Here is a 1,024,788-nt window from a genome sequence, read left to right as displayed (position 1 = left end):
CGACACCCAAGGGCTCAATCTGCAGGGAACGAGGGCTGGTATAAGTGAAGCTCCAGCTGGGTTGACCTCACCTACATCACCAGCAGGCAATGAGAGCCATTGAGGGCCGTCCCTCTGTGGTAGCACTAACCCTCGTCCCAGTCCAAGGGTCCACAATCATAGCAGTTTGCTAAGGCCATGGACCCGCTGGATTTGTCCGGCCTACAGGCCATTCCTGGTATGGCCCAATGCCTGCAGCAGCAATAGTAATGTTTGGATGTCAGCTACAGTCGAGTGCCTGGCCAATCGCCTGGATCCCTCTGCCACATCTGGGGCCTCTGCTCCTCCACCAGTGATTTCCTCGCCACCCTCTCTGCTCCTGCATCTGCCTGCTCCTCCTCGGTATGCCGGGGATCCAAAGCAATGCCGGGGGTTTTTAAACCATTGCTTCATGAGATTTTCCCTCCAACCTACTGTAATAATAGTGAATTGTATATATCCTGCACACGTGTCACTAGCACTATGAAGCACTATGATAACTAAACTTACCAGAGAATCAGCCAGCACAAGATGACATCATTCCTGGGAAAACGGAAGTTAACTTGGTCTTATTCTCTGCTACTGATAACAAGAGGCTCCTGCCCATACTAAGAGCACGCACACATGCTAAAATGTATTGATTGCCTATTAAGGTAAGGGGTGGTGATTATGCAGATATCTGGCATAGGCGGACCCAAACCCTTATAATGCTGAGCACGCACGCTAGAGCACTGGGCAGATTCTGAATTATACACCTTTTGCTTTGTATTCACTTCTACCCCTGGGGGAACCATGCTTTCCCCCATCAATAAAACTTCTACTTTTATAACTCTTTTGGAGCTGGTATTCATTGAGTTAATAGTCAGAGGTTACCAACATTAACATCTCCCCAATGATCAAATTAAGACCACATTCATCCTCTCCCTGCTGGATGGCAAAGCCCTGGCCTGGGCCTCCCCGTTGTAGGAATGCGGGGATGCGGGGATGCCATCCTTGGAGACCTGTTCTGGTTCATCCAGACGTTCCGGTAAGTATTTGATGAGTCAGGACGCCAGTCCACTGCCGCTTCGGAGCTGCTCCATCTCCACCAGGGCTCCAGTACTCTGGCCGAGTACACCGTGGAATTTCGCACCCTAGCATTCGAATTGGGTTGGCAGGATGACAGCCTGTGGAGTATCTTCCTTGAAGTGCTGGCTTCCAGAATAAAGGACGAGCTGGCCACTTGGGAGTTGCCTGAGGAAATGGAGGCACTCATTGACCTGGCAGGCCGAATTGATCGGTGTCTTCAGCAATACCTGAGAGAGCTGAAGCCAGGACATCGAGCAGTTTCCTTGGCTCCATCGTTCTCTCACCAGCTGGCCTCTCCAGCCACCTCTGAGACCCCGCCAGTTTGCAGTGAGGAGCCTATGCAGATAGGTTGAAGCCATTAACCACCGAAGAGAAGCAATAGCGCAGGTCTCTCGGACTCTGTTTGTATTGTGGCAATAAAGGCCACCTATTAGCCCAATGCCCAGAACGTCCAGGAAACTCTCGGGCCTAGGTGTCCTGGGGGAGCTGACCCTAGGCTGCATCAATCCTGCTCCCCAATGCACAGTACCAGTGACCCTCCAATTCTCCGGGGGATCTTTCACAACGCTGGCCTTTATTGACTCCGGGGCTGGAGAAAATTTCATTCTGGCTGAACTAGTTAAGCAACTGCAACTTCCTGTGGTCCATCGCACACCACCACTACTGGTCTCGTCCATCCAGGGGGATCCTCTACCTGGGCGAGTCTCCTCCTGCACGGCTCCCATGACTCTCCCTACTGGAGTACTCCATGAAGAGGAGATCTCCTTCCTCATCCTTGAAAAGGCCATCCATCCAGTGGTGTTGGGACTCCTGTGGTTGCATAAGCACTCTCCTGCCATCGACTGGAAGACTCTTCAGATTGCTGCATGGGGTGCTGATTGCTTCTCCACTTGCCTACAGAGTTTGCCTCAACCTTAGCTCCTGCTTGCCACCACCACGCTACCGCTACCACCACAAAATGCTGACTATGTTGATGTATTTTCTAAAGAAAAGGCAGAGACTCTGCCTGAGCATCGCCCCTTCGATTGTGCAATTGACCTTCTACCCGACACAGTTCCGCTCCATGGTCAGGTGTACCCGTTGTCGCTACCCGAGACCCAAGCGATGTCCAAATATATCAAAGAGAATCTTGACAGAGGTTTCATCCGCCCTTCCACGTCCCCAGTGGGCACAGGATTCTTTTTTCAGAGCAAGAAGACCCTGCATTGATTATTGGGGCCTCAATGCCATTACTCGCCAGGACCGCTATCTACTTCCGCTCATTCCAGAGCTCTTGGACTGTATCCAGGGAGCCAAGATCTTCACAAAGTTGGACCTTCGTGGGGCCTACAATCTGGTCCAAATCAAGCCTGGGGATGAATGGAAGACCGCCTTTAATACATGTGATGGCCATTACGAGTACCTAGTGATGCCTTTTGGCTTGTATAACGAGCCGGCGGTTTTCCAAAACCTGATGAATTAAGTCTTCCGGGACATGCTCAACAATTGTGTGATCATCTACCTTGAGGATGTCCTAATTTATTCCAAGGACCTGACTACCCATCGCGCTGAATTTCGCCGGGTTCTTTAGCGTCTAAGAGACAACCATTTATTCGCTAAATTGGAGAAGTGTTTCTTCAAACAGGAGTCCTTACCCATATTGGGTTTTACAGTCTCCACTTCAGGCTTCCGAATGGACCCAGACAAGCTAACCAGCATCCGGGAGTGGCCTCAACCCATGGAACTCCATTCGCTACAACGGTTTCTCGGCTTCGCCAACTTCTATAGGAAATTCATTCCATGGTACTCTCACATCGTGGCACCACTCACCGCCCTAACCAGGAAGGGTGCTGATGCCAGGCATTGGACTCCTGCGGCTGCCCTAGCCTTTGAAGAACTGAAACAGGCTTTTCTACAAAAGCCCTGCCTCCATCATCCAGATCCTGTTCGCCCATTCATTGTGGAGGTGGATGCATCTGATGTGGCCATAGGGGCAGTACTTAGCCAACACTCCACCCAGGGAGCCCTGTTACCATGCTCATTTTTCTTCTGCAAATTCGCCCCGGCAGAGAGAAATTATGGAATCAGGGATAAAGAGCTCCTGGCCATAAAGATGGCTTTCAAAGAATGGAGGCAGTGGTTGGAGGGGGCACAACACCCCATCACAGTTTACATTGATCACAAAAATTTTGAATACCTCAGTAAGGTACAACGTTTGAATCCACGTCAAGCCCGCTGGTTTCTCTTCTTCAGTCGGTTCAACTTTGTCCTACGCCACCGACCGGCCATAACAAAACACCAGGGCAGATGCCCTGTCCTGACTTCATGACACTGAGGACACCCTGGACCAACCCCGTTTCATCCTGGACCCTGCCAAAGTCCTAATGGCAGCTACCCATATGGTACCCCAGGGAAAGACTGGGAACATGACTCCCTCACTGCCGAACAACCGAGCAGGACTTATACCATGGAACTTGTCTCTCACTACTTCTGGTGGCCTCGCATGGCTCAAAATGTACAAGCCTACGTCAGTTCCTGTCTGACTTGTGCACAACAGAAGACTTTGCCCGGCCGTCCATGGGGACTCCTGCAACCTCTTCCAGCCCCGTGCGAACCGTGTATGCATATTTCCATGGACTTCGTGTTGCATCCGTCGGTCCTCGACGGCTTCACCCCGTTTGCCTCACCTTATTCACGTCTCCTCCCGCCTACCTGGAAAAGATGGCTACTGCCGCGTCTACAAGCCGACCTCTATGGCATCCCCAGAACGGCTATGGTGCAGCCTCCCACCATTGCTCCTCCCAGGTACTTACTAGGGTATGTGCGCAACCCACGTCTTTGTACCACCCTTGGCGCGAACCTCGAGGGCGTTCTCTCATGCTAACGTCACATCATCCAGGTATATTACTTTCACTGATTTGCTAGCTCATTGAGTTAGCAAGGACTCGAATCCATTCCTGTCTACACTACTGTGCCACTTCCCTGCTGCCGCAGGAAGCTCTCTCTCTGCCCTTCGGGGTAACTACTAACCTGGGTAGTAGGGGGCCCTTCGGGGTAACTACTAACCTCCTCGGGGGCCCTCTGCTTTATTTCAGGTGTCTTACAGGGAACAGGTACTCGCTCCTCGAGGGCCTGCTCTCCCTGCCTCAGTGCCTGTACCTTCTTCAACATACCTGGTGGATTCACATACCAACAGCAAACACCTAGTGAGTACTCTAACTCTCAGTCTATCTCATCCACAGTATCTCCTCGCTGGGAGACCTGCTGTGGAACCTCCTGATGTCATCAAGGAGAGAAGGGCTCCCTCTGCCGAGTTACCTGAGACTGCAACTACAGACTGCCTCACTACTGCCACCTCTGGTGGCTCTCTCCAAGCTGTTTAATAATGAACTATTTGATGTTTTGTGTAGCACGAGTCTAGCCCAGTGCTGTGGCTCCTCACGGGGCTCCTCCCTGTGGGCGTGTTCATCTCCACAGCCCTCCATGGATCCGGCTCTGCTCACTGCTTTGCAGGCCATTCCAGGCCTGGCTCAGCGGATCTCCGAACAGCAGACTGCGCTGGAAGGACTGACCTCTGCATTTAATCTACTACACACACAGATGAACTCACCTTCAACCTCAGGTAAAAAAGCTAAACCATCGGAGGTGACGGTCAAAACTATTGTGCCTCTAGCAGCTCCCACCTGCTTCTCGGGAGAAGTTTGGAGATGCAGAGACTTCATTAACCAGTGCTGCATGCACTTTGCATTACAACCTGGCCACTTTCCCACAGCCTATGCCAAGACTACCTACATCCTGTCGTATCTAGATGGACGAGTAGTGTCTTGGGCCTCTTCCTGTGGGAGCACGAGAATCCGATTCTTCATGACCTTGAAGGATTTCTCGAACTGTTTAAATCAGTTTTCGATGATCCTGCCCGGTATACCATTGCAGGATCTTCTTTGGTTCACCTGAAGCAAGGGAACAAGCCACAAGTTGACTTCGCTATCGAATTCAAGACACTGGCGTCTGAATTATCCTGGGACCAGAGATGTCTGAAGACCCTCTTCTTTGAAGGACTGAACTCCCGTCTGAAAGATGAACTTGCCACTCGGGAGATGCCTGAGACCTTGGCTGAACTAGTGAAATTGGCAACAAGGATCGATCGCCGACTTCACGACAAGGTTCAAGAGACCAAGACTCCCAGGAGACCCTTTCTGAGTGAAGTTCGAGGAGGGTATAGAGTCCAACAGGATAAAGATCATACAAGAGACTAAATGCTCAGTAGAATCTATATGGGTAGAAATCCCAAGTGTATTGGATAAGAGTATAGTGATAGGAGTATACTACCGTCCACCTGGACAAAATGGTCAGACAGATGATGAAATGCTAAGAGAAATCAGGGAAGCAAACCAATTTGGCAGTGCAATAATAATGGGAGATTTCAATTACCCCAATATTGACTGGGTAAATGTAACATCAGGACTTGCTAGAGACATAAAGTTCCTGGATGTAATAAATGATTGCTTCATGGAGCAATTGGTTCAGGAACCAACAAGAGAGAGAGCTATTTTAGATTTAATTCTTAGTGGAACGCAAGATTTGGTGAAAGAAGTAACGGTGGTGGGGCCACTTGGCAACAGTGATCATAACATGATCAAATTTAAACTAATAACTGGAAGGGGTCAATAAGTAAATCTGCAGCTCTAACACTAAATTTTAAAAAGGGAAACTTTGATAAAATGAGAAAATAGTTAGAGAAAAACTGAAAGGTGCAGCTGCAAAGGTTAAAAGTGTTCAACAGGCTTGGACATTGTTTAAAAATACAATCCTAGAGGCGCAGTCCATATGTATTCCGCGCATTAAGAAAGGTGGAAGGAAGGCAAAACGATTACCGTCATGGTTAAAAGGTGAAGTGAAAGAGGCTATTTTAGCCAAAAAAACATCCTTCAAAATTTGGAAGAAGGATCCATCTGAAGAAAATAGGATAAAACATAAGCATTGTCAAGGTAAGTGTAAAACATTGATAAGACAGGCGAAGAGAGAATTTGAAATGAAGTTGGCCATAGAGGCAAAAACTCATAATAAAAACTTTTTTAAATATATCCAAAGCAAGAAACCTGTGAGGGAGTCGGTTGGACCATTAGATGACAAAGGGGTTAAAGGGGCTGTTAGGGAAGATAAGGCCATTGCAGAAAGACTAAATGAATTCTTTGCCTCTGTGTTTACTAATGAGGATGTTGGGGAGATACCAGTTCCAGAGATGATTTTCAGGGGTGATGATGCAGACGAACTGAACGAAATTACTGTGAACCTGGAAGATGTAGTAGGCCAGATTGACAAACTAAAGAGTAGCAAATCACCTGGACAGGATGGTATGCATCCTAGGGTTCTGAAGGAACTCAAAAATGAAATTTCTGATCTATTAGTTAAAATTTGTAACCTATCATTAAAATCATCCATTGTACCTGAAGACTGGAGGGTGGCCAATATAACCCCAATATTTAAAAAAGGTTCCAGGGGCAATCCGGATAACTATAGACCAGTGAGCCTGACTTCAGTGCCAGGAAAAATAGTGGAAACTATTCTCAAGATCAAAATCGTAGAGCATATAGAAAGACATGATTTAATGGGACACAGTCAACATGGATTTACCCAAGGGAAGTCTTGCCTAACAAATCTGCTTCATTTTTTTGAAGGGGTTAATAAACATGTGCATAAAGGTGAACCGGTAGATGTGGTGTATTTGGATTTTCAGAAGGCGTTTGACAAAGTCCCTCATGAGAGGCTTCTATGAAAACTAAAAAGTCATGGGATAGGAGGCGATGTCCTTTCGTGGATTACAAGCTGGTTAAAAGACAGGAAACAGTGAGTAGGATTAAATGGTCAATTTTCTCAGTGGAAAAGGGTAAACAGTGGAGTGCCTCAGGGATCTGTACTTGGACCGGTGCTTTTCAATAAGGGGCGGATTTTCAGAGCCCTGCTCGCGTAAATCCGCCCAAAACCGGGCGGATTTACGCGAGCAGGGCCCTGCGCGCCGGGAAGCCTATTTTACATAGGCCTCCCGGCGCGCGCAGAGCCCCGGGACTCGCGTAAGTCCCGGGGTTCTCCGAGGGGGGCGTGTTGGGGGCATGTCGGGGGGCGGGCCCGGTCGTCGCAGCGTTTCGGGGGCGTGTCGGCAGCATTTTGGGGGCGGGTACGGGGGCGTGGCTACGGCCCGGGGCGGTCCGGGGGCGTGGCCGCGCCCTCCGTACCCGCCCCCAGGTCGCGGCCCGGCGCACAGGAGGCCCGCTCGCGCGCGGGGATTTACGCCTCCCGGAGGGAGGCGTAAATCCCCCGACAAAGGTAAGGGGGGGTTTAGACAGGGCCGGGCGGGTGGGTTAGGTAGGGGAAGGGAGGGGAAGGTGAGGGGAGGGCAAAGGAAAGTTCCCTCCGAGGCCGCTCCGATTTCGGAGCGGCCTTGGAGGGAACGGGGGTAGGCTGCGCGGCTCGGCGTGCGCCGGCTATACGAAATCGATAGCCTTGCGCGCGCCGATCCAGGATTTTAGCGGATATGCGCGGCTCCGCGCGTATCTACTAAAATCCAGCGTACTTTTGTTTGCGCCTGGAGCGCAAACAAAAGTAGGCTATTCGTGCTCGTTTTAAAATCCACCCCTATATATATAAATGATCTGGAAAGGAATACGACGAGTGAGGTTATCAAATTTGCGGATGATACAAAATTATTCAGAGTAGTTAAATCAGAAGCAGACTGTGATACATTACAGGAGGACCTTGCAAGACTGGAAGATTGGGCATCCAAATGGCAGATGAAATTTAATGTGGACAAGTGCAAGGTGTTGCATATAGAGAAAAATAACCCTTGCTGTAGTTACACGATGTTAGGTTCCATATTAGGAGCTACCATCCAGGAAAAAGATCTAGGCATCATAGTGGATAATACGTTAAAATCATCGGCTCAGTGTGCTGCAGCAGTCAAAAAAGCAAATAGAATGTTAGGAATTATTAGGAAGGGAATGGTTAATAGAACGGAAAATGTCATAATGCCTCTGTATCGCTCCATGGTGAGACCGCACCTTGAATACTGTGTACAATTCTGGTCGCCGCATCTCAAAAAAGATATAGTTGCGATGGAGAAGGTACAGAGAAGGGCAACCAAAATGATAAAGGGGATGGAACAGCTCCCCTATGAGGAAAGGCTGAAGAGGTTAGGGCTGTTCAGCTTGGAGAAGAGACGGCTGAGGGGGGATATGATAGAGGTCTTTAAGATCATGAGAGGTCTTGAACGAGTAGATGTGACTCTGTTATTTACACTTTCGAATAATAGAAGGACTAGGGGGCATTCCATGAAGTTAGCAAGTAACACATTTAAGACTAATCGGAGAAAATTCTTTTTCACTCAACGGACAACAAAGCTCTGGAATTTGTTGCCAGAGGAGGTGGTTAGTGCAGTTAGTGTAGCTGGGTTCAAAAAAGGTTTGGATAAGTTCTTGGAGGAGAAGTCCATTAATGGCTATTAATCAATTATACTTAGGGAATAGCCACTGCTAGTAATTGCATCAGTAGCATGGGTTCCTCTTAGTGTTTGGGTAATTGCCAGGTTCTTGTGGCCTGGTTTTTGCCTCTGTTGGAAACAGGATGCTGGGTTTGATGGGCCCTTGGTCTGACCCAGCATGGCAATTTCTTATGTTCTTATTTTCAAGTCCACTTCCGGGCCTGTTCCTTCGGTCCCAGCAGCCGGCGAAGAAGAGCCTATGCAGTTAGGCCGCAGTCATCTGACTTCAAAATAGAGAAGAACGCGGAAGAAAAATTGGGGCTGTGTATGTACCGTGGACAAGCCGGTCATGCTGTCCAAAATTACCCTATATGTCCGGGAAACTGGCAGACCTAAGTCCTGTAGGAGTACTCTTCTTAGGTCTCACCACTGCTTCTCCTCCTCTCTCTCTTCCTGTATCATTGATCTGCGGACCTTTAGAGTACCAGACTCTTGCCCTAGTGGACTCTGGGGCAAGAGGCAATTTCATTCTACAACGATTAGTGGAGCACCTACGGATCCCCACTTCCACAATGAAACCTCCACTACTTCTTTCGTCTATCCATTGAGAGCCCTTACCGGGTGAAGTAACACTACGCACTGAACCAGTGTGTCTACGGACCGGTGCCCTCCGTTCTGAGACCATCTCTTTCTTTGTTTTAGAGAAGGCCATGCACCCTATAGTACTGGGATTACCTAGGCTGCAGCAGCATATGCCTCAATTCAATTGGGCTACACTGGAACTGTCAAGATGGGGTCCAGACTGCCAAGATAAATGCCTGATGGAGGTAGCTCCGTTACCCTGTATGCCTACTACCCCAGTGATGCCGGGGTTGCTGCCTCAATATGCATCTTTCCAAGATGTCTTTTCAAAAGAACCTGCAGATGTACTTCCGCCTCACAGACCTCATGACTGGGCTATTAATCTGAAGCTTAATACGGAGCCACCCAAGGGTAGGGTGTACCCCCTGTCCATGGCAGAAAATAAAGCCATGTCCGAATATATTCAGGAAAATCTCCAAAAAGGCTTCATAAGACCATCCAAGTCCCCTGCAGGCACAGGCTTTTTCTTTGTGGGCAAAAAGGACGGTACATTACATCCATGTATAGATTACAGGGGCCTCAACGAAATAATAATAAAGGATCGTTACCCCCTGCCTCTGATTTCAGAGCTATTCAACAGACTACAAGGAGCTCAAATCTTTTCCAAACTGGATCTGAAAGGAGCCTACAATTTACTTTGCATTTGAGCTGGCGATGAGTGGAAGACAGCCTTCAACACTTGGGACGGTCACTTTCAATAACTAGTGATGCCCTTCAGCCTGTGCAACGCCCTGGCTGTCTTTCAAAATTTAATGAATGATATTTTCTGGGATCTCCTCTACAAGTGTGTTGTTATTTACTTGGACGACATATTGATATTCTCGCAAGACATGACCACTCATCTGGAGGATGTTAAGAGAGTACTACAGAGACTCTGAGAGAACCATCTCTACGCCAAGCTATCCAAATGTGAATTTCACAAGGAGCCAGTGCCTTTCTTAGGCTACATCGTTTCCAACCAAGGCTTCCAAATGGACCCACAGAAGCTAGAGAGTATCAAGATATGGGCGCAACCCACCTGATTAAAAGTTCTCAGACGCTTCTTAGGTTTCACCAACTATTACAGGACCTTCATCAAGAATTACTCTTCACTTACAGTGCCGCTTACAGTTATGACGAAGAAAGGTGCCAATGTTGCTAATTGGTCTCCAGAGGCTATAGCTGCATTCCAAAAACTAAAAGATGCCTTCTCAAGCAAGCTGTGTCTTCGACACCCAGACCCCTCCAAGTCTTTCATCGTGGAGGTCGATGCCTCAGACGTGGCATAGGGGCCATATTAAGCCAGGCTGGTGATTCAAAAGTTCCAAAACCATGATCATTCTTCTCCCATCGCTTCTCTCCTGCAGAGAAAAATTACAGAATAGGAGATAAGGAGCTTCTGGCCATAAAGATGGCATTCGAAGAATGGCGCCCTTGGCTCGAAGGAGCGCAACATCAAGTAACGGTCTTCACAGACCATAAGAATCTGGAGGACCTCCGCCACGCACAGTGCCTGAATCATAGACAAGCGACATGGTCTCTGTTTTTCAACAGATTCAACTTTGTGCTCAAGTACCCCCTGGAGATAAGAATATCAGAGCTGACATTCTATCTCACTCATTCCTCTCCAAGGACATACCTGAAGAACTGCAACACATCATTGACCCTGAGAAGGTCATATTGGCAGCTACTCACTCAGTACCTGCAGGAAAGACTATCGCACCCAAGAACCTCAGAAAAAAGTTATTGGCTTGGGCCCACGACTCTAAACTTTCAGGACATCCTGGTCAATGTAAAACCCTGTCTAAGCTTCAAACCTATTACTGGTGGCCCACCATGAAGGAAGACACAGTCTCCCACAGAGCTTCCTGCGCAAACTGCGCTAAACAGAAGACTCCTCCGGGTTGTCCATAGGGTCTACTCCAACCCTTGCCAGTGCCAGAAGAACCATGGACACATATTGCCACAGACTTCATGGTAGATTTGCCATCTTCAGGAGGGAACAACACCATTTGGGGAACCGTAGATTGGTTCTCGAAGATGGCTCATTTTGTGGCTCTCCCAGGCTTACCCACCGTCATGGAGCTCGCCAAGCTATTATTACGCACATCTTCCGCCTGCATGGCATGCCTAAGCACATAATCTCCAATCGAGGAGCCCAATTCACAGCTAACTTCTGGAAGGCACTATGTAAGAAGTTCAATATTTCCCTCAATTTCACCTCCGCATACCATCCACAATCCAACGGACAAATAGAGAGGATGAACAGGACTCTCAAGCAGTTCATTTGTGCCTATGTGAACACTCGCCAGAATGATTGGAGTGAACTGTTGTCCTGGGCAGAATTTGCCATTATTTCTCATCCAGCAACATCCACTGGATCAACACCTTTCGAAGTGGTCTACAGACGACTACCACCGCCACCACCGCCACCACTGCCACTTCCGTTATCAGTGTTGTCCCCGGCAGCTCAATCTACTGCTGAAGATATCAATCAACTTTGGACTCAGACAAAAGAGTTGCTTATTAAAGCAGGACTTTGAGCAAAGAAAGGATACGATGCTCATCACTGTAAGGCTCCAGACTTTAAGCCTGGTGATAAAGTCTGGCTTTCCATGAAGCACTTAAGACTTAAACTTCCTTCAGTTCGCTTTGCTCCTCGTTTTGTTGGACCATTTCCCATTCTCCAACGACTGGGCAATCTCACTTACAGTCTGAAGCTACCATCTACTTTAAAGATCCACAATGCATTCCACATCTCACTATTGAAGCCATTGATCCTTGGTGAGTTCTCCAACAAGATACCTGCAGCAACACCTATAGATGCAGAAGAAGACATCGAATACAAAGTAGATGCAGTTCTCGATGTGAGAAGACGAGGCAGAGTATGGGAATACCTCCTATCATGGGAAGGGTATGGCCCTGAAGAAAACTCTTGGACACTAAAGTCTAATATCCTGGATAAAGAGATGCTATAGGACTTCCATCACTTGCATCCTCAAAAACCAAGACCTGGTAGGAAACAGTGTGGACGCCCTTTGAAGGGGAGTACTGTTGCATCCGTCGGTCCTCGACAGCTTCGTCCCGTTTGCCTCACCTTATTCACGGCTCCTTACCTGGGAAAGATGGCTACTGCTGCGTCTACAAGCCGACCTCTCTGGCGTCCCAGGAACAGCTATGGTGCAGCCTCCTGCCATTGCTCCTCCCAGGTACCTACTAGGGTGCGCATGCAACCCACGTCTTTGTACCACCCTTGGCGCAAATCTCAAGGGCATTCCCTCATGCTGATGTCATGCCATCCGGGTATATTACCTTCACCGATTTGCTAGCTCGTTGAGTTAGCAAGGACTCGAATCCATTCCTGTCTACGCTACTCTGCTGCTTCTGTGCTGCCGCAGGAAGCTCTCTCTCTGCCCTTCAGGGTAACTACTAACTTGGGTACCCGCTCCTCAGGGGCCCTCTGCTTTATTTCAGGTGCCTTACAGGGAACAGGTACTCACTCCTCGAGGGCCTGCTCACCCTGCCTCGGTGCCTGTACCTTCTACAACATACCTGGTGGAATCGCATACCAACAGCAAACACCTAGTGAGTATTCTAACTCTTAGTCTATCTCATCCACAGTATCTCCTCGCTGGGAGACCTGCTGCGGAACCTCCTGATGTCATCAAGGAGGGAATGGCTCCCTCTGCCAAGGTCCCTGAGACTGCAACTACAGACTGCCTCACTACTTCCACCTCTGGTGGCTCTCTCCAAGCTGTTTAATAAAGAACTATTTGGTGTTTTGAGTAGCACGAGTCTAGCCCAGTGCTGTAGCTCTTCACAGGGCTCCTCCCCGTGGGTGTGGTCATCTCCACAGCACCCAAGGAGCCACACAACACACGTAACCACAACACTTCGTGGTAGACTTGCCCCCTCACATGGCAGTCAGGGGACCTGAGTAGTAGGGGACAGATTCTCAAAGATGGCGCATTTCGTTCCTCACCCCAAGCTGCCATCAGCACCCGAATTGGCACGACTGTTCACTCAACATGTCTTCTGCCTCCACAGCCTACCCCAACACATCACTTCTGACCGTGGTCCCCAGTTCACAGCTAAATACTGGCATTCCTTATGTAAGAAATTCGGAGTCCAATTAGATTTTACCACTGCTTTCCATCCTCAGGGGAATGGCCAAGCGGAACGGGTTAATCGGGGTTTGAAAATCTTCATGTGTTCTTTTGAGGGGAGCCGCCAAGATGATTGGGCATTACTTTTATCGTGGGCGGAGTTCTCGCACAATACTCACGTACACTCCGCCACCAAGACTTCCCCCTTCCAGGTGGACTTCAGCAAGCAACCCAGACCTCCCTTGCCCATGCCTCTGGCCGTTCCTTCCCCAGCGGCTCAACTCACAGCCCAACAACTCCACGAGCTATGGGAAACCACCAATGCCAACCTCCTAAAGGCCGCCAAGATTGCTAAGCATCGGGCAAACATCGCCGCCCATCTCCATCATTTAGCCCAGGGGACCGGGTGTGGCTCAGTATCTGCCACATTCGACTTCAGGTCCCTTCTATGAAGCTGGCTCCAAGATACATTGGATCATTCTCCATCAGTTTACGGATACATAACTCTTTCCACATATCCCTACTAAAACCATTGGTGCTCTCCTCGTTTCACGCTACTCCACCCAAGACTCCAGAGATCGTCTCTGAGGAAGATCCCATCTACCAAGTCAAGGAGGTTCTGGATGTGAGATGAAATCATAGAATATCTGATCTCCTGGGAAGGATTCTGTCCTGAGGAAAACTCCTGGGAGCCATCCTCAAATATCCTGGATAATTCATTGCTTCAGCACTTTCATCGTACTCACCCCAACAAGCCACGCAGTTCTGCGAGGGGGCATAAGGGGGGATACTGTTGTGGTTTCCAGCCACGGCAGGCCATAGCCAGATCCCCCTACTTCCTCCAATGCATGCTGGCACTCTCCCCGGTAAGTGTGGCGTGTCCCGCTCTGGGGCCAGCCAACCGTGGCCTCCCTCATGGCTCTAAATATCGCCGTCCTGCTTCCTGTGGAGCTCTCCCTAGGCGCGCACGTGGGGGAGGCTCCGCCTCTTAAAGCAACCATGGCAAGAAACTTCGGTCCGCCCCGATGGATGACGTCAAGACTGAGGGGTATTTAAACTCTGCTTCAGTCTCCAGTTCTTTGCCTTAGCAACAAGTCATCTCCTCGGAGTGCTAGTTGCTGCTTCCTGACGTCTTCTGGTTCCTGCCTATAGTTCCTGATTCCGTTCCTGACCCTGATCCTGGTCCTGGTCCTGATCCTGCTCTGCTCCAGTCCTTTGCTCCTGAAGTCCTGTCACGGCATTCCAGTTCCTGCTTTCCTGCCCGTACCTAGTGTTCCTGTCTCTGTTCCTCTCCTCATCCTCCAGTTCCTGCATTCCTTCTCGACTTGATCTCCTGGTTCTGACTTTGGCTCGTCCCTCGTTCATGCTTGTCTGCTGCCAGTCTCGATCCCTGGCCTGATTCTCTCATCTTCGTTTGCTTGCTGCCTGCCCTGGTTCCTCGGATTGGACTCTCGTTCTGCACCTCTGCTGCCAGCCTTGACCCGGACTCCTGACCTCGCCTTCATCACCGTCACTTCCGTCTCATCGAGGTAACCCGCACCTAAGATCTGCCGGCCCCGACACCCAAGGGCTCAACCTGCGGGGAACGAAGGCTGGTACACCACCAGCCAGCGACATGAACCATTGAGGGCTGTCCCTCTGTGGTAGCACTAACCCTCATCCTGGTCCAAGGGTCCACAATCATAACAAAATCCTTGAGCACTAAATTCCATAGCTTGACTGTGCACCGAGTGAAAAAATATTTGAAAAGTACTGATTTTTAGTTTAGCAAGTTTGCTTACCATTAATGTTTTTTTCCATAGACAGCAAGATAAATTAGCCATGACATGGATGACACCATCTGGTGACACTGAATGAACTTGTCTTTCCTAGTTAGTTGAGCTTTTAGCTCTACTGAGCATGTGCAGGAATTCCCACACAGGCATTACCTCATGAACCTCCTCAGTCAATATCAGAGTAATTCTAGCTACTCTCCATGGAGTCAACTCCATGGAGGAGAGTGGGTATTTAGCAATGCTAATTCATCTTGCTATGTACGGAAAATATCATTTATAGTAAGCAAACTTGCTTTTCCATCAATAAGCAAGTTGAATTAGCCTTGACATGTGGGGAATCCCAAGCTATGAGTTGAAACAGAGCATTTACTTAGTAAGCATAAACAACCTGGACTCCACCATAGGGAAAACACTACTGTGAGAGCAGCTTACACAAAAATGCTTGCCCAAATTTACTATCAGTTCTTGAGAAGTTGTCTAGACAGTACTGGGATGTAAAATTGTGTTCCAACAACCATGTTGAGGCTTTGCACATGTTTTCGAGAGGCACTTCTCAGAGGTAAGCAATAGAAGAGGCCATAGCTATTATATGATGAGCTTTAACCGAGCCTGCAACTGTGTAGGAGTGCTGAATGCAGTCCGCTATCCAGTTGGACAAAGTTCGCTTGGTGACTGCTATGCCAAGTCTATTAGGATCATAAGATATGAAGATTGTGAAGCTTGGCAATGCATCTGAGCTCTTTTCTTGTGGTGTGCTAAGAAGGGTTGTATTTCCTTCATGCACATGTATTCTCGGAAAGAAGGTAACCAATGTGATGGATGGATTGATTGATATAGAAAGTCGAGACAATTTTTGAGAGAAATTCTGAGTGAGTGCAGAGCACCACCTATTATGGAAGAATTGCATGAATGGTGGATAGTAAATCAGTGCTTGGAATTCACTGACTCCTGGTTGATGCTACTGCCACGAAGAATACTACTTTCTATTTCAAGAATTTAAGAGAAGTTGATTCCAATAATTTGAAAGGCAGATTCATCAGTTGAGATCCCATGGAACTGGAGGTTTCTGTACCAGAGGTTTAACATGCCATAAGTTTTTCACAAAACTCAACACCATTGGGTGAGTTGAGATGGGTTTATTGTAACATAGTAAACCACTATGGTACTGAGATGTGACAGACAATATAGCAAGGACTAAATCGGAAAGGAAGAGCAAGTAGGTCAGTATTTGTTTGGGCTCACATGAAAACAGGTCCAAAGCATTTTTTGATACATATGAAAAATCTTTTCCATTTAAAATCATATGGATTTCCTAGTTGATGGCTTCCTAACTAAAACTATTATGTCTTCAATCTCTCTGGACAAAGAGAGATCAGCAGTTACTAAGATTCAACATCCATGCTGTCAGGTGGAGACATGGAAGGTTTGAATGATACAGAGTTCCTTTGTCTTAGGTTAACAAAGTAGGGTCTGTCCCCAGGTAGATAGGAGGACTGCTGGAGATATGCAAACCATATCAATCCAGGTCATACTGGAGCTATGAGAATCAGTCAAGTTTGATCCTGTAGTACTTTCTGCACTGTTCTGGCTATCAATGGTATCAGTGGAAAAGTGTACATGTGACTTTCTTTCCAATTGAGCAGGAAAGCATCCTAACCTAAACTGAATTTGCTGGGTAGAATAGAGCAAAATTTCTCCAGCTTTCTATTCTCTTCTAAAGCAAATAGGTTGATTGTTAGTAGCCCCATAAGTTGAATAGTGTGTCAGCTGTTAATTATCATAAAGACTATTCAGGTAGAGAGAAAACTCTGCTGAGATGATCTGCCAGAATGTTAGAGATCCTGGAAGATAGGTGGCTTGTAGGACGGCTTGATACCTGCTTGCCCGTTGCCAGATCCTTAGTGCTTCCTAGCATAAGAACATAAGAAATTGCCATACTGGGTCAGATCAAGGGCCCATCAAGCCCAGCATCTGTTTCCAACAGTGGCCAATCCAGGCTACAAGTACCTGGCAAGTACCCAAACACTAAGTAGATCCCATGCTATTTATGCCAGTAATAGCAGTGGCTAATCCCTAAGTCAACTTGATTAATAGCAGTTAATGGACTTCTCCAATAACTTATCCAAACCTGTTTTAAAGCCAGCTATACTAACTGCACTAACCACATCCTCTGGCAACAAATTCCAGAGCTTAACTGAGTGAAAAATAATTTTCTCCAATTAGTTTTAAAGTGCTGCTTGCTAATTTCATGGAATGTCCCTTAGTCCTTCTATTATTGGAGAGACCATAACCCTGTGCCTTCCTGTTCACTGACAGAAAAAATGGTGACTTGGTTGTTGGTTTGTTTCAAAATGTTCTTTGGAAAAAGATGTGTGGAAGTTCCTTGAGCATATCTGATTGCTTTCAGTTCCAGCAGATTTATCTGAAAGTGGCTTTCCTCAAAAGACCAAGTGCCTTGGGTCAGAAATGAACCTGTATGGGCAGCTGATCCTTTTGTGGAGGCATCCATCACTAGGGCTGCTTAATGGAGAATAACGCGAAGCAGAGCTCCCTCTTGAAATATGCAGGATTTCAACTACCAGCATAATTCCTGTTTCATGTCCCTGAATATCTGCACTATGGTTATCAAGGGCTGAGATAACTGGTCCCATTCGCAGCAAAGACACCACTGCAGGTGACGGTCATGGAGGTGAGTTCATGCAGCTTCATGAAGGACCACCACATATGACTTAAAACAATAAGAATCACTCTGGCTATCATGCACTGTGAAGTCAGTAGCTTGTGAATGAGCAACCTCATGGTGCTCGCTCATGCTAATGGTAGAAAAGCTCTCTCCTGCAGCAAATCTAATCATGGTATTAGGTTCAACTTCTCAAAATTCACTAAAACCCCCAACTTCTGCAGAAACTGCACTGTCTTTTGCAGTGAGAGTAACACTTTCTCTTGGGAAGCTGGTTATACCATCCAGGTACATGAAAACTTGGACTCCTTGACCCCTTAGGTATGCTGCTATTATCACAAAACATTTGGTGAAAACTCTCAGAGAAGTCTAAAGTTTTCTGGCCTTGTTGGAATGGATAACATGCTACTTATCCGTATATCTTCAAAAGATATACAGGTAAGTAGCACTCTGAATGTAAGATAAAAAAAAAAAGAAGTAGTAAAGGGCTTATGGCCAATTTTGAACCTTTTTCACTAACTTTCTATAATGCTATGTTGGGCCATTTACCCCCAACCCCCAATCCCCTTTCAAATGCAATAAAAATTGTACATGGTCGGCGGGTGGTTACCCCAAACCCACACACACACACTTCCCCAAAGTAATCAGAAAATAAATCTTCTGCTGCCACTGATCCCTCCTCCATTCTCCCCACCTCCATATTCTTAAGATATGAGTTGCCACATATCTAACCCCCTCAGACCCTCCTCTCACCCCCTGAAGCTATGGAACTCCCTGCGGAGACAAAGATTGCCTTGCCCACTTCCAGTATGCTCCAGTGTAACATCTGTCACAGCTAGACTGGAAGCGTAAACTACACAGTTTGCGCTTCCAGCACTAGAAAGATTCCTATTTCAAGCACTAGATGTGTAAATTATGTGTAATTTATGCTACTAGCATAGCTTTGACAGAGGCTATGCTGAAGCATGCCAGGAGTGGGTAAGGGCAGTCACATGACAAGAAACTCCATTTTGTATTACTCAGTATGGTTCAGGCCTCAGACTTTTGGTTCAGCTGTGCACTTTTCCCTACAGTTATCCACTTTTAAGAGGGAATGTGCTGCAAAGGACATATTACCTGTGAGGGAGTCAGTTGGACCGTTAGATGATCGAGGGGTTAAAGGGGCACTTAGAGAAGATAAGGCCATTGCAGAAAGATTAAATGATTTCTTTGCTTCGGTGTTTACTGAAGAGGATGTTGGGGAGGTACCCGTAATGGAGAAGGTTTTCATGGGTAATGATTCAGATGGACTGAACCAAATCACGGTGAACCTAGAAGATGTGGTAGACCTGACTGACAAACTTAAGAGTAGTAAATCACCTGGACTGGATGATATACACCCCAGAGTTCTGAAGGAACTAAAAAATGAAATTTCAGACCTATTAGTAAAAATTTGTAGCCTATCATTAAAATCATCCATTGTACCTGAAGACTGGAAGATAGCAAATGTAACCCCAATATTTAAAAAGGGCTCCAGGGGCAATCCGGGAAACTAAAGACCGGTTAGCCTGACTTCAGTGCCAGGAAAAATAGTGGAAAGTGTTCTAAACATCAAAATCACAGAACATATAGAAAGACATGGTTTAATGGAACAAAGTCAGCATGGCTTTACCCAAGGCAAGTCTTGCCTCACAAATCTGCTTCACTTTTTTGAAGGATTTAATAAACATGTGGATAAAGGTGAACCGGTAGATGTAGTATACTTGGATTTTCAGAAGGCATTTGACAAAGTTCCTCATGAGAGGCTTCTAGGAAAAGTGAAAAGTCATGGGATAGGTGGCGATGTCCTTTCGTGGATTGCAAACTGGCTAAAAGACAGGAAACAGAGCGTAGGATTAAATGGACAATTTTCTCAGTGGAAGTGAGTGGACAGTGGAGTGCCTCAGGGATCTGTATTGGGACCCTTACTTTTCAATATATTTATAAATGATCTGGAAAGAAATACGACGAGTGAGATAATCAAATTTGCAGATGACACAAAATTGTTCAGAGTAGTTAAATCACAAGCAGATTGTGATAAATTGCAGGAAGACCTTGTGAGACTGGAAAATTGGGCATCCAAATGGCAGATGAAATTTAATGTGGATAAGTGCAAGGTGATGCATATAGGGAAAAATAACCCATGCTATAATTACACAATGCTGGGTTCCATATTAGGTGCTACAACCCAAGAAAGAGATCTAGGCGTCATAGTGGATAACACATTGAAATCGTCGGTTCGGTGTGCTGCGGCAGTCAAAAAAGCAAACAGAATGTTGGGAATTATTAGAAAGGGCATGGTGAATAAAACAGAAAATATCATTATATATATATATATATATATATATATATATATATATATATATTATATATAATATAATATAATACGAACACCAGTATATTAAAAGCTGTTAAATAAATAAATAAATAAAAATAAATAATGCCTCTGTATCGCTCCATGGTGAGACCGCACCTTGAATACTGTGTACAATTCTGGTCGCCGCATCTCAAAAAAGATATAATTGCAATGGAGAAGGTACAAAGAAGGGCTACCAAAATGATAAGGGGAATGGAACAGCTCCCCTATGAGGAAAGACTAAAGAAGTTAGGACTTTTCAGCTTGGAGAAGAGACGGCTGAGGGGGGATATGATAGAGATGTTTAAAATCATGAGAGGTCTAGAACGGGTAGATGTGAATCGGTTATTTACTCTTTCGGATAATAGAAAGACTAGGGACATTCCGTGAAGTTAGCATGTGGCACATTTAAAACTAATCGGAGAAAGTTCTTTTTCACTCAACGCAAAATTAAACTCTGGAATTTGTTGCCAGAGGACGTGGTTAGTTCAATTAGTATAGCTGTGTTTAAAAAAGGATTGGATAAGTTCTTGGAGAAGTCCATTACCTGCTATTAATTAAGTTGACTTAGAAAATAGCCACTGCTATATTACTAGCAACGATAACATGAAATAGACTTAGTTTTTGGGTACTTGCCAGGTTCTTATGGCCTGGATTGGCCACTGTTGGAAACAGAATGCTGGGCTTGATGGACCCTTGGTCTGACTCAGTATGGCATGTTCTTATGTTCTTATGTTCTTTGGTACCAGCTCCTCTGATGGCCCTGCAGAGTAATGCTGCTTCTTTCTCAATGCAGGGCAGTCAGCATTACTGAACCCGGAGACCTCAGCCTGCTGCACTAATGGAGGAATGTTTGAGGAGCTCCTGTTCAAGTCTTTTCCTGGTGAGGCAGATGATGTTGCACTTCGTGAGGAGGACCGACTGTGGCTTCTGAGAAACTTACATACTTCTTCCATTTTATATGCCTTAAAACATGGCGTGCACAGGGACATCCATCTGCAGGCATAACAGTTTGCCTGGTTGTTGTCCAGACCCAATCAATGGTAGCATAATTCATGCTCATCTGTGAGGGACATCACCTTACCACAGAGGCAGTTCTTAAAACCACTCTCTGTAGGCTTCTTCTTGCCAGACTTCTTGAGGAAGCAAGTTTTAATTATTTTTTTTAGTAGCACTGACAAGTGCTATTGTAGATGCTGCAGGGTATCGAGGCAATTTAAAGATGAAAGAACTGAAGAAAATGAATGAAAAATGCTAAAGATTTATGAAAAAAATATATGGAGAGACTGAGTATACATCCATGTTGAGCACAAACCAAAAATGATTGTTGAGGTTCATGAGGCAATGCCCATGCAGGAATCCTGCATATGCTCAATATAGCAAATCCATTCAGTGCCACCCCACATGTCACGGCTAATTCAGCTTGCTAATCTAAGGAAAACATGGAGTATCCTCTTTTTTTTTAGTATTATTTGAAAGGATAAATAGCCATCCTTTATTCCATCCCACTCATGATTTTATAAACTTCTATCATGTCCACTCTCAAGTGTTTCTTTTTCCAAGCTAAAGAGCCCAGTGTAGCCTCTCATAAAAGGGGAGCCATTCCATCCCTTTTATCATTGTGTTGTACTTGTATTGAACAGCACAAGTACCAGTACAGATCTCTGTGGCATTCCATTAATGACTTTTCTCCATTTGGAAACCTGACTACTTAGTCTTACTCTCTGTATCCTGTCTTTTACCCAGTTACCAATCCACAATAGGAGACTGCCTATTATCCTATGATTTTTTCATTTCCTGAGGAGTCTCTCATGAGAGACTTTGTCAAATGCCTTCTGAAAATCCAAATATACTATTCAAGCAGCTTACCTTTATCTACATGTTTATTTATACCTTCAAAAAATCTAATAGATTTGTAAGACAAGACTTCTATTTGCTAAAACCATATTGGCTCCTCTCCATTAAGCCATGTTTACTATATGATCAGTAATTTTGTTTTTAAGAATAGCTTCTACTATTTTGCCCAGCACTGATATCTGTAGTTTGCCCAGTCTATAGTTTCCTGATCACCCCAGAGCCCTTTTTAAAAATTGGTGTTATATTGGCTACCCTCCAGTCTTCAGGTATTGTGACTATTTTGAATGATAGGTTACAGATTACTAATAACTGGTTTGTAATTTCATTTTTTTAGGGCTCTGGGATTAATACTATCTGTTCCTGATGATTTTTTATTCTTTAGTTTATCAATATGATTTATTACATTCCCCATTATTACTGAGATTTATTTTAATTGTTCAAAATCATTATCATCATCAAGAATGTTTCCAGCATGGCTATGTTTCGAACATCTTCTTCAGTAAAGATTGAAATAAGGAGTCACTGATGTGGTGAACGGGATCGGACGCATCTGATCTCGCTCCGGACGCCAGGCTCCCCTCCGCCTCCATCCACTGGCAACAATCTTCTGCGGTACCCCTTTTCTGCTCAAGACGGACTTAGCCTATGTCGATTACCTCGTTTATGTCCAAAACGCCGTCCCCCATGCCTCCTAAGCTGGCAAAACGTGATAAAGAAAAAGGCAAGGGGCCGGATCCCAAGATGGCGCCCGGAACGGCTGTGCCGATGCAGGAGAGCGAAGCACAGGTAACTGTGCCGCTTTCGCTTACGGTGACTGAAATTAAAGAAGCAGTCTTAGCGGCTTTGGACTGCAAATTGACGGGCATTTCAGACCAGATTGGGGCCCTGAGAGAGGTGATCACGGATTATGCGCCACGACTCAATCAAATCGAGGACCGCACGTCCTCCTTGGAAGACGAAGTCACGGGCCTGCGTGGGCAGGTGGCTACTTTTGATAAAATGCTACAAGAGCAGATTGCTAAGACTGATGACCTTGAGAATAGGGCCCGCAGGTCCAATATTCGATGCCTAGGAATACCGGAAAGCGTAGAGGAACACCTGCTTAGGCCTTCTCTTATAAAATGGCTGCCAGAGGCTTTGGGCCTGCCGGAATTGGAGGGCTGTCTAGAAATCGAGCGGGCCCATCGGATGGGAGCCAAGGGTCAAGACCAGTCACGGCCGCGAGTGGTCATTATGAAAATACTCAATTTCCATCACAAGCAACTACTGATGCAAGCAGCTAGGAAATGTGGTACTGTGCAATTCCAGGGAGCAAACGTTCGGCTTGCACCGGACTACTCGGCGAGAGTGGCTGCAATGAGGAGAGCCTTTGCCCCTGTTTGCGGAAAGTTAATTGACAAGAACTTACGGTTTATCATGCAGTTTCCAGCTAAGCTTCGCGTTAATTATGAAGGCAAATGGCAATCGTATGAAACAGTGGCAGAGGCTACGAAGTTCTTGGACTCCCTGAATTCTAGCCCTTAAGTATTAATACCGCATGGAAGGCTATATAGTTAAAATGGAGGGGGAGGGGGAGCTCTGGAAGGTCCGAGCACTCATGATTGACTCCACTACCAGGCTTATGTGTCTGGACGGGTTACTAGTTGTTGGGGTTATGGGATCGGGGATGGGGGTGGGGGGGAGGGCACTGGTGTTATTGGGATTATGTATGCTTTTGAATTTTCATTTTCCTTTCTTACTGGTATTTCTCTGTGTGATGAACACCTTTGTTGGCTGGACACAGCTCTTTACTAGGGAGGGTGAGTTAGGCTGGGAGCTTGCTCTTCCGTTTTTTATTCATCCTGTGTTATGGCTCACACCATACCTTGGCCGTTATGGGTAGTAAATGCAGGATAATTTCATGGAATGTTAATGGGTTGGGTACCCCTATTAAAAGAAAGAAAGTTTTCCAACATTTAAAGCGTTTAAAGGTTGGTATCGCCTGCTTACAAGAAACACACTTAACTGCCCTTGAAAGTAAGAAACTTTGCAGGGACTGGGTTGCTGCTTGCTATTTCTCGGAAGCTAAGGGGAAGAAGGGAGGCGTCGCGGTACTTATCAATAAGAATATCCCCTTTACACTTATCCAGGAAATTAAGGATCCGGAGGGACGGTTTTTAATAGTTATAGGAACTCTAGCAGGGAACACGGTAACTATTGGCACTATATATGCTCCCAATACTCCGGACCCAGCCTTTGTTACTAAGGTAACTAATATCTTACTAACTAGCTCTCAGGGCGAACTCCTTTTGGTGGGAGACTTTAATAGTGTTTTTCAGGCTGGCGTGGATAAATCTTACATTCCAAAAAGCTTCAAGGACTCCGCGGACTCTGGGGTTCGCCAATTCTGTAAACGTCTGGGGCTGTTAGATGTTTGGCGCCTCTTAAATCCAGAAAATAAAGTTTATACACATATCTCTAGGGCGCACTATACCTTGTCAAGAATAGACTACATTTTACTGTCCAAACCCTTGTTGGACAAGGTGGACACAGCAGATATTGAATCTATTGTGATAGCTGATCATGCCCCAGTGTGGGTGGACCTCTGGCTAGCTGCTCCCAGGACAGGACAGAGGACGTGGCGCTTCCCTGGATCTTTACATGCAGATAAGGATTTTCAGTTGTATCTCCGGACAAAGTGGGATGAGTATGCTCAGAATAATGAGCAGCATGTAGTAGACCCCGCTCTATACTGGGAAACGAGCAAGGTAGTGTTAAGAGGGGAGGTTATAGCCTATTCTATTGCGCAGAGGAAAAAATTAAACGCACTCATTTTGCAGCTTGATTCCCAGCTCCACACAGCCCAGAGAGTGTTAGCTAACTCTCCGTCCCAGGTGCATAAAGATGCCTATAACGCTTGCCTCACTGCCTTAAATTCCCACCTTCATCTTCGGGCGCAAAAGTCACTTAAAGCCTCTGAAAATTTTTTCTTTCAGTATGGGAATAAATCTAGTAAATTACTAGCACGGATGGTAGCCATAAAACGCCGTAAAACCTTTATTGGGGGCCTAAAAACCCACCTTGGCCATCATGTTACCTCTACTAAAGAGATCTGTACAGTTTTGCGTGATTTTTATGAAAGACTTTACAGTGAGGACAGAGCAGGGGGTTCGGCAGAAGAAGAGGCATTCTTTCAAGATATAAGATTGCCTCAGGTCCCAGAGGACAAGAGGGATTTTCTTTGCAGACCTATTACTGAAGGGGAGATACGGGGTGTTATTAAAACAGGTAAAAACCATAAGTCCCCAGGTCCGGATGGGTTTACCTTAGAATATTATAAAATTCTGAGTGCTTCGTTGGCGGGGCCTTTAGCAGCCTTTTTCAACCATGCTTGTGATATTAACCAATTTCCCCCTTCGTTTAACAAAGCATTTATTACTGTTTTGCCCAAACCAGGGAAGGATTCCACTTTAGCCTCCTCTTACCGCCCCATATCTTTGTTAAATTGCGACTTAAAATTATATGCAAGGATTTTGGCACAAAGAATGAATTCTGTCTTGCCCTCTATTATTTCACAGTACCAGGCAGGGTTTGTGGGGGGCCGAAATGCAGGGGCCCATGTTATTCGCCTACTCTCTGCCATAGAAACATCGCATTCCCTTGGTCTTGAATCCATGGCGGTAGGGTTTGACTCAGAAAAAGCCTTTGATAGAGTTTCCTGGGATTATATGTTTTCTGTCCTGCGGCGTTTTGGGTTTCCCAATAAGATTATACAGGCCATTTCTATTCTATATCATCAACCAATGTCTCATATTGTAGCTAATGACACTATATCGGAAGCCTTCGGTATTGCACGTGGGGTACGGCAGGGATGCCCGCTATCCCCGATTCTATATATTCTTACCCTTGACCCCCTGTTAAGGAAATTGGCTGAATCCTCTATTATTCAGGGTCTCCATTACAAGAATGGGAATTTCAAAGTAGCGGCCTTTGCTGACGATATGTTGGTTTTTCTTTGTAACCCTGCTGCCTCCTTACCACATGTCCTCCATTTACAGGCTGTGTTTGGGACATTTTCCGGGTTAAAAATCAACGTGGAAAAATCAGAGGCTTTGGATATACTGGGGACTTTGCACTCGACGTGGCCGGGTACCTTCCCCTTGAGGTGGGTGGGCACCTCTCTAAAGTATCTGGGTATCCACATCCCTGCCTTACCTAGTAAGCTTTATGGGTTAAATGTCACCCCTCTGAAGCAGAAATTGCTTACCCATCTCGCGGCGTGGAGGGACTTACCCTTGTCACTATCTGGAAAAATTTTGCTATTAAAGATGATGGAAATCTCAAAATGGTTGTATCTTTTTCATATGTTGCCGCTATGGCTTAGGAAACAGGATGTGCGAGATGTTAACAAAGGACTTCAGCAATATCTATGGAATGGTAAAAAGGCCCGCATTCCCTTAAAGACTCTAATGCAACCCAAAGGACAGGGAGGCCTCAATTGCCCGGATTTGGAGCGCTATAATCAAGCATGTTTATTACGGCATGTAAGGGACTGGATCTGTGGCACGGTTTTTTATTCTCCAATGGACCACTACACAGCTTGGCTCTCTCCACACGCTCCTGGGGCTACTCTACACCTATCGGACTCCTCCCTTCCAAAATTAATAACTACCAGTGTGGTGGTACGGCCCCTGCGTCAAGTGTGGAGGCGGCTGTGTCGGCAATTTAAACTTACTCCGGGAGTGACCACTTGCTTACCCATTCGTGGCTGTCAAACATTCCAGCCCGGAATGTCGCAAATGATCTTCAAGTTGTGGTCAATTAAAGGTTTACAGTGTATGTACCAACTCCTGGAGTCGGAAGCAGATCGCTATCGGCTGTGCAGTTTTCAAGACCTCATGGACCGTTTTTCTGTCCCTCATTCTGATCTGTATGGATACTTACAACTTCGGCATTTTATGTTGGAGGAGCAAAAGGCAAATCCGACCTTTTTTCAGGGCCACAAGGTCCGTGATTTTTTGATTGGTGAGGACGGGAAAAGAATGTCTGCCTCCCAATATTACTCGGCACTGGCGATACTGACTTTAGCACCAACCTTGGAGAGCGTTACTGCAAAATGGAATAAGGTTTTGCCACAGGCTGTCTCCTCGCGGGACCTTCAGGCATGCTTTACACATATCTCTCGAACTGTGGTGAATGTCACGCTACGGGACCAGACGTACAAGTTTCTACACCAAGCTTTCTACTCTCAATGTCATGCTTATTATATGGGACTTACGTCAGATATACACTGTACTCGATGTGCCGCCTCACACCCTGATTTCTATCATTGTTTTTGGTCATGCCCAACTTTACAGGTTTTCTGGGGGTATTTGCAGTCTTTAGTTCATTCAATGTGGCAACTTGATCTTCCTCTAGACCCTCGACTTTGGCTCCTTGGCATGAGGGAGCTGGCGGACACCGAACTTACTGGCCTCCAACAGGGCTTATTCCAAAAGATTATTCTTATTGCGCGGGCAGCGGTTTTGGCGCAATGGACTCAGCACACGCCTGTTTACATTCCAGTCTGGAAAACTAAATTTCACAACCTCATGCATATGGAACTCTTAACTGCCAAACACAGTTCTAGTGAGAAATACCAAAAAATTCAATTATTATGGAAGGACTATGTGAAACTTCTGCCAGTGGAGGAATCTGGAGTCATATCATGATGTGTATTATTACTTTTGTATTCTGTCCCCTGTTTTTGACTTCTACACGTTACACTAACTGTATTAGTTAAGTATATGGCTCTTCGTAACCTCTGCTGATAATGTTCTGTTTCTTAGCTTATACACCAGTGCTCTGCCCGGGGGAAAAAGGGGGGGGGGGGGAGGCGGGGAGGGTATCTCTGTAGTTTATTATTGTTAAAAAACAACCGGTTTACAGTTTGGTTTCTTTGTGCGATTACCTAACTGGGGTCCTGTGTTTCATAGCTGACTTCCAGATCAGACTCTTGGTTTTGTGTTTCATTGCACTATGGCTCTTCTTGATGTTGTTGTCGCACTCTTAGCACTTTGTGTGTTTTCAGATGCTCTTTTACCTACTGTACTCCAATAAAAATATTTACACAAAAAAAAAGATTGAAATAAATAATTCATTCAGTTTTTCTGCTATTTCCTTGCTGTCCCTGAGCACCCTTTTACTCCTCAGTCAACTAGTGGCCCAACTGAGTTCCTCACACGTTTTTTGCTTCAAATGTACTTGAAAATGTTTTTATTGTTAGTTTTTGTCTTTCTAGCAAGCATCTTCTCAAATTCTCTTTTGATCTGACTTACTACTGTTTGACATCTAGCTTGCCAATATTTCATCTCAGTCTGCTTTCTATTTTTTAAACAATGCATTTTTAGGTTTAACTGTCTCACCATTAAACTATGCTGGCAGTCATTTGGACTTCCATCAAATGTTTAAATCATGGGATACATTTTATTTGGGTTTCCAAGATGATATTTTTAAACAATGTCCATCTCTCATGCAAACTTTTAATCTTTGCAACTGCTTCTATAATGTTTTTCTAACACAATTTTTCATTCTATCATAGTCTCCCTTTTTAAAGTTATATACTTCTACAGTAGAGCAAAGTTGCTTACCTGTAACAGATGTTCTCCAAGGACAGCAGGATGCTAGTCCTCACACATGAGTGACATCATCAGATGTAGCTCAATGTGGAAAACTTATGGCACATTGAGTATGCCCAGCATGACCTATACCACATGAGGCTGCGTATCACTGAACATAAAAGTAGGATTAGAATGGGCAGAGAGAATGCCCCATTGGTTAAGCATTGGATGGAGGCAAACCATGAGATAGAGCAATTACGATTTTTTGTAGTGAAAAGAGTGGTATAACAGTGGGGAGGGGATTTGTCTTCTGTTCTGAGGAGAGTTGAACAAAGGTTTATTTTTGAATGGCAAACGAGTTCACCTCACGGACTTAATGGTCCAATTGAATGGACAGCATTTTTGTGATCTTATCCATATGTATGGTGGAGCTATTATAGAATCGGATTTGGAGGGGGGATGGTTTGGAAGATGGGATTCAATTTGATAGACTTCGTGATTGGGGAATTAATTGATCGATCTTGAGCATGGGGTTACTGGATATTGATTAATTGCTCATGAGCTGATTTTCTGGGTGTTATAAGGGTTAGAAGCATCTACAGTTTTACATCATCGTTCTGAGCGTGATTTCATCAGTTCCGGGTTAGACGTGAGTACTGAGCCAGTTGAGCGTTTGCTCAGGTAAGCAGATACATGGTTAAATTGTATTAAACTTGTTTGTTTTGGTTGTAGTTCTGCAACCGGGAACATGATAATGAATTATTGGATGTGAAGCCATTTTTTCAGCAATTTGAAAGGCTGTTTGAGACGGTAGTGGTATGTGAGAGACCAGCGTTTTCCAGTGTGTGAAAAAGGAGTAGTGGAGTCAGGTATGATGTGTTCTTTAATGGGTTGAGGAGCAGGTTTTAGAATTTCTTCTCACTTTGTTTCTTTCTCATGTAGAATTGGTTATAAATAGATCGTTGGCGAGAGTTTTCCCTGATGAAGCCCGGGGTGCACGGGTGAAACAAGGATTCCTTGTCGGATGAGTCCAGTGGATGGTGCCGACTTGTTTGTGAATACTGGAATAGGAAGAATTTAATGTGTGAACACGCTGTGAGAAGATTCTAAGGCATTAGAATTTGCTGCTTTCAAACATACTGAAGTGTAAAAGTGTATTATAAATATTGTACTTTCAGTGAAATCCAAATTGTATTTAAATTATCTGGATATTGTAGAATACATGGTGTGAATTTTAGGGTGTGAGATTGAATGTGTTGGTTGTGAGGGTATGTATGTGTTAGAGAGTATTTATTGTCTAGATAGGATTGTTTTATTATGTGGTCTCATGAATAAACAATGACATTTGCATGAATAAGGTGTGAATGTATTTATGAGTTCTCTTATGTTGATGTGCTATACCACATGTCCACATAGGGTCCCTCTTCATTCTTGTAACATAGAATTATGATAAAATAAAATAATAAAAAACAGGTTCCAGCGGACAGACTGGCCGAACCTACTATCACGTTGGCTATCCCTATACAGACAGTAATGTGATGTGAAACTGTGGAGAGAATTCCATGTCCCAGCCTTGCAGATCTCCTCCATGGGAATTGCTCGCAAGTGGGCCACTATCGCTGCCATGGCTCTGATAGAATGAGCCATGGCATGACTCCCAAGATGCAGTCCCACCTGGGCAAAACAGAAGGAGATGCAATCTGCTAGCTAACTGGATATTGACCATTTGGCAATGGCAATGCCCAACCTATTCCTTTCAAAAGAAATAAAAAATTGGGTGGACTGTCTATGGACTTCTGTCCACTCCAGGTAGAAGGTTAAGGCTTGCTTGCAGTCCAAACTGTGCAGTGCTCATTTGCCTTGGTGTGAATGGGGCCTGGGAAAGAAAATTGGCAGGATGATTGGTTAAGATGGAAATCCATTGTTATGCCCGTCGGTCGCAGACGGCTGCGACAACTGATGCTCACCTCTTTCTTTGCTGCCTTGTCACCTATGGGGAGAATGGCAGCTTCCGCCAGCTACAGCTGACCTTCCTGGTGTTCCCGAGACAGCGTGGGCACTGCCAACCGCCATCTTGCCTTCGGGATCACATAGGTGCACGTGCGCACAGATCAGCCTTAAACACATCATGGCAGGAACCTCGGAGGCATACCCTCCGGATGACGTGTTCACCCTGCTGTACTTAAGCTGACAGGCCCTGCCTACTGATGAGTTAGCAAGGAGTTCCCTCGTTGCTGAATCTGCTTCATCCTTACGGACTTCCAGTTCCAGCTACTTCACTTTGCGCGAGACGCTCTGGGTACCCACTCCTCGGGGGTCCTTCCTTGTCTCTGGCTATCCGCTCCTCGGAGGGCCTTCTGCCTTAGCTCGCTGTCTGTTCCTATTCCCAGGACCTCTTCTGGAACTACCACTCTGTGAGTACCTCGACTTCACGGACTACTTCTACTTCCTATCTCATTGTGGGACCTCTCTGGTGTACCCCGTTCATCGGGCCAGTACCAGGTCATCTCTTGTGAGGAACTGCTCCGGTGTATCCTGCGCTGCAGGCCACTACCACATCATCACTACAGGACCCTCGGTGTACCCTGCACTGCAGGCCACTACCACATCACCACCATAGAGAGACTTCATCAGAGTACCCCGCTTTGTGGGCCACTACTGGATCTCCACATCTGAGGTATCCCCTCCTGGGTATACCCCTCTGCTCTGTCTACTTACTTTCTCCTGCACCCCGCTACACGGGCTGTGCCTTTCTTCCTCTATAATAAAGACTCTGTTCCACAGCTGTGTCTGACGTCCGCTGAGACCACACCTACCAGTGGTGAGCCTCACAGGCTCCTCCCTGTGGGTGGACCCAAGGGCCCACACACCTACAAGTCATAACAGATTGCTAACTCCGTGGACCCGGTACAGGTCTCAGTGATTCAGGCCATCCCTTGCTTGGCCCAGTGAATCTCAGAGCAACAGAAGATATTAGAAACTCTGGCTAATGCCATCAATCAATTAAACTCTCGGCTGGACTCCGCCTCAACACCTGCAAAGCCAAGTTCTGCTTCACAGATGAAGCCATTCCAGCCTCCGGTGCCTTTACCAGCACCCCTTCGCTTCACAGGCGACCCCTTATTATGTAGGGGTTTTTTGAACCAGTGCAGCATGCACTTTTCTTTGCAACCTGCGTTTTTTCCAGACGTAGTGTCCAAAACTACGTACATCTTATCCCTCCTGGACAGGAAAGCTTTAGCCTGGGCATCACCCCGTAGGAGCAAATGGACCCAATTCTCAATGACTTAACAGGCTTCCTCGCCCTATTTCGCTCCGTTTTTGACAACCCCAGTTGCAGGACCATCGCTGGATCTACACTTCTGCATCTACAACAAAGTTCCAGATCACTGGCTGAATATGTCATTGAATTCAGAACCTTGCTCTCTGAATTCCACTGTGACCTGGGATGCCTACGTGCCATATTCCTGGAAGGGTTAAGTTCATGCATTAAAGATGAAGTAGCAGCACATGAACTTCCCGATACCTTGGACTCCCTTTTCAACCTAGCCGGTCGCATTGATCGTCATCTGCGTGATCGGTCACACAAGGCTAGGGAATCCAAAAAGATATCATATGGGGTTTCTCACACTTGGTTAATAACCACCCAGCCAGACTGTTCCTGCGCCCAGTATCGAAGAAGTGGAACCTATGCAAATGGGCCGTAGCCATCTATCTGCTAAAGAAAGGTGTCATTGGCAAAGATTAGGTCTTTGCATGTACTGTGGACAGCCAGGACATGTACTATGGACAGCCAGGCATGTACTGTGGACAGTCAGGCCTCCTGTCCACTCTATCCGGGAAACTCCCAGGTCTAGGATCTGCCGGAGGACTCCTCCTAGGCTTGACCACAACAGCTCCTCCGCTAACACTCCCTGTCTCCATCAACTTGGACGCCTTAGAATTCTACATTCTAGCTCTGGTGGACTCTGGGGCCGATGGGAACTTTATACTTAGACAACTCGTGGAGCACCTACGAATCCCTACCGTTGGGACACCCACGTCTCTACTGTTGTCATCAATCCACAGCGAGCCATTATCAGGCGAAGTTACCTACTCTACTACATCAATCCGACTCCGCACCGGGTCACTGCACATGGAGACCATTTCCTTCCTGGTCTTAGATAAGGCTATACATCCTGTGGTGCTTGGTATGCCAGGGTTACAAATGCACACACCACAATTCAACTGGAGCACCTACAACTGTCCCATTGGGCAAGTCTTGCCATGGGAAATGTTTGGAGGTCGTGACCCATATGCCTTGTTTGACCACTACCACAACGCTTCTGGGTCTTCCCCTACAGTACTCCTCTTTTCAGGACATATTCTCCAAGAAACTGCGGACACTCTACCACCTCACCGCTTTTTGATTGCACCATAAACTTGCTACCCAACACTGAACCTCCCAGAGGAAGGGTGTACCCACTTTCTCTGATGGAGCCCAAAGCCATGCCCAAGTATATTCAAGAGAATTTGGCAAAAGGCTTCATCCGGCCTTCTAAGTGTCCCACCTGAACTGGGTTCTTTTTTGTGGGAAAGAAGGACGGTTCCCTTCGGCCGTGTATAGATTACCGCGCTTAAATGAGATCACCCTGAAGGATTGCTATCCATTGCCATTAATCTCTGAACTTTTTGATAAGCTCCAAGGGGCCAAAATATTCACGAAATTGGACCTCAGAGGTGCATATAACTTGGTCAGGATATGCCGAGGTGATGAATGGAAAACAGCATTTAATACCTGTGATGGCCATTTTGAATATTTAGTAATGCCATTTGGCCTCTGCAACGCCCAGCAGTATTTCAAAATATGATGAACGAAATCTTCAGGGACATGCTTTATAGCTGCATAGTGGTATAACTGGATGACATTTTGTTTTTCTCGCAAGACCTTCAGAGCCATTATTCGGACGTCGCCAACGTCTTACAAAGATTGAGGGTCAACCAGTTATATGCTAAATTGGAAAAATGCTCCTTCCAGCAGGATTCTGTCCACTTTCTGGGCTACGTGGTCTCTAGCCAGGGATTTCAGATGGATTCACATAAGACCAAGAGTATTCGGTATTGGCCACAACCCACTGGCCTTAAAGCACTGAGAAGATTCTTGGGTTTTACTAACTACTACAGATGGTTCATCCACCATTATTCAACCCTGACCGCGCCACTTACAGTGATGACTTGAAAGGGAGACAATCCCTCCTAGTGGTCTCCTGAAGCCATGACTGCCTTTCAAGAACTCAAGGAGGCATTCCTTCAAGAACCGTGTTTACGCCACCCGGATCCTCGACGACCTTTCATTGTGGAGTTGGATGCCTCTGATGTCGGTGTTGGTGCAGTTCTCAGCCAACACTCAGCCAATCACACCCTGCACCCATGCTCATTTTTCCCCCCGATGCTTCTCTCCTGCTGAGAGAAATTACAGAATTGGGGACAAGGAATTGCTGGTGATTAAATTAGCTTTCGAGGAATGTCGTCCATGGCTCGAGGGAGCACAACACCAAATCACCATTTACACAGACCACAAAAATCTCGAGTACTTACATCATGCTCAGCTCCTGAATCATAGGCAGGCCCATTGGTCTTTGTCTTTTACCCGGTTCAATTTCCTCTTGCGATACCGGCCAGCTGATAAAAACACCCGAGCCGATGCACTCTCCCGTTCATTCACCATGGAAGATGTTCCTGATACTCCGCAGCACATCATCGACCCTACGAGGGTGCTTCTCTCAGCTACTCACACTGTTCCAGCCGGGAAGACGATGGTTCCTCAACCACTCAGAAGAAAGATCCTCAAATGGGCACATGACTCTCCGTTCGCAGGCCATCCCAGACAGGCTAGCACCCTTTCTACCCTACAAAGGTTCTATTGGTGGCCAACTATGAAGGAAGATGTCCATGCGTATGTAGAATCGTGCCCTACCTGCGCTCGTCAAATGCCGCCAGCAGGTCGCCCCTGGGGGCTTCTTCAACCACTTCCGGTACCCAGCGAACCGTGGAAACACATAGCCACAAATTTTATTGTTGACTTGCCTCTATCCAGTGGTAACAACACCATCTGGGTTACAGTAGACCGCTTTTCAAAGATAGCTCATTTAATGGCGCTACCTGGTCTACCTTCGGCTCCAGAACTAGTGAAACTATTCATCCGCCACGTTTTTCATCTCCATGGTTTCCCAAAACTCATCCTCTCTGATCGAGGGGTACAATTCACAGAGAAATTCTGGAGATCATTATGCAAAAAATTTGACATATCCTTGGACCTCATATCAGCCTACCATCTGCAGGCCAATGTCAGATGGAGAGGACAAACCGTATATTAAAACAGTTCCTCTGAGCATACGTAAACTCCAGGCAGAGTGATTGGTCTGATTTACTCCCGTGGGCTGAGTTTGCTTTAAACTCACACCAGTCTGCTTCTACTGGATCCTCACCTATCCAAGTTGTCAACGGATGCTAACCTCTGCCTCCTCTTCCAGTGCATCTGTCTGTGTCATCTCCCGCTGCCCAGATCTCGGTGCAAGAATTACACCAACTCTGGGAGCACACCAAACAACTCCTCCAGCAAGCTGGCCAAAAGGCAAAAAAATTCTATGATGCCCATCACCGAGCTGCCCCTCAGTTGCATCCCACAAATAAAGTGTGGCTCAGTACCTGCTTCATCTGCCTAAAACTGCCTTCAGCTCACTTTGCGCCCAGATACATCGGGCCTTTCGCTGTTCTTCACCGCCTGGATACAGTTACCTACAGCCTGCAATTACCTGCTTCATTAAAGATCCACAATGCCTTCCATATATCTCTTTTGAAGCCATTCATCTTGTCTGAGTTTTCAAAAAAAACTACCTGAACCGCAACCTCTGACAGCTGAAGAGGATATCACCTATCAGGTTGAATACATCTTAGATGTAAGAAAACGTGGAAGGCGTTGGGAGTACCTCATCTCATGGGAAGGTTTTGGTCCCGAGGAGAATAGTTGTGAGCCCGTAGTCAACATCCTTCACAAGGAACTGATTAAACAATTCCACATTTCTCATCCTAGGAAACAAAAACCCCCGGGGAGGGGCCCTAAGAAGGGGGGTACTGTTACGCCCGGTCGCAGATGGCTGCGACCACTGATGCTCAACTCTTTCTTTGCTGCCCTGTCACCTATGGGGAGAATGGCAGCTTCCGCCAGCTACAGCTGACCTTCCTGGTGTTCCCGGGACAGCGTGGGTGCTGCCAACCGCAATCTTGCCTTCAAGATCACATAGGCATTCGCATGTGCACACACAGGTCAGTCTTAAACACGTCACGACAGAACCTCTGGGGCATCCCCTCTGGATGACGTGTTCACCCTCCTGTACTTAAACTGACTGGCCCTGCCTACTGACGAGTTAGCAAGGAGTTCCCTTGTTGCTGAATCCGCTTCATCCTTATGGACTTCCATTTCCAGCTACTGCATTTTGGCATGAGACACTCTGGGTACCCGCTCCTCAGGGGCCTTCTGCCTTAGCTCGCTGTCTGTTCCTGTTCCCAAGACCTCTTCTGGAACTACCACTCTGTGAGTGCCTCATCTTCACGGACTACTTCTACTTCCTATCTCATTGTGGGATCTCTCCGGTGTACCCCGTTCGTTGGGCCAGTACCAGGTCATCTCTTGTGAGGAACTGCTCCGGTGTATCCTGCGCTGCAGGCCACTATCGCATTATCACTACAGGACCCTTGGTGTACCCTGCGCTGCAGGCCACTACCGCATCACCACCATAGAGAGTCTTCATCGGTATACCCCGCTTCGCGGGCCTCTACCGGATCTCCACATCTGAGGTATCCCCCTCCTGGGTATACCCATCTGCTCTGTCTACCTACTTTCTCCTGAACCCCTGCTACGTGGGCTGTGCCTTTCTACCTCTATAATAGAGACTCTGTTCCAAAGCTGTTTCTGACATCCGCTGAGACCACAGCTACCGGCAGTGAGCCTCACAGGGCTCCTCCCTGTGGGTGGTACCACCTCTCACTGAAGCCCAAGGGCCCACACACCTACAAGTCATAACATCCATCACCACCTTAGTCAGGAACTTAGGATGTATATGCAAGACCACCCTGTCGTGATAGAACTTAGTATAAATTGGATAAGTCACTAAGGCCTGGAGCTCACTGACCCTGCACGCTGACATAACCACCACCAAAAATATGACCTTCCAGGTCAGGTACTTCAGGTCACAGGTGCACAGTAGCTGAAAAAGAGCTTTTATCAGTTGAGCCAACAACACAATGAGGTCCCAAGATATAGTAGGAGGCCTTAGGGGAGGCTTCAATTGAAGCAGGCCCTGCATGAAATGTACAACTATAGGCTGTACAGAGATGGGCATACCATCCACACAGTGGTGGTATGCACCAATTGCACTAAGATGAACTCTAACGGAGTTGTTTTTTAAGTCAAACTCTATGTAGAAGGTAGTCAAGCAATTTTTGTGTGGGGCAGAATCTAGGGCCTTCTGCTCACATAACATGGAAAACCTCCTTCATGTCAGTCCATAGACTTTCAAGTGGAAGGGTTTCTGGAAGCCACTAGTACCTGAGACTCATCCTCAGAAAGATCAAGTGGCTGCACGATTAACCTCTCAACATCCAGGCTGTCAGCAACAGGGCCTGGAGGTTAGGATGCCACAGCCTGCCCCGATCTTTCATGATGAACAACTCCCACAGGAGTGGAAACCAGATCTGTCTCGGCCAATGATGGGCTATGAAGATCATAGTCCTTCTGTCATCACTAAGCTTCAGGAGATTCTTCGCCACTAAGGGAATCGAAGAATCTCCTGTACAGAAGACCCTTGCCCCAATGATAGGCACAGACGTCGGAGGCTGGTTTGCCATCTGACCTGGATAGGGAGCAGAACCAAGCAACCTTCTGGTTTCAGGGTGATGGGAAAATATTTATGTCTGGGCTCCCCCAGAGGCAGAAAATCCAATTCGCTATCCCCGGTCCAGGGACCGCTTGTGGGGTCTGAATATTTGACTCAGCCTGTCCACTATCACGTTCTCCATTCCGGCCACGTACAAGGTCCTGAGCTTCATCCTGTGGGCCATGACCCAGGACCAGATCTGGACTGCTTTCTGACACAGGAGGTATGATCCTGTACCTCTCTGCTTGTTGACATACCACATGGCTACTTGGTTGTCAGTCTGGATCAGGACAATTTTGTTGGACAGTCAATTTCTGAAAGCCCATAGCACATACCTAATCGTCCGAAGCTCCAGGAAATTGATTTGAAAAGAATGTTCTTGAGCGGATCATAGATCCTGTGTGCTGAGCACATCTACATGAGCTCCCCACCCCAGGGTAGATGCATCCATGGTTAGCACAATTTGAGTAGGGAGACTCCAAACGGAAATCCCCCTTTCCAGATTGAAGAGTATCCACCATCTGGATAGAGAATAGAGACATGCTCTTGACCAGCCAATCATTCATATATGGGAAAACATGCACTCCCAGTCTGAGGAGATGTGCCGCCACCATGGCCAGGCATTTTGTGAAGACCCATGGGCCAGACATGAGCCCAAACAGCAACACCTGGTACTGGAAATGCTGTTTCCCCACCATAAATTGTAGATACTTTCTCTGACTGGGGAAGATCTTGATATGAGTATATGCATCCTTTAGGTCAAGGGAGCATAGCCAGTCCCCTTTTTGCAAAAGGGAGATCAAGGTATTCTCAAGGAGATCATATTCTCAAGGGAGATCATATTCTCAAGAAAATGAAACCATCCTCTCATCCCTTAGACACAATTCCAAACAACCTCCTCATTGCTATAAGGAATACCATTTCAAAGCCAATTGCCGATATCATTAATTGCTCTCTTTCCCAAGGTCTAGTTCCTGACCAACTTAAACTAGCAATTCTTAAACCTCTTCTTAAAAAACCAAATCTTCCGGCCACAGATCCAGCTAACTTCCGCCCAATAGCCAATTTGCCAATGATCGCCAAAATTATGGAAAAGATAGTCAATAGACAACTATCAGAGTACCTGGAAGAAAACTACATTCTTGCACCTTCCCAGTACGGTTTTCGTAAATCGTTAAGCACTGAATCCCTACTTATCTCTCTCACCGACAATATTCTAACTAATATGGATAAAAAACAACCTCACCTCCTTATTCTTTTAGATCTCTCTGCGGCTTTTGACACTGTCAACCATTCATCTTTATTACAAGGTCTGATAGACATAGGCATTAAGGGAACAGTACTCAGCTGGTTCAAGTCCTTCCTGGTTAATAGACAATTCAAGGTAAAGATAAACAACAAAGAATCACACCCGGTCCCAGCAAATCAAGGAGTCCCTCAAGGTTCCTCCCTCTCTCCAACCCTTTTCAACATTTACCTTCTCCCTCTCTGTCGTCTTCTTAATAATCTAAACCTAACACACTACATTTACGCGGATGACATCCAAATACTCATCCCAATCTCAGAATCCCTACACAAAACCTTGATTCACTGGAATAATTGCTTGCAACTAATCAATCATCTTCTATCCAGTCTCAGCCTTATTCTCAACAACAACAAAACCGAGATCTTAATTATCAATCATGACGTTAATAACAATCTAATATACCCAGCTGTCCCACTCATTTCTACCACTCCTATAATTAATCACTCACCATATGTACGTGATCTAGGCGTCATGATAGATAATCAGCTTAACTTCAAAAAATTTATAAGCACCACCACTAAAGACTGCTTCTATAAACTTCTTGTCCTGAGAAAATTGAAACCACTTCTCCACTTCAATGATTTTCGGATGGTTCTACAAGCCATTATTCTAACAAAAATCGATTATTGCAACTCGCTCCTTTTTGGTCTCCCTACCTCATCCATCAAACCCCTCCAGATGATTCAAAACTCTGCAGCTAGAATCCTTACCAATACAAATAAAAGAGACCATATAACCCCCATACTAAAACTCCTCCACTGGCTGCCTATTAAGCAAAGGATTCTCTATAAAGTATACACAGCAATTCATAAATATATTTACAACATATCCCCACTCCACTTAAGTACCCAACTTCGTTTTCACTCTTCATCTAGACCTATCAGAGGAGCTTATAAAGGCACACTCTATGTTCCTTCAACAATATCCTTACATCAGAAACGTACCATCTCTTTAGCAGGACCCGTCCAATGGAACATGCTCCCGCCAGACATCCGCCTTGAGATCTGCTTCGCTTCCTTCAAAAAGAAAATTAAAACCTGGCTCTTTAGCCAAGCTTTTCCAGAACTTTGATTATTTTTTACCTCCAGCTATCAAGATTTTCTCACCATCGCAATCCCTTCTGCAGATCACATTTATCTTAGACAATTACGCCTTATTTTATGATTTGGTTTCTCAAAGAGACTATACAATTTTCTCAATGTTATTTTTCGAACCTGTTTTCCATGTTTTCCAAGTTCTATAACCTTGTTATATGTACCGCCTCTTGGCGTAATTTTTATGTTTCAATGTAAACCGATGTGATCTGTATTTTAATACAGGAACACCGGTATATAAAAATCTAAAAATAAATAAATAAAATAAATAAATGAGTATATGTATCCTTTAGGTCAAGGGAGCATAGCCAGTCCCCTTTTTGCAAAAGGGAGATCAAGGTACCCACGGAAACCATCTTGAACTTTTCTCTATTTAGAACTTGTTCAAGGCCCTCAGGTCTAGAATGGGATGGAGTCCTCCTGTTTTCTTTGGAATCAGGAAGTACCTGGAATAGAATCCCCACCCTCTTTACCCTGGCTCTTTACCCGCTCTGGCTGTTAAGAGGGAGGAGAGCTCTGTTTATAATACCTCCTGATATGCTATCGGCCCCCAAAATGGGCATGGAGGGCAATTTGGTGGGACACCCACTAGATTTAATAGGTACCCCTGGTGGACGATGGACAAAACCTACTGGTCCGAGGTTACACTGGGCCACTGGTTCACAAAACACCACAGCCTGACCCCGACCAGCCCTGGAGTTGACTGAGGACCTGGCCGGAACTTGGGAGCTCTCTGCTGCCTGGAACAGCCATGAAAGCTCTGATGGTGTGTACGGGCTCGAGGAGACAGAGGATAATACTTCCTTTGGTGAAAGAAAGACTTCCTGGGTCCCTGCCTCGATTTGCTTCCTGGATGAGGAGATCAGGTCCAGAGTGCTGGTGGAGAGTTTTTGGAGGGTTTCTTGATGGTCCCCAAGTTGGGCCACAACATCCATCACTCTATCTCTGAAGAGATTCTCTCTAGTGCATGGCACATCAGCGAGTTGTTCCTGTATCTCTGGTCTGAGATCCAAGGCCCGCAGCCATGACCAGACTGTGGGTGCCAAATCTCGCTGCAGAGACCCTCAATGCCATTTCCAAAACATCATAGGTCACACAAACCTCGTTTTTTCCTTACTCCAAACTCTTTTGCACCAACGACATGAGGGTGTCTTGCTGCTGTTGAGGCAACTCCTCAGCCACCTCCTGCTCCTGCTTCCAGATGTCCTGAGAGTATTGGCTCATGTAGAGCTGGTAGGCAGCAATGTGGGCAATAAGCATGGTGCCTTGGAACACCTTCCTCCCAAGGGCATGCAACACTCTGTGGTCCTTCCCCATAGGTGCCGAGGAATGGTCCAAGGGCATTTGGCCCTCTTGAGGGCGGATTCAACCACCACTGATTGGTTGGGCAGCTGACATTTATTGAATACGGCAGCCTTTTGGACAAGGAAAAACCTGTCCACCTTCTTATTATCAGGAAGCACTGTGAGGGGATGTTCCCAAATCCTCAGCAGCAACTCCGTAAGGATCTTGTGTATTGTGACCGCCACGATCTTCTTAGGAGGCTCCACAAACTGAAGAACCTCAAGAATTTTGTGCCTGGCGTCTTCTTCAGTCACTGATGAGCACATTGAAATTCTCCCGAAGCTGTATGAGCACGGGTGGCACCGGCTCCGGTGCCATTGGTGTTTCAAGACCGAAGCCTTGAGGCACCCATTCCACCGCTATCTGGACTGAGGTTCCAGCTCTTCCTCAAATGTTGCCAATGCCAACAATGACTGGGAGGAAGGAGGTGTGGCCAGATCTTACTTGGACCCACGAGGGGAATCGACGACTGCCATCAGGACCGGTGGAGACCAGGGCATTGATGGAGGTTTGGCACTTCTTGCCATGGGGTCGCATCAGGGGCATTGTGGCAAAAGCCGGTGCATCCTGTGCCCGGCACTGTGCATTGACAGGGACTAATGCTGATGCTTCTTGGTCTTCCCACAATGCTCAGCCCGGGCTTCCTCCAGTGCCAAAATCGAGGACAATGAAGCTGACATCCTTGGCCCAGAGGAGATCGACAACGGTCTGTCTCTGGCACCCCTATCAACTGGCGACCTTGACAAAACCAACAGTCCAGCTAATGTTGATGGCATGGTGTCCATCAGTACGGCTCCAAGGTCCTCCAATGCCAATGCTGCCAATATCAATGGCTAGGACTTTTTCAACCCAAAGAGGTTGCCCATCTTGTCGAGTCAAAGCCAGGAACCCTGGGCATCATGCAATGCCCCCAGGCAGAGGATGCAAACCTCATGAGGATCAGTTGGTGCATTGACAGAAGCCAGATGTGGCTATGACGGGGCAAAACAAATGGGAAAAAACACGGAATGATGGTGGTGGGTATCGATGGAAGATGGGCACTGAGGCACCGCCACCATGGAGGGAACCAACCATGCAAGGAAACTTACCTGAATGCCAAAAACCCTGACTGGGGGCACAATGGGGATGCCTTGAGAGGGACCCACCGACAGACAAAGAAAGACAGTGAAAAATTGCAAAAATGAAGTTTTTCACAAGGCAAAATGCCAAACGTTTTAGAGCTCAATCAAACCGAGATGCTCATAGCTCCAAGGAAAAAAAGAGATTGAAGTGGGGGACGCATGGTGTAGGGAATGCTGGGCATGCTCAGTGTGCCTAGTCAAAGTTTCTAGAAACTTTGCAATAAGTTTTCCGCATAAGGCTCCATCTGATGATGTCATCCATGTGTGAAGACTACCTTTCTGCTTATCCTCGGAGGATTTTACTTAAGTGATTATGGCAAATTTTATTGTATTATGATCTCTGTTGCTTGTTGGCCCCAGCAGCGTAACCCCTTGCACCAAATCATTTGTACTACTGAGGACTAGATCTGAAATAGATGCCCCTCTCGTCAGTTCTAGGACTAGCTGCTCTTTGAAACATTTATGGCATCTAGAAGCTTAATTATTAGGGAAATTGAAATCTCCCATTATTATTGTGTTGCCAAATATATTTGCCTTTTTAAATTCTGCCTTTCTTCATCTTGGCCATTTGGACAGTAGTATACATCCACTGCTACATTTTATCCATTACACATGGAATTTCTATCCATAAGGATTCCTCAGTGCATTTTGTTTCCTGCAGGATTTTATAATGTTTGACTCTATGCTATCCTTTGCCTAGAGTGTCACCCCTCCACCAACGTGCTCAGCCCAATCATATCAGTATAATTTATACCCTTGATGTCACAATGTCCTACTGGTTATCCTCCTTCCATCATGTCTCTGAGATGTTTATTATGTCTCTAATCTCATTTAATGCCATATATGCTAACTCTCCAATCTTACTATTCAGACTTCTGGTATTTGCATACAGACATTTTAAAATATGTTTTTTATTTGTATTTTTATTCCTGTTTGAATTCACAGCCTGCTTATTAGCAAAAGATACAGGTAGTATAGATTAATTCACATCTGTGTGCTTTTTATCTGTACATTCATATGGATTACTTCAGCCTTAATTACAACCTCTCTACTGTAATATTCTAAATTCCCTGTATTGCAAGTATCATTGGAAGATACCTGTCTCCAGACCATGCACTTCTGAGTGACTATTGGCTTTCCCCTATGGTCTAGTTTAAAAGTTGCTCAGTCTCCTTTTTAAATGTGAGAGGTAGGCTCTAAGAGGAGTTGAAAATGATACTTTCAGCAGGCGGACTGGATCAAGTTACTGGCAGGGGCTCCCAAATTTTAGCAGACCAAGAAGAAACAGAGAGAGTGAGGACAGGGTTGGGGAGTTAGTGGGTTAGAGAAAGGAGAGAGATGCAGATTAGTGTAATCTATGATTCTACCTTTCCATAAGCATTACTATATTAAGGTTTGCACATGTTTCAGAAGACTAAGTGTTAAATGTAATTGAAAAAGAAAATAAAAAGTGTTGAAAGTGTTTTTACCCAAAACAGTTTTGCATTCTTTAAGAATTATGGATTCCAAATCTCAGTATAGTGATGAGATCTAGATTTTTTAAACTTTAGAACAATTCATTTGCCATTTTATAAACTGCTTACTAATATTAACGGAGACTTATTTAAAGATTTAAAAATCATAAAATAAATAATTTTCATGGATCAGCTTATTCCAAACCTTTTGTAAAGAATATCAAAATATACAAATTATGTGAGACTCTACTTGCAATTTGACTAGATTATAGGAAATCTTACATGTCCTAAAATAACATCTGCTCTAGAATTTACAGCTGCACAAAAAGGAATCATGCTGAAATTTGAAAAATTCAATGATCCTATTGACAGAGACCAGGAAAGTACAGATGTTAACATACTGTGATCTGGGTGCCTAAATGAATTTTACATTCAATTATCCTATTCCACTCTAATATTTATAAATGAAACTTGCCAGGGGATAAGTCGTAAGGTTCCTGAATTTCTTTGTCTTCATCATCCTTGGGATCGTCTTTCAGAAAGAATGAAGGTACAGGCTGCTTCCATTGTGGTTTAGAGCTTACCTATAGTAGTGACATTAATCATACTGACCATCAGTGTGCATTGCTTGAATAGAGGAGAGATATCTACTCAAAAAAGTTGAAATGAGCAGTCACATTAAACCTCTAAGTACCAGCCACCAGAATATGACTTGGATTCCAAGGATTTTTACCCATTTTCAGCCTATACCAAACGATTTGCTAGTGATGTCCTCAGTCATCTGGAATCGTAAACTATATATTAATCCAAACCGATCACTGTATATTAATTAGGTTCAATAAATTCTAGTTAGTCACTTTAGAAATTATGTAATGCAACTGTCTGAGGATCTTTATACTAACAAGAAGTTCCACCCAAAACTAAAGGAGACTACTTTCCAGAACAATCCGTACAGAAACCGTTTGTGCACAGGCAATGATCTGAAAAAAGCACCCTTGTCAGAGTCCTCATGTCTTCCAATATGTTCTAAAAATTTGATGCGGAAGGGACATAAAAAAAAAGGTTTTTAGGGGGACACAGTCACACACATATTCAGTGAGCTTTCTTTTCCATCATAAAGTAGGATAAAATGATTGCTAAAATCAGAGCATCCAATTTTAGCATGTTTTTTCAGCATAAATGGTACACTGGGATTTAACACACAATAAACTAAGTTAATTATATGCAAATTGTGCACATGCTCAGAAAGATGCATTATACAGTGCATGACACTTTAAGCTTTTACACTCTGCATAGAAATTTTATTTTAAATGTCCCTTTGCACTAATTGGCTGAAACTGAATAGGGTAATTAGCTCAGGGGAAGACTCTCCCAGTCTTCTGATTCCCCTTGCAGCCCTCAAGATAAAAGTACTCTCCTCAGATTCCTCCAACAAGCACCATCCTTCCAATCCTACCCAACCCCTGAAGATGAAACCCCTCTCCATCCTCCAGGCCCACATATCATCCAACTCCCACCCACCCATCCCCTCCCTAGACCAGCAGGCCAGCTGAAGAAAAAGAACAGTTTACCTCACTCCTGCCAGGCTGCTATCTTCTTTCAAAATAGCATACTCGGCCTTTCGCAACTTTAGCTGGTATGATTTATATATGTGGCCATGTTAAATTTTAAAAAGTGCCCTAATATAACTAAATAAAGCTATTTTTGGTTTATGCTAGGGGCTTCTTTAATACATAAGCCCGTAAGTTGCTAAGAGGGAAATATTCAGAACTATTTCTGCAAGTAAACCAGCATTTTACCCACCAAAATGGGAACTTTGAAAACTCTCCACCCAATACAGCACCCTGAAACTTCATTCACAGCTACCAGGGGATTTATTTTTTCACATATCTATACCCCTTCCCTACTCAACAAGCACAGTCATCAAAGTAACAGTCTTTTGCCAGGGAACACACACCAAGACTCCTTCCAGAACTCAGCAATCAAGGGTCCTAAACATAGAAACATAGAAATGACGGCAGAAGAAGACCAAACGGCCCATCCAGTCTGCCCAGCAAGCTTCGCACTTTTTTTTTGCTCATACTTATCTGTTTCTCTTGGCTCTTAGTAACCTTTTGGTTCTATTTCCCTTCCACCCCCACCATTAATGTAGAGAGCAGTGTTGGAACTGCATCTAAGTAAAATATCTAGCCTAATTAGTTAGGGGTAGTAACCGCCACAATAAGCAAGCTACACCCATGCTTATTTGTTTACCCAGACTATGTAATTCAGTCCTTGTTGGTTGTTGTCTGTATATAGATCCACTTTTCTTCATTCCTCCTGTTGTTGAAGCAGAGAGCTATGCTGGATATGCGTGAAGTATCGGTCTTTCTCCCTTGCCGTTGAAGCAGAGAGCTATGCTGGATGTGTGTGAAGTATCGGTCTTTCTCCCTTGCCTTTGAAGCAGAGAGCTATGCTGGATATGTGTGAAGTATCGGTCTTTCTCCCTTGCCTTTGAAGCAGACAGCTATGCTGGATATGCGTGAAGTATCGGTCTTTCTCCCTTGCCTTTGAAGCAGACAGCTATGCTGGATATGCGTGAAGTATCGGTCTTTCTCCCCTGCTGTTGAACCAGAGAGCTATGCTGGATATGCGTGAAGTATCGGTCTTTCTCCCTTGCCGTTGAAGCAGAGAACTATGCTGGATATGCGAGAAGTATCAGTCTTTCTCCCCTGCCGTTGAAGCAGAGAGCTATGCTGGATGTGCATTGAAAGTGAAGTATCAGGCTTATTTGGTTTGGGGTAGTAACCGCCATAACAAGCAAGCTACTCCCCGCTTTTTTGTGAATGCAAATCCTTTTTTCCACATTTCCTCTTGCCGTTGAAGCTTAGAGCAATGTTGGAGTCGCATTAACCGTGTATATGTTTACTGAATAAGGGTATTATCTCCAGGTAATAGCCGTCATTCCCGCGAGCCGCCCACTCTTCATTCATGTCCTCTAGACTTTATGGATCCACAGTGTTTATCCCACGCCCCTTTGAAGTCCTTCACAGTTCTGGTCTTCACCACTTCCTCCAGAAGGGCATTCCAGGCATCCACCACTCTCTCCGTGAAGAAATACTTCCTGACATTGGTTCTGCGTCTTCCTCCCTGGAGCTTCAAATTGTGACCTCTGGTTCTGTTGGTTTTTTTCCGACGCAGACTCCCTCCCCCAGAGACAATAAACACTATTTCCGCAGTATCTCCAGCACCAGCTGTACCGAAGAGCAGAAAACCTGTCTTGGTAATTGAATCCAGGTAAGGCTAACATTGAATGGTATGGTTGGTAGATATATACCTTCTGAATATTCAAGTTTCACTTTATTTTTAAGAATAGCTTTGAGTACTTTTATACTACAACCAAACTTTGTTTATACACAGAATATAGGTTTATAAATTTTTCAGCTTTTAATATAGCAAGCAGAAGTGACAAGAAAAAAGAACATAAGAACATAAGAAAATAGTTAATAAAAATATAATACCTCTGGCAACTGTGGTAAAAATCTTGTTACTTGCTTAGGCAATTTTCCTTTGCCGGGTGCCTGATGGAAAAAAAAGATTCCAAAAATATAAATATTCAAACTATCATTTCCTTTCACAAAAGCACTAGAATCTTTCGAGAATAATACTAGAATTCTTGGAAGGTTTAAATAAGCAGGTAGATAAGGACAACCCAACCACTTGGGAGAAGCATTTTCCAGGCAATTTATATAGGTAATAAGTGTTTCTCCTTGTTAATTGTCTCTCTGAAAATTATCCAACAGTTAGGTGACCAAAATTAGGCATGGGGATTCCACAATACATGGAAGCCGCACTGAGAGGAGGCATTCCTGGGAGCATATTTAGGTCAGGGGAGGGAAAGGACACCCACAAATGATATCTCAAACCCATGCACAGCTTTTTCCAGCAACAACCTGCCTGTAGAAATAAGGATACATGTGATTAAAAAGTACGCAAGGTCTTTGTTCCAATGCAGTCAGCTTAAAAATTACCTCCTATGGCGTGTCTGGATTTTCAGAAAGCATCTGATAAAGTTCCTCATCAGACACCTCAGAAATGAAAAAGTCACGAGACAGCAAGGAATATGCTATTGTGGATAAGTAAAAGATATGAAACAAAGGCCTAGATATAAATATAGCAGAACTAGCGCCGAGCTAAAAAAAAGGACATGGTTAGGATAATTTCCAGTGTATCACATCGAAAAGGAAATTATCAGGTTGTGCATTGCATCAGCACATCACACGTCATTTTATGCAGCACGTGTTGATTTATGCATGGTAAGTTATTTTTCTGGTTTATATAGACCAACTATTGCGCTCGGGTGTGAGCCCTTGTCCTGGGACAGTGATGGAAGGCCTCCTGAAAGGGAACAGGAGGTAACTGCCCCCAAAGTGCGGAGCACTGGAGGAGACAGAGGCAGTGAAGAGGTTCGCCACTGGAAGCCCGAGGTCCCCACGGGAGGAGCCCGTAGGGACCCGGGCCGCTTGGACTTAGGTGGGCCTCGCAGGGTCTCCTGAGAGAGTCACAGTCCGGCGTGCCCACGGACACAAGGGAAGCGCGATTGGGTTTAAAGGTGGAGGCTGGTTGGAACAAGGAGAACCAGAACAGAGTTAATGATGACAAGGCGAGGAACAGAGCCAGAATCTGGAGACGAGGTCAGGCAGGCAAAGGTCAAAATCCAGAGGTCAGTCCGAGGAGTGGTCAGCAAAGCAGGGGTCAGGTACAGGTCAGACGAGGTCAAAGGCAGGCTGAGGTCTTGAGGCTGGCGGCAGGCAGATAGGCAGGTCAGGAACAAGCTGAGGTTTTTTGAGGCAGGCGGCAGGCAGGCAGGCAGGTCAGGAACAAGCTGAGGTCTTTGAGGCAGGCAGCAGGCAGGTCAGAAGCAAGCTGAGGTCAGTACCAGTAAGACAGTCCATCCTGTGTTCATCTGTCTGTCTACCCAGTACCTGGGTAGACAGACAGATGAACACAGGAACAAGCAAGATGCAGGAACTAGGATGCAGGAACAAGTCAGGAACAGAACTGGAACAGAAGGATCCTAGAACGAGACTAGGAACAGGCAGGAACAGGAACAAATACAGAGGCAATCTAGAGCAAACTGACCCGATTGCCAAGGCAAGGAAGCAAGGACAGGAACTTCCTTATATCGAGGGATCAATCAGGGCGCTCCGCGGAGCTAAGACCCGCCCTTTGCCCTACATGAGTCCGGGAGGTGCGCACGCGCGTAGAGGCGGCGAACATGGCCGAGGATTCCGAGCCCTGGCGCGCAGTGGAAGGCCCGGCGACCGCCATCACGGGACGCCGGGGCCTGGCAGGACTGGCAACTACCGTAAGGGAGGTCGTTCCGGGACCCGCTGTGGAACCATGAAGGTGAGCAGGCCCGTGCTCAGGACGGCCACAGGCAGGGCGCGTAACACTAACTTCATACAACTGCTTCTTTGAGGGTGTGTCAGGCATTTAGAGAGAAGAGAGGAGAGCAGGTGAGTTGGTGGTAGTTGGTTGGAGGTATTTAGCGAGTTTTGAGTGTGGTGTTCTGTGGGTTTTTTCTCATCTGTTTCCCTTTCCCTTTGTATATTGTCTTGATCTGTGTGTGTGAAAGTTTTTGTTAGTTTGTCCTGAATGTCTGTCTGTCTTTGTGTTTGGGTGAGGGCAGAGTGGTGAGGCATGGTGATGAGTTGGAGGAGGAGAGGTGAGGCTTGGTGGTGAGGCAGAGGATAAGTAGAGAGGCATGGTTGTGAGGCATGGTGAAGCAAAAGAGGAGTGATAAGGCTTATGGTGAAGCGTGGTGGTGAGGTGGAGGAGGAGGAGTGGTGAGACATGGTGGTGAGGCAGAGGAGTGGTGAGGAGGCATGGTGGTATTGAGGAGTGGAGAGGATGGAACGTGAGAGGCAGGGGAGAGAGGAGAGGAGGGCAAGGACAGGAGTGCTAGGGGAAGGAGGAGGAGTAGGAGCAGGAGTAGGGACAGGGACAGGAGTAGAGATAGGGAGGGGGAAGAGATAGGTAGGAGGCAGGGGGAAGGGGATAGGCAGGTGAGTGTGGTGGAAGGAGCACAACAAGCTAGGGATAGACAGAGAGGACAGAGGGGAGGTGAGTCAGTAGGGCAGGTGCAGGGGGGAGAAGAAGGGGAGAGGGAAGTGGAAGCAAGAGTCAGAAAAGGGAGGACACCTCTCCGGAAGCAGAAGCAGCACAGGGCATATTCATCTGAGGGTGCTGAAGTTCGGCCCAGAAGACAATGAGATGAAAATTGCTGGGGTCCTGGAACATTATGCATGCTCTTCGGTAACTGTGTGGCCAAGACCTCGAGAGCATCCAAGGGCTAGATCTGGTGCACTATCACCCAGGCTATCTCAAGGCACAGCAGCGTAAAACACAGTGGGGAGCAGGTGGCCCACAGGTACCGTAAAATACAGGCCCAGTGGAAGACAAAGGTGGCGAAACGAAACAAATACATAAGGCAGACCGATAGCGGAGCCTCTTGTCCAATTGTGCTTACACCCACGGAGGAGTGCCTCACTAACAGCTGGGACTGGATGTGTTCGAGGGCATGGCTGAGGAAATGAACTCCACGTGAGCTGAAGCCATTAAGTTCACCTCACCTGTAAATGGCAAGACTGCTACAGTTATGCACATCATTTGGCATAAGATGCTCACATTGATTGACATGCAAAGTGTGCATCTCATGCCAAACAGGGCATATGTGCACCTCTTGGTTTTGGTACTTTGTCTTCTTCTTTATTTCCATAGCTCTTGCCCAGGACTCTGCTGGTCCCAGCCGTCAAGCCCCAGGGACCAGCAGTGAAGTCCCAGGGACCAGCTCTGAAGAGCCAGGGACCAGCCATACAGCAGCACTTTTCCATTCCCTCTTGCTTATGAACACACAGATACAGTTCAGTGAGGAGGAGGAAGACCAGCAGCAGCCTCCTCAGTACAGCCATAAGAACATAAGAAAATGCCATACTGGGTCAGACCAAGGGTCCATCAAGCCCAGCATCCTGTTTCCAACAGTGGCCAATCCAGGCCAAAAGAACCTGGCAAGTACCCAAAAACTAAGCCTAGTCCATGTTACCATTGCTAATGGCAGTGGCTATTCTCTAAGTGAACTTAATAGCAGGTAATGGACTTCTCCTCCAAGAACTTATCCAATCCTTTTTTAAACACAGCTATACTAACTGCACTAACCACATCCTCTGGCAACAAATTCCAGAGTTTAATTGTGCGTTGAGTAAAAAATAACTTTCTCCGATTAGTTTTAAATGTGCCCCATGCTAACTTCATGGAGTGCCCCCTAGTCTTTCTACTATCCGAAAGAGTAAATAACCGATTCACATCTACCCGTTCTAGACCTCTCATGATTTTAAACACCTCTATCATATCCCCCCTCAGTCGTCTCTTCTCCAAGCTGAAAAGTCCTAACCTCTTTAGTCTTTCCTCATAGGGGAGTTGTTCCATTCCCCTTATCATTTTGGTAGCCCTTCTCTGTACCTTCTCCATCGCAATTATATCTTTTTTGAGATGCGGCGACCAGAATTGTACACAGTATTCAAGGTGTGGTCTCACCATGGAGTGATACAGAGGCATTATGACATTTTCCATTTTCCAGATCCTGGAAGCTCTTAGCTCAGCAAGACCACTGAATGTAAGCTTAAATCTTTCCAAACTTCAAGGAAGAACCCAGCCTGCAGTGGCACACAGTTGAGCCAGCGCAACCTCGCTTTAGCACACCACATGGCCAGCACGAGGCAGCAGGCACTGAGTCAGAGCAGCCCACCAGCCCCCTTATGCCACTTCTGGAGGACCAAACTTCCGCTCCAGCCATGATGAGCATGGCACCAGCACCGGCACTGACAGAAGCCTCAATGCAAGAATAAATGGACCGACTGGAAAGGAGCCATGGTGTCCACCTCCACCACATATGGGCAGAGCTAGTGCGCCTCAGGAGGGCTGTGAATGGGAAAATCCAGGACTTGCATGACCAGACAGGAGCCCCCACACAAGTTCTTTCCACAGTGGCTACCTCCATAAATAATCTCACCAGCGTCCTGACCCAGATTCTACAATGAATGCCGGAGTCTCTACCTGTGCCTTCCCCAGCATCCCAAGACTCCATGTCATTTATTTATTTATTTATTTATTTTATTTTTTATATACCGACATTCTTACATCCGATGTAAATCATACCGGTTTACATTAAACAGAATAGCAGGAAATAAATTTCCATAGTCTAATACAATGAACATTTCTAATTAAAATTATTAACAAGCAAAAAGAAAAGGTAAAGAATTGGAATAAAGGTTAAATTACAGAAAAATATAAAAGTTTTTTTGTTTTTTTTTAGAAGCACAAGGGTTGCACGAAGGGGTGCACAATGGGTAGAGCCCCTTTGTCGCGCCCCTTCGGCGCGTGGCACCTGATGGTGAGGCGCTCTTCAACCGTCGCCGGGGCTCCCAGTGATGTCAGGGGGGGGCGTGGTCACACATCGCATCGCAGTCATTCATTTCCCTCACCTCCTGCTGTTGGTTCCGTATCTTTTTTCCCCCTGCCATTCAGTTTGGTGTTCAGTTCTCGCAGGGGCCCAGGATGGAGGGTGGCCTCCCCGCTCGCCGGGGAGGCCACCCTCCATGATGTCCAGATGTCCAGAAATTCCTACATGTTGTCATGTAGGAATTTCTGGCCCAAGAGATGACCCAGGGGTAGGCCCCCCCCCCCCCAAAGACATGCCACCCCAAGTGGAAAGCCACAGCATGGCAAAGAGCCATGAAGGTTCAGAACCACTGCCCTGTATCGCCTAAAAACAACACTTGTTGAACAAGCCTGTCCGGGCCTCTGGAGAGAGTTCCTGTGCTGGCTAGATGGAAGAAGCCTGCTGGAGCCATCCTGACTACAGAGTTCCTGTGCTGGCTAGATGAAAGATGCCTGCTGCGCCAGTCCTGACTACAGAGTTCTTGTGCTGACTTGATGGAAAAAGCCTGCTGAACCTGTCCTCCCTACAGAGTTCCTATGCCAGCTAGATGGAAGAAGCCTGCTGTGCCCATCCCGAGTACAGAGTTTCTGTGCTGGCTAGATGGAAGAAGCCTGCTGGGCCCATCCTGACTACAGAGTTCCTGTGCCGGTTAGATGATGGGGATGGTCTACTGCCTGCCAGTCTTGTCCTGCTGTCTACTTCTAATGCCCTCCTCAATGCTCTGCCCATACTCCAGCCTCTTTGATGCCGTCTCCAGTCAGGGTCCAGCAGCTTTCTCTTCTCATCATGTTTCATCTCCTGCTCCTGATGCTGGTGTCTCATCTCATCTCATCCTGCTGCTGCCTCCATGCTGGTGTCTCATCTCATCTCATCCTGCTGCTACCTCCGTACTGGTGTCTCATCTCATCTCATCCTGCTGCTGCCTCCATGCTGCTGTGTTTTCTCCTGGGGCACCTGCCTCCATGCTGCAGTGTCTTCGCCTGGGGCTCCTGCCTCCATGCTGCACTCTCCAGTCCTGGTCCTTGGCATCCATGCTGCATTCTCCATTCCTGATCCTGCTGCCTGCTACTTCACCTTTGCTGCCTTAGTCCTCAGGCTGTCCCCTTTGAATACACTCTTTTAAAATGGACTGTCTGGGGGCCTTTTGGTTAATATCACATAGTTGTGCTGCTATCAGCTTTAACATTAGAGTTGTACTGTAGCTATTGGGGGTGCCACTTCTGCTTTCTATGTTCTTTGCTGTAATCATGATTGTGCAAAAGGATAAGATGCTAATATTGTATATGTAATGTTGCTATTTGTAACAATGAATGTAGAGGTCTACCCTCAGTGTGCAGTTCATTTCAGTTACAATGTCATGTGCAATTATATATCTTATCCTTATAAAATATGATTACCAAAGATGTTGACTTGCTTTCTATCTGTTGACATTTGTTGATTAATAAATTGGTCACAGGTTTGAAAGAACACTTTCTGCTTGTCTGTTTTTATTGTATGCTTTATCTCTTAAGAGTTCCCTAGGTCAAAGGTTTGGGATCCACATAACCTTGCATGCTAGAGTGCTATTCCAAGTAGGCATTTTTCTACCAAGCAAGACCATATGGCCTACGGCATACAACCAAAAGCTGATTGTATACACCCATGTTAGGGACCAATCTGTTATCTAACTATACGAAGGTCATGGTGCACCTTTTACAAACCGTTGGCCTGTAACATTGTGAAGATATATCACCTCTGACCAAACAATGGCCTCTCTCTCTCTGGCTCTGGCATCAAATGCTATCATGAAAAAAGTATTCAGTCAGAGGGCTACTTGAAAATGACATAAAGCCCTAGGTGTGTTTTATCTCTAGGGAGCATAAATGAGCAGCAGCAATTCCTAGGACAGAGAGTACATAGTGTACTTGTAAAGCCTGTGTGGTGTTAAGGGCAAGTTACATTAATCACCCCATAAGACTTTATATTGGTCTCAATACTTGGGTCCTCACTCCATCTAACAGGCAATCTGGGCAAAACCCCTTTTAAGTTCCACACTAAACAAAATGTCTTCTACTTGCAGGTTGCTCTAACACCGTGTCAGCAGCTGTGTGACAACTGAGGAGGAGTGAGGAAGTTTTCCAGGTTAGAGAAACCCGTCAGCCCAAGAGCAGACAAGTAAGAGGCCTGCTGTTGCTTGGGAGCAGGTAGACCTCCACAGACTTGCTGCCTTCCCTGTATTGGCCTGGCATGTGGATCTGTATAATACCTGTAGTTGCCTAGCAATGGCAGAAGCATCCCCAGAAGCTCCAGGTATGGATAGTGATAGGAGATTACTGCGAACCTGGCCATCAACTTTTAATAAAGGTACTTGGCGGGGGGGGGGAGGGAAGGGAAGAGATTGGGGTGGGCATTGGGAGGGGGACGATTCAAAGGACCGCAAAATTTAAAATTTGCACTTTTAAGGGGAAGCTATTTATTTATTTATTTATGTGTTTATTGAAAAGCATTTGTTACCCACCCTTCCTATGTTCAGGGTGGGGTACATTAAAAACACACATAAAATTGGAGAAAAAAACATAATAATAAAATCAAAAGTTAAAATAACAAATTGATAAGGACACATTACATAAAACGAATCAAAACAGAGACACATAGCAATACCTCTGTCACAGCTTTGACTCATGGAGGGACTGAAGGGAACTGCGAGAGTTATGCTCAAGGAAAGAGACACCAAAGAACTATAAGCTGCTGCTTAAATTTGAGAATGCTTTTTTAAAGAGATGGGTCTTTAACGCTTTTTAAAAACAATTCTCTCACGAAGGCATCTTACTTCTTTTGGTAAACTGTTCCATAGGAGAGGACCTAATGAAAAGAAGGCACACTCTCTGGTTTCATCGAGATGGGTCAGTTTAGGGGAAGGAACAATGAGCAATGTTAGACTTGATACTCTAAGAGACAGGGAAGAAGTGTGGATTTTGAGAACAGAGGAGATCCAGGGGGAGTGAACATTGTAAATTATTGCATGTATAATCATGGCAAGTTTATATTGAGTGCTGTATGAAATTGGAAGCCAAGGTAATGATTCAGTGACAGGAGTAATCAATCATGAATAGGAATGCGGGTTAAAAGTCTTGCTGCCGAGGATCACGTGATGCAGTGGGCTCAGATGGTCGTGTGAATCTGAGTTCCAGGTGTCTTCCCCTAAATATTGAATGTCATTGCCGATAGACGCCGTATATTACTTGCCTACCTGTAAGTGAATGATTCCGCCAGTATATGGACAGATTTATTTCTCAATTGCCTAGAGTAATGTCCACTAGATTCTCCAGGAAAGAGAAGGAGAAGCCGTGTTTCTCTGACTGCAAAATGGGTGCCACAAAGGAGAACTCTTCACCGCTCATGGTTAAAGATGTGAATGTAGTTGCCCTTACCAAAGTAGCTGTGGCTGCCTTGAGCTCTAGATTCAATGCGATCTCTGCACAAATCATGGTGGTTCAAACATATATAGCAGATTATGGGTCGCGTCTCGATATGGTGGAGGGGCAAGTCAGCATAGTAGAGGATGACACTACAGCGACTGTGGCAAAAATCCAACAGCTGGAGAAACTTTTGTCTGACCAATCTGACAATCTTGCTGACCTGGAAAACTGCTCCAGGTGCATTAACCTGCAAGTGGTAGGTATACCAAAGTAGATCAAGGATAAACAACTGAAGTTCTCCCTAGAAAGGCAGCTGGCTAAAGCACTGAGTATTTTGACAGATAGTGGGCCCATAGTTATCGAATGTGTACACTGTTTAGGAGGAATCGATGCAGGAAGAACCAGGCCCAGAATGGTGATCTTTAAGTTCCTGAACTATACACAGTACACAGTACACAGTTCCTGAACTATACACAGACAGGCCACTGGAGCGCACTGTTAACCCGCAATTGGACGTGCGTTTTCGACGCGCTAGCTTTACCCCTTATTCAGTAAGGGGTAATAGCACGTTGAAAACACGTGTCCAACTCCCCCGAACCTAATAGCACCCGCAACATGCAAATGCATGTTGATGGCCCTATTAGGTATTCCCACGCGATACAGTAAGTACAATGTGCAGCCAAGCCGCACATTTTACTTTAAGAAATTAGCGCCTACCCAAAGGTAGGCGTTAATTTCTGCCGGCGCCGGGGAAGTGCACAGAAAAGCAGTGAAAACTGCTTTTCTGTGTACCCTCCGACTTAATATCATGGCGATATGAAGTTGGAGGCCCCAAAAGTTAAAAAAAGTAAAAAAAAAAAAATTAAAATGGGCCTGCGGCTCGCGGGTTGAAAACCAGATGCTCAATTTTGCCGGCGTCCAGTTTCCTAACCCATGGCTGTCAGTGGGCTCGAGAACCGATGGCAGCAAAATTGAGCGTCGGCTGTCAAACCTGCTGACAGCCGCCGCCGCCGTTCTTTTCCAAAAAGAGGCGCTAGGGACGAGCTAATGTCCCTAGCACCTCTTTTTACCACCGGCCCTAATTTAAATAAATTACTTTACTGTATCGCGCGCACAGGAGAGTGTCCTGTGTGCGTGCCGGGAGAGCGGGCGCTCACCCGCTCTCCCGCAATTTTTACTGTATCGGCCTGAAAAAGAGGCAATCTTGTAGGTGTATTGCAAAACTAAAGATCATATGTTTGACCAGCGCATACTGTTGTTTCAGGATTTATCACCCTGGGTCTCACTGCAGAGGAACGAATTTGCCTCGGTGTGCTCAGCTTTGGTAAACAGGCATGAACTCTTGTTATAAACATGACTGTTCTCAGTTAGTGCCTTCTGCTAGTTTATCTTATCACCGGCTGGGTTCTACAGACCTAGTTTCCTGGTCTGCAAGTTGTTGACAACGCTGTAATTTGATATTGGCTGTTTCTAAGTTACCAAAATAAGGGCATGAGTCTATCGATATGACCGTGTTGCTCTTTCTATACATAATCTTGTTTACAGCAGACACCTGAATGCATTCAGGGTGATCTGGTCTTCCATTTCTGGTAGGCGAGTTCTTTTTTCTTTTCTCTGTGGGGAAACATAATGCAGAGGGCTGCTTTGGGGGAGCGTTGGGAAGGGGAGGGAAGAAGTGCTATAGGAAAATTAGTTCTTACCTGTTAATTTTCGTTCCTGTAGTACCACGGATCAGTCCAGATAGTGGGTTGAGCCTCCTTTCCAGCAGGTGGAGACAGACTAAAACTTGAAGGATGCCCTATATCAGGACAAAGTCTATCCTCTACCCCTTCAGTATAACGTATGTCAAAGCATAAAACAACAAACCCAAGAACAGGATCAAGCAAGTAACTGTAAAGCTCAACGAAGCAAATATAGAATAATGTAGAAAAACATGGCATACCTATACGCTCTTGCACCAACTTGGTAAAGAAAACGACCAAGGCTTCCGGTGTAATGCTCAGTAATCTTGCACAAAGAAATATATGAAAATCTGCAGACCTGCAAGAAAACAAGCTTCGAGAGGACAGAAGACAGACAGGGAAGAGCGTCTGGACTGATCCGTGGTACTACAGGAATGAAAATTAACAGGTAAGAACTAATTTTCCTTTCCTGTACATACCCGGATCAGTCCAGACAGCGGGATGTACCAAAGCTTCCCTAAACTGGGTGGGACCGAGACAGTCCTGCTCAAAGCACTTGCCGCCCAAAGGAACCGAACACCGGATCGTGTACATCCAGACGGTAGTGCCGAGCAAAAGTGTGCAGAGACGTCCAAGTGGCGGCCCTGAAAATCTCCTGCGGGGAGAAAGATTGACTCTCCACCCAAGAAGTAGCCTGAGAACGCAGAGAATGGGCCTTCAGACCCTCAGGAAGCGGACGACCTTGACAAAGATACGCCGAGGAAATGGCTTCCTTCAACCACCACGCAATCGTGGTCTTAGAAGCCTGTTTACCACGGTTGGGACCACTCCAAAGGACGAAGAGATGGTCCGATACCCGGAAGTCATTGGTGACCTGGAGATAGCGAAGCAAGACTCGTTTTACATCTAGCCGACGGAGGTCGCCACCCGCCGTACCCGCAATCTCCTCCGGAGAGAACGCTGGGAGTTCGACCGACTGGTTGACATGAAAAGAGGAGACAACCTTAGGCAAGAAGGAAGGAACCGTCCTGAGAGAAACCCCGGAATCCGAGAAATGCAAGAAGGGCTCCCGACAGGAAGGCGCCTGAAGCTCGGAAATATGGCGAGCAGAGGAAATAGAGACCAGAAAGACAGTCTTTAGAGTAAGATCCTTGAGCGTAGCATGGCGAAGAGGCTTGAAGGGAGCCGCACAGAGAGCACGAAGGACTAGGTTTAGACTCCACGACGGACACGTGGCCCGAGAGGGGGGGCGGAGGTGTCGAACGCCCCTCAGGAAACGAATCACGTCAGGGTGAGCTGCTAAGGCATGACCGTCCACCCGACCCAGGAGAGAGCCGAGCGCAGAGACTTGAACGTGTAGAGAACTGAAGGAGAGGCCCTTAGAGAGACCCTTCTGAAGAAAAGAAAGAATCAAAGGAATCGAGGTGGAGCTCGCAGGGACACCCGCCTCCGTACACGCGGACTCAAAAACTTTCCAGATGCGCACATAGGCCAGAGAAGTCGACTGCTTCCGGGCTCGCAGCAGGGTGGAGATGACCTCCTCCCTATAACCTTTGCGCCTCAAGTGACACCGTTCAAAAGCCAGGCCGCAAGACAGAAGCGATCGGCCTGGTCGAAATATACAGGCCCCTGCCGGAGGAGACGAGGAAGATGACTGAGGCGCAGGGGCCCGTCCACCGCTAGATTGATGAGATCCGCGAACCACGGCCTTCGCGGCCAGTCGGAAGTGATGAGAATCACCGGTCCCCGGTGGAGCTCGATTCTCCTGAGAACTTTCCCCACCAGTGGCCACGGGGGAAACACATACAGAAGGACGTCCACTGGCCAAGGTAGAGCCAGAGCATCCACGCCCTCTGCGCCGTGCTCCCTCCAGCGGCTGAAGAATCGATTGGCCTTGGCATTGCGCAGAGTCGCCATGAGGTCGAGGTGAGGAGGACCCCATCTGTCCACTATCAGAGCCATGGCCGCGTCCGAGAGCTCCCACTCTCCCAGATCGAGCGACTGCTGGCTGAGGAAGTCGGCTTGAACATTGTCTTTTCCGGTGATGTGAGAAGCCGCAAGGCACTGTAGGTGACGCTCCGCCCAAGCGAAGAGATGGCTGGCTTCTAAGGCTACCAGGGGACTGCGCGTGCCCCCTTGGCGATTGATGTAGGCGACTGTGGTGGAGTTGTAAGACAGGACTCGTACCGCCTTGCCGCGGATCAGGGGAAGGAACTCCTGAAGAGCCAGGCGGACCGCCAAAGTTTCCAGTCGATTGATGTGCCAGCGTGACTGAGTCTGCGACCATGTTCCCTGGGTGGACTGAGAAAAGCAGACCGCACCCCAGCCCAACAGGCTGGCGTCCGTGGTCACTATCATCCACTGTGGAGCTTGAAGAGGCATCCCTTGCAGAATATGAGAAAGAGACAGCCACCACTGTAATTCGTCGGCAGTAGAATCCAAGAACGGAAAGACTACGTGGAACTGCTCCGACACTGGCTGCCAACGGGACAGCAAAGCTTTCTGTAACGGACGCATATGAGCAAAAGCCCAGGGGACAAGGTCGATGGTAGAAGCCATGTATCCCAGGACTTGGAGATAATCCCAGGCTGTCGGGGAAGGTAGGGCAATCAAAGTCTGGACCTGATCGATCAGCTTGAGGGCTCGCGCCCGAGGTAAGAAAACCTTGCCTACTCAGGTGTCGAAGTGGGCTCCCAGAAATTCCAACTCCTGGGAGGGCTGAAGCTTGCTCTTGGAAAAGTTCACTATCCACCCAAGAGAGGCAAGGAGCAAGCCATCTCTTCGCTTGGGCGGAGCGTCACCTACAGTGCCTTGCGGCTTCTCACATCACCGGAAAAGACAATGTTCAAGCCGACTTCCTCAGCCGGCAGTCGCTCGATCTGGGAGAGTGGGAGCTCTCGGACGCGGCCATGGCTCTGATAGTGGACAGATGGGGTCCTCCTCACCTCGACCTCATGGCGACTCTGCGCAATGCCAAGGCCAATCGATTCTTCAGCCGCTGGAGGGAGCACGGCGCAGAGGGCGTGGATGCTCTGGCTCTACCTTGGCCAGTGGACGTCCTTCTGTATGTGTTTCCCCCGTGGCCACTGGTGGGGAAAGTTATCAGGAGAATCGAGCTCCACCGGGGACCAGTGATTCTCATCACTTCCGACTGGCCGCGAAGGCCGTGGTTCGCGGATCTCATCAATCTAGCGGTGGACGGGCCCCTGCGCCTCAGTCATCTTCCTCGTCTCCTCCGGCAGGGGCCTGTATATTTCGACCAGGCCGATCGCTTCTGTCTTGCGGCCTGGCTTTTGAACGGTGTCACTTGAGGCGCAAAGGTTATAGGAAGGAGGTCATCTCCACCCTGCTGCGAGCCCGGAAGCAGTCGACTTCTCTGGCCTATGTGCGCATCTGGAAAGTTTTTGAGTCCGCGTGTACGGAGGCGAGTGTCCCTGCGAGCTCCACCTCGATTCCTTTGATTCTTTCTTTTCTTCAGAAGGGTCTCTCTAAGGGCCTCTCCTTCAGTTCTCTACACGTTCAAGTCTTTGCGCTCGGCTCTCTCCTGGGTCGGGTGGACGGTCATGCCTTAGCAGCTCACCCTGACGTGATTCGTTTCCTGAGGGGCGTTCGACACCTCCGCCCCCCCTCTCGGGCCACGTGTCCGTCGTGGAGTCTAAACCTAGTCCTTCGTGCTCTCTGTGCGGCTCCCTTCAAGCCTCTTCGCCATGCTACGCTCAAGGATCTTACTCTAAAAACTGTCTTTCTGGTCTCTATTTCCTCTGCTCGCCATATTTCCGAGCTTCAGGCGCCTTCCTGTCGGGAGCCCTTCTTGCATTGGCTCATCAGGGCCCGACTTGGCCCTGATGAGCCAATCATCCAGATAGGGATGGATGAGAATCCCCTCCCGGCGCAAGGCCGTCGCTACTACTACCATGACCTTCATGAAGGTGTGAGGAGCGGTCGCGAGGCCGAAGAGGAGAGCTCGAAACTGGAAGTCCTGGTTGAGAATGTGGAATCGGAGATACTTCTGATAGTCGCGGTGAATGGGAATATGACAATAAGCTTCTGTGAGATCGAGGGAAGCAAGGAACTCTCCGGGGCGGACTGCCGCAATGACCGCCTGCAGGGATTCCATGCGGAAGTGGGGGATCTTGAGAGCCCGATTGACCCTCTTGAGGTCCAATATTGGGCGGAAGGACCCATCCTTTTTGGGCATGGTGAAGTAAATAGAATACTGGCCGGCACCAATTTCCCTTTCCGGGACTGGAACCACTGCTCCCAGATCCAGAAGCTTGGAGAGAGTCTGGACCTCCGCGTCCCTCTTGGCCCAGCCACAAGGCGAGAAAAGAAAGAGATCTGAAAGTTCCCTGACGAGGTCGAAAACATACCCGTCTCTGATAATGTCGAGGACCCACTGATCCGATGTGATCTTGACCCATTCCTCGAAGAACAGGGAGAGGCGTCCGCCGTGGTAAGGAACCGAGGAATGGGTCGGCTGAACTTCATTGCGTGGCAGGTTTAGCGGTGGCACGCACGGGCTGGCCCTCGCGAAAGGGCCGTCTGCCACGAAAGGACTGCGACCAGGACTGCGCACGAGAAGACCCCCTCGCAGAACCACCCCGCCCCCGAGAAGCGAAGCGACGCTGGCCCCTGAAGCGAGAGCAAGAGGCCGCGAAGGATCGGGAAGACTTAGGGCGGTCCTCTGGGAGCTTATGGACCTTGTTGTCAGCCAAGGAGTCCATAAGCTTCTCGAGATCCTCGCCAAAGAGCATCTTACCTTTGAAGGGCAGCGTGCCCAGCCGGGTCTTCGAGGACTGATCAGCCAACCAGTGGCGTAGCCAATGGAGCCTCCGGGCCGCCACTGCCGAAACCATCGCCTTCTCCTGGACACGGACCAGATCGTAGAGCTCGTCCGATAGTAAGCGGTTACTGCCTCCAGACGTTCGGCTTCTTCTGCCTCACCTGGCGGAAGCTCCCGGGCGCAGAGTAACTGTTGGACCCACTGGAGGCCCGCTCGCATCATGAGACTACTACAGCAAGACGCCCGGACCCCAAGGGCCAGAACGTCGAAGATGTGCTTCAGATGAGCCTCCAACTTACGATCTTGTGAATCCTTCAAGGCCGTGGAACCTTCCACCAGAATCGTGGTGTGCTTGCCCACTGCAGAAACATAAGAATCCACCGATGGATATCGCAACAGCTCCAAGCCCTCCTCCAGGAGGGGATAGAGCTTATCCATCGCACGCCCCACCCGAAGCGCACCCTCAGGAGCCTCCCATTCCCGCAGGATAAGGAGCTTAAGCATGGGGTGGAAGGGAAAGGCCGAGGCCGGAGGCCGGAGCCCGGAGCCCTCCCAGAACCGGGTTCATATCCTTAGGGAATGAGGCCATGAGATTATCCACGGAGGGACTCTCCAGACCCAGCTCCTGCAAAACAAAAGGGAGGAGGGGCTCTAATTCCTCCTTACGAAAAAGACGGAGGGCTCTAGGGTCATCCCCCTCTAGGGGGGGGCATCCGCCGAATCCGAGGAAGCAGTGGAGTCCGAGGACATGGGAGACACCGGGGGGGGGGGGGGGGGGGGGGAGGGGGGGCACCCCCGGGATCACCCGCACCCGAACTGGTCCCTGGGGCTCCGCGGCCGGTCCAGAGGTCAACGGCGCTGAGCGAGGGATTTTTGGCGGGGGGGGGCAAGGGGGGGGGGGTTTCGTCCAGCTCATGCAGGCTAGCTAGATAAGATTTGTGCATGAGGAGGACAAAATCCGCTGAAAAAGGGACCCTGAATTTGACGGGGGGGGGGGCAAGGGAAGGTCAGGACCCCCCTCCTGGGCACCTCCGGGGGCCAAATCGGGGATTAATTCAAAAAAATCTGGCCCCCCAGCCCCAGGGAGCACTGAAATCGTCCCCAATGAAAAATCCAAGATGGCGGACGTTCCCGGGCTCTGCCGACCTGGGAAAGGCCTAGCCATGCCGGGAGGAGTGGAGCCCCGGGCTAAATTTGCTTGTCCTGCCGAGGAGGGACCTTCCCCACCCGGCAGGCAAGCAGTGCAGAGGCCCTGCTGCGAAAAACGCGAAGAGGGCAGCCCACAAGAAAGGCAGGCTGCCAGCCGGGACATAGCTAAGCTGCGGCTGAAGAAAAAAAAAGCTGAAAAAAAAAGCTTGATTGACAGCCTGCACAGCAGGAGAGAGCAGGTGGGAAACCTGCTGCCTTCTGCTTCTCTGGCTGCCAGTTCTAGCCCTACTCTGACCAGAAAAAAATAAAAAAGCTGGTCAACTGCTGCAAATAAGTTAGAGGTAGGTGAGTACCTGCAACTTATTGAAAGTTTGAAACTTTTAAACTCCTTTTTTTTTTTTTTTTTACTGAGCGCAGCAGTGGGTTAAAAACCCTCTCGGCAGCCAGAGGGGGAATGAGGCCCGGAGAGCGTCGGTCCCCACACCTGGAAGCGTCCACGGACTCAGGACTATGCAGGGAACCCCCTCCTGCAAAAGGGGCAAAGCCCCCCTGTGCCGGGCAAGAGCTGGGAGATGGACGTCTCCCACACAAAAACAGTAAAAGCACTAAAAGAAGGCAAAATTTCCTTCATAGATTTTTTCCTTTGTTTCTAAAACAAGCGGGAATCAAAAGAACTACTTGCTTGAGCCGAAAAAGAAAGAAGAAGAGGCTGACTAGCCGACAGCAGAGAACCGAAGGGAAGATGCTGCACCTGCTGGAGACAGACGAATACTGAAGGGGTAGAGGATAGGCTCTGTCCTGATATAGGGCATCCTTCAAGTTTTAGTCTGTCTCCACCTGCTGGAAAGGAGGCTCAACCCACTGTCTGGACTGATCCAGGTACGTACAGGAACGGTACGTATTCTAAATTTATTATTTGGGAAATACTATATAATTTGCAGGTCATCGCACAGCATGATGGGAGGAGGAAAGTTTTTCTGTACACATGGTTATACTTTTTGGGTTCTTCAGGGAGACTGTGGCTCAAGCTAGGACAGGATGATCTCCCCGTTAATTGCCAAGACTCAGCATTACGATGTGCAAAGGAGGTGTGGGATGAGGACCCCAGATGAAATAATATCTTGGAACGTAGTAGGTCTAGGCACTCCAAAAAAGCAAGAAAAAATACTTCACAATTGAAAAGGATTAAAGGGAGCATTATTTTCCTTCAAGAGACACACATGTTGGAAAAATAACATTTAAAGTTAAGGAGGAAGTGGGTATCCCAGATATTCTCAGCGCAAGGTTCCACTAAGAGTTATGGAGTTGCTATCTTAATACATAAAAAGGTATCATTCCAAATGTATCAAGTTAAGGTTGATCCTGAGGGACATTTTATGTTGGTAGGGGAGAAGCTCAATGCGAACAATGTCATTCTGGCATCCGTATATGCTCCCAACAGCTGTAATCATACATTTTTTGTATGTCTTAACACTAATCTGCAAGACATGGGTATAGCCCCTGTTATCTTGGGAGGGGACCTAAATTGTATTGTAGACAATGTATTGGACAGGTGGCCTAGTTTGAGAGCAAACCCTGTAAATGAGATCAAGAGGGTAAATTTTCTATGTTCAGCATTGTAATTGTTAGACATATGGAGGATTCTTCACCCAGGCGAGAGAGATTATATACACCATGCAAGAGCTCACTCGACCAAATCTTGCATTGATTTTATACTGATGTCTGAGGGGTTGTTTCAAAATGTAGAGTCTGTGACTATTGGGCCTCTAGTGATCTAGTATTCAGTTATTTGTTCATTAGCATAAGCCAACCCTAATACAAGATCCATATTTTGGTGAATGCCCGCATGGTTAGCTAATGATTCTGAGTTCAAGCCATATTTGGAAGGAAAATGGCAGGAGTTTGCTAAGCATAATCATTAGGGACATGCATTCGTTTGCAATGAAATAGGAAATAGAGATGATATTTCCTATTTCATCATGTTTCGGGAGGGCGCTTAAACGCTAAGAAAACCCACGAAATTTCATGTGGTTTTCTTATCATATTTTTGGGGGGGGGGGGGGAGAAAGGGCACATTAAAAAAAAAACCCTAAACCCACCCCAACCCTTCAAATTGAATTAATGCAACCCCCCACCCTCCCGACCCCCCCCCCAAGACTTGCTCGACCCCCCCCCCCTCCCCCAAAACTTACCGAAAGTCCCTGGTGATCCAGCGGGATCCCCCTCTCGGGCTGTCAGCTGCCACTAATGAAAATGGCACCAATGGCCTTTTGCCCTTACCATGTGACTGGCTATCGGTGCCATTGGTCGGCCCCTTTCACATGGTAGGAGCAATGGATGGCCCGCACCAATTTTTAAGATGGCACCAGCCGTCCATTGCTCCTACCGTGTGACAGACGCCAGCCAATGGCACCAATAGCCCCTGTCACACGGTAAGGGCAAAGGGCCATCAGCACCATTTTGATTACTGGCAGCCGACAGCCCGAGAGCAGGAGATTGCTCTCGGGATCCCAGATGGACCACCAGGGACTTTTGGTAAGTCTTGGGGGGGGGTCGGTCGGGCAAGTCTTGGGGGGTCAGGAGGGTGGGGGGATGCAATTAATTAAATTTGAAGGGTTGGGGTGGGTTTGGGGGGGGGGTTTGTTTTTTTACAACCCCCTTTGTAATTGGGGGCCGGTTTCGGGGGGTAGATGAAATAAAATCAGCTCGAACTGCAGGAAACAAAATTTCCTGCAACGGGCCATTAACACATCACTAATAATCATCAACATTGCTCTATACCTATTCTCTACTGGGAAACTGGGAAAGCTATCATGAGAGGTGTAATAATTTGATCTCTTCTAAATGTAGGGCCCTTAATAAATCTATATTGGCACTACACAAGCAGCTTGCAGCCTATAAAGCAAACTTTAATAATTTAGGGACCAATGATTGGAAGGAAATATTATTGACCACTCAGAAATTATTGAATGTTTACCTCCATAAAAGGGCATGGGTTCTTTGTTTGCAGTAAAACATCGGGTTTATGGATATGGCAACAAACCAGGTAGGCTCTTAGCTAATTTGATGAGAACGCAGAGGGGTCAGTCCATGTTATAGGTCTTAAGAACTCTGAGGGAAACCTGTGTATGGATATACAGGAGATAGGGAAAATCTTTTGTGACTTTTACCAACAGTAATACACAGCAGAGGGGGAAGACCCCACTGCATGGTCAAATTTTATGGCTGAAGTACAAATGCCTAAATTGGAAGACAGGTACTGGTGAAGCTCAATGCTCAAATTACAGCAGGGGAGATAATGAGAATTATCAAGGAATTAAAACCTTTCAAATCTCCAGGACCGGATGGATGCGTGCTACATTTTATAAGGCTTTATGTGAACATGTGCAAGAGCCTCTCAAATGTCTCTTTGAAACCATGATCCACATGGGGAAAAATGTCAGACTCCTTATAGGTGGCTGTGATTATAGTACTTCCAGGTGATCCTGCCTCGTATCATATATCACTCTTAAACCCTGATATAAAAATTTATGCCAAATTGCTTGCAAATAGATTGAAATATGTCCTTCCAAATTTAATCTCCATTGAACAAACTGGCTTTGTTTTTGGCACACAATCTAATTACAATATTAGAAGGCTCCTTTTGGCTCTGGAAATAAGCATCTGTAATAAAATCCCAGACCCCACTGTAGTTAGTTTTGATGCGGAGAAGGCCTTTGATAGGGTTTCTTGGCCTTTTCTTAAATATGTTTTGCTGGAGATTGGGTTTGCTCAAAGTATCCTGGATGCAATACAGGTGCTCTATTCCAACCCAGTGGCCTATATCCAGGTTAATGATGCCCTAGCAGAGACGTTTTCTTTACACAGAGGCACAAGGCAAGGATGTCCACTATCCCCTTTATTATTTATTTTGACCTTGCAGCCACTTATTAGAAGGATCAAACAGGAAAATGTTGTTCAGGGGATTCAGATAGGGCATCTGGAAACTAAAATAATGTTATTTGCCGATGATATTTTGATGACATTATCAAGGGCTCAGCAATTATTTCCAAAGGTACTGGAATTTCTGGTTGAATTTGGGAAATTCTCCAGGTTAAAATTAAGCCTCAGAAAGTCAGAGGGCTTAGACGTTACAGGGACACTTCAAGATAAATGATCTTCTTTTCCATTACGGTGGGCAGGGGAAAAGATTAAATACTTAGGGGTCATGATCCATCAAGATCCTGAGTAGTGGTATAGATTCAATTCAGTACCTCTTTTAAAGGAATTTAAGCAGAGAACCCAAGCTTGGATGTCGTATCCGTTATCAGTTTTGGGGCGAGAAGCTTTACTGAAGATGATTTTAATCTCGAAGTTATTATATCTTTTGCATATGTTCCCTATTATACTCCTAAAGAAAGATATCAAATATATAAATACTCTCTGTTCTAGATTTATTTGGAAATCCAAGAAGGCGAGAATTCCAGTGACGAAGCTAAGCTACTCTAAAATGGAGGGGGGAGTAGGGTTTTCCTATGTACAATATTATAATATGGCGTGTAACCTGCTGATGCTTTCTCCTTGGTTAGATAGTCGGGGCAGTAGCAGCACTGTGGAGTTAGAGACATTTTGCCTCCCCTCTTAACTTAAAATATATTCTGCATGCCCCCAGGGATAAGCTCCCTCCCTTGATTTCACAATCATTGTTTAAACTGCTAGAAAGACTTGGCAATTTATTAGGAATCTATTGCACCTTTCCTGCAAAATTTCTCCGTGTTTACCCCTGACTGGTAATCCACAGTTCTGACCAGGAGATTCACAAGCTGGTTTAAGCACTTGGAAGGTATGGAGGTGGATTCGATACAGTATTTTTTGGATTTCAATACAGGAAAATTATACTCCATAGCCTACTGCATTGCAGGGATGTGCAGAAAGTACGGATTCGTCCAATTCGGTATTCATAATTGTCGGGGGCCAAATACGTTGCATTTGTTCAATGGCGGCCCTGATCCGTTGATACGTTCCATTCATTTTCCGATTCCCATTAAAGTCAATGGGGGAGTATTTGCAGCCTATTTTTGGCTGCAGAATTGGGGTTTTTTTATCAATTTTGATGAAACTTCTGGGGAGCAATCATCAGAACAAGAAAAGAGCTCCAAGGTACTTAGATTGTGGCAAAGTGGCACCAAAGTGGCATGAATAGCCTAAGGTACTTTAAAGGGGCAAAGGGGTACCAGGAGTGGCAAGAGTGCTTTAATAGAGGTGCAAAGCAGCAGCGAGAGTGTCAAAAACACACCACAGCTTCAAAAGAGAGCACCGATAACAGATGCATGAACCCTCGAAGGCAGCACGACAGGCAAAACGGCAAGACAAGTGGCATCAACATCCTACAGCACTGAAGGGGGAACATAGCAAGCAGAAAGACTAGCACCAACACAATGAGGAGCCATGATAGTGGCAAGAACACCACAAGGTGTTGAGTGAGTCATCTGGTGTATGGCAGCAAGGCAGAGTGGCAGAGGGTAGATACAGGCTGGTTACAACCGGGGAGAGTTCCCTTTCCTTTGCGCAGGAAAGGGCTCCCTAGAATGGGTTCGCCCCTAGAGTGGGGTGTTTCCATTGGCATCTAGTGAGCTCTCGCTGGTCTTTTAAAATCTGGTGGAGTTAGCAGATATACAAACGAGAATTTTCAAGGCCAAGGTGGAGGAGGTTCCATGTAAACAGCAGTTCAACATGGGTCAGAGGGTAGATACAGGTTGGCTACACCCGGGGAGAGTTCCCTTTCCTTTGACCAGGAAAGGGCTCCCCGGAATGGGTTGGCCTCTAGAGTGGAGCATGAGCCTTCAAAGTGTGGCGACGTGGAGCAGGGTCTCACTGTGAGCATGGTCTCATTGTGTTTGCCACAGTCTAAGTACCTTGGACTCTTTTCTCGTTCTGCACATGGGTCAACAGGTGCTAAGAGATAGGCTGCTACACCCGGGGAGAGTTCCCTTTCCTTTGAGCAGGAAAGGGCTCCCTGAAATGGCTTGGCCCTTAGAGTGTATAATGGTACAAATTGTTAGGATTTAAGCATTTGCAAACAGATCATGACTTCATGAGCAAGAAGGAGGAAGTTCTCTTCTCTGCCCTGAAACTAAAGAAAATTGTTTGTTTTATTTAAGGATCCATGCTGTGAAGGATTACTAGTTTGAATTGCCAGACTGAGGTTTCCCTTTGCAACGAGGGTTCAGCCATTAGGACCAAAAGAAGCACTGACGTCATCTCCCGCCCAAATCTACAATATCAACCTATGTTGACTTTGTACCCTACAGTGCCTGTGTAAACTATGGGAACACAGAGGATGAACTAGAGTGCCACTTCCACCAGTTTTCGATAGTACTAGAAGAAACATTAATGTTGACACCTAGGAAAGATTTAGGGAACATGGCCCATATTATGAAGGTCATGAAAACTATTGAGCATATGAAATACGCAAGCTCCAAACATCTTAAGTCAGCTTTTTATGTTCGTACATTCGTACTAGCAACAGTATCATGGAATAGACTTAGTTTTTGGGCACTTGCCAGGTTCCTATGGCATGGATTGGCCACTGTTGGAAACAGGATGGTGGGCTTGATGGACCCTTGGTCTTACCCAGTATGGCATGTTCTTTTGTTCTTATGTGGACGGACAGGCACACTGTTTGAGGTCAAGCCCTCGTAGGGACATAAGGCCTGGACGGACAGGCACAGCATTCGAGGACAGAGGTCAAGCCTACATAAGGACATAAGGCCTGGACGGACAGGCACAGCATTCGAGGACAGAGGTCAAGCCCACATAGAGACATAAGGCCTGGATGGGCAGGCACAGCATTCGAGGACAGAGGTCAAGCCCACTTAGGGACATAAGGCCTGGATGGGCAGGCACAGTATTTGAGGACAGAGGTCAAGCCCATGTAGGAACACAAGGCCTGGACGGGCAGGCACAGCATTTGAGGACAGAGGTCAAGCCCACGTAGGGACATAAGGCCTGGACGAACAGGCAGGCACAGCATTCGAGGACAGAGGTCAAGCCCACGTAGGGACATAAGGCCTGGACGGACAGGCACAGCATTCGAGGATTTCCTTTATGCAGGTATGTTGTAGTTTGACCTGTCACTTCTTCCTGAACTGGTTCACTGCCAGAAGAAAATGCCATCTTTTTCATTTCTGAAAGATAATTCAACAGAGGATGCTTTTAGAGCAATAGAGACTGCCATTTGTGAAGCAAGAACTGAGCTGGAGATTATTTTTGAATACCCAGTAGGCAGTAGACGGAAAGGCACAACGTTTCACGTCAGGTACATGTGCTGCAGTGCTTATATTATCTGTAGCATAGGAGGCAGTTTTTGCTACTGCAAGGCTTTCAATTGCTTTTATTCATCTTGCCATTCTCAGGGAAGATTTGGAAACCCAAGCAAAGGCAGGTTTACTTTCAAAAACACTAGCATTTCCATCAACTCTGGTGCCAGCTTTGAGTGGTGAGGGCTCATGATATCCCCTGTCATTGAAAAGACACGTTCACTGGGCACACTGGTTGGTGGACATGACAGATATCGCTGAGCCACTTTGGCTAGGTGTGGCCAGACAGTGGACTTGTGTGCCCAATATGCCAGCAGATCTGTCTGCATGTTCTCTGTGGGTTCTGAGAGATACCATGTCACTGACAGCTGTGCTGGTGTCTCCTTTGCTTGGGTGGGCTGAGAGTCACTCATGCCAACTGCTTTCTCTCTAGCCCGTAGCACAAAAGATGAATCTTTATGGGCAACATGCCTTTGGTATTCTGAAGTGGAGGAGAGGAGGTACTTGTTCTGGATTTGCTAGGGAGTTAGCAATCTGTTGTGGGTTAGACTGCGGAGTTAGCAATCTGTTGAAAATCTGATGCTTGATGGGAGGAGCAGTCAGATAGGAGGAGTAATCTGTAGAGAAAGCTCTGTATAGCGGGCTCCTGGAGAGGGAGGAGTCAGTAATCTTGTAGTGTCTCAGATATCATCTTGCTAAGGAGTAGCAATCTGTAATGAATCTGATATAGTTGTGGGTGGATCCCTGGGCCGATGACAGATGACTATGCCCTCGGGAGGATACCCCGAGAGGGACCACCGGCTAGGCTAGAGTATAGAGACAGACACACATTAGTTCTTTCATTAAACAGGTTATTAGAAACCACCAGAGGTGGCAGTAGTGAGCTGATATGCCCGGCAGGGCTGTAGTCCCTCAGGTACTGGAACCACGATCCCAGGATAGCTGAGCTGTTGAGAAACTGTAGAAAGTGAGTAGGATGAGTAGGCAGAGTTCATGAACAGAACTAGATGACAAAACTCACGTAAGGTCTCAAGTAAGCTCAGGAGCTGGAAAGGATTAGGCCCTCCAGGAGCGAGTACCTAGTTCCAGGGAAAGCTCTGAGAGAGCAATGGTAACTCACAATTGTTTGTAGCAGTGATAGCTTCCAGGCAGTAGAGAATCTTCAGAGTGTCCAAGAACATGGGCCTTCGAGGAGTGAGTACCGGTTCCTATCTGTTATCTGAAAATAAAGAAAAGAGTGAGGCCCCCGAGGAGCGGGTACCTCTGGTAAGTCCGAGGAGGCAGAGTAGCTTGGATAGCCAAAGCGAGTACGAATCCGTATCTGTATCCGAATCCATATCCTTGCTAACTCAGTTTGTTAGCGTTTTCAAAGACCTTTAAATATTGGAAGCAGATGACGTCATCTCAGGGGGACGCCCCTGAGGTTTGTGCCCTTGCTGGCACAAGAGCCGGGACACGTGCGCGCGCCCTAGGCATCAGGACAAGATGGCAGAGTTGCAGCGTCGAGCCGGTCTGGGGATGCCAGAAGGAGGTGGCATAGAGACGCTGCGGCGGCCAGCCATCCATCAGACCCGGAGGGAGTCGCCACAGAGGTAAAGAGGGTAAAGTGAGGACGTCGAGCAGCGACGGTCGCAACAGTACTAGCTGTCGCTGACAGAGTGCTGCTCCTGCTTGGGCTAGCACAACTCTCTGAAGTGCCCGCTGTTTCCTCCTCTGCTTCACGCTTAATCTGTCTCTGCCTATGGCGCTCCTGTTCACTGACTTTTGCTAACAACAAGTCCTTCACCAATAGGAGACAATCGTACTGTAGGGCGAGTTTCCCTTTCACACGGGGATCACAGACTGGGGCGAGCATGTATGTGTTCTCTTCTGTTAAAGGCCTTAATCTCCCTTCCTCCTGCTGCTGCAAAACGTCCAGACAATTCAGCACCTCAGCTGTCATTCCCTCTTCCTGTTTAAAGGCCTCCAAATTTTCATCCAGGAAATTAACTATAGGGATGATGTCAGCCAAGGTGGCACTTCTGGAACTCAGCTCCTCCGTGACATCCTTGAAGGGCTGCAGGATTTTTACCAGCTGACTCATGACTAACCAATCATGATGCCCTAGGGGATTCTGCACACCTATGTCCATTGAACCAGAAAGTTCATGAAGGGGTGTCTGCAGCTCCACTAACCTCTCCAGCATCATAAAGGTGGAATTCCACCGGGTGGCAGTGTCTTGAATGAGACGCTTGTGAGGCATCTCCAAATCAGTCTGCTTTTGTCGGAGAACCTGCCCCGCCTTCACACTTCTGTGGAAGTGCGCTGCTATGTTCCTGCACTTGTGTATTAAGTCCTGCAGGTATCCATTCTCTTGGTGCTTGGACTCCAACCCCAAAGCTGACTTCACTACCAGGTGCAGAGTGTGTGCAAAACATCGGATGTTCTTAAAGTGCCCATTGGTTATTGCCTTAACCATGTTTGCACCATTGTCTGTGACAAAGAATCCTGCCTGAGGATTCCTGTCTCACTGGTGTAGTTTCCAGCCCTCAAGCATCTGTCTGATGCATGCTAGAAAATTGGCTGCGGTATGGGCCTGGTCCGTCAGGTAGGTGTGCAGTAAAGCCCACCTCCACCCTGATATTTGTTCAGTAATAGAGCTGCTGCCTGCCCTTGCCTCAGCCAGGTCCCACCAGTGTGCTGTCAGGGAGAGGTAAGAGTGTGCAGCATTCATGGTGGTCCAGATATCGCAGGTGAAATGCACACTCCCCTCTGCCTTAGCTAGCAGCGCTTGGATGCGACTGCGACACTGCTTGTACAGGCTGGGGATGACCTTTCTGCTAAATGTGGTTCTCGAGGGGACTTTGTAATTTGGAACTACGACCTTCATAAAATGATTGAAACCCACCTTCTCCACTATCTGCAAGGGCTGGTCATCAAGGGCAATCATGTCTCCAATGCTCCTGGTTACAACTTTTGAGGCTGCCTGCCTCCTACCCCGGGATAGCATTACCGCACTCCACCCCATTTCCTCCATGGTGGGTTGTCGCTTCTGCCACATGTCAGGGGGTTGCTGGCCTGCCACCTGACTGCTAGAAGGGGCTGAGGGCATGGGGTGACTCTACTCCTTTTCAACCACTTTATGCTGCTTGGAAGGGTGGGTTGCCTCTTCATATGATGCGTCATGCCAAAATTAGATAGATGTCCCAGTTGCTTGACTCTGCTAATAGCCCTGCCACAGTAATTACTCCGAGCAAAATGCGGGTCCTCCGAAACTTTAAAGTGGCTCCGGATCGTAGATGTCTTTCGTGATTCTCCCTTCTGTATAGCCTTGGGGGTGGATCCTGGCACTGGAGATAAAGTAGTGGGTGCACCTTGAGAAGCAATGCCAGGGGCCTCAGTCACACTCTGTGCCTGCACTGACTGCTCTTCCTCCTCCTCATCATCATCAGTTTCATCTCTCCCCTGCTGCACTGAAATGGAGGCTAAGATAGGACTAACGAATCTTGCCAGGTTCTTATGGCCTGGATTGGCCACTGTTGGAAACAGGATGCTGGGCTTGATGGACCCTTGGTCTGACCCAGTATGGCATTTTCTTATGTTCTTATGTCCTAAAACTTCGTCAGCTATTACTTCTTCCGTTTCTGATGAGAATCCCACACAAGATGATTCTTCATCGGAATCAGAAGCAAACAGTGCCTGCGCTACATTGTCAAAGCTAAGTCGAGACTGCTGTCCCATTGCTGCTTTTGGGTGTCACCATTTTGTCTTGCATGACTCAGCCTCCCCTTCCCTCACCTCCAAAACTACAGGGTCAGAAACAGGTGGTGGTGATGCATAATGTTTAGATTTCATTTTTTTCTGGATGGAATTGCCTGCCCCTCCAAAGAGTTTAGATTGCAACAGGTCCCTTTTTAACTTTAATGGGGGACTGGTACTAGTGCCTTTTGAAGTGCCTCCTCTGCCAGTCCCAATCACTCAACCACATCTAGCTTTCCCTGACATTATGGATTTAATGTCACTGCCTACTAGGGATTTCAATTAAAAGAATTATTTGGCTTCAGAAAGCAGTGCTCTCCCAATATACGTGAGTCTGCTAAACTGCCTGCCCACGGGCACAGTGCCTTGATGTGCACTAATGTAATGTGTGTGCACACACCGAGTTTGCAACTACAAAAGAGGCTTACTGGGGATTTGCTTCAGAAAGCAGCGCTCTCCCAATATACTTGAGTCTGCTAAACTGCCTGCCCACGGGCACAGTGCCTTGATGTGCACTAATGTAATGTGTGTGCACACACCGAACTTGTAACTACAAAAGAGGCCCACTGGGGATTTGGCTTCACAGACACCCACTGTCCCAATATACTTGAGTCTGCAAAACTACCCAGTGCCCACTAGCACTGATGCCCAGTGCACAGAGAGACTGAGTAAGTTCAATTTAAAAAATGTACTTAAAAAAGCTGGAATTGGCACAGCAGGAAAATCGATGACATATTTTTCTATGGAAATTCTAGTAAACTAGCTAGAAATTGAATAGATCTCTTCCACCCACAACACCCAAATGGTGCTTGCAACCTACCCCAGAGGGTGAATTAAACAACAAAATGCCACTGCTAGCAGCTTCTCTCCCTGGCACAGAGAGACCGTCTCAGATCAACTCAAAAAAGTGCTTAAAAAAAAACAGGGCTAGCTGGCACTGCAGCCAAATGCAGAACAAATATCTTTTTCTATCTAAGTAACTAGCCTGGCTAGCAATTGAATACAGATTTGAGAATTCAGACTAGCTCTGAGTGCAGCCACGTTCCGCAGAGACAGACCACCTCCCGGCCTCCCCAGATCACCCCTGCAAAGAAAGTGCGTGGCACACCGCGTGCTTAAGTATATATAGTGCTGGGTCATCAGGAAAAGCGTCACCGACCACTGAGTGAGAGCGCAATTGGATGTATTGCAAAACTTCTTATCGCTGATACATTGCATTCTGGTCTCCTTGTCAACCTGTCCAACCTACTCTGACAGGGCTGTGAGGTCACTGATGACTCACAGGAAAGGGCTGATTTTTGGCTATGGATACAAATGGCATTCTCTTATTTCAAATGGCCGCTAAGAAATCACTGCGAATGCGCCAACCGTATAGAACGGATTATATGTTATATTCGTGGGGGATCGCGATACGTTTCGCGACCCCCCACGAATACAACGAATATGGCATATGCATTGCGGATTGCCAATACGTTGCAAACGAATGCACACCCCTAGTGCATTGAACACTTAAGACTGAGTAAAAAGGACTATCTGGCGTACGTTCAATTACAGAGCTATTTTGTGGACACGTTGGGAAAAGACTGGCCTAAGTGTTCTTCGAGTGCCTTTCAACTGCTCATGCATTTAATGAATGCCGGGAAAAGTCTCGATGTCGAAGACATATAAATATATCCATTCAATTACCACTTATAGTTTACTACTATAGTTTACAGTCATTAGCGGATATTTGGGCAAAGGGTATATCTGAAGTCATCCAAGATGATGACATTCTGGCGAGATTGGCTTTGGCTAATAAGGCCACAGAGAGTATGTCTTTGAGGGAAGTGCAGTTTAAAATAGTCCATAAGCTGTTCTTTTAGTCTCTAAAGGCATACAGAGCCCATATCGCCCCAACTGATAAATGTTTGAAGTGCTCTTTAGATGGAGCCACTCTACTGTACTGTTTGTGGTCATGTATGTACATTCAGGAATTTTGGCAGGCTATTCTGAACTCCCTGTGTGCTCTTCTTGGAGTGCCTTTTTCCTTGTCTGTGGCTTTCTATTTGCTGTGTGTGAAGGATGATGATATTTTGATAACTAAGGCGCAAAAGTCCCTCTTAATTAAATCTTGTCTAGTAGCGAAAAAGTGCTTTATGGCAAAATGGCTGGATACTGTCAGCCCTCTTTTAGTATGGGGAAGCAAATATGGTAGAATAGCTACTATTACTCCTCCTGGGGAATGGTGCACTCCTGAAAACCTTGCACCTACCCACCCATCTATCCTCCTGCACGCTCAAGCTTCCTTGTGCAGAAGAGGCAAGTGATCATCGGCCGAGTTAAGTGGCAGTTGAGAGAGAGAGAGAGAGAGAGAAGGGAAATTTTGTACAGCATGCCCCAAGGCCCGAGAGAGCCATGAACTAAATCAGGCCTGTGTTAAACACAACAGGGACACAATTTGGTCTTGTAACTATTCACAAATGTGATTTCCTATGCTGGATCCTAATGCTTCATTAATTGCAAATTCTGATTTGACTGTAAAATAATCTATTTCCTCTGTTCATTTAATTTATTCTAATCTGCCTTAAGACCAACTTTTGGAAAAGGAGGAATATCAAATGTTCATAAATAAAACAAATAAATAAAATTGTTTTCTTTTCTACTCTGAATATTTGAAGAGCAAATAGAATTTGTTTTGGACAAACTCAACTGAAGGGGGTCAATCTACTAAAGCACATTAATGCCTAACGCAAGTGTTAGTGCATGCTAAATTCCTGTGTCATCAATCACGTAAACTTGCTTAAGAGATTTTTAACATGAAATCTATGTTAATGAGATAATGAGATGCAAAAGTATGCAAAATAGCACATTACCTATCAGCACAACAATATATTCATGATAAAATGTACAAAATCCATCACAGATGCATTAATAAGTGTCAATTAAATATTGGAGGGATTGAGGGAAAGTAGGTACAATGAGACGTGTGGTGGGAATGTGATATTATTATCAAAAGCCTTGGTGTTTGGTTTGATGCCTCTCTCTCTCATTTCAACCTAAGATTAAATCTGTAATTAGAGCTGGTTTCTCTAAGCTGCACTTACTTGCTGGTCTACCTCACTTATTACATTATCAGGACTTTCTTACCATTGTATGAGCAATTATATTTCCTCACATTGACTGCTGCAATAACTTATATTTAGGCCTTCCAACTAACTCTTTACATCCTTTGCAATTACTTCTCAATGCTGCCTCAAGACTGATCACCAGCTCCAGTCATTTTGATCATATTACTCCTATACTTGAGAAAAAAAAATGGCTACCTATCCAACAATGAATTCATTATAAAATCACTATGACAACTTTTAAGCTGTTGAGTACTGATTCCTGTTCCTGGTCAAATGCCTTATTAAAAATTTATAAACCTACACGAGATTTAAGGGCCTCCCAATGAGATCTTCTGGACATTCCTTCGGTGCGTCATGCGTGTCTTTTGACAACAAGAGACTCAGCATTTTCTGTGGCCACTCCCACTCTATGGAACTCCCTACCAATGCAACTTTGGCTTCAGGATAATCTAAAAATGTTTAGTCTTCTCTTGAAAAACTTTTTATTACAGAAGGCTTTCCTCTAACTATATATGCTGCTTCTTTAAGTTAGTAGAAATGATTTGTTTTATGTCTTTTATTATGATTTTCTATTGTTTTATTATGCTTTTTATTTTATTTATTTTGTATTACTTTTATTATGTATGTACTATTATATAAGTCACTTAGACCTTTTTGTGTAAAGCAATCAATAAATTCTAATAAATACAAATACAAAATCCCTTTTGAAAGATGGTTCAGAAAATTATCTTACATTATGAAGATAAAGGTAGAAGGGAATCCAAAATTCTTTCTGCTCACTTTATTTGTGGAAGAAACCCCAGTAAACAGGAATAAATCACGGATACATTAACTCAAAAAAACTTAAGTACACCTTATGGAGGTACAGTTCAGTCTTTACGATATCTTCCACATGCCCGCACATATTTGTATGCATGTGCTTTACTATCTGCAGTAACATGCACCTCATTTGCATCTCATCAACAGCATCCATTAATTAATATACATGATAAACAACACATACTTCAGTGAAATTTTATCCTTATTGGAGTTAATTCACTGTGGTTAAATGGCACTTAGTTTTGGCTGTGAACCTTAATGTTTATGCATGGTCGAAATATTCTGCAGCTCATTAAATGGACCAACTTGGGCCAAATGGAAAATTCTTAGTCAGCTAGGAAGGAGCTTGATTGACAGCCATAGTCAATCAACCAACACTTGGGCAGTTTGGACCTGATATTGCTGGAATAAACATAATACCATGATGGAAGAAATACCAGTGTTTTGGTGATAAATGAGGCAGAAGTGAGGCTGCCAGGAGAAATGTCCTGGCCCATGTTGCTTATGCAGAGAGAACACTGAGGCAAGGACAAAAGGAGAAAGGGGAACCAGTAGGCCTGGGCAGTGTGACACCAGGTATTCTCTGGGGACTGAGACCAAGGTATGGGGCAGCATAGGAAATGCATGGCAAACAATTAGCTCACTTCACTCAAGAAAGATCACAGGAGTTGAGTCTTGAGTAGTAAAAGTAGGGCCCTTTGGAATAAGGACCTTAGAAAAAGTGGTGACTAGGACTACATTGAAGAGATTGCACCTAGAAGCAGCTAAAGTGAAAATAAGACAGATCAAGAGAGGGGATAGTAAATGTGCACAAGTCCTCCAGAAGAATTATCAGTCTGACAGGATGCCCTAATGTATAGGCAAGAAAACTCTGCAATCTGCAGTCAATAGACCTAAGTAGTTGGGAGTGGTTCCATCACAATCATAAGAGGCCAGGAACTGAACCTCAGAAATGCAAAGGGATGAAAGACCAGAGTCCACGGAGGAGCATTAAACCTTAAAATAAAGAAATATCAGACCCCGACATACCAAAAAGACCAACCAGAGGTGGCTAGTGATATAGTCAACAGAATATGGAAATTAAATTTTTGTAGAGTGATCCAGAGAGCTATGTCTCTGGTCTATCTGTAGTCCTCTTTCTTTGACATGGATCCTTACTCCCGGCTACCTCCTTTTAGTCTGATTGTGCAGGCAAAAGTGAAGTAGATTCAGAAAGGCAGTCCTTCCCTTCATTCACAAGGAACCCTGGGTCTCTCAAACTCATCCTCTGCAGAAACCCTAAGCCATAGTCTGCCCCCTAGAGGATATATATCAGTAATATAGGAAGCTTATGCATATGTGCTAGCTTACCCTGACTGTTTAAATAGCTGACTTCTTGCAATATAATTCTTTAACTGGGAGCACAAACAACAGCAACACAGGAACCAATTGAAAATTAAAAGTAGTTCCCCCATGGGACACTCAGCTTTTAAAGGGGCCGATACAATTAAAATGCGCTGAAAACGGGCACTGAACACTCAGCGCCTGCTTTCCTAAAGCGCCCAGGCAACCCTCCTGGGGGCACCATGCAATATTTAAATTAGGGGTCGTGTTGTCAAGGAGAAGCTAGGGTCGCCCCTATGTCCTTCTTGACAATGGGAGCCCGCAGGCGTCTGCCGGTTTAGAAAATGTTTCGGTGTCCATTTTCCTAATCGGCGCACAGCCAGGGGTTCAGGAAACAGACGCTTGTTAACTGAGCATCCATTTCCTGAACCCGATTATCGGCACTTTTTAAAAACTTTTTTTAAAATTTGTTTTAAGATTTTGCTCCTCCTACTTAATATCACAATGATATTAAGTAGGAGGATGTACAGAAAAGCAGTGTTTTCTGCTTTTCTGTACAACTTTTGACATTGCTCAGCAATTAATACCTGCTCTATGCAAGCTTTAATTTTGAGTGTAAAAATGTGCATCTTCGACACACGTTTTTTTTATGCATTGCAGGTGATTGCTAATAGCCTCATCAACATGCATTTGCATGTGATGAGCGCTATTAGTTTCGTTGCACGTTGGACGTGTGTTGTGTAGATGCTTATCCCCTTATTACATAAGAGGATTAGGTAGCGCCTATATAACCCATGTCCAAATGCGGGTTAAACAGTGTGCTCAGCTGAGCACACTGAATTGCATTGGCCCCAAAGCGTTATATTAAAGCTTCTTAGCTGCAGAAGTGAAAAGAATTAAAAAGTTAAAAGACATACAGAAATCTTAGTTTCTGGTATTTTGGAGATAGGATTCCCCACTCCGAGAATGACTTAAGGGACCCTTTAAAGAGATAAGTTGTGTATACCTTATATGGTAATTTATATTGCATAACCATAATCGTTACACAAAACTACTAGTTGATCCGTTACTTGTTTACCATTTCATTCCCCATTGCTATTATAAACCAATCACCATTAACTAAACAGTTTTCCAGGAGCATGAGTATTTTCTGTAAGCAAACCCATACAGTAGTACTGCATCCTTAACATTTGAAAAGCTGGTTCAGACTCATAGCTCAGTGGTAGTGCCCTGCACTGCCATGTAGGAGATCTAGGTTCAGTTCCTGAGCCTGGCTTCTGCTGCTCAGGCCAGTTAGAGTTGCAGAGATAGCATTCACAACTCCTGAGGGAGGGAGTCCTAGCCATTGCTAAATGGTGAGATCTACTGGCTAGGTTCAGATACAACATGTACCAGACTCCAGTGTAAGCTGCAGTGTGTGGCCCTAGCCAAGGATAGTTGCTGTGATTGGTGTGCTAAATTGAGAGGGCCGCAAGAACACTGTGGAAAAGCATTAGGTTGGGAATAGAGATAGTGTTCACAGAATCCCGAAGGTGGGAGTCCAAACCACCATACAATGGTGACACCTAGTGGCCAGATTCAGAACCATATATATACCAGGTTCTAGAGCGAGATGTGATCCGAAGCCCTCTGGTTGAAGACTTTTGCTGGGATAGCTAGACTAGAAAGGAGGAGGAATTTGAACAATGGCGAAAACTTTGGGGTAATTGCAAAGAAAGGCTCCTGGCAGTGCAGCGCCAATAGAAGCCGGTTCCGGATATCCTGGAAGCCCAAAGGAGCAAGAAGCAACTGCCGCCCCCCCCCAGAAAAGAAAGGTCCAGGTAAGTAAATACAGATACATTAAGCATTCAGAATGCAGATCCGGACTGGAGAATAGCTCACTCCAGCTCAGTTTTCCAAACTACAGTAAATCTTTCAACGAGATTTCAGACAGTGAAGAATTCTCACCTGATTTGTATTCATTTTGAAATAACCCCTTAATATCGGGAGCTAGTTTTCTTTTTGTCAGTGTGAGAGTTACTGGGGCGCTCTCCCTCCGCTGCCGCCGCCGCACGCACTCATCAGCTGGCAAGGGTGGGTTGTTGACAGCCCGTCGCTTAGCAACCGCCGCAAGGCGCGCGCCTTCCCTTCCACTTAGCACGGGAAGGGGACTTTTCAAATCGAGGGTCTCTTCCGCTCCAAGTCTGCATCGAGCAACATGGAGCCAGGAAAGAGGACAAGCGACCCGGGATCCACTGAGCCGGAAGAAAAGGCTTCTCAGCAGCAGGGGCGTCCGGTATAAGAAGCTGCCTGTGGGCCAGTTGCAGGGCCACCCATTAAGTATCGGGCCTGGCCCTGCAGGAGGAGGAGGACGGCCACGCTGATGATTTGCCCCCACGGTCGAGGAACGTAGCGGCAGCCTGATCCGGGAGGACCCAGCTGGAACAGGGCCGCAGCTGGGTTCATTCGACCCTACACCTCCCTCTGCTAGAGAAGCGCAGTCAAGCTGGGCTCCGCAGGAGGACAGCAATTCAGCCGCAGAACAGAGGTGGATCGGGCCCTCCCGCACCTTCGCCAGAGGAGCTCAAGCAGACCGAGGCAGGCACCCTGAAGAACCAGCGAGCTAGGGGGATTCAGTCAGCCCACAATCCCCATTTGAGGAGAGCAGGCTTAGCTGCGTGGGTTTATTCCGCTCCTCAACCCCGCCTCACTCCAAACCCCAGGGAGAGAAGAATTACTGGAACTTTAAGTAATGGTGGCTTCTAATTTTGTATGGTGGGAGCGGTGGAAATGGTAATTACCGGGGATTATGGAGGTAATAGGGACTCGAAGACCATTGAGGTTGGAGGACCATCAGGAGAAAGACGATGGGGCAAAGAGAGGAGAGATCAGAGGGAGCTTGGTCACTGGGTGGGTGTGAGAGTTTAAGGACCACTGAGGAGTTGGTATAGTGAACTACCAGAAATAGAAAGAAGAGTCCTGGGACTGAGTACTGGAGGAGGGTGGTTGGGGCTCTTGAGGATCATTGGAGGGAATCAGGGATGAGTTTGGGATCAAGGACCACTGGGGATGATGCAGTTTGCATGCTAGAGATGTAGGATCATTAGGGATAGAGAAAAAGAAAGATCTGGTTGAGATTGGGGGATGATATTGGGAGGGGGGGGCCAAGGGGGTTGGTGCTGTGGCTGGAGGACCACCAGGATCCTTGGGAGGGGGAGGAGAAGGATTGGGATTAGAGTAGTAGTTTGAGGAGTGGATGATGACTGGGGATTAAGTATTAGTGCTGGGGGGGAGGATGTATGGAAAAATTTTCAAAAAAATAAGAGGAGCAAAAAGAGAAAACAAACTGTATAGTAAACCCAGGACCTGTATATGTACAGTAAACCTAGTATCTGTAGTATGTATAGAAAAGCTAGGAGCTACAGTATGTACAGTAAACCTAGGGTCTTTAGTAAGGGCTGGATTTTCAAAAGCTTACGCGCACCGGGCCTATTTTCAAAAGGCCTGGCGATGAGTGTAAAGCCCCAGGACACGTGTAAGTCCTGGGGCTTGCAAAAAGGGGCGGTGCTGGGGCGGGGCCAGAGGCTCCCGACACAGCGGCCATTTGCTGCTATGACGGGGATTGCGCGCCGGCAGTTGGCCGGCGCGCACAACTTATTTCAGCCCCAGCTGCCTGGGAGGGAACAGGGGAAGGCAGCGCGCTGACCCCCAATTTTATGTGCCTGCGCGCATGTTATAAAATCACGTGTCCATGTGTATGCGCTGGGTAGCACGCGTACATGGACGCACTTGTGCAAGTTTAAAAATCTACCCCTATGTGTAGCAAACCTAGGAAGGTCCATATTCCAAAATGATTTAGATGGATAATGTAATTGGCCGATAACAGGTAAGCCATTTAGACTAAATTATAGCGGGCAACCAGTTACGAGACTAGAATTTAACCAGATAAGAAGGGGTGTTCCTCTTTTTTCTTAAAATAATTTCCTCTGTCTCTTACTATATGAACTTACCTTTTCACTTGTTTTAACATTTTTATATAATAAAGGATTGAAGAAATTATTTTATATAAGAACATAAGAACATGCCATACTGGGTCAGACCAAGGGTCCATCATGCCCAGTATCCTGTTTCCAACAGGGGCCAATCCAAGTCACAAGTTCCTGGCAAGTACCCAAACATTAAATAAATCTCAAGCTACTATTGCTTATTACTTAATGGCAGCTTATGGATTTTTCCTCTGGGAACTTATCCAAACCTTTTTTAAACCCAGTTACACTAACAGTCGTAACCACATCCTCTGGCAATGAAGTCCAGGGTTTAACTATGCACTGAGTGAAAAAGAATTTTCTTCGATTTGTTTTAAATGAACTACCTGCTGACTTTATAGAGTCCTTCTGTTATCTGAGAGAGTAAATAATTGATTTACATTAACTGGTTCAAAGTCCTTTCATGATTTTATAGACCTATATCATATCCCCCCTCAGTCGTCTCTTCTCCAAACTGAATAGCCCTAACTTCCTTAGCTTTTCTCATAGGGCAGCCGTTCTGTTGTGTTCCGCGGTCGTGGCGCCCCACGACCGCGGCCCCCTACCTTATCCGCGGCGTTCCTTCGCCATGGGAGCCCCGGGGGAGGGCTCCGATTCAGGCCATCGCTCCCGCGCAGCTTCCGGGGCTGCTCGCTGCAGGGGGAGCTGTCCTGCTCCCCCTCGCGGCGTCCAGCAGCGTCTCTCCTCCGCAGGGCAAAATCCAAGATGGCCGCCGCCATCTTTAGGCGCGAGGCCGCGCCTCCTCATTAGCTTTAAAGGAACATGATCCCTTTAACCAGGCTCAGCTCAGAGAAGATATCTCTTTAAGCCTCCCAGGGGGTTGTTAGGGCCTGGTGGGATCATCCCCCCTGGTAACAGAAGCTCTGGAGCAGAGGGTTGGGAGCCCTGTAACTGCCTATGGCTGAGGGTGATACCAGGGAGCCCGGTTCACTCAACCTCTGAAGATCTGCACACAGGACAAAACAACGCAGAGGTGATTTATTTAATTTCTGAGCCGGCCTAGTGGTCTCTTTCGGCCCTCCTTCCTTCCGATGCCATTTTCGCCATCCTTTTCAGTTCCTACGAGCTCCCAGGGGTTTGTCTTGGTCACACTGGTTCTTTTTTCAGGCCCTGATCCTAATTTTGCTCGAGGATCATGCTGCATGGTGCGGCCTGCGAGCCGGAGTTTGTATCGGGTGCTTGTTGGGAGGGGAAGGCTCTTCGGGGAAGCCGATTCTGGCAAAATCGCATCGCAGCAGCTCTAGAGCACACAGGGGCCCTGGGAGGGCAGAATTGCTGCAGCAGCCTCAGGACCCCTTTCTTCTCAGCGCAGGTACTGAAGCCTTACTGCGAACATTCAGGGACAGAAGAAGGCTGCCCTGGGGGAGGGGAGCTCTCCGCCACCTCTTTTGCCGCATCCTGCTGCCCCTGGGGGGGCGACTTGCAGGCAGCGCAGATCTCTTCCTCAGAGGAGGAACAGGGGAAGGACTCAGATGAGTCTTCTTCCTCGTTCTCCTCTGATTTTGTTTTGGTGCTGCATAAAGCCTTCAAAGCACGAAAAGCAGCAAAGAGCCAGGGTACTAAGGTACTCCGTGATGTCTTGCCGTCGCTGCGGGCTGGGACAGAAGCTTCGTCACTCCACAAGCATACCAAGTCACACATTGGCATAGAAGCCCCCAAGGCCAAACGCCCTCTCCGGTCCTTTTCCTGTCAGGTGGACAGTTCAGATATGGACAGGGTGGATGAAGGCGAGTCTCCTCCGCAAGCCCCTGGTGAGGGACAGGATGCGGATCAGGATCACCAGCTCCAGCCCGCCAAGCCAGTAGATGCGCCTTAGAAGGTTTCTGGCTGTTTAAAAAAAAAAAAAGAAAGAAAATTTACTCGAGATTGTGAAAACAGCGGCAGAAGGCATAGCAAGTTCCTTTGAGCCTCCCAGCGGGTTGGCAGGTCCTGGTGGGACCATTCCCCTGGTATCAGAGGCAAAAGAGCAGGGGTTTGAAGACCCAGAGACTGCTACAGCCGGCGGGTGATACCGGGGAGCCTGGCTCACTCACCCACAGCAGGCAGCTCTGCACAGCCTTCGGAGCACTGTGGGGAAAAAAAAAAGGTAAAAGTGATTTTTTTTTTCTGGTCGGCCAGTCCAGCATTCTCTCCAGCTCCTCTCTGCCTGCCTTACCGCCGCATTTCCGCTCGTGTGAAGGCCCCTGCCACCCGGTCTATTTTTCGTACGCTTACCTCAGCTGATCAGAATTAAGTTTAGCCCGAGGCTATGCCTCGTGGTGCAGCCTGCTCCATGTGCGGCAGCGCGTGCACCAGCCTCTCTAGAGCCGGCATCTCAGCAGATCGTATCTCGGAAGGTAAAGGGACCTTGGGGAGATCCGCTGAGGGGAATCTCCGTGGTAGCAGCAGTTCTTCGCGGCGCCCAGAGCCTGGGAGGCTTACAGCTCAGCTGCAGCCACCTGATCCGTTCCTGCTTAGTGCAGGGACGGAGGCCATTTTGAAAACGTTCAGGGATGCAGAGAGAGCCGCGATGGAAGTTTCCTGCCACCTCTCTCCCCACAACCGGGGCCCTCCCGGGGGGTGGGCAGGTCGCAGGAGGATCGGGCTGATACTTCGGATGGTGATCCTGAGGGGGCCTCAGATGGGTCTTCTTCGTCGTTCTCCTCGGACTTGGTGAAGTTTTTTCACAAGATGTTCAAGGCACAGAGAGCGTCCAAACGCAAGAGGGGCAAGGTCTCTGAGGTTCCCTCCTCCCGTAAGAGTCCTGAGTCCCTGCCGGTGGGGGGGCGTACTAAGTCTAAGCGCCCTCTCAGATCCGTGGCAGGTCTGGATGATTTGTCTTCGTCGGATCTATCTGATGGAGGAGACCCTTCCCCACAAGACCTTCAGGGGGTAAATGCAGGCCAGGATGGTCAGCCCCTGATGCCCAAGCAGGGAGGCGCTTCTGCGGTGGACGGTGATGATCCCAAGGTAGTATGCTTGTTCCAGAGAGATGAATTGGGTCCGCTTATCCCAAATATTCTGGAAGAGCTTGGAATTGAAGTCCCGCAGGAGGATTCACGTATGGGAGCGGTGGATCCCGTGTTGTTAGATCTAAGAGGTCCAGCTCACTCTTTTCCTTTTCATATGTTGGACACTGACCTCTTGTTCTGGGAGTGGGACACTCCAGATCTAGGTTTGAAAGTCAGCCACTCTATGGATAAGTTGTACCCGCTACCGGAGGATACGCTGGAGCTGCTCAGGGTACCCAAGGTGGATGCGGCAGTCTCTGCAGTCAATACAAAGACCACCATCCCAGTCACGAGAGCGACAGCCCTAAAAGATTTGCAGGACCGAAAGTTGGAGGTACAGTTTAAAAAGATATTTGAGACCTCCACCCTGGGAGTGCAGGCGGCCATGTGCAGCAGTTTTGCTCTGTGTGCGAGCCTGCATTGGGTGTAGTACTTACAATCTGTGGCATCCATTTCGGACATGGCTCAGGCTGGTCATTTGGAGGTGGCGGTGGCTTACAGTGCGGATGCACTGTATGATCTCCTGCGCATGTTGGGAAGAACAATGGTCTCCGCCATTTCGGCCTGCAGGGTCCTTTGGCTCAGAAATTGGTCATCGGATGTCTCCTCGAAAGCTCAGCTGAGTTCCTTGCCTTTCAAGGGAAAGCTGCTCTTCGGCCAACAGTTGGAGGACATGATTAAGTTGCTGGAAGAGAATAAGGTCCACAAGCTGCCAGAGGACAGGCTCAGGAGCAAAGGCTCTTTTCCTCAGAGGTCCAGATTCCAGGGGAATCGTCGTTTTCGGGCCTCACGGTCTTCTGGATCCTCCTCTCGTCAGGCTCCCAGCTGTGACGGATTCGGCATGGTCAAGTCTTCTTTGGTGGCTGTGTCCAGATTACGACGGGGTGTGGATTTGGAAATTCCCTCCTGGATGATGTTGGAGTCTTTTTGGTCGATCAAGCGGTGGATGAGGTCGGAGTCTTCTTGGTCGATCAAGCGGTTGGAGACCAGAGCGGTTCAGTTGGCGCTACAGGCCCTCCTTCCTTAGTAGAGGGGAGATCAGTTCGGATTCTCTCCGACAATGTGACAATGGTGGCTTACATCAATCGTCAGGGCAAAACTCGGAGTCGTCCGGTGGCGACGGAGGCTCAACTTTTAATCAGCTGGGCAGAACAGCACCTGTACAGGATAGCAGCCTCTCACATTGCCGGAGTGGACAATGTGCAGGCCGATTTTCTCAGCCGCCACCATTTGGATCCAGGAGAGTGGGAACTCTCAGATGAGGCTTTCAGTCTCCTGTGCAACTGATGGTCCAGGCCGCGATGGACCTGTTGGCGACGTATCGCAATGCTAAAGCTCCTCAATTTTTCAGTCGTCGAAGAGAGCCAGGAGCGGAAGGTGTAGACCTCTGTGCTTCCCTGGCCAAAGGACATTCTGTTGTATGTCTTTCCGCCGTGGCTGTTGGTCGGCAAGGTTCTATGCCGCATTGAGGCTCTTTCGGGCAAGGTGATACTCGTCGCGCCAGAGTAGCCGAGGCGCCCATGGTTTGCAGACCTTCTCAATCTGGCGGTAGACGGCCCGCTGAGATTTCATCCGTCCCCGAGTCTGCTGCGACAAGGTCCCATTTATTTCATAGAGATAGATCGTTTTTATCTAGCGGCATGGCTATTGAAAGGCGGAGATTGAGAAATAAGGATTACTCGGAGGAGGTGATTACTACGCTTTTGCAGTCCCATAAAACTTCTACCTCCATAGCCTACGTCACAATTTGGGGTATTTGAGGACTGGTGCCTGAACCACGCGGTGAGGCCATCTAGGGCTACTATTCCGGATGTTCTGGCCTTTCTGCAGGCAGGTCTAGTAAACGGTCTAGCCTTCAATTCCCTACGATTTCAGGTGGCAGCCTTTGGTAGTTTTGGGGGAAAGGTACAGGGCCTCGCTCTAGCGTCTCATCCAGATGTGGTTCGTTTTCTACGTGGCGTTAAACATCTTCGTCTTCCGATTTGGAACCCATGTCCTTCGTGGAAGCTCAACATGGTTCTCCATGCCCTTTTGTAATGCGCCTTTCGAGCTGCTGACACGGGTGACCTTGAAAGATCTGACGTTGAAGGTCGTTTCCTCGTGGCTCTCGTATCGGCACGGCATGTTTCGGAGCTACAGGCCTTATCTTGTCAGGAGCTCTTCTTAAGGATTTCTAACAAAGAAGTTTCTTTACAAATGGTTCCCTCCTTTATTTGATTTAGTTTAAAAGCTGTTCTTTCTCCTTTTTAAGGGTTAGCTCCAGCAGCCTTTCGGAAAAGACTCAACCCTTCCCCAAAAGTTTGCCCAGTTCCTTACAAAACGTCCTTGCACCATCTCCTCATCCACATACTGAGACTTCGGAGCTCTGCCTGCTTCTGGGGACTTGCGTGTGGAACAGGGATCATTTCAGAGAATGCTATTCTGGAGGTTTTGGATTTCAGCTTTCTACCTAAGAGCCTAAATTTGGCTTCTAGAATCTCCCTCCCACATTTTCCTATGTCATTGGTGCCCACATGTACCATGACAGCTGGCTCCTCCCCAGCACTGTCTAAAATCCTATCTAGGTGACATGCGAAGTCTGCCACCTTCACACCAGGTAAGCATGTTACCAGGCGATCCTCATGTCCATCAGTCACCCTGCTGTCTTCATTCCTAATAATCGAATCACCAACTATGACGGCCAACCTAACCCTTCCCTCCTGGGCAGTAGCCCTGAGAGACAGATCCTCGGTGCCAGAGGACAATGCACCACCTGGAGAGCAGGTCCTTGCTACAGGATCATATCCTGCTACACCAGGTTGATGCTTTCCGATCATGAGACCTTCCTCCTCCAAGGCAGCACCAGGGCTGCCAGACTGGAGTTGGGACCTGGCTACTATGTCCCTGAAGGTCTCATCTATATACCTCTCTGTCTGCCTCAGCTCCTCCAGGTCTGCCACTCTAGCCTTCAGCAAATGGATTCATTCTCTAAGAGGCAGGAGTACTTTGCATCAGATGCACACATACAGTTTTTCACTGCCAGGTAAAAAATCATATATGTGACACTCAATGCAAAAGACTGGGAGTCCCCCTCTTGCTGCCAGACTGCTGCCTTCATCTTAATTTTGTTCATTTCCTAGTTAAGTTTTAGGTTACTATGGGAGTAGGAATGCATACAATTAGGGTCCTTTAAATGTATTAGTGTATTCACTATATATCTGGTAGTAATCTACATACAAGAGAATGATTAAACTCTTGGTAAGGTGTGGGGAATTTCTGAATTTAACTTAAAAGGCTGATTATTTTTTTTGTGTGTGTATGAAAGTGTCACCTGCCTATAAATTAAAGTATGAGCTAGGGATGGGTGGGGGTGGTGGGTTGGGAAATACAAACACACAAACTTCTGTTTTTCACTTGCTTTTCTGATTACCTTCTGTTTTTTGTCTGCCTTTCTGACTAGCTATTCAATACAGACACACAAACACACTAAATAATATACCCCAATGTACTTCTCTCTAATACTTTTACATTTTAAAAATTTCCCCAAGCAGTAATTACTGATTCTTTTCAGCCACCAGCAAAATGATCCCCTCCTCTCAGTGCTCACTCTTCTGAATTATGCATATCTAATGCATTGGAAGTATTGAGGTACTAATGGACTTTTATTAAAAAAAAAAAGACTAAAAAGAAAATAGAATGCTTGAATAACTAGCCAATAGATGGAGGTATGGGGTGAAACAATTATGACTGCATGCCCTAATCCTGGGGGAATTCTGTGCTACTGTGGAGCGCAGGGTTTTCACAGAATCTCCCTCTCCCCGCGTGCAGAATTGCCAAATTTTGTGCAGAAAATGTCAAAGGAGACCCCAGCATGCTGTAAATGGAGTGCGCCGTTCACAGCAAAGATGAAGGCCCCCGCGTGCCTTGGGACCTGCTCCACTTGTGGCGAAGATGAAGGCTCCGGTGAGAGTGAATGTGTATAGAGAGGTGTGTGTGTGTGAGGAGGGGAGAGGGGTGTGAGAGAAGGGAGGGGAGGGAGTGTGAGAGGGAAAGGATGAGAGAGGGGAAGGGTGTGAGGGAAAGGGAGGATGAGAGGAGGGGGAGGGGTATGAGAGAGAGCAAGAGCAGGGGGGAGTGCTTCAGTGTGGGTGCCAGAGAGAAGGAGCTTGTTTGAGGAGATTATGAAGGAGTGTGTATGTGTGTGAGAGATTGGGAGCTGGTGTGTATGAAAGAGGGATCTTGTGTATGTGAGGGTGCTGGCCTGTGTAAAGGGATTGTGTATGTGTGAGGGAGCCTGTGTGAAGGGGTACGTGAGAGAGAGTCAAAGGAAGCCTGTGTGAGGGTGTATGCATGAGAGAGAAAGGGAGCTTGTAAGGGTGTGTATACAAGAGAGAGGGATCCTGTATGAGGAGATGTGTGTGTCGAGAGCGTGAGGGAGCCTGGATGGGGGGAGGGGTGAGAATGAGGGTGTGTGTATGTGCACTAGAGAGAGGGAGCTTGTGTGTGAGAGAGGGAGGAATAGAAGGAGCCTGTGAGGGGCAGTACTGAGAATGGGGTCAAACTCTGGGACTGGCGATAGAGTTAGCCTAGAGATGGAGGTGAGAGATATGGCAGGTGGAGAAGTTGGGGCCTGAGAGGGCAAAGTGGCCAGGGGAGTAGGGAGAGCGACTGGAAGGGGCACTCTTACAGTAAATTTCTAGGGAGATTCTGCTCAAAATATTTAAAATTCTGCATCTTTAAGTAATAACTTTTCTGTATTAATTTAAAATGTAATTACTCAAAGACTGAAATGTAAATTGTGTTATTTTGACCAATATAAAGTTTGCAAGAATTTTATTTTTTTTTGCGCAGAATTCCCCCAGGAGTAATGCCCCAGGTGCCAAAATGCCTAGTTATGGCACTGAAGAGGAGAAGAGAGCTGCAACTTCTGTAAGCAGCCGCTCCTATACCAGGACAAGGGGAAGGGAGAGGGCAGGAGTGTTGTCTGCTTCGTGTGTTACCCCTCCAGGGACTTCATTAGCATTGCTGCCCAACTCCCAACTGTGACGCAGCCTGTGGGACTGAAAAGAAAATCCGCTACTCCCCTCCCAATCCAGCCCGTGTGGGTTCAAAGAAGAATGGCCATTATACCCCATCACCCACTGAGCCAATGGAGCTATGCACTACCTGCCCCAGAACTCTTCTGCCCTCACTGCCATGCAGTTCAGACTGAGAAATTGAACCTTGTGGGGCTTTGTAGAAATCTAAGATGCACAATATAGTTCAAGCAGTTTCTCAAAGTGTAAGCTGCCTGGAAGGAAAATAAAGGCACAGCTCCACTCTTCTGGAGAAGCGATGCACAGCTAGTCAGAATCGGGGGAGTTGGGAGAAAGCAGTAACTGGGGGATGGGAATGAGTGATGACTGATTAATTGGGTGAGCAAGGACTGGGAGATTGGGAGGTGGAGACAGCAAGAACTGGTTGGGGTGAGTAGCAACTGAGGCATGGGTTGAGGTGGGGGAGCAGGTACTGGAGAATTGAAGGGTGGTGGGACCTAGAAGTTGACTGGACAAGGGTGTGAAACGGAGCTGGGAATATGATTGGAGATGTGTGAGACAGAGAGCAGTTAGTGTGAGTGGGGGATTTGATGTGGGACTAAGTGATATGACTTGGGGTGTGAGACAAGCAAAGAGTTAGTGGTGGGGTGTGAGATTTATGTATTTATTTATCGAGTTATATATACCGTCATTCGGTTTCGCCATCACAACGGTTTACAAAGTTTCGATGTTTAACAGAGTGATCTAAGCATTCATTTACTTGTTAACATAGTTATTGGAGGCGTTATTAACATGGTTCGGTTGTTATATTGCACAGGTTAAAATATGTGCTTTGGATTGGATCTGAATGTTTATATGTGGCAGTAGTGAGGGGGGTTATAGCATAGAATCATTCGCTTTGGTGAACATCCAAGTTTTTAGTTCTTTTTTGCATGTTTTTAAGTTTTGTTGTGTTCTCAGTTCAGTTGGGAGGGTGTTCCAGAGTTCGGAGCTTCCTAGGGAAATGGCTCTCTTCAGAGTTGAAATAAGTTGACAAAGTTCCTCATGAGAGGCTTCTAGGAAAAGTAAAAAGTCATGGGATAGGTGGCGATGTCCTTTCGTGGATTGCAAACTGGCTAAAAGACAGGAAACAGAGAGTAGGATTAAATGGACAATTTTCTCAGTGGAAGGGAGTGGACAGTGGAGTGCCTCAGGGATCTGTATTGGGACCCTTACTTTTCAATATATTTATAAATGATCTGGAAAGAAATACGACGAGTGAGATAATCAAATTTGCAGATGACACAAAATTGTTCAGAGTAGTTAAAGCACAAGCAGATTGTGATAAATTGCAGGAAGACCTTGTGAGGCTGGAAAATTGGGCATCCAAATGGCAGATGAAATTTAATGTGGATAAGTGCAAGGTAATGCATATAGGGAAAAATAATCCATGCTATAATTACACAATGTTAGGTTCCATATTAGGTGCTACAACCCAAGAAAGAGATCTAGGTGTCATAGTGGATAACACATTGAAATCGTCGCTTCAGTGTGCTGCGGCAGTCAAAAAAGCAAACAGAATGTTGGGAATTATTAGAAAGGGAATGGTGAATAAAACGGAAAATGTCATAATGCCTCTGTATCGCTCCATGGTGAGACCACACCTTGAATACTGTGTACAGTTCTGGTCGCCGCATCTCAAAAAAGATATAATTGCGATGGAGAAGGTACAGAGAAGGGCTACCAAACAGCTTCCCTACGAGGAAAGACTAAAGAGGTTAGGACTTTTCAGCTTGGAGAAGAGACGACTGAGGGGGGATATGATAGAGGTGTTTAAAATCATGAGAGGTCTAGAACGGGTAGATGTGAATCGGTTATTTACTGTTTCGGATAGTAGAAAGACTAGGGGGCACTCCATGAAGTTAGCATGGGGCACATTTAAAACTAATCGGAGAAAGTTCTTTTTTACTCAACGCACAATTAAACTCTGGAATTTGTTACCAGGGGATGTGGTCAGTGCAGTTAGTATAGCTGTGTTTAAAAAAGGATTGGATAAGTTCTTGGAAGAGAAGTCCATTACCTGCTATTAAGTTCACTTAGAGAATAGCCACTGCCATTTGCAACAGTAACATGGAATAGACTTAGTTTTTGGGTACTTGCCAGGTTCTTATGACCTGGATTGGCCACTGTTGGAAACAGGATGCTGGGCTTGATGGACCCTTGGTCTGACCCAGTATGGCATTTTCTTATGTTCTTATGTTCTTAAGTTTTTGGCACGTAGGTGGGATTTTTAGTAGCCCTTTGTTAGCTGATCGGAGATTTCAGTTTGGTAAGTGAGGTTTTATGGAAGCATTTAACCAGTTTGTTTGTTTTTCATATATTATTTTGTGTATTATGGATAGTATTTTGTAGTCTATCCAGTGTAGTGATATGAGAGTTGGAGTGATGTGGTCGTACTTTTTTGTTCCTGTGAGTATTCTGGCGGCTGTATTTTGAAGGGTCTGGAATGGTCGGAGGGTGGTTAGAGGTAAGTTGAATAGCAGGGAGTTGCAATAATCTAGGTTGGAGAAGATGAGTAGTTGGAGGACTGTTCTGAAGTTGTTGTGGGAGAGGAAAGGTTTTAGGTGTTGTAGAGTTAGTAGTTTGTGATAACCGTCTTTGATTTTTGCGATGATGTGGTTCTTGAAGGATAGTTCCTTGTCAATTATGACTCCAAGGTTGCGGGCATGGGTGACCAGGGAGATTACCGTCTTTTGATTCATTATGTTGAGTGATGGTAGGTGCGGAGGGTTGTTCTTTCTATCCAGCAGGATTATTTCTGTCTTATCAATGTTTAGGATAAGTTTCATGTTGGTTAGTAGTTGCTTTATTTTGGTGAGGTAATTGGCTGTTTTTTTGTAGGTGTCTTCGATAGAGTTGTGTATTGGGATAAGTATTTGGATGTCATCAGCATATATGAAGTGGGTCAGTTTAAGGTTTGAGAGGAAGTGACATATCGGTAGGAGATAAATGTTGAAGAGTGTCGCCGATAGAGCGGATCCTTGGGGAACTCCAGTGTCAAGGTTTATTTACTTTGAGAGGGTGCCATTGATTGACACCTGGTAAGTCCTTAGTGATAAATAGGATGAGAACCATTGTAGGGTTTTACCATTTGCACCAATTTCTGAGAGCCGGTCAATCAGTATTGAATGGTTTACTGTGTCGAAGGCTGCTGATAGGTCTAGTAGGACTAGAAGGTAGCTTTGGCCGTTGTCAAAGCCTTTGAGTACGGTGTCGTTTAGTGATAGGAGTAGTGATTCAGTGTTTAGTTGGTTCCTGAAGCCGAATTGTGTGGGGAGTAGGATGTTGTTCTTTTCCAGGTGGTCGCTGAGTTGGGAATGGATGATTTTTTCAATAATTTTGGCAATGAATGGTAGGTTTGATAAAGCAAGGGATAAGAGATAAAGCAAGGGATGTAAAATGTAGGGTGAGGAGAGAACAGATTGTGTGAATGACTTGGAGAACTGTGGAAAGTGTAGGAGGCAGTAGAAAATAACAAGATATGAGAAGGTGGAAATAGAGGGGCGGATTTTAAAAGAGTTACGTGCATAATATACGCACGTAACCCTTTAAAACCCCTCCTGCGCGCACCGAACCTATTTTGCATAGGCCCGGCAATGTGCGCAAGCCCCGGGACGCACGTATGTCCCGTGGCTTGAAAAAGGGGGCAGGGCAGGAGCCTCCAGGCACAGCGGCCATTTACCACTTTCGAAGCGGCCTCAGAGGGAACGGAGGAAGGTTGCGCGGCTCGGCGCGCACAAGGTGCACAAGTGTGCACCCTTGTGCACACAAATTTATGCCTGCACGTAGCTTTTAATATCTGCCCCAAAGAGCACTCCACAGTTTACCTTTCTCCTCTGAGAAAACTGACCATCTAGTCCTTCTCTGTTTCCTATCTTTTAACCAGTTTGCAGTCCACAACAGGACACTGCCCCCTACCCATGACTTTTTAATTTTCTCAGGAGTCTCTCATGGGGCAATTTGTCAAACGCTTTCTGAAAATCCAAATACATTACATCAACTGGTTCACCATTATCCACGTTTGTTACTCTCTTCAAGAAAGAAGATTGGTGAGGCAAGATTTCCCTGGTAAATCAATGCTAGTTGTGTTCCATTAAATCAAGTCTTTCTATATATTCTATGATTTTGTTCTTTAGAATAGTTTCCACTATTTTTCCCAGCACTGAAGTCAAATTTGCTTGTCTATAGTTTCTTGGATCACCCTTAAGAGTAGATTTTTAAAAAATATGCGCGTGCACATGGATGCGCAGTTTTATAACATGTGCGGCTATGAGATCAGGCCTCCGCCAGTTCTCTCCCAGTCTGCTCCTTAATTGGAGCAGACTGGGAGGGAACTTTCCTCCCCCCCTCTATCTACCCTCTCTCCCTCTTCCCCTCATCCGCAACTATTTTTAATGCCATACCTTTTGTAGTTTTCTTTATTTCTGAAATTATGCCAGCTCCTGAGCTGGTGTAAGATGTGCGCGCCGGCAGGCTGCCGGCTTGCGATCCCCCAGCACAGCAGTAAATGGGCATTGTACCAGCTGCTTCCTGCTCTGCCCCACCCCGCCTCCTGGACCACCCCTCCCCACCCCCGGGACCACCCCTTAATAGAGGTCTGGCACTTGTGCGCGTAACAGGAGTTACACGCGCGGCCACGCCCCCGGGCCCGCCCCCAAAACGCCGCGACGACCGGGCCCGCCCCCGACACGCCCCCTTGCCAAACCCCGGGACTTACGCGAGTCCCGGGGTCTGCACGCACCGGTAGGCCTATTGAACATAGGCGCACCGGCGCGCAGGGCCCTGCTCGCCTAAATCCGCCCGGATTTAGGCGGATTTAGGCGAGCAGGGCTCTGAAAATCCGCCCCATAGAGTGAATTTTTTGAATTAAAAATTCTAAATGTCTAACTCTTAAAAGGTGCCTCGATCTTTTGAAAATCAGGCTCATTGCTCCATATGGCTGAAATATGGTACCCTATTTAAAGAGAATGGGAATACACAGCAGTTTTGCCTGGCAATAGTTTTATTACTAGCAGTATAAGATTTGGATTTCTGATTTTGCTTGTTTATACACTGGGAGATTATATTGGTATACCTACAGTAAGTGCTGGGGGTCTGATGTTCAAATAATTCTGTATATGTCATTGTTAAATCTCCCTTTTCCGCATCTGCTTTTGCGCACCTGTTGCTTTCAGATTGTGGTTCATAAGTTGTTGTTTTTTCTTCAATGCTAAGCAATTATTAACATTTGATGCTGCATTAATTACAGTATCGAGGGCATGTGTAGGACCAGAGTGAAGGATATTTTTAGTTTGTGGGATCTAATGTGTTTAGTGAGGTATGGAATGAGTAAATGGTACTAGAAGTAGGAGACACTCCAATAACTAAAATTTAGCACATTTGAAACAAATTGGAGAAAGTATTTTTCACTCCATGCACAATCAAGCTGTAGAATTTGTTGCCAGAGATTGTGGTCAAAGTATCTAGCATAGTTGAATTTAAAAGGGGTTTGGACAAGTTCCCAGAGGAAATGTGTATATACATTTATTTGCCAGGAAAGTTTGAGAAAGCTACTGCTTATCCCTTGGAGTGATCAAGGAATAGATCCACTCTTTGGGATCTGCCAGATTTTTCTTAAGGACCTGGATTGGCCACTGCCAGAAATGGGATGCTGGGCTCGATAGATCTTTGGTCTGACCTAGCATACCATGTTTTGCAGTGTCTTGTAAAAGTCTTTACACTCTTGTACATTTTTCACATTCTGCTGTCTAAAAAAATACAATCAAAATACATTAAAGCAGAGTTTGTTTCACTTTTCTACATAACCTATTCTACACCCTCATCATGAAATAATTATTGAAAAGTAATTAGGAATAAAAAAAACACGTTTTACTTGCATAAGTCTTCATACACCCTTTGTCATACAAGCCTATATCATCTCCAATTCAAAAAATAGTTCTTAATAAATCCCATAATAAGTTAGAGCCCACCTGTACCTAATCACAATAGCTGAGCCAATTTGAATACTCTTGGATGAAGAATCAAGCTGTTTCCATTATATGAAGATAATTTGAAGCAAAGGTCAAAACATGCCAATCAAGAAGCTGCTGAAAGAACTCAGGGATAACATTATTCAAAGATACAGATTCGGGGAAGGCCATAAGAATATTGTAATGTCTTTTAATATCCCTTGGGACACTGTTGGATCCATTATTGTAAAGTGAAAACAGTATGACACCACCAAGACAGTGCCGAGATCAGGCCGCCCCTCCAAATACAGTAGCCGTGGGTTAAGAAAATTGCTGCAGAAGGTCACTGTGAAGCCTAAGATTGCTTTAAAAGAATTACAGATGTTTTCGGCTGGGACTGGAGGAAATGTTGACTGTCAGAGTTTTGAGATTACTCTGCAGACATGTCCTATATGTAAGGGTGGCAAGAAGAAAGCCTCTGCTAAAGAAAAGCCATATGATGTGCAGCATAGTGTTTACAAAGAAGCACTTCGGGCACACTGTATGCATGTGGTAGAACGAGTTGTGGTCTAACAAGACCAAAGTGGAACTTTCTGCTCTCATTGGTAAGCAATATGTGTGATGTAAAACAAATGCAGCCCATCACCATGTAATAATCAATGCTGCAGTAAAGCATGGTGGTGACAGCATTATGTTGTGGGAATGCTTTGCAGCAATAGGGACAGGGAGGCTTGGGAAGAAGGAGGTGAGGTTGCCAATTGACTCCAGATTTTCAGGACAGGTTGATCCAGTCCTGGTTTTACTCCATTGCATGTGGGGACTTGTAGTTCTGACTTCCCTGTTGCAGTTCCTTAGAAAAGCAAGACTACAAGTCTCTGCATGCCATGAGGTAAAAACAGGAATGGATCAGCCTGTCTTGAAAGTCTGGAGCTAGTTGTCAACCCTAGATGGAGGGTGCAAAGTACAGGCAGCTCCTGGAGGAAAGCCTGTTGCAGCCTGCCGTAAATCCAAGAATCGGGAAAAGATTCACCTTTCAGCAGGGCAATGATCCTAAGCACAACCAACAATGGAGTGGCTCAGCAAGAAGAAAATGAATGTCTTTGGCCCAGTCAAAGCCCAGACATGAATCCAATAGAAAATCTGTGGCAAAACTCAAATGCTATAGTCCACAGAAATCCCCAACCAACTTGAAAGAGCTTAAACTCTTCTGCCAAGAAGAATGGGCAAAACCTATACTATCCCACTGTGCAAAGTTGATAGATACCTATCCTAAATGACTCATGGCTGTTATTGCTGCAAAAAAGGCATCCACCAAGTATTGAAGACTTATGCAATGAAGGGCTAATTTTAAAAGCCCTACGCACGGCAATTCCAGAAGATACACACGAGGCTGGGATGCACATGCGCCACATGGATTTTCAGAGGCCGGCAGCCATGTGCGTATCTACCGGTATGCACATTGTGAAGGATTTTTTAAAAAGGCGGGCTGGGGCAGCACCATCAGTGTACAAGTGCGCGCCGGGATCCGAGGAACGCGTAACCTGCTGCTGCTACGGTAAGTATAAAAACAAAAATATCTAAGGTAGTCAGCAGGGTTTTAGAGGTCAGGGCAGGTAGGGTAAAAGGGAGCAGGTAAGGTAGGGGGTTTCGGAAGTTCACTCCTTTACAGGGGCGAGCTGGAAGGGAATTGGGAAAGGGGCCTATCGCGTTGCCACGCACGCTTGTTATAAAATCGGCTCGTCGATCCGCATGCCGGCAAACGCGCACATGTGCGCCTGCGCACAGATTTGAAAGTTACCATCCCTATACTTTTTGGGTTTTTGTTCTTCATTACTTTTGGAATATTTCTAGAATTGTTTTTACACAATGAAAGTGTGGAATACATTGCATAGATCAGTGAAACAAACTAACCATATAAGCACAGTACTACAGTTCAATCAATGAAGACGTTGCCAAGCAATTCCATCCTTTATTGTGAGTGTGATGTTAGGGTGTGAGAGATTTTGCTCCCCAGTCTATCTCACCCTAACATCACACTCACTCACAATAAAGGATGGAATTGCTTGCAAAGTCTTCATTGACTGAACTTTTTCTTTTGAACTTTAAGGATCCTCACATCTCTAGTGCTATACTGTGCTTATATGTCAAAAGGTTTGGATACATTTCTGGAGAATATAAATAATTATTAGCCAGACAGACTGATTTCCCCACCTCTAAATTCCTGGTTGTAGCATTATGAAACAAGCTTTGACAAGCACTTAAGAATATAAGAAATACCATACTGGGTCAGACCAAAGGTCCATCAAGCCCAACATCCTGTCCCAACAGTGGCCAAGTAGGTAACAAGTACCCAGTAGGATCCCAAATAATAGGGCCAATCCTTCCTCTTCATAACCAGGGATAACTGTGGCTAATAGTGGTTTATGGACTTTTCCTCCAGGAACTTGTCTAAACTCTTTTTAAATCTAGCTAGCAACAAATTCCACAGTTTGTGCACAAAGTGAAAAAATACTTCCTCCGATTTGTTTTAAAAGTGCTACCTAATAACTTCATGGAGTGTCCCCTAGTCCTTGTAATACTAGAAGGGTAAATAACCATTCCTTATGCAGCTGTTCCACCACACTCATGATTGTACAGACTTCTATGATATTTCCTCTCAGCCATCTTTGCTCCAGGCTCCAGAGTCCTCACCTGTTTAGTGTTTCATCATAGGGGAGCCATTCCATCCTCTTTATCATTTGGTCACCCTTCTCTAAACCTTTTCTAATTGCATTATATCTTTTTTAAGATAGGGAGACCATTTAATAAATCAATAAATAGCTGCACACAATACTCAATGTGACAGAATCCTTTCAAGGAACCCAGACTGGGAACTGTTGGAAACAGGATGCTGGGTTTAATGACCCATTTGGTCTGACCCAGCATGGTGTTTCTTATGTTTTATGTAGGGAAAGCCTGGTTGTTTATTACGTTTTGTAGCTGTCAGAAAAAAAATCTCCCTCTTGATTGTTTTGTTAAACTGCAGAAAGGAAAATGCACAACAGCACCACAGCACAGTACGATCGGAAAGCAGCTAAGATCAAAGTCACAGCTCTAATCGAATCATCTTGAAAAAATGGAGTTATTTCATAGAAAAAGGGATGGTTTTATCCACTAACAACAGTTCTGGAGCACTAAATATTCCATGTTTCCAGTATTATTGAGTGGCTCTCATTTTGAGATTAAATGAATAACTTTGTAAATTATAAAATAGTAGAAGAATCTCTAAGACATGACTACCTGCAAAGTACCAGCATCCTAGCATAGCTATATGCATTTGAATCAAACTGCTATATTTTTTGTCTGGTAGTTTCCTCCTGCTCCTTTGGACCTGTAGTTCATTTGGAAGCAGGCACCATGAGCATCCATTCTCAACTACCCAGGGGATTTTCCCCCTTATATTATAATCTTCCCTCAACAGAACTGAAGGACATGCACCAGAGCTCCCTCCAGAATTCTGCAATCATGGGTCCTAAATCTGGCCACTAGGGGCAGGGGGGCTGCCTCAGCATCCCCAAGCATAGCCAGCTTGGTGAGCAAAAGATCCGACGGATCAAATTGGGTACCTTCTGCATGGCTTTACAAAGCACTGCCACCGAGCCATCATGCTGACCCCTGTACTCCATAGTGTATCTTGTGGTGGGAGATTGTGTTGTGATATCTACCAGTGTAAGGCCCATAACGACTTTTCAAATTTTTATTGTTTTTCTAGTGAATTTAGTGCTCATTAAAGGGACCAGGCTGACATCACCGGAGACCAAAGGCCTCCACTTATCCACAGAACAGGTAGAGTACTTGTGCCAGGTACTTGTGATCCGGGTTGGCCACAGAGATGGGATGCTGGGATTGATGGAGTTTTTGTCTAATTCAGCATGGCACATATTATGTTCTTACTAAAAAAATGCAAAAATCGAACATATATGTTCATGCATATTTTTTAAATGTGCACAAATGTTGCAAGGAAGAATTATGCATATTTTATAACCCGTGCGTGCATGATATACACAGGTTATAAAATAATGGGATAGATCTGTACATGGCCATATACACGTGTATATGGGCATGTGCACATATCTTTTAAAGTTATCCTCCCTAAGTTTAACACAGCTATCGTACAGATGTGTGAGTGCAAAAGCATTCTGGGAATTACAGTTCAAGAGGGCAATATTCACATAGCCCCTAGAATTGTAACTCACGTGGACATATAACATGTATAATTAATGCCAATTTTCAAAAAGAAATAATGCGGATAGTTTCCCTTTGATAACATTGTAAAGTACCCATGTTCCGTATGGGCCGCATACTCTGCATCTCCTTTTTGTGCAGGTGACTGAGAAGAGTAAAAGAATGTGAAACTTTACATGCACCATTTTCCTCCTCCAGCCTTGGGAGGTAATTTTCAGAAGGAGTTACACGCATCAATGTGACTACTATTGTAGCAATTTTCAAAAGCCATTAACTCAAGTAAAGTGCACTTATGCGAGCAGTTCCTATGGACAATTCAATGGCATATGTAGCAATTTTCAAAAGCCCACTTAGTCGACTAAAGTGCATTTACTCGACTAAAAGCCAGTATTACTCAAGTAAATGCTTTTAAAATCAGGCCCTAAGCATGCCTCTGGAAACGCCTCCTCCCAGCCTGGCTAAGAGTGCGCATGCTGGAGACTCCCACACAGAATCCTTTGCCGGACTGAGTGAAGGCAGTTTTCAAAAGGGCCAGTTTACCTGGGTAGATTGCCCTCTTCATGAATATAAAGATACCAAATATCTAGACTTCTACAGCTATGCCTGGTGAAGTTCGCAGCCTTTCCAACTGGCAGAAAAACTGCAGACCTACTGTAAGTGTAAAAACTAGAACATTCAGATGTCATTCAAACAGAAATTGGCTTGGCAGTCAATAAATTAGCATTCTTTTCTGTGTGCGTAAGAACCATTTTAATTTATATAATTCTGCATGATTTTTGTCACGTCATAAAGTTAAACAATGACAGCAAAAACGGAAGTATGTTCTCAATTCACCTCCAGTTGAACAAACCAACTTCTTATCATGTTTGAGTAGTTAAGTGACTGTGTTCTTACTGAGCAGTGTTTATCTAATTGCTTGGGGCAACCAAAAAATACTTTGCTTGTTTTGCTTGCCCTTTGCCAGCCCTTGGGCTTATAAATTTATTATCAGTAGCATGGTAAACTGGACTAAAGGTTGAGAATGCCGTGCACGGTAAAGAATTCACAACAAAAGAGCCAGGTTTCCTCACAGTGTGTGGCCTATTTCTTTTGCTGTACTTCTTGGAACAATCTGAAATTCGGGCCAGGAATTTGCACATCTTGGGTAAGTCACTGTGTTCTTGATAATGTACCATGACTCATCTTAATCTGAGGCTTCATATTTAATTTCATCTGCTCACTAGCTTACATTTACTTCACTAAAATTGACACCTTGATGAATGGCACTACTTCTTGAGTTAATTTAACTCCTTTGTTGTAATTTTACTTACTATGAAACCACCACAAATTAAGCATAGACACCCCCCCCCCCCCATATTGAATTAAAATGACTCAAATTTCAAAACACATCTTTGTCCTTTAGTGTATAGCAATTTCCCTTAACAGCTAAGTTAAAGAAGGATTTGGGGGGATACTTTAATAAAGGCAAATTTTATTTTAACAGATTTTGGTTTTTACATATCTTCTATCCACTTATCTTTATGTTTGGACATTCTATGAAAGATTTAAAAAAATCAGCAGCTCACATCCTGCTAAAAGAGCAAGAGATTTTTCAAGAGTTTTATTATGAAGAAACATCATTCTGAACCTCACTTCAGGATACCTCACAAAACACTTGTTTTTCAATTAAAACTTTTTAGAGATTGTTTGGTGTGCCAAAGTCATTTTGAATGGTGCTTTTATGCTTGAATATTTTTCACTACAGATGTAGGTTGCCCGCTAAGGAGTATGGCCTAGTAGTTAGATCAAGCAGTGCAGAGTAGAGGAACATACCATCTTTGTGACAGCACCCCTACTGGAGACTGCTGCAATGGCTTATTACTGCATGCATATTAGCAAGTAACCTTTCGTATCTGTCTGGGATTTTAGTTTGCATGTGAGAGAGAAAGAGCTGTTCCTTCCAATTTCCATAAGTTTGAATAGGTGTAGAGAGCCCTGCTGGTTCTCTATCAAGAGGATTGTACCATTTTAACAGAGGGAATAAAAGTAGTAAATTGTAGGGTTTTAATGCCCCCCATGTGGGAGACAGCAATGGTAGAGTCCCCACGGTGTAAAATACAGCCACCAATTACAATGTAGAAAAGGGCTGGAAGGCTCAGCTGCATATTGCTCCCAGCATCCCCCAAGAGAGGACTCCAGAGGTTACAGCAAGCAATCCAGGTTTCGAACTCCATGGCCCCAGCTTCCTGAGGCCTCGCACCCTTTGCAGTAGAAGAGGACCAGAAGACTCATCTGCATACTGCTCCAAGCATCCCCCAGGAGAGGACTCCAGAGGTCACAGCGAGTGATCCAGTTTTCAAACTCCACAGCCCCAGTTTCCAGAGGCTCCACACCCTTTGCAGTAGAAGAGGACCAGAAGGTTCATCTGCATACTGCTCCCCGCAAAACTCTCAATCCTTTGAGTGAATATCAACTTAAGGGTGGTTGAAGAGGATTGGTAAGTATAGCCTTGGAAATTCTTAGGACTTAAAAATGTTTGGAAAGAGGTTTAATAGTGGGATATATTCTTTAGAGTTTGTGTGTTTCTGAGATAATAAGCATGCCAGAAGGAGTTAATGCTAGTGTCTGTCTTTCCCTCGCACCTGCTCCAAGCTCAACCCTTGATTTTTAGGCAAGAGACACTTTCTCAGTAAAAGTCTATCAGGCTATTTTCTAAATTATACCATTGTACCAGCCCTTATTGAGAGTTGAATCATCACCAGTAGGTCACTACCAGATTAATCAGTGAATACACCTATAAATTTAAAGTATGCTAATTCTAACTCCCTTAGCAACCTAAACTTAACTTGGAACTCAACAAAATTAAGGTGATAGCAGTAGTCCGACATTAAAAGGGGGGCTTTCCAGTCTTTTGCATCGAGAGTCACATGTATGATTTTTTACCCACTGGTGAGAGATTGCATGTGTGCACCTGGTGCAAAGAACTCCTGGCTCTCAGAAAACAAGTCTGATCACTGGAAGCTAGAGTAACAGACCTAAAGGAGCTGAGACAGAGAGGTACATTGATGAGACATAGTAACCAAGTCCCAAATCCAGTTTGGTAGCTCCGGTGCTGCTTTGGATCAGAAAGATCTCCCAGTTGGAGAGCGTTACCCTGGTGTATCAGGAAGTGATCCTGTAGCAAGGACCTGCTCTCCAGGTGATGTGTTGTCCTCTCGCACTGAGGACAAGTCTTCCAGGGCTACTACCCAGGAGGTAAGGGTGAGGTCGGCCATCATAGTTGGTGATTCAGTTATTAAAAATGTAGATAGCTGGGGGCTGGTGGACGTGAGGACCACCTAGTAAGTTGCCTGCCTCGTGCGAAGATGTCGGACCTCATGCATGACCTAGATAGGATTATAGACAGTACGGGGGAGGTGGCAGCTGTCATGGTACATGTGGGCATCAATGACATAGGAAAATGTGGGAGGGAGGTTCTGGAAGCCAAATTTAGGATTTTAGATAGAAAACTGAAATCCAGAATCTCCAGGTTGGCATTCTCTGAAATGCTCCCTGTTCCACGTGCAGGTCCCCAGAAGCAAGCAGAGCTCTGGAGTCTCAATGCATAGATGAGATGATGGTGCAGGGAAGAAGGATTCAATGTTGTAAGGAACTCGACAACCTTTTGGGGAAGGGGGAAACTTTTCTGAAAGATGGGCTAGACCTTAACCAGAGTAGTACCAGGCTGCTGATGCTAACTTTTTAAAAGAAGATAGAGCTGCTTTTAAACTAGAACAAGGAGGAAATTTGACAGTCACTCAGCAGTGCATGGTTCAGAGAAATGTATCTTTGAAGGAAACTAATGAAACAGGAGATTTAGGGCATCCCAACAGAGAAGTTCCAAATAAATGCAAAAGTAGCCTATGAGCTTATAAGAATCACCTGAGCTACCAAATTCCAAATTATCCCTATCAACTGAAAAGCAGGTTGTTAACACAAACAAAAAAATGCACTTTGAAATGTATGCCAATGCCAGAAGTCTTAAGAAGTAAGATGGGAGAGTTAGAATGTATAGCAGCGAATGATGAGATTGACATAATTGGCATCCTAGAAACCTGGTGGAAGGAGGATAACTAATGGGACAGTGCTATATCAGGGTACAAATTATATTGCAATGATAGTTAGGATCAACTTGGTGGGCGTGTAGCACTTTATGTCTGGGAGGGTATAGAGTCCAACAGGATAAAGATCATACAAGAGACTAAATACTCTGTACAATCTATATGGGTAGAAATCCCATGTGTGTTGGGTAAGAGTATAGTGATAGGAGTATACTGCCGTCCACCTGGACAAAATGGTCAGACAGATGATGAAATGCTAAGAGAAATCAGGGAAGCAAACCAATTTGGCAGTGCAATAATAATGGGAGATTTCAATTACCCCAATATTGACTGGGTAAATGTAACATCAGGACATGCTAGAGACATAAAATTCATGGATGGAATAAATGACTGCTTCATGGAGCAATAGGCTCAGGAACCAACAAGAGAGGGAGCTATTTTAGATTTAATTCTTAGTGGAACGCAAGATTTGGTGAGAGAGGTAACAGTGGTGGGGCCATTTGGCAATAGTGATCATAACATGATCATATTTGAACTAATGACTGGAAGGAGTACAATATGTATATCTACAACTCTAACACTAAATTTTCAAAAGGGAAACTTCGATAAAATGAGGAAAATAGAAAAAAAACTGAAAGGTGCAGCTGCAAAGGTTAGAAGTGTACAACAGGTGTGGACATTGTTTAAAAATACGATCTTAGAAGTGCAGTCCAGATGTATTCCATGTATTAAGAAAGGTGGGAGGAAGGCAAAACGATTACCAACATCGTTAAAAGGTGAGGTGAAAGAGGCTATTGTAGCAAAGAAAACATCCTTCAAAAATTGGAAGAAGGATCCATCTGAAGAAAATAGGAAAAAGCATAAGCATTGTCAAGTTAAGTGTAAAACATTAGTAAGGCAGGCGAAGAGAGAATTTGAAATGAAGTTGGCCTTAGAGGCAAAAACTCATAATAAATAGTTTTTTAAATATATCCGAAGCAAAAAGCCTGTGAGGGAGTCGGCTGGACTGTTAGATGTCCGAGGGGTTAAAGGGCCTCTTAGGGAAGATAAGGCCATTGCAGAACAACTAAATGAATTCTTTGCTTCTGTGTTTACTAATGAGGATGTTGGAGAGATACCAGTTCCCGAGATGGTTTTCAAGAGTGATGATTCAGATGAACTGAACCAAATCTATGACAGTCCTGACCATATACCGGTATAGAAATTTTAATAAATAAATAAATAAACCTGGAAGATGTACTAGGCCAGATTGAAAAACTAAAGAGTAGCAAATCACCTGGACTGAATGGTATGTACTCCAGGATTCTGAAGGAACTCAAAAATGAAATTTCAGATCTATTAGTTAAAATTTGTAACCTATCATTAAAATCATCCTTTGGTCACCCTCCTGTCTTCAGGTATAATGCAACCCCAAAATTTAAAAAGGGCTCCAGGGGCGATCCAGAAAATTATAGACCAGTGAGCCTGACTTCAGTGCTAGGAAAAATAGTGGAAACTATTCTAAAGATCAAAATCACAGAGCATATAGAAAGACATGGTTTAATGGAACACAGCATGGATTTCCCCAAGGCAAGTCTTGCCTCACAAATCTGCTTCATTCTTTTGAAGGGGTTAATAAACATGTGGATAAAGGTGAGCCAGTAGATGTAATGTATTTGGATTTTCAGAAGGCATTTGACAAAGTCCCTCATGAGAGGCTTCTAAGGAAACAAAAGTCATGGGATAGGAGGCGGTGTCCTTTTGTACCCTAATGCCCGTAATAACACCGTAATGCATGCGATAAATAATGCATCGTGAGATGCATATGCAAATTTTAAAATGTTTTCCAACTCGGACAGAGTTAGGGTGGAGTAATTAAACTGAGGGGTGCTTAGTGTTGCATGTGATAGCGTAACGCGCGATGTTGCTGTTTTAAACACTGGAAATAGCTACACCTTTTTTCCTGGCATTATGCCTGCAATAGCTATGCATTTCTGCTGAAACGGGATTAGCGATAAATATCGCAAATCCTGCTTCAATCAGGGAGAGGGAAAGGGGCAAGGGCGAGAGAGAGCCTCTGGGGAGGCCCACATAAGTCTACTTTTTGTAGCACTGTAAGGGGGGGACATTCTGAACTCGGGATGAGGTTTTGGTGGTAGGCTAGGTTTTGGGGGGCAGTTTTATATGCACAGAGATACGAACAGCACAGTTAGCATCAGTGAAGATTTAATGTGATTTGGAATTTTGAAAAGTAAAAAAAAGATGAGATTTGTACAATGTACTCTTGACCTAACTTGATGTGCACTCTACCTAGCTGCTACCATGCTAGGTCAAGAGTACAATGTACAAATCTCATCTTTGTAAATGCTGAATCTAGGCTTGAAAGAGAGAGAAAGGAGTGATTTGATTTTTTTTTATAAGTTATCCAGATGTTCTTCAGTCTAAAGGATTCTGTTGCTAATCCAGTAATTGATGGAAGGAGTAGATACCCAGTATTAGCATGCCTGGGAGATGAGAGGAGAAACTGAGCTATCATCCTGCTGCTAACTAACAGCTAAGAAAGTACCCACAAGAAGGAGAAGGAAAGGAGGAAAATTGGAGAGTTCAAGAGCAAGAGGTGGATTGGGAATGGGAGGATAGAGCAGCTGGAGACTGGCTTGTGGCTGTGAGTTAGGGAGTCTGTGCAGCTGAAAGGCTATCTGGATGGAGACTGGCTGCTAATGAAGGCTCACTTTTTATATTAGCATATTACATTGAAGATTAAGTCTTGTGGACTATGTATGAATGGTTACATATGATGGTGGATTGCCCATGTGGGATACCTGAACAGGTTCCTAGTTTTCTTGGTTTTTCATATTATGTCATTTTGATTGTATTGCCATGGTTATCTGGTAGAATTTATTTAGTATATGTGTTAGTGTGCTGTTGTTGTGTTTTATATGTTTGTAACCCCACCCCAGTGTGCCTGTCCTGCAAGGGTGGGGTCATAAAAGAATTTGTAAACTCTTTGGAGCTGGAATCTCTCCTGGCTAGTGCTAGCATGGCTCTTTCTCTTCCACAAGGATAGGATCCTTTGCTGGTGGCGGGGAAGTTCACTTCCAAGGCCCAGAGTGCTAGGGATGACCCTTTTTACCTTCGTCTTTGTCCCTGGGAGAGGGGCACTGTTTCCTCAGTGTCTGTGCTGTATGTGCCAATAATCACATGAGAGTCACCTGGTTAGTGTCCAAAATATAACTTTTTTAATGTTGCAAAAAGTCAGGTGTAAATGGCAAAAATTTAAAATTAATTCTCAGCAGCACCGGGTTTATTTGTCTGTTACAGTCTCTTTTCTCTATCTTTGCAGGATTCTCTTACACCAGAACAAGGGAACTTCTGTCCTCCAGGGCTAGGGAATAAAGAGAGTCCCCAGGTGGGCAGGATATCCCTTAGATGGGCAGGACACCCCTTCCAAGGGTCCATCAAGCCCAATATCCTGTTTCCAACAGTGGTCAATCCAAGTCACAAGTATTTGGCAAGTTCTCAAACATTAAATAAATCTCAACCTACTATTGCATATTAATAACAGTTCATGGATTTTTCCTCTGGAAACTTATCCAAACATTTTCTAAACCCAGTTATACTAACTGCTGTAACCACATCCTATGACAATGAATTCCAGAACTTAACTATGCGCTGAGTGAAAAAGAATTTTCTTTGGTTTGTTTTAAATGAGCTACTTGCTAACTTCATGGAGTCCTTCTATGGCTAGGCAAGTGTTCTAGAATTAATCTTAAGACTCTCCAGAGGAGTAAGGCAGATGAGGGAGTCAACCTACCATACTTTCAAGACTATTATAGGGCTGCAGTGTTCAACAATCTGGCTCAGTTGAGTTTCCCTAGTGGGAATCAGCACTTGATTGAATCTGAACTGTGTGAAGGTGGAGATAAAGAGGAGTGGTTCCCTTGGCGAGATTGTAAGCATAAGTGAAGGTATTGCTCAGAGGTTGCCACAAAGGAAAGGTGGGAATATGCTAAAGCACGGGGAGAACAGCTTCTATTGGGGTAACACCTCTTCTTGGCTGTGGGGAACTTTGCGGCCTTTAGTTCAATAAAGTGAAAGACATGATATGGTGAGCTCCTTTAAATTTGATATTTCAGTTGTTTCCTAAGGGAGTTTTTATCAAGTGGGAAGAGTTTCAACATAGTTTTCAATTAAAGGAGTTCTCTCTCTTTGCATATTTGCAGATGAGGGATATGGTTAATGTAACTGCTGCACGAGCTGGTGCATCTTGTTCAACCATCATGTTGGAGTGTGTGGTATTTCTAAATATGAATCCAAAAAGGAGACTTGATAAAATCTATACAGCATTATAATGGGACAAGAGCTATTCCCCTTTAAGGTAATAGCAACATGATCTAAAGAGATTGGTCAGGACATAGCTGAGGAGGTATGGAACCAGGTTTCACTCCTCAGAGATGCCTCTCAGTCTAATATCTGCTGGAGGAAGTGTGGCCATGGGTAATCTTGCATATATTTTATTTCAATGTCTTGTTTTAAAATTGTTCTGAGAAGAAGTGCAAAAGGCTATTATCATTATATTTGAGTTTCAGGTACCAGATGATCCCAAAATGGGTTTTTTTTCTAGATCTTGACTGTGGTGGATCTTCATAGTTTAAATTACAGCATGTTCTCTGGGCTACTGGTAACCATGCAACTCCTTTAATTATGGAGCTACACGATCATTCCATTTCAGCCCAAAGATAACACGTACTGCTGCATTCTGGATTAACTGCAAAACCTGCAATAAATTCAGTGAAAGGCCTGCATATAATGCATTGCAGTAATTGAGAATGCTCTACACAATACCTTGTAATACTAAGTGAAAATCACAAAGACCAGTATGCCATATCTTATATTCTTAGTTCAGCCAAGCCCACAGACCACAGCAACTTCCTAAACCCAATATATGTACAGCCTGAGTTTGTCCAGTAGGTGTCACCATTGTGCAATGGTTGCATCTCCTTTCCCTAGGGCTGCAAATACTAAGGTGAATAGTGGAGTGCTCAAGGGATCTGTACTGGGGCCACCGCTTTTTAACCTATTTATAAATGACCTAGAGATGGGAGCAATTAGCAAAGTGATCAGATTTGCTGATGAATCAAAATTATTCAAAGTTTCTAAATCACAAGAGGATTATGAGAAATTGCATGAGGTCCTTGCGAGACTGGGTATCTAAATGGCAGATGACATTTAATGTGGACAAGTGCAAAGTGATACACATAGGAAAGGGCAACCCAAATTATAGTTACATAATGCAATGTTCCACATTGGGAGTCATCACCCAGGAAAAGGAGCTAGGCATCCTTGCAGATATGTTGAAATCATCTGTTCTGTGTACGGCAGCAGTCAAGAAAGCAAATAGTATACTAGGAATTATTAGGAAAGGAATGGAGAATAAAACAGAGAATATCACCTCTGTATTTCTCCATGGGGCGACTGCATCTTGAGTATTGTGTGCAATTCTGGTCACTGGATTTCAAAAAAGGATATAGCAGAATTAGAAAAGGTACAGAGAAAAGCAACTAAAATGATAAAAGGGATGGAATGAGTCCCCTGTGAGGAAAGGTTAAAGCTTGGAGAAGAGATGGCTGAGGGGAGATATGATAGAGGTCTATAGAACAATGAGTGGAGTGAAACAGGTAAAAGCGAATTGGTTGTTACACTTTCAAAAATATTTTTTTTTTTACTTAGCGCATAATTAAATTCTGGAATTTGCTGCTAGAGGATGTAATGAAAGCTATTAGTATAACTGGGTTTAAAAAAACATGTGGACAAATTCCTGAAAGAAAAGTCCATAAACCATTATTAAGGTGAACATGGGGAAATCCACTGCTTATCCCTGAGATAAGCAGCATTGAATTTATTAGCCTTTTGGAATACTGCCAGGTACTTGTGACCTGGATCGGCCACTGTTGGAAAAAGGATACTGGGTTTGATGACCCTCTGGTTTGTCCCAGTATGGCAAATCTTATGTTCTTATCACTGGCCCCTCTGACTGAGGAGCAGAAATGGTTTAAAAATCAATTCCAAATCTCCTGATAGTACAGTACTACTACTAAGCTGTGAGGCTGACTCTAGCTTCTTCATTCTGAATATCTGCAGAACCATTATATTCTGGGAAACATTGTGACATCAAATGCTTTTAGGTAGGGATAGGTCTAAAATGTAAATTATATTAAAAATAAACCCTGGACATTTTGGTTCTTTGTTAGCAAGGTTAAATTGTTACTGCAATTGTTAGCAACTTTTGGGGGCAATTTGCAAATTGCCTGCTTTGAGCCAAGGTGAGTGGGTGCCTTTTACGCGTGAGCTTTGCACCAGATTTTAAAGAGAAAGTATTTGCACTTGGTTTTTCTGTGGTTATGTTTTTCCTGGAAAATAACATGCACAGATTTAAAGAATGCAATCTGTGCACATACTTCTGTTCCCACCTAAATGCATGCCAGGAATGCTGCTTCTAAATGTGGCTAAAAATGCACCACTCGTTGCAGAACAACACATGGCAGGAAGGCAGTTTTGAGAAAGGCAGTTTTCACATGTAAATCGCTATTTATATGCCCGTTTAAATTGCTTTGAAAATATCTTCTTTGTGACTTCACCATGATGGATCAGTTTGTCAAAGCTTGTTTCCAGAAGCACAAAATGCGAGAGAGCCTTTGATGCTTATTACCACTTCCAATATCTCTTTTGGAGTGTTTAGTATTCTTTAGTACACAGGACTCCAATAGCTTTTTGATAGCACCGAATGGTTTTCCCCATTCTCTGTGATGTAATAGGCTAAATTTTCCCTGGGAAATTTCTTTACAATCTCTCTAGACAAGCCTTTATCATGTGTACAATAGTAAATAAGTGGTGCAACTGTTAAATAGCTTTGCAAGAGATCTGGTTATTGGATATGGTGTAAAGTACCAGGTATACCTAAGATGACATGACAAATTCTCTCTTTCATAATCACACTCTTATCTTTCAGCTGCACAGGCAATGAAATCTGCGCATAATGGGCTGATTAAGTAGTACGCTGATCTTAAAAACCTATTAATGTGTACATAGACCCAGTGATATCTCCTTTTTAAGTGTTACATTCAGCAATGTGGTTATTGAGCAATATGGATTATGACTTTTCACTTGCATTTGAGGTACAGAAGGAAGGATTATTTAGTTTTCCTCTTGGGTATTGGGAGGGTTAATAAAACAAGCCAACAAAAGCTTCTATTATTGGATCTTCATTGGATTAGTTTGTAGAACTGCGCAGACTTGCAGAGGTTATTCTGGTAAGCAAATATTTCTTCACGATGAAGCACCCATGCCCACCGACTGAGCATGTTTAATGAAAGGCACTAGTTAGTTTCCGATGAATTAGAACATCAGCTTGGTAGCAGTTCTCATGCTTGCTGCATGCCTGGTCATATGGTCTTGTTTGCTGCGTGCACGTTATTTACAAGCTGTTTGTGCATTAGATAGGCCGATTATCAAAACTGTCACAATGAAATCATAAAAGAGGCAATTTACAAACCATCTAGATCAGGTCAAAGACAGTGTTTAATGTTTAGTTGCGGGCAGTGCGCTACAAGTAAAAGTGTGCATATACTTTCACTTTGAAAATCACTGCGAGTACAAAGCAGATGCGGTCATTTGTGTTTCCTTTTTTGGAAGGTAGAATTTTGCTGGTAAAGTGTGCATGAAGATTTGAAGGTGCCATCTACTTACTTTTACCACCTCTGATTTAAACAGGCCCCAGGGAACGCCTCCTCTCAATGGACTGATGTAATAAGATCCGTGGCAAAACATCGCTAGTTATGAGTGCGGGTTTTGATCACCACGCACAGCTAAAGCTGCCGCTTCCACGGGATGTAAAAAACAAATTATGCAAATTATTTGCATGCAGAAATCCGCGCACTGATGAAGAAATGCGCATACCTAAGCGTGGTAAGGCCCTCTATAAAATGTGGCCACATCCGCGCTGAAAACCCATGCCGATAATCCGCACATAAAAGAGAACGGTGATAACTACATGGCAATGAGATAGGTGCTCAGCTTGGCACCAATCTGGATGCTCGGGTGCCAAAATAGGTGCTCAGCCAGGAGCAAATCTGAACGCTCTGGCACCCAGAAAGGCGCCTAGCTTATCTTGTCGCTTGGGCGCTGAGCTAGGTGCTTTACTGGCCATGTATTTGGCCGCTAGGGTGCTGACATAGCCGCTCAGCTGGTCACTAATCTGTACGATTTGGCGCCCAGAAAAGTGCCTAGCTTATCTTGCCGCTTGGGTGCTGAGCTAGGCACTTTTCTGGATATGTATTTGGCCGCTCAGATGCTGACATAGGCGCTCAGCTGGTCGGTCAAAAATTAATTACCAATATGTACACTAGGGTGCTCAGAAAAGTGCCTAGCTCATCACAGATCTAGCCGTGAATACATCTCCCTGTTCAGTAAAAGTATGTCCCTGGAATTTATTTTTATTGACATGAATTTTTTTAGAAGACGCTGGCTGTACATTGCTCCTACCATGTGACAGACGCTGGCCAATGGCACCGATAGCCCCTGTCACACAGTAAGGGCAAAGGGCCATTGGCGCCATTTTGATTAGTGGCCGTGCCATTGGCCGGTCCCGTCACATGGTAGGAGCAATGGACGGCCGGCGCCATCTTTAAAAATGGCTCGGGCCATCCAGTGCACCTACCATGTGACAGGGGCCGACCAATGGCACTGATAGCCCCTGTCACATGGTAAGAGCAAAGGGCCATTTTTAGCAGTGGGCCAATGTGTGAATTCCACTGGAAACAGGATATACACAGACAAATTATGCCCTAATGGCTAGAGATAAAACTTACCACCAGTCCGCCCACATCCGCTCCAACCACCTCTTTTTTTAAAAAACAAAGCCATCTGGCCTTCTTCTTTAGGTCCTCAGTCTATAAAATGAAAATGCACAAACCTAAATGTAACACCGCTTTACGATTTATGCATGAATAATTTAATAGAAATAAAACTGTGGCTTTTTGCATAAAGTTCATAACTGATACTAATGGCCCACCCCATGTACAATATTCCAACTCACACCCCATGTAGTATAATACAAATACCAGCCCCTAGAGCCTTACTCAAGGCAATAAATACCCACCCCATGCATAGCATTCAAACTCCCAACCCCTAGACATCACACATCCCAGACATTAAATACTCAGTCCAAGCCCCTGTAAATCCTAACCTAGACACTACTTACTCCACATGGGTGAGAGGCTCCTCTGTTAAACTCAGTCTTGGAGGTCCCTCCCAGGCTCTGGACATCCTCCTCAGGATGCGCCTCTCACCAGCGCGTCTATATAAATTGGATTCATTAGGCACCACCAGGGACGTCAAAAAGGTGACATCCCTGGTGGTAAAGTTTGGCTGGTGTGCTGGTGGAAGCATTGTGGCAACACACCCAAAAAAAACCCAGGAAGTTCTGCCCTCACAGAAGTTAGTATTAGCATGCTCGTGCACATTTGCCATGAAAATCGCGTAGCTGAGCACCTATCTTGGCGTCTGAGCAGCCAGCTTAGCTAGGTACTATTCTGAGTGCACGAGCACCCTGCAAGCCACCTAGCTTAGTGCATATTTCGGTTCTCGACCAGACAGCTTAGCTAGGTGCTGGATTGACCTGAAAGACAACTAGCTAAGCGCTTATCTAGGCGCAGAACTAAGCATGAATCTGGCACCTTACCTCCATCCAAACACATCCTCCTACTTCTTCCCACATGCACACTCTCCATTTACACCACTTACCCTAAAATACATACACTACCCCCCTACTGTTGGATTAGAAAGACATGCCCAAGGTAAGTGTGCCATTGTGTCATAGTTTAAATGTTTTGGGTTTTTTTTTAACCTTTATTAAAGTCTGTTCAACATACAATAAATATTAAACATGCCAAAGGCACAACATGAAAGTGCAAGAAATCATAGGTAAAATGCAATCATTTAACGTGGCTCCTACAAAAACTTACAAATTTCTCCTCATTTATTGTTGCTCTTCCACAAGAAACTGGTAATACAAAAAAAAAAAAATCATTGTTCAGACTCATAAGAAGAACTGTACTAGGAAATCTCTCCCACCTACTACCCCACCCCTGCAATCTCTAGCCACAGCAAACAACTCTGTTATTACCAGCATAAGGAAATTCCACTATTATAGGAAGTGAAGGATTTACACATAAACTCATTATTAGAATAATCCCATATTCTTACAGATTCAGGCTGTGCTCCTTAGCTTTTTTACCCTAAATACTGTAAATTTGCTTCTTTCTGCCTCCCACTAAATAAAAACATCTAATCTAATCTTGAATTTGTGTGCCACCCCTCTAGTCCCAAAGGACCACCTGGTGTGGCTTACAACATACAAAAATACAATTTCATATTTACAAATTAAACATATAAATACAATTCACAAATACATCTGCAGTTCAAAAATCATTTCAAATCATTCAGAATCAAAACAATAAATAAAAAGAATAAAAGCCCTAGCTTTCCCTTATCTCTTAATTTTTCCAAATTGTACGTTTCCCAAATTATCAAATTACTGTAAACTGATCCAGTCCTGCAGGGGAGACTTTGTATCATTATTCCAAGTTTGAGCCACCATTCTTTTTGCCATTACCAAAAAGTGAATAAGTGAAATTGTGCAGCACAAACTCCACGGCACCCAAAAGAATGAGTGGATCAAGCAGAAATGGTGTTCCTGCCATCTTGTGAATCCAGAAGATGACCACTGACTAAAAGATCTTTATCACCGACAAAGCCACCAAATGTGATAAAAGGTCGTATTAATTCCCCAAATTCACCATCAAGTCTCAGTTGCTCAAATGCCCATGAGTTTCCATTTTACTGAGGTTTAGCGCTATTTGTTTGTCAGTTTACAGTCATTCTTCTGAGCATTTGCACTAATAGAATTCCCCTTTTTTAATGTGTCAAAAATACCTTTCCAATCTCAATCTGTTATTGTATCCCCAAATCATTTTCCCAAGTTATACTAAAGTTTTTCTCATCTTTACACTACTCATTCAGTAGTATAGTATAAATCTTTGAAATTAAGCCTAAGTATCTAAAAAAAAATTATTCAAATTCTGTAGATTGTCTACAACAAAGAATGTTATGGAGTATTTGATAATTAGCCCCTTTAGTTAAAAGTACTTAAAAATGGTAATATGTATGGCTAGCTTCTGCTGAAATTCATGCAAGCTGATATGTTTACCATAATAGAACAGCTGGCCCATTTTAACTACCCCCACCATGGCTCAAATTCCCATCACAGAAAACCTTTGGCAGTTCTAGGTTTTTTCAAAGACGTGAGAGCGAAGAAGGGAACATTGTTAAGTGTGACTTGAGAGCAAACAAGCTCCATAAATGTAAAATTGGTCTAACAAAAGGATGTTATGATATATTGCACTGGAGAAAGTACAGAGAAGGGTGACCAAAATGATAAAGAGTATGGAACGGCTTCCCTATGAGAAAAGGCTAAAAAGGTTAGGGCTGTTCAGTTTGAAGAACAGATGGTATATAATAGAGGTCTACAAAATCATGAAAGGATTTGAACAGGTAAATGTGAAATGGTTATTTATTCGTTTGGATAATACAAGGACTAGAGGGCACTTCATGAAATTAGCAAGTAGCACATTTAAAACAAATCTGAGAACATTTTTTTTTTTTACTCAACGTACTATTAAGTTCTGGAATTCATTGCCTGGGGATGCAGTTAAAGCAGTTAGTGTAGCTGGGCTTAAAAAAGGTATGGATAAGTTCCTGGAGGTGAAGTCTATTAACTGCAATTAATCAATAGGGAATAGCCACTGCTTGTTACCAGCTTTAGTATAATGGGATCTATTTAATGTTTGGGTACTTGCCAGGTACTTTTGACTTGGATTGGAAAAAGGATACTGTGCTTGCAACTTATCCAGCTAATTGGTGGCTGCTGAATATCCAGCTATGTTCAGCAGTTGCCATTTAGCTGGTTAAGTAAATAACTGGATAAGTTGGGGTGGGCAATGGGCATAACAAGGCGGCACTACTTATCAGGCTAATTCATAGGGTCATTTTCCAACTTCTCATATGGCATTTTCGTAAAGAGTCCATCAAGCTAGGTTGAGAGAACATTGTACAAATCTCATCGTTGTGTGTTTCCACACTCTGAAACACATCAAATCTTGACAAGAGTGCACTGTTCTGTTCATACATCTCACTCTGCATGTCAAAGGTGCCCCTAACCCCTACACTACTACTTAAACTCACCTCAAGTTACTAGGTGGGCCTCCTATAGTAGTATAAATAGCTAACTACTACAAGAACCTTATAGATAGTCAGTCTCTCTCTCTTTCTCTCATTGCAGATAGAAAATGCAACAATTATGGTATTACCGCAAAGTGCAAAAAGTTAACAACTTTGTGGTAATACCTATGCAAAGCGCTAAGATAACACACATTGCGATAAATAGGCTATTACCATAAACCACACCCCTCTTCCTATCACATGTGATATTTTGATGAATCTAGCCCTTAGCTGAATAAGTAGCCATATTTGTTTTCTCCATTTAAGTTAATCAGATAATTTAAACCTACCATGTAACTTATCCATGTAAGTAACGCCAAATACAGCGATATTCAGCAGCATAGCCATGCCGCTGAATATCCCATGTAAGTTTGCTGGATAAAACTTATTTGGCTAAATTATGTGTGCTTTTAGATATCTACCTCAAAAATAATAGAACAAATAGCAATACATCATAAAATAATATGATTAGGAGTCATTCAAGATGTTATATTCTAGCGCAGCCAGATCATGTGTGTGCAAGCTCCAGTCATGACAGCTGTACATTACATTTTTACCCAGTGTCCTTCCTCCCCCCCCCCCCCAAAAAAAAATTATTCTTCTCAGTGTAGAAGCTGAAGAATATGATCAATATTGAGAGACTGATAGCCCTCCATCCCTTCTATTTTATACTAGAATATATTTGCCTACCTCTCCAGATAAATGCAAAAATACTCCCACAAAGGTATCTGAAGAACTTTTCTGGGAGGTCTAATGGTAACAGACAGAAAAGAGAATTAACTGGAGCTAGGATTTGCATTTTAATAATGATTTGTCTACCTATCCAGGAAATATGAAAAGGGAGCCATATCTGAAAATCACTTTCTCTCTTCCTAGAGATTCATAGGTCACAGCATATCTCCATATCCACTGAGAAGAGCACCACTAGATACCTCCTTGGTTCTTTACTCCATTTATAAGGGAAGCTTTGCAGGCCCTAAATTTAGCACTAATGTTTACAGACAACATCACAGATTTGGTGCAGTTAACTTTATAGACAGACACTTTACTAAAATCCTTCGTCACCTCTCCCAAAGCTTTTAGAGAAGTAATAGCATTTGGCACAATAAGAGTATATCATTGCTTATGTTCCTTCACCCTAAAATTTCAGGGTGATTTCTAATTGCAGTTGCAAGCATTTCCATTAGGGATGTGAATCGGGCTTCGGACGATTGAAAATATCAGATGATATTTTCAAAATAGTCAGAAATTGAGGGCTCCCGATAAGAGAACCCCACGATTTTGTTCCTGGGGTTCTCTTATCGTTTTGGGGGAGGGCGGGAAAAACGGCACACCAAAACAATCCCTAAACCCACCCCGACCCTTTAAAACTGTTCCCTTAGCTTCCCCCACCCTCCCGAACCCCCCCAAAATATTTTACAAGTATCTGGTGGTCCAGTGGGGGTCCCAGGAGCCATCTACTGCTTTCAGGCCGTCAGCTGCCACTAATCAAAATGGCGTCAATGGCCCTTTGCCCTTACCATGTGACATGGTATCCATGCCATTGGCCGGCCCCTGTCACATGGTAGGAGCACTTGATGGCCCACGCCATTTTTAAAGATGGCGCCAGTCGTCCATTACTCCTACCATGTGACAGGGCCTGGCCAATGGCACGGATACCCTGTCACATGGTAAGGGCAAAGAGCCATCGGCGCCATTTTTATTAGTGGCAGCCGATGGCCCCGAGAGCGGGAGATCACTCCCGGGACTTCCACTGGACCACCAGGTACTTGTAAAAAGTTTTGAGGGAGTTCGGGAGAGTGGTGAAAGCTAAGGGAACAGTTTTAAAGGGTCGGGTGGGTTTTATGTTTATCGGCTCGGGCACAGCCGATAAACAAAACCGCGATCGGGCCGCACAAAAAGAAATTAACGATGTGAATCGGAACCGGAATCGGAACAGATTCCGATTCACATCTCTAATTTCCATCAGTAGAATAAACAGATACAGAGACAAGGGGAAGGCTTGTCTGGTCCTGATGTTTAATAAGACTTCCTTGGAAAAAGTCACATTAACTTTGACCATGAAGTTATGCTTTAATACACCGATTTAAACTATTTTCATCGCTACATATTGGAAATAGTTGACAGAAACTGCCAAATTAATAAGGAATTTAATTGAGGTACGTAGAGTAGCTGCAAGCAGAATTGATCCCTATTGCTTTAATTTGTAATTCAAAGATACAAAGCGAGAATTATTGTGTCTTCAACAAAACAATTTTGTAGTCAGTTCACTCATTTTGCGGCTGGAGTTCAGGGAAAGATGAATATATATTTGGGTTGGCCCGCAAGAGGGCCATTCAGGTACCCAAATAGAGGAAAATTGTACACAAATAAACATTTGGGGCTTACACAAGAAACTTTAAATGCACATTAAGCCCTCGTGTGCATGCTAGAAAATAGTGAGCTATGCAGGAAGACCTGAATTAGGAAAGCCATGGACAGAAGCTGACACTGCACAATTTTACTAATAGGTCCTTGGAATGAATAAATTTGACAAAACTTCTCTTTGACAAAACAAAACACAGCTAACACGGTTTTGAGGGAATTCTTACACACATACACATATTTATATCATTAATAGTTCTTCTCAAACAAAAAAGTGACACTTCAAAGATTCTTCAAGCATTGCTCCCCACCTCACAACATACAAGATGCAGAAGTTTCATACTAGTGTAGAAATGGACAGGCTCCAGGGTATTGGCATGTTTCTCAAGATCACTTCTATCATTGCTGAGGTAGGTCTGATCACTGAGCGATACAGGCAATCAGATACTTCATCCTGAATAGCAGTGTTCTTGGGAGAGGGGCCCAGCCCCAACCCCAGGCTATTCTCAAATGCAAAGAGGAGCCTCCCATGAAGGGGGTCTCTCCCCCCCCCCCTCACCCCACCCCCACCCGGGACAAGTGACTAAATAGTTGGTCTCTCCCTGGAGGGAGATATCTCATGTTTACTAATGAACACCAAATATGAATTATAATAGCCATGTATAGGCCAAATTCTGACAGGCCCCAAAAGACACTGTCACAGCAAGAAAGAAGAAGGAACTTTTCCCAGGTGAACTTTAAAACCTGGTCTCTTTGGAAAATGAAGAGGCCTTGTCCTGATACACTGAAGGATACCTTATCAGATGTGCCTGTTTGTAGTGGCCTGTTTAAATAAAGAAACCAGACAGAAGGACAATATAACTGAAGCATAAGCAGGAGTCATGGTTCAGCGAAAGCAGAGTGCAGAGGTCATAAAGACCCCCACCCTTGGAAGAAAGGGGGGGGCAACCTGAGATGGAGGAAAACACTCTGACACACAGCTTGGCATCCAAACGTGGCAGTTCTCCCCCAAAAGGAATGGGAGTGGGAAGAAGATCTGCAATGCAGCAAAAGACCCTCCACATACCACATGGTTATGCATGAGCTTATGCATAATTATCAGCTAGAAAGTATAAGACAAGGGGGCAAGGAAGAGAAAAGGAGGCACAAACCCTGGGAGAAAACCCGGAGAGTGGATCCAGAGAGTGATCCTGAAACCTGTGCCGAAGCATTCCTGAAAGCAAAAGGGGGGCCAGAGGCAGACCAGCACTCCCTGCTGTCGAGAAGGGAGAAGACTAGGTGTGGCCAGGTGATCGGAGAGAGGAGACCCTGGCTCAGGTGCAGAGAGTGACAGGGAGTCAGACGGTGAAGGGAGAGAACAAGTTCAGACAGCCGGCAAGCACCAGAGCCAGAAGCTAGCCTCCTTCCTGGACAGCCTGCCTGCTCTCCTAGCACCAAGCCCAGGAAGCAGGCCTCTCCCCTGCCATCATTCTCCAGCTCTCCAGACAGAGCCTGCTTCAGAGGTGAACAGAGATATCCCCAGGGTGAGTAATTTAGCCCTAAGGCTAAGATTTATAGCATGTTTTGTTACCAATGAAGAATCCAACAAGGAAGGGCAACAAAAGCTTCTATTAACTACGTTGGTACGCTGACACATTTGCCTGACATACAATAAAAATGTTTTAAGTTATAAAGGACATTAATAATGTTGTTTTCCTTCCTTGTTGGTTCTTCATTGATTATTTTTGGTTGGACTGCTCACCCTTGTTGTTTACTTGGCGTATGTTTTGTTACCACCCATGATTCAGAACTTTCTTTAGAGAAAACTGGTGCTCAGGGGCCAAGATGTTAGAGATAGGAATTGTTGTTATTTTCTAAATGCTATGTCCTGTCAAATCTGATAAATAAAAGTCTATTTCTGAGGAGAATAAACCTTGCCTTTTCCCTGCCTTAGAATTAGGGATGTGAATCGTTTTTCGACGATTAAAATTATCGTCCGATAATTTTAATATCGTCTTAAACCATTATGGAACACAATACAATAGAGATTCTAACGATTTATCGTTATAAATCGTTAGAATCGTGAGCTGGCACACTAAAACCCCCTAAAACCCACCCCCGACCCTTTAAATTAAATCTCCCACCCTCCCGAACCCCCCCCAAATGACTTAAATAACCTGGGTGTCCAGCGGCGGTCCGGAACGGCAGCGGTCCGGAACGGGCTCCTGCTATTGAATCTTGTTGTCTTCAGCCGGCGCCATTTTCCAAAATGGCGCCGAAAAATGGCGGCGGCCATAGAACAACACGATTCCACGGCAGGAGGTCCTTCCGGACCCCCGCTGGACTTTTGGCAAGTCTTGTGGGGGTCAGGAGGCCCCCCCCCAAGCTGGCCAAAAGTTCCTGGAGTTCCAGCGGGGGTCAGGGAGCGATTTCCCGCCGCGAATCGTTTTCCGTACGGAAAATGGCGCCGGCAGGAGATCGACTGCAGGAGGTCGTTCAGCGAGGGTTCCGGCGCCTCGCTGAACGACCTCCTGCAGTCTATCTCCTGCCGGCGCCATTTTCCGTACGGAAAACGATTCGCGGCGGGAAATCGCTCCCTGACCCCCGCTGGACCTCCAGGAACTTTTGGCCAGCTTGGGGGGGGGGCCTCCTGACCCCCACAAGACTTGCCAAAAGTCCAGCGGGGGTCCGGAAGGACCTCCTGCCGTGGAATCGTGTTGTTCTATGGCCGCCGCCATTTTTCGGCGCCATTTTGGAAAATGGCGCCGGCTGAAGACAACAAGATTCAATAGCAGGAGCCCGTTCCGGACCGCTGCCGTTCCGGACCGCCGCTGGACACCCAGGTTATTTAAGTCATTTGGGGGGGGGTTCGGGAGGGTGGGAGATTTAATTTAAAGGGTCGGGGGTGGGTTTTAGGAGGTTTTAATGTGCCGGCTCACGATTTAACGATTTTTCACGATATTTTACCCCCCCAAACGGCAACAATACGATTCCCTCCCCCTCCCAGCCGAAATCGATCGTTAAGACGATCGAGGACACGATTCACATCTCTACTTAGAATCGCAAGTAAGGTAGGAGGGCAGCTGGCAGTGTCTTGTAGCAGACAGATTCCTGAGCCCCTAAACCTGCTTCCACCCCTCCCTTTAGTCCTTCCGACATCCCCATTTTCATAGGGTACCAGGAAGAGAAAGGAGACATGAAAGACAAGAAACTGAAAACACCTGATCAAACTTTATCCTCACATTGCCTCAATTGCATACACTTTGAAACACTTATCTACCATATTCCCATAGGATTCAATGCAAAAAATAACAGCACTTCATCACTTCTAAAAATTGATCATTGAAAGGAAATTCCAAAATACAATTAAATCTAAATGTGTCCAGGCAGCTTGAGGAGATAAAACTCTCCTCATCCCTCCTCATCCATATAACAAAAACCAATCACCTTTGGATTTGCCCGGGCACATCTAAATTTGACTAGTATTCAGATATGATATCAGAAAGCTTGAGGTGTTGTCGAAGGCTTGGTAGTTAAGATGCCATGCAAAAATAGTAAAGAATCATGCATTTTGGGTGCAGAAGAGTAAGATATGAATGTGCCCTAATCAGGAGAGAGACATCAAGGTAGTGAAACAATCTAATAAAGCAATGGCCAAAGTAAGAAGGAGCATAAGGCGAGGCATAAGCAGTTGAAAAAGGGAGGTGCTAATGTCTCTGTATGGGTCAATGAGATCTCCCAAAGATTGTCTCCAATTCTGAAGGCTGTACCCTGAAAGGATATAGATAGAGCGGTGGTGATCCAGAAAAAGGATATCAAAATGTGGCAGGGTCTATGCGAAAAGCCATTTGAGACAATATTTAAGGGCCTAAATAAGTACTGTATATCTTAGAAGAGAGGAGAGCGAGAAAGACATGTGCAGATATGAGAAAGACAAGTGAAGGTGTAGCCAGGGAAGCCAGGGTTCAAATCCTTGTGACCTTGGGCAAGTCACGTCAACTTCCATTGTCTCAGATACAAACCTAGGGCCCCATATTCTAAGCATTTTCCCATAGACATAGAATGGGAGAAAACCTATAGTAAATAAGCATCTTATAGTGTAAGCCCTCTAGAGACAGGGAAATAAATATCTACAGTACCTGAATGTAATACACTTTGAAGTGGCTGACCAGTCACGTAAGATGGAAAATGAATTACATTTAAAAATGAATACCTTTATATCAAGGTGTAAATAATCACAAGAAGCAACTTTTTTTCAGAGGAAAGAATGCTCTAGAAGAAAAGGTCACAGTGTGAGGCTGCAAAGGAGAAACCAATGCAACATCAGAAAATATTTCTTCACAGAACAGATAGTGGATACATGAAATAGCCTCCCAGTAGAGGTGATGGAAATAAAATAGTAATGGAAGTGAAGAAAGTATGGGATAAGAAGAGCTAGCTGCAAAGAAGTGAAGGAGAAAGCCAGAGAACAACTGGGATTCTGGGACATTATACCAGGAAAATCATTGGGGACACTAGATGGACCTTACTGCTATCATATTCTCTGTTTCTATGAAAAAAAAGCAATAGTGAAGGGGTGCAGCCACAAGGGGGTTTGGTTTTCAGGATATCCACACTATGAATATGCATGATAGATTTACATACAGTGGAGGCAGGACATGTAAATCTGTCTCATACATATTTGAGGTTATCCTGAAAACCAGACCTAAGAATTGGAGTTGGCCACCCCTGCAAAAGTGCATATTAAAAATCTCAGTTTTATTAAGAAAAACAAATATTGTAAGCATTTTCCAGTTCCATATTCAAGGTGACGTGATCAGACCTTGCTGAACACAAGGTCCATACTTGTTATCTGTGCAAATTCTGCTATGTAAGAGCAATGCTTAAGGATTTACTTCCTGAATAGCCTTGTTATTCTAATCTCGTGGCCAGATGCAGAACAAGATTGTCATATGCAATTGTGATAAGTCTGCATTAGAAAATTAAGTTGAAAGAAAAATCTTTTTGATGGGTTTGTTTTTTTTTAAGTTAAAAAGATCCTCTGATGACAAGTCACTTTGTAAAAACTCTCACATTACCTATAAGTCTGGCTATATTTTGAATTATTGGTCTACCTGCAATTTGTTTAAATGCATTTTTATAGCACTCAGTTACTGCCCAGTGAAAACAGAATACACATCTGTGAGTGTGTTATTTCTTGAAGAGGCTGCATCAGAAAGTTATATAACCTGAACTTTGTATTCATTTCTGTTCTGCAGTGACTGCATATGTAAATAAAATGATTTATGTTAAGCAAACTAGCAGGTATGACTGGAGGTGATAGAGGAGTCACGTACAAGAACAATACCATGGTTTAATTTTTCAAAAGTGACTATTAGTATAGATATGAAAAACCCATGGAAACAAAGCCTTTTCTTTTTCACAAAGCAGAAGAATCCTTCCAGTGTGCCTCTCTATATCTATATATATATATATATATATATATATATATATATATATACACACACACAAACACATTTTTGTAAATATATTATTGGTTTCAAGCATTAACCTACCTGATCAAAGTTAACTGGATTTCAATTTGAACCTAGGCTAATATGCCACATTTTGTGTACTCCCTCAGGAATGTCCACACTATAGCAGATTTTAGTGTTATGTGCAAAAACACAAATCTCTGAGCTAAATCATTTACAGAGAAATTGAACAGAACCAGCAACAGGCCAGATCTGTTGGGCTGGAGGTGGACCCTTGGCCTGGTGCAGGATTGGTACAGCCCTCTGGTCGGACCCAGAGAGCGCCTGCCACCAGGAGGCGGAGCACAGGAGGAGACAGAGGCTAGCTGGAGCTTCGCCAATAGCAACCCGGGGTTCCCTCAGGTTGAGCCCTTGGTTATCTGGGCTGCCTGGTCTTAGGTGGGCCTCGCAGGGTCTCCTAGAGAGGAAGCACAGGGGAGTGCCCACCACGAACAAGGGAGGGCGGTCGTTGTCCAAGCAAGAATGTCCAGAGGTCACAGCAGACCAGAATAGAGTGTCCGAGTGGATAGCGAGGATCAAGGCCAGAATATCAGTCCAGAATGGTCAGCTGAAGCAGGGGTCAGTACCTGTAGTCAGTCCAGGAGTAGTCAGGGCAGGCAGAGGTCAAGTTCCAGGCAGCGGTCAGACATGGTCAGTGAACAGGCAGAGGTTGGATCCAGGCAGCAGTCAGATGAGGTCAGGAGCAAGCAAAAGTCAGTACCGTGAGATCAGTCAGAAGGATACTACCAGGAATGGAGAGACGAAGGAACAGGAGTTGCTGGAACAGGAGAAGCTGGAATAGGAGACACTGGAATGTACGATCCGATTGCCAAGGCAATTTGCTAGTGGCTGAGCCCTGCTATAGTATATATACAGGGCTCAAGTGACGTCAGAATCGGGCGCTGCCTGTGAGTTTCCCGCGCTTGGCCCTTTAAAGACGGGAGAGCTGTGTGTGCGCATGCTAGGGGGCGGGGCCGATGCAGAGGAGGACGTCAAGCCCCGGCGCGAGGAGCACTGCGAGATGGAAGGCCCCAATGGGCCTGGGGATGCTCGTGGACACCGCAGGTGAGCAGTGCTGGGATTGAGAGAGCTTGTAGATGGGCACGCCAGGTGAGCAGGCCTGGTCGCGGCACTAGCGCGGCCGGGAAGCACAACAAGATCATCAACACCTTGCGCTAACCAGCCTTCTTTTCTCAGCATGAATTCCATTTACCGGAATCATCTGTTGCCTATCACTCAACTTGTTTTTAATCCAGCTTGATCTAATTCTCTGATCATCTATTCAAAGAAATCAATCAGGTTTGTCTGACATGATCTGCCTTTCATAAAACCATGCTGCTCAAATCCTACAACCTGCTGGACTCAAGATTCTACTAAAGGAAAAGAAAGAGAAGTGTCTCCATTAATTTATCAATTTTTGAAGTAAGATTAACTGGCCTGTAATTTACCACTCCCCTCTCTATTATCACTCTTCAAGGACATCTTTAAAGGGAGAGGGAATCGGGATGATCACCTTCCAGCCTGCACTTTTGGGAACCCTGCTCATGCCGACAGATATAGGACCATGGTGATGATGTCAACAACATGCTGCCAGAAATGAAAACACACTGAGAGACATTGGTAGCCGGGTGTAGAACACTCGCTCGCAGTTTGGAAGCAGCCTTTGTGAATCTGAAGAGGGGTGACAGTCCTGGTGGTGTCAGACCTATTGAGGGATATAAGGTGCAGGAAGCACTAAGTGAGGGCTAAACAGATGCCTTGAGTGGCCACATGGAAGAGAGTGAATATGGAGATCCGGTCAGCTGGTGTCATTTTGAAAATGATAGCCAGAGCAGCAGGAGCAAGTGACCCTGCAGCTATTAGGTATGCTTGAGAGGTGACATGTGGGGGGCGATGGTACAGATTTTGTTTACATATTTTGTTAAAGGGTCACAAGGAGTAGGGAATGGGGCGGAACTTCTAAAAAATAAAGCCCTGCCACTACCCCACTTTTTGCCCACCCTGAGGGTCAGTGTGGAGAGGCCACTGGTCTACTGGGGAGGGTCATTTGCTTCAGGAGGAGGCTTTACATGGCCCACATTGTCCGTTTAAGATCATGTGCCACTTTGCATGAAGTGCTCCTCTATTGGTCCATCAAAAAAAAACAACAAAAAAAAACTACTCTGAGATGTAGTTATTATTGCAAAAATGGGCTTGTGCAGCCTTTTTTTTACATGCCCATTTTTGCAAATTCCAGCCCCTCTCTCACCATGAGCTGCTTTGCATGATTTTGTATCACACCAACTCATTGCAAAATTATTTTTTTTTTGGAAAAAGGTTTTTGCAGAATATTTCATGGCAAATGCCAAGCTTTTATCAGTTTTGCACTTTGCATGGCATTTTTCAAGATTTTTCTTTTTACACAAAATCCATTTTGCAAAACAAAATTTCACACTTTAGACTGCTGGGATTATTTTCCCTCTAAAAAGTATTGGCGTAGTTTAAAGTGTTTTAACCTTTTGTTAGTGAATTGTTTTATTATGATGGTTATGTTTTCTCCGTGGAGAACAATACAGCCACACAATATGAGTGAGGTCATCTGATGATGCCAAGTTGGGCTTTGTCTCTAAGCTCAGAAGTTTCAAAAACCTCTTCGGAGCATGTGTAGGGTTTCCTGCATTAGTATCATTGTGCACACCTGCTCCTCATTCTTTTTTCACAGCAGAAAAAGGTCTCTTTCCAGTGCTACCACATCTAAGGAAAAAATAATAATAATCACCATAACAAGTAATGTTAACAAGAAAATCTTTCATTAAAAAAGAAAAAAGAGCCCATTCAAGAACTTTGAATTATAAGAAAAATATATCAGTTTTAGACTTACATCTAAAATGCTTGGGCTCTGATCAGGATACTACAAAGTTCAGCCCCCATGGAAGAATGTCCGGAAGGGCTCTGACTAAAATATGAACAAAATAGCTCACAAAGAAGTGAATCCAAAAATGTCAAAGTTCCCATTCTTCAGAATACAATGTGGAAACAATGCCAAAACACCAGCACTATCAATCGTCGGTGTTAAGTAATCTCGGCACTGGTCAGACAGTGCCAAAATATCGGCATAGAGATCCATTGGCTCCAGGATCAAAACAGTAAAGTCCCTCAGCACTGGATACCAAAACTCATCAATGCAGAGAATCACTAGTGCTGAAATGTCAGTGCGGGAGATCACCGGTGCCGAAAGATCAACACCGAGATTCATTGATGCTAAGAAGACCCACTGCTAAAGCCTCAGACCCCAATTTTGAGTTTTACTCGTGTAAATGCACTTCACTCAAGTAAGTGGCCTTTTGAAAAATGCTATAATATATGGCATTGAATTGTCCATAGGATTTACACACATAAGTGCACTTTTCTCGAGTAAATGGCTTTTGAAAAATTCTACAATAGAATGTTACATTTGCATGCATATCTCCTTTGAAAATTACCTCCTCCGTTCACAATCCTCAATGCCAAAAAACACTGCCACTGGTGCACTCTTTATAGCAACACAGCATACCTGTGCATGAAATCAGCAACTCGAGCTCCTCAAGTCACAAAAAATACACAAGAGAAAGGAGGCACAGAAAGCAGACCATATCATCAACTAGTATATCATCACTCCCAATACTCTCATCAGAGAAACCAAGAGAAAACATCTCATTAGACAACCTACCTCAACAACATCATCAGAGAGCCATGTTTTAATTCAAAAGCTATGGGCAGACGTTTTCGTTTTGCATAACCTTATGAGAAAAATGCCAGAAGAATGTGCCTCAAATCAAGGACCAATATTGGAAAGATTGAGAGATTTACAATTAAAACTTAGACCATAAGAACAAAAGATATGTCATACTGGGTCAGACTAAGTGTCCATCAAGCCCAGTATCCCGTCTCCAACAGTGGGCAATCCAAGTCACAAGTACCTGGCAAATACACAAACATTAAATGGATCCCAAGTAGTGACTATTCCCTATTGATTAATAGCAGTTTATGGACTCCAAAAGTATAACAGTACTTTAAGCAAGGCCAAAAAGAGAGACTTTTAGAGAGTAAGAACATAAGAAAATGCCATACTGGGTCAGACCAAAGGGTCCATCAAGCCCAGCATCCTGTTTCCAACAGTGGCCAATCCAGGCCATAAGAACCTGGCAAGTACCCAAAAACTAAGTCTATTCCATGTTACCATTGCTAATGGCAGTGACTATTCTCTAACGGGCGGATTTTAAAAGCCCTGCTCACGTAAATCCGCCCGGATTTATGCGAGCAGGGCCTTGCGCGCCGGCGCGCCTATTTTCCATAGGCCGCCGGCGTGTGCAGAGCCCTGGGATGCGCGTAGGTCCCGGGGTTTTTGTAAGGGGGCGTCGGGGGCGTGGCGAGGGGGCAGGACCCGATGACGCGGTGTTTCGGGGGCGTGGTTTCAGCCCGGGGCGTTTCAGGGGCATGGCCGCGCCCTCCGGAACCGCCCCCGGGTCGAGTCTCGGCGCACCAGCAGCCCGCTGGCGCGCGTGGATTTACATCTCCCTCCGGGAGGCGTAAATCCATGGATAAAGGTTGGGGGGGGGGGTTTAGATAGGGCCGGGGGGGGGGGGTAGGGAGGGGGAAGGGAGGGGAAGGTGAGGGGAGGGCGAAAGAAAGTTCCCTCCGAAGCCGCTCCGATTTCGGAGCGGCCTCGGAGGGAACGGTGACAGGATGCGCGGCTCGGCGCGCGCTGGCTGCCCAAAAATCGGCAGCCTTGCGCGCGCCGATCCAGGATTTTAGAAGATATGCGCGTCTACGCACGTATCTTCTAAAATCCAGCATACTTTTGTTTGTGCCTGGTGCGCAAACAAAAGTACGCGAACGCTTGATTTATCCTTCAGCAGCCACCATCTTTTCTTCTTGCTGCAACCTAATTTGGAACAAGCTTTTATACCTTCTCCTCCTTGCTGGATGCTGCCTCCATTGGGCCTGTGCTGACCGAGTCATAGCTTCCTATGAAAAAAAAAAGGCAATTTAGGCTGGGGATTCACTGAATCCCTTGAAGGTCCTGACCACAGGCCGCCGTTGGCTACCTAATCTCTTTTTCCATTTCTTGCTCCTGCCCTATTTTTGAAAAACCTGGAGAGCTCATTCCAAAAGATGAATTAAATTAAGCAGGTCAGGGGCCTCTTTGCCCCCTTCTTCTGAGATCTGTTGACTATCTCCAATCTTCCTGCATCCGATGAACTATTGGAGTCAGTTGAGTCAGAGAAGTCACTTGAGCTGCTGTCTAAACATTTTAATCTTTTGTGGGTTTTTTTTTTTTTCTCTCCACCCCTTTGTGACAGACCTTGACTCAAATTGCTACGCAGATCTCAGGAGTTTTCCCTCACCCCTCTGGGTGTTTTATTTTTCTTCCACCTGTGTCATACCTGCTTCTGCCTTTTCGGGGGCTCCCCTATTGCTGTGTCCAATGGATCTAGGTTATATTATTCCTGATGGGCATCTCAGTGTGGTGCTATGTCACATCCCTGTGCAGGTAGCTCAGGGTTTGGTGACAACCACAAAAGAAACAGGATGCTTGGAATTATTTGAAGAGGAATGGGGAACATTATAAGGCCTCAGTATAGTTTAATGGTGTGGCTACACTTTGAATATTGTGTGCAGTTCTGGTCCTTCCATTTCAAAAAGGCTAAAACAGAGCTAGAAAAGGAACAGAGAAAGGTAACAAAAATGGATAAGGGGTTGGAACAGCACCTGTATGAAAAAAGGATAAACAGGTAAGGGATCCTCAGCTTGGAGCAGAGACGATTGGGGGCTGGGGCGGGGGGCTGTTTGATAATGATTGCCGTTTACAAAATCGTGAGTGGAGTAGAATAAGTATATAAGGAACAGTTATTTATCATTTCAAACAACACTTGGACTAGGGGGGACACTCCTTTAAGCTAACAGGTAGCAGATTTAAAACAAAGCAGCGATTTTTACTCCATGCCCAATTAAGCTGTGGAATTCATGGCTGAATAATGTGGTCAAGGCAAGCAGTATAGCTGGGTTTACAAAGGGACTGGTCAAGTTCATGAAATAAAAGTCCATAAATAGTTATTAACCTGGTGATTCAGGAAACCCACTACTTGTCTTAGGAAAGAAACAGCAAGAAATTTAATCTACTTTTATGGATTGGCCACTGTTGGAGGCAGGATGTTGGACTTAATGGATGTTTGGTCTGACCCAGCATGGCACTTCTTATGTTTGCATCCCATCAATTTATTTTCTGCCATCGCAGCTAGATTCCTCTTTGGGAACTGGGAAATCCACATACAGGCCATAGAGATCTGGGTGCTTCCCACAGTGATAGTCCCAGCTTGAGGCTGGGGCCCATGATGTCCAACTAATATAGCTATGCTGGCCTGAAGTCTCAATTGCTTCATTTGCATGGAACAGTAGTCTGCTGAGGTGTGGCCCCATGGCCCAGGCTCCTGGGTGAGTAATGCAACTGCTGCCACTCATGTTAAGGTATGCGTCTTGAATCACAGGCCAGCCACCCCGAGGAGTTCCATCTTGAGTTATTTGGTGGCCCAGGATTAAAAGCCCCTGAAGCTTCTGGTCAGTAACCGCAAGGCATAGCTATTATGACCGAGCCGACTGCTTGATTGCCCTGTGACAAGAATTTGATTCTCAGGCAAAACTGTGGTGAGCACCACACTCACCTGCCCATTGGCCTATCCTAGGGGAAAAGAGGAAAGGACCAGAAACAAGTGAAGGCAGAGACAGCTGCCTTCACTTTGGCATTTATCATAAGAATTCCCCATGCTGATATGACTCAGACACCTAGTGACTGATAAGGTCAGTTATGTTGATTGTACAACTGCCAAGGACACTATTGTTATTAGATGACATAAATGTATTCATCTACATTCCTTGACTTTTCATCAGTGGTTTCTGGCTCTTTCCTAGGTCTCAATATTCACTTTCTGTCCAGTAAGCATAATGGTTAGAGCAGCGGACTGAAAACCAGAGATGCCATGGTTCAAATCCTTCTCCCACTGATGCTCTTTGTGAGCTTAGGCAAATCACTTTTCCCTCCATTACCTAAGTTACAAGAGGGTCACTAAGCCTCAGTATTTTCTCCTGGAGGAGATAAATACCACAGGGTTTACTAAGCTGTGGTACTTGGTATTGCAGTTTAGCAAACTGCAACAGTGTGGGGAAATACCACAGGTTAGTTGGCCCCCACGTGCTGCATGATTGCAAACCTGCTGCAGAGGCCAGGTCCAAGCTCTGAGACCTAGACCCAGAGCTCGGTCCCAGAGCAAAGGCTGAGGCCTGGTGCCACACAGAGGCCTAGAATAAGCCTCTGATGTTTTCTTTCTTCAATTCTTCAAAATATGACACATGCGCTTTAACACGCTGCAGTGACATCACTGCAGCAAGACCTTAAAGGGGACACACAATTTTCTGAAGAATCAAAGAAGAGAGAAGATGCCAGAAGCCTGGTCTAGGCCTTGGCACTGGGACTATACCTTAGGTCAGGCCTAGGCCTCAGCAGTGGGACCAGGCATGTTGACACTGGGTCTCAGGCATTGGGCCCTGGCATTTAAGACTTGGTGCCGGGCCCTGGTTTTGGGTTGGGTCCCAGAGCCAGTCCTAGGCACCAGGATTTGGCTTCAGGCCAGGCTCCTGCATCAGGCTTAGGCATCAAGGACAGGTTCAGGCCCCAGCAGACCCCCACTGATCAGGTTTCTGGTTCCGGCGCTTTGCGGGTGGATGGGATGGGGATTAGGGGGCCTGGGGAGGCATAATTTCAATTTCTTTTTTCTGTTTTTTTTTTAATGATGTTTATTTTGTTTCTACAAACTACAGAAACACAATGACCATTAAACAAAATGATACATGGGGTGGGTGTGTGGGGGTTGACCTCAAAAACAAAATAAAAATTTTTTCCTGCATATTGTTATCTACTGTATCTGAATGTAACTCACCTTGAGATAAACATTAATAAACAAGCTTCAACCATTGGTTAAATCCTGCTGGAAATCAAATTGATAGAATATCTGACTTAGCCAATCTGCTAATATTAAATAGTTTTAGTAAGACTCCACCTTCCTGACTAAGTGACTCGCCTAGCTTAAACGTTATAATTTATGCATGTTTAATTTATTCAGATACTCTGTCCTTTACCTTAGGCTACCCTAGCCACACCAAGTTCTACCTCCTTGTTATATGTAACCTCCACTTCTTGTTAAATGGTTGATCAATGTTATCCCCCTGTTATATGTAAACCGATCTGATGTGAATTTTTTCATGAAGGTCGGTATATAAAAGTGTTAAATAAAAATAAAATCTTTTGATTTTGATGAAGTAAGTTTAACTATAGATCATTTTATATAGTTATATTATATAGACACCTGTGCTCAGGATGGAGTTTTATAAGGAAAATGTTTAAGATTGTTTAAATGTTATAGAATTAATATAAAATGCTTAATTTAAAAAGATAATTTCTAAAACATTACACACATTTGTTGAAAAAAAATGGATGAACTTTTGGCCTGAGGTTTATACCAGTGTAATACAAGATATAATTATTGCATAGTGCTCTTGATAATTAATGGAATGTCTGTGCATTTGTAAATTTAATCCTCTCCCTACCACAATAAAACATAGGTTTTTACCTGAATTTCAGAGTTCATTCAGAAATATGCTCCTCCACTTGCTTTTTCTTTCTGGTGGAATAAATTCCCACTAGAAATACATTTATTGAATGAGTTGATATCTGAGTGTTCTGCAGTCTTTTAAAGAACTGAGTGTTTGTATTGGAAACCCCCCCCCCCAAAAAAAACAAACAAACCAAAAAGTAGCCAGAAGCAAGCTAGGAGCAATGTATACCTAAGTAAAAAAGTTGAATAGTTCAGCTCACGTTGGAAAGGTGTTGAGGTAGTGTGATTGGGTTTGAATAGGGACCAACATTTGTTAATCAAGAGAGCAGTGAGTCACTCTGGCTGACTAACGGAAGTTAAACTGTTTGTATTTCCCCAACCCTTGCCCACCCACCCCTAGCTCATCCCTTAATTTATAGGCAGGTGCCACTTTCACAAAAAAAACACAACCCCCAACAAAAACTTTGAGAATTCGATCAGACCCCGGTAGGCCACTACCAGACACATAGTGAATTCACTAATAAATTTAAAGGACGTTAGACACATTCCTACTCCCATAGCAACCTAAAACTTAACTAGGAACTGATCAAAAATGAGATGAAGGCAGCAGTTCAGCAGCAAGAGGGGGGCTTCCCAGGCTTTTGCATAGAGTGTCACATGTATGATTTTTTACCCACCAGTGCAAAGTTGTACATGTACATGCGATGCAAAGAGCTCCTGGCTCTCAGAGAACGAGTCCGATCTCTGGATGCTAGAGAGGCAGACAGAGAGGTATATAGATGAGACCTTCAGGGACATAGTAGTCAAGTCCCAACTTCAGACTGGCAGCCCTGGTGCTGCCTTGGAGGAAGAAGTCTCATGAATAGACCGGAATCAAATAAAAAACTTACCGGACCACCGCAGACGTAAATATGAGAAAGGGGAACCCCTGTGGGTAGAAAGTTATATAGTAATTCCGTGAGGAAATTTCCTGTCAGGAATCTCTATGGAGCTCCTTAAGCTGCGTGGCCAGTAGGTGCCAGTCAAAGTTCTAGAAACTGACAAAAGTATTCCGTGATTGGGCTCCATCCTGTGATGTCACCCATATGTAAGGACTACGATCCTGCTTGACCTGTGAGAAAACAGAGGTCCCTAGAGCTACTGCCTGAGGAAATAGATGTCCCTAGAGCAGCATCTAGGGTGGCCTCATTGCCAACTCAACCAACTGCTGGTTGGTAGTGTACTGAGTGATAGCAGGAGGCTACATAGAATATTCTGTTTCAACCATACTAGAAAAAGCAGACCAACTCATAACAGAGTAGAGGCCTAGGCTACAGTCTTGGCAGCTGACGGCAAGGTAGGTCTTATAGCAGGTGAGGCAGTAAAGAGCAGACACCATTAAGGTGGTCCTCTAGCATACAGATGAACAGAAAAAGAGGGTCATAGCTCAGATAGAAGCAATAGGCTGTTCAGTAAAACTTTAGTCTTTATTATTCCACAAATTATTTTGGAGTATACTCATGTGTGGTTCTTGAAACAGGGAGAGGAGGAGTTGCTAAGAACACAGCTAAGAGACTTTTGAGTATTGAATAGTAGGGATGTGAATCGTTTTTTGACGTTTTAAAATACCATCCGATATATTTTAAATCGTCAAAAATCATTAGGGCCACGATACAATACCAATTCCCCCCGATTTATCGTCAAAAAATCGTAAATCGGGGGAAGGGGGAGGGCAGGAAAACCGGCACACTAAAACCCCCCAACCCACCCCCGACCCTTTAAATTAAATCCCCCACCCTCCCGAACCCCCCCCCAAATGCCTTAAATTACCTGGGGGTCCAGCGGCACACTAAAACACGGCAACTAAAACCCCCTAAAACCCACCCCGACCCTTTAAATTAAGGAGGTCGTTCAGCGAGGGTTCCTGACCCTTTAAAATTAAATCCCCCCCCTCCCGAACCCCCCCCCAAATGCCTTAAATTACCTGGGGGTCCGTAGCGGCGGTCCATAGCTTAAATTACCTCCGTAGCGGCGGTCCGTAGCTAAATCGGGGGAAGGGGGAGAGCAGGAAAACCGGCACATTAAGTGTAGTCTTCAGCCGGCGCCATTTTGCAAAATGGCCGCGGCCATAGACCAAAACGATTCGATGCAGGAGGTCGTTCCGGACCCCCGTGGACTTTTGGCAAGTCTTGTGGGGGTCAGGAGGCCCCCCCAAGCTGGCCAAAAGTTCCTGGGGGTCCAGCGGGGGTCAAGGAGCGATTTCCTGCCGCGAATCGTTTTCCGTACGGAAAATGGCGCCGGCAGGAGATTGACTGCAGGAGGTCGTTCAGCGAGGGTTCCTGACCCCCGCTGAATGACCTCCTGCAGTACCTCCTGCCGTACGGAAAATGGCGCCGGCCATACGCGTATGGCCGGCGCCATTTTCCGTGGGTTTTAGGGGGTTTTAGTTGCCGTGTTTTAGTGTGCCGCTGGACCCCCAGGTAATTTAAGGCATGGGGGGGGGGGTTTAATTTAAAGGGTCGGGGTGGGTTTTAGGAGGTTTTAGTGTGCCGGCTCACGATTTTAACGATTTTCACGATACTTTACACACCCAAACGGCAACAATACGATTCCCTCCCCCTCCCAGCCGAAATCGATCGTTAAGACGATCAAGGACACGATTCACATCCCTATAATAGTATCTAAAAAATCTACACTCACTTGATCTAGATGTTAGGCTATGCTTAAAAACAAACATGCATTATAAAATGTATTCATAGCTATAAACCTGTGGTATCACGACTGGGTCTTATAAGCATAATAATCACTTTACTATCTACTACAAATCAATCAGGTCTAATTATACATTTATTATGTTTCTGCTCACACACACACACCCCCAACATAGTGGAATATACACCATTAGCCCAGATATTTCATTAAGATTAATTTTTAACAGATGAGCTAGGTGTTTTTTTTTTTTTAATAAAAAGCACCTGAAATTATAATGGACCAGATAAGTACAGTTTTCAATGACCATTCAAATCTAATACCCTGTGCAAAGCTGTGTAATCCATTGTTTTTAAGATAGTATACAACTTATATAGTTAAAATACTGTGCATGGTTACTCAAGTCTCCACAGCTATGAATGCACTGGAAGACAGAACACTGATGGCAGCTACTTGTATCAAGTTTCTCATTCAAACTTTCCACTTCAAAATTAACTAAAATACACATTATACTTCATCACATTCAGAGGCTTGTTCTTTTATTTCCCTTAGATCATCTTAAAACAGAAATCTACAACAAACTGGAAACATTTATAAAAAGTAAATAATGCATCGCTATCAATTAAGTTACAATATTTTTGTAAACCGTGCATATCTGGAATCATTTGGTCAATATTTATATATAAGTTGAAAGTCATATTTTAAAGTAAATAGTACCTTCATTCATATAAGTATCTCCCTTAGATGAAATCCTATTTAATTTTGAAGAAATATCAAACAGTTTTACACACATTACTGCAGTGCATATTTATTGGTACCTTATGTAATAAGCCATGGTTCTTTCAGATCAAAAAAAAAAAAAGACCCACCATATTCTCAAAGTAAATGTCACTGCCCACAGCTAAAATATTTGTTCCTCATCTCTTCATAGAGAGTTTTATTTTCAAGCATCTGAATTGTTTTTTAAAAAATAGTTAACTCAGTTTAGAGAAGTATTCTCTTGATTTTCTTGTGTCAAAGTTGATATTCATTAATAAATAGCTTCAGATATACATTAAACAAGTAGAAATCACCTTGCTGAAAAAGCAAGCAAAACCTTAGGTCTTTTCCCCAATAAAACCGAGTACTACTTTAACCAGTGCCCCCCCTCCCTCCAATAAAATTAGTTATTGCCTAAGGAAAGAAACATAATAGAAGGTTCGGGTTTGGAGGTCTAACTATAATAAAGAGGAAAGTTGCCCATTGCCTGCATCACCATTATGCAAATTGAGCTCTACTTTCTCCCTCCTTGTACTCTCGTCACCCTAAGGATATAGACAATGAAAATAAACTTACCCTAAATTGTTGAAAAACCTGTCTAGGACGTTAACAGAAGAACCAGGGGAACTCCACACCAACCACACGAGGAAGCACAAAATTCTTTTTAGCAAAAAAGACCACTTAGAATAGGAGGCCAAAGAAATTTGAAAAACTGAGGTTCATCTGACCCAGAGATGCAAGGCTCTGTGGAAAAGAAGAGTCTGAGGGAACCCCACATGGATACATGGTATACTGCATGCAGGAGCATGCTCAATGAGGCTCAGTCAAAGTTCTAGAAACTTTGACATATGTTTTCCAGGCTGGGCTTCATCTGATTTTGTCACCCATGTGGGAGGATTGACATCCTGCTTGTCCTTGGAGAACTTGAGCCCATGCCAGAAGAGAAACGTTGTTGGCAATGGACAGTGTAATCTGCCTTCCCCCCCCCCATCAGAGACCCCCTTCAACTCACTGACTCCTACTGGTCAAACAGCAGGAGAAGGGGGGGGGGGGGGGTGTCTCACAGTGTGTCTGGTATTCTCTTTCCTCCCCTGACAGGGCCTGGGATGGCATGGTTCAAAGCATGAAGCTCAGGCCCTGGCAGAGGAGAAGAGGGGACACACCAGAAACACTGCAAAAAATGCCCTCTTCCTCCTGTTTGGCCGATAGGAGCCATTGATTGAGAAGGGCAGGGAGAGAGAGAACTGGGGACTGTGAAGTTGGGGTGAAAAGATTAAACAGACCGGGTAACAAGGGGAAGTGAGTGAGGGAACTAGAATGTGAACCAATGAGTAAGGGGTTTGGGAGAAGTAGTAAACTAGGGTGACTGAGGGGGGTCACCAGGATGAGTAAGGGGATTGGGTGGGAGAGGAAGTGAAAGAATGAAGGGATCAAAAGCGATTTGGAAGGGGGGGGAAATAAGGGAAAGAGGGGATGGGGTGAGATTCTACTACCATACATCTCAGTTACGCACTTCCTACTCTTCATAGTATTTCCATGCACTTGGAAGAGCTATTACTATTTAAACAAATTACATTAACCTTACAAAAAGCTCTCATCTCTATATTTTTTGGTGGATTTTTTCCTTAGACACATAAGATTTTGGGACCAGTAAGTTCCCTTCCTCAGGCAAAATACTAGCCTTTTAAATATTTTCTATTAAGCAATTGTTACCACAAAATAACTATATTTAATAAAACTAGTAAAAAAAAATATTTTAAAAAAAATACTACTTTACCATCATCCTTGACTAAAAAAGTATTTAAAAGATATTTAAGCATACAAAATAGACTACTTCAAATTAATTTAGCTCTAAATTATTACACACTCACAACTGTTAGGGTTCAAATGACTATTTAAAATGGCAAATGGTCCATTAATCTTATTTTTGTGCCTGCATATTGCCCTCACATCATTGTGATATTCTTAGTGGCTAAATAAATCATTGTGCAGCCATGCGAATGCTATGAATTAATTCCTAAAGGTATGAACCAAACAAAAATCTTGAGACATACTTGAACCAACAGATTAATCCTAGTATTTAAGTTTATTGAATTTGTCATCTGCTTTACCAACAAAAGTGCTTAGAGCACATTATAGAAATTTAGCATCTGGTAAGATTTTTTCTGGATCAGATTTAAAGGTGTTTTCTACCTCAGCACAAAAAAACAAGAACTTCTACTTAACATATCTTACTGATCCAGTTCAAGCTTACAGAGATTGTACACAAGCAGACATTCATTTTGCTTTCTTTGTCACTGCTCTCTCCTCTATATAACACATACATGGTCAGCTGCACATGTCCATCACGTTTAGCACACAGTCAGTAATTGTACATGTACTGCAGTTTAAAGTGCTATTTATTCACTTTATCTTATTTAAACCAAACAATACATATAGCACCCTACTTATGTGTGTTCTCCCACATTAAACAATTTTTAACCAACTTTATTTTTATTTTTTAAACCAAGCTCTAATAATCCAAACAAGGATTTCCCCTTGCACCTCAGTAGTTGTCATCTTCCTTTTTTTAAGCTTGAATTTGCAAATAAAGTTGAATATAATGCCAAAATACTCATGAAATAAAAGTGCATTTCCACTTTAAACTTATTTCACAAACCATGGCTCCTCATGTGTAGCACTGGAATGTTATAAAACCCACCTTCAGTCCAACTATCAGTACAAACAGGTATCAGTATACTGTATCTAACATGAACACATATGATACTGGTATGAATCATCAAACCGAAATCGTTTGGAGGCGGAACTACTGTCATCTGGAATATTCTCTTTATCTTCTTCTTCTTTATCAGTGAATATACATTTGCAAATACATTTTGCATTCTTTTCTTCTGATGACTTTAGCACGTATTCTTCCACAGGGGAAGCACAGGAAGTCCTTTCAAAACAATGGAGGTTTATGAATTCCCCTTGCTGTAGCCAAGAGTGGGAAAGGCAGGCTTCTGCTGTAGCTCTGTCCCTTTAAAATTAAAAAAAAAACAACAAAAAACACAAACCTCAGTTTAATGCTTCAGATAATCTAAGATTACAATCCCTCAAACACAGCTCTCTCAACTGTTCTAAAGATAAATTTTATATCAAAAGGAAAAAAAAAAGGCACTTAGACCTAAAACAGCAAGCTACAGAAAAAAAAAGGTGCAATGAACAGCTCACTGGTTATCTATAAGTAGCAGCAAATAATCAGTCTTGAGTATTTGAATGGGGGGGAACTAAAATTAAGACTCAGTAGCATCCTAAAGTTAGTGATCCGATTTTAAATATGCATCTGCAAATTAAAGATTATGGTGTTGATTTTAAAAGTGCAAAACAGCAAGATGCAAAATATATCAAGCAATTTCATGGTTCACTTCTTTCTACATAGGAGACTGGTTTTATAGTCCTACTGCAGCACAAAAGGCTACTTCTCATTCAAAACTGTAGCGAGCCTAAATGATTATTTCAGGGGGCAGGGGAGAAACACTTAATAGAGTAAATACTATGGCAGCAGGAAAGCTTTTACCAAAGTTCTTCCTCGCCCCTTATAATGGGCATACATATGGTACTTAAGAGTTAATTACATGCTCCTGCACAGAAAACAAATTGTGGAATGTCAACCAGCCAAGGTATGTTTCTTCAAGTCAGTATTTCAGAGATGGGTTGTGTGGTTCGTTGGTTATGTAATCAAGTTCTTGAAGTTTGGTCATACTTATTTGCAGAGGGGAATATCCCACCTGCATAAGTGCACCCATGATTTAGGGGAGAGATTTTGTTTTTACAAATTTTGTGGACAATGCCCACACAAATACACAACAGCTACACATGGCAATTTTGAATGGATTTCTAGCAGGATGTCACTCCAAATGGGTTTGTTTTGTGCATACCTCAAGAATGAACCTCATTCATAAGCATGGGTGTTGGGAATTTTCCATCACTCAAATGAACTGCTAATGCTATTCTTAATGTTTGCAATATGCCAAAAAGAACCTCCTTCTAAAGTTCACAGAATGTAATATGTACAGGCAATATATCAAGGTGCACTTGGAAGTTTTTTTTAATCAGGCCAGTGGTGCCCAATATAATTTGGACAATTGCTCCATCTTTCTGCCACATTTTCTTGATCTCCGATTGCATCCCTTGGTACTTACATTTTTTCTATACTGACTGAACCACTGAATTGTACTATCAATCTCATCTTCAGGTTTAAATTCACCTTGCCTTAACCATTCCTTGTCAAACTTTAACTTAAGTAGGGTTTCAGAAGCATCTTTGTATTTCCTACTGTATCTGTCCTTTTGTCAATTGCTTTTCCTTGTTTGCTGATCTAATTCTTTAAAGAGTTTCTTCTTTTGTTTTGCAAATTCTGTTGCTTCTTTCCCTCATGTGCTGGTAGGTTCTCACTCATTCCTTCCATTTGTTGGAACACTTCTTTATGGAAACCAATGATAGCCATTCACTTCCATGCTTCAGCACGTTTGTGGCATTTGGGTCTGTTAATGTCCTGAATTGTGCCTGGAGGTCTAAGACACTAGCTCTCTGTATGCAATATATTTCTATAAATCCTATACCATCTTTAGCTCTAGGGATGTATAATCTCAGCATACACTGATTCTTATGGATTACCTTATGTGAATGGTGCAATCTTGTCCTTACATCCAATTTTTCAAGATCTTTATGGAGCAAGTCCATGATTCTAAAGATGTATCTGAGTTCGAGGATTGCAAACTGATTGATGGCTTGTATTTTATTCCATGCTGTTAAAGGACCTTTCAATATCAGATTTGCACTCCCTGTAGTTGTGAAGGAGTGCAAAACTGCCAGTTATGCATATTGTGGAATGTTGTACCCCATGAGCTACTTTAAAAAATGCACCTCCAACTATAAATATCACCACAGTGATAATCATATTTACTAATAGGCTTGCTTTCCTCTTGTTTCTTCTTTGTCAGTAAATGGGTACAAGACATGCAAGCAGAGTCATTTCCTGTTGAACTAAAGAATGAAATTGGAAGAGTCATTGCTGGGTACTAGAATATGTTAGTTAAGTAATCTTTCAGTTATGTCTATTTTAATGTAAACCGATATGATTTGTATATTATACAAGAATGTCGGTATATAAAAGTTAAAAAAAAATAAATGTCTTTTTCTGTAGCTTGTCTGGACACAGTTTAGTAAGAAAGTAAAGTCCATTGCTTTGAGAATTACTCCGGTAGTGAGTACACAGTAATGTGATTCAAAAGGGAACAAAGAAGAATGATTGGCTGGTGAGATGGCTTTAAAAATATTTGCATGAAAATACAAAAGTTTCATAGATAGCTGTACTAAGCTGCTCAATGTTTGAAGTATCAAAATTAAATCTCCAGATTTGATTAAAAGTTAATGAAAGTCACATTTCCTCAAAAAGATACTTTCAACCATATTTAAAAGCATACAGTACTTTTCAGCCTCAGTTTCACCTGAGGCACATACCTTTGAATACTATTATGTGTTCTGAAAGCCAGCAAAAGAGCAATTTATCACCTTCTCTTGTACTGTTATATATTACCTAGTCATAGCTCTGATTTATGGTATCAAGTTGAGCATTGATCTTTTTGAACAGGAGAATTTTTGAAATTTTCCTAACTATAGCAGAGAACTACCATCACAATATATCTCAATACAAATATATGCTATATATTAATAAAACCATTGTGTCATTGTGAATGATTGGAGATTTCCATATAAAAAAATGTAAATTATATTCAGCATTTTCTTGCTGCTCAATTCCTCTAATGCCAAACTGCCATGTTTGTTATACAGGAAAGTAAGAATGAGCAAACCACATTACATTTTACACGAAATTTATGACAACATAAATTCTGCTCCAGTTTCTAGGAAGACCTATTTTAGACATTTAAACACTAAAGTAAATGTAAAGTTGGTCAGTCTAATGCGCGACAACCTTTTTTTTTTGGTTTGGTTCTAAAAGCTAGTGGGAGTTACTTGACCATAACCCAGACTTGTGAATCATATCACAGTTGAGTAGTTTATCACTGGTGTAAAATTATGCAATTATGGTTAATAGACTAATTAATGGAATGTGTGTTAGAATGATTATAAGGGGCGGGGGGGGGGGGGCAGCTAGCTCCTACCTTCTGTCCAGAGTTTTATGCTTCTTTCACTATTTCTGTGACTTTATTCAGTTCTTTCAGACAGTATACCCAAGCACGAGAGGGGCCTTAGAGTATTTCAACCAGTAGATGCCACAAAATTCAGTCGAATAAATAGACTAACAGACTCTGGAGGCAGCAGTTAGTATCGAACAATAATTTAGAGATATAAGAGCTACAGTTGAGCAATTATCCTCCATTATAGTGGACAAAAGCACTTTTCAGCCGCTGGTGAATCCACGCTCCACAGATATTCTACCAGTTAAGGTTATTTGACTGGATGGTGTTTCTCAGCCTACACATGCTATTTTTGCAGTTAAGGTAGGTGCCTCATCTGTAAGAATTGTGAATTGACAGCAGGGGAGACTTGAGGAACTAATACTGCACATTAGGGGTGTGAAATGCCAGAGACTATAACTGGAAACCTTATCATGTCATTGCATAGGTAGGAAAGCTAGATTTCATTTTAGACTAGGAGGCTGAAATACTAAGGTGTGATAAAAATGGGCTATCATGCAACAGCCCAAGTTAATCATATGCAAATGAGTTTGAGGTAAATAGTGTGCATTACATTTTACAAGTTATCACAGCCATTAACACAGAATGGAGAATTTAACTTACCTGATAATTTTGTTTTCATCTGTCTACATTAAGGGAGTCAGGACCAATGGGTTATATGCTCCCCTGCTAGCAGATTTATTTATTTATTATTTTAAAAAAAGTTTGTATACTGCTTTTTCAAATAAAAATTTAGTCAAAACGGTTTACAGATTTAAAACCTACATAATCGAATAAAACACACTTCAATAAAACAAAATCTAGACACAAAATCTAAAAACAAATTTGGTACAAACAGAGCGCCTCACAAGAATTAGGAATTAGGAGAGGATCCTAACTTGCTGAGCAGTTAGCGGGGAGAGGGGGAAGGAAGCATTGTGTAAACTGATGGTATTGACTGGTATAGAATACTGAAACTAGGATTGAAAAGTAAATAATTAACGGCTCGATACTGTAAGACTGCGGCAGAAAGAGTGCGGCATTGCCAGGCGCACCCTTCCTCCCCGCACTCACAGTTCTCTTGACCTAGCGCCTGATACTCTCTTCTAATTGCATGCAAATGCATGCCGCGGCTGTGAAGCGTTAGGGAAGGGTTATGCCCGCGCAACCCATTTTACTGTATAGGCGCTTAATACAGCGCCTATACAGTAACCTGGGTGCGCTGGTACCTGTCATTTCAAATGTCATTTCAAATGACAGGCACCAGGAAGTGTAAAAAAAACAAAAAACAAAAAACCAGAAATATGTAAAAACCTGAGTGTTATAAAAAAAATTTTTTTGTAAATACCTGTCACTTTCATGTGGTCATCCAGGCAGCGGCGTGGGTCCAGGCGGCCGGCGGCGGGAGCCGGGTGTTCGATCGAGGCCGCGGGCGAATGGGCGCCTGTTCGATTGGGCGGGCAGCGGCAGCGGGATCTGGGGGGGCAGGTGGGCGCGTGTTCAAACAAGGCCGGGTCGCACGGGCGCGCATTAATTCACTGCCGGTGGGGGTTGCCGGAGGCCGCTTTCGCCGCCGGCTCCCTCCGCCTGAATTAATGCACGCCTGTGCGATCCGGCCTCGTTTGAACACGCGCCCACCCGCCCCCCGGATCCCGCCGCCCGCCCAATCGAACAGGCACCCACCCGCCCGCGGCCTCGTTTGAACACGCGCCCACCCGCCCCCCGGATCCCGCCGCCCGCCCAATCGAACACGCGCCTACCCGCCCGCGGCCTCGATCGAACACCCGGCTCCCGCCGCCGTCCGCCTGGACCCACGCGGCCCTCCGGCTCCCGCCGCTGCCTGGATGACCGCACGAAAGTGACAGGTATTTAAAAAATTTTTTTTTTTCTGACAGGTTTTTGTGTGTCCCACAGCATTACATTTTCTCGCTCATCTCTGTATCGCTTTTTTTTTTTTTATTGTGTTTGAGTATCTTAAGTGGTGTCGATGGATTTGTTACTAGACTCACAGTCCTAACACCTACTAGGGGGAGGCGGTAAACTAACACGTTAAGGCCGCGGCAAAACAGCGGGTTACTAAGGAGATAATATCAGCGCCCGTTACAGTATCGGAGGGGAATAGCTAATTCCTTCATTTACACATCATATACATGCCGCGTGCGGAAAGGGTTATGCGTCTGTTTTAAGAAGCGCTAAGGACGCGCGAAACTGGATCGCTGGATCGCCTTGCGCGTCCGACTTGTGCGCTCCGAGCACGTTACAGACGGGAAATCTTCAACCGAACGATACTGTAGCGAGCCGTAAATGATCAATTTGAAGAGAAAATATTGAAAGCTTTGTGAAACAGGTTTTTAGGGATTTCTTAAACTGTTGTACAGATGATTTAAGTCGCAGGTAATCTGGTAGGGAATTCCATAAGCAGGGTCCGGCCGCAGAAAAAGCTCTTTTACGGGTAAATTCAAGCCTTGCAAATTTAACAGTAGGTACGTCTAACAAATTTTTTTTGAAAGGATGGAGAAAGCAGATGGAGAAGGAGTCAGGTTTCAAAGCTGACATCATCCTAGATACACCCCTGCAGTGACCTCAGCACATCAGTATTCTCCTCAAAAGCCATTGTGGACATAGTATTGAGAAACTTGATTAAAATTAGATTACAACGTGATAAAAACGATTTAAAAACATAACCGCAACTGTACTCAACCAACCATAAATGCTGAATCCCAACAAGATTATAGATGCCCTCATCTAGGGATTGGGCAATGGCTTACCCATAACCTTTTGGAATCTATATACACCTCATGGGAGATTCCTTGGCATAGTTCTTGGACAGCCATGGGCGGGATGCTGAATACATCTGACTACACTAAATTATCAGGTAAGTAAATTCTCCATTTCCTAGTGTGCAGCCAGATGGAGACAGGACTAATGGGATGTATAAACGCTACTGCTGATTGGGGCGGGAGACTGCCCATGGTCAGTTAGCACCGGCCTTGCAAAGGCTGCCTCCTCTCGGGCCTGAACATCCAGATGATAGAACCTGGAGAAGGTGTGCAAGGACGACCAAGTTGTCAACAGGAAACAGCAGTTTAGCTTTCGCCCAGGATACTGCATGAGCCCTAGTGAAATGAGCTTCAGCCTGAAAGGGTAATGGTTTTCCTGCTTCTATGTAAGCTCCCGTGACCACCTCCTTGATCTAGTGAGCTACTATAGACCATGAAGCTGGTTTGTCCACCGTGAAGGACAAATAAACAGTCCGTCTGGTGCACCAGTTCTGTAAATTCTAGATACCGCACCAGAAGCCCACTGATGTTTAAATGGCAGAGGCAGTAGTCTTCCATGTCCTTGTGCTTATCTAGGGACAGCAATGAGATAGACTGATTCACATGAAACTCTGAGACTACCGTAGGCAAGAAGGATGGAATGGTATGAGTTGTAATGCTCCCGGTGTCATCTGGAGGAATGGTTCCAGTCACTACAATGCTTAGAGTTCAGAGATGTGACGAGTCGAGCATATCACTACCAGGAACACCGTTTTCAGGGTTAACAGGCGTAAGGACAGACTGGTGCAGCATCTGAAAGGAAGACCCTGCCAAAAACTCCAATACTAGATTAATATTCCACAAGGGAACCGGCCACCATAGGGGTGGCCGGAGGTGCTTTACCCTTTTAAGAAAACAGGCCATATCCAGATGCACTGACAGGCAGGTTCCGTTCACCTCGCTTCTGAAACAGGAGAGAACCACTACCTTCAAGGAGTTATGGGACAATCCTTTATTCAATCCATCCTGTAAAAATTCCAGTACCAGAGGGATTTTGGCCTCAAATACTCTTTAGACCCGCACATATGCTAAGGATATCGAGAACTTCCGTGCACGGAGCAAAGTGGTAATTACTTCTGCCGAATATCCATGCTTCATGAGGAGAGCCGTCTCAAGGGCCAAACCAAAAGACAAAATAGAGTTGGATTCTCGTGAAGGACCAAACCTTGCTGAGCGGGTCCCTGTGCGGTGGGAGGCACAGAGGGGCCTCCACCAGAAGACTCCTCATTTCTACATACCACGGGCATCTGGGCCAATCCAGAACCACTAGAAAGACTAATTCCCTGTGGCACTCGGTCTTGTGAATGACCCTGCCCAGCAGGGACCACGGAGGGAAGGCATATACTAAGTCCTCTTTTGGCCAGGTCTGAACCAAGGTGTCGATCCCCAGTGATCGCTGATCTCTTCTGCGACTGAAGAATCGGGAGACCTTCGTATTTCGAGAGACGGCCAGCAGGTCCCAGTGATCTATCAGCAGATGAAAGGCTCTGGCTGACAACATCCACTCTCCTGGATCCAGACACTCCCTGCTTAGGAAGGCTGCTCTGACGTTGTCATTTCCTGCGATGTTGGAGGCCAAGATCATCTGTAGAATTAATTCCACCCATTCCATATGGAGATCTATCTCCAGAGACTCTTGCTGGCTTCTTGGTTCCTCCTGGTGGTTGATGTAAGCTACTGTTATTGTGTTGTCTGACATCACGTGGACTGCCTGCCCCTGGAGCATGTGGCTGAACTGTAGACACGCTCGTGCTTCCAGGCAGTTTATGTTCCAGCGTGCCTCTTCCTTGGTCCAACACCCCGGGCTGTCAGTTGCTGACAGTGAGCTCCCCAACATCGGAGGCTCGTGTCAGTTGTGAGACCTAGCCAGTTCGGTGGGGACATGTTTACACCCTTGCTTAGGTGAGCTTCCTGTAGCCATCACTGGAGCAGAGAACATATTTCCATCAGTAGGTGGAGAATTGAATAGTCCTGAGACAGCAGGGAGTGTTGGAGTAGGTGCATTTGTGCCCTCACCCACGGTACCACCTCCAGGTTGACGCTATCAAACCGAGGACCTGAAGATAGCTCCACACCTTGATGAGCGCAATATGCCCCCATCAGACAGACTTGGACCATCAACTTCCTTATCTACGAGGGCGGGAGGAAGACCTTGTCCTGCTTGATGTCTAACCAGACTCCCAGATATTCTAAGGACTGGGAGGGCTTGAGACTGCTTTTATCCATGTTCATGACCCAACCAAGTTTCTGAAGCAGGGATGTCACCCTGCTGGTCACCTGGAGACTCTAATGACTTTACCCAGATCAACCAGTCATCCAAGTATGGGTGCACCAGGATCCCTTCTTTTGTCAGCGCCGCCGCCACAACCACCATAATTTTGAGGAATGTTCTGGGGAGGAGTCAGTAGCCAGGCCGAAGGGCAGCGCCCTGAACTGATAATGCACTGCAAAGCATAGGAAACACTGGTGGTCTTGCCAGATTGGAATATGAAGGTAGGCCTCAGAGAGTTCCAGGGAGGTTAAGAACTCTCCCGGCTGTACGGCCATTATGAATGAGCTCAGAGTTTCCATGCAGAAATGAGTAACTCATAGATGTCTGTTGACGCTCTTAAGGTCTAGGATGAAGCGAAAGGAACCCTCCTTCTTGGTACAATGAAATAGATGGAATAATGTCCCAAATTTTCCTGGGGCGTAGGTACTTAAATTATAGCCCCCAATTTGAGGAGCCTTATCAAGGTAGATTCCACTGCCAGCTTCTTGTGCTGGGAGTGGCACAGACATCACAAATATGTCCCGAGGAGTGCTATGAAAGTCCAGTGTATCCTTCTCATATGATATCCAGTATCCATTTGTCAGACGTGATCTCAACCCACCGCTGGTAGAGGTATAGTCGACCCCCTATCTCCTTGTTCCGTGGATGGGTCGGCAAAACTTCAGTGGGGAGTTTGAGCTGAACCTGAAAATGAACCAGCCCCTCTCTCTTGGGATGTCTACTCCAAAAGGACAGAGACCTTGCAGAGGACAGAGACATCTGAAATATCAAGTTCCTGTAGGGCCAAAAGTGTTGAGAGCTTTTGGAACGACCCCTTCATAGGCGAGGGAGCACTGCAACCTCTCTCTCTTATCTTCTGGTAGTGAAGCACTGGAGATTCTCCCCACTTACTGGCCAGCTTTTCCAGTTCGCTTCCCAATAGGAGAGATCCCTTAAAGGGCATCTTTGTGAGGTTCGCCTTAAAGGTTGCGTCCATTGATCAATTTCTTAGCCATATCAGTCTTCTGGCCGCTACCACTGAGGCCACTCCTCTGGCCAAGATACAGACTAGGTCCGTGCCCATGTCAGCTAAAAAGGCAGCGGCAGGCTCCATAGCCTCTCCAATGCGCTCCTGAGTCATCTGCCTCCCTCAAGAGAAATAGGCACGAGTGAGCCACCAGGGCACAACAGGAAACAATCCATAGTGTCACTGCTGTCACATCAAAGGTTTGTTTAAGGATGGACTCCAACTACCTATTATGCACATCCTTTAAGGCCACTCCCTCCTCCACTGGGATAGTTGTTCGCTTCGAAATGGTGCAGACCAGAGCATCCACTTTAGGGAAATGCAGGCATTCTCTCGCAATTGGATCCAGTGGGTATAGTACATCTAGTGCTCAACCACCTTTAAAACTGGTTTCCAGGGCATCCCATTCCAGGTCAATCAACTCCTGGATGGCTTTCAGCATCGGAAAACAACAAGAGGCTTTTCATAGAGACACCAGGATGGGATTCTTTCTTGGTTCCGTCAGTGTCTGTGCCAGGAACTCCCAGAATCTGGGAAACCAGGGCCAGCAAATCATCTTTATGGAAAAACCGTAACATGATCAGATATGGCTCCAAGCCTGGAAAGATTTCCCCATCCTCCAAGGAATCTGGATCCCCTTCTTCCATGGTGTCTGGGTCCCTGCCAGGGATACTCTTGGAGAGACTAGGCATGTCTCTAGGCCTGCCGAAAGGGCTGGGAGAGGAAGGCCTTCCCAGCTGGGGTTTAGCCCGGACAGGGGCAGGAGAAACAGACTGCGCCTGTACAAAGGCTTGGAGGCCTTGAAAAAATTCCACCCAATAAAAAGGCCGCTGGGTCCATGCCTAGCTCAGGAGGTACTTGGGTAGGTACTGCTAAATTTCCTTCTCCCATGGCAGACGCAGCCCTGAGATTATTGAGATCTGGGGTGCTACCGGTAAGGTTTGTGGCCAACCCATCCTCTGAATGGGAGGAGCCAGGCTTAGCAAAGTCCTGGGAGGCCAACTCTCCCTGGGCCTCCTCACAGTACTGACCATAGGTAAGAATCAAGGTCAGACTGTGTAGCCCTAATATGGCAGGCAGCACAAAGGGAATGGCGATTATGTTTCTTTGCTGCCGGAGCCATTATGAAAGGTAACTGTGTGCTCAGCCGGCTAGCGCTTTAAATGGTGCGCGCAAAGATTTTGAGCGCCTCCGCGGTTCATGGTGAGGCACCTCGTGTGCTTAAGGAGTGCGCATACGCGAACATACAGAACATGCAGAGCTGGCATGCAGCATGCATACCTACGCTCTATAGAGGGCAATGAAGACAAAGCCGCGCGCAAGATGGCGCCACCAGCTTACCACGCGGTGTGCCCACTGAGCTTGAAGTGAGGCCTAGCCCATTGATGGGCACTCACCCACTTGGAAGCCCACTTCTCCTTACTCCAACAGAATCGGGAAGGTCATCGTTATGGCACACCAAGCAAGGAGACCAGAGGAAGACTTACCGAAGCCCCTCCGTCTCTGAATCGGAAGGAATCCTCTTCTCTCTTTACTCACCTGGCCTCAGCACTTACCAACTAAGTACAGAGATGGTCTCCGGCTGCGGGGGGAGAGGGCTTTGGCCGTCATCGCTGCGCTCGGCTTCCTGCACCTGCTGCCTTTCAGCTGCTTCAGTTGCAAAGTCCATGCTAGGAAACGGCTACCAGACCAAGGCACACCTCTGAGGGATCTCAGAAATTGCCTCAGGAATTCTCGACTGGGGGAGGGATTTAGGTATCACTGCAGGAGAGAGGGGTTTAATCTCTCTCCAATTTAAAGGTAAAATTTCTTCTTCTAAACAGTACTGCAATCCCGATAGGGAAAGCACGTCTACGTCTGCTAGGAGACAGAGATACTGAGGTGCTGAAGTCACTGCAGGGGTGTATCTAGGGTGACGTCAGCTTTGAAACCTGACTATCTCCTAGCAGGAGAGCATATAACCCACTGGTCTTGAGTCCATCTGGCGACACGCTAGGAAAAAAACAATTACACCTCCCTGAGGTTTTAGTTATGTTTCTCACACACACATTTATCTACTCAAACACAGGTAACAAGCTGATTTACATGTTTATGCAGATCATTATTTATTTCTACACACTATTTACAGCGATAGTTGCAATAACTAAACAACATGTGATAAAAAGGCAAATGTGCTTTATTTGCTGATTTGGCATACATTAAACATATTTGCAATCAATACACCAAAAATGTGTTGGCCTCAAGATTTGTTGCCAGATACTAAAATGCTTAGGAGTAAATTGCAAGTTTTAGAAAAGGAGGTGGATGCCCATGAAACTGAATTAAAGTCCATTTCCACTGTTTTAGGAAAATTATAACAAAATAAGAGAAACTGACTCATTTATAACCATAGTTGCCAAGGATAGTTTACTAGCAAAACAAATATGATGTATAGTCCTTATATGAATTCAAAACATCATATTTATCAAAACTACGAATAGCTGGTACCGTGTAGTCTTATTTAAGAAAGCAGAGAAACCTCATACAAAATGGCGGGCTTTATCCGTGATAGCCCAAAATGCCACTTATGTAGTTGTGCAGCCACAGATAAATTTCGGACTGTCACTATCATTTAATCATCGGTTTCTCCGCTAAAGAATTTTTGAACCATATTTTTTTAGGGTTTTATATTTTAAAGTTTAGTTATTTCAGGTCATTTCACCAACTTAAAAGGCAGTGTGATTGCACTTATCGTAGCAGAGGTTATGCAGCGAATACATCTGGCTGGCCCGACACGGCTCGTGTTTCTGTCAGCTTCATCAGGGGCCGGAGAGTGCCAAATGATTCCAAAGTCTGCCAGAAGAAATGAGTCTTCAAAAACTATACCCAGCTGAAAAAAGTGTTCAGGTGATAAATTTTGCATCTTTGGAATCTCTCTACCATGGTGTTATTTTAAAGATATTTAGTGGAATGTTTACAATAAACAAGGAAGACATTTCCTCCCCTAAGGAAATATATTTATCTTTCTTCAAAAACTTCCATTCCTCAGAAAAATTTTTGTTTATGATCCAAGAGCTGGAATTGTCATATTGAAGAAATTCCAAATAAGGATGCCTTTCTTGTCACTTTTGTGCTTGAGACATAAATATTTAGAAATGCTGCTTTTTTTTCTGGAAAGTTTTGATGTTATGATAGAATTTATTCTCTCTCTCATATGACAGAGATTAAGAGAGGTTTTCGGTATGTGCTCTGAGGTTTCTAAATTGAGTGCTACCTTTGCTTTGAAATATCCTGTGAAAAGCTATGTTTTCTATAAAAATGTGAATTACATTTTTTGAAGGCTTCTCAACTTTCTAAATTTTTGTCTAAACAGATGTTTTCTTTGGGACTACAGTCTAGAATATGGGTTAGAAAAATCAATGCCTTCTTTTCTGTGATAATGTAATTTAGGACAGCAGCTTTTGTTGTTGGCTTTTAAGATAGGTTGCTGGCACCTTGTCTCTTTTTCAAGGATACTTTTTAATTTTTATTTTGTCTAGTCACCTTGGGCCTTATTGTGGAGCTCTTACTATAAACAATATGCATTTTGCTATTTCTTATTGGCTTAAATTTCTGGACAAAAAAAGTGGAACTGTGAAAAGGGTGGGAAGGAAGAAGGGAGATTGAGCAGGGCCATGTGTGACACCAGGTCTTGGTGTGAAATTCCTCTCTCTCCCAAACATACTATTCTCACACACACATATACATATGTGAACATACTATTCACTCTTCCTTTTCTCCTTTATCCCATTGATCCTCCATCCCCAGCCCCACCAAGATTCAACCCTCCAGCCATTCTTCACTTGATGAGCATTGGTTGGCAAAAGATGGTAGCAGGTTAGACATTGTGGGTATGGGGTTGGAGGGTCACTGGGGTAAAGAGGAGAGGAGTGCGGAGACAATGGAGACCTCTCTCTACCATTATCTTCCTTTTTGCCCTGGGGATTCTGGTCCTCCATTCCCCCCCCCCCAACACACACACACAAATCCTCACATGGCCCTTGTTCCTACCCACTGGCCCTACAGCCCCCAAGTCTCATCCCGAATTCCTGGTAATCCTCAAACCTTCCTCATCTCCTGACTAGAAAATTTCCTTCTCTAGCAACTCTCCTCCTCTCCCTGTTTAGGCAGTAAGGCACAGTAAGCCACAATCAGCTGGGCTTGCCTCTGCCTTGGGTTAAGGGGAATGTAGCATGTACTTCCTGCTCTCCTCAGCCTCCTTGAATTGGGGGGGGGGGGGGGGGGTAGATTACAGACTAGAATTTAAAAAAGTGTGACCTGCTCTTTGCCTTCTCGGGGAGAAAGGACATGAGCAGCATCTCATGCTCTACTCACTAACCACCTTCTATCTCCTCCTCACATTGGACCTTTCCCACCCTACCCTTTGTCTCACTCAAAAACTGCTCATCCAACTCCGATCTTACTCATTCTTTAGTCCCTCCAATCCCGCAACACTTTCAGTCCCCTAATTCACTCTCCTCCCCACTCTCCCCAAAAAGAACCCACAGCTTCTCCAATCTATTCACCCATTCTTTTGCCCTCCCACATCCCTCACTCATACCTCCCTCTAATCCTCTCACCCACTATCTTGCCTTCCCCCTGTATTCCCCCTCATTCTCTTGCCCCTTTCCGAGTTTGATCACCAAAGGCATAGACAGTGGGGCCCAGATAGACAGCACAATAAGCAGCGGCAAGGCCAGTAAATTAACATACCAATATGGCAGAAGTTGGGCTGACAGGCATTCAACCCATATGTCAACAATGGCTATTCTCCCTAGCAGCCGCCTCATTTGTGCTGTGAAATTACACAAAAATCAAGGTCATGTGGCTGCCCCTGTCTCAGGGTAAACAGCTGCTCTGCTCCCTCTAGGGGCTGGGGGGGGGGGGGGGTGGGGAGAATCCCAGAAATGATCTGTACTACTACTGACTAATCCATTTCCATGGGGGAGCCAGAACAGATTTGCTCTTCTTCTTTAGGTCCTGAAGAAAGAGATAGCAGAATGCAGTTCTTGGTCATTCGACCAGAAATTAAGCCTTCTGTAATAGATACAAAAAGGGGTTGAATTAATTCAGTCCAATTTGAAGCTTGTGAGTAGAAGTGCAGTTCCATCAATGCCAAGACTGAAACCTCAACAGCTGACACTATTGATCACAAGTTTCAAACTTGTGCTAATTCAACGTCTTATTTTGTGTTTGTTCTTTGCTCTGCAGTGTCTACTTTAGGATTACCTCTTCCCCTCCTGTGTGATCCTATGTCTACTACAGGATCCCACCCTCCCCTCTTCTTCCCTGCAGGCTACCTGGATGGGAAGGGCTAGAGCAGAACACCCTTGCTGCTGTGTCAAGTCTAAAAAGAAGGGATATTCCACTACAAATTAAGCCCTGCTCTGTTTTTTTTTTGTTTGTTTTTTGTTTTTACTTTGGATCATACACACACACACATACATATGTACAAAACTTCACTGGAATATCTTTCCGACAATCCTATGAAAATGTATTAAGTTTAAAGTATGACTAAGGTAGTCTTACACAAATCTTCTGAAAAAAAAGCAAATTGTAAAACAGCAAAAGAGGAAGCCAGCTATAAAATAAAAAAACCCAGAGACATGCTTATATCATCTTGTTTATTCCTGTTTTACACAGAAGATTACCATGTACCAATAGATTCATTTCCTTTTGTGTGGCAGTGAGAAAGAACAGTGATGACACAAAGAGAACTGAACTTCCACGTGGATATGCTAAAGCAGAACTCCCATTTTGTTATTGTCCCAGTACAAATCAATTTTTGGCACTTGGGCAGGGCATTATCTGCCTCACCCAAAAATCAGAGGCTATCAATAAAAGTCATCACAGATCTCAGCATATCAGAGAACCAAGAAAACTGTACTCAGTACATGCTGGAGCCACTAGCATTTTTAGACTGCATTATATTTCAGCCGCAATGGATTTTGATTAGAACCTTTTAAATGTCATATTGAGTTGGGGGGGGGGGGGGGGAGGAAAATGCCTTGATCTAGATATTTTTTGAAACAATGATTTTGATTAAGTTTATACCTGGTGTGTCATATCAGTTTGCCCAATAATTACAACTTTATGATGTCCCTCATTTGTATATGTAACTTTTTTGTGAAAGCCCACAAATGTAGTAGTATATTACAATACAGACTTTTTTGTGTGCATTCAATAGGAGAACTATTGAGTGATGGCCCTTGCTGAAGCAGTTTAACTGTGTTTTGATATATGAAAAATCATAAAGGTATGCTGTTATGTCTAGCCACATGAAACTAAGAGTTCAAACCAAAAAATATATATATATTTCCAAGCACTACCAGAAATTAAATTTTTTAAGTAAAAACACAGGTATAACTAAGGAAGCAAAAGTGAAAATTTCCACTACTAGACAACTTTTAAATCCTGAAGCATCCGGCTAAACACAGAGGCACAGAATATCATTTGTTTCTCAAAATGAACTTCATTAAAACATTTTTGCTCAAAAATCTAAATACCACTTGACCTAATTTGGCAAAAAAAAAAAAAAGTAGTCTGAGAAAGATTTTTAGTAGCTAACAATCACTATTAGCTGTCATTACTTGTTCATTTAACTGAGTGAAAACTTCAAAGAAAAACAGTGCATAATCATTGCTAAGTGGCATCCCTCAGCTAAACGTTGTGGACATGGATTTCAAAGTGGCCCTGTATGTAACTTTCATTACGGATAGTTTATTTTATAACCTCATTTTAAAACCACCCCACACACAAAGCGGGACATACACTGGACCTGATTTGCCCCAATAACTATTTTTCAAACACATCTATTACATGCAGACCAGTCTCCTGGTCCGATCACTACCTCTTACAATTCAAGATGAAAGCAAACATCAACAACTCAACAAAAACAAATGAATCACAATGTGCCTTCAAATACCGGACCACCCTTCCAAACCAACCATCCTTCTCCAACAAGAACTTGGAAAAACAACTAGCAAATCTGGACCTCTCAAATATAAACAACGCTATCAATTCCTGGTTCCAAATTACAGAAGACACTGCAAATACCATAAACCCTGAGAAACTTAAACAGCTAAAAAATCATAGGGTACAACAGAACCCATGGTTCAACTCTCAACTAAGAAACATGAAATCCAACCTTAGGAAATGTGAAAAAGAATGGCAAAAAGACAAGTGTACCATGACACTGCAGAGATATCGCACACAACTAGCCACTTATAAAAAAAAAAAATGATTCTGAATACTAAACGTGACTACTACAGCCAAAAGATCAAAAACTCTTCCAATAACTCCAAATCCCTTTACAACATAGTAAACAACCTCATTTCTGAAATCAACTCCAACACAACCGAACCAAACAATTTAAGCCAAGACTTAGCAACGTTCAAGAACAAAATAACCAAAATAACGGAATCCCTCAACAACTCCTCGATTGAAGAAAACCAAATATCCACTTCAAATACAACACCATGGTCTAACTTTGAACCAATCTCCTCCACGGAAACAGAAAAAATGCTAAGAAAAATAAACCCAGCTCGCCATGACCTAGACACCAAACCCACGCGAGAGCTAAAGGAAATTGCTCATTCCATAGCCCCAACAGTAGCAGCAATTATCAATAAATCTCTTGAAGAATGTGAGCTACCAGTAAAGTTAAAAATTGCAACAATCAGACCAATACTAAAAAGAAAGAACCTGAACAACTACCTTCCAATATCAAATCTACCCCTACTTGCAAAACTGACAGAGAAAGCGGTCCTGAAACAACTCAATGAACACCTCGAGAACTACAAAATACTACATCCCACCCAACACGGCTTTAGGAAAAACCTCAGCACGGAAACTCTACTGCTTAACCTATCCAATAATATACTAAGAGGCTTTGATAACAAAATAGGTCACATACTAATCCTTCTCGACCTTTCCGCAGCATTTGACAGTTGACCACAAAAAGCTAATATCTAGTCTAGCAAACATAGGGCTCTCAGGCAAAACTCTTGCCTGGTTCATTTCTTATCTAAAAGACAGATACTTCAAAGTCGCCATCAACAACAACGCAGCAGAAGCCATCCCCCCTTGAAACAGGAGTGCCACAAGGGTCCGCTCTTTCGGCCACACTCTTTAATGTTTATCTACTTCCTCTATCAAGCCTAGGTGTATCTTACTACATGTATGCTGACGACATACAACTCCTCATTCCAATTACATCCACCACCGAATATGCAATGATACTAGCCGCCTCTCACCTCGAGTCTATCAAAAATATATTAAACCACCTAAAATTATGTCTAAACATGAGCAAAACTGAATGCATCCTAATCGAAAGAAAAAACTCAGGATCCAAAACCACCCCACCCTTCCAAATAGACAACAACCACATACAACTTAAAGACCTTGTCATTTGGATTGACAGTGAACTAACCTACAAAAAGCACATCACAACAAAAACAAAAGAAGGTTTCCACAAACTCCAAATACTTAAACACCTAAAACCGAAGCTTCACCACCAAGATTTCAGAACAGTCTTACAATCTCTGATCTTCACCAGCCTTGACTACTGCAATTCACTCTTGATAGGTCTACCTAAAGTGACCTTAACACCACTTCAACGACTACAAAATGTCACAGCGAGAGTCCTAGCTGGCAAAAAGAAATCAGACATCACATCACACCCGTGCTCAACAGTCTACACTGGCTACCAGTCGAAAAAAGAATTGAGTTCAAAATACTAACAATTCTACACAACGCAATTTACTAAACAGATAACACAGCCCTTGACAATGTCATACATATATACAGATCGCAACGCACGACTAGAACCGCAAGTAAATTACAGCTAGAAATACCACTTCCATTAGCCAAGCTATCCACCACAAAGAACAGAGCCATATCCATTGCTGGTCCGAAATTATGGAACTCAGTACCAGAGTACTTGAGCTCACAAAGCAACATTAAAGTCATTTAAAAAAAAAAAAAAAAAAAAAAAAAGAGCTCAAAACATGGTTATTCCATCAAACATTCAAAGATGGTATTAGTTAATACCAAACAACATCCCATGTATAACCTTTATCGGATATGCAATGGCACTACTAAGACTATGACACAGAACATTTTAAGCTAGAAATTAAATGGTTTGATCACAGATATACCCTGTTATAAACGTTTGAAGTTGCTTGTAATAAGTTAGTTTGATGTTTCCTCAGTTCTCTCAGTTCACTGTTAAATGTAATAGGCTGTTGTACTTGTAAACCGGGGTGAAGGCTGCTAGCTATACCTCTGATAAAAACGCTTAAATAAATACAAAATAAATAAAAACAAAATCTATTTATACAGGTAACACAAACTACTAATAGTAGTAATTAGTACTACTTACACTGGATCTCTGACAAGAAGTGTTTGAATGAAGTCAATAGCTAGGTCTGAAACCGATGAAAATATTTCTTCCGAATAATCCACATTAACCTGAGAGATGTTGAGATATGTTTCTTGCTTATCAGCACCCAAGAATGGAGATTCGCCAGTTAACAACATATATGAGATCACTCCTATACTCCTGAAAAGTTACCAGAAATAAAATAGTTAAAAAATAAAATTAAAAAAAAAGCTTACTTTTGACTTTCTATGTCATTTCCCCCCCAAAGTGTCATCCCCCTAAAACTACTAAGAGGCTAATAATAATAAATAAAAAGCAGATCGCTAAAGTATCTGCTTTCAGCACATAAAGTTCAGCTGAAAAAAAAAAAAAAGGGGTACATAACTAACATTCTAAATCTGTTGCCCTTAAATTCACATTGCTATATATCTGCATACATTTAGATACCTAAGTTATGCACCCATTGCTGTAAATCAATAATGAATTCTAACTTACTTCCTCTGACCTGACCCCCACCCACCTTTTAAGAATCCTAAATGTAGGTGCTCAGGTATGAAAATGTTCATTTAGGCAGGATCTAGGCACCTTTCTTAAGTCTCCCCACAATCCGGCTAAAAGCACATGCACTATGAAACGCTACAAATACTTTTAGCCACACTAAGTACGACAACTTTAAACAGCAAATTTACTTGAGTAAAATCACAATTTACCTAGGTAAATGTCTGAAATTTGTCCTTCACATGTTTATTTCAGTCAAGTAATTAAAAACCCAAACTACAGAGTGGTTACCCAAAACTATATTCTAATGAATAGAGAATACTGAACGTACCAAACATCTGTTGCTGTAGTAATGGGCTCATAATTTAAGATTTCTGGGGCTGTAAGAGGATAAAATTAAAAATTGTGTTAAGTACACTGCATAACCTAATATACCATACAGCTGAAGTGTTAAGGGTTAAATATGACACTATAATCTAAAAGTGGATGCCAAATGACTATACTTGTAAGCACTATTAAATTAAACTAGCGTGCAAAAGGTCACTTTCCAGGGGATAGCAGGGAGCAATTTATAGTGCCAAACCAGGCACAAAAATATCATTAAAGGAGGTAATTATCAAAAGTATTTGCTGTTTAAAACTGGGTTTTACATATGTAAATGCACTTTATGCATGTAAGTGGACTTTTGAAAATTGCTACAATATATGCCACAGAATTGTCAATCGTTTTACACAAGTAAATGCATTTTAAGAGGTGAATTTTAAAAGCCTAGCACACGCTAAAATCAAGATATATGCAAACCAGACAGGCTCACGCGTGCCTACCAAATTTTAAAAGCTGCCCAAATGCATGCATATCTTCCACTGTACACACATCTCAAGTTTTCAAAGAAGGGTACAGTGTGGGCATGGTCTGGGCATTTCAGGGTGTGGCCAAGAGATGTGTGTGTAAATACTTATGTGCCTGGACACATGCCCAGATCCCCTGCCACATAAGTTTACTTCTGCTATGAAGGAGGTGTAAGATAAAAAACTAAAAAATATCCATTTCCGACAGGTTTAAAGGGTCTGGAGGACCTAGCTCTTAAATGGGTGAACTGTGGACAAACTGGTGAAATTGGCAATAGCATATACATGCACACCTTTTAAAATTCCCTGATTTATATGGCAGAATTGAGATTTATGCACCTTTGCAAAGTTGGGCACACATGTGCGCATGCCTAGGCTATTTTATAACTTGCACACACATGAAAGTTACCTGCTGATTCTAAAAGGATAGCACTATTCCATAAAGGGAAGTTCTGAAGCCTATTTGAAAGCAGACAATAAAATGATAGTAGCTAAGGACTACAAAAAGTTAAACTCATACAGGTATGGATTCTTTGTGGGCTACATTACCTTTTTTCAGTCTACCATAAGGATAAATCAAAAGATATAGCACATGAGCTTTTAAGACCACAGATTTAAAAATACAAAGTCAAAAAAGGGAAGTTATTTAGTTTCTCTTACCTACATATTCTGGAGTTCCCATTATTTCCCGCAGTTCACTGGAAGTACCTATCTTCCGAGACATACCAAAATCTACAATCTTTACATCACCACGAGGATTTGTGCTACTCAGCAATATGTTCTGAGGCTAGATGAGAAAAACAGAAACCTTTCACAAAACACACAAACATTTTTCTTGCTGAAAACAAAAAAACAAAAAACAAAACAGGAATGACAAAACAGAACTAGTACTTCAGAAATGCCAAACAACTTACCCCTAGATTCAGCAAAATGCTGTAATATCACAGGCCTATTGCCCACGATAAGGAAAAGGGGCATGTTTAGGATATTTTTTTTTTTTTAGTTACTGCACCATGTGGTAAAATAGGGCTTCGCATAGGGAGTATCACATAGAGCAGTAAACTTTTTGCGCCCTGTGATACTTCACAAAGGAAGAGAGAGCGAGAGAGTAAGGCCTTCATAATAAGTCAAGTATTTATGTCTCTATAGGAGGGGCAGCTAATAGCTCAAGGTGAGGCTTTTGTTTAGGGGCCAGTTTTACATGCAGAGTGGGAAGTACAAACACCACAGTACACCTTGGTGAAGATTTGATGTCATTTGGAGTGAGGAAAGGCTCACAGAAGATGACATTTCTACTACTTTCTCTCACCCTAGCTTGATGGACTCTATAGCAGGGTAGCATCAAGCTAGGGAAAGATAACATAGTACAAAATGTCATCTTTTGTGAGACTTTCCTCACTCCAAATGACGTCAAATCTTCAAGAAGGTATACTGTGCTGTACGTACGTCTCACTATGCATGAAAAACTTGCCCCTAAAACAACATCACAAGAAAATTGCCATACTGGGTCAGACTAAGGGTCCATCAAGCCCAGGATCCTGTTTCTAACAGTGGCCAATCCAGGCTACAAGAACCTGGCAAGTACCCAAACACCAAGAAGATCCCATGCTACTGATGCAATTAATAGCAGTGGCTATTCCCTAAGTCAAAGGAAAATTGGTTCTTACCTGCTAAATTTCATTCCTGTAGTACCACGGATCAGTCCAGACCATGGGATGTGCATCCTGCTCAGCAAATGGAGACAGACTAGAACTGAAAAGGCATCCCATAATAGGATAGAACCTCCCCTGCTCCCTTCAGTATAAAGTACTTTCAAAGCAGATAAAAAACTCCCTAGAGATCAAGCAAGTAACAAGAACAAAACAGTTGAACAACTGAACAATTAGAATTCTGTATAGTCATATTTATCTGTTAGATGCTTCTGGTGCCTTAATTGGGAAAGAAGAGAGGATTTAGATATTCAGGTATTTGGAAAAAGGAAAAAAAGAAACTTCGAGCGGACGGAGGAAAACTAGTGCAGGAGGGTGTCTGGACTGATCCGTGGTACTACAGGAACGAAAATTAGCAGGTAAGAACCAATTTTCCTTTCCCTGAATGTACCCGGATCAGTCCAGACCAAAGCTTCCATAACAGGGTGGGACAGAGACAGTCCCACTCGAAGAACCTGCCGTCCGAAGGAGCCAAACACTGGAGCCCGGACATCCATACGATAGTGCCGAGCAAAGGTATGCAGGGATTTCCAAGTAGCTGCCCTACAAATTTCCTGAGGAGAGACCGCTTGGCTCTCGGCCCAAGAAGTGGCCTGAGAGCATAAAGAGTGAGCCTCTAAACCATTCGGAACGGGACGGCCCTTACAGATATACGCAGACGCAATAGCTTCCTTGAGCCAATGGGCAATACTGGCCTTAGAGGCTTTATTACCCCTGTTCGGGCCACTCCAGAGAACAAACAGGTGATCTGATACACAGAAATCATTGGTAACTTCAAGGTAACGCAGCAAGACCCTCTTCACATCTAAGTAGCGAAGATTAACTCCCGGAGTGTTCATGATGTCATCAGAAGAAAAAGCCGGGGCCGCATCTTTTCCTGCTAGGGTCTGCCTGGTGAGAGGCCCGCTTGAACTTACCTAGTTCCGGATTCTTGCTGGCCGGTGACGTCTGAGAAGGAGATGCCGGGTAAGCTATAAGACTCTGCTTACCCCGGCGCAACCGTTAAGCCGCACGCGGTCAAGGGGCGCGCGGCTTTGTCTGGCTTTGGACGGTGTGGGACGGAGGATTTTCAACTTGCGGCCTTAGAGAACAGTGACCAGTTAAGTATAAGATTTGCTTGTCTTATTGAAAGCATTCCTGTAAAGAATTTTCCGCTGGAATTGATATACTTAATAAATATCTTTTGCTATGCCTCACACTAAGAGGAAAGCAAAGCTAAGAGAACTTTCCTTAATGTCTACTCCAGCTAAAATGTATCAGTCAACTATTGCGGAATGTTTTCAAACTCCCCCTATGCGAACACCGGTAGGGGCCGCTAGCAGACTGACTCAGGAGCAAGAGATAGTCTGCTTGGCCAGCGAAGCATCTTTAACCCCCGGTGCCCCGGAGAAACCAGCTCCTCCATCTACGAGATCTGAAAAAAACTGTTTCATCGTTAGGGGGTTCCCTTGGTTCCCAAGGAGACGTTGGTGAAGCAACGAAAATCTCAGAGGGCAGTGAAGAACAAAAGCCCTGGGATGCCAAGGATGGTTATATATTTGATACAGATCGAGGAAATGGGACTCCGCAACAGTCAGGAGATACAGTACCTAGATTGAATATACAGGACATACCTATTATCACTCCCAAAAAATTTACATTGGAGGAATTGGGTTTGATGATTATTAATATGCAAAAGTCGATAAATAATTTAACTCTTAACGTTCAAGAAGCCTTAAATAAGAATGTGCATATGCAGGGGAAAATTGATAATTTAGAGAAAAATGTCAATATTCTTGATGAGAAAATGGGAGGAATTCAGAAAATTCAGGTGAATTTGATAAAATCTGTACAAGAATATGAGGGGAAAATAGAAATGCTAGAGAATCAAAATAGGAAATTGAATTTAAGAATATTAAATTTTCCTAAGTCCATCTGGCTACCCCAGTAGACTTATTTAATAGCTATTTGAAAAATATCTTAAAATATTCAGATACTTCAATTCCTAAATTATCTAAGATTTACTATTTACAACAAGGGAGGGAGGATAATAAAAAAAGATATAGAAAATTTTAATTTGACAGAATTTTTGGAAAAGTCATTTGAATCCAAAATTGAAAATAGAGCCACCTTATTAGTTCAGTTTTTATCTTATTCAGAGAGAGATGAAGTGTTAAAACTTCATTTTAGACAACAAAAACAGAATTTTTACGGTGCACCCATAAGAATCTTCCCAGATGTTGTGCGAACAACTCAGATAAGACGTAAAAATTTTATTGCACTTCGTAAGGAAGTGCAAGAAAGGGGTGCACAATTCTCACTAAGATATCCCTGTAAATGTTATATAAAACATCTGGAAAATACATATATCTTTAATTACCCAGACCAATTAAGAGCATATCTAGATACACACTCTTAAGAGCTGTTATGTAGGGATAAGTAAATATGATTAGGGGGTAGACAAGAAAAGAATTTTGAGGTATATACTTATTGTTTTGCTCCATGTGTTACTTGACGTTTACGTTCTCTAATATCTTCCTTTTTATTATTCTTGCTATTGTAGGATAAGTATGGGAATAATATGTATTAGTTTTGAATTTTCTTGATATAATTGCCTCCATAATATCCAATTGTTCTGTTTATAAAACCTTGAAATGCAATAAATAAATTTAAAAAAAAAAGAAGAAAAAGCCGGGAGTTCAACCAACTGATTGACATGAAAAGAAGACACGACCTAAGGAGGGTACCGTCCTGAGAGATAAGCCGGAATCCGAAAACTGTAGAAAAGGATCTCTGCACGACAAAGCCTGAAGCTCCGAGACCCTTCTGGCTGAACAGATGGAAACCAGGAAGACGATTTTACGAGTCAAATCTTTAAGCATAGCTCACCGTAAGGGTTCGAAGGGGGCTTCACATAGAACCTGAAGAACCAAGTTAAGACTCCAAGAAGAACTGGTGGATTCAAATGTTTGGCCCCCTTGAGGAAACGGACGACATCCGGATGAGCCACCACCGGATAACCGTCAATACTTCCCAGGAGAGAGCCCAGCACGGAGACCTGAAGCCATAAGGAACTAAAAGACAATCCCTTAAAGAGACCGTTCTGGAGAAAAGAAAGGACTTGAGAAACCGGAGCCCTATGATTGGCACACGCATTTTCCAAAACCTTCCATACCCGAACATAAGCAAGAGAGGTAGTTGGCTTTCTAGCTCTCAGAGTGGATATAACCTCTTTTTATATCCCTTCTTCCTCAATCTACGCCGTTCAAAAGCCAGGCCGCTAGACAGAAGCGATCCGCCTGGTCGAAAAACACGGGACCCTGCCGAAGGAGATGAGGGAGATGTCTGAGGTGGAAGGGACCATCTGTGGCGAGATTCACCAGGTCCGCGAACCACGGTCTGCGGGGCCATTCCGGAGCCACGAGGATGACGGGACCCCGATGGAGCTCAATTCGTCTGAGTACTTTGCCCACTAATGGTCACTGTGGGAACACATATAGAAGAATGTCGTGAGGCCATGGAAGGACCAGCGCATCCATTCCTTCCGCGCAATGCTCTCGTCTGCGGCTGAAACACCTAGAAGCTTTCGTACTGTACATGGTGGCCATCAGATCCAGGTGTGGGAGACCCCACCTGTGGATGAGATCCATTGCCCTGTCCGACAATTCCCACTCGCCGGGATCTAACTGCTGGCGACTGAGAAAATCAGCTTGGATATTCTCCTTCCCCGCAATGTGGGACGCTGCCAAGCGCTCTAGATAACGTTCTGCCCAGACCAAGAGCTTGCTGGCTTCCATACGCTCCATCGCGTCTTATCTTTATGTTCCGGTGTGCTCCCAGCCGAAAGTATGCGCCTTGTAATATGCACGTGCGCCTATCAATGTGCGCCCAATTACTTTCGGGCGCCTAATATACGCGCCCGTTGCCTATGAGGCGACGGCGAGCAGGCAGGCAAAATAGCGACCTCCTTGGCGGGCTACCACGTAGGCAAACCCCGCTAGTCCTCGCTCTTCGGAGACCAGCAAAGTAAAGATGTACGCCTTACCTGATCTTCGGCACTTCCCGGCTGCGACCCGGGCGGTCTCCGGCTGCGGGGGGAGAGGGTGATTACAGTCACCGCCGCGCTCGAGGAAGTGCACCCGCTGCCTCTAGGCCGCGCCCGAACTCGTCTCGCTCGGGGGCCAAGTCCTCACAGCGAACGGATCGGGACAGAGGCTGCCTCTACGCCGTGCCCGAGCCCTTTTCACTCGGGGGCTAGGTCCCTGCCGCGATTCGGCCACCGGACCGAGGCTCCTACCTCCAAGGGACCACGGAAATCACCTCGGGAAACTCGACTGGGGGAGGGACCCGAGGGTATCACCACAGGAGTGCGGGGCTCGTCTTCAGGTAGAATTCTTCTATGAATTTATAATTTGGAAAAACGCTCAGCGAGCGTGAGGTAGCTCCAAACTGCTTTGGAGACGGAAATTACTGAGCATCTGCACTTCCTGCAGGGGTATATGTACTACGTGCTGACGTCAGATCCGTCTCCAACTGCTAGTACGAGCACACTATACCCATTTGTACCGAGTCCATCTGCTACACGCTAGGAAAACACTGGTTAATACTTGCTTGATCCGTAAAGAAAAAAACCCCACAGAGAAAAGATAAGAAGATGAGAAGGGAACCAGGGGTTCAGCTGCCTGCATCTGCTGGGAGACAGACAAATACTGAAGGGAGCAGGGGAGGTTCTATCCTATTATGAGATGCCTTTTCAGTTCTAGTCTGTCTCCATCTGCTGAGCAGGATGCACAACCCATGGTCTGGACTGATCCGGGTATGTACAGGGAACTTGATTAATAGCAGTTAATGGACTTCTCCAAACCTTTTTTTGAACCCAGCTACACTAACTGCATCCTCTGGTAACAAATTCCAGAGCTTAATTGTGTGTTGAGTGAAAGAATTTTCTCTGATTAGTCTTAAATACCTTTGAAAATTGACCTCATGTGGAAAATTTCAAAAAGCTACTCAGCCAGCTAAGTTGTGGTTGAAAATGTTCCTAGTCAATTTAGTAGACTAGAATATAGCCATCAAATGAAACCAATCTCCTTCCACCCAGCACCAGCATTCACCTGCCTACTAACCCTCTATTTGTAGAATTGCCCCCCTTGTGGTATCCTGAGTCCCCATCTCAATCCACCAGAATTTCCCTCTTGATCCTCAAAAGGGTCAACCACACCTCCTACACCCAATCCCCATTGTGTCAAACACACCCATCCACCAATATCCTCACCCACATCTTTGGAATCAGTACTTAGCAATTCCAGAAGGTCCCCCTCTTCATCAGCAGAAGGGACATGAGAGCCTTCCTGGTGGCACCACAGCCTACTGTTGAATGGTGCCACCTAGTGGCACTTCAGTACTATACATGTAGTGAGACGGGCAACTATGCTTAAAGATATCCAAAAACCTTGCCCCCTCCACCCCCACCATGTTTGTCTACTTTCTTCATTATCCTATCCAATTTCTAGATGAAGTCCCTCAGCATTATTACTTTCCCTATTTGGTCAAGTAATTTTAGTTCATGCTCCCCTGTGAAAGTAGGTCGTTTACAGCATACCAATTATTTGTTTCACATCCTTCTTTCTCCTCATTTCTACCACCGTCATCTGATTTTTTTCTTTCAGGATCAGATGTAATTTAGGCCTCTGATAAAAAGCAAACTCCTCTCCCTTTCTTATGCATGCAATATTTTATGAATATGCAATTTGCTTCCAATCAAGAGACTGTTCCTATCCAGTCTTAATGACTAGAATAATGTCATATAATCATGTCTGGATGTTACTATTTCAAATGCTTCAGTTTTATCACTCATGCTTCTTGCATAGGTTTTTCCATCTTATACTGAGTATTATCTAAAATGGTTTGCTTTTTTGTTTTCTTCAATTTCACCCAAATGTAACACGTTTATTGTTACAAACTATTCTGGATCCAACTTTGTGCTCTTTTCTCCACACATCCATCCCCTTAGATAGCTTATAACCCTTAATTTTCTGAACCCTAATCAAAAGGTTTTGCAGCACAATCTTAACTACTAGCGCCTCTAGTTTAACCAGTTTTCCAGTCCATTCAACATCCCTTCCCTTTGTCACAAGCAATCTTTTCTGCTATTTAAGTAGACTGATTACCTTCAAATCAAGATGCACAATATTATTTTGATGCAAATAGCATACACCTTCAAGGATCTGACGAAGAAGTTGGATAACATCTTTCTCTGTGAATGTTTCATCCTGGTCACCTACACACAGGCTAAAAATTTCTCCTCCTGCAGCACTGAAATATAAAAAAGTGTAAGTAGTTTATGGATTACTATCAAATAAAATAAGAAGGGCCAGGTTATGCTAAAAAGTATTTACAATGGATGCAAAATTGTCCTTAGTATCCTAGCCACTAAGATAAGTATACACAGAATATACAAAAAAAAAAAAAGTCTTCTGGGCTGCCCTCTATAGCCCTTCCAATACAAAAACATTAGCCTCCTAGTAATTAATTGTTACTAGTCCACTTAAGTGTGCACACTGATCACAGCCTTTAACGACTTGGCCCCATAATACAAGTCATGATAAGCAATGCTTATTATAATCACAACATGTTGTGCCTGGCATTATACAGTTAACCATACAAGAAACTATAAAGAAACAGTGCCCTAACCAGTCAAGATCACATTATTGCCAACCACATTTTTGGCCCTGTAGTTTCCTCAGATTCCTTTTTTCTTCCAGTTCAATTGGAACTAGGACTCAGGCTATGAGCTTTCACTTGCTAATATCCAGGGAGGTTGCCGGTGTAGGGGCACATGCGCAGGCAGGCCTGAGCAGTGCTTAGTGGGACCCTCCAAGTATCCACAGGGCTAACCCAGAGTGTGTTTCAGAGGTAGTGCTGAGGTATCATTTGATAGGTGGCATTCGGGAATTTGTGTGTGAATCTACCCAAAAGTGAAGGAATCTCAACTGGACAGACTGGATGGACCACTTTGGTCTTGAAAGGAAAACTGGTTCTTACCTGCTAATTTTCATTCATGTAGATCAGTCCAAACTCCTGGGTTTTGCCTCCCTGCCAGCAGATGGAGACAAAGTTTCACTAACACCGTACATAATCCAGTGTGTCACATGCAGTCCCTCAGTATTGACCTGTACCCAAGCCAAGATGACAGCAACCACCATAAATTTCTAAGCAAGCTTCTATGCAAACTCACTCCCCTCCAACGAGCCAGAAGGTGAACATGCCCAAAAAGACAATGGAAAACTCGTTTTCCAAATTTAACATATGCGATCAACATCGAAAACCTCCAACTCCGCATTATATAAAAAGCAACAGTACAAGTGGCACACTCTCCCCTCAGTAAACGGGCAGGTCTCTGGACTGATCTGTGGTACTACAGGAACAAAAATTAGCAGGTAAGAACCAATTTTCCTTTCCCTGTACATACCCAGATCAGTCCAGATTCCTAGGATGTACCGAAGCTCCCCTTAACTCGGATGGGATGTGGACAATTCCGCTCATAGAACACTCTCACATGGAAGTCGGCTCCTCTACATACAAGTGATAATGCTGAGCAAAAAACAAAAAAGTGTGCAACGACTTCCCAGTAGCCACCCAGCAAATTTAATGTGGAGACACCTGTTGTGACTCAGTCCAGGAAGTCGCCTGAGAATGCATCAAGTGCGCCCCTAAACTCCCCGGCAGTGGGTGCCCTTTAGAAATGTAAGTCTATTTGATAGTTTCCTTCAGCCACCGCACAATTGGAGCCTTAGACTTATTTTATTTATTTTTATTTATTTATTTAGCATTTGTTTATATACCGAGGTACAGCTGACATAGCCTTCACTCCGGTTTACATTATAACAAACCAGTTACATTTAACTTCATAACAGTGTGACAGAGAATGAATCAGAACATTAACTTAAAGTCAATAAATACATTGAACCATTCATAGAACAAAAGTTATGAGTGTAAGCAACACTTGAAGTAGACGGTTGAAACCGTTAGAGAGAAGAGAGGTTTCTGCAAGACAGGATGAAAGACAGAAGGAGGGGATTACTGGCATAAAAAAGGAATGTGAAGGTGGATATGAAAAAGATTATGTCTTTGGACCACTCCACAGTACAAAGAGGTGATACAATCTATGGAAATTATGAACTTTAGATACTTCAATAATGCAGGTCTCCAAACTAAGAGCCTAAAATCCCCTGTGTTAGGCGCAGAGGAATCCAAATTCATAAAAGCTGGAAGCTCTACTGTCTAAAATGGAACACCAAGACTACCTCAGGCAGAAAAGAAAGGCACCATGCATAAAGATACCCCTGAATAAGACATCTGTAGGAAGGGATCTTGACACAACTGTGCCTGGAGCTCTGAAATTCTCCTACCTGAACAAACAGCCACCAAGAAAACCACTTTAAAAGTCCTTACCCATAGCTCTCTTTAGTGGTTCAAATCAAGCTTCACACAATCCTCTAAAGACTAGATTCACATTCCAAGATGGACATATGTTCCACACTGACAACACAAGTTCTTAGCTCCCTGAGAGAACCCTATAACATCCAGATGTGCGGACAGAGGATACACCCTTGTACTTACCCTGGAGACAACCCAATGTCGCTACCTGGACTCTGAGAGTTAAAGGCCAGAACCTCTGTAGAAAAGCCAAAATATGACACCATAGCCTGAACAGTCTGAGGCTGCACTCCGTCAACTGCAGATAAGACTTTAAGATTCTCCAAATTCGTACATGTCAAATATGTAGGTGGTCGCACAGCCTGCAATAAAGGTGGAAACAGCCACTTCAGTACATCCCCTCCATTTCAGTTGTTTCCTCGCAGAAGTGAGCTGCCTGACCCAAAAATATTGAGCCCTGGTGGAAAAAAGTTGATCAATGTCCGAACTTCAGGGGCCCACCTCTGGCCATGATGATCAGATTTGGGAAGCACGGTTGATGTGGCCACTCTGGAGCTACCAGGATCACGTTGCTCGAATGTTTCTCTATCAGCCATAATCCTTATCCACAAGATGCCACAGAAGGGAAGACAAAGAAGAATCTCTTGAGTCCATGGCAGCACCAGAGCTCAGATTCCTTTGAACAGTGTTCTGATCAGCGGCCTAATGTTATTTGGTTGGGATACCCCCACCTTCCGTGAAGGAGACAGCGCTGCCTTCAACAGCTCCCATTCCCTGGGGTTTGTGAATTCGAGCACTGAACATGGAATTCTGATATATCTTCCACCCAAATTCATCTAGCAACCGTCCTTCCCGGGAGGTGCGTTGGAATGTAACCTAGTCTTCTTCACCTTTTTCAAGGCTGATTCTACTACCACCATCGAGACACACGGAATCTGAACCATGCTGTAGTGGATAGACTTTTGCATTTTGTACTTGAGATCTAACTTTCTAAATATTGTAACTATAGAATAGGGGGGATTCCCATGCCCTATCCATCAATGAGTAAGAGTATGTGAATTGAAAGTGGTTGGTTCCGACAGCACCTCTAAGATTTTCAAGATACCCATCGTCTCAGCCCTAGGGTTGGGTATTTTCCAAGTTTCTATTTTTAAAAGAGAATTCCCACCTTCTCTAAAAACTGAATAAGTTAGATCCTCTGGAGGTGATGATGGTTAAGCCAGTTCCTCTGGAGAGTCTGAAGGGATACCAGTTGAGCTTCCCAGCAAATATGGCAGAGACTCATCAGGGTGGTCAGACAAAAAACTGGTGAGATTGAAGGACTGTTGGAGTCTTCTGGACTGATGTCCATCTTGGAAGGTGATGGAGGGTGGTCAGAATGAAAGGGACGACATCCCTCCGATCGACGTGGAAAGTGAGGAGACCCAGACACCTGCTGAGAAGGCAGGTTGTCAAAAAAAGGACTGTAAAATAGAGGTGATCTGTGCCATCATTTCTTCCACTGATTTTCCTGTTTTTGTGTACTAGGAATGTAAGGCAGAGCCCAGAGATGACAAGAAATCTGGATCTCTTTCCCCATGGCAAGGGAATTGCTGCTTTTAGGATGTTTTCCCTTGGTGTAATAGGTCTAGGTGCTGGAGGCTCAGTTGTAGCTTTGGCCTGTACCGTAGAGGTTCCTGCAAATAAGAGGAACAGCTATGTTGGTTCAGGGAACGTTCCCTGTCAGATTGGCTTGAATCTGGGAAAGAGACGACTTCCGCTGGAGAGTCCTCTTCCATCTCCTGATCAGATAATTGTAGTAAAGTTCTGAGAGATGGCGGTCCAGCCGTACTTCCAGAAGATGGCTGATCTGGACAAATAATACATTTCGACATCGCTTCAAAGTTCAATGAGATTTTGTGATCCCGATGCTTGGCTGATAGGGAACCAGCAATCCTACTCAATTTAGCCTGCGTTGACTCCTCAGATGTTTTGGTGCGCTTTGACTTGTGACATTGAAACTTGTGTCTATGTTTGCGTTGATTTTGCTGACAGTTTATGATGTGTTGACCTTTCAGACTTTTGCATCATTTTCCGATGCTCTAGTATGCATCACTTTCTGTGGTTTAGTTTGCGTTATCTGCAATGCCTTGATCTGCGTCAATTTTTGACTGTGACTGCACCGTACTCAACATAGTTATGATTTTGTCATGTCCGATGCTCTGATAATCCACTCTAATGTGCATTGTATCCAATGCTCTCTTTTACGATGTTTTAGTGTACGTTGAGGGCATATGCATAGACGCCATCAAAGATTTTAGCGCGTAGATGGGTTAAACTTCTTCTCTTTTGTTGACTTCAACGCAATGTGCATCAATGACGACGCTTTAGATGTTTTTGCGGCCTGTCTTTGCTTCCCCTCGGATCCCACAGAGGAAGCTCACCTTACCCGGTTTGAGTGGTGAATCTTCAGGCCTGGAGAGTGGATCTTCCATCCCAAGGGGAGGGGGTGTAAGATCCCAAGATTTCTTCCCTCAGCCTCTGAATCGTTGCCGCCTGCTGGCATTGGGCCCTGGGAGACACTCTCCCGCAATATCGACAGGCCGTTTGGTCATGGTTGGGACCAAGGCACAGATAATAATTGTGCCTGGTCACAGACATGATTTTCCCTTATTGACAATATTTGAAACAGGAAGCCTTAGGCATGATATCAATGAAAAGCGCTTTTTTCTTTTTTTTCCCCCCCGAGGAGAAAATTAGAGAGAAAATACTCCACACATCCGTTCAGAGCGTGGAAAACATGAAACTGAGGAGAAACGCTCGATTCATGCGGGAAGGAGCCATGCAACTGCGAAGGAGAACTTTTTTTGAGCTTAGAGAGAGACAGCTCTGCCCCATGAGGCCAAGATGACATCACCCGGACAGAGAGCATGGCTAAATAAGCCTGCTTATCAACGGAAAAAGATACATAGAAACATTTTCTTTTGGTGCAGAGGTTCAGGTTCCAGAACGCAGGCCAAATGGCAGATCATAAAAGAGCCAGACCACTGACTATATCAGTCTCTTTTTGTCAAAATTAGTGACCCAGCCCAGGACAAACCGTACAAAAGGGATACTTCCCTGCTCCACTGGGTTTGCAGTACAGAACTGCCAGCAGATTCCACCGCTGTCTCATGGGGGTTGAAGGATCTGGACCACCAGATGTCCACTTCATGGACCTCGCTATCAGAAGGTTCACCAACCCCCTGCTCGTCTGTCTCAAACCAGGGGGGGGGATGAGCCCCAACCAGGACGGATCCAGAAAAGTTATCTTTTAATCTTTTTTTTCTCTCTCTCCAGACTGCAGGTTTTACACCATCTACCATCTGCTGGAATCAGAGAAATACTGGAGGGGCTGCAGGTGGCATACTGGATTATGCACAGTGCCAGTGAAACTCTCTCTGTCTCCATCTCCTGGCCAAGAGGTAAACCCCAGTAGTCTGGACTGATCTGGGTACATACAGGGAACTGCCATCATATACTAAGCGTGGAACCCTGAAGTTCAGTTCCACCACACTCAGTTCTACACAGAACTAATTTAGGGCTATGGGACGGCTGAAGCAGCTGCAGTCCTCACATCTTTTATATATTACAGGCAAGCCACTCTCTGAAGTCTAACCCCTACTAGAGTTGCACCACTCCAAAATGTCAAGTTCTATCCCACAATGTATAACAGGTGCAAAATCACGATCTTGAACCCTAGAAGTGCATAAATTGAAAAAGTATAGACAAAATTATAAGGATGTCTGATTTTTAAAGGAGAGACACCCAATGACTTTGTAAGAGCTGTATCTTTTCAAAGAAAATGTTAACTGTTCATAACTGAAATCTTGAAATGCCAGCATATATATTTTAGTAGATGTTTATAAAGAATTTAACACATCCAATTACTCCAACAAGTTTTACATAAAATTTATAAAACAAAGCTAGACACAGAGCTTAAGAACCGACAACTAATGTATACTTACTATTCCAAAACCAGGATGATTTCACTCATAGTTTCATAAACTTCATGAAGATAAGCAATGCGTGAACTAGACTTAGTTAATTCAAGCACTGCAATTTCATGGATAATCTCTGCCCTACAGTCTTGGCCCCTTCTTCTCTTCTTTAGAAATTTGGCTGCATATTCTTGTCCAGTAGATTTTTCTACACACTTGCGAACTACAGCAAATTTTCCTCTGAGGGGGAAACAAAAAAAAACTCAAATATAACCAATTAAGGAAGACACTGATGAGTGACAAACATCTCACCTACTCGGGCATACCTGGGGCAATTTGCAAACTGCCTACCTTGGGACAAAGTTCATGGGTAGCTTTTACAGATAAGCTTTATACCAATTCTCAAAATGGGAAAGTACATGCATTTTCCAAATGGAAAGTATGCATCTGTAGACATTGGCACCTGCTTTTTTTGTGGGTACTTTTTCCATAGAAAATAAGGTACATAACATGTAAATTGCACTTTTAAATTTATTTTCCTATCCTCTATATAAGAAAAAGTAGGCATGTTTGTGGAACACATACAGATAAGATTTTTCAAACAGACTTTTTACCCAGGTAAATATTTTTTAAAATAGCCCTCCCCATATATATATAAGATTATATAGCATAAATAAAAATTGTAGTAATACATTTAATTTCCTCACACCAAGCAATGTCTTAAAAAACAAAAAAAAAAAAAAAAAAAACCAGTACAAATGGTATAGGAGGTTCTTTGTTGGAAGGAAAATCCCGGCACTTGAGTGGGGCTAAATCCATCCAGCCCTCCCTGGAACAGATGCTCGATTGAGCCTTGCATCTTCATCTTGCCAGTATCTATCCCCCCATAATCAACACAGCTTGACACTGAGCTCCTACTAGGGGTGAGTCACTCCCTTGGGAGAGATAGGGAGCCATATTGGAAACCTAATGGGGTTGATTCTGAATCAGATTATGGTAGCAAGATTGTTTGATGTTATAGAGGATTTTTGGAGTGATTGAGAAATGGTTTAGTCAGTCAGATAGGTGATGCAGCCTGGTACTTCCCTAGTGAAAGAAGGTGCTTTGAGGGTATTTGTGAAAATATATTTAATATATTTAGTATGGTGAAGAGGCAGAGTAAGACAATGGCTGTATAATAGAACTGTCCTGGAACTGACCAGAAATGCAAAATGATGAACTGTAGGTATAGCAGAATGATGAACTGTACAAAAAGTCAATGTCTGCATGCCATCCAAGTCAGTTCTCAGCATATTAGTAATAAGAATTTTGCAGTAATCAGAGAAATGTTATATTAACTACTAGTTAACTCATTGGTGTGTAAATTAGAGGTGGCAACCTAACCTACAGTATCCATAATGATCTCAGAATCTGCTTTTGCTTTTCCTGCTAAATTTGCAACTCCTAAAGATATTTTTCTTTTGAATAAAGGATTTTTTTCTCATTAACTTATTAGTATTAAGCATTTCTTTCAGCCCACAACATTGGGATAATACCAGTCTGTATTTATACTTACATAGAAAACATAGAAACATAGAAATGATGGCAGAAGACGGCCAAGAGGCCCATCTAGTATGCCCAGCAAGCTTTCACACTTATTTTTCTCATACTTATCTGTTACTCTGACCGCTGAGGTCAGGGCCCTTATTGGTAACTTTTTGGTTCTAATTTCCTTCCACCCCCACCACTGAAGTAGAAAGCAGTGCTGGAGCTGCATCAAAGTGAAGTATCAAGCCTATTCATTATTCATTGCATTTTATATTATAAACTGCTTTGGCAGTATTGTATTTTATTATGCAAAACGCTTTGGGTTCCTTTTTGATTAGAAAAAAAAAATGTGGCATAGAAGCCTGAATGGAATACTAATTGTTTAAAACAGAACTTTTTTTTCAAAAACAAAATATGGTACATAACTGCAGAGATGCAATCAATGACAATAAGCCAGTCCATGAAAGTATATCATGTTTATTCAGCCCTTATACACAACTTTAAAAATGCCTATCCTCAAAATAATGAGGTGCATATCATGTTCCAAAATAACACAAAGTATATTTATTTTGGCTCTTATATCCTCAAGTGTTTTTAGGTAAAAAATTCCAGAGATCTAGGTCCAAGTTCTTATTCGTCTAACAGGGACTTTTTTCTGCTGACTGGTTTGATTATGAAGTAACTTGCTTATTAATTTTGTGTTATTGTAGGATGTATGTTACTTATGTAAACTATTGTGTTTATAAAACAGTTTTACTGTATTAAGGATGTTTACGCAGTAACTAGTCTGGAGCAGGGGACAAAAGTTTATCTAAATAAACATTATATAATGTTCCACAACACATACCTCCATGTATATGGCATTCACAGGTTCTCTCAAATAAATAGCATATGCACCTTGAAATGTTTTGCATGTTTCCACATCTCTAACACTAGGTGCAGGCCAATGGGGGGTGAATCGTAACAGATTACCACTCAACATGAAGATATTGAAACTGATGTTGGGGGTTTGCATTGTCACTTCCTTAGGGGAGATTTTTTTTACACTAGGGTGAAGAAACCAGTGCTAAAATACTACCTTCTAAAAAAAAAAAAAAAATGCAGCTAGAAGCCACCAAGGCAAAGTTACCCAGGGTCCTTTAGCAGAAATATTCAGCAAGACTTAGGTACTTTTTTCATTGAATTTATATAACTAAAGTTATTAGGACAACTTTATGACAGTGTGTGTCATACAACCAGTGGTGGAGCCACGGGTGGGCCCTGGTGCCTTGTTTCAAATAGGCCCAGCACTCAAGAGAGAGGCCCAGTTACCAGTGGCGTAGCCAGAAATGAAATTTGGGGAGGGGGGGGGGGGGGGCAGTAGGCATACAGGTCTAGGCCCTACTAGTTGTACTCTTATTGATAAATAATGCCTTACAGTGTACCTGTCAGATTTCTAAGTAGTCTGCAACAGCCATCATGCATGACACTTTCAAATATTTTAAATTCTATTTCAAGCACTTACTAACATTGAAAATGCCTAATTAATCTGTATTTAAATTTATATTTATTGCAGTTTACTTTTTACATATTGTATAAACAAAGAACACAAACAGAGCCCTGTAATAAAACAAATATCAATATTCTTTTATGAATTCTCTTTCCAAAGACAGAGTATACCATAACTATAATAAAACAGCGATAATTTTAAGAACTGAAGATCTGCAACTGATCCAGAACAGAACTAGGACAGTTCATATTACAATACAACATGCAAAGACAATATATTCAAATTCTGGAGCATCTCATGTGTCCTTCCACTGCCAAACACTGTGAAGTAGCACAAACCCCTACAAAATAATAAATAAAGCTCCTAGAAATCTTGCCATACAATACCATACCCATAACAGCAGTAACAAGATTCAAACAGCAGCAACCTTATCTATGAAAAGGCAGTAAGACAAACATTAACACTAGGCCCTATGACACTAATACACCATTTACTGGGCAAAAAGCTGGACTGCCACAAATACCTATTTAAAAAACTACATACTAGCAAAAATACTGCACCTCTGTCACCATGTAAAACACAGACTGACCCTTACATAAGACAGAATAAGGGACTACAAATTAGAAACAGAAACATGCAAATAAGACTGAAATGGAAAGCCCAATAAACCAGTCTCTGAACAGTGGAATAAAGAAAAAGCAAAATACAAATATAAGAAATACACATTTCCAAAGATGGCATGTTCCAATTGATGAAACTCAAAATCATTTTTTACCTTTGTCTGACCTTATTTTTCTAATCAGTTGGTCCCAGTCTCTTTTTTTCCCCTTTATCTTTTCCTAATTCTTTTTTCAGGGGCTCTTATTTCTTCTCTCCTTGCCCTCTTTCCTTCCTCCCCTATACACACACCTAGACTCGCACAGGCTCTGATTCTCACTTGATGTCTCTCACACACACACAAACACAAGCTCCCATTCTCTCTTACTCAGACTCCCATTCCCACACACAGGTTCCCACTCCCACATTCTCCCTTACCCAGGCTCCCACTCACACAAAGGCTCTCACTCAATCATACACAGACAGGCTTCTCATTCCCATGCTATGACAGTATGTTACATTTACATGTATAACTTCTTTAAAAATCTTAGTGAGTATTTCACAGCGTCTGCATTCATTAGAAAGGCAAATTCAGTGCAAAAGCAAGTTATTCTGTTATTTGATCTTGTACAATAACCATTAAATGTTTTACCAAATGTGCATGTATACATATAAACATCGTGAGATAAAACCCCTCATCTATCTACTTCTTTCCCCAGAATGACAAGAAACGCCTTACCTCCCAAGCTCTTTAGAATCAAGAGTGTAAGCATTGTGGAAATTATCAGTCTTGATTGGAGTCTGAATACTCGACAGTAAGCCAGGAAGAATTTTGTTTTCCAACTTCCTCCTAGACATATTGTCTTCTCTCTGGTTATAGTATTTTCACCTGTCAAGCGAGGAAAGTGATCTCAGAAAACGATTAACAACGAACTGCAGTATTTTAAAGCGCTTGCACTATGTTTAGCACAAACATGCCTATAACGCTGAACCACCCACTGCGGGGGTGAGGGGCGATTATGGGGCAATTGTAGAGGGCTGCGCATTTCAATGAGCTAATATAAACCTTTGCAAAGTTATTAGCTCAATAAACAATTTGGTCACATACACCTGTTACTGTCCCTGGCCTCTCTAGCCCAAAAGCGAGTAACTTTCATAAAGTGACTTTACAGCTATTAGGCGTACTTGATTATCTAGTGTATTATTTTGTAAATCGCTTCGAGTTGAAGTTTTATTCAAAGCGGTCTCTAATATGTTTGCACAACTGCTTAAAACTACATTTTATAGTCAAACTACGGAAAAATCATTAGATTGCTCGCTTTATCCTCCTTTCCTAATCTTCTAGGGATGTAAGTTTGTATCATTAGCCTTTCAGAGTCGGGGAACTGAGGAAGTGAATGGTCACTACAAGTGCAACGTCCTCTTCTCCGGGTCCCGTATCATAATATTCACAGACGTGACTTACTCTAAAATAAACAGAAAGTTAAGATCTCCGATACCACTACCAACAATAAGATATGAAAACAAGAAAAGTCACTCAACCAAAAAACATGTGGAGGGGGGGGGGGGGCCGGTATAGTCAAGTATCCTGCATTAGGAGGCGTAGTCTGGTAAAAAAAAAAAAACAAAAACCTGGGTATTCTTTTTCATTCTCGAGTGAACACTTTATCCAACTGACTGCGTTTCCGCAGCTCTTCCCGACAGGACCCGCTCCGCTTCCTCGCGACCCTTTTCTCAACAGCTCCTCAAATTCCGTGCACGTTGGGCCCTTTAACAAGACCGCGCGTGTCGGCGCGGCACGGGGTCCCCCTGCAGTCCCACTTACAGCTCGGATTCCTCTGCAGCTCGCGCCCGATCTTCTACGCTCACAGGACAGCAGCGGGGAGGAACTGTAAAAAGCGCACTTCGCCTTCTCTCGTGCTGCTTCTTAGCACCGCACCACCCCACCGGCCTGGCCGTTTGCTTTTGAAAAGTGCCACATTTCTTGGGCACGACGTCAGCCGTTCAGGCAGGCTGGCTCGTCATTCACGCGCTCGGCCAATCGCGACCGTTTGGGGGCGGAACTCCGAACGTGACTAGCAAGGGTTTGCTCGACTCGGAGGTGTTGCTCGATCGTTGCTACTGTAGAGAGTCGCCCCGCAATCAGCTGTGCTTTTTGTAGCTTTATTGACCTTATTTACTAGCTAAACCTTCTTTTCAATTAAAACAAATCGAGATTGTATTTCGTCTTCAGTGACTGCGAAAGCTAAATACAATATACTACCATTAATTTGATCTGGGTGGGACTGACAAAGGGAGGGAAGGTTGGCACTAAGGGTGGCAACCCTACTGAATTCTAAGCCTCTGCAATGCTGATACTTCATTTTGAACACTGCTTAAAACTTTGCTTTCAAATGATTTTTTTTTAAAGAAGCAAGGATAAAATGCTAAATAAATATCAGCTTCTTTTAGGATGCCAGCAAAATCTAGACATAGGATTAGTTAGTGAAATTAATGTGGATTTTGTATTTATTTATTTATTTATTTATTTTTAGTTTTTATATACCGATGTTCCTGTATAATATACATATCACACCGGTTTACATGGAAATAAAACTGATGCCTCGGAGAGGCAGTTTACATCGAAACATTTTTAACATTTTTAACAGCATAACCAAAGGGGCAGGGGAAAGGAGGAGGTTACAGTGGTTAAAAACTTATCTAGTTACATAGTGATATGGAATAAATAAATAAATAGACAATAACTATTTACATGAGGTAATGGTCTGTCTGAGTCTACGCCGTTATTGTGTTATACTGGTTTATATTTGTGCTAAGTAACTCATGGAAAGCTATCAGGGGCAGCAGAATGGCGTTTTAATAGGGGTGGCCAAGCAAACTAACCTCCAGTCCCCACCACCAATTTCTTACTGCATGTTTACACTTAAGGGCAAATTTTTCAAGGGTCATGCGCATAAAAATTGGGGCTTGCGCACGTTACAGGCATTTTCAAAAGGGCCCAGCCACGCGCATAAGTCCTGAAAAAGAGGCGGGCCATGGGTGTGGGTGGGACGGGCCAGGCCAGCCCAGACAGCAGCCATTAGCCATTGTCCCAGGGAAGTGCATGCCGGCAGCCGGGAGGCGCAGTAAGTAGAAAAATAAAAAATTTTCGGGTAGCTAGGTACCCCATAATGTCATTCTTTGCATAATATATAAAAAGGCCGATGCAGTACCATGCATTGGCTGCAGCGCACTGCTCAACAAGTGATTGGCGACGCGTCTTGGATGCACATCCATAACCCCGATGCAAAACGGTTAGCGCATCCAAAACGCGCGTGTAGGTAATAGTGCTTATCACATGTAAATGCACGTTGATGAGGCTATTATCTATTCCTCGCAATGCAAAAAAAATAGTGGAGGAGCCTAAAATTGAGCATCTATTTTCCTAACCTGCTGCCAGCCACCTCTCCTGAACGCCCGCTGCCTAGGAGGAGCTAGAGGCATGCAATTTCCCCTAGCACCTCCTTTTTACTGCGGCACCCCATTTGCATTTTGCATCAGGCACCCTAGAGAGGTGGATCGGCGCACGTTAAAGGAACGAGCGCTCAATTATAAGCATCCATTTAACACGCGCCTATATTGCATCGGCCTGATAAGGTGATCATTTTGTAAAAACCTGCTTAGCAAATGTAACCACCCTCGTTCATCTGAAGTTACCTTCTCAGCTTCAGGAAGCCTGTGGTACTCACCCAAAGCGAGGAAACAGTTCTCAACTGAATCCTTGGCTGGGAGCTGATATTTTGCAGGGCCAAACTGGGCACAGGACACACACACAGGCACTTCCAAAAAGCCACTGCCACATTAAATATTGTGCTCTAAATGAAAAGATGGTTTATGAGAAGTATCTTCTGTTAATGTAGAACAGGTATAAATAAATTGAATCTTCAAAAACAAATAGAACAGAGAATATAAATGTAAAACTCAGAATCCCTTTATCATTTGTTAATATATATCATAAATGTTATCACAGGTATCATAAACAGTGTGAAAGAGTAAAAAGATTCCAGCTCAAGAACTGCAGCTAGTGCAATGGTTCTCAACCTTTTTTCTGTCGGGACATACCTGACAGATGACTCTCACATGCGTGACACACTGAACACATGATTGTTATGGGGATAAATGTAAACATATACTCAGTATCTACAGCAACCGCCCTAACCCCCCAACAATGGGTGCAGAACAGAACTAGGACATTCCCTGTTCAGTTTACCATACAAAAAAGATATTTCTGGTGTCATCTCAGTAACAGCAACATAAACCCTCTCCTACCTGGCGCAATAGCCCTCCTTATGAAAAAACAGTAATGTACCACCAATACATGTCCTACTGAGAAAGCACAACAAATAATATTGATCCAAATGCCTACATGCTAGTAAATACCTCACCTCGGGCCCGATACAGTAAAGCGTGGCGGGGCTAGCACGCCATTTTACGCGAATTGGACACACATTTTTGATGCTTTATCCAGATGCATGATTTAATATCGGCACTAGCGCATCCTTAGAGCACGCGGAAACAGGCGCGTACAAATTTGCGCCCGCTGCATGCAGATGGCATGTTAATGACATGATTAACTATTTCCCTCGATACAGTAATGTGCGTCCACTACAGCTTGTCTTTAACGAGTTTTTTTTAACCTGTAAATTTAGCGCCTGCCCTGGCATTTGGGTGGTGCCGTGATTTGTGGCAGGCAGACACATCGAATAGCATCATGGATTATATGTACATTTTGGCTTTGGCGATCTTTTTGTTACGGATGAAAGCCAGAATAAGAAATGCTAAGTGAGCGATTGGAGACAACACCCAAGAGGAGAAACCAGTAGCAAGACCAGAGGAGGTAGAAAACGTGTGTATATGTGTTTTTGTGAATGTCGTTAACTCCTTCGGTTCAAACGGCAGCAGTGGCTTTGCTTTGTGGCCTGTGCATGAACGTCCAAAACATTTATGCTGCCTGTTGTGGCAGATGCTTCCATAATATTTTTATAATAAAATATAAATATTATTTTATGTTATGCTGATTATTGTGTTGTGTTGTTTTTCGTACCGGCACAGCAGGACAGAGTCGTCCGTGCACAGGCCGGAGCTATTGGTGGACAGGGCCCTCTGCAGACCATGTCTGCAACTTTGAAGCGCTACAAAAAGTGGAATATAAATCTAAATAAATAAAATAAATAAATAAAATGTATCTTTCACCCACGGACAACTCTCTTTGGCATGCCCGAGCGAGATGTAGTGTGAAGGTACCGGCTCAGCTCACAGGCAATCCTGGCCCTATATGAAGATCTGCACAGTGACCTTGACCCCCTGGCCAACTGCAACTATGCTGTGCCAGGGTTGACGAAACTTCTTGATGCGTTACATTTTTTTGGTACCGGAAGTTTTCAGAACCCAGTGAGTATCGTTGCGGGTATGACCCAGGCCTCCTTCTCATGGCATCTGGCACAGGTCTTGAAGGCCATGATGAGGCGGATGAGGAAGTACATTTATTTATTTATTTATTTAAGTTTTTTTATATACCGGCATTCAAGACGGTAGTCCCATCATGCTGGTTCACATAAAACAGGAGTGCAAATTAAACTTAAACTTAAACAATAGTGCGGAAAAGCAGTTACATGTAACGGGGATAATAGAACTTGGCGTAGGAAGGAAAAGAAAATACCAGATAAATTACATATGGCTACATCATGTTTCCTACCGATCCAGTGCAACTGCAAGAGATCCGCAGTGGGTTCATGGCTATTGCAGGGACGCCAAATGTGCTGGATGCTATAGACTGCACCCATATTGCGTTGACCCCCCAAGTCGGAAGAGGAGAATTCGTTCCGGAATCGCAAGCAATTCCATTCGATGAATGGGCAAGTTGTTTGTGATGCGTGCCTTAGAATTCTTAATGTGTTACAAGGTTTCCTGGGAGCTGCCATGATACCTACATTCTTGCACATTCATCCCTTGGAGCCCATTTTCCACAGGGGAGGTATGGTGAAGGATGGCTACTTGGTAGGTGACATCAGCTACGGGCCGGAATTCTAGACAGTAGTGAGATGATGCCATGTGTAAAGGACTGTGGTGTTAGGTATACAATACAGTATGTGTACATTAATATATGTGATGTGTTTATGCTGTGAAGTGCTTTTTGATGCATTCCTGATTATACCCCATATAGGTGATGGCGGCTATGGCTGTAAGCCCTGGTTGCTAACTTCGCTCCAGTCTCCACACACTGCAGCTGAAAAGAAAGTACAGAAAGACCACAAATTACAAATATGGAGACAAACTGGAATGGAAACCCATAAAAGCCACTCTGCATTCAGTGCAAAACTAAAGAAATGGAAACAGAAATATAGCACCTAATAGACTCCCAGGATTTTCAATAATGTACACAAACTACTATGCAAAAAAGTTAAACCTGCATCATGGAACTCATTCAAACAGTAACAACCCTATCTATGAAAAGGCAACACTACAAATATTTAACCAGGCCCTAAACACTAGGGATGTGAATCGTGTGCCCGATTGTTTTAACGATCGGGTTCGGCTGGGAGGGGGGAGAAATCTGATCGTTAGAGATGTGAATTGGGATCGGTTCCGATTCCAATTCACATCACTAATTTTTTTTAGTGAGGCCCGCACCGATAAAAAAAAACCCCACACGACCCTTTAAAATTACCCCCTTAGCCTCCCCCACTCTCCCGACCCCCTCCCCCCCAAAACTTTTTACACATACCTGGTGGTCCAGGGGGGCCGCGGGCAGCGATCTCCCGTTCCCAGGCCATCAGCTGTGCTAAAAAAAATGGCGCCGATGGCCCTTTGCCCTTACCATGTGACAGGGCAAAGGTAGCGCCGGCGCCATTTTGAATATTGGCAATACAGCCTCAGTGCAGGACCCCCAGGGACTTTTGGCCAGCTTGGGGGGGCCTCCTGACCCCCACAAGACTTGCCAAAAGTCCAGCGGGGGTCCGGGAGCGACCTCCTGCACTCGGGCCGTATTGCCAGTATTCAAAATGGCACCGGCGCTACCTTTGCCCTCACTATGTCATAGAGGCCGACCGTCCGTCGGAAGCAGGCGTAACTTAGCGCGCGCCGGCCGGCTGCCCCGCTCCGAGTTCCGGTCCCGGGGGCTGGTCCGGAGGCCGCGGCCACGCCCCGGAACGCCCCCGGGCTGAAACCACGCCCGCGGCGCCGCCCCCAAAATGCCGCGTCACTGCCAGCATGCCCCTGACACGCCCCTCCATGCAAGTCCCAGGATTTACGCGCATCCTGGGGCTTGCGTACGCCGCCGAGCCTATGCAAAATAGGCTCGGCACGCGCAGGGGGGGTTGGGGTAGGTTTTCAGGGGGTACGCTCGTAGGATACACGCGTACCCCTTTGAAAATCTACCCCTAAGGGCCTCATTTTCCAATATCGCATTCAATACCAAAAAGGGGTGTACCTTATGCTAATAATCATGTGTATCGCAAATTGCAATATCAGCTATGCGAAAGGCTGTTATCGCAAGTTGCACTATTAGCCGAATTTGGACTACATTGCCGTGGTTCATGATGTTTCCAGACAGGCCTGTTTCAGTATGCTAGAGAGAGAGAGAGAGAGAGAGAGAGAGAGAGAACCTTGCTATAGTGCCTCCTCCCTAGACAGGTATTTGTATCCCTATGGGAGGCCCACCTAGTAACTCGAGGTGAGGGTTAAGTATTAGTGTAGGGGGTTAGGGGCCACTTTCACATTCAACATGAGAAGAATGGTGATGTTTCTGTTTTTCCATTGTTGCACTGCAAAAAGAGTCCGGTTTGTTCCGGTTTCCAGTTCAATTTTTGTCTGCAATTTTTGTCTGCATGTTTCTATTTCTACTTTATATGGCCTCATTTTCTAAAGTATCGCAGGCCTGTGATACTTTAGGGAATGAGGGGCGGGGGCCGAAACGGGGGGCCGGGCATGCACTAGCCGGCAGCGATTGCATCGTCGCAGTGCGATCACTGCCGGTTTCGCACCCAATAGCACCACCATAGGAGGTGTAGCTATTGGGCGCGAACTCAGACGCGAAAAGGGCCTTACCTTTTCATCGTCCGTGGCGTCTTCGCGGAGTTGGCCTCAGTGATGCCCCGACTCCTCCTCTTCCGGGGCCGACTCCGCCCCCATTTTGGTATTGCGTGCGATCTGGGTGGAAAATGAGGCCCATAGTCTCTTTATTCTGTATTTGGAGAAGGTCTATCAGTGTTGTAGGGCCTGGAGTAATATTTGCAGTGTTGCCTTTTCATGAGTAGAGTTGTTACTGTATGAGTCTATCAGTTATGGCAAGTATAGCAAGTATACTATAGGTTCTGAGTACATTTTTGCAGGGTTTTGAATTATTACACAATATTACTGAGATGTGCTAATGTGTAGCTATTACATTGAGATGACACCAGAATTTGAAAATTATTTTTCTATGGTAAATGGTATGGGGAAGTGTCCTAGTTCTGTTCTGCATCCTTTGTTGAGGGTGCGTCTGTGAATGCAGGGTATTGTAGAATATCAGGTGCATGGTTATATTCAAATTCTATGTAGACCCCAAACCTCATTCCCAAGAAAATAACTTTATATCTAAAATTATTCAAGAGCATCAATTAATAGTTTTATTAGACATTTGAAACTGGCCAAGGGTTTCTTTGTTGCATAGAAGTTCCATCTGTCATCCATGTCCAGCATTTTGCAACATTTCGTGCAAAATGTAGCAGTATCTCCTCCTACATTTATGGCAGAAGTAAAAGGTAGGTGTGGAGAGAGCCATGGGACAGCCACCATGATTGCGCCAACTGGATGATTCCCTTATGACAGTTGCATGGGAATGTAGAATAGTGATCATTTGTAATGTCCTATTATGTGTTTCTACAGGATTGTTCCAGGGAGGGAGGAAGCTTTTGAGATTGATGCATTAATTATCAAAATCTCAGAGGGCTTATGGGCCTGTGCTTTGGATCTTTTAGGTACCTAGCAACATCTTTGGCAATGATAAACAAACCCTAAAAATCAAACAGAGCAAAAAAGAGGGGTCATCCACAAAATTAACAATTAATTAAATGACAAACTATGGAATATATTTACTAAAATTCACTAACACATAGTCATGTATGGGACCTATTTATTAACTGTACATTAACGTGCATTATCACATTTTGGTAAATGTTCTCTTATATAATAACTGATCACCATTTTCATTGGCAACAGAGAACATAACATGATGGCAGATAAGACATCCAGTCTGCCCAGTGACATCTCCCGCTTAGCTTTATAATCCCTTCCTCTGTCTCAGAGATCCTTGTGTTCTTGAATTCTGATGTTCTTGTCTCCATCACCTCCACAGGGAGGCTGTTCCATGTGTCCTTCACCCTTTCTGAAAAGAAACATGAATTTAAATTACTCCTGTCTACCTCCTTTCACCCTCATTCCATGACCCCTCGTTCTGGAGTCTTCTTCCAATGAACAGAGACATAGACGCCCCAATTTTTTTTCCATTTTGCAAGTTTTCAAGAGCAGCTAAAATAGTTTTTTTAATTTTTTTTTCCTAGTATTTCCTGAATTTTCTGTTTTGTTTTGGCTTGCTCGTCTTTTTGCAGATGATACTAGGATAAACAATATGGTGGATGCTGCAGATGGAGTGGAGAAAAAGGGGTGCAACAAAAGAAAGTCTGAGGTATGGTCAAATGTTTGGCAACTAATATAAACGTATACATTCATGCATTTCAGGCACAGAAATCCATTGCAGCAATACATAATGGGGTAGATGTTAAAAGATACGCACGGGCGTCTATATGCGCGCGCTTCCCAGCGCACGCACATGGTCGCAATAATTTTATAACATGCATGCGTTGGGGCGCACATTATAAAATGCGATGTCCGCATGCACCGGATTTTAACATACATGTGTGCATGTGTGGATGGCCTGCGACTCGAGCATGCGGGGGGGGGGGGGGTATTTTTTAATTTATGAGCAGTGACACGATTTCGTTTTTTTCCAGTTCCCTCCTAGTTTTCTCCAATAAAGGAGCAGACTGGGAGGGAACTAACCTAACTCTAACCCTATCCTTCTTTCCTCTTCCCCTCTTCTCCCCAACCCTTAAATCTATCCTAACTATCCTCAAATTTTTTATTTAATACTTACTGCTCCTCCGGCGAGCGCTTCCCTGGGACAGTGTCTAATAGTGCTGTCCCGGCCTGCCCCCACACACCGCCCCCAGCCCTCCCCTTTGTTCAGGCCTGGCACTTTGGTGCATATCTGGGGATATGTGCGCTGTGCGTGGCATGCATAGGGCCCAGCCACACGTATAACCCCTGACTTTTATGCGCTCAGGGCTTTGAAAATTGGCCCGAATGTGGGGAGGCGCATGGTACCTTTGTCCATCAAATAGGAATGGTGTTACGATTTCGGGCCAAGAAGGCCTTAGGCCAGGACCTCCTACCTTCTGACACAGGGCCTCTTCGCAGCCATGCTGCAGCCGTGCATCCCGGTTTCTCTGGCGTGGTGAGGGGTTCCTCTCTGCCAGCCTGCATCTCCTCTCCTCCTCCAGTGGCTGCTGCCACATGGCCCACGCTGCCGCCTTCCTCGTCATCTTGCTCCTAGGCGCGCGTGCACGCCCCATGCCGAGATGTAAATGGGCCATGGCTGGAAAAGCTCCCACAGCCCCTACTGATGACGTCAGTGGCTCTGAGTATTTAAGGCAAGCTCTGCCAGTCAGAGCTTGCCTTGGCAACAGGTCGCCTTGCTTGTCCTGAGTTGCCGTGTTCCTGTTCCTGAGTTCCAATCTTTGTTCCTGCTTGTTCCTGATCCTGAGTTCCAGTCTTTGTTCCTGTTCCTGAGTTCCAGTCTTTGTTCCTGATCCTGAGTTCTAGTCTTCTTTATGCTCGTTCCTAATCCTGAGTTCCACCTTCCATTCCTTCTCTGCTTTTGTTCCTTCACCCTGCTTTTTGTGCTGTCTTTGACTTGACCCCTGGACTGAACCCGCCTACAAGTTTGCCACCTGCCTCTGACCCCTGGACCGGACCTGACTTCTCTTGATACTTGCTGTGGCCCCTGGTCCGGATCCTTGCTGTTCCTTGTCTCGCTCCACTCCTGGCCATTCCTGGGATCATCCACGCAGAGGCCCACCTAAGACCAGCCGGCCCCGGCACCCAAGGGTTCAACTTGTGGGGAACGAGGACAGGTATTGGCAAAGTTCCTGTCTGCCTCTGCTTCCCGTCTGACCTCGCCTCCTGACAGTGGGGACCTGTGGGGTCTCCCCTCACAGGTAGCACTAACCCCACCTCGGGTCCACCTCTGCAACAAAAGGGATATCTCAAGGTGGCCAAACAATGCAACATGGCAGGGAGAATGCTTGGCTACATTTGGGTAGGATTAGGATTATGCTAGTAAAATGGAAGTGATAGTACATTTCAAGCCAAAAGCCTGTGAGGGAGTTAGTTAGGCCTCTAGATGCCCAAGGGGTAAAAGGGGTGGTCAGGGAGGACAAGAATGGGAAAGAAAAACTCTGTCTTTACTAAGGAGGCTGTTGAGGGTCATGTCCACACCAGAAACATTGTTTGATGGTGATGTCTCTGAGCAACTAGATTGAATCACTGTGAAACTGGAGGACAGACTAAGGAATAACAAACACCAGGACCAGATAGTATTCACCCTAGAGTTCTGAAGGAACTAAAAAGTGAAATTGTAGATCTATTTCTGGTGATTTGCAACCCATCATTTAAAACAACCACAGTACTAGAAGACTGCATTACTTTGCATTATGATACCAACTTTTAAAAAGGGCTCCAAGGAAGATCCAGGAAACTATAGTCCAGTGAGCCTGATGTTGATGCTGGGCAAAATGGTTTAAACTATTCTTAAAAACAAACTTACTGACCACATAAAAAGACATGGTTTAATGGGAGTGAGTCAACATGAATTTTTGCAAAGGGAAGTCTTACCAATTTATTCGATTTTTTGAGGGTGTAAATAAGCATGCCGACAAAAGGGAGCCGGTTGATATAGTGTATTTGGATTTTCAGAAGGCATTTGACAAAGTCCCTCATGAGAGACTCTTCAGGAAATTGGGAAGTCATGGGATGAAAACCAGTATCCTATTGTAGATTAGTAACTGGATAAAAAATAGGAAACAGAGGGAAGGACTAAATGGTCTGTTTTCCGAATGGAGAAATATCATTAGTGATGTGCCCTAGAGGTCTGTACTGGGATGAATGCTATTTAGCATTTCATAAATGATCTGCAGAAAGGAATAACTGAGGTTAACAAATTTGCAGATGACACAAGATTTTTTGTCATTAAAACAGCAGTGGACCTAGTGAGATTAGGAGACTGGGCTTCTAAATGACAGATGCTACCCCAAACCAATTAGCTAGATACTTCACTTAGATGCAGCTCCAGCACTGCTGTCTGCATCGATAGTGGGGGTGGAAGGAAATAGGAACCAAAAAGTTACCAATAAGGGCCCTGACCTCAGCGGGCAGAGTAACAGATAAGTATGAAAACAAATAGGTGTGAAAGCTTGCTGAGCAGACTGGATGGGCCGTTTGGTCTTCTTCTGCCGTCACTTCTATGTTTCTCTGTTTCTATATGCAATTTAATATGGACAAATGCAAAGTAATGCAGGAAGGGAAAAATAATCTCAACTACAGGAACACGATACTGGGTTCCATGTTAGCAGTTACCAGCCGGGAAAAGAACCTGAGTCCTTATGGACAATACCTTGAAAACTTCAGCTCAGTGTGCAGCAGCAGTCAAAAAGGCAAATAGAATGTTGGGAATTATTTGAAAAGAACAGAGAACAAAACTGAGAATATTATTATGCCCTTGTATAGATCCAACTTGAGTATTTTGTGCAGTTTTGGTCACCCATCTCAATAAAGACATAGCAGGCATGGAAAAGGTATAGAGAAGGGTGACAAAAATGATAAAGGGGATGGAAATACTAAACAGATTAGGGCGCTTTAGCTTGAAAATGAGAAGACTGAAGGGACATGACTGAAATTTATAAAATCATAAGTGGGGTGGAATAAATAAATAGGGAACAGTTATTTATTCTTTCAAACAACTCTAGGACTAGGGGATATTCCTTGAAACTAGCAACCAGCAGATTTAAAACAAATCATAGGAAGTATTTTTCACTCAGCACACAATCAATCTATGGATTTGGATGCCAGACATGGTCAAGACAACTAATATAGAGGTCGATCCAGTATCGTCCGCTCGAGGATTGCCCGTCTGTAACGTGCTCGTAGCGCACAATTCGGGCGCGCAAGGCAATTCGGCGATACAGTCTCCAGTTTCACGCGTCCGTATCGCTTCTGAAAACAGACGCATAACCCTTTCCGCACCCGGCATGTAAATGAACGAAAAAGCTGTATAATGAAGGAATTAGCTATTCCCCTGCGATACTGTAACGGGCGCTGATATTATCTCCTCCGTAACCCGCTGTTCTGCCGCGGCCTTAACCTGCTAGTTTACCCGCCTCCCCCTAGTAGGAGTTAGTGTAGTGTAGTGTAGTGTAGGGTAAAAACATTGCTTACCCGCCCTGGTCCCGTCCGGTCTCCTGCAGCCCCGTCCGGACCGGACGGGGCTGCAGGAGACCGGACGGGACCAGGGCAAAAAAAAACAAATGAAAAAGTAGCAAGGCTCGGGCCTGCTATGGTAAGTTTAAAAAGTGTAAAAAACAAAAAACCTGTGTGTTATATAAAAAAATAAAACAATTTTAAATACCTGTCGGAGGGCCGTGGGTCCCGGTGGGCGGCGGGCAGCCATCAGCGGCATCCGGTAGTCCCTTCTCCCTTCCTCCCTCCCCTGCCTGGATGAGCGCCAAAATTGCACGGGCGGGTCGGCAGCGGGGGGGGGCGGCAGCAGGATCCGGGGGCGGCGGGTAGGCGGCAGCGGGGTCCGGGGGGGCAGCGGCAGCGGGGTCCGGGGGTGGCAGCGAGATCCGGGGAGCCAGCAGCGGCAGCATGTTCGATCGGGTAGGCAGCTAGGTGGCAAAGTAAAGATGGCCGCCTGCACGGGAAAATCGTGCAATTGGCCGCTGAAGACGTGACGTCACGACGTTTGGCGTCACGGGGTGTGACGTCACGTCTTCAGCGGCCAATTGCACGATTTTCCCGTGCAGGCGGCCATCTTTACTTTGCCACCTAGCTGCCTACCCGATCGAACATGCTGCCGCTGCTGGCTCCCCGGATCTCGCTGCCACCCCCGGATCTCGCTGCCCCCCCGGACCCCGCTGCCCCCCCGGACCCCGCTGCCGCCTACCCGCCGCTCCCGGATCCTGCTGCCGCCCCCCCCGCTGCCACCCCCCCCCCCCGCTGCCGACCCGCCCGTGCGATTTTGGCGCTCATCCAGGCAGGGGAGGGAGGGAGGAAGGGAGAAGGGACTACCGGATGCCGCTGATGGCTGCCCGCCGCCCACCGGGACCCACGGCCCTCCGACAGGTATTTAAAATTGTTTTATTTTTTTATATAACACACAGGTTTTTTGTTTTTTACACTTTTTAAACTTTTTTACACTTCCTGGTGCCTGTCATTTCAAATGTCATTTGAAATGACAGGTACCAGCGCACCCAGGTTACTGTATAGGCGCTGTTACAGCGCCTATACAGTAAAATGGGTTGCGCGGGCATAACCCTTCCCTAATGCTTCACAGCCGCGGCATGCATTTGCATGCGATTAGAGGAGAGTATCGGGGAGTTAGTGAAGAGAACTGTGCGTGCGGGGAGGAAGGGTGCGCCTGACACTACCTCACTGTTTTTACCGCGGCCTTACTGGATCGACCTGATAGTGGGGGTTCAAAAAAGGAAGCTGGGTTCTGAAGGAAAAGTCCATAAAACAGTTATTAGCCAGGTAGACTTAAGAAAGCCAGTGCTTATCCCTGGAAGTTAAGATAGACTAACTATTGTGGATCTGATGGGTACCTGCGACCCAGACTGGCCATTGTTGAAGACAGAATACTGAGCTCGATGGACCTTGGTCTGATCCAGCACATCTTATATTCTTATGTCCATACCTCTTTTGAAATCATTGTTGAGATCGCATCTGGGATACTGCATCCAATTCTGGAGGCCTCATCTCCAAAAGGATATAAACAAGAAAAGAAGCAGTGCAAAGGGTGGTTGTCAAAACGATACAGTGGCTGTACCACAGGCCCATTAAGGAAGATTTTAAATATTACTCCTGGGGGAATTCTGCGCTACTGTGGAATGCAGAATTTGCGCAGAATTCCTCCTTCGCGCAGATTTCCTCCCTCATCGCAGTTCCCACAGACTTCATCGCTGCCGCACAGATTTCATCGTCACAGTGCAGATTTCCTCCCTCGCTGCCCTCGCGATTTCCTCCCGCGCCGGAAAAGGATACCCCCCGGAAGCATGCCATGCACGGACAGCGGCCAATCCAGGACAGCAACATCAGGTAGGGCACAGATAGTAGGGGCATCGCATCGCAGCACGGCACCGGAGGCTCGAGGAGCAAGCAGCAAGGAGGAGAAGAAGACGAGAGAGAAGGGAGGGGGAACATAGGGGAGGGGGAAAGAGAGAAGGTGAAAGAGATAAAGAAGAGGAAAAAGAGAGGAGAAGAGAGAGAAGGGAGGGGAAAGAGGGGAGGGGAAGGGAGAAAGAGAGGGAGGGGAACAGGGGAGGGGGAAAGGAGAAAGAGAAGGGGGAAAGAGAGAAGGGGAAAGAGAAAGAGAAGGGGGAGAGGGGGAGAAGATGGAGAGAAGGGAGGGGAACAGAGGGGAGGGGGAAGGGAGAAAGAGAGGGAGGGGAACAGGGGAGGGGGAAAGGAGAAAGAGAGAAGGGGGAAAGAGAAAGAAGGGGAAAGAGAGAGAGAAGGTGGAGAGGGGGAAGATGGAGAGAAGGGAGGGGAACAGAGGGGAGGGGGAAGGGGGAATAGAGAAGAGGGAAGACAGAGAGAAAGAAGGAAAGAGAAAGAAGGGGCAGGAGAAGAGGGGGGAAAAAGAGAAAAGAAGAGGGAGAGAGAAGGGGAGGGGAAGAGAGAAAGAGAGGGAGGGAGGGGAACATGGGAGGGGGAAGGGAGAAAGAGAGAAGGGGAAGAGAGAGAAGGGGGAAGAGAGGGGGAAGGGGAAAGAGATGGGGAGAAGAGGGAGAGAAGGGAGGGGGAAGGGAGAAAGAGAAGGGGGAAGAGAGAGAAAGAAGAGGGAAAGAGAGAAGAGGGAAGACAGAAAGAAGGGGAAAGACAGAAAGAAGGGGGAAAGGAGAAGAGGGGAAAAAGAGAGGAGGAGAAAAGGGAGAGAGAGAGAAGGGAGGGGAAGTCAGATGGCGCACAGAGAGTGGGGGCATCGCATCGCAGCACGGCACTGGCGGCTTGAGGTAAGCAAGCAAGGAGAAGAAGAGGGAGAGAGAGAAGGGAGGGGAGGGAAGGAGGATAGAGAAAGAGAGAAAGAAGGGGGAGGGGGAAAGAGAGGGGCTAAAGAAGAGGCCCTGGCCATGAGAGTGTGTGTTTGAGCCCTTGTGTTTGTTGTGAGCCAGTGGGTAGGTTGCTATCTGGGAGTCTGTGTGTGTGTGTGTGTGAGAGAGAGAGTTGTATGTGGGGAGACAGAACCTGTGTGTGACAGATGGCATGTGAGAGAAAGCATATGTCTGATATGTAAGAGAGGCAGTGAACAGGGATACTCAGGTGGAGAGGTTAGCAACAACTGCAGCAGTCCCTGCCAAGTTGCCAGAGACACTCATTGCACTGAAATGCAGAATAATTTGCAAAAAATGTTGTGTTATTTTGAAAAATAAATGTGCAGAATTTTGCAGAAATTAGAAAATGTGTGTGCAGAATTTAGAAAATGTGTGTGCAGAATTTTTCAATTTTTTGTTGCAGAATTTTTAATTTTTTGGTGCAGAATTCCCCCAGGAGTAAAATATGTAAACCTCAGAAGAGAGGATAGAGGAGCTGGAATACGATGGAGACAGCCAAATAAACCAAAGGCATAAGAAATGCTCAAGAAAAAAGTATTTTTTTGTGGAAAGGAAATAGAAGTAAAACCTGAGATCAAGTAAGGTCTGCAGTTTTGCAACAGAAAGAAAACAATGAGCAGACTAGATGGACTTCACTGTCTTTATTTCTTGTCATTGTCTATACTTGTTTGTTTAATCAGCTTTTAGGTGTTTATGGGACCCATTTTCAGACGTTCACCATGTACTGTAAGAGATAAGCATTTCAGGTTCTGTATAAAATATATCATTGCTCCTTTAGGACTGACTGAAAGTAAGCAGAGTTCAAGGATCTTGGGAAAATGGATGCAATTTTTCTGACACAATTTTTCATTTGATAAAATTGGAAAGATAAACTGCATAATATTTAACCGTAGGTAGTAATTTTTCCAACTCATATTGGCAATTTCATATGCTTAGTAATATGTTTGTTTGCCAGCTTCTCTGTCATATGATCAGGGTCGATAGCCACTCAGAGATAAGCTGGGGATTGGCGGAGGAAGGGAGTGGTTAAAAGGTTACCAAAGAGGTAAAAAATTGATACATCACAAACATCAGTGATGAAACAATTCTCACTCCAGTCTAAATGTCAATTTATTTAAACCCACTTTAGCCATTTGCTGTAAAGAAATTATTACTAATAGGAATACATATATATTCATACATATATATTCATACATATATATTCATATTTCAAAATTATTTTTGCAGACAAAAAACATGTCAGTGCACAGTTCTTATCACAAAATAGGTTGAGAGGTAGTAAAGTTTGCTGTAGAGGACTTGTTATAATTGAATTTGTGTACTGTACCAATAGAGCATGCTAATTATTAGCAGAACAAGATTTACATTTTGTACAGCCAAGGCAGAGACAAATGTATTTTAGATCACTGTTTACACTAAAATACATTTCTGTAGGCTGTTCCCAAATTCCTGAAATTTTCTTTTCTGTGAAATACCTTGCAGTTTTACGTTTTTGTCCTTGTCATTTGGCCCAGTTCAAAAATATATGCACTATAGAACTGGGAACATCTTCCTTACATGCTACAGCAAAATTCACATCTGCATCCTGTAGCAGTTGAAGTGAGGTGAATGAGTTTGAGCGCTGAAGGTTTATGGTTGGAGGTGGAGGCTGCTATCACTTGCAGAGCTGGTATTTCAGACTGACATCAAAATTAAAAGCTAATGGGGCACACAAGCTATGAATTAATTAATCCTAGTAACGTTGGGCTCACATTTATTTGCATTTCTGTATACTCAGATGGAAACATTTTAAAAATACAATTGGAAAAATTTAGTATAACTGTGACAAGAGTGTATTCCTTTTATTTCAATTCAGATATATCTTTAGCCAAGAGAAAACTTTTATACCAGAAAAGCCCAAACTGGCCCAGCTCCTCAGCCAATGTTCTTTTCATTTTGGCACATAAATTCCCTCTTTGCAGGTGAAATGTGCTAGCATGAAAGATTTTCATTGAGCTCATAAAATGAAAGCTTGTTAGGGTAAGTGGCTATCTGTATCCACTACTAAGGGTAAAATGATCAGAATGCAAAGAAAGGAAACAGCATAGCAGAGAAGACCAAAGTTAAAATAGTACATAAAAATAATAATTTGCAGGTCACTTTGAGAGAAAACATTTAAGTGTAGCAAAGATATATTTTTATACTGTAGATGACAAAGTAAAATCTTGTATTTTTGTATGTTATGCATTAATTTTACTTTATACAGTTTTTAACTCTGGATAAATTTAGGATGTCAGTTGGTTCAGAATTGCTCAAACATTTAGGGAAAGACTTGGCATCCAATCCACCCCATTGGCCTCATTCCTTGCAGCTTTACTCAAGCAAAGTTGCCCTTCCTCAGTTATCAAAATCTAACTCATCTGCTTTAGTTCGTGGCCTCACTGTTTTTTGAATCAAAGCCACTTAATTGGTTTTGACAGTCTGTCCTTTCTGTCTGTCTTGACTAGACTATAAGCTCTAATGAGCAGGGACTCTTATGTGCCTTTGTAAAGCATTAAGACAAGAATACTAATAATCATGGAAAGACTCCTAAAAGATTTCAGTACAATATGATGTCCTATTAACAACTCTAGATATGTCAACTAGGTCTACCCATGCACAATTATGACAGATTATGCTTACTCAACATTATACTTCAGATGAACCAAGGCTTGATTCCAATTACGTGTGCAGTCAATACGCAAATGCACATCTGGGCTCATCTGCCAGAAAAAAAAAACCCCATTGGCTGTCGATCTCAAGTATGTTAATTTAAATGTTTAATACTGGCCTTTAAGGTACTGAGGGGTGTATGTCCTCCTCATCTTGCGGGATGTATTCAATGGCACAGTAGTAGACGTGAACCCAGGGCACAATTAAGTTTACCATCTGTGAAGGTGTTTAAACACCTAAGCCTGCAAAATCGAGCCCTTTCTTCTGAAGTCCCGAAATTCTGAAATTAATGACCGGTGGTGTTAAGGGAAGAAAATGATTTGATGAAATTCTGGAAGGGGTAAAATCATGGTTAATGAAAAAAGGATATTAAAATCTCATTTATGGGGGCTGAATTGAAGAATAAACAACTGGTTTATAAGTATCCAATGGAAGAGGAACAAATGTTTTAATTTTGTTTTATGTATTGTTCTATTTTTCAATTTTAGTGTTATATGTTTATTAAATTACGTGTTAGTTCTGTAAATCCCTCTGAGCAATTTTTTTAATCTGGAAAGGGTGATTCATAAATAATTTCAAATAAACAAATAAACAAGTAAATAGTTGCCACATAGGACAAATGTCTATCTATGTGAATTTAACTGGTTCATGTACAGTTCCGAACATTGTAGCTTTGCTGAAAAGAACTGTACTGCCCTTTTTTATTGACAGAACTGCATGATCCTGATAACAGCTCAATAAAAAAACACACGTATACTAGACTTCTGGACCTCAGGGTCAAGATTCGAACATTTTAAATTAATACTTCTCATAAAAATGGCTGTAATATATCTTTCAGGAAAAACTTTTTGCTTCTGCTGTTTGAGATGTACTATCCTTTTCTATTGCAATTTTTTTTTTTTTACTAGCCAAGAGTAGTCAGCGAATGCATAGCCCTAATGAGCAGGAAAGAGTCAGCAAGAATCACCATCTCTATTCTGAAAAGTTAGAAAGCCTGATAAAGCACTATGAGCCCTTTAAAACTTGGATTATACTAGATACAATTTTAAAACCAAAATATTCCAGTTTTCAAAATGAAATATTATACTTGTTTCAATTTTTAAAAAATGAAAGAAATTTACCAGCTACAGCGCTGATATGCCAGCGTTTACCCTTACACAGTATAATAGTTGTGTTTAAAGAGAAAAGAGAATGAAGGAGGGGTACCTAGAGGACCCTGTACTGTCACCCCATGATGCCAGGGGACAGAGCTTGTTCTGCATGCCACTGCCACCAGCAAGATGTCCCAAGGCTGGCAGGAGGAGCACACATTGCGTTAGGGCACATTACAATACTCCTGGGGTAGTGACTTCATTCTATAATGTCCAAGTTTTATCAAAGGGTACAGAAAAAAGTTAAAAGGGCTTTGATCTAAGCTCTCTAAATAGATGACAGGCTAACTCAGGCTTGCTAGACATGCTTGAAGGTTAATTTCTTTGGACATTGCTTTATTTTGGCTTGAAATAACAAGGGGGTAAGTGTCATATATGGTTTTCTTGACAGTTTGCTAAAAAAAAAAAAAAAAAAAAAGGAGAGAGAAATTTGGAAGTCTACAGTTTTGAAAAGCTCCTTATGCATGCTCAACATAAAGTGACAAACCAGTTAGATTTCTTGTGCGTGTTTGTGTGTGTCAGGGGGTGGGAAGGGGACAGGTGAGGTAGGGACTGCAGACTAAAAAGACTAGGAAAAATGGATAACCAAATGGGAAGCTGGTAGGCTTTCAGAATTCAAAGACCTTCATTTCAGTCCATTCTGCTACGCAGTTATCTTGCAGAGAACGAACTGCCACCACCAACTGCTAAAAGAACCCATGAAAATCTGACACCAGCCCAGTGTCTGGAGGTTTTAGCTCTTCATCAGGGGCTCCGTGATTGCTGAACACTGCTCATACCAGTACGAATGGAGAGAAGGTTATGGAGGGAGCGTTCACGGAGGCCCTAACGAAGAGCTTAAGCCTGGAAACACCGTGTTGGTGTCGAGCATTTATGGGTTCTTCCTGCAGTTGGTGGTGGCAGTTCTTTCTCAAGGGGGACATTTTAGTTTATTATAAAAATAGACCCCAAAATAATGCCTTTCACAGACTTTCTATAGTTTGATGACAATAGAATTCAATGCATATAGACAGCCGACAGCACTTGCGCTAGTGCCTTAATGGCATCTTAGTATGATGGTCTTTCTACATGCTGCATCTTTCAGCTTTACATTTTCTAGGAGGATTATTATTCATGAATATGTTTTTTCCTGCCCAGAATGGTTATTTTTTTTTTAGCATGATTTCTACAGTGCCTTTGGAACATTAATGCACAGATCTAGCTGCAAAGTTATCAACAATCTGAAGTCAAATGTAATACTTTTAATCACAGCTGTTTTTATTATTGTCAAGAAAAAGGAGATGTGTGGCACGAGCAGATAATCACTGTTCAATACACATCTCCTTTTTCTTGACATTTATCTATATGTATGCACTGTTTACTCCGCATATTTGCTGTTTTATTAGTGTATTGCCATAACTAGGGTTAGAAGAAATCCACATTTTCCCATTGATACGAGGATGTCTGGATGGGATATTTTCAGAGATGTCCAGGTTTGAACAACTGTGACCTCTTAATGGCCCAAGAAGCAGACAGGAAGTACTTTTGCCTCCTAAAGCTGTTGCTTCCACTTAGCCCAACTACCTATCAGCTGGCAGGAATGCCTGACCAATAGGCCACAAGAGGAGGTAAGAGCAGCCGTGCAGGAAACACGCTCTTCCCTTCTGCCCCTGTGGTCACTCTTGTTCTCCTTTAGCTGGTGCCACCATGAAGAGAAGCAGTAGTGCTGTGACGCCCCAGCAGAAGCTGTAGCAATGGCCTAGAGACAGCCCCCCCCCCCCCACTCCCTCCTAGTCAGTGTTGCGAGGAGGAACAGCAGTGGCAGCCCAGAGCACATCCAATGCCAGTACCACCAATTAGGAGCCCTGTGGGAGGAGGGATTAGGTAGGGAAGGAAAATGGTAGATGAGAGAAAGGGGAGGACATGTGGGTGGCAAGTACAGGCGTGGATGGGGAGTAGGGCAAATGCAATAGGGTGGGTAGGAAGAAGAAGAGGTGACATGAAGAGTTTGTAAGGAGACAGGGAGAGAAGGAGGTGGGATTGAGGGGAGTAAATGAACAGGTGAGGAAGGGGGTGGGATAGGGGAGAAGAAGGTAAGAACAGGAAGAGGAGCTGGTGTGGTGGAAGGCAGAGAGAAGGTGAGGAGGAGGTGGGCAGGGAAGGAAAGAAGCCGTTGGGGATGAGGCTGGGAGAGAAAGAAGTAGAATGGAGAAGAAGAGGAGAGAAGAGGGAAAGAAGCAGCACAAGGGAGAAGAGGGAAAAAAATGGCCTGAGAAGAGAGAGAGAAGAGAAATATGGAGAATGAGAGTGGAGGGAGAAGAGAGAAGGAAATGACTCAAGGAGGAAAATCCACTGGGAAGGAAGCAGTATGGATGGATAAGAGGAGAAGGAATGAAATAGCTTGGGAGGGGTTGCAGAGGAAAGGGAAGGAAGCAGCATGGGGAGAGATATGAGTGGAAAGTTTGCAGCTTGATGAGGGCAATGGAGAATAAGGTGAGAGAAGGTGACATGCTTGAGTGAGGGGAAGGGAAAAAAGTGGGGTGACACTGCAGATAAAGACACACACAAATGGAGGAAAGAGGACAAAACAACTAAGAACAGTAAGAGAAAAATAGGAAAATGAGAACAGTCTGAGAAGCAATAAAGAAATGAAACAGCAAAGGCACAGCTTGGAGAAGGTCAAGTAAAGAAGAAACAAGCAGAGACGGAGAATAAATGAAACCACAGACACAAAAGTTTTAAAAAAGTATATTTTTATTTTGGCAATGATTGCCTGCTCTGTTTTCTGTGCCAAATAATTTGGCTCCGTTTATGCTTGGCTGTGCTTGACTCAACTCTTCTTCTAGACCACAGGCACAGCCCACCATCAATTGGAAGACTGAGGTGCAGACTGGCAGCCTTTCACAGGCAAGAGAGAAAGTACATGAATCAAATTTATGTTTAAAATGTTTTGCTCTTAATTTTTACTTAAGTCATAGTTTTATCTAAGAAATGTCCTTGGCCCATTGCACATCATCTGGTAACCCCTGGTGTAATGACTAAGTAGAACATGCCCTGTTATATAAAAGTTATAAAATAAATAACTTTAATAAAAGTTTTATAAAATAAAAAACTTTAATAAAAGTTAATGGTTTTCCCTTGACCTACAATACAGTAGTCCTTAGAGCAAATATTTTCCAGTAAAACCAAAAGGGCTTTGTTCTTTCCTTTAGACCACTGACAATGCTGACCCAAAACAAATTGGTGGTGCATGCTCTCCCAGCAGTAAGGCTGGCAACCTCTATTTTCTGGATACCATGTGTATCAGCATTGTGACAGACCTTTGCTAAGAACTGGAGTTTTATAGATACCTTGATTTATAGATACCTTGGGGTCTCTGGTTCAACAATGCAAAGCACATCTGCAAAAATGTGGTTCAAAATGGCCACTGTTTTCTTTATCAGGTAATAGCAACCTGCCACTCCAAGCCAGTGTCCTGAAATTACAATTATATCTGGCTGACTTTAGCAGTTATTCATGACCATGAAAGAGGTGCCTGCAAATGTGCAACACAACTCAATTTATGGAGGCCTGCCCGATTTTTCAGATGAAGCCCTGCATACTTGAACGAAAGTAAGGGTTCTGAAGATTGCTTGATACCACAATCTGAGAGAGTAGAAAAGTTCTTCACTCTGAATATCACTCAGGAGAAAAACAAATATTCATCAGTGAAAATGCTGAGTTAGAAAGGTGCTGCAAAATAGCTTTCCATAGAAAAGGATGTTCACTGAAATGACTTGAAAGGCTGACTCTGCTCCACAGTGAGACCGCATCACTCGCTTTTCAAAGTGAGCTGTATTGTGCTATACCACAGCGTACAATGGAAAAAAAAAAAACAGCAAACCCGGGGAGGGAAATACGAAACAACTCTCATTTTATTACAATTATATTCAAATGTCTCCTCTGAGTTGCTTAGGTGGATGAAATAAAATGAATCTAATGCATTTGAAAAAAATAATAAACTGTATGAGATTACCACATGGTGAAAATTACAAAATTATTACTGCGCGCTTAGTCCTGCTGCCTGTGGACATGGCACTACTAAGAACGTTTTGGCTTCTGAGAAGCTACTTTCTACAGACTGGTGAGTGTGATACAGCTACCGACAGATTTATTACAACATCCCTTCAAACTTTGGTACATTCAGTGCAAAATATTTCCAGGGAGATTCTTACCCTTATAAAAATAAGACTTTTTTTTTTCCTTGAGTGTGCTTAAAGAAACAAATACCAGCGCAATGTCTAGCTGCTGAAGCACAAGAAGTGACCAGAACAGATGCTTAAGTGTTTTGTTTTCGCTTCCCAGGTTCACATTTATCATTTACAGAATAAAATACACAGAACCTATAAAACTTATAAAAAAGTTAGCTGAATATTTCTTCTTCCTGATAAGCTGTGATAAACTGCTAGGTTTTTTTGTCTAAAACTGCTGCCATGCATTATGACGTATAAGATCTTCATATACCACTTCATATACCACATATACCACTTGCATATACATTTTCAGAAACTTCCTTACTATGAACTATTTTTAATGACAATTTCCTGTTGACTTTGCTCCTTATTCATTTCTGCCAAATAAAATCGAAATCTAAGGTGCACACCATGCAGGCCAGGCACCAATAGCCTTAGGAATAGCTATAATAAATATGTAATTATCATTAACATGTTTATGCAGCAAAAAGTAATGTATTTTTTTTTAAATATTGAAACATTATATTATTCAGATTTTTATAATTTGGTGGCTGAGATGGAGTGATTTCACTATCTGTTAAAGTGCACTCAAAACCTTCATAACAATCCAGTTCTCCTCTTCAGTCTCTTGCACAAACAGTGATGCTAATCATAGCATAGGGCTTGGGATTTTGTATTTTTTTACATACCAAATGTAAAAGGTTTGGCAGCCAGAAAGAATCGTTGATTGCAGGACTGCTGGTTTCCCCTTCTTACCAGGCATGCTCGCTCCCTGTGGTCTCCATAATTGCACAATCGTCAAACTTGAACGCTCCTAAGTAGCAGATTTGAGGTAATGAAGAGTAATCTCTTTTACCATAATCCCCGTTGAAATGTACCAGGGAAATTTTAAGAGGGAAAAGTAGAAAAATTGGTTTGTCTTGGGAAAATTAGATGGTGCCTCTTCTGAAGAGGGAGAGTTGGCATCTCTGCCACTGGAACTCCCGTTGAGACTGGCCCATAAGCTTGAGTTACAGGTCCGTGGAATCTCAAAACTTTAAACTGGATTTTCAATTATTACTTTCAACTTGAAAATCCAGCAAAGCTGTTTAGTTGTTCTTGAAGAGGATGGATCCGTAAAGGTCCAACAGAAGCTGGGCACTGTGGTTTGTGCATCACTCAAGTCCAAATGTACTTGTTTCCTCAACAGCTGTCAACAGCTTCTCATACAGCATGGAGAACGAAGGATATGGAGGAAGGTCAAGCCGATTAAAACACGTATGAGCCCTGTAAAAAAGGAAGGATAATGATGGGTTATCTAGAAAAGTTGTGAAGATAATTTATGGAATGACTGAAAGTTTAAATGGTTCTTTAACTTAACAAATTTTTCTTAGGATATTCTCTATTTAAAAAAAGTATTCATATCCATTGGATTCTAATCTCAGGGAAGAAATTAGTTTCAACATCTAGAAGCTGAGCTGTTCAGTTACATAGCACTTCCAATCTCCCCTATTGAATGCTTCACTTTTTCATATACTGTAAGAATTGTACAATCTTCCTTTAAACAAATGCCCCACAAAACACAGTGGAACCCTATCTTAGGAAAAATCCTGAAGCAGAAACATTTTTCCAAATTCATTTTTCTTTCCAGTGCATTTCAGTGGAGTACAATCATTGTAGTGAAGAAAATTCCCATGTTGAAAATCCCAAGGCTGCACAAATTATTGTTATTATTTTGATCTTTATTTGTGCCCTACAAATAAAAGTAGTAGAATACAACAAGGTTAAGCATATTTTAATGGATACTCTGCTATAAGTCTTCATCTGTCCCACAGACTATTTATGATAATATAATACCGATGATAGCAATGACCCAAGACCCAAATTTACTCATGCAGATTCAGCACGTGCTCCTTGTTAGCCAAACATGATTCAAAGTACATCAGAAACATAGAAATCTGAAGGCAGATAAAGACCCATCTAAGCTGTCTATTTTCTCTACCAACAGCAAAACTGAATATCTTGATTTCTATCTTAACCCTTACTTCTCCATCACTAAATATGAGATCCCATATATATATATTGTCTCTACTCTAAAGTCATACAGAGTTGACTTGATCAAAATGACATCTTTTCCCTCATGTAACGTTTTACAAAAATGGGATATAAAACCTTATGGGTCAAGTCATCTCTGGTGGGCAGATGTTTTGGTTTTGACAAGTAGCAACTATTTGGGGTCTATTCAGGAGATATGTGGGGTGGACAACTGAAAAAAAATTGTATGTAAGAGGCAGAGTCACCAGTCAGGCAATAAACAGCAGCACCTGATCCCTGCAGTTTTATAGTATGCAGTGCCACAAGGAGGACAGTGCATCAGAGCTATTTAAATGGACCATGTCTGTGATCACTTGGCACAGTTGAATCATATCCTCATCCTGTGCTTATTTCTCACAGTTAACAGCAGACTTTACAATGCCCCTTACTCCACCAAAGACATTGCCGAGCTCACAACTGGCCTGCTGAGAAAACAATTTTGAACTCTGAACCCTATTGGAGGTTTTCTTCTCTTGCTCCAGGCATAGTGAGACAGGTCTTTGATGTGTGCTGCATGTTGTACATGGTCAGAGGAGATAGCCATGGAAACAAAAGACAGGAATGCAGAAGAGCGAACTAGGGATGAGGAAGATTCTGCTACAAGTGCTGTATCCCAGAGAACTTGAGTAATGTGACACTAAGTCAACTGAATGCTATCTGGTATAGATGAAGATGTGTAAAGTGTTAGTGGTGTCATGACACAGGAGATAAGGATGTTCAAGTAGGTCTACGGCCCTGGCTTAATACGATAGTACCTTTATTTAGTTGAGTGTTTTATATTCCGTCATTCTACGTGAGAATCACCAGGTCACAACGGTGTGCAGGTCTGGTACTCACAGACGATGAGTTATGGAGGTAGGCAGGCATACACACCGGAGTTAAACAGGGAACACAGATTCTAGCTACTGTTTGCCCCTATTTTTGAGATGATACTTTGGCATTGTCTATGTCTTTCAAATCTGACAGGCCAGCCTAGAACTGGAAAAGTGGCATGCTGCTTCTTCAGAATAAGTGAAAGCTGGTCTTTGCCAACTGAGCTGCCAGTGTTACACCTTTAGGGCCAGGAAAGCAGTTAATTAAAGAGAAGGCAAAATGTAGACATGGACAAGTGGAGTTTATTTTTGTTTTTGAATATATGCTAGTCCTTTGAGAATGCAGCTGTTTGTGCTTTGCACATTTCTAAGAAGTTGAGAGTGAGAGAGTTTCAACTTTAATTATTGGTTCTCTATATGTCGCTTCATGCTGTCCCCCCCCCCCTCCCCCCTTGTTTCTTATGGAGCTGGCTCATGAGATAAAGAGAGTATTTAAATGAGGCAATGAAATGAAACATGAACAAACAGTTTTGGCTCCTTCAGCTTAGACTGTGTTGATGTCGCACCCTAAGCATACTATATGCACATCCTCCACCCAATGCCAAATGCTGCTGACATAGGCAGAATGACTTTGCCTCTCTAAAAGGGATAATGAGCCTCATGTATAATGCACTGAAAGCTGATAATGCATCACACACCAGAAAGGGGGGCGGGCCTAAACCTCTAGGTAAAGGGGATTTATTCCAGGTTGTTGAGCAGCATTTTATGAACTCAGGATATGATTATTTTCACTTGCCCATGGGGGCGAATATATTTGAAGGTGAGTCAGGCTAAATTTATTATTAATACATTTTGCCGGAAATGTGTCTACATCCCAAGTATGTGTGAATTGACCCTCTAGTTTTGTTGTCCTGCTAATGCCAAATATAGACCAATCTGTGGATGGTCATAATATAGGAAGGAAGACCAAGAGCTGTGCTGCAAGTACATCATGACTCATCCACTCTGTTACTAGAGATGTGAATCGTGTGATCGATCGTCTTAACGATCGATTTTGGCTGGGGGGGAGGGAATCGGATCGTCGCGGTTTTGTTTTTTTTAAAATCGTGTAAATCGTAAATCGGGGGAGGGCGGAAAAACCGGCACACTAAAACAACCCTAAAACCCACCCCGACCCTTTAAAATAAATCCCCCACCCTCCTGAACCCCCCCAAAATGTCTTAAATTACCTGGGATCCAGTGGGGGGGTCCCGGTGTGATCTTCCACTCTCGGGCCACGGGTGCGTTGATAGAAATGGCGCCGGCGCTACCTTTGCCCTGTCATATGACAGGGCAAAGGTAGCGCCGGCGCCATTTTGGTTCCTGTCCCCCGATGTCACGAGCGTAGGAGATCGCTCCCGGACCCCCGCTGGACTCCCAGGGACTTTTGGCCAGCTTGGGGGGGCCTCCTGACCCCCACAAGACTTGCCAAAAGTCCAGCGGGGGTCCGGGAACGTCCTCCTGCACTCGAATTGTGTTGCTGTATTGCAAAATGGCGCCGGCCGTATGGCCGGCGCCATTTTGCAATACGGCAATACGGCATTTTGGCCATACGGCCATTTTGCAATACGGCAATACGGCCATTGCGTATGGCCGTATTGCCGTATTGCAAAATGGTGCCGGCCGTATGGCCGGCGCCATTTTGCGGGGCTTTTAAAATCCACTTGGAAGTGCATCACTTTGCACTTCTCCACATTAAATTTCATTTTCCATTTGAATGCCCAGTCTCCCAGTTTTGCAAGGTCCTCTTCCAATTTCTCACAATCCTCTTGTGATTTTAACAACTTTGAATAATTTTGTGTTGTCTGCATATTTGATCACCTCACTCATTGTTCCTATTTCCAGGTCATTTATAAATATATTAATAAGCAGTGGTCCCAGAACAGGTCCCTGGGGCACTCCACTACTCACCTTTCTCCTTTGGGAAAATTTACCATTTAGCCCTACTCTCTATTTTCCATCTTTTAACCAGCTGGCATTCCACAATAGGACACTGTCCCCATCCCATGGATTTTTAATTCCCTAAGAAGTCTCTCATGAGGGACTTTGTCAAATGCTTTCTGGAAATCCAGATACACTATATCAACTGGCTCACCTTTACCCACATGCTTTATTTATGCCCTCAAAACGTGTAGCAAATTTGTGAGGCAAGACTTCCCTTGGCTAAATCCATGTTGGCTTTGTCTCATTAAACCATGCCTATCTATATGTTCAGCAATTTTGTTCTTTATGATAGTTTCTACCATTTTGCCTGGCACAGAATCACTGATCTGTAGTTTCCTGGATCACCCCTTGATCCCTTTTTAAAAATTTGCATTACATTGGCAACCCTCCAGTCTTCAGGTACCAATCTTTAAAAACCTAACTTTGTGGTTTCAGAATACAAATGTTTCTCCAGAGCCATTTGCCGGAAGGTCATTTTGCACCTGCCTGACAGGCACACAAGATACTCTTCCTGCATGGCTGTCATTTTTCATAGCTTCTCTTGGCAGGGTATAAAATGGCTGAATGCGGTTCTTTCTACTTCTGCCTTGTTCTGACTTGTTTTAAAAGCAGTCAGTGTGGGAATCAAGTCTGAAAAGGTCACAGTCAATGCTGACACATCCATAGGCAGGATGCAACACCTTAATAGTCCAAGTACACTGCTACCTGGATGACTGGCCACTCAGATCTTTACTTTCAAGAGTTTCAAAACAAGAAACCTGTTCTTTCAGTACAGTCCTGAATCTCCTGAGTGACTGGTGTTAAAAGGAGCTTATAGGAAAGAAAACAGGCATATCCTGTTTGACCCAGACATCTGTCAAAGGAATATAATGCGGTGTATTTGTAACCAGGATTCTATGGAACTACTGCACTTCCATTCTTAAAATACAATGACCTACATCTGTTGAACTACCTTTGAAATCATCCTGTGATACCTACAGCAGGCATATATAGCATTGACTTCTTATTCATTACTACATGCAAAAGATATCATCTGCTCATTTCTCAATGACCCATCTGCCTAAAGTTTTCTATATGGATTTTGGCTACTTTACCCTACCTTTTTACTACTTTACTAGTAAGAGTGACATCATTGAGGTTACCAGTGCTTTCTCTAACAAGAACAGACATAGACGGTCTCATTCAGAGGGTAGGCACATAATATGATTGCGTATTCTCATTTTGAAACAGTCGGCTCAGAACAGGTTGCTCTTAACCAGTAAGAAACCCGTATTTTTAATGTAGCTCCACAGCTGATTATATCAGAAGCAAAAAAATTTCAAGTATGCAAATTATATATGAAGTAAAGCAGACAAACTTCAACCTACTGCAGATCCCTTAACTGCTTTCTCAAGAAACCCTTAGAATAACCATGTAATGTGTCTGTATTTAAAGTACTGGCAACTATTTTTCACACTCGTTAGCATTTTTTAACATTTCTTTACCCTTCTTTATTTTCTCCAAGATGATGATTCAGGAAATTCAGGTCTTCTTAGTCAAAGCTTAGACAGGAAGCCTCTTCTGCAGGGCTGGTGCAAGGGTAGTAGGCGCCCTAGGCGACTGCTGCCTTGCGCACTCCCCTCCCCAGTCGTGCTGCCTCTGCTGGTCTCGGCCACGACTCCTACCTTGTTCGTGCCACAGACTGTGTGTTCTCAGGGCTGCGAGCATGACAAATCTCTGCTCCTCTTTGCCGCAAGCAGGATAGGCTCTCCTCGCAGTATCACATGGCTGCTCTTCAGTGCTTCCTAAGTGTTGGTGCCATAGGCACTGCCTAATTCACCTAGTGGATGCGCTGGCCCTGCTCTTCTGAGGAAGACCTTCTCAGGAGTTCTTGCATGCTGAGGAATCGTCCATGCCTTCAAAATGGTCTTCTTTTCGCCCTAGGTCAACAGTGGCCAACCTTTCACATATGAAAGACCACAGAGGCAGAGAGCCACCAGGCCTTTCAAGAGCTGTGGAGGATGTCTAACCCCTGCCTAAAAGATGACATCCCATGATGGCCGTGCTGCTCTGGCCCTTATCTTTGCTGTCATGGGGATGGGATCCCAAGACAGCCTTGCTGCTCTGGCTTTATTCTTCACCATCGCTGGTATGGGATCCCATGACGGCTTTGCAGCTCTGGTGTCAGACAGCTCTGGTTGGGTGGGCCTGAGCCCAAAAGTGGGTGGGCCATGGCCCGCCCAGGCCCACCCATGGCTATGCCACTGATGCTTACTGCCTCACTTGGACAATCTCTCTCTCTAACACACATGCCCATGGACTCTTGCACTCTCTCTTATTCACAGCTAAGCTTATGGATTCACGCACACTCTCTCACACACATGTTCATGGACTCTTGCACACTCTCTCTAAACACAAATGCTTACGGACTCACTCGTACACACTCTCTCACACATACATGCTCATGGATTCACATACTCTCTCACAGACACATGTTCACACTCTCCTTCATGCACATGCTCACAGACTCTCTCTCACACACTTTCTCACAGACACATGCTCATGGACCCACTAATGCACACTCACACACATGCTCACTAACACACTCTCTCTCTCACACTTGCTGGTGCACACAAACACACACACACACACACACACACACACACACACACTCGTTCTTCTTCCCCTCCAGAATGCACAAGGAGTAACAGCTGCCTGTGAATATGTAAAAACAAATATTTTTACTTACATTGCTTGTCATGGGGATCTAGGCAAGGCATGAAAACAGGATCTGTGTAAGCTATTGAGTCTCCAGGAGAAGGTGTCCTAGGTCTGAGAAGGGGCAACTGAAAGGCCCGAGTACTGATTTTTTTTTTTTTGCCACAGCCGAGTATGAGGGGAGCCAGCAGCAAAGGAAAGAAATGGGAAGCACTGAGCAGTGGTGAGACAATGGCTTGAGGTCTGCTGGCTGCCTCACGCCTATAAAGGCAAAGCCAGTATGAGAGGAAATTGCGGAGAACGTCTTTCCCAGCTCACTGCTGTGCTTTGGGGCATGGGAGTTTGGGGCAGCACCTCAGGTTCGGCTCAAGTTCTGAACTACTTTCAGGGGGAGGAGAAGTGTGAAGGCCAACAGCTCTCATACACGGCGATTCTCCCCCTTCTCAGCAACCAGCTTGATGGCAGAAGTTGACAAGACTCCTGGGTGTGCATCAGTCAGTGGCGGTGAGTACTTCTCCCAGCAGTAGTACCATTTTGTTTTGGATAGAGCTTAATGTGGCTCACAAAATGCCAATTGGCCATCCCTATCCTAGATCTTGAATGTATCCCATAGATAAGTTGGAGAGGAAATTTGAGCCTAGCTTTACTCTACCAAAAAGTTTTAGGCAGTAGTTATCAGCGGCAGCAGCAGCAGTAGCAGCACTGATTAAGTTATGGGGTCTAATCTTGCTGAAATCTTTAAAGTTTTTTTTTAAACTTTGAATGTAAACTGTATGTGTGAACTATCTGGCTGACAAGCATTGCATGAGGTTAGTATTCTATTATCCTGGTGCTAATTTATCTAGAATAGCATCTGGTACGGAACAAAACTATTCTGAAGCGGAAGTTCTATTCAGTCATACCTACAAAATGCTCATGCAATGTATATAGGAAACATTACAGTTTACCATATTTTTCATGCTGTGGGTTATTTAAAAAATCCACCAGAAGTACAACAGTGTCTGGCTTCTGGAACAATGAACTCTGGAATATCTCACCAGTTCAAACTTTATTCAGACGGACAATTAGTTTTATGATTTGTCTTACCTAGGAAGTGCGGTAATTTTCCCCCATTTTTCCACACAGAATCGTCTTGGTCCATTACTCCCTCTCAGAGAGGCAAATCCTTCATAAGGTATGCTAGATGTGCCTGTGACAAACTGTCGACAAAAACAGAAGAGTTGGTTTCATGAAATGATAAGATTGTACTTTAATGCTTCTTAGTGATGTGCTGCTTAGGTGGTGTCATTCTGAGTTCTGCTGGGGAAGAAAGGAGGCGCCTCTGCAATGGTTGCTGGCCAATTCGGAGGGGTGAGAGGGGGTTGGGGAAGGTCTTGGGGAGTCTCTGAAAGGGGTTTCTGCATTCTTGCAGGGGAGATGGGGGGGATTAGCCCAAAGGGGCCTTCGTGAGTTGTTCTGCAAGGGGTGGGTGTGGGTGTAGGGCCTTAACTTGATTTTTAAGGGTTCAAAGGAATGAAATTTCCACTTCTAACTGGCCCGTTCACTTTGGGCCGGTTAGTAGGGAGAATGTTGCAGCAGCTAGTGTGGACGCTACAATCGTTTGTGTTACTACTGAGGCCATGATACCGAGGGTAAGCTTTAGCATGCCCTCGGTAAAATGCATTGCACAGCATGTTATGTCTCACTTTAATGTGCACATGGTAAAATCATGTGTCTTTATGCAGGCTTTTATAGTTTAATGTAAGGACTGGAATGCTGAGTTCAAGCAGATTTCAGCTTTGCTGAGGCAAATTGGTTTTGCCATGATTTTAAAGGGCCTGGATGTATTTGAATGTGTTATGATTTCAGAGAGTTATTAGATATGTTTAGGTTTCTGGAGGGATTGTGTGGATGGCAAAGGATTAAAATGTTAATATATTATGTACTGATTTCATTGCAGTATTTATGGCGTCTGTTTTGGTGTTTAGGATTTTAAGGAGAAAAGAATCAAACTACCTGCATTTTAGCAAACCTTGTGGATAGTTTTTACCTACAAGGTTTGCCAGAATAATCAAGGCAAAACCAGACAGTTATTTTTCTTTGACAGCTGCCTATGGAAAAGTACCGGCACAAAACTGCACCTGCTTTAAGTGCAGGTATTTTTTTCAAGGCATACTTAGGGGGGGGTTTTGATCATTCATAACCACCCACATGAGAGCCTCCCGCAACCAAACCCCATCCTGGGAATGCCTTCAAAGATAGATGGGTAAAATGTGCCTGTTTTGCAGACATACATGGGTACTTTTACCTATGTACAGGGAAAGCAATAATAAAAAAATCCTTTTAGATGGATGAAATAGCTTTTTACCCATGGAAAGGGCTTGAATTATTGCCATATGTTTGTGTGCATATTGTAATGTGTATAGATAAATGTTACAGCTCATGTTGTTTTAATCTTTATGTGATTGTAACCCATTATGAGTACACATTGAAAGGGCAGGATATACCTGGAGCTAAATAAATACATCTTTTTTTATTTCAGAGGTCCCTATAATCACCCTATAAATACACAGGGCTAATTCTGTTTAACACTCCTGCTAGTGGAATGTGAATAAATTGGCAGGCTGGTGTACAAGACACAATGCGAGTACAAGGGAACCATGGGACGGATGTCACAATGTAATGCAAAAGCTGTGGACCTATAAGAGGGGAAAGCAGAATACTAATGCCTCACCTGTAGCAGCCTTAGCCGTTGTTCATTGTTGAATCTTTCTACAGCTGCCCAGAACCATCGAATTACAATGTGATTGTCGTGGTACCCTAAAAATATTATAGAAGAATTTTTTGGAAAAAAAAAAAAATTACTCTTGTAATATTTGTTTAAATGTCCTATAAAAAATGGAGACTGTGATGTTTCCTTCCTGAATTGTTGATCTTTGGTAACTGTCAATTGATTGTGATTGATCCACAGTGACGGGCATTATTCTTTCTACAGATGATGTCTGGAAACCAGAGGCTGACCGACACCATCCAATCAAAAAAAAACAAACCTCCATTAACATTTAAAAGTTTGGAAGGCTCCTAAACTCGCTCAGAAATGACAGAACATTTGGACTCACACTCCTGAAGAAGGCAATAGATCTTACAGTGCTGTTGTAATTCACCCAGCTGTGAAAAAAAAATAAAGCAAACCAATTTTACCTCCTCGGTATTCTGTGTTATTTCTCCAGTCACTCAAGTCAATTTCTGCTGTCCCAGCAATGACCAGCTCCAGTTCTCGTGCATCAAAGACAGACACAAGCCGAGCATCTACTACCTGCAAACGAAGAGAACAGAAGAAATCAGGCCTGCGCTTTTATAAATGCATTTGCATCTTCAGATTTCTGTAAGTGGTCAGGCATTTTTTAGCCTGCTTTCTGAAAAGAAGGCTTAGAGAGTGCCATGTCAGTGTTTGTGTGTGACTTGCATGCGCCTAATAACTTTTGTGTTTGGTGTCCTATCCTCACCAACTTTTCAGGTCATGTCAGAGGGACCAAGGAAATCCTGACAGGTGCATTTTTCAGGGAATCTGCATATACCCGCCAAAGTCAGCACCCCTGGCAAAGTAGGCTCCATAAAGTTTGCATGGAACCTCTTCTTGTTCCTTGGCTAACAGACGGTAGAGGTAAAATGAAATAAAGAAAGAGATTTCTCAAGAAGATGCAAGGGATTCATCTGTAAGAGAAGTATTACATCAGATGGCTCTGAATGTGTTACTTAAGAGAAGCTGGGGGTATAAATCATAACCCTGTAACAAACTATGGCCAGGATGGAAAACAGACGTTTGTAGCAGGCAAACCCATCCAGAAGATATTTAGGATGTGTTGTGAAAGCAGGATTCCCGAGTGCTAGTTAAAAATGCGTGAAATCCCTCATCAATGGAACACATTACCTCGTAAAACCCACGAACCAGACTTTCCGTTTGCTGTACAACCCCCCTCTCAATCCTCCACTTCACCATTCGCTCAATGTAATCCTTCTTGTTCTTCTCAGTTACTGGGATGTTGGCACCTCCTGGTTTCAGTTCTCGCTCAGTGATCTAAGATTGAACAAGCCTGGTTAGCATATGTAGGCAGTAGCAACAATCCAGTAAATCAAAGCTGAAGGCCACGTTCTGTTAAATGGTCATGGCTGAAAATTAGCTGTATCATTAACCACATGTAAACTCTCCTTGGAAGCCTGCCTCTCAGCTGTCAGTCATTCTGCACCCAAATGTCCTTCAATCCCACGCTGTGCTGTAGTTATCCCATATCTGCAAATGATTGCTTATCTCATGTCTACAAAGTTTTGTCAAAAATAGGGCCTAAGAACTGTTCCCAAAACTAACACATTATTTACCTTCCACTGAAACAAAATAAGTGGGTGATAAGGTATTAACCTAGTCTAAAAAGAGTTCCTTTGTATCTTACTGTATATTGTGCTGGTACGTGAGTTCCATTACACTTTGACTCTGGAGCTAGGCATTGCTAGTAATCTGCAAATTGTATCCATTTACATTTTCTCTTAACTTTCGTCTCTCTTTCCCCCACATGCATACAATTACTTTGCAAGCTAGCGATTGATTTACAGCCTTTAGTAGTGTACACAGACTGTACTGTAAGTGAAATCCATCTCATATAGAAAGACTATAACTATATATAAAAGCTATTAAATAAATAAAAAATAAATAAAATGTGGCCCAATACATTCTCAATATAAATAGATTTCACTGTAATAAAGGACTGGTACCTCTGTTATCTGAACATATGGATGCTTTACAAGGTAAAGAAACATTGCCTACCTGCCCAAAAACTTCTTCATTGACAGTAAAAGTGAGATCTAAAATATCGTGAATATCATTATCTTTCATCCACTGCAAGCTCTGGTGAAACTCCTCATCGAGATATTCCAAGTCACTTAAGTCACAAAGGCTGCATTTATTTGAAAGAGAAAGAATGGTAGGTGACTCGAGTCATCTGCTACAGTGTTCTTTCATTTGCACTGCCCATATTGAACACTTGTACAGAAGGAGACAAAGAATACAGTGACCTGAGAAGAATCCTAAAACAGTGGAAGCTGGAATTGTCATTGTTATTCAGTAAAAAAATAAGTGATACTGATTTATTGCTTTACACAACTATCAGAAAAAATTGCTCTCTACTTTTGTTTGTTAGACTGGAAAAAGGAAAATGCAGAACAGTAGAAATCCTGAAACCAGGCAGCCAATGGCAAACATAAAAAAAGAAGTTTGGCCTTCCATTTTCATCAGTAGGGACGTCCTACTGGTTTAACTATTTCTGCCACACACCAAGGGTCAACAGTGACTACAAAAACTGATTTTGGCCATCAGTTGTAATGAGCTTGTGTAACCATTTGATCAATAAACTTAAATGGGGCAATTTTCCATTTCTCCGCAGAGCTTGCAGGCTAAGTACCCACGGGCCTGCAAGCTCATTTCCAAAGTGAAACTCCCCATTGAGTCAGCTAGGTCGGCGGGTACCAAAGATCCCCTGTGGACTTTGCACCTGCTATTTGTGTGGGGTGGATCCATGGGGGGAAAAGTATGCGCAGAGAGTTTAAAATCAAATTTCTGTGCATACATCCAACCTCCCCCCACCCCCAGAAACTGCCTTTTACTCCCATAGGTAAAAGTAGTTTTACCTGCGCTGAGGCTCTGCACTATTCATAAGCCCTTTTTAAGGGGGTCAAACATGTGTTTACCTGCATAAAACACTTTGAAAACTGACCTGGAAAGGGGTTTCTACCATTCTGATTAAATTACTCTATAAATCTCATTTCATTATTGGCTTTGGTTTTACTAGTTCTGTAGTTTAATGGATCTTAACTAGCTCCTTCTCTCTATAATAGAAAGAAAATACCATTAAATATGGGATTAGTAAGTGGAATATACAAACATTTAGGATACAAGCATGTTTGCCTTGACCTGATGAAAGGAGCGTTGCTCTTAAAAGCTAGTCAGAAATGGTACACAAGCCAGTCCAATAAAAAGACTGCTTACTGTCATTTCTGTGTATCCAAGCAGACTAACATGGCAACCACATTCTCCCAGACAAACCCCTTGCCTTCTCCCCACCACCATCTCCCTCCCTACCGTGCACAAATCACTAAGGCCTGCTCCCTGCGTCTGCCATTGGAGTGGATTTGACCTTTTATGTGGCCAGCGCCACTTAACATGTCCCATCCTGATAGTGCGACTCCCGCAACTGCCATGAAAGTGACCTGTTTCTGAGGCCCTGCAGCCTGGCTCTTGCTGCCTCAGTCAGCCCTGCCTCCCTCCAATGTCATGCTGACCAACTTCACCCGCGATGCGCTTTTCTGACACTATATCGGGCTCCCCTTCAGTGTGATTATCCTGGCAACCAAGGGATGCTACTGCGAGCTGTTTGATTTGTGTGCCTGCCTGCTAGTCCCCACCTGTGACATCGGTGCCACAGATGGACATGCCAAATATATAAGCATTTTGTACTACAAAAAACACACTAAAAATAAGTTAAAGGATTTTGATGCATTCTGTGGATGCCAAAGGCACTTGAACTAGTGTCTCACAAAACAGCCAAGGTAGCTGGTCATCAAAGTTCTTTGACATATGTTGTATAAAGCAGAGTTGCTTACCTGTAACAGATGTTTTCCTAGGACAGCAGGATGTTAGTTCTCATACATGGGTGACATCATTGGATGGAGCCCGGCATGAAAAATTTATGTCAAAGTTTCTGGAACTTTGACTGGGCATACCCAGCATGCCCTATTCCACGTGTCCATGCAGGGTCCTTCTTAAATCTCATAAAAGAGAATTACAATAAAAATTAAAACAAAAAAATAGGAGAAACCCAACTCTGTGGAGTGGCGGGCGGGTTTCCTGAGGAATAACATCCTGCTGTCTTAGGAAAACACCTGTTACAGGTAAGCAACTCTGCTTTCTCTTAGGACAAGCAGGATGGTAGTCTTCCCACATGGAATCCCTAGCTACAGGCTGCTCCCCAACACAAAAGGAGACCAACAAGAACCAACCAGGTGCCAGCAGGCACAACAACCACAATGCTGTTGGTACAGAGGGGGAGAGACAGCCTGAACCCAAACAATGGGCCCTAGGCAGGAAGAGTTGGGTTCTACACTTCAAAGAGATTCCAAAGGACAGACTGCCGAACCTACTGTCACGTCAGCCATCCCTATCCAGACAGTAGTTAGATGTGAATTTGTGGAGAGAACTCCATGTCTCAGCTCTGTAGATCTCCTCCACGGCAACTGCTCACAAATGGGCCACTGACACTGCCATGACTCTGACAGAATGAGCCTTGACATGACCCCCAAGATGCAGTCCCGCCTGGGCATAACAGAAGGAGATGCAGTCTGCTTGCCAATTGGATAGTGTCTGGCAATGGCAACTCTCAATCTATTCCTGTCAAAAGAAACGAAGAGTTATATGTACTGTCTATGGGCTTCTGTCCACTCCACACAGAAGGCTATCCAGTGCAAGTTCACCTTGGTACAAGTGGGGCCTGGGAAAGAATGCTGGCAGGATGATTGAATGGTTAAGATGGAAATCCATCACCACCTTAGGCAGGAACTTAGAGTGCGTATGCAAGACCACCCTGTCATGATAAAATTTGGTATAAGATGGATAAGTCACTAAGGCCTGGAGCTCACTGACCCTGTGCGCTGAAGTGACCACCAATAAAAATATGACCCTCCAGGTCAGGTACTACAGGTCACAGGAGCACAGTGACTCAAAAGAAGTTTTCAACAACTGAGCTGACACCACATTGAGGTCTCAAGACACAGCGGGAGGTCTTAGGGGAGGCTTCAATTGAAGCAGGCCCTGCATGAAGCGTATTACTATTGGCTATACAGAGATGGGCGCACCATCTATACCTCATGGTGTGCGCCAACTGCAATGAGATGAATTCTAATGGAGTTGGTCTTCAAGCCAGCCTCCGATAAGTATAGAAGGTAGTCAAGCAGGAGAACAGATCTAAGGCTTTCTGCTCACACCACATAGAAACCTCCTCCACGTCAGTCCATAGACTGTCTAGTGGAAGGCTTTCTGGAAGTCAACAGTACCCAAGACATACCTTCAGAAAGATTGAGTGGCTGTAGGATCAACCTCTCAACATCCAGACTGTGAGCGACAGGGCCTGGAGGTTGAACTGCCGGAGGCTGGGATGCCGCAGCCTGCCCTGATCTTGCATGATGAGATCTGGGGAAGTCCCCAGACTGATCGGTCTCCGGATGAACAACTCCCAAAGGCGTGGAAACCAAATCCGTCTCGCCCAATGAGGGGCTATGAGGATCATAGTTCTTCGGTCCTCGCGAAGCTTCAAGAGAGTCTTCATGACTAGAAGAATCAGAGGATACATGTACAGAAGACCCCTGCCCCAATGTTGGGCAAAGGCGTCTGAGGCTGGTTTGCCATCTAACCTGTACAAGGAGCAGAACTGAGTCACCTTCCTGTTGCAGGGGGATGCAAACAAGTCCACATCCAGGCTCCCCCAAAGATGGAAGATCCAGTTCACTACCTCCTGGTCCAGAGACACTCGTGGGGTCTGAAGGCATGACTCAGTCTGTCCACTATCACATTCTCCCTTCCGGCCAGATACATGGCCCTGAGTACCATCACATGGGACAGGGCCCTGGACCAGATATGGACCACTTTCCAACACAGGAAGTATGACCCTGTGCCTCCCTACTTGTTGACAGAAAGAGACAAACAAATTGTGATGTGGTGTATCAGGACAATTCTGCTGGACAGCTGATCTCTGAAAGTGCATAGCACGTATCTGATCGCCTGGAGCTCTAGGAAGTTGATCTGACACCATGCTTCCTGGGCGGACCATAGGCCTTGGGTGCAGAGCCTGTTACATGAGCTCTCCACCTCAAGGTGGACACTTCCATTGTTAGGACAATTTGGATAGGGGGATATTGGAAAGATATTCCACGTTCCAAATTCAAGAGAACCTGCCACCAGGACAAAGAAATGGAGTGACTCGGATGCGAGCTCAGAGGCTTTGTGTGGCCTGGTGCCACTACGATCTCAGGGTCCACTGGGCTCTGCACATGTGTAAGCGTGCCAAGAGAGTAACATGGACGGTTGAGACCATGTGGCCCAACAGCCTGAACATGTGCCAAGCTGAAACCTGCTGGCTCTATTGAATCACCGCCACCATGGACGCCAAGGTGACTGCCCTGGAGTGCGGCAGGAAGACTCTTGTTTGAGTCGTGATTAGCTGGGCTCCTATGAAGTCCAATCAAGGTGACGTGCTGAGATGGGACTTTGGATAGTTGATGACAAACTCTAGTGACTCCAACACCCGGATGGTCAAGCGCAAGGACCAATCATCCCCTATCTGAGAGGTACTCTTAAGCAGCCAATTGTCCAAGTACAGGAAAACATGCACTCCAAGTCTGCGGAGGTGTGCACCCACCATGACCAGACATTTCATGTAGACATGTGAGGCTGACGCTAGCCCAAAGAGAAACACTGTACTGGAAATGCTGTTTTTCCCACCACAAATCTGAGATACTTCCTGTGACCTGGGAAGATCTCGATGTGAGTGTATGCATCCTTTAAATCTAGGGGGCATAGGCAGTCCTCTTTTTGCAGGCGGGGAATCAGAGTGTCCATGGAAATCATCTTGAACTTTTCTTTTTTGAGAAACTTGCTCAAGGACCTCAGGTCTAGGATGGATGGAGTCCCCCTGTTCTCTTTGGAATCAGGAAGTACCGGGAATAGAATCCCTGCCTTCTTTGCCTTGGTGGGACAGGTTCAACTGCTCTGGCCATTAAGAGGGTGGAGAGCTTCTGTAACAGTACCTCCCGATGTGCTTTTGGCCCCAAAATGGGCATGGAGGGCAATTTGGTGGGCCACCCAATAAGTTTAATTGGTACCCTTGATGGATGATGGACAGAACCCACTGGTCCGAGGTTATATTGGACCACCGTCCGCAAGGAACCATAGCCTATCCCCAGCTGGGGAGTCCAGAGTCTCAAATACAGGCTTATGCTCCCTATCATCCAGTCAAAACTCAATCCAGGATTTGGCTGGGGAGCCAGCTGGGACTTGGTAGCTCTCTGTTGCCTTGGACGGCCACAGGAGCTCATCCTCTGTGAATGGGAGTGAGGAGTGGGAGGATAGTACTTCCTCTGGCGGTAGAAAGACTTCCTCTGACCCTGCCTCGCAGACCTCCTGGATGAGGATGGTGGGTCTGAGGTGCTGGCGGAGAGCTGCTGGAGGGTCTCATGGTGATCCTGCAACTGGACCACTGCATCCCTCACCTTATCTCTGAAGAGATTTTCTCCTGTGCACAGCAAGTCAGCGAGTTTTTCCTGTACCTCTGTTTGGAGTTCTGAGGCCTGGGGGTGCCAATTCCCACTGCAGAGACTCTTGATGCCATCTCAAAAACATCATAGGTTGAACAAACCTCATGTTTTCTACACTCCAGGCACTGATGCACTAGTGATAAGAAGGGATTCTTGCTGCTATTGAGGCAGTCACTTGGCCACCTCTTGCACCTGTTTCCAGAGGTTGCGTGTTAGCTCATGTAGAGTTGGTAAGAGGCAATGCGGGCAATGAGCATGGCCCCTTGGAGCACTTTCTTCCCAAGAGCATCCATGGCTCTATGATCCTTGTCTGGGGGTGAGGAGGCATGGGTGCAAGAGAGCTTGGCCTTGTTGAGAGCGGATTCGACCTCTACTAATTGGTGTGACAGTTGATGCTTCTCGAATCCGGTAGCCTGTTGGATGAAGTAAACCCTATCTGCCTTCCTGTTGATGTGAGGTACTGTGAGGGGGGTGCTCTCAGATCCTCAGCAACAATTCCTTAAAGATCTCGTACACAGGGACCACCACTATCTCTTTAGGAGCCTCCATGAACTAGAGGATTTCCAGCATCTTATGTCTTGCATCCTCCTCAGTCATTAACTGAAAAGGGATGGTTTCCATCATCGCCCTTAGAAAACCTTTGAAGGTCAAGTCCTCCGGAAGAGACCTTCTTACACTCATCTGGAACAGACTGTTCTGAAGGGAGACTCTCCAAGTCCTTGGAGGAGGATTCTGCAATTTGGTCCCCCCAAGGGTCATATGAGGCCTCATTCTCACTGTAGTCCACAGGGGATGGGGCCCTGGGTGTTCAACCTTTGTCCAAAAGCACAAGCATCGGTAGCACCGGTGCCAGCCCCAGCAAAGCTAGATGGGGGCTGCAGGCCTCGGTTCCCCGCTGGCCTTGATGGAGCTTCCTCGGCAGAGGAACCGTCAATGAGCACCTTATCGGTGCCCCGCTGGGCATCGATAGCCTCCCGGGAACTGGTGCCAACTGGGTTGGTAACACACTGATAAGCAAGTTGAACTGTTCCAGCAGTGGTTCCAGTAGGGATGGTGCCACCAGTTCCATGCCCTGCAATGCTCGCTGCACAGCCATCTGGACCTTGTGCTCTAGCTCCTCCTCGAAAGTTGACTGGGAGGCAAAAGGAGTGGCCAAATCTTCCTCGTATCCCCGAGGAGGATTGGCGACTGCACCAGGATTGGTGGATACCATCGCAGACCCCCAGCAATGGTGGAGGATGGGCACTCCTCGCCACGGGGTCACTTCGGGGGTATCACGGCATGAGCCGACGCCTTCCTGAGCCCGGCATTGTGCATCGAAGATGACTGGTGCTGATGCTTCCTTGTCTTCCCTTGGGGCTCGGCCCAGTCTTTCCCCAGTACGGAGGCCGATGAAGATGAACCCGATGTCCTCGACATGGAAGAGACCAACCATCGGTGTGGCTCCCAGGTCCATCAGTGCAGATGCCGATGTCGATGGCTCGGACTTCCTCGACCCGGAGTTTCTCCATCTTGTCAAGCTGAACGCAAATTCCCTTAGGGGTCATCTTGGCGCACATGCAGCAAACCCAGATGTCGTGCGATGCTCCCAGGCAGAAGACACATACCTCATGGGGGTCCATGATGTATATGGTCCTTGTACACTGGAGGCACTGATGGAAACCGGATGAGGCCACGATGAATGAAAAGAAAGGGGAAAATCGAGAGATGGTGACAGCAGGTGATCGATGCCAGTGGGCACTGAAGCACCGCTGCCATAAGGGAGGGAACAGAAGTGAAATTAAACTTACCAAATTGTTGAAAACCTTGACTGGGGAGACTAGAGGGAACTGAGAGGGATCTACGTTCAATGAAAATGCGAGAAAACCCAAAAAGGATGTGGAAAAGTTTCCAAATGCAATTTCTTAAGGAAAAGCCACGAGCTCACTCAACCACAAGGTGAAAGCTCCACAGAAAAAAAAAGACTGAAGAGGGACCCTGCATGGACGCATGGAATAGGGCATGCTGGGCATGCTCAGTATGCACAAAGTTCCAGAAACTCTGACATAAGTTTTCCGTGCCAGGCTCCATCTGATAATGTCACCCATATGTGAAGACTACCATCCTGCTTGTCCTAGGAGAATCTTTGTATACTGTATTGTGAAGGGTTATGTGATCATCATTGTTATGTTCAGGTACCACAAAAGTATGAACGTTGATTTACATAAATATTTCTACAGTACCTGCTTACAGGAAAACTAAATAGGACCATGCTAATCAATTGTAGCACATTAGCTGGAATTTGCATTTTATGCGTTCCTAAAAATGTTTAAAGTAATATTTCTACTTACATTCTGAGAAGGGCCTTATAAAATGGCCTTGTGAAGAAGGCATCTAATAAATACTGGTGTATCAGAGCAAGACCAAGAATTCGACCACTGAACCTGAACCTGAAGCATAAAGAGAAGCAGACATTACCATACCATCACTACAAAAGGAAGAACCTAAAGGCGTTCTGAAGTTTTCAGATTTCTTATCTTATTTCAGTAGTGCTACTTAACTTTTAGGTATATTATTAGTTTCAATCCCACGGTCACCTGTAGCCAGGGATCAAAATAGAAACAAAATGAGGGGTTTCTTCCCTCTCCTTTTTGTATTATCTCCTTCTTCTCTATCAGTCTTCCAGGGCCCCACCCAGTTCTTGATCTATTTTTCACATTTTCCTCTCTTTCCTCATTCACCTTTTCAGTTGTCTTTCCCTATCATCCTATTTTCTCTTTCCCTTCATCTTTTCCGCATTAACCTTTCTCCACTCAAAGGCCCACCCTTCTCTTTGAATATAGGTACGCCCCTTCAGGTTTCTCTTTTTTTCTCACCCTGGCTCATTCCTTTTCTTTCCCAGGTTTCTAGCCTCTCTTTTCCCTATCAGGTTCGCATCCTTATCTCTCTTTACTCTCTGCCTCATACTGTACAAATTAATCTTTAGAAACAGCTGCAATAAAAAGGAACATAAAACTGAACATAAAACTAAAGCTTCTTACCATTCATGGTGATTGTCTACAAATGCTGACATTGGACTAATTTGTACTGTGTATGTATCATTGGCTGAATATTCAAATAGGCCATAATATGGGTTGAAAAGCTCTCTGGATACCAGGAAAAAAAATTCTCGAGAAGGTCCACTATAATCCAACCTTTAAAACACAAAAGAAAAAGAAAACAATCCATTTGCAACAGCAGCAATAGGAGGCAGATACTTTGAGAGGCATGAGGCTACATCTCTCTTCCCTGCTGATGCATTTCAAATTTAGAGGTCTATTTACTAAGCATTTTTCCAATAGGCCCAAAATAGGAACAATGCTTAATTAATTTGTGTATTCTTATTTGATAACCTGCTGTTGTACTAAATGGGGGTCCGCCATTTTTGCAAAGAAGAGCGTGGAGGAGCAGCACTGAGGCGAGCTCAGTATAAACTTTAATGAAGACACGAAAGAACGGTTAACAAGGAATTGCAACATGCATCGTTTGAGTGGCTTCCCCTGAGGAAGAACATTTGAAACGGGGCCTTGTTGGGGCAAGTGCCGCTATGGAGAAACTTTGAAAACTACCAACGTTGAGATAAGTGTGATTTAGTGCTCTAGTTTAACATTCTGGCGACCTGGTATTCTTTGTTCGATGTACAGTGTTTTCACACTCAAAATTTTTATAAAAAGAACTAAAAAATGAAAGTAAAATCAACAACTGTAAAAACTATATAAAACCTACACATATTTGGAGAAATCCTTGAAAATTAAAAAATTAAAAAAATTAAAAAATAAAATAAAAATAGGGTAGGGTGGACGGTGGTGCTCATGATTAAACAAGAAATTATATACAAGGCACTAATGGTTGAGTGCTCTTGGTAGTTTATGAAGCATTACCATACACCCAATAAATTTTATAAAAATTATGGTAGGAATTAATGGTTTTTGGGTGTGAGTTCACATAGTAATTTTAATAAGTTAGGTTGAAATAAATAAGTTTAATTTAAATAAAAAAATGTAAGAGTAGGTTAAGTGTGGGTTTTGAATGGTGTATAGTTGTACTAAAGGCAGCATACAATGCATATAACACAACAATACAACAAGTTAAAATATAAAATAAAACATCCTTACATAAACAATACAAACACGTTAATTAAAATCAATCCCCCTTTAAATCCATCACTCCTTACTTTATATAACCCCTTCTGCCATTCCCTCACTCCTCACATTTTATTTAATCCCTTCTTTCGAGCCCTCACCCTCACAGCCTATATCCAATGCCATAAAAAGAGTTCATAAAACAATCTCCACTTTGGAATGAACAAATCAGATGAGCCTGATTTCTATTACTAAAACTGTCATGTGGTATCCTCCAATCAATTCTTACTCTACGAAGAACCATGTAACTGTTTCTGAAATCTCATCAGATAGATGCTTTTTTATAGGACAGCTTTTGACATGTCTGAGGCAGAGCATGAAAAAGCCACTTTCCTAGTGGAAGCCAGATTAGCCACAGACAATGCTGAGGTGCAAGCAGCCACTGCTGTGCAGATCTTAACGCTCTAACTGGTTCATAATACTTCAACAGCTTAGTAAGGTTCCCTTCGGCAAGACCTACTGAGGCATTTATAGATCAAACTCAAGATCTTAAATTTCACTCTACCCACAATTTTATTTATTTATTAGATTTTTATATTCTGCTTTTTGGGCCTTAAAAGCAGTTTACATTTCCCTATCCACAGAGGGCTTATAATTTAATATTGTACCTGAGGCAACGGAGGGTAAAGTGACTTGCCCAAGGTCATAAGGAGCATCAGTGGGATTTGAATCCTGGTTTCCCAGCCCACTGCTCTAACCTCTAGGCTACTCCTCCCAATAGAGAACCAATATGGCTTTTATAAAATCAGGCCCTCAGAGTTTAATAGTCCATATCAGTTTTAAAGCCCTAGACCATCTAGTCACTCTGACTTAAGAGTAAATGTGCTTGAATCCTAGTCTGCAGAGATGAAATGAACTAACCTGGTTCATGTACACATGGATTTCGGTGGTCGAATGGTAGAGACAGTGGGAAGTAAATAGGGCATTGCTAAATTTCTGCCAGGTCAATGATCTAGAACCTTTTATTGTTAACCTGGAACCTTTTTTAACTTGCTTCCTTTTTTTTTGTTGCAGCTGGAGTGGAAGGTGGAGGCCATCACTGAGCCCAAACTGGTACCTTTTTTTTTTTTTTTTTTTTTAAAGAAAATTACTACTGAACCAGGGAATAAAACCCCCCAGAAGATATTCAGCCAATCAGATTGCTCATTTGGCTGACATGTCTCTTGCTTGTACTTGTGTAACCAGTTATCTTTCACTAACCAGTCAGGATGCTCCTCGGTGGTTTGATCTACTTCTGCGTCTCCATCACAAGAAATTTAAACATATGCTTTCTCAAAAGAAAACTATTTATAATAATTTGAAAACATTAATAATCCACTTTAGCGAGCAAAGTCTATTTACAAAGTACAACCGTACAAACAAAACCAAAAGCCTAACTGGTCTTGGAAGCTAACTGTGGCTGGATTTTAACCTCTGTCAGATTTCACTGTAAAGATCAGCAAGGCCGAGCACTTGAGAAGGAAAAAATCTCATAAACACAACTTGCTTCTTTGCAGATGAGGTTTCCAAAATGTCTAGGTATCAGCCTTAAGAAAACATAAGACCTGCCATACTGAATCAGACCAAAGGTCCAACAAGCCCAGTGTCCTGTTTCCAACAGTGGCCAATCCAGGTCACAAGTACTTGGCAGGATCTCAAGGGGTAGCTAAATTCCAAGCTGCTTATCCCAAGAATAAGCAGTGGATTTCTGCAACTCTACCTTATTAATGGTTAAGGAACTTTTCCTCCAGGGACTTGTCCAAACCTTTTTTAAACCCAGCTACACTAACGGTTTCTCTTTCCCTGAGCATATAGGTCTGCCCTCAACATCCTGCTGACCCCTCTGTAGCAGGACTCTTTAACTGAGGCAAACACACAGTTACCTCCCAGGAACCTCCCTGCTTCTTGTGCGGATGACCACATCCTACTTTTCCCTAATCATCACTCTCAACTTGCAGCTCTAGTTGGGCAGGTTTGAAATCTCTTCCCAGATGGATCATTTGAGGGGTCCATTCATCCCTCTATATTCTGATCCAATGTCAGCACATGAAACAGAAATGCAGTTAGACTGTGCCATTACTATAGGTTATATGGAATCATTTTCCATGGCATTTTTTTTTAAATAAAAAAAGATGCATATTATAAAGCAATGCATATGTAAAATTTGTAGGTTGTTTATTATATTCATTTGTAGGTTAAGAGCATAAGAAATTGCCTTACTGGGTCAGGGCAAGGGTCCATCAAGCCCAGCATCCTATTTCCAACAGTGGCCAATCCAGGCTACAAGTACCTGGCAAATACCCAAACACCAAGTAGATCCCATGCTACTGATGTAATAGCAGTGGCTATTCTCTAAGACAACTTGATTAATAGCAGTTAATGGACTTCTCCATGAACTTATCTAAACCTTTTTTAAACCCAGCTACACTAACTGCACTAACCACATCCTCCGGCAACAAATTCCAAAGCTTAATTGTACATTGAATGAAAAAGAATGTTCTCCGATTAGTTTTAAATGTGCTACTTGCTAACTTCATGGAATGCCCCCTAGTCCTTCTATTATCTGAAAGAGTATATAACCAATTCACTTTTACCTGTTCTAGACCTCTCATGATTTTAAAGACCTCTATCATATCTCCCCTCAGCCATCTCCTCTAACCTCTTTAGCCTTTCCTCTTAGGGAAGCTGTTCCATCCCCTTTATCATTTATTTGTTTATTGTATTAATTTCAACACTGGCTGTTCATTTGGTCTCCCAGTCCCATAGAACTCTCATGAATTCCATCTTCATTTTTATGAATTTAATTCTAGATGTATTTATCCATTTCCCCCATCTAATTATGCTAAGTGGTTTTAATCTGCATGTCAACTGTGAGATGGGGGTCTCTACTACAGAATTTCTGTATTACATGACAGATCTTGGGTTTCTTAAAAAATAAATGTAGCTATTCATATGGGTAGTCATACATTAGATATGATTTTCAGAGGGCAGACTTCACTGAATTTTGTCTTGTGGGAAAGACCCAGGTCTTGATCATCATCTTTCATATGAAAGGGCAAGTAAAAAAATGGCTCCTGTAGGGGGGGGAGAGAGGGGGAGAGGGAGAGAGAAAACCTATCTATAAGGCCCTTATAGTAATATGTTCTCTCACCCTAACTTAATGGACTCTATAACAGGCTCTGGAATTTGTTGCCAGAGGATGTGGTTAGTGCAGTTAGTGAAGCTGGGTTCAAAAAAGGTTTGGATAAGTTCTTGCAGGAAAAGTCCATTAATGGCTATTAATCAATTATACTTAGGGAATAGCCACTGCTATTAATTGCATCAGTAGCATGGGTTCTTCTTAGTGTTTGGGTAATTGCCAGGTTCTTGTGGCCTGGTTTTGGCCTCTGTTGGAAACAGGATGCTGGGCTTGATGGACCCTTGGTCTGACTCAGCATGGCAATTTCTTATGTTCTTATCAAGCTAGGGTGAGATAACATAGTACAAAATTTCATCTTTGTGAGACTTTCCTCACTCCAAATGACGCCAAATCTTCACCAAGGTGTATTATACTGTTCGTACATCTCACTCTAAATGCAAAACTGGCCCCTAAACCATAAACCACCATCAACACTTCACCCAACCTATTAGATGGCTCTCCTATAGAGATATAAATAGTAGACATATGCAATTGTTTTTTCTGAATTGGACTATTTCAAAGAAGAGGAGAGAGAAAGACCTGGATTTGTGAAAGGCTTCCATCTGCTGACCCGAGTCTAACATCCAGCAGCTGTGACCGGGGGTGATTTTGGAGCCCCGACGGAGGCAGAGTGAATGCGACCCAGAGGGCGGACCCTGGAGGCGGAACCTGAAGCGGCCTACAAAAGTGGCCTGCTTTCCCCCAGAGTTTTGAGAGAGGAGAGAGAAAGACCTGGATTTGTGCAAGGCTTCCAGCCGCTGTTATTTTTATTTAATTAGATAGATGTCAGTTTAAGGATTTTAGGGTGATGGTGGCAATTATAGTTTTAACTGTATTTAAATTTTATGTTTAATTTTTAATTATTTTATTTTTATGGTTATTTTTGATATGTATTTATGTACAATTGTTATTTTTTATATGCTGTTACCCATTCCAGACACGTTTTAGTGAGAACAGCGAGATATAAATCCCAATAAATAAATAACAGATGCTGCTGCTGCTGCTGTCTTACTATAAAATTGCAAGACAATGGCATGCCTTCATCTTCATTACTGTATACAATCTCTCTTCTTGTAATTTACATTATTTTATTCTCTGTTCTTACATAGGGGTAGATTTTCAGACGAGCGCGAACAGCCTACTTTTGTTTGCGCTCCAGGCGCAAACAAAAGTACGCTGGATTTTAGTAGATACGCGCGTAGTCGCGCGTATCGGCTAAAATCCTGGATCGGCGCGCGCAAGGCTATCGATTTCGTATAGCCTGCGCGCGCCGAGCCGCGCAGCCTACCCCCGTTCCCTTCTAGGCCGCTCCGAAATCGGAGCGGCCTAGGAGGGAACTTTCCTTTGCCCTCCCCTCACCTTCCCCTCCCTTCCCCTACCTAACCCACCCGCCCGGCCCTGTCTAAACCCCCATCCTACCTTTGTCGGGGGATTTACGCCTCCCAGAGGGAGGCGTAAATCCCCGCGCGCCAGCGGGCCTCCTGCGCGCCGGGCCGCGACCTGGGGGCAGGTACGGAGGGCGCGGCCACACCCCTGGGCCGTAGCCACGCCCCCAAAACGCTGCCGACACGCCCCTGCAACGCCGCGCGCTCCGGCCCCGCCCCCGACACGCCTCCCGACACGCCCACTCCGAAAACCCCGGGACTTACGCGAGTCCCGGGGTTCTGCGCGCGCCGGTGAGCCTATGTAAAATAGGCTCACCGGCGCGCAGGGCCCTGCTCGCGTAAATCCGCCCAGTTTTGGGCGGATTTACGCGAGCAGGGCTCTGAAAATCTGCCCCATAGATTGTATCTTCTTGGTCCCTCCCGATGCAGCCTTTTTGGTGAGACATGGCTATATTGGGGGACTTTGTTTACTAAGAAGATTATAGAACAAACCTGTTTTGAACATTTAACCGTGGACACCGTATGAGCATTTGAAATAGTGAACAGATATACTGTAGTGTTCACACATCCATTCTTTATGTCTTATTATATAAGACCATCACTATACACAAGGAAATGGATTTACTAAAATGCATTGAAGTTCATGATAATATACGATAAAAGTGACAGTAACATGATTACATTGATTAATTGTGGTATCAACCCTTTTAATGTGTGTTATTTAGCTCCATGAGCAGCAACACAAAATTTATGTAAAATAGATAATGAGCAGCATAATTAGGAAAATTAGCTCATTACTTATAAATGAATAGTGTAAAGGATCAATGGGCAATAAGTGAAGGAGGGAATAAATTAATATTAAGAGCCCAACACTTTAATATTGATTTATTCACTCCTTCTGACCTGCCCTAAGCTCCCTCAGGGGGAGGGAGCTTAGGGCAGGTCAGACACGGCTCACTGTCAAGGAGGGAGATTTTTTTTCCTAACTTTTTTCCTAATTTTTCTGTACAATTTTTTGGGGTGCTCAGAAATTAATGCGTGCTCCGGGCAGGCGTTAATTTCTGAGTGCAAAAATGCACGAATTGGATGCACATTGTTTTTTTGCATCGGGAGTGAATAACCAATAGCCTCATTCACGTGCATTTGCGTGTGATGAGCACTATTAATTTCCATAAGGGGATTTGGTTGCACCTACACAACCCGCGTCCAACTGTGGGTTAAACAGTGCGCTCGGCTGAGCACACTGTATTGCATCAGCCCCTAAGGTTGTGATTGGATACAAGTTTTTGCCCTTAGAAGTTTCTCAGTTTCCACTGCATCTGTTGAGAGCCCACTTTTCCCCTTTTATGACAAAGAATAATACAGAAAATATTGGACAGTAACTTTTAAACAGACATGCGTGCGCACATGAGAGCGTGTGTTCGTCGGACCATGTCCAGGGATGCAGCTGTTTTATAAAATGCGTACATATGTGCACATGTTATAGTGGGCTGATCACGCAATTTTAAGTGGGTGTGCACCTGTGTGCGCAAATGTCACTTCTACCACGCTAAGTGAGGGGATATTAGTACATATGCATGCCGACGCCATTACCAGTTTGCCCAGGTAAGGGATAGGACTTCCAATCCCCCCTAGTTTAATAACCTCCCGTTTCCCTTGTTAGCTCCTACCTTTAAAACCCTGCCGATCTATCTATTTTTCTTTATTACATACATGTCCTCCATAGCAGAAGTAAAGTTACACAGCAGGGGTCTCAGGCGCGAGCCTGTGCGCCTATTTCCGTGCAAATTTGAAGCTGAAATCCAGGAAGACCTATGCCTCGGCCAGACCATGCTTGACCCTTTTTTGGAACTTTTCATTTGCACGCATAGCGGGAGATATGCACGTACGCAGGCAGCTTTTAAAATCCACTCAGCGCGTGCCGGCCCAACATATTTGCATATCTCCTGGTTTTGGCGTGCGCCAGCCTTTTAAAATCCACCTTTTATTGTCTAATTTAAGGCGCGCCGGTGCGCCTATTTTGCATAGGCCGCCGGCGCGCACAAAGCCCCGGGACGCGCGTAAGTCCCGGGGCTTCGTAAAAGGGGCGGGAGGGGGCGTGTCCGGGGGCGAGTTGGCCGGCTGGGGGTGTGTTTGGGGGCGTGTCCGGGGCGGTCTGAGGCGAGTCCGGGGGCATGGCGACGGTTCGGGAGCGGGCCGGGAGGGCGGTCCCGAGCCTCCCAGCACTGCGGCCTGTGCCGGGGGATGCCGAGGCGGCGCGCACAAGTTACGCCTGCCTCAAGCAGGCGTAACTTGTACAGCAAAGTTAGGGGGGGGATTTAGGTAGAGCTGGTGGGTGGGTTAGATAGGGGAAGGGAGGGGAAGGTGGGGGACGCGGAAGGAAAGTTCCCTCCGAGGCTGCACGGCTCGGCGCACGCAGCTGCCGATTTTGCACAGCCTTGTGCGCCGACTCCGGATTTTATAAGATACGCGCGTATCTTATAAAATCTGGTGTACTTTTGTTTGTGCCGGTTGCGTGCAACTGGTAATTAGGGACATATGCTTTGTTTTCAGACTCTCCTTTGGTTGTTCCTGCCAAATGCTGTTCTTTCCACGTTGTCTGATACTTGCGTGGAGTTCTGCTGAAGGACAGCGTAGCAGTGCCCTGATACCTTTGGATTCAGAATAGCGTGAGCAGCAGAAAAGAGAAAGGCTTTCAAAAACCTGAAACACGAAACTCACCCAATGAAAGAGTTAAAAAGCAGGGAGTCATGATTATTCTGCCAGTTTCAACTGTAAACGAATTATCCATGAACAAGAGTTGCTAGTGACGCTGGTTTAAGAAGGGAAAGGTCAAGGAACAGAAAAACATTGCCAGATTGCTGCCCTTTACTAAATCATAACTGGGGGTGTTACAAGTTGAACAGAGCACTGTGGGACGTGAAGAGCAGGGGACAGAAACCAGGAGCTCTGCTGTTGGGGACAAGGTAGATTCTGGCAGTACTGAAACAAAAATGGGCCATAGAGTGCATGGCCTCCAAAAGCTCAGCGCCACTACTGCTTAAACCTCAGGATAACTTGGCATGATGAAATACGGCACCTGATTTTGCATTCGGTATCTTTCCAATAGTCCTTCAGCTATGAAATGGGAAGGACATTTTTCAAAGCCGTTTACCCAGGTAAATCGCTCCATCTGAAAGCTGACTTTCTCCGAGTTGCTGAAAAGTGAGTGCGGGCTCCCCAGGCCCCCTCATCTTGTAATGATCCCCACAACCACTAAGGTCAGTGAGACTATTCAAGAGTAATAAAATTCCAGCCTCCCCATGCTCATTGGAGTTTGGGTTTTATCCGTGGCTCCTTCACGCAGATCACTCCCATGCTTTCCCGGAGGCCTGATGCAATCACACCGCTACTGTTAAGGGTTATAATCACTGGTTCATGCAGGTTACCTCAATGGTTTCTTGGAGGCAGGTACAACAGTACTTGTGTTTCTTGCTACTAGGTGATTCAATTAGAACTGCCCCGATATGTATATTTTCTTTCTAACGATTTTAGTGGCTGTTTGACTGCATGGAAAACAAGAGGAGCAATACAATGTATTGCTCCTCTAGAACAGTGTATGCTAACACTGTTCTAGAGCCGGGATGGGCAAACATTGTGGCCAGAAGACCAGACTGCTAGACCACATGCCCCATCTCCCACATATCATCTATAGTCCCTGTTCCCTTCTCCTCACCCCAAGTACAATCCCCAATCCCAGGTATGATCTGTGCTCCAATCTACCATCCCTCGACTCTCTTCTCACTACCATTTTTACCAGGCAAAACAACCGATTCTCAATTTTATTTCTGCAGCCTAGTAGCTCCAGTTTAGATCATGGGACTGCTGTGAAGAATAATATGGTGCTAGCCAAAAGCAAGAAGTAGGTTTTATTTATGTATTTATTTTATTTATTTTTAGACTGGGGTCTCTGATGCCCCAGTCGCCTCTGGGTAATTCTGCAGGACATCCAATATGTTTCTGCTTCCTGCCTCCACCATGTGGCAAACAGCAATCTTGTGATCTCAAATACAGCAGGCAGGAAATATGACTGGGGAGGATAAGAGATCTTCTATGCTGCTTGTGGTGTCGGGCTGGTGACTCATGATCATGGTCAGACAGGAGACTATCAGGAGGGGTGGAGCTCCAATTTTAAATAAAAAGATGTATTTATTTCTACATATTTCTGTTCCACTAATTCGAAATACTTACTCAAAGCAAATCACAACCAAATGTAAAATACATTCACATAAAACATCCAATAAATGACATAACCAAAACAATAAACCATCAAAACATCACAATACAAAAATATGTTAAATAAGAACATACAACTTGCCATATTGGGTCAAACCAAAGATCCATCAAGCCCAATATCCTGTTTTCAACAGTGGTGAATTCAGGTCACCATTACCTGGCAGGATCCCAAGGGATAGATAGATTCCAAGCTGCTTATCCCAAGAATAAGCAGTGGATTTCTGCAATTCTACCTTAATAATGATTAATGGACTTTTCCTCCAGGAACTTGTCCAAACCTTTTTTAAATGCAGCTACACTAATAGCTTTCACCACATCCTCTGGCAACAAATTCTAGAGCTTAATTATGTATCGAATAAAAACTATTTTTGCTTATTAGTTTTAAATGTCTTTGTACTTTTCAAAAGAGTAAACGATTAGGGGCAGATTTTAAAATCTGCGTGCGCAGGGTACATTTGTGCGCGCTACCTGGTGCGCACAAATGTACACCTGATTTTATAACATGCGTGCGCTCTTGCAGGCGTATCTTGCGCGCGCTGGCCAGCTGCTGGCGCGCCATCCCCCGGCACAGCCGCTGTTCCGGAGGCCTCGGTCCCCCCCCGGACCGCCCACAGACTGCCCCCACACCCACGACTCCACCCCCTTTCCAGCCCTTTTTCAAAGCCCCGGGACATACGCGCGTCCCGTGGCTTGCGCGTGCCGCCGAGCTTATGCAAAATAGGCTCGGCGCATGCAGGAGCAGGTTGTTGGGGTTACGCGTGTAACCCTTTGAAAATATGCCCCTTAATGTTTACTTGTTCCTCTCCACTCACTATTTTATACAGCTCTATCACATCTAGGTATATAGATATATATATAAATAATATACACAATGATTAAAATACAACAGTGTTATCAAAGCAACTAGTGCACACACATAAGTAAATACAAAAAATAATAATCACTTATGAACAAAGATCTCGACCAACTACCAGTGGATATCAACATCAATTCTCTGAAAAAGCTTGCTCAAAAACAAAATTTTGACCATTTTTGAAAGTATAGAAAATCCTTTTCCAGCTGGGCCTCAAGAGGTAAGGTGTTCCATGACCTAGGAAGAAAAAGAATCTATTTCTAGACTCTGTAAAGCAAAGGCTCGTAATGGATGGAACACATGGCCTAGCCTCCCCAGAAAATCTGAGGGGCCTGGTGGGTTTATATTCTGTCAAGAAAGCTTCTTGATAAATGGCAACATCTGTTCCCTGCCGAGAGCTCTGAAATGGGCCGATACAGTAAAGTGCCCTCCGGTGGAGCACACTGTTAGCCAGCGTTTTCGACGCGCTATTTTTACCCCTTATACAGTAAGGGGTAATAGCGCGTCGAAAACACGCAGAAAACCCCCCTGAAACTAATAGCGCCCGCAACATGCAAATGCATGTTGATGAGCCTATTAGTCATTCCCACGCGATACAGTAAGCAAAATGTGCAGCGAAGCCGCACATTTTACTTTCAGAAATTAACGCTGGCCTGTACCAGGAAAGTGTACAGAAAAGCAGAAAAAAACCTCTTTTCTGTACACCCTCCGACTTAATATCATAGCGATATTAAGTCGGAGGCCCCAAAAGTAAAAAAAAATAATTTTTAAATCTGCCCGCGGCCCGGGGTTTGGAAGACAGATGCTCTGTCAGCGGGCTCGAGAACTGACGCCAGAAAAATTGAGCGTCGGCTGTCAAACCCGCTGACAGCCGCTGCTTCTGTCAAAAAGGAGGCGCTAGGGACGCGCTAGTGTCCCTGGCGCCTCCTTTTACCGCGGGCCCTCATTTACATAAATGTATTTACTGGATCGCTTGCCTAGGAGAGTGGCCTGGGCACGCCCCGGGAGAGCGGGAGCTCACCCGCTTTCCCGTGAAATTTTCTCTATCGGCCTGAAAGTAAGCATCAAGATTTTATACTTTCTAGGGAATGAGGAGCCAGTGCAGCTTCCTTAAGTTCCAGTAAAATCCTATGCAATAGTTACAGTTACTAATAATGTGCACTGCTGCATTCTGACTAAGCTGCAATACATAACAGTAGGAAGTAAGACGTATGACAGAGTCAGAATTACAATAATCCAGCCCTGAAAGCACAAAAGCCTGCATATTGGCCCTGAGATAGGAAGATTATAAAAGTGGGTTTAGTCAAAATATCATCCACAATTTTAAAGAAGTCTCTTGGCCACTGCTTTAATATGGACCTTCATGCTTAATTTGACATCAATTATAAAGGTAGTTTAAGTTTACCCAGTTGTAACTAAGCAGCAGAATTGGGGGATAAAGTGGGGCTCACCCACGACAACTCTGGTTATTTTCAGGTTTAGTGATAGAGTATTGGATCAGTCAGACATTATCTGCTTTCAAACACTTTGTATGGGAGCTTAGCGCCTGATTCTTAGACTAAAATGGAAGAAAAAGCTGAATATCATGGGTCTAAATTTGGATGCATGAGGAACAAATTTCACGAGAGTTTGTAAAAAGCTCAACGAACTAATATGTGGAATCTGTTATTGTTAAGTTATTTTCTGTACTTCACGTCTTATGCCATAGATCTATAGTTAATATGAATGTTATTTTGTAAACCGCTGTGATCTTTGGTAAGACACCCCGAAACTTGTGACCTTTCCAGTTGGATAATGGTAAACATAAAGCAATATGGGAGATAGTGACAATTCGTGGGGAACTCATGAATAAAGGGGTTTCCAGGTAGATCGGTCAGTCCTTACCCTCACTTGCTGAACTCTGCAGGTCAAAAAAGACTCAGTCCACTTCAACATGGTTCACCTTACCCCATTTGCTTTCAAATAGGGGAGAACAATGGAGGGTAGAGGCAGAAGCCTAAGCCTATGCATTAGGGATTTGCAAACCAAATTTTTTGTTTTGGTTTGGTTTTTTTATTTCGGGATTTTTCATTTAAAGATTTATTTCAGTTCTGTTCATTTGTTGAACCGAAATAAACAGAAACACCCCCCCCCAAAATGAGGCCCTGACTGCCATTTCCTGGAGCATTCCCAACCCACTGTGCCCACAGGGCCAGTAACTTTTAAACAGGTGCGAGGATGCACATATACACACATTCGTCAGCCCGCGCCCAGGAACACGGCCATTCCATAAGATACACAAACATATGTGCGCAGGTTATAAAATAGCCTGAGCACATACACATGTGCATGCAATTTTGAGTGGACGCACTCCTATGCATGCAAATTCCACTTCTTCCATGTAAGTGGGGGGATTTTAAAAGATACGCATGCCAACACCATTACCAGTTTTACCAGGTCATTCTCAGTTCACCCAGATAAGGAACAGGACTTCCAAACTCCCCTAGTTTAATAGTCTCCCTTCTCTCCCATTAGCCCTGACTCTTAAAACCTCGCAATCTATTTGTCTTTATTTTATAGCTTGCACATCATCCATAGCAGAAGTAAAATTACACGGCAGGGGACCCCAATGCACCTGTGCGCCTAAGTATTTACACGCAGATTTCAATGTGAAATTCAGGATTGCCCATGCCCTGCCACACCCTACCCCTTTTTTTGGAACTTTTCATTTGTACACATAGTGGCACGTACTCGCATACTCAGGCAGCTTTTAAAATCAACATGGCACGTGCTGGCCCAACTTGTGGCTTATCTCCCAGTTTTGGTGAGTGCTGGGCTTTTAAAATTCACCTTAAAGGCGCTGCGTCCCAGGCCTACCTGGTTGAGCTGATCCAATCCAAGACAAGGCCTTTCAGGGTCCCTCTGATCCTCTATCCTCAGAGAAATCAGCCAGGGCCTAAGACTAGTGCCATTTTGCTGTCACTTTGGCATCAGTCTCAGGGCCAGGTGCCATTTGTAAATAGATGTGATGGGGCAGGAGTGAGTAGGGATTGTTTCTGCCCTTTTTCCTGCCAAAACCCCACAGAAGGGATAAGAGGGAGACTGGGGGTCTCTGCACAATTGCTCTGGGATGAGAGAGGGGGTTGAAGGGGCTTTAAGAAGCCCTGGCTCAGCCCAGTCAGATAGGCCCAGTCCCTGGCATCTTGGCAGGAAGTGGGATGTTGGAAGGGCCCCGGAGGCCCCGGCTGGGTTTGACTTAAACAAGCCAAGTAGACCCCGGCCCCAGTTTGATGTCAGCAAAAATTGTGCACTATTGCTGAAATGCCAAACACTCAAAAATGTTTGGGTTTTTTCGTAAGCATGATGCATTTGTTTGGGGTAAAGAATCCAAATCAAAAAGAAGCATTTGTAGTTCGGATTATCCATTTGTTTTGAATGAATGCACATTCCTACTGTGAATATGTGGAAAAGCGAGGCAAAGAAGTTGATATAAGTGGATTTTTGCAAGCCAGATGAAAAAGGTGACAGGGGTCGCTTATGGCTATGGGTTGTGGTTTGCCCACTCTATTCTACAGGAAGACCAATGAATGGAATAATTTACTCTCCATACATAATCAATCATTGAACACCCTGCTAATACTGATGGTGATTTTGGTGATGAGGACTTCTGGGAACCAAACTGATGCCACCCACTCATTTTGATCTCTCTGTCTGTCCAAAGAGCCAAGATAATCAGGAGATTCACGATTTGAAACAAGCAGGAGTCCAGAATTACCACACTGTGCAACTACAAGAGAAAAAAACCTTTGTAAAAATCTACATATACTCTCCTTCCTTTCATTCTTTCCTTACTGTTTTGATAAATCCTTTACAGAGCAGTTCATAAGTGAATACATATTGTCACTTCCTCAGCTGGTAATCTTTAAAACACGCGTGATCTCAAATCTGGCTGCACGAGCTGTTCATGTGTGATTTAGGTTCATTTCACAAATGTGGGTCAAGCAACGATGCTAAAGAAACAGCCCAAGTTCAAGTCTCTTCATGACTTATTAAGCTGTTTCTTGCAATGTTTGTCCTTTCAGAGTGTGACTCATTGTCAGAGCTCAGACAGAATATTAGTTTATTCCAGTTTTACCAGTTTGTTTTGTTCCATAGCTAGAAGCTTGCTGTTGAAACACGGAAACTCTATTAAGTTATTTTGTATGAAAGTCTGTCACTATGATACAAAATAGCTTAATCTAAAAAACATATATTTAATGTAAAGATCTCGGGTCGCACCACTGTTGTCATTATCTTAAGGAGCATGGAAAACCATTTAAAATCCTCTTTAATGCAACATGCCATCTTAGGATCACTTTGTCCCAATAGCTAATTGCTATTTGTGGGGAAGAGAATTGCTTATTAGGCTCTTATAAAGTTTGCCGGCCTCCTGAAAACATGATTTAAGGCTGCTATTTTTTTTTTTAAATTCATCTTTATTGAGATTTCTTACACAATTACTCAAAAAGCCATGAGAAAACAAAACAGAATTAACCACAAATTCAACTGCCCTCAAATTAATATTAAGTAAAAGCAGTTAGCGAGAAAAGGAAAGACATAAGAACCCTGGAAAAGAAGAAGAAAAGATGAGGAGAAGCACAGGTGGTGTCCATTAACAGTCCAGTTTATCAGCTTGAAAATATTCTTATATTTTCTTCATTCTCATGGAGAAATTAAGCCCATGAAGGCTGTTTGCTTTTTGTACATGTCAGGCTCGATTCAGACCATATTTCCCATTGCCATCCTGTAGTTTTATTTGTCAGGCGGAGTGATGAATTTACTAAAGTTTAATCAACTCTACACATTTATAGCAACTGGCAGAGGAGAACGAGTAAGACATCCACTAATGCAGCAATATAAAGACTGGAGCTGAAAAAGATTATTAATTCCTAAATCATCCAAAACACTAGAGTCATGTCTAAAATCACATTCATCGTTTTTTCAATTCAGCTACTTTCAAAGTATGAATATGCAAAAAGTACTTCCAGAGAAAAAATCAAATGCCACACACGGAAGACGCGAAAACGACCCCTTTTGTGCATTCTCAGCCTGTGTATGAACATATTTCATCGCCTGACTCATGCTGCCATTCTGCAGCTAAGTAGCAGTTTTAAGAGAATCTTCCAGATACATAGGGTGGACTGTTCTGCCGTATCACCACCATTTCGGTAGTTGGTAAATACAACGCGCAAGGATTCCGAAGTTGATGGGAGGCCATTTAAAAACTTTGTTTTAGAAAAAAAAATCCAAGCAAGCAAACATTTCTGAAGAACGTTTGAGGCCTGCTCTCTACTTTTCCTCTAGAGAAAATTGCTGACTCGGTGATTTTAAGCTGACTGCCATAGTTAGGTCTGGAAGGAATTTTTTTTTTCATTGCTGCAAAGTTAATTACAGAGTTGTTCCTGCCTCTTTTTTTTTTTTTACTCTTCTCTTCCCCTCTCTGCCAAATCAGCAATGACAACATGATGCACATTCTGTTAATCGGCCTTATAACAGAAATCTGCATGCAGTTCAACCCAGTACTGAAGGAAGAAGTGCCACCCATTGTACTCCAGATTGCATTCCTATTCACAAGGTCACCAGGTCTTCTTAGAAAAAGGCAATGTATTTGTACAGTACTTGCAACATGTGAAGGAGGATATGCAAATCTCCTTGTTGTCAGACAAGAACCTGCCCATCTTCTCTCTGTCTGCTTGCTTATCTCACGCTCTGCTTTAGTAAGTGCTAATTTTTCTCTGCCGGTAAAACACTGCCCATTGTGTCTGGTCTTGCAATCTGTTTGTACCCTCTTGGCTTAAATGGACAGACACAGTTGATCGATACACAGACAATAATGCAGATACCTAGACATATACTGCAAACATGTAATAAATTCAAGGGATGGCTTGCCTTACAAGGATCTGGGAGGAAACTCCTCCACCCCATCTGCAAGACATTAATGAGCACTTGGTCCTCCCTGCACCAACTAAAAATATGGTTATTTGGCTAACAGGCCGGTGCCAGCTGATAACCATTCTGTAATACATGAAACATATGTACTAAATGAGCCTGTACTTAGGGGTCATACAACTGAGAGGTAGCATTTATGTGAACTATGATACTCAGTTATTAGGTAATTAAGAGGTTACATTTTGCTGGTAAATTATGGTAATTCACACAATGTCTGAATCTGACCTATCCTTTTACTTATCTTGATATAAGTCACCATGTTGTCTAGTATCCTTCCTAATTGTTCCCTCCATTGTAAATTTTCTTTTTAATCTGGTTTAAATGGTGCTCTGCTTTGAAGTGACTGTCCAGTCAGAAGGAGTGAAAATAAATCCTAAATTACAATGAAATGAAATCTGCTGAGGTACCCTCCTTCTTAATTTGCAACATTCCCTCTTGTAGATTTTAAGCTAGCTGGAACCAGTCAGAGGGCCTTCTCGTACACTGCGCTGAGTCTCAGGAATTCTCTGGTTGGCTCTGTCCAGAAGGAACAGACTCTGTTCTTTTTAGCTCTGCTTCTCAGCCACTCAGAGGCTTAGTTGAAACTGCTATCTTCTTAGACTGTATGGAAGGCATCAGAGGAACCTTTACCCCACATTCGGCCGATTCAGTAAAGACCGTGGGAGAGCGGACGAACGCACCGCTCTCCTGGCGCTCGCACCGGCCACTCACCTGTAGGCGCGCGATTCTGTATTTAAATTAGGTGGTGCGGTAGAAGATAGAGTAGAAAACGGGCAAAAGGAGGCGCTAGGGACACTAGCGCATCCCTAGCGCCTCCTTTTGACCCGGAGCGGCGGCTGTCAGTGGGTTTGACAGCCGACGCTCAATTTTGCAGGCGTCGGTTCTCGAGCCCGCTGACAGCCACAGGCTCAGAAAACCGGACGCCGGCAAAATTGAGCGTCCGGTTTTTGGCCCAACAGCCGCGGGCCATTTAAACATTTTTTTCTTTTTTTTTTTTTACCTTCGGGACTCCGACTTAATATCACCATGATATTAAGTCGAGAGGTGCACAGAAAAGCAGCTTTTTACTGCTCTTCTGTGCACTTTCCCAGTGCCGGCAGAAACTAGTGCCTACCTTTGGGTAGGCGCTAATTTCTTAAAGTAAAATGTGTAGTTTGGCTGCACATTTTACTTTCTGTATCGGCGCGGGCATACCTAATAGCGCCCTCAACATGCATTGCATGTTGAGGGCGCTATTAGGTGCCGTGGGTTGGACGCGCGTTTTCCGCCCCTGATTCTTTTTTATTTTATAAGCATTAGAACAGGGGGGCCACCCAGGCCCTAGCCCACCAACTTTCTGTCCTAAGCCATCTCCGGAAGTGCTGACTGCTACTATCCAACACTGCGTGAGGCTCTCTACATGCTCGTGCTGATCCTGCATGTTTTACGAGGCAGCAGAAGCATGCAGGCAGCCATGCGGTGTCGGCTGGGACAGCAGGAAAGAATGTAAAGTAGGGAATGCAGGCTTTCTGGTGTGAGGTCTGAGATTGTAAGCTGGCTGTGGGAGAAAGGGGTTCCAGGGCTGTATGCTGGAGACGGGCTGGGGAGGGAGGGGGTTGGATGCTGGAGGCAGAGGAGAGGTCGAGGCTGGTTTCGGGAGATAACAGGGGAGGGAGAGGAATCAGAAGCTGGATGCTGGCTGGGGAAGGAGGGAGCGAGGGAGAGTGGTTGGAGACTGGGTGCATGAGACTGGCTGGGGAGTGAGGAGGTTGGATGCAGGAGACTGGCTAAAGAAGGAGGGAGTCCAGGGCTGGGTACTGGAGACTGGCTGGGGAGGGAGGTCTGAGGCTGGATGCTGAAGACTGACTGGGATGGGGGATAGGATCCACAGTTGGAGACTGGGGGGTGAGAGCTTTCAAGGCTGGAGACTGACTGGGGGAGGGGGGTCGAGGCTGGATTCTGGCTTGGGAGGGAGGAGAGTCAAAGGCAACAGTAACATGGAATAGACTTGGTTTTGGGTACTTTCCAGGTTCTTGTGGCCTGGATTGGCCACTGTTGGAAACAGGATGCTGGGCTTGATGGACCCTTGGTCTGACCCAGTATGGCATGTTCTTATGTTCTTATGACTGACTGCAGTGGAAGGTCAAAGGCTGGATGCTGGAGACTGGCTGAGAAAGGGAAGGGGGTCTGAGGCTGGATGCTGACTGGGGAGAGGGGTTCTGAGGTCTGATGCTGTTTGGGGAGGAAGGGGGTCTGATGCTGGAGGTGGAGGTGAAGGTCTATGGTTGAATGCTGGAAACTAGCTCTGGAGGGAGGGGAGGATGGGCGAAGTCTGGATGCTGGAGACTAGCTAGGATGGAGATCCGAGGCTGGATGCTGGCTGGGAAAGACAGTCAGATGTTGGAGGCAGAGGGGAGGTCCAAGACTGTATGCTGGAGGCTGGTTGAGGAGGGAGGATGGAGACTAGCTGGGGAGGGAGTGAGAAAGGAGGGTCAGAGACTGGATACTGGAGACTTGCTGGGGAGGATGCTCTAAATTAATTAAATAAATAAGAGGTCTCTAAGCAGGCAGGCTGGCTGAGGAGAGAGGTATTTGAGGGCTGGAGGCTTACCTGGGGGCCTGAACTGCAGGCTGGGGAGGGAGGAGGTATGTTGAGCTGGATGCTGATGGGGGGAGGGTTGTCAAAACTAATGGGGGGGGGGGGTGTCGAGGTTGGCCGGGTGGTTGAGGCTGACTGACTGACTGAGTGCAAGAAGGAAAATGGAAGGAATAGCCCTAGTGGTTTACAGTAGTAAGCTGCAAACCAAGAAAGCCAGCATTCAAATCCCACTGACACTCCTTATGACCTTGGGCAATATTCTGTTTCAATATCCTGGGCCACATACACACCTAACTTAGAATCGTAAATTTCGGAACTCAGGCTCCATATTCAAAAGAAGCAAGGCTCCTAATGTTAGGTGTCTATTTTCAGCCAAACTCAGAAAACCTACATTCTCAGCTGAAATTCACATAAATTTAAGACCTAAATTAGAGATGCTATTCATTTGCGAAGGCATTGCCATTTCTCACCCTCTAATAAGTACTTTCGTATGTGTGTTTTGCAGATGGCTGTTTTCTATTATTTCCCATGGAGCTGTGACATGTATCTGAAGCAGGATTGGAAGTTAAGGGAGGGCAAGTGTTTTTTGGCTTTTTGCCTTTACTTCGTGCTGATATTATTTAGATTTTTATATTCGCATTTCAGCACTTCAAAGTGGATTACATTCAGGTACTATAGGTATTTCCCCTATCCCCATAGGGCTTACAATCTAAGGGGTTTATTTACTAAAGGTTTTCTACCTGAGGCAAGAAAGGGGTAAATTGACTTGCCCTCACTCTCTGAGCATGCTCGATGACCTTCATTCCATTCTAGGTTTTGCTAACATCAGAAGAATGACTTTGCGTTTCCCAAAAGGAATAATAAACTCTGCATAGTTTATGAGATGGATAATCAACTCCATGCCTTAGAGAGGGGCCTGGTCAAAACGGCACAGTGCAATATATTTCTTGGCACTTGTTTGGAAAACTACAAATAAAAAGTTAAACAAAAATAAAAAATGCCCTATTATACACTAACATCCTATCTGTCGCTGTTTGTGTTTCTGATTAGCCACTTTAAAGAGACAGAATGGCATATAAGAGATTTGCCTGATTTCCCTGATAGCTATTTACCACAGCCTCATGGTGTGGATTGTCTTTGAAGCAGGGCTGGTGATTCCATTAGGTAAACCAGGGAGTCATCTAGAGCTCCAAAATTTTCAGGGTGGCAAAATCCTGCCAGTGCAAAGCCTGGAGCTACTGTCTTAGCCCACTCAGTAGCTGAAGAACAGGAAGAGGTCTGCAGGCAAGGCCACTAATGGAACCTCCTACCAGCGGCTGAAGAGGAGAAAGAGGCTCGGGACCAGTTAGGGAGCCCATCCCACTAGAAGCTGAAGAATACAGGAAAAGGCCTGGAGCTTCCACATTAGGAGGAGAGAGAGTGAGAGGAATGAATGCTGGGTAACTGTGGAGGGATGGAGGGAGAGAAGGTACAGGGCAAGTAGGTGGATAGAGAAAAAAGAGCCAATGTGCTGGGTGAGTGGTGGGAGAAAGTGCAGAGTGAGTGGAGAGAATGAGAGTATTGTGGGGGTAGGGAGAGTGGATGCTGAGTGGATGGGAGGTGGAAGGAGAAAGTGCACTGAGAGGGAGGTAGGGAAGAGAAGGTGAGACGGTGCTAGACAGGGGTTGAAAGAGAAAGGGTGCAGGGTGGATGATGGTGGACAGAAAGGATGCTGTTACTGTGAAAAGGGGGCAAACAGATTGGGGTGATGCTGGTATGTTAGACATGGAGGAAAGAGGAAGGAGAAAGCTTTGGGAGGGGGAGAAAGAAGTGATTCTGGGCCCTATGGGTAGGGAGAAAATGAGGGGGATGCTGGGCAGCGGGTGAGGGAAGAGATTGAAGGGGGTGCCGTGCCAGGGCCAATACTGCCATAGAAGTGAGTGTTGTATTGCAGCTGCCACCAGTAGGTAAGTAGGGTCGGGGTGATGGGGGCACAAGACCGAAAATTTACCTTGGGTTCCGAATACTCTTGCGCTAGCCCTGCTTTGAATGACTAGAACGCTTTGCAAAGTCATTTGCTACAAATTCATTGATTTTTATATAGCAACATGCTAATTCTCTTCAGAGTCTTATCTGGCTCAGTCCGTATCATTCTACCCACCAAATCAGTCTCCTTTCAGAGTTTGCATGCAGCTTCTAATTAATGTTACTAGGATTATAGAAACCTGCAGCTTTTTAAACGCATGTGTATGCACCTAAACTATTTTTTAAAAGATCAATTTTTAAAGAGTTTAGGTGCCTATCTTGTAATTTTTCTGGGTTTTTTTTTTCCACTCTTATTCTCCCCATTGGTTCTTAAACATTGTGTAAGAGTTTATTGTAACTCTTGCACCTGTCTGATTGGAACCCAAGATGGGCCAGAGGACCAGCAGGAAGATGCAAAAACATTATATATATATACACCCACACACCCACATATATATATATACACACACACACACACACACACATATGCATACATATAAAATAGCACATTAAGCATATTAGTCTTTTTGGTCTAAAATGAATTTTTGCTTTAATTTGGTAATAATAGTGCCTAAAGGACAGGACATCAGTGACAAGTAGAGTCCTTACTGAAGGTGATCAGAGGCCACACAAGGCATTAAGTAAGTGCCAGTAAATGCCTTGTCTTGAGGGGATCATGGCTACTGGAAGGCAAAATACAAGCAGAAACCTTATGCATGCTAAAACAAAAGTTAAGTATATGCAACTGAGTATTTCTAGGGAATTATTACCCTGTGTTTCAGCTAGTCACACTATCAGGCCGATACAGTAAAATTCACGGGACAGTGGGCGAGCGCCCGCTCTTCTGTGCTTGTGATTCAGTAAAAAAAATATTCAAATTAGTGCCCGCGGTAAAAAGAGGCGCTAGGGACACTAGCGCGTCTCTTAGTGCCTCCTTTTTGACAGGAACGGTGGCTGTCAGTGAGTTTAACAGCCAACGCTCAATTTTGCAGGCGTCGGTTTTTCAAACCCGCTGACAGCCACGGGTTTCGGAAACCGGACGCCGGCCAAAATTGTGCGTCGGGTTTTCAATCCGTGAGCCGCGGGCTGATTTTAAATTTTTTTTTTAATTTTTAGTTATGTTTTACTTTTGGGACCTCCAATTTAATATCGCCATGATACACTTTTCTGTACACTTTTCCAGTGCCGGCAGAAATTAACGCCTACCTTTGGGTAGGCACTAATTTCTGAAAGTAAAATGTGCGGCTTGGCTGCACATTTTACTTACTGAATCGCGTGGGAATAACTAAAAGGGCCATCTACATGCATTTGCATGTTGCGGGCGCTATTAGTTTCGGGGGGGTTGGCCGTGCGTTTTCGACGTGCCATTACCCCTTACTGAATAAGGGGTAAAGCTAGCGCGTCGAAAACTTGCAGCCAAACACAGGTTAACAGTGTGCTCCGTCGGAGCGCACTGTACTGAATCAGCCTGTATGTGCAGTCACACCGAACACTCTTTTGTTACTCACACAGTGTTCATTTCCATGAATCTGCATACAAAAATCAAACACAGCATCATTTTGTTTTCATATGATTTGAAAGTCCATTAAACTGTTGTAAAACAGCTGCAGGTTGTGTGCAGGGCTAGATTTAAGATTATGGCACTCACAGACAGAGGACTGTGGGTAGGGGCATTTTGCTCCCTAGAAATCGAAGAGCAGCATGGGGGAATCCCAGTTTTTGGACGCCTTCAGAACCTGGTGCCCTACGCACCTGCCTTTGTTGTCTATGCCTACAGTACATCCGGCCCTACTTGCGTGTCGTATTCTGCTCTCACAAATTCTGGGTTTCTCGATGGAACAGATAGCATCTTTCTTTTTTTTTTTCCTTTTCTTGATTTCTAGAGGAATTAGAAAGTCTCGGGCACATTTGTAAGCAATGTTTTTATCTGATCTGCTTCACTCTTGACCACCAAACATTGTAGCGCAACTCATACCACAGGAACTGGCAGCATGCAACTCACTTCTCTTTTTCTACTCACCCTTCCTCCCCCACAAATGTGACGTATAGCTTATTCCTCTGCAGGTCTTTTCTTGAGTAACCCATAATCTGGTTGAAGGCATCTTCCAGTAAATGGTCTCTCCGGATGATTAATCTGCAGAGCAAGAACATGTTTTGAACACTGTCACTTCCTGAGGAAGTAACACAAGTCTTTTACAATTCAGGTCCAGCTTTCAGTCTGTGCCCCTGGGAATCAGATCCTGTAAACATGAACCAAATAATATATTTTGGATTTTTATGTAGAATTTTTTTCTAACTTTATCACAAAAATCGTTAGTGGGCTGACACTCAACACTTTAATTAACAAATAATACTGAGAGTTGCATAGTAAATGGATTATCGCACATATAATCATATGAAGCAGAGGAAAATGGGTGATAACAGGTAGTGTTGTTTAAAGTTGTATAGAGAAGTACTCTTACGAATCTTCAGAATATGCAACAAAGCTGTTTATTAATAAAGCTCATTGCAGGGTATGTTTTGCTGAAGGGGCTGCGCCGGGAATGATTTTCACATCATCCTGAAGAGCTTTAAAAAACTTTTAAATCAAAAGTACACATATAAAGAAATGTCCTGCAAAGTCCGGTATTTTAGACTGACTGACTGACTAAGGGTTGTGAAGGCATCCAGGAAGGCAAGGTTCATATTTGCAGAACTGAAATGCAAGTGGCGTAAGCTTTGAGGGTAGGTGTGGGAATGGGCTGTTGGATGATTGCATATTCTCCAAGCAAGCAAACGTGAGCACTTATTTATTTATTTATAAAACATTTATTACCTGCCTGTCTTCATTTCTAGATAGGATACAATAAAATGATCATAGAAAAATGATATCTACATATAAATAAATAACAACCTGATACACTCCTAATCTTCCTGATAGCCCTTGCCAAGATGTGAAATAAAGAAGCTTTCACTATTCACCTATTCTTCGCCAGCTCGAACCTTCAAAGTCAATTGCCAATCGGTTGTATGAACAAAGGGCCTTTACAACTTTCCTAAATGTCCTTATACAATTTTCTGTCTGCAATTAATCGAGTCACATGCTCCAGAAAGACGGCACCATCGCTGTGAATGTCCTTTCACAGATCTTGCAGAAATGCATTTGTGTTATCGATGGAATGGCCGGTACATTTTTGCCCTGAGATTGCAGGAGACGTGTCTACTTTTACATACATAATTTTGTATGCATTCCTGGGGCAGGGTTAGGTCATGTGTAATTTTGCATATCCACGACTACATTCGTTGTTTTGCCTTTAAAAAAAAAAAAAATACCCGAATAAAAAGTGAGCACAGATTTGTGGGTACTTTTGAGGTGAGAGCAATAATCAAAGCTAAGTTACCTGCAGCGTTTGCCAGGCTGCAGGAAGTTTATCTACCCCATTGTGACTGTTAAGGAAATGGGTTCTCACAAGTTCGGAGCGGTTTACAAAGAATACATACATAAAATTCTAAAAAACAATAAAATAGAATAAACCAATATAAAACATAAAAATAGAGATAAAATAAAATTCATAAAACTAGATACAATACTGGCTAGACATAAATGGGCAGGGAGTCGACAGAGAAAATGAGGAGCGAAAAATCCAAAGGAAGCACGTTAGGGAGGTTAAGGTCTAGAAAAGTCAGAGAAAGCGGAAAATCGTGTCTTTCACATTCAAGATCGTGTATACCACGTGAAGGGGATGCACATTGACTGCTGACCAGGAGATTTTCACTCACTTTAATTTCCCAGGACCTTGGCCATATCCTTTTGTTTCCAATTTCCTATAGAAGTTCCTCAACTTGGCCTCAAAATCTCGCTTGTATGGGGCTGGGGCTCGGGCATTGGCACGCTGAGTACCTGTGGCAGAGAGGGAACCAGAAATTAAAGACTACACGGCACAGCACCACAACATAGCTCAGTTGTAAGGGAAGCAAACCTACAATGACTGCACTAGCAGAACCAACCTGAAAAAAAAAATGGTGTTATTTCCGAGAAAAAAATAGGATGGTTTTATCTACCAACAGTTCTGCAGTACTAAATGGTCTATGTCTTCAGTGTTATTGGTTGGCTACCCTTTACCCCATCCCTCTATCTGAGAACAAATGAAAAGCTCTGAAGATTATAAAATAGTAGGAAATATCCCTCTACAGTCATCCCAGCATAACTCAACTGTATGAAGGGCCCCCTGGGATCCCTATGAAGGGGTGGCCTTGTAGAAAGGCATTGCTTTCAGAGTGGAACAAACCATCTATGCCACACCACCCCATGTGAGTTTGCAACAATGGTTTTTTCCTGTGTCTATATAAGTCAGAGACTCTTAGGGGAGTTGTGGATTTGTGGTTGAAGGTCGGAGGGAGAGGAGTGTTTCTTTTCAGTTCTTTTTCCCTGGAAACCTCCTAGGCCTTGTCAGTGGATCAAGGAATTTTTGAGTAGTAAGAGACTTTCTCCCATTAATTTGTCTCTTGGATGTTAGAGAAGATTTGTCCTGACTGGAATTTCAGTTGAAAGGAGGTTTTCCACCTGGCAGTTTCCTTTATTTTTTATACCATCTGGTCCTCTCAGCCAGAGAAGGTCAGTGCCAGCAGTATAGCAGAAGTAATTGAGGAAGTAGCATACGCATCCAGTATCTAACATAAGTAGCAGAGAAAAGGAGAGGAGAGTCCGGGGCACCCATCTGATGTTACCTGCTACCTGTGCCTATCCGGTACAATCAGAGTATGAAAATGAGAGGAGAAGCGGAGAATTTGATGTCCAGCAACTGGGTCAAGGTACTGGTCTGGGGAGTTTAAATTGGGATGGCAATCCCATTATTTCTAGTAACCCAGGGAGGCTTCAAAATTCTCATCCAGAATAAGAAGGGACTCCAAGGATTGATTTAAGAGCTCCAAGAACCACAGATTCACTTATTTACATACTTGGCTTGTTTTGTGGATATTGTCTGGAAGAAATTTGTACAGATTGACAGATTTTATGTTTACACCAAATCATCAATAAAATTGTGTTGAGGCACCAATTTTGCCTTCAGTTTGGTTATTGGCTCTTACCCAGGGCCCTGGAGGTTATCCTTCCCCCACCCCAACAGAGAATCCTACAAGGTATTCTATGTGTGCCCCTTGCACTCCTTCATAGGACCCCATACATGAGTTGGAACCAAACTCTGTACATTGATTTTTTTTTTGACCCAACAGTTTGCTTCTGTTCCTTTGGGCCTCCAGCTCAATCAGAACAAGGGCTGGGATCCTGGTGCCATAAGCCTTCCTCTGCAACTAGCTGGGGGATTTTCCCCCTGTTTTAGAATCTCTCCCCAGCTTATCTAGTCCGGTCATTGCAATAACGATTTAGCTGAGAGCCATGCACCAGGACTCCCTTTGGAATCCTGTAATCATGGGCCCTAAATCTGGCCACTGGGTGTCTCCCCCTAGGGGGCAGTGTACCATGGGAACAGAAGACCCCCAACCCAGGGATCAAACAGGGGGACAATCTGCAGGGCAGTGTGCAGCACTGCCACTCAGGCACCGGGCCAACCTCTGTAAACTGATTTAAAAAATAATTAAAAAGAGATCATTTCATTACAGCAGGTGGAGCCCATCCCTTCGGAAGAGACTCCCCCTTCCCCAAAAGGTTCCCCAGTTCCTTACAAAACTGAATCCCTCTTCCATGCACCATCGTCTCATCCACGCATTGAGACTCCGGAGCTCTGCCTGCCTCTGGGGACCTGCGCGTGGAACAGGGAGCATTTCAGACTTATCCTCTTTTTTCCTCCTGTAACTTGTGGGCACCTCCTTAGCTGTTTGCTGGCACCAGAGTGGTGGCTCCATTCCCTCCTCTCTCCTCCCTATTTCTGGAACCTCTTGGGTATCCACTCCTTCACTGAATGCCGGATGAGCAAAGGAATCCCTCGCACTGAGAGGCACCAAGATGACTTGAAAAAAAAAAACAACTTCTTTTCCGCACTCTCGGCTTTCAAATGTAGGAAAGGTGGATAAAAACTTCCTCCCAACCAAAAACATTTCCAGGCTGATGCAATATAGTGCGCTTGGCGGAGCACACGCCTTTATACGTGTTTGGATGCGTATTTAAAACCCCTCATGCAATAAGGGGATTAGCACGTCCAAACCAGCGCATAGCTAATAGCACTTATCACATGTAAATTTATGTTGATGAGACTATTAGCTATTACTCCGCCCCCCCCCCCCCGATGCCAAAAAAAAAAAAAAGTGTGCCCAACACGCACATTTTTACTCTAAAAAATAAATGCCTTTCCTGGTGCAGGCGTTAATTCTTGAGGAGGCCCAAAAGTTTACCAGAAAGCAGAAAATACTGCTTTTCTGTAGTTCCTCCGACTTAATATCGTGGCGATATTAAGTCGGAGGAACCGAAAAAAGGAGAACTGTAAAAAAAAAAAAAAAAAAAAAAGTGTCGCCAGTGGTCAGGTTAGGAAAACGATTGCTTGTACAATTGAGCGTCCACTTTCCTAACCCACTGACAGCCACCTATCCTGGGTGCCCGATGCCAAGCAGGTGATAGGGAGGCAACATTTTCCCTAGCACCCCCTTTTTACCACAACAGCCCATTTAAATATTAAATTGGGCACCCAGATTGATGGATTGGCACATGTTAAGAGGGCAGGTGCTCAATCATGAGTGCCTGCTTTCTTAATGTGTGCTGATATTGAATCGGCCTGCTAAAGAGTAAAAATGTCTTAGAATTCATTATTCCACCACTAGGTATGAGTTGGAAATTCATCTCTTACTTTCTAAGCCTCCTCAGCCGAGGCTTTGGGCCTTTCCTCTGAAAATTCAAGAGAGCCGAAAGGATAAGCGCCTTTCTCTTTCAAAATCCAAACTAGAAAATCCACACAGACACTGTAGGGGGGGGGGGGGGATTTGCTTTTAGGAAAGCAGGAATAAACCAATACAGCGGCCCCCAAGTGGGGGGTGTTGTGGCAAAGGTGATACATTCCTCTGCTATTCGTCCTGATCTACTAGGCCTTACTCCTTCATAGGGATCCTGATGGGGATCTCACATTCATCCCTCTCCACCATTCCCATCCTGGACGCCCTTCACCATCTCCTGCCATCTTTTTTCGATGTCACCTTTTCGCACCGCTTGTCTCTTAATTTATTTCTGGTGGCACGATTGCACCACCCACACCTCTACACAAGCTGCCACTGCCAGAACTTTTTAACAATAAACCTTTTCTCTGCCTTAACATTGATTGTGACAGCTAGATGTGGAAATTGGATGGCAGAATGTTTAGGGACATTGAATGAATTCTATGTGTAATGATTTGTAACCTTTCCGATGGCATTACTGCTAATTCAGCCATTTTTTCTGTGTAAGCACTTTAATAGTTTTGGGGTAAAGGATCTTTGCAAAGGCCAGTCCCCAAGTACAGACTAGTAGAAAGCCCTTGCCAAAATATAACCAAACTGAATTTTCTTTCTAATCACTTTAAATGGCGCCAGACAATTTAATTCACTGCAGCTTTTTTTGCCTTTACACTCCTCAGAGCACCTCTGTGTCCGCACACTTACCGTCTTCTGAGAAACTCCAAGTAAACTGTTCTAGTGCAGGACCATGTGGTTGAGCCGCAGACTTTATGAGATACAAGTTACAGAAATGACAACTCTACTTCCCTGGGGAACTTAGGCAGCACAGGTTAGCTCCTACATCTCAATGAAGAACCTATAATAAAGAGATTTCCCTATTCATAGTGATGATAGCAGGTCAGGCTGTGTGTGATGCAATCAAACTGGGCCACCCTCCCAATTATAGGACAATGACTTTTGCAACTAACAGACCCACTACTGGTATACGGTGTGCCAGATTTCAAGATGAATGCTTCATCTGCCTCTTCCCCCCGTCGATGCTTTTTGCATTTAGTTCTAATCCATGGTCCATTTTTAGGTACCTAAAATCCTAATGCTTGAGGCTGGATCCATGGCTCGGCAGCAATGCTGTGCACTGCTCCAGGTGAGAATCAAGTCTGGGGGTGCCTCGTAATTTTAGAACCAGCACGTTCAGGCACGTGAAGTGGGGGATCCTGGAGGAGTGGGGAGGACGTGATAGAGGGTTTCGATGGCCGTGTTCTGCAGGGGCCTCCACTGCTGACACAGGAGAACACTGAAAACTGCGGCCTGGGAAACGGCTTCCCTCCAGTCTAAGACCCCAGGGGATCATGGTACACGAGGAACAGTTATAGTATAGGGAGGCGACAGAAAGGGGAAGATACAAAAGAAACCCTTGCTATCACATCTAGGTTATTTTGCAGGGTGGTGGGAAACCTCTTTGAGAGCTGTTGACATTACAAACATTTAAACATCAATGCAGCAAAAATAAGATGGCACTGGATACTACAGACATCAATACAAAAAATACCCAGTAATACATTTCAATTTGATTCTTATCTCATATTCTTTTTTTAAACATTTAAACACTAACAATTATGTGTTGCTTCTGACACAAAAGGAAGTATGCACACTCAAGCAGAAGAAAACATGTTCATTCAAGCAATCCCACCGACACATTTTATGACTCTTGATGTATAAACATAGATCTTGAATATATGGCAAAATATTTTTCCTAGCAATCTTTTTTATTATTGTGACACGAGCATTTCCTTTTTGTGGTAAAAAGAGCTGACATTTATGATATAAATGAGATATGGTTTCAAACACTTCCTGTGATAAAAAGTATCTTTTTCAGCACGAATAATGAGGTTGGGGCATTACTTACTGCAGCCATATGACTGGAGTAATATCCCATTTATCTCATCCCATCCCCTTCCCCTAAATATAGTCATTTTCAGAAAGAAGAAAAATTCACTTTCTGTGTCTCTATGCAGGGCTATATTGGCACTCATTTTGCTTTGCCAGATCAAACCTTATAATTCCTTTCATGTACCTGCTTTTACTACGAGCAACTGAAAACTGCACTTCACACGTTCAGGTCTCCAGTTATCTGTACAGTATGCTGGGATTGGCAATATTTTGAGGGTCACAAAAACTATTGGCGAACAGATGATGAGTGACTTTGCTCTAGCCCAACCTCCTTTAGTTCAACTTTGTAATGTGATGCCTGCTTAATCTGCAGGATGTTCACGAGTCTACTTTATCACGGCAAAATGAGAACTGATGCCAAGTACTGATTAGCTCCTGCTGACAGCATTCGGAAATCATGTCAGACTCCTTAACACTAGAAATTACAGGGGAACCTGAAAATGGTTTGAAAGAGAAGTTATGTCTGAGCCTGACCCTCCAGTGCTCACTTCTGAAAGCAAGAGTCCACCTTCCAATACGCAGTCATCAGCACACCTTACAAGATTTAAACACATCCACTCCACACAGGGCCAGTGAAAGGGCATTAGGTGCCCTAGGCAAGCTTACAATGTTGTGTCCTCCCCTTACACACCTGCCTATTACTGCCAGCTCTGGCACAGCATCTCTCCCCCACCCTCACGCCATTCAGCATCATCCACCTCTCACTCTCTGTCAAGCCCTGCACCTGTCCACAGTGCCCAGCATACCTTCTTCTCTATCCCCATGTCCAGCATGTCTCCACCCTCCCAGCGACCTCCTCCTTCTCCCCTTCACTACCTACTCGGCACACCAGCATCGCTCCAAACTCTGTAACCCGTTTGTGCAGTCCCAGCATCCTTCCTCTCTGCACCCCTACCTGCTCAGAATTCTCTCTCTCTACCCACCCAGTACCCTCTCTTTCCAGTGCCTCCACTCTCCCAGCTTCCTCTCTGCCTTTAGGCCCTGCATATACCCAGAATCCATCCCCTTCTCTTTTGCAGTGCCTTGCCTTAAAGTGGGTAGGCAGCACCTAGAGGTTTCCTTGAGTTTTGTCACCCCCAAAATTTTGGAGCTTTAGGTGAGCATCTAGTTCAGTGATGGCGAACCTATGACAAGCGTGTCAAAGGTGACATGTCAGCGGCCTCCAACACCCAATAACCCCCTGTAAGCCGTTGCAATCAATACTAGGCCCTGCAACAGCAGCGGTAGAGCAGGAGCCTCCCTCGAGGCTCTCTGCTCATTTCTCTTGCTTTTCCTGCAGCTTCATAGGCTTCTGCTTCTCTTCAGTCTGCCTCCCCTCACCAGTGCTGCTAGCATGTCTGCATTTTTGGTTTTTTTTCTTTTCCCCGCAGCATCACTGATAGCTGTGGGACTTCTCCGTCCTCCCCTCACCACCACAGTGGTAGGAAACACTCCCGCGGCCTTCCCGCATACCGGCCCTGACTCTCTCTCTGCTGCGGAAGCCAACAGCAAACCTCCCGCTGCTACCTCACCACAGCTGAAGGGTCCTCGCTGATTTCTGTGGATGGTCCCCCTTTTGTTGGGGCCGTGGCAAAAATAATTCTCTCCCACCCATCCTGCATCAGGCCTTTCTGCCCACTTCGTCCCACACCAGCTGGTAGCCCTGCCTTGATCCCTTCTGACCACCAATGTAAGTGCATTTTTGTTTAATATATTCAGAGGCTGCGTAAGAGGAGAGAGAGTGGGAGTGTGCAAGGGAGCATGTTTGCATGTTTGTGTATTTGTCAGTGGGCGCGAGGAAGCACGTGCGTGTGTGTGGGTATGTCAGCAGGTGCGGGAGAATATGTGTGTTAGTGAGTACAAGGGAGCATGTGTGTATACGTCAGGGGGTGCAAGGGAGCGTGTGTGTGTATGTTTGCATAACTGCTGTTTTCATCCTGCTTAATTAATGTGCTGTCTGAAACTGTTTCGTTATTAGTTTCTTTTACTCATTTTTCAGGTTTGTAATTATTTGACTTTTTTTTTTATATAATACATAGCACCAGACATGATGGGACTGTACTTTTTTGTAAATAAATGAATATGTAAAGAATTGCGTCAGTATTGTTCAAGGCTGTGTGTGTGTGTGTGTGTGGGGGGGGGGGGGGTGACACACCAGCAGAGTCAAGTTAGCATTTTCCGAATTTTTGACACACCAATCCTAAAAGGTTCGCCATCACTGGTCTAGCTCATCTAATAGGAGGACTGGCCCTATCTCCACAAAATGTCTGACCACCATAAATTCTGTCACAAAGTCGACTGCTTTTGCTTTTTGTGTCCTCCAAAAAGGCCTGCATCGTTGGAAAAGTCTGGAATTTGTCTATCTCCACAGTTTAATAGAAGGATCTCATGGTACGAACATATTAGAGGGGGTTACTGCAAATTGGGAAGATTTCTAAAGACAAGAGATTGTCCACGGTGCCACTTCTCCCAGCAATAAAGTGGTTGTCACAGCAGTATTCCCCTCTAAAAGAAAATCAGGTATCCTTCCCATGGATTTCAGGGACGGACCCACTGAAATCCAGCATCTGGCCACAGTTCCAATGGTCAAAAACAGTGCGTAAGCAGAAAAATGTGTGAAAGAGGAAGAAGCTCTTCAAATGTTGACAGTTTTATTTTCACAGCATTTAAAGCCCATCTGCATTAGAACAGAAAGCTGACTTCACTGCAAGCAAGAAAAAGAAATGCAGCGCTACGGTTTTTCTTTTTTGGTTAATTTCCTCCCAGGGCTGGAACTGCATACGAGGTTACACTCCATGACCCCCCCAGCATAACCGCTGCAGAAAGACTGGCGTCTACCACGCCCTTAGCCAGAGTAGGAATGACACAGTCTACCCACAGCAACTGAGGGGATAATTTTGCTCAATTGCAGAGAACAATAAGGTTTGGGCTTTAACTTATTGAATGTAAGACACCAATAAAAAGGTAAAGGAAGCCTAATTGCAAATAACTGGAGCCTTCCAAAACGTTCTTTGCTCCAACTGGAGGAACCGTCTGTGAGCTGTAATTGACTTGGCAGCACTATACCTGGAGAGTTCTGAGGAGAGGACACGGGTGACCCTCGAGGCGACTGACAATAGCTGGGATGAAGTAAGGCATGCGGCGGCACGTATGACATTATCTCTTCTTCAAACAAACTGGCAGAGGCACAGAAGGGGAAAAAAAAAGAAAAAGAAAAGAGAGGACGCATTAATAGAACCATAGGCATCTTTTACACTTTCTAGCAATGGATGTCTGAAGGCAATATATGGTGGTTATATTAAGACTGAATTATTATGGGCGACTGCAAAAATCTCAGTATTCTCCTAGTAAGCTACTGCAATAGTTTTGCTGAAACTTTATTTTTCTTGGAACGCTGTGGATTCCCACTTAAGATCACATCTTCTCCAAGCCCCAGTGTATTTCCTTCTCATGGACATAAAGAGGTCAGTATTCAGCAGCATGATGAGCGGAACTTAATCCAGCTAAAGTCAACTGGAGAAACTGTCAGGGATATTCAGCGGCGTGCTGCCAATTAGGCGCCTTGCTGAATATTGCCAGATAAAGCCCTGGTTAGCTGGATAAAAGTATCCGGCTAACTTTATGACTGCTCTCCGAATGACCAGACTTAGCCGGATAAGATATCCCGCTAACTCTGAATATTGGATTTAGCCAGATAAGTTAGCCAGCTAATTTAACTCCACCCCAGAAGGCCTTCAATTATCTGGCCAACTTTATCCAACAAAGCAGTTGGTCAGATCAATTGGAGGCGGTCAGAGTGGTGGGAAATTTGAAACCCGTGGGTTTCTCCAGCTAAGTCCCGAATGTAGCTTAACAAACCAGCTGAATACTAACCAAATTGCCTTCTACAGAGTAATGATCCTCAAGATGTTCTTATTATAGGAAGCCAGAGGATAATAACTGACAGCAGTGCAACAGGATTTGACATGGAACTATTTACGATTGTAAATTTACAATCCTGGTTGAAATCTGAATAAAGCGTATATGCTCAAATAAATGTTACAGGACTTATACCACACTGGAATCAACACATGGCAAAATGAACTATATAGTAAAAGTAAGGAATGTATCCTTCTGTTATGGAAACCACTTTTCAAAGACTGACTTCCTTAATCAGTTACATGTCACAGGATTACACTAAGATAGGGTTTCCCAAACTCGTCCTGGGAATCCCCTCAGCCGGGCGAGTTTTCAGGATATCCACAATGAATACTCATGGAATAAATCTGAATACCTTGGACACTCAGAATATGCAGCTTTATCTCATGCACTGCCTCTTCTCAGATTGCACTGAACTATTTAAACAACCTGCTTTAGTTTGCACTACCTAGACATGGCCTGAATACACAGCCTTTGGAGTTACTTGGCTACACTGCTAAACCACTGTAGAGTACTATCCCATATGTTGTTTATAATCATCATGCTTCCTACTCCATAGTTACTGTGCTGTATTGTAACACATTTTGAACTCCCTGGCTGGAAAAGCGTGTCCTAAATAAACAATGATGATGATGACTTCTGCTGCTAAGGGTGGGACCTGAGACAAACGTGAAGGGGACCCAGACCACTGGGAGCGTGTATAGTCCCCCTCACCATCACTGTCACGCAGCTGCCTCTGCTGAATGTAAGCATCAAGGCTCTGCAGGCTGCTATTGTCACTGGGATAAACCATGAAGGGGAACTAAGAAAACCAGCATTTTCCTCTTTCAGTTTCTCATCAACAAAGAGGAAGTGGATCTGACACGGAAACTTACTGCTCCACCTCAACCCCCAGACTCCAAAATTAGGAATCAAAAGCCGAAATTCAGATGCCTGATAGTTAGACATTTCATGTGAAAGAAAAATGTTTCTGTTTTTATGGTCTGAGTGCACAGGGAATCTGTTTCACCTGACTTCTTTATTTGCACTTATGCTTCTTGCACGCTGACTTTGGCATAATCTAAATAGAAACTGGAAGGACAGGTTTGCTCTCGAAGATATTTACAGTGAAAGTCTAAACCCCCTTGAACATTTTTCACATTTTGTTGCTTCAGTGCATCAGACTTGCATGCATTTAAATGAGTTTTTCCCCCCATTTATTAACATGCCATACTCATTTCAGGGCAAAAAATATATTTTCTTTTTTGGGAGGGGAAAGGGTGTCAAAGCATATACATATTCAAAAAGCAAAACTGCAATCCAATTGGATAAGTCTCCACCTCTCTGAGTCAATGCTTGGTGGAAGCACCTTTCAAAGTAATTATAGCTGGGAGTCTGCTGGGCTCGGTCTCCACCAACTTTCCACGCCCAGATTTGTCAATATTAGACCATTCTTCTTTACCAAATTGATCAAGTTCCTCCAGTTCCTAGGGGGCAATGCTGGGCAGCAATCGAGGCTCTGACTGGGCCATTCCAGGGCATTTACCTTTTTCTTCCTTAGCCACTCCATTCTAACTTTGGCTGTGTGCTTCTGGTTGTTGCCATGCTAAACAGTAAACCTGTCTTGGTTTCAGCTTTCTTGCAGAGAGCAACAGGTTTTCCTTGAGAATTTGTCTGTACTTTACTCCATTCATGGTCCTTTCCATCCTGACAAGTGTCCCAGTCCCAACCAATCAGAAACATCCCTATAACATGATTCCGCCATCACCATGCTTCTAAAGTTTACATTTCTGCTTGGGGTGACCTGCATGGAGCGGCAGTTGCTACTACCCTTAAAAAAGAAAAAAAAACAAACAACCTTGCTGGGCAGATTGTATGGACTATGTTGGTCTTTATCTGCCATCATTCATTATGTTACTACGTTAGTAGGGATCGTGTTCTCTAGAGGATGTGCTGTGTTGGATTTCTGTCAAAGAGAACACTCACATTCAGGCCAGAAAGCTCTATTTTAGTTTTGTCAGACTACAAAACATTTTACCTCATGGCTACAGTATCCCCTGAGTGTTACTTTTCAATACTTCAAACAGGATTCAAGGTGGGCTTTCCTGAATAATAGCTTCCTTCTTGCCACCCTTCCATACAGGCCGGATTTGTGGAATGCTTGGGATATCGTCATTTGTACAATTTGACCATGGAAGCCTCCAGCTCTTTCAAAGTTTCCATTTGCCTCTTGGATGCTTCCCTATCAGTCTCCTTCTTCTTCAGTCATCCGGTTTGGAGAGTCAGCTTGATCTAGGCAGGATTTTTAGTGTCATACACCTTCCACTTCTTAATAATCATCTTGAGCATGCTCTGAGGAATATTCAAGGACTTTGCAAATCTTTTCTACTCTGTATCTTTCCACGGCTTTGTCCCAGAATTCTTTGGACAGTTCTTTGGTGCTCATGGTCGAGTCTTTGCTTTGAACTGCTCTACCCAGCATAGCAAACCAACAGAAACGTCTGAATTTAACCTGGTTTCATGTGAATCAGTACAATTTAACCCAAATGGGTTCAATTCCCTTGGTTTGTGCTTTTGAAGGCGATTAATTACATCAGAGCTTTAAGTATTTATGATTGCTACAGAAGTACAAGAGGTGTGGAGACTTATTTAACCAAGCTATTCCATGTTTTTATTTCTTCTGCTTTTTCGAAGGTATTCTGGAATATACTGTTCACTTGGCAGTTGTGGGATAGGATGTGTGGATACAGGTAACAAACAGTGTTTTAATGCATTTTCCTCTCATCAACAAAAGGTGAACATTTTGGAAGGATGTGTAGACTTTCTATAGCCACTGTATGGCATATAGACCTAAGGCTCCCACATTCAAATTCTACCAAGATCTATTCCCTCTAATGGCCCAATTATAATGGCCTATTTACTAAGCAGTGTTAACTTGTCAATGCAATTAAAATTTGTCACTTAACGTATGTTAAAAAAAGGTCATGTGAGCATTAACAATAACTTAAAATCTGGTAGAATATGTGACAAAAATTAATGAGCTGTGTCGCACAGAAGTGCATGCAAAACAGCTCAATAATATTAAAAATGCTTAACAAGGATATTGATAAATGTTACAATCCATGCTAAGCCTCAAAAGGTTAACCAGTTCTCAAAAGGAGTACTTAACTTTCTCTGGGAGCATCTGCAGGCACCATTAGGCTGCGATGTTGTCAGGCCCTACCTCCTCCATCAAGCAGTAATAATCTCCTCCCCAGTGGACCCTCCTTCCCCTAAGAGTAAAACTTTCTTTCCCACAGTCACCCTCAAGGTATTTCTCCCTCCAGCACATCCCCCAACCACCCCCAAGCAGAAACCCCCTATTCTGGTTAGGAATCCCATCTCTCCCCCACCTAGTCCATGTAACATAATAAATGATGAAACACCATCTGGACCGTCCAGTCTGCCCAGTTATTCCATTTGCACTGCTAAGGATACATCCAAGCTGCCAACCACAGAGTATGATCATTCACAAGGTTTCTCCAAGACAGTTTTTGTCTTCTTCCTTTGTACTTCAACATCTTGGATAGAAAAGCACACAAGATCCCCATTTAGTTCTCTCCAGTACCCGCCTTTCCCATTCCTAACCACAAGACTCTGTAATAATCTAAATAGCCAGCAATACTAGCATGGCATTACCCAAACATCCAGTCTCCTAGGTCTCCTGCATAGCCTGCTGGTTTTCTGCTCGGACATTTAGTTATTACAGAACTTGCAGCCTACCAGACAAATCCAGCTGCTGGTTTGATTCTATTATCACAGTTCTATTTCTACTACTACTACTATTTTATCATTTATACAGCACTACTAGATATCTGCAGCTCCATATAGATAGTAACATAGTAAATGATGGCAATGTGAAGGAGTATATAAGAAACTCCCTCAGTCCCAACCCAGCAAGGGATTCTGGGCTAGGGTGGATCGCTGCAGACAAGGGATAAGAGACGAGAGCCCAGAGGAAGGGAGAGGTCCCGGAGAGCAGAGAGGAAGCCTTCCTATGAGAGGACATGTTTCCAATCGATGTTTGAACAAAAGGTGTGCTGCATCTGTCTATTTTGCTTTCACCGAAATAAAAGTGCATGTAAGGAAAAAGCCAGAGCCTGTCTCCTTTGTTTTCCTGGCTGTTTCCTAAACCACTGCAGCTTAAGTTACTACAGGCAGATAAAGACCAAAAGGCCCATCCAGTCTGCCCAATTCCCATGTGGAACCAAATCCCGAATCCCATTGGGTCCCCTTTAGAGTTGCCATTGCCACTCTGTGAAGGTTTTCCCAAGCCACCCAGCAAGCACAGAGCAGACATATCACTGCTGCCCTGGACTGCAACCTTCGCTCAATGAAGGCTATACAATTCCCTCATTACCATTCTCTTGCCACCAGGGATCCTCTGTGTTTATCCCTTGCTTTCTTGATGTCTACATTGTACTTGTCATCATTGCCTCTTCCGAAAGGGCAATCCAGGCATCCACCACCTTCTCCATGAGAAAAATACCTCCTGACATTGTTCCTGAATTCACCCTCTTGGAGTTCCATATTGTGACCTCTAGTTCTACAGCTTCTTTTCCATTGAAAACGTTTGGATTCATGTGCATTAATACCTTTCAGGTATTTAAATGTCTGTATCATATCCCCCTGCCCTACCTCTCTTTCAGGGAATATGTATTAAGTTCCTTCAGTCTCATCTCATAGGGCTTCTTATGGAGACAGTTCTTGTTCCAGGAGCTCCATGGAGACAAACATACATAACAAACAAGAGTCTATGGGAAGTATATTTACTCTATGATCTAAATAACTACCATTGCTGATGAGTCTCCCAACACCCTTACATAGCCTGCCAGATAGACCTGGTTACACGAGTACCACTAAGACTTCTAGTTGTTACAAAACCTGCAGCCTGCCCAGGGCGGGCGCAAGGCAGAAGGTGCCCTAGGCACCTTCTGCCTTGCGCCCGCCTACCCCTCATCTCGCCGCCCCGACCAAGTTGCCCACCCCCCCACCACCGAGTTGCACTATTACCCCCGTTAGGGGGCAACAGCCACATGGGGGCTGTGAGTGGCGGTGCCACAGCAGCAAAGAGGAGTGCTACATCCCCCTGGTCGCGTCACCACCCCCATTAGAGGGCGCGAGCCATGTGGGGCAGAGTGGAGATTCGGCAATCTCCACTCCTATTTGCTGCCGCGGCGCCACCGCTCGCGGCCCCACATGGCTCACGCCCCCTAATGGTTGGTACCCTAGGCCCAGGCCTAGTTCACCTAGTGCTTCTGCTGGCCCTGAGCTTGCCAGACAAACCCAGCTGCTAGTCGATTCTACCTTCGCAGTCTAGACAACCTGCTGAAGGGGAGGCCTGTGTTACCAGCAGGACTTCTAACATTTCATGTTAAGCATTCTGGCAACCCCAATATGAGCATTTAAATACATGTCACTAGGTTGTGCTTTTAACAACCAAGGAACCTATGTGCCTATCCCATGCCCTCTTAAATTCACTCATCCTGGGGTAGCGTTCCATGCTTTCACCACTCTTTCTGTGAGAGAATATTTTTTTGTGATGCTTCTCCCTCCGTCTACCATCAAGTAACCTTATATCATGACCCCCTGTCCTAGAACATCATGTCCCTTGAAATAGATTTCACTCCTTGTATATTATTAATATCTTTCAGGTATTTAAATGTTTCTATCATATCTCCCCTCTCTCACCTCTCCATTAGAGTATACATGGGAGAGCCAATAGGGAGCACCATTTTGTATTTTGGCACCAGCAGGGCAGGAGTGACTAAAGATCTAAGGCTGCCTTGGTGTATATGAATACAATATAAATAAATAAAAACAAAAAAAATATATATATATTGATACCTTTTTATTGGACTAATGTAATACATTTCTTGACTAGCTTTCAAGAGCTAATGCTCTCTTCTTCAGGTCAGAATTCAAACGAGCAAAAGATGACATTAGAAATATAGAGTAGTGTGGCTGCCATAAGTGAATCATAAAAGGCATTCCAGTAATAGGGTGAAGGGAAAGAGTGAGGAGGGTGTGATGGCTGATCAGAAGGAGATAAGCAGTACGAGTCCAGGGGGAGATTTCATGCAGGGAGGCAGGGGGATGTCTTTTTTTGGAAGTAAAGTAGGCACAGGGTTTAGAGGCTGTGGTAGGGGGTGGGGAGTGGAGGATCTATGGGAAGAGGGAGAGGAAGGTGGAGAACACTCAGAACTCACTGCCCCTTTCGGCATTGTGGACTGGCTACCCCCAACATGCATCACCACAGCCTGTACCATGCATCTGTTAACCGCTGCTGGTAATGTATGCATTCTCCTGCCTGCGGGAATGCACGTCACCATGAACGCAGGATTCACTAATCACAATTGTTATATTTGTTTGTAAAGTATTTCAGATAGAAATGCTCTAAAAGAACAAAAATATCATTAGTGTGCGTACGAAGCACAACCTGAACATAACAGCAGTAGTGAGGTATGACCAGAATACATGTGAACGGCGACTGAACTGAATACTTCTACAATGCCTTCTCCTGAGGGCACTGCAGGGCAGAGGATTCATGTCCTAGGCTTTCATTTTGGAGACATTTGCCCTAATCTTGCTTTTAAGCCTCACAATCCAATACTTCCTTGTAGTCCTTTCTTAAAAGGGCCACAAGTACCAAAATGTTCTGGGCGGTTGTTTTGCAAAGCAAGATGCTAGTAAATGTATCTGGGAGCTGGTTGCAAGGAAGACCTTTTCCCTTCCATTGTTCCGGGCTTTTACCTAGCTGCTCCCCGTTATAGGAGTGAAGGAAGCCCCACTCAGCGATGACTGGTTCTGCATCTGGAGGCTCTGTGCACAGGCAGTACATTAATCATTTGCATCTCGTGCCACAGCTCAACTACGTGTGGCACAGAGAAAGGGTTTCTGAGATCAATAAACCAGAACACAGTGAGCAGTGCTGAGCATTGCAGCGGCTTCCTGTGATGCTTTCCCCTAAGTTCTGTTTAAGACACTTCACCCACCTTAGCAGCATGACGAGGTCTGCATCACCGGACAGACGCACTAGTCCCGAGGCACCCTCCGTCCGGATAAACTGGATCTTCTCCCTGTTTGAGCAGAGAAACAGTTCCAAAATGTCTTTTGCAAGGAAGGCACCGATGTATAGGAGTGTGACAATAAAAAGCATTGGGTAGATGAAGCGGAGCTCAGGGCCAAATCTCTGGCTCTCTGATTCCATTTTTTAGCTGCCACACTCTGTCCATGTGAGTGATGGAAATGTAAAAAAAAAAAAAAAAAAATAGTAAGAAAGAAAGAAATCTAATTTGTTCTGAAGAATGATTCTCCCCTTGTTCTCATCTCACAGACATTCAAGCTGCCTCAGGTAGCACAGCCACCCAGCCAATAAAAATCAATTCCTGAACTTAATTCCAGTTGTGGCCCTGAATTCCAAGCAGCTACAGCCTGAGTCCTGGGGGAAAGACATCACAGTTCTCAATGTGAGCTGCTTAAAGGGGCACGCTCCATTTACTCATTTAAGCTGGATGCCGCAACTTCATTCAGCCGGGCTGACTTTCAAGCCTGTTTAACATATAGTGCTGCCTTTGGTTCATCTGCAGTTCCGTCTTTCAGACATATCTTTTAACATGTGAAATCCCTGTAATGGATCCTGGGCACACAGAACACTGCAGAGTGCTGGGAAATTTGGGGGGGAAAAAAAAAAGACTGACCACAATCTTTTTTTATTCAGTATGGGCTCAAGTCACCCAAATTTGGGCCAATGAAAAATTTCCAGCAGAAAGGTATTTATCCACTTTAGCAAATAAACATAATCAAGAAAAATACAGGTCAGAAGCCTTCATGTCTATGAAAAACAGAATTTAACACCCTTTCCATTGGAATTTAGAGCACACTCTCCCTTCTGATTGGTGCAGTATATTTACCAACTCTATTGCAATATGCATGCCCCTCATTATCTCTTCCCTCATATGCAGAGTTGCTGTCCTGATGCCACCAACATCTGGAATTGGGTGGCGGAAGCAATCTGAGCATGCTTCTATTGTAATGTCAGTTTGAACCAAGGCCAAGAAGCCCAAACTGCGTGCCAGCACTTCAATCACCATGCTGCCTCATTTCAATACGCTTAAAAACATTTTCAGGGCCCAATTCCAGAGGAATCAATGGAGCAAAAGGAAAAAAATACATAGCAATTGTTCATTCCTGGTGAAAAAAAAAATGTCATCAGAAGAAGGAAGGTGAAGACAATATTATACAGTAGGCAGGGAATACTGTATGCGGAAATGGAAAAAGAAACGTTATCTCAAGCCCTCTGGCATGCTTTGCCTTGCTCTCCCTTTCACATGAGCAGCACCTGACATCAAGGAGGATCAATCCTTTCAAAAACGACACATCTCTGCATTCCAGTACAATGAAGCATCTTTCTCCACTAAACCCATCTTAGGGCAACAGCTCTACACAGTACAAATTAGCACACAGGGAGAGAGCAATCACATGACCATTGAGGACCACGCACACAAACTTTTAATCATGGTTAGGTAAACAGATTAAGTTGGACTGCACATGCCACCTACTGCATTTCTTACAATAACAGCCAATTTTCTTCCATTCAGTATGACCTGATAACTATCAGTTGTGCCATCTAGTAGGCATTGGAGAGGCCATAATTACTAACCTTTGCGATCAGCTACTGAGCTATAAAAATACAGTCCCTACATGGTTTTCCCTGAACATGACAGAAACCGCAGCAACTGGAATGCAAGCCCTTCCCCATTTTATCAACTTCATCTGTCCAGGACAGTGACATGGCATGAGTGTGAGCACTCTGCTGGCTGCTCTTACCCACACAAATAAGAAACATCTTTCTTCTACTTTCATGTGTGCATAACATTTTACATAATGGTAACGGTTTGTGGACAGATGATCTGCTCGATCTTTGGAGAGGGGTAATTAATGTGTATCTTATGGCTTTAGTCATAGTTTATTATACAACTAACTGAACAGGCTGTCAAAAATGAAGGACTGAAAAGGCACAGTGATGCATATAGCGGAAGAAAGAAAGATATTGTGGGTACATGTTTACAGGTGTAAGGGTGATAGTGAGTGCAAATGGTGTTTTTCTTTTTGGTGTTAGTGACTCTACTGACTGGGTGTGGTGTCTGTGGCTACTGTGTTGGAGGTGCTTTTGTAGGTGAGAGGCTGTTCATGTTGTATGGTATGAGTGAGAGTATCTTAAAGTGAATCCTGGCTGCTATGGGAAGCCAGTGGAGTTGTTTCATGATGGGGGGTAATATGCTCCTTTTTTGTGGTGCTTGTTAAAATGTGCGCTGCGGCGTTTTGTAGCAGTTGAAGTGGGGCGATGGTGTTTTTGGAAGGCCTAGTGGTAGGGCGATTGAGTAATCTAATTTGGATAGGATGAGGGCCTGTAGTACTGATCTGAAGTCGTTGAGATGCAGCAGGGGTTTTAGTTTTTTTTATTGTGTGCAGCTTGAAGTAGCAATCTCTTAGGGTGGAATTAATTAATTTCTTTAGGTTGAGTTCTGTGTCAATGGTAACGCCTAAGTCCCATACTTGTTGTGAAAAGGAAGGGGGGGGTGTTAGAGGCTGAGGGGTTGAGACTATGGTGTGGGGGTGCGATGATCATGAGTGTGTCAGCATGGAAGAAAGTGGACATTGAGTGGATCTGAGTGTGTGTCTATGGGCTATGGGCTCTGATTGTGCGAGTGAGGGTCTGTGTGAGTGGGAAGGGTATGAGCTCTGTCTGCGACTGTGTGTCAGTGTGTTTGGGCACTCTCTGTGTTGTACATGAGTGACTGAGCAGGTGGAGTTTGACTGACTGAGTGATCGGGGCGTGACTGAGAAGTTGACAGATTGACATCCCCATGGCTGATGGCATCCACTCCCCCCCCCCCACCCAATTTCCCCTGCCACAACATTTTCTCTGTCATCTCTGTGCCCCCTTCTCCAACAATTTCACATTCCTCCCCTTCTCTTATTTCTTCCCTTTCTCCTGTCCCTCTCCTCATCTCTACCTCAAACAGAGATAGTTGTGGCGGGGCCCAGACTTTCTGCCAGCTGTGCTGTTCAGTGTCTCTTCCACAGCTTGCTGTTTGGGCCACAGGGCGCCCCTGCTCACTATCTTCCAGCACCTGCTGACTAGATCGTGGGGGCATGTCCTTTCTGGCAGCCGCTCCACATACACATGCTTAATTCCTGCTGCTTAACTGCCAGGCTCCCGTCGGGCTCAGATAGCACAATTTTTGTGGTAGCCGGTCTGTTCTGCTGTGGCCACCGTGGCAAGCGTGCTTCCTGTCTCTGCGCGCCCCGTCCCTAAATGCCACCGCGAAGCAACATTTTCTGTGCTTCGCATGCCTTGGCTTCCCCTCGAGTCATGGTGTATATGATGGCCTTGTGTCCTGTTCCATTTCTTGGGTTGCACCTTGACCAGCATTTGGCTATGACTGAATGACACACCTGGCCTATAATACTAAGATCTAGCAGGCAGATGTCAGGTGTGGAATGTGTATGATGTCCTTGCATAGATGTAGAGGATATGAAAAGAGTGTGCAGTGCTTTCTTTCCCTTTTCCAGTGTTGTAGATAGTAATCCCTCTTGGGCCAGAAGAGCCTCTATTTCCTATTTACACTTTCCCGTTGTACCGTTCCAAATATGCCCCATTTTTATCTGCTTTTTGTGACGGACGTTGATTGTTCCCCCACCCCCCCCACTATTCCAGCTTCAGCGGCCACAAGAATTTGGGTGAATCTATTTTCCAAGAAACCGCTCTAACAATAGGATGTAATATGAGCATATTCCATTGCATCCTTCCATTTGAATTCTATACACACATTCCAAGGTTTACAAGGCCAAACACCTTTCACACTCTGGTTTATTTATAGACTTGTAAAACAAGCAGCTCTCTTACAGTCACTGGAGCCTGCACTGTGTTCATATCAGTGTTGAAAAAAAAACCAAATATAGGGTGGGATTTTTAGGAGGGAGGGGAGGAAGTTGCTGATGAGTGATGTAAATGTATTGACAGCTGAAGGATCACTTTTGGTTAGGGGTGTCTTACTTAAGTTACATCAGGACTAAGATATGCAAGTTGATTAGCATATACCATCACTGTGTCCTTTTACCCTCAATCTTTCTCCCTGCTCTCTTCGTCCCTTCTCATCATCCTAGCTATTTGGCTATCTTTTCCCTGCCTTTTCTAGTGCTATCAGTTGCAGTAAAATGCCAAAGCTGTAAAAAAAAAAAAAAAAAAATCCAGTTGTTTTTAGTCAATTCAGAATAACATTTAAAGGTGACATACAAGGTGACAGCCTCATGGACTGCACACTCTCACGCCAGAAGAACAGGATGAAGCTCCTGTGCCACTGTGCAGCCTGAAAGAGTTATGGAGACAGAGATCAATCTCTGAATGAAAAGAAGTGACAGGCATGGCATGACAGGCTTGCTGGCTGGGATAAAAAACACCTTGATAAAAAAACCAAAACAAACCCTGCAGATTTGAATGATGGCCCATGTGCCTGAGCCCTTGGCTTTTCTCCATCTTTGTTTTTTCACTCGGCTGGAAAAAAGGGCAGAAGGTGACTTATCAAAACAGCAAAGTGCAGTTATCGGTAATTTGTTGTTCGTTTCTTATTATGATAGTATTTATATATGTGCTTGGCCAAGCACTTGATTGTTTAACCCTTGCATCCTGTTTGGCACGAGGCACTCAGGAGAATATGCTCTGTGCCACTCCTCAGAAAACTAACGTCCTAACTTCATCTATTTGGGTCTCATGTGTTTCTGCTTGCCACACATCCAATTAACACGGATACCAACACTAATGATTTACTGCTTAATAAAGTAGTTGAAAAATATCCTGTTCTATTTCAGGAAAGTGTTCACGGATTCCAAAATATAATTTACTGATTTTTACCAAATCAATGCCAAGAAATTCTCTCTGGAGAAAACTACCGTACAATTTTTGCCTACTGCTTTTCAGAGATTTGTTTTTTTAATTTAAGATTTGAAAACATTGTTTCTTCTGGGTTTATTTTTATTTTCAGAACTGATTTTGCTCTGTTTCTCACATCCATAAGATCTGTGAACAATGAAAATGTTTTCAAAGCTCAGTCTCCTACAGAGACTCTCTTGCATACGTGCCTTGCAAGAGATTAAAGCTAATGATGCCGGAGTTTTACAATAACTTCTGAAAAGCAAGCAGTGCTTCACACCACATGGTCGTTTTCCCAACATAAAAGCACCATGAACATTTTCACCAGGCTGAGTATTTAGAAACAGAAATAAGCCTTGGTATGTTCCCAAGAAAACCCCATGTCTTAATTTACTTTGCTAGTTGATCTGGTTGCTTGGCTCCTTTTGTTCACACGTCACAGTCTTCTTTACAAATTCTCAAATTGCTCGCTACCAGGAACGGATCTTGCCTTGCTTCACTACCCAACTGTAACTCTAGCTATCATTCTTGTTGTTGCATTCTTACCGTCTGGACACTGTAAGATTCCTGCATATTTTCTTCTCCTCCCCCCACCTCTTGTCAATCCTTGTACGATGCACAGTCCTCTGCTTTTTCAGAATGAAAAATCAGGCAGGGTTCCCGGAACTTCTCTGTGACAAGACTGTTAGACCACCGAGCGGCTCTATTAGCTAAGGTTCTGGAAAACAGGGATAGACAACTGCCGTCCCCGAGTGCCACAACCAGGTCTTGTTTTCTGGATATCCACAGTGAACATACATCAAATATATTTGCATGGACTGCTTCCCTTGTAATACAAATACATCCCATGCATATTCATCGTTGATATCCTGAAAACCAGACCCTGTATGTGGCACTCAAGAAGTGATGTTGCCTATTCCTGCTTTAGAACATTTGGTTTTGTTTTTCCATTGAGTCCGTTGCTTACGGTTTTTAAGGTTTGTTTTTGCTAGGTCTCTTATATTCTCTACATTTTCGCTCTTTTTATGACTAAAAGGAGTATACTGGTTTTTACTGGATATTTGGGAGCCTACTTTTGTACAGGCCCAGGGGTGCAGTACAGGCCACCTCCCGTCTGCTGGGCTAAGGATCCCTAGAGACTAAATGGGATGAAATGTACAGATTGTTGAACTGATGCAGTGGCAGCCGCCTGCTCCAAGACAATAAGCCTATTTTATTTTTTGTTTTTGACTTGGCAGTTTCTTTCCTGCTCCTTTAATATTCCAACAAGGTACAGTGCCAAGAGCTCTTATACGTTCCTAACTGTGGTGATTCCCCTATATCATAAACCCCCTCCCCCTCATCTACCCCAACTATTGCAGTGACATTCCTTGACCAGGGACCACAGACCACAGTTCTCTGTGGAAACTGGTACATGTGCAGCCTAAGCCCGGCCAATAGGTGTTACCAATGATCAATGACCGAGACTCCCCCTCTCTCCACGGGCTGCGACTGCTGCCTCTGCAGCATCCCCCAGTCCCTACTGACCTAGGGGCTGATGCAATGCAGTGCGTTCAGCCGAGCGCACTGAATAACCCACAGTTGGTCACGCGTTGTAGAGGCGCTAATCCCCTTATGCAATAAGGGGATTAATTAGCGCCTCTACAACGCCGTGACCAATGCGGAGTAAATCTAATAGTGTTCATCAAATGCAATGCATGTGATTGAGGCTATTAGTCACTCACTCCCGATGGGAAAAAAAAAAAATGCACGAGGACGCACATTTAGCGATCAGAAATTAACGCCTGCCTGGTCTGACATTTTCACTTGCCATTACTATTGGAGTTGTCTTGGGTACCCCAGGGCTGGTGCGCCCATTAGGCAAACTTTGGCGGTTGCCTAGGGTGCCAAGCCGTAGGGGGAGCCGAAGAGCAGCCACGTGGTGCCGCAAGTGGGGCCTATCCCGGTCATGGCAAAGAGAAATCAACAATCGGCACCGAAACAGGTAGGGGGGATGCGACCAGGGGAGAGGGCGTGACCAGGGGGTGGGGGGCAGCGCAAGGGTCGCCTAGGGCGCCAAGACCTTTGCACCGGCCCTGGGGTACACCAACTATTCCACCTTAAGAAGACACTTTTCAAAGGCGTCCACCCAACTAAATCAACAGTCAGAGAATAGCCCTCACTCAATCTGGCTCAAAGCACATCTGGTCTTCCACAACATGCATACCTTCATCTAGGTTAAAAACCAGTGACTCTGTGGGCAGGTTTAGGTCAAGGGCGTGAAACGGCGCGCACACAATTGAAGTTCAAATGCGCATGTTCTGCTTTGGGCCAAGTGTGACTGCTCACCCAAATGGCAGCTGGAATTGTATATGAGCACTTTCAGCTACAGGTAAAAATACCTGCACACTTTGAGACGACGTAGGCTATTACAAAACCATCCCCTAAATTCAAACTATGAAACCATGCAGCGGAAAATGGCTCTACATTATGACTAGAAGACAACTTTTAGCTCAGTCCTTGGGAAAAGGGTGACACATGAAAAACTGAAATGGGGGTGTTTTCCTGACAGGAAAATATATAAACAAATAAACAGATATGATGGGTAATGCCCAGGCTTCTGGATCGGTGCCCATTCTCCAGCTTTTCTCACATTTTAGTTCATGTTTTCATGTTTCCATTAGTCGATAATTTTGTTTTTATTGGGGTGGTGGTATAACTTCTAACAACAGCCTGGGCTGTGGAATGACTTGGACAGGAAATGCTGAAGGCAGAGTTTGGAGACAAAGCAAGTGTTTACCTGAGCGAGTGATTCCTGTTCACATCTGGCTGACGCTCCTGAAGGATCTCGAAGATGTTGGGCTGGCGCAGGAACGCGGCAATCTTATCATTATAGGCTAGAAGCGTAAAAGAAACACAGCTTCTTGGTTCTAGTAAAAACTTAATCACATTAGCTCCACTCTGACTAATAACAGGGACAATGCTCCTAACAAGGAAACAATAGTCCCATCAGTAATCTAATAATGCACTTCTTTTTTTTTGGGTGGAATGTAAAAAGCCTTTTCCGATCAGTCAATGTAAGACAAAATTCAATTTGTTTTATTTCTCAGAACTATAATTGTGTTGTATAATAATATTTAACCCATAGCCCCTGGCTAGCAAACTTAACTGTGAATAATTGCTCCTGGCCTAAATTGGACACCCCAAGTTGAAGGTAAAGATATCTGACAAAGTCAAAAGCAGTTACTTAAGTCTGAGCCACTGCCAAGAGGATCTGAAATAACAGCACATATTAGTTCTTTTTCGTGTTTGGGTAATTGCCAGGTTCTTGTGGCCTGGATTGGCCTCTGTTGGAAACAGGATGCGGGGCTTGGTGGACCCCTTGGTCTGACCCAGTATGGCATGTTCTTATGTTCTTATGTTCTGGGAAAACTCTCAGGCTGCAGTACTAGAGTTCCAGTTCAAGTTTCCTGCCCTATGTTGCTGTCAGGAATCAGGCGTGCCACATGGGCAATGCACCGGAGCCTGGGATGAGAGGGAAGAGGGTTGCCAGAAACACCAGCCAAAGAAGTAAAACCAAGGTGAGTCTTAAAGGAAATATTCTCCTGCCTTCCTGGCTGATGGGGGCATATATGTCACCTGGGCTTGCTGTTTGGGGTGGAAGGAGTGTTTAAAAGAAGTACAAACTGGTGATGAATTAAGAACATAAAAAAAAAAATCCTTGAAAATGGCTTTTACATATATTTTTGAAAAACACTTGTGGTCGATTTTAAGACCCGCCCGCGTCCATGTGTGTGCGGCTCCTGGCGCACACACATGCATGCACTCATTTTATAACACGTGCGCGCCGGCACGCACGTGTTATAAAATCCAATGGCCCGCGCACATATGTGCACCGGATTTTTAATCTGCATGCGCATGTGTGGGTGGCCCGCGACTTACGCACGCGGGGGAGGAATTTTACAAAGCAACTCGCGGGTGACGCGAGTAGGGCTTCCCCAGTTCCCTCCCAGTCCGCTCCAATTACAGAGAGGACTGGGAGGGAACTTCCCTATACCCCTATCTAACCTTCCTAACTTTTCCCCGTCTCTCCCCCCATCCCTACCCCTTACCTATTATGGCCAAATTTTAAATCATCCACACGTGTAAAAATCGCCACTTATGAGGGGGGCCAGGCCCTGCGGCCACTGCGCACATTTTCGAAAGGGCTCGGCAATACACGTAAGTGGTGATTCGCGCACAAGTGCCGGGCCCTGCTAAAGGGGCGTGTTCAGGCTGGGGGGTGACGGAGACCAGCTAGGACAGTGGCCGTTAGCCGCTATCCCGGGGAAGCGAGCCCCAGCAGCCGGACGGCGCCTGTAAATTACTTCTGCTCCTGAGGAGCAGAAAGTAATAAAATAAAAAAATGTAGGCAAGGTAGGTAAGGTTTAGGGGGTGGGGTGGAGAGGGGAAGAGGAAGGGGAAGGAAGGCTAGGCAGGGTTTAGGGAAGTTCCCTCCCAGTCTGCTCCTTAATTGGAGCGGATGGGAGGGAACTGGGGAAGGCCCCGATTGGTGTCGCCATGCGGGACTTAGCAAAGATTCACCTCCCCCTTGTGCACGCCGCCTGCACATACATGTGCGGATTATAAAATCCAATGTGCATGTGCGCGTGGCCAACAGATTTTATAACATGCGCGTGCCAGTGCGCGCATGTTATAAAATCGGCACGTCCATGTGCGCACGTGCGCGCATATGTTTTAAAATGTATCCCTTAACCTCCGCGCCGGCCAGCTGCCAGAGCACACTTCCCCGGGACAGCAGCTAATTGTGCTGTACTGGCTTGCCCCCTGCCCCACTCCTCTCCGCCTAGACCACACCCCCCCCCCCCGACTACCCCTTTGGAGAAGCCAGTCACTTCTGCGCGTCCCAGGGTTTACGCGCGTAGCTGGGCCCTTTGTATAATGCACACGGTGCGCGGAAGGCCCAGCCACGTGCATAATCCCCGAAATTTATGCTCACAGCCTTTTTAAAATCCCGGCTTAAGCTATTACTTCAATGGGCTTTTCTTGTCTGGAGAGTCCATAGATACTCAAAGCTGACTGGCTGATTACATGTAGTATCAGTACACTAAAAAGATGGCACAGTTATTATTAAGCATTAATTCTCCGATAGCCCAGTGACTGGAGAAAAAAAAATCTGAGATGCAGTCAAGTGCATAAAACACATACAGAAGACATTAAGTGAGAGTAAATCTCCTGTTCAAATGGGATTATTATTATTATACTTCAAAGATGAGAGGGATTAAATAAGTTTTTACAAGCTTTTTTCATTTTTACAAGCTTTTTTCATATTTATGTAAAAATCTCAGCTGGCATGAAAATTCCAAACCGTCCAAGTCAGTAAAATGGGGAATTTCCTGGGCATTAACACTCTGCATTCCAAGCAGATACATCTAGCTGATTTATCTGTTTAGTGTACAGTTTTATAAATCCATGGAACTGAGGAATAGCAATCTAAATGTAATATATTCTTGCCTCTTCTTCATTATCCTGTTTTATCCTAATGAAATGTAGATTTATTTGTTGATCAATTAGACAAATTTTTTTTATTTACAATATTTTCAGAATAGTCTGGGATTATGTAAATTCAGATGTAGTCCAAACACTGGGATGTGTGTGTATATCTATCTATCTATCTATCTATCTATATATATACCTGCAAAGATTTATTTAGTCAACAACAAATTACATATTATGCTGCACTTTAATTGGCAAAGATAGAAAACTCTGGAAAGCAGGATGAAAGATGGAAGTCAGGACATACCCACTGGAACCAGATCCTGGTACTGAGCCCTACTGACTGTGTTGAAGGTGCTGGAAGGCCTCGGTAGAACTGGGGGTCCAGAATGACGTGAGTCCTCTCCCACCTGGAAATGCAGTTCAGAATTCACAGATCATAAACCCCTTCCAGCGCAGGAATAGGAACTCGCACAAGACAACAGGCAGACCTTTCAAATCAATGTAAGCACTTCACAAGGGTTGCTTTTGGAATGGTGAGTATCATAGCCACCCTCCTTCCTTTAGGTATTTGCTGTATCTTCGGGTTAGGGTCTGTCTTCTCTTTTAGCCACTTGGCCATGGTACTGTCTATACCGGAGGTATGCAACTCTGGTCCTTGAGTGTCACAAGCCAGTCGGGTTTTTGGGATAACCAGAATGAATATGCATGAGAAACATATGCATGCAATGGAGGTGATACATGCAAATGCATTTCATGAATATTCGATGGGCATATCTTGAAAACCTGACTGGCTTGGGGCACTAGTATCTAGTATGTAATGAAAACCTTTTTCCTTGTGTTTACTAGCCCTGAAAATGCAGAAACCCCAGTTGCAATATGATGCCATAAAGACCTCATTAACTGTTACGTGACATTGTATTATTTATGGTTTTATCTGCTATTAGCATGTTAAGCCCCTTTACTATTCTCCCCCTCCTACTCTGCTCTGCTTCCCTTGTAGCATTCTTCCTTCTCCTTTCCTTCCCATCCTCTTCTCCAGATGGCTTGTGCTAGCTTAGAAGGGCAGACAGGCCTTGCCATACTACAGTGGTATTCACTCCCAGCCCTGAAGGGCTGCCAATAGGTAGGGTTTTCAGGATACCCCCAAACTGAATCTGGAAAGAGATAAAATTTGCATATGATGGAGGCAGTGTGCATGCAAATCTATTTCATGCATATTCATTAGGGATGTCCAGAAAACCCGACCTGTTGGTGGCCCTCAAGGGCTGGGAGTGAATACTATTGCTGTACTGGAAAGGAAGTAAGGAACTCATACTGGAAAGGGTTCCCTGCATGTTGCTCTGTGTGCTACAGCAGTGAAAGGTAAGAGAAGCCTGCTCAGTCAGAGACTAAAGCAGACAGAGCCAGCAGGACATGGGCATGGGAGAGAGTAAGGATATTTCTTGTAGCATGAGAAGCAGAGATGAAGAGGAGGAGGAGGGGCCTGAGCTCTTCACGAATGACATTCAGAATAGCAAAGTACGGGTATCTGATGTGTTACTATGACTAATGTGCTGGCACTAGTGTGCTAGGAGGTGTTTTTGTAGTCTAGTCAAGGCCCTAATTACAGGATAAACTTTAACCATGTATTAATATAAGGCTATAATTTCATCTCTGATTTCTCCTAATTATATAAACCAGAATACGCCACTAAAATTATAACTACACAATCTGGATCTTCTGTAAAATTACATTTCATTTTCAAGGGCACAAAATGAAGGGGACTACAGAAAAAAATTACTGATCCGATTTCTGCATCTCACCAGAATTCTGCCGGCGAGGGTTTTTCCACGTGCACATTTAAAGGAACCGTGAATTCAAGAGAGCACAAATCAGACAGCATTCAAAACCATTCACAGGAGAAAACTTGGACTAACAGATAGCCTGCTCTGATCCACAATCTGATACTTATTTTTGCTAGTTCCTATTATTTAACCACACCATGCCTCATACCAAGTCTTGCACTAGCATACTGAAAGCTCTAGGTATATATTAACCTTGCATGTACACATTCACTTTTTCCTCCCATTAAAGCCTGTCTTTCTTGCACTGGTAGTGGTAGCTTTTTCTCACTACTATAAGCTCTGCAGCTAGATGCCTTACAATGAGAAATCTGCATGCAAGCGCCATCTGCTGGCTGAACAAGGTCTCTGCATGTTAACAACCTATTAACTAACCGACAGGTTTACAGAAGCCAGGGCTGCCAGCTGTGCCTCAGCAGAGAAATGGGCCAGCCTCCCAGCTATAAATTGCCCCTTTTTTTCCCTTTATCCTTTTGAAATATTTCCTTGGGTCCTGTGCACAGAAGATTAAAGTGTGCCCTTCATTCCCCTGCAAAATATCCCCATCCCAGTCTGTCTCTCTCCTCATGTTCATCACATCCATATTAAATGACAAACTGACTTGTATTTCTTGCAAATAAAGGGGCTGATGTAATAAAATGTGAGTAAAAAAGTTAAGCTATGCACTGAAAAACAAGTTAACTCTTGATGGAGTAAGCTAAGGGAACACCAATGCATTGAGAATTTTAAAAAGCAAGCTAATCCAAAAACATGCACATAAAATATGTAGTGTGCATAACATATGATGTATGCACATAAATCATATTTTATTTGCAGAAAACCTATAATATGACAAATCATGGTTTATATGCATAAATCGTGACTTCTGCATATAAAATAAGATTTTTGCATATAAATTGTTTTGTGTACAAAAACATGATTTTTGCACATGCTCAATAGAATGAAAAGGCACACTAAACAGGCATAAAGTTTAAAAAGTGTTTCTCATGGGGCAGGCACGTATTAGCATAATTTTTACCATTGTGCACAGAATTGCTGTTTGTGGAACTAACTATCATTATGTATGGTTCTGGGATAGGCATTTTTTGCAGCAGAACTGTTACATGTACAACTGTCCATCTACATTATGTGAGATCTCTTGGACAGTCATATCTAGTAGCATTATTGTCACCATCGTGCAGTGCAAGCTGTATGTAAAATTCTCTATCACTATTGTACCCTGATTCTTGGGTTCACTGTGTAAGGCCCACCATCTCCCATCATGCTGCTGGCATGCGCGCCTTCCTGGTCAATAGTCCTGCTGTCAGCCATTCTCCAAGATCTTACAAAAATCTGGAAGAGCATGAGGCAACAGCCATAAAACAGCTGCACAAACAGCAAGCAGTGCACAATGGTGACAACTGTGCTACTTTAAGTGCCTGAACCAAACAGCTTAAGTAATGACAGACAATTGCACATTCAACAATTCTGCACCTCTGACTCGGAGGTCCCAGGGTAGAGTCCCTCTCATTCAGGGGTCTCAGAGCAGAAGGATTTTGAACTCAGGGTCCCAGACTCAGGTATCTTACTGCTTAACCCAGTTTTTTTTAGGCTTGGAAATTTAACTCCTGAATAAAAGGTGGAAGAAATTTAGCTCACAGTTCTGGGTCTGGTCTGTGGAGATCTGGGATTCCCAGGTGCTGTTGTCCACCCTGGGAGACCTGAGTCAAGGAGCCTTGCATCAGGAACTCTAAGTCCAGGACCATCCTGGCCTAACACCATAGCTCCAGAAATGTGAGTTACATTTACTCCACTTGTGACCCAGGAGTTCAATTTCCAGCATTAGGAAACATGAGTTAAACCTTCAGGGCTTTAATGTGGTTAATACCTTTATTAACAAGGGATTTACATGGAGGAGTGCTAATTTATGCACATAGTTTTATTCCTATTTGTGCACACATTTCTTGTGCACTAAAATCCTTATTTAATTGTGATTAAAGTTATAAGCACATAAAAGTGTGCACAAATGGAACTGAATGAGCACTCAGCCTAGCGCATGTTATTACATCGGCTTCAAAGGTTCTTAAGGTAGCATAGTAAGCAAGTAATTTCACTATGAAATTGCAAAAATAGTGCCTGGGATAAAAAAGGGGGGTGGTTAGAGTAATATGTGTGTGAGAGAGAGAGAGAGACGCTTTTATAAGGCTCTCATAGACGTCAACTATTTATACGAGTGTAAGAGGGTCAACTAGTAACTCAGGGTGAGATTTTGGTGGTGGGCTAGGTTTTGAGGGGCAGTTTTACATGCACAGTCAGAAGTACGAACAGCACAGTAGGCATCAGTGAAGATTTTATGTGATTTTGATTAATGAAAGGTACACAAAGATGAAATGTGTACATTGTTCTCTTGACCTAGCTTCCAACCTGCTTGGTAGAGAGGGCATAAAGGTAGGCCAAGAGGACAATATACAAATCTCATCTTTTTATACCTTTCAGCAATCCAAATCACTTAAAATCTTCACTGATGTCTACTGTGCTGTTCGTACCGCTGACTGTGCATGTAAAACTGCTCCCCCAACCTTGACCTCCACCAAAACCTCACCCTGAATTCAGAATGGCCCCTCTTACAGTGGTATAAAAAGTTGACTAATATATGTGCCTCTCTAGATGTTCATTTTCTCTCTCTCTCTCCTTTTCAAACAGGATTTGCAATAAATATCGCAAATCCCATTTCATGCATAACGCCAGGAAAAAAAGTGCCCCTAATTTTCAAAACTCTTCCCACTTGATGACATTTTTAAAATTTGCATACGCATCTCACAATGCCCTAACGCGATTTGATGAATGAACCCCTAAGGTTGGTTGAGACCAAGCATCTTCTATAATGGTAGCCGAATTTAAAGCTTGTGTGCTTTCCTTTTAAAGCAGCTATCCTTGTTAGACACCTTTTCTCCACCTAAGCAAGATACCACTCAGACGCATGCGAAGCACTGTAGTGTTTAACCTTTTCCCATCTCCCTCCCCCAATACAATCTAAGGGATATCCGAGATATTCTTCCGTCTTCATTGGCCCACGGTGTGAAAGCTGGCTAAGGACATTCTTGGCCGCTAAGCAGGCTAACCTCGCCTGCGCTGTGGCTGCGCTGTCTGGTTAAGTGCTGCCGGTGGACCAGGGCACTTGTGGGTCGGCAGCTCTGCAGAGGAAGTCGGGGGTCAATGAAGGTTGTGCTGCGAGAATTGTGGTCAACGAAAAAAGGCTTGGAAAAGAGAAAGACAAGAAGAAAAAAAAGAACACATCACAATTACTACTCCATTTTCAATTTGAGAAAAGAACAGTTTTTACCTGTATGTCACCATATCATAACATCTTGAGGCTATGTAGCAATGAGAGGGTAACTAAAAGAGAAGGTACAGCAGTGGGACCTCTCTCTGGCGAAGGCCTGAGTCATGAACTGAGGACTGTCCCTTCTTGAATATTTTACTGAGTCTGAGAAACTGTACAAAGTAGGGGTTGAGATCTGTCCTGCCACTGGACCCCATTAGAGAGATGCACAACCTCCTCTAGATATATTTTTTTGAAGTGGCACGAGTTAGTTGAAATACTGCAGTGGATTCTGTGTTGTGGTTTTTCACTAAAAGTCCATGGACTCATTGGGATTGAGAATTGTATTGTACCATCTGTTCCTCTGCCCTGTTGAGTGTCTACTAACAAAATTGGACTTTTTATTTCAAAGACTGAGAATTCCAGGAAGCTTTTGTTTACTTCTCTCTCTTTTTTTTTTTTTTGCTGTGTGGAGAGTGAAGCACCAGGACTAGCTTGAGGTTTGAATGCTGTTACTTTCTTTATTGACATTTTGTAGAGGGGAGTGTAACAGAACAATGCTCTCTGACCAGAATAAATGATACGTAGCTGCAGCAACCCTGTCGCTAAATGCCATGCTGGGTTTGAAGTTGATCCACGGGCCTTCTGCCCAACAACAATGGGTGTGCAGAGCTGGCATGGAGTAGGTAGATAGGGGCAGGTACACACAATAGCAGTGCTTTCTGTTGGCAAACCTCCCATCAGGATACCTGTACATTATTCCTTCCAAATTAAAGTGCTGCATGGATACACTGAAACCCTGCACTGGCCTCAGCCAAAAAGCTGCGAAGCAACTAAGGCGTAAAAACAGAGACATTCAATAACTGTGCCAAAAAGGGCAATTTTTAACATTATTGTTAAAAATTGTCTTTTTTTTTTTTTTACTTCTTTGAAAATTACCCTCTCCTCCCAAGCTAACGAGTTAACTTTTCAGCTAGATATCTGGCTATCTTGAGGTCAGTCAGCATAGTGGGAATTTCAAATCCCGCCGTCTGTCAGGCTAAGTCCAAACTTAGCTGGACAAATGGCAATAAATATTTGCCTCAAAATCTTCAAAATCCCAATATGTGGTTACTCTACTTTAATTCAGATCTACTCAGCAAAGTAAGAATCCTTTTCTTCTATCCCCAGTGTTTGCAGAGAAAAAACAGAATGCAAAGTGCAGGCTGTGTTCGTCCTATAGCTCGTGTCAGTTGATACACTAGTCATTGTCTAATGATGTCAGGTCATTGTCGAGTGGAATCACCTACTGAAATAACAGTGTGCTGGGCTTTCTATTCCACTTTTCTTTGTGTGTAAACAAGTTACAGACTGTGATTTTAACCAGTAACCTGAGCACATCTGACCTAGAAGTCATGGGAGTAGGAAATTTCTCTACTGGGCTCTTCCCAGTCATTTACAATCTTGGTTGCGCCCTGCAGGACCTTAACTGCTAATACTTGCACCTATTGCAAATCATATCAACTATGTGTGCCCACTGTAACTGGAACCACTCTGTGTCCTTTGTAACTCCAGTCCTGTTGTAACATGCTTTGAACTCTCCGGTTGGAAAAGTTTAATATAAAGAAATGATTGATGATGATAAGAAAATATTGTTCAAACTTAAAAGGTTGACTTCAGTGTTGTCTCTGGAAGTCCTGTCCTGTTGGGGAAAACTTTTTCTAGTGCTAACTGAAAATATTTACAAGAAATTCTCAGGTAGGCTATCAAGACACACATAATACTACAAAACAGCCCTCAAAGAAACAGGTCCCAGTAAAATGGATCTTTCACATAGTAATCCAATCGACTATAAATCTAGGACTATGTAATTACTCAATGCAGAATTAAGCTCTGGAATTTGTTGCCAGAGGATGTGATTAGTGCAGTTAGTGTAGCTGGGTTTAAAAAAGGTTTGGATAAGTTCTTGAAGGAGAATTCCATTAACTCCTGTTAATCAAGCAGACTTAGGGAATAGCCACTGCTATTACTGGCATCAGTAGCATGGGATCTACTTAGTGTTTGGGTACTTGCCGGGTACTTGTAGGCTGGATTGGCCACTGTAGGAAACAGGATGCTGGGCTTGATGGACCCTTGGTCTAACCCAGTATGGCAATTTCTTATGTCCTTATCTATATAAACTTAACCAATGGTATTTGAACCACTGGATAAGCCTATGGGGGGTCACCATGTCGAAGTCATTCTTGATGCTGAAATGGTGGAATTTTAAATCTATTTATTTATTTATTTATTGGCTTTTATATACCGAAGATCATGTACTAGTACATATCGCTTCGGTTTACAGAGAACAAATCAGAAGTTTGATTGTTACTGATAACTTTGCTGAGTGCAGGCAGATCTGTTTGGCTGTGTGTAATGTGTTACTGGAGACTTTGCTGAGTGCAGGTGGATCTGTGTGGATGTGATGTAGGTGTGTAACTTGAATTGCTCTGCTTTCATTTACTGTACATCTCTTTCTGTTCCATCCCCAATCTTCCCTTTTATTTTTTCCTACTGCTTATAAAAAGTATGTCTGCCAAGCTCCTTGGAGCTTCTTTTCAATGTTACTAAAGTTTCTACAGGCCACATCCCTTCCCAGAGCAGTTTCTCCAATTCGTTGCCAATCTGGGAACCTCTTCTCCTCCTTGTACTGCCTATGATAAATAGCTAACACTTAAAAGTAACCGCATCACTGTATCCACTGCCTTATTAACTTTAATGCATTGACACCTCCTTCTCAGGAGCAGAGTCATTATTCACTGGAAAACCCCAAGAAAAGAAGGTTCAGAATGACCAGGAACACCTGAGCAGCCTAAGGGCCGAAATCTGAGACCCACACTGGTTCGCAGCAGGGAAAAGTACTCTGAAGCAAACAGCTTCAAAGTAACTCTTTCAGTGTGCAAAAGAAGCACTGCTATTCAGGAGCCCAACTTTATCACCAAGTGATGCTACATCCAAGAGGGAAGAGAGCTAGAAAACTTGCAGTGACTGGGAAAAAGTGAGAATTCAGGAAATATGACTATTTTGGTAAGCTACTTGAAGGACAAAGTTTTTCTAAATAAAAAATAAATGTTGGTTATAGAAATATCCTTTTCCCCCTCCTCTACTCTAATTTCTTAGCCGTACACTGCAAAAATGCTTTAAAAGCCACTGGAATTATAAAGTTATGAGGAGAAACTGCACTTGAGCAGTTTTTCTGCTCTATCTGTACAAGTTTTGTACTACTTCTTGTGGGTAAGGGGATGTTCCCATAGCCTGTTCTAGGCAAGGACACTGGCTTGTAGCTAAAAAAAAAAAAAAAGATAGGGACTGTGGTGCTGTTATCTAGCAAAGAAAAGTTTCCATTTTAAAAATCAGTAGCTCTTGCTCTTAAAGTTGCAGGAGAGTGATTCCCATTATCCTAAACCCAAAACTTTTTGGGGATGAGTTGTCACCTTGCTCTGATGATCGTGTTTCATTTCCCATCCCCTCGGCAGTTCCACTTGTTTGTTGGAAAACATGTTGAGGAATCCCACCAAGTCCCGGTTATGCTGGTAGCGCTCGAAATGGTGGGTGTCTCGTCGGACTTTGGTGATCATGTGCTTCAAACACGTGTTATTTGTAAACATGCGGTAGGCACTCTGCAAAAGAATTCAATTAAAAACAATGTTTCTGAGGCAAATCTGTGCAGATCTCCAGAACTTCCCTGAAGCGGGTTGTTTGATATTTTTGCCAGGGGATCTGGGAGAGGCGGAGTCGGATCTGGGACAAGCAGATATCTGTACTCTCGGTATGCCCTGCTGTATACCCGTTCTGAAAGAAAGCATGGAATGTGGCAACCAGCGGGGATAAGGGATACATTTTCTCACATATTACATAAAGTGGTGACAGTGCCACTGTGGCAAAAACTCATCATGTGGAGCTATGTTCCCAAATCGTTCCATATGTTACCTCTGAATACCAAATGGCTGCAGTGCTGAACAGTGCAGCTTTTTCTTGAATGAATCTCTTGCAATTCAGAACTGGTCCATTTCAGAAATTACTTGAATAAGTAGAATCAAGGATCAACAAAAGTTTTAGGTGATACCTTTTTATTGTTCTAATCTAATAGATCTGTGACTAGTTTTCGAGAACCATCCTCTCTTCATCATGTCATACCACATGATCAGGTCACCCAATGAAGGGAAGATAGCTCTCACAAGCTAGTCACGGGGGTGGGGTCAATATTTAAAGGCATTTAGCCAGATACCTTGTAGGTATCATTTATAACTTCTTTGCTGACCTTTAATTCTACATATCCAAGTGGATTAGGAAGACAACCATGATATTTGGCTAAGATAATTCTTTAAAACTTTAAAGCAATTTGTATCTGTTAAGAAAACAAGGCCTCCAAATGGTCTTGGTTTTGCTTGTCTATAGGCAACAGTCGTATACTTATTTATTCCCTCTGATGCTAGCACTAGTGAGGGGCAGGCAACTCTGGTCCTCGAATGCTGCAAACAGGCCTGGTTTCCAAGCACAATGAAAATGCAAGAGCTTATTTGCATACACTGGAGGCTGCATGCAAATCTATCTCAGGCATATTCATTATGGAAAACTTGAAAACCAGACCTGTTTGCCTATCCCTGACAACCTGTAGATTGTTCTCTTTCACAAAGAGCTTTGTGTATGGCACTACAGCCAACTATGAAGGCACTTTAAAACCTTCATAATTTCTTAGCAGACTTATCAGGATGATAACAAAATAAAAGCCAACGAAAACCCAGTTTTCACAGCCCCACTGGTAGTGTCTCACCAGCAAAAGGGAGGTATGGAACAATCAAGAAGGTACCTAAATCCAAATTAACTGTTGAGCAGTGCGTCAGACTGCAGGCCAAACAGGAATAAAGCCACAGCATAATAGAACATTAAGAGAATTTAACAATATTTTGGGATTCCATTTTTTTATGTCTTGCTGTGAAATGTGCCTGTCATGCTCATCACACTAATAATCTTTTTGATAATTTTAGTTTTGTCTCATGGTATGAGCCATTATACCTATGCAATAAAAAAAAAAATCCAATAATTGTTGCAAAGCTATTTGCAGTTCATGAGGGAAGCGGAGACAGGTCATGAAATTGTCATTTAGGTTTGCAATCTTATAAGCCTCCCAATATTCAGGATGGGGTTTTCTCGACTGCAGCCGTACATCTCAAAAAATGCCAGCTGGTAAAAACATAAAGGAAGAATAAAGTCCCAGGTGACCGCATCAGGATGTTTCTTGCATTTTTGTGGATCGCAGGTTCGTGATCCGCATGCAATCAAAGATGAGCAAGAAAACCCGACCATTCGCTAAAACCCAGATAACTAACCTTAAGACGATTTTAAACTGATCTTAAAGCGGGATTTAATGCCCTGCTCAAACTGCAGTCAGACAGTATACCAAGCAATGGAAGAATAGGTAACATTATGCAGCAGTTTGCCATTTCCTGACTGCAAACCACCCGCACCATGGATCATGTGCTGGCCCCGGTGGTACTCACAGGGTTCGAATGCAGCACGGTGAAGAACTCTGGACTTGTGAGGAATTTCACGGGGGGAGACTGCAGCAGCAGACTGAGCCTGGACCTGGAGGTAGAGTGAGGGAGCGCCATGTCTCTCCGAAAATCTGCACAGCAACGGCAGCAACAAAACGGAAAGCAAACAGGTCAAACACCCTCTAGCAAGTAGCATTCTGCAGCATGTAAAAATAACAAACGCCAAATTGATGCCGAGTCTCTAATTCTAGGTTTTTAAAATGTATATGAGGGCACCTGGTTACTGCATCTGCAAGTCGCCTTAACAAATGATTAGGAAATTAGCTCCCGGAGCTTCTTCCCAGTGTCAGTGCATCACAGTTTATATCAAGTTTTCACAATCTCAAAAGCTTTATGCAAATTCAATTTTCCATTCCATTCCGTATTTCTAAAATGATTAAAAATCAACAAATGACATCCACCTAGGGGGAATTTATAATGCACAAAAGGCCTTTGAGTCTGTTGTCTGCATTAGGTTTATCTGAACCTACCTGTAGTCATTCTGCCATGATATTGTGAGCCCTTCCACAGAGAGACACAGATACAAGGCATCGCTCAACACAGCACCAGACTGGGTGGGGGTGCTGGGGAGAAGGACATGAACTTACAGGTTCAGGATTCTAACTCTGCCAAAATTTCTCAGTCTGACCTTGGATAAATCCCTTTTGTGCAACTGGAACTGGATACCAATTGCCACATTTGTTCCATCTTCCCACTTCAAAGGGCGCCAGCAACTGAGATCATCGCTTCCTTAACTGTTCCCCCCCCAAAGCTGAAAAATGCATCAGATTCCTCTTTACAGTGTCCCAATAGTTTTGGGTCTACTGCCATGCCTGTTTTCAACTGACGATAGCTTCGCCAATTAAAAAAAAATTCAGTTTTCTCTAGAGGTCTGACACACATTCCCGATTCATGATGTTGGATTCGGACCTTTCGCTCTGACTTAACGTTCGCAGCAGACTGATGAGGGGGTGCAGCATGGCGGAACCAGGCTCTCAGGGAAAGAGTGGATTGCTAAGCTTTTGCTTTTGTAAAAATCAGGAGAGCTCTCCATCTCGCCTGATGGATGAAAAGAACCAGTATGAGAAACTCTGTGGAGGCCAATGTACTAAGAAGGGCCAAAATTTCACCAAAGCTCGCACCTTGTTTTGTATTCAGAACGTCAAATTTGCATTCAAGCACTGGCATTGCAAGCAAACAACCACAGGAAGTAAACAGCAGGCGGTGATGTTGCTGTGGACTTTATTACAAAATGCTTAACGACACCTCCCTGAGGTGGAGTTACATTTTTTTGTGACAGTGCTTTTTGCAAAGCTTTTAGCACATACAATTTAACTTTGTGCTCTTAGCTAATGAGCTGCTTTGTATAATTTTGCACTGCAGTCACTGTAGCTTTTGTGTGAAAACTCGCACACACTAAAACTGCTGTTTGTGAAAGAAAAGAAAAATTCTGCATCTTAGGGGGATAATTTTGTTACAGCCTGCACAAATCTGCAGGTTGTTACGGGCATCAGTCACACCCATTTTCAAAGCTAACTTGGACGAGTAAGTCTGCTTTGAAAATTCCCCCACCAAAACTATCCGCACACAGCTGTACCTGCTTTTTAGTGCAGGTAGTTTTACTGTGAAAATACAATTTTTGAACTTTCTTTTAAAATCATAAGAATGTACCAAAGTACACAAGAATTGCCAGGCTGGGTTAGATTAAGGTCCGCTGAGCCCTGCATCCTGTCTCCGACAGTGGCCAAGTCAGGTCACAAGAACCTGGCAGATCCCATAAAGTGGATCTAATTCCTGTTACTCACTCCCAGGGATAGCAATAGCTTTCTTTGGTCTACCTGGCTAATAACGTGTTATGGACTTTTCCCCAGGAACTCATCCAGACCTCTTTTAAACCCCGCTGTGGTAGTCGCCTTGACCACATCCTCTGGCAAGAGATTCCACAGCTTGACTTGTGCTGAGTGAAAAGGAACTTGCTACGATCTGTTCTGAATCTGCTGGTTGTTAGTTTCATGAAATGTCCCCTTGTGTTAATTCTTTTTGAAAGGGTAAATAACCAAGCTTTATTTGCCCATTCTACCCCACTCAAGATCTTATAAACTTCTATCATGTCCCCTCTCAGGCGTCTCTTTTCCAAGCCTGTGCAGCCTCTCATAGGAAAGCTATTCCATCTCCTTTATCATTTTTGACAGCTCTCCTCCCCTTCCCCCCCTCATCTGCACCTTTTCTAGTTCCACTAGGTCTTTTTTGAGATGAGGTGACCAGAACTGCAGACAACACTCAATGTGCGGTCACACATTGCTTTGATATAGAGGCAATATGATATTTTTCATTTTATGCTCTGCTCCTGTTCCGATCATTCGTAACTTTCTATTTGTATTTTTGACCACCAAGTATGCATGTAAATGAAAGTCCCACCCAGACCCCACACCCAAATGCAGATAAAGATGCGCACAGGCAGGACTTATGCATCTACTTTTACCTGAGTATTGGGCAGACAGTTTTATAAAAGGGGATTTTTACAGGAACAGCATTACTTTACTCATGGAGATGCCCTTTAAAATTACTCTCTAAAAAGGTAGATAGCAGGCATTAACCCTTTAAAGCTCGCTAACAGGAATTTTAATATATGAACTCACTTTTGCCATTTTAGTACAGCTTAGGGCAGGGATGGCCAACTCTGGTCCTCAAAAGCCACAAACAGGTCTGGTTTTCAGGATATCTACAATGAATATGCATGAGATAGATTTGCATACAATGAAGGCAGTACATGCAAATATCTCTCATGCATATTTATTGTGGATATCCTGATAATCTGGCATGTTTGTGGTCTTTGAGGACTGAAATTGGCCACCCCTGGCTTGGGACACTGGCCTCTAAGAATGAGTGTGTAGGAATATGTATGACTCATGATTATATGTCAATTTGCATATCTTTGTAGGGTATTGTGTATCAAAGGAGATGCTACATAAGAATATAAGATATGCCATACTGGGTCAGACCAAGTATGGGTCAAGCCCAGTATCCTGTCTCCAGCAGCAGCCAATCCAAGTCACAAGTATTTCGGCAAGTACCCAAACATTAAACAGATCCCATGCTACTAATGCCGGCAACAAACAGTGGCTATTTCCTATTGATTAATAAAGGTTTATGGACTTCTCCTCCAGGAACTTATCCAAACCTTTTTTAAACCCAGCCTCACTAACTGCCTTAACCACATCCTCTGGCAATGAATTCCAGAGCTTAATTGTGTATTGCGTGAAAAAGAACTTTTTCCAATTAGATTTAAATGTGCTACTTGCTAACTTCATGGAGTTCCCCTTAGTCCTTGTATTATCCGAAAGAGTACATAACTGTTTCACATTCACCCATTCAAGTCCTTTCATGATTTTGTAGACCTTTATTATATCCCCCCTCAGCCATCTCTTCTCCAAGCTGAACAGCCCTATCTCTTCAAGGGAGCATTCTTCTTCCTCCTCTCCTTGCATTTTCTGTCTTTCTGAACTGTGTGTAAGGGTTCATAATCTGTGATCTAAAGACGGCACTATGACGCTCTACATAAAGTCACTGGAAGTCTCCTCCTGGCCGTGTGCCAGTCTTCATTTTTGCCAAGCAGAAACTGAACCTGACGAATGCCATTCTGCTAAATCTCACAGTATTCATGTCAGTGGATTTTTTGTACAGACTAATGTATAAAATCATATCTTGATCAAATGAAAAAAAATGTAGATCTGTTTTGCATTTGTCTAGCTCTTAAACCTCTTTGAATATAGAATCAGATTTCTAATAAGACTGAAAGCTAGCCACACTAGAAAACTTTTGTGCTTTTCAAAGCTTTTAGATTTTAAGGAATTTTGCATTTAAAAATGTGTATGCACAGTACAAGAAAAAAACATTGGCAAAAATTCATAGCATTAAGGCCATCAATATGCTCATAATAATATAACATAAGAAATGCCATAATGGCTCAGACCAAAGGTCCATTAAGCCCAGCATCTTGTTTCTAACAGTGGCCAATCCAGGTCTCAAATACCTGGCAGGATCCCAAAGAATAGATCCAGTCCTTCTCGCTCATTCCCAGGGAAAAGTAGTGGTTTCCCAAGTCTACATGGCTAATAAAGAGTCATGGACTTTTCCTCCAAGAATGTGTCTAAACTCTTTCTAAACACAGCCATGCTATAAATGCTTTCATCATCCATTCTGGCAACAAGTTCCACCGTTAAATTGTGAGCAGAGGAAAAACATTGTCTCTGAATTCTTTTAAATGTGCTACCTATTATCTTCATGGAGTATCCTCTAGTCCTAGTTCCTAGTACTATTTGAATGGGTAAATAACTGTTCTCTGTTTACCCGCCCATCGAAGAATTTATAGACCTCTATCATATCTTCTCCAGGTCGAAGAGGCCTAACCTGTTTAGCCTTTCCTCCTAGGGGAGTTGTTCCATTCCTTTTATCATTTTGGTCACCCTTTTTCTTTTTTTGAGATGGGGGTGACCAGAACTGCACACAAAGCTCAAGGTGCAGTTGCGTACTTTGCACTAGCTTTCATGCAAGTGCAAAGTACAGAGGAATTAAAGTACCCATGTGATACACGTCATCCAAATTTTCAAAGGGAAAGTCCATGGGGAGTTTCCTTTGGAAACTTTGCTTGCAGGCCCATGGATTCAAAATACTAGGAATGTGCACAGGAAAAAAAATTTGTTTGATTTGTTTTTGTTTAAAACAAAAATGTCCCAAATTCATCCTGAAATACTCATTTGTTCTGGGCATTTTGGAAGTTTATATGCATAAATGCCATTTTACACAGATAAAAATTGAATTTTGTGCATGCAGGTCACACTTCTGCACATAAAATCAAATTTTATACACATAAAAGTTTACATGCACAAACCGATGCAAATGAACAGAATGAATGTGCATCTCTACAAGGCACCCATATCCCTACGAGTTGTCTATGGTGTTTCAAATTGCTCTTACAGTTGCCAGTTCTGTAGCCACAATCATTAAGCTACAGAGAGAAAGGGAAAAGTACCAATGATAGAAAATAATCAACATCACTGAAGTTCTGTTTTCTTGGGGGGGAGGGGAGTGGACCAGCTGTTTCCCCCCACTCCTTGGGGCTTCCAGCTCAATTGGAAATGGGAGTGGCATCCAGCACCTTGAGTCTTCATTCACAACTACCCCAGGATATTTTTCCCCTGTTTTATATCCCCTCTAAGCCCACTTAGTGCAGGTATTGCACTGTTGCAGTGACAGTCCTCAGCTGAGGGCCATGCACCAAAGCTCCTTCTGGAGCCCTGCAATCATAGGTCCTGAATCCTGCCACTAGGTGTCACTGTTGTGCTATGACTGGGACTCCCTCCCCCTGCTGCTGGGCTGTGAATGCTACCTCCGCAGTGTCTCCAGTCCCAGCTGGCTCGGGGAGTGGAAGACCTGACCTGGGAATCCAAGCCTTGGAGCCACTAGGCCAGCTCCAAGGTTCCCAAAGTTGGAAGTTCTTGTCAGTACAAGATCAAACAGATGTCGAATCCACTCTACTCACAAAACCAGGCTATGAGAAACGGTTACTGAATGCAGTTCCAATCACTCGGAAATATGACTTGTAAACTACCGGTGACATAAAAGACGAAGTACTTCATGAATCAGCACTTTCTTGAAAAAAGTGAAACTTTTTGAGCGCTCAAGTTACTAAGAGTAATACATCCTGACCTGCATTAGCGTGATGATACTCCACATCCTCTCCAGCTCCGGCTCCGGCTCCATCCATGGCACTGGTGTGTTCCTCAGGCCGCTCATTCGTCATGGTTCGGCGGATACTCTGATATCTGCATTAGAGCGCAAGAGCTTTAGGTACTGGGAATAAAGATGAGCTACAATATCTGCATCCGGTTCAGGGACACCTAATGCACTTGTAGTGCACCTCTCAGAGTCTTAGGTCACCAGTCTCCTTGATTTTGGCTTTGGCTTGTGCTTTTGTTACATTTCGATGTTACAGTCTATTCCTTCTGTGATTTTATTTCTTTAACATTTTTTTTATATTCCACCTATATCGGGACAAGCTGTGATTTGGTCTCTAAATGAACATGGAGAATTTATGGCCCATAGAAAGTATTCCCATCCTTTATTCAATGTTACCAAATAGTTTCTAACAAGAAGCCTCCTCAGCGTTGCACATAACAAAGCAAGGTCGTAACAGAAACAGCTATGGAAAGTCATATATTTCAGGTCACCTGGAAATGGTAATCTTAAAACAGTTACTATGCTTGTAACACGTCCACTGTCAACACCAATATTGATTAAAGATAATTCTCCCTCCATCACTGCCTACTCACATTTAGTATTTAATATAAGGTAAACAACTATAGGTCAAACAGATTACGTAAAACTGTATGAAGTCACAAAAATCAAGGTATGAATATCATATGGACATTGTCTCCTACAGCAAAAATAATTTTTTTCTCTCAATTTTGGAATGCTCTGGTTTCACTTTCCTATCATGACTACCCAGGTTAAGAACATAAGAACATAAGAACATGCCATACTGGGTCAGACCAAGGGTCCATCAAGCCCAGCATCCTGTTTCCAACAGTGGCCAATCCAAGCCATAAGAACCTGGCAAGAACCCATAGGTTACACAGATTCCATTGCTGGCTGATGCTTCAAACCCCTCAGGTCTGCTATGGAGTTGACAGGAGTCCTTTCCATTTTGACAGTTGCCCTTCCTTCCTTCTCTCTGGGTTATCAGGGGTATTGCCAGTGAGAGAGACATAACACCCACCAGCCCAGGACTCAAACATGGGTCTCCAGCAGCACTGCGCCCTGAACTACAATTGAGCCATGGCACTGATTCATAGAAAAGCCATCATTTTAAGTTAGGAAAAAGTGAACAAATTTAGAACATTTGTGCCAAATTACACAGAAACCTACAGGGTCTCTAGTCCTGAACTAGAGGAGGCAGGAACTGTTGAGCCCCTGGGATGAAACAGAATACCATGGCTATGAGGTGGGGGCTAAGAGGAGACAGTAAACCAGGTGTTCTCCGTGTTACTGCCCCATGCTGGCAGATGCAGACCATTATGTGTTACACGCGCAGCCCGCTGCAACCCTGCGGTCTGGCCCTCTCATCTTCTCAGAAGGATTCCAGGGCCTGGCTCCTCTTCTCTGGCAGCGAGGGGCCTCCATCTCCGACCTCGGGTTCCCTCCAGTGCCTCCGGTCCTGCCTCGCTACCCAGTGCTGCCAGCCAAGATGCCCCTGCTCGTTTGGCCTCTCCATGTGGCTTGCGGAGAGACGCCACCATCTGCACCGCGCCCCCTTGTAGGCACGCACGCATCTCTAGTTCTTTTAAAGGGCCCACGGCAGGAACCTGGCCGTGGACCCAGATGCTGACGTCAGACTCTCCAGCGTATAAAGGCTTAGGCCTTGCTCAGTAGCGTTGCCTTTGCAACAGGTCTCCTCATATTCCGAGTACTCGTTGCTGATCCCTGAATTGTGTCTTCGTTGTGTTCCTGTTTCCTGTGATTCCTGGTTCCTGTTCTCCTTGTTTCTGTTAGTCTATATGCTGGACTGATTCTTGGATTTGACCACTGCTACGTCTATCTATTCTTCAGCTTCTCACCAGCCCCAGACCTTTGCTATGCCTGACTACTCTTCAGCTTCTCTCCAGCCCCGGACCTCTGCTAGCCTTACTACTCTTCAGTTTCTCTCCAACCCCAGACCTTTGCCACGCCTGACCACGCCTGCCTTCTCCGTGCCCTGACCATTTCTTTGATTGATTACGCCTACCTTCTCCATGCCCTGACTCTTGCTAAGAACGACTACGCTACAGACTCTCCTGTGTCCAGAGTCTACACCGCTTGCCACAACTTCTACTTGCTGCTGGCTCTAATCTTAGCCTGTCAGTGATGCCTCTCCTTGCCTATTCTCTGGACGTGGACTTACGAGGCTCAGGCCTTTCTTTGCTTGGGCGCCACCAGCTACCTACTGTTCCATTGGCACCCAAGTTCCCATACCGAATCCAGTCCAGGATAGGACTACGCCATCCACCGGCTGGCTGTCTCTGGGCTGAATTACCTTCCATCCTTAGTTAACACTGAGGCCCACCTAAGTCCTGCCAGCCCCGGCACCCAAAGGTCAACCCGAGGGGAACGAGGGCTTGTATAGGTGAAGCTCCAGTGGCCTCTAGCTTCAGTCCACTCCACCTGCTGACAGTGGGGACCCGTAGGCCCCTGCCTCCGGGTAGCATCAACCCCACCTCAGCCCAAGGGTCCACCTCCGATGCAACATTAGGCCCCCATCTGGTCTGTCCAGTTTCATTCCTGGTGCAGTACTATAGACCTCAACTGATTTCTGGCTTTCTCTTCAGTTACATTAGTGTTTCACTCCCCACCACCTCTGCTGAGAGGCTCTTCCATGCATCCATCACCCTTTCCTTCCGTGTATAAATATTTTCTGATCTTGCTCTTGAGTCTACCCCCACTGACAGCTCATTCTGTGACCTCTTCTTCTACAGCAGTCTTTCCCCTGAAAAAGGTTTCCTTCCTGTGCCACATTTATATCTTAAAGGTATGCCTCTATCATGTCTTTCCCATCTCTTCTCTAAGGATACAATACTGTATTTAGGTCCTTAACGCTCATCTAATGGGACTTCTGAAGCTGACTACATCTTTTTGGTAGCTTTACTCTGGACTGTCTCCAGTCTGTCTACATCCTTTCTGAAGTAAGGTCTCCAGAAATGGACAGAATATTCTAAGCGAGTCCTCACCAATCTCCTGTAGAGAGGCTTCTTCCTTTTTCCTGCTGGTTATGCCTCTCCCTACGCACCCTAACATCCATCTGGCACTGGCCATTGCCTTATCACATTGTTGTGCTGCTATGGGATCATGAGAAAATATTTGCAAACTTAAATTAATTAAAATAAAATGCGTTATATGATTTATTTATTTATTTATTTGTTTAGTGTTTTTATTATACCGGCATTCATGACAGGAGTCACATCATGTCGGTTTACATTTAACAGGGTGTGATATATACATATAACTAAAAAATTCTAACAAGTGCATGGTAAGAAAATTGCAGTTACAATAAAACAGGGAAGTGTACAACTGGGAGCAGTAGAAAGTAAAGAAGAAGGAGATTAACTAAGAGCAAATTATTTAGAATGTTGCTAAATGTTGATAAAAGATTCAAAACAGTATGATGACATGCAGCTGTAGGATTCCACTGACAGTATGGACACAAAATGAGTTTCACGCTCCAAGGCTATACCACATCACTCTCCAGTTGTGTCCTAATAGGAGTCTTTTACAGTGGTAAGCTTATTTCTGTCCTACTGCACACAATTTCTTATTTAATGTAGCACACTCTTGGTCTTTTAATTGAGCAGTCACATTTCACTTATGATTCAAGATAACATTCAAATCGTTGTCTAGCATCAACTAACTCAAAATGCAAATAATTTAACCTTTTATGATACACCGATATGCCAAAATGTATGTATTAAACTTCATTTACAATTAATCTGCTCTGCCGCAATTACTAGCTCACTCAGATTTCTTTCAATGGCAAGAACTCTTTATTCACATTCCAAAGAATTTATCAATACACTGAAAAGTAATAGACCAAGTAGCAAAATATATATACTTCGGTACTTATGGAACACTAAACAGAGTTACTGCCATTACATGATGGGGTGGGTAGGTCCCACGCATGATCTGGCAGGAAGCAGATCAAAAGCTGACAGATCAGAGCTGCAAGCAGAACCCTGTTCTTGCTCCAGGAGGCCTATCTGACCCCAGTCTTGATTGGGAAGGAGTAGGTTGAGTGTCTTGTTCATAAACCAGCAGCCAGAGCAGCAAAGGAAAGTTTCTTGGATATATATGCATCACTCGCTCTGGAAAACCGGAGAGCACAACAGGGACACAGTGGCCCAGGCCCAGGAAGAAGACATAGAGAGGAAAAAGAAAGCTAGGACAGGGCTCCTGAAATGGAGTTCTGGAAAGTAGGTGGGACAGAACTCCACATTCTCCTTATAGGGGCATGGCCTACTAGAAGGGCCTCAAAAGGAGCTGGAATTGCACGGGTAGGGAGAAGTCCTGCTAGACAGAGATAGAAGGCACTCCAGGGGATTGGGCTGTTGGTGATAGCCAGCAGATCTCAGCCCGCGCAAGGTAGGAGGGCACAAACTATTTTAATAGGCTCTCTGCCAGACACATGCCTGAACTTAGCAGTTGGTGTGAATGAATAGGACGAATGATTTTTTCTGCTGCCACATTTCTATGTTTCTGTGCTGGACTGCTTTTAGTGAACTAGTACTCTGCCAGTAAGAGGCTTGAACTGTGTTTCCTGAACGTGGTCCTCTGCCTGTAAAAGGACTGACTTGTTTTGAACCAGCCCTCTACCCAGAAGAGACCTGGCTGGTCTGTAAATTCTCTTCTGTGGGAATATATTTTTGTTCTCTCATTTGGAAAGAGAAAGTGAGCAGGTACCCTAAAGGGAAAGTATCCTGATCTATGCATGAAGGCTAACGACATACATCAATTCTTGCTCTCTGGAGCTTAGCTTTTAGTTCTCTCTGGAACGTATCCTTTTAGTTCAATTACAGAAATCCAAAATCCAAATCCAAGCCTCATTATTATCAGAAATGATATTTGTAGGGCACTACTGGGCCTCTACTAAGAGGACTGTTCCACTTTACTAAGGGGAAAAGAAAGAGTAGTTTTTTTGGGTTTGGCTGAAGAGAGGCAGCATTAGTGGCCGGGCCACACGGCTGAAGAGAGGAGCAACAGCAAATGACCTGTGTAGTCAAGGACAAGAGTCATTTTTGCTCACAAGGAAGAGAGTTGAGGCCTTCTGCTACGTGGAAGTCCAAGAAGAAAGCTGCTGCTGCCTGCACCTAGAAGGTAGAGAAAAAGGAGTGTATGCATGTGAGCATGTGTGAGCGCATGTGTGTGTGTGAGAGAATATGGGGAGAGAGAGCATGTATGTGTGTGAGCACGTGTGGGAAAGAGCATGTGTGTGTGTGTTTGCGAAAGCATGTGAGGGAGTGAGCATGTGAGGGAAAAAGAGTATGTGTGTGAGTGAGCATGTGGGGAAGAGACAGTGTGTGGGGGTGAGTACCTGTGGGGGGAGAGAGCATGTGTGTGTGTGTGTGTGAGAGCATGTGGAGGAGAGAGAAGGTATGAGTATGTGAGAGTATACGGAGGAGACAGCATGTGTGTGTGTGTATATGAGAGAGCGTGTAGGAGAAAGTGAGGGTGTGAGGGAGAGAAAGCATGTGTATGTGACAGCATGTGGGAGAGAGAGTGAGTGTGTGTATGAATATGTATGAATAAGTGAGTGTGCTTGTGTTGGAGAGTGTATACGTGAGAGATAGGAGAAAACTTGTTTATCGTAGCCATCACATCATCCAACTAATCCATGACAAGCTCAGACTGAAAATCAAAAGTTCCTGGGTATGGAAAGCGGGAGATTTTTTTTTTCCTTATTTTTAATTATTTAGTGGTGTTTGGTGTGTCTGCTATTTTGAAATATTTTATTGATGTTTGGGAAAGCATTCAAAATTTGTATGAGTCTTTAATTATTGGATATTCTATTTATAAGCTGTTTTGAAATGATTGTAATTATTATTATTTTACCATTATGATTAATACTTTATATATCCTGATTTTATTGTTTGATGTTTCATGAAGAATGGTGATATTTCTGTTTCTACATTGTTGCACTGTATACAGAGTCTGACGTTCTGCGATTTACATTTCAGTTTTTGTCTGCACATTTCTATTTATACTTTATGGTACCTTTATTCTGTATTTGGTGAGGGTCTGTGTTCTGCATGCATGACTGAGATGAAGCATTCTGTTAGCATGCAGTTTCTCTGTAGGGATTTGTAGTAGCTTGGCCTGTTCTGTTTTCCTGATAGGAGGTATATTGACGTTTTAGAGTCTGGTGTAATATTTGTGGTATTCCTTTTCATAGGTAGGATTGTTACTGTTTTAGTGGTGGCAGATAGTACTGGGTTGATACGGGAGGACCATGCCCACACCCACGTTACAATAGGCCTAATGCCATATGGGTTCCAATTTGCAGAGTTTTCTCATTGGCATCACAGCAGTACATCACAACAATGTGTATATTATTTTTATCGCAGAATGGCATTTTTCATGTAAAATCTGTTGTTATAAATGCATAATTTTAAATTGTGAATGGGGAGGTAGGGGAGGGGCGCCAGGCTGTAAGATTTGCCTAGGGTGCCTAATACCCTTGCACCGTCCCGACCATGGCCACCAGGGGAGCCTATCCCGGCCAGCAACAGAGGTGGAGGAGGCTCACAGCAGCCCGGGCAGCCTACCCCACCTGGTGGCAGAAGAGGAGGCCTGCAGCCACAGCAGCAGAGGTGGAGGCCATTCTACCCAGTGGCAGAGGTGGAGAAGGCCTGTGGCCCAGCTGAAGAATAGGGACTGGAGCCAGAGCCCACGTGTGTGTGTGTGTGTGTGTGTGTGTGTGTAGAGGAGAGGGAGTGGACCCAGCATGTGTGTGTGTATGTGGAGGAGAAGGCGATGAGGCAGCGTGTGTGTGTGTGTGTGTGTGTGTATGGAGGAGAGGGAGAGGAGCCTGTGTGTGTGTTTGTATGGAGGAGAGGGAAAGAAGCCAATGTTTGTGTGTGTGTGTGTTTGGAAAAGAGGGGGCGGAGCCAATGTGTATGTGTGTGTGTGTGGAGAAGAGGGGGAGGAGCCAGCATATGTGTCTGTGTGTGGAAGCAAGGGAGAGGAGCCAGCGTGTGTGTGTGGAGGTGAGGAAGAGGAGCCAGCATTTGTGTGTGTGTGTGTGTAGGAGAGGGGAGGAGCCAGCATGTATGTGTGTGTGTGTGGAACAGAGAGGGAGGAGCCAGTGTGTGTGCATGTGTGGAAGATAGGGAGAGGAGCCAGTGTGTTTGTGTGGTTGTGGAGGAGAGGGGGAGGAGCCAGTGTGTGTCTCTATGTGGAAGCAAGGGAGAGGAGCCAGCGTGTGTGTGTGTGGAGGTGAGGGAGAAGAGTCAGCATTTGTGTGTGTGTATGTGTGTGTGGAACTGAGAGGGAGGAGCCAGCGTGTGTGCATGTGTGGAAGAGAGGGAGAGGAGCCAGCGTGTGTGTGTGTAAGAGAGACAAAGGAGCCGGTGTGTGTGTGTGTGTGTGTGTGCGCATGTGGAAGAGAGGGAGAGGAGCCAGCGCGCACAGGTTTGTGTGTGTGTAAGAGGGAGAGGAGCCAGCGTATGTGTATGTATGTGTGTGGAAGAGAGGGAGTGGAGCCAGCATGTCTGTGCCTGAAAGAGAGTAAGCCAGTGTGTGTGTGAGCCTGACAGAGAGGGAGCCAGCCTGTGTGAGTCTGTGACAGTGTGTGAGTTCTGAAAGAGTGTTTCTGTGTGAGTATGAGGATGAACTTGTGTGTATATGAGGACGGAGAAAGTTTGTGCACCTCCCTTCCCTTCTCACTGCTCCACAACAATCTCAGGTTGACCGGAAGTCAAAAGTTCCCAGGTATGGAAGGAAAGTGAGTGATTTTTTTTAAAATCCATATTGATGTTAATTAATCTAGTGTTATTTGATGTGTATGCTGTTTTGAAACATTGTATTGGTTTTTAGGAAGCTAAAAACTATATATATAAGTTTTTAATTATTGGATGTTATTCTGTTCATCTGTTGATTTGAAATGTTAATTCATTTTATTAGTATGGTTTTACTATTATGATTGGTGCTTTATATTTACGGATTTTATTGTTTGATGTTTTCTGAGAAATAATGATGGTTTTGTTTTTCCATTGGTGCACTACATATGGAGTCTGACTTCTTGTGGTTTCCAGTTTAGTTCATGTCTGCACTTTTCCATTTATACTTTATGACACTTTATTCTATGTTTGGTGAGGGTCAGTGTGTGTTCTGCATGTTTGATTGAAGTTAAATATTCTGCTAATGTGTCATTTCAATGTAGGATCTATAGAAGTTTGGTTTGTTTTGTTTTCCTTATAGAAGGTATATTGGTGTTTTAGGTCCTGATGTAATGTTTGCAAGGTCGCCTTTTCATAGGGTTGTATCTGTTTGCGTTCTGGCAGTTAGTGCTGTTTATTAAATTGTAATTGTAACTTAGTTTGCTCATTTATGGCTTTCTGAGGACAAAGCCCACACCCACCATGTGTTACAATAGTTTTGGTACTATATGTGTTCCAAGTGTCTTTTAAGCTTTTATGCAGGGTTTTCTGGTTGACACCACAGCAGTGCATGTGAATTTAATACACATGCTGTTGTGATATTTTTATTTCAAAAGATTGTACTTTGAATGTCTTTTTTCATGTAAAATCTTTTATTATAAATGCATAATTTGAAATTGTGTGTGTGAAGAGGGCTGGGGATAAAGCTGTAAGATCCACTTAAGATGCTTAATTCCCTTGCACTGACCCTGATTAGAAAAAGAATACAAATAAAATGTAAAAAAAAAACCAAACAAACAAAAAACAGAATGAGGAAGGGCCAGCACTATAATTGTTCGCACGGGGCTGCAAAAAGCACTAGCACTGCCCAGCGGCACCTTGTGGTGACGTGCTGGCTGGGTTCCCACCCTTCTCCAGTGAAAAGAGACTCCCCCCCCCCCCCCCCCACACACACACACAGCAGTGCCATGTGGTGATGCGCTGGCGGGTGATGGTGGGGCAGAAAGGGGGGACAATACAAATGCATTGCCCCCTGGGTGCCGGAGACCCTCGCTACGCCTCTGCCTGCCTGGGCAGGAGAAGAAGAATCTTGAGTCTTGACACTAGTGGCACCTATCTGGGATTAACCACTATAACAGCATCTGGATTTTGAGGTGCGGGGTGAGGAGATACCATTCAGTTACTAGTAAGGACACTAAGGAGTAGGCTAGTAGTTAAAGCAGCAGGGTTCAAATCCCACTGCTACTCCTTGTGACTTTGGGCAACTCCCTTTACCCTCTGTTGCCTCAGATACAAATTTAGGGCCTGATTAATCAAAATATTTTCCCATAGACACAGAATGAAAGGAAAGCCTTTAGTGAATCAGGCAGCTAGACTGTAAACCCTCTGGGGACAGGGAAAGACCTCTAGTACCTGAATGTAATCCACTTTGAAGTACCAAAAAGCAGACTATAAAACTCAGCTAAATAAGGATCAAGGACAACAACTAAGAAGTACTGTAACTTCAGAAACAACTGGACTAAGTTATGAGATAGGGGACCTTAATTTATAATACTTAAATTGGACTTAAGACCCTATCTACCAAATCTTGGGAAGGAGCTTTAAAACTACCTCAATAATTGAAAAGGATCAATAGCACTAGCCTAAGTTATCAAGTCACAGATTTATTGGATAAGACCTACAGTGCAGACAGACTATATTGAATAAGAGCTTGAAAATGAACACTTTAATTAACTTTCCATCAATTCCAGCCAAATACGGGAGACTTTAATGCTTAACTATGAATTGACAATGCTCAGGGCCTTTGAGAAAATCTTCCGCTCTACTGACTGGGAATTCTGGACTCAGAGGGGCTTAATAATAGTAAGGAAAGTTTGAACCATTAGAATCCCCCAAATGATAGGTGACTCTGGGACTCTGTTGGGAGATTTTTAGCCCAGGCATTACATATTATTAAAAGCAATAACATAGGTTCTCACCGCCGGTTCAGCTGTTCCATCTGCTGTATTGAATTGGACCTCTGGAGGATCTGTGGGGCAGGAGGAGCTGTGGGGCGCTGCCAAGTCGTGGTCCTGTTAACATGGTCCACATAGAAGATCCTGCCATGGCTGTCGATCCGTGCCTCCCAGTCTAGGCAAAAACAAATGCAACAGGATTTGCTATAAAGAATAACTATCACTTACTACTTTAGGGACCAATGTGTATTTATTTTCCTTATTTGGTGTTCTTTTTTCCTGCCATTTTAATGTAATTAAGCACCAAGATCTACTCCATCTTGTTCCAAATGTTTCCTTATTTTATCAGATTGAATAAAAGGATGATTTTAAATGCACATTTAAATTATAGAAAACAAAGTTAATCATTTTAGCCATGGGTCTTTTCTCAAGATCAAGTTTAAAGAATAGGATAAGGTATACTCAATTTTGCTTTCTCACCCCACATTTAGGATAACATCTTATCTCATTTGCAGCCCAAATCGTGACACATGGCCTCTCTTTATGTGCTATAAAACTGAATATATTTGTGACCTTCACGTTTATAGATGGTAACTTGAGTTCTTAGCACTTGGGTGAATCCCCAGATGAGCTAAAACAATAAATCAGTATGTTTCCAGATTATCAGCAGTGCGCACTGCTTACTTAGGCCTGCTAGAGGGTAACTACAGCAGTGATACAGTTTTATGGCATACATTAAAAGAACACTTTCAAATTAGTAGGCAAAAAAATACATCATACACACAAACCAAGTGAACCACAGAATGATATATCAAAAAATGTATACAATTATATAATTTCTATTTGTCAAAAAAATATCAAAATACAAAGTATATGCAAATATATATCTCTTCAAAAAAAATAATATAGCCACTAACATCAATTTAAAACAACATATACACATCTCATTCACCACATTCACACTCACACATACAAGTTAGCGAGTGGTATCAGATGGCAAATGCAAATCAAGGAAAAAACCTGAGTTGGGAAGGCTCAGAAAATACATATCTATCATTTTTAAACCTAACTACACATTCACAGGGATGATGGATTATAATCCAAGCACCCATTTGGCGAACTTCTTGACACATTGCTAAAAATCTCTTTCTACGCTGTTGGGTAACCCTGGTGATGTCAGGATATATTCATAACTTCTGACCATAATATAACTTATCCCTGTTACGAAGAAAAAGCTTTAAAACTAAATCATGGTCAGATGGAAAAACAAAGGCAACAAATAAAGTTCCACGATTTTCCACATGGTCATCTCCAGAAGATTCCAAAAACACAGAGAGATCGGCAATGGCATTTGCTGGGCTTGAGTTATCCGGCGAAATGTTGAATTTCCTCTCCTGGGAAGTATAATAAATCCGAGATATGGATGGAAGTGTATCAGCAGAAAATTGCAGTATGTCTTGAAGATATTTCTTGAACTGATCACGAGGAGTTATTAATTTAACATGAGGAAAATTTAACACTCTCAGATTTAATATTCTGAGAGAGTTTTTCATATTTTCCATCCTTTTTGTATTAATTACGTCAGATTGTACAAGACCATTCTGAACTATTTGAAGCTTCTCTACCCACTGATCCAACTCAGTTAGCTTAGGTTTATGAGAGGAAGTTAAAGAATCCATAACTTGCACTGATTGCTTTGTTTCAATCATCACTAAAGTTAATACGGAAATAGAACTTTGTAAGGAAACTAATGCATCCCAGACAGAGTCCAAAGTAATAATTTCAGGTTTCACCAGGTTTGACTTTGAGATAGCACTGGCCAGACTATCCCTGTGGGACTTACCCCTACCTTCATGGAGCCTCATGGATTCCTCGCACCCCTCCGGGGTGGACACCCGGGGTAAACCAAGATGTTCTGCTGGAGTAGCCACAGTATGTAACTGAAATGGTGGTATCTAGGCCACCAACCCCAGCATGCATAAATCCAATTTGAGAGTCTACCCCAGCGACTGCTAGCACCACTGATGCTTCACGTTTGGCCAGCTCACCCAGATCCGAAATTGGTTCATGCGAGGGGGGAGAGGGGGTTGCAGGCACTCCAGGGCTTAAGGTGACTTGCATGTCCAGCAGAGGTAGTGTGCACTCTCTACAAATAGCTGCAATGAACACACCCAGAGGAAACCGCTCCATCGGGGCAAAGAAGCCTTCAATGCACTGCTGAATGGCTCCAGCTAAGGGAGGTGCCGAGGAAACCACCTAAGCCGTCCCTTCCTCTTGGTATGTGGCATTACGAATCACAGGGGAAGAGTTTTCAGCGCAGAGAGCAGAGCTTCAAACGCCACATCCTCTCCTCAAGACGCCATCTTGGCTCCCCTCCTCAGACTCAAATTGAGGCTCGTATTTTGATATTTTTTGATAAATAAAAAATTATATAATTGTATACATTTTTTTGATATATCATTCTGTGATACATTAAAAGAGGCAAATCAATGGGCCCTGGGTCAGTAGTGAATGGCCATGTCTTATTGTGCATGCATGCAGACTGGGAGATCTGTTCTTTTTTAAGTGTTAATTGTATCTTATACCCTTAGATCACCCGTCGCTTCTCAGCTTCTTGACTGAGATCCAAGTACAAGCCTGATAATGGTCCCTTCTTGGCCTTTTGGCTGAGACTGAATACCTGTATAATGTAATGGCGGGGAAGGGAGGACTGGTTAATGCTCTGCCACTCTCTCTCACTTCGGACATAATGATGTAACGACAACTGGTAAAGCAGGAGGATTAAAAAGAAATTGGTTTATTTATTTTCAAGTTCTAATGCCATGTTATTTCACTGCATGCCAAGCCTGCACATAGTGGCGAACTGGGGAATCTGCTCCAGACTCATCAACTTGCTCTAGAATTTTACTTCGGTTTTAATACCCTTTAGACTCTCCATGGCTTTCTTCAAAACGGGAAGGTAGCTGGATAAGGCTATCATAGTCCATTGACCTCACAGTGCTTGAAGTCTTGATTTCGAAACTAGAAGCAGGAAACCGCTGTGTGCCTACACCCTCCCATAAAGAGGGTCAGAGCTGCTGCTATCTGCCATACTAATTAAAGAATTAAGAGGGTGAGTTTTACGAGTCATTTACCTGGTAAAAGGGGCTATTCGATAACTACCCACTGTTTAGATGACTAAAATTAGGTGTGGGGGTTCCATAAAGCATGGAATTTTATTTGCACTAGGAAGTGGCATTTTCGGGGTGTGTTTAGATCTGGGGGTGGTGGGGAGAGAAAAACAAACACACATAGAGCGCATTTTTATATCTATGCATGTCATGGGAAACGTGTTTGCAGAAAAATCGGGCGAACATGTCTGCAGATACTTTGTCCCTGAGGCGGTGTTCAAAGGGATAGGCAACCGATACAAAGACCCCATGTAAACAGTAATTGAGGACTTCACTGTGAAAAGTACAAAAATAAGAAGTGAAAAAGACACACCACCGTTACATGATGTTACTTTATTTTTCAATTTCTCCTTTGCCTCTGTGTCTCATCAACTCTTTGCTACAAGAGCAACCTGAACACAGGCAAAAGGGCCATGTTTGTTTAAGTTTTAAAGAAACAGGTGCCACTTCTGGCGTTCATTTTTGCTTACACAATTTTTTTTTCCTGCACAATTCTTTTCCAGAAACTTTAGAAAATGAAAACCTCAGGCAACAGATGCGCTAATTCAAAATTTGCATAAGCAAAATGACTTTTGGCCTTTTTGTCTTTTTTTTGCTGTGCCCAGTTCCTGAATTCTGGCCCCAACGTTCTTGTACTGGCAAAGCTGAAGGATCTTCAATTGTCTGCCTTCATAAATTCATTTTCAGTGAATGTTACATTAGTAGCAGTGTTGTTATGGCTCCAGGGAACCATTTCAGCAAACTTAACAAACCTAAGGTAGATGACATTTAGGTGTGTTTTCTTTCTCTTAGTATAATGCCAGCAACCTGGCATTGTGTTTAAGCCATCATTCTTTGTACTGCATGGATTTCATTTCACAAGAGCCCTGTTCAATAGGAACTATCTTTAGCCTTTCACACAAGAGAAAGTTCACAGAAAGCTCTTGGGAGCTGCACAGATCTGGAGCCCTCAGCTCAGGGATTTTATACAAGGATGTATTCCAGAAACTTGTCCAGCCCACTCAAGAACCACTTATTTAGAGCTGGACTGTCAGATGGCTTCTCATATTTATCTGTACCTGGTACTGGCCATGTATATAGACCTAGAACCTGCCTTTTAGCAAGTATCCATTAGTGTTCCAGTATTGGCTGCTCTCTTCCCCTTCCTCTCTCACAGTATCATGTTTCCATATGGGAAATCTCTTCCCAGATGCCCTGCCATATTATTTGACAGGTCAGGAAATGCCATCAGCATACCATGTTGTGACTGCCATGACTTATCCAACCCCAGACCAGTAACCTCGGTAGAATTCTCTCTCTACAGATTGCACTGCACTGAGTTTCTAGTACCTCTGGAGCAGTACAAATCTTGAAACATTGCAGAGAGATTCAATAATGCATTACTTGGGGGTAGAGCCTCATCCACTCTCTGGTATCTGCTAACATCATGCCGTACTGAAGGCAGTGACCTCAAGGGCTGGTGCCCATTCGCTTGACAACCTAGAATAAAGTTACAGAAATGTTTTTAGTAAACCTTCTCATTGGTAAGAGGCAAACTAGCAAGATTTAATTAATTAATTTTTCTTTAAATTCATTATAGAGCATGCTAGATGCTTTCAAGTTGGTTTTAAAGGCTCTACAATTACAGCAAACATATATGAAATAAAAAAACCCCACTTGCCAAATATATAAATAAATTGTCTGGGGTCAAAAGCCTTTAGCCTTGCTCTGAAGGACAGTGTACAGCTTACTTCCCTTGAGCAATGCAATACATATAAGTTATTTTATTTTATGACCTAAACACCACCCAGAAGATGGTTGGTGACAGAGAAGATCCCAGCTTCCTCGGCAGGGAGATCCAGACATGGAATTAGTTACAGAGAAAGCCCCACTGTCCAGATGGAGAAGACTCAGAGGGAGAATCATAGAAACACAGAAACGTGACAGCAGAAAAAGACCATGTGGGTAACTAAGCTTTTGGCTGGGAAAGGAAAAAAAAAAAAGGAAAAAGAAGTCGCTATGATTTTCTAAAGAAGTCAGTGGGTTCTCCTCTGTAAACACTGAACTGGAATATACAATGTCAACTGAAAATACACATATAACGGGCCAGTTAAACAAACAGAGTGTACTAGTCTTTGACAGGAAGGTGTTCAACCATGATCACTACATCTGGGAGGGTGCAGAAACTGAACTTGGCAGGTAGGGGGCACCAAAAATAAAGAAATACGTGCGTGAAAACCATAATGGAATCACAGTGTATTTGCAATCCAGAGAGTAAGGGGGGAATTTTCAAAAGGATTTAGGCATGTAAAAATAACATATAACAGCAATTTTCAAAAGCCCTTTTACACGTTTACGGCCAGATTTTGAAAAGCCCTACGCATGAAAATTCCAGCCTTTACGCACGGGGCCAGGCCTTGTGCTCGCCGGGTGAATTTTCAAAGAGGCCTGGCAACGCGCGTAAAGGCCGGTACGCGAATAAGTGCCGGACCTCTTTGAAGGGGCAGGCCGGGGGACGTATTCTGGGCGGGGAGGAGGCAGACCGGGACAGCGCCATTGTTCGCTGTCCCGAAGATCCGGCTGCCGGCGTGCGCAACTTACTTCAGCTCAGGAGCTGAAGTAAGTTGAGGAACAAAGAAAAAAAAAAAAAAAAGGTAGGGTTTAGGGGGTGGGGAAGAGAGGAGAGGGGAAGAGGAAGGGAGGTTAGATAAGGGGGTAGGGAAGTTCCCTCCCAGTCCGCTCCTTAATTGGAGGGAACTGGGGAAGGCCGGAATGCGTTGCTGCATGGAAATTGCAAAAATCCTTCCCCCCTCCTTTGCATGCACCGCCCACACATATGCGTGCGGATTATAAAATCCGACGCGCATGTGCCTGTGGCCCACAGATATTCTAGCATGCGTGCGCCAGCTCGCGCATGTTAGAAAATTGACGCATCCATGTGTGCGTGCGCACATGGACGAGTGCACGTTCAAAAATCTACCCCTTAAAGTGCACTTATGCAGGTAAAACTTATTGACGATTCAATAGCAAATAGCATAACAAATATCAAAAGCCCATTTATGTACATAAGACCTAATTTTATTTTAGTGCATATTTACTCTCAAAAATTACCTCCTAAACAAATATTTTTCATGGAAGTGTACTATTCTACTTGTTAAGGCAGTGAAACTCTTTTTGGTAGTACTGACATAAGCTTTCCATGCCAGGCTCCATCAAGTGATGCCACTTATACATGAGGACTGCCATCCTGCTTGTCCTCAGAAAAAGCACTGCTCACACTGAATATCTCCTCTTACAGTTTTCTTCCCGACTTTCCAGTATTTGTCTCTGCTGTTACCTGCACTAGGTCCTTCATCTTGGGATGTTGTCCGATTTAACTCCCCAGCGGACGCTTGTGCAGCTCTGCTTTCTTCATCTTGAGACTGGCTCCTTGCTGCTGCAGCCTGCAAACTTCTTCGCTGCCAGACGTCATGGGCCTCATTCTCTTCGGTTAATTCTGCTGCTGTTTTATCCTGCTGCTCATCTTCATTTCTGCTGACTACATTCACTGCAGGCAAAGACCCAGGAGTGTACATGGAAAGGGGAACCTCTGAAAGAGCGGCTGGAACCGCTGCTGTAGCCCCGTTTCCCAAGTCTGCAGCATGGGCACCATCTTCCTCATCCTGCGAGGAAAATGCAGGGGTCTCTGAAAATCGCGAACTCTCAAAAGAAGAAAAGCGTGTATCGACCGAAGAGAGCCGGGTAGCCGCACTGCCGTTGCAGGAGCTATCAGCCCCTTCCACATCACTCTCCCCTTCTGGTCGAGTACTGGCCTCACTCACACTTTCTGTACGAGTGGGATCACTCTGTTCATTTTCTGACGACACCTGAGATGGTTCAGATCCGTGGTCAATGGATTCAGTTTCGCTAATACCTCTCCTGCTGCCACAGTTGGTGGTGTGATTGGCATCTTTGGCTGCTCTTTCACATCTAGGTTGATCTGCCTCCTGGCAGTCGCACAGGTCACTGCTGGCCTGCCCTGTATCATGGTGAGACTCTTGGATATTCTCATCTTCTTCTCCAACAGGCCCTAACAAAGGAAGGTTAATGAGAAGCCCTTGAAGAATTCCTGGAGGGACATTAGAGGTCTGCGGTGATATTTCTAATGCTATTGTTTCATTATTCTGTGCACAATTTTTGCCTTGATTTATTTGATTTGCTGGACAGTTTAAGGTATCCTCTTCAGTTCCACCCACGGCACCATTAAGCATCATGAGACCTGCTCCATCTAACAAAGAAAGATCCTGACAGAACTCGTGGTCCTCCTCATCTGAGTCAATATGAAGCATGGCATTAAGTCTTGTATCAGTGGGGAAGCTACTCCTTAACTTTGGTGATGCACCAAGTGAACGCTCAGTAGTAGCAGATGTTCCAGCTTTGGGACTAGCACTGTTTTCAATTGCATCCAAGTAGTCATTTAGAGAGTTCTGGCGATCTCTAGTTGGTGATGTCCTCGAAGCACTGGAGGTTACTTGCTCATGGTCTGCCTCTAAAGTACTACTAGACCTTAAGGAGTACTCTGAAGTCCCATTTCCAGCAGCTTCTCCATGGACTTGGCCATTTGTACAAACTGGAGTGGTCTCATGATGTCCCGCTGGCATGTCTTCATCATCTGAGGGACTTCCAAGGTCTCCATTTATATTGTTTGCTGCAAGCAAAGTGCCAACTGTATCTGGAGAAGCATCTGTATGGGAATACAAAGAGAAAAAAGAGAAACATTTAATGTACACTATATCCACATATTGTAAATAATAAGAATATGATAGGTAAACTATACATATGTTTTATTTTTTCACTCTTATGTTTAATGCACTAACCTATGGTTATAGCTTAAACTTTACAATATCAATTATTTTTTTAAGGGAGTCAGTTTTATTTTGTATACATTTCTATCACTGTGATTAGAGAAAAGCAGGATTGCATGAAACAATCTGATCTAAGCTCAAACCAGATACACATTTCAGACTAGTGTGAATTCAAAAAAATTGTCAGATTTTACAGAAATCTGTGGGGAAAAACATCAGATTTTATTAATTTATAAATTTACTAGACTGCATTCCCAGCCTCAAGATAGTTGTCCAAAAGAGAAATCTCTGTTTTCAAGATAACCGTAATACATAAATTAACCAAAACTCAGAGCCTCCTGTATGTAAATGCATTTGATGAATATGCATTGCAAATATTCTGAAAACCAGATCCTATCCTTAGCCTTCAAGGACTGGAGTTTGCTAACTGAGCATTATGGTTTTCAAAATGTTTGTTTGCTGCATGGACTTGATGAAAGATATGCCAGAAGAAATGCAGGAACAACTAGTTGAAGAGTAAGGGGGCAAAGAGAAGGGAGTCTGGAGCTACTGGTATCTCTTTCTAACAAAAATATTTCTCTGCCGAATAATATGACAGAGCACTGGTCTTTCTATTGTAACAAGTCTTACTTTACCTTCATGAAGGGAGGATATGAACTCCACTTTGAACTGGAGATATCCACTCACATGGTCAGCTGGCAGCCTTCTGCCCAGATTGTAGCTCAGTACCTGGTCTCTGCAAGGCAAAACCAGTTCCATTTTAGGACATTTTTTTCATTCCTTATCTTAAACTATTAAAATATTTTTCAGTGAAATGCTTGCTTCATTGTAAAGTAGGGAAACATGAGAGAAGGCTGCCTTGAGAAACCTGACATCAGCTATAAGACCAGTCAGCGATGACTTAAAAACTAATAAATGGGCCACTTCAGTAGCTCATGCAGAAGACATGGATTTGATTTCTGGGCCAGGTTCTCTGGTAGCACAGGCTGGCTGGGGATGCCATGGAAGCAGCAATAATAGACCCTTAGGGCAGTGTTTCCCAAATCCCTCTTGGAGGTAAACCTAACCAGTCTGGTTTTCAGAATTACCACAATGAATATGCATGAGATAGATTTGCATACATTGGAGACCCTGGGTATGCAAATCTATCTCATGCATATTCACTATGGATATCCTGAAAACTCAACTGGTTAGGTGTGCCTCAAGAAGAGGTTTGAGAAACACTGTCTTAGCGGAAGGGTGTTCAAGTCATTGCACAATAGTGACATCTGGTGGTTAGATTTAGGGCCTATGGTCTGCAGGGTTCCAGAGGGAGTAGTCAAGGACTGTTGCTGCAATTACTGGACTGAGTTAGGGAAGGGATATACAATAAGGGTGGGGGGGGGGGTGGTAAATGAAGGTTCACAGTGACACAGCCCTACAGAAGCTGTTTCTAACTGAGCTGGAAGCCCAAAGGAGCAGGATGAACCCGCCAGGCCAAACCCCATTCCCCAAAACAAAAATGAATAAATGTAAACTAAGACAATGTAGCTCAAGCAAATCATTTTTAGCCTTTGCAATCATCAATTAAAACGTTGGCTATCTTTTTTATGTTTATTTTGCAAAAGACCTCACAGGAGTCTGTATAAAGTAGGGCTCTTCAACTTTGGTCCTCATTGACAGCAGACAGTTCTGGTTTTCAGGATACCCATAATGAACACTTATCAGAGATATCTGCGTGCATTTCATTTAAGAATCACGTTCATTGAATATTTTGGCTATCTGGAAACAGATCTGTGTGTGCCTATCGAGGACCAGAGTTGAATACTGCTATATTAATGCTATTATTATTCCTGAGGTGATACTGCTCACTGTTGACCACTAAAGCGCACATAGTCCTTGTAACGTAGTCCTGTGGTGAGAAAAAGTTAATGCAACAGAGTTCAAAGCATAGGCTATGACTTTCAGCAGCTAACTAAAGCCATCAGGCTACGCAAGTCAGCCAGTGAAGAAATCCTTCTGAACTACAACAGGTCTTTGCAGGAACCGAATGTGCAAAAAAGTGACTTTTAAATAAAATAAATTAAAAGGCTCTCTTTGCTTTCATTGGCACTGTAACAAAACAGTTGCTGAATCACTTTCTTTTTCAGCCACTGGAGCACTGTGTAACATTCACAGCATTCTCATCATGGTTGGTCAAGCCATCAAATTACTAGTCATGCAACGTTGGCAGCACCATATGCATATCTATCAACTGGATATGCAAATGTCTGAAAAAACCCCCAACTCAGCTAGGGTGACCAACTGCCTGGTTTTCGACCGGACTGCCCAGTTTTGCAGCCTGTTGTACAGTGTCCGATTACAAGGGTAACCGGACACTGTAAAACCCTGTCAGGCAAGGCCAGAGGCCAATCAATGGTGGCAGCCTGGCAGCGTTCCAATCACCTACCTGTTTTCGGGGCTCAGATTGACTCTAATCCTCCTCTTCTGCCTCTCCCGTAGCTGTGATGGACATGTTACTACTTCAGGCTACCCTCCTGGGAGTCGCAGAGGAAGAGGAGAGTCGAACCAAGCCTCAGAGATAGGCAGGCAGAATCTGCCTAGTAAAAAAATCAACGCTCGATAAAGGGGAAAAAGGAGGGGGCGATCAGAATCTTTATTAAGGCTGCCATCACTGCAGGACTATAAGTGAGGCATGAAAGAGTGAGGAAACGGAAAAGACAGAGAATCAACAAATATAATTTTCAGGAAAATTACTAGAAGATGAGACAAAAATGAGAAAGAATGAATAGCAATAACAGCCTGGGAAGTGGAAAACCAGGTAGAGAAAAGAGGAGCAGCAGAGAAACACAAGATAAAGGAAAAAAGAAATGGCCAGGCAGAAAATGGATCGGAGCCGGAAAAAATACAACAAAGGTTTGGACAATGTGTGTTTGATTTCTGGTGAAGATTGCAATAACATAATGTTTCTGGTGTTAAAAAAAACACTTAAAATGATTGACTTCGCCACATGATTTTAAAAGTGTGCATTCAATGGTGAGAGATGTACTTCTGAGTGATGTTCAAAAGCAATGCTGCAGGTGAGACAGTGCTTTACCCCTGGAACCGGTCCCTTATAAAACTGTAGAGCCTGTGCATGCAGAAGTTTGCTCACAGAGGGCAGAGGCATTCCAGGGGCAGAGCTGAGGAGAAGTTCGAATTTACATGCATAGGTTTTGTATTTGCCAAAGCGTGCACATACATTTCTTAAAAAAAAAAAAAAAAATCCTGTATACAAATCCACAGGATGTAAGTGTATGCGGGTAATTTTCAAAGGGAAGTTACACTCTTGCTTTCCCTTAGAAAACTGCTGTAACTTACTCAGGTATTTGATGGAAAATGTATATAGGCTGTTACAAAATTAGCAGCTCCGTATTTGGATTTCTCATAGGACTCAAAAATCTGCTTGGATCTACAGAATGCAAATCCAGGCAGTGAGCCTGCATTGAGCAAATCCAATTCAACCAGACCTCATTCTAGTCCTTTCCTAGTAGTGTCCACCAGTTCTAAATGTTTATTTCTGCTTTCACATAGCACTGTAATCCAGACAACAAATTACACAAAAGCACCATGAATTCCTGTCCTGGAGAGTTTATAATCTCAGGAGCTGCTGAAGGCAAGAAGACTGAGAGACTTCTCCCAAGGCCACGGCCAGTGTCCGTGACGGATGTGGGACTTGACCTTAGGTCTCGTGGCTGCCAGCCCCATTATTCGAATCAACAATGGTGCACTGCAGGGGGCTCCTGAGATCCCTTTGCTACCTTATTTTATTGATAACCAAAGACCTCTTACCTAGTGGAGCAGAGCTGGTGAAGGCCCATCCATAGAATAATTGGCAGCATGGCGCTGCTAACCACTAGGCAACACCCTCTCATTAGGCACCTACATATTCATTTGTGTATCTGATCTAGTGGGTTACAATGATGTCACATGACATTCTGTATGAAGTCCACCGGTACCACTCATCCACAAGCTGACAGCACACACACACACTAACATGGGAATCTCTGTTGCTGGGCAACAGCCTTCAGATGGAAGGAAAGTGTCATAGGCCACACCTGCCTAGTGGGGGAGAAATGACAGCACAAACGTTACTTTGCAAGAACAGGGTTATTACCGCCAAGCAGTGGTTACCTACGGTACCTGACCGCTGTAAAAGTAACTGCAAGCCCCTCCAGTATGAGTTTACCCTATAGCATGTCTCTCTAGCAGTCTCTGGACAGGAATGGTTAGTTTCCCAAGAAACCGCTTGATGATAGGGCGACTCTTGGCAAATTTGTCCTTAATTTCAATTTCCAAGACATCGGTAAGAAGGGCAACAAACGAATATTTCTGAAAAGAAAGGAAAACAATGTTTATTAGAAAAGCTGAGCAACTTTATTTCGTTTTGTTGTTGTTGTTGTTGTTTAATATAGAATTAGTACCAGTGGTTAGGGAGAGTTCTCTCAGTGCAAGGCACTGGATTAGACTGTTTCAATCCCTTTTCTTTACCACAAGGCAGCTTGGGGTTTCTCAGTTTGTTTACAGAAGAAAAAGCTAACGTGCTTTCTCACGGGAACCACAATGCTAGACTGGTCCTAGTGACGTTGCTCTGTGGTCACATTTGATGCTTCCATTGCACCACTTCACCCCTGTGACAGTTATTCATAAAAAGCCCCTAATTGCTTATTTATTATCATTATTATTCATTTGTATAGTGCACACCAGATGTAGGCAGCTGTTATATGGAGCAACAATGAACAATCCCTAATCCTTGGAGTTTACAATCTAGTTGACAAGATAAATAGCCAAAAAAACCCAAACAAGATGCTTTCAATTAAGACAGTGGAAGCATGATTAGGATGAACAAAGCCAGGTGGATTATAGGCGAGATTACATGAGGAAGGAGCAACTTTAGGTGAGCAAAACTGCAATCAAAGAGGCTTCTTAGGAGTCTTGGGGGCAATGTTCATGCCATCAACATCGGGGCAAATTCTGCAGGTTATTTTTTACATGCGGACTTCACAGAGAGGAAGTCTGTGCGTGCTTTCATTCCAAAGCTTGCCGCAGATACAAAGTGCCCAGGGATATTTTTGTGCCTGCCTTGGGCACAGGCGGGATTTTCTTTGGAAAATAACTCATGTATCCTTAAAATACAATCTGGGAGCATTCATTTCCAAGCACCCCCAGGAACACCTCCCCTAAATGTGGCCAAAAGAAAATGCGTCGTGGAACAATGCACCCACTTTCAGCTGTGTTGGTGGAGGGCAGGTTTTAGACGGCCAATTCATGTGCGTAAATCGCGATTTACTGGCATAGGTGGCTTGGAAAACTGTCCTCTTATAGGGTCATTTTTATCGGCCGGCAAAGACCTAGAGTCCGCATGAACCTTTTACCTGCAGACTTCAGCCTGAATTTTCAAAGCGGATCTCAGCATGCAAGCACGCACGCACAAAGTTATACCTGCTCAAGAGCCGCTATAACCTTTCGACAGGGTTTCCATGCTTACTCTCTAACATGCTGGTAAATCCTTTCCCTACTCAGACTCCGCCCCCCCCCCCCCCAGAAAGCCTACTTGCTATAGGCAATAAAATTATGAACCAAACTGTGTTCAGTGCATACTTTTACCTGCATAGACCTGAACTGATTTTCAAACAGCGATTTGATTGCAAAAACTGGGCTTTCTGCACCTAAATCATTTTGAAAATCAGACCCTTGTTTTGTCTGCTTGATACTCCTGAATGATTATTTTAATACATTTTGGATCATAGGGACAGAGCTGAGCTAAGAAAAAATGCAAAGTGTTCTAGTTACACCCTTAGGGCTCGATTAAAGTTGCCAACGTTCAGCTATCAAATTTCTGAATATTTGGAGATGCCGATGGAGTTTGCGCACATGCGACTTATTGCCACTTCTCACCATTAGAAGAACACAGAAACAGAGAATATGATAGCAGCTAATGATCCATCTAATCTGCCCAGTTTACTTCCTGCTACAGTGCCATAGACCCCAGATGATCTTTGACTTCCCCCTCATTTCTTTGCAATTAATGATCCTCTGTGTTTGTCCTGTGATTTCTTGAACTATTACTGGGGGGTCATTCCATGCCTTCACCACCCTTTCTGGGAAGAAATATTTTCAGATGTCATGCCTGAGTCTGCCTCTCTGCAGCCTCATATCTTGACCACTAGTTCCCATACTCCTTTGCTCTGAACAAAATTTGCTTTTACTGGCCCAGGGGGCCAAACTACTATTCTGCAAAATTTTGTAGGCCTCTGATTAAATCGTGGCTGAAGTAAGGGACACAAAGAACTCCAATGCATACTTAATATAGTGTAGCTACCAAAGCGCACACATATTCTATAATCACAGGGGAGGCTCGGATGCTCACCTCTGGCTAGACATTTCCAAACATTTTAGCCCTCTCTCTTTTTCAGTACAGTACCCCAAAAATCTGTACAGTCCAGAAAAAAACAGGACAGTTGGCAACCCTAGGCCAGATTCAAATCTTTTTACATGGCCTCATCTCGGCAAGGTATCAGTGTTTGACAGTTTGAACTATTCTGGCAAACAAAACGCCACGAAGGGGCCAATTTGTAGTCATGGACCAAGCAAATAATTTAAGTTGGGCCTTTACTGAATAACCATTTCAAATTCTTGGCTCCTTCAAGTTTTACTTTTGGCCACACATCAGTCTGCATTCTGAAACAGAAGAGCTGTCTGCTGGCTGAACTACTGACTTATATTTGCTCAGTACTCTGTACTGTGCCAAGTACTTAAATGTAATTTACTTAAATTGCTCAGTGGAGATAAAAATGTTGTACATGTTGCAGCTCAGTTCTGTTGTGGACATCAGAAGATATGGCAGACCCTGAAGTTTAGAAAAACACAACACCACTCATGAGGAATATTTCATATTCTTATCAAAAAATGTTTATATATAAAAGGGAATCAGTATCAGAGATAGATGTGCTGTTTCAATCTCCAGGCTCTTGCCCGCAATGGGCTTCAACCAGTATCATCAACAAGCACCAGATTTTACGTCATCTACTGCTTCCCACACTCCACATTATTTAATTTTAATTCAATATTTGGTATTTAATTTTTATTCATTATTTTTAAAGTAAAATATTTTCTTGTTGTGCTTAAAACCCTTTCCAAAAACTCCCAACCTGGAATGTACTTATCTTTAACTTCGAAGATTTTTACTCTACAAGCTCTTATCTTTTACTTTGCCCACTGGTTTGTCTTCATTAAATACACCCGACATTGACAATGTTTCGGCATAATCTTATGCCTTCTTCAGGGGATACGTCTTTATTCTTTTACCATAGCCACCTCGGCTTCACCTTACAAGCTCACATATAATGGCGAAAAACGTCATCAGATAATTGGTAATATCCGTTTGGAAAGGCCCTGACGTTTCACAGAACTTTCATTGTTTGTTTTTCTTTTAGTTGGTTTCAAGACTCTTACACTGACATTGTCTTCTATCAGTGGAAATAAATGCTCTCTTGTACTTTTAATTGAGACAGAGAAGCCAAATCAGAGTCAAGTCAGAGCTCTGAGAGTTGGTCCTGAGGATGGCTATTAAAATGGTCCGTTTTCTTCATTATAAAGCAGATGGGAACATTCTTAAAGATCTAAACATGTATACACTGGTAGGAAGGTGGAATAGGGACCTCCAAGGTATCAATGCACAGGAGTTGGGCTTCTTCCAATGGAAAGGAGGCTTTGGGTGAAAGGAGGTAGGCTCAGGAGTAATCTAAGAAACTATTTCTTTACAGAAAAGGTGGTGGATGCGTGGGACGGCCCCCCCAGTGGAGGTATTTGAGACAAAAACTGTATCTGAATTCAAGTAAGCAAGGGACAAGCTTAGGGGATCTCTGAAGGAGTGGTAGGGATTGTAGATTTGCAGTTTTTGTGGATGGGCAGGCAAAATGGGCCATATGGTTCTTTTTCTGCCATCATTTTTGAAAGTCAATTTAATTAGAACAGGGAAAATGATAAAATTCTAACTAAAAATAAAGCAAACATTTTACAACATTTTTGATCCTCTGTTTTTATTTATCCTGTATCTATGTATTCCTCAGTCCTACTCTGGTTCAGTTTTTCTCATTTTCTGATCTTCCTCCCATTTCTTCAATCTACATTTTGTTCCTATTTTCGTTCCTCCATCTCTATGTATCTTTTGTTTTATTTATTAATTTAAAATGATGTATTTACCACATACTTCAAAGGATCACAGTGGTTCACAAAATTAAAACATTCTTAACATGTAACAAGACAAATATATGAAGTAACAAACAATGTACATTATATAAAGTAAAAAGTCACAAATCAACTTTTCTGACAATTAGCTTAATAATCCAGTCTGCTTTCAGACTTTTTACAAGTAGTTACTTCATAATCCCATAATCTGATTCTAATATGTTTACAGAAGGTATTATGCTATTTTCTTCCTATAAAATTTTGTGTTACGCCATCTGTCAATGATGCCAAATATGTACAGATTAGCTGTACTGAAGGCCTGCTTAAACAGCCAAGTTTCTAAAGATTTTTTGAATACTTTTACATCAGGAATAATTCTCAAATGATCAGGGATGCATTCCACAACAAAGGTCCAGCTACAGAGAAAGCTCACTTCCTACCTGAGCATGGTTAATAGCTGGGACTTCTAAAAGCCCCTTATTCGCTGAGCGCAGTGGGCACTGAGGGGTGTGAATTCATAATGGGGTAGATTTTAAAAGGAGCACACGCGTGTCCATGTGTGCACGGTTCCCAGCGCGCGCACATGGATGTGCCAATTTTATAACATGCACGCGTTATAAAATCTGTTGGCTATGTGAACATGCACGCCAGATTTTAAAATCTGCATGTGCGGGTGACATGCGTGCGGGGGGTGAATTTTAGTAAATTATGTGTGGCGATGCAATCGGGCCTTCCCCAGTTCCCTCCCAGTCCGCTCCAATTAAGGAGCGGGCTGGGAGGGAACTTCCCTACCGCCCTCCACCCCGACCCCTAACCCCTACCTAGCTACCTGAAAATTTTTTATTTTTCTACTTACTGCTCCTCCTGAGCAGAAGTAGTTTCCACTCGCCGGCCAGCTGCCAACGCGCGCATCCCCAGGACAGCAGCTGATAGCCGCTGTCCTGGCCGGCCTCTGTCCCTCTCCACCTGGACCACGCCCTGCCCCTTTTTCAGGACCCGGCACTTGTGTGTGTATTGGGACTTACGCGCGTGACTGGGCTTTTTTGAAAATGCGCGCGGCACACGCAGGGCCCGGCCACGCATGTAAGTCCTGATTTTTATGCGTGTGGCCCTTTAAACATTCACCCTAATGTTGCTCCAAATCAAGGAGCATCAGTATTGATGATTGTATGCAGTATTGTTAAGATCTTAGACTGAATTATACAATTAATCGGTAGCCAATGGAGCTGTGCCAATACCGGGGTAAGGTGGTTAGAACTCTAGTGGCTGAGTTTTGTAACAAGTTAGAGAAATCTAAGAGTGCTGTTAGGGAGACCAAGTAAAAATGACCTGCAATAGTAGACACCTGAAAATATTAAACTTTGGAGGACTGTCCGGAAGTCATTTGGATCCAAAAGTGGCTTCAGTCGCCTAAGCATCCAGTTTGAAATAACCTGATTTTATTTGACTCTTGGCATGTACTTTCGCTGGAATCTCGCAGCACCCCAAGATCATGCACCTAGTTATATTTCTGCCTGCTTTCTGTTCACCTGTTTCCCAGCCCAGTTTTTCCACAGCTTTTATGGCACTGCACCACTAATGAGATATTTGTAATCTTATCCTCCTCCCCAATACATCTTCCCCCTCTCCCTACTTTCTCACCTCTCTACTGTCCCTCTTGCTCTTTATCTCACTGCGTCTCCCCCCCAAAGCTTCCATCTTCTGTTCACTGCCTCTTCTCCATCCCAACCTCTATCTCATCTACCTCCCAACCTTCATTGCCCATCTCCTCCATCCTGCCTCATCTCTCACACCTGAACTTCCTTATGTCTCTATCCCCCACTGCACCCTCAAATTTTTATTTATTTATAAATTATTTTAGACAGCTTAAAGCAAATTAACTGTCCTAAGCAGTGTACAGAACATAGACACAAATTAAATGACAAACAGACATTACATAAATTTATAAAACAATAATATCAAACATCAATTTTTTTGCATCATCTCCCCTCCCATCTCTTTTCTCTTCTTTCTTCTCTCAACTCCTATTTTCTACTTCTCCCCTTCACCTCCACCTTTTTTCTTCCATCCCTCTCCTCCTCTCCCTTTATTGCATCTTTCTTTCCTCCATTTCCAGCTTCTCTCACGTTTATTCCTCTCTCCTCCTCGCCCTGTAGTTCAAGGATGCTACCCTTGTGACTGCTCTGCCTCCTGGACCCGTGCACTTTCGTTTTAAACAGGGACAGGGACAGCTGCTCCCCGGGTCCCCATGGTCCTCAGAACCAATGATGCTCTGAACCCAGCAGCAGCAACAGCACTGGCAGGCCTGCGGCAGCGAGATGTAGCAGCAAAGGACGGAAACAAGTGGGAATACACCTGACTTGGCTCATTTTTACATTGTTATCCTCTGAGGACAACGCGCAGAGCCAGAGTCAGGTGCTGGGCTCAAGCCTGTCTCCTCAGGTCTCTTCTAATAAGCTCAATTATCTCTGTTGCACTGTGCTGGAAAAGGGCAATAGTTACCAAAACAGAGAACCCCTTAATGTAGGCCATGCCATTTTCAGAAGTAGTTTGAAACTTCCAGTTAAGAAGTATCTTGCATAGTAACAGGAAGGGACCAAGGGGCATTAGAAAGTCAATAACATTAGCATGATAAACTATTATCTGGATTTCTAAAGCAAATTCATACCGTTCACCTCACCTCTTGATGCCAAACAGGGTTAGTTGTGTTAGTGATGATCGTAGATCTCCTTTCCTGACCATGATGAGCAAAGGTGGGAAATGTGCTCTTCTTCCCTGGCTGGATGGACATCTTGAGGTAAGGATCAGGATTGAAAAACATCCCTTTCTTTAAGCCGACCGCCCGAATATCTTTAAAAAACAAACAAACAAGAGAAGGGAAATAGCCAATCAAAATCTTGGCAAATAAAGCCTATCAACTTCCTAAAATATTGCCTTTGTAGTTAGAGAAGGAAATCATGGAGCTGCTATAAGCCGAAATCTGATTTGCCCCAGGAATAATTACAAGATATGCAAAGAATACAGTATTGGGTATACAGAATTTTGTATATCAGTTACTGCAACCTAATGTAAAAAAAAAAACAAAAACATGTCACCTTGCTTTTCTTCTGTGTTTTTATAACCAAAGAACACAATTTCCCAAGTACAGAGAGGCTGGTGATCAGTAAAGAGATGTTAATTTCCATTCTAGATACTTCTAAAACCTGGCATTGTTCTGCTGGGGTTGTTTAGCAGTATATACATCCCTGTTATACCAGCAGGGCCAGCAGAAAAAAAAAGAATGGAAATTCAAAAACAAACCAAATACAGATCCTCCTCCTTCTTGTAAGTTGTATTTGTTACCTACAGTTTATCATTTTGGAAAGCTCTTACTGTGTTTGTATTACCACTCTTCTCAACATGAATGTTGCTGTACTGATCATTCTCAGCACCCACATGCAGGAAACCCCCCCCCCCCCCCAAACAAACCATGAACACATCATAAACAAATGAAGAGCAGACCCAGAGATGGGAAAGCTGGAGTAAAAAAAAGTTCCAGAACTGGGCCAGGTCAAAAAGTAGAGATGCTTACCTGTCACAGGTGTTCTCTGAAGACCTGCAGGTCACGTGGCCCAGTGTGTAACTGGATGATCCACTTATCTTCAGAGAACACCTGTGACAGGTAAGAAACTCTGTGGAGTAGTAGCCTTGTGGTTAGAGCAGTGGGCTGACCACCTGGGAAGCCAGCGTTAAATCCTACTTCTCCCAGTGTTGCTCTTTGCGCAAGTCGCTTCGTCTTCCATTGCCTCAGGTATAAACCTAGGGGGCCTATTTATTAAAGGCTCTCTCTTATTCTGTACCTCCAGGAAAAATGCTTCATAAAGAGGGGCTCTAGACTGCAAAGCCCTCTGGGGTTGGGAAATGCCTACTGTACCTGGACAGTAATTTGCCTTGAGCTTGGGTTTGCACAGATGAGTAATTAAATTCAAATCCAAATAAAAGATGAACATAAGCCCACAGGACCTTTGGATATAAGATCAAACAATCCACATAGTTGCAGCTATGTGTTCAAAACTAAACAACAGTTTAACTGAGGGAAATAAGTCATGTATGTGTGCTGCTGTACTTGTATTTGATTCCCTGATCTCACATTGATCAATGAGTCATTAATCCTTCAGAAAACAAAGAAAGAAAAAGCTTTAGAAAATAAAAAAGCCCTTACGCCTCACAAATACTAATAACCACATTTAAACTGCAGAGCTGTCTGACAAGGTGGGATTTGGCACTTTGCATGCTGACTGGTTATTCACTCCCCAGGCTTTCTAAAGGGAGCGGTGGCAGTACTTGGGGGCTGGTCTGTAACCACAGCTGCCGATGCTGCTGAAGTCCCGTGTGAGGAATCAAGATCCTCATTCTGTCCAAAGGCATCTTCTTTTGAAAGGACTTTTCTGGAGTTGAAATGTGGCTACGTTGGGCATTATGCACCTATTTATTTTTTTATTTACAAGGCTTATAGTCCTAGATGACAGGTAAGCCATTTTTGAGAGTGTGCCCCGGTTTTGGGCTGGGTTCAAGGGACCTGTGCCGACTGGTTCTGAGCTGCTGGGCCATTTTCTTGTGAAAGGGCTTTGTGCGGACACAGAGGCTGCTCCGATGTATTTATAACTGCAGGGGCTCCTCTCTGCTACTTTCAGTAGAAAGGAGGCCCTAAAATGAGGGGCCGTGGGGATGAGGTTGAAAGAGGTGGACTCGGGAGTAATGTTAGGAACTATTTCTTCGCAGATAAAGAGAGGTGGATGTGTGGACTGGAGGTGCTGGAGGGAAAGGAAAGCTGAGGATAAACGCAGGGGATCTCTAAGGAAGTGCCGGGGATTGTAATGCTGGGTTGAGCAGGCAGACTGGATGGGTCATACGGCCTTTTTCTGCCCTCGTGTTTCTAGGATGGTGAAATCAGAATTTTCTGTTACTGCTATCTTTGCTTCTTCCCCCCCCCCCCCCTATACTTACTGAAAGACTGACCTGAATAGCAGAATGCATGCATGTTTATGCTAACCCTCAGTTAGACTACCACGGATAGCTGTGAATATAATCCTTTAACTAGGGGACTTTACTACTACCACAGTTAGGCCTTGTATTAGAAGTTATACCCAAAGAGCCATTTGGCTTGTGCTCCTGGTCTCTTGATCCCTTGGCCTAATTACTGCACATTGATACATGATAGAAGAGATATGCTCACATTCCAAGAAAATGAGAAAATGCAATCAAGATAAATATGTTAGGGACAAGAAAAAAAAGGGATAGGATAAAAAAAAACCCCAACAAATCCAAACTGGAAGCAACAGAGCCAAAAAACTGGCAAGTTTCTGTCTGAAAAGATGTATCTGAGGCTGTTCTTTTTAATTCTTAGTGTATTCTAATGGCCTCTAGTCCACAAAATTCTGTGATGTGCAAGGAATTCAGTTCAAGAGTACATGGTGGCCGAGTGCCCCAAATCACTCCAGATATCTTTTAGGCAGCAGAAGAGAAAACGGCTTGTGGTCTTGTCTCCAGATATTCAGTCACTTAAGGAGCTGAAGAATTTAAAGCAACTGAGGCTTTGGGAGTCTGATTTAAGAACAGGGAAAAATGAGGAGAAAAGGCACATAACAACTTCACAGGTTCAGTTTGTTTACTCACATCTGAAACTATGTTTCTTTTCACCTAGGTTTTAATCTCTGGCAACCTCTGGAAGGGGAAATGATGAAAACAAAAATCGATGCCAAAAGCACTGTGGGGCCTTTGCCTGACCCATAAAAGGAACTAATTGAAAACAAGGCTTTTCTCGTAATTTGTTTTTTCCCAGTCAAGAAATTTAACGTTGTGCTTAGTTTGAAAGTTTCCTAAAGCTGTAACAGTGCATGAAAAGTCACATGTCAGATTGACTCATCCTTTAATTGCAGTGCTGCTCCTTGGCCAGGGGCCACAGATGGTGAAACCTGGTGCGCAGAGCATCTAGAAGCACTACAGAGTGGTAGCTGGGACTCCCTCCTCACGGGGATTGTGAAATGCTGCCTCCACAGCATCCTTGGTCTCATCTGGGAACCCAACTCAGCATGGAAGGATGCAGCATCGCCACAGAGCCACTAAGGATGATAAATGCTTATTTTATAAATTAAGACCAGGCCTGGCGCGACTGGGTGTGCATACGGTGCATTTGCATGGGGCAGCATACCCGGAGAGGAAGGCAACGGGGCCACCGGCGGAGCTGAACCCGCTGGCAGCTGAAGGAGAGAGGCCGGCTGAAGGAGAGACAGCACCGTAGCTAGCCGCGCTGTGGCTGCCGGCTGAAGGAGAGACAGCGCCATAGATAGCCGCGCCGCCTTCACTTCCTGCTTCCTCCCAACACTATCTTTGCTTCCTGGGTCGGCGTGCTTAGACACTTGCAAACACTGCGCAAAGGCGCGGTGTTTAAGCGCATGCCATACGGAGGCAGGGCAGGCCGTGCTGTGGCAGACAGCGAAGCAGGGAATGGCTGCTGGCGCGGCTGGCTGCTATCAGGAACTCCTTCTCATATCCCCGGAAAAAAGTAACATCACTACAAATCCACCAGCCAAGTCACATATATCACAAGTAAGAGACCTAGGAGCTATCGTTGATAATCGGCTAAACCTAAAATCATTTATTAACCAAACAACCAAGGACTGCTTTCATAAACTTCATGTCTTAAAAAGAATAAACCAAAGAATAAAGAACCAAAGCGCTTGTTTTGTCAATCAAACAATATGCAACCAAAAAAACAAGTAAACAAGTATATGAACCGTATCTTCAATGTGCTGTCATCAAACAAAATTTTAGAATATATTATATTATACTTTGAAATAGAAATTGAAACCGCATCAGCAAGCCAGACAACGGCAGTGAACCCACTTGCCGTCCGGACTACTCGTCATTTGCGGTGTGATGGTCAATGAGCTGTTTTTATGTATATATCAGCTAGATATTACTGAAAATGCCTTCTGAGTCCCGTATATGAATAAAGTGCAGCATATGCCCCGAATTGTCAAACAATGACACCCGACCGGTGTTTCGCGATAAGAATCGCTTCCTCAGGAGTAATTTATGAAAACATTGTCATGGCAGATGCTACAGAAACAAAAGGACAAAACCAATTTTTAGAGCTGATAAATTCAAAATGAATACTTAGCTTTGCGTGAGTTCAGCACCACAAACCTTTCTGATGGACACGAATGTCTCTAGTATAGTGTCGGGTGTCATTGTTTGACAATTCGGGGCATATGATGCACTTTATTCATATACGGGACTCAGAAGGCATTTTCAGTAATATCTAGCTGATATATACATAAAAACAGCTCATTGACCATCACGCCGCAAATGATGAGTAGTCCGGACGGCAAGTGGGTTCACTGCCGGTCTGGCTTGCTGATGCGGTTTCAATTTCTATTTCAAAGTATAATATAATACATTCTAAAATTTTGTTTGATGACAGCACATTGAAGATACGGTTCATATACTTGTTTACTTGTTTTTTTGGTTGCATATTATTAAAAAGAATAAAACCTCGTTTCCACTCTCATGACTACAGAACAGTACTGCAAGCGATAATCTTCTCTAAGTTAGATTCTTGCAATTCTATATTATTAGGTCTCCCCTCATCTCACACTAAACCTCTTCAGATGGTTCAAAACACGGCAGCCAGAATATTGACAAACACAAGGAGAAGAGATCACATATCTCCAATCCTCAAAGACCTACATTGGTTGCCAATTCACTACAGAATCATATATAAGTCCATTACCACTATCCACAAAGCTATCCATCAATACTCTCCGCTTAACCTACAAATCCCATTCAGAAAACATATCTCCTCCAGCCCCATCAGAGAGTCCTATAGAGAATCTCTACAGGTACCACACTCCAAAACCTATTATCATATAACCTTCAGAGACAGGGCATTCTCCACAGCAGGACCACCTCTATGGAACTCCATTCCACCAGATCTGCGACAGGAACCCTGCCTTCCAACATTCAGGAATTTTATGCACATATCGGTTGCACTATTTTCTAAAAAGTCATTTCTGCTGATAAAGCACTAGTTTTCCTGCAAAAGTCCTTCTGAAAATTACCCTCCTTGTGCACAGCTTGCTGTTCTGAGTGTACATGCTAAGCTTTAGTGCATGGGACCTTATGTCTCACTTCCAGAGCAGACCATAAAAATAAGAGCATCTGGGTTACATTTTTACCACAAAACGCCTCATTCCTCATGGTCTTTTCCCATAGAAACAAAATGAGAAAAAATCTTAGTAATTCGCTATGGGCCTGATTTTCAAAAGCATTTACACGCGTAAAACTGGGATTTACACGTGTCAATGCACTTCATTCACGTGTGATGAAGTGACCCTGTTTTCCCCTTTTTGTGCGTGCAGGACCAGGCTAGATGTCTGGTCCACCTTAAATCCAACAGAGAGAGAGAGCATGAGAGAGCTCTATGGGTGGAACCAGCACCCCTGCTGGGCAAGGAGAGTCCTGAGAGTGGAACCAGCCTGGGCAGGATTAGAGTGTAAGGCCAGCTGGGGTCAGGAAGCACCCCCCCCCCCCCCCCAATATCTCCAGGAGCAAAGAGCCCCTGATGCTCTCTGAAGGTTGTAAGTACATTGTCCTAAGGTAAGGCAGTCTACCCTTTTAAGAAAGTACTGTGTGTGAGAATGAAACTTGAAAACTGCATTTGGAAAGGCTGGAGTCAGTGTGGTTTTCTGCTCTAGCCTAGGGGATTTGCTCGGTCTCCCTCACATCATGTAAATGGACTTTTGAAAGCTGCTGCAATATACGCCATTCAATTGTCCTTAGGATTCGCCTGCATAAGTACACTTTACGTGGTTAAATGGCTTTTGAAAATTGCTACAATAGTATGTTACATTTACACGTGTTCTTCCTTCGAAAATTCACCTGTAAGGGTATTAAGACCTACTTATAGCTCAAAGGAAGTGAAATAAGCAAGAATTATGCTTATTTCACTAATTTATACTGTATTTCACTATGATTATACTGAAATGAGATAGACAGCATGTATTTTGAAAAAAGAACAAAACATATGCTCAGGAAGTAGCGCAATTTGAACATTTATCTTGATCATTTTTTCAGTTAGTCTTTTTATCCTCATTTTCTCTCCCTGGCGGTCTTTGCGGAACCTTCCCACTCCCACAGGGCAGCACATGATTTCCTCGCTGGCATGGGAACGGAGGGCAACCTCTTGTGAGGTACACTCAGCAGGGTATGCCACAGTAGCAGAGGTCACCTTCTCTCCCTGTCCAGGCCTAAGCGCACCACCTCCATGGTGAAAGTGAGATACAACCAGCCCGAAAGACTGGAGATCCTCTCCAATCCAGTGCTGCGTGCTTCAACCTGATCCATGGCACAAGTCCAGTTAAATTTTATTAGCTTTGATTTCGGAAATTGTACACAGAAAATTTTGCGTGTACAAATGACACATAGGGGTAGATTTTCAAAGGGGTATGCGCATAGGATACGTGCGTACCCCCCAAAAACCTACCCCAAACCCCCCCTGCGCGCGCCGAGCCTATTTTGCATAGTTTCGGCGGCGCGCGCAAGCCCCGGGACGCGCGTAAGTCCCGGTGCTTGCATGGAGAGGCGTGCCGGGGGGCATGGCGGGGGCGTGGCAGTCGTGATGCGGCGTTTCGGGGGCATGGCGCGGGTGACGTGATGTTTTGGGGGCGGTGCCGCAGGCGTGGTTTCGGCCCGGGGGCGTTCCAGGGGCGTGGCCGCGCCCTCCGGAACAGCCCTTGGGTCGGGTGATGGCGCACCAGCAGCCCGCTGGCAGGCGTAAATCCGGCGATAAAGTTGGGGGGGTTTAGATAGGGCCGGGGGGGGGGGGTTAGGTAGGGGAAGGGAGGGGAAGGTGAGGGGAGGAGCGGCCTCGGAGGGAACGAAGGCAGGCTGCGCGGCGCGCCAATCCCGGATTTTAATGGATATGCGCGGCTACACTCGTATCTATTGAAATCCCGCGTAGTCTTGTTCGCGCCTGGTGCGCGAACAAAAGTACGCGTTCGCGCTAAATTATAAAATCTACCCCATACTGAGCATATGTTATGCTTGAGTTTTTTTAAAAATACAATTCACAATCACTCAAGCCAATGAAATATCATGCACTGAGCCTGGCACACAGGTTAACGAGCTCTTGGACGTGTGTTTTGGACGTGTCCATAACCCCTGAGGCAATAAGGCGATCATCACGTCCAAAACACACTTCCAAACTCAGGCGTAGCTAATAGCGCTCATCACATTCAAATTCCATGATGCAAAAAATCCCTGTGCACCCGAGGCGCACTTTTTAACCCGTCAAATTTTATACCTGCCCAGAGCAGATGTAAAGCCTTCCCGCAGGTCTAGGGCTCAACTTAAAAACAAAAAGAATGCTTTTCTGTGGTTCTTCCTACTTAGTATCTTTGCGATACTAAGTAGGAAAAACCACAGAAAGCAAGTAAAAAAAAGTCTTTACATAAAAAAAAAATTCAGGGTGCACAATATACACCCACAATATACATGCTCAAGGCCATGTATATTGTGTGTGCGTATTGTGCCAGTAAATTAGTTGCTCAGAATAAAACGGACGCTCATAAATTGAGTGTCCATTTTGGTAACCTGCACACACAAGGCACTTAATATTAATTTATTCACTGCTACACTTATTGCTGATTGGTCCATTCACTGTCACATGTCAGTGAAAGGACCAATCCCCTTTCAGAAGGCTGACCTGAAAGAGAATTGGTCCTTTCATTGACACTTGTCAGTGAACAGGACCACTCAGGAACAGCCCTGCCAAGGAGTGGGGAGGGAGCTCTGGCCAGGCTGTTGTAGATACATAGCCACTTTTCCTGGTTGCCCAATACAGAGTGTTAGGGACGCACAAATTATCCATTGTGTGCCCCTTTTAGCGCGTAAGCTCATTTGCATATTGCATTGAGTTAGGTGGATGTGCGTGCATTCAAAAAATGTGCGTCCACTTTGGCTACACAATTTTTATGCACACGATATTGCAATGGTCTGAATGTGTGCACTAGTCACATACCTGTTACACGTGGTAGACAATTATCAAAGCCATTTATATGTGTAAATAGCAATTGACCCTCAGAAGATGGTTGTCTTCAAACTGTCATCTCACAGTGCAGCTAAGAGTACATGTGTTGTACTCTTAGCTGCACTGTGCTGCACTGGGTAATTCTGCACTACTGAGGAGCGTAGAATACCCCCCCTGCACAGAATTGCCAAATTCTGCGCAGAAAATGGCAGAGGAGACCCCGTTCGCACTGAAGATGAAGACCCCGGTGAACCGCGGGATGTGCTCAACTCACGGCGAAGATGAAGGTCCTGGAGAGAGTGAATGTGTAGAGAGATGTATGTGTGATGGGGGGGGAAAGGGTTGGGAGAGGGGTGTGTGAGAGAGCAGGGGGGAGGGAGAGGGGGGGTGTGAGAGAGAAGGGGAAGAGAAAGGGGAGGGGGTGTGAGGGAGGTGGGAAGGATGTGAGAGGTGGAAGGGGAAGTGGGAGTGTATGAGAGAGGGGAGGGGTGGTGGTATGAGAGAGAGGAGGGGGAAGGGGAGGGGAGACTATGTGAGAGAGGAGAGGAGGGGGAAGGGGAGGGAGTGTGAGAGAGGGGGAGGGGAGGGGTGTGTGTGAGAGAGAGCAGGAGGGTGAACAGGGGGTGTGAGAAAAAGCAGGGGGTGCTTCAGTGTGGGTGCCAGAGAGAGAGAGCCTATATGAGGAGATTGTAAAGGAGTGTGTATGTGTGTAAGAGACTGGGAGCTGGTGTGTATGAAAAAGAGATCCTGTGTATGTGAGGGTGCTAGCCTGTGTGAAGGGATTGTGTATATGTGAGAGAGAGCCTGTGTAAAGGGGTGTGTGAGAGAGAGACATAGTTAGCCAATATAAGTGTGTATGCGTAAGAGAGAAAGGGAGCTTGTGTGGGTGTGTATGCAAGAGAGAGGGGACCCTGTATGAGGGTGTGTGTATGTGTGTGAGAGAGTGAGGGAGCCTTTATGAGGGTATGTGTATGTGCAATAGGAGAGGGAGCATGTGTGTGAGAGAGAGAGAGGGACAGATAGAGCCTGTGTGAGGTGCAGTACTGAGAATGGGGTCAAACTCTGGGACTGACGATAGAGTGGAAGGGGCTGAGCCTAGAGCTGGAGGTGAGAGATACTGGCAGGGGAAGGAGTTGGGGCCTGAGAGGGCAAAGTGGCCAGGGGAGTAGGGGGAGCGAGTGGAAGGGACACTCTTACAGTAAACTTCTAGGGAAAATCTGCTCAAAATACTTTAAATTCTGCATCTTTAAGTAATAACTTTTTTCTGTATTCATTTAAAATGTAATTACTTAAAGACTGTCATTTAAATTTTGACCAATATAAAGTATGCTGAATTTTGCTAAATTTTAAGTTTTTGTACACAGAATTTAAAATTGTTTTTGCACAGTATTCCCCCAGGAGTACTCAAGGTACAAAATTATAGCCACATTAAGAGGAGGTGTCCCCAGGGAGCGTGCTTACAAGTCAGTGGAGGAAATTTACGTGCGTGGATTGAATTTTCAAATCTACACACGATATTCTCCAGGGAAAAAAAGTACCTGCACAAAAAGCAAGTGAAAATATACCTGGGTACTCTGCACCCAAAGGCAAGTTTCAAAGTGAAAGCACATGTGCCCTTTTACTTTGAAAATTACCCATGGGCTCTGAAAAGTACTTGCGGACTTTGTTCCGCTGTGGACAGTTTGAAAGCTGCCCCCATCTTTGTTATGTTAAAAGGATTTTACATGGGCAGGATGATTCCATAACAATGTGGGTAATTTATACAGAAACAGGGAGAGTAACTTTCAAACCGGGGCGCAGATGCTGTTTGGCAGGTGTGCATCAGTGCGGCCCAGATACACGGCCATTTTATAGCTAGCGCGCTCCTATGCACATAAGCCCCGCTTCTATCGTGTAAGTCGAGGAATTTTAAAGAGCTGCGCATCCACGCCATTGCCAGTTTCACCAGTTCATCCACCAGTTTGCCCAGTTAACTGTTGGTCCTCCAACCCCCCCCCCCCCCCCGGTTTGATAGTCTGCACTCCTCTCCTCCCCCCCCCCTTTCCTGTTACCCCAGATCCTTTAAATCTCTGAGAAATGGCTCTTTCTTTTTATTTTTTAATTTACACTTTGTCCTAGCAGAAGTAAAGTTACACCACAGGGGCTCTAGGCACACCTCTTGGCCATGCCCTGAAACGCCCATGTCCTGCCTATATCACCCACATGTCCTGCGCAGATCACGCCCACGCCTCACCCCTTTTTGAAAACTTTTCAGTTGTGCACGCAGCAGGAGATAACGCGCGCATCAGGGCGGCTTTTTAAATTCTGTGTGTGCGCGAGAGCCCAACTTGGGCGCTTATTTCCTGATTTTGGCTCGTGCCAGGCTTTTAAAACTCACCTCTATGCATGTAAGTTATATCAGCTTGTTTTTTTTTTTTTTAAATACAATTCAGAATCAGGCCAATGAAATATCATGCGCTGAGCCTAGCGCATAGGTTAACGAGCACTTGGACGTGCGTTTTGGTCGTGCGTCCATAACCCCTGATGCAATAAGGGGATCAATACGTGCAAAACGCGCGTCCAAACTTGCGTGTAGCCAATAGCGCTCATCACATGCAAACTCCATGTAGATGAGGCTATTAGTTTTTACCCCGCGATGCAAGAAATCCCTGTGCACCTCGGAATACATTCCTAAACTATCCATGATTATGTGAAAGTAATCCCCTGTCAACACATATTACTTACCTCATGTAGCAGCACTTGGGAGTATTAACAAACATGAGATCAATTTTCAGAGTTTAAGTGGCTGACTTTGGGAGTTAGGACCCTAAATTGGCTCTTTTGAAAGTTTACTAGGGCTGAGATCCTGAATTTAGGCTTCTAGTTTCACTGAAATCCTAAGCTACACGGGCGAAGTAAAATGTGAAAAAAAAAGTTAGGGATTTAACATTGAGTTTTAGCACTAGACACCTAACATAGGATCATAAATCAAGGAAAAGAAATAGAATCCCTAAATGTATTCCCTAAGTTTTAGGTCCCTAAATTTAGGTTAATTTCAATTGGAACCTAAGTCCCATAAATTTGGCTGAAATTAGACAACTAAGTTAGATATCTAACTTACAGGGTCATGATTCAAATCGCATTAGAGCCTTATCGCATGCAATAAATAACACATCTTGAGATGCGTATGAAAATTTGTAAAATTTAGTAAAAAAAGGAGGAGTTTATGAAAATGAAGGGTGTTTAACGTTGCGTGCAATAGTGTAATTCACGTTATCATACCGGAAATAACTACACCTTTTTTTCCTGGCGTTATTCCCAAACAGGATTTGTGATAAATATTGTAAATCCCATTTTGAGCAGGAAAAGGAGAGAGAGAGAGAGAGAGAGAGAGTCAACCATTTATACCACTGTAGGAGGGTCAACTAGTAACTCGAGGCAAGGTTTTAGTGGTGGTCTAGGGTTTGGGGGGGCAGTTTTACTTACACAGTCAGAGGTACAAACAGCACAGTACACATCAGTAAAGATTTGATGTGATTTGGAGTCAGGAAAGGTACACAAAGATGAGATTTATACAATGTACTCTTGCCCTAGCTAGACAGCAGCTACGTACAGATTGCATCAAGCTAGGGCGAGAGTATAAGGTACAAATCTCATCTTTGTGTACCTTTCCTCACTCCAAATCATATCAAAGCTTCACTGATGTGTACTGTGCTTTTCGTCCCTCTGATTGTGAATGTAAAACTGCACCACCAAACCATCACCTTGAGTTACTAGTTGACCTTCCTACAGTGGTATAAATAGTTGACTTGTATAACAGCCTTACAAAGAGGTTCTCTCTCTCACTCTCTCTCAAAACATGGAAATGTCTGTCTGGGTACTTTTAAGCTTGCAAAGTAAAACATGTATTGCACCTGTGATATTAACACACATATCTATGTAAAGTAGTAAACATTTCTCTAACCACACCCCTTTTTTTTTTTAATCACAGGCGCTATTCATGAGAAATTTATAGCAAAATGATAAATCCTGGTCTATGATCACTAAATTTAGGCACTCCACTTTCTAGAAAAATCTGCCTCCAAAGCCTTTAACTCCTATTTGAGCTTTCCCCTTACTCCAAATTTAAAGATATTACCTTCTATGGTTTTCTTATTGACATTAATGAGCACAGAAACTTCTCCTTATGCAAGATTCCTATCTTGACTTGCCAGGGGATGGTTGATGATCCATGTTCCTTTTGATTCAGTGGTCTGTAGTTTAGGGAATACCTGATATTTCAAACTGTTCTTTTTTACAATCAGATACAAGAAAGTGCATGTTTGGATGGAGACACAAAGCATAACTGTCTGCCACATGTAATTTCATATATAAATTCACACTTTCCAAAATTGTGTGTCGAACCACAATCCTAAATCACTTTATTTCAGGGCTTTTAAAAACATGCTACACTTTTTAGATCGTACACAAGAGAATGCCATGAGAGCAGGCAGGTGTTGTAAAGCATCTCCCCACACTGCTGCGGCTCAGACTCGGTGGCACGGCTCCAGGACTCTGAGTCACTCTTTAATAGAGAACATGAAAAACAGAAAGAAAATGTGGGAACTGTTTGAGCCTCGGTATTTAAGAAAATGAGAAAGCCGACCTCAAACTTTCAGTCATTTTACATTACTATTGTTGTGTCATGACCTAATAAACTCCTTCCCAGTGTCTCGTCGGGGATTTATATTTCAGTTTCCTTAGAAGCATGAAAAAGGTCAATGTGCTCAACAACATATTCAATAAATGCTTGAAAACCAAGCAAGTTAACAGTGAATCTATAATCCCTAGGATTCTATTTTTCCTTGTAAATCTGTTACCACTTGCAAGGGATCGTGCTACAGGAGCCTCAGAAGGCACAAACTGACAGTGATTTGACGCAATTCAGTGCTAGTGTTATTTCAGTTTTGGAGTGTCGTCCCTTCATATCTGCACTAAAGGGCAAAGTCACTAGAGACCAAGTGAAAATAGTCCTAAATGGCTTAATCACGTAGAGGACAATTTTAAAAGCGATTTACATGGGTGAAAAGCAATTTACTCCTGGGGGAATTCAGTGCAAAAAAAAATACAAATTCTGCATACTATATTTAAAATTCAGTAAAATTCTGCAAACTTTGCATAAAGAACATTACAAGTACTGTCTTTGAGTAATAATTGATTTATATTGCAATACAGAAAAAAGTTCTTTACTCAAAGATGTACATTTTTCCTTCATATGATCTGGCCCCTCTCTTCCAAATCATTCTCTCCTTCCTCCTGGTTCAACCCTCTCCAACTTCTTGTCTCTTTTTGTCTTGAACCCCTTCCTAGGCCTGATCTCTTCCTCCCCACTCATGTCAAACCCTCACTTTGGGCACCTCCCCCCATCTTTTTCTTTTCCTCCTTGCTTTCTCTCTCTCTGCTCCCTAGGCTCAACCCCTCCCTTTAAATTCTAGCTCCCTCACCCCCCCCCCCCCCATGCAAGACTCTCTCAGCTTTCTCACTCTTGCACTCTAGTCTTGACCCCCTTCCTCTTAATTATCTCGCTGTCCCCACTCCTCCCACAAAGCCCTCACCTTTCTCTCTGCCTCCTCTTGGATTGATCCCCTTCCACAGCTTTCATTCTCTCTCTGCCCCACCAGGCTCTACCACCACCTTGGGGGTGAGCCTCTAAGTATGCTATCTCCTCACTGGGGCAGCTCCTATATATAGCCATTTTTTAAGGGATTACTGTAAGGCACAGCTGGAGTAATCCAAGCATCTAACATGATTTCTTTAACACTCCAAATGTGTGAAGCAGATGTACTGTGGGTGTTTCCAGCTAGCCCTGTCTTCATGGTCATTTGCCCATGAGGGTGCAAGGAAGTGCTTAATGGATATCAGTGATAAGTAGCTACCCTTGCAAAGGGGGAGGGGGTATTATTACCCATCTTTACATTTCTGACCTATTTTGAGGTAGACTTGGCATGTGTTGGAGAGGCACTGTGTGTGGAGTGTGTTGGCCTAAAGGGCGGTACTCACCCAACAGTCGTGCCTCTGACATAATGGCCCTCCTCAAACATTTCAAAGAGGGTGGAGTGACACAGGAAAAAGGAATCATGGCAAGACCCTGTATACCTGGCATGTTTGCGTCATGTACCACCTGCACATTCATGGGATAATAGGACTTTCTGTTAGTAAGGTCCCCTCATTTCAAGTGATAACACTAGCACAATATGTGTATAATCGACTGCACCCATGTAATGGTTATCGCACGGATATTCCACCTGAGGTTGTTTGATTAGGATATGCAAGGCTTGTAGTAACTGGGCAAAACATCTGGAAAAGGAACTTTGTCAGATTCTGCAAACTACAGGTAGAGAGGTCAATATTCAAAGGGTTTATCTGGGTAACTTTTTAACTTACCGTGACACAATCCAAGATTTGAATATTGTTCCCTGATATCTGGCTATATTTTGTGCGGGTAACTTATTACACATACATAATTTAGCAAGACTAAAAGAGGCAGTGATGGAGGCATTATGGGGCATCGTTAAATTTTAGCAGGTGAGTGTTAATATCCAGCACTACTCGGCTAAATGTAGCCAGATATGTCTGGTTGGAAAAATACCTGGCCTAAAGTTATTCAGGTAGCTTTATCTGGGTATATTTAGCTGAACGTTTATCTGGTAACTTTATCCGTATAATTTTCCTGCTCACTGGCTTACTGATTATTGACCTGGGAGAGTTTTGAAAAGTTCTAGAGGCAAGAAAATATAATAAACTCAGGAGCTTGATAAGACCAGGTAGGATATAAAACCTGTCTGTTAGAGAACTGATGCCATCTTTTCAATCCTTGCATAAGGACATAATAGCTTCTGAACTCAAACAACACTAGTAGACTACTTCTTTCTCCATTTGCAAGGTCCTGGGCCTAAAAATCCATGGATGCAATGGTTTCATGCTCTCCTCTGCTGTCTCACTCTTTAAGAACATAAGTTGCCATACTGGGTCAGACCAAGGGTTCATCAAGCCCAGCATCCTGTTTCCAACAGTGGCCAATCCAGGCAGTACCCAAACACTAAGTAAAATTCTGTGCACAAAAACTTTAAATTCTGCAAAATTCTGCATACTGTATATTGGTCAAAATAAAACAATATACATGACAGTCTTTAAGTAACTAATTTAAAATGTAATACAGAAAAAAGTTATTACTTAAAGATGCAGGGGTAGATTTTTAAAGTTATGTGCTGGCATAGATTTGTTTGCGAACCCGGCGCCAACAAATCTACGCCCAATTTTATAGCATGCGCGTGCTGCCGCGTGCATGTTATAAAATACAGGGTCGGCGCGTACACGGGGTGCACAATTGTGCAACCTGCGCGCGCCGAGCTGAGCAGCCTGCCTCCATTCCCTCTGAGGCCGCTCCGAAATCGGAGCAGCCTGGGACGGAACTTATTTTCCGGCCCCCCCCCCACCTTCCCCTCCCTAACTAAATCCCCCCCCACCTTTGTTCAGAAAGTTACGCCTGCCCGAGGCAGGCGTAACTTGCGCGCACTGGCCAGCTGCTGGCGCACCATTCGCTGGCCCGGGGGCTGGTTCGGAGGCCTCGGCTACGTCCCCGGGCCGGTGCCAAGCCCATGGCCCCCGCCCCTGGAACACCCCCAAATGCTGCGCCGCCCCCGACACGCCTCCCAAGCAAAGCCCCGGGATTTACGCGCATCCCGGGGCTTTGCGCGCGCCAGCAGCCTATGCAAAATAGGCGTGCCGGCGCCCAGGGCTTTTAAAATCTGCCCCGCAGTGTTTTAAATATTTTGAGCAGATTTTCCCTAGAAATGTGAGACAGTGTAAGGGAGTGAGAGAGAGGGAGCCTAGATGAGGGTGTGTGTATGTGTGTGCATGTGAGAGAGAGAAAGGAAGCCTGTATGAGGGAGTTTATATGTGCATGAGAGAGAGAGAGGAACCTGTGTTTTTGTGTGTGTGTGTGTGTGTGTGCGTGCGAGAGAGAGAGAGAAAGGAAGCCTGTATGAGGGAGTGTATATGTGCATGAGAGAGAGAGAGGAGCCTGTGTTTGTGTGTGTGCAAGAAAGAAGGACAGAGTGAGCCTGTGTGAGGGGCAGTACTGAGAGAGGGGTCAAACTTTGGGATAGAGTAGAAGTAGTTGAACCTAGAGCGGGAGGGGAGAGTTAGTGGAGGGTGGTGGAGTTGAAAGGAGACTGGTCAGGAGAGTAGGGAGAGAGGTGGATCCTCTCTCCCTACTCTCCTGATCTCGGAGACTACAACTCCCAGAATCCTAGCAACCTTATCACTGGTGTTCTCTTTAACATGCCTCTGTATTTCCAGAGGGCTACTTTTTCTAGCTGTAGAATGCACTTTCGTGTGTGAAGTATCCACCTTACCACAGGCACTAACTGCTAGAGGTGTGCATCCGTTTTCCACGTATTTGTAATCCGCAACTTATTTTTTGCTATCTATTAAATACGTGGAGAGGCAAAACGCATCGCGACTCCCCACGTATTAAACAGATTTCTGTTTTATTCGGCCTAAATAAAAATTTAAACCCCCCCCCCACCCTCCTGACCCCCCCAAGACTTACCAAAACTCCCTGGTGGTCCAGCGGTGGGGTCCAGGAACTCACTCAGACCCTCATGCTAGTTTCATAATGGCGCCGATAGCCTTTGTCACAGGGGCTACGGTGCCATTGGTTAGCCCCTGTCACATGGCCATCGGCGCCATCTTGTGCTCCTACCATGTGACAGGGGCTGACCAATGGCACCGGAAGCCCCTGTGACATAGTATGGGCAAAGGCTATCGGCGCCATTTTGAGTCCTGGCGTCGGACGGCAGGTCGCTCCGGGACCCCCGTTGGACCCACAGGGACTTTTGGCCAGCTTGGGGGGGCCTCCTGACCCCCACAAGACTTGCCAAAAGTCCAGCGGGGGTCCGGGAGCGACCTCCTTTCACACCGTCCGTCCGATCCCAATACTCAAAATGGCGCCGATCGCCTTTGCCCTCACTATGACAGCGATCGGCGCCATTTTGAGACTCAAAATCGCCGCCCCGCCAATACTCAAAATGGCGCCGATCACCATCATAGTGAGGGCAAAGGCGATCGGCGCCATTTTGAGTATTGGCGGGACGGCGATTTTGAGTCTCAAAATGGCGCCGATCGCAGTCATAGTGAGGGCAAAGGCGATCGGCGATCATAGATGTGTCAATAACAAACTTTTATCCTTGTTCCTGGGGCAGAGTTAGGCTGGGGAAGGCAACTAAATACATAGTTTTTGATATTGAAAACTATGTATGTTTTGCCTTAAAAAAAAATCCAAACAAAAAAGCAGGCAAAAATTTGTGTGGGTACTTTTGAGGGGGGCCAGAATGAAAGGAAAGCTACCAGTGTAGTTGAATACTGTGGAAAAACCCATAGGCTTTCCAGACCATCATTAGTTTGATCTGTCCCACATTTTCCAAATAGGCCTTTACCCCTGTTTTTATGCAGCCAAAACTGCTTGTATTAAGAAAGTACAGGTGGCTAAAAATCCACTTACCAGAATATGTATGACTGACTTAGGAAGGTTAACTATTTTTAATGGTATAAAAGGCACCTAATTCTTTGAAAACTTGCTCTGTAGTGCAAAAATCGCTATTTAGCGCAAAATGCTAAAAGGTGTTAGCACATGTGCTAAATGTTAATGGCCTTTAGTTTCCCAGCCCTTCTATGTACATTCACAATACTACCTTCAGGCTATAGTATCAAGAAGACCTTTTATATCATCACATCTTAGAAGAAGGGAGCAGAACAGAGCTGTTTGCTCATGCTATCTGCTTTCCATTTACCAGGACTGTGCAAAGGTGACTGCTGCTATTGAGTTGTTGATCGTGTCCACTGATGTCACTTCTGGTACCTGACACCTTATCCTGAAGGACCCGACGCCAGCATCGAGAGAACAAAGTTGCTGTCACTATCAGCTTCAAGGGAGCAGAGCTGTTTGCTTACGCTATTTTGCCTTCCATTTACCAGGACTGTGCAATAGCAAATGAATGTTGCTACTGGGTTGTAGATCCTGCCCACTGAAATAACTTCCGGCTCCCAACGCCTTATCCTAAGGGATCAGACACTAGCAGCGGGTCGCTGCAGCAGGTTGTCCTGAAGGAGTATACCAAAGGAAGACGCCCCTTTGACATCCCATTCGAAAGTCCCTAGAGTCTCATTAAGAGCACTTTGCGTCGCATAGAATGAGTGTGGGCCATGGCAGAGGGACTCTGACAATCCCTTCGTTTTCACGATAGCTAATTGCTTTTCTAAATGCAGTATTTCACTGCCAAGCTCTTTTTTCTGCTTAGCAAGATAAGCAATCACCTCCCCTTGAAGTACTGCTTTAGCAGTTTCCCAATAGAGAACTGGCTAATTCTGGTGACATTGATTAAAGGGAGCATATTACATCCATTTCCCATGTAAATATTCCTGAAATTGAGTATCATAGTAAAGAAAAGTCAGAAATCTCTAACTCGGACCAGGCAAGAACAGGGAGAGACCACCAATGTCCACCCATACAGGAGCGTGATAGGGATTGCACAGGGACCAATCTCTGACCCATCCACCTTGGAAAAGTAAGCCCGACTTACCAACAGATAGTCCAAGCATGATTTGAAACTGTGGGCTCTCGAGACATGAGTAAAGTCCTCCTCCAGGGGATGGAGAACCCTCCAAACATCTATCAAGTCCAAATGAGCACCATCCATCCAGGAGACAGGTCTCAGTGGTTGCCTATCAATAGTCATGTCATAAACAACATTAAAGTCCCCACCAAGAAGAATCGGCAAGTGGGAATAGGAGAGGAGGATAATGAGAATAGAGTTGAAAAAGGCCTGCGAATAAACATTTGGAGTGTAAATAATCCCCAGAATGAGCTTTTTACCAAAAGCTTCAATTATGAAAAAAATATATCTACATTCGGAATCAACAAGGGAAGTCTGTACTGTAAATGAACTAGATTTGTGAAATAATATGGCTACTCCTGCTTTTTGTGAACTAGAAGAAGCAGAGAAAACCTTTCCCACCCACTGCTTTTGTAATTTAAGGTGTTCAGTATCAGAGAATATAGTCTCTTGTAACATAGCAATTTCCACATGTTGCCTGCGTAGTGCTTGCAGAACCTTGTAGTGTTTAACAGAGTCAATCCCACAAACATTCCAGGTAAAAAAACTAAGTCCTACCATGGAAGTGCATATAACAGAAAGAGAGGTTGTAACATACTAAAATAATTATCATACAGGCGTAAGGTCCCCTAGCCTAGAACCTGCCCATGAGAGAATCTTATTCAACAGAGAAGATATCAATGCCCAATTAATAAAGAAACCAATAATAGACCAATTTTTTTTATTGCTCATCTGGGAAAGAGTTGGGAAGAGATAAAATTTCAATTATTAAGGTGCCATGGCCATATCATGTCTGATTAGCTTTTTCAGATACTTTGCTATCTTTCGGGCCGATACAGTTAGCCGATACAGTTAGCCGATACAGTTAGCCTGGGTTTGGCCGCGCATTTGACGCGCTACCTTTACCCCTTATTCAGTAAGGGGTAATAGCGCTTCGAAAATGCGCGGCCAACCCCCCCCCCCGCAAACTAATAGCGCCCGCAACATGCAAATGCATGTTGATGGCCCTATTAGTTATTCCCGTGTGATCCAGAAAGCAAAATGTGCAGCAAAGCCGCACCTTTTACTTTCAAAAATTAACATCTGCCCAAAGGCTGGCGTTAATTTCTGCCGGCGCTGGGGAAGTGTACAGAAAAGCAGAAAAAACTGCTTTTCTGTACACCCTCCGACTTAATATCATAGCGATATTAAGTCAGAGGCCCCAGAAATAAAAATAATAATAATAAAAAAAATTTTTTAATCGGCCCGTGGGTCGGAAGACAGACGCTCAATTATGCCGGCGTCCGTTTTCCGAACCCGAGGCTGTCAGCGGGTTTGAGAACCGACACCGGCAAAATTGAGCGTCAGCTGTCAAACCTGTCAGCAGGTTTGACAGCTGACAAATTACTGCTATCCTTTGCAGAACAACTCTATCTTCAGAAGGATCTTTCTCTATCTCTGTTCAGATGCTGCGCCCTTTTTAAAATGTCTCTTTTGCCTAAATTACTATATAAACTGCAAATGCTTCCTATTTGGTTGACTAATAAGGATGTGGATGCGCTATGCTCTATCTTGGTATATTTTATATGGAGGAGAAAGTTCAGAACATTAGTTATTCCATTCTTATGCATTCCAAGAAATTTGGGGGACTGAAACTTCCACACTTCACGTGTTATAATGCTGCGTGCCAGAAGCGTTTTTGCTGGGAATGGTGTAGGAAGCAGTACAAATTTGAAGTTCCTAATCTAATAGAGGATATTTCCCATCCCTTCTCAATTATTAATTTGCTGCATTTTACAGACTCCGCTCTCCCCTGAATCATTGCTAAACATGTGCTAATCAAGCCTGTGCTTCTAGCATGGTGTTATGTGTGTGAAGCTAGGGGCCTTAATCCCTTTGCCATGGAACTGATCGAATTACCGTATTTTTCGATCCATAAGGTGCACTTTTTTCCCCCAAAAGTGGGGGGGAAATGTCTGTGTGTCTTATGGAGCGAATATAAAAAAAAGTTAAAAATCTAACAAAACCCCCGCCCCCTCCTGACCCCCCCCCCCTCCAGACCTTCCAAATTAATTTACTATAACCCCCCACCCTCCTGACCCCCCCAAGACCTGCCATAAGTCCCTGGTGGTCCAGCAGGGGTCCAGGAGCGGTCCGGGAGCGATCTCCTGGACTTGGGCCGTCAGCTGCCAGCAATCAAAATGGCGCCGACGGCCCTTTGCCCTTACTATGTCACTGGGGTCGACCAATGCCAGCAATCAAAATGGCGCCGACGGCCCTTTGCCCTTACTATGTCACTGGGGTCGACCAATGCCAGCAGTAGCCCCTGTGACATAGTAAGTGCAAAGGGCCGTCGGCGCCATTTTGATTGCTGGCAGCCGACGGCCCAAGTCCAGGAGATCGCTCCTGGACCCCCGCTGGACCACCTGGGACTTTTGGCAGGTCTTGGGGGGTCAGGAGGGTGGGGGTTTGTAGTAAATTAATTTGGAAGATCTTGGGGAGGGGTCAGGAGGGTGGGGGTTTGTATTTAATTAATTTGGCAGTTCTTGGAGGGTCAGGAGGGTGGGGGGTTGTATTTAATTAATTTGGCAGGTCTTGGGGGAGTCAGGAGGGTGGGGGTTGTTAATTAATTTAAAGGGTTGGGATGGGTTTTTTTTTTGGGGGGGGGGGGTCCCCACACAATTAGAAAGACAAAAGTTTTCTGATCTGGGGAATGGACCGAAATGGCCCTCCCCAGAACCGAAAACAAAATGGGGAGAAAAAAAATGTTATGCACTCCCCTAATTTGCACAGACGCCCCTGGGACAGAGCCAGTTTAGCACAATTTTTTTTTTTTTTTAATTTTCTCCCTCTGAATCCTAGGTGCGTCTTATGGTCAGGTGCATCTTATGGAGTGAAAAATACGGTAGTGGGCAATCCTGATTTTTCTCCTGGCCTACATAACCTAGTATTCCAGAGTTGGAAACAGACTGGATTGATAAATATTGCAGCTGTTTATTGTACAGAACAAAAGTGCTTGTTTTCTTTTGAACAATTAGTTTCCCGCTACTCTTTCAATAGATGACATTTTTTAATGTACTTGCAGCTCAGACACTATATCACAAAAATATTGGTTCAGTCCTTAGCTGTGTGTGCACAAGATTCCTTTATTACCATATTAAGGAAATTAAACAAATGCAATAATAGATTGATTTCAAGATGAGAATAAGTCTTTGTTCACCTTGCTTGCCCAATCTTGGTCTCATGTAATTGGCACCAATGTAGACGAGGCACAAATGTGTGTTTATTTTATCATCACGTATACAACTTCTGTTGATGTCAAACTACATGAGTTACAATATAAATTGTTACACATGAAATATTTAGATGCGGTTAAAGCATACAAAATGAGAATTTTACAAATAGATATGTGTGTTAAATGTCATATTCAGAAAGGTTCATTTATGCTTAATTTCGTTCATTGTCCAGTGCTCTTTCTCTTTTCGAAAGCAGTCCCAACAATGATTGAAACAGTGATTCAATGTAAACCTCCTTAATGCGATGAGCTGTTATTGTAAGGGTCGGTGCGGGCTTTCCCTGGTATTTCCAAATATCAGACTAAATATATATGTATTTTGGTACTACTGGCTAAGGCATGTAATCTGTCCACATGGGTTAAACCTCAAGGGCCTTCAGTCCTAATGTGGTATAGAAAGTTGGCAGAATGGTTGCAAATTGAGAGATTGGATGCTTTATTTCTGCATAAAACAACACATAAAGATTATATTCATCTATGGTCCGAAACCTATACGAAGTTACCCTCCCAGATTCAATGCTCTTTAGACATGTGTGGATGTTCCAGTACCTGGTAATCTGCCTTTCTGCTATAGGGCGGGAATGCATGGTTCACTTCTTTATTTGCAGACCATTCTGGGACTGATCCCTCCTGGTAGGAATGGATGGGTGAATTGGGGTGAATGTTGTATGGAGGTTATGAGAGATAAGTGACTGATGATTATTTCATACACTAGAAAATTATGGGGATGATTCGTGCACATGTGTTTGCGACCTGAGGGACTTATATTTTTGGTATGTAATGTCTTAATTGTAGTTTCAGCAAGAAATTGTGTACCAGTATCTTTTCTGGTAACTTGTCTGATTGTCACTTTGTATTAAGTTGTCAAATGTTTGTGTTTGCAATTATTCTGTGCTGTTCATTCTCATAAATAAATAAAGATTTTAAAAAACTGATCATGTATTAACTCCTCCGTTCTGCTCCCTCCTCCTCTCTGCAGCTCCTTCAGCCATTTGACACCACTTCCTCCTTTCCTCCCTCCCTCTAGCTGCCTCTTGTGTAGAGGATGAGCTTCAAGGTAGGGTGGTAGCCAGGTTTTACCACCAAGCAGCAGCATCTGGAGTTCATCCGTGAGTGCTAGGACCTGTGAACCAGCACATGTTCGCAGTCCCCACAGCAGCTCCATCTCCTCTGGCATGGGCTTCTTAACATTAAGCATGCCATATAAAATATGCTCATCATACTGCAAATAGTTCCACAAAATAGGTCTTAGAAGACTGCAGTCCATATTCAACAGATGCTTCTATTGTAAAGGGGTTTGTTAAGGCCCCATATACTTGTGAAATCCTGGATGTCCCGAAAATTGTGGATTTGAAATAATAATATCCAACTAACCAACCAACCAAACAAAAAAGCTTACCTGATAACGTAAAGCTCACTAGTTTTCGACACTGATGTGCAGCAGAAGGATCTTCATCCATGCCATCTGCCCCCATCTGCAGGAAAAGCAAAATCAATTGAATCATGGCTGAGGGTAGGATATTTTGCTTTGATGGCAGATTGTGCAGTACAAAAGAATAAAAGCTATGCTGACCAGATATTAGTCAAAGCAGGGGGTCAAACTGTTACAGATTTTTGTTCGATTCCAGTTCGAGTTCAGCCATGACTGAAGTTGTTCCGGTTTGGTTCTGGTTCAGGTCAAGTGAGAGAAATTTTCAAAGTGATTTATTTGGGGGAAAAAGCATTTTATCTGTGCTAATTGGCTGCCTGAAAACCGTACCCCTTCAAAGTGGCTGAAAGACTGTGCAGTGTAGAGCAACATGCTAACTTTTAGCTACACTTGTTCAGCTTGGTGGAGGAAAAGCACGCAGAGGGATTACATCTTCAAATCTTTGCATGCACTTTTCCAGTGACGATCTTGCTACAGAAAATGTAGGTGTAAGTGATTGTGCATACTCAGTGCCTGTGATAATTTTCGGAGCAAAACCGCAGGCATAGGTTCGCTTTGAAAATTGCTGCAAAGCCCACAGTTAAAAGAGTACTCATAGTCTATGCCCCAATGCGGACAGTTTGAAAATTAGCCCCATAGGTTCAGTAAACTGTTTGGCATACAAGAGCCACCTTGTTCAGCTCCAATTCACATAAGACAATTGAAATAATAAGACACTTTATATTGATCATTTCAAAAGCAGGGTGGAGCAAGCTAATACATCTTCGGATTCCAAGTAAGGATATAATTCAACACACCACCACCTTATCATGCTCCCTATACCTATACCAACTATCCATTACACTCCTAAACCCAAACCCAATAAACCCAGGATTCTAGGCATACGACATCAGAGATTGATTCCAATCATGATCTCCCCCATGACCCAAACGCTAGGATTAACATTATTCACGCTCACACTATTCAACGCCCAATCGATCACAAAAAAACTACACCTCCTCAACGACCATCTGACAGACAACAACCCTGATATTTGCGCCATCACAGAAACATGGCTGAAACCCACAGACACAGTCCTATTAAACCAGCTACCCAACCATCTTTATGATGTTCATTCAATCCCTAGAATTAAAAAAAGGGGTGGAGGGATCCTTCTAGCCACAAAAAAGGGCCTAGGGCTCTCACTCCAATTATCTACCACAATAAACAAGACTGAAATTGCCTTCTTCAATTCGGACCATCTACAAATAGCTCTAATCTACTCACCACCTGGAACTTTAGACACAGACCCTTCACCTCTAATTGAGTTCACAACAAAACATTGCAAACAGGACAAACCAGCTATTTTGATGGGAGACTTCAACTTACATGTTAACAACACACCGCTAACTCATAACTGTGACATCCTTCTCTCAGCTCTCAACCACTTAGGCTTCAACCAGATAGTCAAAGATCCCACGCACAAAGCGGGACAAACCCTCGACCTGATCTTTCTCAACAATGGCATAACACCAACCAATATCTCTAACTGCGTCCCAGTCCCATGGTCGGACCATCACGTCATCTCGGCAGAACTTCAAATTACAGACCAGCCTCGTCCCATATTTCCAGCAACCACTATACGTTACAGGAAACCCTGCCCCATAGACAATCTTAGTAATTTACTTTCCACAGAACTCGACCGACTGGATTTAACAGACGCATCCTCAGCTATTACCTCCTGGCTCAATATTACAAACAAGATCGCCGATCTTACCTGTCCCTCTACCACCAAATCCTTAAAACCACCCCAAGCAAAAAGACAACCGTGGTACACTCCAACACTCAAAACCCTCATACAAGAACTACGGAAAAAAGAAAACAGCTGGCGCAAATCTCCTTCCACCATCACAACGCTAAATTATAAATCCCATCTCAACACATACAGATTAGCCATCCTAAAAGTCAAAAAAGACTTCTTTGCAAAAAAAATCCACAACTTTGCACTGGACTCAAAGGCTCTATTCTCATTTGTATCTTCCCTAACAAAACCCACTCCACCTAGCATTCCAGATGAACTAGCAGCCAACAAAGCGGAGGAACTAGCAATCTACTTTGACAAAAAGATCACCAACCTCCTCAAGCCTATCCTTACCCAACAAACAACAGTACTACAGCCGTCAACCTCACCATATAACAAAGAATTCAGCCTATCATCGTTCGAAACACCTTCATCGTTGGAAATCGAACTTATTCTCAAGAAGCTCAAACCATCTTCCCATCCTCTGGATACCATACCCTCCAATCTTCTCCTAGCGACCCCTAACACCATTTCTAAACCCATATCAGCCATCATCAACTGCTCCTTAATACAAGGAAAGGTCCCAGACCAACTCAAAATAGCAGTTTTGAAACCGTTACTAAAAAAACCAAACCTTTCAACGGATGACCCTGCAAATTTTCGCCCTATCGCTAACCTTCCCCTTATCTCAAGAGTTATGGAAAGATTCGTCAACAAACAACTGTCGGAATACCTGGAGGATAACAACATTCTCTCCCCTTTCCAATTCGGCTTCAGGAAAGCTCAAAACACGGAAGCACTCCTAACATCGTTATCTGACACCATACTTCTTAATCTCGAAAAAAAACAACCCCACCTCCTCGCTCTTCTTGACCTATCCGCCGCATTTGACACAGTCAACCATACCATACTACTCGAGCGGCTATCCGACATAGGAATTCAAGGAGAAGCACATAGCTGGTTCCAATCGTTCCTGGAGAACAGATTCTACAAAGTAAAAATCAACAATGAAGAATCGCATCCTATCAAATCAACTTGAGGAGTACCACAAGGATCATCTCTCTCTCCTACGCTATTTAATATTTACTTGCTTCCACTCTGCCACTTACTCTCTAACCTCAAGCTAAAATATTATATTTTCGCTGATGACATTCAGATTCTCATGCCCATCACAGAATCACTACAAAAAACTTGGGCGCATTGGAATATCTGCCTCCAAACCATCAACTCTCTCCTATCCAGCTTGAACCTCATACTTAATCCAAACAAGACAGAAATCCTCATCATCTCACCAGACGAAAATCACACCCCTACCAACTTTCAAAGCGTAACTCAATTCTCATATCCAAACACTAACCTATCCACCTCCGTCAGAGACCTGGGGGTGCGTCTCGACAACAAATTTAACCTAAAATCCTTCATAACCAACACAACTAAAGAATGCTATTTCAAACTCCAAGTGCTGAAAAATCTCAAACCTCTTCTTCACTTCAGTGACTTCCGGCTAGTAGTCCAGTCTTTAATTCTGTCTAAGCTGGACTACTGCAACTCACTACTGCTAGGTCTCCCAGCTTTATCCACCAGACCATTACAGATGGTGCAGAATGCAGCAGCAAGGCTACTCACCAACACTAATAAAAGAGCCCACATAACACCTATTCTTCACAGCCTACACTGGCTTCCTATAAAAGCTAGAATCACCTACAAAACACTATCAATGATCCACAAGGATATAATGGGCATCGCCCACCTAAATCTAAATTCGGATCTCCGCCTCCACACTTCTCAAAGACCCATCAGGCACAACTACAAAGGTTCCTTATATGCTCCCCCGATCAAAACCACATTAACAAAACGAGCACTCTCAACAGCCGGACCCACACTCTGGAACTCACTACCGCCAGATCTACGCCAAGAGACCTGCCATCTAACTTTTAAGAAAAATCTAAAAACGTGGCTTTTCAGGCAAACATATACAGAACCACAAGTCTACTTAGACACTGGCCAAAAAGAAAAATAGCCCAAACACCAGATCCTAGTTTCACCTATACCACCTTCAAGACCCAACCACGTCAGATCTGATCCTCTCACCTGTTTAAGACTTCTCTGATTCATCAGTCATCCTTAACTCATGCATTTCTCGCATATTTTGCACATCAACATGGTCTATATACTCTCATACCACAATTTAGTCTACCCTTTAATTTTTTCTAGATATTTATTCTCGCTATAAACATACCAAACATTTACTTATGTCCTGTGGACGAGTTACTACTATTATTATCTATGTAATATTTAATTTATTATTAATAACTATATGTTATAGGTTATCTGCTAGATGTTATACGTTATATGTTAAGAAACACTGTTCCATGTAACGCCTTTTGTGCGAAAGTTTTGTTATATGTAAACCGACCTGATTCGATGCTTGTGTTGAGAATGTCGGTATATAAAAATCCGAAATAAATAAATAAATAAATAAATCTGTTGAACTAGCGTCAGCTATAAGAATTATTAAGCAGGCATGAAACAAAATACAAATTTTTTAAAGTACTGAAATGCTTTTCTTTTTTTGACCTGGCAGCTTCCTCCTGCTCCTTTGGGCTTCCAGGTCAATCGGAACCAGGACTGGAATTTGGTACCATGAGCCCTCATTTGCAATTACCCAGAATTTCCCCCCCCCCCCCCCCCAAGTTTTACATCCATTCCCAACTTGCTTCAGTATCCTCGGTCAGGCACCATGCACCAGGACTCCTTCATAAACCCGCAAAATCATGATTTATACAACTGGTCATTAGACATTGTTGTTCCACAATGGCCATGACTCCCGTCCTCCCAGAGACTTTAAAGGTTGTCTCTGCAGCATCCCCGGCTCTGGCCAATTCAAATACTGGAAAACCCAAGCCCTGGAACTGAACCAAGGTTCTTCTGCATGACAATGCACAGCACTGGAATCAAGCCATTGGGTCAACCCTAAACACTTCCTTTATTTGTATTGTTTAACTGCACAATTAGAGGCATGTCAACAAGAGAAGAAGCAACCAAATCCATTGTAAAGAGGAAGGAAAGGACAGTAAATGATCAACCAAGTATCACTGAGATTAGGTGAATTACCTTATCAAGATTTATATATTTCTCCTGATTTCGTAAAACTAGGAAAACTAATAATTAGCAACACTGAACAGATCATTTAAACATGAACAGTTCTTTGGCATATTTCCAACATGGTTGATTTATATTGCTTTGTACTCAGTATTACAACTTTCTGAAATTTCTGTTTAGTCTTGCTAACAATACAGAACACGATAAGTGCAGAAAATATTTTATAGTCCATACAACTTCCAATGTGTTTTTATTTCATCAATTCATCATTCATATCCAAGCGGCAACTCCACTGTTATAATGATTCAAGTTAAATCGGGTCTCCCGACACGGACCCGTGTTTCACCGAGGCTGCGTTGGGAGGGACATAGGATTCAGAACAAATCTGTAAATAAACATATTGAAACATGGACTATGTAAAATAGGCAAACAGACTGACATAAAAACATAATAGAAATTTCAAAGAATACAGACATACCGGTATACTTCAAGATTAGATTTGACAGGGAGCGCATAGTAAAATGGTGTACCGGGGTTTTAAACACAACTGAAAAAGGTGCGAAACAGTTGCACCAATCAAATCACAGACCTAGGAATCAATCAAAATGCAGCCTTAAGAGGCCATTCAAAAATCTAAGTAAACAAATGCCATTCCAGTTCTTTGAGTCCTTTAGGTGAGATTGTATCCAAAATATGTATCCACCTTTGTTCCTTGTGTATTAAAAACTCTGAGTAATCTGAGTAAATGTGAATAGGAAATTATTATTTATACCCCAAAATCAGTCTGTGGATGTCATGACCAATTGTATCCTTCCGTTTTCTACTTTAAGTAGATCTGTAACAGATATAGTTCGCAATTTCCTTGAACAGGATCTTTCAAGGCCCCTTAAGATTCACCTATCGGAGGGGCATGAATTTAAAAGATATGTTAACACATTCTGACTTTAATCATGTAAATCCTGACTAATCTTTGGTTAGCTTTCATAGTCCATGTGGACAATGTACAGTTTGTTCATTCACTGACACTATGTCTAACTTTAAACATCCCATGCAAGATAAAATTTACTATCTGAGAGGTTTGTCTGACTGCATTATGCAAGGCGTAGTATATGTAATTCAAAGTCCATGTCCTAGATTGTACATAGGGAAAACATCACGGATGATAAAGACTAGAATCATAGAGCATCGGTCTAATATTAAACACTCTCGTGAAAATGCTCCCCTTGTGGAACATTGGTCACAATTTGCACATACCATATCGGATCTATTCTTTTTTGTTTTGGAGGTAGTAGACCGTCCGACTCGGGGTGGGGATTACTCAGAGTTTTTATATGCAAGGAACATAGGTGGATACATATTTTGCTGTGGCCAACCCAAAAGGTAGCATTCAGACACTGATAATGTCGCCCCAAAACATCAAACCGCAGCAGTGATGATGCGCCATCCGAATGGGAATATGTAGATATATCTCTGACAAATCCAGAGACATAAGAAACTCTCCTGACTGTAATGCCATTATTACTAAGCATAAGGTTTCCATGCATAGATGAGCCACTAGCAATGACTCTTGACTTCTTTTAGGACCAGGAAAACCTCCTTCTTGGGTTAAACGAAATAAATGGAATAATGGCCCATACTTTCTTGTGACTTAAGCACTGGAACCATGGCCACCAGCTCAGGGGCCTTGACAATGTAACCTCCACTGCCAGCCTCATTTCCGGAGAGTTGAAGGGAGACAGCATGAAGTCTTCCTGAGGAACACAGAACTCCAAAGCATGGCTGTTCCTTATCACCTCCAGAACTCACTAGTCTGACGTGATCTTGACCCACCCCCGATAAGAGGAGACAAGTGAACTCCTATCTCCAGTTCTAGGAGATGGGGCAGCACACCTTCATTGAGGGCGTTGGGGAGCATTGCCACCTGAGCCTATGACCCCCATCTGGGCTATCTGGGTTAAAAAGGTGCTTCTCTGTAAGATCGGAAATGTTTACAACCTCTAGCATGGCCCTTCGTGCTGAAAGAGTGCGGTGTTTGCCTTTAATCCTCTGGTAAATTGGGAACTTGGGACTCACTCCACCTATCGGCATTTACTCAAACTCACTCCCAGAACAAGAGTGATCCTTTAAGGGTAATTTCATAGATTAGACTTTGAATTTGTAGTAGCTGACCAATCTCAGCCACAGCTAACGTGTGGCCGCTAACCCCAAAGCCACCCCTCTGGCAGAGATATGGACCAAGTCAAAGCCCACATCCACCAAAAAGACAGCAGCCAGTTCCATCACTGCCCTGGTATTCAAACCAGTCTCATCAACGTCCTGAGACAAAAGCAAGCCACCAGGGAGCAGCAAGAGGCTAACTGCAATTCATTGTCACTGCCTCAAAGCATGCATAAAGATAGCCTTAACTCTCCTATCCTGCACATTCTCTGATGCTGCTCCCCCTTCTGTAGGAAAGGTCATCCGCTTGGAGACTGCACACACCAGCGCATCCACTTTTGAAAAACACACTGTTCTCTCTTACTGTCGGATCCAGAGGGTAAGGCTCATCCCCCTTTAAAATTAGTTTCTGGAGAGTCCCATTCAAGGACAATGAAGGCACTAAAATGGGATTCTTCTTTGGCTCCGAGATGGAAACAATCGGCATTCCCAGCATCATCAGTGTCTGAGAGATCAGAGTCGGTGACCTATCTATATGACTCCAAAACCGGAGAAAGTTATCTATCCTCCTAGGAGTAAGGATTGCCCTCATCATCCCAGCCAGAGAGGGCCCAATCAGTGGAACCTACAGTAGGCTGTGTTGTACTCTTGTCGCTTAACCATGGCACCAGACTTGCAGCCTGCGCTCCTGAACTTTCAGGTTTGGTTGGTTCCGCCGAACATTAGAAGGGACTGCAGCCGTTGAAAAAATTCCATCCAAGAAAAAAGGCAAAAGTATCCATTCCAAAAACTAAGGGATGTCTGAGAGTTATCCACTGAGAAGTCTTCCCCTGCTGAAATTCCAGTTAGGGGAGACTCAAAATCAGGCAAAACTTCTGACAGATCCCCCTCCGGATCCTGCTGGAAAGGGCCGGGCTCAGCCAAATCCATGGGAGACAACTCTCCCTGAGCCTAAGGCAGTGCTGACAAGATTAGACGGGATGCCCTATTGTGATGCCCGAATATGGCAAGCAGTGCAAATCGCAAGGTGCTTAGGATTCTTGCTACCAGCACCATGGATAAGACATCTACTAGCAGCACGCTTACAAACAAGCATCTGGCAATTGTTCGTCCAACTGTGCATCTTGTACAAGGCAAGCCCGGACAGGATGCTCAAAAAACAGGACACCCAAAATTAGGGTGTCAGGTATGGGACACCTATATTTGAGATAGGATGTCTCATAAGCACATACTCTCTTATGATGAAAGGCTTAGGCACTAGAATCCGAGGAACACATGCACTACAGATGCCCAAATTTGGATGCCCAATCCAGATGGACGCCCAATCTGGAGACGCAGGTGCAAACCAACATCAGTCACTGTTTCATGGCAGACTTGCACAGAAGGAGGCATGTGAATGCCGCCGCAACCTACCATGCGGGGTATCAGAGAAGTCTGAGAACAGGACCTAGTCAAAATGTTGCTGAATCCACCAAAACCGCCGCCTCCTGCCTCGGACGCCACCGACTCCATCCTCCACGGCCGGGGCTGCACCCATCTTCGGCCCTGCGCGGCAGGGCTGAACACCTGGGAGCCTCCCCTTGCGGCTGATGCCACTCTGGCTCCCCGACACTCCTCCGGGGGTCCTCAGATGGCAGGGAGCCGTCCTCGCCACTGCCGGGGTCTTTGACTGGCAGGGAGGCTGTCCCTGCTGGTGCCTGCAGCCAGCCTGCCTTTCCCTGCATCTGTGTCAGCGAGCAGGGGGATGCCGCTGACCGTGGTCCTGCTTCAGCCTTCCTTAGGCGCCGGCGTGCGCCTCTTCACTCCATTCCAAGGGCCAGCCACAGGAAGTGCTGCTGGCTCCTTCTGATGATGACTTCCTGCTTCAGCCCTATAAAAGGGATTCTTTTTCAGTCTCTTGTTGCCTTCGGATCAGGTTCCACAGTTATCTGTGTCTTCTGACTGGTCCAGGTCCTCCGTGGCCTTCCTCTTCTTTGACGGCTTCATCTCCATGTTCCAGATGTCCGTCGTCCAGGTCTTCACTTGTCTCCATGTTCCAGATGTCCGTCGTCCAGGACTTCACTTGTCTCCTATGTTCCAGATGTTCTTCGTCCAGGTGTCTTCGTGTCCCCAGTGCCTGATGTCCTGATGTCCTTGCCTTCGTCTCTGCCTCCATGCCTTGGTTCCCAAATGTCCACCTTCCTGGCGTACCGCTGTCGTGGTCCGTGACCAGTCCCACGGGTGGACTGTGTAGGGCGCCTCATGGTACAAAGCCATCCTCATCTCTGCAGCGCAACCCACTGGAAGACCTCCTGCTTCAGTCTGTTGTTTTTAATCCTTGAGAATCGAATCCTGCTTCAGAGTTGTCCCAGTCTTCAGATCCTATTGCAACCTGTGTGATGTCCATGTCAAGTCTCTGTTTGAACTTGCCCTGAGTCTGGCGTGGTCCACGACCAGTCCCGTGGGGGGGCTGTGTAGGGCGCGCCCCAGTGCAGGTCTCTGCAGTTGCTTAGTCATGTTCCGGAATCAGCTTCCACTATTCCTCCTGGAGTACTGCCTCGAGCCCAGCGTGGTCTGCGACCAGTCCTGCGGGTGGACTGTATAGGGGGCGCTGCGTCGCAGACTCGCCCCAGCTCTTGATCCTGCTTCAGCTCTTATCTACAGTGTCTCGCTTCAGCCCTCATCTACGATGTCTCCTTCAGCTCTCATCTACGATGTCTCACTTCAGCTCTCGTCCATGATGTCTTCGTTCCAGTCCTCGTCTGTGGTCTCTTGCTTCAGTCCTCGTCTATGATGTCTTACTCCAGCCTTCGTCTACAGCATCCTCATTTCAGTCCTTGTCTACAGCGTCCTCGTCTTCAACGTTCTTGCTTCAGTCTTTGTCCAAAGTCTTCTGTGTTCTCTCTGTCTGCCCTCGTCCTCTGTCCGGCCTGCCGCCCATTGCCGTACCCAGCGGCAGGTCCGAAAGGGCTTGGAACGGTCGGAGGACTGTTCATCAATCAACATTGCGTTGTTGGTTATCCTGGGGCATGCAGGTCCGGTTGAGGGTCAGATTTTGTAACCTAGTCTTTGCTTCAGCCTTGTCCTGCTTTCGTTACCCATCAGCTCACAGCGTGTATGGCTTGGAGCTCCTCCCTGGGTCATGCCCTGGCCCAAGGGCTCACATCACCAGCTTTAGAGATGACCGCGCCTCCGTGCTCGAAGTGTAACAGCTGCCGGAGGTCATACTCCTAAACAGGACCCGAAGGCCATTGTGCCCTCGAGTCGTAACGGGATCCGAAGACCCCAAGCCCTCGGTCCCTACAGCTGCCGGAGGTCGCGCTTATAACAAGATGCATAACCCACTGGTTGTGGATTAACCTGTCTAAATGCTGAGAAAGTGGCCAGTTTATAAAAACGTCTGGCTGCAAATAGGCGATACATGCATGTGCATCTCCCACTTTTGGCACATGTATCGCTTTTAAAATTCACCTTAAAATATACGTTCCCCTAGATATTGGTTTATGTGTTCATTCTGTTTCTTCTGAAAAGCAACCCCAGGGCTTGAACTATCTCGTTATTTTTTAGTTAAGCACTTATTATGAATCAGTAACCTGAGTTTCCTTTTCAAGGTCTGTTTTGGTTCATATTCAACAGAGACTTTCCGATAATGGATCAAATTCAGTATGGCATTTGATTCAAGTTCAGGTTCAGTGTGACTCTCTAAGCGAAAGGCAGAGAAACTGAGGGAACCAGTGTTGGTCAATGGAATGCAACACAATTTGCATCTGACCATGAAGCTGAAGGCCAGAGGTCCCCAAATGCAGTCTTGAAAGACTGCAAACCTGTCCGGTTTCCAGTATTTCCACAATGAATATGATGAAATAAACATCTGCATACTACATTTCTTGCATATTCATTGTGGATAGCTTGAAAACCAGACTGGTTTGCAGATGTCAAGGATCATATTTGGGGGCTTCTGCTCTAGGCTAACTGGGGAAAAGATTAGAGCTTCAGCTACACAATGTTAGCAGCTGCCATGTGCCCAAACTGGGACAGGAGGGAAATGAAGAACTTCTAGCTCCAGGTTTCTCTTATACTTCTTGGAGAAATCTACAGGTCACATCTGAAAATAATCGGGAGACTCCCATCACCATGTGGCACAGTAATAAATCTGTCTGGTCCGATCAGGTACGTGAGTAATAACAACCTGCCCAAGTTTTGCTGCCCAATGCCAAAAAAGTGGAGCAATCCTGCTGATAGAGTAATGATAAACGCCTCTGTTCTCTAACTACTGCTGAAAATCTTGGATTATAACCAAGAAGAAGCAAAGGGATGAGCGAGCTGAGGCCACTATCAAACTAAATTGCAGTACTATCTGTGAGACGGCATGTATATGCTACTCTATTCATACAGATGTCTGCATTATAGAAATTATTTATAAACAAGAAAACTGTACTGAAATGATTTTGTGCTCAAAATGGTATCCTGAAAAGAGTAACCTATGAAAATTCACTTTCACTGACATTCATATAAATATTTCACAGAAACAGCAGATAAGCATCAGTTGGTTCATTTAGTCTACCAGGTTGTTCCAGTTTACATTGCTCAAGCTAAGGATCTATCCAAGCTGTTAGCAATATACGCCTCTGCCTGCAGGATACTGCTCTTCATCCACTTTTATTGTCTTCCTTCTGTGGTTCACTGATATTCTGGATAAAAGAGCATACAAGCTCCCATACTTAAACCAACATCCAGGCTTCTCCTACCCCATGTCTTCTCACCACTGTCCTCTCTAACCATTACAAGCATGCTTAAATACTGTTACAGTACTAGCTTCTATCACTGATAGGCTATTCCAGGCAACCTCCACTCTCTCGGTAAAGAACTATGTGCTCCTATTTTCTATGCTCCTCCTCTCTCCAGCTTCATATCATGACCCCTTGAATTTTCATTTGTATCTTCCTGTACTTTACTGAAGTCTGCTAAACATCTGTTGTTTTTACATATCTCCCTTTCTTTTATTTCATTTAAAGAGGTTATTTTTTTTAAATTTCCCAAGTTGGAAAGAGTCCCACTAAATAATTAAACAATGATTTGTGGATTCCAAATTGTTGTTTTGACAAGGACACATGCATACTGAAATATTTTGGTGTCTTTAGTAGACTGGAAAGAATCCAGACTGAACAATGCATGATGAAATCCATTTAGCCATACAACTTGGGTGGCATCAATAAAAGCTTCTTATACTGTACCCCATCAAACCCCTCCTTGTTCTTGAGGAAGCAACTCAAAGTAATTTCAGCTTCTGTGTATATTCAATCTTCAGTCTCTGCTAGCCCCTTGATGGTAGGATACCAGTTAATAGCTAATAGGATGATGGTCTTAATGAAGTGAGTTTCTCCACTAGAACTGGAACAACAACTCAGCCAATAATTTTGTCCTATCAAAGTTAAGCAAATGTTGCTTACCTGTAACAAGTGTTCTCACAGGACAGCAGCATGTTACATATGAGTGACATCACAGGATGGAGCCCAATCACAGAACACTTTTGTCAAAGTTTCTAGAACTTTGACTGGCACCTACTGGGCATGCCCAGCATGGCACTAAACCTGCAGCCAGCAGGGGTCCCTCTTCAGTCTTGTTCAAAGCTACAGGAAGTGCTGAAAAATAAAATAAGAAAACGTAACAAATCCAACACTGCGGGGCGGCGGGCGGGTTTCGTGAGGACTAACATCCTGCTGTCCTGTGAGAACACCTGTTACAGGTAAGCAACATTTGCTTTCTCACAGGACAAGCAGGATGGTAGTCCTCACATATGGGTGAGTACCGAGCTGAGGATGTCCGAGAAATGCACCAAATGTACCCAAGAAGTGCAATAGGCACAAGGAGTGGGGTGGAATTTGGTAGTGGGCATCCTGAACCCTAACGGGCAGGCGGAAGGGTGTTGGTACGTCAAGTTGTGAATAGGTTACGCAGGACAGATTGGTTGAAGATGGAATCTTGTCTTCCGGCCTTGTCCAAACAATAGTGGGCTGTAAAGGTATGGAGAGAACTCCAGGTGGCAGCCCTGCAAATGTCAGGAAGCGCCACTGGCCGTAGGTGTGCTACTGAAGTCGCCATGGCCCTCACAGCATGTGCTTTAACACGGTCTTGAAGTGGAATGCCTGCTTGCTGATAGCAAAAGGATATGCAGTCCGCTAACCAGGAGGAGAGAGTCTACTTACCCACAGGCTGCCCCAATTTAATGGAATGGAAAGAGACAAACAATTGAGCGCTTTTCCTGTGGGCAGCTATATGGTCTAGATAGAACGCTAGAGCCCGTTTACAGTCAAGGATATGCAGAGCTTGCTCTCCTGGGTTTGAGTGGGGCCTGGGAAAGAAGGTAGGTAATATAATGGATTGATTGAGATGAAACTCTGATACTACCTTAGGCAAGAACTTTGGGTGAGTGCAGAGTACTGCCCGGTCCTGCAGACATTTAGTGTAAGGCGGATAGGTAACTAGGGCCTGTATCTCACTAACTCTGTGAGCCGAAGTGATTGCCAAAAGGAAAATCACTTTCCATGTGAGATAGCGTAGTTCACAGGATTGGAGAGGCTCGAATGGTGGTTTTATGAGCTGACCCAAAACCAAGTTGAGGTCCCAAGAAGGGGCTGGAGGACGCAGTGGAGGCTTGAGGTGAAGCAAGCCCTTCAGAAAATGTGTTACAAGGGGTTGTACTGATATGGGAACTCCCCGACACCTTTATGGAAGGCGGCCACCGCACTTACATGCATTCTGATGGAAGAAGTTTTTAGACCTGACTCTGACAAGTGCCAGAGATAGTCCAGAAACTTCGTGATTGGACAGGTAAAGGGGTGAAGGGATTGAGAAGAGCACCATGACTGAAACCTGTTCCATTTGTAAAGGTATGATTTTCTCGTGGAAGGCTTCCGTGAAGTAATCAGGACATGGAAAACTGATTCAGAAAGGTTAAGTGGCTGAAGGATTAACCTTTCAACATCCATGCCGTCAGGGACAAGGCTTGAAGATTGGGGTGGCGCAGGCACCCGTCGTTTTGCAAAATCTGAAGCGGGTCCTTTCCCAAGGGAATGTGCCTGCGATGGGAGGGATCCTGAAGTATTGGAAACCACACTTGGCATGGCCAGTGAGGTGCTATCAGGATCATGGTTCCCTTGTCCTGACGTAACTTCACGAGAGTCTTTGAGAGAAGTAGAAGTGGAGGGAATGCATATAGGAGACCGGTTGCCCATGAGAGGGAGAACGCATCTCTTGGCTGATAGTGTTGGCTGCAAATGAGAGAGCAGAAGTTCTCTACTTTGCGGTTTTGAGGTGACGCAAAGAGGTCTATTTGAGGGTAACCCCCACTGTTGGAAGATCAAGTCCGCTATTGAGGGGTTGAGAGACCACTCGTGCAGTTGAAAGATGCGACTTAACTTGTCTGCCAACACATTGTCCACTCCCGGCAAGTAGGTGGCCCTGAGGTACATTGAGTGGGAGAGGGCCTCCTGCCATATCTGCGCAGCTTCCTGACACAGGAGGTAGGAGCCCGTGCCTTCCTGTTTGTTGATGTACCACATGGCCACCTGGTTGTCCATCTGAATCAGGATGACTTGGTTGGAGAGGCAATCCTGAAATACTCTGAGAGCATATCTGATTGCTCGAAGCTCCAGGAAATTGATTTGGTGTTTGGCTTCCTCTGGCGACTAAGTTCCTTGCGTCTGCAGATTGGCCACATGGGCTCCCCAGCCGAGGTTGGAAGCATCAGTGTTGAGAGTTATTTGAGGGTCTGGAGTCTGGGGGCAAGCCTAGGAGGAGATTGATCTGATTTTTCCACCAGGCGAGAGACTGACGGAGTGAGTCGGTGACGTGGACAATGGTCGGCAGGGGCTGAATGCATTGAGTCCATTGTGACCTTAGAGTCCACTGCATGACTCTCATGGCTAGGCAGGCCATTGGGGTGACCTGAACTGAGGACGCCATGTGTCCCAGTAGGATGAGAAAGCGGTGTGCAGTCGTGTAGCGCTGCAGCTGGTGTGCGAGAGAGACGAGAGTGAGAGCTCGTTGTCTAGGTAGAAAAGCATTTGCCTGCAAGGTGTCCAAGTCTGCCCCTATGAATGATAAAGTTTGAGATGGGACTAAGAGGATTTGTCGTAGTTGACGAGAAATCCTAGCGAAATCAAAGTAAGTAAGATGTAGGGACGATAGAGCAGTTTGCTGAGTGAGAGCTCTGATCAACCAATCGTCCAGATAGTGGTAGACGTGAACACCTTGAGTCCTGAGGAAGGCTGCAACTACTACGAGACATTTTGTGAAGACTCGTGGTGCAGATGTGAGGCCGAATGGAAGCACTCGGTATTGATAGTGCTTGGGGCCTACCAGAAATCTCAGGTATTTGCGATGAGATGGAGTTATCGCAATATGAGTGTATGCATCCTGGAGGTCTAGACAGCAGAGCCAGTCTCCTCTTTGTAGAAGAGGGAGAAGAGAACCCAAGATTACCATTTTGAACTTTTCTCGATGGAGGTAATTGTTGAGGGCACGTAGATCCAGAATTGGATGAACGCCTCCCGATTTTTTGGGGATTAGGAAGTACCGGGAATAGAATCCTAGGCCGTGCTGAGAGTAGGGTACTGGTTCTATTGCCTTGGACTGGAGAAGGAGGGAGACCTCCTGTTCCAGAAGGATGGAGTGATCGGATGTTCTCCACGTCGGTAGAGGTGGGGAGTCTGGTGGGATGAAGAGAAAGTTGAGATGATAACTTTGAGCGATTATCGCTAGGACCCACTGGTCTGGGGTGATTGAGTGCCATCTGTTGTTGAAATGGCACAATCGACCTCCCACTGGTATGTGAGGCAGTGGAAACTGGCTGCTGCTCTCTATGCAGGAGTCAAAAACTGGAAGCAGGGCCCGGCTGAGGAGCTGCTTGTGGCTTTTGTTTTCGTAGCTGACGAGACTGGGATTTTTGAAATGGTCTCGTAGAGCGAGTTCTAGCCGGTGGCGGGTAGGATTTTTTCGGATGGAAGAAGGACTTTTTAGTGTCTTTCCGGAAAGGCTGTTTTGAGGAGTACTCAGAAGGCATCAAAGAGAGCTGTCTCAGGGTCTCATGATGGTCCTTGAGTTCCGCCACCGTTCGTTGAATCTGTTCACTGAACAGATTGTCTCCTACACAGGGCAGGTCGGATAATCTGTCTTGCACTTCAGAGCGAAGGCCCGAAGACTTGAGCCAGGCCCATCTTCTTGCCGAGATAGCAGCTGCAGATACCCTGGTAGCAGTGTCAAAGATATCGTAAGGTGATCTTATCTCATGCTTGCCCGCCTCAAAACCCTTGTTTACTAGGGTTTGGAGCTGATCTTGAAATTGCTGAGGCAGGGAGTCTGTCAAGTCTTGTATTTGCTTAAATAAGACCCTGTTGTATTGGGTCATATAGAGCTGATAAGAGGCAATTTGGGAGATGAGTATTGAGCCCTGGGAATCGACCTAAAACAGGTAGAAAACTTACCGGAGTACCGCGGCTTGAAAAAATTGAAGGAGGGACCCTGTGGGGTAAGAAAAGTTGCAGTAATTCCATGAGGAAAATTCCTGTCAGGAATCTCTGTGGAGCTCCTTAACTGCGTGGCTACTGCTGCGCAGAAAAAAGAAGACTGAAGAGGGACCTGCCCAGTAGGTGCCAGTCAAAGTTCTAGAAACTTTGACAAAAGTGTTCCGTGATTGGGCTCCATCCTGTGATGTCACCCATATGTGAGGACTACCATCCTGCTTGTCCTGTGAGAACTTATATTCTATTCAACTACCTGGGTAACATCAAGCTAGGTTGAGAGAACAATGCACAAATCTCATCTTTGAGTGAGTTTCCTCACTTGGTCATCAAATCTTCACAAGAGAACACTGTTCTGTTTGTATGTCTTACTTTGAATGTCAAAGTGGCCCCTGACCCCCTACCCAAATACCAAAACATCACCTCAGGTTACTAGGTGGGTCTCACAGAGAGATATAAATACCTATGTAGAGTGAGAGCATTAAGGCTAGTCTCAGTCTCAGTCTCTCTCTCTCTCTCGTATCTATTAAAATCCCGCGTACTCTTGTTTGCGCCTGGTGAGCGAACAAAAGTAAGTGTGTGCGCAAATTTGTAAAATCTACCCCATAGGTATTAGTGCAAATTGCAATAAACTGGCTATTACCATAAAACATGCCCCTTTTTCTATTGCATGTGATATTTAGTGCATTTTGATAAATCCAGGCCTTATACTTTTAAATTATAATTAACAGGTAAAAACCAAATAAAGGACAAAAGAATCTGGCATGGTCAATTACATACATTTCCATTTCCTGCATTACGCAAGTAGAATATCCGTCACAGCTGATATTGTTGATGATAGCTCTGATGGTGACGTAGAGGCAGCAATGATAGAGGAGGTTTAAGAGTTTTATCAGCCTCAATGCTGTGCAGGAAGGATGCAAAGAGACATGAGTAATATTTCCCGAACAGCTCCTTTCCTTATCTTGCACACACATTCCAATATTGTCTTTATAATCAGTATTCTTAAAATTACACTTTCTCAGTTTACCACTGCATGGGGCTTTTTATTTTAAAAGTAAAAAGGTTTCATCACCTAAGGGCCTATATTTTCTGTTTAGCTGCTGAATATACCACTGGTATATATATTGGTGCTCTGAAATCATTTCCTAATGAAACATTGGGATAGGCATACCATGACATAGTGTAAGCACACAGAAATAAGGAACCAGTTCTAGCAGTAAATGAGAGCAGACAGCTGGACCTCAGCTCTAAGCTAAGTGGGGAAAAGACTACAGCTTCAGCTGTTCAATGTCAGCAGTTGCCATGTGCGGTATATGCTTCATCTCAAACATTGTGTAGAGGCCATCAGACAGAAGATACCTGTACTTGTAGCAAACCAGAGCAATCAGCCAGTTATCAGAGAATGGGTTATTGTCGAAAGTCAGAGGAACCTGTTTAAATGGGATCTTCCTGTACATACCTACAAACACAGGCTGAAAACTGTTACTTTTGCATGCACAAATGAATTTAATCAGCTACCCCTCTTTCCCATTTTAAGGAGCAGATGTGACTATGGGAAAAACTACAACTGGCCTTTATTCTTAAACACTGAGCTCTAATTTCTGACAAAGACATATCTATATACAGAATCAACACTGCTATAAATTTAAAAAATGTGACCATATTACCCCTACTCTGATTGCCTTGCATTGTTTACCCATAAAGCAAAGAATTAAATGCAAAGCACTGTGTATTCTTTTCAAATCCATTAATTATAAACAAACTGAATGGTTAAACACATTGTTACATCTTTATACTCCTCAAAGGAACCTTCGCTCAGCAAATAAAGGACTTTTGTCAATACCATCAATCAGAACGGCACATTTGTCTGAGGTGAGAGAACGAGCTATCTCAGTTGCGGGTCCAAAATTATGGAACTCTTTACCAGATCAATTAAGGTTACAAAAGGACATCAAATAGTTTTTTAAAAATCTGAAAACTTTACTATTCAGAAATGCGTACGAAATACTGGCAGAGAACTGATTGCTTAGTTTGATGAGTCCCACGCTAGTCTGTCCTTCCCTTTTAATCTGATTGTTTTATTTTGTTTTTACTTTTACTTAACTTATTGTATTATTGATTGTAATGTATCTTTGATTTTATTGAACATAATGTATTGTCTATTTTTTACTGAGCAGTTTTTAACCTTGTTTGTACATCTTATCTATTTATGATTTATTATATACCGTCTAGATTGACCTACAGATTGACGGTATATAAAATAAACAAACAAACAAATAAATAAATAAAATGTATTTGTTTTGTATTAATATTTAGTATTTTGCATGTAAAGAAAAGCAAGATTTCCAATTTTGCCTACATGGGGCCTTATTTATTAAGGCTTTTCTCCCATTCTATGGGAAAATGCTTAGTACATAGGCACCATAGTTTGAGTTCAAAAGAAAAGCTCATAATGGGGCAGATTTTAAAAGGGTTAAGCTCGTAAATCCTCAGGATTTACACGCGTAACTGCTCCTGCGCATGCCGAGCCTATTTTGCATAGGCCCAGCGACACACGCAAAGCCCCGGGACGCGCGTATGTCCCATGGCTTTGTGAAAGGGGCGGGCAGGGGCGGGACCGAGGCCTCCGGCACAGCGGCCGTGCTGGGGGATTGTGCGCCGGCAGCAGGCTGGTGCGCGCAAGTTACGCCTGCCAGAGGCAGGCATAATTTACAAAATAAAGGTAGGGGGATTTAGGTAGGGCTGGGGGGGTGGGTTAGATAGGGGAAGGGAGGGGAAGGTGGGGGGGGGGGCCAAAGGAAAGTTCCCTCCGAGGCTGCTCTGATTTCGGAGCGGCCTTGGAGAGACCGGGGAAAGCCATCAGGGCTCCCCTAGGGCTCGGCGCACGCAAGGTGCACTAGTGTGCACCCCCGTGTGCATGCCGAGCCTGGATTTTATAACAGGCGCGCGGCTGCGCGTGTATGTTATATAATCGGTGTACATTTGTGCGTGCCGGGTAGCGTGCACAAATGTAGGCCATGCGCGTAGGTTTAAAAATCCGGCCCAATCTGTTTCAGTCTTAAATTAAGAGAAAGACCCCAGCCATTCCAAACTAGCACTGATAAATATTCATTTAGCTGTACATATAATCACAACCTGCTAACATTATGGTCTTCCCATGAGAGCTTGCTCAAAATAGGCTGTTGGATACTCTAATTTCTATGAATTAAGCAAATTCCCAGACTTCAGAAAACAGAGCTGGCATTCAAAAACTTCACAAGCGTGTCACCAGTGCCTGCTTTGCATCTTTTTCAAACTGAAGGAACAATAAAAAAAAAAAGAGAAATGAAATATATATTCCTTTAAGATGGGTTTGTTTGGCTTTTTTGTTCTTGTAGTCTGGATCACAGTGAGCTCTTGATGATCAAACCTAAAGGTAATTTTGGTTTGGCTGATCAGCCCAACAAACAGGATTACAAAAGTGTGGAAAAATGTTTTAATATGCCTTATACCAAAGCTATATACTTCTCGTTTCTCAGATGAGGCAATCATATTTTAAGCCGTTAAAGCCCTCAGCCAGGACTATATTTACAGTTTTGTGCCCCCCAACAAGTCAGCATGCAGACAAACTTAGAAAAGTGACAGAAAGACAAAAAGTGCCACCAGACTGAAGCCTGATCCTACCAGTGGTGGTGGCGGCAGGGGGTGAAAGGGTTCCTCCTCGCTGCTCTCAGGTCAGGCACTGCAGTGTGTAGGGCCTACACTAATGCCACTGAGCTTTTGTCAGGTGATCCTTTTTGTCTTTCTGGCACTTTTTAAAGTTTTTTGAATACTGATACATTTTTCAGGGGCAAATGATTATGAATATAGCATCAACTGAGTACTTTAGCCGGCTTAAAATATGATGTCCCTCTTATGAGGAATGTATAACATTGGTATACGACATATTTAAAAATATTTTCACACTTTCAGAATCCTGTTTGTTGGGTTTGTTTGTGCTTGGGGCTCGCTCTTGCATTGTTTTTTAAATCTGGTTTTAATGATAAACAGTGGGACCAGCTGAAGTAAGAACAGCGCCGGCTTCATCTTGTTGATGCCCAAGTATAGTTCCATCCAGTTTCTCATACAGCCAACTACGCAATTGCACATATTAATTTGTCTGAATTATGTATGCTACCAATCACAAATTTCTAAAGAAAAAAATACATCCAGGATTTTGGGGTTTGACACAGCAATTTCCGCCTGTTCCCTTTTGGCCTTTCAGATCAATTACAATTGGCCTCCACCAAGGCTACTGATATAATTCATAACTCGGGTTCAGAACTTTAGCTCATTCAGCCATTCCCAGACTCCTCAGAGGGCTGATTCACACTGACACTGCTGAACTATAGTGAATTTCTGACCACAAAGAATGTAGAAGAGTTGGGAAACTTGTGGCTCTGCAAAGCCTATAATTAAAGGCCAGGTGGGCATCAATGACAATATTTGCACCACAATACAGGGAAGCTTGGTTCGCATGAAGCCAAGATGCAAGCTTTTGTCTTACAGATGCCTATCTCAACGACAGGAGCCAGGTGAAAAGAAGACTTTTTAAGATTACAGTTTTAATTAAAGTCCTGGCGCCAGCAAACGGAATTCAGGCCCATTTTCTATTCAGAACACAGACTTGCTATCTGTTTACACAACACAGCGGATCAAGAGAAGATCAGAAGAAACAAAGAGCATCAAAGCCATGTTGATAAAGGAACTTTTATGGTGGGAGGATGGACAGGTTTAGCTGGTGAAGAATTCTCAGGGTGGGGGAGTGATCCTCACAAGCATTTTCTATACATGATAGATTGTCATGACAACAGCATAATGTGTCTCTGTAAATGAGTCTTTGGGCAGTCACGCCATTCTGGAAACTTCGGCGGTGCTGTATGTTTGACTATAAAAGTAAGGGCATGTCCTATATTCAGGGAGATGCTGGTTATTTTGAAAGAGAAAGGGCACTCCCCATACAGCATCTCCCAGGAACACTTTTAAAAAGCCAAATAAAATTTAATTTATACCTTTTACTGAGTCTACGTGTTCTTGTGTCCCTGGCCCTGTGTACAGAAATTATGTACACTATGCTACATAAGCCTTCACGTACAACCACTCAAAATTTCCCCCCATTTTTTATCCTCTCCACTCCCTATCCCCAGCCAACACAGCAACAGTCCTCATCTAGGGGCCAGAGACAGTGCCACCCTTCAGAAACCCATATGCATGTACCCCAGGTCTAGCCACTGGGTTTGACTACTACTGAGCGACAGCTGGGACTCTGCAGCATTTCCAGCTCAGCAACTGAACCCAGATCAGCCACATGGCAGTGCGAGGCACTGCCAACGAGCCAATGAGCAGGCTCCAAGTGCCAACTAAAGTCTGATGCAGGCATGGAGACAAAAACTTAGAAAGCATATAAGCCTCTAGCTATATCTCAGATTACCTCTCTGCATAAAAATACATTTTCTTTGTTTGAGAGACTTCAAGACAACTGTAGCAGATTTGAAGTAAAAGAAGCAGAAGGATTCAATGTTACATTTTCACATATTGACATTAGTGAGTCATTTCAGTTTTACAAAGAAAGCATTATAGTACTCTATATAGTTATACTGGCTAAACGGATCAGTGGAATACATTTACAGATTCTGAACATTTTAATGTTTACAAAATGACGCCGTCACTGGAAACTGTAGTTTAATAATGCCACATTCAAAACAGTAACAATGTGAAAGAAAAAACCCAAATCAGTGAAAAAACGTGAATACACCAAAATGAAATTTCACCCGAAGTAGCAAGGCAAAGCAGATATTCAAAGATTTTGGTGCATTCAAAATGGAGCAGGGCCTTTATATTTTGAAACAGAGATGGGTACAGATAAAGGTAGATTTTAAGACTCGCATGCGGGTGTCCATGTGCGTGCAGCTCCCAGCGCGCGCACATGGGACGCGACGATTTTATAACATGCGGGCATCGATGTGCGCATGTTATAAAATCTGCTACCCACACGCACGATTTTTTATCTGCACACGCATGATTGCCGAATCGCGTGCATAAGCGGGGGGGAGTTTAGGACTTTCGCACGGCGAAGGAATAGGTCTTTTCCCCAGCCTGGGAGGGAACTTCCTAAACCTGCCTCCCTTTTCCCCCTACCAACCCTGACCCCTAAAACCCCTGCTAACTACCCTATATTTTTTTGTTTGTGTACTTACCTGCAGTCTGGAGCAGCAGCAACTTGCGCAGTCCGGTCGGCTCCAGGCGCGTGCTTCAGCGGGACAGTGCCTAATGGCGTGGTCCCGGTCTGCCCATGCCCCACCCATGCCCCGCCCAGACCCTGTCTCTGGCCCGCCCCTTTTCTAAAACCCTTTCTTCTGCGCGTACGGGCAGATATGCATGTGGCTGTGGGCGTTTTTAAAATCCTCGCAGTGCCTGCGTCCCGTCCACATGCCGGGCATTTAAAATCCGGCCTATATTGCGCAAAACAAAAAAAAATGAGAGGCACAACCACACAATCTAGAAAGGGGAAATAAAGCGGCAGAAAGACAGAAGAAAACAAAGTTAAGGAACAGGCAGTGCTGTACTTAATGTAACTAATTATGTTACCAAAAAAAAACAAACCCCTAACACTATATTTAAACCATTAAAAGGCCCAAAACGTTAATATAATAAATTATGAAATATCAAAACATACCAATGTAACTATTGCTTTAAATAACATAGCACACCGCATATAAAAAAAACAATAATATGTGAACGTACACAGAAGCTGTGCCATTGGAGTTCTCTCTTCTCTCAAATCTTTAGCTCTCACAACACAAAATACCTTTGTCCTTGAAAAGAGACGGTTCTGCTTTATTTGACTTCACACGCCCCCCCCCCCGAAGCAGGCACTGATTGCTGGAACATGAAGTTGGCCCTGCTCCAAACCCCTGTACATTATTCCTCCCCTTTGTCACTTTTGTACACCTTTCCCCGCCCCCTCCTATGTCCCTCCTAGTTGAATCCCTCCCTTCTAATTTACCTAATTTTTTGCACTGTTATTGCGTTACCATTGTTAATCTGTTCCTTGTAAAGGCAATGCCTATATTCACACTGGTTTTAAGTTATATGTAAACCGACACGATGTGCAAACGGTTGTCGGTATATAAAACCGTTTAAATAAATAAATAAATAAATAAATAAATAAATAAAAGTTAGGACTCCTTTGTAATGTGTTTTTAGGATTGTATGCCTTCTGGGGGATAGGGAAATACCTAGAGTACCTGAATGTAATTCACTTTGAAATGCCGAAAAGTGGAATATAAAATAAAAAGAACAAAAATGTGTATTTTTTTTATATGTGGAATGTTATATTATTTACAATAAGTCACACTGGTATGGTTTTATATTTTATGATTTCTTACATTTAAATTTTTTGATCTTTTAATGGTTTGCACAAAGTGAGAGGTTTCTTTGCTATTTGATTTATTAAGTATAACACTATATATTCCTTAACTTTGTGTTCTCTAATCTTTCCATCACTTTTTTCCCCTTATGACTATTGAGCTCCAAAACTACAATCAGGGAAGATAAATTTCAAACAAATGCGTGTGAAAGCATATATGGCCTCGCATAAATTTACAATAGTATTTTATAATCCATGCATATCCACTCGCCTTTTATTATAAAATACTCTTAACTCTATCCCACAATATATGTGTGTATGTAGGCTTACACGCGAATACACGCAATGCATTGAAACCATGTATATCCTACTTGTTTAAAAAATATATGCATGTATGTTTTATGTGTGAAAATAAAGAAGGTCTTAATCGCTTACGTCCCAATTTATGCGTGTTAAGTTAGCCAATTTTAAAACATTCATGCATAAATGAAATTAACCAGTTTACCAATTAGTCCACCATTTCGCCCAGTCCTTCTCCAGGTCTTCAAGACCTTCCTGGTTCTTCAGCCTGAACTACCTCTAGTTCACCCAAACCTTCTACCTAGTCAATACTACAAAATAATCATGTTTACTATCACACACACCAGATAATTAGCAGGTGTAAAAATACACAAGTAGGTTCGCAAATGGCCGCATGTAAATGTCGTCTTTTAAAATAGTGATTTACACGCGTTGGTGATGGCCCCACCCTGGAACACTCCTACACTACCCCTTTTCTACACGCGTATATATGCATGAGAGAGTGAAAATACGCACATATTTGTGACTTTTAGAAAATATGGAATAAGTGAGTAGAGGCTACCTATACATGTTTATGCTAACTTTTACACATGTAAACTTTAAAATTCACCTCTAAAGCTCTAAACACTATGTGGGAGTAATCATTTAGGGGGAGAGTTTTTTGATTTTGAACATGGATCAAAAATATTGTAAATCTTGGAAAATGATTTTGATCATTGCTGAATCTCCAACATTTTCATCCATTTCTAGTTCAAAAGCTTTTTCTATATATGAACAAAACAGACGAGAATGTTTTATAAAATAAGGCCCATGCTCTTGTCTAAAGAGTCGGTTCTCCCAATTTGAGGGTAGAAAGGAAGCCATAGCTAACAGCTATTCAGGAAGGCTGGTAAACCTTACACACAAATCACTATCCAAAGCTGGAGCAGAGGCTGCATGGGAGGCCAAATAACAGCAAATTGGGCAACAACAGAGACAGCTGGTGTGGAGGGACAATGATGCCATTGCACCACCAACAATAATTTAAAAGCAAAAGAATCAGATTTTTCCTACAACTTTAACTGAACTCTCTTCTAATGTGACTGGCAAGAGTGCTCCCTGCACTGCTCTTATTTTGACAGTGAGGAGGGGAATGGCCTGTGGGAAGGGAAGAACTGTGCTTTTCTGACCAGTACAATCCTCCCTAGAAAAATACCTTTGGGCGTGCCAACCTTCATTGTTCTGTTTACTCCTCACTGAGGAGGCCCAATTTAGCTAGAGTTCCAGGAGCCTGCACGATGGCCATCCCAGAGATGAAGAGGAGGGCCACTGGGAGTATCCACCATGTCAATGATCAGAGACGATATACTACAGCACCCACCGTTGAACACTTAGGCCACTCCCACAATGTCTGAAGACACTTCCCACTCCCATTAACCCAACACAAGAGAACCTGAGGCTTTCCAAGAAGAAAAGTCTTCCCTGCCAGCCACCTACTGCAAAGGCAACAAGCTGCCACTGTTGCTGCAATAAAACCACCCCAATCCCATCACTATAGGACCCCCATATGTAAATGCTAAGCTGAGAACCTACAACCTCATGGCAGAGCTGGCAGAGCACTGAGAAGGAAAGCCATTGGTCAGCAATGAACATTTGGGGACCTGTCTAACTCCAAGCCAAGGAATGAAAATGAAGATGTTGCTTTTCCATCTTTACTGGAGTGATCTACAGGCCCCCAACTCAAAAGGAAGAACCTGTGTGAAGAGAGGTGTTTGTGTATTTGTGTGTGAGAGAGAGGGAGCCTATGTGTAGAGGGGTGAGCAAGAGAGGGAGCCAGTATGCAGGGGTGTGTGTGTGTGAGAGAGAGAGAGAGAGAGAGACATAGATAGCCTGTGTGAGGGTATATGTGTCAGAGAGAGAGGGAGCCTGTGTGGGTGTGTGTGCAAGACAGAGAGAGATCTTGTATGAGGAAGGATATGCAAGAGAGAGAGGGGGAGTCTATATGAGGTATATGTGCGAGAGAGAGAGAGAGTAGGGAGCCTGTATGAGGGGATGTGTGTGCGAGACAGAGAGAGGGAGTCTGTCTGAGTGGATGTGTATGTGCACTAGGGAGAGGGAGCCTGTGTGTGTGTGTAAGAGAGAGAGAGGAGGGGGGGGGGGGGGGACAGAGGGAGCCTGTGTGAGGGGCAGTATTGAGAGGGATCAAAATCTGGAAGTGGAGATAGAGTGGAAGGGATTGAGCCTAGAGGGGGAGGGGAAGCTGGTGGCACGTGTAAGAGTTGGGGCCTGAGAAGGCAAAGTGAAAGAAGACTGGCCAGGGGAGTAGGGAGAGAAGGTGGAAGAATCACTCTTAATAGTGAATTTCTAGAGTCTGCTCAAAATATTTAAAGCTCTGCACCTTTAAGTATTAACTTTTTTTCTGTATTACATTTTAAATTAATTACTTAAAGACTGACATGTTTATTGTGTTATTTTGATCCAATATAAAGTATGCAGAATTTTAAGATTTTGTGTGCAGAATTTTACATTTTTGTGTGCAGATTTTTACTTTTTTTTTTTTACAGGGAATTTCCCCAGAAGTAACAATCTAAGGGCAAGAACTAAAAAATACCTGCTCATACTTCTAGCAAGACATTATTACCTCATTTCCATGCTCTTTGAAATATCTGTTCACTCTGGCCCCATAAGATTCACTGGGGGAAACCCAGCACACATTCACACTCACACATTCACACACACAATATGATGGTAACTTTCAAACCGGTATGGGGGTGCACATGCGCACGGATTCATCAGCCTGCATCCATGAATCATAAAGAATGAGTGGAGACACTCAGGTGGGGGGGAGGGGGGACTCTGAGATGCTGAGCTAGAATGGGGGGAGAGTGTGAGGGGATGCTGGGCTAGGGTGCAGGAAGTGTGTGTGTGAGGGGAAATGCTGGGCTGGGAGAAAAATGAATGTCAGAGGCTACAGGAGAAAAGAGAAGAAACAGAAAAACAGACAGGAGAGGCGACTGTTCAGTTCTTTGTAAACCGGTGCGATATGTATTCTTTACAGGAACATCGGTATATAAAAATAAAATAAAATTAAATAAATAAATAAATAGAAAAAGAGTTAGAAGATAAATAAGAGGAAAGCCAGGTACAGGACACCTGGACCAACATGATTGAAAAAATAAAATGTCCAGACAAAACAGGTAGAAAAAACGCATTTTATTTTCTCTTTAGTGACTAGAATATGTCAGCTTTGGCAAAGAGCATCTCTTATATCTGTATACTTTGCTCAGTACAAGAGAAAATGCATTTTATTTGCATTTTTTTGTGGTTATTTATTCTGCATTTAGTGAGTTTCTGTCTGTATTCTGTATATGTGGCAGAAGAAAGGGGTTTTGCTAGCCTCTGGTTTCTGTGTAGGGATCTATAGCAGTCCAGTTCTGTTTTCCTCAAAGGAGGTGTATACGTCTGGTGTAATATTTGCACTGCTGCCTTTTCATAGGTAGGGCCTTTGAGGTGTGAATTCTTGGAGTTAGTGCTGTTTAGCTATGGCAGGATTGCCATGTATGTGTTGAGTGATTTTTTGCAGGGTTTTGTAGTGGAGGGAGCTTGTCTTGCTGTTACTGAGGTGATGCCAGAATCTGAATATTTTTTTTAATCTTGATTTGTAAGAACAATATCCTACCGTAGCTGTGCTCTGTAAAGACTTCACTCTCTTATAGAAGAACTGGGTGAATGATGCTATCAAATAATTTTAATGGTAGATTTACTTTGTGGTTGAATCTGAGCAGAGATTTCTTTGCACAGCCTCTCAGGACTGTGCAAAGTCTTTGCACAGACTCTCAGGACTTTTTCCTGTAGTGTTTTTTATAGCCAATTAAATAAATGAAGATTAAAGCTTATAAAAGCTTATAAAAAATGCTGTTAGAAGTTCTTTATTTTTCCCTTGTGTCATTTTTTAACAATAATAAAATATTTAGGCTTTTTTTTTTTTTTAGTAAAGCTGCAGATTGTATTATGCGCTGTATCACACATGTGAGCTTTGCTCGTTAGCTCTGTTGTGATGGAAAAAAAGTTGAGAACCACTGATTCTTTACTAGGGATGTGCAGGGGAAAAAATGTGTTTTACTTTTTCGGTTTGTTTTCAGGAGGTATTTTTTCTATGAATTTCAGTTCGTGGAATGTTTGATTCATTTCATTTGACTGAAAATAAAAATCAAACATTAAAAAAAAAACCAAAAAACAAGCCACAAAATGGCAAAAAAAACCCCCCAAGGCCTGATCCCAGGCCCAATGTTGCAGTCTAGCCAGGCAGTCAGGAGGCCTCGACCCAGACCCTAGGGCCGACGCTGTGGTCTGGATCAGAGGTCGGATCCCAAGTCCAATGCCACAGACTGGCCTGGAGACCAGGTCCTGACTCCTGGGCTGGAACCCGAGCCCAGGCATGATTCCACAGCCCAGCATGGAGGCCAGGTCCTGAAACTGGGAATTCGACCCGGACCCAGGCCCGACACCCGGCCTGGCCAAAAGGATGGGTCCCAAGCCCAACACTGTGACCCAGCCTGGAGGCCAGGTCTTAACACCAGGACTTACACCTAGACACCGGCCTGACACTGGGGCCCAGTTCAGAGGCCGGGGGTCCTGAAGCCTGGGCCTTGACCTGGACCCAAGCCTGATGCAATGGCCCAGTCTCAGGACCCAGCCTCCAGGCTGGGCCTTGGCTTCAGACTTAGGACCTGGCCTCTGGGCCGGGCTCCGGCATTGGGCCTGGAATCCTGCCCCTGATCCTGGCCCCAGTGTAGGCCTGGGGTCCAGATAAAGGCCTCTGCTTAGGGACCTGACCTCCGGCTGAGCCTCAGTGTTGGAACCTGGCCTCCAGGCCACACCACAGCATCACCCTTTGGCCTGGGCTCTAGCCTAGGCTGAGGCCGAGGTGTCAGCCTTGAGTAGGTCGAAAATGAGATCGCGGTGATCTGCATCAACCTACGAAAGGCCGAGGCTTTGGCCTGGATCTAGGCCTCACCAGCGGATCCCTACTGAACCAGGTAAGTGGAGTCCGGGGGAGATCCTGGCCCCAGCATTTTTCCAGGTGGGTGAGAGGCCTTGGGAGATCCCATTTTTGGGGGGGTTGCCGTTTTGGGGAATTTGGGGGTTTTTTTAATGTTTGATTCGTTTTTTTCATTCAAATGAAATGAATCAAACATTCCATGAACTGAAATTAGTGAGAAAAATATCTTCTGAAATGAACTGCAAAAATAAAACAATTTTTTCCCCCTGAATATCCCTAGTAAAAAATATTATAGGTCAGCGGTTCTCAACCTTTTTTCCATCACAACACAGCTAATGAGCAATGCTCACATATGTGCTACAGGTCACACTACAATCTGCAGCTTTACTAAAAAAACAAACAAAAAAAAAAAAAACCCTAAATATTTTTATTATTGTTACAAATAACACACGGGAAAGATAAAGTATTTTTAACAGCATTTTTATATGCTATTGTTGAAATTAGTCATTATATTTTATTTTTTTCACAAAGATTACTCTGCATTTATTTAATTGGCTATAAAATACACTACAAGAAAATTTCCTGTGGATCTGTGCAAAAAATCCTCTGCTCAATTTCAACCACAAAGTAAATCAGTCATTAAAATTATTTGATAGCATCATTCACTAGGTTCTTCTATAAGAGAGTGAAGTCTGGAATCTTTATAGAGCAGAGCTAGGTCATTTTCCTTATAATTCATGATAAAAAAAATATTCAGATTCTGGCAAGACAAGCTCCCTCCACTACTAGGCAAGTTATGAGATAGAAAACCCTGAAAAAAATCACTCAACACATACATAGCAATTCTGCCATAGCAAAACAGCACTAACTCCCAGGATTCGCACATCAAAGGCTTTACTACCTATTAAAAGGCAGCAGTGCAAATATTACACAGGCCTATACACCTCCTTTGAGGAAAACAGAACAAACTGGACTGCTATAGATTCCTACAAAGAAACTAGAGGCTAACAAAATCTCTTTCTTCTGCCATACACACAGAACACACTAAAGGAAGAATATGAGACCACAAAAAAAGCACACAGAAAATGAAAAGGGACCCCCAAGAAGGTAGACAGTACATGCAGTGCAATGCTAGAAAAACACATTTTCGCCTATACTGAGCAAAGTGTACAGATATAAGAGAAGCTCTTTGCCAAAGCTGACATATTCCAATCACTAAAGAGAAAATAAAATGCCTTTTTTCCACCTATTTTGTCCAGACATTTTATTGTTTCAATCATGTTGGTCCCGATCTCTTTTTCCTGGCTTTCCTCTTGTTTATCTTCTAACTTTTTTTCTAAAGTCTCCTGACTATTTTCTGTTTCTTCTCTTTTCTCCTGTTTTCATCTGCCGCTGACAATGATTTTTCCCCAGCCCAGTGTCTCCCCTTACTTTCTCCCGCACCGTAGCATTTCCCCTCACACTCTCTTCCCCCATGCTAGCCCAGCATCTCCCCTCATTCTTTCCCCTCACTCTGGACCCCCACCCTAGCATCTGCCCTCTCTCTCTGCCCCACCCCAATCCCCACATCTCCCTGCACTACCTCCACCCTCATCATCTCCTTTCACTCTTTCCTGTCCAAGCATCTCCCCTCATTATCTCCCTCCCACTCTAGTCCAGCATCTCCCCTTACTCTCGCCTTCCCTTCTCCCTAGCCCAGAATCTCCCCTTATACTCTCCCCCCATTCCAGACCAGCATCTCCCCCTGCCCAGCATCTACATGACCCCTCAATTTGCTTGGCTTAGTTGATACCGGAAGACCCTGAGACTACAGAGGGGGGGAAAGGTGGGGGAGTCAAGATGTGCTTGCAGAAAGGTCTCGATACTGCCGAAAAGCACACACACAAAAAAAACAGAACGTAAACATGGGGCCTATTTGGAGTGGACTGCGCTCGGGGCCTAAAACAACACCACCTCCTCCTGCCACACAGACTTCCGGTTACTTAGGAAACCCCTGAAATGAATGGGGTTGCTGCACTGTCAGCTGCAAATAGCAATACACTTACTTTCTATTTAATTTTTATGTGTTTCTTGGGCTGTACCATGGCCTTTCTACAAGCGGGGTTTGACTTCCACTCCTTCCATCCTATAGTCCTGGCACTGTCACAGGGGATGGGGAAAAGGGGGAAATGGAAGTGGGATGGTAATGCCACTATGGAAAAGATGTTGGTCATGACCTGCCAGGCCTCAGTTGAGCAGGAATATCCTGCTAGGCCCAGCAGACGATGGTGACACACCTCTGTGTTCTTTGTGACACACCCATTGAGACCAGCTCTCATAGGAGATTGAAAATTATTTTGAAAAAGTTTTAACATGAAATAAGATATATTATCAACCAACTTGCACAGACAGTAGCTATTCTAGGCCTTCAAGGATACCTAAAAACATTAGTAGATCCAAATACTCCAGGAGTGCTGCAGACCAAGGCTCTACACTGGGGCCACAGCCTAGGCCGGAGCCGGGGCCCAGAGACTGGATCCCAACACAGGGTACTGAGCCCAGACCTAGGCCAAATGCTGGGGCCTAGCCTGGAGGCAGGGTCCCTATGCCTGGGCCTCGGTCTAGGGTCAGGCCCAGGCTTGGAACCCAGGTCTCAGAGCATCCAACATCCTCCTCTTTTATTCTTCTGACGCCATTCACTGGGGTTGTACCAGAGTAAATAAACTACAGTGCATCTTCCTCAGTGGAGGGCACCATTTTGCTGTATGGCAATGCTGTACAGCAAAATAGTGCCCTCCACTAAGGAGGATGTGCCAGAGTTAATTTGCTCTGGCACAGCCTCAGCGGATGGTGAAATTGGAAGAAAGAAGATTTTTTACCCACCGGTGAGAAATTGTACATGTGCATGCGATGCAAAGAGCTCCTGGCTCTCAGAGAACAAGTCCGATTTCTGGAGGTTAGAGTGGCAGACCTGTAGGAGCTGAGGCAGACAGAGAGGTATACAGATGAGACCTTCAGGGACATAGTAGTCAAGTCCCAACTTCAGATGGCAGCCCTGTTGCTGCCTTGGAGGAAGAAGGTCTCATGATTGCAGAGCATCAACCTGGTGCAGCAGGAAAGGATCCTGTAACAAGGACCTGCTCTCCAGGTGGTGCATTGTCCTTTCGCACTGAGGATATCTCCCCAAGGCCTACTGCCCAGGAGGGAAGAGTTAGGTCGGCCGTCATATTTGGTGATTCGATTATTAGGAATGTAGACAGCTGGGTGGCTAGTTGGCGTGAGGATCGCCTGGTAACATGCCTACATGGTGCGAAGGTGGTGGACCTCACCTCACTGAGACAGTGCTGGGGAAGAGCCAGCTTTCGTGGTACATGTGGGTACCAACGACATAGGAAAATGTGGGAGGGAGGTTCTGGAAGCCAAATTTAGGCTCTTAGGTAGAAAGCTTAAATCCAGAACCTCCAGGGTAGCATTCTCTGAAATGTTCCCTGTTCCATGCGTAGGTACAGGGTACAAATTATATCGCAATGACAGAGAGGAGCATCCGGGAGGCGGTGTGGCATTTTTTATGTCCAGGATGGAATAGAGTCCAACAGGATAAACATCCTGTATGAGACTAAATGCACAATTGAATCTTTATGGGTAGAAATCCCTTGTGTGTCGGGGAAGACTATAGTGATAGGAGTATGCTACCATCCACCTGGTCAAGATGGTGAGACGGACAGTGAAATGCTAAGAGAAATTAGGGAAGCTAACCAAATTGTTAGTGCGGTAATAATGGGAGATTTCAATTACCAAACAAAACCGAAGCAAAAGAACCTTGCACATACGCAAGTAGCAGAGTACACTGGTGCAGGATAAATTATATCACCACCAAAAATTCCACAAAAGCTTTTATTGCGATTCAAAGCAAAGGCAGGTGAAACAATGTTGTAGTGGCGGCAACTCCATGAATTAAAGAGCACATAATTTAGAGCGATCCCCCGACACGGACCGTGTTTCGCTAGGCTGCATCGGGAGGGACCAGCATGTACATTAAAGTCTAAAATATAAACAAAATAATATATAGTGATTACATGAGGTGGTGAAAAATGGCCAGACAATTTTCTAAAACAAACTTACATACCTTCTCAGATGTACAATGGAGGTCCGTGTCGGGGGATCGCTCTAAATTATGTGCTCTTTAATTCATGGAGTTGCCGCCACTACAACATTGTTTCACCTGCCTTTGCTTTGAATCGCAATAAAAGCTTTTGTGGAATTTTTGGTGGTGATATAATTTATCCTGCACCAGATTTCAATTACCCCAATATTGACTGGGTAAATGTATCATCGGGACATGCTAGAGAGATAAAATTCCTGGATGGAATAAATGACAGCTTTATGGAGCAATTGGATCAGGAACCAACAAGAGAGGGAACAATTTTAGATCTAATTCTCAGTGGAGCACAGGATTTGGTGAGAGAGGTAACAGTGGTGGGGGCACTTGGAAACAGTGATTATAATATGATCACATTTGAATTAATGACTGGAAGTGGGACAGTAAGCAAATCCATGGCTCTCATGCTAAACTTTCAAAAGGGAAACTTTGATGAAATGAGAAAAATAGTTAGAAAAAAACTGAAAGGAGCAGCTAAAAAGGTAAAAAGTGTGCAAGAGGCGTGGTCATTGTTAAAAAATACCATCCTAGAAGCACAGTCCAGATGTATTCCACACATTAAAGGTGGAAAGAAGGCAAAACGATTACCGGTATGGTTAAAAGGTGAGGTGAAAGAAGCTATTTTAGCCAAAAGATCTTCATTCAAAAATTGGAAGAAGGATCCAACAGAAGAAAATAGGATAATGCACAAGCGTAGGCAAGTTAAATGTAAGACTTTGATAAGACAGGCTAAGAGAGAATTTGAAAAGAAGTTGGCCGTAGAAGCAAAAACTCACAGTAAAACTTTTTTAAATATATCCGAAGCAGAAAGCCTGTGAGGGAATCAGTTGGACCGTTAGATGATCGAGGGGTTAAAGGGGCACTTAGAGAAGATAAGGCCATCGCGGAAAGATTAAATGATTTCTTTGCTTTGGTGTTTACTGAAGAGGATGTAAGGGAGGTACCCGTACTGGAGAAGGTTTTCATGGGTAATGATTCAGATGGACTGAATCAAATCATGGTGAACCTAGAAGATGTGGTAGACCTGATTGACAAACTGAAGAGTAGTAAATCACCTGGACCGGATGGTATAAACCCCAGAGTTCTGAAGGAACTAAAAAATGAAATTTCAGACCTATTAGTAAAAATTTGTAACCTAGAAGGGTGACCAAAATGATAAGGGGAATGGAACAGCTCCCCTATGAGGAAAGACTAAAGAGATTAGGACTTTTCAGCTTGGAGAAAAGACTGCTGAGGGGGGATATGATAGAGGTGTTTAAAATCATGAGAGGTCTAGAACAGGTAGATGTGAATTGGTTATTTACTCTTTCAGATAATAGAAAGACTAGGAGGCACTCCATGAAGTTAGCAAGTAGCACATTTAAAACTAATCGGAGAAAGTTCTTTTTCACTCAATGCACAATTAAACTCTGGAATTTGTTGCCAGAGGATGTGGTTAGTGCAGTTAGTGTAGCTGTGTTTAAAAAAGGATTGGATAAGTTCTTGGAGGAGAAGTCCATTACCTGCTATTAATTAAGTTGACTTAGAAAATAGCCATTGCTATTACTAGCAGCAGTAACATGGAATGGACTTAGTTTTTGGGTACTTGCCAGGTTTTTATGGCCTGGATTGGCCACTGTTGGAAACAGGATGCTGGGCTTGATGGACCCTTGGTCTGACCCAGTATGGCATTTTCTTATGTTCTTAAGAGAGAAGACCTAAGAAGAGGACATCCAAGGCCTGGGACCAGTCTGCAGTGTAGGGCTTGGGTCAGGCCCTGGCCTAGGCCCAGGCATAGGGCCTGGGTCCTGCAGGAGACCCCAGCATCAAGACCCGACCTCTGGGCTGGGCCACAGCATCAGCCATGGGCCCTGGCTCTGATCTAGGCTTTGGTTCCCAGCATCTGGATCAGGTCCCAGTGTTAGACCTGAGTCTGGGCCGAGACTCCGGCACTGGGACTTGGCCCTCTGGACCGGGCATGGTATCAGGTCTGGTTCCGGGCCCTGGCCTAGGCCAAGGCATCAGAACCCAGCCTCCGTGTTGGGCCCTGGCATTGGGCTTAAGTCCGGTCCAAGGCCTCGGTGTTGAGACCCTGCCTCCATATCAAGGCCCAGGTATCAGGACCTGGCCAGGCCGCTCTTCAGAACCCAACGGATCAGGTAAGTAATTTTTTGGGGGGCTCTGGGTTTTTGCTTGGGCCTCGGCCAAGACCCCGACATTGAACTTGAGTCTAGGCGGCGACCCCGGTATTGCATTCAGTTCTTCAGCCGTGGCCCATGCTTCCTAAACTTGGGCCTAGGCCTAAGTTTAGGAAGATATGCCCGCATTGTGCTCGGGCATATGGCAAGGCCCCTGCTTTGTGCTTCGGGCTATGTCCTATGCAAGGCCACAGCCTCGGACCTAGACCTTGGCCCGACCAGAAGTTTTAAACAAATTAAACAAATAAGGTTCATTAATTTGGGGGTCCCTGAATTCATTTCATGGCCCCCAAATGCAACAAATTGCTCCTTATTCATTGCAATTTACAAATTCATTTAAAATGAATGCATATCCCTAGCATTCGCAGCTTCTGGAGGAGGAAGCCTCAGGCATCTTGAAATGGCAACACCCAGTGGGTGGATTTATTTAATATTTATTTAACTACAGATTTTCAAATATTCCACCCTTGATCCACGAGCGGCTTTAAGGCAGATTACAAAACAAGTTTTAACTAACAGGTTCTGTACATTGTTCGAAGGTCATTTAGGTCCCATATGCATGGTCCCCAGCGACAGTGTCACTGTGATGGCTGAGCAAGGTGAGTTGGGAGGGATATAAATGAATTCTCTTGGTGCACATTCCCAGCCCTGGTTCTGACTCAGCTGGAAGTTCAAAAGAGCAGAAGGAAGCTGCCAAGTCCACTAAAACTGCTTATCCTTCTGGGTCTTTTTTTTTTTTTTTTTTTATCATCGTTGTCGCCTTTACTTTTCATTGAGATTTTCTAACCATGAAATAGTGTAAAGAAGGTTAACTACTTGTAATTCTAAACATAATTTTAAAAGATCTGCTCTCAGATCTGTCAAAGTTAGCTTGGCATCAGTCAGTGCAGTCAGTGAATCCAAAACCAGTGCATACGTTAGCAGATGGGATGTGTTATTTTGTGACAGTGTCTGCGTATGTTGAATTGAGCTGGGAATGCAGGGCTCTGTGCAAAAGGAGCCAGAGATGAACAAAAAGCCTCCTTAATACTTAGTTTTGACTCTTCAGTATACAATTACTAGTCCACCTACTAGGCAGGTAGATATTCAATGGGCCGGTGAACAAAAAAGTTACTCAGACAAATTTATACGAATATTCAGTGGAACTTAGCTGGATAAGCGTTCCGCTGAATATACCCAGTTACCTGGATACGGTTACCTTCCTGACCAGGCCCACCTAGCTAACTTTGGCCAAATGGCACTGAAAACTTAACCATACCCATCACTGCATCTTTTTATCTGGCTAAATTTTGTGTAAATTGTAGTTCCCTGATAAAACAGCCAGACAGCACCAGGGAGGGGTGGGGTGGAATATGGAAATCTCAGGATTTGTCCAGGTAACTCCAAACCCTTTGAATATCGACCTTGCTGGCTCTTCAACAGAAACACTGAAAGCAATTTTCAGTAGCTCACCTAGGTGTAAAATCTGAGTCATTTTTGGGTCATGCACCTCGCATGCAATTTGCAAAGAGTAATTACCAATGGTTTGTTTTTTGTTTTTTTTTTAAAGTTGCCCTTTGTACTTCTCACCTGCTATATGTGCCGGGTGCAAATCAGAGGTATAATAGCGAGCATACATTTAAAAGAGTAATGTACCAGTGCTAATTTCCTCCAATAACCTAGCCACACACCCGGGAATGACCCTCTGGAATGGAACTAAAAGCACATTCCCTGTGCACTCCACGTGGACATTTTAGCCTCTCTGAGGGGAGCAATTTTCAGCCAGGACCAATTTTCTCCCGTGAATGGCTTTGAAAATTGTCCTCGTTATATATTATCTAGACATGATTAGCCCTAATAATAACAGCATTGTTTTGGATACTGTACAAAATGACTGCACTCACCATCACTGCAGGGTTTTTCACAGTGATGCATGGCGTAGTAGCTCGTAGGGCTCCACTAATACCGTGGTAATACTTGAAGCAGATCTTTATTTCAGCTGGAAAACAAAAAGAAACAAGGTACGTAGAACCAATTCAGTTTTAACAAGATGACAAACAAAAGATGTCAGATTTAGGAGTAACAGAAGGAAATATTTCTTTCCAGAAAAGGTGGAGATACATGGAATAGTTTCCCAACAGAGGTGATGGAGGCCAAAACAGCAAAAAAATGTTTTAAATCCTGGGATGCGGGATAGTGAGGAGAGAGCCTGAGCTTGTGTAGTCTCTGCAGTACTGCATCAGGAATGGGCAAACTAGACCAGTGACGGAAAACTCCAGTCCTCGAGTGCTACAAATAGGCCATGTTTTCATGAATATGCATGAGATAGATTTGCATACAATGGAGGCAGTGCATTCAAATCTTTCGCAGCTACTAAAATCTGGCCCATTGTGTTTAACTTTTGCAACGGTGACTAGTTTTTGTTTACATTTTATAACATGCATCTGTTACAAAAGTTTACTTCTGCATGAAGATCAAAGCAGCTAATAATGGAAACTATTCTATGCTGTGAATGATCTATTGGGGAAGAGTGGTATCTGTGATTTATTCACTTCTCTAACTGTGACAATTTCGCTCAGAATTTTTCTGATAAATTAACCATGATTAGTCTTGATCTTGCAAATGAGAGTAAACAACTAAGTGGTGCAAGTTAGACTCTGGATATTAAGAGGTTGTGGTGATAAGCAGCAGCAAAGTATTAAAGAATTTTTACCTCACACCACAGTCTGAGATTCATAAGGTGGGATCATGAGCTACTTTATTTTGATATGATCCATGTCTATGTAGATTGATAAAGAATGTTTCTGAATATATTATTAACATGTTGAGGACAATGGTGGATAGCTCTCTGAAGACAGTAGTGTTCCTGATGGTATGAAACATATTGCCCTGATCCCTTTATTACAAAAACCTCATTTAAATAGGGCAGTATGTGCACACTATAGACCTGTTGCTAGAACTACATTTCTAGTAAAGTTGCTAGAAAGGATTGCCACCTCTCAATTAACATCTTTTGGGAGGAAAGGATAACTTGAATTTGCTCCAGGCTGAATTTAAAAAGGGTCACAGTAATGAGACAATCCTGATTTCTATGCAAGATGATTTTTTACAGTTTATGGATAAGAGGATCAGGCCCTTTTAAGACTACTTGATAAGACAAAAGTTTTTGATCTTCTCAAACATAAAATTCTTCTCAAATGCTACTTACTTGCTAATTACTAGTTTGAGCCTCACTTCTTACAAGGTCTTTGACACACTTCCTCCTGAACAATGGACACTGGCATCTCCAGGTTAAAGCATATGCTCTAACCCGTTAAATTATTCGTATCACGTTATATTTATTCTACCTGCCTTTATCTTCCTTCCAGCTTGTCTTCAAGCCTCCAAGTTTTTTCCATTCCTTGTTGATTGTAACTTTGTAACTTTGACTTATTCCTTTTTCCTTTGTTATCTATTATTAACCAGAATTGTTATCTTAGTTTACCCTTGTTAAAATGTAAACCGATCCGATATGGTTGTCTACTATGAAGGTCGGTATAAAAAACTGTTAAATAAATAAATAAATTACTTTGGGGATACAAGGAGAGGCATTGGCTTGGTTATCTTCTTTTTTGTTGGGATGGGTTGATTCAGTATGCTGTAAAGGATCTGTTTCCCATACAGTGGATATGACATATTAGGCACCACAATTTTCTTATTTATTTATTCACACTCCCCCTATTTGACATCTTCATACAACCTCTGGGGAATTTGTTGCGATCATTAGGGCTCTGTGGTTACATCTATGCAGGTGATATTCAAATTATTTGTCCCTTGGGCTGGAATGTTACTGGAGAAAATATTTTTTTTGTTCAACGTATAGTTAAACTCTGGAATTTGTTGCCAGATGATGTGGTAAAAGCTGTGGTGTAGCTAGGTTTAAGAAAGGTTTGGACAAATTCCTGGAAGAAAAGTTGATAAACTGTTGTTAAGGTGGACTTGGGGAAATCCCTGAGATAAGCAGCATGGAATCTATTGACCTTTTGGGATCCTGCCAGGTACTTGTGACCTGGATTGGCCACTGTTGGTAACAGGATATTGGGCTTGATGGACCTTTGTTCTAACTTAGTATGTCACATTTTATTTTCTTATGTAAACTAAGCCCAAGCCTTAATGAGTAGCCAGTGGATAAACCAAAGCAAGGAACTAAAGAAGCCTGACTAGGTTTACACAATACAGTTTTAACAGCGATATTTTGGACCAAATATATCAGTGATGGTGAACTTCATAAGAACATAAGAACATAAGAAAATGCCATACTGGGTCAGACCAAGGGCCAATCAAGCCCAGCATCCTGTTTCCAACAGTGGCCAATCCAGGCCATAAGAACCTGGCAAGTACCCAAAAACTAAGTCTATTCCATGTTACCATTGCTAATGGCAGTGGCTATTCTCCGAGGGGCGGATTTTCAGAGCCCTGCTCGCTTAAATCCGCCTAAATCCGGGCGGATTTAGGCGAGCAGGGCCCTGCGCGCCGATGTTCAATAGGCCTACCGGCGCGCGCAGACCCCGGGATTCGTGTAAGTCCCGGGGTTTTCCGAGGGGGGCGTGTCGGGGGCGGGCCCGAGCCGCGCGGCGTTTTGGGGGCGTGTCGGCAGCGTTTTGGGGCGGGCCAGTGGGCGTGGTTACGGCCCGGGGCGGTCCGGGGGCGTGGCCGCGCCCTCCGGGCCCGCCCCCTGGTCGCGTCCCGGCGCGCTAGCGGCCCACTGGTGCGCGGGGATTTACGCCTCCCAGAGGGAGGCGTAAATCCCCCGACAAAGATAAGGAGGGGGTTTAGACAGGGCCGGGCGGGTGGGTTAGGTAGAGGAAGGGAGGGGAAGGTGAGGGGAGGGCATTAGAGGATTCCCTCCGAGGCCGCTCCGATTTCGGAGGGGGGCGTGTCGGAGGGGGGCGTGTCCCTCCGAGGCCGCTCCGATTTCGGAGCGGCCTCGGAGGGAACGGGGGTAGGCTGCGCGGCTCGGCGTGCGCCGGCTATACAGAATTGATAGCCTTGCGCGCGCCGATCCAGGATTTTAGCGGCTACGCGCGTATCTACTAAAATCCTGCGTACTTTTGCTTGCGCCTGATGCGCCAGCAAAAGTACGCCTATTCGCGCGGTCTGAAAATCTACCCCTAAGTGAATTTAATAGCAGGTGATGGACTTCTCCTCCAAGAACTTATCCAATCCTTTTTTAAACACAGCTATACTAACTGCACTAACCACATCCTCTGGCAACAAATTCCAGAGTTTAATTGTGCGTTGAGTAAAAAAGAACTTTCTCCGATTAGTTTTAAATGTGCCCCATGCTAACTTCATGGAATGCCCCCTAGTCTTTCTACTATCCGAAAGAGTAAATAACCGATTCACATCTACCCGTTCTAGACCTCTCATGATTTTAAACACCTCTATCATATCCCCCCTCAGTCGTCTCTTCTCCAAGCTGAAAAGTCCTAACCTCTTTAGTCTTTCCTCATAGGGGAGTTGTTCCATTCCCCTTATCATTTTGGTAGCCCTTCTCTGTACCTTCTCCATTGCAATTATATCTTTTTTGAGATGCGGCGACCAGAATTGTACACAGTATTCAAGGTGCGGTCTCACCATGGAGCGATACAGAGGCATTATGACATTTTCCGTTTTATTCACCATTCCCTTTCTAGTAATTAGCAACATTCTGTTTGCTTTTTTGACTGCCGCAGCACACTATTCCGACAATTTCAATGTGTTATCCACTATGACACCTAGATCTCTTTCTTGGGTTGTAGCACCTAATATGGAACCCAACATTGTGTAATTATGGCATGGGTTATTTTTCCCTATATGCATCACCTTGCACTTATCCACATTAAATTTCATCTGCCATTTGGATGCCCAATTTTCCAGTCTCACAAGGTCTTCCTGCAATTTATCACAATCTGCTTGTGATTTAACTACTCTGAACAATTTTGTGTCATCTGCAAATTTGATTATCTCACTCGTCGTATTTCTTTCCAGATCATTTATAAATATATTGAAAAGTAAGGGTCCCAATACAGATCCCTGAGGCACTCCACTGTCCACTCGCTTCCACTGAGAAAATTGCCCATTTAATCCTACTCTCTGTTTCCTGTCTTTTAGCCAGTTTGCAATCCACGAAAGGACATCGCCACCTATACCATGACTTTTTACTTTTCCTTGAAGCCTCTCATGAGGAACTTTGTCAAACGCCTTCTGAAAATCCAAGTATACTATATCTACCGGTTCACCTTTATCCACATGTTTATTAACTCCTTCAAAAAAGTGAAGCAGATTTGTGAGGCAAGACTTGCCTTGGGTAAAGCCATGCTGACTTTGTTCCATTAAACCATGTCTTTCTATATGTTCTGTGATTTTGATGTTTAGAACACTTTCCACTATTTTTCCTGGCACTGAAGTCAGGCTAACCGGTCTGTAGTTTCCCGGATCGCCCCTGGAGCCCTTTTTAAATATTGGGGTTACATTTGCTAACCTCCAGTCTTCAGGTACAATGGATGATTTTAATGATAGGTTACAAATTTTTACTAATAGGTCTGAAATTTCATTTTTTAGTTCCTTCAGAACTCTGGGGTGTATACCATCCGGTCCAGGTGATTTCCTACTCTTCAGTTTGTCAATCAGGCCTACCACATCTTCTAGGTTCACCGTGATTTGATTCAGTCCATCTGAATCATTACCCATGAAAACCTTCTCCATTACGGGTACCTCCCCAACATCCTCCACAGACAGGCCAGGTTTTAGGATATCCACAATGAATATGCATGAGATATATTTGCATACAATGGAGGCAGTGCAGTAATTACAGTAATCCAAGTGAGATACCACTCATGATATGCATAACTGCTCTGGTGCAGTTACAAAGGTATTAGATATCATTAGATATCATTTTTAGATGCTATTTGATAATAAATTAGCTGTGAACATTGAAAAGGCAACTGAGGTGTTAATGATCTTGAATGATAGAGCTAAGACCCAGTTGTAAATGTAGTTAATTAAGTCAGTTATGCATGTTATGAATGGTATCTTGCTTGGATTACTTAAACCCAGTTACAACACATCATCTGGCAACAAATTCAAAATTTTAACTATACATTGAACAAAAAAATAATTTCTCTTATATGTTTTAAATATACATTACCTATTAACGTTATTGTGTGTCCCGTAGTCTTTTTGCGTACGTAAACAACCACTTATTATTTAATAGACTACTTATTTAATAAATCTCTCCAATATCTCCCCCCAGCTATCTTGTTTCACCAAAGTGGTTTCCTCAGGGGACTGAGCTGAACTTCCTGTGATGCTTATTTCACAACGGGAACTTTAAACAACAACAACTTTAAACATCAGAATAAGGTCTTCTATAGAAGGTTGGTATACACTACATTTAAAAATGCTTAATGGCATATTGTGTTAATAAGTTACTGAAAAGGAAAAAATGTGTGTGTTTTTTAGTGGTTTTAAATGGAGATGAACTATTGAGTGTTCATGACACCATATTGAAGGTCCACTGGCTACAACGTTATGTGAAAATAATGAGTGGAGGTGGTAGGAAGTATTAATGAAAAGTGGAAGGAAACATTAATTAAAGCAACGGGTGAGTGAACATAGTTTTTGATGGTGGTACTTGGGATAAATCGTCCATTTATATGTTTTTTCAGCGATATTATATATTTAATTAATTATGTGTTTTTGTTATACAGAAGTGAGGTGAAAGGCAACAACATTGTTTAAAGTTCCCGTTGTGAAATAAGCATCACAGGAAGTTCAGCAGATACTCCCTTAACAATATGAACGAGAATTAATGGCTCAAAAGTGATCCCCTGAGGAAACCACTTTGGTGAAACAAGAGTCTCTTGTCGGGAGTAATATAAAACAAGGGAGAGATATATAAAAGGAGTTATATTGAATGAGGAGAAAACACTTGCTGTTTTTGGCATGGGAACTGTTGACAATATTAATTGATGAAAATGTGAGAATTGTTTCAACTGTATTAATAAATAACATTGTATGTATTTTAACATAAAAAGGAACAGATGTAATGTATAAAGGGATTTGTGCAATAGGGTGTAAAAGGGAACATTGTGTTTAGTGTGAATGTGGTGTGAGTGTAAATGATATAGGGATTTTAGATATTATAAGTGTGTGATTTAATTAAATACATATTTATGAAAAGCAAATACAGGTATATATTGTATGTTTATTCAAGTTAAGTGTTAGACATTGATAAGACAGGCAAGAGAGAATTTGAAATGAAGTTGGCCGTAGAGGTAAAAACTCATAATAAAAACTTTAAAAAATATATCTAAAGCAAGAAACCTGTGAGGGAGTCAGTTGGACCGTTAGAAGACGAGGGATTAAAGGGGCTTTTAGGGAAGATAAGACCATTGCAGAAAGACTAAATTAATTCTTTTCTTCCATTTTTACTAATGAGGATGTTGGGGAGATACCAGTTCCAGAGATAATTTTCAAGGGTGATGAGTCAGTACAACTGAACTAAATCACTGTGAACCTGGAAGATGTAGTAGGCCAGATTGACAAACTAAAGAGTAGTAAATCACCTGGACTGGATGGTATACATCCTAGGGTACTGAAGGAACTCAAAAAATGAAATTTCTAATCTATTAGTTAAAATTTGTAACCTACCATTAAAATCATCCATTGTACCTGAAGATTGGAGGGTGGCCAATATAACCCCAATATTTACAAAGGGCTCCAGGGGCATTCTGGGAAAATATAGACCAGTGAGCCTGACTTCAGTGCCAGAAAAAATAGTAGAAACTATTCTAAAGATCAATATCATAGAGCATATAGAAAGACATGGTTTAATGGACCACAGTCAATATGGATTTACTCAAGGGAAGTCTTACCTAACAAATCTGCTTCACTTTTTTGTAGGGGTTAATAAACATGTGGATAAAGGTGAACCGGTAGTTGTAGAGTATTTGGATTATCAGAAGGCCTTTGACAAAGTCCCTCATGAGAGGCTTCTAAGAAAACTAAAAAGTCATGGGATAGGAGGCGATGTCCTTTCGTGGATTACAAACTGGTTTAAAGACAGGAAACAGAGAGTAGGATTAAATGGTCAATTTTCTTAGTGGAAAAGGGTAAACAGTGCACTGCCTCATGGGTCTGTACTTGGACTGGTGCTTTTCAATATATTTATAAATGATCTGGAAAGTAATGCGACGAGTGAGGTTATCAAATTTGTGGATGATAAGAAATTATTCAGAGTAGTTAAATATCAAACAGATTGTGATAAATTGCAGGAGGATCTTGCGAGACTGGAAGATTGGGCATCCAAATGGCAGATGAAATTTAATGTGGACAAGTGCAAGGTGTTGCATATAGGGAAAAATAACCCTTGCTGTAGTTACACGATGTTAGGTTCCATATTAGGAGTTACCACTCAGGAAAAATACTGTGTACATCTCAAAAAAGATATAGTTGTGATGGAGAAGGTACAGAGAAGGGCAACCAAAATGATAAAGGGGATGGAACAGCTCCCCTATGAGGAAAGGCTGAAGAGGTTAGGACTATTCAGCTTGGAAAAGAGATGACTGAGGGGGGATATGATAGAGGTCTTTAAAATCATGAGATGTCTTCAACGAGTAGATGTGAATTGGTTATTTACACTTTCGGATAATAGAAGGACTAGGGGACACTCCATGAAGTTAGCAAAAAGCACATTTAAGACTAATTTGAGAAAATTCTTTTTCACTCAACGCATAATTAAGCTCTGGAATTTGTTGCCAGAGGACATGGTTAGTGCAGTTAGTGTAGCTGGGTTTAAAAAAAGGTTTGGATAAGTTCTTGGAGAAGTCCATTAACTGCTATTAATCAAGGTGACTTAGGAAATAGCCTCTGCTATTACTGGCATCAGTAGCATGGGATCTTCTTGGTGTTTGGGTATTTGCCAGGATCTTGTGGCCTGGTTTGGCTTTTGTTAGAAACAGGATGCTGATGGACCCTTGGTCTGTCTCAGCATGGCAATTTCTTATGTTCTCATTAGTGTGTGTGTATATTTGTGTGCTAAAAAATTTAATATATACATTAAAACACCATTTAATGAGCAAGGCAATAAGATCTAGCATGAATTTGGTAAAATATTTCTCAGATCGTGTGCTAATGCTATTATTGTGCATGGAAACCTGAAATTGCATTAGCTAAAGAGCATGACCAAGTTATTTACTAAACTGAACCTGAATAGCGTGATCATGCTAAACTGAACATGGTCGGTTCTCTTTTCTTCTTGACTCCTTCTGCTGTGTGCTTCAAAAGGGTATACAAGTAAACCTGGCACATAGGGTTTGTTTGGATTACTCAAAAAACAAACAACTTTTTTACAAAAACACAAAGTAAGAGTCTATGAAATAATTCAAGATATCAATCAACAATCAATATTACAGATCTTACTTATTATTAGTCCACAAAAGAAAAGGGAGGGAGAGGTAGACAACACAGGAGAATTCCAAAGATAAAAAAATAAAAAGAAACCAAAATCTAACTGTGGTATATCCTGAAAAAATGAATCAACTAGACATCAAATCTAACTGTTGTTGGAGTAGAAGTGGACAACTTTTTACATCCAAGAAGAACCTCAATTGATCTGGGTCAAAGAAAACATAACTAATACCATTATATTTCACCAAACGTTTGCAAGGGCCTAAATTTCCTGGCACATTCCCAAAAATATTTTCTTTCTCTCTTGAGTACCTTTTGCCAATTTTGGATATATCCAAGCCCTTTGCCCCAAAAAGTAATGCATTAACATTCTGAAAATACAGGGAGAGCTATTACACTTGAATATCTGAAAAAAGAATAGAGATCCAGGAGAACAGAAAACTAACATTAGTGTGTAACCATCTACCTCTTGTGTCAATAAGGGTCTTCCAAATGCAGTGTGTGAGAGGATGTGATTAGAGAGAGAAAGAAGTATGTAAAAGGGCTACCCAGCGAGGAATGTGGCCACCCTGACTCAGTAGCGCTTCGACATCTGACCTGTTCCCCTCTACAAACCAACCTGTAATAATTGGATCATAAGTCTACTAGTACCTCAAAACTAACAGAAAAGAGTTCTACACTCAAACCAAAACAATTGGTGAATTCCTAGAACCTTTTGAGACTCAAGACTACTGTTCAGCCTCAAGTCTGTGAATATCTATAGATAACTATTAGGGATGTGCAATCATTTGGGATGAATTAGGCAATTTCGTTGCCGAAAACCCGAAAATCAAACCAAATTTTCCCGAAATTTCAGGAAAATTTGGTTTTCGGGTTAGTGCGCACTAACGTTAAAATGTTAGCGCGCATTATTGGGAGTTAGTGCGCGCTAATGGGGAGTTAGCGTGCACTAACCCGAAATTCAGGTCCCCCGAATTGCGGGAAATACGAAATTTCCAGCTGCAGGCCAAAAACGAAGCCCGAACCTTTGGTTTGGGCTTTGCACATCTCTAATAACTATAGTGGTCTTTGGTTGCTCTAACAATGCCAATTACAGCAACAACCTTTAATCTCTGACAACTTATTACTTATAAATATATTTTATCTGTGTAAAGGCAGGCATATTTATTTTTAAAATGCCCAAATGTATGTTGGTGTGTCTCGTCTGTCATTTCCTTCTCTCTCTGTTACTTTCTCCCTCTCCTCCATGTCTCCCTTGTCCTGATGGTGTCCTGTGAAAGCCTTCTTTTTATATTAGAGAGCCTACTGGCTAGTCAGTTGCTCCTGTGGGGAGGATGCTCCTGCTTTTCATACTAGCCAGCGGATAGGGTAGGGCTCCCCACAAAAACTTCTGTTTATAGTCAAACTTCTGAGCCTACAGCATCACTTTTTTTTTTTTTTGAGAAAACATAACTGTATGTGAATATATACCTATGTGTAAAAATTCCAGAAAAAAATATGTGTTAACTGTGTTTTGGTTTGGCAAAGAGAAGTGTAGTCAAATATACTCATCTTCAAGGTCCTTGTTACGTTTTCTGCTCATGGGACATAAGAACATAAGAAATTGCCATGCTGGGTCAGACCAAGGGTCCATCAAGCCCAGCATCCTGTTTCCAACAGAGGCCAAACCAGGCCACAAGAACCTGGCAATTACCCAAACACTTAGAAGATCCCATGCTACTGATGCAATTAATAGCAGTGGCTATTCCCTATCTAAACTTGATTAATAGCCGTTAATGGACTTCTCCTCCAAGAACTTATCCAAACCTTTTTTGAACCCATAAGAACATAAGAACTTGCCTTGCTGGGTCAGACCAAGTGTCCATCAAGCCCAGCATCCTGTTTCCAACAGAGGCCAAACCAGGTCACAAGGACCTGGCAATTACCCAAACACCAAGAAGATCCCATGCTACTGATGTAATTAATAGCAGTGGCTATTCCCTAAGTAAACTTGATTAATAGCAGTTAATGGACTTCTCCTCCAAGAACTTATCCAAATCTTTTTTTAACCCAGCTATACTAACTGCACTAACCACATCCTCTGGCAACAAATTCTAGACCTTAATTGTGCGTTGAGTGAAAAACAATTTTCTCCGATTAGTCTTAAATGTGCCACTTGCTACCTTCATGGAATGCCCCTAGTCCTTCTATTATCTGAAAGTGTAAATAACTGATTCACATCTACTCATTCAAGACCTCTCATGATCTTAAAGACCTCTATCATATCCCCCCTCAGCAGTCTCTTCTCCAAGCTGAACAGCCCTAACCTCTTCAGCCTTTCCTCATAGGGGAGCTATTCCATCCCCTTTATCATTTTGGTTGCCCTTCTCTGTACCTTCTCCATCGCAACTATATCTTTTTTGAGATGCGGCGACCAGAATTGTACACAATATTCAAGGTGCGGTCTCACCATGGAGTGATACAGAGGCATTATGACATTTTCCGTTCTATAAACCATTCCCTTCCTAATAATTCCTAACATTCTGTTTGCTTTTTTGACTGCTGCGGAACAATGAGCCAACGATTTTAAAGTATTATTCATTATGATGCCTAGATCTTTTTCCTGGGTGGTAGCTCCTAATATGGAACCTAACATCGTGTAACTACAGCAAGGGTTATTTTTCCCTATATGCAACACCTTGTACTTGTCCACATTAAATTTCATCTGCCATTTGTATGCCCAATCTTCCATCACAAGTGGCTATAATCACACCGGGAATGGCAGGTCTTGACACGGCGGAATACCACCAGGATTGCTGTGACTGGGCTTCCCCCTAGTCACGCACACACCCAAAGCTCACTCTTTTAAAGGGCCCATTGATAGAAAAGCCTATGGTACCCTTGAATGACATCAGGACTCTTTTCCCTATAAAAGGGTCTTGCTGATGCTCCATCATCTCTTCAGCAAAGGTTGTCCAAGTCTTTCTACAGCTTCAGCAGCTTGTCTTCAAGCTTCAGCTACAGTCTTGTATGCAGCTTCAGCTGCAGCCTTGTCTTCAGCTTCAACTGCAGTCTTTGTCCATGTTTTCAGTCACAGCCTTCATTCAAGTCTTCAGCCCCAGTATTTGTCCAAGTCTTTGGCTCTGTCCGTACTGACTTTTGTACTTTCTCTTAGTCTGGCCCGTGCAGACTTATTTGCCCGCTGTTGGCACAGACTTTAGGGCTTTGCCCTTGAGGCTGCATCAGTTGCGCTATGGCAAGAGGGGCTCATGCTTACGTCACTAGCAACAGGTTGTTGAGGCCATGAGCTTGGTGAACATGTCTCTGTGATGGGCCATTGATGTCTTGGCCACCCAGACACAGGAACAAAAGACAAAACTAAATGGTCTCCTGAACAGGTTCATACAACAGGCCCAGCAGCAACTTGATCAAGTAAATGGCTTACTACAGACCCTGTCTCAGCACTTAGATATAATACAAACCCAACATTCAAGCTTTTTCTTAGTACCAGTCCTGGAGAACTCTGCACTGGCACTTGTCTGGACTATGGAATCTGTGATACTGTTCCTGCCTCCTCTGAAGTATAGTGGTGACCCTAAGGGGTGCAGGGGTTTCCTCAATGTTTGCAAGATGCATTTCAAGTTAGAGCTGGCCCATTATTTTTCTGACTGAATCAAGATTACGTATATCCTTTCCTTGGATGGTCCTGCTCTCTCTTGGGTCTCACCTTTGTGGGAACAAGGTGATTTACTTTTCAGGAATCTGGATAACTTCACACAACAGTTTTGCCTGATTTTTGACCAACCTAAGTGTGTCTCTTCCGCTGCCACTAAACTTCTTCATATCCATCAAGGCACTCACTCCACTGGCAAGTATGCAGTGGAATTTCGTACTTTAGCATCTGAACTCGGTTGGTACGAGGATAGCCAAACTGACATTTTTTGACAAGGATTATCCAGGAGAATAAAGATGAACTAGCAGCTCCAGACCTTTCCCCTGTCCCTAGAAGCATTTATTGCCTTGGTAATCCAGATTGATCTGAGATTTCAGGATCAAGCTCAAAAGTAGAAGACCTCCCATCAGTCCATTCCTGTGGCCTCCTAAGCCCCTGAACTCCTTGGAGTCCACTCCAGCACCAATGAGAGTTGTTGTCATCAAAGAACCCATGTAATTGGACAACACACAACTCTCAGTAAATGAGAAACAGATGAAGGCTCCACAATCTCTGCCTCTACCATACAGCACAAGGACATTTTGTTAGCTATTGTCCCGCGAGACCAGAAAACTCCATAAGGAGAAGTCTAGTTGGGAAGGCAGTTTTTCATCTTCCTAGAACATCCTCGCAATTAATGAAGCCTTAGTAGATTCTGAAGCTGGGGACATTATTCAGGAATTGTTGTTACATCAGTGTAGATGCCCTACTACCAATTTGACAACTCCTTGTATTATGTCTTCCATTTACGGAGAACCCTTGCCTGTTCGCATGATTATCACCGCCTTGCCTATCACTATGCAGATTGGGTCGCATCAAGAAATCCCTCAGTTCTATGTACTACCTAAGACGTCCAGCCCTCTTGTACTTGGATTATTCTGGCTCAGACTCCACCAACCATCCATTGACTGGAGCACCTTACAGATCAACCAGTGGGTTCCATCCAGCCAAGAGCATTGTTTTGCCTCATTCTTATCTCCAGGTGTCCCGCTCCAGATCATCTTGCCTGAAGTACTAGATCTCCCATGCCAGTATATATCCTGTTCCAGCTTATGTTATGAAAAACAACCAGAAGCCCTAGCATCTTGCAAGTCTGATGACTGCTCCAAATCTCTGAAGTCCATCGTCGTGGAGGTAGAAGCCACTGCCAAGATAGCAGGGGAAGCCTCATCCAACATGATGATCCCAGAATTTACAAGTCATATCTTTCCGTTGCTGAAAGGTCCTTGTCAGGTAGAACAGGACCAACCAGTGAATATTTCTTCAGTTCAACCTCAAAATCAAAGCATCCTTGGACATCATGTTGAAATCCTTGAGCTCCATGAGGGTAAAGATGTACCTTCAATGTCTCCCCAGAAGCTGAAGTTAGGCTTGGGGAAGGGGCTTGGGGAGTGGCTGTACTCACCCCAGGACCAGCAAGACACTGCTGGGCAACACCGTGTGGCAGAATGCCACCAGGATTGCACCAACTAGGCTTACCCCTAGACATGCACGTGCCTGAAGCTCACTCTTTTTTAAAGGGCCCACAGCAGGAAAAGCCCGCAGTGCATTTGGATAATATCAGAATTCTTCACCCTATAAAAGGGCCCTGCTGATGCTCCCTCATCGCCTGAGCAAAGGTATGACCAAATCTGTCTACAGCCACAGTCAAGTCTTCAAGATTCAGCCACAGCCTTGACTCCAGCTTCAGCCACAGTCTTCGTCCAAGTCTTTGGCTCTGTCCGTAGTTTTTGTCTTCTGGCCTTTCCTTTAGTCTTGCCCATGCAAAGACTTTTTCGCCCACTGTCAGAACAGATTTTAGGGCTTTGCCCTCAAGGGTGTGTTAACTACGCCAAGAAAAGAGGGATCATGCTTACATCACTTTAATGTGCATAGTAAGACCTTTCTGCATAGTTCGTTATTTTTAGCATGCACAAGAGGTCCTTGATGTGTATGTTATCTTTTATTGCAAAGTCACCATAAGGACCTAAATATGTACACCACAGAGGAGAGAAGAGATAGTAGATATGGTAAAGAAACTGAAATACTTCAAAAGGTATAAAGAATGTACAAGCACTGTAAACCTCTGTGATTAATAAAGTGTCAATATATAAATAATAATAAAAAAAATGAATAAACATTTTTCAGAGAAGAAAAGGAAGTTCTAGAATAATACATCATGAGGGGTAATCTGGTGTTGATTTGTGTTCCATATGCTTTACTCTTGATATCCTACCAAAAGTTGTGCCTAAGGAAAGTTCTTTCAGAACAAAATCCAAAGAAAATCATTTTGCTAATTAGTATGTTTTTCTTGGGTCCGAAGTCAAAATAATGTGCACTGTCTAGCCTCTGCAGGGCAAATTAGTCACATAACTCACCCTCTTCTCACCCCTATCCCATCAAAAAACCCTGACCTCCACCTCCACCTGACTGATAAAAACTGATCTCCTCACCCTAGAGCAGGCTGAAGTTTTCACGAAGTGATGCCCAATTGCTCCTGACCTACAGATGCTGAGATTCAAAATGGCTCTGGCTGATCTATGAATCTCCTTTGGCCAGCACATGAGGATAAAGGGGAGCTGCAGGTCAGCTGGCACCATTTTGAATTTTAGATCAAGTGGGATGGGGCAATTGGGCACTGCTTCTGCTCAAACCAATCCTACGGGCTCCCCGCTCCCCCCCCCCCCCAGCCAGTCAGGTTTTCAGGATATCACAAATGAATATGCATGATATTTATTTGCATGCACTTTCTCCTGTGTATGCAAAACATTTCTCATGCATATTCATTAGGGATATCCTGAATACCTGACTGGCTAGGGAAATCTGTAGGACCGGGTTGAGAACCCCTGCCTTAGCCTACACTGGGGTATCCATTATTTAACCCTGGGTTAGCCTGCCCAGGGAAAGGAGAATCAAGTATTTCCAAGTTGGTGGAGTGTGGATTTTGCGATGGTAGCAGGGCTCCCTGCTGGGAGGGCCCAGGGAGAATGGGATTATACTGACTTGGACAGGGGGAAATATGAGGAAATAATATTTTGGGGAGGACATTGTTAATTTGACAATGGAGGGAAACTTGGGGTTACATGCCCCTAAAGGTATCTCGAAGGCAATTTCCCAAGATCATCCATAAGCGACTGCCAATGCTCTCAAGGGAAGTTAACTAAAATTCAAAATGGTACCAGCTAACTGCAGCTCTTCTTTATCCCTCTTAAGGTATAGTTAACTTTCAAAAGAATAATGCAGATCAAACAGTTTAGCATGATTTGTGTTTTGTCATTTTAAGATTAATGACCTGCTTTACTAATATTTGCATGTTACACAGCTCATTAATATTTTACTTTCATTGTATCTATTTCTTTTTGCCAGTATCTGAAACGTTCATTTAAGCGTTGCTAATATTGCACGTTAATGGTGTTTTAAGATGCATTAAATACCAAATTTGCGTTTAATGCACATTTCAGGTTTACATGCCTTACTGGCTAATTTTAAAAGGAATGCGCATGCACCCATAAACGCTCAAATTGGTGCACAAGTCGAGATAGGCTGCAATTTTATATAATGCACGCACGTATGCGCCTATCGTTTAAAATCCCCCTGCTGTGCATATGTGTATGTGCCTAATCTTAAGAGGCGGCTCAAGTAAATGTCCTGCGTGTATTTCCGCTCAGGCTTTAGTGGCTTTTAGTCGCGCATCAGGCAGATTTTAAAACATGCTCGCGTGAGGGAAAACCATTTTTTTTGCAATTAGCCCACCAGTTTGTCAGGTTGATATTGAGGTCTTCAAGACCCCTCTGGTTCTTCATCCTGTAAGCCCCCCACTTGAGCCTGAACCCTCACACTCTGCTGAAAGTCTTAAAATGTGAGATCTCCAGACTTGCTCCTCAACAAGACCAGCAGTAACGTTATGTGGATAACACGCCAACATACACCATGATCATCTTTTGCAAAATTCAAAGTTACGGGCACAAGTCTTGGCCCCATCCCGGAACGTCCATTCCCTGCCCCTTTTCTGCCTCCTTATTATTGATGCGCGCACAGGTATGTAGGCATATACTTTGCGTCTTCTTAAAATTTGCGTTGCTTGCATGCGGCCCGCATATGCACATATGTGGCCATTTTTGTGCGAGCAGCTCTTTTAAAATCTATCTCTTAGTAAATAGGCTCCTATGCCATTTACAGCACTTCTGTGACAGGGAAGTCAGACTATGCAGTTAGATGCTGTTTTCCACCATAATCTTTGACTGGTTTTCCCCTAGTTAGAACATTTCTTCATAGAATGGGTGGTTAATGCATGAAATAGGCTCCCAGGGGAGGTGCTAGAGGAAAGAAGAGTAACAGACGTCAAAAAAACTTGGAACGAGCACAGAGATTCCTTAATTGTGAAGAGAACGCCAGAAATCAATTGTGGTCTATGGCACTTGAACAGAAAGCATGCAGAGCAAACTAGATGGGTTTTGTAGTGCTCATTTGTCATCAAATTCTGTGTTTTTTTATGATCCTATGAGTATGTGACACCAGTGAGCCTCAAACTGGGGTCTGCATACCAGCCCATTAGCCTCTGAGCCACCAGACAGCATTGGCAAACCTACGATCATCCTGTGAGTCATTATCCCGACCTCTAAAGCTGAAGACCATACCATCAACTGAGCATACAGAAGTTCAAGCTGTGCCACAGGAAGTTGCTTCCAGTAACAAGAAGACTTCCAAGCCAACACAGCCCCAGAACCCAAACTGTTTCTACCAAAAAAAAAAAAAAAAAGAACAAAAAGAAACAGTGTTCTTGTCTCCAGTAATGCCAGCATTCCGGCCTCCAGTGATAGAAGTGTTTTAGTCTTCAGCGACTTTACTTGAGTAATTTCAGCTGAAAATCTGATGGATTTTCATGTTCTTGTTACAAATGTGGTCTTGCAAAATTGTTACAACCCTAAAGATGGTTCTCATTTCCATATATGTAGGGGCTAATTTTCCAACACTGTGACTGAAAATAAGGGACTGAATACAAATTGACAGACAATTTAAAAAAAATCAAAAGACAGGATTGTCTCGTAAAATAGGACCAGCCCTGTGAAGACCAAAGCCCCTGGGCAGACTGAAGCAGGAATGTGTCTCCCAATCCTGAGGTATGTGTCATAGAAACATATGGACATGACAGCAGGAAAAGACCATGCAGCCTATCTAGTCAACCCATCCACACCAGCTTTGCAATCCCACCCATGCCCTTAGAGATCTTCTGTGTTTATTCTATGCTTTCTTGAAATCAGATGTTGTACTTCTCTGCACAGCTTCCATAGGGAGCCATACCATGCAACCAGTACACTCTTTGTAAAACAAAATATTTCCTTGGATTACTCCCGAGTCTAACCCCTTTCATCCTCATCCCAATATCCATCAGTCTAGAGCCTCCTTTCTGTCGAAAGAGGCCAACCTCCTCTATGTGAAAATCTTGGAGGTTTTTAAATGGCTCTATCTTATCTCCCCTATCTGCCTTTCCTCTAGGGTATACATATATGGGCCTTTAGCCTGTCCCCATATGCTTTACAAGGAAAACCACTAACCATTTTTGTAGCCACCCTCTTTATATCCTTTTGAAGATGCGGTCTCCAGAACTGTACACAGTATTCCAAATGAGGCATTACTGGGAATTATACAGGGAAAATATCAACTCCTTATGCATCCAAGCATCTTTCTGGCCTTTGCCGTCTCCTTCTCAAGCTGTTTGGCCATCTTAAGATCAACAGATACAATCACCTCCAGATCCCAATCTTCTTTCGTATTTAGAAGAATTTCACCCCCTATATTGTACTGCTCCCATAAGCTCTTGGCAACCCAAATGCATGACTCCACATTTTTTAGCATTAAATCTTAGCTGCCAGACTGTAAACCATTCCTTGAGCTTCACTAGATCCCTCCTCATGTTTTCAACATCTTCCTGGTTGGCTAATCTGCTCCAGATTTTGCAATCATCGATAAAAAGACAAACCTTTCTGTCAGTCCTTCTGCAATGTTGTTTATAAAAATACTGATTAATAAAAATGGTCCAAGGACTGATCCCTGAAGCACACAGCCAGGAGCTGTGATCTCTATCTATTACTACCCTTTGTCATCTCCCGTTCAACCAGTTTCTAACATAGTCAGTCACTTCAGGGCCCACACCAAGGGCACTCAATTTATTTATAAGTCACATGCAGAACTGTGTCAAAGGTCTTACTGAAATCCAAGTACACTACATCAATTGATTGCCCAGATCCAATTCTCTGGACGCCCCATCAAAGAAGCTGATTAGATTCATCTGACAAGACCTACCTCTAGTAAAACCATGCTACCTCGGATCTTGTAATCCACTGGATTCCACAGCTGAATGTAAAAAATAAAAACACAGAAATTACCAGGCCTCTGGGGTTTGGCTTAAAGTATGAAAGTTTGAAAAATTGGGTTCTAAGATGGCATCTGTGGCGTCCCATTGTGTGGGCCACCTACCAAAATATCAACCATAGGGAGCTTGCAGAAGGGATACCCTTTCTTCACCACCAAGAGCACTTGCTGGAAAGATCTACAAGGCTGGTGCTCTTTTCTCCTTGGAGCCCAGAAGCTGCACTACACGAGAGCTATTGCTGCTGCCATGGTCCTTCTCTGCCTAATACCAGCAGAAAAGTGGGTGGAAGGACTACCACAGGAAGAGAAGAAGGTGAGACAGTACTGTGCTGCCACTTCTAGTTGGAAGCTGTTAGTCTCAAGTACACTTCCTGAGCAGTAGCACTTTGCAGGTTTTAACTGGTAAGGACTGTAATAGAAGATTCCTTATTCAGTACCTATTTTGTAGACTGTGTATAATGAAGGAGGGAGGATAAGTGAATAAGATGCACTTTTGGTAATGCATGGCTAGCCACTAAAGTTAGTGAGTTTCCAATTCCCTAGTTATCATGTCATATCATATCATTAGTAATGAGATGGCAATGTAATGTTTCACAAATTTGCAGGGGAGGGTTATCATTCTTCCAATATTATTATTATCTTTAATATTAATATTAATTCAGAATTGTATTTTGGTATGAGCTACTGGCATTGCCAGGTACCACCAGCTCGGTTAAAGAAGGTAGCACTTGGTCAATTCATTTGCTGACCAGTGGTCTAACTTCTTTCCCAGTTTTCTGCTAATGGGCTGGTCTCAAAGTTCTGCACACAGTACACAGAAATGTCTCCCTCTTCTTCCACATATCTGGTACACTCTCACTTAAGCCATTTTGCTGATCGCCATAAGGAAAAAAAGATACAAAGGCTGAAGGCTCTAAAAGGAACATGATCCATTCAGCAGGAAAACTGACAAACATACTGGCAATGTGTGGTCATGTGAAATGACATCTCCTGTTTTGTGTTGTTGGATCAACGAAAACAGGAAAAATGAACAAAATGTTTTGGTTTCTGTTGTTTGTAAATGGTGTGCACTAAAACCAACAAGAAATAAAAGAAAATGAAATGAAAGAAAAAAAATGACACAAAAGAAACTAAAAAGTAAACAAACTGAAAAACAAAAAAATGCCATTATTTTGAAACTTCCCTCACTAATCATAACTATTTATAGCTGCTCAAGAAGAGCTAGCAGTATCTTGGCAGTAAAAGGAAAAAGGAGCATGACACTATATTTCTTTTCTGTTTAACGGCAGCCTTGTCCAAACATCTTTTGACAAAGCTAAGTAATAGCAATCATCGCCAATGGCAAAGCTTTATTTATTGGCAAAGATGACAGAGGAAAAAAAAACATATTTCAGGCTTCAAGTCTTGATGTGTCTAGCTTCTTTCCTGGTAATCATCCATGTGCATCCCAAGTTACCCGAGGAGTTACTTACATTCCATAAAATAGGGACCAGGCTCGATTCGCCATACAATGTGCCCTTTTTGGGTTCCAGTCACGCCCCGGTTCTTGGAATCCCAGAAATTAGCTGGAGAGTTCTCATCTGTAAGGCCAAAAGGGAAAAAAAAATATCCTTTCTGTAAAATGGTAAGAGAGATTCCTTTCTTTTCCATAATTTATGACACCTTTTCAGAAGCTTTTACATAGCCTTAAAGGCATTAACAGCAAAGTAGGAAGGGCTTGCAGCATAGCAAGGTCCTGGGACTTCTCTGAACCTGAGTAAGAGAAGTAACTCTGGGGCAATAAGAAACAGGCTGACACAATATCAGGGTCTGTAATGTTCCATTTTCCTCACTGCTCTAAAAGTAAGCCATTGCACTCAAATCCCCCTTCCTCCATCATGTCTAGAAGTTGTGCAACACTGTTGAAAAGGCATTATAACATATGGCCTGTACTCTGATCTGCCTGCAGTATGGGGAATATTTTCAGTACTGGGCTGAACCATCTCCTCTCAATGTGCTGCTCATAGAACACGACACTCTGAAAATGACAGTTTTTCTTTCTTTGTTATTGTCACCACATTAGCAGATTCCTCAGAGTGCAGATTTTACATTTACTTTAATAAAAACAAAGTTATTATCCCAAGTTTCGAGGAATGTCGATGCACACATGGTATCGTGCTACTGTAGTTCACACACTGTTGAATTGATGGATACATTAACCCCCAAACTATAACCAATGCTTTGTCTAGATTTTTATCCCTGCTTTACACTTTTATTAACAAACGCAATAATGTCAGGGGTCACAGACAGTGATTTTCTTAAGCTTTACCCTTTTTTTCAACACATACTTTTGACTGATCAGTAATAGTTGAGAAATAAAACAATTTGACTTTTAGACAATGCAGTTCTGCTACCTTTCCATCAGGATAGCTTTGTCAACAGCACACAAATGTACCTTATGCAAATGGTCAGAGGAAGTTCCATCATCTATAAATTTATGGTTAGATAAAATGATAGATTTAATGTTATTTAGAAAGATTGGATGTAAAATCTGCAGCCCAGAAGGATTATGTGAAAGCCTGGAGACTGTTTTATTCTGTGCTTCCTGAAAGAAAGATAAAATCCTTAACATATTTTGGGATATTCAGATGTACAGTGTTATGTAACATTGTGTGCTGCTAGGAACTATATCAAGATGTGGGAATGGTGGGAATAAATGTTGATTGTTTGAGAGGGTGGGTTGGGGTAGAATGAACTCAAGGGGGATTAAAAATGTAACATCTGATATTGTTTAAAGTGAATCCGAAAGGTTGAATTCAGTATTGTTGTGTGAATCAATGCCCCTAGTGTTTCCCCTCTGTATCTATGTAAGACTGGGCTAGATGCCTGGTCCACTTTAAATGCCTTAAGAAAAGTATTCTCTATGGGCAGGATCCTACAGGGCAGGTGGGGCTCAACCAGAGACTGGGGAATAAAAGCTGGGATCCAGGTGGGGATAACCAGACCGGTGCTGAGGTCTCCAGGAGGAAGGCAGCTCCTGTATGCAATACTGTACAAACCTTGATCTGAGATGAAGCAAAACATTGTGAGTACACTGAGGAAAAGACGGTCTATGAATGTGCATGTGTGAATTTATAAAAAAGAGTTTTAAGAAGGCTGGAGTCAGTCTAGTTTGCCTCCAGGCCTGTAGGAATCACCACTCGCTCCCAAAGGTAGATTTCAAAGTTTATATATTGGACTGTTTTATGGGTAAGTAAGTTTACTTATTTTTTGGCTATGATGATACACAAATAAAGAAAATATGCCAAAAAAATCTCTGTGTAACTGTCAGGTAGGGGAAACAGAATTACAGAACATCCATCATACTAGATAAGGGACAGGCAACTCCAGTCCTGGAGTGCCACAAACAGACCTGGTTTTCAGGACACCCACAATAAATGAAGACTAGTTGAATGCACTACCTCCATTGTATGCAAATATACCTCATGAATGTTCACTGCAGATATCCTGAAAACCAGACCTGTTTGCTGCACTCCAAGAATGGTATTGGCTACCCCTGTACTAGAGGAACACCATCAAATAAACTGTGGCAGACTTGGAATGATTAAACTCCTCTTTCTCAAGCTCCTAACTTTCACTGAATGACATAACTAATGTTATACCATCATCAGGACTGCCCTTAACTGTTCCTCAATAATCCAACTGAAAGGCAGACTGGCTCCATTCAGAAGGGATGCTCTTAACTTTAATGAAGGTGTTCATCCACCTGCAACCTACGCAAATCTGGTAGAGCGATCTTTCAAAAGAAAAGAGACTGTGTAATCCTGTAAAAAGGTAGCGCCGCTCTAAAAATCACCATTGGTGCTTCCTAACGTAAGATGCTCAGTCAATAAATACAAAGATAAGGGCTGTCGTATTCACTTTCTTGTTACTGGGATACCACTGTTAGTAACTCTTTAAGATAGCAGCTGGTCAAGGTTACCACACTAGCTCTCATTTTGCACATGATCTGGACCCCAAGTGGCTAATTCACAGCACATTTCTCCTGGGGTTAAATTAAATCTCTTTATACAAATAATGCAGATATTCACACCCAAATATGTTCAGTCTCGCCTATTCATTAGGAGGGTGATTTTTAAAGCCTTTCACGCAGGTAAACGGGAGTTTAACAATATAAAAAGCATGTCAAAAATTCTCCCGCCCTCACGGCAATGGGAATAAAAGTATATGTGCGTTTTTGCACACAGGCGAAAAAAAGACAGTGTTAGATCAAGGTATTAAAAGTAAGAACGGGGTTTCATTTTGAAATCCCCATGCATACTTTCACTTCCAGACTTTGCAGTTGCTCCCCGCTTTAGCCCAAATTTTCAAAGGGAAATTTAATGGAGGGCTGCTGAGCCCCTACGTCTTTTGTGCTAAGGAGTGGGGATGTTATGCCGGGAACACCGAGCCCATTGTTCTTTTATGCCAGGAGGAGTGAGGGATGTTGGGGCCACCAAAATAGCTGATGCGCCTGTGGATGCCTCATTTGCATGTGGCATTCATTCATTTACATTTGATTCCAAAAAAAGTGTGTCACCTCAAGTAATAGGTGACACGATTTTTTGGAGTCAAATTTTTCCTTTTGTGATATATTCATTTGCATACAGGTTTGTGCTAAGTTTAGCAAGTACCACTAATGTCTTCTGACCTTACATTAGAGTGCACACTAACGGGCGGATTTTAAAAGCCTTGCTCGTGTAAATCTGCCCGGATTTACGCGAGCAGGGCCTTGCGCACCGCCGTGCCTATTTTCCATAGGCCGCCGGCGCGCGCAGAGCCCCGGGACGCGCGTAGGTCCCGGGGTTTTTTGAAAGGGGCGTGTCAGGGGCCCGCTGACGCTGCGTTTTGGGGCGGGGCGCGGCATTTCGGGGGCGGGACCGGGGATGTGGTGCCGGCCCGGGGGCGTGGTCCAGGCCTCCAGACCAGCCCCCGGGTCGGAGGACGGTGAGCCAGCAGTCTGCTGGCGCGCGTAGATTTACGTCTGTTTCTCGCAGGCGTAAATCTACGGACAAAGGTAAGGGGGGGGGGGGGGTTTAGATAGGGCCGGGGGGTGGGTTAGGTAGAGGAAGGGAGGGGAAGGTGAGGGGAGGGTGAAAGAGAGTTCCCTCCAAGGCCGCTCCGATTTCGGAGCAGCCTCGGAGGGAACGGAGGCAGGCTGCGCGGCTCGGCGTGCGCCGGCTGCCCAAAATCGGCAGCCTTGCGCGTGCCGATCCAGGATTTTAGAGGATACGCGCGGCTATGCGCGTATCTTATAAAATCCAGTGTACTTTTGTTTGCGCCTGCTGCGCAAACAAAAGTACGCGATCACGCTGTTTTTAAAAATCTACCCCTCAGGCCTTAGTGCACAATCTGCTATTCTGAGTTCATTTTAAGGGCTCTTTGTCCAGTTTAAACCATTTCACTAGGAATCTGTATGCAAAATTTCACATTTCCCTTGAAAAGAAGCTCTTAATTTTGCTGGAAATAATACTGTGCTGGTGAGAGTCAAAGGAGCACAGAGACTAAGAGAATCAAAGAGAAGGGCACTAGATCAAGACTTGTGTTTGCAAGAATTTTAAACTGTGCTCAAAAAGTTAAACAGGAATTTTCCTCAGTTCTGCTCCCTCTACAGGACATATGGCAAACCAGCCTCTGATGCCTTTGCCCACCATTGTGGAAAGGGTCTTTTGTATGTATATCTTCCACCTCCACTGGTAATGAAGACTCTCTTGAAGGTTCACCAGGTTAAAGGGACTATGATCCTCATGGCACTTCATTGGCCACGACAGGTTTGGTTTCCACTCCTCCAGGAAATGACCATCCAGAAACCAATCAGCTGGGATCTTTCCCAAATGTCAGCACCTAGGATCGAGGCAAGTTGCACCATCCCAATCTCCGGGCCCTGTCGCTCACAGCCTGGATGTTGATAGATTGATATTGCAACCACTCGATCTCTCGGAAGATGTGTCTTGGGTCCTGATGGCTTCCAGAAAGACTTTACTAGAAAGTCCTATGGACTGAAGTGGGGGAGGCTTTCTGTGTGGTGTGAGCAGAAGATCCTAGATCCGTTCTCCTGCTCCCCACAAAAACGACTTGACTACCTTCTACAACTTTTGAAAGCTGGATTGAAGACCAGCTCTGTTAGAGTTCATCTGAGTTTGACTTGCATACATCAACATGGTGTAGATTGGGGGTGCTCAGACCAGTCCTACAGGCCCCTCCCCCAGCCACTCAGGTTTTCAGGATATCCTTAATAAATATGTATGAGATTTGCATGCATTACCTCCTATGTACGCAAAATATTTCTCATGCATATTCATTAGCAATATCCTGAAAACCTGATTGACTAGGGGGGCCCTGTAGGACTGGTTTGAGCATCCCTGGTATAGATGAAAAGCCCATCTCTGGACAGCCTAAAGTTGTACATTTCATGCAGTGCCTGCTTCAGTTGAAGCCTCCCCTAAGGCTTCCCGCTGTGTCTTGGGACCTCAGCACGGTGTTGTCTCAGCTGATGAAAGCTCCCTTTGAGCCACTGCACTCCTGTGACCTGAAGTACCTGACCTGGAACATCATATTTTTGATGGCGGTCACTTCAGCACACAGAGTCAGTGAGCTCCAGGCCTTAGTAACTTATCCACCTTACACTAGGTTTTTTCACTATAGAGTGGTCCTATGTACACACCCTAAGATCCTGCCTAAGGTGGTTTCGGACTTCCATCTTAACCAGTCCATCATCCTGCCAACATTTTTTCACAAGCCCCATCCGCAGTAAGGCAAACAAGCCCTGCACAGGTTGGACTACAAAAGAACCTAAGCCTTCTATCTGGAGCGGACAGAAGCCCAAGGTCTACCCAACTTTTTTTTCTTTTGATCCAAACAGTTGGGGATCACCGTTGCCAGGCAGATGCTCTTGAATTGGCTAGCAGACTGCATCTCCTTCTGCTATCCCACGCAAGACTGTATCTTGGAGGCCATGGCAAAGTTCAATCTGTTCAAGCCATAGCAGCGTAGGTGGCCCACTTGCAAGCAGTCTCCAAAGAGGAGATCTGCAGGGCTGTGACATGGAGTTCCATCCACTCATTCACATCACATTACTGTCTGGATAGGAATGGTGATGCGACCATAGGTTTGGCCAATCTATTCTTTGGCACTTTTTTGAGGTGTAGAACCAAAATCTATTCCTGCCTAGAGTCCGTTCTTTCTTTTCCGGCTGTCCCCCCTCCTTGTTACCAACAAAACTAGTTGTTGTTTTGCCTGTTGACAATTATTTTGGTGTTTTGTTGGTTCCCTTTTATGTTGGGAGGCAACCTGAAGCTAGGGATTCACCAATGTGTGAGAACTGCCATCTTGCTTGTCCTCAGAGAAAGAGGAGTTGCTTATCTGTAACACTTTGACATAAGTTTTCTGTGTTGAGCTCCATCCCATGATGTCACCCAACTGTGAGGACTGACATCCTGCTGTCTTCAGGTAAGCAACTCTGCTTTATTTTCTTTGTACTCAATAAATCCTCTCTTTTCATAAGTTGTGAAGATGTTTAACTTTTTCAGCATAGTTTAAAATTCTTGCAAATGCCAAATCTTGAGCTAGTAGCCTTCTCTCTGATTACTCCTGGACTCTGTGCTCCCTTGATTCTCACCAGCATAGACCCTGTGTCCAAGCTGAGCAAATCTGGTAACCAGGATTCCTCTATGGGGCAGATTTATGTGCATAGGAGGGTTACGAGCACCGGGCCTATTTTCAAAAGGCCCGGCGGCACACGTAAAGCCCCGGGACGTGTGTAAGTCCCGGGGCTTGAAAAAATGGACGGTCGGCCAGCGTGCGCAAGTTACGCCTGCCTCTGGCAGGCGTAAGTTCTGAGACAAAGGTACGGGGGGGGGGGGGGGGGGGGGGAGGTAGTTCCCTCCGAGGCCTCTCCGATTTCAGAGCGGCCTCGGAGGGAACGGGGAAAGCCAGCTGGTCTCCCCGAGGGCTCGGCGCACGCAAGGTGCACTAGTGCGCATGTATGTTATAAAATCGGGCGTACATAGGTTTAAAATCTGCCCCTATCTGAATAAGATCATGTCCTTAGGTCTTCCGTAAACTACAGTAATATTTCACTCCTTTCGTAAGAGAACTGTTATCCTTCTTTAGAACAGTAAGTTGTTCAGTGGGTTGCTCCAATGTCATCTAATTAGATTTGGAAAGGAAAATTTTGGATGAGGCACCTATAGGAGAGCTCAAGGAATCAGAATCAAGCATCAACTGGCATTATAACGCTGTGCAGATATATATTTTAGAGTGGGACAGACACCGAGATGAATTCATTATGAATATCTGGAAATTGTCTGAGGCCCTGGAGGTTCAGAGCTTAGTATCCTTGCTCAAGACCATCTCTGGGCTAAATGGTGCCCCAAGCAATCGGTAGGGGAGCTTCCTTCCAAAGCCACAGCCAGTCAGAAGGGGAAAAAGGGATGGAAAGTCTTCCCCTTCAATAATACGTGTGGCCTCCAATGATAATGTGTCCGCCCGGAAGTGCATCTCCAAATACTCCCACGTTTATACAGTACTGGAGGTGAAATTCTTCTAAGCACAAAGGAAGAGCGTGGGATCTAGGGTTAATTGTACCTGATGATCTTAAGGTGACCAAACAGATGGATAAAGCAATGGTAAAAGCCCGAAAGATGCTTGGTTGCATAGAGAGAGAGGAATGATCAGCAGAAAAACGGAGGTGACAGTGCCCCTGTATAGATCCCTGGTGAGACCTCACTTGGAATACTGTGTACGATTCTGGAGACCGAACCTTCAAAAGGTTATAAACAGGATTGAGCTGGTCCAGAAAGTTGCTACTAAAATGGTCAGTAGTCTTTGTTCTAAAGCATATGGGGGATAGACTTAAAGATCAAAACATGAATACCTTAGCGGAAAGGTGAGATATGGGAGATATGATAGAGACATTCAAATATCTCAAAGGTTTCCATGCACAAGAGGTGATCCTTTTTCAACAGAAAGGAGGCTCTAGAATGAGGGGGTCATGCAATGAGATTGAAAGGGGGTACACTCAGGAATAATCTTAGGAAGTATTTCTTTACAGAGAGGGTGTTGGATGCATGGAACAGCCTCCCAGTGGAAGTGCTGGAGACAAAACAGTATCTTAATTCAAGAAAGTATGGGATACAAACAGGGGATCTCTAAGGAACTGATGAGAATTATAATGTTAAATTAATTGGACAGATCGGCAGACTGGATGGGCCATATGGTCTTTTTCTGCCACCATGTTTCTATATGTTCGGGAGTAGCAGTACAGAAGCTTGCTTCTGCCCCAGCGACATGGTACACTGGCACCCAAGGTGATGCCCAACTTGCCCGCCTATTCTGATGGCCCTGCCCGTGTTCTACATAGCAGCCAATAGATACTATCATTATAGTGCCCATCTTAGGGTATCTTCTCAATTATACTAAATTGCCAATGTGTTTGTGCAAGTAAAATTTCATCAAAGATACAATATTTGCCATCTGAGCAGAACATAAGAAGTGCCTTGCTGGGTCAGAGCAATGGTCCATCGATCTTAGCAACCTATCTGCATAAGTGGCCAATTCAGGTCACTAGAAAGTACGCAGCAGTCAGATCTTAATGTGGAAATCCATTTCTTGTTGCTTACTCTCAGAAGTAAGAGGTGATGATTCACCAAGTTTACCTGGGCTAATAATTGTTAATGGGATGTGTCCTTTAGAAACTTGTCCAAATCTTTTTGAAACATAGCTATACTATTAAACTTAACCAAACCTTCCGGCAACAAAATTTCACAGTTTAATTATTTGTTGAGTGAAGAAATAGATTCTTAAATTTATTTTAAATCTGCTACCAGTTAGCTTCAAAGAGTGTCCCCTAATCTTAATACTATTACTAAACAGTACTAGTATGATCTGAAACTCCAAGAAGTCATTGGGGTAACCTGTATAAGCAGTTACAACCATAAATAGCAGTAATGCAACAGCTTCGGGCTTCTAAGAAGCTGGGGGTGACCTGTATGAATGGACCATGATTAATGAGAATAGGGAGCCCAATTTTGTATTTTATTTCATTTTTCTTGCTTTTTAAAAAATAATTTTAACTTTACTATGTTATTGCTTTTTCTTTATTAATTACAATATCCTCACTAACCTTGGTGGCTGTGGGGATTATTAGAAAACTTGATAATAAGACTTGGATACTCAGGAGAGTGGTAGGAATTGGGATGCGATAAAAGACACAGGGGAGAGGACAGCTGGTGTTGAGTTGCCTATGGAAATTTATGAGGTCTATTTTCAAAACTGTCAAGCAAATGCAAAGTCCCCACTTACTTTTATCCATGGATTTTGCACCAGTTCTCAAAAGGAAGTTACGTGCATACTTTACGTTTGAAAATTGTCAAAGGAAAAATTACACACAGAAATTTGCCCCTGCTTTTTTTTGCAGATATTTTTTTCTGGCAAAAATAACACACATAGGGCCTGATTTTCAAAAGCATTTACATGCTTAAAACTGGGTTTCACTGTTTTGAAATATATGCCATTGAACTGTCAATAGGTTTTACCTGTGTTAAGTTCACATAACACAGGTAAATGGCTTTTGAAAATTGCTAAGTTAGCATGCTACATTTACATGTGTAACTCCTTTGAAAATTTGATATATAGTTTTTAAAATGCAAAACTGCGCACATTGCTGCTTCCCCCAGCCCGGGCATGCCACCACGAAACAATATGTACTTTTATCTCACCTACAGGGTAGCAATTTTACCTGCATAGCAGAGGTTCTCAACCCAGTCTTTGGGACACTCCTAGCCAGACTGGTTTTCAGGATATCTACAATGAATATGCATGCGATAGATTTGTATGCACTGCTTCTATTTTATGCACATCTATCGCATGCATATTCACTGTGGACAGCCTGACTGGCTAGGTGTGCCCTGAGGGCTGGGTTGAGAACCCCTGCCATATAAGTAGCCATTTGCATGGGGAAATGGCTTTTGAAAATTGCTACTAACAAAATAGTAACTTGTGAGCATGCTTCCAAACCCCCAGCCCAGAATGCCCTTAAACTACGCCATTTTTGTCCTGGTTACGAAACCACAAATTCACTTGTACTCTTGAGGTTTATAAAATAGCATATACTCACATACATGCTTATTTGGGTGTATACTGCAATCTCCATGGTAATTCTTTGAAAATTACTTCCTATATGTGTATTTACCTAAAGCAGACAAATCTGAACTGGGCAGCCAGGCTGAACCATTTTTGCATTTATGTCATCATTTTCTATATTATTGATTTATTTAAAAGGGTAAATAACTGTTCCCTTTTAACTGTCTACCCAAGTACAGTCTACTAGTAAGTCTACTACACTTGCAGGGTCCTAAACAGATATGTATTCTGACAGCTCCCAGCAACTTTAAACATTTTCCTAGTTTTTCTAGGAGAATAGCTTTGTTGTGGAATCTGTTGCCAGAGCACATCATCACGGCAACTAGCACAGAGGGTTTTAAAAGAGGTTTGGAAAAGTCCTTAAGACATTAGCCAGGCAGCCTAAAGAGAGCTATAGCTATCCCTGGAAGTAACAGGAATTAGATCTACTTTATGGGATCTGCCAGGTACCTGTGACGTGGACTGACCACTAGCAGAGACAGGATGCTGGGCTCGATGGACCTTGGTCTGACCCAGCCTGGCAAGTCTTATGTTCTTATGGATCTTCCTGGAAATCCTGACAATAGACTGAATTCATCCAATTATGCCAGTTTCTGGCAATCCTTCGAGGACTGAGGCCTCAGCTTTAATTACCAAAGCTCTTGAAACTCTTTCTGTAGCATAGGGTCAAACATAGAGCCTAGGTGCACATTTGAAAACAACTATTGCTAAGAGCCTTGAACTTTTATAAAGACTCACTGGAGGCTGATGATACACTGACAGCTATATGGAAGGCAGATTACTTTCATGCTAAGTATCAATATGTACCCAGGGTCTCGAGGCAGGTGTTCCTTCTTGTTGGGAGACCAGCCATGGCTCGTTCTAAATTAACTTGGATTTTTATACTCTGGGGTGACTAATCTAAGGAAGACGTTGACGACATGAATATTTAATGGTACAGAGAGCATGCTCAGTTCCAACTTTTTCAGTAAAGTCCCTTTTCCTTTTGGCCCAATGGTTTCCTCCTGCTCTTTTTGGTTTTCAGTTCAGGTGGAACCAGAGCTGGGATCTGGCGCCATGAGCCTTCATTCACTATTTTATATTTCCCCTGGCCCCGAATCTCTAGCTCAGTCACTGCAACAACAGCCATTGAATGGGGGCCATGCACCACTACTCCATCCATAATCCTCCAATTATGGGCCCTAAACCCAGCCATTGGGTATCTCCATTGCTCGATGTCTAGGACTCCCTTCGGTGCTACTTCAGCAGATTTCCCATTCCCAGGCAGGATCCAATGTGAAAAGATGCACTCAGCAGAATGCACAGTTTTACCCTTAGTAGTGCACACAATTTTGTGCACATATTTAATTCCAGATGCAGCAAGGAGGTTTGCATGCAAAAATTGTGTGTGTGAAAAAGCTGTATATCGATTAGTGCCCTTGCATGGAAATCTGATGAAGGTATTAGCTATTACCCCCACCACCAAATGCAGAGAGGTGCCCTGACTTAGTCCGTGTTTTGTTAACCCTCACAATTTAACTCCTGGTCAGAGGTGTAGTAAAGTTTCAGGGGACAGTGTTACTTTGTGGGGCTGAATCAGATGGCGATGCGGGGGTCCTGTACTCGGGATTTATGCACAGAAAATACGGTACATGCACAAATCATGTTTTCTATGCAAACATTTTGGTTTAAGCGCAAACAAAATATTTTCTGCACAAAAATCATATTTTGTGTGTATACATTCTATTTTAGGTAAAGAAAAATGGCTTATGTGCACAAATCATGTTTTCTGTACATAAAATAGGGCTTGTATACATGGTTGTGTGTAAAACATGATTTGTGTGCATAAAAGTTGTGCTGCTATAAAGCTGTGTGCACAAAACATGAATCAGGGGTACAAACTCAAGTTACTCGGGATTTACACTCCGAAAACAGTTTTTATGTGCAGAAAATATGATTTTTGCACATTGCCATGTTTCTATGTATTCTAAGCAATTTCTGAATGCACAGTTTTGGGTTAGTGTGCTTTTTTTTTTTTTTTAAACACCCAGTGCATCAGCACACCATTAGCTTAGGCATCAGGAGTTAAAATGTTTTTAGCATGTGTGTGGAGAAACCGTGTGCTAAATTTCAGTGCAGAGTTTTAATGCACAGCTTATTTCATCAGCCTCTTAGTCTGGGGTGCAGTCCTGGCCCAGGAATCAATCCCTGGTCTTCCGCATAGCAGTACTTAGCATTAAGCCACCAGACTGCCCTCCCCCAAAGTCCAACTTTATTTAACTCTTCTATAAATAACTCAATAATTCATCAGTGTAAAGTTACATTTAGGCTTCATCCAACTCTGCAGATTCCAGAGGAAGATGTATTCTCTGAAGTCCCTTTTAATTAGTGACTGGAGCGTGAATTAATGATGTAGTTAAACTCCAAAATAATCATGTTAAGAATTCTCTTTAAAACAGTAATCAGTGAGGTTTCAGTGACTAAATATTCTAGTGAGGCATCTTTTATTAACACTTAACTGTACTCATACCTGAAGTAATAATTTGAAATAGTTAAGAGTGTTGTGGGGGAAGGGAGGGCAGAGATCAGACATCTCCCTAATAATCACCAACTCCCGACTCCACGCTTACCGCCTTGTTGCACTGTATTCCTGGAAACCTTCCTGCGTAATGCCCTCTCGCTGCCCATATTCAAGTTCCAACCGGAAACTCAACTTTTTGAGGCATCTTTTCCCCTTCCCAGCTAGTCATGGCCTTGTTGATTTTAACCAATTTCTATAACAAAGGTCCTGAATCCCTTTAGTTGTTTGGTTTCTAACTCTTGACAAGATTGTAAGTGCCATGGAGAAGGGACTGTCTCTTATCTGTATTCACACAGCGCTATAGAAATGGTAAGTGGTAGTAATGGTGGCAGTAAAGCTGAACTTGATATCTCTGTCATGGAGACTGTGCATTCCTGAGAATAAACCTCTGTTACCTCTGGCAGTTACTTCAAAGCCATTCACTAAGAGGCTGATATTCAGTGCCATTTAGCCAGCTAAGTTTTGACTTATCAGGCTAAGTAGCAAGGTTTAAATATTTGGCCATGGTCAGCAGCCACCTCCTAGCCGGATTAATGCTTATCTGGCTAAGTATGTATCCTTCTACATGGGGGAGGAGAACGGGCATAACAGGGAGGAGCTGAGTTAACAGGATGACTTATCTGGCTAACTCTGGTCGGCCCATAGACCTGTCCAAAGTTTGCCAGATAAACTTATTTGGCTAACTTTAGGTTGCGGATGCTGCTGAATATATAGACTACGTTAGCCAATTAAGTTTATCTGGCTAACTTGGCGCGCCAAACAGTGGCTGAAGATGGACCTCCACTAAAGGCAAATACGTTGTTATCAGAGAAATTGCTAGTAGGCATTTACTCAGTCCTAAATGCACAGATTCTGCAAAACCTGTCTTTCAGACCTCACTGGGGAACTCAACCTTGTTTAGGAGTAATCCTTGTTATTAGGCAGCTGCCATGCAACCAGTGGATCTGTAACTATAACAATGAGGGGAAAATAACTCACCTTCAATAAGAGCTGAGGAACCTGGCTTTTTATGGTACTGCGTCCCTCAAAAAACTCTTGCAAATTACTTCTGCAGATTGATATGGCCAGAATTCTACCAACTGTGCCACATCTGCAGGGGCAGGGGGAGACTGAAGAGTCTAACCCCCCATTTTGAGGGGCTGTTACAGAAATCTGGACAGTGCAGTGCCTGACTCAGAAGATAAGTCAGGATATGGTGTTTGTACAGCGCTATAAAAATGTTAAGTAGCAGTAATAGTGGCAGTAGTGGTCAGTTCTTATCCAGTAAAAGTTATAATAAGGTGCTTCAACACTAGATAGGGATTATATGGCAAGGTAAGTCAATAATTTGGTATTTGTTTGAATTCCGGATAACTCTGGGTATTACAATAGCGTCCAGTCCTTTAAAAACCTCTTCAAGTACATTGTTGAAGGTAATATTATCCCTAAATTATATTCCTAGCCGTGGATAAAACCCTTCTCCTGACATTAGATGGAACTTAGGCTGCTCTTGTAACCTTTGGAAACAAGAAATCCAATACTGACTGGTTGAAGCCAAGGAAAAAGCTGAAGTTTAATGGTTCCCATTTTGGAATATTTGTGAATTACAGTTTAGCCATATCTAAAAGGCACAAAGGATTTACAGGAGTCAAGAAGCAAATTGCACCATTCACCACTGCCCTCTGACCCCACCATCCTCCACCCCTCTCGCTGCCCTTAAACATAAGATCCCTCATCCATCCCCGGGCCGGGATGGTGGTGAACTAGGCAGTTGCTTAGAGCACCAAACTTGGGGGGAGGGTGGCAAAATAGCTAGCAAAAGCACCTGGATGCCGGTGAAGTCCATCCCGTTGGTAATCAAGAGAGAGAAGCATAGCAAGGCCCCCGGAAGAGTCCATCTTACCAGCAGTTGTAGAAGACAGAAAGAGGTATGCCAGAGCTGTAGGTGGAGCTCATCTTGCTGATGGCCGAAGATGACAGAGAGAGACCTGGTGGGACTGCCGTGGGAACTCATCCTACTAGCAGCTGAAGAAGAGATGGCCTGGCATGGTTACAGGCAGAGACCATCTTTCTGGCAGCCATATAAGACAGAGAGGCTCAGTGGGGCACCTGGTGGAGCCCATCCCGCCAGTGACTGAAGAAGACAGATGCCACGTGAGGCAACTGATGGAGTTCATTTTGCTGATAGCCAAATAAAACGAGGGAGAGGCCCAGTGATGTCACCAGTGAATCCCATCCTCCAGGTGATTGAAGAGGAAAGGTTCAGTAGGGCCTCCATGAAGCCAAAAAGATATAGTTGCACTGGAGAAAGTGCAGAGAAGGGCGACCAAAATGAAAGCGGCATGCCCTATGAGGAAAGGCTAAAGAAGTTAGGGCTGCAGTTTGGAGAAGAGGCGACTGAGAGGGGATATGATAGAGGTCTACAAAATCATGAAAGGACTTGAACAAGTTAATGTAAATCGGTTATTTATTCTCTCAGATAATAGAAGGACCAGGTGGCACACTATGAAGTTAGCAAGTAGCTCATTTAAAACAAATCAAAGAAAACTCTTTTTCACTCAGCGCATAGTTAAGCTCTGGAATTCATTGCTAGAAGATGCGGTTACAGCAGTTAGTGTAAATGGGTTGAAAAAATGTTTGGATAAGTTCCTAGATGAAAAATCCATAAACTGCAATTAATTAATATGCAATAATAGCTTGTGATTTATTTAATGTTTGGGTACTTGCCAGGTACTTGTGACTTGGATTGGCCACTGTTGGAAACAGGATACTAGGCTTGATGGAACCTTGGTCTGACCCAGTATGGCATATCTTATGTTCTTTTGTGAGTGAATGAGAAAGCATGTGTGTTAGGAAGTGAGAGGGAGTGGGATATTTTCTATGAGAGTGAGAAAAAGAGTGAGTGATCATTTGTGTGTGTGAGAAAGAGTAGGAGTATGTGAGTGAGAGAGGGAGTGTGTGGGAGAGAGAGGGAGTGTGTGACATGATTATTGACGGAGTTTGAACTTGTGCCCCTGGGACTTACAGGCTGTGGGCTTTCTGTGAGGCTGCAAAGGCTGTTGGCTTTCCCCGGAGTCCTAGCATTTTCAACTTGTATTTATGGGAGTGCTAGACACACTTCTGCAGCATTCCTAATGGACCAGTACTGGGCATGCCCCAAACGGACATTATATAAGACATACCCAGAAGGCACATGGTTGCTGATCCAACCACCTTCTCAGTGTCAGTCTCATGAAAGTGCTACCAGTCCAGCCTCTGATTTCCTGTCCATGTTCCTATCCAGTAATCCTGTTCCAGTATTCCTGCTTGTAACTGTGCTCCAGGGTTCTTGTCTTATAAACCTTCCTGTCTCTCAGTCTAGTTCTGGTATCCTGTTCCAGTGCTCCTACTCCAGTTTCCCCTTGCTCTTCTCCAGCCCTGGGCTCCACCAATGTGCCTCAGTCTTGTCTCTCCAGGCATGCACTTTGCCTCTTGAGCAGCCCGAATTGCTGAGCCCAGAGCTCCCTGCCAGCGTGTGAGAGAATGAACATGTGTATCAGTGGCGTAGCCAGAATTGATTTTTTGGGTAGGCACAAGGTTAACATGGGTGGGCTGTAGGCATGCAGGTCTACTAGTTGTTTACTGATAAATAATGCCAAATTATGCAGCATAGCATTCACATCTACGCCTAAGTATGAGGTTTACTTAATGATACAAACATAATTCACGGTGATTTGTGGTACTTTAGCCTTCTTATTATTACGATTTTATACACGGCTCCTACCTGTCCATAAATTTTGAGAGAGCGGTTGTGTTGCTTATATTTAAATTGCTAACATCTCAAAATATAGATATATATTTTTACCTTTGTTGTCTGATCTTTGTATTTTTCTAATCAGTTGGTCCTGGTCTCTTTTTCCCATTTTTTCCCTTATAGCTCATTTCCTAATTCCTTTTCAGTGTCTTTCTTCTATTACTGTCTTCTTCCCTTCCACACACACACACACACACTTTCTCTCACAGACTCCCTCTCACACACTCAAGCTCTCACTCTCATATGCTCTCCCCCCCCCCCCAAGCTCACATTCTCTGCAGACACACATACAAGTTCTCACTTTCTCACCCCTCCCCAGGCTTATATTCTTATGCACACACAGACGCACATCCAGGCACCCATTCTCACCCACACACATAAACCCAGACTCCCATTCTCACCCACAAACCCATGCTCCCAGTCTCACCCACACATATTCAAGCTCCCATTCTCATCCATACATATACACATTTAAGGTCCTATTCTCACCCACACATACACACATTCAAGCACCCATTCTTATCCACATATTCAAGCTTCCATTCTCATCCACCCACACAAACCCAGGCTCTCATTCTCACCCATATATACACACATTCAAGCTCCCATTCTCACCCACCCACAAACCCAGGCTCCCATTCTCACCCACACATACACACATTCAAGCTCCCATTCACCCACATATTCAAGCTTCCATTCTCACCCACACATACACACATTCAAGCTCCCATTCTCACCCACACACAAACCCAGGCTCCCATTCTCAACCACACATACACACATTCGAGCTCCCATTCACCCACATATTCAAGCTTCCATTCTCACCCACATACACACCCAGGCTCCAGTTTTCACCCACACACACTCCCATTCTCATCCACACATACACATTCAAGCACGTGCACAGCTTCCGCTTCCTCCCCCCAAAGCAGGAAGATCAGCTGCCTCTCCTGCTGCCACCGGACTCCTGCTATCTTCGGGCGTCGGGCGGTATGGCCCGCCGAACTTCCTGTCGGGGGGGGGGGGAGCGGAAGCGCAGTGCACAACGTCCGCTTCCTCCCTCCCCCCCCCCCAAGCAGGAAGTTCGGTGGGCCATACCGCCCGACGCCCGAAGATAGCAGGAGGCCGGTGGCAGCAGGAGAGGCAGCTGATCTTCCTGCATTGGGGGGAGGAAGCGGAAGCTGCGCGCGGCGCTTCCGCTCCCCCCCCCCCTCAACCGGAAGACCGGTCGGCCATACGGCCGCAGCAGCGCTTCCCCATGTGTGCCGTGATGGCACGCAAGGCGTGGGTTCTCTTGTTCGCTGTCGCGGGGATGGGATCCCGCGACAGCCTTGCAGTTCCGGTGCCAGTTGGGTGGGCCTGGGTCTAAGTTGGGTGGGCACCTGCCCACCCAGGCCCACCCGTGGCTACGCCACTGATGTGTATGTTAAAGAGTGTATGTATATGAGAGCGAGAGGTGAACGTTTGTGCATCCCATCACCCCTTACTAATCCAAGATAGTCTCAGGGTGACTGGAAATCAAAAGATTCCAGGTATGGAGAGAAGGGATTTTTTTTTATCCTTATTAGTTGTGATTATTGGGTGTTATTTGATGTGTCTGTTTTGAAATATTTTACTTTAGCCTCTTTATGCTGCACTTGGTCAGGGTCTGTCTGTGCTCTGCATGTGTGAACTGAGGAGAAGTATCCTCCTAGCATGTAGTTTCTGTGTAGGAATCTATAGCAGCCTGGCTTGTTCTACATAAGAACTGCCATACTGGGGTCAGACCGAGTACATCAAGACCAGTATCGTCTTTCCAACAGTAACCAATCCAGGACACGAGTTTCTAGCAAGTTTCAAATAGTAGGTAGATTCCATGCTGCTTATGCCCAGGGCATAAGCAGTGGCTTTCCCCAAGCCTACCTGTTTATTAACAGTTTATGGACCTTTCCTTCAGGATCTTGTCCAAATCTTTTTTAACCCTACTATGCTAACTGCCTTTACCACATCCTCTCGCAATGAATTCCAGAGGTTAATTGTACAATGAGCTAAAAAATAATTTCTCTGATTTGTTTTAAATGTGCTACATAATAACTTCATGGAGTGTCCCCTAGTCTTTGTAATTTTTGAAAGAGCAAACAACCAATTGGCATTTACTTGTTCCATTCCACTCATGATTTTATAGACCTCTATCATATCTCCCCTCAGCTATCTCTTTTCCAAACTTATTTAGCCTTTCCTCATAGGGGAGCCTTTCCATATGCTTTATCATTTTGGTCACCCATCTCTGTAACTTTTCTAATTCCATGATATCTTTTTTTAAGATATGGTGACCAAAATTTAAGGTTGACAATCTGGCTCCAGATTTTCAGGACAGGTTGATCCATTTCTGGTTTTATCCTATTGCATGTAGGGACTTGTAGCTCTGACTTAACTATGCATTCTTTAAGAAATGCCGAACTACAAGTCTCTGCATACAGAGGGGTAAAGATGAGACTAGATCAACCTATTCTGAAAATCAACTGGAAACCCTACCAGAACTGTAGGCAAACAGTTGGCAACCATACCAGAATTGTAGACAGTATTCGAAGTGCAGCCGCACCATAGAACTATACAAAGGCATATAATATTCTCCATTCTACTCCTCATTCATTTCCTTATAATTTGTAACATTTTGTTTGCTTATTTGATTGCCACAACACATTGAGCCAAGGATTTCAACATATTGTCCATGAAGATGCCTAGATCCTTTTCCTGGTTGGTGACTCCTAATATGGCACCTAACATCTGTTTTCCTAATAAGAGATGTATAGGTGCTTTAAGGCATGGTGTAATATTTGCAGTGTTAGAATGCTGGCAGTTAGTGCTTTTTTTTGGTATGGGAGATATATTATATTGTAATTGTAATTTCTGAGGGTCAAGCCTGCATCAAATACACATTACAATAGGTCTAATACTATATGGGCTCAATGTGTCTTTTTTGCTTTTTTTTTGCAAGGTTTTCTGGTTGCCTGTAAATAAAATATCCATATACATATTGTTGTAAGTGATATTTTTACCTCAGAAGACTGTACTTTAGATGTTCTTTTTCATTAAAATCTATTACAAATCCATAATTTGTAATTATATGTGGAGAGAGCTGTGGGGGGAGGCAGGCCTGGGTGGAGGTATAAGGCTGTAAGGTTTACCTAGGGTGCCTAACATCCTTACAACCAGGCTTACTCATAGCTTTTAGGCCCAAGCCCAGATCCAGCACGCATTACAATAGGCCTAATGGTTCTAAGTGTCTTTCACTGTTGTAAGTGATATTTTTACCTGAGAAGACTCTAATTTGGACATCCTTTTTCATGAAAAATCTGTTGAGGGGAGGGGTGCAAGGTTGTAAGCTTTACCTAGGGTGCCTAATACCCTTGCACTAGCACTGTTCCCACCTGCATTTTACTTAGCTCTTAACATCTATTAGCTCCTTGACCAAACCCCAACAAATCAGAAAACTAGTAAACATTTGTTTTCTTAAAAAGTTGTTAATAACAAAAACAAATGCCCTGATCAGAACAAAAAGCATGGTCCTGCCTCTCTCCCAGTTTCCTTACTATCCGGCCGATACAGTACAGTGCACTCCGGCGGAACACACTGTTAACCCGCGATTGGACGCGTGTTTTCAACGTGTTAGCTTTACCCCTTATTCAGTAAGGGGTAATAGCGCATCAAAAATGCGCGTCCAACCCCCCTGAACCTAATAGCAAAATGTGCAGCCAAGCCGCACATTTTACTTTCAGAAATTAGCACCTACCCAAAGGTAGGCATTAATTTCTCCGGGCACTGACTTAATATCATTAAAAAAAAAAAAAATTTGAAATCGGCTCGCGGGTTGAAAACCGGATGCTCAATTTTGTCGGCATCCGGTTTCCGAACCCGTGGCTGTCAGCGGGTTTTAGAACAGATGCCGGCAAAATTGAGCGCCTGCTGTCAAACCCGCTGACAGCCACCGCTCCTGTCCAAAAAGAGGCGCTAGGGACGCACTAGTGTCCCTAGTGCCTCTTTTTGCCGCGGGCCCTCATTTGAATACAGAATCGCATGCACAGGAGAGTGGCCTGTGCGCATGCCGGGAGAGCAGGCGTTCACCCGCGACTTTTACTGTATTGGCCCGTATATTGGGTGCTTTCTTCTTTTGTGATTCAAAGTCAATTATTTCTCTTCCCTCTGCAAACAAAAGAGCATAACCAAGAAAGCAATTTCAACAAGTTGCATATGAAGCAGAATTCAGTTTTTATCATTTATTCATTATCTAAATGTTGTTCACCTGACTATATTCATTACTACTCTTTCATTCCTTCTGACTTATTCAGTCCCATGTTGTTGGAACTTGTGGGTATTAGACAATTACTGCAGCAAATCACATCACTTCTGATCTGCTCCTTCACTATCCATCCATGTATCTGAAGGAGAGAACCCAATGTGGTAGACATTATCAAAATTACTGTCCCGTTTACAACCATTCTTCGCTTATAAACAGTCTTGCATTTTATGATATCTCGCTTCTCACCAGACAGCCTCATTCAAGCATGTTATCTTGTTCCACCTCCAGCTATTAAATTCTTTTGATTGTTAGATACAGGTACTTTGACAAATTTTCTCATTGTTGTTCTACTCTAAATACTCTTACCACAGGAAAGCATTTCAGTGCAACAACCACCACTGAGAGATCATCCTCCCCTCTAGAACCTCTCATAAATAGTTCGGCATCTTATGTTACCATATCAAGTCTGACAAGAAAATCCTTCTGGTGAGTGATAATACTGCAACTATTTGTGGAATGTGGTCGATATTTTAATATCAGTTCCCAAGTTACCAACATTTCTCACCTTACTGAAATCTGTTCTTTTAGTTGTCAATCTTATATAACTTGTGAACCAGTGATTACTAGCTTGGGTCTGTTTCCTGTGATTTTAATTTTATTCTGCAATTCTTTACGCAATATCCCATTCAATATCAATCCCCCGTGTTTTAACTTGAGACTTACAAACAAATCAGTGGAGCAGACTAGACAGATCACACAGTCTTTTTCTCCAAACAAATGTATCTGTTTCTATTAGGGATGTGAATCGTTTTTCTAACGAATTGAAATATCGTACGATATTTCTAAATTCATTAGAAATCGGTTAAAAGAAAGAAACGATCAATTTTACCCCCGAGTTTTCGTAAAAATCGTTTTTCGGGTTAGTGTGCGCTTATTTTTGTTACTTTTTGTTAGTTTTTACTATTTTTGTTAGTGCGCATTAACATGAGATAGCACGCACTAACGGGGGTTTTTCCCGCGGCCAGACGATCCCGAAAGCGGGAATGATCAGGCACCCGATTCACATCCCTAGATTCTATGAAAATTCAGTCAAAATTAAAGTCAAAAGTCTCAGTACCTAAGAACATAAGAACATGCCATACTTGGTCAGACCAAAGGTCCATCAAGCCCAGCATCCTGTCTCCAACAGTGGCCAATCCAGGCCATAAGAACCTGGCAAATTCCCAAAAACTAAGTCTATCCCATGTTACTGTTGCTAATAATAGCAGTTGCTATTTTCTAAATCAACTTAATAGCAGGTAATGGACTTCTCCTCCAAGAACTTATCCAATCCTTTTTTAAACCCAGCTATAGTAACTGCAGTAACCACATCCCCTGGCAATAAATTCCAGAGTTTAATTGTGCTTGAGTGAAAAAGAACTTTCTTTGATTAGTTTTAAATGTGCCACATGCTAACTTCATGGAGTGCCCCCTAGTCCTTCTATTATCTGAAAGAGTAAATAACTGATTCACATTTACCCGTTCTAGACCTCTCATGATTTTAAACACCTCTATTATATCCCCCCTCAGCCATCTCTTCTCCAAGCTGAAAAGTCCTAACCTCTTTAGTCTTTCCTCATAGGGGAGTTGTTCCATCCCCTTTATCATTTTGTTCACCCTTCTTTGTACCTTCTCCATTGCAACTATATCTTTTTTGAGATGCAGCGACCAGAATTGTATACAGTATTCAAGGTGCGGTCTCACCATGGAGTGATACATAGGCATTATGACATTTTCTGTTTTTTTCACCATTCCCTTTCTAATAATTCCCAACATTCTGTTTGCTTTTTTGACTGCCACAGCACACTGAACCGACGATTTCAATGTGTTATCCACTATGACGCCTAGATCTCTTTCTTGGGTGGTAGCTCCTAATATGGAACGTAACATTGTGTAACTATAGCATAGGTTATTTTTCCCTATATGCATCACCTTGCACTTATCCACATTAAATTTCATCTTCCATTTGGATGCCCAATTTTCCAGTCTCACAAGGTCCTCCTGCAATTTATCACAATCCAGTTGTGATTTAACTACTCTGAACAATTTTGTATCATCTGCAAATTTGATTACCTCACTTGTCGTATTTCTTTCCAGATCATTTATAAATATATTGAAAAGTACAGGTCCCAATACAGATTCCTAAGGCACTCCACTGCCCACTCCCTTCCATTGAGAAAATTGCCCATTTAATCCTACTCTCTGTTTCCTGTCTCTTAGCCAGTTTGAAATCCATGAAAGGACATCTCCACCTATCCTATGACTTTTTACTTTTCCTAGAAGTCTCTCATGAGGAACTTTGTCAAACACCTTCTGAAAATCCAAATACACTACATCTACCGGTTCACCTTTATCTGCATGTTTATTAACTCCTTCAAAAAAGTGAAGCAGACTTGTGAGGCAAGACTTGCCTTGGGTAAAGCCATGCTGACTTTGTTCCATTAAACCATGTCTTTCTAAATGTTCTGTGATTTTGATATTTAGATCACTTTCCACTATTTTTCCTGGCACTGAAGTCAGGGTAACTGGTCTGTAGTTTCCCGGATCGCCCCTGGAGCCCTTTTTAAATATTGGGATTGCATTAGCCATCCTCCAGTCTTCAGGTATTATGGATGATTTTAATGAGTGGTTACAAATTTTTACTAATAGATCTGAAATTTCATTTTTTAGTACCTTCAGAACCCTGGGGTGTATACCATCCAGTCCAGGTGATTTACTACTCTTCAGTTTGTTAATCAGGCCTACCACATTTTCTAGGTTCACCGTGATTTGGTTCAGTCCACCTGAATCATTACCCATGAAAACCTTTGCCAGAACGGGTATCTCCCCAATATCCTCTTCAGTAAACACCTGTTCAGTTTGGAGTTAACAGTCTGCTTGGGATTAGCAATCTGGTTGTTATTTAGGAGAGTTGTGGGTGGATCCTTGGACCGGTGGCAGATGACCACGCCCACGGGGGAAGATCCCGAGAGGGAGCACCGGTCAGGCTCAGAGTATGGAGACAGACACACACTAGTTCTTTTATTAGACAGTATGCTGAACCACCAGAGGTGGCAGCAGCGAGCTGGAATGCCCGGCTGGGTTGTAGTTCCTCAGATACTGGAACAGCGATCCTTGGAGGCTGAGCTGTAGAGAAACTGAAATACAGTGATTGGCAGGGTATGCAGAGTTCATATACTGAACCTGATGGTAACACTCACACAATGTCTCATAGAAGCCCAGGAGCTGGAATATATAGGCCTTCGAGGAGCGAGTACCTGGTTCCAGGGAAAGCTCTGAGAGATCGATGGTAACTCACAGATGTAGTTGGTACTGATGACTTCCAGGCAGAAGAAAGTACCGAGTAAGTCTGGGAACGAGGGCCCTCGAGGAGTGAGTACCGGTTCCAGACTGTCACCTGAAAACAAAGGAGAGAGCGAGGCCCCCAAGGAGCGGGTACCCCTAGTAGGTCCGAGGAGGCAGAGTAGCTTAGGTAGAGTAACCCTTGCTAACTAACTGTGTTAGCAAATTCCAAGACATTATATATCTGTCGCGGGTGACGTCATCTTCGGGGGACGCCCCCGAGGTTCATGCCATCGCTGGTACTTCAGTCGGGGCCACACCACGTGCACGCCCCTAGGCCTCCAGGAAACATAGCGGTTTGCAGCTTCCAGCCGGTCCGGGGACGCCAGAGGACTTCGGCAAAAGAACGCTGCGGCAGCCAATCTTCCCACAGGCAAAGAGGGAGGCGCCAAATAGGTAAGGAGGGTGGAGAGAGGGCCAAAAATTCCTTGTGTTTCATCCTTGTAGCCAGAGCTAAATCAGGATAAATCTTAACCACTTGTTCATGGAAAATCGTAGGAAATTTCTGAAAGTAACGCTTCATTACCCTATTTATATCCTGAGCAATAATAAAAGATACTACTAAGGTAGATCTATTAAGAACTTCTTGGTTAGACTCTTCCAAAAATTCAGTAAGATTTGTTGGAACAACAGATTTCTTTATTAGGAAATAACAATTATTTATTGTGGGAATTTCCTCTTCTTCAAATGATAATATTTCTCTAAAATATCTTTTCAGGGAAATAAGCGGAAGTTCTCCTAAAACTGCAGAATTTTTATCGGCAATACCCCAAAATTATTGAATAAATGTGTCTTCTTGCTCTTCTTATACTCTGGAATTAATTTTAAGCTGATTGGAAGGGAAGCTATGGTTCATTATTATTAACAGGAAAATTTAGGGATTTATTTTGGAGCTGCTCTTACAGGCATCGACTGAGCTCCTACTCATCATATGAACCCCAAACTTCCCCCCCCAACCTGGCTATCTTAACAACATTTTTATCTACAACAGTTTGCGTTTGAAAATTATCCTTAATCTAGCTAGCCAAAATGTATCATTTGTGTGAAGGTTTGGCCACTAAGCTTACCCAGGTAGTGGTGAAAGTCAGCATGAGCCCATTCCAGGAATGCCTCTGGAGCCACTCATTTCTGAGCAGATAAATTTAGCCACCTAGATAATCTAGATGGAAAAAATGAACCACTTAGTGCAGGAAAATTTTAAGAGCAGAGGATCAGGCCTGGATTCTCTAAGGTTGCAGACCTTAGAGAATCCGGCAGTAATGGGGGGCGAAGCGGGGGGGACAACAGTCCTGCGATAGCCGGCAGCGAAAGAACCTCCGCGGTGCGATCGCTGCCGGCTTTCGCGCCGAATAACTACACCATAAAAGGTGTAGCTATTCGGCGCGAAACTGGCGGCGATAAGGAATCTTACCTTTCGCCGCCAGCGATGTGTCCACAGCGTCAGCCCCAGTGCTGCCCCGACTCCTCCTCTTCCGGGGCCGACTCCACCCCGAGCTAGCTATCGCGTGCGATAGCGTTAGAGAATGAACCCCCTTAGTTGGCTAAACCCTTTGAAAATCCACTCCATATTATAGTAAGGCATTCTCCCTAGCACAGCATCCCAAAAGCACAGCCCTTGCCAATTCTTAGTCGTGACAAAGACTGTGCTAAAATTTTCTATTAAGCAAAATACAATTATTAATGTAATGAGTAACATTTTCATGGAGCTTCCCTAAGGAGGTATTGCCTTTTAATGAACACATATTGTTCTGTTTCCCTCAGAGAAAGAATGTTTGGGTCACACCCCAAACTGTGATTGAATTAATGGAAAGGTTATTTAAGATTTAAGATTGCAATCTTTAGAATTATTAGTATTGTAAAATTCACATTTGTAAGTTGCCTTTATTCATCTAAAAAGTGAAGTTTTATCATTAACTCAGTATACTGAATTACACTAAATCATCAGGTTTTTAGTTTTTTTTTTTAACTCTGCGTTTCTTCCTGCTCCTTTAGATTTCCAGCTCAGTCTGCAATAGCCTCATTTGGATTACAGTGCCATGAGCCCACATTCGCAACTATTTATCCCAACTCACCCCAGCCATCACAACAGCAATCCCTGGCCAGGGGCAATAAACCATTGCTCATTCTAGAACCTGCTTAACATGGACTTAGCGACGGTAACTGTCAAACTAGCGCGCAGGTGCACATTTGCACATGTGCAGCGGCTCAGCCCAGGGACTCGGTTATTTTATAACTTGGGCGCATATAGGCACACTTTATAAAATGGCCTAGCCACACGCAAATGTGCACCTATTTTTAAGTGAGTGTACGCATGCGTATGTCGGGGGATTTTAAAAGGGGCGTACGCCCACACCATTCCCAGTTTACCAGTTCATTCTCCAGTTCGACAACTTAACAGCTAGGTCCCCAACCCCCACTGGTTTTATAGCCTATCCTCCCCCCCCCCCCCCCGCATTTACCCCTGTCCCTCTAAACCCCTCAGAAATGGCTTAATCCTTTTATTTTATAATTTACACGTCATCCATAGCAGAAGTAAAGTCATGTAGCAAGGGACCTCGGGGCACACCGGGGCACGTAAGTATTTACGCATTGCATCTCTCGGCCAGGCCCTGAAATGCCCATACTCCATCGTACCACACCCCACCTCTTTTTGTAAACTTTTGAGATGTGTGCACCGTGGTGTTTATGTGAGTTTATGGGTGCTTTTTTAGATTCAATCTGCACGCACAAGCCTGACTTCTTCGCGCATCCTGTAATTTCGGTGCTCACTGGGGGGTACATTTTATAAAAAAGCACGAGCGCATACTTTTCTTCGCGCACCAGGCGCAAACAAAGTACGCTGGATTTTCTAAGATACGTGCGTAGCCGCGTGAATCTTATAAAATCCTGGGTCGGCGCGCACAAGGGGGTCGGCCCCGGAGGGAACTTTCCTTCCGCCTCCCCCCACCTTCCAATCCCTTCCCCTACCTAACCCACCCCCCCAGCCCTATCTACACCTCCCCTACCTTTATTCCCAGTTACACCTGCTCGAGGCAGGCATAACTCGCACGCGCGGGCCGGTGCCGGCGCGCCAGGTTCCAGTCCAGGGGCTGGTCTGGAGGCCGCAGCTACGCCCCCGTAACACCCCCGGGCTGGAACCACGCCTGTGGCCACGTCCCCCGGATGACACGCCTCCACGACATGCCCCCGACACGCCCCGGCGTGTGCAGGGGGGTTTGGGATAGGTTTTCAGGGGTTACGCGCGTAACCCTTTGAAAATCTACCCCTGGGCTTTTTAAAATTCACCTTTAAGTGTGGTCCCTAGGTATCAGTGTTGAGTGATGGCTAAACCGCAGTCTCCCTAAGGCTAAAATTAGTTTATCCTTGCATATACAATTAGGGCGTGGCATATGCAAATGAGGTTTTGCCGAAACCAAGGGAAATACAGTGCTACACTCGCCGTGCCCGCTATTTTCCATGTGCTTGATAAAGGGTAGACTTTTAACACCTGACGGGAAGGAGGGGTGGCTAGTGTGTCTTCAACTTTGCTTGGAGGTGGTGGTGGCAGGGCTTATATACTGAGGATGCCAAGCCCTTGTTATTGCTCATGGTGGGGATAAGTTGAGGCCATCAAGTCCCTTCATCTTGCATGTGATTGTTGGGTTGAGGGGGGAGGCATTAGGCCATGCTGGCTCCTTCATTCTTGTCACAGGGAATTGGAGATGGGAAAGAAATCTGCTCTGTCTCTTTCATTTATTGCTGGTTTGCAGAGGGGATTTCATAGCAGCTAGCATGTACATTATCGGGCCGATTTTAAAAAAGTTGCGCGTGGGGAAAACTGGGGTTAGACGCATGGCCGGGCCTTCCACGTGCCATGCACATTTTAGAAGGGGCCTGGCCACGTGCGTAACCCCTGATATGTGCACAAGAGCCAGGCCTCTTCCAAGGGGCAGCACCATTCATGGCTCTGCCGGCGGGCGCAACTTACTTCACATTGGACCCTGAAGTTAGAAGACAAAACCAAAAAAAGGGAAAAGGTAACATTTGGGGAAGAGAGGGGAAGGGAAGAGGAAGGGGAAGGGAGGTTAGGGTAAGGGGTAAGGAAGTTCCCTCCCAGTCCGCTCCTTAATTGGAGCAGACTGGGAGGGAACTGGGGAAGGCCAGGATGCATCGCCACATGAAACTGGCAAAATTCTACCCCCCCCCCCCCCCCCATGTGTGCGTGAATTACAAAATCCGGCGCACATGTGCGTGCGGCCCACTGATTTTATAACATGCATGCGCCGGTGCGCACATTATAAAATCGCTGCGTGCATGAGTGCGCGCCGGGACATGCATGTGCAGCTTTCAAAATCTACCCATATATCTTGTGTTAATTTCCAAATTTGTACTGAGGCCACATTATTGAGGCACAGTTTTAACATGTCCTTGGTAAAATTTAATACATAGCACATTCAGGGGGTTAATTTTGTACCTGCCTGCATTGATGTAAACTCTGCCGGAATCTCTTATCTGCAAACTTTACCCTGATTTTCAAAGGGAAAATACCCGCACATTTACACTTTCTAATTTGTTGAGAAAAATTATATGAATACTTTTGAAATGCAAAAATATGTGTGTAATCCTAAACCCTGCCTCAACCCTAACCACAAGAACACCTCTTCAGACTGCGGGTAGAAATGTGCACATAAAGGCCCTATGTGCGTGCTTTTACACGCCTATAGGACAGGCAATTTCTAAAAAGCCCATTTCCACAGGTAAGGTACAACTTTACCCGCAAAAATAACTTTGAAGATTTCCCTCCCTGTGTGGTTTTAAGATGCATGTAAAAATGTTACCAAACAGCACGCTAAACCATTTTCAGCTTGAGTTTTATTGCACAGACCCCTCAGAAGAGCTGAACTGAAGGTTTTGGTGATGGGATATTGCTCTAGCCATGACAATATTCTGTTTTACCAGTGCAATCTGGTTCAATAACATGTCCCCAGTAGCACCCTATTGTCAAAGCCCTTCCTAGTGCCTTCTCGACATCTAAGTACCCAAGCGTTTACTGCATATGTCTACCAACTCCTTCTGAAACATTTTTCTGATTAATATGCTAATGTAAAAAGAAATATAAAAATGGTGCACTGCAGTAAAAGTCATGTAATAACTATTAAGCTTAGATTTCTACATTAGCTTTATCATATTTTTAAATAATGACAAACAATAACTGAAGAAAATGAATTTAACTGTCTAACACCAAAGTGTTCCCTCTACAATAATGATCATCTCCTCTCTGTCTGGAGCAGAATTTCAGTCTTCCTGTTTACCCACCTACAATGACAGCGCATTTTGCACGAGAAAATACTGCCTTCCTTTCACAATTTTCTTAGAAGGTAGGACCATTATTGCTGCCCCCCGACTGCAGGCAGTCGGCCATTTCCCCCACATCATTTGTCTACAGCGACCTCACTATCATTCTTCATCTCACAATCACAGCACAAAGCTCGCGCTGGATGCAGTCAGCCTGGCTCACTTCTGGTGGTGGTGCCAAGGTGGAAAAAAAAAGCAGTGGTGGCAGCAGCAGGAGCCAGGATGAAGAAGTGATGGCTTCAGGGATGGTGGTGGACTGGGATCGGGGGGGGGGGGGGGGGGGTGGAGAAGGAGCAATGGCAGCACGAATGGAAATGTGAGACTGCAAACCTGGTTTGAATATAATTCTTCAGGATTGCCCTCGGGGTACTGGGCAGTATTTCAAAAGTGCACACAGCGAGCAGTAAGCTCTTTGCACCAGTTAAACTTTTATATTATTACATATGTTTGAAATTCTGATCTCTAATTTCTCTGGACCAATAAGAGCAGATATGTTAAGAAGAAAGTCCCAAAGTATATCTATCTCAATGCATTGGATTAGTCCTCATTAAGCAGGATGCCTCAAACTGCATCAGAGCACACAGAGTCAGTCTGAGTACCAGATATATTAAGCATTTCCCCCCCTCCCCCCTCGGCATAGAAAAATACGTGCCCATATGTTGGTGATATGGGAACAAACACAGAAAGGGGCTGAATCAGAGCAAGTCTGAAACCAGTGAGCAGTAGCACCAGTCATTAAGGCTTCAAAAATAGCTAGTCTCCCTTCGCACATCTTTCATGTACATTCATAATTTAATTATTTTAAGAGTATAAAAAAGTTTATCTAAGAGGTGAATCAATGTAAGATGTACTTATTCCATTTTAGATAGATGTTTTTGTAATTTTTTTTTAAGATGGCTGAATTGTGAATGCATATGAAGGTTAATGCAAATGGACAGTAGCACAGCACAAGGGTTAAATTTGTGTTAATTCAACCCCTTTTTGTGTCATCTCTTGACCCATACAGGGTTATTTTCCAATTGCCCGTGTGCAGTTAAAGCCTGTGGATACTTTGTACCCATAGACATCAGCCTGAACCTGCAGGCTGTCCCTCTACGCACGCAGACATACGCGCCGCGCCCAGAGTTATAGCTGCTCCCGAGCAGCTGTAAACTATGTGCATGGAGATTTACGGTCATACAATCAAAAAAATCAAAAGGATGCATGTACCTCCTTTTCCATCTTCCCCTGGAATGCCTCTAGCGGCCACTCACAAAAATATGCATGAAATCGGGTTTCATGTACACTTTTCTGTACGTAGGGCCTCTGGTTGATTTTCAAAAAGAACTATTTATGTGCGCAAATCCTTCTGAAGCCTTTAATACCTCTTGGGCCTGAATGAGGTAATTTAGGGCAGAGTTCCAAACACGATCGCTGCTAGTGATCTGCTTAAAGAATTTCAAAAGCAATAACTAAGCAGTTCATCTTATAACTGGTACAAAGTAGAAGTTACTAATTACTGTACATACCAAAACACCACACGGAGGGTACAGCCTTCATGAAAAGAAAACAGCACCCAGCGTGTACCATGTAATATTTCAGTAATATCTTTAGCAAATAACCATGTAGCCTGGAACAATTACACATTTCACGATATATGGACTGCATTTTATCAGTGCATCAAGGATACTACAAAGTTGCTGGGAAGCACAAACTGCATATGAGGAGCAGCAGCTGTTTGCACAAAACTGACAGTGGAGGTTTCTAGAAAGCCGGACAGAACAGCTCCGGAATTGTTTCCCATGTGTGTGCACGGAGGTTGTACAGTGCCTGGAGGTTTTAGTAAGGAAAGGAATCCTCCACACCTGCCCCAGAACACAAAGATAAGACAAGAGATTACAGCCCATGTGGGAAAAGGCAAAAGGGCAAACATTCAACTCGTGTTCTGTGCCCATCGCTAGAAATGAGGCCATTTCCCAATATGTGGAAAGTTTGAGGTTACTGTTCGGATCCTCCGAAAACACCAAATCCTGAGCTGTAAGTAATGCTGGCAAACACCACAACACAGAATGACAAGAAACATTAACAACTTCACTCTACCCACTGCTCAGAAAGGGAATTCCTCGCTCTCATTAAAGTCTGAGCCGTAAGGGGTTCTGGCAGTATACAGGCTAAAGGAGCATTCATATCCTCATACAGAGCGCTGTAAAAAAAAAAAAAACAACAACCCTCTTCTGTTAAAGGGGCCTGCACTCCTTGGATAGGAATGCACATTTCATACTAATGCAAGTTTAAGTTCTTATTTTCTGAGGCATTGCTGCTTTCTCAGGTTCCCTCTATAGCTGCCGCTGTCCCTGTTTGTAAGACCCCCCCCCCCCCCCCCCAACTCCTCCAGCAGCAGTTCAAGGTTTATTTATAGCCACGGAGCTGAAGTTTAATTGGACCTGTGATTCATTCCTATAAATATATTGCTATATAACAGTAAAAAAAAGAATATACATTTCTTTTTTAGACTTAATGGCAATCACTGAATAAAGGATACGGCTATGATGGAGAACCATCGTGAGCTCAGTAGGTGCCCCAAAGTTGAAAACATTGAGGATTACTAGACAGATGAGTGCCAACGCCTCTGGCACCATATTTCCTATCTACTGGGAGTTCTGTCTCTGCAAGTACAACTGGCCTTGAGTGCCCTGGGGTATTTGTGCCAGGTTCCCCATCATTAGCCTAAGGCTGATTAGTCTTAAGTGTTTGATTCTTTAATGTTTAGGGTACTGATTCACAACATGTCATTTCAAGTTTCATAAAGTAGATCCAATCTTTACTTACTTCTGCAAAACCAGCCTCAAAATTAGTTTTGTGCGGTAACAGTATAATCCCAATGATAAAAATCTTTGGCATCCTGTAACTTAACTGGGAATTGCCTTTCTGCTTGCTGCATAATGCGCTTTGAAAACTTTCCACAGAGCAACCAGGTTTCCAGAAATCAAGCATAATCTCTAGATCAGGGCGCACAAAACCATCTTTCAGTGCTGCAACCAGGCCCGACTTACAAATTAATCTGCTTATTTACTTATTTAAACAGCTGTATGCGTGCACTCCAAAGTTCTGGTTGGCTTCTCAAAAAACATTCATAAAATCATACAGTTAAAACAACATATACAAATAATCATAACAAGCAGCTTGGTTCATGGTCCCTTGATGGTGAACGGGATCTTAGTAAAAGGGTAATCTAAACAGATGCCTTTTTAAACAATGTTCTGTCTTCCTGTTTTCGGAGTGCTATAGGGAGCTGGGTCCATAAAATGACCCTGGCTATCAACAGCATCTGCTCTCTGGATTCTACATCCCAAAACTATTTGATAGATATGCCCAAAACCAAGACCTCTTTGCATGCTTGGGAGCCAGAGTTTTGCTTTCTGAGATGGGGGAAGGAATGCTGTCCCTCCCACAGATTACAAAAATGTGTGTTGTTTTCGGTTGCACAAAATCAAGACTACGAAGCATAAGTCTGGGGGTAGAATGCTCACCTATGCAAGAGGAACATTTCACAATAATAATGTAAACAAGGCCATTCTGGCATGCCACACAAGGAAGGGAACAGGCTATTTGTTATGATTTTCCTGGAGAAGACTGCAATGAAAAAAACCCAAAATCTTCTGGTAGTGATGCTACCCCTTTCTACCTGCTATGAATTTACATTCCTTGGTGACAAGCAGACTAGACTACTGTAACTCGCTTTATGAGGGGTTTACATGTTAACAGTATTAGAAAGCTGCAATTGTTGGGGGACATGGTAGTCAGATGACTAACCGAGAAGAGTAGCTATGAACAACTGCAATGGTTATCAGCCTGGTAGAGCTCTTAGATCCTCACATGCAGGACATTTGCCTATTCCCTCTCTATTGGAGTTTCGTCTCACATGTACCAGAAAGTTGGCATCATTGGCTGGGCCCATACTATGGAACACGATGCCCCCCGAACTCAGATTACAGAATAATCTCAAAACTTTTAAGAAAAATCTAAAAACATGGCTCTTTAAAAAAGCCTTCACTAAAGAGTGTGGAGGGTAGAGAATGAAAGTACAGGGTAATGCAGATGAGAATGAATTTACTCAATCCTACATTAAAGAAGTAATATTTCAAAGCGATAGTAACTCAATAATACACCTGGACATGACCAACATTACTCAAATAATGATTTTATTTATGAAATTGTAACCGAACTTTATTGGCACCTGTTAGAATGTACGATATCCTACATTTACTTACCTTAGTCTATGTGCCTATTTGTAAACCGTTGCGATGGTATATAACTTAGCGACGGTATAGAAAAGTTTTTAAATAAAAAATAAATAAATTTAGCTATATTGGTCCTGGTCTGGAACTTGCTGCCTCGAGAACTGAATTTCCTATGATTTTGGAAAAAAAACTGAAGGCATGGCTGATCAGTCAGGTATTCTCGGTAGGGAATTGATCAGGATGAAGTGGGAAAGAGAATGCTTATATAACATTTATATGTCAAGGGTGTTTTTTTTTTTTAATTTAATATATAATGGTTCTACACTAAAGCACATAGTGGGACATCAAATATTAAATAAACCTAACAATACTATTAAATCAATTGTGTCAATTTAAAATTTTCAACAAGGCTATTGAAATAACATAGAAACAGAGAATATGATGGCACATAAAGACCGCACGGTCCATCTAGTCTTCCTAATTCATTCCTTGTACAGGACCATAGACCCCAAGTGATCTCTGGCTCCCCCCGCTCACTTTTGACAGCTTGAGTTTCGCTGTGCATATTCCAGGCTTTCTTCAAAAAGGATACGGAAAAGAAGCACAAAAACCAAAGTTTTGCAGTTCAAAAACATGGACTTTGATGAAATGGGGAAGTACCTGGAGGAAGAACTAAAAGGCTGGGAGAACGAGAGAGATGTGGATCAACAGTGGACCAATCTAAAAGGAGCAATTACCAAGGCAACTAATTTATATGTTAGAAAAGTAAAGAAAAGAAAAAGAAAAATGAAACCTATCTGGTTCTCAAAGGAGGTGGCTGACAAAATAAAGGCGAAAAGAACAGTGTTCAAGAAATATAAAAGATCCCAAAGGGAGGAGCACAAAGAAGAATATCTGGTAGAACTGAGGGAGACGAAGAAATTAATCAAGATGGCAAAAAGTCAAGCGGAAGAAAGGATTGCCAAGGAGGTAAAGAGCGGTGACAAAACATTTTTCAGATACATCAGTGAAAAGAGAAAAGTTCAAAGTGGTATAGTGAAATTGAAAGGTGGAAAGTGTTACGAAGTGGGGGTTTTCGTGTGCCCTTGGGCCTCAGCTCGACCCCAGAAGGATCCAGGACCGAACCGAGGGTTGAAGGCGTGTTCCACTATGGCAGACGGTCTTACCCTCCGCCAGGCCTGCAAGCTCCCAAGGCCAACAACAGGATGATGTTGGAATGTGAATGGTCCTCCGACCATTCCAAGCCCTTTCGGACCTGCCGCTTGGAACGGCATGGAGCAGCAGGCCTGGCCTGAGGATGAGGGCAGACGGGCCTTGACATGAAGACGTGACACTATGACGAAGGTAAAGACGGGACACCAGGGCTCTTGAAGACATGACACCAGGACAATAGAAGACATCACGAACCAGGTGGTCGATGCAACGGCATCAGGGACAAGACTCTGAAGTGCAGACATGACGAGGAACTTGAAATCCAAACGAGACAAGACGCTGGGCAGGAGGACATTGGTACTGTCTATCAGGGTGCCCTACTCAGCCCACCTTCACGGGCAGACCCAATGAGCTGTCGCGGACCACCCTGTCCCACTGCGTGCCCTACACAGCCCGAGGAGGCTGGTCACGGACCACGCTGAGAACGGGACGAGCGCAGGGAAGGATCCAGTCGAGGTGGGACTCCGACGATGAAGCCGATGTCATCCGAAGCACCAACACGGCTGGCAGGATGAGACTGCTCAGCAGCACAGGATACCAATCCACCTGCAGGCCTCTCCAACCCGGGAAAGACGTTGTCTGAGGGAGAAGGACCAACAGGACCTGAAGGCTCAGGAGCGCTGACGTGAATACCAAGGAGGGTAGGACACCTGGAGGCGAAACACTAGGAGATGAAATACCAGGACACCTGGACGAGGACCTCAGGCACGAAGACATGGCATGACGAGGAACAGACGAAACGAGACGAGGAACTCCATGGAGAAGATAGAAGACCTGACGGAGCTCTGGCAGCCTCCAGAGTGAAGTAACTCCGATGCAAGGCAAAGACTGAAGAGACGGAGGAGCCCTATATAGGGCTGGAGCAGGAAGTCCACTCCTAGGTGGGGCCAGCACACTTCCTGTGTCTGGCCCTTTAAATCCTGTAGAGAGGCGTGCGCCGGTGCCTAAGGAAGGAAGCAGGAGCTTGTGCAGGACCGCGGACAGTGGCCTGCACCGACGTCCTCACACACAGATGCAGGGCTGAGCCTGGAGGCCGGCCCCAAAGATGGCAGCGGCTCCAGCCACTGCAGGAAGCCCCAGGGGCGGCTCCAGCCACCAGTTGAGTCTGGGGATGCGGCCTCTGCGCCGCTAAGATCACACAGATGTCGGCGGCGGCTCCGTGCCGCAAGAGGGAGAAAGTCCATGGCTCGGGCCGCAATGAAGGCAGGCGACACGGGCGGCCTCCGGGCCGCGAACTGCAGCAAAGTCCGTGGCTCCGGCCGCGCTAGAAGGCCCGATGTCGGCGGCATCCATGCCGCGTCGGGTGAAGAAAGCAGCAACGGGGAGAAGGTGAGTGCCTGCTCGCAAGGATTAGCTCCGCGGGCAGGGTCCATGACAGAAAGGATCAATGTGTGGAAAGAGCCGAAGAAATGGCAGAAATATTAAACGAATACTTCAGCTCTGTGTTCACTAAAGAGGACCCTGGAGAAGGACCGTCGCTAGTTAACAAGAAACTGGAGGGGAGTGGAGTGGATGTAACTCCATTTACAGTAGAAAATGTATGGGAAGAGCTGAAGAAACTGAAAGTGGACAAAGCCATGGGGACTGATGAAGTTCATCCCAGAATATTGAGGGATCTCAGAGATGTGCTGGCGGGTCCGCTGTGTGACCTGTTCAATAGATCCCTAGAAACGGGAATGGTGCCGAGTGATTGGAGAAGAGCAGTGGTGGTCCCGCTTCACAAGAGTGGGAACAGAGAAGAGGCTGGTAACTACAGACCGGTTAGCCTCACTTCGGTGGTGGGAAAAGTAATGGAGTCACTGTTAAAAGAGAGAATAGTGAACTATCTACAGTCGGGATAATTGCTGGACCAGAGGCAGCATGGATTCACCAGGGGAAGATCCTGTCAGACAAATCTGATTGACATTTTTGACTGGGTAACCAAGGAATTGGATCAAGGAAGAGGACTCTATGTCATCTACTTGGATTTCAGCAAAGCTTTTGACACGGTCCCACACAGGAGATTGGTGAATAAAATGAGAAGCTTAGGAGTGAGTGCCGAGGTGGTGGCCTGGATTGCAAACTGGTTGACGGACAGAAGACAATGTGTGATGGTAAATGGAACTTTCTCTGAAGAGAGAGCGGTTTTAAGCAGTATACCGCAAGGATTGGTGTTGGGACCGCTCCTGTGAGCGACATTGTGGATGGGATAGAAGGTAAGGTTTGTCTTTTTGTGGATGACACTAAGATCTGCAACAGAGTGGACACATCGGAAGGAGTGGAGAGAATGAGACGGGATTTAAGGAAGCTGGAAGAGTGGTCGAAGATATCGCAGCTGAGATTCAATGCCAAAAAGTGAAGAGTCATGCATATGGGGAGTGGAAATCCGAATGAACTGTATTCGATGGGGGGAGAAAGGCTGATGTGCTCGGAGCAGGAGAGAGACCTTGGGGTGATAGTGTCTAATGATCTGAAGTCGGCGAAACAATGTGAGAAGGCGACAGCTAAAGCCAGAAGAATGCTGGGCTGCATAGAGAGAGGAATATCGAGTAAGAAAAGGGAAATGATTATCCCCTTGTACAGGTCCTTGGTGAGGCCTCACCTGGAGTACTGTGTTCAGTTCTGGAGACCGTATCTCCGAAGAGACAGAGACAAGATGAAGGCGGTCCAGAGAAGGGAGACCAAAAAGGTGGAAAGTCTTCATCGAATGACTTATGAGGAGAGATTGAAGAATCTAAATATGTACACACTGGAGGAAAGGAGGATCAGAGGTGATATGATACAGACTTTCAGATACTTGAAAGGTTTTAATGATCCAAAGACAACGACAAACCTTTTCCATTGGAAAAAAATCAGCAGAACTAGGGGTCACAATTGAAGCTCCAGGGAGGAAGACTTAGAACCAATGTCAGGAAGTATTTCTTCACAGAGAGGGTGGTGGATGCCTGGAATGCCCTTCCGGAGGAAGTGGTAAGACAAGAACTGTGAAGGACTTCAAAGGGGCGTGGGATAAACATTGTGGATCCATAAAGTCAAGAGGACGTGAATGAAGAGTGGGTGGCTCGAGGGAATGATGGCTACTACCTGGAGATAATACCCTTATTCAATAAACATACACACGGTTAATGTGACTCCAACATTGCTCTAAGCTTCAATGGCAAGAGGAAATGTGGAAAAAAGGATTTGCATTCACAAAAAAGCGGGGAGTAGCTTGCTTGTTATGCTGGTTACTACCCCAAACCAAATAAGCCTGATACTTCACTTTCAATGCATATCCAGCATAGCTCTCTGCTTCAACAGCAGAGGAGAAAGACTGATACTTCACTTTCAATGCATATCCATCATAACTCTCTGCTTCAACGGCAGGGGGAATGAAGAACAACCTACAAGGACTGAATTACATAGTCTGGGTAAACAAATAAGCATGGGTGTAGCTTGCTTATTGCGGCGGTTACTACCCCTAACTAATTAAGCTAGATATTTCACTTAGATGCAGCTCCATCACTGCTCTCTACATTAATGGTGGGGGTGGAAGGGAAATAGAACCAAAAGGTTACTAAGAGCCAAGAGTAACAGATAACAATGATAAGCATGAGAGAAAAAAAAAGTGTGAAACTTGCTGGGCAGACTGGATGGGCCGTTTGGTCTTCTTCTGCCGTCATTTCTATGTTTCTTGAATTTTGTCACTCTTTTTGTCTCTGCCACTTCCACTGGGCAGTCATTCCATGCAATCACCATCTTTTATAAGAAGAAACATTTCTTGATGTTGCTCCTGAGTCTTACCACCTTAAAGCCTCATACTGTGATCTCTTTTTCCAGAGCAATTCTTTCCCTGAAAAAGGTTTGTTTCTTCTGCATTACTGAAACTTCTGAAGTATCTGACTGTTTTAAACAAACTCTTCAACTACCATATAAAGATAGCAGGGATAATATTAAAGCATGAATTCTGTCTCCTCAAAAAAAGTCAGTAATTTTTATTTTAAAGTAATGACATTTTCCTTACTCAATATTCAAATGTTAAATAAGCATCCTATATATATATATTCTAGTTACTAACTTATTCTAATTTTTTTGTTTGTTTTTTTCATGTTACCTTAATAGTAAATAAGTTAAATCACAATGACTCAACCATCAATGTTTCTGGAACTCTTCTCAGGATCCCTTTCAGATAAGTACTCAATATGTTTAGTTTAATGCACTACAACTCTTTTATATTTTGTCTCAGTTTCTTGCATTAAGAATTGATACTGCGAGTTTGTTTTCTTTTCTTTCAGTACTGAATGACAGCTCACTTGAAGAAAATCATTTCCCAAGGTAAGTATAACATTCTTTTTCTTTATTTATATGTGTTCTCCTTTTCTCTTTAACTTTCCTTTTTTTAATTTTTCCTCTTACTTGTCTTTCTGTGTATAAGCTCAGGCCTGATCAATGTACACTTATCTACAACTCTTGTAACTCTTTCTTCGTTCCATTGCTGGAGCTCCAAATCTTGTGGTGCCTTCCTCTTCTTTTCTTCTGTATCTTTCTTTACCCACTATCCTCATCTTTAATAAACAAATAAGAGAAACTAACTCCCTGTCACTGCTCTTGGTTCTTCCACATTCTATGTCAGTGGTGTTCCCTTCATGTTTGTGTCCTTGATGTCTTATTGAAACTGTACTGATTCTAACTACAGAAATTAAAGGATAATTGATCAACCCTACTTTCTCTCTGAGAAAGAACAGTTCACCACTTCCATTCCCACTCTCTCTCTCTTTCGTTTGTAACTGCAATCTGAACACGTCAGTGGACACTGTGTTCCTTCCCAGTCACAGTAACTTGAAAGAGAGAATAAGTGTAATGCTCTCTGTCTCTTTCAGTGCTTGGTCACAATGTATCGTCTTCATGATGAGCTGGGGTTACTTTCAGTTAAAAGTTACATATGAACTACACTGAATGGTTCTTTCACCTAGAATCACTTAGTCTTAATGAGTCCTCTTAACCAAGTAGGTGCTCATTTCAAATTCAAATAGTTGAGCTATCTTCAGTGTACCATCAAGTATTCACACACTAACAATGCCTCACTTCTTATGCTGCCCTAAAGAACATGGTGCAGAAGTGCATTAATTATTAAAACTATCCTGTCCTGTACCTTACCTTGACCAGGAACAACTACTAATAACACTCACAGTCACACTCTACGTTCACTCTCTGCTTATGCTATTATTGTTCTTTCTCATATCTCAGTATTTGTGCAATTTTTGAAGGTCTAAATACAGAGCATCACAACAGCACCTCTGCTCCCTAAAACATCAGGCTTCACTCTCCCTAGATCAGGGTTGTCCAACGTGCGGCCCGCCAAGTCTTTCTATCTGTCCCACGGATCAGGTGCGAGGGAAAATTCCCTTCCATATCTAGAAGCCGTTAAAGCAGAGGTTCCCAAATGGTGGGTCGTGACCCCAAATGGGGTCGAAGAATTCTCATTTGAGGTCGTGGCTGCCTTCCGATGGGAGGAAAAAAACCCCTCTGATTTGAAAACAACAAAAAAAACCCACTTTTGTGAAGACAAGCCCGTGCATTCTGAGCCACATGCTGCAATAGGGGTGGACGGCCCACTCGGGCAACATCTCGCCCTCCCGTGTCCAACACTACCCCCTCACCTCCTGCCCGCCGTGTCCCGGGTCGAACACCGGCAAAGGCGATTAAAGGTTTCCTTCACCTTCCTCTGCTGGCATCAGGGCCTTTCTGCTACACTGCATCCTGCTCCCCTCTGATGCAACTTACTGTTGTCGTGCGGGCAGGACGAGGTATAGCACAAAAGGCCCCAATGCCTGCAGAGGAAGACGAAGGAAACCTTTAATTGCCTTTGCCGCTGGTGCCAATTGACCCGGGACCCAGCAGGCAGGAGGTGAGGGGGTAGAATTGAGGATCTGAGGGTGGGGAGTACGAGGGGAGAGGACAGTGTGTGTGTGAGTGAGTTGTAGATGAGCTGGACCTAAGAGGAGGGGATGTGTAGGAGAGCTGGAGATGTGTTGGACCTAAAAGGGGGGGGGGGGGGGGGGGGTGTGAGCGAGCTGGAGATGTGCTGGACTTGAGGAGAAGGACACACACCACACACAAGAAGCAGCAGCATAAGGTGGGGATCACAGAGAAAGAGCAGAAGCTGCTTGAGGAGGGAATCAGAAAGAAAAGATGGTGTATGATCAGGTGAATAGTGAGAGACAGACAGAGAGAGAAACTGCTGCAAGCTAGAGGAGCTGCATAAGGAGGGGATCCAGAGAAGTTTCCTGAGAAGGGTGGCTGAGAGAGAGAGTTAAAGTCTGTTTCAGTCCATTCAACTTTTACAGACACCCGTTGTAAATATTGACAGCAAAAATGGCAGCATCTGCAAGTGGATGAGTAAAAAATATAAAATTGATGTGAAAATCACACATTCAAAAGTTCCTGGATGGATGACTTTTTCATGGTGGAACATGTAGGTAAAATTTTATGATTGATCTGCCAAAAAACAATTGCCTTTGAAAAGGAGTACAACATAAAGCGACATTACACTACAAAGCGTGCAAGTAAATTCGATAGCCTCGTAGGTCAACCACGAAGTGATTACATCAACTTGCTGAAACAAAGCATCGTTAGCCAACAGTCTTTGTTTAAAGTAGCTAAACACAGTTCCAAAGCAGCAACAAAGGTCAGCTTTTTAATAGCAGAAACCATAGCCAAGAGAGGAAAACCATTTGCAAGCAGGAATGGTTAAAGAATGCTTGGAACCGTTTACGAATGTGGTTTGCCCAGATAAGAAGTCTCTGGTGCAAAATGTCAGCCTTTCTCAACAGACTATTGCTAGAAGAATTGATGACCTGGTGACAAACAATCAAGAGACTTTGATCAAGAGACTTGATGCTTGTGAGTTTTACAGCTTAGCAATTGATGAGAGCACAGACATAAGTGACACAGCTCAACTGGCAATATTTGTAAGAGGAGTTACAGAAACTTTTTCTGTCATCGAGGAACTGCTTGATATCTATCCTATGAAGGGCATGACAACAGGAAAGGAGATCTTTGATAAAGTCAAGAAGATAATGAGGAAGTTCATTCTGTGTGAGAACAAGCTGATTGGCATAACAGATGGAGCACCAGCGGAACAGATTTGCGACCTTGTTGGAGAAATCAGTGCCACAGGAAGTCGTCATACACGACTGCATCATTCACCAGGAAAACTTGTGCACCAACAAACTGGAAATGAAGAATATGATGGAAAAAGTTATATCAAGTGTCAACTTCAGAGGTATGAATCACAGGGAGTTTAAATCTTTTCTGGAGGACGTGGGCTCAGATCATGATGAACATAAGAACATCCAAAATTCTGTACTCTCACCTCCTAAAAATGTGTTCGATAAACTATCTTATTTTTATTTGTATTGGCAATCAATTTTAATAAAATATATTGGAGAAAGAGGTAAGTTTCATATTACTGGTGCATGCCTCCACGGCCTTGCGCCCTTCTCGTAGTATAATCATTAACTTGCCTCCTTCCTCCTTTTGTAAATTTTTATGTGTTTTATAAATAATTTTAATATAATATTTATGTCAAAAAGATTTTTTTTAAATCAAACAAGATTTTTAAATTAATTGTAATCTCCACTTTGCATAATCGGGATAAAGCAACTTATATTTTTCTTCTATTGCTTTCAATATCTTATCAACTTTCATTGAATGACTAAAATTCATGTATCCCTTATGCTCATGAACAATTAAATTTCAATCTCCTTTCAATTTATACGCCTTCTATCTTAAATATCCCTAAAAGGGTTTTGTGAACGCCGAGTTCCTATATGTTAAACTACCACTATCCAAATGGAACTGTTAGAGACTTATCTCCCGACACAGCTGCGTTTCGGTCTTTCTTCCTCAGGGGAGAATGTCCATTCCTGTTATCCTTAGTTCATAGTTGATCCAAAGTTCATGGCGTTTTTTTCAGGCTATCCGTTCTCTCTCTCCGGCTTACGAGCTCCGAGTGGCGGCGTTATTCTGAGCGCTTTCTTTTTGCTTTAAAAGCTAGTCAGCAGATCACTACTCAACCAATGGCGTTGGATACGTGTTACGTGTTACATCATATTCACCAGCAAATGCTGATTGGTGGCCTCAAAATTAAATTTGCTGGTGAATATGATGTAACACGTAACACGTATCCAACGCCATTGGTTGAGTAGTGATCTGCTGACTAGCTTTTAAAGCAAAAAGAAAGCGCTCAGAATAACGCCGCCACTCGGAGCTCGTAAGCCGGAGAGAGAGAACGGATAGCCTGAAAAAAACGCCATGAACTTTGGATCAACTATGAACTAAGGATAACAGGAATGGACATTCTCCCCTGAGGAAGAAAGACCGAAACGCAGCTGTGTCGGGAGATAAGTCTCTAACAGTTCCATTTGGATAGTGGTAGTTTAACATATAGGAACTCGGCGTTCACAAAACCCTTTTAGGGATATTTAAGATAGAAGGCGTATAAATTGAAAGGAGATTGAAATTTAATTGTTCATGAGCATAAGGGATACATGAATTTTAGTCATTCAATGAAAGTTGATAAGATATTGAAAGCAATAGAAGAAAAATATAAGTTGCTTTATCCCGATTATGCAAAGTGGAGATTACAATTAATTTAAAAATCTTGTTTGATTTAAAAAAAAAAATCTTTTTGACATAAATATTATATTAAAATTATTTATAAAACACATAAAAATTTACAAAAGGAGGAAGGAGGCAAGTTAATGATTATACTACGAGAAGGGCGCAAGGCCGTGGAGGCATGCACCAGTAATATGAAACTTACCTCTTTCTCCAATATATTTTATTAAAATTGATTGCCAATACAAATAAAAATAAGATAGTTTATCGAACACATTTTTAGGAGGTGAGAGTACAGAATTTTGGGAGTACATTTATTTGGATTTCTCATCACAAGCGGAGAGAGATACTGAACATAAGAACATGCCATACTGGGTCAGATCAAACCCAGCATCCTGTTTCCAACAGTGGCCAATCCAGGCCATAAGAACCTGGCAAGTACCCAAAAACTAAGTCTATTCCATGTTACCGTTGCTAATAATAGCGGTGGTTATTATATAAGTCAATTTAATTAATAGCAGGTAAGGAACTTCTCCTCCAAGAACTTATCCAATCCTTTTTTAAACACAGCTATCCTAACTGCACTAACCACATCCTCTGGCAACAAATTCCAGAGTTTAATTGTGCGTTGAGTAAAAAAGAACTTTCTCCGATTAGTTTTAAATGTGCCCCATGCTAACTTCATGGAGTGCCCCCTAGTCTTTCTACTATCCGAAAGAGTAAATAACCGATTCACATCTACCCGTTCTAGACCTCTCATGATTTTACACACCTCTATCATATCCCCCCTCAGTCGTCTCTTCTCCAAGCTGAAAAGTCCTAACCTCTTTAGTCTTTCCTCATAGGGGAGCTGTTCCATTCCCCTTATCATTTTGGTAACCCTTCTCTGTACCTTCTCCATCGCAATTATATCTTTTTTGAGATGCGGCGACCAGAATTGTACACAATATTCAAGGTTCGGTCTCACCATGGAGTGATACAGAGGCATTATGACATTTTCCGTTTTATTCACCATTCCCTTTCTAATAATTCCCAACATTCTGTTTGCTTTTTTGACTGCCGCAGCACACTGAACCAACGATTTCAATGTGTTATCCACTATGACACCTAGATCTCTTTCTTGGGTTGTAGCACCTAATATGGAACCCAACATTGTGTAATTATAGTATGGGTTATTTTTCCCTATATGCATCACCTTGCACTTATCCACATTAAATTTCATCTGCCATTTGGATGCCCAATTTTCCAGTCTCACAAGGTCTTCCTGCAATTTATCACAATCTGCTTGTGATTTAACTAATCTGAACAATTTTGTGTCATCTGCAAATTTGATTATCTCACTCGTCGTATTTCTTTCCAGATCATTTATAAATATATTGAAAAGTAAGGGTCCCAATACAGATCCCTGAGGCACTCCACTGTCCACTCCCTCCCACTGAGAAAATTGCCCATTTAATCCTACTCTCTGTTTCCTGTCTTTTAGCCAGTTTGCAATCCATGAAAGGACATCGCCACCTATCCCATGACTTTTTACTTTTCCTAGAAGCCTCTCATGAGGAACTTTGTCAAACACCTTCTGAAAATCCAAGTATACTATATCTACCGGTTCACCTTTATCCACATGTTTATTCATTGAGAAATTGGAGATTATTCATTCACAGCTGATTCTGAAGAAAGTTGTACACTTGACAGTCCTTTCCACGAGACCTACTGACAGTGCAACATGAGAAGTACTCAGAATTAGTTGTCATACTGATTGATGACCTCAAACAAAGGTTTGACGATTTCAGAAAATATACTGACGACATGAAGCTACTGAGTAATCAATTTCAAACTGATCTGAAAGACTGTGCTGATAAATACCAGATGGAACTCATTGACATTAAAAATGACAGTGACTTGAAGAAAGCTTTTACTGAACATGCTCTTCTGAGATTCTACAGTTCTTATGTTTCACCGCACAGGTTCCCCAATCTGTCACAAGATGCCAAGAAGTTCATTGCTTTGTTTGGTAGCATCTACTGCTGCGAACAGTTGTTTTCAAGAATGAAAAATGCAAAAGCAAAGTCACGGTCTCTGCTTACAGATGAACATTTAACAGCATCATTGCGCATTGCAAGCTCTACAGTTGGAGCTGACAAAGACTACTTGTATAAACAAAAGCAGTGTCAGATTTCCCACTGAACATGATTAGCTTATGATGTTGCATCCTTATTACATGAGAGACTTTGGATAACTTTTTAGCAACTACATTTTAGAGTAGAGTAGACTGTTGGGCTACACTGGTCTAAAAACTTTCTCAAGTTGTAATTTGGTGTTTTTAATAATAGTGATATTGTTAATTCAACCTGCAAGCTGTTCATCAATTGTTCACGTAGCCCTCTGAACCAAAAGGTTGGACAACACTGCCCTAGATTCTAAAGCTGTCACCTGCCTTCATGGGCTGGAATATCCCTGCTTATGATGATGTCACTGCAAGAAACAGGTCTTGTAGCTAATTGATAGACACCCTCAATATTCCCCACCGGACCTCCTTTACATCTGCTTTTACCATTAGTAAGTTTAAGGAATTTTCCATGGCTTTACAATTTCTCTCTCTCAGGTTTTCCCTGTGCGCTGGGACCCAGCTAGTGATGCTGCATCCGACCCATCACTGGCATCCGGGGAAGCTGTTGCTATGATACCATGGTTACGGCTTCACTCTCTCCTCTGGTCTCCATGGCAGTCCTAACATTTCAATGATGCTCAGGGATGGATCAACTGAATCAGGGGAGGATGGCCGCTACCATTAGCTTACAGATTTTAATTATCCACTTCAATGGTGCTCTCAAATTATTCTATGGGCATCCAAAACATTTCCCCTATGTGTTTACACCCAATCCTGTCACTGCAGATTCTCATATGACTTTCCAGTCCTTTCTTTCACTGCCAACTCTTAATACTTTTAAACTATCAATTTTTCAGCTTAAGCAGTATCTTGGCAGGGGTCCTTAGGTTTTCTTTTTGCTATCGCCACATGAACGGCATCTTTTTTTAAACAAATCTGGGGCTTTTTACCCTCCAATGTGTCCTGTCTCCAATGGAGTAAATTATAGTTTTAAAATTACCTTTGGAGGCCTGGAGGTGGTGTTGGTTAGATAGCCAGGGTCTCCTCATTTGACCACTACCTTTGTTCTACTTAAATTTGGCTTAATTTTCTTTATTTTTTCTACATTCATGTCCCCTCCGTCCTCCCCCCCCCCCCGAGATCGCAGGTACCCACTGACGACAGCAAAGACATCGGCAGGACCGCGGCCTGATGCATCGGGGCTTCCCAAAGGCCCCAACGCCAATTATAGCCTTTTTTTTTTTTTTTTATTAAAACCACTCTGGCACTTTTTCCCCACTCACTCGATCAGCCCACCCTGCCTACCATAGTAAGTATCAAGGTCACAGTGGGCTGACGCAGGGCTGCCTGCTTGCTCTGATCGCCACTCGCTCCCTTGATCCCAGTCTCTTCACGGCTTCCTTTTCTTCACAGCTTCTGCATGACTGACTGACTTGAAGGGGGCCGGCAGCCGCAGCGGCCTGACATCACTCCTCTCTCAATGGCCCCTCTTCTAATCTTGTCTCAGCTCTGAGGCAATATGCTGCAGGGCCGGCTGACGACGGAAATGCTGACTGCCACGACGGCCTTTCCTCTGTAACTGCTCCAGCGCCTGGTAGTATCGCGGCCCTACTCTGCCAACACAACTTCTCTCTCTCTCTCCCTCTCTGCGGCCTAACACTGCCACTTCCACTGTTTCTCACACTGCTGTAGCCAAGTGCCTGGGGAAGGGGTAGAGAGTGGGAGCATCCTCTGCAATGGCCTGATGCTGCTCTCTTCATTCCGGCTTCTCCCCTCTTGCTCCAGTGTCAAGGTGTGCTCTCTTGCGGCTCCCCAGTCTCAGCACTACGGGACTCCCTCACCTCCTGACACAGCTGCTCTTCAGGGCCTCTCTCAGTATTGGTCTGCCACAGGAAAGGTCAGCATTATTTTACCGGCTCAACACCAATTCTCTTGCTTTGTCCTTTCCCCTCACCAGCTGTTTCTGCGCCACAGGGAAATTTGTTACCGGCCTGCCTCTTTCCTTAGGAAAGACTTATGAGTCTATGGCTACATTGGACCTTTAGATCCAGCCTCTGGCAGTCTCAGGTGGCCATGTGGGAAGCTGTGATGTGCTCCCGTGTCTCTACTCTCATTGTCTCTGGCTCAGCTGCTCCAGGCCCCGTCACCTCAGGCCTCCTCCGGAACTTCTACAGTTCACTCCTTCCTCCGAGCCTCCCTGTCTTCAGACTCAGGTAATTCATTTTTTCTTATTTATTAACTTTAGGTACCCCCTTTACAATATCATATATAATGCTGAAAAAAGCAAGAATAGTCTATTCATCAACATTTCATGTGCCTATCACTGCCTGCTATTTGTTCAATATTTCCAACAGACAAGAATGTAACTATTATACAGAGCCAAGCTACAGTGCAAACAAGGCTTTTTTCTTTAACAGGAGGCTACTGTGCTGTACTTTCTAGCCTTACCTCCATACACCAAGGGATTTCTGGAGATCTTGCAGTGCACTCCATCGTGGCAGATAAATAAAAACCAAAATATGCTATCAAAAAACACATCCCTAGCTCAGACTCTTTTCTCATCGGTCCCTTCTGCCAGTCATGTCCATCCGTATGTTCCAGAGAAGATGTGTTCTGAAACCAGCTAGCACAGTCCAGTTTAGGGCAAGAAATGCTAAAAGTGCAGCTGAGCCACTTCAAAGGTGCTTCTGAAGTTCTTTCATTCCTCGTTAGTATACTGAAGGAAAGAATTAGACTTGCAAAAAAACCAAAAAAAACCCTCAGGAGAATATGACTGATTACGAGCAACAGTGAATGTCTCTTCCTTTTAATCAACGCTTATCTAAGTAAAGGCACAGATGCAACTAGAAGCCCATGACAGTAAGTCAGTTTTGACCACTCCCTTCTGGACGGTACAGGATGCAATAGCCCCATCCTCCCTCAATTTCCTTCCTGTCCCATTCCATGGGCGAGCTATAACTACATACAGGGCTTAACTCCAAACTACAGAACTAAACTAATTACTGCAACTACTAATTTAGTAGTAACTGCTTTTGTTATGCAACTGTGGTATTTCTCAGTATATTCCATTTTTTTCCTGAACAATCACACTACCTAACTTTCCAAGTCTACCCCAGTACTGTGCAGAAATCTCAAGCTTCTTTCATCTAATGCAATGTTTGTTGCATATACTGGGTTTCCAATGCATGCAAAATTATCTCATGCATGATCATTGTGGATAAACTAAAAACCAACTGGCTGAGGGGTCACCAAGACAGGTATAGGAAGTGGCTTTGGAATGGAGAAGTAGCCTAGTAGTTTGAGCAGCAGGCTAAGACCCAGGGAAGCCAGGGTTCAAATCCTGTTGACACACACTGTGACCTTGGGCAAGTCACATTACCCTCCATTGCCTCAGATACCAACTTAGGGGCCTCATTTTCCAAGCCGCTCGCACGCGATAAGGGACCTTTCGCACGCGAAAAGTCCCTTATCGCGTGCGATACCAGGATGGGGGCGGAGTTGGGGTGGAGTCAGCCCCAGAAAAGGAGGAGTCCGGGTGTCACCGGGGCCGACTCTGCACCGACGCCGCAGACAGCAAAAAGGTAAGTGCCTTTTCGCTGCCTATTTCGCTCCCAATAGCTACACCTCCTATGGTGGCGCTATTGGGTGCGAAACCAGCAGCGATCTCACCGTGACGGTGCAATCACTGCCGGCTAGCGCAGGCCTGCCCCCCCGCCCCTCATCTTCTAAAGTATCGCAAGCCTGCGATGAATGTATTTATTTGATTTTGCCTTTCACCATCCATACACCACACTTAATTTTTCTTAACATACACCTATCATACATCATTTTTATTTTAGGTTTATTTATTGTCTAGCTTTTGATTTATACGTACACACTACCAAGATCGTATCTCCATTTTAAGTGTATGCCATGTAAATAGTATACATACATACATACATTACTGTGTAGAGTTGTGACATAATAGATAGTGATGACCCCTTTCTTATTGAGATGAAGATTCATTTTGTTTTATAGTTGTATTATGTGTTTCAATATGATTTAATATCATTTATTGATTTTTTATAATTTTAACTTATAGAGGTCACATTTTATTTGTTGTTTCAATTTTATATGTATGTATGTCATTTTATATGTTTTTATTAGCCCCTGAGGCAGCTCTTTGAGCGAAACTCGGCCAGAGTCGGGCAAGCTTCAATAAAGTCCTGTTTGCACAGGGAATTTAGTCAAAATTGATGGCAGGATGAATGTAGCATCTTATCAGAAAATACTGGAGGAGAATTTGCATTCCTCAGACAGGAAGCTACACATGGGGTGCATTTGGACTTCCCAACATGACAATAATTTGAAACATAAGGCCAAGTTGACCCTTCAGTGGCTACAGCACAAGAAAGTGAAGGTTCTGGAGTGGCCATCACAATCTCCTGATCTCAATATCATTGAGCCACTTTGGGGAGAACTAAAAAATGCAGTTCATGCTAGATAACAAAAGAATTTACAGGAACTGAAAACTTTTTGCCAAGAGGAATGGGCAGCTTTACCACATGAGAAAATAAAGGGCCTCACTCACATCTACACAAAAGACTGCAAGCCATCATTGATGCAAAAGGGGCAATACCCATTATTAAGAACTAAGGGAATTCAACTTTTGAACAGGACCATTTTATTATTTCCTTTATTACTATGGTTTGTTTTATGATTGTGTTATTCTTTGATGCATAATAATTTAATTTAAAACACATTAAAAATAACAGACATGGTTTGTTTGATCACTCATAATTTCTTAAAATGCTAACATCTTATAAATTCTGCCAGGGGTATGTAAATTTATGAGCACAACTGCTCATAAATTTACATACCCCTGGCAGAAAGTCAAGAACTTTCTAAACAAAAATAATAAAAGGGATGATTGCACTATTTCAATCCAAAATAAAAATGACATTTTACAGTTAAATGTTTGTAATTCATATGTCTTTACTTGATAAACATCTGATTTTTGTACTTGTTAAATTTTGTATATGAAATCTGCTTTGAAGTGCCAAAAGGCAGAATATAAATCAAATAAATAACTATTGTTTTAATATTATTTAAAAAATCTATGAATGGTTTTCAATAGGAATTTGACTTTTTTGTATAGATAGGACAGTAAATCTTTGTGCAAAATTATACAAATTTGCCACATAATTTTGAAAAATTTGCATTTCCAAACTGGTGACTTTACGATATACATTTACTGAAAGAAAAATTCCTAAGAACTATAAAAAAAACAAAAAAAGTTCACATTAAGGTAAGTAATTTGTTATTCTATTCTAGTGAACTCGATCCAGAAGCCAAAGAAAAGAAAAATGTGTAGAAGCCAATGCTGGGGGCGTGGATTCTGTTGTTTTTTTTTTTTTTATTATTCATTTTATCACTACAGAGACACGTTCTGTTTTAAAAAAGAGAAATAAACTGAAAGAGCTAGAAGTTTCTTGAAAGTCTGCCGGTGCCTAAGGGATTCTTCTAATTCCTACTAATCTTTTTAAAATGAAAATGTAAGCATACAGATTGAGCAATACAAAATAATAACTTACAAATGTAATACATTTTTAAGACCTAGAATGTTGTTGCATAATTCTGCCTTGCAGTCAATCGTTAGCACTGAATTTGCATTAAAATATGCAAAAAACAAAAGGTCTGCATGGTAAAATATCCATTTGCGGACAAAAAAAAAGTAAATGCATGTTAAATGAACTATTAACCCATGTTATCTCTTTTAATGTGCACTAACAGCTATTTTAGCATGCAAAGTCACGTTTGCGAATTTAGGTGCACTTTAGTGCTTTGACCACAGACAAATTTTCTCAAGGTCACCCAGAGTAGACACTGCACACAGGATTGGAAATCAGGTTTCCTTCTATCATAACCTTGTGCTCTACTTCTATTACTACTGTTTATCATTTCTAAAGTTCTACTAGACATATGTCGCGCCGTATCTTCTAGGCTACATTGCTAGGTGTAGCAAACATGGAAACTTGCATTTTCGTCTGTTGACATGCTTTGCTAAAATTTTGGAGATTCTTATGGAAGCTCTGAGAAAGCTTCAACAGTTTTCTCAAAGTGGATGCTTTAGTTAAATTCACAGACTTTTGCCAAGTCCTCCCCAATGGTTCACCTACTGAAACATGAAGAAAAAGGTTTTGCAGTTGTGTTTGTAAAACTGCCTATATTAGCAGAGGAAAGCTGGATATATTCATACAGTCTGATGATTAAGCCTTATGCAAAATTTGCTTCTAATATTTAGTACAAAAAGCTAAGAAAGCCTAAGAAAACATCCATCCAATTATCAAATGGCACATGCAAACACAAATTTTAGGAGGGCCACACCACCTACAGACTTTGTTCAGGAATATTTAATTGGCATAGGTGAAATGTGAAAGGAGAACTAAAAGGGACTGCCAGCAAGATGGGAGGCTTCTGTCTGGCCACTTTGATGCTAATGAAGTTTAGTATAATTTTTTCCAAAATGTTATTTGATCTACTGTCTTTTTCTACATATCTTTTCACATCGTTTCAGATTATAGAAGGATCTGGGTCCAGTTTTCCCTAGTGACGGTACAGTCCATTGACTGTAAACATAGTAACAGAAGGAATAAAAGCAGAAAAAGGTCAAATGACCCATCCAATCTGGCCAGTTACTGCAAGGATCTATCCCAGATGCCAGCCAGAGAAGCATGACAGCTTGTAGACGATTGCTCCTTGTCCAAGTCAATTTCTGTTTTCTTCCTCATTGGTTCTCTACTTTTCTGAGTAGATGAGCAAGCAATATATCATACTTAAACATACAGAGGTTCATATTTAGCCACTGTGTGGCTTGTCAAGTTAGCCAGATAAACGTATCCTATATTTTCAGTGGCACAGCTGAGCAGCTGAATATATTCAGTTATCCTAATTTTATCTGACTGACTTTAGGAAGGTCTGCAGGGCACTCAGAGTTAGTCAGATAACTTATCCGGCTAACTCAGCTCTTCCCAGTTATGTCCCTGAAACACCCCTAAGTTATCCGGCTACATTTTAGCTGGGTATGTGCTCAAATATTTCATTTAACCAAATAATTTCTAAGTTATCTGGCTAAATGCTTCTGTGTATGGTCATCAGTGCTGACTGTTGTAGTGAGCACTACAGAGTTATAGACATTGATCTGCAACACCACCAGAGGAAACTGGCAAAAAATCAAGTCTGAATGGACGGGAAGGGATATGTGCATGGGAGAGGAAGTTTCTCAAATCAGACACATCAGCATTCATTCTAATTTTGGCCAAATGTTTGGGTAGCCTGCTTTCTCTCATCTCAAACTAAACTCTTTCATTTTCTCTCTGTATGTCACTCTGGCCCAGATTCAATTGTGAATTCATGGGAAGGAAATGATCACAAGGTTAAAACAGTAGTGTTAGTCAGAGTCTTCAAACTAGGAAATTACCTATTCCTTGCTTCTATTGCTTCCTTTTTTTTTTCTCTTATTCCTGGGCTTCATCTCTGTTTTGACATGATAGGTTTTATTTTGGGGGCTTTTTTTATCACTTTTTGAGGGGGATTATAAGGTTATGAACACACTCTCATTTTTAAACATTTCTTACCAAATGTCTCACTTTGCTATTCATGCTATGTTTGTGCTTTGCATCTAGCACAGTGGTGCCCATAGGGGTTTTGAGAAGGAACAGCACCCCGCTTTATTATTACATTCATAACAGTGGGAGTGGCCATCAGTGCCAGCTCTGTGGGTGCATCCCCAGTTATCAAATCTGCCTCCCATGTCACCTCCTCTACCTCCCACATCCGAGGCAAGCTGAAAGGAAAGGAAAGGAGAGAATGAGAAGGGGACACCAAAGGCAGATCAGATAGAGGTGGTCAAGCATCTTTGCACAGAAGAACAAAATAAGTATCACAACATCAAAACAGGATCTTGGTGGTTTTGTTTAACTGTCAATTAGATTACCTAAAAATATCTTGCTAGTGCTGCTCCTTTAACACCATTCCTGAACTTCTTGTTAACCCAGTTCTGAGAATGGGTGCATTTTCCCTTCAATCACATCTTACATACAATGTATTTATACCTACCGAGAACAGACACTCACACTCTCTTGGCTAAGGCCATGCATATGGTTGCCCTACACCCCCTTGCTGCAAATTTTGAACAACAAGCAAGAAGAAAAATAATCCATAAATATAACGGGAGCAGTTTTGAATAGCTCATGTCGTTTGCAAAGTACATGGGTACTTTTAGTCCACTTACTTACATCCAATATTAGTTTTTTGGCCCAATAGTTCCTCCGTTTTTCTTTTTCTTCCAGCTCAGTTGAATTTTAATAGACCCCACTATCCCATCATGCCTAGTCAGTGGCAGCTAGTGGTGTAGCGAGGGGGAATCCAAAACCCCCAGGGGTGGGGCTGTAGTGGGGCGACCAGGAGACTATTTTTATATTTTTTCAGTCACATGCAAGTAGAAGGTGAGAAGAGGGGGTTATTTCAAATGTCTGTTGTTTCTGTGACCATAAGCATTTCTACAAGGAGGATGGTGATGGTGGTGGTGGTGGTGATGGTGGGAAGGGGGGAGGCAACACAAATGTATTGGCCCCTGGGTGCCAGAGACCCTTGCTACGCCACTAGTAGCAGCAGGAGCCTTGCCCCAGAGTTCCCTATATCACAGTCTCTAAATTCAGCCACCACATATCGTCCTTAACAAAGACCACAGAATCATAGAAATGATGGCAGAAAAGAACCAAACGGTCCATCCAGTCTGCCCAGCAAGCTTGTGGTAGATTCAAAAGTATCAGGCTTAAAGGTTAAGGGTAGTAACAGCCACATCAGCAAGTTACTCCCACTCCTACGTGTTTGCCCAGACCTTAAAATTTAGTGTCCTCATTGGTTGCTGTCTTGAGTCCGATTCCCCCCCCCCCTCCCTTATTTTCCCCCCACCGACTGTTAAAGCAAAGAGTAATATTGGAGTATAGAGCAATATTGGAGTTGTATCAACATGACTCCATCCCCCATGGGAACTGTTAAAGAGAAACCACCCATGTTGTGTGTCCCTTTGGAAATGAGTAGCTATGAAGTACTGTGCACTGAAATTGCCTGTGCAGTCTACACCTGCTTTTTGTGTGAGCGGCCGAGCAAGGATAAAACGCTGCACTGAAAACTGGATGTATGTGCCGATTTATTCCTGACTTAAACACACCTATGAAAATGTCTCGTTTTAACTCGGTTATAAGTACACAGGCTACAGAAGCCTGTGCATACTTTTGACTGAACAGAAGAGGGCAATTCTGAGTCAGCTCAGTATACCACGGGGGAACGATTACATCAGCTAGCTCTAAAAAAGAAAAAGTGAGACACAAAGGTGTCCTTTGTAAATTACTCCTCGACAGATCAGAATTGTCTGCTGCTCTCTGCACCACCAGATCATAACTGAAAGACAGCACCCCTTCATGCTCCTAATAACTTAATGCCGTGCCAGTCAACGGGATATCAAAGCTGACCGTGAGGTGCATCCAAGTTATGATGCATTCACCAGAACACATCTGCAGGACTTGGAGAGGGATAAGGAAAGTATGTGAAGATTAGCTCAATATATCCTCTGGCTATATTAGCTTTACATTTCCTACATGACTTGCTTACATATGTAAACAAGATTCACAGATCAGGTGATGAGGGTGTTATTAATGGTCATCAGTTTTCACTGGTGTTATGTGTCCAGCATGCTTCAGAAAGGTTTTTGATACCAGTCCAGATAGCAATGGTGGCAGTAACATTTATTTGACCACTTCTTTTTCCAGAAGGTAGCTAGTGGTTATGGGAAAAATGCTCAGCAACATAGGGCCCCTAAGTTATACAAGATTTTCTATCCCTGTAACATAATCCACCTTCAGTTTCTCCATTGTGGGGTAGCCTTTTACTATTTAGCTGCCTGCATTTCCCTCAATATGCATCATTTCCTCTACTTTCATATATCGTCATCTCTGGACAGAAAGTAAAACTCAAATTTAAAAAGTAGCTTAACACAAAATAAATATTTTGACAGGCTCTTCCATGAAACAGAAGAATCCAGTGGCTGGTAATGTGAATCCCAGAGTATTCCACCAAAGTGATGGTAAACCTACAGCATACGTACTCAAATGGGCACACAACTATCACTGGGGTCTCCGTTACCCTTTTCCTTTCTCCCACCCTGCAATCTTTTGAGGAGGCAGTGACAGAGCTGCTCTCTGCTGCCATTAAGAAAAAGACAAGTCAACAGCATAGCTGCCTGAAGCAGGCAGAAAACCCTCTGAAAAACTGTTCCTGCTTAGTGCCAAATACCAACCCAGCCCCATCCCTGGAGAAACAGAAGCTTGTGTGGACGTTGCCATTGCCTGGCACTAGCTCACATCTTGGCTCTGTGATTTGTGATGAAAAGAAGGGATTGTGATACGCTTTTTTTCTTCAGCAAGATAGCTTAGCTTCCAATTACCTGAAGTATGTAAATTAAACTTGAGTGTAACTAATGGAAGAACTAATTAGAGCTTAAATTACTTGGGGGTTTCTTTCATAAAGCTTGCACATTTCCTCCAGCTTACACCTAAATTTGCAGAGGGTCATTTGTCTAATTTTTCGCTTCAGTTCTGCTATAAGGCTTGATGGACCTAATACAGATATATTTAAAAAAAAAAAAAAAAAAGACAATGGGCCTTGATCTACAAGGACTTTTCCTGGAAAGTCACCAAGATACTAATGGAGAAACTGCAGGAAGGCCAAGTATCCAGATCAGTGCTTCTCAAAGCACACCTAGCCAGCCAGGTTTACAGGATATCCATAATGAATATGCATGAAATAAATTTGCATACAAACAGGCAGTGCATGTAAATCTATCCAGGCATATTCATTGTGAGACCCCTGAAAACCTGGTGTGTCCCACGGACTGGGCTGAGAACCCCTGATCTAGGTTATGCAAAATATTGTAAGGTAACAACTAGAATTTTCATGCACATGATAAGGTCATAACCAAAGTTTCAGGACAGTTGGTTGGTTGGTTGGTTGGTAGGTACTCAAAAGCAGACACAAATTAGGGCCACTCTGGTGGCTCAGTGGTCAGTGCTGCATACTACTTTACAAAGGATTTGGGTTCAGTGCCCCCATCAGGTTTTCTATTCCCTGGGCCAGGTAGGGCTGTAGAGGCAGCTGAAGCATAAATATATATATATATATATATATATATATATATATATATATACATACATGAACCAACCTGGAAAAAATTAAAATGATCACAACTAGACTACTTATCCAGTGTACAACCTTTTTTTTTTTTTTTTTTACTATTATTATTGCTGCAACAAAATTTTAAAATTGAAAACATACAGCAGCATTTAAGATTCAGCAAACCCTGCATTCCATGTGACCAGTATCTTACAGTTCTTGAATCATCCAAAAAGCATTCAAACTTTAACCCCCTAGAAGTCAATGCTTCACTGCACCATGCCGATGAAAGATACTGTAGGAATTTTATAGAGAAGGAGAGTAATACATCAACAAACAATTCCAATTTCAATCCAACCCCTTGAGCTTCTTCCAGGTGCCAGACCATGTGAAAGGAAGGGCACAGGCACCATCAATCATCCTTCAACCCCTGTCCCCACCTACTGTTCACAATTCATTCTTATCAATAAACAATTGATGAGAGATACAAAGAAAAAAAACAAAACAAAAGGATACTATGTCCAATAGCTGACGATGTCTAATATTTTCACAACCAATATCCCAAAACCCACTAGGTACAATTATTTTGCCATCCTCATGGTGATGGTCTTAAACAGTGCAACAGCTATAGCAGCAGCCTCGCTTGTTACATAGAAACACAGGAATGACAGATGAAAAGGACCAAATGGTCCATGCAGTCTGCCCAGCAAGCTTATGGTAGCATCTGCTGCACCCCAATGCTTATCAGTTAACTTATTGCATACAAGTATTGGGTTTGCATATCCATGCATAGAAGCAAGAGTGTATCTGCTTATTTATTTAAAATACTTACTGCCTGCTTAACTACAATTCTAAGCAGGTTACAACTTTACATCCATAAATAAACCAAAAATTGACTTCAATTGTGGACATAAATCCATGCTATTGAAGAGATACAGTCAGATGTACATCACAGACACAAACTGATTTATCAAGGTGCTTTCTCAGAGGCAAAGAATGTGAGAAATACCTTAGTAAAACAGACCCAAAATGGAAAAAAAAACCCCCAAAATACCTTGGACCAAAGAAAGGAGGACAACGATGCCTTATTTTACCTAGTTTGTATTATACTTTCAGAATAAAGTACCTGATCTATTATCCAAACACTTTGGGACCTGGGATAGTTTGAATAATGGGAAAAGTCAGATATCTGGTCAATGATGCTCCAGAAAATGTACAAGGCAGTGGAGGGAGCAGAAGCAGCAGCAGGTCCGAGGCAGACTGGCATTAAGTCAAAACATTTGAAGTATTGCACTATTTTTTTTTTGCAAATATGTACATGTTTGAACCATTCTACATAAATATGAACTGATATTTGCTATAAATATAAATCAGATATTCTAGTACAGTTATGCATGTAGCATGTTGGGGGAACAATAGAACTACAGCAGCCAGAGCAGCTGTCAGCAGACAGATGAGATTCTGCAGCAACTGGAGCTGCCTGAAAAATTTGATGAGATTCTGCTGGCAGGAAGCCCTGTTGTTTTCAAAGAGGCTCCGAAGTATAAGACACAGATAGAGTCCTTCAGTTTCAGTTTAATCCAATTTTTACCCATAAATTCCTGGATTTTCCCAAAGGTGACAATTTAAACCAATATTCACCGAATTTCAGGATGTTTAAAAAACAGTTCCAGAGCTGTGGAGGCAGCGTATCAAGAGCTCCAGCCACTGTGGGTCAAAGTGTCTGTTGTGTTTCAAGTATCATTTATTTATTTAACAGATTTTTTTATACTGTCATTCAGTTATACCATCACAACGGTTTACAAAATTAAGAAAATAAATACATAGTGATAGTGTAAAACAAGCTAATAAAATAAAAGATAAAAGAAGCTAATAAGTATAGTGTTATGTAAAATACTATTAAAACAGGAACCAGTATTAGCGTAAAAGAACAAAATAAAAGCAAGATAAGAGTATAAGTTAGTTTTACCATCAATCTCATCCTCCAACCAGTGAAAGCGCTCACCCCTCCAGTGTCGCCCATGCCATGCTTCAAGTCCCACTTCTCCACCCCCTCGCAGCCAAAGGGCTTGCTGCTTGGTACTGCAAATGCATTTGAAACAGGCCCTGTCCAATAGAAGCAAGCTCCCTGGCCCTGCACAGAAGCAGTAAGGAAGTGCTGTAGAGCGCAGAAGCCTCAGTAAACATGCTGCCGAAGGAGAGAGGAAAAGTAGACTTGCTTACCTGTAACAGATGTTCTCCTAGGACAGCAGGATGTTAGGCCTCACATGTGGGTGACATCATTACATGGAGCCCGGCACGGAAAACTTCTGTCAAAGTTTCTAGAACTTTGACTGGCACACTGAGCATACCACTAACCATGCGTCCATGTGGGGTCCCTCCTCAGTCTCGTAAAATAGAATTCATGAAAAATAAAATAACAAACTATTAGAAACCCAACTCCGTGGGGTGGAGAGTGGGTTTCCTGAGGACTAACATCCTGCTGGCCTAGGAGAACATCTGCTACAGGTAAGCAACTCTGCTTTCTCTTAGGACAAGCAGGATGGTACTCCTCACATGTGGGTGAATACCTAGCTATAGGCTGCTCCCGTATGAACAAGGAACACGCAGCACTTAACTAGGTGCCAATGGGCACAATAAACTAGTGCTGGTGGCAACAGAGGGAGCCAGCCTGAACTCGAATAAGGGGCATCAGGTCGGAAGAGTTGAGTTTAATTATCGACTGAAATGGCTTTCATGTCGACTTTCTCTGTCCAAGCAGTAGTGTGGAGCAAATGTGTGAGGGGAACTCCAGGTTACCACTTTGCAAATTTCGTCTACAGGGACTGCCCGCAAGTGAGCCACCAAAGTCACCATGGCTTAAGTGTAATAAGCCTCGACATGGCCTCCCAGCTGTAGGCCCGCCTGCACATAGCAGAAAGAGATGCAGTCTGTGAGCCAGTCTGTGAGCCAAGTAGACAAGGTCTGCTTGGATACAGCAACTCCCAATCTATTTTTGTCGAATGAAATGAAGAGTTGTGTGGATTTTCTGTGGCCTGCTGTTCATTCCAGGTAGAATGCTAAGGCCCTTTTGCAATCTAGACTGTGCAGAACTCACTCCACCTGGTGTGAGTGAGGCCTAGGAAAAACGTTTGTAAGACGATAGATGCTTCAGGTGGAAGTCAGTCACCACCTTTAGTAGGAACTTAGGGTGCGTGCAGAGAACCACCCGATCGTGGAAAAAGTTTGTGTAGGCTGGATAGGACACTAGTGCCTGAAGTTCGCTGCCCATGTGTGCTGAGGTGACCACTATCAAGAAAATGATCTTCCAGGTCAGGTATTTCAGGTCACAAGAACATAAAGGTTCAAAGGGAGCCTTCATTAGGTGGCCCAAGACCACATTGAAGTCCCAGGAAACTGCAGGGGGCCTGAGGGGAGGTTTTAGCTGAAGTAGGCCCCACATGAAACAACCCACCACAGGCTGTACTGAGATAGGCGATCCATCCACTCCCGCGTGGTAGGCTCCATTCGCACTGAGATGCACTCTCACAGAGGTGGTCTTTAAGCCAGCATCTGAGAGGTGCAGCAGGTAATCTAACAGCTTGGAGGTAGAACACAAGAATGGATTCAACCCCTGGCTGTTACAGTCCAAGTCCAAGTCGGGATCGCATCTATATTATTGGATGAATACAGCTATTGGAGATTAGAAAAATGGTTCTCTGATGATTGCCCTGGGAGTGTCACGGAATAAGCGTGGAAGCCTTTTCCCCTGAAGCAGGACCTTAAGAGTGGGGGTCAGAAACGCGATCGTGATGGGCTGTGCAGATGAGTATCACTGCTGAATTGCTTTGCATTTAGACTGAAAAAGTGACATTATCATCTGACTTTGAACTTGAATTTTGGAGCTCTCATCAGTTTGATGGAAAGAAAAGATTTATGATATAATGAAAAAATTACAAAAATATATATATAAAGTAAAATGGACCTGAAACCATAAAGAGAGTCTGGTAAAATACCTTGACCCTTTGAGTAGTGGTCCTACAAAATTATATAGCTCTCTGTAGTATGATAGCTTGAATAAGGTATTTAGAGGAGAAACCAGGTATACCACTATTTTGATATATTGTTTACATTAAGGATATGTACACCAGCACGATCCCTGCGCTCTCTCAACAAAGGATTATAGAGACCCCCAACAATCCAGCAGGCGCATCTTGCTGAGGTGAGGGACTGGGTTCTCAGTCGCAGCCGGTTTTATGAAATACCATGCCAGAGCAAATGTAAACTCTGTTGGATACAAAAAGCATTGAAAATGCAGCTGTTCAATCAGGAATTTGAAATATAAGCAGTTGTGCCAGCAAGGTTTCAGTGAAAATCAGAGATATGCAATTAAGGTATTTTGCACCATTGTTGTTAGGATTATATTTATTGTATGTTAGTAGCACTATTTCAATTGCGTATATTGGTCTTGTAAACCGCCGCAGCCTTTTTTTTGGAGCAGGAAGTACAGAAACAATTTTCAAATAAATAAATAAATAAATAAAATAGCTGGGGCTGCTGGGAACTGCAGTCTCAAAGACAGAATGAACAGTGAATAATTGAAAAGCTTGCTGGAGACCAGCGTCATAAAACAGCTCCCCTCTGAACAACACAAGAAACTGGGTTTGGTTTGGTTTTGGAGCGAGAGAGAGAGGGAAAGCACATTGTCCTCATTTCTTTACGGAAATCAATGTGACTGTCAGTATCACAAGTTCATGCCTGCAATACGGTAAAGCCAGAAGTGGATTAGCTTGCTTCTTATGACATGGAGCCAGATGGAGTGAGAGGGGAGACAGAAACTCAAGCACTTGGTTTAAGTGCTGCTTTTACCGCTGTGGACCACGGGATCCTACTGGATCATCTTCGGTCCCGCAGTGTCAGGGGCAGGATACTGCTTGATTTACATCATTTTTGATGGTCCTTTCTCAGCTCCCTGGGATGTCTCATCTTGTGCATCCCCATTTTTTCTAATATGTATGTGTAATTTGATTAGAGTTGAAAGGGGATTCATTATAATATGTATATGGATAATATCCAGCTCCTGTAGAGCTGGGTTTAAATAGAAAGGAAGGTCTAGCAGTAGCTAGGCTTCACAACTGCTTATAGAAAATTTCCCTATGGCTCCTGGCAAACAAGCTGAAATTCAGTTAGGCAAGTCAGAGTTGCTGTGGGTGAAGAAACCCTCAAATCAGACAGTTTGTCCAGTAGTAGAGCTTGATGTGAGTGCAGTTAGAATGTAAAGATCATGTCTATATATTGGGTATTGACAGTTTATTTTATCTATTTATTTATTTGGCAGATGCCTGGTATAGAGCTCTAGATGACTTCCAAAATAGTACATACATAATAAAATTTCACATCAAACAATAAAACAAAAATCAAGAGCATACAATAAAGCAAAAACTAATGAAACTGCATACAGCTACTAAAATAGTCAGTGGTCTAAAGCATATGGAGTCTGACTTAAAGATCTACCCTAGAGCAGTGGTTCTCAACTGATTCCTTAGGGACTGCCTGGCTAGTTGAGGTTTTGGTATATCCTCAATGAATGTGCATGATATATATTTGCATGCACTGCCTGTATTGTATGCAAATATATCTCATGCATATTTATTGTTGAAATCCTGAAAACTAGTCTGGTCAGGTGGTCCCCAAAGACTGGGATGAGAAAAACTGCCCCCTAGAGGAAAGGCAGGATAGGAGAGATATGACTGAGACATTTAAATACTACCAAAGTATCAATGCACAAAAAGTGATCCTCTTTCAATGGAAAGGAGCCTCTGGAACGAGGGGTGATGGGATGAGGGTGAAAGGGGGTAAACTTAGGAGTAATCTTAAAAAATATTTCTTTACAGACAGCATGGTGGATATATGTAACAGCATCTCAGTGGAGATGGTGGAGAGAAGGCTGGTATATGAATTCAAAAAAGCATGGGATAAGCACAGGAGATCTCTGAAGGAGTGTTAATGATTGTAGAGCTGAGCAGACAGTATGGAGAGGCAGACTAGATAGGCCATGTGATCTTTTTCTGTTGTCATGTTTCTCTGTTTCTATCTAATTATGAGTGATAATGCCTGTCTTGGAGAGTAAGAATTTTGCTATCCTGTTATATATTCAATTATTCTTAATGGACTGGATTATTGTAATTCAGTTTTAATTGGCTTGCCTAAATCTTCCTTACTGCAATTACAAAGGATTCAGAATTTAGCTGCTTGACTTTTATTAAATGTGGCTTGGCATGAGCACGTATCACCTTCTTTGCAGACCTTATATTGGCTTCCCATGGAATCTCGTTGTCAATTTAAGTTACTGATGTTTGCTTTTAAATTTATTTATTGGGTTTTACCACCTTATTTGATCAAGGGTCTGCTTCATTATTTCCCCAGTAAGGAAACTTCATAATTCTGGGAGTAGGGACTAAACCGTCTGGAAACCCTCCCCCCACCCCCCCTCCAACACTTTCCTGCTGCCAGTTCAAACATGCCACAATATGCAAAAAATTCCAACAATACGAATGAGCAGTAAAGGCCACAGCTTTATTAATAATAAAATAACCAATATAACAATTAAGAAACCCATACCCGAGCCATGATAAACGACACTGGGGCTAGGCCCCCAACTTTTTGCCATCCGCCATGACACCAAGCAAGGCAGTCATCTTCCCCTACCTGCCCCCTGCCTTGCTACCAAGCAAAGGGGCCACATGTCCGGGCATAACCACGCCCCTCCATTCGTCACAAAGGTGTTCCCTTGGCAGCTGAGAGCTGGCACGTTACCATGTTGAAACACTCGCACCACCCATCACAGCTTGCCATGGGTTCGGGTACCCACCTTTGCTGCAACGATATAAACAATGACAAGTTAATGGCTAGCTAACGTTACATATTGTCTGTCAAATAAAAACAAGTGTGTACCAGTACATGCAGAAGCTTTCAAACATCCACTGACTGTCTACTCAACACCATTAAGTAAACTTAAACCCCGATACACATTAACTTTCAAACTAAAGGCATTAAGCAAAAATGTCAGAAAATATATGGGGCTCTTTTGACTACAAAAGGGGCAAGAAGAGGGAAAAATGAAGGCACAGAGAAGAGGCAAAACAGCATACCGGGCCCTGAATTTAAAGATCTGGTGACATCATTAGCCCACGCCCAATGTCCTCCACTGCCTGTGTCATCGGTAGTGGCTGATGTGCACAAACACATCGACATGCCGCAGGAAAAAAGGGGAGTCAGTGAGGGAGGCCTGCCATCAAGAGTGCGCGTCCATGGGAGGGGGCCCCAGGTTACTTGCAGGGCTCTGTGCACGAGGTGTGGGCCCGTGTATTTCTGCAGAAAAGATGTTGTTTCAACAGCCAGCACTGTCTGACATTAGACTAGTGGTATTCACTCAAATGGATTTGCAAACAAAGGAGGCAGTGTATATGGAAATCTATCTCATGCATATTCATTAGGGAATTCTGAAAACTCCACCTCTTTGCAGCCCTCAAGGGCTGGGAGTGAATACCACATAATTAGATAGAAGGGGACAAGCAGAAGGGATCTCTCTTCTGCTATCCTTATTTTATGGAAACTCTTGCCTAGATCAATCCAAAAGATAGATAATATCTGTAGCTTTTGGAAATTAGTTAAAGGATTGATTTTTGCATCTGCTTTTGCTGCTGAGTGATGTTCTTATTTTAATTTTTATTTGCAATGCAAATGGAATTTTTCTAGAACTTTATCTGTGATATTTACAGGTTTCTTTGTTGTATTATAGCACCTGCCTAGGTAAAGGTTCTGCTGATTAGCATACCTGGGATTGGGAATTCTCTGGATTTCACCCTGAGACTCCATGAATTTGTATCAATTACTAAGTCTCTGGATAAACACTGGAACACTCCAGGGCTTCTGCTTCTGAAAGTCTGCATGGAGCAGGAGAAGAGGGGTAGGCCTGGAACACGCCCTGCAGGCAGCACATGGGGAGAACCTGGAAGGGAGGGGCTGCAACAGACAAATGCAGTCTGTTTCCAAGATGGGGCTCAACTGACTGTGGAGTAAGGGTCCACGTGTGATTGAGTCTTCCCCTGTGGAACACAAATGAACTTTACGAGCATCTTCTGTGCTCATAACAAGGAGTCTGTAGTGACCTTTTGCTGTGTTAATACTCAAGTCTAGAAAAAGTTCTTCAGTAGGTCACCCTTCCCTGTACCTTTTCTAATTCTGCTATATCTTTTCTTGCGATGTGATGACCAGAACTGCACAATACTCAAGGTGGGGTTGCATTACAAATCGATACAGCGGCATTATGATATCTTCCATTTTATTCTCCATTCCTTTCCTTATAATACCTAACATTCTATTTGCTTTACTGACCACCACTGAGCCAAGGATCTCAAAGTATTGTCCATGGTGAGTCCAAGATCCTTATCCTGGATGGTGATGCCTAACATGGAACTCAGCATCAGATAACTACTATTTGGATTATTCTTCCTTATATGCAGCACTTTGCACTTCTCCACATTAAAACTTCCTCTGCCATTTAGATGCCCAATCCCCCATTCTCACAATCAGCGTGATTTAGTTATTTTGAATAATTTTATGTCATCTACAAATCTGATACGCTTATTCATCACTGCCTTTTCCAGATCGTTTATAAATATGTTAAAAATCCCCGGTCCAAGTACAAATCCCTAAGGCACTCCACTGTTTACCTTTCTCCATTGAGAGACATGACCATTCAGTTCTACTGTTTCCTGTCCTTTGGCCAGTTACCAGACACCTCCCCACCATAGGACAGACGGCCAGAGGCAGGAAAATCATGGGGCAAAATGTTGTTCAATGCAACACCTCAGGCGAAGAGAAGGCTGAATATTTGTTTATTTTAGGCTGAAGAGGAAATTCTTTGTCTATTAATCAGTTTACAACACAGTATTAAACAGTTATAGCAGCAGCCACATAATCAGCTAACTTCACTAAAAATCTTTGTAAGGACTGTTTCATGACTCTTTTCCACTGATCCCAGGACAGAACAGGTGGTCTACTGGGGATAAAACATAGTACCATTTTTTATTTCACTCCATACATATTTAGTCTCATTTAAGTAAACCCTTCTAGACTTCTGCAAGTATCTTGCCTACGCCTTGTATATTCCTGTAAATAGTCCGTTGCAGTTTTTATTTATTGCTTTAATTCCTCCACCTCCTGCTCTTTGTATACTCCTCCTTGTTCGCCCTCCCTGTTCATTGTAATTTCTACCTTTAAAGTTACATTGTAAACCGGTATGATGTATGCATACTAATACCGGTATATAAAAGTTTTTTAAATAAATAAATAAATGTGTTCTTTGCACAGGAAAGATTTACTGGTCTACAACCCTGTGGGCACTACTCTCTAGCTCCACCACAGTGGACACATCGCCCAGCAACATATTTTCCCAGCCCCACCTTCTTAGCACAGTCTAAGCCAGCAAACCCAGAACCCCTTCACATTGTGTAGGGATACTTGAACTAGAGAAAGTAAGGCAGAGCACAGAACTACACTAATCTGCTATTCTAGATGGGGACTAACCCATACAGCAGAGTTGCTTACCTGTAACAGGTGTTCTCCGAGGACAGCAGGATGTTAATCCTTGCACATGCATGACATCATCAGATGGAGCACCTGTCCGGAACTTTGATCTCGAAGTTTCTAGAAATTTCAAACATGTCCTATTGGGCATGTGCAGCTGTAGTTATCACCCTTCCTCCTCGGCAGAGTCCCTCAGTCCATGATATAGCTCATATAAGGAGAAACCAACTCCCAGGGGATGTGGGTGGGTTTCATGAGGATTAACATCCTGCTGTCCTCGGAAGGCACCTGTTACAGGTAAGCAACTCTGCTTTCTCCAAGGACAAGCAGGATAATAGTCCTCATGCATGGGTGATTCCCAAGCTATAGGCTATTCGAGCGAGACAAAGCGGGAAACTGTACAGCCTGGAATGCACCACCTCTCTCCCTTTTGCTTGTGAGGCAGTCAACCCACAAAGGGGTCTAGGTGGGAAAAGAGTTTGATTCTACAAAAAGAAAACATTGAACATACTGAGATACAAAACCCCAATATGTACAGAGGTGCCTAAGGCAGGGGAGTGATGCGAGTGCCAGCAAAAAACATACTTTGCATCACAGAAAACATTACAAGCAAGGTTTCAGATCAGTAAACCCTGACAACAGTAGTAGGTCTAGAACCTACTGGATACAGGAAAAAGTCTAGAGATGTAAACAAGAGAAGGACTCTTGGACAAAGACCACTTAGTTTCCTTCGATGTTACAAGACAACCGAAAACCCAGCTGGCGCCCGTGAGCTCCCCAGTAAGAAACTGTGGTCCACTGGCTTCTGAAAGACAGGATACATCTGCAGAAGTACACCTATGTTTGGCTGATAGGCAATGGGCAGAAAAACCCAAGCAACGCTTGGAAGAATAATCAGCAATGGCAGGGTCTGGGACAGACCATACATGCCAAAGTACCAGAAATAGCTGACCATGCAGGACACCATCAAGAGTTTCAGGGGATGAAAGGCAATCCCTGAATGGGACTGCTAGCTCATATTCCGGAGCAGGGAGATAAGTTAGGCCTGAAGCTCACCCACACTGCACCCTGTCAAGGGCAGGCTATCTATTCTGTCAATAGGATAGTTCAGGTGAGTAAGAAGGCACTTTGGACAACCTAGTGAAGTGAGAAAATCTAAAGGCCAGAACTTGGTGAAAATATAGGGGAAAAGTGGTGTATCTTTCTCTGCAGGCATACACTAAGATACACCACAACTGCCTTAGCTTTTCTTCCTCTCCCCTCGACATTCCACCTGGAAGTCGGAAGGAGTGAAGAACCCAAGGAGGCAGACCACTGGACTGCAGGGGTAAGAACAAGTTGCTAGATTGTACATCTCAATCCCAAGTAAATAACTGATGATTCCAGTAGGTATTAATACCTCCACCATGATTACATATACTTTCCTCAAGGAAGCATGGGTCCAGTAAATGGAACCACCATTGCATGAACCAGGACTCCCCTGTCCACAGACAGGGTTATACCTAAAATGAGGACATATAGCTTGCAAACCACTGCAACCAAAGAGTAGCACCTGTGTTGCGGGGTCCCTCATCCCCCAACTCCCTCAGCCATGGATATGGCGATAGGTTGAAAGGCATACTTACCAATTACATGAACTAGAACCCTCCTCACAGAGGTAATGCCTGCAGGCGAGAACGACTGGAAACAGTGGTCCTCTACAAAAAACACCCATTGAGCTCATCTGTTAAGGAAAAGAAAAATAGCTGTAGCTCAAGAAAAAATTACTTACAAAGCCTGTGAGGAGAGAGCAAAGCTGAATAACATGACACACACAGCTCCCACCATCACACGACTCCTTGGAAAAAAAAGACAGAGGGACTCTGCCTAGGGGGTAGGGTGATAACTACTACTGCACATGCTCAGTAGGGCATGTTTGAAAGTTCTAGAATCTTTGAGATCAAAGTTCCGGACCGGGGCACCATCTGATGATGTCACCATTGTGTGAGGACTACCATCCAACTTATCCTCAGAGAAAAACATGAACCAATATTTATAATCCGGATATTCTAATGCAGATACACAAATAATCAGTGCAAGCCAATTCCATGCAACACAGATATGGTTTTGAGTTGGATTTCCAATTGAAAACATGGATCAACACTCCAATAATATCTCTAGCCAATTTATCCAAACAGATCTCCCAACTTTGTTCATACCTTGGCATATACCTGTATACTTTGTTGAAAAATGCAAGGGGATAAATAAAATCCAGCAGACTATAACAAATCTAATTTCTGCAGTATCTGACAACCATTAGTCCTCTGGATGCACAAATTAAACTTCATGGAATATTATAAGATGTATAGCAGACTTCTATAAAACATTTGATGCATTTGCTCCTCTTTACAACAAATCTCTTTATAACATGCCTTGGCCATAAAGTGAATTCATGTGCCCCAAGGCAATCCTTGCGGGGGTATGGTTTTTTTGTTACCCAGTAATTCAGTTGGGATTAGAGCCTGCTACAACCATAGTTACTGTTCCACTAATTAATGAGGAAGAAGCATGAAATTCTTGCTTCCAGGGGAAGAATCAATTGCTTACTGCAAGGCTCAGAGATTTCCCTGAAGCTTATGGGCTGGCTCAAGGGAGCAGTCCTCTTTCTGGAATAACAAAGCAGCCCAGTCAGCCTTACCAAAACTGTGAAAACAGCAGAAATGTCAAGACTGATAGCTCATCTCAAATCTCACTGCTGCCGCAATCCAACGGGTTGGATTTGCAGCAATTGGCAAGGTGTCGCGTGGAAAGCTGCCCCTGTCCATGGAATGATTTTCAAGTTACCGGTTACCAGAGTCTAGCATCTGAAAACCGCCCAGGGTCTCACAGCAGCCATCTGTCACTCAGACAGCTTTGAGGGAAGCACCCAGAACATAGAATTATCTTGTTATGGGTAGACTGCAACAAATAGCTCAGGTATTATTGCTGACAAATACGTCAAATGTGAGTCATTCCAAAACAAAAGGGACTTTCACTGCTAAACTAACCAGAAACACAAAGGGAATTCTGAAAGTATAACTCTGGATTTTCTGAAGCGACTCCGGAAAGTCCAAGTTTATATTTAACCTGGAATCTCGTGTGAAACGGATTTGATGGTTTCAAGTTCCCAATATAGTTTTCTCTGGAATCTGATGAAACCCCCACTCTCTGCCCAGAGGAGAGCCAGCATTCAGAATGAATTTCCGCTTTCCTCCAGAGGCGTTTCCCTAGGGAAGGAATGAGGTAAGGGGAAGGTCAATATGGGGAATTGCTGTAGCGTATTCTTAATCTGCTTCTGCCATACACTGTTCAGGGATTTGGGGCACTGCACAGCTCAACAGATTGTTCTTCACATGAGCCAGAGTCACGGCATTGACCGATCTGAATATAATGGGACACTCTTACATGTAAACAGAGATAATGTGCCCTAGAAACCAACAGTCCAAACAATTATAACTTTTTCCTTGTAAGGTATGTCAGCATTTATACAGCACCTTAAACCAGAGTGCACTGCAATTACAACAAATTATATACAGGTACGATGTCTGAGTCCCTGTTCCAGAGAGCTTACAATCTAAGTGGCTAGTTGAGGCAATAAGAGATAAAGTGGCTTTGAACCTGGTTCCCAGCCACCTGCTCTCCCAACCACACAGAACATACCACAGACAGCCGCTGAAGTATAGGAGCAACTCATAAGGGGGTAAAAATCTGGGAGGCAGCAGGCTGGCTGAAGATTTGTTGCCTTTTAGTTGTGCTGAATCTCACTCAGCAGAGAACAGCCCTTTATTTCTGATCCAGCCCCTCTCCTCCCAGGCAGCCTGCAGGAAATAAGGGGAGAGGAGGTGAGCCAGAAGTACAGATAGAAAAGCAAAGAAGAGTAGCCGCGGGAAATTTCAGAGACCTGAATGTCGTTTTACTGCGCACTGACGGGAGTTAGTGCGCGCTAACATTTTTTTGTTAGCGCGCACTATGAACTACCACCCTATGAATTGCCCCGTTAGTGCGCACTAAACCCGACAACGAATTTTTCCCGAAATTTTGGGAAAAATTCCTTCGGGTTTCGGGCTCCCTGAATCAGGACGAATGCACATCCTTAAAGAAGAGCTACTCTGGTCTCTAATCCAGCCCCAACGCTTTTGTTGTTCAGGGCAGCAGGGGGTGAGCCTGGTGCAGACAGTGCAAAAGCAGATCATTTTTGAGAGGTTAAAGGGTCTGAGTGGCGATTACTGTAGGTTCAAAGAGCATGGGGAAGAGAAGAAATTAACTGTGGAGTGGAGGAAGATGTGCATGTGTGTGAGCCAGGCGTGGAGAAGGGGCAGTGTTTGTGCGTGTGAGAGAGAAATGATTGACGGATGAATGTGTTAGTGTATATGCCACCTTAGGTGGGAAAATAGAGAGGGCATGCAAGGGGAATAAGAACCGGAACACAGTAGAGACCCCTGCCCCCTCCCTCCCTCCCCTCTTCCCACTGCGATACTGATCCTCTCTCCCTGATCTCAGATTCTATCCAACATATCCTGGTACCTCCCTTCCTTTCTATCTCTCCCTTCCTCCCAGATCCTGGAATCCACTCGAAACCCTCCTACTCCCTCCTCCCCTTCCTCAATCCCAAAACCTCCCTCCTTCTCCCTCCTCTTCCCCGTCCCAGATTCCTAATCTCACCCCTTCTTCCCCATCTCCTATCCTCCCCATCTCTCCTTCTTCTGCCTCCATCCCTAGTCTTCTCACCTTTTTCTACTCCTCCCCCATCCCAGTCCTCTCACCTTTTCACCCCATTCTGAGTTCTCCACTCTTCCCCTCCTCAGCCCATCCCTAAGATCTCCTCCTTGTAATGACTTTTGAGATCCGTTTTCATCGCCCAACAAAAAGAAACTAAATTATACAGATACAAGCAAGGTTGAAAAACTATTAGAATTTTATAATGGACAATATAAAATGGGAATATTTGCCAATATGCTTCAGAATTTATAATGTTTGCTACAAAATCTGCCCTTCAGCTGCAGAAAACTGGCCGACTGTGCCTTAGACAGGGCCCCAGTTTATAGTCCTTCTGCTCTCCATTGTCCCATCTCACAGCAGGAATGAGAGGTGCTACTTACCAAATTTGATTTGAACAAGATGGTCATCATGGGTGATTTTAATCTTCACACTGATATTCTCCCTAATCCTCCTCAAATTGCTCTGTTTTTACACATACTTTCTTCCCTTGGATGGTCCCAAGTCATCCAAACACCCACTCACAGGCTTGGTCATACTCTCGATTTAGTGTTTATCAATCATTCTGCTACTTCATTTTCCTCTCAGACCCTAGATACTTCACCAGTACCCTGGTCTGATCATTTTAAATCTGATTTCATCTTTCTATTTCCATTTTGAAAGATCAATCTTCGCATTTTTCAGCTCCTTGCCCTCGCTGTAGTACCATTGACACTGATTTATTCATTTCAACCATCACTCCTCTTCTCGGTAATATTTCTTTTGAAAATCTATCCGACACACTACAACAATGGGATGCCACCTTAGAGCAGACTCTTCATGAAGTTGCTCCACTCAAAGTAACTAATTTCAAAAACCAAAATCTCGCCCTTGGCTCAAAATGCAATCTGTTGTTGTTAGCGCAACAATCTCTTAGAAAAGCTGAGTGTCTTTGGAGAAAAACGCCCACTTCCGAAAGAGTACAAACGTTTTGTGCACTCCTCACTGCTTTCCAAATTGCCGTCAATCTTGCCATGAGAGATCATTTCTCACAAAATATTTGTGAGGTTGGTTACAACCCAAAAGTACTCTTCTCCATAGCTAAAAGGCTTACAGATTCAAATCTGTCAAAAAGCCATTCTATTGACTCCACTTCTGCTGAATCGTTCATCATATTCTTCAATCCTAAGGTTCAAAATTTATGCATGTCTTTTTCAACAGTACCAAATTGCTACTCGGATCCTTCCTCGTTCACTTACTGGCAGAACTTTGACTATTTGTCATCGACAGAATTGAGGCTTTTATTACTAAATCTGTCATTTTATGTCCATTATTTCTTTACTCCACTTCCATTTTCAAGGCCTTTAGAAATTTACTAGCCCCTATTTTCTCCAAGCTGATAAACCTCTCTCTCAGTGAAGATTTCATCCCATCTAGTCTTTAAAAAGCTATAGTTCGCCCTCTTCTTAAAACAAGTAACTTGGACACTACTACTGACCCAAACAATTAAAGACATATTTCATCATTACCATACCTCTCCAAAATTCTTGAGTCTGCAGTCCTAGATCAGCTGAATAATCACCTTGAGAAATTTGATTTTTTTATATCCTCACCAATATGGTTTTCGGCAAATCCTTAGCACCAAGCTTTTATTACTGTCTCTTATTGATGCTCTTAGGTGCGGAATAGACTCTGGTCAACAATTTCTTTTGCTTTCTTTAGATATCTCAGCAGCATCTGGTACGATCGACTATAAAATTTTACTCTTTCAACTCCAGGAATGTGGACTTGCTGGCAGTGTTCTCAATTGGTTCCAGTCTTATCTCTCTAAATGCTCTCAAGTTATTAAATTCAAAGACTAATTCTCTAGCCCCTCTAATATTAAAACTGGTTTTCCAGAGGGCTCTGTACGTTCTTCCACTCTTTTCAACATATATCTGGCTCCCATTTACATAAAAACATAAGAAATTGCCATGCTGGGTCAGACCAAGGGTCCATCAAGCCCAGAATCCTGTTTCCAACAGAGGCCAAACCAGGCCACAAGAACCTGGCAAGTACCCAAACACTAAGAAGATCCCATGCTACTGTTGCCAGTAATAGCAGAGGCCAGTCCCTAAGTCAACTTTATTAATAGTAGTTAATGGACTTCTCCTCCAAGAACTTATCCAAACCTTTTTAAACCCAGCTACACTAACTGCACTAACCACATCCTCTGGCAACAAATTCCAGAGCTTAATTGTGTGTTGAGTGAAAAAGAATTCTCTCCGATTAGTCTTAAATATGCTACTTGCTAACTTCATAGAGTGCCCCCTAGATCTCCTATTATCCGAAAGTCTAAATAACTGATTCACATCTATTCATTCAAGACCTCTCATGATTTTAAAGACCGCTATCATATCCCCCCTCAGCAGTCTCTTCTTCAAGCTAAATAACCCTAACTAACCTCTTCAGCCTTTCTTCATAGGGGAGCTAATCCATCCCTTTTATCATTTTGATCGCCCTTCTCTGTACCTTCTCCATCGCAACTGTATCTTTTTTGAGATTCAGCGACCAGAATTGCACACAGTATTCAAAGTGTGATCTCACCATGGAGCAATACAGAGGCATCATGACATTTTCCATTTTATTAACCATTCCCTTCCTAAAAATTCCTAACATTCTGTTTGCTTTTTTGACTGCTGCAGCACACTGAGCCAACGATTTCAAAGTATTATTCACTATGATGCCTAGATCTTTTTCCTGGGTGGTAGCTCCTAATATGGAACTTAACATTGTGTAACTACAGCAAGGGTTATTTTTCCCTATAAGCAACACCATTCACTTGTCCACATTAAATTTCATCTGCCATTTGGATGCCCAATTTTCCAGTCTCACAAGGTCCTCCTGCAATGTATCACAATCCGCTTGTGATTTAACTACTCTGAATAATTTTGTATCATCTTGAAATTTGATTATCTCACTCGTATTCCTTTCCAGATCATTTATAAATATACTGAAAAGCACCGGTCCAAGTACAGATCCCTGAGACACTCCACTGTTTAGCCTTTTCCATTGAGAAAATTGACCATTTAATCCTACTCTCTGTTTCCTGTCTTTTAACTAGTTTATAATCCACAAAAAGACATCACCTCCTATCCCATGACTTTTTAGTTTTCTTAGAAGCCTCACAAGAGCTACGACTTGAGCCAAACATACAAACATTTAAAAAAGGCATTAAAACTTGGCTTTTTTGACAGGCCTTCCCTTAAGAATAGCTTGATCTGAGCTCTCAATTCTTCTGTTTTAGTAAAGTTTCTTTTAGCCTTTAAGATTAATGAAATGTGATTTGTTTTTTTACCATATTTTACTTTTTCTAACGAATGTTGTATTTTTTGTCTTTTATCGCTGTTTTATTTGCTCTTATTGTATTTATGAGTGAATATAATTCTTTTTTAATTGGATGTTTTAAATGCCTATAATGGGGCATGACTTGTTAATTGTACACCGATGTGATACTTAATTTTGAACATCGGTATAAAAAAACCAATAAATAAATAAATGAGGACATTGTCAAACACCTTGTAAAAATCCAAATACACTATGGGGCAGATTTTTAAAAATACGTGAGCACGTACTTTTGTTCGCGCACCTGGCGCAAACAAGAGTACGCCGGATTTTAATAGATACGCGCATAGCCGCGCATATCTTTTAAAATCCGGGGTCAGCGCGTGCAAGGGGGTGAACATTTGCGCAGAGCCCTGCGCGCGCAGCCCTTTCCCTACCTAACCCACCCCCAGCCCTATCTAAACCCCCCCCTACCTTTATTATAAAAGTTACGCCTGCCTGAGGCAGGCGTAACTTGCGCGCGTCGGCCGGCTGCCAGCACACGATTCCCCGGCCCGGGAGCAGTTTCGGAGGCCTCGGCCATGCCCCTGACATGCCCCTGGGCCAGAACCACGCCCGCAGCCTCGCCCCCGGATGATGTGCCACCACGACACGCCCCCCGACATGCCCCCCAGGAAAGCCCCAGGACTTACGCGCATCCTGGGGCTTGCACGCACCGCTGAGCCTATGCAACATAGGCTCGGCATGCGCAGGGGGTGGAAGGGGCAGCTTTTCGGGGGTTACGCGCGTATCCTATGCACGTACCCCTTTGAAAATCTGCCTCTACATCTATCGGTTCACCTTTATCCACGTTTATTAACTCCTTCAAAAAAATGAAGCATATTTGTGAGGCAAGACTTGCCTTGGGTAAATCCATGTTGACTGTGTTCCATTAAAGCATGTCTTTCTATATGCTCTGTGATTTTGATCTTTAGAATAGTTTCCACTACTTTTCCCGGCACTGAAGTTAGGCTCACTGGTCTATAGTTTCCCAGATCGCACCGGAGCCCTTTTTAAATATTGGGGTTACATTGGCCACCCTCCAATCTTCAGATACAGTGGATGATTGTAATGATAGGTTACAAATTTTAACTAATAGATCAGAAATTTCATTTTTTAATTCCTTCAGTACCCTAGGATGCATACTATCCGGTCCAGGTGATTTGCTGTTCTTTAGTTTATCAGTCTGGCCTACTACATCTTTTAGATTCACAGTGATTTGGTTCAATTCATCTGACTCATCACCCTTGAAAACCATCTCTGGAACTGGTATCTCCCCAACATCCTCATTAGTAAACAAGGAAGCAAAGAATTAATTTAGTCTTTCTGCAATTGCCTTATCTTCTCTAAGAGCCCCTTTAACTCCTTGGTCATCTAACGGTCCAACTGACTCTCTCACAGGTTTCTTGCTTCGGATATATTTAAAAAGTTTTTATTATGAGTTTTTGCCTCTATGACCAACTTCATTTCAAATTCTCTCTTCGCCTGTCTTATCAATGTTTTACCCTTAACTTGACAATGCTTATGCTTTTTCCTATTTTCTTTAGATGGATCCTTCTTCCAATTTTTGAAAGATTTTTTTTTGGCTAAAATAGCCTCTTTTACCTCACCTTTTAACCATGCCGGTAATCGTTTTGCCTTCCTTCCACCTTTCTTAATGCGTGGAAAACATCTGGACAGCGCTTCTAGGATTGTATTTTTAAACAATGTCCATGCCTGTTGAACACTTTTAAGCTTTGTAGCTGCACCGTTCAGTTTTTTCTAACTATTTTCCTCATTTTATCAAAGTTTCCCTTTTGATACTTTAGTGTTAGAGCTCTAGATTTACTTATTGTCTTCCCTAACAGACTGTTACAAACTATATGCCCACGACATACAGTTTGTCTTTCATATTCATCCATCGTGGAGCGATATGTTAAAACATCTTGACATCTGTCTTTCTGCAGTTACCAAATGGTTGATATACAACAAACTATTATTAAATATGTCAAAAACAGAATTTGTCATTCATAGCCCATATTTCTCTTTTAAGGAAAAGACAATCACTCTAAACAGCACCACCTTCCCGATCAAAGATCGCATCAAGAGCCTTGGCATCATTCTTGATAACACGCTTTCTTTTTGCCCCCAGATTAGACAAGTTATATCTCAAGGCTTTTACAGACTTCATGTATTGGCAGGTCTAAAAAATGTACTGCACCCTCCTGAATTCCGTACAGTTCTTCAAGCCTCCATATTTCCTATCATTGACTATTGGTCTCTCTCAATCATCTCTGTGTCCACTACAGTTGCTCCTTAACTCAGCTGCATGTTTGCTGGCAGGCTTAAGAAGAAATGAACATATCACATCGTCATTGATTGATCTACATTGGCTTTCTATCAATGAGCGAGTCAAATATAAGATTGCCATGCTCATTTTTAAACTTCTCACTGAAGAAACATGTCACTGGGCCAACGCTATATTGAAATTTTATCACCCAACAAGAGCCCTTCGTTCCTCCCAGCATGGTCTTCTTGAGGTGCCCTCTCCCAAGGCTACACAACTTCATATGACTCACAAATGTGCTTTTTCCATTGCAGGGTCATCCATTTGGAATTCTTTTCCAATAGATATCAGTGTGATTCCGTCAAGAATTTTAGAAAACAAGTCAAAACCCACTTTTTAACATGTCTTATTGTTAGTATCACTTTTTACTTGTATTTTTTGTTTTTTTCATCATTAGTTTTATGCTGTTTTAATTTACTTATGTTTTATATTTAATTTTATATTTAGTGAATGTATTATTTTATTAGATTTCATGATTTTATTTGAATATATTATTTTATATGAATGTATTTTTTAGTTTATATGTTTTATATTATGATTGTTCTCTTGTTCATATATTAATACACACACACACACACACATACATACATGTGAAGGGTATTCACCAGGCAGCCACACTGCAAACCAATAGCTAAAATCCCCCATTTGGTTTATCTTCAAATAGCTGAAAAGAGTACAGAGAGGCAGATACCATGTACTCAGGCACAGAGAGAAACAGATACCTCATACCCAGATGGATGCACATCCCACACCCAGACTAACAGAGAGAGAAACAGGTGACCACAGACAGAGAGACCCCCACAGCCAGACAGATCACAATACTCACAGACATAGACCACACCCGCACTCCATACCACACCCAGACACAGAAAACATACAGTACAATGTAAGGGCAGGATAATTTTTCAAAACATAAGTGCCAGCCAAAATCTTTGGGAGCTGAGAAACTCTATCGCACCCTGCTCACATTTTTATTTTTGTTTCAATAATTTTTCCCTCTATTTTTGTATTTTTCTTAGTTTGCTCCTCTTTTTTATTTTCTCATATTTTGATTTGCTTATTTTAAAATAGCAACTTGCATACCTGTTGGCCCTGCTCACGAATGCCTCAGACCACCCCTTTTTTACGTGCATATAGGTGCACATGAAAGTGAAAATATACATGTATTCTGGATTTTTACAACATAAGGAATATGTGAGTAGAGTCTACTTACACGTATATATGCTCATTTTGAAACACATAATATTTTGAAAATTCACCTTTGAACTTGCAGTGCCTCTACAGCACCAAGACTCGGCAGAATAGCCATCTTTTTCCTTCTCTTATTGGGCAACCAATGTGCCCCCCTTCAGGACTGTTCCAGCCCCCCTAGGGGGGCCCGCCTCCCAGTTAGCGCCCCCCTGCCACAGACAATAGATCTGACAGCTGCCGTGGGCGAGAGAGACTGAGCTCAGTACAGAGAAGCAAAGCCTAGGCTGCTGCTGTTGCTACTGTGCCAAAGAGTTACCATTAGCTGAGAGCTATCGATGCCAGACAGATCAGGGAGGGAATGAGAGAGGGGCAGGGTCTAGGCCAATGGAAGAAAGAAAGAGAAAGGGAGGAAGTAGAGGAGAGGAGACCCCACACTGTCTCACCACTAGGGTTGTGGTCCACTAATTGCCACTGTCTGGAGAGAGGTCTTTAAACTTCTCAGGCCATTATAATGCAAGAAATGCAGGTCCTGGGCATATTGACTATAGTGAAAGATCTCGGAGGAGAATTAAATATCTCTGCAAAGAAAAGAGAGCTTAACAAGGTTAAAAAATAAAATTTGTATTCGTTGTTTAGCTACTTTGAGTGCTGCCAGCAAAGTTGATTACTATGGAAACTATTTCTAGCAGTGCTTTAGCAAGTTAAAATGGGATGACTCACAGACTCCCAAAAGCTGTTTTCCAACATGGAAAAGACTCAACTTCTGTCTTGGAGGCTGGCTACAGAACAAACTTGGGATTACCTGTCACATCTTTTAGGGAGGGATGATAATCATCCTCAGGAGTCACAAACTGATCAGGACTACAGCATATGTACACTAATCCAGTTAATAAACAAATCGATCATTCTTTCAGTTACGGTACTTTTATGCACAGCTGAAACATTCAGAGAACGTACATGGTTTATGGGACCTCAGAATTGCAGCTAGCAACCCTTTCCTGTGGAGGACCTAGAGGCTGCACTTGACACTATCCACAACCAACCGATTAGGCCTTCCTATGAAGTATTGTGTTCGTCTCCGAAGGCCCTATCTCCAAACCTTTCAAATTATTCAAAATGGGGCTGCCAGAATTTTGTCCAGCACCTCAACATATGACCACATCTCACCCATTCTGATGTCTCTACATTGGCTCCCTGAGGAACAAAGAATCCAATTCAATGTTCTCACTATGGTTCATAAGGCTATGGGTAGCAAAGCGCCTGCAAGTATCAATTCACTGCTTAAGATATATCAACCTACTAGAGCTCCAAGATCTATAGGCATTTATCAATTAGATATTCCAAGTTTTCAGGGTAATAAGACTAATATAACACAGATTTTTTTCTGTCCTAGGTCCAACATAATGGAATCATTTGCCAATATTAATTTGCAAAGAAGTTAATTTTAAGACCTTCAGAAAAAATTTGAAAACTTACTTATTCCAGGAGGCATTTTAACTTATAATGTTATACTATGCCCTAAATACTGCATCCTTGGGAAAAATGTATGTTTCCTAATCCCTGTGAGTTAATATTCTTTTAATTTTTGATTTCATGTATCATTTATTGAATTTTATGTATGCTATTATGCATTGGTTTGTTTTTTTTATTGGAAGCTACTTAGACCCTAGGATAATGCGTCATACAAATTTTTAAAATATATAAATAAATAAAAGGATATCAATAGAGCAGAGGCAGTTCAGAGAAGGGCTACCAAAATGTTACAGCGTCTGCAACAAAAGCCCTATGAAATAAGGATTAAGGACTGAGAGGAAAGGAGACAAAGGGACATTCAAATACCTCAAAGGTATAGATAATGTGCGGGTCCCTTTCAGTGGAAAGGGACTTCTAGAAGAAGAGTCATGATAACAGGGTCCAAGGGGGTAAACCCAGGAATAACATTAGAAAATATTTCTTCATGGAAAGGGTGGTGGATGCAAGGAGTGGCTTTCCAGTTGGAGTGATGGAGCCAAAAAGCAATAACAGAATTTAAGAAAGCCTGGGATTAGCATTGAGGATCCTTAGCTCCAAAGAAGTAAAGGGAGGGCCAGTAAATAAATGGGGTATATGGTACTGCAACAGGAAAGAAACTGGGCAGACTAGATGCAGGTCAAAACCTGTGGAACTCCATGCCTGAACATCTGAGAATCATTGCAGATATAAGAAGGCCTTGCAAACATGGCTATTCAGGAAGCCATTTGAAGATTCAGGAAGCTTAGCTCTTGTATTTTTGTCTTTGCATTTTGTACTTGCTTTTGTTTGATTGTACATGGCGATGTTTTTTGAAGGTATAGTTTTTTCTTTTATTATGCATGTACATTTTGTAAAGCACTACCATCTAAGAAGTATGCAGTATATAAAAAAGTTTAAATAATAAATTAAATAGATAAATGAGCCTTATAATCCTTATCTGCTATCATATTTTTATGTTTCTATACACAAATGGGCCGATGCAATTAAGACGCGCTGAAAGCTGACGCTGAGTGATCAGCACCCGCTTTCCTAACGCGCCCCCAGGCACCCATCCTTTAAATTAGGGGTCACGTTGTCAAGGAGGTGCTAGGGTCACTTGCGCGCCCCTAGCGCCTCCTTGACAACGGTAGCCTGCGAGCAGTTGGCTGTCCGCCGGTTTAGAAAACAGACACCGAATTTATTGGCATCTGTTTTCCTAATCGGTGCACAGCCAGGGATTCAGGAAACGGACACTTGTTAATTGAGCGGCCGTTTCCCGAACCTGACCACTGGCACTTTTTTTTTAACTTTTTAAAAGTTTTTGTTCCTCCTACTTAATATTGCAACGATATTAAGTAGGAGAATGTACAGAAAAGCAGTATTTTCTGCTTTTCTGTACAACTTTTGGGATGTGATGAGCTCTATTAGTTTCGCAGGACACACATTGTGGAGGCGCTAATCCCCTTATTGCATAAGGGGATTAGGTAGCGCTAACACAACCCGCGTCCAACTGAGGGTTATTCAGTGCGCTCGACAGTTGATGGGAACTTAGAAAGAAGGCATTGAAATGTGCCTGTTCACTACAGACTATTAAAGACTATCTTCCACTATTTTTGGTGAATATGGCTTTGATACATACCTGATAACATAAGACAACACTGCATTACAAACCTCACAAAATGTAAAGAAATGAATTCTTGCACTGAGCTGTTACACCACAGTTGCAGAGTACATTAAATCCTTCTCTGGCCATTAAAAACTTTTTGCCTTGGCCACTGCTATGGAAGTTTGAAAGTAAATCCAGATCCTGAAAAAGCCTATATTCTTTTTGATTTCCCATTTTTCTGGCAATCACATTCAGAGACAGAAAGGAGAAGGCCTGGCCATGAAATACTGACAGATATAAATGACTGATGAGTCACAGAGCAGCCAGCAGATCAGGAGAAAATGAAATTATGCCCTCTGAAACTAATATTTTTTTCCTGTGTACTTTTCAATAAGCAGTACCAATCCTGATATCTTCAGAAATGAGCCACAGTTCAAAAAATCAATTTGTCGATCACTTTCAGTTTCATAGAATGTTCACAGGTATTAAATTTCTATTTCATAATTCTATACCACCTTCCTTTAAAGCAGTTTACAACAGCGATAGATATATTAATATGACAATCAATAATAAGAGAAATCCAACCCTTCACCAACTAAAACTTACCTCACCTTCCCATACCCAACCCAAAACAAAATTTAGCCTTAAGATAAAATATAAAAATAACATTTAAAATGATTACAAATGAGAATGGTTTTCTCAGTGGGCCCAGATAAAATCAGCAAGAGGGAGATGAGCCACAAACTCGGCCCAGCACAAATCAGGGCACCGACACCAGAATCGGGCCACAGTCAGATAATTATCTTGCATTAGTCTATGTCGCCCCCTGCTTCAGGGTTATAACCGGAAGAGTGCAGTGGACACACTCAGTTCTAGGGCTAAGTCCTCACATATTCTACAGAAGCCCTGGAGCGTGATTTTTCTGAACTGGGGGGAGGCTGAACCTCCAGGACCCAAGGCTTACAGAAAGGAAATCTTTCTCCTCTCTCTCTCTCAGGTGTACTCACTGTTTGCTGATTATTTTTTTTCCCACATAGTCGCTGCACCAGTACCAAGGACTCACAGGACACTTGAACAGGGTAATCCAAACAAAACTTTACTGTAACAAATCTTCAAAGTCAATCACAGGGATCCTCTTTGTTAATCTTCAAAAAAACAAATCCTGCTGTGTGAGTGCTCCTTCCAATGGCAAGCACTAGAAAAACTATTACTTCTAGGTGGTGGAAGCCAGGCCTCTGCTGGGGATACTGGAATCTCCTATCTCCTGGGATCTCTAATAGAAAGTCCCACAGGAAGCAAAATGTACTCCTCAGCTTCTTCTCCCAGGCAGAAATGGTGGGCAAAAATTCCTCCCCACAAAAGGAGACAAAAATCTTCTCCAAAATACAGCAAAACGTTTCTGATGGCAAGACACTGCCTGTCCCTCCTTGTGTTGCAGGCAGAGAACCACAGTTCTTTCTCAGGCTTTCTCCAGGCAAGGGGGAAAAAATCTTCCTAAAGTCAGGCACAGACATTCTCCACAAACAAAATAACCTTTTACCACACTTTTCATTCCACTGAGACACCCCTTTCCAGATTAGCTGGGTACTAGAAAGGGATGTGCCTCTTTCCCCACTCCTGGGTATCAGATTGTGCGGCCTACTTTTGGAGACTACAGGAAACTCCAAACACTGCACACTCCTCTTTCCACATAACCAAACAGAAAACTGAAACACTGCTTCCCCGCTCTGCTTGCTTTTATACAGGCTGGGCTAACCAATCCAGCACCAATCCAGCAGACTCACTGGAGGGGCTGGTCAGGGAATGGGACGCCCCTCTCTTACTTCCTAAATCCTAATCCAGGCCTCTGAGCTAGGGACACTTATAGGAGGTCTCTACATAATCAATGACTGTGTGAACGTGATATATAAAAGCTTTCTCCTATAAGCACAAAATAGAAGAAATCGTTCTTTAAATTAGTCCCATTATCTTTGGACATGATGTAAGATCACACATCCCAGAAAGAGCAGCCTCTGGGTCTGCTCATTCTCAAAATGATAACGCTGTCCTTAGGCCAGTGTGAATGTTCCTATTACACCAAGCTCTGTCCTGAAAATCTGGATCCCACTCTGAAAATCTAGAGCCAGCTGGCAACCCAATAGTCTGCAGCCTAGAGAGATAAAGGAGACAGGCAGCAGTTGCTGCGGCCTGCCAGAGGGTTGTTCTTGTCTCCATTACTCATAATCCATTCACTCCTGCTATGGCAGTCAGCTGACTGAATGAAAGACTGGGTTTAGGCTTTTAAAGTGTTATGTTGACAATGTCTGAAAACTCTTATCAAGGAGGGATGGGCTGGATTCTTCATAGCTTTAAGTGCTGCACCCCTCTCAGTTGCAACTAGCTGTCTCACTTGATGAGGTGGAACACCCAACAGGAAGTGCAAATCAGGAATTGATGTTTTATATATCAAGTCACAAGTCATTGCTACGCAGAAACCCCCGAGGTCTCCACCATATGTGTCCCTAGCTCAGAATCCTGGGTTTTACCCCATCTCAGATGTTCAGATGCTTAGGTCAGTAACAAACTTAATTGCAAATACCTTGGAATTATTGGAGATATATTTGTCCTCCATCGAACAATTGCTAGCACATATCATCAAAAGACTGAAATACTGTTAATATGTAAATAGACCAGACCATAATTTGATAAAGAAGTACAAAACTAAGCAACATGATTTTGATATACTAAACACTGCAAGGGATCTAGGCGTTGTTTTAGATAGCGAACTTAATATGAAGAGAGCAGTCACTAATATGATCAGAGACGGTTTTAATGAATTTCATTTTTTAAAGAAATTAAAACCACTTTTGTATTTTAACAATTTTAGGAAGTTTTACAGACTCTGATTTTTTTTCTAAGTTGTATCTCCCACCTGAGTTCATTGTAAACCGGCATGATGTGCTTCACGAATGTCGGTAAATAAAAGTTAATAAATAAATAAATAAATAAATAAATAAATAAATAAATAAATAAATACTGTAAAAGCCTCTTGTTAGGTCTTCCATCCAGTACCCTTAGACCCCCCTGCAACTACTTCAGAATGCAGCGGCAAGGGTTTTAACTGGAGCTAAGTAGTATGATCATATCATTCCAGTGCTGATGAATCTGCATTGGTTGCCGATTACATATAGAATACAGTACAAAGTTCTATGTCTAATACACAAATCATTATATAAAAATAAAATAGAATGGTTAAATGCATCGCTACACATTCATACTCCACAGCGTAACCTGAGATCAGGTAATAAAGGCTTGCTAACTATTCCATCTCCCAGATCAGCTTATTTGAATAGAGTGAGAGAGAGAGCTTTATCACTGGCCAGACCGAAACTGTGGAACTCACTACCAATGCAACTAAGATTAGAAGTTAACTTTCAAACTTTTAAGAAGAATTTGAAAACTTGGTTATTTAAACAGGCGTTTGGAGAGTAAGCGTGTCAATCTTATTCGTTAATAGATTTTAGGAGAACTAATTTTATATAGTGAAAATGAGGCTTTATTTTTATTATGTGAATTTTATGTAACTTGATTTTATGTATTTTAGTTTTATATGCATTTGATATTATCTTTATATTTATATATGTTTTCATGTTGTTGTGAACCAGTATGATTGATTCAGAATATCAGTATACAAAACAAAATAAATAAATAAATAAATAAATAAATAAATCTTATGCAGGGACTTGTGGTCTTCCTTTCCTTAAGCAGTGCAATACGGAAATCAGAACAACAAGTCCCTGCATGCAATGGAGTAAAGCCAAGACTAGATCAACCTATCCAGAATAAAAAGAGCCAACTGGCAACTCAAGCAAACTATCATGTCCGGAATGATGACATTTAAATCATTTGCATACTGATCTTGGGTATTTTATCTCCTGTATCTACAATTGAAATATTTCTGTCTCCGCAGCCTGTGAATATGGAGAAACATAAAAGGCCAACCCTCTGGTCAAGAACTGTCTCATTCATCTCTTGATGGAGGACAGGCTTTGCTCTACTGGCTCACTACTAATCATCAGATTGACTTCGGCCTGCCAAACTCAACAGCTGACTCTCAAATGAAATCTTTAATCATACTCAAGAAAAAGGGGTAGGAGAGGGGAGAGTGAGTTTAGAGACTGAAAGGAAAAGTAGAGGGGTGGAAGGCAAAGAGGCAGTGATAGAGAGCAGAAAGTAATGCTAGAGAAATGTCAATGAGAACATGAAAAATAGGTATACTCTATACTGGAGAGACAGATGGAAGGGAAAAAGAGAAATACCAGTGTGTCTCAACCGTCTCCTTTAGGGACCACCTGTCAGGGTGATTCAGTGTTTGGCAGCAGTGCAAATAAATTGCACACTTAGGGCCGTATTTTAAAAGGGTTACGCGCATAAGGTATGCGCGTAACCCTTTTAAACCCCCCCTGCGCGCACCGAGCCTATTTTGCATAGGCTCGGCGGCGTGCGCAAGCCACGGTACGCGCATAAGTCCCGGGGCGTGTCGGGGGCGTGGTGCCAGCCCGGGAGCATTCCAGGGGCACGGCTGAGGCCTCCGGAACAGCCCCCGGGTCGAGAGATGGCACGCCAGCAGCCCGCTGGCGTGCGTGAGTTACGCTTGCCAGAGGCAGGCGTAACTTTTAGAATAAAGGTAGGGGGGTTTAGATAGGGCCGGGGGGTGGATTAGGTAGGGGAAGGGAGGGGAAGGTACGCGTGCGTGGAAGGGAATGGGCAGCGAGAGCAAGGTGCACAAATGTGCACCCCCTTGCGCATGCCGACCCCGTATTTTATAAGATACGCGCGACTACGCGCGTATCTTATAAAATCCAGCGTACTTTTGTTTGCGCTTGGTGCACGAACAAAAGTATGCGCGCGCGCGCTGTTTCTTAAAATATACCCTAATGTTTTATTCAGTGATGTGACACCTGGACTATGTTTACTGGACTCAGACAACCATCTAATTTGTTTTTTTTTATTTATAATTTATTAAATTTCTTAACATTTTCCAATGAAATAAGAATATTGTGAATTACATCAACATAAAGTTGGCAATCTTATTATATAAGTAAAAGAAAAAACAAACGTAATATCACCAAATACAGTCCACATTATGGGAAGGACAATCATAAACAATATTCAAGAAAATATCCAACTGATAATTCAGGAGATATATAATATTTTGCCAAACTAACTATCCAACTTGGAAGCTGCTATAACCCTATCCACCTTTATCTAGAAGGAAAGTTTCCAGATGACTAGGGTCTGAGAAAACAAATGTATTCTTTTGAAATGTGATCAAACACTTGCAGGGATATTTGAGGAAGAAAGTAGCCCCTAAGGTCAATACTCTCTGCCTCATTGAAATAAACTGTTTCCTTCTAAGTTGTGTACTCCTGGAAACATCTGGGAACATTTGCACTAGTTGACCACAGAAAAGTAAACTTTTATTTTTAAAGTATTTTTGTAACACCAAATTTTTTTGCTGTTCTAAACTAAAAGTTACTATTAAAGTGGCTCTAGTTTGAATATTATCTTCTGAAGCCTCCAAAAAAGATGTTAAATTGAGGCTATCAGGTACAAGAACATCCATTCCCCCCATCTGATACAGCCACAACTAAACAACCATCTAATTTCACATAAGCTGTCAAACAGCTTTCAGATGGTAATGACTTGTAATCATTATCAGCTAGAGTAGGGGTGGCCAACTGAGGTCTCGAGAGTCTCAAACAGGCCTGGTTTTCAGGGTATCCACAATTAATATGCATGAACTGTCTCCATTATATGCAAATCTATCTCATGCATTTTCATTGTGACTATCTTGAAAGCCAGCCTGTTTGTGGCTCTTGATTACTGGAGTTGGCCAATCCTGAACCAGAGCCAACTTTGAACAGTGACATAGAAGTGAAAGGCTCTGTAACCCTCTGCTAATTCCCTTGAGCTACCAAGTCCCCTTTCATGTTTCGTATTTGAACCTTGACAGATTGGTCCCTTGTTTAATATATACAAAATAATGGTAATCCCCTCAATGTTTTCTTTTTGCGTGGGGTCCCTCAACAGTTTCCTCCTGCTCCTTTGGGCTTCCAGCTTAGTTGGAACTAGGGCCGGCTTCTGGGGATATAACTCTTCCCCTATTTTTATATAACTCCCTCTCCCACAGTCTACTTAGCCCTGACCTCAGCCAGGAGCCATTCATCAGGACTCCTTCTGGAACCCTACAATTATGGGTCCCATATCCAGTCTCTAGCTTTCTCCCTCAAGGGGCTGTGAATGCTGCTCCTGAAGCATCCCCATCTCCAGTCAGTCTGTGGAGCAGAAGACTTGACTTCAGACTCAAACCCTGGTCCTCTTGATGACGGCAGACAGCATTGCCGCAGAGACACTGGCTTAGCCAAATGACCACACGAGAAACACCTCCGTGCCGGATCCGTTCCAGAATTAGTTTCCAGATGTATGCTTTGTGGAGAAAGTCTCGCACTTCATCTCAAAGAAACCACAGGTTCTGAATTAACATTAACAAGAAAATTACATACAAGAAATACTTTCAGACGGTCTGAATTACATATTAGGAGTGCTGTTCTTTGAAGAAACAAAACAGCACTTAATTGCTATAAATGACAGGTTTCTTGGGAAAAACACATCAAAGAAAATGCAGAGGCAAAAAACGCTTGCTCTGTTGCCTACACTGGCAAAAATGATTCAAAAAGGTAACTATATGGTATTGCTTTGTTTGTTTGCTATACTATATTTAAACCTTTAAACTGTCCAATGAAACCAAGCTAAAAAAAAACCCAAAACAACCTAGGGGAAACTGGCAGCAAGAACCTAAATGTAAAGGGTTTTATGCTATAATAGATCCAACAGGAAAAGAATGAACAACTCAACCTTGTCCACCTTTTCATGTGTCTGGTCAGAGAATGTATGCAATTGAAAAGGCCAAGAAAATGATTCCATCTCAACTTGAAATGCATTATTAGTTAGTGCTTGGCTAAATTTAATGGTACTTCCAAGAGCAGCAAATCAAAACATGTCCTCTTATATTTCAAACACCATCAAACTATGAAACATCACAAGAGAGAGAACCAAGTTGGGGTAAATGAGGATATTTCCAGGAAAAGAAGGATCTACAACTACCATAAAAAAATGCATAAAGGGATCGTCAGGGATGGGTGAATAAAAGGTAAGTAAAATATTAAGTATTTGTATAAAAATGGGAAAAAGGGCAACACCTGGAAAGCTATGTGCACTAATACTAATAGTATGGGAAATTAAAGTCCCGAATCTAGAGGCAGTCATGAAAAAGACTGATTTAGATATAGTGGATATCATGGAGACCTGGTGCATAGAAAAACATGACTGGGATATAGTTATAGCAGGCTACAATTTATTCAGGAAGGACCAGATAGGAAGCAAGGGAAGAGGCATGACATTATATATAAACATTCAATAATATTAAAGTAACAGAAATGCAAAGCTTTTGAGGTAAGGAGGAGGTACAGTGGGTTAATTTGGAGAGAGAGAACAGAACATCTATTTATACTGGTGTAATATACAGACCTCCATCACAGACAGAAGAAATGGATAGAGATTTAATGGACGATAATAATAACATTACTGTGCAATAGGGAAGTGTTATTGTTAAGGGATTTCAATCTGCCAGATATTGACTGGAACCTTCCTGGTGCAGGGAAATCCTGTATTCTCTGCAGGAAGAATTGCTGTCAATTGGTAATGAAATCCAAACAAGAAGGGGTGATACTGGACCTGGTACTTACCAACGGGGACAGTATCTCTGGTCTTCTTCTGCCGTCATTTCTATGTTTCTATGTTTCTATGAACATTTGGGATCCAGTGATTACTGGAAGGTGTGCTTCAGTATTAGAGTGCAGGAGATGAAGGTTCATTCTTAGATTTCAATCATTAGCTAGATGGGGAAACAGAGCAGTGGGCAAAACTAAACGGAGATATTATAAGGGCAACTAACCTTTATGTTAGAAAGTAAATAAAGGAAAGAGGAAAAAGAGGCTGCTATGGTTTTCTAAAGAAGTAGCTGGAAAGGTAAGGGAGAAAATGTTAGCATTCACAAACTCAAAAGATCACAAAAAGAGGAAAAACAGGCAATAATGTCTGGAAATGCTAAGAGAAGCTGGGAAAGTAGCCAGGAATGCAAAAAGTCAAATGGAAGAAAAAATAGCAAAATGAGGGGATGAGACTTTTTTTTTTTAGATATGTTAGTGATAAAAAGAAGTGCAAAACTATCAGTGTGAAACTCAGAGGTGAAGGGGAGGAATATGTAGAGGCTGACGAGGAGAAAGCGAAATTGCTTAATAATTATTTATATCCAATGTTCATTGTGGAAAGGCCAGGAGTAGGACCACATAAAACAAACTCAAATAAGATTGGAAGAGAGGTAATTTCAGAAAAGTATGTTCATCAAGAGCTAAGTAAAATTAAAGTAGATAAGGCAATGGAGCCAGATGGGATACATCTGAGGGTACTAAGAAAACTTAGAGAAGTTCTGACGGCTCCGCTGGCTGACCTTTTCAATGCTTCTTCAGAGTCAGGAGTAATTCCAGAGGATGGGAGATGATTGGATGTGGTTCCTATTCATAAAAGTGGAGACTGGGAAACAGAATTTGTTTTTTGTTCTCGTTTTTATATTTTATGTATGTGTACTCTGTGCATGTAGAACTTTGTATAGGCAGCATATAAATGTTTATAAATAAATAAATAAAAATAAATACAGGCAGGTTAGTATGACCTCTGTGGTGAGCAAATTAAGGGAATCTCTGCTAAAACAGAGGATAGTACAGTTTCTGGAATCCAATGGAATGCAAGATCTGAAGAAGTACTGTTTTACCAGAGGTAAATCTTGTCTGATAAATCTGATCAATTTCGTTGATTGGGTGACCATAGATATGGATCAAGGGAGAGCACTTGGATTTCAGTAAGACCTTTGACACGGTTCCGCACAGAAGACTTATAAATAAATTGAGTGCCTTGGTATGGGACTAGTGACAGATTTAGGATTTTGGCACCCCTAGGCACTGTTGGTGCTAACTCTCCCGTCACCTCCCCCACCACCCACCAAGTTGTACAACAGGGAGCAGAAGATCTAAAGCAAAGTTCCTGGTTTTTCTGTGTAGGCTCAGGGGTAGAAAATGTGGCAAGAATTTAAAAATTCAGAAGCAAATTGGCAAACATTTCCATCTTTTATATTACATTATAAAAATAAACTAGTCTTGCACTATAATTAATATAATCTATTTTATTTTTATTGGGTGTAGAAAAGTGATCTCAAGTATCAGGTACAGGGAGATGTCAGGGAAGGGCAAAGGAAGGGAGATCAGGAATGGGCTTAGAAGAAAGGGGCAGGAATGTGAGAAGGAAAGAGAACTAGTGATGGGGAGGGTTGGGAAGAGGAGGGGGAGAAAGGGAGGCTCTTGGATTGAGGAAAGGGAGGAGGGAGTAGTGAGGGTTGGGGAGTAGGTTCCATGATCTGGGGAGAAGAAAGAGGTAGGAAGGAAGGAAGGAAGGAAGGGAGGTAAGCTCCAGGATCAGGGATAGAATCCAAGATCAAGGGAGGGAGGATTGGAATTGCAGTGGGTGAGGAGGAGAGGAGGGAGGTGTCCCTGCCATACTCCAGTCCTGTTCCTCCTTGCATCCCCCTCTCTAACATTCCAACCAATATGACACATACAAACACATAAACAGACATGTACACATACTCACACACACTCTACTAGCCCCTTCTCTCTCTCTCTCTCACACACACACACACACATACAACACTACCCCTTCACCTGTGTTCCCCTCTCTCTCATACATAGACTTAAGCCTCCCAGCTGATACCCCTCTCATCCCCCAGCCTCTTTTCCCACTCTTCAGTAATTTCTACTCGGCTCTTCCTAATCTCCCTAAAATGAGCCCCCTTTGGTCTGTCTGCTACAGGGTCTCCTGTTCCCTGCATGCTGCCTGAAGGGGAGGGGCTGAATCAGGAAACAAAGGGATATTCTAGGATGAGTGAGATTTAACGCACCTGAAAAGTACCAAATCTTCAGCCAGCCTACTGCTCCCCAGATTTCTGCTGCCCTAGGCACAGGCCTAGTGTGCCTATTGACAAATCCAGGCCTGTATGGGACTAAAGTGACTGATGGGTTAGAAACTGGCTAAGTGGGAGGCAACAAAGGGTAGAGGCAAATGGAATTAACTCTGAAGAGGGCAGGGGGGTGTTATTGGTAGTGTGCCTCCGGGATCAGTCCTTAGACTGATTCTTTTCAACATTTTCATAAGCAACATAGCGGAAGGATTGTCAGGAAAGGACTGGGTTTTTTTTGCCAATGATACTAAACTCTGCAACACAGCAGACAGCTAGGAAGTGTGGAAAACATGAGGAAGGATCTAACAAAGCTCAAAGAATGGTCTAGAGTTTGGCAACAATGATTTAATGCTAAAAAAATGCAGAATAATGCATTTTGAATTCAATAACCCAAGGGAGAGTTACAGTATTCAGGGTGAAATTCTTCTAAGCATGAAAAAAGAGTGAGATCTGGGTGTGATTGTATCTGATGATCTTAAGGTGGTCCAACAGGTGGATAAAGTGACCGCAAAAGCCAGAAAGATGCTTGGCTGCACAGGGAGAGGAATGGTCAGCAGAATAAAGGAGATGGTATTGCCTTTGAATAGGTCCCTGGTAAGACCTCATATGGAATACTGTGTACAATTCTGGAGACTGCGCATTCAAAAGGATACAAATCGGTTGGAGTCAGTCCAGAGGGTGGCTAGTAAATTGTTAATTGGTCTTTGTTCTAAAACATGTAGGGATACACTTAAAGATCTAAACATGAATACCGAGATAGCGGACATATGGTAATCTATAATTGAGCAAGTGGGTTTCGGTCTAGCTTAGACCTTTAATCTGACTTCAAGATGACAGAAAAAGACTGTATGGCCTATCTGGTCTGCCCATCCACCCAACTAATCTAGCTTTACAATTCCCATCATTCCCTCAGAGATCCACTGAATTTATCCCATGCTTTCTTGAATTCAGATATCATTTTTGTCTCCACTACCTTCACTGGGAGGCCATTCCATGCATCCACTACCCTCCCTATAAAGAAATATTTCCTAAGATTACTCCTGACTCTTCCCCCTTTCTCCTTCATCCCATGACCCCTTGTATAGAGCCTCCTTTCTGTTGAAAGAGGCTTGCCTCCTGAGCATGGAAAACTTTAAGATATTTATATGTCTCTATTCAAATCTAACTCTTTCACCAAATGATATAGGATCTTTTTTATTTACAATGAAACACACAGGATTTAAGGCACAACAGAAATCTAGAAAATAAGATTGTTTATATTTAACAAGAAATTAATGAGAAGAAAGTAGATCCATTTTATCATATCGCAATAATGTTGCACAGCTTGATTTAGGACACTAAAGTATATATAAGTGGCATAGAAACCACGGTGACAGATTGAAACCAACACATAAATAGCTCTGTTTTTTTTCAACCCACAAAAGCTGAAAATATATCAAGCCAAAGATTAAAAAATAAATAGAGTTGTAAAGGCATACTCCCAATCGTACTAATTTCCAAAACATTTCTGTATTTTTCATATTCTTTTTCAACTTCTGTGCATAACTCTCAAGGATAGAAGTGCAAATTGAAAGCTTTGCACGCAACTTTCTACATACATGCGGATGATAAAAGGCACAGACAGACCTGGTCAGGCACATAAGATGTTCCATAATACACAGAACACCAAAAAAGTAATCTGGAGAAGACACACCAAGTCTATAGTGACTGTTTCTTTTTCTCCCTCATCTACAAAATGACATCCTTATGCTCAGGAGGCAGGAAATTAGAAAATAAAAGAAGCTCCCTGCACCACTAGGAAGCAGGTGAAAAGTCGACACACCAGAGCCAGCAGAGACATAGGAATTGAAATCAATTCTCAAAGATTTTTGTGTCGTGTTGTCCATTCAGTTCTATATATCCATAGTGATGTATGTGTATGTAACCCCTTTTCAGAGGGCTGTTCCTCCTTAGGGCACACATTTATATCTTCAGGGGCTGCTCCGGTTAACAATTCCATCCCACTGACTCTTAATTCCTGGGGAGGGGATCCTTTTTATGGGGGTAGCTCTCATTTATGGCCCAGACAATGAGAAAAGGTGTGTGTAATCATTTTCTGCTTCCCATAAGGTGAAGAGGCTGTAATAACTCAGACAGAACCAAGTCTGGGTGTTAAAATAAAGTTTACTGATTGGTAATGAAATTTAATGTGGATAAGTGCAAGGTGATGCATATAAGGAAAAATAACCCATGCTATAATTACACAATGTTGGGTTCCATATTAGGTGCTACTACCCAAGAAAGAGATCTAGGCGTCATAGTGGATAACACATTGAAATCGTTGGTTCAGTGTGCTGCGGCAGTCAAAAAAGCAAACAGAATGTTGGGAATTATTAGAAAGGGAATGGTGAATAAAACGGAAAATGTCATAATGCCTCTGTATCGCTCCATGGTGAGACCGCACCTTGAATACTGTGTACAATTCTGGTCGCCGCATCTCAAAAAAGATATAATTGCGATGGAGAAGGTACAGAGAAGGGCTACCAAAATGATAAGGGGAACGGAACAGCTCCCCTATGAGGAAAGACTAAAGAGGTTAGGACTTTTCAGCTTGGAGAAGAGACGGCTGAGGGGGGATATGATAGAGATGTTTAAAATTATGAGAGGTCTAGAACAGGTAGATGTGAATCGGTTATTTACTCTTTCGGATAGTAGAAAGACTAGGGGGCACTCCATGAAGTTAGCATGGGGCACATTTAAAACTAATTGGAGAAAGTTCTTTTTTACTCAACGCACAATTAAACTCTGGAATTTGTTGCCAGAGGATGTGGTTAGTGCAGTTAGTATAGCTGTGTTTAAAAAAGGATTGGATAAGTTCTTGGAGGAGAAGTCCATTACCTGCTATTAAGTTCACTTAGAGAATAGCCACTGCCATTAGCAATGGTAACATGGAATAGACTTAGTTTTTGGGTACTTGCCAGGTTCTTATGGCCTGGATTGGCCACTGTTGGAAATAGGATGCTGGGCTTGATGGACCCTTGGTCTGACCCAGTATGGCATTTTCTTATGTTCTTAAGTTAAAGTCCATTATCCAGAAGTGTGAATTCACATCTGACTGATGGTACAGGTATAATTCTGGGTAGGTAGATGTCGTTTTATGAGGCCTCTGGGTATAGCCCATGGTGATTTTAAATGTACAAACTCTTCCAGCGGCTGTGCGGGAATCCTACTGAAGGTGTCCCCAACTTTACTGAAAAATCCTACCTTTAGACATCTTCTCAGACACCCATTCCATCCTGGTCCTTTGATGGTAGAAATCTGGATGGGATCTCCTGCTCTTAACCTTCCTTCTTTAAAGATTTTTTCATACTTATTTTTTGCTCTCTCTGGGGAACTTCTCTTGGGGAAAAATTAATAGGATCAGGCAAGTTCTCCGCTCTGAAATCTCGTGGGGAAGGGGGATCCAAAAACCTTTCCACTTTTTTTAAATCCAAAAAATACTTTAAAGCTTAAACTGGTCATCTCTTCTGCCTTCACTGTTTCGCGCAGCAGGGTCCATCACTGGTGCTTACCCACCTAGGGTTTAGAGTAGGCTCACGGGTCTTTGGTCCCCTAGTGAGAACCCTTTTGCCCCTAAAAGATATCAGGCTTAAAAGTCTATCTCTCTGTAAATTATAAGAAGAATCCTCAGGCAGGGAGTGCACTGGGAGGTGTCTCTTCTAAAAGAAACTCCTTTGGGTAAAGCTGGGAGGCCCTACCAGAGTATGGAAAAAATACATCTTTACTCCTCGATTGCTTCCTCAAACTGAACATGGCTGGACTAAATACTATTCAGGCATCCAGACTCTCCAGATGGAAGGGACTGAGGAGTATGTTCTAATGACAGAGACAATGACATCTGGTGGCCAGAACGGGAGGGTCTACTACATGTAAATGACTCTATAAGCACTGGAAGAAGAGGTGAGCAAGCCAGGAAGTTTGGTATAGTAGGACAGCTGCTCCTAGGAGTCTGGCTTGTTCTAAGAGCCAAGCATTAAGTTGGTCTGAATTAATTATCACAGAAGAAACCATCTCAACAGCTTGGCTGTAGTGCTGCACAATGCAGAACTGGTTAGTGTGTTCCATATGACAGAACTGCTGAATTTCAGGCACGTTAAGAAGGGGTGCTCGAGCTCTAGAGGGGACAGGAAACAAGAAGAAATGAATAGATGTTGCTAATGAAACTCTTGGTCAACTGTTTTTCAGCTGTCAGTCTGAGAACCAACAGCTGGTCCACAGAGAAGTGTTGATTGGTCCCTCCCACCTCTTTACATCATCTTTCCAACAAATGGTGCCATGGTAATTGGCTTACCCTTCACATCTCATGGGACCTGAGTAGGGAGAAGCTGAAGCCACATTCTTACCACCACACAAGCCAGCCTCAAGTGTCCATGCCCCTCATTCCTGCCTCTCTCCACCCCCACCCCCACCCCTCCCTTGATTGGCTCCAACACCTAACCAGAGCAAAATTGAAGAACAGTGGAGCAACTCAGCAGTGGGGCTTGTGCCTGGGATGGCTGAAGCTCCAACTTCTGCTGGGGGTGGGGGACTTTCCTCTCACACTCTTCAGGAGTTTCCCCCCAACTCTACCAGCTAGATGGTCATCAATTTAAGAACGTAGCTAACTAGTCCCTGGCATCAAAAGGTTTAGAAACACTGGTCTAATCTGTATGTCAAAAAGAGAAACTCCACTGATGTTAATGGGGCTAACAATGTAAGTGAGAAACAGGAAATGCTTGCACAAGACAGTCAAACGCGACACATGTACGACTGCAAAATCACTCAAAAATTCACCTTCAAAGACAATTTGGACCAGAACCAGAACTTGGGAATTGTCTTCATGATTGTCCTTTTTGTACCCTATAGTTGTATTTTACTATTATCACTATTATATATTTTTTTCTTTCTTTTATCTTTAATTTGAGCCTCCCTATGTATTACTTCAGCATCAAATGTACAAATTGCCAAGCCAATAAAGTTTCCTGAATTTGAATCATCTCCTATGTGAGCAGATGGCACACTGTAGGTCACTATCACTTAGTCCAACAGCACATTCCTGCATCTCTCTCTTTCTTTATATTCTTGATTTACACTGGAATATGACTTGGCCTACTCAGAAATACTTTGGCTGTACTACAAAAGCATTTTAATTTAGGCGACAGAGAAAGCCAAGTCAACCCTTGCTTCCTCCCTGACAGAGCCTATAAAGAAGCCCTGCACTGATGCTGTAGCTCCACAAGTACGTTCTCAAAGGAGTTAGATAGCAGCCAGGTGACAATAAGAGGATGAAAGCTTTAACTTTAAATATTTTTTTCCTTTGGAGGGTGCAGAATACTGTATTTTAGAAGGAACATTTTCAACTGTTTTAATTTAATCAAATGAGCTGAAATGTTTCTTTAAAAACTAAGACAGAAAAACTGTGAAAACAACAGCTGGAGGCTCATTACCAGTTACTTTATTTTAAAAGGTCAGACTGGAAGATTGAACTAGATCTCAGCCTTCATATTTTGCTCCTGTCCTTGGGAGGTGATGTCAGCCTCTGTTTCCTATCAGCCTCTGTTTCCTGACTGCACAAGTGAGCTACAATCAACCCAGCCCCTGCTGCCTCCTGTCCCCATCTTTCAAGTCTGATATCTTGGCTTAGGGCCACCTGGACTCTTCGGTGTCCTCACTGAAAAGTCCCTGCATCTTCTCCTTGTCATCCTCTTCTGTAGGTACACCTTATTCCTAAATAGCATGTACACACCAGAGAGCAGGCGAAAGTGGGACTACTGTGGGATGCTGAGGTGCTCTTCCTCACTTTCATAGTGCAGGATGAGGGATTAAGTGGGAGCAGAAAGAAGGAAATGAAGGGAACTGGAGAGTGAGAAAGAGAGAGGGTAGAGATAGTCAAAGGAAGGCAGAGACAGAAGAAAGGAAGAGGAGGAGAAACAGCTGGATGAAAGCATAGGTAAGCCATTTAAAGGAAGGAATTCAATAGCACCATCTAAATACATCCATAGACCCTATAGAGAACTCACAGGAAATCCACAGAAAATGTGTAAACATTATAACATCACTGTATCGGAACATCACGTAGGAATACGACTCTGAGGGAATTGTAGAGAATAAGGAAGTTAAGATTAGGTGAAACACCCCCATTCCAACAGATAAAAAGCTTGACGTAAGAAAACCGGATATAGTGATGAAGTGGCTGACCAGTCACGAAAGGTGGAACATAAATCAAAAATTAAAGAAGAGAAGCACAAGAACAGCATTGCTGACAGAAATGTCAGTATTACGTGATTCTTCTGTGGATCATATGGAGAAAGAAAAGATCCTCCAGTATCAAATGATTCAATCAGAGACCAAGAAAATGTATCACAAAGATACAGAAATAGTCCCAATTGTATTGGGTGCCACTGGCCTGGTTAAAACAAATTTCCAGGAACATCTAGAACATCTGTGCATACAAAACCTTACGAATTTCAGAAGGGAGTTCTCTTTGGCACACTGCAAGTATTAAGAAGGGCATTAGCAATGAATCTGATAGATTGAGATCATACTCAACATACCCCGGCTTACGAGTGAAGTTGACTACTGTCAAGGTATGAGCAAAATTCACCCTTCTGGAAACACTACCACAAGTGATCAGCAGCGATGCTGGTGATTAAAACTTGCTATGCATTTTTGAGCGAAAGCGTGCAATACATTGAAGATGCTGAAACTGTCAGATATGCCAACAAAGTACAAAAAACTTCTAGGATAACCAATGGAAAGAGCAAGAGAGAAGAAAGGAAAAGGAAAAAGGGAGATAAACAGAAAAAAAGTTATTAGCTCTATTGCATAAGAAGCACATTTTATTTTAAAGAAGTCTAGAAATCTAGGCATTGCACGCCAACTTTAAAAAGCATGCTTTATGAGCAAGCTTCCAAGACCAACAGGGTAGGAGGATCCATTGCTTGTCATGACCCCTAGTTTCTTGCCTGCATGCTCCAAGCTCTCTCTCCCTTCCAGATTCTCCTGCACACTCAACACTCCACTCTGCCATGCTCTTTTATAACTTGCTCACTTTTATCTATGTAAAAAACAATTAGGCATTCCTGAGGGCATTTAGATCAGGGAAGTAGACAACTGAATTTTCAAATATATGCACATAGTTTCTCCTTTGTAAACCCACTTGCAGAAATAGCAGGGGCTAGGTAAGCAGGTTACTTTTGTACCTTTGTATCTTTAGCAGCTGTTTAAAGAAAAATCACCCAAGAACAGTTATGTGGACCCTGCTAAAGGTACACATGTAGAAATATATCCTCATCTTCAGTTTTATAACAATCACTCTCACTGTAACAATCAAACAGGTTGAGTAACATGTTCAGAGTTGAATGGTAGAGACTATGGCCCACGCAGTCGCAGTGTTGACTACTCTCCTATACAGAGGAGGAACCAGGATGACACAGAATTTTAACTCATATCATTGTTTGGTGTTTATATGGACTACTTTGAAATAAGAGACTAATCAATAGAAACAGGCATTGTATACTAGACGTACATCTTGAGGTCAATATTCAAAGTGTGTTCAGCTCTATTACGCTGCATAAGTCTAACTGCCACTGAATATACCTTGCAACTTAGCCAAATAAGTTATATCTGGATAAGTTACTTAAATGGCCAGCTTTAAATATTAATTTCTTAATGTTTTTGTTGGAGATGGACAGAACAATCACACATTACCATCTGTGATCTAGCAGGAGAGTATTGTGATACTCATCAATCAAAATTTAATATATAATTTTTTAACTTTAATAAACAGCAAAATCCTCTCTGTGTTATGAAAAAATGTGATTTTTGAATGCAGAATCTCAATTGGGGATCATAATCAACAGAGTAAATAATAAACCAAACACCTTAACACCCGCGGAGAAAAGACTATGATTTCTGAACCATTTTGCCTGGTTCTAATTTTTATTTAAAAAAAAACAAAAAACACAACCTATAATGCACGAACCCTGATGAAGCTGTAAACATTAAACAGCCAATGCTTACTGAGGAATTTAAAAATTAGATGCAAGTTTCCATGGATGGTCCAGCAAACAGACACACAAGCTCATTGACGCTTCAGTTCATAGACTTTCCTCTCTCTGAGATGAAAAAGACTGCTGAAGGGATGACTTTAAGAGGGCGATTTTAGACCTGCATGGATCTTTCACACCCAGACTTTACTCTGGATTTTCAAAATGAATTTCTGAGCATAAAATTGACTTTGTAAAACCTTGGGGTTAGTGCACAAATTTACTCCGCCGCAAGAAGGTTTGGTGCATTATAACTTGCACACAGACTTCTAAAAATACAAAAGTTGTGGTCTAAGTCCTACCCCTGCCCCAACGGAACGCTTAGCACCAGCACACTTAAAAAAATTCATGTAATTGGGTTACACACATCCATTACACTCCCTGGCTCCCACAGTTGATTTTCAAAGAGCAATTTGATTTTAATGAGTGTAAGTCACTTTGAAAATCAAACTCCTAAGAGCCTTATTCAATAAAGATTTTTGCCAACATCAAAATAAGGATCTAAGACAGGGCTTCCCAATGCAATTGTGGGAACAAATGATGATCTCCACAGGCTTAGAGGCATAAACTAGTCTGAATCCAGCCTTTCTTAAAACACTTATCTTTATTATAGCTTCGCAATCACACAACAGTAGACTGTCTTCTCTTCGGAAAAGAGTACTTAATTACTCACAGTTCAGCTTCATCTCAGATCAGTATATGGACAGCAATATTCTACAGGAGCTGCCTTCCTCCTGGAGACCTGGGCCTGGTCTGGTTATCCCCACCTGGATCCCAGCTCTTATTCCCCACTCTCTGGTTATGTCCTTTAAGCCCCACCTGCCTCACAGGATCCCGCCCACAGAGCATACTCTCTTTAGGGGATTTAAGGTGGACCAAGCATCTAGCCTGGTCCTGCACATGTAAATAGGGGAACACCAGGGGCACTGCTTCACATACCCCTCCCCTCAACTTGGACCCATCGGGCCAAGTGTCCCTATTTCCTCCTGGATCCATCCAGGAGAGTCCAAGACACCCCATTCCCCTTCTTCTGGCTTCCCACCAGCTATGCTTGGGAACGGGAACCTAGTGACATGCTCACCCCTATCTCTTAGAGTTACCTGCAACAGTGTCATGACCACCATCCAGTACGCCATTCACGCAGTGCACATCAGTGCACTGAGTCCTTTGCTGGCTCTAGGTTTAAATTCCACCTTGACAAAGATTTATGAACAGACTGGAGAACTACAAGTGCTGGTTCCTCTGTAACCAGCTGCGCCTGCTTCCTATAACTTGTATCTCTGATGTACAGCCCCTTCTTGGCTCCTCTGTATCCTCAGTTAATGGAGTTTCAACAGTGCCACCCTGTGGGCTTACTGTAGACTCTTCCTTCAGGTTGTCTGCAGCTTCTCTCTGGGCTCTCCGTGGTTTCCTCCTCTGTACACTCTGCAGTGCCTCACCCTCTGGGCTCTCCACAGCGCTTTATAAATCAGGAAAAGAAAATGAAAAGATATCCAAGATTTGAAAATACTAATCAGTATTGTTCAAACTCTGATCAAGATGTGGAAAAGTATGGGTTCTGTTAATACCAAGCCATGGTCAGGTAGATCAAGAAAGATTTCAGACACAACTGCCAGAAAAATTTGTCGGGATGATAAGTAAAACCCACAAGCAACTTCTACTAAAATAGAGGCTTCTATGAAACAAAGTGGTGTCCGTGTTTCAGCATGCACAATAAAGAGATACTTGAACAAAAATGGGCTGCATGATAGAGTTGCCAGAAAAAAAAGTCACTGTTGCACCAACGCCACCAAAAAGCTTGATTACAATATGCCAAACAGCAAACAGAGAAGCCTCAAAACTTCTGGAATAAAATAATTTGAAGTGATAAGATCAAAACTGAACTTTATAGTCACAACCATAAATGCAACCATAAATGCTATGTTTGGAGAGGAGTCAACGAGGCCTATGAAGAGAAGCACCAAACCATCACTACTGTGAAGCATGAGAGTGGATCTCTGTTTTTATTTTTTTTGGGATAGGGAGTGAGCTACAGCAGCATAGGGAATTTAGTCAAAATTAATGGCAGGATGAATGCAGCATCAGAAAATACTGGAGGAGAATTTGCATTCATCATTTATTTTATTTATTTATTTTTAATTTTTATATACCGGAATTCCTGTATGCAATACAAATCAGTCCGGTTTACAAGTAACGAAAAGGTTGCCCTGGTCTGGGAGGTTAGACTGGGGTTTTTTACATAGAACATAGAACAATAACAATCAACTATTGAACATTATTACAAGGAACAGTGAAAGTAACAATAGTATTTAACAAACAGATAATATTATTATAACATTATTTGTGTTCACATTTTACAAGGAACTTTAGTAGCGTATATAGTCTGCAAGTAATCGGTTAAATAATATAATATGAGAAGGATGACTTAAATAAATAGATATTGAGAATAATCAAGTCCGTGTATGAAATTGAGTGTCAATGTGTTTGTGACACCTTGCAATGGTTGGATCTGAAAGACAGGAGGAGGTGCCTAGTTACACTCTGGGAATTCATCCAGGAAGCTGTGCATGGGGGTGCACTTGGACTTTACAACATGACAATGATCCAAAACATAAGGTCAAGTCAACCATTCAGTGGCTGAAAAAAGAAGAAAGTGAAAGTTCTGGAGTGGTCATCACAGTCTCCTGACCTAAACATCAATGAGTCATTTTAGGGAGAACTCAAACATGCAGTTCATGTTAGACAACCAAAGAATTTACAGGATCTGGAGGCTTTACCACATGAGAAAATAAAGGGCCTCACTCACATCTACACAAAAGACTGCAAGCTGTCATTGATGCAAAAGGGGGCACCAACATGGAAAGATCATTATAAATGAATGAGCAGATTGCAAGTGTGATGAAGTTCTTTTTCTACAAATGCCTTTTCTTAAGAACCTGAAACCTTTTCTGGAAGAGTCCATCAGATCAGTACTGCAGGCATTGGGGCGGATTTTAAAAGGGTTACGAACATAATATACGCGCGTAACTCTTTAAAACCCGCTCCTGCGCGTGCCAAGCCAATTTTGCGCAAGCCCCGGGACATACGCACGTCCCAGGTCTCTCTCTCTCTCTTCTTCCAGTCTCCCCTTGTAATCCACTCACCTCTCCCCATCCCTTCATTTTCCTATCACGCTCCTTACCTCTTTGTCTCTGCTTCTCCCTCCCCCTTCACTCTCTCTCCTCTTCTCCCTCACCCTGGCAGACCTTTTACTCTTTTTTCTCCTCTTTTATCCAACAAACTCTCTGTCCTCCTCACTTTCCCTTCACAATCTTTTACGACCTTCCATTTTGCCCGACCCTTCAGCCAGACCTCCCAGTGCATTCAACAGCTAAAGTTAACGAAAGAGGGGTGAAGTAAAAAAAAAAAAGTGTTCCTAAATGTGGTAGTTGGCTGCTAAATCTAAGTGGCTAAAAAGTCTCTCCTCTGATCAGCTAAATTGTATGGTTCAGTACAAAGCGCACAAATTTAGTCACGCAAAAAAGAGTTGGGGCCAGAGGTGATCCCAAGGCAGATTTTAGATTTAGCCAATAAGCACACATTCATGGTGCTAAATTTAGTCAGATCACTCTGATAGCACAAATAGCAGGCCTATAGCTACCCGAACAAATTTCGTCCAGCAAGATTTAGGGAATTTTCATCTGCAAACCTAACCAGTTAGGTGCGGCTGAAAATCCAGCTAAATATAACTGGGTCAAATTTTTGACTGCATCTCTATAATTTGTTTTTCCCAACTGTGTCGTATCTTGACCACTTCCCCCCCCCCCCCGGATCCTTTTCTTCCTGCTATTTGTTTCTGAATCCGTGATTGCTTCATTCCATATTTTTCACCACTGTATCACTATTCTACAAAGCATGGAATCTGAGACTGTAGTTTTCTTAGTCAAACAAAAGATCTTTAAAGATTACTTTGATGGAGCACTTTGTAGATGGCTCCTTCAAGAGAGTGAGAGGAGGTCTGAATAGCCTCAACGATGTATCCATTTATTTTGAATGCCGGGTTTACTCACATTCGCCACTATTTCCATTATGCCTGTACTGTATGTGGCCCAGGCCCTAAATTCTGTTCTTGTGCTACTATTAATATGTCCTTTTACTTTGGTCCAAGATCATCACTTAACCGCTACTTTTGGTTTTGTTGTGATCAGGCTGTTACAAAAGCGCATGGCATTGTTTGTAGCTGTCACTTAGTAAATGTGTGAGAGATTCCCTCTAGGGGGAGTGTGCCCTGTATACGTGTAACTCCTGGGCTAATAGTCACAAATAAAGGCCCCAGGAACCACACCTCAACACAGTCTCTTAAAGTGAAATCTCCACACGTTATTATTTCATTGTTTCATGACTCCCTGAGTGGGAGAAAGACTCATCTGCTGGGTCCTGTGCATTGCTTCAAGCCAAATCCCAATACTGGTAAACATCTTCCTGAGTAAAGACTGAAGCAAAGAGTTCATTTAAATGTGAATTTTCAAAAGATGCACATGTAAAATATAGCACGTGTGTGTAAAATGGCATATAGGCTAGTATATGATATTTTTAAAACCGTAAAATACGTGTGTCACGAGTAAATTTGCATGTATAAAAAAGGTAGCCATCCCAAAAGTGAAAATGACTGGGTGGGAGGGGTCTGGGTAAAATGGGGGGACTTCAGGTTGAAGTGCCAGGAGGGTATTCATGAGCTGCAGATGGACTGGACGAACCGGTAGACTAATTGGTAAAACTGATAATTTGATTGCCACACACATGTTATAAAATCCCCTGACTTAGGCATGTATAAGCCGACTTATGAGGGGTAAATGCGAGTAAAATCTATTTGCATATCCCTTTAAGATTCAAAGTACAACTATGCGAGAATATCATTTGCAGATACTTATCCAGCTAAATTACAACGTATCCAGCTAAGTAGTTGACAAATTTGAACCTATCTGAAGAAATATCTTACTTACTTGGATAAGTCTGAAAAGTGCTACTTAGACCAGGGGTGGGCAGTTCCGGTCCTCGAGGGCCACAAACCAGTCTGGTTTTCAGGATATCCCTAATGAGTATGCATGAGAGAGATTTGCATGCACTCTGCCTCAGTTGTATGCAAATCTGTGTCATGCATATTCATTAGGATATCCTAAAACCTCGACAGGTTTGTGGCCTTGGAGGACTGGAATTGCCCACCCCTGACTTAGACAGACAGGTAGTGCTTTTCAGACTTATCTGGCTAAGTATTACTATTTAGCCATATAAATTGGGATTTATCCGGATAAATGCCACCACTTTTCTGAATAAGTCCGAACTTGTGCAGCTCGCAGTTTTTAATATGCAAGCATGTTGCATGCATATGGCTCATATTTTATAACCTGCGCATAGCATTTGTGAACAGGTTATAAAATACATTAGTAAATTTGCATGCACCCATACACACACACATAAGGGCGCATGCAAGCAGTTTTGAAAGTTATCCTCCATATTTCTCTACTATGGGCTTGTCCTCCCTTAGCGCCGCTTATACCCCGCGATCAACTAATAATTCAGCTGCCTCACTCACAGGCTTTTGGCTTCAAATGTACCTGAAAAAGTTTATATTGTGAGTTCTGGCTTCCATGGCAAGCTTCTTTTCAAATTCTGTCTTTGCCCTCCTCATCAAAGCTTTGCATCTAACTTGCCAGTCCTTATGCTGTTTCCTGTTTTCTTCATTCATATCCCTTTTCTATTTTTTGATGCATTATTGAAAGGTATGAATAGAGTAAATAAAGATAAGATTGCCTGTCCCATGGCGAGGAGGAAATGCTGACTGCCCTCATTAGAGAGGAACACAGATACATTTTTTAAATCAATACTGTTGTCCCTTCAGATCTCAATGTGGTATGAGGCCTGTCTGTTTTTGTGTAATCTGGCTTTTAGTTTTTCATTAATATTTCTGGTTTTATTATTTATTACATTTCCAGGGTTTATATATATATATTTTAAATATTTTGATGATTCGTATTATTTTTATTTTTTTAAATATTCATGATTATTTGTATTCATTTTTATTGGTGCAAACTTTGGGGTGAATTTTAAAAGCATTGCTCACATTAAAAGACCCATACATGGGAGCATATAGCCATGCATGAACAATGTGTATTTTAAAAGCTGCAAATAACGTGCGTATATGCTCGTACATGAGTTTTAAAAAATGGGCGGAGTTGGGGAGTGTCAGAGGCATTCCAGGGCAGGGCAAAAATTTACATGCTGTCCTGGAATTCAAATTTTAAATCTGTTGGCCATTGCGCATGGCGGGCTGTTACCCATGTTAACTTCTGCTTTTGATGAGGTTTAAGTCTCCATAAATCTCTGTTAAGATCTAAAACAACTGGGTAAGGGGTCTGAGTCAACTGGGGGCGTGCAGGCTGAAGAAACAGAGGTGTTTGGATGACCTTGAGACGGAGTGGGCAAACTGGTGGACTAATTGATAAAACTGGGAATGTCTTCACAAAGCATATTTTAAAATCCGCTTCCCTTGTGTGTTAAAGCAAATAAAGTACTAAGGAAGATATGTGAAATACGTTTGCTCAAGTAACCACTTAAAATTAGGAGCACACATACGCACGGTAGGCGTATTTTAAATCATAAGCGTGCAGTTGCGTGGACAATTTAAAATTACATGTGCACGCGCCCATAAACACATGAGTGGGCGCCCACATGCTCGATTTCAAGTTACCATCATTTGTTTGCATAATTTTTAATTTAATATTTATTTTTATTTTATTTTGGATTTTTATTTTATTTTATTTTATTTTGGATTGTCTCCTGAGGCTTGGCTTCCAAGCTTGCACCCATTTCCTTTCTTTCTTCTCTAGCTTGTCCTGCTCCTGCTCTCAAGTAGGGAGAATTAATGAACCTTTTATATCCGTGCATCTGAAAAGTGCCTGGCGGCAGGTGGCAAAGACTCATTTTGACTGCACAAAATCATAACTCCAGGAACAATACCTGCACACTTAGGGGTTTTGGTATTTTGTAATTTCTTTCAGCGATTCACAAGCTATGAATTCATTCTTTAAATGATTCACAAGCTGTGAAAGCGTGTTTCTAATTTTAGGCTGCAGGAAAGTTTACTTACTGCTGTGAGCTTTAACGGTTCAGATTAAGGTCAGGCACCGCGGCTACAGGTTTTGTGATCAGTTATCCTCTTGGTGAGGATGTTCATAATTTCCATGCATATTCTTACTGCACTCTAATTCTCTGTCTTATGTTTGTTTTACATTGCTACAAAGGAAACCTAACAAGCACTATCAATGTCATACTTATCCAATCGTTCCCTCTCTGCCTCTGTAACATCTCAGATTCTATGGAATACCTCTCTCCCAACTTACTGTATTTGCTCCTTTCCCAGGGTGTTACTGCTATTAATACATGGGCTATTTACGTTTTATTTTACATTTTAATTGCTTGTTGCTGTGAATTTAGAAAGTTTGAGGGGGAATTAATGAAGCTTCTTGCCACCTGTCTGTGTTTTTCCTGTAATTTCTGTCCAGCCCAAGATCTCACCAATGCCCTACAGATGCTTCCTGGTGGTTTCATAAACCTGAATCCGGCGCGTGCGACTGATTGTTTGATGCAGAGTATAATATTCAGTGCATGATGTGCAGTTAAAGGCTGCATTAATGAAGTTGTTAACAAAGCTCATAGGGAAGCAGGGGGTGGCCTGGGAAATAATAAAGAAGTTCACTGTTCTTGCTCAGACTGCATGGTCAAGTCTCTCTGGGATGGGGGTCTGGTTCTACCTAAATAACCAGCATGTAACCATTTGTAATGTGACAGAATGAGCATAGAACTTTACTGTCCTGTTTATCCTATGAATTTCCAGTATTTTGCCCATTTTTTTAAAAAATTTCCCTACTACCCTTTAGTGGCAGGATTCTAGATGCTAAGCGAGCCACTCGATCAGTACCTCCTCAGGAGCAGATTTGCTAGATCTTGTTATAGATGTAATCTATATAGCACAGGGAAGCAGCTCGCCAGCTGTACTTTGGGATGCCTGCCAGGCAGGGGAAAATAAATGGAATTCTAATAAGATTCCATTAAATGTATTTTCTTCAAAACCATTTTTAGTTGTTAGTAAGATGAAAAGTTATAATATCGAAGAAAGAGCATTCACGTTCTCCCTCCTGCCATCATGCTATCTACGGTGGTAGGATGTGAATTTTACTGACATTTTTCAATTATTAAAACTTTTTAAGCTGTGTGCCTCTTTACTTGTGGGATTTTGTGTTAATTCTCAAAGTAAAAGTACGCGTGTACTTTAGCTTTGAATCTTGCCTCAGGTACAAGTTAGGGGGTGGTCTCTTGCACCTGCTTCTTTTGCGTGTAGAATTGTGCTGGAAAAATAGACTTGAAAATGTCAAACACGGGTGCACTCTCCCTCCCCCAACCTAAACATGTCCCTGGGAGCGCCTCCTCTTAACGCAGCTAAAAGTCCACATGTGGACTTGTAGCAGCATTGAGGTTGGCAATTTTGAGACAGCCAATTAACACAGGTAAAACGTTTTTTTTTTCACTTGTGTAAAATCACTTCGAAATTAACCTCTTTGGAGAATTCCCTGTCCTGTGCTTACAATAGCTGAGTGAGCATTACCTTGAATTTCCTGATTCTTCTTCTGTCTCCCCCTCTACTTCTTAGAACATGGATATTTATGAATGTGCATTGCATGAGGAGATGTCAGATTCCTGGCCCGGAGGCCTCCTTCCAGGTATGGGGGCCTGAGATAGAGCTAGGCCTCTTGCAGTTCAGAGCCAGCCCAGGGCTGGTCTTGTAGTACTAAGGAGTTTACCAATGTAGCCCCTGTCCCATTCCAATCCTGGACACAAGGGATCACAAGAGGCTCATGGCCTAGCGCAGGTCCCATGCATCTTTTAAAAAGCAATATAAAAATAAAATATATGGTAACATTAAAAGAAAAAAAATTTATTAATTCTCCCTACTTGAGAGCAGGAGCAGGACAAGCTAGAGAAGAAAGAAAGGAAATGGGTGCAAGCTTGGAAGCCAAGCCTCACGAGACAATGCAACAGAATTCAGCTTGTCTAAAGATGCAACAGGCCTATTACTAGAGATGTGAATCGTGTCCTCGATCGTCTTAACGATCGATTTCGGCTGGGAGGGGGAGGGAATCGTATCGTCGCCGTTTGGGTGTTTAGATTATCATGAAAAATCGTTAAAATCGTGAACACACACTAAAACCCCCTAAAACCCACCCCCGACCCTTTAAATTAAATCCCCCCCCCAAATGCCTTAAATTACCTGGGGGTCCAGCGGCACACTAAAACCCCCTAAAACCCACCCCCGGCACACTAAAACCCCCTAAAAAACACCCCGACCCTTTAAATTAAATCCCCCACCCCAAATGCCTTAAATTACCTGGGGGTCCGTAGCGGCGGTCCGTAGCTTAAATTACCCCCGGGTCCGTAGCTAAATCGGGGGAAGGGGGAGAGCAGGAAATCCGGCACACCAAATCATGGTGTCTTCAGCCGGCGCCATTTTGCAAAATGGCCGCCGCAAAATGGCAGCCATTTTGCGGCGGCCGTTCAGCGGGGGTCCAACCCCCGCTGAACGACCTCCTGCAGTCGATCTCCTGCCGGCGCCATTTTCCGTTCGGAAACGATTTGCGGCAGGAGATCGCTCCAGGGGCCCCCGCTGGACCCCCAGGAACTTTTGGCCAGCTTGGGGGGGCCTCCTGACCCCCACAAGACTTGCCAAAAGTCCAGCAGGGGTCCGGAACGACCTCCTGCGTCGAATCGTATTGGTCTATGGCCGCCGCCATTTTGCGGCGGCCATTTTGCAAAACGGCGCCGGCTGAAGACACCACGATTTGGTGTGCCGGATTTCCTGCTCTCCCCCTTCCCCCGATTTAGCTACGGACCCGGGGGTAATTTAAGCTACGGACCGCCGCTACGGACCCCCAGGTAATTTAAGGCATTTGGGGTGGGGGATTTAATTTAAAGGGTCGGGGTGGGTTTTAGGGGGTTTTAGTGTGCCGCTGGACCCCCAGGTAATTTAAGGCATTTGGGGGGGGGGGGTTCGGGAGGGTGGGGGATTTAATTTAAAGGGTCGGGGGTGGGTTTTAGTGTGCCGGTTTTCCTGCCCTCCCCCTTCCCCCGATTTACAATTTTTTGACGATAAATCGGGGGAATTGGTATTGTATCGTGGCCCTAACGATTTTTGACGATTTAAAATATATCGGACGATGTTTTAAATCGTCAAAAAACGATTCACAACCCTACTTATTACTGGTTGGCATTCTTGGGTCAAATTGAACTTTCCCACATCTGTACTTGGATCAGTACTTTTCAATATATTTATAAATGATCTGGAAAGGGATAAGACGAGTGAGGTGATCAAATCTGCAGATGATACAAAATTATTCAGAGTAGTTAAATCACTTGCGAATTGTGAGAAATTGCAGGAGGAACTTGTGAGACTGGAAGATTGGACAACCAACGAAATTTAATGTGGACAAGTGCAAGGTGATACATATAGGGAAAAATAACCCTTGCTGAAGTTACACAATGTTAGATTCCACATTAGGATAGTTACCACCCAGAAAAAAGATCTAGGCATCAAAGTGGATAATACATTGAAATCGTCAGCTCAGTGTGCTGCAGCAGTCAAAAAAGCAAACAGAATTTTAGGAATTATTAGGAAGGGAATGGTGAATAAAACGGAGAATGTCATAATGTCTCTGTATTGCTCCATGGTAAGACTGCACCTAGAGTACTATGTGCAATTCTGTTTGCCGCATCTCAAAAAAGATATAGTTGCAATGGAGAAGGTATAGAGAAGGTGACCAAAATGATATAGGGCATGGAACAGCTCCCCTATGAGGAAAGGCTAAAGAGGTTAGGGCTGTTCAGCTTGGAGAAAAGACAGCTGAGGGGGGATATGACAGAGCTCTATAAAATCATGAGAGGACTAGAACGAGTAAATGTGAATTGGTTATTTACTATTTCAGATAATAGGGCTAGGGGGCATTCCATGAAGTTAGCAAGTAGCACATTTAAAACAAATTGGAAAAAATTCTTTTTCACTCAACACACAATTATGCTCTGGAATTTGTTGCCAGGGGATGCAGTTAATGCAGTCAGTGTAGGTGGGTTTAAAAAGGTTTGGATACATTCCTGGAGAAGTCCATAAACTGCTATTAATCAAGTTGGCTTAGAAATAACCACTGCTATTACTGGCATTAATAGCATGAGATCTATTTAATGCTTGGGTACTTGTCAGGAACTTGTAACTTGGGTTGCCCACTGTTGGAAACAGGATTCTAGGCTGATGGACCCTCAGTCTGACCCATTATGGCAACTTCTTATGTTCTTAAGCTATATGTTATAAAATCGCATATTATAAAATTGGGCGTAGATTTGTGCACGCCGAGTTGTGCGCACAAATCTACGCCTGCGCGTAGGTACTAAAATCTGCCCCATAGAGTCTATCAAGCTAGGGTGAGAGAACATAATACAAATGTCATCTTTGTAAGACTTTCCTCACTCCAAATGACATTAAATCTTCACCAAAGTGTACTGTGGTGTTCGTACTTCTCACTCTACATGAGAAACTGACCCCTAAACCATCACCAACACCTCACTTCGACCTTTTAGATGGCCCTCTTATAGAGATATAAATACTTCACTACTATGAGGGCCTTGTAGATAAGTCATTCTCTCTCTCTCTCTGCAAAAAATAGGGATTATCACAGGGCGCAATAGGTTTACCAAACTACCAATGCAAAGCAGTAGGTTAGCATGTGGTGCGGTAATTCTAAAATTTCCCTAAACACACCCCTTTTTCTTAACGCAGGTGTTATCAATGCATTATTAATGCATTTTCATGAATCTAGGGGAAATACTCAATTCACCCAATTTGAGGCCAGAAAGGAGGCTGAGCATTTCAGAACAGACTTAAAGACTGAAACATATATTTACTGGAGGAGAGAGAAAGGGGAGATATGAAATAGACAGTTACATATTTCCAAGGTATTAGTACACAGGAGATGGGCCTCTTTCAATAGAAAGGAAGCTCTAGAAAGAGGGGTCATGGGATGGGGCGACAGAGAGTAAAGAGATATCTAAGGAAACATTTCTTTACAGAAAAGGGGTGGATGTATGGAACAGCCTCCCAGTGTGTTGCGCTCCTGCGGGAGAGCCTTCATCCCCGGTCTCACCGTGGCTGGGGCCGCCCCCACTCCAGCCTCGGGGCCTGCCTGTGACCCAGCTTCCTCCTGCTCTCCTCTGCGGCAGGACGCCACTGTCCAGGGTCCTGCCCACTTCCCCTAAGGGATGAGGCCACACCTCTCAGCAGGATTTAAAGGGCCAGCATAGATATGGCCCTCCTTGGACTCCTCCCTGGGCATTCCTGCAGAGTCCTACAAAAGGGCTCCTCGCTCACTCACTCCTCACCTTGGCAAGGAGCTAGTCCTCCTGGGAGCTTCTCCTCCATTGGACTTCGCTGCGTCCTGTTCCTGCCTGGCTTCTGTCGTTGTCTTCCTGATGTCTCCATTGATCCAGTCCTGATGTCTCCATTGCTCTTCCTGATGTCCGAGACCTAGTCCAGATGTCCCAGGTCCTGAGTACCCGTGCCTCCAGGGGTTCCTTGTTTTTAAGTGATCCGAGCTTCCGGTTTCCAAGTTCCATGTTTTAAAGACTATATCATGTTCCGACTCCGGAGGATCCAAGGGGTAACTTGTTCCTGACCTGTGTCGGTGTCCAGAGCTTGCCCGCTCCTCTTGTGGTCCACGACCAGCCATCCAGCTGTGTAGGATGCATGGAGGACAGTGTGGTCCAGGACCAGCCCACGGGCTGTGTAGAGCACTTGAGGGACCTTGCTCGCCACATCTCGTCTTCTGAGTCCCAAGCTCCACATCTCATCTTCTGAGTTCCAAGCTCCACATCTCGTCTTCTGAGTTTCAAGCTCCACATCTCGTCTCCTGAGTTCCAAGCTCCATACCCAGACAAGGCTTCCTCGCATCGCAAGGGCACACACCGCTTGTCCCGCTATTGGGAGTGCCCCCTAGTGTCCCCTTCCATCGCAGCACAACACAGTGGAGGTGGTGGAGATATGATCGGTATCAGAATTTAAGAAAGTGTGGAAGAAACATAGATGAGTTCTGAGGGAGAGGAAAGGATTGTAAAGCTCTGGATAAGCAGACTGGATGGGCCATATTTGATGTCATAGTCTCTGTTTCTATAAAAACTGGGTAATGAAAAAACACTATTCATAATGTTGAGTAGGAGCACTGCCAGAGGCCAAATAATGGCAAATTGGGCAACAGAATGAAACATTTGGGATCCGCTCGGCTGTGAGTCACAAAATGAATTATCAGCCTTATCTCAATATGTATGACCCTCATTATCCTTTTTCCATTATACAGTGGTCTTCTATAGAAAAAGATGGGGAAATTCCATTGAACATGCATAGGCTGTGATGTCAGTGTGAACAAAGGGTAAGAAGCAAAATCACTGCCTCATTTGCATACTATCTGAAATATTTATTCACCCAACTATGTAACATATAATGGGGAAGCCTCAGCAGTCACATACCAAATCACGTTTTATATAAACAATGCCTTACTAAACTTCGGCTTTTGAAGAACTGCTGGCACACAAAGTCAGCAAGTGAGAGCAAACACTGGTTACCACCTCCACATTCTTTATTCTCCATCCTTCATTCATGTATGTTTATTCTGTCCATGAAGGGCCCTGAGTCACACATCTTTCCCTTGAAATGGTGTCATTGCCTCACAATCCCCTTGCACATATTAGCACAACTGAGCCAGGAAAGGGGAACTGAGCACTGAAGCCTCATCTATAATATATAAGGGATCCATCACTGTATCACCCTACCCTATGGCACGCACGCCAAAAGAGATGGGGGTTCTGCTTCATACATCCCACTCCTGCAAGCACCCTGCCACCGTCTACAACACAGCCATCATACATACTGGCAATGTACTTTCAAGATGTCCTGCATTTCATTTCATTTATTTTATTTCTAGCCCATCCTGTTGCAAAGCATCCAGAATGGCTTCTAAAAAACGTAAAATACAAAAACACATAAATACAATACACATAACAACATACAGCTGCACAACAACATCTACCCTCGGATCCATCCCCCTACACATTCTCTTGCTCACCCTAACGGCTTATTCCTCCTTTGGGGGGGGACGTCTTACCCTAATCCTCACATAGCTTAAAAAGAGAAGGCAGGAGGAAAAATTCCTACTCCTCAGTTTCCCTAAATGTTCCCTTTTGGATTTCAGCAGATGAATTATGACCTCTGACCTTCTTCCACATGATCACATGGAGTTATAAAAGAAGCACAGAATGCTTCTCCTATCCCATTGCAATAAAAAAAAAATGCTGGTATAGTCTTCAATTGAACGGGAGAAAAACAAGCTTTCAGCTGCCTTGTGAATGACATGAAATCTCCTATTTAATATTTAGTTATTACCACATTCTTATATTCCGCAGATTCCAATAACTGTTCAACACCAATTACAATAAATATCATTCATAATTAAAAGAGACAAAACAGTGCATAAATTAAGCAGCAAAAGGCACAATAAATTATGAATAAGCTCGACTAAAAAGCATGGCAAGTGCAGGAAAATCTGAGCCTCAGAACGCAAGCTTTGATCAGGCAGATATTTGTGGATTCGGCAGCTTAAGATAATCCGGCCCAAGACCCTGGAGAAGTTAAAATATCGTAACTAGTATTTTGAAATTAATTCTTGCCCTTACTGGAAGCCTGCACATCTCCTGCTGTTACTGCTTTGAGCAGGTATGCATATTAATACACATGAAGACAACCATTCTGTGATGAGCAGCATGAGAGTGAGCCCTTATTGCTGTGGTATAGCTGACAAAACCTAATGGGCGAACCCACGAGGCCTACACTGATACCTGGCAAACACACCCTGAAGAGGGGCAGAGTGGAGCTTCGCCTATACCAGCCGCCTCCCTCACAGGTTGAGCCCTTGGGTTCTGGTGGCCAGCAGGACTTAGGTGGGTAGAGACAGCAAGAATCCACGGGAACACTGGGGTCAGGACAGGCAGCATGCTGGAGAGACAGGAAACAGGCCAAAGGTCAGGGCAGGCAGCAGACAGTGTAGACAGCGTACAATGAAAGAGGTCAGGTCCAGGCAAACATGGCCAGGTCCAAAGTAAGAGGTCAGAACCAAGAGATCAAGCCAAGGATGGATGAAGACACACAAGAGACACTGGATGACACAGCTAGGCAGGGCAAGGCTGGACAAGATGGACTGGCCAAGGCAAAGTTGGAACACAGGAACAATCAAGAAAGAAGGACAACCAGGAACGCAGGAGCAACAAGCACTGCTCTAGGCAGGAGACCCATTCCTGAAGCGTCTGCTGCTCCTCGGAAGGGGACTTAAGTAGCGAGGAGCCAGTGATGTCATCAGAGGGCGCCGCGACTTGAGCTCCCACTGCGGGGCCCTTTAAGAGTGGAGCCGGGCGCAGGCACACCTAAGGGAAATCGCTGAGCAGCGTTTGCAGTGCGAGGTGGCGTCCTGGCCGCAAAACAGGTCTGGAAGTGCCAGAGGTGAGGCAGCTCACGGGGGCCATCCCGTGAGCCGCCAAGAGTAACACGTTCCATTTATTTACAAATGGGACACATCTGGAAGCCAAGGAGTGAGTTCTTTCCCTCATTCTTCTTGCCCCTTCTCTAAATACTAACCATTCATGATCACAGAACAGAGCCTGTCACCTATGCCAATGCAGCACAAATAGATGTGGTCCCTTTAAATACTGGTAATGTGCCTCTGGACACAGTATAAACATACAGCCAGCATGTACTCGTGCTTGTTGCCTGACTGAGAAGGTGGCCACAGCACATCCCAGCAGCTCAGACAACCCTACTTGCCACTCACTGGCATTCCTCTAGCTATCCTCCAGGACAGATACTGGAATAAAAAGGATTATCCCTGGTGGAGCTTCCTGTAAAATCCAATAATTCTGGCATGTCTTATCTCCTACCTTTACGAGTAATGTCTCCGGATAGGTTTGTTTTGTGCACAGTATGACTACAATGAACCGCATAAGCCAGAATATACTGAGTATGATCTCACTCTCTTAAATTTACTGCTAGTGTTTGCCTCGATTGTGCCAAAAATGGAGTTCATAAAATATAATTTGTGTATCGGCAGAATATAAAGGTGCGCCTGGAAGTTCCTTTTAATCAGGCCAGAAGCACCCAATATAACTGGGACTACTTTAATATCTTTCTGTTAAATTTTGTGGTCTCTGATTGCAACTTTTGATATTTGATGCTCTCTCTTTCCTGTATTGTACAGTCACTTAATAATGGCACTTCTATTAGGAATGCCATTCTTGTGCTCTCCTCCTTTAATTCAATGTCTGGTTTTCTTGCATTGTTTTTTATTGGTTGGAATTAAAATGTCCCAGGTGATCGTGCCAATTTCACACTCCACAATTCTGTCAAGGATATGATCCCAGTGATTTGCTGGTATAGCGATGTTTTAGAAGATAATTTTCAAAATAATTACACATGTAAATATAACATAATATCATAGCAATTTTCCAAAGCCCAATTACGTACTTAAAGGTGAACTTTAAAAGAGAGGTGTGCGCACAAAATAACAGAAGTGCGTGCAAATAGCGCACATACACACGCAAGTACTGATGTGTGAATAAATCTGAATGGGTGAGGGGTCATGGTAAACTAGAGGAAGTGCAGGCTGAATAACCAGAATGACCTAGAGATAGGCTGGGCAAACTTGTGGACAAATTGGAAAAACTGGACATTTCCTCCATGCATGCATGATATAAAATGTGCTGACTTGGGCGTGTAAAAGCTGACAAGTCCTAAGGAAAATACACAAATTACATTTCCTTGTGCCAATGTTTAAAATTAGGAGCACACACATGTACATATAGATGTATTTTATATAATGTGCATGCACTTGTGTGGGCGATATAAAATTCATGCGCATGTGGGCTCACGCCCACATATACGGGCACGCACAAGCTTGTTTTTAAGTTACCGTCCCTAAGTGCACTTGGCTTATGTAAAAACAATTGACAATTCAATGACATATTATTGCAATTTTCAACACCCACTTGCATGCATAAAGGGGTAGATTTTAAAGAAGCGCACCTTCGCGTACTTTTGTTGGCGCATCAGGCGCAAACAAAAGTACACTGGATTTTAGTAGATACGCGCGTATCCGCTAAAATCCTGGATCGGCGCACGCAAGGCTGCCGATTTCGTGTAGCCGGCGCGCGCCAAGCCGCGCAGCCTGCCGCCATTCCCTCCAAGGCCGCTCCGAAATCGGAGCAGCCTCGGAGGGAACTTGCTTTCGCCCTCCCCTCACCTTCCCCTCCCTTCCTCTATCTAACCCACCCCCCCGGCCCTATCTAGACCCCCCCTACCTTTGTCGGGGGATTTACGCCTCCCGGAGGGAGAAGTAAATCCCCGCGCGCCAGCGGGCCGCTAGCGCGCCGGGACGCGACCCGGGGGCGGGTCCGGAGGGCGCGACCACGCCCCCGGACCGCCCCCAAAACGCCGCGCCCCCGACACGCCCCCCTCGAAAAACCCCGGGACTTACGCGAGTCCCGGGGCTCTGCGCGCGCCGGTAGGCCTATGGAACATAGGCGCACCGGCGCGCAAGGCCCTGCTCGCGTAAATCCGGGCGGATTTACGCGAGCAGGGCTTTTAAAATCCGCCCTAAAGTGCATTTACATGTGTAAAACCCTGTTTTAAGCCTGTAAATTCTTTTGCAAATTACCCCTATAGTGTTTACACAGTTTCCATGGGATGAGCCCTTCTTACCTTATTGTACCCTTCTGTATAAACAGGCTTCTCACATCAGCACATCACAGCCAGCAAAACGAGGTGAGACTATTTCCCGTTCTGTTTTACAGAATTGCATTTTTCTCTTTTACTGTTTTTTTCTCTCTGCTAGCTGCAAACCATCTTATTTGAAGACCACTGTCCTGTGCTGCAAATAGCACTCTGTCATTTTTAGGTTTAAGATCACCTCTCCTTAGACATTACTGTGTCAAGTTTTGATCTACTTGTGGCTGCAGAAGTTACAGGTTACAGGTTTCTTATTAACTCTGCATTTCCCACTGTATTTATGCTTTATTCCATTAGTTTTCCTTGTTTGCTGGTCCAACTCTTCTCATTTTGTAAATTCTGTTGCCTTGTTCCCCCAAGTGTGCTGGTAGTTTTTTCTCTAGATTACTATTTTGCTTTGCATTGGTTGGGCTCAGTCTGTTAATGAATGTCTTGTTTTCTGGATATTCCTCAAACTAATCTAGACCCATGGGGTAAGTGCTGCTTGTCCAGGAGCTTAGAGCTTGCATCCTGCCTCCTGCATAGTCAGAAATGGAGGGAGCAAAGCAGCCCCAGTGGCTTCCAGAAGATGCTCATTGGGAAAAGGGCTTGAAGAACCAGGTTTAGCATTTCCCCGTACAAGTCTGTTGTCCATCATGGTGACTTGTCTGTGTGTCTGCAAGGAGTAAAGTCTGAGACCAAATAGGTTTTGCAGACTCTATGCTAACTGCTCTCATATTGGATGTTTCTTACCATAAGCCTTTTTGTAAAATAAAAGTAAAGGTTTAATGGAAACTGTGTTGTAGAATCATTTTATTGTAAGCCTAATCATTGAAAGAATGTTCTACTTTTAGGAACCAACAAAGATGTTCCTCTCCAGCAGACCAATACTGGTTTTTGCTCTGCACATCCATATATGACAACTTCTGTCAAAGGTTGAGTCACTTCCTTAGAGCTTTTTTAGCAGATCTGTTGTTAGCTATGCACTCCAGACAGTTTATAAAATGCAGAAGGAAACGAGCCAAAACATCCTGGAAGAAATTCCTCATGCCTGAATGCACTCAAGATAAGAAAATTCAGTGTCAGAATCATAAGAAGAAAGCAGAGGAACCTCTAGAAAACAGCCTCTAATACCGCACACAAGAAGAGAATGAAATGAACTCCCTAAACTGAGAAGATTTAATCCGTTGTCAGAATGAGGACCAAATATATATTCCAATGTTTTTTCTTCAGGCTAAACTCATTGAGATAGCAGTAGAAAGTCTAGACAGAATGATGTTTCTATGGAAATGAAACACATGAGAATTCAAGTACTTAAATATTATAGATCAAAAAAGATATTCACTTGGTAACAGCTATTCCTGAAGAACATAAGTAAAGTGTTTTTATATTAAGGACTGTATTAGCGTTTTAATATATATGCACACATTACTAAGCCTGGAGATTGTACAGTAATTACCGTGCACTGGCAAAGTAGCTGAGCAACTGAGCAATGATGCATGGGAAAAACATGAACACAACTGATAAAATGGGCATAATTCAGAGGAGACGAAGGATATTATTTCTGGGTATGCCTGTGACCCCTTTCTTTCAGTTAAATGTTATCCAGCACAATTCCCCCTCAAAGCAGCCTGGGAACTGCATTTCATGTATTTACGTCTTTGGAAGGAAACCGAAATAGGGTTTTTATTGTGTTCACGGTCTATTCTGCAGAGTGTAACACAAAGGACAAGACTTGCCGCCTACTGCACTCCCTTAAACTCAAGGTCACCATGCCCAGAATTAGAACCTCTTTTCCAGCATGGAATTGGGCACAGTCGAATCTATTGCATGCATGGCACCACTGGAAGTGGCCCAAGCAGATGGCAATAAAACGTTACAAGAAAAGAAACATAGCAGAGAAGGAAGGCTTGAATGAGAGATGAAAGTTGTCACGACGTCCAGAACTCATGTGCACAGACGTTTGCATCCTTTTGTTCAACATGGTTTGATTTACTTTCATTTAAAAGCCATTATTGAAAAGATGATATATCGCTGTGATACTGTGTGGTATTTTGAGAAATAAGGCTTCGCAAGGCACAAATGCAAAATATTCATGCACACTTCTATTGGGAAATATATTAAACTGGTAATCCTAAGTTTGAGCTATGGAGTGCACCTGTGTATCAGAATGCTGAATAAATGATGCTGTTTTACACAGTAGAGCAGCACAAGTCTTAAGGCTTTGGTAGCCTTACAAACTTACCCCTAGATTCATCAAAATGTCTAAGTAATGCATTGATAAGAAAAGGGGCATGTTTAGGGAAATTTTAGAATTACTGTACCACATGATAACATACTGCTTTGCATCAGGAGAGAGACTGAGACCAACTACCTACAAGGCTTTCATAGTAGTCAAGTATTTATATCTCTATAGGAGGGCCATCTAATAGGTCGAGGTGAGGTGGTGATTTAGGGGCCAGTTTCTCATGTAGAGTGAGACGTACGAACAGCACAGTACACCCTGGTGAAGATTTTATGTCATTTGGAGTGAGGAAAGTCTCACAAAGATGCCATTTCTACTATGTTCTCTCACCCTAGCTTGATGGACTCTATAACAGGGTACCATCAAGCTAGGGTGAGATAATATAGTACAAAATTTCATCTTTGTGAAACTTTCCTCACTCCAAATGATGTCAAATCTTCACCATGCTGTACTGTGCTGTTCGTATGTCTCACACTACATGAGAAACTGGCCCCTAAACCCTAAATTACCACCAACACCTCACCTCAACAGGTGGCCCTCCTATAGAGATATAAATAGTTGCACACTGTGAGGACCTCCCCAGAGGCTGTCTCTACACTCTACTCCTCTCCCCTTTCCTCTCCCCTTCTCCCCTTTTCAAGCCCAGAAATGGCCAAAATGCAATTCTAAAAATGTATCACAAATTGCGTTATGGCCATTTTGGGCAAATCTCACAACCTAACACCTGGAAAAAGGTGTAGTTATTTCCAGCATTAACATCATGCTATAGCATGCATTATGCTATTGCATGGTGTGATATTACCCCTCATTTTACCAAATCCCGCCCAAACTCCTCCCTGACCCCACCCCTTCCAAAAATTTGCATTCGTGCCATGCGTTCGCACTATTATCGCATGCATTAACACGTTATCGCATGCATTAATGCCAAAACACATTTTGATAAGTGACCTGGTTATTTTGTAATCAGTTTTCACATTCTATGACTACAAAACTTTAGAGAAAGTACTGGCCATGGTTTTATTGGTGGCTTAATTTGCTGCAAAAACAAAGCAAGTGGTAGCAGACCTGCCAAAAATTAGGAATTAAATAGCATCTTAACACACATCCTATCTTCTCAGCTTCACCTCTGCTCTCAGTCAAGTCTGTCAATCATGGTTGCATGGAGTGTGACCAGGAGCTTCCAATCCACAGCTTGCACTCCAACCATGGGAGTCTGTGAACATTCTCTCACAAAGCCACTGGAATTTACATGTCTGTGACACCGTGCCAAAAAGAAATGGAAGCTCTTGCGTCCACCTCAACAGCCATGAAAATGTTCATTTTAGCAAAAACATTTGATTTATTTGTTGCCAACAGAACAAACCACACTGTGAAATACATATCCATAAAACAGTTCCAAACAATAAGATATTCAACATGGATACATTACCAACAGCAATAAGAATAACATACCAATACCCCATCTCCCTTCTCCCCTTCTGTTAGTATCCATCCTCCTCTCCCTCGCCCCCCAAACTCCTACCTTCTCCCCTTTCTCCATTCCTCCCTGTTTACTAAGGCCTATAATCTTCCACCTGTCTTAGTGTTGTGGAAGCCTAACTTATTGCAAAGTGTATTAAAAAAAGATCATTAAGAATCTGCCTTCAAACTCTGAGGTAAATGTAAAATATAAGGAAGCCAGATATCTAATATCATCTTTCTTCTCCTAAGGTGAGAACCCAGACAGGACATCTGTTCCATAATAAGCAAGCAATGTATTTTATTTTTCAAAAATGCAATATGGCTAATCTAGCCAACAATATTACTTTCCAAATCCATATCCGCTGTGTAGGGGTGCAAATAGAGTCTGAACTAATATCCTCAAATAAAGCTTCTAGGGCATCCAGAGTTAACCGTTGGGACATAAAGGACTCCATATACAGAAATACCTTCTTCTAAAAAAAACTTGTATCTTAGGACATAACCAAAAGGAATGCCCCAAGTGTCCAACTCCATCTAGACATTTTATAGACATCTGAAGTTGCAATATGAGCCAAGTATGCTTGTCTTTTCGAAATAAAAGCTCGGGATAAAAATTTAAATTGTGTTTCTCTCATTTGTATGTTTCCTGTCAATTTTGATATACCAACAAAACATGTTTTAATTTGTTTCATAGGCAGTTTATAGTTAGTTCATCCTCCCATTTATGTTGTACCAAAGTGGGGATCCATGCAGGTTCAAGTTGAATCAAGAATTTATGAATGGAAAACAGAGTGTGTCTCCCTGGATCTTCTATGTCAAACCAAGCCTGCAACAAAGTCCAATGTTCCTTCAGAAATTCTGAGGGACCCAGGGAACTGGCCAAAGGATGAGCTTGTAAAAATGCAAAATGGTCCTTATCTACTAAATCAAATGATGTACGAACTTCTTGGGAAGATAAAATCTTCCCTTGCTTGTTCACCACCCGTAATCCACCAGATTGTCAGTCCACAAAACATCCCCTTTTCATTCCCAATGCAAAAGCTTTATTACTCACCAGGGGTAAAAAAAAAAAAGTGACTGACCCCTGTCCAACTTTAATTTTCCCAATAGCCAATGCCAAGATTTACATAACAGTGCTATTAAGCAATGATAACTGAGGTTTCCAGATAGCTGACCATTGGCCAAATGTATGACATATGCTTTAGAGAGAAAACACTACTCCTGCTTCAAATTCATCATCTGTGTAATATGTAGTTCCTTGAAGCCATTCCCCCATTTGCTGTAAATTTGCTGGCATATTATAACATTTAAGATCAGGAATTCCCAAACTACCTGTCCCCCAGGCAAATTTCAATTGCGTTAATGCTAGTCATGGTTTCCGGTCCTTCCATAAATATAACAAAATCTTCTAGTATTGAGATAGTGTATACTTCGTTAAATAGAGAAGAAGTAAACCTAAAACGAATAACCATTTAGGGAGAAGTACCATTTTAAATAAATATATTCTACCCATAAGAGACAGATTAAAAGGGGCCCATGCTGCAATGTTGAACATTGAAAAATTCATGTTTCCCCCTTTTCTTTAAGATACATTCTAAAATTTTTATCTTCATAAAGACAAAGCGGGGATCTCCATGTTTTCACCATATTAAGCGGCAAAACCCCTTCCAAAGCCATCCAGACTGGAGCATGATATGTGAAATTTCTAAAGGTCCAAATTCTACTCTGGAGATTTGGAAGAAATTTGTTTCTGTAATGAATCTATCCTAGATTAAGTATCATGAGCCCTGGAGACATGAGTAAAGTCCTTTTCTCTGGGATTTAAGCACCTCCAAACATCTATCAATTGAAGAGAATCACACAAATATGGCACCCCTCTAGTAGACGTAATAGAAGTTTTTAAAATTAGCAGATGCTTTATCCCTTGTAGGATCACCAATGAAATTAAAATCCCCTCCCAATACAATAGATATGCGAGAGTATTCCAGAAGGAGATTAATCAGGGTTATAAAGAACATGTTTAGACAGTATTTGGGGTTATATGTTTCCCACACAACAACCTTCTGCTAGGATATATCTACCCTCTGGATCCTGTAACACCCTGTGCTTATGAAAAGAAAGAGAAGGGTAGTTGAGAATAGCAACCATGCTCTATGAGAATCTGAAGAAGCTGAGAAAACTTGTCCCACCCATTATTATTTCTATTTTCTTGAAGAAAGGCCACATCTGTTTGAAAATGCTTCATTGCCTTCAACAATGTATATGTTATGCTCAGGTGTGAACCCTTGGGCCGACGGGAGGATGGTGTACCTCAGGATGTGGATCCGTAGGTTCTCCCATTGGGTGGTGATGCAGACAGAAAAAGTGACCAGCTGACCCTCGGCACTGGAGACAGAAGAAGACAAAGAGTTGTGACATCAAGGAGAGGAACTGTGTCTTTGCCACTGGAAGCCCATGGTCCCCCCAGGAGGAGCCCATAGGGACCCAGGCCACTGGGACTTAGGTGGGCCCTTGGAGACAGGGGTCAGAAGAAGTCCAAGGTCAAATGCCAGAGGGTCGTTGCTTACCAGTCCAAAGTCACACACACCAGCAATCACTGCTTGCCAATCTGAAGTCAGGAACACCAAGACGAGACAGGAACAAGGATCAAAGACTAGAAGACTCACTGAAGCAAGCAGACTCAACTAAGTGGAACAGTTCATAGCAGTGCTCGATCTTTATCCAACCGGGCCACTTCTCTGGCCATCGGCAGGAACCAGAAGTCCTGGACAGACAGCCAGCTGAGGACAGAACCAATCAACAGGAGTGAGGTCCAGGGCAAGCAGCAGCTGAACAAGGCAGTAAATCATTCTTGGATCTTCCAGTCCTGCAGATGTTGTAGGAATTCTTGAAGGGGGAACTTGAACCCCCAAGCTTGGAAACAAGTGTTCTTAAGTTCAAGGAACTGTGGACTGGGACCCATGAACATGGAATCAATTCTTGGAAGCGCCAAGAGTGGAACTCAATCCCACGACCTTCAGATCAAGGTCTCTTGACCTTCGGATCAAGGTCTCTTCAACTTAGGCACTGCGCCACATGCCTTATTAGGGATGGGCTGATGACTCCTTTTCAGGAGGACCAATCCAGGAGATCCCCCCCCTAGAGTCACGCCAAACTTAAAATAAAATAGCAGTCTCCACTGCGATCGAAAAGTGAGTCTTTGATCAATGGCCTCCTGACAGAGCTATCTCTCATGTTCGCCAACAATAAAATAATAAGAAAATAGTTTCTATTCTCAGAGATACGTATACCTCTGTGACCAACAACGCAACCAAAATGTATCCAAGTACCTGAGAACTTCGTCAAAAATAAATGTAAACGTCCTTTTTAATCAGCATTTTTGCTAGAGGGACAATTCAGATGGCCATTTAAGTAACTTGGCCGGATATAATTTATCAGGCTGAATTACATGGTATATTCAGTGGCACGGCTATGTCGCTGAATATATGCATATAGATCTGTATTTAGCCGTATCAGTTATAACCGTCTAACGTAGCTGGTAATCTTATGTGGCTAAGACAAAATATTGCTATTCAGTTGCATAAGTTATGCAGCTAACTCGCTCCACCGCCAGCCCACAACTTATGCAGCTAACGTTTTAGCCATATAAGGGACTTATGTGGCTAAGCAGCAGCCACTAAACGTCAGTGCATATTCAGCAGTGGCTACTTAACCACATAAGTCCTACTTATCCAGCTAAGTAGCGCTGAACGAGCTTTGAATATCGGGCCCCCTATGTTTGTCAGCTGTTTTGATATATTCATTATTTTCATTGTTTTAATATTATGAATGTCTTATATCTCTTGATTTTATTGCTTGATGTTTTGGACGAGTGATTATGTTTCTGTTTTTCCATTGTTGCACTGCATAATACGGTCGGGCTTGTTGTGGTTACCAGAGCATGTTTGTGAGCAAGAGATAATGAGTGAGCCAATAATCATATGTTTGAGCAAGAGGACTATATAAGCCAGTGGGTCTGTGTGTGAGTATAAAAGAGAGTGATGGAGCCTGTAAGCATCTGTGTGAGCAAGAACGAATCATTGAACATATGTGTGAGCATGTATATAAGACAGCAATTGAGCCATTGAGCATGTGTTTGAACAAGAGCGTGTTTGACACAGTGAGCATGTCTGTGACAGACAGCAAGTGAGCCAGTGAGTATGTACGAGAGAAAGCATGTGATCTAATGAGCATGTGTGTGAGAGAGAATATAAGGTAGTTTGTGTGAGAATGAACATGTGAGTTAGAGAGAGAAGAAAGTTGTGCATATCTCCCACCCCTTACTAATCCATGACAATCTCAGGATGACTGGAATCTAAAGTTCCCAGGTACAGAGAGTAGGGGATTTATTTTAGCTTTAATTTTAATTATTGGATGTTGTTTGCTGTGTCTGCTATTTTGAAATATTTTATCAATGTTTGAGAAATTAAGAAAACAATGATATATGTTTGTAATCATTGGATGTTCTTTTAATCAGATGTTTTGAAATATTTATTCTTTTTATGAGTTTGATTTTACTATTATGGTTGATGCTTTATATTTCTTGATGTTATTGTTTGATATTTAGTGAGGAATGATATTTGTTTTTCCATTCCATACAGAATCTGGCTTGTTGCAGTTTCAAGTTCAGTTTTTGTCTGCATGTTTCTATTTATACTTTATTATCTCTTCATTTTGTATTTGGTGAGGGTCAGTCTGTGTTCTACATGTGTGATTAAGGTGAGATATTCTGATAAGCAGACGTGTGGGATGGTCCCAACTGATTTCCATGGATGTAATGGGGGTCTACAGCTTTGTTTACTCACTGCTGATCTAGAGTATGCTCTACTTCTTAGCTTTTTAGGAAAAGATGTGAAATTTATTTTGGAGATATTTGGGCTTCATTCTTCCAGGTTTCAGAGTCAATTTGGCATGTTGATGCATGTGCTGCAGAGAAAGTGCACAAGGGAGTAAGATACCCATGGGCCAATTTTGAAAAAATCCCCCGGGCGGTTATTTTCCTGCAATCCACCCCTGCTCATATCCTTTCTTCTGCTGAAACACCAACATGTCCCCTTCCAGCCTTATCTCCTCCAGCCTCCTCAGGGGTGGTTCTATAATGAGGCAGGGTGAGGCAGTGGTCTCAGGTGGCAGAATTTTGAGGCAGCAATAAATGCTCCCTGAGCGTCTGCCTCATACACTGCCCTCCAGTGTTTGCACACATCTGAAAACGTGCAGCGTCCTACATCGCTGAGGCACCAGTGCACAAACCATTTTCTGCTGTTGCCTCATGCCTTGGAGCCTGTTGAGCAAGTGCTCCCCTTTGCTGGTTCCCCTCTTCGGCGGTGCTTTTAGCCTGTGCTGTGCAGCCTACAGGGCTGCCTTCTGTTCTGTGCCTAACTTTAGCGGTTCCCGCCTGTTGCCTGCCTCTGCAGATCAAAAGAAAGAAAAAGGTAAAGCTGCAAGCCAGAGCCTCAGTTCCCATGTTCTCTCTGCTATTGCTTGGAGGCCCGCAGGAGGGGAGGGAGTCTGGAGGGAAAAAAGCCGACTGCTGAGGAATGTCCAATTAGTGAGTCTCAGGTGAGGGCCACAGAGTGAAACGGGACAGCAGTTGCCACTTGCAAAGCCGATTTCAAGGCCGCAGCTGGCAGCACACATACACACAGACAGAGACTTGGGCAGGGAGGAGGCTGACGAGAGCAGAGCAGGGGCAGGAGACCTGTGGAAGGCATATGTAGGCAGGCTGCAGGCCCTGCTCTTCGGTTGTAGCACTGCAGTGACAAATTCCTGCCAGAACCAAGTGATGTGTAATGAAACTCCCTATTTTTAGGGGGGGTGGAGAGTATCCACATACCATCATTTCAACAGGTTATGTAGAGGGAAAATGTGGATTACCATCTCTTTCCTTAATAAAGTTTATTATCAGCTGGAATCCCTTGCAGGCCAGTCTGGGATTACAGAGGTCTCTCACTCCCACCTTCCCCTAATCCCACTCAATTGGTTACAGGAAGGATTTAACAGATGGGCCTAGCCTGGCCCTTGCAAAGTAACTATTCCACTTCAGGATGGGAAAAGAGGAGACAAAGGACAAGGTGGCAGGGGACAGGAGCTGCTTTCATCTGCAGTGGGAACATCAATTTACTGCCATGCCATGATCCCTCTAGCCAGTCCTCTCCAACCTTTTTTTCAATAACAACCCATTTTAACACTTTAAAATTCACACGGCCCCAGATATTGATCAAAACAAACCAGTAGAAATCCCCTGAGTCTCTTCCACAAAGCAGGAGGGAGTATGAGTGAGTGTCCATGTATGTTAGCATGTGTATGTGTGTGAAAGCATGTGAGAGAGGGTGCATGTAAGCATGTGAGGCAACGAGCGTGTGTGTGTGAGAGCATGTGAGAGAGGGTGCATGTACGCATGTGAGGCAGCGAGCATGTGTATGTGTGAGAGTATATGAAAGTGTGATCATGAAAAGTTCCCAGGTATGGAAAGCTGGAAATTTTTTTTTTAATCTTTATTAATTTTAATTATTATTGGATGTTTATTTAATGTGTCTGCTGTTTTTATTTTATTGGTTTTTGGGAACTTTAAAAAAATGTTGGTGACTTTAATTGTGGAATGTTATTCTATTTGTCAGCTGTCTTGAAATATTTATTTTTTTTTATTTGTATGCTTTTTTAACATTATGACTGATGTTTTATATTTCTTGATTTTAATGATTTATGAGGAATGGTGATGTTTCTGTTTTTCCATTGTTGTACTTCATACAGAGTCTGGCATTTTGCAATTTCGAGTTCAGTTTTTGTCTGCACATTTCTGTTTATACTTTAGGGTCACTTTATTCTGTATTTGGTGAGGGTCTGTCTGTGTTTATGTATGTGATTGAAGTGAGGTATTCTGCTATTGTATAGTTTTTGAGTAGGGATCTATAAGTCTGTCTTGTTCTGTTTTCTTAATAGGGGGTGCATTGGTATTTTAGGGTCTGATGTAATATTTGCATTGTTGCATCTTCATGGGTAGGCTTCTTACTGTTTGAGTCCTGGCAATTAATGCAGTTTTAATATGGGAGGTTTACTATATTATAATTATAGCTCAGTTTATTCATGGCTTTCTGAGAGCTAAACCCAATCAGAAAAAAGGATTTTCAAAGATGTTTTATCCAATAATAAAGTACATATTTTATTGAGACTTAAAGGTGTCAATAGTATGTTTATAATCTGTTTTACATGGTCAACCATACTCACTTTACAATAGGCCTAATACCCTATGGGCTCCAAGAGTCTTTTTTGCAGGGTTTCCTTACCGGCTTCAAAATAGTACATGTTGTAAGTGATAGTTTTACATCAGAAGACTGTACTTTGGTTTTTTTCATATAAAATCTGCTATTAATATATAATTTTTAATTGAGTACGGAGGGGGGGGGGGGGCGGTGAAAAGCCTTAATGTTCACAGAGTAATTTATACCCTTGCACTGGCCCTGAGAGAGTGTGCCATGCAGCCCCTCACCATTCACCTATCGCCCACTTCCCCAGGGTGCAAATGCCGGGGAAGGGTAGAAAGTAGATGGTAGGGTTTCGAGGAGTGTGGCAGGATTTCCAGCTTCCTAGAAATATCACTAATACTCTTATCTGCTACACTTCTGGGAATGCTGACCTCTGCCTTCCTCCTGTCCCTGACTCCAAAGGGGACACCACCTCCTTGTCTTCGATGATTTAACCTGCATTGTGCCACACCTTCACCTCGCCTCAGGCCTTGCTGCAGGGACCTAGGTCCAGAGTTTGTCCTGTCAGTTCCCAACCCTGCCTCCGATCAGTGTCTGAGACCTTCTGTCAGCACCACTGTAGAGGAGCTGTTGCAAGTTCCTTCCTGGACTGGAGCTGAAGGTGGAACCTGCAATTCTAGGCTAAGAGGCATTTCAAGGTTCAAGGAAGTCACAGCTGATCCTTCAAGTGGCTCACCCAAGGACAGAGCTCCAGAGTTCAAAGGGGGTATTCTCACAACATGCGTGTCCATCAGACCTAAGGAGTCCCCCTGTCCAAGATCCACAGGGAAGATCCAGGATTTCCTCTTCTGCTTCTGAGCAAACAAGATAGATTCACAGTGCACACCGGAGCTTAAGGCAGCACACCTGCCATCTTGGACATGCCTCCAGTTTAAATCATGCTTCTATCACTTACACTCATTGTAACCTTGGGCAAGTCGCTTTATTTCTCATCGCCTCAGATTCTCCACTTTAAGCTTTCTGGGACAGGAACTCACTGCTGTATATAATTTGTTATAAAATACCCTGGTTTAGGAATTACAGCGATAAATTAGGACATGAATGTGTCTCACTTGCACAGCTACTGGGCTCTTACACAAACCATTATCTCATCATCTTGAATTGGAATTTTTATGGCAATGAATGTGGCAAGGCCAGTCAGCAAGAGGTCAAGCAAATGGTGATTCAGGTGCATTATTAGATCAAAACCCTTTACCATAAACAATGAAGCAAAGAACAGATAGAAGGAACATGAAAGTTCTCCTATTATATATCGTATGCAACCAGCCTTGCTTGACTGGTTAACTGTTGCTTAAATATAGCTGAAATACCGAGAAAAAATGAATCACATTATTTTATTGCAAACTTTTATACATAACTGCACTTTAATATGTAACTCATTTCTTATTAACTGTATTTCTCAGCCTTTTTTATGAATAATTTAAATAGCATACATGAGATGTGCAAATATTTTCTAAAATGCTTAATGCAAGTCAGATTTCAAACTTTTAAATTCCAGCTGAACTCCATCACTTATGACCCGAGTCAGTTTTAGACAATTCAAGAGTAAGAATATTAAGTAAAATATAGCATCAGGCATAAACATAAGCCTTGGCACTTGTTTTTCACTGTTCCTGTAAGTCTCGAACCAACATATAGGCCTAAGGAAAACATTTACTACTTTGAGTTGCCAATAGGCCCAAATCCGTAGCACACGGCTACGGCACATCATTTTGTACAATTACCAGTCAAAGTTTAGGAAAGGCTCAGATCTTTGCACAATACAAGATGAAAGCAGTACAGTGCAGCAACTCGATAGACTTAAAATTTAACACATGTTGCAGTATATTTTGTGGCATGCCGAACTAAAGTGAACTAAAAGGACAATGTTGTTCTCACTGCTGCCCATCTGTGGTTTATTTGCTCAAAAAGGCCAAGTTAGCTAGGAAAGTGATCAGTTCGGTCTTTTCCAATGAATAAACTTGTTATAGACAGAGACTCCAGTTTCAAAGGTTGCAAAATTCGGCCCTTGTCATGGAACTGGCCAATCTTGGCCAAATTGCCACGGAAGACCGGGAACCCTCTTCAAAGAGAATTGGTGACAGTGGCCATGGGATGGCAAATGGATCCCCTAAAAGTCCCTTTCCATTCCTGAAAGTAAAAGTGTTGGTGACAGTGGGACAGCATAATCTTTCCCCTCTGTCCCCCCCCCCCCCCCCCGCGGATCCATTTCCTCACCTGCTCTGATCATAAAACAGGAAGAAGAGGAGGAAGATGGCAGTCTTGCACCTTCTCCAGTGCATCCTCCCGCCTCCCCTGCCGAGCCTGACTGGTATGCTTTGAACCACAGGATCCGGAAAAAGAGGAGGGAGGATGCACTGGAGGAGATGCATGGCTGTCATCTTCCTCCTCCTCTTCTTGTTTTATGATCGGAGTGGGTGAGTGAGGACATTTGGGGGAGCAGAGAGGGGTGAATGAACGAACCTGGGGAGAAGAGAAGGTAGGGAGGGAGGAGTGAGTAAATGAACTGGAGATCGCTGCTCAGGGGGGAAGGAAGGAATGAACTGGGGATCACCATTATGTGCGGAGGAGTGAGTTAGTGAATGAACCAGAGATCCAGGTTGGGTAGGGAGGGAGTTAATAAACCAGGGATAATGGGGTGGGGGAGGGAATGCACTAGGGTGAATGGGAGGATGGAACCAAGGTTTGTGAAGAGGGAAGGGGGAGGAAGTGAACAAGGGGCTGGTGGGGAAGGGGAGCAAAACAGAGAGCGTGATGGGAACAAAGGGGCTTTGGAGGAGGCATGTCGCTTCCTTCCTTCTTCTCCTCCTCCTATCCCATCCCTACTCCTCCCTCTTTCCTCCTCTAATTTATCTCAATCTGCCCTCCTTCTCTTCCATCCTCATCACTCCATTTCTTCCCACCTCCCCACTCCTGATCTCTCTTCCCTCCCCTCCCACATCTCCTCTCATTCCTTTACCTTATCCTCCCTGAATCCCCCATCTTCTCTTCCCTCTCTGCCTCTGTCCTCCTCCATCCCATATCCCTGCTAAGATTCCTTCATTTTCTTCCTCTGTGATCTCCTCTCTTCCCATTCCAAGATCCCTTCCATCTCTTCCTACCCAGCACAGTCTATACAGTCTTGAATACCAAATGATGGCAAGAGCATTTTAACACTACCTAATGACATAACAGAGTGCACAGATCCACTGGAAATTCAATGAAGTGTGTCAAATTAAACTATAAGGCACAGCAGACTCTCCATTACTGTGGTATATGCATTGGGTATGCTGTGGTTGGGTACAGAGAACCCACTAACCCTGGCATGCCTTGCCATGTGTATAAAATTAATGTTTAAGTCATTTTACAGTGGTTGGATTTCACGGATACCACTGTGCTGGGGATACCAGTATGGGACAGGACCTTCAGTAGTCAATCATAGGTCTTGAATTCCATTTTAAGATAGTAAAGGATGGCAGAAACAGACCAACTGGGCCATCCAATCTGCCCAGTTATTCCTGTCCACTCTGTAAGGATCTATTCCCGCTGCCAGCCATACAAGTTCAGCCACTTGCAGGATACCACACCTTATCCAAGTTACCTCTTGCTTTCTTCCTCACTGGCTCTCCACCTTTCTGGGTAGATGAGTGCACAGGGTCCCATGCTGCCCCCTGCCAAGTCTCACCACCCAGTGTTGTATATAATCTAAACAATTACCAAAACCAGTGAAGCTGCTGTCTCAACATCCAACCTCCGAGAAATATTTTATAAGTCAAAACAAATTAAAAGACCAAAACGATGATATAAATCAAATAATTATAAACTGAACACCATTCCACTGTTTACAATGATAAAATGCAAATCAAAAAGTTTCCAAAAGTCATTACACAGCAAAACAAATCTCACCAGTGAAAAAATCCCAAGGAACAAAAAGGGTCTCGACGCGCATTTCATCTAATATTAGTCTGCTTCAGGGGAAAGAAGACATTGCAGATTATGCCAGTGCGAACAGCTGTTGCTCGTCTTTTTGTTTGCTTGTTTTCTACTTTGCTGGGTAAGTCTTGAAACAGAGGGCTTTCCCACAAAAACCAGTGACATCAATGAGGATTCCTGCTCCTGTTGCTAACTGCGCCTTTAATTTTTCCTTTAAATAGAATGAGGATCTGTGGCAAAAACAAAACTATATGATATAACCTATACCTCACAGGCGGCCAATACCAGCCCTGAAGAGCCAGAAACTGGTCTGGCTTTCAGGATATCCACAATGAATAATGCCCGCAATACATTTGCAGGCGATGGATGGAAGCACACACAAATCTACTCATACATATTCAAGGTGGATATCCTGAAATCCAGACCTATTTGTCTTTCTTGAGGACTGGAGTTGGCTACCCCTTCTATATCTGTAAGAAATGTGAACCGAAGAAAACCTTAAAAGAATTTCTTTTAATTTAAATCTTTTTATTATGGATTTATTCTCACATTACAACATTAACTTGACAGTGGTTGGATCTTATCCACTGCCAAGAAAGCCACAAGAAAGACATGTAGAAGCATATGAGAACTTTCACCCCATATAACCTTCCCCCAGCCCATCCATCACCATTGTTCAACACCAATAAAACAAAAAAACAAAGTCTTTTCAATTTCATTTACTTTCAGAAATGTTTCTGGAAATCTGTGTGATTGTTAACCTCATGTGCTTTGATAAATTGCTAGTTTCATTTTTATGCCTGATGTGTAGCTGCTAATGATTAAATACATTCATTGCAGGGCATTTTCAGAGCAATCTACTTAGCTGGAGTAAAAATGTGTCCCCTTCATTGCGGCTAAAAGTAGGCACCACCTTTAATCAGGAGAGAAAGAGGCATTCCCAGAGATGGGAGTGAAACATAATGCATACATGGGATTTTCAAAAGTAAGAACGCTATTTTAGCAATCCCCCACCCTTTGCAGCTGGTGCAAAGTAAGTGACTTAGGAAATAGCCACTGCTATTAATTGCATCAGTAGCATGGGATCTTCTTAGTGTTTGGGTAATTGCCAGGTTCTTGTGGCCTGGTTTGGCCTCTGTTGGAAACGGGATGCTGGGCTTGATGGACCCTTGGTCTGACCCAGCAAGGCAATTTCTTATGTTCTTTTAGTAATTCACTGTCAAAGAGAAACTACTCAGGTACTTTTACTGCGCATGTTATGTAGCATTTTTTTTTGGGGGGGGGAGGGGGAGAGGGTTATCTTTTTAGGCCCAGTAGTCCTCTTTTTCACCTTTTTTCTTCCAGCTCAGTCAGAACCAGTGCTGGGATTCTGGCACCATGCATCTTCATTCACAACCATCAGGGGATTTTTCCCCTGCTTTCATAGACCCTCCCACTGTTCCTAGTCTGGATACTGCAGAAATGATCTTAAGGCGAGAAGCCATGCTCCAGGGCTCCGTAATGTGGGCCGGTAATGGGACAGCTCTGCAACTAACCACATTTAGCTCAAATGCTGCAGGACGACATCAGATCTCCCTTGCGGCTAGGATGCCGCCATCGCGCTTCCAGCAGGGCACACCGTGCATCCCCTAAGCACGCATGCAGCATCTTCTGATGACGTCAGCGTGGCTGGGTATTTAAACCCCAGCCGTGCTCCTGACAAACGCCTCAGTAATAGGTCCTCCTGCAGAGCTTCTGCCAGCAGTGCGTGTTGCCTTGTTCCTGTGTCTCCAGCCTGCTCCAGTTCTTGTCCTTGCTTATTCCTGTCCTTGCTCCTTGTCCATCCTAGTCCTTTTCTCTTGCCCAGTTCCCTTCTCTGTTGCAGTTCTCCTTCACGTCTGTCTGTCTTGCCCAGTCCGTTCTCTGCCTGACTTCCAGTTCTGACTTCTGCCTTGGATCTGACTATGCTGCCAGACAGCAGCCTGCCCTGACCTCTGCCTGGATCTGACCTTGCCTGATTGCTGCCTGCCCTGACCACCGGTTCTCAGCCCCACCTGCCGCTCTTCATGGGCTCCTCACCTAAGACCTGCCAGACCCTGGAACTGAAGGGCTCAACCTGCAGGGAATGAGGCTGGTACAGTTGAAGCCCAGTTTTTGTCCCCACCTGCTGTCAGCGTGGGCCTAGTGGGTTCGCATGCCAGGATGCATCAACCACGCCACAGCAAGAGCTCACATTCCGTGTCAGGCTCCTTCCGGAACCCTGCATCACAAGCTCTAAATCTGTTCATCAGGTATTATCTGGCCCTGTATCTCATTTTCAAGAAAAAACTAACTGGGTCATTTTCATTTACAATGAGCCTCAGCTTCCCGCCTGTAGTGACAACACTGCGGGCTACTCAAAATTGCCCCAAGAATATTTCTACCTGAATGCCTTGTTTTGTGTTACTGGATATGGACCGATTGCATTCTCTATGTTTTACTTAGACAGGTTTATCCTACATTAATTTGTACATTCATACTGTTTTCTCATGCATGATACACTTAGGGACAATACACAACTGTCAGATAGCCTGCTAAGTAGGACTTATGCAACCATCTAGCAGCTGCTGAATATCCGCATGAGTTCAGTGGCTGCTAGATAGTGGGATGACTTATGAGGAGAGATTGAAGAATCTAAATAGGTACACCCTGGAGGAAAGGAGGAGCAGAGGTGATATGATGCAGACTTTTAGATACTTGAAAGGTTTTAATGACCCAAAGATAATGACAAACCTTTTCTGTTGGAAAAAAATCAGCAGAACCAGGGGGTCAAGATTTGAAGCTCCAGGGAGGAAGATTCAGAACCAATGTCAGAAAGTATTTCTTCACGGAGAGGGTGTTGGATACCTGGAATGCCCTTCCAGAGGAAGTGGTGAAGACCAGAACTGTGAAGGACTTCAAAGGGATGAGGGATAAACACTGTGGATCCATAAAGTCTAGAGGATGTGAATGAAGAGAGGTGACAGCTTCTACCTGGAGATAATATCTTATTCAATAAACATACATACGATTAATGCAACTCCAACATTGCTTTAAGCTTCAACAGCAAGAGGAAATGTGGAAAAAAGGATTTGCATTCACAAAAAAGTGGGGAGTAGCTTGCTTGTTACGGCGGTCACTACCCCAAACCAAATAAGCCTGATACTTCACTTTCAATGCATATGCAGCATAGCTCTCTGCTTCAACGGCAGGGGGGAATGAAGGAAACTGGATCTATATATAGACAACAACCAACAAGGACTGAATTACATAGTCTGGGTAAACAAATAAGCATGGATGTAGCTTGCTTGTTACGGCTGTTATTACCCCAAATCAATTAAACCTGATACTTCACTTGAAATAAATATGCAATGCAGTTCACTGCTTCAACGGAGAAGGTGATGAAGAAAAGTGGATTTATATTCAGACAACCAACAAGGACTGAATTGCACAGGCTGGGTAAACAAATAAGCATGGGAGTAGCTTGCTTATTGCAGTGGTTACTACCCCTAACTAATTAAGCTAGATATTTCACTTAGATGCAGTTTCAACACTGCTCTCTACATTAATGGCGGGGGTGAAAGGGATATACAACCAAAAGGTTACTAAGGGCCAAGAGTAACAGATAAGTATGAGAAAAAAAAAGTGTGAAAGCTTGCTGGGCAGACTGGGTGGGCCGTTTGGTCTTCGTCATTTCTATGTTTCTATGGATAAGTCATTTATCCAGCTATCTAGTTAGCCAGATAAAAGGTGGGAGAGCCGTGGGTAGATTGGGGCGGCGCTACTTAGCCGGATACCTTATCCAGCTAAATAGCAATATTGGGACTTAGCTGCATAAGTTATGTGGCTAAGTCTAGACCTGCTATTGAGCACGTCTAGAATTAGCCAGATAACACTTATCCGACTAAGTCCTGTTTGTATGCAGCTATTCAGTGGCATAGCCATGCCACTGAATATCCTTGTAAGTTAGCTGGATAAGTGTTATCCAGCTAAGGGGGTCATTTATCAAAATGCACTAAGGCGTTTCCGCATGCATTAAGTGGGCCAGGTTTGCCGGTCTGCGAAATGTTATCGCACAGATGTAACGCCGATGTAAACTACACCTTTTTGAATAGCGTTAAACTGTGCGATAGCTTGTGTTACCAGGCGGTACGGTTTTAACGCACTGTTCTCTCTCTCTCTCTCCCTCTCTCGACAATGGTCCCCCAGTGGCTGAATGCAAGAAATACAATAGGTATGGCACGTAGCACAAAGTCTGAAAATGTTATCGCCAGTTGTGCTAACTTAGCTCTTCGCATAGGTAAGTAGCACAAATTGCAATAAACTGTATATTAGCATAAAACACGCCCCTGTTGCTATCGCATGCGAGACTTATCTCATTTTGATAAATCCAGGCCTAAGTTACTTAGCCAGCTGGCCTTTCAATAGCTACCCCTTAATTTAAAAAATAAACCCACGAATTATGTGACACACTCTTACTACCTCTATATTAAAGGAAACCAAAGTTTTATTCTGATCATTCCCATTCTTCTAATGATTTCAAATAGTATGGAGAAAACCTAAACTTATGCCCACCATCTTATAAAATACAGTAAGAAAAGATTAAAAAATGAACATTTTCTCCTTTCAAAGCAAAATGTATTCTCTTGTTGCTCAGAAGACATGAGAAGACAATTTTCCTGTTTACCCATATAAAACAGTTATGTAGCCTAAAGCAAACCTACTCTCCAACAGCCTGCTTATTACTAGCTGCAATAAAAATGGGCAGAGCTGCGGGTGGGGAAAATAAAGCACAGGTGATGATTTCATTTTGAAATCCTCTTGTGCACTTTTAAGGTGCAAACTTTTCAAAAGGAACACCCACAGGGAGCTTCCCTTTGAGCATGAGCTTGTATGTCCCAGGAGGAAGAACCTGCAAGCTGTCTGGGGACTTTCAAAATTGTCCCCTTTTATTAGCTCCAGACCAGGATGTGCATTAAAGGAGTTTGACCCACTTCCTATTGAGCAGGGACTGTCGTTTTGTGTGTTTATACAGCGCTGTGTATGTCGAATAGTGCTACAGAAATGTTAAGTAGTAGCAGTAGTAGTAGTAGTAGTAGTTGTAGTATTAGTAGTAGTTATACTTCCTGGCTGCTGATCACTTTGCAGCCCAGGTGCCCTTCAAAGTCTTCTAAGGTAACCCTGTTATGTGCTAGTAGCTACTTACACCATTGCCATCCTAGTACAAAAATTGCACTTGCAGTTCTGTTGTGTCATGACTGTGTAACACTATTCACATGCAATAAGGGGAATTTGGTTACATTAAGAGTTAGCAGAGAGCTAAAGATTCAGAATTTAGTAACATTTCCGTCAGAGTCTGGCTGAGAAGAAACATTTTCTTAAAGGGACCTTTGGCGCACAATGTGTCGATCAGTTCTTTAATCTGTATTTATCTGTTTATTTCACTGTTTCTACTTGCTTTTCCATATATGCCCAAGGCAACTTACAAAATCATGTATGCAGCAGTAAATCACACTGAAATGATTGAATTGTGTTTCCAAGAAAGGCGTGGAGGTAACTTGCACGAAGCGGCACTTACAACCCTAAAAACTTTGCTGGGAAGACTGGATGAGCCATTTTGGTCTTCTGCTGTCATTTACTATGTTACTATGCATGAGGTCCATGGCTATTTCCTATTTTGTGCAATTAATGCACTGTGTAATTTGACAAATAAGTATACGATTATTTGTGCTCCACTAAAAGATTAATTTTTTCTACACAAATAAAAAGGGGAGTTTGTGTTTTGATTACCCAGGTGTGAGCAAAGCGTGTTTCTGAATGATCTAACAAAATGGTAGAAAGGGAAAAAAAAAATCTGATGGCATCTGGGTATATCATTCAAAGCTGATTTACTGCAGCTGGAGACATTTAAAATCAGTCTGGGCAGTCATCCAGGCTCTTTTTCAATTTTCTTTAATTTGTAAATATCGTCAATCAGAGAATTTAAAAGTTCTGTAAGAGATCAGAGCCACCCTTGCATGTAATCCATACAAGCAGGGTTTCCTATCCTTGACAAGAGTACAGTAATTCTGTAGCACCTGTGAAGGAATGTATGTGCCCTGCCAGGTAACTCAGGCAGACGAAGGAAACCTGACGCATAGGACGGCAGGCACAGCTTCCCAGGAAAAACGGGTTTGCCAACTCATCCCGGTTCGACTGATCCACTCCTGATTTCACCCCCTAATGAATGGAGTTGTAGTTCTGATCGGCCCACTGAGTTCCTTTCGATAATCAGAACTACAACTCCACGTATGAAATGGTGCCAAACCAAGATTGGATCCACTTGTTTGGTGGGCTTGGGGTGCATTAACAACCCTAAGGAAAAGAAAGTGCTGAATCATGGAGACCCACCCTAGTTTTCTATAAAAAAAAAAAAAAAAAGACTTCCTATTTAGGGACAAAAGAGAGAGAGATTGAGTGAGTGAGTGAGAGTGTGAGCAGCATGCCTGCTTAAATCAGGGATTAAGGCAACCCCAAACAGCGAGGGGTTCTTTTCCCTACCTCAAACTGTTTACGTCAGGCTGGTTCTGGGCTTGGTGCTGTCAACCTTTCTCTAGGCCAGGAAGTCAGTTGTTTGTTTTGTGTGCATATAGCAAGGGGCCAGAACGGTTTTGTTTTTTGCAGTCAGGAGAGAGGCTGTGCCCTCCCGAGTCAAGACACTGAGAGAAGTTGTGGTAGGAAAATAAAAATGCTACCAGCAGGGGCTGTCACAAGGACACTCACAGCCTCCCTTGAGCTGCTGGCCCAAGATCATCGTGTTTGTTGCCCTTGAAACCCTCTTCCTTCTATCGCCCCAAATTTATTGGCAGTCAGTTGAGTGAAATTCTTGCTTCATAAACAAAAAGTTCAATGAGGAAGAAATAACATATTAGTATGTTAATAGGCTTGCAACAGACAAGAGGCCTGAGATTTTCCCACAGGCACTACATTTGAGAAGATCTTTTACAAGCAGGGCCCACACCATGATAATCCAGTAGGACATGGAATGGGCCAAGTAGTTATTGGGAAAAGGGTGCAGCCTCCCAGCATTCACTGGATGAGTGCACTGGTTCTCAAATTAGGTCCATAAGATTCCCAAAAAGGTCAGGTTTTCAGGGCAGCCAAACTTTTAATTCTTTATTTAATTAAATTTAGAATTCACCTATCCTAAAGAAGGCTCTAGGCAGTGCACATCAGGAATAAAAACACAATATGAAAACATAACATCTGTGACAAATATTGTACAAACACAATTAATATACAAAACAATAATGATAAAGAATAATCCAAGAAAGGGCTATTTAACATGAGAAAAAAAAAAAAACCAGTAACAACATAGACATTAACAACGCCATTCTGAATTAACCTAATTCTTAGCCCAAGACACTCTGTTTGGAGGTCTTGTGATTTGTTGGAAGAGGTGGAAAATGTCTCCACAAGAACCTTCTGGCTACTACTCCCCATCTTGTTTTTATAGTACAGGTTTTACAGAACTGTTAATCTCACACACAGCTAATCACTATACTCTCAGCTATTTTCCAGTATCGGAAAAACTGTATATTCCGTCCCACTGACACCTTTGATAAAGTAGATAAACCCAGTAGTGGTCCTGACCGTTTCACCACAGGCTTCCTCTGACATCACAAGCGGCTGGGGTCTCACTCTCATACACGATTGCACAAGAACATTCATTGAAATCATATGCACAATTACAGGCAACTATCCATAAATAGGGTTAAATCCATCATGACTGGGCTGGGAAGTAAGAAACCAAAAGGTCAAGTTTCATGTTTCTGCCAGTGCAAACATGATGCAAAGTTAATTGATTTCCACAGCACACCAACTTAATTCTGCAAAATTCCTGACCTTCATAAATGGCTGAATATCTAGAGATATTTGGCTTGTAGTATTTCTCCACATGTTGCAAAAGCTATTTTTGAACTGCCTTGGGAGATGGTGGGGGATGTTTGGATCTATCCCCTAGAGACCTATTCCTATGAATAATATTTTGCACACCTCCAAAAACTGCAGAAGAACAGTCCAGATCCTACATTAGACGTGATCTTCTCTCCCCGCCCCCCATTTCCTCATTTTCTGCTTTTTCTTCCAAGTTTTCTCTTGGCTGGTATCACAGCTTCTTTTCCAGGAAAGTTTCAAGCCCTGCTCCTTCAAATTGCTCCACAAGTTCAGTGCCCGCTTTTTGAATATAGCAGGGGCAGGCTGCAGCCCCAGAGATTAACTGGAGTGATTTTAACAGGAATATTGCCCACAGCTGCAATTATGTATTATAGCTCTGGGCTTAATGACATTTCTCTTGAAGAGTTTGGATTGGCAGACAAAATTCATCACCTCCTCACCTGCAGAAGTGTTGCCGCTTTCTTCTTCATCACTAATTCAAAGAGAGCAAAGGGCCACTAATGAGAGTCCAAGAGCGCAACTACAGATCACATCTATCTGTTTAACCTTTCACCAACTCTAGATATTCTGTCTGAAAGCACATTACCTGTATGATCATTTTATTATTCGCTGCCCTTTTCTGAATCTGAATTGAGTGGCACAGTGGCTTTATCACCAAATGATCCACTCTACTGGCAAAAGAAGCTTCAAAGAACTTCTAGTATATACGATATCTTCTTTTCCCCTCTGTTTTTAAATATTAGCTCCATTATATTCTACAGTGTAACCAGCGTAAGGGTCCATAAAAAATAATGAGGGGGGGAAAAACACTTATGCACACATTCGGCTCCCTCTCCCCCACCCTCCAGGAATGCCCCTTTTCTCAGTGGTATGTTGGATAGCACACAGCAGATAGAGGTAAACACGCTGGGAGGTGGCGCACACTTCTCCCAGCAGGCAGAGGTACACCCTCTGTGTGACAGTACGCATGCTTTTTATCTGAACAGAGGCCAGGCAATGTCAAGCTCACGTTTGCATGCATCGACACAGTTTTAAGATGCATGAAATGCATAGAAAATTGCCATCTTTAAGTGGCCCCAGAGAAAATAATTTTTATTCTATTCTGTGTTCGATTAAGTTTGTTGAGGGACACTTTGGGGTGGCATACCAAGAGTAGTCCCTAAATTAGGGTAAAGATGGTTTTTTTGGAGCATGACTGACAGAGTGACCAACACACAAATGTAGCAAAATTAGAGAGAGAGAGAGAGAAAAAAAATGTACAGGATATAAAAAGAGCCACACTGAATGCTTTTGATAACCATCTCTATCTCCTAAGCTCCCGAGTGCGTAACCATGCCACAGATCCATTCAATAAGAAGAAGAATAAAAGTAAGTAATCTGTAAACATTCAGGAAATGAGATTAACAAAAAAAGGAAAATATAATATAGTGGAACATCTGATCTGTAAATGGATTTTCTACGTATGCATGCTCTGGCAGCATGTTACAGGCTAATTGCATCGCTATGACCCAATATAGCATTGATAGCTATATCCTGTTTGTTGCTTTATCTTCTCAGTTGCTTCAGCAAATGTCAGTCTTCTGAAAACAGAGGGTAATGTGCCTGAGGCCGGCGAGGAAAACTTAATACACCGATTACTTCTCAGCACATCCCAGATTATCCTGGGATGATAAGCAACCTTGAAGCAGCTTTCTGCACATCCACATTGAACTGAGAGTTAAGGCAAGCATAAAAGCTGGACTAAAATGAAAAACACTTCAATGTACTATATTAGAACACTTAGAAGTACTTATATCACCTCTGATATAACAAAGGAACTCAAGCTAGATCAACCAGTGAGAGCAGCAACTATAGAACTATTAACCCCACCCCTCTTCACCACATAAGACATTTAATCGGAGCCAAAGATTCTACATACAATAGAATTTTATCCAATGGACAACCTAAGAGTTATAACTATGGTGGCCAACTGCTTCCAGATTTTCAGGGCAGGTCAATCCAGTCCTGGTTTTACCCCATTGTATGCAAGGACTTGTAGTCTTGCTTCTCTAAGGAAATGCAATAGGGAAGTCAGAACTAGAAGTTCCTGCATGCAGTGGGATAAAATCTGGACCGGACCAACCTGTCCTGAAAATCTGGAGACAGTTGGCAACCCTAGTTATTGCAGCAATGTTAAGAAAACATTTATATAATTCTTTCAGCATTAAAATACTCAAAACTATTCAAAACCTACCCTTTTCACTCTAAATTGAATTCATTCCTTAAAAGGCTTAAAAGTGTCTAAAATATTTGAAAGATGCTCTTACTAAGCCATTGCCACCATAACAACCTTAAGCATATTGGGGTGCTGCTGCACTCTCTGTCTTCCAAATCCCATACGGGCATCAGAGTGATCCATGGAAAAAACAAGAGCGCATACAACTAGGAGTGAACACCAAGAAAGACAGTTTTCAAAAGGGCACTGAACGTAATAGGTAATGAAACACTGTGTTCCAAAAAAATGTGGAAAAAAAATCCACAGCATACACGGAGGAAGATAAACAAGAAAAGGCTTACAAGGGGGAAAAAAAGGAAGAAGCAGTTAAGCCAATAAACAGGCACGTTGACATTATGAGCAAAATCTAGAGTTGCTTTAAGAACAGAACTTTAATTAAGACATGTTTGCTCCAGAAGTATGACCCACAAGCATGTATTAAAGCAGGCCATCCCAAACCTGTCGGGTTTTCAGGAGACCCACAATGAAAATGCACGAGGTATGTTAGCATATACTGGGTTTCCAAGGTATGCAAATTTATCTCATGCTTTAAAGAAGCTATATGCATAACAAGCTTAGGCCTGGATTTATCAATCTGCAGTAAATATTGCATGCTATAGGAAAAGGGGCGTAGGCTAGGTTGAGAGAACATTGTACAAATCTCATCTTTGTGTGAATTTCCTCACTCCAAAGGACATCAAATCTTCACAAGCGTGTACTGTTCTGTTCGTACGTCTAACTCTGCATGTAAAACTGGCCCCTAACCCCTACACTACTACCTAAACCTCATCTTGAGTTACTAGGCGGGCCTCCTATAGTAGCATAAATAGCTGTTTTCTACGGTGCCACCCCCAGAGGCTCTCTCTCTCTCTCATCTCAGGCCCTTCCCCCACTCTCCTCCCACATCTCAAGCCCTTCCCCAGCCTAAAAATGCCCAAAACAAAACTTGCAATATCGTGTGTTATGGCCCCATGAAGCCAGCTCACTTTCATGGAAATCTCGCTCCCGACTCCTCCCCAATCCCTCCCCTTTTAAAAATTTGCATCGCACCATGTGTTATGGTGCTTATCACATGCATTAAGGTGTTTTTTGCATGCAAAAATGCCATAAATGCATGTGAAAACACCTTAATGCGATTCGATAAATGACCCTGTTAGGCCCCTGCATGTCTGTCTGTTGGATCCAGCATTGCGTGCGTGCACAGGTCTGCTGACTTGTGCATCTGATGGCCCTGTAGGCCGAAGGAGGCTCGGCACGGTCGGCTGCCGATGGCAAAGGCAGTAAGGCCGGCAGCAGCTCGAGCTAAACAGAGGCTCATGCACCGGCCTCCTACCTGCACGACAGGAAATGGACAACAGAGTGAGTGGGTAGGAAGGAGAGGAGGCCCCATTTCCTCTGGTAAAGTCCCACAAGGTGACAGCTAGAGCTACATAATACATAATGGAAACAAACCCGGGAACCAAAGCAAATATTTCTACTCGGAAATGGTCCCACTATTAGGAAAGCAAGTCAAGGTATTACAGTTCCAGGGCATTTGGGAAAGGGGAGCCAAGCTTGTGTTTGCTCTTTTGTATCCATGAACTTGTGCTTTCTATTTTTCTAAGAAAAGCAGAATTAAAAGTCTATTATTGCAACAGTGCCAAACCAACAGAGGTCCGGCCAGTCCTTGATGACCAGGAATCATCTGGTAACCCCAAGGTTAAAATATTCCTACAATGGCAGGGCATAAATTGATTTATTTTTGCAAGGGGAATGCACTGGCATTAGACAATTGAGAACTGCCACATTTCCTCTAACACATGACCATAATGTGTCAAACGTTTATACAATTAAATCTCTGTGTTATTTTTCCTTCATTAATTGCTGGAGATTATTTCTCTCTTTCAAATTTTTTTTTTTTTTTTGTAAACAGTGAAATGATTCAAGGATCCCCAATTAGCTGGACTGCTAACTTTACCTCTTGGTCTGCCTATGGAAGGTACTTTTAGATTAGAATGGAACACTCACAAAATAAAACAAAACAAACATTTTTTTGTTTTAGTGCCTCTACTTGGTGGCAGAAAGAGGTGGACTGGAAGCGGCGAAAAGAAGATGCCCACGTCACGAGCAGAAGCGAGGAGGAAACTGAGAACGACAGCACATAAAGAAAAATGGCCTTCATAGGCAGGAAGGAGGAGATGGGCCAAAAAGGCAGAGGCAGAAAGAAAAGGCCCACAGAAGCAGGAGACAGCGGGCCAGGCCTGAGCATGTGGTGGCCCAAAAAAAAAAAAACCCCAGAAAGACCCGCACTGCCGGCACAAGCAGATTCAGCAAAGATGAAAGGGCCATGGGGATATAAATCGGAGCCTCTCATCTGCCACATGGCTCCCGGAGACTCTAATGTGTGACAGGAGGGGCTCACTGCATGCCAGAGTGAGACACCTTCCAGCTGCAGGAGTCTCAAACTTAACGCACGAGACCTGGCATGTTTGCAGGCTACAGACAGCGCGCAGTGAGAGTAACATTCTCCCATTTGGTATCTTAGGATTCCCCACACTAATTGGCTCAAAGCAAAAGGGCCTTCTTCCCAAGTCCCAGTAAGCCTGACACTTCCACCCCTCCATCAATCTGAAAACCTGGCTCTTCAAACAAGCTTTCTATAAAGAGAAGGAGAAAAACAGTTGAGCTATAAGGACGCACCAAGCCAGAGGTTATCTTAACCCACAAACACATTTTAATACTAAATTCAAGCCAACTAATATATACTTGACAAACAAGCTTAACTTACTCACATAGTCTATTATATTATATTGTTACCGTCTATGATGGCACATGATTATTTTGTAATCTATACCACTCATATCTCATTATCGTGCCTTTTGTAAACCATTGTGATGGTTATTTAACTTAACGACGGTATAGAAGAGTTTTCAAATAAATAAAGAAATAAATAAGATGTTCCCGAAAGATATACCCCAAACGTCACAAGGGCAACCATTTGACTTCCAGACCGCCCTTCCTAAGCATGTGTTTTGCATTCAGACTAGAGTGTCACAAGAAATGTTCCCTCATTTTTTGTGGGCTGTATGTGCAAAAAAGGTTCCTGACCTCAACCTAGTGAACAAATTTGTATGCAGTGTTTTTCAAAACATCATTCTATTCTCCTTCAGTTGTACCTGCCATGTTTTCCTGTGCACAGCTGTTTCATGACCTGTCTGCATCGCATATGCACACAGCTTACAGGGACCATTGGTCACTAGTGTCATTTTAATTTTAGTGCCAGGACAAGCAAGATAAAGACTGATTTCCTCCTGCCTCCAAAGATTTTGGGGCCCATGGACTGGTCACAGGGAGCACAGGCCTCCGGGGAAAGGAGCACTCCAGAATGGGGGGGGGGGGGGGGTTTGGGGGTTATTCCAGGGGAGGGAGCAGGCCCTGCCCTCAGAGGAATGGTTAATCTTGAGGGAGGAGACTTTCGGGGATCCAGTCTCATGGGACCTGCCCTTGACAAAACTATGGTGACCCATGCTAATGCAGGTCACATACAGCTAGAAAGTTAAATACACCTCTTGTGGTTTAGTTAACTATCTACCGTTATGTGGCCCACGTTAAGCTTCTTACTTAACACTGGATTGTACATTCAGCATTAATACCTAATGAAACTGTGGAAATAACATGCATTACCAGCTTTAATACATGAAGTGCCTGGTAACTGGTACATAGATCCCAAAATAAGAAAAAACCTGAGGTGAAGAGTGGGAATTGAAGTAAACTTTTAACATAACACATGACTTGTTATAAGGTATGTGTCCATTTAAAAAAATGATGCAGGATCTTTGTTTGGAATTTATTTATAATGTTACTATTAATTTTTATGTTAATATTTTCTCTTTAGTTGTCCCCTTTTACATTTCTTATTTCTCTACTGTTACCTATGGAGCAAGGGTGCATATGTATTTCAGTGAATATTTAAATCAGGCAGAGAGGTGAATAAAGTGTGGGCAAGTGTTTGTAGCTTCTTGCCTTTAGAATGTGTTGATGTCATGTTGTGGCACGCGTGAGTGCACTTCCTCCATTCTATTTCAAATGTTGATAACAGCAGGACAGCAACTTTGCATATATAAAAAATGATAATGAGCATTTAAACGGATCAGAATCAAAGAACACTCATTCACGGGGAGGGTTCCTACTCTATAAAGTTTAATGCCGTTAGAACCAGGAACCGACTAGCTTTGGATCCCTAAACTATTGAAAACTTGGGCCTTTGGCCACGTGTGACCTTGTGGCTAAAGTTGGATCCACAATTTGACTGTTTTGACAGAAGAGCTGACCAGTTTATTGGCTTTCTCTTGTGCCAAGATTCTGGTTTGTTTGGTCTGTGGGTTTCATTCCAGGATAGCTGGGAAGCCATAATAGGGATATGTAAGGGCGATGGGCTCAGGTTAGTGAGCTATAGGACATGGACAGGAATGGGCATTTTCATTTAGTTACATGGTTAGAGTACGGAGTTGGGGTTCGGAGAGGGGAGGCTGAAATTTGTTGTTTGTAAATTGTATATTTTATGTGGGGAGGGGTAATTTGTGAAATTTGTTTTGTAACTTGCATACCTCTTGTAGGGAGGGGTAAGGATGTAGTGAGATGGTGGTTGGAGCATTTTACATTCTGGGTGGGTGGAGAATACCGTTGTAAATGCTTTTAAGTGTAAAATTCTATAATTGCATAGTATTGTGCTCCACATAGAATGAGTGTGTCAATTTGCGGAATATTCATTTTACATTAAATTAAATCAAAACACGCCTATAGTAATTAAGTTGATCATGTATTACTCACTGGAGAGTGGGAGCTAGCCTAAAAATCCTTGGTATGGAAATGGGGCATTTTTTTCAAATATACAAATGAATTATTTTTATTTTCCTAACTTGGCAAATAGCTCTTGGCTATAAATTTTTCTGATTATCCAAGCTGGTGCAAATCGAGTCCTTTGTGCAGACTTTAAACATCTCCCTTCTGTGGTAGCTTCTGAAAATTTAGCTCTCACACTAATTCAACCCCTTTTCCTGCCCTTTACACCAAAATGCAATACTTCAGCTCATTTATAGACTCAGATCAGTGTTCTGGCACCAGAAAACAGGAATCATATTCTATTTCAAAAAAAATATCAGCTGCAGCAACACCTGTCACGCATCACGTTGACTGTAATTCATGTAGTGTCTCAGATTCTCAATGAGTCATGCCGGTGGGTTAGAAAGGAAGAATATATTGATTGCTGAGAATGTGAAAAAAAAATCAACATTGTCTTGCGCCAAGTTAGCTACTGTAACCCAGATCGTTAAACAGCTAAAAAGCATCAGTCTTCTGTGGCAGGACAGCGTGCACAAGCCGGCTCTGCTGGCTTCCATCACCATCTGAGGCTGACCAATCCCATCCATCAGCTGCAGGCCAGCCAAAAGCTACCATTTAGAGCTAATTGGTAAAGATGTTCCATCTAGTCCAATGTATTTATATACTGCCTTCCACACAGGATTACACTCAGGTGTGTTATTTCCCTGTCCCCAAAGGGCTCACAATCTGCCTGTTTTGCTAAGGCTTTTCTCTCATTCTGGGTCTATGGGAAAATACCTTGATGAATCAGGCCCTTTTGTTTGTACCTGAGGCAATGGAGGTTGAAGCAACTTGCCTAGAGTTGCAAGGAGTAGTAGTGGGAGTTGTACTTGGATGCCCTTGCTTCACAGCCAGCTGCTCTAACCACTAGGCTATCCTCCACTCCAGAAGAAAGGGGAAATGATTCGATATAAAATACAAACTTTTTTTTTTTTTGGGTGGTGGGGTGGAGGGAGTGTTTACATTAGCAGTGGTCAAATGAGTCTTATTTTGACCCACTAAGCTTTACTCTGACAGATTTTTTTAACTGGAAATCTTCAGGCATGAACAGTTGCATACCTTCCTTCTGAATGCAGCTTCTTTAGTTAAAAGTCTGAAAAACCCTCATAATTCCTGGGCTTCAAAAATTGTATAGATCCTGTTTAAGAAGGTAAATAAATGTTGGAAACAAAAATTCTCACCGCCCCCTCCCCCTCCTCATTTTAACAATGCAAGAGGAGGGGAAGGGACACAATAGAACTGTCACTATATGTCAGACGTGATAGAGGGCTGTACAGATCTAGTCTTCTATTGTCCTTCAGGACTCGGTTTGTCCTGCCATACACATGGCTTGAGGTGTGCACTTTTCTTGTTGGAATGTCATTTACAGCTCTAGGTATGCATTTTTATCTCACTGTTTTCTCCAATATAAGTTAGAGATCCAACTGTGCTATCGGTGTCAAATTCTACATTTAATTGCATTCACAGACGATTGCCCAAGTATTCCTCACTATAAAATAATATATATGAAATAAATGCAATCATCAGCGCAGAGCATGCAAAGCCAGCGCTTGCATTAGAAAGCCAAACGTTTGGGAGTGGCATCATTCCACCAGCACAAGACCCAGCGAGGGAAAGCCAATACTGCCAAAGAAGGGAGCACTGTGCTGGAGCTGCTGCCAATAGGGGGTGCATGACCAAAGGTTCACCTAGGGGGCCCAATACCCTGAGAACAGGGTAAACCTTATTTATTTATTTATTTATTTGTTATTTTTATTATACCGAGTTTCATGATAGGAATCACATCAACCCGGTTTACAATTAACAATGTGAGTAAAGGCAGAGAGTAACAAAGTAAAGAACATTTCCCAATACAAGAACAAATATAGTATGAAACTTAACAAATATTATAACAATATTTTGGATGTGAGAAAGTTACAAAAAACATGGAAAAATAACTTGGATATGAAAGGGGAGGAATTGTAGAACGACTATAAGCATTTTAACCAGCTGTATCAATTAATAAATATGTATAATATTATAAAATGTAGATGTGTAGCAAAATGATTAGATAAGATATTGTTGTGAAGTATAATAAAATGTTGTTGTGACTGCGTGTGAAGTTAGTGGGATTTTTTTTTTTTTTTTTTTTTTTTAACAGTTCCTAACTTTTGTGTTTATGCTGATGATGAGTGGGGAATTTCGCCCTCTCTCTCTCTCTCGCCCTAGTTCTCTCGCCCTAGCTTGATGCACTCGCTACCTGGGTACTATCAATCTAGGGCGAGAGAACTTTGTAGAAATCTCATCTTTGTGTACCTTTCCTCATTTTCCAAATCACATCAAATCTTCACTGATGTGTACTGTGCTGTTCGTACGTCTACCTGAGCATGTAAAACTGGCCCCAAAACCCTAGACCACCACCAAAACCTCACCTCGAATTATTAGATGACACCCCTATAGTGGTATAAATAGTTGACTACTAGGGGTAGTCTCTCTGACATCATAATGCCAGGAAAACAGGTGTAGTTATGGTCCACAATAGCATGTATAATACCGCGTTACCACATCTAATTTTCATAAAATACACCCATCTGAATAAGATTTGCATATGTGGTGCACACTGCGATAAATAACGCATGCGTTACCATGGACATTAGAGCCGTAATGCGATTTTATGAATGGCCCTGTTAGTAAGGTACACAGTGGCATGTTTGTTTCTTATTTTTTTAGCTGCTGTATTTTGAGACCAAGTCTTTTCTATTTACCACTTAAAGCACAAAGACAGATCAGAAAAACATTTTGCTGGCTATCTAGAAACACGGAATATACCTGTCATTTCCTATTACTTTCCTGTGAGTGCTCTCACAGCAAGGCCTACAAAACATGGACATCTCTAGAGTGGACATGCAATTTCAGAAAGCGTTACAAATTGTTTAGAGCAATGGTTCTCAACCCAGTCCTCAGGACAAATCTACCCGGTCAGGTTTTCAGGATATCCACAATGAACATGCATGAGATAGATATGCATGCACTGCTTCCACTGAATGCAAATCTGTCTCATATATATTCAATGTGGACATCCTGAAAACCTGACTGGGATGGGAACCCTGGAGACGGAGACATAGGTGCCAGTGAGATACATCAGCTGGGGGAATTAAGCCCAGGAGGAATAGTGAGACCTGCAATGGCTTCTACGCCGCTTGTGCTGCATGTTGCTGACTCTTCATCGATTAAAGGTATGGTGTTGAGCAGGGAAACTGTTAAGGACGAGGGAATAAAGCAGCTAAGAACGCTTTCCGTTTGCCCATTGACTGCTAGACCTGATATGATTTCCCTGGATGGGATCTGGACTATGCTTAGCACTATAGAGAGCTCCAACAAATTTTATCTGTGGCAACAGTCGAGATTAAAAACTAGACGGTGAAAAATAATAATTTAATAACAAACTTCACCAATAAAGTAGAAGATCTGGACAGAAGGATGACTACAATTGAGAATAAGCAAAGCAAACTGATTGTCTCTGAACATATAACAGCTAAAAGGTTGGAATCAGTAGAAAATGCTATGAGCCCACAACCTCCAAATTCTGAATTTTCCCCATGGCTTTCCCCGTTCCCTCCACCTTTCCCTCCCTTCCCCTATCTAACCCACTCCCCAGCCCTACCTAAATCCACCCTACTTTATTTCGCTGAATTACGCCTGCCTCTGGCAGGCATAATTGCGCGCGCCAGCCAGCTGCCGGCACGTGAACCTCCGGCACGGCCGCTGTGCCGGAGGACTCGGGAACACCCCCGGACTGCCTCCCCGCCCCCAGCCCCGCCCCCGGACCATCCAGTTTTGAAAGGCCCGGGACATACACTCGTCCCGGGGCTTGCGCGCGCCATCGAGCCTATGCAAAATAGGCTCAGCGCGCACAGGGGTAGGTTTCTGGGGTTACGCGCGTAACCCTTTGAAAATCTACCCCTATATCTTCAACAGGCCTGGAGTAGAAAATAAGAAGTGGTAGCATATCCTGCGAGCTTATCATTAAAAATTATTATTATTATTATTATTAATACTGATGAAAATGTGCTCTTTCTGCCCCCTAATTGCTATTACTTTTTCTTATAATTTAAATGGATTTAAAATGTGTTTACTTAATTGTAATATTTCTTTCTATAAGACATTGAGTTTTCTGTATAGGAGTTTTCCTGGTATAATTTCAAAATTTGAAAATAAAGAATTAAAAAAAAAAATCTAGCTATTCCCATATTGACTCTTATTAAACTTGCCAGTTGCTACATAACAAGTATTATAGCAATGGGGGGTAAGGAGGGCAATGGACTAGTCTGCATGAGCCTCTAAGGTGAGGGAAGGCTTCTCAAACAAGGCTATTCAGAATAACATTTGCCATAGGATTATTATAAAGCAGTGCTGCCCAATTCCTAACTCCACACCCAAAATTACACTTAGGCACCACGTCCTATAAAAAAAAAAGCCCACTCCACAGAGTCCCCTTTTCGGTAGCTCCTAGATTTATTCCAAATCTTCCTGATATCCATAGAAGTACTCTTTTGCAAAACACATCCTGATTGATCCAGACAAAACACTGATGTGTATGATGATGCTGTCCTCACTGCAAAGATTTGGGCCAAAATGTTAACATCCTCATTTATCAGTGATACAAGCCAAACTGTCCTTCACCGTAAGAGTCAAATCAATAGCAGCAACATACATAGAGTCCAGGAGCTTCCCTCCATCAAAAGAATGGTTTCTCTACAGTAATGGTAATAATGGTAGTAGTCAGTGCCTTCCTTAAATGTGATTATTTTTGCTCTATTTTGCTCTCTATTCATTCTAACAAATTTCCTTTTATGGATTCTACTACAGGGTTCCATTTCAGATTCCATGTGACCTAATCATCTGTTAATCCTCAAAAGAGAAGATGCTGACCTATCATACTGACTATGAAAGATCAGACAGACAGCTCCACGCAGGAGCACTTTTTGGAACCACTGCAGCAATGACCCTTATCATCAGCATAATCAAAGGAAAATCTAAAACAGCAACCCAAGAAGCCAAAATGATCAGGTTCAACCGAGACCTATGTTTCCTACCACATTATAAGCCATAAAATTATACTGCTTGTCACCCTCTGATCACTCATCAGAACCCCCCCTCAACCGTTTCCCTCCACCTCCCCTTCATCTTATCACTGATTCACTTCAGCCACCCAGCTATATTGTATATTTTACAGGAATAGAAAAAAAATCTAAAAATAAATAAATTAAATAAATAGAGTCATCTTTTGCTTGTTTGAAATCAGACATGATGAAGAAGAGCATATTAGCTCTCAAAAGCTATTCAAAAACTGTATTGTTAGTCCAATAAAAATGCATCACTCTCTCTCTCCCCCTATATATATATATTGGTTTTATTTGTTAACCTTTTATTTCTGTACACCTCAGAAGCCGTATTTTCTCCTAGCCTCAATATCTGTCTGTGGACTAAATTGTAAGGTCCACAAGGCAATGAGTGTCTCTTCAATGTATCTGTAGAGTGTTGCACATACCTTGTGGTGCGATATAAATGTTTAGTAGCAATAATATTGCAGAATCCATCAGCTCGTTATCAAGAAAATCCCTCTGAATTTGTATAAAACTCAGCAGGAAGACCATCTTGACCTAGAAACTTTCCATTTCCTAAAGCTCATTTAGCCTCTTCAACTGTCTACATATTCCTGATCTTCCTCTGACCGCACTCTGTAAGGAATTTGCTCAAGAAAAGCTACAACATCCCTCCTACTCATTTTAGATTCAGAACTGCATAACTTGCCGTACAATTCTTTCAATCTGTTACTGATGGCCAGCAGGTCTCAAGTTCAACCCCCTGCTGATCTCACATACCAACAAAGATTCAGCCTTCAATAATCACACAAACATTTTTTCTGTTTTATTTCCATTTTCATAGTCTCTACTTTTTTTTTTTTTTTTTACACCAAATATTAGTTTTACCATTTCTTCCACATTCCTCAGCTCATGCTATATTTTGCTTGCTTTGAGCTCTTGTCAGGGTTTCAGGAGCTGTAATGTTCCTCCAGTCTTTGCAGTGCTGTCGGCAGGCTTCTTAATTTTGTGTGTGACAAGGAAGATGTTACCTGACCCCCGCTGATGCTTCCCATATTATCACCTTATCCTGCATAGAGGGTTCATTTTCTGAAAAATATAGCTCTGGGGAGATGAATGTGCTTCCTTAGACCCTCATCATTTAGCTGATAGCCATACAATCTCCAGATTTTAGTAAATTCCCTCTGCTGAACTAGTAATTCAGTCTGGGAGGGTAAATGATCAAAGATAGTGCTGGCAAGATACTGTACGCTCATAACACTGTGGAAATTGTCCCAGTGTTGCAGCGTAACAGGAAAAGACTTTCCAACTAGGATTTTAAAATCGCCACACTTCAAAAATCGTGGAAAATGCACTACTTCCAGAAGCAGTGTCTATACTCTTCTATTACCAGGTGATCCAAGTCTGTCCAGTTCATGGTGTAATAAAGCAACAAAATCTCCCTCTATCAGCAGATTTTCCGGCAAGTAATCAGCTGCAAGATGCAGTATCTTCTTTCAGGAAATCAGCATATCACTAGAGACAGGTCATAAATTGTCAGGATGGGCAGACACTCATTGTTAAACATGTTTGACAATCTGAAACCAGCCACTCACATCAGCTTTCCATAGCAGATTTGGAGTATATACCTGCTTATGACTGGTGCAAGCCAGTCCTCTAGAACAGTGGTTCTCAACCTTTTTCATGTCAGGACACACTGAACACATGACCATCATAGGGCTAAATGTAAAAGTATAGTTTGCATCCACAAGAACCCCCCTGACCCACAATTATGGATGTAAAGCAGAATTATGACATTCCCTATACAACTCACTTTACAAAAAAGATATTCTGATTCTAGTGTCATCTCAGTAACAGCAACACAAACTCCTACTACCAGGCTCAATAGCTCTACTTATGAAAAGACAGCAGTTTATCACTAATGCATGTCCTCTTGAGAAAATACAACAAATAAGACTGATACAAACGCTTACATGCTAGTAAAATACCTCACCTCGGTAACATACAGAGAACCGACCTAACATACTCCCAGGATCTGCAGTAATGCACATAAACTGTTGCAGTTCCCAGTTGCGGGCGACCGCAACCGGAACCCCTACCTTGCCTCCTGACATCAGGGCCACCGCCGCAGCCGTGGTCGGGAGACGCGCCGGGGTCGACCCCCGGCGTGCTCCTGCCTCCTAAAACCCGGGCGCGAGGTTCCGCGTGGATTCCGGCAGGGGAAGCACCCCCAGGCCTCTCTTCGCGGCGCCAGACCGCTCTGCAGGCGTCCCCAGGAGCAAGATGGCCGCCCTACCCTTAGGCGCAAGGCTGCGCCTCCTCTGGAGATTTAAAGGGGCCTCGTCCTCCAAATTGCCTGCACCTGCTCCTGATGGGCTAGGCACAGGGGAAAGTATAAAAGGAGACTTCCTCCACTCACTCCTCGACTTGGCAATGAGTCTGCTCACTCCGGTGAGTCTTCTGGTGCCTCGGGTTCATGGTTCCTGCTTCTCCTCAGACTTCTCTTCGGTGTGTGACTTCGGACTGGCAAGCAGCGATCCTTCAGTGTGTGACTTCGGACTGGCAAGCGGTGATCCTTCGGTGTGTGACTTCGGATTGGCAAGCGGCGATCCTCTGGTACTCAACCCTGGACTTCCTTAATGAACCATCCATCTTCAAGGGCCCACCTAAGTCCCAGCGGACCAAGTCCCTACGGGCTCCTCCCGGGGGGGCCACAGGCTTCCAGTGGCAAAGATCCAGTTGGCCCTTGCACCGACCTCATGCCTCTCCGACCTCTCAAAGGTCCATCTAAGACTCCTGTGGCGAAGATCCAGCCAGTCTCAACTTCTGCTCCGCCTCGCCACCCGACGGAGGAACCTGAGGAGCCATCTCTTAAGGTCATACCAACCTCCCCGTCGGTCCAAGGGTTCACGTCCCTCCTGGTCATAACATAAACTAATCCGCACACAGTTACACTTGGATTGTGAAATGCACTCAAACAGTAACAACCCTACCTATGAAAAGGCAACACTACAAATATTAAATCAGGCCCTAAACACCAAATCACCTTGCGCGCCGACCCCGGATTTTAAAAGCTACACGCGTATCTATTGAAATCCGGCGTACTTTTGTTTGCCCCTGGTGCGCGAACAAAAGTACGCACTCACACTTTTTTTTAACATGTACCCCACATTCTCTCACTTACAGACAGGCTGGCTCTCATTTCCTGCACCCCCCTCCCCGAGCACAAATGGTAGCTGCAGCAGCCTCCTCCTCTAGCCCCCACAGGCCAAGAAAGAAGAATCCCATCGGCCATGGGAGGCTAATTTTGCTGTCTCATGTGCCAATTTCTGGCTGCTTCTGATTTTGCTTCGGGTCCACACTACTGCTCGGGGCTGATGCTGCCGCCGCTACTTTTTCGTGCAGTGAAAGGTATGAAATTGGGATGTCAAAATAACATCTAAATTGGAACATTCCTATCATTAAATAGAAAGAAACTTAAAAACTATTTCAGGTAAAGAAAATGAAATAGATATAATGGATGACAATTGTCTTTTCCAGTCCACTTAAATGATTTGAAAGAGCAGATTTACAAATTTAATACAAACATAAATTGTGAAGCTGAACAATGTAATTATTAAAAACTGTAAAGAGGCTTTACCAGTTTCCATCGACCCTCAAAATAATTGGTTGGAAACCACTTCCTGACTCCAGTGTGATTATTACTGCTGTGTTCAGGACAGCTAAATGTGTGAAATAAGATCTAAACAATGCTAAGAGCCTAGGAAGAGATCTTCCCCTCCCGCTTTCAGGGAACCATGGATACTCAGAGTAAGTTTCTATCGGGATGAGGATTGTGACATCTAAACTTGATTAGAGATGTGGACCTTGGGGTTCTCAAGGGGGGGGTCCTAGCCCAGAGGTAGATAGATAACAATCAATGAATAATGCAGTGGCAACTAAAATATACCTATGGATCCACAGGACCTCTGCGATGGATGCATTTAATTTTGGCTTAATAATACAAAGCCATTCACTAATCAAACCTAGGATTGCAACTTCAAGACAGTCTCAGATCAATTTTCCTGTAGGCTACAATAAACCTGGATATCTTCTGTGAACATTTGAAATTGCAAACTATGGCCTCCAATTAACTTCCCCAGTGGTTGAAGATAGATATTAAAAAATAGGGGTGAAAACACCAATCCTTAGGGGACCTCATCCATTAGTTCCCAAGAATAAGACACGGTACCACCAAGTGCTTGAGGCTTCAGCCAAGTGTTTCAGGAATCAAGCGTTTCAGGTACTGCAGCACTGTATGGTTTGTTTACTCTTTTCATGATTCGGTCCTCTCACATTCTAAGAAATTATTTTAAACTCACGCATAAAAAAATAAAAGTGACTGGACTACATCAGGAGAGCAAACATTAACCATGCATTGACTGAAACAAAATTTTACTTTGCAAGGAGACACACAAGTTGAGATCCCAACCTCTCCTGCATTTCTCCATTAGGAATGCTCCACATACAAAGGCCCACATGAGGTTCGGCAGACCCAGAATGCCGACCCGAGTCGGCTCTTACAGTGGCAACCATCAGCCACGTAAAAAAGAATTTCATGCTTCCTGCATTGTGTGTTCTATCAATAAGATCCAGACACCAATTGCCATATAAGTGGATCACTGATGAGGGGGAGGGGAAGGGTGATACGGGTTTTCTCAAAGCTTATTCGGCCCAGATGAGCACTTCCTCAGGATTAGTGAAAAACCGAAGTTGCCCCCTCAAACTTTACTTTCAGCCGAGCTGGGAAAAGCATGGCATGTTTCACCTTTACGTTAAATCAATAAGATATCATATGGGTAACCCACAGGCATAACTTCAATAGATAACAATACTACACATATACCTGCGTTTCATTTTTAACACATATTTTTATTGAATTCTAATTTTAACATAACTTCATAATTTAAATTACAATATATTAAAATTCACACCAGTGCTCTCACTCATACTACATTCACACACATTCCATCACCTATCACTAATACAGCAAAATTTATCTACTGCTAACAATATTAAAATACACATACATACTAAAGCTTAGATAGCACAGTATTTTTCTATTGTCAACAAATATCCCAACCTATTGCCCTTTAAATTGTTTCACTATTAGTTCTAATCACTATTAATTCTGATTCTTTTTATTCACTATATATTCTTCACCAGTTATAAACTACCATAGTTCCCTTCATGTTCCTCAAAAATAATTTTTGAGGAACATGAAGGGAACTATGGTAGTTTATAACTGGTGAAGAATATATAGTGAATAAAAAGAATCAGAATTAATAGTGATTAGAACTAATAGTGAAACAATTTAAAGGGCAATAGGTTGGGATATTTGTTGACAATAGAAAATACTGTGCTATCTAAGCTTTAGTATGTATGTGTATTTTAATATTGTTAGCAGTAGATAAATTTTGCTGTATTAGTGATAGGTGATGGAATGTGTGTGAATGTAGTATGAGTGAGAGCACTGGTGTGAATTTTAATATATTGTAATTTAAATTATGAAGTTATGTTAAAATTAGAATTCAATAAAAATATGTGTTAAAAATGAAACGCAGGTATATGTGTAGTATTGTCACCTTTACGTTACACAGATGCCTCTTAGTTTCCTCCAACCTTTTCCTTTGCTTTTGGACCTCCCCAGAGAAATGTAAAAAGAGTATAGCTTTATCCTAATTTCTAGCTGCAATCATTAATATAGGTTTATCTTTGAAATTAGATATTTTGCTCAATAATATTCTCAGCGTGACTATTTTTTTTTAAAATAAATTCATGAACCTGAAATACATTATTCAATCATGATCCCACAAAAAGTCTACATTTTGGCTTTCTGCACTTTCAGATAAGCCCGACTAGCCATACATTATTTCTTCATAAAAAAGTTTCAAAATTCTCTAACTTTAAGTTTTGGTCATTTTTTTAAATTAGAGTTCTCCAGTCTCTTCACTTTATTCTTCAAGGCACTGATTCAAATTTCCGTCTCTGCCCTTGGTTTTTTAGATCCTGGTGGATGAATGATAATGTCCCATATAAACCTGTCGATCTTTGCACCCGAAGTAGAGGCAGCTTTTCATCAGCTCAGTTCAAAGACACTTACTGCAGCTCTGACTTGCTCCCTACTCTAGTTCAATTTTTTTTCCTCGGCCTCAAGAGGCAAAGATAGCATCAAAAACCCTCTGCCTCACATTCCTCCAGCAGGTGAGTGAATCTGTCCAGTTTTTTGCATTGTTTTGGGGTGTACTGATCTCATACACATTGCAGGGCCCTCCAAACAGCGAAAACAGGATCAGCTGCAAAGGAAGGGATTTCGTAGCAGGCTGCTGCAGTCTCCAGAGAACGCATGTCCTCTCTGCACAGTCATCCCGCGATTCCCTCTTGTGTTAATCATTATTTAATGCCTGCTTCACTCAATAAAGGGGAGTGTGAGCTAAGGAAGGCAACAGTTTAAAAATGAAAAGCTCTTGGGATTTGTGCTTACTTTATTATCTGCATAAGTCTAGAGAATCCCTAGTTTCATTTATTGTTAACAAGTTTGAGTGACATTCTTCCTGGCTTCTTTTATTTGTTCACCTGCTTTACACTATGAAGGATAAATGCAGCCCTTGAAGGATAGGGATAAGGTATCTCTTTAACACCATTAATCTTGCCCATCCAATCTGAGCTGCTAGATGAAGTCTATTAAATCTGGCTTACATGTAAGCTTTTTTGCTTTTTTAATCTTGTCTGCCCTGACCTGGAATAGTCTCCAAATTTCTGAACCCTGAGGGTTTAATGTATGCTGAAATGCTGTCTAAAGTGCTCTGTGCATATCCTACCAGCAGTCTCGAGGAAAAAGTGCTGTTTTGAAATCAATGTAGTAAACATTGGGACCTATTCAATAAAGATTTTGTTTTCTAGTCACAGAACTGAGGACAGTCCTTTTCTGAATAAGGTCCTTCGACTGGTATTGCAGGACATGGACACATGGATTACAAGGTCTGGGTTTGTTTCCAGCGAATCCTACCTGGGTGGGTGGGGCAAGCAGAGAACGTGACTAATTTATGCTTGTACTTCTGTTTTCATGGGGGTCAGGGAAGGAAGCATGCATTTCCCAGAAGGAAAATTTTGTATGGAAATTAAAGGAAGGATTGACATCCCTGCAGATTTATCTCACATGAACTGTAACTATATAGGCACATTCTAATCTAGCGTGTTTTTACATTCCCTCTAGACCCATACATCCATAAATAAGAAAACCAAAAATTAGTTCAGTCTACAGGTTTATTCCAGTGAATAAAACCTCACTATGAGGTCGCATAAAAAAAAGGTTTAAACTGGACTCAAGCTCTATTAATGGCATGGTATGCAAATATAAGAACCACAGTTATCAACTGTGAATAATGTACATAAAACTGCCCCACCCCCCACACACACATGAAAACTGACTTAGCACACTAGAAGTCTTCCACAAGGTTAAAGCAGTTTACTGAAGATGCACGTTAAAAACTGCTGATTTCCATATTTACCCATCTTCATAGCCACCAAATCAAAAATAAATTTTGAAAATCCTGATGTCGCGAAGAGTAATGAAATGGAAACTTTAACAACCACATTTGCATCATGAGCTCAACTATCTGATGTGAAACTTTATCATTTCGCAGCTCAGACAATGTATTTTATATATAGCATTGGATTATGGATAAAGAAAAAAAGCATTCCATTAGCACTGGTGAATCGGGTTTGCTATACAGTGCCAAAAATTACAATTTCCCTATGGTTATTAAAAAGATTACCCTCACGGCAATCAATGTTTAATCCATGGAGAAGACATACTTGGAGAACATGGAATTAAACAGTAAAAATCTAATCATTTTGAAAAAAGACGAATATTTAAATTGGTTGAATTGATGCACAAATCGAATTTGACACCTGCTTTTCCTAACTCCTGGCAAACTCTGGTAGATGGGGAGGGTCATTTTCAAATAGCCCACATAGTGGTAAAGTCTGTGTCCACATTGTACGCCCAGACTCTACCGATTATTTTCAAAGCCAATTTCCGTGCATAAACTCGCTCGGAAAATACTCAGATAATTGGTAGAGTATGCACATAAAGCTAGAGGTCCTCTTTGGAGGGCGTAATTTACATGTGGATACTTGCGCACTTTTTTAAAATCAAAATGTAGGCGCATAAGTGCCGGCTTTACTCCCAACTCCACCTCCTGGAACCTCTCTTTTCAGTGTGCGTAAAAATATGCGTGAAACGGGGTTACACTCACTGAGCCTGGTCAAGCTTTCCACTGCCATTTATGCACATAAAACCAGGTATTATATGCATAAATAAATGGGTTTGTTAATTAGCTTCTAAAAGCCTAAAATCAGTGACAAAACTATACAGCCAGGGTATTTCACAAGTATCTTTCAATTAAGATCTATATTTAAATTAGGTTTCTTTACGTTACCTCCAATTAAAGCATTTTCAGCTTTTACAAAGATTCAGAATAAGGAATGAATGTACAACTGGAAAAAGATGTGGAAATTAGTTTAAGATTGCATTCGCAGATAAAGACAACTTTGATTTTGTAAAACTAATCCACTACAGATTTATAAATGGAAGCGAGCCAGATTTTTCGAACATATTTGATTCAATCTAAATGGATCGCAGGAAACAGCAATATATGCTAGCCAATCAATAGCATGAAGAAAAAAAAAATCAGTCTGACCTCCAGGAAGTCCTAAGACACAAGTGGTTTCTGAAAACCATGTCTTAAATTGAAATGTTGTAACGTTGTAAGTAATGGGAAATCAATTGTCCCATAAAAACAATGTTATAAAAGGGGGATTGGTTCCAGCATCAAGGCCCAATATCCTATTTTCACCAGTAATATCCAGAATTTATTATATAGTACTGTAAAAAGCATAGACATGTTTTAAAGCATTACCTTTTTTTTTTTTTTTGTCTGAAGAGGAAAGGGCCAAAAACACATGCATACAGGACATTGCACTGACACTGTTTTGAGGAGAGGAAGTCCCTGGTACTCTTCCTATTGATGTCTCCTCACCAGGCCTCTTGGTCATCAGCACACCAATGTGTGCCTGTTGGGAGATGCTCAGGCGTCAAAATCGAAACTAGTGTTTTAAACTGGATAATGAGTGTACCTCTGAATCACTGTAACTCAAACGCCTGAAATCAAGGACTTTCTGTACATAAATGGTTGACTGTCTAGAGATATTAAATCCTCAACATTTTATCTCATATCACAATAAAAATATTCAGGTCTGTTCAAGAGATTGTGCAGTCAGAGCAACATATTGTGCAGTCAGAGCAACACCTTATCCAGCGTCTGATCTGGCCCATCACTGTAAGGACCAGACTAGGTATGTTGGGGTCAGAGGGGATATAAAATAGGGGAAAAATCCCTGGGTAGTTAGAAACGAAGGTTTGTGGCACCAGAATCCCAGCCCTTGTTCCAAGTGAGCTGGAAGCACAAAAGGAGCAGGCGGAAACTGCTAGATAAAAAAAAAAAAAAGAGAGAGGGAGGGGGAAATTCAAGGTCAAGGGGGTCATAATGTGAAATTGCAGGGGAAAAAGGTGAAGAGGAGATATGAGAAAACACTACTTGACTGAGACAGTAGAATAGCCTACTGGCAGAGGTAGTGGCAACCAAATCCATGATTGCATTTGAAAACACTTGGGACACACAGAGCATGGTAGTGAAGGGCTGGTAAGAGATAACAGCAAGAAGAAAGGGACACAGTTGGGACAGTTGTGAAAGACAGGGGGAGAGCAAGGTCGGGAAGACATTTGTGATACATGCTACTGCACCTTTAAGAAGCATGCTGCCAAAAGTCCCTTGTCTCTGCAAGACAGCCTGGGGCATTGCTAGCCATACAGGTGCTATTTTTATATAAGCTCTCTTTAGTTACTGCAATAAAACAGCTGTCCGTTTATATCCCTGCACTTCAATGTGGCTCCTGTTCCAATATTTCCTTAGGCTCTTGATTTGTTAGATAATAAACATAAGAACAAGTGGGGATATTGGGGGGCGGAGGGGATATGGTGTTGGTTTGGGCAATGGAAATTCATGTGCTCATCTACCCAAGGTGATAGTGCACAAGAAAGAAAAGCTCATACTCAGGAAAGACTTGCTGGGCCATTTACTATGTTATTACTGTATGTCACTGCACCTGTCTTGAAAGTATAGCCAGGTGAATTGCTGAAACTGCTAACAATAGATGTGCTGTAAGGATGCTCAAGGCTAAGTCATTTGGTAGAGTTAATGAGAGGGTAAATATGGGACTAAAGGTACTGGAAAATAAACTTTAAAAAAATGTGAAAAAGAGCAACACAGAAGACATTTGAAGAAACAGAGCCCTTACTGGATTAATTTCAAGAATATAAAAGTATAAACTGCAAGAATCAATGATTCATGAAGAACACAAAGGAACATACAGGAATTCTTACACCCTACAATAATGCTGTCTTGACAGTTTCTGTCAAAGAAAAGTCATGTGCTTCCCAAACAATGCCTCATGATCTGAGATACAAGGGCATGCTAGCAACCTCTACCAAGAGTGATAATAAAACAAAGTCCATGTCCCACTTGAGCCACCTTCTCAGCAATTTGAGCCAACATTGGCCGCATTTGTAGGTAAAGACAACAACATGAAAGGTCCTGAAGGGAAACGAAGATGCATTCGATAAGGAATAAGAATACAGCCTTCTCCCATATCCAGCAGCCTTTGTCGCTACACACGTTTTATCTTTCTGCTTCAGCTACATCACTCATGGTCAATGGTTCCAGATCCTGAAGAGCCAATACATTTCTTGTGCTGTATGTGACCCAGTATATAAAGAATACACCTGCTTATCTGTCCTCTTATAGTTCACTGTTCAAACAGTTTAACATACTATATTTATGTGTTGCGAGAGTGGACCCTTAGGTCAAAATGGAGTTAGCACAATCTGCAGGGAGGAGTCCTGCAGGTCCCACTCATTGACAGGCAAAGCTGGATGAAGCATAGGCCCAATTGGAGCTTCACCAATACCAGCCCTCATTCCCCTTAGGTTGAGCATTCAGGTGCCGGAGTCAGCTGGACTTAGTCGCAGGCCTCTGTGAAGATGGAGATCCATCGAATAGAACATGTTGCAGGCCAGCACTGCAGCAGAGGAGCATAGTCAAGGTCCAGCAGCGGTCAGGGCAGGCAGCAGGCGAGAGAGGTCAGGTTCAGTCTGTGATCAGAGGAAGGTGGAGTTCACTCAGTGTTGTGGTTCAAACAGTGGTCAGAGGCAGGCAGAGTTCAGTCAGTAACTGTAACAAGCAGTGGTCAGAGGCAGGAACAGGTCAAAGTGTCAAGGTCCAATCCAAGGTCAAAACCAGAAGTCTGATCCGAAAAGATGAGGAACGAAGTGGAAGGTGAAAGGGTAACCAAACAAGCAGGAAGAAGATGATGAAGACAGATGATGATGAAGACTGACCATGAAGAAGACAGGAACTCAACACAGACCAGACTGCCACAAGGAACCAGGAACGGGATGCAAGAACTGAGGAACACAAAGCAGGAACAGAACATAGCAGGAATCAGGAACCAGAATCAGGAACAATGCAGAGGCAAAGCACTACTCCAAAGAGTCGAGCTATTGCCGAGGTGATGGCTGCAAGGAAGAGGCATCCTTAAGAAGTGAGAGAAAGCTGATGTCATCAAGGGGTGCCCTGGGGGATTTCCCGCTATAGGCCCTTTAAATCATGGCAAACTGGGCGTACATGCTCGCTTAGGGAATCCCCCTGCCGACGTCGGCGATGGTGGCGGTGTCGGCCTTGCACAGCTGTGGCAGCCAGCCACGTCTTCTCTGGGGAGGCCAGCTGCAACATCGGAAGCCAGAGAGAACAGGCTGGAGGTAGGAGCGCAATGTTTATGCTAGTTGGACCTAAACAGTTCTTCCTACAGGTTGATGAATGCCTCTTTTTGAGATGCTCACGTGTTTGCAAACCTTCCGTATGTCAGGTGTATAGTTAACAAGAATAAAAGTTCCTGCACATTACTGTCACCTGTTATTAAATATATAAACAGCTATGCCTCATTCCATAATTTCTTTTACACTTCCTCTACTAGCCTTCCCCTTTTTAGGAAGATGCTATTGTCTGTTATAATTTTATTTGTTTGCTATGCACTCACTTTACAAATACTAGGTTCCCATGAGGCTGGTCTTCAGAAGAACCATATTCACCAAAATGGTCTTGTGAAGAAGTGAAGGGCCATAAGGTCCTTATCTGCTGTCATTTTCTGTTTGTCTTGCCTGGATTATCATTAAATATTAGACTTGCAGACCTTAAATTTCTTTAGAGGAATATATGCAATGGGAAGGGCAATTTTCGGACTGCTAGTGGTGCTTGTGGGCTGGGGAGCACTTTGCATTCATGGGTCTTTCAAGCTAATTTTCAAAGGGAAACTCCCCATGGGGTTTCCCTTTTTCGAAAGTGCAAAGCGCATCCTGCAAAGTACACACAGGACTTTCAAAATGGCTGCTCCTCCTCTATTTCAAATCACAGCAGGCAGGTACAAACCTCAGAAACTCTTTCTGGAATTTTGCTATGCCTTTATGTTGAGCACGTAGTTCTGTAAAAAGGTGACATTTCCATTTCCACTGACATGCATCTTTCTAAAACGTCTTCAGTGTGAGAGTCAATATTATGTTGTCAACATTATGTTACAAAATATGTAAAAACTGTATGGAAAGTTGGAATGGACGAAAAGGAAAATGTCCTAATTTTCTACTGAAATACAGTCATCAGGAAACGTTTCACAGGAAAAAAAAGAGGAAAAATGATTATTCATTGCATTTGTTACACCCGTTGGTCGCAGATGGCTGCGACCACTCTTGCTCACCTTATACCTTCCTGCATCAACTCCTCTGGGGAGATTGGTGGCCTCCGCCAACTGACGCCAGCCTGCACGCCCTAGTTCCCAGGCCTTCCTGCACGGCATGGACGCTGCCTACTGCCTTGGGAGTTCCTTAGGCGCGCGCGTGCGCCCTCGGGCCAGTCTTATCCACGTCATGGCGGGAACCTCGGGGGCGTCCCCCCGGATGACGTCATTTCTCATGGACATTTAAGCCGGCTAGCCCTGCCTGCCTACGACGTGGCAACGAGTTCCCTCATTGCTGAAACTGCTCTTTCGACCTGCGTTCCAGTTTCTGCTGCCTCGACGAGAAACACTCCAGGTACCTGCTCCTTGGGGACCTATCCTGTCTCTGGCTATCCACTCCTTGCTTCTTGGACAGCTACTTGCCCAGTTCCCCAGGGCTTCCTCTGAGACCTCCACTCTCCTACAGTGAGTACCCCGCTCTGCGGACCTTTGCCGTGCCAATGCTACTGAGGACCCTCATCGGTATACCCCGCTTCGCGGACCATTGCCATACCAACATTACTAAGGACCCTCATCGGTGTACCCCGCTCTGCGGACCATTGCTGTATCAACGCTACTGAGGACCCTCACCGGTGTACCCCGCTCTGCGGACCATTGCCGTATCAACGCTACTGAGGACTCTCATCGATGTACCCCGCTCTGCGGACCATTGCCGAACCAACATGACTGAGGAACCCTCACCGGTGTACCCTGTGTTACGGACCATCTCCATTCACCCCTACAGAGGAATCACCCATGGATATACCCCACTGCACAGACCTGTGGCACCTCTGTGTCTGTGTGACTTTCTGTTTCACTCCCCGCTCCGCAACTCTGCTTCTTTAATAAAGACTCAAGGACATTCTAGCTAGTATTGACATCAGCTTCCTGGGCTGACACTCCATGGCTCCACCCCCTGGGGTCACCATCTCTAGCTCTTCTGCCCTCTCTTCTTCATTCTCTCTCTCCAGCATCTGTTGCTCTGCGCGCACCCTAGCTGAGACCTTGCCTCCCAATGGTGAGGGTCACAGAGCTCCTCCCCGTGAGTGGTACCATCTCTCACCTCGGCCCAGGGGCCCACACACACAAACCCTAACAGTATTATTCTGGAAGTTTCATCTGCAAGTGGTAGGAGTTCCAAGAATGTCACAGTCTGAACCCTGTGTGCTACTTAGCTTGCAGGCGACAGTACAGAATAACATAAGTAAATATAATTTATCTCTTGATACATTTTGTGCCTCAGGTAAGATATTTTCATGTTAATGGATAGCACAGACTGAATTCTCTTTCAGATGGTGTCTGACACAGAGAGAGGAAGAGAGGGAAAAGGAAGAACTTTGGAGAACAGAGTGAAAGAGGGAAGAGAGACAGCAAGAGGAAGGGGAAAAATTATAGGGGGGAGGAGAGAGAGGAACAAGGGAAATAGAGAAAGGCAGAAAGGGGGTGACAGGAGGGACGGAGGGGGTTGGGGGCCAGCACAGTAATTGTTTGCACAGGGACAAAGTGGGAAGGAAGAGAGAAAAGGAGGACAGGAAAAGAGAGTGGTAATAAGAGAGAAGGGGCTTAAAGGGAATAGGAGGACTAGGAGGACGAAGAGAACAGGAGAGAAAAAGTCAGATGAGAAAGTGCTGAAGATATTGAAAATATCAGATACTCCCAGGCGATAACTTTTTATTGAAACTAATTTAATATTTTTCTTGACTAGCTTTCAGAAGCTAAGACACCCTTTCTCAGCTCAAAACAGAATGAACAGGTCAAAGCAAAAGCAGTGCTGATCTGAACATACGAGTGAATGGAGACCACTTTACCATGGTAGTGGGACTGGAAAGGGGGAAAGATGGGAGTTGTTGATGTGATAGCAGAGTGATAGGAAGGTTACACAGAGGCACAAAATTATTCCTGGTGGTGAGTTAAAAACCCAAGTTTCTTGTGAAGTCCTTTTATGTTAGATCTGAAGTGTTTGATCATTTTACCTTCAAATGTCTTACATTCCTCTGAATTTTCCTGTTAGTATCCTGATTATAAAATCATTGATGCAATGGCCTGGGCCCAAAACGTTTTCTCCATCAAAGTGTTACCTTGCTCTTCTTTCTAATGTGCAATTTTATATCTATGTAGGTTTATGTTTGTCTGTAAATTCTGGCCTGTTTTGCCAATATGGTACCTGTCTTCATATTTCCTGCACTGAATAATACATACTACATTGGAGGAGATGCATGAATAGGATCCTCTAATGGTGAACAGCTTTCCCATGTGGGTAACTGTGGAGTCCTGTGAAATGTGCTGGTACAGATTGCAGCGTGGAGACTTATTTATTAATAAACATTTGATATTCCGCCTTTTACTAAAGGTAGGCCAAAGGCAGATTACATAAAGTAACAAGAAATTGAGTACATAAGTAATGGATACATGCAAATATAATAACAAATATGAGGTGGATTTCTAGTAGGGGAATGTATCGATAAAATTATCGTTTAGGATTTGATTTGTTTTGTTAGGTGCCCATTTTTATTTGGGGGTTTTTTGTTTTTTTTTTTATTTGTGAGGGTTTTCTTTTTTAATTTTTCATTTTAGTGCACACTATTCAAATTGCAATTGTGTGTACAAAATGGACACAGTGTGCACTAAACAAAAAATTTCAAAAAACACAAAATGTCAATTTTGAAACGATATGAAACGATTATAGGCAATGTCATTGATACTGCCTATGTTAAAAAAAAAGCACATCCCTAATTTCTAGTAAATACTGTATAGGTAAACAGTGGGCACTTTAGATAGGAATAAGGAAATGGGTTCACTGGGTATAAAAATTGCATATACACTGGATAGAGGTAAGAAGTAAGCTAAACATCAGTGGTGTGACAGATATTAAAAATCATTTGTAAAGGTAGCTCAGAAATGGGCAAACCCTGTGGGATTCATGGTCAGGAAGATTTCCAGTGGACTAGGATGAGTCTCTGTTATGGAGTCTAGGGGAAGGCTTGGTTAAATAACCAACTTTTGTTTTTCAGAAGGTGAGGTAACAATTTCCTGTCACAGCATTAGAGGTCATTTATTTCATATCTAAGAGGAAAAGTACTTCAATGCAGGAAGACTTGGGCAAAAGTTCAGTCTAGTTGAAGCCAGTGGACAGGAAGCTAGAAGCAGGGCTGGTTCTAGCTTGCTGCTGCCCTGTGCAAACAATTACTGTGCTGGCCCCCAACCCCCTCCGTCCATTCAGTATCTGTTCCTGGGCTCACTGAAAGAAGCCCAGTTCCCTCCACCAATACAAACTTTAAAACCCAACACCTCCCCCAACCCCTGGGTCTTTACCCCTTCCCCCAGGACCCCTGGCCAGTGCCCTAGGCAAAACATATAAGTCTTGCACACCCCCTCACCCTTGGCCGACTCCACACACAGTTACGTATTTACAATAGCTTTTACATGAAAAACAATTACAATATAATAAACCGCCCATATCAAAATAGTATTAAATGCCAACACTCAAACAGTATCAAACTTACCTATCAAAAGGCAATGCCACAAATATTATACCAGGCCCTAAAACACCAATACATTTCCTATTATGAAAATACCTAACCTCAGTTACATATGTAAAATGCAAACAGGTTTTCACCAAATACAGAAATAAACAATCATCCAGCACCACTCTGTTAAGTATACTGTCTCTGAGCCACATGATAAACATACAAACAACAATTTATATGCGCATTGCACGTGTGCTGCATGTAGCTGCAATTCTGCACTGCAAATGTACTGTGTTAGGCTTCAATCCATTATAGCTGCCACATCTACTGTCCCACTATATACACACACACACACATAAACATATGTGTGTAAGTGCATGTGTGCGAACATACTGTATATGTATCACACTTCCTCTCTCTCACACATCTGGGCATCTCCAGCTCTTCTTTGGTTGAGATCCACCAGTGGCTCTGAGCCTTCCTCTTCATTTCAGTTGCTGAAAGGTTGGGATCTGCTAGCATCCCCATTCTCTCCCATACACACACTCCCCTAAGCAGGCTCCCATGTTCTCACACACTCCACACACACACACCCTGCGCAGGCTCCCATGCTCTCACACACATTCACACCCCCAGGCAGGCTCCAATTTTCTCACACACATGCACATCCCCAGACAGGCTCCAATGCTCTCTCACACATGTACAACCCAGGCAGGCTCCCACCCGACGTCATCACCAACAGCGCTGGAGCGCTAAAAAGAGCGACACCACCAGGCGTCGCTCGCCGAAGGGGCGCGACAAAGGGGCACTCCCCTTTGTGCACCCCTTCATGCAAACCGCAGTGCTAGCAGTACTCAAACACTTGAAAACTCCCGAACGATCAATTAAATGACAAACCATCAACCCCCTAAAGACGGCAAGACCCAGAGAAATGACCCAAACGTGGATAACAATAGGAACGACAGAAAAATGAAAACACAAGAGTATCAACACTCAACCATTACGCACAACAACAATAAATCTCTCAGCAGCTACTTAACATTTTCTTTCCTACTTTTTAATGCTCAATCCATAATAAAGAAAATTCCAATTGTCAACGACCTTCTCCAAGATGACAAGCCAGATTTCATAGCAATCACAGAAACATGGGCAAAAAACACAGACAAGGTACTAATCAACCAAATCAATAACTCTACCTACAGAACTTTTTCAATACCCAGGCCTAAAAGAAAAGGCGGAGGCCTTATGCTAATCATCAAAAAAAACCTACAGATGAAACTACAACCAACAAGCAATTGCTCCCCACTGGAAATTCACCAAATCTACAAATTTGTCTGGTATACTATCCCCCTAACACGCTGGATCAGAACTGCTCACCACTTATTGAATTCTTCTTGACCAGAATATCAATCAACAAACCCATAATTATTCTAGGTGACTTCAACCTACACATAGATACTGCCCCCCACTCTCCCGCTTGCACCGCAATCATTGACGCGCTCTCATCACTGGGACTCACTCAAATCATCAATGGCCCAATGCACAAAGCAGGCCACACACTAGACCTAGTCTTCATCAACACTAACATATGGTCTAACCACCAAACTAAGATAAAGAACATACCATGATCAGACTACTTTATCATCCACACAAACTTATATTCAAATTGTAAATTTATAACAATAAAAAACACAACTAAATCCTTCTCATACCGTCCACCTTTTTGCATCGAAACTCTTCAAGCAAATCTACAAACTGAACTATCAAACGCAAAAAACACAACATCGTCCTGGATCACCATAACTAAAACTGTAGCAGATAAGATAAACCCCATGATAAAAAAAACAATAAAAGAACCAAAAAATCATAACTTTTGGTACAATGGCAACATCAGAGCAGCCAAAAGGGAACTCAGAAAAAAAGAGAAATCATTGAGAAACAACAAAACAATATTCACAAAAAGTGCAAGAATAGCATTGAGTCCTGGTCAAAAGTTTTGCTGTATCTGTTATATTTTTATTCAGGCAACTCCTCAGTTTAAATACACGCTCTTACAGACAACAAAACCTTTGACCAGGACTCAATGCTATTCTTGCACTTTTTGTGAATACTGATATATTTTGAGTGCAAGTGTTGCTCCAGTGTACTTTTGGAAACAACAAAACAACCACACTACTCAACACATACAGAACACAACTAGCAGAATATAAAAAACTCATCCACAAAACAAAAAAAGACTTCTACGCGAACAAAATAAACAAACACCACCATAACCCTAAGATGCTCTTCAACATAGTAAAAAGCCTAACCAAATCATCCTATGATGATCAGTCACAATCAACACCAAAGATCACTAGTAACGACTTTGCAGATTTCTTCAATGAAAAAATCAAAATCCTCATAAATAACAACCTCAAAGACGACCCACAAGATAAGAAAATACAGAACATTCAAACAACAAGCTAGCCCAACTTTGAGACAGCATCTTCTCTGGAAATCCAAATGATCATTAAAAAAATGAACCAGCCAAACACCCTATTGACGCCATACCCATCACGATGATAAAAAATCTTGAACCATCAATAACTAAGATGCTGACATCTAAACCTCTCCCTCACGGAAAGAAACTACCCAGAATGCCTAAAATCTGCAATCAAACCCATTATGAAAATGAATAATCTTGATCCAAAAAACCCACTGAACTACCGTCCCATATCAAATCTACCATTCATTGCCAAAATCATTGAGAAAATCGTCCACACACGTCTCACTGACCATCTAGAATAAAACAACATACTACTACCCACGCAATTTTGCTTCAGGAAGCAACTGAACACTGAGACTCTACTACTATCAATGAACGACTTCGTACTCAAAGGTTTTGAAAATGGCCACAGCTATCTTCTAGTCCTACTCGACCTATCAGCAACCTTTGACACGGTAAACCACTCTATCATGATTGACCATCTATCTGAAATTGGGGCAAAGGAAACAACCCTAAAATGGTTCACTTCACACCTTTCACAAAGAACCTACCAAGTGCTGCTCAAAGATACCCTCTCAAAAAAACATAATCTAAACACTGGAGTTCCCCAAGGATCCGCTCTATCAGCGATGCTCTTCAATATCTATCTGCTTCCAATATGCCACTTCCTATCAAATCTGAAACTGACCCACTTCATCTATGCTGATGACATTCAAATATTAATCCCAATACAAAACTCGCTAGAAGAAACATACAAACTAACAGCCATTTACCTAAGCAGAATAAAGCAAACACTAACCAACTTAAAACAACTCTCCTCAACTTCCACCACTAAACCTAATGAACCAAAAAACAGTTATATCTCCAGTCAATCATGCCCGCAATCTTGGAGTAATAATTGACAAGGAACTTTCTTTCAAAAACCACATCACAACAAAAATCAAAGACGGATATCATAAACTACTAACACTTCGTCAATTAAAACCATTCCTTTCCACCAACGATTTCAGATCAGTCCTTCAATTACTCATTTTCTCCAACCTAGACTACTGTAACTCACTCCTTTTCAACTTACCTCTAAACACCATCCGTCCACTCCAAATCCTACAAAACGCAGCCACAAGAATCCTCATTGGATCTAAAAAACATGACCATATCACTCCAACACGTATATCACTGCACTGGCTACCAATAAAATTCAGGATAGAATACAAAATACTATCCATACTACATAAAATTATATATGAAAAACAAACTGGCTAAGTTCTTCCATAAAATTGCACACTCCAAACAGAAACCTCAGATAAGCAAATAAAGGGCTTTTAAAGACGCCATCTATCCGCTCCAAACAACTCACCTCAATGCAAAAGAGAGCAATCTCTCTTGGAAGCCCGAAACTCTGGAACTCCCAATCGAACTCAGAACACAAGAAAACCTAAAAACTTTCAAAAAAGATCTAAAAACATGGATGTTCACCAAAGCATACCAACTCACCCACTCACCCAATGAATAAAACAACGCCAACCCCCTCCAGTTTAACCCTAAGAAAACTGGGAACTCATTACAAGTCTATATTATAACAAAGAACTGAAACGAGTAAAACTGAGCAACAAATAATTTTGTATATGATGTCTCTATGTTAACAATAACCTGAACCTTTTTGGAAACCTTGTTAAACCTTCTTAATTTTGTTAACCATCATATTTTTTGTAAACCGTTGTGATGGCGAAACCGAATGACGGTATATAAAACTCGATAAAATAAATAAATAATAAATAAAAATGCTCTATCACACATAACACACACAACTCAGGCAGGCATAATCAGCATTTCTCTTCCTTGTGGGGAAAGAGGAAAATGGAGTGCCATGGAGTCAGGTCTGGATAATTTTTTCACTAGTTGGAATAGTTTCCTTGAGTGATTCTTTGCTAATTTGAGTTATTTTTTACCTGCTAAATGGCTGTCTTCTATTTGTTTTGTGTTTTCTGTGCAAATGCATTAGTTAGTATTCATTTTTTCTTTATGCCATTTCTACTCAACTTGGCAGGATTGGTGTTTGACGAGTCATAGAACACTGGTGAACAAAGGCGATTTCCTGGAAGGTCTAGTTGGATTTGATGGACAAGGTGTTCTGCTGGCTCTGAAGTGTTTGTTATTTTTGGTAGGCGAAAGAGCTTGCTGATACTGTTGTAATAAGAAAGGACATGTTACTGGTGGGAGGTTTGGGCTCAGAAATATGAATAATTTTGTCTGTGCTGGGTAGCACAAGGTATTAGTCTGATCAGTAGATTAGATGGACCATTATCAAATACCAAGTCTAGAGAGTGGTCACCTTTGTTGATGGACACTTTGATTAGCTGAGTGAGGCCTCGATCCTCGATCCTTCCTTTGGAAGGTGCCTCAGTATGGTAGCTGAAGTCTACAACGAGGAGTTTGTTGGTATAGACAGAAAGGTAAAATAGGAGTTCAGAGAGGAAGGAATCAGGCTATCTAGTAGGCAGCAGATTAGGACCAGTCTAGGTCCCTCATCTTGGTATTTCAGAACAAGGCAGTCTGACTTGCCTGCTTGTTTGGTGATGATCATGTCTAGTGCCAGGGATTTGGCAGGAGATGAGAACTACTCCCCCACTGTAGCCTATGGACTAAAAGAAAAGGATATGGGGTATGTAATGCACCTGGTAAGCCAGTGGGCAGAGCTAAGTAAGAGTGACAATATTGACTTCTCTTATCCAGGTGTCTGTGAGTCACAGAATGTGCAGTTTAAATTCTTCAAATAGATCCATGACGGGGTGAGTTTTTTGGTGGTGGAGATCATATTGAGCAGGCCATGCTGAAGGGGGAGAAGTGATTTGTTTGGGGCATACCATGTTGGTGCGCTGTAAGGAGATAGGTACAAGGCATCTGGAGTGAGTTAGTTTCAATGAGTGAGAATAACTCCTACTCCAAATCACTTTCACAGGTATGATGGTTTTACTAAAACACAACGTAGTGATTTAGCATCAATCAAGTGCTATTCTTTAGGTGTTCACTAGATGGCACAGGGACTGGAGTAAAGGTCACTCACTATAAGTCGCCTATTCTCAGGCCTGTACAGATCCAAAATAAAAGTCTTTGCTAAAACAATTCAAATCAGGACAGTTGCCAATTACAGTTTATCAGTGTTGAAAATCCAGAGAGCAGGCACGGAGCTTTCACAAAGGGGTAGATTTTCAAAGGGTTACACGCGTAAGCCCTGAAAACCTACCCCAAAACCCCCCTGCGCGCGCCGAGCCTATCTTGCATAGACTGCCAGCGCGTACAAAGTCCCGGGACGCGTGTAAGTCCCGGGGCTTTCCTGGGGGGGGGGGGCATGTTGGGGGCGTGTCACTGCCGGCGCATAATTGGGGGCATGCCGGGGGCGTGTCGCGGCCGGCGCGTCGTTCGGGGCGGGGCCGCAGGTGTGGTTCTGGCCCGGGGGCGTGGCCAAGGCCTCCGAAACAGCTCCCGAGCTGGGGAATCGCGCGCCGGCCAGCGCAGGGGTAACTTTTAAAACAAAGGTGGGGGGGTTAGATAGGGCTGAGGGGGTAGGTTAGGTAGGGGAAGGGAGGGAACGGAGGCAGGCTGCGCGCCGACCCTGGATTTTAAAGGCTACGCGCGTATCTATTAAAATCCAGCGTACTTTTGTTTGCACCTGGTGCGTGAACAAAAGTATGCGTGGGCGTACTTTTATAAAATCTACCCCAAAGGTTTGTGCTTTCAAGCAGTTTCAGATTGGTAATGAAGCCACTGAGTTTAGGCTTGGCTGTGTTAACTGTATGACTGGGTACTCTCCTGAACAGCTTGAAGATATAGCTAGGATCAGGTAACAGTGTTTTGCCTTGGATCATTAATGATTAATGATCATTAATGCATGCAGGGTTTTTGTGCCATTTTCTTCTTTCAGAGCTCCTGGTTGAAGCTTGTTTCTTAATCATTTTTGTTTCAGGTTCAGTGGTTGCCCGAAGACTAGTACAGAGGAGCAGGGAATACTTGTTTTAGTGATTCATCCTCCAGGATTAGGGAGAATAAGTCTTTTATGGATTCTTCTCAGCTTTTTTAGCCACTCTGTGGTTTTCCTTTCTTTTTATTGCAGTAAGTTGCCCTGGGTGTTTTAAGTGAAGATGCAATCTTCCTGGTGATAAGTTTAGGGTTGTAGCATTTTTGTTTAAAAGATTCTGTTAGGAATTTGTCCATGTCTTTTGGGTCAAAGCATATAAAGTGATACCTTGTGGCTTTTCTGTATATAATGAATCTTTTTCAATGTAAAGAGTAAAAGGTAAAACTGTTAAGGTAGTTGCATCTGTCAATTGTTTTTCTATATATAAATGTTTGTAGATGGCCATCTAAAAAGTTAACTGTTTCCGTGGAGTACTGTATTTTAAATCTAATTCAAGGATGGAATGAATTAAAAGAATTGTAAAATTGCTTGAGTCTCTTCTCCCTTAGTCCAAACCATAAAAATGCCATCAACATTTGAAAAATGTAATCAAAAATGTCTCTTTCAATTCTGCCATTAAAAGGTTGGCATTCTGTGGTGCCATCTGCTGCCAACATAAGAATATAAGACTTGCCATACTGAATCATCCAAAGGTCCATTAGAGCCCAGTAGCCTGTTTCCAACAGTGGCCAAGCCAGGTCACAAATACCTGGCAGGATCCCAAGGGGTAGTTAGATTCCAAGCTGCTTATCCCAAGAATAAGCGGTGGATTTCTGCAACTCTATCTTAATAATGGTTTATGGACTTTTTCTCCAGAAACTTTTCCATACCTTTTTTTTTTTAAACGCAGCTAGGCTAATAGCTTTCACCACATCCTCTGGCAACAAATTCCAGAGCTTAATTATGCGTTGAGTAAAAAAATATTTTCTCTTATCAGTTTTAAATGTATTACCTAGTAAATTCATTGTGTGTCCCCTGGTCTTTGAATTTTTCAAAAGAATAAACAACTGATTAACGTTTACTCGTTCCATTCCACTCATTATTTTGTAGACCTATATCACACCTCCCCTCAGCTGTCTCTTGTCCAAGTTGAAGAGTCCTAACCTCTTTATAGGTGAATTATTCTATCCCCTTAATCATTTTGGTCACCCTTCTTTGTACCTTTTCTAACTCTGCTATATTTTTTTTGAAATGTGGTGACCAAAATTGCACACAATACTCAAGATGAGGTCACACCATGGATTAATACAGAGGCATTATGATAGTCTCTATTTTATTCTCCAGAGGTCACAGCAAGTAATCCAGGCTATAAACTCCACAGACCAAGCTTCCAGAGGCCCTGCACCTCTTGTAGCAGAAGAGAACCATAAGGCTAATCTGCATAATGTTCCCAGCAGAACCTGGGAGAGGACTTCAGAGGTCACAGTGAGACAGCCAGGTTTCGAACTTCACAGTCCCAACTTCCAGAAGCCTCACACCCCTTACAGCAGAAGAGGACTGGAAGCGTGCAACTAATGTAATGCAAACTCAAACCTCTCAATCCAGTGGGAGCATTGGGAAAAGAAGATCATCTTGCAGGTGGCTAAAATGGATCAATAAGTACTGCTTTGGGAAATCTTAGGACTTAAAACAAGGTTTGGGGAGAGGAGAAACAGTAGGGTATATTCTTTAGAGTTTGTGTGTGTCTGAAATATAATAAGCAAACCAGAGGGAGTTACTTCTAGTCTTTGTCTTTACCTCTCTCCCACCCACCCCTAGCTCATCCTTTGAATAATAGGCAAGAGATACTTTCTCATTAAAAGTCATGCAAGCTCTTATCTAAATCACATTATTGCACCATCCCTTATTGAGAGTTTAATGATCCCCTTGTAGGTCGCTACCAGATTAATAGTAAATACATCAATACATTTAAAGGATTCTAATTGTACTCATTCCCACTCCGATAGCAACCTAAACTTAATTAGGAACTCAACAAAATTAAGATGGAGACAGCAATACAGCAGCAAGAGGGGGGCTTTCCAGTCTTTTGTATCGTATATCACATGTATGACTTTTTTTTAGCCACCGGTGAGAGGTTGTATGTGTGCTCCCAGAGCAAAGAGCTCCTGGCTCTCAGAGAATGAGTCTAACCTCTGAAAGCTAGAGTGGCAGACCTGGAGGATCTGAGGCAGACAGAGAGGTATACAGATGACACCTTCAGGGACACAGTAGCCAAGTCTCAAATCCAGTCTGGCAGCCTTGGATCAGGAATATCTCCTGGTCAGAAAGCATCACCCTGGTGTAGCAGGAAGTGATCCTGTAGCAAGGACCTGCACCGAGGACAAGACTCCCAGGGTTACTGCTCAGGAGGGAAGGGTTGGGTCAGCTGTCATAGTTGGTGATTCGATTAATAGAAATATAGATAGCTGGGTGGCTGGTGGACGTGAGGACTGCCTGGTAACTTGCCTGCCTTGTGTGAAGGTGGCAGACCTCACACGTCATCTAGATAGAATTTTAGTGCTGGGGAGGAACTGGCTGTCATGGTACATGTGGGCACCAATGACATAGAAAAATGCGGGAGGGAGGTTCTGGAAGCCAAATTTAGGCTTTTAAATAGAAAGGTGAAATCCAGAACCTCTTGGGTAGCATTCTCTGAAACGCTCCCTGTTCCATGATCAGCTCTCCAGAGGTAGGCAGAGCATGGTTGAGATGATGGTGCAGGGAAGAGAGATTCAGTTTTGTAAGGAACTGGACAACTTTTGGGAAAGGGGGGAGTCTTTTCTGAAAGGATGGGCTCCATCTTAACCTGAGTGGAACCAAGTTGCTGGCACTAACTTTTAAAAAGGAGATTGAACAGCTTTTAAACTAGAAAAGGGGAGAAAGCAGACATTCACTCAGCAGTGCATGGTTTGGAGGGAGGTATCTTTGAAGGATAGTAATGAAACAAGAGAGTTAGGGCATCCCAACAGAGAGGTTCCAATAAAAGCAACTGTAGTCCATGTGCCTAAAGAAAAGAATCACCTGACCTAAAGGATTCCAAATTATCCCTATCAACTGAAAAGCAAGTTGTTAATGCAAACAAAAAACATACTTTGAAATGTCTGTAAGTCAATGCCAGAAGTCTAAGAAGTAAGATGGAAGTCTTAGAATATATAGCAATTAATGATGAGACAGACATAATTGGCATCTCAGAGATCTGGTGGAAGGAAGATAACCAATGGGACAGCACTATACCAGGGTATAAATTATATTACAATGATAGGAGGATAAAATTAGTGGTGGTGGTGGGGGAGGAGGGGGGGTTGGCGCTTTTTGTCCAGGAGGACATAGAGTCCAACAGGATAAAGATCATACAATAGACTAAGTGCACAGTAGAATCTTTACAGGTAGAATTCCTGTGTGTTGGGTAAGAGTATAGTGATAGGGGTATACTATATCTTTTCGGAGATATTCGTATCTCCGAAGATATTCGGAGATATTCGTATATCCGAAGAGACAGAGACAAGATGGAGGCGGTCCAGAGAAGGGTGACCAAAAAGGTGGAAGGTCTTCATCAAATGACTTATGAGGAGAGATTGAAGAATCTAAATATGTACACCCTGGGGGAAAGGAGGAGCAGAGGTGATATGATACAGACTTTCAGATACTTGAAAGGTTTTAATGATCCAAAGACAACGACAAACCTTTTCCGTAGGAAAAAAATCAGCAGAACCAGGGGTCACGATTTGAAGCTCCAGGGAGGAAGATTCAGAACCAATGTCAGGAAGTATTTCTTCACGGAGAGGGTGGTGGATGCCTGGAATGCCCTTCCGAAGGAAGTGGTGAAGACCAGAACTGTGAAGGACTTCAAAGGGGCGTGGGATAAACACTGTGGATCCATAAAATCAAGAGGCCGTCAATAAAGAGTGGGTGGCTCGCCAGAATGACGGCTACTGCCTGGAGATAATACCCTTATTCAATAAACATACACATGGTTACTGTGACTCCAACATCGCTCTAAGCTACAACAGCAAGAGGAAATGTGGAAAAAAGGATTCGCACTCACAAAGTGGGGAGTAGCTGGCTTGTTACGGCGGTTACTACCCCAAACCAAATAAGCCTGATACTTCACTTTCAATGCATATCCAGCATAGCTCTCTGCTTCAACGGCAGGGGAGAAGAAAAACTGATACTTCACGCATATCCAGCATAGCTCTCTGCTTCAACGACAGGGGAGAAGAAGAAAAACTGATACTTCACGCATATCCAGCATAGCTCTCTGCTTCAACGGCAGGGGAGAAGAAAAACTGATACTTCACGCATATCCAGCATAGCTCCCTGCTTCAACAGCAGGGGAGAAGAAAAACTGATACTTCACGCATATCCAGCATAGCTCTCTGCTTCAACGGCAGGGGAGAAGAAAAAAGGATTCGCACTCACAAAGCGGAGAGTAGCTGGCTTGTTACGGCGGTTACTACCCCAAACCAAATAAGCCTGATACTTCACTTTCAATGCATATCCTGCTTCAACGGCAGGGGAGAAGAAAAACTGATACTTCACGCATATCCAGCATAGCTCCCTGCTTCAACGGCAGGGGAGAAGAAAAACAACCAATAAGGGCTGAATAACACAGTCTGGGTAAAACAAATAAGCATGGGTGTAGCTTGCTTATTGCGGCGGTTACTTCCCCTACTACCCATAACTAATCAAGCTTGATATTTCACTTGGTTGCAGCTCCATCACTGCTCTCTACATTAATGGTGGGGGTGGAAGGGAAATAGAACCAAAGAGCTAAGAGAAACAGATAAGTATGAGAAAAAAAATGTGAAGCTTGCTCGGCAGACTGGATGGGCCGTTTGGTCTTCTTCTGCCGTCATTTCTATGTTTCTATGTTTCTATATACTATCGTCCACCTGGCCAAAATGATGAGACAGATGATGAAACCTCAAGAGAAATCAGGGAAGCTAACCAATTTGGTAGTACAATAATGGGAGATTCAATTCCTCCAATATTGACTGGGTAAATATAACATCAGGACACGCTAGAGAGGTAAAGTTCCTGGATAGAATAAATGACTACTTTATGGAGCAATTGATTTAGGAACCTATGAGAGAGAGGGAGCTATTTTAGAACTAATTCTTAGTGGAATGCAGGATTTCTTGAGAGAGGTAATGATCATGCGGCCACATGGCAATAGCGATCATAACATGATCAAATTTGAAGTAATGTCTGAAAGGGGCACAATATGTACATCTACAACTCTAACACTAAACTTTCAAAAGGGAAACTTTGATAAAATAAGGAAAATAGAAAAAAACTGAAAGGTGCAGCTGCAAAGTTTAAGAGTGTACAACAGGCGTGGGCATTGTTTAAAAATACCAGCTTAGAAGCACAGTCCAGAAGTATTACACACATTAAGAAAGGCAGAAGGAAATCCATGTGATTACAAGGCATGTTTAAAAGGTGAGGTGAAAGAGGCTATTTTAGCCAAAACAAAGTCCTTCAAAAATTGGAAGAAGGATCCATCTGAAGAAAATAGGAAAAAGTATAAACATTGTCAAGTTAAATGTAAAACATTGATTAAAAAAAAAAAAGGCTAAGAAAGAATTTGAAATGAAGTTGGTCATAAAGGCAAAAACTCATAATAAAAAACTTTAAAAAATATATCCAAAGCAGGAAACCTGTGAGGGATTCAGTTGGACTGTTAGATGACTGAGGGGTAAAAGGGGCTCTTAAGGAAGATAAGGCCATCATGGAAAGACTAAATGATTTCTTTGCTTGGGAAGATGCTGGTTCCGGAGACCGTTTTCAAGAGTGATGATACAGATGAACTGAACTCACAATGAACCTGGAAGATGTAATAGGCCAGATTGACAAACTAAGGAGTAGCAAATCACCTGGGCTGGATGGTATGCACCCCAGGATTCTGAAAGAACTCAAAAATGAAATTTCAGATCTATTAGTACAAATTTGTAACCTATCATTAAAATTGTCCATTGTACTAGAAGACTAAAAAGAGTAGCCAATGTAATCCCAATATTTAAGAAGGGCTCCAGGGGTGATCCGGGAAATTCAGTGCTGGGAAAAATAGTGGAAACTATTCTAAAGAACAAAATCACAGAACATATAGAAAGATATAGTATTATAGAACACAGCCAGCATGGATTTACCCAAGGGAACTTTTGGCTCACAAATCTGCTACATTTTTTTGAAGGGGTTAATAAACATGTAGATAAAGGTGAATCAGCAGATGTAGTATATTTGGATTTTCAGAAGGCATTTGACAAAGTCCCTCATGAGAGGCTTCTAAGAAAACTAAAAACTCATGGGATAGGAGGTGATGTCCTTTTGTGGATTACGAACTGATTAAAAGACAGGAAACAGAGAGTAGGATTAAATGGTCAGTTTTCTCAGTGGAAAAATGTAAACAGTGGAGTGCCTCAGGGATCTGTACTTGGACTGGTGCTTTTCAATATATTTATAAATGATCTGGAAAGGGATATGATTGGGCGGATTGGCCTATCGGGGCTTCAAGCATGCCCCAGTGAGTCAGTCAGAGCAGTCACGTGATGCTAGTGTTGATTGCAGCAGCTCCATGTCTGCTGAGCCACTGCAATTAACACCCAGCCCCAGAGGAGCTGTTCTGGAAGAGTGGGAGCCTCCATCTCCGCTCATTTCTGTTTTTTTCTGTTTTCCCTCAGCTGCAGCTACAGTTCCAGGGACCTCTACTTCTCTTTTGTTTATTTTTTGTCCCCACAGCTGCATCCGCGGCTCTATGGGCCTGCATTTTTTTCAACCTTTCTCTGCAGCCTGATCTCTGTGGGACTACTCACTACCGTGGCCCGCAGATTGGAAAACGACCGCTCAACTTTGCCGGCATCCATTTTCCGAACCCGTGGCTGACAGTGGGTTCAACAACCGATGCTGGTAAAATTAAGCGTTGGCTGTCAGACCTGCTGACAGCCGCCGCTTCCGCCAATAAGGAGGCGCTAGGGAAGCGCTAGTGTCCCTAGCGCCTCCTTATTAGTGCGGGCCCTGATTTAAATAAAGAATCACGCGCCCAGGAGAGGTGCCTGGGCGTGCGTTGTGAGAGCAGGCACTCGCCTCGGAGCGCCGGCTCTGCTGCGGACTTTACTGAATGGGCCTGAATGTGTCTGTAACACCACCCCTGCATTCCCAACCCACCTTCCAAAAACTAACCCCAAATCAAAGTCCATATATAGCGTATCAGACGGCACCTTATGAATCTCTCTCTCTCTCTCTCAGTGGCAGAAGTTACATGTGTCAGTGCTTGCCTCACAAACAACATGCTCTGTCTACTTTTTCGGGGCACGCATACGTGCATATGTGGCTGTTTTTGCATGTTGTGCAAGGCTTTTAAAATCTACCTCTTAAGGAATAGCCATTGCTATTTCTGGCATTAGTAGCACGGGATCTATTTAATGTTTGGGTACTTGCCAGGTTTGGCCACTGTTGGAAGCAGGATGCTGGGCTTGATGGACCCTCGGTCTGACCCAGTATAGCAACGTCTTATGTTTGTTAGGAAATATGTTTATAAGATTGTTTGTTTGTCTAGGTTCCTTGTTCAGTTTCCTGTAGTACATATTGTTTGAGACCTGTCTGTGCCCTTCTTCTAAGCATTTTTCAGAGTTTCCTTTTTTCTGCTTGGTTGATGATAACATTTTGGTTATTTTGCAGGTTTCTTGATCACAATTTCTGGTAGTGAAGAAAGATTGTATAGAATTTTTCATTGTTGGAAAGCTGTGATTGTAATCTATGTCTGAAGGTCTCTATGTAGTTGTCTTAATTTATTGTTTTTTCCGCTTTTAGTCTAGTAAAATGCAGCAGTCCCGGAGGACATATGATAGAGAAAAAGAGAGAAAAAACTAAGACAAGCACAAGAAAACGAATGAAGAAAGGGAAGTACTGGGCTGGCCAATGTGCACTGCCATGCGGCAGGTCCTAGGTCGAGACCCAGCTTCGGTCTTCTGTCCCCTGTCCCCTGGGTCGGCCAGGGTTGGAGATGCTATTGAGACAGAGTTTGCAGCCCCGGGGGGGGAGTAAGTCACAGTCATCAAGCAACGGCAATACCTAGAGGCCAGATTCGGGGCCCACGATAGCATGGATCCGAAAGGAACCCTTTGCGCATTGTACCTAGCCGAAGACAGTCGCTGTAATGATATTAGACTGAGGATCTTTGTGGGGGATATAAAATATTAGAAAACAAAAAATCCCTAGATAGTTGTGAATGAAGGTTCAGGGCGTCAGAAGCCAGCCCTGATTCCAACTTGACCTGGAAGCCCAAAGAATCAAGAGGAAACTTGCCAGGTCAAAAAAAAAAGGGAAAGAACTGAAATTGAGAAATAAGAGAAAGATAACAAATGAAGAAAATCAGCCTGATGCATACAACAAAGGTTATGCCATTTATTTTATTTTTTTTGATTGAAAAACTCAAAGTACTAAGCAGATAGTGACATGAGGTGATTCTTCAGATAGATGATTTGTCAAAGAAAGTCAAAAGTACATGAGACCAGAATAACAATAAAAGAAAGTGAAACATGTAAAAGCATAAAAGTGATTTTGCTCAATCTTAATTCACTACAATGAGAACTAGCCCTCGAGCAAAAGAACAAAAATTACAATAATAAAGAATTTCACTCAAATTATTGCACAACAATATTAAACAAGTTTATGAAAACTTTCATATGACCATCATATACACACCAATGTCCTGCATGTATTGTTTGAATGTCTTGCGGGGTTATTTTCTAAAGGCTTATCGCACGTGATACGGCCATATCGCGTGCGATAAGCCTCTATCGCACGTGAAAAGGCCCTTTTTGAGTGTGATAGCATGTAAATTCGAGTTGGGGCGGAGTCAGGGTGGCGAGGAAGGGGTCGGCGAGGGGGCGGACTCGGCTGTGTCTTCGCTGGTGGCGATAAGATTAGTAACATTATTGTCGCCAGTAGCGCACCGAACAGCATCACCTTTCACGGTGGCGCTATTCCATGCAAAAGCCGGCAGCGAAGACACCGCGGTGGTGCGAAGGCTGCCGGCTTTTGCAGGCCCACCCTCCCTTCAACCCCCGCCCCCCGTTTTCGCTGGATTCATCATTCAGCGATGAATGATGAATACAGGCCTTAGTCCTATTACGCGCGGGGATATAATCAGTCATTAGGTTGTCTTAGCGCTCTTTGGCCAGGATTCAACATTCTTTGCATAATGAGGAATCCTGCAAAAATGTGGGGCGGCCTGCGAAAGCCCGCAGCCTTCACACCATGGCGGTACGATTTCGGGGGCCGCGGTGTGCCGGCTACCGGCTTTCGCACCAAATAGCGCCACCGTGAAAGGTGGTGCTATTCGGCATACTACTGCCAACGATAATGTTTGTAACATTATCACGGGCAGCGAAGACACCACCGACTCCTCCCCTCCCCCTAATTTGCATGATATCGCATGCGAGTGCCGGCGAGCGATCCCCTGGCACAGTGGCAAATGGCCGCTGTGCCGGAATCCTCAGCCACGGCTCCCGGACCACCCCAGACCACCACACCACGCCCCCAGACCATCTGCCCCGCCTCCATCCCACCCCCTGCCCGCCCATTCAGAAAAGCCCTGGGATATACGTGCGTCAAGGGGCTTTACGTGCGTCGCCGGGCCTTTTGAAAATAGGTCCGGCGCGCATAACTCCCCCTACGCATGTAAATCCACCTGGATTTACGCACATAGGGCTTTTAAAATCTGCCCCAAAATTGTGTTTAGCACTTATCTGAAAAACTCCAGCTATTTGGAAGATGAGAAACAAGGACAAGGCCAGTAGAAAGCAGGCCGCGACTGCAGATTCAAGATGTTCTAAGCGCAATCCACGGTCAATGGATGAATGTTGGAAGATCCGATACTGTGGCACTTCGAGTGTTCACTCACTCTCTGCTTCAGGGATCTAAAAAACTGCCAAGGAATGTCCTTCTTATGGTGCAATCCAAAACTGGATAAATAGCACATGTATAATCACAAGATTGACTTATCTGGGACGCTGACTGAGCTAAAACCGCTCTGACAGTCGGCAATTAGGCTCTGACAAAAAGCAGGCTAAAAGAGGTTCATTTTCAAAACTTTATGTGGGTAAACATGTTTACCCACGTAAAAGGCCATTTGAAAATTGCTACTCCCCACCACTAAGGATAAAATTTCCTGCATTAAGAACAGCAAGCGTACTTTTAGGGGAGGGAACTTACTTGCTGGGATTTAATTTTGAAATCCTCATGCACGCTTTCACACCTACAAAAAGTACTGGCTTTCTCCTGCTGGCCTGAGTTTTCAAAAGGAAACGCCGGACAGTTTCCCTTTGAAAATTACATTTGCAGGTCTGCAGGTACCAGGGATGATCTTCTGCCAAGTTACCAACCTGGAACTTTTATGAACTTGCTTCCTTTGTCCTGCTGCAGATACAGTGGAGGTGGAGGTCACTGGAAGCTTCAACCTTCAATTATGAGGGCAATTTTTAAACAGCTTTGGAAATTTCCCTCCCTATGCATTAAATTTAGGTCAGTAAGCATTACTTCATATTAAGTTGTATACATTAAATCTGGGGTGCATATCATTATATTTTTTATGTGATGCAAAAATTAAAGAGAAGTGTGTGTGTGGGCGTCCGCAAATCTTTTTGAGACTTAAAAGGGGTCCATGCTCCCTGAAAGGTTGGGAATCCCTGGAATATTCAAAAATATAAAATCGATCAAGTCTAACTCTTGGGAGATTAAAGAAAGCATTAGCAACAATCTGAGCCTTTTGTTATTAAAACTGAGCAGCCGTTCGGATGATGTTGCACTGGATGCATCGCTCCCACTGCGGAAGGCACTTACACAGTTTTTCTTCTAAGACAAGCCTGCCTGCTTTTTCATAAATTATGAATCCGCTTACTCCGGTGCTACTTCAAGATGCTTCCTAAGGATTCTTCACTGAAATAATCTGAGTGGCTTTGCTAATGCTCAGCCGCTGCACACACTCGTACCTGTGTAGAACGTGGGTCAGGAGATGGATCTGGCAGCTGAGAGGGAGGAGTTGAATTGATAGTATGATTACTGGGCCTTGCTACCATCATGTCTGGATATTGGGATTCAAGCTGAAATCATGTTTAACATAATATACCTCACACATGTGGAGGGCACATAGGGCCCGACTTAAAAACCTGCTCTCCTCGAATGCAGGGAAAAGTGTGCACAGAGTTCACAACACGTGTGCTTTTACCCACATTTAAAAAGGAAGGCGGTGTTCCTCTGGGCGTATTTATTGCAGGAAAGGAAAAGAGCAAGCGCGTATGTGTCACTTCCATTTTCCCCTTCCCTAGTAGGCCCATACGAAGGAAAAATGCCAACTCTGCGAGGGGCTGTAACACATGACCTGTGCTCAACTTTCCAAGGAGAAAAGCGCCCACCTAGCTTCCCTCGGGAAATCTGGGTGAAACACATCTGCTAACGCTGCTTGCGTTGTTTGCACCTGCAGACCGACTGAAAATTGGTGCCGGCCCAGGCACCAGCGAACGTTTGCTGAGCTGCACCAGCAAAAATGGCAGCTTTGAAGGAAAGATGAGCTCCCTGAATGGTGATTCGGCATGTGAAAAGCCAAGCTCAGGCAATAAAAGAAAAAAAAAAAAAAGACAAATACAAAATATAGTGCTCTGGGCTGCTGAACTGTTTTATGGGAAAACTGTTGTCTATATCAAAATCTGCCCTTGAAAGAGGGACGGATGGACAGCACCTGTCACCACTACAGTTGTGGATAGCCCACTATGGACCACCCCAGCAATGTACTATACGTACATATATATTCCTGATGTTCCAGACTATATTGTTACGATATTACAGAGAGGCACTTATGAGCGTTTAGCCAAGTAACTACAGTCATAGTTATATGATGGCCCATTTATTCACTACATAGGATGTGATTTGCATTTTTCAGTTTAGCGAGGTCTTTTTTTGATCGAGTCAGTGTATGAAGACATTTGTTGGGCCTCATGCCTGCCGTCCACATAATTAGGGCCATCAGAGTAGTTACTACTGTAATTGTTACCATAGTGGTCTGACGCCAGAGAGAAGCTGCAGGCTGAGACAGCACGAACACTGAAGTCTTTTCTTAGACCTAGAGTTGGTCTCTACAAAACAGCCTTGAATTAGGGCACAGTTATGAAACATGCACTGCTGCTGCTGCTGCTCATATTGTATCAGGCCTGTTTTGTAGATAAACAGACTTAAGTTCCACCATTCTGTACTGCAATCATTCACACAGCCTCCCTACAAGCTGCTGTTCCTGCGTGCAATAGTCTGTTCTTTTGTGGGATTCCATTCAGGTGAGACAGCCTGCAAAGATCCTCAGTCCTAATACCCACTGGGAATATTAATTGCTTCCCAGCTTTTGTTCCCTAGCCCTCAATAGCTTATGCTAGGGGTGGAGAACCTTTTGTAGATGATGAGCCACATTAGCAACCAGCTGTTTCCAGTGGAGGGGGAGGGGGAGAAGTGATCCGCTGTTGGCCAGGAGAACGGGGAAGTGAGCGAGAGCAACAGGAAGGAGCAGAGCAAGAGCTCCTGCCATGATCAGTGGTTTCTGAGCAACAAGCTGGATGTGGCCCGTGGGCTGAAAACTCTTCATCCCTGGCTTACGCCATAGACATCTCCTCAGAGAAAAGCACTATAGGGGGCATCCTACAAGAATAGTGCTCTAACCACTCGAATGCTGCCACTTATTGGACTGTCAGGACAAAAGCATGCCTTAGGGATCCTTCACCCCCTTTCTCAGCATCCTGCATCTCCAGCAAGTGTTTAAACTTCCCAAGTTTGGAAAGGAATTGCCCCTTGCATCATTCCTGAACCCATCAGGCTCCTGTGCTACAGCACATAGCCCTCATCAAGAAAAAAGAACCCAAAAGTAACTCTTCCAATAGAGAGAATAAACACAATCCAAATGAGTAGGGAAGCCTTGCCAATATTAAATACAAAACACAACTATTCTAATTATATGAGAATTAATTATGTAAGAGTATTTGTAATTTGCAGTGCCTGTTCAGGATAATTTCTGATCTTATTTTATTGCACTTGTTATTCATATTTCCATTAATCACATTTTCAAAAAGCTCATAGTGATTTACAAATTAATGAGCTACGTACAAAACAATCCATTACAACAATCAAACATATTAGCAAAACATATCAAATAAAATAACCCCTATAACACAAAATCTCTAGAAGACAGAACTACCTGAGCTGCACCAGTATACCACCTGAGCTGCACCAGTATACCACCCGAGCTGCACCAGTATACCACCTGAGCTGCACCAGTATACCACCCGAGCTGCACCAGTATACCACCTGAGCTGCACCAAAAATGCTTGAACTGTTTTATTGCTAAATGGAATGCATAAAAGGGTCATCCTCAAAACAATCTAGCCACCTAACTATGGGAGTTAGATAGCTAGATCGAAGGCCTTGAATATTTCCCTTGTTGAACAGCTAGATCTAGCCAGAAACTAGTCAGCTAGATTTTGCCATTAAATAAGAGGGCGTTGCCCCTGAAGCCATTCCCAGGATCAGGGGAAGACTTAGGGGCTGATGTAATAAGCCAAGCATTAAAACAGTGCGATGAAATTTAGTGCACAGTTTATTAACGCACAAGCTAAATTGTGTTTTTAACTCTGATGCAATAAGCTAATGCATCGGGAGTGAAAAGATGAGCACGAACAGGAAAATGAGTGCTAAGAAGGCTTAGCACACAAAAAAGCATGATTTATTCACACAAAAAAAATGTTTTCAGTGCAGCATGAGATCCATTTACTGTTTGGGATCTGGACTGACTACTGTTCGAAACAGGATACTGGGTTTGATGGACCCTCAGTTTGACCCAATATGACAACTTATGTTCTTTCTGTACATTAAATACCAACTACAGGTCCCAGCACCAGAATTCTTGCTTCTGCCTATCGACTAACACCAAACTCTGAACAGGAGTAAAATTTCCAAAGCTAAGAAAACACAAGTTAAGCCAGCATACCTCTTGCATTGCTGGACAATTGCTAACATCTTCATTAACATGGGATTTCTATGGGAGGGCGCCAAGCAATATGTGGTTTTATGTGCACATTTTTTGGAAACAGAACTCCTTCTTGCATTGGGAGTACAGTTTGACAACTGCAGGTAAAACTGTGAGCTCTGCTGAGCGCATTACATCAGGTCCTTAATTTACCTGCGCTGACTTTCAATGCTAACCAGCTAAGTTTCATTGGCTAACCATACATAGATAACCAACCACTAGGCCCGAATCTAGCCGATTATCTCCCCTCTTCTTCCCTTAGACATGCTCTGCATTTCCCACCTGGCCCCCACAATCTTCCAGAAGCAATCCAGTCTCCCACTTCCACCCCTCCAGATCCCATGATATTGCCGCAGCAGCCCCATCACTCCAATCAGGTCTCTTACCTCCTCCATCCCCTGCGATCTTGCCATAGCAATCACTGGCTGGGTTGCTACAGCAAGATCTTGGGGTACAGAGAGATAGAAGTCCGGATCAGGTGGGCAGGAAAAAGTAAACTTTCAGTAAGTTGTCAGAGGCCATAAACAGCCAGCTAAATTATAGCCTGCTAAGTTACCTTCTGTAACCCCCATAATTGGGTTCTCCTCTGTGAGTCACAGGAAACACATTCAATATCAGGGCTAAGTCTCTGGTCTCAATTCCCCGGTTGGAGGGCCCTCCATAGGTGGGACGAATAAACCTCCAAGGCTCTGGGCATTAACGGTCTGTTTCTTTACCAAGTGCCAATGAACAAACTGCACCACAAAGCTGGCATTCCAACAAAACTTCACTACTGAAATGGTTCAAACATGAAATATAGCACTTGATACAAAAGTCTTTCAGATACTTCCCATAAAGCAATTCAAAATAGTAAATCTGTAAATTTGGTTTTGTTATCCCTTGATCAGTCCCTCAGGGTCCCTTTCTTATCCTTGACTAGAATGTGAAGCCTAACTGGGTAAATTATGAAATACACGGGGTCCTGTTTCCCAGTCTAGTTCCCCAAAATACATGTGATCCAAATATTTCTTTTTATACTCTTTATTTAAATTTTCAAATCAAATATACATAGAATATTTGACAAAGAAAAATTGGCAATATGTATAATAGAAATACATTACTAAAAAAGGAAAAGAAAACCAAAAAAAAAGTTAAATTGCCACGTTAGACCCCAATATGTAGGGGGGAAACAGGAAAATAGCCATGGGGAATGGCTAGAATAAAATACAATGTAACCATAATAGAAAGGTGGCTGCAGAGTAGAATAATACCCTATTTATAGAATATTCAGACTATCCATAGAGGGAGGAACCACAACTCCTCGACAGGCATCCAGAAAAAGTTGTAACTGGCTGAGATCAAAAAAAGCAAATTTAGCAGAATCAAGAGTTATCACAGATTTACAAGGATAACAAAAAATACAGGTAGCTCCCAGAGAAAGAACAGAGTCCTTCTTAGCCAAAAACTTCTTTCTTCGTTCTTGCATAGCCTTTGTTATATCTGGAAAAATCCAAATCTTTTGGCCTCTAAATAACCAGTCTTTATTCTGAAAATATAAACGCAGAATGTTATTGCAATCTTGCATAAAGACAAATGACACAAATAGCGTAGCTCGATCAGACACATTTCCTTCTTCAGAGTTTTCAAGAACATCTGTTAAATTAGTAAGAACTTCCACAACGTTATTATCCAAAGATCTTCTAGGAACTGGAAGGAAAAATTCTTTCCTACAGGAGGAAATGCATCCTCTGGAATCTTCAAAACTAACAAAAAAAAGATCAAAGGGTGTACAAAGAGGGGTCCGAGGAAAATTAAGAAACCTCAAATTTAAAGATCTAAGTGAATTTTCAATGTTCTCAATTCTACGAGAAGTAGAAGATAAATCTTTTATGATATTAACTTGCACATCTGAACCTTTACTATAGAGGTTTTCGCCTCAGACACCTTCTGCTCCAAGGAAGTCAGCCGAGTTTCATAAAGACAGCCCATAGATTGTCCAGTGTAATAGCATCGGGTTTAGCAAGCAAAGCTAAAGTTTGGAAAAACAGTAGAGGGAGTCCCATTAGGAGAAACAATGTCTGCCAAACCTGTTCCCATCAATTTGATCAACCCAGCACTGTGGGGCCAAACTTTCTACGGCAATCTGTGCACCTTGAATCTCTTCTGCTGGGTCTCGGCGCTGAGGCTGCACCACAAGATGGAAGAAGCACAGCCAGGTGAAAAAGCAGACCCTTTCAAGGACCCAGATGCTCCCAAAAAGGCTTCTACTGAAGCAACAGAACCAGCTGGAGGGCGCGGAGTGGAATGCTGATTGGGGCTAAGAGAGACATCTGCCACCGATGGACTGGCATCCCCAGGATTGGCCAAGCTGTTGTCAATCATCGGACTATAGGTTTGAGGCACTTCGATCAAAGTTGTTTGGCGGAGGGGAACCAGCATAACAGCTGTCTTGCCCTGCCGGATAGCTCCTTTTCACTTCCCCATCACAGGAAAAACACATACTTGCAGAAAAGAAAAAGTTAAGGGGAATACCGAGGAGCAACGCTGAAGCGCATCTACTGTGCAGCAGCCATCATGGTTTCCCCCTTCATGATCCAAATAGTTGATCTTGAATTCTCCAACTTCTCTTTCTCCTCTCTTGTAACCTTACAGGCACCTCCTTAACTTTCCTTTGTATACCGGATAGGTATCTATTGTGCTTAAACACCCAATGGATGCCATTGCTTCTCCTCTCTCCTTTACTACCTCTCCCTTTTGGATAATGGACAGATATCCTTTCTCCTCTTTCTCCACATTTGCTGGACGGGCAAGGGAATCACTTGGACTAAGTGATACCAAGGGAACTTTTCTTCTTAGTCCCCTCTGGATGGGCAGAAAGGGCGGACAAAAGCTTTCCCTCAAACAAAAATTCACACAGAATACTTAATTGCAAAAAACCACTGGAAGTGTTTCACCAACCGCTGAGTTCTGAATTACATTTCTAAGACTCCTCAGACAAGGCTTTAGGTCTTTATTCTGAAAAATTAAGAGAACTGGAAGGAAACACTCCTTTTTCAAAGTCGAAGCTAAAAATCCACGCAGACACTGCTTTCATGCAAATAGGAACAAACCAGTACAGCGCCTCTCATGGAGATCCTATGACAAAGGTCGTACATTCTTCTACCCTACACAACCTTGACTCAACTACTAGGCTATACTCCTGTAGTTGGGATCCCAATGGGGCCCTACACTTATCTGAATTTTCAGCCACCTGGCTGGCAAAGTTGTGGCTAAAAAATAACCTAAACTTATCTGGCTTTAACTAGACAGCTATCTTGACCATTCTTTGAAAATTCACCACAAACTGCTGAAAGAACTCACTAGAGCTCAGCTAAAATGATTTTAGTCACAAAATTCCGCGTCTCGAATCACTGAAGTATTTACATTCTGAACACTATCTCACAAGCTATGGGACTGATTCACTGAAGCTTTTCTCCCATTCTGTGTCTATTGGGAAAAAAAAAAAAAAGATAAGTGAATCAGGCTGTGAGTCATTTGTTCTCAAGTTTTATTTTTTGCTCCCACTTGTATAGCAACTGAAGACCAAAACATAAATTACTTATTTAAAGTCAGAAAAACAGCTTGTTTATCAAGGCTAAAGCAACAATCAACATTAATTTAATGCATTGGATGCAGTAAGAAGTTATGCAGTTCAAGCTAAGTAAGATAAACAAGAAAATACAGATTTATTTGAGGAATAAGGATATTTATGATTTGTTTTAGATGTAAGGAACAACTAGCAAGAAGGATGCAAAGCAAAAATAGGCCCAGAAACCAGGGAGAGAACACAGAGGAGCTAGGACTGAGTATAAAAGCTAGAGGAAGCAATCAACGACAGGCAAATCAGGGGCCTCAGAGATCTCAAGGGGCAAAAAGAATGGGTAGCAAATGTAACCCCACCTTGCCAGCCCTGTGGATCACTGGGATGCCTCTGCCAGGGAGGGGAGCACTCTCTCTCTCTCAGGGGCTGGGGCCAGAACCACCTGCAAGGCAAAAGTGAGCCGAGGACAAACAGTGTTCCACACCAGTACTTGTGCTCAAAAAATAAAATCTTTACTACAATCAATCAGTTCAAACTAGAAAGAATGGAGAAAACAGGTAAAACAGTTTAAAGCAGTTCAGTAGTCAAAAAATGTCAAAAGTCAGCAACCAGTTCAAAATGCAGAAAAATCACTTTTCTTAGCTCAAATTTCCTAAACAATGAAACAGTTCACCAAGTCACCAGAATCTCACACACATTCACTTCTATCCCAGATTTGCTGTGGTCCCAGGATTAACAATTACTCACTTCTTTTAGGTTAGAGGGAAAGAGGTCCTAAAACACTTCCAGCTTTCAAAATTCACAGCTCTCAATAGGGACTTAGCTGGACACCTCCTCAAAAAAGTCAATCTCACAGGTCAAACACCGCCAGTGCCTACTCGCCACTCCAAGGCTTTTCTTCCTCATAAGAACATAAGAATTACCATACTGGGTCAGACCTAGGGTTTATCAAGCCAGTATCCTATTTCCAACAGTGTCCAATCCAGGTCACAAGTGCCTGGCAGGATCCCAAACAGTAGATAGATCCCAAGCTTCTAACACTCAGGGATGAGTAGTGACTTTTCCCAAGTCTATCTGATTAATAACAGTTTATAGACTTCTCCTTCAAGAACTTGTCCAAACCGTTTTTAAACCCATATACAATAGCTGCCGTTACCACATCCTCTGACACTGAATTCCAGAACATAATTGTGCTTTGAATGAAAAAGAATTTTCTCCAATGTTTTAAATGTGCTAATTAATAAATTCTTGGAGTGTCCCTTAGTTTTTGTATTTTTTTTGAAAAAGTAAATAACAGATTCATATTTACCCCTTCTATTCCACTCATGATTTTATAGACTTCTATCATATCCCCCGTCAACCACCTCTTCTCCAAGCTAAACAGCCCTAACCTCTTTAGCCTTTCCTCATATCACAGCCGTTTCAACTCTTTTACCATTTTGGTCGCCCTTCTCTGTACTTTTTCCAGTTCAACTATATCTTTTTTTTTTGAGCTGCGGGAACCAGAATTGCACAGAGTACTCTAGGTGCGGTCTCACCATGGCGCAATACTGGGGTATTATGACATTCCCCGTTTTATTCACCATTCCCTTCCTAATAATTCCTAACACTCTGCACACTGAGCAAAGGATTTAAAGGAATGTCCACAATGATGCCCAGATCTTTTTCCTGGGTGGTAAGTCCTAATGTGGAACCTAACATCGTGTAACTACAATGTGAGATGCTTTCCCCTCTTCCTTCTCAGACCCTCTGCAGCTCCAGGATTTACTTAGTCTTTTAAAGAAGCAAAACTCCATTACTCGCAGCTACCAGAACTGGACTCAGACAAAACACCCCATCCCTTTGGCAGGTGTAGTTCCTTCACCCTGTGCTGCAGCTCCAGCAAGCACCTTTCCCTTGGGATCTGTGGCCTTCAGTTTCCAGCTCTGTCTCTCCGACTTCACGTCTGCTTCTTTTTCACTCTCCTACTTCACAGCAACTCTTTCCATGTCTCCCACTCCTGAAGAGTTTTTGGAAACCCCTCAGGATCTGCTACAGACTCTTTCCCATATCAGCTTCCTCTAAAACCATTTCCCCTTATTGGGCTGGACCACCCTGTCAGTCACCTTAATAGCCCTCATTCCCGTCCTTCCAGTGAAATTCTTTCTCCAGAAATTTCTCAATGTTCTAGGACAGCTGCCCTTTTAAAAACCTTTTGCACTGTTTCAAAAGGGCTGGAGAATTCTGTTAAACATACAACACATTAAAATGAAAAGGCTCCATGCTCTGCTGTTACCAATGCCACACAAATGATAAAAGAAATGTCAAAAATTGAAGAAATAGATTCTCTAATGGCTACTTTATTATTATATGAAGAATCTCAAAGTGACCAACACAAATGTAGTTCAAGCTGAGGAGCTACAGTATAATAACATGTGGCTAGTGCTACTGAGAATGTTCAGATCAAAGCTGTCTTCTCGCTGGTCAGGGATAGAGCTTTAACTGCAACTGAAAAAGTTTATATTGGTCTCTTGGGTTGCCAGGTAGAGAAAGGCAGCCCAGACTATGCAGGAATATGTCAAATTTATCAGAAGCTGCAATGGAGACAGAGATGAGGACTGGCGTCCAAGAGATCTGATGGAGATTACCAAGCAAAAGGCAGAGCAACATGAGCCATACGGCTCATGCCTGGTTGCTGCTTGGTCATCTTTGGGATATCGTCACTGGTGGCTAAATTGGATGGGGAAAACTAATTGCTTATGTACAGGGATTTTTGACATGACGAGTACAACACAAAAAATACTGTAACAGATCTGCAGCTTCTATTCTAGAAGCAGACACAGTGGGGTAGATTTTTAAAAAATGCGCGTTCGCGTACTTTTGTTGGTGCACCAGTCGCAAACAAAAGTACGCTAGATTTTAGTAGATACGTGCATAGCCGCGCGTATCTTCTAAAATCCAGAATCGGCGCGCACAAGGCTGCCGATTTTGGGCAGCCGGCGCGCGCCAAGCCGCGCAGCCTGCCTCCGTTCCCTCCGAGGCCTCTCCGAAATCGGAGCGACCTCGGAGGGAACTCTCTTTTGCCCTCCCCTCACCTTCCCCTCCCTTCCTCTACCTAACCCACCCCCCCCCCCCCGGCCCTATCTAAACCCCCCCAATACCTTTGTCCAGGGATTTACGCCTCCCGGAGGGAGAAGTAAATCCACGCGCGCCAGCGGGCCGCTGGCGCGCCGAGACGCAACCCGGGGGCGGTTCCGGAGGGCACGGCCACGCCCCCGGACCGCCCGGGCTGAAACCACGCCCCCGGGCCCGCCCCCAAAACGCCGCGGTCGGCCCCGCCCCCGACAAAAAACCCCGGGACTTACGCGAGTCCCGGGGCTCTGCGCGCGCCGGCAGGCCTATGAAAAATAGGCGCGCCTGCGCGCAAGGCCCTGCTTGCGTAAATCCGGGCGGATTTACACGAGCAAGGCTTTGAAAATCCGCCCGAGTGAGTCCAAATCATCGCAAAGTTTGTGCAATTGTATTTCCAGGCCTCCACACTCTTAGCAACGGAAGTGTTCTCGGTAAACAATGGAATAATTTAGAGATGAAGTTGATTTAAAATGAATGGGGTTAACAAAAATTCTTAAATATCCAGTTCAAAAACTTATTACGTAAACACAGAGGGGCGGATTTTAAAAGCCCTGCTCGCGTAAATCCGGGCGGATTTACGCGAGCAGGGCCTTGCGCGCCGGCGCGCCTATTTTCCATTGGCCCGCCAGTGCAAGCAGAGCCCCGGGACTCGCGTAAGTCCCGGGGTTTTTTGTCGGGGGGCGGGGCAGATCGACGCGGCGTTTTGGGGGCGGGATGCGGCGTTTCGGGGGCGGCCCCGGGGGCGTGGCCGCGCCCTCCGGAACTGCCCCCGGGTTGCGTCTCGGCGCGCCAGCAGCCCGCTGGCGCGCGTGGATTTACATCTCCCTCCGGGACGCGTAAATCCGTGGACAAAGGTGGGGGGGGTGGGTTAGGTAGAGGAAGGGAGGGGAAGGTGAGGGGAGGGAACGGAGGCAGGCTGCGCGGTTCGGCGCGCGCCAGCTGCCCAAAATCAGCAGCCATGCGCGCCGATCCTGGATTTTAGAAGATACGCGCGTATCTACTAAAATCCAGCGTACTTTTGTTTGCGACTGGTGCGCCAACAAAAGTACGCGAACGCGCATTTTTTAAAAATCTACCCCAGAGTCTACAGTATCCCTAAGATGACTTCTCAAACCAACCAAAGTGAACCAAAGAATTTTTCAGCTCAAACCATTTCTTGTGTTGTTTCTACTGTCTTAATATCATTCTTTATTGAGTGTGGCAAGGATTTTATTAAGTCTCTAGTTAGAAGAAAAGAAGCTTCTTAAGTATGAAGGATACAGCGTTCACATTTTTTCCAGACTTAGTAAGGGCAACCCAGGCGTGTCATAAGAAATTTATTACACTTTGACAGGACTATCAAAGCCTGGGTTTTGACATCTCAATTTTATTTCCGGCCAAGCTACAGGCAGTTACAGGAGATTCCACATATCATTTTGTTGATGATGATGATGCCAACATGTTTCGTCTGAAGAAGATGGCTCAGCAGAAAAAATGTGGATCTAATTTAGAGGACTGATATAGACTAGACACTTTTAGTTTTATTTTGTTATACTTGTGATTTTTTTACCTTGTTTTCTTCTTCCTTAACTTGCCGTGGCTTGCAGTCTTTGGCTAATCTGGCAGTTGAGTCATTAAACAGATATTTTTCTCTCTTAATTCTTCCAGGAACTCGGGTTTGCTAAACTGAGAGTGGATTTATATATTTTATAGACACTAGTTTTTCCTTGCATTTTAATTTGGTTTTTCTAGTGAAGGTATTTTCAAGATGGAAATTTTATCACATAAGAAAGTCAGCAAATACGCACATAAGTTGTACCAATTTTCAAAGCAAGCTTATGCACGTATCCTCACTTTGAAAATTATCCACACACAATTACACCTGCTAATTTATGCACAGGATATTTGAGAAAATTTACAACCCCCTCCTCACCCCCGGAAATGCCTCCATTCAGTCCAGGAAAACTTACACGCATGCATGAAATACGCACACAAGTTACCCGCGTAATTTTATAACTGGCTATTTCTGCATGTAATCCACTGTTTTACCCAAGGAAATACCTTTCAGAATTACCCTCAGTTTTTATGATGTTTATTTTCATTTTCTGTTTTTTAAACAACAAAAAGAATAAAATGAAGAGGGGCTCAAACTGGTAGCTTGCTTTTAATCTGGTTCTTTAGGGCACGGGTCATCAACAGGCAGTCCTCAAGAGCCACAAACAGGTCTGGTTTTCAGAACAAGCAAAGCTAAGCAAATTAACCTCATTCTCAGACCTTGTGTGTGCAAATCAATCTGATGATTATTCATTGTGGACATCCTAAAAATTGAACCTGATTAGAGCTCTTGCTGAGAACCCTTGCTGAAGTGAATATAATATTTGACTTTCGATTGAAAGTGGGAAGATTGGCTTACAGAAATGCATGGCAGCTCAGATTGAACCTTGTTTCTAAGGTGTAATAATGCTCTCCGACAGCATCTTTGATATTACAGTTCCTCCACCTCACACTCTTCGAGTTCATGGGTCCATAGTTTGCCATTACGCCGACTTTGTCAAGGCTGTGTTTCTTATACCTCTACAGCTATTCTTGTAGCTGAATCCCCTGACCATATTAAAGGCAAGCTGTAAACTGTATAAATCCCAGTCCCCTGGAATGATTTTTTTTTTGTTAGGGTCTCAAACTGTGTCAGTTTGGGGCTCAGCAAAATGCAAATGTAGTTTCTTCATGAAGGCACAGAGAGCCGAAACATTTGTGCTCTACATAAGATTTGTATACTGGGTCAGACCAAAGCTCCATCATCCTAGTATCTTGTTTCCACTAGTGACCAATCCAGGTCACAAATACCTGGCAAGACGCTAAAGGGTAGATACATTTCATGCTGCTTTTCCCAGCATGGATTTCTTAATAATGTTTTTTTGGACTTTTCCTCCAGGAACATGTCTAAACCTTTTTTAAACACAAACTACACTAACAGCTTTCACCACCAGTGCTTTAGTATGCGTTGAGTCAAAAAATATTTTCTCATATTAGTTTTAAATGTGTATCTTAGTAACTTCATTGTGTATCCCTGGTCTTTGTACTTTTTGAAAGACTAAACAACCAAATGCTTACTCGTTCCATGCCACTCCTTATTTTATAGACCTTTATCATATTTCCACAGAGCCATCTCTTCTCCAAGCTGAGGAGTCCTAACCTCTTTAGCCTTGCCTCATAAGGGAATTATTTCATCCCCTTTATCATTTTGGTTGCCCTTCTCAGTACCTTTTCTAATTCTGCTATATCTTTTTTGAGATGTGGTGACCAGAACTGCAGACAATACTCAAAATGAGATCGCACTGTGGAGCGATACAGAGGCATTGTGAAATTCTCTGTTTTATTCTCCAGTCCTTAGCTAATAATCCCTAGTATTTTATTTGCTTTCTTGGCTGCTGTACACTGAGCAGAAGATTTCAATGTATTTTCAACGATGACACCTAATTCCTTTTCCTGAGTGGTGACTCCTAATGTGGAACCTTGCATTGTGTAGCTATAAATTTGGGTTAATTTTCCCTACGTGCATCTCTTTGCACTTGGCCATATTAAATTTCATTTGCCATCCGCATGCCCAGTCTCCTAGTTTTGCAATGTCCTCTTGCAATTTTTCACAATCCTTTTAAATTTCTTCAACTTTGAATGATTTTGTATCATCACACACTGTTCCATTTCCCGGTCATTTGTAAATATATTAAAAAGTAGTGATCGTAGAACAGATCCCTGGGGCACTCCACTATTCACTTTTTTCCATTGAGAAAATGTACCATTTAGCCCTACTTTGTGCTTTCTATCTTTTAACCAGTTCCCAATCTGCAACAGGACACTGTGTTGTGTTCCACGGCTGTGGCGCCCCACAACCACGGCCCCCTACCTGATTCGCGGTGTTCCTTTGCCGCGGGAGCCCCAGGGGAGGGCTCCGACTCGGGCCGTCGCGCCCACGCGGCCTCCAGCGCTACCCGTTGCAGGGGAAGCCGTCCTGCCTCCCCCCAGCGATGTCTCCCTTCCGCGGGGGAAATCCAAAATGGCCGCCACCATTCTTAGGTGCGAGGCCACGCCCCCTCCACAGAATTAAAGGGACCCAATCCCTTTAAATGACTTCACCTGTTCTCTATCAGCCAGGGCAGGGGAAGTATAAAAGACAGCTTCCTCTGCTCATCCAGTGACTTGGCAACGTCCTCCAGTGCTGTCCAGTCTGCTTGCTTTGGTGAGTTCCTTGAGCTTTGGATCCTGTTCCGTCTTGGTGTTACTGGTTCCTGACTTCGGATTGGCTTATGGTGATTCTCTGGTTCCTGACTTCGGATTGGCAAGCAGTGATTCTCTGGTGTACGACTTCGGACTGGTGAGCGACGACCCTCTGGCACTCGACCTAGGACTCCTTCAAAGACTACCGTCTCCAAGGGCCCACCTAAGTCCCAGTGGCCCAGGTCCCTACAGGCTCCTCCCGGGGGGACCGCGGGCTTCCAGGGCAAAGCTCCAGTCAGCCCTTGCACCGTCTCCTGACCTCTCAAAGGTCTGCCTAAGTCCCAGCGGTCTGGGTTCCTACGGGCTCCTCCTGGGGGAACCGCGGACTTCCAGGGGTGAAGACACAGCACTTCTTCTCGACTCTTCCTCCGCTTCCACCATTGCCATAGTCTCCAGTGCCATAGGTCCGCTGGTCATATCTTCTGCTCAGCCTCGCCACCCAACGGGAGAACCTTCGGACTGTCCTCCTAAGGAATTCCATCCTCCCGACGGCTCAAGGGTCCACAACTCGAGCTTAACATACTGCCCCTGATCCTATGGCTTTTTAATTTCCTAAGAGGTCTCTCATGAGGGGTTTTGTCAAATATGTTCTGGAAATCTTGATACACCAGATCAACTGGCTCACCTTTATCCACATTTTACTCTCTCAAAAAAATGTAGCAAATTGGTGAGGCAAGACTTCCCTTGGCTACATCCATATTGGATTTGTCCTAGTAAACTATGCCTATCTATATATTCAGCAATTTTGTTCTTTATGACAATTTCTACCATTTCACCTGGTACAGACATCAGGCTCACTGGTCTGTAGTTTTCTGGATCACCCCTAGATCCCTTTTTAAACTGGTGTCACATTGGCAACCCTCCAGTCTTCAGGTACCATATATAATTTTAATGAGGTTAGAAATTACTAATAGCAGGTCCACAATTTTACTTTCCAGTTCATTCAGCACTCTGGTCCAGCTGATTTGCTACTCTTTAGTTTGTCAATTTGCCCTTTTACATCTTCCAGATTCACTGAGATTTGTTTCAGTTCCTCTGAATCATCACCTCTGAATATCATTTCTGGCATGGGTATATCTCTTACATCTTCCTCAGTGAATACTGAAGCAAAGAATTCATTTAGTCTCCCTGCTATGGCTTTGTCATCCCTAAGTGGCCCTTTAACCCCTTGATCATCTAATAGTCCAACTGACTCCCTCACAGGCTTTTTACTTCAAATGTACCTAAAAACGTTTTTATTATGAGTTTTTATTTTAAAGGCAAACTTCTTTTCAAATTCTCTCTTTGCCTTCCTTATCAATGCTTTGCATCTGACTTGCCAGTGCTTATGCTGTTTCTTATTTTCTTCATTCGGATCCCTTTTCCATATCTCGAAACATGTTCTTTTCGATATTATAGCTTCTCTCACCTCACTTTTTGACCATGCCGGAAGCCGTGTATGCTTCACGTGAGCCTCCTTCCCACTTGTGCTGTGCCAGACTTTGGTTTCTTTCTGGAGATTTTAGGCTGGCACACTGGTAAGCAGCACATCAAGATGGGAATGGAAGTAAACGAGAACAGCAAAATTCCTTTCCAACTTAAAACAGAAAATTACCGTTTTTCACCATTTTCTGCTTTGAACAATTTTATTAGAAGATTTTATTTTCTGTTTAATTAGTGATGACCTCATCCAATTTGTTTACTTTTCTTTTGAAAATTACTTTGAACCACCAGAAGCTTGAGAAGAAACAACTGAAAGTTAATGACTATTGTGTGAAAAAGGCTATTGGTAGGAAAAAATCTATTTTGTTTACTGCAGAAACTCCACTGAGAGGTTGACTGCATGCCATTTGTATAATTAATCTGTACAAAGAAATTGCAGATTTCTGAAAGGAGGTAGATAACAAAGACAATTCACTGTAGCAGCAGGGTTCCGCATCTCTGCTTTATAGAAAGAAATATTCTGTTAAAATAAAACCAATGCTCTGTGAGAGCAAACAAATCTGCCTTCACCTGCCTATGCATACTTGGGACTGTGCTAGAAGAAAGACTGGCAAAGGGAGGTTATCAGATGGCGCCAGCTCGACAGGGATAGCTGAGCCAGTCCTGGTATGAAGTTCTGCTTAAGGGATGTGCTGAAAATTCAAAGCTGCCCTCCAGCAGGGAGAATTTCTGCCTGGTTCAAGTCTGACATCATTTTCAGATTCTTCCCCAGATCCGCTGGGGAAAATTCATCAGAATTTTAGTCCCCAGTGGATCTGGGGAAAATCTGAACAGTCTGACTGAAATCCAGTGCAGGCTTACAGAAATCTATGTTAGCTCTGGCAGACGATCTGACTCAAAATCTGCATCAAATTTCTTACAAAAAAAGGAACGTTAGACTGTATTTTGTGGGCTTGCTTTATTTGTTCCCAAAATTTTTTTCCTTTGTTTTGCATTTAGGGGGAAACTTTCCAAAGCATTTCCACACGGAAAACACTGTTTTATGGGGCGGATTTTCAGAGCCCTGCTTGCCTAAATCCGCCCAAAACCGGGCGGATTTAGGCGAGCAGGGCCCTGCGCGCCGGTATGCCTACATTCAAAGAGGCCTACCGGTGCGCGCAGACTCCGGGACTCGCGTAAGTCCCGGGGTTTTCGGAGGGGGGCGTGTCGGGGGCGGGCCCGGTCGTCGCGGCGTTTCGGGGGCGTGTCGGCAGCGTTTTGGGGGCGGGTACGGGGGCGTGGCTACGGTCCGGGGCGGTCCGGGGGCGTGGCCGCGCCCTCCGTACCCGCCCCCAGGTCGCGGCCCGGCGCGCAGGAGGCCCGCTCGCGCGCGGGGATTTACTTCTCCCTCCGGGAGGCGTAAATCCCCGGAGAAAGGTAAGGGGGGGTGTAGACAGGGCCGGGCGGGTGGGTTAGGTAGAGGAAGGGAGGGGAGGGCGTTAGAGGATTCCCTCCAAGGCCGCTCCGATTTCGGAGCGGCCTTGGAGGGAACGGGGGTAGGCTGCGCGGCTTGGCGCGCGCCGGCTATACAAAATCGATAGCCTTGCGCGCGCCAATCCAGGTTTTTAGCAGATACGCGCGGAGCCGCGCGTATCTACTAAAATCCAGCGTACTTTTGTTTGCGCCTGGAGCGCAAACAAAAGTAGGCCTATTCGCGGAGTCTGAAAATCCACCCCTATATTTGTAAATGGGCTCTTTGAAAATTACCCCATGGGTTGTGTGCGCTAAAATGAATTTGTGCATCCTTTTAAGCATACTTGGAAGAGGCGTTCCCAGTGGCGGAGTTGGTGCAGGGAAACCATTTACATTCATATGTGTGATTTTCGAAAGTATGCGCAAAAATGTGCAGATATACAATCAGGCATAAATGTGTGCATGTATGCCACGTAGAGATCGGCGCTCATTTTCAAAGTGGGGTCCACATGTACTTTCTATAAACGGACTTCAGCCCCACGTGGGCTGTGATAAAATAGAGCGTTCACACATCACTAATTCCAACTTTTCAAAGAACAGCAGGATTATTAGTCTTTATATACAACAAGACAAAAGCAAGGGCTGGCTCAGCCATTTTCCAATGCTCCTGCTGTGAAACATGACATCAAGCATGAATACTGTGAATGTAATCATACGAATATTGTGAATGAGTCATTGACTGAGGCATTTAATTCCCCTCTTTGCTTAACAGTAAAAGCGATTGTGTGTCCTGTTGCAAAAAGGTGAATCCTCTGACTTGACTAACTATAGGCCAATCTCAAACCTTCCAACACTAGCCAAGATAGTGGAAAAATATTTCCTCCAACAATTACAAGACTTTGTCAATGAATGTGATGTTTTAGACTAATATCAATGTGGCTATAGACCTTATCACAGCATAGAAACCTTATTAGTATCACTAATACAGTTTCTGCTATTCTTAACTGGATAGCAAAAAAATAGTGATTTTGGTCCAATTGGATATGTCTGCAGCTCTTGACAAACTATCCCATAAATTACTTCTTGATCGACTTGCAGATATCTGGATTGGAAGACGTATTACAGTGGTTCTGTTCATTTCTAGCAGATTGGATGCACCAAAGATTGGGGAAAAGGCTTCCGGCTCAAGGGTTAATAGCTCAGGGATACCTCAGGAATCAGTTTTGTCTGTAGTACTTTTTAATATCTATTTGTCCCCTTTAGTGAATAAATATACAAACATATACCTGTGTATATTTCAACTCAAATTTTATTAACCATTTATAATTTAGATACACATACATCTAAAATCTACTAACACTCATACCACATTCATCCACAGGTTATAACATTGCACCTGTCACTAATACAATATTATACCTATCACTCATATATTAAAATACATACACATATTTCATATGCCAATTATTGTACAACAATTGTAAACATTTCTCTTTTCCCATTCCTATCCCACTTGATCTATTTTTGTAAAAACTCCCAATTTCTCAAATTTCATTTGTAACAAACACCAGCACTATGTTCCTACTCCGTTCCCTTCTTAATTAATCTTTTTGAAGCTCCCAGAGCTTCAAAAAGATTTTAATATATGAGTGATAGGTATAATATTGTATTAATGATAGGTGCAATGTTATAACCTGTGGATGAATGTGGTATGAGTGTTAGTAGATTTTAGATGTATGTGTAACTAAATTATAAATGGTTAATAAAATTTGAGTTGAAATTTGCACAGGTATATGTTTGTATATCTATTCATGTAAGAATAATACCTGTGGACTGCCCATTTGTTATAGTGTGTACTTGCCCCTTTAGTGAAGTCATAAAATCTTTTGGGATTCAATGGAAAATCTACATGGACAATGTTCAACTGAACCTGCCAGTGGAATAAGCTCCCTTGGCTACCTTGTCCTGGATAACAAACTGAGGGGGTCATTTTGTAAGGCTTATCGCATGCGAAATGTCCCTTTTCACGTGCGATAGTTTGCTAGGGGCGGACTCTGAGATGTCTTCACTGGCGGCGATAAGGCCTTCTTCTGCTGTCGTTTCTATGTTATCATCGCCAGTAGCGCGCCCAATAGCACCACCTTTCACAGTGGCGCTATTGGGTGCGAAAGCCGGCAGCAATAACACCGCGGTGGTGCGATGGCTGCCGGCTTTCGCAGGCCTGCCCACCCCCCCCGTTTTCACTGGATTCACCATTCTGTGATAGAATGGTGAATCCAGGCCTGAATGTAGAGGTGGGAAAATGGATGTATCCGAATAAGTTGGTGCTAAACAGACTGAAGTAATCTTCATAAGTAGAGACAATGTTCCAGAGGGTTTAGATGGGATTACGTTAAATGATCAAGTATATTCCTTTTCGTCAAAAGTTCGTGACCTTGGCTTTATTTTAGATGCTTCCTTTACTATGCAACCACAGATAAATGGGGTTTTAAAGACGGCATATTATATATTGTTACAGAGATTTAAATATGTATTAAGGAAAGAAGATTTTCATACTGTGATACAGGTGCTGGTACTAACTACTGAAATGTGCTTTATTGGGTTTACTGAAAGGGTATGTGTAGGCTTTATAAATATTCCAAAAATGCCACTGCACGTTTGATTACAGAATGTCAGAAAGATGAGCATATTTCTTGATACTTGAAGGGCCTTCATTGGCTCCAGGTCATATGGAGAACTCAATTTAAAATTTTAATGTTACCATTTAAAGCCTTACAAGAAGTTGGTCCAGAAAGATATTTTACATTATCACCACCCTAGTCGATCATTGCGATCGGTGACACAAAGGTTATGGATGAGTCCACCAGTAAAAGAATGCCAACTGCAGAGCACTCAAAAGTGAGCCTTCTCCATTGTGGGTCAAAAATGTGAAATGATCTTCCCATAGAGTCCAGAAAGGCAGGAGATATTAAGACCTTTTAAGAAGCTATTCAAAACATTAGCTAGCTAGGTTAGACCTTACAAGAAAGCGTGCCTTTTCAGTCACAGGCCCAACACTCTGGAATTCCCTTCCTGAAGCCTTAAGGCTTTTGTCCAATTGTAAAGAATTTAAGAAGAATTTCAAAAACTATTTATGTAGCCTGGCTTTTAAGCAACTATCGCCTGTCTGAGCTCCTCTTTCCCTACTCTGATGCAAGCTACTGCAACTTTTCCATTGCCATGTAAAACACATTATTTTATATTTTTATGTTGTATCAATAAATTGTTGTATTTTATATTTCATTATGTATGGGGTTGTTTTCTTTTTTTTTATTGAAAACCACTTTGATCTACCTCCATTGAAGAAGTGGTATACAAAAATTGTTAAATAAATAAATACATTTTTGTTTTAGATAGGCATCCCCCCCTAGTACTAAGAGATAGTATAGAGATTAACGTTTAGCTCTGGTATTTACTTTAAAAGGAAATATTAAATGTGTGACATGTCATGTTGTGTTTCTTTTTAATATGCTCATTTAACTATAATTATTATTGCTACAATAGGCAGGCTATACATTTTTTAAATAAATAATATGATAACAGACTATAACCTAATTCGCAAAACTGCAAATCGACTCATAAAGTGTTAAATGTAGTTGAATTATTTAAAACTGGGAGGGATGGGGGGGGGGGGGTGCTCACAGTGTACAGCAGTTGCATATCCTACAGGCAATGTGTTAATAACTAATAAAAGAAAACCCGGGTCATCCATGTGCCACACTGTGCAGGCATCTGTCTGGAGCCCTGCAAGACCGGGAAGATGAATGATTAGCCTTTTCTTGCTTGGAAAGGGTTTCAGAATATAAAAAGAGCCAGTGATACATACTGTAGAACGTGATGCAGTTTGCGTGACTGTTTTTAACAATCTACACCTCTGAGTGAATATTCATTCTGCATTTAAGCACTCAGTCATCCATGAGCGTAAACAGGCTGGCATCAAGAGGTCGTCTATTAATTTGTTCTCTCACTGCAAGTGCAACCAGTTGCAGCAAATTCTTCTGAAATCAAATTAATGTGTTCTGTAGAAGACCAACTTATGGAAGATCAAAACAGAATGGGTTTTTTTGGTTTTTTTTTAAATATACTCAAATTTCTATTTCAGAATTCAGACGTGATGGACCTGGATTCCCAGAGCCTCGTGCAGATCCCACAACATTCACTGTGACCCTCTCTACTGATGGTTTTGTTTTTGAGACAAACAGCACATCACAATGGGATCATCAAGAGCAACCCAATTTCTTTTCCCCTTTAAGGAGAATTTTAGCTGGGACAACAGCTTTAACATCATAGAATTTGTAGTTTTATGTCAAAAAAGTATTCACAGTGTATTTATTAAAATTAACACAACAGCAATACAAAACTCACAAGTATATGGTTTTTCAACATGATCCCCCCTCCCCCCACCTTTCAACGCTTTTTCATAATTGCTGGAGAGTCTCGTTAGCATGGGCAGCAGTATGGGGTCGTGCAACAACCCCTCATGACAGCTGACCTCAGCATTTACTCCAAACCACAGGTTTCAGCTTGTGACATAGCATCTCGCTGTCATGTGCACTGTTGATCGTCACTCCCCTTTCCTTATAATGCTTAAGGATTGGTCCCTGCAGATCCCCGAAAATTGTGAGCATAACTTTCCCACTATTGGTTGAGATTTGAACTTCTTTTTGATGGAGGATTAGGCGAGAGTGTTTCCATGCCATGTGCCGACATTTGTTCTCTGGCTCATAATGGTGGATCCCATGTTTCGTCACTGGTGACAATGGGATTCAACAAGCCACCATACAGTCCTGCACTTGTTCCGTCGGATTATCATCTGTTTGGCCATCTTCAAAGATGCTTTAGGTGGCCAGCGACCATGAATGGAAGGAGGCAATGCACACATGGTTTATTGCCTGGCCAAAAATATTTCTTTCCTGAAGGTATATAAAGTCTTATGCAATGCTGAACCAAGCATGTTGAAAAGCAGGGGGGACTTTGCTGAAAAATGATGCACTTGTGTATTCTATATTGCTGTTGTGTTAGTTTTAATGAAATACATTGTGGATACCTTTTGATGCAGACTAATATTTATATACCCACAATACCCACAACCCACTGCAACTATTACAATGCCACTGTTCCAAAGAGCTTACAGCCCAAACAAGGCCAGTCTTTGGTGTGGGTGAGCTGGGAGGGTCGCCCAGGGCGCCACGAGCTCAGGGGTGCCGCGCCACACCTGGGAACTGCTAGCAGCAATGTAGCAACATTAATGTGGCTCTTTGCTTACATTTGCCCCAGCTCCAGTCTGGGATCCTCCTCTCCCCTCGTACCTGCCGGCGCCAGAGTTTCAACACAGGGGGGGGGGGATGTTATCAGTTAAGGGGGGGGGAGGTGCTTTTTGTCCAGGGCGCCATTCGCCCTAAATCCTGCCCTAAACCCAAGTTCTGCAACTTGTCCAATGTCACACAGACGGTGCTGGAGAGGGGAAGGTGAGGCCGCTGGAGGGGACGGGGGAGGACAGAGAGTGTCATAGCAGTGCTGGAACAAGTGAGGCCCCAGCCTCAGTGTGACTACTCTCAGTTAACCCAATGCAGGCTGCTGTGGATGCCTGATGGCTCACTTTATGGGCTGCCACTGCTGGTGGTTCTCTTCATCTCGGCAGCCCACATGGAGCCCTTCTAGCCCACTGCTCTCTTGAGGCCATAGGCTCGGATGCACCACACTAGATACACCAGTGGGAGCTCCACATCTGCGCCATAGCCTAGTGCTCTAACAGTTGTACTACACTACCCACCTTTCTGAAACAGAATCATCCCATCATTTTAAAGGGCGCCTTTAAAATCTGAGAATAGCAAATGGGTAGTACCACCCAAGTGAGAGCGACCCCATTATCTAAGCGTGTGCCAAACTTGCAAAGCTGATTCTACAAGAAATATCCCATGAAATGCAAGGCATTCACTGAACCAATGTCATTTCCACGATTCACAACTTCTGGAGGAAAAATTCCTGTGGCTTGAGCTGCAATATCGTGGTATTCTGTGGAGCGCTGCAGAATCCCACGGAAGTTTGCAGCAGTCTACCGATTTTCACAAAAACAGTTACTGCCCACATCACTGGAGGCTCCTGTGCATTTTAGACATATCTTCTGGGCAAAATAAGGAGAAGTCAGGGAAGGTTAAGGTTTTTCTGCTGTGGAAAAATCTGCCGATCACTGTCAATATCCCCCACTCATCTGCTGCACGATATCCACAGCAGTAGCGCTGTATGCAATACAGACACTCTGGCTGCAAGTTATAAAATATTAACCCCTAGACTAGCATGAAAGGGAGCAAGCTGATTTATACAGCTGTCTCCTGCAGAGAGCCTTCAGACTAATTTATACTTTACAGCCCCGGCAGCTGGAGCAAGAGCAGAATAAGAAAGCAGCTGAGTGGGTCGGCATAACATAGTCCACTGCTGCAGACAGTGATACCCACACATATGCTGCACTCGAGCAGCCAGAATTAAAATTAATCATCACTGAGAGAGAGCACACTGGTGAATTTAATTAATGATGGGCAAAACAAAGGAATCCTGTCTGCTATTTGACAGGGAAGGATTCAGCTTGGAGCATGCAGAGGTGAAGAGTAAATGCATCTGCTATAAAGCACTCTCATCTACTGATTCCAAGTCATCTGACCATCAACCTTTTTTCTGCCTGTTTCTCTGAAAACCGTGAATATTTCTACAGGAGTGAGATGCAAACATAGGTTTAGGGGAAAAGAAAGAAGGAGGGTGAGAGGTAGAGAAGAAGCGAGAGGGAAGGTTAGAGAGAAAGGTGTGAGGAAGGGAACATTTAATAGCCTGAACTCCTCAACACTGAGTCACATGTTACTGGGGCAGCAGAAAAAGGGCAACCGAGACAAAGCAAATAATGCAAGCAAACACGTACAGTGCCTCTTAGAAATACATCCAAATAAAGACAATCTCACATTTGTTCTTTCATCAACTGAACTCTAAGTTTTATTTGATGAAAATAAAATATATATTACACACCTAACAAAAACTGACTTAGATAAGGAACAAGCTTCTTCAGCTGACAGCTGGAATATATCCAGAGCAATGTAGATCAGAAAAAACTAGGCAGCCTGGATGGACCGACTGGTCTTCATCTGCCATCATCTTATGCAGTTCTATACCTATATGAGGCAATTTTCAAAGAGATACACAGCACAGGGGTTGTGTATGTAAAATTAGCATAGCTAAGCATACATAGGAAGAATAAATTGTATAAGCTGTTTTATAAACTTCAAGTGTATGCCCTTACTTGTGGTATCGCATGTAGATGTTAACAGGGAAAAAAGGGGCAGCTTAGGGGGTATTGTGGGATGGGGTATGGAAGTATGCGCACAAGTTGCTGTTTTGTAAACAGAAAAATAGAGGTGATAGTGCCCCTGTACAAGTCCTAGTGAGACCTCATTTGGAATACTGTGTACAGGATATAAACTGGTTGGACTCAGTCTAGAAGGAGGCTATTAAAATGGTCAGTGGTCTTCGTTCTAAAACATATGAAACTAGACTTAACGATCTAAACATGTATACCCTAGAGGAAAGGCAAGAAAGGGGAGATATGATAGAGACATTTAAATAACTCCAAGGTTTTCATGCACAGGAGGCGAGTCTCTTTCAATGGAAAGGATGCTCGATTATGCTGCACTCCGGTTGGAAGCGCAGGGCCCAGGAGAGGCTAGTTTTCGAAGCCTCCCTGGCAGGTCCATTAGTAGATCCAATGGATGCGCACGTTCTTCATGGGAATGGTCAGCCAGATGATCAATCGCAGGAGTCGGGTCATGATGATGGTGTTACAGCGGACCCCCTCCATGACATCTCTCTCCCCGGCTGAAAGAACAGCTCCCGAGAATCCGGCAGAGATTAGGTCAACTATATAGCGTCTGCTCTTGTCATGTGTGGATGATGTGGAAATTGAGGACCAACTTGTGATTGCTGCATCTCTGAACCCTGTTGCTGAATTCGACACAATTGGCGTCTCTGGAGAGTTGCAGTTTCAGGGAGATTCTTTACAGAAAAAAGTTGCCTCTGTAGGTATTGGAATTAAAGTCCTCCCCATGGTAAGACCTGAAGTCTTTTATTTGGAAACTATCTGGGATGCTATTGTTACTCTTAATGCTAATGTAATATCCCAGCTCAATCCTTTGGTAAAGAAAGCTGGAGAGATTGAATCTCAGGTTAGGCTCCTTCAAGAGGAAAATGTAAAAAATATTTGGGTCCTGGACTCATTAAAATGATACCTTGGGAACTTAAATGGCCAACATCAGTCTTTAATTAAAGATAATCAATTTCTCTTAAAGAAGACTGAGAATATGGATAATCAAGTGAGAGGGAGAAATTTAAGGTTGATAAATTTCCCCAAAGTTCCTATGGTTTCTGCAAAAGATATGTGGACTAGGTACGCTTTGGAGGTCTTAAAGTTACCCCAACCAATGTTACCTCCGATTACAAAAGTTTATTATTTACCACCACTGAAGAAAGTATCTGTTGAGGGCCAAGATATGCAGATATTGTCACCTCTGAACATCTCTGAAATCTTGGAATCATCTGATTCAGTAGAAGCTCAGCCTGCAACGTTGATTGTCTCTTTCTTACTTGGTTCTGTCAGAGATTGGATATTGAGAATGTATTTCAGGAATCGAAAGGAGTTATTTCTGAAATTGAAAGTGCAAGTGTTCCCAGATTTGGCTAAAGACACTCAAAATGGAGGAAGCAGTTTCTTATAATGAGACCAAGAGTCTTGAAGATGGGGGCTCTATTTTTTCTAAAATTTCCATGCAAATGCCTTATTAAATATTGTGATCTTACATATACGTTTTTTCAGCCTTCTCAATTCTCTAAATTTATTTCTGACAGAACTTCTTCTTCGATTGATGTATCTTTACCTGAAACTGCGTAAGGATGGGATGTTCTTTCTTTACTATGTAACCATTCCGCACTATCTAGCAGAGCTTTGTTTGTTTCCTTAATTAAGAGTCTTCCCTGGTGTAGGGTTCTCTCAAACTAGAGGACTTGGGAAACTTTGACATTATATAATAAAGGAAAATGATTATTTTTAGTAGGAGTGTAATATTATATGTTGCTTCATAATGTCATTGTAATTTTCTTTCTTTCAAGGATATACTTGAATGTATAATTTAAAAAATTGCAATAAATAAAAATAATAATAAAAAATGGAAAGGATGCTCTAAAACGAGGGGTCATGCAATGAGGTTGAAAGGGGGTAGAACTGAGGAAATATTTTTTTACAGAAAGGGTGGTGGATGCATGAAATGGCCTCCCAGTGGAGGTAGTGGAGATAAAAACAGTAACTGAATTCAAGAAAACATGGGATAAAAAGAGGGGATCTCTGAGGGAGTGATGGGAATTGTAAAACTAAATTAGTTGGGCAGACGGGCTGACTAGATAGGCCATATAGTCTTTTTCTGTCGTCACATTTCTATGTTTCGATATGCGCGCACATTACCAAGTTAGTCTGTGTGCTTTTACATCTACTAATCGACTTGCACAATTAAAATCATGTTACGTTTGGCCAATTGTGGCAACCAGACCGCAGCCAGCCTCACTCACCACCAAGACGCCACCGATACCATGACTTCCCACTGCCATAGATTCCTAAGGCGCAAGTCCCCCTGCCCTTGTCTGTTTTGTTGTGTTCCTCTTCTATCTTGACTCTCAGTCTGTCTTACCTCTGATTGGATCTAGACTATGCCTTGCTCTCAGACTGCCTTGACCTCAGATTGGATTTCGCCCTGTGCTCCACTTGTCTAGACTTCTACCCTTGGTTTGTCATACCCCAGCTTCACAAGGATCAAGCACACTCTTGACTAACTCACCTGATTGCTCCAGTTACAAGACTGTTACGGAGGGTTTTTCTACAGATCATGGAAGCACTTCTGCACAGCCAAGCCAATAAGCAGCACACTTCCAACTGCTGAAATGTGGAGGTTTCCATTGAAACCCACAGGCTACCAGACAGATATGTAGCGCCCTCATCATGAAGGGTTATCCGCAGCTTCCTACAAGCAACCACCAGTCTACATTTCCAGGGAAATGAGCACATCTTCTTCTCTATTGTGAAAGCTTAATGTCACCATTTCCAACTGCAAATGGGGAAGCCATAGATCATTAGAAATACCCTGCGCATGCAAACTGTAACTGTACATCACACATTTAGTTTTATTCTTTTCATATAACACCATGGGCCACCATAAGCAATGCTGAAAGTAGGCTTGCCAGCTGGCTCCAGATTTTCAGGACAGGCTGACCCTGTCCTGATTTTACCCCACTGTATAAGAACATAAGAAATTGCCATGCTGGGTCAGACCAAGGGTCCATCAAGCCCAGCATCCTGTTTCCAACAGAGGCCAAAACCAGGCCACAAGAACCTGGCAATTACCCAAACACTAAGAAGATCCCATGCTACTGATGCAATTAATAGCAGTGGCTATTCCCTAAGTAAACTTGATTAATAGCCATTAATGGACTTCTCCTCCAAGAACTTATCCAAACCTTTTTTGCACCCAGCTACACTAACTGCACTAACCACATCCTCTGGCAACAAATTCCAGAGCCTTATTGTGCGTTGAGTGAAAAAGAAATTTCTCCGATTAGTCTTAAATGTGCTACTTGCTAACTTCATGGAATGCCCCCTAGTCCTTCTATTATTCGAAAGTGTAAATAACCGAGTCTTGCTTTTCTTAGGAAATGCACTAGGGAAGCCCCGGCATGCAGTGGGGTAAAACCAGGACTAGATCGGCCTGTCCTGAAGATCTGGAGCCCATTGGCCACCCTAGCTGAAAGCTACTTAAGAACAGGGAGAGAGAAGCTGTGTGCAGTCAGTTCCATTCAGCCTGGAAGCAACACTATAATTCCATTCATTGACAAGAAGAGATAAAACAAGAGGAGACAGTCTCATGAACAGGCATGAAATATGATCTGATACAACAGACAAACCCGGGCTGTGATGTAAGAAAGCATGAGTAAAAAAAATGTGCACTGGAGTTCACGTTCTTAAAAAAAAAAAAAAAAAAAAAAAAGTTCACTCCAGATGCAGTAAGCTAACAGTATGCTAAAAAAGAGTTTAAAAAGAGTGCCACCCCAAAAATGTGTGTACAAAGACCATGCTCAATGTGCATGAAAAAATGATTTATGCGCATATGTGGATTGTTGTAGCCAGAAAACATGTTTTGGGTGCATAATAATTGTGGCCCTAAAAGCTGTATGCAGAAAACACGAGTTAGGACAAAATATGTTTTATGCGCAGCATTAATTTTGATTAAAGGACTCTCACACCACCGAAGCCTAGATTCAGCCCCTGAGACTTTACTTCAGTTCTGACCAAGAGCTAAGTTTCCAGCGCTAAGAAAACCTGAGTTAAGCCTACATGCCTCTCTGCCCTGGGGAGGATGGGGGCATAGCTAATGCCTTGATTCACATGGAATTTGCATCCAGGAGTGCTAATTGATGCGCACAGTTCTCTTCACATTTGTGTGCACACTGGGGCCGATGCAAAAAGCTGTGATGACTCTAGTACAGGTTTTAACTCTTATTTAAATGTGGGATTTTGGAACTAACCAAACCCCAGAATGTAACGTGGATTTTAGTGTCAGAAAATCCACACTAAAACAGTGGTTAAAACCCGTGGTGTCGCAAGCTAATTGCAGGGTAATAAACCTTAATAGCTATTACCTGCAATGCAAGGAGGCATGCTAGTGGGGAAGCTGCCTAGCGTGTCTCCTTTTACCATGCAAAATTTTACTTCTGGTCAGAGGCAGAAGTTAAATTTCCTGCGACAGAGAGGATGGCACCAAACCCCACTGGAGTGGATTGGGTCAGGTTGGGCAGCCCTAAACATAATATTAAATGTATTCACCCCTTCATAATCTGCCAAGTGGTCTTTCACTGTCAGCTGTCAATAAAAGGACCAATCCCCTTTCAGAAGATTATCCTTTCAGAATTCTGAAAGAGGATTGGTCCTTTCACTGACTTGTGACATTAGTGAAACCAATCAGCTGCCAGTGAGGGACCAGCCTTGCTGAGAGAGGCAAGGGCATCTCTGGCTGAGATTCCTGGCTTGGGGGGAGGGGCATTTGGCGGGCTCCTTCTGTTTTAATGGATAGGAGGGGGTTCCAGAGGTGGGAGTTCCATACGGCCAGATTTATTTTTTTTAAGGTTAGAGGGAGAGGACTGGGAGGCGAAAGAAGACCCTGCCACAAACCCGGCCTGACCCTGCCCTTCTTGGCCCATCTGTTTCGACTTTAAGATGAGAGAGAAGGGGTTTGGCAGGCTTGGCTGGGAGACGAGGAGGACTTGCCTGACTGACTCACTAGGCCCAGCCCGGCCTCACCCCACCCTGCAACATAGAGCAGGAAGAAGAGAGCTCCACTCGAGAGGTCGGGGAACTTGTTTGGTTTTTTTTGGGGGGGGGGGGGGGGGGGTTTGCACAAATTGGCATGCAAATGGACCACAAGTAAAAAAAAAAACCCACATTTTTAGTTTAGTGCGTTTTTACCCTTAGTCTATTTGTATGTTATTAGCTTCCTGTGGGGGACCGCTTTTTTAACATGCGCTTTCAATAAAACTCCTCCTAAAATCTAACGAATTTTAGCAATGGCTTTATTACATCGGTCCCACTGTGCGCTAAAGTATTTGCTAAATTGGGGGTAAAGATGCATGCACAATCGTTTACTGACGTATGCACAGCCAAATGCAGCTTCTAACATCAGGGCTCCCCTCATGAAATTTAACTTTGACATAATCAGCTAAGAACAATCATATGAGCCAACCCTCATCTGCCTCCAGTAGGTTATCCCTTCCCTCCCCACTCCCCTCTCCCTTCCCCCCCCCCCCCCCCCCACTTCATTTTCTGCCCAAATTTTATATTTTATGTTATCTCCCATTATTGTACATATTGTATATACTTGCAAATCTTGTTTATAATAATTTAACGCTATACTCCCCATTATATCTCCCCCCCCTCAATTACTCTCTTGTTAACATGTTATATTTGTTCTACGTTATATTTGTTCGATGTAAAGCGCCACCCCAGGCATCTGTTTGCGTTACACTGTGAACCGATGTGATATCACTGATGAATGTCGGTATATAAAAACTTTAAATAAATTAAATAAATAAATCAATCAATCAATCAAAATGTACTTGCTTAGCTGCAAATTCAGTCTATGTCACAACTGTAGGAAAGATCAGACCGAAGTGCACTTAACATGGAGCAAACAAGCAAACAGCAAGGTCTTCCCCGTATTTGAAATGATCGCTGTTTTACATATTGCCATGTTTACTATTTAATATAAAAGGTTACAGAGTGCAGGACAGCTACAGATTCTGCCAGCAGTGATGTTATTGGAACCTTTGTTATTCAATACTGTCCTTTTAAGCTGGCATTATTCTCTGCATCACCAGTATATGCACACAGCAGTCAAGAAGTGAAAGATACAAACTAAGAAAAAAACATTGCACCAAATAAAACTGCCCAAAGAATGACCTACCTATATGATAAAGTCCAATCCAGTCCGTGGGGTCCACTTCCTCCTTAATATCCCAATATATGATAAAGTTCTGAGTCTGTCCAAGTGTGTACTCATACATGCTGGCTGTCAGACTAGAGCGGCTGTCGGAGGTCACTAGGTCAGTGTCACTGTTAGCCCGCTGGATGCTCACATTTTCAGACATGGCGCCCTGGGACGCCAGACTCCGAAGGTTCTCTGGGCTCAAAGTGTAGCGCAGCTGGGGGTTCCGTCTCCGCACGAATAGCAAGTGCTCCCGGGCCGAACTGGCCATCTTGCCTGCGTCTTCCTCCCCACAAATTCTTCTTTGCAAGTCTGGGCAAAACAAAGAAAAGTGTGAGCCAACCAAGATACTTTGTAATGAATGAGATACATTTCTCAGGGTGGAGGGGGATAAAACCTGGTCAAAGTATCCCTTAAATTATGCCCACATACCAATCACGTTGCATAAATCATTAGCCTATACAACACTGCAATCTTATGTCAACACTATTCAGTATTAACTGGTTTTGCAGTTATTTAGCTGCTCACAGCGCACTAGGTCATTTTGTTTGAGATTATGAGATTATGTGATACACCTTTGCAGGAAACAGGTTGGTGAAGAAAAAAAAAACCACAAGTCATTTACTTCAGTGGTTGGTGCAATAAACAAAGTCCCCAGATTCCTGCGGCAGCTCAAGGGTAGATTCTGCAGCAAGCCCTGAAAAATTTGGTGGCAAAGTTCTTGAACTGTTGTAGTAGTTCTGCATTAGTATTATCATGATTTGTATAGCGCATATCAGATGTACCCAGCGATGCACAGAGACACATAACAGACACTGCCGTACAATCTAGTCGAGACAGACGGACAGAACACAAATTTACAGCTTAAATGTTTTAAAATGCAAGTTATTTCCCTTGAAATTTTTAAATAGCTTTACAATCTTTTTTTCGTGTATAGATGATTATTTTTGTATTCTTTTGGATAAAGTATGTGGCTGCCATGCTAGTTGAAGTTAAAATGATCAAACACTTTAGAACTGACAAAAAAAAAAAAAAAAGAAGACTCAGCAAAGTGTTAGGGTTCTTACCACACACTGGGGCCGATACAATATCATGAACGCAAAAAATGTGCATCCAGCTTGGACGCACGTTTTTTGAATGCCCGCTCATCCGCTCTCTTGGGCGCTTGATCTCATATTCTAATGAGCTGGCGCACTAAAAGGGATGCGCAATGGATAATTTGCAGGTCCCTAGCGCCTCCATGCCATCGACCACCCAGAAGTGGTGGCTGTGCGCAGGTAAGGAAAACAGACACTCAATTTTCTGAGTGTCCGTTTTCAGGAACCACAAAAAAAACTGTATTTTTTGCTCTTCTGAGCATGGTTCGGGGTGCCTTAAAACTTAACACCAGCTCTGGGCTGGCAAGCTGGTGTTAATTTTTGAGCGCTAAAATGTGCGCATCAGCTGCACCTTTTTTTTTTTTAATTGGGGGTACTAGCTAATAGCCTCATCAACATGGCATTTACATGTAATGAGTGCTATTAGCTACGCGCCGGTATGGACACGCGTTTTGTTCACTCTAATCCCAATATTGCATTGGTCGTATGTCTAGAGCATCCAAAACGAGCGACCAACCTGGCGTTTAGCGGTGTGCTGAGCTCAGCGCTCGATATCACGTGGGCTCCTATGGGCCATAAAAATATACTACTTGCTGCCTTCTAATCAGCCATCAAACCCTCCCCTTCACCCTAGCTTGGAATACCTTTTATGGTTCACTTACAGCAGCCACACTACTCTATACTCTCTAGCAATGTCATCCTTTGCTCGTTCCAGTCTCACCTGAAGGAGAGAGTATTGGCAATAGTTAAGAAACGTATTGTTAGTGCAATAAAAAGGTATCACTTTAGATTTATATTTGTTTGGTTCTTTGGTTACTTTCTTTCCTTTTCCCAGATTACCCTTTTTTCACATTTTCTTTCTTATATCCGCTCCTTTCTCTCTTCTCATACCGTACCAGTCTTCATCCCATTATTCCTCGGCTTCCTCCATATTATCCTTTTATCTCTTCCTCTCAGTCTCTCTCTCTCTCTCTACTCTGATCCCTCCTACAAGTTTTCCTCCCTTGGACCTCAGCCTCGCACCCTTGTAACCCAGAAATGGGTAGAAAGAGAAGAGGAAAAACAACTCTTACGGTTAGCACCAAAATCAGACTGCCTGAGCTGTTTTAACTTTTCTTAGTTTATGTTTTAAAAATGTCTACACTACGTCCCTGGCCTGGGGCCAGGCGAAGCATAGTCTGACTCTAATTTTACTCCAAACGTTTAGATGAGCTTCCTATTTATCACAGCGGTTTTCACGGGTATTTCCTGCTGTGAGAAGAGTCACTAGTGTAGGAGCCCCACCTGAATTTAGATCTTGCAAATGGCAAATCAAGTGCCCAGCTGCCAATCGCTGAACCGTTTGGTTTTTGCTTTGGAAATCACAGGTGAGAGTGGGGGGAGCCCTTTAAACACAGCCAGCCCCTGCACCTACAGCAGCGCCACTAGTTAACCCACTTTGCTATATCCGCTAGTACATAAAATGGCATTTGTGCAGAAGCGCTGTGCTCAGGAGGAGGTTTTATATAAAATGTCTGAACTACGGGGCTGGAATTTTTCCCAGTTGCATGGGTGCCTAAAACGTTCATGGTGGTAGCACTCACAGCCCAATGTAACATCACTCCACTGCCCCCAGCTTGGCTCAGAGAGAGAGGGAAGGCATGACCTCTCCTCTGTCTCCCCCCTTCCCCTCTCCAACTCCACCAGGCTGCCGCAAGAATAGACTCAGGAGGCTGGCAGTACAGAGCGGGTGCTCCTCATCCAGGTGTTTCCATTCTAAGAAGGAAGCACACATGGCAAAGGCAGGCTCCCTGGATCACCCAAGAGTCTTGCACTATCCCTGCATCGCTGTTCTCCCAACGTCCTTCCTGTGGCACAACAGGGAGGGAAAGGAATCGGGGGGGGGGGGGGGGGGGAGGAGATGGATGGGGGAAGAGGAGCATCACAGGGCAAGATAGGAGGCGGGGAAAGAAGCACCATGGGGAAAAATGGAAGGGAGAGGAGAAACACGGAAAGAGGAGAAGAGGGTGGGGGGAGCTAGAGTATCAGTTTCTGTCTCCCTGCTTCAGAGAGGCCTCAGTACCTCGAACAGGGCTGGTGTTCAGGATTTCCAGGATGAATAGCTGAGCTACAGCCACATCCACCTGCACGAAGGACCCCGGTTTTTCTGCATAATTTGACTGTCCTGAGAACCAACCCTGCTGAAGGTACTCAAGCACTCGCAGTTCACTCTCCGTGCCTGCCTCCTAACAATTTCCTACTCTCTCTCCAGCCCTGGCCATAAAACGGCAGTGCAAAGATTTCCACGTTTTAACTGCACATATATTCAAAGAAGTCACAGGGAAAACAAAACTTTCTAACTTCCTACTGTTCTTACAATAGTGAACGACATTACAAACTCAAGACTTTAGCAGGGCTGTAAAAATACTTAGAACTTGGGAGCTAGCCAACATTTTTAGGAGCCAGGAGAGAAAAAAGGGTTTCTCTTGGAGGTCATTTTGTTTTGTGTTTCTTTTCACTTATTTTGGCTCATATTTACACAGGGAGTTTGCTTCCCTGACTTCCATTTTTTATTTCCCTCTTTTTTTTGGGGGGGGGGGGGGGGGAGGGCTTTTGGCAGTTTTTCACCTCCCCCTCTTGCCCTTTTTCCCCATTGTGAAGCTATCAGGCCTGCCCCTCTCCTAACCTCCACAGGCCTCAGCTGGCACCGTCTCAGGCTCTGGCAACTCTTCCTCCGTTGTGCGGGGCCGCTGCGCAGCGGCTGCTTCCGTCTCTTTCGCTCTGACCCCGCGGTAATAAAGGTGCACCCAGCTGCGCGTGCACTTTAATGCATGGGTTGTACGCCCATTTCTTGTTATTTAATTTATTGATTTATTCAAACAATGTATATTCTGCTGATCCACAATGCTCAGCGGATTAAAAGTAAGACGCACAAAAATATTTAACGACAGTAATAATACATCATGAAACAGCAACTGATTACAAAACAAACAGTGAAAAACAATAAAACAGAATCCATGAGAAGAAAGACAAATATTCATTAACCAGCAACCCTAAGTTCTGTCAGGAAAAGCTAGAGAACAAATGTTTTCAGCACTATGTAAAGCTTGTAAGCAGAATTGCGAGCATTAAGCATGGAACTCGAATACCTTTTTGTCAAAACTGTCCAGCAGCTTGGACAATTCCACCACAACTATTTGATGAGGCACTACCCCAAATCCTGGAGCTTTCAGACTCTATCTAAATTCCTGGCCAGTGGGGAATAGGAGATGGGGATTTCCCACATTGTTTGTAAATCTTGCAGGATAGAATAGATCTGAAAGGCTGCCGGCTCTATCAGGGTATCTAGAATCTGGAGAAGGCCGAAGACTTATGTGCAAGTGTCCTTGTCCTTTCAGACATTAACTCTCAATGCCCTATCCAATTTATCCAGAACCTGGAGTAAAAAAGGTCTTCAGGTGGAGACAAGTGTTCCAGGGACTCAGATTGGGGGTTGGAGGGGATTCCTTTCAATCCTTTCCTTGATTCTAGAGGAGAGGGGACACCGAGCCAAGACCCCAGTGATGAAATAGGTGACTTGGTTACCTTGGAGGGGTGTATCCTGATGTAATATCCTCTGAGTGGCTGCAAACCGCTGCAAGAGAATGGTGAGACGTGGAACCAACTCGCAGGAGTTCTAATAGCATACCCCTCGGGTCAAGGGTAAATGGGATTCCTACATGTGGGCGTATATCAGACATTTTGGAAAGGAGAGGCTGAAGAATGCCCTCCTTGCCCTTAGCTACCAGGGAAGGAAAGAAAGTCTTCACCAACTCTGCCACTTGGTCCAAGGGCTGACATGTCCTCTGGCCAGACACTGGGGGTGGAACATCCTCTTCAGAGACTAGGATGGAATCTTGATGCACACTCCCTGGACTTTGTAAAATTTGTCTTGTGGGTGGGTTAGAAATAAGGAGCACCAGGGAGCAAATAGGATCTGGCGTGTCCAGACTTAGGCCTTGCTCCAGGAGCCTTGATGAGACCATGCCCTTGAAATTTGCAGAGGTAAGTAAAGCATATCTTCTCCTGCCACTGATAACCTCCCTAGGGGTATGGAAGGAACTGGCAATTTAGTGAAGAGGTGTGTGGCACAATGCATGGATGATGCAGAAACTTGCTCCAACAATCACTAGTGTCGAGGTTCAACAGGTTGACTGCACCAGTGAATGGTGAATTGGGTGAAGAGTCAGTGTTGATGCTCTTAGTTGAGGAGCTCCTGCTCAACTCGGCACCCAGAAAGCTCCATTCTGGGAGGAGTACCGGCTGCAGCTCTTCAGAGACTTGCGCAGTTCATCCATCATCCAGGTCCTGGACTTCTGGCAGCGTTGAGACATCCAGCCACAATGATAGCAATTGGCCTGGTCATGATTCGATCTGAGGAATTGGTAACAAACGTCATGTCCATCTGTAATGGATGTTTTCTTACCAGATACAGTCATTTGGTAAGGCATTTCTGTGAAGAAAATCTGTTATTTTTGTTTTAAAATATCACTGTTGGGGGGCCTGCTGAGGCAGCAAGGCAACGTAGTAATTGAAAAAGTTTGAAAAATTAAGATATCAATCAACAAAAATACAGAGAGATAGGGTACACATCCATGCTGATACTCAGACAAAAAAAAGCTTGAGGGACTCACGAGGCAATGCCCAGATGGGAATCCTGCACACGCTCAGCAAAGCAAAATCACCAAGTGACTCAGTATGATGGAAACTCTTGGTCAGTCTGAGTTTTTTAATTTATATCACTGTGTATTGTGGTTTTTGTTGTCCCTGCGTCTACCATTCTGAGCTTTACCCCCGATTTAACAAGGAATTTAGTGTAGCAAAATGTGTGCAGAAACATCAGTAGAACTGTGCATAATACTTAGCACTCCTCCATGCAAATCTACCAGTTAGGGCATGAGCTATTACTTCCCAGTCCAGAGAGGCATGTAGGCTTAATTCTGGAAATTTAACTTCTGCTCAGAGGTGGAGTAAAGTTTCTGGGGCTGGTATTAAGTCTATGGTGTTCATGGTGCAGGGGTCCAGCACTCGAGATTTATTTGCATCAAACATGATTTGTGCAGCAAGCACGTTCTCCACGCATCAGTAATGTTTTATACATGCCAAGCATGTGCCTGTGAGCTCACTTTTGGGCTAGTGTGCTTCTTTTTTTTAACTCCGGATACATTAGCATATCATCAGCTTGCTGCAACGGGAGTTAACTTTTTCAGCAGGTGAGTGTTGAAGTTCAGTGCACATTTTTTTTTTACTCATGGCTTATTACACCGAGGCCTCTGGGCAGGCCAGCAGAAGGGGCTGCCTTAGGCAACTACAGTTATTTGTGCTCTGTGCAGGTCGGCAGTAGGGTGCCACCTCAGCTTCTCCAGCTCTGTGCAGGCTGGCAAAAGAGCAGATACCAGCAACTACATTTTGTTTGACCAGGGGGGTCAGGGTTTTTGCACACCTGTAACTAGAGAGTAGAAAATATGGCAGAAAGATACAGAAATATAGTACCGATTGTCTGAGATTCCACCTGCCTGACTAAAAAGACCTTCCAAAAGGTGCCTTCATATGTTGCCTGTGAACCAAAAAGGGTATCCAGTGAGAGAGGCCCCTCCAATCCTGCTAGCCTTCCCCACCCAAAACAGTGCCTTTTCTCTCCAAGCCTTCCCCCTCTGCCACACTCCACCTCCCTTCCTTTCACTCTCCTTCCCACCATGCGCAGCAGCCAAAGCAGTGGGCCTCAGGCCCCCTTCCCCCCACCCAATCTATCAGGGCACGGCAGCAAGAGTGTGGGAACTGTAAGCCTGCGGTGCCTGTGATGGTCCCACTTCCTCCCGGGTAGGTTTCCCGTTAGAGGTAGAAGTCCATGTGGAAGAAGGAGGAGGCAAGTCTGCCGTAGGGACTCTGAGCACATCCTGGCTCAGCCAGCAATGGAATGCAACTGCCAGTGCCGTACATTGATAGCCACGAGGCCCTCGGCTACTCTCAAAGCAGCCAAGTGACTCGGTTTGATGGAAATGTTTGCTCAGTCCGAGGTTTTGAACTTACATCGCTGTTTTCCCTGCTTCTACCCTTTGAAATGAGGTCTACAGGTAACATGATGCATCAGGATGGGGTTGTCAGAAATCCAGGGCTGAACCAAGTCACTTGGCATCTCCGTACTGCACTTCTTCAGAAGAGGAGACAGAGGTGAAGTAGGAAGGCATAAGGGGGGGGGCAGCCAGGTAATGAATGCAGGATACAAAGGAAGGGGAAGATCACTTTGGAGGAAAAGGGAGGGGGGTGAGACCACTGAGGAGAGACTGTTTTGAGAGAGCAGGGTGAGACAACCGGGCTCTGAATGACAGACTGTTGCGAGAAAGGCAGGTGGTCAGTGGACTGCTAGCAAATTTCTTGCTGATTTACAAGCAAGGTTGGCCACTAGCCTCCCTTAGAAAAAACTAGCCAGGCTGGTCAAATACCAATCAGGTGGCAATCCTAGTGCAGAGTCAAAACCAAAGGCAGCAGGAAGTAACAGGAGCCGGTGGCAGCAATCTGCACTGGCCAGTAACGAAGCGTATCTGGCACACTCTGGATCTCACCTTCCTTCCAGCACTGCTGCCACAGCAGGCTGGGATCCTCCTCTCCCTTCTGTTGCAATCACCACTTTGGTGGAGTGGAGTGAAGGAAAAGGAGAAGAAGAAAGCCTAGCGGGATGGTTATGGGAGAGGGCGAGAGAGAGAGACAACCTAGGGGAGGATAGGGTGAAGACACACAACAGGAGGAAGTGGAAGGGAAGGCAAAATAGAGAAGGAGGTTGGCACGTGGGTGAGAGGAGAGGGAAGAGTGGACAGAAGGCAAGAAGGAGAAAGGACATCAAGAGGAAGAGATAAGAGTGAGGAAGAGGGGAGAGTGCAGGAGTGAGACAGAAGAAGCACTGGGGTGAAGAGTATGGAAATGGGCGGGGAGACCTGCTCTGGGTGATTCATTCCAGACCCCACCAAGGAGACAAAAAGGATACCAAAGCAGTGGCTAGTCTCTCTTTGTTCTGGAAGAGAGGAAGGAGTTAGCATTGTTTTGTGCTTCCAGTGATAGAGGATCAGGTGCTTTTTGTTTATCCAGTTCACACTGTCTTCACAAAACAAATGGTGAACAATTTTGTGCAGTGCTCAATTCCTTCAAAACAGATAGCAATATGGAAAGTGACAGTTTTAACATATAAAATCTTTTTGCCTTTGACTTTCTATTGCAATATTTCTTTAGGTAAAATTCTATACCTGCAAATGATGAGCATGCCTTTGGCACCAAGCTTTCTCTACAGTACTAACCCCCCCAATATACACCATAATGATAATAAAATACATGAGAAAAATGCAGGACTTGCCTTAATCACAAACTCCCAAAGAACAAGAATAGCTTTGACCTATTCAGAATATGCATGCAAAACCCTGTGGAGAGGCTAACCTCACAGGGCCCTGGGGCAGACTTGTTAGCCTCTGATGGAAAAATTGCAGGCTTCACCCCCACCAAGGTTTACAGTGAAAAAAAAAAGTCAGCTCAAGATGGAAGGCAGGATCTTTATTTTTATATATAGCCACGAGGCTATATATAATATGGATATTTAAAGTTTACTCCAATTCAGTTTACTACAGCAAAAAAAAAATTATTTTTAGGAAAATAATCTAGCGGCAAATTTTAAAAAATCCTAAGAAAAATAGGGTAAAGAATCCTATATTTCTTATAGGCAACGATATTTTAACAAGTGAGGCAGCGTCAATCTTAACACCTCTCTTGAACAATGATCTCAGCTGGCACGCGTTCCTTTCACAATTTAGCAGCTCAGAACAGTCAATAAAATGATTGTAAAGGAGGAGATTTAGAATCATTAGAAGAAACACAGGGATGTGGAATATCAGAAAAAGGCAGACTAAGGGCAGCCAGCGAGAAGGAAAAAAAAAAAGCCTTGAAGACGTGAGAGCTGTCAGACCAGGCATGGAATCTGTAAACAAAAGGACTCGGCAGCTCCACGCTCGTGTTAATCCGCTGCCCAAATCCCTCCATCCTCCCAACACAAAGCCTGCACGCAAGATCGAGAGCCACCCAGGATCTCCCCCCTACACACCCAGGTCAGGTCTGTGCTCTGCCACCTGAAGACTGCAACAATGCAATCACCTGAAATCTTTATAACCGCAGAACGCGCAAAACAGAAGAGGCTGCCAAAGCCGTCCAGCTAGAGGAGAGCCTCCTCCATCCGGGAAGGGGCCGATAGGGATCGCGCCTCCCGACAAACCTCGCTGCTTAGGTTCCTGGACGTACACCTCTGCCCGCGATGAGCACCGGTTCTGCCGTCTTCTCTGCAAGCGAGCCGAGAAACATTTCGAGTAACATCCTCTCTCCCATCCGCGGCGCTCTGCACTTCCTCCAACTGCAACTTTTCAGGATCGCCTCCGGACAGCGCCACCTAGCGGGCGACGGCGCCCACTCAGCAGCTGATGCCAGGCAGCTGGCAGAAGGGGCAAAGCACGGCTGCCTCCCTATTGAGGTGTCTGCGGTTTTTTTTCTCCACAAAAACTTTTTTTTCTCTGAATTGTTCCCCCCCCCCCCAAAACCGCAAAGAAACCTCTTCTTTTCTGTCACCCTTTTTAAATAATGCTGCTAAGCCTACGAATTATTTCTTTACAGATGTTAGAAATACAGATGTTTCGACATTTCTAGCAGTTTATGTTACTGTTTCTTGTTTTATGCCCGTCTCCGTTCTTTTCGAAGAAAATGACTTTCAGAGAACTATGTTGTCTTGTTCGCCCTCTTGAATCTCTCTCTACATGTAAGCCCCCACCCCCCCCCCCCCCCCCCCCCCCAATTACCAAATTCTGTGGCAGATTTTAAAATTCTACGGCAATTATGGGACAAATTTACATAACTGCATAAAGTTTCACACTTCTATGCAAAAAAGTCAAATTTTTTTTTATTGAAAACCATCCCCATTGTTTGTTCTTAAACTATATTTAAACTATATACAATTAAAAAATGTATCAAGCACAAAAATCAACAGTTTATCATGTTAAGACATATAAACGACAAACTTTTAACTCTGAAATATCTCTTTTGAATTGAAAGAGTGCAATCATTCTTCTTTCTATATTTTCTTGAGAACGTCTTTGTCGACTTTCCAAGTATAAGGAGCAGCTGCAGACTTCCAAAACACACCCAGGTCTTTGTAAATGGTGTTGGACTGGCCACATAGGCAGGTGCAAGAACCTTGGCAAAAAGATTAAATCCTTCTCTAGGGACATCGCTCTATCCAAGAATTATATCAAAATCATCTTTGGTCTGATAAGGATTTAAATGATCATTGAGGGATCAAAACATTCTGACTGCTTTCTCTGTCCACTCCAACCTCACATTCCCCACCCTTCATTTCAGGACAGGAAGAAGAGGGTGGGTGGACGGGAAGAAGAAGGTTCACTGAAAGCTGCTTGCAAGGGGGAGGCAAGAGCAGGAGCAGAGAAATTGATTTATATTTAGGTACATATATGAAAGAGCTGAGACTGAAGGCAAATAGTTTTGCTCAAAGGATTGAATTAACAGATGTTTAAACTTTCAGGAAAGATTGTAAAATATGCAGCAATAAGCTAATTATGCAGTTTCTCCCTGCAAGGAGCATGAGTTGGTCACTCTAGAGAGGTCAATATAGCTAAATATGGGATTTAGCTGGATAAATCCTGAGTTAATTGCCCTCCCTGTTAAATGGTTAAGTTTTAGCCGTGTAAGCCACTGCACGCCTAAAGGTGAAGGGAGGGGGGCATTCTATGACGTGGTTTAAATCTACCCAGCTAGTGCTGAATATCAGCGCTAGCTAGGCAAAGTTATCTGACGGACTCTGGTAGGGAAAAATCAAGGCCTAAATTAGCCGGATAATGAAAAAAAAAAATACCAGCCAAAAAAAAACAAAACAAGCTGCTGAGTAGCAGCCATGTCCCCTTCACCCCTCAATGCAGAAAAAACTGAAGCAGGGCGAGGAGCCTAAATGTCAGGAGATAAAAACCACAAAATGGCCCATCCAATCTGCCCAGTTGAGATTAATACACTTTAGGCAGATGCACATATAAATTCCTATATGCAAGCAAACACCAACACCCTCTTGTCCCATTTCTTACCTGTCCTCTCAATGCATTTCTCACCACTGCCCTCTATCTTAAGCACAGCCAAAATTTGTTGCAGTGATGGTCTCCACCATCTCTGCTAGTAGGGCCAATTTACGGCCTTGCCATATGTAACTTTGCTTCTTATAAAAACAGACTTAAGCCAAACACTAAAGCCCTTTTCTATGTCTTATTGACATGGATGTTTTGTAATAATCCTTACAACATGAAGATTAGTGCAGCTTCTAAAAATAATCCAGCCTTCCCTGCTCTTTGAAGTTTGAGTTTCAATCATGGTCCCTCCATGCAGCTCACCTAGCCTTCCTGCACATCTGATACTGCTGCATGGCTGCTCTTTAGGTTGTAACCATTGGTCCATGCAGGTTATCCCAGTGCTTTTTTGGAGAAAAGAGAACTGCAAGGAATTGGATGGGGAGGAGATAATTGAGAGGGAATCTGAATCTGTGAGCACCTGGGGTGGGAGTGTGTTTGAGTGGGCATCTGGGCTGGGTGGGGAGATAGAAGGCACTTGGGTTTGGGTGATGAGAGAGAGGGTACCTGAGGTGGGGAGGTAAGAGAAAGGGCATCTGAGATAGAAACAGAATGAGAACCAAGATGGAGAGGGGATGTGAGGGGGCAGCAGGGCCAGAGCTGGGAAAAGATCACCTCCTTCCCTTCATCTGGAGCCGCCCTCCCCCCCAATATCCCAGAATCTTCATCCTTCTCTCTTCTCTCCACCTGACAGGTCCCAAAACTTCTCTCTCTCTCTTTCTCTCCCTACCTCCCTCCAAACTTCTCTCTTTCTCTCCCTCTTTCTTTCTTTCTCTCCCTCTTTCTTTCTTTCTCTCCCTCCCTCCAAAACTTCTTTCTTTCTTTCTCTCCCTACCTCCCTCCAATTCCCTCTTTTCTCTCTCTTTCTCTCCCTACCTCCCTCCAATTCCCAATCCAATCTTTACCCGCATCCTCCGGTCCTGGAACTTCTCTCCCTCTTACCCCCTCCTCATTCCCAAAACTGTATGTCCCCTGCCTCCAGATCCAGAAATATCTCTCTCTCCATTTCCCTCCTCCTTCCTCAATTCTCTTTCCTTCTCCTCATTCTTCCCTGCTCTTCTCCCTATCCCTGATGCTCCCTCCTCCTTCTCCCTCCTCCTTCTCCCCCTCTTCTACACTAACCCCAAGATCCTCTCCTTTCCTAACACCAGTATCTGAGCCCCTCATCCAAAAACTTTCAAAGAGAACAAAATAAATTATACAAAAACGCAAGCAAGGTTTTATGTAAAATACATTTGTATTATTTAATATATATTTTAATTATTTATTTATTTGATTTGTTGTCTGCCTTCCCAATTGCTCAAGGTGGGGTACAGCAACATAAAATATAACAATAATTAAAAATAGTAAAAAAGTAAATTAAATAAAAAGATAGGAAACAAAATATAATTAAAAATAACAGCAACAGCTAAAGTGCATTAGTAAAAAATTAAAAAGCAAATAAACAAAGTATACAGGATATAGAAACTAAAATAAAAACAGCAGATTAAATCACACTGTTGTGTCTGTCTGTGGCCACCAGGTGGCCCCCTGAGCAGTTGACGGTGCACTGTGGAAAGACAATATGCTCTAACTATAAAGCCCTGTCTCTCAAGCTTTCTCTCTCTCACACATACACACGCATGCTGGTTCCCTCACATACACAGGCACCCATTCACACACACACACACACATACAAACACACAGGCTCCCACTCACACACATGTAGTCCCACTGACTCTCACCCACAGGCTCACACACAGACACAGGCTACTACTCTCAAATACACACACACACAAACAGGTATACAAAGGCTCACACACATAGGATCACACTGACACACACATACAGGTCTCTCTCACACACACAGGCTCCCACTCCCACACACACCCATACACTCTCCTACTGACATACAGGTTCCCACTCACACACATATACATGCACTCTCTCTCAGACATACACACACATGCACGGTCCCACTGACTCTCACCCACAGGCTCACACACTGACACACATATAAAGGCTCCCACTCACAATTAAACTCACACTCTTTCAGACACACATACACAGACCTCACACAAACACAGGCTCCCACTCACACACACACAGGCATACAAAGGCTCACACACACAGGCTTGCACTCCTACACACACACAGACAAACAGATATACATACTAGTGCACACAGGCTTCCACTCTCACACACACCCACACACTCTCCCACTGACATACAGGTTCCCACTCACACACAAGCACATGCACTCTTTCTTAGACATACACACACACAGACACAGGCACCAGACACACACAGGCATGCATAAACACAAGCACCCACTCATACACACACACACACACACATAAACACACAGGCTCACACTGACAAACACACAAGGTTCTCTCCAACACACACACAGACTGGCTCACACATGCACACACACACACACACACACACACACACACAATGGCTGCCACTCACACATGCACTTACATACATGGACTGCTACACACACACGCAAAAACACACACATAAGCTCCCACTCATACACATGCACACACACATACAGATTTCCACTCACAAATACCTACAAACAGGCTCCCCCACACACACACAGGGACTTTTCTTTGGCCATTGCCAGACCCCTTGTTTATCCAACACAGGATAGGGGTCAGCAGCAGCCCTATCATTCTTTACCTGCTGCAGGATGAGATCAGCAGCAGACAGCCTGCAGGCCTCATCAGCAGCCACTGAATGGAGTCCGCGGCAGCCAGCAATAAGAAATATGCTGTCAATGTTCTTTATAGAGAGGTTCTCTAGCTTTCCATATATGTTCTGTTAATTACTTAATAAAATAAAACAATATATATTATTTTTACTTTTGTTTGATTTAAAAATGTTTATCTATTATGGACCAGACTACCCGAGCAAAGCCGGGCACTTTTTGCTAGTATAGAATATAAAATGTACAACAAAACAGCAGATCAAATTTCCTTTTAAAAGCCTGAGAAAAGATTCAAGTCTTCATCAGATGTCTAAATAAAAGGAGGGTCCTGAGTAAGAGGAATCTACCTAGAGAGAGAGTTCCATAAACTTATGCAAATGGACTGCAGAATTTCTCAAATGTTCCTACAGAATGTTCTATCTTGTGGCTCAAAACATAGTACTCAGCTTTTGCAGAAAACTGGGAGGCTGTGGGTATAATACAGGTTTATGGCTAAACTAACATCCGCATGTTTTACTCAGGCACAGAGATCAGAAAGCTGTTACGGCAGATGCCAGACAGATTTATTTAGTTATTGGTAAGATTTCTAGTTCGCTTTATCACCAATTCTAGGCGGGTAACAGAATAAAACATCCACAAAGCACATGTAGCCAAACAGATAAATAAAACCTGCTCACCACGTATTTGGCTGCCTCCTAGCAACTGGAGCAAACATTTAAATGCAGGACTGAATTCCTAAAATGAATCCTATCACATATTTCTGCATCCCATGTTTGGACAGTTTATTTTGCCACAAATATCCTGCATTTTAATCACGGCAGTCGTAACGTGCTGGTATGGAAGCTGAAGAACCAGGACTAGCCAAGATGTAGATGGAACATCTGGTGATCTATTTGTAGAATATGAAATGCCATCTACTCATCAAATAAACTGCTATTCTGCAAACAGCCATATTTTGTACATCTTTTTCAGACTTTGATAAGAAAATGTTTTTCTATTATCTCAATAATACAGCAACTATCTTTTGTTGCAAACCTAGAAACAGTGACATCCATATTCAAAAGCCATTCATATGGATAACATAATAGTTATCCATCTAAATGGCTTACCCAGCCTTTATCTGGCTAAATTCTAGCCAGCTAATAAGTTGGGTGGTTATAATTTAGCCAGATAAATTAGGGGCAATCCAGGGGTATAACTGGGAGGAGCTGAATTAGCCAGCTAAGTTAACCAGCTAACTCCAATAATCAGACTAGCTGGCTAAATCTGGTCCAGTCAAAGAGCCATCCTAAAGTTAGCCGGCTATAGTTAGCTGGCTAACTAATTAATAGGGTCATTCTTTAAAATGCGATGGGCCTTATTGCACGTGATCATGGGCATATTGCGGTGGTAACATTTAAATTAGGGGAAGGGGTGGAGTTAGGGAGGAGTTTGGGCGGGTTTAAGGCTAATGAGGTGGCGGCACCGCTGCTGGCGATAATGTGTTGGACATTATTGCCGGCAGTAGCGTGGGAAATAGCACCACCTTGTGCCGTGGCGCTATGGGGGGCGATAGGGGGCGGCACGGATGCACCTGCGGCGGGCGAAACCATACTGCCACAATACGGCCAGCTGCACACTTTCGTCCCCCTGCCCCTTTTTTCACCGCAGCTCATCATTCCGCTATATTTATAGTGGCATGATGAATCTAGGCCTAAGACAGCCAGCTATATTCAATAGTGTGGCTGCTCTGTTGAATATGCTTCCAAAGTTAGCCTAATAAGTTTCAACGGTTAACTTTGCTATCCGGACCATGTCTGAATATAGACCTCAGAAGGAAGAATAGGTCATAAGTCTAATAGCAAATTCTACCTCAATCAGAAAATAAAGAAGCAAACCACAGCCTATAAATCTCTGCTTGCAATCGTACACAGCAATGTGTTGAGACACTGCAGCAGTCATGTCCTGGTAAATGTCAAGGGTGTGCCAGTGTCACCAGCACAGACCTCACATTCAACGTGGCTGTACATGTGCTCAGGAATGTTGCCCTTCAATATACGGGTGGAGATCTGATATTCACAGGACCCACCCGTGCATGTTGGATCAAAACCCTGCACACAATGCAGTCCTTATTTAGCTTTTATACGCCATCAATAAGTTTTAAACTACAAAATGAACTTTCTTCAGGGACTGTACTTAAAAATAGCTTAGCACTGATATCGCATGAATTTTGGAAAAGGAAATAAGGGAGGAGCCATATTATCCATATAGCATGTTATTGGTGAATTAACACCACCAATAACACGCCATAGAATAGTTCACTCCAGGACATTATTGCAAAATTTCAAGCATGGTAATGTATTGCATTTCTGATTTGATTTCCTGAGAAGTTGCCTGACATCCCAGTCATTTTTAGCCACAACTTAGGGCAGGGGGAAAGAAAGTGCATACAGAGCAGAGGTGGGAAAACTATGGCCTGCAGGTCATATACAGTCTGCAGGAGCTTTTGATCCAGTCCACAACTGTAACAGCAGGAGGAACATGGAAGTAAGTCACTGCATTGGACTGGAAGTGACAGCAAATTGGTTTGTTGCACCTCTTTCACTCTTCAGACTTCAAGAGAGCCCCCCCCCCCCCCCGCCCCCATCCTGGATTGGGCCCCAATGTAGTCCTTGGGCCAAAATATTTGCCCACCCTGATGTAAAATATATCCATAGCAGTCATTTAGGGTTTTCCCATTTTGTGTCTATGAGTAAAAAGCTTAGTAAATCTGGCCCTTGCAAAGGTATAATAGTTCATCACTAATGAATACTAATGCTTCTCCACAGTGTGCAAAATAGCAAAGTTCAGCCAATCAGATTGGATGGTATCTGGTTGCTCTCCGACAAACTGATGATAAACCTAGATAATTTCAAGGAATTTTCCCTGAGCTACCATCCCCTTTCATATACACTGTTGTCCTCATTTTTCATTGTTTACTTAGTCAGTATATTTATTTGCAAAAACAAATCATCTGGACTGCTCTTTAATTTTCACTTGTCTTTAAATCTAACATTCTCCCATGCTCATTAACTTTGTTACGTCCAGTTAGTCAGTCTCCAGAAGATTAATTTTCTTTCCCTTATCTACTATCCACCTCTTGATCAACACCCACCTTCTTATACGGATTGATTACTGTATCATCCTGCTCACTAACCTGTCTCCCTCACTCCCTGTATTTATCCCCTACAAATTCTGTGAGCTTGGCTGCCCATTTTATTTTCAGTATCACCAGATATCCCCATGTCTCCCTCTTCTAAAGACACTCTGATAAAGTAGAGCACCATTTGAAGATCCGTTAACCGGAAAATCTCATTATCTGAAAAAAACCAATCACAGTCACCATAAAAACTTCTGTTATCCAAATTTTGCTTGGCTTCATATGATCCATACCCGGAAAAACTCCCATATTCCAAAATTCTTTTATCAGAAAAACTGCCATTATCTGGAAAATCCACTATCCAACTCCCAATATAACAGTACTCAGCAGTAGCTTCCTCTTTACAAAAGAGGCTGCATTATCTACAATACTGTTCTGTCTTATCCTTCTTCTTTAGAGTCATCAATACACTAGGGATGTGAATCGTTTTAGGACGATTAAAATTATCGTCCGATAATTTTAATATCGTCTTAAACCGTTATGGAACACAATACAATAGAGATTCTAAACAATTTATCGTTATAAATCGTTAGAATCGTGAGCCGGCACACTAAAACCCCCTAAAACCCACCCCCGACCCTTTAAATTAAATCCCCCACCCTCCCGAACCCCCCCCCCAAATGAGTTAAATAACCTGCGGGTCCAGCGGCGGTCCGGAACGGCAGCGGTCCGGAACGGGCTCCTGCTCCTGAATCTTGTTGTCTTCAGCCGGCGCCATTTTCCAAAATGGCCGCCGAAAATGGCGGCGGCCATAGACGAACACGAGTGGACGGCAGGAGGTTCTTCCGGACCCCCGCTGGACTTTTGGCAAGTCTCGTGGGGGTCAGGAGGCCCCCCACGAGCTGGCCAAAAGTTCCTGGAGGTCCAGCGGGGGTCAGGGAGCGATTTCCCGCCGCGAATCATTTTCGTACGGAAAATGGCGCCGGCAGGAGATCGACTGCAGGAGGTTGTTCAGCGAGGCGCCGGAACCCTCGCTGAACGACCCTCCTGCAGTCGATCTCCTGCCGGCGCCATTTTCCGTACGAAAACGATTTGCGGCGGGAAATCGCTCCCTGACCCCCGCTGGACCTCCAGGAACTTTTGGCCAGCTTGTGGGGGGCCTCCTGACCCCCACGATACTTGCCAAAAGTCCAGCGGGGGTCCGGAAGGACCTCCTGCCGTCCAATCGTGTTCGTCTATGGCCGCCGCCATTTTTCGGCGCCATTTGGAAAATGGCGCCGGCTGAAGACAACAAGATTCAGGAGCAGGAGCCCGTCCGGACCGCCGCTGGACCCGCAGGTTATTTAACTCATTTGGGGGGGGGGTTCGGGAGGGTGGGGGATTTAATTTAAAGGGTCAGGGGTGGGTTTTAGGGGGTTTAATGTGCCGTTTTGCGATTTTTAGATTTTTAGATTTTTTCACGATTTTTCACGATTTTTCACGATATTTTACCCCCCCAAACGGCAACAATACGATTCCCTCCCCCTCCCAGCCGAAATCGATCGTTAAGACGATCGAGGACACGATTCACATCCCTACAATACACTGCCACCTGTTTCCCTCATTCTGTCTCCCACAGACCACTATCATTCCCTCCTCTCCTAAGTCCCATGTACAGAATGTAAACTTAGATCATTTTCCTGGCACCAATTTTCCAGAATGGTTTTATTATTTTTATTTTAAAAGATTTTATATCCCGCCTCTTCAATGTTCAAAGCGGGTTACCAAACTGTATTCATAATAGTTAAACAAAATAAAACATATACCACAATAAAACAAGCACTGCTCAGTAGTTGTACAATAACAGAACATCAATTATCAGTTATTTGTATTGAAAAGCCTCCTCAAATAAAAGTCATAGAGCAAAAATAATATCCGAGAAGTCATGAAGCTGTCAATGTTCCATGCTATTAAAAGTCTCTCTAAACAGATACGTTTTCAGTGCTTTCTTAAATTTCAATTTGTCTGAAATCAGTCTAACTTCTATTGGGAGTGAATTCCATAATAAGGGAGCTGCCGTAGTGAAGGTGCATTCCCTTGCTTTGACAAGATATTAATATTCGATTTTTTAATTGTATTTTTTACCGCATCATCAAGCCTGATAGCGTGCCCACCTGACATTCAAAAGGAGGCCGCCCGGTCTTCTAATCATCTGCGGTTACAGTCTTTTTAATAAAAAACGCTGTTCTTTTTTTTTTTTATGTATGGTCACGGTAATCAATGTATGTTTCACTTTCTTTAACACTCTCAATGTGATAAATGCGGTGTGATATATTTATATTATTGAGAAATGGACCTTTAAGACCTACAGCTCCTGATGAAGCAGTTTTCTGCGAAATAACGGCCGGTTGTCGAGCTGAGCTGAAGAAATAATATTTGATTTAAAACGCGAGCTGACAGTGAGCTGAGCTTGTACATTGAGAGTGTTAAAGAAAGTGAAACATACATTGATTACCGTGACCATACATCAAAAAAAAGAACAGCGTTTTTTATTAAAAAGACTAACCGCAGATGATTAGAAGACCGGGCGGCCTCCTTTTGAATGTTAGGTGGGCACGCTGTCAGGCTTGATGATGCGGTAAAAAATACAATTAAAAAATCTCCCCCTAGTTACCTATATTAAGGTACAAATTATTTGTATAACTTTTCAGTTAAATAGTTTTAGAAAGGAAAGGTGTTTAACCTTTTTTTCCAGAAATTGTACCGTAATCTTATTATGTTCTATTTCATGTATTGTATGTGAAAATTTGAGAAATAAAAAATTAAAAAAAAAAAAATCTAATATTAATATTTAACAAAGTTTGCAGACACATTCCTGGTGAGTGGCACTTTTGGTTGAACAACAGTCGAGTTGGTATTTCCTTTTTGGATGATAAAATATTGTATGCCATCAGCATACAATTTAAATTTCACACAAAGAATTGCAAAAAACTTGCATAGCAGCATAAGATATAAATTAAACAACTTGGTTGACAAAGCAGATCCTTGAGGAACAATAGATGAAGTTATTACCGGTTTGATGTAAAGTTCCCAATTCGCACTTGGGGGTAGATTTTCAAAGGATATACGCGCACACTGAGACTATTTTGCATAGGCTTGGCGGCGCACACAAGCCCCGGGACGCGCGTATGTCCCGGGGCTTTGAAAAAGGGGTGTTCCAGGGGTGATCCCGAGTCCTCCGGCACAGAGCCAGTCTAGAGGCAGGCGTAACTCCTTCAATAAAGGTAGGGGGGATTTAGATAGGGCAGGGGGGTGGGTTAGATAGGGAAGGGAGGGGAAGGTGGGGGGAGTGAAAGGAAAATTCCCTCCGAGGCTGCTCCAATTTCGGAGGAACAGTGGGGCGGATTTTTAAAAAGCCCTGCTCGCGCGCCGGCACGCCTATTTTCCATAGGCCTGCCGGCGCGCGCAGAGCCCCGGGACTCGCGTAAGTCCCGGGGTTTTGTGTCGGGGAGCGTGTCGGGGGCGGGGCCGATCGACGGCGTTTCTGAAGTACGAGAGCTGCTAAAGACCATCCTATTTGCCTTTGATTGTTAGGGATCTAGGGATGATATAGATTGTGGAGTCTCAAAAATGGGATCAGCAGTATAGTAAAGATGGATATTTTAAGTTGAATATTTTAAAGAGACTCTAAAACAGCTTTTATATTTCAATGACTGTTTTAACAAGCTCTTATTTTTAGTAAATTAGACTATTGCAACACACTTTTGACTGGGCCCTACCTACAATGTCATATATCCATTGCAACTCCTGCAGAATTTCACCACCAGACTGCTGACTAATACAAAGAAAATTTGACCATATCACTCCCGTACTAAAAAAGCTTCATTGGCTCCCTATTGGTTACAGATCACAGTATATAAAGCACTTGCTCCTAATTCACAAATCCCTGTACAATGAGAAGGTTAAATGGCTCAATGCAAGCACTTCATTTTCATATACCACACGATTAACGAGATCAGCTAATACTGGGTTACTACCAATCACCGACTGTAAAATCCGCACACAGAATACCATTAGAGAAAGAGTGTTATCCATTGCAGGACCCAACTTATGGAAACTCTCTACCATCACTATTGAGAATGGAAACCAACATCAAAGTCTTTAAGAAAGGAGTTAAAACGTGGCTTTTTAACAAAGCATTTAATAACAACGGTTGACTTTGATGCTGTTTGCTACTTTTATTTATATTTTAGTTTTTATGATTTTATCTTTCGATGTATAATTGTTTCTTTTATCTTTCTTTTATTTAGATATTTAAGCAAAATGGATAATATGTAACTATATTTTAAATGTTTATTTTTGTTACGTAGAAGGTGTTTAGTGTGCCCTTGGGCCTCAGCCCGACCCCAGACGAATCCAGGACCGAACCAAGGGTTGACGGCGCGTTCCAGCATGGCTGAAGGTCTTACCCTCTGCCAGGCCTGCAAGCTTCCAAGGCCAACAACAGGATGATGTTGGAATGTGAATGGTCCTCCGACCATTCCGAGCCCTTTCGGACCTGCCGCTTGGATCGGCATGGAGCAGCAGGCCTGGCCTGAGATCGAGGGCAGACAGAGGCCTTGACACGTAGACATGACAGATTATGATTGATGCGACGGCATCACAGATGAAGACTTGGGTTGATGCGACAGCATCACAGACGAGACGAGGAACTTGGCAACAGCTGGGAGGAAGGACATTTGCACTGTCTCTCAGGGCGCCCTACTCAGTCCACCTGCGGAACTGAGTCGCAGACCACCCTGTCACACTGCGCGCCCTATACAGCCCAAGGAGGCTTGTCACGGACCACGCTGAGAATGGGACGAGCGCAGGAAAGGATCCAGTCGAAGCAGAACTCCAATGACGGAGCCGATGTCGTCCAAAGCTCCACCAATGGCTGGCAGGACATGAAGCTCAGGAGCACAGGGACACCTGTCCTCTGCCGGCATCTCCCATGACGAAGCAGCGTCATCCGGAGATTCCTGGCCGGCAGCACAGAAGGCTCAGGAGCACCGAAGACGAAGACACAGGAGCAGGACACCAAGGAACCAGGAACATCAGGAAACAGAGATCTATGATGAGACACCAGGACACCTGGACAAGGACCTCAGGCATGAAGACATGGCAACAAGACATGGCATGAGCAGATGAGACGAGGAGCTCCTCAAAAGAACATCAAGGACCTGTCAGAGTGCTGGAGACAGGAGCCTCCAGGACTGAAGTAACCTCCGATGCAAGGCAAAAGCTGACTGGAAGTTGAAGTCCTTTTATAGGGCTGCAGACAGGCGACTCCCTGGGAGGAGTTTGGAAGGCCCACACCTAGCTGGCCCTATAACTATGGAGGAGTGCTGCAGGCCGGCCCCTAGGGAGAAGGGCGTAGCTCAAACCAGGAAGTCCATGCAAACACAAGCAAGCCTCAGGCAGGCCCCAAGGACATCGAGGCCTCCCAGGCCCTGGTGCCAATCCTGGATAGTTCGTAGGCCAGACCCCGGCTTCGGAGTGGCCTCCAGGAAGAGGTAAGGAGCCTCCCGTAGCACCGCTACAGGAGGGTTCATAACAATTTTAAAATGCAAATTCAATTACCGATGCCTATTCTGAGATGTAAACCGACGTGATATGTTTTTACATGAATGCCGGTATATATAAATAAATAAGATAAGATCTAAACCAGGGAAAGACAAGCTTGCCAATCCCTATCTCAGTTAAAACGGGACAGCAAAATCTCATGATTTACAGCATGAATGCTGCACTAATATCAAGTAGTACCATAATATATTTTGTTCCAGTGTCAGATCCTCTCCAGATTGTATCTAAACAGGTCAGCAAAAAACATTTCAGTAGAATATTTTTTCGAACATCTAATTGCTGCAGATGGAGAATGAAATTTCTTCAACAAAGTCAGAAAGCTGATGAAATACCACAGCCTCAAGAACTTTAGCAATGAAAGGGAGGGATGCAATTGGCCTATAATTTGATAATACAGTGGAATCTAAATTTGTTTGTTTTTTTCAATAAGGGTCAAACAGAAGATTGCTTCAAAAATTTTGGAAAATAACCTAGTTCCAAAGATGGGTTAACCAAAATTAGCAATGAATGGGTCCATGTCATCCATTCAAAGCCTTAAATAAAGAGGTCGAGCAGATATTCAAAGGGCAAGATGAACTTCTCATGTTTCCAATGGCATGTAAAACTTTCATACATGAAACAGTGGAAAATTCATTCCATATACATGGTTCAGCACAAACTGGGAGATTAAGACTGGAAACCAGCACAAAGTGATCACAAATAGTTTTTGTCTTCTCCAAGAAAAACCTGTCAAAATTCTCACATAAAGTCAAATTAGGAATTGTAAATACAATTTTGGACACATGAAATAGACAACTGACTAACTGAAAAAAAGGTAAAAAAGAGCTCATGTGTACAATTTAAAGAATTTTGAATATGAGATGAAAAATAAAATTTCTTTGCCTCATTCACTAGTAATCAATAAGGGGCAGATTTTCAAAGGGGTACGCGCGAAACCCCTGAAAACCTGCCCCAAGCTCCCCCTGCGCTCGTAAGTCCCGGGACGCGCGTATGTCCCAGGGCTTCGAATAAGGGCTGGGCAGGGACGTGTCCGGGGGCGTGGCAGCAGTCTGGGGGCATGGCGGTGGTCCGTGGGTGGGGCTGGAGGCATGACGGCGGTCCGGTGGCGGGGCTGAGTGCTCCAGCACAGCGGCCTGTGCCAGGGCAGGGAGCCGGTGGGGGGGGGGGATTTAGTTAGGGGTGGGGGGTGAGTTAGATAGTGGAAGGGAGGGAAAGGTGGGGGGACCAAAAAAAAAAAAGTTCCCTACAAGGCTGCTCCGATTTCGGAACGGCCTCGGAGGGAACGGAGGCAGGCTGTTCGGCTCAACACGTGCAGGTTGTACAATTGTGCACCCCCCTGCGCATGCTGACCCTGGATTTTATAACATGCACGCGGCAGCGCGCGCATATTATAAAAAAGGGCGTAGATTTGTTCACGCTGGGTTGCACGAACAAATCTGCGCCCTCGCATAAGTTTAAAGATTTGCCCCCAAATTTCTAAATATTCTTTAAAGCACTGAGGGTTAGAACTAATTGGGGAGTGACACCATGCTCTTTATAACCTTCAGAGCTTTTGGTTAGAGATAACCAATTGTGTATTATACCAAGAAATAAACTTATTTTGCCAGGGTTTAAACACTTTCAATGGGGCAAGAATATTAACTACTGATTGAATGGTCAGATTCCATTTATTAAGTGCAGATTGTATATTTTCAGAGCTATCAGCTAAAAGAAGAGGGCAAAGATGTTTGCGAAAATGTTCAACCTTGATGTGACCGTGTTAAATAATAATATCAGAATTATTTGTAACTGATTCTCCAGATTATAAAAAATAATACTGAATGTTAACAAATAATGATCAGACCAAGGAATTTGAGATCATCAGAAGACTTGCAAAAAACTGGATTGGGAAAAACCAGATCCAAAGTATGGCCATATTTATTGGTTGATATACTAGCTGCTCACAAACTAGAGCCAACATTGAATCTAGGAAAGAAGAGCAAACAGTTGACAAAGGGTCTTCATCTAGGTGTAAACTGAAGTGTTAACAACAAAAGTCGATTTCAGATCTTCATTGGCATTAACAAGTTCTTCAATCAGAGGAGAGCAATTATGTGACAAAGACCTTGGTGGTACCCAGAAAGCAGTATGGAAGACAGTCTACAAGAGCTAGGAAGCAGGTAAAAAACATAGACCAGCTGACTTAGTTCTTGGATAATGTTTATTAGGGAGATCAAGGATAAAATAACCAAGTATAAGTAATCCAAATGGCCTAACTCTGACCGGGTTTTGCCTATAATACGGGCTGCATCAGGGGCTACAAAAAATATGCAATAACTTAAAATATATACACAATCATAAACTAAATATGCCTATAATAAACATATAAATCCTATGTGAACTATTTTTATAAACATACATGTTAAAAACTAGTCTTTATGTTGTACTCTTCAAAAAGAAAATTTAAAAGCAAAAATAACATTCATATTTACAAAGACATAAATGTCACATTGATGAATAATTATTGAACACAAGCTGAGAGTGCAAATGGAAAGACAGAAGAATAAATAACCATTGTATGCATGCATTAACAAAAATACTGAATATCTATAAACCCAATCCGTTTTGACTGAAAAATTATAAGGAAAGGGGAAATATGAAGAAGAGAAAAAAGGGGGGAAAAAGGGAGAGAAAAGAAAAAAGAAGGGAAGAATAGGAGAACAATATTTGATTCATAATAGATATAGATGAGATACCTTTTTAGAAACACAAATACAATATGGCAGAAGCTTTCATTCCTTAATATAATCATTCTATAAAAAAATAATAATGTGTAATTAATATTCAAATAATAATCTTAAGTTTATGTCTTAGAAAATCCATCTTATCATTATAATGATTGATTGTATTACCTGTGTCCACAACAACGTGTCTATATACTTCACCTTGTGTTTCACAAATATGATCAATACAGATAATTGAGCATAAACTGTAATAATATCAATACTCAGAGATAGTAGTATTGTATTGATAGAATAATACCAAACTAAAGACAATGCAGTTACTGTCACAGATAGGAATCGGTACTCGCTCTTCGAGGGCCCATGTTCCTAAACACTCTGAAGATTCTCTACTGTCTAGAAGCTATACAGACAATCGTGAGTTGCCACCGCTCTCAGAGCTTTCCCTGGGACCAGGTACTTGCTCCTCGAGGGCCTAACTCTTTCCAGCTACTAAGCCTTCTTAAGATTCTATATGAGATTCATCTACTACTGGCTATGTATACAGCATACCCTGTCTATTCATTATCTATAGTCTCTCTATAGCTCAGCAACCCTGGGATCACAGTTCCAGTATCTGAGGGACATCAGCCTGTCGGGCATTCCAGTTCACTGCTGCCACCTCTGGTGGTTCTACTAACCTGTCTAATAAAAGAACTATCTGTATCTGTCTCCATACTCAAGCCTAGCCGGTGGTCCCTCTCAGGATATCCTCTTGAGGGCGCTGTCATCTGCCATCGTCCCAAGGATTCACCTATTTACTACAGTGTGCTCACTCCTCCCACTTCAGGAGCTGAGCATAACAGAGTCTAGCTCTCATCTATGTCTCCGCCCATCAGACATCAGAACCATATTGCAACTCAGCATGGAGATTATAACAGAGTGCCAACTCCTCCCCTCTGGAGGAGCAAACCTCTAACAGATCGCTAACTCCTTCCTCCTGGGAAGCTCACTCATAATAGATTGCTAACTCCCTAGCAGGTTCCTAACAAGATTACTAACTCCTCCTTCCACAGGAGCAGATCCATAACACCTGGTCAAGCATCTCTACTGACTTCAGCATCGATCTGCCCCATCAAAAGGCAATATGGTCATCTGGGTTATTATCGACCGCTTTTCAAAAATGGCCCACTTCGTTCCACTACTGAGTCTCCCTTCGGCTCCTGAACTGGCAAAACTCGTCTTGCATCATGTCTTCTGACTACATGGATTACCCAAGGAGATTGTTTCCGATCGCAGACCACAATTTGCAGCCAAGTACTGGAAGTCTCTGTGCACAAAGTTTAACATCACCCTGAATCGGACAGTGGCCTATCACCCTCAAGTGAACAGCCAAGCCAAGATGACAAACAGCTCATTAAAGCCCTTCCTGAGATCCTACATAAACAATCCACAGGACAACTGGGCCAAGTTGTCCCACAATACTCATCTTGCCTCTGCCACCGACGTCTCTCCCTTCTCCGTGGTATTCAGTCGCCAGCCACACTTACCCCTTCCAGTGCCACTCTCCGTACCCTCGCCTGCAGCCCAGTCCATGGCACAGACGATTCGCTGTCTGTGGAGCTAGGTCAAGGATAGACTGGGTCAGGCAGCCGAGACAGCCAAACACTTTACTGATGTCCACCGCCACACTGCACCTCTGTTCCAACCAGAATGTTTGGCTCAGTATAAAACACATCAAGTTACATCTGCCAACTCAGCAATTGGCTCCCAGGTTCAACGGACCATTCCCAATCATCCAAAGAATAGGAGCAGTGACTTATTAGCTGCTGCAGCTGCCTACCTCCATGGGGATCCACAACACATTCCATGTCTCCTTATTGAAACCTTTGGTCTTGAACTGGTCTTCTCGCAGGCCTCCTGCTCCGTCGCAGCTCACCGCTGAACCCGAGGACGTCCTCCAGGTAAAGGAGGTTCTGGACGTCCGGCGAAAGAGAGGTCATTGGGAATACCTCCTGTCGTGGGAGGGCTTCGGTCCGGAAGAGAACTCCTGGGAGCCCTCCCACCATATATATGACAAGAATCTCCTCGCAGAGTTCCACAGGACCTATCCTGACAAGCCCAGGCCAGTAAGGGGGAGGCCTAAAAGGGGGAGTATTGTTACGCTTCCCGGCAGTGTCTGCTCCGAGGCCGGTCCCGCTCACCTCTCCCTTCCAACCACAAGTTCCGGGCTTTCCTCCTCTGCAGCCGCCATGAATTTGCGGCATCCCTGGCTCCCCCGCTCACCGTCTCTAACGCCGGCCTCACAGCGGAGCTCCCGTAGGGGCTCCACGTCTTCCTGCTCCTCGGTCCTGCCCCTGGGTGCACGCAGGGCTGACGTCACCCTACTTAAAGGGCCAAGTGCGGGAAACCCGAACCCAGAGCTCCCTGATGACATCACGCAAGCCTGCTATATAAGGTAAGGCCCGTTCCCCTGAATGGTGCCTTGGCAATCGGTTCGTACACTCCAGTGTGTCTAGTTTGCCTTCCAGTGTCTCTTGTTCCAGTGTCTCCTGTTCCAGCATCTCCTGTTCCAGCGTCTCCTGTTCCTTCTGTTCCAGCATCTCCTGTTCCTTCGTCTCCCCATCCTTGGTAGTACCCTTCGGACTGATCTCACGGTACTGACCATTGCTTGCTCCTGACTACTCTTGATTGCTGCCTGGATCTGACCTCTGCCTGTTCTCTGACTACTCCTGATCGCTGCCTGGAACCGACCTCTGCCTGACCACTGACTACTCCTGATTGCTGCCTGAAATCGACCTCTGCCTGACCACTGACTTCTCCTGATCGCTGCCTGGAATGTGACCTCTGACTGACCTGACTTCCTCCAGATTGACTACAGGTACTGACCCCTGTTTTGGCTGATCATTCTGAACTATTACTCTGGCCTTGATCCTCACTATCCACTTGGACTCTCGGTTCTGGTCTCCTGTGACCTCTGGACACTCTGGTTTGGACATCAACCGCTCACCCTTGTTCGTGTTGGGCACTCCTCTGCACTTCCTCTCTAGGAGATCCTGCAAGGCCCACCTAAGACCAGGCGGCCCAGGTAATCAAGGGCTCAACCTGAGGGAACCCCCGGTTGCTACTGGTGAAGCTCCAGCTAGCCTCTGTCTCTTCCTGTGCTCTGCCACCTGGTGGCAGGTGCTCTCCGTGTCCGACCAGAGGGCCATACCAATCCTGTACCAGGCCAAGGGTCCACCTCCAGCGCAACAGGAGACACATCTATAAATAATAAATTGGAAGTTCAACAAAAATTCTGACCTTTTTTTTAAAGAACTAGTATACTTCTGTCGCCCTACCAGACAGAACTGGAATTGTGGAGGCAGCCACAGTACAGTAAATGATAACAAACTTTAAAGAATAAAATTGAGCAAATTAAGTCACAGCAACCAAGAAAACTTGAATTGCAATAATAAAGAGGGAGTAAGCAACAGCAAGCATATATGCTTATTTCAGGCACATTTCATGTGCATACCAAAGAGTGCACAAGGGGGCAAGCTTCTTTGTTGTGCTCCTTTGTATATGTGACATAGCCACGAGCCCCTCCAGCACAGAGTGCTTCCAGTGTCCTTCCTGTTGCTTTAGCCCCGGGCAAAGGATTACATCAGAGAAAAGAGCTAGCTCTGGTCCTGAAATGGGGGAAGGGAAATGTCCTGCAAGCTCAGGAACAAGCAGGAAACCAGTTCAGGGAGATGGTGCTGAAGCAAGATTGAAAATGCCAGCATAAGCACAGACTCTGATGACAGCAGCTAAATCTCAATCAAGTCCCATCTTTTTCTCAACTTAAATCGTTTACATGACTCTTTCCCATGTACATGTAGCTGAAGAGTTTTTTTTTTTTAAATTTTGTTTCTTTGTCTTCCCCTCTACTTTTAAAAATAGATTTTTATTTTCAGCATTTCCTGCATAGGACACCCGTGTCCAGGAAGCCCTACAACAGGTTAGAATATCAGGAAACAAAACAAAATACAAAAACAAGAGCAATGGCAGCAATTTAACGAAACAAGAGGTAAAGAAAGTGAGTTTTTTGTTTTGATTTAGAAGGGACATTATTCCAAGAAGGCCTGAAAACAAGAAGAAATCTCATTTGCCCATGGTAGAACTAGGGCAGTTACTACCCTTAACAGAACGCATGGGGGTAATCTGGAAGAAGCAGCAGTTACTATCATAAGCAAATTGCTGGGTAGACTGGATGGACTATTTGGTCTTTTTCTGCCATCATTACTATGTAACTATGTTACTATGTTCAGCTTACAGACTAGAGATAAAAGAAGACAAGTAGGCAGAGCAATAATATGCAAAACAATTTTAAATTGACAATAACTTACAGGAAACCAGTGAAGCGAGCAGAAGAGGTGTAATATAGGTAGAATGGGGCATTTGGTACAGAAGGTAGGCTGAAGTCTTCTAAAGGACTTGGTGGGGATACACACTGAAGACCTAGGGAGGCCAGTTAACTATCCATTGCATTAATTTAATCTAGAGGTAATCTTTAATGAGAAATCAGCAACAGTCAAAGGATAGGAAGGGATATGTCTTGTGTACTTGCCAGGTTCTTATGGCCTGGATTGGCCACTGTTGGAAACAGGATGCTGGGCTTGATGGACCCTTGGTCTGACCCAGTATGGCATGTTCTTATGTTCTTATTGTGAATGTTGTATAATTTAAAAGTATGTAAGAATCAGAAGGCAGATACTGTATATGAGTGGAGAGGGATATTGATGAGTAATTGAAGATCCCAAGTTTCTTAGCAGAGGTAGACAAAGAAAGTTGATTCCTAAGGTAACACAATTTGTGAAAAATGGTGGGGTTCAGTTGTGGAGGGGTTGCCTGTTCTCTATATAGACTGTACTACTGCCTACGCCTGCCAGCTTTTGATTTCTGTACTTTTGGTACCTTCGTTAAAAGCAGATTACAAGTAAACTATACTAAGAGGTGGAGGAGTATTTTCTGTTGAGATATTACTGCAAGCATGGCTACCCATAGATCTATACAGCAGCCATGCATCTCAACATTATTCACCAGAAGTGAATAATTTTTAATTGGTTAATCAGGTTGGCTCATTTGAGAAAATCTGATGAAGATTCTGGAAATACAGGGACAATGCACAGCCAATAGCAATTAACCCCAAAGAACGCCACAGTAAGACTGGCAGAGTAAACTAGAAGTCAGGGCACAATGATACGAAAGCAGATGCTCCTAAATGCGCCAGAATCAAATCACATCCCTGTCACTCTCAAGCTAAGGCCTACTTGACCTCTTTGTGAACTCTATATATTAAAAACCATGGTTTGATGTGCTCTATGTTATCTATTATCAAGAATCTGTGGAAAAATAATTCTAGGCAAACTAGCTAGATCTCTGGAAGGCTTTGTGTCATGAACAGACAGTTATGGATCAGAACAGAGTCTAATGATAGATGAGTATGAATCAATATATTGCATATAATTTGAGTCAGGAATTATACAAAGGCATGACACTATTATCATTTGTTCACACATTCTTGAGAATATCTGGCAACAATATGCTGATAAAGAGCTGGGATGGCCCCAAGGAAGATCTGGTGTCCCTAGAAACATCAAAGGCCATGACATTTGGTATTTCTTATCACCTGGGAAGATCAAACACTGAAGACTAGTACCCATTAGGGATGTGAATCGTTTTAGGACGATTAAAATTATCGTCCGATAATTTTAATATCGTCTTAAACCGTTATGGAACACAATACAATAGAGATTCTAACGATTTATCGTTATAAATCGTTAGAATCGTGAGCCGGCACACTAAAACCCCCTAAAACCCACCCCCGACCCTTTAAATTAAATCCCCCACCCTCCCGAACCCCCCCCAAAATGACTTAAATAACCTGCGGGTCCAGCGGCGGTCCGGAACGGCAGCGGTCCGGAACGGGCTCCTGCTACTGAATCTTGTTGTCTTCAGCCGGCGCCATTTTCCAAAATGGCGCCGAAAAATGGCGGCGGCCATAGACGAACACGATTGGACGGCAGGAGGTCCTTCCGGACCCCCGCTGGACTTTTGGCAAGTCTTGTGGGGGTCAGGAGGCCCCCCCCAAGCTGGCCAAAAGTTCCTGGAGGTCCAGCGGGGGTCAGGGAGCGATTTCCCGCCGCGAATCGTTTTCGTACGGAAAATGGCGCCGGCAGGAGATCGACTGCAGGAGGTCGTTCAGCGAGGCGCCGGAACCCTCGCTGAACGACCTCCTGCACGATTTTTCACGATTTTTCACGATATTTTACCCCCCCAAATGGCAACAATACGATTCCCTCCCCCTCCCAGCCGAAATCGATCGTCAAGACGATCGAGGACACGATTCACATCTCTAGTACCCATACCAATTGGCTGTAAACAACTGATGTCCTATACCAAATGGGAGATCAAAGGACTGGTACTGAAATTTCTTCCTGAGCAAAAGTGTAAATTGAAGCACCTAACTTGCAGAGAGGGATATATAAATCATAGCATTTGATTATTTTAGTTGGATGAGCTGAACAGACCAGAGGTATCCTCTTCAGAATTCCCGGATCTCAGTCCTCCAGATTTCCAATGAATGCTGGCTTATATAGAAAGGAGTGCATATAAAGGAGGTGTGTTGCACCCGTCAGTCGCAGACAGCTGTGCCCTCTATTGCTCAACGTTTTTCTACCTGACTCAGTTCATTTTGGAAAGATGGCTGCCTCCACTTCTCCTCACCGTACCTTCCAGCGTCCCTGGTCCGGCATGAGTGATTGCGTTCACCATCTTTCTCCAGGAGTCACCTAGGGCATGCGTGCGCACGCAGCCCCATCCTTTACGTGCGTCATGGTGTGGTGTCCCCATCGCATGACATCACTAGCTCTCGTATTTAATCTCTGCTCACAATTCCTTTTACAAGTTAGCAAGGAATCCTCCATGCTGATCTCTCCACGTTACCAGATGCTTCCGCTCTGTGTACTCTTGCTCCAGGACGACTTAGGTACCCACTTCATGGAGGCCTTGCCTCGCTCCTCCTTACCCTCCGGTGTTACCTCCTACCAACTAGGACGCCTAAGGTACCCGCTCCTCGGGGGCCTTGCCGTGCTCCTACTTTCCCTTCGGGGTTGCCTACTCATTACCAGGACGCCTACGGTACCCGCTCCTCGAGGGCCTTGTTCGTCCGGGACTTCCGCTCCTCGAGGGGTTTCCTTCTACTACAACTACCAGCATCAGAGTGAGTACTGCCGCTCCAGTTCTGTCCTTGCATTGTCTCATCTCTCTCTCCATAGATCCTCGGCCTACCCCGCACCGTGGGCCACTACCATATCTATTGTATTCTCCATCTAAGCTTGGGTTCTCGACCTACCTCGCTTCGCAGACCACTACAGGACCCATCTCCCTCTTTGGACCTAGTGAGACTGTGGAATTGCCTTTTCCATCCTGCAACCTACAGACGGAACATTGCCATCTGGTTCATCTCCTGGCTGGAATCATCACCCGTTCCTCGGATCACCATCTACTTTGCAGTGCAATAAAGCTAATTCTCTGTGTCCATCTCTGCCTTGAGGTAACCTATCACTGCAAGTCCCCGCAGGGCCCTACCCTGTGGGAGGTGCCATCTCTTACAGTGACCAAGGGCCCATGCTTCAGTGTCCAAAATACAACAAGGTGTTTGTCCATTTGTTCTTTATTATTCTTTGATTAATGTTCTATCTTTATCTGTCTGTCTCCTATTCACCTGTTTTGCTTTATATACAGCTTACTGTGATACTGTATTCAATGTTGATATTACTTTGCTGATTTATTATCCATATATTCACAACATTTAGTAAACTAAGTTTTGTTTTCGCAATATTATTTTTACGACCACCGTGCACATTTGGCGTCACGAACAAGATTATATACATATTATGTCATTGTAACACAATATTGGACATGGGATTAGTAATTTATTGTTTTTCAGAATGTTAGATATATTCAGAAACTGAAAAAAAGAATTTGTGTCCTTTTTGCTGCTAATGCTGGGATCATGTGTAAGTCTAGCACTACCCCCAGTGACCAGGTTTTTTATAGCATGTCCGACTGGACTAGTTACAAACAGTTTAATGTTCCAGCACAATTACTGAACCAAACAGACACTGCAGATTTAAAGGCATTTATAGGACAAAATTCTGATTTGATTTCAGAGATTGTTTCCAGCTAAGGTTAGCAAATGTCAGGAATCATTTTAAATCAAGTCCCATGCCTTTCTCTGATTGCCCTTGCAGTTAAGAACTGCTGTCTGCCCAATTCCCAGAGCAGGGAACAGCTCCTGATCCAGGAATCACAGCCCAGTCTCAATATACACTTGTAGTAGACTTGCATAAGTGTGTAGAGATTCACAATTGGGTCATGGGGGAAGACGGGAGCTCCTCTATTGGGGATATTGACAATTTGATTGCTGTAGCAGCAATTACTAGTGTTAACATTTTAAAACTTGAAAAGACACAGGGAGTGAAAGGGTTAACAGCAGAGAGAGTGGGGGATGCAGGAAAGTATTCCTCATACTCAAATACAAACTGAGAAGAAAATTCCTTTAAATGATTTGATCTTTTAGTTTAAATGTTACACACAGATTGATGAGGAATTAAAGATATTTGTAGAAAAAGAACTTGATTTATCAAGAATGTTTAATTTCATTTGCAATAAACTAAAATCTCTATCTTGTCAGAACAGGGAAAGTATACCTTGCTTACAGCTAGATTCATCAAAAAGTGTTACTAATGCATTGATTAAAAAAAAAAGGGGGGTATGTTTATGGAAATTTTTGAATTACTGGAGAGAGAGAGAGAGAGAGAGAGAGAGAGAGAGAGAGAGAGAGAGACCGAGACCTAATAGTAGTTAAGTATTTATATCTCTATAGGAGGGCCATCTAATAGGTCGAGGTGAGATGTTGGTGGTAGTTTAGGGTTTAGGGGCAAGTTTCACATGTAGAGTGAGATGTACAAACAGCACAGTACACCTTGGTGAATATTTGATGTCATTTGGAGTGAGGAAAGTCTCACAAAGATGAAATTTCTACTATGTTCTCTCACCCTAGCTTGACAGACTCTAACAGGGTATCATCAAGCTAGGGTGAGATAACATAGTACAACATTTCATCTTTGTGAGACTTTCCTCACTCCAAATGCCATCAAATCTTCACCAGGGTGTACTGTGCTGTTTGTACATCTCACTCTACATTTGAAACTGGCCCCTAAACCACCACAACACTTCACCTCGACCTGTTAGATGGCCCTCCTATAGAGATATAAATAGGTGCACATAGTGAGTCCCTTCCCAGAGCCTTTTTCCCTCTCCCCACTCCCTTCTCTCTCTCCTCTCTCCTTCTCTTCCCCCAGCCCAGAAATGCCAAAATGCAATTCCAAAAATTTATCGCAAATTGCATTACAGCCATTTCATGTATACTGCACAGCCTAACACCAAGAAAAAAGGTGTAGTTATTCCCGGCATTAAAACTGTGCAATAGCATGCATTATGCTATCGCATGGTGTGATATTGCCCCTCATTTTCATAAATCCAGCTCAAACTCCTCCCTGATCCCGCCCCTCCAAAAACTTTGTATTTGTGCCATGCGTTATGAACAATAACACATTCGTTATGGCGTTAATGCATGTGTTAACACATTATTGTGTGTGTTAACACCACAACGCATTTTGATGAATGACCTGGTTAATGGCTAGCATTGAATTTGTACAAAAACTAATAAGATTTGGTTTCTATAAGCGCTGGGTAAATACTTGTGTGAAAATGATTGGTATTGTTCTATGGTTCAACTTTCTTTTTCATTTCTGAATCAGGCAGATGTGCATATAGTCTATTTGTCTGATAGTGAAGATCTTGCTTTAAGAAAGGGGATATGAGATTAAAAGAGAATTCTTCTGGTCCTGAATCAACAGACAGGAACATCTGTCACGTGTCTAAATGTGTTCATAAATATTTATATTTTTTTTATCCCTACTACATACTATAAAGGGAGGAGGAATAGCCTAGTGTTAGAGCAGTGGACTACAAACCAGGAGACCAGGTTTGAGTCCTGCTGTTGCTCCTTGTGACCTTGGGCAAGTCACTTAACCCTCCATTGCCTCAGGTACAAACTTAGATTGTAAGCCCTCTGGGGATAGGGAAATACCTACAGTACCTGAATGTAAACCAATGTCATATCTCAGATTGAATGTCAGTATATAAAAAAATAATTAATAAATATGAAATGAAATATTACAGATACAATTTACTTAGGGAAAGAAACTGTATGCAGAATGAGTTTAAACATGCAGTTGATCTTTGAACAAAGCAGATGTTTGTAGCTGTTTATACAGAGATCTGATATAAAAGATGAGATAAGCTTCCTTCTGTCTATTGCTTTTTTGCTTGAAAAATTAAGGAGAGAGATTTCCTCCTATCATAGAGTTTCTTTTACTTAATTTTATTTTTGTTTATTTCATATCATTTATTAATTCATACACATGCATCTGACTTAATGATAGGAGTGCAAAGGATTTGCTTTAATGACAAGCTTCGAGAATGCTGTCTTGAACCAAGTTCAAACATAACAATAATTTAACCCTTGGGATATTATTGGCTTTTTTTTTAATAATGTTTGATTATATCATAGAATGTCCTATACCATTAGCCCTAATGGCTAATTGTACACATAGTAATTCCCTGTTAAGGGGATATAAATTTAAGTTACTTTTTCTTTCGACTGAACTGAAAATGTATGCTTGTCTGCACATTTCCTTTCTTAGTGCTTATTTCTAGACTTGTAACGAGACATGCACTATGTGTTTTGTAGTCCTGTATGATTCCAATGATTATTCAAATTTCTAGTACATTTTAGGATTAAGTTCTCCCTTCGTTAGAAGTAGCTTGGTACCTTGCTGCCTACACAGGTCACAGTGCAAGGTCATGCATACAAAGTAGAAACATTACTTAAGAAAACAACTTATTTAGAGTGAGACGAGATTGAGAATCTAATGTAAACAGCTATCTCCAGGTGCTGAGTGCTAGAATGAGTTGACATATATCTAAGATTAGTAATAAACTAAATATTAACTTTTATGAATACATTTTAGTTTGGGGCACACTCATTTTTAGTCATGATATATAGGAATTGAACAATAAAGTTGGATCTTTAAAGGTTTGTGTTCATAATTTTAGAATTATTTTTCCACATTACAGTGGAATCACAGAAACATTCAATTAAGAGAAATAACTTTGATTATCAATGAATTTGATGTTAATAGTACCATGCGGCTCATGCCATAGACTCTAAAACACTTATGGTTTTAGTGTTGTGTAGAAGTTACTGTTGATACTCCTATAATTCTTAATTTAGCCAAGCATTTAGAACACAATTATAAACTGTGCCCTGATTAATTACTTGAACTAGAGGGATGAAAAACTTTATCTTTGTGGGAACAAATTAAAGGATAAGGAACAAAATTATTAATCTGTTTCCTCATAGGATTTGCATGTTGCATTGTAATAGCTTACATTATAATGTTTAAAGGTACTATTACAAACGTTTGTTATTCATCTCATGCCCATTTCCATACATGAAGAGCCAATTAAATCAAGAGCTGAGAACCCACATACATAATCATAATCTGTTCTGATCCAAAGAGATGGAGGGATGGAGTGTGGAAAGATAATTTTAGGCAAGCTAGCTAGGTCTCCGGAAGACTTTGTATCACAAATAGGCAGCTGTGGATCAGAACAGACTCTAATGATTGATGAGTATGAATCAATACATTGCATGTGATTTGAGTGCAGGGATGGTACAAAGGCATGACACTATTACTGTTATGATTCCTCCTGTAGCTGCACCTCAGGAGGCATCTCACCTTCTTCTGGAGGCCGCTCCAAAGCCAGGGCCTCGCCTGAGCAATTGTCCGGATCCAGCTCCACGGCCTGGGAGGCCTTCGGTGTTTGGGGCCTATTCGAGGCCTGTTCCACTGCAGCCTGGATGCTCTGGTGTGGACCATGCCCTTCTCCTAAGGGGCGGACCCGCGGCTCCTCTCCACTCTTATGGAGCCAGCGAGGGGCGGACCATCTGGACTCCTCTCAGGGAGTTGCCTGCTTCTGGGCTATAAAAGCCTTGCTCCAGCACTCATGCTTTGCTTGCATTGGAGTTACAAGACTCTGGATGTCTCCGCTTCCAGCGCTCCATCAGGCCTCCGTATTTGCTTCAGCTTGGTGTCCATGTCTTGCATGCCCTGATGTTTCATGATGTTCCTTGATGTTTGTTCCTGACCCTGATGTTTTTAACTTGCTTCTGACTGCCAGAGTGCAGTGACCTGCTTTAGACTACCGGTGTGCAGTATCGCTTTAGACTGCCGGTGTGCAGTACATTTCCCTGGATTGCTTTGTGCAGCATTCTACCTTCCTGCGCTGCTTCCGCTCCCGCAGTTGTGGGACAGGGTGGTCCGTGACCAGACCAGTCATACTGGCTGTGTAGGGCACCCTGAGGGACAGTGCCAATGTCTGAATCTCCCTGCTTGTTCGAGTCTACATCTACAGTATCCTGCTTTAGAGTCTATGTCTACATTATCTTGCTTTAGAGTCTACGTCTACAGTCTGTAGTTCCCGAGTCTTCATCTCCTGTTTTTGAGCCTTCATCTGCCCACGCCCTGAGTCCGGCCTGCTGCCTCTTGCCATCTCAGCGGCAGGTCCGAAAGGGCCGGGAATGGTCGGAGGACTGTTCATCACCAACACTCCACACGTCGGTTCCAGAGGCATGCAGGTCTGGCTGGGGGTCGGGTCCACGCTACACCTACCCTTGGTGCGGGATCGTGCCAGGGGCCCAAGGGCACACTCTCTTTAATGGGAACTGCTCTCCTAGCGCTCCCCTGTAACAATTACCATTTGTTCCCACATTCTTGAGACCTTCTGGCAACAATGAGCTGATAAAGAGCTGGGATGGCCCCAAGCAAAATCTGGTGTCCCTGGGAACATTAAAGGTCATAATATTTGGTATTTCCTATCACCTGGGAAGATCAAATGCTAAAGTCTAGTACCCATACCAATGAACTGGTAATAAATTAAACAATTGATGCCCTTTAGCAAATGGGAGATCACAGGACTGGTATTGAAATGCCTTCTTGAGTAAAAGTGCAAATTGAAGCTCCTAACTCGCTGAGAGGGATATATAAAGCATAGTATTTGCTTACTTTAGTTGGATGAGATGAACAGACCAGAGTTGTCCTCTTCAGAGTCCCTGGATCCGAGTCCTCCAGATTTCCTAAGAATGCTGGCTTATATAGAAAGGAGGGTGTATAAGGGAGGTGTTTGTCCTTTTGTTCTTTATTATTCTTTAATTAATGTTCTATCTTTATCTCTGTCTCCTGTTCACCTGTATTACTTTAGATACAGCTTACTGCGATACTTTTTTCAATGTTGATATTACTTTGCTGATTGATTATCCATATATTCAAACATTTAGTAAACTAAGTTTTGTTTCTGCAATATTTGTTTCTGCGTGTTCTATAACATAATATAAAATATACCCCCAAATGACTACCATGCACAGAACCATTTAAAGTCACTTTAAGAGAGTATTTTTAACACTTGTGAAGGTTTTTTTTATGAATAATTTTAGCGTATCCCTTCAAAGATTCATGTGGTGCATAATCCTATTTTTATACAACTTTCCCTATTATTCACAACTGATTATTTTTTTAAAGCTGTCATCATAAATTATTTTTTCCTCCCCCCACTACTGGGGGGGGGGGAGGATCTGGATCCCCCCACTGCTGCCACACTGTCAGTAGAATAAGCACTAAAGTCACGATTCTCCACAAGGTTGACATTTAATTATCACTTTTTAATAATTATTCACATCACAAGTGTGGCTGGCAAAAAAACAGCCAATAGCTGAATTATTAATACTTCCCAGGATCACCATCTTAAAACTCGCCATCCAGAATTTTGCAGCAATTATGTATGTTCTGTTGGGGGGGGGGGGGTTTCCTTTTTTCTCACAAATGCCCCCTATTCATTTTGAGTCTGTGCACCTCTGTAGCAACAGAGGCAGTACATCATAATCCACTAAACAACTGTTTTGCTTCTGTTGACATTAAATCTAACAACTGTCCTATGCTCATCTCATAAGAACAACTGAAGGGGACTTCCGGTTATGGGGTGCATCTGAACGGACGTGGGGTTGAGAGCTCTTGCAGGTCTCCCTAAATTTCAGCTCTCCAAGTCAATCACATTGTTCCATCAGTCTGCATTGAAACTGAACGCTATCAGCAAGGTGCAGGAAACATGCAGTTAGCATTTTTGAGCTGGAGGGTTGAGATATGAGCATGAAAACAGGACACACTTCTTGATACAAACGAAAACTTGCGGCACATCATGGCATCAGGGACAAATACAAATGAGTCCAGCTTGAATGCGGTGTCTGACGAGATGATCGTGCAGATTTCTAAAAAATTGTTGTGTTCCGCACCCGCGGCCGTCCGCGGGCACGCCCCCCTACCTGAGCACGGCGGTGACCCGCCGCGGCAAGCACCTGGACGAGAGGCCGTGGTCCGGTGCGTTGTTCCTGCGCAGCAGCACGGGCCCCCGAGGTGACCGCCGGGCTGGGAGCTGTCCCTGCTCTCTCTTCGCGGCGTCGGGTAGCTTCCCCCACGGGTCAAGAATTCAAGATGACCGCCACCATCTTAGGCGCGAGGCCGTGCCTCCTCAACAGAATTAAAGGGACCCAAGCCCTTTAATTATCCACAGCTGCTGCCAATGATCCAGAGCAGAGGAAGTATAAAAGGAGGCTTCCTCTGCTCATTCCTTGACTTGGCAACTTTTGGGTTATTTATTTATTTAGTTAGTTAGTCAGGTCTGCTTGCTTCGGTGAGTTCTTCTACTTCGGATCCTTGTTCCTGTCTGTCTTGGTGTTCCTGGTTCCTGACTTCGGATCGGCTAGCGGTGATTCCTGGTGTTTGACTTCGGATCGGCTAGCAGTGATTCCTGGTGTTTGACTTCAGATTGGCAAGCGGTGATTCTCTGGTGTGTGACTTCGGACTGGCAAGGGTGATCCCTCGGTGTGTGACCTCAGACTGGTAAGCGACAACCCTCTGGCACTTGACCTTGGACTTCTTCTTGACCATCGTCTCCAAGGGCCCACCTAAGTCCCAGAGGTCCGGGTCCCTTCAGGCTCCTCCTGGGGGGATCGTGGGCTTCCAGGGGTGAAGCTCCAGTCAGGCCTTGCACCAAACGCTCTACTTCTTGACCTCTCAAAGGTCCACCTAAGTCCCAGCGGTCCGGGTCTCTACGGGCTCCTCCTGGGGGGACCGCGGGCTTCCAGTGGCGAAGACACAGTTCCTTCCTCGACGTCACAACTCTTCGTCTGCCTCCACAGTCGCCTCTGTTTCCAGTGCCGAGGGTCAACTGGTCATGTCTTCTGTTCCTGCCTCGCCACCTGACAGGAGAACCTATGGATCTCCCTCCTAAGGTATTCCATCCTCCCGTCGGCCCAAGGGTTCACAAGCCTGAGCATAACAAAAATGTGACCACGGTAATTGATGAGCATTTGATTAAGCTCCAAGCCATAATTGCAGACATTAAAGAAAGTCTGGAGGGCCATTCTCGGAGGTTAGAGTCTGCAAAAATGAGAATTTCTGGGCAGGAAAATGGCACCTTGCAGCTAGAGAGGCAACTTTCCAAGGTTCAGGCCCAAAATACTAAACTAACTGATCACAACGATGAAAGATCAAGAAAACAAAGAAGAAATAATCTGTGAATAGTCAGTATCCCTAAATCAGTTAATGATGCTGATCTGTTTAAAACCATAGGGAATTGGCTCCCAGAACAACTGGGCATAAACAATCTGGAGGTCAGTTTAAAATGTGAATGAGTGCATAGAATTGGTCCAAGGTCCAACACTGAAAGCCAGCCAAGGGGCAGTGATGGCAAGAATCTTAAACTGGGGGCATAAAACCCAACTTCTGAAGGACTATAGAAATTCTGAGGCACTACAATATTAAGGCCATAAGATAATGATTTAATGATTATTCATCGCAGGTGGCTACGCAGCAGCGCAAAACAATGCCATTTTGTTCTGAGCTATATAAGAAGGGCTTTCCATATTTGTTGTTTTTCCCGGAAAAAATTAGGGTGCAATACCAAGGGAAAACAAAGATTCTTAACCTTGCAAGAGAAGCACAAGACTTTATAGCTGCCTAACCAGGTTCAATAAATTGAAGATGTGGTGTGTCTGGAAATGCATAAGTTTGTATTGACCACGTTTATCATGTTGAAGTCAGAAATGGGACACTGGAGTAGTGAAACTCACAGGTTGAATATTTCCTGCTCTTTTCTCTTTTTTACGGTTATATAGTTACATATGACACTGTTTTTGGACTGTCTATTGCCTCTTGTTTGTTTTTTTTCTGATGATTTTAGAGTGAAAATGAAGTTGACTTTTAACAGCTCTAGGTTAAGCAGGCTCTTAAATGTCTATGTAATAATTGATCAGTAGAAGGGCAAGTTTGTTGGTGAGTGGGGTGTTTTTTGCCTCGGGAGCAAAGGAGTACATGTCATGATTCATTCCTTTTCTTTATATGATAAGGAATCTGCTAGGGCATACCTCGGCATGAATATAGTAGCACTGGGGTGATGGTCCCTTGGAGCATACTGGGAAACGTAAAAAAGGGAATGGGAAAAAATATGGAGGGGGAATGCGTGGGGTGATGTGTGGGGGTGTGTATGTTTGAACTTCAAGTCGCATTATCAGGAAAGATTGGAAACGGGTAGGGGAAAGAAAAGGAAACATATTAGGAAACTCTCTTTTGCTGCCCTGGACGAAAAAGAACTGTGCTGCCCCCAACACCACCCTGAATCATTCAGTGCCTGTCCCAGGCCCATCAAATAAAGCCCAGCTCCAGCCTGCAATCTATATTTTTAAAAACTGACATGCCCCCCCCCCCCACCCCTGAGCCAATGGATAGGGAAGGGTGGCATCTCCACGTAGGAGATGCCACCGCTGTTCTTTGTATCGCCCTGAGCGAATGTTGCTGTTGCATTGCAAACCGTTGTGATATGTATATTTTACAGGAACATCGGTATAGAAAAGCTAAAAAATAAATAAATAATAAATATTAGGTACCCTATCAAATCTTTCGGCCTTGCACACACACCACTCCTACCCCACCCCCACCCCACACTCACACACACACTCACACACCCTTTACAGACACATTCATATCCAATGAGGTCCTGATGTCCTCTACTTTGGATGTCTTCTCGTTCTCAGCTTCCTTTATCCAGATGTCCTCTGCATCGGCAGCGTAAGCCTACAGAAGATTCCGGCTTTTAATCCGCCGAGCTTCAAGTTCCACACTTCAAGTTCGCTCGAGCTTCGCGCCGAGCCTTTTTCTCCGAGTCCTTGGGATCCTGAGGTGCTTCTTCTTTTCCTGTATCCTGTCCGGGACTTGGGAGCCTCTTGCGTTTGCCTTGTCCATACAAATTGAACACTGCATAACCTGTCCCGTACGTGCGTGGTCCGTGCCTTGCCTTGATTGGCTGTGGAGGGCGCGCTTCGGGGCTGGCCTCGTCGGAGTCTTCATAGTGGATCCTCCAAGTAACCTGAGTGGGGAACCATCAGCATGGTCCATGACCTGCCTTGACTGGCTGTGTAGGGCACGTGGTGTGCAGTACCTATTCAGAACTCGTGACTCTGTCGGAGTCCTTCAAGTACCTTGGAATACCGTCTAAATTCTTTAAGTACCCTGAGTCTCGATTCAGCTCTTCAAGCAATCTGAGTCCGTCTCAGCTCTTCAAACAACCTGAATTGGGAACCATCAGCATGGTCCGCGACCAGCCTTGATTGGTTGTGTAGGGCGCGTGGTGTGGCAGTACCTATTTAGAGCTCTTTAAGTATCTTTGTGACTCTTTTGGAGTCCTTCAAGCAACCTGAGTCTGTCTCAGTTCTTCAAGCAACCTGAGTCCGTCTCAGTTCTTCAAGTCTTCGTGTCAATTCTTTAAGTATCCCGAGTCTCGTCTCAACCTTCAAGTCTTCGTCTTAACCTTCAAGTATCCTGACTCTTCGTGTGTATCCCCACGTATCCTGAGTCTTCGTCTGATGTCTTCGCCCTTCAGCCTCTGTCCATCCTGTCACATTTGCTGTTCCGTACGGCTGTTATAGTTAGTGAGGTTTGGGTGGACTCTTGAACTCTGTGGCAGCTGACCACGCCCATGGCGGGAAGTCCCGTGAGGGGCCACAGGTCAGGCTCAGCTCTGGACACACAAACACAGATAGTTCTTTATTTAGACAGTTTGAGAAGCCACCAGAGGTGGCAGTAGTGAGTAGAAGATGTAGCCCGGCTGGGCTAATATTCCCCAGGGCGCTGGAACAGCGGTTCCTCCGGTAGCAGTGCTATAGTGGAGAGAACTGAGAAAGTGAGTACAATAGAACATTCACAGAGTCCCAAATATGGAGAAGCCCCGAGATAGAGAGAGCTGGCCCTCGAGGAGCGAGTACTAGATCCCTGGAGTTAGAGAGACTAGTTGGCAAAGTACTCACACAGCGGTTCCACGTAGGAGATGGCACTGGTGCTGGAAAGGGGGCAGGCTCTCGAGGAGCGAGTACCTGGTTCCAGGGAGACAGCTCTGAGGATGATAGTAGTACTCACTGATGGTGTCTGTAGCAAATTCTTCCAAGTAGAAGAGGAGATAGATGCAGGCAGCGGGTCAGGGAACATGGGCCCTCGAGGAGCGAGTACTGGTTTCCTGATAGCGACCTGAAAGAAGCAAAGAGGCCCCCGAGGAGCGGGTACCCCGTTAGCAGACAGAGTCCAATGGAACTTGGAAGGCAGAGTAGCTGGGTACGGAGAGCGAATCCCATCCGTAAGATCACCCTTGCTAACTCATCGGCTAGCAATAAACTGTAGGCTTAAATATCCGGGCAGCGTGACGTCATCACAAGGGGATGCCCTCGAGGAACGTGCCAATGAAGAAATAAGAATGAGGGCCGTGCAGCACGTGCGCCCTAAGGTACTTGAAGAGCATGGCGGGAGGCAGCACCCAAGCCGGTCCGGGGACGCCAGAGAGGACAACAGGCGGACGCCGCGGCAGTCAGGCATCTGTGAAGAGCAGGAGGAGTCACAAAAAAGGAAAGGTAGGCGGAGTGAAGCCGTCGGGAAGTGACGGTCGCAACAACGGCAGGTCCGAAAGGGCTATCGAGTGGCCGAAGGGCTACCCCAGAGACCAACATTGTATATAACATTCTTGTATATTCTTGTATTCTTGTATTCTTGTATATAACATTTATTCTGTATACTATATTTAAATTGTATATTGTTTAACCATCTCTTTTCTCTCCTCTCTTCTTCCTTCTCCAAGTTCGGCTACCCTTGTTAAATGTAACTGTACTTTCGGACACCACAGTTCTAGTTTTTTGTTTATAATGCACTCCTGTTCGATGTAAACCAGCAAGATATGTTTTCATGATTGCTGGTATATAAAAACTCTAAATAAATAAATAAATAAATAAATAAACATTGCATTGCTGGGTCTCTTTGATACGATCAGGTTCGGCAGAGGCCAGGATTCTGCATCTTCAGCCTATGCTTGGACACTCCCCTTGCCTGCCTCGGCGCTTTCCGGAGCTCCTCTGCGGTTGCGTCGTGGCCAAAGGGTACACAAAATCCCAGAAATGGGACCGCCTCCGGCGTTCCCATAACAGATACGATCAATGGAGCTGTTTCCAAGAAGAGGATTTGCTACTACCATTGTATATTGTGTTTAAGAAAACATAAATGCAAGAGATGCCTGCTGTTCTGCTCTTGGAATTTTCTTTCCTTCATAACAGAAAACAGGAAGTAAAGACACATACATCTAAAGAGCACAGAGTGAAATGATACAAAGAATTTTAGGAGCTCCATGCTGCACTTAGCTAGAAAGCTCAGTAGCTGCCATTGTTACTTAACTATGTACAGTACAAATAAAATGCATGCATTTACAGCCATGGCTGAATAAAAACCATCCTGCCAGTTGATGAGCTGAGAAGGAGCTGCCAAGGTCTAGTGAAATCCAACTTGCCAGGCCATCAACAGAAGCTGGAGTAACTGTTGATAAGACAGCTAGAAGATGGGCATGAAAGAAAACAAACTAATGATTGTCTCTCTACCACCCTGCAACATATGACCTTGTGTCAGCAGTGGGCAGTTGGAGAGGGGGAAGGCTGTTTTATTTGGATGTGCAGCAATAGATCTTTGGAATCCCAAGGCCTCATCCTTTCTTCCAACAACTGCTATCGTTATTCAATATTTAGCTTTTGTGTGCTGGCGAAATCACTCGGTTATGAGAGGCAGATTGTTACAGTGACTTGTTAACTGTTTTGAATTATTAAATAGTAATGCTGCTGACCAGATAAACAAATGCATTATACCTGCTTCATCTATCATTCTTTGCTACTGAGTGATAACTAGGGTGCTGTTCCACCCGCCACATCAATGCTGCCAGCCAAGCAAGAACATGTGGAGGAGGGAGGTTAGGCATACTGCAAATTAATACTGTTGGGATGGACAATTGAAAGTTAACTGGAAAAAGAGAGCACCAAAAAAAACAAGAAATGAAAGAAACTAATTACTAAAGATTTATAATTAAAAGGTTGAGAGACCCCCATGCCTGATGTCCTGGGGAAGGAAGAGACATACTAGGAACGCTACAGGGTTAATCAAAAGTTAGAAGAAATTGTTTTTACAAGTTTCTTGAACTGGGAAGAGAGAACTCAAGAAGGTTGATAATTATACTAATACTACACTAAACTATCTCTCTTTATATGGTATCAGTATTAACTGAACTGGAGAGTTAAAGTGGACAAACAGTGACCTGTACTGTCTGAAGTCAAATGCTGAAGTCATTATTGCACTGTGGATTTTATGCTATCATCTCTAAGGGTAATAATCTTCACTGTAATCTGATAAAGCTCAGTCTCTCCATTTTATAAAAGTTGGAATAGACTGGACAAAATACAAATTTAGAGAACTCATATGTCTGTAGGCCCCCGCCTGATTTGCTGTGTGGTAAAATAGTGCTGTAACGCTGTTAAGCCCCAATGAACTAAAAGACTAAAAAGGGTAGACACTGATTTTATGCAGCACCTATAGGCTAAACATCCAGATGGACTGTTGCCTAGGGGAGGATCTATTTCCCCTACTGGAATCTGTGAGGATTTTTGATCAATCCTCGAAACCAATAACACAGCCCTGCAAAGACTCATCCAGCCAGGAGTGAATTATATCGTAGGAGGGTGCTTGGGTTCAAGCCCCAGGGAGAAGAGACAGAGAGAGCTACAGAGAAGATGGGAGTGTTTGCAACTGCTGCCCAAGCAGTTGAGAGAGAAAGAAAGAGACAACTCAAGAGATTGAAACTTGAGTTTGCAGAGTGTTTGCTAAAATCACACCGTCTGAGGATTTCCTGTATCCTGGAGAAAGGAGCTGGTATAACTTGGATGCTAGAGAGTGTATCCATGGTGTGGAAAGATGGTTCTCCTGAAGGAAAAGTCAGGGTCGAGTGCGCCTGGACCAGACCAGACTGTTGGGATCAAGCTTCCAAAGTTCATTCTACCCAGTTGGAGAACTGTTGAGGTGTAGGTTTTCCCACAAAAAGCTTATGTGTAAATATATCAAAATAAATATATCAGCAAAGACTTCAAGCCTCACTAACCTAGAACAGGGAAAGTAAAAAGAAAGGAAAAACTAAAGTGTACCAGTTAGAGATCACTTATTTTTTTTTTTTTCTGAACTACATATATTCTATTTGGGACTTTGAAACATTTTAAGCTACTTTAAGTTAAGAACTCTTAAGCCTTAAACAGAATTCATCTTTTCAGTGGTTCAATTTCATGTGCTGAATATATGTAAACTGTATTTTTGCTATCACAGACTGGTTTAGTAAAGTTGTGTTTACTTTTAATATTTGTGGATATTCATTCTTACTCATGGGAGGGAGGAGGGAAAAGCTCTGAGCACACCTTATAGAATCCTGGGTTTGTGCCATCATTCAGTGTTCATAATTAAGGGTAAAAGATTGTGTAGGGCAGGGGTCAGGAACCTTTTTGGCTGAGAGAGCCATAAACGCCACATATTTTAAAATGTAATTCCATGAGAGCCATACAATATGTTTAAAACTAAATACAAGTAAATGTGTGCATTTTATGTAAGATCACACTTTTAAAGTACAATAAGTCTCTGAAAATATTACACCAGGCCTTAAGACACCAATACATCTCCTATTAGGAAAACGGACCAAGTCAGGCTGCTATAGAGTCCTACACAGAAACTACACGCCAGCAGAAAACCTCACCTGAATCACGTGCTGTCCCTCACCTAACATAGAATAAAGAGACCAAAACGCATAACAAGAAGCATGCAGACAAAAACTGAATTGGAAACTGCAACAAGCCAGAGTCTCTGTATGCAGTGTAACAAAGGAAAAAAGAAACATCACACATCCTTATAAAACAAATCAAGAAATATAAAATCATCAGCAGTAAAACTGTACTAACAAAAAGAACATATTTCGAAACAGCTGATGAGTGGAATATCCAATAATTAAAAACTCATATAAAACATTTCCAGATACCAACAAAATATTTCAAAATAGCAGACACAAAGATCCAGTAATGAAAAATAATAAGGATACAAAAATTTTTTTGCTCTGCATACCTGGGAACATTTGATATCCAGGTGTCCTGAGATTGTTCTGAATTAGCAGGAGGTGGGGTGGTTTGCTTGGAACTTTCTACTCTCTCAGTCACATACCAGCGCTCTCTCTCACACTGGCTCTCAATGACACACCTATACACACATGCTCTCAGTCACTCACATATACAAATGTTTTTTCTCTCTCACTTATATAGGCTCTTAATTACACATTTACACACATGCTGTCTATCTTTTCACGCTTACACACACACAGGCTTTCAATCACATAAATACATGCTGTCTTTTTCTCTCACACACAGACTCTCATTCACATGCTTACAAACATGTCCTCTCTTTCTCTCATTTACACACAGGCTCTCAATCACATACTCACATGCTCCCTCACCTAAATCAGCTCTCAATCACACACATACACACATGGTCTCTCTCTCTCATTTAAACACAGGCTCTCAATCACATACTCACATGCTCCCTCACCTAAATCAGCTCTCAATCACACAGACACACATGGTCTCTCTCCCTCATTTAAACACAGGCTCTCAATCACATACTCACATGCTCCATCACCTAAACCAGCTGTCAATCAGACACAGACACACATGATCTCTCTCTTACTTATACACACAGGCTCTTAATCATACATACACATGATCTCTCTCACACACAAAGGATCTCAATCATACACACATACTCTTTCAAACAAACAGGTTTTCAATTACAAACTTACACATACAGGTTCCCAATGGTAAACTTACATTCATGCTCTCTCTCTCACAGGCAGGATCTCAATCACAGACATACTCTCTTTCACATATACAGGCTCTCAATCATCCACATACATGCAATCTCTCACTCACACACACAGGATCTCAAACACACATGCTTGCTCGCTCATTCATTCACTCTCTCTCTCCCCCCTCCCCCCCCCCCCCCCCCCCCGGGAACTCGCGGCAGCAGCAGCCACCTCCCAACGCTAACCTCCTTCATTTTCAGCCCTCGCGGAGGCGAAGGCGGAGTCCCATCGGCCGCGGTTGAAGATTTTCATTTTCCTCCGAGCCGCGCTGCAGTCTTCTTCCCGTCGGACACTAGCGTGCCTGCGCGGGTCTTCCCGCGCAGGCACCCGATGCTCTCCACTTCCTCTTCCGGGCCGCGGGAAGAAGAGAGCACCGGCGTGCTCTCTTCTTCCCGCGGCCCGGAAGAGGAAGTGGAGAGCATCGGGTGCCTGCGCGGGAAGACCCGCGCAGGCACCCGATGACTCCAGCGCTGACACCCGGCTGACACCCGATGACTCCCGCGCAGGCACCCGGATGACTCCAGTCGGCGTGCTCTCTTCTCCTCCCCCCCGCGGCCCGGAAGAGGAAGTGGTGAGCATCGGGTGCCTGCGCGGAAGAAGAGACCACGCTAGTGTGGTCTCTTCTTCCCGCGCAGGCACCCGATGCTCTCCACTTCCTCTTCCGGGCCGCGGGGGGGGGAGAAGAGAGCACGCCGGTGCCGCTGACTCCAGCTGTCCTGCCGCGTTCCGCCCGGGCTGACAGCATTTTAAGCCCGGGCGGCGGAGGACCGGGGAGCAGCTGGGTCAGCGGGGAACCGCGAAGTATGGCGACACTTGTCTGCGAGCCAGATGCAGCCCTCAAAAGAGCCATATCTGGCTCGCGAGCCATGGGTTCCCGACCCCTGGTGTAGGGTGTAAAGAAATCCCTCAGTATTGAAACAGACAGCCTTGAATCTGTGTTTGGTTTCCCCTGACGCCCAAAAGAACCTGTAGAATACACAGTAATATAAGTGTGATATTATAATTATTTCCCCCCTATAATAATCCTCTTTTCTCACCTGGGATAATACCTGGCACGGGGGTTACATGCTTTTTCAATAAATCCATTTCTGTTTATTCCAAAGCTGAAAAAATCTGGCAGGGAGTCAACCAGGGACACAGTTCCTGCTCCATTTAGCCTGGGCCAATTAGGGTTGCTGTTACTCTTCCAAGTAGCTCGGCAGCAGGGAACTGATCCAAGCTGTGACAGTGACTTCATTTGGGCCTAGGCCAGAGGTGAGAACTTCTCCCAGGCAGGTAATAGCAGCTCCTATTGGGCTCAGGAGAATGCCAGTCATCAGGCTCCACATTTTAGGCACCTGAATGACCTGGCAGGATTTTTACAGCCGTAACTTATTCCATATGAGCCCAATGTGATTTGTCTGGTTAAGTTCAAACTTAAAACAAATTGTGCTGTTTGAATATCCAGCTGTGCTTAGCAGCTGGCACATATCCAGCTAACGTTTTATCTTGCTAAAAAAAAAAACTAGATAGGTCAGGTTGATAAGTCAGGGGCGTTCTGGGGTGGAATCAGCTATCCAGCTAACTTTGAAATAGTCATGGATATTCAGTGGAGTGGCTGTGCTGCTGAATATCCAAGCAAACTTAGGGCTTTGATTAATAGGGCTTTTTTTCCCATTCCTTGTCCATGGGAAAACAGCTTAGTAAATCTGATCCTTAGCTAGATAAGTTTATCTGGCTAACTTTGCAAGCTGGCCAGCAGCTGAATATTGGCCTCATGCCCATTAGAACTGCTAAAATTGTCATTAGCCTAGAACCGTTGACGTGAACGCTTTCATGCATCTATGTTTTAGACTCTCTAATTGAAAGAAAAAACATTTGTGTAAAAATTGATGCTCTGTAATAAGTACAGACATGAATTAAGCATTTTGTCAAATTATTTCAAAGTTTTGATGGTGCACTTTGTGACAACAGTGGTTTATTTACTGTTAGTACCATAAGATTTCAATTAAAAAAAAACTTCATTATAGAGTTTTGTTTTGTTGATAGTAAATGTTTTTCTTTTTTTTTTTAAACTCTTTATGTATTTATCAAGGCATACAACAAACAAAAAACAATTATATAAACAGGGCATAGTCTAATAACATATAAACCACTCAGGCAGACAATGGTACAGCAGTCACCCTTAGAACAAAATGAGGTTAAATACATGAAGGACAATTACACATTAGTAATGCTGTCCTGATACATATGATATGCTTTCCAAATATGATATTTAAATTGTTCATTTCTAAGTGTGTACCAAAGTGTTCTGTTAGCCACCTCATGAATTTGTGCTCTCCAATGTTTTAAGCAGGGAGTCTGTTTCCAAAAGTGGTGATTGTAAAGCAAGCATCCTGCAATAACTAACCGACTAAACTTCTAAAAGGAACTGACAGTAAATGTTTTCAAGTGAACATAAAATTAGATGTAATAACCAACAAAATCCTGAAAAACAAAAGTCAAAACATTGACTCTGTGTGTACAGTAAAATCTAAAAATGTATTACAAACTACTGGGTATGGTAATACCCTAGAACTGCCATTGTGCACATTTTCATGCACCTACGTTTTAGGCTCTATAATTGAAAGAAAAAAATATTTGTGTAAAAGTGAATGCTTTGTAATAAATACAGATCAGATTTAAGCATTTTGTCAAATTATTTTAAAGTTTTGATGGCACAGTTTGTGACAACAGTGTTTTCATTACTGTTAGTATCATATGACTTCAATAAAAGAACTCATTGTAGGGCTTTACTTTGTTAATAGTACATGTTTTTCAAGTGAACATAAAATTAGATGCAAAAACTAACAAAATACTTAAAAGAAAAGTTAAAACATCGACTGTGCATGTACAGGAAAATCTAAAATTATACTACAAACCGCTGGGAGTGGCTAACACTCTAGAACAGTTGTGTGCATGAAAATTTGCAACTAAGTTTTAGGCTCTATAATTGAAAGAAAACTTAAGGATTACATAAAATGTGAAAGATATTTTAATTTGTATTGTAACGACTGTTTTAACAGATATTTGATGACATTTTTCACATCAAAGTACAGTTTCACTGCAATTGCCGCAGAAATCTAGTGAGAAGTATAAAGGCTTGCACACTCAGTGTACAAGACCGCAGAAGGTTGCAGTTCCATGACTTTTCTTCATTTATGACTATCAGTATTGCACATATCCACAATGTAATTTAAGTTGGGCCTACATGTATTGTATGATATACAGTATACATTTACCTAACTTGATCTAATCAGGCCTGTAAGAGAGCTCTTTATAATATAATTTTGTTTATTTTTTCTGTAGTACACATTGTCCTGACTTTAATATCAGTCAGACAGCTGTAATTATCTCACACAGAGCCACAAAAAGACCTAATTACAGCCTTTGCCAAACAAAGGCTAAAACCAACAACAGCAATCAGAGTAATCAAGACAGATACAGAGAGAGAAAGAGTGAAAGAGAGAGAGAGAGAGGAGAGAAGGGGGAGGCTGTGATGAGTAAGATGTCAGGTTTGAAAGCTTGCTGAAATACTGTAACATGCATTTCAAATACAATATTATTAGTTCTTTACTGTACATTCTCCCCTGGGCGAAGTGAGCTCAGGACTTTACATAAGATCGCTGCATTATTCTCTTTATAATATAATTTTATGTAACATGTTTGCACATGTCTTTGTTTATTTTTTCTGTACTACACATTGCCCTGAATTCAATATCAGTCAAACAACTGTAATTATTTCACATAGACACACAAAAAGACCTAATTATATCCTTTGTCAAACAAAAGCTAAAACCAACAATAGCAATCAGAGTAAATAAGACAGATACAGAGAAAGAGAGAGGAGAGAAGGGGGAGGCTATGATGAGTCAGATGTCAGGTTTGAAAACTTGCTGTAATACTGTAACATGCATATCAAATACAGTATTATTAGTTCTCTACTGTACACTCTCCCCTCGAAAAAAGAACTTAGAACCTTGCATGTCATTACTAATAATAAGATTATATGACGACCTTCAATGTCTGGAAATTTTACCCCACCCTATTCAGTTTTTATTCCACATATGGTCCAATATAGAACAAACAACTGCAAGTGCACCAGTGAATGCTTCCCTCTTTCCGTTCATCCTGATTCATTTTCTAAGGCACTTTGACTTCTATCTATTTCTATTTCTGGCTGTACTTACCTGGTTTAGGAACCATGAACTGCAACATTTGGCACCTGGATTTCATCGGGACCAGCTGTCCATCTACTGTGCCATAAATGAATAAATAATAAAAATAAAAAGAATTCTGGGCCAGCTTTCTAGCACATTTGTATGTTTCTAATAAACCTGTTCCAAATCTCTGAAAACAAAGCAAACTTATTAACTCTCAGTTTCTCAGCAGAAAGTTAGACACACCCAGAAATTCTTTTGTGTGAGGGAATAATGCAAAGAGATACAGGGAAACAAGAATATAAGTGGCCTAAAAACAGAATAACAGTCATAAAGTAATCTGTACATTTGGTAGAAAATCTAAGCCATGACATATCACAGGCTGACACTCTATGTCAGCATAATATAGTAAATAGTACAGTACAAGCTCACGGGCATGAAAATGGGTACTCAGCAGTTGATAAGTAGCTCAAAAACACAATAACAATCAAAAAAAGTAAGCTGTATATTTAGCAGAGGTTCTAAGCCATGAGACACCACAGGCTGACACTGGTTGTCAGCATAATACAGTAAATAGTTCAGTATAAGCTCACGTGAAGAAAACGTGCACATGGCAATTGATAAGTGGCACAAAGTGGCTCAATAACACAATGACAATCAAAAAAAGTGATTTGTATAGTAGCAAAGAGGCTAAATTATGAGATACAAAAAGATGACACTGAATATCAGCATAATACAATACAAACTAGGCATGCACGAAAATGTGCACTTGGCAGTTCTAGGGTGCTTCAATATTTGTAGGAAAACCAAAGGGGATGGGAGGAGTCAAATGATCAGAAATTGAAGGCTGGCATAAATGGAGTAAAGTCATGAAGTTTCAACTTGCTGTAATAATTTTTACTGATTGTGCAAGGATTTAAATTTCTTGGATTCACAAAAGGTGCATGCAGCAGCTCTAGTTAAGAAAACCAATAAACTTGCATCACCAAGTCTGTCTAACAAAAAGATTTGGAGTGATTTGTTTCAATGACATTTGTTTGAGGATATGAAAGTCAATGTATAAAACCCCTCAAAACTATATGTTTTCAGCTATGATAGAGTGATATAGAACGCTGTCAAGTTTGGTACAAAAGAATTTAAAAATAGCTGTCATTTGTTTACAACTGTGATGCAGCAGCAAAGACATGCAAATTAAAGGAACAAGGCTGGCCCAGCCTGCAGACATAATTCCTGCTGCACTGCTCTGAATTTCTTTTGGTTCAGTTTGCCTAACTTTGCTTGTAAACGAATGGCACTGAGCGCATTGTGATACCACGTGATCCCAAAGCTTTCAGATTTCTAGTAAAAAGGATTAAAAGAGACAGAAATCCAATAGAGGTCTCAACATTACTATTAGATTGCAACAAATAAAAAGGAATAAAGATTTTTAGAGTCACATTTTACCAACCGTCAGCCTCTCTTTAAAGTAACTTAGTAAAAAAGGTAAGGACCAATTGGCCCCAGTCTGCCCAGCTCTTTTCCTCTCTGGTTCTCTTCCACTGAGTAGATGAGCATATAAATTTCAATACTTAAACCAAAACCAGCTCCAAATTCTCCTGCTCTTTCAATCAAACTCTCAAGCCTGCCCCTTACATTCTCCTCTGTATCTGTCCCAAGCATGTATAAATTCCTTCAAAATGCTGGTGTTCACCACCTCCACTGGGAGGAAGGCTCATCTGCATATTCTACCCAGCAGTTCCCAGGAGAGGACTCTAGAGATCACAGCAAGCAATCCAAGCTTCGAACTCCACAGCCCCAGCTTCCACAGGCCCTGCACCCCTTGCAGCAGAAGAGGACCAGAAAGCGTATCTGCATATTCTACCCAGCAGCCCCTGGGAGAGGACTACAGAGATCATAGCGAGTGATCCAGGCTTTGAACTCCACAGCTCCAGCTTCCAGAGGCCCCACACCCCTTACAGCGGAAGAGGACCCAAAGCGCGAGCACCTCAAACTTCCATACTATGCTCTATCCATTTACCTTGCTATACCTTATTTGTTTTTATATGTTTTGATTTTACATGGTAATTGTGTTTGGTAGGAGTAGTTTGTTGCAGATTTTTTAGTAAGGAATCTAATTCAAAACAAGAGTCAATAAGTTGGGTAACTAGGAAGATATAGGTAGATTAACTGTAGTGTGTTGAGGGTCATTGCCAGACATATATTTAAAAAATCCATAGTTTAAAAGTATTTTAGGTTAGCTTTACATCCCTGCTCCCTTAGAAATTTCAAATTGATAACAAATCAACAAAATTATAATGCAGGAAGTAGTCCAGCAGTGACAGGGAGGCTTTCCAGTCTTTTGTACTGAGTGCCACATGTATGATTATCTCCAAACTGGCGAGAGGTCATATGTGTGCACTAAGTGCAAAGAGCTCCCAAGCCTTCAGAGAACGCGTCTGATCTCTGGAGGCTAGAGTGGCAGACTTGGAGAAGCTAAGGGGGACAGAGAGGTATACAGAGACATAGTAGAGAAATCCCACTTCCAATCTAGTGGCTCCTGTGCTGCTTTGGAGAAGAAAGGTCACCTGGAAGGACAGCATCAGCTTGATGAGGCAGGAAGCAACCCTGTAGCTAGGACCTGCCCTCAAGATGATGTAGTATCCTCTCACACTGAGGACAGGTCTCCAGGGGCACATAGCCAAAAGGGAAGGGTTGGGATAGCCGGTGTAGTTGATGATTCAATTATTAGGAAGGTTGATAGCTGGATGGCTGATGAACGTGAGGATCGTTCTGTATCTTGCCTCCCTGGCATGAAGGTGACGGACCTCACGCATCATATAGATAGGATTTTAGATAGTGCTGGGGAGGAGTTGGATGTCTTGGTTCATGTGAGTATCAATGACATAGGAAAGTGCACGAGGGAGGTTCTGGAACCCAAATTTAGGGTTTTAGATAGAAAGCTGAAATCCAGAACCTCCAGGGTAGCATTCTCAGAAATGCTCTCTGTTCTATGTGCAGGACCTTAAAGGCAGATAGTGCTCCAAAGTCTCAATGTGTGGATGAGACAATGGAGCAAGGAAGAGGGTTTTCGATTTGTTAGGAACTAGGCTTCATTTTGGGGAAGGAGGTCCTTTTACAAAAGGATGGACTCTACCTTAACCAGAGTGGAAGCGGGCTGCTAGCACTAACCTTTAAAAAAAAGATAGCACAGATTTTAAACTAGATGATGAGGGAAAGCTGATAGTCACTCAGAAGCATATGGTTGGAATGATGTATCTTTGAAGGATACTAAGAGAACATAGGGCATCCCAATAGAGAGGTTGCAATAAATGCCAAAGGGAACCAGGTGTCTTTAAGTAAAGTGCAAAAAGATTCCAAATTACCCCTGTCAACTGATGAGCAGGTTGTTAATGAAAACAAGAAACATACTTTGAAATGTCTATATACAAATGTTAGAAGTCTAAAAAATAAGATGGTAGAGTTAGAGTGTATAGCACTGGATGAAGAGGTAGATATAAGTGGCATCTCGAAGACCTGGTGGAAGGAAGATAACCAATGGGACACCGTGATACCAGGGTAAAAATTATATCAAAATGATAGGATGGATCAAATTGGTGGAGGGGTGGTAATATATGTTAAAGAAAGCATTGAAACAGACATGATAAAAGTTCTGCAGGAAACAAAATGCAATGTTGAATCTTTATAGATAGAAATTCCAGGTGAAAAAGGGAATAAAATAGTAATGGGGTTGTATTATCGTCTATCTGGCCAAAATGAATTAACAGACAATGAAATGCTAAGAACATAAGAACATAAGAAATTGCCATGCTGGGTCAGACCAAGGGTCCATCAAGCCCAGCATCCTGTTTCCAACAGAGGCCAAACCAGGCCATAAGAAATTAGAGAAACTAACAAAAGATCAGCAAGGTAATAATGGGCAATTTCAATTACCTAAGCATTGACTGGGTGAATGTTACATCAGGACATTCTAGAGAAGTAAAGTTTCTAGATGAAATAAATTACTGCTTCATGGAGTAGCTGGTATAAGGACCAACAAGAGGGGAAACTATTTTAGACCTAGTCCTTAGTGGAACACAGAATGTGGTGCAAAAGGTAACAGTGTTGGAGCCACTTGGCAATAGTGAGCATAACATTATCAAATTTAACATAATAACTGGAAGGAGCACAAAAAAGAAATCTATTATGACACCATTTAACTTTCAAAAAAAATGACTATGATAAAATGAGGAAAATGGTTAGGAAAAAATCTGCAAAGGTAAAGAGTTTAGCTCAGGCATGGATGTTTATTAAAAATATCAACTTGAAAGATCAGAACAGATGTATTCCACGCATCAACAAAGATGGAAAGAAGGTTAAATGAATATGGCATGCTGGAAAGGTGAGGTGAGAGAAGATATAATATCTACAAAAACATCTTTCAAGAAATGGAAAAGGGATCTGAATGAAAATAACAGGAAACAACATAAGCACCGGCAACTCAGATGCAAAGCACTGATAAGGAAAGCAAAGAGAGAATTTGGAAGCAAAAACTCATCATAAAAACTTTTTCAGGTACATTTGAGGTAAAAAGTCTGCGAGGGAGTCAGTTGGACCATTAGATGGTTAAAGGGTAAAAGGAGCCCTTAGGGATGACAAAGCCATAGCAGAAAGACTAAATGAATTCTTTGCTTCAGTATTCACTGAGGAAGATGTAAGAGATATACCCACGCCAGAAATGAGGTGATGATTCAGAGGAACTGAAACAAATCTCAGCGTACCTGGAAGATGTACTAGAGCAAATTGACAAACTAAAGAATAGCAAATCACTTGGACCAGATGGTTTACATCCCAGAGTGCTGAAAGAACTGAGAAATGAAATTTCAGACCTGCTAGTGAAAATTTGTAAACTATCAGCAACATCGTCTATGGTACCTGAAGACTGAAGGGTTGCCAATGTAATGCCAATTTTTAAAAAGGGATCCGGAGAGATCCAGGAAATTACAGAACAGTGAGTCTGACGTCTGTGCCGACAAAATGGTAGAAACTATCATAAAGAACAAAATTGTTGAACATTTAGATAAACATAGCTTAATGGGACAAAGCCAACATGAATTTAGCCAAGGGAAGTATTTCCTCACAAATTTGCTACATTTTTTGGAGGGCATAAATAAACATGTGGATAAAGTGTGCCAGTCGATGTAGTGTACCTGCATTTCCAAAAAACATTTGATAAAGTCCCTCATGAGAGACTTCTTAGGGAATTAGAAAGTCATGGGATAGGTGGCAGTGTCCTATTGTGGATTGCCAACTGGTTAAAAGATACAAAACAGAGACTAGGGCTAAATGGTAAATTTTCCAAATGGAAAAGGGTGAATAGTGGAGTGCCCCAGAGACCTGTTCTGGGACAGATGCTTTTTAATATATTTCTAAACAACCTGAAAATGGGATCAACAAGTGAGGTGATAAAATTTGTCAATGACACAAAATTATTCAAAGTTGTCAAATCACAAGAGGATTGTGAGAAATTGCAAGAGGACACTGCAAAACTGGGAGACTGGGCATGCAAATGGCAAATTACATTTAATGTAGACAAGTGCAAAGTGATGCACTTAGGGAAGAATAACCCAAATTATAGCTACAAAATGCAAGGTTCCATATTAGGAGTCAACATGCAGGAAAAGGCTCTAGGTGTCATTGTTGAAAATATGTTGAAATCTTTTGCTCAGTGTACAGCAGCCAAGAAAGCAAATAGAATGCTAGGGGTTATTAGGAAAGGAATGGAGAATAAAACAGAGAATATCATAATTCCTCTGTATAGCTCCACTGTGCAACCTCATCTTAAGTATTGTTTTCAGTTCTGGTCAACACATCTCAAGAAAGATATAACAGAATTAGAAAAGGTAAAGAGAAGGGCGACTAAGATGATAAAGGGGATGGAATAATTTCTCTATGAAGAAAGGCTAAAGAGGTTAGGACTATTCAGCTTGGAGAAGAGTCAGCTGAGGGGAGGTATGATAGAGGTCTATAAAATAATGAGTGGAATGGAGGGAGAAAACATTAATCAGTTGTTTATACATTTGAAAATTACAAAGACCAAGGGACACACAATGAAGTTACTAGGTAATTAATTTAAAACTAATAAGAGAAAATATTTTTTTACTCAACGCATGATTAAGCTCTGGAATTCATTGCCAGAGGATGAGCTGAAAGCTATTAGTATAGCTGCATTTAAAAAAAGGTTTGGACAAGTTCCTGGAGGAAAAGTCCATTAACAATTATTAAGGTAGAGTTGCAAAAATCCACTGATTATTCTTGGGATAAGCAATTTGGAATCTATCGATTCCTTGGGATCCTGCCAGGTACTTGTGACCTGGCTTGATCATTGTTGAAAACAGGATACTGGGCTTGATGGATCCTTGGTCTGACCCAGTATGGCAAGCCTCATGTTCTTATGATATTCCAGGCTTCCACAACCCTCGCAGCAAAAAAATATCTCCTCATCTTTGTTCGGTCAAGGACTAATAAGTAGAGCAGTAGCCAGATGATTTTAAAGTAGAAGTACTGACAAAGAGTGTTTTATTTCCAGAATATTCTGTTACCACCTACAGCAAACAAAATCATCCATGCTACAAATTTAAATAAACTGAAGTACTGTTGTTCTCCTTGTTAGCAGAACCCCATGGAAACACCACACTGATGGATGAATACAATATCAACTGTTGAACAGTGGATTCAGTCTTAAGGCTCTATTTTTCTTGAGAAACCACCAAGAGAGGTTATAAGACTAATAATCACCTCCATAGTTTGCGCATTTCAAATTGTAATGACCTACCTGTCAATCATTATTACTTAATTACATACTCAGGGTTAGCACAGGGCAGCTAGAGCATGAGGAGAGCAGGAAATAAGGGGTGAAAGGACAAAGTATCTGTCCATTGTACTGGAGCAGAATGGGCTACATAAAAATACTGATGACCTGTAAGAACATAAGAACATAAGAATTTGCTATGCTGGGTCAGACCAAGGGTCCATCAAACCCAGCATCCTGTTTCCAACAGAGGCCAAACAGGCCACAAGAACCTGGCAATTACCCAGACACTAAGAAGATCCCATGCTACTGATGCAATTAATAGCAGTGGCTTTTCCCTAAGTAAACTTGATTAATAGCCGTTAATGGACTTCTCCTCCAAGAACTTATCCAAACCTTTTTTGAACCCAGCTACACTAACTGCACTAACCACATCCTCTGGCAACAAATTCCAGAGCTTTATTGTGCATTGAGTGAAAAAGAATTTTCTCTGATTAGTCTTAAATGTGCTACTTGCTAACTTCATGGAATGCCCTCTAGTCCTTCTATTATTCGAAAGTGTAAAAAACCGAGTCACTTATGCTCGTTCAAGACCTCTCATGATCTTAAAGATCTCTATCATATCCCCCCTCAGACGTCTCTTCTCCAAGCTGAACAGCCCTAACCTCTTCAGCCTTTCCTCATAGGGGAGCTGTTCCATCCCCTTTATCATTTTGGTTGCCCTTCTCTGTACCTTCTCCATCGCAACTATATCTTTTTTGAGATGCAGTGACCAGAATTGTACACAGTATTCAAGGTGCGGTCTCACCATGGAGCGATATAGAGGCATTATGACATTTTCCGTTCTATTAACCATTCCCTTCCTAATAATTCCTAACATTCTGTTTGCTTTTTTGACTGTTGCAGCACACTGAGCCGACAATTTTAAAATATTATCCACTATGATGCCTAGATCTTTTTCCTGGGTGGTAGCTCCTAATATGGAACCTAACATCGTGTAACTACAGCAAGAGTTATTTTTCCCTATATGCAACACCTATATGCAACACCTTGCACTTGTCCACATTAAATTTCATTTGCCACCTTGCAAGGTCCTCCTGTAATGTATCACAATCTGCTTGTGATTTAACTACTCTGAATAATTTTGTATCATCCGCAAATTTGATAACCTCACTCATCGTATTCCTTTCCAGATCATTTATATATATATATTGAAAAGCACCGGTCCAAGTACAGATCCCTGACGCACTCCACTGTTTACCCTTTTCCACTGAGAAAATAGACCATTTAATCCTACTTTCTGTTTCCTGTCTTTTAACTAGTTTGTAATCCACAAAAGGACATTGCCTCCTATCCCATGACTTTTTAGTTTTCATAGAAGCCTCTCATGAGGGACTTTGTCAAACGCCTTCTGAAAATCCAAATACACTACATCTACCGGTTCACCTTTATCCACATGTTTATTAACCCCTTCAAAAAAATGAAGCAGATTTGTTAGACAAGACTTCCCTTGGGTAAATCCATGTTGACTGTGTTCCATTAAATCATGTCTTTGTATATGCTCTATGATTTTGATCTTGATAATAGTTTCCACTATTTTTCCCGGGCACTGAAGTCAGGCTCACTGGTCTATAGTTACCCGGATTGCCCCTGGAGCCTTTTTTAAATATTGGGGTTACATTGGTCACCCTCCAGTCTTCAGGTACAATGGGTGATTTTAATGACAGGTTACAAATTTTAACTAATAGATAAGAAATTTCATTTTTTAGTTTCTTCAGTACCCTAGGATGCATACCAACCGGTCCAGGTGATTTGCTACTCTTTAGTTTGTCAATCTGCCCTACTACATCTTCCAGGTTCACAGTGATTTCATTCAGTTCGTCTGACTCATCACCCCTGAAAACCATCTCCGGAACTGGTATCTCTCCAACATCCTCATTAGTAAACACGGAAGCAAAGAATTCATTTAGTCTTTCTGCAATGGCCTTATCTTCCCTAAGAGCCCCTTTAACACCTCGGTCATCTAATGGTCCCTCACAGGTTTCTTGCTTTGGAAATATTTTTAAAAGTTTTTATTATGAGTTTTTGCCTCTATAGCCAACTTCATTTCAAATTCTCTCTTCGCCTATCTTATCAATGTTTTACACTTAACTTGACAATGCTTATGTTTTATCCTATTTTCTTCAGATGGATCCTTCTTCCAATTTTTGAAGGATTTTTTTTTGGCTAAAATAGCCTCTTTCACCTCATCTTTTAACCATGATGGTAATCGTTTTGCCTTCCTTCCACCTTTTTTAATGCGTGGAATACATATGGACTGCACCTCTAGGATTGTATTTTTAAACAATGTCCAAGCCTGTTGAACATTTTAACCTTTGCAGCTGCACCTTTCAGTTTTTTTCTAACTATTTTCATTTTATCAAAGTTTCCCTTTTGAAAGTTTAGTGTTAGAGCTACAGATTTACTTATTGTACCCCTTCCAGTTATTAGTTTAAATTTGATCATGTTGTGATCACTGCTGCTAAGTGGCCCCACCACTGTTACCTCTCTTACCAAATCCTGCGATCCACTAAGAATTAAATCTAAAATAGCTCCCTCTCTTCTTGGTTCCTGAACCAATTGCTCCATGAAGCAATCATTTATTACATCCAGGAACTTTATGTCTCTAGCAAGTCCTGATGTTACATTTACCCAGTCAATATTGGGGTAATTGAAATCTACCATTATTATTGCACTGCCAAATTGGTTTGCTTCCCTGATTTCTCTTAGCATTTCATCATCTGTTTGACCATTTTGTCCAGGTGGACAGTACTCCTATCACTATACTCTTACCCAACATACATGGGATTTCTACCCATATAGATTCTACTGAGCATTTAGTCTCTTGTATGATCTTTATCTTGTTGGACTCTATACCCTCCCGGACATAAAGTGCCACACCCCCACCAAGTTGATCCTCCCTATCATTGCAATATAATTTGTACCCTGATATAGCACTGTCCCATTGGTTATCCTCCTTCCACCAAGTCTCTGTAATGCCAATTATGTCAATCTCATCATTTGCTGCTGTGCACTCTAACTCTCCCATCTTACTTCTTAGACTTCTGGCATTGGCATACAGACATTTCAAAGTGTGGTTTTTGTTTGTTTTAACAACCTGCTTTTCAGTTGTTTGGGATAATTCAGAAATCATTAGCTTTGGTGATTTTTTACATATAGGCATATGGACTATGTTTGCTTTTAATGGAACCTCTCTGTTGGGCCCTAACTCTCTGTTTCATTAGTATCCTTCAAGGATACATTTCTCCGAACCATGCACTGCTGAGTGACTGTCGGCTTTCCCCCTTGTTCTAGTTTAATAATAGTAAAAGATCCCAAAACTGGGAGATACGTGAGTATGTCTGGCCGGCACACGCTGAACGGATTTTAGAAGCCGTCCTTGTATCTCCCGGTACATGTATAAATAAGACGTGGTAAAAAAGGGAGCACGACCTGGGGGACATAGGCGTTAACATGAAATGTGTGCATAAGTATTTACGCACACAAGCGTAACTTTACTACTGCTATGGATGGTGTGTTTTTAAGTGCTGGTGCTTACAGGGTAAAAGGGAGGCTATTTAACTAGGGGGGTTAAGAAGTCCTTACCTCGGCGATCTTGAAATGAACTGGGGAAATTGGTAATTGGGTTGGTGTGCGTGTCTACTAAATCCCCCTACTTACGCAGTAGAGGCAGCATTTGCGTGCTCATGCATGCGTCCCTATAAAATTGTACACACATATACGTACATACTGCCTATTTTATACCATACGCGCATATACGCGCATATGTTACAAAATGGCCGCGGCCTTTGGCGTGAGCTGGCATATGCACTTACATGTGCGCTCATGGGGTGGTATCAAAGTTTCCATCCCTGATTGTAAACTCTTTGGGGAAAGGGCTTGTTTATAAACACAGTTCAGTAACGCAAACGATAAGCGTGCGATCCTTAGTTGTAAAGAAGTAAAGGGGAAAGTCAGGAATCATGGAGATTATGGCAATGAAATAGGAAGTAAACTAGGCAGACTAGATGGGCCTTGTGGTGCATTTCTACCATTATAGTAAATGTTTCTATATTGTACAGCACTCCAGTTTAGAATATTCTATAAATGACAAACTAAAATAAATACAAATAATTAAAGCAGTGCAGGGATTGAATATTAAATGATTTATATAAAGGAAAGGTCCTGCTTTGCCAGCTGAGGGACAAATGCTGTACCCTAATGAACAGGACAGTTGTCATGTAATGATATAGAAAAATAGACTGCATGGCTAAGAATAAGAATCTTGTCATTGGGGCAGGACAGTGCTTGTCCTTGACCACTGCAAAATCTCTGGAAACAACCACATTAATCTGGCATGTGCAGTGAAATCGAGCCTTTGTTTTCTCATACAGTCTGTTCCTCTACAGCACGGATGGCCATGAGATATATTTGCTTGCATACTGCCTCAACTGTATGCAAATGTCTCATGCATATTCATTATGGATATCCTGAATCCAACTGGTTGGTGGCCCTCAAAGACCGGAATTGCCCACCTCTGCACTACAGGCAGCAATATAGGTCCATTCTCTGAAACACCAGAATCTTCCAGACAATACAATTTAGATCGGCTTTCATTTCAAAAGGATACAGAAATGATGACATTTGTTGTTTTGTTGTGTCATTGTTTTCTAGGATAGCTTGATTATTTATATAAAAAAATATACAAAGTCAACATGTTGTTTTATTAAAGTCTGAATCTTTTTAGTTAAATATGGAAAATCTTCCACATTTTATGTAGGCAGACTGTTTGTTTGTTTTTTTTATTTAAGTCAGAACTTTTAATGTGAGAAATAGAAAATATATTCTAAACAATTGATTTCAATGCCATCTACATCGATGATATAAACCAATATATGTTCATATGTAAGAGCCCTGAAATAGAAATCCAACAGCAATCCCTCAAATTTGTATTATTCTTTTTCTCCTGACCCCCATATCTCACCCCATCTTCAGAAAGAGTACTATTTAAACTCAAGCATTATACAAAAGGCAACTATAAAAATATAATTTATATATATATATATATTATTATGAAAAAAGCTCCTCAAGCTCACCTCAGCAGCACAGCATTTTTAATCCTACTGGTTCCCTTTCAGTGGTGTTGAGGGTTGGTGGGAGGGACCAGGACATCTCTCAAGCCACTCCCAGGCTTCAGTAAATTTGTATGGCAGGTGCTGAAGTCTGGGAGTGGATTGAGAGATGTCCCAGCCCCTCCTCCCACCACTCAACATCACTGACAGGGAACCAGTAAGATTAAAAATGTTGTGCTGTTTAGGTGAGCTTGGGGAGAAAGTTGCCTGGCAGCCTGTGGAAAACCTGCCATACCAGTATGTTGAAGCCTAAGCAAGGTTTGAGAATCATCCCGGCCCCTCCCTCCCATATCACTGAAAGAGGACCAGCAGAATTTTAAAACCCTGTTCCTGTGGCATGCAGCTGAAGTTGCACACCAAAGGGAGGATTTTGCCGAGGACCTCAGGGCTTCAGCAAGGCTTTGTTTCTTCCTCACTAAGAACAGCTCCAGGTTTTTTCCTCCTTTCTTTTTTGTTTGTGACTTTGGGTTCCATGGATAAGAAGCAGAAGGTTCATTATTTGTTCTATTGTTATATGTAAGGCCCCTCCCTTTTGGGCATTTCAATGTTTTATGTAAACCGGAGTGATTTGTATTTCATACAAGAACCTCAGTATATAAAAATTAAAAATAAATAAATAAATATATATATATATTAGGACTTTTCCATCAGAGTCCTCTGTACCTATTCCAATGGGCCAGTTGACTTTGGGCCACTTTGTTATAGATTGAGTTCTAGAATCATAGGAATTCATAGTGTTGGTGTTTCCACACCTGACTTAGCTATGGCTGATGTGTCACTTAGCCCCGACTCCCGAGACCCTCCAGTGTTACAGGGTAGAGCTGATGTAGAAGTTACAGCTGAGATGTGGATATAAGGTTTATTCCTCTGCCTCAAATGACTAGTGGAGAATCTTCTGTCTTGATGGGAGCTGTGGCAACCAACAAAAGTTTGATCCAACTCTTCAGTGCATCTCAGAGTTTAGAAGCCCATCTTCATTTCACTAAGCCAATAGTGGTGACTGGACTCTTTGTGGACTGCGATTACAGGTTTAGAGAAGGCTCTAACTGCAAAGATCAGTTATGTCATCGTTTTCTGATCTTCATACTTAGATTACAATAAAAGATCAATTGCTGGTTAAACTAAATCAAAGGTTAGATCAACTTGAGGGCAAACACAAGGAAGGTCAAGAGTGTGAAATGCCACTGATGAAGGATAAAGCCATGGTACATCAGAAAATGGAATTTTTAGAAAATCAGTATAGAAGTCGTAATATTAGCTTCATCAACATAGAAACATAGAAACATAGAAATGACGGCAGAAGAAGACCAAACGGCCCATCCAGTCTGCCCAGCAAGCTACGCACTTTATCCATTTTTATTTCCCTTTTTCTCTCTCCCACCTGTTACTATTGGCTTCCAGTACCCTCCAGCCCTAATTCCCCTCCACCCCACCACCAATTTAGAGAGCAGCACCGTATCTGCATCCAAGTGACATCCAGCTCAATTAGGGGTAGCAACTGCTGTAACAAGTAGGCCACACCCTTGCCCCATACTCTTACCCACCCCTGTTATTATTTTTTGTTTGTTTTTTTTATTTTTTTTTTGGAGATAGCAGCCCTCCATCCTTCCGCTCCGTGAAGGTGGAACAATAACTACTGGCCACTGGCATCCCACTCCATGAATGCCTCTGTGGCTACTGCCGCTCCGTGCAGTGTTTGAATGCCTCCACTTTATTCACGCCCTCTAGACTTGATGGATCCACAGTGTTTATCCCACGCCCCTTTGAAGTCCTTCACAGTTTTGGACTTCACCACTTCCTCCGGAAGGGCGTTCCAAGCATCCACCACCCTTTCCGTGAAGAAATACTTCCTGACATTGGTTCTTAGTCTTCCTCCCTGGAGCCTCAGCTCGTGACCCCTGGTTCTGCTGATTTTTTTCTGGCGGAAAAGGTTTGTCGTTGTCTTTGGATCGTTAAAGTTTTTCAAGTATCTGAAGGTCTGAATCATATCACCCCCTGCTCCTCCTTTCCTCCAGGGTGTACATATTCAGATTCTTCAATCTCTCCTCGTATGACATCCGATGAAGACCCTCCACCTTTCTGGTCGCCCTTCTCTGTACCGCTTCCATCTTGTCTCTGTCTCTTTGTAGATACGGTCTCCAGAACTGAACACAGTACTCCAGGTGAGGCCTCACCAAGGACCTGTACAAGGGAATAATCACTTCCCTTTTCTTACTCGATATTCCTCTCTCTATGCAGCCCAGCATTCTTCTGGCTTTTGCTATTGCCTTGTCGCATTGTTTCGCAGACTTCATATCATTAGACACTATAACCCCTAGGTCTCTCTCCTGCTCCGTGCACATCAGCCTTTCCCCCCCCCCCCCCCCCCCCCATCGAATACAGTTCATTTGGATTTCCATTCCCCATATGCATTACTTTGCACTTCTTGGCATTGAATCTCAGCTGCCATATCTTCGACCACTCTTCCAGTTTCCTTAAATCCCGTCCCATTCTCTCCACTCCTTCCGGCGTGTCCACTCTGTTGCAGATCTTAGTGTCATCCGCAAAAAGACAAATCTTACCTTCTATCCCTTCCGCAATGTCGCTCACAAAGATATTGAACCGGACCGGTCCCAACACCGATCCTTGCGGTATACCACTTAACACCGCTCTCTCTTCAGAGAAAGTTCCATTTACCATCAATGTTCCTAGGTACTCTCTGATCTCACCTTTAGATAAAGAAGATTTTCCTGGAGTTTCTAAATGTTCCTTTAAAATGTATTCCTCCTGTGATTAAAGCTTACTATTTAATTAATGTAGGGAGGGTCTCTGGTTCTGATCCCTCTTCAAGAACAGAATCATCTAAAGGTAGTTTCAAGTTAACATTTTCTTCAAGATGATCAGGTTCAAGTTACTAAGAGGCCGATGTAATAAGACCCACGCTGAAATTGGTGCTGTTTTTCGAAGTGTATTTTTTTGAGCGCATGCAGCAAAACCTAGCAGCCCCACAGGATGTAATAAAGGAAGGAAATGTAAATGAGACATGCACAGAAAATCATGCAAACCAAATACACACACCAATACACACGCAAATACACGTGCTTAAGGCCCTATGTAGAGACCCACACAGAAATCCACATCCAAATTATTAGCATGTGGAGACCTGCGAAAGCCTTCCCCTTTCATTTATTTATTTATTTACTTATTTATTTAATACTTTTCTATACCGACCTTCATGAAAAATTTCATATCAGATCGGTTTACATGTAACAAAGGGTATAACTTAAACAAGAACAATTCACTAGAAGCGGAAGTTACATATAACAAGGGTAGATAACTTGGAGGCTAGGCTAGTCAGAGGTAAGATAAGACAGTGAAGAAGTTAGTGGTCCAGGAATGGGACTGAAGGTGGGTAGAGCAATGTCTAACCCCTTCATTATCTGACTCTGACCGCATGGGAGCTATAATGACTGATGCCAGTGAGCATGGGAAATGCAGGAGAGATTCTTGGCTGTTTAAAGTGACATGTGCTAAATGTCCAGGTCCAAGAAGCTTGACCAGGCCCGGAATGGCACATCCATGGTCTGTTATAGGATTTCTTAGACTAAGTATAGGCCTGGAGCTCAGTCTATAGGTATGCACTATTAGTCTCCAGCATCCCCAGCAGCGTTGCCCTCAGGCAGAATATCCACTACATGCATGCCCTTCTGTGAGCAGCTTGAGCCAAGAAGCCTGTTCAACCTCTCTCTTTTGCCATGCTATAAGGCTTCTGTTGCTGTTGTTCTTTACCTCCAAAGAGGTGCTTTAACTCAACTCCTGCTCTGACCCAGGCACTAAAAAATCTATCTTAAAAAAACCCACACTAACCATTCCTTCTGCTAGCGCGTCTCCCTGCATTGCAAGTTAATAGATAATTGCCTGTTTTACATGCCATTTGCATGTATTTGCGCTTAACCTGCCGAGGGTTTTTGAGTGGGTTTATGCATGCATTTTTCTGAGTTAAACGCGTTATTGCATACATGCATAAAATTAGCATGGAAAACTGCATGCAAAGACCCGCTGTAAGCAACGGGGGCGCTATGGAGAGATCCCCGCCGGGGATTAGTGTGCCCTTGGGCCTCAGCCCGGCCCCAGGCGGATCCAGGACCGAACCAAGGGTTGGCGGCGTGCTTCGGCATGGCTGACGGTCTTACCCTCCGCCAGGCCTGCAAGCTCCCATGGCCAACAACATAGAGCTTTTGGTATGTGAATGGTCCTCCGACTATTCCGAGCCCTTTCGAACCTGCTGCTTAGATCAGCATGGAGCAGCAGGCTGGCCTGAGGATGAGCGCAGACAGAAGCCTTGACACGAAGACATGACAGACTTGGGTTGATGCAACGGCATCACAGACGAAGACTTGGGTTGATGCAATGGCATCACAGATGCCGACTTGGGTTGATGCAATGGCATCACAGACGAAGACTTGGGTTGATGCAATGGCATCACAAACTAGACGAGGAACTTGGCAAAAGCTGGGAGGAAGGATATTGGTACTGTCTCTCAGGACGCCCTACACAGTCCACCCGCAGGACTGGTAGCGGATCACCCTGTCCCACTGCACGCCCTACACAGCCCTAGGAGGCTGGTCATGGACCACGCTGAGAACGGGACGAGCGCAGGAGAGGATCCAGTTGAAAAAGAACTCCAACGATGGAGCCGATGTCATCTGAAGCTCCACCAACGGCTGGCAGGGCATGACAGCTCAGGAGCACAGGACACCAGTCCACCTGCAGGCTAGTCCACGCTCGGGAAAGACGTCATCCGAGGGACCACCGGCCTACAGGACCAGAAGGCTCAGGAGCACTTAAGACGAAGACACAGGAGCAGGACATCAAGGAACCTGGAACATCAGGAAGCAGAAGATCTATGACGAGACATCAGGACACCTGGACGAGGACCTCAGGCACGAAACAAGACTTGATGAAGAATAGACGAAACGAAGAGGAGCTCCACGATGAATACCTGACGGAGCTATGGCAGGCAGGAGCCTCCAGAGAGAAGTAACTCCAATGCAAGGCGAAGACTGAATAACGAAGCAGCCCTTTTATAGGGCTGGTACAGGAAGTTCATCCCTAGGTGGGGCCAGCCACACTTCCTGTGGCTGGCCCTTTAAATCTTGAAGAGAGGCACGCGCCAGCATCTAAGAGAGAACAGGAAGCTGTGCAGGAACACGGACAGCGGCCTGCACAGAGCCAGAGATGCAGGGCTGGGCCTGAGGAGCAGGCCCAATGACGGCAGCAGCCCCAGCCGCTTCAAGATACCCTGGGGGCGGCTCCAGCCACTAATCCGGCCCGGGGATGCGGCCTTTGCGCCGCAAAGAGAAGATGACATCAGCAGCAGCTCTGTGCCGCATAGGAACGCCAAAAAGTCCGCAGCTCCGGCTGTGGTGAAGAGGAGGCTTGCTGGATGGCCTCTGGGCCTCTGGAGAAAGCGAGACCGCAGCTCCGGCCATGCAGGGAGGCCTGATGGCGGCATCCGGCCGTGTCGGGTGAAGAAGTAGCAACCACAGGTGAGTGCCTGCTTGCGGGGGGACCCGCGGGCAGAGGAATTCATAACACCCGCAACAGGTTTACTGCAGCTTATTACATTGGTCCCTAAGAGAGCTACTATGTTGGTGATATTTGCACTTGAATCTGATGGGGAATGGACAATACAGATGTTCTTTCGTATTAATTAGAACATTTTTCTTGGTCAGAATGTATTTATTTTTCCTGATGTATCGAAGTTTATGCATGTTAAGCATTAGATGTTTCTCTTAAAAAAGCAGAAGGTTATCAATGTTAGTGTGTCTTTTTTCTTATGGTTTCCTGTAAATTTGAGATTAAATTTCAAGGAAAAAAGTATTTGTTTTATAAACCAGACCAATCAGATTCTTTCCTGCAGGTTAGAGCAGGCTCTACCAATGGGGGAGCTTCAGAGGGCGAGGTATAACTTGGATTTTGCTAAAAGATGTATTCCTATATTTTTATATTTTTTTTCTCTTCTTTTTAAAGTTATTCCCTCATGGAGGTCTAAGATTTATGGTATATATCATTATGAATATTCTTTTGAGTATTTTTTTAATTCTTTTTTTGTAATCTGTATTTTTACCATTTGATTTCCTGTAAATTTTCATTTGTATTGTGAACATTTGAAATTCAATGAAGAAACGTCAAATAAATCTTAAGCCCTGGTTCTCCTTGATCACGGCTTCCTTGATTTTACTATTTCTGGAATAAACATTCTTGTCTTTGAGTCTTGATTAGTCTATAAGCTCCATGGAACAGAGACTCTCTCTTTTATGTGTCTGGATAGTGCTGTGCATGTCTCGTAGGTCTACAGAAATAACCAATAATAATAGCAGATCAATAAATACAAAAATAAATAACAGCACATCTGAAAATTACAAAGTAAAATAAGATTTCTCTGAACATGTATTAAAGAGAGGCTATATCATTATTTAAAAATTATTTATTTTATATATATATATAAATTGATGAGATAGAAGAGATTGGTATTTTTGAATAGTCAACTTCAGCAAGTGAAACGTTCTTTATTATTGTCTAATATTCATGTCAATAGAGAACGTTTCTTGGAGCTGCAAGTAGCCCTCAATTCCCTTATCCATCAGCGCACCAAGAAAAGTATTGTGTACTATCATTTTAAGCTTTTTCAGTTTAGAAACAAAGCAGGGAAAGTTATGGCTAATCTTATTAGGACTAATTGGAGCTCTGGTTACATATCAGCTCTCCGATCTTCGGGGGAGATTATTAATTCTACCCTGGAGATTCTTCAGTGTTTCCAACAATTTTATGCTGACCTTTATTCCTCAGAAGGTTGGGATCCACAGAAGTGTGATGCTTTTTGTGCAAAACTGAAGATACCCATGTTTTCTGATGAACAGCTAAATTGGTTAAATCACCCATTCAGTGAGGGAGAGATAAATGTTTAAAAGCACCTGGCTCCAATGGGTATAATGCTGAATTTTTTAAAATTTTGGTTGATTCACTTTGTGCTCCCTTAAATATTGTTTTTAATGCACTGATTTGCACTATGGTGTTTCCGGCTCATGTCAATTCAGCTCATATTACTCTTATACCTAAACCGGATATGGACCCTCACTCCCCAGCATCTTACCAGCCTATTTCTCTTTTGAATTTTGACCAGAAATTGTTTGCAAAAATTCTTGCAGATCTTTTACCTTCTATTGTTGGTTCTGGCCAGGTGGGGTTCATCCTTAGGCGTTACTCTCTCACCAATGTTAGACTCTTGTTAGCCGCTATGGAGCTCTGTCAGAGGAGAGCAAATCCTTTCTGGTGGTTAGCTTCAATGCTGAAAAAGCATTTGACAGGGTGGAATGGGTGTTATTTATTTTTTCTTCTCCGTCATATGGGGTTAGTTAGTCTTTTATTTGATGCAGTTCAGCTTTTATATCATCAGCTGGCAGTATCCATCAATCATAGTTGGTGTGTTCATTCATTCTTTCTTTGATGTTTTTTGATGATGCTGCGGAGCATTGTGTACGACTTACTATTTGTATTTGAATTTGATTACGCTTGTTCACTGCTTTGCCTTAATTACTTGACAAGAAAAACAGATTAAACACAAAACAAAAATACCAACTTGTGTACGTACTTCTAAACCCTGCTCCGGAATGACTCTCCATCACTCCTTTCTTCCCCGTTAAAATGTATGCATGATATTGCCAGTACATGTGTCCTCTTGAGGATTTTAAAATATCACATACTCACATGCATGCTATCTTAAACGTGTATATGATTTTTACATGTGCAACACCCCCCCATAACTCTTTTTCAAAGTTCATGAAAAGGGCTAATTCGTATCAGTCTGCATACATTTTCAATCAGATACATATATATGTTATACCAATTTCAAAAGAAAAGTAGGTACATGCTTTACCTTTGAAAACTATTCCACTAAAACTACCTGCACATGTATACACCTGCTACTTTGTACACAGAATTTTTTCAAAGAAATCTATGTGCATAATTTTATAACCAGCCATTTCCGCTGGTTTACCTGTAAAAACTCAAGTTTCTGGTTGCGAATGTTAATCTTTTGCTGCGCCCAGGGTGGTATGCCACCTCAGACCTAGAAAGGTCTTAAATTTCCAATGCAAGTTCTCTGGGGCTGAACAATATGCCAAAGACAGGATGCACAACACCAAATTGCATGCTAGTCACCTGAAAGTGCATGCCCCAGAGAGCTTACATTTTGCTCGGCTGTAGGTGCAAGCCCCAGAGAGCTTATGTTTTGTTCAGCTGGAGATGCATGCCCCAGAGTGTTTATGCTAGAAATGTAACTCCTTTTTTGGCCTGACATGGAGTAAACTAGCATATCTAGTTGCAAATGTTAATCTATTGCTGTGCCCAGTGTGACAGAAACAGCCAACATTACCACATGGACATAACAATAGAATATCACGGCCACCAAACATGTGAGTTAATTGTTACTCCACCTCATGCCAAGGAGTTAACAAAACACAGGAGTAAGGAGGTAAGTGCTTGAAGATAGAAGGAGTGTGATCAAAATGGCCTTGCATGCAAGATGGGCACTGGGCATCCCAACTTGGGCACAATCTCACATGCAAAGCCATTTGGACAAGGCATGCCAAGTGAAATCAAAAGGTAAGCTCTCTGGAACGGGCAACTATAGCCATTAGGGATGTACAGCACCAATGTGCTTACTCTTCTGCTGTAGATGCCCGTCATACAGAGCTTATCCTTTGATTTCACATAGAGTGCTTTGCCCAAAGGGACTTGCATGCAAGTCTGTGCCCAATTGGGGATGCCCAGTGCCAGTCTTGCATGTGAGGTTATTTACTGGATACGCCTTCAGTACGACAAGCGTGCCTTGCTTATACCCGCGAAGAAGCATTCTTTGTAGCCGCTCCAGAGCTTTGGAATTCTTTTTTTTTTTTTTTCCCAAATCTGTTTTATTCAAGTCACAGAAGAATAATAAACAGACATACTCATAAGAGCTGTATGTTTAATAACATAATCAATAGGAACAAAAAGCATTCGACATGATTCGAATTCCTCCGTGACCTACTGTTTTACCGTTTTGCAGCATCCCTTTCCAGAAGAGATGCTACCTCCCTCAATGAACCACAGACAAGCACACATCATACACACACCCACTCATTCCAACTATTTCTGAATCAGAGCTCTAATAGCAATATCACACGGCCTACACACCTCATATTAAAAGAGTCTGAGAATTTTTTCCCATAAACAGAAATACCCACACATCATTAATAATTGTTTAGGATGAAGCATCTCTTTTTTCTGCCGAATTTCCAATTGCACCATTTGCTTCATCAAGTCTTTCCAGTCCCTCACATGAGGTAAAACATCAGACTTCAAATGTAACAACACGTGTTTTTTCTATCATTAAGTATACAATGATGAATTTCTTTTCCCCAGAAGGGAATTATGAACTCCTATCCATCAAATGTAAATACAACAAAGGCCCTGACCAAGGGCTCTCACAATCTAAAGCCTTGGCTAATGAGCCACACACTTGTCTCCAATAATTATGCATTTTGACACAGCCTGTAAACATGTGACAGAGAGTCCCTGGATGTGTATTACATTTGATAGTTAACTCTGGCTCCCAAAGATGCATAGTTCTACCTAGGGACCTGGTATATAAATCCGATGTAATAGTTTAAACTGGATTTCTCACAAATTAGCCAATAGAAGGTATTTAAAGAGACCCATAAAAGTCAATTTCAAGCCCCCTTTTCAATTGGAACTCCCAGCTCATCACTCCACTTCTGTGCTAAAATCTGTAAGTGAGATTCTGACAAAGTGGATTGGGAACGGTTTCCAACAAAGTTTCTTCCTCATCAGAGAGGGCTAATAAACCCAGATCCCCAATAGCTAGTTGAAGGCAGTAATGTCTTCCCTGCAGGTAGGCAAATAATTGCTTGTGTGAGATCCCCCAGGCCTCCTGCACTTGCTGGAAAGAATAAAGAGACATTGAATCAACATTGACCCATTGGGGTGCAGAATGAGACCCACTATTAGCCCAACCCAAAAAACCTGAGTATCCCTCCCAAGCAAAAAATCATAATTACCAAGAAAAGTTATAAAGGGGGATACAGACACATTGCGACCAATACCCTTCCTCCACCAAACCCACGCTTTGAACAGCACTTTTATCCAAATGGGTTGGCAGAGTATGGTAGCTAATCTGGTTCCTGACATATGAAGTAAATTTATAGGATGAAAGGGCACAGTCCAATCCCTCATCAAGTCCTCTACATCAAATTATTTCTGATTAGCTACCCAATCTTGTATATGACATAGAAGGCAGGAGACATTATAAACTAGCAAGTCAGGCACGACTAATCCACCTTCCAATTTCCCCAGACAGAGTGTGACAAATTTGGTGCGTACATGTCCCCCCACCCCACACACAGAAAAGAGCTTATGGCAAATTTAAAGGCCTGCAAGCCTTTATTCTTAATCCAGAGTGGTATCATCTGTAGATAATATAAAAATTTAGGAAGTATGACCATATTTACCAAGGCACACCTCCCCATAAGCGAGAGAGGAAGATCCTTCCATCTCTGTAACAGTAGCTTGGCTTTCTCTAGTATCACAGTGAAATTGTGATCATAAATTTCTTTATCCCACCTTGCTAAAGGAATTCCCAGATATTTCAAACTATTTGTTGCCCACGCTATTGGGCAATGAACAATCCAAAGAAAAGGCCTGGGATTTATTGTAGTTGATCTTGAGACTCGCATGTTATGCTGGTGGACCCTTGGACCGAGGGAGAGTTGACACTACCTGTGGGGAGGAGCCCCACAAGTCCTCACCATTGGTAGATGAGGCTGGTACACAGCAGAGGCCTATCTGGAGCTTCACCACTACCAGCCCACATTCCCCTTAGGTTGAGCCGTCAGGTGCTAGGGCCAGCTGGACTTAGGCAGGGCCTTTGCAGCATAGGAAGTACAGGTGTAGAGATGAAGATGAAGCCAGGGCTCAGGCCGAGATCCGGAACAGGCAGCGAAGCTCAAGGTCAAGGATCAGGCAATGGTCGAGGCAGGCAGCGTAGCTCGTGGTCAAGGTCCAGGCAAGGGTCAAGGCAGGCAGCATAGCTCATGATCTAGGTCCAGGCAAGGGTTGAAGTAGATGGTGTAACTCGTGGTCAAGGTCCAGGCAACATGCAAAGCAGGCGGCATAGCTCGTGGTCACAGTCCAGTCCGAAGTCAAAGCCAAGATCAGTCCGAGGACCAAAGGGAGAAGACGAGGAACACAGAAGGCAGGAAGGAACTCAGGAACTCAATCCACACTCTGAAGAGAGAAGACCTATTGCCAAGGCAACGGCTGGAGGCAGGATCCAGCCTTATATAGTCCTGGGTGAATAATGTTATCAGTAAGGGCCACCGGCTTTTCCCGCCACGGGCCCTTTAAATTTAGAAGAGAGGCATGTGCCTAGGAGGACGCAGGGTGCAGGAGGAAGTAGGCAGCATTCCAGCCGTGAAGATCTAGAAGCGGCGGCAGCCTAGCCACGAAGAGGGACTTGGCGGCGGCTTCAAGCTGAACAGACTGCTGGAGGTGTCGGTGGCACCCAGTTCGTGAAGAAGTAGGAGTCAGCAGCATTGGCTGGCTGCTCAGAGCCACGAAGAAGAGTGACAGCGGCGACAGCGGCTCCCCACCACTATCAGGAAGCCCGGGGCTGTTCCAGCCACAATGGTGCGACATCATGTGAGTGAGGCCAGCCATGGGGCTCTGCAGCCAGCAAGCCTAACACTACAAAAGCCCCAAAGCTATCAAAGGTGTTTAAAATAGAGTCCAGGCAAGACCCAGGATTGTCAACAAAGAGTATCATATTGACTGTAAACAGACCTAATTTCACCTTCTTATTTCATATGCATAGACCCTAAAACATCTCCAACTCTCAAACTTAATAGCTAAAGGTTCTAAAGATATAGTCAAAGCCAAGATCAGTCCGAGGACCAAAGGGAGAAGACGAGGAACACAGAAGGCAGGAAGGAACTCAGGAACTCAATCCACACTCTGAAGAGAGAAGACCTATTGCCAAGGCAACGGCTGGAGGCAGAATCCAGCCTTATATAGTCCTGGGTGAATAATGTTATAAGTAAGGGCCGCAATATTTAAAAAGGCCCCAATATTTAAAAAGGGCTCCAGGGGCGATCCAGGAAACTACAGACCGGTTAGCCTGACTTCAGTGCCAAGAAAAATAGTGGAAAGTGTTCTAAACATCAAAATCACAGAACATATAGAAAGACATGGTTTAATGGAACAAAGTCAGCATGGCTTTACCCAGGGCAAGTCTTGCCTAACAAATCTGCTTCACTTTTTTGAAGGAGTTAATAAACACGTGGATAAGGGTGAACCGGTAGATATAGTATACTTGGATTTTCAGAAGGCGTTTGACAAAGTTCCTCATGAGAGGCTTCTAGGAAAAGTAAAAAGTCATGGGATAGGTGGCGATGTCCTTTCGTGGATTGCAAACTGGCTAAAAGACAGGAAACAGAGAGTAGGATTAAATGGGCAATTTTCTCAGTGGAAGGGAGTGGACAGTGGAGTGCCTCAGGGATCTGTATTGGGACCCTTACTGTTCAATATATTTATAAATGATCTGGAAAGAAATACGACGAGTGAGATAATCAAATTTGCAGATGACACAAAATTGTTCAGAGTAGTTAAATCACAAGCAGATTGTGATAAATTGCAGGAAGACCTTGTGAGACTGGAAAATTGGGCATCCAGATGGCAGATGAAATTTAATGTGGATAAGTGCAAGGTGATGCATATAGGGAAAAATAACCCATGCTATAATTACACAATGTTGGGTTCCATATTAGGTGCTACAACCCAAGAAAGAGATCTAGGTGTCATAGTGGATAACACATTGAAATCGTCGGTGCAGTGTGCTGCGGCAGTCAAAAAAGCAAACAGAATGTTGGGAATTATTAGAAAAGGAATGATGAATAAAACGGAAAATGTCATAATGCCTCTGTATCGCTCCATGGTGAGACCGCACCTTGAATACTGTGCACAATTCTGGTCGCCGCATCTCAAAAAAGATATAATTGCGATGGAGAAGGTACAGAGAAGGGCTACCAAAATGATAATGGGAATGGAACAACTCCCCTATGAGGAAAGACTAAAGAGGTTAGGACTTTTCAGCTTGGAGAAGAGACGACTGAGGGGGGATATGATAGAGGTGTTTAAAATCATGAGAGGTCTAGAATGGGTAGATGTGAATCGGTTATTTACTCTTTCGGATAGTAGAAAGACTAGGGGGCACTCCATGAAGTTAGCATGGGGCACATTGAAAACTAATCGGAGAAAGTTCTTTTTTACTCAATGGACAATTAAACTCAGGAATTTGTTGCCAGAGAATGTGGTTCGTGCAGTTAGTATAGCTGTGTTTAAAAAAGGATTGGATAAGTTCTTGGAGGAGAAGTCCATTACCTGCTATTAAGTTCACTTAGAGAATAGCCATTGCCATTAGCAATGGTTACATGGAATAGACTTAGTTTTTGGGTACTTGCCAGGTTCTTATGGCCTGGATTGGCCACTGTTGGAAACAGGATGCTGGGCTTGATGGACCCTTGGTCTGACCCAGTATGGCATTTTCTTATGTTCTTATGTTCTTATAACAAAAAACAATGGTGATAGAGGACAGCCTTGCCTAGTTTCCCAACCCAAGGTGAAAGGCCACGACAAGATCCCATTTACCAACAATTGTACTTGCAGCTGATGATATAGTAGTCAGATCCATTGAATGAAAAGGTGCCCAAGACCAAATTTTTTCAACACCCACAGTAGGTATGACCATTCTACACAGTCAAATGCTTTGGCAGCATCCAAGCTAATTAACATCTCTTCTTGTCCATTTTGCCCAGCACAAAGATTGCTTTCAACAAATTGTTGTTTGAGAGCCTGCCCTTAACAAAGCTGGTCTGATCTGGTGCAGCAAGTGCAGCTGTCAAGATTTTAATATCTTAATTCAGGAATGAAATAGGGTGATATGCCTCTGGATATCTCGGATCTTTGCCTGGTTTGGGGAGCAAGATCGCTGGGGCCAGATTCTGTCCCACCTCAAAAAAGCCGCGTTTATACGCAGCAGTAAACATCAGTCGCAAAGTAGTTAAAGTTTTATCACCCAAAATTTTATAGAATTCCGGGCCCAGACCATCGGGCCTAGGGGTTTTAGCCAATTGCAGCTGTTTAATAACCCTGGAAATCTCAATCTCTGTAAGAGAGGCTTCTAAAGTTCCTCGAGCAGAGTTAGACAGTTGAGGGATAATCAGGCCATTAAAAATGCTTGTCTGCTTTGCTCCCCTGCATTCCCTGCAGTATAAATCTTTTTATAATATTGTACAAAAGCTAATAATTTGCACCAGTTTGTGAGTATGAGCAAGAATTATACTTAAGATGAGTGATCAAACCACAGGGGCCCCTGTTACTTTTGACCAGCTTGGCCAATAATTTGCCTGGTTTATTTCCCCATTGATGTTGTATCTTACTTGTCAGCACCTCATTTAGTTCCCTTCTAACCACCAATAACTCATCCTTGACAGTTGGAGAGAGATCACTTACATGTTGTCTTTTTAAGAGTTGGAGACATTTCATGAGACCCATAATAATTTTATCTCTTTCCTTTTTACTGCTGATTCGCTATGATGTGGCCCCACATGACAGCCTTAGTTGTGCTCCAGAAAGTGATATCATTAATGTCAGAGGATTTATTAAATCTATATAGTCTTCCCAATTTAAAAAACCCCTAAAACATTAATCATTATATACCCAGGGAACCATCTTCCATTGTGCCCTCCACTTCTTTCCCATGTTACCAACTAGCGAGGAGATCACCCTCTATTGCTCACCTTTTTCCTGCCTGACTCAGTTCCTTTTCGGAAGATGGCTGCCTCTGCTTCTCCACGCCAACCCCTCCAGCGTCCCCATTCCGGCATGGGCGACTGCATTCGCCATCTTTCTCCTGGAGTCTCCTAGGGCATGTGCGCATGTGCGTAGCCCCATCCTTTACGTGTGTTATGGCGGGAACCTCGGGGGCATTCCCACCGCAGGACATCACAAGCTCTGGTATTTAAATTCTGTTCACGATTCCTAATACAAGTTAGCAAAGAATCCTCCATGCTGATCTCTCTACGTACTTTGTACTCTTACTCCAGGACGACTTAGGTACCCGCTCCACGGGGGCCTTGCCTCGCGCCTCTACACCCTCCAGAGTTATCTGCTACCAACAAGGATGCCTAAGGTACCCGCTCCTCGGGAGCCTTATTTCTTATCCTCTCAGCCATGTGTAAGAGACCTCGGAGTCCTCCTGGACCAGCAACTTAACCTAAAGAAATATATTAACTCTATTCTCAAAGAGGGATTCTTTAAACTCAACGTCCTAAAAAAACTCAAACCCCTGCTCCACCAACATGACTTCCAGACTGTCTTTCAGGCCACCCTTTCCTCTAAGCTAGATTATTATAACTCCCTCCTGCTTGGGCTCCCCTACTCCACCATAAAACCCCTACAAATGTTTCAGAATGCAGTAGCTAGGGTCATCACAAACACACAGAAATCTTCCCATATCACCCCTATACTCAAAGACCTTCACTGGCTCCCCATCCCCTCATGGATTCTCTTTAAAACCTTATCTATCATCCATTAATCCTTACACTGCCATAATGCCAATTGGCTTGATGAACCCTTCCACCTTACACACTCCAACCGTCCCACGAGGGCCATCAATAAAGGCACCCTCCAGGTACCCTGTCTCAAAAATGGCACATCTATCTACCACAAGAGATCGTGCTATTTCCATTGCCACTCCCAAGCACTGGAACTCACTCCCCACATCACTGCGACTTGAACCCTGCACCTCCAAATTTAAGAAGAAACTAAAGACATGGCTCTTTAGACAGGCCTACCCGGATTAGACCCTGCCCTCCTCTCCCCCAGGCAACCCCTCATCTACCCTGCTTACGATTCTGGTATGAGCCTCTACTTTCAAATTTGTATATTATATTGTATATAAGTTGGTTTATGATATTGTACATAATTTGGTACTAAGTTTCTCCCTATACTGCAGCATATCAACTTGTTAGTTATGTTATATTTTCTGCTCCACCTGGCTTTAGATTTTGTTGCCTATTTATCCCCTTCCCCGCTCCTGTTATTTGTAATTTCCATCAGTCAGTTCTAATGTAAACCGGTATGATGTTGCACACTAATGTCGGTATATAAAAGCTATAAATAAATAAATACATTTCGTCCCGGACCTCCGCTCCTCGGGGTTCTCTCCTGCTACAACTACCAGCATCAGAGTGAGTAACACCGATCCAGTTCTGTCTCTCATTGTCTCATCTCTCTCTTCATAGATCCTCGGCCTACCCTGCACCGCGGACCACTACCGGATCTACTCTCACTGGCCTTTCCATCAAGGCCTGGGTTCTCGGCCTACCCCGCTTCACGGACCACTACCAACCCATCTCCCTCTCGGGACCTGGTGAGACTGTGGAGCTGCCTTTTCCATTCTGCAGCCTTCTGACGGAACATTGCCATCAGACATCTCCTCTGCTGGCTGGGATCATTACCCGTTCCTCGGGTTACCATCTATTTTTCAGTATAACAAAAACTAACTTCTCTGTGTCCATCTCTGCTCAGGATTCTGCCTATCGCTGCAATTCCCTGCAGGGCTCTGCCCTGTGGGAGGTACCATCTCTTGCAGTGACCGAAGGCCCATGCCTCAATGTCCAAAGTACAACAATCACCAGGTCATGATCCGAGAAAGGAACTACTGCAATAGAGCTAGAATTCAGTTTAGCGAACAAAGTCTCCGCCATTAAAATGTAATCCAACCTAGTGTAGAGATTATGTACATGAGATTAATCTGTAAATTCCGCCCTGTCTGGATTCATTGTGCACTAGGTTTCAATTAGTTGCAATTCTTGACAAAGAAAACCAACACCAATATCAGCCTGGTTTTTCTTCAGAGTTTTAGCTGGCCTGCAGTCCACCCTAGGGTTATCAGTAATATTGAAGTCCCCTCCCATGATGAGAGCACATTCAATCCAGATTGCAAGTTTGGATACCAACTGAGTTAAAAAAGCATGGGAATACTTATTGGGAGCATATACACTAATCAATAAGACCCTCAAACCTTGACGCATACCTAACACTATCACAAATCTCCCCTTTGGCTCAGTAACCTCACTCTCCGCGGTAAAGGAGATTGTCTTTCTAATCAGAATGGCCACGTCCCTTTGATTTGTCATGTAGGAAGAGAAATAACAATCTCCTACACACTCCCTCCGCAATTTCTAATGTTCTACATCATTTAAGTGGGTTTCTTGTAAGAAAGCAATAGTGGCTTGCTTTCTTTTAAAATCAGATAATAACTTCTTATGTTCTTTTGACAGGAGAGTGCAAGCCAGCTATATTAACAGAACAAACATTAATATCAGCCAGAGAAGTTGTGGTAAAAAAGGAAATGTGACAAAAAGTTCTCTTTTGTAAGAGGCGATGTCCCCCAGCCCAGACCTCCCCTCCCCACCTTCAGACTCTCAGAAATGGGCACCACACAGCTACACAAACAATGTTCCGAATTAGCTACACATGCACATACAAACATACAATTAACATTCATCCAACCAAACCACAAAACTCTAGAACTCTCAAATCCAAAGTCCCGTCCTGCTCCAGACCCTGACATGGTTTCTTCAGCGGAGATCTCCTTCTCTCTTCGCATGTTATGGAATAGGAAACATGACTCTGGTGCTCCAGAGAACTGTGAAATAACTGTGAAGAATACAAACATCCTGCATTTTGCAAAATTCAAGGGATGGGCTTCTCAATGATTATATCCCAAAACTTACTTCTCTCACAAGAAGAAGAAATTACTGGGTTTAAAGACCAAACATTTACATTTCTGTTCAAACAACACACTGGAGAAAATGAGCTCCCAGCTGGAACTAAGGTACCATTGAAATGTACTCTAGTACTCCCATCAAACTTCCTTGAGAAATTTCTCAATGTCCTCCTTGGTATTGAACAGATGATCAGCTCCTTGGTGAAAAAATCTCACCCGAGCGGGATACTGCAAAGCAAATTGAATTTCTTTATTAAAAGTCACGTTCAGTAGGGTGTGATTGCTCATCATGCCTCCAATACCCAAGCAGAGAAATCCAGGAACAATAGAATATAGAAGCTCTTTCTTCTTATAATATTCCAGAATTTTAGCTTTTTCAAGAAAGTTGAGATACTTTGCAATGGCTTGTCAGGGTCTCAGGTTGGCCGCTGACTATGGCCCCAGCCGGTGCATGCTTTCCATGATGATATGCCACTCTGAGGCCACTAGCCCTAGGGCCTCTGGTAACTACTTCTCAAACCAAAACACCAAAGTATTGCCCTGAAGAGTTTCGGGCAAACCTACCACCTGGACATTGTTCCTCCGACAGTGATTTTCCAGTTCATCTAATTTGTTTTCAGTTCTAAATCCTTTTTTTGTAACAACACAATAGAGGCCTCGGCGCCATTTTGCCTGGCTTTATGTTGGCTTATTCTCGATTCCATGGCCATCAGTGCCATGTGATTGTTTTCCAGTTTCTCATATAGTTCATCCAGTGATGACTGCAACTTTTGCAGTTGATCATTTAGAGCCGCCGACACAGCCTTAGTAAGCAGCCATAGCATAGATTCGGAAACACCATCCGGGGTGGTGTTTGCTTCCATGGCCATCTTGTCGTCTTGTGCTTCCAGTTTTTCTGCCACCATTTTCCTTGGTCTGCCAGCCATAACAACAGGTTGAGAACCTCCAACAAAGTCCACAGAAGTCGTAATGACTAATAGGAATCCCAGGTGGTAGATAATTTGCAGGTTGAGAAAAGTGAAAAACAGTAAATTCACAGAACTCCGAGTAGCCGAGAGAACCAACAACCACTCAGCTCAGCATCATCACCGGAAGTTGAGCTTTGGAATTCTTTGCCTAAAAGCATTTACTTGTCAGTATGCACAAAAACTTTTAAGATAATGCTCAAGACTTTTTTTTATTTCAGCAGGCATTCGGGTAATTTGCCCCAATGCTCCTCATTTCAGCAGGTATGGAGATGTAAAGATGTAAAGATCTGCTCTTGATGCTTGAGTGACCCAGTGTTTTGCAGCTATTTAGTCTGTCTTACTGCCCAGTGTCTTCTTGTTTTATTTTGTTTTTATGTTGCCCTTTTATATTCTATTGTTTTTATTTTATTGTAACTGTTATTCTAGTTTTTATGGTTTTTGTTAATTGATTATGGCTGTGTAAATTATATGTCGCCCAGGGCTTCAGTACGGACACCTCATAAATAGTTAATAAAGCAAAACAGAAACATTTTGGTCACACCTTCCAACTTCAAGCACTTGCCTCCCTACTCCTGTTTTAAAAGCACCTTTCTGAATTAGTGTGGATTTTTCAGGTTAACTCACATTCCACCGTGGGGTTTTTTTTCATTTAATGTGCTTTTTTTTTTTTTTTTTTACTCCAGCGTGATTTGCTTCCATTAACTTACTGCATCCTATGGGGACCTCTATTTATAATGAGCAGGTTAAGTAAAACCCATGCAACAATTTAACTCCACTGGTAGCATGGGCTTTATTACATTGGCCCCTATGTGCATAGCTTTCTTCCAGGGGATGTCCTCACTACCATGCAGCCTAAAGTACATGGGTTATGGCAGCGATTCTCAACCTATGTGTCGCCAAGCACTGGCAGGTGTGTCACGGCTTCCCAGTGTCCTGCTACCCCAGTTGCGCTTCCCTTTCACTCCATCGCAATGAGATACACATGTTCCATTAACACTGCTGCCATTCCATACAGGCAGGAACGGCAGTAGTGTTAGTGGAAGCTGGCAACATCAGCGGCATGGCCTTTTCTTCTTCCCGTCCCCATGGCCCAAAACAAGAATTAATGTACAGTGGAGCGCATGGGAAGAAGAGAAGACTATGCTGCATAAAGTAGTAGCAGAAGCGCGGGCCCAGACCAAAATGAAGTTCAGCTGGCGATCAGTATCAGGAGAAAGAGCAGAATTAGCCCCCACAACTGATGGGATTCTTTGTTCTCGGGCCACAGGAGCTGGAGGAGGAGGCTACTGCAGCTGCCATTTGTGCTGGGTGGTCATGAGTGAGAATATGAAAGAGTGAAAAAGAGCGTGTGTGTGATTGAAAGCAAGTATGTAAGTAAGAAAGCGTGTTTGCACAAGTTTGATTGACAGTATGTGTCTAAGTGAGAGAGCATGTCTGTGATTGAAAGCATGTTTGTGATTAAGAGCATGTGTGTAAGAGAGATAGCATATGTGTGATTGAGAGAGAGACGAGTCAGGGTTTGAGAGTGTGAGATATATATATACACCAGTCATCTCCCTGACCAGTCTATGTGTGAGAGAGAGAGATTGTCAAGGAGGTGACTGGTGTGTGTGTGTGTGTGTGTGTGTGTGAAGGAGACAGAGACTGGTCTGGAACGTGACTGGTGTGTGTATGTATGTGTGTGTGTGTGTGTGTGTGAGAGAGAGAGAGAGAGACAGAGGCTGGTCAGGGAGGTGATTGGTATGTGTGTGAAAGAGACACAGACTGGTCAGGGAAGTGACTGGTGTGTGTGAGAGAGAGAGACTAGTCAGGGAGGTCACTGGTGTGTGGGAGAGACTGGTCATTGGTGTGTGTGTGTGAGAGAGAGAGATAGTTTGTGGGCCCTAAAGAAGAGGACCATGAGAACAGAGCTTCAGCATCTACTGTTGATTCTGGTGTGTGCTACTGGCAAGCAAGGGAAAGAAGTACGAGAGTTCCTAGAGAGGGTACGTAAAGGTGGCTTTTTAATTTAATTTTTCAACATTGACTGCTATTTTATTTATTGGGTATTATGTGATGTGTCTGCTCTTCTGAAATATTTTATTGGTGATTGAAGAACTTTTAATAATTTATGGGTTTTTAATTGTGGGATGTTATTCTGTTCATCAGCTGTTTTGAAACATTTTTTAGTAGCTTTATAATTATTTCTGTGTGGGGATCTAAAGCTTCTTGGCTTGTTCTGTTTCCATTGCTCCAGTTTTGCACTGCATGCAGAGTGTCTTTTTTAAGTTTCCATTCTAGTTTCTGTTTCCATATTTGTAGATCCCCACTCAGAAATAATTGTAAAACTATACTAATAAATGTTACAAAACAGCTGATGAACAGAATAACATCCAACAATTAAAAACTCATCAAAATTATTTAAAATTGTCCAAATATCAATAACATATTTCAAAACAGCAGACACATCACATAATAGCCAACAATTAAAATGGCAGTCAATCAAGAAAAATAAACTTAAAAAGCCACCTTTACTTACCCTCTCCAGCAACTCCTTTCCCTTGCAGGCCAATAGCACTCACCAGAAGCAGCAAGGGTTGCTGAACCTCTGTCCTCACAGCCCTCTTCCTTAGGGCCCACAACCAGTCACTCACACACAGTCTCTGTCTCACACAGACCAGTAACCTCCCTAACTAGTCTCTCTTCCTCACACACACACCAGTCACCTCCCTGACCAGTCTCTGTCTCCCACACACATACACACCAGTCACCTCCCTAACCAGTCTCTGTCTCTCCCACACACACCAGTCACCTCCCTGACCAGTCTCTGCCTCTCACACTCACCAGTCACCTCCCTGACCAGTCTCTGTCTCTCACACACTCACACACACACAAACGTCTCCTTCCTGACCAGTCTCTGTCTCTCACACAGACACCAGTCACCTTGCTGACCAGTCTGTCTCTCTCATATAAACACCAGTCACCTCTTGACCAGTCTCTGACCGGTTGAGAATCGCTGCTCTAATGAACACACACACTCCTCCACATAGATACATACTACCCTCATGCATGTTCTAACCACTCACACTACCCCATATAAATGCAAACATACAGATAACATGCTGTGCTGCCTACATGCATTCCTCCACAAACATTTTCTATCCCACATGCAGTCCTCTGTCCACACATATATTCACTCTGCACATGCTTCCTCTTATACAGAAACACTCCTTACAAACACAGAGGACTCCCTCTAAAATAACACAGAAGCACATATTCCCCACATTCCCCCATACATTCAAATTCTTCATAAACACAAGCTTCCCCCATTCTTGCACACACACAGAAACAAATTCTGCCCCACACACAGATAAAATCATTTCCCCTCCCACACACCGACACTCATATTGACCTGCCAAGCATGTACTCACACTCACCCACCTACCCACCCAGCATGTACTCATTCACATTCGCCAATCCAGCACACACTTACATTCAAGTCAACCAGAAACATACTCACATTCATCAGCCCAGCACAACTTCATCCACATTCATCCATCAAGTATTTACCCACCCAACATACACTTAATCACTGAAACTCTACAGATTGGTGGTATGGTGTGCTGCAAACTATATAACCAGCATCTTTAGCTGTGATTCTGATCTGATCTTTTATGTTTCAGGTCATGCAGTTTTGAAGATTAAGGATTACTTTTTTATATGATGCAGATGAGCATCTTTTTCCCCATACCTTCATCCTTTTTGCACTGGGTTCATATAGGGCCAGATTTTAAAAAGGTTATGTGTCTAAATCCGGAGGATATACATGCGTAACTGGGCTTGCTTCTGCAGGGCCTATTTTCAAAAGGCCCAGCAATGCGTGTAAAGCCCCGGGACGCGTGTAAGTCCTGGGGCTTTACTAAAGGGGCGGGGTGGGGGCAGGGTCAGAGGCTCCAGGCACAGCGGCCATTTGCTGCTGTGCCAGGGATCACGTACCGGCAGTCAGACGGCGTGCGGAACTTACTTCAGCCCCAGGGCTGAAGTAAGTTTTACAATAAAAAAAGAAGTCATCAAAGGTAGGGGGGAAAGGGCAGGGGAGGTAAGGGAAGGGAAGGTGGGGTGGGGGGTAGGAAAGTTCCCTCCGAGGCCACTCTGATTTCGGAGCAGCCTGGGAGGGAACGAGGGAAGGCAGTGCGGCTCGGAGCTGGCTTGGCGTGCGTAAGTGTTGCGCATGCCGACCCCGGATTTTTTTTTTTTTTTGTCAAAATCATTTTTATTGAAAAGTATAGGCAGTACAACCATCAAAAACCCTGAGGAGGTACCCAATACAGTGTAACAGATTTACAAAAGAGTAATGCCAAAATCACCCCCCCCCCCACCGTACACCCATCAAATTACCAGGCGCACTGCCCAACTCCATTTCAAAGTCCAGCGGATGCAGTCCACCAGACAGAGTCATCACAATCATTCACTCATTCCACTCGCCCCAAACATCTCATCTCTCTCACTCTTCCAACCCACCCACCCCCCTTTCCAACCCCTAGGAGAGTGTCGCAGTAAAATAGTAATACATAGTTTCGTTAAATTAATATTATTGAACAGCGAGGTTTGTTCCAGAATTCCCCCCTTCAACACCCCTTGCCAAGCACAACTGACAAAGTGTCTCAGTCTCTGCAACAGTGAGTTGGTATGGCCTAATCATTTCCATGATGATGATATACCGTAGCAAGCAGATGAGTTTGGATATCCATTGGCAGTAGAGTAAAACAAGTAGCCCAACAGAGTCTATAGTCCGGATCCATCATCCTCAGGCTATGCAGTGAGGCTAATCTCTCTATTTGCATAGAGGAGGTGAGCCTATAGTACCATGCCCTCGTAGTGGGGAGTATACCCGGCGCTATCCAGTCCGCCAGGATTGTACGGCAAGCCAGTAATATAGCGGTATGGCCAAACCTGTCCAGAGAAGCCTGATAGAATGGCATAGCACCAAGCAATCCTGACAGAAGGAGTCTGCCAGTCCTGCCAATGGTAGTGCACGTACTTTGAGCAGCAACTGCCAGCACTTCATTCCAAATCCCCACCAACTGAGGGCATGTGAACAACCGATGGGCCAAAGTTCCTCTCTCTTGATTACATTGAATGCATGTGGGCGATGCTAGCCTCCCCATTTGGTAACGACGTACATCGTCACAAAGAATATGGTGTAAAATTTTAAATTGTAATTCTTGGAGAGATAAATCTGGCAAACTCTTTTGCATAGTTTTGAAACATGAGAGCAAGTAGGCGGTGGAGACGTCCGTCATCCCCATCTCTGTCCAATATTGCGCCAGATATGTAATATGCTAAGGTGATCGATATGTCTTACCTACTTCACACCAGCCTTTAATTGAGTTTTGCTTTAAGGCGACATAAAAAAACATTGGGCAAATTGACGTTCCCGCCGATAGTTTCCTCTGTCCATCGGAAACTCGACAGATAATGGCGCGTTTGTAGGTATGCAAAAAAGTGCTTAGCTGGTAATTCATAATCTGTCGCCAACGATGCAAAGTCTCTCACTAGCGGTGTTTCCTCAGAATAAAATTAAAAGATGAATGGAAGTCCTTTTTGTAGCAAGGTGTCAAAGATAGAGTAGGTTTCACGCCCTGGAAGGAAATCCCAATTACCTAACAATGGCATTAAAAGAGAGGAGTCCAGCCATGCCTCCCTGTGCCCTGATCCACCGCCAAGCCTGTCGACATGGGTGGACCAAGCTATGCGTGATTTGTAAATTACGGTAAGTATTATTACTGGTTTGCAAAATATACAATGGGGACCACGGGGAGACCATGCTGATAACGAGCCCATCTTGACAGTAAGGGGCAGATTTTATAAATCTGCGCACACGCGTACTTTTGTTCGCGCACCAGGCGCAAACAAGAGTACGCGGGATTTCAATAGATATGCGCGTAGCCGCGCATATCCATTAAAATCCGGGGTCGGCGCACGCAAGGCTGCCCAAATTGGCAGCCTGCGCACGCCGAGCTGCGCAGCCCGCCTCCGTTCCCTCCGAGGCTGCTCCGAAATAGGAGCGGCCTCGGAGGGAGCTTTCCTTCGCTCTCCCCCCACCTTCCCCTCCCTTCCCCCACCTAACCCACCCCCCCCCCCCGGCCCTATCTAAACCCTCCCCCCACCTCTATCACAAAAGTTACGCCTGCTCGAAGCAGGCGTAACTTTGCGCGCGCCGGGCCGGCTGCCGCGCTCCATGTTCCGATCCGGGGGCTGGTCTGGAGGCCACGGCCACGCCCCCGGAACACCCCCAGGCCAAAACCACACCCGCGGCGCCACCCCCGGATGACGTGCCGACTGCGTCATGCCCCCGACACGCCCCCGATGACGCGCGGATCACAACACGCCCCCGACACGCCCCCCCAGGAAAGTCCCGGGACTTACGCGTGTCCCGGGGCTTTGCGCACGCTGGAAGCCTATGCAACATAGGTTCAGCGCGCGCAGGGGGTGTTTGGGCCAGGTTTTCAGGGTGTATGCGCGTATCTTACGCGTGTACCCCTTTGAAAATCTGGCCCTAAGTGTATTGATCTAGTAGCCACTCTCCTACATAGCGAAGATGACAGGCCACATTAAAGAGTCAAATATCCGGCAGGCCTAGGCCTCCCTCCCCCTAGAATGTGTCAAAACCTTGTAGCTCAGCCGGGCCCTCTTCCCAGCCCACACAAATTTTTGGAAAACAGCTTGTAACCAAGTTACGTCCCTGCCAGTCAACCAGCAAGGTAACATGTGCATCTTATATAGCAACTTAGGCAGGCGAACCATTTTAAGTAAGGCACACCAGCCAAAGAGGGAAAGAGGTAGAGTCCGCCACGAATGGAGTTGGGTGGCTAGTGCTGCTATTGTGCTCGTGATATTCAGCTCATAAAGGTCTGCAAGATCCCACGGGATCCAAACCCCCAGGTATTTCATTTTGTTCTGGGCCCAGGTAAAAGGGAAACCACTGTGATGGGTAGCGCACGCACATGTACGCCCGCGTGCTCCTTTTTAAAATCTACCCCATACAGTGCTGCTGCTATGAGAGCATTGTGTGTTATGTGCATGAAACCCTTTCATGACTTCGCCATACATGTTGTTGGTTCCTTACCTTAATTTCAAGATCCCCCCCATTTCAAGATGTTGGTGGTCATGTGAGAAATTCCACATATTGTAAAAAGAAACAACCACTCATGCATGTTGTAATGAAGCTAATCTGTATTATGCAATTACAAGCAGGGACTGTGCTCAAAAGTCATATAGAGGGCGTTTGTTCGACTTTTGCAAGATATCAAGGGCCTCCAAGTCACTTTTCTTTCACATAAGATTGTAATAATTTGATTCATCACAGTGAGCAAACAACTTTTGGCCACTACATTTTCTTAGTCCTAATTCTGAGTGAAACAAGCCCCCACATGCAACCAGGTGGGAAACGCAGACCTCTGCCTTCTTAAGGATGTAAAGCAAATGAACAACTGTATCAACTCCATTTCAAGTTCACAAAGTGTTAATAAATCCAGACATCTTTGTGAAAAAAAAATTCAAGCTGCTGTGTATGCAACATAACATAACCAGAGGGATATGAAGTTACTCTCCATCTTAATGAAGTACTCCCTTCTGTCTAACTTTTATGGGTCGTGAGCCCATGATTAAGTATTATTATTGGCTCTGCGATAATTGATTCTACTCATTGCTCTTACACCCAACTGAAGTCCGGAAGGTCACTTGACTAATTAGCAGCATCCTCCTCACCAAAGATATGATCCCCCACAGGGTTTCCCAGAGAGTCAAAGGGATTGTATATTTTACTCGCTTCTCACATCTAACTTGTTGGTCAACTTTGCTTCCTTTATTTGACTTTACAGTTCTTCAGCACAGTAGGCAAGGCACAGCCAATGTAGTTTCTTTATTAATTGTACTCTTATTTGGTACAGCTTTAATGTTAACTGTTTCCCTCCATCACAACATCGTCACATAAGAGACAGAGCCCCCAGTTTCCTGCAACAGATTTTTCCAGATTCTGCAGCAAGAGTTAGCAAATTCTGGCAAATCTGCATAATTTGCATAAAGTTTTATATTTCTGACTATGCAAAAAAAAGTCTACTTTTTATTGAAAACAATACTCGTTTATAAACTATATTTAAACTATATATAAACAAAAAAATATACCAAGTACCAAAATCAACGATTTATCAAGTAAAGTTATATGTTACAATCTTTTAAATTGAAAGCGTGCAACCATTCTTTATATATTTTCTTGAGAAAGTTCTTTTCATCTTTCTGTGTATATGAACTTATGTATGTTGAAAATGCCCTCAGTGTAAGCAGTTTGCCATGCTGTTATTTACACAGAAAGATATGTGTGCATACATTAGGCACATGGGATCAGACACAAAAAGGGGTTGAATTAACCCAAGTTTGAAACTTGTCAGCAATACTACCAGTCACCAAGGCTTCTATGAATTGAAATTAATGCCTCTCTGACAGCTGTGAGACACCAGCAGTTGCCGACTTCCAAACATAGGTCTTTGTAAATGGTATCTGATTGGCCACATATGCAGGTGCAAGAACATGTATTAGAGATTAGGGAGAGGCTTGCAGTTGCTCCAGCCTCAGCCTCATGACCCTCTCCTGTTCCCTGTAAACTGTTTACAAGGGGAGGGGCTGAGCAGAAGCAGAAAGAATTATGTCTGAAGGAAAGCACCCCGCTGCTTTCTTCTAAAGATGGAATTAAGAAGTGGGAAAGTTTCAGGGATGTTGATTCTGAGGCAGTTTGTCAATTATGCAGCAACAAGCTAATTATGTGGTTTATCCTACAGCCCCAGCAGGAGGCTAGGAACATCCCCATGTTAGTGTTTGTAATGTACCTTGAGCAGCAGGAAAGTGAAGTTTCAACAAGAGCTAATCAATTTTAGCTAATTGTGTTCTAAGGAAACTGCTGCCACTATCCAAAAACATTAATCACTTCTAAATCTAATTCAACCATTTAAAACAGCTAATGCAAAATAAGTGCTTCCAGGAACAATGTGCTCCCCATTTTGATTATTGCTCTGGGTAATTCATTTTACAGTAGAAGACCAGACAGACTAATAATCATCCAAAAATATTCAAAAATCTATTAGAATATGAGTTATAAACAAAGGGAGAATAGAGAATCAGACCAAAGGAATGAGAAACAGAACAAAGAAAGATAGAAGCTTATATTTTTTGAAAGAAATGTCTATTGTTCCTTGTATAGAAGAGAACTGCTATCTCCTCAGATTGCAATCATGTCACTTATGGAAGGCAATATCATTATCTAATCAAATAATATTTCTGAAACAATTTAGGATATAATCCAGTTAACATGGGGAATAATTTAATAAACAGGGATGTTATGGAGGACATACACTGGCAGCATTTTCCACTAAGTTGCATAGTTCCCAAGTACTCAGGTACTTTTGCACCTGCGTACCTTCAGCAAATGTTCAAAAGGAAATCTTTTGAACATTTCTCCCCTGGTATGTTTGTGGTTGGAAGTAAAGTAAGCAAGGGAATAACATGCGCGCAAGGGAATAACATGCACGTATATCTGAATACTCCATATTGGATACATACAGAGTTTTCTCCCCCTTTCAAGTGATGCCCTCAGGAACACTTACATAGAGCCACGTTGTGAAACTTAGGTGGGCCACATGTAGCCATGCAGCAGTGGGGAGAGTTTTAAGTAGGGGATCTGGCCACCTTCCTCCGCAGTTAGGCAGGTGGATCCCTTTGAAAACTGCTCTCACTATGTCCAGTTTCAGCATAAACCCAGTAAAGCATCAGCCCTTGCACACGTTTTTAATGTCGCTGGTTGACTGCAATCTATTCATGGTGCCAGAGAAGCAACATGAGTAAAAATAAAGATTAAATAACCACTTCTACAAAAGTAAGTGTACATTGTTCTTTTTGTATTTGTTGATGTCTCAATAAAAACTTTAAATTAAAAAAAAATGAGTAAAATGTTGCCATTTCAAATCTCAAAATAGCAACGTTCACATTCTCAGTAACTAACTACCCAGTATTTCTATTCCGGTGAGACTGAGTGAGGAGGTAAGAAATCTTGGTGTGGCATCTGATAGTAAATTGACCATAACAGTGCAAATCAAAAGGGTTGCAAAAGTTATGTTTTATAATTTGAAGGTAGTTTGACCACTTAGGAAGTTACTTCCTATTCAGGATTTTCGTCTCGTAATGCAAGCAAATGTTCTGAGCAGTTTGGATTAATATGCTATATGTGGTTTATCTAGGGGTTTATTACAAGTATTACAATTAATTCAGAACCCTGCAGTACAAGTGATGTTTGGTATAAAATGGAATAAAAGTAGAACACCTCATTTAAAACAGTTAGACTGGTTGCAAACTGCTCAGAGATATTTAAGATATTTATGCTGCAGTTCACTGTTTGAGATCATCTTCCCAGATGTTTTGGATGTTCCATCTGCGAAGCAGTTTTCTTTACATTTGACAAGAAAAAAGGCTTTTTGTATTGTGGGTCCCGATATATGCAATGCAGTGCCAGCTGAAATCTGCAGTGAGTCTGATTATTTGTGCTTTCGTAAATTGATAAAAACGATTATTTTTAAAAAGTTTTTAATTGATTTTTATTTATTTTATTTTGTTATGTTTTATGTGTATGTGTTTTCATGATTGTATTATTGTATTTGTTTGTTATTTTCCACAATGAAAGAACATCGTTAGAATTGTGTGTAATAAGAATTGTTCAATAAATACATATATTTATAGTCTAATGATGTAAGTTCATGATGTTCTCTGTCAAACTCATGCTGAGACCAATATTAATGTGATAGAAAGCCGAAAATGACTAAAACAGGGCACACCCGAAATTGGGGCCCGTGTGATCTTGCAAGTTCATGCACTGGCTACATCATTGTTGTTTGCTTGGTCTAATGAGAAATGACATAACCTACAAAGACTCCAGTTTTCCCTAGGGAATGAAGACTGTGTACTATAAATCAGAGCACTGTGTCAAAAGCCCTAAACCTATGGGAACCTCACTAATGCTCTATAACACTAATGTGCACTCGAGTTAAAACCATAAGAACATGAGACTTGCCATACTGGGTCAGACCAAAGGTCCATCAAGCCCAGTAACCTATTTCTAACAGTGGCCAAGCCAGGTCACAAGTACCTGGCATAATCCCAAGGAGTAGACAGAGTCCAAGCTGCTCATCCCAAGAATAAGCAGTGGATTTCTGCAAATCTACCGTTATAACTGTTAATAGACTTTTCCTCCTGGAGCTTGTCCAAACCTTTTTTAAACACAGCTATACTAATAGGGGTAGATTTTCAAAGGGTTACGCACGTAAGATACACGCGTAACCCCCAAAAAGCTCCCCAAGCTGCCCCTTGCGCGCACAAGCCCTGAGACGCGCGTATGTCCCGGGGCTTGCAAAAAGGGGCGGGGAGGGGTATGGCCTGAGCCTCCAGGCACAGCGACCATTTGCCGCTGTGCCCGGGATCGCAGGCCGGCCATTGGCTGATGCTCATAACTTACGCCTGCCGGGAGGCAGGCGTAACTTATTCAACAAAGGTATGGGGGGGGTTTAGATAGGGCTGAGGGGCGGGTTAGCTAGGGGAAGGGAGGGGAAGGTGCGGGGGGCAGAAGGAAAGTTCCCTCCGAGGCCGCTCCGATTTCTGCGCGGCCTCGGAGGGAACGGAGGCAGGCTGTGTGGCTCGGCGCGTGCAAGTTGCAGAATTGTGCACCCCTTTGCGTGCACCGACCCAGGATTTTATAACATGCGTGTGGCTGCACGCGTAAGTTATAAAGTCGGGTGTAGATTTGCGTGAACAAATCTGCGCCCGCGCGCAAGTTTTAAAATCTGCCCCATAGCTTTCATCACATCCTCTGGCAATGAATTCCAGAGCTTAATTATGCATTGAGTAAAAATAATTTTCTCTTATTAGTTTTAAATGTATTACCTAGTAACTTCATTGTGTGTCCCCTGGTCTTTGTACTTTTCGAAAGGGTAAACCACTGATTAACGTTTACTCATTCCATTCCACTCATTATTTTATAGATCTCTATCATATCCCCCCTCGGCCATCTGTCTCCAAGCTGAAGAGACCTAACCTCTTTAGCCTTTCTTCACAGGGAAACTATTCCATCCCCTTTATCATCTTGGTTGCCCTTCTCTGTACCGTTTCTAATTCTGCTATATTTTTTTTTTTGAGATATGGTGACCAGAACTGCATACAATACTCAAGATGAGGTCATACCATGGAGCGATACAGAGGCATTATGATATTCTCTGTTTTATTCTCCATTCTTTTCCTAATAATCCCTAGAGTTCTATTTGCTTTCTTGGCTGCTGCACACTGAGCAGAAGATTTCAACGTATTTTCAATTATGACACCTAGATCATTTTCCTGAGTAGTAACTCCTAATGTGGAACCTTGCATTATGTAGCTATAATTTGGGTTACTCTTTCCTAAGTGTATCATTTTGCACTTGTCCACATTAAATTTCATTTGCTATTTGCATGCCCAGTCTCCTAGTTTTGCAATGTCCTCTTGCAATTTCTCACAATCCTCTTAGATTTAATAATTTTGTGTCATCGGTAAATCTGATCACCTCATTTGTTCCCAATTCCAAGTCATTTATAAATATATTGAAAAGCAGTGGTCCCAGAACAGATCCCTGGGGCACTCCACTATTCACCTTTTTCCATTGGAAAAATTTACCATTTAGTCCTACTCTCTGTTTTCTATTTTTTAACCAGTTAGCAAACCACAATAGGACACTGCTCCCTATCCCAATATTTTTTAATGTCCTTAGAAGTCTCTCATGAGGGACTTTGCCAAATGCTTTCTGGAAATCCAGATACATTATATCAACTGGCTCATCTTTATCCACATGTTTATTTACACCCTCAAAAAAAGTAGCTAATTTGTGAGGCAAGACTTCCCTGATTAAATCCCTGCCAGCTTTGTCCCAATAAACTATGCTTACCTATATGTTCAGCAATTTTGTTCTTTATTCAAACTTTAAGATGAATACAGAGATAAAACCAGATGCAATCATTTAAATACTCAGTAAAACGAACTGTGGGACATTACAATAACCATAATTATTGGAGTGTGTCTATGCACTTAGGGATGCTTTCCCAATCAGAATTATTTCTTCACACATCGTGGTAAATGTTACCAGTTGTAATATACCTTCCCTTTCTCCCACCTGCAATTGATTTTACTGATGCAGCAGCCCAAAAGGCCTTATTCCATAAACCTTGGAATTATGCACAAAATTATACAGAGAAGTACGTAACTCTCCACAGGACAGAGACACATATCCTCCAAGCTGGCCCAAATATTTTGGCAGCATGAGAAAAAAAAAGTCACAGCCAAAAGTCTCCAGATAGTTTGCAATTTTGCAAAATAGAGGCCTAATATCTGATACCTAATTTAAATGAAGACTGCTAAGTGGACTTATTTTTAAGATTGCTACTACAAAGGAACTCTGCAAATCACCTGCATAGCAGGCTGTGATTTTAGAAATAGCATGTATTTAAAAAAAAATTAGACCCTTTTTAAAAAAATATTATAACATGGTGTTCATAATTGATTCCAACAGTTAGAACTGGGCCACAGATGGCTTCCAAAATCCTAGCTCCTTGTAGAAAATGATTACAGTGTTCTTTTGCACAAAATAATATTCTTTAAGAAAATAATCAACCCAGTCCTTGCAGGCAACATGGCCAATCTGGTTTTCAGGCTATCCACAATAAATATGCATGAGATATATTTGCATACAACACAAGGAGAGTCTCACACACACACACACCACAACAACAAATAACTGTCCACACTGCGGTTGTATTTCAAAACAAAAAGAGAATTTATTCAGTCCCCCAGAAGAAAAAATCCAGGGAGGCTAAAATAATCAGCAGTCTCAGAAAACTACAAGAAGACAAGCAAACCTCCATCAGTACACTTCACAGTTCTTAGGGGAAATCTCCAAAATTCCCATAATAGTTAATCACAGTTTTTTACCATCCATTTCTCTTGATCCAAATCCCCAATCCCCTCTACAATCTCTTGCTGGAGCCTCTCTTTTCCCTAAAGCTCCCCAAGGGGAAAACTGCAAACAGAGAGTAGAATCCTTCCTCTCAGCTTCCTCACAGTCTGGGGCTTTCCCAGGCCAAACAAGTGTCTCCAAAGATTGAGGGATCCTTATCTTCCCAGTTAGCCACAACTAGTACTGGAGTAGCTTCTCTAAATTCACTCCAGCAGATTCCAACAATATTTCACTGCTCCTCTCACCATTCTCTCCAAGAACTCCAGCTTGGACTCCTTGGCTTCTTCAGAGAGCTCCCATAACGCCTCCTAGTGTCTCATGAGAAGCACCTATATATGCCACCTTAAACCCTTCCCCAAAGGGCACTCACTATAGATCACTGTCTAAGCTCCAGCCTACCTACACCACCCATTACTGGAAAGTTCCATATTCTCCTGAATAGTTCCTTGTTTGTGAATCCAGATGGGGGTGACAAATCCATGCTTGAATTCTGGCCGGTGTGACTCCTATAACTTCCATTGAAGTTTGTTCCAGGAGTTCACCACCCTCAAAGTGAAGAAGTATTTCCTCATGTTCCTTTTGACTTTGCTCCCATCAGCTTTATATTATAATTCCTTGTCCTTGAGCTTTTTTTTCACTGTATGGAAAATGCTACCTTTGGTTACTTATTGAAGCTTGTTAAATATTTGACTGTTTGTATCATATATCCCCATTCTTTTCTTTCTTATAGAGTACATCTTCACCTCTTTTAAACTCCCTGTGTATGACTTACAGTGCAAACCTTGACAATGTCCTTTTGTAGATGTGGTCTCCAAAGCTGAAGTACTCAAGGTTGGAAATAAACCATTATAGATGTATCTTCTGACCATTTTTCTAAGCTTTTATGAACCTCTTTCATATTATCTACCCCACTTGCCATGTCTATCCATTGACTATCGCTCTCTGAGTCTTTAAGTTGCACGTTCTAGCTGTAAAGGAAGAGGACGTAGGTCATACACAGCTAAACAATTCAAAGTAAGGCAGCAATCATGAGGCTCTTGTTACGGGCGCGTCCGCCACGCCGCTGACGGGCCGAGGGTCTGGGCGCCCTCGGGTACGTATCGTAGGCGCAGGGAGCACGGCCGTCTCTAAAGCAGGTGGTGTGAGCCCTTGGGCCACGGCGAGAGCTAGGGAGGAGCCCCAGCCACACCGTGGGAGGTGAGCCGGTGCTGGCATGGAGAGCCAGGCGTGTACCGAAGCAGGGATTCAGGAGCGGAGTCTGACCCTCAGCCGGACCTGCACGCCCATGACAACCAGCAACGCAATGTTGGTTGATGAACGGTCCTCCGACTGTTCCAAGCCCTTTCGGACCTGCCGCTGGGTAACGGCAAAGGGCAGCAGGCCGGACAAAGAACGAGGGCAGAGTCCATAGTACACGAAGGACATCTTAGGCATAGGCCAGTGCAGAGACAAGGACTGGTGCAGAGACATCAGAGGCAAGGACTGGTGCAGAGACATCAGAGACAAGGACTGGTGCAGAGACATCAGAGGCAGGAACAAGGTACGAGACTGGCAACATGGAGCACCCTACACAGCCCACCCGCGGGGCTGGTCGCGGACCACTACAGAGGTTGCCTTCAATAATAAGGTAAGGCTTTCTCACAGATATAGGAACGAGGTGCATGGCTTGCATCATGAAGCGCCCTACACAGCCTGCCCACGGGGCTGGTCACAGACCACGACATGGCTTGCCGCGAGGCACCAGGACATCTTGAAGGTACAGGAACGAGGTGCTAGCATTCAGGAACAGGGTAAGGCAAGTAGCTGCAGTACAAGCAGTCTATAGCAGGGTTTGCTGCACACTGGCAACCTGAAGCAGGGGATTGCTGCACACCGGCAGCCTGAAGCAGGATCATCTGGGAAACTCAGGAATTGGATTAAGCATAGGATCAGGAACAGACATCAGGTAACACATCAAGGCACGGACTGAAACAGACATCAAGGCAAGACAGGACAAGGAGCCATCAAAGCAAGGCAGACCACGGAGGACCTGGATCAAGGAAAAGGTACAGACAACTGTAATGCTCAATCCGAAGGCCAGATGCAAGTGAAATGAGAGTCCTTTTATACTGCAGGTATTAGGCAACTCCCTGGGAGGAGTTTGCCAGGACCACCCCTTGCTGGCCCTATAACTGGGGTAGAGAGCTGCGGGCCGGCCCCTAGGGAGAAGGGCGCCTCCCTCCCTCCCAAAATAGAGCCATGCAAGCCACAGGCAGGCCTCAGGAACAGCTAAGCCTCCCAGGCCCTGGAGCAAGTCCTGGATGGTGCACAGGCGAGGCCCTGGCTTCGGTGCAGCCTCCGGAGGAAAGGTAAGATACCTCCTGTAGCGCAGCAACAGGGGGGATCGTAACAGCTCTTACAATACACTTGTATACTATCAATGCTAACACTAGGGTGTAGGAAATAAAAGAAAAAAAATAAGGATGTGCGTTATGATTACATTTTTTCTGGTGATTCACATACTGACAGTACTATTTGGTGCCAAATGTGAGAATTAGCCCAGAGTTTATGAACACACAAAAAGTATTTGCGTAAGAAGATATTATAAATTAAAAATGATCAGCTAAATAAGCTGTATCATAAAAAAAATATACTGCAGTAATACTCTCCTGCCTTCCTTCCTCTCCCTGAACACACAGCAAGGGGAAGAAAACAGGTAGCTAGCTGCCACATGTGAGCATGAAAAAGAAGTGAGATGAAGAAGAACAAGACTGGAAAAGAAATGAAAAGATGAAGCACACAATACATTTTTGTTGGTGCAAAAAACACTGACATTCTTATTCTATTCTACACTGCAGCTTCCTTTCCTGCCATGCAACTGCTAGAATGGCAGATAACATGAGGTGATGAGGGATCGTCACTGAATGTAATGTTTCCTTTTATTCCCATTTAGATCACATCAAATTACGGTAAGTCAAGCCCACATTTATCAAAATGAAATCAGGATTTCTTCCTAGAGCAAACTGGGTGTAAAGTTTACTGATAAGACCTGGGGGCTTTCCTGCAATGACATGCAGCTGATCTGTCCATGCAGCCCTCTCTGTTTCAGTCACTTACACTCACTCCTTTGCCCTCTCCAAAATACCTTCCCTGCCTACCCACCATTTTCTGTCTGGAGTGTCATTATCATGGAGGTTTGTGTAACTGACAGACGGGGTCTATAATTTGGGGAGATGCTTATTTTGCAAGGAATGGATACTGACAGCGGCTCCAAGTTGCTGGCGGCAACAACTTCCTTCTAGTGGTAGTAGCTATGGCAGCATAGTGGGTTTTCCACAGTTTTTTTCGATTGACCCAAGATCTGTGGCAACTACTGTGCTGCTATGGCTACCAACATAGAAGGAAGTCGACATTGCTGGCAGCTCACATCCCCGATCAAGATGCAAGCTTTGCAAAATAAAACTTATAAAACCTACTGGTAAACAAGATATCACAGCTTTGATTTTAAATCAGATAGACTCTTATACTATATCTGACTACTTTACACCAGACTGAACTATGCCATACTGTGATCACCAAATAAGCATAGCACTATCCATTTCCTGAGAACAGTGAAAGGAGTGGAAGAGTAGCCTAGTGGTTAGAGTGGTGGGCTACGAACCAGGGAGACCCACTGCCACTCCTTGTCAACTTGGACAAGTCACTTTACCCTCCGTTGCCTCAGGTACAATCTTACACCTAGATTCATTAAGCCACAATGTGTTTTTTGCAGGAGGGGTCCCACTATTGCAAGGGGTGTCGCTGCAATAGTGGGACTCCTCTCCGGAAAACACATCGCGGATGTGTGATGCATTCTTTTGTGTCACAGCCAAACACTGCGACACAAAAGAAGGTGGCAAGCAGCCCTTTAATGCTATGGCAGCCCTAAACTCATGGGACCGTCATCGTCTGAAAGGGCCGCTGGCCCCCAAAATAATAAACCGCGGCCAAGCGGGGAGATTGAGCGGGGAGTCAGTAATGATTTCCGTTTCAAGCCAGGGTGCAGGTCAAGGCAGCCCTGACTCCCCCAAAATAAAAAAAAAGTTTAAATTATGCATGTGGTGAGAGCGGCAAAACTGGGTCCCCGAAGCATCAATCCCTTCACCCCCTGCCCCCTGAAGTGTACAAAGCCCCATCTCCCACTCCCGCTGCCCCCGAAGTACATTAAACTCACAACACGGCCCTCCCAAAGGCATCCACTACACACAGACCCCAAATGTTCAAAGCCCCAGCCCTAGCCCCCCTCATCTACTACCACCCCTGCCCCCTCAGCCCCCCTGAAGTACATTAAACACCCACACCCCCTGGCCCCCAAAGGCATCCACTACCCTCCCCCTGCCTCCCCGATGTGTCCAAAGCCCCACTCCCTCCCACAGGCCCCCCAAAGTATATTAAACAATTTTCCACCCCCTGCTGACCTGAGGCAAGGTCAGATCAGCACCCATCTTACCTTAACCTGGAGCCCGTCCCTGACGTGGGATCCAGGTAAAGGTAAGATGGGCTCTGGGGGTCCCGAGGGCATGGACGTGTAGTGGATGTCTTTGGGGGGCCATGAGGTGGGAGGTGTTTAATGTACTTTGGCTGGGGTTGGGTAGTGGATTCCTTCCAGGGGCCAGGGGGTGGGGGAGTGTTTAATGTACTTTGGGGCAGCCCTGGAGGGCAGGGGGTGGGTAGTGGATGCCTTCGGGGGACCGGGGGGAGTTGGGTGTGTTTAATGTACTTTGGGAGGGGCTGGAGGGCAGGGGGTGGGTAGTGGATGCCTTCGGGGGACCGGGGAGAGTTGGGTGTGTTTAATGTACTTTGGGAGGGGCTGGAGAGCAGGGGGTGGGTAGTGGATGCCTTTGGGGGGGCTGGGGGAGGTTAATGTACTTCAGGGTACTAGGGGAAGGGGGTGAGTAGTGGATGACTTTGGGATGCCACAGGTTGGGGGGTGGGGCTTTTGACACTTCAGGGGGGCCAGGGGTGGGGGGATTGATGCCATCGCTGTGGGCATAATTTTAGGGGAGTTGGGGCCGCCTCAACTAGCGGACCCAAGTTGAAACGGAGGTCAGCACTGACCCCCGCTCAACCTCCCATTTGGCTCTGTTTTGTTTTGGGTTTTTTTCCATCTGCTTTAAATGTGCGGCAGTAGCCTTGGGACCCATGATAGCGTCCTGTGCCTCCCGCCGCACATCTAATACTTACCAAGATTTTGTTATTTTTTCACAGCTGACTAACTTCTTGGTCGGTCACGATATAATATTTGCATTGAATTGACTAGTAATGACCTTTGCGTGCATTTGCATTATGTATTCATGCAAATCACATGCAAAGAAGGTCACGGTAATAGGGGAAGGTATATGGGCGGAGAGATGCAAAATATTGCATATATCACATGATATAACACGCATTAAGAGCCCAACCACTGCTTGATAAATGACCCAGTTAGATTGCGAGCCCTCTAGGGATAGGGAAATACCTACAGTACCTGAATGTAATCTGCTTTGAAGTGTCGAAAAGCAGAATACATTAAAAAAAAATACAGTGTAATTCTAATACCCAATTTTCATATTCATATCTTGCAGGCACCAGCCACCTAGCATATTGGATTCTATGTTTTAATTGTAATACGCTGAGAAAAAGTATTCTTAGATTTGCAGAATAAATAAAATAAATCTGTTACAAAGCGCTACAATGGATTATAAAATGACATGCACATAAATCTGGTGAATAAACAAATCTATACAAACAAAACCTTCAGCGACCTTCTGCCCTGTTAGATTCAAAGGCTTTGGGTTCACTCCAGCCCTAAACCCATGGGAGGGAAACACCTATTGCACACTACTAGGAGTATAGACCCTCAGGCCCTTCTCACAGCATGCTGATTACCTGGCATTAGCGCCTTAGCAGTCACCAAACCCACTTTCCAGAAATTTTGGTTCCTGTACCGCAGCAAACTTAGAGACCACTGAATACACCTGAGGAATGTAAGGGCACACTGTCTGCTCTCATTCTTCCTGCTTTATATAGAAGTTTATTTTACAAAATGAGCAAGGCTGTATAATGATTCTAGACAATGTAATATAAAATACTAATATCCTCAGATTATATAAGTAAAGGAATCGGATAAAGTCTGTTTTTCATCTCAGCTTCCCAAGACCAGAGATCAATGAGAACTGCAACAAAAAGCCACATTGATCTTAAGGCAAAAAAAAAATAAAAAATAACAGACTGAAAACACTAAATAGAAAATTATTAGTAATGTAATCACTGCTATTAACCATCAATCTGATGCATTATATGGCCATTCTTTGAAAAACAGAGGGAAACAAAATACATCCAAATCTACTGTAGAGCATTCCTGCAGTTCCTGGATCTAAAACACTGTAAAGTTACTATCCGGGTTGGTATCCACAGCTGTTGAGCCAATGGCATAATTTGCAAGAATATGTTGTGCTTCGCTTTGGTGGTGTATGCCAGAAACAGCGAGTCACGCTTTTAATTAGCAGGTTGCATGTCAGCACTCTGACGGCTGCAGTCCTTCCTGTTTCTGTGGTATTGATTTTGGTATGCTGAGAATGAGAGCTGGGCAAAGAGTAACTGCTTGCCAGGAACTCTGAAGAGAAAAGCCATGTCTCTGTCACAAGAAATCATATTCTCTCTCCCTAAGGAAAGGCAAACACCAGGAGCATGGAAGATTCTACAAATGGCGCTTTGCACGCTAACTCTCTCGACACCATGTTTGTTGCTTGCAATACTGCACACTATTTGGCCACTTAGGTGCCATTTGCAGCGATTTCTGCATCCACAAGTAATAAAATTTTGAGTGTAGTTCTCTATGCACTAAATTATATTCAGATCTGCCAAGAATGAGCTGCTGCGATGTAATATCCAGCAAAGCAGATCATTAATTATAAATGCTGTGAAAACCAGCACACAGAAATGTGTTCATGGATCGGTCTTTCGCAAAAGCTATCTTTTCGTGAACATTTTTCTCAGGAAATTTCGTGCACAGCTCTTTTAACCAGCTCATCTGCAAGGGTAGAACAACTGCATGCAAAATGGTCTCTCCCTCACAAGAAGACCCGTATGACCGTCTAAATGGGTAGACCCTGCTCACTTGTCCGGAGCCACTGAGAATGCGGCCAGCATGTATTTAGCTTTCTAGCCCAGCCTAAGAGTGGTATAAAATGTATGCAGAGAATCTCTGTGCTAAACTAGTATCTTAGGAACCTCTGCTTTAGAAATGTAATATGATGCAGCAGAGCATCAGGGGCACCAGTCCACTGGTCAAAAGGAAGTGGACCCTCCACTGACATAATGACATAATGAAGCATCCGACAGTGCCCCTTACACTATGGTGTAAGGGGCACTGTCGGATGCTTCAGGATGACAGATGCAACTGATACCTTTTTGTATGAGAGGATGTTGAAGCATTGTCTAACTGTCAATCCTTGGTTTTTGAACCAACCACCATTTGCTAAGCCTCGTATCATTTTGCTACTGGAATGTGTCCTTAGGGTTGGTGTTCTTGCAGCTCACTTGTACATGTGCATGAGACCTCCTTAAGGGCACTCACACTGGCAAATAAGGGATATTCGGCACAGTACTAAAGCTTTTAAGACTTAGCCCAGGCCTAAACCAATCCCAGGATCCCTGAATGAGTTACTGTGGAGAGGACAATGTAATGTGGAGGAAAGAAACTGCATATATTCTGAATCCCTGAAGCATAGGAAAAGTACAAAAAGAATTGGAGGAGAGTGTTTTAAAAGTCTAATTGATAAAACTGGGATAATTCTTCACCTGAAGAAAATTCCTGTATATTGATTGGAAATTTTATGATTTCTCGTGTCAAACCATCTACCTCTGAGTAGCCTATCTACTGCCTGTGTAATTTTTTACCACCTAATAAATGTTTATGGATGGACCCTACAACATATTTGGAATATTGTCTATGTGTGAAAGGTTTTTCAGACCAGATGCCCAAGGTCCAGTCCATTCAGCCCTCTGATTGATTGACTTCCTATTGTAAATAACCCACAGCCTCCATACATAGAGGTAGATTTTAAACGCGTTGCTCGCGCAAAAGCGGCCACATACATGCATATGCCGGCCATGCATGAGCAACGCAAATTTTAAGAAGCAGCGAAGTACGCACGTACATATCCATGCATGCGTCCAATATAAGGGGGTGGAAAAGGGGCGGGGTGTGGGTGTTCCGGAGCGGGGCTAAGACTCATGCGCATATCTCTGAATTTTAAAAACGTTGACCATGGCACTCGACCGCGTGTTATCCGCATAAAACTTTACTGCAGGTCCTGAGTAGGAGCAAGTCTAGAGATCGCGAGTTTTAGGGCTTTCAGCAGAGCGTGAGGGTTCGAGGTCAAGTGGGGGGCTTACAGGATGAAGGACCAGAGGGGTCTTGAAGACCTCAATATCAACCTGACAAATTGGTGGGCTAATTGCAAAAAAATGGTTTTTCCCTCGCTCGAGCGGAATACACACAGGACATTTACTCGAGCCACTTCTGAAGATTACGCGCACACATACGTGCTTCAGGGGGATTTAAATGATACGCGTGTACTCGCATGCACGATATAAAATTGCGGCATATTTCCACTTGCGTGCCGATAAGCGTGTTTATGGGCGCATGTGCGTTCCTTTTAACTGTTATTACCCCTTATACAGTAAAGGGTAATAGCGCATGGAAAATGCGTGGCCAACCACCCCCCCCCCCCCCCAAAACTAATAGAGCTCATCACATGCAAATGCATGTTGATGAGCCTATTAGGTATTCACCCACAATACAGAAAGCAAAATGTGTGGCCAAGCCACATATTTTACTCTCAGAAATTAACTCCTGCCAAAGGCAGGAGTTAGCGATATTAAGTCGGAGGCCCCAAAAATAAAAAAAAATAAAAATCTTCTTAAAAAAAAAAAATCTGCCCGTGGCCCACGGATTGGAAAACGGACACTCAATTTTGCCAACGTCCATGTTCAGAACCCGTGGCTGTCAGCGGGTTTGACAACCGACGCCAGTAAAATTAAGCATCGGCTGTCAGACCCGCTGACAGCTGCCGCTTACGCCAATAAGGAGGCACTAGGGACGCACCTGGGTGCGCGTTGGGAGAGCGGGCACTCGCCTCAGAGCGCTGGCTCTCCCGTGCGGTTTACTGTATGGGCCTGATAGTAGGTTAACATCTCAAGGACGAAATAAATCTAGAAGAAAATGCAGAAAAGACAAGAGAGAGAACCAATGGGCAGCAGATGAATGGGACAGACAGTGTAAGAATTAACATTTCTGAGACAGAGACTTGTTAGTGCCATAGTCTTGGACTAAGATGTTTCTAGCTTTTGGCACCCTACAATCTGGCATTATCCTGATGGGAGTGGACTAAACTGCCTATGGAACTGTAGCCATGTAACCCTTCATGCCTGGCACACAGGAAACACCGATCACTACTGACCTGGAAAATTCTCGAAGGGGCTGAGGTACCATGGAGTTTTTCCCATTTTGTGCCTATGGGAAAAATGCTTAATACATCTGGATGAATAGGCCCGACCTTTTTTTCATAGACTCACAATCAGACCCTCATTGATAAAAACTCAGTTATATCTGAGGCATTTTAACATGTGCTGAAAAAATATTAAGATTTAGAGTACTGGAGTTGCTCATTTTCCCCACAGGTCCCTCAAGATGCTGAAAAGAGTCTAAAGAACAAATTTAATTTTAGGAAACCATTTAAATGCTTTCTAGCTGTTAGATGACTAATAATTTCTTCTACTGAAATATAAACGATGGAGAGTTACTTTCATATTTTCCAGTAAGTTGCCCTTGTGCTTCAAATAGACAGGGCTGGGCGCGCCATCTTCCCTAGAGGGATGTTTAGTTTGGAGTACAACGCTGTGTACACTTTACCAAAGAGGTTCTATCCAAAACCTTACCCACGACAGCAGAAGTTATACTGCAATCTTTTTTTTTTTTTTTTTCAATAGAATTCTTATTTTAGAAAACTAAATGGTTTAAAATCAGTTATAAGCAGGTCCCACAAGAGTGAGCCTCTGTTATGCTGTGTACATTATTTATACAACGAGCTACACGCTAAGACAGGACTGCTATTCTGCAGGCCATGGTCCCCAGTGCACAGAGCCAAATCATAGCAAGTTGTCAGTGCCCCGATGGCAGCCCCTCCCTCCTCAGTTTGGGGAGAACATTTCCACTGTGAGCTGCAGCACCAGAGAGGAGAATGGCTAAGGTGGGGGGCTGGGAGCTGGCAGAGCTCAGTCAGAGGCCACAAGACCCTCACTTCACCCTCTTTGCTCCACTTTAGGTCGACGGCACACCCTCCCATTCACCCAAAAGTTTTCAGCATATAGGTTAGTCTTATCGGAGGGGAGAGGGGGGCACATCAGTGGAAAGTTCGTTGGTGGGTGCTTTTTACCCACAGACTTTGCATTAATTGTCAAAGGGAAAGTATGAAAATTATCCCAGGAAATGTACCTGCTCCTTTGCACGGGTTGGTTTTTCCAAGAAAAATTAGGCATATAATTTTGAAGATTCCAAAGTGTGCAATGTAAGTGCAAACCACTCTCCAACCTCCTCCCCAGGAACACTTCCCCCTGCTGCAAGCAAATGTACGTACGTAGCGGACCTACACAGGTACTTTTACTCACATATAGAGTGGGCACATTTTCTAAAAATCCTTTTCCATGGTTAAAGCCCTTTTTAATTTGCAAAAATGGTTTTTAAAAGGACCCTCATTCTGTTTAGCAACAGGTCCCAAATAACTCGTGTATACTTTCTGCACAATCGGGCCGATCCTGTAAAGTGCGCTCAGCCGTGCACACCGTTTAACACGGGTTTGGCCGTGTGTTTTCGACGCATGCCTATTACCTCTTATACTGTAAGGGGTTTAGCGCTATTAGTTAGTCATCCGGGATTCTGAAAGTGAAAGTAAAAGGTGTGGCCAATCCGTACATTTTATGCTCATAAATTAACGCCTGCCCAAGGGCAAGTGTTAATTTATCAGCAGCCCAAAAAAGTGTACAGAAAAGCAGAAAATACTGCTTTTCTGTACACCCTCCGACTTAATATCTTAGCAATATTAAGTCGGAGGAACCGAAAATGTAAAAAAAGTTTTAAAAAAGTTTTTTTAAATGTGCCTGCCGGTCCAGTTAGGAGAACGGACACTCAATTTTACCAGTGTTCATTTCCCTAACCGATAGCTGTCAGCAGGTTCGGAAAACCGATTCTCGTAAAATTGAGCGTCGGTTTCTCGAACCCGCTGACAGAGCCACCTCTCCTGGGCCAATGAGGCGCTAGGGGTACGTAATCGTCCCTAGCACCTCCTTTTAGCACGACACCTCATTTAAATATAGGATCGTGCACCCAGAAGAGGTGGCTGGGCGCTCGTTGGGAGAGCGGGCGCGCAAAACGGAGCGCCCGTTCTCCCGCGATCCTTTCTAAATCGGCCTGAATGTATCTTATATGATTCTGCTGTTATAATGGTTTGTATTTGTCACAGTTTCTGGGATACCTGAGCCAAGGGGTGGAGAGAGTAAATGAGGATTGTGATGAGCAGAGACATCTTCTGTAGGAGAGTCCCTCTCTAGCAAGTGACCGGGCCGCTCTTGTTGGGGAATACACTCTGAGCCACATAGGTTTGTCATCAAGGTGGGGCTGCAATAGGCCAGCATGGAATGTGTTGGGCTTATCCACACTGGAAAAGGGCACCCTATCTACAAACACAGCAGGGGCCCCCCAGGATGGACGGATGCTTCGCTAGGAATCTGGCCTAGCTGCAACCACAGCAAGCCAAGGGGGTTATTTTCTAAACCCTTATCGCGTGCGAAAAGGGCCTTTTCGCATGCGATATGATGCAAATTAGGGGGAGGGGAGGAGTCGCACGCCGAATAGCACCACCTTTCACGGTGGCGCTATTCAGTGTGAAAGCCGGCAGCCGGCGCACCGCAGTGGTGCGAAGGCTGCGGGCTTTCGCAGGCCCGCCCCCCCCCGTTTTCGCAGGATTCATCATTCTGCGTCGAATGATGAATCCTGGCCCAAATGAGCTTTGAACTATTGACTGCCCAGCTAGCCCATGATGAGCAGTTGGAACAATTGGCTAACAACTGGCTTGGGTACACTGAGTCGTTCTAAGTTTGCAAACAGAGCTACACTCTTTATTCCTTCCACTTCAGACTCCAGACTCTTGCATATTGAATACGGTTTCGGGGAGGATGGAGGAGACAGGAAGTCATAGCTGCCAATGTTATTTTACATGCCAATTTTCATTGCAGTAATGCAGAAAAGAACTTAAGTAGAGATACCGAAAACATTAAATACAGGGCAGAAGACTGTTTATCATAAATAAAAATAGCTTCAGAGAGCACTTTGCCCACTGAAGTGGCTGTTGTGCTAGTGACAGCCTTATCAGAGGGGTCAAGGACTGTAGGCATGCTACTTATATGTCCCCTGAATACCCAAGTGCTACATGAAAAAAGAACCTCTTTTGTGCTGATTGCCTCCAAGGAGATAAGAAACTGAAGGAAAACAAATGGAAAACGTATTAAGAGAGAGTTTGCAGCTGAGTAACAACACTTCAGTACAGATCTCTTGGGAGGACAGAAATGGGATCCGAAGAACAGTACAGCTGGCAACTGATCTAAAACATTGGCACAACTAGAGGCTTGGCAGGCATTTTCTTTGTTCTCATATTGGAAAATGAATTCCAGGACTAAGTCACTTTGGCTGGGGATATTCTGAGTCAGACTCATAGTATCCCACTGATAGAAATCAACACTTACAGAAATATCTGTAAAATAATCCTGCTGTGTGCAAGAAAGTTTAGCCAATCTGAGATCTACGTCATGATTTTTTTAGAGAAAATGATGATTTGGATGTAGAGGGAGAGGAAATATTTCTGTCGCTGCATGAAGACTGAATTGGGTAATGTAGCTGGGTTTAAAAGTGGCTTGGACCAGTTTCTGGAGGACAGGTCCCTTAACTAGGTAGGCAAGGGGCAAGGGCAGCTCAAGGCAATCTGCCGTCTGAGGCAAGGGGCGAGAGGGCGCCCCCTTGCTCCACCCCCTCTCGCTCTGCCCCTGTTTTCCCCGCCCCCCTCTCACTCCGCCCTTCAGCCGCCACCGGCCTGGCCTCCGGCGGCTGCGTCCCTCCTCCCTCCTCGACAGATCCCTGGTCTGACCCAGCACGGCACTTATTATGTCCTCATGCTCTCATGCAACTACAGAATTACTTCCTGCCAGTGAAGAGCTTGTAGGGACATCTGTGGAAGTCAGCACTTATAAGAAAGCTGAATCATTTTCTTTTGCTCTCTCATTAAAAATGTTGATAAAATTCCCCCTAAAAGTCAAAACACTGAAAACTGTGGCATCAATACCGAACCCAGTACTAAAATTAAATGTCTTTATTGTGGACTTGTGTGAGTAGCTTGAGATTTGCAGCACAGGCGCTGACTATGAACAACAGCTGGATGATTTTGGAACATAGTAGCTTGCTGATTTTGGCACTGCAGTGTAGTCATTGGAAATGCAGCCTGAGCCTTCAATTCTGAAGTACTGGGGCTTGGTGCGCTCCCAGCTCGGCACAGACAGCCATTACCTGCTTTTATTCAGAAGATTAATAATAGGGATAATGCTGTGTCTGCCACAGATGAACACCAAGCCAGAAAAAGGGCTTTAGCAGAGTCAGGAAATTGAAAACTGAACTGAGATACTAATTAAAGACCTTGAACTCTTTTGCGGCTATTAAGATGAAGGTAGACAGAAATTGTTTTGATGTCTGTCACCCAAAAGACATCCTGAAAATGACAGGAGAAGAAGCAACCGCAGCCTGCAAACGGGATCAGACAGTTTCACTCACAAAGGACTCTACCAAAAAAAAAATAAACCACTCCTCCCAGAGTTTCTCCACCTTACTGATGTTACTAATTGTCCTGCCGTTACTTGATACTGCTGTGTCCAACTAGACCCAATCATTCTCCGTCACACCTCCCCTGGTCATGTGTTTATCCACCTGTCACTTCCCTGTCACTCCACAAAGGCAGACACAAACCAAGAAATCTGAAAAGGGCAGCAAGGATCATGTGGACCTTAAAGTAACTGCACTTAAATGGGTCCTTTTCCTGTTGAATTTCTCGGAGCCTTAAAATGCTGTCCTTTGCCATGGTCTCCACACGCAGCTGCTGTCTGTGAATCTCTCCCAGCCTGTTCAATAAATAATGCACACTGTAAGAAAAAGGGGGGAAAAAAATGCAAGAGAATGTAGACCCTGCAATTGTATTACCTCTGCACTTTTCTGCTGGTTCCGCTAAATGAGACATACACAAAATTATTTCAAGAAAAGAAAATAACAGGCAGTGAAAAGAAAATTCACATTTAAAACTCCTCCTTGATATTTCTTTAGCCAGTCACCTAGGAGTCAATTTTCAAAGGGTTTAGCCATCCTGTTTACTAAGAGGCCAATATTAAAAAAAAGATGAGGACCTAAATTTGGGTGCTAAGCTCAGTTCCAATTTTCAATTAAATTTAGGAACCTACTAATATTTTCAGCTGAAAATTCACCTAGATTTAGGGAACTTAAAACTTAAGATCCTAAATTTAGGCATGCTGTTCATTTGCCTAGAGCAGAGATGGCCAACTCCGGTCCTCGAGAGCTATAAACAGTCCAGGTTTTCAGGATATCCACAGTGAATATGCATGAGATAGATTAGCATACAATGGAGGCAGTGCATGCAAATCTCATGCATGCTGATTGTGGATATCCTGAAAACCTGGCCTATTTGTGTCTCTCGAGGACCAGAGTTGGCCACCAGTGCCCTAGAATTAGACTAAAAATAAATACCTAGTGCTAAGCTTTTTCCCCACCCTTACTCCACCCCTATTAGCCACATACTCTTTAGGGTCCTAAATTTAGGCATCCAGTGAAACTGGGACCCTAAATTTAGGGACTCAGCCTATAAACCGGTGAGCCTGACTTCAGTGCAGGGAAAAATCGAGGGACCTGTTATAAAGAAAAAAATCACAAAACATTTAAATAGATATAGTTTAATGGGACAGAGCCAGCATGGATTTACCCAAGGGAAGTCTTGCCTCATAAATCTCCTACATTTTTTGAAGGGGTTAATAAACATGTGAACAAAGGTGAACTGGTAGATGTGGTGTATTTGGATTTTCAGAAGGCGTTTGACAAAGTCCCTCATGGGAGGCTTCTAAGAAAATTAAAAAGTCATGGGCGCCTCTGTTTGTGTTTGTGTGAGTGAGAGGGATTATTTGTTTATGAGAAAGCAATGGTGTTAGTGAGAGAGAGGGAGGGAACCTGTGTAAGTGTGCATGTGTGTCTGAGACATGGAACCTAAGTATGTGTAAGAGAGGAGGCCTGTCTGAGTGAATGAGGTCAGGACCAGAGCCAGGGCCTGGACCGGGAGGGGGCGGGCACAAGGCAGAAGGTTCGCCTAGAGTGCCTAATCCCCTTGCACCGGCCCTGCAGAGACAGCGAAGAAGCCTCATATTAAGGAAAACTCGCGCGCCGACCCCGGATTTTATAAGATACGCGCGGCTACACGCGTATCTTATAAAATCCAGCGTACTTTTGTTCGCGCCTGGTGCGCGAACAAAAGTACGCAATCGCGCAAGTATTTAAAATCTGCCCCTTTCTGTACAGCCAGGAATAGAAATTATCTATATGGCATAGCTTCTCAATTCCCTTTCCATGAACAGGTAATCCTTCTGAAAAAGCAATAGTCTTTGCAATGTGTCTTATCATCTTTATTAGATTTTAAAAATCTTTTTGTACTTCATGAATACCATTTCTTTTTTTTTTTTTTAAAGAATTTAATGTTTATTGAATGAAACATAAAATATAACATTAACGAGTCATCGATTCTGCAACAACCAGTGTGTTGAAAACACAAGTCATTGATCCCCAGATGGATAATAACACTGATATCAAAGTTCCTACTTCTTCTTCAATGACTTGGACTATCTGGTTTGTATTTCTACTAGCTAGAAGGCATTTAACTGTTATGGCACCATCAAAATGTGCTCCCAAATTGGTTCCTCTGATGATTGAGTCTCCCAGCAGAAGCGTTTTCTTTTATAACATTTGGTTCTGTTGAAGGGCTTCTGCATACACTGGGTGACTTCACTTTTAGAAATCACTTCAAAATCTAGTGCTGAAGTTTCTTCATTCTCTAATGCAGAAGTTAGACTCTGCATTAAACAAGGAGAAAGAAAAACAAAATCAGCAGAATTATAAGATTACAAAGAAAGAAGGAAGCGTCTAGAAACCTAGAATCTAGGAACATTCCAAGAAATCGTCTCCTTCTCTCCCAAGTAGCCCAGATAAATCCAAGCCCTCTGATCTAGATATGGTGTAGAAGCATTACGAAAATACAAACGCATTATCAATTTCAGGTCGTCCTCAAAAAAATAGAAACAATCATGGTCACTCTTTCTTGGCTCTTCAATACATATTGTTCCAAAAAGGTAGTCACATTTTAAAAATCAATAGAGGCTTGTTCACCTCCTCAAGCTTTTTTCTTATTAACAGTAGAAAGAAAACATATTTTATTAACTGGAGGTATTGTCTCTCTTTTCATATGCAAAGTTTTAATTAAATTTATTTTGAAAAAATCTTGAGGTGTAATCCCAGTTTAGCTGATATTGCTCCTCCAAAGAACATTTTGACATAAACACTTCCATTTTAATCAAAATAAACCACAACATGTCCAGGGTAACAATCAGAGGCTTCCCAGTATAGCTGGAGGACTCACCAGGACCCGAAAGATAAACCAGTACTTGTTATCCCCCCAGTTTCCGCAATTGCTAAGGCTGCAACTCCATCTGGCTGTTAAAAACATAAGAACATGCCATACTGGGTCAGACCAAGGGTCCATCAAGCCCAGCATCCTGTCTCCAACAGTGGCCAATCCAGGCCATAAGAACCTGGCAAGTTCCCAAAAACTAAGTCTATCCCATGTTACTGTTGCTAGTAATAGCAGTGGCTATTTTGTTTTGCTTCAAAGTCTTTCAAGGTCCCAGGGCTTGAAGATAATCATTCTGGTCCTGCTGACAGAGAAAACACCAAAGATGTATTCTGAACTCGGACTCCCTTCCTGGCTGCCAAGGGCATGAGATCATCCGTTTTTATCTTTCCGGCCATCATAGACTATACAGGGCTTTCATTCATTGGAGGTCTAAAATCCAGAAGACTTAACAAAGTCTCTTCTTTCAATGAAATTGGTGCTCCAATGCCACCTAACACAACAGAAGATCAAGAATCCAAGTAGGGGTTAGTTGAAACTATAAACTGGTCCATTTTCTGCTGCACAGGGAAAGAAATTGGAGATAGTGAGGGATAAACCCGAGTCTTGTCTTTTCTTTTCAGAGACATCTCCAAGAAAAATGAGGAAGAAAAGGTCTGCAGCAGAAGAAATGGCAAGTGGATCTATCATGGCGCCATCTTAACTCCTCCTTGGGACATATTAAAAAAAAACAAACCATAATTAAAAAAAAAAGTTTTTATTTTTATCTTATTGATGTGTGTTGTATGGCACTGAATGTAAATGTTTAGTTTGTATTATTTTATGAATGTATTTATTGTAATCCATGCCAAACTGATCTCTGGAGGTAGCAGAATATAAGGAATTTTAAATAAATAAAATAAATGAGAAATGTATCCAGCCTCATCTTACACTGGGTGCCAATGATAACTACTGTTGTCTTGCCCAACAGAAGACCAGCCCAATAAGCAATGCAGGCAGAGCCTAGGATGCTCCTCATGTCATGGTGCCCCAGGCGACTATCCAGCTCACCCTATCTAAATATTGGTACGTGCAGTATCATGCTTCAATTTTATATATAGTCCAGTTTTATATATAGTATATATAGTCCAGAACCCCACTCCAGGGTGGGGTTCTGGACTATATATACAAGTTGTTATTTTATAAGAAGTATACATACTTATGTTACCAAACCTGTCTGAACACTGTTACACCTGCTAATTGATTCACACAATTGAAATCAGTCTGGTTGTTTGTCTACAGTTTTTGGGTAGGATATCTGAGTGAACTGTGGGGCTTCAGGGTGACATGCTAGAGGGTCTACATGAACAGATGAGTGTCTCGATGAAGTGGTGATTCCAAGTATGCACGTAACTAAGTATTTTCAGAATGGTGTATGTGCATACTTTCAAATATAAGTGCCTCCGAGTTTAATGCTGAGTTATTACACACAAATTGCTACAATTATTTCACTCATGAGGGAGTACTGAGAGCAGAAGATGATTTTACTGGTGACTGAAGAGGATCAGTGAATATTGCTTTGCTGGATAAGTTTAGAAGCAAGGTAAAATTGTGGAGTAAATTAATCTTTAGTTTGTGTGCTTAATTAGAAAGGAAAGCAAGGCAATTTTTAAGGTGTGTGCTTATTAAAAGAAAGGTAGGGCACTTTTAGGGTATCTTTCTTTTCTTCCCATCCATCCCTAAGCAGACAAAATACATTTTCACATCAAAAATTAATCAGGGATTTATTTTAAAAAAGAGAATGACCCAGCCCTTATCATGATTAATCAAACACAATTCAATCAATATAATATCCTCCCCATGGATTAATTCCAAACTGAAGATTCATACCCCATCAAAACCACTAAGATCCACAACACAACTTTTATTTATTTATTTATTTATTTAACACTTTTCTATACTGACCTTCATGAAAAAATTTCATATCAGATCGGTTTACATGTAACAGAGGGTATAACTTAAACATAATTAACCAGAAGTGGAAGTTACATATAACAAGGGTAGATAATTAGGGGGCTAGGCTAGTCAGAGGTAAAGGACAGAGTAACAAAAAATAAGATTAGGCATTGAGACAAAGAAATAGCAGCTTAAATATAACGTCTATGCATGGCGGGGCATTAGCCAGGAAAGCAGAGTCCTGTCTGGTTGACAATTAATGGTTCAGTAAGTTATGGGAAGGCCTGGAGGAAGAGCCAGGTCTTAAGTTTTTTTCTGAAGGTTCGAGGGCAGGGTTCTAGTCTGAGGTCTGAGGGCATATTGTTCCAAATGGTTGGACCCGCTGTAGAGAATGCTCGTTCTTTGGTGGATGATAGGTGCGTGGATTTCGTTGGGGGAACTTGCAGGGTACCTTTGTACGCTTCTCTTATAGGTCTTGAGGATGAGTATAGTTTGATTGGAATCTGGAGGTCTAGTTGTTGCTGATTGTGTATGGTTTTATGAACTGTGGTGAGGCCCTTGTGTAATATTCTATATTTTATTGGCAGCCAATGAAGGTTCCGTAGTATGGGAGTTATGTGTGATCCTCTGTTGGTGTTGGTTAGGATTCTGGCTGCTGCATTTTGGAGCATCTGTAATGGTTTGATAGAGGAGAAAGGGAGTCTGAGAAGGAGAGCGTTGCAGTAATCTGTTTTGGAAAAGAGCATGGTTTGGAGCACAGTCCTGAAATCCTGGAAATGGAGGAGAGGTTTGAGCCTTTTCATAACTTGGAGTTTATAGAAACAATCCTTGGCGGATTGTTGTTCTTTCTGTGCAATTAGCCAGATTGTCTATAACTTGGAAAAGGGCCTTTTCTATTGGAGGCCCCAACGTGTAGAATTCCCTGCCACTGTCCTTATCTAGTATTACAGATGTTAAGGATTTTCAAAGAGCCTTAAAAACCTACCCATTTAAGATGGCATTCAACAGGGAGAGTTAAGACCTCTTCCCCTTTACTTACTCAGCCTCAAAAAGGCCTTTGATGAGTCTTAAATGCCTCTGCCATGTCAACTGATCTGCAGGCAATGTTCAAGTTTCAGTTCTAATGTCCTTATATTGTATTATATCTTTATTTGTTTTATTGTATTGATTATTTATTATGTGTGTTTTTTATTGTAACCTGCCCCAAACTGTGTAAGGTGTAGGATATAAATACTTTTAAAAAATAAATAAATAATTATTGAAACCCCCCCCTACAGTTCATTGGCAAATTAACATTAAATACACCACATAATTTATTTATTTTTATTATTTTTTTTACTTATATTCCACACATATCCAAAAATTCAAGGCGAATGACAAGCAGGACAGTCATAAAATCATAACACATTTCAATGAAATGTTCTAAAAGATGGTGCTTCTAATAACCATGATTGGCTGAATGTAAACTGCAGGGAAGAACATAAAACTTTAAAATAGTGTGAGCCCCTAGGGATACATTGGAGTGTAACAATTTAAAAACTAATTAAACAATTTTCAATTTAATATGCCAATGCATCAGGAGCCAACGAAGAGCAAACAATGGAGGAGATATATGCTCATGAGTACATTTTCCAGTTAAAAGTCTCGCAGCAGAATTCTATATCAATTGGACAGCTTTAAGCGAATTTCAGCTAGTCCAATTAATAATGTGTTACAATAATCTATTAAGGACTAACACTTGGGGCAGATTTTCAAAGGGGTATGCGCGTAAGATACGTGCGTACCCCCCAAAAACCTGCCCCAACCTCCCCCTGCGCACGCCGAGCCTATGTTGAATGGGCTCAGCGGCACACGCAAGCCCCGGGACGCTTGTAAGTCCCAGGGCTTTGCTAGGGGGGGCGTGTCGGGGGTGTGTCGCGGTGGCACGTCATTCGGGGGGGGCGGGGCCGCGGGTGTGGTTCCGGCCCGGGGACATTTCGGGGGCATGGCCAAGGTCTCCGACACAGCTCCCAGGCCGGGGAATCGCACGCCGGCCAGCCGGTGCAAGCAAGTTATGCCTGCCTCAGGCAGGCATAACTTTTCTAACAAAGGTAGGGGGAGAGTTTAGATATGGCTGGGGGGGTGGATTAGGTAGGGGAAGGGAGGGGAAGGTGCAGGGGGGTGGAAGGAAAGTTCCCTCCGAGGGCCGTTCTGATTTCGGAGCGGCCTCGGAGGGATCGGAGGCAGGCTGTGTGGCTCGGCGCGCGCAGGCTGCCAATTTTGGGCAGCCTTGTGCGCCGACCCCGGATTTTAAAGGATACACGCGGCTATGCGCGTATCTATTAAAATCCGGCGTACTTTTATTTGCGCCTGGTGCACGAACAAAAGTATGTGCAGGCGTACTTTTATAAAATCTACCCCTTGGAGAACAGCTCTGAAATCATAAATAGGTAGTAAAGGTTTAAACATCTCAAAAATTGTAGTTTTCCAAAAGAAGATTTGACCAAGGACTTTACTTTTCACATCCTTACTTATTTAGCAACCTAATAGGGTCATTTATTATTTCGCGGTAGGATCTTAACACACGAGATAACGGCCTAACGCTCGTGATAACACCCTAACGTGTGTGATAAATACTGCAACATAAATGCATATGGAAATCTACAATTCAGTAGGCAAGTGGGAGGAGTAAATGCAAATGAGGGTCTCCTACCTCTTCACGTGGCCGATTAACGCACAATAATATGGGATTTTACATGAGAAATAACTAAACCTAATTTTTTTGGCAGTAAGGGGGAAAAAACTTTTTATAGTGCGTATTCAGCCATTACCGTGGTTCATGGTTATTACTGAGCGCAATAATTTGGGGCCTTCTTGCAAACACACCTACCAGGCCCTCCTGGGCCAATAAAAACAGCTGTTCTTACCTAGCCTGCCTTCCTGTTTGTGGCAAGTGTAGTTGTGAGGGAATACTGGATGCTTGAGTAGGGATTGCCACAGCCAACAAGAAGAATAAGAAAAAGAAGACTAACAACAACAACCAGAACAGGCAAGGGAATATCCGGCCCCTCTTCGGGAAGTCCCAGCACTCGAGTGTGAGCCACTGACCCCGCAGGAAGAGCATCAGGGCCAACGACAGCATTTCCCACGCAAGCAGCCACGGCACAGGAGATACAGGAAGCGCATCTTCCCTCCACATACCTCTTTGCTGGGCATGCCAGAAGATTATGTGGTAAGCAGGTATTGCCTCACCTCTCGGGCTATCATGGAATTATATGATGAAAACAGAAGGGATCTGGATCCAGTCACGAAATGGTCTCATGTTATACCTGGCCTCACCAAACTATTGGCCACCCTGCATTTCCTGGCATCTGGCTCCTTCCAAACGACAGTAGGGGTAGTTGGGGTAATGTCCCAAAGTACTTTTTCCCGCTGTCTGGGCCAAGTCATAACAGCTGTAGCTGACCGCATTGATTGTTACATAGCATTCCCTCGGGACAGGCAGCACTTAAGAACATAAGAAATTGCCTTGCTGGCAGGGCCGGTGCAAGGGAATTTGGCGCCCTAGGCGAGCCTTCTCCCTTGCGCCCCCCCCCCCCCCCCGGTCTCGGCCCCGACCCTTACCTCATTCTCGATCACGCCCGCTGACTGGGGTTTTCTGGGTCGCAAGCAGGTTGGGCACTGCTTGCGGCCTGCCAAACTCCACTCCTCTTTGCCACCACTTGCGGCTCCATATGGCTCGCACCCAGTGGCGTACCAAGGGTCTCCGGTGCCCGGGGGCCAATGCATGTGTGTGCCTCTCCAGCATCCCCCCTTAATCCTTCTTGTACTAATGCTTAAGGTCACAGAAAATCAGTGGTGTCTCCAGACAGAAGAATTGGGGGGGGGGGGGGGGGGGCGCCAAAATGACATTTCTTCATCTCACCCACCTCTATAGCATGGATCCTGCTTTAAAATTGGTTATTAAAAAAAAGTGTTAATAAAAAAGTCCAAAGGGTCCTCTGCGTTATTTTAAAAAGCTGGCCAGTTTCACACTATAAAATTATGTTGATAGCCTCAGTCAACTGATTCTATGTGGCTATGAGAGTGAAGTCAGGAATATATAGGAAGGAACAGAATGTCAATATAAATCCTGTACCTCCAGTTCTGTAACTCTGTGCATCCACTGAAATTCCCCCAAACAATGGAGCTTGGATGTTTCCCTTACAGCTCATCATACTGAAAGATATTTTCAAATTCTGGTGTCACTTCACAGTAACAGCAGCACAAACAGCTTCCACTGCCAGGCACATTGTGAACTAACACAAAACACCACAAAAAAGACACTCAAAATCTATACTGCAATCCCATCATAACATAACAGTAATAACACCAAGGACTCAAACAACAATAACCCTACCTGTGAATAAGCAAGGGTAAATATTACACTGGGTCCTAGAATACCAATACTCCACCTACTGAGGAAACAAAACAAACCCGATTGCTATAGATCCCTATGCTAGCAGAATCTCTCATCATGGTCACACACACAGAGCAGAGACAGACCCTCACCAAATACAGAATACAAAATAAAGGAGCACAAATTAGAAAAAACTGAAATGGAAACCCCAAGAAGCCAGACTCTGTGTATTAACAATGGAAAAACAGAACCACCATTCTTCATAAAACAAATAAAATCAAGAAACATAAAGCATCAGTTATAATAGTAAAACCATACTAATAAAATAATATTTTAAAACTACTGATAAATAGAATTTCTATTAATTAAAATCATATACATTTTTTACAATTTCCTAAAACCAATAAAATATTTCAAAACAGCACATATATCAAATAACACACAATAATTAAAACTAATAAGGATTTTAAAAAGCCCCTGCTGTCCATACATGGGAGCTCTTGATTGAGGTTATCATCTCTCTCTCACACATACTCACATGTCCATTCTCTCTCACACATACACTGTCACATACATACACATTCATGCTCTTATACCCAACCATAACCTCTCGCTCTCACAGACACTGACACACTCAGGCTCTAAGGCACTCTCTCCCCCTCCACACACACCCCCCCCCCCCAACTCTTACTCCCCTGGATTTTCTCATACACACTCATGCTCTCACTGGCTCCCTCACATACACACAAACACACACTCCCAGGCAAGCTTCCAATCGTTCTCACACAAACACACACACACACACACAGGCAAGCTCCCAGTCATTCTCACACTGACCCCCAGGCGGGCTCCCATTCATTTTCACACCACTCCCTCCCCATCCCCCAGGCATGCACACATTCATTCTCACACCCAGACCCCCAGGCAGGCACCAATTTATTCTCACACACACACACACATACAGCACAAACAGGCAGGCATCTATTCTCACACATACAAACCCCAGGAAGACACCCATTCATTCTCATACACAGACACACCCTCAGGCAGGCACCCATGCATTCACACACATACACCGCCAGGCAAACTCCCATTCATACACATGCACACACTAAAGGCAGAGACCCCCCTCTCTTTCTTTTGCCAGCAACCTCAGAGCCTCTCTCATTCCTCTGCTGCCACTGTCACTGTTGCTGTATGGCTATTGCGGAGGTGCTGATTGCTACTATTGGCACTGAAGCCCATTCTGCTGCCTCCTCTGTGCAGGCCTCATGGTACATTGTGAGATCCGCATAGAGAAAGTGCTACTCTTGCACATTCCCAAAGATTACATGTTCCAATCAGTAAAAAATAATTTATTTTTTTTTACATTTGCTGTCTGATCTTAGTTTTCTAATCAGTTGGTCACAGGCTTTTTTTTTTTCCACCTTCCCTTTCTTATTTTTTTTGCCAATTCCTTTTATAACATATTTCTTTTCTCTCCATCTGTCTTCTTCCCTCAAACACACAGTCAGGTTCTCATTCTCACATGCTTTCTCTCTCTCACACACATACATACACAGGCACTCACTCTCACATGCTCTCTCTCATACAATCATGTATACACCGTCTCTCTCTTGCACATGCTGTCTGACTCTGGCACACAGGCTCTCTCTCACTCCCACATGCTGTCTTGCTCAAGCACAGGCTCTCATTGTCACATGCTCTCTCTCATACAATCATTCATACACACAGTCTCTCACTGGCACATGCTGTCTGACTCTGGCACACAGGCTCTCTCTCACTCCCACATGCTGTCTTGCTCAAGCACAGGCTCTCACTGTCACATGCTGTCTCTCACACACACACAGAGGCTCTCACATGCTGTCTCTGCAAACATTCAGGTCCTCACTCCCACACACAGTCTCTCAACTCATCTCATACACGCACACATACACACTGTACAAACCCTCAGTCTCTCTCTCACCTCTGGGCCTCCTCTTCACGGCCGCTGCAGGATGGGCTCTGCAGCCGCCCCGGACTTCTCGAGCCGCGCTGCTCCTCTTCTGTACGCGGCTGATGCTCCTCCTCTTTCCTGCCCGCGCGGCTCCGGCAACATTTTTCTTCCGGGGCCGCGCGGGCAGGAAGGAGGAGAAGCTCCTGCATTGGCTGATGCACCTCCTCCTCCTTCCTGCCCGCGCGGCTCCGGCAACATTTTTCTTCCGGGGCCGCGCGGGCAGGAAGGAGCTGGAGCACCAGCATGTTTAGACGCGATTGTTTTCTTCCGGCCGTGGTGACTTGAGCTCCACCACGGCCCCGCCGATCTTCTTGCTGTGTGTATTCGGCACACAGCATAGCAGTAGTTCACCGCTCAGTCGCTATTGGGATGACGTCCACCGGCGGCCATTGGCCATCAGCGGCTCGGCGCCCCCTAATGCTCAGCGCCCTAGGCGATCGCCTAGTTCGCCTAGTGCTTCCGCCGGCCCTGCTTGCTGGGTCAGACCAAGGGTCCATCAAGCCCAGCATCCTGTTTCCAGCAGAGGCCAAACCAGGGCACAAGAACCTGGCAAGTACCCAAACACTAAGAAGATCCCATGCTACTGATGCCAGTAATAGCAAAGGCCATTCCCTAAGTCAATTTGATTAATAGCAGTTAATGGACTTCTCCTCCAAGAACTTATCCAATCCTTTTTTAAACATAGTTATACTAACTGCACTAACCACATCCTCTGGCAACAAATTCCAGAGCTTAATTGTGCGTTGAATGAAAAATAATTTTCTCCGATTAGTCTTAAATGTGCTACTTGCTAATTTCATGAAGTGCCCCCTAGTCCTTCTATTATCCGAAATTGTAAACAACCGATTCACATCTACTCGTTCAAGACCTTGATGGATATCAAGAGAGCCTTTTATGCAACATCAAAATTTCCAAATGTTCTGGGAGCTATCAACTGCACTCACATAGCCATCATCCCACCACATAACAGGAAGGAGATCTTCTGCAACAGAAAGCTCTTCCACTCCCTCAATGTGCAAGTAGTCTGTGACGCATGACTGTGCATCCTCGACCAAGTACTGGGATCCGTGCATGATTCCTTTATCCTTAGGCAATCGGGCCTCTTTGAAGAATTTGAGGATAGCCTCTACAGTGACAGTTGTCTTGTAGGTAAGACACATGCTTCTTTTGCTAATTACTCTCTGCTCTGGGTTTCCATGAACCTGCTGGGACAAGGGGGGGGGGGGTGGCTGTGGGGGAGGTTACAGCCTTGATTACCTGCCAAATGGCTTGTACTGTTAGGTGTGGATGCCAGAGTGCCAGGGCCTGCCTTTCTCTCCCCATGCTGGAGAGGCCTGCTAATGTTGTGTGGCCACACAATGTACTTGCCACAAAGCTTTGTCAGTGGGCAGCCACTACACACTTTCAAAGGCTTCACTTAAACCATTTGTCCTTTCCAAGCCTCACTTTTCCAGCATTAGAAATGTGTTTGCTGACTCACATTCTTTTAGTATCCATGCTGCTGGGACCCCTAGATCCTATGTGGCCAGTTAGTCATCGGTCAGCGAGGATCTTATCCACAGTTTGTCTTGTCCATCTCACTGGTAAAACAAAAGCTGTGGCATACACATTATTTGGACTAGTATATTCAGTGTGTCAGGTCAGAACAATGTGTATCTGGGGATAACATACAGCAAGCAGCCTGGGACTTGCACTATCATCCCAGGGAGCTGAAGCTTTTCTGCTAGGCCATGTATAGCAGCTGTGATGTACAGCTCCATGGTTTGATGAATGCTACAAACTGACTGGCACATGGTTGGTACGAACCCCACATGCAGTTTGCCATTCAGGAGGAGCTGACACTGAATGTGCAAGTCCTATACTGTCATATAGTATCAACCAATAAAAAGGCATGGACTTAGGGTAGGGAAAGAGTATTTGAAGGGCCAAGCTAACACAGAGCTAACTTTAGACTGTCTTATAACATGCTGTGACTTGCCACTGATATCTCCAACTCATGGTGGGGTGAATAATGCAGCCATTCTGTTTTTGCCACAGAAGATTCAGGATTTGTTTGCCGGATTTGGCTTCTCACTCCATTGCTATTCTTAACACACCGGTTGAGATGAGTTTCAATGAGGCCTTATGTTCAACTTGCTGAATCATAGAATGCACCTTCAGAGTTCTCAAAAGTAGATTTCGCACTTTGGACAAAATGGGTGAAGCATTAATGTATGCGCCACCCAGAGTAGCAGATATAGTACTGCTATGCTGTGTATTCCATAATCTCTCCCTACGTCATGATCTACCAATAGAGAAACTTCAGGACCTGCCCCAGGATCTACCTTGTTCATCCGCAGAAGCCCGGGACACCACTCTAAGTGGCAACCAGCTTCGCCAAAGCTTGATACAACACCACTTTGCCTGTTAGCAATCAACTACCCCTTCCCCGTCCATGTAAGAGAGCCAAGCAGAGTGTTTGCATCAGCTCTCCTCATGACAGTCTTTCTTTTACTCAAGCTTCCTCTGTCTGTGTGTGAAGAAACCACAATGGCTTAGTTAGGGTTCATCTTGACAATGCTGCAATTGACTGTACTAGAAAAAGGGTATGCCACATAAAGGGAACAACAAAGACATGTGTCTGGCCAAAGGTTTTCAGAATAATTGTGACTATAAAAGAGCCAGATCTCTACATAATGTTTGTGTAGGCCTGCCAACACAGTGTACATAGCCTGCCCTAGCTTGCTGCATTTGGCTGGCTGGGCCTAGCCTTTGGACACACTTGTGGTGGACATAGTAGCATAGCTATGCTGGAACTCCAACAGGGCCTGGAACATGGAGGCCACCAGCTCTAGAAATGATGCCAAGCCCAGGTAGCTCAGAAACCTTAAGGCACAGTCAAGCTACAGGTTGACTATAAAATATATCATTCTCAGAGTAGACATTTAACAGGCTCATTCCAAAGTGGACATCCATGTCCTTCTGACGATATGCACCTGCACAAGGGATGCATTGTGTCACAAAGGCCTGTAAAGACACTGATGCCGGCACTGCATCAGCTATGGCAGAGCCATTGCAGACATCAGAATGCTCATCTAGCAGGCATGCAGTAACAGGCTTTCCTAAACTGCATATCAAGGATAGTGTCATTCCTACAATGAAATACCTACAGTAAACCGATGTGATATCTCAGATCGAATGTCGGTATATAATAAAAATAAATAATGCTCACAGGTGTTTGCAAGCCAGCATACCTGTTACGGTTTGGGTGTAGCCATAACATGCACAGGCTTTCAACTATCTAGGCTGTCAATTATCATGTTCTGACGGTGAAGACCTTGTCTGTTGGGATGCCATGTTGGTTATGTTAACTTGTCGGGAAGCCTAGACAAGGATGCTGTTCAGTCTGGGTGAAGGCAGGACAGAGAATCAGATGGTATCATGCATTTACCTGTATTAGAAAGTCACATCCCAATTGTCAAGGTCACAGAATGGTGTTCAAAGACTGTAATATCACCTACATATCTCCTAACCAACACTTTCCATAATTGAACCCATTGCAAATGTGTGTTTGAAGCTATTTTCCTAGCCTGAGAAGTCTATAGTAGCTTTTGCCCACTAAGGAGATGTGATGGTGCTGCATGGACCTTGGGCCATACAGCTGAAGGCTAGTCATCTTATGCTGCTGTATGTATGTACCTCTAATTAATGCCGACTTATGTGTTAGTAGCGATAGCTAGTATCTGTTATACCCCTTATGCTTTCTGTGGGCACCCTTAAAGCAAATAGCTGTAGGACTCTTGGGGTGAGCTGCATGCAGAAAGAACAGAGGCCAGGGTGATGAAGGCACAATCAGGTGGTTTAAGCATAGAGGGCCTTGTTGGTCCACATGACAGCTCTGATTTGTGGCTCCCTTGGAGGAGTAGCTGTTCTATAGGCTGGGTCTCATGTGATGTTTGCCACTGTAACCATTTGTGCTGAGCAAAGCAGGTGTGCTGAGAGACTCTCAATCATCAGTTCGGTGTATAACATCCTGGCTCAAAAAGGGGTTGTCTGCTGGGGCCCCAGGAACCTATAAGCTGTCTGTAAGTTAAATCTGCCATAGTGCTGAATGTATAGGCCTACTGATCCCAGAGATCTCATGTGGTTGCCCTGATGGCTTATGCACTTTCTGTGTTGGTTAGGAAAAAACTGAAAGCTGCAGCTGCAAAGGCTAAAAGTGTACAACAGGCATGGACATTATTTAAAAATACAATCTTAGAAGCGCAGTCCAGATGTATTCCACGTATTAAGAAAAGTGGAAGGAAGGCAAAACGATTACCGGCATGGTTAAAAGGTAAGGTGAAAGAGGCTATTTTAGCCAAAAAATCATCCTTCAAAAATCTGAAGAAGGATCCTTCTGAAGAAAATAGGAAAAAGCATTGTCAAGTTAAGTGTAAAACATTGATAAAGCAGACTAAGAGAGAATTTGAAATTAAGTTGGCCATAGAGGCAAAAACTCATAATAAAAACTTTTAAAAATATTTCCGAAGAAAGAAACCTGTGAGGGAGTCGGTTGGACTGTTAGGTGACTGAGGGGGTTAAAGGGGCTCTTAGGGAAGATAAGGCCATTGTAGAAAGACTAAATGAATTCTTTGTTTCTGTGTTTACTAATGAGGATGTTGGGGAGATAACAGTTTTGGAGATGGTTTTCAAGGATGATGAGTCAGATGAACTGAACCAAATCACGGTGAACTTGTAAGATGTAGTAGGCCAGATTGACAAACTAACGAGTAGCAAATTACCTGGACCAGATGGTATGCATCCCAGGGTTCTGAAGGAACTCAAAAATGAAATTTCAGATCTATTAGTTAAAATTTGTAAACTATCATTAAAATAATCGATTATACCTGAAAACTGGAGGGTGGCCAATGTAACTCCAATATTTTAAAAGGGTTCCACAGGCAATCCGGGAATCTTTAGACCAGTGAGCCTGACTTCAGTGCCAGAAAACATAGTTGAATCTATTCTAAAGATCAAAATCACAGAACATAAAGAAAGACATGGTTTAATGGAACACAGTCAGCAAGGACTTACCCAAGGCAAGTCTTGCCTCACAAATCTGCTTCACGTTTTTGAAGGGGTTAATAAATATGTGGACAAAGGTGAACCGGTAGATGTAGTGTATTTGGATTTTCAGAAGGTGTTTGACAAAGTCCCTCATGAAAGGCTTCTAAGAAAACTAAAAAGTCATGGGATAGGAAACAATGTCCTTTCGTGGATTACAAACTGGTTAAAAGACAGGAAGCAGAGAATAGGATTAAATGGTCAATTTTCTCAGTGGAAAAAGGTAAACAGTGGAGTCCCTCAGGGATCTGTTTTTGGACCGGTGCTTTTCAATATATTTAGAAATGATCTGGAAAGGAATAAGTCGAGTGAGGTAATCAAATCTGCAAATGATACAAAATTATTCAGAGTAGTTAAATCACAAGCAAATTGTGATAAATTGCAGGAGGACCTTGCGAGACTGGAAGATTGGGCATCCAAATTGCAGATGAAATTTAATGTGGACAAGTGCAGGGTGTTGCATAAAAGGGAAAAATGACCCATGCTGTAGTTATACGATGTTAGGTTCCATATTAGGAGCTACCACCCAGGAAAAAGATCTAGGTATCATAGTGGATAATACATTGAAATTGTCGGCTTAATGTGCTGCAGCAGTCAAAAAAGCAAATAGAATATTAGGAATTATTAGGAAGGTATTGGTGAATAAAATGGAAAATGTCATAATGGCTCTGTATCGCACCTTGAGTACTGCGTACAGTTCTGGTCACCACATCTCAAAAAAGATATAGTTGCAATGGAGAAGGTATAAAGAAGGGCGAGCAAAATGATAAAGGTGATGGAACAGCTCCCCTGTGAGGAAAGACTAAAGAGGTTAGGGCTGTTCAGCCCGGAGAAGAGATGACTGAGGGAAGATATGATAGGGGTCTTTAACATCATGAGAGGTCTAGAACGGGTAGATGTGAATCGGTTATTTACTCTTTCGGATAATAGAAGGACTAGGGGGGCACTCCATGAAGTTAGCAATTAGAACATTTAAAACTAATTGGAGAAAGTTTGTTTTCACTCAACGTACAATTAAGCTCTGGAATTTGGTTAGTGCAGTTAGTGTAGCTGGGTTCAAAAAAGATTTGGATATGTTCTTGCAGGAGAAGTCCATTAACTGCTATTAATCAAGTTTACTTAGCTAATAGCCACTGCTATTAATTGCATCAGTAGCATGGGATCTTCTTGGTGTTTGGGTACTTGCCAGGTTCTTGTGACCTGGTTTGACCTCTGTTGGAAACAGGATGCTGGGCTTGATGGACCCTTGGTCTGACCCAGCATGGCAATTTCTTATGTTCTTATGTTCTCTGGAATTTGTTGCCAGAGGATGTGGTTAGTGAAGTTAGTGTAGCTGGGTTTAAGAACGGTTTGGATAGGTTCTTGGAGGAGAGGTCCATTGACTGCCTTTGATCGGGTTAACTTGAGGAATAGCCACTGCTATTACTGGCAGTGGTAGCATGGGATCTACTTAGGGTTTGGTACTTGCCAGGTACTTGTAGCCTGGATTGGCCACTGTTGGAAACAGGATGCTGGGCTTGATGGACCCCTGGTCTGACCCAGTATGGCAATTTCTTATGTTCTTATCTCTCTTGCAAGACACGCATTTAGTGACACCTGAAGCCCTGAGGGGCCCATATCAGTACCTGAGACAAAGTAGATACCATATATGCCTCGGACAGATTTGTTTCTAGTGTGCCGGTGTAGATAAAGGTCTATGCCAAGTAATGGCTTTGACTACCTCATTATCAGTTAGGGACCAGGCCACCACAGATGCTTGATTACAAACTGTCCAGGAACATACACATTGGCCATGTGCAGGTGCATGAAGTCGTGCTGGTAGTCAGCACACCACAGATATGTGTTTCAGTGTGTGTGTGGATAAGTGACATGTGATGTTAGCCTCTGTCAATATCTATTGTAGGGGTGATATAGGCCTGATAGTTCCCTCCCTTATCTCAGCAATGCATACCCCAAGGCAGGCAGTGAGTTTGTGCATTCATTTTGGCAGTGATCCAGTACTTCCACTCATCACAAGGGGTGCCTCAGAGATCTGATAGTATGGGCTGGTGTCAGAATGGCCTATTGCATAGTATTCTGACCTTTCCCCTAGGCCTATCACTGCTAAGACCTTGTGTTGAGAGGGGGAAAGGGGTGGGGAGGGGAGTGACAGTTGCCCATGTCACAACTGTGATATTCAGTCTGACAGTTTGGTATGACTTGATATCTGTCTGTAGTATACACCTTCCCCCCCCCCCCCAGCGGCTCTTCCACCTAGTACCAGGAGTGGTCCTAATAGTCCAGTAAAATTGGGCTGTGCAGGGTTCTCAGACATTCTGCTGACAGGGAGGCCTAACAGGTTTGGGAGGGATGTGGTTGTTAAGAAGCTGTCCCCTGAATGTGGCAATGCAGGGATGGCTTGAATGCAGAGTGGCAATGGCCCCTCATGCAAGCAATGTTAGGCTTATCCCGAGAAATGGGTTGGTGGAGGGGCACAGTGCCAGCATGTTGCTGAGATCTGCAGGTGGGGGGGGGGGGGGGGGGCGGTTGCAGGTGCCTGAGGCCTACCAGCACTCAGATTTGAGGGTCCCTTTTTCTGGACAGTGGCCTCCTTAGCCTCCTCTCTGTAGATCATAACATGGACAGTCGATCTAGAGGATGCCACAGCAAGCCACAACATTTGACACACACTCACCATCTATATAAGCTGGCAGAGTCCGCCTACCTGGAATCAGGCATATGTAGCTCAATATGTTTACTGTGCAGATATAGAATTGATGGCATCTATCTGCTGTCTAATCTAGGGGACAGGTTTGCCCTTAAACCTTCGGCATTTAACTTGGCCATTATGCACCACTGATTTGTTGCAGGCTGCTGGAACATGATGTCATCTGCTATGTCACAACTGAGGAGGAGTGAGGGAATTGTGTTGTGTAGAGAATGGCCACAGGCCAATAGTTGACAGTCTAGAGGGTGGCTGCTGCTGTATGGGACCAGGCTGACTGGCACAGACTGGCTGCCACCCCTGTCCTGGCCTGTCTTGTGGATCTGTCTAATCCTTGTAAACTCACCCTTGGCTAGAAAGCCCTTAGTTAGAAAGTTAAAATTCAAAACCTCCAGGGTAGCATTCTCTGAAATGTTCCCTTCTCCACAAAAAGGACCCCAGAAGCTGGCAGAGCTCCAGAACCTCAACGCATGGATGAGACGATGGTGCAGGGAAGAGGGCTTTAGTTTTGTTAGGAACTGGGCAACATTTTGGGGAAAGGGGGAGCCTATTCTGAAAAGATGGGCTCCACCTTAACCAGACTGCTGGCGCTAACCTTTAAAAAGGAGATAGAGCAGCTTTTAAACTAGAACAAAGGGGAAAGCTGACAGTCACTCAGCATGATTTGGAGGGAGGTATCTTCCAAGAATACTAAAGAAACAAGGGAGTGAGTGCATCCCAATAGAGAAGTTCCAATAAACGCAAAAGTAGCCCATGTGCCTCGAAGTAAAGAACAGTTTGAGTTAAAAGATTCCAAATTATCCCTGTTAACATCTAAGAAAGTTGTATATTCAAATAAAAAATGTACCTTGAAATGTCAGTATTCTAATACCAGCAGTCTAAAAAGTAAGACAGGAGAGTTAGATGAATAGCACTGAATGGAGAGGTAGACATAATTAGTTTCTCAGAGCTTTGGTAAACAGAGTAACATAGGCAGAAAAAGACCAAATGATCCATCTAGTCTGCCCAGCACGTTTCTTATGGTAGTAACTGCCGCTCTGCGTGGGTTACCCCCCATGTTTCTGTTAAGGATAGTAACTGCCGCTCTGTGCAGGTTAACCCCAAGCCTTATGTTAAGGGTTGTAATACTAACAATCAAAAGCAAGTTGTGAGGGAGTATATACGAAACTCCCTCAGAACACCTTAAAGGACCGTCCACAGCATTCTGTACCTTTCCTCCTTAAGTCCCAAGCCAGCAAGGGATTCTGGGCTAGGCTGGACCACTGCACACCAGGGCCCAGAGGGTCGCAGAGAGGAAGCCTTCCTAGGAGAGGACATGTTTCCATCGATGTTTGAACAAAAGGTGAGCTGCATCTGTCTTTCTGTTTTGCTTTCACTGTAAATAAAGTGCATGTAAGGAAAAAGCCAGCCTGCCTCCTTTGTTTTCCTGGCTGTTTCCCAAGCCACTACCGCCCAAGTTACCACACAAGTACTGTCAAACCCATAACAAAATTATTGCTCACAACATTTTTTTACAGGGTGAGCAGCCTCCGTGATAACTCAGATAATGCTGCTTACACATGCTTTGTTTTTGGATTTGACCATAGAAGCAGTCCTGTTCTTTTTCCTTAAGGTCTGCGTATCAATACCCCAGACCGTAAAAGTCAAGGCCCAGCGTTGGACTGACGTCTGAATCCTATTTCCCCCCTCCCCCACTCCACCCCCATCCCCGCCGTCAAAGTGGAGAGCGATATTGAAGTTGCATCAAAATCAAGAAAGCTAACTGGTTAAGAATAGTAATCCTGATGTCTTCTCTTAGGGAAAGTAGTTGCTGCTCCGTACAGGTTACCCCCATGCAACCTTTCCTTCATTTCTATCTCTAGCCTTTAGGGATTCACAGTGTTTATCCCATGCCTTTTTTAATTTGTTTACTGTTTTCACCACCTCTTCCGGAAGGGCATTCCAGGCAACCTCCACCCTCTCCACGAAGAAATATTTCCTGATGTTGGTTCTGAGTCGTCCTCCCAGGAGTTTCATTCTGTGACCCCCTAGTTCTACTGATTTCTTTACAACAGAAAAGGTTTGTCGAATGTGCATCATTCAAACCTTTCATGTATCTGAAGGTCTGTATCATATCTCCCCTGCACCTCCTCTCCTCCAGGGTGTACATATTTAGGTCCTTCAGCTTCTCCTCATAAGTCATTTGATGAAGACCCCACACCATTTTGGTCGCCCTTCTCTGGACCTCCTCCATCCTGTCTCTATTCCTTTTGAGATACAGTCTCCAAAACTGAACACAGTACTCCAGGTGAGGCCTCTGTACAAGTACATTATCACCTCCTTTTTCTTACTGGTTGTTCCTCCCTCTATGCAGCCTAGCATTCTTCTGGCTTTACCTATCACCTTGTCACATTGCTTTGCTGCCTTCAGATAGCCCTAAACCATCACTCCAAGGTCCCTCTCTCAGTCCGTGCACATTAGTCTTTCATCCCCTATCACATATCCCTTTTGGATTATCACAACCCAGCTGTATGACTCTGCACTTCTTGGTGCTGAATCCCAGCTGCCAAATGTTTGACCACATGGAAGGAGGATAACCAGTGCTATACAAATTATATTGCAATGATAGGATGGATCAATTTGGTGGGAATGTTGTATGTTATGGACGGTATAGAGTCCAACAGAATAAAGATCCTGCAGGAGACTAAATGCATACTAGAACCTTTATAAGTGGAAATTCCATGTATGATGGGGAAGAGTATAGTGACAGGGGTATCTATATTCCACCTGGCCAAAATGAACAGACAGACGATGAAATACTAAAAGAAATTAGGAAAGCTAACAAATTTGGCAGTGCAGAAATAATGGGAGATTTCAATTATACCAATATTGACTTGGTAAATGTCACATCAGAACATGCTAGAGAGGTAAAGTTTATAGATAAAATAAATGACTACTTCATGGAACAGCTGGTCCAGGAACCAATGAGAGGGAGAGTCATTTTAGACCTAATTTTAGTGGAATGCAGGACTTGGTGAGAGATGTAATGATAATGGGCCACTTGGCAACAGTGATCATAATGCGAGCAAATTTGACTTACTGACTGGAAGGAGGACATTATATAAATCTACTGCTCTAGCATTTAACTTTCAAATGGAGATGGATTAAATGAGGAAAACAGATAAAAACTAAAAGGCACAGCTACAATGGTTAAGATTTTACATCAAGCATGGACATTGTTTAAAAATATCATCCTGGAAGCCCAGACTAGTTCCATGCACTAAAAAAGGTGAAAGGAAGGTGATCCGACTGCCAGCCATGGTTAAAAAGTGAGATAAGAAAGGCTACTTTAGCCAAAATAACTTGTTTCAAAAATTGGAAAAAGGATCCATCTGAAGAGAATAGGAAAAAGAATAACCAATGACAAGTTAGATGTAAAACAATGATAAGGCTGGCAAAAAGAGAATTAAAAAAGATGCTGCCTGTGGGATATTAAAAAGATTTATAAAGACACATACATGCCACATTGCTACATTCCTACTTACAGTCAGTACTTACACATGCTGATGCACATCTACGTAGCTCATGTGCCTCCTTCACAACACATAGAAAACACTAGATGACAGATGCAGTGGCCAAGTTTCCTGTGTCCTTCCATGATGCCCATATATTAATAAACACCTATGGATATAGTCCTCAGGGCAAAGCTCCACTGGACAGATGTGAAAGAAAATGAATCCTTGTGTGTAGTGTTGGGAAGAAAGTGCCACAGAAATATTCTGACGTGTGCATATTGTTGTATTATAGGTATCCCTTCTTATCTGAGCTATGTTAATTTCTACACTCCTCTACTGCCTCCAAGAGGCACTATAATAGCAATCATTGATCCATCTGGCTAATTATGGAGCACACATTTAGCTTCCTGAAAACCTGCTTTCTTGTGTGAACCATACTGTGAACTTTCTGCTGATGAAAATATGCAAGAGACTCTTACCCCTAGATTCATCAAAATGCTATAATTTTCATATGGATAAGAAAAAGAAGCATGGCTATGATAATTTTAGAATTACCACATGCTGTGTTTGTGCTTTGTATAGGTAGTTGATTACAACATGCATTGAAGTTTTTACACCCTGCAATGCTTGTACTGAGAGAGACAGAGAGAGAGACTATTTGTAAGGCCTTTATAGTAGTCACCTATTTATATCACTATAGGAGGGCCAGCTAGTAAATCCAGGTGGGATTTTGGTGGTGGTGTAGGGTTTTGGGGCCAGTTTTATATGCAGAGTGAGACATACAAACAGGACAGTACACCTCAGTGAAGATCTGACATCATTTGGAGTGAGGAAAGTCAGACTAAGATGAGATTACTTCAATGTTCTCTTGCTCTAGCTTGATAGAACCCTGGTGGAGAGTCCATCAAGCTAGGGTAAGAGAACATTGTAGAAATGACCGCCGGGATCGGAGCCGCTCCTGCTCCTCCCTCGCGGCCGCCACTGCTCTCCTCCGTGGCCCGGATCCAAGATGGCCGCCGCCATCCTTAGGCACGAGGCCGCGCCTCTTCATTTGATTTAAAGGGACCTCGTCCCTTTAAGTGGATTCAGCTGATTCCTATCTCCAGAGTCAGAGGAAGTATAAAGGGAGACTTCCTCTGACCATCCCTTGACTTGGCAACGTCTCCTGTGAGCTTTGTCTAGTCTGCTTGCTTCGGTGAGTTCCTCGAGCTTGGCTTCTGGTTCCTGTTTCGTCTTCGTGTTCCTGGTTCCTGACTTCGGATTGGCTTACGTTGATTCTCTGGTTCCTGACTTCGGATTGGCAAGTGGTGATTTTCCGGTATACGACTTCAGACTGGTGAGCGACGACCCTCTGGCACTCAACCTAGGACTTCTTCAAGACTACCGTCTCCAAGGGCCCGCCTAAGTCCCAGCGGCCTGGGTCCCTACGGGCTCCTCCCGGGGGGGACCACGGGCTTCCAGGGTGAAGCTCCAGTCGGCCCTTGCACCATCACCTGACCTCTCAAAGGTCCACCTAAGTCCCAGCGGTCTGGGTTCCTATGGGCTCCTCCTGGGGGAACCGCAGACTTCCAGGGGTGAAGACACCGCTCCTCTTCTCGACTCTTCCTCCGCTTCCACTGTCGCCGCAGTCTCCAGTCACCGGTCACGTCTTCGGTTCCTGCCTCGCCACCTGACGGGAGAATCTTCGGGTCTTCCCCAAGGTATTCCATCCTCCCGTCGGCCCAAGGGTCCACAAACCCGAGCTTAACAAAAGCAGTGGGATTCCCACCTGTTTCAACCTCCTCTAGGCTGAAAAGAGCGAAAATTGAAGGAATCTAGTTAATACAGTACTTGTTAGTATCTCATTACTATAGTTCCTAGTTTAATGCCAAAATTGTTTGCTGGATTATTGGGCCTTGTTTTATCCATGACCTTTTTTTATTTAGTTTGTGACAGTATGTAAGGCTGTTTGACTGTTCTGGTTTATACTGTATTGTTTTTGTTATATTTGTTGAGGTATATTTTGGTTTAGGATTTTTTTGTACTATTGTATATATTGCATTTTTATTGCTGTAAACCTAAAGCATTGTTTTCTTAGGTAACTTGTAAATAAAACATAATCAAATAGTACTGCTGCTTCAAAAACATTCTTTGTTATATAAAAGTGTTATAACAGTTGTATTGGTCTTATGGAAAACTGAAGACTATGTAGGTTGTGATACCTCTTAGAAGGACCAATAAAATCAAAATCCAGAGCCTTCAGGAGAGTGGCTCAGCATCTCTGGCATTTACTACCCTCTGATCTCAACAGGGGCAGCAGAACGCATTTTTGGTTGTGAGGGGGCAAACAAGCTTTGACCAAGCTCTGCCCCTGACTCCACCCCAAGCTCCGCCCATGTTCCCACTACCACTGAGATGAGACAGGAACCAGGAAGCAAGGATCCGAAGCACAAGAAGACTCACCGAAGCAAGCAGACTCAAACAACGAAGACGTTGCCAAATCAAGGAATGAGCAGAGGAAGCCTCCTTAAATACTTCCCCTGGTCCGGTGCATTGAAAACAGGTGTAGGCAATTAAAGGGACGAGGTCCCTTTAAATCCAGTAAGGAGGCACGGCCTCACGCCTAAGATGGCGGTGGCCATCTTGGATTTCGGGCCGCAGAGGAAAGCTGCCCGATGCCGCGAGGGAGGAGCAGGGACGGCTCCTGACCCGGCAGCCATCGCGGAGGCCTGCGCCGGCATGAGGAAACAGGCACCAGAATCCCGCAGCTCTGCCGACGCTGCCGCAGCGACCCACCACCACGGGTCAGGTAGGGGGCCATGGCTGCGGCCGCGGAACAAAACACTTGGCTGTCGGCTCCTGATGATGTCATTCAGGCACCAGCAGTCAAGAAGAAAGAAAAGGGCCCGAGGTGCTGCAAGGCCACAGCCCTCTGACTCTTTAGGAGCATGGAGGGAAGTGAGGGGATCTGGGCAGGGGCCGTTGGGCAAGGGGGATAGGAAATAACGTGCCATCCCACCTGCCACCAATGAGGCTTCTCTTCTATTGCCAATGGAAATTTTTTTGGGGAGGGGGCATAGCCCCTGTGGCACCCCCCCTCCCCCCTGTTCCAATGCCTCTGGATCTCAAAGTCATAACTGAATATTTTTTTTGTCACCACTTGAAAATGTGGTCCTTTGGCTGTTGGCTATTTAAGATAGTGATGATGTGCTGGACAGATTTTAATGAGAGTATCTTGGCAGATTTTAAACCAGAGTGCTTAGTTGTAGGTCTATTAAGTAGTGAGGTAATACCCCAGACTTCGACAAGGGATATTGTAAAAGGACTGGGCCATTGATAGATGCTGCAAGGGGATATCTGCTCTCCATTAATGTGATGTTATGTTCACCATTTATTTTCTTTTTCTTGAATGATGTGGAGTAATTTAGGTCTTTTTTTAACTGTATATTGTTGTAAGGGGTGGGGTGGGGTGGGGTCGGGAGATCCTTAATTAGGCAGGCTTAAAATATCAGGAGACTGTATTATGCTAATGTGATACTGGCAATCTTGTACATGAAAATTATTATTATGTAATGGGGATCAATTCCCTGTCTGCTTGTGAAATTTGTTTTATTTATTTAATTTTTTCACTATTGTAACATTGTATTTTTGTACTTTCGCTGTGACTCACTCTGGATTGGCTACTCTCCAGGAAAGGCGGAACAGAAGTCTTAAAATAACTTAAAAGAAATAAATGAAAAACACATTTTCAACACAGAGCATTTCAAACAATTCTTAATTTCTATTTAGAATGTTTTCCTAGTAAACCTGACAAGTTTTGTAATAACAAGGTTGAATATATGATACTATAAGCAGACTGAAGGCGATTCTGCATTCGATTGGACACAGGTGCTTACTTATGCCACTTCAGAAGTCCTTAATCTATTAATAAAGAACTACTAAGCCTGTTCTTGTAGTTTAAACAACCCTAGCGCTGTCAACTTTACATTAACAGTGTCAGATATCTATTGAGTGCTATTAGAAATGACTGGCAGCACACGGAATACCCGAGGCGTTAGATAATTCATTACTTTTAAAAGCTGCTCTATTGCAAATTCTTTCAAAGTATTCTGCAGGAGAGCAGAAAGTTGTAGTCATGCTCAGTGAAGAACCATTCTAATTCATGCTGATCACAATGGCTTAATAATTGATGTGGTTAAGCCCAGGACAGATTCCTTGCTGGAAACCAAATGTTCGGGGAACCTGAGAATTTGGATGCAATATAATTGCTACACATTTAGCTATCACTTGGTTTCCAATTTTACAGAAGTGACGCACAAGACAAAATAGGCTCAGTGGTACACAGATATATTTGTCTCGTAGGGGGTAACTTTCAAACCCATTCATGTGCATAAAAAAAACAGGTTTTATGCAAATAAGAACATCAGATTTGCCATACTGGCTCAGACCAAAGGTCCATCAAGCCCAATATTCTGTTTCACGAGTACCTGGCAGGATCCCAAGGGGTAGACAGAGTCCAAGCTGCTTATCTCATTCCACCTTAATAATGGTTTATGGACTTTTCCTTCAAGAACTTGTCCAAACCTTTTTGAAACACAACTACACTAATAGCTTTCAACAAATCCTCTGGCAATGAATTCCAGAGCTTCATTATGCGTTGAGTAAAAAAAATATTTTGTCTTAGTTTTAAATGTATCACCTAGTAACTGTATTGAGTGTCCTCTATTCTTTTTCTTTTGAAAGAGTAAACAACCGATTCACATTTACTCATTCCACTAAACTGATTTTTTTTTTATATGATAGGGGTCTATATAAAATAATAATCTCCCCTCAGCCTTCTCTTCTCCAAGCTGGAGTCCTAATCTCTTTAGCCTCTCCTCATAAGGGAATCATTCCATCCCCTTTATCATTTTGTTTGCTCTTCACTGTACCTTTTCTAATTCTGCTGAATATCTTTTGAGATGTGGTGACCAGAACTGCACACAATACTCAAGATGAGATCGCAAACGGCTGTTCTAAAATTGTGTGCAAAAATACGTGCATAACCTAGTTTTGCACATTCTTTTATGTGCAATGAGAAGAGGTGTTCCAGGGGAGGTGGGGTAAGGATTTAGGGACACAGTCTGCACTTACAAACATACTTTTTCATTTTAAGTTCTGCCCTCCTTCGAAGAGAAGGTGTAACTTTACACAAGTGAGTATGTGCACGTACTCAGCCAATTCCTTGAGTATTTTGAAAGCGAACGCATGCATGTACATTTGCTTTGAAAATTCTCAGTAATGCCTGCGTGTACAACATACACGCGGGACTTCATTGCTATATGGCAGTCTGAAAATCCCCCGCCTAAATGTTTCTATTCAGTGGCATTCCATAGCATATTAACAGAGTGCAGTCAATGTGTTTTTTGACATGAGAATTACAAAACCCTAACCATGGAGACTCTTAAAGCACAGCATATTCATTACAGGAGGGATAATTTGCTCATGAGGGCCTACTAAAGAAGGGTATCCAGTCTGCATGGAAACGGAGGCGTCTTGGTGACTGATGTGCTGATCAGCACCTAGAACCTTCTATTCAGTGGTAAGCAGATTGCTGTTTGATTCCAAGAAGTATCATGCTTTTTTTGCTAGATGTACAGTTTGCACAATTTAATAACCATATGGATGCAAAATCTAAATTCAAGTTTGAAATAATTACAGAAGTGCATCATCAAACCAGTTCCCCATAAAAGCAATACAGTTTTCTCTAGGTATAAAGTGGCTGTTTGTTTAGCTTTCTTTTTGTGCATTTTATGTGCAAATAAATCAAAAAGTTATCAACCATCCATGTTATTAGCCAAATGAGAGTTTATTACAGTATATCACAGTATACTGTGATAGGTCAACTGGAATCACACTTACCAAAGTCACCTTGTGGTCATGTGACCTTTGGCATGCACAACACCAATAAGGTAAAAGGTGGTGATGATGGGAAGGAGGGGTTTGAGCAATTTAACAGCAATTGCAGTACAGTCCTCATTAGGCAACATTTCCTACCTAATTAGTGGTTCAAATGAATTGCCTTTAGCCATTGTATTTATTTATTTGATATGTATTTGGCGCCTCTAATTCGAGGCGTCTTGCAATCAACAGTTCCAACAGGCTGTGGTACACACAGAAAGGAGGGCACAGAGTTTAACGAAAAAGTGAGCTTTTAGCTTAGCCTTCAAAAGCTGAAGTAATGGCGCCTCCTGGAGGAAGCTCGATCACAGGAAAAAATGAAGGAAAAGGAAATTCACTCATTTTACTCATTCAAAATGGACCTTGTTCAGTGCTGGTAGAAAAACAAACAGATAACACCAGGCTCAGTAGTTCTCAACACCAAGGAGTCAATTCACCCAAATTTGGGCCTTAGAAAAATTACTAGTAGCAAGTTATTTCACAACTCTGGTGACCAAAACTGACTATAACTTCAACTTATGTTTTAAAAACATCTGTCTCGGAGGCCCCTTTTATCTTGAGAAAACAGAAAAAAAAGGCCCTATAAGTGGGTTTGTGTATCAGTTCTAACTCTGCATCACATAACACGTTATCTTCCAATAAGGTCATTCGCCTGATGTTGCCAAAATCTGGAACAAAGTGAAAAAGCAGTGTGAGAATGCCACCATTGTGCCATCGAATAATCCAAAGAGTAAGCTCCAAAAACACTTACCCACATGTCAGTCACCACGCCACCACATTTAAATATGCTTAAAACCACTTACGTAACTCAGGTACACAGAAAACAATAGTGAAGTATTGATTTTGAAGGCCAATGTCAGATACTCTGAAGTATAAAGATGAGTAGGATCCCAAAGCAAGGTCCACTTTCCTTCTTCCCCCCCCCCCCCCCCCCCGGGTCTTATCCACTCCTCTTTCCCCATCTCCCACTGGTTCCTCTCCCTCCTCCTCCTCTTGCCCTCTCCCCCCATGGCCTCTTCCTGAGTCTTCTTCCTCCTCCTAACCCCAATCTCCACTTTCTTTGAGTCTCTCTTCCCCTGATCTCCAGTCCTCCAGCCAACCCTACCCAGCTGGGTTCTCTCCTGCTGCTTCTCCTCCACCCTCCCCCTATGGACCCAGCACGTTTCTCGCTTCTACCTTGATCTCTAGTCCTTAAGTCTCTCTCCAATCTCCATCCCCATATCTCTTCCCAGGTCTTTTTTCTCCCTCTCACCCATGACCCCTTCCCAGATCTTCTCCCTCTTACCTTTTCCCCATGGCCCCTTCCTATCCCCACCTCCACCCCAATCTCCAGCCCTTGAACCTTGCTCCATTTCCAGCCCTTGACCTTCCCTCCTGCATGGCCCTTTCCTGGGTCTTCTTCCTCCCATCCCTTCTCCTCAGTCTCCAGCATGTGAGCCTCTTTCCCCCTCACCCATGCCTCTTCCTATGTCCTCCCTCTCCTACTCACGCCCCCTTGACACTTTCCTGGATCTACTTCCTCCTACCTTATCCCCCCATGGCCATTTTCCAGGTTTTCTCCTACCCTCATCTCTCCACGGCTTCTTCATAAGTCTTCTCACTCTTATCCTCCCCAGTGGCCCCTCTCCAAGTTCTCTATCTCCTAATATTATTTGGCTAGCTCCAAGCCTCTAGAAGTCTTCAGACAGCAATGGCAATAACAAGAAAAACCATCTCGAAGCCTGTGAGCTGGTATGCACTTACAGCATCTCCGCTCCTCACATGACTTTCCTTGGTAACAGAAAGCCCTGAAGAAGGAGAAGTGTGGGGCCTGTGAACACGCGTCTGATTTTCTTATCGTTGCCTCCTGATGGTCTCCACCAGGTCATGCTTCTTTCAGCTTCGGACCTGCAGCCATGGGCTTGAGGGGCCCCTTATGGCAAGGGATCCCCTGGCAATTGCTCTTGTTGCCCTCCCTCTAACACTGGCCTTGTCCTACACACGTCTATGGGGAAATGACATAGCCAGGACTGTTTTCTGGCAGGATCTGAGGTTAAGACGGATGGGTACTAGGCAAAGAGGGGGAAGGGAGATGAAACTTTCACACACACCTCCACATACTCTCTCTACTCTCCCTCACACACACACTTTCTCTCTCACTCTCTGACATAACAGTCTTTTCCCCCTTCCACCCCACCCCAGCTCATCACCCACCTCTCCCCTTCCTGACTCCAGCTCGCTCTTTCCTCCCATCTCTTCCTGACACCAGCATTTCTCCCCTTAGTTTTAACCCTCCTACCTTTGAGAGTGCAGGCCTCCTCCTATCCATGCAGGCCGATTCAGCCACCACAGTGGCTGCGCCTTCTACTCATAGGGCTGTCGCATCTACCTCCTTCCAGCCTATGCAGCAGTGGCATTGCTAGATAACTAAAAGACTGAGGACTCAAGCCTACAGAAAGCCCTCCCCTAGACTTTGATAACTAAAGCACTGATCACAACTCCCCTTTCCAAACACACAGACACACTCACCCCTAGAACGATCCTGTAAAATCACATAATCGGAGTGGCAATGAAGGATCTATGGCAGCTTCTTCATCTGTGCTCTCGAGAGTATCTTTTTTCAGGCTCTGTTCTTTCTTTTTTTTGGCTGAATATCTCCCATCTGCTTTTATAACAGTTGCTATTCTGATTTTTTCAACAACTTACTCTCCAGAGGTCAAAAAAATGTTTTCAATAAACAAAGCCCTGGAAATCAATTTGCTGGATATAAATGTTTGAAGATGGAGCTTAATGGCAAATCTGACCACTGAGTTGGAAGACCACTGCCCTTCCTAAACACTGGTGAGCTTCGTCGTGACTTATGCCAAGAGACAACTGAAGAACAAGGCACGGATCAACATTCCTCTACATCAAAAACCTTTTGATCTGAATGTCATGCTGTTAAATAAAATCTTGTTCTCACAGACAGAGAGCATCCTGAGACTGATAGAAGATATCCTGTCTACAGACTACAGGACTTTTAGAATCCTGACAGTCTTACAGGAATAATCATATATCCTTTTCTTCCTTCTGCTTTAAAGTCAGGTTCAGTAAACTCTGCTGGTTCAAACTCCTTTCCGTCAAGGCTTGTCTGTAACTCCATTCTCATCAAAATAAGGGCATAGTTATTCAAACTGAACATTTTATAAATGTTTTTCTGCTATCTCATGGCCAGCTCTTTGCAAAACTGGATGAAAGCAGATCACAGGGGAATATGCTAATCTTCTAAAAAGATTCACAATATAAACAGTTTTCAAAAAACGCATTCCTCAACATAAAAAGAAAAATACAGCAACCAAAAGAGCATAAAAACATCTGTAGCACCATGCTACTGCTACTTTTCACATTCTCTTTGTAAATCATAAATTTTTGAAACCATAAGTGGCACTTTCAGAGCTCCTAAAAATTTACATAATTACTTATTGTTTAGACTGAAATTTTCCATCATATTCAGGCATCTTCTAAAGGCCTGATGCACTAAAGCAGGGATGGTGAACTCCAGTCCTCGAGTGCCACAAACAGGCCAGGTTTTCAGGATATCTACAATGAGCACGCATGAGAAAGATTTGCATCCAGTGGAGGCAGTGCATGCATATCTTTCTCATGCATATTCATTGTGGATATCCTAAAAACCTGGCCTGTTTGAGGCCCTCGAGGACTGGAGTTCGCCATCCCTGCACTAAAGGATTTCTCCCATTTTGTGTCTGTGGGAAAAATATTTACTACATCTGGCCCTTTAAGGGCTTGGTTTTCAAAGCTGTTGACGTGCATGAAACCTGATTTTATGCATGCAAATGGCTGTACTAAAATAGCCCAGACCTCAATTTGCATAAAAGTATGCGTATATTCTTTTATGCAAATTGCAAAAGGTGCTCTGGGGACAGAGTTGGAACTTAACACACATGCATTTTGATTTTTAAAAGTATGTGCGTTCATTGACCTGCGTAAGATACGCCCTCCAGAGAAAAAGGATGTAACTTTAATGCAAGTGAAACTATGCGCATACCCGAGCACTTACATGTGTGAATTTTCAAAGTGAACTTCTACACTAACCTCGATAAATTCTGCATGGACATTGAATCCTGTAAATGTCTTAAATACTTGTTCTCCTGTTATATCCCTAAACACTGTGACTTTCTAACTAAAAGACATCTAATCTTTCTTAACAACCTCTAGAGAAGAGATATCAAATGGGGCCCTTTCTACATAGGCTGCAAAAAAAAAAAAAATTGCTTTTGATTGCTTCTAGCACTTCTCATGCCCAGTTCTCATGCAAGATGTATGATTGTCCATTAATTGATTTCTTTAAAATACATATATAAATCCCCCCATTATTACAATACAGCGACTTTTTTTTTTAAACAAATATATGCACATTGAAAATTATACCACCAAAATTACCCTCACATAACTATATACCTGCTATTATGCACAAAGACATTTTTTGGAAAATTTTACAGGCATACTTTAGAAAATGCAAACCCCTCCTCCAACTCTTCCCATCTGAAATGCCTCTGCTCAGCCCAGGTAAACTTACACACATACATGATATACACATGTACGTTCACCCATATCTTGGGTGGGCAGTTTTATAATGGGTCGTTTCCACAGGTACAGAACAGTTTTATCCATAGAAGTGTCTCGCAGAATTACCCTCTCTCCGGCCGATACAGAAAGATGCGTTCTGGCCAACGCATAGCTTTGCCTGCATTTAAATGCACAGTTTGTGAGTGTAAACTTTACTTCCAACGCAGAAAGGTGTTTTGCATGCAGAAAACACACCTTCTAAAATGGGAGTACTGCCTAGCCCCCTGGCATGGAAATACCATGCAAATGAGGGCATTTGGCAAACTCCCTAAGGCAGAGAGGTGCGTTGGCCCAGCCAGAATCTTCTTAGCACTGGAAACTCCAGGGTCAGAGATGGACTTAAGTTTTCAGCGCTACTAGGCTGGCACTTAAAACCAATAAAAAAAACAGAAAAAAAAAGTTACAAACACTTTGTGGCTAAATACTGACTTATCCGGGGAGATAGTAGCAGCTGCCTCCAGTACCTTTCTGGGTAAGTGGCGGCAGTTGCAGCTACTTACCTGGTTACGTCAGTATTTAGCGAGATAAGTGGTTGTGGATGCTACCATTGACCCGGAGCCAATCTGCCTGTCAGAAAAGCCCCTGCCCCTGCTGTTCCTGAGTTAAAATGAAGAAAAAGGAGAAGAAAAGGGAAAGATCAATATCAGACTTAGATATAGGGGAGGAGGAGAAGAAGAAAGGAGGTGAGAGATGAAATGTAAAATGAATAGGAGACCCTGTACAGGAGTTATGAGATCAAGAAAAGCCAAGCAGCATAAAAAGATGAGTAGCAAAGTGATTAGAAAAATCAAAGAACCAGATAGCAAGAGTAGAAAAAAGCATTTTATATTCAGTTTAGGGAATAGAATATAGCAGCTTTGGGAATGTGCAGCTCATGAGGTCTTTACTTTGCAGAATACAGCAGGAAAAGGTATTTCTGTTTCTATCTCTTTAGTGTTGAACGGCATGCAGTCTGGATTCCTGGGGTTTGCAGTTCAGGTTTTGAATGAAGGCTCATGGCGCCAGGATCCCCACACTGGTTCCGACTGAGCTGGAAGCCCAAAGGAGCAGGAGGAAACTGCTGGATCAAAATAAAAATGAAAATTAAAGCCCTCTACAATTAACAGAGTTCCCCAGGCTCGTGGAATGGTATGTGGTGCTTAGGGTGAGGGCGCACTTTTTCACTTGGCCATAGGTGCCAAATGGCCTGCCTACAGCTCTGATAAGAAGGAATTCAAAAGCTGTTTATTCAGAAGTTTCACCACAGAAGAATCACTTGCACCGAAGTTTAGTCACCCCCACACGGCCCAAATTTCGCTGGAGGGGCTGCTTAAGGAGGGACACGAAGGAATAGTACCTTACATTGTGTTAACACATAACCCATATGTTTTGTATGTGTAACCTGTTCACACCACCTTCCCTGTATTTCATGTTTAACTTTCTACCATGTAGAAACATACAGTTTGAGCAGGGATGCCTAAACCTTTGCTCCCAGCAGTACTTCCTCAGGCAGGTCCACTCATTCGCAGATCTTAGCATCGTCTGCATCCTCCTGACCTCAAAGGATCATGCATTGAAAGAAGGCTCGATACCAACTGAAAGAAAATGTGCCCATAGCCCAACGATTCAAGTAAGAGAATCCGGTCAGCCAGGCAAACAATACCCAAAAATGACATGACGGTGAAAAAATACTGGAGAACCCTTCTGCCTTTTTGGGTTACCAAATTCCCCCTTGGTCTTAAGGGTTGCAATGCAATATACACATATACCTTTCTGGAATAACCACAAAATACCCCAGGCTTGGTTTAGCAAAGGCTTCGTCCATAGAGAAGAGATTTCAGCTACTGCAAATTGCAGCTGGGTTTAGACCAGAATTATTTACAGTGATAGAAGGCTGATAATACTAACATGGATGTTACAGATGTGAGAATACCAAATTCAGCTCTTTACTGTTCTGCCATGCATAATCTTTTTTTTTTGCTGTTGTTACAATTTAAACAGCAGATTTTTCTGCACAGGCTATTTACTGGCAGTTCATGCCCTACCTTGCGGTGCTGATAGCCCGTGATGAAGCTGAATACTAATAATCCAGGCATTTGGGGACAATTTTCAACTAGTTCATGTAGCTGCAAAGTACTTTGCTATTATGTTTTGGCATCTGAGAAGGTTAAAACCGTGTGCGCGTGTCTTTGAAAATGTCATGCGTGCATGCTGTTTTCCTCCCCCAACCTAAACTATTGCGCCGGGAGGTGGACCCTTGGCCTAGTGCAGGATTGGTAGGCACCCTGGTCGAACCCAGAGAGCGCCTGCCACCAGGAGGCGGAGCACAGGAGGAGAGAGAGGCTAACTGGAGCTTCACCACTAGCAACCCAGGGTTCCCTTGGGTTGAGCCCTTGGTTACCCGGGCTGCTTGGTCTTAGGTGGGCCTCGCAGAACCTTCTTGAGAGAAAGTTCATGGGTGTGCCCACCACGATCAAGGGTGCACGGTCGATGTTCAGGCTATGAGTCCAGGGTGCCAGAGAAGGCCAACAGAGTGTCTCGGAATGTATGGCAAGAATCAGAGCCAGAGTCAGGATAGCGTAGTCAGCCAAAGCAGGGGTCAGTACCAGGGGTCAATCCATGGGTAGTCAGCCAAAGCAGAGGTCAGGTTCCAGTGATCAGTCCAAGGGTAGTCAGGCAAGCAGAGATCAGGTTCCAGGCAGCGTGCAGACGTGGTCAGAGTTCAGGCAGAGGTCGGTTCCAGGCAGCGAGTAGACGTGGTCGAGGAAACAGGCAAAGGTCAAATCCAGGCAGCGATCAACATAGTCAAGAACAGGCAGAGGTCAGTACCGAGAAGACAGTCCAAGAGGTACTACCTGGGGAGACGCTGGAACAGGAGGATGCTGGAAAAGAAGGATGCTGGAACAGGACTGGAATGAGACTGGAACAAGGCTGGAACGAGACTGGAACAAAGACTGGAAATGCAGAGGCAAACTTGAAATCACAGCGTGATCGACCCAATTGCCAAGGCGAGGAAGTGAAGTCAGGCACTTCCTCTTAAGCAGTGTTCAATCAGGGCACACCGAGGAGCTGGGATCCGCCCCTGGCCCTTTAAGGGACCAGGCGGTCCGCCAGCACGCGCGCGCCTAGGGGCAGGGCCGACGCCACAGAGGACGCCGAATCCCGCCATGAGGCCTGGCTGGAGGTGGAAGGCCCGGCGACCGCCGCCGCGGGACACCAAGGCCTGGCTGTGCTCGCTAATGCCGCAGGGGAGGATGACCCAGGACCCGTGGAGGAGTTAGTGAGGTGAGCAGGGCTGGGTTCGGGCCGAGCACGGACAGGACACGCAACATAAACAGGCCCCATCACATTCCGGAGAAAAAGTCTGCACGCTGTGGAAACTCGCACACACTTTCAGCGGGGCTGAGGAAGGAAATTAAATAGATACAGCAATCTAGGGATGTTAATCTGTTTTAACAATGGCTAGACAGCTTGAAAATTGCCCTTTAAATACTTTAACTAAAGGAGATTGTTATTAATGTAATTTAAATGTTCATTTTTTGTATTTTTGATTTTCTAAACAGGCAAAGAAAGGAGGAACTTTCCAAACTGCCTTTATTCTATATCTAAAAGGGAAAATTACTCAGCTAATCAACATGAATTCAAGTCTTCGTCTTATCATTATTATTGTGTTCACCAGGCTCTAACACTCCTACTGTTACTATATGATTGCTGTATGCAAACAACCAAAACCATTTCCTTTGAACTAATCTCCTTGGACTTTCCTTGCTCACAGTTAAGCATATAAAACAAGCAACAACACATACTAATAAATTAGGTTCTGGCATTGCTTGCTATCAGGCAGATACTGTAACGTACATGTGAAAACGTGCGCCCAGCCACCTCTCCTGTATTTAAATGAGGGATTGCGCTGAAAAGGAGATACTAGTGTGATGTGTGACAGCCACCTCTCCTTGTGCCCAGGAGAGGTGGCTGTCAGCGGGTTTGGAAAATGAACGCTCAATTTTACGAGCATCCATTTTCCTAATCTGTGCACAGCCACGGGTTAGGAATACGGATGCTCATAAAATTGAACGTCCATTTTCCTAACCTGATGGCACTTTTTAAAAAAATTTTTTTTTAACATTTTGGTTCCTCTGACTTAACATTGCCACGATATTAAGTCGAAGGATGTACAGAAAAGCAGAATTTTCTGCTTTTCTGTACACTTTTCTGGGCTGCTCATAAATGAATGCCTGCCCTTGGGCAGGCGCTAACGTAAAGTGTGCGGATCAGGTGCACATTTTTGTTCTGTATCCCAGGCAAATAACTAATAACCTCCTCAACATGCATTTGCATGTGATGAACACTATTAGTTTTGGGGGGGTTTAGACGTGCGCTTTGGATGCGCTAAACCCCTTATTGTATATGGGGTAGTGGACACGCGTCCAAAACACGCATCTAACCGCATTGAAAACAGTGCGCTCAGTTGAGCACACTTTACTGTATCGGCCTGTACCCTTGCAGGCAATGTTCAATGTCTAGGGAATGACATTAAGGAGCCCATACACTAAAGCTTGGGTTGAAAAAGTTTTAGTCTGTGTCTGTAAAACTTACATGCATGCTAAAATGACATTTAACAAATGATTCACTAAATAACAGCATGTATATGAAAAAAAAAAAACGCCATAGTACATGAACACTATTGGCATGCATGCTAGCCCACTAATAGAGGGGTGCTCAAACCAGTCCACGGACTCCACCCACCCCCACCCCGTCGGGTTTTCAGAATATCCCTAATGAGTATGTATGAGAAATATTTTCATGTATAGGAAGTAGTGCATGCAAATAAATCTCATGCATATTCATTAGAGATATCCTGAAAACTTGACTGGCTGAGAGGGCCCCAAGGACTGGTCTGAGCACGCCTGCACTAATAGCACCTGTGTGCCGGATAGCCTGGGGTTCAACTTTGCTGTTTAAAATGTTATGGAATCCCAGGTTTTATGGACCACTTATTACTTCCTGCTACTACGTAGAGGATTACTGAATCATCTTGTTTCTGCATGAACATTTATGCAAGAGCATACAGAAAAGATTCGGTTCACTGTGTGCTGTCTGTGCCATACTCCTGAAGTACACAACATGCAAAAAGTTTATTCTGCATTGATGCGAACATTTAACTTTTAAGTCATTAATTCTGATTAATTAATTAATATTAATTACAACTATTTTTTGTGCAGCTTATCCAAAACTAGTCAAGCAAGCAAGTGTTACCTGCCTAGCACAGCTAGTTTGATATGGGCGAAGCAGAAATTTTACAAATAAATACAAAAATACACACTGAACTGAGCTCTGCCACCCTTACTGCAAACCTTTATAAAATTAAGCCTGGCACATAGAGATGCTTATCGGTACTGAGGGGAGAAGCTGGAGAGTATCTGGACCACAGAAGAGGAGAAAGAAGCAGAGCAGAGACTTCCAGGAGAAGAAAAGACAAAACGTATGTGCCTCAGAGCTCTGTCAAGGAGGAGAAATGGCATCAGATGGTAGTCAGCCAACCCAGACACATCTATCCCACTGGTGCCAGTGAGAGAAATCTGCCAGTCCTGTGCCAAAATGACACAAGCATCAGAACACCCCCACTCTGGGAATCCCTGGTAGTGTTGAAGCCGCAATGGCACCACGATAGCTCTTCCTACCGAAGCCTCAGATCACCTGCTATACACTCTTTGGACCAGATTAACCAAAGCAATGGCCATCACCAACTGCTAATCTGAGTATTTTTGCCAATTTGAGTATATTTTATTTACGGGTAATACTATAAAAACTTTAGACATGTTTATGAGCAAATTTCAAAGTTAAAAATCAATTTTGAAAAATGGGAAGTAATTGCATTATGTCTTAATCTTGAATCAAAATGGCATGAGGATTTTCCATTCAAATGGGCAACAGAACATATGAAGTACCTAGGATTATGCATCTTGTATATAAATTGTTCCCCACTCCAAACTATGGAGGGTCAGTTAAATAAGTAAATAAATAAGTAAATAAATAAAATAAAGTGAATATAACAGTAGCAATAGATAAAACATCAGAGCATGAACTACTTGGCTCTCTTTTTCAGAGATGTGCTTTAATTAAACTAGTTTTGCTCCCCAAACTTCTTTATAGCCTGCAAATGCTACGTTAAAACATGAGACCCAATATCTAATACTTAATATCAGCAATTCTAAAATATATATGAAAGGCAAATTGTGCCAGCAGGAGCTATGTTAAGTTGACGGGAAATAAAGAATTGGATAGAATGGATATGCTGGATTTCAAGTTATATAACACAGCTTGACAGTTGCGGTTTATTTGGAAATGGATTTCAAGGAATTATAACTATTGTGTGCCAGAAATGATTAGCAGTGCGGTTTACCCACGGCTGCTGCTGCTGTCATTCATTGAAGAGATTGCAACATACCGACCAAACTTAAAAAATCACAATTTGCTTAAACCAACAATATTGGCATGAAAATGTTTTGTGCATGATGGGGGGTGGGAAATTAAGATTTTGTTCCCGGAATGGAATGTATTTATTTATTTATTTGAGTGTTTTATATACCATCATTCCATGTGAGAATCACTAGAGCACCACGGTGTAAAGGTTTAACACTCACAGACAAAGGGTGAGTTACAAAGGCAGGCATACATACAGGTAAACATTCAAGGTAAATGTTCCAAATCTAAGGGTGTACTTCAAAGACAGACATAGAAGATGCATTTGTAATCATTATAGGGGGGATGAGAGTATAGGTAATGTGCAGGACATAGATGGATTATTTGCTCTTTCAGGAATGGAGGTATGGGAGACGTTTCAGGAAAGAAAGATGAAGTAGGGGACCACAGTTCTTACATTTTATCAAATTCAATGCACATACGATGCCTCAAATAAAGATGACGATGTAGTTAAAGCATGCAGAATTACACAAAGGGCACTTCACACTCTAAGAGGGTAATTTTATAATTGCCCGCATTGGTGCAAAGTCTATGGGTACCTTTTTCCCTTTGACAATTAGCCTAAAAAAACACCTGCATGCATTTTACACCTGCTAATATTTGTGAGTATGCTTTCCGAGAAATTTGTGAGTATGCTTTCCGAGAAATTTGTCCACCCCATAAGTAAGTAAACTTACATACAGAGGGCCTCTGGGTGCAGACTTCTACCTGCAGCGTGAAGAGGTGTTTTTGTAGGCAGGACTGGGGAGGGCGCACGTGCAGCATTTCCAAAACACTTTTGGAAATGCTGCACGTGCGCCCTCCCCAGTCCTGCCTACAAAAACACCTCTTCACGCTGCAGGTAGAAGTCTGCACCCAGAGGCCCTCTGTATGTAAGTTTACTTACTTATGGGGTGGACAAATTTCAAAAAGCCTATTTCTGTGGTTAAAGCACTGTTAAATCGATAGAGTTTCAAAGTTTACCCTCTGCAAAGGAAAACAGTGTGCATTAAACAGGCTACCACACTGTTTGCCCTTTTAGCATGTGAAGTTTATCTATTTGCTTCACAAATAGCTATTTTTCACGTGTAATTTTATGCTTGAAAACATTTCCTGCAAATTCACCATTAATCAGTGACTGCGATGCATAATTATGCCAAGCAGTTCATGTAGTATGAATGCATAGTTACATTATGTGCAAAAAAACCTTCACAAAAATGATTTTACAAAAACTTTCAACTAAATCTCACTGAGGTAAGTTAAAATTTTGCACAAGTTGGTAAAAAAACTGTGTGTGTGTGTGTTTGTGTGTGTGTGTGCCGGAAAGTTTATTTGCACATGTTCCAGTAGAAAAACAGTGTGCAAATTAATGTGCACAGTTCTGCAAATCTTTCTACAATGGCTTGAAATAATTTTATGCATATGTACAGTAAAGCATTATATAGGTTTGTTACAGATAGTACCATTTCCTTTCATAATATAGTGGAATCTAACAACAAAAAATAAGAGACAAATAGCAGAAAATAAAAATTCAATATCTAATTGGTACAAAATGGTAAAAACTAAACAAACAGGCACTGAACGTAATTGGTGATTATTGGCAATATCATCACTGGATATAAAAAATATCTTTGTTGGAGCCCACAAGATACCTGTTGAAGCAACTTAAAAAAATGTAGCTGAAATCCTGCATCGTTACATAGACAATAAAGGGTTTAAACAGGGGATAGGTGAATCAGAGACGTCTATAAAATGTAATGCTGAACAAGGCACCTTGATTCATAATTTTTTGTTGTGCAGTAACGGATGAATTTTAAAAGCCCGGCACGCATAAAAATCGGTACTTATGGGTGTGGCTGGGTCCTGCGCGCACCGCGCGCATTTTCAGACGGGCCCGGCCATGCACATAAGTTCTAGTACGCATACAAGTGCTGGGCCCTGAAAAAGGGGTGGGCCGGGAGCGGGGAGGGGCAGGGTGGAGGCCGGCCTTATTTCTGCTCCCAAGGAGCAGTAATAATAAAATAAAAAAATTGAGGAAAGGCAGGTTAGGTTTAGGGGGCGCGGAGGAGAGGGGAAGGGGAAGGAAGATTATGCAGGGGGTTAGGGTTCCCTCCCAGTCCGCCCCTTAATTGGAGCAGACTGGGAGGGAACTGAGGAAGGTCCAATTGCGACGCCGCATACTTTGCAAAAATTCAGCCCTCCTTGCACGCGCTGCCCGCACATGCGCAGGCGGATTATAAAATCCGGCACACATGTGCACGCGGCCAACAGATTTTATTACATGAGTGCGCCGGCACACGCATGTTATAAAATCGGCACGTCTTTTAAAATCTATCCCTTTATTTATAGGGACAATTCTAAGGGCAAGATGTCCGTCTTCTTTTTCAGGGAAGCCCCAAAAGAGAGAAGACTTCTATCCAAAGGTTTAAAGATGCATGCTTTGCCGATAGCCCAAAAACGCATTTTAATTCACTGGATTGATGAGTCTCCCCAACCTTATCTCGATGGTCATGTGAGATGACTGAACTAATTGCAAGTGGAGAAATCAGACCTTAAGTAAGATCATGAAAGAGTGTCAAAGGATTACACTGCAGCTTGGGAAAGGTTCTTTAATGTAAATGAAGATAAAAAGAAATTGTTAATTGAATTAGGCTACTCTATAATGTGGTAACCAAAAGCAATATTGATATTGACATTAAGATTTGGTGCTGAAGGTAGGGAAGGTAAATGGATGTGTATGGAGCTGCCAAGCTCCCATCTCTTGGATTTCTCTCTTTTTTTCCCATCCCTAGTTTCTTTCTCTCTTTTGTTTCTGCTTAAAAGTTGAAAAATGACATAAAAGAAGAGCATGTTGTGCCCTCCGGGGTCAGGGAAAATACCTGCTGTACTTGAAGGTAATCCACTGTGAAGTGCCTGTAAGGCAGAATATAAATAAATAAATACATATAAATAAGCAAACAGCTAGACTTGGATCGATATGTAAAATAGAATATCAGCACCTTGTCCATGATGAATATAAACTTGATTATATGTTAAATTCTGACAGAACAAAACATTTAAGCATAGCAGTGAACTGAAATTGCCCAATAATCTTATGTTCATTATCTGACTTATTAATTTGTTATATATTTGATGGTATGATGTTGACTTGATTTAATAAAATTATTTATTTTTACAACAGAGGGAAAGCAACAGCCTGCTCATTTTCTCCTACTGGTAAAATATTTTATTTTCTCTGTGTTTGTCTTGGTTTCACCCTGGTCCTCTCACCTATTGGTTACTGTTTTTCTTCTTCACTGTGCCGAGCCACTTTGGGTTTAGAGACTCAAAACATTACCTATCTCTCTCTGATTTTCAACAGCGTAATACATAACCAGCTGACATCCCTTGAAATTCAGTGGAGGATGTGTTGACCCTCCCTGTCCCCTGTAATGACCCTCCTCCCTAGCATGACCCCATCAACTCAGTCTTGCACCAGCCCATTAGGCTTCCGTGGCTGCTTTCTCCCTGCTCTGGAGGCAGCCTTCAGATCCTTCCTCGCAGATCCTGCCTTGGCCTTCTTACTGCCGCCTCCAGGCCTGGGGATTCGTGTGTCGCTCCTCTGCTTCTGATCTCATGGGGGCTCAATGTCTCACAGAACCTCCTTATGTCCAGAGCCACATCAGCCCGGTTGTGACAGACAGATGCCATCTCAGGTGTCTTAATATACTGTACAGTAGCTATACCATACTCCCAAATACTCGCCCTTTGTTGCTTTACAGCCTGGAAATAACAAATATTAAAATAGTGTTTGTTCCATGTAGCCACACATCCTAAGTGGAAAAATATATTCCAGAGTGCCTTAGAAAATGAAGTAGTTTAGGTGGGAATGGTGGTTGGCTTCCCTGGAGAAGATGCACCAAAAAGAGATTAGATGGGTATGAGACTGCCACAAGGGAATGGTGGGTTTATATGAAGACTGGAAATGGGCAGCATCTATTACAGGTATCACCTATTCTTTGTTGTGAGGAGCTGTATCAGTTATAGCACTCATCTATCAGGAAAAAACAAGTTCTTATCTCATAAGTTTGTATTCAAAATTTCACCTTTTTTGTATTTTGTTTTTTACCCATCTATCAGGGACATGATTCAAGGGTCCACCTTATGGACATTAGCTCAACTATTTATACAGGGGTCATTTGATAAATGGGCAGATTTTCAGGCCAACTTTCATCTGGAACAATTGCCTCTCTTTTGCCTTTTTACAGTTGAGAGTTGCAGTTAATAGGACAGAGATTTGAGGTACATTAAGTAGGTCCCCTACGAAGGTGAAGCATGCGGTCTTTCTTTATAAACACCTGAAAGGGCAAAAAAAATCATCCCCCAAGATACTGGCAGCATGGACTAAACACCTGGGTTAAGACATATGACAGGAAGAGTGGGATCAAGCCTTGCTGGACCTCTGAAAGTGTGCTCAATCATCAGATATAGCGAAACAACAACTACTGGCTCTTGGAATCAGCTTCGGACAAATCAACTTGGGTAACTAAGAAATTATTGGCAATTGGACATAGAGTGATATTAAGAAACTGAGAGAGAGTTTCATCGCCCATTGGTGAGGAATGGTGTACTAAACACAGAAAATGGGTAGAATCAGAACATCTGTCAGCTAAGTTTAGAGGGAAATATCATATGGTTAAGAAGAAGTGGGAACAAGTTTTAATTTTTAAGAGGACAACGTCTATATAATGTTGCTTTGTAAGTTATACATTGTTCTATAATGTTATTTACTATGGGGGAGGGTTGGGAGGATGGGTGGGGAAGGGAAGGGTGTGATTATGGATAGCTACAGGTTAAGGTGAAATTATAAAAGCAATATTGGGACAGGCTTGGGCAGTAAGACTGGCTCCTAATAGTGCATTTGTTTGCATTTTGCTTGCATTTTGCTTAATACTCATAATGGTTGCAATGTGAATGTATTTTACTTACTTTCTGCCTTGTTTTGTTATGCTTGTCAATAAAAAGTAAATTTCAAAAAAAGAAAATGAAGTAGAAATAAAACACGGAATAGCTACATATTTAAATTAATGTGTAACCTATCATTAATATCATCCTTTGTACCTGAAGATTGGAAGATGGCCAATGTAACCCCTATATTTAAAAAGGGTTCCTGGGGTGATCCAGGAAACTACAGACCAGTGAGCCTGACTTCAGTACTGGGAAATATTGTGGAAACTGTAATAAAGAATAAAATCATAAAACATTTAGATAGACATGATTTAATGGGGCACAGCCAGCAGCATGGATTTACCCAAGGAAAATCTTGCCTCACAAATCTCCTATATTTTTTTGAAGGGGTTAACAAACATGTGGGCAAAGGTGAATCGGTATGGATTTTCAGAACGAATTCGACAAAGTCCTGCATGAGAGACTTCTAAGAAAACTAAAAAGTCATGGGATAAGAGGCGATGTCCTTTTGTGGATTGCAAACTGGTTAAAAGACAGGAAACAGAGAGTATGATTAAATGGTCAATTTTCTCAGTGGAAAAGGGTAAACAGTGGATTGCCTCAGGGATCTATTCTTGGACTGGTGCTCTTTAATATATTTATAAATGATCTGGAAAGCGGTACGATAAGTGATGTGATCGAATTTAAGGATGTCACAAAATTATGCAGAGTAGTTAAATCTCAAACGGACTGTGATAAATTGCAGGAGGCCCTTGTGAGACTGGAAGATTGGGCTTCCAAAGGGCAGATGAAATTTAACATGGACAACTGCAAAGTGATGCATATAGGGAAAAATAACCCTTGCTGTAGTTACACAATGTTAGGTTGTACCTTAAGAGTTACTACCCAGGAAAGTGATCTAGGCATCATAGTGGATAATACATTGAAATTGTCGGCTCAGTGTGCTGTGGCGATCAAAAAAGCAAACAATGTTAGGAATTATTAAGAAGGAAATGGCAAAAAAAACGATGGATGTCATAATGCCTCCATGGTGAGACCGCATCTTGAATACTGTGTGCAATTCTGGTCGCCGCATCTCAAAAAAGTTGCTCTGGAGAAAGTGCAGAGAAGAGCGACCAAAATGATAAGAGGTATTGAATGGTTACCCAATGAAGAAAGACTAAGGATGGGCTGTTCAGTTTGGAGAAGAGATGACTGAGGGGGGATATGATAGAGGTCTACAAAATCATGAAAGGACTTGAAAAAGTTAATGTAAATCGGTTATTTACTTTCTCAGATAATAGAAGTACTAGGGGGCACTCCATGAAGTTAGCAAGTAGCTCATTTAAAACAAATCGAAGAAATTTCTTTTTCACTCAGCGCATAGTTAAGCTCTGGAATTCATTGCCAGAGGATTTTGTTAGTGTAACTGGGTTTAAAAAAGGTTTGAATACATTAGTAAAGGAAAAATCCATAAACTGCTATTAATCTCAAGCAATAGTAGCTTCAGATGTATTAAATGTTTGGGTACTTGCCAGGTACTTGTGACTTGGATGGACCACTTTTGGAAACAGGATACTGGGCTTGATGGACCCTTGGTCTGACCCAATATGGCATATATTATGGTCTTATGTTCTTGGCTGTACTTCTATAGCAATCCCAAATACTAACCAATTGCCTTCAAAAATACACATCAAGTGAACTGGCCCCACCTGTGTTAAATTGTACTGCTTCACATTATGACAGTATAAAGTAAGCAGTTCAGTTGGTTCTCTCTGCTGGGTAGTGCATTTCAACCATAAGCACCAAGAAGTTATCAAAGAACTCTCGGACAAAGTTGAAAAGCAGGGATCTGGTGTTGCGGTCCCGGTCGCTAGACTAGCAACCGGGTCCTTACCTGCTGCCTCCTGCTACAGGCCGCAACGGGGCATGGCGCCTCCCAGGCCTACTGGGCCCCTTCGCAGCGGCGTCTCCACGAGGGAGACACCACCGAGCCCCGAGCTAGACTCCGCCCCTCCCCGGGGCACACTCTGGCCCACCCCCTTTGATGATGTCAGATGCCGGTGACTACTTAAGGCCGGCATCTGCCCTGAGGAAATTGCCTTGCAACAAGTTTCCTCAGTTCCTGAGTGTCTAGTTGCTGATCCTGCTGTTCCTGATCCTGGTCTTGCCGCTCCTGATCCTGATGTTCCTGATCCCGCTCCGCTTCCGGATCCTCCTCGGTTAGTTTCTCTGGTTCCTGACTTTGGCTCTGCTTCCGATTCTCTGTGTCTGCCGCCTGCCTGTCTTCTTGTCTCGTCTCGCTCCTGTTACCTAAGTCCCAGCGGTCTGGGTTCTCACGGGCTCCTCTCGGGGGGACCTCGGACTTCCAGGGTGAAGATTCCATCTTCTCTTCAAGTCTCGCTGCCGTCACCTAAATCCCAGCGGTCCGGGTCCTCATGAGCTCCTCTCGGGGGCCCTTGGGCTTCCAGGGTGAAGACTCCACTTTCATCTCTGTCTTGGTTCTGCCTCCCGGCCTGTGCCATCTCCACGGAGTTCGCTCTTCTTTCAGCACACTCCGCCAGGCCGGCCCAAGGGTCCACCATTCTGTCCACAACATCTGGGGATGGATATAAAAGAGCTGCAAAGTCATGAATATCCCTATGAGCACAGTCAAGACGATGATTAAAAAGTGGAAGTGTATGGCACTCAAAGTTACAAACATGAATCGGAGTTTACAAATAAACCCTAATAATATACAGAAGTGTAACTACTTATAAGGTTTCATACTATAAACTGGATTAAATAGCAAAGTTACTTTATTAAAATTTACTTATCCAGATGAAATATCAAAAATCTCAGATATCAATAATATATATACATAACTTTATAAAAAATACAATCATATACCAAAGATTTCTCCTTAACAGTGAAAAAACAAACCAACCATATTCACCATCACCGACAACCATTCATACTTATTTATAAAAACATATCCATCTTGTGACACTGCTAAATATCAGTTAGAAGACACTGCTGAAAATCAGCGGAAGATCTATGAATACCCCAACAACCGGCCCTGCTGTTTCACCAAATTAGCTTCCTCAGGGGGATTAATGAGTTTCTTCAACTAAATACTGTCAATTTCACAGATTTAAATCAGATGTTCTATCAGTTTTTCACAAATTGTAGATCAAATATAAAATGTCAAATTGGTCGCTTGATGGAAGAATCAGCAACAAATGGCAAAACTTCACATTTGTGCAGTACATGCTGTTACACTGTTTCCTTGAATGCAGCACACTTCATCAATAGTTTAAAGGTGATTTCTCCATAACTAAAAAAGTTTCAAAAACTAATTAGCCACCAAAGTATGTGTATATTTCTACTCTCACCAAATATCAAAACTGACTTACCTCTAAGAATATACAATTAGTTTTGGATAAACCCATATTTGATAATTCAATAGCCTGGAATCAATTACATCTACAAGAAAAATTAAACACCTATGAAAATCATCTAAATAAAATATAATAACCTTAACGACAATATATTCATAATCAAATTACCAAGCTTATATATACTTCAAATCAAAGGGTACATCCGACCTGGGTTCTTCCCACAGAATGGTCACAAAAAACGCTATGAATACGCAGAAGCACATGCCAGTTTTTAAACCAATCCAACCGGAAATAGCAATCTCTCATTACACCTGATAACATTTGTCCCAAGTCTGAACAAACCATAATATTTCCAAACTATAATTTTTTAAAGTAAAATCACTCAGTATAACCTAACTTCATTGGAAAACCCCGTAACACATTTATAACCCCTTCGTTAATAAGCAACAGTAACTCGCTCCACAATCCAAACTGACAGAGAACTACAGATCCTATGGCCATACCAATACTCAACTGAGGCTGACCAGAAAGAAGACTATCTATTCATACTATGCTGAGTTATTCTATTCAACCTGACTGAAATGAGAACATTCACATAGTGAATCATTATATTCAATCGCGGTATCTCCCAACTGCATTAAACAACCCTGTAGGACATTTCCAACCTCTTCATTAAAAAAATACATCGCGTGACTCAAACTAATCAAGTAAAAGACATATAGGGGTCAAAGTAATAGGATCTGCAGCAAAACAGGCGCTCGTTATGTGCACAGGTTTTGATCACCATGCGCAGCTGAAGCTGCCGCTTCTGCGGGATGTAAAAAAATTAATTAAGCAAATGACTTGGGCGCAGAATTATGTGCACATATGGACAAATGCATGTACCTAAGCATGATAAGGGCATGGTATGTAATAAGCGACCGCATCCGCACTCAAAACCCGCACCAGTAATCTGCGCATAAAAGCAAGTGAGCAAGCAATCAGGTCTCCCTATTAAGTGAAAGTATGACCTTGGAAAGTATTTTTAAATATTTCCAATAACTGTGCTGCAGAAAACAGGGCAAATATTTTCATGGGTGGTAATTCACAACAATCTTGACGCTCTTCTAGCTGTGTATCTGTCTGCCCAGGGAAGCGCTTCCCTCAGACGCCGTGAAAAGCTGGCCACTCGGAAACCGAGATAAGCGCTTAGCTAGGCGCTTATCAGGCCGCTCATGCTCTGTTTGTGGCAGAAAAATCTACATGATCGGGTGCCCAGAAAGGCGCCTAGTTACCACTGCCGCTCAGGAACGACCAAGTAAGTGCCTAGCTCAGTGCCAAAGTGGCAATAGTAGCTAGGCGTCTTTCTGGGTGCCCGACGGCATACATTTGCGACCCAGTAAAGCGCCTAGCCTTTCTGGGCGCAAGCTACTGTTGCCACTCGGTCGCTGAACTGGGCGCTTACTTGGTCACTAATCTATATGTTCCGATGTCCAGGAAAGCGCCTAGCTAAGCTGACCACTCGGACGCCAAGATAGGCACTCAGATAAGTGGTTTTCAGGATGCTCGGATGCCGACATAGGCCTCCCGAGTTGGCGCTGACACTTAACTCGTGCCCTGACCATGGCGTTAAAAAACCCGCATTAAAAAATCCACACTAGCACTAGCGCGGCTGCCTGCATTGCCTATGATTAGCTAATCGCCTCCTTTGCATACTGTTAGCATGTATTCGCACAGGAAAAACTGCGGGTCTGTAAACGCGTTCGTACGCACTTTTTTCCCACACAGAAAACCCTTATTACATCCCCGTATAGGGCTTTGCGTGTACAAATGCACGTACACGCGCACACAAACCCGCAGCAGCTTCAGCGCATCTTATTACATCGGCCCCATAGTAAGCAAATCAAATAATACTTTATCTGAGCTAACCAAAAGGAAAGCTATATGATCGCATTATACTGCCACAATAGACTATTCCATTCTACCTTACAGTTTAATCTGTTAGGCATAACTGTATTCCAGCTGAATATTAAACGTTGCTCGGTTTGTATTAACTGGCGCGAGATATCACCCCCCCCCCCCCAGGATGAATGGCATTGATGAATAATGAAAAATTTGAGATCATCAATAGAATGTTGATGAGTGAACCAGGTGATCCACTATTGGTGCTGTTGTTTTGGTTGTTCAAATACAGCTTAAATGTTCACATGTGCAGGTTTTAATACTGAGCTTGGTCTGTCCAATATATATCAGTTTACACAGGCAAATAATTGCATAGATGACTTGTTTGGTACTGCATGTGAAATGTCCCCTCAATTTGGGCCGGATTTTAAAAAGGCCCGGCGATGCGTGTAAGTCCTGGAGCTTGCAAAAAGAGGCAGGGTCAGAGGCTCCAGGCACCGCGGTCATTTGCCGCTGTGCCAGGGATCACACGCGCAAGTTATAAAATCGGGCGTACATGTGTGCGCGCCGAGTAGCACACGCACCCTTTTAAAATCTACCCCTTTATACTCTTGGACCCTATTGCCAATGCTAAATGAAATATACATAGCCATGAGCACAAAAGCTACAGGACCCACATGGAAACTGCATTTAAGAAAACAGTGTAACTGCATGCACAACGCAAATGTGAAGTTTTGCCATTTGTTGCTGACTCTTCAATCAAGCGACCAACTTGGGATTTTAAAAAATTGGAATTTATGTTTGATCTACAATTTGTGAAAAACTGAAAGAACGCAAGTCAAAGGATGAATCATGTGATTTAAATCTGTGAAAAAATGATAGTATTTAGTTGAAGAAACTCATTAATCCCGCTGAGGAAGCCAATTTGGTGAAACAGCAGGGGCCCATTGTTAGGGTATTCATAGATATTCCGCTGATTTTCAGTTGTTTCATCTGATTGATATTTAACAGTGTCACAAGTTGGATATGTTTTTATAAATGAGTATGAATGGTTGTGAGTGATGCTGAGTATGGCCAGTGAGGTTGGTTTGGTTTTTCACTGTTAAGGAGAAACCTTTGGATATGATTATATTTTTATAAAATTATATATATAATTTATGAGATTTTTTATATTTCATCTGGATATGTACATTTTAATAAAGTAACTTTGCTTATTTAATCCAGTTTATAGTATGAAATCATATAATTAGTTACAATGGTGTATGGCACTACCAAGACCATGCCTAGATCAGGCCATCCCTGCAAACTGGATGACTGAGAAAGGAGAAGACTGATCAGGGAGGTAGGCAAGAGGCCAATGATAACTTTGAAAGAACTTCAGGCTTCCTTGGCCAAAACTGATCAAAGTGTGCATGTGATAATATTCTAAGCATTCCCTAAATCTGGCCTGTATGATAGGGTAGCAAGAAGGAAGCCACTACTCAAGAAAGCACATCTGTGCCGCAGAATATACTTATCTATCTTACAGTTAGCAGGATAAGTTTTTCCGGCTAACTATAGGACAGCCAAACAGCTGTCCTAGATTCATCCAGCTACCTAAACTGGATAAGGCTCAATATCAGCACTTATCTGGCTAAGTTAGTCGGCTAAGTCGTTCTGCCCCGGAATTCTCCTGTCCCATCCCTCACTTAGGCCTGGATTTATCAAAATGCGATAAGTATCACATGCGATAGCAAAAGGGGAGTGTTTTATGCAAATAGGCAGTTTATCGCAATTTGCGCTAATACCTATGCGAAGAGCTAAGTTAGCGCAAATTGCGATAACATTGTCACACTTTGCGATACATGCCAGACCTGTTGTATTTCCTGCATACAACCACTGGGGGACCATTTTTGAGATAGAGAGAGAGAGAAAGCCTAGCCATAATGTCCTCTCCCTAGAAAGGTATTTGTATCCCTATGGGAGGCCCACCTAGTAACTCGAGGTTAGGTTTAGGTTTTAGTGTAGGGGGTTAGGGGCCACTTTGACATTCAATGTGAGACGTACTAACAGAACAGTGGTCTCTTGTGAAGATCTGATGACCTTCGGAGTGAGGAAACTCACCCAAAGATGAGATTTGTGCAGTGTTCTCTCCACCTAGCTTGATGTCACCCAGGTAGAGAGTACATCAAGCTAGGTTGAGAGAACCTTGCACAAATATCATCTTTGAGTGAGTTTCCTCACTCCGAAGGTCATCAAATCTTCACAAGAGACCACTGTTCTGTTCGTACGTCTCACATTGAATGTCAAAGTGGCCCCTAACCCCCTACACTAATACCTAACCCTCACCTTGAGTTACTAGGTGGGCCTCCCATAGGGATACACATACCTTTCTAGGGAGAGGACATTATGGTTAGTCTCTCTCTCTCTCTCTTCCTTTCTCCCCCCCCCCCCCCCAATGGTTAGTCTGGTTTTTCAAGAGCTTCACACCTACTGAAACAGGCCTTTCAGGAGACATCACAAAATGCACTAACACCTTACCACCCTGTCATGCAAGCTATCGCACAGCTTAACGCTACTGAAAAAGGTGTAGCTAAAATCGGCATTAAGTCCATACAACAGGACTTCACAAACTGGTAAATCCTACCCCTAAGTCCTCCTCTTTTTCGAATTTGCATCACACCACACGATATGGTACTATCGCATGCGTTAACGGGGCTTTTCGCATGCGATAAGCCCTTAACGCATGCGAAAACGCCTTAGCGCATTTTGATAAATGACCCCCTTAGCCAGCTAACTACAGTATTTAGCTGGATAAATAATTAGCCGGTTAAGTGGCAATCTGGCCATGCCCAAATATTGAAATGATGCCACTTAACCAGCTAAGTCTGAACTAAGTGACACTAGTGACCTTCAAATATTTCAACCTGTTCACAATTATTTTAGCATAGATTTTTATATCTTGATTCAACAATGATATAGGCTTATGAGAAGCTAAGTCCATCAAATGTCTTTCTTGTTTAGGTATGACTATTGTAATAGCATTCTTCAGGATCAGGCATGCAGCATAAAACAGGCATTGCTTCTTACAGGAACCCCTTATCATCCTGAATTTTTTCACCCAAAATTTTATAAACGCATGTATCCAATCCATCAGGACCTGGAGCTTTGAAATTTGATAGTATCTTAATCACCACAGAAATCTCTAAATTAAAAATAAGCCTATTTAAAGTTTCTATGGCAGATGGAGAATGAGTTGGAACACAAAGATCATACATAAATTGTTCCCTATTAACTACATTTCCCATCTCAGCTCTATACAACTATTCATAAAATTTCCTAAATTCTGATCGTACTGAGGCTGATAAATTTAACATATTTTCCTGCCTATCTTTAATAGAAGAGACAAGTTTTGAGCCCTAATGTGCTTTTATTAAGTTGGCTAACATCCTGCTGGGTTTATTGTAAATAGATAGAATTTGTGTTTCAAAGACTGTAGCAATAAGCTCACCCTTTGATGTAATAACTCATTAAGCGCTGTTGCTTCTCGATAAAATTCTCTTGGGTCTCATCTATCATCTGCTTTTTACATACTTTTAATTCCTTTTCCAATTGCAAAACTTTAGCATTCAATTTCCTTTGCCTGGAACACGAGTATCCCATAATTTCACCCCTGAGTACCATCTTAGCTGTTTCCCACAACAATTATCTGCATTAAAGTGCCTGAAAGGTGGAATATAAATCAGATAAATAAATAAATATCTGGTTGTATCTATGTTGGCCTATGGAGGGATTCAGAGTATATACGTGCTAGGCTCCTAAAAGAAGCCATAGACTGCGGCATCCCTACCGAGAACTGTTACTGCAATGATTGTGCCCTAGAGAGAGAAGGGTGTACCTTAATCAGGGAAAATCCTTTGATGGCCAAAAATGAAGGTTGATGGTGCCTCATCTCTTACTCCCTCCCTTAATCGTAAATGGTAGTCAATGAATTTGAAGCAGATTTCAATTGGGCTGGAAACTCAGATCTGTGGGATAGTAAGGAAAGTCAAAAATAAGTCTGTATGGTTCTAGTACTTGCAGGTGATAGAAGTCAGAGACATGAAAGATAGCATGCCAAACTCTAATCTCTGCTGTGCTCTGCTATTTATACATACAAGGCAGAAATGTATTCCCTGATCTCAGAATGGGACCAGTATACCTTTAAATCTCATCTGTGTGCTCCTGCCCTGGCATTAGTCGGTATCCCTTACTCTGCTTTGATTTTAAATTATGTATATTTCCCTACTGTGAGTGGTAAATCATTCATAAGAGAGCATTAGTGAACAGGAAATGCATTATTAGGAGCAATGTGCTTGGAGACCTCAATGAAGTGAATGAGTATATTATTAAGAATCAGAACAATTGAAGGAAAAAAAAACATTGTCTCCTAAACCTACAAAAATAACACATATGAAAACAAATATTTGTGGGAAAAATCTTATTTTGCTAACTTACTATCTCTCAGACATACAATTTCTAATTGTATACTGGGCATTCATCCAAACTAGCTTAGTCTCTTCCATAAAAACTGTAGTCGGTCTATGACTCATTCATCAACTGTTTAGGGCCGGCCCAGTTGCTTTAAGCAGTCAATCTGGGTTTGATTACTGGGTTGGGTCTTCTGTTCCCTGGGTTAGCCAGAGCCACACAAGCAGCATTCACAGACCCAGTGAAGGAAGGGGGCAGGGAATCCCATTCATCACGTCATGGCGACACCCAGTGGCCACATTCAGGGCCCACAATTTCAAAGTTCTGGAAAGCTATACGGTACATGGCTCCCAGCTATGGATTGTCGCCTGCAATGACAGAGCTAAGTGAATTGAGGGCGGTTATAAAATAGGAGAAAAAAACTTCGAGTAGTTGGAAATGAACCCTTGTTTTCTTCAAAAATATATAAAATAGGCTTCAGGAATTATGGGGTCGATTTTAAAAGGAGCGCACACACGTTCATGTGCACGTGGTTCCCGACACGTGCACATAGACACACTGATTTTATAACATGTGCGCACCGGTATGTGCATGTTATAAAATCTGATGGCCGCACACACATGCGGGCTGCATGCGTGGGGGGGGGGCAAATTTTCAGAAAATACATGCAGCAATGCAATCGAGCCACCCCCAGTTCCTTCCCAGTCCGCTCCAATTACGGAGCGGACTGGGAGGGAACGTGCCCACCCCCTTGCCTAACCTTCCTTCCCTTTCCACTCTCCACCCGACCCGTAACCCCTACCCTACCTACCCCAAATTTTTTTATTTCATCACTTACTGCTCCTCTAGAGCAGAAGTAGTTTCTGCGCACCTGCCAGCTGCTAGAGCACGCTTCCCCTGGACAGAAGCTAATGGCCACTGTCCCAGCTGGCCTCTGTTCCGCCCCGTCAAGACCCTGCCCCTGCTCACCCCTTTTTCAGGGCCCGGCATTTGTGCGCATATCGGTCACACACATAACTGCTGGTATTTGCGCGCATGGTCCTTTGAAAATTAGGGCTTAAACTTCCTGTCAATTATTAGAAAATCAAAACATGGCAAAAGTACTTCCTGAACAAGACTATAGAAAGCATGGACCAAAGGAAAAAGCAAAAAAGTTAAATAATGTTCATCTTGAAACAAATCCATGTCAGACTAATATTTCTGTTGTTTTGATTTTTTAATGTTTTTACGATGAGGATAATTGTTTGTCAGAGAGATACTAGGTTAGCAAGTAGATAAAGGTGAACCGGTAGATGTAGTGTATTTGGATTTTCAGAAGGTGTTTACAAAGTTCCTCATGAGAGGATTCTAGGAAAAGTAAAAAGTCAGGGATAGGTGGCGTTGTCCTTTCAGGATTACAAACTGGCTAAAAGACAGGAAACAGAGAGTAAGATTAAATGGGCAATTTTCTCAGTGGAAGGGAGTGGACAGTGGAGTGCCTCAGGGATCTCTATTGGGACCCGTACTTTTCAATATATTTATAAATGATCTAGAAAGAAATGCGACAAGTGAGGTAATCAAATTTGCAAATGATGCAAAATTGTTCAGAGTAGTTAAATCACAAGCAGATTGTGATAAATTGCAGGAAGACTTTGTGAGACTGGAAAATTGGGCATCCAGATGGCAGATGAAATTTAATGTGGATAAGTGCAAGGTGATGCATATGGGGAAAAATAACCCATGCTATAATTACACAATGCTGGGTTCCATATTAGGTGCTACCACCCAAGAAAGAGATCTAGACGTCATAGTGGATAACACATTGAAATCGTCAGTTCAGTGTGCTGCAGCAGTCAAAAAAAGCAGAATGTTGGGAATTATTAGCAAGGGAATGGTGAATAAAACGGTAAATGTCATAATGCTTCTGTATCGCTCCATGGTGAGACCACATCTTGAATACTGTATACAATTCTGGTCGCCGCATCTCAAAAAAGATACAGTTGTGATGGAGAAAGTACAGAGAAGAGCGACCAAAATGATAAAGGGAATGGAACAGCTCCCTTATGAGGAAAGACTAAAGAGGTTAGGACTTTTCAGCTTGGAGAAGAGACGGCTGAGGGGGGATATGTTAGAGGTGTTGAAAATCATGAGAGGTCTAGAACGGGTAAATGTGAATCGGTTATTTACTCTTTCGGATAATAGAAAGACTAGGGGGCACTAATCGGAGAAAGTTCTTTTTCACTCAATGCACAATTAAACTCTGGAATTTGTGGTTAGTGCAGTTAGTGTAACTGTGTTTAAAAAAGGATTGGATAAATTCTTGGAGGAGAAGTCCTTTACCTACTATTAATTAAGTTGACTTAGAAAATAGCCACTGCTATTACTAGCAACAGTAACATGGAAGACTTAGTTTTTGGGTACTTGTCAGGTTTTTATGGCCTGGATTCACCACTGTTGGAAACAGGATGCTGGGCTTGACCCAGCATCCTGTCTGACCCAGTATGGCATGACTGGATCTTGACCTTTGGTCTGACCCAGTATGGCATGTTCTTATGTTCTTAAGATTTTTCCCTCAAATTTTTCAATGTGCCTTTTTAAGAATAGCAACATATTCATGTATTTCTTTGTTAAGTAATACGCAGCTGTAGGGAGTAGTGTAATATAAAATTCTTTTTCAGAAAGAGGGTAAATTCTGTTCTGTATATACCCAAATGCTTTTATATTTCCGCTCCCACTTGCTATTGCAGACTTCACATTCAATAACTGGTGTTATGAACCGGAGAGTGGACCCTTGTTCTGAGGTAGAGTCGGTGCTGCCGAGAAGGAAGAAAACCCTCGTCGGTCTCTACCGTCAGATGGCGAGGCCTGTTGAAGATGTTGAGAGGACGACTTCACCCTGGAAGCTCGTGATCCCACCAGGAGGAGCCCGTAGGGACACGGCCGCTGGGACTTAGGCGACTCCCTGAAGAATAAAGATGGTCTGGATGCAGGCGCCTCCTGCAGGTCGTGGGTTCCAGACGGCTGGAGCCTCCAGCAGGTCATGAGAAGTCCGGGAGAATAGCAGAAGAATAGTCCTAATCCAGTCCAAGGGTCGAAGTCCAGAGGAGGGTCGAAAGCCGGTCCAGAAGCAGACGGGAGAATGGTCCGAAGCCGATCCAGGAGTAGAGAAGGAGAAGGGTCCAGAGCCAGTCCAAGTCGATACCAGAATACACCACCACCAGTCTGAAGGTCAGGAGCCAGAGAATCAGTCTAACAGGGAGAAGAGTAGGAACAGAGCAAGGAGAGGATCCGGAACAGCAAACCAGGAACCAAGCACAGAGCCTCAATACCAAGGCAAGGTCTGGATGTCAGACCTTGCCTTAAGTACAGGAACCAGGAGGTGGAGTCCCAGGGGGAGCCATGACAATATCCGGTCACGGCTCCTTTAAATATCTTCAGCAGTCACGCGCACGCGGCTCCTAGGTGGCTGAGGAGGAGGAGCCAGACCGCCGAGACCATGCGGCCAAGTGAGGCAGCGGCAGCGGCCGCGAAGACGCTGAAACAGGGAGCTGTCTGTCTCCGCTGGAGCCTCTGCAGCTCCTGGTGAGCATTTAATGCTGCGACCGCCGACCCGACCCAGGTCACGGCCCACAGCGGCCGGGGGCCAGGATACCCGGCCGCGGGGCACCGCAACCGGCGTTCCTAACAACTGGAACATCCTATGCCAGGGGTATTGAACCTCTAGTCCTTGATCGCCAAAAACTGGAGGCAAAAATGATATCTGAATTCAAGAAAGCTGGGATAAATACAGGGGATAAATGCAGGGGATATCTGAGGGATTGATGGGAATTTTAAGTGCTAGATATATTGGACGGATGGGCAGACTAGAGACATATGGTCTTTTTCTACCGTCATATTTCTATATTTCTATGAATAGATAGATTTGCATGTACATTGCCTCAACTGTATGAAAATCCATCTCATGCATACTCATTAGGGATAGCCTGAAACCCAAATTAATTTGTGCCCATGAAAACATAAGAACATAAGAACATACCATACTGGGTCAGACCAAGGGTCCATCAGGGCTGTGAAGATGAGCATCGGCGGCGGCTCTACTGCTGCATGAAGAGGTATCCTGGCAGTGGCTCCTGCCGCGAAGAGACAACGGCAGCCCCTCCTGCTGCATACAGCAGTCACGAGAAGTGGCAACGGTGGTCCGGGGTGGCCTAGGCCGCAAGAAGAAGACGTCCTGCGGCATCGGGCCGGCATGGAGGTGAGAGGCTGCTAGTGGGATGGGCTCCGCAAGCAGCATCGCAACACTGACTTTATTATTATCTGCAGGATGAAAATCAACTCCTAGAAATGGATTCTTTGGTGATCCAGAGATGGAATATTGACTTGTCATTATAATTAGATGAGGATGATTGGAGAGCTATATGGTGTTCAACTCTTAAATTATCTATCTGTACTAAAAGTAGAGAATTAATGTTTAGGCTACTACATAGAACTTATAGATATCCAGTATTTTTTGCAAAATTCACTAATTTGAGCCCTCTCTGTTGGCGGAGCTGCAGTGAAAATGCATCTTATGTCCATATGTGGTGGGACTGTTTGGTAGTCCGGATTTTCTGAGAAAATGTTGGTAATGAGATACAAGCTCTCCGAGGTATAAATTTGGTGTTGACTCCTTCCCTATGCTTACTGGGGCAGTGGGATGATCCTGATTTCAATAAACATTGCAAATTGTTGATTTTTCATCTCCTTCATGCTGCCGTATCACATTAGCTTTCTTTTGGAAAGGAGCACCATCTCTGGCTCACTGGAAAAGGGGTGTAGTGGAAACAGAAATTCTGGAAAAAATTACTTATGGCCTTAAAAACCAAACCAAGGGTTATGAAAATGTTTAGGCTAAAAATTGGCTTTGGAGCTGGTTGGTACAATGATTTTGTTTCTTGTGTTGTGAATGATCTCTGCTGATATTACTGTCTATTTGCTTCCTTCTATCTTTGTTCTGTGAGTTACAGTGTCCATGTGTCCAATGTATGTATTTTGAGGTATCTTTAAATAAAACGTTAAAAAAAAAGAAAGGATGTGAATTGTGGGGGGTGGGGGAGGGCTGTGGAAGGAATGAGGAGGAGGCAGGTGTCATCTAGGGATGTACATAGGGTGCTCGATCGTTTGCGCTTTCGGGTTCGTGTTCCCGCAGATCGGCATTTTTTTTTTTTAGTAAAAAATAGTTTTTTTGGCTTAGTGCAGGCTAATGGGAGTCGCACGCCCTGAGTCACGCCGTGAGTCACGCGCCCTGAGTCACGCTATAGCCCAAGGGCTATCAATCCCTCTAGAGCAAGCAACCGCACCTCCGCGCTCGCAACACTCAGGCTGTTAACTTGGAAAGAAAACACCTTTGGGTGAGAATCTTTTCTAGACCAGTTCTAGAACGTAAGACTATCATATTCCCCCGGACTCTCATCACATCTCTAAGCAGCTGTATTGGGTGTGAGGTGGGATCTCATATTCCCGCTGCAAATCTGAAAATGAGCACAACACTCCTCCCTGCCAAATCTGATCTAAAAACCAAAGGCCCTTTGCAAACCAGAACTTCATGTCCAAAGATGATTTAACTAAGGAAAGCTGAGGATTATCCTACAACAGAGATATGAGGGAGAGCATCTCTGGCCAATCTTTCAGTAACTTATGTACCATACCCCAAATTTTATATACATGTGCTACTAGGGGATGTATCCAAAACAATCGGGAAATTACTGCCATCCCAGAAGGTAAACATAAGACAGCCAGTAAACTATAGACCTTCACCTAGGCCTGCTACAAATCCAACCAGCCCAGAGTTTCTACATTCTGAAACCAACCTCGTACACTCACAGTTATGCGGATTAGTAATTCAGAAATAAATCAGGAACCGACAATCTCCCACATCCCTCGGGCAACTGTAGAGTACTAAGTTTAATTTGGAACAGTCTTCTTCTGTAAAGGAAAGAGGAAAACAAACCTTGGATAGCTCTAACCACACACCTTGAGGAACTGAGCAAGGGAGATGTTGAAATAAATATAAAAATTTTTGAAGAATAACCATCTTGAGTGTTACGGGCGTGGACCCTTGGACCTAGACAAGGTTGACGCTGCCTGCAGAGAGGAGCCCTGCAGGTCCTCATCATCGGCAAGCAGACCTCCAACAGGACCTTCACCAATACCAGCCCTCGTTCCCTACAGGTTGAGCCCTTGGGGACCGGGGCCAGCTGGACTTAGGCGTAGGTCTCCGATAACGAGGAATCCGACAAAGGACAATAAGCACAAACAGAGTCAAGATATTCCAAGGGTCGGGGCAGGAAGCCAACAGTGAAGTCCAGAAGACGTACCAAGAGGCGAGGCGGGTGGCGATCCAGCGAAGTCCAAGAAATGTACCAAGGGTCGAGACAGGTGGCGATCAAGCAAAGTCCAGGAACGGTGCGAGGTCACGGAATCAGGCAACTAGCTACTCTCTAGGAGCTTGACCTATTGCTGAGCAAAGGCTGATGGCAGAGACCAGTCTTAAGTAATCCCAGAGCAATGATGTCACTGGTGAGGAATTTTCCACCGCTGATCCTTTAAATAATGCAGAGAAGAGCACGCACTTAGGGAGATGCTGAGGGGGCCCGGAAGTTGGCGGCATGATCGGCAGCTCTGTGCCATAAAGAGGAGGTGCGGCGTCGGTGGCAGTTCCCCGCTATCAAAAGGGGGCCCAGGACTGGTCTGGCCATGGCAACGCTGCAAGGGGTGAGTGAGGCCAGCCGTGGAGCTCCACTGCTGGCGAGCACAACATTGACCAAATAAGACCATCCCAGGATTGATAAGAGCAGATCTCTCTAGCGGGACAGGCCCCAAACAGTGGAATTTGCTTCCTCCCGAACTTAGACAAGAAAAATGCCCTACGACTTTCAAGAAGAGACTTAAGACGCTACTGTTCAGACAAGCCTTCTCATAACTGTCAAGGCCAACTCCATCACGGACGCACCTCCCAAGCGGAGAATCCTAAGCTCACCCTTTTACTCTGCCTAAGATATCCAGCACCGATTTTTGTCTCATTAAAGCAATGTTAACCCACATTCCTTCCATCCCCCACCTCTTCACCCCTTCCCTTAGATTTCTCCTTTTTTCCCTTTGATTTCTCCTTTTCACCCCATCTAGACAATTCATTTAGCTCTTAACAGTTCGATTTGTTATATTTCCCTTTACTTATGTTGTATCCAAGTTTCTCCCCCCTGTTCTATGTAAGACAATTTTGTCACTGTTTGTTCAAGGTTGATATGTAAACCGGAGTGATAATTAACTCTGTTTTTTGAACTTCGGTATAGAAAAAGTTATAAATAAATAAATAAATCTTCTAGCTATCTAATCACCTTGGGATAATTTATAAAGATCAGATATATTATCCGAGACATATAATTCCCAAGTATTTTAAGCTAGATTGAGCCTGCCTAAACTCATGCAGCACAAATGGAACTCTCCTACTAGGACCAATTGGGCCATACAGACTTAGTATAATTAACCATGTACCCAGCTAAGCGGCTGTAGTCATTCACTTTGGAAATAAGGCATGGGAGAGATCTAGCTACATTTGTGAGAAAAAGAACATCAGCTGCATATAAAGAAATGTTATGTTCATGTTCCTTGCCTGGCAATCCCTGTATATCCCTGCTATCCCTAATCAGTCGAGCAAGGGGTTCCAGAGCCAAACAACAAAGATGATAGGGAGCAATTAAAAAAATCCCAGATTTATGCCTATTGAGTAGGATCTGTGCCCATGGGATCCTATATAAAGCTGTTAACCACTGAAGGAAGGGTGCAGGGAATCCCAGCTTTTTGAGCACAGCGAACATAAAACTTCAGGAAAACCTACTGAAAGATTTATCAGCATCCAGTGAGAGTACTATTACATGTGCACTAATTTCATAAGTCTCCTTGTGTTACTACTTGGAAACATATAAATAAAGGCAATGACGACAGAAAAGGACCAATCGGTCCATCCAGTCTGCCCAGCAAGCTTATGTTAGCATCTGCCTCGCCAAACCGTCAAAGTCAGGGCCCTGTTGGTTGCTGTCTGAGTCCAATTTTCCATTACCTCTTGCCGCTGAAGCAGAGAGCAATGTTGGAGTTGCATCAGACATATCAGGCTTATTGGTTAAGGGTAGTAACCGCCATACCAGTAAGTTACCCCCATGCACTCTTTTCTTCATTTCCATCCTCTAACCTTTAGGGATCCACGGTGTTTATCCCATGCCCCTTTGAAATCTTTCCTCCGGAAGGGCATTCCAGGCATCCACCACCTTTCCGTGAAGAAATATTTCCTGACGTTGGATCTGAGTCATCCTCTCTGGAGTTTCATTACTGATTTCTTTCCAACGGAAAAAGTTTGTCGATTGTACATAATTACAACTTTTCAGGTATCTGAAGTCCTGTATCATATTCCCCTGCACCTCCTCTCCTCCAGGGTATACATATTTAAGTTCTTCAATCTCTCCTCATAAGTCAATTGATGGAGATCCCCCATCATTTTGGTCACCCTTCTCTGGACCGCCTCCATCTTGACTCTGTCCCTTTTTGAGGTATGATCTCCAGAACTGAACAGGTGAGGCCTCACCAATGACCTGTACAAGGGGATTGTCAGCTCCTTGTTCTTACTGGTTATTCGTCTCTCTATGCAGCCCAGCATTCTTCTGGCTTTAGCTATCGCCTTGTCACACTGCTTCGCCGTCTTCAGATCGCTAGACACTATCATCCCAAGATCCCTGTCCAGCTCCATGCACAATAGCTCTTCATCTCCCATCACATACAGCTCTTTTGGATTACCACACCCCAGATGCATAATTCTGCACGTCTTGGCACTGAATCCCAACTGCCATATTTTCGACCAAAGTTCAAGTTTCCTTAAATCGCGTCTCATTCTTTCTACTCCTTCCGGAATGTCCACTCTGTTGCAGATTTTAGTATCATCTGCAAATAGACAAACTTTACTTTCTATCCCTTCTGCAATGTCACTCACAAAGACATTGAACAGGGCCAGTCCCAACACTGATCCTTGTGGCACTCCACTTTATATCGTTCTCTCTTCAGAGTAGGTTCCATTTACCACCACACGCTGTCTTCTATCCATCAACCAGTTTGTAATCCACGCCACCACCTTAGCACTCACTACCAAGCTTCTCATTTTATTCACAAGCCTCCTATGTGGGACCATATCAAAAGCTTTACTGAAATCCAAGTAGATCACATTGAGCGCTCTTCCTCGATCCAATTCTTTAGTCATGATTCAAAAAAATCAATCAGATTTGTCTGACAGGACCTTCCACTGGTGAATCCATGCTGCCTCAGGTCCAGCAATCCTCCTGACTGTAGATAGTTCATTATCCTTTCCTTCATTTGATTCTCCATTAATTTTCCCACCACGGAGGTGAGGCTAACTGGACTGTAGTTTCCAGCCTCACAAATCTGCTTCACTTTTTTTGAAGGGGTTAATAAACATGTAGATAAAGGTGAACCTGTGGACATAGTATATTTGGATATTCAGAAGGTGAATCGGTGGATGTAGTGTATTTGGATTTTCAGAAGGCATTTGACAAAGTTCCTCATGAGAGGCTTCTAAGAAAAGTAAAAAGTCATGGGATAGGTGGTGAAGTCCTTTCAAGGATTACAAACTGGTTAAAAGACAGGAAACAGAGAGTAGGATTAAATGGACAATTTTCTCAGTCAAAAAGGGTATACAGTGGAGTGCCTCAAGGAACTATACTAGGACCCATGCTTTTCAATATATTTATAAATGATCTGGAAATGAATACGACGAGTGAGATAATCAAATTTGCAGAAGATACAAAAGTATTCAGAGTAGTTAAATTACAAACAGATTGTGATAAATTGAAGGAGGACCTTGTGACACTGGAAAATTGGGCATCCAAATGACAGATGAAATTTAATGTGGATAAGTGCAAGGTGATGCATATAGGGAAAAATAACTCATGCTGTAGTTACACAATGTTAGATTCTATATTAGGAGCTACCACCCAGGAAAGAGATCTAGGCGTTATAGTGGATAATACATTGAAATCGTCAGCTCAGTGTGCTGTGGCAGTCAAAAAAGCAAACAGAATGTTAGGAATTATTAGGAAGGGAATGGTGAATAAAACGGAGGATGTCATAATGCCTCTGTATCGCTCCATGGTGAGACCTCACCTTGAATACTGTGTACAATTCTGGTCGCCGCATCTCAAGAAAGATATAGTTGCGATGGAGAAGGTACAGAGAAGGGCAACCAAAATGATAAAGGGGATGGAACTGCTCCCCTATGAGGAAAGACTAAAGAGGTTAGGGCTGTTCAGCTTGGAGAAGAGATAGATGAGGGGGGATATGATAGAGGTCTTTAAAATCATGAGAGGTCTAGAATGGGTAAATGTGAATCGATTATTTACTCTTTCGGATAATAGAAGGACTAGAGGCATTCCATGAAGTTAGCATGTAGCACCTTTAAAACTAATTGGAGAAATTTATTTTTCACTCAACGCACAATTAAGCTCTGGAATTTGTTGCCAGGGGATGTGGTTAGTGCAGTTAGTGCAGCTGGGTTTAAAAAAGGTTTAGATAAGTTCTTGGAAGAGAAGTCCATTACCTGCTATTAATCAAATTGACTTAGAAAATAGCCACTTCTTTTACTAGCATCAGTATTGTGGGATATACTTAGTTTTTGGGTACTTGCCCGGTAACTTATAGCCTGGATTGGCCACTATTGGAAACAGGATGCAGGGCTTGATGGATCCTTGGTCTGACCCAGTATGGCAATTTTTTATGTTCTTATGTTCTTGTGAAGCAATACCACACCTCTCTTCTCCAATCACTAAGCACCACTCCTGTCTCCAGGGATCCACTGAACAGGTCATGCAGCGGACCTGCCAGCACATCTCTGAGTTCCCTCAGTATCCTGGAATGAACCTCATCAGACCCCATGGCTTTGTCCACTTTCAATTTTCCTAGCTCTTTCCATACGTTCTCTTCTGTAAATGGAGTTTCGTCTACTCCACCCTTATCCACTGTCTTGTTAACTAGTGACGGTCCTTCTCGAAAGTCTTCTTTAGTGAACACCGAACTGAAATATTTGTTTAATATTTCCGCCATTTCTACGTCTCTCTCTCTCTCTCCACACATTGATCCTTGTCACCTTTCAATTTCACTATACTACTTCAGTCCTTTCTCCTAAGTCTGATGTATCTGAAAAATGTTTTTTGTCACCTCACTTTACCTCTTTGGAAATCCTTTCTTCTGCCTGACTTTTTGCTTTCTTTTTTGTCTCCCTCAGCTTCATCAGATATTCTTCCCTGTGTTTCTCTCTTTGGGATCCTTTATAGTTCTTGAATACTGTTCTTTTTGCTTTTATTATGTCAGCGACCTCCTTATTAGTTGACTGACGGCCCTGTATAAACTAATCTGATCAATGTGAACCAAACGAGGAATCACATTTTCCAGAGGAAGCTGAAGAATCTTAGCCAAATTTTAAGATCTGCATTCAAAAGAGAAATAGGTCTATAAGAACTACATTCCAAAGTGTCTTTCCCCAATCAAAGTAATCAAAGCATCAAGCAATGTTCCAGTAGGAGAGTCTGTGGTCCCAAGAAAATTATATAATTCACATAACAGCGGTGCAAGCTCTATCCTAGTTTGTAATATTCCAGCAGATATCCATCTGGTCGCAGGCTTTTATTAGGAGATAGGGATTGAGTTGCCTGTAACACCTCCTCTAACTTGATTGGAGCTGATAATAACTCTTTAGTTTCCTCAGGCAGCTGTGACATATGTATCCCTTCTAGATAATTACTAATATCCTTAACCATAGCCAGACTAGGTTCCTGACAGAATTGCTCAAAGTGGTCTCAGAACTTAGCCACTATCTGATTCGGAGAATAATAAATGGTGCCATCTAAGCCCTTAATAGAACCAACTACTGTACCATTCTTTTTTGGCTTAATAAGATGGGCCATCATAGTGCCAGGCTTATTCCATCTTTTGTAAAATCTTTGTTTGGAATAACGCATCATCTTTCCTATCTGTGAACTCTGAATAGCTGCCAATTAATCTCGTGCCAACTGTAACACTCTGTAAGTTTTAGCAGAGCAGTCTGATTTATGTTGCACTTCCAGACTCTTAATCTTTCTAAAAAGATTCATCTGTTCTTTCAGGCATTGTTTATTTTTGTGACTAACATAAGAAATAATCCTTCCCCGTAACACTACCTTCAGGGTTTCCCACCTCAGCAATGGGGACAATTTTGCCACCAAATTAAGAGCCTGGAAATCCTTCACTGCCTCTCTTATCATATCTGTACACTCAGTATTTTTGATAAAAGCAAGATTTAGTTGCCAACCCACCCCACTATGGCCACTCCTGACCAGGTACAACAGTAAACTGATAGGATAATTGTCAGAGAGATAAGAGGGCATGATATCGCAGGTAAGTTACCTTAGGCACAAGATGTCTTCTATATAAGAAATAGTCATTCTTGCTATAAGTATGATCCGTGGGGAATAATAAGTGTAATACCTGCTGCTCAGGAACCACTCTCACCAGATGTCAACCAAATCATGGATTTGTAATACATTTTGCAAAGCCACTAGCAAACCCATGGAAGGCTGCTGAGAGTTAAAACAGACATTCCAGTCATCTATCACCAAGAAAGAAGTTTTAAACATATGAAGTTAAAAAAAAAAAAAAAGCTGCATAAAAGTCCCCTGCCTTACAATTAGGGCCATAGATATTAACAATCGTCAGATCCATCTCATGTAGTGTACCTTCTAAGATGACACAGTGACCATCCAGGTCTCTATAAGTGCCTTTGCTTACAAAAGGAAAGGCTTTGTAAATTAATATGCATACTCCCCTGCTATTAGACCTATGGAAAGGGTATACAACCTGCCCCACCCAATCTTGAGCTAAAGTCTCGTATCAACTTCGGTCATGTGTGTATCTTGAAGCAGAGCTAAGTGTACCTTCTGCTTCTTTGGAAACTGCAAAATTCTCATCCTCTTCATGGGGCTAGAAAGTCCCCTGACATTAAGAGAAATAATTTGAAAATTAGGTTATGCCATTGCAGATTTCTATTAGATCCCTGAAAAAAACAGACAGAGAAATAAAGTGTACCTTTCCTCCTGCATCTCCAATCCAACAACACACACCAACCTATTATCCAAGACCAACCAAACTTCAGAAATAGGTATCTAGTTGTAATTTTAAATCCCAGCCTCCCTCCCTAAAACTCAGACTACAGTATGGTCCCATACCAAAAATCCCCAATATTTCCCACGCTAAATTCCCAACCTATAGAAACCAAACTTGCCACTGCATACCTCAACTGTCCCCTTCATCCTATAGTGGCTATAATATAGAAAAACTCAATCAACCATTCCTATGAACTGAGCAGAACACAGCTCCAGGCTCAGAAAATGCACAGTAGCCCCCTATCCCATCCCCATTTTCATATAAAGTCTAAACAAAGCCATGAAAAATAAAATCACATGTCCACATACATACAGAAGAAATGTTTACAATGGGCCATCTTGCTAGTAAATAAAAAACAAAAATAAAGATTCCCAGCCATGCAAAACTATAAAGTCCATCGCATCCAAAAAAATAAAAACAAAACATAAAAATCATAAAAAAGCCACTGAAGAAAGAAAAAGAAGAATTGCAGCAGCCAGAAATACACCTTTACCACAGGAGTTATGCACAATTGTATGAGATCATTTGCTGCAATGTGAAAGAAAGAACACCATAGCTGAATATTAGATGTGAGCCCATGTAGATAAAAAAAGTGTACAAATAGCCAAGATAGCAGTCCTGCTTGGACAAGAAGGTCAAAACAAAGTTCAACAAAAGGGACATGATTGCACAGCACAATGAAAACAGCAATGCGCACTCGAGTCCCGTCTGACCTTCACATTAATGTATAACTGCCATTTATCAAAACGGTCAGTCTTGCCCATTGTCCTCGTCTGGAAGTTCCACCAATTTATTCCAGTCACTCAAATACTGTTTTACATCCTCCAAGGTTTGGAGTACTCGACTTCGCTGTCCCTCCGTCACCCAGAGCCGCACCGGATACAGCATAGCATAGGCTATACCATGCTGTTTGAGCTCTCACTTTGCTGTTAGAAATCCCATTCATTGCATTTGTGGTGCTGTCAGGGCCGGTGCAAGGGGATTTGGCGCCCTAGGCGAGCCTTCTCCCTTGCGCCCCCCCCCCCCCCCCGGTCTCGGCCCCGACCCTTACCTCATTCTCGATCACGCCCGCTGACTGGGGTTTTCTGGGTCGCAAGCAGGTTGGGCACTGCTTGCGGCCTGCCAAACTCCACTCCTCTTTGCCACCACTTGCGGCTCCATATGGCTCGCACCCAGTGGTGCACCAAGGGTCTCCGGTGCCCGGGGGCCAATGCATTTGTGTGCCTCTCCAGCATCCCCCCTTAATCCTTCTTGTACTAATGCTTAAGGTCACAGAAAATCAGTGGTGTCTCCAGACAGAAGAATTGGGGGGGGGGGGGGGGGGGGCGCCAAAATGACATTTCTTCATCTCACCCACCTCTATAGCATGGATCCTGCTTTAAAATTGGTTATTAAAAAAAAGTGTTAATAAAAAGTCCAAAGGGTCCTCTGCGTTATTTTAAAAAGCTGGCCAGTTTCACACTATAAAATTATGTTGATAGCCTCAGTCAACTGATTCTATGTGGCTATGAGAGTGAAGTCAGGAATATATAGGAAGGAACAGAAGGTCAATATAAATCCTGTACCTCCAGTTCTGTAACTCTGTGCATCCACTGAAATTCCCCCAAACAATGGAGCTTGGATGTTTCCCTTACAGCTCATCATACTGAAAGATATTTTCAAATTCTGGTGTCACTTCACAGTAACAGCAGCACAAACAGCTTCCACTGCCAGGCACATTGTGAACTAACACAAAACACCACAAAAAAGACACTCAAAATCTATACTGCAATCCCATCATAACATATCAGTAATAACACCAAGGACTCAAACAACAATAACCCTACCTGTGAATAAGCAAGGGTAAATATTACACTGGGTCCTAGAATACCAATACTCCACCTACTGAGGAAACAAAACAAACCCGATTGCTATAGATCCCTATGCTAGCAGAATCTCTCATCATGGTCACACACACAGAGCAGAGACAGACCCTCACCAAATACAGAATACAAAATAAAGGAGCACAAATTAGAAAAAACTGAAATGGAAACCCCAAGAAGCCAGACTCTGTGTATTAACAATGGAAAAACAGAACCACCATTCTTCATAAAACAAATAAAATCAAGAAACATAAAGCATCAGTTATAATAGTAAAACCATACTAATAAAATAATATTTTAAAACTACTGATAAATAGAATTTCTATTAATTAAAATCATATACATTTTTTACAATTTCCTAAAACCAATAAAATATTTCAAAACAGCACATATATCAAATAACACACAATAATTAAAACTAATAAGGATTTTAAAAAGCCCCTGCTGTCCATACATGGGAGCTCTTGATTGAGGTTATCCTCTCTCTCTCACACATACTCACATGTCCATTCTCTCTCACACATACACTGTCACATACATACACATTCATGCTCTTATACCCAACCATAACCTCTCGCTCTCACAGACACTGACACACTCAGGCTCTAAGGCACTCTCTCCCCCTCCACACCCCCCCCCCCCCAAACTCTTACTCCTCTGGATTTTCTCATACACCCTCATGCTCTCACTGGCTCCCTCACATACACACAAACACACACTCCCAGGCAAGCTTCCAATCGTTCTCACACAAACACACACACACACACACAGGCAAGCTCCCAGTCATTCTCACACTGACCCCCAGGCGGGCTCCCATTCATTTTCACACCACTTCCTCCCCATCCCCCAGGCATGCACACATTCATTCTCACACCCAGACCCCCAGGCAGGCACCAATTTATTCTCACACACACACACACATACAGCACAAACAGGCAGGCATCTATTCTCACACATACAAACCCCAGGAAGACACCCATTCATTCTCATACACAGACACACCCTCAGGCAGGCACCCATGCATTCACACACATACACCGCCAGGCAAACTCCCATTCATACACATGCACACACTAAAGGCAGAGACCCCCCTCTCTTTCTTTTGCCAGCAACCTCAGAGCCTCTCTCATTCCTCTGCTGCCACTGTCACTGTTGCTGTATGGCTATTGCGGAGGTGCTGATTGCTACTATTGGCACTGAAGCCCATTCTGCTGCCTCCTCTGTGCAGGCCTCATGGTACATTGTGAGATCCGCATAGAGAAAGTGCTACTCTTGCACATTCCCAAAGATTACATGTTCCAATCAGTAAAAAATAATTTATTTTTTTTACATTTGCTGTCTGATCTTAGTTTTCTAATCAGTTGGTCACAGGCTTTTTTTTTTTTCCACCTTCCCTTTCTTATTTTTTTGCCAATTCCTTTTATAACATATTTCTTTTCTCTCCATCTGTCTTCTTCCCTCAAACACACAGTCAGGTTCTCATTCTCACATGCTTTCTCTCTCTCTCACACACACACATACACAGGCACTCACTCTCACATGCTCTCTCTCATACAATCATGTATACACCGTCTCTCTCTTGCACATGCTGTCTGACTCTGGCACACAGGCTCTCTCTCACTCCCACATGCTGTCTTGCTCAAGCACAGGCTCTCATTGTCACATGCTCTCTCTCATACAATCATTCATACACACAGTCTCTCACTGGCACATGCTGTCTGACTCTGGCACACAGGCTCTCTCTCACTCCCACATGCTGTCTTGCTCAAGCACAGGCTCTCACTGTCACATGCTGTCTCTCTCACACACACACAGAGGCTCTCACATGCTGTCTCTGCAAACATTCAGGTCCTCACTCCCACACACAGTCTCTCAACTCATCTCATACACGCACACATACACACTGTACAAACCCTCAGTCTCTCTCTCACCTCTGGGCCTCCTCTTCACGGCCGCTGCAGGATGGGCTCTGCAGCGGCCCCGGACTTCTCGAGCCGCGCTGCTCCTCTTCTGTACGCGGCTGATGCTCCTCCTCTTTCCTGCCCGCGCGGCTCCGGCAACATTTTTCTTCCGGGGCCGCGCGGGCAGGAAGGAGGAGAAGCTCCTGCATTGGCTGATGCACCTCCTCCTTCCTGCCCGCGCGGCTCCGGCAACATTTTTCTTCCGGGGCCGCGCGGGCAGGAAGGAGCTGGAGCACCAGCATGTTTAGACGCGATTGTTTTCTTCCGGCCGTGGTGACTTGAGCTCCACCACGGCCCCGCCGATCTTCTTGCTGTGTGTATTCGGCACACAGCATAGCAGTAGTTCACCGCTCAGCCGCTATTGGGATGACGTCCACCGGCGGCCATTGGCCATCAGCGGCTCGGCGCCCCCTAATGCTCAGCGCCCTAGGCGATCGCCTAGTTCGCCTAGTGCTTCCGCCGGCCCTGGGTGCTGAGGAGAAGTCAGGAAACAGATAAATGTTACAACCCTGAAAGATCAGCTCCTGTTTTCTCTGGCGCCTCCAAAACACTCTGTCCAAGAAGTTATGAAAGTGAATCAGTATCGCAGGTGGTCTACCGTTTGATCCTGGTAAGGGCACAAAAGACCTGTGCGCCCGGTCTATTTTTAAACGGCCATTCTTTATCTCCAAGCCAAGCAATTCCGGCAACCATTTCACCACAAAACTGACTGTGTCTCGACCTTCGGCCTGCTCTGGTAAACCCACTAATCTGATGTTGTTGCGTCGGCTTGGGTTCTCCAAATCCTCGTTCTTATCTTCCAAAGTTTTGGTCTTCCTTTCCAATATGTCAATTTTTGCACCATAAGAAGCCAAGGCCAGCTCCAGACTGGTAACCCGCATGTCTACAGAAGCCAGTCTTTCATCATGCTCTGTTACTGATGCCACCAATCGTTCCACTTTCTCCACCACAATTTCTAATTTAGCATTTGTAGTCTTCGTAATTTTACCAGAGAAATCCTCAAAATACTTTTTGAGTCTCTGCTGAGGCAGATAGAACCTGCGTATCTGTCTTCTCCTTCTCATCAGAAGAGGAGTCCTCCACCATTACACCCATGCCTTTTTCAGCAGGAGATTTTTCAATAAGATTTTTCTTCTTTTCTGCCTTATCAGTCCATGCATAATGGATCTCTTAGGCACTTCTTTAAAAGACATCTTAGTGAAGTCCACGTTTTTTATCTCAAGAAAAAATGTGATGTAAGTCAGATCAGGTGGGAGTCCTTCTACCAAGCTGCTACCAGCTTCAGATCATCATGTGACCCCCCTCCCTCACATCCTCTCTCTTTTGATCTTGGATTCTGTCTCCCAGATCCAGGAACCACCGATCCTTCCTACCTCTCCCTTCTCCCCAGGTCCTAGAACTTATCCCTCAACACCTCCTACTCCCTCCTCACCTTCCTCAAACCCAGAACTTCTCTCCCTCTCTTCTCCCATTGCAGATTTCTGATTGCCCCTCCCTCTGCAATCTTCTCCATCTCTGGCCCTCTCTCCTCCTCCCCCCATTCCTGGTCCTCCTGTGTTCCTCTCCCCATCCCTGCTCCTCTCCTCCTCTCTCCTCATTCCCGAGATCTCCTCCCTGTACTGATACTAGAGATCCTTTCTCCTCACCCAATAAAAGGAAAATAAATTATACAGACACAAGCAATATAATATAAAAGAGAGAACTATTTCTCAATGTTCTTCAGAATTTTCACACTTTTGCCTCAGAATCTACCCCAGAGCTGCATCGGTAAATTCTGGGGCTGTGACTTAGACTTACTCCCTTACAGGCGAAAGGAGTGGAGTGTGTGTGTGCAACAGAACCATCAGTACCTAGGGGTGGCAAATCCTACATCTGTCACTGGGTACAGCAGTGCTTCAATGCATTCTTATTCATGCTGGAGTGCGTAATCTCTGCCTGTTTTTTGTGTTCCCGCGCTATAAATTCACATCTATGGCTTCTTGCATTGTGAACAATAACTACAAGTTTGAACAAATTTCGTTTTCCTTTTCCACAAGGAGATTTTTTTTTTTTTAAGATTTTCTGGGTTTAGAGTGAATTGCTGTTTTGAGCAGGCTGTATCCTGTTTGGTATACTACACTGTTCTCTCTGATGCCGGGATGCAGAAGGAAGAAAGAGGAATTTGCTTTGTATAACAGAGAACTTTTCTGGGGAGGATCCAGCATAAAGAACAGCTAATGTCCTGTGGCACTGGCCTTGAACAGGGCTGGGCAGTTTGATATTTCCAGGCAAGATATGAACCTACTATTTGGTACAGAGCCCTGCTGCCTTTTTCTTCCCAAATGCAGGGAGCTAAAGAAAGCTCACTCATTTCCCCTGGCTATCTATTAAAGGAGCACCGTTGAGTCAATGATACATGTTTCCAAAGGCTGAAACTAAATTATACACAGTAAAACGTAATTCCACCTACAATAGAGGGTTCTGTTATTATAATATATTAAGATTTTGTCATATATACATATACAGTATATAACATTTTTGTGAGGTGTCACTGTGTCTGTCACATTGGAAAAAGCATAGTTGCCGTAATAGATTTTGGCTCTGTAAGTATTTCTCTTGGTCTCCCACTGAAAGGTGTGCCTAAGGAATGTTCTTTCAAGACAAAATCCAAGGAAAATTATTTTGTCCGATGTCATGCATGCACGTAGACCACAGATGAGTACACCACCCAACCTCTACTGGAGACACTGGGCTGGATTTTAAGAGGTACGCTCGATTTTATAATATGCGCGTGCAGCTGGCATGGCCGCTGTGCCGGAGGCCTTGGTCCCGCCCCACCCCTTTCACAAAGCCCCGGGACATGCGCGCGTCGCCGGGCCTATGCACAATAGGCTTGGCACGCATAACCCTTTGAAAATCTGGCCCATTATGTGCTCTGAATCTCTCTGTGATAGTAACATTATGGGCCGATTTTAAGAGGTATGCGCAGGCGTACATTTGTGCACGCAACCCGGCACGCACAAATGTACGCCCGATTTTATAACATGTGCGCGCAGCCGCGCGCACATGTTATAAAATCCAGAGTCGGCGAGCGCAAGGGGGTGCACACTTGAGCGCCTTGTGCGCACCGAGCCCTAGGGGATCCCTGATGGCTTTCCCCATTCCCTCTGAAATCGGAGAGGCCTCGGAGGGAACTTTCCTTCCGCCTCCTCCACCTTCCCCTCCCTTCCCCCACCTAACCTGCCCCCCACCTTTGTTTAATAAGTTGCGCCTGCCTCTGGGCAGGCGTAGGTTGCGCGCATCGGCCAAGTGCTGGCGCGTGATCCCCCGGCACGGCCGCTGTGCCAGAGGGCTCAGTTCGGCCCCGCCCCTTTCACAAAGACCCGGGACATACGCGATTCCCAGGGCTTGCGCACGTTGCCAGGCCTATGCAAAATAGGCTCGGCGCGCATAACCCTTTGAAAATCTGGCCCTATGTGCGCAGTCTAGTTTTTCTGTGGGTCAAATTGCATGCATTTTCTGGATTAATTATGCATACAATACATATTTATGGCACTTCTGTGGCTGCTATTGGGGGAGTCAGGCTACATAGGTAGGTTTTGTTTTCTCCTGTCATTTTTGTTAGATTTTCCATTAGTACAGGGATTTTCAACCCTGTCCTCATATACCCTCTAATGATCAGTCAGGTTTTCAGGATTTCCAAAATGAACAGGTAGGAGTTAAATTTGCATACAGTGAAGGCAGAGCATGCACATCTATCTTGTGCATACTTATTATGGATATCCCGAAAGCACAAGTCAAAGACAGGGTTGAAACCCTCTGCATTAGAATATACAGTATGTGTAGATATAAAATTGTGGGTAAGATCAGAAAGCTCAGACAGGTGTGGTTATAACTAACACATTTTACCATACACAAATATGCATCTATCAGAATTCTCTTTATTTTCTTTTGTTTCTTTTCTCTTACGTCTAGAAAATAAAATTACCTGTTACCTTCTTTCATTTTTTGCACTATAAAATCCTTTCAATTGTTTAATTTTAATGTAAACTCAATAAATTCATTTTTTTTAAAAAGCAAATAAGCAAAAACTTCATAGGACAAGCAACCATGCACAAGGCCACAGCAAGTGTAGGAACCACCCCTTCTAACAATGAAGTTACCATTTGAGAACAGAGAAGGGCAAAAAAATCACATCTATCTCTGAGACTCTCCCTTGTCAAGTCATCCCATTATTTCATGTTCTCCATTGGTTACCCATCAGATACTGAATAATGTTTATGCTCTTAACAACTACCCTCAAATGTCTCTTTGGCCTTTCTCCTGACTACCTTTCTTCTCCCTTTCTTCCCTGCTGTCCTTCTCACTCATGTACTTTTCTCTCCATTCCTGCACTAAGCATGCTGAAGTCCATATTCAAAAGCATTTAGCTGGCAAACTCAGAAGTTAGCCAGCTAAATGAATATTTGGGGACTTATCCGCCTGAATTCTAGCTGGCTAATAAGATAACTGGCTAGAATTTAGCCAGCTAAGTTAAGGGCGTTCCAGCGGTGTAACTGGGAGGCATTGAGTTAACTGATTAAGGGGGTCATTTTGTAAGCATATCGCACGCGAAAAGGGACGTTTTGCACGCGATACCTAGATTGGGGGGGCGGCGTCAGCACCGGAAGAGGAGGCGTTGGGGCAGCGTCGGGGTGGACGCCACGGAAACTTCTCTGACGGCAAAACGGTAAGGCCCCTTATCGCCGCCAGTAGCACCCCCAATAGCACCACCTTTTACGATGGCGCTATTGGGTGCGAAAGCCGGCAGTAATAACACCGCGGTGGTGCGATCACTGCCGGCTTTCGCAGGCCCACCCCCCATTACCGCGAACTTCAGAGAGCTCTGCGTCGTTAGAAAATCTAGCTCTAAGTTAGCCGGCTAACTCCGATATTCAGAGTGAGCTGGCTAACTTTAACATAACAGGCTATACTCTAGTGCGGTTTCACTATTGAATATACCTTCAAAGTTAGCCGGATAAGTTTATCGGCTAACTTTGCTAGCTTGACTGTGTCTGCATATGGACCTCGCTATATCCCATTTTCAAGCCTTCCCGCTTCAAGGTTCACCCTCGTGAATAAACTTCCCAGAATGCCACTCTCTCTCTTCCTTATGGCCTAAAAGTGAAATTGATTGTAGCTGTTCTGATTTCATTTATCCTTCATTTACCACTCGTATACTCAGTATGCAATATTATAAGGTCAGAGCGCTATTACAATATTAAAATAATAATAAAATCCTAACATTTCTGTGGGAATGCTTGCCTTCTTTTATTTGATGATGGCACTGAACATAGTATGATTCTGGAACACAAAGAAATCTCTAGTTGGAACTAAAAATGTACACCCGCTACCACTATAACCAGTTTATCATTTTTCTAACAAATTTTTACTAATTTAGAAAACAAAACTAATTTTAATAAATTCTCTAAGGAATTAAGGTTGTATTGTGATTATAATAACGTTATTCCAGCAATTAAAAGGTTTTTGAAAGACATTAACATGGTCACTGTCAGGCTGATCTACGTAGGGAAATTCCAGATGTGGAGAAAATAATTGAAAAAGAGGCTGCCTGCTAAATTGAAACTGGGCAGACAAGTATTGGCTCCCAAATTCAAACTGGCTTTACATTAGAATGCAGTACTTTTCTCTCTGTGCACTGCAGGGAAATTGTGGCTTTCTAGACAGGCTCCTGGATTCCAAAGAATTTTTTCTTGAAGTACATGGAACGATATTTCAAGTAAAAATGCGAACAAAAGCTTGCATGACGATCTGAGATCTGTGGGTTCTTTAATGCACCTTTTTCTACAGTGACAAGGCAGTGCTACTCTGGTATTGTTTCAGTGTGTCCTAAATTGATAAAAGAAATGCAAACTTCCTGTACACTGCATTAGCACTGAATACTGATTTTCACTGCAGTGGGCACACTTCCCTGTCTCCTAGAACACCACAGTGCAGAATCTATGGCACCATCTTTGAAAAATATACGGCTGGTGCCCATGCCCCCATGCTGGCTGTCCATGGAAACAGCCTCATCTTTGTTTTCAGTCAGTTTGCACAGAGATCTGTTATAGTGGATCTGAGACTGTGTTGATGTCTGTTGTTGCCCAAAGTGTTGCCAATTTTAAGCTACCAGCAACTTATGGCATCCCATGAGTTGCTAGGGCAATAGGGTTACCAGCTGGCTCCGGGTTCTCCCGACATGGTTGATCCCAGTCTGAGTTTACCCCACTCTCATGCAAGGACTTGTAGTTTTGCTTTTCCTAGGGACCGCAATGGGGAGATCAGAACTACGAGCCCCTGCAGAAATGGGGTAAACCTAGGACTGGATCAACCCTGCTGGGCGAATCTGGAGCCAGTTGGTAACCCTGCAGAAAACCCCCCATTGACTTAAACTGAACTGTGGAAAGCTGCCACAACAATCCACGGAGAACCGGATTACCACGGTGTGCAACTGACAGCATTATACTTTTGAGATTAAAATTACGATGGATCCCAGGCAACCTATTCTCCTCGGTAAGGCATGATGCTGTGTAATGGAGTGCATAAAATGCAACCCCTGATACTCTGGATCACAGCATGTTGCTGATGATCCAGTCCTTGATTCCTTTCGAGGGCAGATGAATGCAAGGCAATTTTCACAAGCTGAAAAATCCAGCCCAGGTCTTCCAGGTTGCTGAGGTCCAGAATGCTAAGGAAAACCTCCATGCTGAGAATAAGGCAGCCCATGAGGCTTGGCTGTTATGCTGGAGACAATCCGGATGTGGATCCTTGGGCCGACTGGCCCGAGGGAACAGTCGGTAGGCAGAACTCCCACTGGGCAACAGGATCTTCACCTGGAAACCCGAGACTCCTCCAGAGGAGCTGTGGGAGCCCGGGTTGCTAGGACTTAGGAGACTTCGCCCTGGAAGCCCGAGGTCCCCCCAGGAGGAGCCCATAGGGACCCGGACCGCTGGGACTTAGGCGAGGCCGAAGAAACCCAGGAGTGGAATCCGGACCGGAGTCTGGGTCGGCAGCGGGCGAGCAGAAGTCGGTGTCACGAATCGAGGTCAGGGCAGGCTGAAGAAGCAGGAGTCGGAGTCACGAACCGGAGTCAAGGCAGGCTGAAGACAAGCAGGAGTCGGAGTCACGAACCGGAGTCAAGGCAGGCTGAAGAAGCAGGAGTCGGACAAACCGTGGTCAAGGCAGGTAGCAGGCAAGCGGAGTCAGGCAGAGCGGAGTCAGGCAGGTAGCAGGCAATCCAGAACGCAACTTAGAACTACAGGAAGTAGTGAACCTCGTTGCAAGGCAAGGAAGGGAAGGGACTGCAGGGCTTAAATAGCCCTGCAGCGTCTGACATCATAGAAGGGAGGAGCCGGGTTTTCCCGCGCTGGTCCCTTTAAAAGTGGAGGACAGTCGCGCGCGCGTGCCTGGGGGCGGGACTGGCCGTGAGGCCACGCCAGCGGCAGCGTGAGAGCCGGCGCATGGCGCCCGAAGGCACTGCAGGCCCGCGGAACGCGGCAGCTCCCCGGAAAGCAGCGGCCGGGGTCCTGAGGCCGCGGAACGCGGCAGCTCCCCGGGACTCGGGAGGAAGGTAAGGCCTCGGGCGCCAGCGTGGCGACCGAGACCGCAACAGTACCCCCCTTCTTACGCCCCCTCCGCCGAGGACCAGGTTTCCCGGGATGGTCCAAATGAAATTGAGTGAGCAATGATTTGTCCAAGATGTTTCGAGCTGGCTCCCAAGAGTCCTCCTCGGAGCCACACCCCTCCCATGCCAGTAGGTATTCCCAGCGACGGGCATGGAAGCGAACGTCCAGGACTTCTCGAACCTGATACGTAGTCTCTGAAGATGTAGAGGAGGATAGCGCATCTGTGGACGGATGATGGTACCGGGACAGTACCACTGGTTTCAGCAAGGATACGTGGAACACGTTGTGGATGCGAAGTGAAGACGGAAGGCGAAGTCTGTAGGAAACGGTACCAATACGCTCCGCAACCTGAAAAGGCCCACAGTATCGAGGGGCCAACTTACGAGAGCGGTTAGGTAGTTGGAGGTTCCGAGTGCTTAACCACACCTTGGTACCTGGCAGAAAAACTGGCGCTGGTCGTCGATGACGGTTGGTATACTGCTGGGACCTTTTTGCTGCGGTGGTCAGTTTGAGTTGAATCCTCTTCCAGAGATGGTGTACTTGCCGTGCTGTGGCTAAGGCAGCAGGTGATGGAATGGGAATCGGAAGCGGCAAAGGAGGCCTTGGGTGACGTCCATACACAATCTGGAAAGGAGTTTGTCCAGTGGCAGCATGGGTATGGTTGTTGTAGGCGAACTCTGCCCAAGGCAGGAGAGAAGTCCAGTTATTCCCTTTTTCGGAGATAAAACTGCGAAGGAAGGCTTTAAGAGTGCGGTTCGTGCGCTCTGTCTGACCATTAGTCTGGGGGTGAAAGGCCGTGGATAAGTTTAATTGGACCCCAAATTTTCTGCAAAGGGCACGCCAAAAACGAGCCGTGAACTGTGGCCCTCGATCTGAAACGATACTCTGTGGTAGACCGTGAGCCCAGAAGACGTGGGTAGTGAACAGGAGTGCGAGTTCAGGTGCAGAGGGCAGCTTAGGCAAGGGTACCAGGCGAATCATCTTAGAAAAACGGTCTACAGTTACCCAAATCACCGTATTGCCCTCCGAGAGGGGCAGATCCACTACAAAGTCCGTGGCTATGTGGGACCATGGTTCCACGGGAATAGGCAGCGGCTGCAGGAGGCCCCAGGGCCGACCACTGGGCGGTTTTTGCCGGGCACATACTGGGCATGAGTCAACATATACTCGGACGTCTTGTCGCATTCGAGGCCACCAATAATAGCGGCTAAGCAGGTCGAGCGTCCTCTCCCTGCCGGCGTGACCCCCTGAAAGCGAGTCATGGGCCCAAGCTAACACCCTTCTGCGGTCTTTGTGGGAAACCACCACTCGTCCAAGAGTGGAAACTGTGGTGCTAGCTAACTGGATTTTAGCGGGATCTATGATGTGTTGTGGAAGGTCTTCCTTCTCCTCCTGAAGCTCATAACGGGAGAGTGCGTCAGCCCGTACATTCTTCAACGCGGGTCGGTACTTCAGAATGAAATTAAAACGGTTAAAGAAAAGGGACCATCGTGCTTGTCGAGGATTAAGACGTTGGGCCTGGTTAAGGAACTCCAGGTTCTTGTGATCTGTATAAATTGTAACTGGATGGAGGGAGCCTTCCAACCACTGTCTCCATTCCTCCAGCGCAAGTTTGACCGCCAGCAACTCCTTATCCCCAATGCCGTAATTGCACTCGGCAGAGGAGAACTTCTTAGAAAAATAGGAGCAGGGTAGGAGATGTCCGGAGTTAGAGACCTGTGAGAGGACCGCTCCCACAGCAATGTTAGAGGCATCGACCTCAACAAAGAAGGGCCGTGTTGGATCTGGGTGGCGTAAACAGGTATCCTGGAGGAACGCCTCCTTTAATAGTTCGAAAGCCACACAAGCTCCCTCAGGCCAGAGACGAGTGTTTGCCCCTTTCCGAGTTAATGCGGTTAAAGGAGCCACCAAGCTGGAGTACTGAGGAATAAAGTGTCTATAGAAATTAGCAAACCCCAAAAAGCGTTGTAATGCTTTCAACCCCACAGGTCGGGGCCACTTCCTGATGGCGGCTACCTTGCTGGGGTCCATCCGGAAACCTGTAGAAGACACTATAAACCCGAGGAAGGGTAACGAATCTTGTTCAAATAGACATTTTTCGAACTTGGCATACAAATGGTGGTCTCGTAAGATCTGGAGTACTTGTCTCACATGTTGCCGATGGGAGGCAAGATCCGGGGAGTGTATGAGAACGTCGTCCAAATAGACGATCACGCAGGAATGCAATAAGTCACGCAGAATCTCATTCATTAAGTGCTGAAAAACAGCGGGAGCGTTGCACAGTCCAAACGGTATTACTAGATATTCATAATGGCCGTCCCGGGTGTTGAACGCCGTCTTCCATTCGTCCCCGGGACGGATTCGAACCAGATTATAAGCGCCGCGGAGATCCAATTTCGTGAAGACTTGTGCTCCTTGGAGTCTGTCCAACAACTCCGGAATGAGGGGAAGCGGATACCGGTTCTTCTTGGTGATAGCATTGAGCCCACGGTAATCAATGCAAGGCCGCAAGCCTCCGTCTTTTTTGGCAACAAAAAAGAAACCTGCTCCGGCGGGGGACTTGGAAGGGCGTATGAAGCCTTTAGCCAGATTCTCAGTGATATATTCGGACATGGCCCGGGTCTCTGGCTGAGACAAGGGATAAACTCGTCCCCGTGGGGGAGTAGTACCCGGAAGCAACTCTATTGCACAGTCAAAAGGCCGGTGTTGCGGTAACAATTCCGCTTTTTCCTTGGAAAAAACATCCTGAAAGTCAGCATACGGAGCCGGAAGTACCGGTACGGTGTGGGCCAGCGGAATCCGTTGGAATCTTTTCACTTGGAGGCAGGATTGGAAACACTCCGAACTCCACTGGGTAATCTGAAAATCTTTCCAGCGAATCACAGGAGAGTGTTTCTGAAGCCAGGGTAACCCGAGAACCACCGGATGTACTGCTCTCTCCAACACTAGCAAGGAAATCTCTTCTGTGTGTAACAAGCCCGTCTGCAAAATTAACGGGACGGTCTCAGTGGAGATGCACCCTGATAAAGGAGTACCCTGAATAGAGGTTATCCGCAAGGCAGGAGTCCTAGGTCGCGTAGAGAGATTCAACTGTTGCACCAAGTCTTTAGTAATGAAGTTGCCTCCAGCCCCTGAGTCAACAAGGGCTTGTGTGAGGAAAGAACCACCTGGATAATCCAAGGTTACTGGCATAGTACATTGAGGAGCAGGACTAAGGCAGCCTAGGGGACACTCCTCCTTTACACCTAGGCGCGGGAGTTTTCCGCCCGTTCTTTACACTGGGCAAGGTAATGGCCCTTTCCTCCACAGTACAGGCACAGTCTCAAGTCCCGGCGTCGCTGCCTTTCTTCGGGAGATAAAGATGAACGACCCACTTGCATGGGCTCGTCGGCGGCAGTTGTAGGTGAAGAAGTAGTTCCTCGTGACCCCGAACTCGAACCCGAATTCGAGGACCTGGGAATCACGGACGTCGAGCGTCGGAAAGGGCGCCCCTCTTTCGCCCTCTGCTGCAAACGCCGATCAATACGACCCGCTAAGTCAATCAAGGAACTCAGGGTCTCCGGCAGGTCCCGAGCCGCTAGTTCGTCCTTAATACGACCGGCTAAGCCTTCCAGGAACACACCCCGGAGAGCCTCATCCTGCCAGCCTACCTCGTGGGCAAGGGTGCGAAACTCCAATGCGTAGTCTGCCAAAGTCCGTGACCCTTGCCGGAGCTGAAGTAACTCTGAGGTAGCGGAAGCCTGTCGTGCTGGCTCATCGAAGGCCGCTTTGAACTCCTCCACAAAGCGATTCAAGTCCCCCAGTGCAGGATCATTATTCTCCCACATGGGGGAAGCCCAATTCAGGGCCCGTCCGTCCAGAAGGGCAAAAATGTACGCCACCTTGGTACCATCAGTAGGAAACTGGTTAGGCAGTAGTGCAAAGCGCACATAACATTGATTTAAAAACCCTCGACACGCTTTGGCATCCCCGGCATAGCGAGAGGGCGCTGGGAGCTGCGTAGGGGTCTGAAGGGTTACCAGTGGTGCAGGGACAGGTGCCGGTACTGGAACGGGCGCGGGCGGCTCGGTATCCATGCGAGACGCCAGCCGCTCTACTGTAGCAGCCAGGGAATCCAGGACTTGTTGTTGCTGCACCAACCGCTGGGCCAAACCCGGAATGGCCTGTAGCCCGGCGAGGTCTGCCGGATCCATGGCCTTGCAAACTGTTATGCTGGAGACAATCCGGATGTGGATCCTTGGGCCGACTGGCCCGAGGGAACAGTCGGTAGGCAGAACTCCCACTGGGCAACAGGATCTTCACCTGGAAACCCGAGACTCCTCCAGAGGAGCTGTGGGAGCCCGGGTTGCTAGGACTTAGGAGACTTCGCCCTGGAAGCCCGAGGTCCCCCCAGGAGGAGCCCGTAGGGACCCGGACCGCTGGGACTTAGGCGAGGCCGAAGAAACCCAGGAGTGGAATCCGGACCGGAGTCTGGGTCGGCAGCGGGCAAGCAGAAGTCGGTGTCACGAACCGAGGTCAGGGCAGGCTGAAGAAGCAGGAGTCGGAGTCACGAACCGGAGTCAAGGCAGGCTGAAGACAAGCAGGAGTCAGAGTCACGAACCGGAGTCAAGGCAGGCTGAAGAAGCAGGAGTCGGACAAACCGTGGTCAAGGCAGGTAGCAGGCAAGCGGAGTCAGGCAGAGCGGAGTCAGGCAGGTAGCAGGCAATCCAGAACGCAACTTAGAACTACAGGAAGTAGTGAACCTCGTTGCAAGGCAAGGAAGGGAAGGGACTGCAGGGCTTAAATAGCCCTGCAGCGTCTGACGTCATAGAAGGGAGGAGCCGGGTTTTCCCGCGCTGGTCCCTTTAAAAGTGGAGGACAGTCGCGCGCGCGCGCGCCTGGGGGCGGGACTGGCCGTGAGGCCACGCCAGCGGCAGCGTGAGAGCCGGCGCATGGCGCCCGAAGGCACTGCAGGCCCGCGGAACGCGGCAGCTCCCCGGAAAGCAGCGGCCGGGGTCCTGAGGCCGCGGAACGCGGCAGCTCCCCGGGACTCGGGAGGAAGGTAAGGCCTCGGGCGCCAGCGTGGCGACCGAGACCGCAACATTGGCAGGTGAAACCGCTCCCCTAAACTGGGGAGCTGAGCATCATGTCATATTGTGTGGTAATAACCTAGGCTCAGGAGGAGAGAGACCTGAGGGGACTGCAGCCAGAGGCAAATCCCTTGCTACAGTGTCTGAAAGAGGAACAGAATCCTACCTGCACCTAAGAGGGAAACTGATTTCTGTAACTGTCTGACCACAGATGGACTGGCAGCATTGCTCCCAAGAGAAGCTGAATCTGCAGGGAGATAACCTTGAACCTTGCACTGATGTCCTCTTTCCAGTGCAACAGATCTTCCTCCTCTCTGCTCCAGGGGAGAACTGAAGTCCTGAAGCTCTGTCCTACCTGCAATCATACAGGCCGATACAGTGCAGTGCGCTCCGAGGGAGCGCACTGTTAACCCACATTTGGACGCGCGTTTTGGACACGCTAGCTTTACCCCTTATTCAGTAAGGGGTAATAACGTGTCCAAAATGCGCATCCAACCCCCCCCCCCCCCCCGGAACCTAATAGCGCCCGCAACATGCAAATGCATGTTGATGGCCCTATTAGATATTCCCGCGCGATTCAGAAAGCAAAATGTGCAGCCAAGCCGCACATTTTGCTTTCAGAAATTTGCGCCCGCTCTCCCGCATTTTTACTGTATCGGCCCGATAGTAAGGAATCTGTAATGCTGTTTAATAACATCTCTGGTACCGGGAATAACATGCAGGCACTGGGAAAGTGCACAGAAAAGCAGTAAAAGCTGCTTTTCTGTGCACCCTCTGACTTAATATCATGGTGATATTATGTCGGAGGTCCCAAAGAGTAAAAAAAAAGTAAAAAAAAAATTTGAAGTCGGCCCACGGCTGTCGGGTCGAAAACCGGATGCTCAATTTTGCCAGCTTCTGGTTTCCGAGCCTGGCATGCAACAGAATTACTAAAAACAAAATATTATCATTGTGTTTTGTTATAGGTAATGTTAGCAATCAGCTAGTATAAGATGATAAACAAACAAATCTATATAAGAAGGATCCAGGGACGCAGTCCACTAAGATTCATAGATTGAAAAAATACACCAAGTAGGAATAATATACTGAACAGAAAACATATGTGAGGAGAGGGGAAGTTCATCTGTTGCTTCACATTTCAAATGCAGTGAAGAGCACATCCAATAGATTATCTTGTCATCACTGTTTATCCCTTATAAAATCTCATTTTCCATTTTGCTTTTCTCTTTTGCTTTTGCTTGTAAAACCCAGTGTATTCTTGGAAACTGTCTAGTGTCAAAAGTCCCCAAAATTCACTTCAATATATACAAGAAAGCACAAGCGCTCACTTCCAAATATGACACTTAGCTGTACTGAAGATTTTACACGGTTTTTAAACAAGCAGTGCCTCATGAGTCAATTCCCTACCGGATCCAGATTTTAGCAGTTTTCCCAACAGTACATCAGCCTGGAAACAGGAACATTTGAAATCTGCTATGGTGATAAAGCCACTACCCAAGATGCAGCAATTGTGACTCTCATTTCCCCAAAAGCAGGCCATTTAGGCTAAAGGAAACTATTTATGAACTGGATCCTGCCATTATTTCAGCTTTCCCTTTGCTGAAGTGTTTTCTTGGTTGCTTCTCACTTCTTGTTAAAGTGCTGCTGTGTCACACCTACACCCAGATCCCAAACTTGGAATGGGAGGAAGAGGGAGGAACAGAAAATGTATGCTTTACCAGGACCCAGAAAACCAGAGGGACTCAGCCTAGGCTGTAACCCTATTACCATTTGGAAAAAAATGAAGGTTAAATTGTATGTCATGTTTGAGGATATTTATGAAAAATTATGTGAGATTCGCTGGAGCCAATTAAAAGCAGAAATCTGAACAAGGCGTAGCTGTTCAGCAGAAGGCCCTTCTGTAAAAGACAGCAACTGTGCTTGTGCAAATAATTCTAGTCTTTGTAGCTCGATAGACAGATTTATGCTTTCCTGTATGACATGCTCTCTCAAGAACTACACGTCTCAGTATCCCTAATGCATATAGATAAGGAGGGGAGAGACAAAGCAACATATAACCGGGAAAGACATTGATCCCAGATTCCCAGGACCAGTTGCTGGTAGGATTTACAGGCCCACAAATGAATAATGAGTTAGGCCTGATGATCTCCACTTTGCACACAGAAGAAGTGAAACAGATAGGAAGCAGTGCCTGGAAGGAAAGGACATTTCTACAAATATACACAAACACATACACAATTTTTGGGTAGAAATACAAATTAGGATGGAGAAGTATCTGTGGGAATGGTATGGGAAGGATTGAAAGCTGTCACTAGGGGGCATTTGATAGCAAGAGCCTCGCTTGTCAAAAAATTGAACAATAGGGAACAAAGTCACTTGATGTCTCAATTTAGGAGTGGCAGAACAGGCTCATAAATCACAATCCTCTAAGAGCAATTGGCATAACCTCCAAGGGCTAAGAGATAAAATAGCAAACCTAGTAGAAACTGCCTTATTAGCTTTCCAACTAGACACTGTTAAAAAGTTTTTGAAGGAGGGAACAAGGCGGAGAAACTTCTGGCCAAAAATTGAAAAAACTTCAAACCCAAAATAATATAATTAAAATTAAAGATGAAAAGGGAGCAGTTTTGACAGGCACTAAAGAAATCAGACAGAGATTCTTGAACTTCTATGCTGCTTTATATAGTGCGGACACTAATTTAAGTGAGTCAGGTATAGGCACATATCTCCACACCATGGATCTGCCCCTTCTATCGGATTCGGGGCGTTTAAACCTCGACAAGGAAATTACATCGGAAGTTCAAGCCGCCATTAGACATCTTAAAGCAGGGAAATCACCGGGATTGGATGGGTAAACGGACACATTTTATCAGACATTTGAGGTGGTGATTACAGAACCTCTTACTCGTATGTTTAACTCATTAAGAGATAATGGTGTAATCATGCAATCATCTAATAAGGCTGGAATTACAGTTCTGGCCAAGCCGGGCCGTGATCCATCTCTTTGCGGCTCATACCGCCCAATTTCCCTAATCAATCTTGATTTGAAGATCTTGGCTAAGATACTGGCGGATAGGTTAAATGGTGTGGTAGGAGACCTTATTTTTCCAGATCAATCAGGATTCATCCCTGGTAGGATGGCTTCTGATAATGTCAGAAAGGCAGTGGATTTTATATGGTGGGCACAACATCAGAATATTCCAGCCTTGCTCCTCACTATAGACGCTGAAAAGGCGTTTGACCCTGTACACTGGCCTTATTTATTCAAGCTACTAGAATGTATGAAATTTGCCCCTTTATATATTCAATGGATCACTAAACTGTATGATTCTCCGCTGGCATGTCTTAAAGTGAATGGGGGTTATTTGGATGCCTTCCTGTTTGCACTTTTTTTGGAGCCTTTTGCCATTAGAATCCGCAGTAATCCCAGGATAAAAGGTATAGAACTAGGGGTTTTTTCCTCCAAACTGGCTCTTTTTGCAGATATTTTATTCTCGGTCTCAGAGCCCGATAGGTCTATGTCAGAGATTGTAGCAGAAATAGCCCAGTTTAGCTTCATATCTGGCTTTAAAATAAACTGGGACAAAGCAGAGATTTTTAATATATCTGTCCCGCCTGGACAGACGGCAGATCTTAGGACAGCCTATGTGTTTAAATGGCCTCCTCGAAAGATAAAATATCTTGAGATCTATTTGGGTAGACTAGATGATTTATTTCACCTGAACTATACCCCATTATTGACCAAGATCTTTAAGGAGCTGAAGGAGTGGGATAGGTATCATATCTGGTGGATGGGCAGAATCGCTGTGCTCAAGATGAATATCTTACCACATCTTATATATTTATTCCAGACTCTTCCTATCACAGTACCTCAAGCAGAGTTGAATCGCTGGCAACGTCGAATGCAGCATTTTATATGGGGAGGTAGGACTCCTCGAGTTTCTAGGAAGATATTATATTTATCAAAGGAGCAGGGAGGCCTAGGAGTACCTAAAGTACATTGGTACCATGTGGCAACCCACTTACGAGCCATTCTAGACTGGCATAAGACTCCAGTGGTCAAGATCTGGGTAAAATTGGAGCAGGCCTTGGTGGGAGATATGCCTATACGAGCTCTCATATGACAACCTCACAACACTTGGCTTCCAATACACATTTCTTCACTGCCTTTGCGGACTACCCTCTTGATCTGGGATAAGTGGAGATGAAACTTCATGGGCACGAAAGTGTATTCCACACAATCATATCTTTTTTATAATATAACTTTTCAACCAGGGATTCATTCCAAAGCTTTTGCTTTGTGGAAAGAACGACAGATACAGACTATAGCGCAAATCTGGGGACCCCAGGGGATGTATTCTTTTGAGGATTTATGCGTCAAATATGATATACCTACTTGTGGTCAGTATCAATACCTTCAGCTTAGACATTTTCTGACCTCGTCCCAGATCAATGCTAGCCTGCAGCAAGGGGTAACTTTTTTTGAAGGACTATGTAGGGGGGCCAATAAGGTAACCACGGCTATCTGTAAACTATATGAGTTTTTAAACTCTGACCCTCCAGATAAACCCCATTTTGTTAAGGCCTGGGAAAAGGACCTGGGTGTGGTTTTGGATATCGAGGATTGGTGAGAAATTTACAAGGGACTGGGTAGGGGACTGATAGCATCTTCTCTTATGGAAAACTGCTATAAATGTTATATTGTTGGCACTACAGTCCTATGTATTTACAAAAATGAAGTGAGCTTGTGACCGTGATCGAGACGAGTATTAAAGAGGCAATTCTGAGTTTTGATTCATCCAACTAAGAGATGCTAATGTTTGAAAAAATGTGTTTGTAAGATGTTGCAGACATGAGTATGTCAATGAGGTTGCTATTGAGAGCCTTAAAAGAGTAAATATAAGGCTGAGATGATTAATGAGGACGTTATGGAGGACTCGATATGAGTAAATACAATGCTGAGATGACCAAGAGGACGTTATGGAGGACTTGGAATGAGTATACACAATGTTTACACGATCAAGGAGGACGTGATTGAGGACTTCATGTTCGCCTGCTATCGGTTAGCACTGTCCTCTGAAACTTTGCAAATATAATGCTGTGATGACCTAAGAGGACGTTATTGAGGACTCGGTATGAGCATATATAACGCTGACACGATCAAGGAGGACGTGATTGAGGACTTGACGTCCCGCTGCGATCGTCCAGCATTGGCATTACGGAATAGGTGATCCTCTGTAAACTCTGACGAGCTGTTTAGGCTATTAAATAAACAATATTCGAAAGGGGCTGAATATCTGCACAGACTTAATTGATGTATATGCGCTACTCGGTGGAGAAGTAGTTTGTGTGAAGGGGGATTTAAACCCTTGATGACGACATTTCCGGTCACGGGGTATAAAAGGCTCACTGTCTGAGAGACGCCATTTCAAGAGGGAACGCGGCCCGAAGTGGCCGGCACGGGAAGTTGAAGAACATAACAGCCATGAAGGAAAGAGGATGAAAATTGCATCATTTGATATGGGAAATTTTATTGAGAGATAGATACTGAAGGAAATCCCCTGAAGCAGGACCTCTGGTTCGAAACACGTGCGTGTCGGGACGTTAAACTTGGAATAGATGAGTATCAATCTTCCTCCTGTATCTTTATAAGAGTTGACTGAGTCTGAAGAATTTTTAATATATATTAAGAAAAATATCTAAAAAATATGATGTTTAAAATTAAAGTAAGGTGACCCCATACCATATATGAGTCTGTGTCACTATACAGACCTTTAGAGTGAGGGGCCCACATATATATACCTGGCATATATTCTATCATTTATTAATTAACATAAAAGTTATCCATCTAAAAGGTAAGTTTTGAAATATTCAGCCCCTTATTCATCTAAATTATAGCCAGATAAGTCGTTATCCAGCTATAATTTAGCTGGACAAAAATGGAGCATTCTGGGGAAATTTCTGGGGTGTGCCAAAGTTATCCATGGGAACCAGCCAATCCTCTGAATAGGGTTGGATCTGGCAGCTCTTCCCACAGCTGCAGGGGCCCTGATAATAGGAATAAAGGTTTTACTACACCCAAGAATGTAAATTGCTACTAGTAACTAGTTTGGTGCCTTTTTGGCATACAGAATTTGTCTCACAAGTTAATGATGAACTAAGTTTGGGAAGACCCCCAAATTTGTGCTCACTCTTCAGATCCAGTTATACAAGACAGCTTGGGTGCGAGACACCCCGAGATTTTCATTGGTTACAGTTACTCTAAACAGTATGGATTGGGATCCTGCATGGACCCTTCCTCTCAAGGGAAGAGGCCTGAGGCCGTGGAGAAGGTTTTTCCTCCCCCCCAAGGAAATGTTCCAAAGCTAAGGGTGGAGAAGAGTTACTTCCTCCCCTTGAGGAAATGGCCAGGAGGAAGGAGCGAGGGTTCATTCTGAGATGAGGAGAGACTCATGAAGGACCCAGGGTGTGAAGGAGATCAGGAAGACTTGCATGTTGCCAAATGGGAGAGGTGAAGAGATTCGTTGAGGGTCGAATTGCAGAGGGAGTTGTGGGTAATTCCTAAGTGAGTGAACCTAGTTTCCCATAATGGTTTGAGCCTGGAGCTCAAAATGGCGAGGAATTTGCAAGTAACATACCTATTGCATGTGTGGTGAGGGGTTTGAGATATGGAGAGAAAAGGGTACCTACAGGTGTGAAAACAGGAACTGTATTATGGGGGAATGTAACCTTTATAATCCTGTAAAATGATTGCAATGTGGAATTTGGAGATCTAATTGATGTTCAAGTGAAGACTGAGCGATTGGTACTCTTAACCTGTGGGGTACCATATGATATAATTTACTCTGACAATTGTATCCCATGAATTCTGAGCATTTAGTATTTTTATGCCTCATCTATTAGATTCCTGTACATAGTGGCTGGATTACAACCAAAAATAAAGTTTAGAGTTTGGGTTTATATAAAAGTGGTGTGACTCCGCTTTATGCTTTATTCTTGCCAGCACTAAGAAATACTTTAGGGCCGAAGATCATGGAAGGGAGGATGGCAGGGGTTCCCTCTGACTAGTCTAGAGATTGTAAATTTTATTTTTATTTATTTTTTATTTTATTTAACACTTTTTTTATACCGGCATTCGTAGGACACATCATGTCGGTTTACAAGTAACTGAGAAGGGAAATTACAATGAACAAGGGAGGGGCTAACTGGGTAATATGCAAAATACAAAGGAAGAGAGTCAACAGCAGAATTACAACTTTTTGCATTCAAGTTAGGGTTAAATATGCAAAAGAACTTATAAACAAATTACCCCTGCTGTCTCCATTCAGGTCCACTTCACCATCTGCATGGCCCATAAATTGGAACCTACTAAATAAATTTGGGAGATGGACACTTACTCCAATAGGAAAACCCTCCCATAATTTTATGTGCCCTAGGGCAGGGTTTATAAGCATACAAGTTAGACATGGCGGCTGTGATTTGGTGACTAAAGTCAGAGTACGTATTTGTATTTATTTATTTATTTATTTTAAGAGATTTATAACCCACCTTACTCTTCGCTCAAGGCAGAGAACATAAAGACACAATAAACTGACATACAGCAGTATAAAACTAACATTGACAAATTTCATGTCAGACAGTCCTAGATGGTATATATAGGTTCCTGAAAAATAAACACTTCCACTTTCCCCTGGGGAATTGTACGAAAACCAGCACATATATTCCTAGGAGAAAGTTGTGCTGTACAGCTGATAACTGCCTAGCTGTATGAACAGGTATATTTTACAGAATTCACGTTTAACCAGACCAGATATTTTGAATCTACTTTAATCTTGTTGCAAATTGATTTCTGCAAATTGCAATGTGAATTACTAAAAAGTGAATGGATGAAATGGATATAGAAGATTATTGCTGAAGGATGAAATTGTAGTCTGCAAAGCTGATGGAAACTAAGGCTCATAAATCACATGATCTCCCACTAAGAGAATTCTGTACAAGTTGCACTGATGGGAAGTTTGAATTACTTTCCATATATATACATATGGCGAGGGACATTTTGTAATCTTTGCTTGCCCGGAAAGAATATGTAATTCAGCCTGTTCCATATTCTGTCTGCTTAAACTGCATTGCTTTTCCTTGACTTCTTACTGTGGTTACCACTTATTTGTAAAATAATAAGTGAAATAAGTATGTGGTACAATAGTTTGGATTATCATTTTAGTGTCTGGGTTGACTAGAACACCTGATAAACAAATGCCACTACTTGTTATTGGTGTAGTATTTACCTTTAACATCCATTACTGCAATGTCGATACAGTGCCAAATTGCTGTCATTTCAGTGTATCACATATATGAAAATTGCAAGTCGGCATGTATCCTGTTAATGGAAATGATGATGTCCATTGTACAGCCTGATCCAATCACTTCAGACCTTTCTAGGGTTACCAGGCCGAACCAGTGCAGGTAATGCATTTGCAACAGTCACATACAGGTATCCCTCCAGAGAAGGACTACAGCTTGCAGTTTGCAGAGTGAGGAACAGTTACATGTGGTAATTCACTGCTTTTCTCATTATTGAATGGTCATTATAATCCCTCTAATTTGGGAGGCCTTTTTAAATTATTGAACATTTTTCCAGCAAGCATGGGTATAGAGAATTCTAGCTAGTGTCAGAACTACAGCTCCCATAATACACTGCAACAGTAACATACCAAAATGCCACTATGGAAGCATTACAGAACCCCAAACGTACTGGGGCAGATTTTAAAAGCCCTGCTCGCGTAAATCCGCCTGGATTTACACGAGCAGGGCCTTGCGCGCCGGCGCGCCTATTTTCCATAGGCCTGCCGGCGCGCGCAGAGCCCCGGGACTCGCGTAAGTCCCGGGGTTTTTTGTCGGGGGCGTGTCGGGGGCGGGGCCGATCGACGCGGCGTTTTGGGGGCGGGACGCGGCGTTTCGGGGGCGGGCCTGGGGGCGTGGTTTCGGCCAGGGGCGGTCCGGGGCGTGGCCGCGCCCTCCAGAACCGCCCCCGGGTTGCGTCTCGGCGCACCAGCAGCCCGCTGGCGCACGTGGATTTACGTCTCCCTCCGGGAGGCGTAAATCCCTGGACAAAGGTAGGGGGGTTTAGATAGGGCCGGGGGAGTGGGTTAGGTAGAGGAAGGGAGGGGAAGTTGAGGGGAGGGCGAAAGAGAGTTCCCTCCGAGGCCGCTCCGATTTCGGAGCGGCCTCGGAGGGAACGGAGGCAGGCTGCGCGGCTCGGCGCGCGCTGGCTGCCCAAAATCGGCAGCCTTGCGCGCGCCAATCCTGGATTTTAGCGGCTACGCGCGTATCTACTAAAATCCAGCGTACTTTTGTTTGCGACTGGTGAGCCAACAAAAGTACGCGAACGCATGGGTAGATTAAAAATGCGCATTCGCGTACTTTTGTTGGCGCACCAGTCGCAAACAAAAGTACGCTGGATTTTAGTAGATACGCGCGTAGCCGCGCGTATCTGCTAAAATCCAGGATCGGCGCGCGCAAGGCTGCCGATTTTGGGCAGCCGGCGCGCGCCGAGCCATGCAGCCTGCCTCCGTTCCCTCCGAGGCCGCTCCGAAATCGGAGCGGCCTCGGAGGGAACTCTCTTTCGCCCTCCCCTCACCTTCCCCTCCCTTCCTCTACCTAACCCACCCCCCCGGCCCTATCTAAACCCCCCCCCTACCTTTGTCCAGGGATTTACGCCTCCCAGAGGGAGACGTAAATCCACGCGTGCCAGCGGGCCACTGGCGCGCCGAGATGCAACCTGGGGGCGGTTCCGGAGGGGGCGGCCACGCCCCCGGACCGCCCCGGGCCGAAACCACGCCCCGGGCCCGCCCCCAAAACGCCACGCCCCGCCCCCAAAACGCCACGTCGATCAGCCTCGCCCCCGACAAAAAACCCCAGGATTTACGCGAGCCCCGGGGCTCTGCGCGCGCCGGCAGGCCTATGGCAAATAGGCGTGCTTGCGCGCAAGGCCCTGCTCGCGTAAATCCGGGCGGATTTACGCGAGCAGGGCTTTTAAAATCCGCCCCACTGTGTTCAATAGTCACCTGTAGTAATTTTTCTATGAAAAGACTCCAGGAAGAACAGCTCCCATAAAGGTGAATTTTCAAAGAGATGTATATGTACAGATAAGCACATGCGCATGCAAGTAGCACATATTCGCTCGCATAAGTACTATTTTATAAACCTCAAACATACACGCACAAGTAATGGTGCAGGAATAAACCTGCTTGTATAAAAATGGGTTGGGCTGGGGCATTCCAGGGTGGGGCCAACATTTACACATATAAGTCTCTATTTTATAACCTGCAAAAGTAATGTGTGTACGGCTGTTACCTGTGCATATTTACACCTGCTAATTATCTGGAGTAAATCAGAATAAAATTCTTTATAGCTAAATACTGATTGGGTGAGAAGTCTGGATAAACTGGGGGGGAGTTCAAGCTGAAGAACCAGGAGTGCATATTTCCTCGTGTAAATGATTCAGATTAGGATCACAAAACACTTGCATAGCAGATGTGTGCCACTTAAGAAAGAGCAGCTAATTAAGGCCTAGATTTACATGTGAGAGAGAGAAAGAATCTCTTTATAAGGCTCTCATATAAGTAAAAAATTTATATCCTCCTGCACACCCAAGACTTCCGCCTAGTACTCCAGTCCACCCTCCTAACTCCCTCCTCCTGGGCCTTCCCGCATCCACTATAAAACCCTTACAAATCCTGCAGAATGCCATGGCCAGAATTTTAACTAACACACGTAAAAGGGACCATATCACCCCAGGACTAATGAACCTGCACTGGCTGCCCATTCACCTCCGTATTCAATACAAAACCCTCATCATATTATACAACACCTTGTACAAACACAGCCACACCTGGCTTGATGAAATGCCGCGTTTCCGCACCTCCACCCGCCCATCCAGAACCTCCCTAGCAGATACCCTTCATTGCCCAACACTCAAAACCACACACCATACCATCACAAGGCAAAGGGCTTTCTCTATTGCTGGCCCCACTCTCTGGAACTCTCTACCCACCTGCCTATGTCTAGAGCCTTCCCTCCGTAATTTCAGAAAAGGGCTTAAAACATGACTGTTCAAACAGGCCTACCCCGACTCAAACCAAACCTAGCCCTCCCTTCTCATTCAGTCAGCTTCCCACCCCCTACCCGTCACCCCTCCGCAGCCCCCTGGCTCCCTTTGCACCGAGTACTCGAATTCCTGCGCCCACATAATACTGTAGATTGTGTAAGACTCAGTTTACGTGTCCATTGATACTTTGTAATCTTAAAATTGTATATATTGTAATGTTTTTGAATATACCTACATATTTTTTGCTTATACCCATTTACCTTGTAACCACGTATAGATATTATGTTCCCTACTTCTTATAATATAATTGTTTCTCTAATTTTCCTCGCTAACTCTTTCCCTCTTTTCTCTCCCTTTCACTTTTTTCTAGCCTTCTCCCCTTCCCTGTTCATTGTAATTTCTCTAACTTTATTGTTAATTGTAAACCGGCATGATGTTCCACACGAATGTCGGTGTATAAAACCTCACAAATAAATAAATCACACTGTAAGAGGGGCAACTAGTAACTTGGGGTGAGGTTTTGGTGCTGGTCTAGGTTTTGGGGGGCCAGTTTTACAAACATAGTCAGAGGTACAAACGGCACAGTTACCATCAGTGAAGATTTTATGTGATTTGGAGTGATGAAAGGTACAAAAAAGATGAGATATGTACATTGTACCCTCGACTTTGCTTCATAGCCACTAGGTAGAGAGTACATCAAGGTAGGCCGAGAGTACAATGTACAATTCTCATCTTTTTATAACTTCACTGATGGTAACTGTGCTGTTCGTACCTCTGACTGTGCATGTAAAACTGGCCCTCAAAATCTAGACCACCACCAAAACATCACCCCAAGTTACTAGTTGGCCCCTATTACAGTGGTATAAAAAGTTTACTAAGATGTGTGCCTCCCGCTCTCTCTCTCTCCTCCCCTCCCTCTCCCTGCCTGAAACGGGCTTTGTGATAGCATTACATTGGCTTCCAGTACAATCTAGAATTCACTACAAATTATTAACTCTAATTTTCAGTATCATCAACAATATTAACCTTTGTTTATTAGGAGTGACACTTCAACATTACACACCACAAAGAGCCCTAAGATCACAAACAAAGGTCTTCTAACAGAACACACACCTAATGCAAATAAGAGACCAAATGTTTTCCATCGTGGTCCCCAAGTTGTAGAACTCTCTTCCAGAGTCACTACGTCAGATATCAGAAAGAGTTTCAAGTGAGAACTGAAAACGTGGCTCTTTAGAAATGCACAGATTTAACATATAACACCAATATGCCGATACGGACAACGTAAGTACCAGAGACAAAAGCAGTGGAGTGAACAAGTAATGGTCGATATAAAGTGTAATGTTAGCAGAATCAGAGCTGGATTTGTGTCGACCAAAAAAAATGTAGAAATATGGACTAGATTCTAGTTATTAATGCGACGTCCTAGAATACATATGATTATGATCTAGAATATGCATTTGTTATGGTGCTAAACTAGAATGTGAATATTGCCACATAGTATGTGATTGTTGATCAGGAATATGTAAATCATTGTGATCTTCTTTTGGAACAACGGTATAAAAAAACATCTAAATAAATAAATAAATAAATAACTTAAAGACTGTCAAACATATTGCATTATTTTGACTGATATAAAGTATGCAGAATTTTAAGTTTTTTTGTGCAGAATTTTAAATTTGTGTGTACAGAATTTTAAATTTGTTTGTGCAGAAGTCCTCCAGGAGTAATAAAGAGGGTGGTTGATGCATGGAACAACCTCCCAGTGGAGGTGGTGGAAGCAAAAACAGCATCTGAATTCAAGAAAATATGGGGGATCTCTGAGGGAGAGGTGGGAATTGTAAGGACTGGATAAATTAGACAGCTGCGCAGACTAGATAGGCCATATGGTCTTTTTTTCTGCCGTCATGTTTCTATTTTGTAAATAGTTGAGAATTGCTTTGTTTTCAATTAAATGATTCAACCCATTCTCAGTAAGTGATATCATTTCTATATTAAACCCTTTCAAGGAATAAGAAAAAGAAGAAAGGGAACAAATGCATGGTTAACTTTTGAAGCAACAAAATAATTTTTGTTTAAACATGCTGAGGTCCATATTCAGACACAAGCTGGATCGTAAAGGTAGGGCCGGATTCATTAAGGCTTTTCTCCTATTTTGTGTCAATGGGAAAAAACTCTTAAAGGTGAATTTTAATAGTCCAACGCGTGTCAAAACCAAAAGATATGCGAATATGTTGAGCTGGCAGACAGATTTTAAAAGCTGCCTGAATACACGCATATCTCCCGCTGCACACACAAATGAAATGTTCCAGAAAAGGGGCGGGGCGGACATTCCTGGATTTCAACTTCAAATTACTGCGTGAATACTTACATGCACAAGCACAGGCCAGGGTCCCCAGTCACATACCTTCACTTCAGCACCGGAGGATGACAAGTAATAAAATAAAGATAAACAGATAGATCGGTGGGGATCTAAGGGTCTGGGATAACAAGGGAGAAGGGAGGCTTTTAAACTAGGGGGGTTTGGAAATCCTATCCCTTACCTGGGTGAACTGGGAATGAACTGGGAAAAATGGTAATGGCATCAACACTCATGTCTATTAAAATCTCCCCACTTACACGATAAAAGTGGCATTTGCACGTATAAGCACACGTGCACCTAAAATTGCATGCATATACGTGCATATATTATAAAATGGCCTCATCCCTGGGCGCGGGCCAACATTGCATGCACATGTGCACCTGTTTAAAAGTTACCATCCCTGTGAATCAAGTACTTAGCCGGATAAACGTATTCTATTAGCTTTGGAAGTATATTCAATAGTGCAGCCGCACTACTGAACATAGCCAGCTATCTTAAAGTTAGTCAGCTAACTATAGCTGGTTAACTTTAGGACAAACTTAGCCTGCCAAGTCATCCAGTTAACTCTGAATATCAGAGTTAGCCAGTTAACTTAACCAGCTAACTCTACTCCTCCCAGTTATGCTCCTGGAATACCCCTAACTTATCCAGCTAAATTCTAGCTGTCTAACTTACTAGCCAACTAGAATTTAGCTGGATATGTGCCCAAATATTCATCGGCTAACTTCTGAGTTAGCCAGCTAAATACATTTTTTTTAATATGGACCTCAAGCTAAGTTTGTTTTCTGACCCATTTTGACTGGGTTTGGTTGGATTGAACAGCACTGTGATACTCATTTTCCTCGACCGGGCTGTGATCAATAGCTTTATGTTTCTACTTGACAATTTTATAAATATTTCATGTTCACCCTCATAAACTGTATTTAGAATAGTGAACCAAGTTTTGGCTTCTTTATATCTGTTTTGCTGAGAACAAATTAACCGTTCCGAAAACAAATCTCAAGACCAATAACCCAATGATTTTCAAATAGTCCACAAGAGCCCAAATCTGGTCAGTTTTCAGGATAACAAAAATATGCAAATACATCTCAATTCTACTACTTGAACACTTGCTGAAAACTGGAACTGGCGAAAGATTTCCAGGGCAAAGTTCAGGAATCACTGAATTCATCTCAAGCACAGAATCAGCTATGATCTATTACAGTAATCTGCTAGGTTTCAATTTTCCTAAGATATAGGGAGGGTTATTTTTAATACTGTGCATATCACAACAGATGCATGCATGAGAAGGTGAACCTAAAGTTCTGCCTATATTGTGGGAGTCTCACAGTTTATAAAATGCCACGTGCCACTGCTCTGAAAGTATGGACACGTGTTTCAGTTCATGAACATTTTTTAATGCAGGAATTCGCATAGCTTATACATCTATTTTTTAAAGTACATACATTATTTTATGTGTTAAATAATTGTAACATATGCGTGGTAATAACCCTCAATTTATGCATGGAGGCAGGTATTTTATACGTGCATATCTTGCCTATGAAAATACTTATTTGTGCACATACTTTCAAGCATCAGTTCGCCAAGACTTCCACCAGTTGACCCAGACCTTCACCAGTTCATTCACACCCTCCACCACTTGGTCCAGACCCCCCCATCCAAAGAGAAATCCGATCTAATATCTGTAGCTTGGTTAGCAGATGTAAAAGCATGCACGCATGTCTGATGCGGTATGCGCCATCCTCATTTATAAAAGATGTCAATGCTGCAGAATACCCTTGAAATGCCCTCTCTGCATGTGCATTCTTTTCCATATGGCAGCAACAGTAAGTGCACACTGCTGCCCTTCTGAAAATTCACTTCTCCACACAGCAGCCTCTTATGTGCATTTATATGAATATGCTATGATTACAACTAATACAAAATGTATTAATTTTGGAGGTTTGATAATTTTCTCATTCTGCAGCAAAGAGTAAGAATTCAGCATAAAATATTTTTAAAAATCTGTACAATTCTGTATATTTTGTTTCTCAAAATAATAGAATGTAGTCATTGTCTTCAAGTAATAATTAGCTTAAACTATTATGCAGTAAAATTATTACTCATTACATAGATTTTTTTAATTTTTTGGCACAGAATTCCCCCATGATTACTGTAATAGTCATTCCCAAACTCTTCCCCCAGCCTTTTCCTATCCCAGATCATACCCACCAGCCTCTTTCATACCACCCTCCCTCCCTCACCAACCCCAAACAGCCTCTCCTCCTCTATTTCCCCATAATCACCTTCTGCCATTGTCACCCTTTCCTCTCCACCCCCAGGCTCTCATCCTCTCTCCCCATCAGCCTCTCCTCTTTCTTTCCCAGCCTTGCTCTCTAATATCCATCTCCTTCCAGCCTCCTTCTCCTAACCCCCACTAACCTCTCTATCTCTCTCCTACCTAGCCCCACCCCCCAAAAGGGCTGCAAACGCTGCCTCTGCAGCATCCCCAGCCCCAGCTGGCCCAGGAAGCAGAATTCCTTGTCTAGGAACTGAACCCAGGTTCTCTGCACGACAACACACAGCACTGCCACTAAGCTACTACGGCCCAAAACGTATAAAATAAAATGTACATAAAGGGTACATTATGTTGAAAGGAAAAAATGATTTGGCAAAACCACAAAAGCACACTCTGGAATTTGTCTGGAAGAGTGGGGTGCAGTCACCAGTTACAATATAGGATTTCTGCTCGTTTGTAAACCCAGGGGAGGTAATTTTAAAAGGAGTTTCGCATGTAAATGTAACATATTGTAGCAAGTTTTTAAAAAGCCATTTACGCAAGTAAAGCGCACATACACATGAACATCCTATGGGCAATTCAATGGCATATACTGTAGCAATTTTCAAAAGCCCACTTACACGAGCAAAGTGCATTTACACATTTAAAGCCCAATTTTAAGCGTGTAAATGCTTTCTAAAATCAGGTCCTGAGAGTTCTCATTTATCTTGCTTAACTTTGTCTTGCATACGGTATAATTTTATTAATAGCTTTTACTGGTTGTGCTTTTTTTTTTTTATTACTTATTTAATTTTGTTTCTAAACAGCAATTTTCATTAATACTTTGGTTTCATCTCATTATAGAATTAATCTCCTGGGTACTTTCAATACGACACAATTTAATATGTATCATTCATTGCTGATTTAAACATTAGAGAATTTAATGTGATCTTTAATTGGCTTCCAGCCAATAAACAGGAAGCTTTGTTCTCAATTACAGGAAGGTAGACAAAAAAAAAACAAAACAGTAATATTTGGCATAAAAACACTAAATCTTCCTGTTATGCATTAGTTTTTATTTTTAATCATCTAAACTGATATGAGAGAGAGAGAGGAGATGGTATTGAGAACATTGTACAAAGGATAAAACGAAAGGGGGAACAATTTCAAACAGAGAAGAAATGCCAGTGTCTAATGATTGGATGTAATATCCATACAGAATGCATATCAGGCCAGATCTATAACAGTAGGAGAGAAATAATCTATGGTTAACACCAGCAGGGCTAAAATTTCATTTTCTCTTGTAACCTTTCATTTGCTCGTTCTTTTTTCTTTATATTTAGACTTTTTGTTATGTAATCCCTCTTTTTCTTGTATATATTTTGTATGTCTTTTTTCATTTTTTTTTCTCCTTTTTTTCTTGCTTCCTTTTTTTTTGTTTGAGTTGTCATTTTTGGGTTGGGTTTTGTTTTGTCTACTTGCATGTTTTTTATTGCTTTATTTTGCTTGTATTTTTTTCTATCACATGCAGCAGTTCTTTCCACCTCCCACCCACCTCTTTTTTAGGCCATCAGGGAACAACATCAGACCACTCCAACTCCTTAAAGCTCTGGGCCACCACAGCAAAGGCAACGCCTCCCAAGCCCGCTGCAGTGAGGGTAACTCTCCCCAAGTCCGGGCCCTCAGCAGTGGTGATTACTCTTTTGGCCCAGGTCTCCCACAGTGGCTCTCTTCTAGCCTAGTCCCACTGTAGTGGTGACATCCCCCGGGCTCTCTGAATGGTAGTACCTCCTCCTGGACCTAGGCGCTCCAAAGTAGTGGAGGTGCTCCTTCAGCAGGAACCCACAATGGTTCTCTTCTTACCTGGGCCAGCAGCAGGCACCGGGTATTAACTTCTAGGCATCAGGGTAACCTTGTGTCCTGGCGCCTGGGAATTTTCCATCCCTGAACTCTGGCATAAACTTTTTTTCCCCCAGTGTTAATTACAGGTGACTATAGTAAACTATTCATGCTAAATTTGTCTTAAAAACTGAAAAATTGATAAGAAGGTTCCTTTCACAAAGAAATTAGGATTTCATGTTGTTTCAGAGACTTGTCTAATTATGATGGCATGACCAAGTGTGAGTGATGGACAGGAGACAAGGCCATAACAAGTGAAAGGTCTATATAGCTACTATTCCACTGTCCAAGTAGTATTTACAAAAGTAACTAAACGGGCAGTTACCTAAAGACTTATGTAGGAGGGGGACTTTAGAGAGACATTTACTAAAGCAAGACCTCCAAATGTCTCTAGTTTCTTGTGAGAATGTAGAGGGCACTTGCAGGGCTCTGTATCCAAACAGCAGCACTATAGCCCCTAATTCTGAAAAGGTTCACAATGATGCAACAAGCGTCCCTCTGTAATAATCAGGATACAGGTTTCAGGCTGAAGTTCTCCTGGGCACAGGATGACTAAGCATCTTAAAGATTAATTAAATCAGAGATTCTGAGGTGGGAGGATCCTAGAGAGAGGATCTCTCAGAGTGAGTCTTTCTCTCAGGTCCCTGCTGAGTGAGCAGTTCTGAAGCAGGGATCCTAGAGGACGTCTTTCTCTACAATCAGTACTCTTGAAGGTTGCAGCAGTCAGGAACTTAGACTGCTGTATACACACACAGGCTTCTATGGACCATCTTCCCAGCTTTAGACTATCTCCTTGTATCAGGCAGCAAACAGTTGCTTATGTAGCCTGATTCATGCAAACTTGGCTGTAGGACAAAAAAATGTCTGCAATGCAACCACGAACAGCTTTCCCCCTATTGGCTAGAAAACTTGGATTTGATCTCAAGCCAGAATACAGGCCTCAGCCTTCAATGGGGCACAATAAATGCAGAGCCTCATTTAATATGCTTTTTTCCCAAAGCCTTAATACATTGGGCCCTATATCCCAAAGAAATGTATTTATTTACTAAGTTTCTATTGTTTTACCACTTTTTGAAGATTAATATCTAATATTTAAAAACAGTTAAAGCAGGTCTAAAGAATTTTTGGTCAATTGAGGAGATCATGGGCAGAATGTGTTAAAGCAATAGCACTAATGTAAATTTAATTTGCACAATGCAAATAAAGAGGTTTTCCAACCTTGCTTTGTGTCTGTATGACTTGTTCTTTTGTGAGTCAGCGCGCACAAGGGGGTGCACAACTGTGCACCTTGCACGCACTGAGCCGTGCTGCCTTTCCCCGTTCCCTTCCCCCTAGTCTGACCTTCCCACTCCTTCCCCTAACCTTTCCCCCCTAGCACTACTCTAAACCCCCCCGACCTTTGTCTTACCTTTTGCACGCGCCGGCAGCCTGCCGGCACGCAATCCTCCTGTTACGATTCCTGCCCGCAGAGCTACTCTCCGCGAGCAGGCCTCTCCACCCACCTGTTTCTTTGACGCAGCAGGATGCCGCTGACTCCGTCCTCCGCGCTGAGGCCCACGCCCACGCCGGGACCCATGCGGTCCTGATTCGCCGCCGAGACCCGCGGCCTGGAGGTCGTGCCTGTCCGCTTCTTCTGCAGCGTGGAGCCACCACCGGCCGGTCTTCGCGGCAGGGAGCCGCGACGTCATCCACGGACTGCAGGAGGCCTTCCTGAAGCCTGCCTGCTCCTCTCCGCGCTGTTTCCTTCGAGTGGCTGGGTGCCACTGCCCATGGTGCTTCCTGTCCTGTCTGCTTCTTCTTAGGCGCCAGCACGTGCCTCTTCAGGGTATTTAAAGGGTCAGTAGCAGGAAGTGCTCCTGTCCCCATCGGATCCCAGCTGGTCTTCATTTCCTGCTTCAGCCCTATATAAGGGCCCTGCCTGACTTCTTCCAATGCCTTTGGATTGGATTCCACAGTTGGCTGTGCTCCGTGACTGATCTAGGTCATCCGTGGTCTTCTTTTGTTTAGATGGATCCGTGTTCAGTGTCTTGTCCCTGGTCTTGTCCTCCATTGGAGCTCCTTCATTGCTTCCTGGCATTCCATGTCCTGATGTTCTGAGGTCCTCTTCTTCATTGTTTGCGTCAAGTCCAGATGTCCTGATGTTGTACGCCCTGATGTTCCAGTTCCTGATGTTTCAAGTTCCTACTCCTTTGTCACCTGTTCCAAGTCCTCCTCTGAGTCTCCTTAGCGCTCAGAGTTCCTCCAAGCCTTCGTCTGAGTCTTCCTAGCGCTCAGAGTTGCTTCAAGCCTCTTGACCTTCCAGTTCCTCGAGGTATCCAGATGGCCATCCTGAAGGTAGTTCCGTTCGTCCGGACCCTGTTTCCGGTCATTGGAGCCTCGTTGGGCCGGGTTCCCATCCTGCGCTTGTCCTGCTCTCCGCGTGGTCCACGACCAGTCTCCTAGATTGTGTAGGGCGCACAGTGGAACAGGGTGGTCCGCGACCCACTCATGGGGTCCGCCCGTGTCGGTGGGCTGTGTAGGGCGCCCCGAGAGACAGTGCCATTATCTGAACCTTTCCAGCTCATCGTCTACTTCCAGAGTCTTCTAAGTTCTATGTCTGCATCCAGACTCTTCCATGTTCCAAGGACTCCATCTGCCCTCGTCCTCTGTCCGGCCTGCCGCCTCTTGCCGTAACCAGCGGCAGGTCCGAAAGGGCTTGGAACGGTCGGAGGACTGTTCAGTTATCAACATTGCGTTGTTGGTCATCCTGGGGCATGCAAGTCCAGTCGAGGTTCTGTCTGGCTTAGTTCTACCCATGCTCGTACCAACTCACCTCCCGCGGAGTGTCTTGGGGCTCCTCCCTGAGTCACGACGTGGTCCAAGAGCTCACAACACCTGTTCCAGAAGTGATCATGCCTCCATACTCATAACACCTCCAGCACAATGGCAAATGGCCGCTATGTCGGAGGCCTCTGGCCCCGCCCTGGACCACCCATGCCCCGCCCCAGACCGCCCCTTTTTGCAAGCCCTGGGACTTTCACATGTCCCGGGGCTTTACGCGCGTTGCCGGGCCTTTTTAAAATAGGCCCGGCGCGCATAGGGCTTTTAAAATCCAGCCCAATATTGGGGGTTGCTAAGTAGGAGGAGGCATTCAAAATCTTTAGACAATATTTTCTCTCAAATTAAATAGGATTTCTTTTTTTGGGGGGGCGAGGGGACCTGGTACTTCCACCTTTCTTCTTTTTCTTCCAATTTAGATAGAGCAGGGCTGGGATTCTGGTGCCATGACCCTTCATTCACAGCTACCAAGGGATTTTTCCCCAAGTTTAATAGACCCTCCCATTGTTCCTAATCTGGTTATTGCAGCAACAGTCCTGAGGCCAGGAGCCATGTACCTGAGCTCCTTCTAGAACCCTCTATCATGGGCTTTAAATCTGCTCATCAGGTGTTACCCATATTGATGACCATAACCCCCTCCCCAGAAGAGCTGTGAACATTGCCTTTATTAGCATCCCCAGTTCCAGCCAACCTGGGGAGTGGAAAACCTAATTTGGGAGTTGAAGCAAGGTCCCTCTGCACAGCACTGCCATTGACCTTATTTATTTTGTATTTCTTTATTTTCAGATTTTTAGATCACTCCTTCCTATAGAGGCAGTGTATAACATAATGAAAAAAGAATTAAGAATGAACACAAATACAATAACCCATACATAACAAAAATAAATAATAAAATATCATAATAAAATAAAATCAGAAAGCAGAATCTTATACTAATTTGAGCAGATAAGATAGAAATTACCCAAAGGCAGCTCAAAATAACCATAATGTTGTGACTCCTAAAGGTAATAAGATCTTTTAGAATTCAGAGCCCCTGTGCGGCAGAGTAAGGGTCCTGCACAAGAGAAGGCCCTCTTAGAGGTTTCAATTTAATTTAATTTTATCAGGAATTTGAAACAGGTACAGCTGGTATGAACACAGGTCTTGCTTAGGACAATATCAATTTATGTGAGATTGAAGGCAGAGTGGGGCATAATTATTTAAGATTTGAAAGACTAAGAACAGAATTTTAAAATTGATTCTGTTTTCAATAGGGAGCCAATGCAATGCCTTTACAACAGGAAAGACATGGTTGCAAGTTTTAGTTCTCAACACTAGCTGCACAGCAGCATTTTGTACTATTTGCAATCTGGCTAGTTGCTATTTCAGGAGGCCAATATATAAGGAATTACAGTATTCCAGTTGTGATATGATTAAAGCTTGGACCAGTGTTATTAAATCTTTCTATTTCTAAGAAAGGTCTCAGATTCTGAATATTGAGAGTTTTGAAAGGCCCTTACTATTTTATGTTTGTTTAGCATCCCTCACTTTATGATTATAAGATTTTAGATGCCCTTTATATCTCTCTCTGTCTTGAGGTTTATTAGTTTTTTGCCAAACCCTTTCTAGTCTGTGGCTTTGACACTTGTATCCTCTTAAATCATCTGTAAACTATGGAGCATTCTTCCAAAATGGTCAGGAATAAGATTTTATCATGGCACATAAGTCAGTGGCCTTCTGTATAATCATTACCCATTGTCCTACTTGCGCTTCCACAATGCCATCTAAGTGGTGTAATGTATGCTCACCTGTAGCCTTTATAAGACATTAAAGATGTCTCACCTTGATCTCTCTCTCTCTAATTTACCTTGAGGACTGCTGACATATCATTCTTCTTAAGGAGAAGGAGATCAAGGAGTAATCCTGCTAGAGTACTGTACATGTATTTAAATGATCAGTTTGTATACTACCCAAATTATGTAACAATAACAAATCTAAACTTTTTTTTTATATAAACTTTTTATTTATAAGATTTTCATAAACAAAACACATTGCTTCCACGAAACACTCAACGTTCAACACAGTCATCTATGTGCTATCATAGCTACAAAACAAGATATCTACCTCTCTTGTAAAATGTATGATACTGGCCCCAGATACATTGATATTTAAAACTTTCATTCCTTGGAGCGAATCTTAAACATTCAATATCTGCAATTTCTAGGACTTGTTTATGCCAATGGTGCATCCTCGGACTGGTTTTCCAGAAGGTGGCTATTATAAATCTGGCAGCCAGCAATAGCTGACCCACCAGCGATCTATATTTCCAGGGAATTAACGAACCTACCCATCTACCCAGAAGACCCATTATGGGGATTATACCTACAGGATATAGCTGTGATGGAGAAGGTACAGAGAAGGGAGACCAAAATGATAAAGGGGATAGAACAGCTCCCCTATGAGGAAAGACTAGAGGTTAGGGCTGTTCAGCTTGTGATAAGTTCTGTGTAATAGTCTAATCATTAATTCTACCCGTTTAGTACAAATAGAGCAGCAGTCAATATATTCTTCCACACTTTATGGTCATAAGTGGTGCCCAAATCTAAATTCCATTTCTCAATCAATTTGGAAATATTTCCTCCCCAAATCTACTCGTTAATATACCCCAGTATATGGCCATTATTCCCTTAATACAAGCATTGGGATCGTCCAACTATCTCTCCATCCTGTGTAGCGTCCTCAATGGTGCCAAAACATCAAAGTGACCTGCCAGTCCCTCTCATAACCGCAGGTAATGTACCTGTGTGTATGAGGGCAAGTCAAACTCCTCTCTTAAGTCTTCAAATGACTGGAGACCTTCTTCGTCCCAAAGCTGCATAATAGTAAATAAATCTAGTTCTCTCCAATTTTTAAACTCTTCTGAGAAAGTGTATCCTGAAATGTGTGAATTCCCATAAATCAGGGCTATAGGTCTCTGCCCCCAGAAATGTAAGCACTTGAGATCACACCTTGAAAGCATGTGACATGATTGGATTCCCCTGCTCACCTTATATCTCACTGGAGAATGTCCTGAAAGAAATGGTAATATAGCCAGGGAACCTCCCTCTCTCTGCATACATTCCAGTGCTACCCAAGGGGTATCCATATGCCCAGCCCATGCTTTAAGGCACACCAATCTGGTCACCCAATAGTAGACTTTTATGCTAGGCAGTGCCATGCACCTTGTTTTTTAGGCATGCACAGTCGCATACAACTAATTCTCGCATGTCTATGATTCCAAATAAATTTAGCCATACTACTGTGGAGCTCAAAGGAATATTGAGTGGCACATGTTGAAACAAATATAAAAGCTTGGGTAACACATTCATTTTTAATAAATGTATCTACCTGGCCCAAGAGATAGGCAAATCCGCCCAATCCTGTAAAATTTGCTTGACCTTATCGATGGCACCAACAAAATTATGGATATACAACCCTTCCAGATACTTAGGGATATAAATCCCTAAATATTTAAAACCTTCTATCGCCAACCGAAAGTTACTCATACAGTCCGGAATGGATACCTTCCCACCCAAAGGAAAAATCTCAGATTTATCTCAGTTAATTCTATATCCTGCAATATCCCCATACTGACATAAAAGTTCAACTAGGGCAGGACTGTAGGTTCTCAGCGAGGTGAGATATACTAGTACGTCGTCAGCATACAAAAGGATTTTATGCTCAGTTCTTCCTAACCGCACCCCTAAACTTCCAGGATTTAATCTAATAGCTGCAGCCAAGGGCTCAATAGCTAAATCAAAAAGTAAGGTGACAAAGGTCCTGTACCTCATGCTATTGGAAAGAAGGGGGAAAGTGAACCATTGAGCAAGAGCCGAGCTCTAGGTTTAGCATACATAGCCTTACCCCCGTAAGAAACTTATCTGATAAATCTACTTGATGTAAACTGCAAATAAAAATGGCCATGACAGCCTATCAAAGGCCTTTTCTGTGTCTAAAGACAAAACTACCCTTGGGATACTCCAGCGCTTAGCCAAATGGATAATATTAAGCAATCTTCTGGTGTTAAGGGCGACACCTGCCCCTTCACAAAACCTGTTTGATCCCTATGGACCAATGAAGGAAGAACAGACTCAAGTCTAAGCTGTAAAACATTAGCCAAAATTTTCAATAAAGAAGCAAAATAGGCCTGGACGGGATCCGCTGGATCCCGTCCAGGTTTATAAATTAGGGATATATTTGCAACTGCCAAATCACCCAGGCCATTTATCTGTTCCCCAGCTAAGTTATACAAGGGCATCAAGAAAGGAGTCACTTCCAGAAGGTATTTCTTCAAAATGTTTATAGAGTAGCCATTGGGCCCTGGGAATTTCCTTCCCGACAACATTTTGATCGCTATCTGTATCTCAAGTAAGATAACAGGGGCTACCAACGCCTCACCCTGATTGTCTGAGTTCTGTAGAAGCCCTAACTTTGTCAAAAACTAATAGCTTCTGGCGTAGCAGAGGCAGAGTTCATGTATAATTAAGAAAAATATTGCAAAAAGGCCTTTTCAAAATCCTCTAAATTTGTTGTATCTTCCCCACTCGCTCTCTTAATCCGCATAATGGTAGATTTCCCCACTCTTATTTAACCTCCCTTGCTAAAAAGGCACTTGCTTTATTTCCATGCTGCTAAAATTTAACTTTAACATATTTAAGGGCCCTTTCAACCTTACCCATTTCCAGAGATTTCAATTCCTTCCTGCATGTTTCCACTTGCTTATATGCCCAAAACAGACAATCTCTTTTATGTTTATCCATCACACACCTTAGTCACATGCTCTTTTTTTAAGAAAACTTGCAAAACTAATCAATTTACCTCTAAACCATGCTTTAAAAGTTTCCCATCTTAGAACCGGTGAGTATTCCTCAGCTGGTTTATGCGTTAAATTCGGAGACAGCTTTCTTCAGCAATGTCGGAAATTGCCTATGTCCTAGCAGAGCTGTATTCATTTTTCATGAGGGGCTGGGGGTTTCCCAGGCCCAAGACTCATAGGTGAGGATTCAGACAACGTATTGACCAAAATTTTATTACTTTTGATTTTGGCATGCACAGGAAACAATCTAACCTACTATACATGTTATGTCTTGGGGAATAAAAAGTATAGTCCTTTTCTGTAGGATGTTGAAATCTCCAGAAATCCATGAGCACAAACACATCTGTCAATTCTTTAATAGAAGGCACTATGGATGCCCCAGACCTAGACATGGATGTTTTATCCATAAGAGAATCTGGGCATACAATCCAATCTCCATAAGACACAGCTGCTCAAATCCACAATCCGTCAATGCCTTATCAAATTCAGCTTGATCATAGTCTGAGCCATAGGCATTCACTAGAGTAAAAGTAGTATAATACATCATACAGTCCAAAATCACATACCTGCCTTCTGTATTTCTATGCTGATGACGAACTATTGGGGATACATTATTTTCCACCAAAATACACCCCCTACACTTCTCGAATTATACGATGAATAATAAATTCCCCCCATCCAAGCCTGTTTTAATTTTTCATGTTCCAAATTTGTCAAGTGAGTTTCCTGGGACATCAGGATGTGTACCCCGTGTCTTCACAAAAATTGTAAAATACATTTCCTCTTTATAAGGGAGGATATCCCCCTCACATTCAATGAAACAAATTTAACCAAGTCTGTCAGAACTCTGTTTGACTTTAGTAACTGAAAGGATACCTAATCTGAGATTAGCAGAATAAGAAACAATATTCAAGAAATTTTGAGTGTAACCCATAATGTCAGATACCCAACCACCCCCAACTCTGGGCTCAACAATGTTGTTAATGCAATGACTGTCCAGATCAAACAGATCAAATCGGGAAGCAATGAGCCATATACCACATAACCATCTCAACACGGCTTTTAATTAACTCCACCTCATTACTCAACCCCAAATCCCAACTCACCCTCCTCTTCCTCAACCCCATAAGAAAACTCAAGATCCAACTTTCCACCCACAGCCCACATCCAAACGGAAATCCTGCCCTTCCAAAAAGCCAGCTTACTCTCCGGTGGGATAAAAATCTGGACCAGCAGAGTCCAACAAAACTCTCATACAATCCCAGTTGCCCAAACAATTGAGAACTCCCACAAATCCCCATCAAATCACAAAACCCTGACTGGAGGTAACCTCCATCAACCTCCCTCACTGCCCAATTATCTCCAAACCCCATCCTGATATTGCAAGAGTAAAAGATTGCACCCCTTTTTGAAATAAACAAATAAAACAGAGAAAAATAATATTTTTAAGCCCTATGTAGGGCAAATGTAAAAGTAACTAAAACAGAGTCCAAAACACAAAACGTAGACCCAAGTCCTCACTATCCAGAATGAAGGATAGCAATACCAGCTTTTGTTGTATCTCTGATGGCACCTGCTCCAGATCCCAACCTCTGCAAACATAAATTGCAAAAACAGTTAGCAGAGGCCATCGAGCATACCAACGCCGAAACCAGGAAACAGGGTCCTGGAATAGAAATCACAATTCCAGAAAAAAAGAGCCCTCAGGAAAGTTCTTCAGATGTCTCGTCGTGTTAAGACAATGAGATCAGCAAAGATCCATAGCAGAATCCACAAGATGTGAACACATTTAAGAAAAACAGAAAATTAAGAGTGTGCATGGAACCAAAAATAAGCCATCTTGGGGTTTTAAAGCAATATTTGAACCTCCATACATGACCAACTAATAAGCCACTGACATTAGCTCCCATGTTATTATCCCACTGTCAAATAACATACAGTTTTCAGGCCGGCACTGATCAATGATCAGGAGTGCCAGTGTTGTTATCTTTCAGCTATTGCTGAAAACTGTGGCCTTGCCGTTGACAAAGATCTTCAATTTCGCCGGATACATCAAGGCATAGTACACATTCAGTTTCTGCAGTTCTTTCTTTAATGTCTACAAAAGCCTGCCGCTTCCTCTGTAGTTCAACAGAAAAATCTGGAAAAACATGTTCTTATTGCCTTGAAACATTAAATCCTTCATCTCTCTTTCCACAGTAAGAATTTTATTTTTATCTGTGAAGTTTATTTTATTATGGTATATTTTCATATCTTGTTGTTTAAGTAATTACCTTTTTAATTATTTCTAGTCCTATTTTTATTGTTTTACAGTTTATGATTTCTCTTGTGTTTATTTTTATCATTGTAAACCATTGTGACGGCATGTTCCAAACAACGGTATATAAAAGTCTATAAATAAATAAATAAGTTGTGTAACTTAAGAATAATTGCCCTCAGTCGATTGCCAGCAGTAGGTGTGGGAGCAAGAGTACAATGTGCTCTATTGAATTTAAGTGCAATTCCGCCAGACTCAAGATGCAACATGGTTGGCAGCCATTTCGAAAAGAACTCCACCGCATTGGTTCCTTCCACCCATTCAGGGACACCCAGAATACGAATATTACACTGGCGCGACCTGTTTCTCAGGTCATCCAGCTTCTCAATATGCGCCTTATAATTCTGGTCTATCTTATCAACTTTTGCGCTTACTGACGACATCACCATTTCCATATCTGCCATCTTGATTCCTGCTCCTTGAGTCTCGCTGTGTTCTCCTGGCCCAGTTTCATTACATCTGCCACTTTTTAAACAATGATTCCAATTCGGGAGTCTAATTTATGAGAGATCTTCTCAACAAATTGCTCCATCAGGTCTCTAATGAAGGCTGTTTGATCTGGAATCACCTCTGATATGTTCTCTGGCTCACTCTCTGATGCTGACTCTTCCACACTAGCTGGCTGTTGTTGTTTCCGTTTTGGGGCAGCTTTGGGCTGTTTAGAACCTTGATCGACCCACATCTCGGGTATCGACCGAGTACCCACTTCTTTACTGAGCGACATTATGGCAACAGGAGAATATATATGGCGACAATTACATTATTTTTACCAGTAAGATTGAGAGCTTAGTCAACACACTCCTTTCCTTCTCAGTGCATAACTTGAAGTGCCCCAAATCTGACCTTTAATATGTGTGACAGAGTGAACCTAGTGCATAAAAACCAAAACTGACATCCTCATCATCTAAATGAATATTTAAATCTCCCAAGATTAAAATATTTTAAGAACTCAAGCACATATCGGAGAATTTTCCCAAAATTGTGACGTAATTTAGAGATGCTCAGTAAATGAGCACAATAACCAAATTAGAAGAGCTCCCGATTTTAACTGATAGATGCTCATAGCTGCTCTCTGCAAAAATAAACAGTCATCTAGCAGGGCCAATACCACCACCAGTCCCGATCCCAGAAGTGGAGTCACCAAGAAGTGGGTCTTCAGCTGCAGCAGCGGCAATAACAGTGTGAAAGGAAACAAAGTCCAAAATAGCACCACTGACAAGAGACAAAGACACAGAGGCAGGGTGAAGCACGAGTCCCTCAGGTTTCCACCCAGATGATCTACCAGGCTGGCCCAAATTATGCAATATTCATTATTTTATTTGTTTAAACTGCCAACTGCATCAACGTTTCTCAAGCTGTGCTGGAATCCCCCTAGCTCAGGAGACACCACAGCCAGCCAAGTTTTCAGGGTATCCACAATGCAAATACCCAAGATAGATTAGGATACAATGGAGCCAGAGCATGCAATTCTATCTCATGCACATTTTTTGTGGACATCCTGAAAACAGACTGACTAGGGCAGGGGTGGCCAACTCCAGTCCTCAAGAGCCACAAACAGACCAGGTTTTCAGGATATCCACAATGAACATGCTTGAGATAAATTAACATACAATGGAGACAGTGCATGCAAATCTATCTCATGCATATTTATTGTGGATATCCTGAAACCTAGCCTACTTGTGGGTCTCGAGGACCTGAGTTGGCCACCCCTGGTATAGGGTACCCAGAACTAGCCTGGGAAACACTAAACTGGATATGTAAAAATAAACACATTTGATTGCAGGATTTTACACTGGAAATAAGAGTGAAGGGGGAATGGGAGCTGAGGTCACTGGAATGCAATTAAATCAGAACTTTGTCTTACAAAATTTCCATATAATATAAGACAAAGTTCTAGGCAGCATCTCTTCTAGAGTTTTAAAGTTTATTTTCCTTTCAGGTCGATACAGTAAAGTGTGCTCCGTCGGAGCGCACTGTCAGCCTGCTCTGGACGCGTGTTTTCCCTTACCCCTTATTCAGTAAGGGGAGGAAAACACGCGGCCCACCCGCGGCACCTAATAGGGCCATCAACATGCATTTGCATGTTGATGGCCCTATTAGGTATGCGCGCGGGATCCAGTAAGTAAAATGTGCAGCCAAGCCGCACATTTTACTCTAAGAAATTAGCGCCGACCTTTGGGTCGGCGCTAATTTCTTCCGGCGCCAGGAAAGTGCACAGAAAAGCAGTAAAAACTGCTTTTCTGTGCACCCTCCGACTTAATATCATGGCGATATTAAGTCGGAGGTCCCCAAAAGTAAAAAAAAGTAAAAAAAAAAAAAAAAAAAAATTTTGAATTCGGCCCGCGGCTGTCGGGCCAAAAACCGGACGCTCAATTTTGCCGGCGTCCGGTTTCCCAGCCCGTGGCTGTCAGCGGGCTCGAGAACCGACGCCGGCAAAATTGAGCGTCGGCTGTCAAACCCGCTGACAGCCGCCGCTCCTGACAAAAAGGAGGCGCTAGGGACGCGCTAGTGTCCCTAGCGCCTCCTTTTCCCCGTTTTCACCGCGTCACCTCATTTGCATACTGAATCGCCCGCACCGGCGAAGGGCTGGTGCGCGCGCCGGGAGAGCGGGTGTTCGTCCGCTCTCCCGCGGTCTTACAGTATCGACCTGTTTATTTGAAAGACTTCACTCTATTCTGGTGCTTAAACTGATCCTTTCCTCCCTCTTCCCTCAGGCAGTCGAGTTTTCGGGATATTCCCAATGAATATGCATGAGATAGATCTGTATATAGTGGAGGCAGTGCAGCAAATCTTTCTCATGAATATTTATTAGGGATACCCTGAAAAACCATCTGGCTTTAGGGGGTGTTCTAAGAGTCTGTTTGAACACCACTGCTTTAAAAAAGACTTACTGATCTATCACAGAATTATTTCCTGTCTTGTTGCTGTATCTAACATACTAATTTCTTAAGTTTCAATGTCTCACTCATTAATTTGTTTGACTGTGGGATCCTGATTGGCGTGCTGATAGTACATAAACAATCTTTTTTTTTTAATGCCTCATAGTTACATAAAAGGTTAGACTGAAAGAATACCAAGGATCTATTGAATTCAATTTTCTCCTATTTGCCTAATAACTGTCTCCATGTGCTAAAAACAAAAGCACTCTTCATCCCGCTCCTCCCAATATGACAAAATCCCTGAGCTTTGTAGAAGGAAAAAAGCTCTGTTACAACTAAGCAATTAGTAACTCTGATCAAAATTAATGGTTTGTGAGACCTATATGTTAATATAGTTAAAGTTATTTCCTTTGTAATCTAAATGTGCAGTTACTCTGTCCCCCCAGTTAGGGGTCTAACGGGTATTATATAACTGGAAAAAGAATGATTATATTGGTGATTTTTTTTGTTTCTTTTCAAAAAATTGCCTATCCATGTAAAATAATACCATATTTCTGTTTCAAAGTGGATACTTTGTAAGTTTTGAAAATTTAATAAAGAGAAAATAATCCCTGAATCCGCCCTCTCCCCAGGAGTCTATATCATCACAACTTTTTCCTCTAAAAACATGACCCATTTACTTATGAACTGATTTACTTCGTCCTTTGCATGCAAAAACAGGTCCTACTTAGGTGTTTGTGATTTCAATATGTGATCAAAAGTTCACAGCCCCATGTCCTCGATGCCAACCACCAATATGTTTCCATTTAAAGAGTTAAGCTGTAATTTCTGTACAGTTTCTCCAGACTCCTGTTTAAAAAAGGCCCAAAGGATTATATCTGCAGTGTTCCAAAGACCCCAGTTTAGGAATCCATTAGAATATGTCCGCCAGTCTTCTCATGTTATAAAAAAAAAGCCATGTACTTAAATAGACAGGAAATTTTAATTTTAAAATAAAAACCGTTTTGTTGATCCCTTTGTTTTATTACATTTCTACAGCAGCACCCTCCTTTAGCTGTCCCAGAAATGAATTTGAAATGCGGCCTGTTTGACTTTCAATCCCAGTCAGGGAAGGCTGTAGCTCGGAAGATTCTTGCAGACACGGAACAAGAGGGAGTTCCAGATTCCAGAAACCTATCACATTTCTGCTGGTCCTCTGCACTGACCACAGATGGCTCTCCACAGGAAGCAGAGCTTTTCAGAAAGATACCGTACCAACTCACCCTCCAACAGACTTCATTTGCCAGGAGCTTTCTGCATGGGGCTGGTTGGATCTCCCCACAGGGATGACAAGGAGGGGACAATGACAAAAGGTGTAAAGCACGTCTCTGACCACAGCTGAGATCTGAGCACTAAGGAGAAGGTGCAGGCATTCAAGGACAGGATGTAGCAAAACTAAAGGCACTCTTTTTCCTTATAAGAGCAAAAGAAGAATATAAAATACTTTCTTCTATTCTAAAGGACAGGTCACCAATGCTATGCCCTTCATTTAATCCCAGCTCAATAGGAATGTGAATCTGGGGGTTTTTTTCATTTTCATATTTAAGGCACACCAACTCAAAAAATACCAAACCAAATTATAAAAATAAAATGAAACAAAAATAAAAACAAATATTTTCTGGCTACACATCCATACAGTTAAAATTTTGCATGTAGCCCATATGCAGCTATACATAAGGACTTCTTCTCCAAAACAATCACACAATCTAATTATTCAGTTCAGGTTTCACTAAGAAATGAAGTCCCAATGAACAATGGCAGCATGTGCTTAAACTTGGGCTTGTCTGTTTATTTGGTAGTTCTTTGTCAAAGGGGATTCGATAAAACATTATTCAAGAGGCATCTCTATCATCCACTGAATCCTACACATTGAAACAGGGCAAAAAAAAAATCTTCAGAAGTCTGTAAACAGCTGTACTTTTATCTGAACAAAGCCTATACCAGGCATGCAAGGAAATATGTGATTCCAACAAGTGATTATTTTTTTCTTTCAGTGAAGAGGCATGAGGATACAGAGTAACATTGAATTAGTATTTAGATTGAAGCAGATTAATCAAACATCTGAATGGGATTAAGTTCTGTAGATCCTGCACAGAGGTGAGAGAGTGGATTAAACAGCAGTTTAATGTTTATTTATTTATTTATTTATTTAAACAGTTTTATATACCATTGCACGGACAAATCCATCTCAGCGGTTTATAATTAATCATAGTATTTAAAATAGGCGGAAAAAGGGAAATTACAATTATTATATTATAAATATATATCTAAATATCTAAAATTTACATCCAATCCAATCTTTCTTTGATTCTGGGATCTTACACACATGGAAAACAGAAGACAGGTAAATGGCTTAGGAGGCTTAGGGAAGCTATTTTACTCCACAAATAAAAGCTTATAGATCAATTCGCTGCATTTACTGTTACATCCCATCCTGCTGTAACAGTCTGGCCGATGACGTCATTAGCATCAGGAAGGAGCAGTGTGATTTCCCCCAGTCTGGGGTACAGTAGTCAACTCTAGGCATGTTGCCAGGATGATGAGTGCATGTCACTTCATGCAGTGCAGAGTGCTAAAAAGCTGCAGACTTCCACGGGTGCTGGGTGGAAGCTCTGCTGTTTATACCAAACTAGCCATGGATTGCAATTGCCCGTTGCTGTCCACATGAAAGCCGCACCTCTTTAGTGCCCTGCATTGGCATCCCTCTCCAACAAATTACCGTACAAAGGAACCACTACCGGGGAGTAGAGCATTCGGTCAACTGTGAAATCTGCTGGCTGAGCATGCCAAGGTGGCTGCTCTGACACCAGCTTGACACTGCACCACAGTGAAGGCAGCAACGTGCAGAGTCAGCAACCAGACCTTGCGCTAGGAAGAAAACGGGGAATCCCTCCGTGCCTAGTCAGAATCAACACTGAAATAATACACACTCATCCGAGCCAAATCCCACCCTTCTTCTGGGGCGCGCTCGCTGCATTTACGTTTTCTTCTCAAAGCACGTTGCCAGGAGAGTGAAGACAGACCTGTTTGTTTAAATAGGCCGCGTGGGCTTTTTAGCATAACACAGTGACTCATATTACACAGCATAACAAGCACAATCAAGAAGACTGCAATCCCCGGCCCCTGAAGACTTTACATCATACACTAGTGTGGCCACAGCTTCAGCGAAACCGTAATGCTCCTCGGAGAGCAAGGGCCTGGTTCTCTTACACGCCAGCACTTTAGTCTGGCAAGCCTTCGGACCAAAAATACTTGCAAATTCTTGTAGGGTGCAAAAACATCCAGGTTCAAACAAGAAACAGAACTTCAAGGAAATCAGAGATCATGTGCACGTGACATACCAATGTTCAATACACCCGTCCTGTAATTAATCCTAGTAGCCTTCAGCATAATACGAACACATTAAGGAATTAAGACAAAAGGTAAGGGAGAAACACCGAATACAGGACGGAATACACAGAAATATTGTCACCTACAGAGGCAATGAATGGACTTGACTGAGATAAGATGAACGTTTCAGTATGACATAATGTACCTTTGCTAACTGCACAGAAACAGTATGCTTCGGTTTTCTTTTTAAATCTATAATCACAGAATTGTTTTTCCTCGACCAACACCTGCAGTGAGGTGGCTGAAAGTTGAAGGAGGAGAACAGGGAACCGAGCTGGTCCATCTGCAGGACACAAATCAAATTATGCCCCCTGCAGACAAGGCTACTTCCTACTAGGGCAGGGCACTTTCCTTAACGCAGAGCATCAGCAGCCCGGGCTGAGGCTGGCTCAAGCTTTCGGAAGCGTCCCTACTGTGCAATGACTGAGCAGAACTGCTTGGCCCGCTGGAAAATAAATAAATAAACACATAAATTAAAAAACCATGGACGGTGGGACTGCAGGGATAAACATTGCTCCTGAAGAATCGGGGAAATAGGACGCAATGAACAAAGCTAAAGCAGTCCCTGCCCTAAGCAGCTCCCATTCCAATCGTAGGAATTTTACTTTACTGTTATCACCATTCGGTAAATTCTCTCCCTCTTATTTTAACCATTTTATGTATTACAAGTGTCTAAACACATGCAAAAATTGTGATGTTAATAATGTTATCTGAATCGCTGAGCTCCCTAATTGGGTGCATGTGAGATTGGCAGCTTTCAGGGCAAGGGGATTCAGATACCATTCATTTGTGATAGATCTGCTATACGCATACTATCCAATAGCCTGCACACGGAATTAAAAAAAAAAAAAAGATATGCAAAAGATCCCCTCTATTGAACTCACAATTAGCTGTAAACAGACTCCGGGCTCTCGCAGGTCCCCAGTCACTTTTTTTTGACAGCGAATGTGGCAGCTCATTTGCTTCCAGAAGATCGTGGAGATAAAAAGTCCAGAGCTCGTCTATTATCCAAAACCCTGGCCGCCAGTATCGCCTCTTTGCCCGTAAACGTAAATGATTCCGCTTCCTTTCGACGACCCAAAAGGATCAGGCAACTCATCTCGTACGGACGGATCCCCCGAGCTGCCCTCCCTCCCACAGCATTAATAAACAACGTGTGGTCCTGAATTTCTCCCTTTCACAAACGCAGTCACGGAATAGACCTGGATATAGACAAACATAAACACCACAGCAAAAAACTGGGTGATTAATCAGATGTGCTGCAGGTTATGCTGCCTCCTCTTCCCTGTTTCATCAACTGTTTTGCTGCCAGTGTAACCCTCTTGCACCGTATTTACACAACGAATTTTTCTTTAAGAAGTCTGGAGAGAGAGAAGGGCATGGAGCATGCTCAGTCGGATGTTGTTGCTTTACAGCGGCCATGCCTAAGGGCAATGCACATGCTCACTAGTGGAGAAACTGCACCTGGAATAACTGCATAAAGCCAGTAGGAGGGGTAGAGGGGTTCTTAGTCCTGCATAGACCCCTAGAGGAGGCAGCAAACCTGTGCTACCGGTACCAACTGGATAGCTGTAGGCCAGAGACCAGTAAAAATCTGAGTGAATTGCAGGATCAAGTTGTGGAAACTTTTCTTTCTGGTTAGCGCTAAATAATCTTAAGAAACACAACTCATGGTAACTGTTTCACTTGCAGATAATGTTATATTTCTATAAATGTAAACCTGTGTAAAATATGTGAGGTGATTCAGCTTTTAATACTATGTGTCCCAGTGGCATAGCCAGAACTGAATTTTTGGATGGGCTCAAGGTTATCATGGGTGGGCACTAGGAATGCAGGTTAGAGCAATAGAAATTATACTCTTATTGATAAATAATGTTTTAGAGTGCACTTGACAGCAGATTTCTGTTTGCTACAGCTGTCATACTTTTAATATTTTAAACTCTGTGTCTTCATGCACTTCCAATGCTAAAACCAGGTATATAGTTATGGAAACATTTCATTTATATTTAAAGATGTTTCCAGAGGCAGTAATCCCAAAACTTAAACATGACCAGACACTAGTCTACATTGAAGACAAACATCTCAACACATATCACAATATCCTGCAGGTGTTTTAAAATGCAGATATCGCACAGTAATGTTGTAAATATAGGTCCCTATTCAAAAAATGGAGTTTTTATACACTTAAATCTTTGAAAATTCAGCCCTTGGTATATTATTTTGGTAACACATGTATAACTTGTCATGCCAGTCAAGTTTCCTGAATTAGAATCATCTTGTCCCCAGCAGTCTCTCTCAATGCTTCTCCCCATGATGAGAAAGAAAGAAACAGAGATAAGGTGAGGGTTGGGACATGAGACTGCTAGGGTCAGGGAGGGACATGAGAGATGAAAGTCTCATCCCCTATTACCTCCCATCCCTAACAGTCTCACTCTCACTAACCACTTGCTAGCTCACACACCCAGTTTCTCCTGTCCCCAGCAATCCGTTGCTCATCCACCTCCCCCATTCCCAGACCCAGCACTCTACACCCTTCTTTCCCTCTCTTTCTGCCCAGCAGTCTCATTCTCACCTCCAGATTTCTTCTGCCAGCAGTTTAGCTCTTGCCGCCTAGGTTCCCACTCCTATTCCTAGCAGTCTCATTCTCGCAACCCAGATGACTCCACCCCTTTGAGCAGCAGTCTAACTCAAACACCTCCCCCCCACCCATAACAAACTGCTTCTCCCCAGCAGCCTCACATTCATTCCCCAGATGCCCAGGGTCTCATTCTCAGCTGACCCCACCCTGTCCAGCTGCCTTCTCCTCCTCCCACCCTCTGCTGGCAGTGCTGTGCCCGTCCCATTGCAAACCACTGCTTGAGAGCTCAAACAAGTAGCCTCACAGATGCTGCCTTACCTCCATCTGCCAGTCTGACTCTATTATTTCAGGGGCCGATGCAATATTATTCATAATGCAATATGGGGTTACCGGCAGTCTGCCAGTTATGAACACCGATGCCGATAAACTCGGCGTTGGTTTTCAAAACTGCAGTCAACCAGTTTTGAATGCCGAGTTTATCGGCGTCAGTCTTCAAAGCGGCCAGCAGAGAATTTATTTTTTTTTACTTTAAAAAAGTACAGAACAGCAGTTTTTTCTGCTTTTCTGTACTTTTTTTCAGTGCACTCAGCTATTAACGCCTGCTCCAGGCAGGCGTTAATAGCTGAGCGATAAATGTGCGTCTGAGACGCACATTTATTTTTTTGCATTTGGAGTGAATGAGTAAAAGCCTCATTCACATGCAGTTGCATGTGATGAGCGCTAACTCATTCATTCCATGTCGGACGCGCGTTAAATAGGTGCTAATCTCCGTATTGTATCAACCCCAAAGTGAGCAAATTTTAATGCCCTGCCGAGCTCCTGTTAAACATTTATTATAAATCTTTCCATGCTTCGATTCTACTGCACACTGAAGGTTCCTCTTCCCATATGTTGTGACATTATAAGGATTTCATTTCAGATGCCTGTTTTTTCCCCCCATCAGTTTGCTTCCCACTGGATTTTGTGGAGCTTACTGTTTCCTGTTTCCTTTTCTCAGTGGTAGCTTTGGGAGGGCAGGCTATCATGTGGGGAGGGGGTGAGGTGGGGAGTCAGAGCTTGGATATCGGTACAGCATTAGTGAAACATCTGTAGTGTGAGGCCTTTGATTTCAGTGAGTCTGAGAAACAGAGCAGGGAAGAGCTCAGGCACTCTGATTCATATAGTCTGCAGGGCCGGCTCAGCTCCTGACAGCTTAACCCAGTTCGTTACTCAGTGCTCCACTTTTGCCTGTTGGATGCCTCCAACACCTCTCTGCACTCTCATTCCCTACCCCAGGTAGGGAATATATTACTAATGTCCCGCTCCTGCTTTGTGCCTGCTCCTCTCTTATGCCACTGCCTTGGCTACTGAAGATTTGCTTCCTGCAGCCGCTAATCTTCCTGCAGTTTTTCCTCCTTGGTTGAGAGGTGCCACAACAAGAAGCCTGCTGTAATTAGCCCATCCCTGCCCCCTTGCCAAATGCTCAGCAAGGCTCTTTGTCATGGTCCTGGGTGGCTGCTAGATGCTTGCTATAGCTTGCACAATGAAAGGAAAAATTGGGTGGGCCTGAGTAAAAGGTGGGTGGGCTATGGCCTGCCCATGGCTACGCCACAGTGTAGTCCCTTCAGATAGAGTAATGGACTCCTAAAAGCTGTGGAGCCAGAAGAATTCTGCTATGGAAGAAGATTATTTCAAGGAAGAAAGTTATAAGTAACAAAAAGTCTGAACTCTGAGGAAAGGGACTGGGCAATCAGGAACTTTTGTTTGTTTTTCCTATAATAAAAAAAAAATCAGAAAGATAATTCCAGAAAAATTATTTGCATTATTGTAATGAATACTTGATTTAATATTATTTTTATGATTGATGAAGAAACAACTTTTTTCAAGTGTAAATTATATAAAGTTATAACTTTGGTTAAAACAAATAACTGTTTCTCCCTCTCTCTGTTTTTCCCTGAAAAGCTAGTAAGAGAAAATGAAAACAATTCAGACCCTGATTTGAACTCTTGTTACACCAGCAACTCACTTGTTGAGCACTATCCAATGCACATTTATCATTATCACTTTAGTTAAACAGCTGGTGCGTGCTGAAACTCGAGACTTCAGGCATCAAAAGCATCAAGAGATTGCAGGCATGTCATAAGGCCAGAGGACCAGAGCTCAGATCCGCCTTACTCTCTGGAACAACTGCTTGCGGCCTTTCCTTCCCACTATCTAACAAAAGCCCTGCCCTGCCCTCCTGCCTCCTCCATGGCATGCCGCTCAAGCTCGGAGTCCAGGCACGGTGCACCCCATCCTTGTGGCAGAGGCTCAATTTGCAGACACAAAACATCACCGTGCACCAGCGCACAGTTCCAGCTCTATGCCAGGATCTCTCTTTTTCTCAAGCTGAGACTATAAGCCACTTTCTGACAGGCCCGCCATCCTCACCTTCAGATTGGCCGAACTGGTTTCTTCTCCAGCCCAGTGTGCCTAAAAACCTGACAGATGGTGGGATACGGTTCAGTATTGACTGGTACTGATGCATTTCAAATAAAACTGTTTCTGTTTTCAGTGTGGGATTTTAGACTGCAGAATATCAGCTTTGGAATGATTAAATTCAGTGCACTCAAAAAATGTGGTTGCTGGTTTTATTCCAGGCTTCTGTCTTTCACAGACTGCCTTGTCAGCTGTTCTCTCCTCCAACCTCCCACACAGGCCTGTTGTTTAAGAATCCTTTCCCTGCTCCTGCCCCCAGATCTAAAAATCAAACTGATTATCCAGGATCTGATCTTGCAACACCTTGTCTCCTCACAAATATGTTATCACCTTCCCACCAGCCTCCATTTTACCCTCCAACAACTGAAACCCTTAAAACATGTCCCTGACTTTTGGTTACCATCCTCACCCTATGATTTCTCTTGTTTCCCATGAAGTGATTGAATAGGCCAATTACATCAAGTTAAGTGTAAAACATTGATAAGACAGGCTAAGAGAGAATTTGAAATGAAGCTGGCTGTAGAGGCAAAAGCTCATAATAAAAAGATTTTAAAATATATCAGAAGCAAGAAACTTGTGAAAGAGTCGGTTGGACCTTTAGATGACTGAAGGGTTAAAGGGGCTCTTAGGGAAGGTAAGGCCATTTGCAGAAAGACTAAATTAATTCTATGCTTCTGTGTTTACTAATAAGGATGTTAGGGAGATACCGGTTCTGGAGACAGTTTTCAAGGGTGATGAGTCAGATGAACTGAACCAAATCACTGTGAACCTGGAAGATGTAGTAGGACAGATTGACAAACTAAAGAGTAGCAAATCAACTGGACCTGATGGTATGCATCCCAGGGTTCTGAAAGAACTAAAAAATGAAATTTCAGATCTATTAGTTAAAATTTGTAACCTATCATTAAAATCATCCATTGTACCTGAAGACTGGAGGGTGGCCAATGTAACCCCAATGTTTAAAAAGGGCTCCAGGGGCGATCCGGGAAACTATAGACCAGTGAACCTGACTTAAGTGTCGGAAAAAATAATAGAAACTATTCTAAAGATCAAAATCACAGAGCATGTAGAAAAAGGTGAACCAGTAGATGTAGTGTACTTGGATTTTCAGAAGGCATTTGACAAAGTTCCTCATGAGAGGCTTCTAGGAAAAATAAAAAGTCATGGGATAGGTGGCGATGTCCTTTCGTGGATTACAAACTGGCTAAAAGACAGGAAACAGAGAGAAGGATTAAATGGACACTTTTCTCAGTGGAAGGGAGTGGGCAGTGGAATGCCTCAGGGATCTGTATTGGGACCCTTACTTTTCAATATATTTATAAATGATCTGGAAAGAAATACGACAAGTGAGGTAATCAAATTTGCAGATGATACAAAATTGTTCAGAGTAGTAAAATCACAAGCAGATTGTGATAAATTGCAGGAAGACCTTGTGAGGCTGGAAAATTGGGCATCAAAATGGCAGATGAAATTTAATGTGGACAAGTGCAAGGTGATGTATATAGGGAAAAATAACCCATGCTATAGTTACACAATGTTAGGTTCCATATTAGGTGCTACTACCCAAGAAAGAGATCTAGGCGTCATAGTGGATAACACATTGAAATCGTCGGTTCAGAGTGCTGCAGCAGTCAAAAAAACTAACAGAATGTTGTGAATTATTAGAAAGGGAATGGTGAATAAAACGGAAAATGTCATAATGCCTCTGTATCGCTCCATGGTGAGACCGCACCTTGAATACTGTGTACAATTCTGGCCACCGCATCTCAAATAAGATATAATTGCGATGGAGAAGTTATAGAGAAGGGCTACCAAAATGATAAGGAGAATGGAACAGCTCCCCTATGAGGAAAGACTAAAGAGGTTAGGACTTTTCAGCTTGGAGAAGAGATGGCTGAGGGGGGATATGATAGAGGTGTTTAAAATCATGAGAGGTCTAGAACGGGTAGATGTGAATCGGTTTTTTATTCTTTCGGATAATAGAAAGACTAGGGGGCACTCCATGAAGTTAGCATGTGGCACATTTAAAACTAATCGTAGAAAGTTCTTTTTCACTCAACGCACAATTAAACTCTGGAATTTGTTGCCAGAAGATGTGGTTAGTATAGCTGTGTTTAAAAAAGGATTGGATACGTTCTTGGAGGAGAAGTCCATTACCTGCTATTAATTAAGTTGACTTAGATAATAACCACTGCTATTACTAGCAACGGTAGTAATAGCAGTTAGTTTTTGGGTACTTGCCAGGTTCTTATGGCCTGGATTGGCCACTGTTGGAAACAGGATGCTGGGCCTGATGGACCCTTGGTCTGACCCAGTATGGCATGTTCTTATGTTCTTATACAGAAAGACATGGTTTAATGGAACACAGTCAACACGGATTTACCCAAGGGAAGTTTTTCTACACAAATCTGCTTCATTTTTTTAAGGGGTTAATAAACATGTGGATAAAGCTGAAGCGGTAAATGTAGTGTATTTGGCTTTTCAGAAGGCATTTGACAAAGTCCCTCATGAGAGACTCTAGGAAGGAAGGGAGGGAGGTTGGAGAGCTAGCCTGGGTTCCTGCCCCATCCCCAGGTGCAGAATGTACTCCAATGGGGCCATAAAAGAATTAAGTTATTTGATGCAGGAACCCAGGCTATCTCTCAAACCTCCCTTCCTTCCTAGGGTGTAGGCATTTTCGACTCGGGGATGAAAGGAGTCTTCTTGGTGCCCAGTATGGGGTAACTAACTCTCCTTCTGTAATTCCCTGGGTTAGGGAAATTCTGATACTCTGTGTGCTATGCGCTGTGTGCCAAAAAGTCAAAGGAGCTACTGTGTTAGTGTCCAAATAAATCTTTACTGTTGCAAATAGTTGAAAATTGGCACAATACTGGTCCACAGCACCATAAATATATTCTTCACAGGTTTTTCCTCAATCTGTGCAATATGTCTTGATTAATATATGTTGGTACCTAATCAAACCAAATCACACTACCTTAACACCTTTCCAAGGAGAGTAACTGAACTTTTCAACCTTTTTACTTAGGTATACTCTGCTCCTAGCTTATTTCTAGCTTCTGGCTACCTTTTTTTTTTAAATGTGCAAACACACTAACTTTTGCTTATTAGCTGCCTTACTGACTATTAACAATAAACACACTAACTTCTGTTTATTAGCTGCCTTACTGACTGACTATTTAAAAATAAACACACTAACTTCTGTTTATTAGCTGCCTTACTGACTATTAAAAGCACAAACACACTAAATACTTAAAAATTTTCCCAAGCAGAACTTACTGATTCCTTTCAGCCACCAGGAAGATGATCCTCTCCTCTCAGTGCTCCCACTGGATTGTGGGTTACTGAGCTCTTCCCTTGCAATATATAAATATATAAAGAGGCCTTACAGAGGATGATCATGTTACAAATAATAAAGTAATGTTGTTCATTTCCTACATGAGTCCAGAAACCTCCTCTTATAGTACAACTTTCTTAAAACTAAATGTCATGCACCCAAAAAATGTATGAAGCACTCATGTTGCGTGATTTGGCCTTTAAAAGGCTGGGACTAATTTTGGACTCAACTTTATCTTTTGAAAAGCTTACCTATGTCCTCAAGATTTAAGGACAGGGATGCAGGACATTATTCTGTCACATCTGGATTATTATAATGGCCTTCCTGAGAGATTAGTTGGAATATTACAAATTATACAGAATGTGACAGTTAATACCATTATTATGAGTGAGCCATGGGAGAGGGCCATGTCTCTTTTTAGTATGTTATTGGCTTCCTACCTCCTCCTGGATACATTTTAAGATTTTAGCTTTGCAATTTCAGGCCTTAGATAGTATGGGTCCCTCTTATCTTGTGGATAGGATTATGCATTACCTGCCAGGGAAGAGGCTGTGGTCATCTCAAGAGATTAGATTGGAGATACCATTTATTTATTATTTATTTATTTATTTATTTTTAATTTTTATATACCGAAGTTCTTGTAGGGACTACAAATCAATCCGGTTTACATAAAATGAAGAACTGCTCAACAGAGAGCGGAGCTTTACATGGAACCGAGGAACATATGGAACCATCAGTCAAATAGATTACTCAGGCCAGAACTAGGTTTCACTCTTTTTCAGGGGTGGCCCCTACGTCATGTAATGCTTCACCCATTTTGTTAAGGAATTAGTCTAATTACCTGTTGTTTTGTCAGCATCTAAAAGCTTGGTTGTTTACTGAAGTAAGGCAGTAAGTTCTTATATGAGACAAACCAAAGACAAAGCTGATTAATTAAAGATAATACCTAAATAAAACATAGTAGTAAAATTATGTACCCAAACCTCCATGTAAGGGAGGCACAGGTAACATGGTGCCTATGCCTTGTCCCTTCTTCTCCACTTCTCCCTTGCTTTCCTGTGTCAGGCAAAGCGAGGAAGCTAAAATCAGCCAGGTGGTCAGCCTGAGACAGAAGGCAGTTCCTTTCATAAAGGCTCAGAGAATGATTTTTTTTCTCCCTCGATCATGGTTCTTAACAGGGACGGTGCAAGGATCCCTGTTGCCCTGGCCTAGGTGGAGCAAATAGAGTCCCCCCTGCTCCCCCACTGCCCTGTGTGTGTGTGTCTCTCTCTCTCTCCTCAATGCTGCTTACTTCCAACGCATGCATCCAGCTGCCGCTCCTATCCCGCCTCCATCCGGCCCCACGGCACAGTCTCCTTATGACCTCATCAGCTAAACACTACCGTTGTGAGCCCTAGGCCATCGCCCACAAACTTCCAGCACTCTAGGCGATCACCTAGTCCATGTAGTGCTTACACCAGCCCTGGTTCTTACGAAGGAAGCAGGCAAGTTCCAACTAACTAAAAAATATCACACTGGGTCAGACAGAACTTACTCCTGCCCATGGGCACCCATGCCAGTGATTGACTGTCAGCGGAGGAATGATCAGTATCATACATATCTTTTGATTGTGCTGTAGGGACAGTGGATGCAATGTGCTCATAGCCAAGACAGAAACCGAGTCAGCTTCGGACTATTTCCCATACACCCCCAACTGCTTTCCTCTGCTAAGAATTATGTTTGATAACCAATTCTGTTTCAACAGGGTTGTGCCATTTTGTATGACAGGTTCAAAATGTTCAACTTATTCATCCACTGGGTCAGCTCTAGGGTGGCTGAGTCTATGCATTTTGTCCTCTACTAGGATGATTTTCCTTTTGTCGCCCCAGGCACTTCTCAGACATGCAAACAAATGCTACAAGATTTCCAATTAGTTGCCAATAGCCTAGATATTCCATTAGCAAAGAACAAAACTGAGGACTAGCAGTCGTTCTCACTTTTTGAGTGATAGAATTAGTAATTAGATTCAGTTAATATCATATGTCGCCTACCTGAACCCAAGCTAGTAAACTTGCATGAATTAATTAATGTTACCATAGCTTCCAAAACAAATAGCACAGAGTCTTCGACTGGCAGCCTTAATGTCTTTTGCCACATAGTCTCTGTGAGTACTGTTCCCTCCAAGCTGTGTACATGTATGCACAGTCACACACACAGGTTGTGAACTCCATGCATGCAGCAAAACAGCACACACAAGAAATCCCAATATTATTTGTATTATATCGGATGACAGTGCACAAATTTGAACTCAGATTATAAAAGATTGCACAAAAGAAAATGTTTGCACATGTAGCCTTTCAAAAACTTATAGGGAATATTGCCTGGTCTTTGTATGCAGGATGGCTGCCTCTATGACAGGCATTCATCAGTCCCATCATCACATATGAATTACACAGCAGATAACACAGGACTTATGTTGACACCGAAACTCAGCTGTGATGATTTCATTTTCAGTGCAATAAGAATTTTGAAGAAGAATGCATCACGTTGAGATATATATTATTACAGTGTGGTGTGATGTGGCTGCTTAGAAAGATATTTTCATAAGAGTCATCTGTGTTGCTGCTTTAGATTGATTTAAAAAAACAAAACAAAACACAATTTTCAATTTTCATTTGGACTCACATTTGCACAAATTTATAAATTAAAAAAGGGGTTATGATTAAAAAGTTAGTGGTATAAGACACTATAAAATTATTCAAAGTTGTTAAATCGCATGAGGATTGTGAGAAATTGCAAGAGGACATTGCAAAACCGGGAGACTGGACATGCAAATGGAAAATAAATTTAATGTAGTCAAGCATAAAGTGATGTACTTAGGGAAGAGTAACCCATATTATAGCTACACAATGCAAGGTTGCACATTAAGGGTCAGCACTCAGGAAAAGGATCTAGGTGTTTTCGTTGATAATACGTTGAAATCTTCTGCTCAGTTTGCAGCAGCAGCCAAGAAAGCAAATAGAATGCTATGGATTATTAGCTAAGGTCTGGAGAATAAAACAGAGAATATCATAATGCCTCTGTATCGCTCTATGGTGCCACCTTATCTTGAGTATTGTGTGCAGTTCTGGTCACCACGGCTCAAGAAAGATATAGCAGAATTAGAAAGGGTACAAAGAAGGGCAACCAAAATGATAAAGTGGATGGAACAAATTCCTTATGAAGAAAGGCTAAAGAGGTTAGGATTCTGAGGGGAGATATGATAGAGATCTATAAAATAATGAGTGGAATGGACCAAATATACATTAATCAATTGTTTACTCTTTCGAAAAGTACAAAGACCAGGGGACACACTATGAAGTTACTAGGTAATACATTTAAAACTAATAAGAGAAAATATTTTTTTATTCAACGCATTATTAAGCTCTGGAATTCATTGCCAGAGAAAGTGATGAAAGTGTAGCTGCTTTTAAAATAGGTTTGGACAAGTTGTTGGAGGAAAAGTCCATTAACCATTATTAAGGTAGATTTGCAGAAATCCACTGCTTATTCTTGGGAAAAGTAGCTTGGAATCTTGGGATCCTGCCAGATACTTGTGATCTGACTTGGCAACTGTTGGAAACAAGATACTGGGCTTGATGGACCCTTGGTTTGACCCAAAATAGCAAATCTTATGTTATTATGTTCGTAAGATAATATACTCTGGTTCATTAAGAAACCGTATTTATGAGTGCCCCTTAACAATATATTTATATTCTATATGTATATTTTTGTAATATTTATTTAAATTTTTTGGGTTTATGTTTTTTCTTTTTCACGGTTGAATTTTGGTTGCATAGTGTGTTACACTATACTGGCAGAATGCATATAAGCAAGAATCACCAGGAACCTCACCTTCTCAAGCTATTTCTTATAGTCATCACCCTATATATCAAGGGTTCATATTTCCTGACTAGTAAGGTGATTTTCTGGTACAATAATCTCACTGTATTGGAGGTTATTAATTATCAGTCTGCCATGTGCCCCAAAGTGTCGAGAATTATTAAGCGAGTTTGTGTTGCTATGTGTATGTCATGCCTTCTTCCCTTTTCTTTGTGCAGCTAAAGCACTACTGATTCACTGTTGCTGAAACCAAAGTAGACCTCCTCAAAATGGCTGTTTTGAAATGTCATTGTATTATGTGACTGCACTATGCTTCAGAGCACAGGCCTAAAAGCCAGTGAATGGGAGGAAGGACTTGAATAATTAGCATGCTGAAAGGAAGATTTCGAATCTACCCAGGCTTTGGGAGAGACAGTTAGAAAAAGACAGAGAAAAACAGCAAGATTGCTAACTGCGACTCAGCCCAAGTAGGCCTGCTGTCCCCTGCAGGGATTTCCTCAGTGAGTACCTTGGTAAATTAGGCAGCAAAAGATAAACAGCTTGGGATGAGCTGCTTGAGAAGTTGCAGTGCCTCGCTGTAATTGCTGTGTTTTGCTGAGAACTGCTGGACTGTTGCAGTTCTCAACAGGAGTGCTGTTTGCTACTGAGAAAATTTGTGTGGGACAAGATCCACTTGGAGTGGAAATCATCATACTATTCAGTAGTCCTTGGGAGCATGACTTTCAGTACTGGGATCAGAGCTGATTTCTGACTTGCAGGTTCATTATAGTGACATTCACCAGTACTTTAGAAATAGGCTTACTTGTAATCAACAGGCTTACATGTGATTCTAATGAATAAGTTCTTGTCAACCTTTCACATGTTGAGAGCCACAAAACCAGAATTCACAGAGGCAGAGAGCCACCATGCCTTTCACGGGTGAGCAAGCGATAAATGACTCTCCCCGCCACACACACACAGAAAGAAACACATATACACACACACTCTCTCAGACACATAGTCCTGGGGGAATTGTGCGCTTCTGCAGAACACAGAATTTGAGCAGAATTCCCCCTGTGCGCAGAATTGCTGTTTTCTGCACAGAACTTGGTGAAGATGGAGGAGGCCCCGGTGTGCCGCAAGTGGAGCTCGTTTGCTCACAGCGAAGATGAAGGCCCCAATGCGCTGTGAGCAGAGCTCACCCCATTCACGGCAAAGATGAAGGTCCGGCATGCCACGAGCAGAGTTCATCCTGCTCATGTTGAAGATGAAGCCCCCTGAGAAGATGAAAATCCCGATGAGAGTGAGTTGTGTATGTATTTAAAATTTTTATATACCGTTAAAACAAATGGATTTGAACAAAATGGTTTACAATTATTTCAAAATAAAAATAAGAAATTAGAATAACTAAAACTTCAAATAATAATGACAGTAAAAAATAATAAAATAAAATAAAATAGTAAAGTCAGAATAAAAATGCATTGGTATCAATATAATATAAAAAACTTTGCATATTTTAGTTAATATTTACTTCACTAAAAAAGAAACAGATAGAAACAATACTTATATCTAATACAGAAAAATATTAGAACAGATTGGGGCGGATTTTAAAAGCCCTGCTCGCGTAAATCCGGGTGGATTTATGCGAGCAGGGCCTTGCGCGCCGGCGCGCCTATTTTCCATAGGCCTGCCGGCGCGCGCAGAGCCCCGGGACTCGCGTAAGTCCCGGGGTTTTTTATCGGGGGCGTGTCGGGGGTGGGGCCGATCGACGTGGCGTTTTGGGGGCGGGACGCGGCGTTTCAGGGGCGGGCACGGGGGCGTGGTTTCGGCCCGGGGCGGTCCGGGGGCGCGGCCGCGCCCTCCCTCCAGGAGGCGTAAATCCGTGGACAAAGGTAGGGGGGTGTTTAGATAGGGCCGGGGGGGTGGGTTAGGTAGAGGAAGGGAGGGGAAGGTGAGGGGAGGGCGAAAGAGAGTTCCATCCGAGGCCGCTTCGATTTCGGAGCGGCCTCGGAGGGAACGGAGGCAGGCTACGTGGCTCGGCACGCGCCGGCTGCCCAAAATCGGCAGCCTTGCGCGCGCCGATCCAGGATTTTATAAGATACGCGCGTATCTTATAAAATCCAGCGTACTTTTGTTGGCGCCTGGTGCGCCAACAAAAGTACGCGAACGCGCATCTTTTTAAAATCTACCCCATTATCTTGCCTCTTGTTCCATAGCTTTAAATGCTTTGAATGCTTCCTTAAACAAGTGTGTTTTAAGTGATTTTTAAAAAAATTTTACTACTAGCAATTTGACGTAGAGAGTATGGTAATGTGTTCCAAAGTACAGGTCCCACGACTGAGAAGGCCCTTTCTTGCGTGACGTTCAATCTTGCTTGCCTTACCCTTTGGCACATCTAAGAGATTTTTGTTAGAGGATCTAAGTTCTCGCAAAGAGTTGTAGATTCTTAAGATTGAACAAAGCCATATAGAATTAGGGTTATTTAGTAAGGAGTGGATTATTGTTAATATTTTGTACCGAATCTGGTATTTGATAGGCAACCGATGCAGATTAAATAGAATGGGGGAAATGTGATGCTTTAAAGGTGTACTTGTGAGGATGCGAGCTGCGCTGTTCTGTATCAATTGTAATGGTTTAATTGATGTTTCTGATAGGCCTAAATACAGGCCATTACAGTAGTCTATGCCAGAAAATATCAGTGTCTGGAGGACTGAACGAAAGTCTTGAATAGATAATAGTGGTTTTAATCATTTTAACAAATGTAATTTGAAAAATGCATTTTTGACCACTTTTGAAATGTGAAAAGATAAAGAAAGGGTAGATTCCAGTGTAACTCCTAAGTTACGTACTTGTTTAGTAATAGGAATAGATTCATTGTCAACCATTATGTGCAAAGGTGGACAGTTAGTTGGGTTTTCGATGAAACTTAGAAGTAAAATTTTGGGGGTTTTTTGCATTTAATTTTAATCGACTGTGGGCCATCCATTTCTTTATGGTTTTAATATAGATTTGAACTGTAGAAAGAGTTTCGCACCAAGATGAGTTGTATGGAACGAAAAGTTGGATGTCATCTGCATATATTTTGAATTGAGGGGTAGATTTTAAGAGGCGCGCGAACAGCCTACTTTTGCTTGCGCATCAGACTCAAGCAAAAGTACGCTGGATTTTAGTAGATACGCGCGGAGCCGCGCGTATCCACTAAAATCCTGGATCGGCGCGCGCAAGACTATCGATTTTGTATAGCCTGCGCGCGCCGAGCCGCGCTGCCTCCCCCCGTTCCCTCCAAGGCCGCTCCGAAATCGGAGCGGCCTTGGAGGGAACTTTCCTTTGCCCTCCCCTCACCTTCCCCTCCCTTCCCCTACCTAACCCACCCGCCCGGCCCTGTCTACACCCCCCCCTTACCTTTGTCGGGGGATTTACGCCTCCCGGAGGGAGACGTAAATCCCCGCGCGCCAGCGGGCCTGCTGCGCGCCGGGCCGCGACCTGGGGGCGGGTACGGAGGGCGCGGCCACGCCCCCGGGCCGTAGCCACGCCCTGTACCCGCCCCCAAAACGCTGCCGACACGCCCCCGGAACGCCGCGACGACCGGGCCCGCCCCCCGACACGCCCCCGACACGCCCCCCTCCGAGAACCCCGGGACTTACGCGAGTCCCGGGGCTCTGCGCGCGCCGGGAGGCCTATGTAAAATAGGCTTCCCGGCGCGCAGGGCCCTGCTCGCCTAAATCCGCCCGGTTTTGGGCGGATTTAGGCGAGCAGGGCTCTGAAAATCTACCCCTGAATGTTTAGTGCGGACAGGATGTTACATAGAGGTATTAAGTATATGTTAAGGGATGATCCTTGTGGAACACCAGTGGGCATAGAATAAAACTGTGAAGTGCATGATCCAATATTAATCTGACAAGGGCGATTAGACAAAAAACTTTTGAACCAGTCTAGGACAGTAGATTGAATTCCTATAGATTGGAGACTAGACAGTAGAATATTGTGATCCAACGTGTCGAATGCCACAGAGAAATCTAACAGAATCAGTATAAAGTCTGTATTAATATCAAAACCTCTTAGATAAGAGTCGAAGGAGGACAACAACAGGGTCTCAGTAGAGTGACCTTTCCTAAAACCGTGTTGGTTTGGATGAAATATATCATGGTCAGTCAAAAAGTTGTTTAATTGGTGTAAAACTACAGATTCTAGGGTTTTTGATAGTGAAGTTAAAGAAGCTAGTGGCCTTAAGTTTGAAAATTCTGTGAATGGAATTGCTTTGTTTTTTTGAATAGGTAAAATGGAAGTTTGCTTTAAACAGTCTGGAAACACGCCTGTAGAAGTGTGTGTGTGTGTGTAAGACTGGGAGCCGGGGTGGGGGTGGGGTGAGAGAGAGAGCATGTGTGAAGGTGTGTGAGTGTGGGTGCCAGAGAGAGGGAGCCTATGTGAGGAGATTGTGAAGGAGTGTGTATGTGTGTGAGAAATTGGGAGCTGGTGTGTGTGAAAAAGGGATTTTGTGTGTGCATGTGAAGTGCCTATTTGTTTGTGAGAGAAGGAGCCTGTATGAAGGAATTGTGCATGTGTGAGAGAGAGCCTATGAGAAGATGTGTTAGAGATAGCCTGTGTGAAGGGGCATGTGAGACAGAGACATAGGTGACCTGTGTGAGGGCGAATGCGTGAGAGAGAAAGGGAGCCTGTGTGGGTGTGAATGCAAGAAAGAGGGACCCTGTATGAGTGGATGTGTGTGTGACGTGCAAGAGAGAGGGACCCTAAATTCCCCCAGGAGTAGACACAAAAAAAACACACACATCTCTCTCAGACATAAAGACATACATATACATTATGCATTCTGTGGTTGTGCTGCTGCTCAAGGGCTCACTCGGTGAGTGCCCACCCTGCCTCAGTGCTGCCACTTTATGTATAAAGTTCTTCCACAGCCTGTAGCAACCCCCTTCCTTTCCCATTCCCACCCCTTCTTGGTACCCACAGTCTCTAGGAGACTCATTGGTGCCATATCCAGTGCATAAAGCTCACGAGACGTTAGCAGAATACCTCACATATGCAGAACACAGACAGACCTGCACCAAATACAGAATAAAAAAAAGAGAGCATAAAGTAGAAATAGAAACATACAGACAAAAACTAAACTGGAACCTGTAACAAGACTGACTGTATAAGCAGTGCAACAATGGAAAAACAAGAATAACCACCATGCTTCATAAAAGATCAACTACAATTAAGAAATATAAAACATAATTCATAATAGTAAAACCTTATTAATAAAAATAAATATTTAAAAAAGTCAACAAATAGAATATCCAATAAAATAAAGATTCAACTACATTTGTTTTAATATTTCCCCAAACACCCCCAAATTAAAACTAATAAGGATTAAAATATCTCCTGCTCTCCATATTTGGGATCTTTTGATTTCCAGTCACCCTTAAATTGTTGTGGATTGGGGGGAGGGGGCCATACAAACATTATCCTCTCTCTCTGTCACACACATACACTTACACATGTTCATTCTCTCAAACATTCCCAAATATGCTCTCACACATACAGGTTCTCTCCCTCTTTCTCCCACATACACAGTGGCACTCTCTCACATAGGCCCTTTTTCACTCTCTCAAAGCCTAGTCTTCAGCCACCATGGAATGGCTCTGTGGCAGCCTATCATTCCTTGTTTGTGGCAGCTTATTGGGATTCTTCTTTGGCCACAGTGGTGGCCTGTTGGGATTCTTCAGCTGCTGCAGGATGGGCTCCACAGTGGCCCAGCTGGACCTTATCTTTAGCTACCTTGAGATGGGGTCCACTGGCAGGCATTGCTTGGGTTGGGATGCAGATGCGAAAACAGGAAGCTCCTGCAGGCTGTGATCCTCCCCTTTCTCAGTAGCTAATTTACTTGTGGAAGCTATAAATTTACAACTTCTGTTCACAAGCTGGCTTCTAAGAAAGGTGAGGATACCTATGCCAGAAATGGGTTCACTGGCAGATTTAAGTTGTCTTTATTTCTATCTTTGAAGTGAGAAGTATTTGATCCTGCATTGCTTCCCTATATATGCAGTAGAGAGTTTCCAAAGTAAGAGAGAGATCCATGCCAGAAATGATATTCAAAGGTGATGATTCAGAAGAACTGAAACAAATCTCAGTGTACCTGGTGTTATGCTCAGGCTTGTGGACCCTTGGCCGACAAGAGGATGGTATACCTTTTGGAGGATCCGTAAGGTCTCTTGTCGGGTGGCGAGGCAGAACAGGAGGCGGGACCGGCTGACCCTTGGCACTGGAGGCTGAGGCAAATACAGAGGCGATGAAGAGACGAGATGAGGCGCTGAGTCTTCACCACTGGTGGTCTGCGGTCCCCCCGGGAGGAGCCCGTAGGGACCCGACCGCTGGGGCTTAGGTGGACCTAGGGAGGTCAGAGCAATGGTGCAAAGGCCAACTGGAGCTTCGCCCTGGAAGCCCGCGGTCCCCCCAGGAGGAGCCCGTAGGGACCCGGGCCGCTGGGACTTAGGTGGGCCCTTGGAGACGGAGTCTTGGAGGAGTCCTAGGTCGAGTACCAGAGGGTCGTCGCTCACCAGTCCGAAGTCGTGCACCAGAGAATCACCGCTTGCCAATCCGAAGTCAGGAACCAGAGAATCACCGTAAGCCAATCCGAAGTCAAGAACCAGAGAATCACCGTAAGCCAATCCGAAGTCAGGAACCAGGAACACCAACACGTAACAGGAGCAAGAAGCAGGAACTCACCGAGGCAAACAGACTCAAACAACACTCGCAAGAGACGTTGCCAAGTCAAGGAATGAGCAGAGGAAGCCTCCCTATATACTTCCTCTGCTCTGGATCATTGGAAGCAGGTGAGTCTAGTTATAGGGACCAGGTCCCTTTAAATGCAAATGAGTTGACGGCGGCCATCTTGGATTTCCCCGGTGGAGAAGGAGAGACGCCGCTGAGGGAAGCAGGACGGCTTCCCCTGCAGCGGGCAGCACGGGCCCGAGTCGGAGCCCTCCCCCGGGGCTTTCATGGCCTGAGACTCAGGTAGGGGAACACGGTCGTGGGGCGCCACGGCCACGGAGCACAACACCTGGAAGATGTAATAGGGCAAATTGTCAAACTACAGAGTAGCAAATCACCTGGACCAGTTGGTATACATCCCAGAGTTTTGAAAGAACAGAAAAATTAAATTGCGGACCTGCTATTAGAATTTGTAAACTATCATTAAAATCGTCTATGGTACCTAAAAAGAGTTAGAGGATTGCCAATGTAATGCCAGTTTTTAAAAAAGAATCAATGGGTGATCCAGAAAACTACAGACTAATGAATCTGATGTCTTTGCCATGCAAAATGGTAGAAACTATCATAAAGAACACAAATGATGATCTTATACATAGGCTAAATTCATGTTGGCATGAGACAAAGACAACATGAATTTAACCAAAGGAAGTTTTGGCTCACCAATCTTCTACATTTTTTTGAGGCTGTAAATAAACATGTGGATAAAGGTGAGCCAGTTGATCTAGTATATCTGGATTTCCAGAAAGCATTTTACAAAGTCTCTCATGATAGACTTCTTAGGAAATTAAAAAATCATGGTATAGGGGGCAGCATCCTATTGTGTATTATGAACTGGTTAAAGGATAGAAAACAGGGAGTAGGGCTAAATGGTAAATTTTCCCCATGGACAAAGGTCAATAGTGGAGAGCCCCAGGGATCTGTTCTGGGACCACTGCTTATTAATATATTTATAAACAACCTGGAAATGGGAAAAATGAGTGAGGTGATCAAATATGCAGACAACACAAAATTATTCAAAGTTGTTAAAATCACAAGAGGATTGTGAGAAATTGCAAGAAGACCTTGCAAAACTGGGAGACTGGGCATGCAAATGGTAAATGAAATTTAATGTGTAGAAGTGCAAAGTGATGCACTTAGGAAAGAGTAACCCAAAATACAATGCAAGGATCAACATTAGCAGTCATCATTCAGAAAAAGGATCTAAGCATCATTGAAATCTTCTGCTCAGGTGCAGCAGCAGCCAAGAAAGCAAATAGAATGCTAGGAATTATTAGGAAAGGAATGGAGAAAAAACAGAGAATGTCATAATGCCTCTGTTCCAGCAAGCCTATACATAATTGCCTCCTTCACACTGCCTAATGCTACATATCATTTTATTCTTTTCATAACGCAGAGTACCTTTTCATACAGCCTACAGTTTTACTTGTCTGATTTTAGTCTCTCTTTTTAGAAAGTTTTATTGTATTTTAGTTGTGTTTTCTTAAATCTCTGATGTAACTGGTTTTGTTTTTAACTATATTTTTATGTATTACATTGTAAACCGATGTGATGTTCCTGACGAATGTCAGTATATAACAACAAATAAATAAATAAATGTATCGCTCCATAGTGCAATCTCATCTTGAGTATTGTGTGCAGTTCTGGTTACCACATCTCAAAAAAGATATAGCAGAATTAGTAAAGGTACAGAGAAGGGCAACCAAAATGATAAAAGTGTTGCGACCGTCAGTCTACGACGGCTTCGCCCCACCTACATTACTCTTCTTGTGGCTCCTCCGGCTCACCTCTCCGGCGTCCCCAGACCGACTTTGGTGCTGCTTCCCACCATGCTCCTCCAAGGTACCATTGGGCGGGCGCGCGCGCGTGTGCCGCCCTCATCTTTATTTCCTCATTGGTGTGAACCTCAGGCGCGTCCCCCTGAGATGACGTCACGCTGCCCGGATATTTAAGCCTACCTCTTTTGCTAGCTAATCGAGTTAGCAACGGAACAACTCGGATTCTATAGATGGGATTCGCTCTCCGTACCGAAGCTACTCTGCCACTCCAGCGATATCTGAAACTCTTACTGCTAACGGGGTACCCGCTCCTCGGGGGCCTCTTCTGCTTCTTTCAGGTGCTATCAGGAAACCAGTACTCACTCCTCGAGGGCCCATGTTCCCTGAGACCCTGCCTGCATCTACAATCTTTTTTATTTGGAAAACTTCACTAACAGTATCCATCTGTGAGTACAACTACCATCTATTCCAGAGTACTGCTTCCCTGGAACCAGGTACTCGCTCCTCGAGGGCCTGCCCTCTGTTTCAGTGCCAGACCTCTTGTCTAGTGGAACCGCCATGTGAGTACAATACCACTGAGTCTCTCTACTCTAAGGGATCAGGTACTCGCTCCTTGAGGGCCTGCCCTAAGTTCCAGTGCCAGACCTCTCATCTAGTGGAATAGCTGTGTGAGTACAATACCACTGAGTCTCTCTACTCTAAGGGATCAGGTACTCGCTCCTTGAGGGCCTGCTCTCCCTGTCTTGGAGCTTCTCCTATTCTACCTGGGACTCTGTATGTTTCTCAATGTGTACACATAACTCTCAGTCTCTTTCCTCTACAGCACAGCCAAGCAGAGGATTCTCTGTTCCAGCATCCTGTGGGATACTCGCCCAGCTGGGCTCAACATCTACTACTCACTACTGCCACCTCTGGTGGTTTCCAATACTGTTTAAATAAAGATTCAATCTGTGTTTGTGTGTCCAGAGTCTAGCCTGACACCGTGGTCCCTCACGGGACTGCCCCCCCCCCGTGGGCATGTTCAGCTGCCACAGCGTCCAAGGATCCACCCAAACACCAATAACCAGAGCAAAAAGGGATGGAACTATTCCCCTGTGAGGAAAAACTAAAGAGGTTAGGACTCTTCAGCCTGGAGAAGAGATATATGAGGGGAGATATGATAGACATCTATAAAAAAGTGAGTGGAACAGGTAAAGGCAAATCGGTTGTTTATGCTTTCAAAGAGTACAAAGACTAGGGGACACACAATGAAAATACTAGGAGATACATTTAAAACTATGAGAAAATATTTTTTACTCAGCGCATAATTAAGCTCTGGAATTTGTTGCCAGAGGATGTGGTGAAAGCTGTTAATGTATCTGTATATAAAAAATGTTTGGACAGTTTCCTGGGAGAAAAGTCCATAAACCATTATTAAAGTGGAGTTGCAGAAATCCACTTCTTATCCCTGGGATAAGCGGCATGGAATCTATCAACCTTTGGGATCCTGCCAATCCTGCTTGGATTGGCCACTGTGGAAAAGGGATACTGAGATTGATAGATCTTTGGTCTGACCTAGAATGGCAAATCTTATGTACTTACCGCAGTATACAATAGGCAGAGGAGATGGTTGACAGTAAAGGGTGGATTTCTCTTGCAAACTGCAGTTTTTGCTCCAAAGAGCCACATGCAGCCTGCAAGACACCAGTTGGTCACCCCTATTTTATATTATTTCACCGTTAACCCTTCAATCCCCAGTCCCATTACTGTATCCCAGGGCAGAAGGGACATCTCTTTGCTCATTCCAGTGGAATCCATGTTGTGCTTTATGTTTGTCTGTCACCCTTAAAAGGCCAAGGGCACAATACACAATTGCTAATCCCTGAAGGTTAAAGAACATTAAGCACTGCAGCACATACCTGTTGAAGGCTAGGGTACAATTATATTTCTTAATGTATGAGTATTACTGATTCCAGTGATTAGTGTAGTATTACTATATATCCTAGAGGGTTATAGTGAGCTCACTGATAATTTAAAGGCTTTGGTACCCGTAAATACAAGGTTACATACATATATTATTCATACTTTATTATTCTAAGGACAGAATATTTCTGGAAAATTGATTCACACTGATTATGAATGTTTGTACTTGTATATCTGTTTAACCTTTAATGCATGGCTTTCTTAATGCAATCCTGGGTCCTTCAATAATAAAAGTCATGTTGTTTTACTTTGATGTGTTTGTTGCTTCCCCTCAGTATTCTCAGAGTAGGAATTCATCACTATATAATCCACATCATGGTGCATGAATGGTGCATGAATGTTCAGGGAAAGAGGACATGTGCGAATAGTATGTTGAGATGCTTGCCAAGTGGGTAGAGACTGGCAAAGCCACTCTTGAACAAACAAGTGCCGTGATGTGCTGTGACTGTGGCACGAAATAGTGCCACAGTCACAGCAGTCCAGGTCAGTTTCCACAGTAATTCCTTTCTATGGCCAGACTCCATCAGTATTCGAAACACAACTTCTTCTTACAAGATTAACAGAGAACTTCAATACTTTCACGTCCCGTAATCTGTGCATAGGATAAAGAGCTCGCAGATCTTCCACAGGGTTCCCACGCCATCCTTTAGCTTCTGAACCATCTAAATGCCAGGAACACCTTCCTGGCATCCCAGCACACTTTTTGAATCCCCCAAGGACCAATCCAGATCCTCAGTGGTAGGGCCATACAGCAGGTTATCAGGAATCTGAGTCTAGATTCCTCAGAGCCATTCTGTAGTACTACCTACAATACAACAGAGCCAAATCATGCATCACTTTCTGCCGTAACAAAAGGGTTATTTATCCCTTCTGGCAGCACACAATGCTATATTTTAGCATTACGCATCCATAGGAAACATTTCTGCCTTATTAAAAAGCGGACAGGTTAAAATGCTGTTTTAGCACATCTTTACTTGTTGTTCTTCCCATGCCCATGAGAAAATGGAAGCACAGTAAATATTTGTTTCCAAACGTAAATATGCTTGCTAGAAATCAGTGAGTAAATAGCTCAGTAATTGTTTATCCTCCCCATTCCCTACAAGCAAATTCCCCAAAATAAGTTCCAGTAGAATTTATCAGATCAGCCTAGCAGAACTATGACATTTATATGAGCACACCCAGCGAGCACTGTACATTATGAAGTACTATAGTTATGCCTCCTGAAATGATTTTCAGCAATAACAGATGGTAATGAAACTAAGGCATCCAATTATCTAGAGCTGAAGACTCTCATTGCAAACTCCTATTCCAGCATTATCAGAGAGCCTGATTCACATTGGATGACAGAAAAGCCTTAGTAAATCAGGTCCTCAGAGAGTGATATTGCTTTAATGTCTTGTACCTTTTATAATTAATGAATTCCTATCATATTTGATTTTAATATTGTAATTGATTTTTTATTATATAGTTTATGAATGCATTTTCTTCTTTTCAGTAATAGGAACATATTGGGGAGATACTAACAATATTATTTAAATAATGAAGGACTTTGTAACACAAGTTCATTTCTGCAAAAATGCTGAACTATTTCCATATTTTCCTTATTAGTAATCAATCCCTTACTTTCCTTATCCCTATATATATATATATATCTAGGCTCCTATTATATATTTTTTTAAACTTTTCTCTTGATCCTCAGTCTCTTTTGCAGTCACCCTTCATCAGATGGAGGATACCAAAATCAGCAATAGGATAGACAACCAGGAAGGTGTGGAAAATATGGGGAGGGATCCAACGAAGCTTAAGGAATGGTCCAGGGTCTGGCAACTAAGATTTAAAGCAAAAAAATTCAGATTTATGCCATTTAGGATGACAGAACCCAAGGGAGAAGTACAGTATTGGAGGTGAAATTCTTCTAAGCATGAAAGAAAAGAGGAATCTGGAGGTGAGTGCATTTAATGATCTTAAGGTATCCAAACAGATGGATAAGGCAATGGCAAAAGCCAGAAAGGTGCTTGGTTGCATCTTTCCGGCAAAATGATGAGGAATAGTCAGCAGAAAAAGGGAGGTGACATTGCCCCTGCATAGGTCCTTGTTGAGACCTCATTTAGAATACTGCATACAATTCTGGGGACTGCGCCTTCAAAAGGACATAAACCGGTTGGAGTTGGTCCAGAGGGTAGCTACTAAACTTATCATTGGTCTTCATTCTAAAGCATATGGTGACAGACAAAGATCTAAACATGTATACCCTACAGGAAAGGCAAATTAGGGGAGATTTGATAGAAACATTTAAATACATAAAAGGTTTCCATGCACTGGAGGCGGGCCTCTTTAAATGGAAAGGAGGCTCTAGAACAGGGCTTCCCAAACCTGTCCTGGGGACCCCACAGCTAGTCAGGTTTTCAGGATACATGCAATGATTATGCATGAGATAGACTTCATGTCATGGAGACTCAGATTATGCAAATGTGTCTCATGCTTATTCATTGTGAATATCCTGAAAACCCAATTGGCTGTGGGGTCCCCAGGGCAGGTTTGGGAAGCCCTGCTCTAGAATGAGGGGTCATGGGATGAGGATGAAATGGGGTAGTCTCAGGAGTAATCTAAGGAAATATTTCTTTACACAGAGGCATGGAACAGCCTCCTTGTGGATGTGGAGACAAAAACAGTATCTGAATTTGAGAAAGCACTGGATAAACACAGTGGATCTCTGAAGGAGTGGTATGAATTGTAAAGCTGAATTAGTTGGTGTGTCTGGGCAGACTACATAGCCTGTATGGTCTTTTTCTGCTATCATATTTCTATGTTTCCCCAGGTGGAGCTGCTGACCCTTGCCAACAAAATGGCTGGAGGGTACATTCTCTGCACTGCTGGTTGGCCAGAAGGGGCAACTGCTATTGCTGCAGTTGTATTACCCCCCCCCCCCCCTCTTTCTGGGCCTGTGCATGCCACCTCCATAGGGTGCTCACACTCAAACAGAAAAAAGATCTGAATCTGGATCTCTATACCACAGGGCTGGCCCTCTATTATAACTTTCAAGCCATACTGTAGGAAGGTATTGTATATATTAATACACAGAATAATGCAGAGTGTTAACCTTAGGCCTCCATTAAGAACTTTTATTTAATCTTACCTTCCTCTTCAGAAGAGAACCAGAAGGCACATGTCCATACCATTCCCAGCAACCCCCGGGAGAGGACTCTAGAGATCACAGCGAGTGATCCAGGCTTCAAATTCCATAGCCCCAGCTTCCAGATGCCCTGCACCCCTTGCAGAAGAAGAGGACTGGAAGACTCATATACATACCATTCCCAGTAGTACATGCACATTTATCTCATTTGTTCATTATGGATATCCCAAAAGCCCAACTGGCTGGGTGTCACCAGGACAGGTTTGGGAACCTCTAGTCTATTCCATTCTCTGGATGAAGTCTTTACCCTAGTGAAATTCACTTCCCTTCCTCAAGGACCACACACAGATTTGATTTTCAGGATATTTCTAATGAATATGCACAGGATAGATTTGCATATTCAATTGGGATATCCTGAAAACCCCAATTGCTCCTGCCCTGCTGGTGCCATCTTGGAAAAAGGAGTTGACTGACCCCACACTTTCTTTTGTACCGCACATGCAATTTTACTGGGCTATGTGGCTGCTTTAAACCAGGGTGCCTTCAGGTTTTCTATCCATGCTAATAAGCTGGGTAGAGAACTTGTGTGTGAACCTCATTTTCTGGGATAGCCAAAAATGAGGTGTAGGGGTTTTTTTGGGTTTTTTTTAAGTGAAAATGGGCCTGCAAAGCCTCTTTTGGATGCTCTTTTTCACAGAATTCATCATTTATAAGGTGCTTTGCATGAATTTGCACTGCAGCAGTTAATTCATATTGAATTTAAATACATATTTGTGCATAGCGGACTAAGCTTATGAGTTCCCCCTACCGCTATGATTTGCCTTAGTAATAAATAGTGATTCCTTAAGTAAATAAACTAAACTAATTGATTCTACTTCCAGAAGACTCCATTCTGGGTCTGTGGGCATCTCATTCTTTAAGACCGTTTCAAAAAACAAACACATTTTACTACAATTCTACAGCTCATGCCAAAAGTCCATACCAAAAGGAAAAAAAATGCATCTTTCTGCATGCACTTTCTCCAGCATTGTTGAGAGGCTCTAATATTTATATTATTAAATTGGTCAGGACAACAATAAAACATATGAAAAATCTTGTGTTGTATGGGTTTTAATATTTCCCATATAATCTATCCAATTTTTTCAGTTCTCCTCTCTTACAGATTTTCTTAGAACTCTTTCTTGTGCTGATTTCAATGTATCTAAACTCTCTTATACATCCACTCCAAGAACCTCAGATCCTTTTTAAAGAATTCCCCAGCGCTAACTACTTATCTATGTGAGAAACCTTCAGCCGTGGAAGAGACGAGACTCTTGGAACATGGAAGGCATTGTCCCTCAGGGCGCCCTACACAGCCCAACGTGGACTGGTCACGGACCACCCTGTCCTGCTGCATGCCCTAAACAACCTGAGAGGCTGGTTGTGGACCACACGGAGAGTGAAATATGCACAGGACGGAGAAAGGATCTGGACAGCGCTTGAGAGAGGTCCAGCCAGAAGGGGACTCCAGTCACCAGAAGACGGACACCGAATGAGACGGATTTACTCCCACGAAGGATGGCTGGAGACGAAATCCGGATGATGGCAAGGCTGCTTGCGGATTCTTTAGGATCGGGATAGGAACGAAGGACATCGGTACACAAGAGAATGGTACCTCCGGACGCAAGGACATCTGGACATATGAATGAGTGGACATCTGGATGAGATGACCTCTGGACAAGAGGACGTCTGAACATCTGGGACATCTGGAACATCTAGACACAGACGAGGAACTCCAGGGCTTCAGGAAGGGAAAGCCGAGGACTGGAACATACCATGAAGAAGGTCCAACGAGGGATGAGACCCGGAACATCAGGCAGAGACATCGGGAACAAGAAGAACATGGAACATGAAGTCATCTAGTCAGAAGCAGCTAGATGGAACATGATGGAACTCTGGAATCTGGTGGAACTCCTGGAATAACTCCATTCCAAGGCCCTGAGGAACTGAAGCAGGGCCCTTATATAGGGCAGGTCCAGGAAGTGCTCTGAGGACATGATCCGGTGGGGCTGAGGAGTGCTTCTTGCTGCTGGCCCTTTAAAAGGGAGAAAAAGGCATGCACCCATGCCTAGAGGGACCCCAGAGGATGGAAGGCAGAGCTGAGGCCTGCAGCAGCATCCCAATACATGGAGGTGAGAAGACAGGCTGGCGGCGGCTTCCTGCCGTGAAGAGGAGCCTGCTGGGGGTGGATTCTAGCCCTGAAGAGGAAGAGAAAATGGCAGCGACTCCATGCCGCAAAGGGGAATCCCAGAAGGGACTTCCACGCTGAAGGCAGGGTCCACGGCACGGCTCGCAGTCATGAAGGAGGTACGCCAGCTGCAGCAGCAGTGACCAGGCCACAAAGGAGGAATGCCAGCTGCAGCGGTGGTTACCAGGCCGTAAAGGAGGCAGCAGCATCGGGCTGCATGAAGCAGTAGGTAGAGGGCCTGTCCGTGGGATGGGGTCCACAGACAGGATTGTAACAGCACCCCCCTGAAAGCCCCCCAAAGCGTCTTCAATGACTGAGAATGGAAGGCATAACTCAAATGCCAGGTGGGGAACTGGGGATCCAACACAAGATCTTCAATACCTGAAAGGAGCTGAAGCAAAGATGAAGCGACATACTGACGACTTGACGTAGACACAGGAAAGTATGAGAAGGACATGACCCAGATAGAATGGGAGGCACAGTTGGTTGATTGCATCTGGAAGTGCGGACCGGTACTAGGATCTTGAGTCAAGGTGGAAATGAAAGACAGGAGTATGATCTTCGAGCAGAAGACAATGTTGAAGACTGAGATGTAAGCGTCAAGCTGGTACGAGAGCACTTGATGGAACAAGGAAGTCCAAAAGAACATTGCACCGAAGATGAAAAGCTGGTTATGGTGGTATAAAAATGCCTTTTGATGAAAAGCTGGCACATAAGTGAAGAAGTCAAAAGAAAGGAAGCTCAAAGTCACTGGTTCCAAATCTTTAACAGGCCAGATAGTAGAAATGATCCCTTTAATTCAGTGAAGGAAGGAAAATGTCTCTCAAGAAAACTCTGTATAGTAATACAAGCTACCATTTGGTAAAGGAGCAGTTCGTGGGGAACTTAGTAGACAACAGACATCACTAAGATACTTCAGGTAGGATATTGATTCACCATAGGGTTTTCCAGCTGAGAGTATAGAAGAGTATCGCTTAGGTTTGAGTCAGATGAGGCACCATAGGCAAATGGTGAGGCTCAAGGAGCAAGGATACCAGCAGGCAAATAGGCAAGCCAAAGATGGCAATTATAGTCCTTTACTAGGCAGCGGATGGATACCAGAAAAGCAGAAGGACAGCGAATTCAGGAACTCCAATTCTGATTCTACCAGCTCAGAATGCTGTGAAAAGGATGCTGGAAGAGAATGACAATGAACTCAGGATTCAAACAGCTCACCATGGCACAAGAAAGGAATCACAAATACAGTCTTAGTAGCTTGCAATGGAAAGAAAAAGGTTGAAATCTCCACTTCTATGGAGCAACGCAGAATCATAGCTGAGGATCCAAGGCAACTAGCCATGTTGAAATCAAGGAGATAAGGCTCCAAGGTGAACTTCAAATGAACTGGAGAGAAGTCCAGTGCTAGTATAACTACACCAGCAAGGAGTGAGTTGAGCAAGATAAAATGGAACCAGGTCTAGGGTGCAGGCACCTCCTGCCGGTCGTAAAAACCCAAGGACCTGGAGTTGCTGTGGAGTAACTCTTGAAGCTTAGAGATACTTGCCGAAGATGTCAGACTTAATACTGGATATGGAAACCTGGGTGCAGATGCCTCCTGCAGAAATCAGGAACCGGATGTTGCTGTAGATTATACTCTAATTGGTATATACTCTTGGAAGTTTGGAGGTACTTGATGAAGAAGTCAAGCTTGATACTGGATGTAGAAACCTGGGCAGAGGCGCCTCCTGCAGGTCGTATGGAACCCAGGGAAGAGAGTAACATTGCAGTGGAAAGAACAGAGCTGGTCCTTGGAACTGTGGCAGGTGCCTCCTGTGGGTCGAAAAGGTTCCAGGACTGGAGTGAAGTTGGAGAAAATCTGCATGCAGGCGCCTCCTGTAGGTCATGAAAATCCAGACATACTGAAAAGAGACAAGCAAGTTAATACATGAAATTCTGTCTAAAAACAGGAAACATGAGTCCAAGAACTTGAAGAAAAAATTCTGCTTAAAAACAGAAAACATGAGTCCAAGAACTTGAAGAAAACATTTCTGGTAAAAGTTAGGCCAGATGAAAATTGTCCAGGAATTTGTGCCCAACATAGGCACACGCTCACCAAGCTCATGGCCTTCGAATACTGTTACGAACGCGCTCAGCGGGCCCTGAGGAGGGAAGCAGAGGCACAATCGCCTGCTCCTGGGAGAGAGTGAGCCCTTGGTCCACAGGGCGACTCAGGGAGAAGCCCCAAGACACACCCCGAGGGAGGTGAGCGAGTACAGGCACGGGCGGAGCAAGTGCACAGGAGCTGGGACAAAGCAGGGTCAGCCCCCCGCTGAGTTAACATGCACCAGTGAAGTCAGACGGAGGCAGGGGGCTGGAAACAAGGAGACAAGGAACTGGAACAGAAGACTTTGGATCCTAGAAAGCATGAAAGAGTCAGAGTACATAGAGGAGACGAGAACTCCTGGAACTTGGACGAGACGAGGGCTCCTGGACGAGACGAGACTCTGGAGACGTGGAAGAGATGAGGCTCTTGGAACGTGGAAGAGTCGAGACTTCTTGGAACGTGGAAGAGATGAGACTTCTTAGAACGTGGAAGAGACGAGTCTCTTGGAACTTGGAAGAGACGAGTCTCTTGGAACTTGGAAGAGACGAGTCTCTTGGAACTTGGAAGAGACGAGTCTCTTGGAACTTGGAAGAGACGAGTCTCTTGGAACTTGGAAGAGATGAGTCTCTTGGAACTTGGAAGGGATGAGACTCTTGGAACTTGGAAGGCACTGTCAGGGCGCCCTACACAGCCCAACGTGGACTGGTCATGGGCTACCCTGTCCCGCTGCTTGCCCTACACAACCTCACAGGCTAGTTGTGGACCACGCGGAGAGCGGAACATGCACAGGATAGAGAAAGGATCCGGACAGCACTTGAGAGAGGCCCAGCCAGAAGGGGACTCCAGTCACCCGAAGACAGACACCAAATGAGATGGATTTACTCCCACGAAGGTCGGCTGGAGACGAAGTCCAGAGGACGGCAAGGCTGCTTGTGGATTCTTCAGGATCAGGATAGGAATGAAGGACATTGGTACACAAGAGAATGGTACCTCCGGAAGCAAGGACATGTGGACGAGTGGATATCTGGACGAGAGGACATCTGGACATCTGGGACATCTAGACACAGACAAGGAACTCCAGGGCTTCAGGAAGGGAAAGCCGAGGGGTGGAACATACCACGAAGAAGGTCCGATGAGGGACGAGACCTGGAACATCAGACGGAGATATCGGGAACAAGAAGAACATGGAACATGAAATCATCTGGTCAGGAGCAGCTAGATGGAACACGATGGAACTCTGGAATCTGGTGGAACTCCTAGAACAACTCCATTCGAAGGCCCTGAGGAACTGAAGCAGGGCCTTTATATAGGGCAAGTCCAGGAAGTGCTCTGAAGACGTGATCCGGTGGAGCCGAGGAGTGCTTCCTGCTGCTGGCCCTTTAAAAGGGAGGAAGAGGCGCACACCCGCGCCTAGAGGGACCCCGGAGGATGGAAGGTGGAGCTGAGGCCTGCGGCAGCATCCTGCCCCATGGAGGTGAGAAGACAGTCCGGCGGCGGCTTCCTGCCATGAAGAGGAGCCATGCTGGGGGTGGGCTCTAGCCCCGAAGAGGAGGAGAAGACAGCAGCGGCTCCATGCCGCAGAGGGGAATCCCAGCGGGGACTTCCCTGCTGAAGGCGGGGTCCGCGATGTGGCTCACAGCCGCGAAAGAGGAATGCCGAGTGCAGCAGCAGACCTGGCCGCGAAGGAGGAATGCCAGCTGCAGCGGCGATTACCAGGCCACAAAGGAGGCAGCAGCATCAGGCCGGCAGGACCACATGAAGCAGTAGGTGGAGGGCCTGTCCGCGGAATGGGGTCTGCGGACAGGATCATAACACTCTGTCAATGTTCCCATGGTCCACATAGGCACTAGTAGAGTTCTGGGGCCTGCAGGACACGTGGTGCCACTGTCTTCAGTCTGTGGGCAGGATTCAACTTAGGTACCAGTCAACCAGGACATTTCCCAGTGTCTTGGTGCAGTAGTCCAACCCTGGTTACAAATGAGACAGTGAGAGCCCCCAGGAAAGAGGGGACCTCAGCTATCATACAACAGCAACTGGTCCGACTCAGAATACAATATAGCAACATAGTAATGATGGCAGAAAAAGACCAAATGGTCCATCCAGTCTGCCCAGCAAATTTCCCTAGGTAGCAACTGCCACTCCGTGAAGGCTACCCCCATATTTCTCCTAAGGGTAGTAACTGCTGCTCCATGCAGTTATCCCAAGTTTTATGATCACCTACAAAAATTTCAGCTAGCAACATTGTTTACTGGATGATGAGCTTTTTTGAAAATTCAGACAGTGCTGCTTGATGTGTGATGCTTATGGACTGAGTTCCAGAAGGAGAAACAACCTGTGGCCCCAGTTTAAGACTGTCACTGCAATCTGTAGGGGAGGAGGGGTGTTAAAAATAGGGTGGGGGGATATCAGGTAATTGTAAATGAGGGCTCATGGTGCCAGACCCCCAATAAAAGCATTTTAGACCTCACAGGGATCTATGGAGCCAGGGCTTCACCAGCATGACGCTTTCTCAGCTGAATTTTCTTCCACACTATTCCTATTCTTATTTGTGTAAAGATATCACAAATATTCACTAACATTATACTGGAAAGACAGAGATTTTAGACCCAAAGAATAGCTCTCAAAACCTAGTCACAAACATATTAAGCCAGTCCAATGCAAAGGGATCACCTACAGCCTGCTTCTTGACATTCACTTCTACAGACCCAAGGAAGAAAAACAGATGGGCAGAGATCGGAGGCAGAGATGTCATATCAAGAGCAAAGAATATGATTTATCACTGCGTCAGATTCCTCTTGAACAGATAACTGAGTCATATGCTCAGTGTGCTCTAATCCTTCAGATGAAATGGAAAGAAAGTCCTTCCTTGATTTCTAAGAATTATTTTCAGCTCTATTATATCTGCTTTCTTGGAAGTACCGTTCGAGTGCTTCTGTACCTCATATTTTCACACACGTTTTTCTGAGACCAGAATCTTCCTCAGCTCTTCAGACCTTATCTATGAGTTTCCATAGTGCTCAGCTGTAAATAAAAATGCCCTTTTGCCCTCTCCGATTTAATTATCACTCTTTTTTTATATTTCTTTATTTTCAGATAAATTAAGATAAATATGGCAGGACATTTCAGACAAGTTTCCACTCCAGTTGTTATTAAATATGTTATTTTGCTTTCTCTTGAGAAATTGCAATTATAAGGGTCATTTTCAGCTATCTGCAGACTTTATCCCAAATTTTCAAAGCACACGTATATACATATGTCTGCTTTGCAGATTAAGCCAGGACATGCGGAACCCCAGCGCTGAGTACGTGCACACAAACAGGCACAAATGTGTATGTGCAGATTTGTGTGCATACTTTTTGAAAATTGAAAGTATGCAGGTAAATGGTTTCTCTGTTCCCAACTCAGCTCCACCGGAACGCTTCGTTCTAGTTTGTATAAAAGTAGGTGCAGAACCATGTAAATCCTTTAAAACATTCAACTCTATACGCATGCAATGTGAGGATATTCTCCTTGCCCTCCATTAACAGCAGTGAACAGATCACTTCAGTTTGGGTCCTCTGCCTCTCACCATATAGCGCCACTACTAAATTCCAAGGTTGTATCCTAGTATTTGCTTTATTTGTTTGTCTTGACTAGATTGTAAGCTCCTGTGAGCAAAGACTGTCTCTTATGTGCATCTATATAGTACTGTGTACAGCTGGTAGCATTATGTAAATATTTAATGGTAGTAATAGTAGTTTACTGTTATAGTGCTTACATTGTAATCCCTTTAAATATTGTTCCTGATATATTTTATAGTGCGCTTAGAATTGTCAGAATAAAATTATTATACACAAAAAGTAGCCTGTCAGGTTTTTAACCATACCAAAACTTGCATTTACACTAACTGTACAAGCACTATTTATTTGTACACATTTGATATTTCTCCTTTTCTTAGGGTAAGGTGCAATGCAGATTACAATAATGTGATTAAGCACAGCATTAGCAATGAGGGTGAAATCAAGTAACACAAGGAACTCCAGATTATCATGCGTATAAGAGGGAAGCGTGATGCATTTAGCAATAAAGGAAAGTGAACAATCAAGTAATACCAACAAACTCAAGGAAGAACTCTAAAATGAGAATGGTTAGGAGTAGCCAGGGTAGTAGATAATGGGAAAACTTTTGCTATAGTGATGAAGGGAAGGCTTAGTTGAACAGCGAAGCTTTGGTTTTTGTGCAGAAGGTACAACATACCAGCAGCGCTGGTATGTGGTACCGCAGATTCTGATGCACAACATAATGGCGCCAGCCTCAGGGTAACCAGGAGCCATTATGAAAGGCCAGAGCTGTAAGGCAGGAGTGACTATGGATTGCTCCTGCATCTGGAAGATGTGGTGACATTTGATGGGGTAAGAACTGGAAATGGAAGGGTCAGAGGGGTCCTGGAGGTCAGGGGAGGCCTTTCTTTGTGTGTGTTTGTTGGGCAGGAGGAGTGACCTGGATCATACCCAATGGATTTTGTTTTTAATGCTGGAGCAGTGGCTTCAAATGAAACAAAAGAAAACCGAACAAAACAAATCAAATGTAGTTAACGTTTCTTATTTTATTTCAAAGGAGCTGCTTAAAATAGTGAAAGGTCTTCTACACAAATCAGTGTGCTCCATTAAATTTCATGAATTTTCTCAAATTGAGTGTGATAATTTTGCAAGATTTTTTTGCCTGACAAGATTAATTAGATTTATAACAAGTTGGACTCTGAATTTGTGTGAGCCAGTTACTGAGTCAACCCATTTAGAATCTCAACTCTAAATTCTTTTGAACAAATAGAATTAAAAGTTAGGACTTTCAATTTGATGAAAACAAACCCAACTACCTGTCCACTTGATCCGTGCCCTTCCTGGCTACTGAATTAAGCAAAGGATGGTTTGCTAGAGGCACTGAGGGAAATAAGCCAACAACATTAAGGGAGGGCTGTAAGCCGAGAGTATTAAAAACAAGGCGATAGTTGGATCCCGCATTAAAATAACTGACACTTGTCTATAAACTCCACAATAGCTTCAGACTAGTGTCCAGACTCCTTTTTGTGAGGAAAATTATTGAAAATGTCATGGCTCTGCAACTGAAATACCTTTTGGATGATTATAGCATTCTTGACCCTTATAAACCAGGTTTAGGAAAGGACATAGTAATAAATCTACTCTTTTTGCATTAACTGATGATCTGTACTGTATATTTTAAAGGTATTGATTCTGTGGTGGGCCTTTTGGATCTTATGGCTGCCTTTGACACGGTAGACCATGATATTATGTAATATCATTTTTGACAAATAGGTGTTAAAATCTTTTTTGATGTTAGGGGATGAGTCATCTTTTTCTTGGCTGATAAAATTGGGAGTCCCCAAGGCTATATTAATTCTCCAAGGTTATTTAATATTTATACTCAACCATTGAGTAGTTTGAGGCAGCTGGTCTAAAATTTTAAATGTGCACACATAATGTATCTATATATCTACCACTTTGTAAGAAAAGCCAGGAAGCCATTTTTAAATTGAATGGCTACATGAAATCTCAAAATGGATACATCCATTTAATACCTTGCTCCAGTTTAAACAGCTATTTGCAAATCCATTCAAGTTGCCAGTAATAACTCCAGTATTTTTCACAGTCACTTATAGCTATAAGTCACAGCTAATTTTATGTAATGCACAACCAGATGACTTTGCAATATATATATATTTTAAAAAGTCACATATCTAGGTCAAAAACTTTCCACTCTCCTGCTGCCAAGCAACCTTCAAATTGATGATACCGTTCCATTATGAGCTAATTTTGAAAATGTTACCAATGACGACATCACAAATAAATGAAAGATGAACCAAACCATCTGCCCGCTTTACCCCTGCAGCATCGCTGCAATGAGAGTATTTTTGGATGACATCTGTGACCCATTCACCAACTTAGTACATCTTTCATTAAAATCCAGAGTTTTATCATCTTTACTGAAACAGGCTTTAGTGCAACTTCTCCTTAAAAAAAACCTCAAGCTGATAATTCTGATTTAGCAAACTGCAGACCCAGTTCTTCAAAACCCTTTTTGGCCAAGGTCATTGAAGCTGTGAATCTAATACACTTTCCGTCATTTTGGGATAAGCATGAAATAGTAGATAACTTTCTATTTGGGTTCAGGCTAAATACAGCACAGAACTTCTTTTAAGATCTAGTATGGACAATATCTATCGTGGATTTGATTGCAGTTAGATTTTGGTTTTATTAGCTCTCTCCTCTGCATTTGTATTCTTGACCATAAGATCCGTAGTATTTACCTGACCCAAATTGGTATTAGAGGTACTGTTTCTGGACTGGTTTGTTTCCTATGGGGCAAATCTTTAAACTTACGCGAGGGCGCAGATTTGTTCGCGCAACCCGGCGCGAACAAATCTACCCCCGATTTTATAACATGCGTACGCTGCCGCGCACATATTATAAAATCCAGGGTCAGCGCGCACAGGGGGGTGCACAATTATGCAACCTGCGCGCACCGAGCCGAGCAGCCTGCCTCCGTTCCCTCCGAGGCCGCTCCGAAATCGGAGCAGCCTTGGAGGGAACTTTTTTTTTGTCCCCCCCCCCCCCCACACACCTTTCCCTCCTTTCCCCTATCTAACCCACTCCCCAGCCCTAACTAAATCCCCCACCTTACTTCGTGGAGTTACGCCTGCCTCTGGCTCCCTGCCCCAGTACAGGCCGTTGTGCTGCCGCACTCAGCCCCGCCCCCGGACCGCTGTCATGCCTACATCCCCGCCCACATACCGCCACCACGCCCCCGGCCAGCCCCCTATTCAAATCCCCAGGGCTTGCACGCGCTGCCAAGCCTATGCAAGATAGGCTCGGTGCGCGCAGGGGGAGGCAGGGGTAGGTTTTCGGGGGTTGTGCGCGTATCTTACACTCGCAACCCTTTGAAAATCTACCCCTATTTGTCTAATAGGTCACATCAAGTTAAATAATATGGGTCTCAAATTTCTGCATGGTTTCCATTAAACCCAGATGCCCTGCAGGGTTCCTCGCTTTTGGTCCTATTGTTCAACATTTACTTAAGACATCTGTGCAAATTCCTATCAGGGCTGGGCTTATATTACTTATGTGCAGCTGATATCCAGGTTTTGCTTCCTTGCTCCTCTGATACTAACACCACTTTGGGTTTTCTTTCCATATATTTGACATCAATAAGGAGCTGGTTATCCTATAATAGACTCATTGATCTTCAGCAAAATTGAGATCATCGGAGTAAAAATGCAGAAAAGACCTTTCCATCCATGTTTAGCTCTCAGAGACAGGATATCTCAAGTTCACGAAGTCAGACCTGTCATTTAAAGCTCATATTAAATCGTTGGTACAAAGGTCATTTTGAAAGCTTCATGTTGTGTAGGATACAGCCATACATAATTACATATCATGATCTGACAGATTTCTGAACCATGTTACAGATGCTAATAATGCCAAGCATAGGTTATTGCAATTCTCTATAGCTGGGCCTACCTCAATAGACTTTAAATGCCTTGCAGATAATTAAAAATTCTGCAGTTAGGATATTGACAGGGTCCACTAAATATGATCATATCACTCCTATGCTGAATTCTTTATACTGGTTACCACTGGATACAGTCTGGTTACCACTGGATACACTCCTAGAAAGTTCTTACCATGCTTCATAACGCATTGAGTGATGATTCTAACTTCTGCATTGAGATATCCTGTCTCTGAGAGCTAAACACTGATGGAAAGGTCTTTTCTGCATTTTCACTCAGATGATCTGTTTTGCTCAAGATCAACGAGGGTCTATTATAGGATAACCAGCTCCTTATTGATGTCAAATATATGGAAAGAAAACCCAAAGTGGTGCTAGTTTCAGAGGATCAAGGAAGCAAAAACTGGATATCAGCTGCATATAAGTAATATAAGCCCAGCCTTGATAGGAGTTTGCACAGATGTCTTAAGTAAATGTTGAACAAAAGGGCCAAAAGTGAGGACCCCTGCAGGGCAGCTGGGTTTTTATGAATGTTTTTGTTGGAAGCTGCTTAGGGCATTAGGATAATGTGGCCTTTAAATCTTTTAAATACAGAAAGAAATAATTTAAAACTAAGTCCTATAAACACTGAGGTTTAGGGAGTAAGGAAGTTATAGTCCAATGAGGTAGATTCATTACTTAATCTGCATAGAGATTTGCTTCCCTGCAGTTCACTCATATACAATTTGGAGATCATCATCAATTCTGGTCTGAGTATGGCATTACGTTTACTCTGTTAATTGTATCCTTTATAAAATAAGCATGATGTACATGCTCTGATAACATCTAGAATCAATTACCGTAATGCACATTTTATGGGCTTACCTTAACATGCGACTCGAAAGCTACAGCTTATCCAAAATCCTCTGGTTATTTATTTTGACTGGTCTGAATCTTAGGATCCATATTAGCCCTCATTGAAGAAGCTCAGTTGGCTGCCAATCTCTTTCAGATACAGTTGAAGGCGCTAATGATAATGTTTAGAGCTCTTTTCAATTCTGGGTCATTATACTTGAAAGACCATTTGGAACCCTAGGTTCCCAAGAGAAGACTTCAGCCATCTCAAGAAGCATTTCCTCAGATTCCAGCCCCCACTGAATTTTCATTTTACAGGGGACTTTAAAGACGGCATTTTCTTATGATGAAATATACATACCTGGGAAAATCACTTCACAAGGGACTACCTGAGCTTAGATGAGCTAAAAAAAAAAAAGTACTAAAGTATATATTAAATGAGCAAAGCAAATTTATGAACCAGGGGCTGCAATGACAAAATGTGATTTAAGATTTTATAGGACCTTCATGATACAGAGTTTCATTCAACTCTGTTGGTGAAAAAATCACTAACATCTTTCTTGTGTATACCCAATTCTAATCATAGATCCCCAGTTTTTTTTTATCCATTTAATTTTTGTTGCAGTTAAAACCAAACTTTTCAAAAAGAAATATGACAAAACTTAGCTTTTAAGTGATGGCCCTGGGAGAATATGCCGCTACAGCTAAGTGTTTGGGTTTTTGAGTTATCCTCCTGAAACAGTCTAGCCACAAAACATCAGCTGATTTTGAAGTTTTTGTCTCGATGTTAAACCCTGTGCATCTACTTTCACAGTTTTCAAGGATTTTATAATACACATGAACTGTTGCACTTATGATGCACAAGTTTAGACACAGTATTTAATATTTATAAAAATAAATAAATACATAATAAATAAAGGTTAATGATAGATTAGACTGGGTGATGGATGTTTGCTCCACACACCGTCTGACTTGCTGACACGTTTGATAGTCAACACATGCATGTCTATATTATTTAATTTTCTATCTTTGCTCTCTGTCTCTTGTTATCTGTAACTAGTTATTTCATTGAGTCAGTATTACCACTCTCTTTCCATAGTGATTACTTTCATCATGTACAACAGTTATTGACATTTAGCCATACATAACACAGTATAGTGTAACAAGAGATAACTAGACCTACTTTACAATTGGTGTAGTGTGGTACGCCACCTTTTGGATATTAGTAGCCATTGTATAATTCAATCTAGAATACAATGTGTAAACACAGAACTCGAGTCACAAGGAATGCATAGGTTGGCAATTAAATCAGGCTTTGAAAATCCTTCAGTGTTCACAAACGTAACTACAAGAGGCACGACTGCAAGCCACATCAGCAACTGAAACGTCTGCAGCTGGTGAAGATTCTTCCCCCAAGGCGAGAAAATCTTACAGGCAAGCTGCTGCTGCCAGAGCCAACCATTTAGGTGCCAGCTTCTGCAGAGTGAATTTCCAGAAGGGGGGGGGGGGGGGGGCTCTCTCACCAAGGTCCAGATGCAATAAATGAGCGTGGAAAACGGGCGCTCAGTGTTGAGCACCTGCTTTCCTAATGTGCACCCAGGCACCTCTCCTGGGTGTACGATGCAATATTTAAATGAGGGGTCGCGCTGCCAAGGAGGCGCTAGGGACAATGGCGCGTCCCTAGCACCGGGCGCCCAGGAGGTCAGTTGTCAGCAGGTTAAGAAAACGGACGCTCAATTTTACGAGCATCCATTTTCCTAACCGGTACACAGCCGCAAGTTAGGAAAATAGATGCTGGTTAACTGAGTGTCCGTTTGCCTAACCTGACACTTCAAAAAAAAAAGTTTTTTTAAACCTTTTGGCTCCTCCAACTTAATATTGCCATGATATTAAGTCAGAGGATGTACAGAAAAACAGTGTGGGTCGAGCATAAATATGATTTTAAATGCACAAAAAATATTTTCTGCACCAAAGTCATTTTTGTGCATATAAATCATATTTTATGATTTTACAAATCAGGTTTTGTGTCGATAAAGTCTTATGTGCACAATAGAAGAGTTTTGTGCACATAAATCGTATCTGAGAGACTTCCCTAAGTTTAAAACATGCATTTCAGCCTGTGCTGAGCACACATTTTAACTAGGGTTTGTGTGCACATACTCCAGTCAGTGCACTTTTTACAGTCCTGATGCATTAGCATAACATTAGCTGGATATTAGCTTACTGCACTGGGAGGTAAAAAACCATTTTAACCTGTGTGTTGAATGCCAACAGTTTTAACCCATACATTATTGCAGGGCAGGCCAACTCGAGCCCTCAAGAGCCACAAACAGGTCAGGTTTTCAGGGTACTCATAATGAGTTTGTACAAAATATATTTACACACTATCGGGTAGATTTTAAAAGGGCCGTGCGTGTCTGCAGCTTTAGGTGCATATGTTACGCATAGGGATGTGATTCGTTTTTCTGACGATTGAAAATATCGTACGATATTTTCAAAGTAGTCAGAAATCAGGGGCTCCCCGAAACCGATAGGAAAACCCCACAAAATTGTTCGTGGGGTTCTCTTATCGTTTTGGGGAAGGGCGGGAAAAATGGCCCACAAACCCACCCCGACCCTTTAAAACAGCTCCCTTAGCTTCCCCCACCCTCCCGACCCACCCCAAAATGTTTTAAAATTACCTGGTGGTCCAGTGGGGGTCCCGGGAGCGATCTCCCGCTCTCGGGCTGTCGGCTGCCACTAATAAAAATGGCGCCGATGGCCCTTTGCCCTTACCATGTGACAGGGTATCTGTGCCATTGGCCGGCCCCTTCACATGGTAGGAGTAATGGACGGCCGGCTCCAACAAAATATCGTTTTGGACTGAATAAATTAAATGCTGCATTACTTTCAAGCAGCCTTTGCAAAACGCTGGCCAGTAGAATTCTGGCAGTTCACTTGCAGCTCCACTTTATATGCACAAATTGACAAAACTGTTAAGGCTACCAAAGCTCTCAGGCTCCCAGTAAGCACTTCCTGGCCTAACAAGAACATTACTGATCAAATAATATTAATAAATAGCATCTATTTGTTAATAACTAAAACAGTACAAATCATGATACTGAAAACAGTTTCCAAAAACCATTTGGAAGGGAATTAGAAAACTGCATTATGTGAGGTCTGATGACTGGATGAATTATTAAAAGCAACAAATTAAAGCTGGTTAACTATTGTGAATTTTTAATCTGTGCAGCTGATTTTAGAATAATTTCTGTAACTGCAGCACACAATTCTACAGGAAATCAGCAAAAAAAACCAAAACAAAAAACATTTTAAAAGACAACTAAACTGGTGAATCGTAAAATCTTCAAGCATAGGTTTCCAGAACTATTCCCTCGTACTATAAACGCTTCAGAAATTTTAAAAACATTTAATTTAAAAACCCTTTTCCATAGTTTTAGACTGTGTTCCATGACCTGTTATCCCAGCTGACTTCTGACCGTACACTCAGCCCTATCAGAGGCTGGATTACAATGCAGGAACCCTGAAGGGACTCAACCACTGTTAAAAGCAGTTGTAATTGGTGAAAGGAAAAGTTTCTAGAACGCACTATTCGATCAAATGAAGAACTTTATTTTTTGGTAAAAGTGTATTTTTGAAGGGCATAGATTGCTTTATACTTATCCCTGAGCACTTCAGCAAAGCCATCTTTTTAGCTAACAGTAATGAAATGCTGTGGGGTCCCTTGCAACTGTAAGACAACATAAAAACTAACGTAAAAAGCACTTGGAGGGCTCAAGATGGTCACTGGGTGAGACGCGCCAACTGAGAACTCCTGCTTCAATGCCACATACGAAGAGGAAGGCCAGATTGAGGGGAGCTGTATCAAACTCCTCTCCTTTGCGAACTACTCAGCCGAGAATCGGGAGATTCTTTGTGGCGACTTCAACAAATATACCGGGAGATGTGGTCGCATTGGGGACGGTTGTAGAGTGAACACCGTCCCCTTTGACCCTGGATATCTCTTTGAGCCCCAGTGCGCCAAGCAGACCAGCCCCACCAGGCCATGAGATGGGTGGAGACCAGGCAGATACAGCGGTTTCCCTGGGAATTCGTCAGGGAGGCATGACTGCTGAATTACCGAGCAAAGCCCTCCAAGAGACTCGAGGGATAAGAGGAACTGAGGAGGTAACTCCCCCGTGAGCATGTGAGTGCCGGGGGATATGGCCTCCACGACTCGATGGGAACATCGATGGATCCACCACTGTCTGCAGGTATGGGAAATGGAGCTGGCATAACTCTAGGATTAGGAGGTGCAAACCCAGGAACCTTAGATTCTGTGATTAATCTTCAGCCCCCTCCTGAAATGTCTCTTGCTACAATTTGGTCAGCATTAAAATCTCTGGAAGCTTCAATTCTCTCTTTATAAAAAATTACCTTGGAAACAAAAAATCAAGTAGTAATGAATGCAAATTTGCTTTCTTCTCAAACAAATAAAGTAGAAGTTTTGGAGCAGCGCCTGACTGCATCTGAAAAGATCCAGCTTAATTTGATACAAGCTGAATTAATAAATAATAGGAAGTTGGAAAACACAGAGAATGCTTTAAGATCTCACAATTTAAGAATTCTGAATTTTCCTGTGATTAAGATGATTTCCCCGATGGAACTTTTTAAAATATATGTTTCTCAGGTGTTGAAGCTCCCGGATACCGCCATGCCTGTGATCACTAAGGCATATTATCTGCCACAAGCTACAGATACTAGTGAGGAAGCTGCTGGACAATCATCAACGTTGGATATCTCTGGGATTTTAGAGGTTTCTCAAGAAACTATGGTTGCCAGGAGAAGACCCCTTTTAATTTCATTTGCCTTTCTTATGGACCAGAATAACATCTTTAGACTTTTTTTCCGTAATAGAGAGGCCTTATTTTATGGCCAAAAGGTCTGGATTTATCCCGAGCTTACTAAAGCCACTCAGTCTAAAAGGAAAAATGTCTTAGTAATGCGTTCAGAAGTTTTACAAAAAGGGGCTTTTTTTGTCCTTAGATACCCATGTAAATGTTGTATTAGGTACCATAATGAGAACTTCATTTTCTTTGACCCATCTCAACTAAGAGTTTTGCTGGACATGCACGCCTAATTAGTCCTTTGTAGGCTTGGCATTAAGGAAATGTACCATTATTGTATTGTAATTTTTTCCTAGTATTACGCTCATGATTCAGAGCCCCTCCGTTTTTCTTTTATTTTTTCAGTGCTCTATCAATATATTGAATATTAATGTATTTACTTTTTGTAATTGCAGAATTGCACTGTTACTTCTCAACAAGGTTTACTTGTGTATATTTAAATGCAGATGATAAAAAAATAAAAAATAAAAAGCACTTGGAGGACATCTGCAAAAGGGTTTGTCTGGAGTTAGCCAGCCAAATCCCAAGATTTGAATTCTCTTGCCTCTCTCACTGGCAAAATTTCATCCAGTTCAGTGATTACCAGGCTAAAAATTAACCAGATAGAAAAAGAAGAGGGGTGGTAGGCACTTTGGGGCCTGGCAAAACTGTATCAGGGATTCAAGCATTAGCCAGATAAACTTAGCCGGGCAATTCTGGTCAGAAGAATCGCTGGCCTAAATTTTACTTCAGTCAGATCTATTCAGGTAATTCCCCTAGCGATCTCTTACATTTTTAAAAAGAATAGATATTTATTTTGTAAAACACATAAAATGGAGGTACTAATACTGTGGGCAGAGAATAATTCATGCAGGTAGGTCGTGTGCAGACTTCATTACACAGCATTGCCAATCCACTGCAATCCATCATAAACTATATATTTTTTTCCTGTTTCAGTCTTGAATTATTATTTGCACTGTGCTACCAAATGTATGCAGTGCTTTACAGACACAAAATATAGCCAGTCCCTGCTGCTTGAAGTTTGCAATATAATAAAGACCGAGAGACAAAAAATACAAACATATTGGGGGTGGAGGAGGCCCTTTGAGTTATAACAGCAGGCCATCTGCAAGAAGAGAGTCTTCTTGAGAGTCTCTGAGCTAGAATGATGGCTGGAATCCAACAGAAGACAGGGACCATCCTACCCAGTTAGGAGAATCAGCAGGAAAGTCTTTGCCCTACAAACAAGCCACGTAAGAAAAGCAGAGCAAGGGGTGGGCAGGCAGGTGGTAGCACAACAATGGCATTTATTTTCCTAAATACAAAAAAAGGAGGATATATGAAGTTCTCTTTTATAATTGTTTAAAATACTAAATTGAAAAACCTTATCAACTATTTATATAGGAACAAATACCATCAGTAGTAGTGCAAATGGACTATAATCCATCGCCTCTCGCCACGCAATGGGCCCCAGGCGAATTCAGCATTTATTTCAAGCACTTAGTATACAATCATTTGGTATTGTTCCTAATATTTATTCCACAATATTTAATATTTGTCTACTAAAAAATTTTTTAAATTTTTATTTAAAGTTTATCCCAAAAACCCAAAAAAACTTATTCATTTATGTAGTTCTAAAATATAGATCAATTATTTCCTAGCATAAATTAACTGTCCACCGTCATTCAGTTTGTTCAATCATTGACATCCTGGAACAAAATCCTAGGATCAAATATACTTAGCCCCACTGTTGGTGTATTTTTTCTCAAATTGTCCCGACATGGGCCATGTTTCGACTGTTTCCAGTCTTCCTCAGGGGATACTTAGCATGTTGTAATCACGATTTCAAAAACCAGTTTCTGTTATTCTGCCTTGCCAGCGCTAGTCAGTTAATTTGGTCAAATTAACTGACTAGTCAATTTGGTCAAATTTGACTAGTCAAATTTGACTAGTCAATTTGGTCAAATTAACTGACTAGCGCTGGCAAGGCAGAATAACAGAAACTGGTTTTTGAAATCGTGATTACAACATGCTAAGTATCCCCTGAGGAAGACTGGAAACAGTCGAAACATGGCCCATGTCGGGACAATTTGAGAAAAAATACACCAACAGTGGGGCTAAGTATATTTGATCCTAGGATTTTGTTCCAGGATGTCAATGATTGAACAAACTGAATGACGGTGGACAGTTAATTTATGCTAGGAAATAATTGATCTATATTTTAGAACTACATAAATGAATAAGTTTCTTTGGGTTTTTGGGATAAACTTTAAATAAAAATTTAAAAAAATTTTTAGTAGACAAATATTAAATATTGTGGAATAAATATTAGGAACAATACCAAATGATTGTATACTAAGTGCTTGAAATAAATGCTGAATTCGCCTGGGGCCCATTGCGTGGCGAGAGGCGATGGATTATAGTCCATTTGCACTACTACTGATGGTATTTGTTCCTATATAAATAGTTGATAAGGTTTTTCAATTTAGTATTTTAAACAATTATAAAAGAGAACTTCATATATCCTCCTTTTTTTGTATTGAGTAAATTCGTGAGTGAGGATCTTCAGCTTCTGTGGATTGATTATTTATTTTCCTAACACACACCTGGCTCTGCAGATGTCTCGGCTCTGTACCAGACTCCAGGGAGAATCAGGAAAGATATTTTAGTCAGGTGCCCCCCTCTCTCTCGGACTATAGTGATATGACAAAGTCCAAACCATGAAGGAAACTTTCTTCTGCAAGACAGCTCGTGCCCTCACCAGACCCTCAGTGACGGTTCTAGGATTTTGTCACCCCTGCGCACTGATGGTGCTATCGCTCCCCACCCCCCACTCCCGAGAAAAGTCAGACAACAGAGAATGGGTCAAAGGCACAGACCCAGAGTTTCCTGGGGCAGCTCAGAGGTAGATTCTGGGGCAAAAATATTAAAATTCTGAAGTATACTGACAAACATTTCCATCTTTTATATTACATTATAAACCTTGTTTATGTCAGTATAATTTATTTTCCTTTTATTGGGTGAAAAAAAAGGATCTCAAGTATCAGTACAGGGAAGACATCTTAGAGATGGGGAGAGGAAGGATGGAAGACTGGAGGTAGGGAAAAGTAAAGTAGGGAGTGAGATAAGGAATCTGGGATGGGAGAAAAGGAGGGAGAGCAGTTCTGGGACTGAGGACAGGGAAGAGGGGAGGAACTAGATAAGAAAACAGAGAGCTGTCTCTGCTAAGTGAAATTCAACATAGCTGGAAGGCAGTAAATCTTCAGCCAGCCTGCTGCCCCCTAGATTTTTGGGCCTAGGCACAGGCCTAGTGTTCCTATTGACAAATCTAGCCTAGTGTGTGCCATATGGGTTCTTTAAGATAAAAGGTTAGTTTCCTGAAGAATAAAATATCACGAGACACCTGACATTTAATCTTCACTCAGTTGTTTGGAGTTGTGCTCAGTTCTTCAGCAGTATAGAGATCTAAACATCTCCATTTACCTAAGGCAGGGAGCCGTGCCAATGCTACTCTGATTTACAGAGATACTCCAGCATCTATCAGCTTTAACACAATTGCTATGTTTTTTAATTTAAAACATTATAAAGTTACGGGCAGGAAGGGCAGAACATAAATACATTGTAAAACAAATAAATAGAGATAAAATCCATCAAGCACACAACAGAAAAAACAAAAACATAACACCACTCACAAGGCATATTTAACAATTATAGATGGGAGCAAACAGGACTTTTAAAATTTTGTAAAAACTACAAGAAGCAAAATTTAAAGAATATTAAAGACATTTTTGCTTCTTTAATTAAATTTTGTATCAATAGTAAAGACAGGAATTATGGGGCTGACCCAATGATCAAGCAGCAGCGCCATAACGTGACTCATCCACTGGAAACTATGCAAACATTGACATCATGGTATGAGAGAAAAACTGGGATCTTGACCCCGACAGAAGTACAAAGAATAAAGACGTGATTACATGAGCCATTCCCATAACTCATCAAAAGCTCAATGCCAGAAAACCAGATATCATGGAAAAGGAGAAAAACACAAGAATGATGATACTAATATAGAAGTATCAGTATCATGTGACTATTCTGTATGATGTATGAAGAAAAAAGACCACCAAGTACCAAGAGATGTAAACAATGACCAAGACACAGGCTGAGAACCAGGGAATCCAGGTTTCAAATCCCACTGATGCACTTTAGGACACAGATAACTCACTTTACCCTCCACTGCCTGATACAACCTTACAGTCTCATTTACTAGGCATTTTTCCTCATAAACACAGAATGGGAGGAAAGCCTTAGTAAATTGGGCCCTTATATTATAAGCCCTCTAGGGACAAGGAGATATCTATACCTGAATGTACTGTAATTCTTCTTGAGCTATCAATGAAAAGGCATGAGCTAAAATAAACATGACAATAATTTCAAGGACACTTGAATAGGTTTGTGTGTATGTATATGTTAAACCTTGGAAGCTGTCTGGCAAAATACAAATATTAAGAATACTAGCACCAAATTTTGAGATTGTACTCAACATACTCTGGCCTACAAATGAAAATCATTCCTGTCATAGTATGTGCAAAAACTCATTTGGAGAATTGATCCCAAGGGAAGAGAGTGGTTCTATTTTCAGAGTGGCGGAAGCTGGTGACACTGTGAAGGCAGCACTCATAGATCCCAGGAGGGATTCCGGGTCAGCTGGCTAAAAACTGAAAGTGTGCTAGGTCACAGAAGATACTGTAGTCCATACTTCTCAGTCAGAGGTCTGTCACTGCAATGGCTAGATGAGGAGTGGGTGAGGGAATAAAAATAGGAAATAGAATAGAAATAGTTGTGAATAGTTAACACCATAGCCCCAATTGGGTGTGGTCTGACCGAGATAGAAGCAAAAAGGAAGAGGAGGAAAGTGCTGAACTAAAAAACAAAACAAAAAAATGGAACTGGTGGAGACCAAAATGACAGAATTCAAGAAAGCAAGGGATAAGAACAGAGGAAACTTAGAAAGGAAAGACCAATCAACTGGAGCCTATGTCAATGCAATACAAATTAAACAGGATAGACTAGGTGGGCCTCTTACTGTCCTTATTGATCATCATGTTCTACGTTAGAGTGGCCAACCAATTACAAATGAAGGGCCAAAAGTATCCATGAACACATCCAAAGAGCCACACAGAGCCATCTTTACAATGAAGTTGGGCCTGGTGAAGCAATCAAATGCCACATGAGGAATGTCTCACATCCCTTCTTGCTTTCACCTCCAATTTTCATTGTTCCCCCCACCATGACTCCATCTCCCAGCGCCCCCTAATCTCCTTCATCAAGCAGGGGAACTCTGCCGGCCAGCTTCTCCTGGTCCTCTTTGACTGGTGGGACCTGGGGAACCCTAGCTAAGCAGACGGTTTTGTCTGCTGCTTCTCAGTGCGAGCTGTATCCCAGCTGGGTTGGGCTCAGAGCCTAAATGTAGGTGCGCGCCACTCTGTGGGGAAGGGCTTGGTACCTGCATGCAAGTGCAGAGCAGAACACCACATTTTCCCCAAGAAAGGGCTAGAGATGTGGCTCGGGAGATGCTGGGTTGGCTAGCCTTGTTCTATTTTAATAGGGGAAACTGGCTATTCAGCAATCTGACAATCAAAATAAACCAAGATGAAGTGGTAAACATTTCTTTGTACAGACAGTTATTAATCTGGGGGTTCAGACAGGGAGATATTAAAATTACATCATGTTGTGGTGTTGCAGTTTTATCTGAAAATGCCATAAACTCTTAGATGGAAGTTTATAAAAAAGAAATGGAATGAGGAAAAAGGGACATGCTCATATCCAGAATGAAAAGAAATAGAGGGACCTCAGTAGAAGCTCATGGAACAATATTGGATAACATTATGGATATGTTTCAAAGTCACGGTAGGTGAAGCCTTATTTTATCTGTGGGGTTTATTGATCTCAAGAAATAGTTTGGGGTGCCTGTGTTAGAGTAATAAACAAGAATCTTGTAGCATGAAATCATGATAGATGTTGATCATAAATCTGGCCAAGTTCAGTAACACAAGTAATAAGCAACACAAAGTTTTTACAAAACCCAGATAAGTCTGCACATTCATGGTAAAGTTTCATTTTGGGAAGAACGATGTAAATAGATGGACAACTACACTCTTAGTAAATTTTAAAGCAATTATTAAATATATGACTGACATTTCAGTCCCAGTTTTTTTTGTCACTTGTATTCTTAAAGCACGGACATCTGAACTTGTTTCTTCTTTTGTCTCAGCAGTTTTCTCCTGTTCCTCTGGGTTTCTAGCTCATTCAGAACCAGCTACAATTGCCATGAGCCTTCATTTGCACCTACACAGGATTTTCCTTCCTCTCAACTCAGCCATGGCAGACCGGCTTTGGCCATGGATCACGAACCACGGCTCCCTCCAGAACCTGTTTAGTTAACATGCGACACTTCCTCTGCAGCATCCCCAGCCTGGGGAACAGAGTCTTGACCCAGGAATCAAGGCTCAGTCTACACCATGGCAACTGTGCAACCCTTGCCACCAGGCTAGCCCGGTCCTAGTGCTTTAAAATATACTTTAATGAAGAGTGCAGTCATCCACCCACTTACACCACCAGAATCTTTTGAACTTGTGAGAGTCCAGGTCTTGCAGAAATTGCACTAGACCTAAACAATGCAAGCAAAGTAACCCTGACAGACTTCTGCAGACCTTAGTTATATATTCTTCTTCATGGAAATGAAAAAGGTCCCAAAATTTGGACAAGAGAGACAAAATCTTTTGGCCGAGTCAAAATGGTTAGGTTCCTAGACTGCACGCCCCCATTTCCTTATACTTCACCATGGAAGGAAGTGCAGCAACTTTGGAATTCCTGCGACAAAAATACGCCATGCTTCTTAGCAGTAAACAGAGCAGCAGCACTTAAATCCCCTTCTTGTCTCCAGATACCAGACGTGAGTGGAATCTACTGGATTGTCATTAAGTTGATCCAAATTCAAACCCAGGTAAAAATGAAAAAGCCCTCACAAAAACAGGGGCTTTGCCATTTTTTTCCATTATTCACGGAGTTTGTATCAGTGATAGTTAAACTGAAAAAAGATACTTGGATTAAAGGCAGAGTTTATCACCCCCTATTATGCTAATGGCTATCATCACTCAACTTTTCTGCAGCAGATGTAAGAGAATATGATGAACTGTGTAACTAGCAGGTTAGGAGTCAGTGTGCACATTACTTGTTCTTATACGTATTTATTATTCCCAAATTTGGTAACTATACCTTTCTTATGAAAGCCAGCACACCAGCACTTTGAGTTGAGCCACATTTAATGTAGAGATTACTTACCTGATAATCTCCTTTTCCTTAGTGTATGCAGATGGACTCAGAACAAGTGGGATATAGTGTGCTCGTGCTAGCAGTTGGAGACGGATCTGACGTCAGCACGGGTACATATACCCCCACAGGAAGTGAAGCAACTTAGTAATCTTCCTTGCAAAAGCTGTTATGGATATATGTGTACTGACCGATCAATTAATTAATGAAACAGGATTCCCCTGACCGATTGATAGTAGCTGGAGACCGCCAGGGTTCCCAACCGGAAGGCGTCGACACCTGGTAGAGTGGATGCTCTCGTGTAAGAAATGACATGCCTTACCTTGAATTGGTGAAACCCATGTATACTGGCAGCCGGGCGGGATGGTGAGTCCATCTGCATACACTAAGGAAAAGGAGATTATCAGGTAAGTAATCTCTACATTTCCTAGCGTGTAGCAGATGGACTCAGAACAAGTGGGATGTACAAAAGCTACTCCTGGACTGGGTGGGAGGCTGCCTGAGGACTGCATAGGACTGCCCTCCCTGGCCTGGACATCCAGACGGTAAAATCTGGAGAAGGTATGGAGGGAGGACCATGTTGCCGCCTTACATATCTCCGTGGGCGACAGCATCCTAGATTCTGCCCAAGAGGCCACCTGCGCTCTGGTGGAATGAGCCTTGACCTGCAGAGGCGGTGACTTCCCGGACTCTACGAAGGCCGCTCTGATAACTTCTTTGATCCAGCGGGCGATGGTGGGCCGTGAGGCCGCTTCCCCTTGCTTCTTCCCGCTGTGCAGGACGAACAGATGGTCTGTCTTTCATACTGCTTCTGTCATTTCCAGGTATCTGGGCAGCAATCTGCCGATGTCGAGATGGCGTAGCAAACGCCCTTCTTCCGACTTCTTCAAACCCGCCGTGGTTGGCAAGGATATGGTTTGGTTGAAGTGAAATTGTGAGACTACTTTAGGTAAGAAGGAGGGAACCGTGCGAAGATGGATAGCCTCTGGAGTGAGCCTGAGAAAGGGATCACGGCAGGACAGAGCTTGTAGCTCTGAGATACGGCGTGCTGAACACACTGCCAGCAAGAACACCATCTTCAAAGTTAGTGAACGGAGAGATAGGCCCCGAAGGGTCTGAAGGTGGATCCCGCGAGAAAATCCAAAACTATGTTGAGGTTCCACAGGGGCACTGGCCACTTCAGTGGCGGACGAATGTGCTTGACTCCTTTCAGGAAGCGGGAAACATCTGGGTGCGTGGCAATGGTCTTGCCATCCCTCCTGGGACCGTAGCAAGACAGCGCAGCCACCTGAACCTTGATGGAGCTTAGGGAGAGACCCTTCTGAAGCCCATCCTGCAGGAAATCCAGAACAATAGGGATTGTGGTTGCATGTGGATTGGTGCCATGAGTGTCGCACCAGGCTTCAAATACTCTCCAGATCCTTATGTAGGTGAGGGATGTGGAAAACTTGCGGGCTCGGAGGAGTGTATCTATCACCGGCTCCGAGTAACCTCTTTTCTTCAGTCTAGCCCTCTCAATGGCCAGACCGTAAGAGAGAATTGAGCCGGATCCTCGTGGAGGATGGGACCTTGATGTAGCAGGTCCCTGAGAGGAGGCAGGGGAAGGGGCTCCCCTGTCAGTAGTCTTCTCATGTCCGCGTCCCAGGGTCTTCTTGGCCAGTCTGATGCCACTAGAAGAACTAGGCCTCTGTACCTCTGAATCTTGTGTATAAGGGCGCCCAGCAGGGGCCACGGCGGAAAGGCGTATAGCAGGGTCCCTGGAGGCCATGGCTGAACCAGGGCGCCTATCCGTGGGCGCTCAAACCTGAACAAGGCAGACAAAATGGCGACCTCCACAGCGTGCCGCCTGCCGGCAACGCCGCCGATCCTCGTACCTCGGAGACCAAAAGTAAGAGATGTACGCTTTACCTGATCTCCGGCGCTTCCCGGCTGTAACCCGGGCGGTCTCCCGCTGCGGTGGGAGAGGGGAAATACCTTCACCGCCGCGCTCGAGGAAGTGCACCCGCTGCCTTAAAGCCACCGAACTCGTCTCGCTCGGGGCTAAGTCCTCGCCGGGACCAAGGCGCCTCTCAGCCACGCCCGAGCCCTCCTCGCTCGGGGGCTAGATCCCTGCCGCGGTTCGGCCACCGCACCGAGGCGTAGACCTCCGAGGGATCGCGGAAATCACCTCGGAAAACTCAACTGGGGGAGGGACCCGAGGGTATCACCGCAGGAGTGCGGGGCTCGTCTTCTGATATCTTCTTAGAAATTTAGAAAGTAGAAAGTAGTATTGGAAAACACGCTCAGCGAGCGTGCAGGCGCTCCAAACTGCTTTGGAGACGGAAATTACTAAGTTGCTTCACTTCCTGTGGGGGTATATGTACCCGTGCTGACATCAGATCCGTCTCCAACTGCTAGCACGAGCACACTATATCCCACTTGTTCTGAGTCCATCTGCTACACGCTAGGAAAATAAAATTGCTGGACGCACTGCACACGTTCCTTTCTTTGTTGTCAGAATTGTGAGCACTGCTCTGGAACTGAAATGCAGAAGCTGGAACGAACCATCTCTGACTGCGTTACTATGGCAGATATGATGTCATCAAAGTCATGATGTAATCAAAGGCATCAATGACTAAGTACAAGACACAACTGTCCTAAACTGTCTACAGCAGCTACAATAGGAGTCATTTTAAACATGCTATTCAGATATGAACTATATGAACACACTTGTATTTGCCATAACCTACAGAAGATGTAGTGGCTTGAATTTATTAAATAAAAAAACATATACAATATTTACACATTCATTTGTTATATAAAGAGTTTGTTACAATTTACTGTAAAGTTCCACATACTCCACAGATACAGAAGGGATGGTAAGCAACATCTTTCCTCTTACAAAAATCTCCCAACCGTGTCAAAATGGGCTTCATATGGCACAGTGCAAATATAGAAGCTTCCGAGCCATTTGTACATTTCCACTACTCTGGTAAATCAGCGACAAATTATAGGCAATGTCTCTTTGCAGATTGACCTGATCCTCATCGATGCCCTGAAAGAGAGAGAGAAAAAAATCACTAGTAAGGGCAGACCCATTGCAAATTAAGCAAAGGGTCTTTATAGGCTCCTGCATACAGATACTAAAATATTACAAAAACAGAATAAAATGTTTATTTGTTTTTCCCTTCTTTTACTATCTCTCTCTCATATGTTTCACTATGCTGTGAAAATGCTCTTGTCATCAGTGCAGGCAAAAAGCTGTTTTTATAGTGAGGATGGAAGCAATTCCGAGAAGGGCTACTAAAATGACAAGGCCTAAAGCACAAACTCCACAGAGGCGAGCAATACTAACAATGTATTCACTGGAGGAAATAAGGAAAAGGAATAGGATAGAAACATTCACATATCTGACAAGTTTCAATGAAATACAGGAAAGGAAATTCAAAGGAGAATAGGTCATGATATTATGTTAGAAATAGGAATGTTCAGAGAAAACTTGAGAAAATACTTCTTTGGTTAGAGCAGTGGTATTCACTCCTAGCCCTTGAAGGCCACAAACAGGTCAGGTTTTCAGGATATTCCTAATGAATATGCATCATATAGATTTGAAATACCATGGAGGCAGTGTGCATGCATATCTCTCATGCATATTCATTATGGATATCCTGAAAACTCAACCTGTTTGCAGCCTTTGAGGGCTGGGAATGAATACTACTGGCTCAGAGAGTAGTAGATGACTGGAATAACCTATCAGCACGGTAGTGATATCCAAAACCATGACAGAATTTAAGTATGCTTGGGACAGAAACAGGGGACAGTGGCAGGAACTAAATTAGGAGATTGCAGTACTACAGACAACCCATTCTTCATTCCCTCAAGAGTAGAGGCAAGGGATGAGGCAATAAGGAGAAAACAAGGCACAAATAAAAGAAAAACAAGATAATTCACTGCAGGCCACAGGGTGCCAGGTGGGAACCAGAAGGCTACAACTCTCCAGGAACCAACTGGGTCAATGCCAGCAGGCTTGTGGTGGCCAGATACTATCCAGCAAGGCCAAGGGAACAATAGAGGCTAGATTTTAGGGCAACAGCCTCACTTGTTTTGTTAGCTGTTCGAATTATTACAAAGTCTGATGGTAAGACATGGGAGGCGAGGACACGGGTATTGGATTAAATAAGGGAGCATATTACTCATCTATCCAGGAGTTAACCCTGTGTAGTTTTAGGGTTAGGGCATATGGTTGATTGGTTACGTTATGACGTTTTTTTTTGTACTAAAGTTTGAAGTTGTGTTTTGGGCTGCGGCCATTATTTGTCCAACAATAAAGCAATCTTCAGACTTAAGCAGCGTGAGTGTGAATTAATCGGAAAGGTGAAAGGGAGAGGGGGGGGGGGGGAGCTTGGGAGGAATGGTGGAAAATGGTGTAGCCTCCCTCCTGCCCACATTGTGTGGGCTACAGATACGGAAACAGTTCTAAAATTGTTTAGGTACCACTCAGCTGATTAAAAATTACTCCCAAGCTCACCTTGAAAGAAGTTGTTTGGCACAATGCAAATATTAAGAAGGGCACTACCAGTCAATTTGAGAGATTGAGATCATACTCAATACGACCTGAATTAAGAGTGAGGTTCATTCTTGACATTGTATGTGCACAACAAACTCAATATGAATCCTGTACCTCTAGTTCTGTAAATATGTTCTGTATAGCAATACCATAAGAACATAAGAAAATGCCATACTGGGTCAGACCAAGGGTCCATCAAGCCCAGCATCCTGTTTCCAACAGTGGCCAATCCAGGCCATAAGAACCTGGCAAGTACCCAAAAACTAAGTCTATTCCATGTTACCATTGCTAATGGCAGTGGCTATTCTCTAAGTGAACTTAATAGCAGGTAATAGACTTCTCCTCCAATAACTTATCCAATCCTTTTTTAAACACAGCTATACTAGCTACACGAACCACATTCTCTGGCAACAAATTCCAGAGTTTAATTGTGCGTTGAGTAAAAAACACTACATACAAAATTATAACGTAATGCCCATTTCTTAAAATGGATAAAAATGCCAGTTTTTAGCCTTTTTTTCGCTGACACGCTGCAACAGTGCTTAGTAGGTGCTTTAAAATCTTTTAAACACTACTAGTGAAAAAATATCTACTTTTTGATTTTTTTTTTTTTTTTTTACGTGAAATCCATTGTGCATTTGAGAATATTAATTCAAAAACAATTATCAAAAAAACCCAAAACATTTGCACAAATACCCCTTATTACATTGATAACCCCAATAAAGGCTTTTGTTTTGCCTGCTGGGCTTCTTTAGGGAGATTAAGATATAAATCACAAGACTTATCTTAAAGGTATCCATGCTGTTTTTAACTTGATGGATCTATTCCCATTCAAATACAGCTCCACAGCCATTTATTGAGAAACTATTACTTACCTGATAATTGATTATATCTTCTGGTAGGTGTTGAGTTTTAGTCTCTCCAAAACTTCTTACTAATTTCTCCAGTTCTTCGCCAAAAAGCATTTGGCTCTTAAAGGGTAACTTATTTTGACTATGAATCTGCCACCCATTGTCTAAGTCATAGATGTCTTCTAGCACCTATCAACAAAGCTAGAGACCATGAGCCAAGCCTTATAAGACCATTTAGTCTATCTGCTAGAAAGGCTGATGCTGACTCTAGTCTTGCAGTCTTTTCTCCTTCTGGGAGCTGTTAAATCCCTTGTAAGAGAGCTCTTGAAACATAGCTTAAACAAAGATTGCCACCTGAATAACAAAGCTATCTGTTGCAAAAACACATTTCATTAAAACCTCTATTTTCTTGCCTTGAGGGTCCTTTAAACATGCCTCACCTTCTACACAAATTGTCACTTTTCTGGACACAGCAGAGACCAGAGCATCTACTTTTGGTACTTAACATAAGTCTTCTTGCGCCTCATTAGGTGGTGAATATAACTTAGAAAATTGCTTTACATGCTTCAAACCTGAATCTGGAGACTACCATTCAGACAATACCATGCTCTCAATTTCAGAATGGAGAGGGAAAATTGTGGCATATTTTCAGATACCCTTTATTATTGGATCCCAACCAGGGGTCTCTTCTGTCTTGCTTTCTGTTAGTTTGAATGCATAATTTACTGGCAATATCAGCACAGTAATTTCGTCCTTATTAAATAGGTAAATTTCTGCTTCATCTTCCCCATCAGAAAAAAACGTCCGCCTCTTTTAGGGAATCAATCACTCCCCTTTAAATAACCCCCATAGTCCTCACTGGAAGGGTCTATTAGATGTGATAAATCTTCAGATTCTGAGCTTAACCTTGCTCTCTTTGAATGCTCTGAAGGAAAAAGAAACTGGAAATCAGCTTGCAATGGGGTGTCAGTTATACAAGTTTCCTCAGTAATATTGTTTGCGCAATGCACAGAATGCCTGATGAAGAAACTGGAAAAACTCAGAATAATTTGAAGATGGTGGAATGATTGAATCTAAACTGGCAGCTCTCTGAGTGCTTGTACCTGGAAAAAATGAGTGGGGGTTAATGTTTTTCATATATATAGGAGGCGGTAATACTGTTTGCTCTGATCAATGTCTTTCAAAATGGTGGCCGATTCAACAGTCAAATTAGAGTCCCCTTTGCTTATGGGGAAAGTATTTGTTACAGGGTCTTTTGTACTCTGTTCAATTGTAGGCATGGACTTCACATGCTTGACTGAAACTTTCTCCCCGTGGTGACAGAAAGTGCAGAGAGAGCACAGGCAGCACAGTGTCTACCTTTCTCTGACATCGAGCATGAAGACAAAATTGCACAAAAAACACTTAAAGCTGCTTGTGGGAAACGAAAGCCCAAATCATCTTTTAAAAGGGGTAAGGTTTGAAAATGTAATGAGGTCTTACCTTACTGATGTGCTAGCAATGGCTTTCAAAGTATAGCTCTCTCTCTCTTTTTTTATTTATTAAAACACAAGCTTTCTTCAGCTATAACAAAAAGCAAGTAAAATTAGAAGGAAAGGAAAGTTCAGAGACTCTTTCTCCAAGCATGAAATTATTTCAGTAGGCTCTACCAAATCCTTTGCTGTGAGGTAGGGAGCGTAGGATTGAAAAGGCTCACTTCACTGTCCTGCAGGCAAGAGCATGGCCCAAGAGCTGTAAATGCAGCCATTTTATCTCTTAAAGATAATAAATGATAAACCAAAGTACTTAGAAATTCTGCTACACCATCAGAAGATCTTCCAATGGCTATAGGCAGAGAAAACTGGTTTAACCTGTTCCGAACATACTATATGTAGTAATAGTGATGTTATTAACAAAAAAAAAGAAAAAAGTAAACCTTTGCTTTATCAGCTGGAATAGCAGAAAGACAAAGCAGCTACATTTACGCATGTAAATCCTTTTGAAAATTACCCCTTAAGTGTTCGTCTGTTGTTTTGCTGTTGCATATTGATAATTTGGGTTTATCACAATTAATAAAGTCTGAAATCCACATCCACAGCCATACCCTGGATTTAATTTTTAAAACTGTGATGAGGGTACTATTACTATTGATCCCATGTCCTGTCTAATCATTATTTTATATGTTTTGCCTTAGAATATAGATCTTATACAACTCAATGAAATTTTTCTGAGATGGCGACTGGGAGAAACTAGATGTTAATTCCCATCTATCTGCTGATCCCCTATTAGAAAACTAGAACAGCAAAACACAGAGTTTATTACCATCTAACTCTGTAGATAAAAAACAGAATTCATTTTAAGATGAAATCACTGTTGGTTTATGATGGGCTACACCTGTTAAAACATCAGGATTGACAATTAGAAAGGAGAAGGTGAAAAAATAAGATTCAAATTAAATTACTGTATACCAAAGCAGCGACTAATTATTGAAATGCAATCAAGTAAGCCAAAAAGAGGCATTTTTTGAATCTACTACTGGTTGCTGAGAACTGTCCTAAAAAACACTTTCATACTGTTTATATGTTATCTTCTATTCCTAACTTCATTTCAGGAAGTAGTTTCTGGATTGTCTTGCAAGTTGCCAACAGTATGACGATCATTTTGGGAAGACTGCGCTTATTTGTAATTCAGTCTTATCCTGTAACTGTCAGTTTATTCCCCACCCTCCAAATAAAATAGGCTTTACCATGGTACAATCTAATTGTGGATAAGGCACTATCATCTCATGCATCTACAGTAGATTGCTCATCAAGCCAGATACAAACTGAGTAAATTTCATTCAGTGTCCAATGTCCCATTTCTAGAGAAACTGGTTGACAAATTGGTTCTTACTCAACACATGTATGATAAATGCCTTACATGTGCAGCGGTCACTCTTTTGAAAAGGACATAGCTACAGAAACTATGCTGCTGTCAGTGATGAATAGCACTCAAAGGCATGCGGACAAGGGAGAGGACTCTTCTTCTCCAGTGAGATTTGTCCACAGCCTTTAATAAGCTGCATCACCAATTGCTTACTGGTAGACTTACTTCCATTATGAATGAGAATAGTTCGTATTCTGTAAAACAGGCTGAGTGCTCTACATTGAGACTCCTGCCTTGTGAAGTTCCATAGTGCTCAGTTTTGTCCAATCTGCATGTGCATCCAATTATTGCCATAATTCAAAGTTCAGGCTTGGAGTGTATTATATTTTGCTAATGGCATTCAGGGGGATGAGTTCAAGGCAAATAGAGGAATTAATTATTGCTTGGATGGGATAGCAACTTAGTTAAAGATGCATAAATTAGAACTGAACCCAACCAAGTCAGAATTACTATGAATAAGCAGAAGAGGTAGAACACTTTAATTCACTCAAAGATTTTAGGAACAGAACTAAAATCAAAACCAGCTGTTTGGAGACCGGGGGTCCTTATAGATTTACAGTTATCAATGGAGCCCCAAGTTTCTTTGGTGATTAGGTCTATGTATGTTCATTTGTGGAGACTTTTTAACTGCACCCATATTTTTGAGAGCTGATCTATCATCATCCATGCTCTTATCACAAGCAGACTTCACTACTGCAATTCATCAGAGCATTCTGATGAAGCGTTTACAACTTCTTCCGTTTACAGTGGCTAAGATTTGATCAGGTAACGTAATTTCTGAAGGATTTGCACTGGCTTCTAGTCTCCTGGAGATCTAAATTTAAAATATTGTTGCTAATTTTCAAATGCCTCCATCAGATGGCGCCAGAATACCTCATGGAACTACTGAGTCAGTATGTCCCATCTAGAAATCTCTGGTCCTCACAACAGTACTTGCTTTTAATACAATCAGCAAATTCTGCAAAATTATCTGTTACTAGACGTACTGCGTTTAGCCACTGTGCACTGACCAATGGAACCTATTACCTATAGAGATCAGCCTGGAATCCGGGCTTTTGCTATTTCAGAAATAAATAAAAACTTGGTTTTCTAAGCAAGCTTTCTCCAATGTATCTGAGATAATATAAATGGTCATTGCTCTTCGGTTGGTTGAGGCAAATTTATGGGTATTTACTGGTTTTGAAATGCAATTTGGCCACTTACTAACAGATTATTTTATTGAATTGGAAGTGTCTATGTTGTGTCTTAGTCATTTTGTTATGTTGAGGGTGGGAGGTACTTTGGGGTTGTTTGTATGGCTTTCAGGAGCAATTGCAAAGGTGGAAAATCAAATCTAAATAAAAAATTGATTTTTTACACAGATGATGTGCAATAACATATAGTGTCCAGCTGATGCAATATCACGTAAAAAACATGCGACCAAACTGGGTGCATTTTTTTGAATGTGCGCATATCCACCTCTCCTGGACACTCAATGCAATAGGCAATTTGTGCGTCCTTAGCGCTCTGCATTGGGCGCCCAGGAGATGTAGCTGTGCACCCATAGCAGCCTGGTCAGAACTCCCTCCCCACCCCCAGCAGGGTTATTCCCGATTGACCCTTTTCACTGACAAGTGTCAGTGAAAAGGACCAATCCCCTTTCAGGACAGCCTTCTGACATGTAATAGTGAATGGACCAATCAGCAGTAAGTGAAGGAGTGAATAAATTAAGTGCCCGATACTTAATATTAATTTATTCACTTCTTCACTTACTACCGGCTGGGGTTCTAATTGGACTAGACCTTGTGGATGCTGCTTTCTGTGGTTCCCCCTATGAGGAGCCACAGAAAGCAGGATTTTATTTTTTTTGAGCACTTGAGCGTGGTATGATTCTGCTTTCTGTGGCTTCTCCTACTCAGAACAGAGATAATACTAATAGGAGGAATTAGAGAAAGCAGTTTTTTAAATTTTTTGGGTGAGCCCTTGAGAGCGGCATGCTTCAACGCCAGCTCCCGAGCAGGTGTTAAATTTGCTGCGTTAAAATGGGAGCTTTGTCGCGCGACAATTTTTGGCATTAATAGTCTCATCTACATAGAATTTACATGCGATGAGCGCTATTAGCTACGCACTGTATTGCATTGGACGTGCGTCCCATGGCATGTTTAGTGGCATGCTGACCTGAGTGCCCGATATCGCATCAGCCTGAGTGTTAAGAACAGATATAGGAGCCAGAATAAAATATTATTAACGCTGGGTTGAAAATAACTGAGCTTGGATGGTGAACCCAATAAAAAGGAAATTTGTTGGTAAATCACCACTGGCTGAATTGCACCTTCTGAATTGCTACATGACATACAGCAGTGATCCCAGTAAGTGACTATGTGAGAAACTTAGGAATAATGCTGGATAAACACTTGAACATGGAAGAGCATATTAGTTCCATCTCTAAAGGGATCTTCTTTTATCTGTGTGCTATCCACCAGATGTGCCCTTACAAGTCAATCTTGCCTGCATGCATTAGTCAGGGCCTTAATCCTATTTTAATTATTTATTATACTTATATACCGTATTTTCCGGCGTATAAGACGACTTTTTAACCCCTGAAAATCTTCTTAAAAGTCGGGGGTCGTCTTATACGCCGGGTATCGCCTTGTAGGGCAGCTGTGGCATCCGCGGCTGTCCTTTTCTTCTTCCCGCCCCCTGTTGCGTGCTCCCGGTTTCTCCCGCTGCTCTTCCTTTCCTGCTGCCGTTGCCGCTGGGCTATCAGCACGTTCAAGCCCAGCGGGAACGGCAGCGGTGCAAAAAAAAAAAAGCTGTGGCATCCGCGGCTGTCCTTTTCTTCTTCCCGCCCCCCGACCCGGAACAGGAAGTGATACGCGGTGCGGTGTGCGGGAAGGAGAAAGCCGTGCCGCATGAAAAAATTGCAGCGGCGAAAGCAGCATCGGCCCCCGAGCAATCGAAGCAGCTGATAATAGGGAAATGAGACAGCAGCGTGAGCCTCCCGCGGCCGATGGGATTCTTCTTTCTTGGCCTGCGGGGGCTGGAGGAGGAGGAGACTGCTGCAGCTACTATTTGTTCTTGGGGGGCGGGGGAGGGGAAAGGAAGTGAGTGAGAGAGAGAGAAGCAGCCAGCCTGCCTGTGTGTAAGTGAGAGAATGCATTTGATTGAGAGCATGTGTGTGAGTGAGAGAAACTGGTCAGAGAGCTCATGTGTGTGTATATGTGAGAGACAATGAAAGTGACTGCTCAGAGAGATGACTGATGTGTATGTGAGTGTGAGAGAGAGAAAAAGCATGGAAGTGAGAAATCTGGGTATGTGAGAAAGCATGGGAGTAAGAAGCCTGATTATGTGTGAGAGAGAGCATGGGGTGGGAGGCCTGTGTGTGCGCGCGCATGCATGAGAGAGAGACTGGTTGATAAGGTGACGGTGTGTGTGAGAGAAAGAGACTGGTGTGTGTGAATGTGAGAGAAAGAATGTGATTCGGGGAATGAGAAGCCTGTGCAGTGGAGAGCGAGCATGGAAATGAGAGAGAGACTGGTGTGTGTGTGTGTGAGACAGAGAAAGTGATTATGAGAGTGAGAAGCCCGTATATGTACGGTAAGCAGAACACGGGAGTGGGAAGCCTGTGTGTGTGTATGACATGAGACAAACTGTTCAGGAAGGTGTCTGGTGTGTGTGTCAAAGACTGTTTGGGAGATGATTGGTGTGTGAGAGACAGAAACTGGTCATGGGGGCATGACTGGTATGGTGTGTGTGTGTGAGAGAGACATGGGCCTTAAGGAAGAGGACCATGAGTATAGAGCTTAGCCACTACTGCTGCTTCTGATGTGTGCTACAGAGCTGCTGGAGGGGGTAAGTAAAGGTGGCTTTTTAAGTTTATTTTTCTTGATTGACTGCCATTTTAATTATTTAATATTATGTGATGTGTCTGCTTTTTTGAAATATTTTATTGGTGTTTGGAGAATGTTTAATAGTTTTTATGAGTTTTTAATTGTTGGATGTTATTCTGTTCATAGCTGTTTTGGTTTTTAGGGCCTGATATACGGTATTTGTAGTTTTGCCTTTTCATAGATAGGGTTGCTCCTGTTTGAGTGTAAAATTATTTTTTTTCTTAAAAATATGTATAAAAAAGGGGGGGTCGTCTTATACGCCCAGTCGTCTTATACGCCGGAAAATACGGTACTACAAATCCAGACTATCTGCCATCTAAGCAGGTTACAATTTATATAGAAACACTTTCTTGATTAAACTAGTTTAACAGTTATTATTGTGGTCTTCCTACTAATTCATTAAAAACTTCAATTGATCCAAAATTCCACAGCTAGTGGTGTGAAGAGATGCAATTAGAGAGCATATCAGTCCTATTCATTGGTTACCTGTGAGTTACAGTATTCAATTCAACTTGTTAAGCCTTCCCTTTACAGCCTTAACTAGAAAAGGGCCAACGTATATTCCAGGAACGCTTAAGCAGATATATCCCTAGGAAGAACACAAGGTCAGCAAGTGAGAAATTCCTTGTAATTCTAGTAGTAAAATAGGCAAAACTGACAAAGATTAGGAAGAGCACCTTTTTGTGTGCTGCTTTGCAACTGTGGAATTCTCTACTGTGGTTAAAACAGAATTTGGTGACCTTTAAACAGGGGTTTAAGATTTGGTTATTTACTCAAGCTTATCCAGAACATTAGGATGGGTTTTATTGAACAGGCTATCCAGTACGATATAGGAAGGAATGCTAGAGATATTAACATATAATTCACATTTATAGAATGTTTGCATTATATTGAAGCTGGGTGGGAGAGTTTTATGGTTTGTTTTGAAGTTTGATTCCACTATCTACTACAATTTGAACTTGGGCATGTCACTTAATTTTGAGCTCAGATACACATTTTAAGTTCTTCTGTATAGACTTTTGTAGCCAAGTAAATTATCTTCTACAGTGCCATGTGTATATTGATACTACTGTATAAATAGTGTTTTTCTTAATTTTTCATTTTTGACAACTCAGCATTATTTTATATAACTGCTATATCATCAACATAATTTTAAATGCATTAACTATATAATTTAGTTTAAAAAATGTGAGGCATGGCAAAAATTATGCACAGAACTAAATCTCAGTAATGTTACAGAATTCAGATTTAACTGAATTAAACACACCAGAGTTTGTTTTTTGTGTGATCCCAGCTCAGTCATGTCCAAATAGTTTGAATAGATCAGAAATACAGCATCACTTTTTAAAGTGTCACACTGCCTCCATCACTTGTAGTGCAAGAAAAGTGATGGTAACACAAAGTTCAGTAAAAGAAAAGCTCTCTAATTCATAATTCTATTAACTGAAATCCAACATCACAAAATAAAATATTTTCTTTAAATTTGTTGCTTTAAATTGCTGCTCAAAGCAGAATTTTACTGTAGTGGATTCATTTCATAGCAGAATAGGCAACAACAAAGATACTAAAGCAATCTTATGTGTCACGCTCCAAAGAAACAAAGAATTACTGTGAACTTGGAGCTGTTAATTTATAAGCATTAGAAAAAGTCTCTCACTGGTAGCTAGGATGTCTCCTTGGTCTCTTAATGCTGATTACAATCCCCAATACAATGCTTATGCAATGTTTGTGACTGCAATTAAATGAAATTATTCACCTTTAATATTGTTTTTTTGATGACTGCAGTTCAATGAGGTCATGCATATTGATCCATCTGATCTGGCTGACCACGTCATCGGAGGAATGTCCACAGCATATACTGAAAGCTAATGAGTATGGAAGGCAAAAAGGGACACCACTAAACTAATCACCACTTTGTTTAAAATGAGCAAAGATACAGGGAAGAAGGAAGTGATTTCAATACCCAGAATGGCTGCCTGAGAGAGAAGCCAGCTCCCCTCAGCATCAAATCTGATCCAGTAACATCAGTTCCCTTTAGCTCATGGAACAGACAAATACTATTCTGGGAAGCATGCCACACAATATGTCCATAACAAAGAAAAGTTTGGACTTTAAAGGTTTTTCTCCAATCATCTGAGAGAAATGCAATTCAGGATCACAATGGATGAAATATCCCACAAGCCATGGCTTCTGCATACTTACAGCCTAAACATGGTAATAACAGGGAAATCAGAAACTTTCAGCAAGCTGGACATGCAAAACTGGCTAAAAAAAAATAAAAAATTAAAATAAACATAAAAGATTGGAAGGCAGAGAGGATTACTCTCATGTCAGACATACTGTATGTGGAGAAATTACTGAGATTGGACAACACATGAAGGAAATGAAGCTGAGGTTAGAAGATCAAGTTGAGTCTAATACTAATGTGCAAACAAAACATGTGATATTCAGCAGCAGTTAAGACTGTGCCTTAAATTAGATGATCTCAAAATAGAATTAAGTAATAAAATATTCACCCTAGAGCGCTTCCCGAGAACACTGAATTTACAAATGGTAAGGTTTTGGATGCAGAGGAGGTGCAAAAGTTTGCCATAGATAATGAGCACTCAGAGTTTCAAGCATATTCCTGAATGCTTACCCTAGGAATCTAATAGTCTACATCTATGAACAGACTGACAAAGGTGATACTGGGATAAAAGCTAGCCAGAGGAGTTGGTGTACCTAGGAAGATCACAACCTACAAATATGTAATAACATATAAGCATTTACACTAGCTAAGTGAAGGGATCTACAAAAGATTAAAGTACAAGAGACTATAAGTCTGATGGAATCGCAACCCCAGCAGGAGTAAAGCAGAAGCACTGCAGGCCCTTAAAAAATGGGTTTGTGTAATCACTCACCCTAAATGGATATGCTACCCTGAAGGTCTTCTACATAACTGCTAGATCTGCAAATTTAGACAGGAAAAAGATTCCAGACGCTCAGAGCATTGCCCTAAAACGGAAACAGCACCCTTAAAATTAAAAGCTACTCATATGTTTTCTAATGGGCTGAGTTTAGTTACCGCCTGTGGCAACAGAGATGAGAAGAAAATATTACTGATATTTTTGGAACATAAACTATAATGACTGCTGCTGAAGACAATGTAGTTGACATAACATTTTATTATCAGAAATATTTTTTATAGGCTCTGTAGATCACGATACAAGCCTTTGGCTTATTTAACACTACCCTTGATTGTTAATACCATTGTAGGATATTAATGCGAGCTGTCACAGAGAGGTGGGATTAGACTGGGGAAGGCTTTGTGTGAATGAGGATAATAAAGTAGTTTCATGAATGAGGTATGGAAGAGTGCTATTCAACAACCAGATACAAGGAGAGAGGAGACACAATGTACTCTATAACTCCATAAACCGTAATCTCATAATTTTTAATCCCATCAAATGACAATATCATAGATCTTAAGCTCTTATTAAACTTTAATCTGCAGCCTCTCGCCACGCAATGGGCCGCAGGCTGTATTCAGCCTTTAGAGCGTGTTGATTTTAATCATCTATTGTCATTTGTCATTATCTAACCTCGAATACTAGCTGATTGATTTAACAGATTTGCTGGCTAAGTATTCTCTTAAATTTTTGATGTTTGGTGATGGTGTGTAAGAACGTCGATTCTAATAGTATAAGATTCTATTTAAAAACTTTTTAAAAAAAATTAATAAAGTATTTGAGGTTAGATATTAATGACAAATGACAATAGATGATTAAAATCAACACGCTCTAAAGGCTGAATACAGCCTGCGGCCCATTGCGTGGCGAGAGGCTGCAGATTAAAGTTTAATAAGAGCTTAAGATCTATGATATTGTCATTTGATGGGATTAAAAATTATGAGATTACGGTTTATGGAGTTATAGAGTACATTGTGTCTCCTCTCTCCTTGTACCTGGTTGGTGATTAATTGGAGAGGTAGCTGCTTCTTTTTGTTGTGATTATTTATCAGAGTGCTATTCAATACATATTTAATGTTGAAAGTTTGACCCTTTGGAAAAAGTTTGGAAGAGGTCCTAATGTCTTAGAGGACAGAGATGGAAGTAAGTGCTGGGACCAGAATATTTTCATTTACTTTAAAGAACAAAAAAATAGCCGATACCACCAAATCCATAAATTGTGCAGAACAATGCTGTATTCTGGGGAATATAGTATTCAACTGATATTACTAGAGGACATTAGAGGATTAGTTACCAATATGTACTATATGTTTGTGTGCTTTTGATCAGTGATTACACTAAATTTAATTTAAAACCCCTGTTATGTATTTATTGCTATATCTGATTACTAATTGTGTAACATATTACCAAGTTTTGTTACACAAGGGTGAAGGAAAGAAAGGATGTACTGTACGATAATGTTGGGGGGGGGGGTAGGGGACTACAGCCAAATGAAAGAGGCAGACTGCATGAATGATCTCTGAAGAAGGAAGGTGAGTTCTCATGGGGAAGTGATGAAAATGCTTCTCTGTGTTAGTTTAGAGGACATTTAACATTTCTCAGTTTGGTTGATCATAGTCTCTATTTCCTGTTCTAGACTTATTGCCCTATGCTGGTTTACAACATGATTTAACTGAGGCTGGTCTGTGATGTGTGATTGAAGAAACAGCAAGGAAGGCTGTCTAACAAAGCCGTGAGGGCAACAAACCAGGATTAGCAGCCAGATGTCCAAACTGGATTTCTTTATTGAGCAGTACCACGAATATGTAAACAAGCCCGACTCTGGCCGAGTTTCGCCCTCTTACAATGGGGCTACATCAGGGGCTCAACTTGTGTCATGTTTTGGTTAATAAATATCCAGGTCTTAAAAAAGACTTTACAACAGCTGATTATTAGACAGACTTCAGAAATGGAATATGGGCAGAAAACGTTTTTACGAGTGAATACGGGACAGAGATGCTGCTGCTGACGCTTGCTATCACAAGCACACCCAATAATATCGGCACATTGAACACCCGTGTATCTGTGAGTGAATGAAAGGCAGGGGCATTTCTGCCCATATTCCATTTCTGAAGTCTGTCTAATAATCAGCTGTTGCAAAGTCTTTTTTAAGACCTGGATATTTATTAACCAAAACACGACACAAGTTGAGCCCCTGATGTAGCCCCATTGTAAGAGGGCGAAACTCGGCCAGAGTCGGGCTTGTTTACATATTCGTGGTACTGCTCAATAAAGAAATCCAGTTTGGACATCTGGCTGCTAATCCTGGTTTGTTGCCCTGTGATGTGTGATTACATCCCGTTTCCCTTTTCTCCTTTGGAGAGTCCTGCGAAGGGATACACTTGGATAATAAAGGGATCTGGGAAGAGATATGAGCTTGCCCACTTGAACTACTGACACACAGTTTGTTTATTTTAGTACCTTATGCCTTTAAACTTGTTCTGTCCAAAGAGATGAAGCAGACACGTATATTTTTTGAATGCTAGCCTTAGAGATGATGCAATAACTCTTAAAATAATTTATACCTCAAACAAGAAACTTTTTATGAAAAGGTCCTAGTTAGTCTAGCTGAGTTTGCAAATATTTCTATAATTTTGGGGGAGAGGGGTTAACTTCAATGATTTTACACCCCATAATATCAGTCTAATGATGTGCAGGATAGGACAGTCTTACTACAGCCATGCTAAAGACAGTGCACCCATGGTAATGCTGCTGCAATCTGCATATTAGATGGCTTGGTGCTAACTGGCTAAAAGTAAAAGGGATGGTTAGTGCAAAGAATCTTCTCCCTCAAAACAAATTGGACCTACAGGATCTACAAGCCCCTAATCAACAACTGAGCCTCTGAGTAACCCCTTTACCTCCCACTCCACGCAATGCCCAATCTCCCACTAACCACCAAAAGGTGCCTTGAATCTTCACTGGTACGAGGGAGATGGTTTCCCTCTTGCCAGAAGCTGTACCAAATCCAAAATGGCACTAATAATCATGTGCTTTGGCTAGGCTGTGGCTGAAAATTATTCTAAAGATAACCAGGTAAAAACAGCCAGCTATCTTATCTACTTAGCAGCTCTCTGAACATTACCCCAAAGAGTTTAAAAAAAATAAATCTGGAGAAATTGGGTGGACTTTATAAGGGCTTAACTCAACTCAGCTCTATTGCCATCCAAATTATAGCATGCTACTTCAGTCTATGAGCATGTGCCTAGGGAAAAATGTTCATAGGATGATCGACTGATTAAGGTAAAAGTCCGATACCACCTTAGGCAGAAATTAGGGCTGTGTGCAGAGCACCACCCTATTATAATAAAATCTAGTATGAGTCACCATGTCAGGTACCTGAGATCACAAGAATTCAGAGGCTCAAAGGTTCTTTCATCAGCTGGGTTAGAACCATGGTGATGTCTTGTGACACCAGAGGAGGCTTGATAAGAAGCTTCAATTGAAGCAAGTTCCACATGAATCTGACAACTAAAAGGTTAAACCAAAGCAGGGTTTTTTTTTGATTTCCAGAGGAACAGACCAGTAGCTTCAAACTGGGCCAGATTTTAAATCTTATGCGCTGGATTTTATAACATGCGTGCGCTGCCGCACGCATGTTATAAAATCCAGGAAGGCGCATGCAACGGGGTGCACACTTGTGCATTTTGTGCACGCCAAGCCCGAGGGGAGCCCCGATGGCTTTCCCCGCTCCCTCCGAGGCCGCTCCGAAATTGGAGCGGCCTCGGAGGGAACTTTTCCTTTGGTCCCCCCCCCACCTTCCCCTCCCTTCCCCACCCCCCAGCCCTACCTAAATCCCCCCCTACCTTATTTTATTTTTTACACCTGTCTCTTGCCTTCCCACCGTGGCCCCTATTGGGCGCAATCATCCACAAGATAGAACACCACAAGGGACCAGTAGTTCTGGTGGACCCGGACTGGCCATGCGAAGGCTACTGACAGGGAGCAGATTCCCATTTGTGGCTGAAGAAGCTGGGCACTTGGGCGTTGGACCAGTTTGCCAAGAGGTCCATGGTTGGTGTTCCCCAACGGCTTACTATCAACTGGAATGCTGTGGTCGACAGTCTCCATTCTCCTGGGTCTAGACTTTCTCTGCTGAGGTAATCCGCAGCGACGTTGTCTTTTCCCGCAATGTGGACGGCCGAGATCTCTCGAAGGTTCGCTTCTGCCCATGTCATTAGGGGGTCTATTTCCAGGGACACCTGTTGGCTTCTGGTTCCTCCCTGACAGTTGATGTAGGCCACTGTTGTGGCGTTGTCCGACATGGCTCTGACTGATTTGTCTCGGAGTCTGTGACAGAACCGTAGGCAGGCTAGTCTGACTGCCCGTGCTTCTAGAGATTGATGTTCCATCCCGACTCTTCTTTGTTCCATTGCCCCTGGGCGGTTAGCTCCTGGCAGTGTGCTCTCCCTGGCTCAGAAGGCCTTCTTGTAGCCACCATCGTAGTTGGGTCCGAACTCTGTCCGGAAGCTGGAGACAAATGGTGTAGTTCTGGGACAACAGGCTCCATTGTGACAGTAGAGAGTGCTGTACGGGTCTCATATGAGCTCTTGCCCATGGCACTACTTCCAAGTGTGGATGCCATGAGGCCGATGACTTGGAGGTAGGCCCATGCTGTGGGACGAAGCTCGCTCAACAGGGTTCGCAGCTTGGTCATCAGTTTTGATCTCCATGTCGGTATCAGGATGACCCTGTCTTGTTTGGTGTCGAACCGAACTCCCAGGTATTCTAGGGAATGGGAGGGCTGCAAACAGCTCTTGTTTGTGTTGACCACCCACCCGAGGCTCTCCAGATGAGTTTTGACTCTGTTGGTCGCCTGGTGACTCTCCTCTGGGGATTTCACCCTGATCAGCCAATCGTCCAGATAGGGGTGTACAAGGATTCCTTCCTTCCTCAGTGTTGCTGCCACTACTACCATGATTTTGGTGAACGTCCGGGGTGCTGTGGCTAACCCGAATGGTAGTGCCCGGAACTGGTAGTGGTGGTCCAGGATCGTGAAGTGTAGAAAACGCTGATGCTCTTGATGGACCAGAATGTGCAGATAGGCTTCCGACAGATCCAGGGATGTAAGGAAGTCTCCTGGTTGTATCGCCCTTATGACCGAGCGTAGTGTTTCCATGCGGAAGCGAGGAATCTTCAGGTAGCGGTTGACAGACTTGAGGTCCAGGATGGGCAGGAATGTCCCTTCTTTCTTGGGAATGATAACATAGATGGAATAGTGTCCAGTATTTATTTGTTGTGAGGGCACAGGTGTTATAGCCTCTAAGGCGAGTAATCTGGTCAGTGTAGCTTCCACTGCCATCCTCTTGGAGGGGTTGTGGCAGGGGGATTCCACAAATTTGTCCGGAGGGATGTGGTGGAAATCCAGATAATATCCCTCTCAAATGATGGCTAGGACCCACTTGTCCGAGGTTATCTCGACCCATCTTTGGTAGAATAGGGCAAGTCTGTCCCCTATGGCTTCTTCCCTTGGACAGGTCGGCTGATTTTCATTGTGGGGTGCGGTTTGGACCTGGCCCCAAGCCAGCTCCCCCTTTTATTGTGCTTGTTCCGAAAGGACTGGCTCCTGCCTGCGGGATGAGCCGCTTGATATTTGCTTCTATATGGGTTGAAGTGCTGTAATCATCTGCCCCTAGAGGTTCGGGGGAAGGGTCTCTGGTTTCTCTTATTCCTGTCCTCCCGTAGCCACGGCAGTGGGGATTCACCCCATTTGTTGGCTAGCTTTTCTAGTTCGCTTCCGAACAGGAGGGTTCCCTTGAATGGCATCCTTGTAAGTCTCGTTTTGGACGATGCGTCGGCCGACCAGCTTCGAAGCCAGAGTTGTCTTCTGGCCGCCACAGCGGATGATACGCCTCTAGCTGCGGTGTGCACTAGATCAGAAGCAGCATCCATGAGGCATGATACTGCTGGTTCCAGGGCTTCCCCGGGAGTGTTGTTCCTTGCCTGTGATAAGCAGGTGCATGTCACCATGGCACAGCAGGCCGCGATCTGCAGAGGCATAGCGGAGACGTCAAAAGACTGCTTGAGGATGGATTCCAGACATCTGTCTTAGGCATCCTTGAGTGCTGCTCCTCCCTCGACTGGGATAGTAGTGCGATTCGAGACCACGCAGACCATGGCATCCACTTTTGAACATGCCAGGAGATCTTTGTCAGCGGGGTCCAAAAGGTACATGGCTGCCAGGGCATGCCCCCCTTTGAACGTGGTCTCTGGGGCTTCCTATTCCAAGTCAATTAGCTGCTGAACGGCTTGTAATAGTGGGAAATGACGGGAGGTCTGAAGGAGTCCCTCTAGGAAGGGGTTCGTCTTAGGTTCCCCCAAGGTACTTGTGCCCGGGATAGCGAGCTCTTTCAGGCTGTGTGTGACTAGGTCTGGAAGCTCGTCTTTGGTGAAGAAGCGCCTCATGGTTCGGTGGGGTTCGGTCCCTGGGGGGAGTTCCCGTTCCTCCAGGGGTTCTGAATCGCTGTCTGAGCTGTCCCGTGTCCCCGAGGGTGGGGCCTGGGATGTTGAGGTCCTCTGGCGGAGGCTGTGGCTGTGTTATAGGAGGCCCCTGCTGCATGTGGACGAAGGTATGCAGGCCTTTGAAGAATTCCACCCAGGAGATAGATGCTGGGTCTAAATTAAGAGGCGCTGTGTCCCTGGGGAGCCCCATTTGAGGGAGGCTCCCACTGGGGGACGCGAGGTCCGGCGTACTGTTCGAAGAGCTAGATCCCGGCACCGGCTGGGAAGGGCCATGGGCTGATTCCCCCAGGGCCTCCTCGCACTGTATACATAGGGCTGTGGCTTCCTCATGCTGCGCAGCTCTGATGTGGCATGTTGGGCAAAGGCCCTGAGCCTTGAGCTTCTTCTCCGGTGGTGCCATGGCTTGTGCGCGTAAAAAATACAGGGACCGGGCGGCCTAATTATGCACTCCGGTGGGTCGAGGTTGTACGCGTAAGTTGGATGCACACTCAATAAGATGTGCGTGCCTCTGTGCGCATGGGCCAAACTTATGCGCCCGGCACAGTATGCGTGTGGTTGTGCGCGTCGCTATGTGCACGGCAATTATGCGCGTGCCGATGTGAGCACAAGAGATTTGTGTGCACGGGTCGGGACGGCGGACAGGGCGGCGAATAGGTCAAAATGGCGATGGCGACCACGCAGCCAGTATGGTGACCACATCGGAGGGTCTCCACGTGGGAGGACCTCCGAATCTGAACGGGGTCTAGTCCTGCTAGGGCTGATCAACCTGGTGGCATTGGCGCTGGCTGGCGACCTGTGCGACTCTTCGAACTTCGGAGACCGGAGACTGCGGGGGGGGGGGGGGGGAGAGGGAAAACACCTTCACCGCTGCGCTCGAAGTTGCACCCACTGCTTCTCAGCCTCACCCGTTGCCGGGGGCTAAGTCCACGCTGAGGGTCGGCTGCCGGACTGAGGCCAACCTCCGAGGGATCGCGGAAATCACCTCGGGAATTCTCAACTGGGGGAGAGACCCAATATGTGTCACCGCAGGAGAGCGGGGCTTGTCTGTAGAGGTAAGATTTCTTCTTGTTTTGGGTTTCTTTTGTAAATTACTCTAACGCTTTGCGAGCATGCAGGTAGTGCCTAACTGCTATGGAGACGGAAAATACTGAAGAGTTGCACTTCCTGCAGGGGTATATGTACTAGGGCTGACGTCAGATTGAAATCTGATCCATCTCCAACTGCTATCAGGAGTACACTATACCCATTGGTCCTGAGTCCATCTGCTACACGCTAGGAAATTTGGATTATTTGAACAGTGACACTGAACTATTTTTCATAGTTTTCTGGGTTAAAACTGTTCGATGTGACTCCAGATGAAGCTTTTTCAAGCGAAACATCGGCCATGTCGGGCTTCTTTTTGGAATTTCATCATCAGGACTTCAACACTGAATTAATGAAATTTTTTTTGTGAAGATATTTTGAATCTGTTCATGACATTGTATTCACTTAAATACAAGGTGGATGATAGAGAAGACTGGGCGGTTCAAACTTTGTTGAACACACCGTCTGGCTTGCTGACACCTTCATAGCAAAGCCCTTGTTTTTGTGATTTATGCATTTGGTTTCCCTTTATTTTTTGATAGTTTGATCCTCAATATAGCACAATGAGGATCACAGATCCTCCGACTTTTCTGAATTTTACTAAAGTCTTGGCTACCAGGGAAGAGAAGGATACACATACAGGAAACATTTCACTCAAGGAAAAAATGTATTGATTTCCTTGTGATCCCTTCCTGGACCAGAAAGTTGGGACCCTTTTTCAAAGCATTCAAGCACTGAAGCAGCTGAGGAGACTGCCTGGACAGGGCCTGGCCAGAAGCAAAACTCAGCTATGTGTTTCTTGACCTTCAAGATCAGCTTATAATAACAAAGGCCAAAATGGTCCATCCAATTTGCCCAGCAAATTCCTTAGGGTGGTAACTGCTGTTACATGCAGTTTACCCCATTCTTTCTGTTAAGGGTAGTAACTGTTGGTCCATGTAGGTATTCACATGCGAAATGGTAATGTTAGGTGTAACAGAGGTAACCCCACTTCTTCATTTCCTTTCTCTAGCCAATAGGAATCCTCTGTGTTTATTCCACACCCTTTTAGATCCCATTACCTCCTCTTCACATTCAATATCTCTTCTGGGAGGGCATTCCATGCATCCACCACCCTTTCTCTGAAAAAATATTTCCTGACAAATGCTCCTGAGTCTTCCCCCTTGGAATTTCATATTGTGACCCCTAGTTTTAACATTTCATCGGAAAAGACTTGATTTTTGAGCACCATTAATTTCTTTCAGGTATCTGAAACTCTGTAGCTCAACACCCTTGTCTCTCCTCTCCTCCAGGGTATACATATTTTGGTCCTCTAGTTTTCTCTCATAAGTCTTCTGGAGCAGACACCACACAATTTTGGTTGCCTCTCTCTGGACTGCTTCCATCTTGTCCTTATCCTTTCTGAGATATGGTCTCTAGAACTGAACAAGGTACTTCTAGCTAGACTTGGTCAGATCAGCATGGTAGGTATGAAATCTCTCCTGTTGGGTATAAAATGCACAAGCTGCCATCCTGCTAAAGTAGTATGAAAGGAAAAATAGGTTCTTACCTGCTAATTTTCATTCCTGTAGTACCACAGATCAGTCCAGACTCCTGCATTTTGCCTCCCTTCCACCAGATGGAGACAAAGAAAGTTTCGCTGAGACCCACATATAACCTGGAGTGCTACTTGCAGTCCCTCAGTATTGATCTGTATCCAAGCCAAGATACCACTGAACCTAAACAAACACATCCCTCCTGTAACCCATTCCTCCAAACAAGCAGAAGGATGTGGAAACAACTTAATAGGAAACAATCCTTTTCAACAATAAAACAGAAGAAACCTGTGCCCTTCTTCAGTTTATTTACAAGAACAGAACAAGTGGACTCTTCAATCTTCTTCCCCTAAATGGGTAGGACTCTGGACTGATCTATGGTACTACAGGAATGAAAATTAGCAGGTAAGAACCAATTTTCCTTTCCCTGTACATACCCAGATCAGTCCAAACTCCTGGGATGTACCAAAGCTTCCCTAAACAGAGTGGGACTGCGAGAGTCCCACTCGAAACACACTTTCACCAAAGCTCATGGGATCCTGAGCCTGAACATCCAAATGGTAATGTCTGGTGAAAGTATGTAATGATTTTCAAGTAGCTGCCCTACAAATTTCATGTGGTGACACTTGTTGACATTCTGCCCAGGATGTGCTTGCAAACAAGTAGAATGAACTCAAACCCTCAGGGACAGAGCAACCTTGACATAGGTTCGGCTTATATATCACCTCTTTCAGCTACCTCGCTATGGTGGATTTAGAAGCTTTATGTCTCTTCTTTGGACCACTCTATAGTACAAAAAGATGATCTGATAGCCGAAAGCTATTAGTGACCTCAAGATAGCACAGCAAGACCCTTCTTATATCCAACAGCCTCAGCTCCTTTGCGTGAGGTGTAGATGCGTCCAAATTTGGAAAAGCGGGCAGTTCCACCAACTTATTCAAATTAAAAGACAATACCACCTTAGGTAAAAAAGGAGAAACTGTACACAATGAGACCCCATTATCTGCAATCCTCAGAAAAGGATCCCTGCATGAAAGAGCCTCTAGCTCTGAAATCCTCCTAGTGGAACAAATTGCCACCAAGAACACAACCTTTAAGGTAAGATCCTTCATAGTTGATCTCCAAAGCGGCTCAAACGGTGCCTTACACAACTCCTTGAGAACCAAGTTAAGGCTCCAGGGGGGGGACACAACTTCCTCACTGGATGCCACAAATGCTTCACCCACACAGAGAAAAAGCACCACATCTAGGTGTGGTGCTAGGGCTGCTCCCTAAGACAGTCCAAACCCGCCACCTGGACCCTGAGGGAACTGAAGGCCAAACCCTTCACCAATCCCCGTTGCAAAAAGGCCAAAACTTACACGAGTAGGATGAACTCCTTGTTCTGAGCACCAGGAGTCAAAGACTTCCACTCTCTGACACAGGCGAAGGATGTTGAAGCCTTCCTAGCCTGTAACATAGTGGAAATGACATTTTCAGTATAACCTTTACCCCTCAGATGCTGCCTCTCAAAAGCCGCGAGACAGAAGCAAGCTGCTTGATCCGAAAATACGGGGCCTTGATACAACAGGTTGGGAATATAAGTCAGATGCAGCAGCGCATCCACTGCAAGATTGATCAAATCCGCAAACCAGAGCCATAGAGGCCTCTCCGGTGCCACCAGAATCATCTCTCCCTGATGAATTTCTGTTTGCCACAACACCTTACTTACTAATGGCCATGGTGGGAACACATACAGAAGAACCCCCTGAGGCCATGAGAGTACCAATGCGTCGACTCCTTCCGCTCCGCATTCCCTCCTGGGACTGAAGAAGCGCAGGGCCTTGGTATTGCTTGAATTGCCATCAAGTCGAAACAAGGGGTTCCCCATTTGCGACAGATAAGCTACATCACTTTTTTTTTTTTTTTAACTATCTGAAGACTGAAGGTTTTGCACCACCACCATCTGCTGGAGACAGAGAAATACTAAGGGACTGCAGGTGGCACACCAGGTTATATGCCAGTCAAAGCGAAACTTTCTCTGTCTCCATCTGCTGGAAGGGAGTCTGGACTGATCTGGGTATGTACAGGGAAATAGAAATTGCTATAACTTTTCTTTCAGGTACACTCTGGACATCATGTACCTGCAACAGAAGTACTCACAGAAGCTGCCTGCCTACTTTCATAACATCTGTGGGTAGAAAATACCAGAAGCGATGTCAAAGGAAAGCATTTTCTTTGGGATAGATGGTTTCATGAAAAGAAAAAACATGTGTTAAGGGGCTGGTTTATGTAGTTTTACAACAGAGAAGTCTCTTGCAATCAGGCATGGTGATGATGGCAGACATATCAATGTGGCAGAAAACACTTAACTAAGAAACTATGAAAGGAAAAATAAGTGGATGAAGAAAATTAGTGTAAAAATGAAATTCAATGCAAAATAAACAAATTGAAAAGGTTGTACTCCCAAGATTACATCCATGTAGTTCTTTACTTGTTGCATGCTATCCTCAGTGTCAGCATTGTCCTGGCCTTCTCCCACCTAGGAGTATGTCCCTTACCTATCTGACCGACATGCGTTCACATGTCCTTACTATCTTGCATATCCCTGAGTTTTCCTCCACACAGCCTTCTGTCCTGTTACAGGGCATGCGGGTGGCTGCTCTCCATGATTACCCTCATGATTAGTGGCTTCAGTCTCTGCTCTTGCCATCACAGCATCTCCTGCAGTTTGCACTGCCGTTCCTCTCCTGTGCACGAAGCCTGTTCTCTTTGCTAGTACCCACTACCCAAAGCAGTCCATAATGCAGGAAACCCCTTGCTCAGATACTTGCAACCTGGCAGCTCCTTGATAGCAGCAACAGGCATCCAATTAGCCATGTCTCCCCACAGAGGAGTTCACAGACAGACACAACCTCCACTGAAGGCATCCTTTACATTTGCTTTGCAAAGAGCAAGCATCGAGAGAGAGAGAGAGAGAGAAGACACCTTAAAAGTGAAAATAAGTAAATAAAATAAAATGCGAGATAGATAAAACTAAAAACAGAGTGGCAGCTGATCTGGTGCCATACATGCTCAAATGCTTCTGTGCTACGCTCAAGTTCCTCTCATAATGTAGATGACCAGGTCATGTAACCTGTGTGTGCACCTTGTTATTAGAGATGTTAGACACAGAGGTGTTTATATTTGAACAAACAGTACCTCAAGCTTAGGAGGAGGAAGTTCAAGTGCCTTTTGGTAGTAGTGAATTGCGAGGTGGGTTAACCCCAACTGGTGAAGGCCACGGCCTATGTTGTAGAAGGACTCTTGGCAAGGTCCACGAAAGTCCAGATATCGAATAAGAAAAGCAAATCCCTATAAGAAAGAAACTTTCATAAATAGTACAGCAGTGAGGGCAAGTATATGGCACATCTACCCAAAGTGGTGCTCCTATGTTTAATTATATTGATAGTTCAAAGGCACACTTCCCAACTGAAAATAACTGAGGGCCCCTGATGTTTGCAATCATCAGTCTGGCTATTTACACTAAATAAGAACAGGATGATAAGTAACATATATAACTAGAGATCTCTTAAATATTATAGCCTCCAACATCACATCTGATGGGAATCACAATCTTCAAATTAATCCCACCTAGAACCATCTTCTTTAAACCTCCTCACCTATGCAAGATCTATTTGTTTTTGTTCTGGGTCTTGCTATCTGTCTTGACCAGGCTGTAAGCTCCCAGGTGTAGGGCCTGTCTCTATACAGTGCTGTGTACATCTGATATGTGCTATACAGAGGAGGAGGATAATTCTAGAAGTTTGATGCTTTATGGCACATATCAAAAAAAGGTTCTCTGTAAATGTGTTACTGCATGGCTATTGCCACAGAGGGGTGATCCTTCTAAAAAAAATAAATAAATAAAAAATGGTAGGGCCAGGAAATAATACATTTTCAAAAAGCACTGTTTCATTGTTTAGTGAAATCTAGTGGTGAAATTAAGTCGGAGGAACAAAAAGGACAAGAATGTAAAAAAAACAAAACACAAAACCGTGTGCCGGCAGTCAGGTTGGGAAAAGGGATGCTGAATTAACAAGCGTCCGTTTTCCTAATCTGTGACTGTGCACACATTAGGAAAAGGGATGCTTGTAAAACTGAGCACCCATTTTCCTAACCCGCTGACAGCCACCTCTCCTGGGCGCCCGCTGCCAAGGAGGCGCTAGGGGTGCATATTTGTCCCTAGTGCCTCCTTGGCAGAGCGACCCCCTCATTTAAATATGCAATCGCATGCCCAGGAGAGGTGGCTGAGCAGGCATTAGGAAAGTCGGCGCTCAACACTGAGCACCCATTTTTTGTGCTGATTTATTGCATCGGCCTGCTAGTGCATTTGCTAACAAATTTGCTTACACCCCCTGCTAATGCGATTTTAATGATGCGATGGAGTCACTCCCTCTGCCTTAAGGCTTGATAAATACATAGAAAAGTGAAAGGATTACTTACAATAGAATAGAAGAAAAAAGGAAATGCTAGGTTCTCTGCACAAACAAGACAAAAATTGTATACCTGTACTAAAAGAGCGTGTCTCTTTAACACATATTTCTGGGATGCCATGTGAATAAAAGTCAGTCCTATGCAGAGACTGTGCAGAGGGTCATTGGGATTGGTACGGAAGGCCTGCACATACTGTCCTAAAAATATAACCAGTCACTCAATAGGTTATCATACAATTATCAGCACATAATTTTAACACTAATACAAATATATTTGCTGTGCTTCTAAGTCAGGATATTTTGCAAGTCTTATGCTCAGTGTGCACTGTACATACCAATATGTATACAGAGGCAAACAGGATCTGACAAAGAAATAACTATTGTTCCTGACATTCTCTCTATTACTCCCTCAGTACACATGATGATCCCTCATTTGGGGGAAATGACCCTTAAATAAGACCTGCCTGGGCTGGGATGGCTTGGTGGCTTCAACTCTCTAGACCAGTGGTTCCCAACCCTGTCCTGGGGACCCCCCCCCCCCCCAGCCAGTCAGGTTTTCAGGATATCCACAATGAATATGCATGAGAGAAAATTTGCATGCACTGCCTCCATAACATGTACATTTTCTCTCATGCATATTCATTGTGGATATCCTGAAAACCAGACTGGCTGGGAGGTCCCCAGGACAGGGTTGGGAACCACTGCTCTAGACCATCCGGGGCTAAGATGCTGTTGGGACAGCAATTACAGACCCTGCTGGGGAGGGAGAGTGTTTCGATCAATGTTCAACTCAACAGTGACACCTAGTGGTTGTTCTTTGTGTGCCTGTATACCAGGGTCTTGGGCCTCTGGCCAAGAACTGTCACTGCAGTGGCTCATCTGGGTTATGGGGTGGAGGAACTCCCAGGTAGTTGCGAATGAAGGCTCATAGCATGCTAATCCATTGGACACCGATCCCAACTGAGTTGCAAGCACAAAGGAAAAGGAAGCTGCCAAGTCACAAAAAAATAAAAATGAAGACTTACTTATATGATGTTATATACCCAAGAAGAGACCAGTAAAGAACTATTTCTAATTAAAATAACCAATTCTTTTATGCAACAAATAAACCCACCCATTCATGTTCTTGCATTCCTTGCGCGTGACAAAACTTTGTATTTTAGACCAACAGAAGATTCAGGAGACAGCGTCAACCTGGTCTCAAAAGTTGACATATAACTATAGGTTTGGATAATTCTTATACTAACCCAATAAAAAAAAGTATCACAACCAGGATCTCTGCACTCTCTCAATTTTCCTGTGACCAAACCTAGAAACCCATCCCCACCCTATGACAATAATCCCAAAGAAACAGACACAGGGAATAATAGTGTTTCTAAAAGTCCTCTAAAAGCTCTGGTTTTCAAGATGTAACAACTATTCATGATCTATTTGAATAAACTCATTCTATGTACCAGGTCACTTTGCATATTTCGGATACTCTAAAATCGAGACCTACTTGGAGACAAGGAGGACTGCAGTTTAGAACAACTGGCATAATATAACCCTCCCTCCTATAGATATATCCATTTTAGCCCCTTATACAGTGCTGACACAATCATAATCAGATGCTACTGTGCAGACTGCTCCAGGATTACTCTGAGAAAGTTTTGTGTACCTCAGTTTTAAAACCTGCTCAAGATGCAATGCAAATAGCAATTCATGCATCAAAAATTTCCTAGAGAACTCCCCGGTTTCCTGCGATGAATTGGATCCTTACCGAGAGCGTGCTTGAAGCTGCCAGAGACGAATGCATTGTGTCCATTCAGGATACACAGCGCATGATTCTCAGGGTTTTTGAGCATTAACCTCAGACAGAAGCGATGGTGGCGTACATCCTGAGAATGCATTGTGACCTGGTTAAAGATGTTCCAGAGCTGAGGTTTATTCACATTTTCCATTACCATTATCCTACAGGAAAATACAAATTTGACAGTATTATTTAAAAAATAAAAAAAAGAGTTTTTCATGGTAAACTGTACTCCTGTTCTTTAACATGCTCTTAGTGATGGAAAGAGCATGATACAAGGTATGAGCATTATGTTCCATAACAGCAATAACTGAGCATCGGAAGAAAAACCTTTAGACACCAATATGAGCAGACATTGTGTTCTCTCCCTGTGCCCTGAACACTTTGTGACATGTCCAGGCATTCACAGAATTTGCTGCCACACAAGCTATCTTGCAATGCTTTTAAATTTGCTCATGCAGGAAGGATGAAACTCTGCTTCAACATTAAAGGCGATGAGACAGTGTGTAAACTGCAGGTGAATTTGAAGCAGGTGTAAGGAGAATCAACAATATTATTCTCCCGGACATCTGAATGGACTGTTCCTTTTCAAGACTGAAGTGCAAAATGATACACGCAAAGGCTGTCCTGTCACCAGCCATGTAGATGCTGCTACTGCTCAAGTTTAAGCTCAGGCCAGAAAGACAGACAGTAGCAAAAACTGCTACAAAGCCATTATGCAACGTCTCTGGGTGAATATTCAGTGTGGTGACAGGTGATGCAGTTTTCTTCTTCACAGTTTTCTTCTTCACAATGAATCACTGTACATAGTAGGTCCAAGACTTGTTGGCCAAGCACAAAGCGAGACTGATCTAAATAATAAAGCTAATGTACTTGCTTCATACTTTGTTATTTAGGATATGTTTATTCTTTAAACTTGTAAGATAATTTCTAATAAAACAAATATTTTAAAAAAGTCATGAAAAGCTACTGCTATACAAATGCATATGACACAAAAGACATTGACAAAGAAGCTGTGCAGCAGACTATGCTGTTTCAATCATGCATCCATTTTACAACTATAGGACTGTTGGGGACAGTTTATAGCAACGAAAGGATCCTACAGCAAAGGGCACCATCCCCGAAAGTTGATCAGATCATCCTGTTGACTACACTAAAAACAGCTTTGGAACATAATGATTGCGCCTTTGGAACATAATGATTGCGCCTTTTAAGCTTTCGCTTAAATGTTTTATTTTTATTTCTCTCAGCTTTTGCTGTTTCTATTTAAGCTTCTCTGCGTAGGAACTTCCCAATAACATTCTACAACAGATGGAAAATGACTGTATAGGATTTCAAAGTCTGAACAATAGCTTTAAAGCCATGTACCAACCAAATTGCTAGATATTTTACTATGTTTGGCTTTAACTTATCTTTAACTACTGGAAGAACAGACCTTTCCTAGAAATACAAACTTGGTGGAACATAGTATGTTTTACATCCAATATGAAGCTGTTGCAGTCGAAAACTGTAACAGACTTTGAAACTTTCTGGACATCAATTTAAAAAAACTCGTATCACTTCTTGGTCTTTTGGCTTTAGATCAAGTGTAAAAAACTCTCTCATGGGTACTCCCTTCAACACCAGAAGACACGAGCTTCTAGAGACTACCACTTCTGGAAGGGATAACCCCAACATAGACTGGGTTTCACCCTGTTGGCTATTTCACGCGGGCTTTGAACTTATCAATCTTCCAAAGCTACAACCTTCAGCATCCGCCAAAGTCTACAGTTTAGGTTATTCTCTACAGAAAATCCTCTCTTCAGTCATTTAAGGGAGTACCCACAGAATATTTTCTGTCACTTGTAAAACAGGACAGAAACAGATGGTTTATACAACTTTGGAATTTTTTGGTCCACATAAATTTTGGACTTTTTTAAAATATATTTTTCAAGAAAATTATGGATCATTAAAGATAGTTGGGTGTGTTATGATACTGAATTGTCACACAACACGCAGCAACAGATGTGCTTTCAAGCGGGATAAAAATCAGAATTTATGATCAGACCAAAAATTTAAGTACAAGTTATTTGCCCAGTGATCAAGTTTTTGAATGTAACTTACACTAAGTTTTTTTGCCTGTCTTTCTATTAAACAGGCCGATACAGTATAGTGCGGCCGTGGTTACCCTGCTTCTAACCCGCTTTCTACTCACAATTTGGCCGCGTTAGTCCTACCTGCGATTCACTATACCTTTTAACCCATCCTTACCACCTCTTTAAATCTACGGGTAACCCTTTCCGCCCACAGCATGTATATGAGATGTAAACGATCGGAATAGCTATTCCCTCCCATACAGTAACGTGCGCCCCTATTATCGCTTTTTAAACCTGCAGTTTTGCCGCGCGTTTAACCTGCTAATTTACTGCCTACCCCTACCCCTGCATTAGTGTGGAGCGTCAGGCAAGCCGAGACGAAATTTCACGGGCCACTGAGCAGCCCCAGCCAGCCCCGCTTCACTGCCTGACCCCCTAACTCCCCGGGACAAGACCGAAGTGAATCGGGCAAACTTTCCGCCAGCCCCTGCTCACCTGCCCTGGCCGCGTCCATCTCCCGCGCTGACAGCTCCGGAGCAGCCCCAGTCCTCTCTCCCCTCCTCCCGGGGACAGCCGGTGGCGAGAGCGGCTTCAGCAGCCCGGGGCGGATCGGGCGCTCTCCATGGCTCCCTATTCTCTAAAACGTGACGGCATGCACTCATTACGTTTTAGAGAATAGGGAGCCATGGGGAGCGCCAGATCCGCCCCGGGCTGCTGAAGCCGCTCTCGCCGCCGGCTGTCCCCGGGAGGAGGGGAGAGAGGACTGGGGCTGCTCCGGAGCTGTCAGCGCGGGAGATGGACGCGGCCAGGGCAGGTGAGCGGGGGCTGGCGGAAAGTTTGGGGGGAGTTAGGGGGTCAGTTAGGGGGTCAGTCAGCCCTTCTCCTGTATCCACTTCCTGGTACCTGTCATTTCAAATGTCATTTGAAATGACAGGTACCAGCACACCCAGGATACTGTATAGCGCCTATACAGTAAAATGGATTGCGCTTCCTGGATGTGCGTTGGACGAGCGTTGGATGCAGCTTGCATTTGCATGCCATTTAAATACAGTATCGAGCAGTATGTGTTTTAAACTGTGCATGCCCGGCACTAACGCACCCCTTTCTACCGCACCTTACTGTATCAGCCTGAAAGTCTGTTTGGTATGACCTCAGGGAATGACTTGGCTTACTCAAAGCCAAGTCATTTTTTAATTATAGCAGGCACTAGTCTCCTTATTTGTACATATTAAGCCAATTACTGCTAGCTTTCTGCCGCGCGCCCCCCCCCCCAAAAAAATCACTATGTTTTCTTGCATATTAAACAGATACGAGAAAGTGAAATTAAATACTTTTTAAAGTTTTATTAACATGAGTTCTTCCTGTAGAAAAATAATGGGTAAAAGAAAATTATTACTCACCTGGTAATTTTCATTCCTGTAGTACCACGGATCAGTCTAGACAGTGGGTTATGTCCCCCTTCCAGCAGATGGAGTCAGAGCAAAAACTGTAAGGACAGCCCCTAATAGGTTGGAGCGCCCTCTGCGTTCCTTCAGTATAGAGAATATCAAAGCCAGAAACTACATGGTATGGATCAACAAATATGAACTTTTGAGTGGTAACACCCTTGAAGGGTAAAAACTTGTATGGAACTTGTGTAATATCTGCAAACTTACAACAAGAACTGTTATACAGACTGACAACGAAGAACTGATATACAGACTGATCAAGTAGAAAACGAGCTTCGAGCTGGGCTCATTCCAGAAAGGGAGGGAGTCTGGACTGATCCGTGGTACTACAGGAACGAAAATTACCAGGTGAGTAATAATTTTCTTTTCTCTGTACGTACCTGGATTAGTCCAGACAGTGGGATGTACCAAAGCTTCCCTACGTAGGGTGGGCAGAGGATAGCCCAGCACAAAGAACTTGAGCACCAAAAGAGCCAAACTCCGGAGACGGGACATGCAGTCGATAATGACGTGCAAAAGTATGCAACGATTTCCAGGTAGCTGCTCTACATATCTCCTGAGCAGAAACCGACTGGTGTTCCACCCAAGAGGAAGCCTGAGAGCGCAAAGAATATGCCTTGATACCCGCAGGAGGCGTACGTCCCGAATCAATGTAAACGGAAGAAATTGCATCTTTTAACCAACGAGCAATGGTGGATTTGGAAACCTTATGGCCCCTGTTGGGACCACCCCAAAGAACAAAAGATGATCCGTAAGACGAAAAGGATTATTAGCTTCCAAATAGTGGATGAGAACTCGTTTCACATCCAGTCGCTTTAGATCCCTGGGACTGTCCTCCAGGAATGAAGAAGTTCCACAGACTGGTTGAGATGGAAAGCTGAAACCACCTTGGGCAAGAAAGCAGGTACCATACGTAGCGAGACTCCCGAGTCGGAAAATCGGAGGGAAATCCGTCGCGCCGAGCAAATCGCGACCAGGAAGACAGTCTTTAGAATGAGATCCTTGAGAGAAGCTGTGGACAGAGGTTCAAACGGTGGGCCACACAGAACTCTGAGAACCAGATTCAGGTTCCAGGCCGGGCACAGGGAGCGGACTGGTGGACAAACATGTTTTACCCCTCGCAAGAATCGAATAACGTCGGGATGAGACGGTAAGCGGAGGCCGTCCGATCGACCAAGCAGAGCTCCGAGGGCCGCCACTTGGACCTTCAGGGAATTGTAGGCCAGGCCCTTCTCCAAACCCGCCTGGAGAAAAGAAAGAACATTAGAAACGGACGCCTGCCAAGGCAAGACCTGAAGATTGACATACCAAGACTCAAAAACTTTCCAAACCCTCACATAAGCAATGGATGTAGCCAGCTTGCGTGCTTGGAGGAGAGTGGAAATAACCTCGTCCGGATACCCGTGCCTCCTCAACCTTCGCCGTTCAAAAGCCAGGCCGCAAGACAGAAGTGATCTACCCGGTCGAAAAATACCAGGCCTTGCCGAAGGAGGCGCGGAAGGTGTCCCAGTCTCAAGGGACTGTCCACTGCCAGGTTGATGAGATCTGCGAACCAGGATCTTCGAGCCCATTCTGGAGCCACCAGGATTACTGGGCCGCGATGGAACACATATAGAAGGTGGTTCCGCGGCCATGGGAGGACGAGAGCATCTACTCCCTCCGCGCCGTGTTCCCTTCGGCGGCTGAAGAAGTGTGGGGCTTTCGCATTCCGCTGGGTAGCCATCAGATCCAGATTGCTGCACTAGAAGTTGCATGGCTTCGTCGGATAGTTCCCACTCCCCGGGATCTAAATGTTGGCGACTTAAGAAGTCTGCTTGAACATTGTCCACCCCCGTGATGTGAGAGGCTGCCAGGTGGGAGAGGTGGAGTTCCGCCCACTCCATCAACTGGTCTGCTTCGAGGGAGACGAGTCGGCTTCTCGTGCCTCCCTGACGGTTGATGTATGCCACCGTCGTAGCGTTGTCTGAGAGAATGCGTACCGCTTGGCCTCTGACTAAGGGAAGGAAATGGTGCAGGGCCAGCCGGACCGTCCTAGTCTCCAGCCGATTGATGGGCCACGTTGACTGGAGGGGCGGTCCATTGTCCCTGAGTCGACTGCCCCTCGCACACCGCTCCCCAGCCGAAGAGGCTGGCATCCGTGGTGACAATCACCCACTGCAGAATCTCCAGATCTACTCCCTGCAAGAGGTGATTCGGGCTGGTCCACTTCGACTGGCCAGGTCCAGGAGTGGCAAAGGAGCCTGAAAGTCTCGGGACACCGGCTTCCAGCGAGAGAGTAACGCCTGTTGCAATGGACGCATATGGGCAAAAGCCCACAGCACTAAGTCTGTAGTGGAGGCCATGGATCCCAGAACCTGAAGATAGTCCCAGGCCATGGGATGGGAAGATCTTGGAAGTGCATGATCTGAATTATGAGAGCATCTGCCCCTCTGTTGCGGAGGAACACCTTCCCTTGCTTGGTGTTGAAGTGAGCTCCCAGAAAATCAATCGTCTGTGATGGTGTGAGTTGGCTCTTGGCAAAGTTGACAACCCAACCCAGGGAGTGTAGGAGGTGTAGAACCCTCTCGACAGCCTGTTGGCACAGTTCTCTGGACTTCACCCGAATGAGCCAGTCATCCAGATAAGGGTGAACTAGAATTCCCTCCAATCTGAGAGTGGCGGATACTACTATCATGACCTTGGTAAACGTCCTGGGTGTGGTCGCCAGCCCAAAAGGCAGAGCCTGAAATTGAAAATGCTGGCCGAGTATCTTGAAACGAAGAAAGCGTTGATGAGCTTGACGTATAGGGATATGTAGGTAAGCCTCCGTCAAGTCCAGTGAGGCCGAGTGAACAGCTGCGATCACCGATCGCGACGTCTCCATGCGGAAACACGGTACCTTGAGGGCTCTGTTGACCACTTTGAGGTCGAGGATCGGCCGGAAGGAGCCCGCCTTCTTGGGAACCACGAAATAGATGGAGTAGTGGCCTGACCCTTGTTCCCACAAGGGCACCGGAAGGATGGCCCCCAAGTTCAGGAGGCGGTCTAGCGTCTGCCTCATGATGACTTGTTTCCTTAACGGCCCACAGGGGGAGAAGACAAACCTGTCTCTTAGGTGCCGAGCAAATTCTAACGCATAGCCGCGATTTATGATGTCCAAGACCCACTGGTCTGAGGTGATCTTGACCCACTCTTCGTGAAAGAGGGCTAGACAACCCCCTATCTTGGGAGTTGAAGAGTGGGCCAGCAAGGCTTCATTGTGAGGATTTGGAAGTCCCTTGGCAAGGGTTATCCCTGGATTGTCGTCTGCCCCGAAAGGAATGGGACCAGGACTGCGAACGAGAAGCAGCTGATCTCTGGGACCTGACCTGGTCTGACAAAAATACGCTGAACCCTGAAGCGGGTGCGTGTGGAGCTGAAGTTCCTGTAACTCCGAGGTTTATCTTCGGGTAGCTTATGTACCTTATTTTCTCCAAGGGATTGAATGAGCTGTTCCAACTCTTCCCCAAAAAGCAACTTGCCCTTGAAGGGCAAGTATTCAAGCCGAGCTTTGGATAAAGAATCTGCCGACCAATTGCGAAGCCAAAGCAAGCGTCTTGCTGAGATGGCAGAGACCATGGATCTGGCCAGGATGCGGAGGAGATCGTACAGAGCATCCGCCCCATATGCAATCACTGCCTCCAGGCGGTCTGCCTGCCGTGCTTCGTCAGGGGGCAACTCTTGAGCCCCTAGCAATTGCTGCATCCAACACTCGTTGCATGAGAGAGCTGCAGACGGCCGCTCGAACCCCCAGAGCTGAAACCTCAAAGATCCTTTTCAAATACACTTCCAGTTTACGATCCTGGATGTCTTTTAGCGCGGTACCACCAGTAACTGGGATAATAGTTCTCTTGGTGACAGCGGACACCGAAGAATCAATGCTAGGTACCTTGAGGAATTCCAAAGATTCCTCCGGGAGTGGATAGAGCTTGTCCATAGCTCTGCCGACCTTGAGAGAACCATCAGGAGCATCCCACTCTCTCGACAACAGTTGAAGCAGTCTTTGATGAAAAGGAAAAGTTTTCGCCGGCGGATGTAGACCTGTCAGTACCGGATCCTCCTTCCTACCAGTGGTATTGGGAACTGCAGGCTCCTGCGGAGCCTCAATGTCTAACTCCTCGAGGACCTGGAGGATGAGAAGATCCAATTCCTCCCTCTGAAAAAGTCGTAAGGCACGGGGATCATCTCCCTCCAGTAGTGGGGTCAGCTCATCCGGATCCACGTCGGGATTCTGAGGAGGTGGGAAATCCAGTTTGGGTGGGTGTGAGGTCACCCTTACCCTAGAGGCGCCCGGTGGCAGCAAGGGAGGGACCCCTGCCCCTGATATTGCAGAGGGTGTAGGAACTGGGATGAGCCCCTGAGAATCCCCACGCCCTTCAATCCATGGAATTTTGGGTGGGGGTGGGAGCCCTGCTGCATCTTGAGAGAGGAGATAGGCATTGTGAATTAATAAAATGAACTCCGGAGTGAAGGGCCCCGGGGGGGGGGGGTCATATTTAACTGCCCCGATGTTGGAGGGGCCTCCGGTGGGACCCAGGAGATAAAAATTTTTTCACTTGCTATTCTAATGTATCAATAGGCTGAAATGTAAATATTGTGCTGTTCAATTTCTCCCCTTCCATCCCAAGTTTATTTTCCTTGTTTTTTGTAACTTTCCCTCTCCCTTTTTCTGATTCACTGTATTTAAAGTTCAAGGTTCTTATTGAAAATATTGTTTTTTAGTTACGTTATGCTTTACACTCCTTGTTATTTGTAAACCGGGTTGATGTGATGCCTATCATGAAACTCGGTATAACAAAAACAATAAATAAATAAATAAATAAATAAAATCGGTGGGGGGGATGAAGAATTGGAGCCAGCAGGGCGATTGGAAGGCAAAGAAACAGGCAGCTGTAAATCCAAGATGGCCGCCGTTCCCGCCTCCGATGGGAACGGGGCCGATCTGCCAGCAGGTGGGCACACTGAAGCACGCGAAACTGAATGTTCTCCCTGCCTCGAGGAGCCCTCCCCACCGTGGAGGCTTCGGAGACAGAGGCCCTCGCGGGAGAGTCGGGACCCGGACTCCCCGCAGGCCGAACATCACGATGGATGCGGCATGGGAGAGGTAAACCACCTCTAACCCTCTCCCGAAGCTGTCAGCAGCAAAGAACAGGGGACAGAGGAATGGCTCCTCTCTGTCCCAACAGGCCCGAGGAAGCGACTTCTCAGGGCGGGCTGCAGGAGGGGGGAGAGGTCGGATCCACTGACTTACACCCCAGGACAGCAAGGTAAGCTAAACTGAAAGGGAAAAAATACAAGAAAAAAAACCTATCCCCAAAGGAGAAAGCACTTAAACAACTGTCCCTGACAGTTCAGCCTGCAAGCTCACATCTGAGCAAGGAAAGGAAATAATTAATCTCTTTTTTTTTTTTTTTTAATTTTGATCCATACCAAACAAAAGTAGAGAAGGAGGGAAAAATCCCAATCCCTTAACCAAGAGCTAGTGGGGGACCACAGGTGCCTCCTTTCATCTGCTGGAGTCAGAGTAATACTGAAGGGACGCAAAGAGTGCTCCAACCTATTAGGGGCTGTCCTTACAGTTTTTGCTCTGATTCCATCTGCTGGAAGGGGGACATAACCCACTGTCTGAAGTGATCCGGGTACGTACAGCGAATACAATATTACGCTACTTTATATGATGAACAGAAAGGGACATCATCCTAACACAGGAACATCTAGAACATTTATTGATAAACAGATTAAAACCATGCACGGTACGACCTCACCTCAATCCCTCCAACAGAAAGTTTCAAGGCAAAGTATTTTCAGGGAGAGTGGAGTATTAATGCGTCATACCTGATATAGTCGTATGCTTTCCTAAAGTTCTTGTCTAGAATTGCAGCTGAGAGACCAAAGAACTCCAGCTCCTTGCGCTTTTGGCGATCATCATAGAAAGAATAGTACTCCAAGGAGGAATCCACCAGTAGTTCAGCTTCTTTAAACCGGGAGAGGTCACACAAAGTGTATATAGCCTTAAGTAGGAGGTTCCACCAATCGTCTTTGGTCAACACACTTGTCAGCACAGCAAATATTGCTAAAGTTATAACCAAAATATAAAAAGACAGCTGTTCCAAAACTCACTGGACTTTACTGCTGAAAGCAGGCTTAATCTGCTGGCGTGCCATCACGTGACCCGGGGGCTGGTCCGGAGGCCTCGACCACGCCCCTGGGCCGATGTCACGCCCCCGACACGCCTCCTGCCCCGCCCCAAAATTTGTGCCGCCCACCCGACACGCCCCCTTTGCAAAGCCCCGGGACTTACGTGCGTCCTGGGGCTTGTACGCGCCGCCGAGCCTATGCAAAATAGGCTTGGCGCACGCAGGGGGGTTTGGGGTAGGTTTTCGGGGGGTACGCGCGTACCCCTTTGAAAATCTACCCCCCAGTTTAGGAACGTTCATTTAGGTGCCTACATTCAGCTATTTAAGCACCCATATTCATCCATTTTTAAGGAGCCTTAAATGGCTGAATATAGGTGCTTAAATAAGGCTCCTAATTAAATCAGGCGCCAAGTACTCTTTGAATATTGGGTTCCAGGGATCTCTAGATCCCTTCACAGACACATTCCACCATGGCACTCTCAGACAGGGGTGATCTTACAAATGGAACATATCACACCCACCAAGCACCTAATACATGGCCTTGCAAATGGGACACATTAATGGGGAATCTAAGAATCCCTACTCACATTTTACCATTGCCATTTTTTGCACAGCTGAACTTACTATGCCAAGATCCCCACCAATTCCCGAATGCTGTAGCCTCACAGAGCATAAGCCCAAACACACAGGCCCTGTCACTCATAACATTTTTGTTGACATTTTTATGGAGATGCCTTTTTTCTCTCCGCTGCAACTACCTAGCGGGATAAAGAAATTCCTCAGTTTATGCAGAAATCTTGGAGGAATTTTGCTGCCATCTCTCTCACCACGCCCAAGCTGGGCTACAGAGCAAGTCAAACCCCCCAACAAACAAGCAGCAGTCACAACATTCTCACTTTTGTTACACTATAACCAATTTCTAACTAATCTGTGTGGCATTAAATGGTTTCCCTCAATGAAAACAAAAAAAAAAAAAAGCAAGGTAAATTGAAATTTAAGTTACAGGAAATCAACATACTATACAGTCATTCTATAATAATGACAAGAACACTGTGTACGTTAACTTAATACATTCATCTCAAAGAATTTATACCAGAGTTATTAGGAGTAAGAGCTCTTTACTGTAATTATTGTTACATTCATGGCAGCCTCTTAAAACCAACACAGCCTTTTATTTTTAGTTTCAAATGAGACTGACTGAGTCTGAATTGATGACTAATGACTCCATTTTCATCCACTCAAGCAGCACAGATTCTGACACACGCAGACACTAGAATCACAGCCCCTAATCTCCCGCATCAGCTCATGAGTTAGAGAATTTGGCAGCAAAGATTTTTCAGTTTGGTCTACAGTTTAACATTCAATTATTTAATATTTGTTACCCAGCAGTTTCCCTCCCCTACTCAGTCAGAACAATGGCCAGGATCTGGCCCCAAGAGCCCTCCCGTCACAACTTCCTAGGGATTTCCCCCTCTTCTGTATCTCTCTCCACTCTCTAACCTACCTCGCCTGGTTAATGCAGCGATGGTCCTGGGCCGGGGCCATGCGCCAAGGCTCCTTTCCAGAGCCCAGCAATCACTGGCCCTGAATCTGGGCCACTAGGTGTCACCATCAAACAACAGCCATGACTCCCTCCCCCCCATGTTGTGAACGCCGACTCAGAGATCAAACCAAGGACTGGCCCAGCTAAGTTAATATTTTTCAAAATAAAAGTCATTTTCCAACCTTTCTTGTTTGTATGGATAATTTATTTTGGGGGGTGGGGGGGTTGATGGGGGAAAAGGGATCAGTGCAGGGAAAGGAAAGTGCATCTCAGAATTCTGGAATGAAGGAAGGAAAAAAAAAAAAAAAAGAGGGCCCATCCCTCATGCATATTCACATGGGATATCCTTAAAATCCCAATTGGCTAGGGACTAGTTTGAGCATCTCAGGAATCTGGAACAAAGGAAGGGAAAAAAAAAAAAAAAAACGGCCCATCCCCCCCACCTAGTAAATATGCATGAGAAATGTACATGAGATTTATTTACATCCATTGAAGGCAGTGCATACAAATATATCTCATGCATTTTCTTTAGGGATATCCTGAAATCCTGACTGGCTGAGAGGAGAGGTGGCAAGGACTGGTTTGAGTACCATTGGTGATTATAAAACACACAGGGAGGAGATTTTCAAAAGGATTCACATGTTTAAACTGAGTTTTACACATCAGTGCACTTTAAGCTCGTAAATGGGCTTTTAAAAATTGCTACGATAGTATGTTACATTTATACATGTAACTCCTTTGTAAATTACCTCCTTAGCCTGCCAAGGGTCCATGAGGATGGATTCCCAGATGCAGGTGTGGCCTAGTTTTTAAATTGGCCAGGTGGGATGAAGGGCCAGCCTAGATAACAGGTGGAGCAAAATTCCACACCAAGTCCAGGATGTGTCAATAATTAGGCAGCTATATGAAAATAGCTCAGAGAGAATAAGGTTGTCAAGAGTCAGGGCAATCGGCTACAGGACGATGCTAAAGATAGATGTCTGAAAAGGCAAAAAATGTACACGACTAAGGTTTTGGAGAAGCCTCACCCAGATACTACAGCTAAGGGTCTTGAATATTTAAAACTATAAAGAACACAGAAATTCTGTCTGGTTGTTAGTTCAAAGAGAGCACAGGGAGTTATTTTGCTGGCTTTAAACACATACAGGCAAAATAACTAACAAAAGATCAGTCTGTTGGGTTAAAGGAATACACATTCTGGCACTGATTTACTAAGCTTCACCACTCTCTTCCCGGTCTCAGACACAGAAGAGAGAAAAAGCCACAGTAAAATCCAGCCCATTTAGGCCGATGCAATACAGTGAACCTGGCTGAGCGCATGACTTTACCGGCGCTTGGACGCGTGTTTTGGTTGCGTATCTAAAACCCCTCATGCAATAAGGGGATTAGCATGTGGAAAACAGGTTTTACATTCAGGCAACATCCAACAAGGCATTGATCTGTGCAGTCTGGGTAACCAAGCATGGGGGTAACTTGCTTGATGCGGCGGTTACAACCTTTAACCATTAAGCCTTTGATGCAACTCCACCATTACTCTCTGCATCAATGCCAGGGGATGGCAGGAAATTTGAATCAAACAGTTACCAACAAGGGCCCTGAACCTGGTGGTAGATGAAACAGATAAGTATGGGAAAGTAAGTATGGGAGCTTGCTGGGCAGACTGGATGGGCCGATTGGTCTTTTTCTGCTGTCATTTCTATGTTTCTATGTTTCAAAAAAAAACGCGTCCAAACAAGTGCAAAGCTAATAGCGCTCATCACATGTAAATTCATGTTGATGAGGCTATTAGCTATTACCCCCCAAAGCAAAAAAAAAAATGTGCACCCAACGTGCACATTTTTACTTTAAAAAATTAACACCTGCCCTGCAGGAGGCATTAATTCTTAAGAAGCCCCATAAGTTTACAGAAAAGCAGAAAATACTATGCCCAATGCCAAGGAGGCACTAGGGATGCAAAATTTTCCCTAGCGCTTGCTTTTACCGAGGCAGTCCATTTAAATATTAAATCGGGCGCCCGGGAGAGTTGGATCGGCACACATTAAGAGAGCAGGTGCTCAGTCATGAGTGCCCATATAACATGCGTAGATACTGTATCGGCCTGATTGTCTTTTAAAGTCTTATCTTGCCTGGAAACATCTGAAAAAGTCTGATCTTGCTTGAACAAAGTCACTTTGCATTTTAATTTTTGTAAATAAATTACCTGGCTAGTGTGAGAAAAGTAACCGGCTATTGTCTAAACCAGCGATTCTCAATCAGTGTGTCGCAATACACCAGTGTGTTGCGGCTCCCGGTGTCCCATTGCCCCACTTGTGCTTCCCTTCTCCCCAGGGGCGGGGCCGAAGAGTGAAGAGATGCTGGGCGCTGCCACCAGAGGCTAGGCCAGTGGTGGCTGAAGAGTGGAGAGATGTGTGCGCCGCCAGCGGAGGCCAGGCCAGTGGGGCTGAAGAGCGGAGAAACCCTGCGCAGCTTTGTGTGTGTGTGTGTGTGTGGTAGAATGGATGCCTGGGTGTGTGAGTGGCAGCTTTGTGTGTGTGTGTGTGGTAGAATGGGTGCCTGGGTGCGTGAGTGGCAGCTTTGTGTGTGTGTGTGGTAGAATGGGTGCCTGGATGCGTGAGTGGCAGCTTTGTGTGTGTGTAGTAGAATGGGTGCCTGGGTGCATGAGTGAGAGCTTGTGTGTGTGTGTGATACAATGGGTGTGTGAGTGGCAGCTTTGTGTGTGTGTGGTAGAATGGGTGCCTGGGTGGTGAGCAGCAGCTTCGTGTGTGTGGTAGAATGGGTGCGTGAGTGGCAGCTTTGTGTGTGTGTGTATGTGTGGTAGAATGTGTGCCTGGGTGCATAAGTGGCACCTTTGTGGGTTGTGGTAGAATGGGAGCAAGAGCATTTGTGTGTGACTGAGATTTTGTATGAAAGTGACAGAGCATGTGTGTGCTTGAGAGAGCGACTGGTCAGAGGTGATGTGTTTCTGTGAGAGAGAGACAGACTGGTCAGGAAGATGACTGATATGCGTGTGCGTGTGTGTGTGTGTGTGTGTGTGAGACAAGAGACTGGTCAGGGAGGTGACTGGTGTGTATGAGAGATAAACAGAGACTGGTGTGTAGGGATAGGGCCTGATACAGGAGCTCGTACCCACTGCAAGTCAGCGGTGACAAGGAGCCCAGACCCATGAGAAGGCCAGAGGAGCCCCCGGAAACGGTGTCCGTTCTTCCCTACGGAACCGAAGTACTCTGAGGTTAAGCGCGGTGGTGCCAGGTTGGGTTACTTTTTTCCCCCTTGTGCGACAAGAATTTTTTTCTGTGGATTGGGTTGGTTTGGGACTGGGGCGGCTAAGTTCACCACACTAATGCCACACTAACGCCAGAGTCAGGGTAGGTGGTAAATTTGCAGGTTAAAGATGCGGAAAAATAGCTGGTTAAAAAGGCGATAATCTGGGCGTACGTTACTGTATCAGAGGGAATAGCTAATCCGATCATTAACATATCATATACATGCGGCGGGCGGAAAGGGATACGCGTTGATTTCAGTAAGCGGTAAGGACGCGTAAAACCGGATACTGAATCGCGGGTTAGACATAAGCGTCCAAAATGTGTACACAAAGCGGGTTAAAAACAGGGTAACCGCTGCCGCGCTTTACTGTATCGGCCTGAAAATAACTAGACAGGACAGTATAAATACCCTAGGAAAGATGATTCCAGAATGAGGGTGCCAGAAAGAAGGCTTAGAGGGTAGATTGTGGATCTGTGAGAGGATGAATGGAAAACAAATTCTGAGAAACTAGGCAGAGAGATCTATTAGGAAAGGTAAGGGATATCAGTTAGTCAGATGTAAGGGAGCAGTATTTATAATTTATATGCACAATTAATATGCAATCCTTATTCTTGTCCCAAACACCCATATCACATTTCATTCATGGGCACTGATAAAATCAATCACTCTTGTACTGGTTTAAAGAAAAACTGACAAAACAGAACTGGCTTACTGCTGTGGCACATGTAAGATGAGAACACTATACCCTACCTTTGGCATCACAATTTGCTGTCTCTTGGTCAACATTGTCTGAAATTTTATCTCTGGACACCTTGACCAAGTACAGGTGTCTTTCCCCAGATTTGGAACTTGATATCAAACAGGCTTGAGCTCGGTTCATTGCAACCTGAAAGACAGAACCACAAAGACTGACCATGTCCCATCTCAGATCGTGTGAAATCCCATGACAGGACTTATTTTTAATGCCATTTCATTAACAAGAGCAAATTAAAATAACTGATCTTCAGAAAGAAGATAAAATAGTTGCATGACTACTAGTTGAGGCTGAGAGTCACTGCCTCAGAAAACAAAAGATGTAATCAATTAGATCAGGAGTGGCCAACTCCAGTCTTCAAGAACCACAAATAGGCCTGGTTCTCAAGATATTCACAGTGAATATGCAGTAGATAGATTTGCATACAATGAAGGCAGTGCGTACAAATCTATATTCCCTGTACGTACCCGGATCAGTCCAGACCATGGGTTGAGCCCCCGTTCCAGCAGGTGGAGACAGACCAGAGTTCTGAGGCTTGCCCATATAAGGACGGAACCCACCCTGGAACTCTCAGTATTTGTCTGTCTCCAGCAGGTGGAACAGCTCACCCTTTGGTTCCCTGTTAGCTTGCCCTCTGGGTTTTTTCTTTCTTTGGGGCAAGCTCATGCAAGTACCTTTTTAATTTGCTTCTTATATATTTAAAAAAAACAGAATTTTTTTTCTCTGACTGCCTGTGTTAGGGTAGACACTTTTGTCTCCCTCGCTCTTGGGGTTCCTAGGGGGGCTTTGCCCCTTGATATTTATCAGCCTAGGTTCCCTTCCCGGTGAACTGTGTGGGTGATACTGGTTGTGCCAGTCCCTCTCCCCCCTTCTCTGCTGCCGGGCCCCGAGATGCCCATTCCTCAGTTGTGCCTTTCAGGGAAGAGTTACATTCCCCTGACTCTGTGAATAAAATAAAATAATTTTCTACTTTAAAGTACACAGAGATTTATTTATTGAATTTTTTTATTCTTACAGTTCTTTCCTTTGTTTAAAAAAAAAAAGGCAGCAGTATTATTTCGTGAGGAGAGAGCGGGGTTCAATCCCCGTCTACCTCCTCTGGGGCTCCCAGCTCAGCTGATTCTCATTAGTTTCGCGGCTCCTTCCTCATGCCGCGGCCACTTTGCTGTGTTGCTTGTGGAGAGTCGGCCTCCCAACTCTCCCGCGAGGGGGTTTGTTCTAGGTGCCTTTCAGGGGGTGAAGGCTCCTCTCTCGAATCGCCAGCAATTAAACCGCAGGGAAGGACTCCGCGACGTGCTGCCAGGCCGTTTTCGTCCCGGGAGCGGCAGCCATTTTAGGTTTTCTGAACTGAACATTCTCTTTCTGCTTCTCCAGGAGCAGGGGACTCGATTTCTCCACTTTTTCCCCCCAATTTGAGCCCGGTTCGCTCTCGGGGGTGTTGGCTCTGACCCCCCCCTCACCTCACCCGCCCCCCCCCCCCCCGTAAAAAATTCGGTCCGGGCCCGTTTTTCCTCAGAATTTATTCTGTTAATGCATGATTCTTACCTGTCCAGTTTACAGAGGGAGGTGGACCCCCCTCCTATTGTTCCCTCCTTTCCAAACCCTCCTAATTTTCCGGTGCCTTCCCCTGAGTTTGTTCTGGACCCTCAGGGCCCTATTAGGGTTCGCGTAGTCCCGGGAAGCTCCCCCCCCCCCGGTAGGACCCCCCTCCCCAGCCTCCTTTGGACCCTTTTGATGTAGGGGATGATGATTTCCACTGCCCCCCCCCCCCCTTAGAGGGCGATGATCCCCGTGTCCTGCGCTTATTTCGGCGGGAGGAGCTGGAGCCTCTTATTCCCTTCGTTCTACAGGAATTGATGCCCCCCCAGATGATTCTGTGGCGGCGGCGGCGATGACGCCAAACGCGGACCCGGTCCTGGCGGGACTTAGGGCCTTACCGCGTACTTTCCCTTTTCATCCTATGCATCGCTTGCTCCTCCTCAGGGAATGGGAGACCCAGAGATGGGTCTTCGCATTGGAAGAGCTATGGATAAACAATAAGAACATAAGAACATAAGAAAATGCCATACTGGGTCAGACCAAGGGTCCATGAAGCCCAGCATCCTGTTTCCAACAGTGGCCAATCCAGGCCATAAGAACCTGGCAAGTACCCAAAAACTAAGTCTATTCCAATGTAACCATTACTAATGGCAGTGGCTATTCTCTAAGTGAACTTAATAGCAGGTAATGGACTTCTCCTCCAAGAACTTATCCAATCCTTTTTAAACACAGCTATACTAACTGCACTAACACATTCTCTGGCAACAAATTCCAGAGTTTAATTGTGCATTGAGTAAAAAAGAACTTTCTCCGATTAGTTTTAAATGTGCCCCATGCTAACTTCATGGAGTGCCCCCTAGTCTTTCTACTATCCGAAAGAGTAAATAACCGATTCACATCTACCCGTTCTAGACCTCTCATGAATTTAAACACCTCTATCATATCCCCCCTCAGTCGTCTCTTCTCCAAGCTGAAAAGTCCTAACCTCTTTAGTCTTTCCTCATAACATGTCCAGGCAGTCCCTGAGGACTGCCTGGACATGTTAAAAATTCCTAAGGTGATTCTTCTGTCACCGCTGGTGACAAAGCGCACTACCATTCCAGTAATGGGCGCTACAGCATTACGGGATGTACAGGACCGTAAGCTTGAATTTTATTTGAAACGCATTTTTGAAGTTTTAGCTCTTGGTGTCCAGGCAACAATTTGCAGCAGTCTCATGCAGCGGGCAAGCCTTAGGTGGATGCAGCAGTTTACTCAGCACCCAGGACCTCCCATCCGCAGAGACTGAGCAAGCTGAACGTTTGGAGGGGTGCTATAGCCTATGGTGCGGATGCCTATATGATTTGCTTCGGGTCCAAGCTAAAGCTATGGTTTTGGCGGTATCTGCCAGACGTCTTCTCTGGTTACGCAATTGGTCCGCTGATGCTTCCTCTGAGGCTCAGTTGGGCACTCTTCCTTTTAAGGGCAAGTTGCTTTTTGGTGAGGACCTGGAACTGTTTATTAAGTCCTTGGGGGGGAAAACAAGGTCCATAAGCTACCAGAGGGACTGTCCCAAACAGTCGAGTCTTTTTTCCCGACTCGCACTCGCTTCAGGGGGAATCGCCGTTACGGTAACAGGGCCCGTGGATCCTTCCCCAGGGGAGGAGTATCCAGGTCACAGTCTTGGTCCCATTCCTTTCGTGGCCGTCGAGGTTTCCGAGATGGCCATCAGAAGTCCACTACCACTAAGTCAGCACCCCAATGAGATTCGGCTGGTCCATTCCTCCGCACGAAACGTAGGTGGGCGTCTTTCTCTGTTTCTCGAGGAGTGGGCCAAAATCACATCCGACCTCTGGGTCCTCGATGTGATAGAACGCGGCTACGCGTTAGAATTTGCCAGACACCTGCTGGATCTCAAAAGGGTCAATCGGACCCTCAAGGTTTCCTGTTTCAAGATGGAAACCCTGCGAGCAGTAATTGCAGCTGTTCGTCCCGGGGAATTTCCCGCTTCCCTAGATCTGAAGGAGGCTTATTTTCACATCTCCAGTCGTCAGGAACATTAGAGGTTCCTTCGTTTTCAAATCCTAGGTCAGCACTTCCAGTTTCGGGCTCTTCCGTTCGGTCTCGCCACTGCTCCCTGCACTTTTACCAAGATCATGGTAGTTGTTGCAGCAGCTCTTTGTCGGGAAGGAATTTTAGTCCATCCTTACCTGGACGATTGGTTGATAAGGGCCAAGTCCGTCTCTCTCTGCGCGCTCGCAGTAGACAGAGCTTTAGCCCTTCTCACATCTCTCGGTTGGATAATCAACTACTCCAAAAGCACTCTTCGGCCCTCGCAAGAGTTGGAATTTTTGGGCGCATTTTTCAACACTCGGATCGGGAAAGTTTTTCTTTCAGACTCGCGGACAATCAATCTGATAGATCAGTTGAACATTTTTGTCTCTCTACCTCTTCCCACGGCGTGGGATTACCTCCAGGTTCTAGGGACCATGGTTTCCACGACCGATCTCGTCCCCTGGGCATTTGCTCATATGCGTCCTTTACAGAAAGCATTGTTGTCCCGTTGGAAGCCAATGTCCGAGCAGTATCAGGAGATTCTTCCTCTCTCCGACTCTACCATCGCCAGCATAGAATGGTGGTTTTCCCTGGCTCACCTTCTCAAGGGAATGCCTCTTTTGACTCCCTCTGGGTCATAGTAACGACAGACGCAGCCTCTCTGGATGGGGAGCCGTTCTGAGAATCTCAAATGACTCAAGGGTTCTGGTCCCTGTCCCAGTCTCGGAGGCCACATCAATCGTCTAGAAGCCCGAGCGGTTCGCCTGGCCCTCAAGTTTTTTCTTCCTCTGATTCGTCACAGAGCTGTCCGGGTGCTATCAGACAATTCCACCACGGTAGCTTACATAAATAGACAGGGGGGAACTCGAAATCGTCTAATAGCGTTAGAAGCCAGCAAGTTTTTCTCTGGGCAGAGAAGCACTTGGATTGCCTGCAGCTTCCCACATAGCGGGAAAGGAGAATGTTCAAGCCGACTTCCTCAGTCATCAACATCTCAATCCCGGCGAGTGGGAGTTATCAGACGTAGCAATGGATCTAATCGTGTGCAGGTGGGGTCCCCCTCACCTAGACCTCATGGCGACACTAGCCAACGCCAAGACTCCCCGGTTCTTCAGCCGGTGGAGGGAGCATTGTTCAGAAGGGGTGGACGCGTTGGTTCTTCCCTGGCCCTCCGACGGTCTTCTTTACATGTTCCCACCATGGCCGTTAGTGGGGAAGGTTCTTCGGAGAATAGAGCTCCATCACGGTCCGGTCATTCTCGTGGCTCCTGAGTGGCCCCGACGGCCGTGGTTCGCGGACCTGGTGAATCTCTCGGTGGACGGAGCTCTTCGTCTCGGTCATCTGCCCCATCTTCTGTGGCAGGGTCCTGTATTTTCCGACCAGGAGGATCGCTTCTGTCTAGCGGCATGGCTTTTGAACGGAGACGTTTGAGACGCAGAGGATATAAAGATGAAGTTATTGCCACTCTTCTCAGGGCTCGCAAACAATCAACATCCCTTACTTATGTTAGGGTCTGGAAGGTTTTTGAAAATGTCTGTGAAGAGTTGGGTGTTTTGGCTCGCTCGCCTTCTGTTGTGGTTTTACTTTCTTTTCTTCAGCGTGGTCTCTCCAAGGGTCTTTCAGTTAGCTCTCTGCGTGTTCAGGTCTCAGCTCTTGGTTCTCTCCTGGGCACCATTGAAGGTCGGCCGGCCGCCTCTCATCCAGATGTTGTTAGTTTTCTCAGAGGCGCTAAGCATTTAAAGCCGCCTGTCCGGTCTATTTGTCCTTCGTGGAATTTGAATTTGGTGCTTCGAGCTCTTTGTATGGCTCCGTTTGAGCCTCTTTGTCGTGCCACTCTCAAGGACTTGACTCTCAAGACTGTTTTCCTGGTTGCTATCTGTTCAGCCAGGAGAGTGTCTGAGCTTCAAGCTCTATCTTGTAGAGACCCTTTCTTGCGTTTTTCGGACTCGGGCGTTTCCCTAAAGACTGTACCTTCTTTCTTACCTAAGGTTGTTTCGTCTTTTCATACTAACCAGTCCGTTGAACTCCCTGCTTTTTCATCAGAGGATATCGCTGCCTCTGGTGGTAGCGATCTTCATCGTCTCGATCTCAAGCGAGTCTTGTTGCATTATCTTGAGGTTACCAATGATTTTCGTGTCTCTGATCATCTGTTTGTCCTGTGGAGTGGACCCAACAGGGGGAAGCAAGCTTCTAAGGCTACGATCGCTCGCTGGTTAAAGGCTGCGATTTCCTCTGCTTACATTTCCAAAGGCCGCTTGGTTCCTGACGGCCTAAAAGCTCATTCTTTACGTTCTCAAGCGACCTCTTGGGCGGAGTCTCAATCAGTATCGCCGCAAGAAATCTGTAGGACGGCTACATGGAAATCTCTTCGTACATTTGCTCGTCATTACCGCCTCGACGTTCAGGCTCCAGTTTTTGGTTCCTTTGGTCGAGCGGGACTGTCTGGGTCCCACCCTTTGTAGGGAAGCTTTGGGACATCCCATGGTCTGGACTGATCCAGGTATGTACAGGGAAAGGAAAATTAGTTCTTACCTGATAATTTTCGTTCCTGTAGTACCATGGATCAGTCCAGACGCCTGCCCGTTCTTATTCTGTCCGCTCAAATTCGTTCCTGTTATTTTTTGGTTTTTTCCTTCTTACAGGTTTTTCTCTATTTTTGTCTCCTGCATCATTTTTCTGGAATTTACTGTTAGGCACCGGAAGCATCTTTGCGATGATCAGGGATAGATATATAAGAGCGTTTAGTTACACAGTTCATTCAATTGTTGTGTTATTTTGTTGGTTTAAATTAAATTTACTATTTATCCTGGTACTTGCTTGATCTTATACCTTTTCTGCTTTGACAATGGTTATACTGAGGGTTCCTGGGTGGGTTCCGTCCTTATATGGGCTAGCCTCAGAACTCTGGTCTGTCTCCACCTGCTGGAACGGGGGCTCAACCCATGGTCTGGACTGATCCGTGGTACTACAGGAATGAAAATTATCAGGTAAGAACTAATTTTCCTGTGTCTCATGCATATTCATTGTGGGTATCCTGAAAACCTGGCCTTTTTGTGGCTCTTGAGGACCGGAGCTGGCCACCTCTGAATTAGATGAACTGTCAAATTTTGCTACGACATCAAATTTCTTTACCTCAAATGGCATAATAATTGTAGTATTACCAATAAACAATTTTAAATAGATAAATAAACCTTTATAATTATGTCACTATTCTTTTTTTTTTTTTTTTAATCACTGATCCTTTCTTGTTTGCTTGTACAAGTCCAGGGTTTATTCCTAATGCCACAAAATGCCTCTCCACTATGTCTTCAGGAATGGCATCACCAGTTCAAAGGTGGAGGAGTTATAAATAGCATTCCTAATGAGCAAATAAATACTAAAGTGCCTATACAATATTGTAGTCAACTACAATTAGAGTTTGTAAACCCTATAATTTGATCAGTGAGCAGCAGAAGAGGCTGCTATACTACTATGTCTCTCAGCTAACTCCAATCCATTTGACACAACTAGGGCAGATATATCAAGCTTTTTTCCCCCATAGACACAAAATGGAAAAACCATTGACTATATCTGCCCATTTATCCATACCTGGCTTTTCAGCTTCTATGCCTAACCATTCTGAGATTTATCATTCTGCTGTATCAATACAGGACTATCAACTTGGATTTGAAGGTTGAAAAACTAGGGCTGGCTGCATTGTCAATTCCCGACTGCATGCTTTCCACCTTGCTGCCCAGAATACTTGAAATAGCCTTCCTAAGCTGGTGCATCATGTCCTGTCACTGTCCATATTCAAGTTCCACCCAAAACCACATCTTTTAAATCTTAAACTCTCACTTTCCCTGATCACAGTGTTGTTGATGTGAATCATGCTTTTTTTTTTCCAAATAAAATACCAAAAGCCTTTTGTCTCATCTGTTGTATTCACAAGACTGAAAGCTCCACTGAACAAGGAGAGTCTTTATAGCATTGCACACATCTAGTAGCACTAAAGAAATGATCAGTAGTAGCAGTAGAGTAATGGATATTATTTGGTTGCCTATCAAAGTTATATCTCTGAGGATTTGAGGTCTACTTTGTATTTTGTTCTCCGGTATCACAGGAATTGGATCCTAAATCTAGAAGACGCACCTTTAAAAGCATTGCCAGCATGGTGAGCAGCGTGTCCACATAATCGTACATTTTGCCTTGTGACAACAGCAGAGTGGATCGATGAAGCAGCAACTTTAATTCCTAAATAAAAGTTGAACATTGATATTTAAATGAAATGTTTCCAAACCTTCATTCCCATTTTCAGTCAAATATCACTTCCCCCACCCCTCCACACTGGAAACAAACCTATTGCTCAGGCTACAGTATTGCAGTGCAGCAGATTCAAATGTGAGTCTCCTGCCCGATAAAACCATCAGGAATCAGGAATATCTGGGAAGAGGACTGTCATTACTGCGACAAACCTTGCTGACCGAGGAAGTGACAAGATGGTGCCCCCTTTGTCAGTGAGAGCATTTATCATCTGGGAATGCAGACTAAGGTGGGGGGGGGGGGGTTGTGGAAAGGAAAATTGGTTCTTACCTGCTAATTTTCATTCCTGAAGTACCTTGGATCAGTCCAGACAAGTGGGTTTATGCATCCCTACCAGCAGGTGGAGGCAGAGAACAAAGATTTGAGGCACTGCTACATAACCAAGAATGCCAACTGCACTCCCTCAGTATTGACCTGTACCCAAGCCTTAAACTACAATAAACCATGGGCGAACAGAGACTTAAAATTGGAGCCCCCTGAAAACTAGGTCCTCCTGATTTAACACAAAGCACATATCAAACTATGTACACCTCTCATTAATCTGAATATGTTACATATCAGCTCAGCAACATCCAGAAGCGAGGAAGTCTTTTGCAAAATGGGGACAGGTCTCTGGACTGATCCGTGGTACTTCAGGAACGAAAATTAGCAGGTAAGTACCAATTTTCCTTTCCTGTTCGTATCCTGGTTCAGTCCAGACAAGTGGGATGTACCCAAGCCCCTCTACTCTGGGCGGGAACCCGAAAGACCCATGTGCAACACACTTTCCCCAAAAGACGCCTCCTCTGGCACCCGCACATCCAAGTGGTAATGTTTGGTAAAAGTGTGAAGAGAAGTCCACGTCACCACACAACAAATCTACTGCAGAAAAAGCAGTTGACACTCCAACCACAAAGCTGCCTGCACCCTAGTGGAATGCGCTCTCAACTCCTCCTGCACAGACTGGCCCTTACAGATATAAGCGGAGGATACTGTCTCTTTTAGCCACCATACAATAATACCCTTGGAAACTTTATTTCCCTTCTTTGCTCCACTGAAGGACAAACAGATGGAAAGACATTTATCACCTTAAGATATCACAAAAGAATTCACTGCACCTCCAATAAGTGAAGCTCCCTCACTATAGGAGCATCTGGTGACAAATTCGGAAAAGCCGGTAGCTCAATCACTTGGTTAAGGTGAAAGGAAGAAACCACTTTAGGCTAAAAAGAAAGGAACCGTACGTAAAGAAAACCCCCTTCTCTAAAAAGCACAGGAAAGGGTCCCTACATGACCATGCTTGCAGCTCAGATATCCTCCTAGCTGAATAGATAGCCACAAGGAAAACAGCCTTCAGATTTAAGTCCTTTAAAGAAATCTTCCTAACCGGTTCAAAGGGGGGGATCACACAGCACCCAAAGAGCCATATTAAGATTCCATGCTGGACGATTCTTCTGGACTGGAAAACATAGATGTTTTGCCCCTTAAGGAAATGAACCACATTCGGATGAGATGCTGACGGTCTTTCTTGTATCCTATCTTGAAGAGACCCTAAGGCTGCCATCTGAACCCGAAGGGAATTATAGGCCAAACCTTTAGCCAAGCCGCTTTGCAAAAAGGCCAGAATCTTTGGAATGTCCACCTTCAAAGGTTGCACCTTGTTTTGCATATACCACGATTCGAACACTTTCCATACTCGGACATAAGCCAATGACGTGGAAGGCCTCCTTGCCTGAAGCAAAATTGCAATCACAGGCTCCTAACAACCCTTCAAGAAGAGCCATCACCTCTCAAAAGTCAAGCTGCTAGACAGAAGCAATCCTCCTGGTCTGAAAATACAGATCCCTGCAGCAACAACCCTGACAGATGGGTCCAATGAATGGGATCGTCCACCACTAGACTAAAAAGATTCCGCAAACTACAGCCAGTGGGGCCACCAGAACTACCCTGTCCGGGTGAAGCTCGAAGCACCGCAGCACTCGACCTGTGAGAGGCCATGGTGGAAACACATACAACAACAAACATGTCAGCCACGTTGAAAGAGAGCATCTATGCTCTCTGATCCAATCTCCCTCATTGACTGAAAAAACAATCTGTCTTCGCATTTCCTGGAGTCGCCATGAAATCCACCGTTGGTCTGCCCCACCTGGTCTGAATCAAGACGAAAGCCTCCGTTGACAACTCCCACTCCCCCAGATCCAGATGCTGTCTTCTGAGGAAGTCCACCTGCACGTTGTCCACTCTGGCCACATGGGAAGCAGCTATTCTTAACAGATGTTTCTCCATGCAAACAGCCAGTTCTTGCGCCACCAGCACTACTAGATAACTCTTCATTCTGCCCTGATGCTTGATGTATGCCACTCTCGTTGCATCGTCCAAGAACACTTGCACCGACTTGGCCTGAATGAGCAGGAGAAATCCAACAAGGCTTCGTGCACTGCCCTGATTTCCAGCCGACTGATGGACCAAGTTGCCTTCTCTGAAGACCACTGACCCTGGGCCGATTTTCCTTGACAAATCACCCCCCCCCCCCCAACCAGAGAGGCTGGCATCCATGGTCACCAGTCAGGCACTTCCAGATCCATTCCTTTCACCAGACTGTGCCGAGACAGCCACTACAAAAGACTGGTCCTGGCCTCCGCGGCAATGGCAAAGGAAACTGAAATTCCTCCGAAAGCGGATTCCCACAGGATAACAGAGCTCTCTGCAGAGGACACAAGTGAGCAAAGGCCCATGGAACCAATTCTAGCATAGAAGCCATGGAACCCAGGACCTGCAAATAATCACAGACACTGGGAACCGACAGTCACAGCAGCTGAAGGATCTGACTCTGCAACTTGACCACCCTTCTCTGTAGTCAGAAACACCTTCCCTAACTGGATATCTGAGTACATCACCAGATATTCCAATGACTGGGCCAACTTCAAATGACTGTTTGCCAGATTCATCACCCAGTCCAACAAATCCAGGAGTTGCAGGACCACTGGTTTGAACACAAACCTCCACTTCCGACTTCGCCCGTACTAGCCAATTGTCCAGGTACAGATGCACCAGGACACCTTCCTTCTTGAGAGCCGTCACCACTATCACCATCACCTTTGTGAACGTGTACGATGCTGTCACCAACCCAAGGGAAAGACCCGAAATTGGAAACCTCAAAAGGACTGCTGCCCACCCGAGGCCTGCTTTTGCCTTGCACCCGAGGCCAACCTACCAGATCTAAAAACACTGCACGTCTCTAATCCAGACCTGCGGTGGAAAAGTCTGCTTGACAGCCTCCTAAATCCTCTGGCAATCTATTCCCCTTGGAATCCTTCAAGGTTTTCAACAGCTGCTCTAGGTCTACACCAAACAGCCTCTTCCCCTTAAAGGAAGATTACCCAATGGCAAGTTAGACCACACATCAGCCAAGTTGTCCTTGAAGGAGAGATTATCAAGCTGCGTTCAAAACCACAAATCCGGAGGAGCCTCTGAGCCGCCATAGTGGAAACCATATTTCATGCTAACAGCCACACCAAAACATACAGGACTTCTGCCCCACAGGGCACACGTGCTTCAAACCTAGTTGTCTGTGCGATCGGCTAGCACAAATAGCAGCCCGAAGACACAAGGCCAAGACCTCAAACAGTCTCCTCAAAAGGACCTTCAACTTTTGATCCTGGACGCCCTACAGCGCCATCTCCCCGGTCATCCTCTTGGACATTGTCGGCACCACCACTTCCACCTTCGAAAGCTTTCAGAGTTCCAAGGACTCTTCCAGCCAGGGGAATTAGCTCGCCATGGCCCTAGCCACTTTCAGACCAGCCTCAAGAGAAGCCCACTTGAGGGCAATGAGCTTCTTCCATTTCTCTGAGCCCTCCAGAACAGGCATCCTTGTCCGAGTTCTCACACATGACTCCGGCCCCCAGTTCCCCTAGAACAAGGGGAATAATAAGAAGCAGCTCTTTATTAGGGACCTCATCCACATCAGGACCATCCCCAGCTGGTAGTCCCGCAGGAAACAATGCCCAGATGATCATGTGACCCCACTGGCAGGCCCTCCTGGAGATTAATCCCCTTGGGGACCATCCCCATCGGAAACGACCAAAGTCTCCAAAAACGAACCAGACGGTCATCTCAGCTCGACAAGTCCAAGGAACCCTCCCCCCCCCTCAGATCATGAGGACGTGTCCACTTTTGGCATCTTAGCCAAGCGATGTAGCAATGCCTCAAAGTTTTGCTCTCTGCCTCCATCTGCTGGTAGAGATGCATAAACCCACTTGTCTGGACTGATCCGGGGTACGAACAGGAATCTATGTTTAAAAAAAAAAGGGGGGAAAAAATCCTACCACTTGTTGCAAAAACAAATACATCTACCTGCTGGGCAGCATTGGCATCTTGTGCCAGCGTATCTGGATCATACATAGGCTCCAGTGCCTCCAAAGCTCGCTCAGGCCGCCCAAGCTGCTGCTGAAGTGTAGACAGTGAAATTCTTGCATCCAAATGCAGCGGTGCCATATCAACCACTTTGCCATAGCTCTCTGCGGCACGCTCCATGTGTCCCAAAGCTTTCAGGCACTCTAGAAACAAAGAAACGTAGAATATGCCAGCAGATAAAGACTGTAAGTCCCATCTAAGTGTGCCCAATTTGCTTCCTTTTACAGTACTACAGACCCCAAACTGATCTCTGGCTTTCCCTTCACAACTGAAGGATCATCTGTGCCTGTCCCAAGCTTTCTTAAATTTTATTACTGTTATTACCTCTATCACCTTTCCTAGAACATCGCTCCATGCATTCACCACATTCTGTGGCATATACAGGAGAATCAATCACTATACGGCATATCATACTGGTTATAACAATGTGATGTGCTTTATATTGATTGATTTTGTGCACTGGGAAATTAGAGTTTTTTGTGTGGTTGTTTATATACAGAAAAACATCAGCTGATTCATATGGGAGACTTCCATTCACAAAAAAGGATCAATCTTACTGGATCAATTGGTTTTGGTGATAGTGGTTTGAAGCAAATCATAACTCTATGGCAACACCCCCTCCCCCAAAGCCCCAAACTCTGAATACCCACCAGCAAGCCATTTATGCAGTGACTAAGACTTTCAAGAGCCATGTTCAAGTGTCCTTTTTGTTTTAACCTTTCAGATTAAGTATTCGTTTCATCTTATTCTGTGGTGTACAAGAACCCTGAAGAGCTAGATTTTTTTTTTTTTTTAATTGAAAATTTTTATTAGAAACATCATAAACAAAAATATGTAACATTGTTAAGTACAAATGGGAAGTACAATAAACACTGAACAAAAATGAGTTTCTATGGTGTTATTAAGTTATTCCCCTCACCCCCTCCCCCCGATCTTGCAGGAACCATTTAACACAATCTCCAGTCGCAGAAGATACACACGCAGCAAATCATAAGTATGAAATTGCCTATTATACCCTAGGCTTGGGTAAAAAGAGCGCCAACCAGTAATCATTCTGTGATGAGGGTCGTTCGCCACAACTGATAAGGCTGCCATACCTTCTGGAAAGAAGACAATCTCTGGCGTTTGTGAGCAGTGATCGTGCACATATGATAAACTTTGTCCACTCTCGCTTTAATAGCCGCCAGAGTTGGTGTCTCAGGTGCCTTCCAGAGGCGCGCTATTTCACACCTGGTAGCCAAAACCACGAACTTAACAAACCGAGAATGGTACACATCCCCGGACGCAAGATCCCCATTAAGAAGAGCCTGCTGCGGTGTGAGAGATCTGAAGAGCTAGATTTAACCCCCAAGTCCAAGGCTAAAATTTGTATTTTTTTTTTTTTATTTTTTTTTTACAGGCATCCCTAAGTGTAAGGGATTTAAGTTGATGGGTAAATATCATACCCCAGTACTGGGGCTTTCCAGTTAACCTTTGTTCAATGGTTAGAAAAGAACGGATATATCATTACAGCAAATTATAAATTTCACGCACATGAGGGTCTAGCCTGCCTCTAAGCCCAGAGTAAAAACATTAAAGTACTGGTTTTATTATAACTCCTAATAGGAGGACAACTCCGGCAGTCAGCATGATTATCCCGTATGCTTTTGAATCAGGTCCATAGTACTGGTAACACATTTTGTTCATATAGGTTATATGAGCAGTCAAATATTACATAGCCAAGGACTGTCTACAATTTGGTATCTAAGAGGAAACCCTGAATAAATCAGGTTCAGGCAACAATCAACAAGGACTGAATTACACAGTCTGAATAAACAGATAAGCATGGGTGTAGCTTGCTTATTGTGGTGGTTAATACCCCTAACTAAATTAAGCTATTTCACTTAGATGCAGTTCCATCACTGCTCTCTACATTAATGGTGGGGGTGGAAGGGAAATAGAATAAAAAAAGGTTACTAAGAGCCAAGAGAAACAGATAAGTATGTGAGATAAAAAAAAAGTGTGAAAGCTTGCTGGCAGACTGGATGGGCCGTTTGGTCTTCTTCTGCTGTCATTTCTATGTTAAGAATTATAGGGACCCTCCTATTCTATTACTGTGCTCACTATTATAAAATTACTAACATTCACTGCTGACATTCCATACTCAAACTAAAACTCACATTTCTTTGTATTTCAGAAGCAGAAATTCAGATGGGGATGAATTCTTTTTAAGATACTTTGAATAGAACTGTCTGGGCTTTTTTTCCCAAAAGTAGCAGAGTGAGAAACTTGCATTATGCCCCAAAACTGCATGATTTGATTTGATTTTTTAAACAAGTGGCTTGTAACATCACTGTACCTCCAAGTAAGATCGAGTGGCAGCGTGCTAATACCCTGCATTGTGCAGATTTTCAATCTCAGCTAAAAATCAAGAAAGGACCACCCTCAGCTCACGGTTCAGACCCTACACCTGTATCTTAGCCAAAAGGGCAAGAGCAAAATACAGGCATTTCTCATCCTCTGTATCTAAGAGGCCAACCGTGCTCTATGGTCTGAACTGCTAAATATTTCAACAGTTCCTTTACCTGCGTGGCGCAGCCAGACGACAGCCAGGTTATATCTTTCAGAGCAGACCAGGCTACTGAGGAGGGGTAAAGCTAAGTTATACTCGCCAACGTCAATGAATGCCTCAGCAACATCGAGATACAGGTCCCCCATGTCTTCTGGATTCTGCTCCATCAGCAAGTTTAAGAGATGCTTAAAATGAGAAAATAAAATATTATTGCTGTGTGTAAACTGCAATCATCAGCCACTTTACAGTGGCTACATTTAAGTTTTTCTTCTTGAGTGCTCTCTCAGACACTTGAAGACCTTCCCTTTAACCTCTCATTTCTGAATGAAAGATGCTTGTTCTGTACAGCCCTCTTAAAGCAGCACTACTGTCTTCGCTAGACTGGTCAGAATATCAGCTGGTCTGCTTCTGGACACTTGCTTCCTTTTCTGGTCCTATTCATAGCTCTCCTTGCTTTCCTGTCCTATTATTTTTTATTTCTTATCAATCTGCATTTTCCTCAAATAAAAGCTGTCTACTTTTATTACATCCACACCCTGCTATTTCAAAAGTCTCCTCTCCCATGTCAATCCATCAGCTATCTGTGCTGTACTCAGATTTTAAACATACAGAGGTGATCCTGGCATGGCATCTGATAAAGATCAACACAGCAACACCCCAATCCACTGACGATATCCAGTAAACGATTAAAATTTAAACCACACCATTCACCAGGGTTACTTGAAAGTTTCAGACCTAAATATTGAAAAGAACCCCTTGCCCATTTTAGGGGGAATATCCCCCTCCCCCCCACCGTTCTTTTACGGAAAGTGGAAAAGCAAGTGCTGCAGATTTATCTATATTCAGTTTAAAACCTGAAGGCCCCAAACTGAGGGAAAAGATTTAATAAAGCTTTCAGTGAAGACATCGGATCAGTGAGAAAAACCAAAATATCGTCTACAAAGGCTGTGTATTTAAAGGTATAATCCCCAATACTTAAACCCCTTATGTTCCTAACCTCTTGAATAGCTTGCAGTAAAGGTTCCAGAAACAATAAAAATAATAATGGGAAGAAAGGGCATCCCTGTCTAGTGCCTCTCTCTATGGAAAACATTTCTGAATGAGATCAGTTGGCTAAAGTATAGGCCTTTGGGTCCGAATATATCAATCATACCACCCTCTGAAAAAGACCAGCCAACTCCATAATTTCCCTAACTGTAAATAAATATTCCCACTCAACCCTATCGAATGCCTTTTTGGCATCAAAATTGCCCACCAAAAAGGGTTTGCTCTATTGCCTACAATTTGCTATTGTAGCCATTACCAAACAGTCGTTTGTCAAGGTGTATCTACTCTGAACAAACCCCACCTGTACAGAATTAATAATCTTTGGCAATATTATGGTCAAACTATCAGCCCACATTTTTGTAAATATTTTCTGGTCAAAATTTAACAGGGAAAAAGGGCAATACGATCCCAGCAGGAAAGCATTTTTATCATGCTTATGGATGACTATGATCTGTGCTACATTATCTCCCTTGGGGTATGTACCCTTATCTATCAAAGCCTGAAACGTAAGACTAAGGGTTTTCAGCAGGAAATCCAACAAACTTTTATAAAATTCTCTACTAAAACCATCAGGCCCTGGAGCCTTTAGCGCCTTTGCCTGCCTAATTCCCATGATAATCTTTTCCTCACTTATGGGACGATTCAACCAGGCGAGGTGGGCTTCTGTAAAGTTTGGGAAAGGGAACTTATTCAAAAACTCCTTTCCTTCGGCCAAGTCACTACCCTCTAGTTTTGTATAAGCCTTTATAAAACACCTGCAAAGTACTTATTATATCTTGGTTGGCTTGAACCAAGGCCCCATCTTTTTTTACAACTGTAGGTATGAACTGAGATCCAACACTGGTCTTAATTAAATTAGCCAAGAACTTCCTCGTTTTGTTTCTATATTGATAAGAGTTTGTATTTATAAAAAATTACGCTTTTCTTAGCCCTCTGGTGGACCAACGTATTCAGTTCTGATCTCAAGGCCAAGTAACGTTTTCCATTTTCTTTTGTATTAGAGATCACTAACCATTTCTTGGTTCCAATTATTTGTTTTTCCAATCTTAATAGCTGCTTATCAATGTCCCTTTTCCTCTTGATTACAGAAGAGATAAAGTCCCCTCTCAGTATAGCCTTTGCGGCCTGCCAAAACAAGGCTGGATTGTCTAAATGTGTTCCATTATGTCACATGTATGCCCCCATTTTTTTTTTTTAAGATAATCCTGAAACTTAGAATCTGTGGCCAAAAAAATATGGAAATCACCATTGACAAGTCATCATTTCTCTGTCCCCTTTCACCAGCTCGATCCAAATGGGAGTGTTATCTGACAATGTGACATCCCCAATGGAGGCGCTTGTTACTCTAGAAAAAATGGTTCTGGAGACCAGCATATAATCAATTCTAGAATATGTGGAATGTGCTGTGGACAAATGGGTGAAATCTTTCTCCAAAGGATGAAGGAGTCTCCACGCATCAATAATGTGTAGCCCTTCTTCTAAAAACAGGACACTTCTATCTGGTCTAAGTTTATCTCCCCAGATCTGATGGGATTTGTCTCACTCTGGGACTCGAACCAAATTGAAATCTCCTCCTACAATAAGCTGTTCCTCCACATAAGGGCACAAATGCTTATGAGTGCATAGATGTTACAGAAAACCATTAATTTCTGAAATAATTCAGCAATCAAGATCACAAAAGTTTATAAAAATTAAAGATCCCTAGTTCTTTAATTTCCTTCTTGATTAACAGCAGAAGATTCCTGTGAATCAATATAGCTGCTCCTGCTGATTTCGTACTTGCTGAAACAAATTTAACTTCCTACACCCACCGTTTCAGCTTCTGATGTTCAAGATCATTCAAATGAGTCTCCTGTAGGAAGACATCATCAGCCTTTTTCCTATTCAAAGCTGCCAAAATCTTGGATCTCTTGATCGCTGAATGTACACCACACACATTCCAAGATAATATTTTTTTTTATAGAATTGGAAGTCAGCATTGGATCCCATTATTCTCAGAAACACATCCATCCCATTGCTAAATCTATAACCTGTGCCAAGTGAGAGTCTTCCCAGCACAAACTCCCACTCAATACCCCACTCTTACCTCCTTTACCCACTCTCAATAAACAACTCTTTCCTTGTATCATCTGACTAATCAGAAAGCAGAGTTGCTTACCTGTAACAGGTGTTCTCCCAGGCCAGCAGGATGTTAGTCCTCACAGAACACTGTCTAGAACTGTCTAGAACTTTGACTGGCACACTGAGCATGCCCAGCATGTCACCAACCCCGTGGCCACATAGGGTATCCCTTCAGTCTCATTTTATAGCAAAAAAGCACGAACGAAAAATAAAATAAGAAAACGTAAGCGAACCCAACTCCGCGAGGTGATAGGCGGGTTTCGTGAGGACTAACATCCTGCTGTCCTGGGAGAACACCTGTTACAGATAAGCAACTCTGCTTTCTCCCAGGACAAGCAGGATGGTAGTCCTCACAGATGGGTGAATAGCAAGCTGCAGGCTGTCCCTGAAACACCCTGGGCCAACTAGCACCCAATAACGTGCAACAGGCACAACAACAGGGGCGCTGTTGGCAACAATGGGACAGCCTGAACATCATACTGGGCCCCAGGTAAGAAGAGTTGGGTTGTAATACTGGAAACAAATTACGGAGGACAGACTGGCCAAAGACGCTGTCCTGTCGACCATCCTTGTCCAAGCAGTAATGGGCTGCGAAGGTGTGGAGGGAGTTCATGTCGCAGCCCTGCAGAATTTAGTAATAGGGACTGCCCGGAAGTGCACCACTGATGCTGCCGTGGCCCTCACTGAGTGTGCTTTCACTCGTCCCTCGAGTGGAAGGCCTGCTTGCTGGTAGAAGAAAGCAATACAGTCTGCCAATCACTTTGAGAGGGTCTGCTTGCCCACCGCAACTCCCAGTCTATTCGTGTAGAAGGAGACAAAGAGTTGGGTGGACTGGCTGTGGGCTGCGGGGCAGTCCAGATAAAAAGCGAGAGCACGCTTGCAGTCCAAGGTAAGCGGAGCCCGCTCACCTAAGTGTGAGTATGGCCTCGGGAAAAAGGTGGGCAACACAATGGGCTAATTTAGGTGAAAGTCAGTCACAACCTTAGGCAGGAACTTGGGGTGAGTGCGCAGTACCACCCTGTCGTGGAAGAACCCTGTGTAAGGCGTGTAAAGCCACTAGGGCCTGCAGCTCACTGACTCTGCGAGCGGAAGTAACTGCCACGAGGAAGAGAACCTTCCAAGTGAGGTGCTTGAACTCGCAGGAGCACAGGGGCTCAAACGGAGGCCGCATGAGTCACGCCAGCACTATGTTGAGGTCCCAGGCCACAACAGGAGGATGGAATGTAGGCTTCAGTTGAAGTAAGCCTCTCATAAAACGCCCTACCAAGGGCTGCACCGAGTCTGGGTATCGCCCACCCCTCGTGGTAGGCGCTAATGGCACTCAGATGCATCCGGATTGATGTTGTCTGTAGATTAGACTCCAAAAGGCACCAGGGGTAGTCCAAAACCTTGGCGTGGGGCAAGAGAAGGGGTCAAGGCCTTCCTGCATACACCAAGAGGAGAACCTTTTCCACTTTGCCTGATACGATCTCCACGTGGAGGGCTTTCGCAAAGCTACTAATACCCGCAAGACATTATCAGAAAGGTTGAGGGACCGTAGTATCAGCATTTCAACATCCAGGCTGTTAGGGACAGCAACCAGAGGTTCGGATGGCGCAGCCTGCCCTGATCCTGCATGAGGAAGTCGGGCGAGGTGCCCAGGCGAAGGGGCTCCTGAACAGAGAGGTCGCAGAGAATAGGAAACCAGACCTGACGCGGCCAATGCAGGGCTATGAGGATCATGGAGCTTCGGTCCTGTTGTAGCTTCACGAGAGTCTTGCCTATTAGTGGAATTGGAGGGTATGCATATAGGAGGCCCGCACTCCAGGAGTGAGTGAAGTCATCTATGGCCGGTCTCCCTCGGTCCCCGTGCAGGGAGTAGAATTGGTCCACCTTGTGGTTCTGCGAGGATGCAAAGAGATCCACGTCCAGCTGACCCCACCAGCGGAAGATCCTGTCTGCTACTCAGGGACCACTCGTGGGGCTGGAATGTCCGGCTGAGGGAGTCCGCCACTACATTCTCGGTGCTTGCCAGGTAGATGGCTCGTAGGAGCATGGTATGCGACAGGGCCCAGGCCCAGATCTGTGCCACCTCTTGGCAGAGCAGATAGGAGCCTGTGCCCCCATTTGTTTACATACCACATGACTACCTGGTTGTCCGTCTGGCGCAAATGTGCTACCACTACCCTGTACTGAAAGTATCGGTGGCCAACCACAAAGCGCAGATATTTGCGATGAGGTGGAAAAATCACAATATGCGCGTAAGCATCCTGTAGATCCAGAGAGCAGAGCCATTCCCCTCTGTGCAGAAACGGAAGTAGGGTGCCCAAGGACACCATTCTGAACCGTTCCCTGCGAAGGAACCTGTTTAAGGCTCGAAGATCGAGGATGGGGCGGAGGCCGCCTGTCTTTTTTTGGATGAGAAAATATCGGGAGTAGAACCACTGCCCCCGCTGAGAACGAGGGATCGGTTCCACGGCTCTGGACTGTAGCAGGGCAGAGAGTTCTAACTCGAGGTTCTCTGTGTGTTCTACCAGGCTCCATGCTGGGGAGAGTGGGGAGTCTGGAGGAACAGCGAGGAGATTCAGGTGATAACCGTGCGCTATGATGGACAATACTCATCGGTCGGTGGTGATTAGGAACCAATAGTTGATGAAGTGGCAGAGACAACCTCCCACAGGTGGGCCAGATGGTGTGGGCAGAGGAGATTGGTTTCTGCTCTCTGGATGCCAGTCAAAACCCAGCTGCAGGACCAGGCTGGGGAGCTGGCTGAACTCTAGGTGCACTTTGGCGAGGGTGCCCTCTTGGGGAGGACCAAGCTACACGAGCCCGGGAGGCCGGAGGGTAGTATCTCCATTGCTTGTAAAATTGCTTCCTAGTATCCCTACGTGGACCTCTACAGATCGCTGAGGGGCATCAGAGGTGGTAGTGGATAGCTGATGCAGGGTCTCATGGTGGTCCTTGAGTTGGGCCACAGTGTCGCGGTGGTCACAGTGACCCACCGTGTTGGGTCACCATGACCTCCCCTGTACAGGTTTTCTCCTGTACAGTGGAGGCAGCTTAACTTTTCCTGGACCTATGGACGGTCTGAGGCCTTGAGCCAGGCCCAGCGTCTGGCACTAATGCCCGCGGCTGAGACCCTTGACGCTGTTTCAAAAACGTATTAGACTGCCCTCACTTCATTCTTCCCAGCCTCCAATCCTGTCTGGAGGATGGAGCCCAGACCCTCCTGAAACTGCTGTGGCAGGGTCTCCAAGAACTCCTGAACTTGTTTTCAGAGGATCCTGTTATACTGATTCATATACAACTGGTATGCAACTATACGCGCGATCAGCATAGACCCCTGGAAAACCCGTCGCCCAAGGGCATCTAAGGCCCTTTGGTCTTTTCCTGGACGGGCGGAGAAGTGAGGGAGGGTCCTCTTGGCCTTTTTCTGGGCCGATTCCACTACCACTGACTGGTGTGGCAACTGGCTCTTTTGAAAACCCAGGGCCTGTTGAACTAGGTAGGTGGCATCCATCTTCTTGTTGACGGGGGGCACAGTACCTGGATGTTCCCACAGACAGTAAAGGAGGTCCAGAAGAACCTCAGGTACCGGGACCACCATCACCTCTTTAGGAGCGTCCACAAATTATAGGACCTCCAACATTTTGTGGTGGGCATCTTCTGTTGACAGCTGGAAGGGAATGGTTTCCGCCATCTCCTTGACAAAACTGGCAAAGGAGAGATCCTCCGGAAGTGAGCACCATCTCTTTTCCAGGGGGGAAGGCTCTGAAAGAAGGTCCTTGGAGGCCTCCGAGGAATGTTCTGAGGAGGCATCCTCCCATGGGTCCTAGAGGGCTTCTTCCTCACCAGCGAAGCCCTCTGGGTTGAGGAGAGAGGCTAAACCCCAGGATACAGGGCATGGGCACCGGACGGTGGAGCAGCACCGGGACCTGCGAGGGACGCCCAGGCACCGGGAGGCCCGATGGCCCAGGACGGGATCTGGCATCGGTGGCTCCAACCGCGGAGATGGGCGCGGAGCCGCATCTTCCTCCTCCGAGGAGCCCAGAATCAGGATCGAGACTGGAGGCGGCGCCGGTGGCTGGCTGGGCACAGAGGGTCCCGCTGGTACTGGTTGCATCGGCAAGGTACCAAGCAAGACGTCCAGCTTTCCCAGGAGAGGTGCCAGCATGGAGGGCGCTGGTTCTGATGCCGGTATGGGGGCCAGCATCAGTGGCGGCTGAAGGCCCCGAAGGGCATTGAGCACTGCCTGCTGGACCAATCAATCCAGTTCTTCTCGAAACAAGGGTGCGGACAAAACTGACCCTGGAGTAGGAGGCAGGCTGGGCGTCACCGGAGCGTTCACAGGTGTTCGCGGAGGCTCGGTACCAGGCATCGTATCAGTGGGGAATACCCTGGGCTCCCAGGTCCAGAGGAGGATGGGGCTTCCTCTCCCCGGGGCCTCTAGGGAGGGAGTTCGGTCGAGGCTGATGACACTCCCATGTCGGTGGTGGTGTTGATGCTTCCCACGGTGCTCGGCCCGGTCCTTCTCCAGCACCGAGGATGACAATGCGGAAGTCTTTGAATGCGTCAATGCCGGTGAGGGGTGGTCTCCCGCTCCTTGGTCTTCTCGGCGGAGCTTCAATGGGGAAGGCACCTGAGTCGATGGAGCAGATTGTTTGGATCCAAACAAGTGCTCCATCTTCTCCAGGCGGGCGTGCCAACCTTTGGGGGTCATTTGAGCACAGCTTGGACATCAACGGACGTCATGAGAAGGTCCGAGACACAGGACGCAGACATTGTGCGGGTCCATTATGGACATCGTCCACGGACACTCCGGGCACTTCTGAAAAACGGTCGCCATGAGAAAAAGAGGCGGTGTGTGGTCAGTGACTGTCAGTAACTGAGAGGTAAACAGCCTCTCAGTTACTGACGGGAACCGACCGCAAAAACGCAAAAAACGGACTTACCGGACATCAGTGAAGTCGATGCGTGATGAGGGACCCTGAATGGGAAAACATTTTGAAGAAAACTTTAAAGTATTCCGTGTGAGGAAAACTTCTTACAGAGCTCCAGGAACTGTGAGGCAATCGCTGCATGGACAAAAAAAAGAGACTGAAGGGGGACCCCTTGTGGCCACGGGGTTGGTGGAACGCTAGGCATGCTCAGTGTGCCAGTCAAAGTTCTAGAAACTTTGACAAAAGTATTCCGTGATAGGGCTCCATCTGATGATGTCACCCATTTGTGAGGACTACCATCCTGCTTGTCCTGTCAATGTTCTCTCTCCGGAAACCCAAGCAGTGGGCCTGCTCAATCCGCAGTGCTCCACGTGTATCAGAAATATTAGGTTTGCAAAACAGCCACAGCTCTTGATCTCCCAGTGACTCCGGCAGCCCTATAAACCTTAATTATTACAGCAGGACTTGTTCTCCAGGTCCTCCAGCTGTTCCTCTTGTTTATTCAGGGACTCTTTCAGCTCGATCACTTCTGTCTGCATGCAATGTAGGCCATCTTACATGTTTGAGATACGTCGCACAATCTCTGCAACTCGCCGCTCAAAACCTGCCACCTTTGCTGAGACCTCATCCAGCTTGTCCACAATTTTTTTTTAGTTCCAGCTCCAGGGCTTCCACGACTGCAGATTTGAGTTCAGCGATCACTATCATTCAAGATCCCATCTTGCTCACTTCCAGCGCAGCTGTCAGCCATCTTGGGAAACACTGGCTTGACCTTTTCTTTGTCTTTCTCTTTTTTTTACCTAGCCAGGCAGACATACCCAAGACCAAGCACACAGTAAAGTCTTGTAATCTATTTCCTGCAGCTAGAGATGATTTCGGAACGGCCTCGGAGGGAACGGAGGTAGGCTGCGCAGCTCGGCGCGCGCCAGCTACACGAAATCGGTAGCCTTGCGCGCGCCGATCCAGGATTTTAGCAGATACACGCGGCTACGCGCGTATCTACTAAAATCCAGCGTACTTTTGTTGGCGCCTGATGCGCCAACAAAAGTACGCGAAGGTGCGCTTTTTGAAAATCTACCCCACTGTGAGCAAGGACAGGAAAAAGAAAGGGAGAACATCAGGGAAGTGCTAAGTATGAGAGAAAGGCAAATATTTCCAACAAACATTTGAATTTTCCTTGCCCTCCCTAGAAGTAGTGTGGAAAAAGATGAAGGGCATGAGGTCAATAAATAGATCTGAATGCTAAAATACAGCAATCCCTAAACTACTGCAGGGAAAAATATCCATATCGCCTCCAGAAACGCTGTAGCAATTTCTTATGTTTATAAGACATTTCTGCAAATTTCCAGTGCTCTCTGGAGACCAAAGTAGTCTCTATATGACAAGGTACATAAAGCTAAAACATAACAATAGTCATTTTCTGCAAAATTTAGGCAAAGAAGTGAAAATAAATAAAAACTCCCTGCAATTTGCTTCCATTTTTCCTGGCAATGACCCTTTCCTGCAGGAAGCACAGACCTTGAATTGCAGAAATGAAAGAAAAAAGGACTGCCTATTGCTCTTTTACTGGACATCTGTGAACTGAATACTTACACTTAGAGATTCCAGGATGTTAAGGTGGACCAAGCACACCATCAGCTTCACTGTTATGTCTATAGGAACCCCATCTGGCACATGGCAAAGAACCTTCTCTGCAACTGTAAGCAAGCAAATATCCCGGGCTAAATCCAGCAGTTTCAGCAATATTACATACAAAAACTAGTAGGCAAAAAAATAAATAAATACATCACAAGCAGCACAAATTCACATTCCACTGAAGAATGCTACTATGAAAGAATCAAGAGAGTCAGATGCCCACTAACCCCTTTTGGTCTATGGAAAATGGAATAGGTTTTAGGAGTGAAATCTGATTTAAATTATCCAAGCAGACACTTGCTATTTCATTAAATAGATTAAGTAACAGAGGATTTTATGGTTATAGGATTCCCATCTTGAATACTCAGAACCCTTACTGAGTGCAAGCTCAGTAAGGGTTCTGAGCTTGCACATAGAACCAAAAGAAGCAAAAATACATTTTCACTTTTACACCTGCTTAATTAAAAAAATAAAAGGCGGAACAGATGGGAAGGCATTTCAAAAGAAGTTGAAAGCTGCCTTTTGTGCTGAGGCATTTTATTGATGTATGTATTTTTTATGTATCATTATTGTTGAAAATTTTATGGATGTTTAAAGATTTGAAATCTGCCCTGAATACAAGGTAGAAGTGGCAGGCTATAAAATGTGTGAAATAAATAGTAATGTTTTACTCATGGAAATGCCTATGAAAATTGCCCTCAAGAAACAAATCTGAAACCGATCCAAGATGCTGATAAGCGAAGAAACACAAGGTGATCGGTAAAAAGCAGCCTTTATTAGAATAAGCCCGACTCTGGCCGAGTTTCGCTCACGCAGGAGCTGCCTCAGGGGCTATCATTGGTGAATGTCTTCAATTGTGAAAGATTCACAAGCAGTCTAAAAACCAATAATTCAGATTGAGCAACTTGGTGTAGTAATCTTCAATAACTGTTCGTTTTTCGAACCAAGACATGCCAAAGTAGAGTTTGAACAAGTACAGCGTGGCCTCACCGTGGTCATGTAATTGATCACACTGAACTGGTCTAAAAAAACACTGTGAGAGCGTTTCGCACATCGTATTGTCTCAACAATTATTGAAGATTACTACACCAAGTTGCTCAATCTGAATTATTGGTTTTTAGACTGCTTGTGTATCTTTCACAACTGAAGACATTCACCAATGATAGCCCCTGAGGCAGCTCCTGTGTGAGCGAAACTCGGCCAGAGTTGTATATAACACCAATAAAATATTTCAAAAAGAGCAGACATCAAATAATATTCAATAATTAAAACTAATAAGGATTTTAAAAAGCCCCTGCTGTCCCCTTCTGTGGGAGCTCTTGATTTCCAGTCACCCTGATATTGTTGAGGATTAGGATGTTATCCTCTCTCTCTCTCTCACACATACATGTCCATTCTCTCTCACACATACACTGTCACATACATATACATTCATGCTCTTATACCCACCATAACCTCTCACTCTCACTGACACTGACACACTCTCAGGCTCTAAGACACTCTCTCCCCCTCACACACAAACTCTTACTTCCCTGGATTTTCTCATACACACTCATGCTCTCACACTCACTGGCTCCCTCACATACACACAAACACACACACCCAGGCAAGCTCCCAGTTATTCTCACACATACACACTGATCTCCAGGCAGGCTCCCATTCATTTTCACACCACTCCCTCCCCATCCCCCAGGCAGGCACCCATGCATTCACACACATACACCCCCAGGCAGAGTCCCATTCATACACATGCACACACTAAAGGCAGACCCCCCCCCCCCCCCCACCTTCTCTTTTGCCAGAAACCTTGGAAACTCTCTCATTCCTCTGCTGCCACTGTCACTGTTGCCACATGGCTATTGGGGAGGCGCCGATTGATATTGAAGCCCATTCTGCTGCCTCCTCTGTGCAGGCCCCGTGGGCTTCCACTTCCTCCATGCCGATCTCGTACATTGTGAGATCCACATAGAGAAAGTGCTATTCTTGCACATTCCCAAAGATTACATGTGCCAATCACTAAAAAGTAATTTAATTTTTTTTTTACCTTTGCTATCTGATCTTAGTTTTCTAATTGGTTGGTCACAGGCTTTTTTTTTCCACCTTCCCTTTCTTATTTTTGCCAATTCTTTTTATATTGTCTTTTTTTCTGTTTCTTTTCTCTCTATCTTCTTCCCTCAAACACACAGTCAGGTTCTCATTCTCACATGCATTTCTCTCACTCACACACACACACAGGCTCTCACTGTCACATGCTCTCTCTCATACAATCATTCATACCCACAGTCTCTCACTTGCACATGCTGTCTTTCACACACACAGGCGCTCTCTCTCACTCCCACATGCTGTCTTGCTCAAGCACAGGCTCTCACTGTCACATGCTCTCTCTCATACAATCATTCATACACACAGTCTCTCACTGGCACATGCTGTCTGAGTCTTACTCACACACCCAGGCTCTCTCTCACTCCCACATGCTGTCTTGCTCAAGCACAAGCTCTCACTGTCACATGCTGTCTCTCTCACACACACAGAGGCTCTCACATGCTGTCTCTGCATTCAGGTCCTCACTCTCACACACAATCTCTCAACTCATCTCATACACGCACACACACACACTCTACAGACCCTCAGCCTCGCTCTCACCTCTTGGCCTCCTCTTTGCGGGTCGCCGCAGGATGGGCTCTGCAGCGGCCCTGAACTTCTCTGGCCGCGGCAGCCCTGCTACCAGGCCTCTTCTTCTTCTCGGCCCATAAGCGCTACTCCTCTTCTGCACGCGCTGATGCTCCTCCTCCTTCCTGCCCACGCGGCTCCGGCAACGTTTACTTCCGGGGCCGCACAGGCAGGAAGGAGGAGGAGCATCAGCGCATTTAAACGCGATCTTTTTCTTCGGGCCGTGGTGACGTGAGCCTCACCACTGCCCTGCCGATCTGCCTGTCACAGCGCCGCATGAGCCTCCCTGCACCCGGGGGCATTGGCTCCCCTCGGGATACCACTGCTCACGGCGCCCCAGGCCCAGGCCTAGTGCTTCCACCGGCCCTGCCCGCAGGTTTCTCTTCGGGCCACAGCGCCAGGAGACCCTCTTCTTGTCGTTGGCCGGGAAGTTTAAACAAAAAAAAATCACGTGATGGGAGCGACCGGCCCACTGGGGGAAGCCCCATCCCCCGATAGGCCAATCCGCCCCTGGTTATGGTCCCCTGCCAGCAGATGAAGACGGAATCAGGTTTCAAAACTGACATCACCCTAGATACACTCCTGCAGTGATCTCAGCCCTTCAGTATTCTCTTCAAAAGCCACTGTGGACATACTATTGAAAAAACTTGTTTTAAAATATGATTAAAAACAGATAACCCTAACAGTACTCAACCATTCATAACTCTGAACCTCAGTAAGAATATAGATGCCCTGATCTAGGGATTGGATGACGGCTTACCCATAATCTCTTGGAATCGATATCCACTCCCCATGAGCAAATCCTTGGCACTGTCTTTGAGCAACCATGGACGGGATGCTGAGTCCATCTGTCTACACTAAGGGAAATGAAATTATCAGGTAAGTAATTTCTCCATTTCCTAGTGTGTAGCCAGATGGACTCAGGACCAATGGGATGTACAAAAGCTACTCCTGATTGGGGTGGGAGGTTAACATCGCCCTTGCAAAGGCTGAATCCTCTCGGGCTTGTGCAAGGAGGACCACGTCGCCGCTCAATAGATATCATCAGGAGACAGCAGTCTAGCTTCCGCCCATGAGACTGCCTGAGCTCTAGTGGAATGAGCTCTCATCTGAGAAGGTAATGGCTTTCCAGCCTCCACATAGGCTCCCGTGATCACCTCCTTAATCCAGTGAGCTATGGTAGCTCGTGAAGCTGGTTCGCCCTGCTTCCTTCCATCATGAAGAACAAACAGGTTGTCTATCTTTCGGACCGGTTCTGAAACTTCCAGATACCGCACCAAAAGTCTACTGACATTCAAATGACAGTGGAGGAGGTATTCTTCCGCATCCTTATGCTTATCTAGGGATGGCAACAAAATGGACCGATTCAAATGGAACTCAGAGAGTAGCTTGGGCAAAAAGGATGAAATGATACAAAGCTGTAACGCACCTGGAGTCAATCCAGAAGAGCGGTTCCCGACACAACAGTGCTTCTGGCTCAGAGATGCGACGTGCTGAGCATCTAGCCACCAGGAATGGTTTTCAAGGTTAATAAACGCACAGAAAGGACTGTGCAGGACCCGAAAGGAAGGCCCTGCCAAAAATTCTAATACGAGATTAAGATTCCACAAGGGAACCAGCCACTGTAGAGGTTCTTCACCCCTTTCAGAAAAACGGGCCACATCCGGATGAGCAGACCGGCGGGTTCCATTCAACTCGTCCCTGAAATAGGAAAGAGCCGCTACCTGGACCTTCAAGGAGTTAAGGGTCAAACATTTATTCAAACCATCTGCAAAAATTCCAGAATTAGTGGGATTTTGGCCGTCCAAGGGGGGACACTGCGTTCCTCGCACTAAGCCTCAAATACTCTCCAGACCCGCACATACGCTAGGGACGTAGAGAACTTCTGAGTGTGGAGTAAGGTGGCAATCACTGCCGCAGAATATCCTCACTTTATCAGGCGAGCCATCTAAAGGGACAGACCGTAAGATAGAATCAAGTTGGCTCCTCATGAAGGACCCTGTGCGGTGGGAGGCACAGGGGGTCTCCACCAGGAGTCCTCCGCATGTCCGCATACCATGGTCGCCTGGGCCAATCTGGAGCTACTAGTAGGAATAGTATCCTGTGGTGCTCGATTCTGCGAATGATCCTGCCCAGGAGGGGCCACAGAGGGAAGGCGTATAGCAACTCTTCTTCTGGCCAGGTCCGAGCGAGAGCTTCGATTCCCAGGAACCACTGATCTCTTCTGTGACTGAAGAATCGAGGAACCTTCACATTGTGAGATGCGGCCAGCAGGTTGATGGATGGGAGACCCCAGCGATCTACTATCAGCTGAAAGGTTTTGGCCGACAATGCCCACTCTCCGGGATCCAGACTCTCTTTGCTTAGAAAGTCTGCTCTAACATTGTCTTTTCCTGTGATGTGGGAGGCTGAGATCATCTGTAGATGTATTTCTGCCCATTCCTTAAGAAAATCTATCTCCTGTTTCACTTGCTGACTCTTGGTTTCACCCTGGCGGTTGATGTAGACTCCCATCATTGAATTGTCCGATATTACATGGACCGCTTGACCCTGGAGTCTGTGACTGAATTGCAGACACGCCAATCTGATTGCCCAGGCTTCCAGGTGGTTGATGTTCCAGAGGACCTCTTCCTCGGTTCAATGTCCCTGGGCTTCAGTTCCTGACAGTGAGCTCCCCAGCCCTGGAAGCTTGCATGTGTTGTGAGGACCAGCCAGTTCAGAGAGGACACAGGTACACTCCTGCTAAGATGAGCTTCCTGCAGCCACCATTGGAGCCAAGAGCATACTCTCATTGGTAAGAGGAGGAGAATCGAATAGTCTTGAGACTGCGGATTCCAACGTGACAGTAGAAAGCACTAATGTGGTTGCATTGTGCCCTCGCCCATGGCACTACCTCCAAGGTTGCTGCCATCAAACTGAAACTTGGAGATAGCTCCACACCGCCAGGTGTATTATACTCATAAACTAATGCACTTGGGACATCAACTTCCTTATCTGCATGTTCGGAAGGAAGATTTTGCCCTGCTTGGTGTCAAACCGGACTCCCAGATATTCCAAGAAATGGGAGTCCGGTTTGACTCCCAGTCCTTGGAATATCTGGGAGTCCAGTTTGACACCAAGGTCGTAAACCTGGACAAAAGCTTGAGACTGCTTTTGTCCAGGTTTACGACCCAACAGAGTTCCTGAAACAAGGAGGTCACCCTGTTGGTCACCCGGAGACTCTCTTCCACAGACTTGGCCCGGATCAACCAGTCATCCAAGTATGGGTGCGCACCAGGATTCCTTCTTTCCTCAGTGCCGCTGCTACAACCTCCATAAGCTTGGAAAATGTTCTGGGGGCGGTCACCAGGCCAAAGGGCAGCGCCTGGAACTTATAATGGCGGCCCAGGATCGAAAAGTGTAGGAAACACTGATGTTCTTGCCGGATTGGAGGTAGGCCTCGGAAAGGTCCAAGGAGGTTAAGAACTCTCCCAGTTGTACGGCCATTATCACGGAGCGCAGAGTTTCCATGCGGAAATAAATTACCTATATGTGTCGGTTGACACTCTTGAGGTCCAGGATGGGGAAATAGATGGAATAACGCACCGTATGTTCCTGGGGCGCAGGTACTGGGATTATAGCCCTCATCCTGAGGAGCCTTAAAAGAGTAGTCTCCACTGTCTGCTTCTTGTGCTGGGAGTGGCAAGGAGACATCACAAATATGTCCCGAGGAGTGCTGTGAAATTCCAGCGCATATCCTTCTCGTATGACCTCCAGTACCCATTTGTCTGAAGTGATCTTGATGCATCTCTGGTAGAAGAGGGACAGTCGACCCCCTATCTCCTCATTCCAAGGGTGGGTCAGCAAATTTTCATTGGGGGTTTCAGGACGAACCCAAGCCTGCCCCTCTCTTGGGCTGTCGACTATGAAAGGACTGAGACCTCCCCCAAAGGGCCGAGACCTCTGAAAAGGAAAATTAGTTCTTACCTGATAATTTTCGTTCCTGTAGTACCAAGGATCAGTCCAGACTGCTGGGTTATGCCTCCCTTCCAGCAGATGGAGTCAGAGAGAAAACTGAAAAGCACTTTCCATATAACCCGGGGTGCTCCCTGCGATCCTTCAGTATTATCGATATCAAAGCAGAATGAACTTATTAATGATAAAGAGGAGCGTATAATAGAACAATCGCTAAAACGCTTTTGCAACCAGTGACTAGACCAAGTTAAACAAGTAAACTATTGCCCAACACAACTCAGGTGTCAACAATCTGTGGAAAAACCAGAACAGGGAAACTACTGAGTGGACTCTCCTATGTACTGGCGGGCGTCTGGACTGATCCTTGGTACTACAGGAACGAAAATTATCAGGTAAGAACTAATTTTCCTTTCCCTGTACGTACCAGGATCAGTCCAGACTGCTGGGATGTACCCAAGCCGCCTTAAATAGGGTGGGTCCTGGAGAGTCCTGCACAAAGAACACTACCGCCAAAGGAATCCACCGCAGGATCCCTGACATCCAGTCGGTAATGCCTAGCAAAAGTGTGCAAGGACTTCCACGTAGCCGCTCGACAAATCTCTTGCGGAGATACACAATGACTTTCCGCCCATGACGCGGCTTGAGCCCGCAAAGAATGTGCCTTAAGACCTTCCGGCACTGTGCACCCGCAACCGATGTAGGCAGAAGCAATGGCGTCCTTCAACCATCTCGCAATAGTAGTCTTCAAGGCCTGAGAACCTCTCCTAGGCCCGTTGCACAACACAAAGAGATGATCTGAGCAACGAAAAGGATTAGTGACCTCCAAGTAGCGCAACAGAACCCTACGGACATCCAATCGCCGTAGCTCCTTATCCACATCGGAAAAAGCTGGTAACTCGACGGATTGGTTGACATGAAACGCAGACACCACCTTAGGCAAAAAGGAAGGAACGGTGCGAATAGAGACGCCCGAATCCGAAATCCGCAGAAAGGGCTCCCGACAGGAAAGGGCTTGTAGTTCCGAAATCCGATGGGCTGAACAAATTGCCATGAGAAACAGCGTCTTGAGCGTCAAATCCTTAAGGGTCGCCCGCTTCAACGGCTGAAAGGGGGAGCCACAAAGAGCCCGCAGGACCAAGATCAAGCTCCAAGACGGACAGGCCGCCTGCACGGGAGGCCTCAAATGCTTGGCCCCCTTTAAGAACCTCACCACATCCGGATGAGGTGCAACAGCAATCCCCTCAATTTTCCCCCAGAGACTGGCCAGGGCCGAGACCTGAACCCGGAGCGTACTGTAGGACAACCCCTTTTGCAAACCGGCCTGCAAAAAGGACAAGAGGTGAATGATAGAGGTCCGGCGAGGGGACAAGTTGCATTCCTGGCACCAGGACTCAAAGACCTTCCAGACTCGAACATAGGCCAGTGAGGTGGAGGTCTTTCTAGCCCTCAACAGGGTAGACACCACTGCATGCGAATAACCTTTTCGCCTTAACCTCCTCCTCTCATAAGCCATGCCACTAGACAAAAGCAATCTGCCTGCTCCAAAAATACTGGACCCTGACGTAGGAGGTAGGGTAGATGACCGAAGCGCAATGGACCGTCCACCGCTAGGTTGATTAGGTCGGCGAACCACGGCCTCCGCGTCCACTTGGGTGCCTCCAGAATCACTGGACCCCGGTGGTCTTCTATGCGACGGAGCACTTTTCCTATCAGGGGCCACGGAGGAAACACATACAGGAGAACGTCCGGAGGCCAGGGGAGGACCAGGGCATCCACTCCTTCGGACCCGTAGTCTCGCCGACGACTGAAGAAGCGAGCCGCTTTGGCATTCCGATGAGTCGCCATCAAGTCGAGGTGGGGGGGCCCCCACGACGCAATATCATGCCCATCGCTTCGTCCGACAGTTCCCATTCTCCGGGATCCAAAATCTGTCGGCTGAGAAAGTCTGCTTGAACATTGTCTTCGCCGGCGATATGAGATGCCGCAATCCTGTCGACATGGCGTTCCGCCCATCTCATCAAGCGGTCGGCCTCGTCTGCCACGGGATGACTCCTGGTGCCCCCTTGCCGGTTTATATAGGCCACCGTGGTGGCATTGTCGGACAGAACTCGTACTGCCTGGCCGTGCAACATTAGTAAGAAGTGTTGGAGGGCTAGGCGGACCGCTCTGGTCTCCAACCTGTTGATGGACCACTGTGCCTGGGCCGGCGTCCAAACCCCTTGTGCCGACCTCGACTGGCACACTGCCCCCCAACCGGACAGGCTGGCATCAGTCGTGACCACCATCCATGGAGGACTCTCGAGACAGATTCCCTTCAACAGGTGGTTCGGATTCAGCCACCATTCGAGGCTGGATCTGGCCGGCTCGAGGAGTGGTAGGGGAATCTGGTACTCCTCCGACCTGGGATCCCAACGCGAGAGTAGTGCCCTTTGCAAGGGTCGTAAATGAGCGAGGGCCCAGGGAACCAGCTCCAGGGTAGACGCCATATATCCAAGCACCTGCAAGTAGTCCCACACCACCGGGGAGGAAAGGGAAAGCAAGCGGCGGACTCGCAACATCAACCGGTCCATGCGCTCGATGGGTAGGGAGACCCTTCCCGTCCGCGTGTTGAAGCGAGCCCCAAGGAACTCCAGATCCTGCGTCGGGACGAGCTGGCTCTTGGCAAAGTTGACAACCCAGCCCAGAGACTGGTCGAGCTATCACCGAACTGACCGCCGTCCGGCAAAGCTGCTCCGATTTTGCCCGAATAAGCCAGTTGTCCAGGTAGGGGTGCACCAAGATGCCTTCCCGACTCAAGCTTGCCGCTACCACCACCAACACCTTGGTGAACACTCGAGGCGCCATTGCCAGCCCAAACGGTAGGGCGCGAAACTGAAAATGTTGTCCCGAGATCATGAATCTGAGAAACCGCTGATACCAATTCTGTATTCCTATGTGAAGATACGCTTCTGTCAGATCCAAAGAAGCCAAAAATTCGCCCTTGTGGACCGCAGCAATGACAGACTGCAACGTCTCCAACCGAAAACGAGGGACCCTTAACGCCCTGTTGACCTGTTTGAGATCCAGGATCGGGCGGAAGGAGCCATCCTTCTTGGGAACCACGAAGTATATTGAGTAGCGCCCGGTTCGGCGCTCGGCCGGAGGGACAGACACAATGGCTCCCAAGGCCCGTAACCGGTCCAAGGTCTGAAGTACCACCCGACGCTTGTGCATCGGCCCGCAAGGGGATATTAGGAAAAAATCTCGGAGGGGACAAGCAAAATCCAACGCGTAACCGCGACCTATAATATCTAGAACCCACTGGTCGAAAGTAATCTTGACCCATTCCTCGTAGAAGTGAGATAGCTGACCCCCGATGAATGGGACAGAGGAATGGGTCAGCGTCCCTTCATTGTGTAGTCTTACTGGTGCTGACAAAGGCGTGGGTTCCGGCCCGCGGAGGCAGTCTGCCCCGAAAGGAAGACGACCAAGACTGAGCCCTGGACGCCGACTGCCTGGGGGTAGAGCCCGACGCCCCCCTAGCGGAGCGAAAGTGACGCTGACCACGAAACCGGCCACAAAAAGTACTGGTGGAACGAGCCCCTCGAGGCTTGTCCTCAGGAAGTTTGTACACCTTATTGTCCCCCAAGGCTCTAATAAGCTGTTCTAGCTTGTCGCCAAACAGCAACTTACCTCGAAAGGGAAAGGACCCGAGCTGAGCTTTAGAAGAGGAGTCGGCGGACCAGTGTCGGAGCCACAGCAGCTGGCGAGCCGAGACCGCAGAGGACATAGTGCGAGCCGAGGTCTGTAGGAGATCATAAAGGGCGTCTGCCGTATAGGCGACAGCCGATTCCATACACGCCGCCTGTTCAGCCTCCCCGGCAGGTAGAGCCTGTGATGTCAACATTTGCTGAACCCAGCGGAGCAAGGCACGTTGCATCAGGCTACTGCAGACCGCCGCTCGGCCACCTCAAATATACGCTTGAGCAACGCTTCCAGCTTCCTATCCTGCAAGTCCTTGAGGGCAGTGCCCCCCGCACCGGGATGGTGGTGTGCTTGGCGATGGCTGTAACAGCGGAATCCACCCTGGGGACCTTCAGGAGTTCCAGTGTCTCCTTAGGGAGGGGGTACAGCCTCTCCATTGCTCTGGTTACCCTTAACGAGGCTTCCGGGGCTTCCCACTCCTTGGAAACGATCTGCGAGAATTTCGGATGGAACGGAAAGGTCTGCGGGGGATCACGCAGACCTGCCAACGCCGCATCCCCCGTGGACACCTCCGACGAACTCGGAGACACCGGGAGCTCCAGCTCCTGCAGCACATGCAAAAGTAAAGGATTCAGCTCCTCCCTGTGGAATATCCGTAGGACCTGCGGATCATCGCCCTCCACTTGGGAGGCGGAATCACCCTTATCATCCAGGGCAAAGGGATCTGGGATACCCGGATCCACCGGGTCCGCTAGATCAGGATCCCCGGGCTCCCCCGGGTCCGCGGGATCAGACACCCTGTGCTGAGACTGGCTCCCCGAGGGCCTCGGGGCTTTGACCGGAGCAGGAACACTGTCATCCCAGTCAGATTCCGCCTCTAAATAAGCCTGATGCATTAACAAAATAAACTTAGAAGAAAAGGGTGTCCGTCGCTTTAAGGGCCCCCCCGAAGGCCCAGGCGCCGGGAGGGCAGGCCCTACCGGTGAACCGCGGGGTCTGTGAGGCGGGGAAAGCGGAGGAGGAAGATCCTCCCCCTCATCCGAAACTCCTTCTTCCCCGCTGGAGGCAGTCAAAATGGCCGCCGCTCCCGCGCTAATTGGGAGCGAGCTAGGTCCCTGCCCTCCTGCCACGCGGTCCCCACGCGGCTGCCGGCGGCGCAAAAAAGGTCAATCAACTCCTAGATGGCTTCCAGTACTGAAAAGCAGCAAGAGGCTTTCCGTAGGGAAATCAGAATGGGGTTCTTCTTTGGTTCCATCAGACAGTCCGCCCCAGGAACTCCCAGCATCTTCAGGGTCTAGGAAACCAGGGCTGGCAATTTGTCTCTATGGAAAAACCGCAACATTGCCAGATATGGTTCTAAACCTGGGCTCAGCGCTTACTGGCTGAGAACAGAGACAGTCTCCGGCTGCGGGGGGGAGAGGGCTTTAGCCTTCACCGCTGCGCTCGGCTTCCTGCACCACTGCCTTTCAGTTGCTTAAGCAGCAAAGTTCACACCGGGAACCAGCTACCAGACCAAGGCACACCCTCGGAGGCATCTCGGAAATCGCCTCAGGAATTCTCAACGGGAGGAGGAACCTTTAGGTATCACACCAGGAGAGCAGGATTCCATTTTTTTCCAATTTAAATGTAGAATTTCTCCTTCCAAAAATTACTGTAATCCCCATAGGGAGAGGTACATCTACCATCTGTTGGAGACAGAGAAATACTGAAGGGCTGAGGTCACTGCAGGGGTGTATCTAGGGTGACTTCAGTTTTGAAATCTAACTCCATCTCCATCTGCTGGCAGGGGAACATAACCTATTGGTCCTGAGTCCATCTGGCAACACACTAGGAAAATACATTTTATGCAAACTAATAAACTTCACTCATACGGTATGAGGGACTATTAGTATCTAAAATCAGAAGGGACAGCACACGCTAGTTTTCTACAAGAGCTAAATTACTTTTAGTCCTCTTGATTAATTATCTCCAATTTGAAGCTTCAGCTACAATTACTGTAGGAGTCCTAGACTAACAAGGGGTTTTCAAGAGCTCATTTAATATGTGAAGTACTGTGATGTGCTTTTGATCTGAAACATTCAGACCTTTAAGCACTAGAGGGAAGCTTCTAACATGAATCATTAGGCTTGCACTGCATTCTGGGCAATACAGCAAAACATACAACATAAAATAAAACAGAACGCATATGTCTCAATGGTGCTTGAATGAAGAGCTTTAAAATACATAATCAAACCCAAAATCAGCAGCTTCAGACAGAGCCACTGGACTTTTGACCTAGCCCATCTAGCCCTAAAGCAACAGCACTAGAAGCTCAACCCATACAGGTACAGTGGTCCAAAGTGGATAATCTAGCTACCTTTAGCCTGGTCTGATGTGCTTGGCTCTGATTCTACTGTCTTTTCAAGTGCAACTCCAGAAAATTGTGTAATGATCTAACAAAACAAAACAAAAATAAGCATTTTAATTTTATTTGATCCAGCAGAACATTATTAAGACAAGCAGCAGTGGGCATATAGCTGTCACTTAAAGTCTGACAAACCAGAGAAAAACTTCTGCATCATCCCAATTATCGGTTCTGCAGCAGCTTCAATACGTGCATGACTTAACATTGTATATTTACAGCTATTTCTGTACACAGCAAATCCCAAAAACTTCCTTCCATGTTTTATTCTGGCTTTGAAAAGAGAGTCTATATTTTAAGGTCATGCATAGCAGAGCCTGAAAAACAAGATTTGGGGACATCTACAGCTCCCAAAAGTCACAGACTGGAATCTCAGGTGCTGTCAATTCAATAAAATGGGGCAACAGAATAGAGGAGAAGAAATACCCTTGAATGATATCTGGGTCGGGGCTTAATGATGAAAGAAAAAATGGCTGACTTGTAAATAGCTGGATTTATGTTGATGTTTTGTAATAATGTTGTTGGTTTAACAAACATTTCACCTACAAAAAAAATAAGAAAGGTACATGGGTCCCCGTAAAGGTACCTAAGAATAATTGGTGGCAGCTCTTCACATTATACCCATCATTATAGCTAACAAAATGGCAGACATCCTTCAGCAATGGAGAAGTAAGCGAAACATGATGGATCAGTTACCACTTTGCCAGCATTCATCTAAAAACATTTCCACGTTTAGTGTTCAAAGACAGACATTTGGCCAAGTAAACACAGACACCTGTGACTCTCCTACCTCCAGCGCTTTGTCATACTGCCTGTTGGAAATGTATAGCTCAGCTGCAATGTTAATATCTTCCATTGCCACAAGGCTCTGGTGTTTAGCGAAGGCTTCTTCTATTACTCCAATAGCAGAGGTCACATCATTGGCTTCATAGTAACTCCTACGGAAAACATGGCTAGAGGATGAATTCTTTTTTCCGAAAGTATAAAAAAATGAGATGTAGATCTCTCTCCGGTGAATAGGTGGGGAATCAATGAAATTTCTTACTTACATTTTCCCTTTTTTTTTGTAAAGAACAAACTCTCAAAGTCCCAGAAAACGTAGTATTAAAATAACTGATGATTTCTAAAGAAAGGGTTAAAACCTAGTCTTAGTAACCTTTCCTGCCCTATTTGTCAACTCTCACTTCCTACTGTCAGTAGAGAGATTAAAAAAATCCCCTGATAAGATCACAGGTTTTCAAAGTGGCATTTTGACAGGCTTACAGGAATCATGAGAGCAGGTGGGGGACCTGTCTCCCCTCCACAAGTGTGTTTTTTTCTTGCACTAGAAGAAAAGCTGTCAAAACTTGAAATATCAGGATGACCACACTGAATGCTTTGAAAAGCAAGCACTGGGAAGTCAGAGATAAGGCCTTAGGGAATCGGTGATGCTCATTGGGTATTAATCAAACAAAAATCTGATGCACTGTGTCCTTCATATACACCCTGTCATGGTGGCACGTCAGAAGACACCTTCTACATTAAGTTAAAATAACTGAGGAAAGTATTGGGTCTTTTCTCCTTCAGCATAAGACATCAAGGTTGGGTCTAAAAAAGAAACATGTTGCCATAACATGCAGGAAGATCACCCACAAATTATGTACTCAACATAAGATTTGTCAGATGGCAAGCTCAGAGACTGAATTCTGTGCGTTTCTTACATATCTTTTATGGACATTATAATTATACATACGGGCCGATACAGTAAAGTCCGTGGGAGAGCGGGCGCGCGCACAGGCCACTCTCCTGTGTGTGCAATTCTGTATTTAAATGAGGCTCGGCGGTAAAAACAGGCAAAAGGAAGTGCTAGGGACACTAGCACATCCCTAGCGCCTCCTTTTTGCCGGCGTCGGTTCTCGAGCCCGCTGACAGCCACGGGCTCGAAAACCGGACGAATTCAAATTTTTTTTTTAACTTTTTTTACTCTTCGGGACCTCCAACTTAATATCGGCATGATATTAAGTCGGAGGGTGCACAGAAAAGCAGTTTTTACTGCTTTTCTGTGCACTTTCCCGGTGCCAGAAGAAATTAGTGCCTACCTTTGGGTTGGCGCTAATTTCTGAAAGTAAAATGTGCGGCTTGGCTGCACATTTTACTTTCTGTATCCCGTGCGCATACCTAACAGGGCCATCAACATGTTGAGGGTGCTATTAGGTGCCGCGAGTTGGACGCGCGTTTTCCTCCCCTTACTGAATAAGGGGTAAGGGAAAATGAGCGTCCAAGAGCAGGCTAACAGTGCGCTCCATCGGAGCGCACTGTACTGTATCGGCCTGTTAGTAAAGTCCACGGGAGAGCGGGCAAACGCCCGCTCTCCCGGCGCGTGCACAGGCCACTCTCCTGTGTGCGCAATTCTGTATTTAAATGAGGCTCAGCGGTAAAAACAGGCAAAAGGAGGCGCTAGGGACACTAGCGCGTCCCTAGAGCTTCCTTTTGGACCGGAGTGGCGGCTGTCAGCGGGTTTGACAGCCGATGTTCAATTTTGCCGGCATCGGTTCTCGAGCCCGCTGACAGCCACGGGCTTGGAAACTGGACGCCGGCAAAATTGAGCGTCCGGTTTTCGACCCGACAGCCGCGGGCCGACTTCAAATATTTTTTTTTTTTAACCCTTCGGGACCTCCGACTTAATATCACCATGATATTAAGTCGGAGGGTGCACAGAAAAGCAGTTTTTACTGCTTTTCTGTGCACTTTCCGGGTGCCTGAAGAAATTAGCACCTACCTTTGGGTAGGTGCTAATTTCTAAAAGCAAAATGAGCAGCTTGGCTGCACATTTTGTTTTCTGAATCGCGCGGGAATACCTAATAGGGCCTTGTTGAGGGCGCTATTAGGTTCGGGGGATTGGACGAGCATTTTCGGCCCCTTACTGAATAAGGGGTAACGCTAGCACGTCGAAAACGCATGTCCAATGGCGGAGCGCACTGTACTGTATCGGCCCGATAGTGCTGTATGTGGTTCAATCTGAACATCGCATTTTATTCGAGTGGAATTTTTAACAAAACTGCAATTAGTTTTTTCTAATCATACATTAATCCTATTTTACCTTTTCTTTCACGTACATATATTGTGCATGCACTTTGATACTACGGCGCAAGGATCACTTACTTTGCCATATCCCTAGCTAACTGCATGAAGCGTTCTCCATCAGAAGTGGGTAAGAGATTCAGGATCCGCCTGTATCCATCCATAGCCATCTTATGCTCTCCCATCTGCTCATACAGGCTGGACCTTTCCCACAGATAACGCACATTGGTAGGGCTGTACTTAAGAGCTGTGAAAATAATGCAAATATGGCACAATGGAAGTTGAGTAACAGTAAATAACCAACACAATAATTGCTTTGCATGGGATATAACCAACCAAAAACAAACAGATTTCCCAGCTCTAGGCTGGACAAAGCTTCAGAGGCAGGGCTGGTGCTTCCATTAAGCAAACTAGGCAGTCACCTAGAGTGCCAATATTTTGGGGATGGCAAAATCCCGCCAGCAGAGGTCAAAGAAGGGCGCGCTGGGCTGGAGCTGCCACCAGTATGTAAGTTGAGGGTGGGGAGGTACATGACCGAAGGTTTGCCTAGGGCGCCAAATACTCTTGCACCGGCCCTGTTCGGAGGGTGCATGGAACACTGATGAAAATAAGTATTTCCTGGGAAGAACTAATCAAATTACCGGGGGGGGGGGGGGGGGGGAATACGTTTTCTACCATAAGGAATCACAAAATAAGGTTTTGGCTTTCTTTGTACATCCCATAGTAATAAACAATAACCTGTTCCATCAAGTCATTTTCACTCCTAGGCAGAGAACATAAGAATTTGCCATAATGGGTCAGACTGAGAGTCCATCAAGCCCAGCAAGAGTAAGTGACATGTAGGCGGAGAAGAGAGCTGGTGAAAAGGTGCAACTGGCATGGGGGGTCATGCTGACATTTCCTAAAAATAGGGATTGAAAACAAGGAACAAAGATATCAACCTTCCAACATATAAGTTCACCTTTGGGTCACATTTGGCATTCAGGGTTCAACGTTGGGCATCTATCATCCAAAAAAATATTTGTGTGTTGAAAACATACCAAATCGAACCAGTAAATTAAAGGCAATATGAAGACCATACATGCTGGAGCATTCTCAGTCGGGCCATTTTACAAGGGTAAAGACAATTGAAACTGACCTTCCCATGATCAAAACCCCTTCCCAGAGCAAAAATACTTCAGACTCAACTTGTTTATTAATTTATGTCTATGGAGCGGCAACTGCACTTCCTGCAGGGGTATATGTACTAGGGCTGACGTCAGATTGAAATCTGATCCGTCTCCAACTGCTATCAGGAGTACACTTATAGCCATTGGTCCTGAGTCCATCTGCTACGCTAGGAAATCTACTGTTCTTTCATGAAAAGACCGTCTGCTGTAAGTAATCCAATAGTTATTCAAAATAAGAAGGTTTGGATCAGATGCTGCAGGCTAACTAATGTGCACCATAGGATGTCATCACATATTTTGATTGTTTTTGGAGAGTAAACAAGGTTGCTTTACACCCGAACCAGTTCTCAATTGTATTGGTGTTTACCCATATTTATGCTTTGGTTTAGATCCCTTGTTATTACCCCCCGTCCCGCCTCCCTGTGAATATCTACCCCCTCCCTCCACTTTGTTCAATTGTTTTAATATTTTGTTTCACCTGTTGTATATAAAGTCTGTTGCTACATTATGTTTCAATGTAAACCGAGGTGATGTGCCTAATGTGCCGCGGTATATAAAAACCAGCAAATAAACAAATAAATAAATAAATAGTGTCCTGGAGAATGTTATGCATGTTTTCAGATAAGTACCATTTCTGACAAGTACTGTTTTTAATATGTGCAATCATTCTGCTACAGTAAATAGTCTTTTTGAAAGCTGATTTGAAAGGGGTTTTTTTTCCATGATGGCAGTTACAATATTGCTATTTTCACTGGCATATTGAGTTAACCCAGTATAAGCTGTCTGAGGTTTTTCCCTTTCATTTTCATGGTACTTTATTGATGATTGAGTACTTCTAAATAATTATATAAAAACAAAAAAAATTTTCACCAGTGGTTTCTTATTTTTTGTTTATTTGTTTTGAGTTCACTGGGAAGTTTTCTCTGCTTTTGGTGATTATTCACTGTATTGGCCAGATGCTATGACTCAGAGGTCATAGCTATGACTCAGAGGTTTGCAGAACTACCATGTCAAAAATTACACTGTACTCAAATATTTTTTTTTTTTAAGTATGTACTGCTATCAGACACACCAAGAAAAGATTTAGGTTGAGGTTTCCTAGCAGCTTCTGAATCCTTTTAGCTGGATTCATGAGGCAGGTCTCGCTGTATTTCTCTTTTACTCTCGCTTGTTTGGTTTTCTTTTTTTTTACCAACTCCTTGACTATGGCTCGCCAATGCCTTCTCTTTAGAAAATGAAGCAATACTGGGAATCAGAGTTAAATGAACCTCCTACCCCGGAATGCCAAGATATGATTGTAACGAGCTCCTGCACAGACCTCCTGGAAGCAGAATGGAAACTGATGGCGATTCCTGTTTCCGGAAGGAGATCTGGGCTGCTATTGGTAAAACTATATGCCAGCTTGATTTCAGAAATTGAGCTTACTAGATAAACATCATAAAAAGTGTTGGGCAACTGCTTGGCTCTGTGCAAAACACATAATGGAGCTTGACCATGATACCGGTGTTGTATTAGTATTGTAATATGGTCTTTATTGCTTCTAAGTAAAAAAAAAAACCAAAAAACCTATATATACAATCTTGGAATTTTTTAGATGATCACTGGGCACCTTGGATTTTTCCACCTCCAAAGGAGGTGGTCTAGGGCTGCAGTGGGGTCCAAACAGAAACCGTACACTTTGTGAGGTATACCCTCTTATTTTGCTCGAGTCTAATTTTGCTACATACCCGACGCCAAGGGAATAGCATTGTTTGCATCAAGATGGGGATAGGAGAGTGGATGGGCTGTATGGTCTTTATCGGCTATCATCTTTTATGAAGCATGTGAAACCAAAGCAAAGTCCATGCAGTACCTTTGGTGTAGCAAAAAATTGCTTGCTTGATATTGTCTTGTTCTAAGGACATCTCTGCCAGTCTGACCCACTCCTCTGTGTCACTTGGGTTCAGATGTGCTGCAATCAGCTCAAACTGCAAGGATTTCTCCATGTCCCCCTGGTCCTCATAGATCATGGCAAGAGTAGAAAAAGGCTCATAAGCAAGAGGGGCTAGGAAAGACAAACAGTAACATATGGTTTCAAACAACATTTATACAAATATCTTTAGAACCATCCAAAACACTCATTATTTTAAAGACCTCTATCATGTCTCCCCCTCAGCTGTCTCTTCTCCAAGATGAAGAGTCCTAACCTCTTTAGCTTTTTTTCATAGGAGAATTGTTCCATCTCTTTTATCATTTTGGTTGCCCTTTTCTGTACCTTTTCTAATTCTGCTATATCTTTTTTGAGATGTGGTGATCAGAACTGCAGACAATACTCAAGATGAGGTCGCACCATGGAGCAATACAGAGGCATTATGATATTCTCTGTTTTATTCTCCATTCCTTTCCTAATAATTCCTAGCATATTTGCTTTTTGGCAGCTGCTGCACTCTGAGCAGAAGATTTCAATGTACTATCAATGATAATGCCTAGATTCTTTTCTTGAATGGTGACTCCTAATGTTGTCTCTCTCTGATTTGCCTGTCTCTTATTGGTTTTCCTGCTGCCCTTTTAAGATATATTTTTGACAGTGACTTTAATTTCACAATTCTTAACTGATGGACCTTGGTAAAAAAAAAAAAAAAAAAAAAATTATATACAGGAATCCCAAAAAATAAATGCACCTGTCGCACACATTTCGGACATATGTAAGGACCCTTTGACCCTACTATAGAGCAATTTGCCTTTGTCAAAGGTAAATATACTCTCCAGTAGACAGAATGTTCTAGTTTTCACATCGTATATGGGAGTGTATGGTACTCAGGTTCTGAGGGTGCAGAATCCTTGTAGAAGAATTTCAATTCTGAGCAATCCAGTGAAAAGACAGGAAGCAAGTTCCAGCTCTCTAATAGAGGGGAGAAGGTGACTGAGAGCTAGACTCACCACTATGTCAAAGGAATTAGAAAGGAAAATTAGTTTCTTACCTGATAATTTTCGTTCCTGTAGTACCAAGGATCAGTCCAGGACACCTGGGTTGTGACTCCGCACCAGTAGATGGAGACAGACTAAAACTTGTGGGCGGAGCCATATATGCCCCTGTGCCAGTCACAGCCCCTCAGTCATACGTAATGTCAAAGTAGAAACACAACCAGAGAACTAGAACTAAAACTAGCTATAAACCGCTAATAGAACGGGGAAAGAAAACACCCCTTCTGGAAACGGACTCTCCAACCGAGAGAGCTAAACAAGTGGACAAGATTAATCCAGAACAGTGAGCGGACTCTCCGTTACTTCAGCGCAGCACTGCGGGCGGGATCCTGGACTGATCCTTGGTACTACAGGAACGAAAATTATCAGGTAAGAAACTAATTTTCCTTTCCCTGTACGTACCAGGATCAGTCCAGGACACCTGGGATGTACCAGAGCCAACTTACCGAGGGTGGGAAGCAGAGAGTCCCGCTCGGAGTATCCTCTCTCCAAATCCCCCGGAATCGGTAGCCCGGACATCCAACCGGTAATGCCGGATAAAGGTATGCAACGACTTCCAGGTAGCCGCCCTGCAAATCTCTTGAGGCGACACCTGAGAAGCTTCCGCCCAAGACGCAGCTAGAGAGCTAGTCGAGTGAGCCCGAAGACCCATGGGAAGTGGTTTTCCCCGCACCAAGTATGCCGAACCAATGGCCTCCTTGAGCCAACGGGCAAACGGTGTGCGGGACGCTGCCGCTCCTTTCTTTGGACCAGAGAACAAAACAAACAGATGAGCTGTGACCCGAAATGGATTAGTGACCTCCAGATAGCGAAGGAGGGATTTCCCTACGTCAATCGTCCGTAATTCCCTCGCTACTTGATCAGAGGGCTACTCGACCGCGAAAGCGGGCAGCGCAACCGATTGATTGACATGGAAGGCCGACACCACTTTCAGCAGGAAGGAAGGGACCGTCCGCAAAGAAACACCAGAATCGGAAATACGCAAGAAGGGCTCCCTACAGGACAAGGCCTGTAACTCTGAAGCACGCCGTGCCGAAGCAATCGCCACCAAGAACACCGTCTTCAACGTGAGGTCCGTAATAGTTACGTGTTTCAAAGGTTAAAACGGCGCCGCGCATAAAGCGGAGAGAACCCAATTAAGGTTCCAAGCCGGACAGGGGAGATGCAATGGAGGACGAAGGTGCTTAGCTCCCCGAAGGAAACGGGAGATATCCGGGTGAAGAGCCAGGGACGTACCATGGATCTTACCTCGCAAACAACCAATCGCCGCCACTTGGACCCGTAGAGAACTGCAAGCCAGACCCTTGTCTAGACCTGTCTGGAGGAATGCCAGAATGGCGGAGACAGAAGCCGTAGTGGGGTCCACCCCACGCTGCACGCACCATTCCTCAAAAACTACCCAGACACGGACATAAGCCAGGGACGTCGACTGTTTCCCGGAACGTAGCAACGTGGCTACCACCGCATCTGAGTAACCTTTTCTCTTCAGCCGATTCCTCGCAAAAGCCATGCCGAGAGACGGAAGTGATCCGCATCCTCCAAACAGACGGGGCCCTGATGGAGTAGACCCGCCATTCCCTGGAGCTGAAGGGGTGCCGCTACTGTGAGCTGGACGAGGTCTGCGAACCACGGCCGGCGTGGCCACTCCGGTGCCACCAGGATCACGTTGGCTGGGTGCAACTCTATGCGCCGCAGAATCTTGCCGATCATCGGCCACGGGGGAAACACGTACAGCAGAACATCCATCGGCCAGGGAGCACCAACGTATCGACGCCTTCTGCCCCCCGTTCTGGACGTCGACAGAAAAATCGCGGAGCGTTCGCGTTGTGCCACGTGGCCATCAGATCCATGTGGGGCACTCCCCACGTTTCGCAAATGAGAAGAAAAGCTTCGTCCGCCGGCTCTCCCTCTCCGAGGTCCAGGCGACGCCGGCTGAGAAAACTCCGCCTGAACGTTGTCGACTCTTGCAATGTAAGAGGCTGCTATGCTGCTGCGATGTAGCTCTGCCCAGACCATGAAGCGCGGAGCCTCGGCGGTTGATGTAGACCACGGTGGCCACGTTGTCAGACAACACTTGGACCGCCTTTCCCCGCACTACCGGTAGGAAGGTTTGCAGAGCCAGACGAACCGCTCCGGTCTCTAGTCTGATGATAGACCACTGAGCTGGCGACACTGACCATAGGCTTTGGCCCGAGCTCCCTAGGCAGACCACTCCCCAACCGGAGAGGCTGGCATCCGTGGTCACTACCGTCCAATTGGGCCCCAGAAGAGACACTCCAGAGGACAGATGACTGGAATCCAGCCCCCAGAGCAGGCTGGACCTCGCATGTCCCCCTAGTGGAAGCGGTAAATGGAACTCCTCGGAACCGGCTTCCTGCGGGATAGTAAGGACGACTGAAAAGGTCGCAGATGAGCGAACGCCCAGGGAACCAGCGCCAGCGGTGAAGCCATGGAACCTAGGACCGTAAGGTAATCGCAGACCCGTGGTCGGCGGAGAGACAATAAGCACCGTACTTGAACTTGCAGTTTGCATATCCGCTCGTGCGACAGGAACACCGTGCCCTGCTTCGTGTCGAAAACGGCTCCCAGATATTGCAAGGTCAGCGTGGGTGTCAGAATACTCTTGTTGAAGTTGACCACCCATCCACAGGACTGCAACAGTCGTAGGACCCTGGCCACTGCCACCCGACACTGTTCCTCGGATGTCGCCCGAATTAACCAATCGTCCAGGTAAGGATGGACCAGGTGACCTTCCCGGCGCAGGGGGGCCGTCGCGAGACCAACCTGGAGCGCTTGAAACTGATAATGCCGCCCTAGAACGCAGACCTTAGGAAGCGGTGGAACGACGGCTGAATGCCTACGTGGAGATACGCCTCCATGAGAGCTAGGAAGGCCAGAAAGTCGCCTGGCCGTACCACGGCAATCACCGACCAAACCGTCTCCATTTTGAAGGGAGGAACGGGAAGGCATCGGTTTACCCCTTTGAGATCCAGCATGGGACTGGACGTGCCGCCTTCCTTTGGGACGATGAAGTAAATGGAGTAACGGCCCCCCGCCGCGAGGGAGACTGGGATGGAAGAGGCAGCCGCTTCTGGTCACATGGAGGACCCACTGGACTGACGTTACGCCGGCCCATCGCTCGAAGAACCGATATCAACCGCGCCCCGCCGTTGGGAACGGCATGCCGGGGCTGCGGTGAGAGGGGGGCCGACCACCAATCATGGCGAAGCTTTGGACTCTGCGCTCGCCGGGGCTCCCCCGCTGCCCCGAAAGGACTGCTGCCGCCAATGCGGGGTTCGGGAGGAGGAAGACCCAACGACTGACCGGACGACCTTTGAGGACGCGACGTCCTGGGACCACAAAGGCGGGACCTGGCCGAAAACGAAGACCGCGTCCTGGATCTGTCCTCGGGCAGGTTGAAAAACCCTGTGTTCCCCTAGGGGAACCTGTCGTCCTCCGGCAAGTGAGAGAGCGTAGCCATAGCTTTCGCGACCTCCAGGTTCAAAGCCGGAGCATCCCACTGTCGATAGAGTAGAGCTGTCACAGGGAGGTGAAAAGGAATGGAGCCCAGCCGAGACTCCTCAGGCGGTGTGGCGATTCCCCAACTCCTCCAGGGTGGCGGGAATCATGGGCCAGCTCCTTCTTTATGAAGGGGCGGATCAATCTCGAGCCATCCCCTTCCAAAGACTGTTTCTGCCTCGCCGCCCCCTGCGGTGCCGCGCCATCTCCCTCAGCCCCCCCACGGAGGCGGGAAGGGCGCCTCGGAAAACTCCGGAACCGACCATTCAGACGTGGACATCTCCCTCAGCCCCCCTCGGAGGAGGGGAGGGCACCTTGAAAATTTCCGGATCCGACGACTCCGAGGTAGGGTCCGTGCCCACTCTAGGCGGTATGGCCCGTAACGGGCGTTTGGCAATGAATCGCCCCGCCGCGATCCGCAGCCGGGGGCGTGTCTGGACCAACGTGAGTGGTCTCGCAGGCCCCCCCCCCCCCCCCCCCCCGCCTGGCCATCAGGTCACTTGTGGGCTATGCGGGCCTGAAAAAGCCCAATGCCTGGCCAAAATCAAAACAGGGGAAAAAAAGTTCTTCAGAGTTCGTCGTGGCTCCCCCAGCCCTCCCCCCCCCCACCACCTCCGATGGCGAACAGACCACGGAGCCGGCCGTTTGGGGGGGGGGGGGGGGAGAGGAAAAGAGGAGAATCCTCGGGGCCTGCCGCGCTTGGTGTCGCGCTCGAAGCCGTTACCAAGATGGCCGACTTTCCCGCGCATTTCGCTCAAGAGGTCGGCCTAGGGTTTTTTTTTTTTTTTTTTTACTATCTGTTCCCGCGGCAGACGGCAACAGCTTGGGGAAGGCCACCGGACGGTCCCCGACCGCAAAAGCGAGAGGCTGCCGCCGAACAAACACCCCCCCCGAAGCAAGGCCGACGACCCTGTGCCCCCCGTGTCGCAGCCTAAGGACAGCTGAGCCCGAGAGAGGCGCGCGGCGCTGGAGCCGCAAGTCGAGCAGGCCGACCTAAGCGGCCTGCTCGGCAGAGTGACAGAAAACAAAAATTAAGCGGGAGAAGGGGAGAGGGAGGAAACGAGAACGCCGACCCGACCGCTATAGAGGTAAACCCCGGCGCCCCCGCTGAAACGAAGAACCACTCCGGTTTTTGTTTTTTTTTTTAATTACCTGTAGCTGTCCCTCGCCGCGGTCCAGCGGTCTGGCCGGGGTGAGTGAGCCGGGCTCCCCGGTATCACCCCGGCTGGGCTGTAAACTACCACAGGATCCTCGACCCCTAGCCCAGCCAGTGCTCTACTAGGGGGGGGGATGGTCCCCTCAGGACCTGGTAAGCCCCCGGGAGCAAACGACCGAGCCGCAGGCCCGACAGAACGAGCCACGAGGCATTCCGACACAAACGCGGCGAAACGGAAAGCAACGCGAATAACAAAAACAAATAAACTTAAAGCGAAACGACCTCCCCCCTGCCAGCGGCGCCCCCGGAGCCAACACGGTGCGGCGACGCGAAGGGATAGAGAGCCGGAAACCAAAGCAAAAGCAAAAACTTTTTTTTTTTTTTTTTTTTTTTTCACAAACACCGATCACTGTCCACGGTCCTGGAGCCCTAATTTAGCAGGAGTGAGTGAACCGGGCTCCCCGGTGTCACCCCTGACGCTGCAACTGGTAAAGCCAGGTCCTCGACCCTAGCAGCGGCCTCAACCAGGGGGGGGTAGTCCCCTCAGGACCTCACAACCCCCCTGGGAGGCAGGGCGGACGGGACGTCAGTGACACTTTAAAATTCCAAAATTCAAAACTGCAGAAATATTCCGAAATAACTATAGCCTAAACTGGCCTAAAATCAAGAAAAAAAGAACCGACCCTGACGAAGTACCAGAACCAGGGCAGGCAGGAGCTGTGACCGCACCTGCACCATCTACTGGAGACAGAGTAAGACTGAGGGGCTGTGACTGGCACAGGGGCATATATGGCTCCGCCCACAAGTTTTAGTCTGTCTCCATCTACTGGTGCGGAGTCACAACCCAGGTGTCCTGGACTGATCCTGGTACGTACAGGGAAGGAAGCTTGTGAAGCCTTAAACAACTTTTCCCCTACTGTAGAAGGAGGACTCTCCAGTTTGTAATCCTCATCATCCATAGGGGGAATTCCTGAGCACATTGGTCTGAAGAGAGCGATGTGAATAGGAAATATTTGTGCTTTGACTTAAACAAACTATCAATGTGGTGTTTTAACTGGGTAAAGTATTAACAGCCCTTGAGAAATGGATAAGTTGCCAGAATACAGCATGCAAAAGAACATGGCTCCCTCTAGAATCCTGCAGTCATGAAAAGAAAATTATTCCTTACCTGCTAATTTTCGTTCCTGTAGTACCAAGGATCAGTCCAGACAGTGGGTTATGTCTCCCGTCCAGCAGATGGAGTCAGAACAAAAACTTCTGGGGGAGGTGCTATATAAGCCCACCTCCCTGGTCTCAATCCTAGGTAACTAGACTAGCAAAGCCATGAAAAGAGAGAAGAGACGGAGGGATCAAGTAAATAAACGCACAAAAAACTATCTTAAGTCAAACTTGTAAATGAACTAGTACCCCAACTGGAACTTGCGAACAGAATTGTAAGAAAACTCCCTAGATCACCAGAGAGTTCAGAAATAAGTATGAGATAAGAGTCGAGCAGAGGCTTCCCAGATAAATCCCCAAAATATAGGGAGGACATCTGGATTGATCCTTGGTACTACAGGAACGAAAATTAGTAGGTAAGGAATAATTTTCTTTTCCCTGTACGTACCAGGATCAGTCCAGACGGTGGGATGTACCAAAGCTTCCCTACTATGGGTGGGCCGTAGACAGCCCTGTTCGAATGACCCTGTCCCCGAAAGAACCGAAGGTTGGCGCCCGGACATCCAGACAATAATGTCTCGCAACGGTATGGAGTGATTTCCAAGTGGCCGCCCTGCAGATCTCCTGCGAGGAGACCAAAAGACTCTCAGCCCAAGACGTAGATTGAGAACGAAGAGAGTGGGCCTGGACTCCCAGCGGCAGATTCCGTCCCGTGCCAATGTACGCAGCGACAATCGCTTCCTTCAGCCAACAGGCGATTGTCGGCTTGGAAACCATGCATCCTTTCTTAGGTCCCGACCAAAGGACAAACAGGTGATCCGAGAGACGGAACTCATTGGTGACCTCCAGGTAATGCATCAAACATCGCTTAATATCAAGCTTGCGAAGATCTCGAGAGTCCTCTGACGAAAAGGAAGGCAATTCCACCGTCTGGCTGAAGTGAAAAGCCGAAACCACCTTGGGTATAAAAGAGGGTACCGTGCGTAAGGTGACCCCCGCGTCGATGAATCTTAAGTACGGCTCCCTGCAGGATAACGCCTGTAGCTCGGAAATAGACGCGCCAAACTAATCGCTACCAGGAAGATCATCTTGAGGGGAGATCCTTGAAGGTAGTGGTATGTAGAAACTCAAAAGGAGGTCCGCCGAGAACACGAAGCACAAGGTTGAGGCTTCAAGAAGGACAAGGAGCTTGCAGCGGTGGCTTCAAGTGTTTCATCCCTTAAGGAAACGGACTATATCCGGATGAGACGAGAGCAGTGTCTCCTCCCCACGGCAAAGCAAGGTTCCCAAGGCCGCAACTTGGACTCGTATAGAGTTATAAGCTAGACCCTTTTCCAGGCCTGCTTGTAAGAACGAGAGAATCTGTGCAACTGAAGCATGGGTCGGCTGAATGGTATGTGACACGCACAATGCCTCGAAAACCTTCCACACCCGGACATAGGCGACGGATGTGGACGTCTTACATGCTTGCAGCAAGGTCGAAATCATGGCCTCCGGATACCCACGTCGTCTCAACTTGCGCCTCTCAAAAGCCAAGCCGCAAGACAGAAGAGATCTGCCTCGTCGAAAAATATTGGTCCTTGCCGGAGCAGGTGTGGGAGATGACTGAGGTGTATGGGGCCGTCCTCCGCCAGGTTGAGTAGATCTATGAACCACGACCACCGAGGCCACTCTGGCGCCACCAGGATTACGGAATCCTGGTGGCCCTCTATTCTCCGAAGCACCTTGCCCACCAGGGGCTACGGAGGGAAGACATATAATAGAATCTGCCAGGGCCACGGTAACATCAGTGCATCGAATCCCTCCGCGCCGCGCTCTCTTCTGCGGCTGAAGGAGTGAGGAGCCTTCGCGTTGCGGGCTGTGGCCATGAGATCCATGTGGGGAATCCCCCAATGTTGCAGTATCAGGCGCATTGCTTCTTCCGAGAGTTCCCATTCTCCAGGATCTAGATTTTGCCGGCTTAGGAAGTCCGCCTGAACGTTGTTCACTCCTGCAATGTGTGAGGCTGCGAGGCGGAGTAAGTGGAGTTCTGCCCATTGCATCAGTTTGTCTGCTTCCAGTGAGATGTGATGGCTCCTCGTGCCTCCCTGGCGATTTATGTATGCCACCGTGGTCGCGTTGTCCAAGAGTACCCTGACCGCCCGATGGCGAACCAGGGGAAGGAAGTCCTTTAATGCTAAGCGGACCGCTCTGGTCTCCAGGCGGTTTATCGACCATAGTGCTTGATCTTTCATCCACAGGCCCTGTAGTGATCTCGACTGACATACTGCTCCCCAGCCCAAGAGGCTGGCGTCCGTGGTAACTACAACCCAGTCCGGAACTTCCAGGGATACTCCCTGAGCCAAGTGGCGAGGGTCCAGCCACCAGAGGAAGCTGTCTTCTGCTGTCAGCTGAATCGGGAGGATAGTCTGAAAATCCTGCGATACCGGTTTCCAGCGGGATAGTAGAGCCTTCTGGAGAGGACGCATATGCGCAAAAGCCCATGGTACCAGATCAATAGTGGATGCCATGGACCTCAGAGCCTGTAGGTAGTCCCAAGCTGTGGGCGAAGAGAGCGCCGAGAAACGTATCTGGTCTCGCAATGCTTGGGCCCGCTCCGGCCTTAGGAACACCTTGCCCTCCTTCGTGTCGAAACGCGCTCCCAGGAAGTTCAACAACTGGGATGGAATGAGGTTGCTCTTGGTATAGTTGATGATCCACCCCAGAGATTGGAGCAGTTGTACCACCTGTCGACCGCCCGATAACCCTGGCTCAGAGATTTCGCCCGTATGAGCTAGTCGTCCAGGTAGGGGTGTACTAGAATTCCCTCCCTGCGTAGAGCGGCCGCCACCACCACCATGACCTTTGTAAAGACACGTGGGGCTGTTGCCAAACCAAAAGGAAGGACTTGGAATTGAAAATGTTGTCCTAATATCTTGAAACGGAGGAATCGTTGATGTGCCCAGTGGATCAGGACGTGAAGGTACGTTTTCGTTAGGTCCAACGAGGCCAGGAATTCTCCTTGGTGCACTGCCGCCAGTACCGAGCGGAGGGTCTCCATCCTGAAACGTGGGACCCTGAGGGATTTGTTTATCGTCTTGAGATCCAGGATGGGTCGAAAAGTGCCTTCCTTTTTGGACACCACGAAATAGATGGAATAGTGGCCCAGGCCCAAATCGGCGGCGGGTACTGTGCCTTACTGTAAACCGTTGTGGCGGTACCCACCTTAACGACGGTATAGAAAAAGTTTTAAATAAATAAATAAACTATTGCCCCCAGCAAGAGGAGCTGGTCCAGAGTCTGGCGAACAACCCTTTGCTTGTGAAGGTGCCTGCATGGAGAGAAGAGGAACCTGTCCCTGGGGGCGCATACAAATTCCAAAGCGTAGCCGTAAAATCACAAAGTCAGAAGGTAAGAGGAGAGAAACCAGGCCTGTCAGCAAGCGCCCGGGGGGAGAGCCAACAGCAGTGACTCTCCCAGGCTCAAAGAGACCCCCCCTTCCTTTATTACTTTTTTTTTTTTTTTCTTAAGACTTGATTCCTCAACAAATGAGAAAGAATAAAAGCCTAGAGAACACACTAAGCTACTGTACTGGGAAACTGATGGTCCCCTGCTCCCATCTGCTGGAGTCAGAAAGATACTGAAGATTGAGACCAGGGAGGTGGTCCTATATAGCACCTCCCCCAGAAGTTTTTGTTCTGACTCCATCTGCTGGACGGGGGGACATAACCCACCGTCTGGACTGATCCTGGTACATACAGGGAACCATGGATCCTAAATCCAGCCACCTGGTGAAAACACTGTGTAATGACTTGGACTCCCCTTCGCCACAGGCTCTGAATGCTGCCTCTGCAGCACAGCCAGCCTCAGCTGACCTGGGAAGTGGAAGACGGGAGTCAGGAATCAAAGCCAGGTCCTTCCACCTGGCAGGACACAGTGCTGCCAATGAGTGACTGGGCTGGCGCGTGTCAACATATTAATGATAAATATATATTTATTTATTTTGTTAACCATGAGATGCTGGCACCACCACATAAATAGAACTTTTATTTACTAAAGATGCAGATCATTAGCTGCAATTGTACAAGGTTACAACTATAACAGAAGCAATATGGCTGCATCAGATTTTTAAGGCTGCACTGTGCAGAACTTGTACTGAGCAGACATGGTTATAACCCTAACAAGAATGATCATAGGGAGGCCAAACATTTTGAACAATGATCTCAACAGCTTTGGTGACACTGTAGTTTATAAAACTTGTCAGGGGGATAATAAAATATGGGAGGGGGGCCTAAGTGTTGGATTAAGCATGGCTATTGTAAGATCCATATAATAAAGCCTGGAAGAGCCTACCAGTAGAAGTGGTGGAGCTCAACACTGTAAAGACATTTATATTTGCTTGGAACAAATATAGAGAGCAGTGGTAGGGACAGGAATGAGAGGCTGATTGAAAGACCAGGAGGGTTGGGAGCTGGTTTTGGTGAAAGTGTGGGAATTTCTTCCTTGTCTACCCAAAGTGACAGAGAACCAGAAAGAAAGACAATGGGGCGGACTAATTGGTCCTTACCTGTCATCATTTACCATAGTACTACTTCTCTGCATACATCTGGTATGTGCTATCATGATAAAGCAGACTTGCTTACCTGTAACAGGTGTTCTCCTAGGTCAGCAGGATGTTAGTCCTCACACATGGATAACATCATCCGATGGAGCCCAGCACTAGAAACTTTGACTGGCACACTGAGCATGCCCAGCATGTCACTATCCACTCATCCACGTGGGGTCCTCCTTCAATCTCGAAACATAGAATTACGAAAAAATAAAAACAAACATAGGAGAAACCCAACTCCGTGGGAGGTGGGCGGGTTTCATAAGGACTAACATCCCGCTGTCCTAGGAGAACACCTGTTACAGGCAGGAAACTCTGCTTTCTCCTAGGACAAACAGGATGGTAGTCCTCACACATGAGTGAATCCCTAGCTACAGGCTGTTCCCAAAGACAAACGACCAACAGACACCTAACTACGTGCCAACGGGCACACCACCACTGGTGCTGTTGGTAACAGAGGGAGACAGCCTGAACCCGAACAATGGGCGTATGTAGGAAGAGATTGGTTTTACAGCTGAAAGAGATTCCGGAGGACAGACCGGCCAAAGCTGCTGTCACAGCGCCCATCCCTGTCCAGGCAGTTGTGAGAGGTGAAAGTGTGGAGAGAACTCCAAGTTGCAGCCTTGCAGATCTTGTCCATGGGGACCGCTCTCAAGTAAGCCACTGAGTTTGCCATGGCGCTGACAGAACGAGCCTTGACATGGCCCCCAAGCTGCATGTCTGCCTGAGTATAGCAGAAGGAGTTGCAATCTGCCAGCTGGACAGTCTGCTTAGTAAAAGCAACTGCCAATCCATTCCTGTCAAAAGAGATGAAGGATTGCGTATGACTGCCTATGGCCTGCTGTGCGCTCCAAGTAGAAGGCCAAGGCTGTCTTGCAATGAAGACTGTGCAGAGCCCGTTCGCCCTGGTGCGAATGAGGCTTTGGAAAAAAAGGTGGGGAGGACGATTGACTGGTTATGATGGAAATCCATCACCACCTTAGGCATGGACCTAGGGTGCGTGCGCAGAACCACTCTATCACGGAAACATTTTGTATAAGGGTGGATATGTCATTAAGGCTTGAAGCTCACTGATGTGACTGCAACCAAACACATGACATTCCAGGTCAGGTACTGGAGATCACAAGAATGCAGCAGCTCAAAAGGGGCGTTCATGAGCAAAACCAGCACCACATTCGGATCTCAAACCACGGCGGGGGGGGCCGCAGGGGAGGTTTCAATTGAAGCAGACTCCACATAAATTGCCCCACAATGGGCTGCACAGAAATGGGTAAACCATTCACACACCCCCCCCCCCCCAGTGGTAGGCACTGATAGCACTCTGGTGTACCCTAATGGAGTTGGTTTTCAAGCCAGCATCCGAAAGGTGCAAGAGGTAATCAAGCAGCTTCAGTGTGGAACAAGAAAACGGATCCAGTCCATGGCTCTCACACCACACGGAAAACCTCCTCCATTTTCAGGCTATAAGACTTCCTAGTAGAAGGCTTCCTGGAAGCCACCAGGACTCAAGACACATCCTCAGAGAGGTCGAGAGACTGCAGAATTACCCTCTCAAAATCCAGGCCGTCAAGGACAAGGCCCAGAAGTTGGGATGGTGCCACCTTCCCCAATCCTGCGTGTTGAGGACTGGTCGGTTCCCGAAGGGAGAGATCCTGCAACAGCAGGAACCAGAACTGCCTCAGCTATGAGGATCATAACTCCTCCATTGTGCCGAAGCTTCAGGAGAGTCTTCATCACCAGGGGAAGTGCAGGATACGTGTACAGAAGGCCCTTGCCCCAATGACAGACAAAGGCATCCAAGGCTGGTTTGCTGTCCATCCTGTACATGGAGTAGAACTGATCCACCTTCCTGTTGCAGGGGGATGCGAAAAGATCCATATCTGGGGTCCCCCAGAGGCAGAAGATCCGATTCGCCACTTCCTGTTTTAGGGACCACTCATGAGGTTGGAAGGTTCAACTTAGCCTGTCTGCCACCACATTTACTGTTCCAGCCAGGTACTTGGCTTGGAGCACATACCCCCGTGACAGAGCCCAAGATCAGATCTGAACTGCTTTTTGGCATAGGAGGAACGACCTCGTACCTCCCTGTTTGTTGATGTTCCACATCGATACCTAGTTGTCGGTCTAGATCAGAACCACTTTGTTGAACAGCCAGTCCCTGAATGCCCAGAGTGCATACCAGATTGCATGGAGCTCCAGGAAGTTGATCTGACACTGTGCTACCTGGGTGGACCACAGGCCCTGGGTGCGGAGCTCCTCCACATGAGCACCCTACCCCAGGTTGGATACAACCTTAGTGAGTACAATCTGTGTAGGGGGATTTTGAAAAGGCACCTCCTGCTCCAAATTGGCAAGACTCTCCCACTAAGACAAGGAATCCTGGAGAGGCGGAGTAATATGGATGTGGGCATGGAGGTACTGGGTGGCTTGATGCCACTGGAATGCAAGGTCCATTGAGCTCCGTGCATATGCAAGCGAGCCAAGGGAGTAACATGGACAGTAACGGCAATGCATCCCAAGAATTGCAACGTGCGGCGTGCCGAAATCTGCTGGCTCTATTGAACCACTCCCACGATGGTCGCTAACGTGAGCCCCTGATCACGGGGAAGATATGCTCGGGCCTGAGCCATGTCCAACATGGCACCAAAGAAGTTCAACTGAGGCGATGGGTCGAGCTGGGACTTCGGGTATTTGATGATAAACCCCTCCTGGCCGGGGTTTTTGTCCAGGTAGGGGAACACCTGCACTCCCAACCTGTGGAAGTACATGCCCACTACGGCCAAGCATTTGGTGAAGAAGCGTGGGGCCAAGGCCAAGCGAACAGCAACACCCTGTACTGAAAGTGCTGATGCCCATCACAAACCGGAGATACTTCCTATGACCTTGGAAGATCTTGATGTGGGTGTAGATCAAGGGAGCAAAGCCAATCTCCTCTTTGTAGGAGGGGAATCAAGGTGCCCAGAGAGACCATCTTGAACTTTTCCTTTTTTAGAAACTTGTTCAAAGCTCTCAAATCTAAAATAGGATGGACTTCCCCTGTTCTCTTTGGAATCAGGAAATATGGGAAGTAGAATCCCTGTCCCCGCTGTTTCAGCGGAACGGGCTCAACGTCCCTGGCCGCTAAAAGGGCGAAGAGTTCTGCCACAAGTATTTCCTGATGCAATGACTGACCCCAAGAGGTAACAATGGGCCAACAGTCCAGGAAAAACCATAACTGACCTCGACCGGAGGACCATGTGGCAAGTTGGCTTACGCTCCCTTGCAGCCAGTCAAAACCTCTTTGCGAGGCTTGCCTGCTGTCTAGAGTGGGCCCTAGAACTAACCTGCTGGGACTGGGTGCGAGAGGCGGGAGAATAGTACTTCCTCTGGTGGTAGAAGGACCTCCTTGGGCCCTGACGTGAGGACTTCCTTGCCGAGGATGCCAGGTCCAACGTACTGAGCCACAGCATCTCTTGCTTTGTCTCCAAAGAGGTTCTTGCCAGTACACAGCAGTTCCGCAAGCCTCTCCTGCACTTCTGGCTGGAGAGCCAAGGCCTGTAACCAGGTCATCTGGTGGGCATCAATCCGGCTACCCTCACTGCTGTCTCAAAAGCATCATAGGTGGACCGCACCTCATATATGCCACATTCAAATCCTTGTTGGACAACCGCTGAAAAAGCATCCTGCTGTTGCTGGGGCAGGTGCTCTGTCAAGTACTGGTTCTGCTTCCAGAGGTCTTGAGAATACTGCGTCATATAAAGCTGGTAGGAGGCAATGTGGGCAATTAGCATGGCCCCCCTGAAACACCATCCTACCCAGCACATCCAATACCCTCTGTTTCCGCGCCAGAGGCATGGGCAAGAGCACTTGTCCTTCTTAAGGGCAAACTCCACCACAACCGACAGAGTTGACACTTCTCAAACCCCGTAGTATGCTGTACTAAGTACACTGCATCCGCCTTCCTGTTTAACGGAGATACGGAGATGGGGTGTTCCCAAATCCTAAGGAGCAACTTCCTGTCCATGAAATTTTCAAGGAACAGCCACCACCTCCTTAGGGACATCCACAAACTGGAGAACCTCCAGCATCTTGTGTCTGGCATCCTCCTCCATGAGAAGTTGTATCAGGATGACTTCAGCCATAGCCCGGACGAAACCCGCAAAGGTTAAGTCCTCAGGCGGGGAATGACCTGAAGGGAGGTCACCAGAGTCATCCGAAAAAGCCTCAGAGGTATCATCCCCCCACGGGTCATAAGGGGCATCATCTTCACTAAGATCGCCTGGAGACATCCGTGGAGGGGGCCTGACCAGACCCAGATGCTTGAGCACTGAGGGCCCCAGAACCAGACCAGGTAACGCTAGCCCCGGAACAAAGGGTCTCAATGGCCCCTCAGCCTTGAAGGCCCTTCCTCCTCCTCGAATCCCGGAAAGGGATGGCATCAGGAGCCGGCACTAGCAGTCATTGGGGCATCGATGGCACCCTGGACACCGACATCGGCTGCATGGAGAGAACACTGAGAAGAACATTGAGGCGTTCCAGCAGCAATGGACGCAGGTTCCAGCATTGGTGAGGCTGGTGGCTCAATGTCCTGAAGGGCTCAAACAACTGCCAAGAGCACCCTTCGCTCCAACTCCTCCTCGAAGGCCGCTGAGGACTGGTCAGCCTGAGGAGGCGGCGGCGTAGCCAGATTCTCCTCAGAGCCCAGAGGGTGATCGGTGCCCGGCACCGGAATCGGTGGGGAATGCCTCAGAACCCCAGCCTCGATGGAGGATGATACCTCCTCACCATGAGGTCACTTTGGAGGGATTCACAGCTGAAGCCGGTGCCAACCCAAGCCTGGCACCGTACAAGGACAAAGACTGGTGATGATGTTTACGGGGCTTCCACAGTGCTCAACCTGGTCTTTCCCTGGCACAGAGGAAGGAGACGATCCAGAAATCCTTGAGTGAGAGGAGACTGATGAAGGCCGATCCCCAGCCCCCCTCTCCACCAATGGCCCCGGAGGTGTGGACACAGAGGGATTGGTGTCTCTTAGTTCCCCCCACCCCCCCCAGCCTTTTGGCGCTGATGCCCCCAATGCTTGTGTTGAGGATTCGGATTTCCTGGACCTGAATAGCTTCTCCATCTTGTCCACTGGGCACGGTAGCACTTGGGGGTCATTTGGTCACAAAAACAACACCCCCGAACATCGTGTGATTCCCCCAGGCAAAGGATACAGACTTTGTGGGGATCCGTAAGGGATACAGACCGAGGGCACTGGGGGCACAGACAAAAACCTGACAACACCATGCGGGAAAAAAACTAGCCTGCAAGCGGTCAATGACAGTCGGCCCCCGAAGGACACCATAACTGGGAATCGACTACACAGAAGGTAAAATGTACCGTGCCGCCAGCTAACTAAAGCCAAGAGGAATGGAGAGGGACCCAGTGCAGAAAAAATGCTTTCCGAAGAAATAAAGAGTACGCAGTCCACAACCGCAAGACAACAGTTCCACAGAAAAGAAGAGACTGAAGAGGGACCCTGCGTGAAAGCATGGATAGTAGCATTCTGAAAACTTTAACAAGGTTTCCGTGCCGGGCACGAGCGAATGATGTCATCCATGTGTGAGGGCCAGCATCCTGCTTGTCCTAGGAGAATAATAATAATATTTAGATGTGTAAGATGCGTCAGAGTCACAGGCCAGAGAAAACATTCCCGAGGTATAAATATTGAACATTGTATGTCAGAGGATATCAAGCCGGAAATAATAATTTTGCTATATTAAAGAACTAAAAGAAAAATGTCATGTTGCATTTATTATTAATACCTAAATACTGATGGCCAACAGGGCCAATTTAATGCCATAGTGGGAGGAGTCGGGCTTTAAACCACCAAGGTAATAACCAGCAGAAAAGCCTGGCCCTTATGATAGGTCATTACTTCTATTATAAATATCACAAATGGCATTTTTTAAATCAAACTCAAAATTATTTATGTGTGTTTTAAAAATTTCAGAATGAAACGTGTAATTCAGAACAACAGATTCCTAGCCCATGCCCATAAAGTCTCTAATAAAAACAAATCTAGGGGCAAGATAGCATAGTATAGACCTATAAACCTAGAGGCCCTAGCTCAATTCCTCTATCACTCCAAGTCATTAGACCTCCATGTGTTTAAACATAGATTGTAAGTTCTTAGGAGAAGAGATATTGTAAACATGTGAAATATCTTGCACAGCACTCTGTGCAATGCTACATAAGTTATAGATTTTATCAAGAGATACCATGAGAAATGATGCATGGTTCATTACCTTGTCTTATTATCTCCATGCACATCAATACAGCTTCTTCATGTTCTCCTCGAGCAAAGCGAATGTTGGCTTCCCCCATGAGGCCTCTTAGCGCTCTCGGAAGCTTGCTTCTAGGTCTCTTCTCCTACATATGAGGAAGGATAACATTCATTAGGGCTTGTGATGAAATCAGCTAACAATAAACAAGAAGAGGTTTTCATGGGTAATGATTCAGATGGACTGAACCAAATCACGGGGAACCTAGAAGATGTGGTAGGCCTGATTGACAAACTGAAGAGTAGTAAATCACCTGGACCGGATGGTATACACCCCAGAGTTCTGAAGGAACTCCAAAATTAAATTTCAGACCTATTAGTAAAAATTTGTAACCTATCATTAAAATCATCCATTGTACCTGAAGACTGGAGGGTGGCTAATGTAACCCCAAAATTTTAAAAGCACTCCAGGGGCGACCCGGGAAACTACAGACCGGTTAGCCTGACTTCAGTGCCAGGAAAAATAGTGGAAAATGTTCTAAATATCAAAATCACAGAACATATAGAAAGACATGGTTTAATGGAACAAAGTCAGCATGGCTTTACCCAAGGCAAAGTCTTGCCTCACAAATCTGCTTCACTTTTTGGAAGAAGTTAATAAACATGTGGATAAAGGTGAACCGGTAGATATAGTATACTTGGATTTTCAGAAGGCGTTTGACAAAGTTCCTCATGAGAGGATTCTAGGAAAAGTAAAAAGTCATGGGATAGGTGGCGATGTCCTTTCGTGGATTGCAAACTGGCTAAAAGACAGGAAACAGAGAGTAGGATTAAATGGACAATTTTCTCAGTGGAAGGGAGTGGGCAGTGGAGTGCCTCAGGGATCTGTATTGGGACCCTTACTTTTCAATATATTTATAAATGATCTGGAAAGAAATACGACGAGTGAGGTAATCAGATTTGCAGATGATACAAAATTGTTCAATTAGTTAAATCACAAGCAGATTGTGATAAATTGCAGGAAGACCTTCTGAGACTGGAAAATTGGGCATCCAAATGGCAGATGAAATTTAATGTAGGTAAGTGCAAGGTGATGCATATAGGGAAAAATAACCCATGCTATAGTTACACAATGATATGTTCCATATTAGGAGCCACCACCCAAGAAAGAGATCTAGGCATCATAGTGGATAACACATTGAAATCATCGATTCAGTGTGCTACGGCAGTCAAAAAAGCAAACAGAATGTTGGGAATTATTAGAAAGGGAATGGTGAATAAAATGGAAAATGTAATAATGCCTCTGTATCGCCCCATGGTGAAACCGTACCTTGAATAATGTGTACAATCCTGGTCGCCGCATCTCAAAAAAGATATAGTTGCGATGGAGAAGGTACAGAGAAGGGTGACCAAAATGATAAAGGGAATGGAACAGCTCACCTATGAGGAAAGACTAAAGAGGTTAGGACTTTTCAGCTTGGAGAAGAGACGGCTGAGGGGGGGATATGATAGAGGTGTATGAGAGGTCTAGAACGGGTAAATGTGAATTGGTTATTTACTTTTTGGATAATGAAAGGACTAGGAGGCACTCCATGAAGTTAGCATGGGGCACATTTAAAACTAATCAGAGAAAGTTCTTTTTCACTCAACGCACAATTAAACTCTGGAATTTGTTCCCAGAGGATGTGGTTAGTGCAGTTAGAATAGCTGTGTTTAAAAAAGAATTGGATAAGTTCTTGGAGGAGAAGTCCATTACCTGCTATTAATTAAGCTGACTTAGAAAATAGCCACTGCTATTAATAGCAACAGTAACATGGAACAGACTTAGTTTTTGGGTATTTGCCAGGTTCTTATGGCCTGGATAGGCCACTGTTGGAAACAGGATGCTGGGCTTGATGGACCCTTGGTCTCACCCAGTATGGCATGTTCTTATGTTCCTATATACAACATATGGATGCTCTCTTAAAAAATGTCCCTCAGTGGAATACCTCCCTCGGAGGCCTGAACCTCCGGAAACAATGGGGGAGGGAGGTATCTGCTTTCCTTCGCAGCCCGTGCGGCAGAGTGAAAATGAGCCAACCTGTGCTTAGCGGGAACAGATCATTGGAGGCCAGCCGCACTGATGGTAGCTTCCCCGGGTCGCAGCAAACACTCCCCTTGCCGCCTGCCTTGCTCCCCGATGATCCCTCCCCACCAGGAAGGCATCGGGAGCAGAGACCAGCATGGGGGAGACGCAACTGTGCGTCTCTGCAAGCCGAACAGGCCGTGCCTCATGGCATAGAAAAACAAAGTTGGGCTGACCGCAACGCGGGGCACAAAGCAAGGAAGCCAGAGAGAGGAGTACAAAACCCTTGGGACTTTGTTTAGCTTGCATCCCTTACTTTTCTTCAGCGTGCACGCTGAAGAAAAGTGCCGCGCGGGTCTGGGGTCGCGCCTCCTCTGTGCAGTTCCTATCAGGACACTCAGTGCTCCACAAAAAATTAAGCTTCTTCCTCTTTTTTTTTTTTTTAAAAGCTTTAACAAGTAGAGCAAGAATAAAAAGAGCACTTCCCTAAGAAGAAATAACAGGCTGCGTTGATCACTCAGGGCAAGTGATCCTGAACCCCGGGTATCAGCCCTGTCCAGTAAGGGATGCAAGCTAAACAAAGTCCCCGACCCCCTGCTCGAGTGCCTCAAGTATCAGAGGGGATGGCCCCACCAGGGCCTAACAACCCTCTGCGAGGCAAATACAGATCTCAATATTCTTATTCTTTATTTTTTCTTTCAGTCAGTCAGACTGCAGGCTTTGCACCTCCACCATCTGCTGGAGACAGAGAAATACTGAGAGACTGCAGGTGTCACTTCGACTTAAGTGGCAGTGTCAGTAAAACTTTCTGTCTACATCTGCTGGAGGGGAGGCAAAACCCAGGAGTCTGGACTGATCTGGGTGCATACAGGGAAAATGACTTGCCCAAAGTTACAAAGAGTGTCAGTGGGGAAAGTGGGATTTGAACCCTGGTTTCCCTGGTTGTCAGCCCACTACTTTAATAACTTAAGAAATTAAAAGAAAGGTGGCTTCCTCTACAACACACTTCTCTTCATTTCTGGATGAATTGGAGGAAAGGACTTCCTTGTTAGTAGATACTATGCTACTGCTACAGGAAAAAGTCTAAATCAATGCTGAACTGAAAAGGGACTTGGAAGATGCAAATAAGAGTTGAGAATTTTGGAGATTCCACAGAGAATGGAAGGTGATGATCCAGTGAAATGTATGGCAACATTTCTGCCAAACAGGCCGATGCAATAAAAAATGCAGGAGAGCCGGCGCTCTGAGTTAAGCACCCGCTCTCTCGAATTGCAACTAGGCACCTCTCCTCAGCTCGCGATTTTGTATTCAAATTAGGCCGCGCACTAATAAAGAGGCACTAGGGGTAATAATAGCGCATCTAAAACGCGTGGCTAAACGGGGGCTAAACAGTGCGCTCAGCTGAGTGCACCGTTCTGTATCGGCCTGAAAGTTACTAAAAATTCAGTTTATGAAGAACTTTGAACTTGAAAGAGTCACCCCAAACACCATAAAAAAAAATACTCAAGAGAAAACCTCAATTCTTAGAAATCTTGAAAAAAGTCAAGATATCTAGGCAAGCAAAGAAAATTTTGATTCTCTAGGATCTAAATAAAGTCACAACACAGAAAAAGAAGATGTTTCTGGCAATTTGATAGCAACTAATATGCAAGACTCTGAGCATTCTATATAGTGAGAATGAATAAGTCCAAAACGTCAAGATCAGATTGATTCTCTTTCAGAAAATAAAAAGGAGTCTCTGTGATTTGCGTTTGTAGAACAAGGAGACAAACTGAGAAAACCAGGGTGACACAATGAATTTCATGTACAGTTTTCCTGAATAAGAGGCTATGTGCCAATTTTTAATTTGCACTTTTATTAAAATCACAGTGAATACCTGAGAAAAGTACATGAAGCTTGTATAGTAGGGAGAAGCTTGTATAGCAGGGGTCCCCAAACTATGGCCCACCAACTAGCTTTCCCTGGCTCGCCCAAAGCTTTCTTCGCCCCATGTCCCTTGAAAAGAGGTGCCCAATGAAGATGTACAAGTGCACAGCCAAGCAGCATTCTTCCAGTGGCCACCCATGCCGCACCCCTCATTGCCCAACCCGAGCCATTAGACAGGAGGCAGAAGGATTGGTGAGCACGTCCCAACCACTGCCAAACCCACGAACGTGTTCAAAACTTGCGGGCCACACTTCCTGCTGATGGCTCCCCCATTCCCCAGTATCTGCTCCCTATCTCCACTCTTATCCTCAGCTTTTAAGATCACCAAAAGAGCGGCACAGGGGTCACTGTTCCTCAGGAAACTCGCAGGCGTTCTGCCCACCTCAACTCCACTCAAAAACTTTTTGGGAGGAAATCAGAAGAAGAACTTTGCAAACATTATTAAGCAGTTAAAAAACTTTTCTAATCTCATTTACAAGCTCTTGCTGTTTCCAATTATTACATAAAAAGGCTAAGTTACATGAAAGGCACATTTTAAAGTGCAGAATTTGAATTGCATCATCTCCTGGGGTATTCTAGTTGCAGGCTCTTTAAACTGATGACCATCTGTCTTTACTTTTTATTTCAGAATATTATATTAGCATGGAAAGGCACTCTCAGTTGGGAGATAGTAGGATGTAGTGGAAGAAATCACATTTTCCAAAAGGCACAACATATGGTAACCAAGCAGCATAACTTGCAAGGGGAGGCATGACAATATAAGCCACACCAGTGTGTATTCTAGAAGGGACACAAAACAGGTAATACACTTAGAAGAGTAATGTCAACAGTTTTACATCCAACCAACCAAAGCAAAAGCATGGGAGACACTCACTTTCATCATTTTCTTGTTCTCTCGATTAAGCTCCATCTCCAGAGCAAAAACCTCTCCCGCAGTTGGATGGCCAGACATTTCTTCCCCATCATCATCATCGTCATCTTCCTCTTCATTCTCCCCCAGCATAGATGCAAAGGCACGATGGACAGACTTACTAACTCCATCAGTTGTCTCTCCTTGAAGAAAGATGAGAATGCATTTATCAGAATGCAAACCACTGGCTTCTCTGGTGCTTAGGGCAAAACTCCTGGCTCCGTATAGACAATGGAATTTGCAATTTGTTTTAATTTTGCAGCTGTTCATGAAGTGTAGAACACAATGAAGGATATTTCTTTCCAGCACTAGCATCATCAAACAGTCAGACGGTAGCATAGACAAAAGAATCGTATTAAACTTTATATGCTATTTTCTCTGTACCAATGAGGATGTCAAAAAGTAACTTTATATAATATACACAGTGTACTCAAATAGGTCACTAGTGCTAACAGCATGTACTGTGACCCTTCCCCAAAGCAATTAAAAAGAGAGCTGGTCTTTAGGGCAGTGCACATGAACAGCTGCATGCATTTAGCCATGCAGTTAATTACAAGCCCATAAAACAGAGCAAAGCCAGATTCTGACCCTAAATGCCTACCTGTGATGGATACCTGGCAATCACACCAGCTGTATCTGTAACAGACACCTGGCAAGCCCAAATGGCAGAGAACAAAGCCAAATAAAGAGTAGGTAAAATAATCTAGTAACCACAATTCCAAATGAGTGCCATTCCAAAATCCCATGACAGAATAGCAATGATTTTCTAGGGAAGCCAGGTATAAGAAAAGATGCAGACAGACTGCCAGACATACACATGCAAAGTTGCTGTTGTCTTTTTGAAACACCACACTCACTGCCATGGTAGCCTCATTCCAAACACTATAATTTCAGCATTCCAAGGCTTTATATGTTTGATTTTCCCTGAGCCCTGCATCCCCCTAAAGTCAGCCCTCCTCCAGACACTTGTCCTGGTATCTATGTGAGAAAGATGAGCAGTCTGATCAACTGGGAATCTCTCATATCTAGGAATTTTATGCCAAATCACCTTGTGTCATAACTACTGAATTTGCGGTTAAATTAAAAAAGGTTTAGTTTGATTAGCGGCTGGGCTAGTTACAATACCTTCACTGTCATCACAGCTCCTGTGTTTGCCAGATTGTTTTCCAGATGTGGAAGGTGCATCAGGATCTTCTGCAACAAAGTGATCTTCAGTGTCCCCAGTCACTCCTTTTCCTGCTTCCTAAATGGATCAGATGGGAATATATGAGATAAGGAGCAGCCTACTGGTCAGAGCACAGATTTTCAACCTAGTCCTCAGGACACACCCAGCCAGTCAGGTTTTCAAGAGATCCACAATGAACATACATGAGATAAATTTGCATAGAAAGAATGAGGTAAATGCAAAATTATCTCATGCATATTCATTGTGGATATCCTAAAAACCTGACTAAGTGTGTCCTGAAGACTGGGCTGAGAACCACTATGTTAGAGCAATGGGCTGAGAACCAGGGTTCAAGTTCAGTTTCCTCCACCAACACTCTGTAAGACCTTAGGCAAGTCACTTTGTCTCCCACTACCTGAGGTACACACTTAGAGGTCACATTACTAGCCAGCAGTATTTTCTGTGGAGGGGAAAATACTCCGGTGACTGGGTATTACAGCTGTGAAACCTGTGCAATATTTTCCCCCATGGAAAAATATCATGGCTAAAAAATATTGTGCAGAACCTACTCCAAAATTGGGTAGAGGCCCCTTTCGCCTGAGGCTGCCATCTTCTTAAAGGGCCACAACAGCCTGAAATAGCCCTCCGGGGCATTTTCATGTTGGGGGAGGGCAACCCCATTGCCTCTAGAAGCAGCTCACATGAAAAAAGTAGAAAATGTGTCGCACAGAGATGCTCCATCCCCTACCCAAACCCCCCCCCCCTTTTCAAAAAAGGGTCCCCTCCATAGTAGCAGGCTGCTATCCCCCCAAAACCCAACCCACCTAACCCATCCTTTCCAAAAAAAGGGCCCCCCCAACAGTAGCAGTCTGCCACTCTCCAAAACTCCTGAACCCTCCCCCCCAAGGCATATCTGCTGGCTGAATGTGGCCCAGAGCACCCCCAAGTATCCAGGCCAGCCAATAGCTACATCCAAAATGGCACCGGCCGGTCTGGCTAGTCAGTGTCATTTTGGAATTAGCGATCAGCCAGCCTAGAGGGCACTCCAGGCCCCACTTCACTACCAGGTATATCGGGGGGGGGGGGGGTGGCAGGAATTTAGTGGGGGTGGCAGCCTGCTGCTATGGGGGGGCCTTTTGAATCAAGGGGACCCCTTTTTTGAAAAAGGAAGGCAGGGCATAACTGCATGACTTTTAAATGTGTCTAACTTTTTTTTTTTTATGTGGGCTCTTTGGTGGAGGGGTTTACACATTTTGGGGGGGGGGGGGGGGAGAGAGGAGAACAGCTATTTCAGACTATCATGGCCTTTTAAGCACCAGCCCAGGTGCAATGGGATTCACATTAGCTTCCTTAACACTCCTAGGGAAAATCAGCTACAACTCCTGATTTGTAGCTAACTTTACAGAAAATAGCATGGCTTGCATTTTTTGAGACAAGCCAATAGCTAAATTTTATTTATGTAAAATTAACTAATGATGAACTGCTTTGCATGGATTTACAAATTTAATACATGCAAAGCAGCTCAATAACATACCCATGTTATTTTGGGGAAAATATTGAATGATAAAAGCCTAATGGGGTTTAGTAAACACACCCTTTAGAAGATGATATTAATTCTTTGGGGAATTAATTTATTATACCTGATTTCTAATATCGCTTTGAGCATTCTTTGAAAAGGAAGATGAAAATTTTAAATCATTGTTATTAGAACAGTTAGAAAATAAGTATTAATTCCATCTCTAACATAAGGATCATTAACAAAGTTTTAATTAACACGATAAGAATATAAGACTTGCCATACTGGGTCAGCAGTAATGCCTAGCAAAAGCGTGCGACAACTTCCCAGTAGCCGCCTAGCAAATTTCATGCTGAGATACCTGTTGTGATTCATCCCAGGAAGTCCCTCAGATCACGTCAAGTGCGTCCCTAAAACCCCGGCAGAGGGTGCCCTTTAGAAATGTAAGTCGACTCGATCACTTCCTTCAGCTACCACATAAATGTAGCCTTAGATGCCTTATTTCCCTTCTTTGGACCCCTCCCCAGTACCAAGAGGTGATTCGATCTACAGAAATCATAAGTGACCTTTAGATACCTCAATAATGCATGCCTCCCATCTAAGCTCCCCCACGAGGCACAGAGGAATCCAAATTTGGAAAAATTGGAAAGCACCGTCTAACTAAGTTGGAGCACTGAGACTACCTCAGGCAGAAAAGAAGGCACAATGCATAAAGATACCCCCGATTCAGACCTCTGTAGGATGGGACACAATAGCACCTGGAGCTCCGAAATTCTCCTAGCTGAACAAATAGCCAACAAAAAAACCACTTTAAGAGTCACGTCCTTAACCATAGCTCTCTTTAGTGGTTCAAACTGAGCCTCACGCAATCCTCTAAGGACTAGATTCAGATTCCAAGACAGACAAATGTTCCGCACCCGAGGCCACAAGTTCTAAGCTTCCCAAAGGAACCGTATAACATCCAGATGTGCGGACAGAGGATATCCTTGCATTTTACCCTGGAGACTACCCAATGTTGCTGCCTGGACAAAAGAGCTTAAGGCCAATCCCTTGACCAGAACCTTTCTATAGAAAAGCTAAAATATGCAATATCATAGCCTGAACAGGCTGAGGCTGCACTCCACCAATAGCAGGCCAGGACTTCAAGATCCTCCAAATTTGCACATACCGTATATCAAGGACGTAGAAGGTTGCCTAGCCTGCAATAAGGTGGAAATAACTACGTCGGAAGTGAAGCTGTGAGACAGAAGTGAGCACCTGATCCAAAATTACAGGGCCCTAGTGAAAAAGAGTTGACCGATGTCCGAACCACAGGGGCCCGTCTATGCCCATGTTGATCAGATCTGGGAGGCATGGTCGATGTGGCTACTTTGGAGCTACCAGATCATGTTACCCAGATGTTGTCCACCAGAGGCCACGGAGGAAAGAAAGAAGCACCAGAGCTCTGATTCCTTCCATACCGTATTCTGTTCAACAGCTGTAAAACCGTAATACCTTGGTGTTCTCTTTGGTCAGGTTACCTCCATCTTCCATGAATGAGACATATCGCTGCCTCTGACAGCTCCCATTCCCCGGGGTCTAATTTTCTCCGACTGAGAAAATCCGCCTGAACTTTGTTCACTTCAGCAAAGTGAGATGCTGCCAGCTGCTCTACATGCTGCTCTACCCATAGAATCAACTCCTGGGCCTCTCGAGCCACGGCCTGATTCTTTGTCCCACCTTGACGGTTGATGTAGGCCACTGTCATCAGTTTGTCTGATAGGATCTGTACTGAATGGCCGTGTAACCTTGGCAGACAAGCAAGCAACGCAAAATGAACCACTCTTGTCATATATGGCTCCGCCCACAAGTTTTAGTCTGTCTCCATCTACTGGTGCGGAGTCACAACCCAGGTGTCCTGGACTGATCCTGGTACGTACAGGGAACCACTCTTGTCTCTAACTGACTGATAAACCATGAGGCCTCCTGTTTTGACCAGTGGTCCTGCATTGACTGATCTTGCCACACAGCCTTCCATCCGGAGAGAGAGGCTTGCATCGATAGACTGTTATCCAATTTGGAACCTCCAATTCCACATCACGCTCAGGGCTAGTGTGAGTGAGCCACACAAAAGACTGTCCCTGACTTCCTCCTCTAACGGAAGAGGAAGATGAAACTCTTCCAATAATGGATTCCAGCAGGAGAGAAGAGCCCCCTGCAGAGGCCACATATGTGAGAATGCCCATTGGCTCTCCATTACATTTAGAATACAATATAAGGCACTGTGCTTAATTTATAAAGCCTTGAATGGTAAGAATATTGAATGGTTAAATGCATCATTACACATTCATGTTCCACGAAGAAATCTTCGATCAGGGAATAAGGGCCTCTTAACAATTCCATCATTAAAAACGGTGCGACTCAATAAAGTACAAGAGAGATCTTTACCATTAGCCGGACCAAAACTATGGAATTAAGATTAGAAACCAGTTTTTCATCTTTTAAAAAGAATCTCAAAACATGGCTGTTTAGGCAAGCGCTTGAAGATCCGAAAGAGAGTAAAATATAACTTTGTGGGCAGGCGTCTGGAGAAGAGAATGAGAATATCTTTAAATGGACTGTAATGGCTATTGCTGGACTTTATTGAACCTTTTATTATAGTGTTTTATGCTTCAGGTTTTATTTCATTTTATTTGCTTTGATTTTATTCTATGTTTTAGAAGGTTATTTATTTCTTTTATATGTTAAAAGTGTATGTTCATTGATGTATTTTATGCTGTATCTAAATTTTATAATATTTTATCCTGTAAACCGATGTGATTGTTCCAGAACACCGGTATATAAAACCAAATAAATAAATAAATAGAACCCAGGACCTGTAAATAGTCCCAGATCCAGGACACCGAAAGCTCTAGCAGAAGCCTAATCTGACTTTGCAATTTCAGCAATCTCTCCCCATGAGAAACACTCTCTCCACCAGCTTATTGAACTGAGCTCGCAGATACTCCAGAGTTTGAAAGAGGACTAAATGGTTCGTTGCTAAGTTCACCACCCATCCTAAATACTTCAAGTGCATCAGTACCTTTTGTACTGATTGTCGACAGAGGTTCTCTGATTTCGAACGAATGAGCCAGTCTTCTAGATATAGATGCAACACACACCCTCCTTTTGAAATGCGGCCACCCCCACCAACATCACCTTGATGAAGGTACAATGAGTCATCATCAGCCGAAGGGAAGGGCTCAAAACCGAAAATGTTCCCTTAGGACTATGAAACTCAGGAATCTCTGGTGCTCCAGTCTGTTGGCTATTTGCAAATATGCCTCTATCAAGGCGAGAGATGGCAAGAACACTCCCTTGCATACCGCCGCTATGACGGACCTCAGAGTTTCCATGAGGAAACGGCAAACCTTGAAAGCTGCATTTACCTTCTTTAAATCTAATATCTCTTGAATTGGATACAGGGGGAAAAAACACAACACTTAACTTAAAATAGACCTCCAGCTAAACTAAGCATGTTTAGGGTCTGTGCCAACAAATTCAAGAAGACACCTCTTTGAAAAAAAAAAAAAAATCTGAGCAGAGTCCGAAGCAGCTCTCAATCAAATGCAATTTCTTCCTCTTCTAGAGGTGAGAAAACCATTTCCTCATTGGAATCCTCTGATGCCTCATGATCCACAACCTTGAACATTACCAGGGACAACCTCCCTGTGGCATTTGCCTGAGGTAATTGACAAATGGGCGGCCCAAGCACACAATCCCTACATAGCAGGTTGCTTTGACTTCACTGGGAACCCCTGCAGAAACAGGTCTGCAGGTCCTGGAAATATTCCACCCAGGAGGAGGAAGATGGATCTATACTGGAGTCCATAGGCCCAAACTTGCCCTCTCCAATCTCTCTCTCAGGGAAGCTTCTGCCCTCGGGAACAATGGAGGAGGAGAATGACTATCGCCTGCCTCCCATTCCACTCCCCTCCGGAGTGGGCCGAGGGGATGACCCAACATAGGCAAAAGCTGTAGTAGTCAAATTGCTTTGAGCATCTAAACAGCGAGGATTCAAACGGAGAGAGAGCGAGGACTGAATTGCTATCAGACAGCAAGCCTCAAAGATAGCAAGGTGCTTGGACCTGTTCGCCCCCTGCGCCTGGCTCTCCTGAATTTCGGCTCTAGGCAGGCTCCCGCGCACACACCAATTCCACCCGGGTGTACACGCACAAGACTAGGTCGCGGTTGTACGCGCACAAGTAGATGTGCAAATACACGCTCGTATAGGCCATGGACACACACGCACAATCACCTGCGCAAATACACACTCCAGTCTACATCACGGCCTTATGCACACAAGTACCTATACAAATACATGCTCAAGTCTAAGTCGCAGATGTACGCACTGAAATCTAGGCCACAGCCTTATGCCCATAGGTCCCTGCGCATCCAACCGCCACAAGGCGAGAATGTGTGCATATGCCTATGCATGCAGGAAAAGAACCGCTGCCATGGCCTACCACACAGCTAAGCAAAGCCTACCTGCACCTTCAGCGTGTTTAAGCATGGATCTGTTCAACATCCAGCATTGAAAATCATTGAAGACCTGAAGAACTTCCCAACAGCTCAGGCCTCTCGACCGGCCGAGAATCCAAGGAGACTGGGGCCGAAAGCCAGCATCCCCCCCCCTGCCTGTTCCACTAAACAAGCCTTGTGCATAAGCAAATTAAAACTAGCAGAAGACCTCTACCAGAACCAAAAACTCCTCCTCAGGTGCAAGTGTCTCTCTGCACCTCTGCGGAACAGGGAACCGCCGATGATAGTTGAGGAGGGGATTCCCCTGCCTCTCCCACCGATGCTGTTAGGGAATCGAAAACTGCTGCCATTTCCACGCTGACGGGGAAAGCCTCAGTGCTAGACCCTGTCACCCGTGAGGCTCATTCTACTGGTGCGGCCATGCTCGACACAGACCCCCCTGAACGCCATGCTGCTTTTGCCGCATACACACGCTGTTCCTCCCCGCACCATCCCCAGTACCTTAATGGCAAGCAGGGGAAGAGTCCCTCAGCGCCATGGAGCCAACACTTGGTCTCTTCTGCAGGCAGAGAAGCTGCTAAGGTAGCTCCTCCCTGGAACCCCAATGCTGTACAGATTCCTCTAACTAGCTCCTTGTTCTCTTTTATTTTACTTATTTTACTCTCCGAGAACAAATAGAGATACATAGAAACCAATACTTTCCTTTGGTGCAGAGGTTCCGATTCCAGGAGCACAGGCCGCATGGCAGATCAGAAAAGAGCCAGACCACTGGCTATATCCGTCTCCTTTTGCCAAACTTTAGCGACCCAGCCCAGGACCATATGAAAGCTATACTTCCCTGTTTCACTAGGCTTACAGTGCAGAACTGCCAGCAGGTTACACCATTGTCTCCTGGGGGATGAGAGATCTGGGCCATCAGATGTCCATCCCACGGATCTCCGGTCTAAGCTATCAGAAGGGTCACCAAGCCCCTGCTCGTCTGCTCAAACCAGGGGGGCTGGCCCCACCAGGACCTCACACTCCCCTGGGAGAATACAGAAATGTTCTTGCTTTTAAATCTTCCTTTCTTTTTTTCCTTTATCTCCAGGCTGCAGGTTTTACACCATCTACCATCTGCTGGAGTCAGAGAAATACTGAGGGGCTGCAGGTGGCACACTGGGTTATGCACAGTGTCAGTGAAACCTTCTCTGTCTTCATCTGTTGGCAGAGAGGCAAAACCCAGGAGTCTGGACTGATCTGGGTACATACAGGGAACAACCGATTAATGTTTACTTATTCCACTCCACTCATTATTTTATAGACCACTATTATATCTCCCCTCAGCCTTCTCTTCTCCAAGTTGAAGTGGCCTAACCTCTTTAGCCTTTCCTCATAGAGGATTCATTTCTAATTCTGCTATACCTTTTCTGAGATGTGGTGACCAGAACTGCACACAATATTCAAGAGGAGGTTGCACCATGGAGCGATACAGAGGCATTATGATATTCTCTGTTTTATTTTCCAGTCCTTTCCTAATTTTATTTGCTTTCTTGGCTGCTACTGCACACTGAGCAGAAGATTTCAACATATTTTCAATGATGGCACCTAGATCCTTTTCCTGAATGGTGACTCCTAATGTGGAACCTTGCATTGTGTAGCTGGGAACTAGTGTAAAGTTCACTATACAAAAATAATCAATTTTCAGAACCGACTACATACATGGGCCATCGGATAAACAATTAAGAATAAACTCAGGTGGATTCCAAGTTTGGTTCTTGGTTTAAGCTCTTATTAACTAGGCTGGCCAAAATCAATGCAGATCCAGAAAGAACATTTTCATCCACACTATGGGGCAGAAACGTGAGATCTGCCCATGCAATTTTATTGTTATTTACAAAACTGAAATAAGATTTTACAATTATCTTTAGATATACATAGACAAAATTATTTTTAGGTTAAAAAAAAAAAGGACCTGGATTCTTTCTCCCTTTACAATATGAAACAACAAGCCAACTGTGAAAGTACCACATGCAATTCCACCGGCCCTAACAGGATCAAGTCAATCAGTGGTGTACGATCAGGGTCTTCAAGGGATTTGGTGAATTCCAGGCCCTGACCAATTCACTTTATTTTTTTTACACACTTTTTCCAAGAGGGGTAGGGATAAGCAAAAAGTCCTGCCCGACCCTATACTGCACTCAACTGGGCAATCCTCTTCCTTGACCTTCAGCAGGCGTTGCGTTTAAATGAACATCATCTCCTAATGCCGAAGGACCGATCACGAGACTCCTATCATGAGATCCGCCCTGCAGCAGGAGACAATGTTACATCAACGCAACTCCATCTTCAGTCCAAACCACAAAAAACACATGATCCAGCAGGCTGCTGTGGAACCCATCCTGCAGTGGTTAAAAAAGAGACAAGATCCCGCGACCGCCAGCAGAGTCCATTCCGTTGATGGCTGAACACGAATCCCTGCAGGGCGCTGCAGAGCCCATACGGCTGCTGTTGAAAAAGAGAGGAACCATGAACCGGGCGGCATGATGATGAGGTGGAGAAGAGAACAGGAGGCCCTAAGCATGACTGAGTGAAAGAGAGAGTGAGTGTGTGTGTCTGAAAGCGAGAAAGCCACTAAATGTGAGAGCGTGCCTATGTCTGTCTCTGTGTGTGTGAAAAGAGCCACTGAATATGAGTGCCTGAGTATGTGTGTGTGTGTGATGGAGAGAGTGCCACTGAATATGAGAGAGTACCTGTGTCTGTATGTGTTTATTTATTTATTTAAAATTTTTTATATATCGCGAATTGGTCAGTAACCTGACCGTCCAGGCGGTTTACAATAAAGCATTCATTGTTAAAAGACAAAACAAGCAAATCATAAAAATACATTACATTTACAATGCATCATAATCCAATCATATATAGCTATTTGAGATTAATATGATGAAACTTTTCCTGTTGGAAATGGGTTTTAATGGTTAACAAATATTATAGGTGGCGGTATAAAGGTAGGTTTTTAAAAGATTTCTTAAATTCTTTGGTACTTGCACATAGTCAAATTTGTTCAGGAATAGAGTTCCAGAGAATCGGACCTGCAACAGAGAAAGCTCATTTGCTAGTTAATGCCAAACAGCCATTGAGTGTGAGTGTGTGTCAGAGTCTGTGTTTATGTGCGAGGGAGAAAGAGTCACTGAGTGAGAGTACTTGTGTCTGTGGTTTTTACGGAGAAAGTTATTGAATATGAGAGGGTGCCCGAGTATGTGTGTGTGTAAGAGAGAGCGAACCACTGAGTGTGAGCGCCTCTTGTGTGTGAGAGGGGCCACTGAGGGGTCAATGCAATAAAGTGCGCTCAGCCTATCGCACAGGTTTACCCTCAGTTAGACGCGTGTTTTGGATGTGCTAGAGTAACACCCAATGCAATAAGGGAATTAGCGTAAACAAAACGCGTGCCCAAACACGTAGCCAATAGCGCTCATCACATGTAAATTCCATGTAGATGAGGCTATTACCCCCTAAAGCAGTAAATCCCTGGGCACCCAACGCACACTTTTTAACCCCGTAAATTTAACGCCAGCCCTGGAGCTGGCATTAAGTAATTCACGAGTCATGGGCCTATGAAAAAAATCAAAAATACAATTCTCTGTGGTTCCTCCACAGTTCTGATTTCCAGTCACTCCCAGGACAATGCAATAAAATGTACGTAAAAAATGCATCCAAACTGGGCATCCATTTTTTTAAAGCACACACAGCCACCTGCCCGGGCAGCCTGATGCTATATTTAAATGAGCTGGTGCTATAAACTATAGAGAAAACTATCAACTAAAGAATGAATGAAATGCATCCATTATAAAAAAAAAATTTCTGGACAAATAATATACAGGCTCCAGGCTGATTTCACCCCTTGCTATTGTGCGTTCTTTAGTTGATAGAGTTCTCTATAGTTCGTATTGAGTGCCCACAGCAATAAGCGTACAGTCACATCTCCTGGGTGCTAAGGATACAGAATTTCTCCCTAGTGCATCCCTTTTAACACACCAGCTCATTTAAATATAGCATCGGGCACCCAGGAGAGGTAGCTGTGCGCCTGTTAAAAAAAACAGGCGCCCAGTTTGGATGCACTTTTTTACGCATGTGTGAGAGAGTGCATGCATGCGTGTGTGTGTAGAAAGAGCCACTGAGTATGAGAGAGTGCCTGCATATGTGTATGTGAAAGACAATGGACACATGTTAGTGTGTGTATGGGGAAGAGAAAGAAGAGAAAGTTTGTGTAACTTCTCTCATCTCCCCCCCCCCCCCCCCCAACTTTCCCAGGACAATCTCAGAGTGACTGGAAATCAAAGTTCCCAGGTATGGAGAGCAGAGGATTTTTTTTATCCCAATTAGTTTTAATTGTTGAATGTTATTTGATATGTCTACTGTTTTTAAATATTTTATTGATGTAATATTTGCAATGCTGCTCTTTTCTGGGTAGGGTTGTTGCTGTTTGAGTCCTGGGAGTTAGTGTTATTTTGATATGGCAGCTTTGTCTCTTGGGGTAAACTGTATTCCTAGCAGGCTGTGATAGCTTTTATTGGACTGTTTAAGTATTAGCCCAAAATACTGTACATGAGCTATTGAGACAATATAGGACCTGGCTTTAGCTGTGAATGTCTCTGATCTGATATCTGAAGAAAGGGCCTATGTCGTTTTAAAAGCTTTTCACCAATATTTTTAGGTACAGGTATGTTTTATTTTGCAGATCTTTTAAGATAGCCTGGCTTGCTCTGTTTACCTAATAGATGGTATATTGGTGTTTTATAACATAATGTAATATTTGCAGTGTTGTCTTTTTATAGATAGGGTTATTATGTTTGAGTGTCGGCAGTTAGTGCTGTTTTGGTATGTGAGGTTTACTATATTATAATTGTTTATTCATGGCTTTCTGAGGGCCAAGCCCACACCCAATACTTGTTACAAAAGGCCTATTACTATAGGGGTTCCAACTGTCTTTTGTATGTTGGAGAAAAGGGACAGAAGGAGCAAGACTGATAAAGACTTTCGGGCCGATGCAGTAAAGTGCACTCAGGCTGAGCGCACTGTTAGCCCCCGTTTGGCCGTGCATTTTCGACGCGCTATTTTTATCCCTTATACAGTAAGGGGTAATAGCATGCATGTTGATGGGCCTATTAGTCATTCCTGCACGATACACAAAGTAAAACGTGCAGCCAAGCCGCACATTTTACTTTCAGAAATTAACGCCTGCCAAAGGCAGGCGTTAATGTCTGTCAGCACCGGAAAAGTATACAGAAAAGCAAAAAAAAACTGCTTTTCTGTACACCCTCTGACTTAATATCATAGCGATATTAAGTCAGAGGCCCCAAAAATAAAAAAAAAATTTTAAATTAAAAAAAAACTTAAAACTGCCCGCAGCCCACAGGTTGGAAGATGGACGCTCAATTTTGCCGACATCCGTTTTCTTAACCCGTGACTGTCAGCGGGTTCGAGATCTGATGCTGGTAAAATTGAGCATCGGCTGTCAAACCTGCTGACAACCGCCACTTCTGTCAAAAAGGAGGCGCTAGGGACGCACTAGTGTCCCTCTAGAGCCTCCGTTTACCGCGGGCCCTAATTTGCATTTGGGCTGATACTGAATCGCACGCCCAGGACATTGGCCTGTGCGCACGTCGGCTCTCCTGCGACTTTTACTGTATCGGCCCGTTTGGGAGGGGCGGTGTGAGAAGGGAGAGGGAACAGAGGGTGCAAGACTGATGAAGACTTTCGGGGGGCAGTTTAGGAAGAGAGAGGAGACAGAGAGAATGAGTCTGATGAAGACTTTGGGGTGGGGGAAGAGGGAAGTGGACAGGGGGCTGTGGGAACGAGACTAATTCCCTGTTATAAATGACACCGCAGCCCGCACGCCACTGCAAACAATGTGTATAACATTTGTATAGTTCAAACCAAGGCTGAGATACCAAAGAAACACACTGTACAATGCTCAAAGCAAAGCAAAACTTGACAGTGCACATAGATTAACAGTTTTGCCTGCCATCCTCCAGTTTGTGCCGGATACGTTTTGTGCTGTTGAGTCAACTTTGTATGCTCCAAGACATCTGTAATTACACATAAAACACTGTATTGTGACCGGAAGACGACGGCCGTGTATTTCTGCTCCCAATTTGAAAATATTAGTTAAGCTCAAAGGACGGTCGAGGAAAGAACCACCGAAACCGTGCCACCTGCGCCTGGAGCTCCCAGGGTGACCGGCAACCTCTCACCTTCCTCTCCAGTGCTTTCCGTTCCTCTCTGCGTCTCTCAAACTCCTCGAAAGATATTTTGCCCTCCAAGTAGTCAATCAACTCGGGGCTGAATCCGGACATGATTAGTCGCTGCCCGGCCAGACGGGGAACACAACAGTGCACCCCGGCTCCCGAGATCCCCAAAGCCTCCCACTCTGAACAGCGATGAATCTGAGACGGACTACAGAGGTCCGTTGGAAAATGAACTCCGGCTGGAAACTTGTTCCACGCCTCCGTTGTTCCGTGTGATTGCGCTCACTAGTGAGTCCTGCTCCAAGCCCCAAATACAGGGATAGGAACATGCACTACTGAATCTCTGCCGGACAGTATGGTCATCTACTTTAACAAATAGAAAGTACTTTTCTTGCAAACACGACCCCTTTTTTAAGAGCACTGTTTATGCTATATTCCTCTTTGCAATATATCCAATAATGCCTGCATGCGGTTCAACACAACAGCGGCCTGATTTATTTAGATTTACTTACTATGGCTGTAGAGAAAGAAATTTCAGAAATTTTACATGCTCTCTCCACGGGACTGAGATAAAATGTATAACAGATGTAAATGCCCTTGCAGTCAGGGTCAGAAGCACCCTTTCTGTCCCACATACTCACCACACACACACACACACACAGAAGCACCCTCCCTTTCTCACAAACTCACCACACACACAGAAGCACCGTTCCTTTCTCACATACTCATCACACACACAGAAGCATCATTCTTTTCTCATATACTCACCAGCACACAGAAGCACCCTTTTGATCTCAAATACACACACATAAAGGCCCCCAGCTGAACAGCTCGTCATCAGCCCACCAGTCTGGTCTCTGGCGGGGGTGCCGGTCTTCCTTTCTTTGGCCCCAATAGCCTGGTCTCTGGCGGCTGCTAGTAGCGCCGGTCTTCCTTTCTTCGGCCCCCAACTGTGAGTAGCACGTGACACACCTGCCAGTGTGTGGCGACACACCGGTTGAGAATCGCAGCTCTAACACACAAATAGACACAAACACACTCTCTCTCACTTCCTATCCCACTCCCCATCAGAAGCACAGCAGCAATTTCTTCCTTCCATGACAGACAGGGACTCTTCATTTTACTTGAGGCAGCACATGGGCTGGTGCAACTCTACTTCCTGCATTTGTGGCGGGGAGGGTAGGGGGCTGCGCTGTTGCTCTTCCTCCTGCTTTGGGTCGCTACTGCATGACCTTTTCTTCTTCCCACCCAAGCGGACCCACCACTTCTTTGGGCCATGGG

General features: G+C 43.9%; 3 protein-coding genes and 2 long non-coding RNA genes across 13 annotated transcripts; 1 reads left to right on the top strand and 4 right to left on the bottom strand.

Annotated features, from left to right (window-relative positions):
- Positions 1-81,664: 81,664 nt before the first annotated feature.
- On the top strand, positions 81,665-125,799 carry LOC115093799. The gene is made up of 3 exons (XR_003857412.1): positions 81,665-82,268; positions 101,309-101,382; positions 124,778-125,799. It is a non-coding gene; the product is annotated as an uncharacterized LOC115093799 (long non-coding RNA).
- A 14,367-nt stretch (positions 125,800-140,166) lies between these two features.
- STK17B (serine/threonine kinase 17b) lies at positions 140,167-180,829 on the bottom strand. Of its 2 annotated transcripts, none has more exons than XM_029606071.1 (8): positions 180,652-180,829; positions 179,566-179,715; positions 175,241-175,453; positions 168,986-169,130; positions 161,791-161,917; positions 160,614-160,662; positions 159,785-159,964; positions 140,167-141,124 (listed from the first exon to the last, which is right to left on the bottom strand). In XM_029606071.1, exons 2-8 carry the CDS (start codon positions 179,682-179,684, stop codon positions 140,851-140,853), a joined length of 1,107 nt encoding a protein of 368 aa, XP_029461931.1. In that variant the 5' UTR covers positions 179,685-179,715; positions 180,652-180,829; the 3' UTR covers positions 140,167-140,850. The 2 variants fall into 2 exon arrangements, with proteins under 2 accessions (XP_029461931.1, XP_029461932.1); XM_029606072.1 differs by lacking the exon at positions 180,652-180,829 and adding an exon at positions 180,459-180,640.
- Positions 180,830-203,006: 22,177 nt separating this feature from the next.
- Positions 203,007-849,016, bottom strand: HECW2 (HECT, C2 and WW domain containing E3 ubiquitin protein ligase 2). Of its 3 annotated transcripts, none has more exons than XM_029606070.1 (29): positions 848,566-849,016; positions 618,090-618,422; positions 402,138-402,245; positions 382,097-382,191; positions 344,659-344,734; positions 320,961-321,130; positions 314,280-314,422; positions 310,708-310,808; positions 308,566-309,951; positions 306,633-306,728; positions 302,104-302,254; positions 292,155-292,270; positions 286,413-286,537; positions 284,346-284,531; positions 280,694-280,828; positions 276,056-276,158; positions 273,053-273,149; positions 265,334-265,417; positions 257,469-257,578; positions 249,378-249,498; positions 247,639-247,752; positions 224,260-224,412; positions 223,570-223,668; positions 215,706-215,835; positions 214,818-214,964; positions 214,088-214,202; positions 213,621-213,706; positions 211,994-212,106; positions 203,007-204,608 (listed from the first exon to the last, which is right to left on the bottom strand). In XM_029606070.1, the coding sequence occupies exons 2-29, from the start codon at positions 618,379-618,381 to the stop codon at positions 204,497-204,499; spliced, it is 4,764 nt and encodes a 1,587-aa protein (XP_029461930.1). In that variant the 5' UTR covers positions 618,382-618,422; positions 848,566-849,016; the 3' UTR covers positions 203,007-204,496. The 3 variants fall into 3 exon arrangements, with proteins under 3 accessions (XP_029461930.1, XP_029461928.1, XP_029461929.1); XM_029606068.1 differs by lacking the exon at positions 848,566-849,016 and adding an exon at positions 627,359-627,752; XM_029606069.1 differs by lacking the exon at positions 848,566-849,016 and adding an exon at positions 627,477-627,752.
- On the bottom strand, positions 443,267-447,786 carry LOC115093800. Its single transcript, XR_003857413.1, has 3 exons — positions 447,715-447,786; positions 446,775-446,873; positions 443,267-443,774 (listed from the first exon to the last, which is right to left on the bottom strand). It is a non-coding gene; the product is annotated as an uncharacterized LOC115093800 (long non-coding RNA).
- Positions 849,017-901,081: 52,065 nt separating the features above from the next.
- On the bottom strand, positions 901,082-1,024,143 carry GTF3C3 (general transcription factor IIIC subunit 3). Of its 6 annotated transcripts, none has more exons than XM_029606061.1 (18): positions 1,024,020-1,024,143; positions 1,011,228-1,011,345; positions 1,010,067-1,010,245; positions 1,005,227-1,005,350; positions 987,425-987,616; positions 984,485-984,650; positions 982,134-982,281; positions 981,299-981,374; positions 968,593-968,696; positions 958,926-959,097; positions 956,302-956,504; positions 951,796-951,897; positions 944,088-944,223; positions 938,229-938,466; positions 928,823-929,013; positions 927,137-927,261; positions 925,790-925,942; positions 901,082-901,406 (listed from the first exon to the last, which is right to left on the bottom strand). In XM_029606061.1, exons 1-18 carry the CDS (start codon positions 1,024,140-1,024,142, stop codon positions 901,284-901,286), a joined length of 2,673 nt encoding a protein of 890 aa, XP_029461921.1. In that variant the 5' UTR covers position 1,024,143; the 3' UTR covers positions 901,082-901,283. The 6 variants fall into 6 exon arrangements, with proteins under 6 accessions (XP_029461921.1, XP_029461924.1, XP_029461923.1 ...); XM_029606064.1 differs by having other exon boundaries at positions 938,229-938,367; XM_029606063.1 differs by having other exon boundaries at positions 959,013-959,097.
- Between the last annotated feature and the right edge of the window lie 645 nt (positions 1,024,144-1,024,788).

The sequence above is a fragment of the Rhinatrema bivittatum genome, chromosome 6 (assembly GCF_901001135.1).
Source record: "Rhinatrema bivittatum chromosome 6, aRhiBiv1.1, whole genome shotgun sequence".
In the NCBI taxonomy this organism is placed as follows: Eukaryota; Metazoa; Chordata; class Amphibia; order Gymnophiona; family Rhinatrematidae; genus Rhinatrema; species Rhinatrema bivittatum.
This window is presented reverse-complemented; position numbering and strand designations above follow the sequence as displayed.

Bases quoted from the DNA above. Each gene is read 5' to 3' on its own strand.
- STK17B (XM_029606071.1), bottom strand. From the start codon at position 179,684: ATGTCTAGGAGGAAGTTGGAAAACAAAATTCTTCCTGGCTTACTGTCG. The intron at 175,454-179,565 runs GTAAGGCGTTTC...TTTCCCCCTCAG, and splicing joins GATTCTAAAGAGCTTGGGAG to AGGAAAATTTGCTGTAGTTC. The intron at 141,125-159,784 runs GTAAGTAGTACT...TTAATTTTAAAG, and splicing joins CTTCTTGTCAGAGATCCAGT to GGACAGAGCTACAGCAGAAG.
- HECW2 (XM_029606070.1), bottom strand. From the start codon at position 618,381: ATGGCCAGTTCGGCCCGGGAGCACTTGCTATTCGTGCGGAGACGGAAC. The intron at 224,413-247,638 runs GTGAGTAGAAAA...TGTGTTTTAAAG, and splicing joins ACATTTGTGGGGGAGGAAGG to GTTGGATTATAGTGGACCTT. The intron at 215,836-223,569 runs GTAAGTAGAAAT...AAATAAATGCAG, and splicing joins TATAAGGCCCTTCTCAGAAT to CCTTTGTGACTTAAGTGACT.
- GTF3C3 (XM_029606061.1), bottom strand. From the start codon at position 1,024,142: ATGTGGGACAGAAAGGGTGCTTCTGACCCTGACTGCAAGGGCATTTAC. The intron at 927,262-928,822 runs GTAAGGATCCAA...TTATATTTTTAG, and splicing joins CAGCTTCAAGCACGCTCTCG to GACAGTATGTGCAGGCCTTC. The intron at 901,407-925,789 runs GTACTGTTTGTT...TCTCTCTTTCAG, and splicing joins TTCCTCCTCCTAAGCTTGAG to GGCATCGATGAGGATCAGGT.